This window comes from Anabrus simplex, chromosome 6, assembly GCF_040414725.1.
Source record: "Anabrus simplex isolate iqAnaSimp1 chromosome 6, ASM4041472v1, whole genome shotgun sequence".
NCBI lineage: Eukaryota > Metazoa > Arthropoda > Insecta > Orthoptera > Tettigoniidae > Anabrus > Anabrus simplex.
In genome coordinates this window covers 187185066-188338498 of record NC_090270.1, presented here as the reverse complement: position 1 = coordinate 188338498, position 1153433 = coordinate 187185066, and the positions used below count along the sequence as shown (strand labels likewise).

At 38.7% G+C, this 1153433-nt stretch overlaps 4 protein-coding genes across 6 annotated transcripts; 3 read left to right on the top strand and 1 right to left on the bottom strand.

Moving 5' to 3' along the window:
* Positions 1 to 335627: 335627 nt before the first annotated feature.
* Positions 335628 to 378851, top strand: LOC136876286 (chloride intracellular channel exl-1). Its single transcript, XM_067150105.2, has 3 exons — positions 335628 to 336325; positions 336834 to 337033; positions 376935 to 378851. The coding sequence occupies exons 1-3, from the start codon at positions 335985 to 335987 to the stop codon at positions 377168 to 377170; spliced, it is 777 nt and encodes a 258-aa protein (XP_067006206.2). The 5' UTR covers positions 335628 to 335984; the 3' UTR covers positions 377171 to 378851.
* A 13658-nt stretch (positions 378852 to 392509) lies between these two features.
* Positions 392510 to 450274, top strand: LOC136876287 (transcription initiation factor TFIID subunit 10). Its single transcript, XM_067150106.2, has 4 exons — positions 392510 to 392542; positions 412857 to 412983; positions 436724 to 436788; positions 449769 to 450274. The coding sequence occupies exons 2-4, from the start codon at positions 412861 to 412863 to the stop codon at positions 449968 to 449970; spliced, it is 390 nt and encodes a 129-aa protein (XP_067006207.2). The 5' UTR covers positions 392510 to 392542; positions 412857 to 412860; the 3' UTR covers positions 449971 to 450274.
* A 53296-nt stretch (positions 450275 to 503570) lies between these two features.
* Positions 503571 to 989535, top strand: Gyf (GIGYF family protein Gyf). Of its 3 annotated transcripts, none has more exons than XM_067150103.2 (22): positions 503571 to 503686; positions 504282 to 504321; positions 546757 to 546970; positions 547428 to 547709; positions 571886 to 572069; positions 572281 to 572461; positions 616016 to 616106; positions 635576 to 636335; positions 653812 to 653978; positions 681536 to 681669; positions 709442 to 709526; positions 709610 to 709711; positions 781467 to 781757; positions 815465 to 815623; positions 815709 to 815758; positions 843369 to 843574; positions 884107 to 884248; positions 893670 to 893877; positions 923928 to 924134; positions 924239 to 924395; positions 967556 to 968022; positions 988528 to 989535. In XM_067150103.2, exons 2-22 carry the CDS (start codon positions 504287 to 504289, stop codon positions 988651 to 988653), a joined length of 4248 nt encoding a protein of 1415 aa, XP_067006204.2. In that variant the 5' UTR covers positions 503571 to 503686; positions 504282 to 504286; the 3' UTR covers positions 988654 to 989535. The 3 variants fall into 3 exon arrangements, with proteins under 3 accessions (XP_067006204.2, XP_067006202.2, XP_067006203.2); XM_067150101.2 differs by having other exon boundaries at positions 503572 to 503686; positions 843369 to 843570; positions 884103 to 884248; XM_067150102.2 differs by lacking the exon at positions 503571 to 503686 and adding an exon at positions 503819 to 503911 and having other exon boundaries at positions 843369 to 843570; positions 884103 to 884248.
* Positions 989536 to 1038414: 48879 nt separating this feature from the next.
* On the bottom strand, positions 1038415 to 1111985 carry Ssu72 (Ssu72 CTD phosphatase). Its single transcript, XM_067150100.2, has 5 exons — positions 1111560 to 1111985; positions 1108822 to 1108965; positions 1067686 to 1067825; positions 1067398 to 1067516; positions 1038415 to 1038882 (listed from the first exon to the last, which is right to left on the bottom strand). Exons 1-5 carry the CDS (start codon positions 1111637 to 1111639, stop codon positions 1038781 to 1038783), a joined length of 585 nt encoding a protein of 194 aa, XP_067006201.1. The 5' UTR covers positions 1111640 to 1111985; the 3' UTR covers positions 1038415 to 1038780.
* Between the last annotated feature and the right edge of the window lie 41448 nt (positions 1111986 to 1153433).

Here is a 1153433-nt window from a genome sequence, read left to right as displayed (position 1 = left end):
TTTCTCTATATCAATGAAAGCAATTAGGATGTTCTTATTGATTCTTAGGGTTTGTTCAATAATTGTTCTAAGGCTCAGAATTGCTTCTCTTGTTCCTCTGTTTCTTCTAAACCCGAATTGATCTTCTGAGAGATTTTCTTCTATTCTTTTCTCCGTGCGATGGTAAACAATTCTTGTAATAATTTTGGAGGCATGTGTTACCAGGCTTAACGTTCTATAATCTTGCCATCTCTTTGCATGATTACTTTTTGGTATAGGTATCAATATAGTTTTCCCAATATCTTCCGGTATTTCTCCGCTAGTATAAATTTAATTTACTAGTTGATATAAGGAATATTTTGCCTTATCCCCTAGAGCTTGTAGTATTTCACCTGGGATTGAGTCTACTCCAGGAGCTTTCCTTTGTTTTAGCTCATTCAAAGCTTTATCAAATTCCTCTCTAAGTATACATGGTCCCAAATCGTTCTATCTCACTTTCATTTTCTATTACATCTTCATCTATTTGTCCTTCAAACAGGCCTTCTACATATTCTTTCCAAATTATAGCTATCTTATCCTGCTCTATTATCACATCTCCATTGCTTCCTTTTATTGTACTCAAGGGCTTTATCTTTCTTTGGAACTGCCTCTGGACTTCTGTAAAAGTTTTTTCGGTGTTACCTCTGGTTATATTTTCATCTATCTGTTTACATTGTGCTTTGATCCACTCTTCCTTTGCTTTTTTAGTTTCTCGATGGATTTTATTTCTTATTTTCTTGTATTCTTCATTATTTACTTTCCTTTTGGTCATCTGGCGCGTGTTCATTAAGTTCCAAAATGTAGGGTGTAACCCATGGCTTATAGATTAACCTCTCTTCTTTTCCAAAACTATTTTCTGCTGCATCAATTATTTGTTTCTTGGTTTCTTCACATTTTTCTTGAGCACTACTTCCAGCCAGTACTTCAGTATTAATTTTGTTATTAGTTTCTTCTTTGAACATTTTGATAGCCTCGCTGTCTTTCTTACTCAAATTCCATTTAGGGACGTCTTTCTATTCTTCTTTTCTTAAGTTTCAGTTGGCCTGTCATTACCACGGGGTTATGATCGGAGTCAATATCAGCCCCAGGATAGCTTTTACTTGATTTTACTTTATTTCGATACCGTTCTCTAACTATTATATAGTCTATTTGATATCAACTACCGTTTCCAGGCATTGCCCATGTATATCTTCTCCTTTTTGGCTGTTCGAAGATAGTATTTGTAATTACAAGGGAGTGACTTCGACAAAATTCTATGAGCTTTTCTCCCCTTTTGTTTCTGGAACCAAGACCATAATCGCCCACCGTATTATCTTCTCTGCCCTCTCCAACAACTGCGTTCATATCTCCGAGGATGATAAGATTTTCTTCATTCTGGACCTTTAGTAACACTCCTTCCAGTTGTTCGTACACTTCCTCCACTTCGTCATCTGTATAAGCAGAGGTGGGCATGTACACCTGTAGAGCTGTATCTCTAGATTCTGTCTTTAATTTTATGAGCAGTATTCTTTCATTATATGCCCAAATACCAGACACTCGCTGTCCTAACTGCTTTGTCAGTATAAATCCGACACCACCTTTTCCATCTGAACAGCCCGAGAACAAAACTCTGAAATCTCCGCTTCATAAGTCTCCGCTATCTGGCCATCTTACCTCACTCATTCCCAAAACATTCACTCCTAGTCGCTTCATTTCCTTCTTCACATTCTCCAGTTTACCACACTTTTTCAAGGATCTCACGTTCCATGTACCTACTTTGTAGGACTTGCTCTTTGCCTACTCCTGTATCCCCCTCCGGAGATCCGAATAGGGGGCTATTCCGGAATATTTTACATTCAAAGACATCATCATGCTTTCTATTCTTGGGATATCACAAGGATCTTTAATGTGTTGGTTTCCCGCTGCCTTCCACATCCTATGCCGTTGACCTACAATTAGGTTCATCCGCCTTAAGAAGTAATTTCTTACTCCAAGGATATGGCATGTGATTTAATTAACTAGAGTGAAAGGTGAGGAATTGTTTTGGTGTGAGTGATCATTGAGTTTATTCTGGTTTGGCTTTTCATTTTTTGTGTTGTAAATTTCTCTTGACTGTTTTATGTTGAAATACTTTTTTATTTTCAACGTGGAAAATCTGTCCTGATGTCTGCAAAGAGATAGGCATTGTCATATAATTTATGTCTTCGCAGAAGGCTGAGTAGACCGGCTATTAAAAAACAATGAAAATCCTAAACAAACCCTCACCCAAAAACAATAAATACGCATTTCCCAATTTTGTGAATAAAAAAATTTTCATTGAGACCACGGAATTGGAGTAAGTTGGTTTATGAGTGTTTTGCAAGACGAACAAACATTTTAATCAATTGTAACTTGATAAGCGAAAGAGGTTCCGCAATACGAGCGTCATGTGTGCCTACATTTTTCCCTCCCCTATGCCTTTGTTTTCTCCTCTTCTCTGCCTCTCTCTTTCCTGGGAGAGTGTATGTAATCATCTACCACGCTTGACTTCAGTTGATGTGCCTCGCTCGCATAGTCAACACCGTACAAGTGTACATGTTTTGTTTTTTTCATTAATGTTATAACTGTTCTGCAACAATGGGCCCAGTGAACGAAAAAAAGCTGAAAAGGAATTTGGTCGAAAGGAGGAGATGATCACGATGGTAGTTAAGAAGGAAATGATCGAAAAGCACGAACGAGGTATGCGAGGGACTGATATCGCGAGATTTTATAACAAGTCTACATCAACGATTTGCACAATATTAACGAAGAAATAGAAGGGGTAGATGCAGCAAAAGGAGTCTCAAGAGTATCAAAGCAACAGCCACGTGTTCTGGAAGATGTGGAAAAGTTGCTTCACATTTGGATAAATGATAAGCAACTAGCAGGCGATACTGTGACCGAGAATTTAACCTGCGAGAAGGCAAAGATGTTTTACGCCAACCTCGTAAATAAATTATCATGTAGTACACGTACGTCAACAGAAATCGAAGAAAGTTTACAATACAATACAATACAATACAATACAATACAATACAATACAATGGATTTATTTTGTCTGGCAAGATTAAGGCCATTAGGCCCTCTCTTCCATCTAATCAGAAAATATAGTATCTACATGTGCAAAATTGAAATAAATACACTTACAATTGAAACATCTTGCAACTACTAAACAATACAATATTATGATAAAAAATAAAAATGTGAAAAAATAGGAGAATGGTGATGATGATGATGATGACGATGAAGATGCTTATTTACACAATAATGACATGATTAGCTAATTTCAATTAACCTTCGTAATAACAGTGGGATTATATAAAGTCTATAGTTTGAGGGAAGCTAAATCTACAATATTTCCATAGCATTACTTAGTAGGTAGCGGTGACAAATTTGCCTAAAACTAGCAGGTGAGGCTCCTCTGACAGAGACGGGTAGTGTATTCCACTGTCGTTCCGAACAAATAACAAATGATTTTGTGTATCGTGTGGTACAGTGAGGTGGAATAGATAAGAGTGTATCACATTTTGACCGTGTTCCGAAACTGTGATTGGATGAGAGGTGGTACAATTGACTGTACAAGTAAGGTGGTGAGCATGAATAGAGTATTCGACGAAGAAGGCATAAAGCATGAAGATTACGCGCTGTTTGATTTCTAGCCAACCGAGTTCATCGTAGGCAGGTGTAACATGGTCCAAGTAACGTAGGTCACATATATAGAGAACACAGGCGTTTTGCGCGCGTTGTAGTTTGTCGTTAAGAGTAGCAGTCAGGTCGTTGTACACGGCGTCACAGTAGTCGAAATGAGGTAATACCAGAGTGCAAATGAGGCGTTCTTTTAACACTCGAAAAATATGTTGCGGAATCTTCTAAGTGAGTTAAATGTCGCAAATACTTTCCTGGAGATACTGGTAACCTGCTGCTTCCAAGAAAGATGTTCGTCTATCATAACGCCGGGATCTTTGACAGATTCACTGAAATCAATGGGTGAATTTTGTGGTAGAGTTTTGGTAAAGTGAAGTTGCTTATGGTTTTTTTTAACAAAGCCAAGGATGTGAAATTATTATACCTTGAGATTTTACGTTATTTAATCGAATTCTATGCATGTCAGTCCAGTTACAGATTTCTTGTAAGTTTCTATTGAGATTTTTAATTTCATCGATTAGTCCTTCCAGTTCACAGTGCAAGTATAATTATATATCATCAGCGTACATGTGGTGCCTGCAGCTGTTTAATGACGACGTAACATCACTGATATAGACAGAAAATATATGCGGTCCTAGGACAGACCCCTGTGGAACACCAACCTGCACGGATCACCAGGGCGAATATTCATTATTGTTATTTCTTACACACTGCAGACGACCGCGGAGGTATGAATTCATCCACTGAAGACTGTTTGTCGAGAACTGGAGTTTAAATAATTTGAAAAATAGTATGCCTATGTCAACTGAGTCAAAAGCTTTAGAGAAGTCAAGAAGAGCTAGGATGGTAACTTGTCTTTTATCCATCGCATTGCGAATGTCGTCTGTAACCTTGAGTAGTGCAGTACTAGTGCTGTGGTTACGTCGAAAACCAGACTGGTGTTCGTCAAGAAAATCGTGTATTTGCAAGTAGTTGGAGACTTGTTGGTTTACAATGAATTCTAGGGCTTTTGAAAGGGCCGATAATATGCTCACAGGTGTATAGTCGGTTACGTCTTCAGGCGGCGGATTTTTAGCGAGCGGGACGATGACGGCAGCTTTTCATAAAGAGGGATACGTGCCAGTCATTAGTGAATGGTTAAAGATGTGAGTTATAGTAGGTAAAATTATGTCAATTATTGTCTTAATAAGTTCTATTTCTGTGTTGTCTATCCGTTTGGACTTCGCTTTTTATTCTAAATATGGCTTGTTTAGCTTGCGAGGGTGTCACATTTGAAAAGTAGAATTTTTCTCTGTCAGGTGTAGGGGAGTTGTAATTGCTGTATAGTGTTCTGTGTTTCCCTTCTCTGTCAATGGTATGTCCGGGAGTGGTAAAATATGTATTGAGGGAATCCAAGGATATGTTAATAGGATGATCGTCTCTTTGTTTACCTATTCCCATATGTCTTAATTCTTTCCAAGCCATAGCAGGCCTAGCATTTTGTTTTAGCAGGGTATGTGCATGTCTAATTCTAGCGTTGCGTACTGCCTGCGATGTTTTATTTCGTAGCCGTTTAAATGCGTCAAAATTGTCTAGTGTCGGTTGTCACTTAAGCTTTCTATGTCCGGCATCTCGTTTTGCCATTCACACAATGATGGTAATGTTAGTAATGTAACGTTCGGACACTGAAGATATAATAGGTTTTCCCATTAAAGAACATGAGTGCAAAACTCTATTGGCTCTAAACATATTTACTTAAACATACTTAATCTATACGGACGAGATTCAATTTGTTGTAGTCTGCTTGATAACAGATAAACACAACTAATCCCTGCAAGTCGCTGTTTCTTCTGTGTAACAGTGTACAGATTGCTCCACCTGTCACACTTATAATGTTTGTAATACTCCAAGATCCAGCCAAACATTTTCGCAGACAAGCACAGATTATTGTAAAATACACTTGCATCTAAATCACTCGCCACTTTAAACACATAGACACTGGCGGAATATCACAACATAAATTATTATTATTATTATTATTATTATTATTATTATTATTATTATTATTATTATTATTATTATTATTATTATTATTATTATTATTATTATTATTATTCGTTTCGGCCCGCAGTGAACCAAGTTATTTCAACCGTTTGCATTCTTGAGCTTTAATTCTTTGCCGATTCCCGCATTCGTTTTCTGTGAGCCTCCTTTCTTGTCTGTTTTCAACTTCGGCTTTTCTTGAAATCGCTGGTATGCTCGAACTTTCTTCTGGAGAGGAACACCTTCCTGGATATCTTCATGTGTGATACCTATTTCTTGAAGGTCTTTTTCAACTTCGGAGAACCAGGGTCTCTTGGTTTTCTTGATTACAAAGTAGGATAAGATCCGGTTGGTCAATCTCTGCGACCTCATACGAGTTATGTGGCCAAAATGTTTTAATTTATTTCGAGGAACACGAATAGGTTCACCGTTTGGAATTGGAGAAAAGACCTCCCTAACCTTAGACTTATTCTCAAAATGGTCTATGCACACTACAGTTCTGTAATCGACTTCAAAATATTCACGATGCATATTCCTAATCAATTTCTCTCTTAATGTTTTATTCCGTAGAAAACTTAAGTATATTTGTATGAGAGGCATTGCCATAGTCAGACTTAAACCTCGTTCACAGAACGATCAAAACAAACACATTCTCACATTACTGCGTATAATTACAGATGCAAAGTATCCACTGACTCATATAAATACACTCGCACACTTATATTCTACAAAGAAACTAACATTTATCATTAACTTTTATGAAATTACACCGACTACATACGATAACAACAACCCAGAACAAACCCACATTTTCAACATGTCCGGCTACTCGATTCGCCACTTTTGAACAATCGAGAGTAACACTAAGGTCTGAGGATTGGAGCAAGACCAACTACAATTACATCAGACCGTAACACAGAAAAAACATGGCGGACATCGGTGGGCGACGTGAGAGGCTGAGGAGTAGGTTAGGCGTGTTCATTCCTAGCTAACTAAAGGAAACATCACAAGTCGAACGTCATGAAATGCAAGTAACTAACTCAAAATATGAATAATTATACACCAAAAGTAGCGTTATCGCGTAATTCTATTGTAAATCCAATTGTAATTTCAGTGGGAGAATTACTTTATAAACGTCAGGTTGAAACAGACACATCATAAAATATTTTCACATATGAAACTTCGGACTTCAAATAAGATAAATAGGTCAACAAATAGCATTATTAACCTTACATTAAATACCATGCAACATCACAAGTACTCACAGCCCATTATGTAAAAAAACCATTCAAACAAATGCATTTCTCATACAAAATTTCAATAATAATAATAATAATAATAATAATAATAAACACAGAAAAAATAGAGATAACTTAATATTTACCTTATTACTGGAGCATGCAACTACTTGCTGCTTAGTTTCATCTGTTTGCGTATCTGCAGTTTCAGTTCATTAGGGTCATCAACTTTCCTTTTCGATTTTTGGCTTGCTAGTTTCCTGGCTATGTCTTTAGAAGCACTGTTTTCTCCTAAGACTTGAATATAATTGTTTATAAAAAAGTTCGAGATAATTTTGATGCACTTGTTAATAAGATATTTTAATGGGGTACCACATTTGCAGACATCATCGCAGTTACTAATTATGCACTCACTTAGCTGCATGCCTAAGGTTGACAAACCATACTGCTGACTGTCTAATTTTAAAAAGTCCAGTTCATAAACTTCACTAATCAGAACCTGGAACAGTCTGAACATCTGAGTACACAGAAATACAAGAACGGGTGAGGGGCACTTCAGTCCACCACGGTTTACCAGAGTAAAGTAGGAATATAAATCTTCATCACAAAGTTCACTCATTTCTTTTTCTGACTGCAATGCTTGCAAACAATCAGAACATTTACTACCTAATCTTTCAGTAACTTTAAAAGTAGTGTAGCTTGCAATACAAACCAAAATGTTGCGTGTCTCTGGAGTAATTACAATACTGTCCAAATCTCCTAGGGCTGTTTCCAAAGTTTCTAAGTTTTCAATGTTGTTTTCTACCTTTGCACCTTTATTAATGGCCAATGAGAAATATTTTAAAGAAAACTCTCCTAGCTGTGCAGACTTAAGTTTCAGTATACCCAGTACTTTAAGTTTCCTCTCAGATTCTAAAATCTGCTCTACTGATACATTGTAGGTACATCCACTTAACCGTCTGTAGGCACTAAACCTTCCTTCCAATCCATCATTTTGCAATTTGGCAGTAAGTACGTATGAAAAATCATATTTACTGAAGAGGTACCTACACAACCCAACCATTGCTGCAAGCGTATGGGCCAAGGCAATATAAGTTTCCTGGGTCAGTTTGCCATCGGTGACTGATATGTGCTGAAATGAAATCTTCGGATCATCAGGGCCACTGATAGGATGGGCATCATCAATTCGAGTATATGTCCCTTTCATTGGGTGCTGCACATTGCAAATATTCCACCACTTACAAATGACTTTCAAAAAATGTACAGTCCCAATTGAAATCTCCACCCCATGATTTTTTAGCATTTCCAGTGCAGCGATATTCTTTAGATTGAAAATATTAACTGCTAGTGTAACATTCTGCCTCTCTATGGAAGATGGATATAGGGCTTTCCTGCATAAATTTGGCGCCAACTTCAGTAACATACTTTTTCAGAATGAAATAAGTCCTTTAAATCGGAAAACTTGGCTGCAACAGTGGTGTATTCACAGTTAACTGCACCGTCAGTAATATTCGACATGCCAGCAATCGCATCAAATATTTCCTGAACATTAGGGATGTTAAAGGTCTCATCAGGTCTATTTAACCAATTGTTCCTAATACACTTCAATAAATGTACATTATCAAACAAAAGAAATATGCTCTTTGATGAATCGAACGGGTTAGGTATATACGGTTTTAGGGAACCACCACATAAAAGTTCAAACATTTTCCTGTTGGTACTATGATTGTCACATATTAAGCAAACAACATCAAGTCCTACTTCATGCATCACTTTTATAACTTCATTAGTTAGATTTAAAAGGGTGTCAGCATTCATGTTCTTCACAGGGAAAAGACCTATCACATCCTTTACATCAGAAGATAAGGAAGAGTACATGAAAACCTGCATGGTACTTGCTCGGTCTACTTGCGAACAGTTTTCAGCCACTCCATAAATCCTACCAGCCTTATACGAGAACTTAGAATTTACATAAATCTCATCCAACATCACTGTTACTACTTTTTCATGTTCCTTAAGAAGTTTTACTTTTTCTTGCAAGAATCCTTTCTGTGAAGGCCCAATGCCTGGACAGTTTGGACCTATTTTAGTCAAAAATTTCCTCAAGTACACAGGGTGAGGCAAAGTCATCACATTTGTAAATCTGAGGAAATGATATGCACCAGGGAATGAAAATGAAATAGTTGCAGCCCATACTAACAATTCTGTGGAATAACGCACCTGATTTGTTTCACATAATTCCAATTGCTCTAGTGCAAATTTTATTTTATTAACCTTCAGTTTGTTGGAGTCACTGTCCACTCTGAGAGCATCTTTTACAAAATTTATTAACATAATTAGTCTTTCACTAACTGTAACACTAGAATCTGAAAAATGTCCAAGGTGACTTACCAATGAATCAAACTTGCTCCATCTGTTGCATTTCAATCCTTCCTGTCCTTCACTCTCCAAAATCCATCTGAACTGTTGATTAGGTATAGTGATGTTCCTATGGTACACTTGAACATCTAAAGAACTCGTCACTTTAAAACTTACCGGAATTGATGGCGCATCATCCTCTTGTAATTTATAAAAGAAAACATAATCCTCATTTTCACTTACAAGAAATGGGGTGAGGTCTCGCTTACGCACCTCAGTTGTAAAACACTGGAAATTATCAATTATATCATTTTTGCACCACTGTTGAAAATTGTTTTCATCTCTCAATCGTACCTCTTGCTTACGAATTTCCGGATCTTTCCGGGACAGGCTTACTTTTGTAGTCAGGTATGTCGGCTGATTGGGGAAAATACTGGGATAGGCATCAGTAGTTAACTTTGGAACTTTGCGTGGCACTCGAACTGGATCACCACCTTCTATGGGTATAAGGTCTTCCCTAACAATACATTTAGGATCAAAATGATTAATACACACAACACTATTATCATTTGGTTCGAAGTTTTCCCTGTGAATGCACCTAACCCATTTTAGCCTTAATACTGGGTCTTTCGGAAATCTGAACACTGAAACTTGTTCACTACCCTTATAATTGGATTTACATCCAGGCACACAGCACATACGACCCATCGTATTAAACTATACACATACTGCACAGTTAACTGAAAATATAGAAAAAACACTTTTAGTGAAGAACACTAGAACATTAACCTAATCACCACGTAAATTGCTTAAATAAATAAGCTTTTTAAGAATAAACAGCTTCTTACGGCACTGAAAGAGGCTCCATAGCTTCTTTGAGGCTATAAATATATAAAATATATAAAATTTACGCTTAATAATATTCAAATTCCACGTAATTATTGAGCAACAACACAACTTCCACAATCAAAACAAACTCATGCTAACACGCCGATATCCGCCATACTGGACAGTTTCGATAGGTCGTTTAAGGTCTGAGATATTGTAGTTGGTCTTGATTGGAGTTGGTCTTGATATATCAGACCTTAATGCAGCTATCGATATTAGCTAAAATGGCGCTGCGATCGGTTTGTTCAAATGTAAACATGAGCATGTGCGAAGCATCAGTTTGGTCCTTTCTGTTGGTTTGGTTTGATTAGGAAACGTTAGTGTAGCGATGTATCTATTAAACTTTGGTTTTAAAACTATTTTGATATATTAGGATGTGTCGATCGTATTGTGTGCCTGAATTAATTCATATTACAGCAGATGCACTCACATTCAGATCAAATGTAGTTAATGCATTGTAATAATTTCATAGTTGCAATAATTTATTAGGGTGCATTAAAATATTTGAGGATAAATTTGTGAATAGAGAAGATGTTTTCGTGTATTTGATGGGCCTCTTTTTCGGATAAGGCCAAAACTCTGTTGGTCCCTATCCTAGTACATTTCTCAATTACTGTGTCTTTTGAGATTTTTAAAAGTAAGGTTATAAAGAAAGATGATAAAGCTATTCATTTTTCTGTGATTGAAGATTATATTCTCTTCGTTAAATTAGGGGCGAGGTATCAACTGGTATACTGTCACTTACAGTACGTATTTACGTTGCCAACGATATGGGTGTTAAAGTGCTTTATACGAAAATGCGGCATTAGTTCAGCCCGTAGACCACCGTAATTTGTAATGTTACAAGTAAGTGAAATTAGTGAAATCTTACTTGGATAGCGTCTCCGAGGAGAGATGTGTTCTTTGCGATGTCCAGGAACCCACCATTCCACCCCAAGAAGCACATTTAATTTTTTTAACCTAATTAAGATTATTACACGCCATGTTCATTTCTGAAGTAGGTACTTGTATTCTTATTGGCCAAAGTAAAGTGGCACGTGATCTCCTTCCCCTCAAGTATGTTGATGATAATCCGTTACCAACCGCAGCACAATAAAAGTGCACTGCCGTCGCCCAGTCTAGACATCAGAAAACTAGGGGCCTAGGGCCGCTTTGCGGCTTCTAACTGTCCAGACCAATGGTCTTGTCCGCGGCAAGAATCCTAACCGTCCAGACCAACCGTCTTTTCTAGATCCTATCCTAACCGTATACGAAACTACGGACCTAACGCCGCTTCGCAGCTTCTAACCGTCCAGACCAATGGTCTTGTCCACGGCAAGAATCCTAACCGTCCAGACTAATCACCTTGTCTAGATCCTATCCTAACCGTATACGAAACTCGGGACCTAACGCCGCTTCGCGGCTTCTAACCGTCCAGACCAATTGTCTTGTCCGCGGCAAGAATCCTAACCGTCCAGACGAATGGTCTTTTCCACGGCAAGAATCCTAACCGTCCAGACCAATCGTCTTGTCTAGATCCTGCCCTAACCGTATACGAAACTATGGACCTAAGGCCGCTTCGCGGACGGCAAGAACGGGAACAATTCAAAGCATAGTTCCTAAGCAGTGAGGTTTGCAGCACTGAGCACTGCTGTGCAATATCCTTTCCAAGAAGGCCGCGAGCATGAAAACAAAAGACAGTCGTTACGCGTCTGTGTGAATAGCGGTCCACGGGCTGAACCAATGATGAAAAGACATATGCCACCAGAGAACTTCAAATCGATTCTCCTATTGATTATCTGAAGGGAAAGCGATAGCAGTTTGTTGAATCTCTATCAGAATCATTGCTATGAGAGAATTTAAATTTGTGACAAGGTTATGTTTCTAATAAATTTCTTGGACGAGGTAGGCTATTATATTTAAAACAATATGATAATAGAAAGGTCATTCAAATAAATGTAACTTATTTCTAAAACACTGATTCATAGGAAGAAGCCCCCTCTTATATCTACAGCAGTTCGATATATTTCCAACTTCATTGAAATAATTTAATAAAAGGTAAGGTAAACAATTGGTACGTAATCAACCACTTGGACGACAGCCCTAAATTCAGATCATTGGCGATTGATTTATTGATTGAATTTAAACTGCCACACTATGAACGCATAAGTTATTGCCCCAGGACTGTTATTTTATAACGCAATCCTATATTACCTACTTCCTGCACCATACTAATTCATAGAAAAGACATATATTTTGAATTTTCCACATGATCCTTATCTAAATACGGGCTATTTCTACATTGTATTGGTCTTTTACCCAAAAGTAAAATATATTGTTCGTTATTATTGACAACTTAGAAATTCAATACGATGAAATGAAATGGCGTATGGCTTTTAGTGCCGGGAGTGTCCGAGGACATATTCGGCTCGCCAGGTGCAGGTCTTTTGATTTGACACCCGTAGGCGACCTGCGCGTCGTGATGAGGATGAAATGATGATGAAGACGACAAATACACCCAGCCCCAAGCCAGCGAAATTAACCAATGATAGTTAAAATTCCCGACTCTGCCGGGATCGAACCCGGGACCTCTGTGGCCAAAGGCCAGCACGCTAACCATTTAGCCATGGAGCCGGACATTCAATACGATAATAGGAAGGTTATAATAATGTATCACACGTTTATTTTTCATTCAACCGATGCGTCGGCCATGTTTATTCTGTATTAAGGTCTGATACTATTGTAGATGGTCCTGTGTGGTGAGTAGGGAGTGTTTGCAAAATGCTCATATCGCAAGATGTAGTCATGCTTATAAGCTGCCGACATTCGGCAATGTTGTTTCCGCTGTCTGTGTTGAAGTCGCCCATGACAATTATCAATCAATCAATCAATCAATCAATCAATCAATCAATCAATCACTACTGATCTGCATTTAGGGCAGTCGCCCAGGTGGTAGATTCCCTATTTTTGTTTCCCTAGCCCCTTCTTCAATGATTGCAAGGAAAATGGAAATTCATTGAACATCTCCCTTCGTAAGTTATTCCAATCCCTACCTCTCCTTCCTATAAACGAATATTTGCCCCAATTTGTCTTCTTGCATTCCAGCTTTATCTTCATTTTGTGATCTTTACTACTGTTAAAGACACCACTCAAACTTATTCGTCTACAAATGTCATTCCACTCCATCTCTCCACTGACAGCTTGGAACATACTACTTAGTCGAGCAGCTCGTCTCCTTTCTCCAGAGTTTTCCCAGCCCAAACTTTGCAACATTTTTGTAACGCTACTCTTTTGTCGGAAATCACCCAGAAGAAATCGAGCTGCTTTGCTTTGGATTTTTTCCAGTTCTTGAATCAAGTAATCCTGTTGAGGGTCCCATACGCTATATCCATACTGTAGCAGGTGTCTTACCAGAGACCTATACCCTCTCCTTTACATCCTTACTACAACCCCCAAACCCCCTCATAACCATGTGCAGAGATCTGTACCCTTTATTTACAATAATATTTATGTGATTACCCCAATGAAGATATTTCCTTATATTAACACCTAGGTATTTACAATGATCCCCAAAAGGAACTCTGACCCCATCAATGCATAATTAAAACTGAAAGGACATTTCATATTTGTGAAACACACAACCTGACTTTTAACCCTGTTTATCATCATGTCATTGCCTACGGTCCACCTAACAACATTATAGAGGTCATTTTGCAGTTGCTCAAAAGCTTGTAACTTATTTATTACCATTGGCGTATGCTGAGGGCTACCAAGGCTATCAGTGCAGCCCAAATCTCAATTGAGAATTATGGAAGTCTAAAGCACATTGTAATGTAAGCATCTGAAATATTGTTCCATTTAAAAAACTTGAAAGCAGTGAGAAAAAACGTCTCACATATTTCTGACAGCAAGGCATCGGAGACTGATATTGCAGCGCAGACTCTCACCCCTTTCTCCTCGACTCGCCACACGTGGCTTGCTGCTGGATATCGGATAGGAGCGAGGACCGGCGGAGGATAGGTGTGCTAGGCTTCGGTCCGTCAGATCGCCACTGCTAACTAACAACCATGCGTTACTCATCGTATATACTTCCTCACCTCATACTTCTGAATGATATAGATAATAGAGTGTAGGAATTCCTCACTCCCGTTTACTTCCACATCCTTGTAGGAAGATACTCCGTCTTACATCAAAATGGCGCCTGCCGGTCGTGTTGCTCCTCAAGCTGTTGAGAATTTTCAGAAATGTAATAGTTTAATGGAAAGTAGTGAGTGCATAAAATTTAACGACGGGAAGAAGAAGGTGTCAAATACCAGTGGAAGTGTGGATCAGGTCATAGGCCAAAGGAAAAATAATTCGCGAAGTGTTTGTGTATGTGACGCACGCATCGTGCATGCGGAAGCGGGAAAGTGTGTTGACTGTGTTACTTTATTATCCGAATTGGCCTCAAGGGATGAAATTATTCGAATGTTAAGGGAAGACATTGAAAGTATTAAACGTAATAGACTTAGTTTAAATGGTGTGACTGAAGTGCAAACTGAGACATGGTCGGAAGTAAGTACGAGGTGTTGTAACAGTAGGCCTAAAACTAATCATGATCGGGGCGTAGGCCTAGGTATTGAATTAAGGAATAAGTTCCAGGTCCTTGAATCAATTACCTCTAGTGAAGAAGAATGTGTAAAGATTAATAACATTCCAGCCATTACAAGGAAGCCTGCACTGGGGTTCAAGAAGAAAGAATGTAAGGTAGTTGTGTACGGGGATAGCCATGGTCGGGGTATTGCTGTCGAACTTGGTGATATGCTACCGGAGACTGAAGTTGTAGGTTTTGTCAAGCCAGGTGCTCTGTTCAAAGAGGTTCTTCAGTCAGATATGGAAGAGATGGGAACACTTAATGAGAATGACTACGTGGTTATTATAGCAGGGACGAATGATATTGCCAGAAATGAAGCATCAAATGTGATTTCTGGGGTAAAGAAAGCACTTTGCAAATTAAAGACCACCAATGTAATATTATGTAATATTCCACATCGACATGATTTAATTGAATGGTCTTGTGTAAATAAGTTAGTTGATGATACAAACAGGCGGCTACAGAAAACTGTCAAATGCTTTCAAAATACAGAAATAATTGATATGAGCAATATGGATCGAGGATATTTCACAAATCATGGCATGCATCTTAGCAGAAGAGGGAAAAAGCAGCTATGTAATATGATAAGAAAGAAAATACAACAGACTTCAGGAACAACTATCACAACTAATGCCATACCACTGCTGTTCGATAAAGATGAGGAAGTTGCAGAACATTTGCAGGTAATGAAAGTAAGAAGAGTTGAGGAAGTAGTTGAGGTGAGTGCTACCACTAAAGAAGGATGCCTAGGAGAAGAAAATCAGCTGAAAGGGATTAATGTGCTTCTACCACAATCATCAGAGACAGCAATACCAGAAAGCACTGAGTACTCAGGGAAAACTTGTGAGGAAACCATTGAGATCGTCAGTAGCAGTCAGTTGGATGAACGAGGAGAGGAGTTACTGGAGAAGTTGGATGTTGGAGCACCATCAGGACGAACTGAAGGAGGGCAAGCTAAACAACCAGAAATAAGAACGTCAAGTAGGACAAGGAAACGACCAGTATTACTAGAGCAGGATTTTTTACGGTAAAAGGTAGCAATAGTTATAATCTAAAGGGAGAGCTAAATTTGTTCCACCAGAATGTTCAATCTTTAAGAAATAAAATTCTAAGTATGGAGGTTCTGTTGGCAGATAACCTACAAGGGTATGATGTTTTATGCTTAACTGAACATTGGTTGATAGAGGATGAGATTTCAAATTTTGTATTAGAAGGTTATGCTCTTGCAAGTAAGTTTTGTAGAAAGAAAATGAAATGTGGAGGTTCATGTATATATGTGAATAATAATATCAAATGTAAGCAGTTGGATAAATTTGAATATCTGAATGTAGAGGAGCATTTCGAGGCTAGCTTTGTTGAACTAGTGGATTATAAGTTAATACTTATATGCATTTATAGAAGCCCGCCCGGTGGCCATGATCGTTAAGGCGCTGAAGTCTAAAAACGGTCTAACACCGAGGTTAGCCGGTTCGAGTCCCGTTGGTCGAAAAAATTTTCACCATCAGAATGTTGGCCGGCAGGGTAGGGGAGGTGGTGGTATACAATTTCTAATCACTAGATTGCGTGCCAAAAGCCTGGATTAAATTCCAAACCTCTCCGCAGTGCTCATATGGAGTGAGGGCATATGACGCTGTTGATGGTGATTCGTCCGTCGGATGGGGACGTTAAGCCTTGAGCAGACCCCTTGGTGCTATTCGACAGGAGTAGGCTATGTGCCGGCACCGGGTTTCACCCTCTCCCTACTATCATATATCACGTCATTCATTTCATCTCTCATTAACTCCTCTGATGAGGTTGACGTCAGGAAGGGCATCCGGTCATAAAAAACCGCCACGACAAATTCATCTCACCTCATACCCGACCCCGTAGGGAAACGGGACAAGGGTTGGACAAACACTTATATGCATTTATAGAAATCCTTCTAGTAATGTTGAAACTTTTTATAATAATATTGAAATTATTTTAGATGACGTACAGAATCATAACAAAAATGTAATAATCATGGGTGACTTCAATGTAGATTTTTTAGGGAATAATGGTGGGCGAGATAAGCAAAGGCTAGAAATGTTGTTTTCCTTGTACGGTCTAAAGGCAGTTGTAAATCAACCAACTAGAATATCTGGGGATACAAAGTCAGCAGTAGATCAAGTTGTATTGAATGAGGAAATGTGGAACTATGAAATAGAAGTTTATGATACAGGTTTTTCAGATCATTCTGCTCAAATTGTGCATCTAAATTTTAGGGTAACAGGAAACCATAATTTAAAAAATAACAATGTAATTTACAGGGAAACTAGAATGTGCAACAAGGAAAATATTTCATATTTTAACCAGTTATTGGCCAAGGAAACTTGGGAGAGTGTATATAGAAATAACTCAACTAATGAGGCCTTCAGTGAGTTTTTGGGTTTGTTCGATTATTATTATCAAGTGGCAATACCAGTCAAAAGGGTAATTGTAAAGAATTATAGGAATGGGTGGATTACAACAGGAATTAGAAATTCAAGTAGACGATTAAGGTTTTTAAGCAAATGTGTGAAAGGGAGTAACACCTCATCTGAATTGAAGGATTATTATAAGAAATATAAGAACATATATCAAGAAGTTTTGAAGGCTGCCAAAAGATTGCATAATGAAAATGAGCTAAAAAATTCTAAAAACAGGTCTAAATGTATGTGGAACATTATAAAAAGGGAGAAAGGTACTCTAGTTCCATTAAAAAATAATATTACTCTTACAGATGCAGGGAAAGAAATCAGTGATCCAGAAGAAGTTGCAGAAATATTTAGTAACTATTTTATAGAAGCAGTTCTGAGGTTAACAGAAAATTTTCAAACATCAGTGACAAGAACAAACTTGAATACAGTTCACAGGAATGTATCATCCATGTTTCTTACTCCTGTGACTGAGCAAGAGATAGATAAGGTAATAAAACAGATGGGTAAAAAGAAATCTTCTGGATTAGATGGTTATTCAAACTACCTTATTAAATGCTGTTACCAATACATAATCAAGCCTCTCTGTTACTTGATAAATTTGTCACTAACCACTGGTAAATTTCCAGACAAATTCAAGGTAACCAAAGTTGTTCCGATACATAAAAAGGGTAGTGAAGAAGATGCTGGTAACTATAGGCCTGTCTGTCTCCCCTCTGTATTCTCCAAAATACTGGAAAGAATTATGTACGATAGACTGTTATCATTCTCAGAGAAGCATAATATATTAGCTGGTTGCCAGAATGGCTTTCGTAAAAATAGATCAACTACCACAGCATTCATTAACTTTATTGAACGGATATATGACACACTAGATGGGAAGGGTGCATGTTTAGGTATTTTTTTGGACTTAACAAAAGCTTTTGATATAATTGACCACAGCTTGCTTTTAGAAAAGTTATACATGTATGGAGTTCGGGGAATGGCTTATGACTGGTTCAAATCGTTTTTAGGGGATAGAAGACAGATTGTTGAAATATCATATACCGGTACTGATTTGAGCAAAAATGTAATTAAGAATGTGTATTCCTGTGCCAGAAACATAGGTCATGGTGTTCCACAGGGGTCAGTTTTAGGACCATTATTATTTTTAGTATTTATTAATGATATCGTCCAAATTGTTGATGATATTCAAGGAGTGCAATTAACTTTGTTTGCAGATGATATTACTGTTTTTGTAGCTGATGAAAGTTCTGAAGGGTTAGAATTGAAGGCAGGCAATATAGTGAGTAATATCCGGAGCTGGCTTGAAGATAATAAATTAATTTTAAGTAAACAGAAAACTTCTGTGATTAGATTTCACCATAAGATTAATTTCAATATGGAAGTTAGTCCAATATCATTTGGAGAGACCATAATTGAGTACTCATCATCAACAAAGTTTCTTGGCTTGTGGATGGATGAATCATTAACCTGGGATAAACATACAGAGTTTATAGGGAAAAAGCTTAGTAGAATTTATTTCATGATAATATATTTGAAAAATAGTTTTAATTTAAAGACTTGCCAAATTATGTATTTTGCATATGTCCATCCCATACTAACCTATGAAATCATTTACTGGGGGAATTCACGATATAGCGAAGTCATCTTTAAGTTACAAAAGAAAATAATTAGAGGAATGGCCGGTGTCGGCAGGAGGACAAGCTGCAAGAAATACTTTAAACTTTATTTTATTTTACCATTGCCTAGCCTTTATATCTTCCATACACTTGTATATATGAAGGAGAATGTAAACAGCTACACCATAAACTCTGATGTACATAGGTATAATACTAGAAATAAACACAGTCTGCACATAGAACCACACAAAACTAAGCTATATGAATCAAGTTTGAGTTATGCAGGAGTACATTTATTTAATAAATTACCAGACTACATTAAGCAGATAAAACCATGTTCAAAATTTAAGAAAGAATTATTCAAATTTGTTTCTAACCATTGTTTTTATTCTATTGAAGAATACTTAGCTCTTGAAAATTAACTTATGTATCACTTTTTTTTAAATCTGTGCCACTTTACCACATTGTATGTTTCTCTTTATTTATCATGGCATGTACATTACTGTTTTATCCTTTGTTACTGCAAATATGATTATTGACGTGTCCCATATCACTGTATGATCAGTTGGACGAAATAAAATACAATACAATACAATACAATACAATACAATACTGCAGAGCAGCTGTTAGATGAGCAATAACGTTTTATTTTCATTGGTAGATCTGTTAAAATGAATTACCACTTTCAGGTTTAGTGTTTTCTTTTGTTGGCTGGAATCGAACCCATGTTCATAGGTCGACACCACCACCGATCTCCCGAGGAAGGTAATTAACCAGTGAATGATGGGTACGACCGCTGTATAATAATAATAATAATAATAATAATAATAATAATAATAATAATAATAATAATAATAATAATAATAATAATAATAATGGGGCATGGCATCTATACAGGCTTGGTGTTGACCTAATGGGGATAAAATGAATAGCAAAGACGTCATAAACACCCACTCCCCAAGCCAGGGGAATTAACAGTATGAGGGGTTGATTCTGGAAACTGAACCGGGGTCACCGGACCAAACGCAAACATTCTATCCATTTAGCCACAAAGCCGAACTTTCATTTGCTAAAACTTAGGCTACCATCTCCACTGATCAGGGGTTGAGCATTGGCAGTAGCAGAGGCCGGGGCAGTAGCCTGTAAAGCAGTCTTGACAACACAGCAGGCTTTTCCGTTGCCTAGTGGCTGCAGCTCAAATCGCTAAAGGCTTGACGTTCACTAAACCAACCATCGAAATGAGGTAACCTAATTCTAGTGGTAGCCCATGTCTTAATCCCAGCATACGCCACTGTTTATTACTCTGTACAGGATAACATCATTTGCGAAAAGCCTTATCCCTGATTCCACTTCTTTACACATATCATTGATATATATATATATGTAAGAAAACGTACAGGTCCAATAATACTGCCTTGAAGAATTATTTTGTTAATTATTACAGGGCCATATAAAGCTTATCCTACTCTAATATTCTGAGTTCTACTTTCTAGAAATATAGCCACCCATTCAGTCACTTTTTTCTAGTCCAGTTGCACACATTTTTGCCAGTAGTCTCCCATGATCTACCCTATCAAATGCCTTACATAAGTCAATCGCGATACAGTCCATTTGACCTCCTGAATCCGGGATATCTGGTGTATCTCTTTGGAATCCTAGAAGTTGAGCTTCACTGGAATAACCTTTCCTAAACCCAAACTGCCTTGTATCAAACCAGTTATTAATTTCGCAAACATGTCTAATATAATCAGAAATAATGCTTTTCCAAAGCTTACATTCAATGCATGTCAAACTGATTGGCCTGTAATTTTCAGCTTTATGAGAGCCTCCGTGGATTAGGCGGCAGTGCGTAGGCCTCGCACCGCTGGGTTCCGTGGTTCGTGGTTCATATCTCGGTCACTCCATGAGAGATTTGTGCTGGACAAAGCAGAGGCGGGACAAGTTTTTCTTCGGGTATTCCGGTTTCTCCTGTCATATTTCATTCCAACAACACTCTCCAATATAATTTCATTTCATCTGTCATTCATTAATCATTGCCCCAGACGAGTGCGACAGGCTTAGGCAGCCGGCACAATTTCTATCTTCGTCGCTAGATGGGGCTTCATTCATTCCATTTCTGACCCGGCCGGATGACTGGAAACAGGCTGTGGATTTTCATTCATGCTTTATGATGATAAATAATTCTTGTGTATAAAACTTTTAACTTCCCTTTACTGCTTGAAGTCAAAATGAATATTACATACATACATACATACATACATACATACATACATACATACATACATACATACATACATACATACATACAGACGGTTATGCCCTTCCGCGTTCAGTCTGCAAGCCTCTGTGAGTTAAATAATAATAACAATAATAATAATAATAATAATAATAATAATAATAATAATAATAATAATAATAATAATAATAATAAATTTAGTATTTTATTGCAATCAATTGTCATAAGATTAAATTACACTTTATAAATCTTTTAGGTTACACTAGAATAACATGCACATAATTTGAACATGAATATTTTGCACATTAAAGTATAGTATCTTTCAATTTATTATTATTATTATTATTATTATTATTATTATTATTATTATTATTATTATTATTATTATTATTATTATTATTATATAATGAATGCACCAAACTTGACATTTCACTATTCATAATGAGGAGTAAATATTAGTTGCAGCAGAAACATGTCAGCGATTCTTTTCTCTGAGGACAGATAAGAGTGCGATACCTATCACAAGCTCTACCGCGTGGAGCGCAGATGCACTGCGTCCTTAGCCCGTGGTACTTCGTAACTGAACGCTGAAACCTGCCCTCACTTTGTCATTCCGACAAGATTTTGATTTTTAATATCTTTACAGAGGGTTGTTCCTAGGCATTCCCTTGGTGCTTTTACTACCGCATCACTGTGGACCGATTGCAGAAACGATGACTAGTTTTAAGCCTTAGACAACATCTACCTAAACGACGTCTAGAACGAGCACGGTCTTCCATTGCATAAACAACGTTCAGTCGATGTTTACTTAAACATTGCTTAAAGTTTCAATATTGGTTCGAAAATGAAGATAGAAGATGGCAGATCCAATTCAGTCGCGTGTGTGTGTGGCTTGTGCAACTCTAGCATAAAATCAGAAGATGACAACATAATGTGTGACGGAAAGTGTCGCAGAAGGGATCATAGAGTTTGTGTAAAAATCAATAAGAAAGATTTCAGGAAACTTATTGATGATAAGTCGAAAAAGTGGTACTGTGGTAGGTGCGACGATACGGCAGGTCTTAGTAATCAGACTGAGTGTATGTCTAATGTTAGTGGAATATATCACGTGATTAGATATATTCATAAAAGACTTTCAAAACTTGAGGCAATAGAAACGGAGCAGGGCAAGATTCAAAGGCTGTGTCATTTTGTGCGGACTCTTTCAACGAGGTAAAATATTCTCTTCGAAAAATTACAGAAGACTTCAAGATGGCTATGTCTGAAATCGCAATGTTAAAATACAAGATAAATGATCTTGAGAAAGAACGTGAAATAACACAAGCAGAGGTGGTAAAACTAAAGACAGAAAACCAAGAATTGCAACAATATGTTCGAAGAAATAATTTGGAAATCCACGGCCTGCCACGAGTTCAGAATGAAAATCCACTTTCAATAGTGAAATGCCTCGGTAAAGCACTAGATGTCGAAATGGCCAATTGTGATATCGATGCGTGTCATAGACTACCTTCCAGAAAGCCTGAATTCCCACCACCTCTCTTTGTGAAATTTTGTAGCCGCCTCAAGAAAGAAGAATTTCTTTCGGCCAAGAAGATGAAAAACAAGTCAAGTGAGGTAGGCATTCAGGCTGCCTCTAGAACTGTTTACATAAACGAACATCTGACACCGACCAATAAATACCTACACAAACTGACGAGGGACCTGAAGGGACATGGTTTTAAATTTATGTGGAATAAAGTTTGCAAAATTTACGTAAAGAAATCGGAGAATCGCCGATCATTCCGCATTCAGAACACCGAGGACATTAAACGCCTTCAAGGGGATGATCTTACCAAGTCTATGCCACCCAGGCACATTATTCAACCTCAAAATGACCAGTGATAGGACTAGGCCTACTTTAAATAATCTTATAACAGGATACCCAAAACTCCCTCTAGGTTGCTATGAAGTCAAATTCAAGTGTTTGGACGATTTCATTCAGCAGAAACCCTTGGATATTACCGTGAACTCATGTCATAATTCAATTTCAGTTAATTTACTTAGTGAGGTTAGGATTTTGTACCTTAACACCAGAAGTATCAGAAATAAGCTTGACGATATTGAGTTGTTGTTATTCCTCATTGGTGAAGTGGATACTGTGGTTGTGTCTGAAGTTTGGATATCTAGCAATGAAGCTAAATTCTACAATCTAAGGAATTATGATTGTGTATTTGCTCACAGAGAGAGAGAGGGAGGTGGAGTGGGTATTTACGTATCGCATAGTTGGAAATTAAACTTGACATCAAAATGTGAGTTGAACCATAGCTTGTTGTGGATTGAGATTTACAGATATCAGTGCAATAGGAAAAGTTGCAATCACATTAACATTATTGCCGGATACAGTCCTAACCGTAATAGTGCCACTCCTTTCCTGAGTTCTCTCGAAGAATTTCTCAGTCAGCCAAATAGTCCTAAAAAGCTGTGTTTGTCCCGAGGTGACGTCAATATTGATGTTTTATCCAGTGACCAATTAAAAAGAAAGTATCTCAATCTTCTAACTTGCTATGGTTTTGCTCAGTGCAATAGAACGTATCCAACCCGGATAAGTGACTCTGCTAACACCTTACTTGACCACATATCAGTGAATAATTCTGAATTATGTTATACAGAATCAAATATTAATAATGACTTAAGTGACCACAATATTTTAGTTTTTGACTTGCTAAGGCCAAACGAAAACAATCACCTAACATCTCCTCACTCTAATATTTCTGCAATACCTAGTAGGTGTAAGGAGAATGAATCGAGCAATACCAATATGATCACTGGTGTAGACATGTCAGATAAATATCATGCGAACAGTTGCCAAATAGATATATTGTATGATTCATTCATTAACCAAATACGACAAAAGGACAATTATGCAAGCTGTCTTAATAAACACAATACAACATTAAAGGGCATAAAAAACCTAGGAAAATTTCTTGGGTTACTAATGATCTTCTTACCCTTATAAAGAGACGAGACTGCTTGCATGCAAAACGCAAACAGCTTACTCACAAGAATAACATGCTTCTGAAACAAGAATACTGCACGTGTAGAAATACAGTAACTAACTTAAAAATAAGATTCAAACATGACTACTACTCAATCCTTTTCAAATCTCATAATAACAATCCCAAACAGATACGGAAATTAATGAACGAAATCGTTCATAATAAGAAAGTAACGAAGGTCTCGTGTACCACGCTTGAAATTGAAGGCAAAGTAATAACTGATAAACAGGTTCTGTGTGACTCATTCAACTCCTTTTTTATAAACATTGCCAAAAAATCTGTAGGTATTCCTGAGCATAATACTGTGTCTTTCAGTGAATTTACCAGTCTTGAATCCCTTTACCTCTATCCAACGGATGTAGCAGAAGTAAAGTCAATCATATCTAACCTTAAAAGTATGAATAGCTGCAAATAGATGACATTACTACCTCATTATTAACAAAAGCAAAGGACCCTATAATAGGATTACTCGTTGAGATCATTAACGAGTCCCTGACTACCGGTGTAATACCCAATAAACTAAAGATAGCTAAAGTGATTCCTGTGTTTAAGGAAGGGAATAGACTAAATCCAAGTGATTATAGACCAATCTCAATTTTATCAATGGTTTCAAAAATTATGGAAACTGTTGTGAAGAAAAGACTTTTGGCTTTTTTAAACAAAAATAATCTCTTCTATAAGGGTCAATATGGGTTCAGGGAGAGGTCTAGTACCGAAGTAGCTACTGTTGATCTCATTACAATGTTACAATCCACCGTAGACAACAACAAAAACATTGCAGCAGGCTTATTCATTGATATTACCAAAGCTTTTGATACTGTTGATCATAGTATACTTTTAAGAAAATTATGAAAGGCTGGAATTCGTTGTCTTGCGTTGAATTGGTTCCAAAATTACTTAACAGGACGAAAGCAACTTGTTAGCGTGAATAATTACTCGAGCTCTGCCAAGTATGTAACCCATGGTGTCCCACAAGGTCCCATATTAGGTCCTATTTTATTTCTCATTTATATAAATGATATTTCTTCATGTAATCTAAATAGCTATATCACATTATATGCAGATGACACCAATATCTTCTATACGGGCAAAAGTAAGGATACAGTTTCAGAAAACATGCAGCAGGACATACTCACTCTCTTATACTAGTACCAGTGTAACAAATTGACAATGAATCTGCAGAAAACTAAATACATACTTATTTAAAACAAAAAATCCTTCACTCAAATAGTGATAAATTACTCATAAATGATACAGAAATAGAAAAAGTAAATAAAGTGAAATATCTTGGATTCATTATTGATGAGAACCTGACCTGGAATGACCATGTTGAATACATAACTAAGAAAATCACCCCAGTTACTGGGTTACTAAAAAGACTTAGATATTTAATCCCTAAACACGCCCTCCTACAAATTTATTATTCACTAGTACATAGCCGCTTGCAGTACTTATGTGTAATTTGGTCACATTGTACAAAGTCTTCCCTGAACGAACTAATGATGATACAGAACAGGGCAATAAGGAACATATTTAACTTACCATTATACACCCCAGTAAAAGACCTATACAATCAGACCAAAATTCCACCTCTCAGCATAATTACAGAGCTTAATTCTGTCTTACTAATGTATAAAATAAAAAGAAACATATTATTTCACATCACTACTTTAATAGCCAATTCAGACAACCACAGGTATCAAACTAGACATGCAGATGACTTGGCCTTGTATCATATCCACACTTCAAAATATGGGAAGAACAATTGTAAATTTTCAGCAATTCAAGCAAACAACAAACTTCCTGCTGACGTAAAAATTGCCCCTACTTTAATAACTTTCAAAAGAAAGACAAAGGAAAGTCTATGGAATAGATACTTCATAGGTGAAATATAAATATGTAATGTTTAAAACAAACACTCGCCCCGCTTTGTCAATCCTGTTGCATTGTTACGCACTTGTAGCACTAAGTAGTTTAAGTATTTTAGTATAATTAAGGAACTACAGAATGGTATTTTATTTTTACTTTTTTACACTTCTGTATTGATGTCTCTACTTTTACCGTTTAAGTCACCTTAATATATCATTGTAAGTTTTTAGAGTTTGTAGATCCGCCATTGAATATATTATTTATTATACAATTTCTCTGTATGAGCCTTTGGCTCGTTGGAATTAATTATTGAAATATCTATCTATCTATCTATCTATCTATCTATCTATCTATCTATCTATCTATCTATCTATCTATCTATCTATCATGCAACTCTTTGCATGTCGCAACTAATGAAATTCGTCGGTGCGCGCGCCGAACGCCAGTCAGCTGTTTTTCTTCCTACACATTACTCAAATATGGCTAAGCATGAGAATGACTTGCCCACAGATAAGAGTATCGCTTTCGGTGGAAATTAAATCTCATAATATTATCGACACTAAGCGACACGCTACCGTACGGGGAAGTGTAGCTTTGATTATAGCGTTGTTACAATGAGTGTAATCTACTCATAAATACGGTAGCTTCGACGAAGAAGGGATGAAGCAAAAGTAATGTGTTACCGAGTGTGTTGTACGGGCCATATAGATGTAGCTTGCATTCTGGAGATCGTAGGTTCGAATCGGCAGCCCTGAAGGTTGTTTTCCGTAGTTTCTCTATGTTTACACCAGGCAAACACTAGGGCTCGTATTATGGACACGGCTCTTCTTCCCCAGTCCTCTTTAACCAATAATCACCACCATCACCACCACTTGCCTTTTCCTATCGAGTAGTTGCCGAAAACGTATACGATAATGTAATTATATAAAAAACCATACAACCTACTTTTTCCTTTTCATTATTATGCGTGTTTACTTGGCAGTAATCCCGGTTGATGTATGTGACAGCCCTCTGACGATCGGGAAACGTAATTCTGATATGCATGTAGTCGAAGTGACCCATAATTCCATGCAATTTACCCTATGTATATAATAAAATACACTCGTGCTCAGAAATTAAGGATAATGCTGATACAACGCTATGGTGGGCGGTTTGCGGTTTTAAATCACCTCGGGGTATGACCATGTAGTGCATTTGACCTGCGGTCGTCGCACGGTGGCGCTGGAAGCAGTCCAAATACGCATAAGTGTGTTGGTGCATGTCAGAATACGGTGCAGCGAGTAAGTGTGCAGATGTTTTCAGACGTGCTAATGGTGACTGCGTGGTGAAAATGGCTCAGCGAACACATATTGATGACGTTATGAGGGGTAGAATAATAGGGCGACTGGAGGCAGGTCAAACACAGCCGGTCGTAGCACGGGCCCTCAGTGTTCCACAAAGTGTAATCTCAAGATTATGGCAACGATTCCAGCAGACGGGAAACGTGTTCAGGCGCTACAATACGGGACGTCCGCAGTGTACAACACAACAAGAAGACCGATATCTCACCATCAGTGCCCGCAGACGGCCACGGAGTACTGCAGGTAGCCTTGCTCGGGACCTTGCCACAGCCACTGGAACACTTGTCTCCAGACACACTTCTACAGACGACTGAACAGACATGGTTTATTCGCTCGGAGACCTGCAAGGTGCATTCCACTGACCCATCTTCACAGGAGAGCCCGTAAAGCCTGGTGTCAAGAACACAGTACATGGTCATTGGAACAGTGGTCCCAGGTTATGTTCACGGACGAGTCCAGGTATAGTCTGAACAGTGATTCTCACCGGGTTCTCATCTGGCGTGAACCAGGAACCAGATACCAACCCATAATGTCCGTGAAAGGGACTTGTATGGAGGTAGTAGTTTTATGGTGTGGGGTGGGATTATGATTGGTGCACGTACACCCCTGCAGGTCTTTGACACAGGAACTGTAACAGGTCAGGTGTATCGGGACGTCATTTTGCATCAGTATGTCCGCCTTTACAGGGGTGCAGTGGGTCCCACCTTCCTCCTGATGGTTGGTAACGCACGGCCCCACCGAGCTGCTATTGTGGAGGAGTACCGTGAAACAGAATATATCCGGCGAATGGAGTGGCCTGCCTGTTCTTCAGACCTAAACCCCATCGAACACGTCTAGGATGCTCTCGGTCGACGTATCGCTGCACGTCTTCGAACCCCTAGCACACTTCAGGAGCTCCGACAGGCACTGGTGCAAGAATGGGAGGCTATACCCCAGCAGCTGCTCGACCACCTGATCCAGAGTATGCCAACCCGTTGTGCGGCATGTGTACATGTGCATGGTGATCACATCCCATATTGATGTTGGGATACATGCGCAGGAAACAGTGGCGTTTTGTAGCACATGTGTTTTGGGACGGTTTTCTCAACTTATCACCAATACCGTGGACTTGAGGATATGTTTCATTTGTGTTGACTATGTGCCTATGCTATTAGCGCCAGTTTTGTGTAGTGCCACGTTGTGTGGCACCACGATATGCAATTATCCTTAATTTATGAGCATGAGTGTATATCGGTTACCTAGAATTGTATTCAAGTTGACAATTACAGGACTGTCCCTTTGTCAATCTCAAAAAAAAAAAAGTCTCTCGAAAAGCGAAACCTCATTTTAAGATCTATCTCCCCGTATACGTCAAACGAATTATTGCGATTTAGCAGCGGGCGACCCACAGAGAGGCCATCGGACTAACTTTTCTTCCCAGAATCGTCTCAACATGATAATACAAATTATATGTTTCATGGTACATAACCTCTGATTGTGATTCACTCCTCTCATTTGAGGTTAAACAGTGCTCTCGGCAGTGTTTAAACATGGCCGGTTGAACATCGGTTTTAGACCGTGTCTACGTGATAAATAACGTCTCTGCAATGCGACAGCCCTACTTAGGCATTGTTTAACCGTAGATATCGTCTAAATACCGTTTCTGCAATTGGCCCTGTGTGCCACCCATTCTCTTTCTATGTCGTACGCCTGTATCCTGGACTGCATTACTTCCATAGGTCCGAGGCTTGCTTGAAGTGTTCCAAGATTGGTCGATTCCCCCTGTGGGTGGGGGTGGTAGAATAACAACCCCGGTATCCCCTGACTGGCATAAGAGGTGACTGAAAGGGGTCCCAGGGGCTCTGAACTTTGTAGCGTGGGTTCGTAACCACGGGGCCCTTAGCTGAGTCCTGGCATTTCTTCCACTTATTTGTGCCAGGCTCCTCACTTTCATCTATCCTATCCGACCTTCCTTGATCAACTCTTGCTCTTTTCTGACCCCAACGGCATTACGTATGGAGGCTTAGGACGTTTTTCGTGTTTATGTCCTTCGTGACCCTTGTCTTCCTTTGGCCGATACCTTCATTTTTCGAAGTGTCGGACCCCTTCCATTTTTTTCTCTCTGATTAATGTTATATAAAGGATGGTTGCCCAGTTGTACTTCCTCTTAAAACAATAATCACCACCACCACTCGGTGTCTGGCTCCATGGCTAACTGGTTAGCGTGCTTGCCTTTGGTCACAGGGGTCCTGGGTTCGATTCCCAGCAGGGTTGGGAATTTTAACCGTCATTGATTAATTATTCAGTTGGCGCTGGGTCTGGGTGTATGTGTCGTCTTCATCATCATTTCATTCTCATCACGACACATGGGTCGCCTACGGGCGTCAAATCAAAAGACCTGCACCTGGCGAGCCGAAGTTGTCCTCGGACACTCCCGGCACTAAAAGCCAAACGCCATTTCTATTTACCACCACTCTGTGAAGCCGGATGCTACCTTACTGATAGTCCTAGTGAAGACCTCTCCCCTAATCGATCGTAGCCACCTGAGCGCAAATCAGGCCATGACTCAGAAAATGTTAGGGTATATCGCGTCTGAGGATCACGTTATCGACCACTCAGCCGTTACCCGTGGTTCTTGAAGTAGGAGTTGGCTGCAGTAACCCACACAATGATCCACAAAATTTAATAGTATAATTATACATCTTGGGCTGTTACACAACTACTATGAAATTGAATGGTATTTCACAACGGTTCATCATATTCTTGTAATTTATATGCTGTATTATTATAGTCTGCCAGTTTTGCATTTCATAGTACTAGAACATGGGATTATTCAAAAAGCAATGTGTATAATGAATATGAATATTAACTTTGTTTCAATAACCTCTTTTTTTAAGCTAAAACCCAATTCTGTGCCAACACAAAATCTTCCCAGCAGCAGCATGAAGGGCGTTTTGGGTTCAAGAAAAGGAGGAAGTTCACGAAAGAAAGAAATAAATAATAAGAAGAAGTGGAACATAATGGAACATCTTCATCCACCAGTACTGCTCAAGTGGAGCCAACAGACAGACTTCTGCAAGGTGTCCTAAAAGTGTTAGTAACGAAGTTAAACAAATTGAAGGGTGAGGTGTGCTGGTTAGAGAAAAGTAAAGTGGAAACAAAGTCTGCCTTAATAAAGTACTTTGGTCATTCCAGCTCATACTCAAAGGATTTTTTTAAGGGTCAAGTGAAAAACTATGTTCGTAAGAGCAAAGGAAGGTGATTCACTGACAGCGATAAAACTGCTGCTCTTGCAATATATTATTGCTCTTCTAAAGCATACCAGTTCACCCTTGTCTTGGGAGCGCATCGTGTGGAACCACTCGGAACGTTTCTGCTCTCTTCGATTCCACGAAGTATACACTGTGTACGTCAGTTGTTGCGATGGGTATGGCACTTGCAGGCTGCTTAGCGCGCCACGTTTAAGTATGAATTTCCTTCATTCTTAACCAACAGTACAAATAAAATCTACCCCCCCCCCCCCTCCCAGACGCCGCACATGTTTGTCATGAACTCGAGTTCCAGTTAACAGTTCGATAAACCCCACTGAAGAAAGATGATTCCAGATGTTAAATTTATACTGTATGTATGAATTTTAGAGTTTTTAAATTCACAAAACACACACTTCACTAACTTAATTACCAGTCTTTTAGTGGCTAATTAAGAATTATTTTTGAAGTACACTCCTGCCAATAATTATAATATAAATATTGCTATTTATCACCTTCTATCGTGTTTAGAAAACCCATGATTGATCACTGCAGTTCATATTTAAGTAACAGTAATTTTATTGCAATGTGTTGCTCTTCTGTGGCTGTGGGCTTTGCGATGGATAACGACATCTTTTTATGAGGTTTCTTGATAGGCTTAAATCTTCTCTTCAAATTTAAATTTTTTGCTGGTGAAACTGGAGGTAGTGAAGATGCATATTTGCGGGCATGAATCGTTGGCAATAAATTTTGCAGACGTTTGTCAATAATGTCGGATTCAGCCTCATTCAGGATGTGCATGAGTTTATCCAGTAACATTTCTCGCCTCTTCGCTGTACTGTCACATGACTTTGCTGCTCCAGGGCATTGTAGTCCTTGGATTATTGCCCGTTGTTATCGATCTGTAGTGGATGCCTCGTGGGTGATTAAATTATTGTCTGTACATGGTTATGTTGCGGGAGTACGCGTAACAATGCGTTCTCTACGTCTTCCAAATATCCAATCGCAGGTGGTTTGTACACCTCACAGACAGCACATTTTTGATGGGCTAGGATTTTTTCCAAGAGCAGGAACGCGGGTCGTCTATCGTATTCGCTATCTAAACATGCAATTATCCTAGGCTTTAAACTGGTTTTTACTATCGCTGCTACACCTCCTCTCTTCTTTCCTGCTCTGTCGTTCCGAAGTAAACAGTAGCCAGGTAAGACTTATGTTGAAAGTCTTCGAAGGGATCAGATCATGAAGCCAGGTTTCTGTGAGAAGGCAAACATCAAATACGTCCGGGACAAGTTCTTTAAGTTCGTGGAATGGGCAGACAATGAATGTAAATTTAGATGAGCTATATGGAGACCTTTAGAAAAAGAGGAAACTTTAGCTAGGAGCAGGTCTCTAGTTGTGAGAGAAGGAAGGGTGGTAATTCCAGGAGGGATCAGTGGACAGTTGTCACAAGGTTGTGTTCTGTTTGTGGAGAGTGGAGGGGTGAGTGAGGCCTTGAAAGGGATTGTGGCTGGGAAGGAATGTCCGATACTGTCAGAGGAGAGTAACCCATTAGTTCTCGTAGCCACCTTATGAAAAATTAGTAATTATGTGAACGAAATAATCTAACTACAGTGAGCTAATCTAATTAAATTACACGAAGGTGGCATTTAAATAAAATGATATATATTAAATAGAGATCAGAACAGTCAAGTGAATTGTCCGTTTAGTTGCTATCTCTATCCTCCGGTAAGTCACACAGCCGGTTAATGCGTTTACGGCAAGTTCGTCAGTATTTTCTTGTGAGCTTTCCTGCACTTCAAAGATTCTAAGGTTATTTCTCCTACTGTATTGTTCGAGAGAGTCGCTTCTAGCTTCGAATTTTTACCTAAGTGCCTGGATTTCCTTGTCCCGACACTCAAGTTTGTTCTTTAAATCCGCTACAAGTTCAGCATTGAACTGGAGAGATTTCTCTAGTTCCTTTACGACAAGTCTGGTCATTCGCTCCGATATCGCCTCTAATTCTGTCCAGAAACTTACCCAAGCTGAGAGTCTCATTCAGGATTCTCGTGACGGTCTCTTCCACGAGGTTGGCACCACCGTTCTTTTCCTTGCTGGGGCCTATTCCACACAAGTATGGTCTACTCGGCTTGTGACTGGGAAACAGAACATTCAATCCCAACCAATCTCCTCAAGAAAGAAAGAAAGAAAGAAAGAAAGAAAGAAAGAAAGAAAAGTCTACAAGTACTGTAAATTCTCTAGTAACTAGTACAAATACCAGAGTTTCTGTTCCACAAAATAATTTTCTACAGTGGTACTTTACTACTCCATACTTACAAATTACCAGTGAATTTTTATGGGTGTGTTCCACGAAAGTACTACTTGTAACTTACTAGTGAATTGAGAAGTATTCTCTACCAATGAAAGGATAATAATATATAGATGTACTAGTGCTATTTAAATATGCGTATTTCAGATACATTTTGATAAATATGTGGACTAGCAGTAGTGATAGTGATGGTGATGAAAATGAAAACTACCGTCTGTACAAGGAAAGAATAAACTTCCATTTTAACACTGTATTTGAATACCGGTACAATGAACGTTTTACAGTAGGTTAGGCACAATACAAGTGGAAGAACTTTTGATAAATATTGGGCATAGATTAAAACATCCCACGAATAGAAATAAATCTCTCTCTGCTAAACAGCAGTTAAACTTACTAACAACACTACATTGGCTAGGGAATTGTGGTCAGTTCCATAGTATTGCAGATAGGCATGAGATGGCAAAATCTTCGGTCTGTAGGTCAATACGTTCTGTGGTAGCTGCATTAAATGATATAAAATTTACTAAAATTGTTCGTTGGCCTGAAAATACTGAATGAACATGTTCCAAGAAGGACATTCCTGGAATCATTGATGAGCAGAATATCTCTTACATACGTCCAACTTTTCCCCTCAGAAGCTCCATAAGCTTTTCCCAAGTCAAATATTTCCATCAAACCATTTATTTTGTCTTGTTTTTTCAGACTCTGGCTGAATGCACCGAAACGAACATCTTTCCGTCTTTCTATTTCCTTCAAAATGAATAACCTCGTTTCTCTTGACATCATTTTAACAATTCATGGAGAGTTTGGCATTTCGTAACAATTAAGTTTGGCGGCCAAAGTATGTCAAACTATCCTGAAACACATGCGAGGATCGCGGAAGAACAGAGTGGGTGATAATAAACTGAAAAATAACATCGTAGCATTAAGAAATTCACAGGAATATTAGTAGGTACCTACTTTGAATCTTTGCTGAATAAGTTACCTTGAAATACGATATTACGATAAATGAGGCAAGCATAGCCTAATTCAATGAATGGAATACGAAGATAAACAGCTGATTCATGCATGCTATGACGTAGTATGTTTATTGATATGTCGTCACTTGTAAAACTTGTAACAATTCACTGGTAGGCTAATATACAAGAGACTTTCAATCTTTTGTGGAACAGAAATGTACAACTCCATACATTACAAGAACCCACACTAGTAACTTGTAATGAACAAGACCATACTTTTTGGAATAGGCTCCTGTTGCGCTTGTTGCTCCCTGGTCATCTTGTTTTACAATAGAATATTTTAATGAACTGATAAAAATATGGCCACGACAGGGAGACACTTTCACTTTAAACACTTTCAGACTATGTTTGCACACTGTAACACAACGTTTGATATATTTCACTAGGAAATAACTCCTGCGAATTCACTTTGACTGAGGAGCTGATCTCGCGCACGTCCGTCAGCCATGAAAGCTTGGGATGATTTGGTAACTTTAAGAGGAAAAGTGGCATCCATAGTGTTGTGAGGCACAGGAAGGCTTCTAGTTCAGATGCTAAGGCAGCTGAGGCATTCACTTCTGAGTTCCATATGCTCATTGTTACCGGGTGTTACCTGCCACAGCAAGTTTTTAACTGTGATGAAACAGGACTTTTTTTTTTTTGAAAAAGATGCTGAAGAGGACCTACAGTACAGCAGAAGAGAATTCAATGCCTGATCACAAGCCCATGGAAGACAATTTACCCTATTATTTTGTGTTAATGCGAGCTGGAATTTAAAAGTAAAGCCTCTGCTTGTGTATCATTCTGAGAATCCACAAGTCTTCAAGAAATGCAAGGTGCAGAAGAGCCAGTTAAATGTTATGTAGAGGTCCAACACTAAGGCTTGGGTCACTCGTATTTTCTTCTTTGAATGGATGAACGAGGTGTTTGGGCCGGTAGTGAAGAAATACCTTTCAGAAAATAATCTGCTGCTCAAAGTCTTGCTGGATATGGACAATGCTCCTGCTCATCCTCCAGGTCTTGAGGACGACTTACTGGAGGAATTCAAGTTCATTAAGGTTAAGTTCCTTCTTCACAACACTACACCAGCCTATGGATCAGCAAGTCATTTCAAACTTCAAGAAGCTATACGCCCAAGCACTACCTCAGCAATGCTTCAAAGTGACCGAAGGAACAAACCTTTCCCCCACCGAGAGTTTTGGAGAAATCATTTCCACGTTGTGAACTGCCTGAAGATCATTGATAAAGCCTAGTATGGGGTCACCAAGAGAATTCTCACTTCCTCTTGGGGAAAGCTGTGGGCTGACTGTGTTCTTGGACATGACATTGAGGGGATTGTTGGTGACAATGAGCCTTTGATTGGTGATGAAACTGTGTCTTCAGGGAAGAGTATGAGGCTGGAGTTGAATGATGTTGACATTCAACAGTTGGTGGAAGAAACATAGCCAGGAACTGATCACCAATGAACTGATGGACCTGCATCATGAACAACAGTAGGAAGTTATGGAGGAGATCTCGTCCAGGGAAGAGGAGGAGGAAAAGTCAATGGAATCTCTCACTTCAACTGAGTTTCAGGAGAAGTGCAAAATGTGGAAAATGGTGCAAAATTTTGTAGAAAAACACCACCCAAATAAAGCTGAAGCAGTGCAAGCAATGAATCTGTTCAATGACAATGCAATGTCACATTTTCATAAAATCCTCAAAAAGAGGCAGGTTCCTCATTAAAGTTGCACAAAAAGAAAAGAATTCCAGTGAGCCAACAGATAACAGTGATTCCGTTCGTGAAATTTGTGCTACACAGTAACTCTTCTCATGTCACCTCATGTCTCCCTCATACCAACAATGATTCTATTGTAAGGTAAAGCGGACTTAAATTTGTTTTACGTTATATTTTATTTTAGAAATGTTATACGAATAAATATTTTCATGCTGTCGATGAATCATACGCGTTTCAGTTGTTTCTTATGGGAAAATTTACTTTGATATACAAGCGCTTTGGATTACAAGCATGTTGCCAGAACGAATTATGCTCGCAATCCAAGGTTCCACTGTACAAAATAGGTAATGTATTCAAAAAGCAAGAATTTAAAAGAGCATTCAGAACAAATAGCAAATTACAAAAACAAATTAGTAAATGTAATCTAAATAAAAAAGGAGCATTTCTCCAAATCAGAAATGTATGAACTCAGACTTCAAGAACCAAATTGTATTGTCATATATATCAGCCAAACAAAATGTAATTTCCATTCCAGGTACAATGAACACAAAAATATAATTAGACACAACAGACACTCAGCTTCAGCAAACACATACATGAAAACACCCACTTCAAAGATATCAGTACAGATCTTAAAATATTACACATCGAAAATAATAAAAAATCTTTAACTTACAGGAGAGAAATTCACATCACAAAAATATCCAACCAGAATAACCTCAATGATCACACATACCTAAAAGATTCCCCACTCTCACTCTACTTAATCATATCACATACTATATCAGTTGAATTAGGACCACCAATTATAAGAGTAGAATTCGATAAAGCCCTCAAAGAATTAAGACAGCAAGGCTTCAGGGCCTGATGGGATACCTGCTGAACTTTTACAGGTCCTAGGACTACTCACTCACCTTATTCTATGAAGGAAACTTCGAAAGAAGACAAGGACAACCTATACAAGCTAATAAATGAAATATACAGTATATAACAGGAGAAATAACAACAGATTTTGAGCAAACTATTCTTATTCCCATACCAAAAAAGCACAGAGGTGTGAGGATCATAGAACGTTGAGCCTCCTCTCCCATGCCTCCAAACTCATAACACGTATTATCTACAATCGGATCAAGAGAAAAGTAGAAGATAATATTTCAGAAGAAACAGTTTGGATTTACGAAGGGGAGAGGCACATGAGAAGCCATCCTAAGTCTCAGAGTAGTTATTGAAAAATACCTAAAAATGATAGACCTGTGGTAATTGCTTTCATTGATTTAGAGAAAGCCTTTGATAATGTAAATTGGAATGTACTGTTTGAAACCCTAAGAAAGCTGAAAATAGACTACAGGAACAGAAGAATACTCTATCAACTTTACAAGAACCAGACAGCATTAATTGGCAAGGAAAGAGTGGAAGCAAGAATTGGGAAGGTAGTAAGACAGGGATGTGGACTATCACCACCTTTATTTAACATCTACATCGAAGAAACCATTAAAGAATTTTTAGCTATTAACAGTCATAGTATAGAAGTTAATGGCAAACTGTACAGTACCGCACCTTTTGCAGATGATCAATCAATCAGTCACTACTGATCTGCATTTAGGGCAGTTGCCCAGGTGGCAGATTCCCTATCTACTGTTTTCCTAGCCTTTTCTTAAATGATTGCAAAGAAATTGGAAATTTATTGAACATCTCCCTTGGTAAGTTGTTCCAATCCCTAACTCCCCTTCCTATAAAAGAATATTTGCCCCAATTTGTCCTTTTGAATTCCAACTTTATCTTCATATTGTGATCTTTCCTACTTTTAAAGACACCATCCAAACTTATTCGTCTACTGATGTCCTCCCACACCATCTCTCCACTGACAGCTTGGAACATACCACTTATAATACCAATATAAATGGTCCGTTGTTGGAATATTCCCTATGGGAATCAACATCTATATCACATACCACTTAGTCGAGAAGCTCGTCTTCTTTCTCCCAAGTCTTCCCAGCCCAAACTTTGCAACATTTTTGTAACGCTACTCTTTTGTTGGAAATCGCCCAGAACAAATCGAGCTGCTTTTCTTTGGATTTTTTCCAGTTCCTGAATCTAGTAATCCTAGTAAGGGTCCCATACACTGGAACCATACTTCAGTTGGAGTCTCACCAGAGACAAATATGGTCTCTTCTTTACATCCTTACTACAACCCCTAAATACTCTCATAACCATGTGCAGAGATCTGTACCCTTTATTTACAATTCCATTTATGTGATTACCCCAATGAAGATCTTTCCTTTTATTAATACCTAGGTATTTACAATGATTCCCAAAGGGAACTTTCACCCCATCAACGCAGTAATTAAAACTGAGAGGACTTTTCCTATTTGTGAAACTCACAACCTGACTTTTATCCCCGTTTATCATTATACCATTGCCTACGGTCCATCTCACAACATTATCGAGGTCATTTTGCAGTTGCTCACAATCTTGTAACTTATTTATTACTCTGTACAGAATAACATCATCTGCGAAAAGCCTTATCTCTGATTCAACTTCTTTACAGATATCATTCACATATATAAGAAAACATATAGGTCCAATAATACTGCCTTGTGGAATTCCCCTCTTAACTTTTACAGGGACAGATAAAGACTTCACCTACTCTAATTCTCTGAGTTCTATTTTCTAGAAACAGAGCCACCCATTCAGTCATTCTTTTGTAAGTCCAATTGCACTCATTTTTGCCAGTAGTCTCCCATGATCTACCCTATCAAATGCCTTAGACGGGTCAATCGTGATACAGTCCAATTGACCTCCTGAATCCAGGATATCTGCTATATCTTGCTGGAATCCTACAAGTTGGGCTTCAGTGGAATAACCTTTCCTAAACCCAAACTGCCTTCTATCAAACCAGTTATTAATTTTGCAAACATGTCTAATGATATAGCCCTGATAGCTGAGAATGAGAGACTAATTGAAAAGACACTGAATCACATAAACAAATTACTACAAAACAAGTGTAGTGTGAGAATAAACAAAAAGAAAACCAAAGTAATGGTATGCACTAAGGAGGGTGACAAAACTGTCAATGTGCTAATGGATGGAGAGAAATTAGTCCACGTAAAGGAATTTAAATATCTGGGGAGACTGATTACATCTAATGGAAAATGTACGAGGGAAGTAAATGCTCGAACTGCACAGGCGAAAGAAGCTTTCTCAAAAAAAAAAGTCTCTACTAACATCCAAGAATGTTAACTTAGAGTTGAGGAAGCACTTTGTGAAAAGTTTTATATGGAGTATTGTAAGCTATGGCTCTGAAACATGGATCCTGCCGAAAGCAGATGTTTTGAAACTCAAGACATTTGAGATGTGCTGTTGGAGACAAATACTAAAGATACCTTGGACTGATAAAGTCACAGACAAGAATGTTCTCAAAAGAGTAAGTAAGAAACACACCTTCATTGAATCCTTGAACAAAAGAAAGAACAGCTTTGTTGGCCATTTGATTCGTCATTCTGATTGGTGCACCACCCTTATTGAAGGGAAGCTAGAAGGAAGGAGGAGTAAAGGAAGACCAAGAACTCAATTTATAGACACGTTAAAGGTAAATACACCTATTGCCACTTGAAGCTATTGGCTAAAGAAAGAAGACGCTTGGAAGACATGCATGTCACCCACTAACCTAACCGTTGAGGAGAAGAAGAAGAAGACTATATCAGTAAAGCAACACATTTCAAACTCCATAAAAATTATATAACTTATTAATTTGCTAGCACTCACTAAACAGCCCCTAAAATATTTCCCAAATATTTTAAAATATGATAATAATAATAATAATAGACTGCAATATTATGGTTCCATAAAAGCCGATGACTTTACCAGTGCACGATGTAACACAACCTTCAATGATCACTACGCCTAAAAGATTACCCAATCTTCACTCTAAAATAATTAAATCATATATCAGGAAAGCATAACAATTCAAACTCCATTGAGCTGATGACCTAGATGTTATGCCCCTTTAAACAACAAGCATCATAATCATCAAACTCCATTAAATTACATAATTCATTAATTCATTAATGCTCATTAAACATCTGCTAAGTTGAAAAAATTTATATAATAATAATAATAATAATAATAATAATAATAATAATAATAATAATAATAATAATAATAATAATAATAATAATAATAATAATAATAATAATAATAATCGTATGGCCTCAGCTACCGTGTGCAGACATTTCGATTTGACGCCATCTGGCTGTCTGCTCGTCAATTTCGACGTTCAGTTTTACTCTAGGCCCACTAGATGGCAGGTAGAGTAAACCGGATCTCTCTTGGGCGACTATGGCTGAGATTTAATTAATTTTGTCGGGTAAATACCAAATGTATCACCAGAGATCTTTTACATGCCGACATCGTACGACATGGAGTGTCGAGTGGACTTTTTTCCGCCCTTCAAAAATCCAACTACCTCTGCCGGGTTTGAACCCGCTATCTTGGGATCCGGAGGCCGACACTCTACCATGGATACACAGAGGCAGCTATAATAATAATAATAATAATAATAATAATAATAATAATAATAATAATAATATTTTTTACAAGGATGTGTGGGAAATCTTTCATGAGACATTTGTGAGGGTCCACACTCCCACAAACATGTGAGATTCCTACTCACTAAAACCCACACACCCTTATCCTACGACGTATATCTCTGCCCCGGAACCGCTCTCGCATTACTTCGGGGCGGTGCCGTGCTAATTTCTCAGGTTTCTTCTTCCTTTATTTCTCCTTACTGCCGTTCATGAGCATTCATATCCCTCTTTTTCTGACGCAGGATGCCTTCTACATATACTGCTACCTGATCCCAACATTCTTGGTTTCGTAGCAACACCTGCACAATAGTTTTTGGTGTCAACTCTCGTTGCTCAGTATGTAAACATCTTCTCTGAGTTGACCAGTGATAGCATAGAAAAAATGTGTGAAATACATTGTCTACATCATTGCAATAAATACACGCCGAGTCGCTCGCTCTACCTACTCTATGTAGAAATTTCCGGAAGTATCCATGACCCATCAATAGTTGCATAATGTAAAAGTTAACCTCACCATGAGCTTGGGCAACCCAATCAGCTAGACGTGGTATCAGCCACTTAGTCCATTTTCCTTGAGGATCTTCCTCTCATCTTTGCTGCCGCCACTCTATTTGTTGCCTATAAGCTAGCTCCTTAGCACGCTTCTTTCCGAGCTCCCCTTGAGTTCGCCAGACTTCCTGTCTCTCTAAGGCAAGTAAATCAATCAGTGCTACCGCTGCTACCGTAAGAACCGCAGGTTTGGATACTGTGCGATATGCGCTTGTAATACGCAAAGCTGATCTCCGGTGAACCGCAGCTATCTTTTGCCGGTATTTTTCAAACTTCAGAAATTCAGCCCAGACTTCGGCACCATATAGAAGTGTCGAGTGAACTATCGACATCAGAAGTCGTCGTTTGCTAGACTACGGACATTTAACGTTGCTCATTAATCTACTCAGCGCAATCGTTTTCACCGCCTTATCTGTCACCCGTTTGATATGATCCCAAAAAGTAAGTTTCACTCCGAGGTACTTCATACTTCTAGATGTTTCAATTTCTGTTTGTCCAATATACATTGGAATGACAGTCGTGATCCTTTTCTCTGTCAAGAGAATGATCTCTGTTTTATGATCTGCCAGTTGTAATCTGTGATTCGCCAACCAATATTTCACCTGTCGCATCACTTGATTTAGCTTAAACTGAGCCAACTCCAAATTTTGAGCTACTGTCAAAATAGCTATATCATCAGCATAGCCCACTAGCATGGTGTCTTCGGGCATCTCTAACCTCAACAATCCATCTTACACAATGTTCCACAGAGTTGGGCCAAGGATGGACCCTTGTGCTGCACCAGCTGTGAGCTGTTTCACTCTCTGCCCATCTTCTGTATGATATACTAGAGTACGATCTTTCAAATAATTTCTCATTATGCGCATGAGATACTCTGGTAGTTTGAAAGTATTTTGGAGCACTTCCAATATGTCATTCCACCTTATCGAGTTAAAAGCGTTCTTAACATCCAGAGTCACAAGGAGTGTCACTTTTCAAGAGTGATGATTACCCATTTGTGCACTTTTCGCTGTATTCAACACTTCCCATACTGCATCGATTGTCAAATGTCCTCCTCGAAAACCATGTTGACAATCAGAAAGGTCCCCAGCAAGTTGAACTGCTGAAAGTATTCTTGGCTGCAAAAGTTTCTCTAATCCTTTACCAGCAGTACCCAGCATACATAAATACCGATAGCCCCAAGATTTCCCTTTGCTTATTAAAACTAGCCGAGCTGTTTTCCAGCGAACACTAAAAACCCCTAATAGCAGGCAGCTATTGTACATTTTCAGCAGTAGTTGTGGACAGCTTTAGTATCTCTGCTGGAATACTATCTGGTCCTGGGGCCTTTTTATTTCAAAGGGACCTAATCGCTCTCATCAATTCTTCTTGCGTAAAAAGTGGTACATCATCTATGAAGTTATCATCATCATCATCATCATCATCATCAGACCTCTCAGGATGATCTGGGAATAATGTATCTACAATATCTTTCATTGCATTTGAGTCCATGATCGGGTTACAAGTTGTCCATTTCATGACCGTATTGATGAATATAATCAAGAAGTTAGTAAAATAACCACCTAATTGATACTTTATTATTGCCTCAGGCAAAATTGAATATAAATTAGCACTTTCAGGACATGTTTCGACCACTTAGTGGTCCTCTTCAGCTGTAGAAAGAAGGAATTGAGAAGAAAAAACATTAGGTTAATGAGCACAAATAATAAAAGTTCTTTGGAGAATCCTTTGTTAAAAAATGGAGCTCATCAGAACAGGACATCTTGCCTCTCGTTCTTGTTTGGAAAAGATATTTATTCTGTGCTGTCTAGAGGGTTTGTCTTTGAGCGCGACCTGGTGAAGTAATGATGTGACACAGTCAGATAGTTTATGCAAAGCTCTGGAGAGCAGGGAAGTAGAGTTTTGTCATCATCTAAAATATCATGTGAGGGAGGAGGGAGATTGTGCTATGCTTCTGCGATGTCGTGTTTGATTATATCTCTTGTCTGTCTTGTCTGTTTTAAGTCTACCCATGCCAAGTATTTACTAATGTTCTCGTATAAGATGTTTTTTTTGTTCGTTGTTTTAGTTAAGATTCTCTTGAACGTTTTCAAGATAGAGCTGCTTAACATTGTACTACTGCATAGCACACTCAAATATAACTTACTGGAATGACCCCAACACTCCTTGAAACATGTTTTTTGTTCTATAACTAATTTATGATTAAATACAATTTAAAAAAACACCTTATTCAAGAAACACAACACCAAAGTAACCTTCTCAACCAACAACAACACAAAACATAGGTTCTTTAGTCACAATAAAGCTAATAAACTTAAAGATGACAAATTCCAGGAATCTGGTATTTATAAGCTAACTTGTACTCAATGTAAAAAAACTTACGTGGAACAATCTGGAAGGAACTTCTTAATTAGATATGAAGAACACGTCAATGCTGAAAAATACAAAAGATTCTCTGCCATGGGATCCCATATGAAAGAGTCCAACCACAAATTAACCAATATCAGACAGGATCTTCAAATTATCTGTATGATAAATAAAGGAAATCTAATGAACAACCTTGAAAACATCCACATCGTTCTTGATAAATTAGAAAACGGTGAAGAGAATCTTAACAAAAACAACGAACAAAAAAACATCTTATACGAGAACATTAGTAAATACTTGGAATAGGTAGACTTAAAACAGACGAGACGGACAAGAGATATAATCAAACACGACATCGCAGAAGCACAGCCCAATCTCCCTCCTCCCTTACATGATATTTTAGATGACGACAAAACTCTACTTCCCTTCTCTCCAGAGCTTTGCATGAACTGTCAGACTGTGTCACATTGTTACTTCACCAAGTCACGCTCAAAGACAAACCCTCTAGACAGAGCAGAATGAATATCTTCTCCAAACAAGAATGAGAGGCAAGATGTCCTGTTCTGATGACCTCCGTTTTTTAACAAAGGAGTCTCCAAAGAACTTTTATTATTTGTGCTCATTGTCCTAGTGTTTTTTCTTCTCAATTCTTTCTTTATACAGCTGAAGAGGACCACTAAGTGGTCGAAACATGTCCTGTAAGTGCTAATTTATATTCAGTTTTGCCTGAGGCAATAATAAAGTATCGATTAGGTGGTTATTTTACTATCTTGTCCATGATTGGGTTCGAGAAACTTCCAAGTTTCTTCATAATGATCTTGTATCCTAAACCCCACGAATCGTCATACACTTCCTTAGCCATTTTTCACCATTTGTCGACTACTCTTTTTGATAGCATTTCTCAGTTCTTTCTTCGCTGACTTATACTCAGCTGTGAGTAAGGTGTCTTCTTGGCTGACTCGTACTCTCTGTGCCTTTCGTCTAAGTTGCAGACAACTTCTTCTCTGGTCAGCAATATCTTTGGTCCACCAATACACTGAATGCTTCTTGTTTCATAATGTATTACGAGTCATGGACAGATCACATGCTCTCCAAATAAACTGCATGGGGAGTTCAACACGTTTCTCAGGCACTTCTTTCCCCCTTATAACAACAAATTTGTTCTGTTATACTATCCATTTCATTTCTTAAGATAGCAAGAAATTTTTCCCTGTCCATACTTTCTATATTCCACCGTGTTGGTTTATACGAAGTAATATTCATCTGTGAAGTTTCAGGAAGAACACGAAAAGTAATGTACTGGTGATCACTTCCCATGTATTCTTCAATCACTCACCAGTCATTGATTTTCGACACAATGTCCTCAGATATAAAAGTCACAGCCGGTATGGTTCCCCTACTGCCCGTTCGTCGAAAGGTTGGCACATTTCAAATATTAGTGACCATCAAACCCAACCTAGCGGCCATCTCCATAGTTCAGCGCCCTCTAGAGTCGTACTGTGACATACCCCATTCTAGTGCTTGTGCACTGAAATCACCAACCACGGTTATTATTAATAATAATCATCATCATCATCATCATCATCATCAAGCCAGATGGCACAGTAACAGCATATTGCACATCACACACCAAGGTGGACCAGTGAGGAGAGGAGAAACATATGAAGAGTACTTCATTAATATAAGTTATAACATTGATCCTTTTGAACCTGTGAATGACGAGTATGAGCAGCTAGTACAGTATTTTTTTTTTTTTTTTTGGTTCGTTTTGACCTACTAGGGATCATATGGCTCGTCTTAACTCTTAGCTAAGGTCTTCTGCTTTTTTCTTGTCCCAGTATGCTTTCATTTTCTGGCTGTGAGCCTGCTTTCTTCCATCCATCCACTTAGGTCTGGTGGTCCCTATACTCTCTTTTCTTGTGAAGGACAGTGGGCAGATTCCCGGTAGGATGGCCTGTCAGTACTGAGATCAGCTCTCTATGGTCTCTAATGGGATCTGTAGTTCCTCTCGGTCTAATTTTACTGAGGTGATACACTTGGTCTTGGAAGCCTTACCCCTACTTGTTACTGTGAGGATTCTGTTAGTGAGCCTGCAGGGTTTCAGGTGGCTCATATGCCCGTAGAAAGTCAGTCGCTTTTTCCTCATACATGTGACTATGTCTTCCTGATATTCGTAGAGCTCTTTGTTGTGCCTGATCCTGTATGTGCCATCCTCCTGTCTTATGAGTCCTAGTATCCTCCTCAAGATCTTCCTCTCTTTAAGTTCTAGTTTCATTATTAAGCCTTTCGATTCATCAAGAGGCACTCAGGGACGTAGAGTACAGAGTGGCTTAGTACTGAGTTGTAGTGCTTCAGCTTTAGGTTTTTGGAGAGGTACATGGAGGTGTAGATGCTTTTATAGGAATGAAAGGCCCTCTCAAACTTGGTGCACCTGGTGTCTATGGCCAAAGTTATACTCTCGCTTGCTGAGATCCATTCTCCTAAGTACCTGACTGCAGGAACTTTACTTATGGTGTTGTTTCCTGGTGGGATTTTAGAAGGAGCTTGCTTTTTGTTAGTGATCAACTCAGTCTTTTGTAAGTTAACCCTCAAGCCCATTTTTGCTGCAATACTGTAGTTGGTGAGTAGCCTTCTCCATGCTGTTGGCCAGTCGGATGAGATCGTCAGCGAAGGCTAGACAAGGTACACTGAGGTTGTGTTTCTTGTACCCAAGCTTCAGTCCTCCTTCTGATGACAATGTGGCAATCCATTCCCTGATAATCTTCTTTAGTAAACAGGTGAAGAGGATGCAAGAGAGACTGTTTCCCTGTCTGACTCCTGTCTGGATGGGAAAGCTCTCAGAGAGCTCACCCCTGAAAACTTTGGAGGTGGTATTCGTCAAGGTAGCTTGGACCAGTCTGGTGGTGCAGTCTAGGCCTAGTTCCTGCAGGGTAGAGAAGAGGGTCTGTCTGCCTATTGAACTGTATACCTTTTGAAAATCCATCATAATGGCTACCCAGGGGTGTCCCCCTCGGATCCTATATATGTGAGGATGTTCTTGAGGTTTTGTATCTGCTTGTATCTGATGCGGAAGCCAGCCTGGTATTCACCTAGTTGGGAGTCCTCGTGTTCAGTGACTCTAGTTAGCAGGGCTGTAGAGAAGATATTGTAGGTTATAAGCAACAGGGAGATGTCTCTGTAGTTGTTGAGGTCAGTCTTGCTTCCCTTCTTGTGTAGTGGATGAATCACAGCTGAGGTCCATCCCTCTGGCAAGACCTCTGTTCTCCATATGTCTTGGATCATGTGGGTGATACTCTGCAGGGACTGTTCATCTACATGCTTCCACATCTCTGCAACTATACCATTTTCACCTGGTGCCTTGCTGTTCTTGAGGCCTTTGATGATTTCCTCTATTTCTTTCCTGTTGGGTGGTACAGAGTCCTGGTTCCTGACAGTGGGCTCAGTGAAGGTCAGTCTCTCCTTAGGTTCTTCTGCATAGAGGAGTTTCTGAAAGTACTCTGCAAAGGTGTTGGTGCAGTCTCTGTTATTCGTTTGGAGCTTTCCATCTGGTCCTCGGAGATGTAGGGTGGGGCCATGTATGAGGTAGGCTGTTTCTTGAGTCCCTTGCTGAGATCTCTTGAAGTGTTTCTCTTGAAGTCTTCTTCTGCTTGTTGTGCTTGCGACCTGTTGTAGTTCCTCTTAGTTTTATGGATGATGCTCACTGTTGTTTATAACTGCACTTCAATATGGAACAAAAATCAAATTTATAGCTTATAAGTTGTTTTTCTTTGTGCAATGATTGCCTGATGGTTGGGTCCGTCCTTCCACTGGTTCCACTTGATCCAGGCTCTGCGCCTTTCCTCTATAGCCTGATTGCACTCTGTGGTCCACCAGGGGTGCTTGCCTTTGTTGGATGAAGCAGGGATGGTTTCTTGAGCGACATCCACTGGAGGCTTTTGTAGAGTAGGCCACCCTTGTTTCTGTGAATTCTTCTCAAGGATGGTCCGGAAGTCACAAACCTCATCACTCAGCCGATGGGTGTTGAACCTAGGTATCTTCAAGACCTTTGGGGTTTTGGGTGCTCTCCTCAAGGGTTGTAGGTTGGTCTTTACTAGGAAAAGATAGTGGTCAGAGTCAAGGTTGGTTCCTCTCAAGACCTTGGATGTTCTGTATTTCCCTGTGGCATCTCTTGTCAATAGCCACATGGTTTAACTGAAATTCATCCAACATGTGATTTGGATTCTTCCAGGTCATGGCCTTTCTAGGCAATCGCTTGAAAGCGGTTGATTTTAGGACCATGTAGTATTTGTCACAAAGGTCTTTGAGTCACTTGCCATTTCTGTTGGTCTGTTTGTGGGCTGGGTCACTGCCTACTATCCTGCGGTATTTCTTCTCCTTGCCGACTTGTGCATTGATGTCACCCATGTGTATGGGAGTGTGGTTGTTTGGGATTTTGTCTAGGTTCTCTTCAAGGGTGTTCCAGTAGTACTCTACTGCTTCCAGATCTTTCCTGTTGGTGTCGTTTGTAGGTGCATGGAAGTTCACTATAGTGTACGCTCTGTTGTGGGACCTGAAGTATAGTGAGGAGGTTCTGCCATTGGGCGAGATGAATTCTAATATATGGTCAACCATTCTGTGGTGTACAGCAAAGCCAGTACCCAGATGTGGAACTGTCTTCATCACCATCTTATCCGGTTTTCCTTTATAGATCCGGTATCCTTGGGTTTCCATTGCACCTTCATCTGTGAACCGAGTCTCTTGTAATGCTGCTGTCTTGATGTTATACTTATCCAACACTTCAAGGGTGTGTTTGAGTTTACCCACCTTTAACAGGGAGTTTATATTCACTGTAGCTGGGTAAGTAATGTTCCTTTTCTTTTTCTGCTTCTGTTTATGTGAGGGCAGTAGTTGTTACATGAAGGTGCAGGGCTCCCCAGAATTCGATGAACTGCTTGCCCCATCATGAATGGGGGTGGGTTGGTTATCACCTGGGATAATATTTTTGTTGATATTCCTCTTCATGTTGAGTCCAATGAGTATATGTGAGGGGTCACCCTAACGGGTGACGGTTGTTAACTCTCAAGGTTTTTAACCCTGAGGTATATTTTATCAGCCGCCACTAACATGTGAAACAGACGCTGCCGGGGTACCACCACTAACACATGGAACCATCATGCCCTCTGCCCATTAGAACAATGGACGGTAGATTGCCTCCTTCGCCAGCTCCACCATATCGAAGACCATCTTGTCTGTCTTTGCTCCTGTTCAGATCTTTTTAGTGAATTTATGAGGCATTTCCTCCACAAAGGCTTCATTAAGCCTCCCATAAGAGAACTCCTCTGCCCAAAGCCATTGGTTCACTCATGGGGTGTCATGTTTGGTACTGGCCTCCCAACCCTTGGCCAGACAGTCGCAGGTAGTACCTTCTGTCATATATGGCAGCAGAAAACTTCTGACCTGACTCATAGCTAGTACAGTATATAGATTTTTTTAAATTAATGTAGAAAACTCTAGGAAAACTATATTTAGGATGGCTATCCTCAATTTTAGGACTCTCATCTTGTACTTCTGCAAATGTAGGCCCAACTTCCCCAGTTTGATATTCATGCTGACTGAGGCATGTTAGTGATAGTAATTTCTCTCTTCCTCTGACTTATGCAATTTGTGTAAAAGTCTTATTAAATTGTTAGAAGCAGTTCTTCAGTTGGGTAAGAATTTATTAGCATTAATTCAGCATATATTCACCTCATTACAGGTGCCTACGATCATGGCTACGATACGTAACTTGTAACAACCTTCGCTACATCCGTAACTCAGTGGTAGCACTTATAATACTACTGCTTGAAGTATTTCCAAAAGTGCTTGTTGTGCTGTCAGGTTTAGCGCAGGGTAAGTATACATCACTCTATCTATCTATCTAATTTATTTATTCAATGCTGCATTGTTATTTGAATCATCTCCATTGGGTTATCAGATAACACTCTTGAAATGTTCCTCTGCAGATTGGCCCATAGTTCAACATTGATAGAACCCGATGATGATCATTCAAGAATGAAACATGTCATTCTACTTTAATTAGGTTGTTTCTCTTTCAGGTATAATCTGTTGTTAAATAGTTTCTTTTTTAAGGTATTTTATAAATTTTATTTAATCATAAATTAGTTATAGAACAAAAACATCTACCAGGAAGTGTTGGGGGTCATCTGAGTAAGCTGCACAGTTCAAAAAAATTAGGGGAACATGTTTTGTAATGTCTGGTATGTGAACGTTAATTTGGTTGATGGGGTTCCAATGATCGTACATCATACCTTGAGACCTCAGCTACACAGGGTATGTCAAATCGAAGTTATACTCTATCTGTAGGCATACCCATGCATTAAACTGTCAGGTGACCCCTCAAAACAGAGTGAACAGCGGTGCATCCGTGTGTCTTTGTGAGGTACACAAACTACTGCGGTCACGTTGTGCGTCAACCAGCACATCCCATGAGACATCTTAACGAGGTTCAAGTCGCAAGGGCCGTCACATTGATCCAGGAAGGATGGACTTGCAATGGTGTCTGAATGGCGCACTAGCCGCCAGTGTCTTGGAAAGGTGTAGCAGTCCAACCAATGAGCCCATTGCTACACTGGGGCAAAACACTGGTAATTTCACGATTGAAAAAACCTAAAGGCTTAAATGTTCTTTTGTATACTTCAGTGGTAAGAATGAAGGTTTAGTTGGTAATATACCTGGGTGTGAGGTATTGTTTTGTTTTTGGAGCATGGCATACATTTAAAAACATGTTCCCCTAATTTTTTTTAACTGTGTATATCTATGCTATCCAGTGGTACAATGTTAAGTAGCTCTATCTTGATCCGTTTGAACCTGTGAATGGCGAGTTTGAGCAGCTGGTATAGCATATTATTTTAAATATTTTATCCTGTTCTCGGATCTCCCCACAACCAAAAATGACAGGGGTTCAGATCAAGTGATGTGAGTGACTAATCATTAGGGAACGAGCACTAATGATACGAATGTTGCCAGTTATATTACTGAGAAACTTTCTAACGGTAAGAGCTATGTGTGGTGGAGCTCAATTCAGCATGAGAAAAACAATTGCGTCTGCTAGGTTCTGTGAATCAGTGATTCAGGATGGCTATAATTACCCTGTGCTAAACCTGACAGCACAACAAGCACCTTTGGAAATACTTCAGTCAGTAGTATTATAAGTCCTACCACTGAGTTACGGATGTAGCGAAGATTGTTACAAGTTACATATCGTAGCCATGTTTGCAGGCACCTGTAATATGCTGAATTATTGTTAATAAATTCTTACCCAACTGAAGAACTTACAGGAATGCAGTTATAACTGCTTCTAAGAATTTGAAATAGACTTTCAGCTTATTGTTATGCCAAATAACATATAGTACTTTCAGAAGAAATGTAAAGTACAGAAGATAAATGGCCAACCTTCTCTCAAATCATGAGATTATCACCAAAGAACATTCTGTTTATACACCTCCATCTGCTGCTATTTCTGCCATCGTGTATCATCTACCATAAATGTAACCACTAAAAATGACAGTAAGCTGCAAATTTTAAATATGTTGTATCTATCTTTTTTAATGTTCCTTGAAGTAGATTGCAGCAATGTAGTTAAATAATCATATACCTATTAACACTGATTACACTTATATACACTGCCTGAAAAACAAAATTGAACCGGGCGAGTTGGCCATGCAGTTAGGGGCTGCTGTGAGCTTGCATCCAGGAAATAGTGGGTTCGAACCCCACTGTCGCCAGCCCTGAAGATGGTTTTCTGTAGTTTCCCATTTTCTCACCAGGAAAATGCTGGGGCTGCACCTTAGTGAAGGCTACGGCCACTTCCTTCCCATTCCTATCCCGTCGTCACCATAAGACCTATCTGTGTCAGTGCGATGTAAAGCAAAGCAAGAAAAAAAAAATATTCAAGCACCCAGAAGAAATGGTCGAATGTAAATGATTAGATTTGCAATTCTCTGTGACAGGTAGAACGGCCACCAGAGTACATTAGTGTTGTTACCAGACCTGGAAGGGTATACAAGGGGCATGAACAGCATCAGATGTTGAGTGATCATTGTGAAGGACACAGAGATGCTGCATACTTGTGTGAGACAGCGTTATCAGCTTCTGACAGAGTTTGAAAGGAGTCTCATTGTTGATCACCATTTGGCCAGCTGGTCGAATCATGCAACATCCAGATTTGTGGGGCATTCGGATGTGACAGTGGCCCAATGTTGGACTGCATGGGAATGTGAGGGCAGGCGTACTAGTCGTCGAGGCTACAGTCGACTGCATCTGACCACCACAAGGAAGGATCATCGTATTGTACACCAAATACATCGTAAGCCTTTCACATTTGCACCTGCCTTCTGAGAACAAGTAATGGACTCCCTGCAACATTCTGTGTCCTCCCACACCATTGGTCGGAGACTAGCAGCAACTGGACTAGGGAATTACCGTCCCACGCATAGTGTCATATATCCTATGATTAAGCAGTTATCAGATATAATATAATATAATATAATCTATACTTTATTATTCCATCCCATACTATGTGAACAGATCTTCAAAAAATACAGGTTTTATTACAAAGGAGATTATACACAGAAAACAAAAACACTCGTTCCTACCAAAGAGATCCAAGGAGTACAATTAAAGTTCTCAGATACACACTGGTGCTGCCACATCCTCCCACCTAATTTTCTGAAATGAAAATGACTAAACATAATGACAAGGTATCTTCCTTCTCTACAAGACTAAATGATGCGGTGCTTTCACCAGTCTTCCAGATCGAGTAACCTGAGGGTCAATACTAAAACCTGGCGGTATCTGAACGACATTGGATGACTCAGTATGGTCACAAGAATCAGAAATAGAAGCCGTAAGAGGGTCCAACACCTCTCCACTATCCTGGTTAGACTGGCCTTCGATCTTCAAAGGAAACACACGTTGTAGCGGGCAAGTCATTGTTCCCTTTTCCGTTCTCAACCGAATAACTCGTATATTACCATCACATCCCTGAATTATATTTTCTACTCGTGCAAGTGGCCAGTAGATTCTTTTGGTATCATCTGAACCAATTAACACAATTTCTCCTACTGAGGGCAGATGAGTCTTCTTGCGATGAAACCACTTCAGTGAGCCTAAGTATTCTGAACGGAACCAAGCTCTCAGCTGCTCCCTGAGTTTGTGTCGATAACGTAAACGATGATCCACATGGTTCTTTTCAATTTCGTCGATATCTCCAGTTCCACTATTGCAAATATCTTTGAGGAACATCTCCGGTGTCAAGGCAACAGGATCTTGATTGGTTTCCGATGAAACAGTGATTGGTCTTGAATTGACAATGCTTTCACATTCACAGAGAACGGTATACAACTCATCCAGGTTCAACGATGCTCTCCCCAAGATTCGTTGAAGAACCCACGTAATATTTTGAACCATCCTCTCACAGAATCCTCCCCACCATGAGGCAGTCGGTGGGTTGAATTTCCATTGAATCCTTTCAACTGAACAGTACAACTTTATTCTATCGTAATCAAGAGATGCAAAAGTATTCTCAGCACCTCAAAAACAAGTTGCATTGTCAGAGTAAATCACACTCGGTCTTCCTCTACATGCAATAAATCGCCGCAGAGCTAACAAAAAAGAATCGGTACTCTGAGACGTGACAATCTCTAAATGTATCGCCCTGTAGACTCCACATGTGAACAGGGCTACCTATGCTCTTTGGCCACCTTTCAGACTGAGAGGACCGGCGTTATCTATCCCACACACCTCAAACACTGCGGCATCATTTACTCTGGATGCAGGGAGCGGTGGAGAATCAGCGTCAAAATTCTTACAAGCATGGTGACGACAGACAACGCACTTTTTCACTACTTGACATGTTGCCTGACGTCCTTTCAGTATCCACACATTTTCTCTTAAAATTGACCACAGCGTAAGAGCACCAACATGCTTTTCCTTTATGTGGTGATGGAGAATGAAACGCTTCAGAATCGGGTGGTCATAAGGAATCACGACAGCAGTGGCAAATGAGCAGGCATCATCCCTTTCCATCAACCGTGTCTTTACACGTATCAGACCTGTTTCATCTTTCAAGGGAAAAAGGTTGCAGATCCTGTGGTCATCAATTGAATGAAAAGTTTCTTCTTGTACAAGTCTCCAAACAGTACTCTCAGCGAATATAATTTCTTCTGCTGACAATGGTCCATGCCTCTTCTCATTCCGACAAAGGGCATTATGCTTGAACCGAAAAATCCAGGTCACCATATGAACAATTTGTTCATATTTACTGAAGTAGCGATACAACCAGCCGTGGTCCTTGTGCACAACGAGGAGTACAGTAGTTTTCTTAAGCCTTTCACTGACCACTTCTTCCTCAACGTATGTACAAGAAGACAAAGGCCAAGAATTATGATGTTGTCTCAACCATGGGGGTCCATCCCACCAATGTGAAGCGACGAGATGCTCAATTGTGCATCCTCTAGAAGGGAGGTCAGTGGGATTCAAAGGTCCAGGAATGTGCTTCCACTCAACCCCCTGAGTTAATTTTCGTATCCCCTTGACACGATTCCTGACAAAGACTGACCACTCTTCTTCTCTTTGTATCCAGGCAAGCACCGTGCTCGAATCACTCCATACATGAATGGGTTCAGTGGTCCAACCAATGGCATCTCGAACAGAATTCAGCAATCTCGCGCCGATGGTAGCTGCCATCAACTCTAATCGTGGCATCGTAAGCTTCAAAGATGGTGCAACCCTCGACTTAGACAGCACCAAATTAACCTTGATATCTCCCTCTTCAGTTTCACGCAGCATACGCCTTGTAACTTGCGTCAATGAAAAGGTGCAGTGAACGATTATGAGACATCCAAATATTTCGAGGGATGGTTATTTCTTTGAGCAGAGGAAGTTGTTGAAGCGAAGCTTTAAAAATCTTTTCATTTTCATCATCTATAGGGTTGTCCCAGTCCAATTTCTTCTCCCATAGGTTCTGTAACATCAGCTTCAAACTCAAAGTTGCAGGTCCACTAAAACCAATTGGATCGAATATTCTCTGTGTCGTGGAGGTAACGTTTCTCTTTGTAAGACAGCCCATCTGAGTAGCTTTCTCCCACCAACTGATGTTTAGACTGAGCTTGTCACTCTTACGATCCCATTTCAGTCCTAGCATAGGAGCCGACTCTTCAGAAGAGTCATCTGAGAACTCCCACCCTCTGAGATTAAATCCTGCCTTAGCCATAACACATGTAGCAAGAGTCTGCAGATACTCAGCCTCTGAAGGACTGTCTACACTCATAGCTAAATTATCAACATAGAATCCGGAAAAATAATGCTGGAAGGTACACAGCTGGAAACAGTAGACCAATATAAATATCTTGGGTGCATCATTTCAAGTGATAACAGAATACAGAATGAGATTAACAACCGTATCCAAAAATCAGCTCAGTTTTACCATCAAGTTCGGAACCTCATCTGGAACATACAAGTTCCCTTAAGATCGAAGCAGATTCTATTCCAATCATACTTCACCCCCATACTAACATATGGCCTAGAAACCTGCACAACAACCCAACAAGTGGATAGCAAACTACAAGCCGCAGAAATGAAGTTCCTATGTACTATGGTACAGAAGACAAAAAGGGACAGGGTAAGGAATGAAAGAATAAGGGAGGAAGCTGGTGTGTACCTATCCCTGAATGAAAAAGTGACAAGGGCCCGTTTGAAATGGTTTGGCCATGTCAAACGATTGGACAATGGAAGGACAGCAAAACAATGGCTACACACAGTCGTGGCCGGAAAACGACCGGTAGGAAGACCTAGGAAGAGATGGCTGGACCAAGTGAAAGAGGACATAGGAACAAGAGGAGTCAGCTGGGATGTCGTCTTGAGTGAAGAGTGGTACATGGACAGACAGAAGTGGAGAGTGCTCGTAAACCACACCCAGGCAACTGGAGTGGAAAACTGATGATGATGATGATGATGAGAATCCAGTCTTCAACTTGTTCAACATTGCACTATCTTCTACAGGATAACTCTCAATACATTTACTGAGATGGTGATCGAGAACTGCGGCTAAAAGGAAAGGGCTACAGGTCACCCCAAAAACCATGCGGGAGTGTCTCAATGTCATTAACCTGCCGTCACGGTCCCACCACAGGAACTTGAGATAGTCTCTATCATCAGGATGAATCGCAATCTGTAGAAAGGCGTTCTCTATGTCCGCTGAGACACCCACGGTTTTCTCTCGAAATTGCATCAAAATGTCGGGTAACAGTTCAATAAGATACGGTCCTTGTTCCAAATATTCATTAAGAGAAGAAAAACCAGCAATTTTTGCAGAGGCCTTTGTGGTATTGCTAGTCTCTTTTACCCTGGACGATGGGGCAAGTAGTGTCCCTTACCATTCTCCTTCACCTTTTCTATGATGTTAAGCTTCAACCATTCATGAAATATTGAATCGTAATCTTCAAATAAATTGCTGGAACAGCGCATCTTTCTTGTTGTTCTCACCAGTCGACCCTCTGCCACTTCAAGATTGGAGGGCAATTCTGAAACAAGAGACCACGGAAGTCGAACCTGGTATCGACTGTCCACATATTCAACAGTACTCTTAAAATGTTCCAAAACAGTTAATCGCTTAGCTTTTCGATCCTGCTTCTCAGCTGGGTCACAGATACCAATGGCCTCAAGTTTCCACAGGTCAGCAATGACCCCGTCAGCTATAGTTGTCATAGTGTAGGTCGTGGCAAGATTGGTACAGCAGCTGGCAATGGGTGTCTTCTTCTCACTGCCCATTAGAGTCCAGCCAAATAAAGTTTCAGCAGCTACAACACCAGAAGAAAGAATTACTCTGTTCCCTGACCAGATCTTGCCCGCTATATCAGCTCCTATCAGTATATCTATGGGCCCAGGCATGTCTTCAATGAGGTTGAAACCTAATTGTTGAAGCTCTTCCTCCATTTCCGTGCTGGGCCTGGCCAACGGAATAAACGAAGCGGTGTTGGCTTGGTCCAGTACTGAAAACCTACAGGCGAAGTCTCTATCTAACCCTCGTAGATGAGCTTTATAACATCGGTGCCTCACCAATCCGAGTTTACAGCCTCCAAACAGAGAATGAATCAGACTTTCTTCACCAATGACATTATACTTCATTTCTCTCACCAAGCTACTTATGATATTGGAGCGTTGTGATCCATTGTCTATTAAAACACGAACCCTTCGCTGCATATCACCATTGTACAGAATAGCAGCGAAGGACTGCAAGAACACTTCATTTGAGACACCAAACATCAAGTTATGATTAATAGCAAGGAGATCCAATTCCAAAGAAGGACGTGCCACAACATTTCCCTTTCCTACCTCTGAACTGGCCGTGACTTTGCTACACATCACTAGAATGTGTTGCCCTCTACAAGAACTACACCTCGCCTGACATTGATTTGCACAATGTCCCTTCTTGGTGCAGGTGAAACAACAACCAGCCTGAGCCAGAAGCTTCCTTTTCTCGTCAATAGACATGGTCACGGCCTTCTGGCAGTCAGTGGTACTGTGTTTGCCTTCACAAAATAGGCACTGATTCGTAAGACTGAGATTGGCTAAGTCAGCTGCGGTAGCACATAGCTGAGTCTCACAAGAAGAAGAATTTCCTCTATCCATCGGTTGCGAGTTAGAAGTACCGAAACGAGTATTAGCAAGGGCAACATGCTCTTCCGTCTGTACTTCTCTCTTGACAAAAGTAATTAAATTATCCACCTGTTCCTCTAAGATCCTATCACAATCTCCATTGGTACGCTCCCACTGCTTCAACGTTTCTAGTGGCAAACATGACTCGACTAACGGGAAGAGAATGGCAGTGTAATTATAAGATTTTATCTGCAATGATTCTAATGCACGTAATTATGTTTCCAATCTGTCATAAAGTACCGACAGTTTTATGTTCCTATGATCAGTAACTAGTTTTAACAATTCGCTAATGTAATGTTGTACCAAGATATCCTTACGACCGACCCTCTCCTTCAGTGATTGAATCACTTTGTCATAATTCTCACCTGAAGGCGGAAAACTTCCTACAATGGACCTGGCCCTAGATTTAGGTACTGTAGCCTGCAACAGGTATTGGAATTTTTCCGCGTTACTAAGTTCCAGGTCGCTATCAATATGGGAAAACTGTGCCCAGAATCCAATCCATAGGGAGATCTCGCCACCATATCTAGCCAATTCCAACTTCGGTAACCTAAGCCGATGTTTTCCCGAATCACATGACTCAGAAACAGATCGTGCCACATTTACTTGGGACTTCTTCAGTTCATCAACCTTGCCTTTCAGTGTACAATACTTCTCTTTATACTCATCAACTGTCTCAAACTCTTGTAAGATTTCCTCATCGGTACACTCACTTAAATAAAGTAAATCCTGTATATCATTATTAAGAGCCACAATATTGTCATACCTGACCTCAAGTACAGAAAACTTAGAGACAACTACAGCGACTTTCTTACTAATCATTTCTATGATGGCGTTATAGTACTTCGTGAATACTGACCTTAAAATTCCATGCTTCTTCACGGCCAATTTCCAAATGTCTTCTTTTTCTACAGTCGTCATCGCGATGGCCGCAAAAGAAAAAACTACTCCGAAAGAATAGACGATAGTCAATAACAACCGAACCTGATAGCACAAACAAGGTTCTGTGAGACATCAACTTCAATACAACAGACATGTCCTGTCGTGGTCGCCAAAATGTCACATATCCTATGATTAAGCAGTTATCAGATATCCCCTTTATCCTTTTTCTATAATCTATACTTTATCATTCCGTCCCATACTATGTGAACAGATCTTCAAAAGATACAGGTTTTATTACAAAGGAGATTACACACAGAAAACAAAAACACTCTTTCCTACCAAAGAGATCCAAGGAGTACAATTAAAGTTCTGAGATACACGCTGGTGCTGCCACACATAAGCTGCTGTTAACACGACAATACAAACGGCTGCATTTGAAGTGTTGATGTGACTGGGAGGTATGGACATACAATGGTATGGTCCGGCTAAATGGTTAGCGTGCTGGCCTTTGGTCACAGGGGTCCCGGGTTCGATTCCCGGCAGGGTCGGGAATTTTAACCATCATTGGTTAATTTCTCTGGCATAGGGGCTGGGTGTATGTGTTGTCTTCATCATCATTTCATCCTCATCACGATACGCAGGTCGCCTACGAGCGTCAGATTGAAAGACCTGCACCTGGCGAGCCGAACATGTCCTCGGACAGTCCGGCACTAAAAGCCATGCACCATTTCATTCTTACAATGGTATGGACATTTCCAGCACTTATCCCCACTTCTGATGCAATCTCAGTAACAGTAGTGCGGTGACTGCCTTCCACAAGCTCATGCATGCCTTGAATATTGTCTTCATTGATGCTAGCCGCCGGACGACATTTATGGCTTTGATTTTCCACTTTATCACGACCGGTTTTAAACTTCTGGACTGAACTGAACACTTGGGTTTTACTCAGAGTAGCATCACCTAACTGTGCTTGGAATCTCTTTGAAATGTCATTGATTTCACATCTTCATTGGTGAAAAATAAAATAATAATGCATTGTACAACGGACACTGGTACTTTTTTTCTCTCATAATGATACTGAATTGGTGGATGTGAGTGTATGGGCTGTGTGCATGGCTTCCCCTTCTCCATTCTCTCACAACTGATTCTCCATAGCACCATGCTGCTCATGTCACTATGTGAGTCAAACAAAGTTCTTGTTTCTGTTTGAATGACCTTCGTACAATGATCGACGAAGTGCTGGAACCTTTTCGAGGTTGTTGCAAATTTAGGCAGTATATGGCCAAGAAACCTGCCAAATATGCCATAGAAGTCTATGCATTAGTGGATTCCAGAGTGTTTAACACTGGTAACATGGAGATTTATACTGGTAAATAACCTATCCAAATTGATAACAAACCAAGCAGCATGGTGAAATGACTTGTAACATCAATTGTCAACACTGGTTGCAATGTAAAAGTGGATAATTATTTTACATCTGTTGAGCTGGCAGAAGACCTTCTAAAGAACCACATACTAACTATAGCAGGGACTCTAATTCAAAATAAGGCTCCGATACCTCCAGAGTTGTTAGATCTGAAAGAGGGACTCTCTCACAGCAGCATGTTTGCCTATAGTGAAACACATTCCAAAGCCAAAGAGGATCATCCTAATGCTTTCTACTATGCATAACACTGGCACTATCAATGAAGAATCAGGTGATACTGATGAACTTGAGGTTGTAACATTTTATAACTTAACAGAAGGAGGTGTTCATGTAATAGATTATATGAAGGTTATTTATTCAGTGTCATGAATCAATAAATGACAGATGGCCACTAACAGTATTTTTCACACTAATGAATTTAGAATCCATAGACAGCTATATCATTTTCAAATTGAATAGAGGAACTCTACTGGAGTGTCGTGACTACTCGAAGAACTTGGTATTGGAACTTCTGAAATCACATTTAGTTACAAGGGCTTCCCTTCCAAATTTGGCATTAACACTTGTTCATCAGATCAAATGGATTGCTAGCATGATTGAGGAGGAATCTAGGCCACTTCCTATTGAAGGAATGTACACTCTGCATTCAACAAGAAAAATTGGCTGACAAAGAAAACGTGTTCCAAGTGCACCCTGCCAATATGCAGCGAACATATAAGTTTCCCATGTGATTACAGGACCAGAAGAGGAAAGTGACAACTAAAGTTGTTATTGAAGCAATACTAACTGGTAACAGTAGCTAATCTGTAACTGTGTAATTGACTTGTATTAAGTGAAACTTACCATAGGTATAAAAAACCTTATTAGTAATTTTTAGAGTGCATTATAACTATATCAAATACTGTATGTTTATATATTAATTTAATATGTAAAGACATTTATGCATGAAATCAGTTTGTATTTATTATATCAACATGTCTTATCACAGTGTGAGCATTTTGCTCAACTTGTGGCCTCTCGTGTACCTTTCATCCTAGCAACCACTGGTGGGTTAACAAACTCTCTCTCTCTCCCTCAAGTGGTGGGCAATGGTCAAGCACTGGCCAGACATGGTTGTGGGTGTAATAGTGCATGAGGGGCGAAAGTCTTGGCCGCCACTGTTTTAGAGAGATGGGTATGAAAAGTAATTTTATTTAGGCAAGGAAATAAGAGGCAGTAGATTAGGACGACACAAAAAATAAATATTTCCATCGGAGAGGAAGAAGAGCTCTTACAAAGTGCTGTTGGGGGTTATAACTTGACTATGTTGCCTGGATCCAACCTTTGTCTGAGAAACTTTTACTTTCACATGCAATTTGTTACCTTTGATAACATGCCACTTGAGATTTATTTGTCAAGTTTATCAATGAGTTCAACTGCTTTAATTTATTTTTAAATTATGTTCTGGTTTTGTGTAGTTATGGCTGGCTAAACTACATCCTATATAGTTGTCATAAGAAGTAGGCATCTATACGGAGTGTTATATTTATTTTTCTAAGGTGAAGAATGCATCTTTAGCCTCAAATATACTTTAAGTAAAAGAATGCTGTAGTATGGTATTCACAAGGAGAATTATAATCTGTGTCACCATCAGAATCTGTAGAAATTATGACTGACAAATTCTAATTGACTTTTTATCTTTTACTGCAGATTTAGTTACTCTGGCTGTAGTCCGAGAGCTGGGAGCAGAAGATGATTGGGTAAATGGATTAGAAATGTCAAGAGACCAACTGGACTTTGATTTCAAGAAACTTGTAATACTAGGTCTCTGTTATTTAGCAAGATATCCATCAGCAATATATGTAGGTATAAAAGAAAAGTAAATAGATATTGTGAGACATTTATTCCTATTTTGGGTTACTATATACTATCAGGTTATTATTTCAGATTAATGCTTTGATCTTATCTAGATTTAATGAGGCAAAATTAATGGTAGTTATAAGATTTTGGACACTGAATCTGACAGTCAAATTCAGTTCATACATTTAATTAGTACCCCATTTTATTCCTAAGAAATGATCATAATCTCCAGTAGTCATGTTTTAATTTATAAACAATAGGCGACAGCTGAGTGACCTAGTAGATGGTTCTGATTTTTCAGATAGAAGTTGTAGGAAAAAGTGCCCTTTAAACATATTCTGAGACATTAACATCCCATCAGTGAGACCTAGATTATTAGAGCTAGAGGCTTGCGCAACTATGTATGAATGAACAAGTCCTTGGTTCACAAATAATCACTAAAACATGTTTGCAGAATTTTAATGCTGAATTGCTCTTAAGTCTGACTTATTTGACTGTCAGAAAGGAGTATATATCTGCAGTATCCAAAACAGCAGCAATGGATAAAGCTAGACTAGAATATTGCTGTATAGCTGCAAGGTGAAAATCAAATAGCTGCCTAGAATAATTAGATTAATATGGAAGTCTAGAGCTGTAGGCTCTGATTGTATGAAAGCATCTATCTACATGAGAAAGAATGGTCTATACAATGGAAGTAACTCTGGACAAGGTACTTTGAGTAGTATTCTAATGAAATGTGGAAGATGGTAGCTGAACTAATGAGTATCAGAACCTTGCAAGATAACCAGAGACCATTTTGGACCAATCTGAAAAAAATTAAACAACTTGTGGGGGCACATATTATTACAGGATGAGGCTGATGACCTAGATATTAGGCCTCCATAAACAATAAGCATTATCAAGTAATACAGGATGCATGACATTTCCAAGATTTTGGATGTGCTGACATCAGAGATTTTGGGGTACCTGCAGTGACTGTTATTTCCAGAGATAGAATGTTCAAATTAAGGAATTATCCACATTTTGTGGAGAATTTAGGTGTTTTAGATGAAGAAAATTGGGAGGGGGGAATTATTGTGGAAGGTACCGCTGATATTCAATACTGTTTGGAAAAAGTGTTTGACCCTTCTGGTTTAACACATTCTGTCAGTAGATGAGCAGATGATTTTATTTACAGGAACTATGTCACTGATGCAGTTTGTAAAAACCAAACCAAATCCAGTTGGTTAATAAGATTTTGTTCTTGAATCTCTAGATGGACTGATACTAGATTTTTTATCTATCAAGGAGCCAAAACCTGGCCTGATAGTCAGCCTTCTCCTAATTTGACTATTGGAGAATCAGTTGTAGTGAAACTGGTGGAAGGTAGAATTCCAAGTGAACATGTAGTTTACTGAGACAGATACTTCACCTCAATCCCACTGCTCGACTATCTTCTTGAAAGACGCATTATTTTCCACAGGTGTGATACTTAAAGGCTGCCTTGGCAGTTCAGTGAAATCTAAAATTTCCAGTCTCGAAGACTTGGGAAAGAGGGTCCTGCAATGAATTTGTAAGAGAAGATTGAAATGTGTGCATCTTCACGCAAAGTGAAAGGGAAATAATACAGAATATCACTGCTATGTGCTTTATGTCACATCTTCAACTGGATAGATAACAGGTCAGCCATCCTAAACTTGACCTCTACTGATACATTCCCTGCACACTTTGTTGGAAGGTGGGACAAGAAAAAGACCAAACACTGATGTTGAGCAAGCCAGATTTGTTCTTACTTACAAATCCTCAATGGGAGGAGTATACATTTGTGACTGAATGGTATAATTTTACTGCATTTCCATGAGAATAAAAAAATGTCCTGTTTGAGTTTACTTCCATTTCATTGATTTAGTCCTTTTTAATTCATAGACTTACTATAGGAAAGATCAGATAGCTCTTGGTCACAACCATAAAAGAATTATGGACCTCCTAGAGATCTACATTGGAGAATCACTCAGTTTTACTGCCACTGCTAGAAGACAGGCGATTTATTCTTCTGATGAGGATGAGGAGAGCCTTGAACCACCATGAAAGAAGAATTCTGCTGTTCCAATCTCCAACAAACATGTCAGAAGATCAGGACATAACCGTACAATTGTTGACATAAGCAAACGGATGAGACGTTGAAAGAAGGACTATAAATCTACAACAAAATTAAAATGTATTCTGTGTAATGTATTTATGTATATTCTGAGTGAGAGGCAGCATTTCCTGCATTTGTATAACTGAATGTTACACTGTTAACAACAGATGCATAAGGTGTTTAAGCAATTGATGCTCGATAGTCAGAACCACAATTTTTGTTCGCTTTTCTTCTCTGTAAGTGTAACAATATTAAGACCCAGTGTCCAGTAAGCAATTAAAAATGATGAAATAAAATTATTCCTTTTCTCGTGCTATTTGATGTCTAACTGAATTAAGAATGTAGAAAGCGAACCTGTAAAATATTTCATTTCTACGTAAGACTGATAAGGATAAGTCACAGGTAAGACCTCAATTAGAGGACCCTAACCAGCATTACTCGATTTGGGAACTGGAAATATATCTGAAGAAAAGGAGCATGATTTGTTCTGGGTGATTTCCATCAAAAGAATAATGTTACGAAAATACTGCAAATTTTAGGCTGGGAAGACTTGGGAGTAACAAAACAATCAGCTCAACTAAGCGGTCAGTGGGGAAGTGACATGGAATTACTTCAGCAGACAAATAAGGTTGAGTGATGCTTTTAAAAGTAAAGTGAAGGTAAAGTTGGAATTCAAAAAGACAAATTGGGGCAAATAGTCATTTATAGGAAGAGGAGTTAGGGAATGGAATAACATTTACAAAGGGTGATGTTTGATAAATATCCAACTTCTTTGAAATAATTTGAGAGAAGGCTAGGTAAACAACTGATAGGGAATCTGCCACCTGGGTGACTGCACTAAATGCAGATTGATTGATTGATTGATTGATTGATTGATTGATTGATTGATTGATTGATTGATTGATTGATTGATTGATTGATTGATTGATTGATTTCATGTTTCTCATCCTTACCTTTTGTGTAACTTTTTTTTGTTTTTGCTAGTGTTTTAACGTCACACTACTACATCAAAGGTTTTAGGAGATGCAAGGATGGGAAAGTCATAGGATTACAATGGTAGCGGCAATGGTCTTAAGTAAGGTCTCATGATAAGTACTCCAGTTCCATGAGAAAATTTCTGCATCATAATATCCCTTCTGACCCATGATTCAACTCCTATTACAGTATCTGATCTATATATATAATAAGAGTTTTGTCTTTTTGGAATTTCTGTATTGGTCGTGTTCAAGGAAGAAGCAACAAGGAAATGCACCTTTCATTTTTTTGTCTTCTCTGTCTGTCTGTCTGTCTGTCTGTCTGTCTGTCTGTCTGTCTGTCTGTCTGTCTGTCTGTCTGTCTGTCTGTCTGTCTGTCTGTCTGTCTGTCTGTCTGTCTGTCTGTCTGTCTGTTGAATGCCGTGTTGAATCAATGAAAGAATGAGCAAGCAATTAATGCTTAGCCTACTGTTTCATCAAGCAATACTCTGTTCTGTGTTAAATAACACATTAGCTCCAGCTATAAATCACCACACACTGTACATTCTCCAAGAGAATGAACGAGCATATGAAAACCATGTAGCGTCTTCCACAGAAAATGAACTTGTAATAACCTTGTAATACATCCGTAATGAAGTCGTAATAACTCCGTTATGAACTCGTGCAGTAATGACCCCGTAATCCTTTCATAAAGAAGTCGTATTGTTCTCATCGCGTGCATACACCTATGTATAGGATTACTCCACGTGGCTGAAGCGTCTTCAAAAGTCCACTGGTAGCAACACTTTATCTAACACATCTCCAAGCGTCTCACAGTCAATGCAACCTCATTCAAAATCGAAGCTTTCGGATTGGCTATTGAGTGGCCGATACAAAAGTTAGCGAACTCTCATGTTCATCCACAGTGATGAATTACCTACAATCTTCAGCCTAAACTTCCTGACTGTACCATGGGTTTCCAAGCCACTTGTTGCAACACTTTCAACCAACTTCAACCGTCTTTAATGATATAGTCACTGTTTCCCAGGTTGCACAATTTTGACTAATCTACACCACAATACCATATGTAAATTCTTACTGGTACCTAAACAGAAATTTATAAAAAATATAATGATATACATATTCAGTACTCTCTAACCATAAATTCTTCTTATAATACACTTAAGAAAATGGAAATTGCAACACCATGAAGGCATTGGTCGTTTGTGTTGATTTTCAAGCTATGGAACGATGCCATGTAGGTATGTAAACGATTAAAGTTTCAGACCCATTGGATTGTTGCTACAGGTCTCCCCACGTAATTGGTCGTGGAGGAATCAACTCCAGTATACGGACTCTGGTGTAGCGTAGTTGACTTGCAGTCTGTGCAGTGAAGTGTTCCCCGTCAAACATGCCTCAACGACAGAGAAGAGCACACTATCAACAACTGTCGCCGTTTGAGAGGGCTCGAATAATTGGGCTGTGTGAGGCTGGATTATCGCTAAGGACTGTCGCTGCACGTGTTGGCTGACAGGCATCTACGGTACAGCGTGTATGACAGCAGTGGTCAAACGAAGGTACCCACACTCGTAGACCTGGCACAGGCCCAGCGCAACAGACAACTGTGAGAGAGGATCGCCGCACCATTCAGATGGCCCGGATGGAACCCCATGCAACAGCAGCACAAATTCGAGCAGCTGTGGCACCCCATGTTACATAACAAACAGTTGGTAATCGCCTGTGTGCAGCTGGCTTACGAGCCCATGTCCCTGCAGAAGGTATTCCATTGACCCCACAACAGCGGCGTGTAAGGCTGGGCTGGTGTCGAGAAAGATTGACGTGGGGTGACGAATGGCATAGGGTCGTCTTTAGTGATGAATCACGCTTCTGTCTTGCCTGCAGTGATCGCCGGAATCGTGTGCGCCGACGTACCGGGGAGAGGGGCCACCCAGATCTTATTGTCAAGAGGCACACAGGGCCAACACCAAGCATTATGGTCTGGGGACCTATTGACTTTAGGGTGAAATCACAATTAGTGCTTGTTGAGGGCACTATGACGGCTCGACAGTACGTTGATAGGGTACTCAATTCAGTGGTTGTCCCTATGATGGTGAACGTTGCTAATGGGATGTTTCAGCAGGACAGTGCCGGGGTTCACACTGCACGCATCTCCAGAGAAGCCCTCCACGACATCACAACCTTAGAATGGCCCGCCAGATCCCTGGACCTCAGTCCTGTTGAGCACGTGTGGGACATGATGGGTTGACAACTGGCCAACCGTCCTCAGCCACCCACAACTCTGGAACAACTGACCTGTGCAATGCAGCAAGCATGGGCCACAATTCCTCAGGAAGCGATCCAGGGCCTTATTGACTCCATGCCTCGACGAATTCATCAATGTATTGCAGCTCATGGTGTGCACATCCTGTATTGATTGTTGTCCAAACTTGTGGTCAGAGGGACCTGAAAGTGTAATCATCGAAGCACAACTGAACACTCATCCTGCATGTTCAATTGCAGCAATGTAGCACTACTCCTTCTGGGTGTTGCAATTTCCATTTTCTTCAGTGCATTATATTCTTACGTCTTAACAAAATCACATGATTTTCACTACTTCTATATTATAAATTACTTTAAAAAATTTCCCAACCTAAAATCGGGAGATGATCATTTACGAATATTTCCTAAACTAAAATCGTGAGGTTGTACTTCTGTATGGTTACATAAGTATGTTGGTGGAAATTGAGAAAACGAGCTGAAGAGAAACAAATTGAGAAAATGATAATATGTACTTACTCCTTGTGTTCTGGCCTCCTAAAGTGGGCTCTATCCAGTCCACACTGTGTCACGTCCTGTTTGACATTTGACTGAACACTGACGGGCAGCAATAGAGAGTTGTTCTTATTGGAGGAAGGCAGCTGAGAAGGAGAATAGGGACGGGAATGGCAGTGAACTGGAGGGGAAGTAATGGCTTGCCTATCATGTGCTTTGATTGTCTTTTTAGTTCTTAATTCTGACATAGCGTTTATTAATTCATGAAAAAGGATGTTGATTTTTTTTTCAGAAATTTCAATATGATTGAAGTTAGGGTTAAATCATTGGTCGATCTATATGTGGATGTTCTCATATATAATAAGCTTAATGCCTTTATTGGTTATGTTAATGTCCAATCCTTGGTTTATGTAGTAAAGGTGTGATTAAAATCACTCATATCTGAAAAGCTATTGCATTTCTTGGCATCCATATGTTGTTGTTGGTTTTTTATATTTGCTTTACGTCGCACCAACACAGATAGGTCTTATGGTGACGATGGGATAGAAAATGGCACGACTGAGAAGGAAGCGGCCGTGGCCTTAATTAAAGTACATCCCTAGCATTTGTTTGGTATGAAAATGGGAAACCACAGAAAACCATCTTCAGGGCTGCCGACAATGGGGTTCGAACCCGCTATCTCCCGGATGCAAGCTTACAGCCGCGTGCCCCTAACCGCATGGCCAACTCACCCGGTACATTCATAAGTTTGGCCTATTTATACAGAGCTGAAAAACTCCTCTCCTTGTTTGACCAGCATAACTGGCATCACATTAGAAACATTCTAGTTTGTAAATGCCAGAATGATGATGTTTGAAAATGTGTGTATTATAGAAAAAGCTTGGTGTTGATAGTACTGATTACAATGCTGAGACCATGTCTTTTAAATATACTGTATTTGTTATCTGGTAAAGATTACTATTGTTGAAGGAGAAGTTGACAACATCTTTCTTTTTCTTTGGTTCTTTTATCAGCATGGTGGACAGCTTATTTTTTTTATTTTGTTGATTATTTTGTCAATAAAATTTGTATTGTGGCCATTGTGATGATGGTGATGAAGATGGACAGTTTATGTTAACCTGGAGAGGCATATGGCAGAAAAATGGATGGTGGGAAGACCAAGTACACACTGGATGTACATTGTGAAGAACACTGAAGAATATCATGAACAACAGAATGTATTTCAATAAAACATAGTGCAATAGGCTCACCCACTGTACCCAGAGATCTAGATCTGTAATATGATGATGATGATGATGATGATTATGATGATGATGATGATGATGATGATGATGATGATGATGATGATGATGATTACTAACACGTTCACTCTTAGCTCTCTCCACAGGTACTTAATCATGCAGCCCTGCAATTTTTAGATGTCACCCTGACTTACTAGGTAGTGTGTAACACATGGCTTTAACTTAGTATCACTCCTATACTATAAACCTTAAAACTTTGTACATACCTTCACAAGGTGATCTGTAGTAAAACATTCATCTGTCCACTATCTACCAGCAGACTGATCTGCTGTGTATCTAATATACATTTGAACATAAAAGTTTGGCGCGAATTCAAATCTGACTAAGGTTGGATATGGTATTTTTTACATATGAAACCTAATTGATCATGGTCTTGTTATAAAAGAGACAGCAGACCCAGTCAAGAAAGCAAAGCAATAATCTGAGAATGTTGCCTCACTGACCACATGCACTCCACTATCTAATGCCATATGACTAGGCAGCAGTCAATTTAGCAGCCACCGAGCTCGATAGCTGCAGTCGCTTAAGTGCGGCCAGTATCCAATATTCGGGAGATAGTAGGTTCGAACCCCACTGTCGGCAGCCCTGAAGATGGTTTTCCGTGGTTTCCCATTTTCACACCAGGCAAATGCTGGGGCTGTACCTTAATTAAGGCCATGGCTGCTTCCTTCCCACTCCTAGACCTTTCCTATCCCATCGTCGCCATAAGACCTATCTGTGTCAGTGCGATGTAAAGCAACTAGCAAAAAAAAAAAAAAAAAAAAAATTAGCAGCCAAGGCCCTAATGGGCTGTTGCCCTGTGGGTTTGTTTTTTTTGTTCTGTGTATTTACAGTATGTTCGTAAATATTTACATGTGCATTTCAAGTCCGGCTTCATGGCTAAATTGTTAGTGTGCTGGCCTCTGGTCACAGGGGTCCTGGATTCGATTCCCGGCAGGATCGGGAATTTTAACTATCATTGGTTAATTTTGCTGGCACGGGGACTGGGTGTATGTGTCTTCATCATCATTTCATCCTTATCATGACGCGCAGGTCACCTATGACTGTCAAATCAAAAGACCTGCACCTGGCGAGCCAAAGATGTCCTAAGACACTCCCGGCACTAAAAGCCATACACCATTTCATTTCGCTGTGCATTTCATAAAGCTTTATCTTTCTCATCTACGATACTTGTCACTTAATAAAAATTTAGAAACGACATATCAACATTCATCATTTATACTGTTTTCAAACTTGTCTATCATTGTAAGAATATTATATCTTAAAATTATAAGTGTTTTATCATAAATTATGTTTTCATTGTGTCTCATCTTATTATTGAATTGGAATTGGTTTAAAATATATAAAGTTGAATTATAAGTGCATCCAAGGCTGCGTTACTGTTTAATACAGCACAGTGCTTACACTTCATGCATATTGTAGCTCTTTCAAACAAAACAATCTATACCATACAGCAGTAAATAGTAAAGTGTAGTTTCAAAACTTAAGTATAATACTTCTGTATCAAACACTTTGTACTAGGCACCATATTTCATGAAAGTACTATACTTGTTAATGGGTATGGAGGTAAAATTACAGTGTGGCTCGAGGTTCCTTTGGAGGTTTCAGCATTCTTTGGTAGTATATTTAATCATTTAATTATGCATTAAAGGAACTCTAGAGCAGTGTTTCCCAGTTATTTATTATTATTTCTCTTCTTCTTTCTTCGATTTTGGCCTAATTTGGACCATGGTAAACATTTGACTTGCTGGTTAGTTTTTTTTTCTTCTCCCAGAAATTCTTCATCTTTTTGCTGTGGTTCCTCTTCCTTTCTTCTGACCACATGTTCTTGGATTTCTCATTTCGTTTTTCCTAGAACCCCTTGAGTTGATCAATTTTAGCTCAAAATGTATCTCTATTAAAGATTTCTTTTGGATTGATGCCAACATTCTCCATGTCCTTTCTCGTTTCTTCTACCCATTTATTTATTTATTTATTTATTTATTTATTTATTTATTTATTTATTTATTTATTTATTTATTTAATCTGATCCAGGACACCCTAGATTTGCCATAAGACACAGAATAATACACAATAACAATTTTGAGGGAAGATAAAGAAGATTAATATTTTAAAAAAATGATAGGTTACAATTAATCATATTAAATGGTATGAACACCATATAAATGGTATCGAAGAATCGAAACAGAGTATTTGATGAGTGAGACGACTATCTCGTCTTGTAGACTTCTCGCTAGTTATATTTTTGTCGCCATGTGACGAAACATTCGGGATTGTTCCCCTCACACTAAAGAAAAGTCCAGTCGCAGTAATTTTATTTAAGGTTATACAACTCAAGAAAGAAAGGGATGGTTGGATTATAGATATTCCTTTTCTTATTGTCTATGTCAGTCGGCTGAGAGGCTGAAGATTCAAAGCGTACCATTCCTCCATCTGTCAATCGCTATAATATCAATCCTGCAAGTGCTGCCTCCATCGGCGATGCAGTGGACTTCTTCGTACACTTCTAGATTTTTGAAACAAAGAGCATTAGCAATCAGGTTTCTATTGATGTTATGGCATTTGATCCTAAGCCGTTCTCCTTGAGGGCAACTCCCCAGCACATGTGGTAAGATTTCATACTCACTGCAGTGTCTGCAGTGGCCTGTGCTGGTAGAACGTCCCGGCAGAGTACGTACTGGTGCAACCATCATGGTCATCTTCAACATCTCCCTCCATTCTGAACAAGTTAAACCATCCCTTCTGGTAACCTAAGAATTAGCAGCAGGAATTTGAGCAAGTAACTCAATACCTCTTCCTTTCTGTGGATATGCACACCAAGCTTCAAATTCGCATGTTCTAAGTATATCGCACAGTTGTCTAACAGATTTTGTTGATGTCTCTTCATTGAGTTGAAGTTCAAATAGGCAGCAAGTTTTTATTGCTGTGAAATTTTGAACAGTGTTTACGTGCGAATCATTCACAGCTTCTAGCTTAAGATTGACGCTTTCCAAGTAGCGCGCATTAATGCTAACCCTTTATATTTGTGGCTTGAATAGATCATACTTGCAGGTTATACATTTCATTTTTTGTCCATATTGAAGATCTACTTAGATCATACTTGTCGGCGTGTCACTCGGAAGTTGTAGAATTTCTTTAAGTGCGCTTCTGATCATGTTGTTGGCTTTTAACAGACTTGATTTGGGAATTTTCTCACCCGAAACAGTCTGGAAGGGGTATATCAGTGTAGGGCCAATAAACTGATTTATTGCAGTCAGTTTTTGATGTGGTTGGAGTGAGTCCTGGTAATCTGATCTAAGTTAGCTTTCAATTTTTCAAGTACATGATTTTCATGTCTGAAAATTTCCCCTAAATATTTTATTTCTTCACTATCATTTATACTTGTAACGTTTCCAGAGACCATCACAATATCATCAGAATGAAGTTTACCATTTTTTATAATAATGGCATTTGATTTGTCTGCATTTATATGCAAACCTATTTCTTGAAGCAGATTTATGACAGAAGTGACTAGGATTGAAGCTGCTGCTTGGTCTTTAGCTATGATCACCAGATCGTCGACAAAGCATAGGGATATTAAAGGTACAGTGTTAGGACTCAATTGAAAACCATACATTTCTGATACTTTGATATCTGTGAGTTCATCAGGGATGTGGTTTATACCCCAGTTAAATAAGAAAGGTGAAATGGGATATCCTTGCATCACTCCACATTTGATGTTTATCTTATCCGTATGACCACGAGTTGTTTGAACTTGTGTTGTGTTTTCTGTGAGGAGGTTGCCTAGTAACTTCTTCATGGATCTTGGTAGTATAGAGTTCTCTATTGTCGCCTTTAAGTGATTGTGTCCAATACTATCGAACACTTTGCTGATGTCAAGGAATACTACGCAGCCCAAAATCTTTTTCATTAATGCTGTTCGTAAAATGCCATCAACAATATTTACGTTAATGAAAAAGCCAGGGGTCATGACAAAACCTCTTTGGAACTGGTTCAAAGGGATGTATTCCCTTACAATTTTATCAAGGATCTTACTTAATATGCACCAAATAATGGAGCAAATACTAATCGGTCTCCATTTGGACAGATCATTCTCTTCACCGCCTTTATGTATAAGAACAGTTCTCGCTGCCTTGAGAACCTCAGGAATGAATCCACTTTCAAATATTCTTCTGATGATAAGGGCTAAAATATTAGCAGCAAGTGGATTATAAACAGATTTCAATAAAACCTTATCCGGACCAGGGCTAGTGTCAATTGCTATGCTAATGATAATGGAGAAAACTAACTCTTGAGATATTGAAATTGTATCATCTAAGGTATAATTCGTATAATCAATATAGGAGTCTCTCATGCAGTCATTAGGAGTTTCAAATCTGTTCCTAAAATATCCTTCAAAAACATCTTTCTCTAGTTTCAAATTATTAGTTCTTTTGTCAACTAAATTTTTTCTAATTGCTTTCCTCCTTTGGTAAAAATATTCATATTGAGTCATTTCATACTCGAATTTAGCCTTCCAACATTCATGATCATTCTTAGAGGATCCCTGTGGGTTACTGGAGGTTTTATATTGCCAGTTGTTATTTTTGTAAGTGCCACGTTTACGAGCTTCAATATGTCTAGTAACTGGACTCTTTGGACCTGGCAGTAGGTCTGTAGCTGTGGCAAGGAAGTTTACAAAATTAGTGACTTGTTCATTGAATTCAGCATCATTCAATTCATGCTGAAAAATACCTAGCCATTTACTCAGTTCGTCATGGTAAGGTTTATTTTTTTGCTCTCTTTGATCAGAGGTTATTTCCAACTTCGTTGACTGACCCTTTTTTACTAGAAATAGGAATAGGATCTGAAGGTGGAGTCTTAGACTGGCTAGGTGTGGTCATAGATGGATAAACAAGCAGGCTCTGTATTGCTCTGGGTGTGATTTACTTATATGTACCTTAAGACTTTTATACATTTGCCCGCAAAATTGACATTGTGTTTTGTTATCAGTGATACTCTTATTAGTGTAATTTGTAGCCATGGTACAGGGTGCATAACCTCGATAATATAGTTACAGATTATATTTGTCGATGATGATAATTTATTAGGCCTGTAGACACTATTACTATGAAACTGTAGCATATATCAGAAAGTAGTGATGTGTAAAATACTTCGTCTTGTAAATGCAAACAATGAATTGAAGGTATCATAGTAGGATATTTAAAGAGAGTTAAAGATGGCAAGAAGAGAGAAACAAAAATATTGAGAATATAGCCTAATTCAGACGTTGAATGATTAATGAACACAGAACACTTATATGATAACAATGGGCTACCTAAGTAATTTGTTGGAATTACTGCCTAGATGGCATTGGTTTATCTTTAGCTTCTCTGTATAAACCTAAAGCTACTCGACATATAAATCAACGCTGAACAATATGAACCAAAATGGCTGTCGTCTTGGCAAAAATTCAACTCACTTATTTAGTGAAAATTTTCTATAATGGGAGCACAGGTATGATAGATAACATCAACTGGGGCACTATACACCTCAGTACACCACAAAGTACATGAATCATTCTACAAATAAACACAATTCAGCTTGTTAAACCACTAATGCCACCCACTAGGATTCGGAAGGTTTCCATCGTGGCCGTCTAACATGTAATTAAAGATTTTCTGTGTTACTCGACTCTCGTTCATTCGTGTGAGGTGCCCATAAAACTTCAGTCTCCTCTTAGGTATGGTGTCTGTGATCTTCTGTCTGTCTGTCTGTCTGTCTGTCTGTCTGTCTGTCTGTCTGTCTGTCTGTCTGTCTGTCTGTCTGTCTGTCTGTCTGTCTGTCTGTCTGTCTGTCTGTATAGATCATTTCTCCTCTTCCTCCATGTACAATTCTTTCTTTTCTTTGGGTCCTAAGATCATTCTCAAGATTTTCCTTTTTTTCTCTCTCTCTCTACCTCATCCATTTCTCCTTTCTTATTCAGTATCAGACATTCTGAACTATAAAGTCCCTTTGAGTTGATAACCATGTATAGTATCTGATCTTTGCTCTGTAGGATATTGTTCTCTTATTGTATCTATTCTGTACTAATCTATGGGCTAATTCCATCTTTCTGGCCCTTTGTTATTTGCTTCTTTATCAAGCCCATTCAGCTGGATCCATTCACCAAGATACACTGAAGAAAATGGAAATTGCAACACCCAGAAGGAGTGGTGCTATATTACTGCAATTGAACATGCAGGACGAGTGTTTGGTTGTGCTTCGATGATTACACTTTCAGGTCCCTCTGACCACAAGTTTGGACAACAATAAATACAGAATGTGCACACCACGAGCTGGAATTCATTGATGAATTTGTCGAGGCATGGAGTCAATAAGGCCCTGGATCGCTTCCTGAGGAATTGTAGCCCATGCTTGCTGCACTGCACGGGTCAGTTGTTCCAGAGTTGTGGGTGGCTGAGGACGGTTGGCCAGTTGTCGACCCATCATGTCCCACACATGCTCAACAGGACTGAGGTTCGGGGATCTGGCGGGCCATTCTAAGGTTGTGATGTCGTGGAGAGCTTCTCTGGAGATGTGTGCAGTGTAAACCCAGGCATTGTTCTGCTGAAACATCCCATTAGCAATGTTCGCCATCATAGGGACAACCACTGAATTTGATTACCCTATCAACGTACTGTCAAGCAGTCATAGTGCCCTCAACAAGCACTAATTGTGATTTCACATTAAAGCCAATAGCTCCCCAGACCATAATGCTTGGTGTTGGCCCTGTGTGCCTCTCGACAATAAGATCTGGGTGGCCCCTTTCCCTGGTACATCGGCGCACACGATTCTGGCGATCACTGCAGGCAAGACAGAAGCGCGATTCATCACTAAAGAAGACCCTATGCCATTCGTCGACCCACGTCGATCTTTCTCGACACCAGGCCAGCCTTACACGTCGCTGTTGTGGGGTCAATGGAACACCTTCTGCAGGGACACGGGCTCGTAAGCTAGCTGCACACAGGCGATTACCTACTGTTTCTTGCGTAACATGGGGTGCCACAACTGCTCGAATTTGCGCTGCTGTTGCATGGGGTTCTATCCAGGCCAGTTGTCTGTCGTGCTGGGCCTGTGCCAGGTCTACGAGTGTGGGTACCTTAATTTGGCCACTGCTGTCATACACGCTGTACCGTAGATGCCTATTGGCCAACACGTGCAGCGACAGTCCTTAGCGATAATCCAGCCTCACATAGCCCAATTATCCGAGCCCCCTCAAACATCGACAGTTGTTGATAGCGTGCTCTTTTCTGTCGTCGAGGCATGTTTGACAGGGAACACTTCACTGCACAGACTGCAAGTCACCTACGCTACACCAGAGTCCGTATACTGGAGTTTATTCCTCCGCGACCAATCACGTGGGGAGACCTGTAGCAACAATCCAATGGGTCTGAAACTTTGATCATTTACATACTTACATGGCATGATTCCATAGCTTGAAAATCAACACAAACGATGAATGCCTTCATGGTGTTGCAATTTTCATTTTCTTAAGTGTATTTAAATTTATGTACTCCATCTTTTCATATGAGATCCTGAGTCCTTCTTTCTCTGTGATTTCATGTTATTTTTCTAGCATTATTTGGGCTTCTTCTTTATCTCCTGCTAACAATGCCATGCCATCATCAAATGTTAAGCAATCCACCTTCACATTCTGCTTCTTTATACCTAAATAGATTCCTTCAATCCCTTCTTCTTTTATGGTCTTTCTCCAAGTTCTCATTGCTTTTTCCAAGACAGTGTTAAACAAAATCGGTGGTAATCCATCACCATGCTTGACTCCTGTCTTCACCTCAAGGGGATCTGAAATTTCCTCATGAAATTTAACTTTGGAGATGGTTTCTGCCAGAATTTGAGTTATAATTGCCCTTGTTTTATCACGAATTCCAAATTCCTCCAAAACATTGAAGAGTGTCTGCCGATTGATGGAGTTGTAAGCTTTTTTTGAAGTCTACAAACACAACAATCATATTTTTCCCTCGTAACTTATAGCTCTAATTCTCAGGATACTTTTCAGACTAAAGATCTGCTCCACACAGGATCTTCCCTTTCTAAAGTCCCCTTGATATTCACCTATTTGATTATCTACCTGTTCTTCTACTATGTTTAGTAGCGCCTTGGACAATACTCTGTAAGAAATAGGTATCAACGAAATTCCTCGATAGTTGTTTGGGTCGGTGCGGTCCCCTTTCTTATGGAGTGGGTGTAAAAGGGCACATTTCCAATCCCTAGGGATTTTTTTCACTTTCCCAGATATAACAGATTAAATGGTGTAAGTTTTCTGTTGCCCTATCTCCTCCAATTTTCCACATTTCAGCTACTATTCCATCTTCTCTCCTGGTGCTTTATTGCTTTCGAGTTCATTGATGATATTCTTTATGTCCATGAGACTCAGGTTTGGGATTCATCTGTGTTGACTTCTTGAATTTCAATCTTTTCAGTGGGTCCTCACAGTTTAAAAGGTTTTCAAAATAATTGGTCAAAAGGTGGCAATTCTCCTTGTTACTCAATGTTAATGTACCGTCCTCTCTTTTAAAACAGAAACTTAGAGGTTGGTATCGTTGTAGTTCTTCCTTTTAAGTTCTGTAGAATTCTCTAGTGTTATTTTTCTTCAAGTTGTCTTCTATATTTTCTAACAGGTTTTTATCATATTGTCACTTTTCTCTTCGGATGATCTTGGCAATGGTTTTTCTTTTTTGCCTAAAGACATCCCAATGTTCTGTCATTTGATTTCAGTACCATGTCTTTAGTCTCTCTTCACGTGCGTTATCACATATCTTGTTCCACCGTCTGTGTTTTCTTTTCCTTTTTTCTTTGGCCCCAGTTAGCTTTTGTTAATGATTCTCTGATTTCTTCTCAATAGTTTATCTCCTACTTTGATAAATTTCTTCATATAAAATTTTGCTTTGTTCGAGAATTTCTGTGTCAATCCTTGACTTCTTCTTATCTCTGTTTTGATGTCTAATTAGTTGAAATATTACTTTAATTTCTGATAGGAAATGGTCTGTTTCAATATTCAGACTTTTATGTACCTTAACATTTATAATCTCCTGTCTGTTTCTGGTTGTAATTGGACCACGGTCAATTTGAAATTCTCCTAACACTGGATTGGGCTATATCCAAGGTTTCTCTTTGTTTAGGAGGACTTTGAAATGCGTAGACATGAGTTTTAGATTAAAGTACTTACAAAAGTCAATTAAGCCGAGCTGAGTGGCTCAGACGGTTGAGGCGCTGGCCTTCTGACCCCATCTTGGCAGGTTCGATCCTGGCTCAGTCCGGTGGTATTTGAAGGTGCTCAAATACAACAGCCTCATGTCGGTAGATTTACTGGCACGTAAAAGAACTCCTGCGGGACTAAATTCCAGCACCTCGGCGTCTCCAAAAACCGTTATTAAAGTATTTAGTGGGACGTAAAGCAAATAACATTATTATTAAAATCAATTAATCTTTCTCTGTTTCTATCTGTTCTCTTATGTATTCTCCAACAATATTTTTGTATTTCCTTTCTTTTCCTACCTGGTCATTGAAATCACCAACCAGAATTTTAACATTTCTATGGGGAATTTTAGATGTCTCGTTTTTTAATGTTTCCCAGAAATCTTCTACTTTCTCTTTGTTCCTTTTGTCTTGATTTATGGGAGCATGAGCATTGATAATTGTGTAGGTTTTGTTTCTGGATCTGAATGATAAGAATGAGATTCTTTTAGATGGTGAACTCAAATTTGCTGCTCTCCGTTGTACAGCCGCAATTCTTGTCCGATATTTCACAATTTTTAACGATTCAGCCCATATTTCCGAACCGTATAACAGTATCAATTGAAGAGTCAACATGAAAAGCCGCCTTTTACTAGATTTCGGCCCCTTGATATTTTCCATGAGTCTACTCAGTGCAGTCATGGTTTTCGCTGCCTTATCTGTTACCCGTTGGATGTGGTCCCAATATGTAAGCTTAGTATCAAGCGTTACACCAAGATATTTTGTGCTCCTAGTTGTTTCGATGGCTATCTGCCCGATCTGCATCGGTACAACAGTATTAATCCTTTTCCTCGTCAGGAGGACAATTTCCGTTTTATGATCTGCGAGTTCTAACTTGTGATTTATCATCCATTCTTTGACACGTCGCATCACCTGATTCAATTTAAATTGAGCCAGCTCTAGGTTACGGGTTACTATCACAGCAGCCACATCATCAGCATAAACCACAAGTTTTACATCTTGTGGCATATCCAGCCATAACAAATCATCATACATGATATTCCAAAGGTGTGGTCCGAGAATTGAGCCTTGCGCTGCACCAGCTGTGAGCCGTTTTCTTCTCTGACCATCTTCCGTGTCGTATAACAATGTACGGTCTTTCAAATAGTCTCGCAGTATATACATGAGATATTCTGGTAGCTTGAAATTGGAAATGTTACCATATGAACAACAGCTTTAATAATAATAATAATAATAATAATAATAATAATAATAATAATAATAATAATAATAATAATAATTTCTTCATTTCGGCCTGCTGTGGACCACATTATTTCAACCGTTTGCATCCTTGAGCTTTAATTCTTCCCCAGTACTCACGCATTCTTTTTCTGGGAGCCTCCTTTCTTTCATCAGTCCACTTCTTGCCTGTTTTCAACTTTGGCCTTTCTTGGAACCTCTTGTATCCCTGGAGCTTTTTCTGGAGAGGAGCATGTTTCTGGATGTCTTTGAGTGTGATTCCTATTTCTTGAAGGTCTTTTTCAACTTCGATAAACCAGGGTCCCTTGGTTTTCTTGTTAAGAAAGTAGGAAAAGATCCTATTGGTCTGTCTCTGTGTGCTCATGCGTGCCATATGGCCATCTTCCTTTTCTGAATCGTGTCTGTTATCCTCTCCATATGCTGGTACAGATCGCTGTTGTGTCGTCTCCTGTACTCACCATTTTCTTTGATTGGTCCAAGAATCTTTCTCAGGATTTTTCTTTCTTTAGCTTCTAGCTTCTCCATCAGACCTTTTCTGTTCATTGCAAGGCATTCTGCTGCGTACAGTGCTTCCGGGCATACAACCGAACAATAATGCCTAAGCTTGGCGTTGATGGACACTGATCTTTTGTTGTAGACATTCCTAGTCAGCTGATATGCCACCTCCATCTTGTTGATTTTGCACATGATTGCTTCTATCTCAGAGTTGTTAGGTACTATCCACTCACCTAAGTACTTAAACTTTTCCACATGCTTGATTTTACCCTGTTCCACAATGAGCTCTCTGGGAGCTGGCTTGATGTTGGTTATAAACTCTGTTTTTTGGAAAGAGATTTTGAGGCCAGCTTTTGCTGCTTGGATTCTCAGTTGGTTAATTTGTTTTTCAGCAGTATCTAGGGAATCAGAAAAGATCGCTAGGTCATCTGCAAAAGCTAGGCAGTCTATGATAAGATCATCTTTCTTATATCCTATTCTAAGGCCATTCTCAACCTCTTCCTTGCACATCTCCGTGCGCCATTCCTGAATGATTTTCTCCAGAACGCAGTTGAAGAGAAGCAGTGATAATCCATCCCCTTGCCTAACACCAGTCTTGATTTCGAAGACGTTCGAAATTTCTCCCCTGAATTTCACCCTGGACGTAGTGCTGGTTAAGGTCTGTTGGATGCTAGCTGTCGTTTTGTTGTCTAGGCCCATTTCCTTCAGAATGCGGAGGAGTGTGTGTCAATCTATGGAGTCGTAGGCTTTTTGGAAGTCAACAAAAGTAACTATAAAATTCTTATTCCTGGATTTTAGGTACGACAGGACAGGCTTAACGTTCATGATCTGCTCTGCACAAGATCATCCTTTTCTAAAGCCTCCTTGGTATTCACCCAACTGTGAATCAAGTTGCTCTTCTGCCCGAGTTTGAAGGGCTTTGAAGAGAATTTTGTATGTTACAGAGAGAAGGGAGATGCCGCGATAGTTGTTTAATAATAATAATAATAATGACACAGATAACAGAGTATAACAGGACAAGAAAATTATTCATTGACAAAGGAAATATACAGCAGTGTGCAATATTTCCTGAATAAATATATTTTCATGATTAACTGAAGCTTTGGAACACATACATTTACTGAAAGAAAATACAATTTATGTGATTTGTACATATTCTTTGCACTCTCATTAACATACATTTCAATATGTGTATGTCATTTATGACTATGATAACAAATTGAACACGCGAACTGAAACATATCACTGGTGAATTCCTCCTTCACGGGACTTTTGGGCTTGTTTAGATAGTATTGTACCAATGTTTGGTACTAAACTTATCGTTTGCATTCTGGCAAGTTACAAAACGTGGAAAACGAACATAAAATTCAGTCAAACTGTTTGTGTTTGTAAACCCATCTTTCATTTGAGTATCGCACTGTAAGTCAATCAGTTCTAGCTGCAGTTCTGGTCTAACAGTTTGCACATCCACTGAGAATGGCATAGCAAACACCTGCACATCCTTTTCTAATGCTTCATATCATGAAACCTACTCTCAAAATCATCATTAAAACCTCTTTATATTCTTCTAATATTTTTAATGTGATTCAATATTTTATTACATATTAAACATTTTGCTGTGTTATTTTCTTGAACTATTAAACACTCTTCTTCCCAGGAAGGTTTGGACCTTGTTGGCCTATGCTGTACTGAACTCTCTTCCATAGTAAATGCAACATTAACTGACTAGATTTGAACGTCGTGTGGTGTGAGGATAAAAACGAAAACACTACTGTCACCTCACATGACTTCACGCGTGTCGTGTCGCAATCTAACATGTCCAGAAACATGTGATATACCTTTGCGTCACTGGCCTGCAGTACTACTACGTCATGCACTTCCCCTACTTTTTTCCCTACTTGCTCGCTAAGCTGCTCTCATTCCTCGAGAGCGGGGAGCAAACTGGCTCCGAAGGCATTTTGTTCTCAGTTGACGATGCCTGGTTTAATTCATCAGCCTTAGCTGGAATGGGCTACCTCTTCTGCCAGTTCTGCCATTCTGATGATCACCATCTCTGCCTTCATTGTCATTCAGGTTTACACAGGTAATATTATGGTAGTATGTAGAAAGGAGGTGTTGGGTAAAAGGACACAGATAAATGCAGATGGAAGCAATGCAAAACCATTACATCCATTGTAATGGCACCCAGAATTATAAACTCCTTGTCCTAGGCAACACTGGTAAGAACATGTAGAGTGCCTGTCTTATTTGTGGTTTCTATGGCATTAGTGGTAAATTAACAAGATGCCTGATACGTAGGGTAAAGATGGTAAACAAATACACCGAGTGCCTCTCTATGTACAGTATGCGCAACTTTTAGTAATACCTGGTTTTACAGGGGTGAGGAGTAAGGAGGGAGCTCTCCCAGTTCCAGTAATACTGCCAGCTGAATGTAAATGAAATCTGAATTGAATCGATAGTATGATCGATCGATATGAATTTTCTAAACCATTATGATCTTAGCATGAATTCTCTGAAATATCACTTCCACTATCACTTTCACAATCGTTACTGCTATCTGCGGTACTATTAATTACAATCTCATCCATGGCTATTTCCATGACACCGTCGTGCCTCCAGTATTCCCCTTCCAGTTCTTTCACCTTTGTGCAATACCCCTCCCAGTCTGCAGCAGATACTGAATGGAATGCCCCGATGGTCAGTTGTCGTAAATTACATGCAGACATGTCTCCTATAATATTGCTTAGTTTGAATTCACGTTTTATTTTTGCCCATGCCAATTCAATGCTGTTCAGATCACAGTTGTATGGGGGAAGACGAAGGAAGACGTGACCTGTTTCACCAGCCATGACATCAACAGCATAAATTTTATTAGGAAGCCTGTTTTCCTCATTTAATCTATACACGGCCTCTTTCCGTTGATTTGTGTCACAGACAATGCTTCTCTGTAGCCATTGGACCATCGGCACTTGTGTATCATAACTCGATGGTATTTTATCCAACTGTTGAGAATGATATGGTGCATTATCCAACACTATCACAGATGCAGGAGGCAAATTAGGGAGCACAGATGTTTTGAAACATTTCTCAAAATTATGGGAATTCATTTGGCCATGTTAATTGCCTTGGGTACTTCCGGCTTCAAACATTAATTGTGCTTCTTCAATGAACCCTTTCTCAGATCCAACACCTGTTCGAAGAGCTTCCCCATGCTATAACACCTACACATCTTTTTCTCCCTGCCAGCATTTCCTATTTGTCATATTATTATCAATCCAGGACTCATCCAAGTAAAATACTTCCTTACCTTTTTCCCTAGCATATTTAATTGTGATGAGGAATCGTGCCTGCCAGTCAATGATGTCTGCCCACTCCAGCAATAAAACATGTTTGTTTTGGACTTTCTTCCACACAAAACCCATATTTTTCAAAATGTTTCGGAGAGAAGTTGTGCTCCACTTCCATGTAATGTCTTTTTTCAGCACAGGGATCAGCCTGTTCACAGTAGGTATCAGTTTTTGGACGGCATAGAAGTCTTCAATGATGTCCCTTATCACTCGTTTGTCGAAATTATCAAGTTCTATCTTCCCTTGAATTATCTCCTAAGATAAAGAGGGAAACATCATATAAAACTTGCACATGACACCCTACTATTATTCATAATGATATTGGTTAGAACAGATTAGTTAGACTGGTTAGACAAGCCTATCTCCTTTTACCAGGGGTGGCTGGAGATTCACCGGGGTGAGAGGCAGAAAATGACTTAATCCTTTTAATACTTGCCACAGATTTTCCCGTGTATGTGGCAGCTCGTTGAATAGACTTGCTGAGCGGGAAGAGCAGCTGTTTATTTTGTTCCTCCATAGCACAGCACTCTGAAACTTGAGCTATTACTTTTCTTCCTCGCTGTGTATAACCCATGATGGGCATTTCTGTGTAGGAGTTCTAGGTGGTTCCTGTGATGTACTTGGAATTTCCTCACTCATGTTTAATCCTAACCTATATTTTGGCTTTGCTGTATAAATAACAACACTACTAGTACGTAAAGTGTACACCAGATGTTTCATGGCAATGCATAATTGATTCAAAGTTTGTGTTTCAAAGGTTGCCAATACGAATCTCGAAGATAACCGAGGTCTACCAATTCAGCACTAGTGAGCCCAGGTATCACTAAAAGTTGTGCGTAGTGTAGTGTTATGTATGGACTGAATTTTTGGCAAAACAAAATGGCTGACATTTAGAGCACAAAAGATACATAATATTTGTGCCAAAAATCAACATTAAAGGATGTCAGATTCACTAGACAACACTAACACACACTCAATACATGTTATAGTGTCACAACACTGCCAAGTTCCTTCTAACAGGTGGAGATTTGCTGCATCAAAACTACACACGTTCATCTACCAACATCTATCCCATTACCTAATTTTGGGTTCTTTTTGGTAGATGAAAGCAGTAATAATAGACAGATTGATTCATCATTGGAAACCTTGATCTTTCTTGCTTGCCAATTACAACTTACACGATTCAATTCAATTTTTTATCATTATCATCATCATCATCATCATCATCATCATCATCATCATCATCATCATTATTATTACAGGGTTACCCGTGGAGCAGAAAGAGGTTAAAGAAAGTGCCGGGGTAAATGGGTCTATCTACAATATCCAAATTGAATTAAAACTTTAAAAGGTTATATTTCTTTTCCAAAAACAAACTTAACATCATATCAGGTACAAAAGCAATCTTGAAACAAGAGTAGGAAAGTCCAAGAGTAGTGATTTTTACAAATTCTGGGCTTCAAAGCCCTAGTTTTTCAATTTTACAAAAGGAAGAGGTATTATATAGTGAGGGGCAGAAATCCCCTAATTCAAGAGCACATGCTCCCTAAATCACAATATCTAGCCTACCATAAGCACACTTTACAGTTACAAAACTTGTAAAAGAGCTAACAGGCTCTCAGGTTTCCAAGCGTACTCAAGGCAACATCAACTTAAAATCACTGGCTTCTCAAGGCACAACTTACAATTTGAAAATGATTTATACAGGGGTATTTAATACCCAACACACAGGGCCTTCATGTAAACAGAACAGGTTAAACAACCTGCCCAAACACAAAAGGAATGGAGGCGTACACTGCGCTCCAAGATACTGAAAAATTTAAAACTTACAGAGCTCTAGGCCGATGAAAGAGGGGCTTCCCAAACTACTGAGGTGACTGGCATAGAAATTACTTTAACACATTACAGAAGGAAAAAAGTTAAAAAACATAGTCACCCCAAACCAAGATGAAGGGGAGCTTGAGAGGGTAGCTCACTCTCTATCCCCAATTTACAGTTAAAACTTTATGAAGTTTTACATTAGCCAAAAGAAAATTTACATTTTAGAAAAGCAGGTTACATGGTTAAAGATTCGGACCTTTCCCCTCGGATTAAGCTGCGGAGGTAGCTACAACCAGAAGATATAATTTATGTGACCATTACTTTGTAGATGTTCTAGCTGCCGACGAAAGATGCCGCCCGCCTCCTGCTTAAACACACACACACTCAGAAAGACGACGATCAATTGGCCAGGAAGCATGAAAAGCCACAGTTTATAAACCCTCAGGGCAGGTTCGAGGTCATTCAAGATTAATCAGGACACACCTCTTAAATTTTATTGGCTAACATAAAGTGAACAAGAAATGCGGGATTGGTTGAAAATTAATTACAAAATTCCTGATTGGCTAGATTCAAAACTGGTGGAAAGAAAAGGAAGTATTGCTAACACAAAAATAAATGAACATAGATCAGTTATGGACAACTAAGAATTACAAAACTTATTTAAGATATAAGATCTTACACCTTGCACCAGGGTGCATGATCATAGTTTTTTGGTAGCGTGATCTGTGGAAAAATGTCCAAACTTCTTGATGAATGGCAAACAAAACAAGGAGAAATTCAGTCAGTTTAGGAAACTTGACAATAACAAAATTACTTAATATTTTGGTGGAGGCATCTTCTGATTAAAGTTCTAACTTCCTGTTGTAGTAGTTTCCAGTTTTATTCGATAGAGGAGTTCATTAAGGCGCTTATTTTGAATGCGCGGCATTGTGGTGTATCTTCCGGTACAGACCTCCCCTCCCAAATGTCCTTCCTTGGGGTGACAGAAGAATTTTGAGAACACATTTCCAATTGAGGAGAAAAAAAATTTCTAATATTTTTGAAGTAAGATTTGTAGAAAAAATTCTTAAATCCAACTTTAGAGTGTCCTTGTGGTCATTGAAAGTTAAATACATGTTGACGGATTTGACGGCAAGACCTGCCGCCGCTGCCGATACCCAGGTGAGGTCGCCCGGACCCGCTAAATACCATCAGATATTACGAGAGAGGTAGTCGTGATGATGGTCGCCGCAGATGAGATGTATATGTGCAGTCCCCAGATGAATTGGCGGTAGGGTTACCGCACTTCAGCCTTTGCCGGGAAGATGTACTCCGGCGCGCCGTTCTCAAGGAGCCTTCTCTGGAGTGGAATGGGCCCTTACCCCATTCTAGTTTATCTCGCCGGATGTTGCTGCACTGTGGCTGATGGCTGAGGGGGCACTGAAACAGTAAGATCTAGGCGACAGAGAAGTGTTGTTGCTTGAGATTGGAGAGTACGATCTTTATTGGTGATGCAGAGGGACGGGCGGCGTGGAAAGTGCTTGAGTGCCAATAGTGCGTGGATGCTGGAGACGGGGGCTTGGTGACGGCCACCAAGGAATTGACAGCAGGAAAACCAGAGAGGAAGATCGTACATAGCAGGTCATATACAGAAATTAATAAAACAGTTAGGGCAGAAGGCCTCGTCCTAAAGAAATATAACCTTCAAACTCCTGTTAAATGTGGATGGCTAAAGTTAACAATGAAATTATGCAGGTTTCACCTGGGAGAGGTGCACTCTAAAGATCCTCTCTGTGGCTGAATTGCTTATCAATAATGTAACAGGTGTCAAAAAATCTAAAATAATGCACGGCCCATGAAATCTGGGGGCAAGCTTGCCCGTGGGAACAACTTCCTAACCATGACTTGATCTCCGACTTTTAAATTGGTGGGCCTCCGTCCATGATTATATCTTTCCCTAACCTTTTTATGAGAAACCTTCAGGTTGTGCTTAGCCTTCTTCCATAGATCTCTAATACTCTCGGGATCTATTGTCTCTGGTAAAATATCATTAAGTGACGAAAGGTTAGAGAGCGGCGTGTTAGGAACAAATTTAAACATAAGAGAAGCTGGAGTAAACTTATGGGACTCATGAACTGCCGAATTTAAAGCAAAGGCCAGCCAATGCAGGGACGTATCCCACCTGAAATGATCTTCATGATGAAATGCGATGAGAGCCGATCTTAGGTTACGATTGACCCACTCAGCCAGAGATGGTTGAGGATAATACGCCGATGTAGTTACATGTGATATAGACAGATCAAAACAGAATTTTCAGAATAAGTTGGATGTAAATGCCTTAGCATTATCAGAAACTATATATTGACATGGGCCAAAGGAAGCAAATATGGTATTTAAACAAGAAATTGTGGACTGAGCGGTTGCCAGCTTAGTCGGAAATAACCAGGAAAATCTACTGAAACCATCTACACACACTAGAATGAATTTATTGGCATTCCCCTTTGAATAGGGGAAGGGTCCAACATAGTCTATATAGAGGCGTTCCATGGGGCGCGTCGCTTGGTGAGATGATAATAGACCTAGCTTGGTGGACAAGGTGGGTTTACTAAGCAAACAAGATTTACAAGCTTTTACCAATTCTCGAATTTCGCCATCCGTACCTTTTTAAATGAACATCTCTCGGAACTTTTTCTGAGTTTTGAAAATGCCTAAATGCCCCCCTAATGGGTTCTCATGATAGTACTTGAAGATCATAGGTACAAGCACAGCTGGAACCACTACTTTCATCTTTTCGTCATGCATCGATGGGCAACACAAAACCCCGTTCCTCAACACATAAGGGACGACATGTTCCCCAGAAAAAAGGGTTTCAGTAATAGGGGCCAGCACAGGATCTTCACGTTGATATTTTTCAATGTCCCGAAACATTTTCAGATCCTCTGATATATCTTACATCAAACTGGGATGCAGAAATTCTGATGGCCCAGCGGGCTATACGACCAGTACGACGCGGCCTAGCTAAGCCCCAACTTAAAGCTTGATTATCTGTTTCCAGGTCGAACTTAACATGTTCCAGATAGAGTCGGAACTTCTCTAGTGCAAATAAGACTGCCAAACCCTCAAGTTCAAAGATGGAATATTTGGCCTCTTGAGCCGATAATGTCCTAGACACGTAGGCGATGGGTCGCCTTCCGAGTTCAGTTTACTGAAGAAGCACAGCAGCCACCGCCGATGATGAGGCGTCGGTTTGAATGATGAATTTGTTCGAACAATCAGGCGTTGCAGAGAGCTAATTTCTGGTCTTGAAAAGCGGCTTGTTGAGAAGGTCCTCATTCAAATTTGGCGCCTTTCCTACGAAGTAAGTTCAAGGACGCCGCTCTGTTAACGAAGTTAGGAATAAATTTCCTGAAGAAATTCACCATGCCTATGAACCTGGCAATATCTTTGATGTCCTTAGGAGGTTTGAAATCAAGAATGGCCTTTGTTCTCGAATGATCGATAGAAACACCATCGGACGACACAATATGCCCTAGGAATGGCATAGAAGGTTTAGCAAAAGCTACCTTAGATAACTTGACAGTCAACCCAGCTTTACGAAGGCGATTGATTACTTCCTTTAGATAATCTAGGTGTTCTTCAAAGGTCTCAGAAAATACAACGACATCATCAAGTGATACAAGTATTCAAATTTGATGTTGGAGAAGACCCTATCTAGCAGTCTAGTGAGCACAGCTGCCCCCCTGGGAAGCCCGAAAGGCACACGGTTGTACTCATACAAGTTCCAACCCGTGGCAAAAGGTGTTAGATGTTTCGATTCTACTGCTAGAGGGATCTGATTGTACGCCTGATTGAGATCAAGGATGGTAAAGAACTTAGCTTTCCGAAACCATGAAAAACAATAGTGAAGGTCAGGAAGAGGCACAGATTGTAACACCACCTTCCGATTTAAAGCCCTATAGTCAGTCACAGGCCTGAAGCCACCTTGGGGTTTTGGCACCAGAAAAATGGGTGATGAATACGCCGACTTAGATGGTTGAATAATTCCGTCCTTTAACATTTGATCGATGATCTCTTTAAGAGCCCTCATTTTGGGTGGAGATAGCCTGTAAGGTGGAAATCTAACTGGGATCGAATCCGTAACCTCAATCTTGTACTCAATAAGGTCAGTAACACCAAGAGTATTGGAAAATACATCCGGAAATGACTGACACAATTTACTAATACTTTCAGCCTGCTCCTCAGGAAGATGTCTAAGGTCTAACAACATCTCATCCTGGGTAGGCGAAACAGATGAAGATGACACAGAGTTACATTTGAGCAAAGGAATTTTATACAATTAGCAAATTTGAAGGTACACGACTTGCTCTGAATGTTGAGCAACAGACCAGTGGAAGACATGAAATCCTCTTCCAATGTTATGGGGCAAGACAAGTGTTTAGTACAAACAATTTTACTTTCCAGGTGAATTTAGAAATACAAATTTTGGCAAGAATGAACCCTAATATTTCTAGTGGAGAGGAATTAGCGGAAAAACTTTGGACTGAAGAAGAACAATAATCAGGAAACTTACAGACAGACTTTAATTTGGAATACCATTCGGTGGAAATAATAGAACAAACACTCCCAGAGTCTAATAGAGCGGTAACAGGTTCACTATTCAATTTGATTTTAAGAAAAGGTACCATTGCGGGGGTCTCCGCCGCAAATCTGATGCATTCTTTAGGTCCTTCAAATGATAGGTTAGAAGAACTTTTACCCATACCAGAACTTTCAGTAGGTTTAACGGGGGCTGAACCTTGGGAAGATGAACTTGCTGACTCAGCCAATGACACTAGTCACTTTCGATTATTAGAGTTCACAGAGGTTGCACCAGAAGTTGAGCAGGAGAGGGTAGTATTGACATTAGGGCAATTCTTGGCTAGATGAGAGCCGCATTTGAAACATCCTTGTGATGACCCTGCTCCATTCTTTGTCCCACTCGATTTTATCACTGGACACTTGTTACGCAGATGTTCTGTAGACCCACAAGCGTAACACTTACGGGTGGTGAAAGTTCGGCGAGGTGAGGACCGAAAATGATTAGAAGATGGAGGGGGTTCCTTTGCAACTCTTAAGGTGTCGGCATAACACAATCCTTTGGCTGAGACAGCCATAGCCTCTAATTCTGCCAAGGTTTAGGGACGAGACTCAAAACATAAATAGGATCTATAAGGTGGAGAAATACCTTCAACAATAGTTTGCACAATCTGATCTTCGGAAAAATGCAGGGTGAACACTCGGGTATAAAATTTGATATCTTGGATGTAATCAGCAAGATTTTTGTCCAGACTTTGTACCCTAAAATAGAACGTCTGTATTAAAGATGACATTGCCCTAGCCGGAATGAAATTTGCCAAAAGGTGAGCATGGAAGTCTTCTATGGATGATCTATCCGCTATAGCCTTAACTATCTTATTCGATGGGATGCGTACAGAATATGAGAACATAATTTGAAGACTTTGAGAGTGAGAAAGGGAGAACACTAATGCATGATCCTGAAATTCAACTAACAATCTTAGAAATGAAATGACATCATTGGTGGAGTTTACTGAAAATTTAGAAATTCCCCTAAGCAACATACCCAGTGGATGGGGAAGACTACTAAAACAGGGCGACATAATTGGTGATAGCCTAGAGGGTTGAGAAGCTTCAGACACAGCATTATTTAAAAAGAAAGGTGGAGTTTGTTTTGAATGACCCGGCTCAGTTTCCAATGGGGCTGATGTTTGTTGATTTGCTACAGATTTCCTACTTTCTACAATTTTGGAAGAATCTTCCTCACTCACAATGTTTATCACAGGGGCTTGGTCAGTTTTGGGAGCAGCTGCCCCAGTCAACAATTGATTAACTCTATTAGACATTTTTGAAAGGTGATCAACAAGATTACTAGCCTCCTTAGCATGATCTTTTAACTTTAGAGACAATAGATCGCTAACCCTGTTACAAAAATCATACAGTCTAACCTGTACCCTCTTAAGCTGATTAGGAGATGGATCGCTTACTTCAAAAAAACTTACTACCGATGCTAGTTCAGTGGTGTTGTCAGTGATAGTGGATAGAGCCTCATCAATTTCTTTTTCCCCAAAATTTGGGATACAAATAGGTAATTTTAATGACTCTTTAAGTTTGGTGGTATCTGCCGCAACCGTGCCTCCAGATTGAACATTCCTAATAAGTAATTCATCAATTAATTCCTCCTTGCACAATTATCCGGGATGGAGGACTTCAAGAGGGCCAGACATGATGATAGAAAATTTACAAATTTAGAAAATTTCCAGCGACCAAGAAAATTCTTACGGTTCAGTGCAGATTCTATATTTTAGCCATCAAAAGGGCTTAATTGAGACCCGTTCAACCACGCTCTGCTACCAAATGATGTTACCCGTGGAGCAGAAAGAGATTAAAGAAGGTGCCAGGGTGAATGTATCTACAATATCCAAATTTAATTAAAACTTTAAAAGGTTATATTTCTTTTCCAAAAACAAACTTAACATCATATCAGGTACAAAAGCAATCTTGAAACAAGAGTAGGAAAGTCCAAGAGTAGTGATTTTTACAAATTCTGGGCTTCAAAGCCCTAGTTTTTCAATTTTACAAAAGGAAGAGGTATTATATAGTGAGGGGCAGAAATCCCCTAATTCAAGAGCACATGCTCCCTAAATCACAATATCTAGCCTCCCATAAGCACACTTTACAGTTACAAAACTTGTAAAAGAGCTAACAGGCTCTCAGGTTTCCAAGCGTACTCAAGGCAACATCAACTTAAAATCACTGGCTTCTCAAGGCACAACTTACAATTTGAAAATGATTTATACAGGGGTATTTAATACCCAACACACAGGGCCTTCATGTAAACAGAACAGGTTAAACAACCTGCCCAAACACAAAAGGAATGGAGGCGTACACTGCGCTCCAAGATAATGAAAAATTTAAAACTTACAGAGCTCTAGGCCGATGAAAGAGGGGCTTCCCAAACTACTGAGGTGACTGGCATAGAAATTACTTTAACACATTACAGAAGGAAAAACAGTTAAAAAACATAGTCATCCCAAACCAAGATGAAGGGCAGCTCGAGAGGGTAGCACACTCTCTATTCCCAATTTACAGGTAAAGCTTTATGAAGTTTTACATTAGCCAAAAGAAAATTTACATTTTAGAAAAGTAAGTTACGTAGTTAAAGATTCGGACCTTTCCCCTTGGATTAAGCTGCGGAGGTAGCTACAACCAGAAGATATAATTTATGTGGCCATTACCTTGTAGATGTTCTAGCTGCCAACGAAAGAGGCCGCCCACCTCCCGCTTAAACACACACACTCGGAAAGACGACGATCAATTGGCCAGGAAACATGAAAAGCCGCAGTTTATAAACCCTCAGGGAAGGTTCGAGATCATTCAAGATTAATCAGGACACACCCTCTTAAATTTTATTGGCTAACATAAAGTGAACAAGAAATGCGGGATTGGTTGAAAATTAATTACAAAAATTCCTGATTGTCTAGATTCAAAACTGGTGGAAACGAAAGGAAGTATTGCCAAACCAAAAATAAATGAACATAGATCAGTTATGGACAACCTAGAAATACAAAACCTCTTTAAGATATACATTCTTACACCTTGCACCAGGGTGCATGATCATACTTTTTTGGTAGCGTGATCTGTAGAAAAATGTCCAAACTTCTTGATGAATGGCAAACAAAACAAGGAGAAATTCAGTCGGCTTAGGAAACTTGACAATAACAAAATTACTTAATATTTTGGTGGAGGCATCTTCTGATTAAAGTTCTAACTTCCTGTTCTAGTAGTTTCCACTTTTTTTCTATAGAGGAGTTCATTAAGATGAATATTTTGAATGCGTGGCATTGAGGTGTACCTCCCGGTACAGACCTTCCCCCCAAATGTCCTTCCTTGGGGTGACACAAAGGAATTTTGGGAACACATTTCCAATGGAGGAGAAAAAAGAATTTCTAGGTAGGTTTGTAGGAAAAATTCTTAAATCCAGCTTTAGTGTATCCTTGTGGTCATTGAAAGTTAAATAAGTGTTGATGGATTTGACGGCATGACTTGCCACCGTTGCCGATACCCAGGTGAGGTCGCCCGGACCCCCTAAGTACCGTCAGATACACCTCCCCCGCTATTATGAGAGAGGTAGTCGTGGTGATGGTCGCCGCAGATGAAATGTATAGGTGCAGTCCCCAGTTGAGTTGGCGGTAGTGTTACCGCACTTCAGCCTTTGCCGGAAAATGTACTCCGGCGCGCCGTTCTCAAGGAGCCTTCTCTGGAGTGGAGTGAGCCCTTACCCAGTTCTAGTTTATCTCGCTGGATGTTGCTGCATGGTGGTTAATGGCTGAGGGGGCACTGAAATGGTAAGATCTAGGCGACAGAGTAGTGTTGTTGCTTGAGATTGGAGAGTACGATCTTTATTTGTGATGCAGAGGGACGGGCGGTGTGGAAAGTGCTTGAGAGCCAATAGTGCGTGGATGCAGGAGACGGGGGCTTGGTAATGGCCACCAAGGAATTGACAGCAGGAAAACCAGAGAGGAAGATCGTACATAGCAGGTCATATACAAAAATTAATAAAACAGTTGGGGCAGAAGGCCTCGTCCTAAAGAAATATAACCTTCAAACTCCTGTTAAATGTGGATGGCTAAAGTTAACAATGAAATTATGCAGGTTTCACCTGGGAGAGGTGCACTCTAAAGATCCTCTCTGTGGCTGGATTGCTTACCAATAATGTAACAGGAGTCAGAAAAATCTAAAATAATGCACAGCCCATGAAATCTGGGGGCAAGCTTGCCCGCGGGAACAAAGTTCCTAACCATGACTTGATCTCCGACTTTTAAATTGGTGGACCTCCGTCCACGATCATATCTCCAAGATAATGAAAACTTAAAAACTTACAGGGCTCTAGGCCGATGAAACAGGGGCTTCCTAAACTACTGAGGTGACTGGTATAGAAATTACTTTAACACATTACAGAAGGAAAAACAGTTAAAAACGTAGTCACCCCAAACCAAGATGAAGGGGAGCTCAAGGGGGTAGCTCACTCTCTATCCCCAATTTACAGTTAAAGCTTTATGAAGTTTTACATTAGCCAAAAGAAAATTTACATTAAAAAAAAATAGGTTACATAGTTAAAGATTCGGACCTTTCTCCGCGGATTAAGCTGCGGAGGTAGCCACAACCAGAAGATATATTTTGTTTGGCATTACCTTATAGATGTTCTAGCTGCCAACGAAAGAGGCCGCCCACCTCCTGCTTAAACACATACACACTCAGAAAGACGACGATCAATTGGCCAGGAAACATGAAAAGCCACAGTTTGTAAACCATCAGGGAAGGTTCGAGATCATTCAAGATTAATCAGGACACACCCTCTTAAATTTTATTGGCTAACATAAAGTGAACAAGAAATGCGGGATTGGTTGAAAATTAATTACAAAAATTCCTGATTGGCTAGATTCATACAGGAGGAAAGAAAAGGAAGTATTGCCAACCGAGAAATAAATGAACATAGATCAGTTATGGACAACCTAGAAACACAAAACTTCTTTAAGTTCCTACACCTTGCACCAGGGTGCATGATCATAGTTTTTTTGGTAGCGTGATCTGTGGAAAAATGTCCAAATTTCTTGATGAATGGCAAACAAAACAAGGAGAAATTCAGTCAGTGTAGGAAACTTGACAATAACAGAATTACTTAACATTTTGGTGGAGACCTCTTCTGATTAAAGTTCTAAGTTCCTGTTGTAGCAGTTCCCACTCTTCTTCGATAGAGGAATTCATTAAGGCGCTTATTTTAAATGTGCAGGGTTGAGGTGTACCTCCCAGTACAATTATTGTCATTGTCATTGTCATTGTCATTGTCATTGTCATTGTCATTGTTATTGTTATTGTTATTGTTATTGTTATTGTTATTGTTATTGTTCAGTGCCCAGTGGGTAAGATCATATGTAATGGTGCTGCGTCATTTGTCGGCTTATACAGAAGAACTGTGCTTCATTTGTGGCTTCTGAGGAATAATATTGGTTCTACTTGTGGTTTTAAAAGTGAGTTAGTGTTATCTTGTGATTTTGTTGTTGTATAACAGAGTTTTTGGTTAATATTTAATATGAATTTCATGCCCTAAATGTCCGCCATCTTGGTGGATACGGTAATTATTCCATAGATAACATGATTTAGAGGTCACTCCATATATCTAATTAATATTTTTGACGTAACTGCACTCATTTTGTTTCTTTTGTCATCAATTCCATAGAAACCACGAATAAGATATGCAATGTTCTCTTTACTATCAGCGTTGCTTAGGTCATGCTGCCATGTCAGCCATCTTTAAGACTGGCAATGTGACGCATATGTATTAGTCAGCCATAATACATTATTACCTGATCAGCTCATGTAGGGGTTTAGTTTCGAACTGAGTATGAACTAAGCATAACTCTGGGTGAGACACCGGGATGGGACCCTCAACCTCAACACAGCGCATCCTAATAGCTAATGGGGAAGTTATCATAGGTTTTGACATGGACTGGTTTTTTCTATTGATTTCATGATGTAGAATTTGGGTCATGCTTTGAACTTTTTAAAAAAAATTTAATGAAGATTTCAGAATTTCTGGAAGGAAAACTATAACTGTGATAACAAAACCGTTGATAACTTTTGTTTCTGTATGCAAGAGCTACATTTCAGCAAATTTTTAGCTTCATCAGACAAAAACTTCATCGCAAGGGACTTTTCCGCATGACTGCATTTTAAATGACAAAAAAAAAAAAAAAAAAATTTCAGAACCAAGGTACATACACAGCTAAAATTTAGTACAGGGTCTAACTGTATTACAATACATGTGTACATACAATTTGGTTCCAATAGCATGTAAATTGTAGAAGTTTTAAAATTCAGTCATAACTCCCCTTAAATACAAAGCATTGAGGAACAAACTGATCATCTGCATTTTTGTTGACTTCAGGAAAGCGTACGACTCGGTTGAGCGACAGTCTCGATTCGTTATTGTTGAGGAACTGGGGCTTGACTCCAAGACCCTCAACCTCATCAAGGCAACACTCACTGACACTATCTCCAAAGTTAAATTCATGGGGGAGATCTCTGAACCAATCCCAATTAAAACTGGCGTCCAACAAGGTGACGGCTTATCTCCGCTCCTTTTCAACCTCATCCTAGACAAAATCATCCGCGAGTGGGAGAAGGCATTGAAAGCCATGGGATACCGGCGCCCCATACAACTAGGACGACCCAAAGACGGTATTAAGATATCCTGCCTCGCTTTTGCACATGACCTGGCCATACTGACCCTTAGTGAATGTGCTGGAAAGGTTGGCCTACAAATTTCCTTTGAAAAGACCAAGTTTTCTGCTCAAAACTTGACATCCAAAATTTGAACACGACATATGGGCAAGTGATATAGATGTTGATTCCCATAGGGAATCTGAAATATTTGTCCTGAATGAGTAAATTTATAATACCAATATAAATGGTCCGTTATTGGACGTTATAAATTTTCCTGCTAACTCATTCTTGGTTGCCAGCGTTTTGCCCTCGTGTGCTAGGGTGGGCTCATCAGTTGGTACCTAGCACACCTACCAATACGCTGGCTAGTGCATACTGTGGAGGCCACTGCGTAGGCTAACTGGAGCCACCGGCAGTGCCAATGCACTAAGAGACTTTGTCTCATCAGCAAAAATTGATGCCTGCTTGGCCATCAGATGATATAGATGTTGATTCCCATAGGGAATCTGAAATATTTGTCCTGAATGAATAAATTTATAAAATTCGCCTAAAAGAACTTCGGAAAGCCTATGGTAGGATTCACAACATATACAATAAAAAGTGCTTGTCCCGTCATGCAAAGATCAGACACTATATACAGTAATCAAGCCCGAAGTCTTATATGGCAGTGAGACCCTTACACTAAACGGGAAAGATGACCTAGAAAACATTTTAAAGGAAGAAAGAAGAATCCTGAGGAAAATTCTCGACCCCGAAAAACAGAAGATGGTTATAGAATGAGATCACGCAAAGTGACAGAAGAGCTTTCCAACATTGCAGCAGACATCCGCAAAAGACGTCTGAAATTTTATGGGCACGTTTGCAGACTGCCGGTAGACTGGCACACAAGATTCTCAGCTATAAAGAACATCTAAAAAATATTCTGTGGGTACTGGAAGTGAAGGAGGATCTGTAAAATGTCCAGATGAACTCAACTGACACCACGAACAGAAACCTCTATAGGAAAAAATTAACGGATGGAAAGTTTAACCAGAGAACGAAGTGAAAAAAAAAAAGACTGGAGCAAAGTAGACAGAAGAATGAAAAAGGATCCACAGAGAATGGATGAGAGCTATTTGGCAACTCAGAAAACAGAATTGTTAGAGCTTTGTGTGATCCATTGGGTCCATATGCACGTAATAATAATAATAATAATAATAATAATAATAATAATAATAATAATAATAATAATAATAATTGTTCCGAGGTATCTGTGGAACAGCAGAGGGGAAAGAAGATGCGGGGGTGAACGGGTCTCAAACTACGAAATTAAAGTTAATTTAAAATTTAACAAGGTTATATTTTCTTTTCAAAATTCAGAAATAACAAGAATGGCAGGTACAGAGTAGCAAGGCAATAAAAGTACAATTACAGTATTTACAGGATTTGGGCTTCGAGCCCCGAACTCACAATTCTTGAGCAATTAGCCCAGTTTTACCCCAACACAAGTTTCAACAGAGGGGCAGAAAACCCCATTCATACCCAGGAGCACTTGCTCCAAATTACACAGTAAAGCCTCCTTGAGGCGCGCAGAAAACAAAATTTTCAAGAAAGAGCAACTTGCTCTCAAAATTTAAGCCTGTCAAAGGCCACACCAAATTCCACCTTCAAGCTGTCCTCTAAGGACATAAACACAGGGGTAAAATACCCAACCTACTGAGGCCTATTAAGTGAGAAAAGGTAATTACATGGCCTCTAAAATACCAACTTGAGGAGGCGATCTGCACTCCTAATGCATTTGTTTAAAACCTATTTGGCACTAGGCCGTTAATGCAAGGGCTAATCCCATACTAAAGAGGTGACTTTAGAAAGAAACAATTTACATGACGTTAAGGAAGAAACGGTTGTGAAAAATAAGTTCACCTCAAAGCAATATGAGTGGGAGCTCGAGAGGGTTAAGCACTCTCTATCCCAATATGTAGTTAAAACAGAAAGAATTGACACCGAGTGTCTTTACATTATTAAAGGAAAGTTACATGGAAAAGGCTTCGGACCTGCCCCGAGAGTTAAACTGCTGAGCTAGCAAGAAAAGAAGTTATTAAAAGGCCATTACCTTATGGATGAACTGCTTCCCGAAGAAAGAGGCGCTTCCCGCCCCCTGCTACGTACTTTACACACCAAAAGATGTTACTGGAGTGGCGCAGAGACCCGAAAATCAGCAGTTTATATACTCTCGTGGAAAGTTCGAGGCGTTTCAGGAATGAAAACACCCGCCCACAATCATTTTATTGGATAACCAAGAAAACCCCTACACAATATGAAGAAGAAACACATAATTGGTGGAAAATTAATTCAAGAAATTCGGGATTGGCTAAATTCAAAACAAGGGGAAAGAAAGGGTTAATATTGCCAACTTAAACAATGACTGAAAGAAATTTAACAAAGAACAAACTTATGAATTCAAAATTTCTCCAAAAACATAGTTCTTTCACTTCGCACTAGGGTGCACCATTGTAGTTCTTCAGTAGTGTCCTCTAGAAGAGAATGTTCACACTTCTTACTACAGGAAAAACAAAAATACGTCAAACGACCCAGTTCAGAAACTTCAAAATTTCCAAGTAGTGACATCTTCTGAGAAACTTGAAAATTAATACAGTAGATAAAGTTCAGACTTCCTCCAGCAGAGGAGTTTCAACTGGCGCAAAGTTTGAATTAGCGGTGTGGAGGTGTACTGCCCGGTACAATAATAATAATAATAATAATAATAATAATAATAGCCAATTATTATTATTATTATCATCATCATCATCATCATCATCATCATCATCATCATCATCATCATCATCATCATCATTATTATTATTGTTGTGGAACCTTGATATCTCAAATCACCTCGCGAGCTAAATTTTATTTCAAGTTATCAAAATTTTGAGATATAAAGAATACCATTTTTGAGCATGTATAGCACATAATTGAATCATGTGTATCTACGACTTTATACTGAATACATTAATTTTAACACTATTTAAAAATATACAAACAAACTCTATTTTATGGCATCACCTTAATTATAACCCTTATTATACTGTAGTAACTTTTTAGAAGACAGGATACAGTACATACAACAGTGAAACAAGAAACATACCTCTGTTAACACCTTTGGAAAAAATCTGTTAGTTTCTTCTGTTTGTTACAGTTAAACTTCTCCCTTCACGTTGAAACTTCTTGTCAGTACCATACAGCCGAGATTCGTAAATGGAGCTTGTCATCCGCGACTTTCGTGGTTGCTTTCGCACGTGACTGGTAATTAATTCACACCCGAGAAACAGCGAGGCTTTGCCGATTTTCCGATTACTAGAAGTTTTAGTTTTTCGGTTCCCATCATATTAGCTCCCAGCATCACAGTAACCCTTTCTTTACTTGTTAACTGTTCCTCACAAACCACAAATGTTGTATTGCACAGTTAATGTTGTACAAAATTAGAGTTACAGAATATTTTTTGCTTCAAGGGAGGAAATGTTTGCTTCGAGAATCAAGAAATAAATACACGTGAAGAATAAATAGGACAAACAGCCGGGTAATTTAAGTTACTTCAAGATACTGAAAATTCGAGTAATGGAGGTTCGAAATACCAAGGTTTGGCAGCATTTTATATTAATAAGAGAAGGTAATATAAATTTAGGTTCACACATGAGATTTTTAATAATACTATTAACCCTTCAACTGTTCACTCCAGTAAAAACCTAACTACGAATGCTATGCCATTTTCTGGTGAAATACAATTTTTCACTTAAACATTCACCAAACACTTATTTTTGGTATGAACATCGAAAATTATATATCAATTTGCTCAGAAAAACACAAGAAATACATCTGTGTGAGTAAAAGATATTTAACCCAAGCATTTAAACTCTAAAATCAATCTATAGTTAAAGTCAATCATTGTAAATTGACAGGCAGGGAAACAATTTTTATTTTAATTGAAAAATTAATGTGGGGTATCAAATAAATGCTAATTTTACAGCCAATAGAAATATGAATTTGTAATTCAATTCAATTTAACATGTAAAAATTATACCTGAATGTTAATTTGATCTATTTATTGCAGAAGTATTAGTTGCTAAACTTTTCTTGAAATGGAAGTGCAACAACTGGATGAATCCCACGGACATTGCAAGATTAACTGTGTTAATAGCGTTTGTGCAGTATGAAGTTTCAGGTTCTTTTCATGAATATATTTAGTTCTGCAAGCCACTTCCATCGTCTACAGGGCGGGCTCTGTAAGACCTGAGAGTTGTCAACCCTCAAGCACTACTCAGTCAAAGGGGGGTTAACAACAGCTGTAACCTTACTTTCAAAGAAGGTAGTGCAAAATCCTTGGTCTTAAGTTTGAAATATCCTGCACATGACACTGCTTCAGAGTCTACAATGCCTAGTAGACAAGTGAAATGAAATGGCTTATGGCTTTTAGTGCCGGGAGCGTCCGAGGACAAGTTTGGCTCGCCAGGTGAAGGTCTTTTGAATTGACTCCCTAGTCAACCTGCACGTCATGATGAGGATGAAATGATGAAGACTACACATACACCCAGCCCCCATGCCAGCAAAATTAACCAATTATGGTTAAAATTCCCGACCTCTCCAGGAATCAAACCCAGGACACCTGTGACCAAAGACCAGCACGCTAACCATTTAGCCATGAAGCCGGACAGTGGACAGGTACCAACAGGAAGTAAAAAGTGAAAATATTGCAATTATTCATATTTGGACATGGGATTCACTGAATTTGCTGATGGACGTCCACAGCATAACAAAGTTTTACCCAATAGCTCTGTGTTCCCTGCCAAGCTTAGAAGGGATATCAAAACATCCTGACTTCATCGATAAAACTGCAGACTACTTCAAAAGAATAGTGACAGACTCCATGCAGTTCAGACCAGTAAGAATAAAGCACTGAAACAATTGTACTTGATTAGTTATGTCCTGGCTCTTGCTGGTAAATTTCACACCCTTGCTGAAAGTCTTATAAAACCACTATTACAGAAGGTAGCAAAGTGTATGGTGGACAAAAATCTGGAAATTGAACTCCAGTGTGCTCTTGTCAAATAATACAGTGCATAATTGCATCCAGGATCTATCAAATGATGTTAAATATACCATAATATCCCTCATCAGTCAAAAAACAATTTTGCTACAACTGTGTTAATAGCATTTGTGCAGTATGAATTTTCAGGTTTTTTTCATGAAGATATTTAGTTCTGCAGGCCACTTCCATCCTCTACAAGTGGTAGTGAAATTTTTTTCTCTGTTTGATGCCTACTTCACTGAAAACTTGATACCGTGGGACAATTACATTGATGTGTGCACAGATGGTGCAAAGGTCATGTTGCTGGTGTTGTTACAAGAATGAGCAGAATGGTTGTCACGAGGTGAAGCATTGTTCCTTTTACTTACATTTTGAACAGTTGAAGTTCATAACACAATGATCACAGTCAAAAGAGTAAAAAGAACACCACTATTTCATGCTAAAACAAATCCAGTTCAAGTTCATAAGCAGGTCTAGTACAATCCCGTTATGCTGCAGCCTGTGGTTGGAAACTGCTCCAGATGAGATGATGATTCCATCAAGCTAGTTGGCCATGTGGTTAAGGTCATGCAGCTGTGAGCTTGCATTCTGGATATAGTGGGTTCGAACCCCACTGTCGGCAGCCCTGAAGATGGTTCGTTGCCATAAGACTATTTGTGTCAGTGCAACATAAAATAAAATTGTAAAAAAAAAAAAAAATCATAAAATATTCATTTATTCCTCTAATTTAAAGTGTTACACGATAAAGCGTACCAGCCTTTTCTTTATTCATTATTATTTTAATTTTTTAGCCAACATAGGACTACTTTAGTCAGGTTTATGGAGATTTTCTTCTTTTTTTATTTTTGTGGCATTTACAGAAATGAGAGAACCTTTTAGCATAGATACAGAAAGGTAAAAAGGAAGGAGACCACAATAACTGGGAGACATATGTGAATGTTAAATTGAATATATTTTTTCAAACTGTGGTAACATGAGTCAAACTAACCATGAAACAACTTAAATCTATACACCCTGAGTAATACAGGTACACATAATTGAGAAATGGATAGCGTATTACCCATATACACATTTATTCTTGTCATCATCATAATCTGTTTACAGTTCCAGTTTCCAGGATACCGTTGACAAGCCTCTTCCACTCTCCTCTATTCATGTATGTCTTGTTCTTCACATCGTCATCTAGTGACCTTCCCTTGATTGCAATTTCAGTCTTGATCATGTCCATCCAATGGGTTCTAGGTCTTCCAACCCTCCGTTTTCCATCTATCTCTCTTTCCAGCTGTATTCAGGCTATCCTCGTAGATTTCATTCTCTTCATGTGTCCGAACCAATGCAGTCATGACGCTCTGACTCTGTCTAGCAGACAGCTTCTCTCCTCACCACTTCACTTCTTAACTTATCCACCTTGGTTTTATGGATGGTGGACCTCAGGAATTTCATCTCTGATGCCTAAAGTCTTGATGAGTCTCTCTTCGCGAGGGTGCATGTTTCGATACCATAAGTCAAGATTGGTATGAAGTAACTGTTTAACATGATTAGTTTTGCTTTCTTTGGGATCTTTTCATCCCAAAGTAGGGTTTTTACTTGTTGGTAGAAGATGGAACTCTTTTGCACCCTGTTAGTGATTTCTTTCGTGGCTAGGTTATCCTTTGAAACTATGCTACCCAGGTATGGGAAATTGTCTACACTCTTCAGTTTGTAGTCTCACAGTTTGATGCTTGGTGGTCAGTCATTTCTGCTTACTGCCAGTACGACAGTCTTCGTCTCGCTGATCTTAAGGTTAAATTCCTGGAACTTTGCCATCCACGTGTTGAGTTTTGACCGTACTTTTTCTTCAGTTTCTCCCCAGATCATGATGTCAACAGCAAAGGCAACTGCATTGAGTTCACCTGATGTTTTTTATTATATTGTCCATAATTGTGATAAATACTTCCCTGCTGGACTCCACTCTTCGCCAGGAACCACGATGAATGTCCTTCTCCATGTCGTACACAGCTGATACAGTTCTTGTACCGCATCTGGATTTTCCTTATCAGTCCTTCAAGCACTTTCCTCTTCCTCAAGCATTGCCAGATCTTTTCTCTTGCAACACTGTCAAATGTCTTTTCAGTGTCGAGGAAGACCGTGATCAGGTTCTTGTCTCTCTCCCAGTGTTTTTCCATTATCATTCAAGCTCTGAAGATAAGATCTATAGTTGATATGTTTCTTCTGAAGCCATACGGTTCTTCTTCCAACTGTGATTCTATGATGGTTCATAATCTCTTCTCTATAATTTTCTTAAGAATTTTTAACCCATGTGACAGGAAAGTTATCCCTCTTTAATTGGAGGGCTTTCGACTATTTCCTTTCTTGAATAGCAGGATAATGACACCCTTGCTCCAGTCTGGAGATATTGTGTTATCTCTCCACACTGCATTTAGCACTCTGTGCAGCCATTGTAAACCTTATGTTCCTGCAGCCTTGATCATATCAGCATTTACTTCATCCATTCCTGGTGATTTTCCTTTTGGCATGGCTTTTAATGCTGCCTCTGTTTCTGCCCAGGTGATGAGGGGGGTTCTTCTATGCAGGCTTCTACATCTGGTTCAATGCCTCTCTGCCATTCCTCAGATCAATTCAACAATCTGTTGAACCCAAAATAACTTAATGATATTTGTGTACTAGTGAACACTTAACAATAAAGTATTGTTCAAACAGATCTGATGTAATGTACCTTGCAAGGATTTTGTAATGATAGACATTATGTGCTCAGGAAGCTGCGGAATTTGCACATACTCGGAACTTTCATGCCTTCTATCTTTTTCATCCTTCTGGTACTCTCTTGATTGTAGTAAACTGGTTCATACAGTGTGGATGTTATCTTCATCCCTTAGCTCAACATTGCCATGTTTTGATGCCGCAATAATCCCAGCACAGAGCGTTATTTCGATCGTGTTGAGGCATGACCTTTTGTCTGTCGTGTCATTGTTTCCCACTTTGCATCATAGGAGGCTGAAGAAAAGCTCGATGTCATCGTTTGTTAAGTTCCTAGTCAAGACAAACTGCAAATGTATACAGTACATATGAGGTATTTTACGGAGGCCACAATGGATTGGGTAGTCAAGACCAATGCCTGACACGTTTCCCTTGTGAATCGTTTTGCTTTCTCTGGAAGCGTTTGAATTTTCTTAATATATGACAGGAAATCATTAATTAACCAACTGAAGCGTTCATCCTCAATGCTGAAAAATGCCAGTTTGTTTTCATTCCTGGTATATGTAACATGTGAGGTGCTGCAGACATCATGCGCATCGAACCATTTGGTCCATGAAACAAATGGTTTCTTTTAAACTGTCTTTAATGCTCGCTGGACTAACCACCTCCATACTTTCCAAACCAGCGATTCTTTCAGGGAAAAATACAATTTTAGCTCTTGCTATATGCATTTTCTCTAAATTTGTTGGGCATTTTACTCTTCTGGTTAGTTTCCTTACCGGCTTCATAACTGAATATTTCTGAAAATTGAAAAGGCCCCTCAAATGATCGCTGGTCAGAGTAGCATTGTTTTAAAAAGTCCTGTGACAAATGTTGGGATCGCACAATTTTTATGACTGGGATAAAAATTTAGGAACTGAGGCCTACCTTCATCACCACATAATGTTTCATACATTGAACGTTCACTGGAAACTGTGAAACGTAATTCCACAATCTTAATTTCTCATGAATGACAATAAAGAACACAGCAATAAACTATGACTGGAACTACAAGTGCTTAACATCAGAAGAATACACACATTCACAACCAACTCACTTAATAAACGTATTTAAAGGCGTGAACCTCGTAGACAGCAAGTAGACAGGGGGCAAGAAAGCGATCCTAGCAGCCCGACATTGAACTTCAGTGTGATCACTTCGATAGCGTCTTGTGGGCTCTATTTCAAAGCCTTGTATTATAACGTTTTATTCTCCAGATACTTTTAGGGGCATCATAAGTCCCATATTAAGAGTGTTTATATGTGCATTGATTTAATGATGATATGTATATTTACATGGTTCATGGTGTGGGCTACTGTAGTCACTTGCTAGTTCGTGAACCATGGGCAACAGCTGAGTGGCCTAGTAAGTGGTCCTGAGAGTTGGGATACCAGTTGCTATGGAATGGGAGTGGGCATCTCGGACATATTCTGAGCCGTGGCCCTCCTTGTGCTCAGGCGGCTAGGACTAAACAATCCACCGGTGGTCCATAACCTGTTAGAGGAGAGATCCTCACTTGGACTATTTGTAAGTAGGGTAGCATCCTGCCTCATGAATTTACCAAGCTCAGAACATTTTAAGCAAGCCTTGGACCTATGGGAGTAACAGAGTCCCACTCCCATTTGACAGGCAAGGGACTCCTTGGAAACAAACTTGGCGAACAAAATGAAATTTGATGGGAAGCTATCAATATTAATGGGGCTTATGGAAGAAAGAAAGTAGAACTGACTGAGTCAGCTAAGAGGATGTATCTGGATGTGCTAGGAGTAAGTGATATTCGGGTAAGGGGAGATAATGAGGAAGAGATAGGAGATTATAAAGTGTACTTGACGGGTTTTAGAAAGGGAAGGGCAGAGTCTGGGGTAGGGCTCTTTATCAGGAATACCATTGCATGCAACGTTGTTTCTGTTAGACACGTAAATGAGCGAATGATGTGGGTAGATTTGTCAGTTGGAGGAATTAGGACGAGCATTGTCTCAGTGTATTCACCATGTGAGGGGGCAGATGAGGATGAAGTTGACAAGTTTTATGAAGCATTGAGTGACATCGTGGTCAGGGTCAACAGCAAGGATAGAATAGTGCTAATGGGCGATTTCAATGCGAGAGTTGGAAATAGAACTGAAGGATACGAAAGAGTGATTGGTAAATGTGGGAAAGATATGGAAGCTAATGGGAATGGGAAGCATTTGCTGGACTTCTGTGCTAATATGGGTTTAGCAGTTATGAATACATTCTTCAAGCATAAGGCTAATTGCCGCTACACATGGGAGGCTAGGGGTACCAGATCTATCATAGACTATATCTTAACCGACTTCGAATTCAGAAAATGTTTTAGGAATGTAAGAGTTTTCCGGAAATTTTTTGATGAAACAGACCACTATTTGATCTGTAGTGAACTAAGTATCTCTAGGCCTAGGGTAGGGAAAGTGAAATCGGTCTGCAAACGAATAAGGGTAGAAAATCTCCAGGACGAGGAAATTACACAGAAGTACACGGATTTGATTAGTGAGAAGTTTCGAACAGTAGACAGTAAGCAGGTTTAGGATATAGAAAGAGAATGGGTGACATACAGGGATTCTGTAGTAGAAAAAGCAAGGGAATGTCTAAGAACAACTGTGTGTAAAGATGGGAAAAGGCAAACATCTTGGTGGAATGATAAAGTGAGAGCAGCTTGTAAACATAAAAAGAAGGCTTATCAGGAATGGTTCCAAACAAAGGCCGAGGCAGACAGGGATTTGTACATAGATGAAAGAAACAAAGCGAAAAAAATAGTTGTTGAATCCAAAAAGAAGTCGTGGGAAGATTTTGGTAATAACCTGGAAATGCTAAGTTAAGCAGCAGGGAAACCTTTCTGGACAGTAATAAAGAATCTTAGGAAGGGAGGAAAACGGAAGTGAACAGTGTTTTGAGTAATTTAGGTGAACTCATAATAGATCCCAGAGAATCACTGGAGAGGTGGAGGGAATATTTTGAACATCTTCTCAACGTAAAAGGAAATCTTCCTGGTGGTGTTGCAAACAGCCAAGCTCATGGGGAGGAGGAAAATTATGTTGGTGAAATTACGCTTGAGGAAGTGGAAAGGATGGTAAATAAACTGCACTGTCATAAAGCAGCAGGAATAGATGAAATTAGACCTGAAATGGTGAAGTATAGTGAGAAGGCAGGGATGAAATGGCTTCATAGAAGAGTAGAATTAGCATGGAGTTGGTAAGGTGCCTTCAGATTGGGTAAAAGCAGTAATTGCACCTATCTATAAGCAAGGGAACAGGAAGGATTGCAACAACTATTGAGGTATCACATTGATTGTTATACCAGGCAAAATATTCACTGGCATCTTGGAAGTGAGGATGCGATCAGTCGTTGAGAGGATGTTGGATGGAAACCAGTGTGGTTTCAGACCACAGAGAGGCTGTCAGGATCAGATTTTCAGTATGTGGCAGGTAATTGAAAAATGCTATGAGAGGAATAGGCAGTTGTGTTTGTTTCGTAGATCTAGAGAAAGCATATGACAGGTTACCGAGGGAAAAGATGTTTGCAATACTGGGGGACTATGGAATTAAAGACAGATTATTAAAAATCAATCAAAGGCATTTGTGTTGACAATTGGGCTTCAGTGAGAATGGATGGTAGAATGAGTTCTTGGTTCAGGGTACTTACAGGGGTTAGACAAGGCTGTAATCTTTCACGTTTGCTGTTCATTGTTTACATGGATCATCTGCTGAAAGGTATAAAATGACAAGGAGGGATTCAGTTGGGTGGAAATATATTAAGTAGTCTGGCCAATGCTGATGACTTGGTCTTAATCGTAGAATGTGCCAAAGGCCTGCAGTCTAATATCTTGCAACTGAAAATAGGTGCAATGAATATGGTATGAAAATTAGCCTTTTGAAGACTAAATTGATGTCAGTAGGTAAGAAATTCAACAGGACTGAATGTCAGATTGGTGATACAAAGCTAGAACAGGTCGATAATTCTAAGTATTTAGGTTATGTGTTCTCCCAGGATGGTAATATAGTAAGTGAGATTGAATCAAGATGTAGTAAAGCTAATGCAGTGAGCTTGCAGTTGCGATCAATAGTATTCTGTAAGAAGGAAGTCAGCTCCCAGATGAAACTATCTTTACATCGATCAGTTTTCAGACCAACTTTGCTTTACGGGAGCAAAAGCTGGGTGGACTCAGGATATCTTATTCATAAATTAGAAGTAACAGACATGAAAGTAGCGAGAATGATTGCTGGTACAAACAGGTGGGAACAATGACAAGAGGGTACTCAGAATGAGGAGATAAAGGCTAATTTAGGAATGAACTCAATGGATGAAGCTGTACGCATAAACCAGCTTTGGTGGTGTGGTCATGTGAGACGAATGGAGGAGGATAGGTTACCTGGGAGAATAATGGTCTCTGTTATGGAGACGTAAGAGAAGTAGAGGTAGACCAAGACGATCTTGGTTAGACTCAGTTTCTAACGATTTAAAGATAAGAGGTATAGAACTAAATGAGGCCTCAGCACTAGTTGCAAATAGAGGATTGTGGCAATGTTTAGTAAATCACAGACACTTGCAGACTGAGTGCTGAAAGGCAAAACAGTTTATAATGATAATGTATGTATGTGTGTATATTTATGATTGCCTGTTCTCATATTTGGCTGAAGATGATGCTCACCAGCATCGAAACTAGTTCTGAGTAAATGTTATACCTTATTTGGTTTAAAATTAGTAGTGAAAAGGTGGATTTTTAATCTTACTTATCTATTATTAATGTTAGTGACTGTCATAGGTTATTTATAAGAAGACTTCACATTCATTCATAAATTAATCTTGCATCAACAAGGGTATAATAATTCTTTAATGATGGCATAGAACCATGTCACATTAAATGTGTCTAAAACTATGATTCTCCAAGGCCATACACATAAAGATACTCAATCACCTTTCTAGCCCTTACAGTGTCACAATCATGTCACACCAGGTGCTCACCTTGCCCCCTTTGATCTTTTATTGTATACCAATGATGTGGCATTGTGAATTTGTGAATTTGCAGTTTATTTTTGCAGACGATGTAAAATTCTTTATAAGAGTTGATATAACTAATGGCTGTCTTACAGTAGATTATCAGAATACTTAAATCAACTCGAAACTTAATCTTCTGTGTAGGTTAAAGCTCAATCAGGAAAAATGCAAGTTTATCTGGTTTTCTAAAAGGAAATGTAAAATTTTCTTCAACTAGTAATCAGATTTTAAAATTTCTGTAAATAATGTGGTACGGATAATTAATAATTTATCACCAACACTGTTCAACATCTATCTTGAAGAAATAATCAATGAAAGTTTTAATGGAAAAAGTGGAGTTTGTGTTGGAGGTAGGAGAGTAGAATGTAAAATATTTGCTGATGATAGGGTTGTGATGGGAGAAAGTGAACATGAAATGATACAAACATTAGATAAACTCAACATAAAACTAGAAGAATATGGAAGAATTAATGAGAAGACCAAATGTATGATAATTGGAGGAATAGGTAGAAGTTGTCGTATTAGTATAGGGGGAGAAGAAATAGAGCAAGTCAGCAACTTTAAGTATTTGGAAAGTATGATCAGAGATGATATATTTTGCATGACAGAAATTAAGAAAACTATTGCCATGACAAAAGAAGGCTTTAAGAGAAAATCTAAATTACGTTGTGGGCCACTAAACAAAGCTCTGAGGAAAAGACTTGCTAAGTGTTATATTTGGATCATAGTGCTATATGGTACTGAGATGTGGACATTGCAAAAGGAAGATGAGAGAAGATTGGAAGCACTAGAGATATGGGTATGGAGGAGAATAGAACAAGTGAAATGGGAAGACCATGTAAGGAATGAGGAGGTATTATGAAGAGTTGGAGAAGAACGAAGTATGTTGTAAATCATTAGAAGGAGAAAAATGAACTGGATCGGACATTGTTTGAAGAGGGGCTGTTTACTGAAAGAAGGAATTGAAGGAATGGTGAAGGGCAAACGAGGAAGAGGAAGAAAAAGATATCAAATGTTGGACAATATCAAAGTAAAGAAATATTCAGACATGAAAAACTTGGCGCAGGACAGGCAAAAGTGGGAGAGGTTCATCCCATGACAATAAGGCAGAATACCTGGATGATGATGATGATGATCATTGACTATAGTGTATTAATCACAAGTACCTTGAACTTCAATGATCATGTTAAACAAATATGTAAAAAAAATCCTTGCAAAGACTTGGTTGAATAACAAAGTATTACAGAGATTTTTCCAACTTGCTCACCTCAAAAACATTTTAATGTAACTTTGGTACATCGGTTACTGGAATATTATACTCAGTTATAGAATCCTAACAGTATTGTTAACATTTATATGATAAAGACTGTCTAACATAAATCTCTATGCATTTATTATTTTTTTTAAATCTTTTTTACCAGACGAGTTGGCCGTGCGGTTAGGGGCGCGTGGCTGTAAGCTTGCATCCGGGAGATAATGGGTTCGAATCCCACTGTCAGTAGCCCTGAAGATGGTTTTTTGTGGTTTTCCATTTTCACACGAGGCAAATGCTGGGGCTGTACCTTAATTAAGGCCACGGCCGCTTCCTTCCAACTCCTAGGCCTTTCCTATCCCATCGTCGCCATAAGACCTATCTGTGTCGGTGCAACATAAAGCCACTAGCAAAAAAAAAAAGCACTGCATAAAATATAAAGAACTGGGAAAATATTTGAACGTACAATCTCTTCAAACATAACGTGTAAACTTTGAAATTAGCTTCATTTATAAACTACATAACTCACAAATAAAATGCTCTGAATTATTGGGGGAAATTAACATCAATGTTCCTCCTAGATTCACAAGATTCAATGAGTCTTTTGAAACCAACTGCCATAGAACCAATTATGCCTTTCATAGTCCAATAAATGCCTTTGCTGGCAGGACCTAGTGTTTACAGTGCACTGTGTCTTCTGGTATGGGCTAGAGTAATTTTGTTACTTTCATTGATCTGTCTCTGTCTTAAGCTTGGCTTTGACATTATGAAAGTGACTGAGGTATGAGCGATGCTAGTAATGCCAATCCTTATGCAGCCAGTCCCTGGTGTGAATGGTGTGAAAACATTGCTCATAGGGTCGGTTGGTGCATTTCAGTGGGCTTGGCAAACTTATATGTAATAGCATCTTCTGGCTCGGTGAGGAAAGCAATGGGAAACTACCTCACTCCTCATTTCCCTAGTACGCCTCTTCAGTGATGCCTAGGCCATCTATGACAGCTGATGGCAGAGCTGTTGAGGATCCAACCAGCCTTAGGGCTGAAGACTGAACATACATACAGTCCAATAAAGAGAATGATGAGAAGTGTGAATAAGTTCGATATTGATATTTTTTACTGTTCACATTATCTACTTATTTAATATGCCAGATAATATAATATGTTAAATGTCCTTTAATAAATTTGTCTTAATGACTTACTGTACTATATTAATAATTGAATTTGTTATTACAGTACCAATTTCTTCCTTATACCATAGCGAATCGAAAGAGGAAGTGAGAGCTCTTCGACTCACTTCCCATTACAGCAATGGAGAAACTAGTGGCTACAGTGCGGAGATTTGTCACTACAGTGCAACGATTGTTTTGGGTGAACAGATAGCATTGTTTATACTGGGTGCACACGTTTTTACTTGTAGCAGGAGTGATTTTTTGAGTGTAATACTATATGTTGGAATATAGTGAGTGTGAAAATGCCATCATGCTTTGTGCCGGGGTATCGATCTGCTTACAGGTCAAGTGAAGGTAAACATTTCTTCTCTCCACCTGAAAATGAGGAGCATTTCTCTCAATGGGCTAGAGCGATCCTAAGAAAAAACATGCAGCTTACACGTAAGTCCAGGATTTGTGAGTGTCGTTTTATTGATGATCTTACTATAAAGGTAGACTCGTTCATTATTAATGGGGAAAAAGTTAAAATTCCGAGAATAAGGTGGAGCTTAAAGCCAGGAGCTGTCCCTCACATTTTTCCTAACTTACCGTCCTATTTAAGCAAGTCCCTGAAAATTCAAAAACCCCCTTTAAAATGAGAGTTACTCAAAGAACATGTTGGCAATGACAATATTAACAGTAGTAGCTTAGAATGAAATGAACTAAATTTTCCCTTAACATCTAAAATACTTAATAGAGACGATAATGTAAAAATAAAAGAACCTGGTCTCAGTTTTCCCTGTAAAGTAGCTGATAATGACGTTGATGCTTCTAGAACTATTCTAAATTTGAGGAGACAAGTTATAAACCTTGGTAGGAATTTAATTAGAACCAAAAAGAAATTAATTGCATGCAGAGCTAAATTAAAGCAGATTGCAAATAAAGTCAATGTTTCAAGTGAAGCTGAAGACAGTCTTAAATTCCTTAGCAAGAAACAAAAAGTAATTGTGGACACAATGCTCAAAACATGTAGCACCAGCCCGAAAGGTATGCACTATTCTAATGAATTTATATTAGATAGTTTGCTTTTGAAAATCAAATCCCCTAAGGGTTACAGACATTGTTTGAAGCATGAGTTACTTCCTCTCCCTACCGAAGCTCATTTGAGATGACTGTGCAAAGGGTTCAAATGTAATTATGGTATTAATGGAAATGCCATGAATGCAATTAAAGATTTTTATTTAAATGAGCAAAACGAAAACAAGTGATTAAGTATAGTGATTTTTGATGAAGTGAAATTGAGGGAAGACATTAGATTTGATACAACTACACTGACAGTTGACGGATTTGTTGATTTAGGAGATAAATCTCCCTACGACAAGAAGAACGTCCTTGCCAATCACGCGCTTGTATTTATGTTGGTCCCTTTGTTGCACAGCTGGATCCAGCCTGTAGCAGTGTATGCTAGAATTACTGGTGTTCAAATCTTTTCAGAGGATAACATTAAGATATTTATATACGCTTGAAATAACGTATTTGGACGGAATTTTCACTTTTTCATTTTTGTTTCCTGATGAAAGCTTAATTCTTCTACTTTAAGAAAATGTATGGTTCTTACATGTTTCGTGCATAAATATGCTCAGAAAATTGATTTAAAGGGAACAGTGCACCCGTGTCTCGGTCTGAGGTGGGCATGGCTTCACTGTACGGAGAATTTCATGGTTCCTTTTGATGTTTTAATTCAAGTTTGGCACTCGTTGTTACAGAATACCTCTCCATAGATGGCTCCACATGCATATTCTTTTTATGCAGCAGTAATACTCTTTGGTAATGACAGCTTCCATGGTTTCCATAACTGCGTGTTTTGAGTGAAAATACTGTCATGTTGCCTGTTTACCTGTGTGCATTTGGATGTATATTCGTTGTTGAGATAATGTCCAGAAACTGTATTGGATGTAAGAAGCATTCAAATGATGATAAGCATTCCCCATCCTATTTAGGTTGGAAGGCTGATCATGCTGCAGTCTGTGCCAAAAATTACAGTGGGTCTTCGCCTAATATGGAACAGTAAAAATATTTTCTTGCTCAAGTGAGAGTAGAGGTCTGGAGTATGTAGATTTCTATGGGGATGGGGATTCCAAAAGTTACAAGGCAGTGTGTGATTCCAATCCATACAATGGCAAAGAAGTCAATAAACTGAAATGTGTGGGCCACTACCAAAAGCGTTTAGGAACAGCTCTTAGAAAAATTGTGCAACATAACAAAAGATGGGTGGTAGAGGCAAATTAACTGGAGCACTGATAGACAAGTGTCAGAATTATTTTGGAATTGCAATGCATTCGAACTACAGTTTCATAAAAGATATGACAAATGCTATATGGACAACGTTGTATCATTTGACTGCCCATAAAGACAGGCCTTCCCATCACACGTGCCCTATAGGAACAGACAGTTGGTGTTCATACCAATGAGCCAAAGCTGGCAATCTACTTGACAATTATAAGCATAAAGCAGGAATACCACTAGAAGTCCTACATGCAATGAAGGCTGTGTGTGAAAGGCTCTGCAATCAAAAATTTTATCAAAATGTCTTCATGGTTTGACTCAAAATACCAATGAGTCATTCAACGGTACAGTATGGAAGACGTGTAGAAAGGATACATATGTGGGGCTGTCCACTTTCAAACTGGGTGTCATGGATGCAGTTTTACACTTTAATTGTGGAAACAAGGTTGAAATAGAGGTTTTAAGTAGAATGAAGGTTGTGCCTGATATGTAATCAGCATCAGGAGTGTCACAAGCTGATGAGGCACGTGTACGCAGAAGTCAGCTTCAGAGCACAGCTGAACAAAGACAGCGAAAGAGGTGCCTGCCTCAGGGGAAGAAGAAAGCTGAAATAGGACAAGAAACTTGAAGAGGAAGGTCGCACCTATGCAGCGGGAGAATTCTAATACTTTTAGGTAAGGAGAAAGAGGTCTAATCATAATACAAAACTTTAAACTTAATTTACTCAAAACTAAAAATTGTTTTCTTTTCAGGTTTGAACAACAATAAGTCAAGTTTTAATTCAGATATCTACCTCAAAAAGGTCTCAAGTTGAAGATAACTAATTTAGAAATGTCCTCTACTAGAACTGAGAAAAAATACATCCCCATTCAAAAACTAAATACGATGAAATGAAAAATTATTTTTGAAATTTTGAATTTTTCAAAGAATGTGTTATAATTCTTTGTGTAATGTGATAAAATAATACATTTAGTAGGGAACACTAATGATAATAGTTCGGCGAAAGAAATATTAAAATAAATGCATTTTTGTAGTTGCTAGGTAGTCTCAAAAAAAGTGCCATTTTTGTTAACAAAAACATTCTTGGACAGCCCTTAAATGATAAATTGGGCAATCTTATAGCATAACTGTTTTCATTTACCTTCCTGTTAACTACTAACAAAATTTTAAAAGTTTTGGTGTAAAATTATGGATTTTTTTAATGAAACGTATATGAATACCTTAAGCCATTAAATTAGTGTGTTTACCAACTTCCTCTATTCAAATATTCCTGGACTGTACACACATGGCATATGAAAGGGAATAATTGAAAGGTCATTCTGTCAACTGGAAGTCTTAGATAATTTATTTAGTATACGTTTTGTATAGTGCCACGCCTGCTTATTGTATTAACACAAGCAGCGCTGTTCACCCATAGCTACACTAGCGCAGACTGCCACCACCACCTATTAACTATGAGAGAACACTCACTTCCTCTTTCAATACGCTATGTTTATACCATCAGTACTCTAATAGTTTCTTAGTTATAAATTCATCTAATGTAACATCATTTTATGCCGTCAATAAAGCATCATCATTATCATCATCATCATACAAATATGTGGGTAGAAAAAGAAGTAAAGGATGATTTGAAGATCCGCTGGTGGGATCCTCAACAGCTCTGCCATCAGCTGTCATAGATGGCCTAGGCATCACTGAGGAGGCGTACTAGGGAAATGAGGAGTGAGGTAGTTTCCCGTTGCTTTTATCACCGAGCCAGAGTTGCTATTACATATCAGTCTGCCAAGCCCACTGAAATGCATCAACCGACCCTACGAGCAACATTTTCACACCATTCATAGCAGGGACTGGCTGCGTAAGGAATCGGCATTATTAGCATCGCTCATACCTCAGTCACTTTCATATTGTCAAAGCCAAGGATAAGACAGAGACAGATCTATGAAAGTAACTAAATTGCTGTAGCCCATACCAGAAGACATAGTGCACTGTAAACACTAGGTCCTGCCAGCAAAGGCATAAGATTAGGGTAGTAATATAATATTGATAATTTATAAATACTTTTTCTTCATTAATTTTGGTATGACCTTCAACATAGCCCGAAAGATCATGAGAATACTGATCACAACCATAAATTAAAGCAAATTAGTGAGTAAAGCTAATTATATGGAAATTTTGCCTATATATAACCTGTTGCATAGTAATGAATTGATGGATGGTGTTTCTCATAAGAGAAGGTGATAGGCATGGAAAGTAAATATTGTAAGAGTACCAAAACTTGAGGGCCATGTGATAAGAAAAACTGTGGGCCAGAGATAGGTAGGAATGGGAAGAAAAAAAAAATTGGAGACCCACCAGATGTAAAATATTATTACAGGTCACATCATCTCAGGATCAATACTTCCCATATTTACTATTTCTAATTACTTGAAGATGTAAGCATTCTTCACCATACAGTTTTGCACTTCATGGTGACTGACTACCAAGCATTTATGTACAGAGGTCATTTCATGAATCATAGCAACTCTGTTGTATCTCCTGACCATGTGGAAGCAAGGTAAATCCAGTGTATAAATTTGAAAACCTGCATCACACTCTACGTAATGCCAGTGATAGATGGCATTCGTGTGTATTAGTGGCTAGTTAACAACAAAATGGTAGTGTGCTACTGGTCATGCTCCCTGTTACGGAGATATCCTTGGAGCAGAAAATGGTGAAAGAAGGTGCGAGTGTTGAATGGGTCTAACTACGATATCAGAAATTTGAATTCAAACTTTAAATAAAGGTTATATTTCTTGCGAAAAAAAAAAAAACTTAACAAATTTTCACTAGGTGAAAGAACAATGAAATCTCAGGTATAAAATAGCAGTCTTTGGGAAAATCCCAGATTAGTGAATTTTACAGATTATGGGCTTCAAGCCCCTAGTTTACAAATTTACAATTTCAAAGTGGTATAATGTAGGCAAGGGCAGAAATCCCCCAATTCAGGAGCACTTTGCTCCAACAAATTTACAGCCTTCCAGAGGCACTCCTCAATATTACAGTAAACTTAGAAAAGAGCTTACAGTCTCTCCAACATTCATCCAATTTTAACCGTCCGCTTAAGGCAACATTACAAAACCTTACACTCTCTGGCCTCTATAGGCCCAATTTACAATTGAAATTACTTTTACAGGGGTATTTATTACCCAACCTACTGGGCCTTCATGGAAAAAGAACAGGTTAGATTACTGGCCCAAACACAAAATGAATGGCGGCATACACATGCACTCCTAGATAATGAAGAATAAAATCCTAATGGGGCTCTTGGCCCAGAGATACAGGGGCTAATCCCAAGCTACTGAGGTGACACAAGTAAAGGTTAATTTAATGCATGACAGAAAGGAAGAAAAACAGTTACAAAGTCGTAATCTCCTCAAACCAAGTTGAAGGGGAACTCGAGAGGATAACGCACTCTCTATCCCCAATTTACAGTTTTAAGAACTTATGAAATTTTACATGCAAAGGAGGAAGTTTATATTGAATAGTTACATAGTTAGAAATTTGGACCTTCCCCTCATGTAAGTCGGCGGAGGTGGCTACAGAGAGATAAAACTGATGACCATTACCTGGGCTGATGAACTGCCTTGCTAAAAATGAGGTGCCCCGCCTCCTGTCTTAACACACACTCTTAGAAATTCAGAGATCAAATGACAAGGTAGCCAGAGCAACTGCAGTTTATATACATGAAGGGAAAGTTCGAGAGGATTCTGGACTAATCCGGACACACCCTCTCAATTTTATTGGTTAATTCAAAATTTACACCCAAAAAAGCAAGAAGAAGCCTGCGATAGGCTGAAAATTAAGTACAGAAAATTAGTGATTGGTCACATTCAAAAACTGGCGGAAAGAAAGGGAAGTGTTGCCAACCTGAAAATAAATGAACATTGATTCAGTTATGAAAACCTAGAAACACCAAACTTCTTTAAATTATAAGTTCTTCCACCTTGCACCAGAGTGCACAACCAGAGTTTTTGAAATGACATCTATAGAGGAAAGTTTAAACTTCTTGAAGTAAACAAACACCAAGCAAATAAATCCAGTCAGTTTAGGCAACATCACAATAACACAGTTACTTAATACTTCAGTAGTGACATTTTCTGATTAAAGTTCCAACTTCATGTAGTAGCAGTTTCATGTTTGGTTAGATAGATAGAGTTCTTTAAGGTGCATCTTTTGAATGTGCAGAGTTGAGTACCTCTCGGTACACTCCCAGATGGATGTACTGTAAGTGAAGCTGAAAAAATGGCAGCTCTCTGTGACAGAAATTAATTTCAGTGTTATGCAGAGCTAAGAGATGCACAGGATGATGAAGGTTTTTAGGCCTTCAAACGTAGATGTGTAGCAACTGTTGAACTATCGCAGAGTGGATATCCCATGTCCGCTTGCCCAGAGATGCCAGTGACCATTACTGAAAAGTGATTAACAGAAAAAATACATTCAACTGTGCAAGAATTATCCATGTATACAGATAGCTCTGAGTCTACAGTGTTTGGAATTTTAAAACAGGCCTTGAAAATGCACAAAATATTTTATTCATTTTGACCAAAATAAAACAATGATTTCTATTTACTTATATTTTGATTGCTCCTTGCCATCGGCTTCTGTATCCAGACAGTTTAATACTAGTATTGAGAAGTACATTCCAGTGGCCTCTAAATGCATAGTGATTTACATTGCTGCTAATTTATTGAAAGACATGACGTATGAAATGTCCTTTGTAAGATACACATAAAATACTGTAGGTTGTGATGTTTAGGCTGCTGCACTTGCTGGTTTTCACTTCATCATCATTCTTAATGGAAATGAGAAGTTGTAAAATTAAAAAAAGTTATATTGCTCAGTATCAGTTTAGGTTGTGTAATTCTAGCTCAAACTCAAGCAGTCATTATGTTTTAGTATTTATTTCAGCATACATGTTCCTAAATATAATCATTTTTTAAAATGTATTGCAGCTTATGAAATCTCGTCATGTGGCCAAGAGCCTAGTCCTTCTAGTGGAGCCAGGATATCTCACTTCTTCCTCACAGTGGGGTCGGTCACACCTGTGGTCATTGCTGATATCAGCATTACAAGCGCTGTGTGTATTGACTCCAATTCTGCTAGAAGATGTGGTACAGTGTTCTGCATCTACCCGTCTCCTATTGATCACTGAGTGGCATACCCAGCAGCCATTTGACTACTCTGTCCTCATCCCTTGTTTATCTGCAATGGTTCATCTGACTGCGCAAAGACAAGAACATTTGCTTGAAAACATATATGACCAGGGCGGCTTCAGTACAGTTCTCAGTGAGTTTTGTTTTATTTTCTCTGTCTTATTCATGTATGTGTGACCTCTACAGGATGTACCTAAATTCTTATTACACACTTTGGAAGCTTTCATGGAGAACAAGTAGATAACATTTTGAACAGGGATCCATGTCCAGAAATGTACTGTTTCTCCATTACAAGCAAAACACCATCATGTGTTTAAATGTCCTGCATCTACTTCATCAATGTGTGGAGTGGAGAACTTATACTGTTCAATTATGATCACCTGTTGTCACATGTCTGCTACCCATCCTGCTTGCTGCTTCACAAGCCATTCACTGTGTAGTGTGTCATCGACCTGTGAGCTGCCCAGAGAAGCACCAGTAATTTGACCTTGTGTCTTTGTAGTGTTTACGCGATGCTAAGCTGTCATTCATATGGCAGTGCCTTGCTGGTGAACATGGTTGACTGTAATATGTTTGAAGAGTATGTCAACATGATGTTTTTGTATGGTGAAGTGAAGTGTAATGGGAGGGTTGCTTGTCAGCTGTTTCAGGAACATTTTCCGCACCACCAGATACCATTGCATACTAATTTTGCCAGAGTTAATCGGCAACTCTGGGAAACAGGTACATTCACCACCATCAGGGCTGACTGTGATGCTCCAAGGCAGTGTCACACTTCCTGTATTAAAGAGGCTTGCTCTACTCAAGAAGCTGAACAGCATGTGTCAATGAGTATCCAAACAATAGCATGTACACTTACTGTGATTCACACCACTACCTGGCATGTTATTGACAAGCAACAGCTACATCCATACCACCTCCAGAAGGTACACGCAGTGGGTCCAGCAGATTCTGCATCATGAGTCTGGTTCTATATGTGGTTTGTGCACCATTTTTGTGGAGGAGCACGAGCTTTTATTGTGCATTCTCTTCACAGATGAAGCCAAATTCAACAAGGAAGGTGTTTTCAATTCACACAACAGAGGAGATTAGAATAGAATAGATTTATTTTATCTGGCAAGATTAAGGCCATTAGGCTCTCTCTTCCATCTAACCAGAAAATTCAATATTTAAACTTGCACAGGGGCTACTACAAATGAAACATCTTACAACCACTAAACAATACAGTATAATAAAAGAGTAATTATACTAAAAATAAAACAATATCACGATGATGAGAATGATGTACATATACTATTATAACATTTCTACATTATGTCTGGGCTGAGGAAAACCTGCATGTTACACAATACCATGGTTTTCAGGAATGATACAGCATACAGTATGTTTCTGGACAACCTTGCCTTCTTCCAACTCACCTTGTGGGTGATTTTCCTGCAGGATTATTGTATGAACTCTTGAGAGATGTGCCAGTGAACATCTGAAAGGACATGTGGTTTCAACACAATTGTGTACAACCTCATTTTCCAGATCAATAACTGTTTACCCTTATTAAGATGCAGCTGGATTAGGGAAAATATATTCTTATCCAATTGACTTTATGCCTCCTCCACTCCTTAATCACTGTTTCAGTTCAGGTCCCTTTACATGCACATCCACCATTATCTGGGTCTTTGTTAATACCTCTTTCCTTCCCTTCTTTCTAGCCTTTTTCCAATTACTCGGAGTTGCACTTCGTGAGGATTAAGCCCAGGTAGTGGTGTGATTAAAAGCCGGATGCTTTTCTTGATGCCATCTTTTCCTTTCCTTTTCCTTTCCTTTCCTTTCTTCTTCTTCTTCTTCTTCTTTTTCTTCTTCCTAGCCTTTACCCAATAATTTGGAGTTGGCACTTTGTGAGGATTAAGCCTAGTTTTACAGCCAGATGTCTTTCCTAATTCCAATCCTATGTGGAGAGATGTATAAGATCAAATCAAAAAATTTCTGGACTAGCTCTGTAGAGCACTAACAGATAAGAGCCTTGATAAAGCAGTGTGCCAGGATATGTCATTGGTAGTATCGGGAGTTGTCATAATGGTGATCTTGTGAACATGTGTGCATGATAGTGTGCATACGGCAATGAAACAATGAGTATGCAATGTTTCAAGAGGAACAATTACTTCACAAGAGAAGAATGTCCATTGAAGACAAAGAGTGATCTGGAAGAACATCCATGAGCATCACCCCTTGAACATGTGGAACAAATTTGGGAACTTGTGCATAATGATTGTCAGGGGACCAATGACATTACAGACATTGTTGGTTTGTTGTATGGGTCAGTGCAGACAATCCTTATGTTGGAATTGAACATGCAGCATATCACTCCCAAGATTGGTCGCATGATTGTTGACCCCTGATCAGAAGCAACATCACATCGTGTGTCAAGATTTACATCCAGGGTCACCACCAGTGATGAGTCTTGGGTCACAGGTATGACCCTGAGACAAAGTTTAACAAAGCATGTTCAGTGTCTCTATTGCCAATTTGCCCAGTTCAATGCAAATTTGACATTGGTTCATTGTTTGAACTTTCTGTCCATGATGCAATTGCAGAATAACCCCTCCACCCTTCCACACACACACATGCCCACAAGAACACCATTATAACAATTCCCATTGTTAAGAATAATATCTCCTGGCATATTGCCTTATCAAGGTTAAAAGTCACTATAGCTACTAGCGCAACCCTGTGGTGGGATCTGTTGGTGCACTACAGAGTTGGTCTGGGAAACTTTTCATCTGACCTTGTATTTACTGTTGCATGTTCCTGTGGTGGTTGGCAATGTGGTGGGTTGAATGTAAATAAGATATGTACTAAGATGAACTCAAACACACAGTCGTTGAGCAAAAGATTTAACTAGATGAACCTAACATCTTCCCACTCAGCCGGGAATCAAACCCTGGGCCCTCTAAACCAAAGGCCCATTCAGACAAGGAACCAGACTTCTCTTTCCTTTTCATTTATGATTTCCAAAATTTATTTTGGTACTATTTCTTTATACATCTATTTAACATCTATTTAACATGTTCAAACCATTTTGATTTGTTTCTTTACTTAATTAATTTTTCTGTAACATACCTCAGAAAATTCATTTCTGCACTCTGTGTTTAAATTTCATCTTTCTTTGACATGGATGAGGTCTCAGCTATGCCGGGTTTTTTTATTTTTTTATTATTATTATTATTATATACAGCTAATCATGTTTCAGCCTCCTTAATATTGCTGTGCCACTGGGTACTAATCAAATAATACGTGGCTTAATGTGCAACATGATTATCCTTGTACACTGCTGACAAAAAATTGAGCACCCAGAAGAAATGGTCGGATGTCATTGTAACTTCAGCAGGTATGTAAATGATTAGAGTTGCAATTCTCTGTGACGAGGAGAACAGCAACCAAAGTTCATTACTGTTGTTCACGTTTAGTGTTGTTACCAGGGCTAGTAGGGTATATAAGATACATAAACAGCATCAGATGCTGAGTGATCACTGTCAAGAACATGGAGATTCTGCATACTTATGTGAGACAGCATTATTAGTACCTGACAGAGTTTGAAAGTGGCCTCATTGTGGGTCCCCATTTGTGCAATATCCAGATTTATTCATAGGGCATTCGGATGTAACAGTGGCCCGATGTTGGACAGAATGGGAATGTGAGGGCAGGCATACTTATTTTCAAGGTTCCATTCGACCGCATCTGTCCACCACAAGTGAGGATCGCCGTATTGTGCACCAAGCACATCATAACCCCTTCACGTCTGCACCTACCATCTGAGTACAAGTGGGCTTATACGGCCAAGTTCTTTGTAAATTTGACTCAATTTTGTAATCACTGAAATAACATCATATACCCTCACAATAGATGAAGTTTCATTTCATAACCTCCTCCACTTCTGGGTGCTCCAGTTTTTTGTTCCATGGTACATTTACCCACCACTGCTAGCACAATGCTGTATAGTATTTAAAAGACAAAGTAACATTAAATAATCATTCAGTTGTTACTATTTATTACCTTATTTTTGTGTCTCAGATTAGCAGATCACAGTATCATCAAGACGTTATTAAAGCACAACTTTTATGATGTGTAAAGTTTTTGAAAGTTGTAAGTTAACAGTATTAGTTCACAGTTTACTTTATTATTCCAGGAATTTGTCTAAAGTTATTTACAAAATCCTTCTTGTCCCTGGAGGATCAACATGTTATGTCCAACAGTCTTACAATTCTGGATCAAATTTGTCGAGACCATGGCAGTATATACTCCCTGCAACGTTCTGTGTCATCCTGTGCTATTGGTCGGAGACTAGCAGCAGCCAGACTAGGGAGGAATTACTCCCCCATGTGTAGGCTGCCGTTAACACTACAACACAAATGGCTGCATTTGGAGTGGTGCCATAACCTGAAAGCATGGACTGCTGATGAATGACATTGCATTGTGTTCAGTGATGAATTGCAGTTCTGCACTACCCTGGAGTATGGTGGTGACCTGGGCAAAGGTTCCATTCTTCCAATGCTTTGGAGAGGCACAGCGGTGTTACTCCTGGCATCACAGTGTGGGGAGTCATTGGGTATGACTTCAGGTTATGGCTGGTAGTAATTGAGGGAACTCTGATGACACAACGGTGTGTCACAAACATCCTGCATTCTCATGTGTTATCTCTCATGCGACAGTATTGAGGTGCCATTTTTCAACAGGACAATGCTCGTCTACACACAGCACGTGTCTCTGTAAACTGTTGCATAATGTTGAGGTAGTCTCGTGGCCCGCAAGATTACCAGATCTCTCCCCGATAGAACTTGTGTAGGACCAGCTCAGATGTCAACTTTGCCTCATTACCAGTATTCAGGATATCAAGGATCAATTACAACAGTTGTGGCTAGCTTGCCTCAGGAGAGGATACAACGGCTCTATAACACCCTTCATAACCGAAATAGTGCATGCATCCAGGCCAGAGGGGATGCAAAGTCATACTGATAAGTGGGCTTATACGGTCAAGTTCTTTGTAAATTTGACTCAATTTTGTAATCACTGAAATAACATCATATACCCTCACAATAGATGAAGTTTCATTTCATAACCTCCTCCACTTCTGGGTGCTCCAGTTTTTTGTTCCATGGTACATTTACCCACCACTGCTAGCACAATGCTGTATAGTATTTAAAAGACAAAGTAACACTAAATAATCATTCAGTTGTTACTATTTATTACCTTATTTTTGTGTCTCAGATTAGCAGATTACAATATCATCAAGACGCTATTAAAGTACAACTTTTATGATGTGTAAAGTTTTTGAAAGTTGTAAGTTAACAGTATTAGTTCACAGTTTACTTTATCATTCCAGGAATTTGTCTAAAGTTATTTACAAAACCCTTCTTGTCCCTGGAGGATCAACATGTTGTGTCCATCAGTCTTACAATTCTGGAGCAAATTTGTCGAGACCGTGGCAGTATACAAGAACTTCATGGATCACCAATAATCAACCTGGTTACATCCTTCATACAAAAGGAAACTACTAGTCGTACTATGGTCCCAGTGGATGACAGGTGGTACCTGTAGTTAGTTAGTTAGTTAGTTAGTTAGTTAGTTAGTTAGTTAGTTACGAGGATGGTTTGAAAAGTTCTCAGAATCACCACTAGATGTCAGTGCTAAAGCAACGAAATTCCCACGCAATAATCACACATCGTTTGTGAGTGAACACGTGGCGTGTCAGTGCTCTAGCTGCAGGAGTGTGGTAGTGACGACTCTTTGTTGTTGTTCCCGCGTAGTGATTTGTGACAATGGGGAAAACTGAGATTCGAGCAGTGATGAAATACTTTGTAAAGAAAGGTATGAAAGCAAAGGAAATTCATGCCGACTTTCAGAACACACTGGGGGACTCTGCTCCTTCATTTTCAACTGTTGCCAAGTGGACCAGCGAGTTTAAATTTGGTCGGGAGAGCTTGGATGATGATCCGCGTAGTGGATGGCCAAAAAGTGTTATGACCCCAGAATTTATCGCAAAAGTGCATAAAATGGTCATGGAAGATCGTCGACTGAAAGTGTGGGAGATTGCTGAAGCTGTAGGGATGTCTTCTGAATGGGTATATTATATTTTAACTGAAGACTTGGGTATGAAAAAATTATCTGCAAGATGGGTGCCGCGGCTCTTGACATTGGACAATAAACGCACCAGATTGGAAATGTCCGAACAAAGTCTGGCCCATTTACAGTGCAACCAACAAGATTTTTTGTGCCGGTTTGTGACTACAGATGAAACTTAGGTCCACTACTACACCCCAGAGACAAAACCGCAGTCAAAGCAGTGGAAACATGCTGATTCACCACCACCAAAGAAAGCAAAGGCAGTGCGTTCAGCCGGAAAGGTCATGGCCTAAGTTTTCTGGAATGCAAAAGGCATTCTGCTGATAGATTATCTTCCTACTGGCCAAATAATTATGGGGCAATACTATGCAAACCTCCTAGACCAACTACAGGAAAAGATACGCAAAACAAGGCCTGGTTTGGCAAGGAAAAAGGTCATCTTTCATCAGGACAACGCTCTGCCGCACACAAGTGTTATTGCCATGGCAAAACTTCAAGAACTCAGGTACGAATTGTTGCCACATCTACCTTATTCACCTGATTTGGCACCATCAGACTTTTATCTATTCCCCAAGCTGAAAATTTTCCTCGGTGGACGGAGATTTTCTACAAGGGAAGAACTGACAGCCGAATTGGAGAGGTATTTAGCAGGCCTGGAAGAATTTCATTTCCGAGATGGGATTAAGGCATTGGAACATCGCTGGACCAAGTGCATTAGTCTACAGGGAGACTATGTTGAAAAATAAAAGCAGTTCCACCGAGGTAAGATACTTAATTCTAGTACATTCCGAGAACTTTTCAAAGCACCTACGTAGTCGGTCGGTCGGTCGGTCGGTCGGTCGGTCGGTCGGTCGGTCGGTCGGTCGGTACAAACAAGTGATGAATCTAGTCATATATAGAAAGATAGCAACATGAATCTACCTGTAGCTGTTTCTTGATGGATGCAGTATCTTTACATCTGTCTTTTGGCACAGGCCAGAGCAAAATGTACCTTCCACTGATGTCTCAGTCTCTTTTATTGCTGTGGCAGTACAGAAGCCATGAAGTATGGGTGATACTGAATAATAACATTTAAGCATTACTAGTGTGTTAGATGTTATGAAAGGTGTTACTCAGAGGATCAGTCATGCTGCAGTAGTACTTTCTGGTTCAGCAAGGAAAGAAATGGCAAACTACCTCACTCCTAGCACTACCATTGGTTTTTGTAGCTTTCGAAAAGCACGTGATTTTCGGTGGTGCTATTTGAGGATCCAACCAGGCTCTGGTCTGATAACTTGATAGACAGATAGGAACATGAACAGGAACGCATGCTAGGATAAACACAGTAACAAGTCAGCATCAGAAGAGGGAGCAACAGGAGAAAGAGACAAGGACAAGTATGACAACACAAAAGGACAAGAACCCAACATGGCAGGTTCGATCCAGGCTCAGTCCAGTGGTATTAGAAGGTGCTCAAATACGTCAGCCTCTTGTTGGTATATTTACTGGCATGTAAAAGATCTCCTGCATGACTAAATCCCACCACATTGGCATCTCCAAAAACCATAGAAGTAGTTAGTGGGACATAAAACCAATAACATTGTTATATATTGTCCCCTTCAAATTTGGCCTACAATAAGTATATAGTCTGTCTGCGAGTGCAAGATTATTATTCTATTAGCACGGGCGATATTCTCCAGCCCTGTGTTACAGAGACAGTCTCACTTGTACAGAATCGGTCTCGTTGGCGAGGGGAGCGAAGTATTGATTTTTTTATTCAGCTGTCCCCACGTGACCCACTGAGAGGAACCAAGGTCGCCTTGATATGAACCGCGAATGTCAAGTCTCAGACAGAAGTACTTTCGAGAATTGAAACGCTAGATGTCGGCCAATTACGGACAATTATAGTGACACACCCCTTGTGCTGAATATGCTTTAATACCCCAGTTTCCAGAAGAAATGTTCCCTTGTGCTGTGTACTTCGACGTGCTATTTTGCTGCATACTCCGATGTTCTTACATTCACGATGCAGATGTTTCTTGGGTTAATTATTCGGCAGTACAATCAGTCACCCTTCATTAATATTTGTGTGTTATGTGCTGGCACGGAGAACTGGAACTGATTGTTGTGTGTTGCAAGAAGTTAGAGTTTGGAAATGTAAACGTTTTTTTTTTAATTTTTGTTTGTAATATTTTGAGAATTGAAGAAATAAGAACACTGGACTCTGTAAATTTATGTGGTTGATAATTTAAATTAATGTCAGCAAGGGTGTAACCTGTCCAAAGGTTGATTTGATGTCTGTAATGTGATTTTAAAATGTAAAAGGTTATTTAAATTGAGACACCCTGTACGACACGTGTGGTTTCCAATGATGAAATTTTTGGTGTTGTAATCGTAATGTTCCAGAACTTGTTTGTGTAATTGCTATCTTATCCATTTGCTAAAATAACCATTTCCTATTGGCGAAAAGGACCGGGAATCTAGGGTAAGTTTGACCTTATTGGTCGGTTGTGATCAGGCCATTTTTCCGGTCTTCTGCTGGCTTCAGAATTTTCATGCGTGTGCTCGGCGTCATTTACACCCGACCGCCCTAGCGAGCGCAAGCTTGAGGGTTTCCCCTCGGGAACCCCTGCCTTTCCACGGTAAGTGTTATTTCAATGTTTTCTGGTTTCGTTTAATGTACGGTAATTTATTACTTTGGTTTTTCAGTATTTCCTTGCTTAATGTCTTTTTTGTTTTAAATTTAACGTGTCCGAGTTCGCCCTAGATTCCCGCAGTTTATAATTTCAAGTCTTTCACCTTTTTTTAAAAAAAAATCAACAATTCATTTATTTGTGTTTTTAGATTCGTAATTGTATCTGTTTGTCAAAAGCGTTAAGTATCAGCTGCTTTGTGATTTAACTTTGTTCTGTAATTTTTCGTCGTTATTTTTAATATAGTTGAGCTAGAGGGTGTTTCTTGTAAGACTTTTCTCCCCATAACGTCATACGTTCCCATAGACCTCACAGGGTTTCCAGCACCTTCCACTCTCCTGTCTTAGTTGTCATTTTTAGGCCTGTAAGTGTTCCCTAGTCTTTGATGTAAGTTTGCATATCATCACATTTCCATGTTTTGATGTGAATTCAACGCCACTGCGTCATTTTTCTATCTCCTTATTCATATTATATTATATTATATTATATTATATTATATTATATTATATTATATTATATTATATTATATTATATTATATTATATTATAGTATTATATAGCCGGCCCCGTGGTGTAGGGGTAGCGCACCTGCCTCTTACCCGGAGGCCCCGGGTTCGATTCCTGGCCAGGTCAGGGATTTTTACCTGGACCTGAGGGCTGGTTCGAGGTCCACTCAGCCTACGTGATTAGAATTGAGGAGCTATCTGACGGTGAGATGGCGGCCCAGGTCTAGAAAGCCAAGAATAACGGCCGAGAGGAATCGTCGTGCTGACCACACGACACCTCGTAATCTGCAGGCTTTCGGGCTGAGCAGCGGTCGCTTGGTAGGCCAAGGCCCTTCAAGGGCTGTAGGGTTTGGTTTGGTTTTTTATAGTATTATATTATTTACTACTGGTACGGTATTACTTTATTATTATTATTATTATTATTATTATTATTATTATTATTATTATTATTATTATTATTATTACCGTGTTTTGGTGGTAGTTATGCATGAAAGAAGGTGCTGGGTGGTGAAGGGGTCTCAAGCTACTAAAGTGAAATTAATTTTAAAATTTAACAAGGTTATATTTTCTTTTCAAAATTAGGTAACAACAAATTGAACAGGTACTTAGTAGCCGAAACACGATTGACAATTACATTTACATAGGTACCCCATTTGGGGCTTCAAAAAGTCAGAAACATAATTCTTGAGCCATGAGCCCAACCTTACAATGAACACCATACAACAAAGGGGCCGAAAGCCCCCAAACATGCCAGAAACACCGGCTTCCAATTACATCCAAAAGCCTATCATAGGCCACTCCGAACTCCACCTTTAAGCCGTCCTCAAAGGACATATACACAGGAGCAAAATACCCAATCTACTGAGGTCTGTTAAATGACAAGAAGGTTAATACATGACCTCTAAAATCACAATTTGAGAGGAGGCGAACTTGCACTCCTAATACACTTTGTCTTTAAGACCTATTTTGGCTCTAAGGCCACTGATGCAAGGGCTAATCCCATACTACAGAGGTGACTTAAGAAACTACTAACTTACATTACTGAAGAATAGGTTGCGAAAAATAAGTTCACCTCAAACAATGTGAGTGGGAGCTCGAGAGGGTTAACACTCTCTATCCCAGTATGTCGCTTTACAAGAGAATAGAAGAAAAGAGAAGTTACATTTTAGGAAAAGGTTACATAGGGGAACGCTTAGAACCTGCCCCGAAAGTTAAACTGCTGAGCTGGCAAAGAAAAAAAAAATTTATTAATCGGCCATTACCTTATTGTTGACCGCTGCCGAGGAAAGAGGCGCTTCCCGCCTCCTGCTATGTACTTAATACACTGAAAGATGGAACAGAAGTGGCCCGGAGACCCTAAAATCAGCAGTTTAAATACTCTCGCAGAAAGTTCTAGGCGTTAGGGGAAAGAAAACACCCTCCCACAAAGATTTTATTGGGTAGGACCCCGCAACAGATTCAAGTTGGGGAAAGATACACCAGATTGGTCAGAAATTAATTGAAAAAATTCGTGATTGGATACATTCAAAACAAGGGGAAGAAAGGGGTAAATATTGCCAACTTAAACAATGACAGAAAGAAATTTAACAAAGAACAAACTCCTGAAATTAAATTTTCTCCAACAAAATAGTTCTTTGACTCCGCACTAGGGTGCACTATTGTTGATCTTCAGTAGTGTCCTCTAGAAGAGAAAGTTCACACTTCTTAATACAAGCAAGACAAAAGTACGTCGAAAATGACACAGTTCACAAACTCAAAAATTTCCAGGTAGTGACATCTTCTGAGAAATTTGGAAATTAAGACCGTAGATAAAGTTCAGACTTCCTCCAGAAGAGGAGTTTCAACTGGCGCAACTTTTAAATAAACGGTGTGGAGGTGTACCGCCCGGTACAATTATTATTATTATTATTATTACTATGATTATTATTATGTGTAAGCGTAATTGTCCCGATTACGGTGACAATTTGGATCAATGAGTTTGGCAGATTTCCATCAATAAAGTTACGTATTTTTCATCTTTAAATTCATAGACGTGGAGTTCAGTAATAATAATGCCGTGAACCATGAAAGCGAATGCTAATATTTGATCTGTACTATGTGCATTTCTGTAGACGACAATTTTTTCTGATATCAACCGCCGATGTTGTAAATTTCATCTGCTTTAACTAAGTGATCATCCAGACCTCATCACATGCATGAGGGACGTAGATGAATTTTCTTTGCCTGATACCGTCATCGAGAAATTTCAAATATCTAGGATAAAAATCAAACACAATATTCAAAGGCTAGAATTTGTTGTAAATAATGTAAATAATTATTGTGTGCCTTAGTGTGAATGCTGTGTGTGTGATTGATAATTATTTCAGTGAACTGTGATATTATCTTTGACTATAGTTTTGACCCGGCCACGTTTTCGTTACTTTGAGTCCTGATTATCAGCATCGTTGTTTGAGTTGATCTAACTTTTTTGAGAATCAAACCTTTAGTGAATTTTATTTTGAATTTAAGTAAAGAAAGGTTCAGAGTACCATACAATAATGAATAAGAAAGAATTATTTCAGTGGACGAGGTTCACCATTTCTGTTGTAAAGCCTACGACGTTAAAAATTTAATTAGATACTAAAAATTGACATCAGGTTTGTCTGATGAAATATTAGAGAAAGTTTCAGAGTAATAATTATTGTACAAACACGATTTTGTGAAATTAAGTCTAATGGAGACATTTTGAGTAATATTGCGATAAGATTTTGGTTTCATTATTTTTTCAATTTAATTGAGGTAACGTTTAATTCAGTACATTAAAGAAGGAAAGTTTTATTTTGAGATAATGAATGTAGACATAAATAAATCTGATATTTCGACATCCAAGATAAATGTGAATCAGACAGTTTTCACTTGTTTTCAACTTGTAAATAATAATGACATTATTGAAAAAATATAATTTTATTTTTGTTGTTGTTTCGTTGAGCCAGAAGTAGGCTAATATCCATCTGTATATTTACAGAATTAATGTCGTCAAGGATATTGGAGAAATTAATCGCAGTGTTAAATGAACTGGCGGAGAAGAGAAAATAATTAACCATCAAGATTTGTTCAATTTAATTTGTTATTGTTGAGTGCTAGTTTGTAATAAATGTCAAAAACCTGTTGTTTGATATTTTTGTATTATTTTCGCTAGTCCTTGTCTCTTTCCCTGCCTTCAAAATTAAGCAAAGCCAGACAACGAACGGTCCACCCTTGGGACTCTCGTTCTCCGGCTGAGCAAGCCCGGTAAGAAGGGAGCAGGTAAAGATTGGCGGCCAACTTTAGGGGCCCGATATTGGCTTTCCCAATACAAGGACTCGATCTCGTAGTGTCCCATGTTGGACAGGAGCAAGATGCGGCGGCAAATTGAGTTTATACAGGTTAATTTCATGACATTTATTTGCCCAAATTTTTGTGGCTAACAGCACACATATTAAAGTTAGAGTAGGGCCATGTTGTGTTGTCCAGAAACAAAAATCTTGATGAAGGATAGGGAAATTTATTTTCAGGCGATATTGCACCAAGATTAAAATTTAGACAGTCAAGTACTATTTTAATTTAATTCAGGTCTTCTCCTAAGGTTGTGGATCTTGTCCACACGTGTTTGATGCACTGGATCTCTGAAAATTTGCTTCAGCTCGTTAGCTCCCCATTGTTAGAACTGCCGTCTGTGTTATTTAATAAGTATCGAGAATTTACGAAATTTATTGTTGGATATGGAACGCCGAAGCCAGGAGGCAATGGCCAACCTAAAAGACAGTTTAAAATACGAAATAAATGACAATCGGGCCCAATTGAAACAGTAGTTAAGTGAAAACCAGGCTAAATTAGAAGCGAAATTTAGTGAAAATCAGTCTAAATTAGAAGTGAAAATTAAGGAAAATCAAGCTAGTTTAAAACAGGATATGACCGAGGCACTTAATGAAAACCAGGCTAAATTAGAAGTGAAATTTAATGAAAATCAGGCTAAGCTGAAACAGGACTTCAAAACTGCTTTAGAGGAAATTCAGACTCGGACTGATGAAAACATAAGAAAGCTCCACACGGATGTGAAATTGTTCAGTGGAAAACTGGCGTCGGTTCAGAGCGAACAAGTGTCCGTCCAACAGCGATTTTCCAAACTTAAAGGTAAAATTCAAGCGGCCATCACCAAATCAATGTCGACAATGTCCAATGAATATAGTGAGAGGTTAGCAACTGTACAGATAGGCATTTTGCAAGGACTGGACAAATACAAGAATGAGGTTGAGAAAAACTTTCACAGTATCGAAGAGAAAACTGACGACAATACAGCAGACCTCGCGGCTACTAAATCAGCCTGGGGCAATAAATTTACTGGCATTTACGAGACCATTAAACAAGTGGAAAAAGGAGTCAGAGCCGAGATTAAGGTGTCACAATTCACTACTTCTGAGGGTTGGAATACTTCTACGAGTCAATAGAAGAGACCCAGAAAAACCTCAAGGTCGTGAAAACCACACTTACTCAGAAGATAGAGAAGGTTAGAGCTGATTCCGAAGCTTGTAAACAAGAACTCAAGGGAGGAATTCACGACCTCGCTCAAGAGATAAAAATGTTAAAACTTAAGGGTGAGAGTAATAACCTCGTCACCACTACCCTGCTCGAAAAACAAGGCCAGTTAGAAAAACAAATGTCCGGGGAAATCCCATCTTCTACTCCCAAGCAAGACATCAGGATAAATACTGTCAACCCTGTTAACAACACAAACCCTTTTCTGATCCCCAAGAACAATGGATCGAACCCAGTAAACACTACGGGTCAGACACAGGTTGTAAATATTATCAGACCAACCAAAGAAATGCAATAACGTAAAGGGTGTTACTCCTAAGAGTTTCATTAATGAGCTCCAAGACTATTTCAGGGACGCAAAAATTCTGCCAGACCGCCAGTTGCGTGACACGGAGCGATACTTTGAGAACTCCGTCCCAACATGGTTTACTGCCTTCAGATATGCTTTCGACGACTTCGAGGGATTTAAGCGAGCCTTCCTCGAAAAAATACTGGAATTCAGACGTTCAAAATAATTTGAAAACTGAACTCTACGCTAAACGGTATGCCTTATCCTCTCCGACATGGTTCTCAGAGTTTTTCTCCAGTCAATTACGGAAACTCAGAGAGCTGGATACACCTCCGTCGGAACCCGAACTGGTTAAATTAATCGTGAGACAATTACCAGCTGAAATCCAGAGAATTATGATTGCCTCTAATATTCAGCCGGCAATCCAAGCTGAGGCTATCCTCAGACAGCTGGATATGACCTCAAGAGAACAACCCAGGCGTAACAGCGGTCCTGAGCAACAAGTTTTCCAGGCTACCTTAACTAGGTTGGAGGAGAGAGCTCCAAACAACCAAGGGAGAAGTTTGAACAGAGCTCCGGGATGAAGATCACCGCGGGATCGTTCTCGCAGATCAAGATTTAGAAACCGAGGAAGTTGGGATTATTCCAAACGAAATACCAGGCAGAGACCGTAAGATAATGAGAGAGGAAGATGGAGGAGAGAAACGGATACTCGCCGAACAGGGGTGAGCAAGCGAGATTGGCGACACGAAGAGAGGGAGAAGTACCTTCGAGGGTTGCAAAAATCCACGCAGGAAAAAAATAAATGGAGGTGCGAGATACATGAGCAGGATACTAATCCGGACATCGTTGGAGCCAAAAGCCTGGAATATCAGAAGGCCAAACAGAGAGAGGGAAGAGAAGACTCTGAAAATGAGGGGTACGACCAAGGTGCCATTTAAAAAAATGAGTTAAATGAAGATAGGCTGAATTCTAGTACCTTGAATAAACCTAAAGACCAGGAATGGATAGCTGTTCAGATTGATTCATGGATGACGAAGTCCGAAGATCTACTAGAAGAAAATCCAGATTCGAACAGAAATCCTATTAAAACATTACCAATAATTTTAGCTAGAATTTGCAACTTAAAAGTTAAATGTTTGACAGACACTGGGTCTACCATTAGTGTGATATCCACCTCATTTCTGAATGATCTTAAGGACAGGCACGATATTCCTATTATTCCGGTGTCTCATGTCAAGATTAAAGGAATTATGCCAGACAAAACTGTGACATGCAGGCAACAAACATTCCTTGATGTGGAGGTCGGAAGCACTAAATTCTCTCATGTATTCCTTGCCATGTCGAATATAAAGTTCAACATAATCCTTGGAGCTGATTTTTTGTCATCATATCACGCCAAAATTGACTTAGACTCGAACCGGATCCTTTTCAGAATGGATGACTCATCTGAGATAGCCTTAGTTAATCCATCCGATGTGAGTACATGTATTTTCCATATTGACAACGCCTCAACATCGTGGGAATCCGAAGACCAGGAGGCCATAGAAGAAATCCAGCAGGCCATGGATAACATTTTAGAAAAGGGCAAAACATCTGTACATCCATTCGACCTTGTTAATTCAAAAGTTAAATAAGCTCCAGGATCAGATCAGGAAAGAAATCAACTCCGGAATTTGTTATTAAAATACAAAAACCTTTTTGATGATAAACCAGGCCGTATTCCAAATTTTAAATATTCACTTGTGGCAACGGATTGGTTACCCTTTAAAAGGAAACCATACCCTGTTCCGGAAAAGTTTCATTCTCGAGTTGGGAAGATAATTGAGGAAATGGAACGAGATGGAACCATTATGAAGGCCAGCACACCATTTATCAGTTCGTTGGTGGTGGTAAATAAACCAGATGGTTCCCTGCGGGTTTGCTTGGATGCGCGCGATATCAACTGGAGAGATTAGGCACCTGCTATTAAAGATATTCTCAGGAAACTCAGAGGGATGAAATACTTTTCTTCAGTTTGTTCGGCAATTTCCTTTAATATTTCAACTTGAGCTCTAGCGGTTTCTACATCATTTGAGAGAACAGCAATATCATCGTCAAATGCCAAGCAGTCTGTTGTGATCCCCTTTGATTTGGTTCCTATACTTAGTGGACTGTATTTGGTTTCCTGTAATCTCACCCGCCAAGTTCTGATGATCTTGTCAAGAATGCAGTTGAAGAGTATCGGGGATAGCCCATCACCTTGTCGGAATCCTGTTTTGATGTCAAAGGAATGCGAGAGACATTCATGGAACTTCACCTTGCATTTTGTATCGGTCAGGGTGGCTCTAATTAATGCCAACAGTTTCAAATCAACTCCAAATTCATTTAAGATGTTTAGCAGGACTTCCCGGTCAATGGAGTCGTACGCTTTCTTGAAGTCCACAAAGTCAGACACATACTGCTTGGACCTTAGTGTACAATAGCCGATGATCGTTTTGATATTTTGGATCTGCTTGGCTGTTGAGCGACTTTTTCTGAACCCTCCTTGGTATTCACCTATTTGATGATCGACTTGTGCTTCCAAACGCTCCAGGATGGCAAGTGATAGAATTTTGTAAGTCACGGGTAGCAAAGATATTCCTCTGTAGTTGTTGATGTTCTTTATGCTGCCTTTTTTGTGTAATGGATGGATCGAAGCAATTTTCCAATCTTCGGGTAGGGTTTCTTTGCTCCAAATTTCTTCTATTTGCTTTTGCCAGACATCAAAGTGATTCCTCTGGTACATATTTCCATAGTTCTGCTACTACTGAGTCTTCCCCCAATGCTTTGTTATTTTTGAGACGGGCAATGTGGCACTTGATTTCTTCCCTGTCGGGCGGTCTGGAATCTGGGTACCTGAGTAAGAGTTCCTTGGTCTAAATGGGGCTTTGCGGTTTATAGCAATTAAGGAAATTCTTGAAGTAATCTGCCAGAATGCTGCAATTTTCTTCATTTGACGTCGCCAGTGTGCCAACCTTTCGCTCAAAGCATAGAGATGGTGGTTTATAGCTATTGAGTTTCAATCAATCAATCAATACTGATCTGCATTTAGGGCAGTCGCCCAGGTGGCAGATTCCCTATCTATTGCTTTCCTAGCCTTTTCCTAAATGATTTCAAAGAAATTGGAAATTTATTGAACGTCTCCCTTGGTAAGTTATTCCAATCCCTAACTCCCCTTCCTATAAATGAATATTTGCCACAGTTTGTCCTCTTGAATTGCAACTTTATCTTCATATTGTGATCTTTCCTACTTTTATAAACGCCATTCAAACTTACTCGCCTACTAATGTCATTCCACGCCATCTCTCCGCTGACAGCTCGGAACATACCACTTAGTCGAGCAGCTCTTCTTCTTTCTCTCAATTCTTCCCAACCCAAACTTTGCAACATGTTTGTAACGCTACTCTTTTGTCGGAAATCACCCAGAACAATCGAGCTGCTTTTCTTTGGATTTTTTCCAGTTCTTGAATCAGGTAATCCTGGTGAGGGTCCCATTCACTGGAACCATACTCTATTTGGGGTCTTGCCAGAGACTTATATGCCCTCTCCTTTACATCCTTACTACAACCCCTAAACACTCTCATAAACATGTGCAGAAATCTGTAACCTTTATTTATAATCATATTTACGTGATTACCCCAATGAATATCTTTCCTTATATTAACACCTAGATACTTACAATGATCCCGAAAAGCAACTTTCACCCCATCAACGCGGTAATTAAAACTGAGAGGACTTTTCCTATTTGTGAAACTCACAACCTGACTTTTAACCCCGTTTATCAACATACCATTGCCTGCTGTCCATCTCACAACATTTTCGAGGTCATTCGCAGTTGCTCACAATCTTGTAACTTATTTATCACCTCCGATTCCAATCCTTTACTCATATCACTTGTATATATAAGAAAATATAAAGGTCCGATAATACTGCCTTGAGGAATTCCCATCTTAATTATTACAGGGTCAGATAAAGCTTCACCTACTCTAATTCTCTGAGATCTATTTTCTAGAAATATAGCAACCCATTCAGTCACTCCTTTTGTCTAGTCCAATTGCACTCATTTTTGAAAGTAGTCTCCCATGATCCACCCTATCAAATGCTTTAGACCGGTCAATCGCGATACAGTCCATTTGACCTCCAGAATCCAAGATCTCTGCTATATCTTGCTGGAATCCTACAAGTTGAACGTCAGAGGAATAATCTTTCCTAAAACCGAATTGCCTTCTATCGAACCAGTTATTAATTTCACAAACATGTCTAATATAATTAGAAAGAATGCCTTCCCAAAGCTTACATACAATGCATGTCAAATTTACTGGCCTGTAATTTTCAGCTTTATGTCTATCACCCTTTCCTTTATACACAGGGGCTACTATAGCAACTCTCCATTCATCTAGTATAGCTCCTCCGACCAAACAATAATCAAGTAAGCACTTCAGATATGGTACTATATCCCAACCCATTGTCTTTAGTATATCCGCAGAAATCTGATCAATTCCCGCCGCTTTTCTAGTTTTCAACTTTTGTAACTTATTGTAAATGCCATTGTTATCATATGTAAATTTTATTACTTCTTTGGCCTTAGTCTCCTCCTCTATCTTGACATTATCCTTGTAACCAACAATCTTTACATACTGCTGACTGAATACTTCTGCCTTTTGAAGATCCTCACATACATACTCCCCTTGTTCATTAATTATTCCTGGAATGTCTTTTTTGGAACCTGTTTCTGCCTTAAAATACCTATACATACCCTTCCATTTTTCACTAAAATATGTATGACTGCCAATTATGCTTGCCATCATGTTATCTTTAGCTACCTTCTTTGCTAGATTCAATTTTCTAGTAAGTTCCTTCAATTTCTCCTTACTTCCACAGCCTTTTCTAACTCTATTTTTTTCCAGTCTGCACCTCCTTCTTAGTCTCTTTATTTCTCTATTATAATAAGGTGGGTCTTTACCATTCCTTACCACCCTTAAAGGTACAAACCTGTTTTCGCATTCCTCAACAATTTCTTTAAACCCACCCCAGAGTCTGTTTACATTTTTATTTACCGTTTTCCACCGATCATAGTTACTTTTTAGAAACTGCCTCATGCCTGCTTTATCAGCCATATGGTACTGCCTAATAGTTCTACTTTTAAGACCTTCCTTTCTATCACATTTATTTTTAACTACCACAAAACAGCTTTATGATCACTAATACCATCTATTACTTCAGTTTCCCTATAGAGCTCATCTGGTTTTATCAGCACGACATCCAGGATATTTTTCCCTCTGGATGGTTCCATCACTTTCTGAATCAGCTGTCCTTCCCATATTAACTTATTTGCCATTTGTTGGTCATGCTTCCTGTCGTTCGCATTTCCTTCCCAATTGACATCTGGCAAATTCAGATCTCCCGCTACAATCACATTTCTTTCCATGTCGTTTCCCACATAGCCGACTATCCTATCAAATAATTCCGAATCCACGTCAGTGCTACCCTTTCCCGATCTGTACACTCCAAATATATCAAGTTACCTATAATCTTTAGAAAGGAGCCTTACACCTAGAATTTCATGTTTCTCATCTTTAACTTTTTCGTAGCATACAAATTCTTCTTTCACTAGAATGAACACTCCCCCTCCCACCATTCCTATCCTATCTCTACGATACACGCTTCAATGCCGTGAGAAAATGTCTGTATCCATTATATCATTTCTCAGCCATGATTCAACTCCTATTACAATATCTGGTAAATATGTACCTATTAAATTACTTAATTCTATTCCTTTCCTTACAATACTTCTACAGTTCAACACTAACAATTTTATGTCATCCCTACTTGATTTCCAGTTCCCTGTTCCCTTATCACCTCTCCCTAGGTCATCCCGTTTCCCTGAATTTACCTCCCTATTACCCTTCCAAACAAATTTCCTAACTTATACTTACCACTGCGGTTTAAATGAAGGCCATCCGAGCGCAGATCCCTATCTCCTACCCACCCATTAGGATCTAGAAATTTCACTCCCAGTTTCTCACATACCCACTCCATAGTCTCATTTAAATCCCCAATCACCCTCCAGTCAGTATCCCTCCTACACAAGATTCCACTAATAACAATCTCCGCTTTCTTAAACTTCACCCGTGCTGTATTTACCAGATCCCACACATCTCCAACTATCTTGGTACTTATATCAGCTTGCCTTACGTTGTTGGCACCAACGTGAAACACTACTACCTTCTCCTTCCCCTCCTCCCTCTCTTCTACTTTCCTCAACATCTGCCTCAACCTAATTCCTGGATAACATTCTACCCTGGTTCCCTTTCCTCCACACACTTTCCCCACGTGTCCAACGATGGAATCCCCCATGACCAGAGCCTCAACCCTACCCACCTCATTTGATCCCCTCCCCTCCTGGTCAGACCTATCTTTCCTGATAGCTGCAGAAGCAACTTCCTCCTCGCTTTTCTCCTTCCCATGACCCTGTTCCACCTGTCTTTTCCTATCCTCTACTCTACATTTCCCTTTCCTACCTTTTCCCTTCCTCCTACTTCCACACATCTCAGCAACAGTTCCCTGTCCCTCATCTTCCCTCTGTTGTTCTACCTGGTGTTACTCGTACCGATTTCGCACAGACACCTGTCCTGAATTCTGATCCTGAATAGAGCCCTTAGCCTGCAATCTCCTTCCCCTTAGAATATTAGACCACCTGTCTTCTACAACTCCCCCCTTTCCTTCCCCTCCCTCTTGTACACCTACTGTAACCTGTACATTGTTCAAAGGAGTCCTATCTTCCTTCCTGTCTTCTGTGAGAATCCTAATTATCTCCCTCAAACTTTCCAACTCCTCCCTCATACCCCTCAATGCCTCGCCACACCCACAGTTCGTACACTCGCGCTCCTTAGCCATTCTTTACGGGGGGGAAAAGAAATTAAGAATAAAATAACTTATTTGCAAAAAATAAATGAACGGAGGGATATAATGTCTGGGATAGTACCTACTCAAAGATCACACAACAATAAGGTAATTAATATACGACTACAACACTACAATACTACTTAGTCGTGCTCTATTTTTATCCTACAACCCCTAACAGGATAAAAACTGCTGTTAATTACTGAATATCGAAAGTAAACCGGTACACAAGAACTACACAATTCCAAACTGTAATTAAGCCTATCCTAATTACAACAACAGTATTTAGTAAGAGTTTCTACGGATATCTCTACTACACCAGTACTACACAAATATTTTACAATAATAAAATAAGCACACTAAATTCTAATAGTATATTACTAGTATACTACTGTACAGTACACTACAGTAATTTTTAAACTACTTTCAGACGTATCCTAATTACAATACCGGTACCGTATGTCACTACTAAGCACAACAGAAATGAAATTTGCAAGAACTACTGTACTCAAAGATTACCAACGAAGCTAATGCTTAGACAAATTATTATTAGTATTACGGTCTAATAGATACACACGAAAGATAACACACGAATATAGCAGGCAAGATACGGCACTATCTAAATGTACTGTATCTATACTACAATGTATCTACACTACTCCACACTGCGTTTGGTTAAATGCTTAAGTATCGAAAGGATTGCCGTACACGAATATAACTGGCAAGATACTATCTAATATATTATACCTTATCTTCACTACAGTTCTACTGAAATGTGGTTATGTGATTATTACAGCTGGTGGATTACTATTATTTTCCCTACTCCACGGGACGGAGAATAAAAGTGTCCTTAATTAGGCCTACTGAAAAATACAAGGTTGTCTACAATAATTTCTCAAATATTTCTATCAAAACTACTCCTACTACTCCAGGGACTTGAACTGCAATTACTGTGATATATGAACTTTATTATTATTAGCTAACCGCTCATAAATACTGAAAGATCGAGGGAGCGAAATATAAATTACGGATACCTACTTTAACTACCTACTCAGAAGTACAAATGATTGGAATACAAGATCAGCTGATTTTTATATATATTTACTTGACTACACTACACCCTTTGTTCACGACTGTAGCCAACAATGCAACATTTGAATATGAGGAGCGACAATAACCAATAACAATACAACGACTGTTAACTATTACCGTGTAATCTCTTTAACTACTTTTTAAATGGAAGTTTACAGGCGTATCGTGTTTTTTAATGTAGTAAATTATTACCTTCGCCTTAGTTTGGACGGATATCTATTCGAAATACAGAAGAAATTTCGGCGGAAGTTACGGTACTATTGCTTATGATAATCTGCCTTTGTAAGTATTATACCAACGAACCTACAGCTATTCTCAAATATTTTTAAAGATAATATCAGGGGCGATTTCTCCGAGCATGCTACGCTTGCGCAATATTTTTCTAAAGCAAGCGACGAGTTAAAAAAATTACAATATGTAGGCCTACCGTATCTGTAATAGATCTGCATTATACAAATCGCATGTTGCATATATCTTGGCGAGTCCAGCGAGGCTTGCTCGTGTCTTAAGAGCTTCAGCGGAGCTGTCGACGCAGCGAGAAATGTATGCGCGCGCAGGTTTCTTCTCTCCAAGGCCGGTTGCAAGCTGTCACGTTTGTAATGTGTAGTTGGAAGCTCTGGTCTGAGAGCTATAGATCTAGTGTGTTGTGTCCGTGAGTAGTGTACTGTAAGTTCCTGATCATCTATTCTGAATGATTTGACGTGCTGCAATGGGTTCCGAACCGTGCATTATTGACAGCTTATTATCAAATCCATTTTCTCGGAGGACTATCCAAGAGAAAACAGACATGGTTGACAGGGTCCAAGAAACTGAATAGACTGTTTTGCTGGCCGTGTTTACTATTTTCTGCTGATAACGGTGTATGGTGTAAAAGAGGCTTTGACAGTTTGAACGCCTTGACACTGTCCATTAAAAGACATGAGAAATCTGCAAACCATATGAAGTGTTTCTTGCAGTTAAATAGCTTTGGGCGTACAAGGATCGACCACCAGCTGGATGAACAGAAATGCATCAGTGACCAACTTCATAACGAAAATGTAAAGAAAAATCGTGACATACTTAAACGACTGATCGATGCAGTGGTTTTTTTTTTAAGCAAAACAGGAACTACCATTTCGCGGATATGATGAGTCTGCAACTTCCGTAAACAGAGGGAATTACATCGAACTTCTACAAATTATAAGTGAATATGATCCTCTTCTGGCAGCTCATCTGAAAGACCACCATTTTTAGAGGGACGTCGTCTGCAATCAAAAATGATTTAATAGCAGAAATAAGTTCAGTAATTGTGAGAAGAATAAAGTAGGAGCTTAAACAAGCAACTTTTGTGGCAATAATATTGGACGAAACGTCCGATATTAATAAGTCACAACTCTCTACTTTACTCCGTTTTGTGGATGAAAGTGGTGAAATTCAAGAGAGGTTTCTTGGTTTTGCTGACGTTAGTAAAGATCGCACTGCTGGAGCCCTCTTAAATCATGTTCGTGCTATTTTAAAAGAGTTCAGTTGTGAGGAAAAGATTGTGCCTCAAACATACGACGGTGCTGCTGTCTTAGCCGGCCATGTGAATGGGTTTAATAAATTACTTCAAGACCAGTATCCATGTGCGACATTTGTGCATTGTTATAGCCACCTATTGAATTTAACACTATAGCAGTCTGCTTCAAAAATCAAAGAATGTACAATTTTCTTCCAAACAATGTCAGAACTTGCTGCTTTTTTTTTTTTTTTTTTTTTTTTCAAAGTCTACAAAGAGAACAGCTGCTGTTCGAGATTTTGTTCAGAAGAAGTTGCCAACAGTAGCACCAACGAGATGGAATTTTGCTTCACGTCTTATTAATACTGTGAAGGTATATTATGATACGCTGGTGAAATTCTTTCAACATGTAGAGGATACTTCAGACGACTGGGATGAAGACACTACATTGAAAGTACAAGGATTTTTGTACTTCTTACTAAAGTTCAACACTAGATTTCTGCTGGCAGTGTTCTCCAAGATTTTTTTTCATTCACCGATACTGTGTTCAATATTTTACAAACAAGAAGTCTGGATATTCAGTACTGTGGCAAGAAGGTTGAGGAGCTCTTTTTAAATATCCAGTCTATGAGAGATGAAGATTTTGATAGTCTGTATGGACATGTTGATACTAAAATTGATGTTTATGGAGAACAGCCGTGCTCTAAAAATCGAAGAATTAGTGATGAACCAGAAAAATCAAAATACAACGTCTATTCAATGAAATTCTTGACAATGTACTTGTCCAAATAGGATAGCGTTTTAAATGCATAAAGAAATTTGTGTTCTTCTCGCTGTTGGATTATTATTTGTTTGAGAAGCACAGAAATAGGTTTCCAGACAGTGATGTTACTGCCCTAGAAAAGACCTATGGTTCATTTTTCGACATTGTTCGCTTAAAAACCGAATTAAGTGTGATGTATTCATCTTCTGATTTTAAAGAGAAAAGTCTTTCAGACTTAATGCAGATTATGCATACTAATAAATTGTACATGGGTATGCCAGAAATTATCAAGCTCATCAAACTTGTAGCAACAATTCCTGCTACTACGTCCTCTGCAAAACGTTCTTTTTCAACACTGAGACGCATTAATACATATTACAGATCGACCCAAGGTCAGGAGAGGCTATCATCATTAGCTATGTTGTCGATTGAAAAAGGATTGCTTGCAAACATTAGATTACAGTCCTCTTTCTATGATGTTATTGGTGGTTTTGTAAAGAGAAGCCGCAGAGAAGAGTTTGTTTTCAAGTAGGAAGATCTAATAAATAGTTGCAATTTTTCTGTCTACATAGTTTGACGTTTACTTGTTTAAATTATATAATCACTGGCTTGTCATGATTTGTTAATAATTATAAAATATGTCTGATTGTTATTCTTTTGGCCATTCTTGAAGGTGTGACGTAACCAGTTTGAATGCATGTTCATGTACCGATGATTAAAATGTTCATATGATTTAGCGATTATTGGGTTTATAAATTGTATTCATTCAGAACTATGCATGTCCCACCCCACCAACTTTCACGAATGGAAGAGCAAGCCTGACTTTCATGACCAGCATTCGCCCCTGGATAATATTATTAACTAAAGAATTTCCTAAACATAAATTAGAAACAAGGTACACCTAGCTAGCCTAATTAACCTAGAAGACGTAATTTACTGAAGACCAACTGTATTTCTTGTTATAAAATTTAAATAAATATCACTACTCCCAATTTCTACCAACAAGCTCTAAACACCACTATATAAATAGCACCAAATGAATCACAAATACAAAAAATTAAGCTATTTCAATAGGTTTTAACAACTTTATCACTACAATAATGCAAGAGCTCGCTCAACAGCCAACCGTTATCAAGCCCATCCAACAATGGAATTTGCGTTTGAAGGCTCTGTAGTACTCTCTGCTTTCATTCTTCCTAAAGTTTTGTTCTATCTTTTCAATGAGAGATTTTTCGTATTTACGTTTCTCAATTCTGAACACCCTAGCTGCTTGGGCACATTGGGTTTTGTAGGATTCCCAATCAGTTTTTGATTTTGTAGAGTAGTACTGTTTCCACGCATTGAGTCTTTCTTTGAGGTATCATTCCACCAGGCATGCTTCTTGCTTCTCTTGATTTCTGCAACGTCTTCGGCGGCCTCAACAAGGAGAATTTTGGTGTTCTTAAAGTTACAGTCATTTGGTCTAGCCTTCTCCTGGAACTCCTCGACACTTTGCCGGAATTTATCGTTGTCGAAGTGTGTGATCTGTTTGGTTGGCTTCCTTGTGTTTGCAGGAATTGGTTTGAATTTGATCAGAGACATTTAGTGATCTGAGGCCACATTATTATTATTATTATTATTATTATTATTATTATTATTATTATTATTATTATTATTATTATTGAAAAGAAATACATTAAAAGTAATTAATACTGACATTATTTTGTATTATTTATGCCAACTATTCAATTTACTCAAAATTGTTTTAAGCATTAGGGCTCGCACCTTTGGAATTAAAAATTATAGGTACCCTTACTCCTTACATTTCTCTTTATATTTTCCTCCATTTTGATGGATCATTCAGCCTCCTTCATCCTCTGCCAGGAGGTGATAGCTTATGCAGTGTTACTAATTGTTGAAAATATGAACTTAAACTGACCTTGTAGGCAAATTTTAAAGAAGGATGGAGGGTATAAGAGAACAGATAAGAGAATGGAGTATCAGAACCGGATAAAAACCCTGTTACCAAGAGATGAAAGGAAAAATGGAGAGGCAGAATGGACCAGACTAAGGGACACATTGGTTATGGAAGCAACTGAAGTTTGTGGAAAGACAAGTATGAAAACAAGGGATAAGGAAACACCTTGGTGGAATGAAAGAGTGAGAGCAGCAATCAGGGAAAGAAATCTCTTGCAGAAAGAAAAGGATCGGGAGAAAAATAAACTGGATCTTACTAGAGATGAAGCAAAGATCAGAAACCTCGAACAATTATACCAAAACAAGAAACTGGACATTAAAAAAAGAGTTACAGAAGAAAAGACCAAGGCATGGAATATATTCACTCAAAAACTGGAGGAAGACAGCAGAGGCAATAAGAAACTACTGTATAGTGTTATCAGAGGTAAAAGGAAACCAATGAATACCATAAAGGCACGTGAAGATGAGAAGAGAAATCTGGTTAGGACAGAAAATGACATGAGAGAAGTCCTGAAGAACCATTTCGACCACCTACTGAACACACCAGCTCAAGAACAAAATACAGAACAAGAAATCCAAGCCTGCAATGAAGAACCTACCATCACCTGGATAGAAACTGAGACAGCCTTAAAATCTATGCCTAAAGGATAATCTTACAGTGCAGATGAAGTGAATGCAAACATGATAAAGGCAGCAGGCATCCAGGGTATACAATAGCTGCACAGAATACTAACTGCTGTATGGACAGACAACAAAATACCTACAGATTGGAGCAAGGGCATGATGATTCCCCTGTTTAAGAAAGGCAGCAGATGGAAACCCACCAACTATTCACTCAGAAACTGGAGGAAGACAGCAGAGGCAATAAGAAACTACTGTATAGTGTTATCAGAGGGAAAAGGAAACCAATGAATACCAAAAAGGCACTTGAAGATGAAAATAGAAATCTGGTTAGGACAGAAAGTGACATGAGAGAAGTCCTGAAGAACCATTTTGACCACCTACTGAATAGGCCTACACCATTTCAAGAACAAAATACAGAACCGGAAATCCAAACCTACCATGAAGAACCTCCCATTACCTGGACAGAAACTGAGACAGCCTAAAAATCTATGCCTAAAGGATAATCTTCAGGTGCAGATGAAGTGAATGCAGACATGATAAAGGCAGCAGGCATCCAGGGGATACAGTAGCTGCACAGAGTACTAAATGCCATATGGACAGACAACAAAATACCTACAGATTGGAGCAAGGGCGTTATAATTCCCCTGTTTAAGAAAGGCAGCAGATGGAAACCCACCAACTATAGAAGAATAACACTGTTGTTTCATGGACTAAACATTCTAGAGATCATGGAAAGGAGATTGAGAACCGTCATTGAACCACAGTTAGAGGAGGAGCAATATGGATTCAGAAGCAACAGATCAACAATGGATCTAATTTTTAGCACCTGCATGCTGATGGAAAAGTATTGGGAGAAAGGCAAGAACCTGGTCATTGTATTCCTGGATATAGAAAAGGCCTATGATAGCATTATAAGAGATAAGATCTGGGAGTGCCTGAGAAAAAGAAATGTGCCTGAAGGACTGGTAAGGAAAGTTCAATTGTAATCACGTACGCTGAGTGGGAAAGGTCGATCATCATGGTTTGAGACCAAGAGTGGAGTTCAGCAAGGAAGTGCACTGTCCCCACTATTGTTCGTCACTGTTATGGACAATATAGTGAAGAACACCAAGGAAAAGTTAGATGAACTGAATTCATTGGCCTTTGCTGATGATATCATGATTTGGAGTGAAACAGAAGAGGAAGTACAGACCAGACTCAATACATGGGAATCCCAGTTCCAGGAATATAACCTCAACATCAGCAAGACCAAGAGAGTGGTGATGGCAGTCAAGAGAGAAGGGCGTCCAGCAAGTGTAAAACTAGGAGACCACCAGCTAGAGTGTGTGGATAGTTTTCCTTACCTTGGAAGTGTAATCTACAGTGATAATTTGGTCAGAAACAAAATTACAAACAGAGTGCAAAAGGGATCGGAATTCTATCATCAAGTAAGAACACTTTTATGGGATGACATGATTCCAAAACCAGTCAAACTGATGATGTTTAACAGCTATTTCATACCAATATTAACCTATGGTATTGAAGCGTGCACCCTCACAAAAAGAGATTCATCAAGACTGCAAGCATCAGAGATGAAATTTCTTAGATCCACCATCCAGAAGACCAAGATGGACAAGTTGAGAAATGAGGAGGTAAGGAAAGAAGCCGGAATGAAGACATCCCTTTTAGACCAAATCGTCACATCCAGACTACAGTGGTATGGACATGTGATGAGGATGGAGCGTACAAGAACAGCCAGAGTAAATTTGGAAAGACAGGTGGAGGGGAAAAGATCTGCAGGAAGACCTAAAACTCGATGGATGGACATGATCAAGGCTGATCTAGTTACCAGAGGATGGACAGTGGATGATGATCTCCATGACAAGTTGTACTGTATGTGGACAGGGAGAAGAGGAAGAGGCTCATTAACAGTATCTGGGAAAATGGAACTGTACAATGATGATGATGATGATGTAGAAGAAAGTTTTGGAACCCAAACAACAAATAATAGTAATCCTGTTTATGGATTGAAGAAGTTATGAAAATAATTCATGTATGGAAAGAGAGAGTTTTGGAGCAGTACACATGGTCGAAGGAGAGAGTTTTGAAAAATTACATCCATTTTGAAGTTAAGTTATGCAGGGAAAGAACAAGTTTAGCTGTGAAATGGGTAACAAATTTGTTAGAAGAGTTTGTTGAGAGATTAAAACTGCCATTATCTCATGTTTTCTAAAACTTGGAAGGAAGCGGTTTTGGAAATGGAGTTTTCAGTTAGTCAAAGCATATTACAGAAAACAAAACAAGCCTCTTGCAATAATCTTTGTGGACTTTAAGAAGGCATATATGACTGTATCCATAGACCTTCAATATTGAGAAAAAAATTTCTGACTCTACCCAAAATTAATCACATTGATAGAACTCACCCTAACCAACACAAAATTTAAAGTCAACTTAAAAAAAAAAAAGACTGACCAAAGCACAATATATCACCAAGAACACATACAAAAAAATAAGGCCTCTCAATAGCCACAAAATTAAAATGTTTTTAAACAGTTGCACAACCAGAAATAACATATGCAAATGAAACCATTTTCAAAACAACTAACTCTGTACAAATAGACAGAATACTCAAGAATGAAAGAAGAAGAATCACAATGTGCACAACCAAAAACTATCGAGAAAATGACCATTGGAGACTAACTATTAATGAAAGGGTCTACAAGGAAACGGAACCGGTAATGAGCACAGTCAGGAAGAAACAAATTTCATTCTTTGGACATCTACTCAAGACACCTAAAAATTATGGAACAGTAAGAGCAACTTTGGACGGATTACAGAAATTGAGGAAGATATGAGGGAACTACAAATTACAATAGAAGATTTTAAAAACAAAACAGACAAAATGAAGAAACAGACAGACAGTCAAACAAAACGACAAACCCAGATCAACAGACAGATGATGGGCCAGGTAATTTCAGACAAAGAAAGAAAGTTAACACATTCACGCCCACCATTTGAGCAGGCTATTTAAATGGCTGGCCCAGCTATTACAGCTGATAGTGGCACAGCAAACAACAATGAATTACTTTCACAATAAGTTCTAAACTAAACAAGATATGAAAACTAAATTTTGTACATACCTCAACAAAGTCCTCTGGTATCTCTGGAGGGTATGGTAGCTAATGTTGCACTTTCCAGGGTGAATGGGAACACCGCACTGTCCGCAAAAATAGGATGTTTCACAAATAATATTATTTTTGAAGCACTCTTTGCACCTCCTTGAGGGGAACTGCACTTTAGTTGATGGTGGAAACTTCAAGAGAATATACTCTTTTCTCTTTCCATCTAACCTAAATGGTGGATCCTTTAGCAGCAAAATCACAGGACGGGAACTTCGAACTTTTCTTTATTCGTGTCAGAAGTATCAACTTTACTTACAGATATTTAACAAAAAGCAATAAGATATCTACATTCCTACTATACAAATATACAAATCTATTATACCATCACAGATAGAGCAACAATATTCGAGAGCTAGATGATGCTTGCCCAGTATTGGGCGACGTCAATAGCGTTGGGGGAGGCTGCAGTCGAGTCTTTCATAGTGCACATTGAAGGACATAAAACACACTGACACAGATGCTGCATCGTCTGCTGCTCTCCGCAATCACAAAGTGATGAATCACTTGAGAAGCCCCACTTCCGCAAATTTACTTTTGTTCTGCCGACTTCTGTACGGAGTCTGTTAAGGGCTTTCCATACTGTCCACTTCTCATGGTGTCCACATGGAAGACTTTCCTTCAGCTCTATCCAGTTGGATAGGTGGTGGATTCTTTCTTTCCACATTGAGACTCTAGCAGTCTCTGCTTTCCCCTCAAGGTTAACTGATGTGCGGAGAAAACTTTTTCTAGATTTTAGCCTCTGTGTGGCTGGGTGGTATCCATAGAGAGGATGTGCTTCTGAAGAAGATGACTGGAGCCTTTCTTTGTTAGCTGCTACCTCCCTACGAATCTCACCAGGAGCAATACCAGCTAAAAGTTGGACCTTCTCAATGGGTGTAGATTTCAAACATCCAGTAATGATCCTGCAGCTTTCATTTAAAGCGATGAACTTCGAACTGATGAAGTGGATGGTGCTGAGATGTCAAAGAGAGGTGACTGTACTTGTATGTTGGGTTCATATTTTTCCTGGAGCAAGTTCCCAACTACTGTCTTCATCAAATTCAGGAATGTTATTGTTTATTGAGGACTTGAGTTCTGAAATAGTCAAAATGCATTAAAAAGTGAGCAGTACAGCAAATAAAAGAAAACCTTTTTTGGCCACTTTAAGGTGTTTCTAATGAAAGGATAGAGTGCCAAGTACTGGTCTTCAGTATCAACACCATGCATGTGTTAATTATAGTCAGTCACAGACTCTGGTTTCAATTATTTTTTTCCAGATTTGTTTGTTTCAACTATTTCTGCCGAGTGGATGGTAATTACCATAGTAATAACCTTTATGTCCCTCCAAGAAACAAGCAATATATCCTCATCCCCCCTGAAAGTCATTTCTCCCCTTTGAGAATTTCTTGATGTTCTTTAGATCTTTTGGTACACCCCTATTTGCATGTGGCCCTGAGGTTCACTCAGCCTGCACCAAAAATGAGTACAGGTTAATTCCTGGGGGCAAAGGCGGCCGGGCGTAGAGCTAACCACTCTACCCCATCCAGTACCGAGGTTACGGATAGTGGAAGCCTTTAACTTCCTCCCCTGTACAGGGGATGACTTTGCTTTGCTTTGCTTTGGTACACCCCTATTTGACCGTATTGTTCCATATACAGCAGTGTTCTGTGTCTATAATTTGTTTGCTCGCACAAGTATTCGAGAAATTCAGCTGTGAGAAATAGATTTACAAATGACATCTTGTTACTGTACTGTTTCTATATTTAGACCTAGTTTAGGCATAAATAGGATAGCGGGGGAGGATGTAAAGGCAAACCTCCAGGTACTGTGCTTTCTCTCACATGTCCAGGAGAATCTTCTTCACTGTCACTTTCTCTTAGTTCTGGAGTCTTCATAGAACAGGATATCAGTCATTTTGTCAACACTTATATATATTGTCCCTAAACGCCATGGTTACACTTCATAACGCGATTATACACATGCTTGTGCAATCACAAGCCAACTACGCAGCTAGCTCGGCCAGCACTAGCCTTCATTCAGAAATTGAATTTTTTAAAGTGCACTGGAAGGAAAAATCTCCAAGGCCATGTGGTTTCTAGTGAGTAGAAGCATTCATAAGGGTGTTACCCTCATCTCTCTCGCACTTACGAGGGTTGAGTCATAAGTCATGGCAACTATTGTTTTTCTTGCGAACAAGAGACAACACGGAAAATCTAAGATATGCATTTGGAAATATAGGGCATGTACTTATGCATAGTGCCTGAAGACAAAGTCCGACTTCAGGAGATTCTCGTAGGAAAGTGACAGAACACAGGCCATTGGTAAACATTGTTTTATTATGGTATAGACAGCAAATACACAAGACTTCGTACAAAGGACAGGTCTCCACTGGTTACAGACCTTCAAAATAATCACCCAAGGTTTCCACTGTGCGTTGCCAGCGGTGGGGCAGGCACTGAATACCATTCGCTGCATGTGTGTCACTAACATGTGACACCTCTCTCCGAAATGCTGTTACGATGTCCTCTTTGTTAGCAAACTATTGTCCACGTAATGGCTTCTTGACTTTGGGGATTAGATCATAGTCACATGGGCTCAGATCAGGCGAATAAGGTGGGTGTGGAAGAACTTCCCATCCCCACCGTTGTAAGCAACGGTGAACGTTGGCTGCTGATGCTCTCACTCACACACTGAACTTCGGGGCATGCTTAGACCCACACTGTCGTTATAATTATAAATAATGGGCTGATAGGAAATCAACAAATCCTTTATATAATTGACTAGAGTGGTCCAATGTAGGCCATAATATGTAAAATAAAATATAATAACCTCAGCTACCATGGTGTAGACCTTCTGAATTGTGCCATCTAGGTGACCTGCCTACCCATTATTTTATTCTGATTGTATTGCTATCTAGCAACAAAAGTAGAATTCTACTGTAATGGATAATGTGGCTGAGTCAATTTAAATTTGTCAGGTGCATCCTTAGAAATGTATAACATGCCAACAATGGTATGGAGTGCCAAGATTTTTGACTATCCTTTAAAAATGAACTAGGTACCTTAGCCAGGATCAAACCCATGAATTTTGAATCATGATTCAGGCACTCTATCATTGATCCTCTGAACCAGCTACTTTTCCTACTTATACTTGTGATGTATAATGGCATGAAGGGCAGGAAAACAGTTAATGAAGGTACAATTACAGACAAAGAAAAACTCTCTCACATTTCAACAGTATCTGGACAGTGGTTGTTTAATATAGATTTTGTATCCCTACTCTCCCTCCATTCCATGCCTCAGCAAACATTCATTAGGGGTAAGGAATGTACCATTCACTTGGAATAAGGCCATACTTCTACTAACTTGCCTACAAGTTACATCATTTAACATTTTTGTCTGTGTGGTATTCTATAATTTTGATAATTACATGCATAAACAGATGAAGAAAATAACCAACTTACTGCCACTAACAATACAAAACTAAAAAATGAAGTTAGAAAGATACAAAAATAAAACTGTATAAAGCAGTTGCTCTACCCATTTGTGTATACACTGACAAATAGCCACTAATTGCAAGTCAAGCTTTCTTTGTTCTTAATTGTTTCAGTTACACTGGTCATATTTAGGGCTTCCATTCTAAAAGCAACCTCTGTAGTTAACTCACTGAACACTGGTTTATTTTCGACTTTCTTTATTTTGCTGCAATTTGCTAATCAATAGTAGAAGATTATATTTGCTTTTTATTTTTGAACAGAACGTTCAATCACACTTTAGTCTAGTCCAATTGCACTTATTTTTGCCAGTAGTCTCCCATGGTCCACCCTAACAAAGACCTTAGACAGGTCAATCGCGATACAGTCCATTTGACCTCCTGAATCCAAGATACCTGCTATATCTTGCTGGAATTCTACAAGTTGAGATTCAGTGGAATAACCTTTCTTAAACACGAACTGCTTTCTATTGAACCAGTTATTAATTTTGCAAATATGTCTAATAGAATCAGAAAGAATGCTTTCCCAAAGCTTACATGCAATGCATGTCAAACTGATTGGCCTGTAATTTTCAGCTTTAGGTCTATCACCCTTTCCTTTATACAAAGGGGCTACTATAGCAACTCTCCATTCATTTGGTATAGCTCCTTCATGCAAGCAATAATCAAATAAGTACTTTATATATGGTACTATATCCCAACCCATTGTGTTTAGTATATCCCCAGATATCTTATCAATTCCAGTTGCTTTTCTAGTTTTCAACTTTTGTAATTATAAATGTTGTTATTATCATAGGTAAATTTAAATACTTCTTTAGTATTAGTCACCTCCTCTATCTGGACATTGTCCTTGTAATCAACAATCTTAACATGTACTGCTGACTGAATACTTCTGCCTTTTGAAGATCCTCACATACACACTCACCTTGTTCATTAATTATTCCTGGAATGACTTTCTTGGAACCTGTTTCTGCCTTAAAATACCTATACATACCCTTCCATTTATCACTAAAATTTGTATGACTGCCAATTATGCTTGCCATCATGTTATCCTCAGCTGCCTTCTTTGCTAGATTCAATTTCCTATTAAGTTCCTTCAATTTCTCCTTACTTCCACGGCCATTTCTAACTCTATTTCTTTCCAATCTGCAGCTCCTTCTTAGTCTCTTTATTCCTCTGTTATAATAAAGTGGGTCTTTGAGGAACAGACAGTTGTGTTTATGTTTCGTAGATCTAGAGAAAGCATATGCAGATGTTCGCCATACTGGGGAACTATGGAATTAAGGATAGATTATTAAAATCATTCAAAGGCATTTATGTTAACAATATGGCTGCAGTGAGAATTGATGGTTGAATGAGTTCTTGGTTCAGGGTATTTACAGGGGTTAGACAAGGCTGTAATCTTTCACCTTTGCTGTTCATAGTTTACATGGATCATCTGCTGATAGGTATAAAGTAGCAGTGAGGGATTCAGTTAGGTGGAAATGTAGTAAGCAGTCTGGCCTTTGCTGACGTCTTGGTCATGGCAGATTGTGCCGAAAGCCTGCAGTCTAATATCTTGGAACTTGAAAATAGGTGCAATGAGTATGGTATGAAAATTAGCCTCTCAAAGACTAAACTGATGTCAGAGGGTAAGAAATTCAACAGAATTGAATGCCAGATTGGTGATACAAAGTTAGAACAGGTAGATCATTTTAAGTATTAAGGTTGTGTGTTCTCCCAGGATGGTAATATAGTAAGTGAGATTGAATTAAGGTGTAGTAAAGCTAATGCATTGAGCTCGCAGTTGTGATCAGCAGTGTTCTGTAAGAAGGAAGTCAGCTCCTGGACGAAACTATCTTTACATCGGTCTATTTTCAGACCAACTTTACTTTATGGGAGCGAAAGCTGGGTGACTCAGTATATCTTATTCATAAGTTAGAAGTAACAGACATGAAAGTAGCAAGAATGATTGCTGGTACCAAAAGGTGGGAACAATGGCAGGAGGATACTCAGAACAAGGAGATAAAGACTAAGGAATGAAGTCGATAGATGAAGCTGTATTCATAAACCGCGTTCGGTGTTGGGGTCATGTGAGATGAATGGAGGAGGATAGGTTACCAATGAGAATAATGGACTCTGTTATGGAAGGTAAGAGGAGTAGAGGGAGACCAAAATGGCAATGGTTAGACTCAATTTCTAACAATTTAAAGATAAGAGGTATACAAAGGTTATACCAAAAGTTTTAGAAGCACGTAAACCGTAATTCTGAAGACAATGGGATTATTTTCATTTGAAAGAGCGATGTTTTTCGACCTTGGAACATGAGCGCGCAACCCCTCCTAGTGGTAGTTCCTCCACAGCGAGGGAAGAAAGCACAGGCAGTGCTGAGTCAGACACGGTGCAAGATGGATCTGTCGCGCCGCGATTTTCGAGCAATGATTTTTTATGATTGTAAAAAAAAATTAAGTGCCAAAGAATGCCATTCTTCTTTGCTGCACATTTTTGGTGAGGCTGCCCCTTCTAGAGCCACAGTTGGAAATTGGTTTAGTGAGTTTTCAAGGGGTCGGCAGTCAATTGAAGATGAACCTCATCCTGGTCTCCCAGCAACATCTGTGACTCAAGAAAACATTGATGCTGTGAGGGAAATGATCAAAGAAAATCCACATCTTATATTTTGTGACATTGAAGGGACCGTAAATATTGGGTCAAGAGCAGCGCAGGCCATTGTTCACGATTATTTAGGCCTTACCAAGAGATGTGCCCATTGGGTGCCACATTCCCTGACAGAAAGCCAAAAGGAGGAGAGAGTGGACTGGTGTCATTATGCTAGAAAAATTCAATGGAGGGCAGTCCGAAGACACCTACAATATCGTCACAGGTGATGAAACATGGATCTACCATTATGACCCTTTTTTAAATTTATTTATTTATTTCGTGTGGCTATTTCTAGCCGAGTGCAGCCCTTGTAAGGCAGACCCTCCAATGAGGGTGGGCAGCATCTGCCATTTGTAGGTAACTGCGTTTTATTGTGGTGGAGGATAGTGTTATGTGTGGTATGTGAGTTGCAGGGATGTTGGGGACAGCACAAACACCCAGCCCCCGGGCCATTGGAATTAACCAATGAAGGTTAAAATCCCCAACCTGGCCGGGAATCGAACCCGGGATCCTCTGAACCGAAGGCCAGTACGCAAACCATTCAGCCAACGAGTTGGACATTATGACCCTGAAACGAAGAGACAGTCTTCTGTGTGGTGCCTTCCAGGGGAGGAACCACACACAAAAGTTCGACGAAGTCGGAGCTCCGGAAAGAAGATGGTAGCAATTTTTTTACAAAAATGGGGCATCTCACCTCTGTGACCTTAGACACACGTCGTACAGTCAATGCTGAATGGTATGTGAATGACTGTCTTCCCAAAGTCCTCGCCACTTGGAGGTCACAGCACCCAAAGTCGAAGAGTGGGCACCTTCTGCTGAATCACAACAATGCATCTGCACACAGGGCTGCCAGAACAATGGACTTTTTGGAAAGGGAAAAGTGCGAGTGGTATCTCATCCCCCATATTCACCTGACCTGGCCCCATGTGACTTCTTTCTGTTCCCTAAGACCAAGGAAAAAATACGCGGGCAGCGGTTTTCGTCAGATGAAGAGGCCATTGCAGTGTACAAGAGTGCACTAAGTGACATCCCGAAAGAAGATTGGACTGAAACGTTTTCTAAGTGGTTTCAGAGAATGAAAAAATGTATACGTGCTAATGGAGAGTATTTTAAAAAGTTGTAATTGTTGTTTCGCAAATAAAATTTTTTCTTGCACTCTGCTAAAAACTTTTGGCATAGCCCTCGTAGAACCAAATGAGGCCACAGTTCTAGTTGCAAATAGAGAATTGTGGCAGCGGTTAGTAAATTCACAGAGGATTGCAGACTGAACACTGAAAGGCATAACGATCTATAATGATAATGTATGTATGTTTTACCATTCCTTACCACCTTTAAAGGTACAAACATGCTTTCGCATTCCTCAACAATTGCTTTAACCCTCTTGGAGCCAAGAGCCGATCTGGTCGGCCGCTCCCCATCAGCTGGAAAAGGCCAGAGCTCCGCCTCCACTCTACTACTGTAAAGTGCCAGGCCATTTTCAGTGGAAATACATGTATTTTAAAATTCGCATATATCTACCGGTGTATAGCAAATACCGGCCTGAAATTTTCTACATATTGACTACGCAGAATAAGAAACTGGTTTGGAGTGATATAAAGAGTCAAAGACGTTTTATTGTTGATTTATAGTTGTCGATAACGTTTATTTTTGGGAAGAGAAAAATATTTTCGAAATTTCTCTCTCAATATCTACTTTGAAAAAATAATTTACGATACAAAAGAATATACGTAATTATGTATAATGTATTTCTAAATACAATTCTATAGAACAACTAATTTGAACGAGAAAAATAAAAACGTAAAAAATAAAAATTCAAACATATGTCACTAATAAAAACAAGACAATTTTACTCACCGATAAAATTTGCGTGTGTGTATCGGTGTTTGGCAAATACTGACAACAAATTTTCTACATGCGGACAACATAGTATTAAAATCATTCTGAATTATTAAATAAGTAAAAAATAGTAGTTGATATTATAGTTTTTTTTTCAGAAAAAATAGTTTCTCTTTTTCGGTTGTAGTATATATTAGAAAAATAATTTTACAATACAACAGAATTTACTAAATTAAGAAATGTACGGCACTAAATCCGTGATTTGTTTTGACCTACTAAGCGACCGCTGCTCTGTTCGGTATCTGCAGTTTACGAGGTGAATCATGGTCAGTGAGACGGATCCTCTCAGTAATTATTCTTGGTTTTCCAGACCGGGGTCGCCCTCTCACCCTCAGATATCTCCTCAATTGCAATCACTTAGGGTCACTTAGATTGAGTGAACCTCGAACCAACCCTCAGGACCAGGCGAAAATTCTTGACCTGGGCGGGATTCGAACCCATGACCTCCGGGTGAGAGGCAGGCACGCTACAGTTGGCCCGCGGAGACTGGCATTTAGGTAATGATAGAGGGCTATATGTGACTATAAGGTTTAGCAGAGAGTAAGTGAAAAGTAAATTGAAGTGTGATATGGGCGGAGAATCAGACGGTAGGGCATGTTTAGGTCCAAGAACTTCCTTGAAGGAGACATGAGGTTGAGGAATGTTGTCGGGTTCATTGGGACAAATTTCTACAAAATGTTCTCCAGAGACATCATCATCATATTCGTTATCACTAGTTTCATCTACCACCATATTCAGAGTAGCTTTAGTGCTGTTAGACACAATTAAACGTCTCTTCTTTAGCTGCGGTGATTGCACGGTCGTGTCCGGTATAATTTCGTCGCTACTCTCTCAACTAAATTCCCTATCGCTATCCCATAAATCATCCGCGTTAACTTCGCACTGTTCTAAATACTGCATTAATTTATTGTCATCAATACCTGCTGAAAAATTATCACGTGAACAACATGCAATTTCCCTGTCACAAATCCACTCACTGCAAGGAGCAATATCTTACTGACCGGTTAGCGGTATTTGTAAACACAGGAAACGACTCTTGTGAAAGGTATTACACCCTCTTAGAACTGCCAAAGCAAGTCCAGGCACACAATAATGTGTATCCCCTTAAATACAGGTTGTAACAAAAGTATGCATGTCACTATAGGTTGCTTCAAAATTATGTTTATCACAGAATTTTAAGCTGGCCGATGTAATCGGCTCTGGCAACTTCCGACTGGATTGTTAACGGCCGACCAGATCAGCTCTGGCAATTTAAAGGGCGCATGCTCGCACTACTGCCTGGCACCAAGAGAGTTAAACCCATCCCAGAGTCTGTTTACATTTTTATTTACCATTTTCCACCGATCATAGTTACTTTTTTAAACACCCTCATGACTGCTTTATCAGCAGTATAGTACTGCCTAATAGTTCTACTTTTAAGACCTTCCTTTCTGTCACAGGTATTTTTATGACAATTACAGCTTTGTGATATCTAATACCATCTACAGTAAATGGAATGTTAGAAGAATGAAGAATGGAAATTACGAGACAATGGTGATAACTGGAGTTCAAGGAAAAGGAACTGGATCAATAGAATATGAAGAAAAGGACAGTGAAATCATAAAGATCTTCAAATAATTAAAAAGTCAATTAAAGGAGAATGTGAGAAATGTAGATAATTCTAATTATATGTGCTTTAAATGATCGATGTAATTTTTTCCATGTTAAACTATGGGTTTCATCGTGAGTTGTTCATCTAATATTGGAGCATCTGCTCATCTTGCAGGATATTGGGAATAATGACAGAGGACTATTATAACAAATCCTTTCCCTACCTGCTTTCATTTAGCACAGAATGTTTAAAGGTACCGTATAATATAATGTTCTAGCCACCCATACTAAGATTATATATATGATTTACCTAAGTTTGTTTCTTGTTCATTTGTCTACTTTCCATTACATACATTCTTGACTTTGTATTTTGTGAACTTCTTTTGTTAGTATTTGTTTTAGGTGCTAATTGCCACAACTGTTAGTGCGTGATCTATTCTACAGAGTTAAGCTAACTTCTCTCCTGTTGCTCTATTGAGGTGATTCATTTTCCATGATCAAATAGTACTGAAGTTGGTTTAATTCTGTAATTTTATTACCATCACTCTAATATTCCTATCCATGTGAAAGAAAATAATTTACTTATATATAGAAAGAAAAATCTAAAAAAGAGATTTTTTTATTATTTTTAACAATAATACTGTATTAATCGTATGTTCTCATTTCCCATGTACAGGCATTTTAATTTCATGTCATCTGGCTGCCTGCCGATCAATTTCAATGTTTCATTCTATTATAGACCTACTAGATGGCAGAGCAAACCTAATTGCTCTTGGGCGTCTGTGGCCGAATTTTAATGAATTATCTACTTATTTAATTAATTGTAATAGTTTGGCCTGAGACATTTTTCTTTATCAAGGAAGAAGCTTTTCTTGGCTAAGTGAAAGTAGACTTGCTGCAATGGTTATAAAATTAGTTCAGTAATTATCATAGTTTGGTTCACAGATTGGTGATATGTTTACTTGACCTCCTGTGGGAATGTGTAGTCTGGTGTCCTAAGAACTGCAAGCTCTTTGTAAAGATGGGAGGAGTATTTCTCTTATTAGATTTGCTCAAGGTACATGTCTAAAGTTTATTGTGACTTTATTTTCTGACATTTCAAAGTTGTCTACTTTTATTTTGCTTTAGACAATGAAGTCTGAATGCTTAAATGAAGTGTTAAGTTCATATATTTCTTTACTCTCTGATTGACATGCTGAAAAGGTTCCTATTTCTTTGATTCCATACAGTTTTAATTACTTATAGCTTGTTATAAAGTATCATTTTAATTTCAGAGTCAACAATATGTATTGCTGGACAAATATTTGACACATTTGAGTCACTAATTCACAAATAACACAACCCAGCATGAGTTTTGCGGCAAAGCATCTGATAAGTGATTTTAACTAAATAAGGTCTCCTGATAGCAGAAATGTCATCACTTCTTTTGTAACACATCTAATTTTAATATAAATTGCCATTTACTGTCTGAAAATGTGTCATTGCGGCTCAGTGCTACTTTGTGATAACAGTGAATCACCTGTTGTTAGTATGGCTGTGGTTTGTTTTGTTACTGTTGCATGTGTTTGTCAGTCTAAACCTCCTCCACAATCTTTGTCCCCTCCATTGAATTTGTCTGATAACAGAGTATTTTTAGCTCGTGGTAACGGCAATGAGGTGAAGTCCTGAAACAGTCAGTTGCGTCGTGAGTGTGGTGAAAGTCTGACTTGTTTTTCTTTTTTTTTTTCTTTTTTTTTGGAAATGGCAAGTTTGCCAGGAATTAGAAGAAGATGTGTGAATGAGCCAGACTCATTCTGCTATGTGTGTGGGTGTTATATTGTGATGGAACAGAGTATGCCAAGAACTGCATCTGTGAAACGTTTATATTATGCACATTTTAAGGTAAAATTAGGAGACTTGGACAAGTAGTGGGCTCCCCACGTAATTTGTAAAATGTGCCTGAAAACATACGACAGTGGAGCATTGGGAAATGTAAGGCCCTTCCATCTGGGACAGGGATGGTTTGGCGTGAGCCCCAGGACAATAACAGTGACTGTTACTTTTGTCTGTGTAAAGTAGCAGGATTCAGTAAGAGAACCAAGGATAATATCGTATACCTGAATTTAAAGATGACACCTGTTCCTCGTGGACTGGAAATTCCAGTACCTTCACCTCCTACCTGTTTACCTGACTCTGACTCTGAAGATTCCTCAAATTCTGATGACAAGCAAGTTGATATGGATTTTTCACCAGCCGCAGATGCAGTAAGTCCACAGTTGTGTAAACAGTTGGAGTTGAGTTATCTGATACGAGACCTTGGTCTCATGAAGAAGAAAAGTGAACTACTTGGGTCAAGACTGAAAGAAAAACATCTTCTTGCACCTGGAACTATCTTTTCTTCATATAAACATATAGATAATGAGCTCAGGAAGTATTTCAAGAAGGAAGATGATCTGACCTACTGCTGTTTCCAGGATTGATAGAACAGCTAGGGAGGGATTACAATGCGGAAGAATGGAGATTGTTTGTTGATTCCTTTAAGAGGAGCATAATGGCTGTACTACTTCATAACGGAAACATTCTAGCTTTGATTCCTGTAGCACATTCCATTTCAATAAAAGAAAATTGTATCACAATGCAAACTGTTTTAGACAAAATCATATATATGAGCGCAGGTAGGATGTGTGTGGTGACTTGAAGGCTAGTTTTTTTTTTTTTTTTTTTTTGCTATTTGTTTTACGTCGCACCGACACAGATATGTCTTATGGCGACGATGGGATGGGAAAGGCCTAGGAAGTGGAAGGAAGCGACCGTGGCCTTAATTAAGGTACAGCCCCGGCATTTGCCTGGTGTGAAAATGGGAAACCACGGAAAACCATCTTCAGGGCTGCCAACAGTGGGGCTCGAACCCACGATCTCCTGATTACTGGATACTGGCCGCACTTAAGCGACGTGACTTGAAGGTGTGTGATAGATATTCTGTTAGGGCAACAAGCAGGCTTCACTAAATTCCCTTGTTATTTATGTGAATGGGACAGCAGAGCTAGGAACAAACACTGGTCTGCACCTTCCGGACCCAAGAGAAAAGTTTTGACATCTGGTGTAAAAAAATGTTACAAATGCTGCCTTAGTTGATCCACAAAAAAATGATTTTGCCACTGCTAAACATCAAACTGGATATCATGAAGTAATTTAAGTCCTTGGACAACAGTAGTCCCTGTTTCAAGTACAGTGCAAGCAATTTTCTACATTTATCGAATGCAAATGTCAAGGAAGGCATTTTTAATGGATCACAAATTAGAAAGCTTCTGAAAGACAGAAAATTTGAACAGACGATGAATGCTGTGGAACTTGCTGCATGGATTTCAATGAGAGACATCATGACAAAGTTCCTGGGAAATGTAAAATATGATCAGTACAAAACAATAGTGAAAACAATATTGGATCACATGAAAGGTTTGGGGTGTAGAATGAGCCTGAAACTGCACTGCCTTCATTCTTATCTCGATCACTTGTCAGAAAATCTTGGGGCTATTTGTGAAAAGATGGTAGAGAGGTTTCACCAGGACATCAAGGAGGCAGAAAGAAGATACCAGGGGAGGTGGGATGTACCAATGATGGCCGATGGGTGTTTGAAAGGAGAAGACAGACATGATGCAGTCAGATGCTGGACAGCCAAGCGTTCATTCCAAGGGGACATCTAGGTCCGTTAAATTTTTTTCATTCACATTTATGAATTCATAAACATACTGAATAAAAGTTATATTTTTCACTTGTAAATAACAATGAATTGTCAAAATAAATTGCTGAAGTGTCCTTGCCTTAGTTGTTCATGCATTTTTTTTGTAAATCAGTATTATATTGCAATAAATGCTAAATATTTCATTGTAATTTTACACTCAATAATTATTCATTGCATATAATAATTCAGGACAATATTCAACTATTTTTAAAAAATATTAAAAAATTCCAAAATTATCAACTTTTGTCTGTACGTTTCTCATGCAATATTCAGGTCTATCTCTTATTTTGATATTCCGTACCTGTTGCAAGAAAACGTGATGTGGTACATGGAAACACACAATGGACTCATGTTCAGCAACCAAAAATCAGTTAAGATCACCTATCACACCTCTTGTTGCAAAGAAAAAAAATTTAAAATGCTGGGTTGTGTAATTATGGTATCTTATAATAGACTGCCACAATAAAATCTATATTAGTAATCATTATTTCTTCTACATATCAGCTGACTAATGCTATGTATGAAATGTTTTGTCTGGGTATTTGCCAATAAACAAAACCCATTGGAACAGAAAGAGACTGTGAGAGCTGCATCAACTGGAGGTTCTCAGATCAGGTCCTGGTACTGTCTATAGACATCATACCTAAATACCATTATGGTTCAAATATATGGAGATGTGACAAACAAGATGCCCCAAAGTATTAATGTTTTAGAAGAAAACAGAAAGTACCCATGTGTAAGATGATCTCTCGTATAAAATGACCTTGATATGCTCATGGTGTTCTATAACACTGGTACCACACTTAAGAGTTAAAATGTAAAAAATACAGCAGTTTCTTTTAACATAAATGTTAAGGAATATGAGTGGCCCTTGCATAAACAGCCCTCATTAATCTGGATTACTGCTTTATCCACACTGTTTTCTTTTTTCCAACATGACAATATGTGCTTCCTTTAAATATCATCATCATCATCCATTTCCGGCTCCATGGCTTAATGGTTAGCGTGCTGGCCTTTGGTCACAGGGGTCCTGGGTTTGATTCCCGGCAGTGTCAGGAATTTTAACCATAATTGATTAATTCCCCTGACACAGGGACTGGGTGTATGTGTCGTCTTCATCATCATTTCATCCTCCTCATGACACGCAGGTTGCCTACAGGTGTCAAATCAAAAGACCTGCAACTGGCAAGCCAAAGTACTCGGACACATCCCGTCACTAAAAGCCATACATTATTTCATTTATATCATCATCCATTTCCCTCATCTGGCTACTGCTGGTTAGGAATGTGCATGGTACCTTTCCATCTTCCATTATCCAGCAACCATGTATTCCAATTCAGGTTTCTTCTAATTATACTATTCTTGATAATTTTCAATCACTTCAGTCTGGGTTTTCCTCTTGCCCTCCCTTGTTCTATCTGGGTCTTCATCATCTGCTTTGGCATCCTCTTAACATGTCCAAACCATCCAAGTTTATCCTTCTCCATTCTGTTGTAAAGTTTTACCACTCTGATTTCCTTCCTGATGTCCTCATTTGTTACTATGGCCTTTCTTGTCTTCCTTATCATACTTCCACTGGCCTGGATTTTACTCTCCCCTCTTTTTTCAGTGTCCAGATCTCTGCTGCATATGTCAGTAGTGGGCAGTAGTACATCTCTTTACACCGTTTTTCTTCCGTCCTCCACACCAGGTTTCTCACACTCTGGTAGAATGTATTTCCCTGTTGACTCCATTTACTGATCTCAATGCCCAGCCTTGCATCCTGCATCAGTTTGCTTCCCAAGTCCTCAACAATTTCAAGGTTTTATTCCTTTATTTTTATAATTCTTTTTCCTTCCCTTTCTTCTCTAGTCAACACCATTATCTTACTTTTTTTCCACACTAATATTCATTCCCTAATTTTCAATAATCTCACTCAACACATCAAATTGCCATTGTACTTCCTCACTATTTGCTTCCTTATATATATGAAACTGTTGTATTGTTACGTTGTCACCACAGGTAATGTAGAGATCACCGGTCCCATGCTTCAAGCTACCATTATCTTGTACACTTGTACAGTTAAGAGCTGTTTTGAGTCTTCCTGAGTGAAATGACATCAAAGCAGAAGAAGGCGGTTGTTTCTATAGACAAAATGTTGGAAGTACTTACCAGAATAGATAAAAAAAGACATACTGAAAAATATAGCTGCAGAATATGGTGTTGGGCAGCAACTCTAGCCAAACGGATGTTGGTGAAACTCCAGCATGATTGTGTTGACCTTAAACACCACACACATTTGAAACAAAAGAAACTAACACACTATGTATTTCAGTATATGAAAATGAGTCCAGTATTGAGTTTGAGTGACTAAGAAGTGATGTTTTATTTCTTGTTTGTGTTCAAATGATTTATTAATGACCACCCAGTGATGAACAACTAGCCCAGAATTATACACATGAAGTAACACTGGAAGTAACCACTGCTGAAATTGAAAATGAACTTAAACAACTAAGGAATAAAAAATCCCCTGGGGAGGATAAAATAATGAATGAAATGATGAAATTAGATGGAAGAGATCTGCTAGAAGCCGTCAGAATACTCCTGAACAAGTGTATTAACTATGGAAGAATACCAGAAAATTGGAAAAATGCTGAAGTGATACTACTCTTCAAGAAAGTTGAAAGCAAAAATTTAGAGAACTATTGTCCTGTAAGTTTGTTATCACACCTTTACAAGCTCCTGACTAAAACTGTAACCAACCACCTCACAAGAGAACTGGATTTTTATCAACCTGCCAAGCAAACAGGATTTTGTAAAGGTTTCTCAACTGTTGAACACATCCAGACTATTCGTTTTCTTGAAAAAACCACTGAGTACAACATCAAGATTCATCTGGCCTTCACCGATTATAAAAACGCTTTTGATTCAGTGGAGATTTGGGCAATCATGAAGGCACTTCAAAATGCTCACAACTGAGTGCAGAAACTTTCGAAGATGAACCTTCATGTAAACCTTCAAGAACGTCAAGATATAGGAACTGGTTGGTTGATGACAAAAAAATGTGGATTCTTATTTAAAAATAACCAATAAGAAAAATAAAATAATTTAAAATGACAAAATAATGATGCAAAAAGCAAAAAAATGACCTAAAAATCAAATACATCAAAAAATGATGAAAAAATGACTTAATAAATATGCATTTCTGTAATCTGGGGGCCATGAACAGGATTTGTATATAACTTAGCAACTTCTATGATGCACCAATTAAAAGATGACATGTATGAAAATCCGGGCCCTGCTCATAACCAATTATATCCCAGTTGGAAAAGGAGTTCGACAAGGTGACACAATCTCTCCAAAGCTGTTTACCCTTGCCTTAGAAGATGTATTCAAAACCCTTCATTGGGATAATAAAGGGTTAAAAATCAACAGGTTATATTTGAACCACCTGTTTTTTGCCGATGACATTGTGCTCATAAGTGAAAATCTAGACAAGCTAGAGAGCATGACCCAAGAATTAAAAACTGCCTCTGCTAAGATTGGTTTGGAAATGAACATTAGTAAAACGAAAATACTCACCCCAGACAGTCAACCACTTAAAATGGGAAACCAATATATAGAAGCTGTTGATGAGTACATCTATCTTGGACATGAGATAAAACTTGGAAAAGACAACCAACGTGCAGAAATTCCTCGCAGAATAGGTACGAGTTGGATAGCATTCCGAAAACTAAGATTCATCCTGACCAACAAGGATGTTCCAATTAACCTGAAGACCAAGCTTTACAATACGTATGTGCTGCTAGTTACTACTTATGGTCTGGAAACGATGACTTTGACAAAGGAAAGTGCTCGCAAGCTTCAGCGAACACAACGAGCCATGGAGCGATAGGGATAAGATCTGTTCAGAGGACATCAAGAGAAGAACGAATGTAACAGACATCCTAGAGAGAGTAGAAAGACTAAAATGGCAATAGGTAGGACACGTAGCTCGACAAGAATACAACAGGTTGACTTCTAGGATTGTTCACTGGAGACCATGGAAACACAAGAAGGGCATTGGAAGACCCCAGAAGAGATGGCTCGATGACAGCAAACTGTTGGCTGGAACACGCTGGTTCCAAGTGGCTCAAGACCGAAGACGATGGAAGCATATGTAGGAGGCCTATTTCCAGCAGTGGATTGAAATAGGCTAGAAAATAAAAGAAGAATAATTCAAATGATGGTTGCATAGATTAAGTAGCTTGTATTTTTTTAATTTACACTGTTTACACCCATATTGGAGCTCTAAAATCAAACCTTATACAACAAAGTCTTCAAAGAATAAATTCAGCTTTTAACACTTGACAACTTTTTCCTTTCCCAATACTTCTTCATTCTGGATGATCTTGTGGCCCATTCTTCTGCAGATATAACATACTGCTTATGCTGCAATATTTTTAGTGATAGTCTTGTGTACTTGTTATTTAGAATCTGTTTCTCTTCTCTATTTTCAATTTTATCTTTAGTAATTTTCAGTTCATCTAAATCCATTTGTATTTCTTTAAACCATGTGTTATTTTGTTTTACTATTCCAAAAGAAATCAAAAAGTTGTTTCAGGAGTCTAGTATTTGGTAAGCGGTATATGTGTCCAAAGAATGTAGTCCTCTGTTTTTGCATCGTGTGAATGATCAATTCACATTCCTTGTAAAGCGCTGAATTTGGCAAAAGTCCCCACTAGCCATCAATCTGGTGTTTTTAATAATAACTGTCCGAAGAATTCTTCTATCAACTTTCTGCAGTTTGTCTGTTGTTTAATTGGGTATTCAGTTTAAATGTTTCACTTGCATATGTTCCTTCTAGCTTAACGACAGAGTAATAATGTCAAAATTTAGCATTAATCAAAAGAGACTGTTTCTTGCAACTCGACCAGGTAATTTGTTGTGCTTGTCTCAGTGTTTGAGTTCTACTATCTATGGATGCTTTTTCCCTAGCATTCCAAGTTATAATCTCACCAAGATATTTAAATTTGTCTACAACCTTTATTTGCTGAGTATTATTTAACATAATATGTGAAGTGTCAACTTGAAAAGATGGCATCATTTCTGTTTTCTCAAAAGAAATTTTCAACCCAATTCGCTGCTAATTGTTCCAATTCCTCTACTTGAAATTTAGCTTCTGCAGTACTATTTGCTAATAATACTAGATCATCAGCAAATGCGAGACAATTTAGTCGAATATTTCTTCCAATCTTAACGGTTGGTGGACATACCTTATTCCATTCACAATTTTTTCCAGCACACAATTAAACCATCCATCCATCTCCCTGTCGAAGACCAGTATGACTTTCAAATGGCTCAGAGATTTCATTCCTGAACCTAACTCTAGATTTTGTATTTCTAAGAGTGACCGCAATAAGTTTAACAAGTTTCCAATGTAAACCAAATTACCAAATTCAGTAAGGGTATGCAATAATGATTCACGATGGATACTATCATAAGCTTTTTGAAAATCAATGAAAGTGATCACTAAGTTTTTGCTCCTAATCCTTTGATGTTTTATAATCCATTTGAGAGTGATAATTTGATCAAGACAGCTTCGTCCTGGATGAAAACCACCCTGATATTCACCAAATTCACTATCAAGTTGTTTATGAATTCTAGAATATAAAATCTTAGAAAAAATCTTATAAGTGATATCCAGCAAAGAAATTCCTCTATAATTACTAGGATCTGATCTATCACCTTTTTTGTGTAGTGAGTGTATAATTGCAACATTCCATTCACCAGGCAATATTTTGGTATTCCATATGTCAATGAGATGTTTATGTAAATTCCAAATAGTCTGTACATTTGCATTCTTCCAAAGTTCCGCTATTAATTGATTCTCTCCCGCCACTTTAAAATTTTAAAATTAATCAATAGCTGCACGCACTTCATCATAAACCGGTGGTATGATCTATTCCAGAGGTGTTCTATTTTTGGAATAGAGATCAAATTCAAAATAATCTTCAGGTTCATCACTATTAAATAGTGTTTTGAAGTATTCAGCCAAAATTACTGCATTGTCATTATCATTATGTGCCACATTTCTGTTCGTATCCTTCATCTGAAGAGTAGGGGGGGGGGGGTTATAATTTCTTTGGTATTGTTTAAATGTCCTATAATAGTCTCTTGTTTTATGGTGATTGAAAGCTTCATCGACAGATTTTAATGTTTCCTTCTGATGGTTCCTTTTAACCCTCCTGATTTCTTTGGCCGTTAATTGTCTAGCATTGATTAATTCTTCCCTAGAACCAGCTTTTGTTGATGGTCATTCAACCAAGCTTTATGCCAGCATAGTAGTGCTATATCACACTCTTCATTCCACCATGCATGTTTTTTCGTTTTTTTTAATGGGAGCAACTTCTTCTGCTGACACTTTTAATTTGTTAACAGTGGTCCCCAAGTTGTCACTTAAAAGCGTTATGGATTTCTCAAAGTATATTGGATTATTAATGACTGAACTAGGGTCATACATTCTTTTCTTAATGAATTTTTGCAGTTTATTTTTCCTTTTAGGAGTTAATTTGATTTTAATCTTTGAAGTAATGATCTGAATCAACATCAACACCACAAAGAACCTTTACATTATAAATGCCTTTATGAAATTTTCGAACCATGGCCACACGATCTATCTGAAACTTGCCTAACTTAACATTATGACATTTCCAAGTCATTAATTAATGAGGTTTTCTTTTAAACCTTGTCATCTCCAAAACTGATTAGTTTATTAGCTCTTGTAGCCTCCGTGCTGGACAAAGTGGAGGCGGGACAGGTTTCTCTCCAGTACTCTCCAGTCATCTTTCATTCCAGCAACACTCCTCAATATCATTTCATTTCATCTGTCAGTCATTAATCATTGCCCCGGAGGAGTGTGATAGGCTTCAGCAACCATAAAATTCCTATCCTTGCCGCAAGAGAGGGCTTCATTCATTTCATTTCTGGCACAGCTGACTGTCTGGAAACAGGCTGTGGATTTTCATTTTCACTACCTCATGTACCCATGCTTTACTGTGGAATTACACATTGTACCGGTATACAGAATTCCAGGTTAAACACTATACACGTTGTGAGTAAGATTTTATTACATTGCATTGCTCTTAGCGTTACCTGAAAAACAACATGGGAAGGTTGCCACATGTTGTTTCTCATGTAAAATCCGGGTTGGGGAGTTTTCATTACAATGGCAGGGGCCCCCTTGCCTACTGCCGGTCACACTCGACTTTGGAATTTCTCATTATAATGGCAGGGGTCCTTGCCTACAGCCAGTCACAACTGAATTGCGTAGTTTTCATTATAAAGGATCACCTCCTTGCCTACTGCTGTTCAGATTATATCATCCAAGGTAGTTGAAGTCACAATCGAGTTGGGAAGTATTCATTATAATGGCAGTACCCCTCGTCTACTGCCAATCACAATCGATTTGGGGAGTTTTCATTACAAAGGCAGGCCTCCTTTCTTATATTCCGTCACACTCAACTTGGGGAGTTCTCATTATAATAGTAAGCTCTGTTGCCTAGAGCCAGTCACAACTGAATTCTACGGCTGTTTAATTTATATTGTCCAAGGTTCTTGTTAAAGTCAGGTTGTTTTATAAAACTTCTATGCTAACTACATTTTTTGTTTGCCCATATGCCTGCAGAATCACAAGGCTGTCAGGAGAGATTACATGTGAACAGGCTGCATAAAACTGATCATAGGAAAAAACAATCATTCCTTAAATCCACAGCAGCAACTTTTAAAGACTACCCCTGAGCTTTGTTTTATGGTCACTGCAAAGCATACTTTAATGGGAAATAGCCTCCTACGAGTGGCTAATTTCTCTATGGAGCATTTTGAGGAGGAGGCTATTGCTTCAGCGCCCATCAAACCTATGATATGGTAGAGGTATGTTGATGATGTATTTGTTGTCTGGACAGAAGATCCTGAGAAACTTGATCTATTTCTAAACCACCTAAATCAGCAACATCCTTCAATAAAATTCATTATGGTGAGGAGTCGGATGGATGGCTTCCTTTCTTGGATGTTCTAGTAAGAAAGAAACCGGACGGCTCCTTAGGACATACTGTCTATCGTAAGCCTACCCACACAAATCGCTATCTTCATGCAGATTCTCACCACCATCCAGTACAAAAACCGTGTTTGGCACCACCACTAAAATTGCTCACAGTCTGAGTAAAACCAAGGACAAATTGTCCCCACTTTTACATCCTGGGATATATGAAATTCCCTGTACTTGCGGTAAGGTATACATCGGCCAAACATGCCAGTCCATTGGTACCCGTATCAAGGAACATGAACGTAATATTCGCCTCAACCAACCAGACAAATCGGCAGTAGCTGAGCATGCTCTATTGTTGGGTCATGATGTCATGTTCCAAGATGCTCGAGCTCTTATCCACACTAGACACTACAGGTCCAGGATTACACGGGACATCGGCTATCAATTAAGTAATACCTGGTTGCCAGCTATTAAGAATTTACGTAGGTAATTCCCTTCCCTGTCCCTTCACTATTGTTATTTTGTCTCAGTGTTTTCCAAATGCGTACGTTCCTCGTTGCCAGATGTTTCATTCCAGGCTTGTGTCGATGTCATACACCTGTCAATGTCATATGTTACATACACATGTTATGTGAACCTCTTAGACTGATTCTGATGGTTCGGTCAGCTTCCGCTTGGAACGCTAGTGCTGTGCCATGTCCTGAGAGCCATCTGGTGGGGAATGAACTACTATTTCCACTTCTATTATAACGTCTAAATTTAAAGAATCATTGTTTAAGAAGCCTTTCTCGTGGACAGTCGAGATTTCTTCTGATGATGCAGAGCACAGTTCTCTGCGAAACGTAAAGAATTTCACCTTATTTTCTTGACATGGCATAAGCCCAAAAGCCTATACAGTATCATGTCTATAAGTTCAGGCCATGAAAGCATCAGTAGCAACACTAAAAACCTGTATTAGTAATTTTTATTATTATCATCAATTTATTATTTATTTTGGGATAGTCTAATGAGCTTTTTTAACAGATTGGTTAGTTTTTCTTTAATTTTCTGTTATGAAATTTGCGTTTACGTGAACGGCTTTCATGGAACTATATTCATAGTTTATTATTATTATTATTATTATTATTATTATTATTATTATTATTATTATTATTATTATTATTATTATTATTATTATTATTATTATTATTATTATTATTATTCATTTATCAATAAAAATATGTCTTACAATATACAGTACTCTCATTCATTTCATAAATTGCTCAATCAAATTATTAACATACATGTACCACACACAGCGCACACACACATACACACACACACACACACACACAAACACACACACACAAAACAAAAAATTGAAGGAAAACTAACCAACCCATTAAAATAGCTCATTAAACTATCCCTCAAAATAATAAAATTATGAATATAGTTCCTTGAAAACTGTTCACGTAAATGTAAATTACATAACGAAAAATTAAAAGGAAAACTAAACAATCTGTTAAAAAGCTCATTAGACTATCCCTTAATAATAATAAAACTACTAATATACTTCCATGAAAGCCGTTCACGTAAACATAAATTATATAATGAAAATTAAGGGAAAACTAAACAACCTGTTAAAAAAAGTTTGATAGTCTATCCCAAAATAAAAATAAATTAATTAATGATAATAATAATAAAAACTATGAATATAGTTCCACAAAAGCCATTCATGTAAATGTAAATTACCTTACCTTACCTATGGCGCAACGGCCCGTTTTCGGGTCATGACCTCTCCAGTTGCTCTCTGCCAAACTTGTCAATCTTGCACAGCAACTCTCCAATTCCGGATCTTGAGGATGTGTGCTGCGTCCTGATGTACTCCATCTTCCCATCTGTTACGTGGCCTTCCCACAGGCTTTCCTCCTCCAAAGTCTCTTACGAATACCTTCTTTGGGATCAGTGTTCTTCCATCCTAATTAGATGACCTGCCCATTTAAGTCTCTTAATTCGAATGGCATGTGACATGGGTGCCTCCCCATACAGGGAATATAGTTCATTGTTATATCTAATTCTCCATACCCTTTGTACGCATATGGGTCCATAAATACTCCTCAGGATTTTCCTTTTGAAGGAATCTATCTTCTCCACGGCTTTCTTTGGGAGGGTCCACGTATCACTTCCATTCATCACTATACTGTGAATAAGGGTTTTGTATAGCATAACTTTTAGGCTCTGGTTTATATCTCCATTTCTAAAAGGAGGTAGTACTGCGAAGTATGCTCTATTGGCAGCTTGAATTCTTGCTTGTATTTCTACCATTTCCTCATTCTTGTTGGTTAGATGTACGCCAAGATATTTAAACTCATCCACCACCTCCACTTTGGATCCTTCAGGGACAAGTTAGCCATCTTATACTTCCTTCTCTGAGCCTGCACCATTACCTTCGTCTTTTGTTCATTGATCCTAAGTCCAATCTCTTTGCCTTCTGTACTTAAGTCTTCAAATACTTCTTTAACTGTCCTTGTTGTTCTTCCCATCAAATTAATGTCATCGGCATATCCATCTAGTTGAGCAGTTTTGTATAGACGTGTTCCACTGGTGTCCACTCTTAACGTTCTAATCACTGATTCTAGTGCCAGGTTAAATAGAACTGGTGCCAGGCCATCTCCTTGCTTCAATCCCTGATTCACTTTGAGGAAGCTGCCTAATTTTCACTCCCACCATCGTATTTCTCATAGTTAATTCCATGAGTCGCACCAACTTTTCTGGTATCTTGAACTCTCTTAATATCTCCATTAATTTGTCCCTGTCAATAGAGTCGTATGCTTGTTGAAAGTCGATAAACATCTGTACCCCATTCCCAAAACTTCTCCAACACTTTTTTTCACTGTAAATATCTGATCAATAGTGGATCTTCTCTTCCTGAATTCTGCCTGGTTCTCCTAGGATTTCTTCCACCAGGGATTCTAGTCTCTTCTTCAGGATGGAGGTGAACAGCTTATATACTGTACACAGCAGCGTAATCCCTCTATAATTGCTACATACCAACTTATCCCCTTTCTTGTATATTGGGCATATGATGCCTTTGCGCCAGTCTTCAGGCATTTCTTGTGTATTCTACACACTCACAATTAGATCATATATAGCTCCTTGTAGTGTGGTTCCTCCGTATTTCCACAACTCTGCAGGGATTCCATCATACCTGGTGCTTTATTGTTTTTCAGTTGCTGTATGGCTTATATCACTTCTTCCATAGATGGTGCTGTGACTTCCAATTCATTTGTCTCATAGTTATTCCTTGAGGCAGTTGGTGTTTTCCCTTCCATTTCTACTGGGTTCAGGAGGTGTTGGAAATATTCCTCCCATCTATCTTCCCAAAAGCTGTCCGTCTCTGTCCTTACACATGTTTGTTCTTGCCTTGAATACTTCTTTCACTTCCTTATCTTCTCCATAAGCCATGTAGCTATTATCTTCTTTAAATTCCTCCACTATTCTAGCCATTTTCTCATTTAATTTTCTTCTCTTCGACATACATTCCTTACTTCTTTATTCATATTTTCAACTACTTGTTTCTTCACCCTTGTTGGTCTTTCTAGGTATGCTTTATATGCCTTATCTCCTTCTTCTATGGCTTTTTGGCATTCCTCATCAAACCATTCCTTTGTGTTCCTTTTGGGTTCAATGTCTAGTGTGTCCTTTGCCACAGCCTTAACGCTTTCCTTCAGAGCAACCCATTTGGTTTCGACCGTTGCTGTTTGGTTCTTATTATATTTCTCTCCCAGAACTTTGGCCATTTTTCCCCTATCTTTCTGATACTTCCTTATTATTCAGTTCACTAGTATTGTACTTTTCTATCCTACTCACTCCTTCCTTGCTTGCTTTCATTATGCAACACCTTAAGATTGCCTTAACTAGAAAGTGGTCAGAACCACAACTTGTTCCTCTGTATGATCTGACATTCATGATATTGGATGCCCATCCTTTCTCCATCACTACATCATCTATTTGATTACAGGTCTTTCCATCCAGCGATATCCATGTTTGTTTGTGTACCTCCTTATGAGGGAAACAAGTTGACACCACTTTCATGTTTCTGCTGGTAGCAAGGTCAAGCAATCTCTGTCCATTATCATTAGTATTGTTATGTAAGCTATGGATACCTATTATTCCTTGATATATCTCCTCCTTCCCAATTTGCGCATTTTGGTCTCCTATTATCATCTTAGCATCGTTTGATGGGATTGAATCTAGCAATGTAAATTACATAACAGAAAATTAAAAGAAAACTAACCAATACATTAAAACTCATTAAACTGTCCCTAAATAGTTTTTAAAAACAATTCAAATTATGATAACAATGATAATGGTTGATTAATCTAAATGAACTCAAATGTGCTGTTCCAAAAGAGTTGAAGTAAGCAAAAATGAAAAAATGAAAATTACCAGTATAATAGACAACCCATTAGATGCTCATTAAAGAACCCTTGCATAGTTTACAAAAAAGAACTGTAGTACAAGGATAATAATAATAATAATAATAATAATAATAATAATAATAATAATAATAATAATAATAATAATAATAATAACAACATCAATGGTAATACTGAAGGAAGCACTAAAAATAAAAATAAAATACAGAGTGTCATTGACCTAGCCAAGGAGAGGGGTGTGACAACTAGGTCAACGGACTGCAGCCATTTGGAACTATGCCAATGACAGAACAACAGTTTTCCAAAAATCTTGCAGGATATGCTGGAGTAGAGACAAAAGGACATCATTAAGATAAGTTCCAGATTTCAAATTCCTAAGCATTTAAACAGAAATAAACATAAATATTTATTCCTAAATATTTGAGTGTGATTTGATAGAATCTGATAATGTTCTTTCAAAAAAACTTGTCATTCTATTTTAATTAAGTTGTTTGTTTTTGCAGGTGTAATACTGTTACCTACCATATGTTTTTTCTTTCAGGTAGTTTATAAATTTATTTTTTCAAAGTTAGTTTCAGCAGACTGAAGAGCCTAAGTTATTTTTAAAAATCTTTGAATAAACTCAGCACTTAAATTACAATGAATCTCATAGGGAAGCAAATTTGTATGAAGGTCAGTTCGAAAGTCTTCCCAGTCTTGAAATCGATTGACATTTTCTAAGCAAAATTTATTGAGATGTGTAGAAATCTTAGGGCACAATAATGTAAGCAGTTGGGGAAACACAGCAAGCTGTGTCAATAGGAATTTTTGATCAGAAAACAGTTTGTTTTTAGGGTCAGTTACAGTCAAATGGGGAATTTAAGGAAAGGCTTACTTGGTAAGGTGGAAGTTAAGTGACTGATGTCATCATTATATTCTAACGGCTATGCCTTGTTGCTGCAGCTATCGATGTTTATCTTGAGCCAGTCTTTTCAACTCAATGACTGGAAGCAGGGAGTCATCATACCATTGCTGAAAAAGGTTGATAGGAAGAAATGTACCAACTGTAGAGGTGTAACACTTAATGTCACATGGCTTCAAAATCTACGAATCCACCCTTGAAAGCAGGTTTAGAAAATATGTTGAACCTACACTTGGGGAGGAACAACATGGATTTAGACCTTATACATAAAATATAGACCTCATTTTTGCCATCAGAATGCTCTATGAGAAGTATTGGGAGAAAGATAAAACACAACAGTTTTTCTGGACATTAGAAAGCATATGACCATGTACCACACAGGCATATATGGGAATGTTTGAGACATAAGAAAGTGCCTGATGACATCATAGCACAGTAGCGTAGCCAGGATTTCGGTTGGGGGGGCATTACGATAGGTCTTCATCCAGAATTTTATTTTGGTGGGTGTCCAAATTTCCGGAGAGTTTAGATAGTATGGAGTACCTTATAAGGAAATGAGTGTCCTTGGTTCCTAGTAAGAGTGGTTGATTCGTGCGCATTGCCGAAACTATTAACAATGTGCATGCTTAGTAAAAGTACATTTGTTAAAATTCGTGAGGTGTCTGGACTCTTTGGACAGTCCCCCCTCCCAAAATCTGGTTACGCCGTTGTTTTAATCTATTATTCCCATCGCAACATAACTGCAGCATTTCATATACTCCGAATACAAGTGAAATTAATGCATGAATAAATTTTCTGAGTAAAGATGTAATATTCTGGTCTAGAGTAAATACGATTATTTAATTGTAATAATCGTCATGTGATAAGCTACAAAGAAGTAATATTTTATACAAATAATGCAGCGAAGAAACACACACACTATATATATATAGAATGTAGGGATATGGGTATAGATATTTTGTTAGTTGGTAAAGAAATATATATGTCACAACGTATGCTAGATAGGATTTACCTCGTCCTATTACTTTCCCTCGCAAGCCTGGGATACAGCATATAGTAGTACATTATAAAGTTAGTTTTGTTACCCCAATATACGTATGTACAGTTTTTATGTTTTGTCCTCTATTAATTACTTAGGCATGATCAATGGCTAACAGTGTCGATATTGCAGTTGGCGTCTATCCATATTTTTGTCTTGAAATTACGTGTTACACAAGAGAAGGGGAACGAAGGTAGTGAGGTGGCACTGAATCTCTTTACTATCACATTCAAACTAGTGCCTACTCCCAAAACTGTATCCCTTTGCCCCCGAAAATGTTTCGCAGGTTACAAAAATACGATTGTATATTGGTTTCTAACATAGTTCTTGACTGCTACAAAAATATTTATATTCATACCCTTACACCCTGCATATCAGTACAATGTTTCTGAACAAGCAGTTCGCCTCTAAGAAAGAGGTAGTCTTCGAGCACTATGTCCATAATGTTTCACAACCTCGCCAATATCCACATTGATATCTCTATGCACTGCCATGAGTGCAAGAGCCGTCAGCCTTTCCTCACCGGTTTTATTCCTCAAATATGTCTTTAGCCTTTTCAGTGTGGAGAAGCTTCTCTCCACAGATGCTGTAGTTACTGGAATAACGGCCAGGATTGTAAGAAGAATAGCAACGTTTGGGAAGGAGGTCTTGTCGATTTCTTTTAGAACTTCAATCACAGTCCTTGATTGATTTTCTGGTGAGATTCTGCATTTGAGCTTCCACAAACGCCACTCCGCCTCCAGAATGTCTTTGTTTGCATTTTCAAGATCGCTTTCGTAAAATTCAATCGCCTTCACAATGTCAATAAAATCCTTCTTAACGGCATATTTTGGCAATAGACATTCCAAACCGAGTAAAGTTTCTTTGTTGTTTGAAAACTTCCTTTTAAGGGTTGTGGATATCTCATCCAAATATGGAATAAATACTGCACGTCTGTAGTAGTCTTCAGGTGAGCTGGCTTCCACATTGCTTCGAAATTTATGTGTTCCTACTCTTCTTGGAATTGATGGAGAAACACCAACAAGTGATGAGATCTCCTCGGATTTTCGATACACCATCCACTCTTTCGATATTGTAAACATGTACCCAAGCATACAAGTATCAAAATTAATTCCAATAATTAAAAACAATTTAAACAAAAACGGCCACTTAAGCAAACTAGAGACACAAGACTTCATCACAGTATTAAAACTAATCATCAACAACAACTTCTTCACTTTCGACAATGTTATATATCAACAAGATGGTTTGGCAATGGGGTCACCGGCCTCAGGCATCTTGGCAGAAATATACCTGGACTTCCTCGAATACACCAAAATTGACAATGAATTTGGAAACATTCTCTTTTGGGCCAGATATGTTGACGATGTCTTCGCAATCATGAATGAGCAATCAATTAATGCCTCCACCACCCTCTTAAAACTCAACACTATTGATTCTCATATCAAATTCACACTAGAATCCGAATCAAATCAAAAAATCAACTTCCTAGATTTAACTATCACTAGAAACTCAGATTCTTTCAGTTATAAAATATTCAGAAAACCTACTCAAACAGCCTCCACCATTCGCCAAGATTCAGTGCACCCCCAGTCCCACAAACGAGCCACATACAACAACCTAGTTCACCGAGCCTTCAGCATACCCATGTCCAAGAAAGATCTAAAGAACGAACTTAACACAATTCGCGGAATTGCAAAATACAACGGCTTCAGCAATCATTTTATAGAAAGGATAATCAATAAACACAAACATCGCCCTAAAACTACCCTCAAAAAAGAAGTGACTAAACCTCTAACATTTTCCACCTTCACGTTCAACAATGATATCTACAAGTTAACCAATATCTTCAAGAAACACGGCGTTAAAATAGCCTTCAAAACCAACAATAAGAACACGAACGTCTTACACAATACTTCACACATCAACAAGACCAGCAGTTTTGTAAAATCAGGAGTTTACAGGATCAAATGCAACACCTGTGAAAAATCCTACATCGGACAAACCGGTAGAAACTTCAATACCAGATACCACGAACACACTAATGCAATAAAATACAACAGGTTTTCAGCCATCGGCCAACACATGCATGATTATAACCATAATTTCACCAATATCGAACAGGACATGGACATCCTCGAATTAGCAAACAAGGGCCCTTTACTCAACATAATGGAAAATTACTACATACACCTAGACCAATACTTCAACGCCAGTCACAATCTCAATGAAATCTCAGAGAAACCCAACATACTCTTCGATCTATTCATCACTTTCCTCAGAAACACTAATGCAGCCAACCAAAACTCAATCCTAAGTCTAATCAAAGGTACTTTTCCGAGACAATTACCCTTTTTCCCGCACCCTTCAGCCCCGCCTTAAAAGCTCTCCACCCCCACCTCACCCCAAGCCACCCCCACTCTTCCTAACCCCCTCCTAACCTGCACGCGCCTGCCCTCCTCCATGCCCACACTTCTCTCCCCGCCACCAGTCGCACACCATCAGCTATACTACACACACCGGCAGCGCGAGGTAAGCGTCCTTTCACTTTATGTTAACCTTTTCCTATCTCCATTTTTTGTTTTTACTGACTTTCTCCATTTAAACAGGTCCAATTTGGTTTCCGCTAAGAACTGAGAATCAATATATCCACGCGCAGTTTCCACCTTCTTCTCAACCAGAAATTCAAAAAAAAAAAACTTCACGTCCAACAATCAACAACGCAACTGACCAACACAGCTTTAATACACCAAATACCTAATTTCTCCGCTTAAGTGATCAGTGTCAAGCCAACTCGACATTAAAAGAGTATCACTCTTTACTCTTCAGACTTTGTACATACTTGTATATATGTTTATATATGTTATCTTACATTGTTTCTTTAGTACGAGGACTACTGACATCCACGAGGTTATATTTTACAACTCTAAGCACCCCACTAGTACTTTGTTCCAAACTTGTTTGTATATATATTATCATTTACTACTCACCTGTACCATACTAACATTTCTCATTTCATTACCAAACTTCACTTTATAAATTATAAAATCCATACGATTATTACAGTTAAAAATAACATGTTTTAGGACTCGACAAAATACTTATGTATGCTTTAATATGGCTGATGATGACCCCTAGGCGGGTCGAAACTAGTTCCATGTAATTTATAACTTTGTAAATACATATTAGTACTGAATAGGTGGAAACCTTACTGTGTTACTATTCATATGTTAGAATACTCTTCCTCAGCCTGTTTTCGTATTTCCATGAAGAGTTCCTCAACTTCTTCAACTTTAGATATGGCTAAAGAGAGATCTAAAGACTCTGTTTGAAGAAACTTGGACAACCTGTGAGTTACTGAAAGGAATTTACTCATTGTAAGAGGAGTTGTAATGAATGAAAAGCAGCATAAACTAGAGTGAAGACCTGTTGCTTTGGTTTTTGAAGACTGGTCGTGATCTGTTGCTATTATTTTCTCCAAGGCTCGAACAATGCATAGGAATGACTCGGAGAATACAGAGACAGCGTCATGTCGTTCCACCCATCTAGTGTCACAGTACTTGCGTATGGCAGAGTTAGCTTTACCATCAGATTCAAGCTCTTTCCTTAGGATGTGTGTCCGTTTCGGTGAAACCCGGAAGAAAGCTGTAGTTTCTGACACTGTGCAAAAACAGTTACGAATGAAATCAGTCTGTGCAGCATAACTGAGGCACAAGTTCAGAACATGGGAAAAAAGGTGAGTATAAGAAGCTTTGGGGTATTCTTCACGAATAACAGCCTGTACTCCATTGAATGTACCACTCATCGCTGCTGCGCCATCATACCCTTGACCACGCAAATTTTCCAACTCTAAGCCATGTCTCTTAAGCTCTTGTTTGATGACAGATGCTAATCCAACCCCCGTCACATCATATACAGGAACAAATGTCAAAAAATCTTCTCTAATATCTTAAACATCAATGTCAAAATATCTGATGCACAAAGAAAGCTGCTCCACCTGGCTAACATCGGTAGTTTCATCTGCAAGTACTGTGAAGAACTTCGCTTTGTTCACTCTTTCAACGATATCGCTTTTAATTTTCTCTCCAACCAAACCGATAAGTTCATTTTGTACTGTTGGACTAGTATACATCGCATTTGCTCACCCTGTGTTGATGTGGTTAGTGAGGAGTAAGTCCCCACCTTTTGCGCGATAACGAAGCAACGCTCGAAAATTTCCATCGTTGTTCACGGGTTCTTCAGCAGTAAGTCGCCCAGAATCCCTGTGACCACGCAGGCTTATTTCTTGTCTGCCACAAAATAGGACGGTCTCTGCCATCACGGATATGATTTTCCTGTTTCTTTCATTTTCCTGTTTTGTTGTTTCTGAAATTTGATATTTTATATTAGGTTGCTTCCCGTCAAAAATTTGTAAAAACAAATTTCCCGATGCCTGTGAATTTGCATGGTATTTCATTCTTGAGTGTTTTCCAACACTTCAAGAGCATCTTTCCACTTGTTGAAGGATTTGTTGACTAGGTTTGAAGGTATTTCATGAGATCCGTTTCCAATTTCCGATGGAGAAAACAGAACGCAATATTTACAAAATGCACCTTGAAGTTTATCGGAGTAGGCAAGCCATGGATACTTCTGAAGCCATTTTACTTGGAACGTTCTTTTCTTTGAACCAATTACCTGCACGTAACACTTGTGAGATGCTGAAGGCTCCCATGTTCTCCTAAGCAGCATTTCCTTCTCAGAATTTGTAATGCTCGATACTGGCTTTCCTATGAACATACCGATGTCTTCTCTAGGATAATCCTGATGTTCTCTGGAAGAACTGTCCAGTCTGTGTATGGGAGGTCACTCTGGACGACTAGTCTGCCCGTTGCTCGTGCTGGGATTGTTATCCGATAATGTATATTTCTCTGAGTTTCTTTCCTGCTCCTGTAAATTAATGAAAAATATAACCACTAAAAAGCTTAATACTGAAAAATACACACCTCGTCTACAAAAATATTAAGCTTAAATACCTAGAAACAAATTATACCTTAACTTTCTCCTATCCTAATGACTCAAATATGAGCACATGTCCTGTACTTTGACTCACTTGTATCCTGATATTGTTGTTCACGATGTCACTTCCAGCTTTTACATTTGGATTTTCAAATAATAAATCCATCCAGTGGAGTATCATGGAGGGGAGGTAATTTAAGGGTAGAATCCTCTACGAAAAGTACATGAAATTAACACAAATGGGAATTGAATGTTTTGAAAGTCGTCATTACGTTAGTAGTAGTTCATTTCAAGTTCTACGGAATATAAACACACACATCGTTACTCTGTCCATTACCGACCTCGATAACTGCAATCGCTTAAGTGCGGCCAGTACCCAGTGTTCGGGAGATAGCTGGTTCGAACCCCATTGTCGGCAGCGCTGAGGAGGGTTTTCCGTGGTTTCCCATTTCCACACCAGGAGAATGCTGGGGCTGTACGTTAATTAAGGCCACGGCCGCTTCCTTCGGACTATTAGCCCTTTCATGTCCCATCGTCGCCATACGAGCTATCTGAGTCGGTGCGACGTAAAGCAACTTGTAAAACAAGAGCTCTATCCATTTAGTTTGAAGCTATGTGGCTTATGATTCTCTTGTTGGCTACATACGTGTGTAATCGCGGCCGACTACAATCTTTTGAGTAGTCTGATGAATGAAGTCAGTACCAAGGCTATCGGTGAAGCCCTAACCTCAAATGAGAACAATGGAAATCTAAAGCACATTATAATGTAAGCATCTGACACATTGTTCCATTTACAAAACTTCAAAGTAATGGGAGAAAATCGCCGCTCGTATTTCTGAGTGCAAGGCATCGGAGACCGACATCGCAGGCCAAGCGCTGCTTCCCTCTCACCTCGACTCACCTCGTGCCGCTCGTGGCCGAATATGCAATAGGTGCGGGCTGCGGGGACTGACGGGATACGTGGGCAAAACTTCGCTCCGTCAGTTCGCCACGAGAGAGAGAAGTTCTCCGAAAGCCTCCGAACGGACACGATTGACTCATGTACTACATTGTCAAGTCTATGTGTTTGCTGTCTTATGTACAAAGCCTTCTTACTGATAGTTTATTGTTGAGAAAACTATTTCTCAGAACAATTTTAATTTATTTGAAGTTATAGCACATAACGTGACAGACCGTGTGGAGTTGCTTTTGTAAAAGGGCTGATCTTGTACAATGAAACAAGTACTGGATAAAACAGTCTCACAACTGAAGTATACAGATAAATTGTCGATCGTTTAAAATGGTCTACCCTTCACCTTCCTCTTCGTACTCTTAATTCTCCAGCCTTGGCGATTGGGTGTTTATGACGTCTTCGCAATCTTTCATTTTATCCTGAATAGGTCACCACCAATCTTTTCCAAAGGCCATGCATAATAATAATAATAATAATAATAATAATAATAATAATAATAATAATAATAATAATAATAATAATAATAATAATAATATATAATCATTATAGACCGTTAGCCTTTCAGCGTTCAGTCTGCAAGCCTCTGTGAATTTACTAGATGTCCTATAATCCTCTATTTACAACTAGTGTCGTGGCCTCATTTAGTTCTATACCTCTTACCCTTAAGTCGTTAGAAACTGAGTCTATCCATCGTCGTCTTGGCCTTCCTCTACTTCTCTTCCCTGCCATAATAGAGTCCATTCTTCACCTGGTAACCTATCCTCCTCCATACGCCTCGCATGACCCCACCACCGAAGCCGGTTTATGCGTACAGCTTCATCCATTGAGTTCATTACTAACTTAGCCTTTATCTCCTCATTCCGATACTCTCCTGCCATTGTTCCCGCCTATTTGTACCAGCAACTATTCTCGCTACTTTCATGTCAGTAACTTCTGACTTATGAATAAGAAATCCTGAGTCACACAACCTTCGCTCCCGTAAAGCAACGTTCGTCTGAAAGCAGACCAATGTAAAGATAGTTTCGTCTGGGAGCTGACTTCCTTCTTACAGAACACTGTTGATCTCAACTGCGAGCCCACTGCATTAGCTTTACTACACCTTGATTCAATCTCACTTACTATATTACCATCCTGGGAGAAAACACAACCTAAATACTTGAAACTATCTACCTGTTCCAGCTTTGTGTCACCAATCTGACATTCAGTTCTCTTGAATTTCTTATCTACTGACTTCAATTTAGTCTTCGAAAGGCTAATTTTCATACCATACTCATTGCACCTATTTTCAAGTTGCAATATATTAGACTTCATACTTTCGGCATAATCTGCCATTAAGACCAAGTCGTCAGCATAGGCCAGACTGCTTACTACATTTTGAATCCCTCCCTGCCACTCATACCTTTCAGCAGGTGATCGATGTAAAATACGAACAACAAAAGTGAAAGATTACAGCCTTGTCTAACCCCTGTAAGTACCCTGAACGAAGAACTTATTCTACCATCAGTTCTCACTGAAGCCCAATTGTCAACATAAATACCTTTGATTCATTTTAATAAACTACATTTAATCCCATAGTTCCCAAGTATGGTGAGCAACTTTTCCCTCGGTACCCTGTCATATGCTTTCTCTAGATCTACGATACATAAATACAACTGTCTATTCTTATCGTAGCATGTTTTAATTCCCTGGCGCATACTGAAAATCTGATCCTGATAGCACCTTTGTGGTCTGAAACCACACTGGCCTTCATCCAACTTCCTCTCAACGACTGATCGCACCCTCCCTTCCACGTTGCCAGTGAATACTTTGCCTGGTATACTAATCAATGAGATACCTCGATAGTTGTTGCAAGCCTTCCTGTTCCCTTGCTTATAGATACTGCATTTACTGCTTTTGTCCAATCTGAAGGTACCTTACCAACACTCAATGCTAATCTTATTATTCTATAAAGCCATTTCATCCCTGCCTTACCACTACACTTCACCATTTCAGGTCTCATTTCATCTATTCCTGCTGCTGTACGACAATGGAGTTTATTTACCATCCTTTCCACTTCGTCAAGCGTAATTTCACCTACATCATTTTCCTCCTCCCCTTGACCTCCGTTGTTCGCGACACCACCATTTGATTTTACGATGAGATTTTCAAAACATTCCTTCCACCTGTCCAGTGATTCCCTGGGATCTATTATGAGTTCACCTGAATTACCCAAAACACTGTTCATTTCCTTTTTCCCTCCCTTCCTAAGATTCTTTATTACTGTCCAGAAAGGTTTTCCTGCTGCTTGACCTAGACTTTCCAGGTTATTACCTATATCTTCCCACGACTTCTTTTTTTTTCTATTTGCTTTACCTCGCACCGACACAGGTATGTCTTATGGCGACGATGGGATGGGAAAGGTTAGGAATGGGAAGGAAGCGGCCGTGGCCTTAATTAAGGTACAGCCCCAGCATTTGCCTGGTGTGAAAATGGGAAACCACGGAAAAACTTCTTCAGGGCTGCCGACAGTGGGGTTCGAACCCACTATCACCCGATTACTGGATACTGGCCGCACTTAAGCGACTGCAGCTATCGAGCTCGGTGACTTCATTTTGGATTCAGCAACTATATGTTTCCCTCTGTTTCTTTCATCTATGTACAATTCCCTGTCTGCATCAGCCCTTGTTTGGAGCCATTTCTGCTAAGCCTTCTTTTTACGTTAACAAGCTGCTCTCACTTCATCATTCCACCAAGATGTTCGCCTTTTCCCATCTTTGCGCATAGTTGTTCCTACGCATTCCCTTGCTGTTGCAACTACAGAGTCCCTGTATGCCACCCATTCTCTTTCTATATCCCGAACCTGCTTACTGTCCACTGTTCAGAAATTCCTACTAATTATACCCATGTACTTCGTTCTAATTTCCTCGTCCTGGAGATTTTCTACCCTTATTCGTTTGCAGACAGATTTCACTTACTCTATCCTAGGCCTAGAGATACTTAGTTCACAACAGATCAGATAGTCGTCTGTTTAATCGAAAAATCCCCGAAAAATCCGTACATTCCTAACAGATTTCCTGAATTCAAAGTCTGTTAAGATATAGTGTACTATGGATCTGGTACCCCTAGCCTCCCATGTGTAGCGGTGAATAGCCTTATGCTTGAAGAATGTATTCGTGACCGCTAAACCCATACTAGCACAAAAGTCCAGCAAGCGCTTTCCATAGCCATTAGCTTCCACATCCTCCCCACATTTACGAATTACCCTTTCATATCCTTCAGTTCTATTTCCAGCTCCCGCATTGAAATCGCCCATTAGCACTATCTTATCCTTGCTGTTGACCGTGACTACGATGTCACTCAATGCTTCATAAAACTTGTCAATTTCATCCTCATCTGCACCCTAACATGGTGAATTCACTGAGACAATTCTCGTCCTAATTTCTCCAACTGCCAAATCTACCCACATCATTCGCTCGTTTACGTGCCTAACAGAAACTCTGTTGCATGCAATAGTATTCCTGATGAACAGCCCTACCCCATACTCTGGCCTTCCCTTTCTAACACCCATCAAATATACTTCATAATCTCCTATCCTTTCCTCCTTATCTCCCCTTACATGAATATCACTTACTCCTAGCACATCCAGGTGAATTCTCTTTGCTGACTCTTCCACAAAAGCAAAGCAATGCACAACAAAGTCACGTCCGTACAGGCCATGAAGGCCCTTGGAGGAGTGGAAGGTAATGGCTTCCACCATTGTTAACCTCGGCACGTGATGGGGTAGCGTGGTTAGCTCTACGCCCGGCCGCCTTGCACCCAGGAATTAACCTGGTACTCATTTTTGATGTAGGCTGAGTGAACCTCAGGGCCATATGTACCTCCGGATGTGGAAATCTCGTTTCTTAAATTTTACGACTTCGTGGCAGGGATTCGAACCCAGTCCTTCCGGGCGAACCGAGCACGCCTTTACCGCCTCGGCCAGGCAGCCCCCTTTCTTCCATAAGCCCCAGTAATATTGATAACTCTCCATCGAATTTCATTTCCTTCGCCAAGTTGTTTCCAAGGAGTCCCTCGCCTGTCAAATGGGAGTGGAACTCCGTTACTCCCATAGGTCCGAGGCTTGCTTAAAATGTTCTGAGCTCGGTAAATTCATGAAGCAGGATACTACCCTACTTACACATAATCCAAGTGAGGATCTCTCCTCTGACGGGTTAGGAACCTCCGATGGATTGTATAGCCCTAGCCGCCTGAGCACAAGGAAGGCCATGACTCAGCATATATCCAGGATGCCCACTCCCATTCCATAGCAACTGGTATCTTGACTCTCAGGACCACTTACTAGGCCACTCAGCCGTTGCCCATGGTTCACGAACTAGGACGTGACTACAGTAACCCACACCATGATATTATTATTAAATTAAAATGTGGAAATTAACAGCATTACGAGCGGTCATACCCGTCGTTTACTGGTTCTTTAGCTTTCTCAGTAGACAAGTGGTGGTGTCCTACTCATGATCACGAAATCGATTCCAAACAAGCATTCGTTCCTCATCGAATAGACTTGCTGGCCTCATACTTCTGACTTAATAATATAGAAAACAGAGTGCTGGTATTTCACTCCCGTCTACTTCTGCATCCTTGTAGGAAGACACTGCAGGGCTGCTGACAGAGAAGTAATATACAGGTAATATTATTTTCATAGGTAGATCTGTTAAAATGAAATGCCATCTTTCATGTTGTTTGGAATCGAACCCGTGATCATAGGTCGGACACCACCACCAATCTACTGAGGAAGCTAATAAACCGGTGAACGACGGGTACGACTGCTGGTAATGCTGTAAAATTCTACATTTTAATTTGATAATAATAATAATAATAATAATAATAATAGTGATAATAATAATGCATAGCCTCTGGAAAGGCTTGGTGGTGACCTAATGAGGATGAAACGAGTGGCGAAGATGTCATAAACACCCATTCCCCAAGCCAGATAAATTAAGCGTACGAGAAGGTTGAGCCCAAGAACTGAACCGGAGCCTTCGAACCAAAGGCAAGCATTCTATCCATTTAGCAATAAATCCGGGCTTTAATTTGCTGAACTCTAGGCTACCATTTTCACTGATCAGATTTTGAATATTAGCAGTGGCAGAAGCCAGGGCAGTGGGTTGTGAAACAGGGTTGATAACACAGCTGGCTTCTCTGGTGGCAAAAAATGCCTAAGGCTTGACGTTCACTAAACAAACTATCGAAAATTGGTAACCTAAGTTTAGTGGTGCCCACGTCTTCATCCCAGCATACGCCACTGAATGAGGTCAACAAGTTATAAATTTATCAAGTATAGAAACTAGCCTATGTTGGCACTAGAATGACTTTATTAGTCACATTATTTTATGGAAACATGCTGTGTTCGAATCGAAATGAGTGACGACAGAAAGTAAAGGAAATTCAACACGGAGGCGCGACTGCCTGCAGGACCGATTCCCCGTGGGTGTGTAACCCTCAAGACTAGTCTCGTTCTATGGTTTTTAACCCTGGAGCGTCCGAATCGTTGGCTGAATGGTCAGCGTACTGGCCTTCGGTTCAGAGGGTCCCGAGTTCGATTCCCGGGCGGGTCGGGGATTTTAATCTTCATTGGTTAATTCCAATGGCTCGGGGACTGGGAGTTTGTGCTGTCCCCAACATCGCTGCAACTCACACACCACACCTAACACTACCCTCCACCACACTAACACGAAGTTGCCTACACATGGCAGATGCCGCCCACCCTCATCGGAGGGTCTGCCTTACAAGGGCTGCACCCGGCTAGAAATAGCCACACGAAATTTTAAAAAAACCTGGAGCCAGTGCTAATATACGGTAATCTGTGACAGCGGCGTATTTTTAGGGGTAGTACTTTTATTTTTGTGAAGTTCGTCCCAAATGCTAGTTCTTAACAGACACCGGAGCGTCGGAAGTTTATCCCGCAGGAGAATTTTTAACATGCCAGAAGCCAATGGCACGGAGCTGTTGCAATTACAACACCCTTTTAAGCGCCACCGACCCAAGCCTGGATTTAAACCTGCGAACTCGGACTCAGAAGGACAGCGACTCCAGCAACTGAGCCACATGAAAAGGAGGCGTTTGTAATTAATGTTATAAATAGGTACAGTTATCACTTTTACAAATTTTGTATGAGGAACATTTATTAAGACACACATTTTCCAACTGTCCTAAATGCACGAGACCGGACGGAAAAATTAGCTGGAAGCTAACGATCCTTGTAGGTGACTTACGGCATCATGCATTCGATTCCCGGCACTGACAGAGTTAGAAAATGAATGAGATGGGGAAGATACAGCCTTGTTTGTGGGTGCAATAGAGTTGGCCCTGTGTCTCCCGTAATCGAAATGTCTAGGACACACTTCACCTTCACGGGGCGTAGACCAAAGGGGTTCCCTTTTTAAAAGACAAATTAATTAAATGAGATTCTACTTCCTCTCAAAAGAACGATATTGTTAATTTTACGATCAGTATCAATAATGCAGCCGCTTTATGTTTACAGCACAGAAGCTATGATTTCGATTGTTGGATATAATTACATCGTAACAATCAAAGCCACCAATATTTATTGAAGATCCGTCACCGTACTCGGCAGGACCGGCTTTCTTTTCAAATCCCCCTCTTTGAGGTAAAGTCGTATCCACGCTACTGGCCTGGATTTATACCGCACCCACTGAGTACGCCACTGAATCCACTCACCATTTAAGATACAAGGAAAGCCCGAAGAATGGTTGGATACTCAAAATACACTAACATAAATGATGTAATGATTCAGAAGTAAGTTACTTAAAAAAAAAGTAAGCAAGCTTAGGGCTCGTGAGATTTTAAATCTTATAATCATTAGCGACGAGATCTACGGTTTTAAGTAGACTCCAGATCAACAGAACGTGACTTGCCATTTCAAAAATTGTGCATGCATAGACTGCGATTCAAACCTCGGCCGTCTTGATGAGAACATAGAACCATTGGAACTGAGCTATCACGCCCGCCAATTAGGAAATAGTTACCCGCACTTTTGATGGTGCTATTTGAAGTTCCAATCAGTCCCCGGGCATCTGACAAAACACAACTTGTGCACACATCCGCGATCATGTCATGCTACTACTCGTACATGCTAGTGCTGCTGTTAGAATACAATACATTTTGATAACTTACCGAGGATGGGCATAGCTTTGGCTTCTTTATAACAAAACGGTCCATCTTCAATGATGTCACTAATATGGCACAAAATTAACTAACGTGCAGCTCGCAATTCCGTCACAGTCTTCCGAACACTGCAAGTTAAATACAGCACATATCTATAGCATGGTACAACCCGACAATCGCGACCACGTGACATTGTTGTTTCCAGGAACCGAGTTTATACAAAAGCTGACATGATGTTGTAAGCTTGCAACTGTTTCTGACCGTGGTCCCTCCCGTTACCTCGGTAGTCACATTCCGGCCCCCTACAGAGTAATCCCTTGCTAATTGCCCTTCTCCTCATCTTTTGACATTTGTCAACAAGCGGTTATATTCCTAATAGTGAGACTTCTACAGGGAATGACCCCGCTCATCACAATGCTAAGTGTTTTCCTTCCATTCAAGCTCCTTCAAGCAGTACATGTATGGAGAATTATGTATGGCCCTACTGAGCCTTGCTAGTAGATCCGTTGTCGCTACGTTAATTTAACATTTCGGCGTAAGTTCTTTATTTGTTCCTACCGTACGTAAAACAACGGCTGAACCTCGCTCTAGTTTCGGGAAATATTTGGGGGGGGGGGGCCGGCCCCCCTGCCCCCCCCCCCCCCGGCTACGCCAGTGTCATAGTATGAGTACAATGATTATATGATGAAACTAAGAGTTGTGTCCAGGTCCAGGACAGAAGGTCAGGTTGGTTTGAAACGAAGAGTGGAGTCCAGCAGCTAAGCTGTCTTTCACCACTCCTCTTCATAGTTATAATGGATTAAGTTCTAAAATCAGTTAAGAGAAAGGGTCCAACAACTAATGCCCTGGTTTTTGCTGATGATGTAATGTTATGGGTTGAGACGGAAGCAGAAAGACAAGCTAGACTAGCTAGATCTTTGACATGAAGCTGTTAAAAACTTAAGTCTTAAAATCAGCAAAACCAAGACAGTTGACTTGGTGATGAGTAGAAAATCTTTAACTGTTCATCTACGAATTGGAGATGCTATTTGCTTTACGTCGCACCGACACAGATAAGTCTCATGGCGACGATGGAACAGGAAAGGGCTAGGAGTGGGAAGGAAGTGGCCGTGGCCTTAATTAAGGTACAGCCCCGGCATTTGCCTGGTGTGAAAATGGGAAAGAATTGGAGATGAGGAGATGGATATTGTAGATAACTTCCTGTGTTGCGAGGTACATTCTATCATGCTGTACGTCAAATACTTTTCCGTTAATTTCCAAGATCACCTTGACCTATATTAACATGTGGTCTGGAAGCAGTAACACTTACTGGATCAACAAAGAGTCACCTTCAGGCAACATAAATGAAGTTCCTCTGTTCTTGTCTACAAAAAAAAAAAGCCCAAAATGGATAGAATAAGGAATGTGGATATCCGACAACAGCTTGAATTGGAAAGAAGTTTGCTGGAGAGCCTTGAAGTGAAGAGATTGCAATGGTACGGTCACATGAAAAGAATGGATCCCCATAGGACTCTTCAAGCATACTTTGACCGCAGTGTTCCTGGAAAGAGACTGAGATGAAGACCTCGTGAAGTTTGGGAGATGTAAACTAGCATTGCACATATGAACAACATCTGTGGATGGACAGGACAAACTGGAGGAGGCTTGTACATAACCACACCTGGCTTGCTGGAGTGAAGAAATGTTGATGGTGATGATGATGATGATGATGATGATGATGATGATGATGATGATGATGATGATGATATTGCTCACATTTTGAAAAGGAGGAAATGGGAGGGGAGCAGGTCCCTGAACCCAACAAATCAGAAATAAACAAAAGGCCCTGAAAACTTTATAGTCTGAAAGTACACTGAGTATGAACCAGCTGACACTTTGAACAAAAGTCCACAATTTTCTGCTTCCAAGTAATTCAGTCCTTCCAAGTTTACATCGAATACAGCAAAATGACTAGAATCATTACTCCCACATCTCTGCATTTCCCAGTTAAAGAAAGCAGTTCCATAAAAGGAACAAAATAGAGGATAATCATGAGGAAAAATGTCTCTCTCAAGCTCTCACCTTAAGTAGAAGATTATAGAATTAACAGAGCAGAGATCCAACTCTCTCCAGCAAAGTACCTGCTGTGCTCAAATCAACACACACTAAGAAAAAACTCCGTAGATGGGAAGGAGCAGCTCATATATATACAAAGCAGGAAGTAGTCGAGAATGTTTGTGAAAATGAAACAAAGGGAGTCGTGTAGATCAGAATGACGTCACCATGCGAAAGATAGACGAAAAAAGTTAATAGTGTTGCGAGGTACATGCAGAGGGCAGAAGTATGTGGGCACAAGAAGGATGAACACGTAGTAAACACAGTTTCCAGGTAATACCGGGCATTCATAATTGTAGCTAAACGTCATAGACTCTGCAGCCCAACATCATTGCATTTTAAGGCAGCATACCAGATGTCATAATGCTGAAAATGTATGCTCATGTTCACACAGCTCTTGTCTTTACTGATGCTAAACAAGTTGTATTTTTATGTAAAGGACAAATTCACTGCTGCATTACAATATGATTACCATGTTCCCATAATGTTTTGAATAGGGTTTTCCATGTCCATCAACACATCTATTTTCACAGCTACATGTCACATAATGGTACACCAAGGCATTTAAGCTGGCACATGTTTGATTTTCTCATAAGGAGAGTGAAATTGAATACATACTGCCAATTAATGACACACTGGAGCATTTCCGCATAGCAGTTTGCTGGAAACTAACTGGAATTCTCTCAACAGGCATCGTGTTGCTGCGCCATAATGCCAGACCACACATAGCTAACAGCACATATGAATTGTTACAGCGCTTCCAGTGGGAGATACTGAATTGTCCGGCCTACAGCTCTGACCTGGTACCCAACTCATCTCTTCATTTCAGGCAAGAAACACCTGGGTGGTAAATGATTCACTGACAATACATGCCACTAAATCTACTGACATCAGGTTGATGTATCCAAGCTTCTTCAAATACCACTGAACTGAACAGGGATTGAAAACTGCAACTTGGCTAAACTGCTTGGTTGAGGCCCTAGAGGAATGGTTGATTCACCAAAAGAATGTTAATCTGATTTCGCATCAGGAAGTAGGAAAATTTAGAAGCAGGACATCCAATTCTAGACAGGCGTATGGCCAAGAGGTATAGTATATTCGTCGTACAATGAAAATTAATATTTAACATCTGTTCTGAAAGCTAACAGTCTGAACAGATGTCAGGATTCTGTCCTGTAGGATTTCTTTAACATTCTGGGAGATAACAACATGGTTATATCATATCTACACATCCTCAAATGCTGCTGACCTCAGATGGAATCAAGTTAGCTCTCTTAGGAACAGAAGGCTAATAAGTAACTCTCAGCACCAGGAAAGAAGGTAACAGATTCATTTATGGAGGTCCAGACACCAAGTCCTAGAGCTAAGCCATCTATCCCACTCCCACCAAGCAAGTGTCTGCGCTGTTTGTGTCACTTCTTAGCTATCAGCTTGCTTTCGGGATATAGTGAGTTCAAACCCCACTGTTAGCAGTCCTGAAGATGTTTTTCCATGGTTTCCCATTTTCACAGCAAGGAAATGCTTTGGCTGTACCTTGATTAAAGGCAAGGTTGCTTCCTTCCCACTTCTAGCCCTTTTCCATCCCATCAGCACCATAAGACCTATCTATGTTGGTGTGACTTAAAACAAATTATACCAGGCGAGTTGGTCATGCGGTTAAGGGTGCGCAGCTGTGAGCTTGCATCCGGGAGATAGTGGGTTTGATTCCCACTGTCGGCAGCCCTGAAGATGGTTTTCCATTGTTTCCTATTTTAACACAAGCTTAATAAAAGCCACGACCGCTTCCTTCCCATTCCTAGGCTTTTTCTGTCCCATCGTCGCCAGAAGACATATCTGTGTCGGTGTGACGTAAAGCAAATATCCAAAAAATATATATATATATATATATATATATATAAAATATAATATCCCACTCCCAAGGTTACAAAAAAGAGTCTTCACTGCATGCTACTCCAAAAACCTTTACAACCTGTAAATGGAAAAGGCTTTGCTTACTTAGAATTGCCTTAAGAAAAAGAGCTTAACTATAAATTAGTAAAAACAAAAATGTGTGCTTTTTTAAAAATATGTGCACATAGTCCCTAAAGTCTGAATCAGCCACATTAGAGTAAACCATAATATCTAGCCTCATAATTTAAATTTTAAATATGGTAGTATGGCTATGATTTGATCTTGGAAAAGGATCTTTTAAAAGTTTAATTTTGCACTTTGAAAGTAGTACAACTCTTTCCTGTTTTTCCAGGTTGTTTTAAAACAATGTGAGTCTGCTATGTTTTCAGTGCAGTATATTCCCAGTGCAAATCTTGTTGCTGGCAATACTTACGGATCTGACTGAGCAAGGAGATTGTGTTCCTCATTTTGTTACCTGGCGAGATGCACAAGGTAAAGGATATTTACCACTTCTTATGGATATCTGGCGTGAAGAAGAACGGCGTATTGAAGTTCCTAGAGGACAATATGGAATGATCAAAGGTGTGATATATTATCATGTATTTTTCCTACACATGGAGATGTGCCAGATAGGAAATAAAGACTCGATTATACAAGTAGCTCTTAATGAATATTATCTCGACATAATAATGAGTTTTATTTGCACCTTACAATGCTTTTCTTTTAAATTCCTTAAGGCAGTAGTGTAAATTTTGCTGATATCTTGTGGTTTCAAACTTTCATATATTGTCAGTTTAGTTCAAATTAGTCTGCATGAACAAATTCTCAGTCCATATCTTTGGTGTTGGTAGTATTGATTACGCACTGAAATCTACAAATAACTTTTTTTTAAACCAATGTCATACAGCCCTGGTCAGCCTTAACCTACTGAGTGACAGCTGCTCAATCTGAGGGCTTGCAGATTACGATGTGATGCATGGTCAGTGCGACAAATCCTCTCTGCCATTATTCTTCACTTCCTAGACCAGGACAAATAACATTCATTAATATACAAATATGCTGTATTGAAGTTCCCAAAGGACAATATGGGATGATCAAAGGTTTGATTTATCTTCATCATCATCATCATCATCTTGAACCACGTCCAGTTTCCCAGTTGCGGTGAATGAGCGCTCTCCATTTACTTCTGTCCATGTAGAGATTTTTCTCCATGACCTGCTGCAAATCCAGACCTCGTCCAGTTAAATCATTTCTAATTTGATTGATCCATCTCTTCCTTGGCCGACCTCTTGATCTTATGCCTTATATTTTCAAGGTACACCATTACTTGCAGAAAACTAATTTTCAATGCAAACAAACTGTCAAACTGCAAAGACCATCTACTAGGACAAAGTTTTCTTAGTGTTGATTTGACTGTTTTATTATTAAGTGGCTAGTTTATTTTTGCTGGCACCATAAACTTTTGTTGAAAAACACATATATTTCCTGCACAGATGTATAAAAGTCTGTAATATCTGAGTTGTCACTAACAGAATCAGGCAATGTACATAAACAGCTGTCGGTACTCCCTCCTTGATATGTTCTTGCAGTCTCTGATATTGGCCATTCTTGTTAGCTGTACCATCATATGCCTGACCATGGTATTTATTTGGATCCAGCCGATTGTTTTCCAATATATTCCTGTTTGGTCTTCCATTTAATGAGACCCAATAAAAGATTTGTAAATAGTTATTGACCTCCATGTATGTAATTCTATGTATCTAAGCACAATACTTAACCGATCAACCCTACTTATGTCCTGGGTCATATCCAATAAAATAGAAAAAATGTAAGAATTTTGATTTTGTGGACAACTGAGCTCAAAATCTGCCTTCGACAGTAGTGATATTAGTTCATTTTGCACTTTAGGACTTGATATTTTGTTCTGCTCTTCACACTGTAAGTATGAACCTTCATCACAGGAACATAAGAACAAGTAACTTAAAAACACTTAGAAAAATATCCTCTTTTAGTAGTTTCTTTTTATTTCATTTTTTTTTTTTTTCATCATGACTATGGAATGGTATGTTTCAGAAGGCAAATATTAAAATTACATTCTATATCCTGGATAGAATAACAACAAATTTTTAAATTCCTCCTTTTATAAATTTGTGATGCTGGCTCTAATAAAAACGAGAGATGAATCATCGATATATGTAATATATAATATATAACCCGTGCCAATCTTTAATAGTACAATTGCACCAAGTATTATTAAATGTTTTGTTGTTCCGGTTGGTGAAAAGCCAACAAACATGATAATATACTGCGTTTAGTATTGTTGAATAACACAACCAGAATCTATATATGGTTTTCCCTGTCTTTTTTAATGTCATAATATTCAGAGTTGAATGATCTATTTGTTACGGGGTCCTTCAGAGAAGGACCTTTCAGCTGGTGAGATTCTGAATCAACAATTTTTATTTTCAAATCTTTAGCTAACTCACCACTGTACTGGCCACAATCAGTGTCAATTATACTTTTCACACTATCACTTTCAAAATGACTTTATACTGAAATGTCATGATACAAACATTGCATTCCCCTGACTTTTGTGCTGCATTCTCACTAAATTTTCATTAAACACACCGGACACGGATTTATCACGAGACCTAACACTATTGTTACTGGAACCTGGTAAAGAATCTTCACTTACACTTTAAAAAGCAATCAATTTTTTGTAACTTTTTGACGGACTCCTTCTTTTTCTGTCCTCTCTTGCCTTTATGGAAACTGCTTAAAACGGTACTGGTACTTGAACTCATAATATAAACTTGTGCACACATCACCAAGTCACGAACTGAAATGGTCACAACCGACTGTGAATTAACATCCTGATATGATTCTAAATACAGGTCGGAGATTTCCCTTTGAATGGCGTAATGCAGTGTTGTCAACTAGTGTTAGCCAAAAGTCACTAAATTTGAAATTAGAAATTGCTAAAATTTCACTCAATCAAATTAACCACCATAATACAGTTACAGTTTGTGTGATATTTAATTATTAAAGAAAATCAATTTCACGTACCCAGTCAGAAGAAAATTAATTCTTAATTTTCTAGCTCCTCTTCGATAAAGACTGCACAAGATCTGCACCAGGCCATGTATACGCCGACATATACCAATATTATGCACAACTTTTTCTGGGCATTTGTACAAATAACCCATTTTTCTTAAAACATTTAGTGTATTTGTGGAGTGTAGAATCACTGAAACAGTTAAACACTTAAGCTTTGTACATATGATGGCTTCCCCATAATACACACATTTAATTCATTTACAATTCTAATAAAAATTAAGAACACTGTCAGTACAACTACAAACAATTCGGTATATTATAACATTTATTGTCTCAAAACCCGACTGTTACTATATGAGGCTAGATGGCTCCTAGGTACTAACTTCAATCAATCAATCAATCAATCAATCAATCAATCAATCAATCAATCAATCAATCAATCAATCAATCAATCAATCAATCAATCAATCAATCAATCAATAAATAAATAAATAAATAAATAAATAAATAAATAAATAAATAAATAAATAAATAAATACTGATCTGCATTTAGGGCAGTCGCCCAGGTGGCAGATTCCCTATCTGTTGTTTTCCTACACTTTTCTTAAATGATTTCAAAGAAATTGGAAATTTATTGAACATCTCCTTTCTATAAATGAATATTTGCCCCAGTTTGTCCTCTTGAATTCCAACTTTATCTTCATATTGTGATCCTTCCTACTTTTAAAGATGCCACTCAAACTTATTCATCTACTACAGTCATTCCATGCCATCTCTCCGCTGACAGCTCGGAACATACTACTTACAAGTAACTAATCTCATTTTGTTCCGTATTGAAGATACAATAAGTAAAATTCTTTCTTGAATAAAATTACTGTGTCCACCTATTCAATACAATTATATTTTGTAGTGATTAAATTCTACATGAAATATAAACAATAGTTAGGGACATGTTTCGCCCTAGTTTTGGGCATCTTCAGCCTAATACTAAACTTAAATTAATATCAAATACGGTACTAAGTACAGCTGGTTCGTTCAAAGGTGCTTATGGTCATTATCCTAAGTATATTGTTGCAAAACCAGAACCATGGTTAAAGTCGATCGTGTTGGATTTGAATATCTCTTTAGAAAGAAGCATGGTTGGACAGAAATGTTTAATAGGTTAAAGCATGTATGTTGGAAACATATTGTTGGTAATGTTCATTGGTGCTCATCTGATAAAGATTTTTTGAATACTGTGCCATTCTTGTTGATTAACGTTCCCATTGGTGCATTGTTCAACATTGGGAGGAATTACGAGATCTCTGTAACTGAATAAGAGAACAAAGGAATTTAGAATGTGAATGTGGAGCCCAATACAATCATTATTGTAAAGTGAAAATGTTTACCGCATAAAAGTGGACGAACTTACTTATCTTGCCGATGGTAGCTGGAACCGCCTGTTAATAGATTAAGACTTGACCTTAAGATTAGTATTAGGCTGAAGATGCCCAAAACTAGGGCAAAACATGTCCCTAACTAGTGTTTATATTTCATGTAGAATTTTATCACTACAAAATATAATTGTATTGAATAGGTGGACACAGTAATTTTATTCAAGAAAGAATTTTACATACCACTTAGTTGAGCAGCTCGTCTTCTTTCTCCCATTTCTTCCCAGCCAAAACTTTACAACATTTTTGTAACACTACTCTTTTGTCAGAAATCACCCAGAACAAAACGAGCTGCTTTTCTTTGGATTTTTTCCAGTTCTTGAATCAAGTAATCCTGGTGAGGGTCCCATACACTGGAACCATAGTCTAGTTCGGGTCTTACCAGAGACTTAAATGCTCTCTCCTTTACATCCTTACTACAACCCCTAAACACCCTCATAACCATGTGCAGAGATCTGTACCCTTTATTTACAATTCCATTTATGTGATTACCCCAATGAAGATCTTTGCTTATATTAACACCTAGATACTTACAATGATCCTGAAAAGGAACTTTCATCCCATCAACACAGTAATTAAAACTGACAGGACTTTTCCTATTTTTGAAACTCACAACCTGACTTTTTACCCCCTTTATCAACATACCATTGCCTGCTGTCCATCACACAACAATACCGAGGTCACATTGCAGTTGCTCACAATCTTGTAACTTATTTATTACTCTATACAGTATAACATCATCTGCAAAAAGCCTTACCTCTGATTCCATTTCTTCACTCATATCATTTATATATATAAGAAAACATATAGGTCCAATAATACTGCCTTGAGGAATTCCCCTCTTAATTATTACAGGGTCAGATAAAGCTTCACCTACTCTAATTCTCTGAGATCTATTTTCTAGAAAAATAGCAACCCATTCAGTCACTCTTTTGTCTAGTCCTATTTTACTATTTGCTTTACGTTGCTTTGTCTAGTCCAGTTGCACTCATTTTTGCCAGTAGTCTCCCATGATCCACCCTATCAAATGCTTTAGACAGGTCAATTGCGATACAGTCCATTTGACTTCCTGAATCCAAGATCTCTGCTATATCTTGCTGGAATCCTACAAGTTGAGCTCAGTGGAATAACTTTTCCTAAAACCGAACTGCCTTCCATGAAACCAGTTATTAATTTTTCAAGCATGTCTAATATAATCAGAAATGTTGTGTGTGTCCTCCGCTGCCTGCAAGCTCCGCAACCTGCTCAGCATTGACGCTTCTAGATACATTCACACCTAAGTATTTATTTATTTTCCATCTAGTCAATACAATGATTGCTTAAGGCATTTAATGGTTAAAAGTGGTACATGTTTCGTATATTATCAACATCTTCAGCCACATAACACTGTTTAGATGAAAAATACATAAACTGACAAAGTAATGCTTTAGAGGAAGTGTCGTTAAAATTAACATGAGATTGACAACATTAAAACGAACAAAAAACCTACTTAGTTGTGAATCTATTGAAGTGTGATACAGACCATTAAGCTGATTTTATGTAAACTTCTAGATACCACGAGGTGTATACTGCAGCATGCTGACGTAATCGTGTGTGACATCAGTCAGCAGATATAAATTGGGCGACGTCTTCTCCACTGAAGGCACTCCCACAGTGTCCAGCGATCAGACTACACCATATGTCAGACACAAAGGTACCCTCTTAAAAAGTGTTCTGAACAGGTGGACTGATTCTGGTTGGGAGGTTTCACCTCAGGACATCTCCGCCTCAAATATCCTGCCTCCCATATCACCGACATGCATCCTGTCCTAGCATTCTGCTACTCACGAACTTTACCACAAATTCCCTGCAAGTTCTCCAACTTCGGTCTAGCATTCTGCTACCACGAACTTTAATCCAAGTTCCCTGTATAATTCTACAAACTACAGATAGTCATCAGCTATCACAGACATTGGTTACGTCAAGCATCCTATCTTATCAAGATAGACAGCATTGTACATATGAATATTAATATATATATGATTGTATTTATTTTACAGACCATCAGTCTACTAGTTTAGGCCATTATTTAACGTGTGCAGCGCTTCAAGCATCAAGTCAGTTGTTGATCCTTTTTTGTATATACTGTGTAAAGATTTACAAATAATAAACTTTTATGTTGTGCTTTGTATATCGAGTTCCTTGTATACAACAAGAAACAATGCCTTCCCAAAGCTTACATGCAATGCATGTCAAACTTACTGGCCTGTAATTTTCAGCTTTATGTCTATTATCCTTTCCTTTTACACAGGGGCTACTATAGCAACTCTCCATTCATTTGGTATAGTTCCTTCAACCAAACAATAATCAAATAAGTACTTCAGATATGGTACTATATCCCAACCCATTGTCTTTAGTATATCCCCAGAAATCTTATCAATTCCAGCTGCTTTTCTAGTTTTCAACTTTGTATCTTATTGTAAATGTCATTGTTATCATTTGAAAATTGCAATACTTCTTTAGCATTAGTCTCCTCCTCTATCTGGACATTAACCTTGTAATAAACAATATTTACATACTGCTGACTGAATACTTCTGCCTTCTGAAGATCCTCACATACACACTCTCCTTGTTCATTAATTATTTCTGGAATGACCTTCTTGGAACCAGTTTCTGCCTTAAAATACCTATACATACCCATCCATTTTTCACTAATATTTGTATGACTGCCAATTATGCTTGCCATCATGTTATCCTTAGCTGCCTTCTTTGCTAGATTTAATTTCCTAGTAAGTTCCTTCAATTTCTCCTTACTTCCACAGCCATTTCTAACTCTATTTCTTTCCAATTTGCAGCTCCTTCTTAGTCTCTTTATTTCTCTATTATAATAAGGTGGGCCTTTACCACTCCAAATGCCTTTGCTGGCAGGACCTAGTGTTTACAGTGCACTATGTCTTCTGGTATAGGCTAGAGCAATTTTGTTACTTTTATAGATCTGTCTCTGTCTTACCCTTGGCTTTGACAATGTGAAAGTGACTGAGGTATGACCGATGCTAGTAATGCCAGTTCTTAGCAGCCAGTCCCTGCTATGAATGGTGTGAAAATGTTGCTCATAGGGTCGGTTGGTGTATGCATTTCAGTGGGCTTGGCAGACTGATATGTAATAGCAACTCTGGCTCGGTGAGGAAAGCAATGGGAAACTACTTCACTCCTCATTTCCCTAGTACGCCTCTTCAGTGATGCCTAGGCCATCTATGACAGCTGATGGCAGAGCTGTTGAGGATCCCACCAGCGGCATCGCTGACGGACTGAACATACATACATACATTACCACTCCTTACCATCTTTAAAGGTACAAACCTGTTTTCACATTCCTCAACAATTGCTTTAAACTCATCCCAGAATCTGTTTACATTTTTATTTACTGTTTTCCACCGATCATAGTTAATTTTTTAGAAACTGCCTATCATGCTTTATCAGCCATATGGTACTGCCTAATAGTCCTACTTAAGACCTTCCTTTCTATCACATTTATTTTCAACTATGACAAAAGCAGCTTCATGATCTCTAATGCCATCTATTACTTTGGTTTCTCTATAGAGCTCATCTGGTTTTACCAGCAATTGGCATTTGGTAAATTCAGATCTCTCGCTACAATCACAATCCTTGCCATGTTGTTTCCCACATAGCTGATTATGTTATCAAATAATTCTGAATCTGTGTCAGCACTATCCTTTCCCGGTCTGTACACTCCAAAGACATCGAGTTGCCTATTATCTTTAGAAATGAGCCTTACACCTAGAATTTCATGTTTCTCATCTTTAACTTTTTCATAGCTTATAAATTCTTCTTTCACTAGAATGAATACTCCCCGTCCCACCATTCCTATCCTATCTCTATGATGCACTCTCCAGTTCCATGAGAAAATTTCTGCATCCATTATATCATTTCTCAGTCATGATTCAACTCCTATTACAATATCTGGTAAATATATATCTATTAAATTAATTCTATTCCTTTTTTTACAATACTTCTACAGCTCAACACTAACATTTGTATGTCATCCCTACTGGACTTCCAGATCTCTGTACCCTTTTCACCGCTCCTTCACCCAAGTTCCATGACTTAGTGTGTTGAGATTTCATTTAGAGATTGGCATTTGATGAGACTAACAGACAGCAGTACATATAGTCTATCTCCAAGTAGTGCACTCAGCTAGGAGGTTTTCACTTGCTACCAATTTGTTTATGATGTAATTTGATACACTGAAATAATCCCCCGTAAGGCTTATAAATGCATGCAAGCTTAAAGCTGAATCTCATCTGGTCAGAACATCCAAATAAGTCCAATGAGTCTAAAATCATACTGAAATTTTTAACCTACAACACAGAGCACCTCATTTGTACTTTTTCCCAGACTTTTCAGCATGTTTAGTGTATTTGTATTATTTAATGCTTACCTATGTCATGCATAATATTTCAATTTCATTTGCAGCATTTTGAGCGCCATAGCCCTTGGCCAATTCAACCACACTTCATATTGTAAATTATATATTCATAAGATTCCTACTGCTTAGAAAACATGTTTTAGGATTTCATCAAATTTTGTGTATGTTTAATATGGCTGATGATGACCCCAAGTAGGGTTGAAACCAGTCCCATGCAATGTAAATAACATTGTAAATACAACTTAGTATTGAATAGGTGGAAAACTCTCCTCTGTATAATTTATATGTTGTCCTTCTTAAGTCGGTTCTCTAAGATCAGACGAAAAGTCAGGATTGCTTCACGTGTTCCTACATTTCTTCTGAAGCCAAATGGATCTCCTTCCAACTCAGTTTCAACTTGCTTTTCCATTCTTCTGTGAATAATATGTGTTAAAATCTTAAAGGCATGGGTCGTATTACTAATCTAATAATAATCATCTTTATTGTAGCAAATGGCCACATGCTTGGGAGTGATATCTACCACATGGTTTCTCACACCACTCACATTTACAGTCTGATGTTGGTTCATGAAATTTATTATTTGTGCATACTCTATGATGAAATCTATGTATCGCGCGGTGTGTAACTGTGTGTCTTAGCTCGTGCACATCTCCAGTTATTGGATGTCATAGTGTCTCTGGTGCAGAAATCTAAACATATGTCTTTCTTATTTTGCTGTAGCTCTTGCAGCAATGTGCTTCTTTGAGCTGTAGCTGGCAGAAACACCTTGAATCTCAAATCTTCTATGATAAAGGGCTCTCTTGCCATCTCATATACCAATCTTGATGGAAAATATTTCGATATACATAAGACTCTTTTGAAATAGATGGACTTTACTTGTTCGAGCTTCTCTTAGTTAAATACTCCCATGTAAGCTCTAGACCATACATCACTTGAATCTTGAATCTGAATAGTTTACTTGCTGTCTTTGAGGATAATCGATTAAGATGGGGAATGTAATCAATCAATCAATCAATCAATCAATCAATCAATCAATCAATCAATCAATCAATCAATCAATCAATCAATCAATCAATCTCTACTTATCTGCATTTAGGGCAGTCACCCAGGTGGCAGATTCCCTATCTGTTGTTTTCTTAGCCTTTTCTTAAATGATTGCAAAGAAATTGGAAAATTATTGAACATTTCCCTTGGTAAGTTATTCCAATCCCTAACTCCCCTTCCTATAAACGAATATTTGCATCAATTTGTCCTCTTGAATTCCAACTTTATCTTCATATTGTGATCTTTCCTACTTTTAAAGACACCACTCAAACTTATTCATCTACTGATGTCCTCCCACGCCATCTCTCCACTGACAGCTCGGAACATACCACTTAATCGAGCAGCTTGTCTCCTTTCTTCCAGTTCTTCCCAGCCCAAATTTTGCAACATTTTTGTAACGCTACTCTTTTGTCGGAAATCACCCAGAACAAATCAAGTAATCCTGGTCAGTGTCCCGTACACTGGAACCATACTCTAGTTGGGGTCTTACCGGAGACTTATATGCCCTCTCCTTTACATCCTTACTACAACCCCTAAATACCCTCATAACCATGTGCAGAGATCTGTACCCTTTATTAACAATCATATTTATGTGATTACCCCAATGAAGGTCTTTCTTATATTAACACCTAGGTACTTACAATGATCCCCAAAAGGAACTTTCACCCCAACAACGCAGTAATTAAAACTCATAGGACTTTTCCTATTTGTGAAACTCACAACCTGACTTTTAACCCTGTTTATCATCATACCATTGCCCACTGTCCATCTCACAACACTATCGAGGTCACCCTGCAGCCGCACACAATCTTGTAACTTATTTATTACTCTGTACAGAATAACATCATCTGCAAACAGCTGTATCTCTGATTCCACTTCTTTACACATATCATTGATATATATATATATATATATATAAGAAAATATAAAGGTCCAACAATACTGCCTTGAGGAATTCCCCTCTTAATTATTACAGGGTCAGATAAAGCTTCGCCTACTCTAGTTCTCTGAGTTCTATTTTCTAGAAATATAGCCACCCATTCAGTCACTCTTTTTTCTAGTCCAATAGCACTCATTTTTGCCAGTAGTCTTCCATGATCTACCCTATCAAATGCCTTAGATAGGTCAATCGCAATACAGTCCATTTGGCCTCCTGAATCCAGGACATCTGCTATATCTTGCTGAAATCCTACAAGCTGAGCTTCAGTGGAATAACCTTTCCTAAACCCAAACTGCCTTCTGTCAAACCAGTTATTAATTTTGCAAACATGTCTAATATAATCAGAAAGAATGCTTTCCCAAAGCTTACATGCAATGCATGTCAAACTGACTGGCCTGTAATTTTCAGCTTTATGTCTATCACCCATTCCTTTATACACAGGGACTACTATAGCAGCTCTCCATTCATTTGGTATAGCTCCTTCAACCAAACAATAAACAAGTAAGTATTTCAGATATGGTACTATATCCCAACCCATTGCCTTTAGTATATCCCCAGAAATCTTATCAATTTCAGCTGCTTTTCTAGTTTTCAACTTTTGTATCGTACTGTAAATGTCATTGTCATCATAGGTAAATTTTAATACTTCTTTAGTATTACTCATCTCCCCTATCTGGACATTATCCTTGTAACCAACAATCTTTACATACTGCTGACTGAATACTTCTGCCTTTTGAAGATCCTCGCATACGCACTCCCCTTGTTCATTAATGACTCCTGGAATGTCCTTCTTTGAACCTGTTTCTGCCTTAAAGTACCTATACATACCCTTCCATTTTTCAGTAAAATTTGTATGACCACCAATTATGCTTGCCATCATATTATCCTTAGCTGACATCTTTGCTAGATTCAATTTCCTAGTAAGTTCCTTCAATTTCTCCTTACTTCCACACCCATTTCTAATTCTATTTCGTTCCAACCTGCACCTCCTTCTTAATCTCTTTACTTCTCTATTATAATATAGTGGATCTTTACCATTCCTTACCACCTTTAAAGGTACAAACCTGTTTTCACACTCCTCAACAATTGCTTTAAACCTATCCCAGAGTCTGTTTACATTTTTATTTACCATTTTCCATCGATCATAGTTACTTTCTTTAAACTCCCTCATGCCTGTTTTGTCAGCCATATGGTACTGCCTAATAGTCGTCATCATCATCCTAAACCATCTCCAGTTTCCCGGGTGTGGTATATGAGCCTCCTCCATCTCATCCTGTCCTTGTACCATTCTTCCTCCGCCAACTTGTCCCAATCATGACCTCTCAGCAGTACATCGCTCTTAACTAAATCTATCCATTTCCTTCGTTGCCTTCCCACGGGTCGTCTTCCTTCTACCTTTCTGTCAAATTCCTTCCTTGCAGTTTTGTTTACTGGCATCCTCTTCATGTGACCAAACCACTTCAGTCTTGATATCTGAATCTTATTGAGGAGAGAATCATCTATTCCTACTTCTTCTCTAACTTTCTCATTCCTAATCTTGTCTTTCCAGGTTTTCTGGATCATAGTGCGTAGGAGTTTCATTTCAGCTGCCTGAAGTTTGGAATTATCTCTATTGGTCAGTGTTGTGGTTTCGAGACTGTATGTAAGAATTGGTGTATAATAGGACTTGTACAATGTCATTCTTGTTTTCATGGGTATTTGCTCATCCCACAGCAGGTGTCTTACCTGGTGGTAAAATTGTGTTGCCTTATTGATTCGATTGTTCACCTCATGTTTTACTAGGTTGTCATTTGATATAACACTACCCAAGTATTTGAAAACTGGAACGCTGTCCAGTTGGGCTTCATTTAACATGACTATTGGTTCTGCTCCTTCCCCATACACTTTCATCACCACCGTCTTGGTCTTGCTGATGTTTAACCCATATTTCTTAAACTCCTCATTCCAGCTTTGTATTCTCTCTCCCAGTTCCTCTTCTGAGTCACTCCAGATTGCAACATCATCTGCAAATGTGAAGGCTTTGATATCCCCATGTTCTTTCCTTTTAATAGATTTCATTACTACATCCATTACAATAATAAATAGAAGTGGTGACAATGAACTGCCCTGCTGTACTCCTCTCTTTGTTTCAAACCAGTCCGACAAACCACATCCTACTTGGATACAGCTTCTGTTCCCACTATACAACATTTTCACTTTGTCTATGAGGCTGTCTCGCACTTGAAGTTCTTTCATGCATTGCCAAATTCTTTCCCTTGGTACACTATCGTATGCTTTCTCAACGTCCAAAAATATTAGAAATAAAGGCTTGTTCTTCTCCCAGTATTTTTCCATTACCATCCTAATTGCAAATATAAGGTCTGTAGTTGACCTTCCTGGTCTGAAACCATACTGCTCTTCTTCCAAAATTGGTTCAACAATATCTCTGATTCTGGTCTCTATTATTTTTTCCAATATCTTCAGGACATGAGACAGTAGTGTGATACCTAATAGTCCTAATTTTAATACCTTCCTTTCTTTCACATTTATTTTTAACTATGACAAAACAGCTCATGATTAATACCATCTATTACCTTGGTTTCTCTATAGAGCTCATTCGCATTACCTTCCCAATTGACATTTGGTAAAATGAGATCACTTGCTACTATCACGTTCCTTTCCATATCATTTCCAACATAGCTGATTATCTTATCAAATAATTGTGACATCAAGTTGCCTATTATCTTTAGAGATGAGCCTTACACCCAGAATTTCATGTTTTTCATCACTCATCATTCATTCATTATCATTATAGACTGTTATGCCTTTCAGCGTTCGTCTGCAAGCCTCTGAGAATTTACTAAACGTCGCCACAATCCTCGATTTGCAACTAGTGTTGTGGCCTCATTCAGTTCTATACCTCTTATCTTTAAATCGTTAGAAACCGAGTCTAACCATCGTCGTCTTGGTCTCCCTCTACATCTCTTACCCTCCATAAAAGAGTCCATTATTCTCCTAGGTAACCTATCCTCCTCCATTCGCCTCACATGACCCCACCACCGAAGCCGGTTTATGCGTACAGCTTCATCCATCAAGTTCATTCCTAAATTAGCCTTTATCTCCTCATTGCGAATACCCTCCTGTCATTGTTCCCACCTGTTTGTACCAGCAATCATTCTCGCTACTTTCATGTCTGTTACTTCTAACTTATGAATAAGATATCCTGAGTCCACCCAGCTTTCGCTCCGGTAAAGCAAAGTTGGTCTGAAAACAGACCGATGTAAAGATAGTTTCGTCTGGGAGCTGACTTCCTTCTTACAGAATACTGCTGATCGCAACTGCAAGCTCACTGCATTAGCTTTACTACACCTTGATTCAATCTCACTTAATATATTACCATCCTGGGAGAACACACAACCTAAATACTTGAAATTATCGACCTGTTCTAGCTTTCTATCACCAATCTGACATTTGATTCTGTTGAATTTCTTACCTACTGACATCAATTTAGTCTTCGAGAAGCTAATTTTCATACCATACTCATTGCACCTATTTTCAAGTTCCAAGATATTAGACTGCAGGCTTTCGGCACAGTCTGCCATTAAGACCAAGTCGTCAGCATAGGCCAAACTGCTTACTGCATTTCCACCTAACTGAATCCCTCCCTGCCATTTTATACCTTTCAGCAGATGATCCATGTAAACTACGAACAGCAAAGGTGAAAGATTACAGCCTTGTCTAACCCCTGTAAGTACCCTGAACCAAGAACTCATTCTACCATCAATTCTCACTGAAGCCCAATAGTCAACATAAATGCCTTTGATTGATTTTAATAATCTACCTTTAATTCCATAGTCCCCCAGTATGGCGAACATCTTTTCCCTCGGTACCCTGTCATATGCTTTCTCTAGATCTACAAAACATAAACACAACTGCCTATTCCTCACGTAGCATTTTTCAATTACCTGGCGCATACTGAAAATCTGATCCTGACAGCTTCTCTGTGGTCTGAAACCACACTGGTTTTCATCCAACTTCCTCTCAACCACTGATTGCACTCTCCCTTCCAAGATGCCAGTGAATACTTTGCCTCGTATACTAATAGGTGAGATACCTCGATAGTTGTTGCAATCCTTCCTGTTTCCTTGTTATAGATAGGTGCAATTACTGCTTTTGCCCAATCTGAAGGTACCTTACCAACACTCCATGCTAATTTTACTACTCTATGAAGCCATTTCATCCCTGCCTTCCCACTATACTTCACCATTTCAGGTCTAATTTCATCTATTCCTGCTGCCTTATGACAATGGAGTTTATTTACGATCCTTTCCACTTCCTCCAACATAATTTCACCAACATCATTTTCCTCCTCCCCATGAGCTTAGCTGTTCACAACACCACCAGGATGATTTCCTTTTACATTGAGAAGATGTTCAAAATATTCCCTCCACCTCTTCAGTGATTCCCTGGGATCTATTATGAGTTCACCTGAATTACTCAAAACACTGTTCATTTCTTTTTTCCCTCCCTTCCTAAGATTCTTTATTGCTGTCCAGAAAGGTTTCCCTGCTCTTGACCTAGCCTTTCCAGGTTATTACCAAAATCTTCCCATGGCTTCTTTTTGGATTCAACAACTATTTGTTTCGCTCTGTTTCTTTCATCTACGTACCAATCCCTGTCTGCCTTGGCACTTGTTTGGAGCCATTTCTGATAAGCCTTCTTTTTACGTTTACAAGCTGCTCTCACTTCATCATTCCACCAAGATGTTCGCCTTTTCCCATCTTTACACACAGTTGTTCCTAGGCATTCCCTTGCTGTTTCTATTACAGCATCCCTGTATGCCACCCATTCACTTTCTATACCCTGAACCTGCTTACTGTCTACTGTTCGAAACTTCTCACTAATCATATCCATGTACTTCTGTCTAATTTCCTCGTCCTGGGGACTTTCTACCCTTATTCGTTTGCAGACAGATTTCACTTTCTCTACCCTAGGCCTAGAGATACTTAGTTCACTACAGATCAGATAGTGGTCTGTATCATCGAAAAATCCTCGGAAAACTTGTACATTCCTAACAGATTTCCTGAATTCAAAGTCTGTTAAGATATAGTCTATTATGGATCTGGTACCCCTAGCCTCCCATGTGTAGCAGTGAATAGCCTTATGCTTAAAGAATGTATTCGTAACAGCTAAACCCATACTAGCACAGAAGTCCAGCAAACGCTTCCCATTCCCATTAGCTTCCATATCTTCCCCACATTTACCAATCACCCTTTCGTATCCTTCAGTTCTATTCCCAACTCTCACATTGAAATAGCCCATTAGCACTAATCTATCCTTGCTGTTGACCCTGACCACGATGTCACTCAATGCTTCATAAAACTTGTAAACTTCATCCTCATCTGCACCCTCACACGGTGAATACACTGAGACAATTCTCGTCCTAATTCCTCCAAGTGACAAATCTACCCACATCATTCGCTCATTTACGTGCCTAAGAGAAACTATGTTGTGTGCAGTGGTATTCCTGATAAAGAGCCCTACCCCAGACTCTGCCCTTCCCTTTCTAACACCCGTCAAGTACACTTTACACTTTATAATCTCCTATCTCTTCCTCGTTATCTCCCCTTACCCGAATATCACTTACTCCTAGCACATTCAGATGCATCCTCTTTGCTGACTCAGCCAGTTCTACCTTCTTTCTTCCATAACCCCCATTAATATTGATAGCTCCCCATCGAATTCCATTTCGTTCGCCAAGTTGTTTCCAAGGTGTCCCTCACCTGTCAAAAGGGAGTGGGACTCCATTACTCCCATAGGTCCGAGGCTTGCTTAAAATGTTCTGACCTCGGTCGATTCATGAAGCAGGATGCTGCCCTACTTGTACATAGTCCAAGTGAGGATCCCTCCTCTAACGGGTTATGGACCACCGGTGAATTGTATAGTCCTAGCCGCCTGAGCACAAGGAGGGCCACGACTCAGAATATGTCCGAGATGCCCACTCCCATTCCATAGCAACTGGTATCCCGACTCTCAGGACCACTTACTAGGCCACTCAGCCGTTGCCCATGGTTCACGAACTAGGACGTGACTACAGTAACCCTTAAGTTTTTCGTAGCTTACAAATTCTTCTTTCACCACAATGAATACTCCTCCTCCCACCATTCCTATCCTGTCTCTATGATACACACTCCAGTTCTGTGAGAATATTTCTGCATCCATTATATCATTTCTCAGCCATGATTCAACTCCTATTACAATATCTTAAATTACTTAATTCGATTCCTTTGTTTACAATGCTTCTACAGTTGAGCACTAACATTTTTATATCATCCCTACTTGATTTCCAGTTCCCTGTTGGCTTAACACTGCTCCCTAGGCCACCCCATTTCCCTGAATGTACCTGCCTATAACCCTTCTAAACAAGTTTCCTAACTTATATGTACCACTGCGGTTTAAGTGAAGGCCATCTGAGCACAGATCCCTGTCTCCTACCCACCCATTAGGATCTAGAAATCTCACTCCCACTTTCCCACATACCCACTAGATAGTCTCATTTAAATCCCCAATCACCTTCCAGTCAGTATCCCTTCTACACAGTATTCCACTGATAACAATCTCTGCTTCCTTAAACTTCATCTGTGCTGTATTTACCAGATCCCACACATCCTCAACTATGTTGGTACTTATACCTACTTGCCTTACATTGTTAGTACCAACGTGAAACACTACCGCCTTCTCCTTTCCCTCTTCCTAAGCCCGTATTGCTGCTATGGTCCTTTCTTGTGTGTGTACTGCAAAACAATCTCCTCTGGTCTGAAAAGTGATTCCGAGGTATTTAAATTGGTTTACTGGTGATAGTTTTCTTCCATTTATTTGTATACCCTTATCCTTAGATGGTCTTCCTCCTTTCTTGAACACCATAGCTACAGTTTTCTTATCATTAATTATTAGGTCATTTTTCTTTTCCCATTCAATGAGTTTGTAGAAGGCTTCCTGAAGCCTTTCTTGATTAGGTGATATCAGTGTCATATCATCTGCATACCCATACATTTTTACCTGTTCTGTTCACATTTCTGTGACCACATAATGGGTTGCAATATTGAATAATAACGAGCTTAATGTGTAGTGATTATTTAAAATTGTAAGACTGGGTAATTTTATTTCAGGTAATTATTTATATTTTCTGTGTTAGTTTATATTTTCAGCGTGTGAAGTTTGGAATTAGTTGATTTTAATATGGCTTCAGGATTGTTTCATTGTCGTGGGAAAAATTGAAGTAAAATGTAAAAATGTTGGCACATACTGTAGTGTACACATGCTAGATCAGGATGGGGTGTTTCCGGTTTCAACATATTGCATTAATTTCGAAGTTTCTGGATGCTACTCAATGTTCTTTATCAGATTTTATTCCTGAGCTCCTATTGGTCATTATAAAATTGTGATTGGTGGGTGAAGGAAAAAGAACGGATGCTCATTGGTTGTTTTACGATTTCCTAATTTCCGGAGAGAAGTGCTTTGTCAGAGCCTAGCTCTTCTTAGGCATCTTTGAATCGTGACCGCTGAAGGGAGAAGTTGCCTTTTGCAGGTGACGGGTCTTATTGGCCTCTCCAACAGGTAAGCACTTAATTGTTTTTCATCATTCAGGTTATCTTCAAATGTAGTGTTCCGTTTAATTTCTTTTGCCGGAGCTTACTCATTTTTTCTTTCAATCGCCAAAATTTCAGTAAAATGACTTAGCCTCCCGGCAAGTCATATCAGAGTTATGTTAAGAGACAGTTCCCATTTCTTTTGTTGATTTTGTAAATTAGATATTCAACGCCTTTCGATGTAATCATAATATGTTAATTTCACCTTGGGGCTGTCTCATTTATCCCGCTTCATCTTGGAGTATTCACTTTTAGGATGGGCACCCTTTCTCTGAAGTGTTTTTGAGAGGGCTACCGACTGAAGGTGCTCTGCACCAATATCTTTTAAACGTATTTTCTTTCTTACGTGTATCCTTATGATTGTACTATGTCATTCCGCGTCATCTTAGAGTATTCACATTTAGGACGGGCACCCTTTCTCAGAAGTGTTTTTGAGGGGGTTGCCTCCTAGGATATATATTTTATAGGTTGTTACCCTTTTTTACATGTACATGCTCATGACTGTATAATATTATTTTCCTTTTCTTTCGTCAGTATTATGTGATTTAAATGTTTCACCATGGACAGTGGAACATCGTGTGAGATGTTCAAACATAAAGTTGAATAAGTAAATAGTCTACATTCTGGGTAAATTGTTTTTCATGTGATAATTATCTTTGATTTGTAAAGACATTTTGTTGATTATTTTGTGATCTAATTTGAATATAAATTGTTAAGTAAAGTTTAGGATTACATTTGACTTTGCTTCTTCAGCATTGCCAATACCTTTCACCACATGGATATGGTTCCCAGTCGCTTTCCAATTATCCTTTCTTAGTCGTCATGTCCTCCTCTGCGAACCATGTGACCTTGATGCGGTGGGGAGGCTTGCGTGTCCCAATGATGCAGATAGTCGAGCCGCAGGTGCAACCATATCGAATGGGTATCTGTTGAGAGACCAGACTAACGAATGGTTCATCGAAAAGGGGGTAGCAGCCTTTCGGTAGTTGCAAGGGCGGCAGTCTAGATGATTGACTGATACGGCCTTGTAATAATACTCAACATGGCTTAGCTGTGTTGATACTGCTACACGGCTGAAAGCAACGGGAAACTACAGCCGTAACTAACTCCCGAGGACATGCAGCTCTCTCTGTATGAATGATGTACTGATGATGGCTTCCTCCCGGGTAAAATATTCCGGAGGTAAACTAGTCCCCCATTCGGATCTCCGGGTGGGGACTACACGAGAGGGGGCAATCATCAGGAAGATGGATACTGACATTCTGTGAGTCGGAGCGTGGAATGTTAGAAGTTTGAATCGTTGTGGTAGGTTAGAGAATCTGAAAAGGGAGATGGATAGGCTAAAGTTAGATGTAGTTGGTATAAGTGAAGTACGTTGGCAGGAAGAACAGGATTTTTGGTCAGGCGACTACCGAATTATCAACACAAAACCAAACAGGGGAAATGCAGGAGTTGGTTTAATAATGAATAAGAAAATAGGGCAGCGGGTAAGCTACTACGACCAGCATAGTGAAAGAATTATTGTCGTCAAGATAGACACCAAACCAATGCCCACCACAATAGTGCAGGTCTATATGCCTACTAGTTCAGCGGATGATGAAGAAATCGAAAGAATATATGAGGAGATAGAAGATTTAATACAATATGTAAAAGGTGACGAGAATCTAATTGTGATGGGAGACTGGAATGCAGTGGTAGGCCAAGGAAGAGAAGGTAGTACAGTAGGAGAATTTGGATTGGGGCAAAGGAACGAAAGAGGAAGTCGGCTGGTTGAATTCTGCACTGATCATACTTTAGTGCTTGCCAATACTTGGTTCAAACACCACAAACAACGGCTGTATACGTGGACGAGACCTGGAGACACTGGAAGGTATCAAATAGACTTCATTATGATTAGGCAGAGATTCAGAAACCAGGTGTTGGATTGCAAAACTTTCCCACGAGCAGACGTGGACTCTGATCACAACTTGTTGGTCATGAAATGCCATCTGAAGTTGAAGAAATTGAAGAAAGGAAAGAATGCAAAAAGATGGGATCTAGACAAGTTGAAAGAAAAGAGTGTGAGGGATTGCTTCAAGGAACATGTTGCACAAGGACTAAATGAAAAGGCTGAAGGAAACACTATAGAGGAAGAGTGGAGAGTCATGAAAAATGAAGTCAGTAGGGCTGCTGAAGAAATGTTAGGAAGGAAGAAAAGATCAACTAAGAATCAGTGGATAACTCAGGAGATACTAGACCTGATTGATGAACGACGAAAATACAAGAATGCTAGAAATGAAGAGGGCAGAAAAGAATACAGGCGATTAAAGAATGAAGTGGATAGAAAGTGCAAGGTAGCTAAGGAAGAATGGCTGAAGGAGAAGTGCAAGGATGTTGAAGGCTGTATGGTCCTGGGAAAGGTAGATGCTGCATACAGGAAAATCAAGGAAACCTTTGGAGAAAGGAAATCTAGGTGTATGAATATTAAGAGCTCAGATCGAAAGCCACTTCTAGGGAAAGAAGACAAAGCAGAAAGATGGCAGGAGCATATCCAACAGTTGTATGAATGTAAAGATGTAGATAATTTGGTTCTGGAACATGAAGAGGCTGTTAATGCTGATGAAATGGGAGACCCAATTTTGAGGTCAGAGTTTGACAGAGCTGTGAGTGACCTCAATAGGAACAAGGCACCTGGAATTGATGACATTCCCTCTGAATTACTGACTGCCTTAGGAGAAACCAGCATGGCAAGGTTATTTCATTTAGTGTGCAAGATGTATGAGACAGGAGAAGTCCCATCCGATTTTCGGAAGAATGTTGTTATACCTATTCCCAAGAAAGCCGGTGCTGACAGGTGTGAAAACTACCGCACTATTAGTTTAGTATCTCATGCCTGCAAAATTTTAACACGTATTATTTACAGAAGAATGGAAAAACAAGTTGAAGCTGAGTTGGAAGAAGATCAATTTGGCTTCAGAAGAAATGTAGGAACACGTGAAGCAATCCTGACTTTACGTCTGATCTTAGAGGATCGAATCAAGAAGGACAAGCCCACGTACATGGCATTCGTAGATCTAGAAAAGGCATTCAATAATGTTGATTGGACCAAGCTATTTATGATTCTGAAGATGATAGGGATCAGATACCAAGAACGAAGAATTATCTACAATCTGTATAAAAATCAGTCTGCAGTGATAAGAATCGAGGGCTTTGAAAAAGAAGCAGCAATCCAGAAAGGAGTGAGGCAAGGCTGCAGTTTGTCCCCTCTCCTTTTCAATGTTTACATAGAACAGGCAGTAAAGGAAATCAAAGAGAAATTTGGAAAGGGAATCACAGTCCAAGGAGAGGAAATCAAAACCTTGAGATTTGCCGATTATATTGTTATTTTATCTGAGACTGCAGAAGATCTCGAGAAGTTGCTGAATGGTATGGATGAAGTCTTGGGTAAGGAGTACAAGATGAAGATAAATAAGTCCAAAACAAAAGTAATGGAGTGCAGTCGAACGAAGGCAGGTGATGCAGGAAATATTAAATTAGGAAATGAAGTCTTAAAGGAAGTAGATGAATATTGTTACTTAGGTAGTAAAATAACTAACGATGGCAGAAGTAAGGAGGACATAAAATGCAGACTAGCACAAGCAAGGAAGAGCTTTCTTAAGAAAAGAAATTTGCTCACTTCAAACATTGATATCGGAATTAGAAAGATGTTTTTGAAGACTTTTGTGTGGAGCGTGGCATTGTATGGAAGTGAAACATGGACGATAACTAGCTCAGAAAGAAAGAGAATAGAAGCTTTTGAAATGTGGTGTTATAGAAGAATGCTGAAGGTGAGATGGATAGATCGAATCACGAATGAAGAGATACTGAATCGAATTGGTGAGAGGAGATCGATGTGGCTAAATTTGACGAGAAGAAGAGATAGAATGATAGGACACATAAGACACCCAGGACTTGTTCAGTTGGTTTTTGAAGGAAGTGTAGGTGGTAAGAACGGTAGGGGTAGACCAAGGTATGAATATGACAAGCAGATTAGAGCAGATGTAGGATGCAATAGTTACGTAGAAATGAAAAGGTTAGCAAATGATAGGGTGGCATGGAGAGCTGCATCAAACCAGTCTATAGACTGATGACTCAAACAACAACAGTCGTCATGTTGGTTAACCGGTTGTTATTCTAACATATCTGTGTCGGTGCAACGTAAAACAAAATAGCAAAAAAAAAAAAAAAAAAAAAGAAAAAGATGTTATTATTTTCTGTGTTTAAGGTGTTTATTGTTTTAATTTCATACTTATGTTTCTTTGCGTTAATTAGTGTTGGTGTGTAACAACGTGGTTGCACAATGGTAGCAAATATTATTATTCCTTTAACTTGTAGACTTACTTATTCCGGAGGTTACCTTGAAGTACACCCACTGTTTGTAGCAGAGGTCTGGATATTGTTATGTTGTCATCTATCGCTAAATAGTTCTTTGGTAGGATATTTCCCAGTAACCGAATAGTGTATGATTGTATCGCTATGTCCTGTAATTTGGATAGTAGTGTGCTCCTGTAATGGAGACAAAAGCTTTAGATAGATCTACAAATAAATCGAACATCTTTCCTCGGGGATGTCTAAGTGATTCTCTAATTTGGTCCTGTATAGATCTTGTTGCTTGAACTGCAGATCTGCCTGAACAAAAGCCGAATTGCTCATCAGGAATTTTTGAATCTGCAACTGAATCTATTTGTTTCACAAGGAGTTTCATCAAGATCCTGAAGATCACACATTGCAAAGCTATACCTTGATAAGAATTAGGGTCACTAGATTCATCTTTCCCTTTGTATAACACTTTGAGTGATGTATTCCTTCATCTTTCTGGTATGGTACCTAGAGCAAGACAATGATTCAGCAGATTGGTTATCAGATCTTTTAGAATGTACCAACTAGCTTTGATGTGGTCATAAAAATTCTCATCTGGCAGTATTTTCACATTTGTCAGCACTGGCTTTCTTGGGAATAGGTATAACTACATTCTGCCAAAAATCGAATGGTACAACTCCTGTATCATACACCTTACACACTAACCTTGCCGTGCTGGTTTCTTCTAAAGCAGTCAGTAATTCTGAGGGAACATCATCAATTCTAGGTGCCTTGTTGCTATTAAAGTCTCTCCAAGCTCTGTCAAATTTTTACCTCAATATTGGGTCCCCCATTTCATCAGCCTCAACACGCTCTTCTTGTTCCAAAACCATATCATCTACGGTATTTTATTTTGATACAACTGCTGAATGTGCTTGTGCCATCTTCCTGCTTTGTCTTCTTTCCCATGAAGTGGTTTTCCATCTGAGATCTTAATATTCACACACCTAGCTTTCCTTCCCGAAACATGTATGGTTAAATAAATAGTTTTGACTTCCCGAAACATGTATGGTTAAATAGATAGTTTTCTTTCATTAATAAGTGTATTGACAAGGCAGATTCAAACAAAACTATTTTAAATAGATCTGTAATACATTCAGACTAGTCAATACAGATCAGACAACCATATTAACCTATCATGGTTAAGTTTATCAACAGGCCAGTGATAAGCGAGCTTCACGCGCTAGTCAATTGTGGGGTGTTTCACTGCACCCAGTAATAACATATCAATTTTTAAGGTTGTTTTAAAGAAAGAAAGACAATGAAAATGAGTTCCTTGGAGGATGACGTTTTAAATCCTATTAATGTAGCAGAGTTTGTAATGAGTTATTTCTGCAAAAAGGGGTTTTTGTTTACTGGAGAAATTACCTCAAAAGAAAAGGAAATGTGGCATATCTGAATGATTTGATGGAAAATAATCATAGAGGAATGCAACATATTCAGGAGATTTCTCTTGAAGTACACAGTGGGACAGGGAAAGTGATTCCGTAAGTCAACACCTTTTTTCTGATCGCAAGTGAAGTTCTCGGCTCGAGTTCAAAAGTAGAATATGACTTCCCGGAATTGAGTGATGCTACTAGTCTGTCACCATGAAAATTGTCCAGTTCTAGTTACGTTCCTAGTCCCATAAAAGGTGTATGAGAAAACATCAGTATGGGGTACAAGATGAGGGCTCTAAAATTCTGGCTTAACAAATGTGGTAAAAAGTGGTTATCACTTTCACACATGCACAAATACTTTAGAGAGGTCAGAATAATATCTTTATTTGTGGAAGTAACTGAACTTTTTTAAATTATGTATGAAAAACTCTATTCTTGTTTCCAGAAGGCAAGAAGGGGAAGACAAAATGTAAGTGTTGAAGATTTACGACTGTGGACTTCGAAACTTATAAGTGAAATATCTATCGAAAAAAGTAATTTCTCCACCTCTCATACTTGGATCAGCCATAACAAGAAACAATACAGAATTGGGAGTAGGAAACTTATGAAATTTGTATCACGTTTGCATATTCAGGACAAAAAACAAAAGAATAAGGATGCAGAAGAATTTCTGGAGAGGGCTCGAGAGTGACTTCTCCATTACACCCTGTCCTCTATTTACAACACTGATCGAAGTGGTTCAAGTGTGAAATACGATCAAAATTGACTCTGTCTTTTGTAGATGAGAAACGCACACAAAACTGCAATCGGTTAGTTCAATCACACATTCATACAACTTAATACCAACTACCAGTATGGACAATTCTTTGTTCCCTAAATTATTTATTGTACTGCAGGAGCCAACCAGAAACCTCGATCCTCTGGGTACAAACACACATCATCTATTGTAGACTGTTATGCCTTTCAGTGTTCAGTCTGCAAGTCTCTGTGAATTTAATAAACATTGCCACAATCCTCTATTTGCAGCTAGTGCTGTAGCCCCATTTAGTTCTATACCTCCTTTAAATTGTTAGAAACTGAGTCTAACCATCATTGCCGTGGTCCCCCTGTACTTCTCTTACCCTCCATAACAGAGTCCATTATTATTCTAGGTAACCTATCCTCCTCTCATTTGCCTCACATGACTCCACCATCGAAGCTGGTTTATGGGTACAGCCTCATCTATCAAGTTCATTCCTAACTTAGCTTTTATCTCCTCATTCTGAGTGCCCTCTTGCCATTGTTCCCACATGATTGTACCAGCAATCATTCTTGCTACTTTCATGTCTGTTACTTCTAACGTACGAATAAGATATTCTGAGTCCACACAGCTTTTGCCCCCGTAAAGCAAAGTTGGTCTGTAAACACACTCATGTAATGAGAGTTTCATCCAGGAACTGACTTCCTACTTACAGAATACCTCCTGTTGATCACAACTGTGAGCTCACTGCATTAGCTTTATTGCACCTTGATTCAATCTCACTTACTATAATTACCATCATAGGAGAACACACATCCTAAATATTTGAAATTATCTACCTATTCCAATTGGTATCACCAATCTGACATTCAGATCTGTTGAATTTCTTACCTACTGACGTCAATTTGGTCTTCGAAAGGCTAATTTTCATACCATGCACCTATTTTCAAGTTCCAAGATATTAGACTGCAGGCTTTCAGCACTATCTGCCATTAAGATCAAGTCGTCAGCATAGGCCAGACTGCTTACTACATTTCCATCTAACTGAATCTCTCCCACTTTATACCTTTCAGCAGATGATCCATGTAAAGAACGAACAAAGGTGAACGATTGCAGCCTTGTCTAACCCCTGGAAGTACCCTGAACCAGGAACTCATTCTACCATCAACTCATACTGCAGCCGAATTGTCAACATAAATGCCTTTGATTGATTTTAATACTCTATACTTAATCCCATAGCCCCCAGTATGGTGAACATCTTTTCGCTTGGTACCTTGTCATATGCTTTCTCTAGATCTACGAAACATAAACACAACTGTCTATTCCTCTTGTAGCATTTTTCAGTTACCTGGTGCATACTGAAAATCTGATCCTGACAGCCCCTCTGTGGTCTGAAACCACACTGGTTTTCATCCAACTTCCTCTCAACTACTCATTGCATCCTCCCTTCCAAGATGCCAGTGAATAGTTTGCCTGGTATACTAATCAATGAGATACCTTGATAGTTATTGCAATCTTTGCTTATAGATAGGTGCAGTTAATGCTTTTGTCAAATCTGTAGGTACCTTACCAACACTCCATGCTACTACTCTATGAAGCCATTTCATCCCTGCCTTCTCACTATACTTCACCATTTCAGGTCTAATTTCATCTATTCCTGCTGCTTTATGACAACGGAGCTTATTTACCATTCGTTCCACTTCCTCAAGCGTAATTTCACCAACATCATTTTCCTCCTCACCATGAACTCAGTTTTTGCAACATCACCTTGAAGATTTCCTTTTACGTTGAGAAGATTTTCAAAATATTCCCTCCACCTGTCCAGTGATTCCCTGGGATCTATTACGAGTTCACCTGAATTATCTAAAACACTGTTCATCTCCTTTTCCCTCCCTTCCTAAGATTCTTTATTACTGTCCAGAAAGGTTTCCCTGCTGCTTGACCTAGCCTTTCCAGGTTATTACTAAAATCTTCCTACGACTTCTTTTTGGATTCAACAACTATTTGTTTCGCTCTGTTTATTTCATCTACATACAGTTCCCTGACTGCATCAGCCCTTGTTTGGAGCCATTTCTGATAAGCCTTCTTTTTATGTTTACAAGTTGCTCTCACTTCATCATTCCACCAAAATGTTCACTTTTTCCCATCTTTACACACGGTTGTTCCTAGGCATTCCCTTGCTGATTCTACTACAGCATCCCTGTATGCCACCCATTCTCTTTCTATATTCTGAACCTGCTTACTGTCCACTGTTCAGAACTTCTCACTAATCATATCCATGTACTTCTGTCTAATTTCCTGGATTTGAAGTTGGTTATGATATAGTCTATTATGGTTCTGGTACCCCTACCCTCCCATTTACAGCGGTGAATAGCTTTATGTTTGAAAAATGTATTCGTAACTGCTGAATCAAATACCAGGACAGAAGTCCAGCAAATGCTTCCCATTCCTATTAGCGTCCATATCTTCCCCACATTTACCAATCACCCTTTTGTATCCTTCAGTTCTATTTCCAACTCTCGCATTGAAATTGCATTAGCACTATCCTATCCTTAATGTTGACCCTGACTACGATGTCACTCAATGCTTTAAAAAAAAAAATGCTTAAATCAGATAACATTATTGTCAGTGCCACTAAATCAGCAAAAGTGGGGAAACAGAACTGAAATATGGTTTAGACAGGCCTTCTTCCCATTCTCTGAAGAGCACAGTGTCCTGCATTTTGATTTGAGGACCACATACATTGATACAACTTAAGATATCCCTCCATACAATACAATAGAATTGCTCAGATTTCTCCAGGTGTCATGTGTATAATTCAACCATTAGACAAATTCTTCTTCCTGTAGTAGAAAGCTTTTTACTGCCAATTAACAGAAATTCTAACTTCTCATAATGATGTTAAATTTGAGCTTCACCACGGAGACACAATCCTTAAACTGCAGTCTTTCATACATTTCCAGTTTTCATCTCCATGATTTTGAGATATGATAAAATATTAATGGTTTGCAATGAATTACGCAAGAGAGGAAGTAACAATAAAGTTCTAATTTGTTGTACTTGGTATACAAATACTAGTGTTATCATCATGCAGTTTATACCAGTCATTTCTGCTATACTTTTGTGAGTGACTGACAAGTGAGTGAATCAATACAGCTTCAGAGTAGGTCAAGAGACTGCATGCATATATGCCCCACCACACCACAACTCCAAGCTGACTCAGGGATGTCCAGCTGTGCTACCCACTATATTTGCGTACCAGTATTCATGGTACAATTTTGGAGCCTTGCAGTTAAATCTGGAGGCCGATTCTCCGCACACTATCCTCTTACAGAACAATGATTGTGTCAAAACAGTTCAGGATAGGTTTCGACCTGTCTTACCTGTCACCTCCCTTGTTAGCTGTCCTGCACTTTCTATCCACTTCATTCTTCAATCGCCTGTATTTTTTCTGCCCTCGTAATTTTTTGCATGCTTGCACTTTTGTCATTCATTAATCAGGTCAAGTACTTCCTGAGTTATCCAATGATTCTTAGCTGATCTTTCCTTTCTTCCTAACCTTTCTGTAGCAGCCCTCTTGACCTCATTCTTCACAACTGTCCATTTTCCTCTATTGTATTTCCTTCAGCCTTTTTGTTTAGTCCTTGCAAGATGTTCTTTCAACTTGTCTAGTTCCCATCTCCTTGCATTCCTTTCTTCAATTTCTTCAACTTCAGTTGACATTTTATGATCAGCAAGTTGTGATCAGAGTCCATGTCTGCTCCTGGGAAAGTCTTGCAATCCAACACCTGTTTTCTGAATCTCTGCCTAATCATAATGAAGTCTGCTTGAGACCTTCCAATGTCTCCAGGTCTTGCCCACATGTACAGCCATCGTTTGTGGTGTTTGATAAGCAAGGACTAAGTTATGACTGGTGCAGAATTTGACCAGCCAACTCCCCCTTTCATTCCTTCATCCCAATACAAATTCTCCTACTGTATTTCCTTCTTTTCCTTGGCCTGCCTCTGCATTCCAGTCTCCCATCACAATTACATTTTCATCACATTTTACATATTGTTTTAAATCATCTATTTCTTCATATATTGTTTCAGTTTCTTCATCATGCACTCAACTAGTAGGCATATAGTCCTGCACTATTGTGGTGGACATTGGCTTGGTATCTATCTTCACAACAATAAACTTATCACTATGCTGGTTGTAGTAGCTTACCCGTTGCCCTATTTTCATATTCATTATTAAACCAACTCCTGCATTTCCCCTGTTTGATTTTGCGTTAACATTGATGTTTTCGCAGCCCATACTTGTAGACATGATATAGGCTTTTGAGCTTATGCCATTTCAAGAAAACAAGGTGAAATTCTTTACTTTTTGCAGAGAACTTTGCTCTGCGTCTTCAGAAGAAAATCTGAACAAGGAAAATTTCTACAATTGTAAAGAATTTCACCTTGGTAATTCTGTAGTCTCCTGACCTAAGTGCTTTTCCTGCCAACGTACTTCACTTATACCAGCTACATCTAACTTTAGTCTATCCATCTCCCTTTTCAAATTCTCTAACTTAGCATAACAATTCAAACTTCTAACATTCTACCCTCCGACTCACAGAATGTCGGTATCAATCTTCCCGATGATTGACCCCTCTCGTGTATTCCCCACCCAGTGATCGGAATGGGGGGGGGACTACTTTACCTCCAGAATATTTTATTTTACCCGAGAGGAAGCCATCATCAGTACATCATTCATACAGAGAGAGCTGCATATCGTCCGGAGTTAGTTAGGGCTGTAATTTCCCGTTGCTTTCAGCCATGTAGCAGTATCAAAACAGCTAACCCATGTTAAGCATTACTTGTATTTCAATGCCATGATGTTGGATACAATCATCATAACAAGGCCATATCACTTAATCATTTATACTGCCACCCTTGCAACTTCCGAAAGGCTGCTACCCCACTTTTGATGAACCATTCATTAGTCTGGTATCTCGACAGATACTCATCTGATGTGGCTGCACCTGTGGCTCGGCTGTCTGCTTCAGTGGGATGCACAAGCCTCCCCACTGCAGCAAGGTCACAAGGTCACATGGTTCTGATAAGCCTTCCAAAAATAATATGAACTCATGCTCCACACGTGTGAATGAGTCATACACACAGCTGCTATTATTTATCAAATACATATAAATGAACGAATTGTATCATATTCCCACACAATTATGCAATGCGCAATACTTGTATTGTCGCCTACTTGACTCGCTAAATTTATCAAGTTATAGATTAAAATACGCTGGCCCTGTGGTGTAGGGGTAACGTGCCTGTCTCTTACCCGGAGGCCCTGGGTTCGATTCCCGGCTAGGTCAGGGATTTTTGCCAGAACCTGAGGGCTGGTTCAAGGTCCACTCAGCCTACGTGATTAGAATTAAGGAGCTATCTGATGATGAGATAGTGGCCCTGGTCTAGAAAGCCAAGAATAGCGGCCGAGAGGATTCGTTATGCTGACCACATGACACCTCACAATCTGCAGGCCTTCGGGCTGAGCAGCGGTCGCTTGGTAGGCCAAGGCCCTTCAAGAGCTGTACTGCCATGGGGTTAGTTAGTTAGTTAGTTAGTTAGTTAGATTAAACTATGCCAGAATTGTCTCTAAACGGCTCCTAAAATCACCAGAAAATTTGGTAGTCACTATCTTTGAAATTTTGTCACTAAATGACTTCAAAAAGACTCCAGATCTAGTAACTTGTCACTAGAGTTGGCAAGACTGATGCAATGCAATCATGAGTGAGTTTCGAGTTCAAGAGGAGAGGACAGATAACATAATTCAAGCATGCAACCTATAATGAATGCAGAGAAGTACCTGGGGAGATCTGGCAACACTGAGTGACAATCAAATTCAATGCACTGATATCTTCGTGCTTGTGTGTGCATGTTCCATCCCAGTTGCCAGTTAACCCTAGAACTGGTAACTGTTGAATATGTGACACTTTGGTCCCTGCTGAAGTGGTACTGTCGAATATTCGACATGTTCATATTTCTTCTCATAAATTACCCATTCCTTCAACGGATGTTATGACAGACTACTTCTTGTTCTTCTCAATGTCCATAGCAGCCACGAGTTCAGTTTCATTCTTATTTACAACCTGTTTGGGTGCAATTTCATAGAAATAAATGAGTGCAGTTTTCCGACGATGTATTTGAGCGCCATTTCTGTAGTGTTTGTTTTATTTCATAGTTTTGCGTTCGGTGCAAGTTATTTACTTCTGTATATATATTGTTAATTGATTGAACATATATACTTTTAGTACAATGTGTGTTCAAATATGGCATCTTCACTTCATTACGGAAAATTATTAATGAAGTAGGCCTATCAAGTGACCGCTGCTCAGCCCAAAGGCTTGCAGGTCAGAAGATGTCATGTGATTGGCACGATGAGTTCTCTCGGCCATTATTTTTGGCTTTCTAGACCAGAGCAGCAACCTCACTGCCAGATAGCTCCTCAGTTATAATCACGCAAGCTGAGTGGACGTCGATCCAGCCCTCACATCCAGGTAAAAATCCCTGACATGGCCAGATCAAACCTGGGTCCTCCAGGTAAGAGGTACGCACGCCATACCTACACCGCTGGTCTGGCACAACTTTTACAACTACTGAACATGTGCATTGTAATTTAGGAGTTAGTTCACATTACAAGTGGTAGTGTCCCTCTCTACGTTGATCTATTGCCTCTATTTTGCCTTTGTTTTACAATGATTCCAGATACTGCAATACCTCTAATGGGCAAAGCTCAGTATAACTATACATATGTATTCAAGAAGGATATGTCTTCTAGCCCAGCAGTGGTTGATATCTATGCAAGTGCTCGTCCAAAAATCTATGGTATCATACAGATGTTGGGACACAGACATAAAGATGTTGTTGAGGAACTTCAAGCTCACTACCAGATGTATCACAATACACTTTGCTCTGAAGATAAGGTAAATCTCTCATTTCTCTTTAACAATAAGTAATGTTGGATTGTACACTCCAGGCCGTCACATTTATAAGAGAAAGCAGACCATGTGCATAATGTAGTTGAATAGGTGCTTAGTTTCTGCGCTCAAGAATGCAGGATCTATTCTTGGCCCAATCAATTGGCATCAAAGGTGCTTAAATGAGAGAAACCTGTGTCAATAAATAGACAGATAAGTAAGGCCCAAATGTTAATGATGTAAAGAATATTAAAAATCCACTTAAAAATGACTTTATTAAAAGTCAAGAAAATGCATTATAATATGTAAAAAATTATCAGTCACGAGCGAGACATCGGGAAGTGCGGACGTGTGAATGAGCTGAGGTGCGCAATATGGGAATAATGATACAGCAATACAGGCTAAGAATTGGAAGACGGCATGGTGCAAGGCAGTGTTGGAAGGAAGGTGGAGTTGAGAGAGGAAGAGAAATTAGTGGTTATAAAGGACTGTTGGAGATTATGTTGTGTGCGACGGTTATTGCGACGCTGCTGGTGGTAGGAGGTATAGAAAAAAATCCGGGTCCAAACCAGGGACCGTTCGGCTGGGAGGAGCTTGAAGAGATCAAGAGAGTGGTGAAGGAAGCAAGCAAAGGCGAAGAAATTAAGGAAATGATGCAGGAACACCAGGCAACCCAAATGAAGGAGATGAAGGACTTAAAAAGTTTTATAAAAGAAGAAATTGGAGGTGTAAATGACAAGTTAGCGGAGATAGAAGATGAGGTAGGGAGCTTGAAAAAGAAGGTGGTGGTACTGGAAGAGGAATTAACAGCAATGAAGAGAGAAGTGAGGTTAGCGAGGAACGAATCAGCAAGAAAAAATGTGTTTGTGTATGGTGTACCTGAGGAAGGAACAGAATCAAAAGTGGAATTAGTATTGAAAGTGGTGGACATAGTTTTGAACAAAATGAAGATAAACTTTTCTGAAGTTGATATAGATGATATATATAGAGTGGGAAGGAACAAGGGACATAGGCCGGTGAAGTTAAGATTAATATCAACCCTGATGGCTGATATACTTCTGAGGAATGCTGGAAATTTGAAAGGATCGAACATTTATTTGAAGGCTGAGATAGAGAAAGAAGACAGGATGCGGTCGGATGTCTATAAGCGGCATATGTGGCGTGCTAGAGCGCAGGGATTGCGAGTCAAGATAGTGGGGAGGTGTCTGGTTACTTCAGGCAGAAATTGGTCGCGATCGTGGACACAGGAGGAACTGCTGAGGATGGAAAAATGTGAGGAGGAAATGAGTTGCAGAAATCGAGAGCAGGGCGACATCAGTACGGAGAAGGAAGAGAGAAGAGGGGACTGCGGTGTCAGCGGGCAGGTAGCGAAGACAGCAGAGTCCTTGGTGAGTCAGAACAGCCCAGGAAGGAGTGAATCAACAAGTAGGACACTAGACCGAAGTGAAGTGGATACAGGTAGTGAAGAGGTGACGGGAAGGGAAAGGAGTCAGGGTAGTGACTCAACCTCCCCGAATAGGAATAATGCAGAAATAAACCTGGAGAGAAAGCAGGCGTTAAATAAGGCGAGATCCTTAAGTTTAAAAGATCTATGGGATGGGAAAAAAGGCTCTGGCACGGAAAAGGGGAAGGATGGGGGTGAGAAGAAAGAGAGGGATGGGGTGGAGCCAAAAGGAAGAATCACGAGAAATAAGGGGGGAAGTGGTGAAATGCAGAAGTATAGGGAGGGAGGGGGAGGAAATAAATAACTAGATATGGTGATAGGGATGCTGAATATTGAGGGGTTGATGGGGAAGTTAGGGAATAAGGAATTTGTGGATTTAGTGAAAGATTTTGAGATTATTGCTCTAGTAGAGACGTGGTTAGGGAAGGGGGTTGAAATTACATGGGACGGTTATAGAGTAGTTAACGTGTTAAGGAAAAAAATAGGGAAGAGGGGCCGAAACCCAGGGGGCATAGTAGTTTTAATAAGAAATGAGATAGCTGAATGGGTGGAGACATTACAGACTAGGGTAGAAGGGGTAGTGTGGTTGAGAGTAAAAATGGGGAAGGGGGCAGCGGAAGCAATTTGTCTGGCACTGCTTTATAACCATCCGAGTGATTCAGTGTATGCAAATAAACATTTTTTTGACGAACTGATTGAAGAAATAAACACAATTAAAGGAATGTATGTAGAAGATGGGATTGGAATGCGAGAGTGAGCAATAGAGTACCAGTATACGGGAAAGAAGTAAAAGTAGACGGGGTACTGCAAAGGAAGAGTAAGGATAATGTTGTAAATAGTTATGGAGAAAGGTTATTAGAGTTATGTGCTCTAGAACATTTATTTATTTTAAATGGGTGGATGAAGGGGGATAGTGTAGGAGATTTGACGTATATTACAACAAATGGAGGGAGTGTGGTGGACATAGGAATAAGCTCAGAGATAGCGTTAAGGAGAATAATAAGTTTTGAGGTGTTAGAATATGGGTTGACAGAACATATGCCTATCAAAATAAAATTGAGAACGTTGGTCGCTGATGAGAAGGGAAAGATGGAGGAAAGTAAGGAGAGGTATAGGAATGGAGGATGGAAGTATGTATGGGATGATAATACTAAAGAGAAATTAAGACGGCATTTGAAAGAGGAGGGAGATATATTAAGGGTAGGAATTGAAAGGGCGGTAGAAGGGAATGATATGGATAACGTGCTAAAATTAATTGAACTCCCTGTATGGATGGTGGGGAAGAAAGTGAGGAGAAGGGTAGAGGGAAAAAAGAATAAAATGAATGGATGGTTTGATGAAGACTGTAGGAGAAAACGTGAGGTTGTAATGAGAGCCCTAGCGGAGTTTAGGAAGGAGGGTGTGCAAGAAAAAAGGAAGGAATATTGTAAATTGAGAAGGGAATATAAGGAGATATTGAATGAGAAGAAAAGAGGATGGAAGGAGGCGGAAGCTGAAAAAATAAATATATATTGTAGAGAGAAGAAATTTGAGAGGATTTGGGAGTCAATAAACAAGATCAGAAGAACGAAACCGGAGGGGAAGGGGGATAAAATAGGAGAAAACGAGTGGGTTAGGCATTTTAAAAGGCTTTTAGAAGGGGAGAGGAAATTGGGTAGAGAAATAGACAAGTCACAAATTGGAAGGGAACTGGAAGTAGGCATTACAATATTGGATGGGGAGATAACAAGGCAGGAGGTAATTACAGTATTAAAAAATGCTAGACCCAAGGTATTTCCAATAGTGTATGGAAAGAGGTAGGGGCAAATGAACCGATGTTGAGAGGGATTGTGAAATTCTTTAATAGGTTGCTGGAAACAGGGAAATTTCCTAGAGAATGGAGGAAGGGGGTATTATGCCCTATTTATAAAAATAAAGGAGCTAGTAGTGATCCAAACAACTATAGAGGAATTACACTCCTAGACTCGCTGTCAAAGGTGTACACAGGGGTTTTGGCGAATAGGATAACAAATTGGGCGGAACAGTACGGTAGGATATCTGAGTTCCAAAATGGATTTAGGAAAGGATGTAATACAGTTGATAATATTTGGATTCTGGACACTTTGATTACAAAGTATGTGAGGATAGCAGGGCGTAAATTATTTATAGCAGCGATTGACTTAGAAAAAGCCTTTGATACGGTCAGTAGGGAGGCGCTATTTTTGAGATTAGGGTAGGTTGGAATGTCGAAAAAAATGAGGGTGGCAATTGAAACTATTTATGAGGAAGTGTTTGTGATGTTTAAATTGCAGGATGGAAGGTTGAGTAAGTGTTTTGAATCGAAAAGCGGGGTGAGACGGGGATGTAAGCTATCCCCGATATTATTTATATTATTTATAAATAATATTTTAGAGGGTCATGGTGGAGACGCATGGCAATGCCCTTGGGTAGGGAAAATGGAGGTTCCGGGGTTTCTATTCGCGGATGACCTATTGATTTTGGCTTTAATGGCAAATGGGTTGCAAAAAGGGTTGGACAAGGTAGTTGAATATACTAGGAAATGGTCTCTCAGAGTAAATGTAAGAAAGACTCAGATAATGGTGTGTAAGAAAAGGGGTGGGAGAAAGAATAAGGAAGTCTGGAGGCTGGAGCAGGAAGAAATTAAACCAGGGGGAAAAATTGAGTACCTAGGTGTAATAATTAGTAAGAATGCTTCTTGGAAAAATCAGTGTAAGAAGGCAAAACTTAAAGGAAGAGGAGCGCTTGCGGTAGTAGGTGTATTAGAAAAGAAATTTCCAGACGTTAAATACAAAATTCAGAAAACGGTATTTAAATCACTGGTAATGGGCAAAATGCTATTTGGGGTTGAAGTATGGGGAATGGAGGAAGACAGGAGTGAACTAAACCAGGTGGTGGCGAAATTTAGCAAGATCATGATGGACCTACCGAATTGTACAGCCAATGCCGGGGCCAGATTAGTCTGTAAAGAATCGATAGAGGTTGAAATAGCTAAGAGGGTGTTCAAGTACTGGATTAGATTGGAGGAAGGGAAGGGTGGGGCGTTAGTACAAGAAACGTTTAATTTTCAGAAAGGTATGACGAATGAAGGTTACTGGGTGAATAAGTGCAAAAAATGGTTACAAAAGATTGGATTGGGGGTATATGGAGAGGTCTGGGGGGATGGTAGGAATAAATGGGTATGGGAAAGGCTAAAGGGAAGACTACTAGATATTGAAAGACAGAGCTTAATAGGGGAATGTAGAGAGAGAGTCTCTTTATCAGTATTAAATAAATTGGTGGAAGTAATAAACCCGAAAACGGAGTTTGAGGGTAGAAGGGATAAGAGAGGTTTGTATTGGTGGGTATTGGGTGTTCCGAGGAATAGGGGGTGGGTAGGTAGTGAGAATAGGGATAGATGTGTGTTATGTGGAGAGAAGTGGGAGGACCTGCATATTTTTAATCAATGCCGACCTTTGGCGGAGATAAAGATCAAACTACTAAGTAAGAAGGAGCTGCATATGGTAGGGGAAAGCTATAAGATAACATCTTGGTTATGTAGAGAGTGGGAGAAAGGAACGAATATAGCGAAATTCTTAAATGTGGCCAGAGCTATATTTATAAAGAAATTGAGGGAGTAACAGGGGTTGTGCAGATAATGTGGTTCGTGGTGAGGGAGAAAGGGGGAAGGCATTCTGCTCAGAGGAATGGATATCCGCCCTGAGCAAATGCGGGAAGGGTATCATGGTAATCATGATATCAGAAGAGGGGGCTGTAGTGTTAGGGGAAAGGGAGAGAACACCTTGCCCTGTGGAAAGGTGATCCGCCTGGGGCAACGGGAAAGCCTGAGAAAATTAGGTAAGCGTTGAGAAAAGGGGAGGTTGAGTAGGTTTGAGGGTAGTGTAAAGCTTAGGTGGAAGTAAAAAAAAAATTTTTTTAAATAATAAATAAAACAAAAAAAAAAAGCGAGTTGACTGAGTGAACTAATGGACTTGGAATGGAGTACTGTCTGTAGGTGTGTAAATGAGGAGTGAAAAAAAATGGATTGTTTAAGTGTATTTGTGTGAGGAGGGGGTATAAAGAAGGTATATGTGATAGAATTGTGATAGATTAAGTGGGAATGTAGTTAAGGAGAAAATGTTGGCAGTATGGAAATTATAAAAGTAGGTCATAAAAAAAATTTTAAAAAAATTTAAATGGTGTAGATGCCTTGATGAGGGGTGTAAAATTGAGGGATTCTTGATGTTTATGTATTAAGTTTAATAGGATGGAAGAAATGGGATCTAACAGTTTGATGTAATTGAGGTGTTGTAGACTGAGAAGACGGAGTGAACTAATGGATTTGGAATGGTAACTGTTTGTTTGTGTGTAAGTGAAATGTTAAAAAAAAAAAAAGTCAAATTGTTTTAAGTGCGATATAAAATGATTGTTAGTTGATGTTTAAGTATGAAGCTTAATAAGGTGAGTCGGTTTGAAATATGAAGTGTGGTGCGGTAGGTGGAGAAGACTGAGTGAACTAATGGACTTCGAATGAAAAAAGTTTGTCTGTGTAAAAAAAAAAAAAGTGTTAATTGTTTTAGGTGCATTGATGAGGGATTTTAAATGGTTGTTAGCTGATGTTTAAGTCTTAAGTTTTATAAGGTGAGATGTAGATAGCGGGAGTAGTGCGTGAGAGGTGAGGGTGACGTATCAAGGGAAGAGGGAGGGGTGGGGGACTTGACCCCACTCCAAAGAAGTTAGACTTGAGCATGTCTGCACGGAAATTAAAAGGATAGGGAAGGTAGTGTGCTGACAATGGAGAAGAGTATGTGTGACGTACATAGCGGAAGTATGTTGCAGGCCACTTCTTGGGTCTGGTTTCAGCCAGGGTGGCTTGTAACACATGATAAGGAAAGGAACACAGTGTTTGTCAGCGAGGGTCGGTGAGATACGATACCAGTTCTCACGTGGCAAGGCTGGTGGCTGCTGTAGACGGGTTGGTGGGCGTGTGTTCCATGCCAGGGCTGTTGCAGCGACCAGTCTAATTAATTTTTTTTAAATTATTTTTTTAGGTGGTAGTCAGGGGTTGGGCTTTGGGTAGTTAGTAGTGCGGTATCGTCCTGCATGTGTGCTGGCTATCCGCGTACATGTGGGATGATACTGAGTAGATGTAGAGGTAGTAAATGTAGTTAAGTAGTTTTAAGAGAAATGTAGTTGCTATTATTGCTTGTTTTCCTTTATTTTGCTCTGTCTGTCTTTATTGCCTGTAAGCCGATGGTGTACACTAGAGTGGGCAATAAAGATATGTATCTATGTAAAAAATTATGTTTAAATATTATTGTTTAAAAATCCTTCAGAAAATAATAGGTTAGACACAAACTTACAAAGTATAGTGCATAATTTAGGCCTTTAGGCTGCTCTAAGACAAATAATACTTAATACAATCAATAAAAATTGAAAAAAAAACAGTTTGGAAAGAACTCAATAAAATAAGAGACAATTTGTGAAAAAAAGTCTACAAAAACATTTAAAAATTAAAAAAGGCAACTTGAGAAATCAATTTCAATATAAATATGTTTCAGCAAAAAAGACCCGAAAGAACAAGAATAAGACTACCGATACTTAATTGTATGTTCTTTTAATTCAACTTAATCTGAATTGAAATTAACTACAAACATCATTTTCAAATTCTGGAAAGTGTAGGATCTGTAATTATATCTGCCAACAAGTTTTTATACATCAAAAAGCTGCTTTCTACATCAGCTGATGTGATTGGAACATGGCACATATTGTTGGCTGATAAATCTTCCTTAACCCCATTCATGGAGTAGTTTTTGCCCCAGAGTATATCTGAGATTTGACACAAAGTTTTATGTACAGTATTTTTGTTCAGCACTTTTTCAGTTTAAATACAATAGCTGTTGCAATTTCACCACATGTGTTGTTAATATCAGACTCCAGCTCTTTAATTAGTGAAATGGAATCAACCATTGCTTCACCTTTCTTTTGCGGTGAAGTGATAGTTTTCGATAATAATGCAAATTTCAACTTAATAAATGCCAAATTTCTCTTCATGTTTGGTTCAAAGAGAATATCTTTATTGAATCTGTATTCAAGCAGCTTCTTCACAGTCAAAACCCTGAACTATTCTTTTCACTACCTGGAAATTTTCACATTAGTACAAGCATGCATTTAACCACATGCCCCAACATGTGATTGTAGGATATGCTGGCAACGCGATGTCGGGAGCTTTCTGCTTTGAATTGTGTAACCCGCGAGGGGACTTTCAAGAAAATCTTTTTAACGTTGGGATAATTTGCTTGCACTTTTTCACAAACCTTATGTAATCCATGCACTAGGCACAAGACATATACCATTTTAGAGAAAAGTGCCTTCAATGAATTACCTGTTTGTACCATATATGGTATTGCATCACATAAAAATAAAAGCACATTATTTTTTTTATGCCATTAGGCCACAGAAAAACATAGTACTGTCAAACAATTTGGATATCATTGAGTAACTGGTCTTTTCTAATACAGCGTCAGTCAATAAAATTATTTCACCTGGTCTATCCAGTTCCAGTGTTCCAGTCATTATGTTGGCCACATAGTGTCCCACGGCATTAGTTGTCTCATCGATGATAGAAACTCACACCTTCTTCCCACAAGTACCGCACCTTATTTAATTTAATGTTTCTTCGTAGCAATGTGGTAAATAATTCTTACATAAAGTCGACTCGTCTGGTATTTCTTGGCTTGTGTGTTTTTTTCCAAAAATGCTCATCATTTTGGATTAGAGAGTTTAAATAGTGGAATATTTGCTGACACTAACACATTACACAACTCCTAACTAAACTGCGAAGCAACACTAGGAAACAAGTATTGAACTGCAGCTTTCATTGATGAACACTCAAGAGCACGCACATGCTTCTCACAACTGATATGCTGCGTCACAGTAAACCTTCTTTTAGCCAATACTTTGGTTTCATGCAGCTTACAATATAATATGCTTCCATCACTAGAAAACACACTATTACCAAACTCGGCTACTATTTGTGTAACCATAATTGAGACAATTAAGCCTACACATACTAATAATAATAATGCCAAAATAATAATACTAAAAATAATAAATATGATTAAAAATAATACTGAACCCAAAAAATAATATTGACATAAAAGAACATGGTAAACAGACGCAGTAGTGGTAAATATTTCAAATCAAAGATTATAGACGTGATGATAGCTATCAATACGCAAAATTAAATCATATGCAAGGTAACACTTACAGGCCTAAAAATGACAACTAAGAAAGGATATGGAAGCTGCAGGAACCCTATGAGGTCCATGGGATGGTATGGCGTTATGGGGGAGAAAAGACTTACGATCATCACCTCGAAACTCATCATATTAACATAATCAAAACCAAAATTACAAGAAACAAGATCATGAAATAGAAACTGATACTTAATACCAATGAAGGGTGTTTCAAAGACTTTACACACTTAAGTAACTTAAAGAAATACTACATTTAACATATAAAGGTGATGCTACATTACAATGTATAGTTTAAAATGAAAGTAAGTGATGGAACTGAAATTACGGCAACGGGAACCTAGGGTAAACTCGGATATGTTAAATTTAAAACTTTGAAAATGACATTAAGCAAGGAAATACCGAAATACCAAAGTAATTAAATTCAATCAAATGAAACCAGAAAACATTGAGAATAACATTGAAATAACACTTACCAACAAAAATTGGAGTTCCCAAGGGAAACCCTCGAGCACGAGCGCTCGCTAGGGCGGTCGGATGTAAATTACGCCGAGCACACGCATCATTTTTCCGAAGCCGGCAGAAGACCGGAAATAGCCCGATCACAATTAACCAATAAGAAACAATTTCTACTAGGTTCTCGTTTGCCAACACAATAGCATGACCATATATGGTCATTTCCTGGCTTACTGATTCAAGAGGGATTACATCACCTGTTTCAACAACAGTAACTGTGCGTGCGGTATAGGATGCTTCAAAATAAAGCACATTAAAAATGTTACATCAGATTACAATTTTGACATACAGAATTACAAAAAATGATTTTTAAATAATTCTTCAAAAATTCTTCAAGTTAAACGTCCCAAATGTCTTTTTTTTTTTTTTTTTTTTTTTTTAATGCTTGCTGACATAATGATCAATTACGTAAAATTTACATACAAAAAATAATCCTTCAAAAAGCTTTTCCATCTTGCAATGTTCATACTGTTGAATTTCCTTATTTAAAAAAAAGATTATTACAATCATGTTTAATTTACACAAACGAATATTCCAGCAGAGTCCATAGGTTCTCTTATTTCTTCCTTTCTCACAATACAAAATATTACCAACAAAAATGAAATCCTGCTGTCCTTTCTTGATGACCAAATTGCAATTCTGCTGTTCTTTCTTGATAATACACCTGCCATAATTTGTTTTAAACGAACTGAAATGTGTGGTTTAATTTTAGGCATTCTCAAATTGGTACTTGAATGCTTCCAAGTCTGCACAATATGAAGTGGGTGAAACTGAAGCAATATTCTTCATGGAAAATCCACACCTTCCCCTTCCACGCTAACATTTACAGCTGTAGGTTTCAGAGAAGTCTTGACAACTTCAGGTAAAATTCCATTCCCCAAATACCTTGTTTCCTGGAAAAGCGAGTGTATAAAGTCTGTATCATGAAAGAAGAACAGTGACAGCTGTCATCCGCTTGTGGGTGCGAAACGATTGCTTCAGTCACCTCATCGCCGCACCACAGACATTTCAGGCCTGTACTTGTGCAGTCATCTACTGTAACCTTCTGCACCATAAAACATTTTCACCAACAGTTACTGTGTTAGCAAAATAATATTACTGTATATTGAAATGTTTTATTTCAATATTTGTTATAACTTCAGTACTAGTTAAGGCTTTCACATGTAATTTCATAAAATAATATGGTAACAGAACAAAAGGGACAAAATGACCTAAAGAGATAAGATTCTCCAAAATATGACCAAACAATTTTCCAAAATCAAAGAAAATGCTGTTAAAATCATAAAAAATCCCAAAAAATCAAAAAAATGCAAAATAAAAAGGATATATTTGTGATTGAGATACCATGAACAGAGTTTGTATATATTGAAGCATTGGACGTGTCCACTCAATAAAAGGATGACATGCCATCAATATCTAGGCTCTACAGATAAGTAATGGAAAGGAAGAAACAAGTGATGAATCAAGTCACATGTAGAAATATAACAACATGAAAAGTAACGTATATTAGTATTAACACAATGACAGGTCATTGTTGTAAGATGAAGCAACAGAAAGAGGGGACAAGGACAAAAACACAAAAGGACCAGACAGTCTCCATATCTTCATACAATACCTTCTTCAAATAGATAGGCTCTCTCTTCATCAATCCCAGTTCTTTTATATTCACTTCTCCTCAGCCCCCAACGAGCTCGTTTCTGCTTCCCATCTTCATCAAGAGGGTGGGCTTCAACTTCAGCACTCATTGAGGGGCGATCATGACAGATCTTCAATCTTGATATGGGAAGAGTGATATAAGAATAAAACCCAATAAAGATAGGTAAAGGCGAGAGAGAAATGAATACAGGTGGTTAAAAACGAGAAAATGATTTGAAAGAGTCAATATAAGTAGTGAAAATGAAATAGTGTATGGCTTTTAGTGCCGGGAGATCCCAGGATGGGTTCGGCTCACCAGGTGCAGGTCTTTTTGATTTGACTCCAGTAGGCGACCTGCATGTCATGATGAGGATGAAATGATGATGAAGAGAACACATACACCCAGCCTCTGTGCCAGGGAAATTTATTTATTTATTTATTTATTTATTTATTTATTTATTTATTTATTTATTTATTTATTTATTTATTTATTTATTTATTATCAGCAACAGCATCACACCGAATTACAAAGATCCGAGCTATGTACAATAGATATGAATCTAAAATGAAAGATATATAAATATTTACAAAGGACACAAATATACACAATAAAAACTGTACAATCATATATAATACATATTTACATAAACAACAATATTAACAAAGAAAATACATTTACAGTAAATACTGGAGCAGAACAGGAAATAACAAGAAGGAAAATTAAGTTATATGAGAAATATCATGACAGAAGGAAGGAAACGTTATGGAGATATCTAGGTTCTTGTTGATAGATAATGTATTAAACATTGCTGGAATATGTACAGAAAGTGACCTTTGGGTGAGAGAAAGCCAGGAGTAAGGAATATGGAATAGGGTCTTCATTCTGGTACTACGGGATGGGATGTGGAGGGGGAATAAAGAAATTAAATCTGGAGACCTAAATAGACCATTAGCTGCTTTGTATAGCAGCTTTAGGTCGGCTACTTTCCTCTGAGTAGAAAGAGTCTTGAGTTTCACTTTCCCGAGCACTTGGATAGTGCTGTAATATGTGGTGGGATGGAGAACTACAACTATGGGAAATATAAAGTTTTTTATTTAACATGTCTGACAGATTTCATTTTTGTTTGTAATATTTTGTATTGTGAGAAATGAAGAAATAAGAACTCTGGACTCTGCTGGAATATTTTTTATGTAATTGGAACATGTTTGTAATCTTTTTTTAAATAAGGAAACATCAAGATATATTGAACAGTATGAACATTGCAAGATGCAAAAGTGTTTTGAAGTGATTTTTTTGTATGTAAATTTTATGTAATTCCGTATGTCAAAATTGTAATCTGACATAAAATTTTGTAAGGTGCCTTATTTTGAAGCATCCTATACCGCACGCGCGGTTACCGATGTTGAAACAGGTGATGTAATTCCTCTCGTGTCAGTAGGCCAGGAAATTATCATATATGGTCATGCAATTGTATTGGCAAATGAGAATCTAGTGGAAATTGTTTCTTATTGGTTAACTGTGATCGACCCATTTCCGATCTTCTGCCGGCTTCCGGAAAATGATGCGTGTGCTTGGCGTCAATTCCATCTGACCGTCCTCGAGTGCAGTTGTGCTCAAGGGTTTCCCCTCGGGAACTCCAGTTTTTATTGGTATATTTTATTGGTTTATTTTATTTCAATTAGTTTTATTGGTTTTTTTTATTTTATTGGTTTATTTTATTTCAATGTTTTTTCTCAATGTTTTCTGGTTTCGTTTGATTTAATTTAATTACTTTGGTATTTCGGTATTTCCTTGCTTAATGTCATTTTCAAAATTTTAAATTTAACGTGTCCGAGTTTGCCCTAGGTTCCCATTGCCGTAATTTCAGTTCTTTTACTTACTTTCATTTTAAACTACATATTGTAATGTAGCGTCACCTTTCTATGTTAAATCAAGATTTCTCTACGTCACTTAAGTATGTCTTGATTCCATGTCATGGAACTGTATTTTGTTAAAGTCCTTTAAGCACCCTTCATTTGTGAATTAAGGATCAGTTGCTATGTCATGACCTTGTTTCTTTTAATATTGATTTTGATTATGTTAATATGATGAGTTTCAAGATGATGATCGTAAACCTTTTCTCCCCCACAACGCCATACCTTCTGTGGACCTCATAGGGTTCCTGCATCTTCCACATCCTTTCTTAGTTGTCATTTTTAGGCCTGTAATTGTTCCCTTGTATATGATTTAATTTTGCGTATTGAAAGTTATCCATCACGTTTCCATGGTCTGATGTGTATTCACCGCCTCTGCGTCATTTCTTTATTCACCTTTTATGTCGTCAATATTTATTAATTATTATTATTTTTGCATTATTATTATTATTATTATTATTATTATTATTATTATTATTATTAGTATGTGTAGGCGTAATTATCTCGATTGCAGTTACAGTGCTTAAGTTGTGACATGCAGGGACCCTGGCTCTGACGATAGCACAGAAAAAAGATTGTACACGGTCAAGGTGGCTGAGATTTGAAAAAGCAGAAATGGACCAGACTGGAGAGGCATATTCAACAACAGGTAAGATACAGGAAACGTAGAATGCTCTGAGGGCATTTACATCTATGATGACAGAAAACCTGTAGAGTAAACCAAGGAGTGACATAGCACGTGAGGTAACCCAGGAATCGAACCTGGGACCCCTGTGACCAAAGGCCAGCATGCTAACCATTTAGCTATGGAGCCAGACAGTAGTGGAAAGAAACAAGCAAATGACAAATCAAGCCATGTGTGGAATGATAGAAACATGAATAGGTAAACATAACACATCAGTGTGGGAAGAGTGTTTATCCAGCTTTCTTTTTAACTTAGGAAGAGTGTTCATCCAGATTTCTTCTTAACTTATGCTTCCCACATCAAGAGTGAAGATTTGTACAGATCAATGAGAGTTAAAGCCCACCCTCTTGTTGACACTGGGAAGCAAAAATAAACTTGGTGGCCAATGAGAAGAAATATAGAAGAATTGGAACTGATACAGAGAAGGCAGTGTATTGTCCCCGTTTGTACCATCACAGTAGAGCAGAAATTTCCAGAAGACCTGTCAACACTAGCTAAAGAATGCTTTAACACCACTTATTTCTACTTCAACAGGGAGTTCTACGAACAGACAGAATGGGCCACAATGGAGACGCCGCTCTCTCCAATAATAGCAAACATATATATGGAACACTTCGAACAGAAAGCCTTAGCCACATCTACCCTGAAACCGAAATGTTTTCTCCGTTATGTGGATGACACGTTTATCATCTGGCTTCATGGAGCAATAACCTGCAGCTATTTCTCAACCATCTCAACTCTATTCAAGTAAATATTCAGTTTACCATGGAAATCATTGTAAACAGAAAACTACCATTTCTGGATGTCCTAGTAAAATGCAACATCAATGGAACTCTTGAGACACACAGACAGGTACCTGCATGCCTCTTCTCATCACCACCCATCACCAAAGCAGGCTGTTCTAACATCACTGGTTAACAGGGCCGTAGCAATATAAGAGGCAGAACACCTCGAAGAAGAGAAAGAACAGCTCAGGAGAAATGGCTACTCACTCAATAACATCTGACGAGTCTTTAGAAAATCAGAAAACAAAGAAAAGGCTGCTGTAGAAGAAAACAATGCAGAAGAAGATCTGACCCCTCCCTCCACCGAAAACAGCGATACTCGCATACATTAAAAACACTACAGACAGGATCGGCAAGATACTGGACAAATACGACATAAAAACCATCTATAAAGCTCACCGGAAGCATTCTGTTATCTACCACCAGTAAAAGACACAATAGAACTACAAGCTCCTGGAGTATACCACATTGAATGTAGCTGTGGAACGTGCTATGTTGCTGAAACAAAACGTATGATCTCCACCCGCCTAAAAAAAACATACCCTTCACAAGAAGAACCAAAACACAGATATTTCAGCGGTTGCCAAACATTCCTACAAAACAAGACATGGAATATCATTTGATAAGACCAAGATCCTAGCAGCTATCCCTTGGGATCTGGAAAGGAAAATCTGCAAGGCTATCAAAAAACGTCTGAACAGTATTATTTTAGAAGAAGGATATAAAATCAGCAATTTTCTATTGATGCGTGTACAGACAGACAGACAGATGCCTATCATACATAGATTAAGACATACAGACCACAACATAAACACTCAGGTCGAACCTCCAATTACATAAAGGCGCGGGCAAGCCCCACTACCTGGATGTGACACATACTTTCCAGAACTCTCACGAGACAGCCAGGGGGCTTACGTCAGCCAGAAAGGCTACGATATATAATACCAAGGTCAAGAACCACTCTTGTAGTGTGATTGCTGCCTGGGAGACTGATTACCTCGGATCGAATAAGGGTATTTCAGTCCCATTGACAAAGAATACTGCAATGTATTCAGAACGTCGGCAAACTGTACGTAATGTACAGAAAACAACAACACGGTTCAACCCGGAAAATAAACTAAAGAAAAAATGTTTACACCTTGGATTTTGATGGGGAACATGTAACTAATATGGACACAGTGAGGTCAACTAATAGCTATAAACAATACAAGGCAAAGCATGGCATCAGTTTAGAGGAAAACATGTTTATTCAAAAATAAACAAGAAAATATGAAGAAGAAAAAAGCAGTAATCATCAAATGTGATAAAAAAATTTACATGACTGAGATCATTCTCTCAGCTTATAGAGTTCATTTTGAGGATCAAAATATATTACAAATTAACAAGCGTATGCCGACACACATACTTAACATTAGCAAGGAAAAATTCTTGAATTTTAGCACTTTAACATGTTGGCTTGCATGCTCGCACCACACTTCTGGTGGGATTGTTCATTCTTTCGACTGTAGATGAATACTTCCCCTTTCCTGCACACTTGACACTGCAGTGGGGGTCTCTAACCTTAAAGAAAATAACTAATTTAACCGTACACAATAAATCTACGCTGAGTGGTAAAACATCCTAGTAATATATACACCCCTCAATCATCAGTGAACTCATGAGCACAACAAAGACTGCAGATCAAAACCACAAACCAATAAAAATCACATGAATTGCAAATATACACAATCAAAGAACAAAAACATGTTGTCATATTTTTCCAGGCCTCACCAAGAAAAAGCATGCTGCATTTATGCAACTCTCACTCACTCACAGTCTCAATGGAAAATATTAATGAAATAAATATTACACTTTGAGCAATCACTTCTTATTCAACGTAGGCCCCTGAAATAATTTACATAACACAAAACCAGTCATCTGGTGGACTTTACGACGTCAGCATAAATCAACGTGGATTCCTGAAATAAATGACAGGCTTTAACCTTCAACACATAACTCAACGTTGGTCTCTAAAAAAGATTACATGACACAAATATCCCTTAGCGGGGTCATATCATAAAAGACCAGGCAAAACTAAACGTCACAATATAAAAATCTCATCTACTGCAACAACTGTAGTGAAATGGACAAACACCAAAATAGAATCAACACAAAATACAAGGTCTTTTTTTTAGCACGCTCCGCAGCACCACTCAGAGCACGGCATGGTTGTCGCAATGACACTCCATAGCTAGCCGGTATAATGCGTGCTTTTCCTCCCTACTACTCACGGCAATTCACACTTATAGAAATCCATTTCTAGTGAAACTATTAGTCTAAAATCTACCTGACATTACATTTGATGTTCAAAATGTTGCTCTCAGCTGTCAAACACGCCTGACACCTTGTAAATAGGTTTGCAGACACGGCGAATCTCAGCCTGTGTGATGTTCGAAATAACTTGGATAATGTTCTCTTGTAGTTCTTCTCTTGTGTGAGGGTTGTTCACATATACTTTTCCCTCCAGCATCCCCCACAGGTAATAATCACAGGGATTTAAATCAGGAGATCTAGGGGGTAATTAACCACACGATCTTCGAAAACTTCCCGTATCACCTCCATAGACCGATTTTAGCAGTGTGTGCCGTTGCATTATCTTGCATGAAGTAACCATCACTCCTTTCTTCTTCTGTTAGCTCTTGAAAGAATGGTCTAAGAATGAGGTCTGTATATCAATCAGCATTTATTGTTTCACAGAAAAATATAAGCCCTATAATTCTGCTAGCACTTATTACGCACCAAACTCCTATCTTTACATCATGAAGTGGATGGACATGCAGCTGGTGGGGATTTTCTGCACACCAGTAGTGACTGTTTTGACTATTTACATAGCCACTTAAGTGTAGCCATGTTTCATCACTATAAAATAAAAGGGTCAACATACCCATCATAAACTGACTGAAGCAACCAGTTACAATACCGAACCCTAGCGAAACTGTCAGGTCCTCTTAAATATTGGGCAGGAGTGGGTTTATTACGCTTTTCCTTTTAACAGTTTTGTTGCTTTGTGGGCAGAAGATAATGACACATTAGTTTGTACTGCGAGACGCGACAGGGATTTTGTTGGAGTTCTTTCCAAGAGAGCTCCAATTTCGTCAAGCTTTTCCTCTGTTAAAATGGTTCATCTCCTGCACGATTTCTTGTTAAGAGTGGACCCAGTGGTGCAGAACTTCCTTACTAATTTATGTACCGTACACCTATTGGGAGGGAGGATGCCAGGAAATTTGCGTATGAATTGAAAGCAGCACTCTGTATAAGAAGAATACTTCGCATAGCACAACACAACAAATACACGCTGTTCTACTATATACATCACTCGTTAAACACACAATTACTTTAGTATTCCTACAGAAACTATGCTGTTTTAAAGCAAACACATTGAACACACTACCAACACCACAGATGTTAAACTATACTATTGCTGTGAAGCAATGGTTATCGCTACCGTACTTCATTAGATTATCTTAACCGGTTATGAAGCAATATATCTCTCGGCAAATGAGTCACCTGGCCACGCTATCAACTTCCGTGCATGTTCTCCTGACACACAGAGCGAGCTAAAGAAATACCCTGTGTATAAGCCGCTAAAATACAACTCTCCTCGGAGGAAACACACTCATCCTTGCCTACCATACGGCGGAATGACTCAAAAGTGGAGATTCAGTCTCCCCCCAAAGTATGCAGCAAATACCAAAACATCCGGGTCCAACCCTTAACACACGCTGCTCACAAATCTACCCGAGGCAAGTTACTCAACCATGAAAATGCAGGCCTTTCAAATGAGGAATGCGTCCTCTTACCCATTATCACACCAAATATCACATGTCCTAAAGTTGCCAAAACTAAATACAAAAATATAAATGACGTTGTCTTAGATTTGCTCTCAAGAAAGGAAAACAACACCGTGCTGGTCAGAACTCAGAGCACTCGCGCTCATAAAGTTAAACTTTAAAAATAAATGGCCAACTCTGTAATAATATCATAACTAGAAACTTAGAAATTACCACTTAGACATAGACCATGTCTGAAAATCTGAAAGTTACTGAAATATCTTATCCTTTCAACTTGAGAAAATCACATTAATAATAATAATAATAATAATAATAATAATAATAATAATAATAATAATAATTTATTTATTTATTTATTTACAGAGTTTATGCCCACATTGGAGCACTTAAATCAGACAACAAATTTGTCTTCCTTTTCTTCTCCCAAAAACTCTTGAGTCTGGTTGACCTGGCTGCCCTCTCCGCATCCGTTATAATGTATTGTTTCCTCTGTACAGTGGTCAGAGGAAGCCTGATGCATTTATTCTTCAAAATACTTTTCTCGCCTCTGTTTTCTATGCTTTGCATGGTAATATTAAACTCCTCCAAATCACTTTGAACTTCTTTAAACCAATTGTTTTTTGATTTACTATTCCAAAAGTAATTAATTAATTGTTTTAAAACTCTGTTATCACTTAGTCGAAATATATGACAAAAAAAGGCAATTCTTCTTTTTCCCATCGTGTCTGTGATGGACTCATTTTCCCGATAGATAACCTCATTCGGCAACAATCTCCACTGTCCATCCACCTGATGTTTCTTGTTTATGATCGTCCTGAGTATCCTTCGATCAACTCGTTGTTAGCGTTCTGTTGTTGATCTAGTATTGAGTTTAAATAATGTTTCACAAGCATAAGTTGCTTCTGGTTTAATAACAGAGTTATAATGCCTAAATTTAGCATTAATCGAAAGACATTTCTTTTGTATGTAGGCCAAGTTATCCGTTGTGCCTGCTTCAGTTTATATATTCTGCTCTCTATTGATGGTTTTTCATTGCAATTCCAAGTGAGATTTTCACCCAAATATTTAAATGTACTTACAATTTGAATTTGTTTATTATTATTTAATAATAGCTCTGAATTTAGAGTTCTGAAAGTAGGCATTATTTTTGTTTTATCATACGAAATTTGCAATCCAACTTTTTTCGCTACATTTGCAAGTTCTTCCAATTGAACTTTAGACTCTTCGAAACCATTTGCCAGTATCGCAAGATCATCCGCGAATGCCAAGCAATTTAGTTTGATATTTTTTCCAATTTTGACTTTTAGAGGACATACCTTAGTCCACTCTCGCATGACCTTTTCCAATACACAATTGAACAATAATGGCAAAAGTCCATCTCCCTGGCGGAGGCCTGTTGTAATTGCAAATGATTTAGATAACTCATTTCTGAATCTAACTTTAGATTGAGTATACTTAAGAGTCATACCAATCAGGCTAATAAGTTTGGACTGTAGACCAAACTCCTGAAGGACATTCAACAGTGATTCATGATGTATACTATCATACGCCTTTTGAAAATCAACAAACATAATAATAATAATAATAATAATAATAATAATAATAATAATAATAATAATAATAATAATAATAATAATAATAATAATAATAATAATAATAATAATAATATAATAATAATAATAATAATAATAATAATAATAATAATAATAATAATAATAATAATAATAATAATAATAATAATAATAATATTTAAAGAAAACTGATTCTAATATTCGGAACTTGGAATATGAAACTGTGTTTGTGGAACTCTTGAATCAATTACTAATTCACACTCACCTTTACATTCAAATAATCATGAAGACGATGCTAACAGAGTTGTGGATCCAAACTCCACCATCTCACTCATTCTCGTTCACACTTCATACAATAAATAAGAGAAAAAGTGACGCCTTTTATTCGTACACTTTGAAATCCCATTATCAATTGAATCTAGTCGTTCCTGGCTTTAATTTAAATCCTATTTACCTTTACATTTAAGCCCCAAGATGTTCACTGAGTCTCAAACATCAAAGGAAAACAAATTGAAAATAAACAAGGCTAAAGCAAGGAACTGACTTGTAAAAAGAATGATGTTAACCACTCAGCTATAAAATCTGAATAAAAATAAAAGGCAAGCTGTGACCTCATGCAACTGGTCCACATGTACTTTACAGTTATTTACATTTACAAGCTTCCTAACATTTACTGAAAGAGGACATAGTCCTTCCAAACAACGGCTAAACCTACTGAAATTAAAATAAATAAAAACTAACCTATCCCCTTGGCTACATTAAAACACATGCACAAAAACATAATTACATTGCAAATCCAGTGCTCATCTATTTGTTGATTCAGCTGCCTGCTTCTGGACAGCCGGCTCCCAATTGTTTTAGCCAGCCATATTGACTATGATGCTTTCAAAATTGAACTGGATCAGTCCTTGGTTCTCCATCCTGGCGTAGAAATGGTGTCTCATCGTCTTGCTGCTTCTGCCGGTTTGGAGGATAACTAAAAACATCCGTTCATTTATGGTATTTAAAAACTGAGTCAAGACAACCTGCCAGTTGCTATCTACTACTGCCGGGGTAATTTCCACTGACCGTGAAAAACCAGTTCCCATTCAGCAGCGGGACAACTCTGCTTATCTAACCCCGTAACTAGATTTTCCCCACTCATTCCATACTACGTCTGTGTTATGTCACAGCTCAAATTTCTACAAACAGTACACAAAGGCTGGACTAGAAACTGTGATGTTCGTATCCACAGAAAAAATCTACTTTAAATAGGCAGGCAACTATGCGTGTAAGTGATCATATTGGAACCTGTTCTGTCTGAACTTTGAAGATACAAAATGAAAATTTATCAAAGTTAAATCAAGAGTAGTTAAATGCAGTCTGAGCGTATAGAGCTAAATATTAGAGGTCCCCACATGATCAAGATACATAAACCCTGACTCCGCACTTGCGCAAGTATACTTCTTCTCACGATGTTACACCTTCGAGGACTCCTGCTGAATAATGGGGGTCGCTAGCCCGTGCACTGGTCGCTTTTATTAATTCGTCTTCACAGACACCATTCTATGCTCGTCTGGGGCCATCTCTCACTTTAACCAATGCATAGCCAATATCAGAATGGTGCTTCCTTTCTATTGGTTCAAAACATCACGTGCGTGACGCTTACTTCAAACTTGTGTCGTATGATCTCCTAATCTCTCGCCGGGTCTCCGAAAATGTGGTCCGTTGGTCCAGGCAGTTGTATTTACATTTTTTCCTTGTTCCAAACGAAGCACGTGAAAGTTGGGTGCGTCATGTAGAAATCCCTCCTTCTTAATATAGCTTGCGAACAAATAAACCCTTGACTCAAAGCTTCCTATTGAAATTGCAAGATGTACAGTGAATGTATATGGTCCCTGCAAGTTACCAAGACTCAATAAAATGAAATATTCTCTGTCCTCTCAAATATGAATGATTAATTAAATGAGCACTTCAATAAGGGCTCAGGTATGAAGGTGTGATGATTGTCCATATCTGTTTGAGATATTTTAGGGAACCCTTTTCAGGGCCAAATTCTAGCACTCGAATGTCTGTTAAATCCAGGTGAAGTTAAGGGTCGTCAAGTGCACTGATAAATGCTAGAGAAAGTTTTCATCATTTTTTCCCCTTTGTTTATTTTTACTAACACACCATTTGTTATAGCATACAACAGTCTCTTGATGCATATTGATGGTGAAACCTTGATTATACATCCTTCTGAGAGAATGGTCAAATCTATATATATAAAATAACTTGTCCTGACTGACTGACTCACTGACTGACTGATTGACTGACTCATCATCGCCAAGCCAAAACTACTGGACATAAAGAAATGAAATTTCGGGGATATATTCATTTTAAGATGTAGGTGCTCGCTAAGAGAGGATTTTTGGATATTCCTTCACTAAGAGGGTGAAAAGGGGGGTGAAATTTTGAAATGAGTGTATCTATATCTCAAAACTTTAAAAGTTTACAGATGTAAAAATTGGTATTTAGAATCTTCTTTAAAAAATAAGGAAACATGTATTTTTTTTGTTTGCAGAAAATCCCAATAGGAGGGGTGAAAAAGGGGTTGAATGCCTTTAATCAGGATACTGGTACTTATATCTCAGAAACTGAGGATATTACGGACTTGAAAATTGGTACTTTTGATCTCTTTTAAAAATAAAGAAACACTTTTTTTTTTTTTTTGAAAATCCAATTAATGAGAGGGTGAAAAGGGGGGTGAACTTTTAAAATGAGTGCATCTATATCTCAAAACTTTTAAAGTTTACAGATGTAAAAATTGGTATTTAGAATCTTCATTAAAAATAAAGAAACATGTATTTTTTTCGTTTTCGGAAAATCCCAATAGGACGGGTGAAAAGGGGTGAAAAGGGGTGAAAAGGGGGTTGAATGCCTTTAATGAGGATACTTATATCTCAGAAACTGAAGATATTACAGACCTGAAAATTGGTGTTTGGGATCTCCTTTAAAAATAAAGAAACACGTATCTTTTTGTTTTTGGAAAATCTAATTAATTGGTGGGGGGCTGAAAAGGGGGTGAATTTTTAAAATGAGTGTATCTATACCTCAAAACTTTTCAATTTTATAGATGTAGAAAGTGGTATTTAGAATCTCCTTTAAAAATTAAGAAACACACATTTTTTTGTTTTTGGAAAATCCCAATAGGAAGGGTGGAAAAGGGTGAAAAAGGGGTTGAATGCCTTTAATGAGGCTACTTATATTTCAGAACCTGAAGATATTACAGACCTGAAAATTGGTATTTGGGATCTACTTTAAAAATAAAGAAACACGTATTTTTTCGTGTTTGGAAAATCCAAATAATGGGGGGTGAAAAGGGGGGTGAATTTTTAAAATGAGTGTGTCTACATCTTAAAACTTTAAAAGTTTACAGATTTAAAAATTGTTATTTAGAATCTCCTTTTAAAATAAAGGACCACGTATTTTTTTGTTTTCTGTAAATCCCAATAGGAGGGGTGTAAAAGGGTGAATAAACAGTTGAATGCCTTTAATGAGGATACATATATCTCAGAAACTGAAGATATTACAGAACTGAAAATTTCTATATGGGATCTCCTTTAAAAATAAAGAAACACTTTTTTTTTTGGGGAAAATCCAATTAATGGCGGTTAAACAGGAGTGACAAATTGGGGTGAGTTTTTTGAAAGACTATATCTACAGAATATCTGAGAAACGTAAAATGTTATACACATAAAAAGTGGGTATTTGGAATCTCCTGTAAATGTAAGGAAACATAGGTGATTTGTTTTTGGAAACTCCACTCAAGGGGAACTAAAAAGGGGTGAAATTTTAAAATGAGAATTTCTACAGTATATCTCAAAAAACTTAACATGTTACAGAAGTGAAAAATGGTATTTTTGATCACTATTAAAAATAAAGAAACGTGTATTTTTAGTTTTCGAAAATACCACTTGGGTGGGGGGGGTGGGGGTAAAAGTGACTGAAAATGGTGTTGAATTCTTTTAATTAGGCTACTGATATCTCAAAAACGAAGATGTTACAGACATGAAATTTGATATTTGGAATCTGCTTTAAAAGTAAAGAAACACATAATCTCGGAAAATCCAATGAGGGGGGGGGGGGCGGTGAAAGAATTGAAAAATTAATTGACTGTATCGTATGAGAATACATACATCTAATAAAAAGTAAAGTTGTTACAGACGTGAAAATTGGTATTTGGATCTCCTTTAAAAACAAAGAAAAACATGTTTTGGGGGGGGAAACCATCTTGGGGGGCGGGAGTGAAAAGGAGTTGAATTCCTTTCATGAGGGCACATACATCAAAAACTGAAGAAGTTAGAGTCTTGATAATTGGTATTTAGAAGATCCTTTAATATTAAAGAAACAAGTATTTTTTGCCGGAAAATTCACTTGGGGGGGGGGGGGAGTGTGAAAGGAAGTGAAAAAAGTTAATTATTTTTATGGGGATACTTATATCTCAAAACTGAAGGTAATAGATGTGAACATTGGTGTTTGGAATCTCCTTTAAACATAAAGAAACATGCCTTCTTTTAATTTTTTTGGGGCGGGGGAGTAAATAAACTTAACGGCAGTGGGGTGTAAAAGGAGGTGAGACCAATTGATTTTACTGTTCATAATGTACTTATAAGGAACCTCCGTTGCTCAGGCGGCAGCGCGCCGGTCTCTCACAGCTGGGTTCCGTGGTTCAAATCCCGGTCACTCCATGTGACATTCGTGCTGGACAAAACGGAGGCGGGAAAGGTTTTTCTCCGGATACTCCGGTTTTCCCTGTCATCATTCATTCCAGCAACACTGTCCAATATTTCATTTCATTTGTCATTCATCGATCATTGCCCCAGAGGAGTGCATCGGCAACCGGCACAATTCCTATTGTCGCCGCTAGATGGGGCTTTATTCATTCCATTCCTGACCCTGTCGAATGACTGGAAACAGGCTGTAGATTTTCGATGTACTTATTCTGACCATAAACCGATCATTTTTAATCTTTCCTAGGTTCATCTTCAACAGCCATCTTTTCCTTCGGAGAACGTTCTTAAATTACAGTAGATTCTCCTGGTATATAAATAAAAATTTAAACACATTTGAAATAAACGACAGGAATGAGATTGCCCGTCAAATTGTTCACCTCTATAATAAGGTCAATAATGCACGGAAGTATGTCATTCGTATCGCCAGAAATCTCGCACACTTGCCTACGCGCAACAATGGTGCTGGTCGCATTGTCAACAATGACAATGGTAGCAGATGTAATTTACTGCCAAGTAGCGGTCTTGGATCTTGCTGTGGGGTCCAGAACATCTATAATAATAATAATAATAATAATAATAATAATAATAATAATAATAATAATAATAATAATAATAATAATGTTCTGGACCGTCTTCAAATGTGCGGACTGCGCTGGAAACGGGTCCTGGATGGGTACTGACTAAGAATGCACTCCGGCCGCGGGTTCAGTACCGCCAAGGCACCCAAGATGACACCACGCTGGATCTCCTGAAGGATTTGATCCATATTAAAAATGCTTATAGGAAAAGATGGCAAAGATTTAGGGACCCAACTGACCAGGTGGAATACTGGACCTATCCCGGGAAGTACGAAATCGATTGCTGGAAAGAAAGTTTGAAAAATGGGAGGAAGCTTGCCGTAATCTATTAGAAAATGAGTCAGATCGCAAAATTTGGTGGATTCTCGCAGAAAACGAGTCAGATCGCAAATTTCGGCAGATTATATATCTAAAACAATAAGCATTCAATTATAAATTTCAGTATAATACCGTAGCAAAGCACGGGTATCTTGCTAGTTATGATATAAATTAATAATACAAAACATCAAGATAGGAAGCTAGAAAGGAAGACAAGAATACACACTAGGAAGATCACAATGATAGGTTGGTGTGAGGAGAGAGCAATAAAAATGAGAGATAAGAATAAACATGAAAACACAGAAAAGATTCACTTCTTCGCATACTGCCATCTTTATAGACTGGCTGTTCATTTATCAATGCACCGAGCTCGATAGCTGCAGTCGCTTAAGTGCGGTCAGTATTCAGGAGATAGTGGGTTTGAACTCCAATGTCGGCAGCCCTGAAGATGGTTTTCCGTGGTTTCCCATTTTCACACTAGGCAAATGCTGGGACTGTACCTTAACTGAGACCACGGACGCTTCCTTCCCATTCCTAGGCCTTTCCTGTCCCATCGTCGCCATAAGGCATATCTGTGTCGGTGCGATGTAAAACAAATAGCATTTATCAATGCCAAGTCTTCTAGATCTCCTTGACAAGCTTGTTTCTGTTTATCAGCTTCATCAACAGAACTGGCATCCACACTGCTTGTGGCAGCCAACTGTTGAGAGTTTCATTGTCATGTTAACTGTAGAATATGAACAAGCTAGTTAATTCAAAAAAATAAAAATGGCAAGGCAAAATGGGAAATTCATGAAATATTGTATTTTTCTCATCACCGGTATAGATTCTTTTCAACATACTTACCTAGTGATATTAGTGGATGTCTTGAATCACAATTTTTAAAGACTTATCATTTCAAAATTTTATTTTATCCAAGTGAAAATAAAACTACTGTTTTTAAATTCCAATTTCAGACAATACAATTTCTTTACCATGAACTTACCTATACCATACAGTATATTAGTATCATTAAAACAACATTCTAATAAATTGTATTTTTGTACAAAGATAATATTCCAGGTGGTCAAAAACTATCTGGCTCTCAAGATGGCAGAAGTCTGGGCTGAAGTATCACAAGACATGGAGGCACAAGGATTAGTACCTCTGGAAACAGATGACACTGTAGTGAAAGTTCTATCTCAACGCCTCAATATCTGGGGTGAATATATCCAGGCTTTGCAGAGAATAATTCTTGAAGAACTCAAGGTATAGTAGTATTTATTAAACCCGCATACATGGGAGTTGGAATGGCTGCAATTGCTATAATTTGATTTACTGCCCACTTATACACATTTATATGCTTAGTAATAATAATAATGCATTATACAATAAACTCTAGATAATTCATTAGCATATTATTACAATGATGATCAAATATATGTGAATAAAATTTCTAATCTCTAGCTGTATTATATATTTGGCCTTAGTGCTGAAGTTTTATGATCTGATTGTAGACTATAGCTGAGATTTTTAAAAGACTGTCAGCTTTTGCAGACGATTTCTAAATTATAAAATTTATTCTTGAATTTGCAGGTATGTTCAGAAGATAATATTCGACGAAGGTTGATCTTGGATTCTGAGATGACAAAGGACTTGCATACAAAGCAAGAACTAGAAGTGGTCGCTGCTTCTATGGATCCTGAATTCCGAGCCATGAAAAGTAAATTTGAAAGTTCTCAAGTCTTGGTGACATTCCCTGATGACATACCAGTGGATCAGTGCCATATCACCTACAAAGTAGATCCCGATCATAAGGTATACTCTTTTGTGTCTCTGTACTTACTATAGTTCTAGATTGCAGAGATTGATAAAGGCTGAATATGATCCTCTCTGTATCTTCTGTTTGGGATAAGTTTCTAGAACCTAAGCTGGTAACCCCTAGAAGAGCCAGAGCAATTCCTGTGGTGCTGGGCATAAATCTTAGGAAATTCATTATCTGACAAAAATTCATGTAACTCTTACAATTCCTGTCCTATCTACATGTGTTTGGTATTGATCTCAATAGCATACTTAGTACTTTAATTTGACATGAAAACACTAGGTATTTATAACATCAGGTCATATTCAAATGAAAGTTAATTTTTTAAATATTTATGTGTATCTTTTTCAAATATTCAGACACTTGTTACTTTTTATTAGTACATTAACATGAAAATTAGACATACAAAAATGATTCCTTATTAACAGTTTTTGTGAATCCCAACATACAACCAGGTCACCAGTGTGATGGCCTACCATCGATAGTTGATAAGGCAGACATTTGAAAGATGCGTCGCCAGTACGAGGACTGTGCGATCAGCCCAAAGTTATTCAGAGTCACCAAGGCAAACGGACCGGACGAGCCGACCGATTGATTTTGATCTAATAAAAGCGTCCCTTCCACTTCTGGTCGGGACTCTGCATATATTAGCTCTAGAATTACCACAGTTATCCAAGTAAAGTGGTACGATCTAAGGAACCATAACTGATTTAATGAGCCATTCGCGGTTTCACCTTAATTTGGCTTGCACTGAAACATGTATGGCTTAATCTTTGAGACAAGCATATGACTACTGGCAAGATCAACCACGGAGCTGGCTGGCCCGAGAGCCGAAACCGAGCGTCGTAGCCCGCCGCCAACGAGTGCGGCCTGCGGGACACAGACTTGCTTTGCTCCGTTGGCCAGCCGAGTGGCCGCCAACTAAAATTTCACAGGCCGCCGAGTACGGGCCCTCACCCGGCCGAGCAGGCCTTCACTAGGGATCGGGTCCCTTCACCATCCATCATCACATCTCCACTTCGTCCACTGCCGAGGCCGGCAGGACCGTACGAGAAGCGTACGACACTACATTCTCACGCCTGAGTAAGGGCGAGCGGTTACCAACATTACTGAGCGCCGCATATGAGCATGAACACTGGGTGCGCAGAGGTTCGCAGCATTCCAGTCATGGGCAGGCAGCTTATTTTTGTTGGCCCACATACAGCACACTTCCTCTCCTAACGCCCAGGCAGTTGAACATAGTAATGTTTACCCATGGGAGGTGCTGTTGGACTAGGTGTAAGTGGTATAGTATCTCAATGATTTCAATTATGAATTCATCCCAATCCAAGAAAATGTGTTCAGCAGTGTTGTCACAGTATCTTTTTCCAGTATCTTTGTGTGGAGTGACTCGAAGCAACATGGTACATGAAGGTAATCCCAAAAATAAGGTCTCCTATATTTTTTATAAATACATAGACCTGTTTATTTCTACAATGGTTTACATCATTTTTCAGCTTCAACATTTAGCTATTTTTCTACATAATTACCATTTCGGTCGATGCACTTTTGTACACGCTGTGACAGTTTTTGTATGCCCATGTAATACCAGCTCGCCCCCATACTGTTCAGGAAGTTGTGAACCTCATCTTTTACCTCGTTGTCTGTGCTGAATCACTTTCCAGCCAAATGTTCTTTCGACTTAAGGAACAAGTGATAGTCATGGGGTGTCAATTCGGGACTATAGGGTGGGTGGATGATGATGTTCCACTGAAACTGTTGCAGGAGAGCAACGGTTTGCCAGGCGACATACAGATGAGCGTTGTCATGGAGAATGTTTACGCAGACTGCGTTTGCTTGAATTGACAGTCTCCCGCTCCTTTGTTCGTCATGAATTTCAGTCCAACCGGCTGCAAACTCTCTACACCACTTATGAAAATTTTTGACATCCATGCACGACTAACCATATACTTCTGTCAATTGGTGATGGATTTCAATTGGTTCAGTACCTTTTGCATTCAAAAACTGAATAACTGCACGCACTTCGCACTTGGCGGTAACATCCAATGGGAGCTCCATTCTCAATGGCTGCCAAGCCAACACTGAGTGCCTCAGCGCGGTGTGCACATGTTTACATGCGAGCGCGGGAAACACTCTTCACGATATTGTGATCAACAGCCACACGAACAGAGTTCTGTATTTACGAAAAAAATTGGAGATCTTATTTTTGGGATTACCCTCGTACTTTCTGGTCTTTGATGTCAACACCACTTATACCTTTATTGTGTCCTAAGATATTGACTGGTTTGAACAGTTCTTTGCCTTTTTTTTCTACCTTGTCAAGGACATTGTCAGCATCAAAATCTGTTGTAATTATGTATGCAGGCTTTCAGGTCTTTTTCTCCTTAAAAACACATCAAGCATCTCCCCCTTCTGGTAATACAGAGCTTCTCCTACTCCAGGATGTGCACTAGTGAGTTCTTGTGGTAGGCATTTGGAAATGAGTCAAACTGTTCCAGGTACATCATTTGCATGCATCTGCTAAAGTTTTTTTTTTTTTTTTTTTTTTTTTAAATACAAATGATAGCATTTGTTGAAAAGCCTGCACTGCTCTACAATCTACATTACTACTCTGTGAGCCATCCCACTAGTATCTCCAGCAACAAAAAAATGTTTCCCAAGCACTGTGGACTATCACCCTATATCGAAGTTTCCATTGAAGCAAACATTGGCAGCAGAGGCAAGGGAATTCTGTCTTATTCCTCCCTGCAAGCTTTCCATAGACCAGCCAGGGTATGCAGACAGCAATGCTGGAGACAACTTGTCAGCAGTCCAAATGTACAAAAATTCACTGATGTGGTGACAGGTACATAGATAGATTTATTTACTCTGGCAAAGTTGAAAGTATAGGGAGCTGGAAGTCAAGTAAGGATGTTAGTGTGAAACTGTAGAAGTATTGTAAAAGAAAGGAATAGACGTATCATTTAAGAAATTCTTTATTGAGTCATCTGATATTAGTAAGGACTGTAAGGTTTCTTCGAGAAGATCATAAGCGTGTGCTATGTTGTCCAAGTTGGTTGTTGTTAGCTTCCTTTATTATGTTTGTGAAACAAGTGGTGATATAATACCCTATGGAAATCAGCATCTAAATCAAGAGGCGGTATTCCGCATAGTGGTGCGTTTCCTTTTAAGTTCCTTGAGTTCTTCATTGTCTATCATTATGAAGATCTGGCAAGTAGTGGTCGACTGGAAAGATTTAGGTATGGATCCTCCGAAGTCAGTCAGCAGGCAGGGCTGTGGGATGAGGGAACCTCAGGGTGACAATACATATGATGGCAAATAGATGGTGCTAAGGTATACACAGCCGTACAAACTATGAGCATCAGATGGCAGCACCTGTCAAGTGCTCATGCATGGAGTATCCTCTGATTGGTCCAAACAGCAAGATGGCTACTCTTTGTAACATAGGATTGCTTCCTATCATGCAAACATGCAAAGAAATGAATTTCCTAATTTATTAATTTTATAGCATGCACATTTAAGGTTTATTATTTCATTAAGGAATGAAAATCATCAGTAGATCAATTTCTTAGTCAAAATCAAGTAATTGGAGCAGGTACACATCCTAGGAAGGTGCGTTGCATATGATGTGGTGTGGCATGGATTTCAATTCTTCATTCACGTCTTCGTCTGGCTTCACGTAGCAAATAGTGTGTAGCTCATTGCTTATTATATGTCTACTTGACTCTTCTGTCCAGGTTCTTTCATATCCTGGGTTTCAGCACAAAATGTGGGGGTGTTAAGTAACAACAGCACACATAACACTACAACACCAACTCGATCTTGTATTTAACCCAAAGAACATAAAACAAAGAACACGCACATACAAGCAAATTAAAATATTGTTACGAATAAAACTCTATCTGTTTCATTGCTTTAATTTAATTAAGGATGACCTAATCAATGCACACACACACATATTTAAACACAAGCAATTCTAACCAATTATTAATGGCCACACTACTAATTACCAGTCTAATTACAAATCTCTCTACCTTATGGTGCAGTATGGATCTAGCCCGTTCCTTTACCTGGGACGCTAATCCTTTCTTTCACTTTCCTAGAGTCTAGTCACCTCCTACAGACACTGTACGTAGGCCGCTGGATTTGAACACAGTGCCCCTGACTATACAACACACAACTACTGTTCGTTGGTTCGACTCCAATGATAGTCCACTACTTCGCATAGTCCCATGCAGCTCAACAGTATTCAACAGCAGGACGACACTCATGACAGCGAACATTAACACAGGTCCATTTATCCTCGCACTCATGATAGCGCATTTCCTCGCTGGCTCACGGTGATCCTCAGTCCACAGAATCATACAATACAGTCTTTCATTCTGTGGCCTCCAGTTACACATTCACTGGTCTCTCCGACACAACAAATCCTGGTTCAAACCTCGGTGGGACACTAGTGACAGCCAAAACCTCTGTCGCCCTTAGCCCAGCCACCAAACCCCAACTCACTGAGTGTCACACTGGTTCCACCAGTTGGCAACTTCTGCACGTATTGCAATACATTCACAATTACTGACACTGTTTGGCTGGCTAAATCCTTACCCTTAAGTCCTTCCAGCTGAGACACTTCGGAGGTTTATCTTTTACCACACTTACTTTGCCCTCTTCAGATAACAGACCCAAAGAAACACCAGGCTGAGCACATTCACTATCCATCTTTAATTGCACTCAAAGTGTGAGCTCAACTGCTGCATGACAGCAAATGATTTACGTCACGTGAACCTAGCAGACAGGCTATGACCAGACAGCACTGCATGATCAGTGTTGCCAATCTGTGTTCAAAGGTAAGTGACTCTCGACCATCTGATCTGGTTATCATAATGAGATTCATAACTTATAATGAGATTCATAACTTGTAATTTCGACCATCTGTCGCTTTGCCATTCCCATATATGATTTTCCTCACCCACCTAATTTAGTGGCCACTCATTTAGAAATATGAGATGAATGAAAAGAAATAGGCAGTGGCCAATAATTACTGTACCAGCAATGGTCAATAACCGTCAAAAGTGATGAATAACAATCAATTTTTGCAAACTTTAAAATTATTCTTAATTTAATTGTTTATTGTTGTTTTATCACAACTGTCATAGTCCTCCTCAATTTAGAAATAAATAACAATGCCAAAAAATGAATTAAATTTGCTTATGTAATACCATTCATAAGTTTTTTTAGTTAATGAAATCAAAATTTTCCTTATGTGGCCAATAACTGTATGGTTTCCCCTACATTTTATTTATACTATCACCATGCATATGTCACAATCAATTTGTATCATCATAGCAATAATTAGCTGAGCTGGAGTATTCAAAGTCCAAGTGTCACTATTGGTGCATTCCATGTGGCATGCATCCAGTAATGTTATTTAGATTGTAACCATTGTTCATGCATTTGTGCAGCACACGCTCTGCCATGTAAGTACAATTTTTATTACTCGACATGTTTTATTAAAAAATGTTCATGTCACTCATATTGCACTTAGTTTATTATGTTTTACTTAAGCTGTTCCAATAAATAACATTTTATATCCATTTCCCTTTCTATGAGGTTAAAACTATTACAACTGCTGAAACATCAGGTGTGGTCTCCTTGAGCTCTCTAAAGAGGCTCATTCTATTGATAATCTTAAATCCAATAACAGATGTTGTTGTTTGAGTCATCAGTCCATAAACTGGTTTGATGCAGCCTCAATACCACCATATACTGTGCTAATCTTTTCATTTCTATGTAACTGCTGCATGGATATGGGTATGAATTCGTGGAGGAGCATATAGAAGGAAATGGATCAGATCAGTCAGATACCTGCTCCTTGTTGGAGAGTAGAATAGGCCTTTCCTATGCCATTGTTGCCATAAGACCTATCTGTGTTGATGCGACGTAAAGCCAATTGAAAAAAAAAAAAAAAGACATGCATCAACAATGTCTGCAAGGACCTCTGTATTTGAAAGGTAGTGTGGAACAACTGATGCAGAGAGCTTGGATCCAAATTAGAGTGATGAATGAACTTTTCCATGTACTGTATATTTATTTCTTTAATTCGAGTTACGTTCAAGTTTGCTCCTTTCCTACATACAATGCAGTCTTTTTTTTTTTTAATACTGTAATTTATTTCAGAGCTCCTTGATATCTTTCTCTTCTTAATAATGTTGTGCTTTATTTTCGATATCATTTATCCATATTGATGAGTATTTTCTAAATAATTTGTTATTTTATTAGAATTTATTCCTCCAAAACAACATGGTCACAGAAAGTTCTAGGAAGATATTACTTCTGTGTTTTGAATGACCACCTGTTTGAATTGCCATAGAGTTGGTATTTTCATAGTTGTGCACGTGTCCAACCCCTGTCCCAATTCCCTACAGGATGGTGTATGAAGTGACTTGAATCTTCGTAGCAAGTTTTTATGATTGAATACCCTTCCTGATGTCAACCTCATCAGAGGAATTAATGAGATAAATGAATGATGTGATATATGATAGTTGTAGCAGCAATTGGTGTCTACATAATAATAATAGTAATAAAACAATAAAATAGAAAAATTAGAAAATTTTTAAAAAAAATCTTAACGCCAAGTTCGCATTGCGGCAACTATCAACTTAGGGGTCTAACAACGACAACAACTACAGAAGGATTGTGGAACGTGGAAGGAACCCTAATGAGGCTATGAGATCATATCTCGTTGTGGGGAAAGAGAAACGCGCGGCGACCACCCTTAAGCCCAAATGTATTAAAAACTAACAAATGAAAAGATACAATTTCAAATAAAACAAAACAAATGACATAACTGATGAAAATTATGCACATTAAAAAAAAACAGTTAAATTTACGTTACGTTACACAATTCAGAACAAGCCAAGGAGAGTTGCCAAAAACAAGATTTTATGGCTGTCTGTTGAATCAATCATTATGAAAAGTGAAAATAGTGAATGCGGGAATCTAGAGGAAACTTCAACACACAAAATAAAATTTTACATTACCACGGAAAGTTACGTTAAATGAGAAAAGACCGAAACACAAGAATGAATTTAAATGAAGTGAAAAGCAATAACGTAGCGCTTACTGTGAGAGACCGGGGCCCCCAGACGGGTAGACCCCAAGCGCATGTGCTCACGAGGATGGTCAGATGGAAAAGACGCGGACAGTCTCGCGCCACTTGGGAAGCCAAACTACAGCATATTAACATCTGTAATAAATTAACGCTTGCAAATAACGGCTAGATTAATGCAACTTGGAACAAGAACGTACAATTTGTTTGCAAGATCTAGGCATAGACATGATTGATCAAGTTATGTCCAAAAACAGCCATCTTCCCAATGTAAGGAAGGTCCAACAGATACTACGAGACAGATAAGTTCAGTCATGGACGAAGCTTCCACACAAAGGAAAGGGCGTTGGACTCTTCCAGAAATACATGCCAGGAAGCAAATGGATAAGAAATCACCGAGGCTTATCTTGTGCGGAATGGAGAGAGGCCATCAAGATGACAACTAATGTGTGCACCGTTTGCTCTGTGCCAGTAAGATCCCAGGACAACACCCTCTGTTGGTGTTGCCACAGAGAGCATGAAACTCTAGCCCATGTCCTGGGTGCCTGTCCTCATGGGGGAGGTATTGAGAAATTCCTGCCATCATACAATTCGACTTATGATCGCGACTTCGCTGAGGGATCACGGTTTCATGGTGCATGGAAAGGTTTTTGGCCTAGGTACCGGCGGGAGTAACAGGCGTATTGACATGATAGCCTTTCAACCAGCTAGCAAGCAAGGACTAATCTTACATCCCACAATACGCTTTGAGTCGCATGTTGGCCAGGCCGAAGAGGTGGGCGCCGAGAAGAAGTCGATTTACCACCCAACCGTGAACAACTATAAGAACTTATATCACCTCGACAATATTTCCGTCCATGGACTCATGATCGGAGCTCGAAGCACAATCCCTAAATATCTTGTGCAGGTATGGGATTCTCTCAGTCTCAACCGGACACGACTTCACGACATCGCTATCGCCACAATACGAGGTTCAGTAACCTTACTCTGCACCATCTATATAACATTTGAAGAACCATACATCATGCCACATTCCAAATTCGTTCCAAACTTATTCCTGAGCCTTGTGATGGGTATTTCTATCTGGCATACTAGAAAACTTAGAAAACAAAATACTGTGTAGTTGATATCCTTTGTCCTTGTGGCAGCCTCCTCATGGGGGAAGTTGTATTAATAAAAATTAACAATATAATAGCTCTCACGAGGAACCCGAAACCAGAAATTGTGCGATTATAGGTAGCCAATAACAACACTCCAGACTGCCACATTTACCAATTAAAAATGCTAATATACTGCCAATAAGGAACTTTGCTATTTTGGCCAATCACAAGGAGTTTCTACAACAATCTTTTCTGCTGAACCAGCATATTAGCGGATATTAAGACACGACAGGAAAATGCCACTTACACGTGGCACACCTTGCCTTGCAAGTTATGTATCAAAATGAACATACCCTTATACAATTTGCTTTCAATTTTAGATGCAATTTGCAACAGGAAATTTTAAATACCCATCAGTTACAATAATTTTAAAAAAAAAATTTTCAATCTATTCTTCAGTAATGTTGTTGTCAAGAGTCCTAAAAATCTTATTCTAATCAACATTTTCTAATTCACATAAATTCTCAAAACATAAATTTCTTTGCACACCACTGCCTGACAAGGATTTCTGTGGCTTTACTGATCTCTGCACATGGCAAATTTCAAAATCCTTATAGATTGAACTTTATGACTACAGTGTCTTTTTCTCCACATTTCCAAATTTCTATAAATAAAGAAAACAACAATTGAGATTTCAATGTCCTTAAAGCCTTATCTCGAAGCTTCCATAAATTGCATATTTAAAAAAATATATACTACAATAAGATTTAAAACACAAAGCTCTTGATGACTGTTCAAACCGCCACAATAGTAGGAAGGGAGAGGGTGAAATCAGTGCTGGCACATGGCCTACTTCTGTTGAATAGCACCACAAGGAGTCTGCTCAAACCTTAACGTCTCCATCTGACTGATGAATCATCAATAGCATTACAGGCCCTTGCTCCAAGTGAATACAGTGAAGAGGCTTTTAATTGAATTCAGGCTTTTGACATGCAATCTAGAGATTAGAAATTGGTTTAGTATTTTTACTTCTGATAATTAAATTAAAAATTTGTTTTTTGGTAGTGGCTTTACGTTGCACCGACACAGATAGGTCTTATGGCGACGATGGGATAGAAAAGGCCTAGGAGTTGGAAAGAAGCGGTCGTGGCCTTAATTAAGGTGTGAAAATTGTAAACCACAGAAAACCATCTTCAGGGCTGCCAACAGTGTGAATCGAACCCACTATCTCCCGGATGCAAGCTCACAGCCGCGTGCCCCTAACCGCACAGCCAACTCGCTCGGTAATTAAATTAAAAAGACGATGATTATGGCAAAATAAATATTATATTGAATAAAATAATCAGTTGTCTTTATTAAACCTTCATTTCATTCTCAGAAAACTGAATTATACAGAATGAATAATAATAATCTTATGGCCTTAGCTGCCATGTGCAGGCATTTGAATTTGATGCCATCTGGCTGTCTGCTAATCAATTTGAACGTTCCGTTTTATTCTTGGCCTACTAGATGGCAGACAGAGTAAACTGAATCTCTCTTGGATGTCTGTGGCTGAGATTTAATTAATTTTGTTGGGTAAACACCAAATTTGTCACCAGAGATCTTTTGCATGCCAACATCGTATGAAGTGGAGTGTCGAATTGACTTTTTTTTGCCCTTCAAAATCTGACCACCTCTGCCAGGTTTGAACCCATTATCTTGGAATCCAGAGGCTGACACTCTACCACTGACCCACAGAGGCAGCTAGAAATTAAATGACTTGCCTGATATGCTGCAGTGAGAGTATGTGAACACCCAATCACTTTACTCCAAACGGTTCAAATTTAAAGATTCAAATTTGGGGCATGTAAAATAATATTTTAAAGGAAAAAATATGCAAGACATGTGTAAATGAAACTCACTTCCTTAACTCATTTCCTTGTGCAACAACAACAGTGACATGCATTAGTTCAGCCACTTTGTAAGAAATGGGACAAATCAGATGTAAACAATTACAGAACACTTTCTGTACTATCAATCACCTACAACATCTGCTCTAAAGCCCTACTTAATAGATTATAAAAACAAACAAATCACCTTGTTGGAGAAGATCAGACAAGATTCAGAAAAGGAAAATCCAATGCAGAACAAATTCTAAAAATATATGACTTAATAGACAGATAGACCCTGTTCAACATACTAGAGGAATAAGTTGACAGAAAAACAAGAAAAATTTATCAAACAAACTCTAACTGACACAAGATCAAAAGTTTTCTTAGGAGAATTTTGTGAACCATCTGAAATTAAAACAGGACTCAGACAAGGAGATAGATTATTCCCTCTACTATTTAGGTTAGTGCTGGAAAAGGTGATTTGTAAATGTAAAATGAAACTAAAGGCATAAATACTGTATTGACCGACTTTTCAAAAACAAAATTTACCTTAATTGTCTAGCTTTTGCAGTAGGCCTTTCCATCCTCTTCAACAACAGACAACATACAATTGTCTGTAGAAAAACTTCATGAATAGTTGCATAGACCAGACTCAAAATTTCATATGGAGAGAAGCAATATATGGAAGGAACTAAATTATGATTGAATACCCAATCTTTAATATGGCTCTCCAAATATTCCCCTTCCCAGCTTGTGTACAAGTTATCCAGACAGGAATTTTATTTGGAGGAGCTAAGAATACAGTCATTACTCCCAGCCACAACATCGTATGTACATCTGATTCGAGATCCACAGTTGAAGAAAGCCAACATCTGGGAAGATTTCTACTCCACCGATGCTATGATAAATCGCAAGTGGGTTCATGGTGGATATAATCTATGCTACCTACTGACAAGGTTCTCTTTCATGGGTTTCATTATAAATTATGTAACATACAGCATTATCATAAACCAGGTTCGAACTGCAACTGCTCGAGATGTTGCACACAGTGTACTAGGTACCATGTGTCAAGTTACAAACAATAATTGGAATCACTCATAAAAATGTTGTAATGAAGATTTATTAATTTAATTCTTTGCACATCATGCGCATTATATAAATTATTATAGTCAAATTCAGAAAAATTTCCAAGTAGATAAATTCAAGTTTTAGGTGAAATTATTCAACCATAGGGATAAATAAGTAAGTAAAGAAAGAATTTCAAAATTACAAAAAGGATACAAAACCACCTAAAACAGGTACAACAAAAAATCTATACCGCAAAATGCAAAATTACGACACTGCAACACACTCATCAAACCAGAAGCACTTTACACATCTAAAAACTCTCATAATTGGTGGTAGTTCACAAATAAAAAACATCAAAGAACAAAAGAGAAAAATTCTTAGAATCCTAGGACCAAAATGCAAAAATGGAAATTGGAAAAAAAAACCCATAGGAAATTTATCAAATTGCAGAAACATGTCATAGACACAATCGGAAAGAGATGATTAAAATTTTATCATCACTTACATGGAATGGATTACAATATCCTGAAAAATAACAAGAATTGTATAATAGTAATAAACAAATGAAATGAAAAACCTACAACCTGTTTTCCAGGCTTTGACCGGATCAGGGATGTATTGACTGAAACATATATATAGGCTGTTAGTACGATGGGGTTGCCACTCCCAAAGTGATTCATTAATGACTGATAGATGCTATGAAATGATAATGGAGAGTGTTGCTGGAATGAAAGATGACAGGGAAAACCGGAGTACCCAGAGAAAAACCTGTCCTGCCTCCGCTTTGTCCAGCACAAATCTCACATGGAGTGACCGGGATTTGAACCACGGTATTCAGCGGTGAGAGGCCGACGCGCTGCTGTCTGAGCCACGGAGGCTCAGTAATAAACAAATATCAACAAGAAATTGCTATTAAAACATCAAAGAACAAAAGAGAAAAATTCTTAGAATCCTAGGACCAAAATGCAAAAATGGAATTTGGAAAAAAAGAAACCATAGGAAATTTATCAAATTGCAGAAACATGTCATAGACACAAACCATTAAAATACAAAACATTTTGAACCCTATTAAACAAACACATATTTGCTGAAAAACCTAAACAAAAAGATAATGATTGACAGTAGGATGCAGAAAGACACTCAGCAGATGCAAAGATAGAGGGAAGAAGGGAAAAAAAACCACTGTGCTAAATAAATTCAAACGTGCTCCCTAGTTGGGCATAAGGGATAATAATAAATATAAGTTGCTCGTGACTCGTGACTTAGTAAAAGCTAAAACACATATAACAGAACTTCAAAACCCAGCAATTAAAGTGGACTTTAAAATATCATTCAAAAAGACAGAAATTATGTTCTAAAAATGAACATCATTAAAAGAAATAAGCTAAAATTGTAATAAAGTCAAAATTTCCTCCTACTGTAATTCAAATGCATAGGACATGTAATAACAAACTTGCTAAACCATAAAACTTCAATCCAAATAAGAACAAACAACTAGCTAAAGCACAAAATTTAACTTGGAACATCTACAAAGGAAAAAAAGGGCTTATCCATACACATAAAACTAAAACACTACAACACAATTATAAAACCAGAAGCAACATATGCAACAGAGACCCTCTTTCACCTGAATGAACAGTCAAAGATGATCAGACTCCAGAAGATCAAAAGAAGAATTAGAAGGACCTGCATCAACAAAAAAACATCAGAAAGACAGACACTGGCAGATACTGTAGTACCCAACAAGTTCATGTACAAAGAGTCGGAACCTATTACTGATAGTGTGCGTAAGAGGAGACCGGGATTCTTTGGATATATTATGAGAATGTAGGATTCAAGACTTCTGAAACAACTAGTACCGTATAATCTTGACTCAAAGAATATCACAACAGGCTGCAGATGCATCAGAGAAATAAAAGAGGATCTGAAGGAAATTAGCCTTACATCAGCACACAAGATAAAATTAAACAAAAAATCCAGGACACAAAAACATCCACTTCACACTCACAAGAAAGAAACTCACAACACAAATATTTTCAACACCAGAAAGGGCACGTAGATCAGAACACATGAAAAAGTACTGTGAGGACCACAAAGCCTGAACAGTCCCTTTGAAGAGACTTGGGTAATAGACTTACTAAAATGATCCTGTGTGGTCATAATATTGAAAGAACAAGAATAGTAATACAATGGCAAGTCAATAAGTATCTGCAATAATTTATTAAAAAAAGAGTACACACTTTTTATTGATATATTTTTCAACATAGTCACCCTGATTTTCAATGCTCGTGGTCCACTGTTTTACAAGCATTCAGATACCCTCTGCAAAAAAGGTTTTCTGTTGTGCAGCCAGCCACGTATGCACCTCTTCCTTTACCTGTTGATCGGAGCTAAATCGTGAATTTCATTATGGTCCATATTAACAACTGATCACTATCAAAGGGTAGAGCAGGGTCCACCTATTCAATACCATAAGCTTGTATAATGTCTTATAAAACTGGGACTAGTTTCGACCTCATATATATTGGGCCATCTTCAGCCACGCTACAATCGGAAGACATATGTACACATATAAGCAGTAATAAATTAAACACTTTGGTATGCCACAATTTACAATCTTAATTTAAAATACTGATGAAATCCAAACAACATATCCAAACTTGAAACTAAATGACACATCAAAACTGCTGTGGTTGATGCCAAACTATATCGTCGCTCCTACAGCAGCCAAATGTTCCTGAGTTGATCTGGGAGTTGACATCCCCATCTGTATAGACGAGCAACTTGATTTATAATTTATGTTTGTTCGATGTAATATGGGTAATGACTTTTATGTAGCTTGAAAGGGAACATTTGTAACTTGTATAGGTATTCCTTTTCGTCAGATGAAGTGATCTAATGTTTAATTTGGATTGAAGTGAATGTCTGAAAAGAAATAATTTGAAGTAAATTATTGAGAAAAGAAGGGAAGCTAGAAGATTGAGATAAATATAATAGCTATATAGCTAAATATATAGTGTATAGCTATATGAGACTTACGAAGAACATAGGGGTGAGTCTCATATAGCTATATATATATTTATCTCAATCTTCTATCATCCCTCCTTTTCTCAATAGTTTTCTTCAAACGATTTCTTTTCAGACATTCACTTCAATCCAAATTAAACAATAGATCACTACATCTGATGAAAAAGAATACGGTACCTATTAAAATTACAAATGTTACCCTTCAAGCTACATAAAAGTCATTACCCATATTACACTGAACAAACCAAACCAAAACCAAACCCCATGACACTACAGCCCTTGAAAGGCCTTGGCCTATCAAGCAACCGCTGCTCATCCCGAAGGCCTGCAGATTACGAGGTGTCACGTAGTAGGCACGATGGATCCTCTCAGCCATTACTTTTGGCTTTCTAGACCAGATTGAAGAAACATAAATTACAAATCAAGTTGCTCGTCTATACTGATAGGGATGCCAACTCCCAGATCAACTCAGGAACATTTGGCTGCTGTAAGAGTGGCGACATAGTTCGGTATCAACCACAGCAGTTTTGATGTGTCATTTAGTTTCAAGTTTGGATGAGTTGTTCAGACTTCATCAATGTTTAATATTAAGATAGTAAATTGTGGCATACCGAAGTGTTTAATTTATTACTGCTTATATGTGTACATATGTCTTCCAATACTAGCATGGCTGAAGATGACCCAATATACAACCTGTGACAATAAAGTTTGGTGAATAGTCCTGTACTATCAACACAGATGAACAATGTACAACAGTGACCTTACTGTCCTTCGAAATAGTCCCCTCCCATAACTATGCACTGCTGAGATCGACGATACAGGTCCTGGAAACTTTGCAAAAAGGCTTCCTTTGGGATGGTGTTTATTTTTTTTTTTTTTTGCTAGGGGCTTTACGTCGCGCCGACACAGATAGGTCTTATGGCGACGATGGGATAGGAAAGGCCTAGGAGTTGGAAGGAAGCGGCCGTGGCCTTAATTAAGGTACAGCCCCAGCATTTGCCTGGTGTGAAAATGGGAAACCACGGAAAACCATTTTCAGGGCTGCCGATAGTGGGATTCGAACCTACTATCTCCCGGATGCAAGCTCACAGCCGCGCGCCTCTACGCGCACGGCCAACTCGCCCGGTGGATGGTGTTTAAAAGCATCATCACATTTCGTTGGATGTCAGGAATATCGTCAAATCTCTTTCGTTTCAAAGCGAGTTTGAGTCAAGGGAATAGGAAGAAGTCTGGAGGATGGAGATCTGGCAAGTATAGGGGATGTTCAAGTTACACCACCCCCTTTTTTGCTATGAACAGTTTGACAATATTAGCTATGTGCGGGCGAGCATTGTCATAGAAAAAAAACCATGACCCTTGTTGTATGTACTGGGGTCGTACCCACCCTGCATAGACGTTTCATGAAACGGGTCAAAATTTCAATGTACCGTGCAGCATTCAACATCATTCCCTCAGGTAGAAATTCCTTGTGAATAATGCCTTGACTATCGAAAAAGGTGATGAGCATCGTCTCTCCTACTATTTGTCCTGAAATTTCCTTCCGGTCCTTGGCAAAAGTTAATTTCATATCGGACTGCATTGCCTGCGATACCGACGTAATTTTGTCGTCCAGGGCCTCGACTACCGCCAATGCTTTCTCCATTCTCTCTTCAACGATTCTGATATTCGTCTGATTGTTCTCGACCTGCTCTATTATCTCTTCTATCTTCGCATCACGCTTATTTGCTTGGGACTTGACCTGTTCCATTTCGTCAGTCAGCTGATCGATTTTACCCTTCACACCCCCGATTTCGCCAGTCACGCGAGTAATGTCTCTTTCGATAATGGTCTCAACCTGATCAAGTCGCTCAACTATTCCCTCGACCTTTGTCTCAACAACGGCATTGAGATCAGAAACCGCGTCTATTTTATCGCTTAGTTCCTTAGCCCCCTTTTCACATTGTTGTTGAACCTTCTGAATTTTGTCCATTAAACTACTGCACTTCTCCTTGATCATCTTACTAGTCTCTGTTCGGTTTTCTTCCATCTTAACCTCAAAATGTGTTAGTTTACCGTCAAAGTTCTCTAATTGTTCTCTAACTTCCGCACGCCCCTGCTTGCATTCATTTTCAAGTGTCTTAATATCGTCCTTCACGCTGTCCCTAACCTGCGCACTGTTTCGTTCTATTTTATTTTTAAGCGCACTCCTCATCTCCTCCATCAAAGCCCATATGGCCTCAATATCCATATCGATATTCGCTGAGATGACTGGACCCCCCTCGCTAACGTCGGTGTCAACAATCCACAACATTTTTTTTTTAAAGAAAGGATTTCTCTATCCAAACTTTATGCTCTTTCAGCTTCACAAATGTTTACTTTAATTATTATTGCAAATTAAGCCTCAAAACGGCTATAATTGAAGCTGCCTAACTGCCTAACATCATCAAGGTGCATGAAATTTATAAAATAACAATCGGAATTTCAGGAAAAATGAATATGATTGCAGCCCTTAAATTCAGTTAATAAAGTTGCTGGTTAACCTACAACTCTAGGATTGGGCTTGGTTTAAATACCAACACAAGTGGTATAATGCCAGTAAATCAACCCATGCCCTCAGCATTGAGGTTCTTCAAACACACAAAGTCATCAGAATCTCAAACTGAACCCATGAAGTCAACCTACTGCCACTCAATAAAGAGAAAATGGGCATGACGTTACCCTTTCTCATCCATGGTTATACTTATCGTAAAATATTTCCTAATAGCAGGTTGGTTTGTGATGAAACACGCACCACTGGCTAATATCCGTGAATAGATATGCACTTTGAACCTCACTTATGGGAAAGTTATTTCACTGTTTCCCGGGATTCAAACACATCCTCTTGAACTTTGGATACGCCCCTGCTTAAGTGGCTGTCATGGCTTTGCCCATTTCATTGGACCATGACTGTGTTCTTATTCATGATAATCATTTTAAAAAATTTACATCAAGATGTCACTTATTTAACTATGATAGACTAGGCTTTACCTTCGGCTGCAACTTAAGTACGCCGATCCAGTAATTAGACTATACCATTCTCTCAGAAAACAACTCCCATGGTTACTTCCAGTTCTGAGTTCTCTAAGTCAAATGCACGCTTACGCTTTAGTATGCTAGCTTATGCATATGAAATTACACATATAACATGTGTTGAATGGTACCAATGCCTAGACCATGACGCTAATGCTCACGTCAGCACAACAATCAAATATCACGCGGCTTTGGCACCTGTGACGTAAATGCCTCACGGAAATGCCTTGAATGTCAAAATATACCTCACATGTCGCGACAGATGTAAATAATGGGTAAAATAAATATGCGCCTATTAAACAATTAAATACGCCTATTAAACCGTAAAACATGCCCCGCGGTAGGCGCCAGACGTATGCACCCGCCCCTACCCAAGAGCTCCGGCAAAATGTCTACAGGGCGTTGACGGGTCGAAAGAATAATAAAAATAGGCGTTTAACTAAAGAAACCTTCAAGGCATACAGGGTAGGAGAAACGGGTCATACTTAACTAAAATGAGAACACATTCGAATTAAAATTTGAACTCACAAAGCCGGTTTATTCAACCTTAATGATGATGGGGAATGACGCATTTATATTCACAGATGAATACATTGATTGTTTATGGTAGTCGTCATGGATTATTCAATGGATTTTTGTCCTTCGTGATAGAAATGAGTAAGTTTATCGCAAAGCGATATATCGTGACATGAAGCGGACGGAAATATTTACCATAAACACTGAGGCTATATCACGTTATTAACAAATAAAACTAACATGCATGCAACGAGTCTGAGCGATCCCTATTCAAATGCACTCACACACAAAAACATTCCCAATGAAATACGATTTAAAAAATTATACAAATGTGGAACGAACATCCGGGTTCGAACCAACCCTCGCTGGGATAATTATAGTCACAGCATGACACATAAAACAACATTTTTTAAAATCACACATTGTATGCAATAAATACGTGAGGCACTCCAATCTTCGTTTCAGTATTGTAAACTTCCAATGCCTGATCAAGCATCGAACTGATAACCCCTTGGGATGAAGACATGGTACTGAAAACCCTAGCGACATTATACTCAAACAAGTACAGTAATGATCTGCAAATACCAGTATCAGGCACCGTGTCATTTATCATCGAGTACATCATTCTGGTGTGTGGAATATTTCTACTCATTAGCCGACTCATTCGGGACCTTACTTTCTTTCAACAAACTGCTCCCTCACTAGAGGCAAGTCACACACACACAAAAAAACAGGTCAAACATCTCCACCCTCCTACGACAGGCGGTCGACCGCACTGTCCTTGACAAGCATAACAAATCGTTTCTTTAAATGGATCCCGTTCCAGAGTACGTAAACTGAGGCCTATTCCTTATTAATAACATTGCATTGGCTTCCAATCAATTACCTCAATTCCACAAATATTTCTCATGGTCAACCCGTGCCTTCAAACATCACACCTATCTTATAATGCAACACCAGTTTCCTGATACTAATATCTGCGTGATTGCCATTATTATTATTATTATTATTATTATTATTATTATTATTATTATTATTATTAATTCTTCCATTTTTACACTGCCTTTCTACGTGATTTACCTGGTGCTTAGATAATACCGGTCTTTTGCATGGAATCTAGTTTGCAATTACAATATAATTACGTACTCAGACGGTAATTAATACCTAATTAATAACTTCTTATTAATTGATGGTTAGCACTTAGTTACTTTATCGTCACACGGCAATACAATAATCAATTCAATATTCACACATATATTTATCTCACACTCGAATTGTAATTAAATCCTGATCAATTTAATCAAATAATCCAATTTAAATTATAACACTCCCTACCTAAATATTTCAGGGGAGGCCTTGGGGTACCAGTTCTGTCGACAATTCTCGTAGCTTTGTGCCCTCACGTAACATAATACTTACCCCTTTACTGGCCATGCACTTATCAATATTAGACTAACTACAATCTAGCTGGAATTACCCTAGACTCATTACTACTGGTCTTCTGACGCAATAATCGACCAAAGGTTCCCCAAGATAAAATAAATGAATACATCTCTACCACCTGCAAGACTAACATATTATAGTTATTAAATTATTTACAATTAATCACTCAGACTGTTATTGACTACATGAAATAGGAATTAACAACTACGTGCCCATTATTTATTTATTTATTTGACTTTTTGAAAGTACACAGGCAGTAAGCCCAATACAGTACCTTCTTAACACAACAGTCAACAGTACTTATAATGCATACATGTAAGTAAAGATAAATACACAATAATAATGCTGAAGATAATAAAGACAAGGAAGAAGAATGAATGGAAAACACATACACAGAGACAATGACAATCCAGAGTACAACAATGATTATTTCTACACTATAAAAATACAAGAATTGCAACAAAGATATAAATAAAGTAGTAAGTGACTATTATTTTATTAACTTATATTAATAAATAAGTTAAAGAGCACCTATTATATAGAAAAGGAGTCTGAATTTATAAATTAGGAACACAGGCCTTTAAATGTATATTAATGACAGTGTGTGATTCTGAAAATAAATCTATTCCTGCAGCAAATGTGTTATAAAATCGTAGCATTTTAATAAATGGCGAGTTAAAGTGATGAGATGTTCTAGATCTTGGAACTTGAAATACTGTGTTCATGCGAGCTCCAGCTCGTGGAACATAAAAGGAGATAAAATTGAGTAGTCCTATGGAATTAAATTTATTTATTACGATTTTGTTTAACGTTTTTAGAGAAATAATGATTCTTCTGTTGCGCAACGACGTGAGGTTAAAGTTACTTCTTAAATACCGTGTTGATGTATCAAAAGGGCAAAATGTCTTATTTGTTTTATAATACAGATACCGCAAAAACTTGTTTTGAACAACTTCAATAGTATGTTTTTATTCGTTAGAACACGGGTCCCAAATTACAGATGCATATTCTAATTTACTCCTAACAAGGCTAGTAAATAACTGAATAACAATCGATGATTGAGCAAATAATTTAGAACTCCTTATTATAAAACCGAGCATACGGTTGGCATCGTTCGTTATTTTTGTAATATGGGCTTTGAATGTTAATTTTTCATCAAATATTACTCCTAAGTCTCTTATTGCTGAAACTGTTTCTAGTTTGGTATCTTTTATATAGTACGACGCAATCGTACCTTTCTTTTACCTGGTAAAAGTTACTGATTTACATTTCTTTACATTAAGAGACATATGATTCATATCGCACCATTCTACAATACGATCAATGTCCTGCTGTAGCTCATCCTCATCCTTCTTGTGATGTGTGACTTTAAATAGTTTTACATCGTCAGCAAACAGCAAACAACTGGCATAACGAAGATTATTCGGCAAGTCGTTAATCAAAATTAAAAATAGAAGGGGACCCAAATTAGATCCTTGGGGAACACCGGAGTAGCTAATGAAGTTGTCTGAGATTTCGCCTTTAAAAGACACAAACTGACGTCTATCTTTCAGGTAAGTACAAAACATTCGAAGTAGTGGTTTCGAGAACCCAAACTGGTGAATTTTTTGGACAAGAATTTCATGATCTACCTTGTCGAATGCTTTTTCGAAGTCTGTATAGACAACATCCGTTCTTCCGTTATTATCCAATACATCATACAGTGTCTGAGTAAATCCTACAAGATTTGTAATAACAGATCTATTAGGCAAAAATCCATGCTGAAATTCGGAAATACCTGCCTTAATGTGATTATAGATCTTAAAATATAGTATATGTTCGTATACTTTTGCAAAGGCGTCAATAATGGAAACAGGGCGGTAGTTGGATATATTTTCATGAACGCCTGCCTTTGGAACTGGTGTAATTTTTGATATTTTCCACCTTTCAGGGAAGCAAGACTTTTTTAATGAAAGGTTTAAAATGAAGGTTAGCTGTGGAACCAGTATTTCAGCACATTCTTTAATTATATAAGGTGGGATGTTATCTGGACCGCTTGACTTTTTAGGTTTTAGTTTTCCATTAATGACTCGTTTTACCTCCTCTTCTGATATAGAAGTAATATTGAGCACATCCATAGTTGGTAATACAGGAATCTCATCTAAGTCCATGTTATCGATATTATAATTAAAGTCCGGGATGGTATACACCGATGGGAAATATTGCGCAAGGTCATTATAGAAATAGGCATTATCACCTATTCGCGTTTCTCTTTTACTACTAGTAAACGTCCAGAAATTATTAATATTGTGTTTTATTCCATTTTCTAAGTTGTGAATATATATTTTATATGCAATGTTTATTTTAGATTTTAGTTCACTTCTAAGCTGCCTAAATCGATCGTCATAATATTTTGAAAACTTTCTCTTCCTGGCACATTTCTTTTTTCGCTTTAGAGTTTGGATAATATCATGTGTAAACCATACGGGATATTTGGATTTTTGAATGAGATTCCTCTTGGGAATGCATACATCAAAACATTTGTAGAGTGAGGTGTAAAAGAAATCTACTGCAAGGCCAACGTTCTCAAAGGAATACAACGGGTTCCAGTCAAAGTCACGCACTTCACAGTAAAGTTTCATAAAATCTGCATTTTTGAAGTCATAATATTCACGGCATATGTTCTTAAAAATGGGAAGTTTCCTGGTTGGTAACGATAATAAAGAGAGTGCGGGATGATGCAAATCTTCTGGAACCAGTACGAATTCTTCATGTTTTATATTAATTGGTATGTTGGCCAAAACCAAGTCTAGTGTTCTAGAGTTAAAATTGAGAACATTGTTATATGATTTCAATCCTAAATACGACACTAATCCTAAATATGACACTTCATATTCAAATGAAATTACATCCCTAACCTTTATAGCATCAGCTTATGATAAACCTTTTCCATCCCTTCTATCCATGCCAGATAATATGATTCATACTCATCTCTATCACTTTACGACACCTTCATCAACTCAGGAGATCCATCCTGGGTTTAGTGTTGATCCATGGGCCCCACGGTGATCATTTGTAGTTCTATCTCACCTTCAGGCTGGGGTCCATAGTTCCTTGCTGGTGAAGCCGCTGGCATTAATCCTGTGCACAAACGTCACTGTTTAATTTCACACTCTGGTTAATAGCATTCAACGTGAACGTCCGGTTACGATTCCGGATACTACTACGTAGTCCGCGGTTCAGAACTGAATTCCATCTATCTCTCAGCCACTATACATTTGTCGCTACCTAATACTATCGTGCTATAGTAATAATAATAATAATAATAATATTACTTTCCGCACTGAATGTTCACGACACATCACGGTTTTATAAAAGTTAACACTGGTGTCACGGAGACCAAATCTATACAGTATTTATGTGAATTCTATTCTTTCACTTGAAACTGAAGTTAAATTCTCTTGAACAAAGAATTAATGAGAGCTTAGCAAAACATAGCTCTGCGGTCGGCAAGCTGAGAGTCCCGAATGAAACGCTTCCCTTACTGCAGTGGTTATTACAAGGAGGCACTTTCCCTCTCCCCAAATCTGTATATGGCCTATCCACGGCACATTGAGGTTTAATAGTACGACGATCAGGTGACCAGTATTCCCCTGACGTGATCGAGACATATCCGTGCGATTATCCTTCGTTGGATCTCCTTTAATTAATTAATGTTTGTCCTGCCTCCCCCTCTCTGCTAGGGTGAAGTCCCGTCTTGAGGATGTGTGGTGACGATAACCAGATAGCCCTCGGTAATTTTCTATGCACAACTGAGCCTGTATTCTTTCTCCCTACAAAAATTAGCGAGTAATATGACATTAGAGACTCTAAATAAATGTCTCAATTATAGATGTCTCTTTTAAAATGAAGAACGACTCCAGAATTCATATTTGATTAAATTTTGCCTCGTAGATAATTAGGTTGGCTAGTCTGAATTAAAGATGGTTTCCATATTTCGTTTCGAAAAAGTTTGCTTCCCCTCATTCTCCTCGTTGTGAGGAAGGGATGTCTTCTCTCGAGTTGGGTCATGGGGAATTCCCGATTGCAGCCCCGCCCGAGTCTCGGCGGGCTTGGCTTCTGCCGCGAGTTCCAGCTACACAAAGGACAATATTGCGCAATAGATCGCAACTAATGAAATCCTGCAGAATAAATTTAAAAGACTCATTTTATCTGTCTTAATGATATGGATATTAATTCATTTTGGTTTTATTCCCTCAAAGATCATTGCATCTGTAATTTCCAAGACCAGTATTTGACCAGGGGTGCTCGGGTCATGCTCCTGTCAGGTGCAATAGTAGCTGGTCTTGAACGATCCTTTTCATGGAAACGATCTATTTGTTAGTATTCTTATAAGTATCGATAGTCCAGTAGGACACTTAACCCGAGAACGAGTCCCTTTTCAGATACATGCACACATATACTAGTATCTTATGCCATTACCGGTATATTTTCCTTTCTGTTCAAATTATTACACTCCTCGATGTGTCGTAAAAGAAATGGTTTCAATAAAATCTTAAAAAATACGTCACACTCTTTTTTCCTATTTATTTCACATACCCAGTCCCCAAACCATAGGAACTAATCAATGACGGATAAAATATCCCACCTAGCCGAGAATCAAACCCGGAGGCCCTTGGATCAAATGCCAGCATGCCAACCATTTAACCATCGGAGCGAACAGTGCATGAGTAAAATGCAGGAAGTACCGGTATGTAAGTTGACTGTGAGTAGATTATAAAGAAGTGGGCGTATCGTTATTAGTTGATCAGCAGACAAAGTATAGTCGAGGGATAACACACCACATGCGCAAGATGTCCTGATTCAAACTTTGAGGTAGGATTAAGAGTAATGGACTGCATCAGTTGCTTGAAATGCATCGAGAGCTCTCAATACGTTTCCGAGCACTGTCTCGAGACAAAGAGCTCTTGCGCCTGACGTCACTATACGACATTGAGATAGCATTACAAGGCACGTACAGCATCGCTTGCTCAGAATGCATTGAGAGCTTTGCATCACGCAACCTATCACTAATTGCAATACCACTTTGTGCCACTTTATTCACAAGTAAGGCTGAAGGTAATATAGGTCTGGCTCCTTGGCTGAATATTCAGCATAGTAGCCTACTGTTCAGAGGATCCCAATTTTGATTCCTGGCTAAGTTATTGATTTTAACCATGTCTAGTTAATTCCTCTAGCCTGGAGGCTGGGTTTTGGGGTCTTCATTTACATATAACACAACACATCACACTACCAATCACCACAGAAACACACAATACTGAAGATATCCCTCTACACCAGGTTGGTGCCAGGAAAGGCATCCTGCCTTAAAACTGAACTTAATCTATATTTAGTGCCAAATCCAAGTAATTAGGATAAGGTTAGGAAGAATAAGAACCTAGAGATAATACAGCTTGATGACATTACATTGAACAATACAGATCAAACCAAGCAATGGATGCCAAGTATAGAAAGTGCTTAGTGTCCATTCTTTATATAGTGTACCCTCTCAGGCAGCCACAGAAGCTTTTATTCTCACATGAACACAATATCATCCTGTGGTATAGAGTTCCAAGCCTCTTGCACCTGTTGTCACAATTGGGCAAAGTTAGTAGCTGGCCAAACAGACTGAGTTACATACTGTCTCATCATGTCCCAAACATGTTAAATGAGAGAGGGATCTGGGAATCATGCTGGCCAGGGCCGTTGTTGAATACCACAAAGGGCACATCACATAGTAGAAGTAGTATATGGATGAGCATTATCCTACTGAACCTTCCTGTTACAGAAATGGCAGCAGGAAAGGTCAAACAATGTCCTGGATGAAGTGGGCGCTGTTTAATTTACCTACCACAAAATCTAACGGTGAATGGGAATTGTAGCTTACTGCTCCCACACCATGATGACAGGAGTTGGACCAAACGTCAGGGGTAAATACACTCTGGAAGATGATGAACATCAGGTTGACACTGCACATGTAAATGGCCATCACCTGCATGAAGGCAGAACCTACGCTCATTGCTAAATAAACAGAGTACCATTCCATTCTCCAGGTGATCCTTGCCCAACACCACAGGAGACGTACACGACAGTGCTGTGGCAGAAGAGGAAGCCCGGCCAAAGGCACATGTGTTTAGAGTCAAGCTGCAAGTAGGCAGTTCCCACTGGTATATTTGCATACCCATGGTGCCACATTCACTTAGATGTCTACGTGCCATCTCATACCTGGCCTGCAAGTGTGGGCCTGTTCAATTGACCACCAGTGATAACATCAACACACAATGGATGGCTCATTATCAATGCATGCATCAAACATTGAAAGGAACATGTAATAAGATAAACAAAATGACCACATGGGTTTCTTTTTTGTTTGTCTTGAGTTTATAATGTTTTACAAGTACTCATTTTTTATATTTTCTGTGTTTATCCAGCTTTCGTCTTATCATACACTTTCCACATCAAAACTGAATATCTGTCAAGATAGTCCCTCAGTGAGTGTTGAAGCCCACCTTCCTGGTGAAGCTGTGAAGCAGAAACAAACTAGCTGGGAGTTGAGATGAAATGGAAAAACTAAGATTGATGGGGAGAGAGTCAAATTTATTTGAAGTTGGCAGTGTATGAAGATGTGGAGGTTGTCCTTGTTCTTTTATGTTTTCTTTCTGTTTCTCCCTCTTCCCATACTGACTTATTATTGTGTTATGTGCTCCTTCTGATGTTCCTATCTTTCTGTAGATGACTTGATTTGTACTTGTTCCAATCATTACGGGTAACTTGATCTTTTATGATAATAATAATAATAATGTTTTAATGCAGCCAATGGTCATAAAACAAGAATACAATGATATATATACATCCACATCTGCTTAGTTCACGCGGAGATCACTATCAGTCTTTCACAAATTCACTAATTGAGCACTTTCTCTCGGAGCATTCCTGTATATGATATCGCCCGCAGATTTGACCACAAAGCTTGCACACACACTGATCACTTAGGTCATGGAATTTCTTCTCTGAGCACAACTTGATCTTTTATGTTTGCCTATTTCAGATGCTACTCAATCAACATGTTGGAATTCTTGATGGTGGAACTGAAGCACTTGATGCCAGTCCTTTTGAAAAGTGGGACTGGAGATATTTCAATTTTGCAGCTGAAGGAAAACAAAGTTTGATGAAGACTGGAGATTTTTAAAAATGTCAAATGCAACTGGAAGCAGCATCCTGAATACCCCATATTACCTCTAAGTCAACTGTGCAAGTCATAAAATGACTTAGTATGAATATTAAATATGAAACACGATTATATATTTTTCCTTTGCATGTTATCTAACAGTAACTTAATTGTTCTGTAATTATCTTGCTATGAAATTTGAGAAGGTTTGTGACCTTCAAGATATATTCAGTTGAGAACTGAATTTTTTCATTCACTACCTTTATTGGCCAGAGGTGAGAAAGTTAATTTTTTAAACTAAATTGTTTAAAGTTAAAATTAAATTGGAAAATATATTTGACTGATTAAAATTGAAAGTTAAACATTCCAAACTATAACTGAGTTTATAAAGATTGGATATGCTGACTAACAATCCTTTTTCTTTTGAATTGTGAGGTCATTATTGCTTTAATTGTACATTTTCAGTCAAACAGATAGATCATATTTCTTGGAAGAGAAAAATATTTCTTTAGTTTCTGAAATTGATCTCTGAAAATATATGAGATTTTCATTTACATGTTTGTACATTTTTCAGTGCATGGAATGTGTGATAGTTTGGAAATAACACATATCAAAGGTATCAAGGTTTTTTACAACAAGCTCCTTTAATCCATAAATATTTCAAACAGTTACAAAATATACATCACTGAATCGATGGTGAGATCAGAAAAGTTTTAGGAACATATGTCCCACCGTATGAAACTGAAATTAGATTGAGTCTTCAATAACTTAAACAGCCTACGAAGGTCGTACTGAAGCTAAGAGCAAAAACATTTTATAAATCAGGATTTTTAATTATTAAAATAAACACATTCACCATCTTAAATCTACAGACTCTTATCCCTTTACAGTATAATCCTTATTTCTTTGAATGCATTTTTTCCAATATTCAGCAAGCTTATCAATACCCTTATGGTAGAACTCCATTCTAATTTCCTGCAGTACTTTTGGTATGTCTTCTGTTGTCTCGTTGCATTGGTCTTGCATCTATTCCTTCACAAAAGTGAAAAGATGATAGTCAGAAGGTGCCACCTTCATCTCCTTTCTTCCAAGTCTTCCCAGCCCAAACTTTGCAACATTTTTGTAACGCTACTCTTTTGTCGGAAATCACCCAGAAAAAATTGAGCTGCTTTTCTTTGGATTTTTTCCAGTTCTTGAATCAAGTAATCCTGGTGAGGGTCCCATACACTGGAACCATACTCTAGTTGGGGTCTTACCAGAGATTTATATGCCCTCTCCTTTACATCCTTACTACAACCTCTAAACACCCTCAAAACCATGTGCAGAGATTTGTACCCTTTATTTACAATCCCATTTATGTGATTACCCCAATGAAGATCTTTCCTTATATTAACACCTAGATACTTACAATGATCCCCTAAAGGAACTTCCACCCCATTAACGCAGTAATTAAAACTGAGAGGACTTTCCTATTTGTGAAACTCCCTGACTTTTAACCCCATTTATCATCATACCATTGCCTGCTGTACGTCTCACAACATTATCGAGGTCATTTTGCAGTTGCTCACAATCTTGTAACTTATTTATTACTCTATACAGAATGACATCATCCGCAAAAAGCCTTACCTCTGATTCCACTTCTTTACTCATAAGAAAACATATAGGTCCAATAACACTTCCTTGAGGAATTCCCCTCTTAATTATTACAGGGTCAGATAAAGCTTTGCCTACTCTAATTCTCTGAGATCTATTTTCTAGAATACTGATGCTACTGACCTTAATGTAACCAACGTCATAGTCGGGGCATTAAAATGTGATCCATGACAGTCATTTTTACTGACAATGGTTCATCTTAAGATAACTAAGACTCATAGACTACAGTAGCTAAAGCTCTTGATGTGGTACTTCTGTGTCCTTGATGGTATCTGTTATGATAAAGTGCATCAATTAAATACAGACGCTGCACCTTACATGATTAAAGCATGCCAAGGTTTGAAAGTTCTCTATAGCAAGATGATTAATTTAATTGTTTAGTGCATAGTATGCACCGTAGTGCTGAAACAGTAAGGAGTATTTTCCCAAACATGAGCAAAGTAATAGCATCCATAAAAAAAGTGTTCATTTAAACACCCAGCCATGTGAGTTTATGACACTGATTTGCCACTACCTCTCCAACCAGTGTGCACCAGATGGGCTACTTGGCTACATGCAGCATGCTATTATGTCAGCAATTTTGAGCTTATAATATCATTTCCTGAAAAGCTTAACAAAGATGATGCTGTGTGCATTAGTGAGTATTTAGAAGCTATGTGTGTGAAAGAAGTTCAAGGAAACTTGGTATACATGAAATCTAACATTACTTTGTTAAGTCCCACAATCATGAAAATTGAAAAGTTTGTACCACTTTTGTCAGCTCTGCAGGACATTCTTTGGAAAACTTGGGATTCTTCCCGGGAACCTAGGAGACAAGTTTTGGTGAAATTAAGGAATGTCTTATCAACAAATCCGGGAAACTTGTGCAAGTAAGTAGTGTCCTCAGTGGCAAAGAAGATCTGGATGCCAACAAAGAAGAATTTTCACTGTCAGACATTGTGTTTTAAATATGTACCAGTAACCAAACCCAATATGGGGAGAAGCTTTTCACAATACAGAACTGTTTAGCCGAAAATAGCTGAGCTTTCTCTTTGAAAACTTGAAAATGCTGCTAAGTGTTGTAAATCTAAAGCATAGAAATAAGCTTCAACCTGTGTCATGTATTTTTTCTAATGCATTTGGAATGAAAATGAGGGTGAGTTTTTTTTATGTTAAGCATGGCTTCATTCATGAAATCAAAGAAGTTTGTTTCTGTGTGTGTGTAGGACACAAGCAACATGCTACAGTATGTTTATGCATGGCACTGAAGTGGAGTATTTTCTTTTGCAATATTTTGTTCTAGACATTGTCTAGAACATAGTCATAGTCATTTTCTGACATAGTCAGCCGATGGAATCTGGGGTACAATAAACTTGTGCAAGTAAGTAATCTCCTTAAGGGCAATGGAGATCATTATAGACTTTTATGGTACCAAACTCGATAGCTGCAGTCGCTTAAGTGCGGCCAGTATCCAGTATTCGGGAGATAGTAGGTACTGAATAGGTGGAAACCTTTACCACGTTACTATTCATATAACCCCACTGTCGGGAGCCCTGAAAATGGTTTTCCGTGGGGTTTCCTATTTTCACACCAGGCAAATGCTGGGGCTGTACCTTAATTGAGGCCATGGCCGCTTCCTTCCCACTCCTAGCCCTTCCCTGTCCCATCATCGCCATAAGACCTATCTGTGTCGGTGCAACGTAAAAAAAAAAGAAAAAAAAGAAGACTTTATGACTTTCAGTGTTCAGTCTCCAGCCTCTGTGGATTTACTAAACACCACCACAATCCTTTACTTGTAACACTAGTTCTGTGGCCTCATTTAATTCTGTACCTGTTTTCTTTAAATCATTAGAAACTGAGTCTAACCATCATCGTATGGTCTCCCTCTACTTCTCCACTTTCATCATTTTTCAATGTGTCACCGCTGTAAAAATTCTCTCAATTTATTTTGTTATGTGTGTGGAGAGTATTGTACAAAATCTCAGCACAAAAGTATAACATATCTACTTATGACTGCTTACAATCTGTATTTCAGGAAATATAGTAAATTTGGTGATAGAGATAAGTTTTGAGTGCCCAAGGTATAAAGTGGCAGGGAGGGATTCAGTTAGATAGAAATGTAGTAAGCAGTCTGAATCAAGGTGCAGTAAGGCTAATGCAGTGAGCTCGCAGTTACGATCAACAGTATTCTGTAAGAAGGAAGTCAGCTCCCGGACGAAACTACCTTGTCAACATAAATGCCTTTGATCGATTTTAATAATCTACCCTTCATCCCATAGTCCCCCAGTATAGTGCACATGTTGTCCCTCGGTACCCTGTCATATGATTTCTCTAGATCTATAAAACGTAAACACAACTGTCTATTCCTCTCGTAGCATTTTTCAATTACCTGACACATACTGAAAATCTGATCCTGACAGCGCCTCTGTGGTCTGAAACCACACTGGTTTTCATCCAACTTCCTCTCAACCACTGATTGCACTCTCCCTTCCAAGATGCCAGTGAATACTTTGCCTCGTATACTAATCAGTGAGATACCTCGATAGTTGTTGCAATCCTTCCTGTTTCCTTGTTATAGATAGGTGCAATTACTGCTTTTGCCCAATCTGAAGGTACCTTACCAACACTCCATGCTAATTTTACTACTCTATGAAGCCATTTCATCCCTGCCTTCCCACTATACTTCACCATTTCAGGTCTAATTTCATCTATTCCTGCTGCCTTATGACAATGGAGTTTATTTACGATCCTTTCCACTTCCTCCAACATAATTTCACCAACATCATTTTCCTCCTCCCCATGAGCTTGGCTGTTCACAACACCACCAGGATGATTTCCTTTTACATTGAGAAGATGTTCAAAATATTCCCTCTACCTCTCCAGTGATTCCCTGGGATCTATTATGAGTTCACCTGAATAACTCAAAACACTGTTCATTTCCTTTTTCCCTCCCTTCCTAAGATTCTTTATTACTGTCCAGAAAGGTTTCCCTGCTGCTTGACCTAGCCTTTCCAGGTTGTTACCAAAATCTTCCCATGACTTCTTTTTGGATTCAACAACTATTTGTTTCGCTCTGTTTCTTTCATCTACATACAACTCCCTGTCTGCCTCGGCCCTTGTTTGGAGCCATTTCTGATAAGGCTTCTTTTTACGTTTACAAGCTGCTCTCACTTCATCATTCCACCAAGATGTTCGCCTTTTCCCATCTTTACACACAGTTGTTCCTAGGCATTCCCTTGCTGTTTCTACTACAGCATCCTTGTATGCCACCCATTCACTTTCTATATCTTGAACCTGCTTACTGTCTACTGTTCAAAACTTCTCACTGATCATATCCATGTACTTCCGTCTAATTTCCTTGTCCTGGAGATTTTCTACCCTTATTCGTTTGCAGACAGATTTCACTTTCTCTACCTTAGGCCTAGAGATACTTAGTTCACTACAGATCAGATAGTGGTCTGTATCATCGAAACATCCCCAGTAAACTCGTACATTCCTAACAGATTTCCTGAATTTGAAGTCTGTTAAGATATAGTCTATTATGGATCTGGTACCCCTAGCCTCCCATGTGTAGCGGTGAATAGCCTTATGCTTGAAGAATGTATTCGTAACAGCTAAACCCATACTAGCACAGAAGTCCAGCAAATGCTTCCCATTCCCATTAGCTTCCATATCTTCCCCACATTTACCAATCACCCTTTCGTATCCTTCAGTTCTATTCCCAACTCTCGCATTGAAATCGCCCATTAGCACTATTCTATCCTTGCTGTTGACCCTGACCACGATGTCACTCAATGCTTCATAAAACTTGTAAACTTCATCCTCATCTGCACCCTCACACGGTGAATACACTGAGACAATTCTCGTCCTAATTCCTCCAAGTGACAAATCTACCCACATCATTCGCTCATTTACGTGCCTAAGAGAAACTATGTTGTGTGCAGTGGTATTCCTGATAAAGAGCCCTACCCCAGACTCTGCCCTTCCCTTTCTAACACCCGTCAAGTACACTTTACACTTTATAATCTCCTATCTCTTCCTCGTTATCTCCCCTTACCCGAATATCACTTACTCCTAGCACATCCAGATGCATCCTCTTTGCTGACTCAGCCAGTTCTACTTTCTTTCTTCCATAAGCCCCATTAATATTGATAGCTCCCCATCGAATTCCATTTCGTTCGCCAAGTTGTTTCCAAGGTGTCCCTCGCCTGTCAAAAGAGAGTGGGACTCCATTACTCCCATAGGTCCGAGGCTTGCTTAAAATGTTCTGAGCTCGGTCGATTCATGAAGCAGGATGCTACCCTACTTGCACATAGTCCAAGTGAGGATCTCTCCTCAAACGGGTTATGGACCACCGGTGGATTGTATAGTCCTAGCCGCCTGAGCACAAGGAGGGCCAGGACTCGGAATATGTCCGAGATGCCCACTCCCATTCCATAGCAACTGGTATCCCAACTCTCAGGACCACTTACTAGGCCACTCAGCCGTTGCCCATGGTTCACGAACTAGGACGTGACTACAGTAACCCACAAACATGAACCATGTTGTTTCATCAATTACTGGAAATTCATGCATGCTTGATATGAGCATTACGTTTCTATTCTTTTTAGGCACATACGAAATCAGCATGCAATGCTCCCCAAAAGCAAAAATGCTGCTAAATACAGGCCTGGATCTAGTGTTGACTAGTTCTGGCGGAATTTCCCACTTATTTTTCTTCAGTGTTGCGACCATTGTTAATTTCTTCTCCCGTACAAGCTCATTCACAATCCCAACTGAAGAAAACCAGTGATAATACCAATATAAATGGTCTGTTATTGGACATTATAAATTTTCCAGCTAACTCATTCCTGGTTGCCAGCATTTCGCCCCCTGTGAGGATCAACATCTATATAACAAGAAAACCAGTTGTCGACAATCATGTTCCGGCTGCTGAACCATTCTTCTGACAACACTACTAGGACTATTGTCTGTAAAGGGACCTTCAGGCTGTCTTCTCGCATATATCTCCATGTTTCCAGTATAAAACATCTGAGAACAAACCAAGGCAAATATTTTGATTCCGTATTTGGATGGTTTGTTTGGAATGTACTGCCTGAAGCTGCACCTGCCACGAAATGCTTCCAGCATTTCGTCTAGTGTGACCTATTCCCCGACACTGTAACTGTCTTCACATCGCTGAACAAAACCTTGAAATATTTCTCTGATTGGCGCCAACTTATCCAAAGTTTGCTGCCTAGTACGAATATCATCAAACCTCAGGGCACTAAGAAGCAAATAAAATCTATTGTAACTCATTACCGGGAAAAAATACTCTGGTGCTGTCATATCAGTTGCCCATAAGTCTCGGATATTTTGATGTGATGATTTCATAACTCCTGCTAAGTATAACAAACCAATCAGGGCCTTTATCTCATTCACATTTGTCTCCAAAACGTCATGCTCACGAGTGTAATTTTGTCTGAACTTCTGCAAACGAACGTTTGTTTAGTTCACTATTTCAGCAATCACATCGTTAGGAAAGAACAAGTCCCATGACTGGAGAACTGTCACTGTGTGCTGAGCACGTTTTCACACCTGGCGGATGAATGACAATATTCTTCTTGCTCCTTCGCCTGTTGTGTGGAGGGGGATGAATGTTCCACACCGTGACATTGTCCTTAGCAACATAATGAGGCCTGATGTGCTCATTGAAGTCACAATCCTCAGTGGCTACTTCACTGCTAGTGGTCACCGTTTTCAATCTCTCCCTCCGAATCTTCACTATCATTGTCTACTATCAGAGGAGAGCCTAAAATTTCATCATCATATTCCTCTAACAACCACTTCCGAATGTGTTCTTCACGTTCTATACTCAATATGTTAATAAAACATCACTTGGCACTCAGACTCGCACTACTTCGCACATGTGCAAAAAGTTACATGGATCCTCGCGGGTGAATGCTGTGCTCACTTCCGTTCACATCTGCGCCAACATTGAAATCAAAGCACCTGGGAAGCACTCACGTTTCCGGTTTCCTGTGTATGTCAAAGGGGATACTCAGAAAGGAAGGTAGACGAGAGCTTGGCTTCCCAATTTCCACTAGGTTAGAGTTAGAAGCTGTTAAAAATTAAAGTGAACGCAGTGCTCACCCGCGAGTACTGGCGGGTTAAATCAGATCTTACTTAATAAACTCCAAATTAATGCCTTTTTTGTTTTAACAGTCAAGACAGTTGGTGTGAGATATATGCATTTTTGGGAAGATACTGGACTTTTTTTTCATTGTTATATTTTACTCCTAATTCTTCAATCTTGTGTGAACATTCTTTAGATAGACTTGAATAGCAGAGCAAATACCTCTTAATGTTTCAATAGGTAGGAATAAAGGATGTCTCAGACTCCATTAAACCCAAAGAACAACTTATATTAATATATTAATGGTAGGATGCTGCAATCGTATGTCTAAAAATATAGTTTACTAACCTTTCATATAAGACAAATAGCTATTTCCAAATGAAAAACAATTCAGATAACACTGAAAGGAAGTCCAAGTAGGGATGGTATTACTCATAATAGATAAGAAAAATTAAAAATCCACCTTTCCACTACTAATAAATAAATATGTAAGTAAGTTAAATAACAGGAAAGATAATGCGATGTGAGGAGAAAGTATATTCTAATAAATAATAAATATGAATGAAACGGAATGCACACATTTGTGCATATTTAAATAGTTCTCCTTGCCGTACTCTATGAGAGATTTCACTCTTTTTGCACGACTGAGTAGATGGTATCTTGTACATGTTAAGTTCACATTTACACTTATCACTCGGCATATGGATTGACTTGATCACACATATTTTATGATGGAGACCATTGACCGCGTAACGAGTCACCATATGCCTGAGCTCATAGTTTGCCATTGTCCAAGCTCTGTTCATCATGGCTTCAGTGCTGTAAAAATCTTCCCAAATACTTGATCTCTCTTCATACCTCTCTTTTATATGTTTCTCTGATGCAATCGTGTATGGAAGTCCCAGTTTGAATTTGATATCCTCTACATAGAAAATATAAAGTATAAATATAACATATATATGACTGTTTAATTAATGTTATTGGCTTTACATTCCACTAACTACTTTTACGGTTTTCGGAGACACTGAGGTACCGGAATTTTGTCCTGCAGGAGTTCTTTTATGTGTCAGTAAACTGACCGACACGAGGCTGACGTATTTGAGCACCTTCGAATACCACCGGACTGAGCCAGGATCGAACCTGCCAAGTTGGGGTCAGAGGCCAGTTCCTCAACTGTTTGAGCCACTCAGCCCAGCATATATGACTGATGTTCGGAGTATAAATTAAAAAGAATGAACCTCTACCACAGAATTATTTAAAAAGTCTGGTTCACCCTTCCAAGGAGAGTATATGGGCTTACAAGAAATTCCATTCTACACCAATATTTCTGCTCACATTAACATTTAAGTAAAAAATAAATACAAACACATTGCATGTTTCAATAATAGAAACTCTAAAATCTATGTATAAATTCCAATACTAATGAATCACATGCTATTCCCTTTGAAAATAATTACTGAAATTGATACAATTAAGAAGGGTTACTTTATAATGAGATGACAACCATACTGAGGTAAGAATTTTTTTGACTGTTTGTAGAAGATACAGAGAATACAAATTTAACTAAGTAATTAATCATTTTGAAAAAGAGGATCACAGACAACAATGAAATATTTGAGCATAAATTTCATGTCAAAAATCTATATTAAATTTTTTTATGAAAACTAAAGTCAGTCATTTCCTTCATTTTTTTTGTTTTAAACGAAAGGTATTCATGCACAGATTTGTCATCAGGTACTATAACTCACTTAACTTCGACCTTCCTCAAATTATTTGATTTTTCAATTTTTTGTCTCTTTGAAGCAATCATATCTTTGGTTCTAATTGAGGTACGGAGTTCATTTTGACCTTGGAACACTCAGTGGATCAAGCTCTTTCATTTCAGCTCTTAACGATTCAAATTGGTTGATTCTGAGGAAAGTTATGAGTGCACATTCAATTTGACGTCTCATTTCTTCAACATTTTTTCTCATTGAAGCAATCATATCTTTCGTTCTAATAGAGGTACGCAGTTCGTTTTGGTCTAAAAAGACTCAGTGGATCAAGCGCTTTCTTTTCAGGTAATAACTAGTTAAATCGGTAGATTCTGAGAAAAGTTATGACTACATTTGTCTCCATCACGAAGATCTTTGAAGGAATTTTTAACAGTTCGGCGCGTAGTGTTGTTCCAAGGAACCTTTAATTCAATTTCTTTGTGTGATGTATTTTCAAGTGTTTTATTGACATAATATTACATTCTATTACCACAGCAGATCATGTGCTTTATTTCATTAACTCGAAACTTTGCAAATACATCCATGAGGATAGTAACGAAGAACACCATACTTTGTACATTGCGTGCAGAGCCAACGGGAAACTGCTAGTTTAAATTAAGTATAATTATCACTGCAGCAAACTCATACTAGGTATGTACATGCCATGATTATGAGTAATGGTAATATTCTAAATTCAAGGATGTGAAAGAACCAAGAGAGTTATAGAATTAAAACATTTTATTATAACTAAAATATCAGTGTCTTAATTTTTAACAATGAATTCACTGACTAGTAAATAAACTGTAGTTACAATAAAGGTATATACAAATATTCCAATAAATGCATAGAATATTGAACTGTAGCATTGATACATCCTAAAACTTTTAGATAAATTATTTTAAAAATTACTTTATTACCTTTTAAATTATCTTTATCAATAAATAAATTACAAAAGAAACTTGTCTATCACGAACAAAAGAATTTTAGCGACATAATAGTTCTGAAAAATTGGTAGTATAGTATTTGATTGAAAATCCCCAATGAATCCATATTTAACTTGGTAGTTTTGTGCTTAAAAGATATCACATTCATATACAAACACAATCATCTCAAGATATTTCATTAAAACATACGGTACGAAAATGCAAATACATAACGTTACACAAGTCTGTTACAAATAGGCTTGATATACAAGAAGGAAATGCAACATTTCTCAGTAAACTGAAGAATGAAGTAGATATCCATCCATCTACTTTAAATAGTCATTCAGTTTCTTCCTGCTTGTTTGACTTTATATCCATCTGCCAGATTATTAGCTTAGGTGATGTCCTAGATTTTGAAGATGAAGTTTTATGATGAGTGTTGTACACCACAGCATCCTGATAATATAGTCGTTGCTAGGAATTAGTATCATAGGATGGCTCTAGCTTTTTATACTGGTTATAGCCACGTGTATCGTACTGCAGAGGTGGATTTGCTTCTTTTGGAACAATTGGGAAGCAACACCAGAGAATAAAAGCAACAAATGCTACAAAGGTTCCAATTAGCAAGATGAAATCTTCTATAGTCTGGAAAAAAGAAATGTAATCATGAAAGCCACACATCTCAATAACACATAATTAATATTCATAACTTCAGATTTAGCACTGCATCTATACATTAAAATGAGAGATCAATTCATATACAGAAAGATAGGAACATGAATAGGAACCCATGATAAAATAAACACACTGACAGGCCAACATTCGAAGAGGGAGCAATACAAAAAAGAGAGAAGGACAAACGTGAAAACACAAAAGGACAATCTCTACATCTTCATATACTGCAGTCTTCAAATCAGATAGGTTCTCTCATCATCAGTCCCAATTCCATATCTATTTCTTTTCGGCCTCTGATGGGCGTGCTTCTACTTCCTAGTTTCAAAAGGAGGGTGGGCTTTAATACTCACAGAGGGTGCCATTCTGACAGACCATTAGTTCTGATGTGAGAAGTGTGCAACAAGGAAGATCAAGAAAACAATACTTAGAATTGGTTTTTAATTAAGAGGTGTAGGACCTACAATCACAACAGACAACAAAGCCAGTCGCAAATTAAAGGATTGTGGAGGCGAATTGTTAATTCAGAGAGGTTTGCAAAGTGAACGCTGAAAGGTATAAGTCTTTAATGAAGATGTAGATATGTATAAATAATATTTCTATCCACACAATTTCAAATTTCAGTTAATACATACATTTTTACCTCGGACAAGGTGTATAACAATCAGCTCCATCAATGGTTTCATTTTTGTCTGTTTGTGGAAGTACCATGGCAATGTTCACTTCCTCTCCTTCCTTTAGTCCCTCATAACTTAATTAACAATACAGGAAATTAACAAGAAAATATTCCAAGGAAGGAGAGGAAGTGAAAATCCCAATGTCACTTGCAGCATTCCCTCTCTGGATAGCAAAGCTGATGCGCTGCTAGAGATACTCAGTTGCTCGAGAATTATCTGTGCTGTCCTGTAGCAGTGTCCCAATTTTAACACCAAATCACCAGAAGAATTGACCACCAAATTAAAATCAATAGCAGAAGAGTTAGCTCCGATGAAAATCAGGAAGAAACATGAATGGTGGAAAGAAGGATGTGATCAGGCAATGCAGAGAAGACACCAAAGACTATAAAATCATCAAAAATCTTAAAAACACCCTAGAAAGGATAGAAGATAATTTCAAGGAAAAAATATTGTGAAATGAATACAAAATTTTTGGCAGATATCTTAAAAAATGTGAACTCCCAACATTAATGCCGAGAGATTAATCACGGAAGTTAGCCCATAATAACCAAGAAAATGCAGAGATCGTCGCAGAGACAAACAGCAAACTTCTAAATTGCAATGACCCATTACAAACATTTCAAGAAAACACTGACACCCCATTTTAACCACCCCTAATCTAATAGATCTTCCAACCATCAACAAAGTAGAACTCGCAATTAAAGAACTAAACATTACCAGGCATATGATAAAGACCTAGTCTTGCAGGAATATGGAAAAACGCCAGAAAACCTGCGATCATAAAACTCTGTCAACATCTAGTAAAAATGTGGACCACAGCAATAATCCATTCATTATTTTAAAAAGCAGATGAAACCATCTCAGATAATTACAGAGGAATAACTCTTCTGGACTGCAAATACAAAATTTTCTCTTACATAATTTACGACAGGTTCAGAAACCCCCTGAAACCACAAATTGGAAAATACCAATCTCAGCCTAAAACTAATAATGGAATATTACAAGCACAGAAACAAAAAAACTCTCTCATTCACAGGTTTTTAAAATAGCATATGATAGCATCAATAGACTCCCAACTTGCAAAAATCCTCAGATCACACCGTCTTCATCCCAAATTAATAAGAATCATCCAACTAACTTTAACCAACACGAATTCCTAGGTAAAGTTCATAGGAGAAGTGTCAAAAGCCTGTTCTAAATTAAAAATGAAAGAAGAACTGATCAACTCCTCAAAACTGAAAGAAGGATCAACAGAACTCGCATAATAATAAAAAAATAAGTTGAAGGAGTCTGGAGAATCCTTCCGAGTGAAAATGTCTATCAAGAGCACAATGAAGAAAAAAAAGTTTCTTCTATTTCTTTCACATCTTATGACTGCCAGGAAACAGGATTTTATGACTACTAGTGATGAGAAATTTTGGAAAGAAGACAGGAGGGCAATGGAACCATCAACTTCAGCAAGATGATACTACTACTACTACTACTACTACTACTACTACTACTACTACTACTACTACTACTACTACTACTACTACTACTACTACTACTACTACTACTACTACTACTACTACTACTACTACTACTACTACTACTACTACTACTACTACTACTACTACTACTACTACTACTACTACTACTACTACTACTACTACTACTACTACTACTACTACTACTACTACTACTACTACTACTACTACTACTACTACTACTACTACTACTACTACTACTACTACTACTACTACTACTACTACTACTACTACTACTACTACTACTACTACTACTACTACTACTACTACTACTACTACTACTACTACTACTACTACTACTACCACTACCACTACTACTACTACTACTAATAATAATAATAATAATAAGTGGAACAAAGTACTGATCGATGGACTTAAGAGATACTGGCAGGATGTCAAAAGCCAGCAGACAAGCAAAACAGACACTGAAACTGAGATTGGTTGTTAACATGCAGTCCATAGAGGCTCAATTCAAAAAAAAAAAAAAAACACAGTGACATATTGTGTTATATTACCTCTTTGTATTGAGGTAATTATTACAGCCAATAGCTGTGCGTTGTTGATGTTGGGTTACTTGTAGTACTGAATAAATCACTTACGTTAAAAGATCAGTTTATTAACTGACACACTCAACATTACATGGTATCAGATGTTTTATGAGTGATATTTTTTATGATCTGTCTGGCCTATTCAATCAAATGGAAGATACCACTTCTCACGAAATGAAAGCTACCATTGTTACCAAGTAACTATAACTATAATACGAGACTCAGAGCCAACAGAAGGGCAGCTACCAACACAACAGTAGTTAACAAATAACAACTTTCAACTAACATAGAACATTTTTCAGTATCCTCTGACATTTCCTGACAAGGTTTCAGCCAATAGTATTGCCTACCGGTGCTAAAGGCTACTTCTACAATATTTCAACTGTTGCTTCTGTTTCACCTTATGCTCACAAATTTCTTCAGTGGCCTTGAACATGTTGTTTTTATGACATTCATGTTTGTGCTTGTGTTCACACCTTCCTGTCGTTGGCATTATGTTATTATCACTCTGATATTCCATTAACATTTTTAAATGAACTATTTCAACTGGAATTTTAATGGAAGAAGTTTTAGTCTCCGACAAGATCATAGTTTAATCACTGACTGTGTTTCCATTAACATGTTTGTATAATGCATCATTTTTCACATTTTTATATCCCAAATTTTAATAATTGGCTAAACTTTTAGCTTCCATATTTAATATTAGATGTACTCTTGAAGATTGTTTTTAGGCTAAAGATGCCCTAAATTGAGGGCGAAACATGTCGCATTTAACTGATAGTCTGTTTATGTAACCACTATTAGTGAAAATAAAAGTATTGAATAGGTGGATTATAAAACACCTTTATTGTTTTATGAACTGTAAATTTTCAATACGGACCAAAAATGAGATTTATAACATGTAATTATTAAAGGTTCCGACTGACTTTGATAGCAGTGAAGCTCACAGTGGAATGGAGTGGTGTTGCAATTCCACCTCATTATATAGGGCAGGCTATGATGCGCTGCTCGCCTACTAGTCCACTATGTTGGAGGGACAGTCGCTGATTGGCTGTTCTTTGGCCAATGATTGAAGCATTAGGAAGCCCGATGTACGTCGACCGGCCTTGGCGGAGACAGGCAATTGATCACCCGTTGCTTTTTCTGGTGTGGTGCGACCATCGTGTCCTCCACGATTTAAAGCTTACAGGACTGGAAACCAGGCTTTGTTTACCAGTTCAGATTCCTCCTTACAGTTGACACTGTTGGTGTGCTTTAGGATTTCAATGGTTTCTCTTTGTAGTTGGGCATGATAAGATACAGTGCTTGACAGTACTTTGGTGTTGCTGTACTGTATATCATGGCCTGCTAGCAGCAAGTGTTCAGCAATTGATGATTTGTCTGCTTGTCCCAGCCGGCTATGTCTGTTTGCTCCTTCAGTCGTGTGGCAATGCTGTGTTTTGTAGTGTGTATGTATAGTTGGCTGCAGCTGTACGTGATCTTGTAGATACCTCCTGTGGAAAGAGGATTGCACTTGTCTTTAGCAGACCTAAGTACTTCCTAGATTTTTTGGCAGGAAGGCTTTAACTGGCAGCCACTTCTCTTCTTTCTCCCTGGTTGTTGAACAACTGGGATGGAGTGCTTGCTGGTTATCTTTCAGGCTGTACCCATTGGCGAGTAGGGCCATGTTGAGATGGCTGAGCTTCTCGTTTAAGTGCTGAGGTTGATGAATTCTCCTTGCACAGTCAGTTAGTGTCTTAATCACTCCGTATTTTTGTTGTAGGTGGTGGATGGACATCTTCTGAAGATAGCAGTCTGTGTGGACCGGCTTGAGGTACACTGTGTGTCCCAAGTTTAAATCGGCCATTACCAGAACATCGAGGAAAGGGAGTTTTCCTTTGTTTCCTGTCTACATAGTGAACTGAATATTGGTTTTAATACTATTCAGATGCTGTAGAATCAGCTCTAGTTGTTCCTGTCCTTGGCTCCAGATTACAAAGGTGTCATCTACGAAGTAAAGCCTTAAATCCTGGAGGACACGATGGCCATGGCAGACCAGAAAAAGCAACAGATGATCAACTGCCTGTGTCTGTCAAGGCAGGTTGACGTATAGTGGGCTTCTTAATGTTTCAATCATTGGCCGAAGATCAGCCAATCAGCAACCACCCCTCCAACATGGAGGACCAACAGATGAGCAGCACATCCTAGCCTGCACTATATAATGAGGTGGAACTGCAACACCACTCCATTCCACTGTGAGCTTTGCTGCTATCGAGGTCAGTCGGAACCCTTGATAATCCCAAGCACAGTCTTCGATGTAAGATCAGGACCATCACGTTCTCCTGGACCACAGCCTACAAGTCCGGAAAACATTGACATGACTTGTAACGCCGGCCGTGAAAGCCTCAATTGCTGTATGTACAGAAAAGGCTTACATACTAGAGTTACAGCAGATTCTTCTTTGCATGGGCTGAGAGCCATTTTGGAGCAGTTCAATGAAGACCTTTGATTGCACGCATGTTATGTATAGACAACTCCGCATCTAGAAATACTTACGTACGACCAAGACCACATCTTCTTCCAATACTCAAAGATAATATTCAACTCACAGCTGCACATACTTACCTCTGTCTATATAATTGGATTTTGTTAACAATAGAAGCTTTTCACCACACATATAAGTGGAGACATCATTTAAATAAACAATAAGACTTCCTAAGAGAACTACAGCATTGCCTATGAACGCAAGCACTGAATTATTTACAACATTGGACTCAAAACGAGAATGAAGATACACGCAAGACACATACTTCAATTCCATGAAATGTTTCATATTCATTATTTTAAAGGATTTTAACATGCACTGTGTATTTTAATGTGTTTAATGTATTTATAATTTAGACTGAAGCTTAAGTTAGGTTTCATAGACAAATTCTAGTCCTGAAGGGGATAGCTTTATACCCAAGTACCCGAATGCCAAAATTATAATATATAATCATTTTACACTTAACATACCCAATTTGGACACTCAGACATGATGCTTCCCTATTGCTTCTCCCTTTAGAAAAGGGCAATACCAACTAATGCTTGACACATATGTAAAGGTATTCATGTTCAGCTGATGATGACTGTTTAAAGTCGAAACCGGTCCTGTAAGCTAATTCTTGCAATAAAATTGTATTGATAAGGTGGAACCTATTCTTGTCTATACATACGTGAACTATCAATACGGAAATGAAACTAGTAAATCAAGATGCACGTATTATGTGTCAAGGTCCCTGACTACTGCAGAGCAAAGACACGCTAAAGTTGAAAAAGAGGCTTTGGCTTTGATGTGGGTGTGTACAAGATTTATTGGGTGCATCCTTTGAATTATACACGGATCACACGCCGCTGGTAGAGTTATTATGAAGCAAGTGACTAAGTGACGTTCCTGGATGGATACAGAGAAAGGGTCTGTTGAATTTTGATTATGTTGGTAAGTATCTACCAGGCAAATTAATCACTAGGTACTCCCGACTGCATGTCTGCCCCACAATGCTTTACACATTTCAGAAGGCGGAGATGATTATGAACAAATGTTTGTAGACAGCACTGTCCGAGTGTTAGCGTGTTCCAACTTAAATTCCAAGAAATAAAATAAGCACAAGAAGATGACATTGAATGCAAAGAAATTGTCAAAAATATTCTACATGATAAGAGGGAAAAATCATCAGTCTTTTGGAGACATAGATCAAAGCTGAACATTGTGAAAGGCTTACTAATGAAAGGCTCACGTATTTTTATACAATGAGAGCTTCAACAGGAAATGTTGAAAAAATTACATTGTGGACACCAGGGACTGGTGAAATGTCAAAGACAGACCAAGGAATCGGTATGGTGGCCAGAACCTAGGAATCAGAAGGTATCTAACCCAGAAATAAGCGTTATAATTTGGAGACTGTCGGTCATGCTTCAAGGTTATGAGCTAAATTGAACACACACACTTATACACTGACTGACAGAGCAAATGCAACACCAAGGAGGAGTGGTTCGAAAGGGATGAAAGTTGGGGAAAAAACAGAGACGGCACGGACGAATAATTGATGTTTATTTCAAACCGATATGCAGGTTACACAATGCGCACAGCATCGACTCAGTAGGATGTAGGACCACCGCGAGCGGCGATGCACGCAGAAACACGTCGAGGTACAGAGTCAATAAGAGTGCGGATGGTGTCCTGAGGGATGGTTCTCCATTCTCTGTCAACCATTTGCCACAGTTTGTCGTCCGTACGAGGCTGGGGCAGAGTTTGCAAACGGCGTCCAATGAGATCCCACACGTGTTCGATTGGTGAGAGATCCGGAGAGTACGCTGGCCACGGAAGCATCTGTACACCTCGTAGAGCCTGTTGGGAGATGCGAGCAGTGTGTGGGCGGGCATTATCCTGCTGAAACAGAGCATTGGGCAGCCCCTGAAGGTACGGGAGTGCCACCGGCCGCAGCACATGCTGCACGTAGTGGTGGGCATTTAACGTGCCTTGAATACGCACTAGAGGTGACGTGGAATCATACGCAATAGCGCCCCAAACCATGATGCCGCATTGTCTAGCGGTAGGGCGCTCCACAGTTACGGCCGGATTTGACCTTTCTCCACGCCGACGCCACACGCGTCTGCTGTGACTATCACTGACAGAACAGAAGCGTGACTCATCGGAGAACACAACGTTCCGCCATTCCCTCATCCAAGTCGCTCTAGCCCGGCACCATGCCAGGCGTGCACGTCTATGCTGTGGAGTCAATGGTAGTCTTCTGAGCGGACACCGGGAGTGCAGGCCTCCTTCAACCAATCGACAGCAAATTGTTCTGGTCGATATTGGAACAGCCAGGGTGTCTTGCACATGCTGAAGAATGGCGGTTGACGTGGCGTGCGGGGCTGCCACCGCTTGGCGGCGGAGGCGCCGATCCTCGCGTGCTGACGTCACTCGGGCTGCGCCTGGACCCCTCACACGTGCCACATGTCCCTGCGCCAACCATCTTCGCCACAGGCGCTGCACCGTGGACACATCCCTATGGGTATCGGCTGCGATTTGACGAAGCGACCAACCTGCCCTTCTCAGCCCGATCACCATACCCCTCGTAAAGTCGTCTGTCTGCTGGAAATGCCTCCTTTGATGGCGGCCTGGCATTCTTAGATATACACGTGTCCTGTGGCACACGACAACACGTTCTACAATGACTGTCGGCTGAGAAATCACGGTACGAAGTGGGCCATTCGCCAACGCCGTGTCACCATTTATCGTTCGCTACGTGCGCAGCACAGCGGCGCATTTCACATCATGAGCATACCTCAGTGACGTCAGTCTACCCTGCAATTGGCATAAAGTTCTGACCACTCCTTCTTGGTGTTGCATTTGCTCTGTCAGTCAGTGTACATTCTATTGATTTATCATCTATTTATTCATTAATAAGAATATATAAGAATACAGTATAAGAATTATATAACCTCTTTGTATCAAGTATGTATTATGAGTATTGTTGATGTTGGGTTATGTGTAGTACTGAATAAACCACTTATGTTAAAAGACTATAGTTTATTAAATGATCCATTCAAAATTACACCAGCGTATCATCCCAGGGTGGCACTGGGATCATCAGTTGGATTGCCACGTCTCTTCAAGATGCTGGTGACCAGAACACCATGCAGATACCAACGCAATCCTCCTTTGAAGCACAAGCAATGACAGTGCACTATAGTAAATATGTACCTCTACTTGCTATACATGCCTGAGCCCAATGCCGCACCAGGGTGAACAGCTTGTAATTTCACAATTAAAAAGGCCTAAAGAGTTTGCAACCATATCGGAAGGGTATTTGTCGAGAGACCACACAAACGAATGGTTCATCGAAAGGGGTGTAGCAGCCCTTCGGAAGTTGCAAGGGCGGCAGTCTGGATGATTGACTGATATAGTCTTGTAATATTACTTAACATGGCTTAGCAATGTGATACTGCTACACGGCTGAAAGCAATGGGAAACTACAGCCGTAACTAACTCCCGAGGACATGCAGCTCTCTCTGTATGAATGGTGTACTGATGATGGCTTCCTCCCAGGTAAAATATTCCGGAGGTAAAACAGTCCCCCCATTCGGATCTCCACACGAGAGGCGGCAATCATCAGGAAGATGGATACTGACATTCTGCGAGTCGGAGCATGGAATGTTAGAAGTTTGAATCGTGGTAGGTTAGAGAATCTGAAAAGGGAGATGGATAGACTAAAGTGAGATGTAGTTGGTATAAGTGAAGTACGTTGGCAGAAAGAGCATGATTTTTGGTCAAGCGACTACAGAATTATCAACACAAAATCAAACAGGGGAAATGCAGGAGTTGGTTTAATAATGAATAAGAAAATAAAGCAGCGGGTAAGCTACTACGACAGTGAAAGAATTATTGTTGTCAAGACAGACACCAAGCCAATAACCACCACAATAGTGCAAGTCTATATGCCTACTAGTTCAGCGGATGATGAAAAATCAAAAGAATATACAAAGAGATAGAAGATTTAATACAATATGTAAAAGGTGATGAGAATCTAATAGTGATGGGAGACTGGAAAGCAGTGGTAGGCCAAGGAAGATAACACAATAGGAGAAATCGGATTGGGACAAAGGAATGAAAGAGGAAGCCGTATGGTTGAATTCTGCACCGATCATAATTTAGTCCTTGCTAACACTTGGTTCAAACACCACAAATGATGGATGTATACATGGACGAGACCTGGAGACACTGGAAGGTATCAAATAGACTTCACTATGATTAGGCAGAGATTCAGAAATCAGGTGTTGGATTGCAAGACTTTCCCAGGAGCAGATGTGAACTCTGACCACAACCTGTTGGTCATGAAATGCCATCTGAAATTGAAGAAATTGAAGAAAGGAAGGAATGCAAGGAGATGGGATCTAGACAATTTGAAAGAAAAGAGAGTAAGGGATTGTTTCAAAGAACATGTAACACAAGGACTAAATAAAAAGGCTGAAGGAAACACAGTAGAGGAAGAATGGACAGTCATGAAGAATAAGATCAATAAGGCTGCTGAAGAAAGGAAGAAAAAAAGATAAACTAAGAAACAATGGATAAGTCAAGAGATACTAGACGTCATTGACGAACGAAGAAAGTACAAGAATGCAAAAAAATAAGGAGGGCAGAAAAAAATACAGGCGAATAAAGAATGAAGTAGATAGAAAGTGTAGGACAGCTAAGGAAGAATGGCTGAAAGTGGAAGGATGTTCAAAGTTGTATGGTCCTAGGAAAGGTAAATGCTGTATACAGGAAAATCAAGGAAACCTTTGGAGAAAGGAAAACTAGGTGTATGAATATTAAAAGCTCAGATGAAAAACCACTTCTAGCAAAAGAAGACAAGTCGGAAAAATGGCAGGAATATATCCAACAATCGTATGAAGGTAAAGAAGTAGATGATAGGGTTCTGGAACAATAAGAGGCTGTTGATGCTGATAACATGGGAGACCCAATTTTGAGGTCAGAATTCGACAGAGTTTTGAGAGACCTAAGTAGGGACAAGGCATCGGGATTTGATGACATACCCTCAGAATTACTAACTGCCTTAGGAGAAACCAGCATGGAGAGGTTATTCGATTTAGTGTGTAAGATGTTTGATACAGAAGTGCCATCTGATTTTCGGCAGAATGTTGTTATACCTATTCCCAAGAAAGCTGGTGCTGAAAAGTGTGAAAACTACCGCACCATTAGTTTAGTATCTCACGCCTGCAAAATTTTAACACACATTATTTACAGAAGAATGGAAAGACAAGCTGAAACTGAGTTGGGAGAAGATCAATTTGGCTTCAGAAGAAATGTTGGAACACGTGAAACAATTCTGACTTTACGTTTGATCTTAGAGGACCGAATTAAGAAAGACAAGCCCACATACGTGGCTTTCATAAATACAGAGAAGGCATTTGATAATTTTGATTGGACCAAGCTGTTTGAGATTCTTAAGGTGATTGGGATTACTGCTGAAACCATCTACAATCTATACAAAAAACAGTCTGTAGTGATAAGAATCGAGGGCTTTGAAAAATAGGCAGCAATCCAGAAAGGAGTGAGGCAAGGCTGCAGTCTGTCTCCTCTCCTTTTCAATGTTTATATAGAACAGGTGAAAAAGGAAATCAAAGATTAATTTGGAAAAGGAATCAAAGTCAAAGGAGAGGAAATCAAAACCCTGATATTTGCAGATGATATTGTTATTTTATCTGAGACTGCAGAAGATCTCGAGAAGTTGCTGAATGGTATGCACAGAGCCTTGGAGAACGAATACAAGATGAAAATAAATAAGTCCAAAACAAAAGTAATGGAGTGCTCTCAAACAAACTCAGGTGATGCAGGAAATATTAGATTAGGAAATGAAGTCTTAAAGAAAGTAAATGAATATTGTTACTTGAGTTGTAAAATAACTAATGATGGTAGAAGTAAGGACAACATAAAATGCAGACTAACACAAGCAAGGAAGGACTTTCTTAAGAAAAGAAATGTGTTCACTTCGAACATTGATAGAGGAGTGGGAAAGATGTTTCTGAAACTTTTGTCTGGAGCATGACATTGTATGAAAGTGAAACATGAATGATAACTAGGTCAGAAAGAAAGAGAATAGAAGCTTTTGAAATGTGGTGTTACAGAAGAATGCTGAAGGTGAGATGGGTAGATAGAATCACGAATGAAAAGATACTGGTTTGAATTGGTGAGAAGAGCTCAATTTGGCTAAATTTGACCAGAAGAAGAGATAGAATGATAGAGCACATGTTACGACATCCAGGACTTGCACAGTTGGTTTCTGAGGGAAGTGTAGGTGATAAGAATGGTAGGGGTAGAACAAGATATGAATATGATAAACAGGTTAGAGCAGATGTAGGAGGTAGTAGTTATGTAGAAATAAAAAGGTTAGCACAGGATAGGGTGGCATGGAGAGCGGTATCAAACCAGTTTATGGACTGATGACTCAAACAACAATAAAGAGTCTGAATAATATACAGTTAAAAAAAATTAGGGGAACATTTTTTTGCAACATCTGGTATGTGAACGTTAATTTGGTAGATGGGGTTCCAATGGTCGTACAGCATACCTTGAGACCTTAGCTACACAGCCAAAGTTATACTCCATCTGTAGGTGTAGCCATGCATTAAACTGTCAGGTGACCCCTCAAAACATAGTGAATAGCGGTGCATTCGTGTGTTGTTGTGAGGTACAGAGACTACTGAGGCCACCCGAGCACGCTGTATGTAAACCAGCACATCCCATGGGACATCTTAATGAGGTTCAAGGATGGGCTTTTCGTCGTGTTGCTGTGGATCTCAATGTCTCTCTGTCAGTTATTTAACGCTTGTGGAATCGCTACAACGAGACATGTCAGTTCACAAGGAGGGTTGGACAAGGTCGTGGACGCATGACAATCCCACAGGATAACTGATATCTGACCATCTGTGTGTTGCGGCGTCGTTCAGCAACTGCCAGAGGACTGCAACAAGATCTCAGGAGGGTCACTGGAGTCACGGTGCCGACCAGACATTAAGGAACAGGTTAAGAGAAGTGTCCTTACGACCCAGACGTCCTGTTCAAGCGCCCCGCTCAACGCAGCAACATTGCGCAGCTTGCCTTCTGTTTGCCCGTATCCACGTCAACTGGCAACTTCGCCAATGGAGACCTATGTTGTTCACAGACGAGTCCAGATTTCCCCTGACACAGCGTGATGGACGTCAATGTGTATGGAGATGCTGTGGTGAGCAATACATGCCAAATGTTGTCCAGGAAGGCGACCGATTCGGACAAGGTTTTCTGATGATTTGGGGTGGCATCAGTATTGATGGCCGTACGGATTTTGTCATTGTCCATGGTAATCTTATTGCTGCAGGGTACATCGAGCAGATACTGCTACTGTATGTGTTGGTTGCTGCATACGGTGTTGGCCCTGAATACGTACTCATGTACGACAATGCCAGGGCTCATGTAGCGTGCATCACCAGAGCTGTCTTGCGAGAACAGGACATTCAAGAGATGGAATAGCCAGCAGTGAGTCCTGACCTTAATCCCGTCGAGCATATGTGGGATAGGCTTGACAAAAGTGTTCGTGGTCGTCCTGTTCCACCAGACTCTCCAAGACCTCAAACAGGCTCGACCTGATACCGCAACGTGATCTCCGTCGACTTATACGGAGTATGCCACGTAGGTGCCAAGTTGTGATAAATGTTCGTGGAGGACATACACCATACTGAAGCTCTCCAACTGTAATAAAAATCCACCCTGGAGGACTGTTATCACTTTGTTTTTGCCCCTATTTGGACATTTCCCTTTGTGTTCTGAAAATGAACACAAATCCATTGATGTTCTTTTGTATGCTTCAACGGTAAAGAATAAAGGTTTAGTTGGTAATATATCTGGGTGTGAGGTATTTGTTTTGTGGAGTGGCATACGTTCAAAAACATGTTCCCCTAATTTTTTGAACTCTGTATAATATTCACAACCAGCGAACTTAACTTGTATTTCCATTTTGGGAACTTAATTTTTAAAATAGTGTAAATCTTTACTAATGTGGGTTTTTTCCCCGAGGAATTCCACGCAATTCCTTTAAGTTTCAGCTTTGCAACCATACTTCCCCCGGAACCCAAAAGCTTTGGTTTCCCGGGAGCTGCCCGCCGAGTCATCGGAGGAACTTCGGCGGATCGCTAGCTGGCATCGTTTATGGTTAGAACTAGGGCGGTATCTGATCGCCTTCGAACCTCTAACTTTCGTTCACGCTCTCCCACAAAAAGTTGGGATAATGCCTTATTTCAGCCCAGAGCACCAATCCAAATCCTAAGATGACATGCACAACCATATCCTCCATAACAATACTAGTTATGAGACACTTTACAACACACTCAAATACATGAGTGCGATGGCCTACAATGTCCTAAGCCCCTAACAATACCCTGATTATGGTTAGCTGACTGGTGGTTATGATCATATCAACGGTCATGTAAAACTACAAGCTTCATTTTCATTGTTAATTGAGGTGTGCTGCGCTTTTTCTTCAGCTGTCATTTCTGCTGAAACTATACAAAAGCTAACCTTTTAAAGATGAATACAACAATCAAAATAAAATTTTAAAAATTTCCTTTCACAAATTGTGTTTCATTTGCATGGACAAGGACTACACCAGTGACTGTGCTTGCAAATACTTAACACTAGCGTGATGAGAGCACCAAACAACATTTAAAGAATGGTTGAGATCACCTGATCTATAGGCTTTAATTAGCGCATGGCTTTTAATGCCATATCTTCCCTTCCAAGGATATGTTCGGTTCACCTGATGCAAATCTTTCTATTTGATGCCTACAGATGACCTGGTGTGAATGCGAGATGATGATGATAAGATAAGGGGCGGGGGGTGAAAACTAGAGTCTCCTGACAAATAACACCAAGAAGTCTGCTAAACGTTTAACGTCCACACTTTCCAGTGTCGACTCAGTTAAATGTAATTTAGAAGCTTTTCATCTGTTGAACACTCAAGTTCAATACAAATATTACACTATAACAAAACTGTAAAAAAAAAAAAAAAAAATTAAACAAGGAATAAAAATACACACTGTTTAAAAAGAATGACATGTTTCAATCTTAAAAAGATCATCATCAGATTCTATTAAGTCACACTCAACATTTGGAAATATTTATGTTTATTTCTGTCTAAACATCTAGGAATTTGAAATTTGGAACTTATCTTAATGACGCCCTGCTTTGTCTCCACTCCAGCAAACAGCGTTTAATAAACAGTTACTCTTTCGCTGGCTTATATCTAAACCGGCTGCCAGACTACTGACCCTCCATCATGTCACGTCCCCCCCACCCTGGTCTGGTCAATGACATGCTGAACTTCCCCTTCAGGTGCTTTCCTCCAAGTGTTCCCTTTGTATTATCATTGTTGTTGCTATCCTCATTATTATTATTTCTAGTATTAAAATTTTTTTTTAAAAAACTAAGCAAGGGTTCTTAATAAGTATTTAATGGTTTGTCTATTATACCAGTATTCTTTTAAATAATTTAAGGGTTCTTGTAAGATGATAATCTAAAAGATTGCCAATTCAGAGAATTTACTACAGATAAGAATATCCTAACCCACATTCCAGACCTTTGAGTCAGAGATAACCTACTGTGGGATTCATTAAGTGCTAATGCAGAAGGTGCAAATACTGTCCAAATGTTAATTAGGTACTCAATTCTCAATCAATACTGATCTTCATTTAAGGCAGTCGCCCAGGTGGCAGATTCCCTATCTGTTGTTTTCCTAGCCTTTTCCTAAATGATTTCAAAGAAATTGGAAATTTATTGAACATTTACCTTGGTAAGTTATTACAATCCCTAACTTCCCTTCCTATAAATGAATATTTGCCCCAGTTTGTCCTCTTGAATTACAACTTTATCTTCATATTGTGATCTTTCCTACTTTTATAAACGCCACTCAAACTTATTCGTCTACTAATGTCATTCCACGCCATCTCTCCGCTGACAGCTCAGAACATACCACTTAGTCGAGCAGCTCTTCTTCTTTCTCCCAATTCTTCCCAGCCCAAACTTTGCAACATTTTTGTAACGCTACTCTTTTGTCGGAAATCACCCAGAACAAATCGAGCTGCTTTTCTTTGGATTTTTTCCAGTTCTTGAATCAGGTAATCCTGGTGAGGGTCCCATACACCGGAGCCATACTCTAGTTGGGGTCTTACCAGAGACTTATATGCCCTCTCCTTTACATCCTTACTCCAACCCCTAAACACCCTCATAACCATGTGCAGAGATCTGTACCCTTTATTTACAATCCCATTTATGTGATTACCCCAATGAAGATCTTTCCTTATATTAGGATGAATAGGGGGATTTTTAAAAATATATGGTCATTCAGGTTGGTTTTGTTATCATTTCTTGTATTACAATTCACTTTTTGGGGCCTAACATCTAGGCCATCAGGCCCTAATGGTACCAAATGAGACGAAATGTAATGACAATTTTAAAGTTCAAAATCATCCACTGACCAGGAAAAAAAAACGTGATGATGAAGAATGAATGGATGGATATGAATTTAAAACAATCAGTGGATCTGACCCGCAATGCCCCACCTTCCCAGAAACTATCATAAACAATAGTATTACTGACCAAGGGACTGCTTCTAAAGCACAATCCTGAATCGAGAATACTTGTTGTCTAAAGGGGTCCAAAATCCACGTCAATGGCCCCTCATAATGGTACTTATCGTTAGTAAAGTATTTGTAAGGTATTTGTCATGTCGCAGTACTAATTAAAAGTAGCGTAGACTCACCGTGTTCCACACAGTACGGTACTACATCGCAAGTATTGTACGTCGCACAGGTAACACAGACCTATGGTGTTTCTCACATAGTGGCGCCACTCATAGGCAACGCAAACCCATGGTGTTCCTCATCTAGGTATACTAATCACGAGTGCCGATATTCCTGTGGTATTCCTCACATAATGTGTACTTATCACATGCAACGCCCAGACCCGTGGTGTTTCTCACAATGGTACTAATTACGGGTAACGGAAAAAGGATTCACCTTCTATTAATACTAATCACAAACCTATTGTGTACCTAACATAGTGGTACTACTCGCAAGTAAAGGCAACCAATGGTGTTCCCTGCATGATGTGCTAATCACAAGTAGTTTCATGGTTCTAATACAATCATCCCTTGGATGCCCCTTTTAGTTACCTCTTACAAAAGGGAGGGGATATCATGGGTGTATTTTTTGTCTGCATCCCCCACCCACAGGGGGTCAATTCATTTAAAAAAACTATGACAAGGTTCTTAATGAAAATTTAATGGTCTGCCTATTCATCATCATCATTTCCCTTTTTCCAGCTGTAGCCGGGTAGGGGCAAATATGGTTCCTCTCCACTTTCTTCGGTCTTTTCACCACTCTTCTTCCAACACTGTGTCCCAGTCCAGGTTTCTTTCTATAATGCTGCATTGGATGGTATCCTTCCATCTCAATCGTGGTCGTCCACGGCCTCTCCTTCCTTGGATATGCCTATTATACAGGTAATTTTATTTTTAAATGATAATCTATAATATTGTCTCAAGTGGCAAAGACAGTGCATAAATTCTGAGAATTTACTACAGATAAGAATATCCTAACCCACATTCCAGACCTTTCAGTCAGAGATTATCTCTTGTGGGATTCATTAAGCGCTAATGAAAAAAGTGTGAATGGTTGTCTTGATGTTAATTAAGTACAGCAAATATAAGGGAGGGGGGAGGGATTTTAAAAAGTATGGTCTTTTGGGTTGGTTTTATTATCATTATTATTAAGCCAAAAAACATACCAGATGCACAAAAGAAACTTGATAGTCTACAAGAACAAACAGTAAAAATCGGACTTCAAATATCATTCGAAAAAACTAAATATATGACTGACATAACAAATGAACCACAAGAACTTATCATTGGCACTAACAAAATCTCAAGGGTGAATGAATTCAAATACCTAGATGAATGGATTACAGAAAATTGTAATGAAAGAAAATCCATAAACTGCTTTCCAACTAACAAGAACCGTTTACAAAAAACGTCTTTCATGGAACAATGAGATACGACATAAAAATACAGTAGTTAAAGCAGAAGCACTCTACGCTGCGGAAACTCTCAACCTACAACAAAAGAGATTAAAGGAACAATTAGAAATTAAAGAACGAAAAATCATGAGAAAAATCTTTGGACCAAGAATCATAAACAAAACTCATTACTCTAAACCTGATAGTGAAATATACAAGCACATGTCCGAAATTACAGATGCAATTCAAATGCGATAAATCCAATTTGCGGGGCATTTGGAACGAATGAACTCTAACAGACTTTCACATCAAATTTCTATAAAACAAGGCCACTAGACCAAAGGGGTACAAATTATTAGAGAAAGACTTCACTGCATTAGGATCGCCAAATCTACAAGATTGAAAAGAAATACAAAACATCATTCAAACATGGGGATTTGAGGAGCAAGAAAGGAAACTCACACGACTGGCATGCTTGGAGGACCGGAGAGGTGCAGAATCATTAAAAATGAAGAACTAATGGAAAAAAAAAAAAAAAAAGAAGGCCGAAAAATGTTGATTCTGCGTGGTCCTAGGTGACTCAATCACGAAGAAGAAGAAGAATTAAGCACTGTCCTTGCCACTCGAGATGATCTTTAAGATGATCATTTATCTCTGAAAGGAACATCTTACAAGAACTCTCTATAATAAAAGTAAATCTCTGATTAAGAAGCAATCAAAATTTACATCACACAAATAAATAATGAGAATGACCATTCTTTTTTTTTTTTTTATTCACCCTATTCGCCCTGCTTAAGTAACATATGGACAACATTCACAATTTTTACATTAATGCTTAAGGAACCCCACAGAACGTAATCTCTGACTTAAAGGTCTGGAATGTGGGTTTGGATATTCTTCTCTGTAGTAAATTCTCTGAATTTAGGTACTATTTTCATCAATTTGCACACTATCACCCTCATAGTCCGTACCAATGTATTATACAACTAAGTGAAGTAAACCAATGAATCCACCTAATAGAAGCAATACTGTATCTATTTCTTTGGCCTTGGGCAAATTTACATTTCAGTAGTACATGTTTCATTTAGCATTTAGCATCGTCAGCTAAAGCATATTTACGTTACATAATTAAAGTATAAAAACATATGCTTCTCATATTAGTCTTAAAACATTCACATCACCGTAAAAACTTTGATTTTGTTAAGTCTTGAAGTGGATGACATGCAAGTGTCAAATTTCACTGTAAACATTAGGATCGAGTTGCAAACCACTAATTGCCTAAAAAAGCAGTCAAATGCAAGACATCCACTCTTTTCTCTAATAAAGTGTCAAATTTCACTGCAAACATCACTACTTTTCTTCACATGTACGTTACTCAGAATCTCTCAAACAAGACACGATACCATAAGGAGACCAGAATAAGTTTTTTTCTTTCTTTTTTTCTCAGGTAATCTGAGATCGCATGTTAACACGAGGACTATATATTTTTTAAATTGGACTTGTTATCACAAGTAATTTTGGCAATAAGTTTTAAATCTAAGACTAGATATAGCTAATTTTGTTTACTTTCCCCCTGACCCCCTCCACCCCTAAAAGGCTTAACAAAGTCAAAGTTTTTATGGTGTTATGAATGTTTTAAGACTCATATCAGAAGAACGTGTTTTTATACCCTTTAATTATGTCACCTAAACACGCTGTAGCTGATGGAAGTTTAGATACTAAACGAAACACGTACTACTGAAATGTAAATTTGCCCAAGGCAAAGAAAAAAATGTATCTTAGAAGTGAAGCTTCCACGGTGTGAAGAATTATTTAATTTATTTTCCGGGTTGAACCGTGTTGTACTTGTACGCATATCACGTACAGTTTGCCGACGTTTCGAATACATTGCAGTATTCATTGTCAAGGCGACTGAAATACCCCTACTCGATCCGAGGTAATCAGTCTCCCAGGCAGAGTTACACTACTAGAGTGGCCTTGATCTTGGCCTTTTATATCCTAGCCTATCTGGCTGGCGTAAGCCCTGGCTGTCTCGCGAGGCTTCTGGAAAGTTTATGTCACAGCCAGGTAGTGGGGGCTTGCCCGCGCTGTTATGTAATGGGGTTGCGGCCCGTGTGTTTATGTTGTGGTCTGTATGTCTTAAGCTATGAATGATGGGCATCCAAGAATTACTGATTTTGTATCCTTCTTCTAAATTTATGTTATTCGGATGTTTCTTGATTTCGATAGCCTCGCGGATTTTTCTTTCCAGATTCCAAGGGATAGCTGCTAGGATCTTGGTCTTGTCAAATGATATTCCGTGCCTAGTTTCGTAGGAATGCTTGGCTACTGCTGAAATATCTGTGTTTTGGTTCTTGGTGTGACGGATATGTTCTTTTAGGCGGGTGGAGATCAGACGTTTTGTCTCACCTACATAACAAGCTCCGCAGCTACATTCAATGTGATACACTCCAGGGGCCTGTAATTCTATTGTGTCTTTTACTGGTGGTAGATAACGGGCTAGTTTACGGTGAGGTTTATAGATAGTTTTTATGTTGTATTTGTCCAGTATCTTGCCGATCCTGTCTGTAGTGTTTTTAATGTATGGCAGTATCGCTGTTTTCTGGCGGGTCAGTTCTTCTTTCCCGTTGTTTTCTCCTGCGGCGGTCTTTTCTTTCTTCTCTTCTGATTTTTTAAGGACTCGTCGGATGTTATTGAGCGAGTAGCCATTTTTCCTAAGGGTTTCCGTGAGGTGTTCTTTTTCTTCCTCGAGGTGCTCTGCGTCAGATATCGCTATGGCCCTGTTTACTAGTGATGTTAGGACAGCCTGCTTTTGTGATGGGTGATGATGAGACGAGGCGTGTAGGTACCTGTCTGTGTGAGTGGGTTTCCTGTATACTGCGCGACTCAGCGTCCCATTGGGGTTACGTATTACTAGCACATCCAGGAACGGTAGTTTTCTGTCTACTTCTATTTCCATGGTGAACTGAATATTTACGTGTATGGAGTTGAGATGGTCGAGAAATAGCTGTAGGTTATTGCTCCCGTGAGGCCAGATTACAAAAGTGTCGTCTACAAAACGGAGAAAACATTTCGGTTTCAGGGCAGATGTAGCTAAGGCTTTCTGTTCGAAGTGTTCCATATACATGTTTGCTATTATTGGAGAGAGTGGCGACCCCATCGCGGCCCCTTCAGTCTGTTCGTAGAACTCCCCGTTGAAATAGAAGTAAGTGGCGCTAAGGCATTCTTTAGCTAGTGTTGACAGGTCTTCTGGAAGTTTCTGATCTAATAGCGGAAATACTTCTGTTAGCGGCACCTCCACACACTAGTAAAAAATTCCAGTATCCCAGCCGAAATACAGAAGAAACTGATATCCTCGGACCCGATACCTCCAAAATTGTGTGGCCTGCCTAAAATCCACAAAGAAGGCATACCTCTGCGACCTATCGTGAGCGCTATAGGCTCTCCCACGCACGAGATCGCCCGCTACCTAGCTGGACTACTTCAGCCACATACAGGAAACACTGAAACCTACGTGAAGGACTCCCGACATTTCATCCAGCTCCTTAAGGACCAATCAATTGAAAGTACGGACCTATTAGTAAGCTTTGACGTCACGTCACTTTTCACCAAGGTGCCGCTAACAGAAGTATTTCCGCTATTAGATCAGAAACTTCCAGAAGACCTGTCAACACTAGCTAAAGAATGCCTTAGCGCCACTTACTTCTATTTCAACGGGGAGTTCTACGAACAGACTGAAGGGGCCGCGATGGGGTCGCCACTCTCTCCAATAATAGCAAACATGTATATGGAACACTTCGAACAGAAAGCCTTAGCTACATCTGCCCTGAAACCGAAATGTTTTCTCCGTTTTGTAGACGACACTTTTGTAATCTGGCCTCACGGGAGCAATAACCTACAGCTATTTCTCGACCATCTCAACTCCATACACGTAAATATTCAGTTCACCATGGAAATAGAAGTAGACGGAAAACTACCGTTCCTGGATGTGCTAGTAATACGTAACCCCAATGGGACGCTGAGTCGCGCAGTATACAGGAAACCCACTCACACAGACAGGTACCTACACGCCTCGTCTCATCATCACCCATCACAAAAGCAGGCTGTCCTAACATCACTAGTAAACAGGGCCATAGCGATATCTGACGCAGAGCACCTCGAGGAAGAAAAAGAACACCTCACGGAAACCCTTAGGAAAAATGGCTACTCGCTCAATAACATCCGACGAGTCCTTAAAAAATCAGAAGAGAAGAAAGAAAAGACCGCCGCAGGAGAAAACAACGGGAAAGAAGAACTGACCCGCCAGAAAACAGCGATACTGCCATACATTAAAAACACTACAGACAGGATCGGCAAGATACTGGACAAATACAACATAAAAACTATCTATAAACCTCACCGTAAACTAGCCCGTTATCTACCACCAGTAAAAGACACAATAGAATTACAGGCCCCTGGAGTGTATCACATTGAATGTAGCTGCGGAGCTTGTTATGTAGGTGAGACAAAACGTCTGATCTCCACCCGCCTAAAAGAACATATCCGTCACACCAAGAACCAAAACACAGATATTTCAGCAGTAGCCAAGCATTCCTACGAAACTAGGCACGGAATATCATTTGACAAGACCAAGATCCTAGCAGCTATCCCTTGGAATCTGGAAAGAAAAATCCGCGAGGCTATCGAAATCAAGAAACATCCGAATAACATAAATTTAGAAGAAGGATACAAAATCAGTAATTCTTGGATGCCCATCATTCATAGCTTAAGACATACAGACCACAACATAAACACACGGGCCGCAACCCCGTTACATAACAGCGCGGGCAAGCCCCCACTACCTGGCTGTGACATAAACTTTCCAGAAGCCTCGCGAGACAGCCAGGGCTTACGCCAGCCAGATAGGCTAGGATATAAAAGGCCAAGATCAAGGCCACTCTAGTAGTGTAACTCTGCCTGGGAGACTGATTACCTCGGATCGAGTAGGGGTATTTCAGTCGCCTTGACAATGAATACTGCAATGTATTCGAAACGTCGGCAAACTGTACGTGATATGCGTACAAGTACAACACGGTTCAACCCGGAAAATAAATTAAATAAAAAAATGTATCAATTAGGTGGAATCATTGGTTTACTTCACTTAGTTCCATCTTTGTCAATCAGGATAATCTTTTGTATTATCATTTCTCACTAAAGATAACATCTTACAAGAAGTCTCTATTTTTTTTAAATTTACCAGTATAATAGGCAGACCATTAAATGCTAATTAAGAACTCTTGTGCAGTTTTTAAAAAGAACTGTAAAATGGGAAATATTAATAATGAGGATAGCAACAACAATGACAATATTAACGTAACACTAGGATTAAAGCAACTGAAGGGGAAGTGCAGCGTGTCATTGATCCGACCAGGGTGGGGATGTGTGATGTAATGGAGGGTAAGTAATCTGGCAGCCAGTTTGGATACGAGCCAATGAAAGAATAACAGTTTTTTAAACACCTTGCATTGTATGCTGGAGTGGAGACAAAGCAGGACTTCGTTAAGATAAGTGCCAAATTTCAAATTCCTAGGTGTTTAGACATAAATAAACATATGTATGCTCAAGTGCTCGGCCCGGAGGCTGGTTTGGACCACAACAGCTCTGCCATCAGCCATCATAGGTGGCCAGGCATCCATAAGCAACATCAGACATCACATTCAAAGTACAGTACATTTTTCCATGCAAAATATGACCTTGAACAACTAAAATGACCGATATATGACCAAAGCAATAAATAAAATAGTAAGGTGTGTATTTATATGCCCCATAAAACAACACCAAATGGATGGTGTTATGCATCAACAGGCTAAGCGCAAATTTTTTAAATAATGAAATATTGATGCCACCTATTGCATAGGACAATTAACTACATGAATACAGGGTTTTAGAGCCTTTTATTTAATAACTGCCTTAATAATGCAGAAAAATATAAGTGCCACTGTCCAAATCAAAGATTTGTATTTCACAACAAACGGCTATGAGCATAGATTTTTGTAAACGCCAAGCTTAGTTCTGCATCAAAGGGATAAGCAACATATTCCAGCTCTTACATTGTGTGTGCATAACTGACAATCAAGAAATCAGGAATTCCGTTGCAGTTGCTCCTTAACACAGTGATTTAAATCGTGTATCCAATATTATGTCACAGCAATATATCATCCTTGAAGAAACAAAACCTCATAAGTCACAATGCTCTTCTTATACATTATTTCCTTTAAGACTGGACACGCCTCCCAGTACTACAGGAATACATGTTTGCGTAACATATTTACGCACTCCTACAGTATAATGTATCTAAGGTTCATTTTTCTTTACACATTGGCATAGGAAGAAGAATGCAATTAACATTGTTCTGATGGACTGCATATCTATATGTGGCTGGGAGGCATGACAAGCCTTAAGGAAAATAATGGATAGGAAGAGAATTGTTACATACGAAGTATTGTTTCTTCACATACAATTTTGTTACTTGCATGTTTTCTATATACACACACCTTATTCAGAATGACAAGCAGAGCCCAAAAATTAATAGACATAATTACAAATCAGCCTGCAGTAAATGAGACTTCTACTGAAACAGAAACTTCACTCTCATGGCAGGTATGTAACTACCGTATATTATAATATACTGTAATTATTACATAAACACTTTTCTATTTTCACTACCATTAGGCCTATATCTCCTCAGATGAGGAAAACAAGTATACAGTATTTAAATTTTACATTACATAATTGTCTTAGTTTCAAAATAACCCCAGAAACTTCTCGCATGAACAAAAGTGGTTTAGGTCTGGTAATTTTGTTAGTTACACACCAAGAAGAAGCAGAAAAGGCTCACAGTGAAATAAGAAGGGACATACTGTACGTCATGCAATGGATTTAGCAGTTATGTTCTTCGATATCCATGAACTCTTACCTCTTCTATCAGTCACTACTGATCTGCATTTAGGGCAGTCGCCCAGGTGGCAGATTCCCTATCTGTTGTTTTCCTAGCCTTTTCTTAAATGATTGCACAGGAATTGGAAATTTATTGAACGTCTCCCTTGGTAAGTTACTCAAATCCCTAACTCACCTTCCTATAAACGAATATTTGCCCCAATTTGTCCTCTTGAATTCAAGCTTTATCTTCATATTGTGATCTTTCCTACTTTTAAAGACACTATTCAAACTTATTCATCTACTGATGTCATTCCACGGCATCTCTCCATTGACAGCTCGGAAAATACCATTTATTGCAAGTACCTAATGAGTATCATTGTAATCCATAATGAAATTCACTATACTTGTTAAATTATTAATTGTTTATTAATTAACCACCTATTCAATACAAAAAAGTCTTAAAATTAGGATTTTATCCTTTTTACATTAGTTGGAATGGGACAAAAAGGCAAAGGCCTGCAAAAAGGCGAAACATGTCCCATTAAAGTATTTAATTATTTTAGTATGACATACTAATGTTATGAATTAACTAATTTCTTATTTACCTTTATCACTAAATTTTTTATTATTTTTTCTGGGGTTGAGGGTTTTTATACATTCTTTACTTATTTAATGGATTTAATTTAGTAAAGTTAATAGAAGAATTGAACTTCTGTCATAGTGATATTCAATCAAACAAAAAGGTTATAACAATTGAACTTCTATTCAAACAATAAATACTCTACTTGGGGTCTTACCATTCTGTCATTTCAAAACATGTCTTTTATCCTTCGTAATGTGTTTTGTAAATATGTATATATTATATATTGCTTATTTATAATTAGTGGTAGTAGTAAGTTCTGTTAATATTGTTATTATTTGAATGTATTATATCATCTGTAATTGGAGAATCAATAACTCTGTTGATGATAAATAAACAAATCAAATAAACAATTAATAATTTAATAAACATACCACTTAGTCGAGCAGCTTGTTTCCTTTCTCCCAAGTCTCTCCAGCCCAAACTTTGCAACATTTTTGTAACGCTACTCTTTTGTTGGAAATCACCCAGAACAAATCAAGCTACTTTTCTTCGGATTTTGTCCAGTTCTTGAATCAAGTAATCCTGGTGAGGGTCCCATATGCTGGAACCATACTCTACTTGGGGTCTTACCAGAGACTTACATGCCCTCTCCTTCACATCCTTACTACAACCCCTAAACACCCTCATAACCATGTGCAGAGATCTGTACCCTTTATTTACAATCATATTTATATGATTACCCCAATGATGATCTTTCCTTATATTAACACCTAGGTACTTACAATGATCCCCAAAAGGAACTTTCACCCCGTCAATGCAGTAATTAAAACTGAGAGGACTTTTCCTATTTGTGAAACTCACAACCTGACTTTTAACCCCATTTGTCATCATACCATTGCCTACTGTCCATCCCGCAATATTATCAAGGTCATTTTGCAGTTGCTCACAATCTCGTAACTTATTTATTACTCTGTACAGAATAACATCATCGGCAAAAAACCTTATCTCTGATTCCACTTCTTTACACATATCACTGATATATATATATATATATAAGAAAACATAAAGGTCCAATAATACTGCCTTGAGGAATTCCCCTCTTAATTATTACAGGGTCAGATAAAGCTTTGCCTACACTAATTCTCTGAGTTCTATTTTCTAGAAATATAGCCACCCATTCAGTCACTCTTTTTTCTAGTCCAATTGCACTCATTTTTGCCAGTAGTCTCCCATGATCTACCCTACCAAATGCCTTAGACAGGTCAATCGCGATAGAGTCCATTTAAGCTCCTGAATCCAGAATATCTGCTATATCTTCCACGTATCCCTACAAATGTTATATTTTGTAAGCGCCTGTTATGGCTTTACAAATGAGGAATCCATGGTGCCTCAAATAAAGCATTCTGTTGTATGTGAATAGGTCAGACAGGTCGTGGTTCATAGGAAATAGGCTCTTGTCTCAGAAACTACATAAATGAAAATATTGAGGTAGAAAAAACATATTATGGTAGGATTCTTATGGAGGCCACAACAGAAACACTAAGTATGTCCTAATGTTGAAAGCCACATTGAAATCATGTCCAACTTCAGAAACAATAAAAATGAAGGTTCTTATTCCCGGTCATAGTTTTCTGCCAAACAACGACGATTTTGGAGGCAATGAATGTGCATTGAAGCTGCAGTCACGATCGTATACCCCTTAAGACTACACTGAAGTAATGAAAAAATGCTGCACGAAAAATAAATTGACTGTGGTCATGATGGAAAAAGATAATTTTGTAGGTACAGCTAGTCTTGAACAGAAAAAGGATACTGAAGGAAAATCTGTAAGTTGACTCAAAACCAGGGAAATGAGCTCAATAGGATTTTTTTTTTTTTTGCTAGGGGCTTTACGTCGCACCGATACAGATAGGTCTTATGGCGACGATGGGATAGGAAAGGCCTAGGAGTTGGAAGGAAGCGGCCGTGGCCTTAATTAAAGTACAGCCCCAGCATTTGCCTGGTGTGAAAATGGGAAACCACGGAAAAACATCTTCAGGGCTGCCGATAGTGGGATTCGAACCTACTATCTCCCGGATGCAAGCTCACAGCTGCGCACCTCTACGCGCACGGCCAACTCGCCCGGTTCAATAGGAATAACCTCTGGGCAGTTACATTGAAAGCATCCTTCAACATCAATGATGGACTGGTACTTCAAAATAAAAGAGCAAAAATATTTAAATTCTGTAGAAAGTAAAACATTCCACCATTGCATGCTGTTTGATAATGCTATGAAGTTAATGTGGCCAGATGGTGTAATGAGGGGAAGCATTCTAATTTTTGCAACAGTGCTTAACTCCAACAAATAGCCAAAACAAAGGTCAGGAAAAAATATGACATTTCCTGAACATCTGAACCCTAGAGATAACATACGTCCAAGTCATCTGAAAGAAATTGCAGGGTATTTATTTCGCCTTAAAAGTCATATTTTGGACGTATTTGAGATAGTTGTCACATTTCTGCTTAATTCTATACAAAATCATATTTCTACCATATTCCACACAATTTGATATTACCGCTACGTGTCTTTCTCTGGCATATTTTCATATATTACTACTGCAACTGGTAGGTGGTATCTTTCTGTGGAAGGATTATTTCTCAGCTTTATTCTATTTTTAGCAGGAAATTCCCAATGAGCTCAACACTGACAGTGAAAGACAGTATTTTGAATTAGGCAGCTTGATTTGGGACGTCTTAATCTCACTCTTATCTGAATGGTTACGTTGCCAAGAATATTGTTTCCTGGAAAAGCAAGGGCAACTGAACTTACCTCCCGTCCATCCTTTAACTGTCCTTGGTTGGGAGTCAGCAACTTCAGTATTTCAGTGTGATTTAAACATGCCTGAAGGGAAGTGTTCAGAGAGTGAAAAACAGGCAATTCATTCAATAATTTGGATAATGGACTTTTTAATAGTGATGGTGTTGTTTGTTTGTTTATTTATTTGTTCATACTTCCCAATTTATAGGTTGCCAGGGGACGAAGTATAAAATACAAACTATATTATTATAGTATATAAAACATATTACATTATAAATTTACAAATATTATGCAATTTTGACCAAGATATTGCTGGTTATCAAGATGATTCCTTATAAGTTGAAGAGAGCCCTATAAGGCTCTGTAAAGTTAAGATATTGGCTCAGAAGAGTTTTAAGGTGCAACAACACTGTGATACTGACAAGCATCAAAGATGTTCAACAAGATTTTCCACTGCAGCATCTGACATAGATCATCATCATCAAAAAAAAAAAAAAAAAAAATCAAAATCTCTCTATTTGCAAATGAGGTGTCTACCTCGGTGGCAAATGGTACACTACAATACATTATTGTCAAGCACTAAATTTTAAATTAACAAGAGACAAAGAAAATTTTCCTAGAATACAATATTATACAATTTACGCTAATAATTTGTTCTATTAAACACATACATCATCCTTAATAAATTTATATTGTTCACAAAATTCTACTTATAATAACTTACAAACATAGTCAATTCATATACAGTATGTGAAATTACTTCTAATAATAATATACAACTGGTATAAGATTAAAATTAACATTGAATTTATTTACGTATTTATATTTTACCCATTTTGGAACATAAGTAGCATAACGACCTGCTGCGTCTTAACCAGAGCCCCTTTTACTACCACTTTTCAGAGTTCCTGAAGGGCCTTCACAGCTACCGTAGCGGTCCCAGGGCCCTCGAAGTCCCCACTGTACTTCACCCCTACAGGCAGTCCCCTACTTGGGCTGTCCAAACTCTATAGACCAGGGGATGGAATTAATTTAATCACACACATTTTTTATTTACAATATCCTGCACTGGTCGAATGCCCTCTAACATTTCATTTATTTTCTCTGTTGTTGTTTATTCTCTTCTTGAATATCTGTACAGATTTTGGAAAAGGATCAAACACTACCCCTGGTAAACTGTTCCACTCCTTCACGCCCTTCCCAATGAATGAAAATTTACCCCAATCGCATCTGCTAAAATTCCTTCTAATTTTGTACTTGTGGTCAGTTCTACCAATATAATTATTTTCCAACTGAAGCCTCTCACGGATATCTCTCCATGCTTCTTCTCCTGTATAGGCTCTATATAATCCTACAAGTCTAGTTTTCTCCCTTCTCTTACTTAAAGGTTCCCAACCAAGTTACTTTAACATTTCTGATACACTACTCTTTCTCCTGAAATCCCCTGTTACAAACCTTGCTGCTTTCCTCTGCACACCATCTAGTTCTTTTATTAGGTATTCTTGGTGAGGATCCCAAACACTGTTTGCATATTCCAATAATGGACGAACCATACTTAAGTAACTTTTTTCTTTTAATTCTTTGTTGCATCCTTTAAGTAGCCTCATTATGACATGTAACGATCTCTATGCTTTCCCAACAATGTCATCAACATGACCCTTCCAGTGCAAATTACTTTCAAATCTCACACCTAAGTATTTGCACTTGCCATCTTTAGGGATAACTACCTCATCCAAAGTATATTCAAATTCAGTTTTAAAGCTCCTGTTTGTAAATGTTGTAACAGTTGATTTGCCTCCATTAACCTTCATATTATTTTCTTCAACCCATTCTTGGATACTCTCAATGTCCCTTTGTAATTCTGAGCAATCCTCAATGTTATTTATTTCCCTATAAACAATTATGTCATCTGCATACAATCTTATTTTCGATGTTATATTGTTCCCTAAATCATTTGCGTATATTAAGAAAAGTAACGGACCGATTATACTACCCTGTGCAATTCCCTTCCAAACTTTCTCTTCCTGTGATATATAATTTCCTACTTTGACTTTCTGAACCCTTGAGTTTAGAAATGTTCTTATCCAACGTATAACCCTTACGTCCAGTCCTATTCCCTCCAATTTCTTTAATAATATTCCATGTTCCACTCTATCAAAGGCTTTGGAAAGATCTATGGCTATGCAATCTAACTGGCCTCCTGAATCCAACTGATCTGATATGTCCTGCTGAAATCCCCCAGTAATTTGATCACTTCCTGCTGCTTTTCCTTGCTGAAGCAGTTGGATTTCTCTGAAAATATCTTCATTTGTGAATGAGAAGCTTCTTGTTTCCCTATGTGTCTCTCCCTCTCTATCTTCTGTTATGGTTTCCAAGTCCTGACAATCTTCTACTGAATCTCTGAATTCCCTACTGAAGAGGTTTGCTTTCTCAGTATCTGTTAAATAGTGTTCACCCCCTTCTCCCACCATTGTAGGAATTTGGATTCCTTTTCCTTTTTGATTCCTAATATATGAATACAGCTTTTTCCATTTCCCTTTGTGGTCATTACCCTCTTGAAGAATGCCATTCATATAATTCTCTTTTGCTTCCTTTTTCACTCTATTCAGTTCCCTCATTAGCTGTTTTCTAGATTCTCTATTCTCCCTACCCTCTTTGATTTTCCTGTTTACTATTCTACATTTTCTTTTTAATTTTCTTATTTCCCTTGTATAATAAACAGGGTCTGAGGTCATTTTACCCTTCTTAACAGGTACAAATCTCTTCTCTCCTTCCCAAATAATTCCTTTAAATTTAGCCCAAAGTGTATCCACATTACTCCCTTCACTTATCCAACAACTGAATTGTGATTTAAGGTAAGTCCCAAATTCATCAACTTTAGTTTTTCTGTATAATTTCTTGTCTTGTGTGACCCTCTTATTAAGCCTTTTTGGTACCAGTCCTACATCCATTATTACAGCCTTATGGTCACCTATTCCTTCAAATACCTCAGTTTTATCAACAATTTCCCATGGTTTAACCAAGAATACATCTAGTAAGTTATTGAGACGAGTCGGTTCTTGTACTACTTGTGTAAATCCTCCCTCCCAAATTAACTTATTTGCCAGTTTCTGTTCATGGGCTTCACTTGCAGCTCCATTCCATTCAACTTCAGGCAAGTTTAGATCTCCCCCAATTATTACCATATCATTATTATTGTTTTTATGAGTATAATCTATTATTTTCTCAAATATTTCCATGGCTCTTTCCTCTCTTCCAGGCCTGTATGTTCCTATAATTCCCACCTCCTTCATATTATGACAAACTAATTTTATCCCTAATATTTCATCCCTTTCATCGGTAAACCATTCATGTGAACAATAAGTTTCCTTCACCAGAATAAACACCCCCCCTCCCTTTTTATCTCCTCGGTCTCTACGATAGACTGTGTACCCTTCTGGAAATACTTCTCTATTACCCACCCCTTCTCTCAACCATGATTCTACTCCTATCACCACATCAGTCTCATAAGATTCCATCAATGTACCGAATTTTAATTGTTTATTTACGATGATGGCTACTTCCAATATTAGAAAGTAAATAGTGCCAGCTTCAGATCTTTCAAGTATATCAATCAGCCAATTCCTAATGAATAAACGGTTACAAAAATTATGTAAGTATCCTTTTGCTATGAAGATGGTTTAAAGAAAATAAGTTCTACAGTTCTCAACAATATGATATGAGTTTCGGAAACAACCGATGTAGATGTAGATGGGAGATACATAGCTAATGAAAGAAGAATGACCTAGTAAAGAGTTTCTTCTAACTTGTAAAATTCTGGAGAAAGTAAAACATTCCAACATTGCAATGTTGTTTGATAATGCTATGAAATTACTCCGGCCAGATGGTGTAAAGAGGGGAAGCACTCTAATTTTTGTAACAGATGCCACCCCATTCATGAGCAAGGCAGGGAAAGGACTTAAACTACTTTACCCCAAAAAGGTTCATGTTACAGGCCTTACGTATGGTTTGCATAGAATGGCAGAGCATGTTCGAAGCAACTATGCTGACATAGATAGGCTAATTTCCAATGGGAAGAAAATGTTCCTTAAAGCTCCACTTCGAGTACAGAAGATGAAAGAAACACTCCCCTACACTACCACTTTCTCCTCAACCTATCGTTACTCGCTTGCGAATGTGACTCGTTACTACTCTATATTACTGCAGAAATTATGATTCCTCCGAGAGGGTAATTCAAGAGTTTGATCCTTCCGATTCAACATATATTAATATTATGCAAGATCTGATTTCTTCTAAGAGCCTGATCAGAAGCTTGACATACATAAGATCAAACTTCAGCAGAATATCAAAATCAATCGCTCATCTTGAAACTGTAGGGCTTCCACCTAGTGATACACTGAAAATTTTAAAATGAATTGAGGATGATCTAAAGCAAGCAAGAAGTGAAGTGACTGATACAATTAGCTCAAATTTGGAAAAAGTGCTGTTGCCTAATGTAGGTTATTCTACATTCTTTGTGGACATGAAATAAAATTTGAGGATTCTGAACCAGAAATTTCCATGGATGAAATAACTATATTCAAATTTGCTCCCATAACATCACTGTGTTGTCGAGTGGCGTTCCCCAGGTATACAAAGATCCTGTCCAACAAATGAAGAGGCTTCCAATTTGCTGGCTTTAAAACGCATTATATTATCCAGTGTAATATCACTCACAGTGGGAACTGTTGGAAATTGATAGACACTACGAGAGAAGCTTCTTTGGACTGTGTTATATCTTTGTTTAATATCATTGTGTCACAAGTTTTGTATCTTAGGTTCTTAAATTTTTTATAATAATAAAAAGAAACGAGTTACTAGTTATGTTTTCTTGACTGCTCTCCCAATATCACGACACAAAATGGTGCCGGAAACACGGGATGAACAACACTCCAGCACAAATGGACAATATACGTCGCGGGCTAGACTAAATAGTAATTTGTTTACTACAAGTTCCGTAAAGAGGCTATAGGAATATTGTTGCAGTGTAGATAAAACATATCACGCCAAGCCATCAATGTAACATTTGTCAGATGAGTATTTATGTTCCCGTAAAAATCTGAGATACTTAAGGAACTTGCAAAATACCGCATAAAGCATAGTAAGAAAAAAAGGGGGCAGAGATAGTATGTGTAGTGTAAACGCATAGATGGTTTACTGGTTAAGCTCAAAGCGTAGACATACTGTTTGTTTACTTCACCTGGAGGAGACTTCACGCACGACTAAGTGACCATTGCTGCCATCTCCTAGCTTTCCTTGAACTACGTCACAATACCTCAGTGTACGATCAATAATAGATCAAGGAACGAAATATTTCCCGCGCTATTATGAAGTCCCTATCCATTACACTATTTTATTATAGCAAATTCACGTCTAGAGGCCGAGTATGGATGGCGGTAACGCTAACACACAATTACACCAATTGAAAAGAAGACATGCTAGGGAAAGGACAAACATCACACGTCTCGTGGAGAAAGCATGAGAGTTTACTGAGTCTACCTCTCCCGAAGATTACGAATACTGTAAGGATAGGTTACAAGAGACTTTGGATAAATTAAGGGCCCTGGACAATGAGGTTCACAATCTCCTGGATGACACCGCGTATGCTGATGACATATGTACATGTGAAGAATACGTAGAGAACGCCAAGCGCGCTATCATTCATGTTTCACATGGGGTGGAGAAAAAACTTGAAAGTGCAATGTTGAATCTTAGACTCACAAACGGTACCAACACTTGCCTCAGCTATTCCTTCAACCACGTTAAGACTCCCCCCAATAAAACTAGAAGACTTCTCAGGTAATATAGAAACATGGGTACGTTTCTGGGAACAGTTCAAACAGTTAATCAATCGATAAGGACACGTCACTCTCTAATATTAATAAACATACATTTCTGCAGGGTTATTTACAGGGAGAACCAAAACACTTGATTGAGAGCATCGCAGAGACAGTCGAAACATATGAAGAGACTACGAAAATTCTTGAAGCTCGCTACGGCGACAAGAATAGAATCATACAGGCCCACTTGTACTACATAGATTGTATTAAGCCCATCCAGTTTGCCACACCGGACGCAATTAATTCTACGTTTATTACTGCAATCGCCGCATTCAAGCTCTGCGCACTCTCGGGAAAGACGTGAACGCCTATGGCCGAGTACTTGCACCGAAGATTCTCCGAGCATTTCCAGACGATATGTGCCATCGCTGGATCGTTCACGCCAAGCGAGAAGACCTATTGGATGGTAACATCCTCAAACTAATGGAGTTTCTCGGTGAGGAAGTTGACGGAGCGCTTACTACACAAAAGATTCACGGTGAAACCCCCATATCCCCTACAGTGGCAGCTCTTCACGTCCGTGCCGATCCTAAAGGCTTAGCAGGAAAAGAGGTCAAGGGGCCGGAGCCATTTTGCGCCTTTTGTGAATCATGAGGTCACTGGGCTCAGGACTGTAAGAAAATCACAAACGTTACGGAGCAAAAGGAGAGGCTGAAGAGAGCTCACCGGTTCTTCCTGTGCCTTGATTGAGGGCATACAGCATTCAATTGTTGAAAGAAAGGAAAGGCACAGTGTGCTAACTACAAGAAGTTGCACCATAAGTCCCTTTTGTGACAATGGGAGGAGTCACAAGACCTCAGAAGATCAGGCCAACACTGCCTCTGTAGGAAAAATACATATCACCACACCAGGTTTCACATTCTTGCAGATAGCTCAAGAAAGAATCACTGGACCTACAGGGCTAAGCCGACTTACTCGATGTATACTAGACAGTAGAAGTCAGGCAACATTTATATCAAGATCACTGAAACATGACCTACAGCTACTAACCACCGCGACAAAAGAGAACTGACTGTTTGCACATTTCAGTCCCAGACTAATCCATCATGTCACCGCAGAGTCGTCAGATTCAGTATGAAGGGAGTTTGCACCAACTTTACGGTTTCCATGAATGCTTACGAAAGTGCACACTCACTCTCACCTCAAACAGCAGCTCCTTAAGACATCAAAACTTGGACTCATGTATGCAAATTGCAATTAGCAGACCCTCGGTCTGATTCGAAAGAAAACCTACCCGTGGAGATCTTAATTGGCAGAGACCAATAATGGAAAATAGTGACAGACGGTTCACCGATTTGAATAACTGAATCAATTGCTCTGATTCCGACAATTTTAGGATGGATCTTAAATGGAAGCCGATCAGGTACTTGTGTGAATTCTACTGTTGTGAACTTCATTCGACAAGCTAGCTCACCTTCAGATGGTGAACTAAGACAATTCTGGGATCTACAGACAATGGGAATCGTTGAAAATCAAAATCTAACTGAGAAAGACTCTCGTATTCTTCAAGAATTCAAAGCAACTTATCGCACTGAAGGTCGCCGGAGACTGGCCTGAGTACCAAGATAGCAGGATGTCCTTCCTTCAAATAACAAGATACTGGTAAATGCGGAACTTCGATTTGATACTTTGATCAAAAGACTTCAAAACAATAGCGCCCTAAAGGAGGTGTACTACAACCAAATGCTGGATCATATCGTGAAAGGACTAATGGAAGTCACACCTACTGGAGATCCAAAGAACATCACGTTTTATCTCCCCCACTAAGCTGTAAGGAAGGAGAAACTGGGAAAAACAAAATGGAGAATAGTTTTCGACAAGTCTTCTCACAAAAACAACTCTCTGTCTCTCAACGATGCCTTAGAGGCAGGTCCAAATCTGCTACCAGAGACATTGGCAATTCTACTACGATTCAGGCTACATCCCATGGCCATCATTACCGATATTACACAGGCAATTCTTGAGCTGGTCTTGTACGAAGGACAGGGACTTGACCAGATTCTTGTGATACAGGGTCACCCAGGATAGTAACGGAAGTTACCACACGGCGGAAGAGGTAGTGACCTATCGCTTCACTAGGCTCCCATTCGGCCTGACTTGCAGTCTGTTCTTGCTTTCAGCAACACTGAGGGAACTCGCCAACAGATACAAGATGACATTTCCTATTGCAGCACCTCTCATAGATGACAATACCTTTATGAACGACTTCTCATCCGGCGCAGAGAATGACAATGGTGTGATTGCCCTGTATTACGAACTTACTGCACTGATGAAATTGATGAACTTCCACCTAGCGAAATGGGCCACTAATTCAGACTCGCTAAAGACCATCTGCAGAGCCGAAGGTCAAGAGGTAAATGTAGAGACACAGGTACTAGGCGTTTACTGGCATACAGAAACAGATAACCTTTACACTGACCCAGAGGAGATCACCAAGGTTTTACCTGAGGGACCAATCACCAAGAGGAATTTATTACAGATTACGGCTAGATTCTATGATCCACTCGGATCCCTTCTCGGTAAGCTGTTATTCCACGATACGTGGTGCAGGGGAATTGACTGGGACGAGTTGCTACCTCTTGATATCGGAGCATCATGGAACACTTGGGCATCCTCCTTACCCTCTCTTTCAAGGGTACAAATTCCGGTGTGTCTAGCTACTTCAACGGAGCGCAAGTTTCAGATCCATGCATGTTGTGATGCATCCGAAAGGGCATTTAGGGCCATTTTGTACATTTGCACGAACGCGAGAAGCAACGTACTCATCCATCTGGCCTGCAGCAAGAACAGGCTTACAACGATCAAGAAGGTAACCTTGCCACGGCTCGGGCTACTAGCAGTGCTAGTGGGAGCGAGATTGCTGTCCTATTTCTGCGCAGCCACAGGCCACGATATCACTCAGGCAATACTATGGACAGATTCTACTGTCACCTTGGGTTGGATACACAGTGACACAAACAGATGGAAAACCTTCCTCTACAACAGAGTAACGGAGATTCAATCATACTCAACTCCAAGTCGGTGGAGGCATTGCCCTGGACAAGAGAATCCGGCTGACCACCTTACACGAGGACTTCGTGGTGACCAGATACGGATTGAGCGCAAGTGGTGGATTGGACCCACATGGCTTGCACATCGTGAGGAATGTTAGCCATCTGGTGCTCAAACTTCAAGCGAGCAACTTCCCGAGGAGAAGAAGAGAAACATACAACATGTAATGACAATGACCACATATTCCAGCGTTATTGCCAGTTCCAAGTTCAGTTCCTACTGGAAACTGATGCGTATTACTGGTTGGATTCTTCGATATACACACAACACTCGCCATCAAGAGAAGCTTACAGGTGAACTAACGGTGGTGGAGCTCGCAAAGGCACATACATACTGGATAGGAGCTGTTCAACAAGAATGTTTTTCACTATAACTTCAAGCTCTCGAAGATGGTCGACCAATTCCAAAAGAATCCAAAATAGGGCCGTTCAACCCCTTCATTGAAGATGGACTTCTCTGCCTCGGGGGTCGACTGCACTGTGCGGACCTCATTAAGGAGCGACGGCACCCAATACTTCCAGACGGCTCTCACCGATACACATATCTACTCATTCGGCAAACACTTATCAGATTATATCATTTTGGAGCTCGGGTAATACTGGCGGAGTTCCGGAAAGAGTTCTGAATCCTTAGAGCTCGTCAAACTGTTAAGAGGGTCTTACACGCCTGCCTCCCATGCAGAATCATGAAGAACCCTAGAGGGCAGCAAATCGAAGCTCCACGACCTGCGAATAGGGAGAGACCGTCGAAACTCTTTTGCAATTACCGGAAGAGACTTTGCCGGTCCCCTCTACATCAAAGTAGGCATGATGATGGAAAAGGCTTACATAGCATCTATTCACTTGTGCTGTTACACGTGCGGTGCGTTTAGAGTTATGCTCCAGTATGACCACTGACACATTCCTTATGGCCCTTCAAAGGTTTGCTGGTAGGCGTGGACTGCCACATACCATATACATGGACAACGCAAGGACATTTCAGGCCACCAATGTAGAACTGTCAGAACTTTGGAAGGCACTGTCATCCTCGGAGACCCATCGATTCCTCGCCAAAGAATGTATCACTTGGAAGTTCATCGCCCCACGGGCAGCTTGGAGGGGAGTATGGTGGGAGAGAATGGTAGGCACAGTTAAGTGATTCCTAAGAAAGGTGATGGGACTATCAAGACTTACAGAAGAACAGAGTAACACCACGCTGTCAACATTGAAGATGCGGTAAATTCAAGATCGATCTCCCATGGAGATGACGCTGAACCCCTGACGCTGGCACACATTCTTGTTGGTGAAAGATGCATGACCGTGCCCAAAGGACCAGAACCAACTACCAGACTTGCCTTGACAAGAGAATTCAGACTGAAACAAAAGCTATCAGGCGACTTCTGGAGAAGATGGACCAAAGAGTACCACTTAGAACTCAAGAGCTATCATGAAGCTTGAGGTGTGTCTGGGAGATCCATTGAGTTCCGACCCAAAGATCTGGCGTTGATTCAAGAAGATGGACGACCATGCCAATTACAGAAAAGAGCATTAATAGAGGGGTTACAAGAAGGAAGGGGCCAGAAGGTAAGGACTGTGATTCTTCGAACCCCACAGGGACACAAAATAGCCCGACCAATTCAGCTGGTCATCCCCGTAGAGGTTGACCCGGGTGGGGAGAATTGTTGGAAATTGATAGACACTACAAGATAACCTGTTTTTTTTTTTAAGGTAATTTTTGCCAATTTTGCCTTATTATTTTGTCACTTTTAAGCAATTACTTATATTAAATTTTGTTTTTAATGTGCTTGCTATTCCATCCTAGCAGTCAACAGCTTTCACTTAGTCACACAAACACTCGCATCAGTAGAGCAGGGCCAGCAGTGGAGTAAGTGCTTCTTACAATTATTTCTTCCTCTATTCCTTCCCATTCCACACCTTTTGTTCTAATCCCCCCCGTTTTCTTTTTAGACTCCTTCTATAAGCATCTACTGTATTTGACTTTGCTTGATCCTCAAGTTATTTTCTACACTGTTTCTGCTCATTACCAAATCAACGCATTATGAGACAAACGTGTCTTTACTTTAAATTTAATGTAATATTCAACTGCCCCTCAAGACTATTTTTAATGCGTTTTCTGCAGACTTTTTATCTTGGCCTTATTTTAATGAACATTGTCAATCATTTTATAAGTTAATATGGTTACTTTATACAGTTGGATTTGACCAAAACAAGGACTAGAAAAGTCGTGAAGTGTTCCTATTATTTTGCATGCCTTATTTTATACTCCTTACGGCCAATTTTAACTTGTGTTTTGACTATTGGATCTCTTGTAATTTTCTTCAACAGTGTGCTAGGGTACAAAACATGTAGGCCTACTAAAACGTTAAAGATTTTATCATACATTCTTTTTTAATATTTAATGCAATGTACTGAAAAGGTGGACTCCTTTAAACAATATAAATATTATTTTCAATACGGACCAAAAGATGAAATTTATTGCTTGCAATTATAACTGAAAGACCATGAACTGAAGTTATTGAATCTACAGACTGGAGTGACGTGAAAAATAAGTCAGCAACTAGCAATAAATCTTCATCAGAAGATGATTATATTCAGGCGTAAGTAAACTTAATTAACAATAATAATAAACAGCATGGTAAAAAGGGTTCTAGGTACATCCTTATTGATAAGGTAAGATAGGTGAATGGGGTGTCTTTAAACCTGTCTTTAACGAGTTGAATATTTATCCTGAGAGGTTTCTGTCACTTACAGAATAGGCAAGGAGCAGCTGAAAAGAGCTGAAAGCTTAAATAACTGGGAAGTGTAATTGAAGAAAATGGAGAAAACAGAATGGAAATCAATGAAAGAGGAAGGTGTGCAAATGGATTCTTAACGAGTGTGGGAGGATTGATATGAAACTGGGGTGTACCACAGAGATGTAAAGGAATTATCTACAAGACTTATTTTGTGCCAATTTTGACATGTGGATCAGAAACGTGGGTGATGAAAGAGAGGGATAAAAGTAGAATACAAGCAGTGGAAATGTGTCGAGTAGGTTTAACAAGACTAGACAGAGAAAGAAATGAAGAAATGGGAGAGTTCGGGAAATGGTAAATGAGGTACCCCTACAGGAAAAGATAGAAAAATCAAGGCTGCAGTGGTATGGACATGTTAAGATGAGTAGCAGCAAAGGAGACAAATGCACATCACAACAAACAATAGTTAATGTAATGTTACTGTTAATCAATTTTATGGGCTTTTGATGTTGTACGCCCTCTTTTAGTTTTCTTCTGACTTTGTGATATATGGGCATCCAATGTAAATGGGGGTCTTTCTTCCTCCTTTCATGACTCTCTCTGGTCTTATTCTTCAAACAATTGTTCCTTCACGATTCCTTTTTTCTCATTTTGATAGTCATCTTCATAATTTTCCTTGTTGATATAGTGTGATGACCACGGAGTATTTCTTTCACCTTAAGTCAAGCATAACATAAACCATCACGATCGCCAGTTAATATGACTGAAAAATATTTCCATGTTTGTGATGCTCAGCATTGATATGGATTAAGAAACAAAAGTCATGCCTCCCATACAGTGTTTGTACGAAGTGAGGACATATGGTACACTGTTGGTGGTGATTCATCCATCAGATGGCGATGTTAAGCCTTGAGCAGATCCCTTGGTGCTATTAGACAGGAATAGGCTATGTACTGACACCAATTTTCACCCTCTTCCTACATCATCATCATCATCATCGTCGTCATCTCGCATCCAAATGTCCACATCGCCCATGAGCGTCAAATAGAAAGACATGCACCAAATGGGCCAAACATTACCTCAGACACTCCCAGCACCAAAAACCATACCTCAAATGAAAGCGGCTACTTGCTATCAAACAGAGGTTGGTGCTGTACCACAGGTGTGGTACACCTTTTTGACAATAATTGGTCTGAGGCATCCAGAGACAATGTGACATGTTTCATTCACGGCAGAATCCAGTTTCTTGGAATGCACAGAGTTGACCCATGTAGGACAAGCAAATACAGCTGTGGAGGAAAAAAGAGTGCCAAAGCTGTAGTTACCACACTTGCCAGATTCTTGCTTACAAAGTAGATCCTGTTAACATTCCAGGTACGTTGTTCTTTGTTCTAACAATCATGCCGAAAAAATGAAGATATGGTGATTTACAGACACAAATCTTCACACCTAACCACTAGCCTGGATGTAACACATGGCATAAAGTAGAACTGGCTGCAATCATCGCACGACAACATAGCATGTCGTAGGTCACTGCCACAACTCTTCAGTCCATCAATGCGTTTACACTGGCGGAAAAAATTTCCAAACACCATGAAATAAGGAATGTAGAATATGGAAATTTTGGCAATATATTTGTAAAGGTGGAGCCTCCGTGGCTTCTAACAATCATGCCGAAAAAATGAAGATATGGTGATTTACAGACACAAATCTTCACACCTAACCACTAGCCTGGATGTAACACATGGCATAAAGTAGAACTGGCTGCAATCATCGCACGACAACATAGCATGTCGTAGGTCACTGCCACAACTCTTCAGTCCATCAATGCGTTTACACTGACGGAAAAAATTTCCAAACACCATGAAATAAGGAATGTAGAATATGGAAATTTTGGCAATATATTTGTAAAGGTGGAGCCTCCGTGGCTCAGACGGCAGCGCGTCGGCCTCTCACCGCTGGATACCGTGGTTCAAATCCTGGTCACTCCATGTGAGATCTGTGCTGGACAAAGCGGAGGCGGGACAGGTTTTTCTCGGGTACTCCGATTTTCCCTGTCATCTTTCATTCCAGCAATACTCTCCATTTTCATTTCATAGCATCTATCATTCATTAATAAATCACTTTGGGAGTAGCGACCCCATCGTACTAACAGCCTATATCTGCTTCATTCATTACATCCCTGACCCGGCCAATGACTGGAAAACAGGTTGTAGGTTTTCATTTTTCATTTGTAAAGGTAACATGTTTAATTGATTAAAGGTACAAGGTACCGTACAAGAAAAGCCATCGCAAATGTGCCATGCTGGTCCGTTAATAACCGGTGTAATCGCCTGACTGTTGTACGCAGGCATGCAAACGTATATGCATTGTGTCGTACAGGTGCCGGATGTCAGCTTGTGGGATGGAGTTCCATGCCTGTTGCACTTGGTCGGTCAATACAGGGACGGTTAATGCTGGTTGGGGATGACGCTGGAGTTGTGGTCCAATGATGTACCATACGAGCTTGATTGGGGACAGATCGGGGGATCGAGCAGGCCAAGGCAACATGTCAATACTCTGTAGAGCACATTGGGTTTTAACAGCGGCATGGGGACGTGCACTATCCCGTTGGAAAACACCCCTGGGAATGCTGTTCATGAATGGCACCACAACACGTCGAATCACCAGATGGACGTACACATCCGCAGTCAGGATGCATGGGATACGAGAGTGCTCCTGCTGTCATAGGAAATTGCTCCCCAGACCAGAATTCCTGGGGTAGGTCCAAGCTCACCTGGCCTCCTCCTAACCAACACATGGCCATCACTGGCACCAAGGCAGAACCGGCTTTTATTGGAAAACACAATGGACCTCCAATTCATCCTCCAATTAGCTCTTGCTTGACACCACTGAAGTCGCAGATGGCGGTGGTTTTGGGTAAGTGGAACGCACGCTGCGGGGCGTCTGGCTCAGAGCTGTCCTTCAAGTAACCGATTTCGAACAATTCGTTGTGTCACTGTGGTGTCAATTGCCGCTCAAATTGCTGCAGACGCAGTCCGCTGCGCTACAACCATACGCCAAATACGGCAGTCCTCCCTCTCGGTGGTGCCACAGGGATGTCCGGTGCCTGGTCTTCTTGCAAGCGTGCCTTCTTGTGACCATTGCTGCCGGCATGCCTGCACAGTGGAGATATTCCTGCCAACCCGTAAACTGCAATTGCGCAGAAGGAAAATCCACCTTCACGTAGCCCTATTATACGGCCTCATTTAGCCGCAGTGAGCTGTTGATACTGGCCTCTTTGTCATCGTAATGGCATTCTTGACCCACTCACAGTCACTCCATCCAATCTCACAGATAACTAATGCTCTCGCACAGTACAGCCCGTATTTAAAGCAAACCTGATGTGCAAAATTATGGGGGCACTACTAGCACCACACTAATGCAGTTTGTGGGAAATTTGAATCAACACCATCTTTCAGATATATAAACACATCTACCAACATTAATTAATCTAGCACAACCCTTTCTTGGTGGTTGGATATTTTTTCCGCCAGTGCAGTTGAGGTTGCATGCTAAATACTCATCACGTGCCACGCCATCTCAGTGGTTGTTCGGCCTTAATTAGGCTATATGCACTTTTATTTTTACTTCTAATTTAATTTTCCCTTCAAATGAGGTCCATTCTTTTATGGTGATTAATGTTAACATCAATTTTCCTACTCTAACAAAAACAAAGTTACCTACTTCAATTTTGGTGAAGTCAGCATAACGTTTCATTCGTGATTTGCCAGAAACAACCCATATTGAACTAGCAGTGGAATTTAAATATATGTGCAACATGGATGGTAATCCACTCTTGAAATAATATAACTGTTACCAGTCACAAGTTTTACTAAGTTAAATTATTTATTTCACAATGTGTTTCAGAGATTTAACTCCATTGTCAGGTGGTGAAAATTTGTTTGTCCAACCCTTGTCCCGTTTCTCTACGGGGTCGGTTATGAGGTGAGATGAATCTGTCGTGGCGGGTTTTTATGACCGGATGCCCTTCCTGACGTCAACCTCATGAGAGGAGTTAATGAAATGAAATAAATGACGTAATATATGATAGTAGGGAGAGGGTGAAACCCGGTGTCAGCACATAGCCCACTCCTGTCGAATAGCACCAAGGGGTCTGCCCAAGGTTTAACGTCGCCATCCGACGGATGAATCACCATCAACAGCGTCACATGCCCTCACTCCATATAAGCACTGCAGAGAGGTTTGGAATTTAATCCAGGTTTTTGGCACACAATCTAGTGATTAGAAATTGTATACCACCACCTCCCCTACCCTGCCAGCCAACATTTCTTTGTTTATCCAACCCTTGTCCCGTTTCTCTATGGGGGCCGGGTATGAGGTGAGATGAATCTGTCAGGGCGCGTTTTTATGACCGGATGCCCTTCCTGACGTCAACCTCATCACAGGAGTTAATGAGATGAAATGATGACGTGATATACGATAGTACGGAGAGGGTGAAACCCAGTGCAGCACATAGCCTACTCCTGTCGAATAGCACCAAGGGGGCTGCTCAAGGCTTCACATTCCCCATCCGACGGACGAATCACCATCTACAGCGTCATATGCCCTCACTTCATATGAGCACTGTGGAGAGGTTTGGAATTTAGTCCAGGCTTTTGGCACGCAATCTAGTGATTAGAAATTGTATACCACCACCTGCCAGCCAACATTCTGATCGTGAATTTTTTTTCGACCAATGGGACTCGAACCGGCTAACCACGGTGTCAGACCGTTCAGACTTCAGCGCCTTAACGATCATGGCTACCAGGTCAGGTGGTAAAAATGGTGACAAATAATTGTTACTCTACTTGATACACAATTGTTTTCAAAGAATATTATACTATTGTATGTAACAATTAAAGCTATTTGCATTATGAATTTATAACATCTATCCTGGGCCACTTATAGGCATGACACATTTGCAAAGTATACAAAAACACAGAGAGAGAGAGAGCTACAGCTGAACCAACATAAATTCATAATGCACGCAGCTCCTACTCTTAAATGTAATGGTATAATATTCTTTGAAAACAACTGTGTATCAAGTAGAGCGCAACAATTATATGTTAGGCCTACCCTTTGTACCACCGGAAGCTTGTGACATATCAGTTTACATTATTTCAGAAAAGAATTCATTCACAGTTACAGACCAAAACTTCTTTTAATAAACATGGTTATTTTTACGATAATCTATTACTCAAAAAGTCTGGCTCTTTGAGGGGTCAATGGTTCACAGGGCCCCGCGTTCGACTCCCGGCCGCGTCGGAGATTTTAATCTTTGCCCTATTTTCCACCGCAATAACACAGTTTCCCACACACGACAGATACTGCCCACCCTTGCCGGAGAGTCTGCCTTGCAAAGGCTGCACCAGGCTAGCAATAACCACATAAAATAATGATATTACTCACAAAAACCTACTCAAATTATAGTTTTGATCACATGCATTACTCAGCATTCATCATGACAGTCAACCACCACCCACCTACCATACAAAAGTTTTGCCAAAGACAGTTTTACACATTTACAGAATGAGTCTGAATCCTACAAACACTACTCATTCCTTCGGGAAAGTATCTCGATTTCCCATTATTTTGTGAGACGTTAATGTCTGCAGCAAGAAATTTAAGGGGAGAGAAAGGCATACAGAACTTCAGATTCATACCCTCTACATTCTCCTGAGCACCTTCAAGAAAAATTAGTTCAGTAGCCTATAAAAATGGAAGAAAAATATATTTTTAATAAATTACCATATATATCTTGTATTTAGAAGTTATGAAAAAAGAAAAATGGGAACAAATTGGTTCAAAACGAAAGGGCAAAATCTCATATCGTATCCCTTTAACTATCTTATACTCTTCATTACAGTATGTTACGTTTATCCCATATTCTTTATTATAGTGTGTTATGTTTTTGACATTATTCTTATCATGTCACGAAGAGGACCCGCAGGGAAAACTAGCTCTCGAACTTACCGGCTCTTCTCCCAAAAGCACGGAGTTGATGAGATACATGAAATCATCAAATGGAGTCATCATCTTGGCTATTGTTGTATGTCGATAAATCCATTTAAGTACCTTTACGCCTCATATTTCGGAAGTATGGTATTCAAAGTGCTATAGGACCCCCACTATTTTTTCTCGGCATTTTCGGCTAACTGAAAATAAAACGTCAGATACTGTAGAGCAGACAGGCTTTACTTACAAGACATTGTATGCATTTAATCAACAAGCGGAACTCTTCCTGAGGGGAAAATTATTCAACATACTTATACCTCTCCATATCTAATGTTTGCACAAACGTTTATTAAGCAAATGTCTATCTCAAATAAATTTTGAAGTAGACTAGCTTAACCTCTCAACACAATTTCTTGCTCGCGCGCTTCACTACCGTCAGATGTTCAAGAAAACAAATAAAATCATTGTATAGCGCTCAGCTGCTCAGTCTATTTGCTTGGGAAGTCTGTGCACGTGATCCCTGTTATTGTTTATAAAACTGCGCTGATAGCAAGTTGTGGAGCACAAGGTCGCTCTTATTGTACTAGTATAACCTATTCTTAAACTATTTCATTTCATTTGGATTACGCTTTTTCACAACTTCTTTCGTCGCAGGATTTGCCGGAAACGCGCCATAGTATTTTGTTCTTCCGGTTTAATTGAATTCTGTTCAAGATATTTTGTGATTTCAGGCTCCAAGCCTGAACACAACTGAGAATTGACAGGTAAGCTGATACTATTTTAATGCTCAGGCAGAGTTGTCATCGATGCTTCCGTCTGTATAAAGTTCGATCTGATCTATGCCAAAGCTAATGCTGCGTCTCATGATACTGATGAGATTTTTTTTTTCTTTCTTTCTGAAGATGGTTATTTTTAGTGATTCCTCTTTTGTTTGTTTTGCTTAAAAATAGAAAGTTGCGACATCTATTGCAAAACTTGCCATCAGGCTTGGGCAGATCTGCTGTAGGACTCGCCCACTTTTTAAATGTGCTCCCTTCAATGTTTTAGTTTTTGCGACATCTGAGATTTAGAATACGTGCATCTTGGCACAAATTATTTTAAAAACAAAATAGGGACAGAAGACGTACCTTTCTTCCGTAAAATCGAGTCTTACATAGCTGGGTAACATAATGACTGAGCAAAAGAATGTGACTCTGTTTGTGAAGGCAGGCAGAGATGGTTGTTGTTTGGGAGCATGTCCTCAAAGTCAGCGTGTGCTTATGCTTGCCGAGTTAAAGGTAGCTGCTGGCATATTGTCACACTTTGAAAAAGTGCCTGTAAACGTTGCTCGCCCTCCAGAAGTTTTTAAAAGTTTGGGTTTACGACTACGTGTACCAGCTTTGTACCTGGGTTGTGAAGATGAAGAACCAATTGATGTTGCAGATGATATTGTTGCTATGTTAGAATCCTGTTATCCTGGAGGAGTTTCACCTCTCAGCGAAGAAGTTTCCGATGCAGAACTTGCTACAAGGTATGTGTGTGTAAATGACTGTTTTCATTCATAAATTAGCAATGAATGTCTTTCTTTCGTTAAAAGGTGAAGAACATTAATTAGGGAGTTCTACCGTAAAGTACAATTTTATATGAGTAGGAAGCTGTGCAATTATTTCTAGTGCAAAGAGACTCCTAGCAAGTTGTCTTTCTCAAGCTACATGCTCACACTTTCCCACACACACAGATCTTGATAACTACTGTACATATTTGTTAATGATAAATAGTTATATTACAGCTCAGTACACTAAATAAGAACACTTTGTATGCACACCTCATTATAGTTTCCTAATCATAACACCGCAAGGACACATTGTTGCATGCTTACATTCTTTACTTGCTGTATTTGTGCATATTGACGGACATCCTCATTCTCGACTCCATTTAGCAGCATGATCGCTTGAGAATAATAGTGCTCTATTTATAGGAAATGAACCTCATTTTAGTTAATTTTTGTAATGGTAATTTATATATCCTTCTTTCTTTAGGGATTTCTTCTCTCGGTTCTGTTTTTTTATACGTGATGTATCAAAAGATCCTGGACAACTTGAGGCAGAATTACGTCGCATTGATGAATATTTGTCCTCATCGGGTTCTGGATTTCTGTGCGGTAATAAGCCATCTCTCTTGGACTGTGAAGTTCTTCCTAAATTACATCAAGTACGCGTGGCTGCTGCAGGTATTAAAGGTAAGTTACATTGCTGCATCCAGAAGTAATAGGTATTGTGACTTATTATATATTTAGCGGCACACCCTGGCTTTGCATGGGAGCAATTTGGAATTTATGGTGATCGGCGTTGTAAGAGTTCCTTGTTTTTCCTCCTGATGTATGAATGTATCACAGCATTTTTCAAAGGCCGTTCTGGCCACCTGCTTGTTAGCTTGCTTCTTTCTCTTCATACAATATTTAAACTATTCCTGAGCTTCCTGTGAAACAACAATAAGCCCAAGCTAACATGCAAATTACATACTGTAGAGGGTTTTTTCCATCTCAATAATTATTGAGGTGAATAAACAATTTTGATTAGGGATGAATTAATCTAAAAATATGGTTTGTAATTTGAAGGTTGATTTTTATACAGCAAAATATAACACACAAAAATTGTTGTCTTCACTAAAATTGCCCCTGTTTGGCTTCCTTTTCTCATACACTAAGTTAATATTTCTTTGTACACCTAAGCCTTTCTGGATTTAAATGTTCTCGATACAAAGGTAGATTAGTGGGTTCGAACCCTACTGTGTTTCTGTTGTTTCTCATTTTCACACCAGGCAAATGCTGGGCTGTACCTCATTTAAGGCTACGGACGCTTCCTTCCCACTCCTAGCCCTTTGCTGTCCATCGTCGCCATAAAACCTATCTGTGTTGGTGCGACGTAAAAGCAAATTCTTGAAGGAAAAAAAAAGGAAAATTGTAGGCTATAGTCCACCCTGTCAGGATATTTGAGTCGCTCTGTTGATATGTAAAGTAACATATGAGAATGAGCCTAATTAATCATACACTGTTTAAAGGAGCATAATAAAATTATGTATCTCCTTGCTGTAAAATGCCAAATAAACCATCTTACTTTTAGGTTATGGTGTTAAGTTACTTGTGTCACAGCTATTTTCACACAATCGTGAAGTGTGAGGTTCAAAATGAGCAGAAGTAAGTTATAAATGAAAAGACAGAGGAAACAGTATTATGTAATAAAATAACTCATTGTAAAATATTGGTGAATATCTCTGCTCTCCGTCTCAGTAACAAAAATAGTTTATATTTTCATTTTGAACACTTTCTAAATGAAAATATGTCAGGTGTTCACAAATAATTTTATTAAACACTGGAACACAACAAATAACAAATACATTCTTTAAGAAGCAATCGCTAAATTTCAGTCAAAAATTTAAATGACCTTATGTCTTGACATTCAGCAGTCGCCTACTGACAAAACTAACACTCTGCAGCGATGAAACATGCGAGCTAGCCCAAGTCAACTCACTACATTATTATACCCATTATGGTTCAATCTTGTCAAAACTAGTTGTGACGCATTGGAAAGACACTGGATTCTAGCCATATGATTGATGTTCCAGAAGGTTTGGGAACATTTCCAAATTAGGAGGCGATTGAGCTTTCCAGAGACCAGGAGGGCTATATATGTGAGAGCTTGTCGAAAGAGTTGTTAGAGGAACCTCTGCTAATTGGTGGAGGGTTTATGCAATAATAAAGTTATGTGTTTTACATCCCACTAACTACTTTCATGGTCTTCAGAGACAATGTGGTGCCAGAATTTTTTTCCTGCAGGAGTTATTTTATGTGCTGATTAAATTACCAACATAAAGCTGGCGGATTTGAGTCCTTTCAAAAAAATTTTACATTTACATTTGTGGAGTTCCAGACGTCTATTATAACACTCCATGTTAGTAGCTTATTTTTAAGTGCTGCAACTAGTACCTTATATGATTAATTCACACTAATAAATGTGAACTAAACAGCAACAGTTCAACAGTTGTAAACTGCAGGGCAGTACTCCTTGCAAGACGACTATTAACACTGTTCCAATTACACTCTTGATAACTGCTTCCATCGGTGACTCATAGCAATCCTCAGTCCACAGAAGCACATACACAGTACTTTAAGGCAGTACACAGTCTTCTGTCCTGTACATCGTCTTCAGTCCAGCTACTCACTCAACACTCAGATGCAACAACTACCACAACTCCTCATTCAAACCTCGGTGGGACACTAGCGACAGCCAACACCTCTATCACCCTCAACCCAGCCACCGAACTCCAACACCCTGAGTCTCACACTGACTCCAACACCAAGTCCTACAGTGTCTCTAACACTACGGAGTACAACACTCTCCAACTGTCCGCGGCTAGCTTCTCATTTTATAGCTTGGGTGATGAGTACCAGAATATTCGCGATGTGGCTAGAGACGCATCTCCCAGAAACTTGCAGGTAAACTGCCGACAAGAACAATACATGGAAAGGCTGGCTGGGAGATCCGCGGTTGTCTGACTCACTAACCCCTTCCAGGAAGTATCAAAAGGAACTACCACAGGGCTGGCACGTAACAGTATTAATGTCAAAACATATAGACAGACAGACATGCCAAGTCTCCCGATTTGAGCGAGAGACTCCCGATTTTTCATCGTTCCTCCCGATCTCCCGATCGCTGGGTCCGATCTCCCGATCGCTGGGTCCGATCTCCCGATTTTCAGAGCAATATCCGTAATTTTCGTATTATTTTAAACTCCCGCAGATTTCCTCATTCTATCGATATATGGCTGAGTATGGCTGGTCAATAGTAGTTCTAATAATGATACCAGATGGCAGTACGGGGCACGGTGGCCAGTCATGTGCTCCTCTTTGGTCTATAATACAGTCATTCTCTTTGCAAGCGAGTCAAGCGAGTAACATTCTCTTTGGAGTAACCTAACCTCAGAAGTAGCACACCATAGTCATTCTACCCGGGGCAAGAACTGCAGAAGTGCTCGTGTTGTGCCTTAATATTTGTTTTTGCTAAAATGTCAAAAAAGAAATATGATACAGTGTTTAAAAGTGCTTATAGGGAAGAGTTTCCATGTTTGAGTGAATCCAGAAAGGAACCAACGTTCACATTCTGTACTACATGTAGGTCTGACTTTTCAGTTGCACATGGCAGGAAATGCGATATACTCGAGCATATGCAAACAAAAAAACATAAGGAGAGTGTCCAGTGTGTAGAAAGAAACCAGAAACTGAACTTTTCATGTAAAAACCAAGATGTAAATCCTGTGACGAATGCCGAGGCGTTATTTATAGTAGAACATAACCTGCCTGTAAATTGTGCCGACCACGCAGGGCCTTTGTTTCGCAAAATGTTTCCCGATTCGGAAATCACTAAACGATATGGGTGTGCTAGAACGACAACAGTGGCTATCATTACAGAAATGTGCATGGAAGAAAGGAAGAAAATTGTATTACATTTGCAGGTGAATGCATTTTCTGTTGTTACTGATGGTAACAATAAAAGCGACTTGAAAATATACCCCATTGTTGTGACATTTTTAGGCCTGAACTCAATGAAATTCAAAGTTGTCTACTCTCTGTGCCTAATTTAGAAGGGGATGCTACTGGAGCTAACATTGCCAATCTTTTGCTCTCAACCTTTCGGGAATTCTGCATTCCATTAAAAAACTGCCTAGCTCTTGGTGCTGATAATGCTCCAGTAATGGTAGGATTAAAGAATGGTGTGGCAGGAAGTTTGAAGCGGGAAAATAGTAACATAATCATCGTAGGCTGCTCTTGTCACCTAATTAATCTTGCTGCAGAGAAGGGTGCGGCGTGCTTGCTCGTAAATGTAGATGAAAGTATAATTGATATATTTTATTATCTGGAAAGGAGTGCAAAGAGGGAAGAAAAGTTCAGAGAATTTCAGACTTTCCACAACACAGAGATCAGGAAAATTCTGAAGCATGTGCCTACTCGATGGTTATCACTAAGAAGGTGTTTAGATAGGATTTTGCTTCAGTGGGACCCTTTGGTTACATTATTCAGGAGTGAAATTGTGAGTAAGGATTCTCAAATGGGAACTTTGAAGACTTACAAAATTCCTAAGCACAGTTTAAGTGCAGATGTGTTTTGTTGGTCTGAAAATGTTAAGGATTGTAATAACATTTCACCTCACTCCTCAGTTAAAAGGAAAACCCAGTCATCAGTTTCACGAAAAGAAATGAAACTACTTATGACACTAAGAGCCAGGCATTGTCACGTGAAGAACGACTTTTCATGTTCCTTTCATCAAATTTACATAAATCATTCTGCCTTTTTCTCTCAAGTTTTATGGATATCTTTGAGAATCCAAACGTAGCTCTTCAGTCAAGTATGCCGCACATCCACTTATTGAGATCAGTTTTGGAGGAACTATTGAATAATGTGATGGCAAGGTTTGTCAAACCAGACGTTATTAAAAGATCCTCCTCTCTACTTGATGTAGATTATCATACTCCAGTAAATCAAAAGGATGATTGTGATCTGATGATAGGGAACTCTGTGTTTGTTTTAGTGAACACCTTGAAGAGTGAGGAAAAGTGCATATTCTTTAAGTTTGTTAGAAAGTGTTTCTCTTCATCGTGTGACTACATGGTACACAAATTTCCATTCAAAGATGTTTTAATTAATGCAGAAGTTGCAAATATTTCTGCTATACGGTAAGTATTGCATCATTTTCTAGCCTTAGATTTTTCATTAACAAGTGTCCGAACATTTTGACTAGTGAAACGGAACATTTGGATAAAAAAAAACTGACATTCTGCACTCCCAGTTCTGTAACTTTCAGCTTGAAGAAACAGACCTGGCAAAAGGAAGAATTGATGTTCAATGGGCATTGGTAGGTCAGATGAAATCAGCTGAAGGTGTACTTAAATATGACAGACTCTCTAAGGTGATGCTTGCTATTTTATCAATTCCACATAGCAATGCAGAATGTGAAAGGATTTTTAGCAGAGTCACAAAGATAAAAAACACAGTTCAGATCCTTGCTGTTTGAACAAACTTTGGAGAAACTTTTACCTTGAAATCAGTTCAGCAAGGCAAGTGCTTTGAGCAAAAATTTAGTTCCGAGTTTCTGAAGAGGGCTAAGTCAGCTACTGGTGTGTTGAACAACAATTAGTCGTAATGTGATCACCATGTTGAAGGATGAGAAGTCACTTGTTCCTACAGTTCAGGTATGTCCAGTATTTAGTACTCACATGTAAATGATGAAAAATAGATATATATGGGCAAATAGAATTGTTAATGTATTGAATTATAATGAATTTGTACATGTTCTGCCATCAGTGATGTGTCGTAACACGTCACGATTCGCTGCGAAATTTCTCCTGATTTTTCACTTTTGAAAGTTGGCATGTCTGCAGAGAGACAGGAACAAGAAAAGGAACACTTAATAGGATTGATACAATAGTAAGTCAGTCTAGAAAGAGGAAGCAACAGAAAGAAGAGACAAGGACAAACATGGAAACACAAAAGGATTTAACAGATTATGATTGCTATCTTTGCTCACAGGTCCATAGAAGAGGAGGAATTTATTGTACTTTGTGTGAAGGACATGTCAGATCAGAAGGAATCCTGGTACCTTATGTATGTGGTACTACCTGCAACTGTCTGGCTGAGGGTCAGGCGACCAGTACCAACTCTGACAAACTATGAGAGAACCAACAGCTAAGGGCGGGGGAGTTCTTCCTTAGGAGGCATGATGAAGCCTTTGTGTAGGAAATGACACATAAATTCATCAAAGTATTGCTGCCTTGTAGATGTGGCAGGGGACTGCCAAAGGCTAAGGGAGATTACCCTGACAGAAAACACTCTCTAGCGTTAGGCCTAGCAAACCAGCAAGGAGAGTAATTGCATTCACTTTCAAAAGTAAAAAGAGCCTTGGAAATTCTAAATGAATGTGACAACAGCAATGAGGACTTATGAACAACATTTAAACTACAGTACCTGAACTGAAATAAGGTGGTTGATGAGGTGAGGGTAAAATGGAGAGGAAACCTATTTTTGCGGGCATGGCTGAATTCAAGTAAGGAGAGGGGATAACTTTGCTATAGAACACTGGGTGGCCAACTTTAAAAAAAAAAATTATATTTGTTTGTGGCATCGACCTCTGTAGATCTTTTGCCACTACTTGCACCATATGATATGAACCTGCGTGTAATTGTAATTGCGGAAATGTAGTGTGTTGAATGTGAGGAGAGGAACGTTAAGGACGACACAAACACCCAGTCCCCAGACCAGGGATATTAGTCATTTACAATTAAAAATCCCTGACCTGGCCGGGAATCGAACCCGGGGGCGCTGGGTGATAGGCGGACGCGTTGCCCCCTACACCGCGGGGCCAGACGGGTGGCCAACTTACTTTGGAAATCACTGTTGCTTGTAGACTAATGATGAAGACCTAAAGAAGAAAAAGGAACATTTAAGGCTGGTATAGTAAAATTGATGTGTATTATTTTGAGATTAAATTATTTATAGAAAAATAATTTCTGCCTTTTTACTTTGTAAAAGAAACATTCATTTGTTATCAGACACTTGGACAATCAGTCCATCGAATTATATGTATATAGATCATTAATATTCTCTGCAAATAACCTCGGCCTTTGTGGGTAGGGTTAATCTCTTCAATGGCATGCCCTAGAAATTCTCGGGTGGCACATGCTTACCCATAACGTCACCGCCCAAGAAATTCTCGTTTAGCTGCAGTGTTCAATTCACGATCGCCCAATATTTCTCGGGTACTACTGTAATCTCTTTGGAAAATGTTTTCCAGCATTCTCAACAGATGGCCGGAGGATTTCCAGCCGTATTCATAAAGTCTCTTGCCTAAAATATGTCTTATGTTCTCTACTGTACATATGCAATCTCTGGCCAACTGACGAGGTCAACAGAAATGGCGAGCGCGAAGCAGAAGAGATGTTTGTTTGAAGACAAAATAAGGAACTACATCGAAGATGAATCTCTAAGTGACATTAGAATTTCTGCGAATAGTAATTCTTCAGATGATGACCTTAGTATTTCTAGTGAAAGTGAAGAGGATATTACGTCCAAATCTAAGGTGATGGTGGGAGATGTTGAACATACATTCGTATGGAAAAAGTGTATGCCTGTGGGGATAATGTGCAACCTAATATTCCATTTACGGGAAATCCTGGTGTTAGGGTTGGATTATTACCAGAAGTGAATGTGATTGACTGTTTTGAACTGTTTCTAATGGATGAAGTTGTAAATTTGATAGTGACCAAAACAACTTCGTATGCTAAAAGTATGAAGAACTTTTAAATAAATCTCAGCATACAAGGGAACAGTTTTGAAAAGAAACAAACTGTTATGAAATTCAGCAGTTTATTGCGTTAGTGTTGTTGGTGGGAATAATACAAAACAGTGAAATAAAAATGTATTGGTCACAGGGCAGTATTCTCAAACCACCAATATTTTATGAAACCATGTCACAGGCCTACTGTAAAAAGTGTAAATAGAGTGTAAACTGAGTTTTTATTAACCTTGAATAATGTATGAATGTATTCCCTTAATAATTGTTACTCATTCCTTGCTTCGTAAAAATAAATAATTTCCTCCAAAAAAACCTCACCTTTCTGGCACAGGAGGTCTGCCAGAACTTGCTACTGAAGGGGTTAACTTCCAATAAGTAACCAGGGGAACCTGACCCTACAGAGTACGTCCGTAGGTGGCAGATAGAGGGTCTCTACAGTACGTAGGACTGGTTGAAATACCCAGTACAACCTGCGGACCAACAGGTAGCCCAATTCCTGGGTTCTTTAAAATACTGGGACACCCTCTCACCAGGGGTCATAAATATTGAGGGCCCTTGTCCTTGGTTATGGGTGACAACCTCAATGGCATCTACGGTGGAGAAGATGGACTTTGGTGCGGTGGAGATGGTGGAAGGGCGAAACCCGTAGCGACTGTATTCCAGAGGAGTGGCTACAAAAGGCGTCTGACTCCATGTTAAGGGCGGCCTAATTTGAACCTGGCAGAAGGTAATAAAATACCGTTGGGAGTGGCGAACCCATCGTACAAACGCCTAAAAAATGAGTGCGAGTGAATCGAGGCCTCGGAAAATGCTAGGGTGTCACCCCGAAGTGACGCGCAGTTCCCGGTGCTCTGGGGGAACTGTGAGAAGTGCTACCAGAGATCACAAGAATCGGTATCATCAGTGTCATGACTTTGAATGGCAAGGTAGAAGAGCTGATAGAGTATATGGAGAAGAATGATGGGAATGAGCGAGACAAAATGGAAGGGGAAAGATTAAAAAGAATTGAAGAAAGGGTATAGATTAGATTGGAGTGGAGGAAAGATGGCAACAAATGGTGTTGGTGTTATATTGAGAGAAGAACTAGTGCAATATGTGGACAAAATTGACCAGATCAGTGACAGGGTAATTAAAGTTAGACTTGGACTTAAGAGTGGAATCAAGAATTTTATACAGGTTTATGCATCCCAGTCGGGGAATGCAGACGAATGTTTAGAAGAGTTTCTGGAAAAACTGGAAAATTGTATTGAAGACAAAGAGGTTATAACAATGGGAGACATGAATGCACATGTTGGAACAGACACACAGGGAAAAGAAGAGATAATTGGCCCCTATAATTATGGAAAACAAGATAAAGAAGGAGATTTGGTAATAGATTTTTGTAAAAGGAATGGATTAATTGTTGGCAATAAGTGGTTTAGAAAAAAGAACTCACAAAAAATAACTAGATATGGTTGGGGAGATAGAAAAACAAAGATTGATCTTATTCTGGTGGAGAAGGAGAAATACTTGGTTGTCGCCATCCGCCTTCCAAACCGTTGTCTATCTTTGGACCTTTGTCTGAAGAACATAAACAGCCACTCGTCGCTGGGCTCAGAAGATTCTGGCAGGAAGTCAAAGCCGGAACAAGAACAGGACCTAGACACTAAAATGAAGTTGGTTGTTAACACACAGTCCATAAAGGCTCAACTCGATGTATTAAAATAAAAAAAACTTTCAAATAATAACAGTATTAACTGCACTTATTACTACTACTAATTATAACTAAGCAGTATATAATATATACATATTTACAAAACACATAAGGAAGAAACAAAACCATGAAAACAGAAAAGTGTTTATACATTTGAAATGACCAAGGGAAGGAAGTATAACTTTCAGTTAGCAAATGCACAGAACAAGATACAAGGAACACACTGTCTATGGAGCGTCCATAAGATGTCTATGGATTTCACTAGCTGACGAGTGAAATATATCCACCATCCCGCTAATTTCGTTCAGGGATCTTAGGGCCCGCATAAACTAAGAGTTCCTGTGTGATTCCGTTCTGCACCTGGGTAAGTGAAAGGTGACAACTGAGATCGATAGCTGCAGTCGCTTAAGTGCGGCCAGTATCCAGTATTCGGGAGATAGTGGTTTCGAACACCACTGTCGGCAGCCCTGAAGATGATTTTCCGTGGTTTCCCTTCTTCACACCAGGCAAATGCTGAGGCTGTACCTTAATTAAGGCCACGGCCGCTTCCTTCCCACTCCTAGCCCTTTCCTGTCCCATCGTCGCAATAAGACCTATCTGTGTCGGTGCGACGTAAAGCAACTTACTTCAAAGGTAACAACCTGTCGGGTGTTGCGGGAAGGAACATGAATTGGTAGCAACTGGAGTAAATTGGGACAATCAACGAAATTACTTATGCATTTGTGTATGAAACGTGCATTGACATACCTGCGCCTAGTTCTAAGAGACTCAATACACATGTTTGTACAAAACAAATCATAATCTGTCGATGACAGCTTGATACCAAAACACTTTTTACGGATCCATTTTGATAATCTGATCTGTACTCGCTCCAAGGCATAAACTAAGCATTGCTGTGAGGGGATCCACACTTCAGAGCAGTACTCGAGACTCAATCATATAAGTGAGAAATACAGGGTTTTCAATGGGACAACAGATTTAAAACTCTTGCAATTACTTTTGAGGAAGCCTAACATTTTAAATGCCTTGTTAACAATATTTAACACATGCTCATTATAAGATAGACCATTTAGATTACTAAAAATAATACCAAGATCGTTAATTTTATTAACACGCTTCACTTCTTGGATCTTTATATGATAATTGAATACATTGACGTGTGATTTTCTCATGAAGGATATTGCACTGCACTTTGAAATATTTACGGTTAAATGCCACTTTTTTGCACCAATCACTAATATTATTTATATCAGACTGTAACAATTCACAGTCAGTCATCTCTTCAATTACCCTGTAGAGTTTAAGGTCATCAGCATAGAGCAGGTAGTTGCTCGAATGGATTTATGATGCCAGATCATTAACAAATAGAAGGAAACACAACGGTCCTAGTAGTGAACCTTGTGGATCGCCAGACATGGACTGATAAGGACGAGAAATGATACTCTCGTATTTTACTGAATACCTCCTGTCGTAAAGATATTATTTAAACCATTCAAGCAAGCTTCCATGAATGCTATATACTGACAACTTGGTCAGAAGAGCATCATGCTGCACAGAGTCAAAAGCCTTGGAAAAGTCCGTGTATGCGGCATCAACCTGCTTGCAATTGTCCAGAGCGCTAGATATGAAGTGGGAGTGCACAGCAAGATTGGTGGTAGTTGAGCGTTTTTGGACAAAACCATGCTGGTTAATATTAATTAAACCACAGACTGCACTGTACAAGGCTTTGTACACGACTCTTTCTGCTACTTTGAAAATGAGTTAAAGAAGAACTCCTGGTCTGTAATTGATAAATAAAGATCTGTCACCTTTCTTAAAGACTGGAGTAATATATCCTTTCTTCCATTTGGATGGGAAATTGCCTGTATGAAGAGACCAGTTGATTATCGAGGTTAGTGGGGTTGCCAGCTCCTCAGCACACTCACGTTACACAATTCCTGGAATGTGATCTGGACCATATGACTTCTTCGTATCCATCGACTTCAAGATGTTGTAGACTTCCGATGCCGAAGTTACCACTGATGATAAGCTAATTTCCTCGATTTGTTCGGTGTGAGAATTACAGGGAACACTGGGTGGATGGAATTTTTTGAAAATGTCAGCAAAATTATCCATAATTTCTTTCAGTGAGCTAATTTCCTTGTCTTCATTAATCATCATAGAGGGTAGCCACCTAGATTTTGATTTACAATTAATAAATTTCCAAAATCTTTGTGGATGTCTGATAATATCTTCTTCAACAGACCCCGACATAATCCCTGTACTTTCTCTGCTGTATTTGTTTGTATTCCTTTCTTAGCGTCGCAAATTCAATGTAATCTGAGGGAAGTGAAGACCTTGCAGATCGTTTCCTTGCTCTTTCCTTTGCCCGTATTTTGTCTGTAAGTTCGGAATCATACCAAAAGGGAAGATGCCTAGTCATTATGCGGGAAGGTACGGCATCGTTAAGAGCGCTGTGAAGTAAGTCATAAAACATGTCAACTGCAGCATTAAGGGATGTACAGGATTTGAGCAAGAGAAGATATTTCGTAGATGAGGAAAGTCTGCTTTTGTCCGTAAGAATAATGATTTTGTAGTCTGTGGTAAACGAGGAACACAGGAAATATGAAGTCAATGTATTTACCTCTGGTCCTGGGTTCAGCTGGACATCGCCGGCAATTGCTAGTAGTAGAATACTCAGCGTCAGGGTAGAGGTAGATATGTCACTGGCCGAAGGCTTGTGCTTTACATGCTGACTGGACGCCATTTGCTGCTGCTTGCCATTAATACGAAACACGTGGGCGCTTATTTGCACCGTATTATTGGAGAGTATATCTTCCCAAAGGTTATACCGCACTTAACATCAAAGTATACGCTAGTCAGTTCAATTTCATTCACACGTAACTGCGATAAAAGCACTTGGACCACAAGAAACACGATTATTATCAGGAATACACTTACAACACGCCTGTAACCGTCCGCCATCTTAGGATGCCGCCACGTTGTTTACAACGATTGACATTGATGAAACAAATTCTAACACTAAAACAATGCTGCATTACGGTAGAAGATACTCCCCTGCATAGAATGATACCCTGTGCTGCAAGCTGTGCTAAAAGTTCATGCTGACAACCAACAGATGGCACGCAGATGTACATCTAAAACATCGCTAGCCCAATCCGTACAGGAATACGTCTAACCGCTCCTGGCTTATGATTTGTAGGTCTGTATACATACACGCTGAACCGGCTTGAGCGGATAAATACAGTGAACTGGTGGATGAGAAGGAGCAACAAGAAACAATGGGGAAGGAAGAACAAGAAACGGAGATATTGATGTTAGAAATAGTGGAAGCCATACAAAAGACGAAGAGCGGTAAAGCAGCAGGAGTGGATGAGGTAACTACAGAAATGATAAAAGCAGCAGGTCCAATGGGGCTACAGTGGTTGTATAGATTATTTAGAATAATCTGGAGGAAGAAAGAGATCCCAGATGAGTGGGGAAAGGGTTTAATTTTTTTTTAAGTGATAACAGGAATGCAGAACTACTGAGGGATCACCTTTATTTCCCATGTAGCTAAGATATTTAAGAGAGTATTGGAAGGAAGACAGGAGGAAACTAGAAGGAAAAACGAAATGTCGTATGGCTTTTAGTGCCCGGATATCCCAGGACGGGTTCGGCTCGCCAGGTGCAGGTCTTTTTATTTGACTCCCGTAGGCGACCTGCGCGTCGTGAAGAGGATGAAATGATGATGAAGACAACACATACTACCAGCCCCCATGGCATTGGAATTAACCAGTTAAGGTTAAAATCCCCGACCCGGCCGGGAATCGAACCCGGGACCCTCTGAACCGAAGGCCTGTACACTGACCGTTCAGCCAACGAGTCGGACAGCTAGAAGGAGAAATGGAAGAAGAAGAACAGTATGGTTTTAGGAAAGACAGTTCAACGTTTGATCTGATCTTTACATTAAGACATGATGGAGAAAAGATGGGAGTTTGGAAAAGACATAGTGATGGCATTTCGTGACACTAAGAAGGCTTATGACAGTGTGTCCAGACGGTTGGTATGGGATACATTAAGGGAAAAACATGTGAACAGAGTGGAAGTGCAAATGATAAAAGCTATGTACAGAAATTGTGTTAGTAGTGTGAAGACTAGTATAGGAAAAACAAAATGGTTTGAAGTTGAAACTGGTCTCCGACAGGGAAGTGTACTTTCTCCCATACTATTCATCATAGTCATGGATGAAATTCATAAGAACATTAAACAGAGATTGGAAAGACGGGCAACAAAAGCCATGCTGTTTGCAGATATGCGGAAGTGCAAAAACAAGTAGATGTATGGAATCAAGAGATAGAAAAATTTGGGATGGAACTTAGCACAGAGAAAAGTAAAACAATAGTGATGACAAGGGGAAGGAAGAGGAAAGATAAAACTGAATGGTAAAATTGTGCAAGTGGTTAAAAGTTTCAAGTACTTGGGAAGTGTGATCACAAAAGAAGGAAAGATAACCGAGGAAGATGTCCCAAAGAAATGTAAGAAAGTATTATATTTAACTTATTATGAACCCATAGTAACCTATGCAGTTGGATCGTGGACTACAACAAAACGAGAGGAAAGTAGAATACAGGCAGCGGAGATGAAATTCCTAAGAGGTATCGAGGGCAAGACCAGAAAGGATAGAATTAGAAATGAAGAGATAAGGAAAGGACAGGAATCTTGAAACTACAAGACAGGATAGAAACATCAAAGCTAAAGTGGTATGGGCATATGATGAGAATGGGAGAAGACAGAGTGCCAAAAAAAAAAGCTTTTTCAGAGAAGTTAACAGGAAAGAGACCACGAGGAAGACCCTGAAAAAGGTGGACAGATTCAGTGTGGGAGTGCATAGAGAGAGGGGAGGAAAACCAGAAGATGTACTTAAAAAGGAGAAGAGTGGTGGAGAGACAGGCAGCAATGGAGGTCCTTGATTCACAACCCGGCCTGGGAAGGTGGAAACGGGAATGAAGATGTTGATGATGAGATCATTAACATTAATGACATATTACACTTGTTGATAGACATTGAAGTCTGACTCGTTGGCTGAACGGTCAGCGTACTGGCCTTCGGTTCAGAGGGTCCCGGGTTTGATTCCCGGCCAGGTCGGGGATTTTAACCTTAATTGTTTAATTCCTACGGCATGGGGGCTGGGTGTATGTGTTGTCTTCATCATCATTTCATCATTATCATTACGGTGTGCAGGTCGCCTACGGGAGTCAAATAGAAAGACTTGCACCTGGCGAGCTGAACCCATCCTGGGATATCCCGGCACTAAAAGCCATACGACATTTAATAGACATTGAACATTGCAGTAAAAGGAAAATGTCATAGGTAGTTTTGTACATTTCAAGATATAGTTGACTTGTTTCCAGAGATTCAACACTGTATTGCATCAGTGAGTTTATCATTTTATTATTTAACTGCTACTTTCAAGCGAGAAATCAAGTGAAAGAAAAGTTCCACCTGATCAGTACTTATTTATTATCAGTACTTATTTATTATCACATGTATAATAGGACCGGTTTCGACCTCTTACAAGGTCATCCTCAGCTGCATTAGAATCTTATGTTTTGCAATTTTGTATTATGCCTCATTCTTGAAAGCTTTATGACATACTCTGAAATTTAACAACATTATGTTGATTACACTTTTGCTAAGAGTTCTAATGTTATAACCTAAAATTATAACATGTTAAATACTCTTATTACATAATATAATGACCCAGTGTACACATATAATTATAATAAAATGAAATGAGTTTGTCTTTTTCTAATGCATAATGAGTATTCAGTTAAAATAAGCTCCATTCTTATAAATGTTTAGTCGTGTATGAGGCGAGCTTTGTTGATATTTGTGAAGTGATTAATGTTATAGCAGTAAATTAGCAGTAAAATACGCTAACCAAATGGAATGATATGCTGATAGTTCAATAAAACATATTATATATCTACATTAAAATATTAGCAAACATGGTTAAACGTGCTTGAATGCATTTTTTGAAAGTCTAAAACAGCTGATAACAATAAATCTTGCGTTGTTTTGCAGTACGTATTACATTGAAATAATGTGAAATTTGCCCATTATACAAACATATAAACACATTAAAATATTAAACATTGTAAGATATGTTTCGACGCAAATGTCTGTTTGTAGTCTAAATTAACAAGTGACAGCACATTCTTATGTTGTTTTAAAAATAGACTGATGAACATGCGAGTTACAAGCCTGAATTTGTATAAGCTTAGCCGATACACTTTGTGTATAACTCAACCACTTTATCTTTCTAATTTTGTTTTTGTGACTTGAACATAATCCTGGCTTGTTTGACGTGGGTGATGTTCTGGAAATTGTTCAATTTGAATGACAAAGTTGTAATTATTGGTGGCTCTCAATACGGAACAAAAATGAAATTTATAAATCAGGATAAATCAGAAATCAAGTAATCATCATTTATCTGGTTCCTTGCATTACTTTGTATTGCGTTCACTGTAGAGAACATTGATTCACGTAGTTATTTAGATCTGAATAATGCTGTCATATAAAACATCATCTTTTCAATGTTGTTTAGGATTCCTCAAATACTATTTTCTAGAACTTGGGTGCATTGATTTCATGTAAGTGTTGTAGTGCTACTTGACTATTTCTCTTTCTACTTTATTCGGATCTCCTTTTACCAATTCTGATATTTTAGAGCCATTCATCCATCAATTCAGTTATTGGTTCTTTAAATGGAAATGCCGTGGAAGTTATGTCATGTAACAGTTATGTCTTGTAACTGGAAGAACTCATTCAAATCTCCTTTGGAATTCCATGCACATATAGTCTAGTTGCATTGAAAAACATTCTAAACTGAAAAATGCTTTTATTGCTGCACTCATCTTCCATGCAACTGAAGTTGTTTCAATCACCCTTCCTCAGCTGAGTTGCAAATGTTGTAATCCTTTTCTTGAAATTCTTGACCACATTCATAACTTCTGTTAGAGATTTTTTTTTTTACTTGCAAGCTAACATCTACTTCAGTTAGCTTTTTGGTACCTTACATCACAAAAAAAGAGATGATTGTCTGGGTAACCATTGCTGATCGTCTAACTTGTGATAATATTTTCCTCTGAATTTTAAATTATTGATTTTTTATGTAAGTTCCTAAATCTTCTTCAAAAACAGCATGACTGAACCAAAGAAGGTCTTTATATTCTTCAAGCAAAGCTTGAAACTTATATCTTTGTAATCTCCTGGTATGAGTCACTGACTTGAGTTGTCGGTGTTGAATGCTGGGATCCTTATCCAAACTAAGGAATTTTGAACAAAGCATGTGTTCATGAATGATACAATGGTATTATGCAGATGTAGGGTAAGTACTGTATATCCTCATCATCCTTGCAGCATGTAATGAAGCCAAGTTTATTTCTAACCATAGCTGGTGCACCATCAGTTTTATTGTTAATACTCGCAATATTGTGCATTTAGGAACACAACTAAATCTAAAATATTGAACTATCCGGGTATACTTCACCTGAGAAGCTGTTTACAGCTCTCCAACCGGGCGAGTTGGCCATGCGGTTAGGGGCATGCGGCTGTGAGCTTGCATCCGGGAGACAGTGGGTTTGAATCCCACTGTCAGCAGCCCTAAAGATGGTTTTCCGTGGTTTCCCATTTTCACACCAAGGAAATGTTGGGGTTGTACCTTAATTAAGGCCATGGCTGCTTCCTTCCAACTCCTAGGCCTTTCCTATCCCATCGTTGCCTAAGACCTATTTGTGTCAGTGCGACGTAAAGCAAATAGCTAAGAACTTCTGCGTACCATGGCAAACATACAACTATACAATTAAATATACATTAATATTTTCATTTTCTTCGTATGAGGGCAAGTTACCTCATGAAAAACGAAAATCCCAATCGAAAATAATACCTGTTACGAAGAATAGAGAAATATGTTTCAGTTCTTTTTCAGAGCTGAAGATGAGTTCTGCTTTTGACTTTCTTGATACACAGATTTACAGCCGGGCATTATATTGTTGATGCAGAACAAGCACAGAAGTGGACAGTAACCAATTGAACCTACGTATAGTTATTTCTTGAGTTAGTAATGTTGAGTACGCGCTGCCTTTTCTCCCCAAAATTAATGCAAGTAAAAGCAATTTCTCGGCACTTTTCGTGAATGTGGGAAGTAACTAACAGATTTTGCTGGTCAGTGCATTAATATTTGGGAAAACATTGGCTATTCCTAAACAAAAAATGATACAAATGTTCGTATGGAAGAAAGGGCCTCAAGAATTTTTTTTTTTTTTTGAAAGATAGTGCCAGAAGTGTAAGAAAAGAAACCAAGAGAGCTACTGTATTTATGGCCATCTAGAAGTATGGAAGTAAAGTTTATTATTATTATTATTATTATTATTATTATTATTGTTATTATTGTTGTTATTATTATTATTATTATTATTATTATTATTATTATTATTATTATTGTACATTTGTTGTCTCCATATTTGTATTAATGCATAATAATTACTTGTTGGGTACATTGACGAGTAAAAAACGCAAGCTTTGACCGCGTAGACCGCACTTGAAACCTACTTCTCCTAAAATTACATAGACCTGATTGAGATATGTTGCGATTACAGTTGTTAGTGATCTTGCCTGTAATATTAATACAACATTTGTGAATATTTCATAATTACAGGGTACAGACATACCTGTCCTTGCATTACACGGGTCAGGTGGAGGAAACAGTTCACCTCTTTGCGTGACATCATTGGAGCTATAGTACAGCCTGTACATCACGAAGGCAGTGCTGTAACTTATCATTGACATTCTTGTTACTTTGTTATTGATGTTAACATTACTGTTGATGCTTATTGTTGTTGTTTATCCTGAGTGTTACCTTATTTTACTTATTTCAATTTGTTATATTATTAGTGTAAAATGGCCCTCTATTGGCTGTATCTAATTATTAAATAAGTAAATAATGAACAATAACTTGTGTATTGGAAAATCCATCTTAGTACAGTCAATGTTCAATAACTTGGACCTCAATATCTTGGACTTTGGAAATCCGGACAAAATATTTTGAAAATGAAATATTTATTATTAACATGACAGTCTCATTCTGCTGGCTAAAATGTTACAAAATGAGATAATGCAAGGGGCTGATGGAAATCTTGCAGCACAGCACTACTACTATCCCTTTCGTTCCATTCCCATGCTTAACGTGCATACGTCAGAGTGTCTCGGCCAGTTGAGAGAAGTAAGTCAGGTTGATCCTGTGCGTAACTGGCATCGAACCAGAGAAAGTGTGCTTCAATAAGTCTTATTGAAAAATAAGAGTCCAGTGTTTCTGTGGCAAATGTGTGTAAATAAAACCATCACAAAACAACAGTTTCAGGCATAAAAGAGAACAAGGATAAACTGACGACATTTGCTTGCAGTGTTATGTGGAGACAAGAGTTTCCAGTAGGAAACGACTGAAGTAGCCTAGTGACGCAAGCTTGGAGAAGTTTGTGCATACGACAGTTGGCTAATCACCATTATGCTCCTATAATGGGCCTAGGCCTAATGAATCAGACTATGATTAATATTCTTAGTATAAACAGTTAATACATGCTACTGTATATCTGTATTATACTTCCAGTGCCTAGATGTATTACTATATTTGTGCTTCCGTTTTACTTGGTATGATTGATAATGTTGTTATATTCAAGTTCAGTATAATATTATTACTATAGATGAAGTACCGTTAGTTTTCATTACTTAGGTGCAACTTTATTTCCCTTTGATAACAGGGATTTTTTGTAACTCGGACAGACCTCCGTCTCCTTTAGTATGAGTTACTAAGTGTTGACCATACTATAATCTTAAAAGATTGTTGCAAATATGTTGATTTCTTGTTTGATCCTTCAGAGCTGTAATGAATAACCTTTCTTGACATCATTAATTCATTCGTGTTCTTGTTGATAAGCACAGTTTTCCATCTTCTGCTGCTTATTTCGTATTTATGTTTCATATCCCATCCTTCTGATGTCCTCCAGATACTTCTTCCTCAGTCGAACTTTCCCTTTTTTTACTAGCATTTTGTTTTCAAAAATTTGAATGATGAAGATGTGTCCAATAATAGGTCCAATAAATTTAATTTTCCTACCTTCTATTTAGGGGCAGTGAGACTTCTAGTGTAGGCTAGAGCAGATTTGTTACTTTCATAGACCTGCCTGTCTTTTTTTTTTTTTTTTTTTGCGTCGCACCGACACAGATAGGTCTTATGGCGACGATGGGACGGGAAAGGCCTAGGAATGGAAAGGAAGCGGCCGTGGCCTTAATTAAGGTACAGCCCCAGCATTTGCCTGGTGTGAAAATGGGAAACCACGGAAAACCATTTTCAGGGCTGGCGACAGTGGGGTTCGAACCCACTATCTCCCGGATGCGAGCTCCTAACCGCACGGTCAACTTGGCCGGTGTCTGTCTCAGTCTTAACCTTGGCTTTGACAGTATGGAAGTGGTATGAGTGATGCTAGTAATGCTATTCCTTGTGCAGCCTCTCCCAGTTTTGAATGCTGTAAAAACATTGCTCATGGGTTTGGTTGATGCTTGTATTTCAGTGGACTGGGCAGACCGATGTGGTACGATATGCTTGGTGATGAAAGCAATGGGAAACTGCCTCACACCTCATTTCCCTAGAACACCTCTTCAGTGATGCCTAGGCCATCTACTAGAGCTAACGCTAGGACTACTGTGGTTCCAACCAGCCTTTGGGCTAAATACTCAACATATCTTATACAGGGTTATTACAAATTATTTGAGCGATTTCAAAGCTCTACAATAACTTTATTATTTGACCTTTGCACACACATAGAAAAACTAAACTTTTTTTTTTCATTTAAAAATGTTCAATATGTGCTCCTTTAGTGATTCTGCAGACACCAAGCCTATAATCAAGTTCGTCCCACACTCGGTGCAACACGTCCCTATCAATGGATTCAAAAGCACGGTTGATGGAAGCTCGCAATTCTGGTAGGTTTGTTGGGAGAGTAGATGTAAACACTGAGTCTTTCATGTAACCCCACACAAAGAACTTTGCAAGGGGTTAGGTCAGGAGAGCTTGGAATCCATAACATGAATTGCTGATCATCAGCTCCACCACAACGTAACCATCGGTTTGGCAATCTCCTGTTTAAGAATTGATGAACATCACCATGGAAGTGGGGTGGAGCACCATCCTTTTGGAAGATGAAGTCCGTGCTGTCCTCCAGTTGCGGCATGAGCCAATTTTCCAGCATGTCCAGATACACGTGTCCTGTAATGGCTTTTTCACACAAGAAAAAATGTTACAAGTAACTAATCTCATTTTGTACTGTATTGAAGATACAGTAAGTAAAATTCTTTCAAGAATAAAATTACTGTATCCACCTATTCAATACAATTATATTTTGTAGTGATTAAATCCTACATGAATTATAAACACTAGTTAGGGACATGTTTCGCCCTAGTTTTGGGCATCTTCAGCATAATACTAATCTTAAGGTCAAGTCTTAAATCTATTAGACATTGGAACTTAATACTAAATACAATGGTCTTATGCTTTTTTTTTTTTTTTTTTTTTTACAAAAGAAGTGCCTTAGGTGATATTTACATAGTTTACAATATGTACATTAATTAAAAGGCAGAATTTGTGAACAAGGAAGCAAGTAAATTATTTTATTTTACAATGACTAGAAAATGTCCAAAGTGTAAAATTGGATTTCTCCTATTGTATGGATGAAAGTTTAATTGACTAGAGATTGATCACAGCGTGAATTGGGGCTTATCCAACTGTATGGATGAACATTAGGTTGAAGGTTGTACAGTTGGTTCGTACAAGGTTGGTTATGGTCACCTATGTCGTAAGTATATTGTTACAAAACCGGAACCGGGGTATAAAGCCGATCATGTTGGGTTTGAATATTCCTTTAGAAAGAAGCATGGTTGGACGGTAATATTTTATAGGTTAAAACATGTATGTTGGAAACATATTGCTATCATTCATTAGTGCTCATCTGATAAAAATATTTTTTTGGAATATTGTGCCATTCTTGTCGATTAATGTTCCCATTGGTGCATTGTTCAACCTTGGGAGGAATTATGAGTAGTTTGTAACTGAATAAGAGAAAAAGGGGAATTTAGAATGATGAATTTAGATCCCAATATAATAATTGTAAAGTGAGAGTGTTTACCCCATAAAAGCGGACGAACTTACTTGTCCTGTCAGATGTTAGCTGGAACTACATGTTCCGGTTGTGTCTGAACGACTAACCTTGTTACTTCTAGTGTAGTATTGATGCGGTAATGGAGGGGTGGAGCGTAGAGGGGAAGGGGCAGTGAGTTTCAATTTGTGCGCCTGTGTTGTTGCCAGAGAGGCGTTACTCGATTGGGCGGGACCAGCATTAGGCGTGGCAATTGGAGCGCATGCATGCTGTGATTTAAACATTCTGGGGACTTTATTCTGATTTACGGCCTTGATTAACTTCGGAGTGGCCTCATATAATGGATTTTTGTTGTCAATGACGTCGTTAAGATTATTATATTTATTATAAGTTTGTTCCAAATAAATGTACAAGTTTTCCGTCTCGCTCAATAAAACAAAACAAATAACGAAATTAACAAATTTACAAATTTGCAGATATGTGTTACAAGTGATGGCAGATTTAAACACTTTCAAGAAAGAGAGGTAGAGTTAACATTACATGAATGTAAATGACTAAAAGAAAGTAAAGAAAGGGACATGAAAAGATATTAACACAGAAAAGAAAGAGGGAGATTTAACAAACTTAACACAGAGGCGCCGAAACCTAGTATTCTCACCTAAAACACTTCCAGCAAGAAACATTGGTTTTCGGGGTGTGAGTTAAGCGACGCTGAACTACCGGAGGCAAATCCGAACAAATGTTGTTATGACATCTTTATTACAATTTTTCTTTCAATAAAAGGTAAAGAGAATTGCCTCCAAAATTAAAAAAGGGGATGATTAGCTGAACAGCTAAGTCATTTCGATGATTAAATGGTGAATGTTGAGGGTAAACTCCTATGCGGGAAAAAAATTACATTTAAATTAGATTAAGTCCAAAAAACTAGAAGAAGTAGTGCTTACCCCGAGGTAGGTATCCTATAACGGCACAGAAGCCGAAGCGCGTCCGCCCTCTAGGCTGGTCAGTAGTAAATGACACAGATCCAAGTTTCGCTCCCACAACGGAGCAAGAAGCCAGAAACGGTGCAACTCCGAAGGGGACCAGTCAGGCAATAGAATTTTACTCCTAGCTCTCACATTCACCAATAAAAACCACTTTTATTTAAGCCAGTGAAATGTATCATCAGTTTTGATGATGCAAGTCTTTTTGGCATAACAGGAAACAACTGGAAAAGTCCTAAAAAAAAAAAGGCATGTGTAGGTACACGCTGCCTAAAAATTTGGATACATAATTTCAAACCTCACAACTATATAATACCAAAAATTTCACAAATGAATAATAATTATTTTGCATAACCACAGCTACATAATTCCAAAATCATTGTTCATTCAATACTATCAGTATTGTCAATACGGACCATAATGAAAGTCATAACTTATGAGGAGGTATTTTATACAATCTTATAAGAAAAATAAATTTTGAAACAACAAGTAAATTTCTCCGTCTTTTCCCCATGCGGCTGTCCCAACTCCGGCCACATCCTCCTCCACTTAAAATCAGCCAGGGCTCAATAAAAAAACTTTAAATTTTGGGGGGCAAGGAGTACACAACACAACACCTCCGTCTTGATACCATTCTCAACTGAAACATCCATTATGCTTTGAAGTATTCCACCTCGACCTCTGGTTTCGCTGACTTATGTAGCTGCTGACGTCGGCCGATTCCCAACAACTTCATACACTTTCGGTCCAATCTTGGCAATCTGGTAACCTTCATCCCAGCTCACCCATCTAGTGAACTGACCGGAAACAGACAGTGATGTATCGTGCAGTTGGGTGTAAGTAACTGCTGCAACCTGGAACATTCTGACAACTCAGTCCCCAAATTGGATGGTAGCAACCAAGTGACTTAGTGTGGCCTCCAAACAAGCATAGTAGTTTGTCCACCAGATGGACCATAGTTTTTGCAGCCACTGCAACACAAACAGATACGCAGCAGAAAAGGGGAATAGATGAAGTTAGGCCAGCGTCCAACGAAGTGTTTTGATGAACTGAAGAAGTTAAGGGTGATTTTTTTTTTCCTTGTATTTAAATTAATGTCACTCAACCGACAGCTCAATAGCTCCATCAAGAGACTCCCTCCCACACTTGGGATTTTTGGGGATACCAGAAACCCAGGGTAAGCACTATTCATTAATTGTAAAAGGGAGAAAAGATAATGAATAGCTATAGGAGTTTACCCCAAGCCTGAAAGGTTACAGATAGAATACCATTAGATGTGACCATAAAACAAAATCTTACATAACCTAATCATCCTACCAAATTCATTTAAAAGAAGCAAATACCTAAGGAGTGTACCTAATATAGCCGCAAATGACCATTCCTATTCTTAACTTACTAACATAACTCATAACTAAAATACAGGGATAACCTGTGTATGTGCTGGCCAGCATTTAAAAAAATTAGACATTTCTTATAACTAAGACATAAATGGTCACCGAATCATGAATAGACATAAGTAAGGTAGCTTTACTTGTGACAAATGCACTCTACTGGATCCTCTTCCTTTCAGGATCACTTACCAATAATGATACTGGGGTAAGAGATTTTAAAATCATGCAGGGACCTCGAAATTTTGGGGCTAACTTACTAATAACATGGTCCGCAGCAGTACTGACAGGATGAGTTTTAACAAAAACCTGGTCACCTACAGACACATTGTGTGGTCTTTGCCCATGATTGTAATTACGTTGAACTTGAGTGTAATAAACCTTCAAATTATTACGCGCACGGTGCCAAGTAGCACAGATCGTTTCTGGATTGGCGACGTCAAGAAAGAGATTGTTAATGGATCATAGAAAAAGGGGAGAATTAGGAGTGAAAGCTAGTATTAATGAAGCAGGCATTTGCTTATGACTCTCATGGACGGCAGTATTAAATGCGAAGGACAACCATTTGAGCGATGAATCCCACTTGGAGTGGTCACCAGAGTGATAAGCATAAAGAGCAGATCGAAGATTTCGATTAACTGTTTCAGCGTAACTTGGCCTCTGATAATACAGGGTCGTGGTTACATGAGAAATTGACAAATCAAAACAGAAATTACGGAACTGAACACAGGTAAAAGCTCTAGCATTGTCATTCACTAAAAATTGACAAGGTCCGAAGGAAGCAAAGATCTGTTTCAAACAAGAGATGGTAGTATTAGCATTAGCCATACGAGTTGGGAACAGCCACATAAAACGCGAGAAGGTATCAACACACCCAAGTGTGAAACATTGCACGGTCCGCGACCTCGGGAAAGGACCAATGTAATCTATGAATAATCTCTCTATAGGACAAGAAGCTTGCTCAGATGACAACAGACCTAGGCAAGTATTAGAAACAGGTTTATTAATGTTACAGGTTTTGAAAGATTTGACAGGAGTGCAGATTTCACTGTCCATGTATTTCCAAATGAAACACTTACAGATTTTCTCTCTAGTTTTGAAAACTCCAAGATGACCACCAACTGCAGATACATAAAAATATTTGAAAAGAGCAGGAACTAGGTTGGATGGAACAATAATTTTGGGGTCTCTGCGACCATGAGCAGGACAACATAGAACACCATTCTTAAGACTGTAAGGTTTAACATGTTCGCCAGATTTAATCCTTGCAAGTGATAAAAATCATTGTTAATCCGTATTGAAGATACTGAATGTAGGATGCTAAATGGTTTATTTTGTCACCTATTCAATACATATAAATTTTTACATTTAGGAATTTATTATTAATTCCACTTGAGACATGTTTCGCCCTTCATTGAGAGCATCATTAGTCAAATCACCTTCTCAAGGCAAAAATCAGGTACCTGATTAGTATTTAACATGCACTCATTAATATACATTACAATGGGAAAATTAAGTACGAGAAACACTTGTACAATGGAGATAGGTGACAATATAAGTTTATAGACTAAGTAGTCAGCACCAATGCGTAAAATTACTGGGTAATTCTAGCAGTGGCACTCCGAAGAATAATTGACGCACTCATAGGAAATTATAACGTTTTTACAAATTATTTACATTATAACAGTCAGGGGAGAAAGGGTATAGTGCTCGGCGTCAATGTTTGTAACAAAAATTACTGTCAGTGGCTGGTAACTATACAGTAAATTTACATTATCCAATTGAACAGTTGAGAATTTACAGTTTATATACATATTTACAAGAGAGCCTCTTGGTGAGCAAGGATATAACAATGTCTAGCACCAAGTGCGTCCCTTTGTTTTAATCGTTGGAAGACGATTGCAGCATTGACGTATCAGAAATATGCATATAATATTTTATAATCACAGGGGGCAGGGAAAATATTCCATAGCCAAATGAGGTTCTATAGGCATCAAACTGAAAGTTATCTGGTTGAAGTCCCGGGTTCGGTACGGTGAACTTGGTCAGCGTGGACGGAGACTCATTGGGTGTCACTGAGTAAACGGTGCATTTGAATGGCAACAGTGATGGGAAAGTTAATGGTTTTATTGCTGGTCTGGTGAAATAGAAAGGAGTTGCTTATGCTATGAACTGCAGTGGAGAGATTAGAATGTATAACTACAGAGTCAGAGCATTGTAGCTGGGATGAGGCATCTTCTCATTCTGTCTGCGAAGAGGAGCCGTAATGGCATGCCATGTTCGTGCCGGTATACGCTGGATTCTAGCGTGTTGTTGGAAGTTGTGTTGTATGAAGTGGAAGTTATCTGTAATCGAGATGTTATTAGTATTAATTGGTGTGTAGGAAAAGATCATGGTAAGTAATGAAGAGTAAATGTTATGTTACATACCTGATGTGTCGCTGAGAGGCTATTTGTTGGTGAGTGTTGGTTGACTATGAAGGAGGCTCAGTCGGTAATACGCACCTGTGGTTGGCAATGGCAGTGGGAGGGGGTGGGAAGCTTTGGGAGGGAGGAGCTGGGGCGGAGTTCATTGAAGTGGTGAATTGTATTGAATAGGTGACAAAATAAACCATTTAGCATCCTACATTCAGATTTAATCCTGTCAATAATAGCTTTTAATTCTGCATTATCTTCTTGATGTTTGGAAATATCTTTGAAAAGAAAAGGCAAATTAGTCAGAATTACATTCACAAAGGCCAAAACTTGGTCAGGAGAGGGATCTGCAGCCTTTGATTGGAAATCAGGACTGCCTGGATAGAACATTCTACTGAGGCTATCAGCCACAACATTTTCAGTGCCACGAATGTGGCGAGCCTCAAGCTGGAAAGCTGAGATGCGTACTACCCAACGCGCAAGGCGTCTGGTACATCTTGATTTGGCCAATATCCAACTCAATGCCCGATTATCAGTTTCAAGATCGAAAGGGAGATGTTCAAGTTACATTCTGAACCGTTAAGAAAAGACAACAGCTAAGGCTTCCAATTCATAAATAGAATAGGTTCATTCAGCAGGATTTAGACTACGTGAAGCATAAGAAATTCCTGAAGGAGAATACCAGATATACCTGTGGAAGAGGCATCTGTTTGAAGGGTGAAACGTTTAGAAAAATCTGGCATTGCCAGAACAAGAACATTACATAAAGCAGATTATAATCATAAAAAGCTTCAAGTTGGGCATCACCCCACACAAACTTAGCATCCTTTCTTTTCACAGCATTTAACAGAGCTGCTCTTTCAGCAAAATTGGGGATGAATTTACAAAAGAAATTGACCATGCCAATGAACCTGGCTACAGCTTTGCCATCTTTAGGGGTAGAAAAATTTTGGGTGTCAGCTGTATGGGATTGATCAATGGAAACACCTTTCTCTGACACAAACTGCCCCAAGAATGTCATTTGGGGTTGTGCAAAAGTAACCTTGCTAGCCTCCATGGCTAAATGGTTAGCGTGCTGGCCTTAGGTCACAGGGGTCCCGGGTTCGATTCCCGGCTGGGTCGGGAATTTTAACCATCATTGGTTAATTTCCCTGGCACAGGGGCTGGTTGTATGTGTTGTCTTCATCATCATTTCATCCTCATCATGACGTGCAGGTTGCCTAAGGGCGTCTTATCAAAAGACTTGCACCTGGCGAGCCGAACCTGCCCTGGGATCTCCCAGCATTAAAAGCCATGTGTCATTTCATTGAGATGGATAAGTTGCTCTTCAAATGTTTCACTGAAAATGACCATCATCAAGATAATTGCGCACGAATTTGAATTTAATATCTACAGGTTATCTAGTGACTGATTAAAGACAGCCGCGCCCGTACTAGAACCGAACGGCACCTTCTCAAATTCATAGAGGTTCCAATGAGTGGCAAAACAGGGAGGTGCTTGGATTCCTCAGCAAGATGTATCTGATAATAAGCCTGATTCAAATCAAAAGTAGTAAAAGTGTTGGGATTAGCAAACCAAGAAAAACAAGAGTGAAGATCAGGAAGGGGAACAGATTGAAAGACAAATATCTTGTTCATAATCGACTACAGGCCGAAGACCACCCTGCGGTTTAGGGACAAGAAACATGGGAGAAGAATAGGCAGATTTAGGGAGACATATTACACTTTCAGTAAGCGTTTGGTCAATAATAGCCTTAAGGACTTTCATTTTAGGTGGCGACAGGCGATGTGGAGGAGAGCGAACATTTATATTATCAGGGACTTCAATTTTGTATTCCAAAACATTAGTTACACCTAACTTTTCAGTAAAGACATCTATAAATTTATTGCAGAGATTTTTGAGTTGCTTGGCCTGATCATCAGGCAAATGATCGAAATCAAAAGCTTTGGGTTCACTCGTATCTTCAGGAACAGCATTGACATGACAAGGTAGAATAGGGGAGCAACTACACAGCTTATAGATACTCATGGAAAACTTAAAATGGAATTTATTTAGCTGTAGGTCCAAAATCATACCAGTTTAGCAATAAAATTTACACCTAAAGTGAAAGGACAAGATAAATCTTTAGAAATTAGTACTAGCATCTTCCATGTAAAATCACAGGTTCTGATTTTGATATTTAGAGATCCTACCATATTCAAAGGGTTAAAATTAGCAGTATGGCAAGTTAAATACTGTTTTCAATGGAGGTAACTTACAAACAGTTTTCATTGAATTATACCAGTTCACTCAACATGATGGTACTTCCTGAATCTACCAATGCACAAACAGGTTCATTATTTACCAATAAGCATATGTAAGGTAATTTACAAGGGGGGATAGCAAAAATGCCACATGATTATAGGAAATTTACATTAGCTTCAGACTGGGACCTATTATCAGCCTCAGAATTAGGTGTATCATCCTTTATCATGAAGTTATAACAAACAAAACATGAAGCTACTGTTTGAGGTTTATCACAAAGGTTGGCGGTTAGTCATTTAGAATTACTATTACCAAGATGCCCACATCCAGAATAATTCCGTGGGCACTGTCTAAAGAAATACCTATTCGGCCCACAGTATTGGCAAGAATTGTTGGTAGATGGGACTCTACCCGCGTCTGGTATCGAATTGCCTAAGGGCCAAATCTTAGGACAATTTCTCTGGAAATATTCAGTGAAACCACAACTAAAATATTCACAAGAATGACGTGGGTTTGAAAAAAGGGAAGAAACAGTTTTAGTAACCTGAGGAAAAAACATGCTCATAGGAGGGTAGCTAATACAACACGTAGTTGGTTGGCATATCTGATACCTTTGGCAGAAACAGTGATAGCTTCCAAATGAGCAAAAGTTGCTGGTCGCGGTGAAAGAGCAAGATATGACCAATAGTTAGGGGCAAGACCCTGAACAATGCCGGCAACCAGTTGAGACTCAGAGTAGTTAAGCATAAAAATTGTAGCATAGTATTTAATATCCTGAATACAGGGTGTTTCAAAAAAGAATATATGTATTACAAAATATTATTTTGTCCAAACTATCAATCGCTGCACCTCGGTTTGGCTATTGGAGAAACAAATACATAGTCTAGTTTATATCAATAGCTGCTAGATGTCTTCTGTTTTGCTTGGTAACCGTCATATGTTTAAAATTGCTACTCTGCAGCAAAAATCATTTTGTGTTCTCGAGTTTGCGAAGTGCAATTCCGTGATTACAGTGCCAAGATGTTTCAGGTTGAGGTACCAAATTGATCCTCCGGATGGTTGAAACATTAGCAGATGGTATGAACAGTTTGTAGATACAGGATGTGCATGTAAAGGAAAGAGTCCTGGCCGCCCTCGTGTTCCTGATGAAAATGTTGCACGAATTGAAACTGCTTTCCGATGTATGCCTTCAAAATCAACTATCGTGCCAGTCGGGAGTTACAACTGCCTACAACAACAATTTGGTGTGTTTTGAGACGTCGATTGGTTATGAAGCTGTACAAGTTACAGCTGTTACAAGTTCTGCGTTCTGATGACAAACACAAACGTGTGGCATTTTGTAACAAGATTCTTGATTCTATTGACAATGATAACACTTATGAATAGTAACACAGTAAAGGTTTCCACCTATTCAATACTGATATGTATTTACAATATTACAAATTACATGGAACTAGTTTCGACCCACCTAGGGGTCATCATCAGCCATATTATAGCATACATAAGTTTTGTCGAAAACATCTCAGTTCAATACGGACCAACAACATGAAATTCATAACCCTTAATGATAACACTTTCGCACACCGCATCGTGTTCAGTGATTAAGTGACTTTCTTTTTTTTTTTTTTTTTTTTTTTCTAGGGGCTTTACGTCGCACCGACACAGATAGGTCATATGGCAACTATGGGATAGGAAAGGCTTAGGAGTTGGAAGGAAGCGGCCGTGGCCTTAATTAAGGTACAGCCCCAGCATTTGCCTGGTGTGAAAATGGGAAACCACGGAAAACCATTTTCAGGGCTGCCGATAGTGGGATTCGAACCTACTATCTCCCGGATGCAAGCTCACAGCCGCGCGCCTCTACGCGCACGGCCAACTCGCCCGGTACTTTCCATGTTAGTGGTCAGGTGAATAAACACAATGTTCCAATTTGGGGCCTACAGAACCCACATGCAGTCATTGAACATGTACGAGATTCACCCAAAGTCAGTGTGTTTTGTGCGATATCCCGGTCATCTGTTTGTGGTCCATTCTTCCTTGATAGAAACACGGTTAACGGTCAGCAGTATCTCGCTATTATAAAACTGGTTGTTTCTGAGACTGCATGAAGACAACTTCATTTTTCAACCCCCCTCGCTGGAGTCACAAAGTGCGTGAATATCTGAATGAAACTCTAGCAAACCGTTGGAATGGTCGTCAAAGAGCTGGCAACTTAGCATGTCTCAGTTAGGCTCTACGGTCACTGGATTTGACACCTGTGACTTCTTTCTGTGGGGTTTCATTAAAGACATTTATGTAGCACCACTCCCACAGAACCTGGAAGAGTTGAAGAACTGGATCTGTACTGCCATAACATCAGTGACGAAGGACATGCTTTCCCGAGTATGGGAGGAATTTGAGTATCGATGTGATATTGTTCGTTTCGCTGATGGAGGACATATTGAACATCTGTAATCTAAACTTGAGAGGTTCGTAAATATGTGTGTAAAGTTTCATATTTGTATGTCTTACAGTTTAATAAATATACATTCGAAATATGCATATTCTTTTTGAAACACCCTGTATACTCTGACAAAGATTCATTCAAATGTTGCACTCTGAAATAATGTTCCTGCACTAACGAGGACAAGACACAAGAAGGAATGAAGCATTCAAGTACATACGCATGAAACTGATCCACCGTCCATCTCTCCGAAATGGATCTAATAATATGCTCAGGAAGAGCTCCAGATACATGTGGATATAAGACTTAAATGTGATCAGTACTTAAATTATACACAATAGCCTGATCTTTGAATTCGATTAAAAACGAAGGAAAGAAATAACCTCGTCTATAGAATTGGCAGTACATTCTGAAACTTCCTTAAATATAGTTGTCAGTGGATGAGGTAAATTGGAGAAAATCAGGAGAAGGCAGCTGTAGGAGATACCTGGGAAGGACTAGATTGGTCCTGTGAAGGAATTACAGCAGCATAATAACCCTGATTCAAGCGCCCTTGAGATATGGATGGGGTACTGAAAGTGAGGTTAGGAATAGCATTGGACTGTAATGTAACAGGCTCAGATATCCTTATCTGCAAAACATTTTCACAAATTTGAGAAACCATCAGAGCGTTAACCACTTATTTAGGGTTTATACAACGTAAGGAACACTTGGTACAGATGGCACTTGAATAGGAGAATATTTTTGCACTATCGCCTGAGAAACAAGTTATGCAGCCGAGATAGGCTGACACTGAGACACGGTAGAGTTACAAGGTGCTATCATAGAAATATTAGCTGGCATTCCAACATGCGCAGTGGACACATTACATGAATAATTTAAAGGCACCAAAGCACTTGAAAAGAGAGCAGAAGCAGGGGAAGCTTGGGGAACGTTACCCACATGACATTCTCGAATAGCATTAGCACTAGTGTCCACGGTACAAGCTAGAGAAGCAGTGGATATAGAAATTGGAGTAACACTTTCACTTGTTCGAGAAACAACTGGAGATTCAACCAGTGTGTAGTTACAATCACTTTCACCAGATACTGAAGAGGTAGGCACTTGAACATCCTAAATTGAATTAGGCAATTCATGCCCTTCACACAACCTTACAATTTTGTCAAACGACTTGGAAAAAGAATGTTAACAATATTTCACACTCTTGTCGCTCATTTTCTTCCAAATTAAGCACCAACAAATCCTGAATATGATCCATGTAATGTAGCTGCCGTTTAACACGCACTCATTGATTTTCTGAGGGCTCAGAAGAACAGAAAGACAAATTTATGGCAGTAAATTCCAGCAATCTATTTTTAATCACTGCCAAAGGCTCACGCAATTCATTTGCGGTTAGTAAAGGAACAGACACCGGTAAGTTAAGAGAAGATTTTAACAAGTTCATATCGTCTCTAACAAATCCCTGTGGAATCTACTTAACAAATTCAGAGTTCGTAAAGTAATTCCACTTTTCTCAAATAGGAAGGAGTAGGAACGGCTCAAGACATCATGAAAGGAAGAAACTAAAACACACGATAATTTTATGCATTTGCCGGGCTGAGTGGCTCAGACGGTTGAGGCGCTGGCCTTCTGACCCCAACGTGGCAGTTTCGATCCTGGCTCAGTCCGATGGTATTTGAAGATGCTCAAATACGTCAGCCTCGTGTCGGTAGATTTACTGGCACGCAAAAGAACTGCGGGACTAAATTCCGGCATCTCGGCGTCTCCGAAAACCGTAAAATAGTAGTTAGTGGGACGTAAAGCAAATAGCATTATTATTATTAATTCTATGCATTTACAATTTAAATTTTTAGGTTAGCTAAGGGTATCACCGTCAACCAATCTTTCGTCCCCAACACACTCTGTTACCAAAATGTTACCTCATTACAGGTTTCATTAAAAGAAAAAACAATGATACATAATAATAATAATAATGTATCTTAGGAATTTAAAAAATTAAAACGGTTACAACACTCCCAAATTTCACCGACTGAAAACTGCGTTACATGTAAATAAACGGGTTGACAAACGTGACAACTATAAAGGACGTGGGAAGCGGCATGGAACTCTAGAAGATGGATGGTTACGTGTGCATTGTGGGGAAAGAAACGTAGATGTAATCACCCTTAAAAGTTTTAATTAAATGAACTAACAAAACAGCAATTAAAAGGGATGAACAAAATTAAAACAAACAAGAATAACAAAATTAACAATCTCATTTACAAAAGAAGGTAAATTTGCAGATATGTGTTACAAGCGATGGCAGTTTCAAACACTTTCAAGAAAGGAAAGTAGAGTTGACATTATATGAATGTAAAGGGCTAATCCCTTATGACTAAAAGAAAGTAAAGAAAAGTACATGAAAAGATATTAACACAGAAAAAAAAAGGGGAGATTAAAAAACTTAACATAGAGGCCCTGAAACCGGGTGTTCTCACCTAAAACACTTCCAGCAAGAAACATTGGTTTTCAGGGCGTGAGTTAAGCGATGCTGAACTACCGGAGGGAAATTCGATCAAAGTTTATGACATCTTAATTACAATTTTTCTTTCAATAAAAGAAAAAGGGAATTGTATCAAAATGAAAAAAAAAAAAAGAAGAAAGAAAAAAGAAAAAGGGATGATTAGCTGACCAGCTGAGTCATTTCGATGATTAAATGGCGAATGTGAATGTTGAGGGTAAACTCCTACGTGAAAGAAAAATTTAAATTTAAATTAGATTAAGTCCAAAAAACTAGATGAAGCGACGGAAGCCGAAGTGCGTCCACCCTCTAGGCTGGTCAGTAGCAAAAGACACAGAGCTGGAAATGGTGCAACTCCCGAGGGGACCAATCAGGCAATAGAATTTTACTTCTGGCTCTCACATTCACCAATTTAAAAAAAACCACTTTTATTTAAGCCAATGAAATGTCTCTTCAGTTTTGATGATGCAAGTCATTTTGACATAACAGGAAGCAACTGGAAAAGTCCTTCTAAAAATGACACGTGTAGGTACACGCTACCTAAAAATTTAGATACATAATTTCAAAACTCACAGCTATATAATACCAAAAAATTTCACAAATTAATAATAATAATTTTCCACAACCACAGGTACTTAATACTGAAATCATTGTTCTTTTTCAAAGTTTATAAGTTCTTTTCTTCACAGGTCAAAAAAATTTCCAAATTATAAGTCCGATGTCCATTTCCTCGAAGGAGATATTTTATACAACCTTAAAAGAAAAATAAATTTTGAAACAAATAAATTTCTCCGTCTTTTCCCCACACGGCTGTCCCAACTCCGGCCACACTACCCATAGGAAATTCTATAGTGAATGATTTTAAAGTATCTTTCATTAGCCTGTTTAGAAAGCGTAGCATTTGAGTTACGAATAAGACATGCACTTATCTTATACCGTGATCAATAAGAACTCCTCCTATTCTCTATGAATGTCGTAAGTATTTAGTTTTTTAATGCTGCATACATGAATTGTTACTACCTGAAGCACCTGCAAAACTTGCAGAAATTTCTCTGCCAGAACACTAATCTACATATCTCTTGTTTACTGTATTTCTAGTCACAGCAGGTTCCTAATCTTACAGTCGATTACTTTCAAGAAGTGTCAGTGAAAAGCATTCCAGAGGATTTGCAAGTAAGCCAGACATTTTTTTTCCCCCCCTCTACTTGTCGCACTAACACTTCAAGGGTTTTCTATGATGGAAATATGGGAAAGGGCTAGGATTGGGAAGATAGCGACCGTTGTCTTAAGGTACAGCCCCTGCATTTGCCTGGTGTGAAAATTGAAAATCATGGAAAACCTTCTTCAGGGCTGCCAAAGGTGGAATTCGAACCCACTTTCTCCCGAATGCAAAGTCATAACGTCGCGACCCTAACTGCATGGTCAACTTGCTCAGTCCAGATATTAATGTCTTTGACAGGTAATTGTTTACATATCCACTAGTGATCAGCTGTAGACTGTCATCTCTTCACTAGCCTTTTCGAGGGAGAATAATACAACAATGGCTGTTAAAAATGTGGGCTACTTTTCATGGTTTGTGGATGAATGTGTTGGCCTTCCCTGCTATAGGCTTTCAAGGTTCTGTAGTTTGATCCTGGACTATGGTTTCAGTGGCCAACCCGAGTGTAGCTTTTCCAATCTCTTTTACAGGTGCTATGATAATGCAGGTTACAAGCCAAGATTTACTTGCACATTGTATGTACAAGCCTTGTCCCGTTTCTGTAGGGTAGGGTATGAAGTATGATGAATCTTCATAGCGAGTTTTTATTATAGGTCTCCGAAAACTGTAAAAGTAGTTAGTGGGACGTATTTTTATGACAGGATGCTCTTCCTGCCATCAACCTCATCAGAGTCAGTGAGATGAAGTGAATGTCCGTTTGACTGGGAAGGGAGACGATGAAATCCGGTGCCCACATATAGGCTACACCTGTTGAATAGCACTAAGATGTCTGCTCAAGTCTTAATGTCATCATCCAGCAGACGAATCAACATCAACACTGTCATATACCCATACTTCATATGAACATTGTGTAGAGATTCAGAATTGAATTCAGGCTTTTGGCACACATGTAGACTAGTGATTAGAAATACCACCACCTCTCCTACCCTGCTGGCCAACATTCTGATTATGAATTTTTTTTTTTTTCAACCAACAGAACTCGAACCGACAAACTTGATGCCTCAACATTCATGGCCTCCAGGCAAGCTTCACTTGCACATTACTGAAGTTAAATATGACACATATGTCCATAGTCCCTAATTTAAAATATAATCTGTAAATTCCTTTTATAAGTTTTCTTGACGTCAGTTCTTCAGTTGTACTGTTTGGCACATCTAAATTGATGAAACAGAAAGAAAGGAGACAGAAAGACAGAAGAAAGTATTGGGAAATGAAAAGAAGGTGCAAGAAAGTAGTAAGTGAAGAAAAGCTGTGAAGGATTTACACAAGAGTTGGAAGAGAATATGTAAGCAGTAAAAGGATACTATATGGTCTTGTATGAAGGAAGTGAAAAGAAAGTCTACACAAAGCCGTGGAAAGGGGGGAAAAAAGGAGAGATAATAAAACAACCAAAGGAGATAAGGAAAAGATGGAATGATTACTGTGATGAACTTCTGAATGTGAGAAGGGGAGATGAGATGATAGAGGTAGAGTGTGAGGAGACAGAATACGGGGGTGAAATCACCGCAGAAGAGGTTAGAACTGCTGTCGAATGAAAGTGGGGAAAAGCAACAGGATTGGATGAATTGTGCGAAAAAATTATAAAAGCAGCAGGACTATTTCGATGTATTTGGACAGAAAAATCAATACGAAATAACTGAAGTGGAGGAGTAATAATTCCTATATTTAAGAAGCGGGACAAGGAGATATGTGACAATTACCGAGGAATCACACTCATATCTCAGGAAGCAAAAATATTTGAAAGGGTATTAGAGAAAAGAATGAGAAGGAAAGTGGAAGGACAGTTACTAGAAGAGCAATAAGGCTTTCGAATTGAAAGTTAAACACTGGAAATCATCTTTAATGTGAGGCAGTTAATAAAAGAACATTGGGAATATTGAATAGATATATTAACCCATTCAACGCCAAATCTGTGTATGTACATTATTGAACGCCGCGCTTCGTCCGCCAAACCTGTATATATACGTTTTGGTGCAGTGTGTACTTCACCAATCTCATAAACGAACGGGATTTAGTGTCACGCTTTGAAATTCCGTGGAAATGCTCAAAGAAGTTCTGTATGACAGATATACCACTCCATATTGTGTGTTTTGAAAGTGATCTGGTGTTATTTCAGCTTTGTTGGAGTGGAACATCTTTCCTGCTAACCTGTAGCCATCATAGTGTCTTAAAGTATACATTCATCTCTTGTTGACGAAGAAATTGAATGTTTCCTCATAAATAGTGATTCTGGAGAGCTGTATTTTGAGAATGAAGATGGAGAATATATAGGAGGCAATATTGAACTACAAGAAATTGCGAGACAAAGTAGTAATGATGAATCTCATGCGAAATTTTCACCCCCTCCTCACATAAATTCCTTTTTTCCCCAAATTTTAATGATCTTGATAATACGAGTTTGGATCAACAGTTATAATAGTATCACTGAGCGAAGTAGCCGAGCGTGTTAACATGCTATCACTATGGACCCAAGCTCTGCATTCGGCAGGCGAGTGGGTTCCCCCCACCATCAGCTCTCCTGAGAATTTCCCCCCCCCCCATCCCCCCTCGTGCTTTCCCAAGCAAATGCCGGGACAGGTCCTATTCATAAGCCACAGCCAATTCCTAACACTTCCTTGCCTAGTTTCATTCACCATCATTCATTTCATATTCATTATCTTCTCAACTGAGGTTTACATCAGGAAGGGCATCCGGCCGTAAAAATTAACTCTAAAATATAATCTCACTTCATCTCCGACCCCGCATTGGGCTGCGGAGCTAAGAGAATAATATGCATTCCATTAATAGTATCACTAAAAATTTATCTGTAAAAGTGCTTCTTCCTTATTATAAAAAAGAAAGAGGCCCATGGGGTTCGCCTGGTCATCAAAACTCGGCAGTGAAAAGGTTAATGACATTCCTTGATTTAGTAAAGGCTTACAGTAGTGCACCCAGAGCAAGCGTATGGAAAGTAATGCAACAGAAAAGATTTGGAAAACAAATGATATATGCTCAAGCAGTGTACAAAAGTTGTTGCAACTGTGTCCAGACACGTGGGGGCGACAGAATGGTTTTGGAATGAAATTGAACTATGACAAGGAAGTGTGCTGTTACCACTGTTATTTATAATAGTTATGGACAAAATTGTGAAGGAGATGAAGGTATAATACGAGGACAGCGAGCTGATAGGTATAGTGTGGAACCAGGATGTCCGAGAGAAATGCAAGATAATTCTGTGCTCACTGTATTACTCACCAATTATACAAATGCAACGAGCACATGGATAACAGCAAAACATGATGAAAGCAGAATTCAAGCGGCTGAGATGAAATTCCTGAGAGAAATAATTGAATAATTGGGAAGACATGAAGGGATCAGAAACATAGTAATCAGGTAGAGAATTTAATTCCCTAAACTGCAAGACATGTTAGAGGCCAGTAAGCTGAAATTGTATGGACACATGATGAGAATGGAAGGTGAGATAGAGTTTCAAAACAAGTATTTACAGAGAAAAAAAAAAATAGGAAGACAACGAGGAAGGCCCGGAGAGTGGTGGATGTATATGGTGAAGGAGAGTATACAGAATAAAGGAGTAAAAGTAGAAGACATATTGGAGGAAAGAGGGGATAGTGGAGAGAAAGACAACTGCGGAGGTCGTTGATTCACAACCCGACCCAGAAGACTGGAAACGGGAAATAATGAAGAAGAAGAAGAAGGGAGCTGAAGGTACTGCTATATGCAGATGATATTATGCTATGGGGAGCAAACAGAGAGGAAGTACAAGGGTAACTCGACATTTTGAATGATAAGGTAAGGGTGTATTCTGCCCGAAGGCAGGTCCGAACTTCCGCAGAGGTGTGCCTGAGCCGAAGTTTACATATGGTAGGGTGGCCAGTTCCTTTCTGCTCCTCCATTCCCTTACCCCCCACCAACAGCACGTGGCAACCTATACAAATCTTGACCACGCCTGATGTTGCTTAACTTCGGAGATCTCACGGGATCCGGTGTTTCAACACGGCTACGGCTGTTGGCAGATAATTGAAAATAATAGAATGGAAAACATCATGGAAAATAGTGGTGTTGACTAGAGGAAAAAGAGAAGGAAATTATAAAAAAATAAAGGAACAAAACCTTGAAATTGTGGAGAGCATACATACATGGGAAGCAAATTGATGGAGGATGTAGAGTTGGACATGGAGATCAGTAAAAAGGATTGAAGAGGGGAATGCATTCTACCTGAGTGTGAGAAACCTAATATGGAGGAAGTACCAATGAAGTGAAAAGAGATGATGTATAAGATGTACTTCTGCCCAATACTGACATGTGCAGCAGAGACCTGGATACTGACAGGAAGACAGGAGAATAAATCCAAGCCAGTGAAATGAAATTTTTAAGAAGTATGATAGGAAAGACAAGAAAGGACAGAGTAAGAAATGAGGACATCAGAGTGGAAAAGCTTTACAACAGAATCGTGTGGGATGGCTTGGACGTGTTAAGAGGATAGAAGAGAAAAGTATGCTGAAGCAGATGATGGAAACCCAGTTAGAAGGAGGGAGGGCAAGAGGAAGACCTAGACTAAGATGATTGAAATCTATCAGTGATGATGAAAACCTGCAACCTGTTTTCCAGTCATAGTCAGGGGTGGAATGAATGAAGCCCTATCTTGCGGCAAGGATGATAAGAATTGTGCCGGCTGCCGAGGCCTGTCGCACTCCTCTGGGGCAATGATTAATGACTTGCAAATGAAATGATATTGGGTTGTGTTGCTGGAATGAAAGATGACAGGAAAACCGGAGTACCCAGAGAAAAACCTGTCCCGCCTCCATTTTGTCCAGCACAAATCTCACATGGAGTGACCGGAATTTGAACCGCGAGCAGTGAGAGGCCGACTCGCTGCCGCCTGAGCCATTGAGGCTTTGAAAACTATCAAGAATAGTATAATTAGAATAAATCTGGATTGGAATACAGTGAAGGAGGAGGAATGGTGGGTGGATAGAGGAAGATGGAAAAGTGCTATAAACATCCTAACTCAGCAGGAGCTATACGATCGAAATGGATGATGATGGTGAAGAATTTGTTAATTCCTTTTATAAGTTTTTAATGAAATAATATATATATATATATACTTGATGTCTGTTTGTCACATCTGCTCTAAATTGATGAAACAGATGACAAATTCTGTTTCAGGTTAGCAGATTCCTTCAAATCTATCTAGTTTGTGGCATTACTTGCACACTGCCTATTGAGAGCCAGCGTTTTTACACTGTCTTTAAATGGCTCCCTATTTCTTATAATTTTCTACCATATTCTTTTTTTTTTTTTTTTTCACGGTTACTGTGCATTACATTGGAAGTTACTTTTATAAGTCTTACAGTTGCATTCTGGTTTTATTTTTCATACACAGTATTTTGTCAGTAAATTGCGTTATTGGATTGATAATATAACTAGAAGTGGTTGAAACAAATCTTTCTACCAAATTAATGCTTTTTTCATGTTAAGTAATGGAAATGATTACTTTTTGTTAATTATTGTTCTCTCTGTGTTATTCACACTTGTGAGTTGTTATGTGTTATCATTTCTGTGCGTTGTCTGGATTGGTAGGCATTTCAGTCCGGTAGAATGTTGAAGCTGTATTGTTCCATGCAGTGATTTCTGTTGCTTTTTATATTAAGGGTTAAAGATACATTTTCACTAATATTTATGCGGTATGATGTAATATTCATAGATTGTTGTGTTCTATTTCAGGTTATCAGATTCCTTCAGATCTTTCTAGTTTGTGGCGTTACCTGCACGCTGCCTATTCAGAGCCAGCATTTTTACATTCATGTCCTTCAGATGTTGAAATTCTTCTGCACTGGTTGGAACACATCGGAGAGTCTCCATCCAACTTACGCAAACAGCAACTGCAAGCACTGCATGAAAAATCACCTCAGTATTCATTTACTGTACCTGTTTTTGCCAAACCAGTCATGCTGGAGTAGAAGTATAAGGCTGAGAATAGTTTTGTTTAACCAAAGATTTATTATTGTTTGCTCCTGTTAGTTGCCATTGGAGGTTAAACCAAAGATTTATATATACTGCTCTCATTAGCAAATATTTATGTGTTTACCTTTTGTTAATTTTTCAAAGTCTTATTCGAAGCTGGCTGTGTGGCCCAGCTGGTTAGATATTTACCTTCTCTTTCCAAGATTTTGTGTTTGAATGTTGTCACAGTCAGTTGGCATTCAAGTGTTGAAATTTGATATATTTTTTCAGAAGATTTATGCATACTCTTACAGTTTTGATCTATTACATGCCTATCTTCAGTTTAAAACAAATATGTACTCCTGCAGTGAGCAGAACAGAAACACTATCACATCATGAAAAGGAAATATCTTTGTCACACCATTGTTTGTTAGACACTTCTATGCCCTTACAAGTCTGAACTGAACTGGAAAATCTTGCTTTGTAGAAAGGAAACTCTCTTGCAACTACAAGGTTTAATTGGCCCTTTACCTGTTTTACCGGTACCAATTAATTACCACTACTCAGGGTGCTACAGTAAAACCTGCCCTCAGCGGAAACCCAAGGGACCAGAATTTTTTTCCACTGTATACAGGATTCTGGTTCGTAAAGGTGGTTTAAAAAACATAAAAATCATAAGTGCATACCTCCGTTAGATAATCCTGCAGTATATTTATATGATTTTGTGCAGTACTAGATACAATAATGACCAGGCGAGTTGGCTGTGCGGTTAGGGCCGCGCAGCTGTGAGTTTGCATCCGGGAGATAGTGGGTTCGAGCCCCACTGTCGACAGCCCTGAAGATGGTTTTCCATGGTTTCCCATTTTCGCACCAGGCAAATGTTGGAGCTGTACCTTAATTAAGGCCATGGCCGCTTTCTTCCTCCTCCTAGACCTTTCCTATCTCATCGTCGCCATAATACCTATCTGTGTCGGTGCGACGTAAAACAAATTGTATAAAAAGGATACAATAATTACTCTAATCACACACTTATATACACTAGTTAAATGTAAGAGGTAAACTCGTGTCCTCATCCCGAGGTGGGGTAGCGCTTTTCAGGTACACCCCCAATGGAGGTGAGCTACATGTACTATTTCAACCACATACCAGACCTCCTGCCATTCTTAAATTTTTGGCAGTATGGAAATCGAACTCAGGCCCCCGAGGACGGCAGCTAATAACACTAACCATTACGCCACGGAGGCGGACATACACTAGTTCATCAACTCGAAGACAGATCTGTTCTTGCTTAGAACCTCCTCAGATTGCACAGTAGTACAGTATACACACTTATTTAATACATATTGCATGTTTTATAGAAATAACACTATTAGTAATACTGTACAGTAGTGTCATTTACTTCTTCCAGTAATCCAGAATTGTACACTGGACACAACTATCCCTGGAAGCATGGTTTTCAATTAAAATTCGGGGTTGGCTAATAAAGTCTGAACAATTCTGTGTCATTTTTCTAGACTTAATGTTCTTTATGGCTGATAGGGCATGCTGGTAGGACTTCACCTTGCATAAAGCATCTCAGGATATAAACTTAATGGTTTTGTTCTGTATTGAATTGTGATCACAATAATAATTATTAAGTTAATGTCGTTGTGATCCACCTTTTTCAATACTATAATATGCAATATTATTGAATTACATTACCAAACTAGGGAGTAGTTTTGGCCTTGGCTGGCCATCTTCAGCCTTAATGTAATACATCTAATAACTAAACAAATGTACAAACACACAGTTGACATAACGAATGTACAAACACACAGTTAACGTTAAAATCTGGGATGAACTATGTGTAAAATCTGCAAAATAAATTAGGCTCTAAATTCTTAACACCTGGAGTATGCTCATCATCCAAACTCTTTCTTGTATTAATATGCATAGAATTGTTAGTTCCATCACTGCTAATCATTACAATTTCAATTGCAAAACGAGAACTGGTAAATGTTGATTCTATAGCCAAGTTATCAAATCTACTTGAGTGGTGTTAAGTTAGCAGTATGCAAGCCACTGGGCGCCACTGTAAATAACCACCAGTTGACACAGAACTGCTAGATGGTGTTTCCACATTGACCAACGTAAATAAAATGAAATGTTCCCGTGTGCTTTTTAAAATCATGCTGAAATGCTGTTGGACATTGTCAGGGCGGCACATGAAGATATGGTTAAAACTGACACATTCTTAATTTGTGGCTGGTATAAATTTGCAGTTCATTGCGGTTTCCATGAAGTTAACCTGAATAAATGATAGATAAAATTAGATAATTATCTAATTATCCCATTTTGCAATTGAAATTGTAATGATTAGCAGTGATGGAACTAACAATTCTATGAATATTAATACAAGAAAGAATCTGGATGATGAGCATACTCCAGATGCTAAGAATTTAGAGCCTAATTTATTTTTCAGATTTTACATACAGTTCATCTCAGATTTTAATGTTAATTGTGAGCTTGTACATTCGTTTTTATGTCAATTGTGTGTTTGTACATTTGTTTAGTTATTAGATGTATTACATTAAGGCTGAAGATGGCCAGCCAAGGCCGAAACTAGTCCCTAGTTTAGTCATGCAGTAAAATAATATTGCATATTATAGTATTGAAAAAGGTGGACCATTGTGACATTAATTTAAATAATTATTATAAAGCATCTTCTTCAATGTCTATCACCATCAGTTTCTGTTTCTTTTCTTGGAGGTGATGAGTGACAAACTCCTTGGTGTTTTCTAACGCCACCTCTGTCTCCACTTCTAGATCAATGGCCATATAATCTTCTGCACTGACATTACCATAATTACACTGTTTGAGAGTTTGTTGTAGCAATCAGTATCTTGACCATCTTAGATCCATTTGGAATACACTTGTACTGAAACAGGTTAGGAAGGAAATTCACATATTTTTCCATTATAGTCACAAAATTCCTTCTGTTTCCACGTCAGACTGGTTCCGCTAAATAGAGGTAAACTTACATGAATATTAAACCATACCTTATGGCACCAAGAAAAATTGGTCAGTTTTCCGGTTCATAAAGGTTCCGCTAAAGGCAGGTTTTACTGTATAATGTTTCTTCAGAGCAGGAATCACATCAGCTCATCCTGAATGGGAAGCATGATAAATCCTTGCAGACTAACCTCCCTCGTCTAACCCAACCAGTGAATGACCAATCTTCTGGTCTGGAAATGCCATTAACCTCTGATAAAGTTGCCAACACCATCAAAAAGCAGGAAAGTCTGCCAGAATGCGTGGTTTCAGGAATAAACAGATCAAGAACTTTCGTATCAAGGCGTTGGTCTGGCTCACTAACTTTTTAAACTGATTTATTCAGTCTCAGAAGATCTGTCAGAACTGGATTGAGGTCAAAATTGTGATGCTCTTGAAACCAGATAAGTCACTGGACCATTTTGTGCCCATCTTCCTTCTGAATCACTATTTCAAGCTTATTCTTAACAGGATTATCATATCTGTGGAGAGTTAATTGGTTAAGGAGCAGGAGGGTTTCAGACCAGAACTATCATGTGCTAACCCAATGCTGCTCACTCAGTATACAGGGTTATTCACCTAACATGTTACACAGAAATAACTTCTAAACCATTAAAGATATCGGCATTCTGTTTTCATATTCGTAAATGGTACGCAGGGTCTTGTAAAATAACGTTCTACTTAGTCTCATGGGGTGATTAACAACTGAGATAGCGATACTAACTCCATATTTTTAAATGGAACGGCACAAATTTATACAGCTGGCCTAAACGTTCAACTGCGTACAAGTTCAAATATGTAAGTATTTTCAAAATCGGACAATTACTTTTTGAGATATAAACAAGAACATCATGCGTGGTTTTGCATGCTGCATCAGACGGCGTGAAGTCAGGTAAGGTCATATTGAGGCGCAAGCTGCTTCCTGGCCTTGATTCCAGCCACAGAACGAATACCAGGCATGTACTGTAAACATAACGTGATGTACCGTAACATACCCTGGATGTGCAACGTTATTGTATGACTGGGAAACACACAACGGGGAAGGGAGATTAAAGTTGTATTGGTTTGTTTTAACATGTAACAGGTTGCGGTCAGTTTAGCGTTTTTTCCCACGGATGGGAATGGGAAGGATTTGGAAAGGAAGTCGGCCGTGGCCTATCACAAAAGGTACCTATCCGATATTTGCCAAGTGTTGAACATGATACACCATGAAAATCACTTTCAGGTTGGGCGAGGCAGGACTCGAACCTACGTTTTCCCGAATGCGCGCTACTACAGTCGCGCTGGAGCTCTGCGGAGATTAATGCGTGTAAAATAAAACATACATAATAGCGTTGCTGCCATCCCACCACGTTCATCTCTGAACATTTGCTTTTCTAGAAAGAGCTCTTCCGGTGTTTTGTGTCATGTTTATTTCTCAACTCATAGAGTAGTATGAACTGAAGACTAAAACCAGTGAGAATTATAGCTTTCGTTATGTTCCTTTCAAGGCAAAGTACTTATTTTATTCCTTTTAAACACATCAACCCTACCTGTCCTGTCATGTGTTCGCCTGTCATGCACACTTTGCAAACCCATCACATGTGTACGAGGTGCTTACATGCCTGGTATCCGTTCTGTGCCTGAACTCACTCCCAGGAAACTGCTTGCGCCTCAATATGTCCTTACCCGACTTCACGCCGTCTGATGCGTCATGCAAAACAGCGCATGCTGTTCTAACTATATCTCAAAAAGTGATTGTCCAATTTTGAAAATACTTACATATTTGAACTTGTACACAGATGAACTTTTAAATCAGCTGTATGAATTTGTGCCGTTCTATTTAAAAATATGGAGTTAGTATCAATATCTCGGTTGTTAATAGCCCCATGAGACTAAGTAGCACGTTATTTTACATGACCCTGCATACCATTTACGAATATGAAAACAGAATGCTGATATCTTTAATGGTTTAGAAGTTATTTCCGTGTAACATATTAGGTGAACAACCCTGTATAGAAGGTGGATTTCAGAAAGGTCTGCTGGTTGTATAGATTTGACTGCTGTGTATGATACTGTTAACTAAGCTGTTTGAACTCACAGGTGATTTCAAATGCACGGGAATCATTCAGTGCCCCCTGCTGATTAGGAGATTCCAGATGACACTTCAAGGTAAAGAGGGTAATTGTAGGGATCTAAAAAAATGGCTTCTTGCAGGATAGTGTCCTTATTCTAATCCTTTTAAGTGTATGCATGAACGATCATCTGATCGGTGAAGGCACAAAACATTTTTTGTATACTATGGTTTTTGTGTTGGAGCATGGTCTAAGGCATTTGAGGACATAGAATCCAGGCTGCAGACCTGCCTCAGCAACCTGACCCAGTACTGCAAGCCAAACTCTTGCTGGGTTTGATCCTAAAATTTTGAGTTCCAGAGGCTGACACTGAGAAGAGATATGTATTTACTTAAGAAAGTCATGTTCACTAGGTATCCATTAAGCTAAATGTATGTGATTAGAGGCGTGCAGCTATGAGCTTACATCCGGGAGATAGTGGGTTCAAACTACACTGTTGGCAGCCCTGAAGATGGTTTTCCGTGGTTTCCCATTTTCACACCAGACAAATGCTGGGGCTCTATCTTAATTAAGATCACGGCCGCTTCCTTCCCACTCCCAGCCCTTTCCTATCCCATCGTCGCCATAAGACCTATCCGTGTCGGTGCGACGTAAAGCCAATTGTAAAAAAAAAAAAGCCCTTTTTTATTGTTGAGATTGTGATTTGTTAAGTGGACCTTCTTGGTAGCTATCTTCTTTCTTTCTTTCTTTCTTTCTTTCTTTCTTTCTTTCTTTCGTTTGGGTAAGCTGATCTCCTTGAAAACTCACGTTAAACATTGTCAGACGTGCTCAGTGGATGAGTTATCATAGGCTTAAAATAGCAACATACATCTGGTTGGTGCAAGCTGTTGTTATTTTCAGCAAGTTATTAAATATATGGCTTATTTTGATGTGTATGCATTTGCAAATGTGTGTAAGCAGCAGGTGGCACCTTTTGCCTTTGAGAACGAGTCACATGTAAATGATACATGGTTATCTTACGAACTATAATAGTTTTACTTCAGTATTTGATTTACATAACATGTTCTCAAAAGCTGATCTGTGTTTAGTTTTGCCTTTTACATTGAAACCCTGATCAAATAGATGATTATGAACAAGTGTTAATAAGACAGGATTATCTTCATTTAAAAAAATACATTTCCCTCAAAAATTATCAACTCAATCTTTCTTGCCCATTCCCATTCATCACATTAGCACATTATTGTACCTCATTTGCACCTGCTACTGTACATCCGTGGAACTCAATCCCTGCTGAAACTAAAGTAATAAACAGTTAGAGGCCATTTAAGAAAGTGTCAGTAATAGTGTTTACAGTGTAGTAGAATTCACAGAAGGGTACAGATCACAATTGCTAAACTAATATAAAACTGTAGAGATTTAGTAAATTAATTTTACTAATATTTAAAAATATAGTATTTTAATTAATGATTCCATGTGTTAACTCCTCGGATGAGGTTGATGTCAGGAAGGACATCCAGTCGTAAAAAAATTCTATGAAGATTCATCTCACTTCATATCTGAATTTATAAAGAAATGATTACATGTACCATTTATTTGATATGAATTACATGATGGTGTTATATAGTATGGTTTGGTTAGATACCAAGTTTCTTAGCCCTGAGCCTTGCCACTTAAGGAAGGCAACAACAAAAAATTCTATCAGCTAAATCTTGGATCGCCATAGGTCAGTGCAAAAGTCACGACTCCAGTTTCTCAAGTTAATAGTTACAGTATAATACTTGAAAATAGTACAAACAATGAAGCTGGACACATTTTGGTGGAAGGATTCGAAAAACAGATTAATAAGCACAAATGCAACCAGGAATATTCTCCACATTAGATAGTCTGACTATTTAATATGTTCATGTAAAGTAGCAGAAGGATACTTATAATGGGCAAAATAACAGTAACAGTGATGTGTGGTGGATTGAAAACAGAAACTCTTTGTTAGTGTACATTGATTGCAGACAAAGAAAGTGAGAGTGAGAAATAAAGATGCCAGGAAGGAAATAATCAGAGTAAAAAATTGAGTGACAAATTGAGAAGAATAGACTAAGATGGTTTGGAGACATAAAGAGAATGTAATTGGGAAGGATACCTAAACAGATGATGGAGGCTCCTTGAAGGAAAGATGGACAGACTTGATCAAGACCTGTATAAAAGGAAGGGAATGGGACAATGATTGTTTTGATATATTTTCAGATTAGACCTATGTGAAACCAAAGTCAATATTTCGGTCTTAAAGTTTGTGAAATGCTGAATTCTTTTTAAGTTTGTCCTATCCAAGAGCGTAAAAAATAAATTTAAAAGGGAACACAAATCATCTTGTGATACCCGACAGCTAGAGGTGTATATTTTTTGCAGCTAGATGTCGTGAACACACAAAGAACTGTAACAGTATGTGCTTGGAATGTTGCACAAGCTGTCAGCGCATTATTCTCTGTGTAGTGGCAGAATAGTACATGTTGAAGTTCTTTGTAGGTCTACATTAGCCGCAATATAGTACGCATTTGTGTTCTGAATCGCATTATAGTGTGTTTTTTGTAGACCTACAAGTGCTAATAATTATGAACAATACCAAAGTGAGCATTTCACTTTCTGATGGGGCTTTAGAATTTAAAAGCCAACGATTTTTCGTGTATGGTAACGTGCTGATGTGCAAATATTGTGAATGCCATCTACATTATAGGAGAAAATATACATTGGACAAACATTGCTGGCTGAAAAGCATGTGCTTCATAATGAAAGATCAGTGAAGCGAGGTAGTAGATCAAGCCCTTGACCATACAAAATAGTGCAAAAGTTAGTGAGAAAAGAATTAGATCATCTGGAAACATGAAAACGGATGGCAAAGTACAGGGTGTATCTAAATTATACCGACAAAAAGAATCAGGGATACTCTTCGTGTTATAGAAAGAACAATGGCGCAGTCGGATCGGTGGAGGAAATAAGGTTACTTTGTTGCTTCCGGACGCGCAAATAAAATTGTTGAACTTGCCTTATTTGCTCTGTTGTCAAATCAGCTACCCTGCAATGGATTTTTCATTTCTGCGAACAATAAAAGTCACTTGGTGCAAGATCGGGAGAATAAGGCAAATGTTGCTAGATCTCAAAACCACATGCCCTTGCTTTGTCAACTGCAACTTGAGATGAGTGAGCTGGTGCGTTGTTAGCTTGGAGATGAATGTCCCTGAAGAGTATACCATGGTGTTTCTTTTGCAGAGTATCTTTCAACTTACATGGAAGATTGCTGTAATATGTCCCAGTAATGATTTGTCCCTTTGCAAGGTAATCTGTGAGGATGACTCCACAACAGTCCCAAAAAGTAGTCAGCAAAACCTTCGCAGATGACTTTTGCACCTTTGCATGTTTTTTGGGGAGGGGAATCAGCATGCTTGCACTTCATGAACATGGTTTTGGTCTCTGGATCATACTGATAGCCATGGTTACCAAACGACCAAAAAAATCCTTCATCCTTTTCCAACAGCATCAATACCTGTCTTGAAAGATCATGCTGTATTTGATTCATTGCGTTCCTAATGAACTGCTACAACAAATAACACATCCAAGGTGCAATTAAAACATAACACTGAATCTTACCGTACTTTTGTCATTAGGCTGAAGATGTCTCTCAGATAGAGGCAAAACACGTCCCTTTCCTAAATAAAAATGTAATAAAGCATTTTTTAAGTATCGTATAGTTGGAGTTTACTCAAACACTTAAAACTTGTGTGCCGTTATCTTTCTCCCTCTCAGAATACTCCCTCACATTACAGACAATTTCCTAGGCCTGGCTGCTTAGTGGAGTGTCTCGTCTGAAGGGCTTTCTTCACTTGGGAGCTTCATCTTTAGATGTAGGCATCGACATGACAGAATATAAAATTCTCATACGGGCCTAAAATTAACCTGCTATATAACTACCAAACGAAATATTAAACTAAGCTGCTAAACAAACTAAAGCACTAATGTACCTTGCTACACACTATTCACCACATATAAAGCGCTATACTAAACACTAAATTTATAAACACTACACTGTAAAATATAAACAAAACAAACACCGCAAACAGAACTGAAAACAATACAACATACAGCGATGGAATGTGGTTACACTAAACAAAAGATTGACAGAACTGGAGTCTAACGCACTCTGCCGGAGCGATCGGCTGCCTATGATTGGCTGTTTAGTAATTCACTTAGTTTCCACCAAAAGGCAACGCTCACATGTCAAGTCGAAACCCATAAGAACTGAACTATTAGCTAAGGTGATGGGCTTCCTTTCTTGCAGTTATTTTGCACAAACAATCATGGCAGTCATGTCATGATTGTGTAGAAAGCTAATGGACAACATATTAGGCCACCCCACGTAGAAGACAGATGTTTTGCACAGCTGCTCTTAACTTGGAGAACAGACGCTGTGCATACACAATATTGTGTCTTGACCATAGACGTTGCTTTCTTTGTATGCTTGTATTATATGCAGATGAAAATGAAATATTGTATGGCTTTTAGTGCCGGTATATCCCAGGATGGGTTCGGCTCGCCAGGTGCAGATCTTTCTAGTTGACACCCGTAGGTGACCTGCGCGTCGTGATGAGGATGAAATGATGATGAAGACAACACATACACCCAGCTCCCATGCCATTGGAATTAACCAATTAAGGTTAAAATCCCCGACCTGGCCGGGAATCGAACCTGGGACCCTCTGAACCGAAGGCCAGTACGCTGACCGTTCAGCCAACGAGTCGGACTATATGCAGATGATGGCTTACTCTGGAGTAAAAATTCTGTACCACCTTTGTTGTATCAAAAATCTTCTGCACCATATATGTCATTGAAGCCTTACAAGGTACTACTAGCCACGTCAACTGTTTTTTAAAATTATTTTATGTTTTTAAAACCACACTCCAATTTGTCTTGGCTCATGACAGGCACAGAGCTTGGCTTCCCAACATTGGGTCTGGGATGCTATTTATACACAGTGGTTGTATAAATGTAGATGCTTTGAAAACTCCATTACCTAGTATTGATATTAAAGCAAATTAATCTCCGTACAGGCCATGAAGGCCCTCAGAGGGGTGAAAGCTAAAGGCTCCCACTAACTAACCTCAGCATTTGTTAGTGGTTAGCTCTACACCTGGCCGCCTTTGCCCCTAGGAATTAACCTGGTACTGTTCTCAATTTTTATGTAGGTTGGGTGAACCTCAGGGCCATGTACGCCTCTGGAAGTAGAAACCTCGTTTCTTACGTTTTTTAAATTTCCTGACTGTGAATCAAACTCATGTCATTGTGGGTGAACCAAACACGCTGTATTGATATCATTATTGTATATAATATAAATATAACTTTTCCCCTCTATTTTTCTCATTCATTCGTTCATTTACTGCAGTTTGTCTTAGTCTGATCCGTAATATTTTGCCAAGTGTTGTTCAGGGAGGGAAATGTTGAATTTGATGACTGATGTTAATATTTGGTCATGGGTGTGAAATATTTGGCAGCTTGCCGCTGCTGTGTTTGTTCATTGCAAATTGCAAACTATCTAGAAATTAGTCTTCTTCTCCCTAACTTTTATCCCACGTAATTGCAGGGTTCACTTAATTCATATGTATTTTTTTTTAATGAATTTGTTCCTCTTTTCATCTCTTTTGGAAATATATATGAAGGTTATGAATCATTTTCCAAACTACAATAATTGAAAAACTTTACCATTATTGCTTTTTCTTGATTTTATAATGTTATAGTGTGAAAGCCATGCTGAGTGGCTTAAATGGTGAGCCCATGCAGCTTGCAAGAGAATATGCTCTTGCCATATTTACCCACATAATTTTCCTCCCTTGCATTTTTAAACATAGCTTTTTTCTGTTGAATAACGCAGGAAATATGTACACAGTGGTCTGCAATATGACTGGCTAGATGCTACGTAAGTTTTCATGCAATAACGAAGTACGGTACAAAGCTGTCCTAGAGGTCGAAATGCAGGCAAATGTATTGCAGCTCATAATCTTCCAGTAAAAGAGACAGCTTTTAGTGGCTACATATTCTCCTTGTAATGTAGTGTATCTATGAGCAACTGGGTCAACCATAATTTGTTCATTGTATGCACCCATTTCTGTCGTTTTTGTTCATGATGTCTGACAACCATTAACAAAACAATCATTTTTTATGTTATGCATTGGGAAATTCTGTTATGACTTTTCAAAACTTTTCAAAAAATTCTCGTTGGTGTGCAACAAAGGCAACTGAGTTAAAAATATATTATGTAGCCAGCATGTTCACTGTTTCTTTTACCTTATAGATGATTGCATTATATAACATATTATGATCTAGCCAGAGTGAACGGAATAAAGTGTTACGTTCATTTAAAAAAACAAGTTGCATTTATTGTCGCCTATCTAGCCATCGCCCTATTATTTCAACACTCAGTTGTCAGTTTGTATGAGGCAACTGAGAAGTGCAAGCAGCAAGACTGCAGTAATGAGACCGCGTGACAAGTTTTACATAGTGTAGGTATTGGTCTATGTGCTAATTAGTTTTACATACATAAGTGAACAGTGGTTAGCGATGGATAATAAAAACAGGAGTTATAATGCAAAATTTAAATTTACAGCGATCACGTTTGCAGAAAATAATAGCAAATGTACTGCTTTGTGTTGAGCCATCACATGTATGGTACTGGTGTGGAAAAAAAAAAAAAAAAAAAGAACAGCTGCAGTGTGCCAAAATCAGACCAGTATCCAAAAATTGAAGAACCGTTAAAATATATTACTGGATTTAGAATAACAGCTATTCAGTTCTGCATGAAATGTTGCTGTTAAAGGCACTTGAGATCATAGCAAAAAAAGCAATATAATAATCTCATGGTTCAAAGCAAGCAGAGCTTCATGAAGGGGACAGTCTTCACAAGAAGGCATCTGCATGCCAGCAATTGCCAAAGAACCATACTAAAAAAATGTAATACCGTCAATATTTTGGGCTCAAAATTAAATTTATTTAATTTTCCCTCCCCCGTTTTTCAGGTTAAAAATTGTTTAAAAAGCAGGGAAAACTATGCATGTAAATATGGTATATCTGTATTTCTGTGAAACCAGGAAGAAATTTGTTAAAACCTTCATTTGGAGTGTGCTAACTTACAGTTGTGAGACCTGCACTTTGGAAAAACAAGCACAGTCAAGACTAGAAGCTACGGAAATGTGGTTCTGGAGAAGACTGACAGGGAAGAATTGGACAGAAAATAAGACTAATATCCAAATCTTGAATGACGTTAGTGAGAAACGGACCGTAATTTATTCAATAGAGCAGAGAAAAGCTAAATTTGTTTCTCCAGAATGTCTTCAAAGACAAGGTCCTAGGGAAGAAGTCGAGAGGAAGACCGTGTCTCTCATACTTTAGGAAAATAATTACTCAGCTGGGTTTTGCTTCCTATGTCACGATGGAAAGGACTGCTGAAGACCATGGGATGTGGCTGCAGCAACAAGGCTTAGCCTTTAAATAATGGATGGATGGTATTATTATTATTATTATTATTATTATTATTATTATTATTATTATTATCATCTGTGAGGAAATTATTTACATTTGCAAAATATTACAAATCAGACTAAAACAAACTGCAGTAAATGAACGAATGAATGAGAAAAATAGAGGGGAAAAGTTATATTTATATTATATACAATTATGATATTAATACAGCATGTTTGGTTCACCCAGAATGACGTGAGTTTGATTCACAGTCAGGAAATTTAAAAAACGTAAATAACGAGATTTCTACTTCCAGAGGCGTACATGGCCCTGAGGTTAACTCAACCTATATAAAAAATGAGAACAGTACCAGGTTAATTCCTGGGGGCAAAGGCGGCCGGGTGTAGAGCTAACCACTAACAAATGCTGAGGTTACAGTTAGTGGGAGCCTTTACTTTCCACCCTTCCGAGGGCCTTCATGGCCTGTATGGAGATGAATTTGCTTTATAGGTACGCTCATCATAAAATGGTTGGCTCTAGGTTCGATTCCCATTTGAGGTCCACTCAGCCTGCGTAAGAACAATTAAGAAGCTATCTGATGATGAGATAGCAACCTCAGTATAGAAAGCCAAGAATAATGACATACAGTAGGTGAATCGTTGTACTGACCATGTGTCACTTTGTAATCAGCAGGGCTTCAGCATCATGAGGGTGTGTTTGTTCTGTCTCTCATATCATACAGCTCTTCTTAGTCTACAAGGCTGAGTGAACCCTGTTCCTGCCCTTGGTTCAGAATTAAAACCCATGGACTGGCCAGGAATTGGACCTGAGATACCCGGCATAGAGGCTGCCATGCTACACCTACACAAGGGAGCTGGCATGCAGTGACTAGGAAGGCAGGGAATTTGCAAGAACTTCTATAATGAGCAAGATACACCTGTGTTGGTATCAATGTTACAGATGCATTCTGTAAGTTATAGCTCTTCTCAAGTTTCCTAAGGTTATTACACTGGAAAATCAGCGTGGACACTCAGTGAAGTGGTGGTGAGAGTGACTATTAGTTTGAGGGAATATTTAGATAATTATTCCCTCCTAAGGGGAAATGCAAGATATCTGACCCTTCAAGGAATTTATATAACACCAAAAGAAAGCGCAGGATCACAAATGGAATTAGGCCTCGCAAGCCTATAATTGTAGCAGTGGAATAAAAATAAAAATGGTCATATAGGAAAAATGAAAGGAAGAACCTGGTACACATAAGTGGATGCAGTGCCAGGCCTGTCCCGAGATCACCAACCTGCGCTTTTAATTTGAGAGACCTAAAGGAGAGTCACCCCTTTTAGTTGTCTATTGTTACAAGTTTTATGCCCCTGCCCACACAGGAGAGATTCATCTCTTGTTGATGTAATAGGCAGAATGCTGCTTTTGCAGGAAAATGCATCTGATGCTTTACAAATAGCATTGCTACTCTCGTTGTTCCTTGGTTTTGATCTTCAAATGGAAATGAAGCCTGCTACTTAAGAAGCTTTTCTGAGAACCTGATCTTTATATTCCTTGCTGGATAGGATGTTGCTTAATGCAGACCTGAGATGTTTTCTATCCTATATTTAGGCAAAAGAATATCAAACCAAAAATTTTATGTGAAGTTCTGAACACAATACATAGCAAAATGTATCAAAATATGATTACTGCAAATTAAAGACATCAGCACATACTGAAAGCCTGCCTTGGTTATGCTTCATGTTCAGGGCTACAGAGAAACTATGTGAATTCACAGATACAGATCAGTTATTTCCAAATATTGGTAAGCAAATTTATATGTGGGCACTTATTGCATTGGTGTAAAAAATATTTTTACTTGGACTATATCGGGTAGCTTGTCAAGACAAGTTTTGGAGCATACGTTAATTCCACAAGATAGAACTACAATTACTTCAAAATTTTTTTGACTAGACTGGTTTTTGATGCTTATTACTGCATGTAGGTCATGAAACATGTTGAAATGGACTTCGTGTTTTACTTTTCTAGGAAACTGTCTTAACCTTTAATCTCATTCATATATAAGAAGCAATAATGGGAAAGGTTAATATTTGTCCTATATCACATTTCCTTTTCTGTCCGTGTTTATGATTAGCCTTTTTATGTGATTCTTAAGTGTATAATGTTTTAATTGTAATAATATCACTTGTTTCTTAGATATAATATGACTGCATTTAACATTTTGTAACTTTAACTTGCTATTAAGGAGTGCATTTAAAATTGTTTGCCTGAATATTGTAATTGTTTTACCAAAGGAAGTTTGTAGTAATTATTTAAAATGATAGCTATCTTCTATTATATATATTTCTTACTATGCCCCTAGAACTGATATGATTTTTGTAATGTTAAGAAAACCTTTTACAGATGTATTTATAAACTACATGTAAAATGAGTTTTACTTTTTTAATAGTGTGTGAATCTATTTTTTCTAGAATTTATTATGAAGTGTGGCTATACAAAGCAATATCTTAACATGTGTTCACTATGAATCTCTGTAATCAGTATTTCAATTTTAAATAAAATATATTTTATCATTTTCTGTCAGATTTTTAAAATGTCATTTTTATTCATTAAAAGGAAAGATTGAATCTATGGACTTTGCATGCATAGATGTTAATTTATTGGTGCCTGAAAAATTACAAATTATCAATAATAAATATATAGAGTAAATATGTATATATATGAACTACGCAAATATGAAACGTGCAGTTATGATGAATTCACGTGTTCCAGTTCCTCCTTTGTGAAGAATGTGTCCTTGCTGTGGAGGTAAGACCTACGTGTCCCAGTAAAACGGATAGCCAAGCCATCAGTGCTACTATGTCGGATGGATATTTTGTCTTATGAAATAATCTTCATGTTGATCCGTATTGATGAACCATTACATTTAGAAGGAAAAAGAATATCCATCCAATCAATACACTTTATTGATATGACTATATAAACATCACACTTTGTGGGACTAGTTCCGACCTTAAACCTAGGTCATCTTCAGCCACGTAATCTAAAATTAACAAACATATTCACATATTGTGTACCTTAAAACAATTATGAAACTCGGTCTTAAAATCTAAAGGTGCATGTTGTATTAGAACATTGTGGTTTATTCTATAAGGAACATAAATTAAAATTCAATTCTTCCGTATTAAAATTACGACGATTTGACGTCTCATCATATGTTAAAATTGTAATACATATTGTGATTTATCTCATCAGGTAATATTTTATTGTTGAATCATGAGAAATATAATTCATTAAAGATGATTTATTCATAACATGGATCTTGTTGGACAACTGAGGTGCCTCTCCTTTTTGTCCAGTTCTGCAAATCATTTAACCTCAATCAGGCATTAACAATAAAAGAAATTTCAGTGATAGCCTTGAAATGTTTCATCGAAATCCAATGCAACAACATACAGTATGTTAAATGTGCTAACCAACTCACAATTACAGTACTTTAATAATCATCTTGTCAGTATCCAGTTGGGGAAAGTCGAAATACAAATAAAGGAAATAATGTAATAAGACTTGAGAACCAATGGTTTGAAGAAGAAAAGAGGTTAAAAATATAATATTATTCACGAGACGCACCCCATTTAAGGCACAAACAACCAGATGTAATCGATGTAACATAAATCACAGTGGTCTTAGTGAGAGCGAGTGCAGACCGAAGGAAGAGGGTTACAGTGGGGAGGGAGAGAGTGAAGGTTCATTTTTAAAAAAAATTTTTTACCTAAGGTGGAGTTGACAGGTGTTAATAGAGTGGAATGCGTCAGGGAGAGTAAATGGAAATTATTATATTGATGATAATAATCATTGTGTGTAGCTATTTCTAGCTGGGTGCAGCCCTTGTAAGGCAGATCTTCTGATGAGTGTGGGCGGCATCTGCCATGTGTAGGTAACTGCGTGTTATTGTGGTGGACGATAGTGTTATGTGTGGTGTGCGAGTTGCAGGGATGTTTTGGACTGCACAAACACCTAGCCCCCGGGCCATTGGAATTAACCAGTGAAGGTTAAAATTCCGGACCCGGCCAGGAATCAAACCCGGGATCCTCGGAACCGAAGGCCAGTACGCTGACCATTCAGCCAATGAGTCGGACATTATATTGATGAGGATTAAGATTTATATTTGTTCTGTATGCATTATTTATAGGAATAATAATAATAATTTTGGATAATATATTAGGTGTCTCAGAGATTTTGTTTAAATTGCCGTTAGAATTAAAATACTGTTCAAAGTGTACAAAGCTGTTTTCAGTGATATTTAAGAGGGGCCCTTTATCTATTGGGTTGATGCAGAAGTGTATGTGGTTATTTTATTTTATTTTATTTTATTTATTTATTTATTTATTTATTTATTTATTTATTTATTTATTTATTTATTTATTTATTTATTTTATTTATTTATTTATTTATTTTATTTATTTTATTTTATTTTACTTTATTTTACTTTATTTTATTTATTTTATTTATTTTATTTTATTTTATTTTATTTTATTTTCACGCACTGTAACTCACAATCATTCCGTGATGTATTCATCTCCACTCTCTGTGACCTTCTGCCAACGTTCAGGTAGCAGTTGAATGCCTCACCTGTGGAAGTGTTTTCATTTTGACTGGAAGATATTTGTTTTATCCATTGGTCAAGAGAAGCTTCGGCAAGAAACGCTTGCCCCCTCAAAGTGGTTAGAAATAGAGCAGAAAAGATGGAACTCTGAGAGGAAGAAGTTCAGCAATCACACCTTCGGTCAATTGCGCTGTGTGCGGACGAGCGTTATCATGGAGCAATAAGACTGGTTGTTATCTTTGTCTTTTGTTGTCATTAGCAACGGCAATCCGTCTTAGCTGGTCACTCTACACAGCAGAGGTAATCGTTAAGTTTTTCGGAAGAAGTTCATGATGAAGAATGCCATCTTTGTTCAACCAGAAACACAACATGATTTTCTGTGGATGGACACTATCCTTGGCACGGGGAGTTGCTTTATTTGATGGGCTGAACCACTCTTTCCTCTTCTTCATGTTGACATACAGGCACCATTTCTCGTCACTGGTTCAAAAGGAATGCTTCGTGGCTATCACAAGCCAATCAATGTCGGACAAGCAATGACGAATAGATGTTTACTCGTTGATTTTTGTTACTGCCACTTACCACATGTGGTACACATATACCTGATTTCTGTACCGTACCCATTGAATGCAAATGGCGTACAATAGTTGACTTCTTCTTCTTATGACACCGTCTCCCTCTGAAGGTTGGCGATCCAGTTGTTATGATTACACACGAAACGGCAGCTCGGAAGATTTCTATCGACGTATGTCCATACCGTCGCCGCAAATCTTTCAGCCAGGAATTTCTCCGTCTTCCCACAGATCTTTTCCCATCAGTTTTCCCTTGAATGATCAGTCGGAGAAGTTTGTATCGTTCGCCTCTCATGATGTGCCCGAGGTAGCTGAGCTTACACTCCTTGATGGTTATGAGAAGCTCTTTCTTCTTGTTCAAGATGTTGAGGACTTCTTCATTTGTCTTCTTTTCTACCCAAGATATTCGGAGTATTCCTATGTATAAGTACACTTCAAAAGATTCAATATGCTTCTCCAATAAAGGGCTAAGCGTCCACCCTTCGAAACCATACAGAAGGACAGGAAAAACATAACAATGTAGCATTCGAACTCTGAGCTGGAGGTTGAGTTCTCGGCTGGTGAATAAGGTCCTCATGGTATAGAACACATTCAAAAACTTGTGCCATTTCCGGTGTTGTTTGACGAGGATTCTCATGAAGCAACTCATTCAAGTGATTTTCATCGAAATCTGAAGGTCTTCTAGAACGTGGATCATCAGACAAGTCAAACCATCCTGCTCGAAAGCGGGAAAACTATTTTTGTGCTGTTCTTTCAGCAGTTGCTTCATTCCCGTACACTTCACAAATTGTTCTCGCAGCTCCTGCTGTACTGGATCCTCAGTTAAACTCAAAGAGTAAAATGTAAAATGCTCACTTTTCTCAACTTGACATTCCATATCCATTTGTCTGAAATATACACAAATAATACGTTCACAATCAAGAAAACCTGTGTTTTGCAACACACAAACTCCAAACTCAGTTAAAATAATGTAATAATGATAAGCAATCCCTTTACGCTGCATTGTTGCCACCATGAACCTACTACCCTGGCGTAGCAGGGGGAGAGGTGATACTTTCACCTGGCGCGTCCCAGGTGGCGGATAGGGGGGTCCTAACCGGCTTGCCGGCAGACTTGAGGGAAATAAAATACCTCTCGTTGACCAAACACACAACCCGCTGTGGGTAGGGGACGCAGACGAAGAATTCACCCATGGTATCCCCTGCCTGTCGTAAGAGGCGACTGAAAGGGATGATTCTATTAGAACCATGAAACTACTTGTGATTAGTACCACCCTGTGGGGAACACCATGGATCACTTTTACTTGCATGTAGTACCACTATGCTAGGTACCAAATAGGTTTTTGATTAGTAGCAAATGAGAGCGCAGTACCTGTGATTTGTAGCACTATATGAGCAACACCCTGGGATGAGGGAACCCATGGTTCTGGCTTGCCTATGATTAGTACCCACTATATGAGGAACACCACAGGATAGTACGAGTTCCTGTATGTTGTAACCAAGGTTGAAGTTTACAAAACACAACTTTTATTGCTTCACTTTGATATTTACACAAATAACTGAAATTTATTTTGAAGCAAAAAGGAATATTGAATCTTGAGAAAAGTCTGTCTTTATACAATATGTACAGGTTTACAGTCTTTATATACACTTCTATCTTGAAAAGATAGTCTTTGTGAATTGACACGTTGATAGTCGAGAACTATCTGGCACACTAACATAAATGTCTTTGAGAGTCCTTGTTTGTTGAAGTGCCTGAATTCCTAAAAAGCAAGTTCAATTGATTGAAGAAATTCCACCTAGCGAAACTAAGGGAGCTTGCATAAATTAGGGAATGAAAATGGCTTGTAAAAGAATTACGGAACATAGGCAGCGGAAAACAGGTAAGGGAGCGGTGACCAGAGGTGAAACCTCGTACTGCCAGAAATTCAGTCCACCTGGTCGAAGCACATTTTCAAGAGGAGTAGCCTCCGTGCTCGACGTAGGGTGTATTCTGGAGCTGGACACCGGGGCAAGTGGGCGATTGAGCAGGCAGGGAGCTCCTATTTATAGTACACTCGATGGTCAGGCACGCGCACTGAGGGCTGCGCGTCGAAGCTAGCAGAATGATACACAGGCGCGCGTGCAGCTGGCTGGCGGAGCGAGAAAGGGAGCGCCGGACATACAACACTGTACACTTATGTGATGAACACCATAGGTTTGCATTGCCTTTAAATGGTGCCGCAATGCGCAAAACACCGTAGGTCTGTAAAACATGTGCAAATTTCATTACCTGTGAGTAGTACCATAATGTGTGGAATACCGCGAGTCTACGCTACTTTTGATTATTACCGCAACATGACAAATACCATGGTTCTACTTTTCTAGCGATAAGTACCATTATGAGGGGCCTATGACTTGGATTTTGGACTTCTTTTGACTACAAGCATCATCAATTCAGTATCGTGCTATAGAAGCAGTCCCTTGGTCCGTAATCCTATTGTTCTACGCAAGCTTCTGTGCATGTGAGGCACTGTGGGTCGGTTCCACTGATCGTTTTAAATTCATATCCATCCATTCATTCTTCATCCTCACTTTTTGAATTCTGGTCAGTGTAGGATTTTGGACTTAATTTGTAATTTCATTTCATACCATTAGGGGCCGATGACCTAGATATTAGGCCCCTTTAAACAACAAGCATCATCAGCATTGTTGCCAACCCAAAAGAATACCGCACAAACTTACACATCAACCCTATACTATCTTGATCGATTTCATGTCCCATTCGACACATGTAAACATATGACTAGCTTCCAACATAATTTGTTGTCCCATAGTGGAGAATCTTATTATATTTGTTTGTGTTAACATGTTCAAAATATCTTGTTGAAAAACATCTGCCTGTTCGGGCTACATATGTAGTTTCGCAAGTGTTGCATTGCAATTTGTAAATACCTGACTTAGAAAACTATTATTCTGATATACAGAATGTTGTACAAATTAAAAGCATTGTTATTATTATTAGTTCTGTAGGCAATAGCTTGGCCATATTTTTTGAAAATGTTTGAGATCTGATAAATATTTTCATTATTGAAGGTAAAAATTGAGGCATGAGATACTTTTTCTCTCGATAAAGTCATCGAGGTCCGGTGTTTGATTTTATTAATTATTTTCTCTATAAATTGTCTGTTATAACTAGGGGTCAGAAGTTGAAGACCTATAAATTGACCTATAAAAAGACTTTAGTGTAACTGAAAAAAGACCTAAAAACTGCCCAAAAGGACAGAAAACTTCATTGCAAATTGATTCATAATTTTAGTTTTAACTACGTATTTAATGAAAATATGTGTGTGTATGTATGTTAGGTCATCATCCCAGAGGCTGGTTGATTCCTCAAATAGCACCACCAAAGGCTATGCAGTTATAGGGAAAGCGCAAAAACCAATGGCGGAGCCCAAACGAGGCGTACTAGGCAAGATGAGGAGTGAGGTAGTTTGCCATTGCTTTCCTTACTGGACCAGAAGGTGCCATTGCAGCACAACTGACCCTATGAACAACACCTTTCATAACACTCAGACACTAGTTGTGCTCTGAATGTCATTACTCAGCACCACCCATACCCAATGTTTAAAAATGCAAAATTCTGGTGGTATGCAACATAGAGTACAATATTATATGAGTGTAATACCTCTTCGTTCAGACATTATATATTTTTAGATTAACATAATTTTAAAAAAGGAATTCCATGTTTGTTAATAAAAATACTTCCAGAATTTATAATGAAATATTTTTTCCACGTAGAATGAAATCAGTGAACTCGTAATGGACATCCTGGAGAAATAAATTGTAATTAGTATAAATGAAATCATATTTGGCTTAACCAAGCTAGGGTTACCAAAATTGAAATTAGGAAACCTTAGCTCAGTTGCTTTGCAGTATATCACCATAGTCATCTCCTGGTTCTTAGATGTAAAGGATCGTCGGTATTCAGACAGCACATTTTGGAACATCGAGAAACATCTCTCCACATCAACGGATGTTAAGGGTTCATACTTGAAGCAAGTGAAATTTTTCTCTTCAAAAATACTCGCATCAAAATTTTCTTCTTTGAATATTTCACTTATCTTGCACATAATTTAATACCCCTTTTTCTTTTCGAGCACTAACTCCATTTTTTTCTTTCCATTTCATTTTCTTTCTTTCACATATGGTTCAAATATATGTAACTTATTTACTAGAGAAAATATGTTTAGAGGCGATGGATGATTCGGAGTGAGAATGGGCAGTAAAAAAAACTAGTCGAAGGAAGGTAAAGTTGAAAAGAAAAAAAGCAGTTAAGACCTAAACAAAGGCTAAAAAAGACCAGTGTATCAAGAAAAGACAAAAAGGGACAAATGAAACTCACCATTTTCTGTTCTACAAAGACCCAGAATGAACATAGACCTCGTCTTTGGACACTCAAGAAAAAAAAGGATATTTCCTCTACTTCCAAGCCCTAGTCATAACCATTGCTCTTGGTGATGTTGCAGATCGTTTTGAGTTCTTTTTCACAATCTCTGTCAGACAAAGGGACTTTAAAAGCCCGATAAACCATACTATAATACTGTATGCCGCTCTTTTCTTAGATTGGGGCTGTGTAGAATTATTATGTATGGTGTTAATTGTTTGAGTAGATCTTCTATAAATATTAAAGCTATGAGAATCTGGGTGTCCCTTAATAGTAAGATCTAAATAATTAAGAACTTGCCGAGATTCAGTCTCCACCATAAATCTAATATGACAAAAGCATCATCTACAAATATTTCTTTATGTTATAATACCAATATAAATGGTCCGTTATTGGATATTATAAATTTTCCAGCCAACTCATTCCTGGTTGCCAGGGTTTTGCTCCCATGTGCTAGGTTGGGCTCGTCAGTTGGTACCTAGCACACCTACCAAGACGCATGGCTAGTGCATACCGTGGAGGCCACTGCGTAGCCTACTTGAAGCCACCGGCAGTGCCAATGTAGTATGAGAGACTTTGTCTCACTACCAAAATTTGATGCCTACTTGGCCATCAGATGATATAGATGTTGATTCCCATAATTCCAAATAATCTAAATAGATTTCTGCCAAAATTCTGGATGTTGGTGAACCCATGGCCAGCCATTTTTCTTATATTATTTCATCAAACAGAAATAGTTACTGTCTTAATGATTTCATATTTATTTATTTATTTATTTAGTCTGATCCAGGACACCCTAGATTTGCCATAAGATACAGAATAATACACAATAACAATTTTGAGGGAAGATAAAAAAGATTAATGTTTAAAAAAATGATAGGTTACAATTAACCATGTTAAATGGCATGAACTCCATATAAATGGTGACGAAGAATCGAAACGGAGTACTTGATGAGTGAGACGACTATCTCATCTTGTAGGCTTCTGGCTAGTTTATATTTTTGTCGCCATGTGACGAAAGATTTGGGAATTGTTCTCCTCACGCCAAAGAAAAGTCCAGTCACCGTATTTTTTTTAAGGTTATACGACTCAAGAAAGAAAGGGATAGTTGGATTATAGATATCCTTTTTCTCATTGTCTACGTCAGTCGGCTGAGAGGCTGAAGATTCAAAGCGTACCGTAGGATCAATAATTTCTGCTTCGTTCCTCCGTCTGTCAATCGCTATAATATCAATCCTGCGAGTGCTGCCTCCTTCGGCGAGGCAGTGGACTTCTTCGTACACTTCTAGAATTTTGAGACGAAGAGCATTAGCAATCAGGTTTCTGATGATGTTATGGCGTTTGATCCTAAGCAGTTCTCCTTGAGGGCAACTCCCCAGCACATGTGGTAAGGTTTCATACTCACTGCAGTGTCTGCAGTGGCCTGTGCTGGTAGAACGTCCCGGCAGAGTACGTACTGGTGCAACCATCGCTGTCATCTTCAACATCTCCCTCCATTCCGAACAAGTTAAACCATCTCTTCTGGTAACCCAAGAATTAGCAGCAGGAACTTGAGCAAATAACTCAACACCTCTTCCTTTTTGTGGATATGCACACCAAGCTTCAAATTCGCGTGTTCTAAGTATATCGCGCAGTTGTCCAACAGATTTCGTTGATGTCTCTTCATTGAGTTGAAGTTCAGATAGGCAGCGAGTTTTTATTGCTGTGAAATTTCGAACAGCATTTACGTGCGAATCATTCACAGCTTCTAGCTTAAGATTGATGTTCAGCTGTTGAAGGTACGCTTCCCAAGTAGAGCGCATTAGTGCTAACCCTTTACATTTGTGGCTCGAATTTATCATACTTGTCGGTGTGTCACTCGGAAGTTGTAGATTATATCAAATTGATGCATTGAGTGGTCATTCTGAATTTTTATATTCTTTACAAGTGGTGTTTGCTGGGATCAAGACGTGGGCTACCACTAGACTTAGGTTACCCCTTTTCGATAGTTGGTTTAGTGAATATCAAGCTCTAAGCTTTCTGAGCTGCAGCCAATAGCCAACAGAGTAGCCTGCTGTGTTGTCAGTGCTGTTTCACAAGCTACTGCCCTGGTCACTGCTACTGTCGGTAATCAACACCTGATCAGTGGAGATTGTAGCCTAAGGTTTAGCAAATTAAAGTCCGGCTTTGTGACGAAATGGATAGAACACTTGCCATTGGTCCAATGGGCCCGGTTCAATTCTCGGAATCAACCCACTTGTACTCTTAATTCCCCTGGCTTGGGAATTGGATGTTTATCATGTGTTCGCCATTCGCTTTATCCTCATTAGGTCACTACCAAGCCTATACAGATACCATACACCGTTATTAAAATTTTGAATTTTACAGCATTACCAGCAGTCTTACACATTGTTCACTGATTTATTAGCTTCCTTAGGAGATCAATGGTGGTGCCTGACCTATGATCACACGTTCAATTCCAATCAACTAAAGAGAACACTAAACCTGAAAGAGTGCATTTCAGTTTAGGAGATCTACCTATAAAAAGAAAACTATATTACTCTTATAACAGTAGCCCTGCATTGTCTTCTTACAAGGATGTAGAAGCAAAAGGGAGTGAAATACCAGCACTCTGTTATCTGTATAATTAAGTCAGAATTATGAGATGAGGAAGTATATATGGTGAGGAACACGTGTCAGTTCGGAAACTTCCAGAGAACTTAGGATCTTTGAGCTATCTCTTCATCGTTAGCCGTGGCGATCTGACAGACCGAAGCCTAGCACACCTATCCCCCCCCCCGGTCTACGCACCTATCAGTTATACAGCAGCAAGCCGTGTGAGGTGAGGCGAGGGGAGAGGGACGCAGTGCCTGGGCTGCAATATCTTTCTCCGATACCTTGCACTCAGAAATGCGAGGAATTCTCATTGCGTTCATGTTTTGTAAATGGAAGAATGTGCCAGATGCTTACAATATAATTTAGATTTTCATTGTTCTCATTTGAGGTTAGGGCTTCACTGATAGCTTTGGTAGCCCTTGGTATACACCACTGTTCTTTACTTTATCAACTAATTCTGTTGGTGTTTTTTATTGGTTTGTTGTTTTAAAATGGTAATTGCTTTTTAGAAATCTCTGAATAAATTGAAAGAGTTTATACAACTGACTTGGTCTGAAATTTATGACTGGTCTCGTGGGGATACCGGCTTTATAAATTTTGGGGAGCTCTTGATTTTGCTAGTCCCAGGTTCATGTTAACCAATTTTTTACATTCTTGGTCAGGTAATAAAAATTACATGTTCCTAGGAGTCTGTTTTAGTTGACACTAAATTCTGAGAGTAGGATCCTTACTAATTAAAAAAAAATACTACCTGTATTACCGGGCTCTGCCCAGGCATTTTATTGATTGTTTACTTTCGGATATTTTATTACCTGTTAATTATGTGTGACCGAGCTCGATAGCTGCAATCGCTTAAGTGCGGCCAGTATCCAGTATTCGGGAGATAGTAGGTTCGAATCCCACTGTCGGCAGCCCTGAAGATGGTTTTCCGTGATTTCCCATTTTCACACAAGACAAATGCTGGGGCTGTACCTTAATTAAGGCCATGGTCGCTTCCTTCCCACTCCTAGCCCTTTCCTGTCCCATCGTCGCCCTATGACCTGTCTATGTCGATGCGATGTAAAGCCAATAGCAAAGAAAAAAATTGTGTGAAACAAATTTTTGTGGATTTCTTTATTGTGACATTGACTGTTATTTTAAGAACTACACTGTATTTTAAGAGTTATCTTTATGTGATTAATTTGAAGTTTTATTTTTAGATTATTTAATTTCTTGTTAATTAAACTAATTTCGATCAGGTTTTATACATTCTTCATCACCACTTCTCGCCATGCCCATACAGTTGAACTGGCATCCCGAGTGTTCCAATACATCTCACTGGCCTCAGAAAGTGTGAATTTGATGCTAATATTGGTCGTTTTTGATTATTCTTGTATGTCGTTCCTTCCCCTAGGATTGCTAGGTGTATCTTACCTGTCCAGTATCTTTTCAAGATATTAATTTGTATTTGTGCAAAGTTTGTTTGAGAGCTATTCTGGAAGATACTGTACACACATACATCTACAATCTCGGCCATATTGGTCAATTTTTCTTTCACGCCTGTTTCTTTTAGGATTTGTATTAGCTGTTTGAAGTTATTTCTTTATGTTTTCTTAACCCTCCGTTAGGCGCGCGGGCTACAGGTGTAGCCCAACCATTTTGTTTTCACCCTCACTCCTAGGCTCGCTGGCCGTAGAAGGGGAGACTATCAGTACCTTTCTTCATCACGCTGTTCTCGGGATTTACTGTGCTCTGGCACTGCTTACTGAAGTTGTCTTTCCACAATCTCACTTCAAAGCCGGTTGGGATACAACTGTAGCCCGCGCGCCTATCCGTGTTATGGCGAGCAGTTATCGCATTCAAGTGACAGCTACTGGTTTCAAAATGAACTAAATTCTCCAAAAATATGAAATTGTTAACTATTCTTTATTTCAACAATGCAAATACCATAACAATACTGTTTTATTGTTTAGAATGTTGAGTGGACTACTTTCGTCATTCGAACATTTTGGTGCTAAAGGCCGTTTCCCGTCCGCCTCTGGTGTTGTGGTTAGTGTAATTAGCTACCACCCCTGGAGGCCCGGGTTCGATTCCCGGCTCTGCCACGAAATTTGAAAAGTGGTACGAGGGCTGGAACGGGTCCACTCAGCCTCGGGAGGTCAACTGAGTAGAGGTGGGTTCCATCCCCACCTCAGCCATCCTGGAAGTGGTTTTCCGTAGTTTCCCACTTCTCCTCAAGACAAATGCCGCGATGGTACCTAACTTAAGTCCACAGCCGCTTCCTTCCCTATTCCTTGCCTATCCCTTCCAATCACCCCATCCCCCACCAAGGCCCCTGTTCAGCATAGCAGCTGAGGCTGCCTGGGTGAGGTACTGGTCATCCTCCCCAGTTGTATCCCCGACCCAGAGTCTGAAGCTCCAGGACACTGCCCTTGATGCAATAGAGGTGGGATCCCTCGCTGAGTCCGAGGGAAAAGCCAACCCTGGAGGGTAAGCAGATTAAGAAAGAAAGAAAGAAGGCCGTTTCCTGTGTTATTGTTGTCTATGTGGTGTTGGGTAGTTTGTAAAACCATAAATTTTCATCAGTATTAATTTCAATAAATGTATCTACAAAACATACGAGTTTGATGAAAGTATGCATTCATAATGATGAAACCCGGAGCCTTAAACATGGATTAAATTTCAATCACGTCAAAACTGAAAATACACCACTTTGGTTTATTTACTTCTAAGAAATGTTAAAGGGTGGAAATTTATAAATTTTGTAATAACAATGTTCAGAATAGTCCAAAGATTGATATAAAATGTGTTTCTAAATTTTAAGCTTGAAGGATAATTAAATACCATTGAAATATATTGTGGGCTACAAGGGTAGCTCACACGCCTATCCGTGTAACAAAACATGGTGCGCCTGATGGAGGGTTAATTGTGGCATTAAAAAATAATGGTGTATGGCTTCTGAAGATACCTGGTACAAGTCTTTCGAGTTGATGCTATATAGGCTACCTGTGATGAATTCTAGTGAGAGCTGTTAGAATTAACCAATAAAAGTTAAAATCTTCAACCCAACCGGGAATCGAACCCGGGACCCTCTAGGCCAAAGGCCAGTGCGCTAACCATTTAGCCATGGACCCGAGCATTGTGATGTTGATAGTTTATGAACTCTTTTGTAGATTTAGAAATATTGTTGTGTGTATAATTTTATGTTTTAGTTTGAGATTATTTAGTTCTGCAAAATATTTCCTTGTGGCAGGTCAGATTGTCTGGGAAGTAGTTGATGCTTTGAAACAAATAATAAAAATAAGTTATAATGCAATGTAATATAGAAATAATGTACATGATTCCAACTATCACTGGGACGGTCACCAATCAGCCGAGGGACCCCGAAAACTCTAATCAGCACTAATCTTGGTCAATTTAGACATTTTATTTTTCACCCCTTCTGAATCACCATGCCAATGGATGCTGAACTTGGACTTAAACGACATCCGGAGTGTCACTGTTCATCTCAGTGACCCCAAAAACTATGACCTTCAACTTAAAGGTATCCAGAGTATCAGTATTCATCTAAGCAACTCCGAAAACTATGGACTCAACAGTAATATTCATCATTTTCTTTTATCTTTAATGTCATTCCCTCCACTAGGAGTGCTAAAGGTGTCTTACCACACACAAATTTTTTCTGATACTGTAGTAAGTCGTGTTCACCAAGTTTAGTTAACAGCTATGCTGGAACATAAAACATACCATAATCTCGGCTATTATGGACATTCTTTTTTACCTCTTCTCAACCTACATTCTGACTGGACCTGAACTATGACCTAAACGGCATCCAGAAGGTCATGGTGTTAGGAGAGCCTTGCTGCCACAGAAAATTTTTCAGTGAGTAAGCCATATGTGTACCATTTTTGGTTGAGAGCTATGCTGGAACATACACACATTCGTGTATAATCTCATTTATTTGGATATTGTCTTTTTTAACTCCTTCTCACCCCCGTGCCGATGCAGCTGAACTTGGACTTAAATGACATCTGGAGTGTCATTATTAATCTTAGCGATTCCAAAAACTATGTATTCTGCTTTAATATTGGTCATTTTCTATTACTTTTACACTCATAATCTCGGCCATTTTGGACTTTTTTCACACCTTCTCAACCCTCATGCCGATGGAGCTGAAGTTGAACTTAAACGACTTGTGTAGTGTCACTGTTCATCTCAGCTCCCCGAAACCTATGGATTTAGCACTATTTTTTATTACTTTTATATGCCACTCCCTCCCCACCTCCACCGCTAGGGGTGGCTTACCCCCACAGTGCTTTTTTTCTTTTTCTTTTTTTTCCAGATAGTCACATGTGTAGCAGAATTTTCCCTTGGCTTAGCCTACATTTATGCACTTGCCTACTTCGAACACCAGACCTGAATTGTACTGTAGAATCCTTGAGCTAACATTGCCATGGTTACGGCTGGTCATTTCTTCAGAAAACAAGGAAGAACACAATTAGGAATGATCAGATACGAAGAGACCTACTGGTCAGCCTGACCATGGAAGAAAGGTTGAGTGTTTTAAGGTTGAAGTGGCTAGGACATGTTAACCGGATGCAGGCGACTCGAGCTCCAAGGAAGTATTTTGAAAAGATTGTTCCAGGACGTAGACCGATTGGATGCCCTAGATAAAAGTGGTTAGACTAGTTAGAAGAGAAGCATGGGATGCCCTTGAGAAAGAAGAAGCATACCAAGACCGTAATAAATGGAGGCACATCGTTCTTAAACATCCTACCCGGTTCGCGTGAAGGATTTCATGATGATGATGATGATGATGATTTCTTTATTTGATTCCTAGAACTGGGTAGTATGATGCCAATACCTCCATAATGGTTGGTTTTTAAGCCCTTAAAACATGGTTTTCGTGGCCCATAGGGCCTTGCCAAGTTTTGTTCTTCACGTTGTGAGGCTTAAAATGAGCTTGGTCTTGTCCTTGTATGACAAATTCCATATTTTGCCTATATTAGCCTATGTTAATGTGCCAAAGGGCCTAAACCTAGGGAATTCAGAGGGCTGTTAAAATTTCTCGTATATGGGGTTATCCACAGGGTCCTAAAAGGTAAGTATGCAAAATTTGGCTCAGATTGGTGGAACGGTATGGATTTGTATGAGGAACAGACGGACAGACAGATAGACATTCTGTTTTTTATATAGAAGATAGATAGATGGATAGATAGATGGGTGTACTATCCATAAAGAATTATTGATATACTCTCATGTCCAGGGACACGAACCTGCATTAAGTAGCATTACGTAATATAAGTAGTACATAGTATAGAGTGGTTACTTTGGAACTCAATCCATTGGCCTATAAGTGTTAAGAGGCGAGTAGTCATGTTTACATCAAAGAAAGGACAATAAGTTCCACCTTTTCAATACTATATATTGTGTGAAAGTTTTACATTACAGTTAAAACATCACAACTTTTGTACATTCGGTACCGGTTTCGACAGATTCCCTGTCATCATCAGCTGAGAATAATTAAACAAAGACAAGTATAGATCATGATTCTTATGGTGTGATTACAATGGTGGATTAAAAATATACATTATATGATTAAAATAGTATGTATATATATATACACAAATAAAAGGTAAGTAAAATGGGAATGGTCATTATTCTTTGAGGTGTACACCTTAATATTTCTAATTAAAAGGTTAATTTGTTAAAAGAATTTTGTTCTTGTAATATATAATTAGGGCCTATAGTGAAATTTGATTGTAGGCTTAAATCTGTAATATTTGAACTTTTTGACCAGTCAATTCATTGAAGTTATGTAGCCATGTTTGACACATTAAAAAAAAATAAAAAAAATAGTCATGTTTATGAAAATAAGAATTGCCACGTGTATAGAGTGGGAGTTGCTATACATGGGGGAGATGGTAGAACCAATAGAGAGCCAGAAAGGCCTTAGCTAAGAGTAGGGGATACTCCCATATTAATTGCTAATTTCTTTAAATACGAATGTAAATGAAGGAACAAGCGTCTTATTGCATTAGTCTTCGCTTTGGGAGCCTTGCCTTCCGCTCACGTCAGGGAATCACGATCGATTCCCCAAGAGATCTCGCTACTTAGAATATTTCTTAGTAGATCAAGTTTGGAGGGTCTTGCTTACACTTGGTATTCATCATTAATACTTTGATTCTCGACTTAAGCCATGGTTGTTCTGGGTTTATCCAACTTAAATCTTGAGGAATCTCTGTGAGGCTCCACGATATTCTGTTTTTACATCGCTTTAGCATTTCAGTGGTACTCTAATGTTGTAGAGTCCATGTGCATTTACTTGGCGTAGCCGTTCTGAGGAAGGCTAGTTCCAGTACGTCACACTAAGTGACCCACTTCAATTGTACGTATATTCTTTGTACATCATCTGTTTAATATATCCACCATATATAGGAAATCATATGAGTTTCAACTCTTAACAGTCAACTTACCTAACGCCTATAAATTACCATCTTCAATCCCTTTTGTTTTTAGTACTGTTGTTAGTCATCAGGTGATTCCTGATTCCACTCACCGCTTGGCGTTTCACCTGTTGGCGGGGATATGACAATACTCCTCTCAATCCATGATTACTGTGGAATTACCCTTATCTGCTTTTGTTATAATATTATCTTTGATTCTTTTTTTTTAAAGATCTTTAAATCTATGTTTGAGAAATATTGTTATTACGAGACCTACTCATTCTTTGTAATTATTTAATTTAATTTACCTCATATCTTACTTCTTCTTGTTTGTTGGCAGTTTGTTAATGGCTAATTTGGTCTCAGTAGTTAGTACCGTAGTGATAATATTGTCAAGTTTGTTGTGATTAGGCCAATAGTGTTTATAGTTCTTATTTAAAATTTAGTTTCAGATTCATTTACAACATTACTTAAGTTGTTGATAGATGAGTGAAAACTATTTAAAGTACTGTTTAATGTATTAGTTGTCTTTTTAGGCCTAAAATTTCTTGTTGATTCCTTCAGTTTGTTCAACTTTCCATCCAAGACCTGTTGTTTATTTGATAAAACGCTTTGTAATCTTTAACTTACATATGTTTCGAACATGAGTTTCATAAAGTCTCTTATTGAGAATTTTTTATTATTTTTTATGCATGAACCTAATTTCTTCCCTAAGCCTTATTTTATTAGTGTAAGCTTGGGTCTTAGCAAAATGCGGTGAAGATCTGTGTCCCATTTGATTGATTCTGAAAAATTTTGGAGTCAAATTGTTTCTTACATTGTTTTTAAAAAAATCAGTATCTTTGACAATTTTAGCTATCCTAGTCTTAAGCATAGATGAAGAAAGGCTTATTTTCAAGCCTGGTTGGCTCCTATATCATATGAAATAATCATGTTGATCCATATTGATGAACAGTTACAGTTAGAATGAAAAATAATATCCACCTAATTAATACACTTTATTGATGTGACTAAATAAACATGACACTTTGTGAGACGTGTTTCGACCTTAAACCTAGGTCATCTTCAGCCACGTAATCTAAAATTGACAAATTCTGGGCTTTAGGGTCAAGACCATACAGACTTTTACTGATTGTTCTGCCTGTTCTCAAAACTTTATCGGTGTCGCTCTTAAAACAACCAATTTTTGCTTTCTCCCAGATCATCGAAGTTACATTGTCCAGCATATTGTCTAATTTCTCTTTGTCCAGATTGTCTACTCCATAATTATATGAAAGACCACAAGAAGTCAGAAAAGCACAATTTTTTCAGAAGAAGCATTTTGATTCAATAGGAAAAATAGTAAACGTTCCTTTAAGAAAGAGAAATTAATATTGTAAACTTCTAACATTCTTTAGTACTATACCATACATAAATACATATTCATTCTAGACTGTTATTCCTTTCAGCATTCAGTCTGCAAACCTCTGTGAATTAATTAAACCCCTCCACAATTGCCTGTTTGCAACTAGCTCTGTGGCCTCGTGTAATTCCACACCTCTTATCTTTAAAACATTAAAAGCAGTGTCTTACCATCATCACATTGGTCTCCCTCTAATTCTCTTATCCTTCATTGCCAAGTCCATTATTCTCCTAGGTAACATATCTTCCTTTTGCCTCACATGGCCCCATCACCAAAGCTGGTCTTTACCTACTGTTTCGTCAAGGTTTATTCCTAACTTTTCTTTATCTCATTTTGAGTACCCTACTGCCATTTTACCAACCTGTTTGTACTGGTAATCATTTAAATTCCTTTGGTGGATTTTAATAATGTATTGTAATTCAGAAGTAATAATTGTGAGTTATAGCAGTTTTCCATTCAGTATTTCTTCAAGGTTATAGCAGGTTATGGTTAGCAGAGTTTGTCATTATTTTGGTGTCTGGCCCATAGCTAACTGGTATGCTGGTCTTAAGTCCAAGGGGTCCCAGGTTCGATACTGCTTGCCACTTACATTTCACAACACTCATGGAACTGCACAGTAAATGTTTCAGAAAACAGGTGCATCGAATACTGTACTGTGAAAAAAAAATCCCCACTTTGACTTAAGAGTCACGGTGCATAAATTATGTGATGGTGAGGATTATGTGAGTAAATACTGTACATATCCAACATTAAAAACTGCATATCTGGTCCGTATTGAAAGGAGATAACATACAATAAAGGGAAATTTGATTGACCCACCTTTTTTTAATACATAGTATGTTGTTAATATAATCACAACACTTTTCATTCAGTATCGGTTGCGGTGTCTATGGACACCATCATCAGCTGAAGCACATAACTTGTTTATATTCTTTTAAGCATTGTATTTTTACTTCATCCTATTAATGTCACTTATTACTAAGGGTCTATTATATGTAGTACATACTTGTATATCTTTGTTCATGCAACCTATTGTTGATCAAACACAGAATATGTTTTGTCCATTCAAGCGACCATTATCAGATTCCTTGGATCACAACAATTCAAAATAAATTGCCTTGGAAATATATGCAAGTATTCCATACTGGTCAATTTATGAATTTAAATTATCTGTTCTAATATAGAAAAACAGTTGTGAAAAGTGTCATTATCCGTCTACCTGCTTGTATTGCGACATTGACAGTTTTTTCCTTGATCAGGGAAGGCTTCTCATGTTGCCAAAGGATGTACAACATACAGAGTTCATTAGATTTTTCGTCTCATTCAGAAATCTTAGATAATCGATCACACGTAAGAGAAAAATATGCATTTGCATATGCGCATATGCATTTTTAAAAATTCCAGGCCCTATTTATGACATTAGATTCCACCCATGAGAAAACACATTACATCATTGTTCTAGAACTGTCAGCCAGCCCCTCTATAAATACTGTGAGTTTTAGAGCTAAGTGAATCTGCATTGAATCTTTGAGTGTTCTATGTAACTGAGGAGGTCTCCCTTGAGATGGAGGTTGGTGCGAGAAGATGGTATTGCAAGGTAAAAGCAGAATTTTCATCTATGTGAACATTATCTACATGTGACAAACGGGAAGATTCCTGCGGTGTCCTTTAGCACATGGCAGTTAGGTCGATCTTGCGTTTCTTAAATTTTAATTTTGTTTGGACTTATTATGTAGATTTTCTAGGCAGTCATAGGATAATAGTAATCAACCCTTAATGGGGACATTTGTAAAATGTAAGAATGAACGAGTGTGTATTCTCGTTTCCCTTCTTCACTTTGTTTTCTGATGACTAGTTTTCAATCTTTCTAAATCATTCTACCTTTCAGATTTTAACTTCTTTTCTTAGTCACCAAGTAGTATGCCTTACCCACTGCATTATTGGTCCTTATGCCCCCTTAGGTGTTATATTTCAACTTAGTATAGGATCACTTGAGTGTTTTTTTCAGCCTCCTCCTTCATTTTTGGTTCTTGGCCTTTTTCTTTAACCTTCTTTCTTTTCCTCAGCCGGGTAGTATGGGATTCGGCCCCTGTGTATTTTCGGGATCTTCCAATCCATCTTTGTAATATGGCTACTCTATTATAGTGGGCTTGCAAGTGTAAAAGCTGTTTAAGCTTTTTCATCAGCAGAAGTTTTACTGTGCCAGTAACTTGTAATGTTTGACAGTATGTCATCTCAGCTAATGTCATGTAAATTACAGGCCTTTGAGGCCATTCTGAACTGTAAATTGCATATTGTGGTTCATGGTTCAAGATCCTTCCTAGGTAACTTTGTCTAGAAGCTACGGCTTCTTCTTTGAACTGATTCCCCCCTCCCTGCTATGGGATCTTTTGTAAAGGCTAGCCTATTATCTATCTCTGTAAAATTACAAGACCTAATGGTCTGGATTTCCACTGAAATTCATGTATGAACATGGGAGCCTATCTCCCCTGATTGTAAATTGATTAAGCTTCCTTGTACTTCTTGTTTATGTTTACTTCATGTTAAATACTTGTTTTTAAAAATATCATCTTATTAGAAAAAGAAATAAATTTTCAGTAGATTTTGTCATCAGAATTTAAACTTTGCTTAATGCTTTGTCCAGCCATTCACCCCCTAATGCTTCTTCCCCTTTCTGGACCACGGTAATACCTGGAATAATTTTTATTCGTCGTTGTTCTAATCATATCAATATATCATCGTAATGAATTACACACTCTTTGTGTAAATTGACGTCTCTAGAAAGCAAATGACATTTTGCTATGTTGAAAGTAATTGATATACAAGTTTTTTTGTCATCTCTATGTTTTGTAATTTCTACCTTACCAGATCTTTGCCATTGACCTTATTAACCAATATCCTAATCATTTCTTAATTTTGAGTCACCAGTATGGGAAATTAATAGTACATATTTCAGATATAAGCCAGTTATGAGAGAAATAGGACATTTAGATCCCTAGGATTTAAACCCATTGTCTGATTGACTACTGTATTGCATACTAAAACTATTTTCTTGTTACTGTGATTCCTTATACTAATGCTGTATCTTGTTACTCAGAACAATGGCAGAAACAAATGAGGATGGTGATAATGTCAATATGATGGTTGAAGAAGGAAGTGACATCAAGATATCTGGTCAGCCTCTTTCCGATTTTTTAATGCAGTTGGAAGATTATAGCCCCACGGTGAGTAAGAGTTATGATAATTATAATTTATAATTTCGTGTCGCTATTTCTAGCCGAGTGCAGCCCTTGTAAGGCAGACCCTCCGATGAGTGTGGGTGGCATGTTATTGTGATGGAGGATAGTGTTATGTGTGGTGTGTGAGTTGCAGGGATGTTGGAGACAACACAAACTCCCAGCCCCCGAGCCATTGGAATAATCAATTAAGGTTAAAACCCCATCCCAGCCGGGAATCGAACCCAGGACCCTCTGAACCAAAGGCCAGTACGCCGACCATTCAGCCAACAAGTCAGATAGTAAGAATGATTAAAAGAGGAGATGATTGTGAAGATCTAAAAAAAATTGAATTCAGTTGTTAGAGGGGTTCTGGCTTAGCTGCCAGTTTCCATCGAGACTGCTGAAATTTGAATCCCAGTGGATTCTTGGTTAGAATTTTCACCTCAAAAATCACATGGTGTTAGGGAGGGTGTCCTGGAATAAGCTGAAGTAAATGTACTACTTTCAGTTCTACTGTTAGATTAATAAATTAGAAAGTAAAATGTATTACAGTATATGATCTATATAAAACCAATTTTGCTCAAATAGTCTATGGACCGTGATGGAAATGTATTGAACATCCTGTACACATTGTTCTATTCAAATGGATTTCATTGCAGAGAGTGAGAGTTTCTGCATGTTTGTGTCACACTGGCTGTAGTTGCAAGGTCACAGCTCAGTGGCAGCTGTCTGTAACCACATGACTGAATTCTTTATTGAAATTCATCTGTTTACACCAGACATGTACTCGGGCGTGAAATCCATTTGCAGAGATGCCAACTACTACAAATTTTCCATAGTTTCTTCAGATTTCTCACATGTACTGTGACAGTATGGAAGCAGTACTGGTAATTACAGACTAGTACATAAGCCTGTCTTTGACAGTCTAAATTACTATCTATAAAGTAATTGGAAATTCTAAATGGACTATTGATATAGTTATCTTATGGATAAAAATTACACATTCCAGGTTTTATGCTGCATTCGAATAGGATCAAAACGAGTATTGTAGTATTTCCTTATAAAACATATTGAGTGCAGTTGTAGCTCGGAGTTGTATTTTGACGTCTATGGATCTGCGTACTCTTGGGAAAGCTTCATACAACTGTCCAAAACACTGGAGTAGGGAGATTCATCCCAACTTTGGAGTGGAGAGATTCATCCCAACTTTTATGTTTATGCTGGTGACTTATTCATTGTGACGGAAATGGCTAAATTTAGAGGAGATTGCCTCCATTTAAGAACGAATGGTATACCCGGATTCAGAGGTTTTATCGTGTGGTAGTGTTCTTTGGGACAGTGTAATTGCACTTTTCTTCCTCCCTTTACTGTGTTTGGTGTAGCCGCTGAAGTACCGGTTACACTATGAATGGTGACTGCTACACGTATTGTACGAAGGGAATTCAACAAACTGTATATACAGAAAATATACTCAATAGCTTTTAATAGGCCTGCTATAAATACACACAAAAAGTGAAAAACAGACCACAATTCAAGGTTATCAACACACATATTTTCTTTTTTGTACCAATTCGCTTGACGTCGCACCGATACACATAGGTCTTACGATGACTATGGGACAGGAAAGGGCTAGGAGTGGGAATGAAACGGCTGTGTTCATTAAGGTACAGCCCCAGCATTTGCCTGGTGTAAAAGTTGGAAACCATCTTAAGGGCTGCCGACAGTGGGGTTCAAACATACTATCTCCTGAATGCAAGCTGACAGCTACGTGACCTAAGTCTACAGCCACTCGCTCGGTATCATGCACTTAATTTTTCTGGATATTCGCATGCAAAGATATGGCCATTCAATGAAAGGAAAATGTCATCCCTTATATTTCACAAAACATTAATTTCAGCCTTCAAAGTAAGATCAAAAGAATATCATTCACGCCAACAGGGGAATCAGTCGTGAAGTCAGTTCAAGTAGGCCAATTCACATGACAACAAGTGTTATTTTATACGTACAGAAATAAATTTCAAGGAAAATATCTGTGAAATAATATGCCATGGCCCTTTGTGAACCTTTCTATGTAGCCATAAGCTGCACAGGAGACTGGCATTTTCCTTCAGAGAAGTATATACTTCAATTTATTGGGAAGCTCCAGTAGTGACAGTGCCAAACAATCCCACTTTTGCCAAACAGCGCGCTTGTTCAACTTCGCACGCGACTGCAGCGCCAATGCTACCTCTAGTGTATCATTTACTAACTCTATGGATAAACCTTCAGCACCTTAAGTCCAAAGTCTCGATTCAATGCCTCCCTAAGGCACCACAGGACAAATACAAGTGACATCATCATATTTAATTATTTAGAAAAATATGGTTGGACAGATCCGACAAGGCTCGGTTACAAATTTAGAAATTCCTTACTCAGCCTACAAGACCCCATAATCTAGCGAACTGAGTAAATTAATTTAGAAGACACGGCAATCCAGAAACTGATGAAAATAAGAACCATTAAAATTAAAATAAAGGCAGAGTTATTAAGGATTATATAATTGAAAATATTCTTACTGATGACCGTAACGCCTGGAAATTTACCACAAAATTTACAATTTCAAATAGCTATGAAGAACAAATTTTTAATGACCAGTGACGTAAATGAAATAAAAAGCTCAGGGTAATGATACGGAAAATAAACGTTTGAAGAAAATCGTCCTGGTACAATATAATTCACAATGGTAAATGAAAGACAAGATCCTATGTCCAACCATCTAATACTAAGGTAAAGGATTGCAAATGAATCTCATATCAGATGAACATTGGACTTCAAATACATGTCATGACCACAGGTGTACAACTATAACCTATCAAAATTGCCATTACAGCCTCGGCATTCTCTGGTCTAATAACATGGTGAGCATTTCACCCTATGAGGCTGTCCAAGTCCTCATAGACACCCTTCCTACCTAATATAGGAATACTTAGGATAAAATAAAATATAAACTACAATGAAATGGCAAATTGTGCAATTGAAAAGGTCAACAGATGATCTACGAATATTTTCAGCCAGATTAAGAGATCCCATAATCTCTTATCTGGTTTAACAATTTATCAACTAAATAGGAATGCCTAAGTAATCCCATACTTACTGAGAATCAAACCACGTTACAGTAGGAGACTGAAATACAATACATGTAATGTTGCAAGGATGATGACCAGAAATTTGGACATAACACTGAGCCAAAACACGACAAACAGAAAGTTTTTAAATGAACACATACGAACAATAATGCTAAATGAAATGTTCTTGTACAGCCATCGACTAGAAACGAAATTGGAAATTTGGAACATAATATACCAAAATACCCGATTTACCAAACAGAATAAACACTCAAAAACATCGCCAAACAAATTACGAAAATTACCCTACAATTTGTTACTCCAAATTTACCAAAAATAGATAAACAAAATGCAGTGGAACTCCATGCTAAAGACTTACGGACAAGTACATGGTAACAGGTATGACAATAATCAAATTTAAAATTTTGTAATCTGGAAGAAGAATTAAGAACAATGTGACACGAGATAATTATAAGATAGAATAGCGTGCACAAACTCTTAGTAGGCCAAGCACTCAGCTGTCTTCAACAGATACACACATCAGCTGGTAGAAAGATAACAAGCATGAAGTAACACAGGGAAGTACAAAACTTAGCACGATTCAGTGACATAGCGAAAGTAACAGATCATAAAAATGATTCACATGAATTGAGAAAACTTTAAATTAAAATCACATAGGCCTATAGGATTTTATCACAGAAGACTTTCAGAACACGACACACACAGTGTGATAATACAGCTTTAAAATATTCGCTCTGTTAGCAGAAAGCTTATCACAGGCAAAACCTTTTAACATAAATTGACAACAAACTGAAATAAAACATCGTGACAGTGACCTACCATTACCTCCAACGTTCAGGTAATTACAGGTTGAAAACAGCAAAACACGGATTCCACATCACGGACAGGAACACATTCAGGTGCCTTATACGGAGATAATAGACGACTCCCTCAGGATGTGAATGTTGAGCGCGAGCAACCATCATGAAAAAAACACAAATAAACAAGGATTAGGAATGCACACATGGTAATTACATCTTTTTAAAAGGAAATTAACATTACCTAAATTACCCCTTTTTGAAGTTTCAGTTTGGGCCGATGACCTTAGATGTTAGGCCCCTTTAACACTTTGGGTGCCACGTGACGCCATATGGTGTCACGCTGGTCTTCAAATTTGAGATGGCGTGACTCCATATGGTGGCACACAGGTCTTGAAATCAGAGTTGGCATGGCGCCATATGGCGGCACAGCAGAGTTTTGGGCGATGCGCTGTAGAAAATAAGCTGCGTGATCATTCTTACAAGTGAAAGCGCCCCAGGCATTGTTTTTTTCCTCATTTACATGCGAATTATCATTCGGTTTGTATAGCTGTGCAAAAATATAAAGAAATGGAAGATATTGGTAATATTCTTGGTAGAAATGGTGACTTGCCAAGAAGAGAATTAGTGAATTGGATATTTGTGAATTACTTATGGATTCTGATGGAGAGAAAGATGTAAGTGTTGATGGCAGTGAATATAACGCTAGTGACGATGAGTGCCCTGACAGCATGATGAATGTATCGAGTGGTATGGAAGACAGTGGCGATACTGATAGTGACATTTATAGGTGGGGACGATGCTGGTTCAAATGGTGTACACAATCATGTGAACAATGATGACTGTGGTCCTTGTGTAGGGACACAGAAATATATTCCATTTACAAGCCAGGAGCATCTAAATCTTCAAATTGATACTTCTTCAGCCACAGGAGCAAGCACACCAAGAATTTTGAATCGGTCTACAACTAACCTTCAAAAAGAATAAAGAGCAGACTGATGGCCACATGACCCTTTTAGTCGCCTTCTACGACAGGCAAGGATTACCTGTGGATTTATTCAACTCTTGCCATCCACAGGTGGTCCAACAGATGGTACCAAACCACAATTCGTGTCCGCGCCTAGGTCGCCCCTTTTCAGTTGCCTTTTACGACAGGCAGGGTATACCGGGGGTGCATTCTTCATCTGCATCCCCCACCCACAGGGGGTAACAATATGTAATGTAATATAAGGACTTGTTTTGCATTTCAGCAGGTTTTTGTAAATGTGGTGTTAGTTTGAATTATCACACAAATTTGACATATTTGAAATTTGTTACATTCCACATAAAACATCAAAAAATTCTGTGACACCGTATGGCGTCACGCTATATTTTATGCTTAGTAAAAATTGATGTGACACGCTTTGGCGTCACACATGACCTTGGTATGATGTGATAAAGTTTACTTAGTATATCATATTAATATATCCCAAGATTATATAAACAGCCTACAAGATGTATAATTGCTGTGGCACCAGCGGAATACTATTGAAATTCATGCCTGGCACCAGTGAAATAGTTTGCTACAATCGGCATGGCACTCAACGTGTTAAACAGCAAGCTAGCAACAAGCTAAGTTTCAGTTCACAAAAACCACACTCTGCTACCAATGTAGCGTGATTGAGCGCATGTAAATAAAAAGAAAGAAAATTTAGAACATAAAAATATAATTTAGAATTGTTAAAACCATATCATAAAATCAAAATGAAACAAGGTTATAAAAAATGAAACTACAGGCAGTATGTAGACAGCTGAAGGAACCCTATGAGGTTATGGATCGAAGGACTTTTGTGGGCAAAACTTCAACAAAAGAATAATTTAGTTAATACCTATTTATTATAAAAACATTAAAGAAAAGGAAATAAAGAACACTACCTGTAGCATAAACATGAAATAGAAATTGAAAGAAAATTACAAGTTGAAAATGTGAATCAAGAATCTTTATTTGCCATTGACCATATACAATGAAATAGGCTTCGTCAACTGATAATAATTTAGTACTTAATATTACTAAGGCCAAATGAACATACACCTTTTATTAAAACTTAATACTAACATTATGCATTTCTAAGAATTCAGAGGTATTATAAAATGGATTTTCTATTAACCAATCATACATTTTTCTTCTAAAATTACTTAAAGGAGTGGACCGTGCAGAATGTGGTAATTTATTAAATAATCTTAAACAACTGATTTTATGTGAGTGAGCAGTTTTTGACAACCTGTGAATTGGGATGGCAATGTCTACTTTGCCCCCCAAGTATCATGAAGGTGAATGTTTTCCCTAGTACTGAATTCATTTATGTTGTTTTTAACATATGTCAATGATATATAAATATACAAATTTATAATTGTATTTTAAGCTTAATGAAGAAAGGTTGACAATGGTCAATTGCACCAGCCCTACACATTGTTCGGACAACCCTTTTCTGTATTAGAATTATATTATATGCATAAGAAGAATTGCCCCATAATAACAGTCCATAAGTAATGTGTGATTGGAAGAGACCAAAATATGCCTTCCTTCGGTAGTCACTGCTAACTAAATCCCTCAATTTCCATATCAAGTAGGCCACTCGTGATATTTTTTTACAAACATGATGAATGTGTGTTTCCCAGTTCAATTTGGCATCAATATGAAAACCCAAATTTTGACTGACTGACTTTCAATGTCTTTGGATAACCCTAGTGTGAGAAAATGAGTTTTATCCTGATTGCACAACAGCCTATTGGATGAAAACCAATGCATTGAGAAATTTAAGTTACAAAACTGTTAGGAAAAGCTTGCCTCATACCAACGTGAAGATGGATGTAGAACCTCTTTACACCATCGTAAATTACAGTTTATTCCTGATAGTTTATTTCACTCCTGTGAAAAATTAAAATTTGAAATAAAATAAAATTAAGTTACATTAGGAAATTTAAGATTGCTTACCCCAAGAGAAGCCACAGCTCAAAATGCTACGCTAGAGCTTTAAAAATGGAGGAATTTGGATGAAAACACTGCTACCTGATCCGCGGAGGTTAGGGGTGTATTAATATGGAAAAAGCCAAAAATCAATGTTTTACATATATTTCGCCAAAATTTCAGTCCCAGTGTCCCTTAAGATTGCTTACCCCAAGAGAAGCCACAGCTCCCATGGAGCACAAAGCTCCCAGACAACACGTCCGCTCTACACGATCCCAAAGACAGAGAACCGAAGCTCCTGTGCGACGCGGTTCCCGAAGGTAGTCCGTGCTGGGTGGTGCAACGGAATGGCACATCAAAATAAATGACCAGTGAACGTACAGGAGTTACCTTTCGATTTATTTAAACCAACCAAATTTAAATTTTTAATTTGATGCTTCTCTTGTCATTGGAAATTTCTCGGAGCTTGTATCTTGTGCAAGTCCCAGAAAAATAGACACGTGCGGTACAGGGTGTCCCACAAATTTCAAGAATAAAATTTAGTACAATTTTGAATGATCCAAAATTTACTTGAAGAAGGCCAAATATACAAAGTGTCACAGCACACGTCACAAATGAAATCATTTTTTCCAGATGTAATATTTTAACTTGCTCAAATGAATGACAGTTGACTGAAGTTCATTTTCAGATTGGAGAAACAGTTGCCGAACTGTTGCTTTTGAATGACGAATTTTGATTTGGACAATTTTATTTATTTTGATCTATATACGTATTACCTGCACCTTAAATTTGTATCAAATACAATTTTGTTATAAATTACATTTTTGAGTAACACAAATACTGGTATTAAAAATTATTCATGTAATTGTCACACACTACTATTTTTTTGAAACTTTCGGTATAAAAAGTGCTATGATTTTGCGATGAAATACGATTATGATCTAATGATCATTGTAACCAAATTTTTCAAAATCTCCAGAAGTATTTTAGATGCATGTACGATGAGGCATATTATATGGTGGTTCTTGCACTCTAGAGCATTGATTTTCTTTGGTATAGCAATTATAATTGACATACATTGTTCAACAGGCCATCTTCTGGCATTATATATCTGTTTATCAATTTGATACACTGCATTATGTAAGACGTGTGGCATCTCCTCCTCCCATATCTAGTAAAGACAAGGTGCTACAACCAGCCTTACGAATGGGAGTACGTATTTACTACATGCATCCCTAACCTGAAACAATACACACTTGAGTTCTGGTCCTCTCCTGTTGCCACAACAATCTGTGGAATGTCATCAATTCCTGGAGATTTCCTTTCATGAATTCATTGCAGTGCTTTATCAAATTCTTCTCATTCTCATGATCTGCTAATATGGAAAGGAATGCTTGCAGCATCACCATATATCACCAGCTGTTCACCATTTTTCCTATAAGTGCATAAATTAATATTATCTAGTTCTAATAAAATGTCTTGTACTACAGTATTAAAACATAAGAATGAGTGAGAACTACACAATTAAAAGAATGTTAATTTATAATATTGACAATGTTAAAAATCTTTTTTATCTGTAACTTACCTCACATAAATGGCTCATAAATACTCACCACATGCTTGAGCGACATTGAACATAGACTTAGGTGAGAAATTTAGAAAAAAAATTTGAGCTGCACATAAAATTATTCCCACCTTTTGCTATGAAAAGAAAAAACTATACTAGTGCAAAACAAAACATGAAATTATGATCGGACACCATTGTAATATAGACCTACTTACAGAAATTGATAATTAAATAGGTAGAGCACAAATGAACCCTTTCTCTCACGGTGATGGTCATGTGGTGACGAGAATCCAACTTACTTCCTTATCATGGTCCACCCTGTCAATATATTATTAATATTTGAATAATTTATACGTACATGTTTCGGGAGCCTTAACTCCTTTCATCAGCGTATTTATATCAAAATCTACCTTACCCAAGTCTCAAGATACAACATCTTATCATATTACATTAACTATTGTCCTGTATAACCTCAACTCTAGAACACTATATGTACACTCTGCATTTTTGTATAATAATGCATGTTGTAATCCAAACACGTAAGACATGGAATATATTTAAAAACACTCTTGAATCGTCCACTCATTACTCCTATCCTTTACAATCATACAACGTGTATCAACACCCTGGATGGATCCATTAGCTGAGTCAGCCACTGATAAAATGTTACTTGTCACTGCTTGTATTGTTGCTGCCACTATGAAGCTACCATCTTATTGTCCAATTTGACATCCTTTGAAGTTAATACCCTTATAGGTTGCATTGATATGTTCATCACTGTATACATCTTAAAAATTTTAGCCATGCTTGTGCCGTCAGGGCAGGTGACATTTGCTTGATTGTTGCAAAACCGGACTTTTTGAATCAGAGCAGAACAAACCTCCTGTTATGTTTCTGCAAATGCTCCTCTAGTACTATAAAAAAGAATAAAGAATGAAATGCTATTGTACCTTTTATCAGTGGCTGACTCAGCTAATGGATCCATCCAGGGTGTTGATACACGTTGTATGAGTGCAAAGGATAGGAGTAATGAGTGGACGATTCAAGAGTGTTTTTAAGTATATTCCATGTCTTATGTGTTTGGGTTACAACACGCATTATTATACAAAAATGCAAAGTGTACATATAGTGTTCTAGAGTTGAGGTTATACAGGACAATGGTTAATGTAATATGATAAGATGTTGTATCTTGAGACTTGGGTAAGGTAGATTTTGATGTAAATATGCTGACGAAGGGAGTTAAGGCTCCCGAAACATGTACGTATAAATTATTCAAATATTATAATATACTGACAGGGCGGACCAAACAATCACCCATTGTACATTATCGTTATTACGAGTCATTACGGACCAATTAAGGACCAATATGGTCAAGTTTGTCGACTTCCTTATCGTTCCTGGCACTATTTAAATCCTGAAAATGAATCTGGGTAACGTACTAGGTTTTCACTCCACCAATAAATGTTTTCATATGTTTAACTATTAAATTTACTGAGAATTAAAGGTTATCAAAATATTCTAACAACACTCACAATATAAAATTACATTTCCTTCTTCCTCATTTCACAAACAACACAATATATCTGTCTGTACCCTTCATTTTAAAAATGTACACTATACATGTCTCACATGGTAATATTCCTTATAACAAATCCAAACATATATTATTTTCACTCAACATTCTAACTAGTAAAGACAAAGTGCCACAACCAGCCTTATGATTGGAAGTACTTATTTGCTAAGTGCATCCCTAACCTAACACAATACACACCTTTAATCTTGAGTTCTGGGCGCGTCCTGTTGCCACAGCCATTTATAAATTAATATGCTGTTCCAAGACATCACCAGTCAGGAATTGCTGCACTAATTTCATTGACGTTTATACAGAATTCAGATGGCCTAGCCTCTGATTGACGATTTAGAAAGTATGAGATCACTGTCCCATTTTGACCTTGTGTACATTGAATAAGAAGCACCATCACTGTAAGAAAATGATAAGTACCATCACTGTACAAGATAATAATATAAATTCATATCAGCATGCTAAGTGAAAATAGTAAATCCATTCTTTGCTGTGTAACAATATCAAATCAAGTGTTTGAGATGAAAATATCAACTCAAGTGAAGTGTAGCCAAGTTGGAGTGAAGTGAAGTGCAGCAAAATAACTGTAAATGAAAACTGTTCACACACTATGTCCATGCGTTAAAAATGACTGTGATTCTGTTAGTCAATGAAAGACTGAATCTGAATGCACAATTGACAATGAAGAAAGAACATGTTCCGTGCTCACTCAAGTTTATAAAGGATCTCTCCACGTGGCAGTAGCATCACCAAAAGTGGACTGGTAGCAACGCTCTCCGCAACATATCTCGGAGCGTCTACCGGTCGGTGATCTCATTCAAAATTCAAACCTTCTCTATGTCTGCATTGGCCATAGAGCAGTTGATCCGAAAGATTAGTGCTATTCACTTGTCTTCCACATTGATGCATAACGATCTTAAGCTTGTATGTCCCGATTGCACCCTGGGTTTTCAAGCTACCTGTTGCAACAGTTCCAGCCGACTTCAACCGTCTCTCTCAGTTTAGCCACTGTTTCCCATGTTGCACAATCTTGAGCAATCTTCACCACTATATATACAGATTTTCACCCAAAGTTAAAAAGGTTATACAAAATACAATAATATGCATGTTCCCATATTTCCTAAATATAAATCCTTCTTATGATAGTATTTTCCCACATATTAACGTAATAAAATCACATGATTTTCACTACTTTACATAAAAAATTAATTTACGAGATTTCCTAACTGAACATAACTGGGGTTCGTACTCTTGTACAGTTACAATACTTTCCCTTGATATGTAATAACTGATATATGGACAATTGAGCAAATTACAATTATAACAGGAAAACCTATAGCTCGTCAAGTTTGTCAGAAAAATGAAAAATATTTACAATGCATTCTTTCAATTCCCTGCGGCACACTACTCCGTCATCTTACATAAAATTGTAGGTTTTGTATGTTATAGGTGCCAACCATCTCCCTCTTATCATTTACCAGGCGGTATGTACATTCACCTATCTTTCTTTCAATAACATATGAGCCCTCACAGAGCCTGAAAAGTTTCTGGATCTTCTCTGGATCTGCAGAAGATAGATGAGTAACTCACAACACGACCTCCTTCCCTACCTGAAAACTATCTCCTTCCCATCACTGCTGCTTTTTCCTCTTTGCACCAGCCTCACGTGAATTGGTGTGTTCACACATCTTCTACAGACTTTTATTCAGAACACACACAACTTTCACATTCAAACCATCCCTATTCTTAAAACATGCATGGGTCTCAAATCAATACTATTGCATATGTCATTCACTCTACGAGTACTTTCAGCAACAGATATTCCACTAAGCATATGTTTGAATTGACTTCCTGTTATCTTATACTCATCGCCATTCTCACTTTCCTTAAACTTTCTTCACACACCCAAATAATTTCCAACACAATTGTTCATCATAAAATCTTCAAAACCGAAATCTGTATACAACTTACCATCCCTCCTACAAATTCCATTATATACACAGTGTGACCTATAATCCCCTTCAAACAGGCTTTCACACTCAGTAGTGACAGTTTTAGTCCTCTCATCCTTATCCAACATACCATTTTCAGTCACCTCAATCTCATTCACGCAACTCTTCTCACACATTCCCTCACTCACATTCACACTATTACTGAAATCACTACCATACTTCACCTCGAGATCACCATCATTGCTACTACATGCCCCCACAATTACTCCATCTTCCTTACCTTTCATATCAGCTCCCACTTGCACATCATTCATGTCATTAACACTGTTGCTTTTGACCTTCTTAATGGAAGTTTCATCACACTCAAAATCACTGTTCCGACACATCACTAATGTCACATGTATCTCCCACTTACACTAACATCCACATCATCATATACAGTATCTTCCTCATAGACTACTCATACAACAAACAACCTTCACCACCTTCACAAAAAAAACTTCTTTTCCAATTTCTGAAACTTTCACAAGAGTATCAATCATCAAAGAGTTATCGCCATCCAGTAGGTCCTCCGACACCTCTTCCCTAATTTCTTTACACCCCTTATCTCCATAATATCTCTGGTTATCCATTTTCCTCCCTACTTTATCAATTGCTTTCCCCATTCTACTATCCCAATTATTAATTGCCTCCATTAAGATTTTACTGCTCTCATCGAGTGCCTTACTTATCTCCTTCCCCTGGCTACTAATTTCCTTACTTAATTCTTCCCTTAATTCCTTCCCTTGATTTCTAATCTGCCCATTATTTATGCCATTCGATCCATTAAGGCTCTCATCCAGTCATTATTACCTTCCATACTACTTTGATTTTCCTCACTACTCCTTCCCTTTTCTCCCTCCACTACTGCAGATAAGAAACAGTTTCTTGAAATGATTCACTGTGTGCACTTATGTTTAAGCTATTACTGCCACTACTCCCACTCACAGACATTATCCTTTTTATGTCTCTACTTCTCAACTTCAAAACATCAGATTCACAACAGTTCCTTCTCATAACCTATAAATGCAATATCTTCAACTTAAGCGTACCTGGTTTGCCTCTACACACCTAGATGATAAGTAAATTTGAACCTCATTCATGCCACATGTTGATGCACCATTTGTAACGCACCTCACAAATTACTCAAAAATGCTCCCGACATGCTTCGACGACATTGAACGTTGACTTAGCTGAGAAATTTAGAAAAAAATTGCTAAGGCACACATAAAATTATTCTTCCAATGTTATTATGGGACAAACATACTAGAACAGAACAAAACAAAACATGAAATTATGTTTGGGCGTCATTGTAATATAGGCCTACTTACAGAAATGAATAATTAAATTGGTAGAGCACAAATGAACCTATTCTCATATCTGCCAACATTCCCGATTTAGGCAGGAGACTCCCGATTATTCTATTATTTCTCCCGATTTTAGCTTATTCTTTTGGTGACCTTCAAACATTCGCTTTAAAATCCCGCCATTTCAGCTTTTTTACTCCGGAGGCCGGAAAACCTTTGGTCATTGGCCACTTTCAATTGAAATATCAATGTTTAATCATGCAAGAAATGTGCGTGAATGTGCTATGTATATCGCGACACTTATATCGATTGTCAGTCTCTCGTTCTCGCCATACACTATAATAATATTTGTGGTGATGGTGATTCATTCAATTGTGAAGATGATTATAAGAATGAGAAAAGTAATGAAGGAACGATCGCTTGAATAATAACGTGATTTGTGTTTCGTGATATTGTGAAATATCAACAGGAAGGTCCAGTGCTGGCTCGTATTTTGGAAACCCTTTCTTCTGGGGAATGTGTTGTCTCTTATGTGCTGTGGATGGGGTTCTGTGCTGCGCTTCGAGGCACGATCAGAAGATGAAAGTAGGCCTATTGCCTATGTGTCTTGAAAGAACGACTCACTTTACATTATTAGATGCTCTAATATCACAGAGTCGGGAGAAAACTAAATGTAAAGGCCTGCAATATATAAAGCTCATAAAATTGATCAACAATAACATTACATTGACCATTGTTTCTTGTGATGTGCTTTGTGTATTCTGCTGCCCTTTATGTCCTATAGATGGGATTATTGCTGCGTATCAAGTATGTCAGCCTGCCTGAATATTGGTGGGAAGTAGCTGGGGAGTTAGATCTCTCTTCTTTAGCATGCCATTCCTCTGGTTCATAAATTTTCTGATACTACTGGTACATAACACACTGGATCATCAGAGTATTCCAGCTGTTCGATCCCTACTCTGAGGCAGTGATTGGAATGAGCAGTGTACACGCTTAAATGGAATAATTACACAGGACTGTTCGGAGTTGCCTGCGGCCTGGTCATTTTAGTTCTGGAGCTCTGACTGTTAGATCAACATCGTAGTACTTTAAGCAAAATTCTTTCAAGAATAAAATTTGCTGTGTTCACCTATTCAATACAATTATATTCTGTAGTGATTAAATCCTACATGAATTACAAACACTAATTAGGAATATGTTTTGCCCTAGTTTTGGGCATCTTCAGCCTAATAATAATCATAAGGTCAAGTCTTTAAACCAATTAAACATTAGAACTTTAAATACAATGGTCTTATGCTAAAAACTTTTACAAAAAGTTGTGCTTTAGGTGATATTTACATAGTTTACAATGTGTACATTAATTAAAACTCAGAATTTGTGACAAGGAAGCAGTTAAAATTACAATGACTAGAAATTGTCCAAAGCGTAAATTGGAACTTCTCCTACTGTATGGATGAAAGTTTATGCAAATGTGTTCACATTGACTAGAAATTGACCACAGCGTCAAAATTTACCAGTGTTTTGCCCCAGTGCAGCATGGGCTCATCAGTTGGATACCGCACCTTCCCAAGACACTGGCTGGTTAGCACGCCAGTAGAGACACCGCTGCAAGCTATACATGTGATAAGCGCAATGTAGTGCCGGCGTACTAGGGGAGAATTGCATCTCTACTTGCTATATATGCCCTCCCGGGCTAGCATTTTAAAAAATATGACTCATCAGTTGGATACCGCACCTTCCCAAGACACTGGCCAGCTAGCACGCTGGTAGCAACACCACTGCAAGCTATACATGTGATAAGCACAATGCGGTGCCGATGTACTAGGGGAGAATTGCATCTTCACTTGCTATATATGCCCTCCTGGGCTAGCGTGACCAAAAATATGGCTTCCGATTGAGATAGCTGAATAAAATTCAGGAAACTCAATCATCAAAATTTTCCAGAGTTTCGCCCCAGTGCGGCATGGACTCATCAGTTGGATACCGCACATTCCCAAGACACTGGCCGGCTAGCAAGCCCATAGCACATGTGATAAGCAGAATGCATTGTCGATGTACTAGGGCAGAATTGCATCTGCACTTGCTGTATATGCCCTCCCAGGCTAGTGCAACCAAAAATATGGCTTCCGATTCAGAGCTAAATAAAATTCAGGAAACTCGATCATCAAAATTTTCCAGAGTTTCGCCCCAGTGCAGCATGGGCTCGTCAGTTGGATACTGCACCCTCCCGAGACACTGGCCAGGTAGCACGCCGGTAGCAATACCAATGCAACCTATACATATGATAAGCACAATGCAGTACCAATGTACGAGGGGAGAATTGCATCTCCACTTGCTATATATGCCCTCCTGGGATAGTGTGATAAAAAATATGGCTTCTAATTGAGATAGCTAAATAAAATTCAGGAAACTCAATTGTCAAAATTTACCAATGCTTCGCCCCAGTGCATCATGGGCTCATCAGTTGGATACCGCACCTTCCCAAGACACTAGCTGGCTAGCACGCCGGTAGCGACACCACTGCAAACTATACATGTGACACACACAATGCAGTGTCGATATACTAGGGGAGAATTGCTCTCCACTCCCTATATATGCCCTCCCAGGCTAGTGCGACCAAAAATATGGCTTCCGATTGAGAAAGCTAAATAAAATTCAGGAAACTCAATCGTCGAAATTAATGAGTGTTTCGCCCCAGTATTACATGGGCTCATCAGTTGGATACCACACCTTCCCAAGATACTGGCCGGTAGCAACACCACTGCAAGCTACTCATGTTATATGCACAGTGCAGTGCCGACATGCTAGGGGAGAATTGCATCTCCGGCATGCTAGCCGGCTAGTGTCTCTTGAAGGTGCAGTATCCAACTGATGAGCCCATGCTGCACTGGCACGAAATAGTGGTAAATTTTGAGGATTGAGTTTCCTGAAGCTTATTTGGGTATCTCAATCGGAATCGGAAACCATATTCTTGGTCATATATTATTTTCACTCAACATTCTAACTAGTAAGAACAAGATGCTACAACCAGACTTACATTGGAAGCCACTTATTTGCTAAGTGCGTCCCTAACTTAACACAATACACACTTCTTTAATCTTGAGTTCTGGACCTCTCCTGTTGCCACAACCATCTACAAATTTATTTGCTTGCTACAAGATGTCACCTGCCAGGAATCACTGCACTAATTTCACTGATGTTTATACAGAATTCAGACAGCCTATCCTCTGATTGACAGTTTAGAAAGTATGAGATCACTGTCCCATTGGCCTCATGTGTACATTGAATAAGAAGCACCATCACCGTAAAAGAAGAATATTAAATACCATCACTGTACAAGATAATAATATAAAGTTATATCAGCATGCTAAGTGAAAACACCAAATCAATTCTTTGCTGTGTAAAAAGCAAAGTAAAGCAAAGCAAAGTCACCTCCGTACAGGCCATGAAGGCCCTTGGAGGAGTGGAAGGTAAAGGCTTCCACCATTGTTAACCTCGGCACGTGATGGGGTAGAGTGGTTAGCTCTATGCCCGACTGCCTTTGCCCCCAGGAATTAACCTCGTACTCATTTTTGTGTAGGCTGAGTGAACCTCAGGGCCATATGCACCTCCGGAAGTGGAAATCTCGTTTCTTAAATTTTGTTACGACTTCCTGGTAGGGATTCGAACCCACATCCTTCTGGGCGAACCGAGCACGCCTTTACTGCCTCGGCCAGGCAGCCCCTTCTTTGCTGTGTAACAACGTCAAATCTAGTGTTTGAGATGAAAATATCAAGTCAATTGAAGTGTAGCTAAGTCAGAGTGAAGTGAAGTGCAGCAAAATAAGTGTAAGTGAAAACTGTTCACACACTATGTCCATGCATTAAAGTTGATTGCGACTCTGTTAGTCAATGAAAGACTGAGTCTGAATGCACATTGGACAATGAAGAAAGAACCTGTTCCGTGCTTGCGCAAGTTTATAAAGGCTCTCTCCACATGGCAGTAGCATCACCAAATGTGGACTGGTAGCCACGCTCTATGCAACATATCTCCTAGCTTCTACCAGTCAATGAAATCTCGTTCAAAATTCAAACCTTCTCCATGTCCATATTGGCCAGAGTGCAGCCAATACAAAAAATTAGTGCTATTCACTTGTCTTCCACATTAATACATAACGATCTTTAGCATGTATATTCCGACTGCACACTGGGTTTGCAAGCCACCTGTTGCAACACTTCCAACTGACTTCAACCATCTCTCTCAATTTAGCCACTGTTTCCCATATTACACAATCTTGAACAATCTTCACCACTATACCATACAGGCCCGGAACTAGGGCGGGGCAGGGGGAGCACGTGCCCCGGGCGGCAGATTTCAGGGGCGGCAAAATTTGAAAAGTTTAATAAAAAATAATAAGTTATTTAATTTTTCAAAATAATAATACCACAATTGATATTGTTTAGTTTTATTTAATTCTGTTGCCCAATTCATCAACTTTATTACACTGACACCATATACCTAGTTATTTTCTTCATTATAAGACATGTACTACATGGGTCTGAAGTGAGTCTTATACTGTTATACCTACTACTGATATGAATAATTAGCAGCCTGTGTGCTCGGCAGCGGGGTCAGTCTGACCTTGACGCGATGCGCGAGCATCTCATCTGCCTCACCCCCTTTCTCCTCATGCTAAACAGAAACCTGCAGCCATCGTTGTCGTTATTGACGGCTACACATGCAGCCTGCGTGTGTTGATACGAACTGACAGTTGTTTTATTTTATTTCGGAGCGTTGGTTAGTTATTCGTGTTACCGTGTATCATCGTTTGGAAAACGGAATTGTTTAGTACACTTTGAGCTGCGTTTTTATCAGTTTCCAAATTATGGATGGCAGAAAACGACTCAGTGGAGCTGAGTATAGAAAACTTGCCAAAGAAAAGGAAGGAAGAAAGAAAGCGATGTGCTGTCACAAACACCAGCGTTAATGAAGATGAAGGCTGAAAAGAAAAATCAGGTAAGTAAATATTAATTTTTATTTCAATAATTAAATTATAGCACATTAGGGAAGAGATGAATTAATTGTGCCTTATCGGACTTTACGACAATTCTTTGAATACTTCATTTTGTAATATATCATATTACTGATTGAATTTGAGTCCCGGCTTTTAATATTTTAGATGACGTTGAAGCTGGAGAGGAAGGCACGCAACATGTGGAACTTTGCAAGAAACTCAGTCCTACTGGTGAAGCGAATGAAGATGAATTACCATCTCGTCCAGACCCTACAACTGGTCTTGAAGAAACATCCGAGTTTTCCTTTGATTTTAGGGATCCTGGTTCATGGCCATAGAGTTTTTCAGATTCTGAAAGGTGTTACATAAAAAAATGAGCTTTGAAAATCTGATTGAGCCAAATTTAAGTAATAGCAGCAGAGAAGGACATAACTTAACCAAAGATTGGTTTTATAAAGTTCTCAAAAATGGAGAAAAAGTAAAGAGATCACGGTTAGGTTACAGTGAAAGTAAGAAAGCTCTATATTGTGTTCCCTGCAGGCTGTTTTCACACTTTGCATTAAATCAAGTGCCTTCCTTAGCTAAAGAAAAAGGACTTACTAACTGGAGAAAACTCAGTGAAAAATTGCCTGAACATAAAAATTCATCCATCCAAAAACTTTGCTTTTGTTCGTGGAAAGCTTTGGAATCTTGTTTAGGAAAGAGAGGTATTGATGCAGAACTCCAAAACCAGATCCATCAAGAAAAGTCTCACTGGAAGGCGGTATTGCACTGCATTATCGATGCTATTCTATTCCTAGCAAAGCAAAGGGAGTCCATTCTGAGGAACTAAAGAAGACTGTGGTTTCAGTGACACATCCAGTGGAAAGTTCTTGAATACAGTAGAACTTATATCGCATTACAATGTCCCTCTTCTACAACATATTGAGCGGCGTAAGAAAGGGCAAATCTCGTATTTCTCACATAAAATACAAGATGAGTTCCTTGAAATTATTGCCAATAACATAAGGCAAAAGATAATACAAGACATTTTGGATGCGAAATATAATTCCTTAATATTTGACTGCACTCCGGATATCAGCCACAGTGAGCAAATGACTCAAGTAGTTCGTTACATCAAAGCAAATATATCGGGGGTAGAAGACAATTTTATTGATAATGTCCTGGTTAGTGACAAAACAGGTGAAGGTCTCAGCCAAGAAATCCTAAAAAAATTAGACAAAGATGGACTAAACTTCGAGAACTGTAGAGGCCAATCCTACGACAATGGGGCAAATATGGCCGGGAAGTATAAAGGAGTTCAGTCCAGACTACCGTACTTCAGGGGAACGAGCTAGCTTATTTTGTCCGATGTGATGCTCACTCCCTCAATTTAGTTGGTGCTAATGCGGCTTTTATGGCTCAGAATTTTTTCGAAACTTTGAACAGTATGTATTCTTTCTTTGCGGTTTCAACTTCACTCTGGGAAGTTCTCCGAAAGTATGTGCCACTGACACTGAAACCTGAAAGCAATACAAAATGGTCTGCAAGATTAGATGCGGTCGAAGCTGTGTATAAACATTGCGGTAAAGTTGTGCAGGCTCTAGAGGATCTTAAGAACCATGATCTCTCAACACCTCAAACTAAGAGTGAGGGCAGCTCCCTTTTGAAAAATATTGGGAAACTTGAATTCATCGTTTTCACATGTTTTTGGCATGCTTTCTTCAAAAAGATCAATCATGTCAATGAGTTTTTGCAAAGAAAAGATGTAACAGTAGATTTGGCTACCCGGAACCTTCAAGGTCTTTTAACGTTCTTGAAGTCTTGCAGAGAGTTTGCTCCATCTGAGGCTATTACTGAGGGTAAATTCTTAGCAAGCATGAGTGATCTACCATCTGAGTTCTCGGAAAAAAAAGACAAAGAAAAAAGAAAAAAATGTCTGATGAGCTGTGTGGCGATGAAGCTCCGACAAGTACTGAGAATGTGTACCAAGTAGCTATGTTAGAGGTTATTGACCAGATGATTACGGAACTCAGTGAGAGGTTTAAGGCTTTGGACAACATAAACAGCAAGTTTGTATTTTTGAATGCAGTTCGAATTAAAGAAATGCAAACAAAAGATCTAAAAATGAAAGCAGAAGAATTGGCAAATATCTACACTGCCGATCTCAAAAATGAAGAATTTAAATTTGAAATAGAAAGTTTCAAGCACCACGCTTTATTAGTTGACGGAGCCACATCAAGAGAAATGTTAAGTCATATTTATAAAAATAAACTAGAGGAAGGCTACCCTAACATTACTACTGCACTGAGAATGTTCCGCACGTTGTCAGTTACAGTTCCATCTGGAGAACGAAGTTTTAGCAAACTCAAAATCATCAAAAACTACACGAGAAGTACAATGGGACAGGAGGGACTCTCTAATCTAAGTATAATATCAACTGAACACAAACGAGCATCCCTTATCAACTTTGATGACATCATCAGTACATTTGCAGCTAAGAAGGCTCGAAGAATTCAATTTTGAGGTACAATACATAACAAATTTTTGCGTAGTTACAATTGAGTTACACTGCAAACAAATTATTTGTAATAGTCATGTATAAGTGTTTTGCAATATAAGTGTAATGTATGTATAAGTATAATAATATAAGTGTTTTTTCATAAATAAAACTTCTTAATAGCATACATATGGTGTGTAATTTCAACTGCCGCATCTAAAAGTATAGCTTACGAAGGTATTATATTTTAGCGGTAGGGGGAGGGGGTCGGAGGGAGTCGGGGGATGGAGGGCGGCAAACTGATCTTTGCCCTTCCTGACAAATCTCCTAGTTCTGGCCCTGATACCATATATACAGATTTACAGATTTTCACCCAAAGTTAAAAAAGGTTATACAAAATACAATAATATACAAGTTCCCCTATTTCCTAACTCTACATCCTTCTAATGTTTCTGTATTCTTATATATTAACTTAATAATATCACATGATTTTCACTACTTGACATAACAACAAATTAATATACGAGATTTCCTAACCTAACATATCTGGGGATAGTACTCTTGTACGGTTCCTTTATTTTCACTAACTATGGATTCTTTGCAGGAGAATGTATTAACAGTGGTGTGCTTTGTTATAATAATGTGTGTTCTACATTTTCGGTGGATGTAATACGGAATTGAATAATAGATGTGGATGTTTGTTCTGTGTTGTTCATCTTAATTAATGGAAGGATTCTCTCAAATCTGTTAATTGGAAAATATAAATGAAGGGATATGGCTTATTTTTTTCTCACCTCATAGGTCAGTGAAGTGTCGTTTTTGTGATAGAATGTGATTTGTGCTTGGCTGTGCTGTGCTGTGCTGTGCTGTGCTGTGCTGTGCTGTGCTGTGCTGTGCTGTGCTGTGCTGTGCTGTGTCAACAGTATTATTTAACATTCTTGTATTTGTGTAGTCCTCACTCATTCTCATGTTTTAATAGTTCAAGACACTTTATTAGAACTGGATAATATATATGTATAATATAGGTTAAATATGCATTATGTTTTATACACTGACTGACAGTGACAATGCAACACCAAGGAGGAGTGGTTCGAAAGGGATGAAAGTTCGGGAAAAAACAGAGACGGCACGGACGAATAATTGATGTTTATTTCAAACCGATATGCAGGTTACACAATGCGCACGGCATCGACTCAGTAGGATGTAGGACCACCGCGAGCGGCGATGCACGCAGAAACACATCGAGGTACAGAGTCAATAAGAGTGCGGATGGTGTCCTGAGGGATGGTTCTCCATTCTCTGTCAACCATTTGCCACAGTTGGTCGTCCGTACGAGGCTGGGGCAGAGTTTGCAAACGGCGTCCAATGAGATCCCACACGTGTTCGATTGGTGAGAGATCCGGAGAGTACGCTGGCCACGGAAGCATCTGTACACCTCGTAGAGCCTGTTGGGAGATGCGAGCAGTGTGTGGGCGGGCATTATCCTGCTGAAACAGAGCATTGGGCAGCCCCTGAAGGTACGGGAGTGCCACCGGCCGCAGCACATGCTGCACGTAGCGGTGGGCATTTAACGTGCCTTGAATACGCACTAGAGGTGACGTGGAATCATATGCAATAGCGCCCCAAACCATGATGCCGCGTTGTCTAGCGGTAGGGCGCTCCACAGTTACTGCCGGATTTGACCTTTCTCCACGCCGACGCCACACTCGTCTGCGGTGACTATCACTGACAGAACAGAAGCGTGACTCATCGGAGAACACGACGTTCCGCCATTCCCTCATCCAAGTCACTCTAGCCCGGCACCATGCCAGGCGTGCACGTCTATGCTGTGGAGTCAATGGTAGTCTTCTGAGCGGACGCCGGGAGTGCAGGCCTCCTTCAACCAATCGACGGGAAATTGTTCTGGTCGATATTGGAACAGCCAGGGTGTCTTGCACATGCTGAAGAATGGCGGTTGACGTGGCGTGCGGGGCTGCCACCACTTGGCGGCGGATGCGCCGATCCTCGCGTGCTGACGTCACTCGGGCTGCGCCTGGACCCCTCGCACGTGCCACATGTCCCTGCGCCAACCATCTTCGCCACAGGCGCTGCACCGTGGACACATCCCTATGGGTATCGGCTGCGATTTGACGAAGCGACCAACCTGCCCTTCTTAGCCCAATCACCATACCCCTCGTAAAGTCGTCTGTCTGCTGGATATGTCTCCGTTGACGGCGGCCTGGCATTCTTAGCTATACACGTGTCCTGTGGCACACGACAACACGTTCTACAATGACTGTCGGCTGAGAAATCACGGTACGAAGTGGGCCATTCGCCAACGCCGTGTCCCATTTATCGTTCGCTACGTGCGCAGCACAGCGGCACATTTCACATCATGAGCATACCTCAGAGACGTCAGTCTACCCTGCAATTGGCATAAAGTTCTGACCACTCCTTCTTGGTGTTGCATTTGCTCTGTCAGTCAGTGTATCTTAACCAGTTGTAAAGAAATCTGTTTGGCTGATGATGGCTTTAGCAGCTGAAACATGTATCAAAGTTAATAAAAATAATCTAAGAGATTATTATTATTGTATATGCATTGAATAGGTGGACATTACATTTTTCTTGTCAGATAAATGAGTTTCATGACCATGAAAGACACTTTTACATGCTATGCAGGTTCTTAGAAAACAAAGGCTTCTACTGTTTGTAACTTCAACACTGTGTGAGATAGAGTAGTTAGCACCATGCCCTGTTAACATAGCTGCTAGGAATTACCTTGGTTCACATTTTTGTTGTAGGTTGAATGAACTATGGGGCTGTATGCCTCTCCATTAGTGGAAGTCTTACTTATAAATTTCTTGACAGAGAATCAAATCATGTACTGCCTTGCCACTTTATTGAAGCTCCCATTGTTTTAATATTTTCTTTAAATTCTCATTCGTTGTGTATTTCTAAACTATTTTTGTTTCTTTCCAGATTCCTGATGCTGTAACAACTGCCTATTTGCAGAGTGCAGGCTTTAACACTGGTGATCCAAGAATGTAAGCTCAACCTCCCTCTTTCTCTGTTCAAAGAGATATTATTAGCATATTTACTCACATAATTTTCTTCTTTTTTTCTTAAAATTTAGATGGCAGAACTTGAGGGAAAATACATGGATGTTACACAATGACTACAAAAAAATCAGACCTAAAACTAGGAAATATACAACTTTAGAAACTTCATTTATTTATCAAATTAATGTTAAAAAGCAAATAACTAACACAAAATTTGAACAGTTATGGCAGTTTTCTTCAAGCACCATGCCGTGTTCAAGTTCAAAATTTAACTTGATCTTGGGGTCATCCCTAGCAACACAAACATTGCATAATATATATCAGACATTAAATGTGCATGAACAAAATTAGCTCATTAAGTGCATGGATAAAATGAATCTACCTGTCCTTTACACTCCGTAGCTTTCTTAAGAAGACATACCAGTAGACATCTTCATCAGCAGAGTTGTTTGCATCCATTACATCATCCCACATGACGTCATACTTTGTGTTAGATATCCTGGTCTTCCTGAAGTTCTTTGCAAAGATGTCTTCCATGATTAGATTCCAAGCTTGAAGAATCCAAGAGCACAGTTGTTCAATGCTGGGTCTCTTAATGTTTCCTCTTTTTGTCAGTTCAAAGAAACCAAGTTGGCCATTCTGTCTGCCGTCTCCTTCCTACCCACCTGTTTGGTAATTTGCGATTCAAAATTTCCCTCGCCACAATAGCGTAGTGAGGGAGTGCACCATCCTGCTGAAATACGAAATGTTGGTACTGAACACTTTGCATCACTGGCAACACAACTTCATTGAGGATTTCACAATACCATTTACCGTTAACTGTCTCCCAAAATTTGCACGCCTAGCAATCCTTCCCATCCAGTCATTACCAAAACTGTCACCGATCTGTATTTCATTTGCTTCTCTTCAACAATTTTAGGATTTTCTCTCACATAATAATGACTGTTGTGTCGACTAACGTACACATTCACCTAGAACACAGCTTTGTCTGAAAAATATAATTTTTTGTACCTAGATTTGTCAATATCATATTCCCTTAACACAAATTCACACAGTTGTAACCACCTGTCAGGGTCATCTTCATTCAGTTCATGAATACGAATCGGCTTGAAAGTTCTGTACTTCTCATGTCTCAAAACACGAGACACACTGGACTGACTGATGTCAAGTCCACTTGCACCTTGTTGTGTCGATTTCCGGGGGCTATTCCCGAATGCTTCCACGATTCTTTCTGCTGTTGCTGCATCAATGCTGCTGCATCGTCTTCCAGTAGGATTCCCCTTCTGAATGTTTCTCATTGTCAGCAGTCATTGTCTCTGCTTTCCCACAGTCAACGGTAGAAATGTTATGTTAAAATCACGTCTTGCACATCTCAGCCTCACAATCATTCCCATGCAACTACGGTAACTTCCTGCTGCATATTCAGCGCTGTTTGGTTAACAATGTAACTGATTTTGTTGTTGCATAGTTGTGTGTCAGTAATATGGAGCTTGATTCCCCGATAGTGCCATCCTTCCATCTGTAAGAGTTATAATCAAATATCAGCAATCGATCAAACATTTCTGACTCACCCTGTATACCCCCCAAATATTTGAAGCTATTTACTACTTCTAAAGTTCTTCCGTTTACTTCAATATTCCCTCTTCCTTCTCTATTACTTCTCGTCATCACTACTGTCGTACTCTTCTCCACACTTATTTTCATTTCACATTCCTTTATCTCCCAATTCCATATAGTAACTTGTTGTATTTCCATTCCTTCTTCTCCCCATATTACTGTGTCGTCTGCAATGAGAGAGGCCTTTGTTTCGTTGCTTCCCATTTTTTGTTGCACATTCTTGTGCATTTCATCCATGACTGTGATGAAGAGTGAAAATGAAACTCCACAGCCTGTTTCCAGTCATTCGACTGGGTCAGGAAGGGAATGAATAAAGCCCGTCTAGCGCTGAGGATAGAAACTGTGCCGGCTGCCGAAGCCTGTCGCATTCTTCTGGGGCAGTCATTAGTAAACGACAGATGAAATGAAGTGATATTGGAGAGTGTTGCGGGAATGAAATATGACAGAGAAAACCGGAGTACCCGGAGAAAAACCTGTCCCGCCTCCGCTTTGTCCAGCACAAATCTTACATGGAGTGACCGGGATTTGAACCACAGAACCCAGCGGTGAGAGGCCGGTGCACTGCCGCCTGAGCCATGGAGGCTCTGGGATGAAGAGTAGAGGGGATAATACACTTCCTTGTCGAAGTCCTCTTTCTACATTGAACAAGTTTGTTTGCCCTATCCTAGTCTTTACACTGCTTAATCACTTTCATACATGGCTTTGACCATGTGTACTTTTGCTCTGACTACTTTCCTTTTTATCAATGCATCCCAGACCAGTTGCCATAGTACACTGTCATATTCCTTCTCAATATCTATAAATGTCATCACTAAATCCTTCCTAACTTTCATCTTTTCTCCATCATGTTCCCTAATGCAAAAATTAGATTAGATTAAAAGTTGATGATCTATCTCTCATATAAATCCATATTGTTCTTTCTCCATTTCCTTTTCTACTTTCATCCTCAGTCTTCCCTCTAATACTTTCTCAAAGATCTTTGCTGCATGTGAAATGAGGGTGACTCCCCTATAGTTGGTACATTCTACCTTAACACCCTTCCTGAATACTGGGATATCAGGCCCTTCCTCCAATCTTCTGGTGATTCTTTTTTTTTTTTTTTTCTTCCAAATCACTCAAAATAATCTGTGTATCTAGTGTAACCCTACTGGACCTGCTGCTTTCATCATTTCATTATCTCTGTAGCCACCTCATCCACACCTGTGCTTTGCCAGATGGCGTCAAATCGAAATGTCTGCAAACGGTAGCTGAGGCCATACGATTATTATTATCTTCTTTATAGCTCATATTTCCAACATTCTTATATCATCAGTTTGGTTTTGTGCCATATGCTAAATAAATAAATAAATAACAACTAACACTAAATTATGACTTACATCACCAGATTGACTCGTGAGACACATCGCAAAAACAGTAACAACAGTGACTTAAGACTTCAGGAGAATTTGTCATATTTGACTGTACTCGGTCAATCTTTTCTTTACAATTGGAAGGCAAGACTATTTAGAAATCTGAGATTCAAATCAAGGCACTAACATTAGTTACACTGACTTGTGAATGTAAGTTTTTCTCAGTGTTTTCACACACTCTCAGCTAATATAGGCAGCAGTAGTAACAATATTGTCATCATCATCAATTACCCTTTTCCAGCTTCAGCCAGCTTGAGATGTTAATGGCACCTTTCAGTCTTCCTCTACCCAACCATTGTTGCTGCTTCATAATTGTGTTCCAATCCAGGTTCCTTTTTATTATGCTGTTCTTGATAGAGTCATCCTCCTTAATCTGGGTCTTCGTTTTGTTTTTTCTTCAATCTTAGCCTCCATCATCTGCTTCATCTACTTTCTTCCTCCATCCTCCTAATACGTCCATACCATCTCGGTTTATTTCTCTCCATTTTGTATGGAAGCTTTTGTACTCTGATTTCCTTCATGGTATTGTCATTTCTTATCCTGTACTTTATTTTCATTCCTATCATACTTCTTAAAAATTTAATCTCACTGGCTTGAAATTTACTCTCCTTCATTTCATCATTGTCTAGGTCTCTGCTCCATATGTCAATATGGGGCAATAATACATCTTCCTTAGTTATTCTTTATTCCGTATCAAGTTCTCACATTCTGGTAAAAGCCATTTGCGCGTTGTCTTTTTACTGATCTGCATATCCAATCTGCATTGTCTATCAGTTTGCTTCCAAAGTACTTCAAGCTTTTCATAATTTCATAGTTTTGTCTCCTGATTTTTATAGTACCTTTCTCTTCCCTTTCTCCCCTTGTTAACACCATTGCCTTGGTCTTGCTTATTCTCTTTCCATAATGACAAATACAGTCTTGATTCAACAGACATAATTTCCCTGTGAACCCTGTGATCTTGTCGCAAGTTGCTTTACGTCGCACCATCACAGATAGGTCTTACGGCAGTGATGGGATAGGAAAGGGCTAGGAGTAAAAAGGAAGCAGCCATGGCCTTAATTAAGGTAGAGCCTCAGCATTTGCCTGGGGTGAAAATGGGAAACCACAGAAAATCATCTTCAGGACTGCTAGCAGTGGGGTTCAAACCCACTATCTCCCAAATGCAAGCTCACAGGTGGGCACCTCTAACCGCACAGCCAACTCACTCACTATGAATCAGATAGCCGAGCCGTAGGTGCAACCATATTGGATGGACATCGGTCAAGAAAGCAGACTAATGAATGGTTCATCGAAAGTGAAGTTGCAAGGGTGGCATTCTGCACGATTGATTGACATGGTCTTGTAATTATATTTAACGTGGCTTAGCTATATTTATACTGCTGCACAGCTGAAAGCAACAAGAAACTACTGCTGTAACTAAATCCTGAGGTCATGTAAGCCCTCTGTGTATGAATGAATGATGTATTGATGGTGGCTTCCTCCTGGATAAAATATCCTGGATGTAAAATAGTCCACCATTCAGATCTCTTGGGAGGTGACTACATGAGAAGGGACAAACATCAGGAAGATGAATACTGACATCTGTGAGTTGAAACGTGGAATTTTAGAAGTTTGATTTGTTGTGGTAGGTGCTTCAGTTAACCCACCGGCTTACCTAAATGTCGAATCGACGGGATGCGCGAACCTGTGCCCGGCTTACCTAACTGTCGAATCGACGGGTTAATGCAGCGTCCTGCTTTATCGATGATAAAGTGAAGGTAGTATGTTAAAAACTCAACAGATGGTATTACAATCATTCTTTATATCTGAAGGAAGTCTCTTCCGCTGTATTTGAGTCATGTTCAGGGGATTAACTGCATAAATTGAAGATAGCATTGAGCTGATGTCAGGGGTGTTCAGTGAGTAAAGATGAGCACACGCGAGGCTATTACCAAGCGAGAAGTCGTGGATATTTTCCTCAATAATGATTGTGAAGAAGATTATAATATATCGGAAAGTTCTACTTGTGAATCTAGTGACGTGGATACGTTATCTGTGCTTAGTAAAGTTAGTGGTAGTAATACGAGTCAAGAAGCAGATGTAAATATTACGAACATAAACGTTCTGACGCACCGTAAGAATTACTAGGTGAATTTATAGTGCATAGTTTTTTTTTTTTTTTTTTTCACTGTAATGTAGCACATTCAATTGAAATGATTATTTTTGAGTATTTCTATGAAAGTTTGACAACGTTTGAGCCAGTAGTTGCAGTGATATTATCATTTAAGCGCAGTTTTGCATGGACCTTATAAACACCAGCATTTAAATGGTAATTTAATGATCCGGAACTGATGTTTATAAGGTAAGCGGATGGGTTAAAAGTCAAAAGCGCTAAAAAGCTGAATATTTTGCAGTTTCTTAGCGGCACTACATGGGGGGCAGACTGCACAGTGCTCCTACAATTTTATAGGGTACATAGTCTAGGTTAGACTATGACAGTGAATCATATGGATCAGCAAGGCAAAGCATCCTCACGAAACTGAATAGCATCCACCACAGTAGAGTTGGGTTGGCGATGGAAGTGTTCTGTACAAGCACCATTGCTAGCGTTGTCGTAGGTACGACATCGTAATTGGTGTAAAACCTTCAATTAGTATGGTTAATATATTTTAATTATAGTTTATTTAATGCTATATTATCTTTTATTAAGTGTTAATCATGACTAGTATATGGTTTCTCTGTAAATATGTAGTATAAAATTGTATAACCTAAAAATCTATAGAGTCGAAAGCTGTAGAACATTCCATAATGTTCGTATATTAGACTTATTGTACCATATTTGGTATATCTGAAGGGTTATGGAAACTTACAGTAAGGTTTTATTATCCAGATACATGTAGAGGCATTACGAATGTTGTAGATATTTCCATGTGTATTTTTAAATAGCGGGAAAATTTCGAGTACCCATTCGACTAGCTAGTCGATCGATGTTTCGAGTGTGTTCCATTAGAGTGTTGTAAGAACTCTTCCAGAAGTCGATCATTCTAGATGGTTGGTCGAGTAGTATAAATATCGAGCTGTCAGTCAGTGAAAGCAGTTCTCAGTTCTAAGTTTGCAGATCTTGGTTCTTGGGACTCAGGCAAGTGATGGACTGGGAGTGACTGTTGGGCTCCGAGGTGGAGTCTGAGTACTGGACTCAAGTGAGTCAGGCAGTGAATTCAAGAGAGAGTATGTTATAGTGTGCGCGTCATTGTTGTTGATATCTGTACTTGTCAGAATCGACTTCAGGGTACTCCGCTATTGAGTGTTGTATATAGTTTCATTTGCTAGTGTGTATAATTGTGTGTTTTGACGTACAGTGTAAATAAAGTAATTTATGCAAGGAAGTGAACGTGTTCTCGTGTGATATTTATTTACGTCAAATAAAATCGCATCGTAGAACGATAGCGTGCTCACTGAATCTAGTGCGCCGCCTTTACACCTAAGGCTCCAACAAATGCTATTGTCCTGTGCTGCGAATTTGCGACAGATGCCACTTCTTCCACGCTTGGATAGCAATTTCAGATTGTTTGATATACCTTCAGTTCCTTGTCTTGTTAGATGACCAAGGAAGATACCTCCATAGTTAATAAGACGACCTGATATCATCCTGGATCTATGCACCGGCCCTAAAGTGAACACTGCATCCAATCATCCATTTATCCTGTCGCTAGCCAGTATCCAGATTCAATAATTATGTACACAGATGGTTCAAGGCAGCAGCGAAAATAGGCTGTGCATTCATTGTTAATAATGAGAGGTTCCTTTTCCCTCCACCAGAAACTCTAGTGTGTACACAGCAGAGCTCTTTGACTTTCTTGAAGCTTTGTTGTTCGTGCTGTCCAAAGAATGTCCACACTTTCTGCTGTGTACTGACTCCTTGAGCTCGTTACAATCTATTTATGCATGTTATCCATGGCATCCTCTGGTGCAGAGGATCCAGGACATGCTGCTGGCCGGGTGATGGAGTGCTAACATTGAATTTCATTTTTGTAGCTCCCAAGCCACATGGGTGTAGCGAAAGAAAAGTTAGATGATAGGGCTGACAAGGAGGTGGTCACATTGCCCTCATTGCCTTACAAGGTTCCACCCAGTGACATTCATTCTCAGCTGAGACATTTGGTTATGTCCCATTTAGATATGGAGTGACAGTCCTCTTTCAAATAAGCTGAGAAAGATTAAAGGAAATACAAAGGTACGGAAGATTTCCCTTCGGGTTTGTCGGAGAGAAGCAGTGGTATTATATTGTCTTTGAATTGGGTATGGTATAGTAACACACTCCTACTTACTGAAGAGAGAAGCCCTTCCGGTGTGTATTTGCAGTGATCATCTGATCGTAGTACACATCCTTACTGAGTATGCGGACATGGCCGATCTGTGCCATAGTCTAAAACTTCAGAGTACCATCTCCCTCATTTTACGAGATGATGAGTAGTCAGTAGACCTCGTCATCTATTTCATGAGGGATAATGTCCTGTTTTATCATGTTCATAGCTATTTGAGATTCTGAAGGTTATCGGGATCAGATACCAAGAAAGGAAAATTATGTACAAATATCAGTCTGCTGTGATAAGAATTGAAGGCTATGGAAAGGAAGCAATAATCCTGAAAGGAGTGAGGCAAGGCTGCAGTTTGTCCCTTCTCCTTTTCTAAGTTTGTATAGACAAGGTGGTAAAGGAAATCAAACAGGAAATTATAAAACAATCACAATCCAAGGAGAGGAAATCAAAATTCTGAGATTTGCTGATGATATTGTTATTTTATCTGAGTTTGCAGTAGATCTGGAGAAATTGCTGAATGGTATGGACACAGTCTTGGAGAAAGAATACAAGATGAAAAGAAACAAATCCAAAACAAAAGTAATGGAGTGCAGTCGAACAAAATCAGGTGATGCAGGAAATACAGTATTAGATTATGAAATGAAGTCTTAAAGGAAGTAGATGAATAATGGTACTTGGCTTGTAAAATAAGGAGGATATACAGTGCAGACTAGCACAAGCAAGGAAGGCCTTTCTTTAGAAAATAAATTTGTTCACTTCGAACATTGATCTAGGAATTAGAAAGATGTTTTTGAAGACTTTCATCTGGTGTGTGGTATTGTATGGAAGTGAAACATGGACAATAACTAGCTCAGAAAGAAAGATAGTAGAAGCTTTTGAAGTGTGGTGTTACTGAAGAATGCTGAAGGTGAGATTGATAGATTGAATCACAAATGAAGAAGTACTGAATCAAATTGGTGAGAGGAGAACAGTTTTGTGAAATTTGACCAGAAGAAGAGGTAGAATGTTCGGAAACATATTAAGAGACGCAGGACGTTTTCAGTTGGTTTTTGAGGGGAGTGTAGGTAGTAAAAACGGCAGTGGTAGACCAAGATATGACTATGACAAACAGATTAAAGTAGATGTAGGATGTAGTAGTTACATGGAAAAGGAAATGGTTTGCGCAGGTTAGGGTGGGATGGAGAGCTGTATCAAACCAGTCTATAGACTGATGATCCAAACAACAACCTTTGCTTTTATGTTTATTTTATTGTTAACTGATTTTTTATGCAATTAGCTCTGTTTTAGTCTGCGTTTGTATATTTTTAATATGTTTTAAAACTTTTAATCTTAATGAAATATACTGTAAGATTTCATTTCAAAGGCAATATGGCCTTGTGAATTAGATCCACATATTATTTTTAATTCATGATCATTTTCGTCGTCATTTTTTTAAAAAAATTCTAGTCGGTGGGTAAATTTTAATTATTATTACATTTTGTTTCATCTTGTACCATTAGGTGCCAATGACCTAGATGTTAGATCCCTTTAAGCAACAATCATCATCATCTCTTTGAAGGTTGTACTGTTTGGTTCTTGTGATTTTTCCAGTACTTTTTCATTCATTCTGATTGTAATTTTCTCAGTTTGTCTGAAAAGGGTGTTAAGTTTATTTTTGTTCCCTGCATCTGCTATCTCGAGACTAACTGCTTTGAGATCTTGTTGAGTTTCGCAGATCCATCATCCTGTCTTCTTTCCAAAATTTCTTATCATTAGTTGTCATAAAATCCAGTTTCCTGGCAGTCACAAGATGTGAAAGAAACACAAGATTATTTTTCTTCTTCATTGTGCTGGTGATTGGTTAATTCTCTCTATAGACAGCTTCATTAGGAAGGATTCTCCAGACTCCTTCGACCTGGTATTTTTTTATTTATGCAAGTTCTTCTTTCAGTTTTGAGGAGCTGAGTGGTTCTTCTTTCATTTTTAATTTGGAACAGGATTTCACAAGCATAAGTGGCTTCCAGGAGAATTACGGCTTTATAGTATTGGATCTTAGTGTCTATTTACAGACATTTCTTATTATACCAGGCTAGAAATTGGGCTTGTTTTTCATTTTGTTTATTCTATTCATCCGTGTTTCTTTCTCGTTTAAGTTGTCTATGATGATTCCTCCTAAATATGTAAATTGTAGAACTATGTTCATTTTTTGATCTTTTGGAGACTCTATTTATGCTCAAGGGTTTCATGGGCACGATCTCAGTTTTCTCCAAAAATATTTTAAATCTTATTTTTAGGGTTATGTTTTAGAGACTAGTGATCTGGGCACGAACTTCTTCCAAGTCTAGAGCTAAGGGAGGTAAATTGGCCACAAATCCCAGGCAGTTTGTTCTTATTGAGGGTTTTGCTCCAATTTTGATTTTAGGTGGGTTTTCCGTTTTGCCAAAATTTTATGATTTAAACAAGAGCCAATACACATTGCAATACCAATCTCAGGACCTGTCTCACTTCTAACTTGTTCAAAAGTTCAGGAGGTCATACAGAAAATGAAACCTGGCAAGGCCATTGGACTTGACAACATTCCAGCTGAAGCATGGGAAATGCTTGGACAACAAGGTGCTTAGCTCATTGCAACCTTGTTCAACCAGTTTACCATAGAAGTGCTACCATCATCGTGGTCAACAAGCATTACTGTGCCTATTTGGAAGGGCAAGGGTGACTTCAATGACTGCGCAAACCATCGGTCTATTCGCCTGCTATGTCATGCCATGAAGCTTTTCGAATGCATCATGGATCAGCATTTACGGAGTACTGTCAACGTCACTCCGAACCATTGTGGATTTTTGAAAGGATGTGGAACAATTGATTCCATTTGTGCAGTTTGGTTGCTTCTGGAAAGACTGAGAAAAGAACAACAGGCCACTCCACATTGCCTTCCTGGATCTGGAAAAGGCCTTTGACCGCGTTCCTCACAAACTGATTTGGCATGCACTTACAACACACAGCGTCCCTGAGGAGCATGTCCGTTTGATAAATTTGTTCAACGAAAGCTCTACCAGCGCCGTCCGATGCCCTGCTGGAATTTCACTGCCATTCTCCATTTGGGTTGGTGTCCACCAGAGATCGGCCCTGTCACCGCATCTCTTCATTTTGTGTATGGACACAGTCACCTCCGATATCTAGTCATCACCCCGATGATCACTCGTGTATGCTGAGAATATGCTACTGGATGCTGAGGAGCATCAACAGATTCAAGAGAGGTTAAAAAGTAGAACAGAAAACTAAGAGCATGTGGACTTTGCTCCAAAATTATATTAGTTCACTGATTCTCCCTGAACAAGCTGGTTTCATCAAAGGAAAAGGCACAAGAGAACAGATGCTGAACATCTGACAACTAATCAAAAAGAGCAGAGAATTCCAGCTTCCTATGATTGCTTTCTAGGCTATAGGAAAGCCTTTGACTGTGTTCAATGGGAGAAACTTTGGCAAGTGTTATTGGAAATGGGAGTTCCAAAACATCTTATCTGGTTGATAAAGAATCTATATGAGTCTAACACAGCAGTTGTCAGGATAAATGGTATGATGTCTGAAATCTTCAAGACACAAAGGGGCGTTCGCCAAGGCTGTATATTGTCACCCCAGCTTTTTAATATTTAGGGTGAGTACATCATGAGAACTGCATTGGCTGGATGGACTGGTGGATTTTCTATTGGTGGCAGAAAAATATTGAATCTCCGATATGCAGATGACACTGTATTGATTGCCATGGATGAGGCAGAAATGGCAGAGCTTTTAGACCGTGTCAGAACTGAGAGCATCAGTTTGGGTTTGCAGATCAACATGCAAAAGACAAAAATTATGGTAGTTGATAGGCCTGGCAAGCTGAATGCACTCAGTGCCTTCAGCGAAATGGAAATGGTTTCAAAAATATTGTACCTTGGTGCCATTATAACTATAAACAACAGCTGTGAAATAGAGATCAGGAAAAGGATTGCCATGGCCAAGAATATCATGTCTCAGTTATCTCATATTTGGAAGGATCGCTCCATTTCTGTAAAGCTAAAGATGAGACTAGTACAGACACTGGTATTCTCTATCTTCCTCTATAGTGCTGAAACGTGGACTTTACAAGCTTCAGATTTGAATAAGATCAACTCATTCGAGATGTGGTGCTGGAGAAGAATGCTTCGCATTCCTTGGACAGCATTTTGAACCAACGAATCCATCCTCAAGGAGCTGAACATCAGTACCAGGTTATCGGCTAAATGTCAACAGAGGATTCTCCAATTCTTTGGTCATATTATGTGTCGTGGAGAAGGAAGCCTTGAAAAGCACATAATCTTGGGAAGCGTGCCTGGAAAGAGGGAGCGTGGGCGAGCACCTGTACGCTGGACAGATGGCATAAAACATGCAACAAAGACATTGTTCATACAATCTACCCGTATAGCAGAAGACCGTGGAGGATGGACACGGGTACAAAGAAATATCTTCAGAGATCACGATCCTCAGGATTGAGGGACCGATATAGACATACATATCGAGCTACTTGTAAATCTAATGAATGTTTCTCTTCAGATGTGTTTTTCACAGCAAACAAATCCAGTGAAGATAAAGACACTTTCTGTTTCTAGCTTGAATGGTGCTCTGGTAACATTCCGGTGCTTGTTTGATATGCTGCTTCTTAATATTAAGTTAAAAGAAGGTTATATAATGGTTCCACCTTTCAATACTATTAAAATAAGAAATGTAAGTTTACATTCCTATTTAATTAAAATTGGTACCGGTTTCTACCAGTATTCATGGTCATCATCAGCCAATTACAAATAAGTTTAAAACAATGCATAGAAAAATAAATTGCAAAGTTTAAATAATTCTGTTTGGTTTCTGCACTAAAATCTTTAATATAGCCAAAAAACACAAATAAGATGCACAGGTAAAAATGAAGTTTAGATGATGCTGTCAGATGCAGTTTATAGAGCACTGTGCATTGAGATTTCAATGTAGAAGTCTAAAGTCAAATACATATTTTTAGTTGTAGTTTATGAGGTACTGTATAATTTTAAGTATCAGTAATGTGTGTCTATGAAGAAGTCGTAGATCAGATATGTTACTAAGACATATATGTTAGAGAGCACTGTGTGTGAAGAAGAATGTGCGTATTTGATTCTTCTTGCCACTCATTAAAGTGTTGAATTTGTTTAAATTTAAACAATAATGTTGTTCCAGTAATATAATTGTAAAGTAGTAAAAATAACAGGAATAAAACATTTAAAATCCAGAGTGGCCTTTTAAAAACCAATTTGTTTAAACCAACCAACACTGATTTACAAACAAACAAACAAACAAACAAACAAACAAACAAACAAACAAACAAGAGAGAGTAGATATTCACTTTGTAGATCAGAATATTTCAAAGAACTTACAGTCTAATCATTTCATGTCCACAACATGCAAAACACTACAGAAACAAGTTCAATCCTTTACTTATATCAGAGCACAGGTTACTGCCTCCTTAGCTCATCATTGCCAACAATAGTTTTCTTCCTCAGTTCCTTTCCTTGTACTACTTGTCATGGCTATGTTACTATGCACTCTTGTTGCTATTGATCTAATTCTTCGAGTTTGTCTATAGGCTGTCATAATGATTTGCATCTATGTTTTACAGCATTCGCTTGGTCTCCTTGGCTGCCCAGAAGTTTATATCTGATGTTGCCAATGATGCACTTCAACATTGTAAAACAAGAGGTGCAGCTCAGAATACCAAGACGAAGGGAAAAGACCGGCGTTACACTCTCACGTTAGAAGATCTTACTCCAGCTTTAGCTGAATATGGTATTACCGTCAAGAAGCCACAGTACTTCGTGTGAAACAACAATTGCAAAATTAATGTTGTTTAACAAATTTCAGGAACTTTGGAAATATTTTTCTTCGTGATTTTAATTTGTATTTGTAGGTTTTTTTAAATCTCTTGAACCCTCAATAATAACAGCTACATTCCTATTTCAAGGAACTGAGAGCAGATTCTAAATTATGATAATATTGTTATTTTTTCATTTTCTTTCCTATGCAGTATATGAGCTCAGTGTTACTGTATTGCAATAGTTATTTTTCTTTAAATTTGTTTTGACCCATATGTCAGGAAACAGGTTAAATAAATTGATATAAACATTTTTTGGTGTTCAAAGAATTTGGTTTCACAGTAGCCCCTTAGCACATCTACTTTATCAAATGTCATTCATGAGGTGTTACCACCACTACAATGCTCATTTCTGAAGACATATCAAACAAAATGTATTGGATCCTAATCTTGGTATTTCCAGCGTTACACAAAATTGAAAGTTCAAAAGTAAAGAAAATGATTACAAATGGATGGTCGAGGACCTCTGTTAACCTCTTTTATTTTATTGTTCCCTTTTCTTATACAGTACTTACCTGACTTTCTCAGCATCTTACACTTCCCACATTAAAAAATAATTTTTAATAATTTTTAAGAATTGCCATCTTGGTGAGCGTGGATGTCTGAATTCCTGATGAAGTTGTGAAGCAGAAAAGACATGGAAGAACATGGAAAAGACATGGAAGAACTGGGATTGATAGGTGGAGACCATTTACGAAGATGCAGTGTCATAAGATTTGTAGTTGTCGTAGTCCATTTATTTTTCATGTTTATCCTAATCTTTTCTTCCTGTTGTTCCCTCCATTCACTTAGCCTACATTCTACAGTAGAACATTGATAATTCAAAATCGGTTAATTCAAAATCCCACCTAATTGGAAGAAACTCTCGTTACCGGAAACTTGAGGTAAGGTTTTGCATGTTATTTAAATTGCTTAATTCGAAGAACAATGTAGGTCCCATTACCAAAATTTAGACTTCTATTTCAAAACTGCCTTTATATTTTTTTTAATTAGTGTTTATACAGAGTAATTACAATTCAAAATTTATCCACTTTGTGATAGAACGCGTCTTCCGGTACGTGCTGCAGTAGCTTTCCATACTTTCACTCACTTCGGTGTGTCTACAGTGTGCTTCATATTCGCTAAGTTTGAGTAAAATTGTAATTATTTTGTATTCAACATTTTAAGGAACGCCACAATATCACGTAGCAGGCAGTGTGCAGAGAAGCAGAATCATACCTGCCAACCCTTCCGATTTACCCGGAAACTTTCCGTTTTTTCACTCGTCTTCCGATTTTCCGATTTATTTTTAATTCTCCCTATTTTTTACCAATATAACCTCCAATACAGCCAATACTCTTCCCCTAGGATGAAGAATAAATTCTTATGTGCTTGTGTAATTTACCCAACTTCATTTTCAAGCGTTTTTATTTGATGCTTTATTTCATGAGTATATCGTCCGTCACCTTTGTGTTTCGTGTTTCCTGCTCGCTACAGCATCATGTGTGCTGTACGGCTGGGGATTCGGCAACTCGATCGGGACGAAAGAATGAGTTCCATATTGTGTGGTTCGCGCACTGTTAACATCGTTTCTGTGCGTAATTTCATTGGAATTGTATGCCACGTGTTTTTTCTAGCGGTTCTGTGCTTTTCCCCGGGTCAAAGTCGTATGTTAATAATGTATGAGACGTACCGATCTGTTTTGTAAGTGATAGTTTCGCGTATTTCAGTGCATTTATGTTTAATCTTACTTCATAATTTTAATGAGTTTAATGTATTTCAGGGAATTGTGTTGATGACAGTTTCTGGTATTTTCTCTTCACATTATGGCCAAAAGCATAACAAACGTTATATCCAAGTGTTCAGAGATACCGTACCTATAAAATTAAATTTCCGTTCATTTTACAGACTAATAGAGGGAAACTATTATGCGAATCACCTCGGGATATAAATTTTATTTTGAGTTATCGAAATTTTGAGATATAGAGAATACCGTTTTTGAGTATGTATAGCACATAATTGAATCATATGTATCTACGGGCTTTTACTAATGCATTATGTTTAACGGTACTTAAAAATATACAAAGAAACTCTATCTTACGGCACCACTTTAATTATAACATTTATTATAGTAACTTTTTAGGAGATAGGACACAGTACGTACCGGTACAGTAGTGAAACAAGAAACATAGCTCCGTTAACACGTTTGGAAAAAAAATCCGTTAGTCTCTTCTGTTTGTTGCGGTTAATCTTTCCTCCTTTCACGTTGAAACTTCTTGTCAATACACGCAGCCAAGTTTCGTAAATGGAGCTTGTCATCCACGACTTCTGGACTTGTTTTCGTAGGTGTCTGGTAATTAATTGACACCCAAGAAACGGCGAGGCTTTGCCGATTTGTCGATCACTAGAAGTTCTAGTTTTTCGGTTGCCGTCATATTAGTTTCCAGCTTCACTGGAACCCTTTCTTTACTTGTTAACTGTTCCTCACAAACTACAAGTGTCGTATTACACAGTTAATGTTGCACAAAATTCGAGTTACAGTGTATTTTTTGCTTTTAGGGAGGGAATGTTTGCTTTGAGAAATCGAGAAATTCATATAACCGAATTTCGAAAATAGAGAAATAAATACCACCGCCATCTCAGTCTCTATATAGAGATTGAGACGGCAGTGATAAATACACGTCAAGAATAGGACTAACAGCCGGAAAATCTAAGTTTGTTCGAGATACTGAAAATTCGTTTAATGGAGGTTAGAGATATTGAGGTTTGACTGTATTATTATTTGTATGTATGTATCATAAATGAGAGTGATTAGCTACCTACATTTTCTTGTAACCATTTAAATGTTTTTTTAGTTTAAGATTTTAAATTTAATGGTCAATTCACATTGTAACTGTAGATATGTATGCTTTTTATCCTGTCCTTTTTTCACTTAGACCGTGGCGCAATTATTATTAGCGTATGGCAAGGAAATTATATACATAATATACAATATATACACAATAACAAAAAAACATTGATTCACTTCAGGCATTAGTGTTATCTCTTATATCTGAATGTCCAGCTTATCAATCCACTGTAGTGCTTCCACTGTTGGAGATAAGAAGTCTTCCAAACTACCTGGATAAGCCCGTAGTTGACACTCGCTTACAATGTGGGGAATAGTCTGGCGAGGGACTCCACAGTCACATTCTGGAGATGGTACAAAGTTCCACTTGTAGAGAGAATCCCTGCACCTTCCATGACCTGTCCTGATCCTGTTCAGTCTGGACCAAGTTGCACGTGGCAGTTGGGATCCATTTACAATATTTTCCCCTCTGAAGATATTATGCAGGGGCACGTCGGGAGAGTTATTCCAGCGGCTTTTCCACTCCTCCAAAACATTGAAGTTGGTGGATGTCTTCAGAGCAGCATCACAAAGGGGTGGATGTCGTGATTTCAGTCTTTTGAGACTAAGAGCTGGTATGTCATTTAGAACAGGTAGCAGAGGATTCTTGCAGATCTTGTTGTGCTCTCGAACAAGAGCTCTGGATCTTCGTAAGTCAGGTGGCATTATTCCTAACAACAGTTTGAGCCAGTGAACTGGAGTTGATCTGATGGTGCCAGATATAAGACGCATGCTGGTATTCAATTGTGGGTCAATATACTTTGTATACGGACTATTAATCCACACTGGAGCACAGTAGTCAGCAGCAGAGAAAACCAAAAGGCTGAAGAGCGTAGAATGTTTGCAGTAGATCCCCAAGTAGTACCAGTTAGCTTCTGAATAATATTGTTTCGGGTTTTCAATTTCTTCAAAAGATGTTGTTTGAATGATAAAGTCCGGTCCAAGGTAACACTGAGATATTTTGAATACCTATTGTGATTAAGTACTCGATTGGAGAAGATAATATTTAGTTTTAAGTTAGCGAGCCGGTTGCTCAAATGGAAGCAAGAAACCTCCGTTTTGGCTGTACTGGGTCTGAGTCTCCATTTCCTGAAATATTCTGCCAATGTGGATAAGTCCTGAGTCAAAATGTCTTCAGTTTTCTCAAAGATCTTGTGTTGTGTGGCCAGGGTCAAGTCATCAGCATAGCAGAACTTCCTGGATATTGTTTCTGGAAGATCAGAGATGTACAGATTAAACAGTAGTGGCGATAAAACTGATCCTTGGGGCAAACCATTATGCAGTTTTCTCACTGAGCTTTTCTTTTCACCTAAACAGACCTGGAATTTCCTGTCGCTGATCATGTTGTTGATAAGCTGTGCAATCGTTCTGCAAGGTATAGCTCCGAGTAATTTATAAATCAATCCTTCCCTCCAAACGGTATCAGAGGCAGCAGTGAGATCCACAAAGACAGCAGATGTTTTAAGCTTTTGCTGGTATCCGGCCTCGGTGTAAGATGTTAATGAAAGTACTTGATAACAGCAGTTTTGGTTAGGTCTGAAGCCTGCCTGATCCACAGGAATGTGTTCTAAAATGGTTGATCCAATTCTGTTGTACATAAGCCTTTCAAAGAGTTTGTAGCAATAGCTAAGGAGGGCTATTGGTCTGTAACTTTCAGGTCTGTTTTCAGGTTTTCCAGGCTTCAATATGGAAATAATTTTAGCCTTCTTGAAGTCAGGTGGGATTTGTCCAGTCTGAAGAATGTCTGTGTAGAACTGTGCCATTGATCTCTTTGCATTGTCTCCCATATGTATGAGGAATTCTGGATGAATTCCATCAAATTCAGGCGCCTTACCAGGTTTTAGTTCTTTGAGGGCCTCTTGAACATCAAGGGCTGTAAAGGGGCGTGAATAGCTAGAAATGCGAGGTACTGATGATTTCAGAGAACGAAGCTGGCATCTAACATACTTTGTATGCTTCTTATCAGCTGGAGCTCGAGAAGTTGTTACAATATGGGAAGCTATTTGGTCAGGTGTCACCTGAGGTTGACCCTTCACTACTGGCGCACCTTCTCCTAGCCTTCCAAGAAGGCCCCAGGCCTTTCTGCTAGAATGAGTAAAATCTAAGCTTTCGACAGTTTCAACCCACTTTTGTCTTCGACGATCATCCAAGCTAACCAGAAGTTTGTTAGCAGTTTCCGCATCTCTGTTTTGTTGGAAATTCTTAAATAATTCCTCATTCTGGGCATTCCGGCCAGGAACATATTCTTTCCGATAACCTCTGGGCATACATTTCTTAGCAGTAGATATAACTGCGCCAACAAAACGTTGATAACTTTGGTGATTTGGGGGAATCCAACGAATGCATTTATCTAGTTCTACAGAGAATGCAGACCAATCAGCTTTCTGGAAATTCCATCGGGGACGTGGCGTTGAACGTATAATTGGAATTGCGACACCAAATTCGAGTATTACTGGTCTATGCTGGCTATGAGGGAAATCTCCCATCACTTTGCGTGTAGTGTGCGAGGGATTTCCATTAATGTTGGAGCTGACGAAGCATAAATCTGGATTTGAATCTCTACCCCATGCAGCTGATCGAAAAGTTCTTCGATCTTTAGCATCAAATACTAGATGGAGGTTATTACTTTCGCACCAGTCCATTAATTTAAGTCCACAATCATCTGTTTTAGAATACTTCCAGAGTTCATGATGACTGTTGAAATCCCCCACATAAATCGCAGGATGTTCTGCAGTTGGTACAACATACTGAGGCCATAAAATGCATGGTGGTTTGTAGATGTTGATGATCGAGACATTATTCAGTCGGACGACAACCTGATGGACATTTTCTTCTGTGCTTTGAGATAGTAGCTCAGCTTCTTCGATGTCATTACGGACATATGTGGCCACTCCATATGCTTCATGGTAGGTTGCTCCTAGTGCCTTGTACCCAGCAATACGACCTCTAGTACGGAGTTGTTCTTCATTAGCAACATGCGTCTCTTGAAGGACAACAACATCTATGTTGTTCTCTCTGAGTACTTTTGAGAAGTAATCACACTTTGCTCTGCTGATACTTTCTATATTGAGTTGGAAAATACGAATAGTGGGACCAATGTTTCTTGTTAAAGAGCTCTGAGAAGAGCTGTTTCCACATGGTGTCTTTGACATAATTTGATAGCCAGGAAATCCTAGGATAGACTGGCTGCCTATTGCTGTTGCTCGCTTAGCACCACCCAGGGGACACGTGCAGGGCAATGAGGAGGTAAATCCAAGAATTAAAAAATCTTCCTATTTTTGATTTCTAAAAGTTAACAGCTATGCAGAATCCACGAACACTGGCAATGCTGACAGTTGGTGAAAAAGCGTGGCTCATATAATCAGTTCGTACTTACGAACAATATTGTCAATGCCGATGAAACTGTGTTTTTTTTTTTTTTTTTTAAGTTGAGCCCAAACGGAGAGAAGGAGGAGAGAAGTGCCAACCGGGAAATCGTACAAGGGTGGAGGTCATAGTACTGTGTTGAAGTGCACACAGTAGCGTGAGTTCGATAAGCCACGATGTTTTAAGGTCGTCGCGCACTTTCCATGCAAGCACAAGGCATCTAAAATATGCAAACAGTACAGTAATCCAAAGAATAAAGCATTTGCACAGGGGAGCCAGCATAATTTGTCCTTCGTTTTGAATCGTGTGGTTTTTTCTTTTATTGCATGAGGTTATGTTTGCGAATGATTCATCCAAATGCATTATGTTTGTTCTGAGCTAATTTGGAAACAATAAGGATAAGAATAATTTTTAAAAATCTCGTAAAATCAAAATTAAACAAGGTAACATACACGAAAAATAACGGCAGGATATGGAAAGCGGAAGGAACCCTACAAGGTTATGAAATCGAAGGACTTTTGTGGCCAAAACTTCCAACAAAGAATAATTTAGTTAATATCTACTTATCATAAATACTTATTTATTATAACAACACATAAAAAGAAAATACTGACAACTATTGTTAACATAAAATAGAAAAGGAAACCCTTACAATCTTACAACCTTGCCAGTATTAAACTTCATGGAAAATACTTTATATGTGAAGCAACCACCTTCACTAAAAAAACACAGATTGAAATAAAATAAAAATGAAACAGAACTACTCAGGCCAAGCTTAATGAAAAATTAATTTAAATTACAAAACTGTAAAAAAACCTTGCCTCATGGCAAAATGAAGATGGAAGTAAAACCACTTTACACCATCATAAATGGTAGAATGAAATCGATGGGTAAACTCCTGTGACAAATTAAAATAGAAGCAATAAAATAAAGATAAGTTACATTAGGAAATTTAAGATTTGCTTACCCCAAGAGAAGCTAGAACTCCCATGCAACCTGTCCGCTCTACATGATGCCAAAGGCAGAAATGCACTTCCCGAAGGTAGCTCATGCCGGATGGTGCAACCGGAAATGCCACAGCAAAATTAATGACCATTGACCGCACAGGAATTACCTTTTGATTTATTTCAGCCAATCAGATTTAAATATTTTTATTTGATGCTTGTCATTTTGGAAAGATCTCGAATGTATCTTGTGTAAGTCCCAGAAAAATCGGCATGTGCGGTACAGTGTGTACCACAATTTTCGACAATCAATTTTAAAAGATTCACAATTAAGTATTTATTTTCCACCTAGTCGATACAATGATTGCTTAAGGCAATTTTTAATCGTCAAAAGTGGTACATGTTTCGTATATTATCAACATCTTCAGCCACATAACACTGTTTAGATGAAAAATGTATAAAATTGACAAAGTAATGCTTTAGAGGAAGTGTCCTTAAAATTAACATAAGATTGACACTTCCTCTAAAGCATTACTTTGTCAATTTTTTACATTTTTCATCTAAACAGTGTTATGTGGCTGAAGATGTTGATAATATACGAAACATGTACCACTTTTGATCATTAAAAATTGCCTTAAGCAATCATTGTATCGACTAGGTGGAAAATAAATACTTAATTGTGAATCTATTGAAGTGCGATACGGACCATGAAGCTGATTTTATGTAATCAATTTTAAGACAGTTTTAAGTAATTCAAAATTTTCTTGAAGGCCAAATATATATAAACTCTCACAGCACACGTCACAATTTGAATACTGTCAATGCTCCTTGTTGGATACATTTGGATTTTTTTTTTTTTTTTTTTTTTTTTTTTTTTCGGTGGCATTTGAAAGTTTTAAACTGTAAAAAATCACGGTTGATCGCAGGCAGTAATGGGTCTTAGGATGTTTTGTATCACAGCAAGGATTGACCTTTCTGAACTACGAGTTAGCGGTTAATTCGAAATTACGTAATTCAAAGTCTAATTTTTGCATCCTAACGACTTCAAATTAACGAGGTTATACTGTATTTCTTTTGTGAGTTGCTATCCTCCTTCCTTGCATCCTATCATTGACAGTTTATATTCAACCACATTTATACGTGATGCTAGTCCTGTTTCGAAAAGAAAATTGATTGTTTTATTAAGTTTCTGGTCAATTACCATTATGCATTTAGTTTCTGCTTATGTGACCACAAATTATTTACTAGACTTTCAATTAATAATCCATAAAAAATGTTCGGCATATAGATGAATTCATTTCATAAGGTGTTTTATGTCCTGAAATTGTGGCAAAAGTGGAGAGAAAGATCAATGGAGCCGTCTGAATTGTAGTGGGAAGCCAATTTTTTATTGTTCTATCACTCATACACAAAATATCAACCCATTATCATAAGGCAAAGAATTCAAAGGATGATAATCAGCAGAGATCTTGGAGAAAACTTGTTGTATCTAAATTTTTTAACAGAAATTTCACCTGACCTACAAGAGGTTTAATCCAGAATCCAGTGATGAAAGAATGTCAACTAATTGCCTTAGTCAAGAACTGGTAGAAGGTTGAGCTTATAAAACAAACCCATGGCACATACAGTCCATTAACCTCTTAAATGGGTATGATGTCTTTAGACATTTTTGTACTGGGTTTCTACAGTGGGTATGACGGCATTAGTCAGTCTTAAAATTTATTGCGTATTTATCTTGAGGGTGAAGGTATATGACGTTGCTACGGAATCTTTCGTATTAGTTGATATGTTTTCCACAAGATCACACTGTGTATTGTTTTGTAGAGCTGTCACAGCTTCCTAAAATATATTTGTTTTGGCGGGTTGTACAAAGCTCTTATGCAGCTGTTTATGTCGCGAAGCATGGCTTCCAAACGTAAAGTAGATTGGCTTGATTGTGCAGGTATTTCGACAGTTTTAGAAGCGGAGAGTGATGATGAGTGGATACATACTGAAGAAGAGAACAGTGAAAGTGATCCTGAAAGTGAAAGTGAAGTGATTCCAAACAAAGCAAGTGACGCGGACGACGTTCAGAATGTAATTCAGCCGGCTCAGTTCATTGTGAATGGTGCCCCAAGACCAACATTTGCTTTTACAGGGGTAAATATGATAAATATAGAGTTTAGTGACAATGTTGCAGAATACTTCAGCGTGTTCATAGATGATAATGTATTCCAGTTATTAGCTGAACCGACTAACTTATATGCCAGCTAATTTTTCGCTGCTAACCCTAACCTCAAACCACGATCCCAAGCAAGAAGCTGGATAGACACAAATGCTGCTGAAATGAAAACTCTCCTTGGACTTCTCCTTTTACACGGTGTTGTTCAAAAACCAGAAAATGGTCTCTACTTCACAAAACATGAGAGTACAGCTACGGCCTATTCCTCCAAAATTATGTCCATAAAAAGATGCCACCTGTTTTTGAAATTCCTTCACTTTGAAGATAATTCCAAGTTTGATCCTCAGATCCACAATAGGAAACTGTGCAAAATACAGGCAATCTTCGACCACCTCCTAAACAAATTTTCCTCCCTATATACTCTTGAACGAAATATTTGTGTTGATGAATCCCTTCTCCTCTGGAGAGGACGACCTAGCTGGGTGCAGTTCATACCCTCAAAATGCAGCAGATTTGGCATGAAACTACAAATTGTGTGAGTCAGAACCAACCAGGAGAGAGTATAACTGCAAGAATAGTTCTTGAACTCAGTGATGAGTTACTAGACAAGGGATATTGTTTGTACCTTGATAACTGGTATAGTAGCCCAACATTAGTAGATAAGCTTTGTGAAAGGAGAACTGATGTTTTAGGGACCATAAGGACTAACAGAAAGAAGTTTCCAGACTTTGTGAAGGAGATAAAATTACGGAAGACCGAAAGAGTTTCAGGCTGTCAAAAGAAACAGATGATCATGAAGTGGAAAGATAAGTGTGATGTCAGTTTTGTAAGCACTTTCCACGATGATTCCATGGAGAAGATAAACTCGAGAAAGGGAGCTATTGAGAAACCAGTGTTAGCCCTGGACTATAATAAGAATATGGGAGGGGTGGATAAGAATGACAGTCGACTCCACAGCTCCAAAAGTGCTTGGGAACATCCCAAGAAGTATTACCAAAAGATGATCCGATACCTGATTGATATGGTTTGCTTAAATGCCTATATCCTCCACAAGAAACAAGGTGGGAAACTTCAGAGACTCGATTTCCAATTGACACTTGGCAAGATACTGTCATCGTCTGGAGGGGGTGGTGCAGCCAACAATGGATCAACCTTCTAAAGCACCAAGGCCATCTTGTCTCCTCAGCCGCTGTTTCCTGGAAGATATTCCCAGCACAGCACAGCGTCAAGGGTAAAAACCTCTCCGAAGATGTGTTGTGCGTTGGTCCAAAGGGAAGAGAAAAGAAGCATCATACTGGTGTCCTGGCTGTGAAAAGGCTCTGTGTGTAACACCTTGTTTCTGCCTATATCACACAGATAACAATCTACAAATCCTATAATCATCTGGATTCATAACAATGAAAATAATGTAAATAGTGTTAGTAACCCATTTGGATTTATAGCCATGTAAATAATGTTAGTTACCCATTTTGATTCATAACAATGTAAATAATATTAGTAACCCATTATTGAAGTATAATAACCATCATCGTATTACATTAAACTAATTGTGTACAGATTTATGCAGTAAATATTTAAATATCACAAAGTGGGGGGGAAAAAGTACCCAGAGTAGGTTACGCATGTGGAGAATTTAATACCCAATTAAGGGGTTTAAGAACCTTAGCCTGACAAGATTACTGTTGCCTAGCTAGATGGCCTGCGAATATTGATTGAAGAGTCACATTGTCAGCATGATAATATCCTTAGCTGTATTGTATTGCTTGGCTTTTGTGATTGGAGTCTGTTGCCCCTCACATCACACAGCTCCTCAGTTGGTCTCATGAGGCTGAGTGCCCTTAGTCCAGAACTAAAATCCTTTGACTGGCTGGGAATCAAACTGGGGCCTTCAATTAAGAGACAAACACTTTACTCTCATGCCAAAGAGCTGGGAGGTTGTTCTTATAGCCATAATACAAGGTGTCATAAGTCCCTCTGGGGATTTACAGTTCGATAGAACAAAAATCAGCTGAATGGTAATGAATGAAACTATGTCAACAGAGAGAGGAACTATACAAGGTTTTTTTTACCTTACCTCACTAATGGTAATGCACTAATGCACCATTGGTAATTCGATAGACACCAATCCCATAATAGAGTTCCTGCCACACATGCAACATGCCGGTTTCAATAGTAGCCACTGCTTCAACCATAATTCTTTATCAAAGCATTGGTAAATCATGCAACAAAGTGGGGACATAGACACGATTTTAACAAAATTCCACAGGAAAAAGTTACATGTAGTCAGATCGAATTACCTTGGGGGCCATGACATGAGAGTTAAGTCTTCATTTGAAGAGCACCCAGTCCATCAATTAGGAAGAGTAGCATTAAGATAAGCATACGTATTGGAATGAAAATGCAATGGTGTTCCATTCTGTTGGAAAATGATGTCATAATCCACACCATCTTCCTGCAGTTGTGGCATTAACCAGTTTTCTAGCATGTCCATATAGGTAATACCCGTACAGTTCTCTCACCAAATAAAAATAGTCTGTACAATTTACGAGAAGAAACTACACTGTGTTAACTTTTGGAGAGTCACTCACATGCCCTACCCTTACATGTGGATTTTCCAAGCCCAAGATATGCACATTATGCTGATCGACCACAACAGAAACCAGGAATGTTGCCTTATCACTGAACATAAATTTATCGGCAAAGCCATCGTCGTCCCCCAGCCTCACGTGCAGCTCCTCATAGAATTGACGACGTAACCTTTTATCGTGGGGGACTGAGAGTTTGCATTAGATCCAGCCGGTACAGTTTAAAGGCAAGCTTTCTGTGTATTACACCCCAGATAGATTTCTGAAACATTGCAGTTCCCAGTTTGCACAGTATGTTGATTTAGGTTTATGAGGAGGCCTAAAGAGTTACGCAGGCAATCCACAGTCTTAGGCAATGGGCCCAGCCTGTCTGGTCTTTAAGCCTCACGCAAACATCCAATCTACGAATTTCCTGTACCATTTTGTTTTATCTGTCAGAGGATGTGTGTGATACTTTGTAAGAAATGGTTGCTAAACTGTTATGGCAGACTCACTTTTATCAAATTTTAACACACAAAATGCTTTTCGTTTTCCTGGAAATGCCATGTTGGCACACTACTTTGTGGTGTCTTCTGGTCTATGGCCAATTTCTTTCAGATCCTTTCTTATTTCTCTGATCCTTTATATTATTATATCTACACTGTTATCAAAAGACTCTAATTTCCACTATTATTCTATTATGCTGATTTGGGTGATCCATGGTTATTCATCTGCAGTTAAATTCAATACCGTAATACACGTGAAATATTCATGTTGACAACATGGATGACTATCTCTCAATTCCTCTTCAACATGATGTAAGTAACATATATTCAGCTCGTGAAGCTCCCTATGAACTATTTATCGAATTACAATGATCAATATATCACTGCTATCCGAAGCTAGTCTGTATTAACCCATTGACAAACTTTCAAGTGAAACACACATACTAAACGTTGTAAATATTTGCATATAATTGGATGACCCACTTGATCCTTTCAGGCTACTTTATGTTCTACATTAAGCTTATTTCCTAAATCTACTTGTAATAACTGAATAAAAAATGCATGATAAAACATAAATCAAACAGAATTTTAACCAATAAGCCACAAAGAAAATACTAAATGAATGGAGGAATAACTTGTACTAATTAGAAGAAAAGTAAAATTTTCCACTTACCTTTTGTAGACACACCCGCTGCGTGTTGATGTAACTAGCGATGAATCATTGTGGTCTCCTCCAATACAACTTCCATTCACCTTTGCCGCGATCTTTGCTTTAGCACATCATTATGACATTTCCCTTCATGTTAACATTCACTTCCATTATGTCAGAGTAATTACCTGGAACTCAAATAGATGAAGTTAACATTATATTACACTCCATTTATTATAACAATTTATCAATGGCTTTTTGTGCACACATCTGAATAAATAAAATTACAGATTATGAAACACATGTCTTGAGAATATTTTAAATTACTATTCAAACCAAATCCCATCGCACAACAGCCTCGAAGCCACCAAGCGACTACTGCTCAGCCTGAAGGCCTGTAGATTACGAGGTGTCATATGGCTGGCACAACAAATCCTCTCAGCCGTTGTTACCCAGTTGTCGTCGTATGTACGTACAGTGCTGAGATAATATAGTTATAGAAATAGTTAATATATAGCTTAAGAATACAAGTGGTAGAAGAAGAAGCACAATAAATAATAATAATAATAATAATAATAATAATAATAATAATAATAATAATAATAACATCTTGAGGCCCTCCAGGGCTAACAACCTTGGTTGTATGTTGAATGAGAGCAATTTGCTCCAAGCTAAGCTAAAGCTTCTCAAGCATGATGGTAAAACAAAGACATGAAGTTAATACCCCAGGTGGCAACTTTTCAAAGAAATCCACCGTCGCCGACAAGCGACGCATGCATCCCGTTCGGATTCTGGGGGGGATGCAACATCATGCTAAAGACGAGTCGGAGCATCTTGGAAATCCTGAACAGTCACGAAAGCTGAAACCCATATCTAAGACTTTTTTGGCAACGTTCAACATAAACAGTTTAATACAAACTGGTAAGATGAAACAGCTGACCAATGCCCTCCACGAAAATAAAATCGCAGTAATGGCTCTGCAAGAAACTCGCTTCACTGACGAAGATACATTTGAGTCTGAAGGGTATCGGTTCTTCAAGAGCAGATCCCATAAGAGAGTAATGAAAAACACCCCTATCTTTGGTACAGCTTTTGCTGTCAACACCAGAATTCTTAGGTCAGTCTCAAATTTTGAAGCTGTTAATGATAGGTTATGCCTACTATCCCTGCGTTGTGCAAATAAAACATATACGCTAGTCAATGCACATGCTCCAACTAATGAACAAAACAAAAAAGACCTGGAAGGCACAGATAGATTCTGGAACATCCTGGATGCCAGATTAGCGAAAATCCCAAAGCACCACGTCAAGATTCTATTGGGTGATTTTAATGCACAGGTAGGACGTGAACGGAAACACAGGAAAGTTGTTGGGCTCTACCCAGTACACAAAAGAACCAACAAGAATGGAGAACGCCTCGTTGAACTATGTGATAACCACAACCTCCAACTGATGTCAACACACTTTCGTCACTTACCAAGAAAACAGATGACATGGAGATGCCCAAACAAAACAATAGGAGAATTCCAAATAGACCATGTTGCTATATCTCGAAGATACAGTCCAGAAATCATGAACGTTACTGTAAAAAAGGGAATAAACATAGACTCAGATCACTATGTATCAGTAATCAACTTTCGGCCAATCCCTCTCAACAAAAATAAGAACGAACCTACCATAATTCGCTTTGACACAAAAAAGCTCAGAGAAAGAGAGAAGGAATTCAAAGAACTTGCCCAACCAGTGGAAAAAGACTTCAACAGCACAAGAAAGCAGATGATACAAGCTGCAAAAGGAGTGGCGGAAATCAAGAAGAGGAAGAAGCACACGTGGTGGAACGATAACTGCGAGAAGACCTTAGGGGATCGTCTGAATGCCTGGAAAAAGTATTACACCTCGAAAAAAGAAGAAGATTGGAAGATATACAAAACACAACAAGCACAAACAGCAAAAATAATACGCAGTGAGAAACGCAAGTATGAAAAGGAACTACTGGACAAGATTGAGCAAGACTTTCATAGAGGCGAGACCCGTGAATACTTCAGAAATTTTAAAAAGAAGTTACAAGGATACAATGCACCTTCCCTTTGCTTTCTAAGGAAAGAGAGAACTCTTGCAACATCAAATGAAGAAAACTGCAAAATCTTAGCTAAGTATTTTAACGACCTTCTAAACTGTGAAAAACCAGCCAACCCCATCAAAACAAACAAACCAGTGAGCCAAAAACTGCCATCTTCTCCACCAAATCGCGATGAAATCAAACGCCACATAAAGAGACTGAAAAATAACAAGGCTCCTGGTGAAGACTCCATGATTGCAGAACTGTGGAAACATGCCCCGGAAGAAGCAATTGACATCCTACACCAAACCATTGTAGATATATGGGAAAAAGAACAACTACCAGAGGACTGGAAGCTAGCCTTGATCCATCCTTTACACAAGAAAGGAAATATAAGAGATGTGAACAATTACCGTGGAATTTCTCTTCTGCCAGTAGCCTACAAGATCCTGTCACTATCCATCCTTGAAAGACTAGAACAGCAAATTGAGCACAAACTCGGGGAATACCAAGCACGTTTTCGGAAAGGCCGATCAAGTGCAGAACAAATACTTAACCTAAAAACCATAATAAGATATCATATGCTGAGAGGTCGAACCTATGTATCTACATTTGTAGACTTCAGGAAAGCATACGACTCCATCGACCGTGATGTGTTGTTTAACATCCTGGCAGAAATGGGAATCGATAAGAAACTGCTGGCGATAATAAGGGCAACACTAACCAATACCAAATCCAAAGTAAAATTCCAAGGATGTCTCTCTGAACCCTTTGAGATCAAGACAGGCGTTCGACAGGGAGATGGGCTGTCACCTCTTTTGTTCAACTGCGTACTTGAGAAGGTAATACAGGAGTGGCGAAAGACGTTAAAAGAAAGAAACCTTTACAAACCCGTAAGGATTGGGACAAAGAAAAATGGAGTGGAAATAGATTGCTTAGCGTTCGCTGATGATACAGCCCTTATGGCAGAAAATTTCGAAAGTGCAACAGAACAGATCAATGTGTTAAAGGAAGTAGCAGAACAAACAGGTTTACAAATTTCCTTTCAAAAGACAGAAGTAATGTCAAATATCAAAGATGATACGGCACAACTAAACACCAAATATGGAACGATAAACCGTGTTAGTAAATTTAAATACCTTGGGGAATGGATTCAGCAAAATGGACTTGACAAAGAGGCCATAGCAGCAAGAATCAAGAAAATGGAAGTCACTTTCCAAACCACCCGCAACATTTACAACAAAAAGTGCTTTTCCCTGAACACAAAAATTCGTCACTACAACACTGTCATCAAACCAGTATCACTGTATGCATCTGAATGCCTTATCCTGTTCGAGAAATGTTTGCTTGCGGATTTAGAGAGGAAAGAAAGAAAGATCTTATACACCATACTTGGTCCAAACTACAAAAATGGCATCTACATTCGAAAATCCAGGCAAGAAATATACTCTAAGATAGAGAAGATCATGGACACAATGCGTAAAGGCAGAGTTCGTTTCTACGGTCATATACGACGGATGATCGACTCTCGATGGACGAAACGTATCTTCAGTATATTTGACGCAAAACCAAAAACGGCAATGCCATGGTACGTTAATGTCAAGAAAGATCTTAAAGAACTGGGCCTACAAGCAGAAGATGCACAAGACCGAAATCTTTTCAGAGCAGCCATCAAGACTTTTGGGACTTTCCGGGACGAAAAACGGGCAACTGGTGCTAAATGGACAGAAGAACATCGTGCTAAACACAGTGAGCTAATGAAGACGATGTGGATCAAGCGAAAGATGAACAAATGCCAGAATGTAAAGTGAGGCTTATAGTGGTCCCTAGTTGGCCGATTAGCGAAGTTGAATGAATGAATAATAATAATGACGGAAACGCGCAGTGAGAAGGAACTAGGCCAAGAGAAAATAACAGGAACAAGAGAAAACGAAAGGTTAACAACGTAAATAAGGTATATATTTAAGAATAAATAAACGAGTAATTAAACATTTCTCAACAAGACAGTAAATCCCAGACAAGAGTTTGCTAGACAGTAAAATATATAGAGGAAACCTCAGAAGAGAAGGAAAATGTGCCACATTTACAATATATGTATGTTGGGCATTCAGCCCAAAGGCTGGTTTGATCCTCTGCAGCTCCACCAACAGCTTTCATAAATAGCCTAGGCATCACTGAAGAGGCATACTAGGGAAATGAGGAGTGAGGTAGTTTCCCGTTGCTTTCCTCACCGAGCCAGTGGTTGTTATTACATATCAGCCTGCCAAGCCCACCAAAATGCATGCACCAACCTACCCTATGAGTGATAGTTTCACACCATTCATAACAGTGATTGGCTGCATAAGGAATGGTATTATTAGCATCACTCATACCTCAGTCACTTCCATATTGTCAAAGCCAAGGATGAGACTGAGACAAGTCAATGAAAGTAACAAATTTGATATAGCCCATACCAGAAGACATAGTGCTCTGTAAACACTACATCTCGCCAGCAAAGGCATTTTACAGTATAGAATATTAGAAATACATCAAAAACCATATGAATAAGTATTAACTGTACAATAAAGAGGGGTAAAACTCCAATAAGAGGAAACAACCTAAAAATGAGAAGAAAAGAAGATGCAAAAGGAAGGGAATATGGGAATGGAAGTAGGGATCAAACTGGAGAAAAGATTCTCTTCATCGGGTGTAGTTACGCTACAGGATGTTTTATTATTATTATTATTATTATTATTGCAGAAAGTAGCATTAGTCCTAGGAAGCAGATAATGTGAGATCAAAATTCCATTGTTCGTTGTACAGTTCGTGGTAGAAAATTTTTAGTAGAAATAATGTCTTGCATATTTAATTTTGATGCCGTAATAAGCTGGTGAAAGTAAAGTTCAACTGGGGCATATGGCCCAAAGAAGAATCTAATGTCAAAATAACATCATGATAGGTCTTGCTCACCAAATAATCTGAAGAATTATAGTCCAGATGGTAATGACAATGTAAACGTAGCACAGTTGTTTCGGTGCTCCACCACTCCGAGACGAAAGCAGACTCAATTTTAGAGCGGTGGGGGAGAGAAATATATAGCTGTATAGAAACGTTGAGAAGAATAGAGAAGCTGAAAGCCAGTATGTTCCAGAAATAAGAACGTCATAATCATGTGTCCAATAGAAGTCAACACAAGCACACAGAGCAAGCAGAGAAGGCAATGCGTGGAGAAGAAGATGACGTCAGAGTCACATGATGAACGGAGTAGGCAGGCGGCAGGTGAGCAGAGCAGTAGAGTGCGTGAAGCAGCGGGGGCATGATCGGAGAAGGGCAGCGTGCGAAAGTAGGAAATATACGTAGCATTTAGCAGAGATTGTAACACCGTTATTCTTGGCTTTCTAGACTGGGGTCGCTACTTCGCCGTCAGATAGCTCGTCAATTGTAATAACGTAGCCTGAGTAGACCTCGAACCAGCCCTCAGGCGGAGATAAAATTTCTGACCTGGCCAGTAATTGAATCCAGGGCCTCCAGGTAAGAGACAGGCAAGCTACCTCTACACCATGGGGCTGTCTTTAAATTACTATAACACTTTCATATTTCTTGCAAATAATTCACTGTGAAATTCTCCTTCCTTATCTCACACTTTATATTATTAGTAATTACTGGATATCTTCGGAACTTCACAATTACAAGACATGAATTCAACTTGTAGAATTTGAGTATCAATGCGAATATCCCCCACATAAATAATATTATACTTATTTGTGGTAAATCTTCAAAGACCTGTGCATCACCAGCACATAAATACAATTCCCTGTCATTGTAGTAACACACATTTCCCTCATAAGGAGTTATCCTCTGTTCATTTAGTATTTCTCTGTCACTTATTGGTTAAAATTCTGTTTGATGTACGTTTTGCCACGTATTTTATTCAGCACTCCTCAAGTGCTGGTCCATTGTTGGGATGCTGAGTGATACGCTTCGACAAAGTTAACTAGACTACGCTGCAGACAAGAGTACAGATAGACATGACACTCGGATCCTTTCATCCGCTCTCGTGATGCCTACTCAACGATGACATAACCTGGGTTTGAGACTGTTGCACAGTCATGCAAGTAATGGTCAAGATGTACAGTTTATCTTCAAGTTGAGCTTTAATAATTTTATTTATTTATTTCGCCCAAAAGATTCCTTTAAAATGTCATTAATAATACTGATTACAACATTAGTCTCTACTTCTCTGGTGAGTTACTCTTTTTAGAGTGCCATTGGGTGGGTAGGAGATACGGATCTGCGCTCAGATGGCCTTCACTTAAACCGCAGTGGTAATAATAATAATAATAATAATAATAATAATAATAATAATAATAATAATAATCGTATGGCCTCAGCTACCGTGTGCAGACATTTCAATTTGACGCCATCTGGCTGTCTGCTCATCAATTTCGACGTTCCGTTTTACTCTAGGCCCACTAGATGGCAGACCGAGTAAACCGAAACTCTCTTGGGCGTCTGTGGCTGAGATTTAATGAATTTTGTCGGGTAAACACCAAATGTGTCACCAGAGATCTTTTACATGCCGACATCGTATGACATGAAATGTCGAATGGACTTTTTTTCCGCCCTTCAAAAATCCGACTACTTCTGCCGGGTTTGAACCCACTATCTTGGGATCCGGAGGCCAACACTCTACCGCTGTTCCACAGAGGCAGCTTAACCGCAGTGGTAAGTACGCGTCATGGAAGTTGAAACTGCTGGATTCAATTACTAGTTCATTATACAGTTTTATCTATTTAAAATTAGGATGAGCTTATTAAGTCTTGAATTTACCATTTTTAAACTATACCTCCCATTTAACACAAAGAAGTAAATGAACTGGATTAAAGCCACTATACATATATTTATTAATAATAAAGCCAAGCTTTCTGCCCAATTACATTGGCCTTCATCAGGGCATGTGAAGTTTTGCCTCCGACAGTGAGCAAAGAAATTATCTGAGGGAACATGGAAGTCATGCCCGTACCATCCACGGCCTACGCTACTAACTGGACTCAAGGATCGTGGCGCTGTGCTGTGGTGGTTGGGAGGGAAGTTACTGATGCACCGTCCTCTGTCGACAGTTTGAGTGCGTCCCGCTGTGCCATGGTGGTGTTATGCATGTATTTCTGCAGTACAGGTCTCCATGTATTTGATAACTTGAAGCCGTCTTCCCTGTTGATGTTATTTGGGCGCAGCTCTATCTCTATGGCTTCCTTCACAAGACGAGCATAGAAGTCTTTTACAGGCGCGATGACCTTCGCCTGGTCAAAGAGGATTTCATGGTCTGTACTGTATAAATGCTCTGCTATGGCAGACTGGCTTATAGCGTTCTCCGTGGAGGATGAAAGAGCGACATTCTTTACTGATCTGATGTGCTCTTTCACCCTGGTGCTAACAAGCCTTTTTGTCATGCCAACATATGAACAACCACAACCACATGGAATTTCATATACGCCCGGTGTTTCAAGACGTGGCTTCTCTTTGACTGGTCGAAACAGGGATTTGAGCTTCCGGTCTGCGGTGAAAACTGGAATTATATTGTACTTCTTAAGAATGCGCCCTATTCTGTCTGTTATACCTGCCACGTAAGGAAGGAATACTTTTTTCTTTTTGCTGTAGTCCTGGTTGGTGCTATTCAAGTTAGGCTCCTTGATCTTCACAGCTCGTGTTATGTCTCCAGATGTATAGCCGTTTTTCTTCATGGATATTATCAGTTCTCTCATTGCACTTGAGCGGTTATCATCGTCTGCAACATTATTCACCCTAGTATATAACGTTCGAAGGAGAGCTGCTTTTTGGGAGGGGTGGTGATGTGAAGACTTATGAAGGTATCTTTCAGAATGTGTAGGTTTCTTGTACATTGCATGTACACTAGGCCACTGCGCCTTCGGTCACGTAACTGCTCGAGCTTGCTTCGAACAGGCTCGAACCTCGGCGCGTATCGGGTCGGCTCGATCCCGCTCGAACACGGGGATCGTTTGCCCATCACTAGCTGTAACCCAAGTCAGACTCCGCCTTCGGTCACGTAACTGCTCGAGCTTTCTTTGAACAGGCTCGAACCTCGGCGCGTATTGGGTCGGCTCGATCCCGCTCGAACACGGGGATCGTTTGCTCATCGCTAGCTGTAGCCTGAGTCAGATTCCACCTTCGATCACGTGACTGCTCGAGCTTGCTTCGAACAGGCTCGAATCTCGGCGCGCATCGGGTCGGCTCGATCCCGCTCGAACACGGGCATCGTTGCCCATCACTAGTTCAAATAGCCTACGTCAGCCTCGTGTCGGTAGATTTACTGGCACTCTAAAGAATTCCTGCGGGTCTAACTTCCGGCACCTTGGCGTCTCCGAAAACCGTAAAAGTTGTTAGTGGGACGTAAAGCCAATAAAATTATTATTCTTTCTTGGGCGTAGTGTTTTTCCAGCCCAATATCCCCAGCGCTTTAAAGCGAGGATGTAAGGGGTGTTTATTTCCTGTTTGGGGCCATGACCATAGAAGTAAAGAACTCCATTGTTCGTTAATGGCTTTGCGACCCACTAACTACTTTTTCGGTTTTTGGCATCGTTTTCTTTAATTGCCCATCTTCTTTTTTTCTTCTTCTCCTTCGTCTTAATCTGTTTACTCTCCAGGGTCGGTTTTTACCTCAGACTCACTGAGGGATCCCACCTCCACCGCCTCAAGGGCAGTGTCCCGGAGCTTCAGACTCTGGGTCGGGGGATACAACTGGGGAGGATGACCAATACCTTGCCCAGGTGGCCTCTCCTGCTATGCTGAACAGGGGCTCTGTGAGCGGATGGGAAGATTGGAAGGGATAGACAAGGAAGAGGGAAGGAAGCGGCTGTGATCGTAAGTTAGGTACCATCCCGGCAAGAGCCTGGAGGAGAAGTGGGAAACCATGGAAAACCATTTCGAGGATGACTGAGGTGCGAATCGAACCCACCTCTACTCAGTTTACCTCCCGAGGCTGAGTGGATCCCGTTCCAGTCCTCGTACCACTTTTCAAATTTCGTGGCAGAGCCGGGAATCGAACCCGGGCCGGCGCGGGTGGCAGCTAATCACACTAACCACTACACCACAGAGGCAGACTAATTGCCAATCAATGAATAAATTGATGGTTTCATAACATAATGCTTACGCACGTAAAATTGGTATAAACTGTATACCTCAACAGTAGAGTAACTTGGCAGATCCTGTCCAGGCGGACATTCTGAGCCTTTCACCAGTCTAATGCGAGCGGCCGACCACTGTGCTATTCATGAAAAACAAAACGGAGCCTATTAAGAATATTTTACCTGCATATGTCGACGTTGCTTTATGAGGAGGTGTCTCCCCCTCATTTGGAATGGTATCATTTGACGAAGGACGAAGATTATGAACTTTTAAGTGTCTTATCATTGTCAATGTATTTTTACTATTGTTTTTTAATAGTTTATTACATCGTGTGCATTTTACTCGTTTGTCTGGAAGCTCTTCAAAATAGTCCCAAGTCCATGACCTTTTTCTACCGGTCATTGTCTGCTCTGTCTGAAGTAATAACAAATTCATCTATTATAATAATGTAATACTAATTATTAATGAGCAAATAATGACTCGTAACATACAAAAAACATGTTAACTATCGGTACTCGAAAGTAATGATTAACAACATTAAGCCCGCAAAACAGGGCGAAGTTATACAGAAACGCATTTCTGAAGAGCGGACAAAATGTAAAATGCAAAGGTACATATTAACGAAATAAATAGCTTCCCATAAAATTGCTTTTACCAATCTGTTGTTTGTACTGCCAGAAAGACTTCGTCGAATGGTCCGTCCGCGCTCCGCTTAGTCAATGTGTGGTGTTGCCTGACAGTTCGAACAGGTTGAATACGGCATCGGGCCTACGTAGCGTATCGGGCCGACTCGAGCCTGCTCGAACTTCCGTATCATTCGACCATCACTACTAATTTGCGCAGTACGAGATTTCCAGAAACTGACTACGAACAGTATACCAGAGACCAAATTACAATGAAAGATTAAGAAATGAACGGATTTTGCCATCATTTTGGGTGCTTTTGTATCTAATGTGCTTTATTTTATTAGATGAGAGAATTAAAAACTACTTGTGGTCGATTGTCGTTTGGCTTGACGTTATTAGATTTTTCGAAGAGTTTGGCCAGCCTAATCAAAGTTGCTGAACTGAAAGAAGTTTTCACGGGAAACTGTTGAAGATTCGCCCGTAAAATGGAATATAAAGTATCGAGATTTTGAACTCACGTACCAGTAATTAATGCAGTTTCGCGGTCTAACATGCCTGCCTCTCATCCAGAGGGCCGGGTTCGATTGCGACCAGGTCAGGCAATTTTACCTGGATAAGTCTGGTTCCAGATCTACTCAGCCTACGTAAATACCTTTAATTGTGGAGCTATCTAATGGTGAAATGGCGACCCCGATCTACATTCACAATTAAGTATTTATTTTCCACCTAGTCGATACAATGATTGCTTAAGGCAATTTTTAATGGTCAAAAGTGGTACATGTTTCGTATATTATCAACATCTTCAGCCACATAACACTGTTTAGATGAAAAATGTATAAAATTGACAAAGTAATGCTTAATTGTGAATCTATTGAAGTGCGATACGGACCATGAAGCTGATTTTATGTAACCCGATCTACATAGCGACCCCGATCTACATAGCCAGGAAAATTGGCCGAGAGGATTCGTCGCACTGACCATGCGCACCTCGTAATCTGCAGGCCTTCAGGCTGAGCAGCGGTCGCTTGGCAGGCAAAGTCCCACTGGGGCTGTAGTTTGGTGTGGTTTAGGAGTTTTTGTAAGATTATAATTATAAATATTTCATTTTTGTGATGTTTAGCCAAATTGTTGATGGTTTTCATTCATTCCCGGATTTTCCGTTTTCCCGTGTTGTACGTTTTATTTTCATGGTCCTTCGAAAAAAGGAGAATCGAGGTTTCACTGTATGCTGTTTTCATACTTCAGGTATACAATCATGAAATAGAACCACCCAAGTGGAGTGCAGCAAATAAAAACTGAAAGGCAAATCTTTATATATGCAGTTGCTGGTCAGTTTGCTGCTGAAATTTGTTACAACTTCGAATTCAGCATTAGCATCAAGTGATCAAGAGGAATCAAACTTGGAGACGTGAGAAAATAACAGTGGAACGTAATCTCAGTCAAAGGGTCAGAATGAGCTTGATTTTCAAGAAATCAGAGTAGTCGCTGATTCTGCTAGCATTTTTGAAAGTGACAAACAAACAAAAACTGAAATGATTAAATAAGGAAAAATTGCATTAGAAGAAGACAAATTAGAAGGAGATGATAGATCTGAAGTGAAACAAATAATTAGTAATATTTTGTATAATGATATATCTGATTGGTGTTTTCCTGTTCCATATAGTCTAAGAGTTGATTTAATTAAAAAGGGCAGTGAAGCATTACAGATAAAGATGGTCCATTTTGTACAGTTACAAGATCAGGAGATGAAGTAAAGGGTTATATCCACCAGCCAATGTCGGATTGGTTCTGTATCACCGAGTGAGCTGGGTGTGGGGTTAAGCTAATAGCTATGCGACAAAAGGTTCTGTATTAGTCTACAAAATTGTGTGAGAATAATGTGAACCTGGATAGCCTACTCTGCAAAAAAGCAAAATTTGTACTGTTTTTGTTGTGGGCTGTTTAAAACTGATAACAATTTTAGTGGTAATCCATCACATTTTATGACAGTTTTTCAATCTTAGTGGAAACTTCATCTGAAAGTTCAAAGTCATGAAAACTCTGAGCAACATTTAACTTGTTTTGATAAATGGAAAAGTTACCTAGATTGTTTCAGAAACAGAGGGATATTTTCAAAAGGCTCTTAGATGTAACATTTTTGGCTCAAAAAAAAAAAAAAAAACCTATCCATGGCCACAGAGAACATATGTTATTGAAAAATAGTGGAAATCTTCTACAGCTAGTTAAGCTGGTATCAAAGTATGATCTAGTATTGGAGAACACTTGATCAAACTAGAGCAGACAGGTCAGTCACAGACAGGCAAATTACTTACAAGCTATCTGTCCCCTAACACACAAAATAAGTTTATCACACTTCTAAGCAAGAGTGTTAAGAAAAAAGATTCCATCTGATATTAAAGAAGTAAAGTCTTACAGCATTATTTATTTATTTTACTTATTTGTCTTTAATAGTGGCAAAGTTAGGACTCATGGTCGTGTCTTACACTTAACCACGTCATTGTACAGAAAAACCATAGAGAATATTAAATATTTTAAAAGAAACTAATTTGTATCATAAATTCAAAATAAATGCAAGATCATAATTATACCAATATGAACATAAATATCATTTGTCAAACTAAATGAAATTTAATGATAAATAAGTTTAAATCAGTTTAAAGAAAAATTTACTAAATTATACACACATCCATACACCACCATTCACTCATCAAGATTCACACTGTGGGCTTATGCATCTAAGAGATACCTTCTGTAGGAAGACTTGAAAGACTCTAGTGAGTTACTACTTCGGATGTTAGTTGGAACAGAGTTCCATAATCTACTTCCCGTCGCGATAAATGAGCGATTATAAGCAGCTGACCTGCTAAAGGGAATGGCAAGTGTAGTGGCCTAATAGAGCGTGTATTATGCTGGTGAAAAGAGGAAAGGTATATAAATTTTGATGACGGGTACAGAGGAGTTCTCTCAGTTAGTGACCTGAACACCAACAGGGCTACATGAAGATTTCTGAGTTCTTCAAATTTCAGGAGGGAAGTTGCTTGTAATAAGGTGTGACATGAGTGCTGTAGCATAACGAAAATAGCATCATCTTTAACACTACACCATAATATATCTCATACATTGATCAGATGTGTGAAATAATTCAAATACATGGAAAATGGTACCAGCTTGGTGTGCAGTTCTCGAGCCCAAGAATCTGATCACAACTTCACGATTAATACAAAACTTAGTAATTTACGATGATGAACATTCTGATCTGGTATCCTTAGAGAGATTACACAACTACACATCTACAAGCTTCCAAGATTCTCTGGAATGGTCTTCTTGATTTCTATAGGTTTGTCGTTGTTGTTGTTGTTGTTGTTTTTGTTGTTGAGTATGAACTTTACATATTCTGCATCAAATCTGACTTTAGCCTTAAAATTCTTGTTAATGTTAAGTATTTCAATAGCATCATGTGAGAGGAGTTTTAAAAAACTAAACTCAGTCAAGAGATTTTAGGTCCACTATGAGTCAAGCTCTGCTCTCTGGCTTAGTGGCTTAACCATCTTGCCATTTTTTAAAAAAGTAGCAAAAGGAATTGAATTTGATGATGTGATTTCAACATACACAGAGAACAAAGCAAGTAGAGAAAAGGTTTTAAGCACTTATGCTCACAATGTTAAGTAAATAAACCAGAAAATAACACTTTCAACTGTAATCTCATTTGATAATTTCAATGTGGCAGGGTGTGACAAGAAATTTTCTGCTCTGGGTACCACCTGACCTTGCTACACCACAGTTTACAGGGGAGGAAATTTGCATGAATATAACATTATAAGAAAATCAAGATGCTAAAATAAGTATTTTCTGTTAAAATGTTATTTTCAAGAGTAAATTTAGTGTTAACATAAAGAAATAAATGATCTGGATTAAAGCCAGTATATATATTTATTTATTTAATAATAAAGCCAAGCTTTCAGCCGAATTGCATTGGCCTCGATCAGGGCATGTGAAGTTTTGCCTCCGACAGTGAGCAAAGAATTTCTCCGAAGGAACGTGGAAGTCATGCCCGTACTATCCACGGCCTACCCCACTAACTGGACTCAAGGATCGTGGCGCTGTGCTGTGGTGGTTGGGAGAGAAGTTACTGATTCACCGCCCTCTGTCGACAGTTTGAGTGCGTCCTGCTGTGCCATGGTGGTGTTATGCATGTATTTCTGCAGTACAGGTCTCCATGTATTTGATAACTTGAAGCCGACTTTCATGTTGATGTTATTTGGGCGCAGCTCTATCTACGTTCATTAATTAGTAAATTTAGTGTATTCATTTCAATTATACCTTCATGTATGATGGGTGGCAATTGTGTTTCATGATAGTAATCTGTGAGGTTGCATCTTGGACAGTGCACTTCTACATTTTTTTTAAATTGTATTTTTGGTAATGTTATAGTGCCAGTCAAATAAGAATTGTAGAACCCCATATTTCCAGAGTAAGAAGAAAATCACAGGATAAAAATTGCATCTTTGTGCTAACATTTGGTATTTTACTAAGGCTGCAAGCTTAGCTATAGCAATAAATGGCCATGCATCAAAACTTTCATGAGTGTGCATTACTAGACCTGTGCCTGACTGCCTGCAGATTATAGCAAGTAAAGCTGAGTGCAGAACCATCCTCTTTTAACTCTAATCAGAAGAGAAAAAGGAAGAGGTCCAACCCTTTGAAGAATTAGAGTACCGGCAAAAGAAAGGTAAGGGTCATGAAGGGTCTGAAAATGGAACACTCTCTTGGTCTTGGAAACGTAATACTACCAGGGTTGGAAGAGAGCAAGAGTTGGTCATGGGAGGTCAGATAGGAAAGATGAAAGTGAGGGGACTGGCACAATTAAGTGTAAGGAATCCCATACTCGTTAAGAGCCCCTTGGTCACCAACCTATATTCCCAACTTGAGAGCTCATGGGATCCTCCTTTAGTTGCCTCTTACAAGAGGCAGAGTACACCGTGGATGTATTCAACTGCCCTGACCCACAGAGGGAACACAGTTGTATCAGTCATTTGCAGGGGTCTGCAGCTGATCCATTCTACTGGTATCAAAGAGATTAACAAGAGGTTCTTCCAGTTGCCCTCAAACCATTCCTTAGAGCATTCTTCACTGATGTGGGCCATGGTCTGATCCACAGTCACACTTCAGGGAGTCAAACATTTTACATTTGAATAAGATTGACATGCATTTGCCATGCCCAGTTCTACAATGATTCAGTTGGCACCCAGCTCGTTTTGATAACCAATGCCCTGGTAATTGCACTCATTAAGATGGTGCTAATTGAAACTGGTATCAGTTTTCTTTCCACACATCTTCAAGTTTGGTTGGATCTTGGTGCAAGTTAACACTCCAAAATGGTTTCTTGCACTTAAGGTGAAGAGTGTGAGGATCATGCAGTATTAGTGAATAGCCATGTGTTGTATTCTTTTTCTTTTTTCCACTTCTACTGTTCATATCTTAGGTAAGGAGGATGTATGTTGGTGAGAGTATGAAGCCAAGGAACAGAAAGTACACCTGGGCAACTATCCTCTCTTAACACTAATCAGAGGGAAAATGGTCCACCACTTTGAAAACTGAAGGTATTGGTAAAGGAAAGGGAAGGTGCATGAAGGGCACTGTGCTCATATGGGATACAGACGAATTGCTTTCTTGGTTGTGGACAGTGCCTGTATGCCATATGGGCATGATTTTTGCGCGTGTTTATAAACAGCTCCACGTATCCCATATGGTTCCCGTCCCTTGCTTAGGGGTAGTAGTTTATCTAGTGTCCATAAGATGCAGCAGTTATCGGGAAGTTCAAACTGAAACGATAGAATGGGTAGTTTTTCTTGCCGTGACCTCTACCGAAGCACTCGATGTGCTGGGTGTTGAGCGTGCCAAATCTGTCAGCTGTGTTACTGTACAAACATACCCTCACACCGGCTCAATGATAGTAATATTTTGGATATGTTATCATGAGAAGCGGGTTCAGAAAAACTGTAGATGGCAGTGATGAAGACTGCTTACGAACCAAATCACGTATCAAGTGATAGTTCAGGCAAGATTTTTATTTGTTATGTCGCTTTTGAATGCAAGTTTTTAGCTGCATGTTTTTACTCCGAATACAAACGACAGAAATACTTCACAGTAAAAAAAAGTAAAGTAAAGTAGCCATAGTAAATGATTCATTTCTGTTGTTTGAGCAGGCTTATTGGTGAAACCTGAACATAAAACTTTGTTCCATACATTTTTTAATGTTTTTCATAAGACTAGTATAATTAAACTACTTTAGATATGTACTTCCTGACTGACATTTTCATTTTGGATGGCTGACACCTTCATATGATATGAAAATCAGATATTTATTATGTTTTGCTGTTGTGCAATAATGTATTAAAATTCAGGAAAAAGACGAAGTTCACTGCCAGGGTCCATGTGAAAATATGGTAATCTTGAAAGTGTTAAAATGAAAGATACCCTAGGCCTCAAAAACCTAATACCATGATGGCCAGAAAAGAAACAGTGTTGATCAAGGGAGGTCAGACAGGAAAGATGAAAGTGAGGAGGAAGCAAAGCCAGACTCAGCTAGAGGGACCATGGTTGCAAAACCATGCTCACAAGTTGAGAACCACTGGTCCCCCTTTTACTTTTGATTGGCAGGGGACACTGTGAATGTCCCCACTCATAGGTACAGCCAAAGAACAGGGTAGATTTTAAGATGGCTGATATTTTTCTCATGGCATTGAGTTGCATGTCTTCCTTATTTACATGCACATTTTTGTATCACACTAGAGCATACCCACAGTACAGCAACAGAAATAATAATTCCAGAGCTGCAGTGCATGAAGTCTCAACATTTTTAATGTTAGTTTCTGGACAACATTGTTCCTGGTGTTCAGTTTCTCCCAAACCATCTTCAGATAGTCCTGGACTATTTGAGTGCACTCCAATATTACTCCATGAACTTTGGCTCCAGTTCTTGTTATTTTCTAGAAGTATAGTCACTCTTTTGTCTAGTCCAATTGCACTCATTTTTTCCAGTAGTCTCCCATGATTTACCCTATCAAATGCCTTAGATAGGTCCCAGATTAACTTATTTGCCATTTGTTGGTCATGCTTCCTGTTGTTCACATTTGACTTGACTTATTTCCTGTTGCTCCCTCTGGAGCATAGAGCCTTGGAAAAATGTCTCCACACAGTACGATTCCTGGCCATTTTCTTAACTTCACTCCCAGTCTTGCCAATTTCTGCGATTTCCTTTTTGATCGTGCTCTTCCAGATCTTCTTGGGCTGACCTCACTTTCTGGTGTCTTGAGGGTTCCAATCCAGCGCTGCCCTCTCAACAGCTCCATCCAGCTTCTTTAATGTGTGCCTGATCCAGCGCCATTTCCTCTCTTTGATATGGGTGTCAATCGGCTGTTGATTGGTCATGGTCCAAAGATCTTCATTTGAGATTATGCCTGGCCACCTCACATATCTATTAATGAATACCTGCAGCTAGTTATTGATCTGTTTTGTAACTTTCCATGTTTCACAGCCGTATAGAAGAATCAACTTTACATTGCTGTTGAAGAGGTGAAGCTTAGTCTTCCTGGAGATGTTTCTATTCTTCCACATGGGGTAGAGCTGGTCAAACGCACTATTTGCCTTCCGGATATGGCTTTTAACATCTTCCTCTGCTCCCTCCATCCGTTGTAACTATACTTCGAAGGTAGAGGAAGGACTCAACTCACTCAATTTCCTTTCCATTGACTGCCAAGCTGGTCACGACATACTGCTGTGCCATAAGGCAAATGTCATCTGCGAAGTCAAGATCTTCAAGCCTGTTTCTCATCCCCCATTGAACACCCCTCTTCTGTCCTCCCATTACCCTCTTCACCACACTATCCAGGACCAGCAGAAATAGAGTGGGAGAAAGAACACACACCTGTCTCACTCCAGACTTGACATTTATCTTTTCTGTTAGTTTCCCTTCGTGAAGAACCTGACACTCATATCTCTCGTATATCTTTTTCATGATTTTGATGATCTTTGATGGAATTCTGTATTCCTCAAGGGTCTTCCAAATGATTCTTTGATTTACAGAATCAAAGGTTTTCTCGAAGTCCACAAATGCAAGGTAAACGGTATTCCGCCATTCCACACTATGCTTTATCATGATTTGGAGTGTTTTGATGAGATCCACACAGCTGCGATGTTGCCGAAATTCCACTTGTTCCTTTCAAAGCCTTCTTTCTACCGAATCCTTTATGCGATTCAGGATGATTTACAACAGCACTTTGCTTGGAATGGAGAGTAAGGTGATATCCCTCCAGTTGTTGCAGTTTGTTTTATCCCCTTTTGTCCTGTAACTTAGCTTTCAGCCCCTTCTTCCAGTTGGTCGGTATTTTCTCCTCTTTCCATATCTTCTTCAGGAGCAGGTGCAGCAATTTGATTTCAGTACTTCCACTGGAATGTTGTCCAGACCTGGTGCCTTCCCATTTTTCATTTGCTTCAATGGTGTCCATATCTCATCCTGGCTTGGAGAGTCAAGGTTGATGCCTGGATCATTTTCTGCTTCTTCTTCATCTTCTCCTTGCTGCTCATTTTCCAGTCCCACATCTCTATTAAAACCTCCGCAAAGTGTTCCCTCCAACTACTCAGCTGTTGTTCGCACGTAGTGATGATCTCACCTGACCTAATCTTCACAAGTCTAGTTTTATTAAAACCTATCTTTGAAAGCATCTTTGTGATGTCATAAAGCTACTTTATATCCCCCCTTTTTGCCCCTTGTTCTGCTTTCTTTGCTTGCTCATCAATCCCCTTCCTATGATCCTTTCGCACACTCCTCTTTACTTCCCTATACACTATTGAATACTTAGCTTGTCCCAGGTCTGATCAGATATCCATTCACCGGGAGAGTTGGCCAAGCGGTTAGGGGCGCACGGCTGTGAGCTTGCATCTGGGAGATAGTGGGTTTGAATCCCACTGTCGGCTGCCCTGCAGATGGTTTTCCGTGGTTTTCTATTTTCACACCAGGCAAATGGTGGGGCTGTTCCTTCATTAAGGCCATGGCCGCTTCCTTCCAACTCCTAGCCCTTTCCTATTCCATCTTCGCCATAAGACCTATCTGTGTTGGTGCAATGTAAACCCACTAGCAAAAAAAAAAAAAAATCCATTATTTCTGCAGGTAGTTTTTGTACCCAAGCTGCTTCTCACTTGTTTCCACCAAGACGTTCTTTATATCACTCCATAGAGTCTTCACATCCTTCTCTATCTCAGAATCCAACACCTGGAATCTGTTGCTAAGTTCCAGTTGAAATTGTTCCAGCATCTGCTGATTCTTTAGCTTACCAACATCAAACTTCTTGTGCCGAGTGTTGAACATTTGGTGGATTGTCACGATCTTTATACGGAAGTTTGTGACAACATGATGATGGTCACTGTCAATGCCTGCTCCTCTCTTGTTCCTAACATCTTTCAGACTTCTTCTGAACCTCCTGCTCACCGCAATGTGATCAATTTGATTTTCCGTGACTTGATCAGGAGACACCAATGTGACCTTGTGACACCGCCAATGTGGGAACACCTGCCACCTATCACCAAGTCTTGGCTGGCGTAATATTCTGTATACTTTTCACCATTTTCATTCATCTCGCCAAGACCACGTTTACCCATGATGTGCTCCAGTCCTTAATTGTCTGAGCCAACCTTCATGTTGAAGTCTCCCATAACTATGAGAATATCCTTCTTACTTTATTCATTGTGGCATCTCACAACATTTGATAGAATTATTCCTTTCTTTTCAACTCGGATTGTTCTGTAGATGCATAGCATTGAATAATGATCACATTCGTGATCTTGGTCTTGAACCTAGCAGTCAGTAGCCTACTAGAAATCGGCTTCCACTCCGTAAGACTTCTCATGGCATTTCTACTGAGCAGCAACCCCATTCCATCCTTGTGCTCTTCGTCCTCACCATCAGAATATAGAAAGGTAATCCTATCACTTGTATGTATCTCCCCAAATTCTGGCCACCTTATCTCACTCAATCCCAGAATGTCCAGCCTGTAGTTCTTCATTTCACATGTCACTTGTTTCAGCCTGTTTTTTTTTCACTCAAGGTCCTCACATTCCAGAAAACAATTTTCATTGTCCTCTTCATGCCAAAGGTCATCATGAGGTTATCCATCCGGTTTTGTAATTTAGCTTAAGTTTCTATAATCAGATTATTTAAGAAAAGCGAGTGATTAATCCACTGCTTCCAAGTGCCTTGATGGGGCTGCCATCTTAAACCTGAGGCACCAAGCTAATTTTCTGTTGGGGTTTCTTCCCTTAGCCTTTGAAGTTCCCACTTCTACTGCAAGGTTCCTGTTCTATTTACCCAGAATAGGAGGGTTTCCCCTTGCGCCAGTTCCACCGTTCCAAAGTCCCTCTTCTCCGCCTTCACAGCCTTTGAGGTCTTCACCGTAACCCTGGCAATGGACCCTTTAGTGGGACTACCAACTGGGTCAGCTGGACCAAGTTTTTAAAGAGGTGTTACTCCTCTATCACTCCCTCTTTGTCCTGACTGGTGACAGGCAGAGCCTGGCTTCCCAAATATTGGGCCCAGGTTGGTGGGGTTGTCGTTCACATTACGGTACCTTCCCAATTGACATTTTGTAAATTGAGATCACGCACTACATTCATGTTCCTTTCCGTATCATCTTCCACATAGCTGATTATCTTATCATAATTCTGAATCAGTATCTGCACTACTCTTTCCAGGTCTGTACAACCCTTGTACTAATTTGGCTTTTATTATTATTATTTATCAGTTCGCTTGTTTCCGAATTGAACTGCTAATCTTCTCCACCTACTTGATAGAAATAATTTGACTTTCAAGCACAACTTTTGCCTTCAGTTTCTTCATCATCATCATTTTATAGTTCCAGTTTCCTGGGTACTGTTGGCAAGCCTCTTCCATTCTGTCTTATTGAGATACGTTCTGTTGTTAATGATGTCCTCCAGTGTCCTTCCCCAGTCTGCAATGTCCATCTTTACGATGTCCATCCGGTGGGTTCTTGGACTTCCCACCATCTGTTTCCTTGCCACATGTCTCTCCAAGTTAACACATGCTGTCCTTGTTGGCTCCATCCTCATTACTTGCCCAAACCACCTCAGTCTGGACATGCCGACCCAATCTAACAATGATGTCTCAATCCCAGCTTCCTTCCTAACCACATCATTCCTTAACTTGTCCAGTTTGTTTTTTTGAATTGTGGACCTAAGGAACTTCATCTTGGATGAGTCTTTCTTAGTGAGGGTGCAGGTTTCAATACCATAGGTTAAGATTGGTATGAAGTACTGATTGAACATCACCAGCTTTGATTTTTTTGGTTCTTTGGGATCCCAGAGGAGTGTTCGTACTTGCTGGAAAAAGTGAGAGCTCTTCTGCACTCTTATTTGCCACCTCCTTTGTGGCTAGTGTATCTTGAGATATTACACTCCCGAGGTATGTAAAGCTTTCCACACTTTCTAGTGGATGGTTCCCTAGCATTATGTTCACTGGTCGTCCCTCTCTGTTTATTGCCATCACTACTGTTTTGACTTTGCTTATCTTGAGATTGAACTCCTGGAACTTAACCTTCCATTCATTGAGTCTCAACTGTACTTCTTCCTCAATTTCTCCCCAGATCATAACATCAGCAGTGAAGGCCATTGCATTTAGTTCACCACCGGTTTTCTTGATGTTCTTCATTATGTCATCCATGATGGTTTTTTAAGGACATTAAACTAGAAACTCTTTGAATGACATCAATGTACCATGTTTCTACATTGTTCACTGCATGTGCATAAATTGTTTTCTAAATGCCATCATTACCATATGATGACTTACAGCTGTCAGAACTTTGTAGCGAGGGATACACAAGTTTCAAGAACCTTCGGCATCCAGATTGATCAACTTGAATCATCCTTCAATGGCAGCTAAGTGCCTTATTTTAATGCAATTTATGCATAGTTCAAACCTTTTATCACCATTGTGACTGTTTCATCTTCAACTTTTAACTTTATAACGTCAAACCACAATGTTTCTGTGGCATATGTACATTGTTTATGAACTATTTGATATGTTATGCAATTTCTGTTGTTGGCTGATGATGACCTTGATCTTAGGTCGAAACTAGTACCAAATAAATGTTTCATTTGTAATGTAATCCACATTACAAAAATTTTGTATTGAAAAGGTGGAATTGTTAGACTAAAACACTGGTCTGTACACTCCCAAAACATGAAGTTTCCTATTATGTTTAGAGATGAGCCTTACACCTAGAATTTCATGTTTGTCATCTTTTAACTTTTTTGTAGCTTACAAATTCTTCTTTCATCTTCTTTCCTTCTATCATTCCTATCCTGTTTCTATGACAAACACGTTCCATAAGAAAATTTCTGCATCCATTATATAATTTATTAGCCATGATTTAACTCCTATTACAATATCTGGTAAGTACATATCTATTAAATTACTTACTTCTATTCCCCTCTTTACAATACTTCTACAGTTCAACACTAACATTTTTATGTCATCCCTATTTGACTTTCAGATCCCTGTACCTGTACCTGTAGCCTTTACTCCCTAGTCTACCCCACTTTCCTGAATATACCTGAATATAACCCTTATAAACAAACTTCCTAACTTATACATACCACTGCGGTTCAAGTGAAGGCCATCTGTGCACAGATCCCTATCTTCTATCAATGCATTAGGATCTAGAAATCTTACTCCCAGTTTCCCACACACTCACTCCATAGTCTCATTTAAATCCCCAATTTTTCAGTCAGTGTCCTTCTCCACAGTATTTCACGGATAACAACCTTGATTGCTTAAATTTCACCTGCACTGCGTTTACCAGATCCCATACATACCCAAGTCCCATATGTTGGTACTTATACATGCTTGTCTTATGTTGTTGGTACCCACCTGAAAAACTACCATCTTCTCCTTTCTCTCCTTGTTCTCTTCTACTCTCCTCAACACCTGCCTTAATCTAATTCTTGGATAACACTCCTCCCTGGTTCTCTTTCCTCCATATACTTTCCCCACATGTCTACCCACCTCATTTGATCCCCTCCCCTTCCCTCCTGTTCTCTCCTATCTTCCCTGACAACTGCAAAAGCTACTTCCTCCTCCCTTTACTCCCTCCCTTGATGCTCTTCCACCCCTTTCTTTTCCTATCATGTACTGTACATTTCCATATCCTATCTTTTCCTATATTTTCCTTTCCTCCTACTTGCGCACTCTTCAGCAACAGTTCCCTGTTCCTCATCTTCCCTCTGTTGTTCTACCTGCTGTGACTCAGACCGACTTCTCACCCACAACTGTTCTGAATTCTGCTCCTGAATAAAGCCCTTAGCCTGCAATTTCCTTCCCCTTAAAACATTAGACCACCTGTCTTCTACAACTCCCCCCCACCTTTCCTTCCCATCCCGTACATTGACTAAGGCCTACCTTCCTTCCTGTCCATGCAAAAGACCCTGACCTGGATGGGAAAAACCCTGGGGCCTCCATGTATGTGTGGCAGTGATTACTGATTTAAGAGGAAGTAGAAATGGGAAACCATCCTGTATTATCCTAATTATCTCCCTGAAACTCTTCAACTACTCCCTCATACTCCTTAATGCCTGGCCACATGCACAGTTCCTACATCTGCATTCCTTAGCCGTTCTTTATGGAAAAATGAAAAAAGCAAAGATAAAATAACTTATTCTGTACAAAAAATAAAAGGAAAGAAATATTTGCTAGGATAGAACACAAAGATCACACAACAATAAGGTAATTAATATACTAACTATACTACAATACTACTTAATCATATTATATTTTTATCCTTTATTTTTGTTGCTTTAAACACTTTAAGCTAGGTAAGGAACCAATAACTGTAGCAGCATCTGGCTCGCTATCAGTGCTGAATGTGCACGGAATAAGTGTCAATGCAGAGAGAAGGGTTTCTATAAGGTTCTTGTTTTCACTAACCATTAACCATCATTTCTTTCAATAAACAAGATTGTTTATGAATGTCATGATTGTTTGAAAACCGTGTTGAAACTGTAATAAAGTGTTATTTATCTTTTAATGTAATTTTCTTCAGCTACCACTGATAGTCCTGGTAGTCTGTAGAATACACTCCTGATTCATCTGTTTGGATGATCCATAATGTAACTTTAACAATGTAACAACGAAGTCTTGAGAAGAGTGTAGAGATCCATTCTGCAGACCTAAGTATTGTAAATGAATACTGGTACTATAAGAAATGAAGGCTGTCACCAAATCTGAATGAGATTAAATTTAGTTGCTTACATCTAATCAAGAGAATGGCCATTGCAAAGCAGCTGAATGTTACCTTTAATGACAAAGTCCATACCAAACTCCATGGTGCAACAGTCCTGAAGGGCCATGGCCTACTACTGCTGCTCAGCCTGAAGGCCTGCATATTACGAAGTGTCATGTGGTTGGCACATGAAATTTTCTTTGGCATATTCTTGGCTTTCTAGACTGGGACCTATATCACACAATCAGATAGCTCCTCAATTGTAATCACATAGACTGAGTGGACCTCGAACCAGTGATCAGATCCAGATAAAAGTCCCTGACCTGGCTGGGAAAAAACCTGGGGCCTGTGCATATGTGTGGCAGTGATTGCTATTTAGGAGGAAGTACAACTGGGCAACCATCCTGTATTAATACTAATCAGAGGGAACTAGGAACAGCTTTATGTCTCTTTCATTTAAAGATTACATTAATAGCTTGCTATGTAGTCAGCTCAATTTGGACCTCTCTATCTCTTGCAAACTTAAAGAGAATAGAAACTATAAAAGCCACCTATATAAAAAAAGAGCCCTGCAGTTATCAAGAACCACATGAACCAGGCTAATATATGCACTAGCTGAGACCAGTTTGTTTGCTAAGGAACTAGTGTTAAGAGACAACCTTCGTGTCACCCCTGCATACGAAGCTCATTTCCAAGAAAGAGGATAGAAGGCTAATATTCTTTAAACCACTATAACAATGATTTATTGTTGAACAGTATCCTCCTTATCCAATATTTTATGGTTAATGAGAATTTAAAAAACTTACATTTCACATTTGTCACATCTGTACATGTTTTGATGCTAATTGGATCATCTTCAGTAGATTGTTAAAATGACATTACATATTGTCATTAAAAGCATTTAAAATGAAAGTAAGTATGATGTTATGAATATTAAAATGTTCTTATTTAAAAAAAGTTCATGTTCTTATAAGGTCATGTTAAAATCTTCCGTGTGCACTGTTATCCACTTGTTGTGATATCATCTTGATGTTTCATTAGTTAAAAGTCTGCTAATTGGACTAGGCAGTGAATAAATTTGTTACTTTCATTGACCTGTCTCAGTCTCATCCTTGGCTTTGACAACATGAAAGTGATTGGATTAATAACTGATATTTCATGATTTGGTTTGCTGCCAGTAAGGATTACCATAATTGCATGTGTCTCGGTGGTATGATGGCCTGCAACTTCTTTGCCCAGTTGAACGATGTTTACATGCATGGTTATGCGCACACTAACTTAGCTGTCAATACGTAAACATGAAATTTATATTTTGTGGTAGAATAGAAGGCACTTACAATTGATCCAGACTTTTACCAGACACCTGCCATGAACATTGAGGATTGGAAACAGCCTAATTTCACTCTCTGACACGTATACACCAGAACTGCACACAGCAGGTTCCACCACCGACACTGCAGCCAAAGCAGATATCACCAGGCATCAATTCAGTGCTCTTGTATTCTCTGTGAGCATTGAGGTCAACAGTACTACAAGCTCACATGCCAAGTTAAGACGAATGCAATGAAGTTCTGTGCAGACAGCATAACTGTGTGTAATCTACATACTAAACATTAAGTTTAAAAATGTTACAATTCTTTACTGGAAAATTCCACCAATGCAATACAAAATTGATTTATTCCTTATCAGGATAACATTGTCGGTACATGTTTCATCTTTTTAAAAGACATCTTCAGCCATCAAGGAAACAATGTTATAAAGGGAAAGGTACAGTTCCATTTCTAAAATCACTGAAATGTTTCTTAGAGTAATTTGTCCAAATCTTGATAATGTCTATAGATTCTGGTCAAATTTGTCAGTATTGAACCTACTTTGTTATATAAACATGCACGCAAACAAATGAGATTATAGTCTCTAGACTTAAGTCAAATTTTCCACTTTTGAAGGCACATAAAATTCAGAACACAATGTGGACAACATAAATTTTAAAAATAGCTCATATTATTATTTGTATGGAACTATAGTTGTGGCAGATCTTTGAAAAAAATATCCTATATTTTCTTATTAGATGTAACATCTTATTATCATGATAAGTGCTTAATTCTCAGAATTGTCACAGTTGAAAAACTACATTTTTATATTAACATGCATTCAAACAAGTTCTTTGTCTATGGATTTTTGGTCAAATCTACCACTGTTGAGGGTACACAAACTTTTAGTAACACATAAGTATGTAAATGTAAGAAATTACATCTTTAAAGTGGTGTTTTGTAAATTATATCATTTTCGTTATTGTATAAAACGAAAGTCTTTGACAAATCTTCAGAAAAAGATCTTATGAAATCAACTCTACACCACCGCCCAGCCCTAACGCACACAAAATACTTACCTTGTGGACTGGTTGGAAGAGGCTAGAGACTGGCAGGAACTGAATTTGTGCCTCTTAAACTTATAAAAGTAAGTAGAAAAGGCATGTACCCCACAATAAAAGATTGGGATCACAAGAATAGTATTTGTTAACATAACATGAAATTCAAATGAATATGCAAACAGGAAAAGAAATAGGGGATACAGAGAAAAAGGTACTCACTTTTACAGACGTAAAGAGCATTGTGCACGCAGTCATATTTTTTTCTTTTAACCACAGAATTCTGCTTTGTAAACATCAATGAGGATGCAACAGAGGTGTTTCAAAATATGTTAACAATAGTGATCAAAATAGTTCTATCTTGGAAAAATGAATTAACACTTGACGCAAAGCATTCCTTTCTCCAGAGTGAGAAGTTGGATATGCGTGAAAGAAACAAACATATACTTTAAAAAGCCACACAAACAAAGCATTTGGTAATGCTAGACTTGAACTCCAATCATACATTCAAAGATGTGAACACAATAATTATCTCCAAAGAGACAGCATTCCCAGAAACAAAAACACCGAGAAGTAGCCTGGCAAAGAAAACAAAATAAAATAAGGAGATTGAGAGGTTGCCATAGTTATGAGATCAATAAGCATGTCTAACAATTAAATAAATAAAACAGGAAGAAAAACCTATTAAAATAAACAAGTACTCGGGCGAGTAAAGCAGAGAGCAAATGTAATAAGAGGAATAATGATGGTGTAAAAAATAAGACCCGTGAGATGCAGAAAAATAACATAAACCTAACATACAAACACATACATGCACAGCGTAGAGACCAGAATGTGCAAGACCAAATAGGTAGTGTTGTCAAGACAGATTACGAGACAATCCGTACAGCATGACAAGCAAAATCACAGGCTCCCGAGCTTGATTCGAATACCCAGATCGTAATCCTGGATCGCCACATAGTAGGCCAGGGTCATCCAATTACAGTTATGACCATGAAACAGTATACACGCTACATGACATATTCATATCGCCTCGCCCAAGGTGAACATGAAATGCATAGCATTAGCGTTAAACAATATCAATACCAAAACAAGCTCAGCCAACAGTAGACATGAAGAAAAATAATAAAAGGTCTCAAATTAAAACCACAGGCAAGCACCTCATTCACACAGATCAATGTTATCCTCCACCCTCACGTATGAATAAATGTACGAAAAACAGACACAAAAAATGAAAGAAATATACGGACTGCAGCAAATTAATAATGATAAACCTGCAGAGCTAGAATTTCAGAACACAATTTCAGCATAACTATGACAAACCAAAAAAGTTATGTAAATACCTTAAGCCTTGTAGGATAGAACCCAGTGATTCTCTATAATTATGAACATTGACTCTAGATAGAGAGTCATGTAGGGCAAATAGTAAATCCATTTATAATACCATTTGAAATATAGCATAATCATTTCACAGCCCGACGCTTCCATCTTCTCGACACCAGTCATTGTTGACTCTCTCAGAGAGCAAAAGGCAACGAGTAGCAAGAGAGAAATGCTTTGTCAACCTCTGATGGCAAGAGGCGCCATCTGTCTAATAGAAGCGAATTACATGTCACGTTTGGGAATATTACAGTTTTATATGTCTGCGACATCGCCAAAGAATGCAATGTTAGAATGGTGCAACACAAGGCAAACTGGGTGTGACACAGAAATTATCAAAGTAACATAAAGTATTATGGTATTGTGCTTATTTCTGTAAAAAAATTGAAGTATTTCTTATAACTATCATATTAAAAATGTTAAAATTGCTGATCCAACATTAGTTGATAAACTGTGATTTTTGGAGGTCTTGTACTGTTTGAATAGGGTTGTTAAATTTCCAAAGGGGGGAATTTATCTCTAAATGATAGGGGTTGAAATGCCGGGCTTGGTTTCATTGAAGATTAAAGTTTATGTGCCTTCAAAAGTGGCAAATTTGACTTAAGTCTAGAGCAGGGGTTTCCAACTTGTAAGGGCTCGAAGGCCACATCGGAGAAAACTTAAGCATGATCGCGGGCCACACTTTAATGATAGGCCTTTTGTAAATTCTGCAAATATAACAGAGGAACCAGTATGAAATAATATGCATAGTACAAATGAAACAAAGATTTAATCATTTTAGTTGATTGAAACACTATTTTACAATTGCATAAAACAGTGAAATTAAACAGAAACTGTTAAGCTCGGAACAATTGTAATTTGAAGAAGAGCATTCAACAATGTCAGTTTATTTGAATTAGTATTTGACAAATGGCAAAAAAGAAAAAGAAACTTAACTACAAACTGAAATCAATAATGTAGTCAAAACAAAACTTCAAAAAGTAGAATTTAGTGGTAGTACTGTTGTCGATCAGCTTCATCTACCAGTGGACGAATGTCTACCTCCAGCTCTGTTGTTGTTAATCTCATAAGGTGGAGCAAGAAAGAATCTGAAAGTCGACTTCTGTAATGATTTTTAATGAATTTCAAATAAAGAAAAAGCACTTTCACACACGTACATGCTCCCAAACTTTGAAGTCATTTTTAGTCTAAATTCTCTTAAGTTTGGGTATTTTTCGCTGAATAGCACTTTATAAATTGCGCTTTTCTTATCTGGTCCAAATCCAAAGATCTTCCTTGTGGAGAGAACATTGAGATTCAACTGCAAGAGTCTAAAATTCCAGCAAAGGACTTCCCTGAAAATTTCTTCTTAAGTGCAGCATTTTGTACCAGCCAGTTCTACCAACAAGAGAAGAATTAAGAACCGAAACTGCCTTCTACACCAATGGAATTGAAAGTATTTTTTGGTATTCATTGTATGCTTGGGGGTGCAAGGCATTTGGATGCGCAGCAAATAGCCACTCCAATTGCAAAAGTCAACCTCACCTTCCCGTGGTGCTCCCTGTTATCACAGACGAGGCTCTGGTGACTGAATATATGGTGGAATAACCATATCACAATTAAGGATGCAGTAAATGGCATCCTTTCCACCCGTAACCTCTGAGGTGGGAGCAAGTGTCAAGGCTTAAAGGCATAAAATTTACATGGTTGAGGTTGACATGGAATTCATGATGTGGAATGGATCCCATAGAGATTTTTATAATAGATAAGACCTAACACTGACATTTTTTGTGAGGGCTCATTCTGCACTATCTCCCCCCCCCCCTCCCCCACACACAAATTATGGATTTGAATTTTTAAAAATCAGTCAAATATACCCTATTTAGATGAAGTGAATATATCAAAAAAAGGATTTATTATTAAAGAATGAATTAGTTCTCACTTGTGTCTGTAATGGGTATGAATAAAATTAATATTTTCAAACGAGCTATGACATATTTTTAGTAAATTTTTGCATATTTATTTAATTTTTTTTTCAAACTTGACCAGAATCCATGGAAATTTAAGATTTGGACAGAAACATTTCAGTGTTTTGAGAAATGGAACTGTATTTTTGCCTTTTTAACATTATTTCCTTAATGGCTGAAGATGTCTTTTAAAAAGACATAACATGTAGGTACCTATAATGTTATCCTGATAAGGAATAAATCAATTTGGTATTGTAAAGGTGGAATTTCCTGCAGAAAAACCATAACACTTGTTAACCCTGGGCAGGTGGCCCGTGTTGATGCAACATGAGAGGTGGCGTGGGGCACTTTCTGACCACTATGATTAGACTTGCTCTAATAACAAGATGACTAATTTTTATATATCATATATTGATGTATTAGGTTCATTAACTCAATAGCATGGTAATGTATCAAAAATAATTGTATATATCCAATACTAATTAGCTTCACAGCACATGAAATTTATAAAACTAAAAACTTGTCATGCACAGGAATAATTTTTTATTAAACACCTTATCTTGCTGAATTCAACTGACAGGGTTAGATTCTATTAACTATGTAATGCTATTCCTGTAGTATATCCCTGGGTGGTTAGGAGGTGTCCTTCCAAAATAATTACGCTACTGGTAATAATTATCCTCTTCATGACAAACCATATCGTGGTAAGTAATTTGTTTGCGAGTATAACTTCCTCCGACTGTCATTTTCCAGGTCCGTGTCGATACAGTATACAGTGATTTGCAATATATTTTCATTCGTGAAAAAATTTTCCAAGCTTCTTGAGGCAATGATGCACTTCTTGCTATGAGTTTCACTCCCGGTAAATGAGTGACAATGTTGTGGATTCGAGTACGGGAGTTTTTAGGAGGAGGAATTTTTGTCCATTTTGTAACACCACTCTTTCCTATTATGGTCCTAAACTGTTGTGAAAGAGGCATATCATCATCATTAATATTTACTACTTCTTCATTAGCAATCTGTCCTCTACTACTTCTAATTCACCCTCACTTTTACTAAAATTTCTTCCACTTCCACAGACTGTAAAAGAGATAACACCCTTGCCTCATACTCTTCATTTATTCATTTCAGTGACAAGGGATTGACTGAATGGATTCCTAACATGATTACACAAGTAAGTCACTGGGTACACTCAACACTGCTGCTGTTGTACTTCTGACGAACGGGCCTGGTGGTGCAGGGTTCAACACCGCTTGGCAATAATCCCTTTTTCTAAGAATGAACACCTTCGCTCCAAAGCCATTGACCTCAGACATAAGGCAAGGAATATGGGGAGAGGTACGTGGCAACCAATATTTCTAAGTTTAAAAATAAGCGCAATCAAACAAAATAAATTTGTGCCAGGTCACAAAGACCCTACACCACCACTCCCGGGTTATGGATGAAAATATGGGCTTAAAAATGAAGTTCTTTTAATGCAATATATTAATTTTATGCACAATGTGTTTAATGAACCTTAATAATATTATCTTGATACTCTGTATTTCAAGATACATATAGATAATACTGTGACAAAATTAAGGTTGTGCAATAACATCTTGCAGTTAAGTTGTGTGGAATCGCATAGTAAGCTACAGCAATAAAATGATGATGACGTTCTTTAACATTAGTCTTTTCTGCTGAGGGAGGGATACTGTGCCCTAGTACTGCTTAACGAAGCGCATTTAAGGAAGATTGATGTCCAGTTAAATTCTTTAATTAGGACAATTTTTATGTCATATTGTACTACCTAATCTGCACAGTAAAAGTGTACTTCCCAGGGAAAAATTAGAGGATAATCCACATTCTTCAGCTCTTATCCTCACCAATGAACCTATGCAAAAGATGAGCTGCTTAAAATCCTGACAGCCATTCATCTTCCCAACAGAAATCACTGCAAAATGGTCAGAGATAAGGAATGATACTGTCCCTATGAAACATAGAAATTCATAGGTTCTGTCAAGAAACCAGCCAACTTGGAACTGCCACAATGTGTACAGAAGACAATAACAAAGGCTGAACATCGAAGAATAGATGCATTTGAACTATGGTGTTGGAGACAACTCCTTACAGTTCCGTTCCATGGACTTCAAAGTCCATATTACAGGAAGTCAACCCAGGCTGATTATTAGAAGGACAAATATTGAAACAAAAATTGAAGTACTTTGGTCATATTATGAGAAGACATGATTCGCTGGAAAATACCTTAATGCTGGGGATGAATGATTGTAACAGGAGAAGAGGGCAAGAACAGATGAGGTGGATTGATGGCATCAAGAAAGTCACAGATCTCAATTTGGGAAGTCTTCAGGCAATAGTGCAGGCCAGAAGGAAATGACGCACTTTCGTCTATGGGGTCATAGATGGTCGGAAGCAATTAAACGACTAACAACAACAACAACAACAACAACAACAACAACAACAACAATGAAACATACAGAAAATTTACAGGATATGAAGAAGGAAAGGCATCTGAGCAGTATGCAATCTCCTTCCATTGTGAGCATGGGTGTGAAAGGGAGATTATCCAGAAATGCAACGTACAAGACTAAGAGATACTGTTGCCATGCTGTTACTCATTTTGCACCACCCGGGGAACACGTGGTGCTTAAGAAGTGCTACAGATGTGAGTAACTTTAAGGGTCTTCAAAGAAAGCCCACAAATACATTACAGAGGAGAAGGCACTGGAGTTTTCTGCTAATTATTCTTACAATATGCTCCAGTAGGCAGATATCCTAACAACTTCAATGGAGAAATAGAAAACATCTATCTTACCCTACAAAATCTAATTTATAGAGTCAATTCATTTGAAAAAGCAGTCCTACTCACAGATTCACTAGCTTCCATACAATCAGTATCCTCAAATACCAAACCCCACTCATGAAGAATTCATGACATTAAACATCTACTAACGAAATTAAAAACTTTAAAGAGAAACATCACTTTACAATGGATCCCCGCACATGTAGGAGTAGAAGGCAACGAACTGGCAGATAAACTAGCAAAGAAAAGCACTAATACCTACATGAGAACCAAACCTCTGGCAGCTAACTCAATCAAGAAGATAATCACAAAGAAAAACATTGGAAAATGGAAGAAAGAAACTACCCAACTTATTACAATTAATAAATGACCTATGGGAAAAAAATAAAAGCAAGTCAAGGAAAGAAGCAGTGGTGATCTTCAGATTGAAAACAAGACATGACTGCTTAGCTGCACATCTAGCAATACCCTATCTCAAATTATCTGGGAGATAAAAATAACAAGACCGGCCATATGCGCATTGCAGTAGTAGTCACAAGAAACATCAGTCAAGAAACCACGAGTTTGATAACTATTTCAAATAATCTGTAACTAACATGTCATAAGAAGAATACTGTACAACATTTATACAATCACCAGAATGAATCAAGATATTCAATACAATTCTGAAAGTTAATGTACTCATCAATGCCACCTGTGGAAGAAAGATAAGTTACTCAATCCCCTCCATATCATCATCATCATCGCTGTCAGAGTCATTCACATTTATTACTATCCGTTCAATGGCATCATCTACTAACTGGTCTATATCCCACATTCATTTTTCTTCTGTCTCAATGACGTGTTTTACACACATTTTCCAACTTTCAGGGATCACCAGTTCAATTCCTTCCAGCAGCAGTTTTTTCATACTTCTGCAAGAGTGAAAGTTTTGTTGTTCCTAGCCACATGGCAGTTAACTTGGCTCCACACACACAGACACACACACACACACACTCTCTCTCTCTCTCTCTCTCTCTCTCTCTCTCATTTAAATCAAAATATACCCAACGGAAAGGTGTACCATCTGCAAAATTACTGGATCAGTGATGAACTTGAAACACCTACTTCAGTGCACAGGACTCAACCCAACCCAATAAAAACAAGGAAATTTAGCAGCCCTATACTGGACAGCCAGGAACAAGATGAAACAAGACTCTGTTCCATAATACACCTGCACATTATTAATGTTATTTGTATATTACTGTTGTGTAGAGATATCAGTTTTGTATTGGAGTTCATTCCCAATAAAGCCATAGGTTACAACAACAACAACAACTTATGGGACTATTCGTAGGAACCTAAAAGATGTTGGTGGTGATTGTTTTGAGGGGAATTACAACTGGGAAATCATCCTTTCTTTAACACTAATCAAAACAAATTTGAAGATTCATGGAGGCAGTGATTACTGTTTTAAAAGAAAGGACAACTGGGCAACCATCTTCTATTAACACTAATCAGAGGGCAAAAATGGAAGAGGTCCAACACTTTGAAAAATTAAGGCATTGGCAAAAGAAAAGCACAAGAATGAAAATCAAAGACTCACTAGGCCTTGAAAACTTAATATGTTGGGATCAGAAAAGAACAAAAGTGAGGAGCCTGACACAAGTGAATGGAATCATGGTCACAAATCCACACTCCCATGTTGAAAGTTTCTAGTCCTCCTTTTAGTTGCCTCTTACAACAGTCAGGGGATACCATGGATGTTGTTTTACCGCCCCCACCCATAGGGGAAGGAAAATGGAAGAAGTCTGGCACTTGAAGAATAAAAGAATTAGCAAAAGAAAGGGAAGGATCATGAAAGGCATGAAGATGAAAGATTCGCTAGGCCTTGCAAATCTTATACCACATTGGGGATTGGAGGAGAACAAGAGTTGTTCAAGGTATATCAGAAAGGAAAGATAACAATAGGAAGCAATGCCAGACTCAGTTAGGGGAACTGTGTTCGCCAATCCATGCTCCCATGGTGAGAGACTCTGGTCCTCAATGAGTCACCTCTTATGATAGGCAGGGGATACTATTGGGTGTATTCTATCGCCCCTCACCCAGAGGCAGATCAAGGAAGGAGCTAAGGGGGGCTTTAGTCACCCCTCTCCCTCTCTATTTACATTTAAAAATTTACAGAGTTGTTTTTGTTTAATGAAATTAAACCTAACACCATAGCGTATATAAGGGAAAGTGCAATTGCTTCTCTGCACGCCTGTACACTTGTTATTGTCTGCAGCATACACCTCGACCAAAACTAGGGCATGGCGGTCGCTAGCTGCTTTAGTTGCTAATGCATGTACCTCATATTGCACGCGGAAGTTGTTTTGCGAATCTGTGAATGTTCATGTGACATTACCTTGATTGAAAATAATGCATCAGACCTCTGTACAGAATAAAACAAAGGCAATCCGAAGGACATTGCTTATTGCTTATGCATTTTGAATGGTTGAATCTATTACAACTGCCACCTCACCATTCAAAAACCTCCAGATTTTTCAGTAATAATAGTGATGAATAAATTTTACCTCTATGACCCTCTTCAAAATATCTAGATTTGGCAAGATACCGCTCATGTTGACAACACTGACAACATAATGAAAAGGTATTTTGTGTATTTCTTCCGTCATTAGCACAGCATTTTAATGAGTTTCTATATTTTGTGAGTATATTGCTGTGAAGGAAACATGCTTTGTTGTATTGTAATCGGTTGTACGTTGGGTTGCAAGGAGCAATAATGAGTCAAGATATTATTTTATACCATCCAAACAAATAGCAACATGTTTTTTTGAAGTGGACAAATGCTATTCCCTGGAAGGACAGAAATCTCACTGCCTTTGTGTGTGATTTCATTTTCATGACAAGTACCGTACATTATTAAGGCTAATAAATTTGTGATTAACGGCAAAGAGATGGAACTTAAGCCATATAATGACCCTAATTGGCTGTTGATGACGTCCATGGATGATGAAACAGGTACCATAAATAAATAAGTTTGTAATTTTAACCAACAAATCTTGTATTAGAAAGGAAGAAATTGTACAATCTAACTTATTGTTTTATAATCTCTATTCAATACAGACCAAATATGAAATTCTTGATTTAAATTAAGCCATTGAGATAGTTATAATAGACCATAAGGATGAGGAAGAGGATAAAATTTAACGACTAGTTTCTGGTGAGGACGAGCACCGAGAAGGAATCCACAATAATAATGTATATACAATCATCTAATCTACACAGTGGGAGTAGAAGTGTTTCTGGAGCAGAAGTGAAATTTTTGTCAATACTTTTGCTGGAAGGTAATTTAGATGTAAAGCAACCTCTTAAGCCCATTAAAACTCTAGGTCACGCACGCACGCACACACACACACACGCACACACGCACGCACACACACACACACAGAGCTGCCCATTGTGTAAGAACTGCTTGCAATTGATTGTCAGTCTGTCCCTGCGTGTTGCGGAGGTAATAACATGAACACAATATTTAAACATTGTTTTAAAAAGTAATTTGTTTAACTTCACATCAACATAGGTAGGTCTTATGAAGATGATGGGATAGGACAGGTCTAGGAGCTGGAAGGAAGCAACGATGGCCTTAATGAAGGCACACACTGGGCGAGTTGGCTATGTGGTTAGGGGCGCGCAGCTGTGAGCTTGCATCCGGGTGATAGTGGGTTCGAATCCCACTGTCAGCAGCCCTGAAGATGGTTTTCCATGGTTTCCCATTTTCACACCAGGCAAATGCTAGGGCTGTACCTTAATTAACGCCATGGTCACTTCCTTCCAATTCCTAGGCCTTTCCTATCCCATCGTCGCCATAAGACCTATCTGTGTCGGTGTGATGTAAAGCCACTAGCAAAAAAAAGAAAATCAAGGTACAGGTCGCGCATTTGCCTGGTGTGAAAATGGGAAACCCTGGAAAACCATTTGCAGGGCTGACGATAGTGGGATTTGAACCCACCATCTCCTGAATGCAAGTTGACAGCTACATGACCCAAACCATGTAGTCACTCGCTTGGTACTCTGTATTTTAATTTTCTCTGTGTCTAGAACTGAATTTAACATGTTGGCCATGTGTATATATTACATTGGAAAGGATATTACCTGGGATGGTGTATAAGAAAGGCTGCGTGATTTTAATAAAATTGTTCGCAAACAACTTCTTTAAAATTATAAAATCCTTTTATTAACAACCACCTACTCAATACAATACATTACTCATTGAATTATAAAATAATCATGAGGTGTCTTAAATAATGGAACATGTTTTGTTCGACATAGCGAACATCATCAGCCGTTAATTTACAAAGATTAGGTCAGGGCCCTGAGCTGAAATGATAAAAAATATTAAAAGAGTGACAGTGCCATAATAAAAAGTAAAATGATAACATTAGACTTGAAATTGTAACAATATGTACAGATTAACAGCAAGTATTTGTAGTGGAATACATTGAACGATGGTAGTCTGTAAAGTTAAAACAATCATGAGGTTGTTAAAGTAAAAAAAAATATAGATATAGTGGATCTTAAAATATATGTCAATGCGTGAAGCGTGGATTAATTATTAACGATGGAGTTCTTAAACGGAGCAAAAACAAAAGTTAAAATAGAGTTTATTGAATAGTACGAGTCAAACTGAACCAGTTAAAAGGCGCATGGCGACGAAACTAAGGTTGAAATGACGTGAACACCAGTAGTTACGGTTCTATTATGAGATTAATTACATGTAACAACTTCTTTATTGTAGCATTTTACATTGCAGAGTGCAATACTATGATTGACTGAAACAGGTGAAGTGATGGCACTTTTTTTTTCTAAATGCTGTGCTATTTTTACTGCCTTAAATAAGTATGTCACTAATGTTCGCTAGGGAAGAGCATACATCCCTTGAATAGTAACTAAAAGATATTGCAATCTCAGTAGTTAAGACATCTGTCGCAATTTTATGAAATCATTTACATGCTACATAACAATGTGTTATTGTCCTTCCTCTCTTCTACATTTTTCCTATCTTTTATCAGCAATTGCATAACAATATTTTGTATCTTTATTATGCTTTGTCTCTGTTGCAGCCTTGATAACAATATTTTTTTGCATCTGTGTCATGTTTATTTTTTGCTCTCTCTTCTAAGACTGTTCATATAATTTAGCTTCATAACTAAATGTGTTACTTTTTATTATAAAATGAAAATCCACAACCTGTTTCCAGTCATTCGACCGGGTCAGGAATAGAATGAATGAAGCACCCCTCTAGCGGCGAGGATGGGAATTGTGCCATCTGCCGAGGCCTGTCGCACTCCTCTGGGGCAATGATTAATGAATGAAATGTTCTTGGAGATTGTTGCTGGAATGAAAGATGACAGGGAAAACTGGAGTACCTGGAGAAAAACCTGTCCCGCCTCCGCATTGTCCAGCACGAATCTCACATGGAGTGACCAGGATTTGAACCACAGAACTCAGTGGTGAGAGGCCGGTGCGCTGCCGCTTGAGCCACGGAGGCTTCACTTTTTATTGTGCACCATTGCACAAATAATTTATTTTAGTAACTGTTTATTTTTTATTGTAATACCAACCTTTTCTTGTTTGGAGCCCTCAAATCTAAATTGGGTAGTTCATTGTATTCTTCACATTTCCAATGTATTCAGTTAATGTTTAGTACGGTAGTGTAATTCTTATTCGTAGATTGTGAACATTGTAATTTGTTGGAAGCCTGTTATGTTCATCATTAAACAAACAAACAAACAAACAAACAAACAAACAAACAAACAAACAAACAAACAAACAAACAAACAAACAAACAAACAAACAAACAAACAAACAAACACCTTTCAGGAAACTAATAAAATTGGCCTCAACCTAGCAGTGAATGGCGGACTGCCAACAATAGATAACAACAGACTGCACGTTGGCATGTGCCATTGTACCTCAGCAACCGTATGTGTACAGTGCTTCACAAGAAGTTATGAGGAGCTTGCAGATTATGGTGCATTAACATTCACGGTGAATGTGTTTCAGAAGTAGTTTTACTTCACAAGTAATACCTGAAATATTAGCTGAAAGTTTACTGTTTTCTACGTCATGGGTAACAAACCAAAATTTGTAGTGTTTAAATTTTATCATTTTCAAATAGCCAAAAAATGAAGCAGAAGAAAAACATGTCAAAATTCTGCAGGTAAGGCTTCTTCTAGTGGCGTTGATATGATTATTAGGCACTGAAAATGAGAAAGGATCTGCAGATGATAAAATAAGGATGTGTTCCTAGTACTTCAGTGGAAATAGCTAACATTTCCACTATAGTATCTCAAATGATGTTGAGATTGCCACAAGAAAACAGGTTGGTGAAATTAAATGGGAACTATGTATTTTCATATTATTAATATTATTACTAATTCAAAATAATCTTGACACATGACCAAAACAGGGGAATACGTAGTTGTTAGCGGTGGCTTGCATGACTTTGCATGGTTAGTAGCAGTACCGGTAATCTAAAATTCATGGGCATCGGTATGTTAAAAAAATGTTACACCCCCCCCCTCCCCTTTAGGAATTCCTGGATCTGCCTCTGCTCCCACCAACAGGGGGAGTGAAGACCTGATACACTGATGATCATCAAAAGAGCTCCTTCCACTCACTGCTGTTCAGACCTTCGAATTTGGCCATCCATCCTCTGTAAACAAGTGTTTTTTTTCTATTACGGTACTACTCCTTTGGGTGTAGAGAAAGAGAGAAGTGTCGTGTGAATTTTATTGGAGGGAAGTATGTTCTTACATACGTATTAGGAAAAATTTGTTTGGATTTATGGCGCAGGCCAACCTCTGCTACTACTCCTAAAATGTTTTCAATTCCTATCTTGAAGGGGGAGGCAGGCCTCTTAGATGGTGACGCCATCTCTCAGGCTGGGAGATTTGTGACGGTGAAGAAGATGCTCGGAGAAGGTGAGGAGGTTGGCGGTCTTGGCCTATACTAGGAACTGTCCCGGCATTTGCCTTAGTGCAGGAGAATGGGAAACCACAGGAAACCATTCTCAGGACAGCCGTGAGGTCCAGCCCTGTCCCTTTTCCCGAATGCAGAGGCGTAGAGCCACAGTAGAGCTGTGGTCACCCCTCCTCTGCTCGGTTGGCCGGTCAGAGTTCAGAGCTACCGACACAACCTCTGGCAGGTATGTAATTCTTGTATAAAACCATTTGTTTGCCTTAATGGGAGTAATTTGTATGAGATTCAAATACTTTAGCCGTTTTCGGACGGTCCGTGCTTTGATCCGATGATCTTCACTGCTTTCTTTTGTGGCCCGAATTTGGTAGTTTCAAAAATCCTCCAGAATTTTGTTAGGGAATCTGTACGTCGGTAAACGGTAATCCAGAGACTGAAGGACTACAAGACTTTATTGATCAACGTTAGCTGAAATCAAGACTGGCTACAATTCGCCGGTCTTGGTGAAATGCGATTTAATACAATAAAATCCCAATTTAGATCGAAGCGCCTCTAGCGGTTAATATGTTATACACACCTATCGGCGGGGTGTATCGATCAGCAGCGATTGTTGCGCTTATAAATAGACCATTCTACAGCAGGTTGTTAAATTCTGTAACACCTTATTTCCCCATTGAAGAACGAAAGTGTAAAAGAAGATAATTATTTGATCTGATCCAGAAAAAAAATGCTCATTTTCCGTAGCTCTCTTCCTGTGAAAGACAATATTATATATGCCCAGTTAGTATTTAATGCTCTTATTCGTATTTCCTATTTTATCCGTCGTAAAACCACTCTCTATAATCCATATATAAATTCAATTGGAAAATCAAGGAAAGTATAGGGTTAAGCACTATCGCATGCTTTTTGAGATACCGCCAGAGCTTACAATGTTCTCAGCTGATACTGTAAACAGAGAAACGGGATATCGAATCACGTGACTGTGTTTTGTCGCATGCGCAATTGGTAACCTTTCAGCCATATTGCTTGTGGTTTTTCTACGAGTGCGAAGATTTAAAGGTATTTTAATTCCGCTATATTTTATCCAGAAGTTATGTTTTGTACCCAGTTCAGCTGTTCATTTCAATAAATAAAATCTTTTAGTTACTGCCGAGGAAAGTGTCACCTTAATAGCCTGTGTTGGTTTAATAAAAATTGTATTGCCACCTTGGTTCTATTCCTATGTGGCTTCACCTAATGACAAATTGTCTTCAGTTACGTTGGTGTCTGTTAGAGATATAAAAGGTGTGTTAATATAACGTTGAATTGTGAGTGCATTTATGGTATATTTTATGGGTGGTCTCCGTGGATGTGAAATCATAAAAATTTCCATTAAAGTACACAAGGATGTTCAGGAAGATTAGTTTCTCCCTAGAGTATTTTTTTAGGCCCCGAGGTTATTTTGGTTAGCCTACGTGTATAACGTGTATACTATAAGCTTGATAAGGCACAAAGCATGTTCTAGGTGGCTTACCATATGTTTATGTTTACATATGGGAAAATTTCACTCTCTTTAAAGCGTTGTTATTTTATTGGAGTGTACTAATAACCGCATCAGTTTTTGTTCTCCAATCGTTATTTTAGTTTTTTTGATATTCATTCAATTCATTTTCAGTGGTAATGATGACCGATGCCATGAAGTTCGGACCTGAATGGTGAGTGGTAATTATTGCATACTGTTTTAATAGCATGTCTTCATAACTAAGAATGTTTCATTGTTAAGATATTGTCATTCAAACCAAATCTTCACAACACTCGTATTACAAGTTAATAAAATGACTGACAATTCATAATGTAATCACGAAACCATCTGAACTGCTGATTATTTCATGTTTTTGTCAGCGATTAAGTGTTTCAGTAGTTAAATATTTAATACTCCTTTTTTTTTTTCTTTGCGGAAAATTGTTGTCACTTAATAAAACTTCAGAGTTATTTTGCAATGAAGTTTTGGTTAAAAGGTATAGGCCACCCTAATTGTTCGAAAATAACTCTCTTTGACAGCATGGCAACCGGCAGTCCACACAACAGACCTTATTGGGAATGACAAATGGATGGTTATTAATTTGTTTCAGTTGAAGCTCTTAATGGTTTACTTAGTTTTAAGGACCTATAATGAAATTAAGAGCTTACTGTTGCTGATTATGATTGTGGTTAGTGCATATGTAGTGTTTGCATTTCGAAAGATGTAGTTTTGTCAGTAGAAGTACATGTTGGAGAAAATTGTATTAGAAAATTGCTTTTTCTTTAAAATGGACTTGTAACATATGGATAGGCTATGATTTTGTATCAAATGGAAGAAAGTTTGTGGCTCACAATTTAAAACAATCCAAAAGGGAAATCTCGCACAGTCTTTGTCAATTCTAGGAAGGTGTTCGATCTCCTGATTAGAGAAGTGCTCCTTACTAAATTCATGGGCATGATTGGACAAGATCTGCTGATTTTAGCTATCAACAAAATCCTTTCCTACAACCAACTTTTAGTTCAAGACAGCAAGACATTATTAGACGTTTTAACTCAGAGAAACGGGAGTCCTGCAGGATGACCCTTTAAGCCCCCTCTTGTTTAACATAGCCATGGCAGATATCAGAGAGATCATATACACAACACCTCAGTTATAACCTATTTACAGTAAATGCAGACGATATAGTTGTGGGGTGAAGCAACAGGGAAGAGCTACAAAATGCACTAGACAAATTATATCATCAGTCACTGCTGCTACCTTCCCAGTCTTAGTCCTTGCCACCCGTGCATCGCTAAAGACCTGCTATCTGTTAGTGCGACATTAAACCATTAGAAAAAAAAAAGGAAAAGAAAAACTATACCATCAACAACAGCCTTGCAATTAATAAAAGTAAGGCAGTGTAGAGGGTATTCTGAAAAGGGAGAAGAATATTATGTGGTAGGGGGACCAAAAACTTGAGAATTCATCAAATATCGGGTACGATGCGCATTGGTATCACCCAAATATCACTGTAAAATTTGTCACAAATGGAACATAATAATTGCTTTTACACATATCAAGTGAAAAATCCCTGGCAAATTAAGAAATACCGTCGTTATTTGAGAAATATGAAAACATACTTAAGGCTTGTAGACAGGACTGGTTTATGACGTACTGCACTGCCGGTGCCGTCTTTTGTTACTTTCTTCAGGTCCAGGGCTAGCACCGTGGAATGGGAGTGCTATGTCTGTAGATTCTCATTATCTTTGTCCATATGACTAGAGCGGCCAGTTCAAACAGCAAAATGGAGGTCAACAGAAAAATAGCATGATCCCTGGACCAATAAATATTTTTATTTCTGTTCAAACAGAAAAGCAAAGAACTTCAGTGAACACAGATATCACACACGAAATCGTTGAAAGTGTACGACAAAAGACATACGTGTATCCCTGTGAGCGCAACACCAAATGTACTTGTAAAGTGGTAAAGTACGTATACATAATATTCTCCAAAAATCAAATATTTCTTAATTTGCCAGGGATTTTTCACTTGATATGTGTAAAAACAATTATTATGTTCCATTTGTGACAAATTTTATAGTGATATTTGGGTGATACCAATGCGCACTCTACCCCAAATATCTGGCTATCATGTTTCAACCCTCACCCACCTCTTTCAGAAGCCGTGTAAGGAAGAGATCTTTGGTAGCCATCAGAAATATATATATCAGTTGTCGTTAAGCATGGCCATGATTTTATTTTATGCAAAGGTCCTTCCAGTGCTAACCTGTGGGCTGGAACACATCTGGGAGTGTCTAACAATATCTGACCTATGGGCTATTGACAATTTTAGGGCTAGATTCCTTAAAATAACTCTTGGGAACTCCAGGATGTCACACTCAAGACTGGCATATGAAATAGCTTTAGAGACATTCCTATTGGAAAATCTGAAAACCAGACTGCAGCCCCCATCTACAAGGCAGGAAAGGAACTCTTTGGATTGGGAAATGATCAGAAGTCAATCTAGATGTTCACTCGACAGATGCCATGCTCAATTGAAATTGGACTGGACCAAGTTATGACATGTGAAGTATTATCTGCGCACTTTTTAGCGTTAGATTTGTGTATGGATTTGAGGAGTAAGGAGGGAGCTCTCCCGGTTCAGTTAGAACTCGTTTTCCTCTTCCCTAACTTCTGGGTAACGATTTGTCGCACGGATTCACGGTTAATGTGCAGTTCATCCGCTATCATGTGCACAGTTAATCGCCGATCGTTTGTGATTAATCTCCTCACCTTCTCAATGTTTTCGTCAGTGACAGTGGTCGCCGGTCTTTCGCTACGGGGGTTGTCAGAAACACTTTCTGGGCTCCTTGAAAACGGGCGAACCACTCGTATACACACATCAAGGACAGTGATTAATCTTCATAAACACGTACCAGCATCGCATGCGTTTCTTTCAGTGTCTTGCCAAGCTTAAAATAAAACTGTATGTTGATCTTTTGGTCGTTCATGTTCCTGTTCGCAGTTCAGAACCAACGCACTAAACACACACTGTGTCAAACAGGTCTTACACCCCCCCTCCCCTTTGGAAGCTGGTGGTCAAAACCGCTGCTCGGCAGGTGCAGCGTTGCATGTCGCCAGTGTTGCCGGATCTACTGTTCTGACTTCATTCACGGAACTTTATTGTCACAGGTTGTATATAAGAAAACATAAAGGTCCAGTAATACTACCTTGAGGAAATCCCCTCTTAATTATTACAGGGTCAGATAAAGATTCGCCTACTCTAATTCTCTGAGATCTATTTTCTAAAAATATAGCAACCCATTCAGTCACATTTTTGTCTAGTCCAATTGCACACGTTTTTGCCAGTATCCCATGATCCACCCTATCAATGTTTTTAGACAGGCCAATCATGCTACAGTCCATTTGACCTCCTGAATCCAAGATATCTGCTATATCTTGCTGGAATCCTACAAGTTGAGCTTCAGTGGAATAACCTTTCCTAAACCCGAACTGCCTTCCATCAAACCAGTTATTAATTTCGCAAACATCTCTAATATAATCGGAAAGAATGCCTTCCCAAAGCTTACATGCATCGCATGTCAAACTTAATGGCCGGTAATTTTCAGCTTTATGTCTATCACCCTTTCCTTTATACACAGGGGCTACTATAGCAACTCTCCATTCTTTTGGTATAGCTCCTTCATGCAAACAATAATGAAATGAGCACTTCAGATATGGTAGTGTATCCCAACCCATTGTCTTTAGTATACTCCCAGAAATCTTATCAATTTCAGCCACTTTTTTAGTTTTCAACTTTTGTATCTTATTGTAAATGTCATTGTTATCATATGTAAATTTTAATACTTCTTTGGCATTAGTCACATCCTCTATTTATCCTTGCAACCAATAATCTTTACGTACTGCTAACTGAATAATTCTGCCTTTTGAAGATCCTCACATACACACTCGCCTTGTTCATTAATTATTCCTGGAATGTCCTTCTTGGAATCTGTTTCTGCCTTAGATTACCTATACATACCTTTCCATTTTTTGCTAAAATAAGTATGACTGCCAATTATGCTTGCCATCATGTTATCCTTACTAGGGGCTTTACGTCGCACCGACACAGATAGGTCTTATGGCGACGATGGGATAGGAAAGGCCTAGGAGTTGGAAGGAAGCGGCCGTGGCCTTAATTAAGGTACAGCCCCAGCATTTGCCTGGTGTGAAAATGGGAAACCACGGAAAACCATTTTCAGGGCTGCCGATAGTGGGATTCGAACCTACTATCTCCCGGATGCAAGCTCACAGCCGCGTGCCTCTACGCGCACGGCCAACTCGCCCGGTCATGTTATCCTTAGCCGACGACTTTGCTAGATACAATTTCCTAGTAAGTTCCTTCAATTTCTCCTTACTTCCACGGCCATTTCTAACTATTTCTTTCCAGTCTGCACCTCCTTCTTAGTCTCTTTATCTCTCTATTATAATAAGGTGGGTGTTTACACCATTCCTTACCACCTTTAAAGGTACCATCCTGTTTTCACATTCCTCAACAATGGCTTTAAACCCATCCCAGAGTCTGTTTACATTTTTTATTTACCATTTTCCACTGATCATAGTTACTTTTTAGAAACTGCCTCATGCCTGCTTTATCCGCCATATGGTACTGCCTAATTGCCCTACTTTTAAGACCTTCCTTTCTATCATGTTTATTTTTAACTATGACAAAAACAGCTTCATGATCACTAATACCGTCTGTTTCTTTTATTTTAATGCTAATTATTTGGGGCGTGGTCCGTGAGAAAATTTCTGCATCCATTATATCATTTCTCAGTCATGATTCAACTCCTATTGCAATATCAGGTAAGTCTCTTCTCTTCTTTTCATCCATTCCCTTTTCCAGATTCTCTCTGGGTAGGGTAGTGTACCAAAACCCTCCACGTTACTTGATCTTTCCACCATTCCTCTTCTAGTACTTTATTGCTATAGACTCCTCTATTTGCAATACAGCCCACAACAGAGCTCCTCCATCTCCTTCTAGGATGTCCCCTAGGCCTCTTTCCAGTCTCTGTATACATGAATGTTCTCTTTGGTATTCTCTCTTCTGGCATTCTCATCATGTGTCCAAACCATTTTAGCTTTGTTATATCAATCTCTTCTTGAAGTTGACACACTCCCACGCTTCTCCTTATTTCCTCATTTCGTATTCTATCTATATATCTATTAAATTACTTAATTCTATTCCTTTCTTTACAATACTTCTACAGTTCAACAGAAACATTTTTATGTCATCCCTACTTGACTTCCACATTCCTGTCCAAACAATGTTTGTCACTAGTTTCAAAACTATGTTTCAGTATGTACTTCATTTATTATGTTGGTTCGTCACATGTTAATACAGTGCAGAGATCGTGATTTTCCCTTCCCTTATCTATGCTTGATTTGATATGTGAAAAAAGGTGCTAACTGAGCGAGTTGGCCATGCCGTTAGGGGCGCGCAGCTGGGAGTTTTCATTCGGGAGAACATAGTGGGTTTGAATCCCACTGTTTCGTTGCCATAAGGCCTATCTGTGTCACTGCGACGTAAAGCCACTAGGAAAAAAAAAATCCCACTGTTGGCAACCCGGAAGATGGTTTTCCTTGGTTTCCCACTTTCACACCAGGTTGTACCTTAGTTAAGGCCACAGCTGCTACCTTCCAACTCCTAGCCCTTTCCTATCCCATTCTTGCCATAAATCATTAAAAGTGTATTGACAAGGTGGATCCAACATAAACTATTTTAAAAAGTTGCTTAGATAAATAAGACCTATCTGTGTCAGTGCAACGTAAAAAAAAAAGAAAAAAAAAGTGCTATCCCTTTCAGACCTGAAAGAAAACTGGAGGCGTGAATTTTTGTTTGTATGTCAAAAACTGACTAAAATGCTCCTTAATACACATATTGATAGTTTATTTTACAAAATAAAAACTAACATTCGAAAAAAAGGACCCACACAATTGTGCGTATCAAAATTCAAAACCTCGTTGTGTCACATACAATGATGCATCTTCAACATTTACGTTCACTAACCAATGTACACACTTCATTGAATATAGTCCGGTATTCAGTAAAGCTTCTAGATTAATATAAAAGCAATAAATAAATACTTACTTTTGGCACTACTGCTTCTCGCCATCTCGCCGATCAACTGTGCTTTTTAAACTCTTATTCCTTCGCCCTGGCGGTCAAGCACATACTAAAAACAATTGAAATAGACGCCACGTGTCCCGCACAATCACTGCAGTCCGGTCTAGCGCCGAAAAAACATCAAATACGGTCAGGAATAAACAAAATACGAACCCGCACAATTGTGCGTACTCGGTCTGAAAGAGCTATGGGGTCCTGATCTTAAGTTTGACAATACTTCTTCTCTCTTCTTTTGTTGGGCTCTGTGTGGCTAAATGGTTAGTGTGCTGATGTTTGGTCCAATCTGCTAGGTCAGGAATTTTAACTGTAATTGGTTACTTTCTCTGTTTGCCATCTTGAACATTAAAATTCATGCACACAGATATGCATGTTGCGTATAGGCATACCAAGCTCAATAACTGCAGTTTAAGTGCGACCAGTATCCAGTATTCGGGAGATAGTGGGTTCGAACCCCGCTGTTGGCAGCCCTGAAGATGATTTTCTGTGGTTTCCTATTTTTACACCAGGCAAATGCTGGAGCTGTACCTTAATTAAGGCCACCGCCACTTCCTTCCCACTCCTGGCCCTTTCCTGCCCCATCATCGCCATGGGGCCTATCCGTGTCGGTGCGACATAAAGCAACTAGTTAAAAAAGAAAAAGGAGGAAGCGTATATACGTCAGTTTGGAAGACCTGCACCAGGCTTTTACGAAGGCCATACACATTATTATTATTATTATATCTCTTCTTTTTCATCGAATTAGCGTGATCTGTCCAGTTAAAAGTTTGATTAACTCCTAGCACTGGTAGGCTTACGGTTAGGGCTGGGAAAAGTTTAACTTTCTTGTATTTTGTCTAACTGGGTGCAGTTTAGCTTTATTCTTTTTATTTTCAAAGTTCTGCAGCTCCAAAAGAAATTGCTAAGGTAATACGATTAACATGGATTTCTGGTAAGATATCCACTGATTGGATGGAAGCTATTATCAGATCTACCCATAAGAATGAAAACTGTATGAAGAGTTTTCAGGTTATTTTTTTGGATATTATTTGACGTTTATAGTATTAGCAATCAATCGGTCATCGACCTGCATTTCGCACTGTTGTCCAGGTGGCAGATTCATTATCAGTTGTTTATCTAGTCTTAAATGATTTCAAAGAATTTGGAAATTTATCTAACATTTCCCTTGATAAATTATTCCATTCCCTAATTCCTCTTCCTATAAATGAATATTTGCCCAATTTGTCCTCATGAATTCCACCTTTATCTTCATATTTGATCTTTCCTACCTTTAAAAGCTCTGCTCAAGCTTATTTGTCTTCTAATGTCACTCCACACCATTTCTCCACTGACAGTTCAGAACATCCTGCTTGTCTCGTTACTGCCAAGTCTTCCCAGCCCAATTTTTGCAACATTTTAGTAACACTACTCTTCTGTTGGAAATCGTCCAGAACCGAACGTGCTGTTTTCCTTTGGATCTTTTCTGGTTCTCGTATCAGTTAATCCATGTGTGGGTCCCATACCATACTCTAATTAAGGTCTTACCAGAGACTGATATGGCCTCCCCTTTACATCCTTACTACAACCCCTAAATACTCTTGTAACCATATGATGAGATCTATAACTTTTATTTACCACCTCATTAATGTTATTACTCAAATGAAGATTTTATTTTGTATTAACTCCTACGTAGGCCTACTTACTGTGATCTCCATGAGGTACTTTCACCCCATCAACACAGTAATTAAAACTGATAGGACTTTTCCTCTTGATGAAACACACCTGTTTTCCATCTCGCTATCTCATTGAGGTCATTGCTTATTGAGCTCGATAGATGCTGTCGCTTAAGTGCAGCCAGAATCCAGTATTCGGGAGATAGTGGGTTCGAACCCCACTGTTGGCAGCCCTGAAGATGGGTTCCCATTTTCACACCAGGCAGATGCTGGGGCTGTATCTCAATTAAGGCCATGGCTGCGTTCTTCCCACTCCTGGCCCTTTCCTGTCCCATAAGACCTATCTGTGTCGGTGCGATGTAGAACAACTAGTAAAAAAACTTGAGGTCATTGTTCGCAATCCTGTAACTTATTTGTTACTCTATACAGCATAGCATCATCTGCAAAAAACCTTATCTGTGATTCCAGTTCTTCACCCATTGTTATATACTTAAGAAAACATAGAGGTCCAATAATACTGCCCGGCAAGATCCCACTCTTAAATTGTTACAGGATGAGATAATGCTTCACCTACTCTGATTCTCTGAATTTTCTTCTAGAAATTTAGCCACCTGTTCAACCACTCTTTTGTCTAGTCCAATAGCCCTCATTTTCGTCAGCAAATTCCCATGATCTACTCTATCAAAAGCCTTGCATAGGACAATAGTGAACAGTCCATTTGACTCCTGAATCTAAATTATCTGCTATATCTGGCTGGAATCCTACAAGTTAACCGCTACTGGAATAACCTTTCCAAAACCTGAACTGCCTTCTATCAAACCTTCTAGTAATTTCACAACCGAGCTCGATAGCTGCAGTCGCTTAAGTGCGGCCAGTATCCAGTATTCGGGAGATAGTGAGTTCGAGCCCCACTGTCGACAGCCCTGAAGATGGTTTTCCGTGGTTTCCCATTTTCACACCAGGCAAATGCCAGGGCTGTACCTTAATTAAGGCCACGGCCGCTTCCTTTCATTTCGTAGGCCTTTCCCTTCCCATCGTCGCCATAAGACATATCTGTGTCGGTGCGACGTAAAGCAAATAGGTCTAGTATAATCAGAGAGAATGCTTTCCTGGAACTTACAAACAACACATGCCAAGGTTGCTGGCCTGTAATTATCCCCTTTATGTTTATCACCCTATTCCTTATACACTGGGGCTACTATAGCAACTCTTATTCATTTGGTATACAGGGTGGCACACAAAATGAGTTACCAATTTGTTATTGAATAAAAGCTTTATTGTCAATTCAAATTCAAACTCAAAGAAACTTATACTACAATGAAAAACACATTATGAATAATTGTTGTAACTCAGTACATGCTCAGTGTGGTCACCATTTCAATTTCTAACTTCAAACGAACACTGATGTTAGCGATTACCTTACGGGAATTGAACCCGGGACCCCTGTAACCAAAGGCCAGCACGCTAACCATTTAGCCATGGAGCTGGACTGTTCTCAAGTGAAGTTTAGTTTAACATTTCGTGTTATTAGATTTTCGTGCCACGAGTAGGCCTAATTTTTTTAAATGGCTGGTCCAAGTTCTAGGCTAAATAATTGTGATGTTTTGGATTATTTAGATGCTTTAGACGATGACAGTGATTTTATAGCCGATAGTGATTCGGATTTTAGTCCGACTAATTGGCTGAATGGTCAGCGTTGAGGCCTGTATTTCAGAGAGCCCAGATTTGATTCGTGGCCAGGTCGGGGATATTATTCGCCTTTGATTAATTCTTCTGACCCGGGGACTGGGTGTTTGTGTTTGTCCCAACACTTTCCTCTTCATATTCAGACAACACACTACACTACAAACCATCACAGAAACTCGCGATAGTGATTACATCCCTCCATATGGGTTGGCATCAGCAAGGGCATCCGGCCATAAAACGGAGCCAAATCCACATGTGCGACACAGTTCGCACCCGCGACCCCACACGTGTGTGAAAAACTGTAGATAAAGAAGAAGAGTAATACGGTACTTATACAAATGTAAATGTAAAAAGTGCATAAAGTACAACCCCATATAATAAACTGTCTTTATATGTATCATACCAACAAAACTACAGATATTGAAACCAAATAATAGAATATTGTTTCCTATTTCCCACAACCCAGCTACAAAACAAAGTAAAACTAACCTCTGTAACATAGAAGACTTAATCTACCAATCACCTACGGAACTACTCAATGTTACAAGTAATAAAACTCATTGTAGACCATATTGGACATCAGATTATGAACATTAAAATAAGAATAATAGTTACCACCTTTCCAATACATATCTTTCCTTATATTTAGAATATAAACATTACAACAGGCATTGTAAGATGGGACATGTTTCTCTTAACTGTCGTAAGCATCATCAGCCGAAATGAATCTTGACCTAAAGTTAGGTCAGGGCCCCGAACCTAGTGTCCTTAAAATATGTGGCACCCTAAGAATCAACATTTACATTTAGAAAATCAAATAGGCTTAAAACTAGTATGAAAAAAACATAGAATGTTACAATATGGCTAAGAGAAAAAACAGCACAGTCGTGTTGAAACAGGTTAAAAACAGAAAGTACAATACAGAGCTGGTAGTGAAATAATTAAAATCATTAGGATATCATTGCTACCAGTCAGTCAATCAGAATGTTCAAACATAAAAGAGTGAAAAATGTATAAAACTGTTCGTCATGGCTAAGTGAAAAAAACACGTAATCGTGTTGCCAGAGGTTAAAAACATAAGGTACAACACAGAGCTGGCAGTGTAATAATCAAATTCATTGCTACCAGTCAGTTAATAAGAATGTACATACATAACAAAAGGTGATGATTATATTCTTTTGAATGAAGAAATAATTAAATCCCAATCTTGAATGGATACGTGAGTCGGGCAAGAGAAATCGCATATTGTAGCAGACATGGAGTAGTAACACTTCAAACAGGATTGATCACGCCTGAAGCCGCTTATAAGGTAGAGGCAAATATCCATTTCATCCGAAACGGTGGCTAAAGCCGAATAACAGGTTTCTTCATTTTTACTGGGAATTCATGACCAAAACGGAATAAGATGCAAATTGCGCTCTGCCTATTTATGGAATGCATTATATCGCTGCACATATCGATAATATGGTTAAAGTCTCGTTCTGTGTTTGCAGTTCAATGAACGTTGGAGTTACAAAGAAAAAATGTGTCTATCCACAGGTAAAGAAGAAACCCAGAAAAGCCTTAAATCATGGGGAAAAGTTAAAAATAATAGATGAGGTTAAAAGCAACCCTAATGAAACAAAAAAGAATATTGCTGAGTGTCTAGGACTGTCCCACTCACTGTTGACAGTGGTAATAAAAAGTGCAGAGGAAGTACAGAAAAATGCATCAAGACCTGATTCTAGCCATGAAACGGTAAAAATACGGACAGGATGTTTTGGTGAGTTAGAAGTGTGTTATAGTCTGGTTCAATCCCCAGTGCAAAAGAATGTCCCCGTTCATGAAAAGATGATACAAGAGAAAGCATTGGATTTTGCTAAACATCTTAACATGACAGACTAGTTTAAAGCTTCCTCTGACTTGTTGCAGAAGTTTGAGGAAACATATGACATAACTGGCTTCAGGATTTGTGGAGAGGCCAACAGCATAGATGAGGATGTAGTCTGTCATTGGGCAGAAAATGAAATTGCCAGAATTAAACGGGGATTTTCTTTAACCTCCTACCAGACAAAATTCTTGCGGGTAAGAATGCCTAACACTACATCTTGCAACCAATGCAGACACAACTGATAAGCTCCATCTGTTGGTCATCGGAAAATTAGCCAAATCACGCTGTCTAAAAGGTGTGAAATCACTTCCTGATTTATACGAGGCCAATAACAAAGGTAGAATGACCAGCGTAATTTTCACCGCTTATATGGAGAAACTGAATGACAAAATGCATTGTCAAAAAAAAGGAGATCTTGCTCCTGTTAGATAACTGCTCTGCACATCCCAGCTTGTTGACCTTCAGTAACATCGAACTTGCCTTTCTTCCAGCAAGTAGCACCAGTCATTTCCAGCCATTGGATTTGGGAAGTCACCATATATGTACATTATCGGAAGCTGCTTGTACAGTGTGGTTTTACTGATATTGATTCAGGAAATGGCGGAGATCAGTGTGTTGCAGGTCAGTGTTTTAATTTACTGTACAGTATGTATAACATGGCACTACTCTATATTGCACTGTACTGTAGTAGTGATTGTCTTTGTCAGATTCATACTGTAATGTTATTCCTTATTTGTAGGCTATGCACTTCATTCGGTCAGCCTGGGACAGTATGAAGTCTGAATCAAACTGCAAGTGCTTTGATAAAGCTAGAATCATGATGATGATGATGATGATTTGTGTTTAAAGGGGCCTAACATCTAGGTCATTGGTCCAAATCACAAAGACACCTGTTGAGGAAAATGATGGTGAAGGAGCAGTAGTTGGGGATGATAAAGATGATTGAAGTACTACTTCAATTTTATCATGTCCTGAAGAATGGAGTTGTCTGGAACGTAATGTTGGATTGAAGAATTTGTGTTTTGTGATGAAGGTCTCTCCATGTGTGCTACACAAAGTGTTAGTGAGATAGTATCAGAAATAGTTTCACAGGTTGTATCTGATGATACTGATGATGATTGTGATGAAGAAGTAGGCTTAAATAATGAAAGTGTTCCCAGTGTGCACAAGGCAATTTGAACTCCAGAAATTACACGATTTCTGTGATTAGTGCATATAACCGACTAGTATATGATTGTGTGGAAAAATCAAAGAAGCGAATAAAAATTGATAATTTTTTAAACCAGTGTGAAACACCAGTACTATGCCTGTATGTAAGTACTGTACTCGGAATACTGTAGTGTAAGTGTTTATTTCATTTATTGCTCTCTTATACATTAGTTTGAGTAATAATGTACCAGTAAAATAGTTTCACTTCCATAAGAAAATTCAGTTTTACCTTTTCTCATTTATACATTATTTGAACCATCTCCCTTTGAAAATGTATAACTGAGGTTCACCTATATGTTGAATACCAGACAGGAAAACCTAAATAGAACATGGTGGAGCATTTTACTTTGGCTATTCCTTCACGTTAAAAATATGGAAAGAATAAAATAAAGCTGGTGGAAATCACATAGGATGTATTAGCAGTCAGGATCTACTCTAATGTGCAAGAATTAGTAGATTCAGTTTTTTTGTGTTCAGTTTTAAGCTTTTTTGTATGGATGCAAAGTTTTGGTGGTGATTATTGTTTTAAGAGGAAGTACAACTGGGCGACCATGGATGTAGGCAACCATGGATGTAAAGAGGGTTAGAATCAAGATATCTCTTCATAGGGTATGTGGGTCAGATATGAAGGGAGCAGAACAGTGGAAGGAAGGTAATCATAATGAAGCCTGTCTTGAGTGGTACAGATTTTAGAGTGCTGATTTCCTGAGCCCAAGCTGGCAGGTTTTATTCTGGCTCAATCTCGGGTTAACTGAGGATGTTCAGAAATACCAGTCTTGTGTTGATAGATATATCAACTTAGGCTATAAAAGAAAAAACTGCAGGAGAAAATTCTGACTCCACAGTGTCTCCAAAAACCACAAAAGTAGTTAATGGATATTTAGAACCAATATCATTATCAGTATTCATAATGCTGAAGTATAGGCTAAGTTGGGGTTGAACATGTTAAATGAATCTGCTTTTATGAACCTGTTTAGGTAATGGGATGATCAATCAGTCATCTTTGATCTGCATTTAAGGCAGTGACCCAAGTGGCAGATTCCACATCAGATGTTTACCTAGTGTTTTCTTAAATTAATTCAAAGAACTTGGACATCTATCAAACATTTTCCTTGATGTATTATTTCAATCACTAATTCCTTTTCTTATAAATTAATATTTGCCCCAATTTGTCCTCTTGAATTCCAACTTTATCTTCATATTATGATCTTTCCTACCCTTAAAAGCACCACTCAAGCTTATTCGTCTACTCATGTAGTTCCACACCATATCTCCACCGACAGGTCGGAACATACTGCTTAGTTGAGCGGCTCATCTCTTTGTTCCCAGCTCAAAGTTTGCAGCATTTGTTATAACACTACTTTTTCACTGGATATCACCCAAATCTTGCTGCTTACCTTTGGATCTTTTTTCAGTTCTTGTATCAAATATTCCTGATGTGGGGTCCCATACAATGGAACCATACTCTAATTGGGGTCTTACCAGAGACTTATATGCCCTCTCATTTTCATCCTTACTACAACCTCTAAATACCCTCATAATGATATGAGGAGATGTGTAACCTGTATTTACAACCTTGTTAATGCAATTACCCCAATGAAAATCTTTCCTTATATTACTATGTAGGTACTTGCAGTTATCCCTCTGATGTACTATCACCCCATCTACACAGTACATCAACAGATACCGTTGAAGCTGAGAGGACTTTTCCTCTTGGTGCAACTTACAGTACAACCTGACTTTTCATGCTGTTTACCATTGCAGTCCATCAGTCTGGTAACTAACTTACTGCTCTTTGGCCTACTGTATAACATCATCTGCAAAAAGCCTTACCTGTCATTCCAGTTCTTTACTCAAATCATTTATATGCATAAGAAAAATTAAAGTTCCAATAATACTGCCTTGGGGGCCGATGACTTTCGATGTTAGGCCCCTTTAAACAACAATCATCATCATCAGTACTACCTTGCGGGACCCTCCTCTTAATCATTACAGAATCCAGATAATGCTTAATCTTCTCTAATTCTTCTGAGTACTAATATCTAGAAATGTAGCCACCCATTTTAATGCAGTTTTGTCTAGTACAGTAGCCCTCAATTTTTTCAGCAGTCTCATATGATCTACCTTATCAAATGCAATGGATAGGCCAATAGCGGCACAGTCCATGTGGCCTGAATCTTAAATATTTGTTGTATCATGCCGAAATCCCACAAGTTGTGGCTCACTGGAATAACCTTTCTGAAATCTGAACTTCCTTCTATCATATCAGTTAGTAATTTTGCAAGTACTGCATGTGTAATAGAGTTGGGCAATATGATTCTTTTTCAAGAATTGATTCTAATGATTTATTCCTACATTACGAATCGATTCGTATGATTTGTTCACGATTCTTTTCCAGTTCTTTCGCGACTCATTCAAGCTGGGCGGAGAACGATTCCAAAGACCCATAGATGCGTGAAAGGTTTCTTCACTACTCACTACGCTGTGTGCATACAAAATATCACCAGCAACATTGAAGTATACTGTGTCTATAATTGAAATTCATTTATTGTATTTTGTCAAGCAACGTTATTTGAAATACTGGATTTTACCAAAAATTATAAATGAGTAGGATATACAAAATAATTATAAATGAGTAGCTCATGTATTTTGAACTTTCGTGAGCTCATGGATAGCAAATAGGCCTAAAACTGAGGGATGGGATGGAAATCATAGGCACGTGCCATAATGTTACATCATCAAAGTATATTCCAGTATTTATGCAGTCATCGAGGGAATCGAAAATGATGTAAACATATGTATCCACCTGCGGTTTCCACGTTGATTGGAGAATGACTGAGATACTTCCAAGCGCACGGCAAGAGCCATGTGTTGATGTGTGGTTGTTTACCGTTCGAATTGTCCATTACCTTGCCTGTTTGCAGCCAGACTATTGCCGGATGCCACTGATGTCAACATGCAGGTGAAATGCCGTGTTGATATGGATTACGAACCAAATTAGATTCACTGTCCCCGAGGAATAAACATCAAGCAAATAACTTATCACATCTGGATAGTTGACATCTCATTGTCTATACATTGCTCAGAATTTAAAAAGGATGGTATTTCTGTATCGGTTATGTCCATAGTAGCAAAGAAATGCACTTTTTAACTTTCCGTAATTTTTGTCTTGTCTGTATGTAAGTACACTCATCACGAGAAAATGGCTCAAGATAATTTAATGAAAATTGGTATGTAGTGTCGGGGAATACGTGCTACAATCTAGGCCATAGATAATTTTATTGACGCTGAGATAAATGGTAGTTTAGGGGAAGGCCTAAAATTTAATTCTCAAATATTTTTGTTGTTAGTGGTCTTATGTTAATAAAAATCGGTTTGCAAAGTCGGAAAATAAGTCGCTACAATCTAGGCCATAAATAGTCTTATTCACGCTGAAATAAAAGATACTTTAGGGAGAGGCCTAAACTTAAATTCTCAGATTTTTATGTTATTAGTGGTCCTATCTTAATGAAAATCGATATGCAAAGTCGGGAAATAAGTCGCTACAATCTAGGCCATAAATAATTTTATGGAATGGTAGTTTAGGGGAAACCTAAAATTTAATTCTCAAATATTGGTGTTATTAGTGGTCCTATCGACAAATACTACATTACTAAAGTTATATAGTATTAAATTTCCAATCATTTATGTCTTATACATTGTTACCGTACCGGCTATGAGATATTCATGAATTTGGATTTGGATTTTTGTTGCTAAGTCCATATCAGCGCCAAGTCACAAGAAAATGGGTAAACAGAATTTAATGAATATCGTTATGTAAAGTTGGAGAATCAGGAACTACAGTCTGCGCTATAAATAATTTCATAAGATGCCCTCATATCACAGAGTCTAAAGAAAACTAAATGTGAAGGCCTACAATACGGAAAGCTCATAACATTGAACAACAATAACATTACATTGACCATTGTTTGTTGTGATATGCTTTGTGTCTTCTGTTGCCAGTCATGTCCAATAGACGGGATTACTGCTGTATACTGAGTTTTTTAAAAAAAATTTGCTCTACGTCGCACCAACACAGGTAGGTATTATGGTGATGATGGGACAGGAAAGGGCTAGGAATGGAAAGGTAGCGGCCCTGGCGTTAATTTCAGTACAGCCCCAGCATTTGCCTGGTGTGAAAATGAGTGACCACGGAAAACCATCCTCAGGGCTGTCGACAGTGGTATTCAAACCCACTACCTCCCGAATGCAAACTCACAGCTACGAGCCCCTAACCATACGGCCAACTCGCCCGGTCGTACCGAGTATAACAGCCTGCCTGAATATTGGCGGGAAGTAGCTGGGGAGTTAGAAAACTTTATTCTTTAGCATGCCATTCCTCTGGTTCTTAAATTTTCTGATACTACTGGTACGTAACAAACTGGTTCATCATAGCATTCCAGGTATTCAATCCATACTCTGAGGCACTGATTGGAATGAGCAGTGTGTATATTTAACGGAACAATGGCAGAGGAGTGTTCACGGCTGTCTGCGTCCTGGCCATTCCAGCACTGGAACTTAGGACTGTTAGATCAGCATCGTAGTACTGTTCGTCAAAAGTGAGAAAATGAGCGGTTTTCATTTGAGCAAGTATTTTATATGATAACATTGCTTTTAATCGCTACATTCCTACTGACATTTTTGTAATGGCCTAAGTTAACTGTGTATTTAGGAAAACCACAAAGACAGTCTTTCTGGGAATCATGTAGCGAAGCACGGGTACATCAGCTAGTATGTAATCATTCACAGCAGCAGATATAAGGAAAAATCCACACTTTTCATCTTTCAATGAAATTTAAATTCATTGGCTCAGTTGGCCGTGGGGTTAGGGGCGCGCAGCTGTGAGCTTGCGTCCGGGAAGTGGGTCCGAACCACTGAAGAAGGTTTTCTGTGGTTTCCCATTTTCACACCAGGCAAATTCTGGGGCTGTAGCTTAATTAAGGCCATGATCGCTTCCTTCCTACTCCTAGGCATTTCCTCTCTCATCGTCACCATAAGATTTATCTGCGTCAGTGTGACATAAAACAAAAAAAAATTAAATTCTAGATGGGAAACATCATTATGAAAAGCCCAATATTCAAGAAAATGAAAAAAACCCAGACTACCTAATTATATAATCTGATAAAGGAGAATTTTTTTCTGGTCGGATTCCACCCCTCTCTCCCTCACTCTCTCCTCCTTTTCACTGTTGTTCGTATAATTCGGATTAGAGATGAGACGGTCGACAGTTATACTGCACAGACCGACTAATCCCCAGGATGTCATCTCTCCTTCCATTACCACACTCACCAGAGCTTCATTAATGTCCTGACTTCTATGAATTTTATTATTATGCCCAACATATCTGGTTACCAGGCTCTGCATCAACTCAATGGAGGTAAGGCTTCCATTGAGCCTTCGCAAACGGATGATGTCGTAGAGGTTAGAGATACAAAATGGCGGGTCAAGCATAAGGGCATGTGTCCCTGGTATTCTTCATTTTGAATTACTTGCTTATATTAATCTCGATTCCAGATTAAAGAAGCAAGCTTTCCTGTCCACTGCAGCATACAGTAAGGTGAAACAATCGCTTATACAGAAAGTTGCATCTCTGAGAATTTCCTGTGATGAGGTACCAAGGGAATAGGAGGAGCAGGAACATGTAGGGGACTGAGACGAAGATTTCTTGTGGGGAGAGTTTGACTCCTGTGTTAAACATTTTACAAACCCTGTTACGCCGCTGGCTGCCATGATAATAGAATATGATCCGAGTTGAGACGATGTCATATGTCCACAAAATTATCAAAGATAGTGTTCCTCAATCATAATTTATAAACTCAAGTGAAATTCGATGTATATATTTTGCATCATGTGTTTACTAAATCCTCCAATATAAGGTACAAGTACTACTCATTGTTTTCATACATCATTGTTTAGATTTTACTGTTATCCCCTTCTGCTTGTTTTCTGCTGTACCCTGTAACAGGCGATTCATCCATCTCAGTCAAGCACTATTATGCAGTTACATTAATATTTTCTTCCTTTTCTAATGCAGTACTCTGTAGCCATACAGAATATTAGGAAATTGAACTTATTATGAACTGTATAGTTAATGCTCATGATTAAGTCATCTGGAGCGATGACGAATAGTCGACTATGAAATAGTCGCTGTCCAGCAATCCGGAATTTAACTTTGATTCACAGCATTATCTCTGGTTACAAAAGTCCTAGAAATTAGGAAATTGAACTTATTATGAACTGTATAGTTAATGCTCATGATTAAGTCATCTGGAGCGATGACGAATAGTCGACTATGAAATAGTCGCTGTCCAGCAATCCGGAATTTAACTTTGATTCACAGCATTATCTCTGGTTACAAAAGTCCTAGAAGCGAAAATGTAAAATTTATGTTTCATCTCTGTCATAGATACTGTAGGTGACCTGTACTGTGGGCCGGAAATACCTTTCTTAAAACCGTGAAGGCGAGGTCATAGGTGTTGTAAACCATTGTCCTCACCATTACCCTCACCTCTCACTTGCAGACTTCGGGACGGATCGGTAATGGTCGCTGCCAACTTTGTGCGGAGTTGGCTACAACTCCAAATTCAACAATTCACAACAAATAATTTGAACGACTATTCATTCTTACTCGTGCGACTCCAAATTTCACAATTCATTTGAACGACTAATCATTCTTACCATGATTCGATTCACATGATTCTTTTTTTGAGTCGTTTAATTGAACGATTAGTTCATGAATTGACCCAACTCTAATGTGTAATGTACTGGTAATCATAAAGAATGCTTTCTCACAGCTTACATGCAATATATGTCAAGCTGACTGGCCTGTAATTATCTGCTTCTTGTTTACCACCCTTTAATTAATTAATGTTATTGGCTTTATGTCCCAGTAACTAATTTGACGGTTTTTGAAGACATCGAGGTGCCGGAATTTAGTCCTACAAGAATTCTTTTACGTGGCAGTAAATCTAAGGCTGATGTATTTGAGCACCTTCAAATACCACCGAACTGAGCTAGGATCGAACCTGCCAAGTAGGGGTCAGAAGGCCAGCGCCTCAACCGTCTGAGCCACTCAGCTCGGCTATCATCCTTTCCTTTGTACACTGAGGATGCTATAGCAACTCTCCATTTGTTTGGTAGGTTGCTATTTGATAGCATAAAACCTTAGTTGCCCACAAACAGAGTTTAGTGTGTGGGTGAGTCCATGTACTGGAGCATGAAGAAGAAGGGAGGAATATTCACTTCGCTAGTTGCTAAGGAAGTGTTCACTTTGGCTCCTCGTAATTGTAACTCTGTTGCGGGTTAATGTCTGAAGTGAGCAGCACAGCAGAAGTTACCCCATCTAGTGCTTTCCTTTCCAACCCAAGCTCTTGGCTACGTGCAGGGTTGTGCAAACAGTAATCAAATAAGTACTTCAGATGTGGTGCTATATCCCAGCCCATTGCTTTTAGTATATTGCCAGAAATCTTATCAATCCCAGCTGCTTTTCTAGCTTTCAGTTTTTGTATCTTTTGTAAATGTGTTTATTATATTAAGTGAATTTCAGTACTTCGCTAGTATTAGTCTTCTCCTACACCTGAAACATTATCCTAATATTGAACTATGTTTACATACTATTGACTGAATACTTATGCATTTTATAAATCTTCGCATACACACTCCCCTTGTTCATTCCCTGTAAGTACCTTCTTGGAACCAGTTTCTGTCGTAAAGTACCTGTAGATACCCTTCCATTTAACCCTAAAATTCATATGACTGTCAGTTATGTTTGCCATCATTTTTACCCTTACCTGACATTTTCGCCAAATCCAATTTCCTAAGTTCCTTCAATCTCTCCTTACGTTCACGACTATTTGTAACTATTTCTTTCTAATCTGCACCTCCTTCTATCTGTTCTCTCTGGGTCTTAAACCATTCCTTACCACCTTTTAAGTTATACTGTATACATGTTTTCACATTCCTCAACAATTGCTTTAAACCCATCCCTTAGAGGATTTACATTTTTATTTACCAATTTTGGCTAATCAAATTACATTTTGAAAACTCTCCCATGCCTTTCTTATCAACCATATGGTATTGCATAATCCTACATTTATACCAGTGTTCTCACCAGAAATTTTAATCAGCCGGGTGGCAGGAATGAGTAACCGGGCGGGGAATACTATGTAAAAAATGAATATGATAACATTTCAATGTATTCCCCCCAGTTCATTGACAATAATATTAGGCAAGTAAATATTAATGCAAAATTAAACTATGTTATTGTTTTTATCACCAACAATATATAACTTCTAGTGTTCCACTGCTCATTCATAATCAAACGCCGGGACTTGCCACTCAGTTGCTCTGGAGTGCCATACAGGTTTGTGACAACATGCGGAATAGAGTGCTCGCATTCCACGCTAATCCAGACCCCGCTCACGCACGACACTACGCGATAGTCAAGCGAAACATTTAAACTCTGATGTAATCAATGCAATTATGCTAACAATAATACAAATTTATCATTTAAATAAACAGTTTCACACTATACACACACCTTAATTTGGCGCACCCAGTGAACTACAGTAAATATGTATTAATATTACCTAAATAGCACATATCTAGGTTATGTTAGCCGGGCGGTCTGTAAAAACAGTAGGGCGGTGCTCCCATTGAAAAGGTCCTGGGGAGAACGCTGTACACTCCTTCTTTTTTTATTGCAATTATTTTCGATTATGACAGAAACAGCTTTGTGATCACTTATACCATGTATCACTTCAGTTCTACAGCGCTCATCTGGTTTTATCATCATCACTTCTAGAATACTTTTCCTTGTAGTTGGTTCCATCACTTTCTGATTCAGCTGTCCTTCCCAGATTTCCCTCCCCCCTGCCTCTCTCTTTCCGGGGCGAGTGTGTGTAATCATCTCCCGCGCTGGACTTCAGCTGGCGTGCCTCGCTCGCATAGTCAACACCGTTACAAACCATCACTCTCATTTTTGTTCCGTATTGAAAACAGCGATCTCACTTAGTTTACAAAAGGAGTATATTTATTATCCCACCTATTCAATACAATTAGTACCATGTTATGTGGTTAATTAGACATAGAAAATCTAAATATTATGGGGACATGTTTTGCCCTTCTTTTATTGGGCATCATCAGCCATATTAATTTAATCTTAAAACGAACAGTGTTTAGAGGACAATGGCATTTATAATTTGTAAAAATTGAACTGTGATTAGTTATGATATTAACATTACAGAATAGTGGTTATAAAATATGATATTGGGACATGACGTATACAACACATGCTAAAATCATTGTAAACAAGTTTAAAATCTTGTCCAAAAGAAAATTTGTGTCAATATAAAATTCTAAAAACGGTACATGTCTGGTACTGAAGTGGATCCTCTTTGTAAGAAAAGTCAGCATATACTTGCTGGGGCAGTTGTCAACATAAGTTTTCAATAGACTAAAATGATTGAAAACTTGAGGGTGAATTTTGTTTATATTTTGCATTCTGGCGCTAAAAAATTGGCTAAGATAAAAGGCGAATGTTATGAAGTTATCTTCATTAAGTTGATTGATCCAAAATATTATCTTGATGTAACCATTGCAAACAGACGTTAATGTGTTGGTTGAAGCTGCTTTTAGACGAGTTTTTCAGAGTATTTGACAGGTTATGTTTTAATTATCACGTGAAAATGTAGTCCTTCTAGAAGATGTGGAACATCGAGGAAAAGAATGTGGTTATACTGCAAAAGAACAAAAAGACGAGTTTGATGTGTGTGTTTAAATCGTATGTTAATGTCCAAGAACTATGTATTATGTAAAGTGGGTAGGCTACTTACTCAGTTGCCGTATATATGTCTATCTTACTGTATTAGCAGCATTGGTCTGTCTGGAGTTCCTACTTCGCGTGTTGTAACGATGTGATAGAGGAAGAGGGGCATGCTGAGGGAAAGCGGAGGTGGGCGGAGCATTACATGTCGATGTTAATGAGGGAGGGGGATTGTTTGGAGGGGCAAGTGCAGGCTTAGTATTCGGTGAGATAAGGGGAGTTTTTGATTCAGAGAATTTAAATATTCGTGGGACTTTGTTTTGCTTTGGATTGACTGTTTTTAATAGCTTAGGCATTAACATATATAAGGGACTCTTGACTTCCGTATCATCGTTAAGGTTTCGAACTTTATTAAGTGTTCTGTCCAGAAAAATATGTTTATTCTCTAATTCATTTATAAGTTTACCTTTATTTGTATTCCTGATTATTGTGAAATCCTTTTCTATTGAAGTGAAACGGTGACCTGTTTCCTTCATGTGCGTGCTCATTGCCGAATATTTATTGTGCTTTTACGCATTGAAGTGTTCCATGTATCTTACAAAGAAGCTTTGTCCAGTCTGTCCAACATATGAAATTCCACACTGGGAACATGTTAACCTGTAGACTCCTGAGCCTGAATATTTATTGTTGTTATTATTGATTTTATTAGAATTGAAAAATATATTTTGTGTTGTGTTGGTTGTTCTAAAGGCTATGTTCATATTATATTTGTTGAAATTGTTAGCAATTAGGTGGACAACTGGGTTACTATAGGTAAAAGTGGCGTGATCAGTTCTTTTAGGTTTGTCCGATACAAGGTTTGTAGATAACTTGTTTTTAATCTTATGAAGTAAGCGGTTCACCATTTCGGTCTTATAACCATTAATTTTGGCAAGATTCCTTATGTAATTTAATTCTGTTTTTAAGCTTGTAGGAGATAACGACATAACGGGGTATTAATTGTATTGAATGGGTGGGATAATAAATATACTCCTTTTGTAAACTAAGTGAGATAGTCAACACTGTACGAATGTACATGTTTTGTTTCTTTCATTAGTGTTATAACTGTTCTGCAACAGTGGGCCCAGAGAACGAAAAGAAGGCTAAAGAGGAATTTGGTCAGAAGAACGAGATGATTACGATGGAAGTTAAGAAGGAAATGATCGAAAAGCACGAACGAGGTATGCGAGTGGCTGATTTAGCGAGATTTTATAACAAGTCTACGTCAACGATTTGCACAATATGAAAGAAGAAATAAAAGGGATAGATGCAGCAAAAGGAGTCACAAGAGTATCAAAGCAACGGTCATGTATTCTGGAAGATGTAGAAAAGTTGCTTCTCGTTTGGATAAATGATAAGCAACTAGCAGGTTGTACTGTGACCGAGAATTTAATCTTCAAGAAGGCAAAGACGTTGTACGCTAACCTTGTAAGGAAATTACCATGTAGTACACGTACGTCAACAGAATTCGAAGAAAGCTTCAAGGCCAGCTGGGGATGGTTTGATAACTTTAAGAGGAGAAGTGGGATCCACAGTGTTGTGAGGCTCGGGGGAGGCTGCCAGTTTGGATGCTAAGGCAGCTGAGGCATTCACTGATGAGTTCCAGAAGCTCATTGTTACCGAATGTTACCTGCCACAGCAAGTTTTTAACAGCGATGAAACAAGACATTTTTGGAAAAATATGCTGAAGGACCTACATTACAGCAGAAGATAATTCAATACCCAGTCACAAGCCCATGAAAGGGTTTAACCCTGTTACGAGGGCTATGCCGAAAGTTTTTAGCAGAGTGTGAGAAAAAATTTTTATTTGCTAAACAGCAATTACAACTTTTCAAAATACTCTCCATTAGTACATATACATTTTTCCATTCTCTGAAACCACTTAGAAAAAGTTTCAGTCAAAGCTTCTTTCGGGATGTCACTTAGTGCTCTCTCGTACGCTGCAATGGCCTTGTTTCAATCAATCAATCACTACTGATCTGCATTTATGGCAGTTATTCCAATCCCTAACTCCCCTTCCTATAAACGAATATTGGCCTGTTCATCTGACGAAAATCGCTGCCCACGTATTTTTTTGTTTGGTCTTAGGGAACAGAAAGAAGTCACATGGGGCCAGGTCAGGTGAATAGGGGGGATGAGGTAACACTCGCACATTTTCCCTTTCCAAAAAGTCCATTGTTTTGGCAGCCCTGTGTGCAGATGCATTGTCGTGATGCAGCAGAAGGAGTTTGGGTGCTGTGACCTCCAAGTGGTGAGGACTTTGGGAAGACAGTCATTCACATACCATTGAGCATTGACTGTACGACGTGTGTCCAAGGTCACAGAGGTGAGATGCCTCACTTTCATAAAAAAAAGTTGCCACCACCTTCTTTCCAGAGCTCCGACTTCGTCGAACTTTTGTGGGCGGTTCCTTCCCTGGAAAGCACCACACAAAAGACTTGTCTCTTCGTTTCAGGGTCATAATGGTAGACCCATGTTTCATCACCTATGACGATATTGTAGGTGTCTTCGGACTGCCCTCCATTGGATTTTTCTAGCATGAAATGACACCAGTCCACTCCCTCCTCCTTTTGGCTTTCTGTCGGGGAATGTGGCACCCAGCGGGCACGTCTCTTGGCATGGCCTAAATAATCGTGAACGATGGTCTGCGCTGCTCTTGACCTAATATTTAAGGTTCCTTCAATGTCACAAAATGTAAGATGTGGATCTGCTTTGATCATTTCCATCACAGCATCGATGTTTTCTTGAGTCACAGCTGTTGCTGGCCGACCGGGGCGAGGTTCATCTTCAATTGACTGCCGACCCCTTTGAATACTCGCAAAACCAATTTCCAACTGTGGCTCTAGAAGGGGCAGCCTCACCAAAAACGCACAGAAAAGAAGTGTGATGTTTGGGACATCACTGCATGTTTTTAATTATTGAACTATGAAATTAATTGATAAGATGTGTATATTTAATCACTGATAGGTCATGTTTAAATTAATATGTGTATATATATAGGGTTTTTATCATCCATTTCAATCATCATTTCATTTCTTTGTATCGCGGCTATAACGTATTCTGAACGAACAAATTATTGGGTAAAGTATTTCAACATCATGCATATTTATAACTTGCAGTAAATTTTCCAATAGCCGTTGTGAGGTGACCAGGGTCAGCGGGCTAATTTCAGCCCAATTCCAGGAAAAGTACGTCATCTAGGTTACGAGAGACCTTACCCTCTCTACCTCATGAAGAGACAGTTGATACATTATTAACACCCACTTTTCAAACTCCGCTTCGCGACGCTTTATTTCAGCGGGAAAGTTCAGCCTATGTGAATGAACGTAATGAAGCAACATGATGGATTCACAGCAATACATACGTATTTTCTTCATTGAATGGATGAACGAGGTCTTTGGTCTTTTCAGAACATAATTTGCCGCTCAAAGTCTTGCTGGTTATGGACAATGTTCCTGCACATCCTCCAGGCCTTGAGGACCCGACTTACTGGAGGAACATATCAGATGCAAGGTTAAATTCCTTCCTCCCAACACTTCTCTACTTCTCCAGCCTATGGATCAGCAAGTCATTTCAAACTTCAAGAAGCTATACACCAAAGCACTATTTCAGCGATGCTTCGAAGTGACCAAAGGAACTAACCTTACCCTCCGAGAGTTTTGGAGAAATCCGCATTGTGAACTGCCTGAAAATCATTGATAAAGCCTGGGATGGGGTCACCAAGAGAACTCTCTCTTCCTCTTGGGAGAAGCTGTGGCCTGACTCTGTTCTTGGACGTGGCTTTGAGGGGATTGTTGGTGACAATGAGCTGCCGATTGTCGATGAAACTGTGTCCTTAGGGAGGACCATGGGACTGGAGGTGAATGACGTGGACATTCAAGAGCTGGTGGAGGAACGTAGCCAGGAACTCACCACCAACAAACTGATGGACCTGCATCGCGAACAACAACAGGAGGTAATGGAGGAGATCTCGTCCGGGGAATAGGGGGAGGAAAAGTGTGACATTGCACTGTCATTGAACAGATTCATCGCTCGCACTGCCTTATAGCCTTATTCGGGTGGTGTTTTTCTACAAAATTTTGCACCGTTTCCTACATTTTGCACTTCTCCCGAATCTCAGTTGAAGTGAGAGATTCCACTGACACTTGTGAAATCTTCAAAAAGAGGCAAAAACAGTCGTTGGACAGGTTCCTCGTTAAAGTTGCACGAAAAGAAAACAATTCCAGTGAGCTAACAGAGAGTAGTGATTCCGTTAGTGAAATTCGTACTACACAGTAACTCTTCTCTTGTCATCTCTCGTCTCCCTCACTCACAATGTTTCTATTGTAAGGAAAAGTGCAGTTTAGTTGGTTAGTTATCACTTTACAGGTTCTTCAGGGGTGTCAGGAGAACTGAGAGACAAATATGTAGATAATTCTGTATTGAAATTGTCTGTATTTTTCAAGTTTGTTGTCTCGTTGTTTTCCGACATTGCGTGGGCAACTAATATTTTCACCCAGCATTTTCAAACTTTTTTCTTGCGGCAAGATGTGTGATAGGTGATCTTAACTAATTTTGGGTCGCTGAACACGAATCCGTTGTCCGTTTCTACATATCACGTCACGTTTTCTCGCAGTAGGTACATCAAAATAAGAGATAGGCCTGAATATTGCATTTAAAAAGTACTGAAAAATGTTAATAATTTTGGAAATATATGTATTTCTTTGTATTATTATACATATTTTGAAATAGTTGAATGTTGTCTTGAATTATTATATACAATGAATAATTATTGAGTATAAAAATACAATGAAATATTTAGCATTTATTGTAATATAGGCCTAATATTTACACAAAACACACAAACAACTCTGAGGCAAGGAAAGCATTTTATTTTTGACAATTAAACATGATTTACAAGCAAACAATTTAACTTTTATTCAGTATCTTTATGAATTCATAAATGGGAACAAAATTAACAGTCCTAGATGTCCGCTTGGAATGAATGCGTCTGACTGCATCAAGTTTGTCTTCTCTTTTCAAACACCAACAGTAGTCGGCCATCATTGGTTCATCCCACCTCGCGTGGTATCTTCTTTCTGCCTCCTGGATGTCCTGATGGAACCTCTCTCCCAGCTATTCATTAACAGCCCCAAGATTTTCCAGAAATTGATCGAGATGAGAATGAAGGAAGTGCAGTTTCAGATTCATTCTACGCAACTCTGTCATATCACCCAACATCGTTTTCACTATTGTTTTGTATTGTTCATCCTTTACATTTCCAAGGAATTTGATCATGACGTCTCTTATTGAATTCCATGCATCAAGTTCCACAGCATTCATCATCTGTTCAAAGTGTCTGTCTTTCAGAAGCTTTCTAATTTGTGGTCCATTAAAATGGCTTCCTTGACTTTTGCAGCAGATAAATGAGGAAATTTGCTTGCAATGTACTTGAAACAGGGGCTACTTTTGTCCAAGGCCTTAACGAACTTCTTCATGATTCCCAGTTTGATGTGTAGCGCTGGCAAAATAATTTTTTGTGGGTCAACTAATGAAGCATTTGTAACATTTTTCACACCAAGTGTCAAAACTTGTCTCTTGGGCCAGGAAGGTGTAGACTAGTGTTTGTCCCTAGCTCTGCTGTCCCATTCACATAAATAACAAGGGAATTTAGTGTAGCCTGCTTGTTGTCCTAATACAATACCACACACCTTCAAGTCACTACACACATCTCACCGGTGCTCATGATACTTGATTTTATCTAAAATGGTTTGCATTGTGGTATATTGTAATTTTCTTTTAGTGAAACCGAATGTGCCACAGGAATCGAAGCTAGAACGTTTCCATTATGAAGTAGCACAGCCTACAAGCTCCTCTTGTAGGAATCCACAAACAGCAGATTCGCTGTTATCACAAAGCAGCACTGTGCCGCAATGACACATTTTCAGACAGTAAATGGCAAATAACACAAAAACTAAATGTGATACAATAGAACCAATGACATTTCTGGAATCAGGAGACATTATTTAGTTAATATCACGTATCAGATACTTTGCCGCAAAAATCATGCTGGGTAGTGTTATCGGACCGAGTAAGGAAAGCAAGAACAGACAATGGAAAGTGGTTTGACATTAATGAGAATGAAATTAAAGCCTACTTTTCCCTCTGCATTCTGATATCCCAGGTTCTTATGTCTTACATGTAATTATATAAGAAAAAAAGGAAAATGTATTGAAACCCCAAAGAGTGTGAAGTGCCTCTGCAGATACCCAGTGTTCTCCCTAGGACCTTTCTAATGATTGCACTGCCCAGCCGTTTTTCACTGACTGCCCAGCTATCATAATCTAGATATCTGCTAGTTACATAATATTTCAAGTTGCTTTACATCACACCGATACAGGTAGGTCTTATGACAACGATGGGATAGGAAAGTCCTAGGAGTGGGAAGAAAGAGGCCATGGTCTTAAGGTACAGCCCCAGCATTTACCTGGTGTGAAAATGGGAAACCACTGAAAACCATCTTCAGTGCTGAACTCCGATGTAACTCGCGCAATTATGCTGACAATAATGTTTTTCATTTAAATAAACAGTTTTAGTTTTTCCATTTAAATTTGGAACACATAATGACTGAAATGTGTGTAGCCTCCTTGGCTCAGGCGGCAGTGTGCCGGCCTCTCATCACTGGGTTCCGTGGTTCAAATCCCGATTACTCCATGTGAGATTTGTGCTGGAGAAAGTGGAGGCGGGACAGGTTTTTCCCTGGGTACTCTGGAGGGTAGGAATCGTGTCGGCTGCCGAAGCCTTTCACATTCCTCTGGGGCATTGATTAATGACTGACAGATGAAATGAAATGATAGTGGAGAGTGTTGCTGGAATGAAAGATGACAGAGAAAACCGGTAGGGTCGTATGTGAGCGGTGTCCGGATTAGCGTGGAATCACATGCGAGCACTCAATTCCGCGGTACGTAACAAACCCGTCTGGCTCTTCACAGCAACTGAGCGATCATGAACGAGCAGTAGAACACTAGAAGTTCAAACTACTCTATTATGTCTTCTTTGTGATAACACTAAAATGGTTCAGTTTTGCAGTTAATGTTTACCTTTCTAATATTATTGTTAATGGCCTGACGGGAATAAGTTGAAATTTTATTGTATTAATTTTCTACGTAGTATTCACCGCCCAGCTACTCATTCCTGCCACCCAGCTAACGAAAATTTCTGGGGAGAACACTGATATACCCGAATGCATCAGGATTTAAGACACAAAATCTCCATTCTGACATCATTATTGATTGAATACAATTATTTTGAATGTGTCACCGACAACTGTGCATGAAAATTCTGGCTGCTGTTCAGTTTATGGCATTTATTTAATAGCGGTGCACAGTTGTTCTGACCGGATGGTTTACTAGAGTTCAGGGCGATTTAAATCTGATGCTGGGGCTGTACCTTAAGGCCATGGCTACTTTCTTCCCACTCTAGTACTTTCCTATCAGCACGCGGGACCATTAAAGCTGAGGCGATTGGGTTAACATTTGGTACGTTGAGATCAGCCGCTACAGTAACGTTCCTTTTTTTGTTGCTCCCTGCGTAGTTGATTAACTTATTTAATAATTCTGCATAAGTGTGAGTGCCACCCTTTCCAGATCTGTACACCCCAAAAATAGTAAGTTAGCTGTTATTTCCAAAAACACTTAAGTTTAGTATTATTTTGAAAGATGAGCTGTTCACCTAGTATTTCATGTTTCTCATACTTAAAGTATGAATACTTTCCCTGCTACCTTTCCTATCCTGTACACTTCAGTACTGTGTAAAAATGTGTCCGCCTCTACAATATTGCTTCCATGCCATGATTCAGCTCCTATTGCAATATCTGGTATATATATGTGTGTTTCTCTCTCTCTCTCTCTCTGTCTCTCTCTCTCTCTCTCTCTCTCTCTCTCTCTCAATACGGCCACCTGTGGGCCTCGTTTACACAATCTTCCTTCTATCACGCAGACTGTTACCCTTCTCTTTACACTCTCTCCAAAGATTCTTGAGTCTTTGACTTCTTCTTGCTTGTTCTTCCACCGAGATGTTCCGTGGCTTCGCATGTTACTCTTCAGACACATCCCTCATTCCCGCAACCTTCTTCCTAAATGATGTCCTTTCTTTTATATCCTTCTCCTTGATACCTACTTCTGCTAAGTCATCACCTGTGTAAGCCATCCCGGTTGTTTTTTCCACTTTTCCTGCAGAAGTAGTATCATGTTTGCCAATCTCCCAGGGTTCATTCTTTTGATATGCCCATAAAACGTCAGTCTCCTTTTCCTCATCACAGTCGTGATTGTTTCTACTGTCTTGTAGAGCTCCAAATTCGATCTTAACCAAAATGTGTTGGGTCACTCGTCGACTTTCTTGGGCCTAAGATTTTTCATAAGAATCTTCTTTCTCGATTTTCAAGGACTGGGTCAGCCATCCCTGTCAAGGTTTCTGCTCCATAAAGGCACTCTGTTCTAACCACTGTGCAGTAATGTTTTAACTTGGCCTGAATTGAGAGGGACTTGGACTTATATGTGTCGTGACATAGTCTGAATGCCAACTCCATCCTTCTCACCATCTCCTTTAATCCCTCCTTTTCATCTCCATTGGGGGTGAGTATTTCTCCTAGGTATTTAAATTTCTGCACGCGATGGATATCCACATAGAGTGTAACAAGCCTGTCCGTGTCACCTTTTTTTTAATAGAATCCATGAATGCTGTTTTTTCTAAAGAGATTCTTAACCCTGTTTTGACTGCAACATTTTGTAGTTCTTCAATTTGTTTCTTGGCTATTTGATGGTTGTCTGTAATAAGAACAACGTCGTCTGCGAAGGCAAGGCCGTCCAACATCTTCGCATTTTTTCCACAACCTATCTTTACCCCATTCTTCATTCCATTTTCAGTCATTCTCAACCTCCATTCCCTAATAACTTTTTCTAAAATGCAATTAAAGAGTAGTGGAGAAAGGCTCTCCCCTTGCCTCAAACCCGTTTTTATCTCAAATGGATTTGGGAGTTCGCCCATAAATTTGACTTGAGAAAAGGTGTTTCTAAGAGATTGTTGAATTATGGGCAGAGATTTCTCATCCACTCCAAACTCCTGCAGAAAGTTCATGAGCACTCCACGATCTATGGAATGGAATCATATGCCTTTTTGAAATCAACGATGGTTATGATTGTCCTCTTCTGATTTCTCATTGATCTAATTTTTATAAGTGATTTTAGAATGTAAATCTGCTCAGCACATGAACGTCCTTTCCTGAACCCGGCCTGGTATTCACCAATTTGTTTATCTAGATGTGTTTCAAGCCTCCGCTGTAGTGTTTTGGATAGGATTTTGTATGCTATAGGAAGAAGGGAAGATACCTCTGTAGTTGTTGACGTTAGCTTGGTCCCCTTTTTTGTGTAAAGGATGAATGAGTGCATTCTTCCAATCACTTGGTATTTCTCCTTTTTCCCAAATAAAAGCGAATAATTCCTCTACTTTTTCCACTGTATTTTCACCTGCAAATTTGAATATCTGCAGTAATTGAATCTTTTCCAGGAGCTTTGTTGTTTTTTAGTTGCTTAATGATGTCCCTAACTTCTTCCTTATTTGGTGGTAATGAATCCTTCAACGTGAACTGAGGCTCTCCAAACAGTAATCCATCTTTAGGAGGTTCACAGTTCAGAAGATTCTGGAAATAGTTGGCCAGATACTCGCAATTCTTCTTGTCACCAATAATGAGTTTCCCTTGTTCACTTTTAAAACATAGATTACCAGGGGAGAATTTTTTGATTTTGTTTTTAAACCTTCTGTAGAGATGTCTTGTGTTTTTTCTCTTGAAATCTTCTTCAATGTTACGCAGCTTTTCTTTCTCGTACTTTTTTTCGTATTCCGAAGAATTTTTGCTGTGTGTTTCCGTTGTTCCTTGAAGTCTTCGAAATTCCTGTGATTAGTACACCATTTATTCCATGCTTGAGACCTTTCCCGTAAGGCTACTTCACAATCGTCATTTCACCATGGATGTTTCTTATATTTGGCGATCATTATAGTCTTTTCAGCTGCTTCTTGAATCCTCCTTGGCTTTTTGTCCCGATTCGAAGATTCCAAGACCTCAAGCTCTCGTTGATAGTTCTCGACAATCTCTTGGTTTATCTTGAGTTCATCTGTTCGATATCTCTTGATTTTGGGTGAAGGTCTCTTGAAGAACTTTGGAATAAACCTTATCTTGACTCTAACATTGTAGTGGTTGAAATCTATGTTTGCACCTTTTTGCACTTTAACGTTCAAAATCTCTGCCAGGCTCGATGTGGCTACATGGTCTATTTGGAACTCCTCCAACATGGGATTTGTGAACGCCATGTCATTAATTTCTTCCTTTCTTTCTTGAATCGGGTGGACATTAATTTGAGGTTGAATGCTTCACACACTTCAGTAAGTCTTTCCCCATTTCTATTGGTTCTTATATGCCTAGGATAACTGCCAACTATTTTCCTGTATTTTCTTTCCTTGCCAACTTGAGCTTTAAAATCACCCATTAATATTTTAATCACATGTTCCGGAGTTTCCAACAACTCTTTTTCCAGGAGAGACCAGAATTCTTCAACTTTCTCTGAATTTTTCTTATTGTCCTCATTAGTAGGTGCATGCCCATTGAAGATTGCATATGATTTGTTTCCACTCTTCAAAGTTAAGATTGAAAGCCTAGGGGAAGGTGATCGAAAATCAATTATTGCATCTATAATTGAACTATGAACAGAAAATGCTGTTCCTAGAATTGGAGGTGATTTTATTACCCATTTTATATTCCCTGATCTCTGGTCGTCCCTTTATTATCTTGTACTTGCCCATCATAGATATTTCATTTGATGGGAATCTTGTTTCCTGTACAGCGAGTAGCTTGATCTGATATCTCTAGAGTTCTTTGATAAGTTCCATTTGTTTGCCGACTCTTAGGAGTGTATTGACATTCATTGTACCAAAGAAGTGTTTTTTCTTGGTCCTGATCTTGCGGGGTGAGGGATCCTCTGACTGATCTCAACATGGTGGTGCAGGGCCCCCAGAATCCAATGCCCTGTTTAGACCAGACTCTAACTGGCCCCGGATTTTATCGGCTGGGGTAGTTTCCAATGTGCGTTTTACCATCATGGTAGATTGTGTGAATCATTTCACATGAGGGTGGAACCCGTAGGTCCCACAAATATTACAACCAGATTGGTAAGACCTGGAGCATGCTTAAACAGCCGACCCTGACATGGATTCAGACGCTGACCACAACACCGCTTGCTGCGGAATCAGACGTGTGGATTTACATTTCAAAGATAGTTCTTCCACCTTCTGCACCGTTGGGATCCAAATTCCTCATCCGCTGCTGAAGCTGTTGACTATCTTCGTGAATGCTCTTTATTACTATCCCAAAAAGCAAGGATGCCTCTTCCGCCAGTTCAGCCGTACCAGTGATCTTCATCTCCGCCTTCACTGCCATTGAGGTCTTCGCTCGTAACCCTGAGCTGGGACCCTTACCAGATGATACACACTGGGTCAGTGTGCTCTGGGACTCACATAGGCAGGAGCGCCACTCCCTGGGCAGGGCTGCCTCCGAAGAGGGTCCCTATCTGCTACCTGTATGGTATATTATATATATATATATATATTATAGGTGCCTTTGCTGGCAAGATGTAGTGTTTACAGTGCACTATGTCTTCTGGTATGGGCTATATCAAATTTGTTACTTTCGTTGACCTGTCTCAGTCTCATCCTTGGCTTTGACAATATGAATGTGACTGAGGTATGAGTGATACTAGTAATACCATTCCTTATGCAGCCAGTCCCTGTTATGAATGGTGTGAAAACATCGCTCATAGGGTCGGTTGGTGCATGCATTTCAGTGGGCTTGGCATACTGATATGTAACAGCAACTGCTGGCTCGGTGAAGAAAGCAACGGGAAACTACCGCACTCCTCATTTCCCTAGTATGCCTCTTCAGTGATGCCTAGGCTGTTTATGACAGCTGTTGGTGGAGCTGCAGAGGAACAAACCAGCCTTTGGGCTGAATACCCAACATGCATACATACATACATATATTATAGTATAGCACTTCCTTATTTCATAAGCCATTTAGTTACACACTTGTAATAAAATTGTAATGTCTAAACTTAACTATGATTATGAGACAAAATTAAGATCTTTTCATAAAGTATTGATAAAATAGACATCGGTGTGAACTCTTAGTGGTACATGTAAAGTTTAAACATATGTTGAAGTTCAATGACCTGCATTGTGAACATACAAATGCTTCACTATTTTACATGTAATGTTTAAAATGTCAGTTGCAAATTCTTGAATATGGATTTTGTGTCATAACATACAGGTGAAAAACATTAAAACACATGTAAATGCTGGAAAGCAGTATATGAGATTGTGTTAACTCAGTTGAGATTTAAGAGGAAATTATATTGTAGATTCTTGAAGCGTGCAGTCTATGATGCCCGTGCTATTTGTTCAAAGAAGAATCGTAACATATTGTCCTATTTTAAGATACACCATATGGCATTTGATTGAGATCCGCCAATCTACAATTGGGACAACTCAACTCCCATGAATTTCCGGATTTCTATATTTGTGATATGATCTAGCTGGGTCAAGTCAAGTGACCAGTGAAGCATGCACATCTCCATGACATGAAGTGCTTGTTCATGCTTGACTGTTTCTGGCTAACATTCAGAGCCATACAGAGTGACTGGGCAAACAACGGTTCTTTAAACTTTGGACTTCAGGTGGATTGGTATCTGATGATCGCAGAGAACACCAGTTTTGCCGCCATTTCATCCAGGCTGCATTTGCTCGTACGCGGGCATCTGGAATAGTGTCACACTCAGCCTTGAGCAAAGAACTTAAACTGTTCTACTTTATTGCAATCTTGGCCATCTATCTGAATGTTTCAGTTTGTCTGCGGACCACATTCCATGTACTTGGGTCTTCTTGGTATTCAGTTGAAGTCCGTGCGCTGTTACTCTTTTGTTCCACTTGTTCTTGAAACTGTTGACGCTCTTCAGCAGCCAGTAGGACATCGTCAGCATACAGGAGTGACCATAGGGGTGATGACTGTATATTCGAGGTGACTGTATCCATACACAAAATGAAGAGAAGTGGTGACAGGGCCAATCCCTGGTGGACACCACCCCGAATGGAGGATGGTGTGAAATTCCATCAGGGCATCGGGCAGCGCTGGTGGAGCTTTGATAGAGCAGATTTATCCAACAGATATACTCCTCAGGGATGCCACGTGATCTAAGTGCACTTAAAGTTAAAAACATCACTGATCCGTATTGAACTAATAGTTACAATGCTAAAAAGAGAAAAATGTTCCACCTTTTCAATACAATAACACTGGTGCACGAATCAATGTAGCAACATATTTAATTTATTAAGGGACCGGTTTCGACATCTGTCCATGTCATCAGCCTACACAAAAATGGCAAGAAGTCAACACAATTGTAACACATGACACTTTTCTTGAATTAAAAATAGAAGTTCATGTAGAGGTTCTTGAGCACTCTTGCTGATCTTGAGGTTAAAAAAAGATGCAGTATAGTTGAATTGTGAACTATACTGCATCATTTTTTTAACTTCAAGATCAGCAAGAGTGCTCAAGAACCTCTACATGAACTTCTATTTTTAATTCAAGAAAAGTGTCATAAGGGTTACAATTGTGTTGACTTCTTGCCATTTTTGTGTAGGCTGATGATGACATGGACAGATGTCGAAACTGGTCCCTTAATAAATTAAATATGTTGCTACATTGATTCGTGCAACAGTGTTATTGTATTGAAAAGGTGGAACATTTTTCTCTTTTTCACATTGTATCTAAGTGCATGCAAAATTAGTTCATGAGTATCACGGTCAAAGGCCTTTTCCTAATCCAGGAAGGCAATTTAGAGTAGTCTGTTGTTGTTTTCCCGGTGTCTTTTCATAAGTAACCAAGCTGCTTGAATGGAATCAATCGTTCCACATATCTGTACTAGTTCGGAGTGGCATTGACAATACTCTGTAGGCGCTGATCTATGAAACATTCGAAGAGCTTCATGGCATGACATAGAAGACAAGTAATCTGATGGTTTGCGCAATCGGTGACGTCGTCCTTGCCCTTCCAGATAGGCAAAGTAATGCTTGTTGACCAGGACGGCAGTAGTAATTTTTTCTATGATAAACTGGTTGAACAAAGTTGCAATGAGCTCAACAGCTTGTTGTCCAAGCATTTTCCATGCTTCAGCTGGAATATCATCTGGTCCAGTGGCCTTGCCAGGCTTCATTTTCTGCGTGACGCCCTGAACTTCGGAAGAAGTTATAAGTGGGACAGGTCCTGAGATTGATTATATGCATCAGAAACCTTAATCACGGATGGTAGATATAAAGAAGCAAGAATGGAAAATTCTACAGAGAATCTTTGGTCCAGTTTGTAGAAATAGAATCTGGATGAAAAGGAATTCTCAGGAAATGCATTGTCATGATGAAAAAATCTCGCACATTTTCAATAAAAGGCGATTAATATTTTATGGGATTATTCTCAGAATGGGCGAGGATAGAATGACCAAAATCATTTTCAACCTTGGCCTTTTATTAAGAACAAAGAACAACTGCCTTAGTGAAATTGAAACAGACATCCAGGAAGTCAACATCACTGAGGAAATTATATAAGATAGATGTAAATTCTAAACCCTAATAAAAAATCACCAATTTGCTGACAAAACCAACACCAGAACCACTTAACGCCTGGACAGAAGCCCCATGGCTAAATGGTTAGCTTGCTGGCCTTTGGTCACAGGGGTCCCGGGTTCGATTCCCGGCAGGGTCGGGAATTTTAACCATCAGTGGTTAATTTCGCTGGCATTGGGGCTGGGTGTATGTGTCATTTTCATCATAATTTCATCCTCATCACGACGCGCAGGTCGCCTATGGGAGTCTAATGAAAAGACCTGCACCTGGCGAGCCGAACATGTCCTCGGACACTCCCGGCACTAAAAACCATATGCCATTTCATTTCAGAAGAACACAAGTAGAAACGTAGGGAGAAGGTGAACAGATTTTGGGAGAAGAGGAAAGTTAAAACATCAGCTAAATGAGTTCAACTGTGCTCCTTAGTTGGGCATAACAATGTAAAAATAACAATACATACCATGACACTGAAGATCAGGAAGGACAATATCAGGAACAAAAGGTCCAAGAGGAAGTGGGAATAGGAGACTCCCTACTATGAAGAATCCAGAAGGCAAGACTGAAGTGGTTTGGCCATGTCAAAGGACGAGTGTAAGCAGGACTACAGGAAGGGAATATGAAAGAGAAGTAAAAGGAAAATGACCAGTAGGCAGACTGAGAGAAAAATGGACCGATCTAGTAAAGAAAGGCGTCTAGGAAAGAGGACAAGATTGGGAAAAGGTTACGAGAGAACAGTGGTTCATGGACAAAGATGGGCGGGGGGATGTCGAATATCGCATCCAGGCAAAGATGGTCAACGATGATAATGGTGGTGGTGATGATGATGAATAACAATAAATTCTTGCAATTATGTCACTTCAGCATTAAAGTCCTCTTATTAGTGACTCAGGTTGTCATAGAAAAATTGATATTCTTTTCAGATGAACACTTTTAAAATTGTCAAACTTTGATCCGTCAATTTTTCAGGGTTCACCATATAGATTAACATGTTCATCTGTATTAATTCCCTTTTGGCATTGTCGTCACCATGATTAATATTGCAGAAAACTTGAGTTTCTTTATAAAGCAATTGACTGCTGTATCTCCATCTCTTCTGTCAGGCCTGATTGAAGAGGAGTTTTTGGACAGAATTTCAAACTTCTTTAAAAAAAGCATAAGCATTATATTATGATCGTTGATATTTAGAAATTTCATAATCCGTATTGAAGTGGAATTACAGTAATTGAAATTAATTAATTAATAGGGGTCCTATTCAATACACAGGCGTTTATTAATGTGAATCAATCACACGTCATTCACATGAGGTACTAGTTTCGGCACTAAACTTGTACCATTAGAGAAAACAGTGGAAACCCGGAGGGGTGTTTCCAGGGTTTCTCGGGAAATAAGAAAGGAAATCAGCAGTTACAATGTTTATTAAATAAATAATGTAGAAATAACAAGAAAATTTAGGAAAATTCTAACAATGATTAATATATTATATTTCAGCACTTGGCCTGAGCTAAAAAGTTGCCACAGGCTGTGCGAACAAGAACAAATAGGTAAGACTGTGTCTTACGATAGCTGTGAAATGAGATTACAATCTCCAAACAATTAATTTACGTTGAAGGCTGGTTAAAAAACCAGACCGAATAAGTGGAATAATGATAAATACTTGAAAAGTAAAGCTATCAAAACAACAAGGTTAAAGATACGAATTTTGAAAAAAATTACGATGTAGCACAACAGTACTGAAATTGAGTCTTAACACACAAGTTTCCACCGGGGAGTAATAAGTTCAAGAAAAAGGGGACCTTTTGTCCAGTATCTTCATTATTCGTTTAAGAGCTGTAGTAAATGAGTTTGCAGACGAACCAGCCGACATCTGGGTAAAACATGTCCATAGACACAAATTAGGTAAAACCAGTCATTAAAAAATAATTCAATAGATACTGGTGCAAAGACCAAGCCTAAGCCGGTGTTGTTATTCGTGTTCAAATGTGAAGTACGAGGCCGACAAGGCCACGTCGGTGCAGCTGGCTGGCTAACGTGCTCAGAGCAAACCAGACCTGAGTGATGAAGGCGAGGTAAACAACCTTGAGTTGACTGTAGCAAAGATGCACGCTGAAGAGAAGTTGCTATTACATATGCGTGCAGCGAATATGTTTCTCAAGAAGGTACAGCATAGTAACTGCTGCGGAACACCAGGCGGCGATTCCGGCCAAATCCGGAATGATAAGGCGAAGCATACAGGCATGCATGTCGCTTAAATAGCACAAAGGAAGATTCCAGATGTGACGCAACATAGTACTGGAAAACTAACAAAAGTAATTTGCAAACTGTGCGTGGAAATCTTAACAAAAAATAACCAAACAATAAGAAAAGGGGAACCCAGAAAGAATATCCTTAACATTTACAATTAATAAATATAATAAATACTAAATGCAAACAACGAAAAGAACCAATAAAAGAACAAGAAAGCGCGGAAGGATACACTTTCGGTACCAGTCAAGAGAAAAGTTGCCAGTGACGTAAGCAGTCATGTTAAGGTGCTGCAACCAATCAGAAACCAAGAAGGAATGACGTAGGGCAGCGCAAAGTGAAGGAAAATATGTGCACAGAGTTCGTTTAACCGGTAACATGAGTGCACGTCGAAGGAAACTTGTAAGCAATCAACGAAAAGTAGCCAGATCGAGAAAAAGTAATTAAGGTAAGAACACCATGTAACTTAAATTTAGAGAAATATGAAAGGTACCGAAAACAGCGAAAATTATCATCAAATGGTACGTTCATGAACGCATGAACCAACCATCATCAGCCACCGAGTCAAATCAGGCAAACACAAACAACTTCAAAACACACTGTAACACCGACATAGATTAATATTAAATAAAATATGGCACATGATAATATTGCAGTTAAGTATAAAATCCTTTTAAAATGACGATGACTCCGTTGTTTTGTACATATGGTGGTTTGTCCAGCTTGTATGTCTTTAGTTCTTTGATCTTGTTGAAATTACGCTGCAGAGTTTAAAGTCATATGAATGTAACACTTTGTTTGATCTGTGGTTTGGTTCCGAAAATAAACGTGCATATGATGGACTTGGTTAGAGCCAAAGAATTAATTCTCACTTTAATATGGGGTTTTTGGAACCTTGTGCAGCCTGTTTGATCAGCGGACAGAGCTGATTTGACTCGGTGGCTGGTGATGGCACAAGTTTAGTGCCGAAACTAGTACCTCATGTGAATGACATGTGATTGATTCACATTAATAAATGTCTGTGTATTGAATAGGAGGACCCGTATTAATTAATTTCAATTATTGTGTATTATGATCAGTTATTCTTTTTATTATATCTGGCATCCTCCATTTTGCTGACATAATGTGCCGGTATGTATATGGGTAGAGAAAACAGCTGTTGTAAAGGTGAATAGAGACTGATTACCTCCTTCACTCTATGTCCCTTTTACAAAATTATTTGTTCAATCTCAACATTATGTTTTGTCGAGATGTCTGATAGTGATAAGGCACTAGCCCTACCCTATTTTTATTTTGATAGGGTCAGGCATCTGAGAAAAGTATAACTTATAATTGAGTTGTTTCTTCAGGAAATTGATAATACATAACATAAATTCATTGGAGGAAATTCCACCTTCACATGACACACATAAATGGGAACATAAATTCTGAAATTATGTACCTGCAATTTTTAGCAGTTACGTTGTTTGGATGCAAGTAATTTTGGACAAATCAAGCTGATCTGCATATCTTTGTTAATGACTGTTGTGTTCTCAGAAGCAGAAGAAATTGCAGACTGAGCAAGTTGGCTATGCGGTTAAGATCGCACAGCTGTGAGCTTGCATTCGGGAGGTAGTGGGTTTGAACTCCACTGTTGGCAGCCCTGAAGATGATTGTCTATGGTTTCCCACTTTCACACCGGGAAAATGCTGGGGCTGTACCTTAATTAAGGCCATGGCTGCTTCTTTCCCACTCCTAACCCTTTCGTATCCCATCGTCGCCGTAAGACCTATTTGTGTCGGTGCGATGTAAAGCAAATCGTAAAGAAAACAAATATGAAATCGCATGCTCATTTGCTCTGTACACTTCTTGCTTATGTGATGATTATATTCATCTTCTGATAGATTACCTTCTTTGTAGGAATCACACGCATCACATGATCTTTTCTCAGCTAAAAAATTGAAATTTTCTCCTTTTCCAATATCTTGCAAACTTTTTACCTTTCTACATGACCATTTCCAATCTCTCTGCACGATTTCTTATATACTTCATGCGTATTATGATGAATAGATTTAAAGCTTGGTTCAACATAGACTTTGGTACTTGATGCTCAGCAGTAATGGCTGGGCACCTTTGGAACTATATCTCTTAAAGTACCAAATCAGACTTCAGTTTCTTCTTTTTAATGCATCCTAACTTCCCTTGTCATGTGTTATTTGTCTTCAATGTCTTCTTCTATTGTACTTCCTCTTCCTTCATCAGTAGTACTGAATGTTCTAATCCATGTAAAAAGAAATTTCTACAGTCTTCACTTTTATGCTTTCTTCCCTATGCAGGTTACAGTCTTAAGCTTGCTGCTAAATTGCCTCATCTGTGCTGCTTGCCCTTCTTTTTAGTGTAGATCTAAATACCAAAAGCCCATTTATAAACAAATTTTTCTCGGCCCACGTATTTATTGACCTCAACTTCTCATTCATTTTTCTTCTTGCAGCTTCATTGATTAAACCAAATAAAATAAAAAGTGAGTTATTCCACCTTTTCAATACAAATTAAATATAAACATTTAATGGGATTAGTTTTGACCTATTTAAAGGTCATCTTCAGCCATATCGCGTGTAGAACAAAGTATTTGAAACAGTTGTTTCAATGGTCTTAAAACATATAAGTTTGACACTATGAAATTTTTTAAAATAGAATTTCCTGAAAACACATTTGTTGTAAGAAATTAGTTCACTTAGCTGTAGGAATATACGAGATGAAGTCTTAAAAATATTCTTCGTAGTATTCAAGAACGTAGATATAATTCAAAATTCACAATCTTGATGAGGTGTGAACATAGGCATATATGCATGCTTTGCAGTGATAAGAAGAATATAATGACTTCTTCTCCTCTACCACAACAACACTTCTACAAATTACATATCAATCTCGTAGTATTATAATTTATGAACACTTCCATCAGCTCCCATCTATATGTAGGCAGAATAAGCCACTGTGGCTCAAGTGATAATTTCATTCATTAATACATACCACACCTTTTCAAGTGGACGAGTTTTGCATATCACTTCCACCATCATAACTCCACCCTTCTTATGAATTTGAGTATTGTTGCTCAGATTCATAATTAAGTCATAGAATGGAATATCTTTTTTTTTTCCTGCCAGTATATGCTAACAAATGTCCCTTATAGTATAGATGCTGTATCCATTGTTGAACCCATCCAGTCTATCCCATCCAGTGTTTGGTGAGTTCTTGCGTTATTACTGATTTATTTTCATCCTTTGTTCTCAGGTTACGTAACCTTTCTCAGGATGGCTGCTCACAGCCCACCATCTCGTCAACGCCACGCTATCAATTAGCAGAACATCGATATGGGAGGGAAGAGATGCTAGCTCTGTTTGACCGTATGGTGAAAGCTCCAGATAATATAGTAGGTGTACCAGCACTATATGTCGAGAAAACTCAGCCTCCACTTGCTTTGTTGCAAATGACAGAAGAAGAGACGGTAAGAAATTACGGACTCGAATTAATATACTGAATTACATTGTTGTTTGTCTAGTTGCTGCCATGTTGTTATGTGAAAAATGCCTTTCTCTCTTCATTCTATTGTAATTGAAAACTAGATAAATTTGTTTTATGGTAAAAGAACTTTACAGCCAAGTAGGGTATTGATCATATGCTATTGCATTTGAACTCCACTTGTTATCTCTCATAGGACTGTTATTTAATTACTGGTCTTGATATCCAAGTACATATTTTTAGTAACTACAAACATTCTTGTGTAATCTCAGTGGAACATTTCACTTGTGAACCCTTCATAGAATGTTGGTTCGTATGCTTCGTTGTTCAGAGTCAACTTCTGAAATGGGGTTTTATTACCATTTAATCCAGAGATATTTATCACATTGGTTGTATATCAAATATTTGACCCGATGGTGTTTTATCTTGTTCTGTTTTTACAGCGAATGTGGAACCGTGGGATAAACAGTGACGCTGTACTTCGCTCAACTTCGAAGACACCTGCTGGTATATCTGGCGTTCCTCGCGGTGGACGAGGTGGTAGTGTAGACAGGGGAAGAGGACGAGGACGGGGTAGTTATCATTATTCCCGTGGATTAAGTTACGAGGAACCAGGTGATAGTGGAGATGTCAGGAGTACGAGAGCAGGCCCTGAAAGAGGAGAAGGTGGAGGAAATCCTTCTGCCAATTTTCAACGCACCTTACGTTCCTATGACAGATCACAGGTATATATGAATTAATTTATGTGTAGTAACCCAGGACCTGTTCTGTTACAATTTGTTGTAAAGTTGAAAATGATCTGTAATGAGTGATTATATCTCAGATTCATTAATACGTTGGGTGCCACGTGATGCCATATGGTGTCACGCTGGTCTTCAAATTTGAGATGGCGTGACGCCATATGGCGGCACAGCAGAGTTTCGGGCAATGCGCTGTAGAAAATCAGCTGTAACATCTATGCGCGTAAAATTGGTACTACGTGAAGTGTGAACTACAGGGTCTATTCCAGCTATGTATTGCTACTATGTGCCACCATTTGGTGCCACAGTATTCTTTCAAAATCACTGACTGGCCAGTGATCATTGATAGCGCCCCAGGCATTGTTTTTTTTCCCTTGTTTACGTGCGAATTATCATTCGGTTTGTGTAGTTGTGCAAAAATATAAAGAAATGGGAGATATTGGTAATATTCTTGGTAGAAATGGTAAATAACTTACCAAGAAGGGAATTAGTGAATTAGATATTTATGAATTACTTATGGATTCTGATGGAGAGAAAGATGTAAGTGTTGATGACACTGAATATAACGCTAGTGACGATGAGTACACTCACAGCATGATGAATGTATCAAGTGATGTGGAAGACAGTGGCGATACTGATAGTGTCATTATAGGTGGGGACGATGCTGGTGCAAATGGTTTACACTATCATGTGCACAATGATGACTGAGGTCCTTGTGTAGGGACACAGAAAGATATTCCATTTACAAGCCAGGAGCATCTAAATCTTCAGCCACAGGAGCACGCACATCAAGAATTTTGAATCGGTCTACAACTAACCCTCAAAAAGAATAAAGAGCATACCGATGGCCACATGACCCTTTTAGTCGCCTTCTATGACAGGCAGGAATTACGTGTGGATGTATTCAACTCTTCCCATCCATAGGTGGTCCAACAGATCGTACCAAACCACAATCCGTGTCCGCGCCTAGGTCGCCACTTTCCAGTCGCCTCGTACGACAGGCAGGGTATACCAGGGGTGTATTCTTCATCTGCGCCCCCCACCCAGACCCAGACGGGGGTAACAATATGTAATATAAGGACTTGTTTTGCATTTCAGTAGGTTTTCATAAATATTGTGTTAGTTTGAATTATCACATAAATTTGACATATTTGAAATTTGTGTTGTACATTCCATATAAAGCATCAAAAAATTCTATGACACCGTATGGCGTCATGCTATGTTTTATGCTTAGCAAAAATTGATGTGACACCATATGGCATCACACATGACCTTCGTATGATGAGATAAAGTTTACATAGTACATCATATTAATATATCCCAAGATTATATAAACAGCCTACAAGACATATAATTGCTGTGGCACCAGCGGAATACTATTGAAATTCATTCCTGGCACCAGTGGAATAGTGTGCTACAATCGGCTTGGCACTCAACATGTTAACATTGCACTTCCTTAGGAAGAAAATTCATAAGTCAGATATGCGTAGATGTTACGGTTAATATCTACAGTGAGGGAGAGCTTACTTAGTGACTGACAGAGGGTGGACTAACGTTACTGGGGATGAGATACTTAGGGACTCTTCTTTCTGTTGACCACTAGGAGTTGGTTTCGGCCGCATAGTAAAAGGATCATGCTTCTCAGCTTTGTCCCTCTTACAAAGTTTCCTATGCATTGTTGTGTGATATGTCATATTTATGGAACAATAAGAAAAACCACACACTTGGTAGGGGTTTCATGCTCTGAAGTTAAGCTTTTGAATTGGTGTGCGCTGTTGGAAAACCCTTTGGAAAGGAAAAGGCTAATTTTGGACCTCTTATACAAGTTGGTTAGGCTCTTGATAGAATGCCCGCTTGCATGCAACTTACTCAAGAACACATTTGTTAGAGATCGGGCCAGCTAGGAAGACAGCCGGTGAGGGGAAGTGTGCGAGTGAGAAAGCAGAGTCGTGCGAGCGAGAACGCTGACTTCTCCTTCTCGCTCGGTGTTGTGGCGACGTACAGTCGACTCAAAATATTTGTTATAACTGATATGTAACACTCTGCAGATTTTCAGTTGGTGGAATTCCCTTCCAGCTGTAAATTACAGACATACCTAGTCGAAATGAATTTATTTAGAAGTGTTACAGATGATAGATAGATTTAAGGAGTTCGAACATAATTTATTATAGTAGCTGTCAAAATCTTTTTCGCGTATCAATTTGCGTAGTCATTATTTTAAATTATAACTTAATGTAAAATTAACTTTACAACTCTGTAGATGTGCAGTGTAGAATATGGTTTGCTATAACAGCAGGCTTCATAACCTGAGCCACGTCATGTAAAATACGTCAATAATAATAATAATAATAATAATAATAATATGTACATCAAGAATGAAACATACTACAAGAAAATCGAAAAAACTCTGATACTGTGTGAAAAAGGGCGATATTTTTTACGGTCATCATCTCCTCAGAATGAACTCTAATAGATTAACCGAACAGATCTTTGACTTCTTCCGTAACCACAAAACAAAACCGAACTGCTTTAAAGAAACTGAAAAAGTGCTGATAGAATTATAAATTACAGAAAATTCACTATTCATTAGAACAGCTAAAGTAATAACTAAAGAAGGAAATATAAGGTTCCAAGACAAATCTATATTAAAAGCAAGTCTATTATCTTGGAAGCCGAGAAGAAACGAAGATCGGAAGGAATGAAGAAATACTGGGCACTAAGAAAAGAACAACACACAGAGAAAGAATTGATTCAACGTACCCCAAGGAGGGTGAAACGAAATAGTAATAATAATGATAATGATAATAATAATAATAATATAATAATGATGATGATGATGATGATGATGATAATAATAAAAAGTACTATTGCTATAAAGCGAGAAAGCAGGATTAGATTATATGATCATTTGACCCTAGCTCCTTAATGCCAAGATTTTGTTGTTCTCTTAAGAAATGTGACTTAACGATATGACATTTTTAACAATATAATGGTTCTCAGGTTCAGAAACGAAATATAAAAAGACACACCATAAAGGGTCTACATATGCTGATTAAAAGGCAACAATGTCTGTATACAAAGATAACTTGAATGACACCTGAAATAATAAGTAATAAAATAATGACACTATGTTCACAAAATGAGCACATCCTTGTTTTATAATGTCCTCTACAGCTCTTCAGTTCCACTGAGTCCTCCGTCATCACTTCTGTCGTCCTCACCGGATGGCGTGTCGTCGTTTAGAATTTTGACATGTCCTATTTGATTAGAAAGTAAAACGATTCTTTAACTTCCTGTATAATTATAACTGTCCTTGTAGCAGGAGCTCTGTAAGGAGGGGATGCGCTACGCTGGATTGTCCAAACTGCACGTCTGAGCAGATGTCTTCCTAGCTGGCCCGATCTCTAATATTTGAGGAGTATCGTTTCAAATCGCTCACAGATGGATCACAAGGGACTCTTTGAGAGGTTCCTCATCCCTCATGAAGTCTTTCTCCACCTTCTTTGCATGTTCACATTTACTCTTCCTGTCTTCGGCAGATATTGACACGAATTTCTGTCTAACTAGTTTCTCTACGTCATGAATAGTGCATGTGATGTTGTGAGAAACTACCCAGTTCTTCACTTGTGCCCACATTATTTCAATACTTTTAATTCAGGGTGATATCGGGGTATCTAGGTCCTTCTTTGCATGTTCACATTTACTCTTCCTGTCTTCGGCAGATATTGACACGAATTTCTGTCTAACTAGTTTCTCTACGTCATGAATAGTGCATGTGATGTTGTGAGAAACTACCCAGTTCTTCACTTGTGCCCACATTATTTCAATACTTTTAATTCAGGGTGATATCGGGGTATCTAGGTATTGAGGTTATGTTCCAGAATCAGTCACGATTCAAATCATTTTCCAATATGTGAAGGTGCCATTCTAATTATAAAATTTCACTTAATACGTTTTGAACCAATTCACTGAACAAAATACGTTTTGATACAACCTTTAATTCACATAATATGATTTGAAACGTTCATTTGATTCCAAAGATTTTTATTGACTTTATTGTTAGCTATAGCGCATCATGTACAGTAAATTATTATTAACACATTATTAATGCTATATGGATGTTTACAGTCTTGCAGGTAATCCTTCTTCCTCACGCAAACAGTTACAGTCGTCGTCATGAGTCGGCCTACCGGTATCTGGTATTGAACCGATGTTTAGTGCTGAAACATAAAATTGCAAATTGTCGAACGCCTTCTAGTTGTCTCCAAATCTGGTTTTCAGCAGGTTCTTGACATCCAGTTTTTAGCGTCAGATAAATGCTGTTGGTTTATCGATTACGGGAGGTTCATGTACCTGGCGCAGCCTTATGCTTCGTTTCAGAAGGGTTACGAATCGCTTTGAGGGGTCATCAAACCTGTACGTTGGTTCCATCTTTACTGTAACGTGGTTCTGACCACTTTTCTCGCTTTTCTTCAGAATCACCCCCTTCATTTCTTTAATCCCGTCCAATTTCTTAATGCTTGGCGAGGATCTTGTACTTCCTTATAACCCATTCTTTTCCTAGATGTTTTACAGTCCCCACAGACTGATAGATCTCTCGGTATTCCTCTGGAGTAACTATGTCAGAGCACTTACGAAGAAACTTTTCTATAACACCAAAAACCCTCCCTGCGGGTAAAAAGGAATGTCCTCTGACAGGAAGGATAACAATCATGAAAATGTTAGCGTGTGCTTTGGTTTGTAGCCAGTAAACTAGAGCATGGATAACATGCATGTTCTTGTTTTGGCCTCCACATCCGTCTACGAACAGCCTGATACAGGTGATCGATTTATCGGAATGTACGTCATCATAAATGAAGTAACACCTAATTACACCTTGTTTGGCCCTCTTCCAGCTTCAGTCTCATTCCATACATAAAATTTTGGATCCTGAATACTGATATCGGTAACACACAGTGCATAAAATGATATTTGATGTAAATAGAATGCTTTGCCAATTGATAATTTAGGCAATGGTTGTACCTGTTGCAATTCAAAGCAGGACATTGCGTCAGCAGGTCGTTCCCTGATAAGTTTGTGAAAAGCCTGTGAGCGAATTTTATGTGCTCCCAAATCAGCTAGTAAACGGTTCTTTTTAGCACTACATTCTTCAGATTTAATTTGAAAGAGCATTCGAGCGCAGTAACTACAAGCATCTGTGGATCGTGTCCCAAACCCAATGTTGAACTGTGTACAGAAAATATTCTGGAAGAACCACTTTTTCACTTTCAGGTCCGCGGAAACACTCGCATTATACATTTTATGGAGTCTGTTTATGTTTAACTCTGCTGGTAGATAAAGCCTCTGACTTTTATTCCTGTTGTAATGCCATTCCCTTCCTAATAACTGAGAATTAAACGCAATCACCTTTTCTTTCTTTGCAGCAAACAGAGCACTCTTCCTATTCCCGCCTCTCTTCTCTCGAACACCTTTACCATTCTTAACAGCTTTGGATATATTATTAATCCTGGTTTGGCTTATCCTGAACAATTTCTGAAAGAATTTTGAGCAGATCACTTTTGCTTGATCACCAGTATTCACATAGAAAAGAAGAATAAAAGACTAGAATAGCTACGCCCATAAGCTGTATTCCGTTCTTGTAAGTTCAGTTGCAATTATATCAACTTTCTCCTTGCAACAGAATTGCAACCCTTATTCACTTTCTACTTCCTTTCGAACGCTCTCCTATGGGTAAGTAGCCCTCCATTGTGATCGAAAGTGAACGGGCATGCAAGCAATACCACACTATCGAGTACAATATAAAAATAGTGGAAACAGCCAACAAAAGAGTGGGATAAATGCAGGATGGGAAACATTATTGTGAACATAATACGTTTTGAACCGCTCGCCGTGGTGCACTTAATACAATTTGTTCCGAATCATGTTTTTCAGCACTGAATTCCTATGGGAAAGAATACTAAATGACCCGATCTAATTGGGGAGGAACCGCATCAGAACGTATTCTGACCTCGACTGCATTTAATACGTTTTGAAACAATGCTCCTCATTTGTAAAGAAAAGTAACTGCTGCTCTTGAGCAATATTAATGAACCTGGGAAAAAAGAGGACTACTATGAAATGGGTGACATGTGTAGATATATTTCAGGAGGAAGCAATTTTCTGCCACATGTATTACTACTACAACTGGAAGTCTGGGTATCCAACAATAAAGAATCTCATGGTTTCTCTTAAAACTCCAGAACTCTTCCAAGGTTCAAATTTCTTACTGAGATGCATACTGAAGAATCTTGATTTTGATAGGAATGCATACTCAAATAGAAAATTTCTTATGGAGAAAATTGATTTTGTTTTTTAAGGGATCTCTGATGAGCGGATTTTGACAAAGTTATCTGGCTAGTTTGTTATTAGGACATTGTCTTAAGAAGAGGTGGACATATTAAAGTACTGAAGGGATCAGTGGAAACTAAATTAGGAAAAGGAGGGAGGTTTATTTTGTCATTCTGGCAACTCAGTAGAGTTTGTTCAAAACTGCTCGTTGTTATTTAAATTGAAACATACTGGTGACTACCATGAAGGAATTGATGACACTCATTTCCAGGAATGGTTTATAGATCTCCTAATTTCCATTGTAAAGGAACCTTTCAGTCATTAGTTATGGTCGGTGCCATTGCGCTACGAAACATCAATTACACAACATGGAAATGCGTATGCCCCATTGTTCAGTTGGCATCACACTTCTGCATCATGTCAAGAACGACACCATTTGCCAGCAAATGGGCATTGCACCCAGCACTGAGAAGGCACGAAAAAAAAAAAAAAACCCCACTTAAGACCACACCATGTCTAAGATCGTGCAAAATGGCGAGCCAGTATTAAAACAGCAGACCCTGCACCCGCAAGAAGACGGGAAGAGGAGGAGAAAAAGGAGAAGAAGAAGAAGAAGACGAAGAAGAAGTGCCATATACCATTGCATTGTGTATGTTAAATGTCATACCATGGCTTCATGCAAAAAATGTGAAGTTGTTGATTGGCTGCAAAGTTGCTGTGGACAGGATGACAGAACTAAACAAACTGTGCAAAGTAGAATTGAAGGAACTAATTACAGTAGAGCCTCCTTACGATGTTTCTGCAGGGGACAAGGAAAAATAACGTGTTAAGCGAGAAAACTGAATACACAAATAAAAACTACCCAACAGTGATACGGAAACATTAGATACGATTTTTTCCGATATGATGGCATTTTCAAGGGTTATGAATTTCATGTTGATGGTCCGTATTGAACTGAGATTACATATAAATTGTAAACATAAAAGTTTGCCACCTATTCACTACATAGTTTTATTTACACTGCGTGTATTTACATTACATGGGACTAGTTTCAATCCTACTCGGGGTCATCATTAGCCATATTTAAATACACAATATTTGATGAAATCTTAAAACATGTTTCTAATGAGCAGTGAGAATAGTATGAAACAAATATATAATTAACTCTATGATGTGTGGTTGAATTAGGCGAAGTGCTATGGTGCTAAAAATGTTGGATATGAAAGTGAAATATTGTGTGTGACAATAGGTGAGCAATATATAATACAAGTACACAGGACTTTTTAACGTTCCTGGACTCAAAAAATACTTCATTCAAGAAGTTCCCCCCCCCCCCATCAAAATTTGTCTATTGATGTATCCATGATAGGAATGAAGAATAGGTTTGTTCATATAATGTATATGCTGAATAAGAGACATGCTTGGTTTGGAATAAAAATATATATGAGGCACTACACAGTAAGTATAATTATATAAGTAAGTATAATTATATAATCCACACGGAACTGTACAATAGGAAACTATTCTTGACAGGTTGGACTGATCTGCTTACAGAAAAAGTTGTGCAGTTGTTGACTGTCTCAGATCTTTTGAACAAGGGTTATCATATTTTCACTGACAACTTTTACACAGAAATGCCTTTAGCTAAAATACTTTTTGCGAATAACACCTTTCTTACTGGCACGGTCAATAAAAATTCTAACGATCTATCAGTTCTAAATTCAAAACTTGCCCCTCAGACCTCGGTATATTTCAGAAAAAAAGATATAATTTTTTTAGGATACAAAGAGAAATGTACAAGAAAACAATTTTCTCTGATAACAACCGGCTGTCACGCGGAGGACAAAATTATTCAAAGCAAAAGTGGAAGGCAAACTATAAAACCAGTTCTGATCCATAAGTATAAATTAAACATGGGGGGAGTAGACTGCAGGGCTAAGTCTGTGTATATATATACCGGGCGAGTTGGCCGTGCGCGTAGAGGCGCGCGGCTGTGAGCTTGCATCCGGGAGATAGTAGGTTCGAATCCCACTATCAGCAGCCCTGAAAATGGTTTTCCGTGGTTTCCCATTTTCATACCAGGCAAATGCTGGGGCTGTAAATTAAGGCCACAGCCGCTTCCTTCCAACTCCTAGGCCTTTCCCATCTCATCGTCGCCATAAGACCTATATGTGTCGGTGCGACGTAAAGCCCCTAGGAGAAAAAAAAAAAAAAAGTCTGTGTATCATGTAACATGTGACAGAGCAACAAGGAGGTACTGGAAAAAATATTCTATAACCTGTTGGATACGGTCATTTTTGATGCCTACATACTCTATAATTTGAACACAGACAAACCCCCTGAGCGTGAGGAATTTATGGTTAGTATTGTCGAAGATCTTGTAGATGAAGGAAACTCCTCAAAACATTCCATCTGTACCTTCTGGAGAAATGGGACATCAGCTGGTACGCCCCCCAGGAAAGAAACTGCGGTTATGTCCTGTCTGTTCGACTGCAGAAAAAAAGTCACGCACCCACTTCTGGTGTCCAGGATGTAATTGTGGTGTCCATCAACTGAAAGCAGGAAGAAAGAGGAGCCACCCCGAAGGTAGCGAGGATGAATCTAAGTAGACTCACGTGTTAGTACGATGTGCTTGTGTTATTTCAGTTCTATTTTACTTTACAATACTTCAAGGTAGTGAAACCATTCTACATATTTTTAATCAGCATACAATTGTGCAAATTTTGTATATAGTAAAATTGTCATATAATATTTTTACTTACATGTTGCCCAGAACTTTTGGATTATTTTGGAATACTTAGCGTGTGTTGGATACTTCGCCCATACTGCTTCAGGATACTAAATTGGCAAGTTTAATTTCCTACTATAGTATTCTTCGTCCTTGTTTGAATAAAATGTCTTGTTATAGATAATATTTTTTTTAAACAACATCTTTATGAATTTTTAAAAAGTTGCTTGCAAAACTCTCAGATAAATTTTTTTAAAAACAACATCTTTATGAATTTTTAAAAAGTTGCTTGCAAAACACGCCTAACTGCTTGCCGCTAGAATGTAAACCGCTTGCCGGTTTCAGGGTTAAACCACACTCTGCTACCATTTGATACAGGGATTTATTGTGGAACGCTATCTGTTCAGATGGGGTAGACACACTGTGGTTCAATAGATTCCCCACAATCCGAAGACTTATTATGGCCCTTGTCCACACTTATAGTTAATGGGGCAACATAATCACTCTTCCCACTAACAAACCCAGATAATAATTGACTCACCTTATTAGACAGATCAGAGATATGTTGACATAATGAGTTAGTCATACTAGAATGTTCTTCACTCATCTTAAGAGACAACAGATCCCCCACTCTGTTATAAAAATGATAAAGCCTTGTCTGAACACGTTTATGTTGGTTACCAGAGGTTTCTCCTCCTTCAAAAAAACTTAACAGAAGCAAGATCAGCAATATTAGTGGTGATCTTGGACAATCACTTCCCAACTTCTGTCTCCGTAAACAGGAATAGAAATAAGTAATTTTAAAGAATCCTTTAATCATGATGCATCAGTTGCAACTGTACCACCAGACTGAATCTTTCTAATTCCCAGCTCGTAAATGAGCTCCTCCTCACGTAAATACCAATGAGCAAGAACTTCTTTGGGGCCAGACATGATGAATAGTAACTTTGACAAAATTTAGTAAACTGTAAAATGTCTAATGTTCAAATACCAAATTTAGTGAAAAATTGTCAAAAGGGGCTTTGACCAGACCCATTCAACCCCGTTGCGCTGCCAATTTGTACAGGGATTTATCGTGGAACGCAGAGGTAAGGAAGCGCGTGGGGTGTATGGCTGGTCAGGGGATCACTTAGAGCAAAAATGTACTCTAACAAGAATTGGAAGTTTTATTTCTTTCCTATCTTAATATCTAAATAGAGTAATCTAATTGTTTAACAAGTAGTAGTTCAAAAATTACTTGAATATCCACATTTAACGAGCTCGTCAGCTCCACCAATCAGGTACAAGATTAATTGGAAGAAATTCTCAGTTGTTAACCTACATATGAAAGGGCATAATTGCTCCTAACGTACAACATTTATGAAAGTGAATAATTGCTCTGAACAGGTACACACCTTGGTGTCCAAACTCCAAATACGAGGGTCGAGTTATAAGTCATGGCAACTATTTTTTTTCTCGCAAACAGGAGACAACACGGAAAATCTAAGATAGGCATTTGGAAATATAGGGCATGTGCTTATGCATAGTTAGAGTTTGTGATTTTTAGCATTTGCGATAAATGCGAAATACGTTGAAACTTTGTCAGTGTATGTGCCTTCATCTTATATGACCCGTACGAGTGGTTTTTAGTGATTTTGAATTAGCGATAAAATGCGAAATTGGTTCAAAATGCGAAATTATGCAATTTACTGTTAATAAACTTAACCATGATAGGTTAATATTGTGTTTGGTCCGTATTGACTGGTCTGAATGTATAATATAACTATTTATAATAGTTATATTATACATTATGCAATTTATACGAAATAGATGCGAAACTCTTGGTTTTATACGAAATAAACAAATATCTTTTAAAAAACGATGCATTTTTCTTAAAAATAAGATATATGTGTTATCTATTTCAGGAGAAAGAATTATTATGGTGCCCATTGCGATCGTAAGGCGGTAACATACTTTGACGGACACTTCCGTCCTGGTGCATGGAACATTTATAAGTTCATTATCGCGGTTAGCTGGTCAGAGAGATTTATTCCATTTTGTTTTGCAGCCTACCCGATTGATGTCAGATGATACCTGAAGCTATTTTCTCTGTGTACATATTAACTCTGGGCTGAAGTACGGAAAATAAAAAGCACCTCAGTTTGCCGCTCATTGTAAACAATCATGGCGGCCTCCAAGCGCGGCATGGATGAGGTTATTCGTAACTGGCTTGAAAATAGTGATGTTGAAAGTAGAAATGATTCTCTGGAGAGTGAAAATACTCCTTCTTCAACTGACAGTGATGAAAGTGATTCGGATTTCAGTTCCGAGATGACAGTGCCAATTGAAACTACGTGACAAAACCAGAATGCAACAAGAGTGGGTGAAAAGTCTAGTAAAATGATACTTGGAATTATGACCTTGTTGACAATAAGCCTGTTTCTGTAACATGCAAACCAGTTTCTGAAATTCACTGTATAGTGAGGAGGGGGTTGGGAAATAATCCAAAAGAAATGGACGTAGGGAATGAATTTCTAATCCCACAGCTTTGGGATCACGTTACTAAGGAAACCAATGCCTATGCCTCTATATTTCTTGCTAATTCATCTGCTTCCCTTGAAACCAGTAATACTTACGAACAAAAACATTAGTTTCCTGTTACTATAGACGAGCTAAAAGCTCACTTTGCTCTGTGTATTCTTATGTACGTGATTAGTCAAATTTATGTTAAAGTGATGAAAAAATACATAAATTGTATGTAAGGGAATATTTCCTTTCACAAGTAATGGTGGGCCAAAGGGTTAAATCATTCATTGTGTGGAATAACTTTCACTGGCCAAAGAGCGCTGCAAAGAACAATCAATCAAACAGCAAATACACTTTCAAGCACACACGTTCATTCTTTTTGTGTTGACCCTTAATCATAGTCGGTTATTCTTCACATTGGTGTTGAGCACTAGTTACTGTTTTAAAGCACCGTAGCGATTTATTTTATTGTCTGGCAGCATGGGTAGAAGTGAAGTGACAATCAAATAGCATGCCGAGAGTCACAAATCGGGACATTTTTATGTAAGCGATACACATAGGGCTATATTGATGTGCCGACTTTGCAATCAAAAGACTTGAAGAAAAAAAATGTTCTGCAGTCCTTCCTTTGCCTCGGCTGCACTGCTGTGCATTTGGTTTTCCACGAACAGTGTCGATGTAAAATTTTTTTTTTTGCAAGTACAAGATAATTGTAACAGATAGGCGGTCTAGAATGAAGGAGGACACCGTTTAAACAATTGGCATGTTGTACTTCAATCATCATTGAAATTCCTGTTCCTTGTAGGTGCGTTGTACTGTGATAAATAAATACGTTCAGAATAGTATTTTTCACTTGGAAATTGTGTTTGTAAATTTGTAAATAAGCATATCCATGTGTGTGCGTTAATACTTCTTGCAGTCTTATGTTGATATTTGTCTTATTTTCTGTAGTGAATTCCAAGGTTATGGGCTTGAATCCCACTGGTTTCCGATTGGCCATTTTTGTTCTGTACTTAACATCTCTTCAGCCCATACTAAATGTACTTAACACGACCTAATAGGTTGAAAGTCGGTTTCGATTAGCAAATTATGCCGATTTTTAACCAATTTGATACAAAACGCTGAATTTGAGAAATTTAGATGCTACAAAATGCTAAATTTGAAAATCAAAACACTAAATCTCTGATTTTTAAATGCTATAAACCACGAACTCTATGCATAGTGCCTGAAGACAAATCCTGACTTCAGGAGATTCTCTTAGGAAAGTGACAGAACACAGGCCATTGGTGAACATTGTTTTCTTATGGTATAGACAGCAAATACACAACACTAAGTACAAAGGACAGGTCTCCACTTGTTACAGACCTTCGAAATAATCACCCAATTTCCTCTGTGCGTTGCCAGCGGTAGGGCAGGTGCTGAATACCATTTGCTGCATGTGTATCGCTAACGTGTGACACCTCTCTCCGAAATGCTATTACGATGTCCTCTTTGTTAGCAAACCGTTGTCCACGTAATGGCTTCTTGACTTTGGGGATTAGATCATAGTCTCATGGGCTCAGATCAGGCAAATAAGGCGGGTGTAGTAGAACCGCCCATCCCCACCGTTGTAAGCAATGCTGAACGATGGCTGATGTGTGAGCTGTCGCGTTATTGTGTAAGATTATGGCATTGTCCAAAAGATCTGGACGTTTGGTTCGCACTGCACGGCGCAGTTGGTACAACAAAAAGGAATTGTAATAAACTGCATTGACAGTGTGCCCCTCATGCACTGGATGACACACAAGAACCCTTGAACATCTATGCCAGGATTATCATAACCTTATTGGGTGACTGATTTTGTCGAACCTTGTGTCTCCATGGTTACCCTTGACGACGCCATTCACTTGACTGTCTCTTCAGTTCAGGTTCATAAGCATGTGCCCATGTTTCATCTACTGCAATAATGCGCTTCATCATAGCTTGTCCTTCTTGCTGAAACCTCTCCAGATTGATGCAACATGTTTTGTAACGAGTCTACTTCTGTACCTCAGTTAAGTGACGTGGCACCCACTTTGCACAAAGCTTATGCATCTGTAGGTCCTTGTGTAAAATGCGCTGTATTGTTGCCGCTGGTATAGCTGTATGCTCTTGCAATTCCGCTAGAGTCCAGCGCCTGTCCTCTTGTAAGCACTGATCGATCACCATTATCCGTACATCTTTGTCCATGGACACTGGACGGCCTGGGCGAGGCAAATCGGCAGTTGACACTCTACCCCGTTTGAACGTCTCCACCCACCTCGCCACTGTTCTATAGGGCATGGCATGCACACCTAATGCTTCCCGCAGCTCTGCATGACAATGGCGTGCATTTCAGCAGCGGAGAACTGCTATTTTAATATAAGATCGTTGCTCCTGCTTGTTGACTTCCATTTTGTGACGCCTCCATTCACACACTGAACTTGGGGGCATGCTTAGACCCACACTGTTGTTTACATACACCATCTAGTGGCATCATAGCAAATACATACTGTATGTTCTCAAATGCATATCTTAGATATTCCTTGTTGTCTCCTGTTCGCGAGGAAAAAAATAGTTGCCATGACTTATGACTAGAACTACACACATAGAGGTTAGCGTCAATAAAGTGATATGTCGCTTGTTACATTCTCAGTTACACCTTAACCAATTGGGTGACCCCACTTCATAATGTTCATACACAGGTTGCTCCATGTTGGGCTTATCAGTAACAAATTATCACAACCAGGTTAAGTACTGTTCCCTAAGAGAACCAAAGCGTAGACACGGTTACTCGCAAAACTATGAAGGGGCATTTTACCCATTCAACTAGGGCTTAAGAAAGAAGAGGAAAGGTTACAACAAAACAGGCCATTAACAAAGGCAAGGAGGCGAAACACTGGCACTCATTAGAAAAATGTTCTGGAAAAGACAAGAACCTAAGGGGCTTAAGGCCCAGTGACACAGAAGCTACTCCTATGCTAGAAAGGGAACGTTTAAAGGCCGAGATAAATTCCCAACATTTAGTGAGTTGGTTACCCAGCTCCAAAGAAGGGGAGAGTTCTGAAGGTCACCACCTGTGCTGCCTTACATTAAATATTATCCCAGTAGTGAATGTAAGTTGAGTCCGAAGACTGTGCAGAAGCTCCTACGCTGGCACAATCACATATTTAGGTTCATTCTGCCATAACCTGTCAGTGCTGGATCTTCAAGGCGGCCACCCCCTGCCTTCTGACCCCTCTAACATCTGTCAAGTCGCACTCTCAAATCACCGGAGCAAATCGGACAAGGTGGCCCTAATGTGCTTTCCTTAAATAGATCCGCAGGGGAAAGTTCTAGACTATATTAGAATCCAGAGCGCTGATAGGCTAAATTTCTATACACTCTCCCCGGAACTGACTGGCTAGAGAACTTACTGTAGTTATGGGCATGTCTGAGGCGGATTACATTAAGAGGAGGAACCAGGTGAAGTATTGACAACTTCAGCACATAAAGAAATCAATAACCAGAGAAAAGTTTTACCAACTATAACAAATTAAATTTCTGTGGCTATAAACTGGAACTTAGCCCACCAGATATCACTAGAAAATAGACGCTAGGGCCATCTAAGCATTGGAGAAGAAAGTCTTAAAAGTTCTCAATCACTGTCAGAGATGGCCATAGTGGAGAAGGCGCACCGTTTAAATACCCGGGAAATATGTACCCCTGGTACAGTCGGTGAAAAATGGTGAATTAAAATGTAAATGGCTTATGTGATGGGTTTAAAGCAACTTGAGGTGTGTAAAAACAGATGCGTACCTTTAAAGGTGCTAAGGAGTGATAAAGACCTGCTATATAATAACAGGGAAATAAAGAGGTTAAGAAGGAAGTGCAGATTAGAAAGGAAGAGAGTTAAGAATAGTTATGGAAGTAAGAAGGGATTGTAGGAACTTATCTTCATTTCCAGCTTCCCAGGTTGGGTTGTGAATCAAGGACCTCCATCGCCGCCTGTCTCTCCACCACTCTTCTACTTTTTAAAGTACATCTTCTGGTTTTCCTTCCCTCTTCTCTATGCACTCCCACACTGAATCTGTCCATCTCTTTCAAGGTCTTCCTCGTGGTCTCTTTCCAGGTAACTTCTCTGAAAAAATTTTTTTTTTTTGGCACTCTCTCTTCTCCCATTCTCATCGTATGCGCATACCACTTCAGCTTTGTTGTTTCTATCCTGTCTTGAAATTTCAAGATTCCTGTCCTTTTCCTTATCTCTTCATTTCTAATTCTATCCTTTCTGGTCTTGCCCTCTATACCTCTTAGGAATTTCATCTCCGCTGCGTGTATTCTACTCCTCTCGATTTGTTGTAGTCCATAATCCAGCTCCATAAGTTAGTATGGGTTCATAATAGGTTGAATATAATACTTTCTTACATATCGGACTTCTTGGTTCCACAAAATACCCCTTACACTCTGGTAGAACCTATTTGCTTGTTTTGTGTGCTTTTCCCGATTTCCTCGGTTATCTTTCCATCTTCTGTGGTCACACTTCCCAAGTACTTGAAACTTTTAACCACTTCCATAATTTTACCATCTTTCCTTTCCTCTTCCTTCCTTCCTTCCTTCCTTTCTTCCTTCCATCCTTCCCCTTGTCATCACTATTGTTTTACTTTTCTCTGTGCTTACTTTCATCCCAAATTTTTTTATCTCTTGATTCCATACATCTACTTGTTTTTGCACTTCCGTTTCATCCTCATCCCATATCACTGTTATCATCTGCAAACAATATGGATTTTGTTACCTGTCTTCCCAATCTCTGTAGGAACTTACTAGGAAATTGAATTTAGTAAAAAATGGTTGGCTAAGAATAACATGATGGCAATCATACAATAATTGGCAGTCGTATGAATTTTAGGGAAGAACAGAAAGGTACCGTATTTCACAGCATAATCGTCACAATTATTATACAAAAATTTTCTAAAAAATATTTAGCGTGCAACCATTACACGGAGAATTTTTAATACCAATATTTCTATTACTGAAAAAATTAAGTTGTAACTAAGTTCTATTTCGTACAAGTTTAAGGTGCTCATAATACTCGCGCATATGCATCAAAATAATTAAAATATCCTAATCAAATGTATTAAAAAAATACTGGTTTACATACGACGCATGACAATTAGAGTATGGTTCCATTGTATTGGTCCCTCACCAGGATTACTGGATTCGAGAATTGGAAAAAAGTCCAAAGAAAAGCACCACATTTTGCAGTTTGAAAGTGTGGTCGCAAGACAATGTACAGTTTATTCACCAGTGATATTATGAGTTCTCATTTCAAATGCGTAAGTTATCACTTGTCGGCAACATTGCCGGGAAATGCACACTTGTTTTTTAGTAAGGTTTTCAAAGTTTTGCAACCAGGGGTAGAGTGGTATCAGAACGTGCAGGTAAACAGTAATCAGCCACCATGTTCTACATTTTTGTGGTCTGCTATAAACATAATTGAACATTCGAGTATTGGGAAATTTACGAGTAGGTACGGCCCTTGCAAGTTATAAATCTCATTCCGTATTGTGACCGTTCGTGGGACGCCTAACTCGGAGATGATAATAAATTTTATAATTTCGCTCGACTAGTATTCAGGGGTTTACATGATCCTCCACTCAGGGCATGGCCCTTCGGAAAGGAAGCGGTCACATCCAATCAATAATTAGTCCGATAATAATCTGACATCAGTTTCAAGATAATAGGTTCACTAAAACTAAGCATAAATGAATATTTGCAATGAGAAATTAGAAGTATAATAATTTTAATTAAATGAAATTAACTGGCTACAACTGAACAACTGAATATGCAACGTAAAAATATATTAACTTTGTGCATCAATACCGCACCGTATTAAAGAATGAAGTCCATCTTGAAAAATAATTGTCAGTCATTAAGTTAAAATCACATCATTACGCAACACTGTTTCATTTAAATAAATATAAATTGATATAATGGAAAATCAGCAATTTCAGTCACAAATCGTTCATCTTGTTTGTTCATTTCTGACGTATTACTAGATGAACCTGTCCTCCCTGCTCTACTTCTCTTATTACTTCATTATAATTACCTAACTGAGTTATAACTTGAATTTTCTAACAGCACATGATAAACACCGAAAATCCATCAAATACATAATAATATCAGTGCTCCATATCCAATTAACTGCATGTCTCCGTCCAACCAACGGCATCATGTGGCTGCACCTGAAAAGGTACTATCTACGGACATAAATAAGCAAACTATCAAGTGCCAGACGATCTGCGTTGCATCGGCTCCATTCCATCCTGCTGAAAATACTTCTACAGCGCTGACTTACTACATCTAGCAATACCACAAGTTGATCTACAGTACAGGTGACAATAATCTCACAATCTAATTATCGTTCGAGTAGCTTGTCGAAGATCCTACTCGTATATTCGAAAATACATTCCGCTACCCATGTGATACTAAATTAAACTCATGTCAGCTCGCATGCCTAACCAAACTCTTCGAAAAGCATTCAAACAACGCTACGAAACACGCTCATCTAATAAACTCAAATATACGCCGCGGAAATATCTCTCAATACTATTATCCTAACCATTAGCCATCTCAAAGAATTAAATTACTACCGCAATTCACCACTCAATAAATCATTCTCTGCTTACACCGTCAACTATACCTTTAGATGACCCTACATATTTTACGCTACACAATGTCCACCACATAATGAGAACAATCATCATTCGCTACATAAATGAGCTAAATATCTTGAAGAGCTTCGCTATTATTCATACAACCATCACTGAGTCGATCACTAAACATATCACAACACTCCGTGGAATTATACATTATCATAAGATCACCACTTCAAATATTTCACACATCAGGACATCAAAACTTACCTGAGGCATTCAGATCACACACGCCTTATAACTGTTCCACAAACACCGAAAACAACGCAGGAAAGATCGCCTAACCCTAGTATTCACCAACGGAAAACGATATTCTAATATACGTAGTAGCATTACATGACGTTACCAACACCGTTAGCACGTTAGAACATTCAAGTCATTTCATTTTATATCACCTGTGTGACATTAAAAAAAAATCTACTTCTACTATAAGCATCTACAAGTAAACAAGAAGGGCAAGGTTCGACTACTCATCTGACTTCTTCGTTTTTCCATGGGTATTGGTTGTCAGGTTATTTCTTCAGCCATCTCATTCATTTCGGCAGAGTGTGGATCCACCAGGATCCTACTGGTTTACTCGGACATCTCTTCTATATGAACTTCCTTATTCACAAATATAGTCAACATCTTGAGTTCAACCTGAAACTTGAACAGAATGGTTAGATTGAATTCGTACAGATTTTTTTAATCCACTGTTATAGATTAATACTGGCCTGTGTAAATTTTATATCGCCCAATGCTATACTTAGTTTGTAAACGTATTTAGGCCTCAACTTCTTAAATTTTATGAGCTTTAATTCGCATGCAAGGGCTGAGCTTTCTATTGCTTCACGATCCTTTTTGTACTCTTCAAGAATTGACATTTTAAAAACAAATTCAAACTTCATTATTTCAATAAAAAAACGAGGCTGCTTTTCATAAACTACATGACTACGATCCTGACTGCTTTACATCTGACTTTGACATTGAGGAAACGTTATCTTAGAGATTCAAAAAGGAATGTAGGCTACCATTGTTTATTCTTCTCCACCTGAAATACGTCATACCACACGCCTGTTAGATAATTAACTGTATATAATTCCGGCTCAATCCATGGCCCCCTTGACGTCTATTATACTAGATGTGATGTCTGGCCGATTTTCTTCTCAACTGTTACTGCAAGTATTTATTGATACCCGCTTGTGACTACACGGTTTTACACGCGGTCCGATGTGTACCACGGGGTTCCGAGCTTGATGTATCGATTCTCATCCAAGATCTACTATCAATTCGCGAGTTGTGTCGGCTCATATCTTACGAATATATAAATTCGCCGCACATCAATAATTTATTTTACCACCATGCCGTCCACATGCATTTATCATTCCTATGACCTTCAATGACTCCCTGACATGTAATTGCACGTCATTGGAAGGTCATAGTATTGACGGTTGTCACTTTACAAATAAAAGTAGGATTTTATAAATACTTTTATTTGTAAAGTAGGTACACCCCTGCATGCAACCCTTGTAGTTCACCTCAAGTGGGCCTTTCCATGTGCTGGGGATATTTAAGTTTTTCCCGGTTTGTGTTTATTAGGTGGGGCCGATGACCTGCGATGTTAGGCCCCTTAAAACAAGCATCATCATCATCATCATATTTATTAGGTACTCTTGTGGAAGTAAGCTTATCAACTGCTCTGGAATGTACCGATGCATGTGTTTGTTTGCGAGTGATTTGATTACTGTAGATGTGTGCGGGAGAATTTAAGCTGCTGAAATATTTTACTTTTTAATGCAATAATACTGAACAGTTACCGACAGTAATATGCATAGCAACGCATTAACGTGTGAAGAATTTATTTGTGATCGTTGGTAATTACAGGACCTATTCTGCAGGCTTCAAGCTAAACATAATTTTCTTCGCTGAACAGCATGGAAGCAGAGCTCAGGAAAGGAAATTTTCATTGAGTGGAAAGTTACTGCGTGACTGGTGGAAATTAAAAGAGATGCTATAAAACACAAACTATTCTAGACGTGCATTCATCAGGTGGAGCAGAATCTTCATCTGACGTCATGTGATCGCAGCTGATCAACATGGTGAGATTCCGATCCACTGAAGTAATTTCTGCATTGTTGATGGTGATGTACTCGGTGAAAGTTGTACTGACATCTCGCAAACGTGACTGTGTTGCTAAACACCCGATAAGCTGTATAAACATTTAAATTGAGCTTTCATATGCTGATTATGTTGTAGTTCAGTTCATCTTTTAAGTGGCTTGAGGAACAAAATTTGAACATGTGATGATTATGTAACAAAATTTTAAAATCAAATTTTTATTTGGAAAATAAAAGATGCGACGATTATGCGCCGAAATAGGATATGTACAAATACTTTCATGCAGAAGCGGTTTCCAGGAAGGACAAACCAGGAAACATTAATGAATAAGGGGAGTCTGATGCAAAGACTTATAAAAAGCAGAAATATTCAGTACGCCATATGTAAAGATAGGTTGATGTAAGGTGGTGGTGGTGACTAATCCTGGTGAAGTACTGAAATGTACCTATGATAAAGGTATTTACAAAAAGATACCTAGTAAAGCAACTGGGATTGATAAGATTTCTGTGGTTGTACTCAAGGCAATGGGTTGGGATGTAGTATCATATCTGAAATATTCGATTACTGTTTGCATGTAGGAGCTATACTAAATGAATCGAGAATTGTTACAGTAGCCCGAGTATTCAAGGGAAAGGGTGATAAACATAAAAGGGATGATAACAAGCCAGTCAGCTTGATGTGTGTTGCATATATGTTCTGGGAAAGTATTCTTTCTGATTATATTAGACATGTTTGCAAAACTACAAACTGGTTTGATAGAAGTGAGGCTCAACTTGTAGGATTCCTGCTAGATAGATATTTTAGATTCAGGGTTGTCAAATGGACGGTATCGCTATTTATCTGTCCAATGCATTCGATAGGGTAGATCAAGGGAGATTGTTTACAAAAATGAGGCTATTGGACTAGACCAGAGTGGTTGAATGGATGGCTGAATTTCCAGAAAATTGAATTAAGGCACAGGATTGTGGCTGACTGTAAAAAGCCCTCGACATTGGTGCGAGATGAACAGCAGACATAAGTATGATAGCAAATAGAATGAAAAGTCAGGTTGTTAAGTTCAGGTAGTGGGAAAATCATCTCGGTCTTAATTACTGTGTTAATGGTGGCAAATGTTTTTCATGGGGATCACCGTAAGTACTTGAGTGATAAAATAAGGAACAATCTTCGTTGTGGTAATCTCTATTAACGAGGTTGTAAAGAAAGATTACATATCACTTCATATGGTTATGAGGGTATTTAGGGGTTATAGTAAGGAAGTAATAGAGGGCATGACTCTCATAAGACCGCAATTAACCCTTTCCGGCCCTTAGCGCCTGTGTTTTCACTTTGCCTTCCGGTCCTTAGCGCCTGAAGGTGCCTGGCCACATTATATGCTCACATCTGCGATCTATGCGATAGTTTTGTATTGTTTTCGGCTGTGAAATGTTTATAAGGCATTTATGTACATGCTGTCTTGAATTTCAGCTCACAGGGATCAGCTGATTTGTTCATAAACATGGCGGGATTGAGTGCTGCGGACATTCAAAACGAGCTAAATTTAGGCAAAGAAAGTGACACAGAATCGTTGAGTAGTGGTAGAAGTGAATTTTTAGTAATTGAAGAAGATATCAATGAAGATAATTTTATTGATATCAGTGATGTAAGTGTTTACGGACATCCAGAAATCGGACCTCATGGCGATGCGCCGGCAATTTGGGTAACACAATCATTTTGTTTCGTTATTCCTAACGATTATGTGGGTGATTTTGGACCTTACTACAATTGGAAAGTGAATTGCGAGGAGTGGATTATTTTTTACATACATTTTTTACAAATGATACTGAAAAGGGGAGAAAGTAAAATAGTTCATGTGGGTGATGTGACAGCTTAGGTTTTTGCGTGACAACGGGGACGTGTGCTGTGGAAGCAAAAAGGAAAACTGGGAAGGGAAATGAACAAATAACTGTTCCATGCCTTTTAACAATTCACAGGTACACAAAATACATGGGGGGTGTGGATAGATCAGATCAAAAAAGGTCGTTCTGTAGTTTGGGAAGGAAGAGTGTCAAATGGTGGAGGTATATTTTTGGATTTTATTGAACACTGCAATAGTGAATAGTTTCATTTCATACAATGATACTGATCAACCAGCACCTTCCAGATATGATAACACTCAAAGGAACTTTAGATTGGCACTCTATAGACAGATGATAAAATAATTTTTCATCAAGGAAGCGTCTTCGTCGCAAATGATCGTTACCATTTACAATACTTTCCCCCAAAAATCTCCACAGAAACTGCAAAAGGTGTGTGAATATTGTGCATCTATTGGAAAGAAAGCAGCATCAGGAAGAGGGATTCAGGCAACATGGGAATGTGACAAATGCAGCCTAGCTGTATGTCGAGTGGGATGCTTCCTCCAGTATCACCAAGAGAGGGGGTTGGGGGTAGGGGGTGGAGGTATGAACCAACAACCCTATGGATCCTGGAATAGAGATACGGATGTGTTGGTATGCTTTCTAATATTAGTGAAAATTTGAATAAATTGTGGTCAGGAGTTTTTTTGTATTAAACTTTTTCCGATACAATATGCTATGTTTCAATTCTCCCTAAATAATAGGTTGAATCCTGGGGATAAACGGAGTGAAAATGAGGGCGGGAAAGGGTTAATGTATGGTTCTAGTTTATAGGACATCACACCAGGATTACTTGATATGAGAACTGGAAAAGATACAAAAGAATGTAGCATGATTTGTTCTTAGTGATTTTCGAGAAAAGAGTAGTGTTATGAAAAAGTTGCTGAAAGACTTGGGAGTAAGGAGAAGAGCTGCTTAACTGAGCAGTATGTTCTGAGCTGATCAAGATGGTGTGGAATGACATTGGTAGATGGATAAACTTGAACAGAGCTTTTAAAGGTGGGAACGATCATACTATGAAGAAAAAATTGTAAGTCTAGCAGACAAATTGGAGCAAATATTTATAGGATGAGGAATTAGGAACTGGATTAATTTATCACAGGGAAGGCTTGATAAATTTTGAAGTTCTTTGAATTCCTTTAAGGAAATGCCAGGTACACAATTAGTAGGTAATCTGCCACGTGGGCGACAGCTGTAAATGCAGATCGATGATTTGATCGGCTCCACATCATGTCTCACTGCCATCTATGATCAAACTGATGTTTACTATTTCTTTTAAAATTTGATTTTTGGTTGCTCTAATTTCTTGTTTGTTTTGTAGAACATACAAATTTCTCAAAACCCATTTATTAAGGAGTACAAATGAAATGATTAACATTGTTATCATTAATCCACGTATTATGTCTGTTGTTCCATCAGGCTGGTACAACATTGTGTGACATATTTGCATAATCATTGCTTAATACCATCAAACGTTTGGTACTTGTATTGTTAGCAGTGATGTCTAAACAATGTCTTAATATTGGCACATACGGTAGCCCATAATGTGTCATTGGAAATTGTGTGATTATTTTCAGAGCACGGCTAGTGCATCTCGTTATGATAGGTGTTGCTTATAGAGTCGGTGGCACTGCAGTAGTACTTTTTTGGCCCAGAGAGGAAAGCATTGTCAAACTACTTTACTCCTAATCTTGCGTAGTACACATCATTTTGGTGCTGACATGGGATTTTGCAGTTTCTGTATAATCGCATAACCTTTGGCGGTGCTGTTCAGGAATCCGGCCACCCTCTGGGCTGGTGACGTAACAGATACACAATGGTGTTGACGTAAACATCCTTTTGTGTTCATGAATGTATACCATAGCATGGAAATTTTGTATTCGAACTGCTATGTAAACTATAATTAATGTTGTATTTAAGGGTCCGGCAACAGAAAGAAACTGGAGTGAAAGGAATGGGGCTGATCCCGGGGACTGGAATGGTTCCACCAGTCCCCGCAAAGACTTTAGTGGCCGTGGATTCATGGAAAATTGGAGGCGACATCGTGGTGGAGGTGAAGACGATGATGGTTGGAGAACTAACAGCAGCCGTTCGGATAAATGGGGTAAATTATTACTTTCAAGTTGTTTTATGGGATTTCATTCTTTGTTTTAACATCCTTGTTGCAATAAAGCTACCTGATGTTGTACCTCTAGATTTCTGCTAGTCTTAACCATAAAGGATTTTCTTTCTCATTCTCCTACTTTTTTCTTGGCCCAAATGTTTTTGACCTTTACATGTATTAATTGTATTATATTTCTATAAATGTCTTATAGGTAGTTCATCGTACCCTGTACGTCCTAATAGCTGGCGAGATAATGAAAAAGATGGACTAGATTCTGACCATGGGGGACGTACTCAGGGTTGGGATCGTGGTCGAGGTTGGGATGAGAGTGGTGCACCTTCAGCTCACCATCCTCACCGGCGACCATGGGATGAGGATAATCTACCAGAATGGTAAAACAGTTCTCTAATGCTCTTCATGTTAAAGTAGTAACATTTGTGTTGTATTTACAAGATAATAAAATCATTCCATATTGACGACGGTTTTGACTTTACAAAGGAAAAAAATTAATATCTCCTCCTATTCAATACATAATATAATTCAATCTTTGGATGGAGTAATAAAATTACATGTTTCGACTTGTTTGAGCCATCTTCAGTGAAATAAGGTGGGGTTAAATTAATTTACATAATACAAGCTAAAAATGTGCTAAAACCTAATGAAGGAACAAATGAAAAAACAAAAGACACCTGACAGAAATAAAAACAATACAATGTACAATATTTCCATTATACAGTAGATGGAGCAATAAATAACTCGTTAGACAAATTTAGTGAAAAGAAGGTTAATATAAAACATAATTGAATCTAAAAAGGATGTTAAACCTAAGAAGAAAAGAAATGAAAACAAATGATACGGATGGAAACGAACAGTAAGTGATTATAGTGAGGTTGCGGACCTCTTAGTCCTGTTTTTGAATTGTTATTTTAAAAAAAATTTGACTAAGAGTTGTGTTTTTAGCACATTTTTAGCTTGTATTATGTAAATTACTTCAACCCTCCTTATTTCACTGACGATGGCTCAAACGAGTCTAAACATGTTTCAATTTTATTACTCCATCTAATGATGGAATTATGTTCTGTACTGTATTGAATAAGAGGATACATTTAATTTTTTCCTTTGTATAGTCATCCTTTACAACGGCGAAAAATTGAATAGGAGGATACCCTAATTTTTCGCCATTGTATAGTGAAAACCGTCAATACGGAATGATTCTAATATCTTGTAATAGTCATCCTTGTCATGTCATCAAAATCATTGTAATTTCCTGTCATCCTGACATTGGATCAGGCTGTCGAAGGTCTAAATCTGCTAGGGACGATAGGTTTATGGTCATCCAAGTCTTGAGAGTACCCCAAACTACCACCTTCCAAGCCAAAAATCGACTCGAGGAAGGAAGAAATGTCACTGTGACTGCGAGGACTGTCAGGCGAAGACTCCTCCAAGAAGTCAATTTGACCTCAAGAAGACCTGCAACTGATCCACAGCTTGCCCCCCAGCACAGAGCAGCTCGATTACAGTTTCCACACCAACATTGTAATTAGACTGGAAAAGTAGACAATGGTACTGTTTACAGATGAGCCACGATTTTATCTTCAGTCACCTTACGGTAGAGAGAGAGCTTGGAGAAGGTTTGGGGAGCGATATGCACTTTGCAACATCTCCGAGAATGGCTCCATCATGGTATTGGCCAGTATCAGCTTTGAGGCCCGGATGGAACTTCTTTTCATTGATGGAGGTGCTCTGAATGCACACCCTTACATTGTAGAGGTGTTAGCAGAGCATGTAATCCCGTATGCTACCTTAGTTGGTGAAAATTTTTCCTGATGTATGATAATGTACAGTAGAAGTCCGCATAGCGAGTACGGGATATAATGAGAAGCCCATTATAACGTCAGCATTTTTCTGTCCCTTCAAGATACCTATATTAAACTGTGTACTATCCTTCGGTTACAGTGAGAGCCCTATCAATGACGCATCCGTTATTACGAGCGATTAACCATACACAGTTTTTTGAGTTACCGATATTTAAGCACCCAGCCATTATATTGCATGCAGTTGATCATCGTTGGTATAATTTCTTCGCTATGTCCATTAGCAAGCGCTCTCGTTGACATTCGAAGGCGACGCTGGAGTCGTTATGTAAAACCCGTCGACTGCTCTTCCGTAAAGGAAAATGGAAGTGAAAGAGAACATGTTTTCATAATAAATGTGTAAATAACGTGTCTTATAGCAGTTGTTAACTCATTAAAAATAAAGGCTGAAGTAAACGATCACTTAATTTTAATGATAAATACCACAATAAAGTAAGATTGGGATACACCTCAAGATATGGCAGAGTGCATCATTGACTTCTGAGGTTAGTGTATATTTTCTTGCGCCTGGTTAAATTTCTGAAATCATGTAAATTTATAGCGAGAAGGTTATCATTTCTCTATTGGTGCTTGAATTATGTTTTTATGATGCAGTGAAACCTCGATTCTCCGTTTTTTTTGGAGGGACCGTGGGGAAAAAAACTTGCAACACAGGAAAACGGAAAATCCGGGAATGAATGAAAAGCATGAACAATTTGGCTAAACATCACAAAAATGAAATTTGTACAATTATAATCTTACAAACACTCCTAAACCAAACCAAACTACAGCCCCAATTGGCCTTTGCCTGCCAAGTGACCGCTGCTCAGCCTGAAGGCTGCAGTTTATGATGTGACGCATGGTCGGAGTGACGAATCCTCTTGGGCATTATTCCTGGCTCTCTAGACCACCGTCGCCATCTCACCATTAGATAGCTCCTCAATAAAACGTAATCATGTAAGCTGAGTGGACCTGGAACCAGCCTTTATATCCAGGTAAAAATCCCTGACCTGGTCAGGAATTGAACCCGGGCCCTCTGGGTGAGTGGCAGGCGAGTTAGACCACGGGACCGACTTTAAACATTAATCACCAGTACGCGAGTTAAAGATCTCGATACTTTATATTCAGTTTTACCGGGGAAACTTTGTCAGTTTCCTGTGAAATCTTCTTTCAGTTCAGCAACTTTGATCAGCCAAGCTCTTCAAAAAATTGAATCACGCCAAGCCAAACAACAATCAACTACAAGTAGTTTATAATTTTCTAATCTAATGAAATAAAGCACTTTAGATACAAAAGGGCCCAACCTGATGGCAAAAACCCTTTTCTTAACCCCTTCAGTCCTGATTTTTTCTGTTTAGAAAGAAAAATTATTTCTGAATGGATTTTGATTTTAGGTCATGCTGGGGGTGTACTTACAAAATTTGGTTGATGAGAGACCTCCCGTTACAAAAATATATCATGTACAGCATACTGTACATTTGGTATCAAGTGTTGCTGAATCCTAAACTTTTACCTTGGGATGGCAACCTTCTTAGGACAGGATTTGGAGGTATACAATGTTTCTACTGTACTAAATGGCAAGCCATACATTCCTATAGAACTGAAATTATCTATTTTTGAGATATTTTCATTGTTTACAGGTAATTATTTACAAATATTTATATTTTGTTCACATGTTACCGACAAAGAAATGCTTCATAACAATTCACATTCATTTCATTGCTTATGAAATGCTGCAAAGCAGTTCCTGTTCGTATTTATACAAAGATGTACTCCATAATGTGTGATCACTGGCTGCAATTAATCTTCTTACATCGAGTAGGTTCTTTATTGCCATCATGCTCTGGTAAGTGATCAACACTATCCGTCCGCACTTCCCTCTGTGGTCTCGTCTCAGTTGTTTGTTTTTTATTAGTTGAAGGTGATCTTACAGGGCTTGTAGATAGCCTTCCTCTTTTGATACCCTTGAATTGGTTATCAACCTTCACAAAAGCTTCAGCTACCCTAAGCCTGAAATCTAACAAATCCATTATCTCCTTCTGTGCCAACCGAGCATTTCTAGCATTTAGCTGTACTCCATCACTCAGAGAAAACAAATACTTATGCACTTCAGAAAGACGTGACATACAAGCCAATCAAACCTGAGGAAAGTAATTAAAGTATTATTTGGTTTGCACATTGTTATGGGAGCAGAATATCAGGCCTCTGTGTCAGGAAAATATCTTCAACAGAAAGTTCAGCATCTCCAGAAGTACCAATAGTATATCCATTGCCACATGCCTCGGTTGGGCTGCTTACAGATATTATCTCAACATCAGCTCCTGAAACATATCGCAAAATAAAGCTATATTTTAATAATTATTAGCTAAAAATTTGGGCAACTTAGTTTGCCATAAGAGTACTGGAGTTTCATAATGTGTAATAATATTGAATGTGATAACGTACCAATGCGCTGTATTTGTGGCTGGTTTGTGGTTCATCCTCATCATCACTGGCTAGTTCCTCCACATCAGACACATCTCCATTCTCCAACAACTTCAAAATCATATCAACGTCGCTTGTGTTCATTTTCATCCTTGATGTGCCTGAATTTCAACAAAAATATATTTTAGGGAACTCAGAGAACAAAAACAAAGTTCCTTTTTACATTTCTAAGAGACAATCTAGAGTATACAACACTTAATCTTCTTCTATATTACTAGAAACTACCAGGTATATAAATAAAACTTTGTGAAATGTAATGAACTCAGTCACACTATTTGCAACACTTGAGACCCCATGTACAGTATACTGTACATGCTAATATACATGGATGTTATGAGTCAAGGGATATGAAAGACTAACTATAATTAGTATGCATATTCTATTCAAACCTTTATCTTTAACCCCCAAACAGAACTTTACCCTAAACAGAATAAAATGTTAAAAATAAAGAATAAAATTTTCCCACTTACCTCCACTAACAGCATGCTTGTCTGCCATGTTTGTTGTTTATCTTCATAATTCACCAATGTGTTAGTAGATGTCACTTCAACCAATTGAGAAACAAAGCCAAAGCATAGAAGTCTGTAGCAAGATAGAGAACTCCTCTATTCACTAATAATTCTTGGTGCTATAAGCTAATGAATTTGATGTACAGTATACTGTACACCTGGACTGAAAGGGTTAATCTTCCATTGTAATTTTGTCACCGGTATACCGTTCATAGTCTGTTTCTGGAAATCTTGTACCACGTAAATTAAGCGTACATCGACTTTTAAAGGTTACGTTGAGCTCAAGAATATGGTTTTGAATGTAACTATAGATTCTCAAAAGTTCTCGAATGCATTATATTCAATTCTGCCCATGACTAATCACAATAAAATTGGAAACAAAAAATATCATCAAAACTTCAGAAATTACGGTTATTTGTGACCTTGAGCTCCGCTTGAAAGTGCGCTCGCTGCACGAGCCATTACGAGTGGGAAATGGTACAAACTTTTAAAATATAATGTGCGCAAATAAAATGACTGTGGTTTTTATGACATTTTAACACAAAGATCATTATATTCGCAGTCTTATATTGGGATCAGAACAGTAATAGGCAATCCCAAGACCTCCCATGGCTTTATGTATGTAAGGTGCAACATCTGTTCTGGTCTCGATAACATAATCGTATCAGATCAAAAATTGGATGTATGGCTTTTCAGGCGTTTGCTCTATTAACCAGCATTTCGTCTTAGGTCTGACACTAGACTCGTCAGAGCGGGATGTGTCAGACCCTACCCACTGATGCTGGGGTGTATGCAGGTGAACTTATCAGAAGCCTCTTATGTGGCACAGTCTGATAACTGCATATGGGAGATAAAACTCCACAATGGAATTGATGCCAGCCTAGCAATTCCAAATGGTAATACTAAATTCCCTTCATGGGAATTTAGTATTACCAACATAATCGTATACAATAATATTAAAATACTAGATTTATGTTAAGAAGGAGCATTTCCGATTTCTGCTTGAAAGCCCAGTAACTATACAATGCCCAGAGCGAAGTGCTGAAAACATGTTCAGCAATACAATTAAAAAAAACCATCTAATCCTGGACATTATGTAGACGTTTTACAAGTATGAACGTTTGATGAAACTCGTTCTGTCTTCAAGTAGATGTCGAAATGTGTTCTGTCTCCTTCCAGTTGTTGTGGCCACACTCTGCTTTATGATTTCTGGGGATTTTCTAATCAGAACCATCCGAATGCGATGCTAAGATGGTTCCTTATGCAAGTTGACCGCCAATCGTTTTTCCAGTACAGTACTTGCTCTAATTATTGCAATGATGGGGCATTAACGTCAAGATCCATAGGTATGGCGTAGCCGTCCTTTCGTGAGAAACAGTTTCTTGAAAAACCTTTCATCGAGGAGTAGAGTTGATGGAACAGAAATATCTGGACGGATGATCCAGGATATCATTTTTCGAGGAACGGATAGTGCAGGATTTTTACAATGTAATTTAATTAGGATGCTCGCGGCCCCACGTAATTTAACGAATAATGCGAGAAAATGTAGTTTCTGGGAATGGATAATCGAGGTTCCACTGTTCATGTAGTACGGTTAAGTTAGGTAATACTGTTTGAATAAGAAAACTGTAAGTTTGCCACAAAATGCGATTGATCATCCTTGGAACGGTATAGTTTTCTCGCTATGTGCACTCATAAGCTCCCTCGTCGTCATTCGAAGGCGATGTTGGAGTCGATTAGTAATACCTGTCAATGCCGTTCTGTAAAGAAAATCAGAGATGAAAGAGGAGACCATGTTTTCGCAATAAATACGTTTCATCTAGGTTAGAAATGTTCCTGGGTTCGTAATCCTTTGTCAGCTCCTGCAATTTTCTATCGATCCATTCTTCCACAGTTTCATCACTAACTGCATTAGATTCCCCACAAACAGTTTTATAGGTTATGTTTTACCTTTTCCTAAATCGGTCGATCCAGCCATTGGACGCGTTGAAATTTTCAATGCCAAGAGTGTTTGCCACTTTACCACTTTAAGTGCCTTTTCCCTTAAGAGCACACTATCAATTCGAATGCCTGCGGCTCTTGAAGTTTCAAACCAACGTTTTACAATTTTTTCCATTTTGCCGTATTTACAGTATGACGCATACTTCCTTTTCTTGGAGTTTGGTCCGCTTTCTGAAGTATTTGGTGTAGTGCTTCCTCTGTTTTAAACACTTGTATTCAGCGGGGACACAGGAAGCTGCAATTCGCATGCCAGTGAAACACGTGTTCCGCGGTATGAATCAACCTTTTCTAATTTTCGAACTTTCTCATCCATAGTGAAAGTTTTTCTTTCCTTCTTTTTTTCCCATTATTAGCAGAAAAACAATAAAGCAATAACAAAGAAGGATTAACAAATACACACGACGGGAAAGGAAGATCGCAGCAATTCACTCTGACCGCTCGACTCACATAACAAGAACAAAAAACAAATACACACTAAATGTGATGAATCAGTGACAATAACTTTAACAACTCCAACAACAAACGCAAATGTAAAACAATAACCGTGAAATAACAAACTCGGGCAAGCTAAACACTGAATCACTTGCTAACGTCTCCTTCTTGTGGCTTATGCTGTACTTAGCAATAGAGCAAACATCTGATATCTCCTACTTCTTTGTGGTTTTGTTAATTCAACTTGTCGGATTTCTTCTTCTTGAATGGGCACTTTATCATTGTCGGATTTGAAAATAAGGTGTAGGACGTTGTGGAAAACACCTGATATCAAAGAATGCGGTGCGTTGGTTACGCGAAAGTTCAATACTGAGAGTACCGAAAGTTATTATAGACCATGGTTGTTTGATTTGGTCGTCATGCCAGGGTTACTCAAAGTGTTTTAGGTTAGTTGCGACACCATTTTACCTCAAATTTTTTACTTTAGAATGACCTGTCGTGGCATAAATGGCAGGAAGCATAAAATATTGCAAACATAAATTTGAGGATTTTAATACGTTGTGAGCATAGGAAATCTGAGGGGACCAACAAAAACTGTTGTACAAGACGGGAAAACGTAAAAGCCCGGAACGTAAATGCGTGGCAATACTGTAATTCTGAATCAGCGCCAGCGCTACCCTTTCCCGGTCTGTACACTCCAAAGACATCAAGTTGCCTGTTATCTTTAGAAATGAGCCTTACACCTAGAATTTCATGTTTGTCATCGTTAACTTTTTCGTAGCTTACAAATTTTTCTTTCACAGAATGAATACTCCCCGTCCTACCATTCCTATCCTATCCTTACGATACACACTCCAGTTCCTTGAGAATATTTCTGCATCCATTTTATCATTTCTCAGCCATTATTCAACTTCCATTACAATATCTGGTACGTATATATCTATTAAATTAATTTCATTCCTTTCTTTACAATACTTCTACAGTTCAGCACTACTTTTTATGTCATTCCTACTTGACGCCCCGTTCCCTGGTTCCTTATCACCGCTCCCTAAGGCACCCTGTTTCCCTGAATGTACCTCCCTATAACCCTCCTAAAAAATTTTTTAACTAATTTCCTACCACTGCGAAGGCCATCTGAGCGCAGATCCATATCTCCTAACCACCCATTAGGATCTAGAAATCTCACTCCCTGTTTCCCACATACCCACTCCATAGTCTCATTTAAATCCCCAATCACATTCCAGTCAGTATCCCTTCTACAACTTCCATTACAATATCTGGTAAGTATATATCTATTAAATTAATTTCATTCCTTTCTTTACAATACTTCTACAGTTCAGCACTACGTTTTATGTCATTCCTACTTGATGCCCCGTTCCCTGGTTCCTTATCACCGCTCCCTAAGGCACTCTGTTTCCCTGAATGTACCTCCCTATAACCCTCCTAAAAAATTTCCTAATTTCCTACCACTGCGAAGGCCATCTGAGCGCAGATCCATATCTCCTACCCACCCATTAGAATCTAGAAATCTCACTCCCTGTTTCCGACATACCCACTCCATAGTCTCATTTAAATCCCCAATCACATTCCAGTCAGTATCCCTTCTACACAGTATTCCACTGATAACAATCTCTACGTCCTTAAACTTCACCCATGCTGCATTTGCCAGGTCCCACACATCCCCAACTATGTTGGTACTTATAACGGCTTGTCTTAACATTTTTAGTACCAACGTGAAACACTACTACCTTCTAGTTTCCATCCTCCTCCTCTTGTACTTTCCTCAACATCTGCCTCAACCTAATTCCTGGGTACCACCCTTTCTTCCACACACTTTCCCCACATGTCTAACAATGGAATCCCCCATGACCAGAACCTCAACCCTACCCACCTCATTTGATCCCCTCCCCTACTGGTCAGCTCTATCTGGTCAGAATTTTAGTAAGAGAGTTACTACAGATACCACAGATACTACACATACTGTACTACACAAATATTTCACAGTAATAGAACAAACACACTAATTTCTAATAAGATACTATGATACAGCGCAATAATTATAAACTACGTTCAGACGTATCCTTATTACATCAGGTTATTACTAAGGACAAACAGAAATGGAAATTACAATTAAAGTTTGAAATTCGCAAGACTACTCAAAATAATAGAAAAATTTCTAATATGTTACTGCAGTGCACTGCAATAATTTATAAACTACATTCAGACGTATCCTAATTACAATAGGTTATTGTTACGGAGATTTCCGTGGTAGTTAGAGGTGAAAGAAGGTGCGGGGGTGAACAGGTCTCAGGCTACGAAATTAAAGTTAATTTAAAATTTAACAAGGTTATATTTTCTTTCCAAAATTCAGAAATAACACGAATGGCAGGTACAGAGTAGCAAGGCAACAAAAGTACAATTACAGTATGTACAGGATTTGGGCTTCGAGCCCCGAACTCGCAATTCTTGGGCAACTAGCCCAACTTTACCTCAAAACAAGATTTAACAGAGGGGCAGAAAACCCCATTCATGCCCAGGAGCACTTGCTCTAAATTACACAGAAAAGCCTCCTCGAGGCATACAACATTCAATTTTCGAGAAAGAGCCACTCGCTCTCAACTTTAAGCCTATTAAAGGCCACACCAAACTCCACCTTCAAGTTGTCCTCTAAGGACAAAGACACAGGGGTAAAATACCCAACCTACTGAGGCCTATTAAGTGAGAAAAAGGTTGATTACATGACCTCTACAGAGGTGCCAACTTTTACGGATTGTCCGTAATTATTACGGATTTTACCTCACGATTACGGAATTACGGTTAAAGGGGAAGTTATTACGGAAAAGCTGACATTATCACAAAAAAATAATTTTCTACGGGAAGGAGAAAAGAAGGAAAAATAATCAATCCTTTCGAGCCTTTCTCCTAAATCATCCTCGTTTCAATGCTTGTGAGTTGGCAAAGATACTTATTCGATCGTGACTTCCTTTTGCTACCTATAAGCGTTGTAAAATTCATTGTGAATGTAGGAGCTGCTCTTCTCCACTACAAATCCCTCAGTAATCTTGTATTTACCGAGCTCGATAGCTGCAGTCGCTTAAGTGCGGTCAGTATCCAGTGTTCGGAAGATAGTAGGTTCGATCCCCACTGTCGGCAGCCCTGAAAATGGTTTTCCGTGGTTTCCCATTTTCACACCAGGCAAATGCTGGGACTATACCTTAATTAAGGCCACGGCCGCTTCCTTCCCACTCCTAGCCCTTCCCTGTCCCATCGTCGCCATAAAACCTATCTATGTCGGTGCGACGTAAAGAAGAAAAAAATCTTGTAAAGTGTACCTGACAGTTGACAGAAAGATAGAGAATGAAGTGGGGCCTACATTAAGCATATCTGCACTGGAATCGCTTATGTTATCACAGTGAGAAGGATGCTTCAAAAACTACATTGAAAAGCAGCTGCTGCGTAAGAAACAAGCTACAAGGAATGAGCAGCATTTAAATTAACATTTTATGTAATAATCCTAGCGGTGTAGCCTATGAAGTTCTACCTGTTTTATCACAGAACTTACAGGTTGTGTGCAAATTTTGTGTAATGTGATATAATTTCGAATAGATTGCTAGGGGGTAGGGTGGAAGGGGTGTCATTATCGATAAGGAAGGAGCATGCTTTGGACTTGACTATAAATTTTTCTCGGGGGCGGGAGGCGATTACTGATAATCCAATTCTAAGGTTGGCACCTCTGCCTCTAAAATAACCATTTGAGAGGAGGCGATCTGCACTCCTAATACACTTGTTTAAAAACCTAATCTGGCACTAGGCCGTAATGCAAGGGCTAATCCCATACTAAAGAGGTGACTTAAGAAAGAAACAATTTACATTACTGTTATGGAAGAATCGGTTGAGAAAAATAAGTTCACCTCAGAACAATATGAGTGGGAGCTCGAGAGGGTTAAGCACTCTCTATCCCAATATGTAGTTTAAAAGATAGAATAAATACAAAGTGTCTTTACATTTTAGGGAAAGTTACATGGTGGAAACGCTTCGGACCCGCCCCGAGAGTTAAACTGCTGAGCTAGCAAGAAAAGAAGTTAGTATACGGCCATTACCTGTTGTTGAACTGCTGCCCGAAGAAAGAGGCGCTACCCGCCCCCTGCTATGTACTTTACACACTGAAAGATGGTACTGAAGTGGCGCAGAGACCCTAAAATCAGCAGTTTATATACTCTCGCGGAAAGTTCGAGGCGTTTCAGGAAAGAAAACACCCGCCCACAATCATTTATTGGTTAGGGTTAAGCAGCATATCCAATTTGGGGAAGACACATCAGATTGGTCAGAAATTAATTAAAGAAATTCGGGATTGGCTAAATACAAAACAAGGGGAAAGAAAGGGGTATACAGCCAACTTAAACAATAACAGAAAGAAATTTAACAAGAAACAAACTTTTGAAATAAAAATTTCTCCAAAAAACAGTTCTTTCACTTCGCACTAGGGTGCACCATTGTAGTTTTTCAGTAGTGTCCTCTAGAAGAGAAAGTTCACACTTCTTACTACAGGTAAAACAAAAATACATCAAAAATGACCCAGTTCAAAAACTCCAAAATTTCCAAGTAGTGACATCTTCTGAGAAACATGAAAATTAATCCAGTAGATAAAGTTCAGACTTCCTCCAGCAGAGGAGTTTCAACTGGTGCAAAATTTTAAATTAGCGGTGTGGAGGTGTACCGCCCGGTACAGTTATTACTAAGCACAAATAGAAATGAACATTTCAGTTAGGCCTTGAGTTCGAAATTCGCATGATCTACTCAAGGATTACCAACAAAGTTAAACACCTAGAGAGATTGTTATTAATTTAGTACTACTTTATCCTACTATGCTCTAATAGAAAAGAAAACTGCCATTTGGTTAAATGCTAAAGTATCGAAAGGGTTACCGTACACAAAGATACATGCGAATGTAACAGGCAAGATACTATCTAATATACCGTATCTGCACTACAGTTCTGAACTGAAATTTCGTAGAGGTGTGGACGCTATGGATGACTTGAAATTGGAGTATTCCGTTTCAAGAGTAAATACCGTATTTACTCGTGTATTAGACCCCCCCGGCTTTTTGAGACCAAGAGAATGGAAAAAAATAAATCTCGCATATTAGACCCCGTAACGAAATTCAGCTGAGACCAATAAACGATTCCACTTCGTAGCGGGTACTACAAGCTGTACTGCAGCTCTGATGACGTCGTACAAATGTGTGTACAAGTTTGCGCACATTTTCTTGAGCCCTCAGCTGCCTTTTGCCAGATCGGCACAATCGGAGCTGACAGCTTTATCTGCGACAGCCACTACAGCAGTACGGTACAAGCATCACAGAATATTGTCCGAGTTCGTAGGTGGATTAGCGTAAACGGAGAAATAGGCCTACTACTTTTTTATTCTCGACTTTCCAACTACAGACTATCACAGTACGTGTGTCTGTGTCTTGGAAAATTGCCAACATGTCAGAAAATACGGTGGCGAGTATTCCTCCGTAGACTCGCAATCGGCCATCAGTGAATGAATTGAGACTTAAAATGTCCCGTAAAAGCTGATATAATCAGTACTTGTGACGCAAATGGCGGTTTATGAAAATATGCTTTGAATTCTTAACCTTATATATGTCAATATGACGAACTTTGTTACTGTTGGTTCCATTGCCGGCTGGTTGGCCTCCCTGCAGGAAGAGAGGCGGAAGTGAAACTCTCCACTCACCGCAGCTTTCTACACTGAGAGAGCTCAAGGTTCGTCCGTCCGACCCGCCCGATTCAAGCTCACACCAAAATCGTGTGATACGTCTGTCTTATAGTTAAGAGATGTCTATTTCCGTAGCTTTAGCACTATTAGCTGCCGATACGGTTTGCGATCTTGAACATTTTCATCAGTAATTTGTGTTTTTTAAATTGTTATATTACTTCTAGTCTTCATCTCTCTAGGATAGCGTAGTTCACAGCATTAGTGCAATAACGTAGTTTTTTATGCGTTTAATAGTTTATTGTAGCTGTAGTTTTATTGATATTTGTGTGTTGGTTAGTGTATCTAGTTCTGTGTGTACCATGTCTCGTTTATTCCGGGAAATACACGTGGCAAGAAAGTTACTTGAGTCTCGGATCAGTGGAGTGTTTCTTTTGTACACCATAACCTCCCTTAACTGTAAGTACCGTAATTTGTTATTTCCTCACTCTCTTTTATTCTTGTATTCTCATTTTAGTGCCGGATGTTGTTAGTAAGTGTATATTTTGTGAATTTATTTTACCTCATGAATAATTATCTTTTGGAGTACAGTATTACATTTTATGCGGGCTGTGCGCCGCGGTCGTATTGCATCAGCTGAGCGTTGGTAACGTAGGTACGACGATGCTCGCGTGTTTCCCGAACTATCAAATACAACTGACAGTGACAAATGACTGGCCATTAAGTTCTTTTTCATTATTTTGTGTTAACATTGCTTAATACGGTAAATAAAAGTGATTGATTATATTAAAAATATATGTAGGCCTAAAAGTCATGTTCACCATTGTCTTTTTAAATTTATAAATTTTCGAACGAAAATAGCCAGTAAAACGCGGAATACATTCATAAGTTTATTAACGAATAGTGTAGAATGTTTACGTGTACAATTTATAGCCTAGAAGTCATGTGTTCACTGCACGAAATTTGATGTTATCGCATATTGGACCCCCCTTCGCATTTTTTGACTGTAAAAGTGGAAAAAAAAGGGGTCTAATACGCGAGTAAATACGGTAGTCACTGGTCTCTTTGTATTCTTGCGTGTCAGCCCCATGGTAGCTCCTTTAGGTATTTCCAGGAAGGGACTGGTGACTCAGACGGCCTGGAATCTCCCAGTCGTCCTGTGGGGTTGGGCCGGCCTTTCCATGTATTGTTCTCGACGGCCTGCTTACCTGTGAGTTTCTTTGAAATTCAACGGGAATGTTCTGCCTCCAGTGAGATCGTGAAATTTCTCAATGTAATTACGCTAGCTATAAAATGGGAGATGAGCCCCGGAGAGTCAGTCAGAGTTGGACTCCGTGTGTGAGTCGGTTTTAGAGTGAGCGACAGTTGGGCTCCGAGTTGGAGCCAGTGTGACACTCAGTGAGTTGGGGTTCGGTGGCTGGGTTGAGGACGACAGAGGTGTTGGGTGTCGCTAGTGTCCCACCGAGGTCTGAACCAGGAGCTGTTGTGGTGAGTAACAGCTGCATGGGAGATGGCGTACGGGACAGAAGACTGTGTACTGCTTTAGGGTACTCTGTGTGTGTGTGTGTGTGTACTTCTGTGGATTGAGGGTCGCCGTGAATCGGCGATCGAAGCAGTTATCGTGAGTGAGAGGACAATTGGACGTGGGTTAATATTCGCTGTCATATCGTCCTGCTGTTGGATACTGTTGAGTTGTTGCTGATAGTTGTTCACTTCATGTGACTGTGTGAAGTACCGAACTATCATTGGAGTTGAACCGATGAACATTCATCGCGGGTTGTATAGCCAAGGACACTGTGTTCAAATCCAGCTGTCTACGCACAACGGCTCTAGGAGGTGACTGGACTTGGAAAGTGAAAGTAAGGATTATAGATATTCCCAGGTAGCAACTGGCTGGGACTGCCGGGTGTGTGTACAGAAGAGACATTTGTAAATAGACTGGTAATTAGTGTGTGGCCATTCATAGCTGGTTAAAAGTGTTTGTGTTTAATTATGTGTGTGTGCATTTATTAGGCCATCCTGAAATAAATTAAAGTAATGAAGCAGATGGAGTTTTATATTCGTAACAGTATCTTCTTCATCCTTCTGAACACTGGAGTAATAAGCGCACAGATTGCGTACAAGGCAAATGTGAATACTTGTTGCCTCGAAGGAAGTTTCTTACACAATTCATTCATTGATGCTCATAAGACCGCATCCGATCTGAGGCATATTTCAACCCTTCTCTTCATCTAAAGGAGAAAATAAGGGATGTTGCCGGAGGAGATAAGGTACACACAATTATACCTGTGAAGAAAACAAAATGTGTTTACGGTCCCAAAAAGAACAAATTCTTTTACTCAGAATCACTGTAAAATTTACCCCATGCCTATGTAAAGAGCACCCAGAAGAAACTATTTATATTTGTTCTGAGTGTAGCCTTCATGATGCACCCACAGACTTAGATGACTAAAAACAGGACCTATGTAATTACTAGCATTTTTTCATTATGAACCCACTGTTTGTGTTGTTTTCTGTGCCATTTTCTAAACATTAACTTAGATTTATTATAAGTATGTGAATGTTCAAATTATTGACGTTATGGGAAAGACCAGAAATCATAGCAATATTTTTAAATTTTATTTGTTGTTTACCTTCATAAATATTCACATCTTTTTCTTCTTTTACCACATCTGTGGGGTCGCGGGTGCAAACTGTGTCGCACATGTAGATTTGACCCTGTTTTACGGCCGGGTGCCGTTTTCCTCACGCCAACCCTATATGGTGGGATGTAGTCACTATTGAGTGTTTCTGTGGTGGTTGGTAGTGTTGTGTGTTGTCTGAATATGAAGAGGAAAGTGTTGGGACAAACACAGACACCCAGTCCCCGGGCCAGAAGAATTAATCAGAGGCTATTAAAATCCTCGACCCAGCAAGGAATCGAACCCGGGACCCTCTGAACTGAAGGCCTCAACGCTGACCATTCAGTCAATGAGTTGGACCTTCATAAATATTACCATCATCACATAAAAATGTTCTGTAAATTTTCTTTGCTACAGTAAATGGGTATAAGTGCAAATGAAGTATATGAGATAAAAACTAACATGCGGCTGATGGGGTAAGATAAAATCTGCAATAGATACTGGGTTAATAATAGCAACAGAAAAATAAATAAGTATATCACCAACAAAAAAACGCAGGGTTTTACTGACTTTCATTTCTATATAAGTTAAGAAAACCTAAATTTGTAATATGAAGTCGCATATCTCCTACTTAATTTTTACTTTAAACTATCATCTTGGCCCAAATATATAAACTATAAGCCTATGTTTTTAAAAAATATATGAATTGTACTAATAAAAACTGTAATCATTTTCTATTGGCAGCCTACCATTTAAGGACTCAATTTTTGAAGGGCAATTTGTATAATTCGCTAGCTGTACTGGCTTGTGAGGCGGAAGTCGTCACATGCATAGTAGTGAGCTCAAAGTCACGCATAGACTGACATTTTTTTAAGTTTGCCAGCCCTGTGGTGTAGGGGTAGTATGCCTGCCTTTTACTTGGAGGCCGTGGGTTGATTTCCCAGCCAGGTGAGGTATTTTTACGTGGACCTGAGGGCTGGCTCGTCGTCCACTCATCCTTCATGATAGCAATAGCGAACATGCATGATTTTCAAAACTATTTTTTTCAAAAAAGTAGACCATTGAAATAGTAAGGAAACATATGACTTTGTGATAAGTTACTTTGTTTTCTGTCATTAAGAAATTATTTACAGGTCTCCTTCCGCAAGGCGAGTAAAACATCGTTGATGTAATCGGCAGATTGTGACATGACTGTCCAGTACCGTGTGGAGTTCTACCAGCCATTGTGCATTAGCTCTTGCTAAAAGTCGAATATCTATTATTTGCGATCATGAATAACTTTGAAATGATGGAATAAGGGCTCAAGAAACCACAATCAGACAATCTACCCTGCGGGGATGCCATCATAGTGGCAGCATTTCTGAAAAATAGAGACTCTATTGTGGCTGCAGAAATTTGCAGAACAAAAACAAATTATCTTTTATGTACGTTCAGTGTGACTCGTAATGTAATGATAATGAGGAATATGAATAGAAATGACTTAAATCACCTTTGCAATTTTCAGTATAACGCCGATTTTGTGTAACTTTGATTTAGCGTAAACCACATTTAACGGAAGAAATTTCCAGTCCTGAAAATTATTTCGTGAGAGTAATGCAGTTTTATATTTGATTTAACGTAATTCCACAATAGGGCAAAACCCACATTGAGTGTTAAGGAAATGTTAAAATTCTCAAATATTTATTTCTATTAGTTTTGGTTATGACACATTAAGAACCCATCGAAAAGACGTCATAGCTTGCTAAGGACAATTCTAGGCAGAGGAGGAATTTACAGCGCGGGCACCTAAAGCTGAAGTGAGATGTCAGACTCGGATACACAACTGACTGCGACCGCTGTAGTACAGAAGAAGAGAATTCCCATAACCTGCGAAAATTCCTGTATTAATCTGCAGTATCCTTCAGTTACAATGAGAACCTTTTTACTGATTCATCCATTGCAATGGGCAAATTCGGGCGTTTATATTAAATGCAATAGATCATCTTCCATATAAATTCCTGGCTTTTTGTGAGCGAGACTGAGCTCTCCCCACAATTCTGACTGGTGTAAACAAACATCAGGATGACATGCTTTTGCAATAAGTACAATGATAGCAGTTGTTAACTCCTTAGAAATAGAAGGCTGAAGTAAACGATTGGTTAATTTTGAATACACTAGAAGTCCGTTATAGCGAGAACTCATAACGGTGAAAAATTTACTCGCTATAATGGATTGTTGTTATATCCGATTTTTCGTAAAAGTTGGGAAAAACCTTATACACATTAAAATCAGTATGAAACTTTAATAAGTTTGTTCACAGCTTGTGTTTTCACGGGTGATATCCACACCATGGCTTACTAGTTTATTATTTTTTCGAAATACAATACTATGTGAAAGTGTATGTTTAATTTCATTCTGAAAAAATTATAGTATCACTCCAGAGGCTTCTGTGGACAATGTTCCAGTTTTCCCCTTCGGCACCTAACCTAACCGTATATGTATCATGAAAATGTACAGGGTCATCCGTTTGGGATGTCAGAAAAGTGAAACGCTATACACAAGAAACTATGCACACGTATTGCTTGTTAACGGTACATATATGTTAAGGAGAGTCTGGAGTTTGTGTCACAGCGCATTAGCACTCAACATGTTCACCATCGCGTGCGGCACAAACGATACCTTGAATTGATGTTGTGCCAAATGGCACGCAGCATTTCTGGAGTGATTTTCTGAAAGGCCGCTGTAATCTCCCTCTGTAGGTCAGCCACATTCTGTAGTCTTCATGTGTACACTGTCGACTTGACGTAGCCCCATACAAAAAAATCTGGAGGGGTTAGCTGGGCTATTAGGAGGCCATGGGATAGGTCCACCACAGCCGCACCGGCGTTCGTTGATTATGAGGTTTAATTGTTCCCTCACTATGATAGCCCAATGCAGTAGAGCACCATCCTGTGGATAGATAATGGTGTCCAGTTTCCCATCTTGCTGTAATTGAGGGACCACATACTGCTCGATCATGTCAAGATAATTGACGGCGCGAACAGTCTTTTCCCCAAAAAAGAATGGTCCGTAGACTTTCTCAGAGGTCATATCACACCACACTTTCACTTTAGGGTTGGCTCTTTCGAGTTCATATGAGAGATGTGGATTTTCTGTTCCCCAAATGATGCAGTTATGCGTGTTGACTCGGCCACTCACATGGAATGTGGCTTCGTCCGTGAACATCCATTGTCTGACCATTGATCGTTACCTTCCTGCCGCTCACACATCATCGTAACAAAATTGAGTCGAGCTCCGTAATTCAGCTCTGTCAATGCTTGCATGCGCTGCATACGGTATGGATGCATGTGAAGATAACGCCTAACAATCCTGTGACATGTTGTATATGGCGTACTGTATTCTGCTCTGCTGATAAGCGGCTGAGTGACTTTCGTGGACTGTGCATCATGGCTTGTCGAATATCTTCCTCCTTGTTGCTATCACGCCGCCTTCCACCTGTGTGAGGCATCTGCAATCCATTTTCCAAAATCATGTTGTACCATTTAACAATGTCCTGATGCGATAGGACATGCCTAACGTTGTACTGACGTCTGAAAGCTCGCTGGGTCTCCACTACACTCGAAAATTTGGCATACCATACGACAGCTGACGCTTTGTTGTGGTGTAACGACCATCTTCACTCAACTCTGTATCAACACTGAGCACTGAGTGCGCGCGCTAACTTGTACCGCCTCTGTACCTGGACATCTGGTGATTGCACTATAAACTACACTGCTGCGTTGTCTTGCGGAAGTCATTGTTGCAAAGAGAGTCATTGTTAACTCCCATCATTGTTATGTACATAACAGAAAATTGCATAGATGTATATCCATTAATATAATAGCTATAACGTTATACTTTTCTGATATCCCAAATGGATGACCCTGTATTTCAAGCACGCATAGAGAAATGGTAACCTCCTTGCCACAAAATTACATGGGAACAACCTTGCTGAAATTTAACTAGTCACGAGAAATAATATAAACTATTCTTTGAATCAGTGATGTACATGTATCTTATTTTTGCTTAATTTCAGTATATAAATTATGCGATCGTTTTTTCAGCCTTTATTTCTAGCGAGTTAACATCTGCTATCGGCCACATTATTTATGCATTTATTGCAAAAATGTGCTATCTTCTTTCATTTTGAATTTCCCTTTAGAGAACAGCAGTCTACAGGCAGTACTAATAGACACCGACATCGCCTTCAAATGTTGAGGTGAGAGCTTGCAAGTGTACGTAGCGAGAAAACAATATGGTACCGAAGATGACAATCGCATTTTATGGCAAATGTTCCAGTTTTCTTCTTCAAACAGCATCACCTAATTTAACCGTACTGTATATATATTGAAAACATATTCCCATGCCATTAGAGAAATGATAATATTCTCGCTATAAATTTACATGGGAATAGCCGCTCCGAAATTAAACCAGACACGAGAAAATATAAACTAACCTCTGAAATCAGTGATGCGCTCTGCCATGTCTTGAGGTGTATCATATTCTTACTTAATTTCAGTGTAGAGTATTAATATTAAGCGATCGTTTACTTAGCCTTTATTTCTAACAAGTTAACAACTGCAATCGAGCACATTATTTACGTATTTGTTACGAAAACGTGTTCTCTTCTTTCATTTCTAATTTTCTTTACAAAACAGCAGTTGACAATCGACTTCAATCGACTCCGACATCGCCTTTGAATATATACGAAAGAGCACATAGCGAGAAAACAATATACCGAAGGTCGCATTTTGTGGCAAACGCTTCAGTTTCCTTACTCAAACAGCGCCTCCTAACTTAAAACATAATATCAAGCGCTAGTAGAAAAATACCTCCTCGCTGTAAATTTAGATGGGAATAGTCTTCGTAATCTATAATCTTCATTTTCGTATTGACGAACTACACAATTAGAAATAGGAAAGGATTTCCACCTATCAATACTTGTTTATTGCACTTATTATGCTACAGGACCGGTTTCGACCCTTTACATAAGGTCATCCTCAGCTGAACCATGCATACATATCTATGTGATGAAGCTATGATTAAGATAGTATTGTCAAAGGAATGCCATACGATAATAAACGTTAGGTCACATCCAAATGGGGCATGTCGTAACGTGAACTGGCATATATGTCACTATGTACAACAATGCATTGTATGTCTAAAATAGTATGTTTAAGATCTTAAAATTAGTTGATAAAACATATCTCACTTAAAACTAACTTATATATATATGTACAAGATGAATACAATATATGGGAGCACTTCATGCACACGAACGTGGTGATTTGGGGAACAAGAGAAAAGGAAGTACAAAGGAGACTGGACATTTGGAATGAAAGTCTCAAGGAGTTTGGAATGGTAATTAGTAAAAAGAAAACTGTAGTCATGCACTGTGGAAAAGAGAAAAAGAAGCCAAGTGAACATAGATGGAGAATGGGTAGAGAATGTAGAACATTTTACATATCTGGGCAGCATAATTAATGGAAGTAATGAAATCAATCCTGAAATTAATAACAGACTAAGGAAAGGTACAACATTTCATCATCAACTCAGAGAGTTTTTAAAGTATGCAAGGTACCCAAGAGAACAAAATTAAGATTATATAAACAGTATTTCATACCAATTGTAACATACGACCAGGCGAGTTGGCCGTGTGGTTAGTGGCGTGCAGCTGTGAGCTTGAATCCCGGGAGATAGTGGGTTCGAATCCCACTGTAGGCAGCCCTGAAGATGGTTTTGCGTGGTTTCCAATTTCCACACCGGGCAAATGCTGGGGCTGTACCTTAAGGCCATGGCCACTTCCTTCCCAGTCCTACCCCTTTCCTATCCCATCGTCGCCATAAGACATATCCATGTCGGTGCGACATAAAGCAAGTGGTAAAAAAAAATATTTAACATACGGTCTGGAAATGCTGGTAACTAGTATGATCCAAGCAGTAGAAATGAAATTGTTTAGAACGTTGGTTAAAAAGACAAGAAGGGGTAGAATTCAAAATGTTGAAATCAGGGTAGAGCTAAATATAGAACTATTAGTATGGAAGATACAGGAAGCAAGATTGAGATGGTTCGGGCATGTAAAAAGAATGGGAAAGGAACGGGTAGCAAGAAGGGAATTGGAAAGAGAAGTTAAGGGAAAGAGACCAGTTGGAAGACCGGGAAGAATGTGGATGGATCAGATTTGGAAGGACATTAGTGAAGCTGGATTGGATGTGGCAGAAGTAATGGATCATGAAAAGTGGAAGGACAGAATGGGGTGGAGGAGGCTTGTTACCAGACCGGGGCGACTGGAGTGGGACATTTATGATGATTATGATAAGAGAAATAAAGGAGGAGGTAAGCTATCTACTGCGTCACGACCAGCAGGACATTCTGATTGATGAGGCAGAGCAATATAGCAGAAGGAAGTACCTACTCCTACATGGTATCTGTGAGGCCCCGACGAGGACACCTACAATGTGGCGCTGGGTACGTTAAAAATCAGTCTGAACATCGAATTGTCTATAGACAGTATAGATCGATGTCATAGACTGGGCCATATGAAGAGGACAGCAGCTGAGGTGGTGTCCACAGGAAATAGGCCGATCATCATTAAATTCCTCAGGTATCATGAAAGAGACCACATCTGGCACGCCAAGCAAGCTCTTAAAGGTACCAAATTATTAATCACCGAATCTCTGACGTTCACAAGGAAAGATTATTGCGTAAAGCCTGGGACTTCTGGGGTATGCGGCGGGTTACAACACAGGACGGCCGCATTATTGTTGATTTACAAGACGGGAAAAAGCTCCACATTAGTTCACCTAATGAATTGAGTTTACGTATGAGGCGGTTAGGTGGATTATCAAAGTGATATGACCATTGTGATATGCCCACCAAATGTTGTTGTTATTATTATTATTATTATTATTATTAATTTAGAGAAAGAAATTGTGTGTTTACATCTGCGCGCGCGCGTGTGCGTGTGCGCACGCGCTTGTGAAAGTCAGTGGATCTACTCTCCAGGTTGCTCAGGTAAACTCATTTTACATTTTACTTAATTTGGTCTCCTACTGCATAGTTTCATATGTCTCTTGACCAGTACAACGGTAATACCATTGAACTGCATTTATATTCACAGCCCTCACCCTCCCCTTCTCATTCGTCCCTAGTACCTTCAACAGGACTTGTGTTGCAAGAGCTGCTCATTAGCCACCTTCAGTCGTTACATTGTTGCCACCTAAATAGCCAGTCATTATTAGCTCCCCTGGAAGAAGTACAGGCTACTTTTGAAGAGAACAATGCACATGTTATTCGAATCGGTGAAAGCTGGATGCGTACAGACATGTCGTCATCGGCGGTTAACATTGACGGACAGTCAATATTATGCCATGACCGTATTGACAAACTAGGTGGTGGGCTTCTACTTGATTACAGGAATGTCCTAAAATGTAAGATAATTTCCACTTCTGACCGAAGACTTCCACTGCGACTGGAATTTATGTTTGTAGAATTCGACTACCTTATTAATATATTAATAGGGATTGTATACAAGCCGCCTAAAATAAGACCGACTGATGATTTTGAAGAGGCATTAGCAAATCTTATCTCGGCATATGATGACGTTATAATCATGGGTGACTTTAACACTGATCTTTTAAAGTAGACTAGTGGCGCGAACAATCTACTGAATTTATTTCTCGCTGCAAACATGACGATTTTACCCTTCAACGCTACTAATCACGTTCATTACTCTGACCGCCCAAGTCATAACTTAATTGACCTTCTTGTGACAAATCAACCTCAAAAAGTAATTAAGCACAGACACATCCCTGCTCATGGCATCGCTTCACATGACTTATTGTACATGTGTTATTCTACACGAATACCAAAGTACAAACCACGCTACATTACAATACAAGACACGACATATGGACCGGAATAAACTACGCCACGATTCATACAACTTGTCTTGGGATAGTATACGTAATTTTCAGAACATTAACTCTAAAGTAAACTAATTGAGTTCACTGGTACTGGAAATATTTGACAACTATGCACAAAAGGAACAGGTAAGAATCACCCTCCATTCTTCCGCATGGCTAACGGCCGAGATAAGATCAGTTATGGCCAGTCGTGACAAACTGTACAGACAGTTCAAACAGACACATAGCACAGATGATTTCAAGCAGTACAAGATTCTGACAAACAGAACTAAGCATTTAATTAGAAATTCTAAATATAAATACTTTCAGGAACTGATGAACAATAACAGCCCGCAACAAAAACAGAGTAGATTGCGTACGTTAGGTATAGGTAAAGCCGTAGAGCAACATGTACCAAGCATATCACTAGAGGCTTTAAATGATCATTTCACACGGCCAAGAATAGCCTCTACCTCCTTCCCTAAAAATTCACTACCCTTGTTTCAACAGCAGTCTGTATATGAGCAGTTCTCTTTTAGAAATGTCAGCTCGAATGAAGTTAAAGGTGTGATATATTCTATTACATCTGATGCCACAGGTAATGATGATATTCCTATATCGCTGATTAAGGATATCTGAGGAGCTGTTCTGCCAATACTAACCCATATATTAAACTACTGCCTGACAAACGGAGTGTTCCCAGATGTTTTGGAAAGATGCACTAATTAGATTCCAAAGAGCTCCAAGTTAGATTCTCCTTCAGATTATCATCCAGTGTTCATCCCACCACCCTTATCCTGGGTGCTTGAAAGTCTGGTTCATACACAAGTTACTGAATATCTTATTAAGCATTCCCTCCCCAACCCCTTTTCCATCTGGCTTCAGGAAAGGACATAGCACTGCGACAGATTTACTACGAGTGACAGATTATATTAGACGTGCAATGGACCAACGGGACGTGACTACTGACATTATTAGATCTCAGTAGTGCCTTTGACACTGTCAACCCTCAGTTACTACCGCAGAAACTTAGAGAGAAATTTTAATAATGTTTCACTTCGGTTTTTTCCTTCTTACCTTGAAAATCGCCGGCAATGTGTGACAGTTGAAAATGTGAGTTCAGGATGGCAAAGTAAGACTCTCGGTGTCCCTCAGGGATCGGTCCTTGGACCACTGTTATTTATCATCCAAATTAATGATATATCAAAAGGACTTAAATTCTGCACATTGCAGGATGATGTACAGATTTACTGTCATTCAAAACAGAGTGATATCGATACTGCAGTTACTAAAATAAATTCTGACCTTCAACATCTTAGTGACTATGCAAATAAAAACAGTTTTATTAATAAACCCAAATAAAACTCAAGTTGTTATTATTGGCACCAGTAAAAACCTATGTTCCCTCAAGCAACAGGATATCTATCTCCCCAATAATTTTAAACAATAAAATCATTCCCTATTCTACTTCAGTGACTATGACTGAGACCCTAAATTGGACTCTATAGGTGATAAGCACATGTAATAAAGTACATAAATGCTTATATCCATTGAAATGGTTCTGTAATGTATTCTCTGTTCACCTTAAAGTACAACTAATTTGCTCTCTGATACTACCTATATTTGACTATTGTGATACAGTGTTGACTGAAATAACATGCACAGTAACGAGAAACTGGACAGGAGCCTGAACAGCTGCGTAAGATATATCTTTAATCTGCGATATGATGCTCATATCGCCAAGCGACAAGCAAGAAAACTCCGTCAATTACAACCCCTCCCTCTCCATCCATTCAGCGTGATTTGTGTGGGCGTATGTTTTATGCCAGGATTGGTATGTTTATTCATCGTAAACACATCCATAAACTGAGTTGAACTGGTCAATGTATGCAGGAAGAAGTTATAAATACTCGGATCGAGTTACATTCAACGACGATGCTCATATATCACCTTATTATAAGGAGCTGTCGTGGCTTCGAGTGCACCAGTGCCGCGAGCTTCACATGTTATCGCTTCTGCATAAAATACTTTCCACTAATACTCCCAACTATCTGTCTTCATTATTTTCTTACCTCTCGTCCTATCATGACCACAATACAAGATCTGGCTCCTCCCTGGCCATACTTATAAACCGCACTGTTGTTTACAACCGCTCCTTCATAATCTCTATGTCCAGGTCATGGAATTCGCTACCTGCGAACATTAGAGAAAATCCCTCTCATTACAAGTTTAAAGTGGCTTGCTGCGAGGATTTGCTGAGTAGATCCCGATGACTTGCTGGATAATTGTTGAGTGAATGAAGAATTGAAAGAGATGAATTAATGGATTACTGTAGTTACACCATTAGTGTACTTTATTTTGTGCCAGGCTGAGTGGCTCAGACAGTTAAGGTGCTGGCCTTCTGACCCCAACTTGGCAGGTTCGATCCTGGTTCAGTTCGGTGGTATTTGAAGATGTTCAAATACGTCAGCCTCGTATCGGTAGATTTACTGGCACGTGAAAGAACTCCCGCGGGACTAAATTCCGTCACCTCGGCGTCTCTGAAAACCGCAAAAGAGTAGTTAGTGAGACGTAAAGCAAATAACATTATTAATGATTACTTTATTTTGTGTATTTTAAAATTAAGGATTTTATTATTATTATTATTATTATTATTATTATTATTATTATTATTTCTTTCATTTGTGTACTCTTACAGTGGTTAAGTGTAAGACAGGGCCTTGAGCCCTAAATTCACCACCTATAAAGGCATTATCTAATCTAATCTAACCTAGCAGTGTGAATCTATTCCTAAATGGTTTCTGGAGATGGTCTCTGGTATTCCCAGTTGGTGTATGTGTACCAGAAGCCACCTTCCGATTAAGGTCATGTAGTAGAAAGCATGCTGAATCACGAACTAACCGGGTGATTTGGCTGTGCAGTTAGAGGCGCGCGGCTGTGATCTTGCATCCGGGAGATATTGGGTTTGAATCCCACTGTCGGCAGCCCCTAAGATGGTTTTCCGTGGTTTCCCATTTTCACACCAGGCAAATGCTGGGGCTGTACCTTAATTAAGGCCACAGCCGGTTCCTTCCCAAAAAAAAAAAAAAAACCCACCAGCTGACATTAGTGTATGTTACGAGTTGTACTTTTGAATGTAATACATAGTGACTGGAAGCATTCTTTTGATAACTACGGCTGTTGAAAGCCAGACCCTTACCTTTTAAGTATATTTCAGGCTTATTACGTGCATTTATCACATCATTATTTACCTAAACAGCTGTAAATGAGATAAGAGAGACCACATTGTTTAGGTTAGGTATGCTATCGCCTAGTTCGTGCCAAAAGTGCTACGATAGAAAGAATAAGAATAAATAACAGGAAAGTTTGCTGCATTTATGGATATCTACAGGTGTGGCGGTAATGCATTTTATTATCATAATGTTTAGTTTTGTACGTTCGTTGTCTCTATTTTTTAATTTACGCATACCCTAGTACATTTTGTTTGGTGTCTCCGAAAATCATTAAAAGTGGGGGCGTAAAATTATTTATTATTATTATTATTATTATTATTATTATTATTATTATGTGAGTGAACAGTCATTATGATTGGATTGTTATCACCACGTTTTTAAACTTACTTCTGTCCTGTTATTTCAGTCGTGGAACTTCTGGCACTTATCAGGCACTTGATAACATACCTAACCTAACGAGAGCAGTCCCTCTCATCTCTTTTACAGCAGTTTAGGTAAATCCTGATGTGATAAATGTGGAGAACAAGCATGAAATTTACTTAAAAAATGAAAGAGTTTGTCTTTCAACAACAGCAGTTATCCAAAGAACGCTTCCAGTCAGTATGTATTACATTTGGAAGTACAACTCATAACATACACTAGTTATCAGCTGGTTGTTTGGCACACTTTTTACTGCATGGCTTTATTCAGAAGGAGTGGGAATATCAGAGACCATCTCCAGAAATCACTTGGGAATAGATTCTCACTGTTTGAACACTCTGGTCGGGAACAAAACTATTTTCAAAGGTTTCAAGAACGACGGGACCTCGAATACTCTCGAGGCTTAGCTGACGAGATGGCAGTGAGTATGATGTCATTTGGAATGGCGACATGCCTAGTGATGGCTAGTGCATACCATGGAGGCCACTGCGTGAGCTACTTGGTGCCGGCAGCCATGCGTGTTGGTAGGTGTGCTATTTATCAACTGATGAGCCCAATTTAGTACACTGGGGCGAAACGCTGGCAACCTGGAATGAGTTAGCTGGAAAATTTATAATGTCTGATAACGAACCAAATATATTGGTATTATAAATTTACTCATTCGGGACAAATATTTCAGGCTCCCTATGTGAATAAACATCTATATCATCTGATGGCCAGGCAAGCATTAATTTTTGAAAATGAGACAGTCTCTCATAGTGCATTGGCACCAAGTAGCCCATGCAGTGGCTTCCACGGTATGCACTAGCCATGTGTCTTGGTGCTATTTACCAATTGATGAGCCCAATTTAGCACACTGGGGCGAAACACTTGCAACCAGGAATGAGTCAGCTGGAAAATTTATAATTTCCGATAACGGACCAAGTATATTGGTATTAACAGGGAACTTGGCAGCACAAGATAATAATTCAATTGAAAGCAGTGATTTTAGGTTCACTGAAGTTCGCTGTGTGGGAGGCCTACTGCTCAACTGACAGAGACGAATGACTGGCCATTAAGTTCTCTTGTATCAGTATTGCATAATATAATACGATACCCTTATCCCTCTTCTGTATGGAGTCGCCTAATCAAAGGAATTAATGAGATGTATGACATGATATGAGTCACTAAAACTGTATATATTTACTTTATATGTAGGCCTAAAAGACGTGTTCACCATTTATTGTTTTCTTTTTTATATATTTAGAAATACTGCCTTCCAACGAAAATAGCCAGTATAACTCCAGTACATTCATAAGTTTGTTAAAGAATAGCTTAGAATGTTTACATGTATAATTTATAGCCTAGAAGCCACGTGTTCACTGCATAAAATTTGAGTTTATCACATATTGGACTCCCCCTTCCTTTTTTTGGCTGTAATAGTAAAAAACAAAGGGGGGGGGGAATCTAATAGGCGAGTAAATATGGTATATTTTTTTATTACAATTGGCAATAAGTGTTATGAACACGATGGGATAGGAAAGGGCGAGGAGTGTGAAGGAAGCGGCTGGACCTTAATTAAGGTACATCCCCAGCATTTTTCTGGTGTGAAATTGGGAAACCACGAAAAACCATCTTCAGGGCTGCTGACAGTCGGGTTCGAATGCACTATCTCTCGAATGCAAGCTCACAGCTACCCGCCCCTAACCGCACGGCCAACTCGCTCGGTTTTATATTATGAAGTATTTAGTTGTAGGCTAAATTTGTTTACAAATGTATGCTCTTCAATAAACAAATAAAAATATTGCATGCTAAGATAAATAATTAGAGCAATCAATTTGGTTCATTAACTCTTTCCTGCGGATTGCGTATTAAAGCGTACTGGAGTCGCACATTGTCTCCCGCGGGTTGCTTAGTAAAGCGTACTCGACTTTCAAACCGACTTCCTCTGCCATCTGTCTGCTAAACATATAACTTTTTGGAACCAGTGAATTCCCTACGCTTCGTAGATACTACTGGCATGCACGGAATCCTAAAATAAAGTGTTCTTTTATATGTTTTCTTAGGTAGAACAGACAGCTGACTGAATGTAAACACATTGGAGCAACATGGCTGCTCATAACCAGTTGAATGCAGAGGATATTTGTTACAATTTAGATAAATATGTTGACAAATGCAATGGAAGTGAGTTTGAAGTTGTAGGTATAATAATAAAAATGGTATGGAAAGCATTTGGGACAGGATATGAATCTGAGAGAAATCGAAATATGACACATGACAGGAAATGTTCATTCAGGTACTGTCTCCTTTTAAAATATTAGGCCTACTTGTAAAAAACATAATTATCAGTTTTAAGTCTTCAGTTCATTTTGTTTCGGACCATGAGCCTCTACTTAATTACATAAGAGCCTATTCCAACTAATGTCAATTTATCTTCCAATCCCATTCAGTCAAAAATTGTTTATAGTTTGTATGTCCGAGAGGAAGCACGATTTGCTATCTAAATATCTTCATCCGACTGATCCCGAAAATGAAATAAATTGAGAGATTCAGGGTGAATTCCTGCGTTCTCTGCATTACCAAGAAAATAAGAGCCCCATCTTGTCCATCAATTTAGACTGACTTCATGAACAAGCAATTTAACATTATTCTTCATATTGGATGCTTCCTGATGTATCATTCTGAACTGGGGGGGGATCTTACGTGTAATTAGGTGATCTCATTGTATCATTTTAGAATAACTGCAGTAAAACCTCGTTAATTCGAAGTCGTTGGGACTAAAAAATCGGACTTCGAATTACGTGATTACGAATTAACCGCCAAATCGCAATTCAGAAGTACCCAGCCCTTGCCGCGTTACAAAATTTTCTAAGGCCCGTTACTGCATGCATTTAACCTTGATTCACAGTTTATACCTTTCAAATGCCATGAAAAAGGAACTATTTCCAAAATGTATCCAAGAAGGTGCATTTACAGTATTCAAATAATGCACTCGGATATCTCACTGGTAAACATAACCTCACACAACGAAAGAAAGGAAAAAAAAGCACGATTCAAAGACGAGGAGAAATCTATGTTCGCTCCCATGTGCAAGTGCTTTATTAATTGGATTACTATACTGTATGCATTTTAGATGCGTTGTATTTACACAGAAAGTACCCGATGCCCTTAAAATCGAACTTTCCTTCTCTCGTACTTCAGAAATGTAAACACTTGCCGCGTCACGAAGTATTCTAAGACCCATTAATACATGCAATCACCTCGATTCACAGTTTAAATCTTTCAAATGCCATGGAAAAAACTATTTCCGAATTGTATCCAACAAGGTGCATTTACAATGTTCAAATAATTCACTTGCATAAATCACTGACAAACATAACCTCACGCAAAAAAAAAAAAAAAAACCCGCGCAATTCAAAGACGAGGATAAATTATGCTAGTTCCCCTGTGCAAATGCATTATTTTTTGGATTTCTTTACTGTTTGCATTTTTATTATAGATGCTTTGTACTGGCATGGAAAGTGCCCGACACTCTTAAAACATTGTGGCGTATCAAAGTTTCCTATGACGAGGGGATAAAGTATCTCGCTTCCATGTGCATTGCAACGCACTACTATGACCCCCATCCCTCACACTGTACGATTTCCCGGCTGGCAATTTCTCCTTTAAAACCATAAGAGCGTTTGGGCTCGCATTAAAATAAAGCAATGCAGTTTCACCGGCAATGCCAATATTGTTTGGTGCCTACGTATTTATTATATTTGTCACGTTTTTTCGTCAACTGTCGCAGATCTGTTTTCCCGCACACTGCATGTTGCGTGATATTACGGCGTTCCTTAAAAGGTTGAACACAAAAGAATTCCGATTTCATTCAACTTAGCAATCATGAAGCGCACTGTAGACCCACCGAAGTGAGTGTAAGTGCGGAAAGCTACCCCTCCATGTTCCGGAACGTGCGTTCTACTATGATGCGGAGCGGATAAATTTGGAGTTGAAATTACTCTGTAACATACTATTGTTTTAAAATGTAAAGGCAGTTTCGAATTAAAAAGTCTGAATTTCGGTAATGGGGCCGACATTGTACTTCGAATTACAAATTATCCATATTTCGAATTAAACAATTGAAATAACATGCAAAACTGTGACTCATGTTTCCGGGAATGAGAGCTACTTCGAATTAGGCGGGATTTTGAATTAACCGATTTCAAATTATCGAGGTTCTACTGTAGTGTATTTTCTATTGTTACAAAATTTGAAAGTGATATCTTAAGTGGTTTTTACAGAATAAATTATTTAGTGAAGGTACTCCACAACTATACCTGACAAGCAAATTATTACTCTAGGTTTCGCCCGACAGTGAGTCAAAGATATTCTGTGGGGAAGTGTTAACTCTTTGGTTTATTAACAGTATGAGCCCGGACGAATCAAGATACCGTCCCTACCCTATGCTGGTGGTTTTTGAACTCTCAGAAAAAAATCACACTACTGTCAGTTTTTACAATATAAATAAACAATTTCATGTACATATTCTAGAAAAAGTGGACTATCACATGAAATCTTTTCAAAAATACTTACATTTAATCGTGGAAAGAAACTCAGGCTACAGTATTGGTACATTTTGATATTGTAGTTCATGCACTTGAATTTCTAATTCACTTAGAAAAGTTTGATAGTTTTCCAGTCACTGAACAACAGAATCACACATCATCATTCCCAATACCTGGTTTTGGAATGGTAAGACTCAAAACATTCTCCTGTGCAAAGACTGTAACAGTAAATGTGGTACTTCGGTGAGCACGAGAAACGCAGGGCGTGTACCAATCTGTTGAAGTGCATACAAAGGGAGAGGGTGTGTTCAGAAGAAAATCTTTCAAAATGTTTTCTGAATTTATTAATAAGTTCAAAACCATGTCACCTCTGTACAGCAGATATAGTAGAAGTATCCCACGTCCTAGGGCTGGCGACGTCCTTGGATTCCGGCAGCTCCTCTCCCTTCCATACCAGTGGACCACCATTTGTCCCTCGATGGAAGTTCTAGAAGATCCATTCGACGACTAGAAGATCCATACGGTGCTGATGAAGGGCGTTGAGACAGACCACGTAAATGACGAACGTGAATGAACACCGTTAAGCCTTGGGGCGAGTTAATGCAAAAAAAACTGCTTCTGCACAGATGAGAGAAAGGTTTATCACTGGTTTTACAAGGTTCATGACACGTGAGAATGTATGTTTGAAGGTCTATCACACGCTAGAAATCTATCCCGTGTTAAATCCTCAATCATTTGAAATGAAAAAGGTCATTAAACTTGAATGGGTATATAAGTTTATCATTCATAAAATGAAAGTCCACTCGAAACTTATCGAATTTCAAAATAGTCGCTTAAAGTTTGTAGCACTTGGCATAATGTGAACTTACGCCACACGACTTAGTTCTTAGTTTGAAGCATTGTTCAATGTAATCACTCGGATTGGGAAAAATAAGGGTGTTTCACTTGTGAATTCAGACTTGTTCACGCATTGGTAATGACATAAGAAAAGAAAAGAAATTAATCATGCATCAATTGTCCTCGGTTCGACTGTTCATAGATGACATAAAAGCAGCTTCATGGTCCGTATCGCACTTCAATAGATTCACAATTAAGTATTTATTTATTTTCCACCTAGTCGATACAATGAGTGCTTAAGGCAATTTTTAATGGTCAAAAGTGGTACATGTTTCGTATATTATCAACATCTTCAGCCACATAACACTGTTTAGACGAAAAATATATAAAATTGACAAAGTAATGCTTTAGAGGAAGTGTCCTTAAAATTAACATAAGATTGACAAGATTAAAACAAATAACTCAAGAGAAAATATATAAATTATTTCTACAATAGAAAGCAGTCGTCAAGGAAACACTTGTACAATATTCCATAGAGAAATTGTCCTAATAAATATTCTTTTCTTAATAATTCATGAAAAAAGATCAATTTATAAATTAAAAATTATACAATTTATAAGTAATTATCGAAATGAAGAAATCCTGATATCACAGTGCGGCTCTTATTATTAACGTAGATGAAAATATAACTAATTCCTAGTTGTCAAATCTTATTAAGCCTGCTTTCCTTTGGAACAGTAACTCCTGTCATTCTTTCACAGTTTTGCGCCGGGTGTAATATTGATGATGCGTTCTTCCTTGCTCTTGCACCTGAGGAGGTGGAGGAGCGGGGGATATAGGTGTGTCAAGAATTTCCTTGTTGTCACCTATAGCTTCAACTGAGGAGGAATAAATTGTAGGGCTATCTGTAGGTGGAGAAATTCCAGTTCACATATAATAATCCAAACATTCATGTAATAACAAATTTAAGAGAAAAAATTTCAAAATTGCATTTTCCACCAATAACAACATGAAACATAGTATTTTCAACCATGATACAATAAATCTCTCGGAAAAAGATAAATTTTTTGATTCCTATATATATAAACTCACATGCTTTGAATGTAAGAATACATACATAGGACAATCTGGCCGCAATTTTAAAGTTAGATATTTGGAACATGTGAATGCTGAAAAACATAGAAGATTCTCAGCAATGGGATCACACATGACTGCCACAGGTCATAAATTTACCAACATAGAACAAGACCTGACCATCATAAAAAAGTTAAAAAAGGGCAGCTTAATGAACACACATGAAGACCTGTACATTCATCTAGACCAACTTGTAAAGAAAAATGATAACCTTAATGAGGCTGTAGAATATAAGAATCCATTATATTATCAAATTCTAGTATATTTGAAAATGCTTGAGAAGGATCAAGAAAAAAGAATTGGAATTTCTCCACCTACAGATAGCCCTACAACTTATTCCTCCTCAGTTGAAGCTATAGGTGACAACAAGGAAATTCTTGACACACCTATATCCCCCGCTCCTCCACCTCCTCAGGTGCAAGAGCAAGGAAGAACGCATCATCAATATTACACCCGGCGCAAAACTGTGAAAGAATGACAGGAGTTACTGTTCCAAAGGAAAGCAGGCTTAATAAGATTTGACAACTAGGAATTAGTTATATTTTCATCTACGTTAATAATAAGAGCCGCACTGTGATATCAGGATTTCTTCATTTCGATAATTACTTATAAATTGTATAATTTTTAATTTATAAATTGATCTTTTTTCATGAATTATTAAGAAAAGAATATTTATTAGGACAATTTCTCTATGGAATATTGTACAAGTGTTTCCTTGACGACTGCTTTCTATTGTAGAAATAATTTATATATTTTCTCTTGAGTTATTTGTTTGTTTTAATCTTGTCAATCTTCTTTGTCAATTTTATATATTTTTCATCTAAACAGTGTTATGTGGCTGAAGATGTTGATAATATACGAAACATGTACCACTTTTGACCATTAAAAATTGCCTTAAGCAATTATTGTATCGACTAGGTGGAAAATAAATAAATACTTAATTGTGAATCTGTTCATAGATGTTCGTAGAATTGAAATGTACAGTTCTTAGTAGAATTGAAATGCACAGTTCACGCACGCAGTCTACAGTTCATTACATACAAATATTTACACAGTTCATGAAATGGTAAATTAGTGACGTAGTCATGCTTGCAATTTGAGTAATTCTGAATTAAAGCACAGTCTCATTAACTTGAAGTATTCAGTACTTTGTAAGGAGCAAACTGTTCTAAATCCTGTCCACAACATTAACTCTTACAGTGCCAAGATGCCGATGCATCGGCACTTACATTCTGTACGAAAAATGCCAGGATGCCAATTCCATCGGCACCCTCTTATAAGTGGTGTATTTATGTAGTAAGGCGCTTGATTGCGTCACAAATCAAGTAGAAAGAAGGTAGAATGTTTGTAATTCCTTCTTATGTCATTAGATGGCACCGACATAGCTTCATTTTTGCTAATTTACTCGTCGATTGCGAGTGTATGATCTGTGAGCGCTTGAAATCTATGATCCAATATGGCAGCCTCCTTGTTTGTTTATGTCCGCTTGTTGTGACTTGTTTTCAATAATTTTACGTTCTAATTGACGCATTTGAGTTATTTATCGTAATATATTACGTTTATTATTATTTCTACTGCAGTTATAATTACCTAGCAATTTATTTAAGTTGTAGTAAAGTTATAAATAGTGCAATTATCACAACAAGGCATGTCGTCACGTAGGCCTAATTCGGGAGAAGAAATTGAGGAACTTTTGGGTTGCTTTGAAGATGTAAGCGACTCTAATTTTATCGAAAGTGATGATTATGATATTTTTGGGGTCTTCAGGTAGCGCACCAGAGAATGATGGAACCGTGCCAATGGCTAATGGGCTTACAACATTTCGTGCAGTGTCAAAGAGTTATAGTGACAGTGCTAATGAAAATGACAGTGTCAGTGAATTAGATGATTTTTGGACTGAATGCATATTCCCTGAAAGTAATGAAGTCCATCCCCACCATTTTTATCAAATCCCAGGGCCTAAACACGTAGGCCTACCTCAATCTGATGCTCCGCCCATAGAATATTTCAATCTGTTCTTTACACTTTCATTTCTGACACTATTAGTTGATTTTGTATGTTGTTCTGATCTTCTGAACTGTTCTGTAGTAACAAATACTGCTACTAGACACAGTTCTCACAAATGATAACTATTACTCTCTCAAAATTCATAAAATATTCAATCGTTGCCAGGTTACACTGTTCGTGTCTTTCTCTCCACATGTTCAATGTTTTTGGAAGTTAGTTTATAAATTGTAAAGTAGACCTACATTAACAACATAAATTGGTATATATGATCCCAGATATGAGTTAAGATTAAATATCTTCACTTAGTCACTTTGGGTTTAGTGTAAAATGTGCTAATTAATTTCAAATTATGTTTTTCCATTTTTTAAATAAAAAGTAATAATATTTTTGTGCACATTATTCCACGAAATTTTGTTTTTTGAAATGCAAGTCGTATGTTTATATTCCTTGGAGTATATCAAGCTCACATACCGAATTTTACCTCCATATCTTTTAAAATGAGACGTAAATAAAATATTTTATACAGTGGTGCAAAATCCATTGAAACATGCTTGGCATTCTATGCATATGATGACCTATTATGGGTCGGCATCCAAAGGGTTAAACTTTAAATTACGAGTACTTGAAAAATATTCACAAGTCTTAGACACTCGTGTAGAATAAACGGTCACTTGATGTTCAGATGAAGCACAATTTATATCACACCCCGTTGGAGCAGAAGTTTATCACTCACAGTTGAAAGAAACCCGTACAAGTTCATACTCGTCGTGATTGAGTTAAAGTCCACGGACTCGAAGTATAACGGCCACTTCACGCTATATCGCGGTCCTCGCGAACCGACTGCACGAATTCCACTGCCATGTGTGCACACGCTGGTCACACACTGCTCTGCTAAGCGAAACAGTACTGTATTTATATGTGATCCGTGCCTTCACATCTCGTTTCATAACTTCGTTGTCTCATGTCGGATTTACGTGAAACTTTGCAGGAACGTAGATAAAGGATCGGGCTGCACGATGATATGGTTAAATTTGTCTAATTATTATTATGGGGAAAGTTATTATCCATAGAAGCTCGAGGAACATTCCACACCAGTCTAGGCTCTGTGTTGTGGTGAGGCATGCTGCGACGTCACCCGCTCTACGTCACACGCACACAGCTGTTGCTCGCTGTTCAGTCAGTCTTTCGCTGCCGGTCTGGAGCATAACGCATAAGTTTTTAAATTTCCATTACGGGGACTTAGTTTTGTACCGCCATTACCGGTACAATACGGTTATAATTTTCTTCACAGCACGGTCGGTGTTGTGTTTGGACTTGTAGCAAACCTTGCGCGTGTCATTCCTTTTTGCACCCACTGCAGGTATTGTGTGTGGAAAATGATCTCTACCTACTAGCCTTACTGCAGATGATGCTTGTGATTCTTCAGTAATTTCAGCCCCAACACTACTCACCAAATTATCTGCCAAACGTTCACAAAATCTCGATTTGGGGAAGTTTTTGTGAATAAGCCATAGGCATTTACTATGGCAAGATCAAATAGATAGGAGAATATTTCTACCACTTGATTATGATTGCATAATACAGTAAAACCGTGATGCATCGTTTTTGAAGGAGGGAGGGGTGAAATGGCGATGGATGTGAGAAAACGATAAATACCGATAACATAAAAAATAGGGGGAAAGCAAAATAATAAAATACGGGTACTTTATTTGGACTTTCTTGTCATGCAAATCTCATAATAATAATAATAATAATAAAAATAATAATAATAATAATAAATTATTAACAACAACAACAACAACAGCGATCTGCACGCCTATGAAAATACGGCTCTACCTATGATGAATTCTAATGGTGAAGTTGGCACACGCACAGCCCCTGAACCGTCGGAATTAACTAAGGAAGGTTAAAATCTCCGACCTGATTGGGACCCCTTGGGCAAAGGCCAACACACGCTAACCATTTAGCCATGGAGTCGGACATACTCATACTATACATAACGGCATCGAAATATTGCAACTACGATTTATGCAATGAAAACAAAAAGCGTGAAATTTACAGTTTCGTTTCACTTTTCTTTATCTCTCTTAATAATTGAAAACCTTTAAGATTACAGTGGAACCTTGGATTACGAGCATAATTCATTCCGGCAACATGCTCGTAATCCAAATCGCTCGTATATCAAAGCAAATTTTCCCATAAGAAACTATTGAAACTCGGATGATTCGTCCACAACACAAAAACATTTATTCGCATAACATTTCTAAAACAAGATATAACGTAAAACAATTAAACTGCACTTTACCTTACTATAGAATCATTGTTGGTGTGAGGGAGACGAGAGATGACATGAGAAGAGTTACTGTGTAGCACGAATTTCACTAACGGAATCACTGCTATCGGTTGGCTCATTGGAAGTGTTTTCTTTTTGTGCAACTTTAACGAGGAACCTGTCCGATGACTGTTGCTTTTGCCTCTTTTTGAGGATTTCACGAAAATGTGACATTGCATTGTCATTGAATAGATTCATCCACTGTAATCATCTCCTTCTTCCGACCAAATTCCTTTTTAGCCTTCTTTTCGTTCACAGGGCCCATCGTTGCAGAACAGTTATATCACAGATGACAGCAACAAAACATGTACACTCGTACGGTGTTGACTATGCGAGCGAGGCACGCCAACTGAAGTCCAGCGCGGGAAATGATTACACACACTTTCCCAGGAAAGAGAGTGGCAGGGGGAGGGGAAAACAAAGGCACAAGGGAGGTGAAAGCGTACGTAATCGTGACGCTCGTATTGCGAAACCTCACTTGCTAATCAAGTTACAATTTATTTAAAATATTAGCTCGTCTCGCAAAACACTCGTAGACCAAGTTACTCGTAATCCGAGGTTCCACTGTAGTTCTATTATTGCAAATTAATATATACATGGATATTATGGTGAAAGCGTGTATTTTGGTGAAGATTTCGTAGACCATTCGTGGACGTTAGGTTAGAGCGGCTCGGACGATATCGCAGAGGTTAGAAATTCAACACAGCGTTTCTCAGACGATGTATCAGCGGCGCTGCCAACTTAAGAACTAGTTACAAGACCAGGTTAGCCAAACGATTATTAGTCTGGCTTGGTTAGTTCTGGCTTGTAACAAGACAGTTGGGCAGGGGGCAACAATGCAGTCAACAGGCATCCAGCATCCCACACATTCCACAAGGTACAATGCGATTAATCACCCTGTGACTAATTAAGAAGTACCAGATGCACACTGTGACGATTTTAAACTGTGTGATTTAGTTATTTTCGACGAAGGTGGTAGCCCTAGGCAGCCAATAGCAATAGAGAAAATGGTGGCAAATCTGGATTTTTACTGTGCCTCCATTTTAATTCCTGTAAATAACAATACTTCTACAGGTCTGTTAGTGGGTCGTAGTAGTGAGGTTGTGCGTGAATAATCTGCGCACAATACTGTAACACTTAGAGCAATAAAAGGCATAATTACCCCAAGTGACAGCACCAAGGGTCTGACCGTGTATCAGAGGCACGGTTCAGATACGTGGAAACGTGCTAGACAAAGACAAATTAAAGAAGAAAAAAAAAAAAGGCACTTACCATGAGAAAATAAAACGGGGCCCCCAAAGGAGCGGATAAAATACACCTGGTCATATCAAATTATCACCCCTTTTAAAGAAAAACACCAACACCTTGGGGAACAAGATATTTAATCAGGATAATTAAGTGATAAACAAATAGGAAGGAATAACCTCGCTGGAAAATAATAAAATTAAAAATTTAAAAATATTTAAACTCAAATCAAAACCCTACGGTCGACCGTTTATAAAGAAGATAATTATTTAGTTCTTGAAAGACTTAACAAGATAACGTAGATTTATGAAACCCCTCATGAACTCAAGTTTTCTTACAACCAAAGGTTTTCTTGGTACAGTACAAAAGTTTTTTTTTTTAACATCCTTTCAACCGTGAGAAACAACCTTGACAGAAACAGTTTTTGATATAGATACTGAAAACCCCTTTTTAGGATGTGTCAAACAACCCCCTGCAAGGATGGGTAGGTATTACGTGCACTTTTCAAGAAATGAAAATAATAATAATAATAATCACCGAAACACCGGGAGGAAAAATGAGCAGAAGGTAAATTTAAAATCACAAAGAAAAATTAAATGGACCAAGGAAATCCGCGGAGAAGGTAGAATTCATCATCGGCACATCAAATACAAATCATCAATCCCATCACAACAACATCAACAACATTAGCATTCCCATGGCAACGACCAACAATCGGTCAAGGGAAGGAGCCAATCACAGGCCGCAAACAACAATAGGCGAAAACTAACAAAGGACCAAGAAAACTGACTCAAAAAAATAACTCAAAACCCAAAAGGGAAGAATGAAACTAAGTTAAATTAAAATAAAATTAACCAGAGAAGCGAGAAAAGAGAAAAGAAAACCGGGACATACTGTACACGTAACACCCACATCCCTGAAGCGACTCGCTTGTTAAATTATTCAGGTTAAATAATAGCTTTTTAGCACAAAACATTTAGGCCTAGAAAAGTCATTAATAAACGCTAGGTTACCCAATTACATTTTTGAAGAATCCAAAACTTACTTTCACACAGTACGCAAGCCCCAATTTAACAGACATAATTACACATGCTATAATTTCAAATTAACAAGCCGAAAATTTAAAATTCCACAAGGCAAGACTTAGTTTTTTAGATGACGCCAGTTACATGGTGCCGTGCGCACTTTCTGCACATAGGAAAATTTTCAGGTCTTTCACCAAAAATCAGTAAAGATTTAGTTGTAACAACACTTACAGTTTCTTCCAGATGAAAGTTGTGAGGACAGCTTCGGTAGCATAAGCTACTTACTTACTAAAAAAACATAACATGCAAATTCCAGACGAGGAAAAATAAACCAGAAAAACTTGCAGAAATCCCCAGGGCAAAGCCCCGCGTATGTAACCTTAGCCAGGCTCGAACATTTTCGGTGAAATTATCTCCTTAGGGAGAGAGAAGCCACACACGTCCATCTCTTCCTTCTCACCAAACAGCAATGGCGACTTCCCGAGATTCCGCAGTGCCGGCCCCAACGATCACATGTGCGCAGAGGGCAAGCGCCTGAGTGGTAACGTAGCTCGCGAGGTAGTACATACCTACGCCACTAGAGTGCAGGAGAATACAGTCAGGCACCGATAGGACGTGCATACAGTCAGTTATAAGCTTTGAAAAGAAGAAATAACGAAGAGGCGAACCCCTTCTAAGAACACAGTTTTTCCACAGCCATTAGGCTAGTTCAAAAATATTTCCCAAGGGGGAAGATTGTTACGCAGGTAACAATACTACAGCTTACAAGATCCTTGCTCATGGCTAGCAACTCGGATTCATTCGTACATTCCTGCGTACCAGGTTGCCGCTATTCTATGCTAGAGTATTGCACTGTCACTTTAAATTTAAAAAGCTTAGTATAGTTTCCTTACATACGATGGATTAATGCGGGAATATTGTGGTCGAGGACGAATATTGTTTGAAGATTGATTCGATAAAACGACAGTTCAAGGAACGATGGTTGCGGGGAAATTTTAACATTGAATGTGGGAAAACGACAGTTCCGGGAATGATGCATTCTAATGTATTCCAGCAATTGGTCGGACTTAAAACCAATTTTGAATTTGTTTTAGTCCACTACTGCTGATGGTTTTGATTTCTCGTGGCTCCCTCTTAGTGCGGGTACTTCAGTCATGACATCATCATGTGCAGTGCTCAGCATATACACTTTTATCCATAATTCAGTATACAGTAAAAATCGACTACTTGATAGATGATTGCAAACTGTTGACTCAGAACAGTTTCATTCTAAATCTGTGAAGTAATATAATCCATCATTCGAGCACACACACACAAATTTGAGCTTACATAACCGGAACGCACGAGGAGTACATATGTCAGCAATTAGGTAAGGTCTAGCTGAGTGCACATTCCTGCAAAAAATTGTCCCTAGGTTGCACCACCAGTCACTATCGATGAATAACATCACCTATCGATAGTAAAGAAAATCAGCAACACGTTAAAACGAAACTAATTTGATAACTGAATAACTTTCAAGTGGCTGAATTTCGAATTTCTTGGTAGTAGTATTTCCAACATCAGCACTCAGGTGCACGCCGCGTGGCAGTAATATTACTATCATTGGGAGCATAGTTGAAAATTGACATGGATCACCGAAAACGTGGGTTAGGTTTGGAGAATACTTTAATAATCAGCATTGACTTATGCTCTGTCCATACTCATATTCAATTAAAGAATCATAGATTCAAATTTAAAGGTTTACCATTAGAATAGCAGACATGTAAAAGAGATTAAAAGTTCAAACAAATTCAAGTTACACTAAAATGATTCTCACAGCAGTAAACCATGAAGTCTTGTGCCGCTGCAGAGTTCACCATACAGGAGTTGATGAGGAAGCCTGATTTCACTCATGCGACGGATGTGACCATCCATCTGAGACGGTGGCCAATGGTGGTAGCCTCAATGCTTATAGCATGCACTTTCTCAAGAATTGCAAGATTGGTGACACGGTCCTCCCATTTGATGTTCAAGATGGATCTAAGTTTTGCAGATGGAAGCGCTCTAGCTTTCTGATATCCTGATGGTAGAGGGTCCAAATTCCACAACCATAAAGCAGTGTTGATATGATAACGGCATCATAAACCATGATTTTGGTATGCATTGTGAGGTCATTATTCATGAAGACACGTCAAGATAAATGTCCAAATGCTGCGTGGGCAGCACCAATTCTCTTATCCACATCTTGTGAGCAGTTATCATTTATTGAGAGGATACTTCCTAGATATAAAAAGTGGTTGACCTGCGCCACTGGATTATCCGCAGTGTATAAATTGAAAGCTAGGAGGTTCGACCCAGTTGCAGGCTGTGCGAGTACTTTTGATTTCTGAACATTAATGGGAGACCAAAACGATTGCAAGCACTCTTGAAACAACTGACTGACCATTGTAGTTCCTCAGGTGTGTGTAAGGAGATGCAGCAGCATAATCTGTATATTGCAATTCCATAACAGAGTAAATCGTCGTAAGCTTTTGGGCGCAAAGTCTAGCCAGATTGAATCATCCCCCATTGAAGCGATATCTGACTTTTATACCTTGGTTGTCTGTAGATGCTCCATATAAAATGGAAGCTAGATGAAGAACATAGAGTTTTGTAGCAAGCATAAATTACATAACTGTTACAATAACACGACAGAATTCACTTTGTGTTTTGTGGAAGATAACATATCACAGGATACAATGGGCCTTCTTTCATTAGTCTTCTTCAGTCATTGACAATCAAATTATTCATTTTAAAAGTGTCTCTCTATCAACGGGGAACCAAAAGATAAATATAAATACAGGTGATAAAAGAGTAGGAATGCAGACCATTCTATAAATCACCTGCAGTAAGTGAAGGAAACCATTCAGAGATTGACTGTTTTGACCTGGGGTCAAATAATTCTATCTTTTTTAGTGGCAAAAGAGGTAACATGCATGAGACTGAAAGTTACATATACTTTTAAGGCATCACTCTACTCTTGTGTTTTTGTTTTAAGTATGTCCCTGAATCTAGGCATTTTAGCAGTATTATAGTAATATGCTGTCAATACGAGCAAAATATCATCCAACATTAATTTTAAATATTCCTTTATTATAAATATGAGGGTCCTCACAAGTACCAATTATTATGGATTTAGCCATACCAGAAGCATTTTCTATATCATTTAAGAGCAGATTAACGTTTTTCCTAACCAGGATAACTAAAGAGTAACTAATTATTTCGTATATTTGCTACAGTATTCAGAATTTTCATGCTTTCAGTCATTAGCGCAGACCTTTATTTTATATCTTCCTCATTACACTGTTTGAATAATTTGGTTCTAAGGCAAGAATATACTGTGTAGGGCTTTTTATGTGTAGGTATGTTTAAAACTAAATCAGTGCCATTTGGTAATTGATCAGACCTATTCCTTTTTTTCCCCTTCCGTTAGTTAATAATGGATGGGAAGATGCGTTTGAGTATCACACGGACATTTACTACTGATACTCTGCTGATGTAACAGGATGATGAAAGCATACTGTTGACTATTTGATTTCACTTAAAAAGCAGCATGAGAGTAATGTTATCTATGTTGGGTGATGGTTTAAAAAAACATTCTGTGAATTGCATTTCTATAATTATTACAGGGCCATGGAAAATCCCAGCGAAAGTGGAGGGAGTTTTGATGCCTCTGGAGCTTTTCATGGAGGTGGTGGCTTATCAGATGAAGAAGAAGTGGTAAGAATCTTTGTATTTCTTTATACAGCACTTTAATAATATAGAACGAGTTTTGAGCAGATAGGTGATGGTCTCATTTTTCAAATTATTTTCACTTTTTGCTATGGGCTTTACGTCGCACCGACACAGATAGGTCTTATGGCGACGATGGGATAGGAAAGGCCTAGGAGTTGGAAGGAAGCGGCCGTGGCCTTAATTAAGGTACAGCCCCAGCATTTGCCTGGTGTGAAAATGGGAAACCACGGAAAACCATTTTCAGGGCTGCCGATAGTGGGATTCGAACCTACTATCTCCCGGATGCAAGCTCACAGCCGCGCGCTATTTTCACTTTTAAGAGTTAATTGCTTACATTAGCAGTCCTTATTGGTGGCTAGTGTTTGTCTCTGCAAAATCTGCCTTGGACAAAAACGTGTAGAATTCAGTGCAGCCGGGCTTAACAAGGACACTTTATAAATCATGTATGCCTATACGCACACTTGAATGCACACATGCTATCTCTCTCTCTCTCACATAAGTTGAGCTTTGAGTTTGACAAGAAAGCATTGCATTGTGGTGATATGTGGACTGCACCGTGACTGGACAGTGCGGAAACACGAGACATACTTGGCGCGCTCAGTACAAAACTGATTGAGTGTGCCTGAAACAGTCTGTGTGGGCAGAGGCCTTGGGTACAGCGGTTCTGTGGCTTATAAATAATTTTTTCACACAGTGAAATGGTAAATAAAGGGAAGGCCTAAAATTTAATTTTCAGAAATTTGTACATGATATTCGTCCTGTCGATAAATACTACCCTGTTGTGCAAAACTTTGGACAAAAGCAACTTTCACATGTTGTGTCGCTGTCAAGTAACATAGCTCAATGAAACTTGAACCATACAGAGGTAGATCTGCTACAGTATGGTACGGTAGGCAACTGAAAGGAATATGGAATGAGACGAACAGAAAGGACACTTTTATACTGAGACTCACGATAGTCTCCTGGACATCACCATAAAAGGGACATGGTTCTTAAAAGGGTGTGTGTGATCACCACGGACAGTGACGCATGCTCTGCAACGTGTTTGCATGCTGGCCACAGATTGGTAAGGATTTTTTGTGGTAGGCGTTCCATTCCTCCACTAGTGCGGTTGACAACTGCTGGTTGGTCGTGGATGCATGTGGACGTGCTGTAATGCTTCTGCCCAACATGTCCCACACGTGCTGGATGGGATTTAAGTCGGGAACGGGCAGACCAGTCCATTTGCCAAATATCCTCTCGTTCCAAGAGCTCCTCCACCTGCGCTTTTATGTGTGGTCATGCATTGTCATCCATAAAAATGAAGTTGTGGCCATATGCATTCCTGAAAAGACGTACCTGGAGAAGGAGTACACTGTCACAATAACGTTGACCCCGATGACTGTATCCCATTCAAAGATTTGGAGGTCGGTACGCCCATGTAACGATATGCCTCCACACACCAGAACGCTTGGACCACCAAAATGATCGGCAATGTTCCCAGGTGCATTATGTATTCCTACCTCTCGCCAGATGAGGGTACGTCTAGAATCATTACTCGGACTGAGTCTGCTCTCATCTGAGAAGAGCTCGTGACCCCACTCCTCGTCGGTCCAGACCTGATGCTCTTAGCACCATCGCAAATGGTGCTGCCAATGTACGGGTGTGAACGGAACACAACATGCTGGTCATCTGGCAAATAAACCACCCTCATATAGTCGCAGTGGCACCGTGGAGCAGAGATTGGGTCCTTTGCAGTCCTGTTAAATGTGGTTGGAATTGCACCCGCTGTTTGACGGGAGTCTCTTCTTGTCTGTTGCACATTGTAGCGGTCATCTGCTGCTGAATTTGACCGTGTTTGATGCCCTCCTCTCCTTCTGGCAGCAGTGCCTGTGGTTCAGAATGCTCTCCATGCACATGAAACATTGATGTGAACAGTACCAAACTCCTGGGCTACACTTGTCACACTTCGTTCTTCCTCCAGTTTCCCGATGATTCTTCCCCATGTGAAGTCATCCAAATGTTGTCTCCGGTCCTTGTTATAATGAATAACACCCCCATAGTGCACCGTAACAGTTCGCTGATTGATCACACTGTCCTGTCCTGTTCCTTCAACTGCCTCGCTTTTTTGGACCAGACCTATTTGGCGCTGTTGTCGCGCTGACCTCACGCCAGGTTTCTATGCACGTGTGGGACACCTCTGGCAACATGATACTGCACTTTCATTAATTTCCACAGAGTAGTTGATAGTTGATATGTTATATTGCTTTATCTCAACCTTATGTTTGGCACAGCAGTGTATCTTCCGATCATTTATGTCTTATACAGTTTTACCATACCAGCTATGATAGCTGAGGTATTAATGAATTAGGACTTTAGTTCCTTAGTCCATACCAACGCCGTGCCACGAGAAAATTGGTGAACAGAATTTAATAAAAATCAATGCGTGAAGTCAGAGAATAAGGCACTACAGTCTAGGCTATAAATAATTTTCTTCATGCTGGGTGAAATGGCAGTTTAGGAGAAGGCCTAAAATTTCATTCTCAAATATCTGTGGTAGTAGTGGTTTTATCCATAAATACACTAGTGTCCAAATGTTAAGCATTATCACTAAACGAGGCCATACTGCCTGATAGGAATGTCATACGGATTACTGAACAAACTGAAGCTGACACACACACCATATGTATGTATGTATGTATGTATGTATGTGTGTGTGTTCAGTCCGTTAGCGATTCCGCTGGTGGAATCCTCAACAGCTCTGCCATTAGCTGTCATAGATGGCCTAGGCATCACTGAAGAGGCGTACTAGGGAAATGAGGACGGAGGTAGTTTCCCGTTGCTTTCCTCACCGAGCTAGAGTTGCTATTACATTTCAGTCTACCAAGCCCACTGAAATGCATGCACCAACTGACCCTATGAGCAACATTTTCACGCCATTCATCGCAGGGACTGACTGCATAAGGATTGGTATTACTAGCATCGCTCATACCTCAGTCACTTTCATATTGTCAAAGCCAAGGATAAGACAGAGACAGGTCTATAAAAGTAACAAAATTGCTCTAGCCTATACCAGAAGACATAGTGCACTGTAAACACTAGGTCCTGCCAGCAAAGGCATACACCATATGTAACTTGTCCAAAACAACTAACTGACTAACTTGGCAATGTGTTCCACAACAAAATGTTAATAGGGTGTTTGGTTACCCCTAATGGCCACACATGCTTCGCAGCAACATGGCATGCTCTCTATCAGATGGTCCAAGAGCTCTTGCTGCAGTCGATCCCATTCCTTTGAAAGGGCAATGCGAAGGTCTTGGAGGGTCGCAATCCGCCTCCCCAATGCATCCCAGGCATGTTCTATAGGATTCAGATCCGCAGACCTCGCTGGCCAGTACATGCGATGAATGTCTTCCCCAGCCAGATATTCATCCACCAAAGCAGCGCGGTGCGGTCGGGCACTATTGTCCATTCAGAGGAAGTCTGGACCAGCCGCACCCCTGAAGAATCAAACATGTGGTCTCTGTACCCCATTCCCTGTATCTCCGAGCGTTAACAGTGTTACTCGGACCACCTATGAAGATGTGCAAGCCTGTACGGCCATTCAGAATTATGCCGCTCCACACCGTGACGCCACCACCACTATACTGGTCCGGTTACGCGATGTTCCTGTGGTTGTATTGGCTACTCGGTTCTCTCCAGATTATGTGCAACGGGAATCGTTATGCAAACTGAAGTGGGATTAATCTGTGAAGAATACATGCCTCCATTCATTCATGGTCCAGTTTCGATGTTGACGGCTCCACAATAAATGGGCCCGTCTCTGTGCTGGAGTGAGCGGGGCGCTCACTGCTGGACATTGGGCAAACAGCCCTGCTGTTCTTAGCCTCTGGTACACAGTTTGCCGGGAAATGGCAACCTCTGAGATGGCTGCAAGCTCCGCCGACAATTGTGTTGCGGGTGCACTCCGATTTCGTTGGGCGCTTAAGGCCAGATTTTGGTCCTGGGTTGGTTACCCTTGGTTGACCTGGTACTGGCCTGCAACTAACATCTCCTGTGTCTTGAAATTATCTCCAAAGCCTGGAAATGACACTTTGTGGCACATTCAAGGATACGGCAACTTCGGTCTGTGTCTGGCCTGCTTCCACGCGACTGAGTATTCTACCCTGCAAAACAGGGTCCAAATGGCGTCGTTGTGCCATTATCTTGTCACGTTCACCACGAGGCTACACTCCGCACACTATAACATGGCAAGCACGACTGAGGGAATATGGGTCGCAGGCACTGGCTGTGTTTACCTTGCGGTTACGCCACTAGTCAAAGCAATGAACATTCCTTTCCTATACAGAGCAAACACGTAAGGTTGGTAGGTGCATATGTCATGCGATTTGCGGACTATTTTCTGTTGCCCTGCTTACTCATAACTTATGCTTAACACGTTGGGTGCCACGTGACGCCATATAGTGTTATGCTGGTCTTCAAATTTGAGATGGTGTGACGCCATATGGCAGCACACAGGTCTTGAAATCAGAGTTGGCTTGACGCCATATGGCGGCACAACAGAGTTTTGGCCGGTGCGCTGTAGAAAATAAGCTGTGACATCTATGCGCGTAAAATTGGTACTACATGAAGTGCGGACTACAGGGTCTTTTCCAGCTATGTATTGCTACTATGTGCCACCATATGGCGCCACAGTATTCTTCCATAACCACTGACTGGCCCGTGATCATTCCTACAAGTGAAAGCGCCCCAGGCATTGTTTTTTCCTCGTTTACATGCGAATTATCATTCGGTTTGTATAGCTGTGCAAAAATATATAGAAATGGAAGATATTGGTATTATTCTTGGTAGAAATGGTGACTTACCAAGAAGAGAATTAGGTGAATTGGATATTTGTGAATTACTTATGGATTCTGATGGAGAGAAAGATGTAAGTGTTGACGGCAGTGAATATAAAGCTAGTGACGATGAGTGCCCTGACAGCATGATGAATGTATCGAGTGATGTGAAAGACAGTGGCGATACTGATAGTGACATTTAAAGGTGGGGACGATGCTGGTGCAAATGGTGTACACAATCATGTGAACAATGATAACTGTGGTCCTTGTGTAGGAACACAGAAAGATATTCCATTTACAAGCCAGGAGCATCTAAATCTTCAGATTGATACTTCTTCAGCCACAGGAGCAAGCACATCAAGAATTTTGAATCGGTCTACAACTAACCCACAAAAAGAATAAATAGCGGATTGATGGCCGCATGACCCTTTTAGTCGCCTTCTACGACAGGCAGGGATTACCTGTGGATTTATTCAACTCTTGCCATCCACAGGTGGTCTAACAGATGGTACCAGTCCACAATCCGTGTCCGCGCCTAGGTCGCCCCTTTTCAGTTGCCTTTTATGACAGGCAGGGTATACCGGGGGTGCATTCTTCATCTGCATCCCCCATGCACAGGGGGTAACAATATGTAATGTAATATAAGGATTTGTTTTGCATTTCAGCAGGTTTTTGTAAATATGGTGTTACTTTGAATTATCACACAAATTTGACATATTTGAAATATGTGTTGTATATTCCACATAAAACATCAAAAAATTCTGTGATACCGTATAGCGTCACGCTATATTTTATGCTTAGTAAAAATTGATGTGACACCATATGGCGTCACACATGACCTTGGTATGATGTGATAAAGTTTACTTGGTACATCATATTAATATATCCCAAGATTATATAAACAGCCTAAAAGACATATAATTGCAGTGGCACCAGCGGAATACTATTGAAATTCATGCCTGGCACCAGTGGAATAGTTTGCTACAATCGGCTTGGCACTCAACGTGTTAACTTTTGGACACTAGTGTACTACATAATAAGAGTTATAGAGAATAAAATTTCCGAATACAAATTCCGAATTGAATGAGTCTAACTATGATATCAGAAATTGAATGGAAATTCTAAGTTCCCATGGAGGGAGTTAGATATTTTTCCACCAATAGAAGGAAAAAAAAATCTGATAAAAATTAGATGTATGGCTTTTCAGGCGATTGTTCTATTAACCAGTATTTTGGCTTAGGTCTGATACTAGACTCTTCAGAGTGGGATGTGTCAGACCCTACCCACTGACGCTGGGGTGTAAGCAGGTGAACATATCAGAAGCCTATTTAAGAGGCACAGTCTGATAACTGGGAACTTAGAATTCCCATTCGAAATTGCTAGGCGGGCATTAATTCCATTGTGGAGTTTTATCTCCCGTATGCAGTTATCAGACTGTGCCTCTTAAATAGGCTTCTGAGAAGTTCACCTGCATACACCCCAGCGTCAGTGGATAGGGTCTGACACATCCCACTCTGAAGAGTCTAGTGTCAGACCGAAGACGAAACGCTGGTTAATAGAGCAAACGCCTGAAAAGCCATACATCTAATTTTGATCAGATCAGAAATTGAGTTAACACTTTAAATAAATGTTCTTTCAGAACTTCAAACTTAACAATTTTTTCGCTCAGTGAAATAATGAGGTTACAGGTACAATGACAATTTCAAAAATGGGAAAATTCAAGATTCAGAACTTTAACAATTTTGGGCTTCAAGCCCCTAGGTTAAAAATTTACAATTGCAGAGTGGTATTATTTAGGCTAGGGCATAAATCCCCCAATTCAAGAGCACTTTTCTCCAACAAATTTACAGCCTTCCAGAGGCACTCCTCAATATTGCAGTAAACTAGAAAAGAGCTTACGTGCTTTCCAACACTCATTCAATTTTAACCGCCTGCTTACGGCAACATTACACAAAACTTTATGATCTCTCGCCTCTCAAGGCACAATTTACACTTAACAAAGGTAGTACACAGGGGTATCTAGTGCCCAACCTACTGGGCCTAAGTAGAATAAGAACGGGTTAAATTAATGGCCCGAAACTCCAACTGAATGGAGGCGTACACTTGCACTCTTAGATAATGAAGTATTAAAACTCTATAACAGGGCTCTCGGCCCGATGATACAGGGGCTAATCTCAAGCTATTGAGGTGACTCGAATGAAAGTTAATTTAATACATTACAGGAAAGAAAAACAGTACTAAATTGTAGTCACCTCAAACCAAGTTGAAGGGGAACTCGAGAGGGTAACACAGTCTCTATCCCCGATTTACAGTTTTAAGAATTTATGAAATTTTACATGAAAAGGAAGAAGTTTACATCAAACGGTTTACACAGTCAGAAATTTGGACCTTCCCCTCGGATACGTTTGTGGAGACAGCTGGAAAGTTAGATTTTATGTGGCCATTACCTGGCTGATGTTCTGACGACGATCAATGAGACATGATATCCAGAAGAGCCTCAGCTTATATACCCGAAGGAGAGGTTCAAGAGGATTCTGGACTAGTCCGGACACACCTCAATTTTATTGGTAAAATTAAACGTTACACCCAAAAAACCAAGAAGAAGCCTGTGATAAGCTGAAAAATAAGTACAGAAAATTAGTGATTGGTCACATTCAAAAACTGCGGAATGAGAGAGAAGTGTTGCAAACCTTGAAATTTATTAAAAAAGAAAAAAATGAAAGTTGATTCACTTGAGAAAACCTATAAACACAAAATTTCTTTCCATAACAGATTCTTTTACCTTGCACCAGAGTGCATGATCATAGTTTTTGGTAGTGACATCTATGGAGAAATGTCCAAACTTCTTAAAGTAAACAAACACAAAGCAAATAAATCCAGTCAGTTTAGGCATCCTCACAATAACACAATTACTTAATACTTCAGTAGTGACATCTTCTGATTAAAGTTCCACCTTCGTGTAGTTTCAGTTTCACGTTTGGTTTGGACCGAACTCCTCCCTTACCGAGAACAATACCCGAGCATATACACACGCATCGGGAGATTATGAGGCGTGAATCGCGACTAAGAAAGGCCAGATAAAATAGCCTTGAACTGGAAACGATCCTCATTACCAATGAAAATAAATATGGGACTAATACTACTAGCAATGAAATTCAAATTAAGATTAATGAGGGTTTATTGATATAATGAAATTAAAAACAGAAGCAAAGAAATGAAGCAAACACTTTAAAAATATAAATAACCAAAGGATACATACACGAGCAGTCTGTTGAGTTGATGTGGTAACATCATTTCGTGAGGAAGGCATTTTTCAACTTCAAGATAAAATTACACTTACGACGGACTCACCGCTTTGAGAGTAATCTCATTTCATTTTCTGCCAATTCAAATATAGTCCACACGGGACAATTAGATCGTTCCTTCCGCGAGATTCAATCATCCTTCACTTACGCGGCTTTAAACTCCGCCATCTCACAACAATTACCCAACAACGATAAGCTCCCATGCATCATGGAGAAGAAGCCCCGAGCAGATAATACAAAGGAATGTAGGTATCGTCATGGCACAGAGGGGGAACATCTCTGGACCAAAGAAGCAATGATCAAAACCCAAAGAGAAACACAGGCAAGCGCATAGCCTAAATACAAGGAAAACAAACATGGCGGTTTCGCAGGCAAGCCAGCGACCAAGATAGGCACAAAGCTTAAATAACTAAAACCGCACCCCAAACAAACATAAGGTACAGAAACAAGATCAAAAATGGTAATTGAGCCGAGCAATACATGATCCTTTCACCGCCAACACACACCCAAACATCCAGACATTGCCGGTATCGGCAAAAATTTGAGCTCAACTCCAGTTAACAGTCGAGATCCAATTCAAATACTATGACTCTCACGGTCATTGACAAAGGCCTCATACACCTCAGATGCAGCGTGCACGGCTCAAACAATTCAGCAGTGGGATCAGAGAGGATCCCGTAGTCATATATAAACTCATCAGGTTACGCACCTTGTATGACACGAATGGATCTTCACATCGACACGGGGGCGTGCGTTCTTTTGACAGCATAACACTTTAGAATGCAGTGCACATAATTAATATCAATCAGAGACCCAGCTATCAACATAACTCAATCACAATAAAAAACAAGCATGCAGCCTATTCACGCAGCAGAGCAGAAGGATGCGTATCAATCAGCTATGAATAAAAGCAGAAAAAAATCCACGAGAGAACCGTAGAACCAATATTAAAACAAGTATTACCGTACCTGAAATATTAGCCGTCAAAATTAAAGGAAGGATGGTAGTATAGGCTAAGTTTGGACCGATTAAGAAACCCAACTGTAGCTTAAAAATGCCACTCCGATCTGCGGGGGCTCCATTTTATATTCTCTCTATAAACAATGCAAAGATTCGATCCAAAGAGAGATGACAGCTATCTCGCCGGAAAGAATGATGTCCCGTGTTCACAACCGAGAGAGGTGCCCTCTCTAGTGCAATCTTGGAAAATAGTTAAGTCAATGAATGAGAAGCCCGGAAAAGGCCATTAGAAATGACAGAAAGATAACTTTTATGAAGCTGCCATTCAAGCATGGCCCAGGTTAGGTAGAGGAGTTCTTTAAGGCGCATCTTTTGAATGTGCGGAGTTCAGGTGTACCTCCCGGTACAATAATGATTAAAGACAATAGCTGGACAAGAGTATGTGATACAAATCAGGATGCCAGTAATGATGGTATGGATATCGATTGAAGAGTGAAATGATGTCGATGTTCTGTCTTTGTTATTAAGAGTGATCCAGTACATTGAAAGATTTCCACTTCATTTTTTTTAAATTACAAATGTTTGGAAAAGTATGACTTGTAAAATAATTTTCTACTTCATCATTCTGCATGAAATTGTTTAATCTCTCAGTATTTTTAGTATATGAATAAATATTCCTCTACTATAAGCTGTAATACATTATTAGTGTTTTCTGATAAAATTTTCATGTAAATATAAGTGTACTCTATAAAAATGGCCTGTGACATGCATATATTTAAGACCATTTCTGAAACGTAATGTCCAATAAGTAATTGAAATCGACTATAATGAACAATCCAACCTATTATATAGTGGTAACCATACTAGCCGTATTGAGTATTCTGGATAGAAAACTTCGAACATGAATGTCTTAAAAAAGATAGTTTTCGAGTATGGGCCCATATTGGAGTAACTGCCTCAGTTGAGATTTGGAACTGGTTAGCCCTGGAATATTATTAACTCCTGTAGATATTTAATGCATGGTGTATTATTTCATGTATTTCTTTACATTTTTGTTTATTTCTTTTCCTTGTCAGCAAAAAAAAAATATTTGTGATGTATTTGAAATGCTATTGAGTATGTGTTTTTTAAATTAACCAAGTATGTTTCAGTACCTTATTTACATTGAAAGCATTTTAGAATATTAATATACAGTGGAACCTCGATTATCCGTTCCCTGAAACTACGTTTTCCCGGAATGTGGTCCCACGAGCATCGTAATAAAACCACGTTGTAAAAATCCTGCATGATCAGTTTCTCAAAGAAACGATTTCCCAGATCAATCGTCCAGAAATTTCAGTCCCATCAATGCTAAATCCTCGATCAATCGCTTTTTAATAAACTATACCTCACGAAAGGATGGCTAAGGCATACGTATGGATTTTGGCGTTAACGCCCATTCATTGCGACAATTAGAACAAGTACTGTACTGCAAAAGCGTAAGAATCATCTTTGCATCGCATTCGGGTGGTATTCTTTAGAGAATCTCGAAAATCATAAAGCAGTGTGTGTCAACAACAATTGTACAGAGACAGAGCGCATTTCGACAGCTCTGCTTGAAGACGGAATGTGTTTCATTAAATGTTCACACTTTATAAAACGTCCAGTTGTGTCAGGGTTAGATGGTTATATTTTTACTTTTTTTTCGATCGTACTGCCGAACAGGTTTTCAGCACTTTCCTCAGGGCATTGTAGAGTAACTGGGCTATCAGGCAGTAATCGAAGCAACTCCTTCCACAAATCTAGTATTTTAATATTATCGTACACAATTATGTTATGTTAATGGTTCATGTTTGTGGGTTACTGTAGTCACGTCCTAGTTCGTGAACCATGGGCAACGGCTGAGTGGCGTAGTAAGTGGTCCTGAAAGTCGGGATACCAGTTGCTATGGAATGGGAGTGGGCATCTCGGACATATTCTGAGTCGTGGCCCTCCTTGTGCTCAGGCGGCTAGGACTACACAATTCACCGGTGGTCCATAAACCGTTAGAGGAGAGATCCTCACTTGGACTATGTGCAAGTAGGAAAGCATCCTGCTTCATGAATTTACCGAGCTCAGAACACTTTAAGCAAGCCTCGGACCTATGGGAGTAATGGAGTCCCACTCCCATTTGACAGGCGAGGGACTCCTTGGAAACAACTTGGCGAACGAAATGGAATTCGATGGGGAGCTATCAATATTAATGGGGCTTATGGAAGAAAGAAGGTAGAACTTGCTGAGTCAGCAAAGAGGATGCATCTGGATGTGCTAGGAGTAAATGATATTCGGGTAAGGGGAGAAAAGGAGGAAGAGATAGGAGATTATAAAGTGTACTTGACGGGTGTTAGAAAGGGAAGGGCAGAGTCTGGGGTAGGGCTCTTTATCAGGAATACCATTGCACGCAACATAGTTCCTTTCTACCGGGCGAGTTGGCCGTGTGCGTAGAGGCGCGCGGCTGTGAGCTTGCATCCGGGAGATAGTAGGTTCGAATCCCACTATCGGCAGCCCTGAAAATGGTTTTCCGTGGTTTCCCATTTTCACACCAGGCAAATGCTGGGGCTGTACCTTAATTAAGGCCACGGCCGCTTCCTTCCAACTCCTAGGCCTTTCCTCTCCCATTGTCGCCATAAGACCTATCTGTGTCGGTGCGACGTAAAGCCCCTAGCAAAAACATAGTTTCTGTTAGGCACGTAACTGAGCGAATGATGTGGGTAGATTTTTCAGTGGGAGGAATTAGGACAAGAATTGTGTCCGTGTATTCACCATGTGAGGGTGCAGATGAGGATGAAGTTGACATGTTTTATGAAGCATTGACTGACATCGTGGTCAGGGTCAACAGCAAGGATAGAATAGTGCTAATGGGCGATTTCAATGCGAGAGTTGGGAATAGAACTGAAGGATACGAAAGGGTGATTGGTAAATGTGGGGAAGATATGGAAGCTAATGGGAATAGGAAGCGTTTGCTGGACTTCTGTGCTAGTATGGGTTTAGCTGTTACGAATACATTCTTCAAGCATAAGGCTATTCACCGCTACACATGGGAGGCTAGGGGTACCAGATCCATAATAGACTATATCTTAACAGACTTTGAATTCAGGAAATCTTTTAGGAATGTACGAGTTTTTTGGGGATTTTTCGATGATACAGACCATTATCTGATCTCTAGTGAACTAAGTATCTCTAGGCCTAGGGTAGAGAAAGTGAAATCTGTCCGCAAACGAATAAGGGTAGAAAATCTCCAGGACGAGGAAATTAGACAGAAGTACATGGATATGATTAGTGAGAAGTTTCGAACAGTAGACAGTAAGCAGGTTCAGGATATAGAAAGTGAATGGGTGGCATACAGGGATGCTGTAGTAGAAACAGCAAGGGAATGCCTAGGAACAACTGTGTGTAAAGATGGGAAAAGGCGAACATCTTGGTGGAATGATGAAGTGAGAGCAGCCTGTAAACGTAAAAAGAAGGCTTATCAGAAATGGCTCCAAACAAGGGCCGAGGCAGACAGGGATTTGTACGTAGATGAAAGAAACAGAGCGAAACAAATAGTTGTTGAATCCAAAAAGAAGTCATGGGAAGATTTTGGTAATAACCTGGAAAGGCTAGGTCAAGCAGCAGGGAAACCTTTCTGGACAGTAATAAAGAATCTTCGGAAGGGAGAGAAAAAGGAAATGAACAGTGTTTTGAGTAATTCAGGTGAACTCATAACAGATCCCAGGGAATCACTGGAGAGGTGGAGGGAATATTTTGAACATCTTCTCAGTGTAAAAGGAAATCATCATGGTGGTGTTGCAAACAGCCAAGCTCATGGGGAGGAGGAAAATTATGTTGGTGAAATTATGCTTGAGGAAGTGGAAAGGATAGTAAATAAACTCCATTGTCATTAGACAGCAGGAATAGATGAAATTAGAGCTGAAATGGTGAAGTATAGTGGGAAGGCAGGGATGAAATGGCTTCATAGAGTAGTCAAATTAGCGTTGAGTGTTGGTAAGGTACCTTCAGATTGGACAAAAGCAGTAATTGCACCTATCTATAAGCAAGGGAACAGGAAGGATTGCAACAACTGTCGAGGTATCTCATTGATTAGTATACCAGGCAAAGTATTCACAGGCATCTTGGAAGGGAGGGTGCGATCAGTCGTTGAGAGGAAGTTGGATGAAAACCAGTGTGGTTTCAGACCACAGAGAGGCTGTCAGGATCAGATTTTCAGTATGCGCCAGGTAATTGAAAAATGCTACGAGAGGAATAGGCAGTTGTGTTTATGTTTCGTAGATCTAGAGAAAGCATGTGACAGGGTACCGAGGGAAAAGATGTTCGCTATACTGGGGGACTATGGAATTAATGGTAGATTATTAAAATCAATCAAAGGCATTTATGTTGACAATTGGGCTTCAGTGAGAATTGATGGTAGAATGAGTTCTTGGTTCAGGGTACTTACAGGAGTTAGACAAGGCTGTAATCTTTCACCTTTGCTGTTTGTAGTTTACATGGATCATATGCTGAAAGGTATAAAATGGCAGGGAGGGATTCAGTTAGGTGGAAATGTAGTAAGCAGCCTGGCCTATGCTGACGACTTGGTTTTAATGGCAGACTGTGCCGAAAGCCTGCGATCTAACATCTTGGAACTTGAAAATAGGTGCAATGAGTATGGTATGAAAATTAGCCTCTCGAAGACTAAATTGATGTCAGTAGGTAAGAAATCCAACAGAACTGAATGTCAGATTGGTGATACAAAGCTAGAACAGGTCGATAATTTCAAGTATTTAGGTTGTGTGTTTTCCCAGGATGGTAATATAGTAAGTGAGATTGAATCAAGGTGTAGTAAAGCTAATGCAGTGAGCTTGCAGTTGCGATCAGCAGTATTCTGTAAGAAGGAAGTCAGCTCCCAGACGAAACTATCTTTACATCGGTCTGTTTCCAGACCAACTTTGCTTTATGGGAGCGAAAGCTGGGTGGACTCAGGATATCTTATTCATAAGTTAGAAGTAACAGACATGAAAGTAGCAAGAATGATTGCTGGTACAAACAGGTGGGAACAATGGCAGGAGGGAACTCGGAATGAGGAGATAAAGGCTAATTTAGGAATGAACTCTATGGATGAAGCTGTACGCATAAACCGGCTTCGGTGGTGGGGTCATGTGAGGCGAATGGAGGAGGATAGGTTACCTAGGAGAATAATGGACTCTGTTATGGAGGGTAAGAGAAGTAGAGGGAGACCAAGACGACGACTGTTAGACTCTGTTTCTAACGACTTAAAGATAATAGGTATAGAACTAAATGAGGCCACAACACTAGTTGCAAATCGAGGATTGTGGCGACGTTTAGTAAATTCTCAGAGGCTTGCAGACTGAACGCTGAAAGGCATAACAGTCTATAATGATAATGTAATGTAATATAATGTACAATTATGTTATCGGGACAGGAACAGATGTTGCACCTTACATTAATTACTGTTCTGGTCTTAATGTAAGACTGGGAATTTTACGTTTTTGTGTGAAAATGCCGAAAACCGCAGTCGTTTTATTATTTGTGCACGTTACATTTCAATGGTTTGTATCATTTCCAACTCATATTGACATGTGCAGCGAGCGCACTTTCCAGATGACATCAAGGTCACGTGTAACCATAATTTCTGAAGTTTTGATAGTTTTTTTTCTCTTTGCAATTTGATTGGATTAATGACGGGCAGAATTGAATATAATGCATTCGAGAACTTTTGAGAATCGATACTTGCATTCGAAACCATGTTTTCAAGTTCAACATAACCTTTAAAAGTCGATATATGCCTAATTTACGCGGTACAAAATTTCCCAAAATTGACTACGAACAGTATACCAGAAACCAAGTTACAATGGAAGATTAAGAAAAGAAAGGATTTTGCCATCATGTTGGGCGCTTTTGTATCTAATGTGCTTTATTTTATTAGATGAGAGAATTAAAAACTACTTGTGGTCGATTTTCGGTTGGCTTGGCGTTATTAGATTTTTCGAAGAGTTTGGCTAATCAAAGTTGCTGAACTAAAAGAAGTTTTCACGGGAAACTGACAAAGATTCACCTGTAAAACAGAATATAAAGTATTGAGATTTTGAACTTGTGTGCCGATAATTAATGTGGTGTCAAGGTCTAACACGTCTGTCTCTCATTCAGAGGGCCCGGGTTCGATTCCGACCAGGTCAGGCAATTTTACCCGGATATAAGGGTTGGTTCCAGGTCCACTCAGCCTACGTGATTACCTTTAATTGAGGAGCTGTCTGATGGTGAGATGGTGACCCCGATCTAGAGAGCCAGGAATATCGGCCGAGAGGATTCGTCACATTGACCATACGTCACCTTGTAATCTGCAGGCCTTCCAGCTGAGCAGCGGTCGCTTGTCAGGCAAAGGCCCATTGGGGCTGTAATTTGGTTTGGTTTAGGAGTTTTTGTAAGATTATAATTATCTGGTGCATTTCATTTTTGTGATGTTTAGCAAAATTGATTGTTTCATTCATGCCCGGATTTTCCGTTTTCCCGTGTTGTAAGTTATATTTTCACGGTCCCTCGAAAAACGGATAATCGAGGTTCCACTGTAAATAGGTGCAGTTATATTCTATAGCTTATACATTGCTAATTCTGTCAATAATGTTTAATACATCAAAGGAAGCTTTAATGTTATTGTGGTCGGTACACTTGATTACATCAAGTAATGTTTTAGTTTGATTCTTGGTGCATCTTTTTAAATATTCATCACCAATGTTCAGGTCTAGAAATAGAAACGAACGATTATGAATTAACATAGATAATTACAATCACCTGTTTCATAAAAGGTGTTTGCGTGTTGAACATAATACGATCTGGGGTTGTTGAGGGATTTACTGCTAAAGTATACCATTCTAATAATTTTTGTACTCATTAAGAAGGGTTTGTTTACATCTTGCTTATTTTTTATGCTTTCTGCCTGAAACATGGATTATAGCATCAAACGTTTTCCTTGTGTTATTTTTTTCGTATTTGACCAATGTTTGTAATTTAATATACAATATCATGCGATAGGCATATCACACCATCCATGGTCTCTGCATTATCATTACCATGGTGGTCCGCCATATTATTACATTTTAAGTGTTTATACAAGACACTGTAAGATACTACCCCCTGTGAATAGGAGTGGTAGAGTACACCCACAGCATCCCTTGCCTGTTATTAGAAGCAACTAAAAGGTGGATCAAAGGTGTGGGTTGGCAACCACGGTTCTTCTAGCTGAGTCTGTTATTAATTCTACTTTCTTGTGTCTGGCTCCTCACTTTCACCTTTTGTATCTACCTGGGGTAAACTCTCTATATCTTTCACGACCCCTACAGTATTAGGTTCGTGAGGCATAGGGAGTCTTTCATTTTAACACTCTTTGTGGCCCTTCGCTTTCTTTTACCAATGACTTCATTCTTCGAAGTGCTGGACCACTTTCATTTTTCTTCTGATTAATGTTAAAGGGTTGCCCAGTTGTTGAAACATTAACAGCAACCACCACCACCACCACCACCACCACCACCACCACCACCACCACCACCACCACCACCACCACCACCACCACCACCACCACCACCACCACCACCACCACCACCACCACCACCACCACACTGCTGCACTCTGGGCATTCCTATCGCAGACGTGCCAGCTCCCTCGATTTAAGCGGGAGGCTCCCTATATTTTTTCCTTCCTCCCTCTCTCCCGATTGCAGAGGCGTATCTTCCAATTTTGAGAACGGATTTAGTATTCCTGTAATTTTTGAAAATCCCATGTTTTTAACTAGCTGGAGAAAATTGCTATTCAGTGGGCACTGGCAAGACAGATGCAATCAGCTGGTGGTGTTATTAAATATGACAATCTCTAACATAATGCTATTTTCTTGATCATTTCCACATTACAATGCTGATTGTGAGACTGTTTTTAGCATAATTACAAGGACAAAAACACAATTCAGATCAAAGCTTAACAAGGCCAGTGGTTTGAGTATAAATCTACCGTAGTTCAGAAATTTATGAGGAGTCCTAAGACAGTTACAATGAAGAGTCATGTTCTAAAGCTCAGAAACATGCAGTATTTATAAAATACATGCAGTATTTCAGTATTTATAAATAAAATAAAATAAGTTAATAAAAAAGAGAATTTACATAATTGATTAGTACAGTGTGTTAAATACTCTTCAAAGTTATGTCATCTACGATGTGTCATAACGTAGGGATATGCCACAAAAAATATCTCCTATTTTTTTTTTTTTTTTTTTTTACTTTCGAAAGTTGGTACATCTGTGTCAGACTTGCTACTCATAGAACTACAGCGTAAACTTGCAGCCTCCGTGCCCTGTTAGCCTTGCTCCTCTACTAGAGTAGAACACAGCCCGGAAGGCGGTTTCATTGTGCAGAGAGAGACAGAAGTATGAGGTGCGGTGATGCCAATTTGGCTACCCGTAACAGCATGTATGTGTAAACATTTTTTCATCCAGTTATATCTTGAATTCCATAGCGATGACCTATATTTTTTGTGGGCTTAAAAGTTTCCTGAAAGTCCAAATTAATTTTTAACATCAAACCCCGAGAAAGTGTTGAGGGAAATTTTTAAGATATTAAAGAAGTTAAATGGAAGTTGAGAGAAATGAAGGCGAAGTGCAGAGAGCATAACAGCATGAATGTGTAAACATTTTTTTCTTCCAGTTATATCTTGAATTTTAAAGTGATGACCTATATATTTCGTGGGCTTAAACGTTAAGTCCAAATTAATTTTTAACATCAAACCCCGCGAATGTGTTGTGGATAATTTTCGAGATATTAAGGAAGGTAAATGTAAGGTGAGAGAAATGAAAGGCGAAGGGCAGAGAGCATAACAGCAAGAATGATTAAACATTTTTTCATCCAGTTATATCTTAAATTCCAAAGCGATGACCTATATTTTTTGTGGGCTTTAAAATTTCGTGAAAGTCCAAATTAATTTTTAACATCAAACCCTGAGAAAGTGTTGAGGGAAATTTTCGAGATGTTAAAGAAGTTAAATGGAAGTTGAGAGAAATGAAGGCGAAGTGCAGAGAGCATAACAGCATGAACGTGTAAACATTTTTTTCTTCCAGTTATATCTTGAATTTCAAAGCGATGACCTATATTTTTCGTGTGTTTAAATGTTTCCTTAAAGTCCAAATTAATTTTTAACATCAAACCCCGCGAATGTGTTGAGGAAATTTTTTGAGATATTAAGGAAGTTAATTGGACGGTCCAGTTTCAATGCTGTAGGATATTCACCGTTTCTATACATATCAAATATTGTTGTAGGCAGAACATTTTTATTGAAATCATCAAGGTCACTGGCTTCTTCCTCTAAGGGTTCTTCTCTGGCGACCTGAATACCGCATTATTTTTATTTCCGAGCTTCTTTAATCCTCTGTACTGTTCGCAGGCCGATACCACACGCGAGTGCTGTCTTCTTTTGAAGCGTGGCAACGTGGTGTTTCTCACCTTCTCTGCCTATGAACGCCTGCTGCTGCATGCTTTCAAAATACAAATACACTGTAAATACTATTTCCCTCGCCTGTCGACGGAATACTTATCTTTTCGCTCTTCCAGGATCTACAGTACACACGCAAATAGTTCCCTAAATTCGTTGATTATGATATTTACAAATAAAACTCGAAACATTCACTTGTGACCCGCACAAACAGGCACCTCTTACTGAAAGGATTCTATTGGCTCAGCGGAAAACACGTCATGGTACAAAGCGCGCGAATGTTACTGCGCAACCCTCTTCAAACCGCCTTCCGGGCTGCGTTCTATTCTAACAACCCTTTGGCTTCATGTGTAGACTCATACTTGCTTCATTTCTAAACTCTAAGCACCAAGCTGGAATGAAAAGAAATACCGGATCACATCAAACTTCTATACTGCAACCGACCAACAGCAGGAAACTAGTTGTATTCAGCACTGATCTTTGAATTGCTCTCATTCAGTAGTTTGCTGCATTTCTGTAGATCCTAAAGAGTAATAAAAGGTATTGTGTGATGGTTAATCCTATATTTTTAATTTTGTTTATTTCATTTTACTTATTTAAAGAATATATATCGCTCTACCTGGCATGCTGGAGGGGTTCAGCAATGATGAAGATGAGATATATATGCACATTTTTTAGTATATATGCACATTTTTTAGTACTTTTATATGTACATATTTTGAACATTCTTAGTACTTATATCTTAGCCCTGGTTATCACTAAGTAAATTTTTGCTATACAAAGCATTCATTGTTGGAAGTGTTATCACTAGCATATGAGACCAACAGTGGAAAATGCTGGTATCACATCTGAAATTTTTTACCTGAGTCTTTGTGAATTTTTGTTGCAGGATGGCAGAAATGCTCCTGGTAGTCGAGGACCACGTGAACCTCGTGCGCGCTTGTTGTCGGAAGGCAACTCCAGCAAGAGACCTCAGCCCGGCCGGCGGATAGGTGGGCTGCCACGAGATACTGGTCTATCCCGGAGTACGGAGGAGGAACCTCACCGTTCTGAGGATTCTGGAGCTGATAGACTGGTGCCCGGTGCTGCACCTGTTCCTGTCACGACAGTTGTTCCTTCTACTACAAAGAAATCGTCCTCACCCAATGTAACGGACAATGGGAAACGCACTTCTCCACTCAGCAATCCCAAATCTGAGGAAGATGTTTTGGAATCAAATCACGTGTTAACTGATTCTATTAGTGCAGTGACTAAACCGGTTGATAGTGTTCCCAGTAGAAAACTTAGTGTTTCAAACAGTTTAAATTCACAGCAAAACAGAAAGTCCTCCTCTGAAGCTGTACCAGTGCCTGTTACATCTACTTCAAACGTTAGTAAAAATGTTGATGTTAGTAGGTATTCTACCCCATCGGAGGAGGTATCAGACTCAATACAAAAGCATCAACAGACATCAAGGCCTGTTGGGCGACAAAAGTCTGAGGACGATATGGAAAGAATGCAGGAAGTTGCTGATGATTTAGTTGCCAAATTGATGGACGATGAGGAAGGTCATGACAAGACAATGCCTAGCGTGGATGGCTTGACAGGAGTGGCTAGTCAACAAACCAGTGATAAGTGGTTCTACAGGGATCCTCAGGGCGAAGTACAAGGTTTAATTTTTGTTTGTTTATAATATTTTGGTTGAATGATAACAATGAAATCATTGTAGTTCTTAGTGTGTAGTAGAATCAATCAGCTCTCTGAAAGTATTGGAAGCAGTTTGTTACACTGTCAAGAGAGCCTTTCAGATGGTTTCAGTATAGCCTACTGTGTAAATTGTACAATAGAAAATTTTGTGTTCAAAGTAATTTTGTGAGGGATGGGTTGTTTAAGGTAAGGGTGACTAAACTATAAAGTTTAGGCCCAATGGCAATACATCATCATCTTTTCAGCATTGGAGGTCGGTGAAAATTTCTCATGTCAACCATCGAATTTCCATTGACTTCTGAGACTGAAGTTGTAATATAGTACTTTATTTACAGTCTCTTTATTATATATGCATGCAGTTTTGGGTTTAGTGAATTGAGATTTTATTTATTGTCATATGTATTTTGTCATATGTTGGCAATTGTTTAAGAAATATGTTAATAACATGTTAAACTAAAGTGCTGGAATATTGCTAGACTTGTATTTAAGAATGTGCTTTTCCACCTTTCATCCAAATGATAACATCTTTTTGATGTGCCATGGTTTGGCAAAGTTTCGTAGTACCTAATCTTCCCAGGCACAATCATTGGCTTTTTTACTTTGCACCGGCACACATAGGTCTTACGGCGATGATGGGACAGGAAAGGGCTACGACTAGGAAGGAAGTGGTCGTGGCCTTAATTATGGTACAGCCCCAGCATTTGCCTCTTGTGAAAATGGGAAACCACGGAAAACCATCTTCAGGGCTGCCGACAGTGGGCTTCGAACCCACTATTTCCCAGATACAAGCTCACAGCTGCACGCTCCTAACCGCACGGCCAGCTCGCCCGGTTTGGCTGCGTTTGATAAGCTACTTTAAGTTGAGTGTAAGTGTAAGGCATTTAATGAGGGTTGTACGATATATCATTGGTAGGGACCCTCGAATGTTGTGAATAAAATGCTTCTTTATCACTAGAAAAAAACCTTAAAAGGTGGTAAAGAAGTGATAAAAACATGACAAGGTGTAAAATATTCAAGAAAGTCTTTATGTAATCTGAGATTTTTAATCCATCTTAAAGTGAATATCGTAAGCTTACATAGGCATAATAGTAATTGGTGAGCAACCGTTTGTTCTCATAGGTTGATGGTGTTGCACCCTGGTTTATTTACAATATCAGGAATGACTGAAAAGTCATATTCTGGAGTGATGCCAGGCTGAGTGGCTCAGGCGGTTGAAGCGCTGGCCTTTTGACCCCAACTTGGCAAGTTCGATCCTGGCTCAGTCCGATGGTATTGGAAGGTGATCAAATACGTCAGTCTCGTGTCGGTAGATTTACAGGCATATAAAAGACCTCCTGCGGGACTAAATTCCGGCACCTCAGCATCTCCGAAAACCATAAAAAGGTAGTTAGTGGGACATAAAGCAAATATCATTATTATATTATTATTATTGTTGTTGTTATTATGTGTGAACACACAAAACTTCATTTATGATTTCATTTGCGGAGGATCCACGATGCTTTCATCTGTTGACTAAAGATCCTCTTCCTTCTGTCTGCGTGGTACCTGCTCTTTTTGGTACTTCATTCTCAGGAGTGACTTCCCACTTGTCAATTTTCTTTCTATACATATTTCGATTCCAAAAATTCTTCAGGTAGAATTTGTGTGTTCTTCATATCCGTTTTTGTTTGTTGTATCGAAGGGAAATTCTTCAGTTTACGGTCGGATGACTGGAAACAGGCTGTGGATTTTCATTTTCATCAACCCTTTTTTTAGAACTTCGTGGGTTAGTCTGGTTTCTGGAAGCCTCTTAACATGTCCATAAAATTTAGCCTTCTTTTTCTGAGGTCTGCTGCAATATTAGATAATTTTTCTGTGGATTTCCAAGTTTGGAGGCGGTACTCTTCTTCCGTGTGTCTTGGTCCTAAAATTTTCCTCATGATTTTTCGCTCTTCTTTTAGGATATTTTCCAGCTCGCCCTTTTGATGAAGTGTTAGAATTTCCCTTGCATATAAAGCCTCAGGTTTGATTACAGTATTGTTATATTCAATCTTAACGTGGAGAGACGTATATTTTTTGTTGTAGATTTCTCTTGTTCTCCCATACGTTCTCCTGAGGTTTCGGACACTGTTGTTTGGGGTATTTTTCTTGTCCGGTTGGTTCGAGGATTTTGCCTAGGTATTTGAAGTGAGGAACTCTGTCGATTTGTCCGTGTTTTGTATTGAGACTGTGAATGCCTAGTTTTGAACAGAAAAATTCAGTTTTCTGGAAGGAGATATGAAGTCCGACCTTTCTGGCACATTCTTGAAATATTTCAATTTGCTTTATTGCTGTGACTTCATTACTGGACAAAAGGGCCGTGAAGGCTAAGCATGGAATTTCAAGCTTTTTTTTTTGTTTTGTCCCAATTTTTACTGGGTTCTAGCTATTTTGTTTTTTCAGTTCTTCCCGTTTCCTCATCACCTTATCTAGGACGAGGTTGAAGAGGAGGGGTGACAATCCATCTCCTTGCCGGACACCAGTTTTTATCAGGAATTCGTCTGAGATTTCTCCCATGAATTTCACTCTTGACTTCATGTCAGTGAGGGTCTGTTTGGTCAAGTTTAGCGTTTTGGAGTCTAGTTCCTGTTCTTTCAGGATGCTGAACAGAGATTGGCGATCAGTTGAATCATAGCCTTCTTGAAATTTACGATGGTACAGATGATTGGAAGGTTTCTGAGGGTCCTGTATTTTAGAGCGATTTTGAGGTTAACGATCTGTTCAGTGCATGATCTGTGAGGGCGGAACCCAGCTCGATATTCACCAATCTTATGTTCGAGTTGTTCTTGTATTCTCTTCAAAAGGCATGCAGAGAAAATTTTGTAGCTGACTTCAAGGAGGGAGATTCCCCTATAGTTGTTGACATCAGTTGTGTCTCCTTTTTTGTGAAGTGGGTGAATCAAGGCACATTTCCAGTCTTAAGGGAGTTTTTTGTTTCCAGATTTTTTGTATGATTTCTGTTTCTTTGTGTGAATTTGGACCAAGATTCTTAAGGAATTCTGCAACAATCCTGTCTCTTCCTGAGGTTCTGTTGTTCTTTAGTCATTTAATGTGGCTCTGAATTTCTTCCTGGTCTGGTGGAGGTGATTCTTGGTGAGTGAAACTGGATGCTTCCTCAAGAAATCTTTCAGTGGGTTCGAGGCAGTTAAGAAGTTCTGAGAAGTACCGTGCAAGTTCTTGGCAGTTTTCTTTATTAGTAAGCACCAATTTTCCATCTTGTTTCCTGAAACATAATTTCTGTGGAATGTATCCTCTGTTTATTTCTGTGAACGTTCTGTAGAAATTCCGTGTGTTGGGATTTCTAAAGTTTTCTTCAATTGAGTCCAGTTCTTTCAGGTGCTTTCTTTTTTCTTGCCTGATGGTTTTTGATACCTTTTTTCTGGTCTCATAAAATTCTTGTTGAGTTTTCTGGGATTTTCTACTCTTGTATTTCTGAAATTCAGATTCTAGGGCTTGGTCACATGTTGAGTTCCACCAGGGGTGTTTTGTATTCCTTTTTAAGGGTACCATTTCTCGTGCCTTCCATATAATTCGGGTGTGGAATTCTTCCCATGTTTTTGCTGGTTGATTTTCCCTTGCTTCTTTTAGATCCGTAACAGGAATCCTTTTTATGTCAAATTTCTGCTGTTGAATTTTCTTGGGGTGGTATTTTCTTGGAGTATATTTTACTTTAACTCTTGTCAGATAGTGATCAGAGTCGATGTTTGCTCCTCTTCTCACTTGTACATCGTGTACCTTTTTCTGTAGCGGATATGAGATAGCTACATGATCAGTCTGAAATTTGCCAATGGACTCAATGGGGGACCTCAAGATTTTTTGTTTCTTGGGATGCTTTCTGAGGGATGTGGACATGATTTTAAGGTTGCACTGTTGACACAGTTCAATGAGCCTTGAACTGTTTTTGTTGGTAAATTTGTGCGCTAGGTAGAGTTCGACGGTTTTCCTGTGTTCGTATTCTCGACCGATTTGTGCATTGAAATTGCCTAAGAGGATTTTGACGTTATCCTCTGGAATTTTTGACATTACCTTTTCAAGTTTGTTCCAAAATTTGTCCACGTTTCGGGGGTTGTTCTTGTCTATATTTGTAGGTGCGTGTGCATTTATTAATGTATATTTTTTATTGGCACACTGAATTCTCATGGTCATTAGGCGATTGCTGATGGAATTATCTTCTTGGATCGAGTTCAGTATATTTTGTGTACTGCGAAGCTCATACCAAATAAAGGGGTCCCATTTAGAATCTTTTGGTCTGTTTTACTTTTGAATATACGGTAATTTCCATAATCCAGGGTGGCATCATCAGTAAATAGAGTTTCCTGCAGGGCAAGGATAAGAATTTTTTGCCAGCCAGGTTCTGTGACTAAATTTAATGATTTTTCTGGTTGAATCAAAGGGTTGATATTGAACGTACCAATGTATGTGGGGGTTTTGTGGGACAGTTTACTAGAGAGCTCTGACTCTCTCCCATGTTTTCATGGTCGTCCAGGCTCCCCAGAATCCGAAAGCCTGGTTGCCGTCTCAATGCGACGGGTGGATTGGGTACCACCTGGAGTAATGTTGTTACTACGCTCACAAATCATGTTTGGCTTATAATAGGAGATCCAGCAGTCTTGGGTGCTTCGAACCAGGGATTGTTAGTTTCTAGAGCTTGGTATTGGCGCTGCACCCACAAGGTGTCAGACGCGGACCAGGAAGCTGGTGGATACCACTCAGACACACCTGGATTTTAAACAAACAGGCTTTTTATTACTATCCCAAAAAGCAAGGATGCTTCTTCCGTCAGTCCCGCCGTAACAGTGATCTTCATCTCCGCCTTCACTGGCATTGAGTTCTTCACTCGTAACCCTGAGCTGGGACCCTTACCAGATGATACGCACCGGGTCAATGTGCTCTGGGACTCGCAGGGGCACCACTCCCTGGGCAGGGCTGCCTCTGAAGAGGGTCCCTACCTGCTACCTATATTATTATTATTATTATTATTATTATTATTATTATTATTATTATTATTATTATTATTATTATTATTATTATTATTATTTTGTTGTTGTTATTATTATTATGGTGTGACGATCTTTGGCACAATTTCTATATCTGAAGGAGGAGGGACCCCAACCAGAAGCCGCTCTAAGCTTTTGAGAGCTCTTTTTCGTGAGAAGTGCATCGTTTCAGGTCTTCTCTTGTCTGCTGCCTTGACACCGTGTTTAACTGCTATCTTCATGGCATGAATGTCATTTGCAGTGCTTTCCTAATCATTGATGTCAGTTGCAGCCTACTTCAGGTCCTTTTTGTAGACATCCTTTAAATGCTATATAGGTCTATCTAACAGTCTTTAGTTTTCACTTAGTTCCCCATACTTCACAATCTTGTCCATTCGTCTGATATGACCCAGCCATTTAAGTCTTCTTTGACTAAGCAGTGCATGAATACTGGGTATGTCTGCATGTTCTAGAACTGCTATGTTTGGAACACTTTCGTGCCAAAAATTTTAAGACACTTTGGACTACACCCTAAATTAGTAAACGTGATAAAACTGATTCTAACATCAAATCAAAAGTGAAGTTTAGGGGAGAAATAACAGAGTCATTTGAAATTAAAACTGGACTACAGCAGGAAGATGGGCTCTCACCACTGTTATTTAATTGTGCTCTAGAAATGGTAATGGGGGAATGGTTTAGGAAATGTCACCCAAAAATAAAGATTGGCCAGAAAATCAAAACACATTGCACCCCCTGCGGGTAGGGGACGCACATGTAGAATACAACCGCGGTATCCCCTGCCTGTCAAAAGGGGCGACCTAGGCGCGGACATTGATTGCGGTTTGGTATAATGTGTTGGACCTCCTGTGGATAGGAGAGACTGAATACATTCTCAGGTAATTGCTGCCTGTCGTAGAGGTGACTGAAAGGGTCATGTAGCCATGGTCCCCTCTTTATTTTTTATTGAGGGTTAGTTGTAGACCATTTCAAAATTTGTGATGTGCGAGCTGCTCGGAGATGGGCCTCTTATGGAAATTCTAAGTTCCCATGGAGGGAATTAGATTCTTTTCCACCAATAGAGCATATAAAAAATCAGATAAAAAATTAGATGGAAGGCTTTTCCGGCGTTTGCTCTATTAACCAGCGTTTCGTCTTAGGTCTGACACTAGACTCTTCAGAGTGGGATGTGTCAGACCCTACCCACTGACGCTGGGGTGTATGCAGGTGAACTTATCAGAAGCTTATTTATGAAGCGCAGTCTGATAACTGCATACGGGAGATAAAACTCCACAATGGAATTAATGCCCGCCTAGCAATTCCAAATGTGTGCGGTTATGCCCAGAAGCCCACATTTGACCACCCAGGGATCTTGTGGGTGGGAGCGTCATGTAGCCTTGCAGTAGTATCCGCCTGACAAAACAGGTCCCCGCACAGCCGAATGCTAGAAGGGAATATTATCATTAATTATTTATTATTTTTTCTCTATATTTAGTGCTCTGTACACGCTATGGGCTACATGCTATTGCGGGTGGCTGGAGGAAGGGAGTCCTAGTGCTCATTGTCTCAGTCATCCCGTATTAGGCATCATCCGACATCGGACCCTGGGCAGTACCGGCTATGACCAGGTGGGTATTGCCGTGGCAGCTTGATTCAGCTGCAGAGACCCCTGATCGGAGTGGATGGCATTTGGGGAGGATGATTTCGGGCATGGCTTCGAAACGAAGTTGCCCATCCCAAGGTGGTCCCCCACTGAAGTCTTAAACATTTGCTTCCCTGAGAGGTTCAACTCCCTAGAAACATGCGCAGCGTGAAGGTATGGGATCCAGCTTCCCTAGGTTTCTGGTTGCTACCAGAACCGATGATTTTAAGCTGGTAAAATTGATCCTTTTTAGTAGATACATTGAAGGCATCAACAGCGAACTTGAGGATCTGAAGGGGCCGATGACCTTCGATGTTAGGCCCCTTTAAACAACAACCAGACAACAACACAAGAGGATCTGAAGAAAATGTGCAGCGTTAGTTTGCTTTTGAAGGCTCGTACAGCACTGCAAGCCGATCAGTTGCTTAAGTGCGACCACTTTGGTGAAATCCCGTCAAAGTAGAGGAACACAAATCCTTGAATCTGGTTCGCGGAGTCATCTTTCACCGCGACCTTATTTTGAATACTGATGAAGAGTTGATGGGAGACATGAAGAACCGTGGCATGACACATGTCCGGTGCATTACGTGCAAGGTCAACGGTGAAGACGTTGCCATTGGTGCCTTCATTGTCTCTTTCAAGTTGTCAGTGTTACCAGGTAACAACTTATTACGATGTGAGGCCATACATCCCGCCTCCTATGCGATGCTATCAATGCCAGAGAGTCGGACATATGGTATCTCGTTATTCGAATCAGTCTGTGTGTGGTACATGTGGACGAGTTTCTCACGGCGCGGAGGAGTGCACAACTCCATACAGGTGCACTAACTGCTCTAGTCTTCATTCTCCTCGGGATCGGAACTGTCCGACATATCAGAGTGAGAAGAAGATCCAGGTGATCAAGACCCTGGATGGTCTTTCCTACCAGGAAGCGCGCCGTAAGTTTAATTCCATGTATACACCTGCCCGTACACTCGACTCAGCATGATTTGCTCAGAGTCTCGCAGGTTCGTCTTTCATGATGCCGTTACCCGTGATTATCGCTGCGCCCAGGGCGACTGGTGCTCCTCAGAGCAAAGTTGCAAGGAGTAAAAGCTCGAAAGGGGGGACACCCCCACCTTCGACCAACCAGAAGTCTGTGCCAGCTGGCAGTTCTAAGCCGGCACAGCAAGGGGGGCAGGCTAAGTCTCACCCCCTCAAAGGTCGGCGAAAGCCGTGCCCCAACCGGCTCCTGCACTTCTCCTGCAAAAGGGAAATCATGCCCTCCATTTGGAGGGTATGTGTCTGCGCCAGCAGGTACTCTTGCTCCAAAACCTGCGCGCTTCCCTCGTTGGGGAACTTCACGCCCCAGGAAAGCATCGAAGTTCTGGGCGACAACCCCACTGTCTGTCGATGACGGGATGTACGTCAAGCTGTCATCTACATCTATGGATGTAGATGTTGATAGTGTTTAGGTTCATGAGCATCTTGTCGCTCATAACCGAACACTCTTTTTATAGTCCATACTATGGCACTATTACAGTGGAATTGTAACAGTTATGACAGGTATCTTGCTGAGCTGCGGCAGCTCATTAGTTTGCGGCGAGTATAGTCTGTATTCAGGAGACAAACTTCAGACCAGGTCATCATACGGTCTTGAGAAATTTCAGACTATACTTGACAGAACGATCTTATGCTCACCGGGCGTCTGGTGGCGTGGGTATTTTTGTTCGTTCTGATACCTATAATACCAATATAAATGGTCCGTTATTGGACATCCTCTTAAGAGGCCAGCCTCTTAACATAAATGATGTCGCTGATCTTCTAGATCATCTTCCTCCTCCCTTCCTTTTATTGGGAGATTTTAACACTCATCACCTTATATGGGGCTCTGAAACGCTTTGCCCCAGGGGAAGGGAGTTGGAAACATTAGTAACAGAGGTGGATTTATGTATTTTGAACGCAGGGGAACCAACTCGTTTCAGTGCACGTTACGGCACATACTCACGCATAGACTTAAGTCTATGCAGCCGAGCGTTGGTTCCGCTGTTTTGGTGGAATACACACGATGATCTCTGTGACAGTGTCTATTTTCCCATTATTCTTACTTTGTTAAACAGAAATCCGTCGAGGCTCCTCCTTGAAGGATGGATTTTTAAACAGGCTGATTGGCCTAAGTTCACATAACTCGCTATCTTTGACGACGAGACCAGGCGGACTGTAGATGGCGATATAACTTATATAACACAAGTTATCCTTGCTGCTGCTGAGGAGACCATTCCCCCCTTCTCAGGAACTCCTACTCGTTCCTTGGTGGAACGAAGAAATTGCAGCACCTATCAAAGAATGCCGTTGCACTCATAAACGTTATCATAGGCAGCCTACTTGGTAACATTTAAACAACTCTGTGCTAAGGCGCGAGTTCTTATGTGCCAAAGTAAGAAAGCTTTGTGGTAGAGATGTGTGTCGTCTATGACATCATGTACTCCATCATCTCAAGTGTGGACTAAACTTCGATGTATTTTGGGTATCCAAGGTTCATCTACTGTACCGGGAATTTCCATTCTAGGCAGTATAGTCAGTCCTGTCCTCAAGCCTGACAAAAATCTCAAGTATGCAGGAAGCTATAGACCTATTTGTCTCACAAACTGCTTGTGTAAGCTATTTGAGAGGAAGGTAAATCATTGACTTGTGTGGTGTCTGGAGAAACACAGACTTTTTCCCGAGTACCAATGTGGTTTTCGAGCCGCTCGCTCGACCACTGACCACCTGGTACGCCTGGAGAGTTCTTTCTAGGATGCATTTCTCTGCCAACAGCATTTGGTGACTGTTTTCTTTGACTTAGAAAAGGCCTATGACACCACATGGCGATATGGTATCCTTTCAGTCCTGCATCAACGGAGATTCCGAGGTAACTTGTTGGTATTTATTGCAAATTTTTTTGTCCCTCCGTCTATTGCGTGTCCGAGTTGGGAGGGCATATTCACAATACCATGTTCAAGAAAATGGAGTCCCGCAGGGATCGGTCCTTAGTTAGGCATAGATATCAACCATAATTTAATAAAAACCACCTATTCAATACTTTCCACGTTTAATGTGGTTATTATCTACATGATTTTATGTAGACTTATTTAGGTCAGGTACATGTTTCACCCATTATTTTGGGCATCTTCAGCCTGTAAACAACCTTTAGGTCAAGGTTTGGGACCTTTTTAACCAATATAAACATACCAAAATATACACTATATACAATATATACATTATATACAATAAATATAAACATTAATGAACTCTTAAGATGGATAACATAAGTTAATCAGTTAAGTTTTTGTTCCTAATCTATCTAAAATGAAAAATGTCCAAAACTAAAATGGATCTTCTTTTTGGTAAAGAGGGTTACATATCGGGGTTTATGTGACCCCTATATCATATTAAGTTCTTGACGTACCGCGTCTGGTGACAGGATGTGTCGTCAACAATAAGTGGAGATATGAACTGATTGTTGCTTGTAGGTTGGTCAAGATTGAAAATATAAATTTAAATGTGTTTTAACTTGGCAGTTCTATTCTGGTTAACTTAAAATGTTCAAAAATAAAAAGAAAATGAGATGGATCTTTTTTCAGAAGTCTTGAGAAGGGGTGATATTAAAACTGGGGCTTATTTGACGCACGATTTTCATTTTCATGTTCTTGACGTAACTAAAATTTAAATGTGTTGTCATGCACAAGTGGAGATTTAAAAAACCGATTGTTGTAGGTAGACTGGTCAAGAACGTTGTGAATGAAACTGTTAGCGTCTTGACTTTGGGTCTCATGTAACGTCAAGGAACGTCGGAAGCTGAGACCCGAACATGAAAATGAAAATCGTGGGTCAAATAAGCCCCAGTTTTAATATCACCCCTTCTCAAGACTTCTGAAAAAAGATCCATCTCATTTTATTTTTATTTTTGAACATTTTAAGTTAAGCAGAATAGAACTGCCAAGTTAAAACACATTTAAATTTATATTTTCAAACTTGACCAACCTACAAGCAACAATCAGTTCATATCTCCACTTATTGTTGACGACACATCCTGTCACCAGACGCGGTACGTCAAGAACTTAATAAGATATAAGGGTCACATAAACCCCGATATGTAACCCTCTTTACCAAAAAGAAGATCCATTTTAGTTTTGGACATTTTTCATTTTAGATAGATTAGGAACAAAAACTTAACTGATTAACTTATGTTACCCATCTTAAGAGTTCATTAATGTTTATATTTATTGTATATAATGTATATATTGTATATAGTGTATATTTTGGTATGTTTATATTGGTTAAAAAGGTCCCAAACCTTGACCTAAAGGTTGTTTACAGGCTGAAGATGCCCAAAATAATGGGTGAAACATGTACCTGACCTAAATAAGTCTACATAAAATCATGTAGATAATAACCACATTAAACGTGGAAAGTATTGAATAGGTGGTTTTTTATTAAATTATCCTTGATATCTATGCCTAACGTCATCTTCAATACGGAACAGTAATGAGAGTTGTTACTTGTAAATCGGTCCTTAGTGTCGCTCTGTTTGTGTTTCCATAAACAGTATTGTCGCTGCTGCTCGTTGAGCAGTAACACCGTCGTTATATGTGGATGGTTTTGCTCTCCACTATAGCTCGCGTAATATGGCAGTCACAGAACGGCAATTACAACAAGCTATTAGGAGAGTAGAACAGTGGGCCTTAGAACAGGGTTTTCGGTTTTCCACTGCAAGGTCCTCTGTCGTCCACTTTTGTCGACTCCGTACTCTTCACCCACAACCTGATCTTTATTTAGGAAATGTCGTTCTTCCCGTTGTTAACGCTTACCGATTTCTTAGGCTCCCTTTCAATAGCAAATTATCGTTGGAGCCACACGTGCGGCAGTTAAAAGTGCAATGCACTAAGAAGCTTAATCTCTTGAAATTCCTTAGCAACGCTTATTGGGGAGCGGATCGCATGGTGCTCCTACGATTCTCTTGGGCACATATTTTACCCAGGTTAGACTACGGCAGTGCATCGTATAGCTCAGCAAGACCCAGTGTCCTTGCAAAACTGTACACCACAGCGAGGTTAGTTTGGCGACGGGAGCTTTCCAAACTGGCCCCATAACTAGCCTGCTCGCTGAATCTGAATTTGTGACAGGTGCCACTTCACACAAGCTATCCTTGAGTATTCAACAATGGAAACCGTTGGCTGTACGCTGCTTGTCCTTGAGCAATGCGGCCGGTTGGATTACGCTTGGATAGCAGTTGCAGATTGTTTCACGTACCTTCGGTTCCTTGCCTTGTCAGACAACCAAGTGTGGTACCTCCGTGGGTAGTACGACGACCTGTAATAATCTGGGATCTGCACACTGGCCCCAAGGAAAACACGAACCCTTTGATTTATCGGAAGCTGTTCCTGTCCGTTGTTGGCCAGTATCCAGGTTCAGTCGTCGTTTACACGGATGGCTCGCGAACAGACACGAAAGTGGGCTATGTGTTCGTTGTCGACAGTGATAGGATTCTTTTTGCTCTCCCAGAAACTTGTAGTGTGTACACAGCAGAGCTCTTTGCCATCTGTGAAGTTCTACGGTACGCACTGTCCGATGAGCGTCGACACTTTCTTCTGTGTACTGACTCCTTGAGCTTCCTACAGTTTAATGATACCTGTTTCTCTCGGCATACTCTGGTGCAGTGGATCCAGGACCTGCTGGCCGGGTGTTTGGATGCTGGCACCAGAATCATATTTCTGTGGCTCCTAAGCCACATGGGAGTAGAGGGAAACGAGTTAGCAGATACGGCCGCCAAGGAGGCAGTAACACTGCCCCCGTTGCCTTACAAGGTTCCAGCAAGTGATATTCGCTGTCAGCTGTGACATCTGGTTATGTCACGTTGGGAGATTGAGTGGCAGGCAGAATGAAGGTATGGAGGACTTCCCTTCGGGCTTCTCGGAGGAAGCAGTGGTATTATGTTGTCTTCGGATCGGCCACGGTATCCTGACGCACTCCCATCTATTGAAAGGAGAAAACCCCCTCTGGTGTGTACTTGTGGCGATATCTTACCGTGGTATACATTCTTACGGACTGTGTGGACCTGGTCGGTCTGCGCAGTAGCCCAAAACTTGGTTACTTGGTTGGTTTTTGGTTACTTGGTTGGATGGTTACTTGGTTACTTGTTTGTTTGGTTGGTCGGTTGGTTGGTTACTTGGTTTCTTGGTTACTTGGTTGGTCGTTTATGTGGTTGGTTGGCTACTTGGTTAATTGGTTACTTGGTTGTTTGATTCCTTGGTTACTTGTTTACGTGTTTGGTTGGTTCGTTATTGGTTGGTTGGGTACTTTGTTTGTCGGTTACTTGGTTACATGGTTAATTGTTGGTAGGTTACATGGTTGCTATCTCCCTCATCCTGTGCGATGACGAGCAGTCAGCAGACCTCGTCATCCATTTTATGAGGGATAGTGGTCTTTTTTATTGTGTTTAATAATGTACTTTGTCTCAGTGTATTTGTGTTATCTGCGCTTTTATCCCTTTGACTCTATTTTAGTTCGTGTCTGCATATTTTATTGTGTTATTATAATTTCTGACCGGAATTATGTATATATCTGTATTTCCAGGCAATGCCTTATTCCATTATCACCTCTATTTTCTATACTTTTAGTAGAACGTAAGGCATTGCGAATTAGATCCACTGATTGTTTTAATCTCATAATCATTTTTCATCACCATTTATTTTAAACTAGTCGGTGGATACATTTTAATGTTTTAATTATCATCTCATGTCGTCCATTTCGTACCATTAGGGGCCGATGACCTTAGATGTTAGGCCCTTTAAGGGGGAGACCTAGCTCAACACGGGAAAAAACAGGCCAATATTCATTCGATTGTTAAATATGCTACAAACGTTGTTGAAAAATTCTGCACATATCCCAGTATTGGCATGCTTCCTAGCAATCAGAAGCAACTGCAATAATTTCAAAATTCCAATTATAACATCTTAAAATAAAATTTCTCGCCTTTTTAACAAAATATCACGGTTTCCTTCATAACTCTCTTACTGTTTTTCGGATAATAATGATTTTTTCAGGGTTTCCTCCCATAGTGTTGTACTACAATCTGTACCTCATTCAGGTCAATGGGATGTATTAGATTTTATATAAAATATTTATTTTTAGTATTTTCAGGTGCGCGGAATAAAAACTCGACAAAAGTATTTAAATCACAATCTATGTTAGTGATTGAGGTTCATTTTGTAGGTGGGGGTTTGATATACACTTTAAAAAAGGAAAAGTATGAAAATTCTTATAAACTTGGAACTTATAAGGGAAACAGTGATATTTTGTTAAAAAGCAGGAAATTTAATTTAAGATGTTATAATTAGAATTTTGACATTATTGCAGTTGCTTCTGATTGCTAGGAAGCATGCCAATACTGGGGTATGTGCAGAATTTTTCAACAACGCTTGTAGCATATTTAACAATCGAATGAATGTTGGCCTGTTTTTTCCCGTGTTGAGCTAGGTCTCCCCCCTTAAACAACAAGCATCAGCATCATCATCATAATCATCATCAAAACACATTGCCTGCGTTTTGCCAACGATTTACCATTACTAGCAGTTGTCATAAAAGAAGCAAAAGCCCAGATATCAGAACTTCAAAACATTGCAAATAAAATTGGCCTCGAAAACAAATTATGCCCACAGAAACCAACACAACTAGAAGAAGTTACCATAAATGGTGTTAAAATCAATATAGTAACTCAATTTAAATATCTTGGAAAAGTAATAACACATAACCTAAATGAAAAAATCTCAATCGATACAAGAACAAATAGATATTAGCTAAAGCACAAAAATTAACATGGTACATCTACAAAAAAGAAATCTGTATCAGTAAATGCAAAAATAAAACACTGCATCACAGTTAAAACCGGAAGCTACATATGCAGCAGAAACACTTTTTCACCTGAATAAACAATCAAGGACTGACAGACTTCAGGAAACTGAAAGGAGGATTGGAAGAACCTGCATCAACAAAAAAAAATACCAGAAAGATGGACAGTGGCGGATTATACCTAACAAAGTCTTGTACAAAGTGCTAGAACCCATTACAGATACTATGTGTAAGAGTTGACTGGGATTCTTTGGACATATCCTGAGGATGCAGGATTCGAGACTTCTGAGACAAGTAGTACAACACAATCCCGTCTCAAAACATACCGCAACAGGATGTAAGTGGATCAGAGAAGTAAGAGAGAATCTGAAGGAAATAGGCCGTACAACAGAAGACACCACTAATAAGATAAAATTGAATACAAAACTCAAGAATACAAACCTCCGCTTTATTCTTATGCAAAACAAACCCACAACACACACATTTTCAACCGAGCAAAGGGCATGAAGATCGGAGCGTCTGAAGAAGTACTGGGAGGACCGCAAAGCCCGTACAATCTCTTCAAGGAGACCTGAACGATGGACTGACTAAAGCGATCCTGTGCGGTCAAAACAAGAAGAAGAAGAAGATATACAAATGCTCCAAATACAAGCCTGTTTTCTGTTTTATTCTATCAGGCTAGGTCTTTCAACTAAATCAAATCTAATTATGTACTTACTCTTTAAATGAAATGTTATGTGTATTAAAGGCATATAACCAAGACAAAACTGTTTCTGTATGTTTAATTTTAACTTATATGAATTTCCAAACTTTTTTCACTGTTAGGGAGAAGAAAACTTTTTATCGAAGCTGTGGTATATCCTTCATTAGTGTCCCTTTTCAAACACCAGCAGTAATCAATCATCATTGGCACATTCCAATGGCCTTGATAGCAGGTTTCCATTGTTTTATGAAACTGCTCACATTGTTCTTCACTCACTATAGCAATATTTGCAGGGAAGTAATCAGTATGGCTGTAGAGAAAATGCACTTTAACACTCATTCTACACCAGAATTTCTGAAACGTTGTAACATTTCGTCCACAATTTCCTTGTAGTTGTTTAGATTTCACGTTGCCAAGAAAGTTTTCTGTCACTCTTTTGTATGCCAATCATGCTGACAGCTCTAACTCCGACATCGACTGAAGAAAGGTCACATCCTACATAAGCTCACAAATCTGGGGTCCGTCAAAAATACCTGCTGTTATCCTAGCTTCAGTTTTCTATGGGAACTTTGTAACAAGAAAGTTAAGACAATCACTGTCCTTACAGCAGTAACAAATTGCCTTATCAGGCCTAATTTAACCTCTCAACTGGGGAGCTTCCAGTGATAAGTGAACATTCATTGCTGGGAACATGTTTTTGCTGAAAAAGAGTTAATTTGTCACGCCCATTATCATGATGTATGTAACAAGTTCCCTCATCACACTCATTATGCTTCCATGAATGACTAAGGAACTCATTTTGCCCATGTCACATTCTTTCCTCCAGGAAATAAATCCACCTTTTTGGCCAATTTTTTATGCTCCAATGCTCTGGAGGAAACAAGCATATTTAGTAAATCGTGAATGCTGGCCTAGAAGAATAGAGTTACTTTTAGGTCACGAAAAGCTTTATCTATTGAAGAAAAGATGGATATTTTTACGTTCTGTAGATGATTCTGGATTTCTTTCCGATGTGGTTGAAAATTCTGTGCGAATCGAACTACATCATCTCTTCATTAGCAATTTTATGAATGTATCATCATCATCCCCTTTTCTAGTTGACACCGGGTGGGAGTAAATAGAGTTCTTCTCCATTTCATCCTGTCTCTCCACCATTCCTCATCCAATTCTGTGTCCAGTACAGGTTCCATTGTCCTACGCTGTTCTTCACAAAGTCCATCCATTCATCTGCTTGACATGTCCAAACCACCTCAGTCTGTTCTGTTCTAGTTCGTCATTTAGTTTTTGCACATTTGCTCTCCTCGTATGTCTTCATTTCTCATTGTACCCTTCCTTCTCTTCTGTACCCTACACCTCAGGAATGTCATTTCAGCAGCCTGTACCCTACTCTCATCTCTTGAGTCATTGCCCAGGTTTCTGCTACATATGTTATAGGCAAGTAATATTCAATATTAAGCTGATATGGTGATGTGATGTTTTGTACACATAAGTGTACAAATGATTATAATCTTTATTGTGGAACATTAAAGCAAAAATGCAGTTTATACTTAGTTAGGGTGGAGATTACATTTAAATCTTTCTCTTTAGAAGTGTACAGTAACTCATGAAATTCCATTTGATGACTTTTTTTTTTCTTCCTTTTTTATGCAATTTTTCTTTACTTTCATTGCCGTTGCTACCCATTCTAATGCAGTAGCAATCCATAATATGAAGTTGTACTAGATAAAGATTGTAGATTTTACAGTGTTCAAGATTCATGGCATTGTCACAATTGACCATTTGTTCTGTGTCCAGGAGAAGAAATTTGTAGGGTGGATTGAGTTATTAGTGGAATGACTAAAATTCCAGTGAAATTCAGCCATAGTGTGCCGAACAGAGATCATTTCTCTGCCAGTTGTAAAGTAAAATGGAGTGTTGAAATTGACATGCAGATAGCCTAAATAGCTTCAGTTCAAAATGAGCTTAGGCCATATTATCCATATTATTATTATTATTATTAATAATATTTTTGTTATCTCAGAAAACCATACAGCAGTGTTGGAGAAAGTGCCCCATGGTTACTCTTATTCCAATAGTTCATTAAATGCAAACCTTGTAAATTTGTTATATGTGAGTACACAATTGTGTAATTTTAGAGAGGAAGATACTATAAGTATCTGGTGTCTGCTGTTTAATATATTTCGTTGTGTATTTCATTGTCTGGTAAATAATAATTCAAGCACTCTCTTTCTTAGGACCATTTTCAGCTGCAGAGATGGCCGAATGGTTCAGATCAGGGTACTTCCAGCTGAATCTTTTGGTTCGACGGAGCTGTGATGAACGCTTCTGTGAATTAGGTGGCCTCATCAAAGCATGGGGACGCATTCCATTTCTTCCTGGTCCCAGCATGCCTCCACTCAAGGTATTTACCAACAGAATTGTATTACAATATCAGAAATTTAAAAGGAAAATTAATTATTCTTTTCATATCTCGTGAATTTTGGGGAAGTTTCTTGGTTTGACTTAACTTAAAATTTAAGGATAAAACGCTTAAAACTTTTCATAAGAGACTGTAGTGGATTAACTTAATCTTTAGTGTGTAGTATATACAGTGGAACATCGATTATCCATTGCCGGAAACTACGTTTTCCCACATTATTCGTTCAAATTACGTGGACCCTCGAGCATCCTAATTAAATCACGTAAAAGGCCCGCATTATCCGTTCCTCGAAGAAACGATTTCATGGATCATCTGTCCAGAAATTTCAGTCCCATCAACGATAAATCCTCGATCAAGCATTCTGTATCTCACGAAAGGACGGCTACAGTATACTTACGGATCTTGGCGTTCACGCCCCGTCATTGCGATAATTAGAAAGGCAGTTGGCAGTGAACTTGTGTAAGGGGCCATCTTAGCTTCGCATTTGGGTGGCATTTTTTAGAGAATCCCCAGAAATCATGAAGCAGAGAGTGGCCACAACAATTGGAAGGGGACAGAGCGCATTTCGACACCTCTACTTGAATAATACCAATATAAATGGTCCGTTACATCTATATCAGCTCTACTTGAAGACGGAATGAGTTTTGTCAAATGTTCGTACTTGTAAAACGTCCACATTATATCCAGGGCTACATGTGTATGTTTTTACTTTCTCGATTGTATCGCCGAACAGTTTTGCGGAACTTCCCTCAGGGCACTGTATAGTCGCTAGGCTTTCAGGCAGGAATCAGAACTGCTCATTCTTGACACAAATAAAATATTTTAATATCGTATATGATTATGTTATCGAGACCAGAACAGATGTTGCACCTTACATACATAAAGCCATGGGAGGTCTTGGGATTGCCTATTACTGTTTCGATCCCAATATAAAGATGGGAATTTTATGTTTTTGTGTTAAAATGTCATAAAAACTGCAGGTGTTTTATTTGCACACGTTAACTTACATTTAAAAAGTTTATCTCCCACTTGTACTGACTTGTGCAGCGAGCGCGCTTTCCAACTGAGCTCAAGGTTACGGATAACTGTAATTTCTTAAGTCTTGATTATAGTTCTGCTCTTTCCAATTTAATTGTGATTTGTGACGGGCAGAATTAAATATAATGCATTCGAGAACTTTTGAGAATCGATACTTACATTCAAAACCATATTCTCAAATTCAACATAACCTTTAAAACTCTGTGTAAGCCTAATTTACGCGGTGCAAGATTTCCAGAAACAAACTACGAACAGTAGGTACCGATGACCAAATTTCAATTGAAATTGGATTTTGCCATCATGTTGGTTGCTTTTGTATCTAATGTGCTTTATTTCATTGGATTAGAGAATTAAAAACTATTTGTGGTCGATTGTTGTTTGGCTTGGTGTGTTTAGATTTTTTGAGGTGTTTGGCTGATCAAAGTTGCTGAACTGAAAGAAGTTTCCCGGTAAAACTGAGTATTAAGTATCGAGATCTTTAATTCGCATACTACCGAGCTCGATAGCTGCAGTCGCGTAAGGGCGACCAGTATCCAGTAATCGGGAGATAGTGGGTTCGAATCCCACTGTCGGCAGCCCTGAAGATGGTTTTCCGTGGTTTCCCATTTTCACACCAGGCAATTGCCGGGGCTGTACCTTAATTAAGGCCACGGCCAATTCCTTCCACTTCCTAGGCCTTTCCTATCCCATCGTCACCATAAGACCTATCTGTGTTGGTGCGACGTAAAGGAAAAAAAAAGTAGTAGTAATTTGCATACTGATAATTAAAGTTTGAAGCTGGTCCTGCGGTTTAACACGCCTGCCTTTCACCTGGAGGGCCCGGGTTCGATTCCCGGCCAGGTCAGGCACTTTTACCTGTATGTAAGTGCTGGTTCCAGGTCCAGTCAGCCTACGTGATTACATTTAATTGAGGAGCTATCTAATGGTGAGGTGGCGACCCCGGTCTAGAGACCATGCGTCACATTGTAATTATACATATTTCATTTTTGTGATGTTTAGCCAAATTGTTGATGGTTTTCATTCATTTCCACTGTATAAGAAACATTCGTACATTCACAAAGCGAGACATTTATACCTTACAAAACTATATACATTTTTTTACTTACTACTTTTCCTGCCTGCCTGTAATTTTTTAGCCATATTTAACCTCAAAAAATGAGGAAGGAGAAATATACAAATTTAATTTTAAATCCAAAATACCTATAGTATCCCATCACCTTTTCAGAATACAGTATACGACTCCTACTGGCAATACAGTATTTCCTTTAAAATACTTTGGCACTAGATGGTTGGATAATGTGACATGTAGAGACAGATTTTTAAACATTTTTGATAGTAATAAGGAATACATTGATTGAAGAAAGGTTTTGAATACAAAACCATTAAGAAATATTTCAGAACAAACCAAAGACAGTTTCTTCAAGTACAAAGTGGCATTTTGCAAAAACATCTCCCTAGAATGTAAACCATTCTAAGAAAATTTCAAACTTTGGATCCACTAGCTCCATTTTTGTTTACAGATTTGCAAATCATTTTATGTAGTTTGTTGGAGGGGTTCATAAGAAGTGAGAAACAATCTTCTAGTACATCTGCTCTCTTCTCCTTGGACTTAAAAAGATAAGCTCAACTACCATAACTTGAAAAATATTTATCGGTTTCCAAACCAAAAAGCTTCTTACAAGGGAACATCGGCAATGGTTAAGTCGCCGATCGCGATGAAACTTGGAAAGCACATTGAGGTACACATAAAAATGATGTCGCCATCAATTTTGGGTGCCAACATTCATTAGGGCGTTAACTATGGGGCCTAAAAGTTGCGACATTTCAAATTCCGCGCGATCAGCGATGAATACCTGCTGGCCAATGCTCAGCTGGCACACTGCATACCTGGAGACATGCCTCTGTACTTCCTCCCCTCCCCACTCAAACTGGTTCGCCACCGCACGTTTTCCTTCTCCCCGTGCTTGCCGGCTGCTTAGCTGTTCAACGGGACCGGCTCTCTACTTTACTTCTTTTCGTACTATAATTATTGAAATCCTTTAAATAACGTTCCGTTTCACACATAATGATAATAAATAACCTTCACTAATATACCCATATTTTATTCAAATGTTATATTTTCATTCATGGTAATTCCGGTGAGTTGTCACATTCGTGGGTACAACTCTGAGTTAAATACCACCGGGCGTGATCAAACGCGGGATGGGGTACCGCGTTCTACCTACGCTTAAATTATTATTTACTTCTAAATTGCCTTAAAGCTGTCGGTAGTCTCCTTTAGAATGGACATACATGTTGTTGTTGTTGTTGTTGTTGTTTGAGTCATCAGTCCATAGACTGGTTTGATGCAGCCCTCCATGCCACCCTATCCTGTGCTAACCTTTTCATTTCTACGTAACTATTGCATCCTGCATCTGCTCTAATCTGCTTGTCATATTCATACCTTGGTCTACCCCTACCGTTCTTACCACCTACACTTCCTTCAAAAACTAACTGAACAAGTCCTGGGTGTCTTAAGATGTGTCCTATCATTCTATCTCTTCTTCTCGTCAAATTTAGCCAAATCGATCTCCTCTCACCAATTCGATTCAGTATCTCTTCATTCGTGATTCGATCTATCCATCTCACCTTCAACATTCTTCTGTAACACCACATTTCAAAAGCTTCTATTTTCTTTCTTTCTGAGCTAGTTATCGTCCATGTTTCACTTCCATACAATGCCACGCTCTACACGAAAGTCTTCAAAAACATCTTTCTAATTCTGATATCAATGTTTGAAGTGAGCAAATTTCTTTTCTTAAGAAAGCTCTTCCTTGCTTGTGCTAGTCTGCATTTTATGTCGTCCTTACTTGTGTCATCGTTAGTTATTTTACTACCCAAGTAACAATATTCATCTACTTCCTTTAAGACTTCGTTTCCTAACCTAATATTTCCTACATCACCTGCCTTCGTTCGACTGCACTCCATTACTTTTGTTTTGGACTTATTTATTTTCATCTTGTACTCCTTACTGAAGACTTCGTCCATACCATTCAGCAACTTCTCGAGATCTTCTGCAGTCTCAGATAAAATAACAATATCATCGGCAAATCTCAAGGTTTTGATTTCCTCTCCTTGGACTGTGATTCCCTTTCCAAATTTCTCTTTGATTTCCCTTACTGCCTGTTCTATGTAAACATTGAAAAGGAGAGGAGACAAACTGCAGCCTTGCCTCACTCCTTTCTGGATTGCTGCTTCTTTTTCAAAGCCCTCGATTCTTATCACTGCAGACTGATTTTTATACAGATTGTAGATAATTCTTCGTTCTCGGTATCTGATCCCTATCATCTTCAGAATCATAAAAAGCTTGGTCCAATCAACATTATCGAATGCCTTTTCTAGATCTACGAATGCCATGTACGTGGGCTTGTCCTTCTTGATTCGATCCTCTAAGATCAGACGTAAAGTCAGGATTGCTTCACGTGTTCCTACATTTCTTCTGAAGCCAAATTGATCTTCTCCCAACTCAGCTTCAACTTGTTTTTCCATTCTTCTGTAAATAATACGTGTTAAAATTTTGCAGGCATGAGATACTAAACTAATGGTGCGGTAGTTTTCACACCTGTCAGCACCGGCTTTCTTGGGAATAGGTATAACAACATTCTGCCGAAAATCTGATGGGACTTCTCCTGTCTCATACATCTTGCACACTAAATGAAATAACCTTGCCATGCTGGTTTCTCCTAAGGCAGTCAGTAATTCAGAGGGAATATCATCAATTCCAGGTGCCTTATTCCTATTTAGGTCACTCACAGCTCTGTCAAACTCTGACCTCAAAATTGGGTCTCCCATTTCATCAGCATCAACAGCCTCTTCATGTTCCAGACCATCTTTACCTTGATACAACTGTTGGATATGCTCCTGCCATCTTTCTGCTTTGTCTTCTTTCCCTAGAAGTGGCTTTCCATCTGAGCTCTTAATATTCATGCACCTAGATTTCCTTTCTCCAAAGGTTTCCTTGATTTTCCTGTATGCAGCATCTACCTTTCCCAGGACCATACAGCCTTCGACATCCTTGCACTTCTCCTTCAGCCATTCTTCCTTAGCTGCCTTGCACTTTCTATCCACTTGATTCTTTAGTCGCTTGTATTCTTTTCTGTCCTCTTCATTTCTAGCATTCTTGTATTTTCGTCGTTCATCAATCAGGTCTAGTATCTCCTGAGTTATCCACTGATTCTTAGTTGATCTTTTCTTCCTTCCTAACATTTCTTCAGCAGCCCTACTGACTTCATTTTTCATGACTCTCCACTCTTCCTCTATAGTGTTTCCTTCAGCCTTTTCACTTAGTCCTTGTGCAACATGTTCCTTGAAACAATCCCTCACACTCTTTTCTTTCAACTTGTCTAGATCCCATCTTTTTGCATCTTTCCTTTCTTCAATTTCTTCAACTTCAGATGGCATTTCATGACCAACAAGTTGTGGTCAGAGTCCACGTCTGCTCCTGGGAAAGTTTTGCAATCCAACATCTGGTTTCTGAATCTCTGCCTAATCATAATGAAGTCTATTTGATACCTTCCAGTGTCTCCAGGTCTCGTCCACGTATACAACCGTCGTTTGTGGTGTTTGAACCAAGTATTGGCAAGGACTAAATTATGATCAGTGCAGAATTCAACCAGCCGACTTCCTCTTTCGTTCCTTTGTCCCAATCCAAATTCTCCTACTGTACTACCTTCTCTTCCTTGGCCTACCACTGCATTCCAGTCTCCCATCACAATTAGATTCTCATCACCTTTTACATATTGTATTAAATCTTCTATCTCCTCATATATTCTTTCAATTTCTTCTTCATCCGCTGAACTAGTAGGCATATAGACCTGCACTATTGTGGTGGGCGTTGGTTTGGTGTCTATCTTGACGACAATAATTCTTTCACTATGCTGGTCGTAGTAGGTTACCCGCTGCCCTATTTTCTTATTCATTATTAAACCAACCCCTGCATTTCCCCTGTTTGATTTTGTGTTGATTATTCGATAGTCGCCTGACCAAAAATCCTGATCTTCCTGCCAACGTACTTCACTTATACCAACTACATCTAACTTTAGCCTATCCATCTCCCTTTTCAGATTCTCTAACCTACCACAACGATTCAAACTTCTAACATTCCACGCTCCGACTTGCAGAATGTCAGTATCCATCTTCCTGATGATCGCCGTCTCTCGTGTAGTCCCCACCTGGAGATCCGAATGGGGGACTAGTTTTCCTCCGGAATATTTTACCCGGGAGGAAGCCATCATCAGTACATCATTCATACAGAGAGAGCTGCATGTCCTCGGGAGTTAGTTACAGCTGTAGTTTCCCGTTGCTTTCAGCCGTGTAGCAGTATCAACACAGCTAAGCCATGTTGAGTATTATTACAAGGCCGTATCAGTCAATCAACTAGATTGCCGCCCTTGCAACTACCGAAAGGCTGCTACCCCCCTTTCGATGAACCATTCGTTAGTTTGGTCTCTCAACAGATACCCATCCGATAATGTTGCACCTGCGGCTCGGCTATCTGCATCATTGGGACACGCAAGCCTCCCCACCGCGGCAAGGTCACATGGTTCGCAGAGGAGGATGGACATACATATGGAATTAATTAAATGAAATCACCCACCACTAAATAAATCTCCCACCTTTAAACAACGTTAAATACCTTTTTATGTAAAGAAATTACGCGCTCGGGTAGACTATCTCAATGAATGTAATGAGAGTCGGTACCTGGGGATATCAAAACCTGGTTATAGGTCCAGATCTTCCTTTTATGTCCCCTTCCCCCACCCATTTTGTGTACGGTATCAGTTGTGTCATAATGAAACGACATCGCGGACGACAACAACAACAATTATAAACACAGAGTTCGAAGCTACTGGTATTTTCTGTATTGCATACTCTGGTATAGGCTCCGTGCGCTTCTGGGGAAAATGCATCGCTGCGCTGCGAGTGGCGAACATTGTAAGTTAATGCGATCACCGCACACATATCTCTGTCGTTTCACAGCATGTTGCCATGGCCGACTAAATAATAACATTGGGATTTCAGAGTGTTTCATTTAACAACAATCGGCCAAATTATTCCAAACTTTCATGACAGAGGCAACATAGTAATTTATGAACTATTTGTGGTGATAACGAGATTAATTTTCATGCACACATTCAACAATGCTGTCTTCAGAAAAATATATTTGGCCTATCTCTAATCGATATGTTAGAGTAGGTTAATGTTGCGAGGGAGGCCCTAATAAAAGAATAAAAATATTTCCATGAAATGTAAGCATATTTCTGCTGTTATTTATACAGTTTACTCAGAACATGTCACCTCGTGCATTGATCAACCCTGTGAATTGTCTGGACCTCGCATCTAAAAAGTGGGGAAAGAGAAATACAACAAGAAGAGCTCCGAGGAACTTTTTCCGATAAAAAGGCACAGGTTTGACGTTGGACCAATTGAAAATATCAGAATAGCTTAACGTTGCCAATAAAATAATTATTGTGTCTGTATTTATAATATCATCGCGACCACCTCTGTAATATAACGGTTAGCGCTGCTAGTTTCCTTCGTTGGGGGCTCGGGCTTGATTCCTGTTACAGAGAGAAATTTTCAGACATGAGGGTACATGCAGCTCATGTTCATTAGGGGTTGCTTGAAAAGGGTTGCACGACCTCGGGGCGAGAATAGAACTTTACGTATGTAAAATGCAGTATTTTTGTGGGCTATTGATATTGTGTAATGTAGGCCTATTTCTATAATTACAGTATATTTGTCCACTGCCTTTTTAAATCCATTTTGTGAGGTTGTGACAGAATACTATAAAATTTCACATTGTGGTCTGTAGTACAGTACGGTATATTATTATTATTTATTTTGCACACTTTCGTAGTAATGATATTCGAGCAATCATACAGATTTTAGGAAACCAAAGCAGAATAAACCTTAATTTACACTACAGTTTTACATAGGATTTGAACCCTTAAATTTCCGTACAGTTCTAGTCATGGCAATGACCACCGTCTTTTGCATGGTCTTGTAGATGTTGGTGTTGACATCCAACTTCTTCAGTGTTATTATTATTATTATTATTATTATTATTATTATTATTATTATTATTATTATTAAGACTATGTTAATATAATACAATGTATCTGTTACTGTATGATGTGTGTGCTTTTAAAAAATGGCCTATTGTAGCTTAATTTGAAATTTAACGTTGCTATAATAATTTGTTTGTAATTGTTAACCTTTACATTGTGCAAAGAGTTATTGTGTATTACATACTGTAAATGTACAAATCCGGAATCACTTCCTGCAATTTACTAATAAGATCCACCGTGTTTTCAAATTCATTTCGTGAGGTCGCGAATGAAAGCTCTGTATTACAGTATCTATTAATGCAGCCAAGAACAAGCACATCGTTCTGTCGTAACCTTGTGACATTAAAAAATAATCATCTGAAGACAGCACTGTAAAATAATTGAATAAATGCATGTAAACAGCACACACATTCCAGCTTCTTATGGCAAGCTGTTGATGAAGATGCCTCTGAGTAGTTCTCGTCGTATCCACCTGCAGCAGCACAGTGCTATACGCACGGAGCCTATAAGGAATAGGCCTATAGGTAGAATGTTTTTATTTGTGCTTGTACTGAACGATTTATTTATGTTTTTGCAGTAACAGGCACAACATATTTCAACTGCAGCAATCGTTGTTGAATATAAATAAATTTAATGCATAGGCAACTTTGATATGAGTATAACATGGAATGTAGTCAAGTTTGACGTAATAAGAAACGCCTTGAAAAATAAAAAAAGATATATATTTATATATGCAGTAGATATACAGTTTTGCCGGGCTGAGTGGCTCAGACGGTTAAGGCGCTGGCCTTCTGACCCCAACTTGGCAGGTTCAATCCTGGCTCAGTCCAGTGGTATTTGAAGGTGCTCAAATACGACAGCCTCGTGTTGGTAGATTTACTGGCACAGAAAAGAACTCCTGCGGCACTAAATTCCAGCACCTCGGCGTCTCCGTAAAGACCGTAAATGTAGTTAGCGGGATGTAAAGCAAATAACATTATTATTATTATTATTATTATTATTATTATTATTATTATTATTATTATTATTATTATTAGATATACAGTAATCACAGGCAGACCTGTAGTCTTACTATACTGGTACTTTTGCGTTCAACAAGTACCGATATTAAAGTATCACACTGCAGTCTTCTGAGTATAATAGCAGTTACATACGCAATAAGTTAAATAGCTATTGTGCGAACTGGTTTTTTGCTAATTGCTTTACGTTGCACCGACACAGATAGGTCTTTTGGTGACGATGGGATAGGAAAGGCCTAGGAGTTGGAAGGAAGCGGCCGTGGCCTTAATTAAGGTACAACCCTAGCATTTTCCTGGTGTTAAAATGTGAAACCACGGAAAACCATCTTCAGGGCTGCCAACAGTGGGATTCGAACCCACTATCTCCCGGGTGCAAGTTCACAGCCGCGCTCCTCTAGCCGCATGGCCAACTCACCTGGTGCAGACATTTTCATAAACATTTCAGAAAATGTAAACTGACTAATACAATGTGGAAATTACAAAGGAGAGATACGAGGAAGGCTGATAGAGAACGCAAAGTGTAGCACCGGTTCTCTTCGACAGCTAAGAAGATGGGCAGGCGTGGGGAGAAGGGAAATGTGCGGTGGCGAAGCAGAAGGAGGGGCGGAGGTGTGTAGGGGAGGAGGTGCAAAGGCATGTTTCCAGGCACGCAGTGTGCCGGCTTAGCATTGGCCAGCAGGTATTCATCGCTAATTGCGTGGAATTTGAAATGTTGCAACTTTTAGGCCCCATAGTTAACGCCCTAATGAATGTTGGCACACAAAATTGATGCCAACATCTTTTTTACTTGTACTTAAATGTGTTGTCCAAGTTTCATCGTGATCGGCGACTTAACCATTGCCGATGTTCCCTTGTTAGAGAAGCTAAAGCAAAGGAAACTGATATTCAAAAGTTCAGATTATTGTGTCAAACTATACTGATCAAAGTGAGTGAAACATTATTAGAAAAATGTCCTATTAAGTACAGATCTGTACAAGGTTTGTCATCTTTGGAGCCCAACATAATATTCAATCAATCAGAACAAGGAAAGATTCATGGTGTGGGTTACTGTAGTCCTGTTCTAGTTCGTGAACCATGGGCAACGGCTGAGTGACCTAGTAAGTGGTCCTGAGAGCCAGGATACCAGTTGATACGGAATGGTAGTGGGCACCTCGGACATATTCCGAGTCATGGCCTTCCTTGTGCTCAGGCGGCTAGGGTTATACAATCCATACATACGCATGGGATAGAGGAGAGATCCTCACTTGAACTATGTGTAAGTAGGGTAGCATCCTGCATCATGAATCTACCAAGCTGAGAACATTTTAAGCAAGCCTCGCATCTATGGGAGTAATGAAGACCCGCTCCCATTTGACAGGCGAGGAACTAGGCGAGATAGGAGATTATAAAGTATACTTGACGGGTGTTAATTGGGAAGGGCAGAGTCTGGGGTAGGGCTGTTCATCAGGAATACTATTGCACGCAACATAGTTTCTATTAGGCGCGTAAACGAGCAAATGATGTGGGTAGATTTGGCAGTTGGAGGAATTAGGACAAGAATTGTCTTAGTGTATGCACCATGTGAGGATGCAGATGAGGATGAAATTGACAAGTTTTATGAAGCATTGAGTGACATCATAGTCAGGGTCAACAGCAAGGATAGAAGAGTGCTAATGGGTGATTACAATTCGAGAGTTGGAAATAGAACTGAAGGATACGAAAGGGTGATTGGTAAATGTGGGGAAGATATGGAAGCTAATAGGAGTGGGAAGCGTCTGCTGGACTTTAGTGCTAGTATGGGTGTAGCAGTTTCTAATACATTCTTCAAGCATAAGGCTATTCACCGCTACACTTGGGAGGCTAGGGGTACCTGATCCATAATAGACTATATCCTAACCGTTTCCAAATTCAGTAAATCTGTTAGGAGTGTACAGGTTTATCGGGGATTTTTGAATGAAACAGACCACTATCCGATCTGTAGTGAACTAAGTACAGTAAAACCTTGTTAATTCGAAGTCATTGGGACGTAAAAATCTGACATCATTTTGAATTAACCGCCAACTCTTAATTCAGAAATGGCAACCCTTGCCGCGTCAAAAAATATTCTAAAACTCGTACTGCATGCAATTAACCTTGATTCACAGTTTAAACCTTTGAAATGCCATGGGGGAGAAAAAAGAAAGTACGATTTCAAAAATGTATCCAACAAGGTGCATTTACTGTATTCAAATTCACAATACAGTATTCACTTGGATAACTCACTGACAAACATAACCTTGCGCAAGGAAAGATAAAATTGTGCATCATTCAAAGACGAGGAGAAATCCATGCTGGCTCCCCTGAGCAAGTCCTTTATTCATTGGATTACTGAACTGAATGCCTTATAGATGTCCTGTACTTGCACTGAAAGTACCCGATGCCTTTAAAACATAATGGTTTATCAAACTATCCTATGACGAGGGGAGAAAGTCTTTCACTTCCGTCTGCATTAGAACACAGTACAATGACTCCCATCCTTCTACGATTTCCCGCCATGGTACTTCTCTCATAATTCAGAAATGAGGACCTTTCCTGCATCATAAAGTATTCTAATACGCATTCATGCACGAAATCACCTTGATTCACAGTTTAAACCTTTCTAATGCCTTGGAGAAAAACTATTCCCGAAATGTATCCAACAAGGTGCATGTACATTATTCAAATAATGTACTTTCATAAATAACTGGCAGACATAACCTCACGCCTCAAAAGAAATACACGATTCAAAGACGAGGACAAATTATGCTGGTTCCCTTGTGCAAGTGCTTTATTCTTTCGATTACAGAATGCATTTTAGATATCCTGTACTGGCACGGAAAGAGTTTGACACCCTTAAAACATCGTGGCTTATCAAAATTCCCTATGACGAGGGGATGAAGTCGCTCGCTTCCTTGTGCATTGCAACACAGTGCAATGAACCCCCTTGTACGATTTTCCAGCTGGCACTTCCCTCCTATAAAAACATAAGACCGTTTGGGCTTGATATAAAAGAAAAAAAGCAGTTTCATCGGCATTGACAATATTATTCGGTGCGTATGAATTGATTATATGACCCATGCTATTTCGCCAACTGCCGGCATCGCCGGTGTTGGCGGATTGTGCTTCTTCACACACTGCCTGGTACGTGACGTTCTGGTGTTCATTAAAACACTGAATACAAAAAAATGACGATTTTACTCAAACTTAGCAAATATGAAGCACACTGTAGACATACCGGAGTGAGTGAAAGTAGTGCGATCTACCCCAGCATGTTTCGGAAGACGCGTTCTATCATGACACGGATAAATTTCAAATTTAAATTACTCTAAAAATAACCTGTTTTTAAATATAAAGGCAGTTTTGAATTAAAAGTGTGAATTTCGGTAATTGGACCGACACTGTTCTTCGAATTATGAATAATCCCTATTTCGAATTAACCAATTTAAATAACATGGAAAACCGTACCTTATGTTTCTGTGAACGAAAGATTCTTCGAATTAGGCGGTATTTTGAATGAACCAATTTCAAATTATCGAGGCTCTACTGTATCTCTAGACGTAGAATAGAGAAAGTGAAATCTGTCTCCAAACGAATAAGGGCAGAAAATCTCCAGGACGAGGAAAAGCACTTCTGTTGGGGGGAGATGATTTCATTCTCCCATGCGAGTTTGCCTAGTCTCGCCGCAAGGATGGTGCAATAGATCTTGCCAATTGTGTTCGAGAGCGCGATCGGACTCCAGTTGGAGAGATCGTTCTTGTCACTCTTCTTATAGATCAAAACAGTAAGACTCTCCTTCCAGGTTGCTGGTACTCGCGCGGCTCTCCTGCAGGTGTTGAAAATTGTGGCAAGATTGACTCCGTTCTTATCCTCCCTCCTCCAGTCGGCATACATAATGGAGTCAGGTCCATGCACAGTATTGGATGCCTTCATTAATTTGGCGACGACTTCATCCGGGTTATAAAAATGTGACGAAGTATGGGCTGGGAAGACTTGGGAGAAAGGAGACGAGCTGCTCGACTATGTGGTATGTTCCAAGCTGTCAGTGGAGAGATGGTATGGAATGACATCAGTAGACGAATATGTTTTGATGTCTTTAAAAGTAGGAAAGATCACAATATGAAGATAAAGCTGGAATTCAAGAGGACAAATAGGGGCAAATATTAGTTTATAGGTAGGAGTGTTAGGGATTGGAATAACTTACCAAGGGAGATGTTCAATAAATTTCCAATTTCTTTGCGATCATTTAAGAAAAGGCTAGGAAGACTACAGATAGGGAATCTGCCACCTGGGCGACTGCCTTAAATGCATATCAGTAGTGATTGATGGACAGAAGTACATGTATATAACTAGTGAGAAATTCCAAACATTGGACAGTAAGCAGGTTCAGGATATAGAAAGAGAATGAGTGACATACAGGGATGCTGTAGTAGCAACAGCAAGGTAATACCTAGCAACAACTGTGTGTAAAGATGGGAAAAGGCAAACATGTTGGTGGAATGATGTAAACATAAAAAGAGGTATATCAGAAATGGCTCCAAACAAGGGCTGATGCAGACAGGGAATTGTACATAGATGAAAGAATCAGAGCGAAACTACTAGTTCTTGAATCCAAAAAGATGTTGTGGGAAGATTTTGGTAATAACCTGGAATGGCTAGGTCAAGCAGCAAGAAAACCTTTCTGGAGAGTAATAAAGAATCTTAGGAAGGGAGGGAAAAAGAAAATGAATAGTGCTTTGGGTAATTCAGGTGAACTCATAATAGATCCCAAGGAATCATTCGACAGGTGAAGGGAATATTTTGAAAATCTTCTCAACGTAAAAGGAAATTTTCCTGGTGGTGTTGCGAACAGCCAAGCTCATGGGAAGGAGGAAAATGATGTTGGTGAAATTACATTTGAGGAAGTGGGAAAGGATGGTAAATAAACTCCCTTGTCATAAAGTAAATTGTGAAGTATAGTGGGAAGGCAGGGGTGAAATGGCTTCATAGAATACTAAGATTAGCATGGAGTGTTTGGTATGGTACCTTCAGATTGAACAAAAGCAGTAATTGCACCTATCTATAAGCAAGGGAACAGGAAGGATTGCAACAAATATCGAGGTATCTCACTAATTCATATACCAGGCGAAGTATTCACTGGTATCTTGGAAAGAGGGTGTGATCAGTGGTGAAGAGGAAGTTGGATGAAAACCAATGTGTACCAAGTGAGTTGGGCATGCGGTTATGAGCGCGCAGCGGTAAGCTCGCATCTGGGAGAGAGTGGGTTCGAACCCCACTGTCGGCAACCCTGAAAATGGTTTTCCATGGTTTCCTTTTTTCATACCAGGCAAATGCTGGGGCTGTACCTTAATTAAGGCCATAGCCGCTCCCTTCCCATTCCTGGGCATTTCCTGTCCTATCGTCGCCATAAGACCTATCTGTGTCGGTGCGACGTAAAAAAAAATAAAGCCAGACCACAGAGGTGATGTCAGGATCAGATTTTCAGTATGTGCCAGAAAATTGAAAAATGCTACGATAATAATAGACAGTTGTATTTGTTTCATAGATGTAGAGAAAGCAGATGACAGGGTACTGAGGGAAAAGATGTTCAGCATACTGAGGTACTATGGGATCAAGTGTAGAATATTAACCCATTCACTGCCAAACCCGTATATATGTTATTGAATGCCTTGTCTCGTCTGCCAAACCCGTATATATACATTTTCATGCAGTGCGTACTTCAATGATCTCGCAAATGAATGCGATATATTGTCATGCTTTGAGATTCCATGGAAATGCTCAAAGAAGACCTCTACAGCAGATATACCACTCCATTTCGCGTGTTTTGAAAGCGATCTGGTGTTATTTCAGCTTTGTTGGAGTGGAACATCTTTCCCGCTAACGTGTAGCCATCATGGCGTCTTGAAGTAGACATTCATCTCTTATTGACGAAGAAATTGAATGTTTCCTCATAAATAGTGATTCTGGAGAGCTATATTTTGATAATGATGGAGAATATCTAAGTAGCGATAGTGAAGTACAAGAAAGTGTGAGACAAAGTAGTAATGTTGAATCTCGTGCAGAATGTCACCCTCTCCTCAGATAAATGATGTAAATGATTTTGATAATATCTGTTCTTGGATCAACAATTTTACATTATATTTCAGTAACAGTATCACCGAGCGGAGTAGCCGCGCGTATTAACATGCTACGGCTATGGAGCCAACCTCTGCACCTGGCAGGCGAGTGGGTTCGAACCTCACCTTCAGCTGTCCTGAGAATTTTTTTGGTTTTTTTGTGGTTTCCCTGTTGCACTCCCAAGCAAATGCCGGGGCAGTTCCCTTTCATAAGCCACTGCCGATTCCTTCCACTTCCTTACCCAGTTTCATTCACCACCATTCATTTCAAATTCATTATATTCTCAACTGAGGTTTGCATCAGGAAGGGCATCCAGCCGTAAAAGTACGGTGTAAAATATAATCCCACTTCATCCCCGACCCCGTATTAGACTGCGGGCCGAAGAGGATAATATGCATTCCATTAATAGTATCGGTAAAAATGTATCTGTAAAAGTGCTTCTTCCTTTTAGAAATCCCTGCCCAGAGGGCTCGCTTAGTCATCAAAACTCGGTAGTGAAAAGGTTAAATTCAATCAAAGGCATTTATGTTGACAATTGGGCTGCAGTGAAAATTGATGTTATAGTGAGTTCTTGGTTCGGGGTACTTTGAGGGGTTAGACAAGGCTGTAATCTTTCACCTTTGTTGTTTGTAGTTTACATGGATCATCTGCTGAAATGTATAAAGTGGCAGGGAGGGATTCAGTTAGATGGAAATTTAGTAAGCAGTCTGGCCTATGTTGACGACTTGGTCTTAATGGCAGATTGTGCTGAAAGCCTACAGTCTAATATGTCGGAACTTAAAAATAGGTGCAATGAGTATGGTATGAAAATTACCTTTTCGAAGACTAAATTAATTTCAGTAGGTAAGAAATTCAACAGAATTTGAATGTCAGATTGGTGATACAAAGCTGGAACAGGTGGATAATTTCAAGTATTTAAGTTGCGTGTTCTCCCAGGATGGTAATATAGTGACATTGAATCAAGGTGCAGTAATGCTAATGCATTGAGCTCGCAGTTGCGATCAACTGTATTCTGTAAGAAGGAAGTCAGCTCCCGTACGAAACTATTTTTACATTATTTGACCATTTTGACATCCAACCAATGACAGTGTCGAAAAAAGACGGTTTTTAGTGTTTTCTGAAATGTATTTCAATTTACTAGAGGCGTAATGGTACAAATCTACACATTCATGTTATGATATACTGTATTAATTTTTAGCATACCTTAAAATGTTGGTATCAGTAATATTGTAGAATATGTTTAGTTGAATACTTTAAAGCACTAGACTGAGTATGACATTGTATTCAATTTGAAAAATTTTATTATGTAATCAAAGAGTATTGTAAGAATAAAAAGTTGAGCGATGGACGGCTATGGGAATGGTGAAGGTCGTTTAAAAAAAAAAAAGAAAATGATTCATATACTTCCTGTCATTTAATCAATTGAGGGTCAGGGAAATATTGTCTATTCAGTCATAGAAAGTCAAGGAAATCGGTACGAAAATAAAAGTGTGAATCTTGTATATTGAACACCAGCGAGGATTCTGTTCAACTCCAGGCATGTTATAAATACTTCCATTCGCGGGCAGCGCATTGTTAAAATCTGCTATACAGAGGAAAAAAGATGCCACCGTAATTTTTTTTGAGATTCGAAAGGCATTAGACAATATTCACAGCCACCTTCTAAAAACCCTACAGTCCGAAGGGGATGTAATTTCGACCCTTCAGAGTGGAAATGTCACTCAAATTGAAACCCAGTAGGGTAGAACAAAACCTATACTCATAAAGAGAGGCATGATGCAGGCATTTCCATTATCACCAATCCTCTATAACGTAGCTGTAGACCGCATCTTAGACAAGCAAAGCAAAGATAGTCTCTTGCAGCAGTATGGGGTATCTCTGTCACCGAAACTACCACCTGTAACTGTAATGGACTTTGCTGATGGCACAGTCATCGTCGGGAAGAACAAAGAAGCAGCTTTAGATCTTAATCCGCTAGCCCGCAGGAGGTTTGAAGAAGTTGGAGTTGATATCAATCCTCAGAAGTGTACAGGGATATGTGTAATTCAAGGCGAGTTGAAGCAAGTGTCGCTATCTGTGGAGGAAAACTGTAGGATTGACTTAATTGCAGACGGAAAACAAATTTGTTACCTTCGAACTACCTTCAGGGATATACTAGTGTTCGACGAGACTGTTGCAATGAAAGATCTTCACAATAAGCTCCAACTTCCAACATCGTTGCCACTGCTTAAGGAAGACCAAAAGTTCATAGGCCTGAATTCTGCAGTCTCTCCCACCCTAATATATCCTTTCTGATATGCAGTTTCAAGAAATTCGCACATAAATTTTTATCCGATTGCCATAAAATGATTTAACGTATGGTAACGTTTTTCGCACCTTTTTGTTTTAATACTGTTGGCAACAAGAAATAATCTGGAAGATTGTTGTGTCATTCGACAGTTAGAGAAGAGTTTGTAGAATCGAGTAATCACGTTTATTTAATTTAAAAATATATTGTTGTGACACAAAGACTGGTTGGCTCTTGGTTATTTTAAGATTCCTGCGAAATGGTTGCCGGCTTCACGTAAGAAGGATATAAAATCTGTAAGTGAAGTTCTTTAATTGGATTATGTTTACAGTAGTGTTGTGCACACTTCATTATATGTGTTGTAAGCATCTGAAATAGTACGGGTGCCCAATGCTGTAGTAGTGCTTGTTGAATCATTAGCGTTGCCATATGACAACGCTAGGCGTTTATACTCAGTAAAATTGCTGCAGCTGTCAGATCATGATACTTTACACTGATTCATACATCTTCATTGCAGGAAGGGATTTTCCCTTTTAAAAGCACTGGATATGCTACTGACTGAAGATCTCGATGGTGATATTTTTGTGGAACCGCCCTATGTAAATGTACTTACAGATGAGGGCTCCTGGTGATGGAGATGATGGTGGGCTTATTGATAATCTCTCTCTCGACAGTTATGTGGCAGTGTTGAAATGAAGCTTGTAAATAATGAAGGAATTGATATTAGTTACTATGGTGAAGGTGTGTTACCAGAGGACGAAGTGCCTTTTCTGTCTACTGATGCAAGATCTGTTTCAATACCCGATGCTGCGAAAGAGCGGATAACTGATAGAGGAAACAATAAATCAAATAAACTAAGACTGATGGGGCTGATTTCAATACTGGGCGACTGTTGATATTTCCAGAGCCTAGTTATAGCAAGTGAAAATCCATGACTACTGTTGACATTTTTTAATTGTTTACAGATAACCAGCTGATCGAACATTTAGTTCGAGAGACTAAAACATATACAGTGTTTTTAAATTGTACTGACCCACAAATAACTTCTGATGAAATTCGTTGCTTTATCGCCATTCTTTTCATTTCTGGATATAATAGGTTGCCCTCCAAGCATTCTTATTGGGACACGCAGGATGATATGAAGACAGTGAAAGATTGTCATTCTCTATCTCTATGGCTAACGCGCAAGTACTGAGGGTGGGCTTTTATATGCCTCTGAAAATATAGACTACTGTAGTTACTCTATAGTTTGCAACTGCATCTGAAGTTCTTTGATTCTTCATTTTCTTTATTTTTGATGTTATTCTATTGTTCCAATGATTTTTTGTTTTGACAGGCAATGAACTGTACATATGTGTCTATGTACTGAAAACAAATATTTTCTCCTTTGTTCAATAATTCTATTTTCTTTTTGCTGTGATGCGAATAAAAACTGATATTCCATATTCTTACAAAAAATAATGCTAAGATATTTCAAAATTGTTATTGCACGAAAACAAACAAAAAAACCCAAAAAGAAACACTTTTCAACCGAAATTCGACTTTCAAAACCATTGTTTAAAAATAGGTAGTGCAAGCGCCTAGCGTTGCCATATGGCAACATTAAATATCTTATGACCTAGCGATTCCAAAATTCTGAAACTTGTTTTATTAGTTTATTTTGGTCTCAAACATGCGGCAAAACACAATAAATAAGAAAATCTCAGAAAAAATTAATTCAGGCGCTAATGGGTTAAAGTGCAACAAAGGAGATATTGCAGTTGCCAATGGATACTAGAGATGGCATGTTGTACACTGAAAAGAAATACAACGGACTCACTCTTTTTAAAATCTCGTGGGAAGTCTACCTACAATGCGTTAATGCCTGCAATATCTTGCTTAAGACTGAAAATCCACTTGCTACTGCTTCGAGTAATTCTCACGTGGAGAAGTTTTCAAATTAACAAACGCAACACTCGGAAAATAACTGCCAAGAACGGTCTGTATGATACTAAGAAGATCCGTCAAGAGCTATGAGATCGTGAATTCACCTCCCGATTTCACTACCTCAAAAAGGGGTTGTGTACAAGTTTCCAGTGGGTACACACCAGCAAACTCTTGGGTGCGAGATCATACCGGACTGTCATGTAACAAGTGGAGAGAGGCTATAAAGAAGAACGCTAATGTTTCTGCAGTGTGCTCGGTGCCAGGCAAATCCCTTGACAACAACCTCTATCGGCATTGCCATGGAGAGAAAGAAACTCGTGGTCATATCCTGGGATTCTGCAAACGTGGGGAGCTCTTCAGAAACGCTGCACCACCAGATCAGATCCTTGATTACCGAAGAACTGAAAAAGAAGAGATTCAATATGCATTAGTAGGTAGGCCTACATGGATCTGCCAAAAACGGCAGCTGCTGAGAATTGAAATCATCGCCTTTAAAGAGAACAGTTCTCAGGGATTCATCTTAGATCCAACTGTGAGGTTGGAGCACCATAGCGTCCAGCCAGAGGTCAATCTAGAAAAGGTGAAAAAATACAAACCCACTGCTACAAATCTAAATATAGTGGAACCTCGATTATCTGTTCCCGGAAACTGTTTTCCCAGATAATGCGTTCAAATTACGTGGTCCCGTGAACATCGTAATTAATTCACATTGTAAAAATCCTGCATTACTCGTTCCTCGAAGAAACTATTTCCTGGACCAACCGCCCCGAAATTTTAGTCCCATCAACGCTAAATCCTCGATCAATCATTTTTCAATAAACTACCTCACGAAAGGATGGCTATGGCATACTTATGGATCTTGGCATTAATGCTCTGTCATTGCGATAATTAGAGCAAGTACTGTATTGGAAAAGTGATTGGCTGTGAACTTGCATAAGGGACCATCTTAGCATCGCATTCGGGTGGTATTATGTAGAGAATCTCAGAAATCATAAAGCAGAGAGTGACCAAAACAACTGTAAGGAGACACAGCACATTTCGACGTCTCTACTTGAAGACGGAACGAGTTTCATCAAATGTTCGCACTTATAAAACGTCCACATTATGTCCAGGGTTAGATGTTTATAATTTTACTTTTTTCAATTGTGTTACCAAACAGGTTTTCGGCACTATACTCAGGACGCTGTATAGCAGCTGGGTTTTCAGGCAGGAATCGAAACTTCTCCTACTTAACACAAATCTAGTAAATTAATATCATTGTACGGTACGTGATTATGTTACTGAGCATAGAACAGATGTTGCACCTTACATTAAAAAAAGCCATGGGAGGTCTTGGGATTGCCTATTACTATGTTGGTACTAATGTAAGACTGGCAATTTTACGTTTTCGTGTTAAAATGCCAAAAAATTGCAGTCGTTTCGTTTGCGTACGTTACATTTAAATAGTTTATAATTTCCAACTCGTACTGACGTGCAGCGAGCGCGCTTTCCAGCTGAGCTCAAGGTCACAAATAACTTTAATTTCTGAAGTTTTGGTGATTATTTTTTTCCTCTTTCCAGTTTGATTGTATTAGTGAAGGGCAGAATTGAATATAATGCATTTGGGAACTTTGGAAAATCGATACTTACATTTGAAACCATTTTCTCGAGTTCAGCATAACCTTTAAAGTCGATGTAGGTCTAATTTACGCAGTACAAGATTTCTAGAAACTGACTGAACAGTGTACTGGAGATCAAATTACAATCGAAGATTAAGAAAAGAAGGGATTTTGCTATCATGTTGGGCACGTTTGTGTCTAATATGATTTATTAAATGAGAGAATTAAAAACTACTTGTGGTCGTTTGGCTTGGCGTTAGTAGATTTTTCAAAGAGTTTGGCTAATCTAAGTTGCTGAACTGAAAGAAGTTTTCACGGGAAACTGACGAAGATTCCCCTGTAAAATTGAACAAAAAATATCGAGATTTTGAACTCGCGTACCGGTAATTAAAGTTTGATGTCGGTTTCGCAGTCTAACTTGCCTGCCTCTCATCTGGAGGGTCCGGGCTCAATTCCTGGCCAGGTCAGGCATTTTTACCTGGATATACGGGCTGGTTCCAGGTCTACTCAGCCTACGTAATTACCTTTAATTGAGGAGCTAGCTAATGGTGAGATGGTGACCCCGGTGCAGGGAGCCAGGAATATCGGCCGAGAGGATTCGTCTCACTGACCATGCATCACCACGTTATCTGCAGGCCTTTGGGCTGAGCAACAGTCGCTTGGCAGGCAAAGGCCCATTGGAGCTGTAATTTGGTTTTGTTTAGGAGTTTTTGTAAGATTATAATTATACATATTTCATTATTGGGGAGGCTTGCGTGTCCCAATGAAGCAGATAGCCGAGCCGCAGGTGCAACCATATCGGATGGGTATCTTGACAGACCAGACTAACGAATGGTTCGTCGAAAGCAGCCTTTCGGTAGTTGCAAGGGTGGCAGTCTAGATGATTGACTCATACGGCCTTGTAATAAAACTCGACATGGCTTAGCTGTGTTGATACTGCTACACAGCTGAAAGCAACAGGAAACTACAGCCGTTATTACCTCCCAAGGACATGCAGCTCTCTCTGTATGAATGATGTACTGATGATGGCTTCCTCCCGGGTAAAATATTCCGGAGGTAAGCTAGTCTCCCATTCGGATCTCCGGGTGGGGACTACACGAGAGAGGGCGATCATCAGGAAGATGGATACTGACATTCTGCGAGTCGGAGCGTGGAATGTTAGAAGTTTGAATCTTTGTGGTAGGTTAGAGAATCTGAAAAGGCAAATGGATAGACTAAAGTTAGTGTAGTTGGTATAACTGAAGTACGTTGGCAGGAAGAACAGGATTTTTGGTCAGGCGAATACCGAATTATCAACATAAAATCAAACAGGGCAAATGCAGGAGTAGGTTTAATAATGAATAAGAAAATAGAGCAGCAGGTAAGCTACTACAACCAGCATAGTGAAAGAATTATTGTCGTCAAGGTAGACACCAAACCAATGCACACCACAGTAGTGCAGGTCTATATGCCTACTAGTTCAGCGGATGATGAGGAAATTGAAAGAATATATGAAGAGATAGAAGATTTAATACAATATGTAAAAGGTGACGAGAACTTAATTGTGATGAGAGACTGGAATGCAGTGGTAGGCCAAGGAAGAGCAGGTAATACAGTAGGAGAATTTGGATTGGGACAAAGGAACGAAAGAGGAAGTCGGCTGGTTGAATTCTGCATTGATCATAATTTAGTCCTTGCCAGTACTTGGTTCAAACACCACAAACGACGGCTGTATACGTGGACGAGACCTGGAGACACTGGAAGGTATCAAATAGACTCCATTATGATGAGGCAGAGATTCAGAAACCAGGTGTTGGATTGCAAAACTTTCCCAGGAGCAGACGTGGATCTGACCACAACTTGTTGGTCATATATTCTTTCGATTTCCACATCATGAAGTTGAAAAAAAAGAGTGTGAGGGATTGTTTCAAGGAACATGTTGCACAAGGGCTAAATGAAAAATCTGAAGGAAACACAATAGAGGAAGAGTGGATAGTCATGAAAAATGAAGTCAGTGGGGCTACTGAAGAAATGTTAGGAAGGAAGAAAAGATCAACTAAGAATCAGTGGATAACTCAGAAGATACTAGACTTGATTGATGAACGACAAAAATACAAGAATGCTAGAAATGAAGAGGGCAGAAAAGAATACAGGCGATTAAAAAAATCAAGTGGATAGAAATTGCAAGATAGCTAAGGAAGAATGGCTGAAGGAGAAGTGCAAGGATGTCGAAAGTTATATGGTCCTGGGAAAGGTAGATGCTGCATACAGTAAAATCAAAGAAACCTTTGGTGAAAAGAATTCTAGGTGTATGAATATTAAGAGCTCGGATGGAAAGCCACTTGTAGGGAAAGAAGACAAAGCAGAAAGACGGCAGGAGCATATCCAACAGTTGTATCAAGGTAAAGATGTTCTGGAACATGAAGAGGCTGTTGATGCTGATGAAATGGGAGACCCAATTTTGAGGTCAGAGTTTGACAGAGCTGTGAGTGACCTAAATAGGAACAAGGCACCTGGAATTGATGACATTCCCTCTGAATTGCTGACTGGCTTAGGAGAAACCAGCATGGCAAGGTTATTCCATTTAGTGTGTAAGATGTACGAGACGATTTTCCGCAGAATGTTGTTGTACCTATTCGCAAGAAAGCCGGTGCTGACAGGTGTGAAATCTACCGCACCATTAGTTTAGTATTTCATACCTGCCAAATTTTAACAGGTATTATTTACAGAAGAATGGAAAAACAAGTTGAAGCTAAGTAGGGAGAAGATCAATTTGGCTTCAGAAGAAATGTAAGAACACGTGAAGCAATCCTGACTTTACGTCTGATCTTAGAGGATCGAATCAAGGAGGACAAGCCCACGTACATGGCATTCGTAGATCTAGAAAAGGCATTTGATAATGTTGAATGGGGCGAGCTATTTAAGATTCTGAAGATGATTGGGATCAGATACCCAGAACGAAGAATTACCTACAAACTGTATAAAAATCAGTCTGCAGTGATAAGAATCGAGGGCTTTGAAAAAGAAGCAGCAATCCAGAAAGAAGTGAGGCAATGCTGCAGTTTGTCCCCCCTCTGTTTACATGGAACAGGCAGTAAAGGAAATGAAAGAGGAATTTGGAAATGAAGCACAGTCCAATGAGAGAAAATCAAAACCTTGAGATTTACCGATGATATTGTTATTTTATCCGATACTGCAGAAGATATCGAGAAGCTGCTGAATGGTATGGACGAAGTCTTAGGTAAGGAGTACAAGATCAAAATAAATAAGTTCAAAACAAAAGTAATGGAGTGCAGTCGAACGAAGGCAGGTGATGCAGCAAATATTAGATTTGGAAATGAAGTCTTAAAGGAAGTAGATGAATATTGTTACTTGAGTAGTAAAATAACGATGGCAGAAATAAGGAGGACATAAAATGCAGACTAGCACAATTAAGGAAGAGCTTTCTTCACCCCTTAACTGGGATTGACACCTAAAGGCGCCAACAGCTGTCGCACGAGTATTTGGTTTGACGCCTTTAGGCGTTCTTGTACTTCTAAATGTGTTCTTATGTAGGGTTAGCTGCCTATAGGCGTGTGGCTATTCTTAATCACTTCTGCTATCTACCATTGTAATTTAAAACTAATTCCATTTATATTAGATGTGATTATTGCTGTACTATTCATTTTTATCTGGTCTCACGCCAGTCGGGTAGTTTGCACCTAAGCGGCAGTCCGACAGCTGTCTCGTGTTTCCTCGTACGTTCCACGCCAAATACTTCGTAAGGAATTTATTTGTGTATATGTACATTGAAAATACTAAATTTGCGAGTTGTTGTTGTTGTTGTTGTTGTTGTTGTTGTCGTTGTTGTTATGATACAGTTGTTCTGCGAACTCCATTGTCCATGATCTGATAACTTGTTGTAAATTGGTCTGTATATGGTGGTAAACTGTTCCATGTGACGTGAACATGGCTTGGTTAGGAAGGACGTTGAATTATCTGAGAACACGCCGACCGGAAGTAGGAATCACTCAAGAAAACGTTGTGTGGTGTGCCTGTCAAACCAGGGGCAACGGGAAACTGTCTACTGCTGTGAGGAATGTGACGTGGTATTTTGTGCTTGCCCGTGCTTCCGTATTTACCACACTGTGCGCAATTTGTGAATGACCTATGAACTAGAAAGTATGTAGTACCTATTGATGCATATCTGAAAACTTTAAAAAATGTCATCATTATAATGAAAGGAACACTTGTTATATTCACTTTTGTATGTACACACTGTGTATATATGTATATATTTACGGGTTTACAAGAAAAGTGATAATATAATGCTATTGAATTTCTGCTATATCACTAATAATTTAAATAATTAAGTAAAATATATTTTTCTGTTGAGTATTTACATCTGCCGCACGCTACTATAAAAGTGTATGTTGCGCTGAATAATTACCCACTGGCTGGTTGACGTTATGAAACTATTCCCCAGTTAAGGGGTTAAGAAAAGAAATTTGCTCACTTCAAACATTGATATAGGAAAGATATAGAAAGATGTTTTTGAAAACTTTCGTGTGGAGCGTGGCATAGTATGGAAGTGAAACATGGACGATAACTAGCTCAGAAAGAAAGAGAATAGAAGCATTTGAAATGTGGTGTTACAGAAGAATGATGGTGAGATGGATAGATCGAATCACGAATGAAGAGATACTGAATTGAATTGGTGAGAGGAGATCGATTTGGCTAAATTTGACGAGAAGAAGAGATAGAATGATTGGACACATCTTAAGACACCCAAGAATGATTGGACACATCTTAAGACACCCAAGACTTGTTCAGTTGGTTTTTGAAGGAAGTGTAGGTGGTAAGAACGGTAGGGGTAGACCAAGGTATGAATATGACAAGCAGATTAGAGCAGATGTAGGATGCAATAGTTACGTAGAAATGGAAAGGTTAGCACAGGATAGGATAGCATGGAAGCTGCATCAAACCAGTCAATGGACTGATGACTCAAACAACAAGAGCCTAATTGTTGATGGTTTTCATTCATTCCCGGATTTTCCGTTTTCCCATCTTGTACGTTTTATTTTCATGGTTCCTCCAAAAACGGAGAATTGAGGTTCCACTATACCACCTTCAGGAAATTGAAATAATAGGGGTAATGGCCGCGCTGATCACCGGGAACTGGTGGTTTGCTTCTACAAATCTATTCGTCTGCGACTTCAAGTTTATTTATAATTTTCATATATTATTTGATAGTGTTGTGACTTTGTGCCTGACAGAGTGTGAAACTGACCCATTTCTCCAATATTCATAAACATTGTGTGATTTCGCCTACTTGTTTTTACGGCTGACGATGACCTGGACTAGGGTCGAAACCGGTCCCATTTAAATAAGAATGTAGTTACTACATTTCTTTCTTTTATGTATTGAATTGGTTGAACTTCAATTATTTAATTTTTAATGTTAATAATTTCAATACGGAACAATGAAATTTTTATCTTTAAACCTAGTCACTTTGTCGCCACGTGGAAGTGCTTTAATCTTCCAATGAAGCTCATCCCCAAAATTGTGACTCTCATCCTCCGAGCCTCCACCAAGATACTTACACACCTCCTCTACAGCATTGAAATGCCGCACTAATTGTATTGTTTACAATATCTTCTTTATGATTTAGAGTTTTCTTCAATTAATAGAACTGAATGAGTAAAATTTGATATGTTTTACCTTGTGTTTAATGGCAGCCTGTAAATACAGGAGGTTGCTCCTAAATAAATGGAAATGTATTTAATGAAGCAAGTTTGGAGCTTCATCAGCCTTATGACCGTCACCTCAACCTGGTTGTTTATTTCTGCAAGTTTTGCATTATTTCTCATTATTAATTTATTTCAGTATTTATATTTAATTAACATCACAGTGTGGTGTTACTGTCAAACCATCTTGTTTTCATACAGGGATGTATAAAATTTCCAATTACTGAGAAAGGGGTGGGTTAAATTTTGTGGGGATGTTTCCTAGGCGATGTAGATGTCATCGAGAGCTTCTTATATGAACACCAAGTCATGTTAGGTTCTTATTTTGAGCAGTTCTCATTTTTCAAGGTTTTAAAAAATTTACAAATCACAATGTGACTTGGAGCTCAAACATCAGGAAATTTTTCTTGAAGCACTTGTAGAATACTGAGACCTATTATTAGCCGTGGCTTTCTTAACACACGGCTGTATATATTCAGTTTCAGCGGCTTTTTAGCTCAGACTGATAACTCACTAAATGGTTCCTGAAAAGTTCAGGATTCATGGTGTGTTAGCTGTGGCCTTGGCTGACATGCAGTTTCATGGGCAACTCTTATTATTCTCGCCCGATAGTAGTGGTGGTGGTAGTAGTAGGTGGATTTACTGTTCATAACACACAGCTTACAAAATTAAGTCATGTTAACGTGATATTGACCATTACTATATAAGATATTTATGATCTTGCATTTATTTGTTTCATATCACAGACTGCTGATCCAGCTGCAACTCGTGCATCAGTCGCACAGCCAAATTCTAGGCAGAGCATGCCGACTAGTATAACGCAAGATAATTTGTTGATGCAGCATTACCAGTACCTAATACAACAACAGTTGCAGCTCAGGTATGTTTTTTAATTGTATTTGTTAATTCTACAGAGTGTTTATTATCTCACATTATGAATTTTAATTTTTTTTTGTTGAAAATTTCTTCTGGAACATAGTCATGGAGAGTAAAATTCTTATATTGCATTTCACTGACCAGTGAGATCTTGCTGTACAATTCATTTTAGTACTACTGTACTTTGTGAACTATCAGATGTCCCAAGTACTGTTTACTTTTTCTAAAATAGGCCTTCGAAACTGACTGGGAAATGGAAGTGAACCTTAAAGTTATAACATCATATTAATGTTACTTTTACATTATAAAATTATAAAATTTGAATGTTAACAAATAAAAAGAGCACAAGCAGGCAGGTTGTACTGGGTATGAGGATTTCCCATGGTAGGCCTTTGCAATTTTTTTTCTGGTCTGCTGTAATAGTGAAAGATGTTTATGGAAGAAAATTAACATATTTCCTACTAGCTATTGCCCAGTAATTTGCCTATGTATGTTTGGTAAACAGTAATTATTGTTTATTAATAATGTCTCTGACATACACCTTTGTTTGTGTTGATCTGTTCACATTGTGGGGATAGTATGTTGGCATACTTGAATTAGTCCATGTTTTTGTACAATAAATAATTGAGTAACCACTATATACATAGTTAGCAGCAGGTGAGCTCGCAGAACAAAGCTAAGCCTCTGAATGAGCTGAAACTGTGCACCTTGCCTTTGAACATTGACAGCTGTTCTTGTGAATGAAAGGGGCCTCCGACGGTCAACCCATTCATTGTTAAGCGATTTATGAATGAAAGTGTTTACGGATGCTTTATCCAAAAAATATTCATTCAAAATAAATCCTGGCAAAGCCTTTTCATGGTCATTAAATTTACTCACTTAAAGGGTAGGTTATTTTTATAAAGTATATTTTGTTTTCCAATAATTGTGAACCTATTTCTATTCAGTAAACAGAAAGGGCAGACACTATAAAAACACTTGTTGTGAGCTATCTATTGGAGACAGATATATGTGCTTCCTCTTGCTTCTTTGCAGGTGTAGTTGAGATCTAAAAATCATTTTCATATCTTTTTTCCCCCCACTCTGTCTGCAGTTGTTAGAGAATGCCAGATAAATAACTGAGTTATCTTTATTTTATTAGTTATTTATTTATTTATTTATTTATTTATTTATTTTACATTTTATGCCCTACATTGGACCACTCTAGTCATTTCTTCTTCTTTTATGAGCTCATGGGATCACTTTAGTCAGTCATCGTTCAGGTTTCTTTGAGGGATTGTTACGGCTTTGCGGTCCTCCCAGTACTTCTTCAGGCACTCCGATCTTCATGCCCTTTCCTCGGTTGAAAATATGCGTGTTGGTTTGTTTTGCGTAAGGGTAAAGCGGAGGTTTGTATTCTTGAGTTATTTTATTTTATTTTGATGTTTTCTATTGTAAGGCCTATTTCCTTCAGATCCTCTCGTACTTCTCTGATCCATTTATATCCTGTTGTGGTATTTTTTGAGACAAGATTTTGATGTACTAGTTGTTTCAGAAGTCTTGAATCCTGCATCCTCATGATAAGTCCAAAGAATCCCAGTCTCCTCTTACGCATAGTATCTGTAATGGGTTCTAGCTCTTCGTACAACACTTTGTTAGGTATTATCCGCTACTGTTCATCTTTCTGGTATTTTTTTGTTGAGGCAGGTTCTTTCAATCCTCCTTTCAATTTTCTGAAGTCTGTCAGTCTTTGATTGTTTATTCAGGTGAAAGTGTTTCTGCTGCATATGTAGCTTCTGGTTTTATAACTGTGTTGTAGTGTTTTATTTTTGTATTTATTGTTAAACATTTCTTTTTGTAGATTGTTAAACATTTCTTTTTGTAGATGTATGTTTAGCCCTCACCCCGAAGGCTGGTTGGATCCTCAACAACTCTGCCATCAGCTGTCATAGATGGCTTAGGCATCACTGAAGAGGCTTACTGGGGAAATGAGGAGTGGGGTAGTTTCCCGTTGCTTTCCTCACCGAGCCAGAAGTCGCTTTTGCATATCAGTCTGCCAAGCCCACTGAAATGCATTCACCAACCGACCCTATGAGCAATATTTTCACACCATTCATAGCAGGGACTGGCTGCAGAAGGAATGGTATTACTAGCATCACTCATACCTCAGTCACTTTCATTTTGCCAAAGCCAAGGATGAAGCTGAGACAGATCAATGAAAGTAACAAAATTGCTCTAGCCCATACCAGAAGACATAGTGCACTGTAAACACTAGGTCCCGCCAGGAAAGGCACCTTTTTGTAGATATCCCATCTTAATTTTTGTGCTTTAGCTAATCTTATTTGTTCTTGTTTGGATTGAGATTTTTTCATCTAGGTTATGTTATTACTTCTCCAAGATATTTAAATTGAGTTACTATTTTGATTTTATTACCATTTATGGTAACTTCTTTTAGTTATGTTGGTTTTTGGGGCATAATTTCTGTTTTTTCAAATGATATTTTGAGGCCAATATTATTTGCAATGTTTTGAAATTCTGATACAGTCAAACCTGTCCTAACGGACACCCTTATTCAGCAGACACCTGCCTATACGGACAATTTCCCTCAGAACCGATTTTATTTTACATAAGACAAGTGTTAAATTGGCCTCATTTAAGTGGACACCTCGAACTCCGGACAGCAGACATCGCCATTTGTCCCGTCCACTTGACTTAAGCGGGCACTTCACACGTTGCAGGACAATTTATTACGCCGGACCACACGTCGGCCTTTCTTTTAAAACCATTCTTCAGACATAAGGAAATCCCTTTTGAATGTTTGTACTATTTCGAGTGCGAGGGTAGAGAGTGTACATCGGAATGCACTTGTACCTAGTGGTGTATAGGCCTATTCCGAGAATTCTAATTGCCCAGAAATGCTGCCAGAGACTGTTGACTCACAAGTTACCTGGGGATTTTCGTCCCTTCTTGCATTATTCTATTCATAACTCGGATTGTCGCTGATAAGGTCGAGCTCAGGTAGTCAACTTGAGAAGGAAAGGACAGTACAGTACAGTACAGGTGCTAATTAGTAAGACAAAAATACCGTAGCAGTTCAGTTGTCTGTTAAACATGAGTAACAAGGGATGATCGTGTTTAGATCTCGAGGCAAGAAGAAATGTAATTATAGAAAGTGACAACGGACTTTCAGTGAGAAAGCTTGCCGAAAAATTCAACTGCGGGAAAACTCAAACACTATTGTAAAGAATAGAACTGAATATCGCAGTTAAGAAAACGTGCTAAGTGTATACAGACGAAGCTTCACGATTACTTCACGAAGCTGTATTGCTTGTAAATGATGTAAAATCACTTATAATAACTCTCTATGAAATACTAACACAGAAATGACTTGGAATAATAAAAATAAATATATTTATGCTTGTATTTAGGATGGATGTTAAAATGTTTGATTATTTTTACAAACTTATTTTAGCGGACACCTCTCGTAACAGACATTTTTCCTCGGAACCGACGGTGTCCGCGGAAGGGAGGTTCGACTGTATATGGGTTTTTGCATTTTTTATGTCCACTGCTAGTAATGCTCAATCGTCGGCGAAACCCAGGCAGTTTGTTTTGATTTTCCGGCCAATCTTTATTTTTGGGGGACATTTCCTAAACCATTCCTTCATTACCATTTCTAGAGCACAATTAAATAATAGTGGTGAGAGCCCATCTTCCTACTGTAGTCCAGTTTATTTTCAAATTTCAATTTTAAACTTCAGTTTTGGTTTGGTGTTAGTGAGAGTCAATTTTATCATGTTTATTAATTTGGGGTGTAGTCCAAGGTGTCTTAAAATTTTAAGCAGAGATTCTCTATGGATGCAATCGTAAGCTTTCTTGAAATCTACAAATATCACCATATCACTGTTTCTTCTCGTGTTATATTTCATTATCAACTCATTATCTGATCAGGACAGCTCCTCCAGGGTCTGAAACCTCCTTGATATTCGCCTAGTTCTTTTTCAAGTTGTAAACTTGTCCTGTTAAGGATGATTATTGAAAATATTTTGTATGTTATGTCTAGGAGTGAGGTTCCTCTGTGTATGTTCGGTAAACAGTAATTGTTTATTAATAATGTCTCTGACATACACCTTTGTTTGTGTTGATCTGTTCACATTGTGGTGATAGTATGTTGGCATACTCTAGTCAATTATACAAAGGTTTTCTAGATTTCCTGTCGGTCCAATATTTTTTCATTTTGAGAGATGCTGCCTTCCTTTGTTCTGTTGAAAATACCTTCCCATTAGACATTTTATTGATCTTGGTCTGAAGCCTGGTGTGTGTGTTTTGAAGTATCTTAATTTTTTCTGTTTTGTTTTTGAGGTAGTCTCTTGTTATTTGTAATTCTTCAATCATCATCATCATCATTTCCCTTTGTCCAGCTGTAGCCAGGTAGGGGCAAATTTGGTTTCTCTCCACTTTCTTCGGTCCTTCCACCACTCCTCCTCCAACACTGTGACCCAGTCCAGGTTTCTTTCTATAATACTGCGATGGATTGTATCCTTCCATCTCAATCGTGGTCGTCCACGGCCTCTCCTTCCTTGCATTAGCATTTCCATCATTTTTTTGGCATTCTTTTGTCACTCATTTGCTTAATCAAAAAGTTGGTGGTTCTTTATATTAACTTTTTGATTATACTCATTGATACGGTCATGAAATGGACGACTTGTAAAACTCATTCGCTTTACGTGCCCAAACTATCTGAATCGGCTCCTCTCTATTCTATCATTCATTTTTTCCACTCAAATTTCTTCCCGGATTTTCTCATTCCTTATTTTGTCTCTTCTACTTTTCTGTATCATACTTCTCAAGAACTTCATTTCGGATGCCTGTATTCGACTCTCATCCTTCTTTGTCATTGTCCAAGTTTCTGCTCCGTAAGTTGTTATGGGTACGTAATACATCTTGTACATAGTATCCTTTGCTTCCAATGGTACATCTTTGTCCCATAACATGTTTCTTACGCTATGATGGAAACAACTTCCAGCTTGAATCCTCTTACTAATCTCAGCATCCAGTCAAGCATTCTCCATTAATTCACTCCCCAGGTATTTCAACGTTTCCACTACTTCCAGGGGCTTGTCTGCAAGTCTAATCTGACCTTTCCCTTCTTTCTCCCCTCTAGTCATAACAAGAGTTTTACTCTTTTCTACACTTATTTTCAATCCACATTCTTCGATCTTCGCATTCACCATGTTCAACTGTTCTTGAACTTTCCTGTCGTCTTCTCCCCAAATCACAATATCATCTGCAAATAATAACATGTTCATTTCTCTTCCTCCATATGCTGCTTTTGCTGTTCTCATGATGTCATCCATTACTATTGTAAACAGGATTGGTGATAGAACACTTCCCTGTCTCAGCCCACTAGTTATTTTGAACCAACTTGTCCTGCCAATTTGTGTTTGCACGCAACTACAACATTCCTTGTACAATGCCATGATCATTTTTATTAATCCCCATCCAACTCCTTTTTGCACTAGACTGTCCCAAACTCTAGTCCTGGGGACACTGTCATATGTCTTTTCAGTGTCAATGAATGTCATCACCATATCATTCCCGTACTCCCATTGCTTTTCCATTAGTTGTCTCATAATGAAAATGGGCTCTATTGTTGACCTTCCACCTCTGAAACCAAACTGATTTTCCTGTATCTGATTCTGAACCCTCAACCTTATTCTACTTTCCAATATCCTTTCCATTATCTTAGCAACATAGGATATTAATTTCCCTGTAGTTCTTCAAAACTTTCTTATCGCCTTTCTTGAAAATTGGGATGATTATTCCTTTTTGCCAATCCTCAGGGACCTCCTTTTCTCCCAGACATTCCTGAGAACTCGATATGTCCACTGCAGGCCAGAGCTCCAGCTGCCTGTATCATCTCCACTGAAATTCATCTATTCCAGCAGTTTTTCCATTCTTCATCTTTCTTACTGCCATTTCAATTTCATTCATTGTAATTTCTTTATCCATTTCTTTGTCAACTAATTGCCTTTCCTGATCATCCATTGAATGACTGTCATCAGTTCTTATGTTCAGCAACTTCTGAAAATACTCTCTCCATCTATTTCTTTTTTCTTCTGGCTTTGTTAATATTATGCCACCTTCATCCTTCACAAATCTGGTGTTTACTTGATCTCTCTTTTTGTTTCTTAAGATACCATACAGTAATTTTTTGCTGCCCAGCATATCATCTCTCAATTTCTGTGTGAATGACGCCCAGCATTTCCTCTTTTTATCCTCCACTACTTTCTTGGCCAAATTCTTTGCCTCCACGTATTTTCTTCTACTTTCTTCAGTCCTAGATGTTTTCCATGCTTTCCATTCCATTTTCTTTTCTTTCACTTTAATCTTCACCCTATCATTCCACCAGTGTGTCTCTTTGTCTTTCACATTTCCTGATGTTCTACCACATGCCTTTTCTGCACATCCAACCAGTGCTTCCGTAAATCTTTTCCATTCATCTTCAACATTCCCCATCTCCGTCCTGGGTACCAAGGGTATTATTTCCCTTTGAAATTCTTCTTGTATGCTTTTCTCCTTCAACTTCCATACTTTAATTGTTTTCTCTCTTCATAAAGGGGGTTTTTCAATCTTTCCCACTTTCAATTTTCCTATCACAACTCTATGATCTCCACCAAAGGCTTCTTCAGGCAGGGCTGTTATGTCTGAAAGGTTCTTCTGGTGTTCTTTCTCTAAGATTATATAATCAATCATGGTCATATAATCAACCAGGTGTTTCCAACAATCATTTGATTCCTCATGCAAAAATCCTCCAACAACTCACCATCTGGATTTACATTTCTATATCCAAAGGGCCCTACAACATCTTCCTTTCCTTGTCTTTCCATTCCAACTTGTGCATTTAGATCTGCCATCAATAGCACTGCCTTATCTTCTATCTGTCTCTCCACTTCCTCTAAGAAGTCCTCTAGATATTCCTCTATGCAACCAGTTTGTGGGGCGTACAACTGAGATCTTTCACGCCATTTTCAAACTGGAATCGCATCACCATCATCGTATCGCTGACATATTTTGTATATTCCATATATTCTTGGATTTCTTTTCTAAGTATGATGGCCACTCCATTTTTTGCTTCAGGTCAGCCGCTGTAATACAGCCTGTATCCTCCTCCTCAGAGGAATCCCTCTTCTTGGTCTCGCACAGTCCAAGTATGGCTATATCTTTTTGTAATGAAATCAACCAGTTCTTCTGTCTTACCCGTCAGTGTCAGGACATTTACTGTTGCAATCTTGATGTAGTTTGGTGCTGGTTGCCCATTTTTCACAGTTCCCCCAGCACCTGAAGAGCTGCGCGTCGCTTTTAGCAGGGGACTCCCTAACCTTTTCCGAGGCACCATATCTGCTTTGTCGATATAGGCTATTGTTACGATGGGCTCGCCACACCCAAAGGCATTTTATACTTACTGCCAGGCTCAAAATTAAGCCGCTCCTAATATGGAGACAGGCGCCTTTCGTAGCCGCTCCTCTGGAGTACAGTCACTGTGGGTTTGCCCCTTCCGCCATCTCACACCGTACCGAAGTCCACCTTCTCTGCCGTAGATGCCGTTGAGGTCTTCACTCGTAACCTGAGCTGGGACCCCATACCATATGTTACACACCGGGTCAGTGTGCTCTGGGACTCGCATAGGCAGGGGCGCCACTCCCTGGGTAGGGCTGCCACCGAAGAGGGTCCCTACCTGCTACGTTTAATATCCTCCTTAATTTCCATGATCTATTTAATCTTAGTCTTGCCGTTCCATAATTTTTCAATTATTCTTCTGCTAATTCTGGTGTCAGGTGCTCTGATAAGATGTCCAAAGAATGATATACGTTTTTTTCTTAATCGTGCTCAATACTGGTTCAATTTTCTTATAAACTACTTTATTTGATGCTATTCTCCATTGTCCATTAACTTGATACTGTTTATTTATGCATGTTCTAATTATTCTTCTTTCTGTCTTAAGTATTTGTCTGTTTCAGCTGTATTGGTGGTTTAAAAAATGGTTTCACTAGCATAAGTCTTAATTTTGCTGCTATCGATAAGCTTTTTTTTTTATTGTATGTGGTCTTGGTAATATAATTTGCTTTGTTTAATTTGTTATGCCAAGCTGGTTGCTCATTAAGATTATAAGTTATGATTTCTCCTAAATACTTAAATTTATCAACAATTTTGATTTCTTGCTGTCAATTACTGTTTTATTTGCCAGTGGGAAATGTGTAAACATTATCTCAGTTTTTTCAAAGGATATTGTAAGACTTTTTTTTTTGTGCTATTTCCTGTAGAGATTTAATTTGGTGTTGAGTTTCCTGAATATTGTTGGACAGTAGAGCAAGGTCGTCAGCAAATCCTATAAACTTAAATTTTGTTTGGAGCTTCCTACTTTTATGTTCCGTGGGTTGACCTTGTACCATTACCTTATTATAAATTGTAATGCACAGTTAAATAGTAATGGTGATAAATAGTCTCCTTGTCTTAAAACTTTTTAATAAAAAAATGGTTCAGAAATCTCTCCTTTAAACTTTACTTTCGATATGGTATTAGTTAAAGTAAGTTCTATCAGTTTAATTTAGGATGAAGTCCAGAATTCCATAAAATTTTTAACATTGGAAGTGTATGTATACAATCATATGCCTTCTTAAAGTCAACAAATGTTGTTACAGAAGGTTTGTTTTGTTGAAAATCCACAGTCTGTTTCCAGTCATTGGACCGGGTCAGGGATGGAATGAATGAAGCCCCTATCTAGCGGCAAGGATAGGAAATGTGCTGGCTGCCGAGGCTTGTCACACTCCTCTTGGGCAATGATTAATGAATGATTAATGAAATGAAATGATATTGGAGAGAGTTGCTGGAATAAAAGATGACAGGGAAAACCGCAGTACCCAGAGAAAAACCTGTCCTGCCTCTGCTTTGTCCAGCACAAATCTCACATGGAGTGACCGGTGAGAGGCCGACGCGCTGCTGTCTGATAGTATGCTATTATTTATTTTCATTTTTTTTTAAATTATTTTATGCCCACTTTGTAGCACTTTAATCAATTCACATACGTTTAAGCCTTAAGAGTATTAGCTACAAATTTGGCTTATGTTTCTTCTTCTGCTCCCAGAACTACTTCACTCTTTCCGACCTGGCTGCCCTTTCTTCGTTAGTTATGGTGTACTGTTTACGTGTAAAAGTTTCTAGTTTAAGTCTCGCCTTTGTTTCTCAGGATCCTCTGCTCTTCTCGGTCTTCAATTTGCTGCATTGTCAAGCCTAACTCATCTAAATCATCTTGGACTTTTTTGAACCAATTATTCTTGGTTATACTTTTCCAAAAGTAGTAGTTGAAAAGATGTTTCAGGATCCTGGTTTCTGGTAGTCTTGATATGTGGCAGAAAAATCCAACCCTCCTTTTCTGCATTGTGTCTATTATTGACTCAGTTTCCTGGTATTTAACTTCATTAGGTAATAATCACCATTGTCCATCTGCTTGGTGTTTTTTTGTTTATGATTGTTCTAATTATTCCTCTTTCTGCCTTCTGTAATTTATCTGTTGTTGATTTGGTGTTCAAATTGAATAGTGTTAATCTAGCATAGGTTGCTTCAGGTTTAATAACGGAGTTGTAGTGTTTGAATTTTGCATTTATCGAGAGAGATTTCTTCTTGTAGGTTGGCGAAATGATACGTTGTGTTTGTTTCAATGTTTCAATTTAGTTGTTCTATTTTCTACAGATACTTTCTCGTTTTAAGTTCCAAGTAATAGTCTCCCTGAGATATGTGAATTTATTTACAATCTTAATTTGTTTATTATTATTCATTGTGATAGTTGGTGTTTCAACCTTGAAGGATGGCATCATTTCCATCTTTTCAACTGAGATTTGTAGTCTGACTTTTGCTACTATTTTTTTGAGTCCTTCAGTTTGGTGTTTAGCCTCTTCCACACTATTTGCGAGCAGTGCAAAGTCATCTGCAAATGCCAGGCAATTGAGTTTGTTATTTTTGCCAGTCTTGATGTTTGGTTGGCCTTTCTTAGTCCACTCTCGCATGATTTTCTCCATTGTGCATTTAAATAGTAATGGTGAGAGAACGTCACCCTGTTGAAGTCCAGTCTGGATTTCAAATTTCAAATGTGTTATCTTTATAATATACAGTATATTAAAAAATCCAAACCCCATAGCGCAACAGCATTGAAGGACCTTGATTCACCAAGCGACTGCTGCACAGCCCGAAGGCCTGCAGATTACGAGGTGTCATGTGGTCGGCACGACGAATTATCTCGGCTATTATTTTTAGTTTCCTACTGCGGGGGGTGCTATCTCACTGTCACATAGCTCCTCAGTTGTAATCATTAGAGCCCTGCACGGATGCGGATATCTGCGGACAACCGCGAAGTTGGTGTGTTGGCAGATGCAAACTGAATGGCAGTGCGGATAATTTTGGCAATAATTTCTAAATAACAAAGTTTATTACTTTTAATCCATGTATACTCTTTTTTTGCTTCTGGTTATGTGACCCATGACAGTGGTATGGGAGAATAGTGATATATAAAGAGCCTTGAGACCATAAAGTCGTAAATCTGACCTAAGCCTAAGTGGCTCCCACCCTCATTTAATGAAGGGAAGGAACAAAGGTCAGTACGTCGGTAGTTGTTGCAAGAGAAATTCCCTCATAAACCTGTGACTAAAGGGGTTCTGGTGCCAGGTATCAGGCCTATTGTGTTGTGTTAACAGATCTGTCTGTTTCAATATCTTGGGTTAGTTAAATATTTACAATATCTGCGGATAACCATTCGTGGATGTGGATAACCATTCACAGATGCGTTTGCGGATGTAGGAAGTGCGGATGCGGATAATATTGTACATATCCGCGCAGAGCTCTAGTAATCATGTAGGCTGAGTGGACCTTGAACCAGCCCTCATATCCAGGTAAAAATCCCTGACCTGGCCAGAAATCGAATCTGAGGTCTCTGGGTAAGAGACAAGCTTCCAAATTACTATGGAACATACATCGATACCACTATGTTTTATTGTATGCGTAGATACTACTACTTCCTCCTCCTTGCATTTTCATTGGTGAAGTTTTCCCAGTGGCATCCTGGTTGTGGAACTGCTGCTGTTGTTGCGGCAGGACTCCAGGGTTAGAGGAATGTGGTTGCATCCGGCTGTTGGCATCATCTTATTTTTCAACATCAGGACAATTTAAATGTTGTTTTTGCCCTGTCATAATTTTGAGGCCTTCCTCATTTTTGTTCAGCAGATAGATAAATATTAAAGACTTTTGGTCATACCACTCATTGTTAACCTTTGTTAAAGTCTAATTCATCAAATTTCTCCCCTAATTTGCCCTGCTTCATTAAATTAGGGCTAAAATTTGAGGGGAAAAAAATTATAAATAAGAAAATATGTCCTCATTGATAGCTTTATAACCTAGTGGGAGAGCTGTAAGACCTAATAATTTTAGCATACTTAGTTTTCATAGGATAGTGTCCAAGCTCTGGGCATAGTAAACTTCCAAAAATTTATAGTTATACACTATATCTTCATTAACAACTGGACAGCTTTTGTATAGTAGGCACTAACAAGGATGCAGTATAATGTAGATCTACCCTTCACCTTTATCGCTGCATATATCTTTTGAGGAAGTTGTGCCTTAAATTTGTGGTAGATTTTTCAGGTATTTGGTTCCATTTTCTCCTTTAACGTGATGAGAAGTTTCGTGCTTTGTGTCTGGTTTGCTTTAAGTTTCTTGCTTTGTGTCCGGTTTGCTTTTGTATTCGTTGAGCCCACCAACTCATTCTAAATAGCAGCTGGTTTATTTATAGATCTTAAAAAGGCTTTTGACACAGTTGATCATAAAATTTTATTACATAAATTAGAAGCAGCAGGCATTAGAGGCATTGCATTGGATTGGTTTGTTGATTACCTCTCTAATAGGGAGCAGTTTGTTACATGTAATAATAATCAGAGTAATGTGAAGGTGATCTCAATTGGTGTGCCTCAGGGTTCTGTGCTTGGACCTTTATTGTTTCTTATCTTCATTAATGATATTGGTCACCTTAAATTAAATGGAAGACTATCCATTTTTGCTGATGACACTAATATTTTTTATACAGGCTCTAGCAATCATGAACTTGAACAAAATATGCAGCAGGATATTCGATTACTTGAAACATGGCTTAATTCCAATCGATTAACTATCAATCTAACAAAAACAAACTACATAAATTTTCACAAACCTTTATATGTATTAAATTTGGATAAAAATCTGCTTTTCTTCAATCAAAGAGTAATGAAAGTGCACAGTACTAAATTCTTAGGACTGATTATAGATGAAAATCTGTCGTGGAGTAATCACGTGCAGACTATCTGTAATAAAATTATCCCTGTGATTGGTATCCTCAGTAGATTGCGATATAAGTTTTCTCGTGGGTTGTTGAAGGGTATTTACTATGCTCTTATTGAAAGCCACATCTCTTATATGATACATGTCTGGGCATGCTGTAATAAAGAATTATTTGGAAAGGTAGAGGTCCTTAGGAAGAGAGCACTAAAAATAATTTTCAAACTGCCCATTCTGACACCGACTAAAGATCTGTATAAATATTGTAATATATTATCACTTCCAAACCTCCGCATAAAGGCTTCTATAATTATGATCTATAAAATTCAAAACAAATTAGTCCGCTCAAACACATAAGTAATTACCAATTCACAGATTCATAATTATGAAACAAGAATTATTTATAATATTCACTACAATCAGATTCATTCCACTAGTTATGGTCAAAACTCTCTTTGGCATTTTTCTATAACTATGTATAACTCGCTTCCAAAAAATATAAAAATGTTACCAACTTTATCTATCTTCAAAAGTAATTTAACTAAATACCTGAAGTAGTATGGTAATTATGGTTAGGAAGCTTTGTCCTATCTTATCTCTTACACCATGTTAAATTATATACTTACTGTATTTTATTTTGTAATCAGATTGTGAATATAGCTGCCATTGTCATTTATTTGTATTGCACCAAGAAGAGCCTTGGCTCAGGTGCCTATATTGAAATGAAATAAATAAATAAATAAATTCTGAAAAATATATATTCAGTTGGGTTAAGAGTAGGACTTTGAGCCAGCCTTGCAGATTAATCCACTCTGTTTTATGGATGCATTCACATGCTATGAGCCTATTCCATCTTGTTACCACAGTGACACCCTCAGGAAGCCAATGGATTTGGGTGGATGAGCTCCTTGAGATGGGGCTGTGGGCCCTCAGTGGAGGAAATGCCACTGAAACTGAAAACCTCATGTTGGGTAGCAGCAGTCATCAGCATCGACTTGATGAACAGAGCAGTTTGTGCTCAAGCTGGGTCAAGAGTGAAGAACTTAACTTCAAGTGTAATCAAAACTATTGTTTTTTTCTGTTATGATACTATGGTGTGGAAGAAAGAGGGACCTCACTAAATTATTATTCCCATAAGCACTGTTGTGATTTATGCTTTAAATGGATCTAATCCGTCTTGCGACTCAGCTGACAACCATCGTTTCTGCGGTTCCAGGCTGCAAAGTATGAAATGTGCTACTGGGAATATGCATGTAGGCAACCAGGCTGCATGTGCAAAATCTGTGACTGGAAGAATAATACAGAGTGTTGTTACTTGGAACGTAAGAGGATTTTTAGCACCAAGGAAACATAGGAGTGTCTGGTTTAAGTGAAACTTGCTGGAAAAACAATGGACATTTCAGAAAATCTGTAATGGAGTTGCAATTTTGATCAACAACAAACTGAATAGCGTAGTGAAAGGATATGTTAATGATCGCATTATAATATTAAGCCTCAAATGCAAGCCAATTCCAGTCATCATCACTTAGGTTTATGCTCCAACAGTGGATGCTTTTTAAGAAAACATTGACCTCTTCTGTCAAGACCGTGATGCTACTATTTCAGCTTTCGCAAACTGAGAAATAACTGTTGTTATTGTAGGGGCTATTGAGCGCATGTCATAACACTTATAAAAGGAAAAAACTGTTTGGAACATAAAATAAAATTTATAATCGTAAAAGCCATAATATATAATGAAAAGTAAACCAGGTAAAAACAAAACTACAGGCAGGATGGGGACAGAGGAAGGAACCCTACAAGGTTATGGATCGAATGTCTTTTGTGGCCGAAACTTTGACCAAAGAATAATTTATTTAATACCTGCTTATAGTCAATACCTATTTATTATTTAAAAAATCAAAGAAAAGGATATAAGGAACATTATCAGAACATATTCAAAGAAACTTGCAAGTTGAAAATATGAAGCGACCGCCTTCACCAACAAAATAAAATACCAAATGAAGCAGATTTACTTAGGTCAACCTTACTGAGAAATTTCATTTTATTTACTAAACTATTAGTAAAAGCTTGCCTCGTGCCAACGTGAAGATGGATATGAAACGTCTTTACACCGTCATAAATTACAATCGATTTCTGTTAGAAAGATCAGTAGGTAAACGTCTGTGACAAATTAAAACATGAAATAAAATAAAATTAAGTTACATTATGAAATTTATGATTTGCTTACCCCAAGAGAAGCCAGAGCTCCCATGGAACACAAAGCTCCCGGACAACACGTCCGCTTTACATGATCCCGAAGACAGAGAATGAAGCTCCCTCCGCGACGCGGTTCACAAAGGTAGCCCGCGCTGGGTGGTGCAATAGGAAATAGCACAGCAAAGTTAATGACTAATGACCACACAGAAGTTACAGTACCTTTTGATTTATTTATACCAATCAAATTTAAATTTTTAATTTGATTACCTTTCGATTTATGTATACCAATCAAATTTAAAATTTTAATTTGATGCTTGTCTTGTTTTTGGAAACTTCTCGAAGCTTGTATCTTGTGCAAGTCCCAGAAAAATCTACACGTGCGGTACAGAGTGTCCTACAAATTTCAACGATAAAATTTAATACAATTTAAAATGACCCAAAATTTACTTGAAGAAGGCTAAATATATAAACTCTTGCAACACACGTCACGGTTATGGACAGCATTAATGCCAACATCGGTTCAACACAACCTGATGAACATTGTCAGAACATCGGTAGGAAGATACAAAATTGGAGAAAAAGAGGAATGGAGAGGCAGGCTTCTGGAGTTTGCAATTTACAACAGATTCACTATAACACAGTCTTCAAGCATCACATAATGCACATGTACGCATGAACTTTGCCTGATGGCTGGTATAAAAATTAGATTGACCACATTGTGTTAAGCTCAGGATGGAGGTCAGTTATCAATGATTGCATCTAGAGCTGTCGTCCAGTTGGCAGATTCCCTATCCATTGTTTACCTAGCCTTTTATTAAATGTTTTCAAAGAACTATATTCCAATCCTTTACTCCTCGTCCTATACACGAATATTTGCCCCAATAATTTCTCTTGAATTCCAACTTTATCTTCATAATATGATCTATCCTCCTACTTATTGCATAAAACTGTTTTCATGTTTATTACCTTTATTGAACTTGCTACTAATAGTTACAATTGTTTTTTTTAATTTTCCACCTAATTCAATACATAAAAAAAATGTTTTGCCTCTAAAAGGACATTTTATTGCAATACAAACATTAACAGGGACATGTTTCGCTCGTTATGTCGAGCATCTTCAGCCTTTTTAAATGATTATCTCAAGATTGAGTCTTTACATTGAACCCTCTTACAAGTGATTTGTTCGTTAAAATTGTTCTGTATCCATAAAATATTACGACTAAATAACATATAATAAAAAAGAATTAACAATTAAAATATATCTATGATAGACTATGCCTTTGCTGGCAGGACCTAGTGTTTACAGTGCACTATGTCTTCTGGTATATGCTAGAGCAATGTTGTACTTTCATAGATCTGTCTCTGTCTTATTCTTCGCTTTGACAATATGAAAGTGACTGAGGTATGAGCGATACTATTAATGCCAATCCTTATGCAGCCAGTCCCTGCTATGAATGGTGTGAAAATGTTGCTCATAGGGTCGGTTGTTGTATGCATTTCAGTGGGCTTGGCAGACTGATATGTAATAGCAAATCTGGCTTGGTGAGGAAAGCAACGGGAAACTACCTCACCCCTCATTTCCCTAGTACGCCTCTTCAGTGATGCCTAGGCCATCTATGACAGCTGATAGCAGAGCTGTTGAGGATCCCAACAGCAGAATCGCTGACGGACTGAACATACATACGTACATAAGATTGATCATAAAATACTCATGTCCAAAACATAGTAATGTTCTACACAACTGTAAGATTTGGCTAAAAAAAAAATTTTTTTTTCCTGTAGGTTCCCAGTTTTTTAACACAAACTGCTAAGTTATTTTTCTAAGTTACAGTAAATGTCCTATTTGAAAGTAGTGATGTTAGAAGATTAAACTTGCGATGTTTTTCTCCGTTGTATTTTAGATTTAGTTGAGAAACCACAACATTATTAAAAGATTGCGCATTGAAGGTTTGTGGGTCTACTGGATACGTCATACTAGTATTTTTCACCGATCTTCATCTGATTTGAGTCAGCCTATTTTTACGCTGATGTGTGTTTTATTGAAGCATGGTTAAAGGGTACACTAAATAAATGATGCTCTGTTGTTGGTGTATTGATTTTACTGCAACATTTGTGGATGAATGTATCTGTAGCAAAAGAATATTATGAGTGTGTTGTTTGTAGTTGTTATTAGAAAATCTTATGGTTGGATTATCACTTACCCCTTTTTTTCAAGCTTTAATGGCTAGCTATGTCTGCTGCAGTACTGAGACTATTTGTTATCATGTTTCTACTTCTTGTGTTATATGCATGGGGCGGGTGTGGTGGAGGGCGAGTAGGTGGGGTAGCGGTGGGAACTGGGGGGAGGGGGGGTGTTAGACACTGGTGTGACATATGGAGGGCGAGTAGGATTTAAAAACCAAAATAAAAGTTAATAACTTGATTGTAACTAAGGCAGATAAAAGCAAAACAATAATTCTGGTAAATAAAGACAACTACATTAAGAAAACTGAGGAGTTTTTCTCGGACAAGTCCTATACTGTGGTAAACAAAGATACAATCCCTAGAATCCAACGAGGTTTAAAATCTGTCCAAAAAAAATTCTTATTTTTTATTTAAAGAACAATAGCAACAGAAACTGATAAACATAGACCTGAAAATACCAAAAGCAAAGGCTATGCCCAAAATACATAAAAACAACATACCCATTCGACCAACAATATATAGCAGGAATAGCCCCATTTACAACACATCAAAATTTATACACTAATTTTTAAAAAAAACATTAGAAGTTTAATAATACCTCTTCAGTCAAAAACTCTATAGAATTCTGTGAAAAATGAAAAAAGTTCAACCTGCAAACCCATCACAAGATAATCTCATTTGATATCAGTAACATGTACTTGAGGATACTGTACCGGTTATGACCTGTACATGCTGTATTGTTTGGCTATTAATTGTACTTCATCATCATGCAAGACGTTCAGAGCGAATTTGGTTTGTTTACGTTAGGAGGAGTGAGCAGGCGAGCCAGCGATAGCTGTGTGTGTGCGTGCGTGCGTGCGTGTGACGTAGCTGCAGGGACAGGATAGACTACCCACCTTATGCCATGTGTAGCCTGCATGGCCTGGTATGTTCAGGATATGAACGTCGCGCCTTTGCGAACATTCGATTGAAAAAAAATTTAAAACTTCTGTAATGATAATAATCACAGCGACTTGAGCGATACGTCATTTTGAAGAAGTTAACATATATGTCTCAAATTATGAATCTCAAGAAAATCCGTTGAGGGATTCATGAGATAATCCACTTCAAAGGGATCACGTTATCTGATGACGTAGGAGCCCCAAACTGAATATAAGCTGAGCACACTTGACCCTGATCAGACAGCCATAGCTGGGTGTCCAGCCTGACTCTCCACGCTGCAGTGTTTGTCGAAGTGCTGACAGTGGCTAGCTTTGAATATTCAAAGTCTTCATGTGGGACTTAAACTCTGAGAGGCGTGTTGAAGTTATAATTTGTGTGCGTGTTAAAATACAAAAAGTAACAAGGTCTTTATGGTGGACATTGAGTCTATTAGTCGAAGTTGAACATATCATTTTTGCGCGTGTTGAAGATCAAATTATTCACAGTCTTTGTAGTAGACTTGGATTATATCCGTCAAGCTGAACTTATCATCTGTGCATGTTTGAACTGTGATTATGACAAGTCATGTATTGGACTTAGGTGACAGCAGTTGAGTTGAACTTATATTCTGTGCGCATGTAGAAACTTCTCAATATAACTTACTTTCGTTCTTGTGGAACTGAGTTTATTACCACGTTACCTGTGTGAAACTTAGTCTCTGAACAAACATTATTAATTACAATGTGACACTACTGCGATATAATAGGAACTGTGATATTTCTTTTTGTCTCAGTCAGCAGAACTTAATCTCTGAACACATATCATTAATTTCAGTGTGACACTACTACTTTATACTGTTAACTGTGATATTTTATAAAATCTCAGTCAGCATAATTTCCTTAATAGACAAGAGTGTTTATGAAAGTGTTGTAACTTTCTCATGAATGTTAATGCAAGTGATTACCATGATAAAATATAATAGTGTGCTACGACACGAGTGGTTCACCCCGAATTCAAACTGTGGTTTTTTCTTCAATTCAAATTGTGTATTATTTCTTCTGAACAGGTGTGTAAATTTTGTGTGTGTGACTGACAGCAGTGTCTTTGATAAACTCTCGAACAGTCACCTATTTTTTAATGTCAAGTGCGCCTAACAACAAACTGTGCTTTTCATTTCAACCTTAGCTCTTCATCAAAGTGTTTAGTATGTATTATTGCATGACTGACAGCAGTGTCTTTGATAAACTCTACAGCAGTCATACATTTTTCGATGTCAAGTGCTACTTTATTTAGTGGAAAATCACCACAAACTGTGCCAAGTGCGTGAACAATTTTCAGTTTCATTATTTCTATTCATGAACTGTGTTTTATTTTCTTCCAATCTCGATGCTAACTGGATCTTCATCTTTAGTGAACTTATAAATTCTATCTACAAGATTAAGAGTGAATTCGACTGCATATCACAACCACATTAAATGAAACAGTGCTGTTAAATCAAAGTATCGGGAACTGTGTGAATTTGGACACTCGGTGTAAGTTATGTGACGAGTGATTACCCTGCAACATCGTCGAAGATTGTTGGAGATCGTCCAGAACATCGAAAGTTCGAGACTCAAACCCATATGAAACCGACCAGTGTGTTCCGGCCTCATCTCAACGTGTTCCAGTCCCGTTCAGCCTGGTGAACTGGGAGCACGGGTCATCAAAAGACAGCGACTATCAACAGTAAGGTGATGTGCACTTTAAAATGCATTTTCTGAATAAAAGCTATTATTCAATCTATTTAAATTTTTTCTTGTAGATAGGACCCTGCCTCCTGTACCAAGCCCTAGCTAGAAATCATCCAGTATTGCCCTGCGACCTACTTCGTGCTAACTTTAAAATTAATTCATAAAGTCAGGCTATTTTACTGGTACAATACCTACTAATGAAACAGCTTTAAAGTTTGAAAAAAAGGGGTAAGTGATATTCCAACCATAAGATTTTCTAATAACTACTACAAACAACACACTCATAATATTCTTTTGTTACAGATACATTCATCCACAAATGTTGCAGTAAAATCAATACACCAACAACTGAGCATCATTTATTTAGTGTCCCTTTTAACCATGCTTCAATAACAAACACATCAGCGTAAAAATAGTCTGACTGAAAATCAGATGAAGATCGGTGAAAACTACTAGTACGACGTATCCAGTAGACCACAAACCTTCAGTGCGCAATCTTTTAATAATGTTGTGGTTTCTCAACTAAAATGAAAATACAACGAAGGAGGAAAATATTGCAAGTTTAATCTTCTAACATTACTACTTTCAAATAGGACCTTTAACTTAGAAAAATAACTTAGCACTAAATAGTGTTAAAAACTGTGATTCTACGAGAGAGAGAGAAAAAAAAAAAGCCAAATCTTACAGTTGTGTAGAACATTATTATGAATTGGACGTCAGTATTTTATGATCAATGTTTAGTCCATCACAGTTATATCTTAACTGTTGATTCTTTTTCATTATGTGTTATTTAGTCGTAATATTTTATGGATGTAAAACAATTTTAATGAACAAATTACTTACAAGAAGGTTCAATGTAAAGAACCAACCTTGAGATAATCGTTTAAAAGGGCTGAAGATGCTCAATATAACGAGCGAAACCTGTCCCTGTTAATGTTTGTATCGTAATAAAATGTCCTTCTAGAGACAATAAACCTTTTATGTATTGAATTAGCTGGAAAATAAAAACAAGAATTGTAACTATTACATACCACTTATTCGAGCATCTTGTCTCCTTACTCCTTTGTCGGATATCATCCCAACCAAATTGTGCTACTTTCCGGTGGATCTTTTCCAGTTCTTGCATGGGGTAGTTCTGGTGTAGGTCCCATACACTGGAACCGTACTCTGGGGTCTTACCAGGGTCTTATATGCCCTGTCTTTTACATCCTTACTACAACCCCTAAATACCCTCATTACCATGTGACAAGTTGAGCCTCACAGGTATAACATTTCCTAAACCCGAACTGCCTTCTATCAAATCAGTTAGTAATTTCACAAGCATGTCTAATATAATCAGAAAGAATGCTTTTCCAGAGCTTACGGACAACACATGCCAAGCTGGCTGCCTTGTAATTATTTGCTGGTATGTTTATCACCCTTTCCCATGTACAGTTGGTCTGCAATAGTAACTCCCCATTATTTTGGTATCACTCCTTCATGTAAACAGTAATCAAATAAGTATTTGAGATATGGCACTATGACCTAACCTGTTGCCTTAAAATATCTATACATATCCTTCCATTCATCATCATCATCATCATTTAACCCTAGAACTGGCAATGTTAAATCCTGTGGCAGGCATATTTGGCAGTTTCTACATGTCAAAATAAAATATTCATGAGGTATGAAATAAATCTACGAAGTTTTATACATATACATAAAACGAATATACTGAGGATTGTCGTGTAGACACAAAATTTCATCTAGAAAAATGTAAAGTGTAATTTCTAAATAATAAAATGTTTATTCATATGTACACAAAACTGAAATATGTCACAAACTGAGTTACATGGATTCTCATTAATGTACCTGTAATGCACTAGTGATAGTTTCATAACTCTGAGAGGCATATTCTTGAAAATATTAACGTAGGGAAAATGTATTGGCATGCCTTGCTCAGGAGGCGTGACCTTAGAGCACGTTGTTATGATAGGTTGATGTATGGCAGGCTCATCAGTTTCACTTTCCAATATTTGATGCTGAGAAATAGCTGATACACATTCTGAATCCGACTTGGAATCTGTTGGTTCATTCTCAATAACCTCAATGTCAGTTGTCACTTTCATATTCCAACAAACTTTGCCGTCCTTCATCACTAATTTTTCCTAATGAAGATTCCATATTCAGACACACACTGTACTAAAAATTTATATAATCATCAAGATATATGCAGAAGTAAATAATTTGCACCAAACAGAAATGTACAGAATAAAATGAAATAGAATAGCAAAGCAGAACCCGCAAAGGTTTGTTTACAAACACTACAGCAATGGCGCTCAGATGGATGGTTGGAAAACTGCATTTGTTTATTTCCATGCAAGTCAAATGTGCCCAAAGAGGTTGTAACTATAAATAAAGTTGAACTCGCTGCTGTTGTGGACATCAAGAATGACAAAACATACACTGTCATGACATCTATTGAAGAATTGAGGAAAATTTGTGGTGAAATACGAGCATGTTGAATACTCATCAGTGCCATTATACGCAGCAGGGAACAAAGTGTCGAATATTCGACAGTTGCCAGCTCTAGGGTTAACCATCTCTGATTTCCCAAGTGTGGTGTACGAGCGCTCTCCATTTCCGTCTGAACTGGGACATTTCTTCCTCTTCAGCTTTGCATCATTCTATGCCTTTGTCGTTGCAGATCATATTTTATTTGTGATATCCATTTTGTTCCTGGCCTGCCTATAGATTGTCCTCCAGGTCCTTTTCAAACCATTCCTTTGCTACTCTTTTTGGACCCATTCTCTCCAAGTGACTGAACCATTTCAATCTTGATGTTGCTAGAGTTGCACAAAATGGTTCCATTTGGACGTCTTTTCGTATCATTTCATTTCTGATCTTGTCTCATCTCTTCTGAAACATTGACCTCAGGAATTTCATTTCTGCAGCATGGAGCCTGCTATTATCCCTTCTTTTGAAGGCGTAAATTTCCAGCCGAAAAGTTATTGGTGTAAAGTGGGCCTCATAGTCTTCTTAGATATCAATGGCACTTGACTGTCCCAAAGGAGGTTTCCGAGTTGAACTCTGTTGGTGATTTTAGCTGAGCTTTGGCTGTCTTGAGTTACAATGCTGCCAAGGTATTGGAAATGATACAGACTTCTAATATCTTTCCATCCAGCATAATGTTTGTATGTCCTCCTTCGCTACTGTTTTTGTAGGACTAATTTTAAGGCCAAACTCGTCCGGCCTTGCGGTGTAGGGGGCAACGCGTCCGCCTGTCACCTGGCGGCCCCGGGTTCGATTCCCGGCCGGATCAGGGGTTTTAAATTGTAATGATTAATATTTCTAGCCTGGGGACTGGGTGTTTGTGACGTCCTTAATCTTCCTTTCCTCACACACAACATTCCACACTACCGCCATTCCAATTACACGCAGGTTCATACAATATGGTGCCAGCAGGGGTCAAAAGATCCACGTGGGTCAACGCCCCGAACAAATAGCATTTGGAAAAAAAAAAAAAAGTCAAACTTCTAAATTAGTAGTTCGAGGTGTTTAGTTTCTGCTGTACTTCATCTGTGCAACCCTGTATCACTAGATCATCTGCAAAATTAAATGCCTTAAAAATCATTTCTGGAGTTTTGTTGTTTCACCCTCTTTATATTTCATCTAGTACAGTGATTAATAGTAATGATGACAATGCACTGCCTTGTTGGACTCCCTTAGTTGTGACAGACCAATCCAAATATCCACTCCCTATTTGGACATAGTTCTGAGAATGTTCATAGAGCACTTTCTTGATAAGAGATTCTGGCACTTTTCTTTTTGTTAGAATTTTGCAAATCATCTCCCTTGGCAAGCTGTCATTAGCCTTTTCTATATCCAAGAAAACAAAGATATCTGTTCCTTTCTCCCAGTATTTCTTCATAATCATCCCTGTAGCAAAGTTAAAGCCTGTGATTGTTTTATTATCCCTGAATCCATATTGTTCTTGTGGCTGAGGTTCAGTGATGCTACCTAACCTTTTAAGTGGATAAAACAACAGCAATTGTTCTACCTAATCGACACAATATATTTTGACTTAAGCATATTTGTAAATTAATCTTTAAACATCATCAGACTAAATGAAACATGGACTACTAATTATGAATTTGCTTAAGGCAAAATATATTGTATCGATTAGGGGAAACAATTGTTGTTGTATCCATTTATGTTATACATCGATACAGACAATGAAGTTGATTGTTTGCAACTTACTGAGCTCGATAGCTGCAGTCGCTTAAGTGCGGCCAGTATCCAGTATTCGGGATATAGTGGGTTCGAACCCCACTGTCGGCAGCCCTGAAGATGGTTTTCCGTGGTTTCCCATTTTCACACCAGGCAAATGCTGGGGCTGTACCTTAAGGCCACGGCCCCTTCCTTCCCACTCCTAGCCCCTCCCTGTCCCATCGTCGCCATAAGACCTGTCTGTGTCGGTGCGACGTAAAACAACTAGCAAAAAAAAAAAAAGTTTGCAACTTAACCTTTTGTCAGCAATTTTCTCAATCGGCTTTAATCCATGAGACAGAGGTGTGATTCCTGTGTAGTTGCCACAGTTATGCCTGCTTCTCTTTTTGAGGAGGGGAATTATGATGCCCTTTGTTCAACCTTCTGGAATATTTTCTTCCTTGCAGATGGTATTCTTAACTCTGAATAGCCAGTGAAGTCCATGGCTTCCTGCTGCCTTTATCATTTTGACACTCACTTCATCTATGCCAGGTGATTTACCATTACGCACACTCTTCAACAAATTCATAAAACAACACAAAGGTAATGTTAAACATATACATAACATGTTGAATCTCAGTTCTTTCGACACTGTAAATGTAGCAACACAGCTAAGTTGTGTGTATCATGAAGAAAAATTGAAACACAATCAACAAGTGGAAAGCTGGGCTGAGTGGCTCACGCGGTTGAGGCTCTGGCCTTCTCACTCCAACATGTCAGGTTCAATCCTGGCTCAATCTGGTGGTATTTGAAGGTACTCAGATATGCCAGCCTCGTGTTGGTAGATTTACCGCCATGTGAAAGAACTGCCGGACTAAATTCTGGCACCTCAGCACCTCCGCAAACCGTAAAGGTAGGTAGTGGGATGTAAAGCCAGTAACATTGAATTATTGAACAAGTGGAAAGAAATTAATATGTGCTTTCCAAAATTATCTATAGTATGAAGTTCTGTGGGGCATTTGATCTTGCATTGAGAGGTCATGATGAGACAAGTGATTCTGAAAATCCTGGCGTTTTCTTAGGACTAGCAGATTTTGTGACAAAATGAACGAATGTAGTGTATAGAAGATTATCATGAAACAATAATCCAGGAAATGAAATAAACAGATTTTATTTCAGCAATAGCAAATGAAACGGCTTGTATCTCTCAGTAGTCACAGTTGGTATTGGTGTTTCGTTACGAGAATAACGGTGGGCCATTTGAAGTGTTTTGGGGGAATGTAGACTGAAGGGTCAAAGAAGAGGGTGGTGGCAGAAGCTTGACAGTCTTTGGTGGCTGCATGAAGAAGTTTGCTCACTGAAGCAGTAATGGTTTTTATCTTAACATTTAGACTAAATTCAACTTCAAGTTTGGAAATTTAATACGCATCACCTACATTGCACATGTTTTGGATATTAAGGTATTAAGATTAAGAAAATGTGGTGAAATTACGCTCGAGGAAGTGGAAAGGATGCTAAATAAACTCCATGGTCTTAAGCAGCAGGAATAGATGAAATTAGATCTGAAATGGTGAAGTATAGTTGGAGAGCATAGTAGTAAGATTATCATGGAGTGTTGGTAAGGTACCTTCACATTGGACAAAAGCAGTAATTGCACCTATCCATAAGCAAGGGAACACAAAGGATTGCAACAACTGTGGCAGTATCTCTTTGATTAGTATACCGGGCAAGTATTCACTGGCATTTTGGAAGGGAGGGTGAGATCAGTGGTTGAGAGGAAGGTGGATGAAAACCAGTGTGGTTTCAGACCACAGAGGGGCTGTCAGGATCAGATTTTCAGTATGCGTCAGGTAATTGAAAAAATGCTACAAGAGGAATAGACAATATTGTGTTTGTTTCATAGATCTAGAAAAAGCATATGGCAGGGTAACGAGGGAAAAGATGTTCACAATACTGGGGGACTATGGAATTAAGGGTAACTCCCCCCCATGGCACTACAGCCCTTGAAGGGCATTGGCCTACCAAGCGACCGCTGCTCAGCCCGAAAGCCTGCAGATTACGAGGTGTCGTGTGGTCAGCACGACAAATCCTCTCGGCCGTTATTCTTGGCTTTCTAGACCGGGGCCGCCATCTCACCGTCAGATAGTTCCTCAATTCTGATCAAGTAGCCTGAGTGGACCTCGAACCAGCCCTCAGGTCCAGATAAAAATCCCTGACCTGGCCGGGAATCGAACCCGGGGCCTCTGGGCAAGAGGCAGGCACGCTACCCCTACACCACGGGGCCAGCTTGAGATTATTAAAATCAATCACAGGCATTTATGTTGACAATTGGGCTGCAGTGAGAATTCATGGTAGAATGAGTTCTTAGTTCAGGGTACTTACAGGGGTTAGACAAGGCTGTAATCTTTCACCGTTGTTGTTCGTAGTTTAGACGGATCATCTGCTGAAAGGTATAAAGTGGCAGGGAGGGATTCAGTTAGGTGGAAATGTAGTAAGCAGTCTGGCTTATGCTGACGACTTGGTCTTAATGGCAGATTGTGCTGAAAGCCTACAGTCTAATATGTTTGAACTTGAAAATAGGTGCAATGAGTATAGTATGAAAAGTAGCCTTTTGAAGACTAAATTGATGTCTGTAGGTAAGAAATTCAACAGAATTGAATGTCAGATTGGTGATACAAAACTGGAACAGGTAAATAATTTCAAGTATTTAGGATGTGTTCTCCCAGGATGGTAATATAGTGAGATTGAATCAAGGTGCAGGAAAGCTAATGCAGTGAGCTCACAGTTGCGATCAGCTGTATTCTGTAAGAAGGAAGTCAGCTCCCAGACAAAGCTATCTTTACATCGGTCTGTTTTCAGACCAACTTTGCTTTACGAGCTGGGTGGACTCAGGATATCTTATTCATAAGTTAGAAGTAACAGACATGAAAGTAGCAAGAATGATTGCTGGTACAAATGGGTGGGAACAATTGCAGGAGAGTACTCAGAATGAGATGATAAAAGCTAAGTTAGGAATGAGCTTGATGGATAAAGTTGTACGCATAAACCAGCTTCAGTGGTGGGGTCATGTGATGCGAATGGATGAGGATAAGTTGTTTAGTAGAATAACGGACTCTGTTATCGAGGGTAAGAGAAGTAGAGGGAGACCAAGGTGATGATGGTTAGACTCAGTTTCTAACGATTTAAAGATAAGAGGTATAGAACTAAATGAGGCCATAGCACTGGTTGCATATAGAGGATTGTGGTGACATTTATTAAATTCACAGAGGCTTGCAGACTGAACGCTGAAAGGCATAACGGTCTGTAACGATGATGTATGTGTGTAAGATTTCAAAGCGTATTTCAAAATTACTGTCATAATGGGAAACTTTATTCCTAATTTCCATTTGTTAGTCATTGTGTGTCAGGCGAAAAATGGCTTTTGTGTCTGGAAAACAGGGAAGTGTTGGGGAATTTTAAAATTTGTATTGGAGGACAGCCTTTTCTATAATTACTGCTACATTTAAATTCTGAAGTAAGAAAGCTTACAGGAGTGGAATATTTTATTTTATTATAGGATAGAGATTAATATCAGCAACTTGCCCTATAAGCATACATGGGTATAGTACTCATGGTGGTGGTGGTGGTGGTGGTGATTTTTGTTTTAAGAGGAAGTACAACGAGGTAATCATCCTCTCGTATAGTACTCATGCAAGAAATGCACAAATCCAACATTTTTGGCTTGCAGCCTTTGTCAGTGGAGTATGGAATAAGATTATGGTCATTGTTGACTGGTAGATGCTGTTGTGTGCTTGTACACCTTAAGGGCAAGAGGGTGGGATGGTGAGGGTAAATGTTCCTTTAACTGTGAAACAGTAATTGAATGTGGTGTGATGGAACCAGGTGTGAATAGGGACAGAAAAATTGATGTTATGGGTTTTGCAGGTACTTTGGTGGCCATGTATGCTTGGCTAGAGTATTGGCATTTATGCCTGCAGTATATACAAAGCTTTACTTAGTGTACTCTCAGATATAGGGTATAATTTATTGGCTTGACCCGTTAGTACTGAGTGTTTATGATGGATTTTGGTGTGAACGTTCTGTATGCAGCGGTACTTCTTCAAAATTGTACATTACAATCATTTCCATCTTCGTACCATCTCCAGTGCTGTGTACTTCTGCCAATAAGAACCAGTTACACCATCATTCTGTTTACCTTGTGATATTATTTTCTTCTCTTAGACAAGCAGCGGCAATGCAAGCAGCTATGGGAAAGCTGTCACAGTCTGAACATTGGAATTCCTTGCCACCTGGGGAGCAGCAGCGGGTGAGTAGTTGTACATGGTTAATGTCACATATAGCCTATGTCAAATTTAGTATAGAGTATTATGATTGATTTAATTTTTACAGCTCCTTATGCAACAAATGTCACAGCAGCCTTTGGATCCACCACTAGCCCAGTTTGCAACACCAAAGAACCCGGTGCTTCAGCTGATTTCCCAGATGCAGCAGGTAGACTCACTGTTCAGATATGTTACATGATATTAATATTATGAGATTAAATCTTATTAAAACCTTAGAAAAAGGAATCAAGGATTCTGTGATGCTTTGCGGCTTAACACACACTCTGTTACAAATGATATACCACCACTTTTTTACTAGTTTGTGTAATTACTTAGGATTTGAAGTCTGAAATATTTGTCATAACTAAAAAACTTTCAAATATCTTTAGATTGATTACGATCACTAGTAGAAAACAAAATATGTAGTATCCAAGTATTAGTATTAAATCTGAATAATATTAATGAAATGAATTAATAGCATTATTAATTTATACTTCATTGCTTAACTAAGTGGTAGTGGACAGACGTATGTTAAAAAATATCAGCATACATGGAGTTAATAGAAATGAGCCAATATCGGTGGAATTTATGATGTCTTTAGAAACGAATGTGTGTGATGTTAGGTCGTTGGAGGATGTTGAATATTACAAGTAATAAATCTCATTGTAGGCCATGTTGGACATCAGATTATAAACATTAAAATAAGAAATAATTTACACCACCTTTCCAATACTTATCTTTCCTTATATTTAGGATATAAACATTACAACTGGTGTTGTTAGTTGGGACATGTTTCGCTTAACTGTCGTAAGCATCATCGGCCAAAATAAATCTTAGCCTAAAGTTAGGTTAGGGCCCCGAACCTAGTGGCCTTAAAGTATATGGTACCCTAAGATTCACATTTACAATATCGAAAATCAGTAGTCTTAAAACTAGTGAGAAAATGTCTAAGAATGTTCAACATGGCCGAGAAAAAAAACAAAAGAAACAAACAAACAATAGTGTTGACAGAGTTTAACCCCTCAGCGCCAACCTCTATACGTGGTATAGACCCCCTTTTCTTCCGTAGCCGCCGACCTCTATACGTGGTATAGACCCATAGATGGTTTCGCATTTACGGCTATAGCGCGAAGAGTTTTGGTGTTATGGATATGCAAATTGTTTTGTTTCCAAGAAGACATTTTCGGGTTTATCAGTGTTCTAAATAAGTATTGAAAATCGTTAAAGTGTAGCTGCTTTTGCAAGGATAAGTATATGTCAGTTATGTCTGAGCACCAATCCCTGCTTTTTTAATAGTCCGTTTGCTTCATTCTTTCCCACAGAATAAAATAAAGAAATGATGATCTGAGAAGTTTGTCTTTTCGTGTGATGTTCTTTGCTCTAATTTTGTATTAAGAATGCGGTTTATTTATTATATTTGTCTTTATTTCTCAGCTTGTAGTCTTTTCGTAACTCTCTACGAGTACTCTGTATGGGCATCAGTTAGTGCTGCTTCCTGTCATACGACACGAGAAGCAGTTGTTCATGGTATATATCTCGTTTGAAAGACGATGTCTCGACCTTTTAATCTGAAATATGTATCGAGTTGTTTTGATTCGTCATAAATGTTATTCCCCTCATTCAGTTTCGTCCTGCCGCTTTCGGTCCCGCTGCAGCTTCATCAGCTTGTGTGACGCACCGCGCTCAATGGCTAGCTCCTGCTGAGTGTAGCGTGCTTGAAATATTGTATAATTCAAATGAAAGTTTAGTCGGACGTAGTAGTGGCAGTATTAGCAGTAGTGATAATGAAATAGATGATGTAGCAGTGGTAAATGATGAGAGTGACGATGAGGAGGAACCAGTACTTGGAAATTTCGTGTAGGAGGCTATAGATACGCATACAGGTCAAAGGGAAGCTTTCAACAGTGAATTATGATTCCTAGATTCTCCAATAATATTTAGACAAGTCACAGGGACAAACATTGAGCAGTTATCTTATCAGTTTCAGCTGATGGAAGGTTTGTTTACGTAGTACAAAATACGCTTCTCGGGTGGGAAACGAAATATTCAAGGCCGGCGCGCATCAGATAATACAGTTCCAAGGTTGCAGGAAATACGTTTTATCAGGAAATTAAATTAAATTAATTAATTAAATTAAATTAAATTAAATTAAAAGGAAATTAGCACCCAAGAGTGAGAAATCCAAACCTCAGAGACGTTGTATCGCGTGTTCAAAACACGGTGAAAAGAAGACATCGGTGTACTACTGCCAGGAGTGTGCCTTGGGTCTCTGTCTCGAAGAGTGCTTCGAACTCTATCACACGGAACTAAATTACTAAGGAAATGTGAAACAATTATGTAATTATCTTCATGTACATAGTTCTACCATAAGGAATTCCAAATTTCGTGAATATCGGGCCACTCTTATACTAGTAGTAACGCTTTAAGTGAATCAATGTATTTCAGTCGCGCGTAGTTGAAATCTCATCCGGCCGCGGGATAGGAAGCTCTTTAAACGACTGCGACGCTGAGGGGTTAAAACATCAAGCAGAACATAGAGCTGATAGTGGAGTAATTAAAATCATATAGCATATCATATTGTTATCAGTCAATCAATCACTGGTACAACACACTCAGCAACGGGCAGACGATTACCATACCTCCTCGAGATGCTAAGGTGACCAGTCATCGCTCCTCCAACATAAGAGACTGCAGTAGGGATGTATAGAACTAGTACCGATAGAGCGCACTGCTGTTGTACTGCGTAAGTGCAATGCGCTCTTCATTTGTTTCCTGTGTACTCGTGCTGCTAAATATCCACGAATTTAAGTTGTTTAAATTGTTATTTTCGTGACTATGCCGAGCTATTGCAGTGTTCCTCTTTGCAAAAATCAGGGAAGCCCATTTTCGTTTCACCAGTTTCCACAAAATAGAGAAATGGTTATTGGAAGGAAACATTTCGGTGAGGAGAATCTGACTGAAAATATTAAAGTGTGTTCCCATTATTTTCAACCCGGTGACTTCACAAAAACTTTGTTAGGTAAGTGCGACTTACGAAGGGAAATAATTCCTATGTTCTACCTGTAGACTGAGTAGGCATTTCGATAACCACCGAATTTGAGCGTTTGTATTAAAGGTGAGAGAGCAAGATTAAAACCGGGTGCTGTTCCATCGCTTTTTCCGTGGACCATGAACACAACAAAAATAAGGAAGAGGCCATACACCAGAAAATTGCCGGATTACCACGATAAGCCTACAATATCGGAATCTGCAGAAATCACATTCTTTGAAGTACGGGAAGAAATAATTAATTATACCCGAAGAAGTGAATGTAACATTTGTGACTCCCATTTTTAAAGACATCAGCACTCAAACAAATACTACAGGTAATTTGGTTGTAGAGCAAACAATGCGTAATTCTGATGCCATATTCCTTTATACAGGGTTTGTAGACGTCTAAAATTGTAATTTGGTGTTTGCTGTTCTGGGAGAAAACAGATACAATTTACAGATATTCCCTCTTGAATCCAGACTGTGTTTCTTCTTGACAGTTATGAAGCTAAGGACCGACAAATCTGACAAGGAACTAGGCCTTAACTTCGGAATCCATAAAACTACTGTTGGGAGAATATTTAATGTTTGGATTCATTTCATGTACTGCCAATTTAAAGAGTTGAAAATTTGGCCTGATAGAGAAAATGTCCTTGAAAACAGCCCCCTTTGTTTTTAGACAGAAATACCCCTCGACTAGTGTTATAACTGGTGCAACTGAGATTATAATAGCAAACTTGTTCAAAGGGCAAACATTCCACTTTCATAGGGCTAACTGGCCTCAACCGTTTGGTAGGGGAATGCTGAAAAGTTTATAAATTTTGGCTGCATTTTTCTGAACAATGAATAATAGTCTTGGGGAAATGCTCTGATGCATAGCTTACAGCTGCAATATGCTTACAACATGCCCTGGGGCCTGCTCCAGCAAAACATTCACATTCCCCTCCTATAATGTCACCAGGTACTCCTAAAGTAAGCTTCACATTATAGGTCTTATGTTTTCTGTACTCGGATTTCACAGCACTGCATTTTAGAATTTCACCCGATTGAAATTAACCTTTTATAAACAAAACAAACTTTTCACTGAAAAGTCTGTATCTAGCATAACACAATGATTTGTAGTTGGAAACAGGTGCTCCATCTATTTCTGATTTTCTAAATACGAAATAATCCATCAAATGCAAATTGTGATAATGATCTTCACCTTATGGCTGATGGTCAAATCTTCAAAGGAACCGGCATTGGGAAACTCAAGAAATTAACATGCCTTTGGTGGTGGACAAGGCTGTATTTGCAGTTTCATGAAAGCCTTCAACCTTACAAAAGTACATGAATCGAAGTCTATAAGCAAGGGGAGCAAGTGCGTATTGAAATCTCTATTTATGATTTAAGTCTTCTGGAGGTATATTTATATATTTATCAATGTACAATACTGAAGTAATTGTAATCTTTAGGAAAAGACATGCTGACTCCCATTCATTATTTGGATAATAAAGCGTGTTATAATTTTCTAATTTCCGCTGTACCATACTAATTCTTCTTCCTCCCGCTAGTTTTAGCGTCTCTGGTCTGTAGCTCATTTTGCAGCTGTTTAACGCTTAAACGCTTAAAAGTAGAGAAGATACAATCGGCTTTAGCTCAGAAAACTCGGTCACATTCTATACATTACTCGCAGCTGACTGGGAGAAACATAAGACGATCGCCTTGCGCTTACCCAGTAGTACACGAGCGCTATCTAGCGCGAACTTTCTCTGCCTACATCCCTATTCACACTCATTGTGTCTTTATTTTCTCCATCTATGACTTTCAACTCCCAGTAGAAATGAGAACACTTTTTTTCGGCTTTAACCATTATTTTAAAGGAACTGGATATTTACCTCTACATATATGCAGCTTCAGGCGTGATCACCAATGATCAATTCTGCTGAAGTGTTAACTACTCCATAGTCAACTACAATAAGTGATTTCTCATACCCGACTCTCGTGTCTATGCAAAGAATGAGATTTAACCGGTATCTGTTCTAATTACCTGCTTCATTCCATTGAACATTTATAAACATTCTCATTGATTGAACATTTTTTAGGTCCACAATAGCACTAAAAACACTTTATTGCTAGTTTCCATCTTATCTCATTTGTTTTCGTTCTTTTCTTAATGGCTGTTTAGTTTCAGTTATGTAAAAATGTTAACTTCTTTTTTCACTGAAGATATCTCTCAAGCGAGTTTTGTTGCTCCATCTAAGGATGGAGATGTGTATATATTTAATTGTTTTTTATTTTCCGTCATGTCTCATTTGTTCTTCATTTGTTCCTTCATTATGTTTTTGGCACATTTTTAGCTTCTATTATGTAAATAACTTTAACCCCGTTTTTTCACTGAAGATGGCTCAAACTAGTCGAAACATGTTTGACTTTTATTATTCCATCTAATGATGGAGTTATGTCATTGTATTGAATAGGAGGACACACAAAATTTTCTGTTGTAAAGCAAATACAGGGAAGCAAATTTTAATTTCTTTCACATTCACAGGTGCATATAGAAGCCATTTACTGACCATATCCACAATAATATTTGTTACGGCGTTATCCGTGAAAGTCAGAGGTGAAAGGAGGTGCGGGCTGGAATGGGTCTAACTATAAGTTTGAAAGATGAATTAAAATTTCAAGAAAGGTTATATTTTCAAAACTTAACAATGGTGACATAGAATTTAGAGCGTACAACAAATAACAACCAGTTAAAGTAGGTACAAGGCAACTTTACAAATTCTGGGCTACGAGCCCCAAAGTCTGAGCTCACAGCTCACAACCACAAATTACCAAAGGGCAGAAAACCCCTTCATTACATGGAGCTCTTGCTCCCGCTTAGTAATACCAAGCCTCCTAGAGGCACCTTCCAAAATACCAGAAAGAGCTGGCCTGCTCTCAATTTTACAAGCCTATCAAAGGCCACAACAAACTTTACTTCTAACTGCCCTCAAGGCACACTTACAAAGAAACAGGGGTATCATGTACCCAACCTAAAGGGCCTTCGCATGAAGGAAAAGAAAAAAAAAACAACAGGTTAAGTTACTGGCCCAAAATACAGAGAGGACTGGAGGCGTGAACTTGTACTCCTAAATACACATTTTAAAACTTAAGTGGCGCTAGGCCGATCACACAGGGGCTAATCCCAATCTATGGAGGTGACTAGTATACAAGATAAATTTAACACATTAAGAAGGAAGAGAAAAACGGTTATGAAAACATAGTCACCTCAAATTCAGAAATGAAGAGGAGCTCGAGAGGGTAAAGCACTCTCTATCCCCGCTTTACAGTTAAAGAGATTGTAGTTTTTACATAGAGTTAAAAGGGATTTACGTTTTAAAGAGATGGCTTACATATCAAAGGTTTCGAACCCTCCCCGAGAGTTAAACTGCTCAGCTAGCAAGAAATACAGATGTTAAAAGGCCATTACCTTGTTGAAGAACAGCTGCCTGAAGAACGAGGTGCTTCCCGCCCCCTGCTACATATTCACACACTAAGCTAGATGTTACTGAAGTGGCCCGGAGACAAGAAAATCAGCAGTTTTTATACCCTCGCGGAAAATTCGAGGCCGTTCAGGAATGAGTAGACACACCCACTCAATTTTTATTGGTTGACAAGGAGTTACACATGGAAATTCGAAGAAGAAAGCTATGATTGGAGGAAAATTAATTACAAGAAATTACTGATTGGCTAAATTCAAAACAGGCGGAAAGAAAGGATTAATGTTGCCAACCCACAAACCACAGAACAAAATTTAATAAAGACAAAACTTATGAATACAACATTTCTCCAAGAAGGTTCATTCCTTTACACCAGTGTGTGTTGTCACAGTTTTTGGTAGAGACATCTGTTAGAGAATGTCCACACTTCTTGATCAATGAAAAACAAAAGCAAATCAAAAACACTCAGTGACATCTTCTGATAAACCGTAGAGTTAGTTCAGTTGTTAAAGTTCCGGGTTTCTCCAGTAGAGAAGTTTCAATTAGCGCAAGATTTGAACTTGCGTCGTAGAGGTGTACCGCCCGGTACAATATTGTTTTCATTCTGTCCAATGCATCCATTTCATTTGCACCCCTGGAAAATTCAGCTTCATTCCACGAATAAAATATCACATTTTCATGCGTCAGTGACATGTTAGAGCTTCCAAACTACAGTGAAGTTGTACACCTGTGTTTGCCTGTGGAAGTAAGCACTTTGGTCATTTAGCTTGAGCAATAGCATGTTCTTCTGGCAACCAAAGGAAACAGACTGAATAGGCTCATCTTCTTCTCTTAAATATTCAGAGTGCCCTGTATATTAACTTGTGAACTTATTTCTTGGTCTGCATGTCAGCTTTTGCACTTTCTGATGTGCACTTTTTCAGTTCATCATCTAGCAGTAAGCAAGTTGAGCAGACATCAGTCTTTAGACTTCCTAAACCAATATTATAGTTACAATTGAAGATCTTTCTGATGAAGGAGTGGTTTGCTTGCAATTCAGTTTCAACAGTAGTATTGTATTGTCTCCACAGTTTTGTGATATTTAGTTCACATGGCAGGTGCATACGTACTGCTGACTTGGCATGGCAGTAGTGCAGCTCTTTAGCATGAAATGATTCATTAAATTTACAGATGGCCACACATTTTGATTTGTTGGCATAGCTTCCTCTGTCTTACACTCTTCTCTCCACAGGCAAAATGATACTTTAGTAACCCTTGAATTCTGTCCTCTTTCAGTAGGAGAGCTCCAGTAAATGCTTTTCGGCAAACTGTTATCGAACAGTGTGCTTGAATGTGTGAGCTTTTCTGGATCTGATACTGTTACCTGGCTTGCTTCTCGCCACTGGTATACAAGAAACATGCTTGGTAATGATACTATCCTACTGCAGTTTTGATGCTGCAGAGCAGAATGCGGAATGAAACTTCTTCACATCCAACATGGAAATATCTCCGCAGTGGTAGGCCTTGGATTAATAGCTACACTTTGGTGCGACGGGAGGTCCAGCCGCTGAGTACCTGTTTAATAAACACTCTTGTCACTTACGAGAATGTGTATGCTTACTAAATCATAGCTATTTATGAATGGTCTGCATCGGAAAGGAAAGGGAAGACCGGGCGAGTTGGCCGTGCGCGTAGAGGCGCGCGGCTGTGTGCTTGCATCCGGGAGATAGTAGGTTCGAATCCCACTATCGGCAGCCCTGAAAATGGTTTTCCGTGGTTTCCCATTTTCACACCAGGCAAATGCTGGGGCTGTACCTTAATTAAGGCCACGGCCGCTTCCTTCCAACTCCTAGGCCTTTCCTATCCCATCGTCGCCATAAGACCTATCTGTGTCGGTGCGACATTAAGCCCCTAGCGAAAAAAAAAAAAGGAAAGGGAAGTTTGCTTTTCAGTGTGACCATAGAAGATAATATCAGGAGATGCAGAACCGTCAAGCCTCAGTGGTACTGGCTTTTGGGAATTGAATGTGCACTGGCTTAAGTTGTTGAAGTTTTCAGATTCCTTGGGCTCCATTTCAATAGTAAATTATCGTTAGAGCCACACGTGCATCAGTTAAAAGTTAAATGCTCTAGGAAATTGAATATTTTGAAGTTTCTTAGCAGCACTACTTGGGTGGCGGACCCCATAATAATCCTACGATTTTATAGGGAACATATTTTATCCAGGTTAGACTATGGCAGTGCAGCATATGGATCAGAAGGCAAAGTGTCCTTGTGAAACTGAATAGCATCCACCACAGCAGAGTTAGGTTGGCAACGGGAGCATTTCATGCAAGCCCCATTGTTAACCTGCTTGCTGAATCTGGTGTGCCACCTTTACACCTAAGGCGCCAACAAATACTATTGTGTTATGCTGCAAATTTGCGACAGATACCATTTCACCTAAGCTATCCGTGTGTATTAAAAAATGCAAATTGTCGGCTGTATGCTGCTTATCTACGAGCAACGCAGCTGGTTGGTAAACGCTTGGATAGCATTTGCAGATTGTTTGAAGTTCCTTCAGTTCCTTCGCTTATTAGACAACCAACTAAGGTGCCTCTGCGGTTAATATCACAACCTGAAATAATTCTAGATCTGCACACTGGCCCAAAAGTGAACACGGACCCTCCTCATGTATCGGAGGCTCTTCTTGTCCGTTGTTTCCCGGTATCCACAATTCCATTACTATGTTGAAAATCATTCTCACAAATGTATTGTAATGAATAGGTTGACCACATCAATAAACTTAATTGTTTCAAATTAATATACAATTTTCAATATGGACCAACCATGAAGTTTATTTACATGCAATCCACAATTCCAGTCGTCTGAACACCTAATGTAGAAACTGAGAGCTCACAAACATACAGTCAGTCACTTTCACTTTTGTTATCTGACGGATTATCCGCATTATCCTCCACACAGTAATCATCATCGTTATCGTCATCACAGTCCTTATTCTCACACATGAGTCTTTCAGTTTCATTATCGTCGATATAAACAGACACCATGTTGCTTCACTGTTAATACCTTGAAGTGTAAAGATAAAATAATGTCTGCCTTCCAAACAAAATGCTATTAGTGATTCATAGATACTTTCCAGGGAAGGATAAACCTTTCAACTAGCCATTAAAGATACTACTCCTTCCATCTGTTGAGTATCTTACTAACTATGTCTATTTTCCCGACTGTGTGTCAAACAGACTATAGCAATTGAGAAACAGCTGCATCATCAGTCAGACAGATAGTGTGCAGTTCTTCGGTTGACATTTAATTAATGTCTACCTTTTTCCCACAGTTCCATCATCATCATCATCATATGCAGTTTCCAGCTGTTGACCAGGTCTGCTTGGAACTTAAACCTCTTCATCTCCTCTTGTCCACCACTTCTCCCTCATCACTCTTGCCCAGTCTTCTCCTGTTCTGTATACACTCTTCCACTTTTATCCACCTGTCTCTTGGTTGTTCTCCTGTTATCTTCATTTTGTGCATCTTCCTTGGTATTCCTTCCTCTTGTCATTCTCTTCATGTGTCCATACGGTGTAAGTCTAGATGCCTCTATCCTATTCTGTAGTGGCTCTTCTTTTACTGTATCTCTAACCTTCTCATTTCACATCTTATTCATTCTTGTCACTCCTATCCTGCTTCATAGAAATTTCATTTCACTTGCCTGTATCCTAGTTACAGCTCTCTGCCTCATTACCCAAGTTTCTGCTGCATACATCAGAATAGGTATTTCGTACATCCTGTATATCACTCTTTTGCTTCTCTGAGGGACATCCTTGCTCCAAACCAGGCTTCTGACACATTTCAGGAACCCTCCTGCTTGTCTTCCACGCTCGATTATTTCCTTATAATTTCTCCCACTTTCCTCTATGATACTTCCCAGGTACTTGAAACACTATACCTTCCTAAGCTGTTCTCCTCCAAGCATTATCTCCCTCGTAGGTCTCTCCTACTTTGTAGTTGTGATCACTGTCTCGTTCTTTTTGGCATTAAATTTCATTCCATATTGTTCTATCTGATCTTCCCATGCATCTAACTGTTCCTGGATATCCTCTTACTTTTCTCCCCAGACTAACAAGTCATCTGCAAACATCACTTCGAATTTCCTTCCCCGATTTTCCTTGCCACTTTTATCATTAGCTCGTCCATTACTACAGTGAAGAGCAAAAGCAATTCCTTGTGTTAATACCCTATTTTGCTCAAACTAGTCCGTTTTCTCTCCTACTTTCAGACAACTGACACTCCCATGATACATCTTCCTCACTCTTTCTATTGCCTGCTTCTCAATACCTTTTTTCTGTAAGGCTTCCCATATCTTGTTTCTGCACACACGATCATATGATTTCTCAAAGTCCAGGAAGGCCATCAGTAGATCTTCATCCTACTCATGATGCTCTTGTAGTTGTCTTACTTCAGATATAAGGTCTACCTTGGACCTTCCTCACCTGAAGCCATACTGCTTTTCTCTTAACTTTTCTTCCACCCTCTTTCTGATTCTATTCTCCAGAATCTTCACAAACATCTTTGCACAGTGACATATCAGTTTTAACTCCCCTATAGTACTTCAAATATTTCCTATTCCCCTTCTTGAAGATGGGTATGATTATCCCTTTCTTTCAGTCTTCAGGAGTCTTCCTCTCCTTCCATTCTACTTTCAACACACGATAAAGCCACTGTTTCCCTATCTCTCCTGTTGCCTTCACCATCTTGATACTCACTTCATCTAAACCTGGGGCTTTCCCTCCTTTCATCTTGTCCAGTGCTACCTAAACTTCTCTCCATGTTAATTCTTTTTCCATGTTTCTTCCTTCCTCCCTGCTTCTACTTTCCTCCTCAGTCCATTCTTCTTGGTTTAGAAAATCTTCAAAATACTATTTCCACATTCCTTTGAGTTTTTCTTTTTCCTGCACTTCATTTCCATTTTTATCTATCATTATATAGCAACATATTCCCTCATCCCTTTCCTCTTACTCTTGACCATACCATACAGTACTTTTTTATTTCCTTTGCTATCTTCTTCCATCATGTTTGTCTTATTTTCTATCCATTTTTACTTTTCCTCTGTTACAAACTTTTTAGCTTCTTTGTTTTTGGCCTTATATTCTTGTCTTGATTCCGTTGTCCTCTGTTGAAACCACATTCTAAAAGCTTTATTCTTCTTTCCAACTGCCACTCGGACTCCTGTTGTTCCACCATGGGGGTCTCCTGGGATCTTTTTCTGGTACTAGTTCCCCCACAAACTTCCTTTGCAGTTTTTACCAGTGTCCTCTTGAACCTTTCCCATTCCTCTTCTCCTGTTTTTGTATCATCTATTGGGAAGAAGAAGAAGAAGGAGAAGGAGAATAATAATAATAATAATAATAATAATAATAATAATAATAATAATAATAATAATAATAATAATAATAATAATAATAATAATAATAATAATAATAAGAAGAAGAAGAAGAAGAAGAAGAAGAAGAAGAAGAAGAAGAAGAAGAAGAAGAAGAAGAAGAAGATGATGAAGAAGATGAAGAAGAAGAAGAAGAAGATGATGATGATGATGATGATGATGATGATGATTCTTCCTTGGTTTTCTTCTCCTTCAGTTTCCATATTTTGATAAGTCTTTCTTGCTTCTCTGTCCTCCTTTTCCTTCATTGTCCTCAGTTTTATTACCAGTAACCTTTGACCATTATCTAGGGCTTCTTATGGTATAACCCTTACATCTGTAACATTCCTCTTCATTTCCCAGTCATAGATCTTGTAATCTACAATTGATTTCCTAGACCAGTCACTGCAGTACCTGTTTATCTTCAGCTTTCTCTCTTCTTGAAGCATGAGTTCCTGATCATCATTCCATTTCTTTTGCACAAATCGAGTAGCCTTTCCCCATCCTTTTGCTCCAAGCGAGGTCTCATATCCCTTCCTTTCCATGCCTACATGGTCATCCCACAGTTCTATTGTACAGTAAAACCTCATTAATTCGAAGTAGTTGGGACACTACAATCGGACTTCGAATGACGTGATTTTGAAATAACCGCCGCCAACTCGAAATTCACAAATGACAACGCTTGCTGCATCACAAAATATTCCAAGATCTTTTAATGCATGTAATCACCTTGATTCACAGTTAAACCTTTCAAATGCCGTGGAGAAAATAAATTCCGAAATGTATCCAACAAGATGTATTTATTGAAATAATGCTCTTGGATAACGCCATACACTGTCAAACGTAACCTTACACCCGGGAAAAATAAAACACGATTCAAAGACAAAGAGTAATCTACTGTATACACACAACGGCATTTAAGCAAATAGGTTATAACGTATAAGTACAGTATAAAGCACTTACACAGGGGAGCCAACAAAACTGTCCAAATTGGAAACACATGACACCAACAAAACAAACTTTTAAAAAATCATATATTGAACACAAATATCAAGAATAATAAATAACTGAGTACAGTACCTTAAAAATTTCCTATTGTTTAATGGTCCAGTAAGATTTTTTTAATTTTTAGTCACACATTAGGCTTATTGCCTTTAAAGAAAGAATGTATGAGAGGTTCCTTCATCTTTTTTTTAATTTTTTATAAACGCTAGCTACAAACTGCTCCATATGGGCCATAGCCTTAATTGTAGCATCGTCAGCATCACTTGCACTTATCACAGAATCCAACATGGCTAGGGCGGCAAGTACATAATTTTTTGGCGGAATAGTTGCCGCCTGCACCGTATCTTTGTCATGTTCAACATCAGCTGTAGCTGCATCTCCCTCTGGCATCACGTGATCACAGCTGATCATTATGGCAGGATCCCGCTCTTCTGAAATAGTCTCTACATGGTCTGTGGTGATGTATTCGGAGAAAGTTATACGGACATCGGACTTTTGCTGTAACTTGTCCCATTCATCTTCATTGTTGCCTTCTTCTCCTTCTCCTTCTTCTACTTAATTCAATGAACCAAAACCACACTTGTCAAAGCAGTTTTTGATTGTCGTTGAAGGAATAGCGTCCCAGGCAATCGTCACACTCCGCATTGCATCAGTCGTGTTCCACTTGTGTATTTCTCCTGCCAGAATATTTCCAGCAGCTTCACGGAGAAAGTAACGCACCAGTTGCTTTCTGTAGGCACGTTTCAGAGATGAAATTATATCTTGATGTAGGGGCAGCAAGTAGCTCGTGGTGTTGGCCGGCAGAAAAAGAAGATGCACATGTTTTAAAATTAAGTTTGTGTGCAGTGCACTAATCCAACAACAGAAATATTTTTCTGTCCTGGCATGCCATTTTGCGCTCAAGGCATACCAGCCACTTCTCAAAAATTTGCCTGTCATCTAGGAATTTTTAGACGACTTGGGTGCCTGATGCCCTTAAAAGATCGTCGCTCGCTTTCGTCCACATTGCAACACAGTAGGACTGTCATCCTGTCCTTGTAAGATTTCCCGCCTTGACAGTTCTCTCCTTTAAAACCATAAGTCCGTGTGGGCTCGGCATTAAAAAACAATGCAGTCTCATCGGCATTGAAGATATTGTTCGGTGCATACTAATGTATTATGTGAACCATGCTTTCTCGCCAACTGTCTGCTCGCTAGTGTTCACTGATTCTGCTTCTCCACACACTGCCTGCCACGTGATATTGTGCTGTTCCTTAAAATGCTGAAGCCACCCGTTTGAACAGTGAAACAGCCCCATCTTTAGTTCCAGTTCATTTGCCTTCCCTTTAATAATATTGCCATCAACAGGAATATTGTTCGTTTGAATATGCCAAAACCATTTGATCAATTCCACTTCCAAATCAGAGTCTTTAGCTCCTCAAATGCGCATTTGCTTTACTGTATTTACACCCGGCATTTCTTGGGCTTCTATGCTCTCACGGTTTTTTTTAACGCATTGAAAGTGTGGACACAGGAATTCCAAAGTCTTTAGCTATTTTACTTTTCATTTTTTTTGTCCTTTGTCGACCTCTCTTATAATTTTCATTTTCTCGCGCAGTGTCTTGGAAGAATACCGATGCTTAGCCATCTCGCAACACAAAAAAGGAACACACGTGCCCTAATAACTTCGAAGTTTATAACTGCACACTAAAATTTAATGTAAAATGAGTAATTACAAGAATACAAAAGAACTATGTTTTCACTAGAACTTGGCAACTCTGAAGCACGCTGTAGACACATCAAAGTCAAAGTTCGGAAAGATACCCCTGCATATTCCGGAAGGCGTTCTATTGTGATGCTGATAATTTTAAATTCAAATTACACCGTAATTTTTTAAAAACAAAATGAAGGGCAATTTCGAATTAAAAGTATGAATTTCAATACTGGGACCGACGTTCTTCGAAGTACGAATTATCCGTATTTCGAATTCATCATCATCATTTCCCATCTCCAGTTTCCCGGGTGTGGTGTACAAGCGCTCGCCATCTCCTTCTGTTTTCATACATCTTCTGATCCAGTACATCCTCCCATTTGTATCCTCTCTCCTCCACATCTGATCTTACAGTTTCAAATTAAACAATTTAAATAATATGCAAAACCATACCTCATGTTTCTGGGAATGAGAGATTCTTAGAATTAGGCGGCATTTTGAATTAACCGTTTTTGAATTACCAAGGTTCTACTGTATTTAAATTTCATCATCCTTAGCAGTTATTTCATACCAGTGAAAATTACTCTCACCCCTTGAAGAAGTTTTTTTTTTTTGCAAAGTCTTGATTTAGTTGTAACTTAACAGTTTTTACAGGATCTGCCTGAGGCTGGCTCCTTTGTCATCTTTCCTTTGACTGGTTAACTCTTTTCTGCAATACGGCTTTGGACATCAGAATGACATCCTCACTACTCCTTTCATAAGCCTTCTCATTGTGAAACCACCATGTTTTTCTCTTGCCAGATTCCCATAACATCCACCATCAGATCCACCAAACAGTACCTTTTTCTTGTGTCAGTGACCAGTCCTACAACCTCAAAGAGTCTTTTTCTTTCTATCTTACCTCTTCCAATAATGTTGTAATTTTTTATCCATCATACTGGTCTCTACAACATTATTAACATTTTGCTACATGTCTTTCATTCTTTTGTGGGACATGATAGCTGAGTGGCATTGTCACGAGCTTCTGAAAAAACTGTCATTCATATGTGCTCAGTATTATATTCACCAATATATCTTATCCCATATACGGTGGTAGAATTTAGTATAAAGGCATGTGGTTTTGTGTAGGGGAGAAATACATTCTCATTTTACCTTTAACATTATTACTTAAATAAAAGAACGACAGTCCTAGGGGTGGAAGTTGGTATAAAGGCAAGTCCGCTGTTTGACTTGCATCAGCGATAAGTGTAAACAGGTATAGGTTGAAGTTGTTTGAAACATTGTACAGTTCATTCATACAGTACTTGTAATAATGCTATGAGGAAAGCCTTTCTAAGGTGAAGCACAAGCATTAAGGCTTACAAAGAAGTGGGCTTGTCTAATCATCAAATTGCTAAGAAATTAGGGCGTTCAAGTTGTGTTATTGATAATTATGTCAAAAAGGGTGCGCAGTATGTACAAAATGGCTAATATGGTCGGACAAGAAAATTGTCGGCATCGGATAAGCATTTGATTCTCCATAAAGCAAAAGTCAACAGCTGTGTTCCTCTTAAATCATGGCTGATTTGCAGTTACCAGTCACTTCCAGACGTATTAGACACATCCTGGCTGAAGATGAGAATCTTTCATTCAAGAAATGGCTCCATAAACCACCTTTAAACAGTCCTTATAAGGAGGCTAAATGGAAGTTTGGTGAAGAACATATTGTATTGACCTTAGAATGGAACAAAGTAATACTTAGTGATGAAAAGAAGTTTAATTTGGATAGGCCAGATGGTTTTCAGTATTATTGGCATGATCTCCATAAAGAAGAACAAGAAATTTGGATGATTAGAAATTTTGGCAGTTGCAGCATTATGATCTGGACAACATTCTGTGCTAAAGGCAATTCTAAAATAGCATGGCTGCTCCGCAAAATGAAATTTGATTATACAGAAGTGTTGGAATTTGAATTGGTTTGTATGTATGATGAATTTGACTATTATCATTTAATTAACAGTGGGATTCACAGGTCTGCCAAGACAAAGAAGTGGTTTCAGAATAAAGGAATTACCATACACTTACGAGATGGCCATCATGAAGTCCCGATTTAAGTCAATAGAGAATTTATGGGGGATCTTAGCAAGACGTTTTATTACAATGGACAGCAGTTTGCGACTGTGGCTGAGCTGAAAACTGCAATTCAAAAGGAGTGGACCTCAATCGCAGAAGTGATCACTGCTCTTATGCAATCAAAGCCCAAGAGGATGTTTGCAGTTATTAAGAACAATGGAGAGTCATCTAAATACTAGGTCATTGTTGTGATATGTTTCTTGTTTACCTTAGTTTATTCTAATAAAAATACATACTGTATTGCTCCAAATCCAAGGCGATAGTTTTTTCTCAGAATCTCGTGTAAAAAATTAAGGGTCATCTTGCATTCGTGACCTAACAGTAATGAACACCTCTAGCAACTACCACGGTAACATGGTAACTACACTGCTTCTTTTCATCCCCCCGCACACGCACACACAAAACTCGTTGACAATCAACGTCCGCCTCTTTATTATACATTGCTAGCCGCGGCAACCAGTTGTTCAGTGCCCCTGTGTAACATTACTGAAGCTTGGAAATATTGAAGAGAGAATGACATTCTATTAGCCTCTACAAAACGTTTCTCAAATCCGCAGAATGGCATCAAAACATGCGAGCCTTTGAATTCTTAGAAAGGCCACGGTTACTCATTGGCAGACTTATAATGTGTCTACTGTATCTGACGTTTAGTAAAATTAAGTTTTATAGAGTGGGAATATTTTAATGATGAATCATCGTATTGTAAATATTGGTGGAACAGGTACTGCTGGCTAATTTTCAACGGTTTCTCAATATTATGATGCCAATTTTAAGTTTACGGTTATTAAACACAATGAGAGAATGCCAAAAAAAAAATGGTGATGGAAATGCAAATGCAAGGAAGGAGAGATCGAAGGACACAATCTAACGCAGTATTAGAGGAAGAAACCTGGACTGGGACACAGTGTTTGAGGAGAAATGGTGGAAAGACCAAAGAAAGTGGAGAGGAACCATATTTGCTCCTACCTGGCTGCAGCTGGATAAAGGGAAATGATGATGATGATGATGATGATGATGATGATGATCGTTATTAAACACGCGAAAATGAATAATAATTATGCAGCCAGAAGAAAATATGGCATAAGCCTAACTAAAGCCAATATTCAGCATTAGCGTTAAGACAAAGATACCTTAAAAAATTAAATCAGGCTTAAAAGGTGCTTTGTTAAATCATATGAATGCCTTTCTTGTACAGTTCGCACTTTTAGACTATCATAAAAATGCGAACATTGAAGGTCAACTAAGGAGTTTATTGCGCCGTGGTACGCCCATTCCACTCTTGTGTTTTTCGCACGCATACTTCAGTCTCATCTTAGATTTCTTTAAAGTGTCCTCGTGTGGGCCACTGAATGCATTTTTTTGTACAGTACGTGTGTCTACAATACAACGATCTGTCAGGAAAATATTCCTGCTGTCTATAAAACTGGTTCTTTCACTCAGCGTCAGGTACAACCAGGTGCTGATACACACATGTCTCTCTTGCCAATTTTAAGTTGATGGTTATTAAACCCACGAAAATAAAGAATAATTGTGCAACGGCAAAAAAAATACGGCATAACTAAAGCCAATGTTCGGCGTTGATGTGAAGATAAAGATAGTCTAAAAATGCATTACTCTACAAGAAAGTCATTCATGTGATTTTACAAAGCACTTTGCTATTTGCTTTACGGCGCACCGACACAGATATGTCTTATGGCAACTATGGGATAGGAAGCGGTCGTGGCCTTAATTAAGGTACAGCCCCGACATTTGCCTGGTGTGAAAATGGGAAACCACGGAAAACCATCTTCAGGGCTGCAGACAGTGAGGCTCGAACCCACAATCTCCCGATTACTGGATACTGGCCACACTTAAGCGACTGCAGCTATCGAGCTCGGTAAAAAAGCCTGATTTAATTGTATGCTTACATGCATATGGAGTTAAGAAATTACAGAACGACATTACCTGTTTTTGTTCAAGTGTAGTTATTGTAGGTAATATATTTTATTCTAGTAATGCAGTGATAGTGTAAGTTACAGTATATGTAATTAGTGCATATTGTGTAAAAATTAGAAAAATATTGTAAAGATCTTAGTTTAGTTTATGTGTGATATGATAAGAAGAGGCTTGGAAGAGGTTTTCCTTTGAGCAGGCATTTGCAAGAACGTGTGTGTAAAGAACATTTACTTAATATCCCTTTCTACATATTTTCAGTATTGTAATTTTGTCCCACAGTTCTTTAATGAACTGAAAGTTGACACATCAGAGAACCGAAAGTTGACACATCAGAGAAAATTAAGAGCGTCCAGTAGTGTAGTCACGGGATCATAAACAGAACTCTGCCAAGTGGTTGGCTGAAAAGCTTACTGGCATTCATTATTCATTATTTACAATTGCTTGCTACCTGTCAGAACTGTTTCTGTAAGCAGCGGGGGATCATCTTGCATTCAGGGTCATCTCGGACTCGGAGAAATACGGTAAGTGTCTTGATGTCAATTTCCACATATCTATAAGATATGTGGATATTTCTTTTTTTCGTTTTCAAGTACAAATGCTAAACTTGAAATGAGAATGTTTTTTGTATGCTTTGATTGTAAACTGTAGGGAAAAATGCATGCAATACTACATACATAAATAAACTTTTTTCCCCAACACAAAACCATGTTGTACTGCCTTTGTACTAATTTCCACCACTGTAGGATTGCCATAACTGCACCTCAGCCTTCAACATTTACTAACTCTACATTTACTGTAGTTCAGCTGCTTACAGAAACAGTTCTGACAGGTAGCAAGCAATTGTAAATAATGAATAATGAATGCCAGTAAGCTTTTCAGCCAACCACTTGGCAGAGTTCTGTTTATGATCCCGTGACTACACTACTGGACGCTCGTAATTTTCTCTGATGTGTCAACTTTCAGTTCTCTGATGTGTCAACTTTCAGTTCATTAAAGAACTTCTGTGGGACAAAATTACAATACTGAAAATATGTAGAAAGGGATATTAAGTAAATGTCAGCATTATCACTTGTTTAAATATTGTATGCTTACATGCATATGGAGTTAAGAAATTACAGAACGACATTACCTGTTTTTGTTCAAGTGTAGTTATTGTAGGTAATATATTTTATTCTAGTAATGCAGTGATAGTGTAAGTTACAGTATATGTAATTAGTGCATATTGTGTAAAAATTAGAAAAATATTGTAAAGATCTTAGTTTAGTTTATGTGTGATATGATAAGAAGAGGCTTGGAAGAGGTTTTCCTTTGAGCAGGCATTTGCAAGAACGTGTGTGTAATGCATTGACTTCCATGGAATTGCAGAATGGTGAAATACGAATCAAAGTTTCTAAAGGGAGATTTTGTGCTCTAATCGGATAAATACAAAGTACTGAAGTACCAGCATCATGTGATCAAGTTGTGAATGTTATGTATACTGATACATAACCATAGCAACACACAAGTGCGTATTCATTTGTTCATTTTTCTATATATTAGTTCTTCTGTTCTGTTTGTTTTTTTAAGTGGAGAAGTAGCACAAAGTAATCTCAAATCTCTTTCTGTACTGTACAGTTTAATAATGTACTTATTTAATTTATTTAATTCAGAATGCATTCTAATTTAGTAAGTGTGATGCCATAACACTGATTATGCTTCTCTTGAGTTTATCCTACTGTACTGTGGGGCCTATTTATCTTTTTCCTTATGCTCCTATTTGGCTAAGTTCTCACTTTTATTTTAACTGTTTATATTATAACGCTAATCAAATGACTATAGCTACCAAGGTAACCCTAGTCATCAAATCCCAAAACTACCTTTGACAACTTTTAAGAAAAGTTTATCTTCACCCTTCCATTTTTTTTAATGTATGAGGGTGGCCCAGAAAATAATGCACCACAATTTTTTCTCAGCCCCCAACAATGGTACGAATGCGAAACTTTAGAAATGAATTCTTTGAAGTTTTCAGTGTGCGCATGAAAAGTTTCCATTTCTTCTAACAGATAGCATATTTGCAACAATGGTTCAACATGGCGTCTGTGATGTACAGCGTGTCATCATTGAATTTGTCACTGTGGAGCAAGAAACTGTTGGAAACATTCACAAACGTTTATGTGCAGTTTGTGGAGCATCAGCAGTCAACAGAAGTATGGTTAGTCATTGGGCACAGAGGGTGAGGCCATCTGAAAGCGGTTCAGCAAAGCTCCAAGATTTGCAGCGGTTGGGGAGGCAATCCAAGGCTGTCACACCTGACAAGATGCAGTGTGCTGATGTGCTCGTTCGCGAAGACCGATCAGAACGACTTGGCAGTTGGTGCAGGAGCTGTCATTCAGCAAAGGAAATGTGGGTGTAATCATCAGTGCTCTTAATTACGAGGGGAAAAAAAAAAAACCCCACAACCTAACTGTTCACAATGGATTCCGCGTCGTCTTACGGAGGAACACAAAACTCTCAGAAAAAACATTTCTTCTGAGTAGCTGCAACGTTTTGAAGCTCAGGGGGAAACCTTGTCCTGGATTGTGACAGGTGATGAAACCTGGGTTCACCATTTTGAGCCTGAAACAAAACAATCGATGGAATGGCGTCCTCCTGACTCCTCAGGGGTATAAAAAAAAAAAAAAAAAAAAAAAATTCAAAGCAACTGCTGCCACTGGTGAGGTCATGATCACTGTGTTTTGGTATGTGATGGTGTCATATACTCATTGATGTGATGCTGAGAGGCACCATCATTAATTCTCAGGCATATGTGAACATACTAACCAAACTCAAGAAGCGCTTCCAGCGACTTGGACACCATAACAACCCAGGCGATTGTTTGCTTCAACATAATAACGCACGCCCTTACACAAGTTTGAGGACGTTGGAACACATCACAAAACAGGGTTGGACAGTGTTACTCCATCCACCCTATAGTCCTACCTAGCTTCCTCAGACTTTTGCTTGTTTGGGGCATTGAAGAATGCCATTCGTGGGAGACATTTTGAGGATGACTAAGGAGTGATTCGCACAGTGAAGAAATTACTTTGTGAACAGAACAAAGAGTGGTACCGCCAGGGCATACACGTTCTTGTGCCTTGCTGGAGGAAGGCCATAGAACGTAAAAATAGGGTGTGTAGAAGAAACATCATCCTTTCTTGTATATAAGTTCATTGTGTTCGATAAATAATTGTTGAAGAAAAAAAATGTGGTGCATTAGTTTCTGGGCTACCCTCGTAGAACATCATTTTGTATTCAATTTAGGAAAGAACTTAACCTTTAATATCAGGGGACTTCTCGTTATCTCTCTCTTATTTACTCCAGTTTTCTTTTCTGTCTTTACAAACTGACACCCCTCCACCTTAGCATTATGCTATTCCTTTTATTGGTACAGGAAGTCTATAGTTGTTGGTACAGGAAGTAGAATTGAATTTTAGTGGCAGAGAATAGGGGACACTCACAGCAGAATGTAACAAAATACATCTCCACAAGATAAACATACCACACAAGAATACATTAATAACAAGAAGTAATCGTGCAGTGACTTAGCTTAGAAAAGCCACCAAACACCAAAAGCTCCTAGTGCAAACATGCCAAAAAAGACACCACTGAACAAGCTAAAAAGGCCAGACAAGAATGAAAGAGTATACCATTTTCCAAAACATTAAATGAGAACACTAATCAAATGTAACAACACATTTAATAAGGTGGAAAAATAGTTCACAATTAGAGATTGTATTTAGTTGAGAGTTAACAGAAACCATGATGGCAGCAAAATTAAAAATGAATAAATTACCAAAAAAAAAAAAATTGTATGTTTAATAAGGAACCCCTTTATCCCCAAGATAGTGATAATTTTTTGTAGAATTCATGATTCAAGTGCAATAGAAAGGAGAATGTAACTGATCTTCCCAGACCATGTGATGCACAAATAATAGTACCAATTTTTCAAAGTACTTCAATACCTTACCAAGATAATCAGAAGAAAAGTAAAATCTACCAAGGAAAAATACATTAAATTAAAATTGGAACTAATTTCATTTTTTTTTTTTTTTCATTTCATGGTTGTTTGGACTCTTATTTATTGGAATAAAATAGTCTCTCCCTTGAAAGTCATTTTTAAGGGCTTAAAATGACAATTTAAATCATCCTCTGTACTAGGTGCCATGCCCCCATTTCTTCCTTTGAGTTAGTCTCCATGTAATATCTTGTATCAAGACCAACTATATTATATCAGACCATAATATTAAAACCAGCTGCCGACTGTTGAAGGTTAGGGAGTCATCTAAATAACTTCATTTTGATGCAAAAGCTTCGCTTATTAGATTTGTTTCCTCCAGGAACTCCAAGATTAATGTCAAAACCACTTTGTTGAAAATAATTGGAATGATGCACAGTAAACAAGAAGGATTGCAAACGAATGTATTAGTTAGGTTAATGTCTTAGCATCATTTAAAATATGAATAACACAACACGGACATAATGAAACATGTAAATATGACATGCAATAGATACATTTTATCTAACAAACAGCTGGTTCCACTAACATAGCAATAAAGGATGATATTGTTCCTGGGGCCGATGACCTAGATGTTAGGCCCCTTTAAACAACAAGCATCATCATCACAATATTGTTCCTTTTATATGAATGTTGGTGAATTATATCGCTCGGCTGAAAGTCAAGTGAAATTAATCAATGATATTTTAAAGACTGACAAACGTACAAATAAAAACTGGTGTGATGAAGTATTAGCTTCTGTTAATGTGATCAAGCAGACTCTTGACGTCTTCAGTGAACAGTTAATGATCTTGACGAATGTATCTCTTAAGCCAGGTAAGCAACCTGCTCTTTATTCGGATGCAGTACAGTCCAAGAAACTTCCAATTACCTCAACTAAATATGTGGTCATGGTTTCTCCTAAAAATGATGAAACAGTGAAAGACTCCGAACAAACTTTAAAAATTTTACAAATCAGAACAAATACCAGGTCCATGAAGGTTGGAGTAAGTAGAGTTAATAAAGTTCGCAATAAAGGTGTGATCGTTGAACTCTGAAGTGAAGATGAATGCAAGACTATGGTAAATACAATAGAAGCCAGCCCTCATCTAAAAGCTACAATTCCACACAAGAAAAATCCTAGAGTAATAATTCATGGAATAGAGGTCACTTTTCCCGAGAACGAGTTGGTAGAATCAATCATAGAGCAAAATCCAGCTGTGAAACTAGCTTTGATAGATGCGAGTACTGAGAAAAAAGCGCTTCGTGAAGATATCTCGAGATGGCAGCACAAAGTACGCAGTTATAGAAGTTAGTCCCTCCATTTTTCGGGCTTTACAAAAATTGTGACAAGTTGTATGTAGGATACACTAGGTGTAGCTTTAATGAATACATATCCGTCATTCTTTGCTATAAGTGCTTAGGATTTGGTCATTTCTTCTCGAATTGTTGTAAACTGCAGATTTGTTCGCACTGTTCTGAGGCACATAATGGCCATGAATGTTCAAAAATGAATATCGAATGCATAAATTGCAAGTCTCAAAACGAGAGAGACCGCTCAAGACGTCAGTATGAATGTCTTTACATTCAACATCCAGCAACATCTGTAGTGTCCTATCTACAAGAAGGTATTTAATATAATCAAATCTAAAATTAATTATGGCTGAACTTATAATATATCAACAAAATCTGCACAAGTCTCTCCTTCCAACACAGGAACTTATATGCTGCCTCTGTGGATCAGTGGTAGAGTGCCGGCCTCCGGATCCCAAGATAGCGGGTTCAAACCCAGCAGAGGTAGTCAGATTTTTGAAGGGCGGAAAAAAGTCCATTCGACACTCCATGTCGTACGATGTCGGCATGTAAAAAATCTCTGGTGACACGTTTGGTGTTTACCTGACAAAATTAATTAAATCTCAGCCATAGACGCCCAAGAGAGTTTCGGTTTACTCGGTCTGCCATCTAGTGGGCCTAGAGTAAAACGGAACGTCGAAATTGTCGAGCAGACAGCCAGATGGCGTCAACTTGAAATATCTGCACACGGTAGCTGAGGCCATACGATTATTATTATTATTATTATTATTATTATTATTATTATTATTATTATTATTATTATTTATATTACAGGAACTTATATCCAATTTCAAGCTAAATGACAGAACAATTTTATGCATACAAGAACCAAATGTCAGGCACAATAAAGTTACGTGATTTGGACAAGGCTTTCTTATTCATACATCAAGAAACACTACATCTTCGGAAAAAATCCGGGCGGCAATTGTTACAAAATCTCAGAATGTCTTGTTGTCACAGTTCTGCTCAGCTGATAGAGTGGTTGTATGTACAACCATTGGCCAACAGGATCTTTACATATGTTAATGTTTACTTTGACTCTAAACGCGATATTTCTGAGGATATAAATGCTCTCCAACTAATACTCGACGAGCTAAAAGGGAAGCCATTACTTATAACAGGAGATATTAATGTGAAACATGGGTCCTGGGGCAGCCTTTTCGATTGTGCACGAGGCCATGATTTCTGCTTTGCCGGCAACTTAATTTTGTTAAATATAGGTGATATACCTACATATATGCGCAAAAATTCTCAGAGCTTTTTAGACATTAGTGTGTGTAACTCCTCACTCCTTCCTTTTATATGCGACTGGAAAGTAAGCGACTTGCCAACTTTCTATAGATGTTGATTCCCATAGGGAATTCCCTATGGGAATCAACATCTATATCATCTGATGGCCAAGCAGGCATCAATTTTTGATAATGAGACAAAGTCTCTCAAGTGCATTGGCACTGCCGGTGGCTACAATTAACCTATGCAGTGGCCTCCATGGTGTGCACTAGCCAGCGTCTTGGTAGGTGTGCTAGGTACCAACTGATGAGCCCAGCTTAGCACACGAGGGCGAAACGCTGGCAACCAGGAATGAGTTAGCTGGAAAATTTATAATGTCCAATAACGGACCATTTATATTGGTATTGCCAACTTTCTCCGACCATTCTCTAATTATAATAAGTATGAAGTCTACGGCCAGTTCACCTGTAGTGAACGCCTTTCATTATTTAACCAGAAAATACAAGACCAAAAACATCAAATGGGCTCACTTTCAACAGGGTGCTACTTATATATTAGAATATCAAAATAAATAGAATTCTGCAGTACCACAGAAAACCTAGAAAAAGCTACAGATGAACTAACTCGTACCATAATCAAAATTTCTTAAGCAAATCTACCAAAAATATCTCAGAAACCTTGTAAAAATTTCTGGTGGAACGAAGAGCTAACAGTCATTCGTAAACGTGTTCTTGCTTGTCACAGAGATTACAAAGTCGTCGTCCTCTTCTCCGTCAGCAATACAAAGAAATATATCTAGTAGTTAAGGAAGAGTACAAGAATTTGATAAGAAGGAAATCAGAAAAATGGAAAGAATTCTGCTCACTCCCTACAAAATGTAATCCTTGGGGTGTTGTTTACAAATTAACAAGAAAACCTGAAAACTTGAATAATACTATTTGCTCAATTGAATCAGATACCGGTTTTACAAAATCTTTCTCCGACACTGCTGATGTTCTTATCAACTCTTTTTTCTCCGAAGAAGATGACGACACAGAAACGCAAAAGGCCATTAGATTATTTTGCACTCTCCCTCCAATACTGCAGATGATGTGCTTTTCACCCGCCAAGAAGTTGAACGAATAATACTATCACAAAATGACAAGAAAGCACCAGGTTGGGATGGACTATCAGCAAACATTATCAAAAATATCCACTTGTGTTTTCCTTCCCTGTTTGTCACCCTTTTCAATAAGTGCTTGGTGTTCAGCCTCTTCCCTACATCTGGGAAAATTGCAGTTGTTAAAATAATCCCTAAAGGCATTATTTCAAGAACGTTTACTGCCAAATCTTTTAGACCTATTTGCCTTCTTTCAGTTCTGGGGAAGATTTTTGAGAAGTTAATAATCGATCGGGTCATGTACCACTTATATAACAACAATCATTTAAGTCAATGCCAGTACGGATTTACTCCACAAAAATCAACAGAAGATGCTGTTTTTAGTGTAGTAGAATGGGCTGAGACTGTTTTCTCCATGCATGAAGTAGCTATCATAATATCACTGGATATCTCCAGTGCATTCGGTAATGCCTGGTGGTCAAAAGTTCTGACTCAGTTGAAAAAAATGCTCTGTCCCAAAAGTTTATATAAATTATTACAATCTTATTTCCAAAATCCGAAAGTTAAACTTCACGTCGGATCAGCAGTCTCTTCAAAGATCCTGAATAGGGGTTCCCCACAAGGATCTAGTTGTAGTCCTGGTTTCTGGAACAATTTATACGATGTCCTTCTAACTTTACCTCTTCCTGTTGGTTGTAAAGTTGTGGTCTACGCTGATGATGGCCTTCTTTTATACTCCACACGGCTCTACTTCTAAATTGACGTTTTGGCAGATTTTGGCTCTGTCTGGTGGTTATGTGCTGAAGCATAGACATCCAACCAATCCCAATCAGCCATTCATATCGATTTATATCGGCAGAACACGATCTTGAAACCCAGTTGCCAACTCTAATATTTACAATCGCCACGTGGTTAACTTATCTCACTCAACGTGTATGGTATTCGGTACGCTTCGCGATCTTTTGCATTTTCCTTCAGTAACTAGTGTGTTTTTCACATTGTTGGAGGGTTCTAGTGACTCAGATCAGTGGAGTGCTCCCTTTGTAGGCCATAACCTCCTTCCTGTGCCAGCCACTAGTGCTGAGTGATGTTTTATTTCCTCATTCTCTTTTATTCTTAATAATATACTCATATTCTCTTATTAGTGTCAGATGTTGTTAGTAAGTGTAGTTTTTGTGAATTTGTTTTCAGTCCATATTCATTAGTTTTTCTGAGTACTGGTACGGTATTACATTTTACAAGGGCTGTTTACCGCGGTCGTATTGCATCAGCTGTTCTCGCGGGCGTAGCGCGCTGACAACAGAGGAAAGGCGATGCTCATTTGTTTTGCAAAACTTCAATTTAGAAGTAAGGTCGTGCGGAGTATAATTAAAGCAGATAATGTGTGGGATCTGAGAGTAAGAGCAAATTTGTCTCTTGACATTTTATTTACTTGGGGTTGTATTATAAATTACAATTTAATCCCCAGAAAACGAAGGCCATGCTTGTTACAAGGAGAAAGAAACTGAGAAACCCTAAAATTAGAATGAATGGACAAAATATCACTATGGAAAATCATATTCTTTATCTGGGAGTTGTGCTTGATAAGAAGTTAACCTTCAGGGCCCATTTCAACAAACTAAAACAAAAAGGGAGTAAGTTTATGCAAGGTTTAGCTATTGCCTGCAGACCTTCTTGGAGACTAAATTCAGGTGTACTAAGAATTATTTATGATACAGCGTTTGTACCTCTTATATTGTATTGTGTTTCCTCTTTTCAAATGACACTTGAGAAGAAATGAGCTCACCATAAATTGATGCAAATTCAGAGAGGCTTTGCTCTTCGTATTTCCCGTGCTTACTGCACCATCTCTACTGACGCAGCTCTTCTTATTGCAGACATTGAGCCACTATTTCTGACGGTGATAGCAAAAGCTGAACTCACTTTTTTGAAGAAAAACAAAGTACCACCAATGCCCATTCTGAATACCACTCTGGAGCAACCTGGTCATTTTCTACAGTCTGATCACCCAAGTCTCTTCAAAATCTTCATTTATGAAAATTGTTCAATTACCCATGACTGCTTTATTTACACAGATGGATCTCGCATACCAAGCACAGGTGAACAGGACAAAGTTGGATGCGCCTTCGTTGTTCATGAAAACGATTCTGAGATGTTCTCATCCCATTACAAACTCTCTTCCACATGCTCTATTTTCCAGGCTGAACTGTGGGCGATCAAATCTGCGATCGAATGGTGTAAATCTAACAATAAGAAATCTCGGTTATTAAGTGATTTGCAAGCTGCATTGAATGTGATAAATAATAAATATAATCTGAGTCCAATAGCTGTAGCTATTAGAACCACAGCTCAACAAAGTCCGCACATCTGTTTTGACTGGATTCACGGTCATTGTGGAATATCTGGAAACGAGAAAGCTGATCTTCTGGCAAAGGCAGCGGTTACATCTAATTTGGAAATTTCTTATGACAAAACGTCACCTAGCTACGCTAAAAAAATCATAATGAAGCACGTAATCCATCAATGGAACAACATTTGGAGTTCTTCCACTAAAGGCAAAGTCACCAGAAAAATATTCTTCCCTGAGGTTTTCAACCGCCTGCAAAGTAACGTGTTGGTGCCAAGTTTTGAAATTACTCAATTTTTGACTGTTCATAGCAAATTTGGTTATTATTTTCATCGATTTGGAATCAGTTGTCCTGATGGCTACGTGTGTGTTTGCGGATCCTCACAAACAGTGGACCACCTACTGTTTGAATGTGCTGCATTTGGAAGAAGAAGGCATGACTTGAACTCTCATTTGAATTATTGCAACATTGCATTATCAAAACCTCTGTATCATTTGTTTAAGAAGCCATGCTGTTACATATATATTTTATTAACTTCATCCACTTCATTTTCCGTCGATTAGGTACATGAATTCATTTTCATTGTAAAACTGAATATGTATTTTAACTATAACCCTAGTGTACTATGTAAAATAGGGTTTCAAACTGTTTTGGATATTCAATAATAATACTAATAATAATAATCAGGTACATAATGGCAGTAGATTTGACGATATCCATCAATGCAATCCTAACTCAGTAGTTTACAGTTTAGAAATAACAGTACACTCATTATGTATAATCTTATATGTTATGATAAATGCTAATTGCTAGACCAACTTTCTCTTGATAGCTGTGGGATACAAGGAGTACTCGGTCAAATTTAGAGCAAGCTTTAATAGAATTTGTACGAAACTATTCTATCAAAGATATACATGATGAGATAGAACCATGATGTTAGTTCTTTGTATCAACTGATAAGACTGCTGGATGTGTGTGAGAAATTGTAGGAGTCCATATCAGAAGCTCTGGTGGATACCGTGCCCTAAGCTGAAACTAATAACTGCAATATCACTCCAAACAAATGTTATTCTCCTACATCTTACTATATCCATATCATTATCAGGAATGAAGGCATCCTCAAAAATATTCACTAGGATATAAATCCTATTGGAGGTGGAAAGAAGCTCGTAACTGTAAATTGACTCACCAAATTGTACAGATTATCCCAGCTGTTATACAGAAGGTCTTGGTGGGCACTCACCTATTTTCTTACAAAACACTTTCACATTCAAGGTACTCAATGCTTCGAAACAGGCATTCCTGGACAAGATATCGTCAAATCTACCATCATCGTGTACCTTAACCCATTAACTGGGGGCGCGCAATATGGTAACCCCGTTCTGGTGGGGACGAATTTTCATAACTCGAAAAATAATCAAATTAATTCAAAAAACCTTCCAAATTTTGAAATGCTTGATAATAAAATGCAATGTATATCCTAATTCTGATGTAGAAAGTGATTTTTCTCCTATTTGTTAATATTTGCGGGTGTTTTAGTTTTGGAGCAAAAACGACTTTTACTAACTTCTATATATTACAAATATTTCTTTTCGGAATATCTTTATTTTCGTATTTCAGAAAAATAAAAAACATATACACTGCAAATACACTTTATCATTAACTAATCTACAATTTCTAAAATAAATAACACATTTTAGAAAAATACATTTCATGCAGGGTTTGCAACCGCAATAATAATTTGAGAATAAGTACTTACAATGGTAGCCTGGTTCTAATCGTCTTCTCACAATAATTACTTTTTTATCCCAATGAATTTTACACATCAGGACTGATTTCACTAATTATATTATTTATACTATTCACACAGTTTGCATCCCACGCACTGTTTTTACACATCTTGCATGTGATAAGCACGGAAACACGGAGCTCCACAGAAAGCGACATTGCAGTCGCTGCACCTGTAGATTGTTTCACGTCACTCTCTTTTCGCCAGACACACCACGCACCTTTTCACACCATGCTGCCTTTTTCCCGATGGTGGATTCACATTAGGAAAATGCCTACCGCTGCATCTTTCTGTGGGAGCAGTGGGAAATAGTCTAACTGAAACAGGCATTGCGTCAGCGGGGGTTGAACCTGTGTAATTTTCGAGGATTTTATCGATGAGGTGAATTCTGAACTGCAGGTGATTGAATTTTCCTCTGTGCTGTTGAAAAATTTTGAATGAATTGAATACCACAAGGTCCAGAAGATGCCGGAAAATTTTCTGGTAATATTTCTTCATCCCCCTTCTTTGCTGTGGAGTATGTAATGATGTACTGATCGCAAAGATCAACTCCCCCCATAGAATCATTGTAGTCAATGCAAACTACAGGTTTCTCTTTGGTTTCGTCCTTTCCTCTGATAGGGACAGTTCGCATATCAGCATCATGGATACTACTGAGCTTGCAAACGTCTCTCTTGTCCTTCCATTTTACAACCATGAGTCTCTTTCTATAATCAACTGTTACCTCTCCTTTCTTCAGCTTTTTATTCATAAGTTCCTTAGGGAGATTTTTCCGGTTGGTTCTTACCGTATCCACTGCGTCAGTATCGAGGTCATTTAGCAGGTCGCATAAGTCAGGGCTGCTATAATAGTTGTCCATTCCTATCAGGTATCCTTGTTTCAGTAGATTATCTGCCAGAGTACACACAGTTCTCTTCGGCTTGGAAGACTGTGATAGATCAGTGCCATGGACTTCATTGTTGAGTTTTGTTGATTTTCCAGTGTACCACAACATATTCCACTCGTAACCCGCTTTCGCTTCAAAAATTTTGTAAGATTCCATTCTGAACCGGGACATTTTCTTTGGAATGTCTACCTTCCAACCAAGGCGACCTTTCCATAGAAGAAGGCTTTCGTCTATGGATAGCTGGCCATCCGGGATGTAAGCCTGTTGAAACATTTTCACAAAGTGATAGAATACTGGCTTTAGGAGACATCTGCCCATCGTATGACTCATTGTCAGAAAAATGGAGAAATTTCAAGAGAAGGAAAAACCTCTTTTCCGTAATAATCTTGTAAAATATGGGCTTGGCCAGTAACTTGTTACGAGAAAAATAATGCCCCATCGTAGGTTTGTGAATAATCCCATGAAGAAGCAAGTCTGAAAAAAAAAAAAAGTTTTATTTCATCTTTATTTGTAGGAATACAGTCGTTTTCCCTACTCCTCTGTTTCATGTAGTTAACCAGTGTTTTCCCATGAATTTTCCGTTGAGCATAAATATTAGTTTGCTCAGCAATATACTGACAGATAGTATCATCCACAAACAGTTCGTAAATATCCTCTGGAGTCTTTACACCCAAGAACTGCCCTTTTACTCCAGGAATGAATTTTGCTGGAAATCTACTCATTTTCTGTCCATCTTCTACCCACGTAATAGGCCCTGACATATCACTGCAGTTTGAGTCTGCCTGTATCTCTCCATCGTTACTAGTGTCACCCGATGGTGTCATTTTTGAACCTGCGACCACTTGCTGTGATAGCACCAGAATGCTGTCCTGTACTACTTGTGCCTCCTCCTCCAGGGAACAAATTATCTTCACTATCTGAATGGAAGTCGCTGAAGTCGTCGTCCTCATTGCCAAACTCCAACATTTCATGTGCAAGTGAACGCAAGCTGTCATCACGTAATTTTTCTACTCAGTGTCGTATAGGAGACACAATTATGACTGAAAAGTACTCTCATGAAACAACAGAAGTGCAACGCATCTATAATTCAAATTCACTCCTCCCTGTAAGTACTCCATTTCACACTGATATACTATATAGTTCCCAGTCTCATAAAACACTAAAGCATTTGAGTAAGCACATAGCAAGAATGCAGCTAATTAGCCTACTTCCTGCACGAGGCGAACACATAGTGCGCTTTTGCACAGAAGCGAATTTTGTTGAATGACGTAAAGCTCTGTCTGCTCTGTTTCTGTCAAGCGGAAATACTTACTAAAAATACCACTTGATGACAGGGGCATGCAGATAACAGGGACTGAATTACATAAATCTTGCTAGGCTCAGAGTAGAGGAAAAAAATAAAACAGCAGCACTTGACTAAGTCGCTCTCCCCAGCTGGCTGGTTATTTCTTCGAGCGACTCAAGTCGCGCTCCCCAGCTTATGGGTTAATGAAAAGAGCATTATAATTCAAGTGGAACCAGGAGTTTCTGAGGTCATCAAAAGGAGATCAAATCTTAGCAAAATTCAACTTGTCTCCCTAAAATACTACCACTTTCTGTTAGAAAGAGACGCTTCCTAACTACAAATCTTGGTTCAATGCGTTGAACGGTTTGGCCTTTGACTTAATTTTTCCGGTGTATATTCCTTATATATTTCTCCCTTTAATAGAGCTGTGTATTCAGGGAATTTGGAAACTGAAGTATCTGTAACAGTATAATTTAATCTACAACCTAGTACACAGCATGAACGATCCATTTTGGCAAATGCTACAGCCGTTATAGCACAACAGTAGACTCTGTTATGCACAATTATTTACACCTCTTAACACTAAGCCTACACAATTTGAATTACTTGTTAATAACTATGTACATATACTTTGTATTTCAATAACATGGTTGAAATAGTACTTCTTATCCTCTAAACACAATGCAAACATAACCGTGTGCGAATCGCACATTCCTTACGACCACCATGAAGTCCACCATTTTCCCACCAATCAGTAGTAGCATTAAGGTCTGAGATATTGTAATCGGTCTTGCTTGTATATAATAGTCCTATGACTTATGCTGGGAATTTTGTTTATGTACGTTGTAGCTCTGCATGTACATTACGTTGTTAATTTGTTTCCCTCCATGTTTGTTGTTGTTTATATGGAAACGTGAGTTATTGACTTCGTGTGTTCAGAATACCTCGTCAAAGAAGAGTATATGCAAAGCGCAAAGGAGGTCATGGGAGAAAGAAGACTATACCTGTAAATACTGAGGATAGTGTAAACAATTTGGAAATTAAGTGTACGTGTTGTAAAAGATACGAATCATGGTGATAATGGTGAGAGTGGAGATAGGTTATGTTCTCCAAGTGTAGATATTTGTAGTGCTTCGAAACGAAAGCAGTCTTTTACTGATACAAGTGTAAATAGTGTGAATGAGAGTGTATGTGAAGATTATGACGAGTGTACTAATAAAAAAATCATTGAATAGGAATATTATAATAGATGTAGGGCTACTGTCAACTGCTGTTTGTAGTTTTATGAAGTGTAAATTTTGTGTTGTATGTGACAGCATTATGTGTTATGAAGGTATTACTGCAAGAAAGGGATTTGCTTGTAGATTACTTTTTGAATGTACTGAATGCCATCAATCACCTAAAACAGTCTTTGTAGGGTATGAAACATTGTTGAAGGTTGTGTATGATGCAGTGATATTATTCAATGACAGTAGTATGGGCAAACTGAATGTCATGAAGTAATAGGTTTGGAGCCAGGTGTGAACATGGATGTATTGTTCTGAAATTGATACGATCCATGTGAAAAAATCAAGAATCAAGATTCTTTACTTGCCATTGACCATACACAATGAAATAGGCTTCGTTAACTGATAATAATTTAGTACTTAATAATGCGAAGGCAAAATGAACATACACCTTTTATTAAAACTTAATACTAATATTATGCATTTCTAAGAATTCAGTGATATTATAAAATGGATTTTCTATTAACCAATCATACATTTTTCTTTTAAAATTACTTAAAAGAGTGGACCGTGCAGAATGTGGTAATTTATTAAATAATCTTCAACAACTGATTTTATGTGAGTGAGCAGTTTTTGACAGCCTGTGAATTGGGATGTCAATGTCTGCTTTGCCCCAAGTATCATGAAGGTGAATGTTTTCCCTAGTACTGAATTCATTAACATATGTCAGATATATAAATGTACAAATTTATAATTGTCCTACACTTTGTTCAGTCAACCTTTTTCTGTATTAGAAGAATATTATATACATAAGAAGAATGCCCCCATAATAACAGTCTATAAGTAATGTGTGACTGGAAGAGACCAAAATATGCCATCCTTAGATAGTCGCTGCTAACTAAATTCCTCAGTTTCCATATCAAATAGGCCACTAGTGATATTTTGTTACAAACATGATCAATGTGTGTTTCGCAGTTCAATTTGGCATCAATATGAAAACCCAAAAGTTTGACTGACTGACTTACTTTCAATATCTTTGGATAATCCTAGTGTGAGAAATTGAGTTTTATCCTGATTGCACAACAGCCTATTGGATGAAAACCAGTGCATTGCATTTGTCAGAGCTGAAAGAGAATTGGAAATCATCAAGAAGCAGTACAGACAGCATACCAAGCAACTTAAAAGGGCCACGGAGAATGCAGAGAAGGATAATGATTCCGATTACAGATCTGTCAACTTTAACATTAGTTATTTCAAAACTATTTTTTTTTAAACATAAAAGTACATGTTTCTCGGAAGCTATCCAACATACTTATATGAAATTTTCACTGCTTATTTGACCAACATAAGTACACATTGTGTCATTTATTCAAGGTTCCACCTCCAATAGAGATTTGTTCATACAGTGTTTTATATGCCAAAAAAATGAAATCATCATCATCATCATCATAATTTCCCCTTATTCAGCTGTAGCCGGGTAGGGGCAAATATGGTTCCTCTCCACTTTCTTCGGTCTTTCCACCACTCCTCCTCCAACACTGTGTCCCAGTCCAGGTTTCTTTCTATAATGCTGCATTGGATGGTATCCTTCCATCTCAATCGTGGTCGTCCACGGCCTCTCCTTCCTTGGATTTGCATTTCCATCACCTTTTTTGGCATTCTTTCGTCGCTCATTCGCTTTATGTGCCCAAACCATCTTAGTCGGCTCTTCTCTATTCTATCATTCATTTTTTCCACTCCAATTTCTTCCCGGATTTTCTCATTCCTTATTTTGTCTCTTCTACTTTTCTGTATCATACTCCTCAAGAACTTCATTTCAGCTGCCTGTATTCGACTCTCATCCTTCTTTGTCATTGTCCAAGTTTCTGCTCCGTAAGTTGTTATGGGTACGTAATACATCTTGTACGTAGTATCCTTTGCTTCCGTTGGCACATCTTTGTCCCATACCATGTTTCTTACACTATGATAGAAACAACTTCCAGCTTGAATCCTTTTACTAATCTCAGCATTCAGTCGAGCATTCTCCATTAATTCACTCCCCAGGTATTTAAACGTTTCCACTACTTCCAGGGGCTTGTCTGCAAGTCTAATCTGACCTTTCCCTTCTATCTCCCCTTTAGTCATAACAAGAGTTTTACTCTTTTCTACGCTTATTTTCAATCCACATTCTTCGATCTTCCCATTCACCACATTCAACTGTTCTTGAACCTTCCTGTACTCTTCTCCCCAAATCACAATATCATCTGCAAATAACATCATGTTCATTTCTCTTCCTCCATATGTTGCTTTTGCTGTTCTCATGTCATCCATTACTATTGTAAACAGGATTGGTGATAGAACACTTCCCTGTCTCAGCCCACTAGTTAGTTTGAACCAACTTGTCCTGCCAGCTTGTGTTTGCACGCAACTACAACATTCCTTATGCAATGACATGATCATTTTTATTAATCCCCATCCAATTCCTTTTTGCTCCAGACTGTCCCAAACTTTCATCCTGGGGACACCGTTATATGCCTTTTCAATGTCAATGAATGTCATCACCATATCATTCCCGTACTCCCAATGCTTTTCCATTAGTTGTCTCATAATGAAAATGGGTTCTATTGTTGACCTTCCACTTCTGAAACCAAACTGATTTTCCTGTATCTGATTCTCAGCCCTCAACCTTATTCTACTTTCCAGTATCCTTTCCATTATCTTAGCAACATGGGATATTAGAGTAATTCCCCTGTAGTTCTTCAAAACTTTATCACCTTTCTTGAAAATTGGGATGATTATTCCTTTTTGCGAATCCTCGGGGACCTCCTTTTCTCCCAGACATTCCTGAGAACCCGATATGTCCACTGCAGGCCAGAGCCCCAGCTGCCTTTTATCATCTCCACTGAAATTTCATCTATTCCAGCAGTTTTTCCATTCTTCATCTTTCTTACTGCCATTTCAATTTCATTCATTGTAATTTTTTTTATCCTTTTCTTCATCAACTAATTGCCTTTTCTGGTCGTTCGTGGAATGACTGTCATCCGTTCTTATGTTCAGCAGCTTCTGAAAATACTCTCTCCATCTATTTCTTATTTCTTCTGGCTTTGTTAAAATTATGCCACCTTCATCCTTCACAAATCTGGTGTTTACTTGATCTCTCTTTTTGTTTCTTAAGATACCATACAGTAATTTCTTGCTGCCCTGCATATCATCTCTCAATTTCTGTGTGAATAAGGCCCAGCTTTTCCTCTTTTCTTCCTCCCTTACTTTCTTGGCCAAATTCTTTGCCTCCACATATTTTCTTCTACTTTCTTCAGTCTTAGATGTTCTCCATGCTTTCCATGCCATTTTCTTTTCCTTCACTTTAATATTTACCCTATCATTCCACCAGTGTGTTTCTTTGTCTTTAACAAAATTTTCAAAAATGTATAATAATAATTTTTTAAATTTGAAACTCCTAAAAAATTAGTTCAATACACAAAAGAAAGCATTAAACAAGTGTATAAAGTTTCATTCATATAGAATGTATAGTCTCTGAGGAAAGTGTAGTTTAAAGTTGGTAATTTAACATTGTTGGTATATCGAGTACAGTCTCCCCTTGAATCAGAAGCACCACATTACATCCATTACCATCTCAACCAAAAAACAAAAAAAAAAAGAGAAAAAACAAATCAACAAAACAATATACCCATCCCCCATTAATACAAGATCCACCCACTTCAAACAATAATAGTGGGAGGACAAAAATAGAGACAAATGAAAGGCGGACAAAATTTTGATGCATCAGAGTGCAAGGAAATAAATTTAAATGGGAAATTACTCCCCTTTGCAAGGGCTGATTAAGATCACCACAGCTGGCCGTTCAAAAACGAAGCGTGTTTTTTAAGTAAGGTCCGTTTTGTTGTAGACACTAGTAGTTTGCGCACATATCACAATGAGCGCGTGCGTCGTGTACCAGCATGCCTCGGGAACAACTGTGCCTCAGTTTCAGCTCTGTAGCTAACCTGTACAGTTCTGTTCTGTGCTTTCATAATGTTTAAGACTATCAATTCGCCCGCCGCGTGTGAGGTTCGGTCAGTGATGCGGTTTTTGTCAGCAAGGAACCTGTCTGCTGCAGAAATTCATTGACAGATTTGCGAAGTGTACAGTGATACTGTTATGAGTGAAAGCAAAGTGCGTAAGTGGGTACGACAATTCAAAGATGGCCGTGACAACATCCATGATGAGGACTGCTCCGGTCGCCCTTCTTTGATTACAGACGATTTGGTGGCTTCAGTTGAAGTGAGGATTCGTGAGAACAGGCGCTTCACAATAGCACGTCTCTGAAACGAATTTCCTGGCGTGTCGAGATCAGTGCTTTACAACATTGTTTCTGAACACCTAAAGTTTAGGAAACTGTGCTCCCGTTGGGTCCCGAAACTCCTAACAGAGTACCACAAAAACCAAATATTTGAGTGTGCGATGAAGTTCTTGACTTGTTATGACGATGAAGGTGACGGATGATATAGATGTTGATTCCCATAGGGAATCTGAAATATTTGTCCTGAATGAGTAAATTTATAATACCAATATAAATGGTTCGTTATTGGACATTATAAATTTTCCACCTAACTCATTTTTGGTTGCCAGCGTTTCGCCCTCGTGTGCTAAGGTGGGCTCATCAGTTGGTACCTAGCACACCTACCAATACGCTGGCTAGTGCATACCGTGGAGGCCACTGCGTAGGCTAACTGGACCCACCGGCAGTGCCAATGCACGAAGAGACTTTGTCTCATTATCAAAAATTGATGCCTGCTTGGCCATCAGATGATATAGATGTTGATTCCCATAGGGAATCTGAAATATTTGTCCTGAATGAGTAAATTTATAATACCAATATAAATGGTCCGTTATTGGACATTATAAATTTTCCAGCTAACTCATTCTTGGTTGCCAGCGTTTCGCCCTCGTGTGCTAGGGTGGGCTCATCGAGTCAGATCGTAACTGGAGACAAAACATGGGTTTCGTATATCACGCCCGAATCAAAGCAACAGAGCATGGAATGGAGACACGCACACTCGCCTGTAAAGGTGAAGGCCAAACAGACTCTTTCCCAGCGCAAAATCATGGCATCGGTGTTTTGTTGGTCGACTTCATACAACGAGGAACCACTATCAATGCAGAAGCATAGTGCCAATCCCTGAGAAAGCTACGCAGGGCGATTCAAAACAAAAGGCGCAGCATGCTGACAAAGGGAATTTTCCTTCTCCATGACAATGCAAGACCTCACATTGCAGGTCAGACCCGCGATTTATTGGACAGTTTTTGCTGGGAAGTTTTAGATCACCCACCCTACAGTCCTGATCTTGTGCCGAGCGATTACCATCTGTTCCTCCACCTCAAACATCACCTCAGTGGCAACCATTACAATGATGACGACGGCTTGAAAACGGCAATGAACTCTTGGTTATCGGAGCAGGCGGCAAATTTCTATGAAGCAGGTATATTAAAATTGGTTACGAGGTATGATAAGGGTTTGAACAAACTTGGCAACTATGTCGAAAAATAGAGTGAAGTATGTACTTTCTGAAAATAAATTTACTTTTTTGAAATAACCTTCGTTGTGTACTTATTTTCAAATGGACCTTACTTAAAAAACATAACTTAGCAAACTCAGATGACAAATAACATAAATGTAAAATAGAAGAGATAATATAGAAAATGAAGCATGTAGGTTCTATGAGAATTAATGAGATGGAAGCATCCCAGGATAAATTCGCAAGCCAGATCCAGAAGGTTTTAGAAAAAGAAAGTTTACAATTATTATTATTAATAATAATAATAATAATAATAATAACAACAACAACAACTGAATAATAAAATTAAATTCTGATTAGAATACCATTAGTAATTGGCCAACATCAAGTAATGATACACAGTAATAAGTTTGATATAGAAAATAGCTCCTTTTACCGCTGGTGATAATAACTGAAATGATTATACAATTTCATGATGTAATTACGAAGTTCCAAAACTTTGAGGCATGGCATGCATTGGACATCCCTGCTGGAATGGGTATAATCACCATTATGTATTGATTACATATTTCCAATAAATTAATGTCGAAAGCACAAAATTTTCACTGACAGTTCTATTGAAAACACTCACCAAGACGATCATTCATACATTTAAATCAAAATTGGTAGGGTTACTGACCATGTAGGTCCATGATGAGTACATTGTGGCTTATCCCATATAGTACATCCTCCTTGTTTGAAATAAGTAGAAAAACAAGATTAACTTCTGTTGGCAGGGTAAAAACCTGTTTTTAACGGAGAGATCATCAATAGCACATCATGTCGAGCATCTTAGCCCCGCAGCGAGTTGATGCAATTGTAATGGACTAGTATAACTTGGAAACATTTCTCTAAACCCATGGGTAAATGGTGAAAATATCAAGCTCAATTAGTAGTGTTATTGTTGTTGTTATTATTATTGTTATTATTATTATTATTATTATTATTATTATTATTATTATTATTATCTACACAGTTATGTTCGACAGGTTGTCAGTATGGTCTTTATTTGGTATAAATCGTAGTCTTATCATCTATTATTTGTGTGTTGTGTGATCTGTCTTGTGTAACAAAACGTGAGGTTATGTTACGATACATCTGCTGTATGTATATTATTACGACTTTATTTAATATAAGAACGTGTAATTAATAGTATATAATTTATTATTACCTGTAAATATGATCTATAAATCCAATGTAATGTTGTGCTGCACAGGGTAAGATTCCAGAACAACACATCCTTGTCACTCGAGCTTTACAGAATATTCTATCCATTTGTACATAGGTTATTGGAGACTCAAAAAGATATGAGAAAGCATGTTGTGTCATACTTTTCTAGAAGCCTGGCCAGGCAAGGTATATAAAGAGACAGTTTTGGGAGTTGAGTTATTGGTGAGAAGTTAGTGAGTGAATGCATATTGTGATTTTGTGTTGGTAATCGGTTGGCGTACTAATGTAGCAGTCAAGTGTTTATTGAAGATGGAGGTTCATTAATGTGTGTGTATAATGTATATAATTTGTAAATAAAATAGTGTACACAATTGACAGTTTCTCCTGTGTGGGTCTTTGTGATTGTGATAGAGCGAAGTCCTCAGATTTCCAGTCCATGATGAGAAGTATCTTGCCAGCAATACCAGCTGTAAGAGCTTGTGGAAATAACTGACTTTGAATGTTTCACTCAAACGCACAGGCAGACAGCACAGTCTATTCACACTACAGGGCCATGTTGTTTTATGAGATCACTACTAGGTAACATTAGGATGCACTATTTGACACCCATAGAGACTATGGAAAAATTCTATTGTAACGTCACCACTGAAGTTTGGAAAATAGTAACATTCACGAGCATATTATGTAAATCGTGATTAAGATCCGGCTAGATATTGGCACAAATCTCCAAAAAATAGAATATTGTTTGAAAATAATTATGAGGCTAACAAAGTTACACCCAAAACATTGTAATGATCTTGGCTCTTGATATAAGAGGCTTTAGGCGGCTCTTGATATAAGAGGCTGCGGACCCTGTTGGTAAACTTAAGCAGTACAACTGAGGAAGTTGTCGTGTTGTTAATGTGACAGCAATATCTGCAAGGCATCTGGCTAGGCAGCAGTCATCTTGGCAATATTAGGATCTACTCTCCCTACTTCATCATGATCATCATCTCACACCCAGTCGCCCATGTTGTTCACGGGTGTTAAATAGAGAGGCCTGCACCAGGCGACCCGGACGTGTCCTTAGACACTTCAGGTTCTAAAAGCCATACTCTTAAATAAATAAAATAAATTACATTTTTTTAATAGGGCTGGAACAAGTGATGGAAAGTATCAAATGAAACGTATCCATGCGTCTATCCCATTATTTCTAATATAAAATTCTAAAAGAATTTAATTGTATAACCGAGCTCGATAGCTGCAGTCACTCAAGTGCAGCCCGTATCCAGTATTCGGGAGATTGTGGGTTTGAGCCCCACTGTCGGCAGCCCTGAAGATGGTTTTCCGTGGTTTCCCATGTTCACACCAGGCAAATGCTGGCGCTGTACCTTAATTAAGGCCACGGATGCTTCCTTCCCAATCCTATCCTCCTTCTGACCCATCGTTGCCATAAGACCAATCTGTGTCTGTGTGACATAAAGCAACTTGTATTAAAGAAAGAAAAAAAAAAAAAAAATGTATAAAGTCCACCTGTTCAATACAAGTTTGCAATTTGATAAATGGTCTGTCTAGGACATGTTAAATAGAGAGACCTGCAATAGGACATGTTTCAACGTAGCCTAGAGGTCATCATCAGGTAAAATAACACAAAGATGAAAGTCATATATAAAAACAGTAATACATAAAGAAAACTTGAGATAAAATACAATCAACAAATGCGATGAAAATCTATGTTTAAAATATTCATACTTTCAATCTTGGATGGATCTAGTTGTAACGTGTGGCTCCAACTGTATTTATCACAACTACTGGTTGGCTGGAGGAATACTTTGAAATTATGAAGACTGTCAAATGTTGTTCTATTTGTCATGCAGTGAAGTTTTAAAATCCGTAAAATTTCTTCACGGATAATACAAGTACAGCCAGGATCTAAAAGTGAAACCAAAAAGCCAAGTGTGAGAACGAAAAATGAAGTAGAAGTTTATATGAAGAGTTGCAAAATATTACTCACTTCCTCTTTCCTCCAGCCCTTGCATAGATCAGGTTGGGTCGTATTGACCTCCACACTGACCAGCAACGGTTCTGAGGTTGTGTTGGATAGGGGAAGTAATGGGTGAAGGGAGGGATGGGAGGATGGACCAGTAATGCATGTTGCGACAGACTTAATTGTTACTTTAAGGTTAAGTCAATATTCCACCTTTACAATACCAAAAGTTTGTCTAATTATCTAAACAACATTATTTAAAATATGACGGGACATGTTTCGTCTAACTTGTAGACATCATCAGCCTTAAAATATTCAAGAAAAAGTACAAAAAAGACAAGGACAGAATATCACATTGAAATAAATCGGGTTGCCGAATACGTCAATTAAAATGTGAGGCTGTTCTAGAATGTTCCGAGCACAAACATTCAAAAGTTGTTGATGAACAAACTTAAAATTATACACATGAGATGATACAGTAAAACTTGGTAATAAAATTCTTCTTGAGGGTGAAGTTGACATATATTATTCAGGTCAATCGGTAAAGGCTTATAATTAGGTGCACAATGCTATTTCTAGTAGAAAAAAGACGATCAACGAGCATGTGTAGGGAATCCAGTGAGAGATCGTCTAAATGGTGCAAAGTTGACATTTCTTATTAAAAATTAGGTGGAATATCTGATCGTATGACGTATGTAGAAATACAGTGGATGGCCCTAGAATAAGAATAAGGACTGTTGTAATTACTGAAATTAGGCAAGTTTTTTTGTATCTTACGATATAAAAATGAAAGAAAGGGAAGAATGCGGCACATCTGATTACTTGCGTTCTCGCCTCTCAAGAGTAATTAGCTTAGCTATGGATGATTGTGGCTGACTGAAGACGAACTATGGAGGTTGTGTGTGATGGGAGCTGGAGTGAGGGGGAATTAGGGGAAGGTTGGAATCAATAGGCGGGGAGCAATCACATGGAAGCTTGTTTGAATGTTTGTCGAAAGAGGAACTGTTGAGCAATGCCTCAAAAATTACATTCTTAGTTTCAGAAATCTCATTCAAATTAAGAGTAGGGTTGCGTTTTTGATCTATGTTGATAAAAATGTTTTCTAAAACATTGAGTAAACTGTCCTTATTATGAAAATAAAGAATTTTTAGGTCCTATTCTATGAAAGTGAAGAAATGATTGGACTCCGTCATATGAGTGCTCATGGCGGAGTATCTTCTATGTTTAGCGGCGTAGACATGTTCCTTATATCTGATCAAAAAGCCTCTCCCGGTTTGCCCAATATAGCTCGCGGAACATTGATTGCAATTCAACTTAAATACACCTGATTTATTGTATTTGTTGACAGTGTTGTTGATTTTATGATGGTTGTAAAAGAGATTAATGTTATTGTTAACTGTTTTAAAGGCAATGTTGATCTTATGCTTCTTAGAAATGTTGGCGATTTTGTAAATCTTATTATTGGTATAGTTAAAAGAGGCATAGTTGTCTGTTTTTTTTTTTTTTTTCCTCTCTAAGAAGGGTTGAACTAGGTTTGTTGACAATTTTGTTGACTATCCTGTCAATGAAATGCTTACGAAAACCGTTTTTTCTCGCTATTAAGCGAATGGAGTTGAGTTCTTTTTTACGATCTGCATCAGATAAAGGGACATAGAAGGCTCTATGGATCAAACTATAAAAGGTTGCTCTTTTTTGAGATTCCGGATGTATTGAATCTTGCCGAATGGTATTAACAGTTTGGGTGGGCTTCCTGAAAATAGTGTAAGAGAATTTATTGGAGCTGTTGTTGGTAGTGATATCTAAGAAGTTTAAAGAATTATTAACTTCAACTTCGGAAGTAAACTTGATCCATGGATCGACCGCATTTAACTGTTCGAGAACGATGTCACCGTTGGAGATGTTATGATCTATTATGGCAAATATATCATCGACATAGCGCGTCCAGAATACAATACCTTTAATTTTATTATGAATTCTGGAATTTTCCAAATGGTCTAAATAAATTTCTGCCATTATTCCTGAAGCTGGGGAGCCCGTAGGAAGACTGTCCTGCTTGTAAATTTTTCCATTAAAGGTAAAATAATTATTGGAGGTTACAAATTCTAAAATATTTAAGAATTCTTCTATTTCTTGTATGCTTAACTTTCTGTGTTTTAGAAAATTGTCCTTGATGATCTTTAAAGTTTTTTTGACCGGTATATTAGAATACATGTTTTTTATGTCAAAAGAGTACATTTTTTGTTGTGGTTGCAACTCTAGGTTTTTAGTCAAATTACACAATTCTATGGAATTAATAGACCTTTCTTGATTTTTGTGTCGACCAGGATGTTTGTTTTTTCATGGATTTCGTTAAGATTATAGATAGGATCGGATTTTTGATCGATGTTTATATATTTTCTAAAATATTTAGTAAAGGTCCCATTTTGGTTATATGTAGGATATCTAGATCTTTATCTATGGTGGAGAATGAGTGATTGTGATCCTTCATGTGTTCACCTCTTGAGCAGAATGCGGAATTGAGTTGGATGGGTAAATTATTGTCTGTAGAGAGAGTATATTTCTGAATTGATTTTTTCTTTATGCTCTTCAGTCATTTGTAATAGTGTTAAAATACAGTGGAACTCCTATAATGGAAACCAATGGGAACATACAATGTCCTCTTAAGAAGTGTCCACTATTCTGAAAAACTTAGAATGCTATAGGCAGTACTTTTGCATAGCAAAATGTAATTATACAGTTTTTTACAGTAATATTATATGATACTTCTGCGCGTGTGGCCTCTTACATCTGTTATGTCAAACTTCCAGTTTGAGAGGGGCTAGCTCATGGCGTCACCATTTGACCCGTCGACCCCTTCAATCCACACCATTTGTGTTTGGGCTTAGGTGGTAGGCCAGCCCCCTTTGTCTTCCGACTGTAATTGCCCAGCATAAGGACAATGGAAATTACGAGAACACCGAATCTCGAGTCTTGCACCTCACAAGGTTGCTGGAGACATCCAGCATCCGGACTGTTCTGAAATGACTCGCCCAGGTGTATGAGACAAAAGTGACTTGTCAGTGGGAGGGAGTTGGCAGTTCGGTCAGTGAGTGTGTGGACTCAGTGTGAGTGAAGGGTGCTACATCACAGGTGAGCTGAGTGTGAGTACAACCTGAGTTGAGTGCAGCAGTCTGTTGGAGTATCCATCTGGGAGAGCTGAGGACTCGTTCTGTATGCCTCTGTATGCGTGCGTGTGTGTGTGTCTCTCTCTCTCTCTCTCTCTCTCTCTCTCTCTCTCTCTCTCTCTCTCTCTCTCTCTCTCTCTCTCTCTCTCTCTCTCTCTCTCTCTCTCTCTCTCTCTCTCTCTCTCTCTCTCTCTCTCTCTCTCTCTGTGTGTCTGTCTTGGACTATCTGTTGGAAGGGCACATGGAGCATTCTGGTACAGCCTGGAAGAGAACTCTGGAATGTCAGCATGGGGCTGTGAACAGAGTTCTACGGGAGTGTGTGGACATCAGATACCATCCTAGTCTGGGAGATTGTCATGCATGGGCTATGAACTGTGGACTGTGACTGAGTGAGACTCTAGGAGACTGTAGTGCGAGTGACCGGAGTTTGTGTATTTTAGTGTAAATAATCAGTGAGTACAAAGAGAGAAAGTGAGTGAGTGCCTGTGTACTGTGTAATTATGTGTCATGAGTGTAAGTTGTGAGCTCGGTAATCCTGTATGTTAACGTGTAGTCTTCGTACAGTAACTAGTTAATAAATTTTAGAAGTAAAACGTTACCAGGTTTTGTCTTTATTTGTTTAGCCCACCAACATGTTACAATACAATATTTACTATATGCATGGTTAAAGGAGCCGATCAGGTTAGAAATAGAATTTAACAGAATATCGCAAAATGTAAAGAACGTTAGTTCAATATTATATGAGTTTGTCCCACTGCAATCAGACCAGCATTTCTATGGTAAATGCATTGTTAGTTACCAGCCGATTATATTGCAACGGAGAGCAGAGCAGTGGGTGGCTAGTATAAACACTCCAGCAGCAGTGTTTCCCAAGCATTCATTACAAACACTTTTAAGTGTCAGTGACTTCTACATTCAACCCTATCAGTTTGAACTACCTGTAATGGGCATAAAGAAGAGGAAGGAGGAGGAGGAGGAGGAGGAGGAAAAGAAGAAGACGAAGAAGAAGAAGAATCCAGTGTAACAGAAAACATAATTGGAAGAAAATCCCATTTAGATTGGTGTAATTATGGAGTGTGTGATGTTATGCTTACAGATGAGGAATGTGTATGTTGTGACGACAGTGTAGTAATAGGCGAAATTAGGGAAACTGCAAAATGCATAACACTGTACGAAAATTTTGATAGTGTAATTTTGAATTTGGATATACTAATTACAGCTATAGTTTGATCATGCACTGAGCAGACAAGGAAATTCCACAAAAACTGTGACTGGACTGGACACGAATGCAACCTGGCGTCACATTGGTTTATAAGCAATTTGTTTATTGGGTAAATTCATGGAACACCTCAGGAAAATATTTAAAAGAAAGGCCATTTCAGCTTGCATAATAGAAATAGTATGACAGCATTTCCCAGAAGTAGACAGGAATTGAAGATCTTGGGGGAAAATAGTGATAGGCCTCATTTTGTAAGTTCTGAGATATAATGAAATCAATTTTCACAAAATATTTCCTGCTAACATTTTTGATCTTGGTACTTGTAGTCCTCCTTTATAAAATTCTGGAGAAAAATTCATAAATAACCAGTATTGTAGGGAATTAGAGTATATTAAACACTGAATGTGCCTACCAGTTTGAGGGTTATAATTAGGGCCCGGATTTTTATGCAGTAACCGCTTAGATTGCAAACTAATTTGGTTAGTAGGAAGTGTCGGCCACCCGCTCTTCCATAATGTAGCAAGAGTAACATAAATTATAGGGGTTTTGATGGGCCGTACCCCTATTGTTTATGCAAACCCCGTAGCATTGTCGTTATGAAGGTAGACTATACTTGTTACTCGCTTCAGGAAGTTTGCATTCTAACCTATTACTGCATAAACATCCGGGCCCTAGTTATAATTATTTACATGTAATGTGGATAAAGTAGTGAACAGTTGGCATTACAAGAAAACATTTCTATGAAATATACGAAAAAGGTAGGGAAAGAAATAAGTCAGCAATACAACTATAATAATAAAATGTTTTGATTAATTTCAGTTAAATAGTCTCTCTCACTCTCAACTGGACTTGTGTAACTCTCATCATCCTCCTTATCTATGAACATTTGTACTGTTTGTACCACTCCACTTCAAATTAGCATAAAATTCAGAATATACTGGTGGTACCCATTGAAATGCTTTCCTTACCGCCGTAGGAAAGGAAGAAATATCCTGAATGTACACCTATATTTAATAAAATGAACCAAGTTAAATATAAATAATTTAATAATATGTTATTGCTTTTACGTATCACTAACTACTATTACAGATTTCGGATATGCCGAGATGCTGAAATTTTGTCCCGCAGGAGTTCTTTAACGTGCTGGTAAACCGACACGAAGCTGCGGTATCTGAGCACCTTCAAATAGCACTGCACTGAGCCTAGATTGAACCCACTAAGGTCAGAAAGCTAGCGCTCCACCGCCTAAGCCCTCACCCTGGCATGTTAAAGGAACCTCCGTATGTTTAATTTTACACAGTACAAATACCCAGTTATTTTAAGGGAAATAACAGGTAAACTAATTATTGTAACCTGCGTAGTACCGGTACATCAACAAGTGTAAAAAGTTATAATCCACATAGTCACATAAAGAACGTGTAAAGAGCAGTTGTGTTTATAAAGTTTATAAAATTTCAATGACAATAGTTAATAGTATGGGTTAGCATGATTTGATAATAATGAATACTAATGCTAATACTTTTGCAAAAGGTATTTTATATCACAGCATGTAAATAGTTACAACCAACATTCAAAACCATATGGTAAACAAAGCTGCTAGCCATCTAGAGAACGTTCTTGTTCGCTACTTCCAAATGAACTTCCATCATATTCCTGGGTTTCAACATAATCCCTTTAAACTGTCATCTCCATCCATAAACTCCTCAACTTCATTGTTTTCTGTACCATAAATGACATTTTCTTTGGCAGAAAGCACATCTTCAGAAACATGATCTGCCATCTTGGAAACGTGGATTGTCATTGTTTACTGCAGAGACATGTGGCTTGTTATAAAAATGGAGCTGAATTGTGCTGCCATCTCTCATTAAATCGACTAGCTTCCTGATAAAAAGGAAACTTCATGTTGGATAGTACTGTTTACTACAAAAAACTGAAAAATTTAAAATTTGAAGGTTATCACTATTTTCCCCCAAGGTCTTCAATTATTGAAATCAAATTCATTTGACTTACTTCAGCTAAAAATAAGTGTTCATGGTTTCTTCTGTAACAATCTTACGGGCATACCTAAAAGTGACTGATCCAACCCACACTTTTCTGAATCTTCACATTATCCTCAAACTATAATGAGTGGAAGGGAAGTTAAGTTGTTCCCTGTTGGCTAGTATAGGGACTGTGATGAATCGTCTGCTAGGGCAGCACTGTTACTATATGAGGGTTGGTATCTATAGTTGTAATACGGTTCAGTAGTGTTGTTCTTTAAAGGCAAAAACTTAAGTGTCATGCATTATTGTTAAGTGAAAGTAAGAGCATGTGATTTGGTTATGGTATTCATTCATTTACGGTAAATATAGTGATGAGTTTATAAAACATACCGAGGAGGAAAAAATGCCTACTTGCTTCATTCCAGACTGTAAGACTATAAAAGGTAAACACTTCTTCAGACCACCTAAAAATGAAGCAAAATTTTCAAAATTGGAAAAGGTGATTCCCAGAAAAGACAAAAAGCTTTCTCATAAGTGTTGTGTGCGATTCCCATTTTCCTGATGAATTTATAGTTAAATCAGATGTATTTGTAATACAAGGCAAACAGGTAGAAATTCCTAGAGATAGATGGAAATATTTCCCAATTTGCCTCAATATCTCACAAAACAATTACACAAAAATCACCCCGTAAAAGATAGCCTTTGAAGACAGAGGAAAGTTCAAGAAACAAATCACACAGGCCTCATCGCAAATTAAATTTCGATGCTTTTTCTGAGTGTGCTAAAGGAAGTTAAATAGGTTCAGACACAACTAAAAGGACAATAAGTTCACTTAGAAACAAACTAAAGGGACAGGGACATAATATAATGACTATCCGTAATAAATTGAAAATAGCTAATGCTAAGATTTTGTTGCTAGAAAAACAACTAAGACATTTCAAATTGCAGTCAATTTAAGTGAGCCAACATTAAGCAGAAAGCAAAAGGTGATTATTGACACCATGCTAAAAAATTTCAGCTAGAAATAAGAAAGGGATTAGATATGATAATGTATTCCTTTTATATAGTCTCTTATTTAAAATCAAATCACCTAAGGGCTATAGACACTGCTTAAGGTATGACATGCTTCCCAGTCCTTCGGAGGCTCAGCTGCGAAGATTAGTTAAAGGTCTTAAGTGCCCTTATGGCATGAACACCTATGCCATTAGTGCTATTGAGAATTATTTCTGCGATGTGAAGAGTGAAAAGAATCGCACAGGAATTCTGATATTTGACAAAGTAAAACTAAGAGATGAGGTTCACTTTAATATCAACTCATTAAAAGTTGATGGATTTGTAAATTTATGAGAACCCACCCAAGAATATGGGAAAAATAAACTCTCAAATCATGTGTTTGTGTTCATGTTTGTGCCCCTAGTGCATAATTGGGTTCAACCGGTTGCTGTATATGCAAGCCAAAATTTCACACTTGGTGATATTTTGTCACGAATTTTCACCCAGGTGGTCTTACAACTGGAGCAAATTGGCGCCAGAATTATGGTTTCACCTCAGACGGAAGTCAGTTTAATAAAAAGGTGTGGAAATGTTCAGGAATAGGTCATGTGCTATATTTCTTATCCTTTTGATTCTAGTAGGAGGCTTTGGGCCTTTTCAGATGCTGTACATATAATTAAGTGCATCAAAAATAATTTCCATGACAAAAAGCAAGTCTGTTACAATAATGAAGTTGTGGACTTTAAATTCTATCGACAGGTTTTTGAAATGGATACCTGCCATAAATTTTCAGGTTTGAAAGTTTACCACAAGCTGACATCTCCACATGTAGACCCCACTTCATTTCAGCGCATGAATGTGAGACTTGCTTTTCAGTTATTTAATATTTCTGTTGCAAATGGTATAAAGTGTTTAAGACAGATAGACCTAAACTCGGAGGGATATGAAGACAGTGAACCGACAGAAACATTCACTAGGGAATTAAGTATCCTAATAGATGTATTAAATACTTCTACACCAGCAGGGGCTCTTTGTAAAGATGCAGTAGGGCATCAAACCTTAATAAAATGGAGAGATAACCTCAGTGTGAAGAATAATACTTTTGCTTCAGAAAGAACTCTTGAATCCCTAAGAGTAACAATTGAGAGCACCTTACAGGTGTCCGAGTATTTATGGAATAATGGATTCCGATATGTGCTCTCAGCCAAATTTAATCAAGATGCACTAGAACAGCACTTGGTATACTACACTTATTAAGTTGTGATGACCACCCTTCAACAAGAGATTTTCTGAATTTACACATGTTGCAGTCTATTTATATCCCAACCAAACCCCCCTGTTATCGGCTAGTAATTGTGAGCCCAAATTTGAACTGACATTAACATCATTCATCAATCAAATGAGAACACTGTCTAAGAAGACAGAAGAGACAAGTAAGGCTGTAGTAGAAAAAGCACAAAATAAAATAAGGCAAGCAGTAGACTTCACTGAGAACATGGATGACCTCTTACCGGACTCAATTTAGGTCTAATTGACAGTGATAGCCACAGTCTTGCTGAGGAGTGTTTGATTTTTTATCTAGGAGGATATATAGTACGCAACGTATCCAAGGTCACAACATGTCATAAATGTGTCGGTCTGTTCCACGGAAAGTCTACAGAAGAAAAATTGCTGCAGCCCTCACATTTGTTAGGGACCATAGCAATAGCATTGACAGCACTTTCCTCACCCATCCTTCAAGAGCAGTTTGTGTTTGTGCAAATTGAAAGTGTAGTGGACAAAAAATCTCCTGTGAACATAACTGTAGTGTATGGGGGTGATATATTTTATGAGTGTTCGGACAGTTTCCACAGTATCACTATTAATTCGAAAGAATTAGGATGCTGCGATAACCATGTTGTGGACATTATCCCTAAACTTGTGCTACATTGTATGAAGTTTCGATTTTATTTTGTAACAAGACAGATGAGAGAGGAACTGAAATCTTCTAAGACCACAAAGTCTACTCGGAAGCTATCTTAAACTATCTGACAACTGACTTCTGGAATGGTGAGCAAAAGCATAAAATTTTGCTTGCAATAATTGTCTTTTATTTGTATGCTGACTTACTTACTGCTGGAAGAGCAGCCTAGCGGTGGAACCAATGAACTAAGGAAGAAATCACATTTCTATCTTCTATTTGCTATGTCAAACGCTGGCAAAGCAGACCCCTTAGTAATCTGTATGGTGATGTGCAGGCAATTATTTTGGATTTATATACTTTTTTTTTTTTCGGCCCACTGTTTTGTGCTTTTAGAAAACTGCAACTTTGTCCCTGTCTCTTCATGATTACATTGCTGTTGTGTTCAAGAATTGCTAACATTCCTCGGGTCACCATTCTTTCATATGGGAAATGTGTTGGTTTGGGTGTATGTTCCAGTCTCTCATTATGATAGGATTCCAAGGCGCTGCTATGACAAAAATGATTAGTCTCTATTAAATTGTTAATAAATTGAGTACAGTATTTGTAATTTTTTCTTCAAAGTTTGAAATTCATGGGGATCCTGCTCTCATTTTCTAAATACATTTTCCTTGTTCCCTTTCATGAATTTTGCATCACTAAACTGTTTTTCCTCTAAAGAAGTGTAGGGCAGCGTTTTGCGTCTGTTTTAGTTTCTTGGAGAAAACTATTTGGTCAATACCAGACATTGAATTGATTATAGTCAAAACTGGTTTGGACGTTTTTGTCGGGACCGGAAAAAAATGTTATAAATAGGGAACGTGCTAAAAAATGAAAAACAATTTCGTTATTAAATTTAAGATTAGGCTTTAACGTAAAAATAATTATAATGAAAACAAAGAAACAAGTGTTTACAATTAAAATTAATGAAATAAAGAAATAATACATTTTAAAACACCAACATAGTAAAACTTCAAGGAAAAACGTTCTTAGAAATGTGAATTATACGCGTCGCTGACAATTATCTTTAAAGTTGTAACACTAAGTCCAACATCTGAGCGATTGGCACACGTTTCATGTGTGGTTTAGCAACCACTTTCTCAATAAACTTTCATTTTTCCTTCTCCATAACTGAATGTCGTGCAAACCACTGTGCATAAGTCCATTAGGCCTAATATATGTACGCTGTTACACAATTCATTTACAAACGCAAAATTTAGCACCATGTCAGCTGTATATGTAAGTACAACAGGCCTAATTTACGCACACAAGTCACTCGGGCCTCTTTCAGACGGCACGGGAGTAAAACATGCCTGTGTGTTTGCGCTGGTTCACCCACTTCCGCTGACTCTTACGCATACAACGGATCAAGTAATGCAAAACTCTCTGTGCTTTCCAGCGGTTACTTTTCAACACACTTTTCAGTGTGACTAATAAATATGGACCGTCATAGTCTTCGTTTACCTTCTACATTGAAGAAAATATAAAAATAGTTAACGCATGCTATGTCCTTCACATTTCGTTAGAGAAGGAAATGGGTCTAAATTATATCACGCTTTCCAAAACACAAGACCACTGGTATATCAGACATAAAAGTTCTCAGTGTCTATTTCGGGTTCCATAACAACTGCTGTAAATCACACAGGAAAAGAAAACGTCTAAATCCATTTCTACTTCCTATAGGTACACTATCGGGTTGTGATACAGGTTGCAGTACTAATGTCGCGAGCATGGCTGATCCGCTGTGTATGATGACGTGCATAAAAACTGATGTCCAATAACAAGTAACTGTGGGCGTGAGACCGCAACTTGCCACGGGCTGCCTGCTGAAGTAGGTATTTCTCCCGTGCGCTGTTACTCTCCGTCTACGCATCATCTGAAAGGTTCTATTTGAACAATCAGTTCTTAGTTTAGGCCTAGGCAAACCGGCGGCTAAGCACGGAAACGGGTCGAACCCGTGCAGTCTGAAAGAGGCCTCACGAACATAAAATTAAGCACCAACACGTCAAACGCAAAGATAATAAGACTAGCTTGGGACTGACACTCCCTGCAGCTGTAGGCCGACACGCAAGCTCACTCCAGTGCCGTGAAATTAAGTTCTCTACCAAATCCTCACCCAGGCCGGTTGTCGCAGGCCTGTCGTGTGTGTAACGTGGCCGGGAATGCTAATTTAAATTTCTTATGGTGGGAGTTACGAACGTACAAAAGGGTGATGTAAATGTGCTATCCAGGTTTCTTTAGCATGTATTTAATAGGACACGTCATGGGACTTCGGAATAATGCCGTGATACCCTAGGAAACGCGCTGGAGAGGGATATCTGAACCAGTTTTGACTGTAATTATGTTTTTAAATTCTGTCCTCATAAGGGCCTGTACTACGACTGTCAGATAAACAACCAGATACGTAGGCTGCAGTTTTGCAAACTAGAAGTTAAATATTTTCTTGCGTGCTACCAACGGATTTTAACGGCAGGATTGTAATGCGGAAGATGTAGTAACATTTTTATTGGGTTGGTAATAAGGTTACTGAAAATATAGTGAAATTTAGCGCGGAGGTATACGTGTTCCATGGTGTTTTCGTTTGTTTAGCTCTATTCCTTTTGAAATTGTATTACTAGAATCCGATATCAGACTCTTATTAAGCTATAATGTGGAAGTCCAGGTCAAAAACAGAATTAGGACTGAAATATACACATACGAAGAAATGTTAAAATTAATTAACTATATAACGAAACTGAAACTGTTATAGAAAATAGAAAGACTGAAAATGTAACCTGGACGCAAAAGTTAAGATTCAGGTTATGTATCTTTTTTGTCTAGAACTATTTACGAGGTTGCGCGTTATGACGAAAGTAAAGTTTAGATTCGTAATTAATGCCACTGATGCAGCGTGGGATCATTAATTTTATTAATTCAATTTATTGTTTGCTCATTGAATAAGTAGTTAGTTTCTTTCTTTTCAATACAATTAGAGAATAGTAGGCTAACTGGCAAGCATTTATCTCACTTTAGCGTAAATACTTTTCTAGCAAGTTGTTATGAAGTAAAAGAAATATAATCGAAATAAACTTTCAACATATTAGGTCGTGTTACGTACATGTAGTACGTGTTGAAGAGATGTTAAGTACAGAACAAAAATGGCCAGCCGGACACCAGTGGGATCCGAACCCACAACCTCCCGATTTCGTGTCGGTTGCTCTACCAATTGAGCTATGGTGGCCTAGGCCATCTTTGTTCTGTTTGAAAGGATCTGAGCTACAGGTCTGGCACTGCTGCTAGCACACTGTAGAGTGCGTTTAAGTCGCCCGTTGTGGGGCATGTCAATGAATATTGAATTTTCCTTAACATCCTCATTCGACGGACGAATCGACATGAACAACGTCGTATATCTTTATTCCATATGTGCGTCGCGGATAGATTTGGAATAGAACCCACGCTTTTGACACACATTTTAATGATTAGGAAATGTGTACTATCACCTCTAGCACCCTACCGACTACCATTTACAAGGTAAAAAAATGTTAGGCTATTGGGACTCGAACACACGAAAAAATGCTTAACAGCAAACTTTGATGCTACCCATGAAGCTTGCGGTTGACTGCTTGTGTACTACTGGTATACTCAGCAACAACTTACTAGCTTGGGAAATTTTTAAGAATTTTGTGATAGCTGGACAGGAAGCATGACATACTTTATAAATATATACATAAATTACATTGTAACAACTTAATTGCGCACAGCATCATGCAGATGTAGATTCATCTTCATGAGTAGCCATCTTGATTCTTTACAGTGGGGTCCCCGATAAGAACTAAGTCCCAGATAAGAGCGTTAACAGCCTCTCCAACTTCGGCATAGCTATACTCGAGAATATTTTCCCAGATTGCACATAAACAAAAGTCGTAGTACGCGGATTCAACCGAACTTCCAGATAAATGTCCAAACTGCCAAATAAATGTATACCGCACTTTTATCTGGCTGTCGTAGTACAGGCCCTAAGTTTCCATATACCTCTAACGATCGGTTAAGAAAAGAGTGACATTCAAGAGTGCGGAGCAGTATTGAAGTAATCTTCTGCAAGCTGATGTTTCCATGCCAGCTTCTGCCATTCCCTTTTGTAATCTATTACTTTTTCTGTTTTCAAACCCATTACACTGTAACAAAGGAGTTTTGCATAATAGCTAGGAGAATCGTGCGCCGCCTTGGAAGAAGTCCAATATATTTTGTTTTTGCAATATGAAATTGTAACGTATGGTAGGTTGAATGAATTTCTTTATAAGTGATTAGAATGTAGTTTTCCCAGTTAAACACAAATTCAGAGTCCTGCAGAAAATTCTGAAAGTTTCAAACCCGTACCAAATAAATATACCGGTGAAGAAATTGCTATAGAACTTAACTGTATTTTTGTGTTGTGACTCCTATTCATATTTATGGTTGGTCTGACAAACTGTAATAATATTGTTAATGTTGAACCAAAAGTTTTTCTAATAATAAAAAAAGACCATCAAAATGACACTTTCCACTATTGCTGTGCATTTCAAGGTCTATCATTACACATTTTCCTTTAACCACAACTTCATTGTCTTTGTCATCACCATCATTGTAATTATCATTGTTGCTAAATCACATCTAAATTACATTTTTCTTAGTATTTTGTTGCCCATTTCACACTGTATACATTTTTATTGTCGCGGAAAGTTCATTTTTTCAATATCGTGACATCCCAGCTACAGCAGTAGCTACAATTTTCTTGTTTTCGTAGGTAGACATTGAAAACTGATGACTTCTATTTTCTTCAGTTTCTCCTTTTAAAAAGAGTGACAGGTGAAGAGTATTTCTCCTCACTTAATTTCTGTTTCAGCATTATTTTTTCCTTCGGTATTGAAGATTGTTCAAATTTCTTTCCTCAAAATCTCGGTAAAACACAATGCTGTAGGTATATCATGGGTGTAACTTTCTGCCTATTTACCTTAGCCACCCATAACTTATACCTTTTCAGAGATATGTCTCATTTAGGTAAATAATGGAAAGAAAATATAGAATGTTTCATGCTTCTTGAATCGCACTTAGACCCTCCATTAATCTGGCAAATTTTTCTTCTCAATGCAACACTTACACACAGTTCAACTCTACTTGCATGTGATGATTCATAAACTGTAACGATGAGTCGCAACACTTTGCAGCTGGTTGGCTGCCCAGTCATGACATCACCAAACACTAGTCGCTACAAAGACGAGCTTATAGCAGGAGAATGGTGCAACACACAGCGATTTTGAAAAATTTGTATCCCATAACTTTTAATTTTCTTCAATTTAAGAGCAACTTGTTTTTAACCCAAACTGCTCCTTTAAGTACTTTTATGAACATAACAATTTTTGAATTTTTTCTTTGTGTAATGCACAATCCCCCTGACCGTTCCCATTGAATTTGAATTTTATGAGTGTAATACAATGTTTTACGAAACATTTCATTATCTATTCTTGGATGGGTGCAGATAGTTTGAAAGTTTCTCATTTCATACACATTGGTGATTTGAACAATGAGCTGCAACACTTGATATTCTTGTAACACAATAAATATGTCTCGTTGCCACCAAATCATAAGAAATATACTCTGCAACAATATACACCCTGCCTATTATAGCATCACTGCTATCTCCAAATTCCAGGAATTGGTTTTTTTTTTTCTTTTCTTTTGCGCTGCCTATTATTTAGAATTTTGAAATTGATAATGGAGTATAATTTTGTGTCTGCGCCCGTTATTTAGAATTAACTGTATGATTTAAGCTATGTATTTCTGCTGTTGTATTGTAAAATGTCCTTTATTTAGAGGTGTGTTACGAGAAGTTACTGTGTACATACTGCTGTAATTCACACTCTGTATCATGGCTTATTTATGACATTACTGAATACAACTGTGTGACTTTGGTGCATACAGTAATAAGAGATATGATTGTTGTTCTTGTTTATGGATGCTGATATAACTTGAAAGGTAAAGTTCACTTCCTGTGCAGGCAATCATTTTATAATGTTGTATATTGTTGTTTAGAAATAATGTGGAATGAACATGCAAAGATCAATTCATTCTCTGGCCATGGTCTCCCTTTGTAGGGGAAGTAATTCCTTATGTAACTGGTTGATTACACACCAACTAAAATGTGTAATAGGGAGGTGCTGTGGTAATGTTTCTGCAACACACTTACTAGATCAGCATGTGCACTTCTTCCTCTTCAATCCTGCGCTGTGAACTTGCTAGTGTGATGGTCCAGTGCTTAGTAACCTGCTATGATACATTTTTGCCACAGATTACTTTGATTAAATGTTTACATATTACACTTGCAAATTCCCTGTATTTCCATCTCATATTCATAACGTTTTGAAGACCTTAAAAAAAAAGTAGTTAGTGGGACGTAAAGCAAATAACATTATTATTATTAACATAACGTTTTGTTTGAATATTTTTTCTCAAATTTATGACATCTTTGTAGAGACCATAGATATCCATAGCACTTTGCCTCTGTTTCCTTGTAATATGTCTGTGACCTCTGAATATTGCAGTAGCAGTGATGACTAGGTAGGGTAATATACGAATGGGGTTTAAGTAAGGACTGTTTATGCAGTGAGGTATGAACTGCTAAATACTTTTGAGTAATGTTTAAAAAATTCAGATTAGTCATAATTTCACCTACATTTCTGCCTAATTTCCATCGTTATTTAATCATTTGTCATTGCACGTGATAAGATTTTATAGAGGTGATTATTGTTTTAAGAGGAAGTACAACGAGGCAACCATCCTCTATATAACACTAATCAGAGAGAAAAATAAAAGGGATCCGACACTTCAAAAAATTAAGGTATCGACCAAAGAAAGACAAGGACCACGAAGGGCTTGAAAATGAATGACTTCTTAGGCCTCGAGTGCTTTAAAACAGTCGGGGCTGGAAAAGAACAAGAGTTAACCAAGGAGGTTGGATAGGATAGATGAAGATGAGGAATCTGGCACAGGTAAGTGGAAGCAATGCCAAGACTCAGCTAAGGGCCCCATGGTTGCCAACACACGCTCCCAAGTTGAGAGCCACTAGGGCCCTTTTAGTCGCCTCTTACGATAGGCTGGTGATACCGGGGGTGTTATTCTACTGCCCCCACCCATACGGGGTTAAGATTTTATAGACCCTCATCCTAGAACCACAGTCTAATATATACAGTCGCAAAGTTCTAATAAGAGGAAGGTTCAACCATTTGACAGCTGGAGCGACACTAGCACCTCTAGCGGTGAGGTAGAGGCAACTTGCTAGCAGACAACAGGGAGCGTATTACCACTACAGTCTAAAACGGTCATAACTTCTGAACCTTTCATGCAAATAATGTCCTGACAAGGTTATTGTAATCGTCATGAAGTAGTGGAGGAGGTTAAACAATTTATTTAGATGAGGAGTTCGAGGATAATACCAAAATATTTATTTAGTTTTAAGGAGTTATTCTTTTTTTACCGCGGACTGTAACAAAATCGCTTCTATAGGGCAACCGGTTGGAAATAGGTATATACCATCATGGGCTTTTTTTTTTTTTTTTGGTAGAAGTTTCTATGCTCTACAATTCTTACGCTTACACTTGGGGTCTATCGTTGGCGGTTCAGGCAGCGTAAGCCAAGAAAGCAAGTGACAGACTGGCCATTGTGTCTCTTTCTTCCTATTTACGAAGCGTGTTTTTTAAGTAAGGTCTGTTTTGTTGTAGACACTAGTAGTTCGCGCACATATCGCTAAGCGCATGCGTCGTGTACCGGCATGCCTCGGGAACAACTGTGCTCAGTTTCAGCTCTGTAGCTTACCTGTACGGTTCTGTTCTGTGCTTTCAAAATGTTTAAGACCATCAACTCGCCCGCCATGTGTGAGGTTCGGTCAGTGATACGGTTTTTGTCAGCAAGGAACCTGTCTGCTGCAGAAATTCGACAGATTTGCGAAGTGTACGGTGATACTGTTATGAGTGAAAGCAAAGTGCGTAAGTGGGTACGACAATTCAAAGATGGCCGTGACAACATCCATGATGAGGACTGCTCCGGTCGCCCTTCTTTGATTACAGACGATTTGGTGGCTTCAGTTGAAGTGAGGATTCGTGATAACAGGCGCTTCACAATAACAGGTCTCTCAAACAAATTTCCTGATGTGTCGAGATCAGTGCTTTACAGCATTGTTTCTGAACACCTCAAGTTTAGGAAACTGTGCTCCTGTTGGGTTCCAAATCTCCTAACAGAGGACCACAAAAACCAAAGATTTGAGTGTGCGATGAATTTCTTGACTCGTTATGACGAAGAAGGTGACGGCTTCTTGAGCCAGATCGTAACTGGAGACGAAACATGGGTTTCGCATATCACACCCGAATCGAAGCAACAGAGCATGGAATGGAGACACACACTCGCCTGTAAAGGGGAAGGCCAAACAGACTCTGTCCCAGCGCAAAATCATGGCGCCGGTGTTTTGGAATAGGCATGGTGTTTTGTTGGTCAACTTCATGCAACGAGGAACCACTATCAATGCAGAAGCATACTGCCAAACCCTGAGAAGGCTACGCAGAGCGATTCAAGACAAAAGACACGGCATGCCGACGAAGGGAATTGTCCTTCTCCATGACAATGCAAGACCTCACATTGCAGGTCAGACCTGCTATTTATTGGAGAGTTTTGGCTGGGAAGTTTTAGATCACTCACCCTACAGTCCTGATCTTGTGCCAAGCGATTACCATCTGTTCCTCCACCTCAAACATCACCTCAGTGACAACCGTTACAATGACAACGACGTGAAAACGGCACTGAACTCTTGGTTATCGGAGCAGACGGCAAGTTTCTATGAAGACGGTATTTTAAAATTGGTTACGAGGTATAAGTGTTTGAACAAACTTGGCAACTATGTCGAAAAATAGAGTGAAGTATGTACTTTCTGAAAATAAATTTACTTTTTTGAAATAACCTTTCGTTGTGTACTTATTTTCAAACAGACCTTACTTAAAAAACACGCCTCGTACCATATACCGGATCAGGGATACGGTGTTATTTCACGAGCTTCGAAATATATTCAGATATATGTTATTAACACATAATAATGTTAATGTTATTGGTTTTAAGTCCCACTAACTATGTATTTGTGGTGCTATAAATTGTCAGCACATAAAAGAACTCCCGTGGGACAAAATTACGGCACTTCGAGTCTCAGAAAACCGTAAATATTAGTGAGATGTAACACAAATAATTTAACTATTATTTTGCATATTATAAAGACAATCACGACAACAACCATCATAGCCAATTAGTTTGCTACTGTGATATAACACTTCCTCGTCAGCAATGCTTGACTGTTGATACACTTTGTAATAAACTATTGAATATCTCCATTATTACAGCTCGTACGGTAAAAAAGGTGTCAGATATAAATGACTGAATGAAAATTATATTTTCTATATTGTTGTGTGCTAATAGCTGGGCGGAGTAGCAACTCAGATGGTAGAGCGCTGGCCTTCTTAGCTCAACTGGGTAGGTTCGATCCTGCCTCAGTCCGGTGGTGAAGGTGCTCAAATACATAGTTAGTGGGATGTAAAACCAATAACATGAACATTATTGTGTGCTAATAACTTACATTTCTGAATGTACTTTGAAGCTCGTGAAGTGTACAGTATCCGTGATCCGATATACAGTAAATACAAAGAAAGAGACAAAAATGTTGGTCGGTCGGTCACTTGTTTTCTACGTTTACGCTGTGTGAACCATCAATGGTAGACCCCAAGTATAAGCGTACGAATTGTAGAGCATAGAAACCTCTACAAAAAAGCTTGAGATGGTATATATCTATTTCCAACTGGTTGCTCTCTAGAAGTGATTTTATGTTATAGTTTGCGGTAAAAAAATGTCCTTAAGATTAAATAAATATTTCAATATTATCCTCGGAACTCCTCATCAAAATAAATTGTTTGACCTCCTCCAGTATTTTATAAGGATTGCAATAACCTTGTCAGGACTTTATTTGCATGAATGGTTCAGAAGTTATGATCATTTTAGACTGTAGTAGTAGTAGTAGTAGTAGTAGTAGTAGTAGTAGTAGTAGTAGTACGTGAGCATACATAGTTTCCTCTACCTCGCCGCTTGAAGCGCTGTAGTTGACTTGGATGAAAAATATCTTCAGAGCTTCGTGACTATATATTAGACTGTGCTAGAACTCTGGTGCTGCCATTCCAGAACCTCCTTTTTCACTTCTTTGTTAACGTGGAAATGCTTGCTGGTGAGGAACCTCATCATCCTCATAATGCTTTTGGATCAAAAATGTCAAAATCTCAGACTCTTCATTTTACGATCCTTAGAAAATACTTTCGGTACCTGGCGAGAGTATATACTGAAGTTCAAGTTTTTGTCACAATGTTATATAAATCTGACCTTGAAACTTTTGGGGAATGTAGAGACAATGTGGAAATTGTGAACCATCAGTTTGCACAAATTTTGGTATGTACTGTATGTACAACATTGTTGGTGATTACAGCCAGCCAAAATGTGGGTTACTGGGCGAGTTGGCCGTGCGGTTAGGGGCGCACAGCTGTGAGCTTGCATCCAGGAGATAGTGGGTTCGAATCCCATTGTCGGCAGCTCTGAAGATGGTTTTCCGTGGTTTCCCCTTTTCACACCAGGCCAATGCTGGAGCTGTACCTTAAGGCCACGGCCGCTTCCTTCCAACTCCTAGGCCTTTCCTATCCCATCGTTGCCATAAGACCTATCTGTGTTGGTGCGATGTCAAGCCACTAGCAAAAAAAACAAAAACAGCAACGTCAAGCCACTAGCATAAAAAACAAAAACAAAAAAAGTGGGTTATCATTCACATTTTCCCAACCTTCCTGGGATATACTCGTCCATTTACAAACTTTACCATAGCATAGGGGGGCCATATGTTTCACATCTTTGGCATCAAATCTCTGCCAGTATCACATTTCATGCTTTTTATGCAGTATGCCATTCGATCATCTTAAACCTTTCATGATATAAATTTTTATTTCCATGTGTCTTGGTAGGTGTGCTGCTTAGCTGGAAAATTTCCAGTAACAGGCTAATTATATTGAAATTAAACATTTCAGTCACACAGTACGTAATACACACACTGCCAATGTAGCTGCAAATGGAGTTTTAATATAAAGGATGCCAGGAATCAGTATGCGTGTGCAAACTTACAAATGATTGAACTTTCAAGAGAGATTGGCACATGGTATTGACTTAAAAGTTATCCTTCTTACTTCAAGTAGAGGTCAAATGTAGAAAATCTGTAAAGGATAATGATAATAATAATTTTGTGTGGCTATTTCTAGCCGAGTGCAGCCCTTGTAAGGCAGACCCTCCGATGAGGGTAGGCGGCATCTGCCATGTGTAGGTAACTGCGTGTTATTGTGGTGGAGGATAGTGTTATGTGTGATGTGTGAGTTGCAGGGATGTTGGGGACAGCACAAACACCCAGCCCCCGGGCCATTGGAATTAACCAATGAAAGTTAAAATCCCGGACTCGGCCGGGAATCGAACCCGGGACCCTCTGAACCGAAGGCCAGTACGCTGATCATTCAGCCAGCGAGTCGGACTGTAAAGGATTGAAGAGATAGCTGTCATGAAAGCAGTAATGTTCACTGAGTATAAAGCTTATTCTTCAAGACAATATTTCTCAGTAATTTGTTCTTTGTATAATTATAGAAAATGTTTTGGAATTCCTTTTTAAAACTATTTTTGAAAATTCTAAAATCCTGTGAATGAAACTGGGTTCACTAGCTTACTAGGTTATTGGTAATGATTGTATGTTGCCCAGTTTGAACATATTGGTAATTCTCGCTTCCTTTCTTGTGTCAAGGTTAGTCAAAATATATTAATCAAAGAATGAAAAAATATAATTTATGTGGCATGAGATGCCTTCTGCACTATTGTTTGGTTTCATGAACAGAAGTTGAGGTTTATACGACTTTGGTCCTGTAGTCATAGGTTTTATCGTGTCTGTTACTTTGCTGCTATTAAGGTAAATAAATTGTGGAAATCTTCGAATTCATAAGGTAACTAAAATTGAATAATTTATCTTGGGGAAATGGGTAGATTGCAGCAACTTAATGAGGAGCCACATATTCATATTATTTAGAAGAAAATCATTACACAGATCTTAGATTTTTAATATAATCCTCATTGCTGGAGGAGAGAGCGAGATTGTCAAATGCTATGGTGTTTCTAGGGAGAGAGTTGAAAGTGGGAGAAAATAACAAATGGGTGTGCTTAATGTTAGGCCAAGTGCTATATTCAACCTTACGAAGTTTCAAAAAGAGGGGGAGGCAGGAATACTGGGTAATATATTTGGGGACTTCTTCATAAACAGGCGTTTTACAGGGATTATTGCCCTCAACTGTGAATGTAGATCGGAAAATTGCTGTTTGGAGTTGAACAGATTGTACAGTAACCATACAGCTGTTTAGCTAGAGTGTTCATCAGGGTAAGACAACTTGGTAGTGTTACTGAGAGAGGGCTGAATACATGCAAACAGTCTTAGAGCGAAAATATTCTTGGCCAGAAGCACGAAGTAGTTGATACAGTTCAGGACAAATGAGAATTTTTTCAATTTTTGAAGATACTTAAATATATTTGTTAGGCATTTGGGAAACTTTTTCGAGATGTGATGAAAAAAGTTAAAAGTTTGTGATCTTGTCTTCATGATTGTGGAAAGTACAGTACTCCATTTAGAATACATTGCCAGAGTAATTTGGTGGTTAACCAGTTGAGTAGGATAACCACTGGTGGCAGAACCTGTTCTAAGATTGTAAATATAGGATGTGTAGACTTCAAGGGCTAAACATTCTATCTTTTGTAGCAAGGCTGAAAGACGGGGGCCATTCCATGTCGATGGGTAAAAGCGATTGTAAGTTTCTGTCCACAATCTTTAACTTGTATAAATGGTAGAAGTTACATAACAATCTTTAATTTCATGCACTAGTATTGTAATCAATTTCAACTTTAAGTTTATTCACCTTGTATCCTTTTTCTAAGGTTGAAGTGTAATATAACTTGTTCCCTTTTCTTGTCTAATTCATCTTGTAATCCTTTCTCTCCCTTCCTTAGTACCATGAATGTGCATGTTATGCAGTCCTTTGTCCGGGTGAGACACAAGTTTGTGAATTTATGGTGGACTCGTATGTACCTTCTTCGCTAACATGTTAGTATTGGTATTACATATATAGAATTTTCATATTAGTTAGAGTTTCTGTTATGTACTGTCAACAGTATTTTAGCCTTTGTAAGTAAGTATAAAGCCAATGAATATTTTAATTTCTTATCGACAATCATAACATCCTTTAATGGTTTATTTCCAAAATGTTTAGAAAATCATAACTGCTTCAGGAGGTAAACATTGTAAATTTATGTAGAAAATTTGGTTATAACCAAGCTTTTCTGTGAACATTTGTCTGTATTCTGGACAGTATATAGTGCCACTGTCAGTCAGTAATTATCGTCAAGCTTGAGAACACCTGTAAGCTAACTACCTTGTTTCATCAGCTGATTATCCTAATTCTGGGAAAGTTGTCTTGAGGAGCTCAGATTAGATTTGGTGTGCCATTTTACTATTTGGAATAATAATTTGGAAAAAGCAATTTCATGTGATGGTATATTAAACATAAAGAACAAAGATCTTCATTACACCCGATTGCATGTAATGTGTGATCAGTAGAGCCCGGATTTCCATGCAAATGCATGTTTTTAAATAAGCTGGTTACAGTTCTGAAACTTCACAAATATGCGTTTCATGGTTTAACGATTCCAAATAACCGGTCTTTTTCCCTGCATGTTTGCATGTTTTGACTTTTTCAGGATAAAATTCATGCATAATGCATATTTTGAAGGTTTTTCGATTTAATAGCAAATATTTGGACGTTTATATTGCATAATACGACTTTTCTTCTGACTTTGGCGCATATATAATGTTAATTTGCATGATAGTGCCTTTTATGAATGTTGGTTTCCATAATTCGGGATCTAAATGCGGCCAGTATCCAGTATTCGGGAAATAGTAGGTTCGAACCCCACTGTTGGCAGCCCTGAAAATGGTTTTCCGTGGTTTCCCATTTTCACACCAGGCAAATGCTGGGGTTGTACCTTAAGGCCACGGGCGCTTCCTACCCACTCCTAGTCCTTCCCTGTCCCATCGTCGCCGTAAGACTTATCTGTGTCGGTACGACGTAAAGCAAATAGCATATTTTGGGATAATTTTTTTCCACGTTATACAGTATGTCTATTACTGAGAGAGAGAGAGAAAGAATGTATTCCTGGCATCCTATGAGACAACCAATATTAATTAGTATATACGGTAGAGGTTCTATAATCCAATTAACCAAGCATTTTCTTATCTGCTGCTTGGGTAAATACTGACGTACCGAGCTCGATAGGTGCAGTCGCTGAAGTGCGGCCAGTGTCCAGTAATCGGGAGATAGTGGTTTCGAGCCCCACTGTCAGCAGCCCTGAAGATGATTTTCTGTGGCTTCCCATTTTCACACCAGGCAAATGCCGGGGCTGTACCTTAATTAAGGGCACGGCTGCTTCCTTCCACTTCCTAGGCCTCTCCTATCTTATCATCCCCATAAGATCTATCTGTGTCAGTGCGACGTAAAGCAAATGAAGGTCCCCCCGGAATAAGGGTCTATGCCACAAATCTAAAATGTTCAGGAAACAGAAAAAACTTCTGAATAATGAGAAAATGAAAAATATATATTTTGAAATAAATCAGAATGCTTAAAGGCCACTTGAAAACCGAATTATCACAAATTAACCGTATTAATGTAGTAAAAAAGCACTTTCTCATTTTGAAATCATGGAATAAGGGTCTAAACCACATTTTTACAGTTTAATACAGTGTTACTTATTGCAAGATGAATCACTTCAAATCACTATAGAATCTCCTGAATTTTTGAGATATATAGTCACACATCTCCCGTAGGTCATTCTTTTTTCCTTTCTTAATGGGCAGTGTTGAGCCGTAGAGTTGTGGTAATTCTTGAGGCAGGAGGAGTGGCTGATTCCGTCTGTTCTTGACACCTGTAATTAAGGTTTATCTCTACCATGGAGCAATCAAATTGTGGGATCTTCCCATAAACACAGATGTGGGATCATTTTCAGAAAACTTCAGTCACATTGCTTCAGTAACCTTGAATTTAGGGTCTTTGACCAACATTCCGTGTCTTGGAAGTCAGAATTCTGGGCAGACGGACTAAACATGTCTGAAAAAGTTCTTCCTCATACCTGCAGTGAACTACTGTCACTACCTTCAAAATAATATTTCCGATGTAAAGTGGCATCTGTTCTCTGATTACACCTCCTGAAAAAGTTCTTTCTCATACCTGCAGTGAACTACTGTCACTACCTTCAAAAGAATATTTCCGACGTAAAGTGGCATCTGTTCTCTGATTACACCTCCCGAGAAAGTTCTTTCTCATACCTGCAGTGAACTACTGTCACTACCTTCAAAAGAATATTTCCGACGTAAAGTGGCATCTGTTCTCTGATTACACCTCCCGAGAACTTTCTCATACCTGCAGTGAACTACTGTCACTACCTTCAAAAGAATATTTCCGACGTAAAGTGGCATCTGTTCTCTGATTACACCTCCTTTTCGGTTCAGAGATTTTGAGGCACTTATTCACAAGAAACAAAAACTGCTCATTAAGGTCCATGGCATAGTATTCCATACATAACTCCTCCTTTTCACAGTCAGTGAGCTGAATACACCCATTCCTGTTACAGAACTCTGGATCATACACGCAGCCCCTAGACAACGAAGAAGCAGAAAATTGTTATAATGTTGTACCCTATACCATTTTAGCTTAATGATAATTAAATTAATGGTTTGTGTAATGTATTATGTATTTAAAAAGACCAAATTTATTCTAGGGATCTTCCTTAGCTCAACATAACCCATTTATTATAGACCTTTATTCCACTCACCTGTTGTGGCCTCGTTTTTGCTTCTTTTATAACGCCTTTCCTTGCTGTATAAGCCTCACCCCTATTTAGTTTCCTTTTACGTTCATTATCCTTCCAGTTATGCATATTTATCTTCCTTTTTCATGTTTTATTCAAGTTTTTTTAATTCGTTGGACGAAACATTCAACACACTGGCAGCCATCTTGAATGAGTGGCATAGACCCTTCTTCCAGGCAAAGAAGTGTTTTAACAAACAAATGACCTATTTCTGTTAAAGATATGACTATCATAGTTCGTACGCAATAACATGAGATGATGTAGACCCTTATTCCGCAAAAAACTCAACTTGCTGGAAAATGTGGTTTAGACCCTTCTTCCGGGGGGGGGGCCTTCAAATAGCAAATATATATATATAAATATATATTGACGTAAGCCGGAAGTCTCCACGTCGACCTCTGTACTTCTTAGAAATAAGATGTTCCAGTTATACACTGCTATAAATCGAACCGTAAATTGCGCGTTACTCATTGATGGCTCATTTTTCACCTATGTTAGATGGACAAAACAAAACTTGTATAGCACTTCTGCGACGCCACGTTAATGAGGTAGCAACTTACAACAAACCTTGGTTTTGCACTGAACACTCTTCCGTTGTTGTCCTGGAATTTCCTGCCCGGAACTCTCACTCGTCACACGTCTTTGATATCGTAGCAGGCAATTGTTAACAGTGATTGAGGAAATTCAAATGTGTCTGCAGTCATTGCACGGAGAAATAACTGTGGCAGCTAGAGATAGATCGAACGAAGTGATCCGTTGAAATACTTATGTTCAATTCGTCAACCTTATAAAAGACGCACTGTGGTGAAAATGCAAGAGAGGTACAATTTGACCTCACTTTGTCTCAAATGTCTTCATTTAAGTATACACCTGTCACTTCTTGTTACGTAGAAAGATCATTTTGTGTGCTTAAGAATGTGCTGACAGATAAACGGATGAGCTTAAAGCAAGACAATTTGGAGAAATTACGGTAGTTGTACAAAGTTTCCAAAAGAACTGAATTTTGATAGTGCATATTTTTCAGTTTATTGTGCGTGTTTTGCCATATTATAGTGCATGCATGCATATTCTGAGATCTGATAGTGCATGGAAATCCGGGCTCTAGTGATCAGTAATGTGGGAAGATAACAAAATATTGCTGAAGTTTGAGGCAAAGGAATATCTTACACCCTTCGAAAATGTTTGTCATTTAAAATATTTATCATCTTGGCCCCTGCTACTTTCTGAATGAAAAATATTACATGTTTACAATAGAATAACATAATTTAGAACTGATATAGGCATTATAACACACTCTAATTATTTGAAATGACCGAGCTCGATAGCTGCAGTCGCTTAAGTGCGGCCAGTATCCAGTATTCGGGAGATAGTAGGTTCGAACCCCACTGTCGGCAGCCCTGAAAATGGTTTTCCGTGGTTTCCCATTTTCACACCAGGCAAATGCTGGGGCTGTACCTTAATTGAGGCCACGGCCGCTTCCTTCCCACTCCTAGCCCTTACCCGTCTCATCGTCGTCATAAGACCTATCTGTGTCGGTGCGACGTAAAGCAAAAAAAAAAAAAATTTGAAATGACTGTTCAGACATGCTCTAACTCGCTAACCTTTCACTGACTGCTAAAACGCAGGATCTTGGTATTTAATTCATAACATGAAAACTCATGCAAATAATTACAAAATTCTTTCTCCGGAATGTACTGCTGTATTTGAGCTATAAATAGAGATAATAGTTTGAGAATTTTTTTTTTTTTTTTTAATGTTGTAACATATAGCAATCCCCTTAAGCTTGCGAGTACTCTTATTTTTATATTAACTGCCTCATACACATAATTTTGCCTTTTATTCTCCTATCTTAATGAAATATCATTGGCCATCATCTGTAAACCAGATTATAGAAATTATGCTTCTTAGGTTATCTTTGTTGGGTTCAGAAAGAAATTATGACCTTAAATATTAATTGCAAGCAGGAGACAGTTTACAGGGAATCCCATTTTGATTTGAGTGTTACAAAAGTTTGAGGGAAAAGCAGAGAGCAGTATTTTACCCGATCTAGTAAAATGAGTTTTTGGTTCATAATTTAAGGAATCCAGCTGAGTTTTATTTTAATTTTCTTCATTTGATCATTGGGCTATGTTTTGAAAAGCCTTGAAAGTGATCTGGATAGAAATAAGTAGACCATAAGGAAATAAATAAAATTTTCTTCTTCCTGACATTTTTCCCATTTACTTGGGATCATCACTTCTTGTGGATTAAGCCCAATTTCACGGCCACATGCCTTTCCCAATGCCAATCCAACATAAAGGGATATCTTCATTATTTTGTGTTTTTGTGTTGGTTGGTAGTGTGATGTGTTGTGTGTGTATGAAGGTCTTAATTTTGAGTAGAATCGACTATGTAACAAAGGCTAAAGAAATAGCCTTAATGGCATGCTTCTAAGACAGGGTCATTGTCAAAGAATAAAACTAAAATGCTGCAGCAGAATTTGAATTTCTGAGAAGTATGTTACAAAAGACAAAACAAAGTGAGAAATTGCATACTAAAATAATGGTGGGAAATTTGATTGATAATATGGAGAGAAGTCAGCTGAGATGTATGAACACATTAAATTAAAGAATTAGACAAGAATGCCAAAACAAATTACAGAATTACAAATGAGAGAGATAGGATGAATAAGAATTGCATTGCAATGGATGGTTAAGAACAGCATAGGACGACATGATCTGATATGAACTGGATGTTGAATGATGAAAAGTAATGGAAGGTTTGAGTAATATGAGGGAATGTATACATGCCATGACCCAGCTGAATGTGGATAAAGGGAAATGATGGTAATGTTGAGGATGTTGATTAGCATAATGATGATTTTTACTTCATTGTAAGACTCTTAAAATGTGTGTATGTTCACTAAAGCAAAAATACTCTGTATATTCTTGTGGAATATAATTTCTCATTGACATATGAGCCACCCATACTACGATATTGACATTCTGCATTACTAATTTTATATCGAGTAGTGGAAACTTCTCTTATTACAAATATCTCAGGTTTGTAGTTTGTAGTGTGTTCTTATTTATATATTGAGTTTCAATTGTGAACCTACAGTATTTCTTTAAGTTGGAAGCCATGTCTGGAAGCAAACATTTTGATTTTGTATGTCATTGCATATACATTGCTCCCAGCTTTGACACTTCAGGTGTTAACCATACTGGTCTATTTTTAAGATCTTCTTTATTTAAACTAATAATTAGTGTTTGTATAATAATGCTTATATATCTAATAAAGCAACCATTTATTTTTGTAAAAGTTACCCTTTTATAATAGAAGGTATGCTTCCAGAAACGTTTGTAATCCAACCTCCATCTATATAAATTCCTCCGCAAATTCTAGTCACCTGTTGATATCTTTAACAATATTTGTTAAATATGAAACAGATCCTAGGAATTGGTAATACATTTTGCACACCACTTTCATGACATTGCAGGCTAGCAATTTATAACTTGTAAGTGAATGGTTTGTAAGAACCATCATGTGATTAATGTACTGAAGAGCATTTGATTATTGGCTAAACTATGTGTGGGATATTTATAGGTGTCATAAGTATAATTTTGAAAATGATGAGAGGTGGTAGGGAGATATTTAATTAAGTCAGAATAGATGTAAAATTTAACTGCACAGATTGTAAACTTAAAATTCTAGAGCACAGTTGAGAGAAATTTTATTTGAAAAGTTTTAGAATTGTTTAAAAGGGATATTAAAAGCCTGGTGAGTATTGCAGTGATCTTCACAGCATTTCCTTCTTAATCTTTAACAAATTTTGTGTTAGACTTTTAGGGTTTTGATGTACATGTTTGTCTGAACCCATTGATTGATTGATTGATTGATTGATTGATTGATTGATTGATTGATTGATTGATTGATTGATTGATTGAATGGCTAAAATTCTTTGTTAGTGACTTTTGTATATTCATAGTTATGTTAATGTCGTGGTGAAGTATATCTTAGGGCCGTCTTTATTGAAATGGCATATTGCATACATCCATAATTTTCCAAGGCTTTTTTTATTATAAAGTATATTATTATAGCAGGGTAAGGTGGCCCCATCAGTGGTTCCTGAAAGCAAGATCTCTCCAACAGCAATTCCTAGCCCGCCTTTGGATCCTCTGCAGCAGCTCATCCGCGACATGGGTGGGCTGCAACCAACTGTGCCAGCAACCCCTCTTGGGATGCAAGCAACACCTGCTGCTGGAGTTACTGCTGCTGCAACTTCACTTGGGATGTCCAACTTGCTGCATTCAGCCGGGCCAGATAAGAGTGATACTGATCCCATCCAGAGTTTACTAAGACAAATGGGGACCAAAGCTGTGAAACCTCAGGTCAGATATTTTACATCAGTTTAATATACCTTGATCTAGGTTTTTCACCATGTATCATGAATGTACCCAGGATCTGCATTTTATAACATTGTTTTATGTACAGATTTAACACAGTGAGTGTCATTTAAATTTTCAAACCAAGAATTTAAAATGCCTTTGCCTTTTCTAAAACAGGACTTTACAAATTCCAGCATGGCTCCCGAATTATTAATGTATGTCTGGAGCACTGTAGGGGATAGTATCTGGTATCACTTGGCACAGGATAAAGCGGGAAGAGACTCTTCATGCAATACCACTCAGTCTTAGTAATGTTCTTTTTCACACAGCCTGCATCTCCTTGAATTATTCCTGTCTTTTCAGTGGGAAGAAGTTCAGAGAGCACACTCATTTATCTTTCTGTAAGACTGTAGTAATAGATCCTTGACAAGACAGATAGGAATTTGTACTTTGCTCACCTGACAATCTTGTAAGTAATATCTACCTGCTATAACTTGATTATCAAAAATATCTTGTTTTCTGTTGACATTTTCTCCTCATATATATCCTGAAAATTGTCACATACAGTTAGAAACAAAAAATTACACTGCATGATGTAAACTCTTTTTTTTTTAAAGGCTATGTTGTAATTTTCTATATGAAGGTAAATATTGGCTGCCCCTTCCAACTAGACCTCGTTCATTATCTAGCAAAAATATGAAACCATCAGTGTCAGTTTGCCAAACAAAATGTTCTTTTTATCAAACCGTTCAGAATCTACATAAACATCTTATAGATATATGGAATACTGCTACAATGCCTGAAGAGTGGAATATGGCAATAATTTAACCATTGCATAAAAAGGGCGATAGATCTGATCCAAATAGTTATCGGGGAGTATCATTATTGGATATTACATATAAGATTTTATCTAAGATTATCTATAACAGAATACAGGGTCATCTTGACTGTGAACTAGGGGAATATCAAGGTGGATTTCGTCCAGGAAGAAGCTGCCCTGACCAAATCATCAGTTTAAAATGGATTATGAAACATCATAGATCTAGAAACAAAAATTTAGTTATTATGTTTGTTGATTTTCAAAAGGCGTATGATAGTATACATCGTGAATCACTGTTGAATGTCCTTCAGGAATTTGGTCTACATTCCAAACTTATTAGCCTGATTGGTATGACTCTTAAGAATACTCAATCTAAAGTTAGATTCAGAAATGAGTTATCTAAATCATTTGCAATTACAACAGGCCTCTGCCAGGGAGATGGACTGTCTCCATTATTGTTCAATTGTGTATTGGAAAAGGTCATGTGAGAGTGGACTAAGGTATGTCCTCCAAAAGTCAAAATTGGAAAAAATATCAAACTAAATTGCTTGGCATTCGAGGATGATCTTGCGATACTGGCAAATGGTTTCGAAGAGGCTTAAGTTCAATTGGATGAACTTGCAAATGTAGCGAAAAAAGTTGGATTGCAAATTTCGTATGATAAAACAAAAATAATGCCTACTTTCAGAACTTTAAATTCAGAGCTATTATTAAATAATAATAAACGAATTGAAATTGTAAGTACATTTAAATATTTGGGTGAAAATCTCACTTGGAATTGCAATGAAAAACCATCAATAGAGAGCAGAATATATAAACTGAAGCAGGCACAACGGATAACTTGGCCTACATACAAAAAGAAATGTCTTTCGATTAATGCTAAATTTAGGCATTATAACTCTGTTATTAAACCAGAAGCAACTTATGCTTGTGAAACATTATTTAAACTCAATACTAGATCAACAACAGAACGCTTACAATGAGTTCATCGAAGGATACTCAGGACGATCATAAACAAGAAACATCAGGTGGATGGACAGTGGAGATTGTTGCCGAATGAGGTTATCTATAGGGAAAGTGAGTCCATCACAGACACGATGAGAAAAAGAAGAATTGCCTTTTTTTTGTCATATATTTCGACCAAGTGATAACAGAGTTTTAAAACAATTATTTAATTACTTTTGGAATAGTAAATCAAAAAACAGTTGGTTTAAAGAAGTTCAAAGTGATTTGGAGGAGTTGAATATTACCATGCAAAGCATAGAAAACAGAGGCGAGAAAAGTATTTTGAAGAATAAATGCATCAGGCTTCTTCTGACCACTGTACAGAGGAAACAATATGTTATAATGGATGCGGAGAGGGCAGCCAGGTCAACCAGATTCAAGACTTTTTGGGAGAAGAAAAGGAAGACAAATTTGTTGTAGTCTGATTTAAGTGCTCCAATGTGGGCGTAAACTCTGTAAATAAATAAATTATTATTATTATTATTATTATTATTATTATTATTATTATTATTATTATTATTATTATTATCATCATCATTGAATTAATAAATATACCTTAACTATCTATCTTAACTATCTTAACTAAAGGTGTAAGGAAACTTTACAGAAATATGTACAGGTTAAACAATTTACAAAAAGTTCTTTATACCTTGAGTTCACCTGAGCAAACTTGTAATGACTTCAGAGAAGTTTGTTTGTAGCGTTACATGCTTCTCAGATCAGCAATGGTACATTTATTTTATTGTCCCCAAGAACTGACCTTTTCGCTCTTGTTAGGGCAGAAATAATCGTTCTGCTGTGGAATTACTGACTAGTAAACGGCGGCAAATCCTTAATAATGCAATATCCAAGCAAAAGTGCATTGAAAGTGATTATATCTAACATACGGATACATTTTTGGTATCGTCAGTCTTTCTAGCTTGACATATATAATGAAATAAGAGTGTGCTCATTTCCAAATTCCTGTTAATATCGTCTGGATAGCACTGTGCTAATTTCAATGTTGCTTGTATATCGTCATGGTTTTATCACATCAGGGGATAGAAGAACAGACAAAATTTCAAAGTGATATCTTAGTACAGCACCTCATATGCTTTCCTGTTCTTGACAAGCATAATCATCATCATAATTTCCCCCCATCCAGCTCCTGCTGGGTTGGGGTATTTATGGCACTTCTCCATCTTCCTCTTTCCTTCCACCATTCCTCTTCCAGGGTCTCGTCCTTTTCTGTCGCTTTTCACTGAATCAATCCACCTTGTTCTAGGTCTTCCTCTTGCTCTCTGTCCTTGCACTTTGCCTCCAGCATCTGTCTTGAAATTCTATTCTCCTCCATTCTCTTTACATGTCCAAACCAACTTAGTTTATTCTTTTCAACTCGCTCATTTTAGCTTTCCTATCCCAACTTCCTTCCTAACATCTTCATTTCTCACTCTGTCTTTCCTTGTCAAAGTCCAAGTCTCAGCTGCATAAGTCAGTATGGGTACATAGTACATTTTGTACATTATCTCTTTACTTGGTACTTCTTTGCTCCAAACAAGTTTTCTTACACTTTGGTAGAATGCATTGCCCTGCTGTACCCTTCTCCTAATTTCCATGTCCACGCTAGTATTTTGCATTAATTCACTTTCTGGGCATTTAAAGCTGTCCTCAATTTCCAGACTCTTGACTTCCAATTTTCACAGTGCCCTTTCCTTGCCTTTCCCCTTTCAACATCACCATTGTTCTGCTTTTCTCTGTACTGATTTTCATGCCATACTTCTCAATTTTTTCATTCAGTACATTTGGTTGTTGTTGCACTTCTTTGCTCTTCTTTCCCCAGATCTCAACATTATCTGCATATAGCAGTATCTTTATCTCTCTATCTCCATAGGCTTCCTTTGTTTCCTTTACAATTTTGTCCATGACCATAATAAACAAGAGGTGGCAGCACACTCCCCTGACTTAGTCCAGTCTTATTCCTAAACCATTATGTCTTTCCAACTGGGATCAGTACTCTGCTAACACAGTTGTTGTACATTGCTTGCACCATTTCTAACATTTCTCTTCAGAGTCTGTTTTTAACCATGGTTTCCCAAACTTTCTCTCTGGGGACACTATCACATGCCTTCTCTATATCTATGAAACTCATAACCAGATCCTTTCCATGTTCCTAGTTCTTTTCCATCAGCTGTCGCATGCTAAAGAGATCTTCCACTCCTGAAGCCATATTGTTCCTCTTGTAACTTTCCTTGAATCTTTCTTCTTATTTTTTCTAATATCTTTTCCGTTAATTTAACTACCTGCGATATAAGTGTGAATCCTCTATAGTTACCACAAACTTTCTTGTCCCCCTTCTTAAACACTAGTATTATTATCCCTTTTTTCCAGTCTTCTGGTACTCATTTGTGTTTCCACATACACTTTAGTAGTCAGGACAACTATTGCATTCCAACAACTCCAGCAGCTTTTATCATTTCCACACTGATTTCATCCATCCCTGTTGCTTTTCCCATCTTCGTCTTTTGTACTGCTAACTCCACCTCCCGCATTGTTATATCATCCTCTGTTGTTGAGTCCTCACACAGTATTGCTTCTATCTCGCCTGTACATTTTTTAACATTCAGTAGCTTATTAAAATACTCTTTCCATCTTCTCTTTCTCTCTTCTGGGTGTGTTAATAATTCCCCATCTTCCTTTTTCAGTAGCTTTGCGATACTTTTTTCTGTCCTCTTCTTATAAGTCCATACAGCATCCTTTTACTGCCACTTACATCCACTTCCATTTTGTGTATAAATTTTTCCCAACTCTTCTTGTTTTCTTCTCCTATCACCTTCTTACATCTCCATTTGCTGTTGAGATACTTCCTTTTGATTTCTTCTGTGTGATCTCGATTCCATCCTCGCCAGGCTGTCTTCTTTTCTTTCACCACTTTCCTCACATCCTTATTCCACCACGGTATCTCCTGATCTTTCACTCTTGTAGATGTCCTGCCACAAGCACTCTGTGCTGCACTAACAAATGCCTTTTGAAAAGATGGCCCACTCCTCTTCTACATTTTCCACTTCAGTAACTGGGATTTGTTGCTTCAATCTCTCCTGAAAGTCTTCCTGTACATTTTTGTCTTTCATTTTTCATACTTTTATTTTTCTTTCTCTTATCTCTCTTAGTTTTTCCATTTTTCCCAACTGTAATTTTGCCACCACAACTCTATGGTCCCCATTACATGCTTCACCTGGCAAAGCTGTCACATCTATCAACTTCCTGCAATTTGTCCTTTCCACCAAAAAGAAGTCAATTACTGATTTTGTTCTTCTGTCACCCCACTCATATCTCATAATTTTCCTGCTGTTTTTCTTTCAAAACCATGTATTCCCCACTACACGTCCATTTCTTTCACAGAAGTCCACTAGTTCCTTCCTTCACGACTCTTTTTCCCATATCCATATGGTCCAACGACTTCTTCCTTTCCTTGTCTCTCGTTTCTGACCTGTGCATTCAGATCTCCCAGAATAACCACTTCCACACCTGAAATTTCTCTTTCTACTTTCTCCAAGAATCCTTCTATATCTTCTTCCCTGTTTCCCGTCTGTGGTGCATACACTTGTATGAAGTCCATCACTTCATTCTTCATCTTTAATCTTCATTATTCTGTCACTCACATATTCTACCACTTCAACATACTCCTCCAGTTGCTTCGAAATGATCAGTCCCACTCCATTTATTGCCTCTTGGCCACCACTCCAGTATGATGTGTATCCTTTCCTCAATTTCTTCCTTCCGTTACCTTTCCATTTCAGTTCACTCAGCCCCATCATGTCCACTGCTTTCACCATGAAATCTGCTACTTCCTCCGCTTTTCCTGTCAGGGTCATAAGATTTACTATTCCTATCTTAGTGTTGGTTACTGGTCGCCCATTTCTCACAGTTACCCCCGTACCCTGAGAACTGCACGTCGCCTTAAGCAGGGCATGCCCTAACCTTTTCCGAGGTTGATTTGCTAGTACACAAGAACCTTGTTTATTCCGCCCTCATTAATCCGGATCTCCAGTTTATCAGGATCGAAAATAATAAAAATTGATTTTTACTTCCACAGTATTTCTTTTACGGGGTCGATTCTTGAATGTCTTTTCTGCCAAGGATAGTTAAGGACAGGGATTAGAAGTAAGTGGGCTGTGGTCTTTCAAAGGTGCTGTCCTGACATTCGTCTGGAATTGAGAATGGGAAACCGTGAACTCTTCTGAGTTACTTGACACATTTGCACGCATTCCCGGATGCTCGGACGTAAACAACGTAAATGACTGATTGAAAAATGACTGTAATTCAGACTATGGCATAATGACAGAAGAATAAATTATTGCCTCTTGTTCCTCGGCAGGTAATGACGAGATTAATGGTGAATTTGAAAATGAAACTGGCACCTCCATCAGAAGAAACAATGACTCATGGATATGCAACAATGCAGCTGGACAAACTGATGATCTATTTAGAATCTCAGTCTGAAAATACACCGGCAGAACTGATCCTTTGATGTTAGTAAAACGTCTTCGTGATCGTGCTGCATGCAAAGGCTACACAAATGTAAAACAGAAAAAGCTCACACATTATTTTAATGCATAAAACAGAGTCGTAAATGTAAGAAAAGTGTTCTTATATTTTTTTTGCACAATTGAAAAAGGTATTACCGTACAACTTATGTTCATATATTATATAACATGTACTGTATTTGTTTTTTAGTTTATGTGGATTTTCAGTCATCCGGATCAGTTCTGTTCCCACTTAATCCGGATAAACGAGGTTCTTGTGTACCCTACTCATTATAGGCTATTATTACGATGTGGTCGCCACTCCCAAAGGCATTTTATACCTACTGCCAAGTGTTACGCCGCTCCACTGGACTACAGACGCCTTATGTAGCCGTTCCTCTGGAGTACAGATGTTACGAGTCTCCCTCTTCCACCATCAATGCCGTAAAGCCCACCTTCTCCGCCACTGATGCCCTTGGGGTCTTCATCTATACCCCGGGCTTGGGCCCTACATATTTGTGGCCGCTGGAGAGAGGGTGTTCCAGTATTTTAAAGCCCCCAGGAACTGGGCTGCCTGTTGGTCCGCGGGTTGTATTGGGTATTTCAACCAGCCCTACTGAATTGTAGGGTCCCTCTGCCACCCGGGGACGCACCCTCTAGGGGTTAACAGGCTTCCCCAAGAGCTTCTTGACAAGATAGTTATTAATGATTCAATCATTGGAAAAACGTTTTATTAGAAAGCATATTTATGCAGCGGCTTCCATACTAGCTCCCAGTAATGATGATCTTGACACTATAGTCACTATGGCTGACAAAATTATTGAATTTTCACCACGTGGATCAAATATTTGTGCTTACACTATGCAGTCACCTTCACCTACTAGGATCAATAGAATAAACGATAACAGTAACGATCGTATTTCGTGACTGGAAGCACAGACACTCATTTAACATTATCCATCAATGAATGAAAAACAATGTCACGTTCCTCAAGGGGTAGCTCACTTTCGTCACGGTCCTTACAAAGTAGATCATGATACAGGTTGAGGGTGAGGTCAGCCCAGCGTTTTGTGAGGTTAACCGAGCGTTTTAACCCAAATGGAGCACTGTGCTGGTATCATTTAAATATCACCACAGGGCAAAGAAATATCAGAGCCCATGCTCAAACCAACCGCCATCCACCCAGCATTCTAATAAGCAGTCAAACTAAAATGCTCCACACTAGCGGCAGCAAGTGACCGGAGCCTTCTTTCACACTGCCTGTTCTTTACAGACAGGAGCAGTGGATTTCTTCGTTGAATAAATAATTGTGTTTTATTTTGAATTTCTTGTCCACTTCATTTTTTCAGAGAGGATGATTAGTTAGTTGTACTTCCTCTTAAAACAAAAATCACCACCACCACCACCACCACCACCATCACCACTTTTGATACCACTGTTGGTAATGTTCCTGCCATCTTTCTGCCTTTTCTTCTGTCTCTAGAAGAAGCTTTCCATCTGAACACTTAATATTCATACACCTTTTTCTTCTTTTCTTCATGGGGCCTCTAAATATTAGTTCCTAATTAGCATTGACCTCTAAGATCTTTTGCTGCCATGTTTTTCCTTCATTCCCACCTAGATATACCTGCTCCCTTCACAAAGCTGCAGGTTATTCTTATTGGGTCTTCTTGGATTTTTTCTCTCTCTTCACCTGGTAGTCCTAGAGTGGAGAGTCTGATTCTACCCAGCGCCTCACATTCTCTCTTCATTGCTTCATTGCTTTTCCTACATATATTGTCTCTTATTACTCCAATTCTATGTAGGTGTTTTTTCAGATGGCAGTGTCCTGTCAACAGTCCTACTACCCATCTTGTATTTTCTCTGCTGAGTTTCAACAGTTCTTTATTATGCTTCTTGTTTGGTCGTTTTATCAGTTCGTTTATATTCATACACCTAATATTCCTTTCTCCAAAACCCATGGCACTACAGCCCTGAAGGTCCTTGGCCTACCAAGCGACTGCTGCTGAGCCTGAAGGCCTGTGGATTACGAGGGGCTGTGTGGTCAGCACGACGAATCCTCTCGGCCGTTATTCTTGGCTTTCTATACCGCGGCCGCTGTCTCACCGTCAGATAGCTCCTCAATTCTAATCACGTAGGCTGAGTGAATCTCGAACCAGCCCTCAGATCCAGGTAAAAATCCCTGACCTGGCTGAAATCGAACCCAAGGCCTCCGGGTAAGAGGCAGGCACGCTACCCCTACACCACTGGGCTGGTATTCCTTTCTCCAAAGGTTTATTTTCCTGTATGCGGCATCTACCTTTCTTTTGACCTAGATACACTTCTGGAATATCCTATCTATGAGTGATGCCGAGAAAGTACTATACTTTTTTGAACAAAATGAAAAACACTACTGTCTTGGTACAGCATTCAGCAGCAACAGTTCGCACAAGACTCGATGAGTGGGCAGCACAGGGATCATACAGAGGAGCGATCACTTTATTAGTAACAGTCAGATCCCAGAAGGTGATGCACGTCGTCCATATTCAGTCCAAGTCAGCTTCTCTTGTAGTTGATGCACCGGGTGAGTTGGCCGTGCGGTTGGGGGCATCTAGCCGCAAGCTTGCGTCCGGGATATAGTGGGTTTGAACCCCACTGTCGGCAGCCCTGAAGATGGATTTCCATGGTTTCCCATTTTTACACCAGGCAAGTGTTGGGGCTGTACGTTAATTAAGGCCACAGCTGCTTCCTTCCCACTCCTAGACCTTTCCTATCCCATCGTCGCCATAAAACCTGTATGCGTCGGTGTGACTTAAAGCAGCTTGTGTAGTTGACGCACATTTTGTGGAGGAGAACGAGCAGCCCTTGCAGCACTTTATACAGCTTATCCTTAACCCAATCTCATCATTTGACGACCCTAGCTCGCAAAAGTTTTTCGTGGCATATGAATCCAATGACGAGCTCAGCTCGCGATGATGCAGTGCTGTATATCAATACATGTAGTTCAGTTACTAACTCACGTATGCCACTTGTATGCATTCTGAGCTGAAGTTTAGACATGTGGCTTCGGTTATTTCCCGCGCTCCAGGTTATCACACACTTCTGGAACAAGAGATAAAAGAATCTTTGTTCATATTACTTTCCTCATGCCAGTTGCAATCGTGATGTCAAGCAGATGTGTTGGTGTTTATGAAGATGGAATATGAAAGCTAATAGTGTTTTAGCAACACCACCTAGATATAAGGCCTGAGCACGAAACCAAGATGGCTGACAATAGAGGCAATCATCATAATGTCACTATGGCATCTTACCATATGTTTTAATTGATCTGGCTACTTAAACCTCAAAATAATTACCCCAAACCCTCATTCTTTCAGATAAAAGTCACTTACACCTTCAAGAAACTATTTCTGAAAAGAATAGGGATAGTTGATACACAAGGTTTCTAAATAATGCTGAAACTCAAGTGAGTTTCAAGAATTAAAGGAATGGCAGAATACCGAAATTCATAATAAATGTTTTATTTTGTCCTCCCACCCACAAAAAAAAATTGAAAGCAACAACACACTTATTTACATAAATGCAGATTTGCATGACATTCAGTCCTGTTGACAAATAACACGTTTCTTCCTCGTCAATACATTCTTTGACATGGAACTTTTTTTCTTACAATAATTATTCAAAAGAATGTTTGTTGAAGTCCACACCAGTTTTCTACAAACACATTCTGATGTATGTCTGTTATTGCACATATCTGGCTCCCACAAAAGTTCTTTATCATGAATAATTTTCATTGTACTCTCACATGCAACCTCCCTATGATCATTTACTAAAAGAAACTCTGTTTCAAAATCTGTACATAATTTTGTTACTACCAGATAATTATGTATTATTACATTGATAACAAACATTTCAGGGAACAAAAGCCTACCCCTACTCTTATTTCTAATTAGATTATATGCCTCATCATCAGCATCAATGAAGTCCTCAGTAACAAGAATTCCTTTACAGTGTTCACATTTCAAATATTTTGAGACACTATAGCAACAATAACCTGCTAAATAGACTAAAATTGGCATGTCATTGTTACAGTTTTCAATATCGTGTAAACTTATATGTACATCTATGCTCTTACACAATGAATTATCAAAATCCAAAAAGGCAGAGGATTCAGGAGGCGGGTCAGAGAACTCATCTACTTCAATCTCCCCAAATGCGTTTGATCTTATCTTTAGAGTCAGTGATGACAGTAACCTTAACTTCTTTTCAACTTCAAACAACTGCCTCACAGAAATATTGTACTGCCCTCCTGCAAGCTGCCTATATTTCCCAAACCTGAGTTCTAATATGTCTGTTTGAAATTTTCCTAATAGGACATATGCAAAATTAAGTTTTGACAAACAATATTCTATCAACATCAACAATCCTTCAGTTGTCAATATCAAAGCAGCCATTGTTTCAGATGATAATGAACCTTTTACACCTAGATCTCTCCACTTGACTAGCCATTGTAGGAATTTCTTCAAATATTGAAGCCCTTCCCCTGAATTCGAAGAGACTGGACACATTAAGCTGTTGTTGAGCCTTAACCCTTTACCTGGTGTTTTGACATTGACAACAGCCCACCAGTCTTATTATTTTGATATATGAGGCTGTTTCTTTATAATATGGTAGCTTACACTTTTCACCTAACACTTTCAGCCCTTCTATAACATTGTCATTGAAAACTTGCAGAGCTAATTTTACATTCTGCCTTTCAAATGATGAAGGACTTAATGCTTTGAGAGACAGACCATAACCATATTTTATGAACTTTTCATGCTCAAGATCATATAATTTCTTAATTGTAAGAAAAGAAGCACACTGCAGTGCACTCTTATCTTCAAAATCAGGGAAGTTCATGCACATATTCTCATCCTTTCGATTTAACCAGTTATTCCGAACACATTTGAGCAAGTGAACACTATCAAACACAAAGAAAAGTGGTCTGCTCTCATCAGCAGGGTGCGGGTAAACACATTTCAATTCATTTTCAGGTGAAAATATTTGCATGCATTTTCTGTTTACAGAACTATTATCACTAACAACACAAACAACTTTAAACCCTATTTCCTCTAATCCTACAATAACGTTTCTTAGTACACCATGCAAATATTCTCCAGTAATTGATTTTACAGGTAATATGTGAGCTACTTCCTTAAAATCAGATAACAAACTTGAAACCGTAAAACAATAAGCACCTGTTGCTAACTGCTCATCATTGAATGCTTTGCCAAAAACATTACCACCTTTATAGTCCATTAATGGTTTAACATGAATTTCATCCATCATAAGCACAATGAACTTATCACTATCATTGCCAGAAAATTTATCCCTTATATACTTCAGGAAATTGTTATCGTGCTGTTCTATTCTAGGATCTACTTTTAAAGAAGAAGAAAGCCTCCTGATGGTACATGGATGAGGCAGATACAATAAATTGAGATGTCTGAGGTATGCATAGCAATGGGGTGAAATGGACTGCAATATTGAAGATAAAATCAGAAAGGATGGACTATAACTCCTCCTCGTGTGACCAAAGTGCAATCTGTTCAATCATGAATTCAAGTTGTCCTTTTAGTCTCGGTTCTAACATGCTGACTTGTTTCAAAAGGTATGCTGCTAAACCTAAAATGTCATTAGTGCTGTTTGCACTGTGAACCTCAGAACTTAACGTGTCAACTTTTTCAAGAAGCACTGAAATTTCATCCAAGTCCTTTACAGACTGTGGGAAATGAAAGTTACCAATACTGTCTAATTTTATGTTCTTATAGTATACACTTAACTCCAAAGTTTCATTGATAACTATAGAACTAATTATTTCAGGTTCAGGGTTCAACACAATTTTAACTATTACTATATTTACACCTTTGTGAAGTATGTCCCATGATTCACCTACATTCAGATTATTTAACTTGTCTTTCAGGTCAGTGAAATTAGAAAATGTTATTCTATTCTTGTGTAAATTATATTCTACTTCACTCTCCTCGATTGCTGCCTGGATATTTTCATTTTCTCTTCTTCTTCTCTTCTCTTCAGGACCTTCTCGATACGTTTTTGAACTACTCAAATACGCTGGGCAATTTGGCAAAAGTGAAGGAACAGCACTGGGGATAAGTCGTGGAACCTTCAGTGGTAGAGTTATAAGCTGTCCATCCTCACAGTGGAACTCAGTATGTTTCCTTATTTTGGACGGATTAAAATGTAATTCACAAACCTGCAATTACAGACAATCAGTTAACCTAACCTGAACGAATTTCACCATACATGTTAGAGGTTAGATCCCGTCTAACCTAATAGCCATTTTTTTCAGATATATTATACTACCATCTCTTGATTATATTAATATATGAACACACTATGAAATAAAACATTTCCGAATAAAAAATGCATAACCTAGTTTCTAGTTACTTACCACTGAATACTTCGTTGGAACGAAATTCTCGCGCTTTATTGCACATATCCATTTCTTTTTTAGATCTTCATCTTTCGGAAATCTAAAAATCTGTACTTTGCTATTGGCACTGTAGTTTCCCCTACAATTAGGCACACAACATTTGTAGACCATTATTGTATTTTGTATGACAAAATTACGGATCACTTTCACAAGGCATTGCCTCAACAGTCCGCCATTTTCCTTTTAATCTCGACACCATGCACAGGCCTTATATCTAGGTGGTGTTGGTTTTAGAGAGTGATTATGAAGACAGTGATGTTTGTGATGACAAAATAGACCCTGAAGGTTTTAGTTCGAGTTCGAGAGATGCGTGTAGTAGTGCTGATGAAATGGAAAGTGATACAAATGACGACAGTGGGCAAGGCTACGGCGAGATCATGTGACTCCCGAGAGGCCGTAGTTTTATGTAGGCTGTGGGTATGTCATTGATGATCTACGTGCTTTTAACTCCTAAAGGGGTAAGACCCCTCAGTGTGTTTTTGTGGTGCCAACTTCACCGTGGCCCACATCCACACTGTGTGCCGTAGTGTGGGATTTAAATGGGTTTCCTCAGTGAACTGCTACTGTATTTAAATAGGATGTGAATGGGTTAACATGTTCGATGAACTCACAGTCCTGGAAATTCGGGGGCCATGACAGAGTGGAGAATTAATTTTCATGTTCCTTCAGCTAGTTCAATCTGTAATGACCTGAGGCCATACCAGGAAGATACTCCCCAGACCATGACACTCACACTACCAGCCTATTGGATACCCATGGCTCAAGGTGGAAAGCCCACCTCACGCTGTTTACATCAGGTGTGGACTCAGCTGTCAGCGCAGTGAAACAGGAAATTGGACTCTTCACTCCTTACAACCTCTTCACTGTGTTCAAGGTCCACTGACACCTTCCTTGAGTCCATGAGGGGTGTTGTTTATGATAACATGGAATAAACTGTGGCACCTTATTGGTCTTTGGCTCCCAAACCCAAATCAGTGCAAGGTATGTCACATGATAATTGTAGAAACTGGACATTCTTGCCCATTATTGTACTGGTGGATCAAATGTTCCAGTAAGGAGAGTTGTTGCTATGATATCAGTCATGACACCTGATGCTTTTCTCGCTGATCAGTCACTCGTGGCGGGCCACAGTTGGTCTATTGGTCGATGTCTGTCCACAGTTCATCTACTCATGGTACAAAGACAGCTCCTCTTGAAATACAGGCACCACACCTCCGGGCCCCAAATATCTGCCCGTGATCAAAGTTGCTTAAGTAACCACTGCCGAATGTTATAGTCTCGATGTGCAGAGCTGACTCCAGCACGTTATCTGTGAGCCATTCATGACGTTGCCACATGGTATTGAGTCGGAGGTCGCCAACTCTCACGCGCCAGGTGTTCCCAATAAAGTTATCATTAAATTTATTCATATAGCAAATTGTGGTTCTTAAATTTAGCTTTTATTTATGAATAATGACGCGATGTATTAGGCATGTTTTCATAGATCCATCCCGCTGTAAACTTTGTCTAAATCTCTAACTCTGCAAGAAAGTTCATTACGGCATCTTTTAAAGAGGTAAATGAGTGTGAGTCTAGGGAGAGTCTTGAACACATGCTCTTTTGGAACTGCCTTAGTCAGAGATATAGGGCCGAATACAGAAACTGTATTTAGATATTGTTTACAGTTAAACAATGTGTTAAGTATGGTTGCCGCATGGCAAAGATGTTATTTATCACTTAGACACTGTCCGAAACCGATATTCAACCGGCCATGTTTAAAAACTGCCGAGAACACTGTTTAACCCCAAATTTTAGTAGTGATTGACAATTAGAGGTGATGTACCATGAAACATATGACACAAGGGACAGTCCGGTAACTGTCAACTTGACTGCAATTCTTGGCAACCAGTCTATTTTATTATATTTGGGATAATTTCCCTGGAATTATTGGTCACTTCGACTACATCCATATCAGAATAATTTTGTCCTGATCGTCAGAGAGCTGTCACATACATCAACCGGGAAGCATTCAGTTATTACAATTACTGCCAAGTAAGCACATGTAATAATGACAATAAAAATAGGTTGTGTCCTTGTGTGTGTATGTGTGTGAGTGGGTTTTTTTATTTTATATTCTTTGCAGATAATCGTCACGCTAATTCAGGTAAGTTTCCAGAAACTATGATACAGGAAAAGGCAAGGACTGGGAAGGAAGAGCTGTGGCCATAACAGCTCCAGTACTTGCCGGATGTAAAAATGGGGAAACTACAGAAAACAGTCTTCAGGGCTGCCGATGGTGCGTTTTGAACGTATGATCTCTAGAATTAAAGCTATATCTATATGGCCGGTACAACTCGTTCGGTTGCACAGTAATATAGATTCATTTTCCCTTCTCAGAAGCTATTTCGATTACACTCACAGTAACAACACTATAATCAAAGGTACACTTTCTCATACAGTGGTGTGTCGCTTTAGTGTCGATAATATTATAAGATTTTATTTCCATCGAAAGCGATAATCTTGCCTGTGGGCAAGTCATGCTCATGCTTAGCCATATTTGAGTAATGTGGAGGTAAATGACAGCTGACTGTTGGTGCACGCACCGACGAATTTCATTGGTTGCTGCAAGCATGGAAGATACTTTTATTTCCATTTTCGAACCAATATTGAAATGATGTCTAGATAAACACCGGCTGAACTTTGTTTATGCATTGGAAGATCGTGATTGACTTAGATGTTGTTTAGGTACACGTCGTCTATGGCTTAAACTAGTCATCATTTCTGCAATTGGTCCATATTGCAGCACTATAGCCAATTAATCCTTGTGAGAACAGACAGGAGTTAAATGAACAAGAAGGGAGTAATATGAAGCATGTGTGCATTCTTTTAGAACTTTGTTTGGAGCACAGTTTGCCATAATTTGAATGAACTCTGTATCACAAATTTGAGTGATTAGTATGATACACGATCACTGCTTTTATGGGCATATTTTGTAACATGTTGTGCAAGGAAGAGGTCATACTTCCTATTCATTTCTACGCATTCAAGAACTAGACCAATGGAGGTAGATCCTATCTGCTTGTCGTCCCCATGCAAGGATAAACCTTGAATTGAAAGAAATCTGAACACAGATACAATTCTTGATAGGACATTTTGCTTGCACTTAATTTCTTCTTCGTACTGTGTTGTTAATGTAATGTTGACTTGTGTTGGGTTATTTCTTTTTTATTTTGCCTGATTATGAATAAGTATGTTACTTGTTGATAAGCTTATTGCTCATGTTGTTTTATCAATTTTCTACCATGCTTCCAGTTATTGAATCCAGTAGTTGCTAGTTGCTTTACGTCGCACCGACACAGATAGGTCTTATGGCGACGATGGGGCAGGGAAGGGCTGGGAGTGGGAAGGAAGCGGCCGTGGCCTTAATTAAGTTACAGCCCCAGTATTTGCCTGGTGTGAAAATGGGAAACCGTGGAAAACCATTTTCAGGGCTGCCAATAGTGGGGTTCGAACCTACTATCTCCCGAATACTGGATACTGGCCGCACTTAAGCGACTGCAGCTATCGAGCTCGGTCAGTTGAAAATTGGACTTTTGTGTGTATTGATTAGAACAGGTAGTGAGGTATACTAGGAACATTTTCAATGGACTGAAAGAAAAGCAGCCAGACTCCATTTTAGAGAATGGTCCCATAAACAGCTTTGAAGATAAACTGTGTTGGGTATCATATATACAGTTGAACGTTGTTAGTACGTTTTCAAAGGGACTGAAAAAATTTGACATCAAAAGCGGGAGAATATACTACCAAAACTGCTGTACTGTGTTTACTGCACGTCAGTCTGGCTTGAGCAAGCGAGGAGCGAGGTCGCGTTGTACAGTGCGTGCCGTAAACATGGTTAGTATCGAGCAGTACCGGGCCGCGATTGGGAGGTGGCAGCTGAAGCAGAGGAAGGAGGCCAAGAATGGACTGGCAATAAGAAATGAGGAGGTAAAATGGGGTGAAGCGGTGCTGGTAGCAGCGGTGTTGGCTGTGTTTCTGGTCATTGGGGAGTGGGGGCTGGAATTAAACCCAGGGCCAAATACCAGTGATAAATTCAGCTTGGAAGATTTGGCAGCACTTATGGTAGTAGTGAAGCAAGTGATACAAGAAAATTGTCAATGGGATAAGGTGCAAGAAATAAAATGAAGGACATGATGGAAGAGCAGAGAAAGGAGATAGGGAACATGAAGAAATGGTTAGAAACGAAGACTGAGGAATCGAACAATAAGGGAATATGAAGAAATGGTTAGACACGAAGACTGAGTAATCGAACAATAGAGCTTGCAACAATGAGAAAGAAATTGAGTTAGTAAGAGGGAAGGTGAAACATCTGGAAGAGGGGTGATGATGATGAAGGAAGCAGAGGGCTACAGGCAGGAGAGAATGAAGAAAGCCATAGAAGGAAGGAAAAATTGATTTAATCTACATGGTGGTAGAGGTCATACGGGACAGGATGAAGATAAATTTCAATGAAGTTAACATAGACGATGTGGAGAGAGTGGGCAAAGCAAAAGGATGGAGACCAACTAGGGTACAGTTTTTCTCTACCCTATGGTAGAAATTTTGTTAAGAAACAGCAGGGTCAGAAAGAATGGGTGAAAAGAGACATGGGAAAAGGTGGGGAAAATATGATTCTGAACAGGCATGTTCGGAGAGCGAGATAGCAAATGCTAAAAGCCTGCATAAGAGGTCGGAGACTAGTGGTGACGAATGGGAGATGGGTTAGAGAGCACCCAGTGTCGAAGCTGAAAGAGATGGACGAACACGTCAATGCTGAGGGGGGACTGATGGCAGTGCAAGATGGAAAGCAGGAAGCAGAAACAACTAGGGGTGAAGTGGAGGAAGGAGTGGAGATCAACCCATGTGGAAGTGGACAATGCAGTGTGGATAAAGAAGAACAGAGCAGTGAAGGGGTAAGTGGGGTGAGCCGCAAGAACCGGCGGGTGCAGTGTGTAGTGGTTTAGAGAGCAAGAAAGGACATGAGAAGAGTGATCGACAAAAAGGTAAAGATGTTATGAGCAGGGGAAGAAGTAGGAGCCTAAAAGACCTGTGGGGTAAAGTGTGCAAGGGGGCACGGAGGGCATGCAACGGCAAAGAATGTTAAGAAAAGGAGGAATCGAAACAGGGAATGAGGGGGCGAGAGCTACAAGGAGTAAGAATAAGGGAGGAAATTTAGAAGTGAGGGAGGGTAAGTTATAACGATATTGGAAAATAGCAAGTGTGAATATTGAGGGGTTAAGAAATAAAATAGGAAATAAAAAGGTTAGGGAAGTAGTAGAAAGTTTCGATGTTGTGGCACTTTTGGAGACGTGGTTTGAAACAGGGAAAGAGATTTCATGGAAGGAGTTTGTGATTAAATATAAATTTAGAAGAAAGGAGAGGAATAAGGGACGCGCCTCGGGAGGAATGGTAGTACTAATTAAGGAAGAAATTAATGAACTAGTAGAAGATATCGAGACAGATATGCAAGAAGCTATATGGACGAGATTTAATCTGGGATGGGTAGAGGGAAGGATGAAGGGAATAAATCTAGCGTTCGTATATTTCCATCCTAGTTGTTCCGTATACACAAATAAGCGTCGCTTTGAAGAGCTATTGGTGGAGATTAGGATGATAAAAGAGAAGTTTGCATAAGAAGAGGACATGCTGCTATTTGGAGATTGGAATGCGAGAATGGGTGAACAGAGCCCAGTATATAGTAGGGAAGAAGGGAGGTGTATGTTGAGAAGTAGAAGAAGTGAGGATAAAATTATAAACAGTAATGGAGAGAAGCTCTTTGGAATTGTGCGCAGCGCAGAATTTATATATTCTGAATTGATGGAAGGAGGGTGACAGTACGGGGAAATTGACCTTTGTTTCAGAGCAGGGAGGTAGTGTGATAGATATAGTTTTAAGCTCGGAGGGAGTGTTAGAGAATATTGTAAGGATGGAAGTAGGAGACGGGATTGAATCACACCATTTCCCAATGTGTGTTCTGTTAAAAAGGGAGGAGGAGGAGAATATAAGGAAAGAAGTTAAGATGAAGGACAAACTAGGGAGTGGGTATAATAAATACAAATGGACAGAGAAAGTGGAAAGGGATTGGGACAGGGTAGCAAAAGAAGTAGTACACTTACTGAAATATGGATGGGACGGTTTTGGAAAGTATATGAGCTTGTCAAGAGGTAAGGTGTATGTAGCGGCAATTGACTTTGAAAAGGCGTTCGATAAGGTGAATAGAGGGGCTCTATTAGTGAAATTGGATAGGTTGGGGGTGTCGGAAAAGATGTTAAGGGCAGTAGAGGCGATATATAAGGTGGTTATGCGCTGTGTAAAAGTGGGTGACGATAGGTTGAAAAGACCACTAGAGTCTAAGGTGGGTCTAAAATAAGGGTGTAAATTATCGGCAATATTGTTTATTTTATTTATTAACGATATCCTGGATGGACATGGGAGAAACAATTGGGCCGTGTCGGTGATTAATGGGTTGGAGATAGCGGGATTGATTTTTGCTGATGATGTGATATTGATGACTGTAACTTCAAGAGGAATGCAGAGGTGCTTAAATGCGGTGTCGAATTTTGCAAAGAAGTGGGTCTTGAAAATTAACGGGAAGAAATCGAAAGTGCTAGTAGCCCAGGTACGCGAAGGAAGGAGAATGGGAAATGGGTTGTGCAGGGTTGTTGCAACAAGTAAGTAAGATGGAATATTTAGGAGCCATTATTAACAGAAAAGGGACTTGGGACAATCAAATAAGATGAGCGAGAAGCAAAGGTACGGCCGCCCTAGCCTCAGTCAAAAGCTTGTTGGCTAAATTTCCGGGTATCAGTTATAAAACCTTGAGGTTAGTTTTAAGATCGGTGGTTTTTAGTAGGGCAATGTAATAGGGCTGAAGTATGGGGATTGGATGAGAAAAGAGTGGAATTAAGACGAATCATTAGTAATTTTGGTAAGTGGGTGATGCGGCTCCCGCAATGCATAGCTAATGCAGGGGTGGAATTACTATGTGGGGAAGATACGGAAGTTGAGTGTGTGAAAAAAAGAATAGTTAAATATTGGATGATTTTGAAAAGAGAAGAAAGTGGAAAATTGTTGCAAGCCTTGTACAAGCAACAACTGAAGAGCATGTATAAGTGATGCTGTCTAGAAAAAATTAAAGGATATTTGGAGAAGATAGGTTTGGGGTACATGTGGGATGCGGTTTGGTCGAAGACAGATGCCAGAGGGTGGAAAGTACTCTCCAGGAGGATTAGAGATATGCAAAGCAGATATTATTAGAAGAAATTAGGCTAGGAAGTTCCCTTAGTTTTTTGAATAAAGTATTAGAAGTAAGGGGGATAAATATTAGATATATTGATAGGTTAAAGAGGGGTAGGATGGTATGGTGGTTGATGGAACTCCACAAGAACAAGGGGTCGTTAAAGGGTAGGACGGTATGTGTATTATGTGGGGTAGTACACAACGATTTTCATTTAATTGGAAATTGTAAAGAAATGAGTAAGTTAAGGAATAGTCTATTGAGTGTCAAACATAGTGAATTATTAGGAAAAGGAAATGAGAGGAATATTATAAGGTGGATTATCAGGTAATGGGAAGATGGGGGGGAGTTGAACAAGTACTTATGTGCCATTAAAAAGGAGTGTGAGAGAAAGTTGAGAGAGGATGAGGCGTAGGAGGAAGAAGTGGATGTGTAAAGGCTGAAAAGATGGAGGTGTGTTTAAGTCTTTGAAAAAAGGAAGGTGAGCGTAATGTTTTAAGTTAGGGAGCTGATTTGATTTTGTAACTGTAGGACGCCTTATGGATCATGATACGGCAGGTGATTGTGTAACTGTTGACTAATAGTGTACTGGAATTCAGCCAGAGTGGGTCAGTGGACAAGAAATGCGAACTCAGTAGATAAGCAGGCAAGGTCATGTGCTAATAGGTGATGAAACCAGATGTTGGCGGATTTTGTAACAGATTGGACTTCTTTAGAACTGGAATTGTAGGGTATTCAGTTATTTTGTTTTTATGGTAGTTAATTATGATTATTATTTTTATTTTGTATTATTGTAGTATGTTAGCAGTAGTGATGGGACATTCGATTCATTTTACTGAATCGATTCATTTGATTCCGTTCACGTTACTGAATCGATACAGTGATCCGATTCACGGCTCATTGGTCACCGCTCCTACTACATCTGTGTAGTATGTGCTGGTAAGACAGCAGCAACAGCATTCAGTGCTCGCAGCTACCATCTGGTCTTCATACTATGAACTCCTTTCTTAGAAAAAATGCTAGTTACTCTAATACATCGAAGGTTTCCGGCGACGCAGGGTGGGAAAGGTTAGGAAGGTAGCAGCCTTGGCCTGAATTAAGGTAAAAAGGTGAAAATGGGGAAACTACGGAAAAACCATCTTAATGGCTGCCGACGGTGGGATTCGAACCCACCATCCCCCGAATGCAACCGCATAGCCACGCGATATTAACCGCACGACAACTCGCTCAGTCTTTTTTTAAAGTATTTTTCTACCAGCTGAGAATTTTTTTAAATCGTCATATTTTGTATAGGCTACCCGAGATGTACAGTAGCCCGCTGGTTTTCTGATTCAACATACTGTTATTGCGTCTGTCCACATATGATTGAAGTCTTGTGCAACGATGTGACATATGAACTGAGAGAATACTGAGCCGTTCTTCCCAATATAAAACAGGTAGTTTTGAGTGGTCATGACTCATGAGCATGACTCATAGTCATAGGGCAGGCTAGAGTCGAGTTTAACTGTCAAATGTCAACTAAGTTATAATACTAAGATTCATTAAACTAATAAATAGTGTAACCTAATAGCCTACCTACTTACTAGCTACTTCAGAATTATGTTGTGACTACCTTTTTAACACTGCAAATAAATCCATCTATTATTTAAACCTCCCTGTAAGAAGAGGACAGTGAATGCAAATGGGTATTATTTTCAAATGAGCTGAGCTCGAGAGTCCATTATAGCATACGATTCTTTCAGTCTAGCATGGCTCACTGTACGTCTCGCTGCAGCGGAAGCTCGGCTCTCCGCGTGTCCAGTGAGCCGACAAGGAGCCGTGTGTATCGTGTCTCACTGAGCCGCGCTCGTTCACGATTCTTTCGATATGCCACGATTCACTGTATGCCTCGCTGCTGCGGAAGCTCGGCTCTCCGCGTGTCCAGTGAGCCGACAAGGAGCCGTGTGTATCATGTGTCTCACTGAGCCGCGCTCGTTCACGATTCTTTCGATGTGCCATGATACACTGTCTCGCTGCAGCGGAAGCTCGGCTCCCCGTCAACGTCCAGTGAGTGCGCCACTCAGCACTGTCCGCTGGGAGTAAGCTGAATCGTGTGCCGTGAGCTCGCCTTTCCTGTGAATCGATTCACTCGGACACTTGAATGAATCGATACACTGCTTCGAATCATGCATTCAGTAGCCAACACTAGTTAGCAGGATGGCACTTAGTTGTATATATGAGGGCATGTTCTGTTTTCTCACTATTTATGTATAGTAAATGGGTAAGGGAGAGGAAGACATGCTCGTAAGTGGATGGGGTGGGACGGGCCTACCCCAAAGAATGATGGAGATAACATGTGGGATGAGGAGTGAGAGAGGCGGAGAACAGGACGAGAGCAGTTTCAGCCCCAAGTGGCCGGCCGCAAATGGAATGTTGAGAGAACTGCACTGTCATCTGGTAGGGGTAGCGGGGGCCCTCTTCTGGGCCCCACAGGTAGGGCCGGTCGTGCCATCGCTGGGGGTGAGGCCTTTTTCTCACCAAGGGTGATGGCGCGCCCGGACAGTAGCAGTGGGTAGCTAGCTTATGTTATTATTAATATTTATATCTTTTATTTATTATTTATTATGTTTCTTAATATTAAATGGAGACAATGGACATGGCATGTAGGGACTGAGGATGACTGCTGTGGTGACCCTTCCTTGGAAGTGTCACGTTTCCGGAGTATCTGATGGACCTCATGGCATGGCCAAGGATTCTTGTGTTTCTTTTCTTTTGTTGTTGTTTGTGCATGGAAAGGGGCATTGTGAGCATGTATCAGGGCTAATCGCCTGTTATGTTTAATAAATACTAAATGGAGTACGTACAGCATGTACATTTTTTTTTAACGTGTCATAGATGTGCGCATGAAATTGCCAATCTTAAGAATTAGTTACATGCACTACTACAGTCACAACATAAACATAAGTTTGTCACTAACTTACAGGGGGAATAACAACATAAAAATGAATTACAGTATATGGACTTCAATTCTAATAATTCATCTTACCTCACAGTTGAACACAAATATTTACACTGGTTTGAAATACATATGTATGGTTGATTGCTTTCTTGGTTTTAATTTTAAAATTGTACTGTCCATCGTGTTTAATAAAGTCATTACTTCGTCATCACCTCTAAACTACACACGTATTGCTTCACTATCGCCGGGCTGAGTGGCTCAGACGGTTAAGGCGCTGGCCTTCTAACCTCAACTTGGCAGGTTCGATCCTGGCTCAGTCCGGTGGTATTTGAAGGTGCTCAAATACGACAGTCACGTGTCGGTAGATTTACTGGCACGTAAAAGAACTCCTGTGGGACTAAATTCCGGCACCTCGGCGTCTCTGAAGACCATAAAAGTAGTTAGTGGGACATAAATCAAATAACATTTTATTATTATTATTATTATTATTATTATTATTATTATTATTATTATTATTATGCTTCATTATGTCCATTGCCTCCATTACTTTTGACACTGGGAACTGGCTCAGGATCTGGCTCATCATCACTTTCATCCTGCACTGACACCTTTTCCATCTTCTGTTCAAGTATTTCGTTCACTCATTCATTTATTTACCTCCCATAGACTGTACAATTACATACTTTGAAATATGTCAACAGTCTAGGAGTTGTCGAGTGATTTCCTAATACTAACAATAATATATACACAATAATGAACATTTTGAAAAAGAAGGAAAAGGAAAAAACAGAAACACCAAATACCTCAATGTTAGGACAGCACATCTTAATTTTTTAAATAATAAATAATATTAATAACCAATATTTATAAGACAAAATAAAAATAAAAATTATTGTTGTGGTCTTAATAATATGTACATAGTCAGTGTGACATTAACAAGGCTATATACTAGATATTAAGAACGTTTACAAGTTAATAAGTAATAGCATCATTAACAGCACTTCATCGTGTATTCTTCTGTACTATAGAAGCAGTTACTCAGCAGGAGATTTTTTAAAGCTGTGGTAAAAGAACTGACGGGAGTAATGTCTTTAATCTTATTTGGAAGATTATTATACAATCTGATTCCAACAGAGTCTACATGTCTCAAGGCAATGGTTTTACTCTTGTGCTCGATAAAAATATTATTTTTTGTGTGCGTCTGGTAACTGTGATTGTCAACATTCTTTCTGAAGTGATCAGTATTTTTTTTCATCTGTAGAATGCATTGCATGATGTATATGCTTGGTACTGAGAATATCCTTAGTCTCTTAAATAATGGTCTCCAATGATCTAACCTGTTACGTCTCGATACAATTCTGATACCTCATTTCTGTACTTGAAAAATAACATCAAGATTTGATTTGTAGCAGCTCCAGAGATCAATAACATAAGTGATGACTGAATGAAAATATCAAAAGTATGCTATTCTAACATATTCTTCACTACAACTATTAGACAAAATCCTTAAGGCAAAACAAACAGAACTCAGAGACTTCCCTATTTTTTTAATGTGACAATCCCATCTTAATTTTTCATCTATATGGACACCTAACAATTTTTTGGTCAACGTATTTTCAATTGCTTTTGCATTTAATATAAGGTTGTGTTTTTTTGCAGTTTTGTTGTGGTAGTTAGATGCCTGGAATTCCATGTATTGGGTCTTTTTAAAGTTCAGTGTTAATTTGTTTTTCCTGAACCACGATTCTAACCTAGACAGAACTGTATTTGCTGCAGTTTCTATAGACATAGGGTCAGGATTATTAATAAGTATGTTTGTATCATCAGCATACAGAACTGCAGTTTCTACTTGATTATTGTGAGGAAGATCATTCACATAGATCAAGAAAAGAACAGGCGCCCCAAAATACTACCCTGCGGAATACCTAAGTCTATGCTTTTTACCTTAAAGTGATATGTCTCATTATGCCCTTTACTGTTACAATGTGTAATTCCAACAAGCTGGGATTGTTTATCCAGGTTTGATATAAACCAATCGTTAACAATTCTTCTAACTCCAGTCTGATATAATTTGTGGAAAAAAAAAAAAAAAAAAAAAAAAAAAAGAGAGAGTTAATTGTGCTTGCTTCATTTTTGTTGAATGGTGGTTGGCAGTCTCAGTTTCTAGTTGTAAATTTTGATCATGATGATCTGATAATCCAAAATTTATATTGGATGCTTTCATTTTAGAACAATGGAAATTAATACAAATCTTATCTATCATTGTAGCTGAGGTGGCAGTTACCCGGTGGGTGTAAAAATGAAGTGTTTTAGATTACAGCTTTGAAGAACATGCAGTAATTCTGATGTTGATGGAAGGATTTCTTCAGCAAAATATATGTTAAAATCACTATAAAGTATTACTTCTGCGCTGCTATTCCTACTGAAAATGTTATGAAGGACTTGATCTAATTTTCCTAAGAAAATCTCCACATCAGCATCCAGTGAACGGTACACAGTTAACAGAATTACCCTTTTACTATAGGGAAGCTTAAATTCCACTGAGGTTAGTTCAAATTCTGATTCAGAATTATGCACTTCAAGATCCTTCCTTTCTTTACATTCAGTTCATGACTTAGCAAAAATACAAACTCCACCATGCTCTTTATTAACCCAACTCCAATTACTTGCCAGATAGTAGCCTTCAATATTAATGAGTTCAAGTTCATCATTATTACACCAATATTCATCCAAACAGATAAACATTACATCCTGTATTGAATTTAAAATAACTTATAATTTTAATGAATGTTCTGATGAAATATTTTGAACTGCCTATTCCCACCCTACAAGTCATTACCAGTATTTAATTCTGGACCTACATTCTGGATTGAAATGTTATTGGGTCTGGAATCTAACACATATTTCCTGGACTAGGTCATTCTAGGACAGTCTTTTCCTGATCTTTACTTGTAATGATGTTACTTATTAACTTGCTTACATATTGCTTCCCCAGTCTATTAAAGTGCATGCCATGCTTCATATGAGAAGTTTGGTTTAATTTACTAATGTCTAACAGTGTAACATTTTTGAAATGACTACATATTTGCCTGAATTTCTCATTTGTGTCCTTGACAGCTTTATTCACAATTGACCAGTCAGTTAAATCATGTCTATGGGGCACGTTTGTCACTATCACATTTGTATGGGTCAGCTTACCTAGAGTCCTTTTCAGAGTACTTGCAGCCTGATGGCCGTCATTTCTCACTACGTTGTTGGTTCTGCCGACAATAACTATGACTTTGTTTGACGAGAGTTTATCAGACTCCTCAAGAGGGGTTTCACTACTTCTGAAAAGGGGGCACCTGGTTGAGTAACACCTGTCACTTCACTGTCGGCTCGCAGTTCTGCTAGATTTGCTGAAAGGCCTCGACCGTGAGACTATCACAAAACATTTTCACTCTCTTCTCTTTCCTTCCTTTCTTGATCACGTTATCGGCGTGAATTCGGCGGGTTTTTTCGTCGGAGAACTTGCAAATTGGGAGAAAGAAGTGCTTCCTTGCTCTTCCCGAACTTTGTGTAAAATGCTGAATCAGTTCGTTAATGCAGAATGATTTCCAGATGAATTAGGCCTAGTTAGCGACACTTTCCTTTGCCGTGACGTAACCTCACTCCATGACGCACCAACACCATCACATTTTTTAAATTTTTTTCACCTCTTCAATCAGATTTGTCTTTTCATACCGTAATTTTTTAATTACGAGGTTTGCTTCAACCAAATCCTTATGTAGCACTTCTATTATTTTGTGTATAGTGATTCAACAGTTTCATGGACAGATGAAGGCATCATTTTAGGCCTACACATACACACGCGCGTTCGTAGATATTATCGGTACAAATGGCTTTTTCTGGAGAGAAGGAGTGATTACTTTCACTATTGAGAATACCTTGACTGCTGTTCTCACAATCTGTAACATTTTCTGTACATCTTACAGCACATCTCACTTCGTTTTCTAACATTTCTGGGAAACTCATTAGAAGCTTGCACTGCTGACGCCACCTTGTACTTATCTTCATTATTGTCATGGTTTCACACACTAGAACATAGTCACTGACATTGACGTATGTTTCAAAAGTGACCTCTCGTGCTGTTCGGCGCCATTCTTCACTCAAAAAAAATAATCTAGTGTGACTCATCAGCGTAAACACGACAAAAGCTGGCTGCATTGAAGCAGTTCCGGATATTATATTGCTCTACAGAATCCCAGGCAGCCTTAATTAAATGCATGGCATCGAAGACTGTGATTTTTCTTGTCATCGATTCTGCTGCAGCCAATCTTCTCTGTACCAGCCTCTTATGATACTTCTGCTTTATGTACCTTGATACGCCGTGGTCTAATAGCTGTAGCTTACTCGTGCAGTTTGCTGGGAGGAAAGTTATCTTTATGTGTCTCAAACTAGAAACATTTGGGGAATGAGCGGGCTACTGATAAAAAATGACCGGGCGAGTTGACCGTGCGGTTAGGACTGCGCAGCTGTGAGCTTGCATCTGGGAGATAGTGGGTTCGAACCCCACTGTCGGCAGCCCTGAAGATGGTTGTCTGTGGTTTCCCCATTTTCACATCAGGTAAATGCTGGGGCTGTACTTTAATTAAGGCCACAGCTGCTTCCTTCCAACTCCTAGCCCCTTCTTGTCCCATCATCGCCATAAGACCTATCTGTGTCAGTGCGACGTAAAGCCACTACCAAAAAAAAAAAAAAAAAAAAAAAAAAAAGAGAGAGAGAGAGATAAAAAATGAGTGCATTTTTCCTGTTTCTCACACCAACATTTGGGTAATGTAGTACCTGTGCCATTGAAGGTACTTATCATTGCATTTGAACGGGGGTAGGATTTAATGTACTCGCAGGATTGATTTTTGAGGTTTGGCCTCTTGGAGTCATGAAGCAGGAGTTGTTATTACATGATACTAGAATAATTCCGTATTGACAGTTTTCACTTTACAAAGGAAATATAACATGTCTTCCTTTGTAAAGGAGTTGTTAGGAATAATCTGCATTTTTAGAGTAGTCTGTGTATGGGACCGGGTTACTTGATCCACCAGGGATGTCCATACTCGATATTGCGGTGGTGGGTTTTTAAGGTGCTGGCTGGTTAGGGTTGTTTGGCAGAAGCGGGGGTGGGAGGTGAAGCGCTGGCAAACTCCGAAGGAGGACTGGCTTCTGCTTGGCGCTACTCAGTGAGTACCGTCGATTCAGGTATAGATATCGTATCTCATCATAACAAGAATCAAACTAGTGACTGCACTAAGAGCTAGACAAAATTTGTTTTCTTCTTCATGGGCCTGCTCAGAGATTGGCTGGCAGGCTGGAGTGGCGTGGTGGTTAGCGTCGTCAGGGGCGAGCTGTGAGCTTGCGACAGCTGGCTGATGTGTGCTGCGGGGTTGCGTTGTGGGGCAAGCAGGGAGCTCGCGGCGGCTTCTTTGAGAGGTGCAGTGGGGCGTTCCTGGTGGCAGCGTGGAGTACTATTCAGTACCATTGGAGGTGCGAGAATTCGGCAGTTGGGGTGGCATAGAGGGGGCTAGTGCTGCTTGGCGGGCTTGATTCTCCATGGTGCGTGCTTGTAGCGAGCTCTTGGCTGAGAATGCTTCTGTACAGTGGACAGTGTGATTGCTTTTTACACAACAGTAATTGGTCGGTTTAGGCATTTGATTGTTTCTGAATCACCGTAAGTGTTGAACAGTATATATTTTGTCCTCTAGATATTTAAAGCATGAATCTGTTGGAAGGGTGAGGAGAGAATTCCACAAACAGTTTCCTGGTGCACGAGTGCCAACACGTTATGGAATTAAGAAATTGTGAATTAATTCAAAACTGTGGGTTCAGTACTAAACAGAAAACGAATTATCATATGTTGTTATTTTCATGTCCATATTGATATTTTGACAGTCACAATTATAAGGTTGGGAGTTTCCACCTAATCAATACTTTACAATGGCGAAAAATGAGGGTATCCTCCTATTCAATACATCATATATTCCGTCATTAGACGGAGCAAACAAATTCAGACATGTTTCGGCTCGCTTGAGCCATTTTCAGTGAAAAAAAATTAGGGGGTTGGAAATAATTTACATAATATAAGTTGAAAAAATGCTAAAAAACATAATGAAAGAGTAAACAAAAAAACAAAAGAGAGCTTAGACGGAAAACAAAATTAGCACAAATATACACTATTTACATCAATATGCAGAGCAAAAAACTTACTGCGACAAAATTCAGTGAAGCAGGTGTTAATTTGAAATAGTAATTGATACTAAAAACTGCGTTAACCTAAGAAACAAGGGAATGAGAAAACAAATGATGCAGATGGAAACAAATGATAGTAGCGCATGGTGAGGTTGTGGACCTCATAGTTTACAAATTATTGGTTTAAAAATAAGCTCTCTTTTGTTTTTTTGTTTACTCTTTCATTATGTTTTTTAGCATTTTTTCAACTTATATTATGTAAATTATTTCCAACCCCCTAATTTTTTTTCACTGAAGATGGCTCAAGCGAGCCGAAACATGTCTGAATTTGTTTGCTCCGTCTAATGACGGAATATATGATGTATTGAATAGGAGGATACCCTCATTTTTCGCCATTGTAAAGTGAAAACCGTCAATACGGAATGATTCTAATATCTTGTAATCAATACTTGTTATATTACAAGTGTACGTATTTCCATAAAAAGTACATTATATCACAGTACTAGTTTCAATTCCATGAGAGATCATCATTAGCTGCTGAAGATTTCATGAACATCAAGTAAGAAAACAGCAAATACATGGATTTAAAATAATACTTATTCTAAGATTTACATACAGTTCTGACTACTGATGATAAAATGTGACAACAGCAAATTGAAAACTGTGAATTTCATGTCAAGAGTTTAATTCTTGAAGTTCACTTCCACCATCTTTATATTCTAGTAATTAAGTTGCATTAAATATTCTTCCACTTGAACTTTACGTGCACGGTCTTATATTCTAAAGTTAATAGTAAAAGCTTCATCTATATGGCTTTATGATTGTGCCAGTAAGATGGACACACATTAGTGAAATATTTAGATCAGAATCTTTAGTAAAATAAATGTGGTTAAAATTGGTGAATGAACATTGTTATCGTGATGTTTAAGTAAAATGGGTTAAAATTTACTCCACTTCAAAACAGATGCTCTTTGGTATAAAACTGAATCTGGCATCTTGTTGATATGTTATCCCTGGATGATTGTTATGAGGGTTCCTTAAATTCAAACATACGAACTTTAATGCTTTCTGTAGGTCTGATTAATTAATCTCCAAAGGAAGTGTTTTGGCCATTGTGTTAGCCTTGGCTCATTTAACCCGCGAGTGGTCACTAGCCGAAATGTAATGTAAGTGGTCGCGCGTGTGACTTTCTCCCACATTAAAATAAATATGACATTTTTCACAGTTTTGTGGGGCATAAGGCTGAAATTTACTACTGAAATGAAAAGGCAAGTTCTACCTTATATATTTTAGGTAAAAATGAAATGATACGCTGTGTGTGTGTGGGTGTGAGAGAGAGAGAGAGAGAGAGAGAGAGAGAGAGAGAGAGAGAGAGATGGCGTATGGCTTTTAGCGCCGGGTGTGTCCGAGGACAATTTCGGCTCGCCAGATGCAGATCTTTTGATTTGACTCCCGTAGACGACCTGCACATCATGATGAGGATGAAATGATGATGAAGACAACACATACACGCAGCCCCCGTATCAGCAAAATTAACCAATTAAGGTTAAAATTCCCGACCCCGCTGGGAATCGAACCCGGGACTTCTGTGACCAAAGGCCAGCACGCTAACCATTTAGCCGTGGAGCCGGATGTGATTAGCTGTTTATTAAAGACACAAATTACTACCTAAAATAACATATGCCATGTACATAAAAATAACTTCCGTCCTGAAGTTGTAAAAAATAAAATTTCACACATGCATTATATCTAGTAATATTTACGTACAAAGCAAGGTTTCTGAACACAGTAACATTTTCAGAAACAAGAAGTGCTCATAATACAAATACTAACGCGTACAACAGGAGTAAGTTTCCCGGTTCACTTCAAAATAACACCAACGCCATTAGTCGCGCGAAGAGAGAAACTCTGACACAGCGCGCACGGACATATAGGATCCTTTGTTCTGACTAGGGGAGGGGGTGCTTACCCTTCAAATGTGAATCGCTCTACTTACGACAGTTATAAACTCAGCTAGAAGAGGGACCAGTCACCTCCCTTTCATTACTGTGAAGTAATATCACAATAAAAAATAATGTGAGAGAAAATCTTATATAGCGACCACTCGCGGGTTAACGTGTATGTAAAATTTACATAAGTTTGGCGTTTCCCCCGTATGCACCCTTCCCTTGTTAGTTGAATTTGCTATCGTAAGTACAGAATTCTACCAGTTCTTTTGTTAGTTGTTTTTTCTACACTACCATAGCTGAACAGCAATATTGTAATTAAATATAGTTGTTAAGTTTGTAAATTGTGGAATATGTTTCCAAATATTTTTGTATGAGGCCATGTTAAGAGTCAGAAATTATACCACATTAGCTATAATTTTGTAGATTTGTTCAATAATTATGTATCAGATAAAGATAGATCATGAGAATAATAAACTTCTGTTTCCCTCAGGGAATGGTTGATTACTGGTGCATATGTTAAGCATAGCTGATGCAACTACACTACTTTGATGTAGACCTTTCTTATAGTTTCTTCATTGACTTCAGTCACTTTGGAACTCAATCTAAAATCTGCCTCAGCTAGCTTTTAAATCTCTTTTCGTATTATATAGTTTCTACAAGTGAACTCTGAGGGGGGGGGGGGGGAATACAGTTACAATATGAACTTCAAAAGCATTTTTGTTTTTACAGACTTGAAAAATCTTTTGTAAATTAGTTGTCCATAATTACATTTAGTCATCTTTTAACACATGGGTGACGGGCCTCGAGAAATCTCGGTTTTGTTCACGACATTGTTTTCGGTCTTGCTGTGACATCTCTTGACCATATATTGAACTATTTCGAACTTGCACATTGAGTAGAATAAATCGTAGATGTATATTCTTTTATTCACGGCCTCTGTTATTCTTTGATTTAGTTTCGAAACGTCGACTTTCTTTCTGCCGTTCCAGTCAATGACAAGATGGAGCGCCCGCGGAATACGGTGTTAGCTGACGACGATAAGAATTATATGCCGATGATCGTTCAAATGGATATAATGATAATGAATTAGTGGAAACTGAATGTGAGAGTGATAGTGGAAGTGATATTCAAGCCTCTACATGCCGTAATTTACCTAGTGTGCTTATTTATTCAAGTGACTCTGAGGACGACAACGATGTAAATATTAATGATGTGTTGTTGAATTAACATGTATTTGCTTGCTTATCTTAGATATGTTGAAGTACTACTAGGGGCATTGGTTGAGTACTCATACCAACTTTAAAGATAAAGTCTTGACTGGTTTAATATTTACGTACATTTTTATAATCAAGTGCACCCTAGTATGCTTAGTAGAAAGATGTCCCGTCCACAGGGTATGTGACAAGCTCAAGCATCCGGCCAGCAATGTGTTAAAGAATTAAATGGTATGTGTGTTACCAATCTTTTATAATTCACATACAGTAATTACTACAGTTGATCGTATTTATAGCAGAATTTATAGTTAAATGTGGTTATTGTTTTGTATTCAGATTCTAACAAGGGAAGTGCGTGAACCAGGGAATTGCCGATCTTACGTAAATTTTGTACAATGTTAAATGAGCCAAGAATAACACAACGGCCAAAATACTTCTTTCGGAAATTAACTTCTGAGACCTACAGAAAGTGTTTAAGTTTGTGTGTTTGAATTAGCGCGCTTGGCTATGCAGGCCGCCACTCCATACCCTACCCACAACTCGTACTGTCCAACAGCTGATTTGAAGCTATGCTGACATACACTTATAGTCGTTGTATGGGACTTTTGGTTGTTTGTATAATAGTAATCAACATAGGCATTTTTACATTCAAAGAAAAATATGGAACATGTGATATTAAGCCATTATTCTTGCTTCGTTAGGTCTGGTTCGTGTAGAACTGCTTTGTGCTTTCAACATTTCTACCATGAGCTTCATTGTTGCAGAAGCTATAAGGAGTAACTTGCTTTCATGTGTAACGTCCCTTGTTATACTGATTAACCTTTACTTTCACTATAGGGCCGATGACCTTCGATGTTAGGCCCCTTAAAACAACAAGCAAGCTTTCACTATAACTGGCTTATTCTGTTGCCTTTATTGACCCACAATCAATGCAGGAATTAAATTATTTCTCTAATGCTACTACATGATTTTCACAACATGCTACGCAATTACTAATGGAATAGAAAAGATGATCAGTGGGTGTGGTTCCTCAACGAGTGAACCCCGTACGCACCGCAGTCCTGCGTAGCCAAGCATGCCAATTCAAACATGAGAATTTCAACGCTTTCTGTAGGTCGTATGTGTAATTTCTGAAAGAAATGTTTTGGCCATTGTGTTATTCTTGGCTTGTTTAGCATGTGTGCAAAATTCACGTAAGGTCCGTGATTCCACAGTTCGTGCCCTTCCCTTGTAAGTTGTTATTTGATGCACTGTAGTCTAGTAATTGTAAAATATAAGGATTAATCAATACATGTATATGGACTAATATAACTATATTTCTTTATATCAGGTGGACTCTGTATGGGGTGCTGCTATACCTACAGCATTCAGTGCACAGAATTGGTTGCAGCAGATCACGCCAGTTCCTCCGGCACCTCCTGGTCAACTAGCAGCAGCCTCCTTATGGGCGCTACATGGAAAAGACATTAAGACTGAACAACAGATACTAGTGAGCATCATACTGTTTTTATGGTGGTCATACTGGGGGTAGCTATATACAACAGGTCATTAGTAAATGTGTCGTGATATTACAGGAGGAGCAGCAGATGAGAGCAGAAGAGGAACGGAGACGTGAGGAACAAAGGTACTTTTTTCATTTATCCACTGTGTAGTATTATGCCTTACTCCAATGATTGAATCATTTTTTTAATTGGGCTTTTAGAATTTTGTTTTAACATTCATGTAGACTTATCATTTGATGATTTTGCAAGTTATGGTATATGATAGTTTCAGTCTTTCAGCATAACTTCAGGGATAAAAAGTACAGTTTGTGTATTTTCAAATGGAATGTAAATTTCTGAACCCTTCATGCCTACAGAGATAGCGAGTGCCATATTCACTTCAGTATACCTTGCACATTTCCCTCTAAAATTCCATACGAATAGAGTGGGGTGTATTTATATATTGGGATATAATGGTTCATTACTTACAAATCTATTTATCCAATTAGTAATCAAGATTCACTGGACGAGTTGGCCGTGCGGTCAGGGGCGCGCGGCTGTGAGCTTGCATCCAGGAGATAGTGGGTTCGAATCCCACTGTCAGCAGCCCTGAAGATGGTTTTTTGTGGTTTCCCATTTTCACACCAGGCAATGTTGGGGCTGTATCTTAATTAAGGCCACGGTCGCTTCCTTCCAACTCCTAGGCCTTTCCCATCCCATAGTCCCCATAAGACCTATCTGTGTTGGTGCAACGTAAAGCCACTAGCAAACAAAAAAAACAAAAAACAAAAAAAAAAAGTAATCAAGACTGTACCAAAGAATATGCTTGTTATAGACTGATGTATAGGGTGTTTTTATAAACCTTGGGTGCAAGGGTCTTGTATACTGTATGGGTTGTGTAGGCCCTAATGCGGGTATTTTGAGAATTCACATAACCTCTCAGGTGGAACCAGACCTCATCGGTGAACCACGTGATGTTCAGCATTTAAGAACTATGTGCACTAATGGTCTTATTATCCCCACTGCACTCGTCATTCCCTCACTTCTGAAGAAAGTGATCTCCAAGGCAGCTGTTGTTTAGTTATCTTCATCTCTTGCAGTCCTCGGCCAGACGTGCTGCTCCAAAGAGGTTCAACCCAGTTATATTCTTGATAATGTTTGATCATCGAATGGGATCTCATCCACGATTTCTCTTCATTGTCGTCATTTCTCTTCTCCAGCTAGCTGGGTGCGGGTGTTTCCGAACCCCCTTCCAGTTCGTCCTGTTCATCCACAGCTGATGTTCTGCATTTTGCTGCCAATTTACATCACATTTTGCAATGTCAGAGAATTTTCTTTTCCCAATCATCACAAAGTCTCTCTTTGGTTCTTTTACCAACAACCTTCCTTTTATAGTATGCCCTTGGGAATATGTCTATCATCATACGTCTATAATATTGTAATCTGCTTAATTCTAAGGTTTCCAACAAACTTGTGACCAATCCAAGTTGTTACCGGATATTCAAATATGTTATTTTGTCTCTGCTTGTCTCTGAAGACAAGAACAAAGGAACTTTATTTCACTGGCCTGTAGGTGACTTTTTGCAAGCCAGATCAAAGTTGCAGCTTCCAGTCCATATCTTGGAATTGGTTTTGTAGATTGTAATCTTGGAAGCTTTGGGGAAATGTGTCATCCCAAAGATGTTCACAAATGGAGAGGTAGAATTTTGATTCTTGGTTATGATATTGTCAGAAGAAACAAAGCTTCCTAACTATTTGAAGTATAAATAATATCTGCTTCTTCATTTTGCACTCACAAGTGGACTGCTTCAGGATTTCGACTCATCACTTAACCATTCTTTCAAATTCTTCCTGCCAAAGATCTAGTTTAGCTGGAACTCTTCTGCTTGTGTCTTACCTCATAGCATAACATCACCTGCAAATATGAGTGCATTTGTTTTCTGATCCTTCCTTTTTTGCTGCTTTTATAACTGCATCCATTGTGGTGATGAACTACTTCCTTGTTGGACTCTCCTCTTGATTTCAAAACAACTTGATCTGCCTCCTTGAATTTGCACACAGCTCTTTCATCTGTCAATATAATTGTTTACTCAAGCTATAAATTCATCTGCCACTTCTTTACATCTTGGATATTCTCATGTGTTCTTACATGTTACAGGATCATCTACCTTTCAGTATCGAAGAATATAACTATAATAGTTGAATTCTCACCCTAGATTTTTAAAAATCATTCTTGTTGAAAAAAATGAGGTCTAGGGTTGATCTGTCTGCCTAGTGTTCTGTATATTTTTAACCCACAAGATAGAAGGGTTATAACTTTGTACAGTCGTTGTTTCACTTCTTTTTGTCACCTTTCTTAAATAGTGGAATGGTCACCCGTTGTCTCCAGTCACTGGGGATTGCATTTTCTTCCCAGGTTTTGTGTAGTGCTCTGTACAACTGTTGTATTCCAGGTTGTCCAAGTGCTTTGATCATGTCCACACTGAACTCATCCAGTCATGCAGACTTGTTTTTCATTTCACGTATTGCTGTCTCCACTTTCAGCCAGGTCAGACTTCCTGTATTATTGTTTATAGTGTTTAGAGGTTCATTTTGTGGGTCATAATTTGTATTACAGTTCAGTAATTGAATGAATTATCTACTGAATGTTTCATTTTCATTTCTATTTACCTTTCTCATACCTACCAACCCTTCCAATTTACCTGAAAACTCGTCTTCCAATTTTCTGATTTATTCTTACTATTTTTTATCAATATAACCTCCAGTACGATCAGTAATTTTCCCCTAGGATAAGGTTAAATTCCTATGTACTTGTGTAATTTACGCAACCTCATTTTCAGTCGTATTTATTGGGTGCTTTATTTTGCAAGTGTATCGTCCTTCACCTTCGTGTATCCTGTTTCGTACTCACTCCACCAGCATGTGTGCTTTACAGCTGGGCATTCAGGACAAAAATCGTCATAGAAGTAAGAGAGGCTAGCGCGTGCTGGCGACTCAGTTAATCAAGATGAGAGAATGAGTTTGGTATTGCGTGGTTCGCGCACTGTTAACATAGTTTCTGCGTGTAATTTCATTGGAGCTATAAGCCACGTTTTTTCCTTGCCATCCTGTGCTTTTCCCGCTGGCAGAGTCTTATGTTAATAATGTATGAGACACATTGATCTGTTTTGTATGTGGTAGTTTCACATATTCCTGTGCATTTGTCTTCATTCTTACTTCATAATTTTAATGAGTTGCATGTATTTCAGGGAGTCGTGTCTCTGACCCTTTCTGGTATTTTCTCTTCATGTTATGGCAAAATACATAACAAATGTTATCTCTAAGTGTTCAGAGATACCTATAAAATTAAATTTCCGTTCATTTTACAGTCTACTAAAGGAAACTATTATAGATTTTGTTACGTGTGTCGCTGTGATATTAATATTTGCAATGTATATCATAAATGAGAATCATTAGGTAGCTTTTCTAGTAACCATTTTTGTTTTCTTAGTTTAAGGTTTTAAATTTAATGGTCATTTCACATTGTAACTGTAGATATGTATGCCTTCTATCCTGTCCTTTTTTCACCTGGACCGTCGTGAAATGTGTGTGATGAAATACAAGAATTTAAAAAATTTCCTATTTTTGATTTCTAAAAGTTGGCATGTATGCTTTCTCCATTTGGAATCTCTGTTGTGTTGGTATTACTATTATCATTTACTTCATTTTTAACAGTGTTGTACTGGAGCTTCTTGTGTTTGTCTTGCCCTGTTCTGTTTGCAAGATGATCTTTGCAGTTCCGTTTCTCAATGTCAGCTATTCCTTTGACCTGCATCCTTTTTACTCTGTAAAATGATAATTTATCATCAATTTCACTTGAATTTCCTCGCACACTGGCATGGTACAAAGCTCTTCCTGCACCATTTCTAGCTCCGACAGCAGTATTTGCATCATTATTCCACTATGCTGTTTCTTTGGATTTCATTATTTGGCTCTGTTGTTCACATACTCTCTTAGCTGTCTTCACCAATGCACTCCTGGAGTTATCCATCCATTATTTGCAGATATCAGATGTTCTTTTGAACATTCTCTTAGAACATTTCCTTCACCCTAGTTTTCATTTTTGTTCTTTTGTTGCGGACTTCAGGATCTTCTCTTTGTGATATCTCAAACTAACAGTCTGTGATCTCCATCCAGGTTTTCACTAGGTATTATTTTGAGATCCCTTGCAACCTTCCATACTTTTTGTTTGGTGAGTATGTAACAAATCACAGTTCCATATTTATCGTCCCAACTATATCCTGTAGTCTTGTGCGAATCCCATTTCTTGCCAAGTGTTACTCATAACCATATTGTTTCTCATACACAGATCTAGATGATGTCCACCCTCTGTCATTCCATTCCCCATTCCAGGAGGACCTGGGAGCGATGCATAGCCCAGTGTGTCTGATCCAACCGAACATTTAATTTTCCATTATTATAAAATTTTTGCTATCCATATGATCCAAGTTGATCAGGAAGGCTCCTTTTTCTTTATTTAAACATATTGATGCCCACCTGATGGCCATGATTGTTAAGGCGTTAAGTCTGTATGGTCTGACACCATGGTTAGCCGGTTCGAGTCCCGTTGGTCAAAAAACAAAAAAGAAATTTGCCATCCGAATGTTGGCTGGCAGGGTAGAAGAAGTGGTAGTATAGTGGAACCTCGATTATCCGTTCCCAGAAACTACATTTTACTGGATCTTGCGTTCAAATGACGTGGTCCCGCGAGCATCGTAATTAAATCACCTTGTAAAAATCCCACATTATCCGTTCCTCGAAGAAACAATTTCCTGGATCAGCTGTCCAGAAATTTCAGTCCCATAGACTCTATAAATCCTCGATCAAGAGTTTTTCGATAAACTGTATCCCACGAAAGGACGGCGATGGCATATTTAGGATCTTGGCGGTAATGCCCCTGTCATTGCGATAACTAGAGCAAGTGCTCTACTGCAAAAGCGATTGGCAGTGAACTTGAATAAGGATCATCTTAGCATCGAATTCGGGTGGTATTGTTTAGAGAATCTCAAATTATAACGCGGAGAGTGGCCACAATAATTGTAAGGAGATACAGAGCATTTTGACAGCTCTACCAGTACTTGAAGACGGAATGAGTTTCGTCAGATGTTCGCACTTATAAAACGTCCACATTATGTGCAGGGTTAGATGTTTATATTTTGACTTTTTTCGATTATATTGCCGAACAGGTTTTCGGCACTTCCCTCAGGGCACTGTACAGTAACTGGGCTATCAGATAGGAATCGAAACTGCTCCTTCTTAACACAAATCTTGCACAAAGGTAGTATTTTAATGTTATCTTGTACCGGTACCATTATGTTTACGACCCCACAACAGATGTTGCACCTTACATACAAAAAGCCACGGGAGGTCTTGGGATTGCCTGTTACTGCTTTGGTCCTTATATAAGACTGGGTGTTTTCGTGTAAAAAGTCAAAACCGCAGTCGTTTTATTTGCGCACGTTACATGTAAATGGTTTGTATAATTTCCAACTCGTACTGACGTGTAGCGAGCGTGCTTTCCAGCTGAGCCCAAGGTCACAAATAACCGTAATTTCTGAAGTTTTGATGATTTTTTTCTCTCTTTCCAACTTGATTGGATTAGTGACAGGCAGAATTGAATATAATGCATTCGAGAACTTCTGAGAATCGATACTTACCTTCGAAACCATGTTCTCGAGTTCAACATAACCTTTGAAAGTTGATGTGGGCCTAATTTACACATTAGAAGATTTCCAGAAACTGACAACAAACCAGAGACCAAATTACAATGGAAGATTAAGAAAAGAAGGGATTTCGCCATCATGCTGGGCTCTTTTGTATCTAATGTGCTTTATTTTATTAGATGAGAGAATTAAAAACTACTTGTGGTTGATTGTCGTTTGGCTTGGCGTTATTAGATTTTCGAAGAGTTTGGCTAATCAATGTTGCTGAAATGAAAGAAGTTTTCATGGGAAACTGACGAAGTTTCCCCTGTAAAACTGAATATAAGATATCAAGATTTTGAACTCGCGTACCGGTAATTAATGCTTGATGCCGGTTTCATGGTCTAACTTGCCTGCCTCTCATCCGGTGGGTCCGGGTTCATTTCCCATCCAGGTCAGGCATTTTCACCTGGATATAAGGGCTGATTCCAGGTCCACTCAGCCTGCGTGATTACATTTAATTGAGGAGCTGTCTAATGGTGAGATGGCGACCCCGGTCTAGAGAGCCAGGAATAACGGCTGAGAGGATTCTTCACACTGACCATGCATCACCTCGTAATCTGCAGGCCTTTGAGCTGAGCAGCGGTTGCTTAGCAGGCAAAGGCCCATTGGGGCTGTAGGTTGGTTTGTAAGATTATAATTACACATATTTAATTTTTGTGATGTTCAGCCAAATTGTTGATGGTTTTCATTCATTCCTGGATCATCAGTTTTCCCGTGATGTATGTTTTATTTTAATGGTCCCTCCAAAATCGGAGAATTGAGGTTCCACTGTATACACGTTCTAATCACCAGATTGCATGCCTAAAGCTTGAATTCAATTCCGAATCTCTCCACAGTGTTCATATGGAGTGAAGGCATATGATGACGGTGATTCGTCCATCGGGTGAAGAGGTAAGGCTTTGAGCAGACTCCTTGGTGTTAATCAACGAGAGTAGGCTATGCATATGATCCTCATTATACTTTAACCCTACCTGCAATCCCCAAGTAAATGCTGATGCCGATCCCCATCTCTCTTCCTGCGAACATTTCCAGAAATGATCAGTTTTTCTATGGTCTCATTTCCACATTGTACAGTGTATCCAAAGAAATGTAAAACTCTTTGTTGACATATTGATAATAATCTGATTTTGAGGTTTATCTGGTTCATAATATAATCATTGATACAAAATGCTGTCCCAAGGTACGTGTAACATTCTTCACCAGCACCACATTTCACAAGCAGTTTTTGTAAAGTCTGTAGCACGAAGCATGTCTCTTCTTACACCTCCAAAATTTGGGAGCATATAATTGTAAATAGGATCAAGAATACCAACAACATACTTCAGAACTAGTGCAGTTCCACATCTGGTATGCCAACAAGTATGAAAGTCAGGCTCTATGGATCTTGATGGAGAAGCACTATGTACTATGTAAGGAAGTCCACATGGTGTACACTAACCTCGAGGAAGACTTTGATAGCGTTCCCAGAGAGATCATCTAGGCTGCGTGATCCCAAAATGTCTGTCATCGTCGAGAGAACCAAAACTAACGTAAACAAAGAACATCATGTATCCGTCTGTGGTCTCCACATTGGTTGGAGAATGACCGGGCTACTTCCGAGCACATGGCATGAGCCACGTGTGGTTGTCTAGGAACTGTCGTTACCTCGTCTGATTGCCGCAGTTGCATCTGAATTTTGCTGGATGCCATTGATGTCAACATGTAGATGAAATGCAATGATGATAGTGGATTGCGAAGCAAATTATATTCACTGTTCATGAGAAATAAACAACAGATGAATAGCATAACACACCTGGATATTTAGTATCTTAGAAAAGAGATACAGTAATAAATAAATAAAGGTTGATGGATTGTAAGTTATTCCCTAAAACGTAATATGTAATAAATCATTCATAGCAGCACACACAAAGAAAAATTCACACTTTTAATATTTCAATAAAATTAAATTCTACAAGGGATATATAGTTTTGAAAAGACAGTATTTAAGGAATAAATGTTAAAAAAATACTTCATCTAATTAGGGTCTGATAAACGACAAACTCCTTCCAAGTCAGATTCCCCTCTCTCCTCTTTCTCACTGCTGCTCGTATTATTTGTATATGACAAGACAGTCGACAGTCATATCGTGCAGACTATACAATACCCAAAATCTCAGATTTTCTGCCACCACGTGATAAATAAAGGCACGTAGCATTTCAGCTGTTACTCACCAGAGCCTTATTGACGACCTGACTTCTACAAGTTTTATTATTACGCACAACACTTCCGTTTACCAGGCTCCACACCAACTCAATGGAGGTAAACCGTCCGTTGAGCCTTTGCGAACGGACGATGTGATAGAAGTTACGGAAAACAGTACGGCGTAAATGGATGATGTCGTAGAGTTTAGATATACAGCATGGCAGATCAAGCATGAGGGTATGCGTCCCCTGCATTCTTCAGTTTTAATTGCTTGCTTATATTAATGATGATGAATACAAATCAGTTCTTGCATATATTTCCGACAAATTATTTGAGAAATTATATTTTAGACATTTCATCTAGGATCGCCTTATGCTATGATCTGGGTTACGAACTACTTTAATGTCTCCACGTAAGCATTCTGCGGTAGCATCAACCAGTTAACATGAGCACGTGCTCATGTTTACAGCATGACTGTTTTTCTCTATGGTGGCAGTAATGTAATGTAATGTAATGTGTAGGCTAATTTGGTTATTCCAAACGCAACATTACTAATCAGCAGAGATAACACAGAGATAAACGCAAATGAAGATATCGCGATAATGCAAGGCGTGAAATATTACATACCAGAGTTAAATACTAGAGGGGCAAGGTGGTGGTTAGTATTCAGGTCCGATAAATCGTCGATTGGAGCAAACAAGAAACTGTTCAAAGTTGAACTCCTTTTGTCTCGTGTATCCAGCTAACCCAACCTTACTACGGCAGAGGAAAGAAAGAGATAAGACTTCAACATACGTTTATTAAAAAGGTTCAAATGGAAGATAAATAAATTCATAACAAGAAAATTAAATTTACAAGCGCTTGCGTTGCCGATTGTCAACATAACTCCTCCCTAGCGACCTTCCTAAGATAATACAATTTGTGTACAGTACTTCAGTACCAGAAATGGGCTAGGGCCCCCACTCATTATTTCATCAGGAGAAAAACTCTTCTCATAATAGCCTGTTTACCTTGGAGATGAAATATTTCCGATATTAATAACTTATTTCAAAATAATATATAGCGCATCACAGAGAATGTACGGACCCCGAAGAAAAATGCTCCTCCATAATGACTTACGGCAAAGAAGGAAATAAAATAGGGCAAAAAAATGCATCACATGTCGACGGGTGTCAAATGAAAGGAAAAATGAAATGATTCGCACAGAAAAATGGAATGGCTGTCTCTAAAAGAGTCCAAAAGAAAGGAGAAGGTTACCGCTAGGTCGCACAATAGCAAGACAGTAATGGGATGTAAGACGAGTCAGCAAAATACATTAATCCAGAGTAAAATAAAAACTAGGCAAAATAAATCATTCTCTTTTATTGTGTAACTAAATACGATCTATTCCACTCAACCACATGACAAACATACAGAACTGGGCATCTTACAGATCGAAAGTGCCATGTAAAAATGCACCAAAATGCAGTATGATAGTACTGGAGTAATACCGTAGATAGGCCCTAAATACCAGACTAGATATGCACTAAACCAGATGTACATAACCACCCCAGCGTCTCATGAAAACAGCGTTGATAAGAAATGCCACATAAGCATTTACAAAGCAGACTTAGAGACCTTAAAACGGGCCAAGCATAAGACATCAAAGAAATCCCCGTCAAGATATCCAAAATACCAGGCACGTATAAACGGAGATGTCAGTCACACCAACAGTATTGGAATAGACCATATTGTGCCACAAAATTGAAGTGCTACATACAAATAAGGTAAGAAACACTCACATAATGTGGCTAGAAGTCGAAAATAGGCAAACCCAAGCAAACGGTGAAATAATATGGCACAATACCTTCAAAGCATAATGTTCGGCCGAATGGTAACGAAACTTCGACCGATAAAGCAAGGTAAGAAAGGCACAGAAATTATTCAAGATAAAGTGGGCATAGCCACAAACTTACCAAGTTAGGTAAAAATAAGAAATGATAGATTCTGCGCGAATCTCCTGCATAACATCATTTGAATCTATTTTAAATATTATAATACTATAAGAAGGCCAGCATTGTGATTCTGGATTCCATTTTGCCTTTCTCCGAAGTTCAAACGAAAAATATTATTAATAGACTTAAAATCAAGGAGGTAGAAAAGTCGAAGGTATGAGAGGGGCACTATTGCCATCTTGTGACAGTATGATAAACTATCATATGGAAGATTGCCAGTACAGAAAGAAAGCAAAGATTTTGTAACATTAATTAAACATATGTGAAAGTGAAAATTAATACAGAAAGAGAAGCAGGAGCATCTCAGTATGTTCATCCCTCTATCAAAGCAAAAGCTAGTTCAGGTGCATCTGAAAGTTTTCCTGTTGAAGTCGTACTTTGGGAGATTGGCATAGAATCCAGTCCATTTAATTGTTGTCATTAACTACTTCATAAAGCATCAGATGCTGATTCTACCGTAGAGTTTGTTATGCACAGATGATATGTTCTGATTGGTGAGACGTGTGAAGAAGTCGAGGCAAAAAACAATGGACAGCATTGTAGATAGAAACAGACTCTGGATCACCCTTAAGAAGGCAGGATGCATGTTTAACTTCAGAGCCAGAGTTATTTGGCCTGCACAACACTATCTTCCTAGCTGGTGAATAAAGATAATGATTGACAAGTTGTGTTATCTCGGCTCTGTCATTATCACTGGTGCCTTGATCAACAACAATGTCCATGTCGGCTGGATGAAATGGTGATCACTGACATGTGTCTTACACGGCAGATGCCCATAAAACGTACAGGAATGTTTACAAACTCCTTGTCAGACCTGCCTTCATGGATGTCTCCAAATAATACGCTGGCAGAAGCAGCATGGTCAGGCATTGTGCACCACAGAGATGAAAATGCTGCAGTAGTCTACTGGTGTTGCACAAACAGACCAGGTGCTAAATGAACACGTGTGAGATTCTTTTCGGAATCACCCACTATTGGTGAGAATCTGGAGGAGAGACAACTCCACTGGGCATGTCCAGCAGTGTGATGATCATCTTCTAAAGAAAGCTCTTGCGATTGGAGAACCAAGGAGAGGCTAAGGGCGCACAACAGCAACATCATGGTGAACAGTTGAAACCACTGTAAAGAGGAAGGACGTCCCTGTTGCCCAGATACAGAAGCAGAGGTAAACTGTTTACAGATCAGAAAAGTTGACCCAGAGTAATACTTGGGATTGTCCACACTGCGGACACATGTATAGCCAGGGAAAATAAAGGATCAGGAGGATAATGAAGATGACTCTTGAAATGAAAAGAACTTAAAGGAGGGATCATTTGAAAAATGCGGGGGGGGGGGGGGGGCTTGAAAGATTCATTACTGGGGACTAGGGGTGGGGATGAAAGCCTGAGCTTCAAGTGTCCTAATATCACAGAGCTGGAAGAAAGAAATGTTATGGTTTACGGTGTCTTGGAACTTAACAACAAATCCATTACACTGACTCACCATTGTCGTTGAGGTATGGGTTGTCTCTCCTGCTTTCTCTCATCTCCGCTAGATGGTATTACTGCTGCAATTACAGAAACTAACCCATCAACGACAAGATGTCTGTGTAGTAGTCTCTGAAGTGATGTTTCATATTAATAACTTCCAGTGTGTTGATGTCTGGACATTTGTTCTTGGTTTACAATATTAAATTTCTTCCGGCTTTGTTGAAGTGTATAACATCTTTAAAATATTGAAATAAAATCATACCAGTAATCGACAGGAGACAGCTCATTTGCTCCCTGAATCACTGTTGTAACACAACTCAGCCCTTTGTTCAAAACAAAAACTCAGCAATATTTTCTATTTAACCAATTTCTTCGGTTGCGATTTAATTTCGCTAAAAGACAATTCTGCTACAGCAAGTTAACACATTGAAACACAGTTTACATTCTAACAATAATTATTCAACAGTGTGGTAGATCTTAAAACACTCGTCTATATGCAATGCCACATTACCTACTGCAAGTTAACACATTGAAACAGTTCACATCCTAACAATAATTCAACAGTGCAGTAGATCTTAAAACACTTGTCTACATGCAATGCCACATTACACTTATCACATTAATAACTGAATTCACCCCTTTTCTTTCCCTTCAGATTTTTCCCATGGTGGTCATAGCTGACCTTGCATCTTCTGGATGGAGATGCCTTGCTTGCTGTTGGTGTTATCTTGACATCGAAGTGACTCCAATGCTTGCTCATGTACATGTATAAGTACAGTAAAACCTCGATGCGTCGTTTTTCAGGGGGAGGGAGAAAATGACGATGGATGCAGGAAACGATATAAAATAGGGGGAAAGAAAAATAATAAACTATGGGGTTACTGTATTTGGGCATTTTTTGTCATGTGAAAAAAAAGAAATCCCAAAGAATTTTGATCTAATTATATCCGCTAATTCTCGTCACTAGATCGAATCACGTGCTAGCGTCATTCGTCACATGATGAATCCTGGAAAATATCACTCAAAGGTAATTCGGTATCACTTTCATCAGAAAAACAGTCGCTGACATCGCTTTCCTCCAAAAAATATTCTAGCTTCGTCCGACTCGGCCATGATGTTGACTTTGCCTTCACCTGAGCTTTACGCGGCAATCGACTCAATCAGGTTTTGATCAATATTTATAACCTCTTTGATGGTTAAATATATAGCTAAACGGCAGAGAGAGCTGAAATACAATTACCAACATCTCTTAGATATCTTGGGAATGCAAAGAAATATCAACATTTATACAGGGAAACCTCAACAAAGCAATAAAGTGAGGGGAAGGAACGTGTGGACCGTGACAGAAATTTCCATCATTGCAAGGCAATGGGTTAAAAACAAAATTGTACAAACTTAGGACCACAAGATATATCAGCAGGATGCAGGGCAGAGATCTTAAAATTGTTAGTTCCACCAAATTCAGGATACCAGAATCTCTATTACTGTATTAACTCGCTTGTAACACCTCCGTTTTCCTTCCCAAATTTTCAGCTTCAGCTTCAGCTTTTCACTGCTGAGTATTGATGACCAGACGAGCCCTCTGGGCCGGGTTTTTTTAAATTTTTATTATTATTATAAGGAAGTAGCACTTTTACAGATACATATTTACTGATACTATTAATGGAATGCATATCATCCCCTTAGCCCCACAACAAATACAGGGTCGGGGATGAAGTGAGATTATATTTTCTACCATATTTTTACAGCCAGATGCCCTCCCTGATGCAAACCTCAGTTGAGAAGATAATAAATAAATGAATGATGGTGAATGAAACTGGATAAAGAAGTGGGAGGAATCGGCTGTGGTTTATGAATAGGAACTGCCCCGACATTTGCTTGGGAGTGCAAAAAGGGAAAACACCAAAAAAAGAGGACATCCTCCGGACAGCTGACGGTGAGGTTCGAACCCACTCGCCTGCTGAGTGCAGAGTTTGTCACCATAGCCGTACGGTATCCTGTTAATACGCGCGGCTACTCTCCTCGGTGATTATTATTATGATTGATTTAAGCCCACTAAGGAGCGCTGATGACTAGTTCTTCCTCGGTGCTCTTCTTCGTTCCCAATATCTCTTGAGCCCTGCTGATAATTTCTCCTTTCTCTCCTGTGAAAGGGGCTTCTGACTTGTAGGGACTCTAGATGGTGGGGTCCAAGACTGTACCATAGCACAAAATTTGGAACGATCTTCTATATGAATGTCTGAAATCCCAGCCGTATCCAAGTCCTTCCGTACTTCATTAAGCCACAAGCTTCCAGTCTTGTAGCTTTTAACCAAAGAGAAGATCTTCTTGGTAAGCCTGTTGCTATCCATTCGTTGTAGGTGTCCGTAGAACTTAAGCCTCCTACGTCGCATGCTGTTATTGGCTGATTCTAACTGTCGATACAGCTCAGAGTTCGATTTAAGTCTGTAGGTTCCATCTGGGAGCAATCTCGGTCCATGAATTTTCCTGAGGATACGTCTTTCGGCTTTCTCTAGAGCATCCACGGTGCCTTTTTTGTTCATCAGGAGGGTCTCTGAGGTGTACAAAAACTGTGGTCTGACTACAGTTTTGTAATGACAGATCTTAGCATTTTTCGAAATGCACCTCTTATTATAATGATTGTGGGATATTTGGTACACTGCATTGAGTTTGTTACATCTTTCTCTACCATTGGGGTGAACCCATTCACCAAGATAGCGGAAGAGATTCACTCTTCCAATCGTTCCATGTATGGTCGTTAAAGGGGGGTTTCCGGGATGCTGGGTCTCAAAGTACTTAGTTTTGTTGTACGATGTGTGTAATCCTGCCTTCACCGCTATCTCATGCAGGGCTTCGATAGCAATGACAGTATCCTTAGAGTTGTTGGTTAGGATTTCAATGTCATCTGCGAATGCTAGGCACCTGATCTCAATCTTTCGGGTCCCGGCTCCAATGCAACTGGTTTGATTTCTAGATTCCTCAGTGTACATTCCCAGTTCTTGATGACGTTATCAAGCACTAGATTAAACAGAATCAGTGAGAGGCCATCACCCTGTCGTACTCCAGTTTTTATCTTGAAACTTCGGGATAGTTCTCCCCTGAACTTCACCTTAGATGTTGTATCCATAAGAGTCTGTTGGATGAGGGTGCATATGTTGTAATCGACACCTCGTTCTTGCAGTACGGAGAAGAGTGTCTGGTGGTCGATGAAATCCTAAGCTATTTTAAAGTCAACGAAAACCACAGCCGTGTTCATACTCCTTACTTGTTTTAGTTGGAGAATAGTTTTTAGGTTGAAGATCTGCTCAGTATAGGACCGTCCCTGCCGACATCCTCCTTGATATTCACCAATCGTTCGATCACATTGGCTTTCCACATTGTCCAGTAAAATCCTTGATAGCACTTTGTATGCTACTGACAGCAGAGATATCCCTCAGTAGTTGTTGACATCACTGTGGTCACCTTTTTTATGTAAAGGGTGTATGATAGCTGATTTCCAGTCATCAGGCATCCTGCCAGTCTCCCAGCAGTCGATCAAGATCTGGTGTATTGCCTCTGTGATCTTACTTCTCCCAGCTTTTAGAGCTTCCGCAATGATGCCATCTTCCCCGGGTGCCTTGCAGTTCTTAAGATGTTTGATGGCATTAGCAACTTGCTGCATTGTTGGTGGGTTAGATGGGAGGTGTATCTCTGGAGGATCTTCAACAGGTAATCTTTTCGTGGGCTCTTCGAAATTGAGCAACTGCTGAAAGTAGTTTGTCAAAAGTTCCACGTTCCAGCAGCTACAGGTGACCAGCTCCCCGTCTTTATTCTTAAAGTAAAGACATTGTGGTTTATAACCTGAGAGTTCCTCTTTGAAGGCCCGATTAAAGTTTCTGGTGTTGTTAACTGCAAGATTGCATTTAGTATTCCACCATCTATGTCGTCTCTTCCTTCGAGGTTGTCCGAGGTTATTGGTCGTTTCACATATGGTGGACTTCAGTTGGTTCCAGTCTTTCATATCTTCTTGCAAGATGTCGGTTGCAAAATATTCTTTATTCTCCAACAGGAATTGGGGATCAATCCTTGGTGAAATTATGGTAGAAGGTATCTTTCGTTTGGGGAAGTAATCTGGTCTTTGTGTGAAGAAATGGTCAGAACTCTGAGATTCACGATATCTTTCCTGCATTTTACACTGATTGCAACATGATCGATTTGAAATGATCCTATAGCTGCATTCGGTGACTGCCAGGTGGTCTGGTATTTTGCCTTTCTGGGGAAAACTTTGGCTATGATCTTCAACTGATATAATCTACACAGTTCAATTAAGCGCTTGCCGTTGGTGTTTGTTTGTCTGTGCGCTGTATAAGGCCCCACTATATCTTGGTACTGTTGTTTTTTTCCCAGTTGAGCGTTGAAGTCACCTACGAGGATTTTGACATGGTGACCGGGGATCTTACCGATCTCATCTTCTAGCATCTGCCAGAAACTTAGGACGTTTTCAGGGTTCTTCTTATTGTCATCACTCATCATTAACTGGAGCGTGGGCATTTACAATAGAGTATACCTTGTTGCCACATCTTAGAGATAACGCAGAGATGCATTCGCTAGCTGATGTAAATCGGATTTAGATGACAGAATCCATTATATCACGTCGTACTACAAAGGCTGTACCAAAAACGCTGGAACCATGTGTGTTCTTAGACGCTGGTTTCCCCTTAATTACTCTATAACCTTCTGACTCAAAAGCCACATCATCAGTAAATTGGGTTCCTCGAACTGCTGTTATTGCAATTTTGCGCTTATGCAGGATGTTGGTCAATTTCTTGAGTTTTCCAGTCTTACAGAGGGTTTGAATATTCATGGTTCCAAAGTGTGGGGCAGTTTTGGATCTCAATAGGTTGGTGATATTTGGGAACCCAGACTTTCCCCGCACAATGAGGTCAGGTTCCCCAGAATCCGAAGGCCTGAATGCGCCACCATTGGTGACGAGAGATTGGATAATTCCTGGGGTAGTGACATCTGCGTCGTTTATCATCGTATGCGAACTAGTAAAGAAATTTACTAGGGGTGAAGACTAAACGCCTTCAGGATTGGCCACTCCGAATCTTATTCAGGAGCATTGATTACAATGGGGTCGCCACTCCCAAAGGCATTTTAGAGCTACTGCCAGCAATTATTTAGGCCATCCCTTATGTGGGGAACAGACGCCCTTGCAGCCGCCCGTGACATGGGAAACAGATGCTGCTGATGCCAAGCGTAATCTTATTATTCCCTGAGGACTGGGCTACCTCTTCCGCAATCTCTGTCATTCAGAAGTATATCTTGTCTGCTGTAGATTCTGTTGAGGGCTTTATTCGTAACCCTGAGCTGGGACCCTTACCAGATGCTACACACCGGGTCAGTGTGCTCTGGGACTCACATAGGCGGGGGCACCAATCCCTGGGCAGGGCTACATCTGAAGAGTGTCCCTACCTGCTACCTGTTCTGCTCGGTGATACTATTACTGAAATATAAAATTGTTGATCCAAGAACTGATATTATCAAAATCATTTACATTTGGGAAAATAATAATTCATCTGAGTAAGGGGTGAAAATTCTGCACGAGATTCATCATTACTACTTTGTCTCGCACTTTCTTGTAGTTCAGTATCTCCACATAGATATTCTCTATCTTCATTATCGAAACATACAAAGGGCACTAGGAAAGTTTTGCAATCCGCAAAAACGGTTGGCTGATACCCCGGTTATGGTGAGGGATGAAAAGAGGGGTGAAAACCGGTCTAGGAGACAGCAAGGCGCGACCTTCACATCAGTTGTTACAAAGCAGTGGGACTGAAAACAAGTGAAGATGTCATAGTCTAAAGGTGAATATCGCGCAATTATCCGCTACAATTTTGCTCACGGATTAACTGTTGACCAGTGCCTGGAGGAAATGACTCCTGTGATTGGGAAAGACTGTCCATATTGGACAACAATTTTCCGCTGGTACAAAGAGTTCCAGAGGGGAAATTTTGGGGTTGAAGACGATCCTCGTTCTGGGCGACCGTCTGAATCGGTGACTGGGGAAAACATTAAAGCTGTGAGGAAAATGTTGCAGCAAGAGAGGCGGTTGACATATCGGCAGGTAGAAGAGACCCTTCACATCCCTGCACCAGGTATTCATTCAGTTCTACACGACCATCTCCATGTTAGAAAGGTTTTTTCCCTTTGGGTGCCCCATTCACTTTCAGAGGACCAAAGGGCACATCGAGTGAAATGGTGCCGAAAATTGCTAAAACAGTTTGAAAATGGGACTTCGCGTAATGTCAATAGCATCATTACAGGTGACAAAACTTGGCTTTATTATTACGATGTCCCAGCAAAATCCCAGAACAAGGTGTGGCTGTTTGAAGATGAGGGTACTCCTGTGACGGTGCGAAAGTCACGGTTAGACGAAGAAAAGGATGATTGCAGTATTCTTCACTAAATGGGGCATCCTGACTCGGGTTGTGCTAGAAACAAAAAAGGACAGTTACTGCGATGTGGTACAGTGAGACTAGTCTGCCTCAGGTCATCCAGGCTCTCAAGCAGCTCCGTCCAAAGTCACGCTTCAACACTTGGCGCTTGCATCACGACAATGCTCCAGTACATCGTGCTAATCTAACAATGGATTTTCTTGCCAGATCAGGGTTGACTGTGCTTGATCACCCTTCATAGAGTCCTCATCTTTCCCCATGTGACTTCACACTCTTCCCAGAAGTGAAGATGAAGCTGAAAGGGCGGAGTTTTGCATCCGACGAGGAGCTTCTGGCAGCCTGGGATCAAGTGTGTGAAAATATAACCGAAGAAAAGTGGCAGAGTTGGTTCAGTGACTGGTTTCGACATATGGAGAAGTAAATTGAGTGTGGTGGAAATTATTTTGAAAAAGTCTAAAACGTTTGCTCACATTGCAAAACTTTCCTAGTGCCCTTTGTAGATCTGCAGAATCGCTATTTATGAGGAAAAATTCAATTTCTTCGTCAACAAGAGATGAATGTATGCTTCAAGACGCCATGGTGGCTACACGTTAGCGGGAAAGGTGTTCCACTCCAACAAAGCTGAAATAACACCAGATTGCTTTCAAAACACACGAAATGGAGTAGTATATCTGCCGTACAGAACTTCTTTGAGCATTTCCACGGAATCTCAAAGCATGACACTATATTCTGTTCATTTGTGAGATCGGTGAAGTACACACTGCACCAAAACGTATATATACGGGTTTGGCAAATGAGGCATGGCATTCGATAACGTATATATACAGGTTTGGCAGTGGATGGGTTAAAAGCAGAAAAATGAATGTCTTTAAATCAGCAGAAAAATTTATTTAAATCTGTACTTTATTTATGCAAAAGGTGATATCAGTACATTTAAATAGTTTTGTATCACCTATTTCCTGCAGTACCACAGCTGACTGGTCACATGACTAAGCGCCACTTGGAGTTTAAGGCTGCGTAACGTTGGAGGTCATCATGCTGCATGTACCTGAAATACAAAATATTTGGTTCTAATACAGACTTTTACATCCACATTTCTGTATATTCCTTTCTTCACAGTGCAAAAGGAAATAGATGCTACTGAGCTCGATAGCTGTAGTCGCTCAATTGCGGCCAGTATCCAGTATTCAGGGGATAGTGTGTTCAAACCCCACTGTCGGCAGCACTGAAGATGATTTTCCGTGGTTTCCCATTTTCACACCAGGCAAATGCTGGTGCTATACCTCAATTAATATTTATTGGTGACAAAAGATCCTATGAGCCTCTGGCTCGTTATAGGGACAGTACAGTATACACTTTTCGTAAGGCGACAATGATTACATTTCATATACAATAGCTTACCGAGCTCGATAGCTGCAGTTGCTTAAATGCGGCCAGTATTCGGGAGATAGTAGGTTCGAACCTCACTGTCGGCAGCCCTGAAAATGGTTTTCTGTGGTTTCCCATTTTCACACCAGGCAAATGCTGAGGCTGTACCTTAATTAAGGCCACGGCCGCTTCCTTCCCACTCCTAGCCCTTTCCTGTCCCATCGTCGCCATAAGACCTATCTGTGTCGGTGCGATGTAAAACAACTAGCAGAAAAGAAAAAAAATTCACTTTTTCTGTAAAGTGACAAGTACATTTTTGGATAACTAAAACATAGCTTTTTTTTTTTTACATGTTAGGATCATAGTTTTTCAGAAGTATATTCAGATATTGCACGGCTTTAATATATAAAATATGGGCAATATATATATTATTGTATTAATTAAAGCAAGTTATATAGAGATTATAATTATTAAGATATCTGTAAAAGAGTAATATTTCTTCAGTTTTTTCTTAAAACATATAACCGATTTAGAGATCTTTATAACAGGACGCAACACATTATATTCCCTAAACATTGATGATTCTATGCCTTTCACTCCATACTTTACTGAATTAGAGTGAGAGGGATATATCCTTAATGATCCTGTAGTTTCATATCCATGAATTTCACTAAAATGGGAGAAGTTAACAGAATGGGTTAATTTCCTGTCTAGCTTATACCTAAAAACTGCTGATGAAAATGCAGTTTGTTTATGGAATGGCAGAATATTTTCACTTTACAATGGCGAAAAATGAGGGTATCCTCCTATTCAATACATCATATATTCCGTCATTAGACGGAGCAAACAAATTCAGACATGTTTCGGCTCGCTTGAGCCATCTTCAGTGAAAAAAATTAGGGGGTTGGAATAATTTACATAATATAAGTTGAAAAAATGCTAAAAAACATAATGAAAGAGTAAACAAAAAAACAAAAGAGAGCTTAGACGGAAAACAAAATTAGCACAAATATACACTATTTACATCAATATGCAGAGCAAAAAACTTACTGCGACAAAATTCAGTGAAGCAGGTGGTAATTTGAAATAATAATTGATACTAAAAACTGCGTTAACCTAAGAAACAAGGGAATGAGAAAACAAATGATGCAGATGGAAACAAATGATAGTAGCGCATGGTGAGGTTGTGGACCTCATAGTTTACAAATTATTGGTTTAAAAATGACAAAACAGTTTGAATTTGCTGTCAAAATCATCCTAGTGGAAACCCATCACATCAAATTGGTCAGGAGGAGAGCGGGAGCAAACATTTTTGAGAGAAACCAACCCCCTAATTTTTTTCACTGAAGATGGCTCAAGCGAGCCGAAACATGTCTGAATTTGTTTGCTCCGTCTAATGATGGAATATATGATGTATTGAATAGGAGGATACCCTCATTTTTCGCCATTGTAAAGTGAAAACCGTCAATACGGAATGATTCTAATATCTTGTAATGGCAGAATATGTGACTGAAAAAACTTCATGTGACGGTTTGAGGAAGGGGAATCCATGTATGATTTTGATGGCTCGTTTTTTTGTAGGATTTCCAAATTATTAATGTAATCTTTCCTACATCTTCCCCAAATAAAGCTTGTGTATGTTAGATGTGGGTGGATCATTGCATATATACACTTCAATTGTTGATGAGAAAAATTACTGTATCTTAATCTATGCATTATTCCTATCAAAGGGGTAATTTTGCTGATTACATAATCAATATGGCTTTTCCATTTAAGTGTTGAGTCTAATATTATACCAAGATATTTAGCTGAGTTGACTCGCTCTATTACTTGGTCCTTTAGGGTAACAGTGTTAGCCGCTGTGATCTTATGGGCTGTTTTATGAAAGATAAAGTATTTTGTTTTAGTCACATTTGTGATCATTTTTTGAGATAAAGCCCTGTCCAATAACTTGCAATTTATACCTTGCATAATTTGTGTTTCACATAGTCCTTTGTATGTTATTAAGATAACATAGGCAAATACTTTACATTTTCCCTTTAGTGTTAATGATTGTATGTCATTAATATAAATCAAAAATATGGTAGAATAGGACCTAGTACTGACCACTGCAGTACTCCAGTTTTTGTTTGCTGCTTAGAACTATTAGTATCATTAATCATCACATATTGTGTTCAGTTTGACAAAATAATTTTGGAACCATTTGTGTGCTAAACCCCTAATTCCTGCTGTTCAGAAGTTGTTTGTGGTCAACCAGGTCAAATGCTTTTTTTAAGATCTATGAGTAGCCCTGCTGCTAATTTATTTTCATCTAAGGTCTTTTGAATATCTGTTACTGTATCAAGTACAGCATTATCAGTTCCTCTATTTGGGAGAAACCCATATTGATTATTGGAAAAGTAATTAGTTTTACACAGAAAATTTACCAATCTAATTTTTACTACCATTTCTATGAGTTTTCCAATTGCAGATAATACAGTAATTGGCCTGTAATTGGATGGATCTGTGTTATCTCCTGATTTAAAGATAGGTACAATTCTGGCGCATTTGAGTAATTGGGGTATTTCTCCACTGAGAATTGAACGGTAATTTCCACAATATATGGCACTAAACTTTCAACACAGGTTTTTAACATGACATTGGTTATTTTATCTTCTGTTAAATTATTTTTATTTTTCAGAGAAGTGATAATTTTGAGCACTTCACATTCATCAGTTGGAGCCATGAAAATACTATTTAGTTTGACTTTCAGCTGTTGTGCTGTCATGAACTTGCTCATCTTCAGGAAGACCTTTCCTTAAATTTTCATCTATGTTAACGTATAGTTTATTTAGATTATTGCATATGTCCTCTGTTTGTAATGCTAACATCATTTACCAGCAGATGGCTGATTTCATGTTTATGTCCAAGCTTTCTATTTTAACACTTCATTGACTACATACCATGTTTCTTTTTGGTTTTTGCAATTCTGCAATCTGTGTTCATAATACCTTTTTTGTAACTCTCATTTCATTTTGGTTATTTTATTACTGATTCTTTTGTATTCTTCAATTACCTCTGCAGGGGGGTTTTTTACTTTAGTTTTTGAAAACAGTGAGTCTTTGATGTGAATCAGTGTTAGTAATTCTTGGGTAACCCAAGGTTTTAGGGGAATATCTTCTGGGTTCTTTCTTTTTATTGAAATTGAGTTGGTTTCAATTCCTGTGCTAATATACTCAATAAATTTATTATAATAAGTGTTTACATCCATTTTCTCATGGTTAAATTTATTTTGTAGGATATACTGATTTAATTTGTTGTAATTTACAAATTGCTTACCACTATCTTTGATTATTGGTACTACTGGAACTGATTTTTCACATGTTATAATGAATACATGACATTTTTTACTACTATTTGTGACAAGTATCTGATCAATTAATGTGGAGGTTGTTTTCGTTACTCTAGTTGGGTATTTGTTATTACATGTTATATAGCCGTAAGTTGTTATTAAATTGTCATACAAAGTTCTGTTTCTGGAGGTTGAAAGCAAGTCTATATTTGTATCTCCAAGTATTATTGAAGTATACCCTGGACTACTATTGAGGATATTTTCTAGATCAAACATAAAACTTGGCGAGTTTCCTGTGGGTTATAGATGGTAATGATTTCATATCTTTGATTTCCTTTTGTAATCATGACTTGCAGTATGCTATGAGATTTATTTATTTCACTTATGACATTGCTTTTCCATTTGTTTGAAACATAAAGTGAAACACCCCCACCTATCTGCTCTCTTACCACATGATGAGAAGTGTAGTTTTTTATTTCAAAAGCGTGGGTTAGTTTGTTGGTTAACCAATTTTCGGAGATTGCAAGAATATCTACTTTAAACTGATCTAAGATAATTTGGATAACATCAAATTTATTTTTTATGCTTTGTGCATTTATCTGTAGGCCTTTCAGTTCACATGACCTACTTTCTAAAACTCTTATCTTTAATATAATCTTTTAGAGTTTCACATTTAAATTCGTCTATTTTAAGAAATTTGTTTTCAGGATCCAGGTTTGGTTATGTAAGGACAAAACTTTGAAATTAAGAGAAGAAAGCTTGGAATTGAAGCGGGTACAACATAAGGAAAGGTTACCTCATTGTTTCCAGATCAGCTGAAGTGAGCAAGTTCATGCAGAACTTCAGGGTTTGCCACTAAACTCGAAGGACCGTCGTGGAACTTACGGGTATACACTTTGCAGTCCCTGACCCATGTGCTAAATATTTTCCCCTGTTGCCGTAGCTCGCGGCATTTTTTGGCCAGGGTCTCATTCCTAGGCGTTAAGTGCTCGTTGATATAGATGTTATTTACCAAACTGTATCCGATTTCGTACGTTTTTAGTGTCTTTTTTGTCGTCTGCTACTGAGGATTTCTTCTTTCTTCCATCGATGAACAAACTTCACGATGATAGGTTGTGGTCCAGGTTTAGTGGATGGAAGTCTGTGTGCAGCATCAATATCTTCGGGCTTTATATCTACTTCCAGCGCCTTGCCAGCTTCGGTTACTTTCTGGAACACTTTTTCATCCTTTTCAACAGGAACTCCATACACTAGTAAATTGTTTTTGCGTTGATACTGCTTCAAGTCTTCTAGCTCGTTCACAGCTGCCGTTGTCGCAATTTCCGCATTTTTCTTATCTTTCTTCAAAGTGTCTAGTTCGTTCTCGAGGTCATCATATTTTTCGGAAAGAAAGGTTGCTGATTTCCGTAATTCTTTGTTTTCTTCCGTTAGCACTTTGAGGGACTCTTCAAGTTGTTTGGAAAAGTTTGCCATAACCTCATTTATGTTAGGTTGTGCAATGCAGTCTTCACGTTTACACAACCATTGGAATTGTTCTTCCTTACGGAAATTTTGGAGAGTTTCTTTGTTCATTTTTACACATGTTACGTGGAACCAGCGTTCGCATTTACCATCACAGCCTACAGCCTGTTGATTGTTTTTTTTATTTTCTTGCCACACGGGGAGCACACGAACACCATGATGTTGTTTATCTTATTTATTTAGTTGTAGCTGTTTGAGTGCTAATTAGCTTCTGTTTTAATGGTTTCCTGAGTTATTAGCCCCTCAGCGTCGCAGCCATTTAAATAGCTTCCTACCCTGCGGCCGGATGAGATTTCAACTACGCGCGACTGAAATACATCGATTCACTTAAAGCGTTACTACAAGTATAAGAGTAGCCCAATTTTCACGAAATTTGGAAATCCTTATGACAGAACTATGTACATGCAGATAATTACATAATAGTTTCACATTTTCTTAGTAATTTAGTTCCGTGTGATAGAGTTCGAAGCACTCTTTGAGACAGGGACTCAAGTCACACTCCTGGCAGCAGTACACTGACGTCTTCTTTTTGCCGTGTTTTGAACACAGGATACAATGTCTCTGAGGTTTGGATTTCCAACTCTTGGGTGCTAATTTCCTGATAAAATGTCTTTCCTGCAACCTTGGAACTGTATTATCTGATGCGCCGGCCTTGAATATTTCGTTCCCCTCCCTCCCGAGCGCATTTTGTAAACAAACCTTTCACCAACTGAACCCGATAAGGTAATTTCTCAATATTTGTCTCTGTGACCTGTGTGAGTATTATTAGAGAATTTAGCAATCAGAATTCACTGTTGAAAACTTCTCTTTGACCTGTATAATTATCTATAGTCTCTTACACGAAATTTCCAAGTACTGTTTCCTCCTCGTCATCACTCTCATCATTTACCACTGCTACATCATCTATTTCATTATCACTGCTGCTTATACTGTCACTACTACTTCCGACTAAACTTTCATCTGAATTATACAATATTTCAAGCACGTTACTGTCAGTCATACCACGGCTGAGCGCCGTGCGTCATACGGACTGATGAAGCTGCAGCGAGACCGAAAGCAGCAGGACGAAACTGAATGAGGGGAATAATATTTATGACGAAACAAACCAAGTTGATACATATTTCAGATGAAAGGTCGAGACATTGTCTTTCAAACGAGATATATACCATGAACAACTGGTTCTTGTATCGTATGACAGAAAGCAGCACTAACTGATGCCTATACAGAGCGCTCGTGGAGAGTTACGAAAATATTACAAGCTGAGAAATAAAGACAAATATAATAAATAAACCGCACTCCTAATGTAGAAATAGAGCAAAGAACATCACACGAAAAGACAAACTTCTCAGATCATTATTTCCTTATTTTATTCTGTGCGAAAAAATGAAGCAAACAGACTTTTAAAAAAGCAAGAGAGTAGTGCTCAGACTTATTTGACAAATAATTATCCTTGCAAAAACAACTACATTATAACAATTTTTCAATTCTTATTTACAACACTGATAAACCCGAAAATGTCTTCTTGGAAACAAAACAATTTGCATATCAGTGACTCCAAAACTCTTCCCGCTATAGCCGTAAATGTGAAACCATGTATGGGTCTATACCACGTATAGAGGTCGGCGGCTACGGAAGAAAAGAGGGGTCTATACCACGTATAGAGGTCGGCGCTGAGGGGTTAATGTTACTGATCTGCAGTATATTCCTGAAGAATTGTGGATATTACTCACATAAATTTGTTGGGTTTTTTTTCGTCACTTCACTTAATATATCACACACTCACTGCCGCCACGAATGCTTCCTTCCCTCTCCTGGGCCTTTCCTGTCCCATTGTCGCCATAAGACCTATCTGTGTTGGTGCGACGTAAAGGAACTTGTTAAAAAAAAATTCTTTTGCTCCCAAAATTTTGTTGCTCTGGTTACGCTAGTAACGAATCCTACATAGCTGCACTTCATATTTATGACTCTTCCTTCTCACCCCAGTTTCTGTGACATATTCCAACATATTGAATTGAAAGGTGCCGTAAAACTTGTCCTCTTGCTCATTTTTACTCCTACTTTGGTACTGGGTGCTTTCTTATTACACATTCTCGCGCAGGACACGGAGTTTATTAACCTTAACCATTGTGGTTTGATTTTATAATGGTCTGTACGACAATCTCCATTCCAATAAATACACATTTGATATTTAAAATCAACCTACCGGGAGAGTTGGCCGTGCAGTTAGGGGCGCACAGCTGTGAGCTTGCATCCGGGAGATAGTGGGTTCGAAACCCACTGTCGGGAGCCCTGAAGATGGTTTTCCATGATTTCCCATTTTCACACCAGGCAGCTTAAGGCCACAGCCACTTCCTTCCCACTCCTAGCCCTTTCCTGTCCCATCGTCTGCATAAGACCTATCTGTGTCGGTGCGACGTAAAAAAAATCAGCCTTGTAAAGTTTGGTGCATTTACTTTGCCCTTGACTTCCGTTGTTTATCCTCTAAATCAAAACAAACAAGGCCAATTATGTTTATGTACTGTATGGACAACAGCATATTCATTTAGGTTGGAGTGAAAAGCTACCACTAGGTAGTGTTCAAGGACAGATGGAAATACCAGCAACATTTAACTGACATAACCTCTGAATTGGAAGATTTTACTAAAATGTTAAGAAATGCTAATTTTAATAAATTGATTACATTTTTAGGTAATAGGCAAGGATGACATTTTAAGAAGATTGTAATAGAATAGTGTAGTTTTAGTGTTCTTTTATGACATTTATGATGTATTTTATTTATTACACATTTAAGATATCAAGTAAGACATGTTTAGAACTTTGGTGTCCAAAAGATATTTGGTAGTGTGAAGAAACCGCTGAGGAGAGGACAATAAGGTTCTCGAAACATGCACTGTGTGTTAGGTGATAATAAATACTTTAATCCATTAAATAACTAAGTATTGACAAGGCTGATTTTGAATATCAAACCTGTATTTATTGGAGTTCACGACATGGAGCTCAGAAAGGAGAAAGGCATTGAAAAATCTGTGATAGGAGAGTAGCCAAGACCAATGCCCAGTTCATTTGCTCCCCGAATCACTGTTGTAACAACAGTTCAGCCCTCTGTTGAAAACAAAAACTGAGCAATACTTTCTATTTCAAAACAAAATTGTACAAATGTAGGATCCACACGATATATCAGCAGGATGCAGGGCAGAGATCTTAAAATTGCATGTGTTTTACCATTAACTCAAATGTTGCACTTGCTGCCTGTTCACTAGAAATACCTTTTGTGTTTCTCCCCAATTCTTTTTTTCCAAATATTTTTTTCAAATTTTTTGTCACTGACAATAGAAAAACTAATTTCCATGGGGAGGGGGGATCTTAGGGGAGTATATATAGTATAACTCAGAATTTTTAAAAGGAATGCACCTTAATTAATTGTTGCCCTAAGTATTATAATACCCTGTCATACTCAACTGGCAATCAAATAGTTATCAAAGTAAAATATTAGCTGAAGTATCCAATTATGTTCAAATTGAAGGGAGGAAAATGTGTTGTATTTCTTAAAATCATATTAATAGTGGCTAAAAGAAAACTCTCTCATAATTTTGTTGTATGAAATATCCAGTAGTTGTGAAATAGAAAGTTGTGCTTCTTTGAGGTTTTAGGGGTGATTTAAATTAAAGTGACACTCTCTATTAATAAAGGTATGGTTGAATCTTACAGAAAGAAACAAGAAGAAGCTGAAAAGAAGCAGAAAGAACTTGAGGAAGAGAAACGAAAACAAGAAGCAGAAAAGAAACGGCTAGAAGAACATATTAAGCGACTTGAAGAGGAACGGAAAAGGCAAGAAGAAGAATTAAAACGCCGTAAGGCTGAAGAGGAACGTCAGAAGAAGGCTGCTGAGGAAGAAAGAAAACGACAAGAGGCAAGTTTTATTTTGTACCTGGTAACAAAATGCGATTCTCATTTTCCTAACTTACCATAATAGTTCGATTGTAAGCTGACCATTGTTTAACTGTTTTCTTGGTTCAAAAAATGCCCCTCAGCTTAGAATCGGTAGCATTAATCCAGCTGGTGAAGTAAACAACACCCTTTATCAACACAGTAGGAAAGAGTTCCGAAAAATATCTCCAGAAGCTGCCACAAGTAAGTGCTGCCATTATGTAGACTGAGTGTTGCCAAGTCATGGATTTTCTGCCAGTTATAGTGGATTTTAATTAGTTTTTATCAATAAACAGATGTAAATATTATATCATTTAGGTTTTAATTTAGCAGATACAGTAAAATAACAGTATAACAAAATTTTGGGGACCTCCAAAATTACAGTAAAAGTCTGTTATAGCAATGATTCATATCATCAAAAAATTTACTTGCTACAACGGATTGTTGTTATATCTGATTTTGTAAAAGTCGGCAAACCTCTCATACACATTAAAATCAGTATGAAACGCAATCAGTTTGTTCAAAACTTGCATTTTTGCGGATAATATCCACACTACGGCCTACTTGTTTGTTATTTTTTGAAATAAGATACTACATGAAAGCGTATGTTTAATTTCATTCTGAAAAAATTATAGTACCCTATTTCTCCGAATCCAACACAACCCCTTAAAATTTTTTAAATCAGTCTTAAAAAGTGCTTTGTGCACGTAAGGAGTGCCTTTCTTATACAGTACGCATGTTAGACTATTTTTAGACGCCAAATATTGGCTTTAATTATGGCGTATTATTTTGTGGCTGCATAATTATTCTTTATTTCATCAGGTTTAATAACCATTAACTTAAAATTTGCATCATAATGTTGAAGAGAACCCATTGAAAATATGCCGGCAATACCTATTCCACGCGTCTCTACAATACGACGATCCATCAAGAAAATATTCTTGCTTACTATAAAACTGTTACTTTCACTCAGCGTCAGATATATCTGGCTACCGCTACGCACACATCTCACTTGCCGGCTTCGCCCAATTTCAGTGACTAGCGATGTATAGGCCTAACCGCGGACGTTGAAGGTCAACGAACGAGTTCATTGCACCGAGGTATGGCAATTCCACTCTTGTGTTTTTTATGCACGTACCTCACAATTTCATCCAAGACTTATTTAAAGCGTCCATGTTACGGACCACTGAATGCATTTGTTGTGCAGTGCACATTTTTAAGCTAACTGTCTTCACACTAATGTCAAATATTGGCTTTAGTTAAGCCTTTGCCGTATTTTCTTGCGGCTACACGATTATTCTACATTTCCGAGTGTTTAATAACTATTAAGTTAAATTTGGCATCATAATATCGACAAGAACCTGTTGAAAATTGGCCAGCAATACCTGTTCCACATATCTTTACAGTATGACGATCCATCACGAAAATATTCCGGCTATCTATAAAACTTTATTGTACTAAGCGTCAGGTACAGTAGAATTGAAATAAACACATAATGTAGTTCAACCTATTCAGTACAAGTAATTAAGAAATGTGGTGTTACGTTCCTATTTAATTATAAGCGGGAGCGGTACCGGTTTCGACCTCAATCTGGGTCATCAGCCGAATAAAATGCAAAAAGCAATGCATAGGTAAATAAGAAATTAAAGAATGAGTCTTTAAAAAAAACAGTTGAAGAAGCAATATAAGATAATGGGGATAGGCACTGCGCGATTTTAAATTGTAAAATCTAGGAGAAGTAGGTCAGTCACTTAAGGCGCAATCTTCTGAATAGTAGCACAACACACGCAAAGTTCGGCACTGTCTCAAAATGTTTACGAGAAGCGGAGAACAGTTAAGTGAGCCAGCCTGCAAATACTATCAGGCGCGAAGTCACAATACAATTTAGTTAATATAAAGTCCCAGAATTGTGTAGAAGTCGAAGACGAGTCGCTTGATTGAAGTAAATTGCTAGCAACATATTGAATGTCCGGTGCTGCGCTTTCAAATGCCGACGGAACTCGGTGAATAGCTTTGTGATCCAGCCTGTAATTGTTTCAGTTGCGAAAATATATATATCTATATATATAAAATACAATTTAATATAATTAAAGTATGTAACTAGGATCTTTTAGATTCTTTAGAACAGTTGACGTAAAAAATAATGTGAAGAAAAAATGGTAAAAAGTGCATTACTGGAAACAAATGAAAAACGTATATGCACAGTGCGCTACTTCTTGAAGATAAGAATTCAGGTTGTAATTGAGGTAGTCCAAGGCAGCGCAAGGCATGAGTTTAAATTTGAATGTAAAGACCCAAAATGCAGGTGGCACTATAATATACTAGTATACAGTTCAATTCGGAATGTAGGTTTGTTTTTTTTTCCCCTAGAGGAGAGGTGAAAAGAAAAGATAGGATAAGTTAATAAAGAAGAGGATTAGTAGATAAGAGAACATTAAAAGGATTGGAAGTCAAAAGAGGATGGGAAAGGATAAGATAGGATGGGTTAGGAGGGTGGGTTATTGGAGGTATAAAACGTGGGTAGGAACTGTGTAAGGCATGGAAAATTGAATTCAGGTTTAGAAATTTAGAATTTTTGAGAAGAATTAGGAAGTCAAATAGGATATTGGGTTTTTCAGAAACGTCGTTTAAATTGAAATTAGGGTTGAAGTATTGGTCAAGGTGAATAAAATAATTTTCAGTAGTGTTTAGAAGGGGGCTTTTGTTAATGATTTTGAGTATTTTTATGTCTTTTTCAATATTGGTGAAATTATGCTTGTTGTTACATCTGTATACAGATGTAACAACTGCAGCTCCTCGTACATCGGACAAACTGGCTACAACTTCAACATCAGATACTCCGAACATATCAACTTCATTAAGTACAACAGATTCTCTGCTATAGGACAACACATACAAGACTCCCTATTGAGGTCCATGGGAAGGTATGACGTTATGGGGGAGAAAAGGTATACGATAACTCACCCTTGACTAAGTATATTGAAAATAACGGATGTAAAATTACAATAAACAAGTTAAATGACATCGCAACTGATACCTAACTCACAAACCAATGATGTTTAAAGACTTTAACAAAATTCAGTTCCACAAAACCGAATCAAGACATACTTAAGGAACTTGGTGAAAACCTCGGTTTAACATAGAAAGGTGATGCTGCATTACAATGTATAGTTTGAAACAAATGTAGGTTTAAGAATAGATATTAGACACAACAGGAATCTAGGGCAAACTCAGACACGTTGAATTTAAAACTTAGAAAATTACATTAAGCAAGAAACTACCGAAACACAAAAGGAATTAAATTAAATCAAACAAAATCAGAAAACATTAAAAATAATACAGAAGTAGCACTTACCCAACAGGGTAGGAGTTTCCGTTCTTAAGGACAGTCAGACCCCAATAACTCGCATCATACACGCAAAGCCGGCAGAAGACCGGAAATGGCCAGATCACAAACCACCAATCGGATGTATGTAATTTCCACTAGATTCCTGTTCTTTTCGCCAATTGGAACGCCAGTCCTTTTGGCCAATCCAATTGTATGACCATATATAGTCATTTCCTGACTTGCTGAAGCAAGAAGAATTGCATCACCTAAACTCTCCACGTGCAGTACCCACTGGTCCAAAAGTTATGTTCCGCACGAGTTTTACCACCATGTTACAATTTTGACATACAGAATTAAAAAATAATTTTCAAATAATTCTTCAAGAAATTCTTCAAGTTGAAACGTCCCAAATGTCTTTTCTTCACACTTGCTGACATTAATTTAAATGATCAATTACATTAAATTGAAATACAAAAAGATCACTTCAAAATTAATTCTCGCATCTTGCAATGTTCATTTACAGTTCCATATATCTTGATATCTTAATGTTTTCCTAAATTACATTTAAAAAAAAAATATTACAAACTTATTTATATTAATATTTTCTTCCAGTTACATAAAAAAAAATTCCAGCCGAGTCCAGAGTTCTTATATCTTCATTTTTCACAATACAAAAATATTACAGACAAAAATGATATCCTGCTGTCCTTTCTTGATGACACACCTGTCGCAAAAAGGAAAAGCATGTCAGCAGTGTACGTTTACCAAACAGCAGCTACAAGCTGCTAAGAAAGCAACTACAGTACTCAACAAAAGAAATGATCCTTCAACCTCCACTCATATATGTACTGCAGATCACCTGTTACTTTAGCAGGTAAGAATCATACACACTTTATATGTCAGTCTTTGAATATCTGGTTGAATTGTATGATGTTGATTGATTTTTCAATGATATGCAAGTTAGTTAGATCTCGAAAAAAAATTCTACGGCCGTCGCATCTGTCAATGCCTTTCCCCCTGTGACTGAACGACTGCATTACGAATTGCCTTTCTTGAAAGTTGGCCTCTCCATTAATGTATTCTTTTAAAGGCACTTGAGGTACAGTCCATGAGCTGTGATGTATTATAGTGCTGGAGTACAACTTTGAATCGCACACCGGTTCATTTGGCAACCACGGCGAGTGTGACGAGGCAATGGCGTTACGTTCGCTTTAGTCTGTTCAAAAGGTGGTCCGGAGAATAGGTTCGCCTAAGCCTATGTGTTGTCATGGTGAGTGGCTGTCTGATATTAGCTGCATAGGAACGTGTTGTGCGAAATGCCTGGCAGTTAAAACAGGCTGAATTTCAGTTATATTAAAAAAAAATTTAATGGCAAAATGGCTAAATTGTAATTCATTATGCAAGTTTGAATAATAATTTTGTAATTCTGAACATTTTGTTATATTAGCCGTTGTTATAGTAACATTTTACTGTATTTTAGGTATTGCTAGGAAGAAAAGTAGATTTCTTTACATAAAGAGCATATTAATTTAGCAGAATTTGTGATCAGCATTTAGCAGCCGTGCTCAAGTTTATATTGGCAGCAGTGGTAAGGATATTACATTTTGTTTTCCCAAATGTTGTATCTATTATTGATATGATGTATGTTTGTTAGCACAGAGGCTGGTTGGATCCTCGAATAGCACCAGGCCTAGTTATAAGTAAACTGTAGAAACCGATGGTGGCACCAAAATGGGCATACTAGGTAACATGAAGAGTGAGACAGTTTGCCATTGTTTTCCTTCCTAGGCCAAAAAGTGTTATTGCAGCCTGACTGACACTGAGCAACTCCTTTCATAACAATCAGACACATTGGTCGTGCTCTGAATGTCATTACTGTGTATTACCCATATCCTAGCAACTTCCATATTATCACAGGTATGGTTGAGTCTGGGACTTAAGTGGAAGCTACATTTTGCTGAGGCCTGTGCCAAGACATATGCAAAAGTACTGCATCCATCAAGAAATAGCATTTGGCAGGATTGAATATGATGGGTAGGCATAAAGTTGAGTTTTATAAAGTGCAAGTCTTGCCAATTTCAATGTGAAGCACTGTCATTGCTCTGCTGATTATAAAAGCAATGTGATATGTTTTGCACAGGAGACATCAAATCCTGCTGCGCAGCGGCAGTACGAATTGACAAAAGTAATATAAAGTGGTGGAGAAGGCAGAGAGTGCAGCTGTTTGCTTGTTCCAGCAAGAGAAATACTTTTCGTGGGCCAAAATCTGGTTTGTGCAATGCAATGGAAATACTGCGGGTTGATTATTTTAAAAGTTGAGAGCGGAGTGCCGAGGATTAGGCGCGCTGGGAAGTGGAGACAGCGAGCGCAGTGCCTGCCATGACAAGCAGGCCTAGTTGGCTCAAAGAAGCGGCATGATTACGCCTATAGAAACTGAACTCGCCGGCTACATAAATGCTCTGGACAAATAAGTAAGTGAATAAACAAATAAATAAATCAACTAGGAAATTAAACTGAACTCGCCAGTAACAAATAAATATATAAACAAATAAATAAAGAAACAAATAAATAAATCAACTAGGAAATTAAACTGAACTCGCCAGTATTTACAGACGATGCTGAAAGTGATCTCCTTCAGCTGCAATGCAAGCTTCACATCTTGTAATGAGATTTCGAAACACACGTTGTAGTTCATGGACACCGATAGAATGCACAATGTTCCTAATTTCAGTTTTTAATTCTTCTGCATTTCGAGGATTATTCCTGTAAACTTTTCCTTTAAGATTTCCCCAAAGATAAAAGTCACATGTGCTTAAATCAGGCGAACGAGGGGGCCATAAGCCTTTACTGATGATCTGATCATCATTGAATATTTCCCGTAACCGTCGCATAGAGCTACGCGCCGTATGGGCTGTTGCAATATACTGCTGGAAATAGCCGTACCTTTTCTCTTCTTCAGTCAGTTCAGCACAAAATGGTTCCTGAATGTTTTGCATATAGCGGTCAGAAGTAATCGTGTCCTGAAAAATTTCGTACCGATAATTCGTTGGGCACTGATAGCACACCACACACCCACCGTATCGTCCAGAGCTCTCGGCTGTAAAATGTGCGGGTGTTCTGTATCCCAAATTCTATTGTTCTGTCAATTGACATATCCACTCAAATGAAACCGGGCTTCGTCGCTCATAAAAAGAAAGTTCGGATCCACAATACCGTCGTGGACACTATTCATTAGCGAATTGCAAAATCATATTCTTGCATTGAAATCTGTAGGCAGCGTGTTATGGACTGAATGAGTCCAATAAGATCGTAAATTTAACAGTTTTGTTGCATTACGTGCTGAAGAAGGTGTAATACCACTTTCCTGAGCTACTCTCCGAAGCTACTTACATGGATTGAGCTGGAGTCTTGCCTGTAAATCTTCTAACCTCTCCCATGTGAAAGCTGTTCTCCTTCACTTCTTTTTCTTATTGCTTAGGGAACCAGTACTACGCCACTTGTAAACGAGCTGATGCACGTAACATTTTGATGGTACTGTCGCACTGGTAAATTGTCTACGGAATTTTCGAAGGCACCTTTTAACTGGTTTCTTCTTCTTGTGCAAATAACACTCAACCAAAAATATTCTTTGCTCTTTAATGTGTTTAACCATTGTGATAATAACCTCACAACACACCTTAAAAGACCAATAGTATTTAGCGAACTGAGGGACAGAGTGCTAAACAGCTGCGCGCTGGCAGTGAACATTTCTTATCTTGCCAGTGTTGACAGAAGCCATATGGCGCTCACTCAGGACTTCCCATGGTATGCGAGCAGAAGTCTGAACACTTACATTATTCTCCCTGTATTAATCGACTTTGTGAAGGAACAGTGTCAGAAATGCCCACCAGTGAATGCCAAAATTATTCAAATATAGACTCATGGAATTGCTTGAGTGCAAAAAAAATTGACAATTTTAAAGCAAGTTGCCATTGGGCTTTACTTTTCATGAAACACTGGGATTTTTCACTTCATAGGTGCACGTTGCTTGTGCATAAGTTGCCAGAAAATTATGAAAAATCTTTATCTAATTTCAGTGCTTCATAATAAGGCAGCACACTGAAAATAACTATCTTGTAGATCAGATAGGAAATGCTTATCAATGGCTATGTATTTCGATATGCCTGCAAGTTACATAGTAGGAAAAAAGGAAAGAAGAAAGTGGTGATCTTGTCTACACGGGGCTGAAAAGTAATGCACATCAGTTATCCTTGCATGTACTGCCAATAGACATACATTACCTCCTTTCATCATCATCATCATCATCATCATCATCATCATCATCTTGAACGGCCCGACTTGTTGGCTGAATGGTTACTGGCCTTCGGTTCAGAGGGTCCCGGGTTCAATTTGTGGCTGGGTTAGGGGTTTTAACCTTCATTGGTTAATTCCATTGGCTCGAGGGCTGGGTGTTCGTGCTGTCCCCAACATCCCTGCAACTAGCACACCACACAAAACACTATCCTCCACCACAATAACACGCATGGCAGATGCTGCCCACCCTCCTCGGAGGGTCCGTCTTACAAGGGCCTCACTCTGCTAGATATATCCACACAAAATTATTATTATTATTATTAATCATCTTGAACCAGCGTCAGTTTTGCGGGTGCAGTGAATGGGCGCTCTCCGTTTACTTCTGTTCACGTAGATTGCTTCTTCCGTAACCTGCTGCAAATCTCGTCCAGCTGAATCGTTTCTAATCTGATCAATCCATCTCTTCCTTGGCCAACCTTTTCATCTTTTGCCTTAGAGTTCCTTCTCAAACCCCACCCTAGCTATTCTTTGTGGGTCCATTCTTTTGAGATGACCAAGTCATTTCAGCCTGGCTTCAATACAGATCTCACTAAGAGGTTTTCTCACATGGACAACAATGGCGTATCTTGTCGTTTCTTATCTTGTCCCTCCTTGTTTTCTGAATCATGGTTTTTTAGAACTTCATTTCCACTGCTTGTAGTTTGCTGATATTTCTGATAGTTTGGATGCATGTTTCTAGACTGTATGTGGTAACTGGTATAAAGAAGTTCCTGTACAGTATTAATTTTGATCTTAAGAGAACTTGTTTATCCCAAAGAAGTTTTCTCACAAGACTAAAACTGTGCTCCTTTTTGTACTCTACTAGTGTCTACAGATGGTCGGCTGGCTATCTGTTGTTACTACACTGCCAATATAATAGAACTGATGTATGTGTTCCAACTTTGATCCATCCAGAACAGGCATGTCAAGGTCAAGCGCATGCAAGGTGAGCTGCGTGCAGTATGTCTTTACTCACGTGCGGTCTTGGCCGGCATACGGTCACTTGAGCGGAGAAGTTCGAAAGAGATGCTTTAGAGGTGCACAGAATTATTTCTCTCATTGTGAATAAAGTGTGCTACCTCTAAATGAGAGCAGTCCTTCACAAATATCATTAATAGGGCACTGTAAGTTGTTAATTTACATGAAATTAATAAATGCATTATTGATTATAAAAACAATGGAATTGTTGGCTACATAAATACTACACACATTAGCCAAATATTAAACAAAGAATCAAATTCTGTCATGTTCAGGATACATACATTAAGACTATAAAAAGCAAAGTCGTCTCTGTACAGGCCATGAAGGCCCTTGGAGGGGTGGAATGTAAGGGCTTCCACCATTCGTAACCTCGGCATGTGATGGGGTAGAGTGGTTAGCTCTAAGCCCGGCCGCCTTTTCCCCCAGGAATTAACCTGGTACTCATTTTTGGTGTAGGCTGAGTGAACCTCAGGGCCATATGCACCTCCGGAAGTGGAAATCTCGTTTCTTAAATTTTACGACTTCCCGGCGGGGATTCGAACCCACATCCTTCCGGGCGAATTGAGCACGCACATTAAGAGTATACTCATTGACAAAACTAAGGTGTGATGAAATAACTTAAAAGCATTCCAGGGAGCACTTGTCTTTTTTGTTGTTGTTATGCTAGTGGCTTTACGTCGCACTGACACAGATAGGTCTTACGTCGACAATGGGATAGGAAAGGCCTAGAAGTTGGAAGGAATCGGCCGTGGCCTTAATTAAGGTACAGCCCCAGCATTTGTGAAAATGGGAAACCACAGAAAACCATCTTCAGGTCTGCCGACAGTGGGATTCGAACCCACTATCTCCCGGATGCAAGCTCACAGCCGCGCACCCCTAATCACACAACCAACTCGTCCAATGAGCACTTGTCTACACTCTGGGCATCGTGGTTTCGCTTCCTCTAAAAAAAAAAAATAATAATAATAATAATAATAATAATAATAATTATTTTATGTTCACTGTTTTCCTGAGCCCTGCTGGCATTTACTGGCAATACTCCTTCAGTGTTGGGCTTTGATGGTGCTGGCATACACTATTTTCATTATTGAGATGTATGTCTGCTAGCAGAGATCAGAATCGAGATTTGTTGATCTTCATCCTGGAAAAGAATTGTTCACACCTGTATTTATTTCTAAGCAGTGACAGGATTTCTGCAGCAAACTTTCAGAGTTATGGGAAGTGTAATAGGACAAGTGTTTGGTAAAAGTCAATAATTTCTCTTATCTTTGTACTTTTGCTTCAGCAATGTGTCGCATGTTAACTCTCTAAGTTCCAGTTGTAAATTATGAGGTGCATCTTTCTGGTTGAACACTAAATGGTACGGAAATGAGCTGCAACTTTCCTTTCACAACATCAAGGTCCTGAAACCTTCCATCAAACTCAGCTTAAAATCTCAGTATATCTGTGCAGTTCAAAGTGCCAGTTTTCAAGTATCCTATATTTGGGAAGTGGTAGAAATTGTGCTGAGTGATTTGTTTCTTCCACAAGGCTAATTTCATATTAAATGTTTCTGTGGCCTCTTTCATGTCAGATCAAATTGTTTACCCCCTGCAATTGCCGATTTAAGTAATTAAGATGGTCTGTAATGTCCACAAAAAATGGCAAGTCACTAATCCACTTAACATCATGAAATTAAGGATATTCCTTGCCTTTCTGACCTACGAAATTGGCAATATGGTCTAGCAATTCAAAGAATCTTCGAAGAGTTTTTCCTCTGCCTACTTAGCAGTAGTATGGGATATCGTTATGATCACATTCATACATCTCTAGAAAGTTAGTAAACTGCCGATGAGATAGTCCATGTCTCCTAATGCAGTTCACAGCCTTCATTACTATGTTAATCACATTTATTTATTTATTTATTTATTTATTTATTTATTTATTTATTTATTTATTTATTTATTTATTTATTTATTCATATCAGAAGCAATACATCATATAAATCATTAGTTAAGAATGAAAAATAATTAAATAGGCCTAACTGGTAAAAAACATACTAGAGGTACATTCAAAGTAACAATTATATAATATCGAACCAGAATTTGGTAAGATCTCGACCATTTGGTGTGGCCTTCACTAAATCTTGCATGGTGCAAACGAAAGGGCAGGAGCTGCAATTAAGGAAGTGCGCCATAGTTTGTTCTTCTCCGCAGACACAGAGGGTTGACTCTTCAGATAGACCCCACTTCTTCATGTTGTTCTTAGATCGACCGACCCCAGACCGTAGCCTGTTCAGACTCTTCCATGTAGACCACGACTCTTCATAACCGGCTGGAAGAGTTTCAGATGGATCCATCCATCCATTGAGATGAAGGTTTCTGGATCTCTAGGAAGTTAGTCTTGATGACTGAGGTGACTCCGAAAGGCACTCAGTATAATGAAGAAAACCTCTCCTCGATTTCATTCGTTATTGAGCCGGTTGATAATCATGTAATGGATGTGTTTGTGAAATGTCTACTTTAGATTTTTCATGTTTGGCAGCTACTTCATGTCTAATATCTGGGGGAGCAATGCCAGCCAAGCAATATACCTTATCACTAGGTGTAGATCTTAGGCAACCAGTTGTAAGCTGGCAAGTTTCATTTAAAGCAATATCCACCTGTTTGGCATGACATGATCTATACCAAACAGGGCATGCATATTCTGCTGCAGAGTAGCTCAATGCTAAAGCAGTAGTTCTCATTGTTTGAGCTTGCATTCCCCAGCTGGTACCGCATAATTTGCGAAGAATGGAATTTCGCGTAGATACTTTGTGTTTCGTGTTAAGACAGTGTTGTTCATACGTGAGTGCACGATCCAGAGTCACCCCTAGATATTTAGGTGTTGAGCAATGATCCAAGAGAGCACCTTCCCAGAAAATCTTCAGTTTTCTTCTTGCCTGCATATTCTTTCAAGTGAAAAGCGCAAACTTGTGTCTTTGACGTGTTAGGCTTTAGATGGTTTTCTCTGTAGTATGGACTCAGTTCATCTAAAACTTCCATTAGTCTCCGTTCAACACTCTCAAACTGATCACCCTGGGTGACAATAGCTCGATCATCTGCATAAATGAAGCTTTTTGTTCCTTTTGGCAAGGGTTGATCATTTGTGTAAATATTAAATAATATTGGAGACAAAACACTACCTTGGGGTAGGCCATTCCTGAGGTTCTCCCAACGACTATGTCGCCCTTGGAAATCTACAAGAAATCTTCGATTTTCAAGAAGACATCGAAGAAATTCAGTCAGCTTCTTGTCCTTTGTCATGTTATAAATTTACTCAGCAAAATTTGGTGACTGTGTCACAGGCCGCAGTTAGGTCGATGAAGACTGCTCCAGTTATTTTCCGATTTTCAAAACCATCTTCAATATATTGGGTCAAATGGAGGATTTGTGATGTGCAGTTCTTTCCTCTTCTAAACCCAGCTTATTCTGGAATCATAAGTGGTTCAACTATTTTTGTAAGCCTTACCAGAATCATTCGTTCTAACATCTTGATTAAATGACAGAGCAAGGAATGGGTCTGTAATTTTTAGGATCATGTGGATTTTTTCCTGGTTTGAGGAATGCTATAACTCTAGATTTCCTCCAAATTTTGGGTATTCTGCATGTTCGAATGCAATTGTTAAATAGATTTAGTACCCATTCTCTAGTAACAGGTCCAAAATTCTTGATTTGTTGAATACAGATTTCATCTACACCAGGAGCCTTTCCGTTTTTACTGATATTTATAGGATCATTCAGTTCTGCCATGGTAAAGGGATTAGAAAGCATACTGGTTGCTGGTATGAATTTTGTCTTAGGAACATCCACTTTTGTTGTAGAACTGGAGTTTACATACTTGCCATTTTAGACGAGTTGGTGAGCAATTTGGTTTGCAGATATGTTACAAAGAGATGATGCTTTATTAGGATCATTACTGAGACGCCTGAGTAGCCTCCAGGCCTTCTGACTACTCCTATCCATGTTAACCTCTTCCATAAATTTTAACCACTGTTCTCGTTTAGTCTCTGAAATAGCAGAGAGAAGTTTTTGTCCGCTTGCAATAGTTTCAGCATTAAAAGGATCCCTTTCATACAAATCGATGTCGTTTTTCAGTAGGGCAGATGTTTCCTGGCAAAGACCTTGTATGTAATTAGTTCTGCATCCTCTTGGAATGGCTTCTTTAGAACACAATCTAATGGCATCAATAAATTGGTATGGGACTGATCATACTCATCTTTTTATCTAAAGAGGAAGTGAAACATTCCCAGTTTGTGTTTTTGAAATTATATCTTCTCTTAAAGTAAACACACTGTGGTCTAACTGCGGCTAATATCTGGCACATTATGGGACGATGTTGTGTGTTAGGAATAGGAAGGCAGGCAGATTTAACACACTGATGGGCAATCCGCTCACTCACAAAAATAAGATCTGGATTATATCCACATTTGCACCTTCCACTGTTGAAGGATGAAGGAAGTTTGTTATCATGAATGAAGGACAGTTGGTGTGATTCTGCCCAATATACAGTATAACAGCTTCTCCATTCTCATCATCATGTGGATAACCCCATATAATGCTGTGGCTGTTGAAATCGCCTCCGAAGATGGACACTTTTTGCAAATTCAGATTATCAGGTTGTCTGAATGAAAAGCTTACCTTGGAGGTTTATAAATGAATATATACACCGACTGACAGAGCAAATGCAACACCAAGAAGGAGTGGTCAGAACTTTATGCCAATTGCAGGGTAGACTGACGTCACTGAGGTATGCTCATGATGTAAAATGCGCCGCTGTGCTGCGCACGTAGCGAACGATAAATGGGACACGGCGTTGGCGAATGGCCCACTTCGTACCGTGATTTCTCAGCCGACAGTCATTGTAGAACGTGTTGTCGTGTGCCACAGGACACGTGTATAGCTAAGAATGCCAGGCCGCCGTCAACGGAGGCATTTCCAGCAGACAGACGACTTTACGAGGGGTATGGTGATCGGGCTGAGAAGGGCAGGTTGGTCGCTTCGTCAAATCGCAGCCGATACCCATAGGGATGTGTCCACGGTGCAGCGCCTGTGGCGAAGATGGTTGGCGCAGGGACATGTGGCACGTGCGAGGGGTCCAGGCGCAGCCCGAGTGACGTCAGCACGCGAGGATCGGCGCATCCGCCGCCAAGCGGTGGCAGCCCCGCACGCCACGTCAACCGCCATTCTTCAGCATGTGCAAGACACCCTGGCTGTTCCAATATCGACCAGAACAATTTCCCGTCAATTGGTTGAAGGAGGCCTGGACTCCCGGCGTCCGCTCAGAAGACTACCATTGACTCCACAGCATAGACGTGCACGCCTGGCATGGTGCCGGGCTAGAGCGACTTGGATGAGGGAATGGCGGAACGTTGTGTTCTCCGATGAGTCACGCTTCTGTTCTGTCAGTGATAGTCACCGCAGCTACTCACAGCAAGTTTATGAGACAGTTCGTACGTAACCTGCAGTGCTGCCTCATTAGAAAACTTTCAGGTTGAGTTCACCTCAGCCTGTGAAGCATAGAAATACTAAATTAAATATGAAATGGTGTATGGCTTTTAGTGTTGGGAGTGTCCGAGGATATGTTCGGCTCGCCAACTGCAGGTCTTGTAATTTGACGCCCGTAGGCAGCCTGCATGTCATGATAACAATGAAATGATAATGAAGACAACATATACACCCAGCCCCCGTGCTAGCGAAATTAACCAATGAGGTTACCAAATACCTAATGAAATATGAAATCGCGTATGGCTTTTAGTGTCGGGAGTGACTGAGGACATGTTCGGCTCGCCAGGTGCAGGTCTTGTGATTTGACGCCCGTAGGTAACCCGCTGGGAATCGAACCCGGGACCCCTATGACCAAAGGCCAGCATGCTAGCCATTTAGCCATGGAGCTGGACATAAATAGTAATACTGTTACGTGAATGGATGGGTAAATACCAATAACAGAAACTCCTTTGTTCTGTTGTTGTGCCTCACTAATGAAAACAATGTCTTAGTAATGAGCTAACCATCATCTGAATGTTACAAAAGCTGATATTGGGAACTTAGTGTTTCATGTTCTCCTAACAAACTAATTTTTAAAAACACATCACCTAAGTTTACTTCCATCTTTCAAAGTACTTCAACCCACTGTGGGTGGGGGACGTAGCAGAACAATACACCCACGGTACCCCCTGCCGTTCATAAGAGGCAACTAAAATGGTAACACCCCCTGCAGGTGGGGGACGCATATGTAGAATACACCCCCGGTATCCCCTGCCTGTCATAAGGGGCGATATACGCGCGGGTATGGATTGTGGTTTGGTATTCTGTGTTGGACCCCCTGTGGATAGGAGGGAGGCTGAATACATTCACAGGTAATCCCTGCCTGTCGTAGCAGGCAACTAAAAGGGTTGTGTAGCCATCGGTCCCCTCTTTATTTTTTATTGTTTTTGAGGGTTAGACAAAATTCCTGATGTGCGTGCTGCTCGAAGATGGGCATCTTACGTGTGCGATTATGCCCAAAAGCCCATTTGTTACCACCCAGGAAACTTGTGGGTGGGAGCGTCATGTTCCCGCGCAGTATTATCTGCCTGACAGCACGGGTCCCCAAACAGCCAGATGCCACGACATATTGTTGTTTTATTTTTTCTGTATATTTATTACTCTCTACACACCATAGGGTACATGCTATTGCGGGTGATTGGAGGAAGGGAGTCCTAGTGCTCATTGCCTCAGTCATCCCTATTGGGCATCAGCCAACATTAGACTCTGGGCAATACTGGCTACGGCCAGGTGGGTATAGCTTTGGCTGCTTGGTTCAGCTACAGAGGCCTCTGATCGGAGTGGGTGGCATTCGGGGAGGATGATTTCGACCTGTGCAAGGTGGTCCCCCGCCAAAGTCTTCAACTTTTGATTCCTTGAGAGGTTCAACCCCGTGAGAACATGCGCAGCGTGAAGGAATGGGATCCAGCTTCCCTAGGTTTCTGGTTGCTACCAGAACCGAAAGGCACAATTTTAAGCTGGTAAAATAGATCCTTTCTACTAGACACATTGAAGGTGTCCACAGCGAACTTGTGGATCTCAAGAAAATGTGCAACGGTTGTTTGCTTTTGAAGACTCGCACAGCAATGCAAGCCGATCAGTCGCTTAAGTGCGACCACTTTGGCGAAATCCCCATGAAAGTGGAGGAGCGCAAATCCTCAAATCTGGTTTGTGGAGTCATCATCCATAAAGACCTCATTTTAAACACTGATGATGAGTTGATGGAAGTGACGCAAGTGCGATAACAGGTATAACTTGAAAACAATGTTCTTTCAGCCATGGGCAACTAACACAAATATTAACCTTGAATTATTACGATTATTATTTTACGATCGTGGTTATTATTATTATCGTCATTATTATTTTACAATTACAATTATTATTGTTATTATTGTTACTACTACTACTACTACTACTACTACTACTACTACTACTACTACTACTACTACTACTTACTACTTGTACGTATGGTTATGAAGTGATGTACATCCATTTAGTATTAGTATTATTATTTTTTACGTAGTTGAATGACCGTATTGTGTGTGAGGTTATGTCATGTACATAGGCATTTATATCAGTTCCGTTAATGTAAATACCTGTAAAGTAATATTATTATGTATTCTCACCTGTATATATAAATTGTAATCCCTAATTGTAAAACACACTCTAACTTCCAGAATGGTATAGGCGACGAGAACGATTGAGAATATTCCATCCATTGTAAACTACGTATTACACACTCTAGAATTTTCACGAAGATATGTTTTGTAAGCTAATCTTCTAGACGTCTGGCCAGGCACATACATAAAGAGACAATCTTGATGGTGAAGTTAGTTAACTGCTGAGTTATTGATGGCGACGATTGAGTTGTGGAACGAGTTACTGTTGAGTTAACTGGAGTTGTGGTTTCGAAGTTATTGGGAGAGAGTGGCTGACACGCCGAGTTAAGGCAGTCTCCATCTTGAATTGATCGGTAGTCATCTGTATTAAACTGTTTTTCCAAGTGTAACCTCGGTGGTATTCGGTGTCAGTTGTCAACTGTTTAGTACCAACTGATAGCATCTTGTGTGCATCTGTATGGATACATTTGAAGACATGAAGAACCATGGGGGGACACACGTCGGGCACATTACGTGCAAAGTCGACGGTGAAGACTTTGCCACTGGTGCCTTCATTGTCTCTTTTTAAGTTGAATGTAGTACAGAAATATTTAAAATAGTTATATTTGAATCAGCCTTGTCAATACACTTATTAATGGAAGAAAATTATTTATTTAACCTAACATGTTTCAGGAATTCAACCATTCCCTTCATCAAAGATGTTTTTCCAGTGTATTGCCAAGGCTGATTCAAATATAACTATTTTAAATATTTCTGTACTGCATTCAAACTAGTCAATACGGATCAAACAATCATTTTAACCTATCATGGTTGAGTTTATCAACAGTCTTTTTAAGTTGTCAGTGTTACCAGAAAAAGACAGGGTAACAAACAACTTATCATTGCGGTGCGAGGCCATACATCCCCGCCTCCTATGCGTTGCTATCAGCGCCAGAGATTCGGACATATGGTAACTCGTTGTTCGAATCAGTCTGTGTGTGGTACATGTGTAAGAGCAGCTGACGACACGGAAGAGTGCACAACTCCGTACAGGTGCACTAACTGCTGTGGTCTTCATTCTCCTCGAGATCGGAACTGTCCGACATATCTGAGTGAGAAGAAGATCCAGGAGATCAAGACCCTGGATGGTCTTTCCTACCTGGATGGTCTTTGCTCCTGAGAGCAAAGTCGCAAAAAGTAAAAGCTCGAAGTGGGGGACCACCCAACCTTCGACCATCAAGAAGTCTATGGCGGCTGGGTGGAGTCCTAAGCCGGCACAGCAGGGGGGAATGCCAAGTCTCTCCTCCCCCCCTTCAGAGGTCGGCAAAAGCAGTGCCCAAGCCGGCTGGGAAATTATCTCCCAGCCCGTCTAAACAAGGAAAGAAGGCAGAGAAGAGGAACGCCCTAACCGGGCGCTCCCGCACTTCTCCTGCGAAGGGGAAATCATGCCTTCCATCTGGAGGGTATGAATCTGTGCCAGGAGGAACTCCTGCCCCTAAACCTGAGCTCTTCCCTCGTAGGAATAAATCCTGGCCCCAAGGTACGTCGAAGTTATGGGCGTTAGTCCCACTATCCGTTGATGACGGGATGAACGTCAAGCTGTCGTCTACTATAACACTTCTACTTATGCACCCGTACAGTCGTTGGCATGGCTCTCCGCACTCAGGGTCTTTCACAGGTCCTGTTACCAACGACACCAGTTTGAAGTTGATGAACGCCACAGCTAGCTAAAGGTGCAACGATGTTGATTAAACGGGGTTATGTATATTGCCAAGTTGATTGACATTTTTAAAAAATAATGTGAAAACCTTATTATATTAGGAATCCTATTGGGCAATCATTGTTCAACATCATAAATTTAGTTTATTGGATAATTCCAATGAATTTATATGCGGTGACTTATTCTGAACTTACTATCTTATTATTTGGTATACTAGATGGTTTTATCTAATCATGGTAGTCGTTCCCAATTTTGCATATTCATAATATTTAAGACATTATATACTAATAGCTGTAATAACGTTGCTTATGATCATTGATAGTTAAATTGATAGTTAAATATATCTATTCTACACAGAAAACAACTGAGATATTCGGGTTGGTCACATTTTATTCAATAAAAATCTCTATGCTATGCTATTACTTCGACGAAACCAAAGAATACTGTCAAGTTGAAAATTGGAAAATGTTAATGATAAAAATAGGAATCAATTGTTCCTGACAGCATTCAAGTTTGTAATTGAAATTAGTATTTAAGTTGCTCCCGTAAAATAGGGACTAACAGTTATTGATATAATTCTATCACAACGTAATGCAGTTGAAAATCAATTGCATTGCTTAGCTAGTATCATTGTTCCGTTATATGAAAACTAGTTTACAGCAATCTTTAGTTTACTCTTTCTTTCAATTACTATCCATGCGTCGTATAATCCCTGTTGATATTCGTGAATTTAAATATAGTTATTTTATCATATGACCCTAAGCTGTTCCAGATTTATAATTATCCTGTTATATATATCTCATTTACCAAATCATTACATTTTCATTATTCAGATTTGTTTCCGTTACAATATCCTATATAATAACGTTTTTCCCGCAGTGAAAATTAAATGAAACTGAATCTAAACTAAACTTTTTTAAATAAACATTTGCCCTGAGGACGTCTACACCCACGAAAGATCAAACACACAATGATATGTGCACATATCTCTGAGGATATATCTCCCTAATGAAATAATTGAATGAAACGACAATTAAAATAACATGTGACAAGAACAAGACAGTAAAATAATTTTTGACAAATGAAATAAATAACACAACACATCTCTGAGTCACACTACGATTTATTCCAGAAATAACTATAATTAAGCTATAAGTAAACAAATGATAGATGTCCTTGTAGTTATTTGCGCTAATTAATTAACTAGTGATGGTGCATTCAAACTTCATCTCAGTATTAAATATTATGGCTCAGATACAGCAGTAGTAATCAAATTATGTGTCATCTACATTAAGGATATGGGATTAACAGGTAAGTGATCCTACAGTTGGACTGATGGTTGCTTGCAAATGATCATTTATGACCTCGGTTTCGTCAATATACTACTCAACGTTAATAGAAATGAAGAGTGCATATTCCTATGGCCTCTATTGTGTGGGACATGAATGCAACATATGGGGCACAGTCTAATATACACAGCTGCGAAGCTAAGCTCATTTTTTTTCATCCATGCGACTGCAGCGTTCCACGTGGCCAGCAAGCCACCGATCTTCTGCGATGTGTAAGTTGTGTACGTTTTGCGAGGCTAGTGTGTGGTAATTCCATTATAGATGATTGGTTTTCTATTAAATTAACAAGGTATTTACGAAAGGAAATGCGTGTGACGCAGTAAACTGCTCAATTACAAGAGGACCTCAGAGCTATCATTCTTTAGGTTTTCTAAAGCTTGAACTGTTGTACAGAAAAGCTTGAATTACTGTTTACATTTTCGGACAATAGAACAACATTGAGTAGATTCAGAAAAGTAACTTCAGATAAGTAGGTATTTCATTTATCAATATTCAGGAATGTAGTTCAAAGGGAAATCCATCCAATGATGCAACTGAATAACGTTTTAATGCAATCATAACATCTAACATGTAGCTGTGTTTTAATTTTCAATGTATAGAAAATTGCTGGTCTGGCTCTGTGGTGTAGTGGTTAGTGTGATTAGCTGCCACCCCAGGAGGTCCGGATTTGATTTCCTGCTCTACCACGAAATTTGAAAAAGTGGTACGAGGGCTGGAACAAGGTCCACTCAGCCTCGGGAGGTCGGGAGAGGTCAACTGAGTAGAGAAGGGTTCGATTCCCACCTCGGCTATCCTCGAAGTGGTTTTCTGTGGTATCCCACTACTCCAGGCAGACTTAAGGCCACGGTCGCTCCCTTCCAATCTTTCCATCCCCCACAAGGCCCCTTTCACCATAGCAGATGAGGCTGCCTGGGCAAGGTACTGGTCCTTCCGACCAGTTGTATCCACTGACCCAAATTCTCACACTCCAGGACACTGCCCTGAAGTGGTAGAGGTAGGATCCCTCACTGAGTCCGAGTGAAAATTCAACCGTGGAGGGTAAACAGATTAAGAAAGAAAGAAAGAAAGAAAGAAAGAAAGAAAACAAATTGCTTGTAAATAGTAGGAGGGCTGATTTATTGAAAAATGTACTATAACACAAAGTTATGTTCGAATCGTTTTGAAGACAGCCAGTTTATATAAGCAGAAAAGATGAAATTAATATGGATTGCAGTTCCCTTCCAAATAAACCTCCACAGATTTCTTCAAAACAAAAGTTATTCTTTTGACAACGATGGGTTAGGATAGGATTTGGAGTGGGAAGGAAGCGACCGTGGCCTTAATTAAGGTACAACTTGGTGTGACAATGAGAAACCAGGGCTGCTGACAGGGGGTTTGAACCCACTATCTCTGAAATGTAAGCTGATAGCTACGTGACCGCGCAGCTACTTGCTCGATTTTCAGAGGAGCAGAAATTATCTTGTAAGAAGTCGACGAAAATTGAGAGAACGGGGGCTGTTGTTAGGAATTTCCTGTATGTTTAACCCGATGAGTGCTGCGCCCGTCTATAAATGGTGCACGAGAATTTTAAGTTTTTGATTTTCCCAGTTCACTTTCGAGTGCGAATTTGATCTCTGACATGTTCTGCCATCTATTGGGCATTATGTAGAACTAAATGTTCAGAGATTATAGCTTCGGGAAGTAACTTACAGAGGTTTTTGTAGACATCTGTGGAGTTCATCTGTGATGTCAACAAACATGGTGGAACAACAGTTCATTTGCTCTTGCAGCAATGTTATTTTGGATCACAGAAACTTTCAGTTATTAACCACAGCGGAAAGTGATGATGGAGATTATCATTTTAAGGAATTGTTAAGCGATTTTGAAAGTGAGAGTGATAGAGAGAGTGCCGAAAATATTGTATGTGAGAGAGAAACAGAGCCTCCTTCTAAACCAAAGAAGAAAAACACAGTGAGCACCAAAGCTATTTTATCGCTGATTTCATGGCGGATGGATTACTTTTCTTCACCAGAGTTTCAGGTAACTATGAAGGGCTCTGAGGGCCAAGTAGTGTTTGATGAAAACCCGAAAATCATTGATTTTTAGAAGCTTTTGTGCCAGTGGAATTGGTGCAGATAGTTGAACAAATCAGCATCACAAACAACCGGTAGAAAATATTTATCACCACATTCCAGGTTTGGAAAGTATTTTAAAATATCAACTTGTATACTTCTAAGAAGTTACATGTATTAGTTGCCTACAGATTTTAGGAAATAATATTAATTTGGGCTCCTTATTTTGTATAAAGGTAATGCACCCATGGGCTTATAAGTGTAATTTTGTTTTCTCTCAAAATAATATTGAAAATAAGTGTAGGATTTTCCATTTGCGTTTAGATTTATAAACAACCAACATTTATAAACATTTTAAGCTAATCACCACACTGATAAGTTAAAAATTGAGGCTTCTACAATTTTTTTTACATACGAATGAAAAAACTCAGCACTGAGGTACCAAATAGTCAACTGGTAACTCAGTACTTAAAAGGTTAAGGAGAATGCTCACGAGCTTGGATGTGGGGTACTGTTAATTCCCTAATGTAAATACCTGATTTTCCACGTACTAAGCCATTAGTGTTGAAATTATTTGTGTACCTAGTGTACATTTTCTGTACTTGATGGTGGAAGCAATAAAATTTTTTTTTAAAAAATATCTAGATTACATTGTGAAATTTTGCAATGAATGTTTTCAGTGCCATAGAACAGAAAACTAAAAGTACTTAAAATTCAGTCATTTAGGTTGCGCATATCTTTGAATATTATTTGAATTGTGTTTATAGTTGAATATTAATTTGATGATTTACGTGAAATTACCAAATTAAGTTCAATAATAGGATTTCAAAAATGGCTAAGACTTTAACTACAGTGGTATAGTCCGTTATTCCTTTGAAAATAAACTACTGTTGTCTTTCGTCTGTATTATTACCACGCTCTAGCAATAAGTAGTCTTGTGAATCAATGTGTTTTCTTAACATTTATGATTAATATAGTTGTTGAGGTGGTAACAGTTCATAATTTACGTGGGAAGGCGTAATCAGCTGTTTGATAGTGACTTGTTTCTGACAGTTAGAACATGCTGGCCACTGCGAGCGCTGGCGTCGTTCCACCTGTCAACGGGATGCCATTATGTCACTAAGGAGCTTCGCGACTGTGTACTGTGATGTGGGGTAGCTCCTTCCAGTAGGAAGTACGTGCGTGTTTACGTGTAACGTAACACAGGGATTCGAATGAGGAACATCAACTACTCAGGATTAAACTGAAATATGTCATAAATTCAAGAATGTCTCCCACACACCATGCTTTATTACTGACTGCACGTACAGTAGAAGTCCATTATAGTGAGTATGGCATATGAGAACTCCGCTATAGCTACAATTTTTTCTGTCCCTTCAAAATTCCTATATTAAACTGTATCGTCCTTCAGTTACAGAGAGAGCCCTATCACTGACACATCTGTTATTACGAGCAATTAAGCGCTCGTATTTATTTCCGTTACCGATATTTATGTACCCCAGCGATTATATTGCATGCGATCGATTACATTCGGTATCGTTTCCTCGCTATGTCCACTACCGAGTTCTCTCGTCAGCATTCGAAGGTGATGTAAAAGTTGATTAGTAATACCCGTCAACTGCTGTTCCGTAAAGAAAATTCAAATTGAATGAGAACATATTTTCGTAATAAATGCGTAAATAACCTGTCCGAGAACGGTTCTAAAGTCGTTACAAATAAAGGCTGATTAAATGACCACTTAAATTTAGGGCTAAATACTGCAATTAAATAAGAGTGGGATACACCTCAAGATATGGCAGAGTGCATAATTCATTTCAGAGGTTAGTTTATATTTTGTCGCGTCTGGTTAAATTACAGAGAGGCTATTATGAAAATGTATAGCGAGAAGGTTATCATTTCTCTACTGGCGCCTTAAGTGTGTTTTCATCATACGTATAGTACGGTTAAGTTAGGATAGGTGTCGCTGTTTGAATAAGGAAACCGAGACGTTGGCCACAAAATGCGATAGGTGATCTTCGGTACGGTATAGTTTTCTCACTATGCTCATTTGCGAGCTCTCTCGTCTTAATTCGAAGGCGATGTTGGAGTCGATTAGTAATACCTTCAACTGCTGTTCTCTAAAAAAAAAATTTGAAATGAAAGAGGATAATTTTTTTTTGTAATAAATTCATAAATAACGTGGCCGATAGCAGTTGTTAACGCGTTAAAAATAAAGACTGAAGTAAACGATCTCTTAATTTTAATGTTATATACAGAAATTAAGTAAGAATATGATAACCTCAAAATATGGCAGAGTACATCACTGATTTCAGAGGATAGTTCATATATTCTTGCATCTAGTTAAATTTTGGAAAGGCTTTTTACATGTAAATTTTTAGCGAGGAGGTTATCATTTCTCTACATGCATTTCAAATATGTTTTCATGATACATATACAATTAGGTTAGGTGACGCCATTTGAAGACAAAAACTGAAGTGTTTGCCACAGAAACCTCTGGAGTGATACCGTATTTCTCCGAATCCAAGACTTTTCTTTTCTCAGAATCTCATGCGGAAATTCAAAGGTTGTCTTGCATTCACTACCTAACTGTAAGTTAATGGATACCACTGGCAACTATCACGGTAACCACGCGTCTTTTCACCTCCGCATGCACACAAAACTCAACAATAAAAAATGACCGCTTCTTTATTATACATCGCGAGCCGCGACAACCGGTTGTACAGTGTCTGTGTGTAACGTCACTGGATCTCGGGAAATAGTGAAGAGAGACTAACATTCTATTAGCATCTAGAAAAAGTTTTTCAAATCTGTAGAATGGCATCTGAACATGTGAGCCTTCGAATTCTTAGAAAGGCCAGCTACTCAGTGGCAGAATTCTAACAAGTCTGTTGTACTTGACGCTTAGTAAAATTAAGTTTTATAGAATATTTTCATGATGGACAGTCGTATTGTAAAGATACATGGAAAAGGTTATGCTGGCAAATTTTCAACGGGTTCTTGTCGATATTATGATGCCAATTTTAAGTTAATGGTTATTAAACACTCGGAAATGTAGAATATTTGTGCAGCCACAAGAAAATACAGCATAGGCCTAAGTAAAGCAAATATTTGGCATTAGAGCGAAGACAGAGAGGTAAAAAAATGCGTACTGTACAAAAAATGCATTCAGCAGTCCGCAACAAGGACGTTTTAAAGAAGTCGAAGATGAAATTGAGAGGTATGTGCACGAAAAACGCAAAGGCAGAATGGCCATACCTGGTGCAATAAACTCGTTCGTTAACTTTCAACGCCCGCGATTAGGCTCGTAGGCCTACATTGCTAGCTGCTGAATTTGGCCAAACCCGGTAAGCAAGGTTATATGTGACGCTGAGTAAAAGTAACAGTTTTATAAATAGCAAGAATAATTTTCTGATGGATCGTTGTATTGTAGAGACGCATGGAATAGGTATTGCCGGCAAATTTTCAACGGGTTCCCTTCAATATTATGATGCCAATTTAAAGTTAATGGTCCTTAAACCCGCAGAAATAAAGAATAATTATTCAGCCGCAAAAAAAATATGGCATGAGGAAAGCCAATGTCTGCGTCTAAAAATAGTCTAAAAATGCGTTGGCCTACTGTACAACAAAGGCATTCATATGATTTTACTAAGTACTTTTTGAGCCTGATTTAAATTTTTTGAAGGAAAAAATTGGGTTCATCTTGGATTCGAAGATATACAATACTATATTTTTTTCAGAATGAAATTAAACATACGCTTTCACGTAGTATCGGATTATATATTTAAAAAAAAAAAACAGTAAGCCGTAATGTGGATATCATCTGTGGAAATGCAAGTTTTGAACAAACCGATTGCCCTTTCATACCGATTTTAATGTGTATGAGGGTTTTTTTTTCCCCCGACTTTTATACAAAAATCGGATATAACGACAATTTGATATAGGGCCGGTTCTACCATCTGCTGGTAAAGTGGCTGGCAGCTGCCCGGGAGGTAAACTACCTGGAGGTGTAAATCGGCTGGTACTTTGGCTTGCGTCCAACCACCTCCTCGCAAGCGCTAGGTAGCTACCTGGAGCTAGACACCGATATACGAAGTTGGCTAGACTGATTTTCAGTGACTTCTCGTTTTCAAGTGTGGTGCTATCTATCGTCAGATGCATGAAACTCGTTTCGATTGTCTTATTTTCCTGTGCTTGCGCCTGCTGATTATCACCAAAAAGCCTAATAAGGCGAGTCTTAAGAGTTATGGACAACAATTTATGTCAAGCTTTCATGATTTTAATCTGTGATCTTCAATATCAATACCTGATTGGGATTAAAATCTTGAGATTACCTGTCATGTAAGGCAGCATTTTTTAAAAGTATTCTCGTTGTAGATTGGTCAAGTCACTCGCTCCATAATAGAAGGTACACAGGTTTTCATCGTATTTCTAATTTACATTTTAAAATATATTTTCGTTCCCTGCCGTTGTTCTTAACTCTCTTTTACGTGCTTCCATATACGTATATACACACACACACACACACACATCTTCTTTACGGACGTATTGCCTTTGAGCATTCTATCTGCAGGCTTCTGTGAATTAAGTATCTCCACGATGCTCTATTTGCAACTAGTTCTGTGACCTCATTTAGTTCCACATGCTTCCATTTATTGATAAAGCATTTCATTCTAATTTTTAACTTAATGAAGATAAAGTTGGAACTTACTGTAAATGTAAAGAACTAATCGGGATATATATATCCATTCATAGGAAGAGAAATTCGGGAATGGAATAGTTTCCAATTTCTTCGACATAATTTACAAGAAGACTATGTAAACAACTAATAGGGAATCTGCTGCCTGGGCGACAGTCCTATGTGCTATTACACAGGGGTCTCTTCCCGCATCGCACTCACTTGTTTCTCCCCCTGTCCGCCTTCTGCGTGACGTCATGTGGTATGAGACAGCGGTCGCCCGTCCTGCTGATACGTATTACCACTACAGTCTAAAATAGTCATAACTTCTGAACCATTCATGAAAATAATGTCCTGACAAGGTTATTGTAATCCTTATAAAATACTGGAGGAGGTCAAACAATTTATTTTGATGAGGAACTCGAGGATAATATCGAAATATTTATTTAATTTTAAGGAGTTACATTTCTTACCGCGGACTGTAGCATAAAATCGCTTCTAGAGGGCAGCCAGTTGGAAATAGGTATGTGCCATCGCGGACTTTTTTTTGTAGAGGATTCTATGCTCTACATTTCGTACGCTTACACTTAGGGTCTATCGTTGATGGTTCACGCAGCGTAAGCCAAGAAAGCAAGTGACCGACCAACATTTTTATCTCTTTCTACGTATTTACTGTATATCGGATCACGGATGTATAGTAATTTTATAGTGGTTCACTACGTGAACAGTGTTCGTGTTGTCAGTATCTTAAGTAGAACCACTGTACTGATTAAAATGCAGTCAACATATTATGGAAACGTGTGTGGCTCTATAAATCGTCGGCACGAAAAAGAACTCCCGTGGGACAAATACGGCACCTCAGGTCTCAGAAAACCGTAAATGTTAGTGAGACGTAACACAAATAACATTATTATTATTTCTCATATTATAAAGACAAAACGACAACAACCATCATAGCCAGTTAGTTTGCTACTGTGATGGCATAGCAATACTTCCTCGTCAGCAATGCTTGGGTATTGAAACACTTTGTAATAAATTCTTGAATATCTCCATTATTACAGCTCGTACGGTAAAAAGGTGTCAGATATAAATGACTGAATGAAAATCATATTTTCTATAATTATTGTTATGTGCTAATAGCCGGGCTGAGTAGCAACTCAAATGGTAGATTGCTGGCCTTCTTAGCCCAACTTGGCAGGTTCGATCCTGTCTCAGTCCGGTGGTGAAGGTGCTCAAAAACATAGTTAGTGGGCCGTAAAATCCAATAACATTAACATTATTATGTGCTAATAACTTATATTTCTGAATATATTTCGAAGCTCGTGAAATAATACAGAATCCGTGATCCGATATATAGTAAATACGAAGAAAGAGACAAAAATGTCGTGCGAGAAGAGACCTGTTACTGGATCTCGGTTATTTCAAAAGGGGGCCTCACACATCCCAGTCATGAGTGGTTAAAAAATATAGCCCAGTTCGAAATTTCATTTGGTGTGTTTCATGGTAAGACTGTATCCAGAAGCAAAAAAGTGAAAACTCTTACTTCTATTATTAAGTCAAAATTTCCAGTATTCCATGACAAAATAATTTGTCTCTACGTAAGGACGAGGCCATTTATTAGGATATGGCATTTTAATGCAAAGAGTAAGGAGCTAGCACTGAGAAAATATGCTGGTTCATCAAATAATTAAGTCTCCTCACACGTACGTTTTAATAATTTAATATAATTCCATAATGATGTCGATATGATGCGTATTTTCCTATGCCATTTAATCTAAATATTTACTTCATCAGGAAATAAATTAATTATTTTGAGTTGCATGGCAATATTTTATTTCTTATCGTATTATATGTCATGTATTTGATAGTTGATGTTCTACCTGCTCAGCATGTGACGAAATTTAACGCATTTTCACGTTTTTAAATCTATTGCAAGTGCCGTTACTTATCGAATCGGACTATACCAAACTATTATTTGATGAAAGATTGAGAAGATGTTTCCCAGGCACGAGAATTCACAGGCTTGCTGTACTGCGACTGTGTTCCTTACTCGCTATCGTTCATACCGCGTGTCGTCAGAGCGCTCCAGCCAATGGAAGCTCCAACCGCCGGAGTAGCCTACCTTATATTCTAGTTACCTTGGTGCTATTAGTCATAACATCACTTTCTATAAGTAGCATACATATAAAGCAGTTTCGTATTAGACATAATATTGTGATTAAATATTTCAATGAAATATATTATTAACGAAAGAACGTATGAAAAGAGGCATACAGATTAACTCAGCGCTAACACTTTCAACACTACCATATTTTAACATGGATCTTGGCTGTGAACTGGGTCTTTTTGCTAATTTTTAACACGTTATTATGGAACAGCGAAACATATTACATGCCTGATTTTTGTACCTTATGAAGGTGTCAACCATCCAAAATGAAGATGTTAATCAACAAGTGAATATATGAAGTAATTCAATTATACTAGTCTTATAAAAAACATGAAAAAAATAGTACAGAAAAAATTTGACATTGAGGTTATACCAATAAGCTTGCTCAAACAATAAAATATAATCATTTAATGCAACTACTTAGCCCACAAATAAACACAAATGCAGTGGAATAAAATATTTACCTATTTAGGAATAGTTTGTTTTTGTATGGTAGTCCTGAAAACATTGGACTATACACAGTCCTACTTTGCACTCCTTGCATCACCATCTACTCTCTTTTCTGACACGCTTACCACTTTCCTTCTTGCCCCTGTCTGAGCATACCTTGCAATAATGAGTAGCATTCAGTTTATTGTTCGTTGGAGGAACCTTTTCTGGAAAATGGCGAGCAAAAGTCCTGTCAACACTGGGGGAGGGAGTAGGTTCCAGCCTTGAGATGTCTCCTCCTCCTTTAGCTGCTAACCGTGAACTGATCACTCTCATGTAATCCACAAGAGATATCTTTGATTTTGAGATCTCTTTATATAGAATGAAACCATTCACAACAGACATAAGGAACAAATGGAAGAAGAGCTTTTTCCACCATTTCATTGTCTTCTGTGCAAATGGGTAATAACTGTTCAGTTGCTCTGCTCTATCAACACCAGTTTTATTTATATTGTAATCGATGACTACGTCAGGCTTTAGTTTCTGTACGACAACACCCTTCGATCTACCAGAAACAAGTGTAGTGGAAGCCTTATGTTTTGTTGAAATGCATGAAACATCTCGCTTGCTCTTCCACTTCACAGCAAGAACATTCCAAAGTAACGTAATACATAAAAATCTTACCTGAACTATCGCTTGATACGTTATCCGCTTCGTAAGCAGGGTCGTCATCACTTTCATCCATCTCTGAACCCGCTTCTCCAGATAAAATCTCCAAAATATCACTATCATTGGGCCGGCGTGAAGACATGTTTACACAGTAACACAGCTGACAGCATGACAAATTTGGCGCGCGCAGCACTCGGCACATCGAGTGCTTCGGTAGAGGTCACGGCAAGGAGAAAATACCCTGTTTATCATTTCAGTTCGAAATTCCCGATAACTGCTGCATTCTAGTGGTCTCTAGATGAACTATTACCTCCAACCAAGGGACGGGAACCGTACGTGATATGTGCAGCTGGATATAAACACACGAGAAAATCACGCCCGTATCTCATACGGGTGCCATCCAGATGCAGGAAAGCAGTGCGCCCGTATCCCGTACGGGCATAGTGTTGAAAGTGTTAATAATGGAAATTAAAAAGATTCGTCATAATAAAGACTCGAACCTGCATACCTCGTATTACGAAGTGAGCATGTTAGCCATTACGCTACGAGAACGCTTGAAGTAGTTGGATACATACATTAACTTTTACCTCATGTCTGCAAACTGAAAAAGTAGAAAATTAAAGCCCATTTGAAATGATTTCCAAATAGATTTTGATTTTATATCCTTTTAAAGTTTCTTTACGAAAGCTTGACGTATAAAATGTGTTCCCTAAGCTACCGATGCGAGAGGCTGGTGTGACCGTTGCAACTCTAGGGAAGCATTAATGTTCAAGATCCTGCAATACAATATTGGCCACTCTTGCAGTATCATGCTTTTTTCAGTATACTAAGCTAATTTAAGTTGTATGTCACCAGAAATACAGCTAATAACGTTCAACTCTCAAAACTTGCCTGGCAGGTAAAGTCTTATCGGGCCCTCGAAGTGGCCGACAAATTACGCGCCGGGTAACTATGATTTATGCTGTCGATATCGTTACCTAGGAGTGGTCGAACGGAAACATCCTTTTATGCCGAGGGCAAGTTACGCACTACTTTACCAGTAGGTGGTAGAACCAGCCCATAGCGAGTAAATTTTTGCTGTTATGAATTCTCTCTATAATGGACTTCTTTTGTAGTTCAAGTTCAAATATAATCTATACCTTTCTGATATATCGTGAAGAATATATTGCTACCAACATAAAAATAATAGTCGTTTCAATCAATACCAGCATTTATTGACACATTATCGTGTTCAACGTATCATTCAAACGAAGACCAAACAACAATCATAAATCCAACACTTCACGTATGACTTACCAATATAATATGTTTAGAAGACAATTCGACATGAAACACACAACGCAGTTATAACCTATCTAATTATAACCTGAATAATACTGACTGATATGTTATAGAATCCGGTCCCTTAAAAATCCATATGGAATAACACGTGCCATCAAGTTTACTGACCAACTTCTCCTATGTTGTACTACATTCCAAATTAGGCCTAGATTAATAATAAGCAAATTAATTCACATAGCACACGAAAATCACCACACGGTTCACCAATAACTCATGACATTATCCATTATTCAAACTACCAAGATCAAAATATCATCATAGAATAATCACACACACTCTAATTGAAATGGCAAATTTAGGAAACCAAACTCAGATAAATATACATCGCAGTATCATAATTACACAACCCAGCATTTTCAAACTTTTTTCTTGCGGCAAGAGGTGTGATAGGTGATCTTAACTAATTTTGGGTCGCTGAACACGAATCCGTTGTCCGTTTCTAAGTATCACGTCACGTTTTCTCGCAATAGGTATATCAAAATAAGAGATAGACCTGCATATTGCATTTAAGAAGTACAGAAAAATGTTGATAATTTTGGAAATATTTATATTTATTTGTACTATTATATATATTTTGAAATAGTTGAATATTGCTTTGAATTATTATATACAATGAATAATTATTGAGTATAAAATTGCAATGAAATATTTAGCATTTATTGTAATATAATACTGATTTAAACATAAACACATAAACAAACAACTCTGAGGCAATGAAAGCATTTTATTTTGATAATTCAAACGTGATTTACAAGCAAACAATGTAATTTTTACTCGGTATCTTTATGAATTCATAAATGTGAACAAATTAAACTGGATGTCCTGGATGTCCGCTTGGAATGAACGCTTGGCTCCCCAGCGTCTGACTGCATCAAGTTTGTCTTCTCTTTTCAAACACCAACAGTAGTCGGTTACCATTGGTTCATCCCACCTCCCCTGGTATCTTCTTTCTGCCTCCTCGATGTCTTGATGGAACCTCTCTCGCATCTCTTCATTAACAGCCCCAAGATTTTCCGTAAATTGATCGAGATGAGAATGAAGGAAGTGCAGTTTCAGACTCATTCTATGCAACTCTTTCATAACACCCAACATCGTTTTCACTATTGTTTCGTATTGTTCATCCTTTACATTTCCTAGGAACTTCATTATGACGTCTCTTACTGAATTCCATGCATCAAGTTCCACGGCATTCATCGCTCGTTCAAAGTTTCTGTCTTTCAGAAGCTTTCTAAAATGTGGTCCATTAAAAATGCCTTCCTTGACTTTTGCATCAGATAATTCGGGAAATTTGCTAGCAATGTACTTGAAACAGGGGCTACTTTTGTCCAAGGCCTTAGCGAACTGCTTCACGATTCCCAGTTTGATGTGTAGCGGTGGCAAAATAATTTTTATGGGTCAACTAATGAAGCATTTGTAACATTTGTAACATTTTTCACACCAAGTGTCTAAACTTGCTTCTTGGGCCGGGAAGGTGTAGACCAGTGTTTGTCCCTACCTCTGCTGTCCCATTCACATATATAACAAGGGAATTTAGTATAGCCTGCTTGTTGTCCTAATACAAAACCACACAAGTCGTTACACACATCCCACTGGTGCTCAATACACTTGATCTTATCTAAAACAGTGTGTATTGTGATATATTGTAATTTTCTTTTAGTGAAACCGAATGTGCCACAGGAATCGAAGCTAGAATGTTTCCATTATGAAGTAGTACAGCCTTTAAGCTCCTCCTGTAGGAATCCACAAAGAACCGATTCGCTGTTATCACAAAGCAGCACTGTGCTGCAGTGACACATTTTCAGAGAGTAAATGGCAAATAACATGAAAAGTAGATGTGATACAATAGAACCGAAGACATTTCTGAAATCAGGAGACATAATTTAGTTAAAATCGCGTATCAGATGCTTTGCCTCAAAAATCATGCTGGGTAGTGTTATCACTCGCAATAATATATTATGTGTGTGCTTCCTTCATCACTTCGACTACTTCAGGACAACTAAAGTTTTATATACACTGACTGACAGAGCAAATGCAACACCAAGAAGGAGTGGTTCGAAAGGGATGAAAGTTGGGGGAAAAAACAGAGACGGCACGGACGAATAATTGATGTTTATTTCAAACCAATATGCAGGTTACACAATGCGCACGGCATCGACTCAGTAGGATGTAGGACCACCGCGAGCGGCGATGCACGCAGAAACACGTCGAGGTACAGAGTCAATAAGAGTGCGGATGGTGTCCTGAGGGATGGTTCTCCATTCTCTGTCAACCATTTGCCACAGTTGGTCGTCCGTACGAGGCTGGGGCAGAGTTTGCAAACGGCGTCCAATGAGATCCCACACGTGTTCGATTGGTGAGAGATCCGGAGAGTACGCTGGCCACGGAAGCATCTGTACACCTCGTAGAGCCTGTTGGGAGATGCGAGCAGTGTGTGGGCGGGCATTATCCTGCTGAAACAGAGCATTGGGCAGCCCCTGAAGGTACGGGAGTGCCACCGGCCGCAGCACATGCTGCACGTAGCGGTGGGCATTTAACGTGCCTTGAATACACACTAGAGGTGACGTGGAATCATACGCAATAACGCCCCAAACCATGATGCCGCGTTGTCTAGCGGTAGGGCGCTCCACAGTTACTGCCGGATTTGACCTTTCTCCACGCCGACGCCACACTCGTCTGCGGTGACTATCACTGACAGAACAGAAGCGTGACTCATTGGAGAACACGACGTTCCGCCATTCCCTCATCCAAGTCGCTCTAGCCCGGCACCATGCCAGGCGTGCATGTCTATGCTGTGGAGTCAATGGTAGTCTTCTGAGCGGACGTCGGGAGTGCAGGCCTCCTTCAACCAATCGACGAGAAATTGTTCTGGTCGATATTGGAACAGCCAGGGTGTCTTGCACATGCTGAAGAATGGCGGTTGACGTGGCGTGCGGGGCTGCCACCGCTTGGCGGCGGATGCGCCGATCCTCGCGTGCTGACGTCACTCGGGCTGCGCCTGGACCCCTCGCACGTGCCACATGTCCCTGCACCAACCATCTTCACCACAGGCGCTGCACCGTGGACACATCCCTATGGGTATCGGCTGCGATTTGACGAAGCGACCAACCTGCCCTTCTCAGCCCGATCACCATACCCTTCGTAAAGTCGTCTGTCTGCTGGAAATGCCTCCGTTGACGGCGGCCTGGCATTCTTAGCTATACACGTGTCCTGTGGCACACGACAACAAGTTCTACAATGACTGTCGGCTGAGAAATCACGGTACGAAGTGGGCCATTCGCCAACGCCGTGTCCCATTTATCATTCGCTACGTGCGCAGCACAGCGGCGCATTTCACATCATGAGCATACCTCAGTGACGTCAGTCTACCCTGCAATTGGCATAAAGTTCTGACCACTCCTTCTTGGTGTTGCATTTGCTCTGTCAGTCAGTGTATATCACATTTTATATCTACTAAAGTAAAAGAAAGAATACGAGAAGAACATTATTTTACATGTTTGAATTAATGAGTTATTGACTTGACTGCCAGGGTCCATGGACATGGCATACGTCTCCTCTTAATGTTCATGGGATATGCAACGTTTGGGGCTCACCTCTACATTTTAGCACTCCATCCCGTTAATCTGGACCAGGTTACAAATCAACACACAAGATCCCCTCATGGAGTGAGCCTGAAACAATCTTTTCGTTTGTTATACTTTCATATACAGTGATTTATTACTATCAATAAATTATCCTCAATCCTTCTGTTTAGTTTCAAGCTGGAATCTATTATCTCAAAAGTTTTGCAGTTAACAATAACAATAATTAATTGATTGTATATTTTTCACCATAACCAAAATATAGAGTAAAATAATCTTTACCTAATGCTTCTTCTGATTAATAGTTATAATAAATCTGCACACACAACGCCACGTCATATAATGTGTTAATTACATCATACAGAATACACAAATTAATACTGAATGATTACTATACAGTATACATAATTAAATTGTTATAATGTTACAATAGTCCATGTCTCACTATTAAGGCTTCCTATTTGTAATACAAAAATTAATTACGTCACATACAACCGTATCAGACCAAGATCCCCTGTATGTCCGGCGCCATGTTTGAAGTACTTTGCCATGCTCAATTCCTCGCGCCTGCATTCTCGCTATTTCAATTATAGTCTTTCTGATCTACACCGTGGGAAAACAGCACATTACATCTACGCATGTAGATATTGATATTGATAGTGTTTAGGTTTCAGAGCATCTTGTTGTTGATAAACTAACACTCTCTCTCTTTTAATCCACACTCTGGCACTGTTACAGTGGAATTATCGGTTATGACAGGCATCTTGCTGAGCTGCGCCAGCTCATTAGTGAGTTTGTGGTGAATATAATCTGTATTCAAGAAACTAATCTCAGGCCAGGTCATCATACAGTCTTGAGAAATTTCACACTGTACTCGACAGAACGATATTACGCTGGTATTTTTCTTCGTTCTTATACCTGTAGTAGAGGTTCATCTAAGAACCCCGCTGGAAGCAGTTGCGGAGCGGGTACTGCTGCCTGTCATAATAGCAGTGTGTAATGTTTATTTTCCACCGGGCAGCCTCTTAATATGAATGATGTAACTGTTCTTATAGATCAGCTTCCACTTCCATTCCTCTTATTTGGTGATTTTAACGCCCATCACCCTGTATGGGGCTATGAAACGCCTTGCCCCAGCGAAAGGGAGTTGGAAGCATCAGTAAGAGAGCTGGATTTATATATTTTGAATACAGGTGAAGCAACTCATTTCAGCGTATTATGGCACATACTTTCTCATAGACCTTAGTGTATGCAGCCGAATGCGGGTTCCCCTGCTTTGGTGGAATGTACATGCTGATCTCTGTGACAGTGACCATTTCCCTATTATTCTTTATCTTTGTTGAAGCAAAAAGTCTATCGAAGCTCCACCTCGATAAATTCTTAAACGTGCTGATTGGCCAAAGTTCACAGCATTAGCTACCTTTACCTATGCAACTGACCAGAGGGTAGACGGCGATATAACTAGCATCACACAGGTTATTCTTACTGCTGCTGAGGAGTCCATTCCATCCTTTTTAGGGACTCCTCGCCGAAAAGTCATTTGTTGGTGGAACGAAGAAATTGCAGCAGCTATAAAAGAACACCATCGCGCTCATAAACGCTATCGTAGGCAGCCTATTGTGGCCAACTTGGTAACATTTTACAACTCTGCATTAAGGCGCAAGTTCTTATTCATCAGAGTAAGAAAGCTTCGTGGGTCAGATGTGTGTCGTCTATGACGTTGCATCCGCCGTCATCTCAAGTGTAGACTAAACTTAGATGTATTTAAAGTATACAAGGAACATGTTTAGTACCGGAAATTCCATTGCAGGTAATATCATCATAAACTCATCTTCTATTACTTATCATCTAGCCAGTCATTTTGCGGATGTGTTTGGTTCCGGGAATTACCATCGTTATTTCGTACCTTTGAAGCGGGAGGCTGAACGTCATCAACTCAGTTTTGTAACTCAAGCTTCAGAGGACTGTAATGTGCCCTTTATGGAGTGGGAACTTTGCAGTGCTTTGGCACTTTGCAAGGGCACATTTCCCAGACCAGATAATGTCCATAACCAGGTATTGAAACACCTTAGCGAGGAAATTTTTTTATATCTCCTTTGTGTGTTCAACCAAACGTGGGTTGTGCGTGAGTTTCCATCACAGTGGCGAGAGGGCATAGTATTTCCTGTCCTTAAGCCTGACAAAAATCCTAAGTATGCAGGTAGTTACAGACCTATTTGTCTTACAAACTGCTTGTGTAAGCTTTTTTAGAGGATGTTGAATCGCCGACTTGTGTAGTGCCTGGAGAAAAGAGAACTTTTGTCCGAATACCAATATTGCTTTCGAGCTTCTCGCTTAACCACTGACCACTTGGTCTGCCTGGAGAGTTCTGTACAGGACGCTTTTCTCCAAAAACAGCATTTGGTGGCTGTTTTCTTTGACTCAGAAAAGGCATATGACCCCACAAGATGATTTGGCATCCTTTCAGTCCTGCATCAGTGGAGATTCCGAGGTAACTTGCCGGTATTTATTGCAAATTTTTTGTCCCTCTGTCTATTCCATGACCGAGTAGGAAGGGCATATTCGCAATACCATGTTCAGGAAAATTGAGTCCCGCAGGGATCGATTCCTAGTGTCACTCTGCTCGCGATTGCCATAAACTGCATTGTCGCTGCTGCTGGCTCAGCAATAATACCGTCGCTATATGTAGAAGATTTTGCTCTGCATTATAGCTTACAAAATATGGCCGTCACTGAGCGACAATTACAGCAAGCTATTAGAAGAGTGGAACAGTGGACCTTAGAACATGGCTTTCAGTTTTCAACCACAAAAACCTCTGTTGTACACTTTTGCCGGAAATGCACTCTTCATGCAGATCCTGAGCTTTTCGTAGGGAATGTCACTCTTCCTGTAGTTGACACTTACCGATTTCTTGGGCTCCTTTTTGATAGAAAATTGTCGTGGGAGCCACACCTGCGGCAGTTAAAAATGAAATGCGCTAAGAAGTTTAATATCTTGAAGTTTCTTAGCGGCACTACTTCAGAGGCAAACTGCACGCTGCTCCTACGATTTTATAGGGCACATATTTTATCCAGGTTTGACCACGGCAGAGCAGCATATGGATCAGCAACGCAAAGCGTCCTAGCCCAGCTGAATAGCATCCACCACAGCGGAGTTAGGTTGGCAACGGGAGTTTTTCATGTAAGCGCCATTGCTAATCTGCTCACTGAATCTGGTAAGTCGCCTCTACACCTGAGGCGCCAGCGAATGATTCTGTCGTATGCTGCAATTTACGACAGATGCCACTTCAATTTAAGATATTACCAAAATTTATTGGGTTCAACCTATTCAATACTATTCAATAAGTTGAACCCGATAAATTTTGGTAATATCTTAAATTGATGTACATTTCAATACGGACCAAATATGAAATTTGTAACATGTAGATGCCACTTCACCCAAGCTATCCTTGCGTATTCCACCATATAAACTGCCAGTTGCAGGCTGCTTACCCTCGAGCAACGCAGCTGGTTGGAATACGCTTGGATAGCAGTTACAGATTATTTGATGTACCTTCGGTTCCTTGTCTTTTCAGACAACCGAGTAGGGTACCTCCTTGGACAATCTGGCTACCCAAAATCATTCTTGATTTGCACACCGGCCCGAAGGAAAACACGGGCCCCTCCATTTATCGGAGACAATTCCTGTCTGTTGTTGGCCGGTATCCCAATTCGGTCATTATTTTCACGGATGGTTTGAGGGCAGAAGCGGGAGTAGGCTGTGCGTTCGTTGTTGAGAATAACAGTTTTATTTTTCCTGTACTGGAAGTCTGTAGTGTATGCACAGCAGAGCTCTATGCTATCTGTGAAGCTCTGCGGTACACACTGTCCGATGAGTACCATTAATTTCTGGTGTGTACCAACTCCTTGAGCGCGCTACAATCTATAGATGTATGTTTCCCTCGGTACCCTCTGGTGCAGCGGGTCCAGGACCTGCTGGCCAGGTGTTCGGATGTCGGAATTACGTTTATGTGGCTCCCAAGCCATGTGGGTGTAGAGGGAAACGAGTTAGCTGACAAGGCTGCCAAGGATGCTCTTACCTTGCCCTCGTTGCCTCACAGGGTTCCTGCCAGTGATATTTGCTCTTAGGAGAGGCCTCTGGTTATGTCCCATTGGGAGATAGAGTGGAAGGCCACCACTCTCACAAATAAGCTGAGAGTGATAAAAGGAACTACAAAGGTATGGACGACTTCGCTTCAGGCTTCTCGGAGAGAAGCTGTGGTATTATGTTGCCTGCGGATCGGTTATGGCATAGTAACGCACTCCTATCTACTGAAGGGTGAACGCCCCCCGGTGTGTACTTCTGGAAGTCATCTAACCTTACGGTGTGCGTGTACCTTGTCGATCTATGCTGTAGTGTAAAACCTCCGAGTGTCATTTCCGTCATCCTACAAGATGATGTAGATGTTGATTCCCATAGGGAACCTAAAATATTTGTCCCGAATGAGTAAATTTATAATACCAATATAATGGTCCGTTATTGGACATTATAAATTTTCCAGCTAACTCATTCTTGGTTGCCTGCGTTGCGCCCTCGTGTGCTAAGTTAGGCTCGTCAGTTGGGACTTAGCACACCACCCAAGACACAAGGCTAGTGCATACCGTGGAGGCCACTGCATAGGCTATTTGAAGCCACCAGCAGTGCCAATGCACTATGAGAGCTATGTCTCATTTCCAAAAATAGATGCCTGCCTGGCCATCAAATGATGTAGATGTTGATTTCCATAGGGAACCTAAAATATTTGTCCCGAATGAGTAAATTTATAATACCAATATAATGGTCTGTTATTGGACATTATAAATTTTCCAGCTAACTCATTATTGGTTGCCTGCGTTTCGCCCTCGTGTGCTAAGTTAGGCTCGTCGTACAAGATGACGAGCAGTCAGCAGACCTCATCATCCATTTTATGAGGAGTTGTGGCCTTTTTTTATCATATGTGAATGTGTATTTTGTATTAGTGTAATTTTCTTAACTGCGCTTTTATTATCCCATTGACTCTATTTTAGTTTGTATTTGCATATTTTAATGTGTTATTTTAACTTTTAACTTGAATCATATATATCCCTGTACTTCAATGCAATGCCTTCTTCCATTATAATCAATATTTTCTATAATTTTATTAGTAAATAAGGCATTGCGAATGATCTACTGATTTTTTTAATCCCATCATTTTACATCATTTCTTTTAAATTCTAGTCAGTGGATATATTTTAAAATTTTTATCATATCGTTTCATTACATCTCGTACCGTAGGGGCCGATGACCTAGCTGTTAGGCTCGTTTAAACAACAATCATCATCATCAAAGTACTGTACTTCGTAGTTCCGCTATTAATTTCAGCTTCTGATCACCAGTAATACAACTGTACTGATGTGCATGATACAGGTTATAATGATGCCAAAGTTATTTCGTAGAGGACATGCTTTTTACACACTAGGCACTGAGCCACTTCTCCATTTGTGTGACTTAAGAAACAGTGCGATGATTCCAGGTCAAATCTACTGTAACTTTTCCTCTTACTACACTTTTCTTGCATCGTCTTTTTGTTTCACATGGCATGAAGAGATCTGGTTTACTCATCCCTGTTGTGAGCGAACGTACTGTCAGTTCAACACTTCTCCCTCCCGCCTAGAGAGGAGAAGTTCTGCCCACACGCATGCAACGTCATTGCTTGGCCGTGCGATGTCTTACTGTTGGCTTTGTTTGATATGCCTGATCTAGAGCGATGTTAGTGCATATATATTGTCGGCTAAAACAGGCAACACTGCTGTTTTGGACTTACTTATCTTCAGACCAAATTGCTTGAATATAGCAATCCAGTTATTCAGCTTCTGCTGTATTTCAGCCTCACTATCACCCCATATCACCACATCATTTGCAACAGCAAGAGCTTTTGTTGTTGTCAAGTCTCTTAACTCTTTTCTCGCTGTAACTAAAGGATAATACACAGTTAATATAGAAATTTCCAAGGGACAGGAAAATCTTCCATTACAACAGAGTTCGCGCTATATGCCATATTCGCTATAGTGGACTTCTGCTATAATTGGCTAATGTCTTCAATATCTCCCCTCTGGATATCATTAATAATAAGAATTATTATTCTAGTTAAAATGGTTTTTTACCGTGTCATTTTTTCTGTATGTATTAAATGTTATATGATGTAGGAGCTTTGGCAACTAATAATTTTAACTAAACAATTGCCATGGTACTGTAGGAAGCAAAACGTTTAGAAGAAGAGCAGCGGAAAAAGGAGGAGGCTGCTAAACGGCGTGAAGAAGAAAAGAAACGTAAAGAAGAGGAAAAGGAGAGGAAACGAAAACTAGAAGAGGAACGGAAACGCGAGGAAGAAGAGAAAAGGAGGTGAGCAAATTGCATTGTAATACTGGTTCCCAGTTACCATATGTTTGATTTTATTTATGCAGGCCAAATCTAGACCACTTGTAATACTTTGTTATTGTTCTGTTGTTTAATTGGTTTGCCAGGCTGAGTAGTTCAGATGGTAGAGTGCTCACATTCTGAATTTAAGATAGTGGGTTCAATCCTGACCAGTCTGATGGTATTTATTATTATTATTATTATTATTATTATTATTATTATTATTATTATTATTATTATTATTATTATTATTATTATTTCATTTCAGAGCGTTGATACAATATGAACAGTCAAATGTACATAAATTACAAAATTCACAGTACTTTGCAAGTATAATTTGTGCAGTCATACTGAGTCCAATAATCAGCAACAGCTATTCCCTCTTTAGTAGATTTATTAGCATGTTAACTCCTGTGGAACAGAATTCTGACACTTGGACAACTCCAAAAATACTGAAAGTAGTTAGTAGGACAAAATTAATAACATAACAGCATTCATTATTTAATTGGTTCACTTTGATTGATGACATGTTCAATGCGCATGGTCATGTGTGGTAGAAGGATACCAAGTCCAGATTCATGTACTGTATATTAGAAGTGCACAATTTTATTGTTTTGTTTAAAGGACATTGACATTAAGGTCACCAACAGCAAGGCATGGTATCAGCCTTCGAACAAATAATATCTACACCCCAACATCACCCGTAAAATTATCTAAAACAATATATCGGAAGTAATTGTAGAAACAGGGTGTTAGAAATGTGTCCTCGCAGCAACAGAGGAAGCTAACAATTTGCTCTTGTCTCTGAAATCTGGGACAAATTTGTGGGAAATTGCCTTCACTGTTATTCGATGAACAGTTACTTCCCAGCTAAACCAGGTGCTGATTTACCCAATTGTGACAAACAAGCCCAACAAGTATGGACTCAAATTCTGGATTGCTGCAGATGTGGCTACAAAATACATCTGCAATGCCCCTTTGCATACCTTGATAAGGTCGTTGTGCGTCTGGATAAGCAGTCACTGGGAAAGTACGTCATGCTTCGCCTAACGGAGCCGTTTCTAAACCAAGGGAGAAACAAAATGATAGACAGCTTCTTCACAACTCTCCAACCTGCTAGGAAGCTCCAAGACACAAGAAAAAGCCTTTATTAGTGGGAACAGTCAACCCCATTTGTTATAAAATCCCTACTGAGGTGAAGAAGTCCAAGTCTGAATTATACTCTACAACCATCTTTTGACAGACTGGGAACACGTTACACCTTGACAGTGTACCAAGGGAAGAAGAATGTCCTTCTTAGCACATGGCACGCTCAACTCAAGTTACAATGACCACAGAACGAAAGAAGAAAACAGAAAATGTAACTTCCTACAATGGCATGAAATGCATGGCAGATGTAGCCGACCAAATATCTCCTAAATATACCACCAAGGTTTCTTGCAGGAGGTGGCTAATGCACATCCTTTACAATAATCTAGACCTACCAGCTCTCAATGCTGGGTTATTCATTTACAGACAAATAACAGTAGGAAGGTAAAGCAGTAAAAATCATCCTCCAACTGGCAAGCGAACTAACAAGAGGGGACTATCAAGGGCAACAACATCAAGAGGAGGCTGTAGGATAGTGTCCATCTAAAAAGAGGAAGAAGTGCCAAGTTGTTCTGTGTAAAGGCAACAAGTCTAGTGATGCCTGTAGCAAGTGCCTCAAAGCCGTGTGAGGAAAGGAAATGTACATGAAATGTAGAATTTGTATGTGCAAAATGTGTTAGGGTTTTTAAAACTTTCTTAATTCCTTCAGTGGTGCGTTCTCACAGACTTCGTACGTCAGAAAGGTGAGTTTTTTCGGAGGAAATTATATATTTGTAGGAAGCAAGGAATTGATGGCAGTTACGGTGCAATACATTCATATAATATTCAGTGGTTATTAAGAGCTTAGGAACACGTGAAGCAGTCCTGACTTTACGTCTGATCTTAGAGGATCGAATCAAGAAGGACAAGCCCACGTACATGGCATTCGTAGATCTAGAAAAGGCATTCGATAATGTTGATTGGAACAAGCTATTTATGATTCTGAGGATGATAGGGATCAGATACCGAGAACGAAGAATTATATACAACCTGTATAAAAATCAGTCTGCGGTGATAAGAATCGAGGTCTTTGAAAAAGAAGCAGCAATCCAGAAAGGAGTGTTGCAAGGCTGCAGTTTGTCCCCTCTCCTTTTCAATGTTTACATAGAACAGGCAGTAAAGGGAATCACAGTCCAAGGAGAGGAAATCAAAAAATCTCGAGAAGTTGCTGAATGGTATGGATGAAGTCTTGGGTAAGGAGTACAAGATGAAAATAAATAAGTCCAAAACAAAAGTAATGGAGTGCAGTCGAACGAAGGCAGGTAATGTAAGAAATATTAGATTAGGAAATGAAGTCTTAAAGGAAGTAGATGAATATTGTTACTTGGGTAGTAAAATAACTAACGATGGCAGAAGTAAGGAGGACATAAAATGCAGACTAGCACAAGCAAGGAAGAGCTTTCTTAAGAAAAGAAATTTGCTCACTTCAAACATTGATATCGGAATTAGAAAGATGTTTTTGAAGACTTTTGTGTGGAGCGTGGCATTGTATGGAAGTGAAACATGGACGATAACTAGCTCAGAAAGAAAGAGAATATAAGCTTTTGAAATGTGGTGTTACAGAAGAATGCTGAAGGTGAGATGGATAGATCGAATCACGAATGAAGAGATACTGAATCGAATTGGTGAGAGGAGATCGATTTGGCTAAATTTGACGAGAAGAAGAGATAGAATGATAGGACACATCTTAAGACACCTAGGACTTGTTCAGTTGGTTTTTGAAGGAAGTGTAGGTGGAAAGAACGGTAGGGGTAGACCAAGGTATGAATATGACAAACAGATTAGACCAGATGTAGGATGCAATAGTTACGTAGAAATGAAAAGTTTAGCACAGGATAGGGTGGCATGGAAGGCTGCATCAAACCAGTCTATGGACTGATGACTCAAACACAACAACATTAAGAGCTTGTCTTCCAATTTACTTACACATTTTTACACTTTCCTATCTTTTAAAAAAAAAAATTATTGGTATTTTGTGAGTACTGTCTTGTAACCAACACATATTTATCTCCGGCTTATGAATTATTCCCACGAATGAAACCAACACAATAAACTGACAGGCATACTAACAACCGAACACCAAGACAATCAATCATCTGACGGCACAACACCGCAACCCATGTCTTCGATTGCTAGCACAACTACAAGGGAGACTAGAGTCCAACCCAGCATGAAATCATGCCAACTACTTAGAGTAGGCCTCGATCAAAACACAAGGCACAGACTGGGAAGCGATGGAATCTGGGCAAACCAAGGGTCTAGGTATATAACAGAGGGTGGATCAAGAAAAGGATAGAGCAATAAAACTACAATAACAACTCACCTTCACACTTAAGGACCAAAATTGAATATAACTTAAGAAAAAAAAACAGGGTGGGTGGACAAACAGTTAAAGTTGAATTCAAAATTGACAAGAGAAGTTAAATACCTTTTTTACCAAGTTGTTTTTTTTTTGAAAAGTACTACTCAAATGCATGATCATTAAACTTAAATGTCTTCAGACACAATGAAATTAACAAGGTTTTAAGAAGGTTTAAAATTCAAAACCAAAACAGGTTGTAATCTAAATCCAATATGGCGATTATGTTACCTTCCGAACTTGTTTTTTTGGAAAAATTAGAATTATGAGTACTCTCAAAATTTATAAATTATGTGCACAATTTCTGGGTTCGGCTGTCCTTAAATTTACCCAATTAATTGATCAGCATTTAGTTGCACAACTTACCAAGTACTTTGATATTGCCAAATTATTTTTCTTTTTAAAAAAACAATTAAATTGCCAACAGGCCAAATGACCACACACAATTATAACTTGGTTTTTAAAAGATACCTTAGTGAATACAGAAGCATTTTTAAGGAAACACCCCCATCAACTAACACCACCGGAACGCTCACATTAAAAGAAGTAACGGTAACGAAATACAGTCTTGAGAGGAGGAGACCCCATGCTTATTTAAAAAAAAATAAAACCTTGAAAACAGCAATAAAATAAAAAATCAAGATAAAACAAGATAAATAAATGCATTTCCGTGACCAAGTTCAGCACTTTAACTGCACCAACACCAACAAGCAACAACAAGCACACAAGCAAGCAACAGGCCAGGACTTTGAGTAATCACAACTTGCAAGTCACAGCAACAACAATGCATGACAAATCAGACTCCATTATCTAATCAACAAAAGATGGGGGGATCTCACAACAGTGCAATAAATGGTGGACAACTTCAGAAGCAGAAGCCACGAAAACGAAACTATGACCATAAAGAGATAATAATAATAATAATAATAATAATAATAATAATAATAATTTATGAAAATCAAATCAAGGTAAATGGTAAATTGAATAAATTAAATAGGAAGCACACTTCGGTATTCACTTTGGTGTAGAATTACAAGTCATTTCATTTACAAACCAACTGTTAGAAAGTAATGTTGCGTAAACATCATGACACTCCCAGGTGGTCAACCTTATAAACAGACCTCTCGATTTCAAAAAAACTAAATTTTCAGTCTTTACACAGGCAAGAAATTTAAATAACAGTATCCAACTCTTCAAGATAAATTATAACCAGCCCCGTTAGGTTGCAGGTTATCGAAAATCACGTGCCAACAGTTACAACAGCATTTCTAATTATTAAAGGATTACTCGGTTCAGTTAACCAATTTCACCCACTAGAATTGGATATAATGTAAAAGGACACATTGAACTTCAGACCGGTGAATAATTTCCAGCACAAAAAGGTTCACATCATTAAAAATTACAAAGTTCGAAGCCGAATGGCACTTCCAGGTGAAATGCATATATTTCTCATCGTTCCGACATTTTGATTAGTTCAACAAGGAAGCTTCAACGTAGCGATGCACTCTGACATCCACAGAAGAGAGATAGTTTATGCAGGATTTGACTTACCAAAGTGATGACGATGATGCATAAAGTAAATCCTTCATATTACTTACTGTTGAAAATAGCAGTAATGCTTTGGGAACAGGCTCGCACAGCAGAAGAAACTACGATCACACAGAATATAAATTAAACTCATTTTGACCCAAATAGTTGAAACTACCACCCATCACAAAAATTTTAAGGATTAAGAAGCACTGAATAATCATGCTAGGGTGGTTTGAAGATACACACGGACTCCTTATAGGCCATCGTAACAGGAGCCAACTCGACCGGCATCGTGACTATAGCAAAGTCACTTTACGACAACTCATTTCATGTGGCAGACGCAAGAGTGCGCTTCATAAAAAGTTGAAAATCATGTGGCGGAGCTAACCAATACCAAGTTTGTAGACAATAATGTACCATAAAGCTCCAATGGCAAAGCAATTGCCTGCCATTATATTACAGTTTGGGTGCAATCTAGATTTCAAATGCACTACAATTAAAAATATACAGCCAATTGCTGACCTGCAGGATATGGGGTATAGTTAGCTGATAATTTTTGTTATTTCCATACATATACTAAAGTCATACTAAAGTCAAGGATAGCGGTAATCCCTACTAGATTATACCGCTACATAACAAATTTCACAAGAGTTGGTTTCTTTTCAAAATTGTGTCCTTGTATTGTGCAAAGATTTATTTACAAGTTTCTCAAAGCATTATTTAGCATAAGAATTGGTTTTGATCACTACCAAACTTACATCATCATCCATTAGAAATAGTTCGAAACAATCACACTCACGTCTGGTAATAATTCAACACTTACTAGGATTTCCAGTAAACTATTAGATCATGCCATATTTCCAAGCTACTTTTTTTCCACACAAATTTATGTTATATGTCTCTTACCATCACGCTTGCTTCCAACATAATATCTTCTTCAGTTTCACTAGAAATACCAACAAGGTAATCATCCGAAGCATTATTTGAATCATTTTCACTACCAACAAAAATACTAAGATCATGTAGAGCTTCATCTTCAGTATAGTCCCTTATCCTATCAACTCTTTAATTTTGTGCTTGCCATTTCTTTTTACCTCGTCATCTGGCCCAAGATTGTAAAAAGGAGAGAAGACAAGACATTTTTTAGGCCAAAGATTTCATGAATGCAGCTGGAAACCCTTTGCCATTATATTGAGAATGCTGGAAAACATTTTCCACAGATATTACAAAATCAACACTGCAGCTATACAAGAATTTCTTGGGTGCTCACGTTATGGGCAAGCGCGCCCCACCCGAGAATTTATTGGGCGTGCGACTGAAGAGGTTAAAGTATTTCTGAAAATGTGTCCTTGTTGCAATGTGGATGACTGAGTAACAAAAGATGTTCAGTTGGTTAATTGTATGAAAACTCTTCAAAGAAACAGAAACATGATGCAGTTGTTTGTGATTATTCATGTGTTGATTATTCATGTGATCATGAGTAATATAAAGGGTCCATTCACTAATGTCAGGCCTTTGTGTGTAAAATAAATTTGTGGAAACACAGAAGAAGAAAATACATGTCTTAATGACTTTTAATTTGAATGTTTCCAAGCACATCTTATGAGGTATTTAAATTTAAGAATTTCATCTTATATCCGTATTGAAGTGAGAACGTAAGAGAGGTAACTTAAAGGGTCCACCTTTTCAATACAAATTAATGTTATAATGGTTAAGTTACAACATATTTACTTGGGACTAGTTTCAACCAAAATGTGAGAACAAGCATAGGAACATATATACAAACACAAACAGTACACAAAATATTATAACATTATGCTTAAATGTGACTAAAATGGAGATTAAAATAGTGAATATATTTTCAATCACAAGTTCAGAACTTGACAGTCATTATCGGAACAGCACATGGAAGGTGAATTAAAATAGCAAACTGATTGTACAAACACAAGTTAAGAACTCAACATACATAGTTTTTACGAATACATATAACACTTTAAAACTTTGCTTAAGTCCGAGTTGAACTTGGTAGTCAAGGACGTGACTTTTAAGTCACTTTCATTAAGAGATATCACTTATTGACTAGAAATATAATGAATATTTTCTTTGAGTAAAGATTTTCAACATTCAATTTGCATAAAATGTTTCTCTGAAAGCTTTGAAGTCGGTGTTACATCATGGCTGTGTTGTTGCCTGTGGTCTAATATTTTATTGTTGTAACATAACGTGTGAGGTGGAGACCAAGTTAGAACCAAGGTCTTTAAGGTGTTCGCAGTTCAATGCGGGACCTGCAGTATAAAAAAGGGTATTAAAAGTTGAAAACTGTGAGGAAAAAGAGCTTGGGCTATAATTGAATGAGACTCGCCTCGGGTGGCAAAGCTGTGACACGTGGTCGTGAGGAACTGAGGGTGACGGCCAACCTTGAGTCAGGGAAGCAACTAGTGTTGGGGTAGAAAGGGAGAGGGAAGGAGGGGGAGCGGAAGGGGGGGTGTGAGGAAGGGAAAGATTGGAAGTTAGGGAGGGTGATGTGGTGAAAGCTCGTGGCATGGAAAAGTATGATCACAAAGTTTATACAAGGAGTAATTTTAATACCACCTATTCAATACAAATTTATTCCACTATAGTGTGGTTAAATACACATGGAAATTATCAGAAATTTGAAGTACATGTTTTGCCCATTATTTATTGGGTAATCAATCTTAAAACACACAAAGTGATTTTAGTATAAGTTCTGTTTAAATACTTTTTTTACTGTAAACATTTTGCATCCACAGTATTAACACTTGTAAATATTCATCAATTTTTTACATAAGTTATTATGACTCCTTAGACCATGTGTGTTTTAAGATTGATTGAAGCTGATGATGCCCAATAAATAGTGGGCGAAACATGTACTTCAAATTTCTGATAATTTCCATGTGTATTTAACCAGACTATAGTGGAATAACTTTGTATTGTATAGGTCGTATTAAAATTACTCCTTGTATTAGGTGGTATTAAAATTACTCCTTGTATAAACTTTATGATCAGCTATTTTTCAATACAGAATAATGACGAGAATAAGGGTTTGTAAATGAAAAAGTATTACACATAATATGAAAAACAGCTCTATTATTCGGAATTTTAACACTTTTGAAAAATGCAATAAGAAAATCGAACAAAATTTTTTTTTGGTTTGGAGGTGATATTCAAGTTTAGGTTTGAATTAAAATATTGATCTAAATGAATATAGCACTTTTCAGTAACATCTAGTAAAGGACCTTCATTTAGAACTTCTAATACCTCAAGATCGTGATCTATTTCAGTAATGTATAAATTCATTCATATGTTGGCCGACTGCAGAAAATTGGTTATGCTTTATTGCATTGACATGTTCTGTATTTCTGATTTTAAAACTACTTCCAGTTTGACCTAGGTATGAACTATTGCAGTCTTGACAAGAAAACCTATTGACACCTGATTTTGAAAAGGGACTACTTTTATTTATTGATGTAGAGTTATGCAGGATCTCTGTACTAGTATGAAAGGCTATTTTAATATTACGTTTTTGAAAAACGTTAGTGACGTTATATATTTCCTTATTAAAGGTAAATGTTGAGTACGTTGTTGTAACTTAACCATTATAACATTCATTTGTATTGAAAAGGTGGACCCTTTAAGTTACCTCTGTTATGACGTAGTCCAAATGACCCCTTAACGCTGTTCTAGGAATGTAAATTTCTCAGCCATTCTAATTTATCTGCTGGCTAATTCTGTTTTTGTTTGTTCATTTGTTTGTTTCTTTGTTAAAAGGTGGTGTTGGCATTGTTAAGAGAGTGGATATTTTTAAATTACGTTATTATATATCCATAGTGTTTTTAAACTTTTGAGCTATCAGGTTTCGCTCCACACCTAGTATGTTACACTTACGGACAGTAGAGCTGCAATAGTACATTCTCACTAAAAAAAAAAAAAAAAAAAAGCTTAACTACCTTACTCCTATATGCCTGTACAAGGAAGATATTAGTAAAGTAATATGATATTTCTTACTTACCAATCATTGTTTCCTCGTATATTCAAAATATCTTTCAGGAATGTCTAGATTATGCTCTTGTTGATTATTATGAACTCAAAAGGTATTTCACATTTTTGTGGATTAAAGTACATATGTCTTTCTTATGGGTATAATGTTTTCAGGTTAAATCATTCGTGGAATTCAACAAAATTGAAGGAAAGCAGTTATTTTCAGCAGTATTACATTTCATCAGTATTTCATTATGTACTGTACCTATATGAAATAGAAATCTCAAAAAAAAAAAAAAAAAAAAAAAGGTTTATGGAAGAAATAATTAGTTTTCAGCTGATATTTACATATGTTGTTAATGTAAATTCTTCACATTTCCTTACATATAGACAAGAAGAAGAACTAGCACGCAAGAAACAGGAGGAAGAGGAGCAGGCTCGACGATTGGAGCAACAGCGAAGGCAGGCGGAGGCGCTGCGCCGCCTGCAGGAGCAACAGCAGCGCGCTAAAGCAGCTCCTTGGAGTCAGCAACCTGCTATCCAAGCTACCGGTGGGAGTCTAATTGATATACAGCGGCAGGAAAAGGAGAAGAAGGAGGTAGTTGTCATTCTTTTCACCAAATACAATCAAAGAAAGTACACACTTTTGAACATGATGCCTCAAAATAATGAGAATTGTGATATTATGTCATAATTGGATTTTGTAGAGACCAAGTGAGTTGGCTATGTGGTTTGGGTCATGTAGCTGTGAGCTTACATTCAGGAGGTAGTGGGTTCAAACCCCACTGTCGGTAGGCCCCGAACATGGTTTTCCTTAATTTCTCTTTCACACTAGGCAAATGCTGAGGCTGTATGTTAATTAAGACTGTCTTCATTTCCTTCCCATTCTTAGCCCTGTTCTATCCCACTGTTGTCATAAGACCTCTCTGTGTTGGTACCACGTTAAACAGATAGCAAAAGAAATTGTCTTGGAGGAAGAAAATTTAAGTATAACATTTCAATCCTCTATTGACATAAGGATTCTGTTAAAATTTTTGGTTATTGTATTACCGTGTATAGACTATTAATCTCTACATATTGTTTTCAAAATCTGGTGGCGAAAAGTTGGGTGTGGGTATTATTTGCATGGTTGGTACAGTGCTCCTGACACTCAGAAATCTGGAAGGTGGTATTTTTCTGCCTGCTCTGTTGGCAATTCTGTTCTCGCTACAACTGAGAAGTGTGCTGCGTACATATTGTCATTTGTGTAGTGTCAGTTTAAGTGTAAGCACACATTCAGGACAGCTAGGGCTGGTTTCATCAACACTGTTAAATATATACTAACAAGTACAGTCAAAACTGGTTAAGACGTCCCTCTCTAGCATGTTTTCCTGGTTATTACGCCATTATTCCAAAGTTCCAGTCCATATCCTATTAAATACATGTTGAAGAAACCTGGATAGAACATTTACATCACTCTTTAGTACGTTTGTAACATTCCCACCATAAGAAATTTAAATTAGTGTTCCTGGCCATGTTGCACGCATGATGCACCAGCGGCGACTGACTTGGGTGAGGATTTGGTAGAGAACTTAATTTCACAGCCCTAGCATGTCGGCCTATAGCTGTAGGGAGCGTCAGTCTCAAGCCAGTCTTTAATGTCGGCATGTGTTTGGATTGCACAACAGGAGTCGTGTGACGTGTTCGTGCTTAATTTTACGATCATAAGTGCATTGTGTAGCAACGTATGTAAATTAGGCCTGCTGTATGTACGTATACAGCTGACGTGTTGGTGCTTAATTTATGTCCTATTAAATACACGTGAAAGAAACCTGGATAGCACATTTGTCACTTTTTAGTACGTTCGTAATATTCCCACCATAAGAAACTTAAATTAGCATTCCTGGCCATGTTGCGCGCATGATGCACCAGCAACGACTGGCTTGGGTGAGGATTTGGTAGAGAATTTAATTTTGCGGCTCTAGCATGTTGGCCTACAACTGCAGCGAGCGTCGGTCACGAATGAAGAGGTGTTTTATGACACAAATAAAAAGATGGCGGGTTCGTCTAATAGGCCATATACTTAGACATGATGGGTTATTGAAGAAAATAATAGACGGTTCCTTAGGGGAAAAAATAAGAGACAACAGTCAAGATTAGGGTATATGACGCAGATATTAGATGACACGAGATGCAACTCCTACTACGAACTGAAACGTGAAGAATGGAGAGCTGCTGCCGACCAGCCTCACAGCTGATGACTAGAGAGAGAGAGAGGTTAATTGTGTAACAACGTACATAAATTAGGCCTGCTGTACTTATGCATACTGTAGTGCTTTTCAGGACATTCAGTTATGGAGAAGAAGAAAACTAGACATTTTAAATAATGAAAAATTAAAGTTTATTGAGAATGCGGATGCTAGTCCACACATGAAACGTGTGCAAATAGCCCAGATGTTGGACATTCCTATGATAACTTTAAACATAATTGTAAGCGACATGTTTAGTTCACGTTACTAAAAATGTTTTTCCTTGATATTTTGCTTTGTTGGTGTTCTTAAAATGTATTATTTCATTAATTATAATAGTAAGCACTTGTTTCTTTGTTTTAATCGTAATTATTTTTACGTTCAAACCTAACCTTAAATGCAACAGCATAATTGTTTTTCTTTTTTTAGCACCTTCCTTTTTTAGGACCTTTTTTCGGTCTCCACAAAAACGTCCTAACCAGTTTTGATTGTAGTTAGTAAGTTAAAAATTGAATAACATGTTAGGTTTCTTGGGTTTCTTCAAACTTTTCCTGTAAAATGTTAACTAATCGACTGTTAACTTCCTCAACATTGCGAACTGGTGCGAATCAAGGGGGCAGTGGTATGAACATGCTGTTTTACAGTGCGCTCCTATGTGTTTTTGTTTTACAGCTGTTAAATATGGTGCGTGAAGTAAAATGGAGTCGTAGCTCTAATTTTTCCTCCTATGAAAAGGAATTGCTAGTTGAATTGGTTAATAAATATAAAGAAGTAATAGAGTGCAATACAGCAGTCGCCATATTAATGGTTAAGGCTGTCTGGCATTTGATCCGTAATCCCAGGTTGAGAACAGGAAATCTTCTTTTCCAGACACCTACCATCCTTCCCATGCAGGTTTACCTGAGTGGAATGCGAGTATGAAGAGGGGAGCACTCGGACTTACTTTCATTGATTTCAATACATCATACATAGCAACTTATGCCTCATCAAGAAGTCTAGTAAAAGCTAGCCTGTTTATCAGCAATGATATAGACGGAGAATGAGCATATTACCTGTAAAACAAGTACAGAACCTCATATTCTACTGAACACAAAGTTCCCCGCATATTTGCGGCCCAAACAATGCACTTTTGAATCTACCTTATACAACCGTTGGACATAATGTTGGCATTACAGCATAATATATTTGAAATTGACACCAGGATGTCAGTGACTCTTTAGACCCTAAGAATTGTATCCTATTTTTAACGTTACAGCAAATATAATTTTTGGAATATGTTATACCGTATTTACTTGCATATTAGACCCCTTTTTTTTCCACTTTTACAGTCAAAAAATGTGAAGGGGGGTCCAATATGCGATAACGTCAAATTTCGTGCAGTGAACACATGACTTCTAGGCTATAAATTGTACACGTAAACATTCTACACTATTCTTTAATAAACTTATGAATGTATTCTGCGTTTTACTGGCTATTTTCGTTCGAAAATTTATAAATTTAAAAAGACAATGGTGAACATGACTTTTAGGCCTACATATATTTTAAATATAATCAATCACTTTTATTTACCGTATTAAGCAATATTGACACAAAATAATGAAAAAGAACTTAATGGCCAGTCATTTGTCACTGTCAGTTGTATTTGATAGTTCGGGAAACACGCGAGCATCGTCGTACCTACGTTACCAACGCTCAGCTGATGCAATACGACCGCGGCGCACAGCCCGCATAAAATGTAATACTGTACTCCAAAAGATAATTATTCATGAGGTAAAATAAATTCACAAAATATACACTTACTAACAACATCCGGCACTAAAATGAGAATACAAGAATAAAAGAGAGTGAGGAAATAACAAATTACGGTACTTACAGTTAAGGGAGGTTATGGTGTACAAAAGAAACACTCCACTGATCCGAGACTCAAGTAACTTTCTTGCCACGTGTATTTCCCGGAATAAACGAGACATGGTACACACAGAACTAGATACACTAACCAACACACAAATATCAATAAAACTACAGCTACAATAAACTATTAAACGCATAAAAAACTACGTTATTGCACTAATGCTGTGAACTACGCTATCCTAGAGAGATGAAGACTAGAAGTAATATAACAATTTAAAAAACACAAATTACTGATGAAAATGTTCAAGATCGCAAACCGTATCGGCAGCTAATAGTGCTAAAGCTACGGAAATGGACATCTCTTAACTATAAGACAGACGTATCACACGATTTTGGTGTGAGCTTGAATCGGGCGGGTCGGACGGACGAACCTTGAGCTCTCTCAGTGTAGAAAGCTGCGGTGAGTGGAGAGTTTCACTTCCGCCTCTCTTCCTGCAGGGAGGCCAACCAGCCGGCAATGGAACCAACAGTAACAAAGTTCGTCATATTGACATATATAAGGTTAAGAATTCAAAGCATATTTTCATAAACCACCATTTGCGTCACAAGTACTGATTATATCAGCTTTTACGGGACATTTTAAGTCTCAATTCATTCACTGATGGCCGATTGCGAGTCTACGGAGGAATACTCGCCACCGTATTTTCTGACATGTTGGCAATTTTCCAAGACACAGACACACGTACTGTGATAGTCTGTAGTTGGAAAGTCGAGAATAAAAAAGTAGTAGGCCTATTTCTCCGTTTACGCTAATCCACCTACGAACTCGGACAATATTCTGTGATGCTTGTACCGTACTGCTGTAGTGGCTGTCGCAGATAAAGCTGTCAGCTCCGATTGTGCCGATCTGGCAAAAGGCAGCTGAGGGCTCAAGAAAATGTGCGCAAACTTGTACACACATTTGTACGACGTCATCAGAGCTGCAGTACAGCTTGTAGTACCCGCTACGAAGTGGAATCGTTTATTGGTCTCGGCTGAATTTCGTTACGGGGTCTAATATGCGAGATTTATTTTTTTCCATTCTCTTGGTCTCAAAAAGCCGGGGGGGTCTAATAGGCGAGGGGGTCTAATACACGAGTAAATACGGTATTCATGGGACTCTAGTAAGTCAAAGCCTTTTAACTTCAAAAACTGTACCTTCTTCTTGCTATGGGCTTTACGTCGCACCGACACAGATAGGTCTTATGGTGACGATGGGATAGGAAAGGCCTAGGAGTTGGAAGGAAGCAGCCGTGGCCTTAATTAAGGTACAGCCCCAGCATTTGCCTGGTGTGAAAATGGGAAACCACGGAAAACCATTTTCAGGGCTGCCGATAGTGAGATTCGAACCTACTATCTCCCGGATGCAAGCTCACAACCGCGCGCCTCTACACGCACGGCCAACTCGCCCGGTAAAACTGTACCATATGTATATATCTTAACATTAAGCATTTTATTAGAATAATGGCATTCATGTTTAATCTTAGTAACGTTTTATTCTGTACAGTCGCTATTGAATAAGCAGGTTCATCAACAGCTGACGATGACCTATTTAACAGGTCAAAACCGGTACTGTCTTTTAATGTAATTAGAATTTTAGACACTTTGTAAAATAAAGTATTGATTAGGTGGAAAACTCTCATCCTTCATACTTGTGTGCTCAAACTATCAAAACGGACCATGAAACTGATAGATTATAGTATTGGTATAATTGTTCGAGGTTTCTGATCTTTGCCTTGTCTCTAGTCAGAACCGGTTTATTTTTCTCCTGATCCCTTTCTTTCCGCAAGAGATTTCTTTCCCTGATTGCTGCTCTCACTCTTTCATTCCACCAAGGTGTTTCCTTCTCCCTTATTTTCATACTTGTCTTTCCACAAACTTCAGTTGCTTCCTTACCCAATGTGTACCTTAGTCTGGTCCATTCTGCCTCTCCATTTTTCCTTTCATCTCTTGGTAATAGAGTTTTTATCCGGTTCTGATACTCAGTTCTCTTATCTGTTTTCTGGAGTTTCCATACTTCGATTTTTGGCATTTTCCTGTTCTGTACTTTTGGCGCATAGAAGTTTCTCAGGTCCGCTACTAATAGACGGTAGTCACTGTCAAGGCTCTCGCTGGGTATTACTCTGACATCTGTTACCATTCTGCTCCTTTCTTCATCTGAAATGGCATAATCAATTACATTCTTTTGTAGTCCATCCCAACTGTATCGTGTTATCTTATGGCTCTGTCTCTTCTTGAACCAACTATTTTTAACAACCAACCCATTCCTCATACAGAATCCAAGGAGATATTCACCTTCCATATTTCGTCCACCATTTGCCCCCTCTTATTAGTGTTAATAGAGGATGGTTGCCTAGTTGTACATCCTCTTAAAGCAATAACAACCAACCAACCAACCAACCAACCAACCAACCAACCAACCAACCAACCAACCAACCAACCAAGGGTGAAAAGAATATGTCAAATTTCCTGATGGGAAAATCAAATAGTCGTAAATACGTCTCGGTCATGACCACCCATCACTGACAGCTCTGAACATACCACATAGTCGAGCACCTCTCTCCTTACTCCCAAGCCCAAAGTTTGCAACATTTGCGTAACACTAATCTGTTGTCAGAAATGACCCAGAAAACATTGTGCTGCTTTCCTTTGGATCTTTCCCAATTCTAATATTGAGTAGCTCTGGTGTGAATCCCATACACTAGGTCCATACTCTAATTGGGGTCTTATCGGGTGAGTGGCCGTGCGGTTAGAGGCGCGCGTCTGTGAGTTTGCATCCGGGAGATAGTGGGTTCAAATCCCACTGTCGGCACCTCTGAAGATGGTTTTCTGTGGTTTCCCATTTTCACACCAGGTAAATGCTCGGGCTGTACCTTAATTAAGGCCACGGCCACTTCCTTACCAGAGACTGTTCACCATGAGGTACGATCAATGTCAGACTCGTTGGCTGAATGTTCAGTGTAGTGGCCTTTGGTTCAGAGGGTCTCTGGTTCGATTCCCGGTGGGGTTGGATATTTTAATCGCTTCTGATTAATTCTTCTGGCTCGGGGACTGGATGTTTGTGTCCGTCCTAACACACTCTTCATATTCAGACAACATTCCACACTACCAACCACCACAGAAACACGCAATAGTGATCAATCAATCATTCACTACTGATCTGCATTTAGGGCAGTCGCACAGGTGACAGATACCTTTATCTGTTGTTTTCCTAGCCTTTTCTTAAATGATTGCAAGGAAATTGGAAATTTATTGAACTTCTCTCTTGGTAAGTTATTCCAGTCCGTAACTCCCCTTCCTATAAATGAATATTGCCCCAATTTGTCCTCTTGAATTTCTACTTTTAAAGACATCACTCAAATTTATTAGTCTACTGATGTCATTCCACTGACAGCTCACAACATACCACTTACAATGAATCAAATTAAATAAATTAAAATCAATGTGGATGGTTGAATGGGGTGGTGAAATGGGAAGGAAATGGATTTACTTATTCAAGCCTATTTTAAAACTATATCTATTCATTGGAACAGATGTTATAAAAAATGTTTTTGTTTCCAGAACTTCTCACTATGGTATATGATATTCTGCTTGTCTATTAATAAAATGTTTTTGAAAAGTAATTATCCTTTGTCACTGTTCTATATTTTACAGGGATGTTCTTTTCATTTGCTCCTTCCAAGGCGAATGTTGTTTGTTTTAATTTTATAAAAATGTCCCTTGAAGTCAATTAATTCAGGATCCCTGAAGCTCTACTATTATTAAAAGAGCTTCCCCGAAATTTTGTTGTTGACAAAATCTACTGTGTCCTTGGAGGAGAGACGGCTGCAGCCGAATTAATAAAATACGAAGATGATTTCCTTGTTCCTTTCCAGATGTTTTTCCAATACCGTTCGCACTATAAATATCAAGTCTATTGTTGATCTGTTCGGTCTGAAGCCATATTGTTCTTCCTCTGTGTTTCTATTATATCCCTCAGTGTTTTGTCTATGACTTTCTCCATTATTTTTAGCCCGTGTCATAATAGAGTTATAGCTCTATAATTTTCACATTTATTCCTATTTCCTTTTTTAAACAGTGGTGCAATGCTTCCATCTTGTCAATCTTCACGTATCATTTAATCCTTCCGTATGGCATTGAGGGCTGTATATAGCCTGTATAGTCCAATTCTTCCTGCTGCCTTAATCATATCAGCATTGAATTTGTCTTTTCCACTTGCTTTACCTTTGGTCATTGCTTTCACTGCCCTTTCAAGTTCCAACCATGTTATCGGGTTCTCTTCTTTTTCTCCGTGTGTTATTTCCATTTTCTTACTTCCTCCTTCTTCCAAGCAGTCATCCTCAGTATGAAGTTTTTCAAAATACTTTGTCATCACATTCTGAAGACCCTTTTCATGTACTATGGATCGATCTTCTCTCCCTAATGCCTTAATTTTTTCTTGATTTATTCTTTTTGATTTTATTACTCTGTGTAATAGTTTCTGATTTCCTCCACTATCTTGCTCAGTTTTGTTGGTAAACTCTCCCCAACATTTCTCCTTTTCTTCCTTGATACTCCTCTTTACATGTTGTTTCAATCTTTTGTACTCCACATGTAACCTATCTTATTCTCATCCCTCTGATACATTTTTTGCTTTTCCTTATCCATTTCTTTCTTCACCTTGTTCCTTTCTTTTATTTCTGTTTTTATTTTGTACTTACTAATTTAACTGAAGCCTTGTAATACAGCTGAAGATGTTCCAAATGGAATGAAACATGTACTGTATATGATTGATTGATTTGCTTAATGCAAATATAAGTATCAAGAAGGTGGAAATTTACTGTTATTGATTCATTGGAAATAGGTTTTGATACGGGAAATGAAGCTGATTTCATGCAAACATACCTCTTAGTCGAGCAGCTCGTCTCCTTTCTCCCAAGTCTTCCCAGTCCAAACTTTGCAACATTTTTGTAATGCTACTCTTTTGTCGGTAATCACCCAGAACAAATCGAGCTGGTTTTCTTTGGAATTTTTTCCAGTTCTTGAATAAAGTAATCCTAGTGAGGGTCCCATACACTGGAACCATACTCTAGTTGGGGTCTTACCAGAGACTTACATGCCCTCTCCTTTACACCTTTACTACAACCCCTAAATACCCTCATAACCATGTGCAGAAATCTGTACCCTTTATTTACAATGATATTTTTGTGATTATCCCAATGTAGATCTTTCTTTATATTAACACCTAGGTACTTACATTGATCCCCAAAAGGAACTTTCACCCCATCAACTCAGTAATTAAAACTGAGTGGACTTTTTCTATTTGTGAAACTTACAACCTGACTCTTACATCCCTCTATACAGGGTTGGTGTAAGGAAGGGCATACATCGTTATTTATGAGTTTCATGTTTGTATTGACTGATTACATGTATATGGATAAGAAAGAAATTCCACCTTATCAGTACTGTTTATTGTAAATATAGACTTAAATCAGTTACTGGTTTCGACCCTATTTGGTCATCATCAGCTGACAAATCATGATATTACATCTATTGGGCCTTGGTTTCTATTACTTATCTAAAGAGATGTTGTATGTGTTGTCCTTTCATTTATAAGTCCGTGAAAGTGAAATTGTTTTGCGGTTTAAGTATGATTGTAGAAACTTAACCTAAGCTTAAAAACTAATTGTACACACACATAAACACATTAAAAATGCTAAAAACATGTATATACACTGGAACTTCTATTCTCCGTTTTTCAAGGCACCGTGAAAATAAAACTTTCAACACGGGAAAACGGAACATCCGAGAATGAATCAAAACCATCAACAATTTGGCTAAACATCACAAAAATGAAATGTGTATAATTATAATCTTACAAAATCTTACAAATCTTACAAGAAATATCTTTAGAAATAATGTTATTCCAGTTTTAGTATAATCATTTATATTGTTAATCTTTTAATGTGTTTATAAATTCCTATGTTTATTATGTTTATTAAGCACAAATTTCAAAGAAAATCAAATATGACAGGTCTTAACCTTGAGATGATTATATAGGATGAGGATGCTTGAAATTCAAGTGAAACATGTCCCTATCTAACAACATAAAACCATTTGTGTTGAAAAGGTGGAATAAAAAATCACAATTTTGTAGCATATGATAGCAAATTTCAATACGGGTCTAATCATGAGATTAGTAACATGTAAAACGACCTATCTGTGTCGGTGCAACATAAAACAAATAGCAAGAAAAAGAAGTATTTTAAATAATTCAGTGAGAGAAAAGTATTTTGAGTAAATATATTGTAAACTGTTCATTGATCAGGTAACAACACTTCATGCGTTGGCTATACCGTCATAACAGTAATGGTTCTTACTTGTCAGTGTTTAAATGTTAAAGTTCAGGTTGGACAAAAATGTGTTGTGTTGCTGTCATATGGCAAATTCGACTCTGCCTAAAGGATTATTCAATTAAAAAAAAGAGGGGTAAAAAATATCCGATTAGTGTGATTAGGTGCAACCCCCGGAGGCCCGGGTTCAATTCCTGGCGCTGCCACGAAATTTCAAAAGTCGTACGAGGTCTGGAACGGGATCCACTCAGCCTTGGGAGGTCAACTTAATACAGGGAGGATCGGATCCCACCTCAGCCATCCTCGAAGTAGTTTTCCATAGTTTCCCACTTCTCCTCCAGGCAAATGCGCGGATGGTACCTAACTTAAGGCCACGGCCGCTTCCTTCCCTCTTCCTTGTCTATTCTTTCCAATCTTCCCATCCCCAACACAAGGCCCCTGTTCAACATAGTAGTTGCGGCCACCTGGGCAAGGCACTGGTCATCCTTCCCAGTTGTATCCCCAACCCGAAGTCTCACGCTCCAGGACACCACCCTTGAGGTGGTAGAGGTGGGATCCCTCGCTGAATCCGAGGGAAAACCCAACCCTGGAGGGGTAAACAAATTAAGATAGAAAGAAGATAAATACCCAAAATAGAAATGGAAACTAAGATGAAAGTTCTAACTGCTTTGAGCTACTCCATGGTTTTGTCCTGGTCTACAGAGAATTCGTGAAATGATAGTGTCCCTTTGCTCTTTTTTTCCTGTTCGAAATAAAAAACGGCACACCGCAATACATATTTGAATATTTCCAAACACAATTAAAGAAAAGCAAATCCCTACACCATTAAAAAAACGAATTAGCGCATAAATTAAGATTCTTGTTTAGAACGAAGTTACAGCGAGAAAACACTTTGAGCAACTCATTACATTTCTTCTTGTTTGCAGAAAATTTCTGCTCGATGTACAAAGAGGTGCACAATAATGTCACAGATTCCAATACTTGTAAACACAATTTTAAAAATATAATCACCACAGTACACAATAAAAAATTAAAACTACTAGCGCATAACTATCAGCTCGAATGATGAAGCCAACAAGCACCTTATTGCGAAACACATTGCCAAAATTTACGACAACAAAACAATATAAATAAAAGTGGAAATGCGGCCATTTGTGGTATACAGCTTCCTGTCAGTGAGTAGGAGGCCAGCACTTCAGCGGCATTATGGTGAAACTTTCCAATTACAGCTTTATGCTGGGCTTTACAAGCGATTGTCAAGGCCGGTATAAGGAGCACAGCGAAGGATTCAGTCGGCCGTGATGCGTTATATTCAAATCTGCCCATCACTAATCCAATCAGATTGGAAAGAGAGAAAAAAATATCAACAACACTTCAGAAATTACGTTTATTCGTGACCTTGAAGTCATCTGGAAAGCGCACTCGCTGCATATATCAGTACAAGTTTCGAAATGATACAAACCATTTAAATGTAACGTGCGCAAATAAAAGGACTGCATTTTTTGGCTTTTCAAAATGAAAACGTAAAATTCCCAGTCCTCCATTATAGTGATGGGACATTCGATTCATTTGATTCCGTTCACGTTACTGTATCGATACAGTGATCCGATTCACGGCACATTAGTCACCGCTCCTACTGCATCTGTGTAGTATTTGCTGGTAAGACAGCAGCAACAGCATTCAGTGCTCACAGCTACCATCTGGTCTTCATACTATGAACTCCTTTCTTAGCAAACAAAAATGCTAGTCACTCTAATACATCGAAATTTTCCACCGACGCAGGGTGGGAAATGTTAGGAATAGGAAGGTAGCAGCCATGGCCTGAATTAAGGTACAGTCCCAGCATTTCCTGGTGTGAAAATAGGGAAACTAAAGAAAACCATCTTAATGGCTGCCGGCGGTGGGATTCGAACTCACCATCCTCCGAATACAAACGCATAGCTACGCGATACTAACCGCACGACAACTCGCTCAGTCATTTTTGAAAATATGTATTTTTGTATCAGCTTAGGATTTTTTTAAATCGTCATATTTTGTATAGGCTATCCGAGATGTACAGTAGCCCGCTGGTTTTCTGATTGAACATACTGTTAGTTAAGTTATTGCGTCTGTCCACATATGATTGAAGTCTTCTGCAACGATGTGACATATGAACTGAGAGAATACTGAGCCGTTCTTCCCAATATAAAATAGCGGGATACAGGAGAGCGTATTGACACGACGCCACAGAAGATGACTACCGCAGCAGTAGTTGAAACGCCTGGGAGAAGTGAAAGGAGTGGACCACGGCATAATAGCCCGGAAGATTTTTATTATATTGACACCGGCCTTGAAAGCCTTCATACTTTAATAAAACAGGTACTTTTGAGTGGTCATGAGCATGACTCATAGTCATAGACCAGGCTAGAGTCGAGTTTAATTGTCAAATGTCAACTAAATTATAATAATAAGATTCATTAAACTAATAAATAGTATAACCTAATAGCCTACCTACTTACTAGCTACTTCAGAATTATGTTTTGACTACCTTTTTAACACTGCAAATAAATCCATCTGTAATTTAAACCTCCCTGTAAGAAGAGGACAGTAAATGCAAATGGGTATTATTTTCAAATGAGCTGAGCTCGAGAGTCCATTATAGCATACTGCCCCCGTCATGCCCGGCTCAGCTCGGCCGGTGAGCGAGAGTTTCAGTCGCAAACTGTTCACTTACTGGCTGTGCAGAAAAATTTTAAGGGCAGGGATAGCTTAAGGACTAGCGACAAGTGAAAGGAATACTAAAATAGGTTTTTCACATTTATTATAACTAACACTCTCCAAAAATAAAATTTTAATTACAAAATATAGGAAGGTTTTGGTTACGGTCTTCTCCACAGGTTAATATTATCATGGAAACTTCTTCAGTTTAAAGGTTGGCAGATGTTCGGATCTGCAATTATACCAATAAATGTTAGCCTACATTTAACCTGGTAACAAAATCAAAGTGACTTTTGAGAATACTTTCTCAGATAAAAATTAAATTATTTGAAAAATTAAAGTATCTCCTCTGGATTTCATATAATATTAATGATAAAGTGATCACTTTCTCTCATTAATTAAAAAATAAAATAAAAATTATTCTTCATGAAATTATTGTTAAACTATCTTCCACAGACTTTAAATTAACCAATTCAATTATTTTTATAATTATTTAGTAAATATTTTTCTCATAATCAGCTAAAATCTGACGTCATGTCAACCTACATGTTACTCATTTATTTACAATTAATGGTTACGTAAAGTTTATAAATTTGAGTTCATGATTTCAATCCACGGACATGGCCTTTACTTATTCATTTTTCTTTAGTAAACAAGACCCTATTCTACCTTAAAATTGAATAAAATTCACTAAAGGTTCATATCCGATCAAATTATGAGCACATGAAAATGACATAAAATCGACCAAAAATCACGCACACAGTGGAAAATATCACTGCAAATATTGACAAGAAAAATCACAATACACAAAATATGGGTAAATTACACACAACACATACACACTAAGGCACACAGTAACATTATAAAATTATTTACACGAATACTAACCCTCGATTATTATTTTTGGTTTTAATCTAAGTCAGGGAAAAATTCTTAAGATGACGATATCGGGTAAAAATCATTGCGTCGACTTGAGATGTGATAGAGTCAAGATTATCACTTCAATGAGGAAATTAATCCCACAATGATTTCCATGAGAATGTTATGAATAGAAATCATCAGAAATTTATCTATCAAAAATGCCTATAACACAGGTCAAAAATCAAAAATATGCACTTGCAGTTCATGAGTTGCGGTACTATTTTTATTCTCCTAATACTTATGGCTCGCAATTAATCTGTGCTCAAACTGAAGAAATTATGTTAGGCAACATATTCTCTTCCCAAAAGACTCCTATAATGGATGCACAAAATATTTCTCACATAATAGTGTCCATCTACAAGTCTAAAATAACATCATAGCACAGCAAAATAATGAACGATCCTTCAGGATACAGCCGTGTTCCAGGCTCACATCTATATTATCTGAGCACACATTAATCTTATTCAAGAATAAATGACATTATACTCATGACCTTATCCACATTTTTTTCCCGTTATTAAGTTGACTTATTTTTATTATTATTATTATTATTGTTGACCGCACACGATCACATTCGCGTGGGCTACTGTACGAAAACATTTCAGATGACCCTAGCATATCTCAAATCCATCGAAACATCGTAGTATCATAGAAGGAAATCTGACGTACAGAAATACACTGAAATATTGTCCCATTTTGTTTCAAATAAATTATAAAATCATTTTAAACTCATCCAAGATTAACGTAGAGGTCAAATTAATTTTAGTTCACCTGTTAGACTGAACTAGGGACAGTCAAATTTCATCTCGAAGACATACACTCGAATAACTAGCTAATAGAGTCCAGTACACATTCATTCAATAACACAAGCTACCTTTCACCAAGGAAGGAAGGAAGGAATGAAAAATCTAACTATAGAAATACTAATAGAAATTACTCTAAGTGAATAAGAAAAAGCTGTGTTTACAAAAATATACAAAGATTGACAGAAAGAAAAATTTATAAAGTGGTACTCATGTGAAAGTCGACTGCTGGATTTTGGCAGATGACCTAGGCTATGGTCACATCACCCACCATCGAACTACGTCCCCGTCCATGTGTGAGGTGCCTCACATATTTAGAAATTCATTGAGGACATGAGGACGTACAGGAAACAGCAGCAGAATTCAGTTTGTGGAAGTGCAGGCATCTCGAAATATACTTGAACCCAGTTGTCTTCCTCTTCTGATTCTCCAAGTGAAAAAGCTGAAACTGACAAACAGGTCTTAGAAAATGTCCAGGACTCACGCTCGATGCTTGTTGAGATGGTAAAAATACCTATCTTTTATAAATCTTGAATTATCTGTAGACAGAATTTAGGGAATGTCTGAATTGCTGTATGCTTAATTTCAAATGTAATCTGCAAGGTGAAGTTCCCCAGTGAAGTGAAAGACGTCTGAACGTAGCGGTAGTAGCAGTCAGAATGATCATCCATACGCAGAGTTCAGAAGCAGAGCTCAGAATAAGATTTTCCTTTGGAAATACCACTATTTTATCGTCTTGAGACGGAGGTGTGTCTTTTAATTAATCTTGATTGGTCAATCCATTACATTCAGGCGAAGATTGTCATTTTATTGGCTGACACTGTCATACGTCAATTGGCCTTGACTTTATCGATCGGCTGGCTCACGCACCGTACACTATGTCACGTGGCACACACAGCTGACTGAAGGACATCTAACTAACAGAATTCCCTCCGCTCGCTGGCTCAACTGGAAAATCCAATCTCCAAGTAGCTTGTTCTGGCCGGCTCGGAAGTGTTAAAATTCCCCGTCCTGGCTGTCGAAATAATGTCCCAACTCACCGACATAATAAAAATGTTCTTTCTTAATAAATATTACGAGATTTGAAGGGCACAATACGATTCTTTCAGTTTACCACGATTCTCTGTTTGTCTCGCTGCAGCGGAAGCTCGGCTCTCCGCCAGTGTCCAGTGAGCCGATAAGGAGCCATGTGTATCTTGTGTCTCACTGAACCGCTCTCGTTCACGATTCTTTCAGTGTGCCATGATTCACTGTCTTGCTGCAGCGGAAGCTCGGCTCCACGTCAACGTCCAGTGAGTGTGCCACTCAGCACTGTCCGCTGGGAGTAAGCTGAATCGTGTGCCGTGAGCTCGCCGTTCCTGTGAATCGATTCACTTGGGCACTTGAATGAATCGATACACTGCTTCGAATCATGCTTTCCGTAGCCAACACTACTCCATTAGGACCAAAACAGTAATAGGCAATCCTAAGACCTCCCATGGCTTTCTTTTTTAGTGTAAGTTGCAATATCTGTTCTGGTCTCGATAACATAATCGTGTACGATAATATTAAAATACCATACTAAACTTGTATGCGTTAGGCCTAGCAAGTCAGCAGGAGAGTATTGAGTTACAGTTGCTTTCAATAAGAAAAAGAGCCTCGGAAAGAATATTATAGACCGGACTGACACGTCCTCTCAGACAATTATAAAGTATGATGACCGTAAGGCTGATGATATACAATGTTCTGAAAGGAAACCCCAAATAAAAAAGAGATCCAAATAACGAATTGGAACTATGAACATTCTATCATTAACTGGAAAGTTAGAAGAACTCCTAGACATGATGGATAGAAGAAAAATATCAATATTGGGATTAAGTGAGACCAAATGGAAAGGAATTGGCAGTAAGACACTTCGTGGAGGTTATAAATTATACTGGAGTGGACAGGAGAAGGTAGCGAAAAATGGTATTGGATTCTTAATTAACGAAAGGACTGATGCTACAGCTGAAGTTATCTGCAAAAGTGATAGAATCATTAAAATGTTCATGAAACTGGAGAACACTAAGTACACCATCATACAAGTGTATGCCCCACAGACAGGCTGCAGTGAGGAAGACAAAGAGAAATTTCGGCAAGAGCTGGAAGATACAGTTAATGAGGAAAATGTTATTATTATTGGAGATCTAAATGCGCAAATTGGGGTAGACAGACTTGAGTACGAGAGCATCATTGGTCCACATGGATTTGGACAAAGGAACCCAGAAGGAGAACAACTATTAGATCTGTGCAGAAGAAATGATCTTATAATCAAAAATACATTCTTCAAAAAAAGAGACAGTCACAGAATAACAACGTACAGTTGGGATGGCCAGTATAGAACATTGATTGACTACGTAATCACAAATAAAGATGGTGGCAGGTACATCACAGATGTAAAGGTCATCCCCAGTGAAAGCATGGACAGTGACCACAGATTGTTGGTAGTAGACTTCAAACATAAGGCAAAAAAACGCAGAAACTTATTACGAAAAAACCAAGGGTTAAAACTTGCAAGTTGCAAGAAGTCCAAATAAAGGAAGAATACAAACTAAGGATTCAACAGAGTTTGCCGAAGTGTGAAGTAACCAGCGTTAATGAAGAATGGAAGGCCTTCAAAGACACCTTTGTGGGAGAAGCCAAAAACCTATGTGGAGTTACAAGTTCTATCAAAAGAAAAAAGGAGACACCATGGTGGAATGATAGAGTGAAAACAGCGGTGAAAGAAAGAAACCAAATAAAGAAGGCACTGGACAAGGAAAAATGTTATTATTATTGGAGATCTAAATGCGCAAGTTGGGGTAGACAGACTTGAGTACGAGAGCAACAAAAACAGGGACAAGAACGAAAAGAACAAGAAATACAAAGACTTCAAGGAGTATACAGGAACAAGAAACTTGCTGTAAAGAACATTGTAAGGGAAGAAAAAGAGAAGAAATGGAATGAGTTTGCAGACAAACTGGAAGAGGACAGTAGAGGAAATATGAAATTGCTATACAGAGTAGTGAAAAACAAGCGAAGGGATCAAGAGACCATAAAAGCAAAAGAACATGACGATGGAACTCTGGCAGAAGAAGAGGGAGAAATTAAACAAGAACTCAAGATCTATTTCGAAAAGCTGCTGAATGGAGATACAGAAAATATAACAATGGATAGAGGAGAGCCAAGTCGAGGAACCACAACTGAACCACCAATTACATGGCTTGAGGTTGAAAATGCGCTCAAGAGCATGAAGAAAGGAAAGGCAGTGGGCATAGATGAACCAAGTGCAGATTCCAGGAATCCAATGGCTCTACAGACTGCTCAACAAGATATGGGAGGAAAATACTATTCCTGAGGACTGGAAGATGGGCATCATTGTACCTCTGTTCAAGAAAGGAAGCCGACGAAAATGTACTAATTACCGTGTTATCACACTACTGTCTCATGTCCTGAAAATATTGGAAAAAATAATAGAGACCAGAATCAGAGATATTGTTGAACCAATTTTGGAAGAAGAGCAGTATGGTTTCAGACCAGGAAGGTCAACTACAGACCTTATAATTGCAATTAGGATGCTAATGGAAAAATACTGGGAGAAGAACAAGCCTTTATTTCTAATATTTTTGGACATTGAGAAAGCATACGATAGTGTACCAAGAGAAAGAATTTGGCAATGCATGAAAGAACTTCAAGTGCAAGACAGCCTCCTAGACAAAGTGAAAATGTTGTATAGTGGGAACAGAAGCCGTGTTCAAGTAGGATGTGGTTTGTCGGACTGGTTTGAAACAAAGAGAGGAGTGCAGCAGGGCAGCTCATTGTCACCAGTTCTAATTATTATTGTAATGGATGTAGTAATGAAATCTATTAAAAGGAAAGAACATGGAGATATCAAAGCCTTCACATTTGCAGATGATGTTGCGATCTGGAGTGACTCAGAAGTGGAATTGGGAGAGAGAATACAAAGCTGGAATGAGGAGTTTAAGAAATATGGTTTAAACATCAGCAAGACTGTGGTGATGAAAGTGTATGGGGAAGGAGCAGAACCAATAGTCATGCTAAATGAAGCTCAACTGGACAGCGTGCCAGTTTTCAAATACTTGGGTAGCGTTATATCAAATGACAACCTAGCAAAACATGAGGTGAACAATCGAATCAATAAGGCAACACAATTTTACCACCAGGTAAGACATCTGCTGTGGGATGAGCAAATACCCATGAAAACAAAAATGACATTGTACAAGTCCTATTATACACCAATTCTTACGTACAGTCTCGAAACCACAACACTGACCAATAGAGATAATTCCAAACTTCAGGCAGCTGAAATGAAATTCCTACGCACTATGATCCAGGAAACCAGGAAAGACAAGATTAGGAATGAGAAAATTAGAGGAGGAGTAGGAATAGATGATTTTCTCCTCAATAAGATTCAGATATCAAGACTGAAGTGGTTTGGTCACATGAAGAGGATGCCAATAAACAGAACTGCAAGGAAGGAATTTGACAGAAAGTTAGAAGGAAGACGACCCGTGGGAAGGCCACGAAGGAAATGGATAGATTTAGTTAAGAGCGATGTTCTGCTGAGAGGTCATGATTGGGACAATTTGGTGGAGGAAGAATGGTACAACGACAGGATGAGATGGAGGAGGCTCATATACCACACCCGGGAAACTGGAGATGGTTTAGGATGATGATGATGATGACTAAACTTGTGTTAAGAAGGAACAGTTTCGATTCTTGCCTGAAAGACAATTTACTCTACAGTGCCCTGAGGAAAGATCCGAAAACATGTTCGGCAGTATGATTGAAAGAGTAAAAATATAAACATCTAACCCTGGACATAATGTGGACGTTTTATAAGTGTGAATATTTGACGAAACTCGTTCCGTCTTCGAGCCGAGCTGTCTAATAAATGCGCTGTGTCTCCTTACAGTTGTGGCCACTCTGTGTTTTATGATTTCCGAGATTCTCTGAACAATACCACCCGAATGCGATGCTAAGATGGTCCCTTATGCAAATTCACCGCCAGTCGCTTTTCCAGCACGGTACAGTACTTGCTCTAATTAGCGCAATGATGGGGCATTAACGCCAAGATCCATAAGTATGCCATAGCTGTCCTTTTGTGAGATAAAGTTTGTTAAAAAACGATTGATAGAGTATTTAGCGTTGATGGGACTGAAATTTCTGGACAGTTGATCCGGGAAATTGTTTCTTCAAGGAACGGATAATGCGGGATATTTACAGCGTGATTTAATTACGTTGCTCGCGGGACCACGTAATTTGAGTGCATATACTGGGAAGACATCGTTTCCCGGAATGGATAATTAAGGTTCCACTGTAAAACACTTGATGGATTTAAAAGTTCATGTCTTGTGTATTCCTTCTTCAGAATTCTATGTTAGAGTCATGTGAACATATATTTACATCGGTTGATTTTGTGCTTGTAAACAGTGGTATAGGTTCTTGAGAATGTTCTATTTGACTAAAAGATGTCTTCATGTATGCTTATAATAAAAACACATGTCGTTAAATGATCCTATAGTGTGGACAAAAACAATATCTGGCTCAGCTGTAAACAAAATCTGTCCTTAAAAGTTTGGAGCAGATGATGAAGTCTTGTTTTTTATGGATGTGATTGAATCTGGATTTTGGTGGTAACTCCTTTTGCCTATATTTGAGTACTGGTGTTATGGTTATCTGTGGAAGATAAATTGATATGAGAAAGTGTTGTAAGTTTAAAGGAATGCCTAAGGTTGTGTGCAAATATGAATTTTTACTCACTGTTGCTGTTGTATTTGGGTGGTGTTCTGTTTGAGAGCTTGTTGCGTACTGCTATGCATTCGCCTTGGCTTATGTTCGCTGCAGTGAGGTGTATGGATGGAGGGGTAGGGAGAGTGGCTATTGTGGGGTAGTGGTGGGGCTGGGCATATCGTTCGGCAGTTTTTGGAACATGTTGTGTTCTGTTAACTCTTTTGAGGTAATCATTTTTTAGGGTGGGAATAACTTTATTAAAGATGATATTGGTTTTATCTGTAATGTCATTTATATTGTAGTTAGGATTAGCGTATTGGTCTGGGGAAATGTAGAAATCTTCTGTTATGTTGAGCAGGAGGCCCTTAGAATTTATGTTTAATACAGTAGAACCTTGATAATTCGAAATCCCGTCTAATTCGAAGAAGCTCTTATTCCCGGAAACATGAGATACGGTTTTGCATGTTATTTAAATTGTTTAATTCAAATTACAGATAATTCATAATTCGAAGTACGATGTCGGCCCCATTACCGAAATTCAGACTTTTAATTCGAAACTGCCTTTACAGTTTAAAACAATAGTATGTTACAGAGTAATTTTAATTCAGAATTTATCTGCGTCATGATAGAATGCGTCTTCCGGAACGTGCAGGGCGTAGCTTTGTGCACTTTCATACACTTCGGTGTGTCTACAGTGTGCTTCATAATTGCTAAGTTTGAGTGAAATCGAAATTCTTTTGTATTCAACATTTTTAACGAACAACGTAATATCACGCTGCAGGCAGTCTGCGGAGAAACAGTATCCGCGAACACTGGCGATGCCGACAGTTTACGAAAAAGCGTGGCTCATATAACCAATTCGTAGGCACCGAATGATATTGTCATTGCCGATGAAACTGCATTGCTTTCTTTTAATGCCGAGCACAAATGGTCTTGTGGTTTTAAAGGAGAAAGTGCCAGCCAGGAAATCGTACAAGGGTGAGGGGTTGATTGTACTGTGTTGCATTGCACACAGAAGCAAAGAGAATTCCTCCCCTCGTCATAGTAAAGTTCGATAAGCCACAATGTTTTAAGGGCGTCGGGCACTTTCCGAGCAAGTACAAAAAATAATGCATTTGCACAGGGGAACTGGCATAATTATCCTCGTCTTTGAATCGTATGATTTTTTCTTTTGTTGTGTGAGGATATGTTTGACAGTGATTTCCAAGACAATACCTTTCGAATCAAATGCAAAGATGCAACCAGCAACATACAAAGAAACATCAAAAGTCTGCTTAAGAACACACACTTTCTTCTCACCGAAACAGAATCTGTAAAAACATAACAATGAATCCCCCAACTACTGACTGCCAGAGCCTACCCTAAAATACATAGAGAAAACATACCAATGAGACCAATCATAAGTTACAGAGCTAGCCCAACCTATAAATTTTCACAATTCATTCAAAAATTCCTTAAAAAGCATTACTCATTTTTAGCAAACAAGACAGTATGCAACTAAATAGATTTTTGCAATAGAACTAAAGAATTAAAGATTGAACAACACCATACTCTTGCTTCATTTGATATTACAAATATATTTCCAATTATTCCCACTAAGCAAACCATAGAAATAATCAAATCCAACCTAAAAAAACTACAGCAATTTGAGCACTTTGGAAATAGAAGAATTCATGAAACTACTTGCATTTGCCATCAATAATAATTATTTTAAATTCCATGTGACCATATACCAAAGAACAGAGCCTACCTATGGGATCTCCTGCCTGTGGCAACTATCTGAAATTTATGTAGATCACCTAGAATACACAACAATCAGTAAAATAGAAAATACATTCTTCTGGTGTAGATTTGTTGACATTATCTTTGTAATCATCGACAACAGATCCATTATAATGGTCCGTTATTGGACATTATAAATTTTCCAGCTAACTCGTTCTTGGTTGCCTGAGTTTTGCCCTCGTGTGCTAAGTTGGGTTCATCAGTTGGTACTCAACACACCCACCAAGATGCATGGCTAGTGCATACTGTGGAGGCTACTACTACTATTACTAAACGTTTTCATTCCTCCCCTGAAGGGGGAGGCGGGCCTCTTAGATGATGACGCCGTCTCTCAGGCCGGGAGATTTGTTGCGGTGAAGGAGATGTGCGGAAAGAGGTGAGGGGGTAGGCGGCCGTGGCCTTTACTACGAACTGTCCCGGCATTCGCCTTAGTGCAGGAGAATTGGAAACCATGGAAAACCATTCTCAGGACAGCCGACGGGCGAGGCCAGGCGAGAAATGCAGCACTGTGCCCCAGGCCTGTCTCCCAAATGCAGAGGCGTAGAGCTGTGACCACTTCTCCTCTGCTCGGTTGGCCGGTCAGAGTACAGAGCTTATAGGATAACAACCCACTCTGCATCTACCAACCCTGTGGAGGCCACGGCATAGGGTACTTGAAGCCACCAGCAGTGCCAATGCAGTATGGGAGACTTTGTCTCATATCCAATAATTGATGCCTACCTGGCCATCAGATGATATAGATGTTGATTCCCATAGGGAACATGAAATATTTATCCTGAATGAATAGATTTATAATACCAATATAATGGTCCATTTTTGGACATTATAAATTTTCCAGCTAACTCATTCTTGGTTGCCTGAGTTTCGCCCTCGTGTGCTAAGTTGGGCTCATCAGTTGGTACTTAGCATACCCACCAAGATGCATGGCTAGTGCATACCATGGAGGCCACTGTATTGGCTACTTGAAGCCACCAGCAGTGCCAATGCACTATGAGAGACTTTGTCTCATTTCCAAAAAATTTCCAAAAATTCCAAATAAACTTAAACCGCAAAACAATTTCACTTTCATGGACAACATCTTTTTAGATTAGATATGTAATAGAAACCAAGGCCCAATAGATGTAATATCAGGATTTGTTAGCTGATGATGACCAGATAGGGTCAAAACCGGTTCTGATATAAGTCTATATTTAAAATAAACAGTATTTGTAAGGTGGAATTTCTTTCTTATCCATATGCAAGGAAGGGCATCCAGCTATAAAACATGGCCAAATCCCCATGTGCGACGCAGTTCGCACCCGTGACCCCACAGGTGTGGGAAAAGCGGTAAGAAAAGAAGAAGATGATATGTATAAACCATCCGCTAATAGCCTTATTTGTGATTAAAGTTCTTTGCTCTTATCATATATATATTTTTTTTTTGTACCAGTAACTGACACGCACTTAATCAACACGTGTGATCGAGCTTGAGAAGTATGCAGGACGTGTGGGGTTTTAGATCAGGAGTGTGTACAGAGAGGGAATTGCAATTGAATAAATATTGCATAGTAGGCCACACCAACTTTTATTATTATCAGTCAATCAATCAATCAATCAGTCAATCAATCAATCAAAATTCTAAAGGCTAATGCCTTGTCGATGCAACCTCCCTTTTCTTTCATTGGCTGTTCGTTTCAGTTCCATGTAATCGTCACAACCTAACCTCTTCTTTTCTTGATGTTGTTCTAGGTCTTCCTCTCCCTTTCTTTCCCAGCACTTTCCCTTCAAGTATGTTAGTGATGAAAGTATTGTGTCTGATGACATGTCCAATAAATTTTAATTTCCGGTTTTCCACTTCGTTTAAAAATCTTCTCTCTTCTTTAATTTTCCTTAAGACTTCCAGGTTGGTTTTTCTTTCCGTCCAGCTCGTTCTGGTCATTTTCCGCCATATCCACATTTCAGCAGCTTCAAGTAGATTCCTTTCTAATTTACCCAGGGTCCAACTGTCACTTCCATACTGAAGTGTACTCCATACAAATGATTTTGCAAAGGATTTTCTGACATCTATATTCATGTGTGTGCTGGTTAAAATGTTTTTCTTACTCATAAATGCCCATTTTGCCAATGGTATTCTTCTCTTTACTTCCAGGAAGCATCTATTATCCTTGTTATCATACTACCAAGATAACAGAATTGTTTCACCTGATCAATTCTGACGTCGTCAATTTTTATATTGGTTTTAACTTCTTCCATATTTTCCCGTGCTACCATTACTTTCATTTTACGTTTGTTTACTTTTAATTTCCATAGTTTAAGAGTGCCTGAGAGGACTTTCAGCATTCTATTCATTTTTTATTATTATTTTTCTGAGTCTGCAGTTAATACGATGTCATCTGCAAATCTAATACAGTGTATCCTTTCACCATTGACTTTTATTCCCTTTGTCTTCTCCTTCATGATCTGAATAGCTTCCTCAATGAACATATTAAATAAATACGGTGATAGGGGACAAACTTGTCTAACTCCTTTCCTAATCCTGGCCTTTTCTTCTACCTGATTGTTGATTATTTTTGTGCTTTGGTTCATATACATTTGATTAATCATTCTTCTATCCTTCCAGTCCAGTCCTATTTTCCTCATAGTTCTGAACAGTAGTTCCCAGTTCACATTGTCAGAAGCTTTTTCTAAGTCAATGAAGGTAAGATAAGTCGTTCTATTCATTTCCATCCTTCTCTCCAATAACATGCATAAGACCAGAATTGCTTCTCTTGTTCCTTTGCCTTCTCTAAATCCAAATTGGTCTTCTCCAACACACTTATCTACTTTTCCTTTTATTCCCTCTGATGTCATTGAATCCTTGTCAAATTGAACTAGCATACCGTCAAAATTTGATATTTTAAAGCAAATAAAGTTTTTTTTTTCTCTAGTGGTTTTACTTCACACTGACACAGGTAGGTCTTATGGCGACGATGGGATAGGAAAGGCGTAAGAGCTGGAAGGAAGCGGCCGTGGCTTTAATTAAGGTACAGCCCCAGCATTTGCCTGGTGAGAAAATGGGAAACCATGGAAAACCATCTTCAGGGCTCTTGACAGTGGGATCTTGAAGTTCCTAATTCAAAATTATCGCAAATTAACCAGGGTTCACTCTTGAAATAATTAATCAGTTCGACGTATTGTGAAACTAAATAAAGTTCTAATTCACTGGAAAAAATGGCTAAGTCTCAGTTTCATTCTATAAATGTTCTTCAAAGTTTTCCCACTCATTAGCAAGTTTGTTGAGCTTTGGAGTAGCTCTGTTAAGACTTAATACCAATGGCTTTACTTGTAAAATTAAAAGTTATTTGAGAAATTGAAAGTTACTTATGAACTTGAAAGTCAAATTGGATGTCATTTAAGAAGATTAGAGTTACTTGGAAAACATAAAGTGACTTGTGGACTTGAATGTCACAGTTCGTAAAGTTCGAACTGACTGTTCTTTAAACAACACAGATGCATATCACCTTTCAGTAGTTCTGGATGTTGAAGTTGCTGGCTCCATCTGCCTGCGTCTGCAGAGCTCCAGAGTACCACGTATCCAGCGACAACCAGGAACACCATCACCATACGTCCCTGACGATCTGGAACATCACCACTTATCCCCCGAAGCTACCGCGTCTCCATCGGCAGAAGTTCACACAATGATACGGGTGGTTAAGTGTATGCATGTGACGTCAAATTGCACATAGCACCGTCGGGTCATAACTAATGAGTGTAACGTTCGTCGTTCGCTTAATAATGCAATCCAACTAGAGTTCGTGGTTTATAGCATTTAAAAATCAGAGATTTAGCGTTTTGATTTTCAAATTTAGCGTTTTGTAGCATCTAAACTTCTCAAATTTAGCATTTTGTAGCAAATTGGTTAAAAATAGGCATAATTTGCTAAATTGCACACACAGCAGTTGGGAGTAAAATCATACTGTTTAATCACACATTGCTCGTCATGCAGTATTGAATTCTTCATGGAAAATAAGACAAACATCAACATAAGACTGCAAGAAGTATTAACGCACACACAGGAATATGCTTATGTTCAAATTTACAAACACAATTTCAAAGTTAAAAATACTATTCTGAACGTATTTAGTTATCAATTCAATGATGATTGAAGTACAACATGCTAATTGTTTAAAAGGTGTCCTCCTTTATTTGAGACCGCCTATCAGTTACAATTATGTTGTACTTGCTAAAAAATACTCTACATCGATATTGTTCATAGAGGCCCAAATGCACAGAAGTGCTGCCAAGGCAAAGGAAGGACTACTAAACATTTTTTTTTCTTCTTCAAGTTTTTGATTGCAGAGTCGGCACATCAATATAGGCCATCTGTATCGCTTACATAAAAATGTCCCGATTTGTGACTTTCGCATGCTGTTTGATCGTCACTTCGCTTCTACCCATGGCTACCATACAATAAAATAAATCGCTACTGAACTTTTAAACAGAACTACTACTTAAGACCAATGTAAAAAATAACCGACTATGATCAAGGGTCAACACACAAAGAGAATGAACGTGGTGCTTGAAAGTGTATTTGCTGTTTGTTTCATTGTTCTTTGCAGTGCTCTTTAGCCAGTGAAAGAAATTCCACACATTGAATGATTTAACCCTTTGGCCTACCATTACTTGTGAAAGGAAATATTCCCTTACATATCATTTATTTTTTCGTCACTTTAACATTTGATTAATCACATAGGCTACATAAGAATACACAAAGCAAAGTGAGATTTTAGCTCGTCTGTAGTAACAGGAAACCAATGTTTTTGTTTGTAAGTATTACTGGTTTCAAGGGAATAAATTAGCAAGAAATGTAGAGCCATAAGCATTGGTTTCCTTAGTAACGTGATCCCAGAACTGTGGGGTTAGAAATTCATTCCCTACATCCATTTATTTCGGATTATTACCCAACCCCCTCCTCACTATAGAGTGAATTTCAAAAACCGGTTTACATGTTACAGAAAGAGGCTTACTGTCAACAAGATCATAATTCCAAGTATCATTTTACTAGACTTCTCACCGGGCGAGTTGGCCGTGTGGTTAGGAGCGCGCAGCTGTGAGCTCGCATCCGGGAGATAGTGGGTTCGAAACCCACTGTCGGCGGCCCTGAAGATGGTTTTCCGTGGTTTTCCATTTTCACACCAGGCAAGTGCTGGGACTGTACCTTAATTAAGGCCACGGCCGCTTCCTTCCCATTCCTAGGCCTTTCCTGTCCCATTGTCACTGTAAGACCTATCTGTATCGGTGCGACGCAAAAAAAAAAAAAAAAAAAAAAAAACCACCTGAACTTCTCACTCGCTCTTGTTGCATTCTGGTTTTGTCACGTAGTTTCAATTGGCACTATAATCTCGGAACTGAAATTGGAATCACTTTCATCACTGTCATTTGAAGAAGAAGAAGAAGTATTTTCACTCTCCAGAGAATCATTTCCACTTTCAACATCACTATTTTCAAGCCAGTTACGAATAAACTCATCCATGCCGCCATGATTGTTTACAACGAGCGCCAAATGAGCTGCCTTTTATTTTCCGTATTTCAGCTCAGAGCTACTATTTACACAGAGAAAATAGCTTCAGGTATCATCTGACATCAATCTGATAGGCTGCAAAACAAAGAGAATAAATCTCTCCGACCAGCTAACTGCAATAATGAACTTATAAATATTCCATGGACCAGGACGGAAGTGTCCGTCAAAGCATGTTACCGCTTTACGATCGCAATGGGCGCCGTAATAATTATTTCTCCTGAAATAAATAACAACATATATCTTATTTTTTAAGAAAATGCATCGTTTTTAAAAAGATATGTTTATTTCGTATAAAACTGAGAGTTTCGCATAAATGGTATAATTTCGCATTTTGAACCAATTTTGCATTTTATCGCTAATTCGAAATCGCTAAAAACCACTCGTACGGGTCATATAAGATGAAGGCACATACACCGACAAAGTTTCGTCATATTTCGCATTTATCGCAAATGCTAAAAATCACAAACTCTAGATCGAACCATCACCGTCCAACTACACAAATTCGATATGCTGAATGCACTGTGTTCCCAACTGTAAGTTTGGATACAGCTCGTGAAGTCTAAGCAGAGTCTGTACATTCTCTCACACATGATAAGTCGCAATATTCAATTACGCAGTCTATGTTCCCTTACATTAAAAAATGAGCACGTAATTTTAAGAAACAGTCTGTCTAGCACACCATAAAGTATTAATGCTCAGTTTCACACGTCTTTGTTCCCTTACTTGAAATAATAGGCACGTAATTTTAATAAACAGAGTCCTAAATAGCTGGTCACTTGCAGAAGTTCAAATACATAAACCTGTCACATTAAATTGTAAGTTATGTTGTTTACTGACTGTTCTGTAGCACATGGCACAAAATAATAAGTCCAAAGTACAGTATGACTCTTGTATTTTCCAGCAAGCAACGTAAAATGTTAGTGTTGAATGCTTTTAAATCCTTTAGAAGTGGACAAAAATTTTAGAGTATAAAGTTATACTGCTTTCACAGTCAGAGCTCTCACCTAGGCCGTACCTCGCTGATACTGAGTTTGAAGTGTAGACGTTCGGAACTTAACACTCCGCGCACTAAGTTAAATCACACTCGCCGGCACCATGTCACACAGCAGACCTTCACCGGTCTCCTGGGCATGAATGTCATAGATATCACCTGATATTTAATATCTTAATATCTCTGTAAATAATGCAGCTATCAACTTGAAATTTGAGTACGGGCTATTTGTTATTGCCAGTTACACAATCCTGTTGCCCATGCTGTTATCTCATCAGGAAGTGGAGATAGAAAAAAGCTTCTCGATCATTCCTTCTGACGTGCGTGCCACGTGTTCCATGACACCACGGTCATGCCTTAGCAAGCTGCAGCCGAGCTCGCTAGCAGGATGCGTTGCATCACAGACTACAACATGCACGAATTAAACTTATGAAACTGGCCATGCAGTCCCCAGTTCGATCGTGGGCAATTGCAGGCGTAACCGGATGGTTCCTATTTCAGTATTCTTCTTCTTCTTTTATGACCACATAGGATCACTTTAGTCAGTCTGTCGTTCAGGTCTCTTTGAAGGGATTGTTCGGGCTTTGCGGTCCTCCCAGTACTTCTTTAGACGCTCCGATCTTCGTGCCCTTTCCTCAGTTGAAAATGTGTGTGTTGTTGGTTTGTTTTGTGTAAGGGTAAAGCAGAGGTTTGTATTCTTGAGTTTTGTATTCAATTTTATCTTATTTGTGGTGTCTTCTGTTGTAAGGCCTATTTCCTTCAGATCCTTTCTTACTTCTCTGATCCATTTACATCCTGTTGTGGTATTTTTTGAGACGAGATTGTGTTGTACTAGTTAAAGAAACATAAAGATCCAATAATACTGCCATGCGGGACACCCCTCTTAATGATTACAGAATCTGAAAACACTTCACCTACTCTTAATTCTCTGAACTCTATTTTCTAGAAGTTTTCCCACCCATTTAACCATTCTTTTGTCCAGACCAATTGGCCTCACTTTCTTTGGTAATCTCCCACGATCTACCCTATCAAAAGCCATGAATAGGTCAATAGCGATACAGTCGATCTGACCTCCTGAATCTAAAATATGTGCTACATCTTACTAGGAATCCTACAAGTTGAGCTTCACTGGAATAAGCTTTCCTAAACCCAAACTGCCTTCTTTCAAACCAGTGAGTATTTTTGCAAATGTGTCTAATGTAAACAAAGGCATTTGTCCATTAGATGTGTGTGTGTGTGTGGTTTTTTTTTTTTTTTTTTTTTTACAAGTTGTTTTACATCGCACGGACACAGATAGGTCTTATGGCAACGATGGGATAGGAAAGGCCTAGGAGTGGGAAGGAAGCAGCCATGGCCTTATTTAAGCATTTGCCTGGTGTGAAATGGGAAACCATAGAAAACCATCTTCAGGGCTGCCGACAGTGGAGTTTGAACCCACTATTTCCCAGAAGCAAGCTCACAGCTGCGTGCCCCTAACCACATGGCCAACTCGCCCAGTTATGTGTGTTGTTTATGAACGAATGATAATGTTCTTATTTTGAGTGCCAGAATTGTACGACTTTTATGATTTTGGACGAAATGGCAGTCTGATTCATTACAATTTTTTTAACATGACAGATGTCTAGCGGGAGAAGTTAACATATAATCATTTTTGATAAAAACAACATATAATCATTTTTGATAAAAACTTCTTATAGTTTTATTTACTTTATAGCGTGAAGCTCGAGAGCGGGAACAACAACAAGCTTTACTTCAGCTTCAACAGCAACAGCAGCAAAGACAGCAGCAGGACCAAGCAGCTGTGTCTGAATCTAATAATAAAAACATACAGCTAAAATGGGCTGAAAAAAAACCCACTCCCTCTACTAAAGTGAAATCCCTCAGTGAGATCCAGGCAGAAGAACAGGAGCAGTTGGCTAAGGTATGTCTGTTCTCTCCAAAATTGGAATGTACCTAAAACTGAGCTCTTATAATCTAAATATCTGTAGTTGTGTATGAAATTAATTAATTTTACTTGTTCCTTAGCAACAGGAACGAGAAAGACTTGAACGAGCTCAGCAGCAAAAGGATATTTCTCTTCCTCCTACTGCTAGTATATGGGGGACTGCATCACAGAGTCTAAATTGGTCATCAGGAACCACTGGCACCAATAGCACACCTGCTTGGGGTGGGGCTGGTTCAGGTATAGTTTCATTATTTAAACCATTTTATTCAAACTATCTGTTGTAACAGTTGTTGACATATAAGTTTTTGTACAATTGTGGAAAACATATTGTTCCTTCTGAAGTAATGCGATCTGGTAGAGGTGAGTTGCAGTAAAGAAGAAAATCCACTCCAATGAACAATAGTTGGTCAGTGTATGATATTGGAAGGTTAGTTTTAGAGATGTAGGATGTTGTAGACCATCACCTCCATGAAAAGTCAGATAACTGGTGAACAGTAGAAATGTTTTCAAATTAAAAACAGTCAATTCCTATTAATTTTGATGTGAAATAAGCAAAAATGATTTTGAAACAGTTAGCTGTCATTCTCTTGAAAAACAGGAAATTATTTTATGATTTTTTTGTCTAATTATGGTAAATAACTTTTGTTACAAATATAGGTTGTCAACACTGCATAAACTATATTTTATTCCTATGTTTTACATAAATGCCGTTTCTTGTGCTTAGGTAAACCTACCTGCTGTTATTTTTCAGTAATATAAATTTCAGTGTTTGGAGTTCTAAGAAGACTCAGTTTTCAGGGATAAATAATAAATGAAAAACCTAGTAGGAACGCTGATTTATTTTCAGGGTTGCATGAGACATAATCTACATTATCTTAAGCTAATTTGTTATTTATCATATCAGATGTAAGGCTTTTCAGGCGTTTGCTCTATTAACCAGCGTTTCGTCTTAGGTCTGACACTAGACTCGTCAGATTGGGATGTGTCAGACCCTACCCACTGATGCTGGGTGTATGCAGGTGAGCTTATCAGAAGCCTGTATATGAGGCACAGTCTATAACTGCATACGGGAGATAAATCTCCACAATGGAATTATTGCTCCCCTAGCAATTCCAAATGGAAAATTCTAAATTCCCATGGAAGGAATTAGATATTTTTGTTATTTGGTTTTCAGTCCAGAATGTTCAGAATTCAAGATGCTGCGTAAATGTCTAAATAGTGTGGGTAGCTTTTGTTATGTAGGCGGTGAAGTTACTGTACTTTTTCATCTCAGAAATGTGAATTGACTCTATTAATAAAGACCTTATTGGGTTAGGAGGAAACGCCAACCCTGAACATCTGGGGTTGTCCCTCTGCGGTTAACAACCGTAGTTGTAAATCGGAGCTTGCTCCGCCCAAGGTTAACTACCTTCGAAAGTCAACCATGGAAAGGTCTTTTAGGGGAAAAATTCCACCGTCCTGTCCAAGAAAGCAGGAGAAGGCTATATCGGATTTGGTGGGTAGCCACCTTGAAGGCATCAACGAGTCGGAGCGTTGGCAATCACCCATTCCTATGCCAGCACATAAGAACAGGATCAAACAAGATCAGATCAACTACATTGCAACTTATAATATTAATTCTCTACCTAAAGCAGGAAAACTAAAGAACTTTACAGACGAATTAGATAAATAGAAAATTTTAGTAGCAGGACTCCAGTGATGAGAAATACTACAGAAGAACCATTTGAATCTCAAGGCTACAGAATTTACAACGGGAAACGGAAAAGGGTTATGAAACAATGCCCCCAATTTGGAACTGGGTTTATAGCCAGTGTGAAAATAATAGATTTGATAATCGATTTTCAAGCCGTCTCGCCTAGAATTGCAACTTTGAGTTTAAAAGCATCCAACAAAATGTATACCATCATAAATGCCCATTCCCCTACTAATGAAAATAATTTTCTAACAAAGACTAGGAAAGAAGTGGAAAAGTTTTGGGATCTCCTTGACCAAACTGTAAACCAAATAAATATTAACAACGTTACGATCCTATTAGGGGACTTCAATGCCCAACTCGGAAGAGGAAAGAAATACCGAGATATCATTGGGAAATGGGCTCCACATAAACATACAAATAAGAAGGGTCAAAGACTTGTTGAACTCTGCAGAGAACACCAAACTAATCTCAAAGTCCACCTACTTCAAAAGGAGGTCCAACAAACTTAAAACTTGGAAACATCCTGATTGGAGAAAAGGGGAATGGCAGCTGGATCACGTATTTATGGACAAAACCTTCCACAGAGAAATCTACAATGTTAAAGTATTAAGAGGAGTAGATATAGGTTCAGATCTTTACATAGTCTAAATCAAAATTAAGTTCACACCACTAAAAAAGAAACCAAAACGCAATAAACGAAAGAGGAACTTTGATCCACACCAATTAATTAGGAATGATAAATATAGAGAAGTAGAGCCTCCGTGGCTCAGGCGGCAGCACGCCGGCCTCTCACCGCTGGATACCGTGGTTCAAATCCCGGTCACTCCATGTGATATTTGTGCTGGACAAAGCGGAGGCGGGACAGGTTTCTCTGGGTAATCCGGTTTTCCCTGTCATCTTTCATTCCAGCAACACTCTCCATTCACATTTCATTTCATCTATCAGTCATTTATCATTGCCCCAGAGGAGTGTGACAAGCTTCGGCAGCCGGCACATTTCCTATCCTCGCCGCTAGATGGGGGCTTCATTCATTCCATCCCTGGCCCGGTCAAATGACTGGAAACAGGCTGTAGATTTTCAAATATAGAGAAGTCACACAAAACATAAAACAGACAGATAACTTAGAAGAACTGGTTCCAATTCTCAGGCAACAAACTGAAAATTTAGCCCCATTGAACACACGTAAAAGACGTGCCTGGTGGACCTCTAAATGTGACAAAATTCTTGAGGAAAGACATCGGGTATGGTTAAAATTTCAAACACACAAAACAGAAGAAAGTGCAACCAACCTCAAAAATATCAGGAAAAAGTTCACACAAATTATCAGGCAAACCAAGAGACAATCACAGAAAGATCTAATCAACTCAATAGAAGAAAACTACCACAAAACCAATTCCAGAGACTTTTACAAAATGTTTGGAAGACAAGTACAAAAATTTGCCCCTCCCACATTAATGCTGAAAGGTGAGGATGGAAAAACGACGCATAATGACAAGGAAAATGCCGAAATCTTGGCAGAAGCATTCATTAAACTTTTGAATTGTGAAGAACCCCAGGAACTTTTAGCAGTTAATACAGACACGCCCATCAAAACCCCGCCTGAACTCGTAAACCCCCCAACAATCCAAGAGGTGGAAACAGCACTCAAAGAGTTGAAAAATTATAAGGCATGCGGAGAAGACCAATTTTTCGCAGAAATGTGGAAATAAGCTAGTGATACAGTTCGAACATCCTTACACATGGCCTTAACAAAAATCTGGATAACAGAAAAGTTCCCCGAACATTGGACCACAGCCATAATCCACCCACTTCACAAAATAGGAGATAAAAGCAATTCAGATAATTACAGACTGCTCGTACAAGATTATCTCCAGAATCCTATACAGGAGGATCAGAGAGCAACTAGAGGAAGAATTAGGTGAATACCAAGGAGGCTTCAGACCTTGGAGAAGCTGTGCAGAACAAATCATCACTTTAAAATTAGCCATAGCATATTACAAGAAGCAAAACAAACCTTTTGCAATAACCTTTGTGGGACTTTAAAAAAGCTTACGACTGTATCCATAGACCTTCAGTGTTGAAAATTTTAAGAAATTTTGGGCTCCAACCAAAATTAATCAAATTGATTGAACTCACCTTAACCAACACTAAATCAAAAGTCAAGTTCAGAGAGGAATTCTCTGAGCCATTCACCATAAAAACAGGCTTAAGACAAGGAGATTGCTTGTCACCACTGCTGTTCAACTGTGCCTTGGAATATATAATGAGGGAATGGTACAAGAGTAACCCAAAGAACATCTGAATTGGAAGACCCAAAGACAGCATAAGTTTAAATTGCCTATGTTTTGCCGATGACCTTGCTCTCTTGTCCAACAATATTCAGGAAACCAGACAAGTTATATATCACTACAAGAAATAGCACAGAAAATTGGTCTTGGAATATATTTTGAAAAGACAGTAATCATGTTTACTGACCCAACACTCATAAACAAAATTGCCATAGGAAACCAAGAAATCAAGATTGTACATAAATTTAAATATCTGGGAGAAATCATAACATACCACCTCAATGAAAAGCCAGCATGGCATAACAGAATAAATAAACTGACCAGAGAACAATATATCACCGAGAATACCTACAACAAAAGAAAACAAAACAAAACAAAACAAAAAGGGCCTGTCAATAGCAACAAAATTAAAACAGTCACTCAACCAGAAATAACATACTATAATCTATTAGTTTCATGGTCCGTATTAATAGTTTAAGTACAAGTATGAAGGATGAGTTCTCCACCTAATCAATACTTTATTTTACATAGTGTCAAAATTATCTACATAATAAAACTGTCACTAAATTTTACACTATTGAGATTCTTCCACCGTTTTGATACTTTATTTTGCCGTTTGGCAAATTTTTTATTTATATGTCAACAGTACATGTTTCGTTCCTTATTTAGGAACATCCTCAGCTGTTATAGTGGCTTAGGTGAATGGTTAAGATTTTAAACACATAGATTTACAAATACATTGATTCACTTAAAAACTAAATACGAATTAAGATAGATGATATTAAAGACAATGTGGGGTTAGTGTGTTACTGCTATGAGAGCAGATGATTACATGCTTGATTGACTTAAAACTATGTCTGTTCATTAGAATAGTTGTTCAAAAAATTTTTCACTTTGTTACATAAAAAGTCTGTATGCAATTAATATTTTTTTAAAAATGCTTAACTTCATAACATTGTTCGAATTGTTGAAAGTTTTTCTTCCTTTCCTTCCAGGTAAGTTGTTGTATGTTGTGTGCTTGCTTATAGTGCTTTTGATTGAGTCTAATGTGGAAACTTTGGAGCTGATTGCTGATCTATTAATGTGAAGGGAGCCTCGTTTCAAATTTCTTGCTATAGCTGAATTCCGACTGTATCCATAGACCTTCAGTGTTGAAAATTTTAAGAAATTTTGGGCTCCAACCAAAATTAATCAAATTGATTGAACTCACCTTAACCAACACTAAATCAAAAGTCAAGTTCAGAGAGGAATTCTCTGAGCCATTCACCATAAAAACAGGCTTAAGACAAGGAGATTGCTTGTCACCACTGCTGTTCAACTGTGCCTTGGAATATATAATGAGGGAATGGTACAAGAGTAACCCAAAGAACATCTGAATTGGAAGACCCATTCCGATTCTGTGACCCTGGAGGGACATTTGATGCTGCTTTGCATCGGAATTCAGCTATAGCAAGAAATTTGAAACGAGGCTCTCTTCATATTAATAGATTAGCAATCAGCTCCAAAGTTTCCACATTAGACTCAATCAAAAGCACTATAAGCAAGCACACAACATACAACAACTTACCTGGAAGGAAAGGAAGAAAAACTTTCAACAATTCGAACAATGTTATGAAGTTAAACATTTTTAAAACATTTTTAATTGCATACAGACTTTTTATGTAACAAAGTGAAAAATTTTTTGAACAACTATTCTAATGAATAGACATAGTTTTAAGTCAATCAACCATGTAATCATCTGCTCTCATACCAGTAACACACTAACCCCACATTGTCTTTAATATCATCTATCTTAATTAGTATTTAGTTTTTAAGTGAATCAATGTATTTGTAAATCTATGTGTTTAAAATCTTAACCATTCACCTAAGCCACTATAACAGCTGAGGATGTTCCTAAATAAGGAACGAAACATGTACTGTTGACATATAAATAAAAAATTTGCCAAAAGGCAAAATTAAGTATCAAAACGGTGGAAGAATCTCCATAGTGTAAAATTTAGTGATTAAATTTTGAGACGAAAAATGAAGCTGATTACTTCCAATAATAAAACTGTACCAGTTTCGACCCGTAAATAGGTCATCTTCAGCTGCTAGAGAACCTACTTAATAGCAACTGTACAGAATAAATACTACTAAAATTAAAATTAAACAAGAATGCCATTAAATAAACATGATACTACTATTCTAAAATTACTTAATGTTAAGATATATACATATGGTACAGTTTTGGGGTTAAGGGGGTTATTTTCAAATATTACATTTACTGAGGCTGGAATCGGATACAGTTCTTAGAGTTAATCAAGAATCACTGATATTCAGATGTCAAGTTATCTATGTTAAATGCCACTATTATGTCCAACGGTGGCACTCACTAACATATTTTTCAGCAGTGATATAGACTGAGTATAAGCTATGTGTCCGTGAACTGGTTGCTAAACTCTTATTCTAAGGAACATGACACCCCCGAATATTTTCGGCATGACAATGCACTTCAGAGATCTCATAAACCGTTGGACATAATAGTGGCATTTAACACAGATAACTTGACATCTGAATATCAGTGATTCTTAATTAACTCTAAGAACTGTATCCGATTCCAGCCTCAGTAAATGTAATATTTTCAAATAACCCCCTTAACCCCAAAACTGTACCATATGTATATATCTTAACATTAAGTAATTTTAGAATAGTGGTATCATGTTTATTTAATGGCATTCTTGTTTAATATTAATTTTAGTAGTATTTATTCTGTACAGTCGCTATTAAGTAGGTTCTCTAGCAGCTGCAGATGACCTATTTACAGGTCGAAACCGGTACAGTTTTATTATGTAAATAATTTTGACACTATGTAAAATAAAGAATTGATTAGGTGGAGAACTCATCCTTCATACTTGTAGAAATAACAAACGTAAGCAAAACCATCTTCAAAACAACTAACACTGCACAAATAGACGAAATACTCAAGATAGAGAGAAGAATCATTAGAACATGCATCAACAAATCATACCAAAAAGATGGACACTGGAGAGTAGCTTCTAATGAAACAGTCTACAAGGAAATAGAACCAGTAATGAGCACAATCAGGAAGAAATGCATTTTTTGGGACATCTTATCAGGACACCAGAGAGCAGGATCATCAGGAGAATAATAGAAAAATTATGGAATAGTAAGTGCAACATTAAGTGGATTACAGAAATCAAGGAAGATATGAACTACAAATTACAGTGGAAGACCTAAGAAACAAAACAGACAATAGGAAGGGTGATTTCCGATGAAGAAAGAAGGATAAGATCAGAGAGAATGAAGAAGTACTGGGCTGACAGGAAACTGAATTTTTTTTTAAAAAAGTTGGCTAGAGTGGTACAATGAAGGCCATAAAATGTAAATAATAATAAAGACAGAATAATTTACTTCGACTGTAAAATAAATAAGAATAAATCCTGGGTACCACACATTTGCTGTAATGTGCAGTAAATCTCACTGGTTGGTTGAAGACATTCCAAGAATTACATTCTATGTCACCTTGTTGAGTTGGAGTATACTATGTCTGCAAGGAATGGCTTTAATAACGCTCTTCCTATATGAACATCTGCACAAAAATTTATTTTGCTCAATTTAATAGTTTATAAGAAATGGAACAAACCTAACATATGATGCTCTTGCTCATTAGCAATATAATTTGAGTATGCCTTATTTTTCTTCACATGTATATAAAAAAATATGTTGCGACTTCTCCCAGGCATAGGGAGGCAAAATCACTTGATAGAAGAGTTTATGGGAAAAGGCGTTTTGCTAACATTGTTCCTCGAGCTCAGTAGCTCAGTGACTGCTAACCCAATGCACATGTTTCCTTTTTGCTTGTTCAAAGTTTATTGTGAATGAAAATAATACACAACGTTTATCATTTATAGCGTCATGAAGAAAGGGGCTATACCTCCACGACTGCTTACTTCCCTCTCCTAGCCCATTCCTGTCCCAACGTTGCCTTTGTGTGTTGGTGCAATGTAAAGCAAATTGCAAAAAAATAAAACAACTCAGTGGCACCAATGCCAGCCTCAGCTTGGGGCCAGTGTTCATCACACCACATCTCACAATAAAATATTAGAAAAGATTTGACTATAAATGAAAACTGGAGACTGTGATGAATATGATAATTAAAATAACTGAATAAGGGATGTGAAATCTATGACTACGCAAAATGAAATGAGAATTTTATACCTACTAAATGTGAATACTAAACCTATGCAATATAAAATAGTCTAAAACTATGCATAATGGAATGTGAAATCCATATCTGCTAAATATGAACACTAAACCTATTCAATATCAAAAATGTAGAAATACTGAATATAACTATAGTACGACTAGCTGAAGTACCCATCAGATGAAACAGGGCCGAATGTAGTAGAAGAAATAAATACAAACTAATAAAATAAAATGCAACGAAAGACACCAGGATGGAATAGATCAGAGCTGAAGAATGGAAAGAAAGAGTGTGGAGTAAACCGGAGGATGATAATGATGTGAGCCATTGTGAGTTGGGGCATAACTGGTGTACACATGTTATGAAAGTAAGTACGTAGGTGGTTTGAAAAGTTCTCGGAATGTACTAGAATTAAGTATCTTACCTCAGTGGAACTGCTTTTATTTTTCAACATAGTCTCCCTGTAGACTAATGCATTTGGTCCAGCAATGTTCCAATGCCTTGATCCCATCTCAAAAATTAGATTCCTCCAGGCCTGCAAAATACCTCTCCAATTCGGTTGTCAGTTCTTCGCTTGTAGAAAATCTCCGTCCACCGAGGAAAATTTTCAGCTTGGGGAATAGATGAAAGTCTGATGGTGCCAAATCAGGTGAATAAGGTGGATGTGGCAACAATTCGTACCCCAGTTCATGAAGTTTTGCCATGGCAATAACACTTGTGTGCGACGGAGCATTGTCCTGATGAAAGATGACCTTTTTCCTTGCCAAACCAGGCCTTGTTTCGCGTATCTTTTCCTGTAGTTGGTCTAGGAGGTTAGCATAGTATTGCCCCGTAATTGTTTGGCCAATAGGAGGATAATCTATCAGCAGAATGCATTTTGCATCCCAGAAAACTGAGGCCATGACCTTTCCGGCCGAACGCACTGCCTTTGCTTTCTTTGGTGGTGGTGAATCAGCATGTTTCCACTGCTTTGACTGCTGTTTTGTCTCTGGGGTATAGTAGTGGACCCAAGTTTCGTCTGTAGTCACAAACCGGCGCAAAAAATCTTGTTGGTTGCACTGAAAATGGGCCAGACTTTGTTCGGACATTTCCAATCTGCTGCGTTTATTGTCCAATGTCAAGAGCTGCAGCACCCATCTTGCGGATAATTTTTTCATTCCCAATTCTTCAGTTAAAATATAATATACCCGTTCGGAAGACATCCCTACAGCTTCAGCATTCTCCCGCACTTTCAGTCGACGATCCTCCATGACCATTTTATGCCCTTTTGCGATAAATTCTGGGGTCGTAACATTTTTTGGCTGTCCACTACGCGGATCATCATCCAAGCTCTCCCGGCAAATTTAAACTCGCTGGTCCACTTGGCAACAGTTGAAAATGAAGGAGCAGAGTCCCTCAGTGTGTTTTGAAAGTCGGCATGAATTTCCTTTGCTCTCATACCTTTCTTTACAAAGTATTTAATCACTGCTCGAATCTCAGTTTTTTCCATTGTCACAAATCACTACGCGGGAACAACAACAAAGAGTTGTCACTACCACACTCCTGCAACTAGAGCACTGATGCGCCACGTGTTCACTCACAAAGGATGTGTGATTATTGCGCGGGAACCTCGTTGCTCTAGCACTATAGTTAGAGCCTTACCCTAAATTCATAAGAATTATCGTAAATTTAATCTTGCACATTTTCAGGAAAAGTAAACATTCTTTTTTATAAAATTATAAAATAATTCAGAACAACAAGCCAATAAATTAATTAAAATACAAATCTTTGCTTCTGCCACATAACATTTTCAACGTTCTGCTTTGATGAACCTTTATAACAAAGAAGTGCTCCGTCATTAAACCAGGTCCAGTCACAACAGTGCATAAAAGATGTTCCCCAGCCCATTTGTCATAATTTAACAAGCATTTGTTTTGTGTATTTACAAATCCACATAATTACTACAGGTTTCTACACAAAAGAAATACACTGCATGTTGTTATTATAGTTGAGTGTGTTTATTGTTTCTCATCTCATTTTTTTTTTGTCTTTTGTGACTATTTATTTTGGGATAATGAAGATGTCTGCCACAGTTATTAGTAGCTGAAAATGATCCAGTGTGGCTACTTGTAAGATATGACTATAATTTCCATTTATAATTCAATTTCTTTTAAAGAAATGTTTAACTTATTGAAAATAATTAATATATTGGGGATTGCAAACATGTTTCACAGTCACCAATGACTGACATATCACTGCAGAAATGCGAAAGACACTATTTGTTCTACTCATACTGCTTCTACTGTACATTAGTTACCTGAGTGAAAAATATCACTTCCTGACAATCTCATCTCATGTATTGCAGCTAATGCAACTTTTTGTTCTTCAAGTGTCTTTTGAACTTTTAATATCACCTTTTTTTTTTTTTTTTTTAAGGCTTAAGAGATACTACATGTGGCCAAAATCATGACCATTTTCCATTTCCCAATTTATCTTCTAATATCATTCTGGCAGCATCATTTGGATTCTCAAAGATACTTTTTTTCCAGAATGATGCTGTAATTAATTAAGGCCAAGGCCGCTTCCTTCCACTTCCTAGGCCTTTCCTATCCCATCGTCAACATACGACCTATCCATGTCGGTGCGAGGTAAAGCAAATAGAAAGGAAAAATAAAAAAAGACATTGTCTCATTACCAAAAATTGATGCCTGCTTGGCCATCAGACTATATTGATGTAGATTCCCATAGGGAACCTGAAATATTTGTCCCGAATGAGTAAATTTATAATACCAATATAAATGGTCTATTATTGGATATTATAAATTTTCCAGCTAACTCCCTGGTTGCCAGCGTTTCACCCCCATGTGCCAAGCTGGGCCCATCAGTTGGTACTTAGCACACCCACCAAGATGTATGGCTAGTGCATACCGTGGAGGCCACTGCGTAGGCTACTTGGAGTCACCGGCATTGCCAATGCACTATGAGAGACTTTGTCTCATTACCAAAAATTGATACCTGCTTGGCCATCAGATGATATAGATGTTGATTCCCATAGCGAACCTGAAATATTTGTCCCGAATCAACATCTGTATCATCTGTTGGCCAAGCAGGCATCAATTTTTGGTAATGAGACAAAGTCTCTCATAGTGCATTAGCACTGCCGGTGGCTCCAAGTAGCCTAAGCAGTAGCCTCAACGGTATGCTCTAGCCATGCGTCGTAGTGGGTGTGCTAAGTACCAACTGATGAGCCCAGCTTAACACACAGGGCTGAAACGCTGGCAACCAGGAATGAGTTAGCTGGAAAATTTATAATGTCCAATAACAGACCATTTATATTGGTATTATATAAATTTAGTCATTCGGGACAGATATTTCAGGTTTCCTATGGGAATCAACATCTACATCATCAGCATACCTCTTGAGGCCAATATACTCAACCGTTCACCCTCCTTGTTTATCCATGCTTGGGACCAGCACAAGAACATACTGATGCACTGGAGGCAGTGTCAGTATCTTAAATGTAATATTTAAAAATCTGTGTTATGTGTCACCTTAATTTTATTACATCCTTATGTTTCTTATACCTAGTACAAAAATTCAGCATCGTTTCATCTACATAAGTGCAGTGTTCTAGGTGATAGTGTTTAACGTTGGTACCAACAACGTAAGGCAAGCTGATATAAGTACCAACATAGTTGGAGATGTGTGGGATCTGGTAAATGCAGCACGGGTGAAGTTTAAAAAAGTGGAGATTGTTATTAGGGGAATACTGTGTAGAAGGGATACTGACTGGAGGGTCATTGGGGATTTAAATGAGACTATGGAGTGGGTATGTGGGAAACTGGGAGTGAAATTTCTAGATCCTAATGGGTGGGTAGGAGATAGGGATCTGCGCTCAGATGGCCTTCATTTAAACCGCAGTGGTACGTATAAGTTAGGAAATTTGTTTGGAAGGGTAACAGGGAGGTACATTCAGGGAAACGGGATGGCCTAGGGAGCGGTGATAAGGGAACAGGGAACTGGAAATCAAGTAGGGATGACATAAAATTGTTAGTGTTGAACTGTAGAAGTATTGTAAAGAAAGGAATAGAATTAAGTAATTTAATAGATATATATTTACCAGATATTGTAATAGGAGTTGAATCATAGCTGAGAAATGATATAATGGATGCAGAAATTTTCTCACGGCACTGGAGTGTGTATCGTAGAGATAGGATAGGAAGGGTGGGAGGGGGAGTGTTCATTCTGGTGAAAGAAGAATTTGTAAGCTACGAAAAAGTTAAAGATGAGACACATGAAATTCTAGGTGTAAGGCTCATTTTTATAAAGATAATAGGCAACTTGATATATTTGGAGTGTACAGATCGGGAAAGGGTAGCACTGACGCGGATTCGGAATTATTTGATAGGATAGTCAGCTATGTGGGAAACGACATGGAAAGAAATGTGATTGTAGCAAGAGATCTGAATTTGCCAGATGTCAATTGGGAAGGAAATGCGAACGACAGGAAGCATGACCAACAAATGGCAAATAAGTTAATATGGGAAGGACAGCTGATTCAGAAAGTGATGGAACCAACCAGAGGGAAAAATATCCTGGATGTCATGCTGATAAAACCAGATGAGCTCTATAGGGAAACTGAAGTAACAGATGGTATTAGTGATCATGAAGCTGTTTTTGTCGTAGTTAAAAATAAATGTGATCGGAAGGAAGGTCTTAAAAGTAGGACTATTAGGCAGTACCATATGGCTGATAAAGCAGGCGTGAGGCAGTTTCTAAAAAGTAACTATGATCAGTGGAAAACGGTAAATAAAAATGTAAACAGACTCTGGGATGGGTTTAAAAAAATTGTTGAGGAATGCGAAAACAGGTTTGTACCTTTAAGGGTGGTAAGGAATGGTAAAGACCCACCTTATTATAAAAGAGAAATAAAGAGACTAAGAAGGAGGTGCAGACTGGAAAGAAATAGAGTTAGAAATGGCTGTGGAAGTAAGGAGAAATTGAAGGAACTTACTAGAAAATTGAATCTAGCAAAGAAGGCAGCTAAGGATAACATGATGGCAAGCATAATTGGCAGTCATACAAAATTTAGTGAAAAATGGAAGGGTATGTTTAGGTATTTTAAGGCATAAACAGGTTCCAAGAAGGACATTCCAGGAATAATTAATGAACAAGGGGAGTGTGTATGTGAGGATCTTCAAAAGGCAGAAGTATTCAGTCAGCAGTATGTAAAGATTGTTGGTTACAAGGATAATGTCGAGATAGAGGAGGAGACTAAGGCCAAAGAAGTAATAAAATTTACATATGATAAGAATGACATTTACAATAAGATACAAAAGTTGAAAACTAGAAAAGCGGCTGGAATTGATCAGATTTCTGGGGATATACTAAAGGCAATGGGTTGGGATATAGTACCATATCTGAAGTACTTATTTGATTATTGTTTGGTCGGAGGAGCTATACCAGATGAATGGAGAGTTGCTATAGTAGCCCCTGTGTATAAAGGAAAGGGTGATAGACATAAAGCTGAAAATTACAGGCCAGTCAGTTTGACATGCATTGAATGTAAGCTTTGGGAAGGCATTCTTTCTGATTATATTAGACATGTTTGTGAAATTAATAACTGGTTCGATAGCAGGCAGTTCGGTTTTAGGAAAGGTTATTCCACTCAAGCTCAACTTGTAGGATTTCAGCAAGATATAGCAGATATCTTGGATTCTGGAGGTCAAATGGACTGTATCGCAATTGACCTGTCTAAAGCATTTGATAGGGTGGATCATGGGAGACTACTGGCAAAAATGAGTGCAATTGGACTAGACAAAAGAGTGACTGAATGGGTTGCTATATTTCTAGAAAATAGATCTCAGAGAATTAGAGTAGGTGAAGCTTTATCTGACCCTGTAATAATTAAGAGGGGAATTCCTCAAGGCAGTATTATCGGACCTTTATGTTTTCTTATATTTATAAATTATATGAGTAAAGGAGTGGAATCGGAGGTAAGGCTTTTTGCGGATGATGTTATTCTCTATAGAGTGATAAATAAGTGACAAGATTGTGAGCAACTGCAACGTGACCTAGAAAATGTTGTGAGATGGACAGCAGGCAATGGTATGTTGATAAACGGGGTTAAAAGTCAGGTTCTGAGATTCACAAATAGGAAAAGTCCTCTCAGTTTTAATTACTGCGTTGATGGGGTGAAAGTTCCTTTTGGGGATCATTGTAAGTATCTAGGTGTTAATATAAGGAAAGATCTTTATTGGGGTAATCACATAAATGAGATTGTAAATAAAGGGTACAGATCTCTGCACATGGTTATGAGGGTGTTTAGGGGTTGTAGTAAGGATGTAAAGGAGAGGGCATGTACGTCTCTGGTAAGACCCCAACTAGAGTATGGTTCCAGTGTATGGGACCCTCACCAGGATTACCTGATTCAAGAACTGGAAAAAAATCCAAAGAAAAGCAGCTCGATTTGTTCTGGGTGATTTTCGACAAAAGAGTAGCGTTACAAAAATGTTGCAAAATTTGGGTTGGAAAGAATTGAAAGAAGAAGAGCTGCTCGACTAAGTGGTATGTTCCGAGCTGTCAGCGGAGAGATGGCGTGGAATGACATTAGTAGACGAATAAGTTTGAGTGGCGTTTATAAAAGTAGGAAAGATCACAGTATGAAAATAAAGTTGGAATTTAAGAGGAGAAACTGGGGCAAATATTCATTTATAGGAAGGGGAGTTAGGAATTGGAATAACTTACCAAGGGAGACGTTCAATAAATTTCCAATTTCTTTGAAATCATTTAGGAAAAGGCAAGGAAAGCAACAGATAGGAAATCTGCCACCTGGGCGACTGCCCTAAATGCAGATCAGTATTGATTGATTAGAATCTCTTTAATGGGCGGACTGCCCAGCTAACATAACCTAGATGTGTGCTAGTTCCATAATCTATATATATTGTTCAGAATTTGAAAAGAACAATATTTCTGTATGGGTCATGTCCACAGTAAAAAGGAAATGCACTTTTTACTTTTCCGTAATTTCTGTATGTATGTATGTATGTATGTATGTATGTATGTATGTATGTACATGCATCACGAAAAAACGGCTGAAGAGAATTTAATGAAAATCGGTATGTAAAGTCAGGGGATGAGCCACTACAATCTAGGCTATAAATAATTATTTTCATGCCGAGTGAAATGGTAGTTTAGGGGAAGGCCTATAATTTAATTTCAATTATTTATGTTATTAGTGGTCCTGTCGATAAATACTGCATAACTAAAGATACAGAATGAAATTTCCGATCATTTATGTCATACATTTTTACTGTACCGGCTCTAATAACACAGATATTCATGAATTTGATTTTTTGTTGCTAAGTCCATATCAACGCTGGGCCACAAGAAAATTTGTTAACAGAATTTAATGAATATCAGTATATATTAAAATTATAAAATCCTTTTAATCACAACCACCTACTCAATACATTATATTACTCATTGAATTATAAAACAATCATGAGGTGTCTTAAATAAAGGAACATGTTTCGTTCGACATAGCGAACATCATCAGCCTTAATTTACAAGGATTAGGTCAGGGCCCTGAACTGAATGATAAAAATTATTAAAAAGGTGACAATACCATAATAAAAAGTAAAATGATAACATTAAACATGAAATTATAACGATATGTACAGATTAACAGCAAGAATGCAGAGGAATACTTTGAATGATGGTAGTCTATAGAGTTAAAACAAACATGAGGTTGTAAAAGTAAAAAGATACAGATGTAGTAGATCCCAAATTATAAGTCAATGTGTGAAGCGTGGACCAATCGCCGACCATGGAGCTCCTAATTGAGCAAACCAAAAGTTAAAATAGAGTCTACTGAACAGCGCGAGCCAAGCTGAGTCAGTCAAAAGGCGCAAAGCGACGAAGCTAAGGTTGAAATGACGTAAACTTCAGTAGTTAGGAATTCTGTAGGAGAGCCAACACAATGCCAGAAGGAAATACAGGTTGAACTAGTCCGTATTTACACGCTAGCAGTAGAATTAAACTTATACAACGTAGGACACCAATGTGGACTCGTTAAGTAACTATAACTTGAAAGTAGGGAGAGTTCCAGCAAACCAGATTGAATGGAGCAGATTATGGCACAATTGGAGTTAGAAATCTGAAAAGAAAGAAAAGGGAGGAAATATAAAAATATGTTATAATGAAAAAAAGGTTAGTAAAAGTTAGACGGAGGCTTACCCTTGGGACTAGTGTGAGGTGTTCACTAACGTTGGCTGCGCGAATCAAACTGGCGAGTAACCTTATTGCTGCTTCTAGTATTGTATGTATGTATACGTAGAGGCGGGGAGTGAGTCATGTGAGGAGGAGGGGTGACCGATTCCTTAGGCGGGTCGGGTAATCGTGGAGGGGGTGTCGCATGAGAGGGCAGTAGAGTAGTAGTTGTTGTATTATTAACAGTTGTATAATTAAAGATTCTCGTAAAGTTATTATTATTTATATTGAAAAGAGAGAGTAGTTCTGGAATTTTCTCGATTATTGGACTTTTAATTTCTGAAGTATCATTTAAATTTTGATGCCCGTTGAAATGCTGGTCTAGGAATATGTAAATGTTCTCAAACTCTGTCATAAGTTTACTTTTATTGACGTATTTCAAGATTTGAAGGTCTTTTTCAATTGTAGTAAAACTGTGGCCAGTCTCTTCCATATGGGTGCTCATGGCGGAATACTTTTTATGTTTCGAAGCGTTGTAATGTTCAAGGTATCTGGTCAAAAAGCTACGTCCAGTCTGTCCGATGTAGGAGAATCCACAATGGGTGCATTTAAGCCTATAGATACCAGAGTTCGAGAATTTATTGTGATTAATGTTAACTATATTTGAATTGAAAAATATGTTACGGTTCGTATATCGGGTTCTATAAGCGATATTAATATCGTATTTCTTTAGAGGGTTAGTAACTTGAAATAGGCCTGGATTTGTGTAGGTGAAGGGAGCATATTTCGTTTTTTTAGGCTTGTCTGGAATCAATTTTGTTGCAGTTTTTAATTTTATCTTGTTAATGATTTTATTAATCATTAAGGGGTTATAGCCGTTAATTCTGGCTAAATCCTTAATATAGTTTAGTTCTTTTTTGCGATTATCAGTTGTCAGCGGGATTTTTAATGCTCTATAGACAAGACTAAAAAATGCAGCCTGTTTATGAGATTGCGGATGTAAGGAATCGTTTCTTATAGTGATGGGGGCACAAGAAGGCTTTCTAAATATTTGAAAAATGAACTTATTATTCTCTCTTGAAATGTTTAAATCCAAAAAGTTTAGAGAACCATTGATCTCATCTTCCTTAGTGAATTTGACATCATTGTCAAGCTCATTAAGGGATGTTAGCACACTGTGACTATCGTTTTTCTGTGTATCTATAATGGCAAAAGTGTCATCAACATACCTTAACCATAATTGAAGACCATTAATATTATTGATTATTTTGTTATTTTCCAAATCATCCATAAAGATATTAGCTAGAATGCCCGAGATCGGGTCACCCATTGCTAGGCCCTTTTGATGATATATTCTATTATTGAAGGTGAAATAGTTGTTATTAAGTACAAATTCTAACAGACTGATGAAATTATCTATTTCGCATTTGCTAAGGTTACTGTGTTTTAAAAGGTTTGATTTAATAATCTTGACAGTTTTGCTTACCGGAATATTGGAATACATATTGGTAATATCATAGGATACCATTATATGATTATGCTCAAGATTGAATTTCGATAATTTTTCACAAAATTCAACGGAATTTCTTATATAGGCTGTATTATTGAATTTAAAGTGTTTACTGAGAAAATTATGCAAAAATTTTGAAACTTTGTAAGAAGGGCTGTTCATGCAGTTGATGATAGGGCGTATAGGTACGTCTTTTTTATGGATTTTAGGCAAAGCTTTTGCAGTTGGAAGTTTCGGGTTCATTATTATAAGCCTCTGATACTCGTGCTCTTGTAGTAAGAACGGCAGATTCTTCAATAGGTTCTTCAAACTTCGTTGGATTTTGGGGGTGGGATCTTTATTAATAATAGTAAAACTGCCATTAGCGAAGAAATCTTCGGTTTTTTTAATGTAGTCATCTTTATGTAGTAATACTATGGTGGGACCTTTATCAGCTTTAGTGACGATAATATTATTATTATTAATTTTATTTCTTACATCATGTATTTGTTTGCTAAGGTTCGGATTCGAGGTAGTTTTCAGTTCTTTCGCCAGAAAAGGAAGCTTTTTCTTTATTTCGTATTTAATGTCTTTATGCACTTCTACGGGGAGTTTTTGAATGTTAGATTCAATTTCCGCGACTGTGGTAATCAGATCGTCGGTTTTTTTCGGGTTAGGCCAATTAAATTTCAGGCCTTTATCAAGGAGGGATAGTTCATTATCTGAAAAGTCAGTATTAGATAAGTTCACTGTAGTAGGAAAACGATTTAAGTCGGCGGAAGGGAGGTTAGTTTTACTGTTGACACTACTCTGTTTATTCTTAGTGTTTTGCAATTGTATCAGTTTATTGTCTAATGTTGTTTGTTTCGTCTTCACTATGTCATGTACCTTTTCATTGACAAACATGGAGTATGAACTCCATTCTAATGGGGACATACTAGAGGATATTTCAAGATGCGTCTTATAAAGTTGTAGGTTTAGGAACGATTTCTTTTTGTAATGCGCCTTGATTTCGTTTTTTAACCAAAATTCATTAACTTTCGTTTGAGTTTTACGTAAATCAGAAATCGAAAAGTTTTTTCTTTGAAGGTGTTTTAGAAATTTGGGAATTAGTCCATGCTTCATACATTCTTTTAAAAATTGAATATCTCTAGATATTTTGCTGACCTTGACTTTGAGATTAAGATATCTATTCCTTTTCGTAGCCTGGTAGGCAGCTAAGTTACATGTAATTAATCTCATAATGGGACCGTATTGAGGACAATATATTAAAATTATAAAATCCTTTTAATCACAACCACCTACTCAATACATTATATTACTCATTGAATTATAAAACAATCATGAGGAGTCTTAAATAAAGGAACATGTTTCGTTCGACATAGCGAACATCATCAGCCTTAATTTACAAGGATTAGGTCAGGGCCCTGAACTGAATGATAAAAATTATTAAAAAGGTGACAATACCAATTTAAAAAGTAAAATGATAACATTAAACATGAAATTATAACGATATGTACAGATTAACAGCAAGAATGCAGAGGAATACTTTGAATGATGGTAGTCTATAGAGTTAAAACAAACATGAGGTTGTAAAAGTAAAAAGATACAGATGTAGTAGATCCCAAATTATAAGTCAATGTGTGAAGCGTGGACCAATCGCCGACCATGGAGCTCCTAATTGAGCAAACCAAAAGTTAAAATAGAGTCTACTGAACAGCGCGAGCCAAGCTGAGTCAGTCAAAAGGTGCAAAGCGACGAAGCTAAGGTTGAAATGACGTAAACTTCAGTAGTTAGGAATTCTGTAGGAGAGCCAACACAATGCCAGAAGGAAATACAGGTTGAACTAGTCCGTATTTACACGCTAGCAGTAGAATTAAACTTATACAACGTAGGACACCAATGTGGACTCGTTAAGTAACTATAACTTGAAAGTAGGGAGAGTTCCAGCAAACCAGATTGAATGGAGCAGATTATGGCACAATTGGAGTTAGAAATCCTTGGGACTAGTGTGAGGTGTTCACTAACGTTGGCTGCGCGAATCAAACTGGCCAGTTTGAACTACTGAAGTTTACGTCATTTCAACCTTAGCTTCGTCGCTTTGCGCCTTTTGACTGACTCAGCTTGGCTCGCGCTGTTCAGTAGACTCTATTTTAACTTTTGGTTTGCTCAATTAGGAGCTCCATGGTCGGCGATTGGTCCACGCTTCACACATTGACTTATAATTTGGGATCTACTACATCTGTATCTTTTTACTTTTACAACCTCATGTTTGTTTTAACTCTATAGACTACCATCATTCAAAGTATTCCTCTGCATTCTTGCTGTTAATCTGTACATATCGTTATAATTTCATGTTTAATGTTATCATTTTACTTTTTATTATGGTATTGTCACCTTTTTAATAATTTTTATCATTCAGTTCAGGGCCCTGACCTAATCCTTGTAAATTAAGGCTGATGATGTTCGCTATGTCGAACGAAACATGTTCCTTTATTTAAGACTCCTCATGATTGTTTTATAATTCAATGAGTAATATAATGTATTGAGTAGGTGGTTGTGATTAAAAGGATTTTATAATTTTAATATATTGTCCTCAATACGGTCCCATTATGAGATTAATTACATGTAACTTAGCTGCCTACCAGGCTACGAAAAGGAATAGATATCTTAATCTCAAAGTCAAGGTCAGCAAAATATCTAGAGATATTCAATTTTTAAAAGAATGTATGAAGCATGGACTAATTCCCAAATTTCTAAAACACCTTCAAAGAAAAAACTTTTCGATTTCTGATTTACGTAAAACTCAAACGAAAGTTAATGAATTTTGGTTAAAAAACGAAATCAAGGCGCATTACAAAAAGAAATCGTTCCTAAACCTACAACTTTATAAGACGCATCTTGAAATATCCTCTAGTATGTCCCCATTAGAATGGAGTTCATACTCCATGTTTGTCAATGAAAAGGTACATGACATAGTGAAGACGAAACAAACAACATTAGACAATAAACTGATACAATTGCAAAACACTAAGAATAAACAGAGTAGTGTCAACAGTAAAACTAACCTCCCTTCCGCCGACTTAAATCGTTTTCCTACTACAGTGAACTTATCTAATACTGACTTTTCAGATAATGAACTATCCCTCCTTGATAAAGGCCTGAAATTTAATTGGCCTAACCCGAAAAAAACCGACGATCTGATTACCACAGTCGCGGAAATTGAATCTAACATTCAAAAACTCCCCGTAGAAGTGCATAAAGACATTAAATACGAAATAAAGAAAAAGCTTCCTTTTCTGGCGAAAGAACTGAAAACTACCTCGAATCCGAACCTTAGCAAACAAATACATGATGTAAGAAATAAAATTAATAATAATAATATTATCGTCACTAAAGCTGATAAAGGTCCCACCATAGTATTACTACATAAAGATGACTACATTAAAAAAACCGAAGATTTCTTCGCTAATGGCAGTTTTACTATTATTAATAAAGATCCCACCCCCAAAATCCAACGAAGTTTGAAGAACCTATTGAAGAATCTGCCGTTCTTACTACAAGAGCACGAGTATCAGAGGCTTATAATAATGAACCCGAAACTTCCAACTGCAAAAGCTTTGCCTAAAATCCATAAAAAAGACGTACCTATACGCCCTATCATCAACTGCATGAACAGCCCTTCTTACAAAGTTTCAAAATTTTTGCATAATTTTCTCAGTAAACACTTTAAATTCAATAATACAGCCTATATAAGAAATTCCGTTGAATTTTGTGAAAAATTATCGAAATTCAATCTTGAGCATAATCATATAATGGTATCCTATGATATTACCAATATGTATTCCAATATTCCGGTAAGCAAAACTGTCAAGATTATTAAATCAAACCTTTTAAAACACAGTAACCTTAGCAAATGCGAAATAGATAATTTCATCAGTCTGTTAGAATTTGTACTTAATAACAACTATTTCACCTTCAATAATAGAATATATCATCAAAAGGGCCTAGCAATGGGTGACCCGATCTCGGGCATTCTAGCTAATATCTTTATGGATGATTTGGAAAATAACAAAATAATCAATAATATTAATGGTCTTCAATTATGGTTAAGGTATGTTGATGACACTTTTGCCATTATAGATACACAGAAAAACGATAGTCACAGTGTGCTAACATCCCTTAATGAGCTTGACAATGATGTCAAATTCACTAAGGAAGATGAGATCAATGGTTCTCTAAACTTTTTGGATTTAAACATTTCAAGAGAGAATAATAAGTTCATTTTTCAAATATTTAGAAAGCCTTCTTGTGCCCCCATCACTATAAGAAACGATTCCTTACATCCGCAATCTCATAAACAGGCTGCATTTTTTAGTCTTGTCTATAGAGCATTAAAAATCCCGCTGACAACTGATAATCGCAAAAAAGAACTAAACTATATTAAGGATTTAGCCAGAATTAACGGCTATAACCCCTTAATGATTAATAAAATCATTAACAAGATAAAATTAAAAACTGCAACAAAATTGATTCCAGACAAGCCTAAAAAAACGAAATATGCTCCCTTCACCTACACAAATCCAGGCCTATTTCAAGTTACTAACCCTCTAAAGAAATACGATATTAATATCGCTTATAGAACCCGATATACGAACCGTAACATATTTTTCAATTCAAATATAGTTAACATTAATCACAATAAATTCTCGAACTCTGGTATCTATAGGCTTAAATGCACCCATTGTGGATTCTCCTACATCGGACAGACTGGACGTAGCTTTTTGACCAGATACCTTGAACATTACAACGCTTCGAAACATAAAAAGTATTCCGCCATGAGCACCCATATGGAAGAGACTGGCCACAGTTTTACTACAATTGAAAAAGACCTTCAAATCTTGAAATACGTCAATAAAAGTAAACTTATGACAGAGTTTGAGAACATTTACATATTCCTAGACCAGCATTTCAACGGGCATCAAAATTTAAATGATACTTCAGAAATTAAAAGTCCAATAATCGAGAAAATTCCAGAACTACTCTCTCTTTTCAATATAAATAATAATAACTTTACGAGAATCTTTAATTATACAACTGTTAATAATACAACAACTACTACTCTACTGCCCTCTCATGCGACACCCCCTCCACGATTACCCGACCCGCCTAAGGAATCGGTCACCCCTCCTCCTCACATGACTCACTCCCCGCCTCTACGTATACATACATACAATACTAGAAGCAGCAATAAGGTTACTCGCCAGTTTGATTCGCGCAGCCAACGTTAGTGAACACCTCACACTAGTCCCAAGGGTAAGCCTCCGTCTAACTTTTACTAACCTTTTTTTCATTATAACATATTTTTATATTTCCTCCCTTTTCTTTCTTTTCAGATTTCTAACTCCAATTGTGCCATAATCTGCTCCATTCAATCTGGTTTGCTGGAACTCTCCCTACTTTCAAGTTATAGTTACTTAACGAGTCCACATTGGTGTCCTACGTTGTATAAGTTTAATTCTACTGCTAGCGTGTAAATACGGACTAGTTCAACCTGTATTTCCTTCTGGCATTGTGTTGGCTCTCCTACAGAATTCCTAACTACTGAAGTTTACGTCATTTCAACCTTAGCTTCGTCGCTTTGCGCCTTTTGACTGACTCAGCTTGGCTCGCGCTGTTCAGTAGACTCTATTTTAACTTTTGGTTTGCTCAATTAGGAGCTCCATGGTCGGCGATTGGTCCACGCTTCACACATTGACTTATAATTTGGGATCTACTACATCTGTATCTTTTTACTTTTACAACCTCATGTTTGTTTTAACTCTATAGACTACCATCATTCAAAGTATTCCTCTGCATTCTTGCTGTTAATCTGTACATATCGTTATAATTTCATGTTTAATGTTATCATTTTACTTTTTATTATGGTATTGTCACCTTTTTAATAATTTTTATCATTCAGTTCAGGGCCCTGACCTAATCCTTGTAAATTAAGGCTGATGATGTTCGCTATGTCGAACGAAACATGTTCCTTTATTTAAGACACCTCATGATTGTTTTATAATTCAATGAGTAATATAATGTATTGAGTAGGTGGTTGTGATTAAAAGGATTTTATAATTTTAATATATTGTCCTCAATACGGTCCCATTATGAGATTAATTACATGTATATCAGTATATAGTCGGGGAATAAGAACCTACAGTCTAAGCTATAAACAATTTTATTCACCTTGGATGAAATTGTAGTTTAGGGGAAGGCGCCTAAAATTTAGTTTAAATACCTATGTTATTGTTCCTATCGAAAAGTACTACGTAACAAAAGATATAGATAATACAATTTCTGATCATTTATGTTGTATTCAGTTTTACTATACCGACTACGATAAGAGTGATATTTCAGAGTTGAAAGAAAACTAAATGTGAAGGCCTACAATATCAAAAGTGCATAACATTGGTCAACAATAAGATTACATTGACCGTTGTTTGTTGTGATGTTCTTTGTTCCTTATGCTGCCACTCAACTCCGATCAATGGGATTACTGCTGCGCACCAAGTATAACCAAGACCACTCTGGATTCAGTCTTGGTATAACAGCCTGACTGAATACTGGCAGGAAATAGCTAGGGAGTTAGATAACTTTCTTCTTTAGCATGCCATTCCTCTGGTTCATACATTTTCTGATACTGTTGGTACGTAACACACTGGTTCATCATAGTATTCCAGCTGTTTGATCCTTACCCAGACAAGCTATTTTGAATGAGCAGTGTGCACACTCAAAGCTCGCTTAGTAGTAGTATGATCTGGTCTATATTTACAATTTAGGCCTATTCTAAATTATAGCAACAGAATTTACTAAACGACTCATAATTCAATCCTCAAAAGAGCCATTTCTTAAGAAAAGCCTTTTCTTCACTTTTATTAAATTCTACAGTGGAACTTTAGATTGCGAGCATAATTCGTTCCGGCAACATGCTTGTAATGCAAAGCGCTCGTGTATCAAAGCAAGTTTTCCCATAAAAAACAATTGAAACGTGGATGATGCGTCCACAACACAAAAATATTTATTCGCATACCATTTCTAAAACAAAGTATAACGTAAAACAAATTAAAGTGCACTTTACCTTACCATTGAATCATTGTTGGTGTGAGGGAGACGTAGGATGACATGAAAAAAGTTACTGTGTAGCACGAATTTCATGAACGGAATCACTGCTATCTGTTAGCTCACTGGAATTGTTTTCCTTTCGTGCAACTTTAACGAGGAACCTGTCGAATGCCAATGCCTCTTTTTGAGGATTTCATGAAAATGTTACATTGTATTGTCATTGAACTGGTTCATCGCTCGCACTGCTACAGCCTTATTCGGGTGGTGTTTCTCTACAAAATTTGGCATCGTTTACCACATTTTGCACTTCTCCTGACTCTCAGTTGTAAGTGAGAGATTCCATTGACTTTTCCTCCTCTTCCCTGGACGAGATCTCCTCCATAACATCCTCCTGTTGTTCGCGATGTAGGTCCATCAGTTCGTTGGTGGTCAGTTCCTGGCTATGTTCTTCCACCAGCTTTTGAATGTCCACATCATTCACCTCCAGCCCCATAGTCTTCCCTAAGGACACAATTACATCAACAATTGGCGGCGCGCTGTCACCAAAAATCCCCTCAAAGTCACATCCAAAAACACAGTCAGGCCACAGCTTTCCCCAAGCGGAAGTGGAGTTCTCTTGGTGACTCCATCCCCGGCTTTATGAATGATCTTCAGGCAGTTCACAATGGGAAAATGATTTCTCCCAAACTCACGGAGGGTAAGGTTTATTCTTTCGGTCACTTCGAAGCATCGCTGAAATAGTGCTTTGGTGTATAGCTTCTTGAAGTTCGAAATGACTTGCTGATCCATAGGCTGGAGTAGTGTTGGGAGGAAGGAACTTGCTCTTAACGAACTTGAATTCCTCCAGTCAGTAAGTCGTCCTCAAGGCCTCAAAGCCTGGAGAATGAGCAGGAGCATTGTCCATAACCAGCAAGACTTTGAGCGGCAGATTATTTTCTGAAAGGTATTTCTTCACTACAGGACCAAAGACCACGTTCATCCATTCAACAAAGGCACAGGGGAGGAGAAAACGTAGGCACATGTGACTCTCGTATTGCGGAACCTCACTTGCTTATCAAGTTACAATTTATTTAAAATCTTTGCTCGTCTTGCAAAACACTCGTAAACCAAGTTACTTGCATTCCGGGGTTTCACTGTACATTCATTTCATTCCAAATTAGCAGAGATGAGGGGGTTTCTCCTCTGACTTGGAGGAAAAATTTGCCTCCAAGTCAGGTAGATTTTTCCGTCGCCAGTGTTGTGAATTGAGATTTTCTGACCCATCAGATACTCCTAGGAAACAGATTAGTAAAGGGGCATAGTTTTCACCCTGGGCTCTCCACTATTCGTGCCCTCCACCCCACACCCCGCCCCCTCACCCTGCCGCAAAAAGAGGAAGTGTGTTCATAGATCACGGCTGTCTGCGGCTTACTCATTCCAGCTCTGGAACTTTGGACTGTTAGATCTGCAGTGTAGTACTGTTTGTTAAATGAGAATATGTGTGATTTTTCATTTGATTTAGTATTACATATGAAAGCATTGCTTTCAATCGCGCCATTTCTACTGACGTTTTAATGACCTGTGTTCATTTCAGTTGGGAAAACCACTAAGACAGTCTTTCTGATGATATAGAAAGACAGCTGAAGAGTGAGTGTCTGCCATTAAAGTGAAAACTCCCCAACCTGATTGTGACTGATGGTAGGCAAGCAGGCTTACCATTACAGAAAATTCCCTAATCCGGTCTTCATATGAGAAAAGATGTTTGGTGACTTCTCCGTCGCCTTTCTAGGGTAATGTTTAGATCTATGCTATGCAATTCAATACAATCTTGGTCACAATGTGTACACTACCTAACCTAGAATTCTGTATACAACATAGAATTCCGTAGCGAAGCACGGGTACATCAGCTAGTATTAATATATATTTGAACCGTTGGATGTTCCAAATTTAAATACCGTTAAACTGTTTATTTAAGTGACAAATCATTATTATCAGAATAATTGCATCAATTACATCGGAGTTTAAATGTTTAGCTTGATTACCACACAGTGTCATGCGCGAGCAGTGTCTGGATTAGCGTGGAATCACATGCGATTCTGCATTATGTTACAAACCCGTATGGCACTCCACAGCAACGAAATGGTAAGCCCTGCATTACATGGTTATAAATGAACAGTAGAACACTGGAAGTTCAAAATACTCTGTTATGTCTTGTGATAACACTAAAATAGTTCAATTTTGCAGGTTAATGTTTAGCTGTCCAATATTATTAATGCCTTGAGGGGAATAAAGTGAAATTTTGTCATATTGATTTTTCACGCCCTATTTTCCGCCCGGCTACTCATTCCTGACACCCAGTTCACGAAAATTTCTGGGGAGAACACTGAAGTGGTGGTACATTTGGGCTCCTGGCATTGTAGTTCCTGTACAGTGAAACCTGTCTAAAGCAGCCACTAGTTGTTCTTACAAAAAGAAGTTCACAGTTAGTACAGGTGGCCACTAAATTAAGGTTATGACATTTTGGAATGGGTAAAGAGGTCTATTTCATCACATGATACCTACAGTAGGGCCTACAGTATATAAAGAGTAACATACATATGCATTGACTGGTTAACACCTTATTCAATTTACATAAATTACTGTTAAAGAACAGAGTACGCTTATGATCTGAACAATGAAAGTACCATACAGTTCGTGCATAGAGTAGGCTATTTTAAATGTACTATAGTGTAGAACATCATTTTCTTAAAGAGACTGATATAACAAGACCACAACCACAGACCTAAGAAACTGAGTAATGATGTAAAAGAAGACATACACATTAATGCAGTACCTTTAAAGGAGTGGCTCATTTATTTTCGGAACCTTTGGAGGGTTTCAAATATTGAGCCATTTCTTCTGCCATCACCACTTAACAAGTCTTTGGAAACCAGTACACTCAAAGAACTAGAGCTAGTACTCAGAAAACTTAGAAATGGAAAAGCTTCTGGGGAAGACTCAATAAATGCAGAACTTTTCAAGTACTCCAGTGACATCTTCAAGCAAAGATTTCTCAGTTTCATCAGTATAATTTGGAATGGCAACAGACCACCAGAGAATTGGCAAAAAGCTATAGTTATCCCTCTTCATAAGAAGGGCAGTGTCAAAGATTGTGGAAATTACAGAGGGATAAGTGTACTCAACTCAGGTTACAAAATTTACTCTAATATTATCAAAGAAAAACTATTCAGGCTTTATGAAAATGTAATTGGAAATGAACAACATGGATTTCGAAAGGGACACCCATGTCCTGATGCTTATTTTACCTTGAAAATATTAGGAGAAAAACACAGGGAATTTAACTTGGAAACTCACATAGCATTTGTTGATTTTAAGAAAGCCTTTAACCTAGTTAACAGGAACAGACTTCTTAATATCTTAGCAGAAGATAATGTCACACAACAGTTAATAGATAACGTATACAACATGTACAGTGACAGCCTTATTGCAGTAAAGTTAGGAAATCATCAGACCGAATGGGAACCGATCAGCAGAGGTGTGAGACAAGGTTGGGGACTTTCTCCTTTGTTGTTCATAATTTATATGAACAACATAATGCAAGAATGAGGCATGAAAGGCATGGATCAATCCCAGTCAGCAGATCTCTCACACATCTAGATGCCATACGCTTTGCTGATGATGTTGCACTGGTAGCATCATCAGAAGATGATCTTCAGTGATCAGTATTTAATCTCCAGAAAGTCTCTCCAAAATTCAACATGATCATTTCACCAAAAAAGAACAAAATAATGGCCTTTAAGGGGAAGGACCCTGTGCCCAGTAAAATCTGTTTAGATAATAAAATTTTGGAAAGAGTCAATGAATTCAATATCTGGGATATAATTTATTATCTTACCAAGGGGAAATTGATATATCTCCAAAAATAACCAAGTTTACCAGAACATCAGGAATTACAAATCATATTATGAAGCTATCCCTTATCCAAAAACACACTCGCTTACATCTTTATAACACTTTAGCCAGACCAACCCTTTGCTACGACAGTGAGACATGGACAATAAGAACTCAAGGCATTTCCTGAATTACAGCACGTGAAATGACATTCATGCACAGAACAGCAGGCTATACAAAATGGGATCGTAAAAGAAATGAAGATGTGCTTTTAAGGGACTGAATGTGAAACCAGTAATCAATTACATCTATATATCTTACATCGGTGATTACCAAGAAAACTGAAAACGTCACATTCAAAGGATGGAATCTGGAAGACTACCAAAGGAGATCCTACACTACCAACCAAGAGTACACAAATCTATAGGACATCCAATGAAACAATGGCATACCTGCCAACTGTTCCGATTTATCCGGAAACTTCCCATTTTTTAAACTTGTTTTCCGATTTATTTTTATTTCTTCCTATTTTTGACCAATATAACCTCCAGTACGGTCAATACTCTTCCCCTAGGGTAAAGGATAAATTCTTATGTGCTTGTGTAATTTACCCAGCCTCATTTTCAAGCGTATTTTTTTATGCTTTATTTAAACGTGAATGTATCATCCGTCGCCTTACTATAACGTATTTTCTGCTCGCTACAGCAGCTTGTGTGCTTTACGGCTGCGGATTCGGGGCGACAATCGTCCTACAAGCAAGAAAGGCTAGAAAAACCCAGTGCACGCTAGCGACTCAGTTAATCAGAATCGCTTCAGGGATCAATTTTATTTTGAGATACCAAAATTTCGAGATATAGAGAATACCGTTTTTGAGCATGTATAGCACATAATTGAATCACATGTATCTACAGGCTTTATTGAATACATTATTTTTAACAGTACTTAAAAATATACAAAAACTCTATTTTACAGTGTCACTTTAATTATAACACTTATTATAGTAACTTTTTAGAAGACAGGATACAGTACATACAGCAGTGAAACAAGTAACATAGCTCCGTTAACACCTTTGGTAAAAATCCGTTAGTCTCTTCTGTTTGTTGCAGTTAACCTTTCCTTCCTACATGTTGAAACGTCTCGTCAATACCACGCAGCCGAGTTTCATAAATGGAGTTTGTCAACCGTAACTTCTGGGCTTGCTTTTGTACATGACCGGTACCGGTAATTGACACCCGAGAAACAGCGAGGCTTTGCCGATTTTCCGATCACTAGAAGTTTGAGTTTTTTGGTTCCCGCCATATTAGTTCCCAGCTTCACTGTAACCCTTTCTTTACTTGTTAACTGTTCCTCACAAACCACAAATGCCATATTGCACAATTAATGTTGCACAAACTTCAAGTTACAGAGTATTTATCGCTTCAAGGGAGGAAATGTTTGCTTCGAGAAATTCGTGTCACCGAATTTCGAGTAATAGAGAAATAAATACATGTGAAGAATAGGACAGACAGCCGGAAAAATTAAGTTGCTTCGAGATACTGAAAATTCGATGAATGGAGGTTCGACTGTATTATTATTCGTATGTATGTGTCATAAAGGAGAGTTAAACGTAAGGAACTTCATCTTTTGGTCCGTATTGAACTGAGATCACAATTAGATTAGAATCTAGCGGGTTCCACCTTTTCAGTACAAAATACAATGTTGTTGGATGGTATTTACAACATTATTTATTAGAGAACATGTTTCGGTGCTCAATTTTTGACACCATCATCAGCTGCTCAGAAAGTGCGAAAAAACTTGGCAATTTAAACATTAAACAACATATTGTCATACGTAACTCCTTAAAATACATATATACAACAATAGAATATTGCACTAGTTAAATCCTAAAACATCTACAGTAAATTATGCTATATTAAAACTCTAATATGTAACAAGAGAATTCTTGTAAGTCATAAATATAAAATTTCTCGTCTGTTTGATGAGTTGTCTTCACATTCCTTAATTCGAGCGTATTCCGAACTCTACATAACAACTTTGCTTACTACTGTCTTTGTCCACAACGCCCCCCGGACTCTCTCGCAAAAAGTTCGACGTTCTAGAAACTTCCCCTTTGCCGCCCCTACTTCTCCTTCCCTGCGCTTCATCACAGAGCACAAGATACTAGCAGACACATTCATCGCGCCGCAGCCGTCACGCGAATTACACAGCTTTAGAGGTGAGTCAGCCGTATCAACAGTTAGATTCAATTAGTTTTCTTTATCAATATTCTCGCTTTTCTCTTAACATTGGGTTTCATTATTGTAGGGTTCTATTGAACTGAGAAGACATGTCCGCCTAACAACTGTAGGACAAATGAAATTACAGTTCCAACCACGCATACAGCATTAAAAATACGAAGTTTTTTGTACTTAATAAATTTAAGAAGACGGCCCAGTTTTAACAACCATATTGTATATAACGAGCTTTTAATCCATCTAAGTGGTTATTATATACATGAAATGAACATTTTAACATCAAATGGACTGCATACAATTTTAAATCTTCAAGCTCAAGTTCGCATTTGAATTCGATAGTACGATAGTACAAAATCACAGACATTAAGGAATGTGAAGACAACTCATCAAACAGACGAGAAATTTTATATTTATGACTTACAAGAATTCTCTTGTTACATATTAGAGTTTTAATATAGCATAATTTACTGTAGATGTTTTAGGATTTAACTAGTGCAATATTCTATTGTTGTATATATGTATTTTAAGGAGTTACGTATGACAATATGTTGTTTAATGTTTAGATTGCCCAGTTTTTTCGCACTTTCTGAGCAGCTGATGATGGTGTCAAAAATTGAGCACCGAAACATGTTCTGTAATAAATAATGTTGTAAATACCATCCAACAACATTGTATTTTGTATTGAAAAGGTGGAACCCGCTAGATTCTAATCTAATTGTGATAAAGGAGAGTGATTAGGTAGGCTACATTTTCTTGTAACCATTATTATGTTTTTTGTTTAAGATTTTAAATTTAATGGTCAATTCACATTGTAACTGTAGATATGTATGTCTTTCATCCTGTCCTTTTTCCACTTAGACCGTGGCGCAATATATGGGATGGAATCCAAGAATTTAAAAATCTTCCTATTTTTGATTTCGAAAAGTTGGCAACTATGCAATGGAAAGAAAATGGCCCAATGCTTGGAAGGATGATGGAGATGATGATGGCAATGAAATCTTGCATTGTGCTTTGTTTTGTAGTATTTTTGCATCTTTTTTTAACAGCATACTTTCCAAAATAATCTGATAAGTTTAGTCGGAATGTTCGTATGACTGTATAGACAACAATGGTTTCCTGCCGAGTCTGAGGGCAATCTACCCTTCCATTCATTTACATCTTTCCTTGAAACGTCGCCACCTTCATCAAAACTATTTGGAATGCTATGTAGAGCCTTGCGCGAATATACAAAATATTACCCACATCCGCACTTCCTTCATCCCCACCCTCATCCGCATCTGCAAATGGTTATCCCCCTCTGCGAATTGTTATCCGCGGATATTGTAAATATTAACTACAGTATATAACACCCAAGGTATTGAAATGGATAGATCTGTTAATATAATACAATAGGCCTGATACCTGGCATCCGACTCCCCACAGTTACAGGTTTACGACGGATTTTCTCGTGCGACAACCGCCGACATATTGACCTTTGTTCCTTCCTTCCGTTAATTGCGGGCAGGAGCCAGTTGGGCTTCGGTCAAGATTTACGGTTTTATGGTCTCAAGGTTCTTTATATATATCACAATTCTCCCATACCACTGTCAAGTTTCACCTAACAACAAGCAAAAATAAGAGTATACCTGAGTGAAAATGAATAAATTTCATTATCCGCACCCGCGGATATTGTAAATATTATCAGCAAAATTATCCACACTGCATTACAGTTTGCATCCGCCAAGACAGTAACTTTGCGGATATTCACATCCGTGCAGGGCTCTAATGCTATGTTGTATCATTTCTCTAAACCTTTGAACCACCCATTACTAGTAATAAAATCTTCCACATTTTAATTCATTCACTTTCTGTCATGCTTTTTCCTGAATCATTGGTTCATTCACTTCCCTGTACTTTGACTCCTCCTTTCTTTTCATTCAATTGATGTTTGTTTTCTTCCTACTCGTTATAAAATGACTTTTGTATTTTTTAGAAAATTGTGTACTGTCGCATGTGCAAATTTTGGAAATTTTCCTTGCAGAAATTCCTTTCTCATTTTTGAGAATCACTTTTCCCCTCTCCAATATTTAAACAACCCTTGACTTAAATCACACATTGTACCTGACACATTTACTGATGGAATACAGTACTGTAACTGAACTCAAATTGCCAGACAGCCAATAAGCATGGATAACAGTAGAACATCCTCTTCAAACATTATTCCAACCAGAATTGTTAACTTCAGTCACGCTACCCTATTGACTGCTGCGAGTAATTTACAACATTGTTTATTGGTAGGCTACAGGGAAAAGAAGATGAGAGGAAGAAGGAGAGTACCGTATTCATTCTTCCCCAGAAAAGAGAAATGACCGTTGTTCAGATGGCCAGATGTGGGAAAAGTTTGATTTTTTCACTGTGTGACTGTCTCGGGGATGGACAATGTATTCAAAGTAGTTATGGTGGCTGTTTCATTCAGGTCAGACTGTGAAATTTGTCAGGTGGCTGACCATGGTGTGAGATGACTCTTAACCCTCAGCAGACGACTGTTAGGCATTTCCCGACATCCTAGTTTCCTGTTCTGGTCGTATGTCGGGATATACCCACCAGCTGTTTCCACGGTGAATGTATACAGATGTGAAGCAAAACGTATCAGAGGGATGAGAATAAGATAGAAAGGTTACATGTGGAATACAAAAGATTGAAACAACAAGTAAAGAGGAGTATCAAGGAAGAAAAGGAGAAATGTTAGGGAGAGTTTACCAACAAAATTGAGCAAGATAGTCGAGGAAATCAGAAACTATTATATAGAGTAATAAAATCGAAAAGAATAAATCAAGAAAAGGTCAAGGCATTAGAGAGGGAAGATGTATCCACAGTACATGACGAAAAGGGTCTTCAGAAGGTGATCGCAAAGTATTTTGAAAAACTTCATAATGAGGATGACTTCTTGGAGGAAGAAGGAGGTAAGAAAATGGAAATAATAAACAGAGAAAAAGAAGAGAACCTGATAATATGGTTGGAACTTGAAAGGGCAGTGAAAGCAATGACCAAAGGTAAAGCAAGTGGAAAAGACGAATTCAATGTTGTATGATTAAGGAAGCATTGTACCATTGTTCCAAAAAGGAAGAATTGTAAAAATTATTGAATTATCAAATGAATTATCACATGGGCTAAAAATTATGGAGAAAGTCATAGACAAAAGACTGAGGGATATCATAGAAACACAGAGTAAGAACAATATGGTTTTAGACCGAATAGATCAACAATAGACTAGATATTTACAGTGTAAACGATAATGGAAAAACATCTAGAAAGGAACAAGGATATCATCTTCTTTGCATTTGGAAAAAGCTTATGATACAGTTAAGAGAAAACATGTATGGGAATGCCTGCTGAAAAGGAATGTACCAAAATCATTTATTAACAAGATAAAAATGTTGTATCATGAGAGTAAAAGCAGTGTACAAGTGGGGAGTGGTGACTCTGAAACATTTTATACAAAGAAAAGGTCTAAAGCAAGTGTACTGTCGCCATTATTGTTTATTATATTGATGGATGAAATCATAAAACGTGTAAAACAGAGTATCAGTAGTGATGAAGTGAATGCTTTGGTATTTGCAGATGATGTGGTGATTTGGGGAAAGGGAGAAAAGGAAGTACAAAGGAGATTGGATATTTGGAATAAAAATCTGAAGGAGTTTGGAATGGTAATTAGTAAAAAGAAAACTGTAGTCATGCACTGTGGAAAAGAGAAAAAGAGGAGCCAAGTGAACATAGACAGAGAACAGTTAGAGAATGTAGAATAGTTTACATATCTGGGTAGCATTATTAATGGAAGTAATGAAATCCACACTGAAATTAATAACAGATTAAGTAAAGGTACAGCATTTTATCATCAAGTCAGAGAGCTTTTATGGGATGACAAAGTACCCAGGAGAACGAAATTAACATTATATAAACAGTATATCATACCAATTGTAACATACAAACTAGAAACGCTGGTAACTAATAAGAGACAAGATAGTAAGATCCAAGCAGTAGAAATGACATTTTTAAGAACATTGGTTAAAAAGACAAGAAGAGAGAGAATTCAAAATAATAAAATCAGAGAAAAGCTAAATATAGAACTGTTAGTACAGAACATACAGAAAGCAAGACTGAGATGGTTCGGACATGTAAAAAGAATTAAAAAAGGAACGGGTAGCAAGAAGGGAATTGGAAAGAGAAGGGAAAGAGGCCAGTTGGAAGACCGAGAAGAAGGTGGATGTATCAGATTTGGAAGGACATTAGAGAAGCTGGATTGGATGTGCCGGAAGTAATGGATCAGGAAAAGTGGAAGGACAGAAAGAAGTGGGGGAGGATTGTTAACCACATCTGGGCGACTGAAGTGGGACATTGATGATGATGATGATGATGATGATGATGATGATGATGATGATGATGATGATGATGTGAAGCAATTATGCGTGCTGCTGCTATCTATAGTTATTGTATAGAATCTCTAGGAATGTCACAGCCTTATAGATGTGGTAAAACTTTGTTTTACGAGTTTTACAGGTAAATAAAGAACGAGCTGTTGTTTACATTAGTCAGCTGTGAAAATGGCGGTGCGCAGTCAGGGTAGTGCTACTTCATCTGATATAGCTCGGTTTTTAGAAGGGCATGAATCCTAAACCAGATATAAAGGATTATTTTGCTGGAGATTGGGTAGACAAATGCTCATTTTTCAAAGATGTGTTTTCCAGAGACCGTTTTTTCACCATTTTTTTGATGTTTCACGTGTGCCCTCCTAGTCCTGCTGCTATTAGAACCAGGGGCGACAAAATACGTAATGTAGTTGACTGTTTGGAAGGGAAATTTAGAGAGTATTATGTTCCAGGGCGTAATATTTCTATAGATAAAAGTACGGTGGGCTTCAAAGGACGCATCATTTTCAAGCGTTACAATGCCCTGAAACCGACTAAGTGGGGACTGCGCATATTTGTAGCAGCAGATTCAAAGACAGCATTTGTATGCTCATTCATTCCATACTATGGTGCTCCCACAACAAATGCACTAATACATTCGAATCATCCGTTTACAATAAGAATTGTTCTTCAGTTATGCCAACAGATGCTTCAGAATATCAATAGTACTACTGGCTTCCACATCTACACCAGTAGATTCTATACCAGTCGTGATCTGGCCGAGGAACTGCTGAAATTAGGGTTTCACATAACGGGAACAGTGAATACAAACAAGAAAGGATTGCCAACTTATATGAAATCAAGCGCTTTCAACAAGATGAAGAAGCATGATGATGTGGCATTCAGGAAGGAGGACAAAATGGTTGCTTTTTCATGGAAGGACAAAAGGACTGTGTCAATGTTGCGTACATGGCACAACATCAGCATGCAGCAACACACACCTAAAAGTAGGAAGGATGTTGATCCTAATCTGAAGCCTGTAAATGATCCGTGGATACACTTACCATATGAGAGGAGTGGACATATCCGACTGCTCTACGTCAACATATAATTTTGGGAGGAAATCTTACAAATGGTGGCGTAAACTTTTCTTCTGGTTGCTGGATGTCTGTGTGGTAAACAGCTTCTTTTTTATATATATATACATCGAGTTGAGCCTCTATCGACTGCATGGTAACAACCAACTTCATTTTAGTTTCTAGGTCTTGTTCTTGTTCCGGCTTTGACTTCCTGCCAGTATCTTCTTAGCCCAGCGACGAGTGCCTGTTTATGCTCTTCAGACAAAGGCCCTTTCTGTCTTCTGGAAGTTAATGGCATTTTGAAACCTTGATACTTGTTCACCAATCTTCTGAATGCGTTCCTGTCATGAATTTCTTGGTCTGAAATACCAATCTGCCTCAGATCTTTTTCGCATTCCTGGAACCATCTCGGCCTTGTCACCTTAGATTGAATAAAATTCCATATTCTTTTTGTTAGTCGATCATCAGTCATCCTCAAGAGATGACCGTAAAATAGTAGCCGTCTCTTCTTAATTGACACTGTGAGAGGTTCTGTCTTGCTGTACAAATCTTCATTTGGTCTCATTTGCCACTGTCCATCAACCCACCTATTACATAGGATTTTTCTTAGTATCATGCGCTCTCTTTTTTTCCAGCTGGTCAGCTTGACCTTTACTACTTAAGGTCAAAGTTTCAGACGCATATAATCCCTCAGATTTTACAACTGTGTTATAATGTCGGAACTTGGCCCCTATACTCGTAGACTTTTTATTATAGATATTCTTTGTCATTTGGTATGCCTGGTCTAACTTCCTCATCCTGACATTGATTGCTTCCTCTTCTAATCCATTCTGCTGAATGACTTCACCAAGATATCTGAAATTCTTGACACGATTAGTGATCATCCATTCAGGTCCATCACAGATGTTTGTCATATATTTTGTCTTCGGAATAGAAATCTGGAGTCCTACCTTTTCAACAACTTCTGATAGCCTATTGATCTTGTTGACTGCTGAATCTATGTTGTTAGCAAAAATGGCCACATCATCCACAAAGGCCAGGCAGTAAACGTACACCCCTTTGTGCTTAGGACGAAGTCTGAACTGATCTTCCTTTGTTTCTTCTTGGTCTAACAACTTCCTTCACTCTCGAATGACTTTTTCCAAAACACAGTTGAAGAGGAGTGGGGATAGTTCATCTCCCTGTCTTACAGCCGTTCTGATTGTAAACGGTTCTGAGATCTCACCCATAAATTTTACTTTCGACACTGTGTTGGTTAGAGTTTGTTTGATCAAATCTTGACGTATCGTCCACTCCAAACACTTCCAAAATATTCATTAATGACTCGTGGTCAATGGAGTCATATGCTTTCTGAAAGTCAGCAAACACAACCACGTAGCTGTGTCCTGTCTTCTTGTACCTGATGATGCTCTTCAGGTTAAAGATATTTTCTGGGCACGAATGGCTTTTTCTGAAACCAGCCTGATATTCCCCAATCTGTTGGCCAAGGTAAACTTCTATTCTGTTTTGAACTGCTGTGGAGAAAATCTAATAGGGAACAGATACTAATGAGATGCCCCTATAGTTGTTGACATTCTTTTTATCACCTTTCTTGTGCATAGGGTGGATTAGTGCTGACAGTCATTCAGTTGGTATCATCCCAGTTCTCCAGATATCTTCAAAAAGCTTGACTAGTACATCTAGAGTTTCATCATTTGCCAGCTTCAGTAGTTCTGCCACTATCAAATCTTCACCAGCTGCCTTATTATTCTTTAAGAACCGGGCGAGTTGGCCGTGCGTGTAGAGGCGCGCGGCTGTGAGCTTGCATCCGGGAGATAGTAGGTTCGAATCCCACTATCGGCAGCCCTGAAGATGGTTTTCCGTGGTTTCCCATTTTCACACCAGGCAAATGCTGGGGCTGTACCTTAATTAAGGCCATGGCTGCTTCCTTCCAACTCCTAGGCCTTTCCTATCCCATCGTCGCCATAAGACCTATCTGTGTCGGTGCGACGTAAAGCCCCTAGCAAAAAAAAAAAAAAAAATCTTTAAGCTGTTTATAATCTGTTTGATCTCCTCTTTACAAGGAGGGAGTGAGTTGGGTAGTTTGTGGATCGGGTCGCACACAGGGATTTCTTTTGGTTCCTCACAATTAAGAAGGTTTTCAAACAACCGAGATATGATCGTACAGTTTTCTTCGTTGGTCAAGCCCAGCTTTCCATTTTCATCCCTAAAACAAAGGCTGGGGGCTTGGTACCCTCTCAAATTAGTCTTGAATCTTTGATAGAAGTCTCTGGAATTGTTTTTCTGGAAATCCTGATCGATCTGTTCTAACGGCTGTTTCTCATATAGTCGCTTGGCCCTTTGGAAAGTTCTGGCTGCTTCTTTCCGAGCTTCACGGAACACATCGAAATCTTCAGATCTTCGGGTCGAGTTCCACTTTTTCCAGGCATTTGTTCTTTGGGTCAGCACTTCATCACAGACCTCATTCCACCATATATGCTTTCTCTTCTTAGCTGTCAGGATTGCAGTATTAGCTGCTTGTTGGATCTTGGAGGCGATGTCCGTCCATTTATGAGATTCAAATGTCAGTTGCTGGTGGTATTGTTCTAAGACATTTTGATTGATTTTTAACTTTCCAAGGTCATATTTATAAATTCTCTTTCCTGGTTTAAGGGCCTTATTGAGAGGAATGAAATTAATTTTGATCTTGGAGAGGTAATGATCTGAATCAAACTGGGCACCTCTCTGCACTTTAACATTCATTATTTCCTTAATCGATCTCCTGGATATTGCTACATGATCAATCTGTTTCTCTCCACACACATTGCCTGGTGATCAGCAAGGTTTTTGTTTGCTTGGCTTGTGTTTGTAGAATGTTGACATTAATTGAAGATTGAAGGTACGACACAGATTGACGAGTCTTACACCATTTCTATTAGTCATTTTGTGAGCAGGATAGTTTCCAATTGTTGATCTGAATTGTGGTTCTATTCCCAGCTGAGCGTTAAAGTCACCTAATAAGATCTTGATGTTCTTAGATGGTATTTTCTCCAACTGTTCTTCAAGAAGGTCCCAAAACTGTTCGACTTTCTCAGGATTACGTCTGTTGTCCTCATTCATCGGTGCATGCACATTGATCAGTGTGTATCCTTTGTTACAGCAGCTGAGAGTTAAAATGGAAAGTCTCTCAGAGGGGCTGAAGAAGTACACGATTGAACTGACAACCTTCTTGTGAACAACAAAAGCTGTGCCAAGTAAAGGCATGTTCTTACCTATTTTTATAGCCCTTTTTTCTTTATAAATCCTATACCCCTCAAAGTCCATTATGTCCTCATCTAGGTATCTTGTTTCTTGGATGGCTAAGAATGGTTATGTTGTGTTTGTCCATCATCATCGTCAATTCTTTGTGTTTTCCCACTTTCAGTAGTGAATTGAAATTCAGCGTCCCAAAGTAGTATTTCTGTTTCGTCTTGAGTTTTGTATGTGTAGTAATGTCCTCAAAGCATCTTGGTTCAGGCTCCTCAGAATCCACAGGCCTGATTGCGCTCTTAGGAGCGGTAGATTCCCTCAACGAGGTATTACCTGGGGTAGTGTCCTTTTTGTGACAACATTCCATGATGTTTGGTTTTTCAAACCAGTATGCGTCGGAAAACTCCTTCCCGGTAGTAGAACCAAGGTTGTAAGCCCTGGAGCTCAATAATAGGCCGCTCCTCTTGAGTCAGACGCCTTTCACAGCCGCTTCACTGAAGAACAGACGCTGCTAAATGAAGATGGTTCATCCACTTGATCCGCCGTTGGGACTTGGTTGTCGTCTTCTGCCTTCCAAACCGTGGACTATCTTCACCGTAACCCTGGCAGGGACCCTCACATGGTACTACCAGCCGGGCCAGCTGGACCAAGGTTTTTTGAAGAGGTGTTACTCCTCTATCACTCTATCACAGCTTCTTATTATTCAACATGGAGAGGAAATCACAGGAGTAGAAGCCACTGAGGCAAAGGCAGTACAGGAAAGAACTGGTACAAGAGTTGGTTGGTGATGTCCGTAACCGAAATGTCAACAAGAGAGGACGATCATCAACCAGTAATGAAGAAGAACGGCTGAATGGGAAGCCTCACTTAATATATTCAAACACCAAGCGAAATTACAAAGATTGTGCAGTGTGCAGCAACAGGCAGAAAAATGGCAGAAGAGAAACAGTGTACTTTTGCAACACCTGCACCAAGAAACCTGGACTTCATCCTGGAATTTGCTTCAAGAAGTACTGCACAGAGAAGAAATATAAGTAGGAAAGGGGCAAACTTTCTTTTAACTACATGTTTATTAATTATAGTGTGTATATAGATTGATAAATTAATTCATAATGTTATGAGTCAGAATACCATCATTGTAAATATACAGCTTTTTTTTTTTAAAGAAAAAATATGACTAGTGCAGGACTATGCAAGAAAAAAATTTGTCTGCTAAGTGTTCAAACAGGTGGTATTAACACAGGCTTTATGGGAAAATGAATAGGTTCCAGAGAGAAATAGGTGACCGTTGAATGAAGATGACCATTTATGCAGATTGTATTGTATTGACTTCAAAAAGAGACCTTTTGCATCTGTTGCATTTGTTTAGGTGCTTTTATAGTGTTATATTGGTTTTGAACCTACTTTTATTCCTTGTCATTTCAACACTTTTGCTAGTTTGTGCATATTTTTGTTCAGGGAACTGAAAATTGCATAAAAAATTTCAAGAGGGGTTTTTGGTATTTTCATTGTCATCAATCTACTTGTTCAAGTGGCATGCTTTAAGTACTTCTAGTGATGAACCTACTTCTTGTTTTAAGTGCCATTGCGTTTAAGATTATATTTATCAAATGGTCTGGCGAGGATATTCCACAGTATGGAAGATATTGTTCAGCTAGTCACTCTATATAGAATGTTGGGTGGTGAAACAAGAGAGGAAAGGCATCTGGGTGAAAAACTATATTAAATCAAGTATAAATAATGGAAAGGACAAATAAGTGACAAATCAAGCAATACAGTAGAACCTCGATAATTCAAAGTCGGTTAATTCAAAATTTCGCCTAATTCAAAGCAGCTCTCATTCCTGGAAACATGAGGTACGGTTTTGCATGTTATTTAAATTGTTTAATTCACCCAAATACAGATAATTCATAATTTGAAGAACAGTTTAAATTTAAGAATTCTATCTTATATCCGTTATTGAACTGAACAGTGTTGGTCCTGATACCGAAATTCAGACTTTTAATTTAAAACTGCCTTTATATTTTGAAGGAAAAAAAAAATAAAATAGTATTTTACAGAGTAATTTAAATTAAAAATATATCCACGTCATGAAAGAACGCATCTTCCGGAACGTGCAGGAATAACTTTCCGCACTTTCACCCACTTCGGCGTGTCTACAGTGTGTTTCATATCTGCTAAGTTCGAGTGGAATCGTAATTTTTTTGTATTTGGCCTTTTTAAGGAACGCCACAATGTCACGTAGCAGGCAGTGTGCGGAGAGGTAGAATCCGCGAACACTGGCGATGCCGACAGTTGGTGAAAAAGCGTGGCTTATATAATCAATTTGTACGCACCAAACAATATTGCCAATGCATTGTTTGTTTGTTCTATTTTTTTATGCTGAGGCCAAACGGACTTATGGTTTTAAAGGAGAGAATTGCCAGCCGGGAAATGTACTGTGTTGCTATGCAGTGCTCATGGAAGCGAGAGACTTCCTACCCCCGTCATAGGAAAGTTCGAAATGCCATGATGTTTTAGGGGCGTCGGGCCCTTTTTGTGCAAGTACAAGGCATCTAAAAATGCAAACAGTTCAGTAATCCAAAAGATGAAGCATTTGCACAGGAGAGCCAGCATAATTTGTCCTCGTCTTTGAATCTTGGTTTTTTTTGTTTGTTTTTTTCCCTTTCGTTGCGTGAGGTTATGTTTGCCATTGTTTTTAGTGTTTTCCATGGCATTTGAAACGTTTAAACTGAGAATCAAGGTGATTGCATGCTTTAATGGATCTTAGAAGTGCCATGGCGGGGTAGTCACTGTACTGTTGTAATGCGGACGGAAGTGACAGCCTTTCTTCCCTCGTCACAGGAAAGTTCGATAAACCGCGATGTTTTAAGGGCATTGGGTACTTACGTGCAAGTACAAGGCATCTAAAATGCATACAGTACAGTAATCCAGTGAATAAAGCACTTGCACAGGGGACCCAGTATAGATTTCTCCTCATCTTTGAATCGTGTTTTCTTTCTTTTGATTTCATTGCGCGAGGTTATGTTTGCCAGTGAGTTATCCAAGTGTATTATTTGAATACTGTAAATGCATCTTGTTGGATACATTTTGGAAATAGTTTTTTTCCATGGCATTTGAGAGGTTTAAACTGTGAATTTCCAAATTACGCGTTGGCGGTTAATTCAAAATCACATAATTCGAAGGCCAATTTTTGCGTCCCAGCGACTTCGAATTAACGAGGTTTTCTGTATGTATATATGTATATATAGAGAGAGAGGAACATGGAAAGGAATATATAATACGTTAAACACACTGACAGGACATCATTGGTAGAGGAAAAGGAGACAAGACAAGTTCATCAGGAGGGTGGGCTTCATCTTGCAAGTGTAAGTTTTTCAGCCAGATGCCCTTCCTCTCTTCTGTTTCACCACCCAACATTCTATATAGAGTGACTAGCTGAACAATCAATCTATTCCATACTGTAGGATATCCTCGCCAAATCATTTGAGAATATAATGTAAAAGTAATGGCACTTAAGGCAAGAAGTCCAATATTGTTTGAATAATAATACACAATCATTTTCTTTAGAAGAGAATTAGTTGCACTTCTTTGTTAATTTTGTGGTTATATTGGATTGTTCATTAGGAAATGGTACTTACTGGGAAGAAGTGGCTCCTCCTGTCCAGAAACCTATTGCCAAAAACTCAACAAAAAGCAAAGGACCTACTCCAGCTGTTGCTCCTAGTGGAAAAAGTGGCAGTAAAACACGCTCAAAGAAGGAGGAAGCAGTTGTCCTCAAACTTTTCGAACAAAACACTCAACGTGGTGATGAATTCTATCAGTGGTGCTCACGAGCTCTGGATGTGCTACAAGCTCCTGTGGATATTCCTACATTTGTAGGTTTCCTACGTGATATTGAGTCACCATATGATGTTAAAGACTATGTCCGCATGTACTTGGGTGATGGCAAAGATTCTCAAGATTTTGCCCGTCAGTTTTTGGAACGACGTTCAAAGTGGCGCATTGCTCAGCGGGCTGTCCAGCAGGATGATGATATGTGTGTCCCTGCCCCAGCTGTGAATCCTTTAAATAATGACTTCCAAGAAGTGAAGGTAAGGATTTCTAGTTGCTTTTTTCGTTCATGCATTCATTAATTCAGCTTTGGCTGAATGGTATCTCTTCTCTATAGTGTGAAATATTCAATTAAAAGTTTTAGGCCTGGTTGCAGGTCATGACTGAATTAAGTAGGCATAGGTCAGTGTAATCTGTAAAGTAAATATTGAACAGTTGTTGTGTTATGTTGTGTTGTGTTGTTTAGTTGATTCAGACTCTCCCTGACCCCATAGACCAAAGCGTGCCATTTAATATGACCAAAGTAGTTCTGTTTTTGTTTCAGTATTTGTCCTGCCAACGAGCAGTCTGGGTTGATTTCCTCTAATATGGACTTATGAAATCTCTTTTGCAGTCCATGAAACTCTTAAGGGGTTTTCTCCAGCACCATAGTTTGAATGCGTCTATTCTTCGATGTTCAGACTTTCTTTTTGTCCAGGTCTTGCTTCCATAGATTGCTACTGGGAAGACCATAGCCTTTACTATATGGATCTTTGTTCTTAAAGTTGTCTCTACTCTTGAAAAGAGTGTTGAGATTGACAAGCATCTTTTAATTTCATGGCTGCAGTCACCATCACCAGTGATCTTGGAGCCTAATTAGATGAAATTAGGAAATATTTGTTATGATCAGCACTGGCCGGTAGTTCTAACATTCTGCAACACTGCCCTTCTGTGGAATTGGCATGAACACAGAGTTTTTGCAATCTTTCAGCCATTGCTATGGTTTTCATATCTCTCGATGGTATATTGAATGCAAAACTAACACAGCGTCCTCTCCTAGAATTTTGAACTGTTCTGCTGGTATTCCATCATACCCACTTTCCTTGTTGTTTGCAATACTTTTTAGGACCTATTTGTCTTCACTTTCTAGGGTGTCTGGTTCTGGATCGGGTATTACCGGGCGAGTTGGCTGTGTGGTTAGGGGCGCGCAGATGTGAGCTTGCATCCGGGAGAACCCCACTGTTGGCAACCCTGAATATGGTTTTCCGTGGTTTCCCATTTTCACACCAGGCAAAGGCCACGGCCGCTTCCTTCCCACTCCTAGGCTTTTCTTATCTCATTGCCGCCATGAGACCTCTCTTTGTTGGTGTGATGTAAGGCAGATTATAAAAGAAAAGAAAAAACTTGTCTAGATGTCAACTTCAAGGGAAGGTCATTTTTCCTAAGGTACAAAATTATTTTAACATAAATCCACATTTCAAAAGAAAAGAAAACCCAACAGAACAAAAACATTTGAACCTGCAAAGGGCAACCACTTCATGAATGATGTGTAGTAAAAAAAATAGATATTTGTGGTTATACAAATTTATATTAGGTTAGGTGATTAAAGACAGGTTACAGAACTAGAGGTTAAAGTCAAATCAAATGGTAAACTTGTGCCTAATAGGAAAAGAGTTACACGGAAATTAAAAGAAGTTACTACCAAAAATTGGCATGTGCTAGAGTGCTTACCCTGAAGAGAGCTGATACCCCTATGAGAGTGGAGTTCACAGCCGACATATCCAACATCTAGACTGTACAGTTTTGAAAGTTTGTTCCAGGACAAATAAGATGATTAAATTTTAGACACACTCAACACCCGGCACACTACTTAAGTTGTATTTGCATGATATTTTGGCTTTGTCTGTCCTTTTCAATTTCAGCTGACATTTGGAAACTAAGAGCTGATGATCTGACCCAGGAGGTCTTGTTTTAGTCAGTTGTATAGTACTCCTGCACCTCTGTCTCCAAAGTATGTAGTCAGTCTGACTCCAATATTGATCATCTGCAAGGTACAGGTGGATAGGCATCATTTGGGCAGTTGGAACAGTGTATTGGTAATGACCAGTGAATTGTCTTGGCAGAATTCTAGGAGTCTTTGCCCTTCTTTATTTGTTGTACTGAGGCCAAATTTTCCTGTTACTCCCTCTACAATTTGATTTCTTACTTTGACATTCCAGTTACTGATAATGAAGATGACATCCTGTTTTGGTGTCACATAAACCTTCATAGATCTGGTCAATATCTTCCTCAGCTTCAGTGGTTGGAGCATAAATTTGTAAGACTGTGATGTTAAAAGGTTGGCCTTCAAAATCACTCGCCACTGATCTGCATTTAGGGCAGTTGCCCAAGTGGCAGATTCCCTATCTGTTGTTTACTTACTCTTTTCTTAAATAATTACAAATAATTTTGAAATTTATTGAGCATCTTCTCTGGTAAATCATTCCAATCCCTAACCACTCTTTTTATAAATGAATATTGGCCCAAATTTTCCTCCTGAATTCAAACTTTATCTTCATGTTGTGAACTTTCCTACTTTTAAAAACATCACTCAAACTTATTTGTGCCAGGCTGAGTGGCTCAGACGGTTGAGGCGCTGGCCTTCTGACCCCAACTTGGCAGGTTCGATCCTGGCTCAGTCTGGTGGTATTTGAAGGTGCTCGGTAGATTTACGGGCACGTAAAAGAACTCCTGCGGGACTAAATTCCGGCACCTCGGTAACTCTGAAAACCAAAAAAGTTGTTAGTGGGACGTAAAGCAAATAATATTATTATTATTATTAAACTTATTTGTCTACTAATGTCATTCCACGCCATCTCTCTACTGGCAGCTCGGAACATACCACTTGCATGTAACTAATCTCATGATTAGACCCATATTGAATTTGCTATAATATGCTTACAATATTGTGATTTTTTATTCCACCTTTTCAATACAATTGATTTTATGTTGTTAGATCATAATGCTACAACACTGTTTTATAGGGACATGTTTCGCTTGAATTTCAAGCATCCTCAGCCTATATAAACATCTCAAGGTTAAGACCTGTCGTATTTGATTTGTTTTGACAAATTTGTGCTTAATTATAATTCTAACAGTAAAGAAATAAAATATATAAACATAGGAATGTATGAACACATTAATAGTTTAACAATATGAATGACTATACTAAATTAGAATAACCGTTAATTCTAAAGTTATTGACATCCAAAACACAGTGTCTTCAATTGTTGAAAATTTGGCTAATATTGTTTTCTCAAAGTTCTAGTTTATGAAAAACAATTGTAATTTGACTTCTATGTTAAAACTTGAGTTGTAATTATAGTTAAAACTTATTGGTGTCTTAAGATTAAAATCTTGGATCCGTTTGGAATTCAGCTTGATGCTTTTTATTTTGAGGCTTGCTACTGTAATTTAATAGTTGTGGACAGTAAAATGTTGAATTAGTTAGTTTCATCGAACTAGTCTTGTTTTTACGATCAGATTTTCCATTGGTAGTAGTTTGTATTTATGAGGTTTTTAGTCGAAAGGGACGTCAATCCAAAATCTTGAGGAGTTGATTTGTTTCTTTCATAATATTTGAATGATGGTGCGTCTGTAACAAAGAAAATTTACGTGAATAATATTGTGTGTTATTGTGCTTTTACAGTGATCTGATGGTATGTATTAACTTACCCCTTTGACTGCTACTATGAAACCTTGTGGACTTTGTTACATTACGGTGACTGTTATCTGTTGTGCTTCTACTCCTTGTGTTATACGTATGGAAAAGCTGTTGTGGAGGATGGGTAGAGGATTTTGGGGAAGAATTATTAGGCGGGGAGTTAGACATTGGCGTATCATGTGGTGAGGAGTCCTTATCTGTTGTCGAGGTGGGGGTAGGGGAGGAGACTGTAGGCGGGGCGTTGGGTCTTGGCATGTTGTATGGAGGGGAATCTTTATGTGTTGTCGAAGTAGTTTCTGTGGTGGGAGTTTTCAGATTAAATATCTTAAAGAATTTACTATTATCTGATTTGAAAGTTTGTAATAATATTGGCAATTGCTCTATTAATGGACTTTTTATATCGACCGCGTCATTCAGATTTTTTTCCTTATTAAAATATTGGTCCAAATAAATATATATATTTTCAAACTCCGTCATTAGCTTCCCCTTTTCAATCCTTTTGATTATTGTGAGGTCTTTGTCTGTTGAGGTATATTGATGGCCGGTTTCTTTCATATGGTTACTCATTGCGAAATATTTATTATGTTTTAAGGCGTTAAAGTGTTCCATGTATCTAGTAAGGAAGGTGCAGCCAGTTTGGCCAACATATGAAAATTTACACTGTGTGCATGATAGTCTGTATATTCCGGAGCCTTGAAATTTGTTATTGTTGGAGTTTACTATGTTATGATTAAAGAATAAGTTTTTATTGGTGTTGTGTGTTTTGAAGGCTATTTGCATATCCCATTTTTTCAGTGGGTTTGCTATTTGATGAATCGTTGGACTGGTGTAAGTAAAAGTTGCGTATTTTGATTTTTTAGTGTTTTCCGGTGCAAGATTTGTGGCTAATTTGAGTTTTACTTTATTGATGATTCAATTTACCATTTCTATTTTGTATCCATTGACTAGTGCTAGTACTTTTATAAAATTTAGTTCCTTCGTGAAATTCGCGGGTGATAAGGGTATTTTGTGAGCTCTGTGGACCATACTAAAAAAAGGTTGCCTGTTTGTGGGATTTCGGGTGGAGTGAATCATTTCTTATTGTTATTGAAGTGTGTGTCGGCTTTCTGAATATTTGGAAATCGAATTTAGAATTTAGCACTACAGTAAGACCATGAAATGCCTCAAGAGTATCGTTCCATGATGAGCTGATCTTTAATTCAAAACAAATTATTATTATTATTATTATTATTATTATTATTATTATTATTATTATTATTATTATTATTAACTAACTCTAAATTAAATTAATGCCTTAGCTGGCGAGACCTAGTGTTTACAGTGCATATGTCTTGGGTACGAGCTAGAAGAAATATGTTACTTTCATTGTCCTGTCTCATTCTCACCCTGGGTTTTAGCTGAGGTATGAGTGATGCTACTAATGCCATTACTTAAGCAGGCAGTCGCTATTACGAAATCTATGAAAATGTCGCTCTTAGGTGCAGTTGGTGTGTATATTTCAGTAGGTTTGGCAGGCTGGCTTAGTAAGTAAAGGAATGGGAAATTACCACATTTCTCTTATGCCCCGTCATCGACGCTTAGATCATCTATGTCAGCTGATGGTGGAGCTGTTGAGCTTCCCAGTCAGCCTTCAGGCTGACTACTTGACATACATAAACTAAATTAGACTCATTGCTCCAGTCACACCATGAAATGTCAGTACTTAAGTCTATCACCTCTCCAGTTCTTATCTACCCATTCTTTACTACACGTTTTAAATCAGAGGTGTTCGCGCTGGGCATTCTGTCCTCTGGGCGCCCAGCACTGTAAGTGGGCGGCCTGGTAGGCGATGAACCTGTGCTATTCGACCACAGTGACGTGGCTATGTCACAGGCCGTGAAGGTTGGGTGAAGTTCTCTCCATCACTCTCAATCACTGTGGCGATACCCAAGTTTGAAATGGAGGCAGAAAATAATGAAAGAAAGAGGGCAAGAAGCCACTTCATTTTCAATTTACGTTATAAGAAAGAAGTTATATATGTCCATTGCAGTTATTTTTACCGGAACCTCAAATGTTTTTATAATGTACGTAATGAATTACAATTTTCACTGCTACATTTTAAGAGGTGCTTTAGAAACAGTTCTAATATAATTCAGAGTTAAGGTAGATAAGCTGTGGCTTGTGATTGTTTGGGTTTAAATTATCTGATAAAACCATCAACAATCCAATCTTGCTTACCGGGAATAAAATTAGTGAGGTTATTTATCTGAAGGCATGCTGTACATCTATCTGGCAGATTTATTTACATTGTTGTTGTACTTTAATCTTGGATAGTAAATATCTATGTCCTCACTCGTTATGAAACTCTGTCTCACCATTTAGCGGCTAGCTGTTATCACCCGATGCCTGTTAAATTTTAAATACTATTTTCAGAAATTCAATGAACAGGGAAATTGTACATTTTTTTTAAAAAGGAACTACTGTTATTCCCATCCAAGGAATTGTAAATCGTAGCTTGTACGCTTCAACCCTGTACCTTTGTAGATTGTAATACAAAAATTATGACGTGTCAGTTTTCTTTGAGTGAATAAATATAAGAAAATAATACAGACTGTTTATATTGAGCGCATTATAAATCAAACTGGAATATCTTGAAAAAGTCAGGTTGTAGTTGTTGTTGCGATTATAAAGTTTTATTTTAAACTAGAGGACCCATGCTCCTCCGCAGCATTCATCATAAATAGATCAGATAACATGTCTTGATATAAAATTGCTCCATGCGCTGCCTGGGTACTATTTTGAATGTTTACTTTTAAGATTTGTATTGCCTGCTAATTATGTGTGAAGTGGAATTTTTCAATTATTTATTGAGAAAATCCAGGAAGAAATTGGAATGGAAAAAAATTAATGATAGAATAGAGAAGAGCCGACTAAGATGGTTTGGGCACATAAAGAGAATGAGTGATGAAAGAATGCCAAAACAGGTGATGGAAATGCAGATGCAAGGAAGGAGAGGCGTAGACTTCCACGATTGAGATGGAAGGACACAATCCAACGCAGTATTAGAGAAAGAAACCTGGACTGGGACACAGTGTTGGAGGAGGAGTGGTGGAAGGACCAAAGAAAGTGGAGCGGAACCATATTTGCCCCTACCCGGTAACAGCTGGATAATGGGAAATGATGATGATGATCATGATGATGACTTTCTTGTGACGTTGACTGATAATTTACAAACTTTTTTTAAAAAAAATGTACATTATACATCGCACCAAGTCTTATTTAAAGATAAAAATTTCATAATGTTCCGTATTGAAATATATCACAATTTCAATTTCACCAAGTCTTATCGCGACGATGGGATAGGAAAGGGCTAGGAGTGGGAAGGAAGCGACCATAGCCTTAAATAATGTACAGCCCCAGCATTTTCCTGGTGTGAAAATAGGAAACCATGGAAAACAACCTTCTGAGCTGCCGACAGTTGGGTTCGAATCCACTATCTACCGAATGCAAGTTGACAGCTACGTGACTCAAACCGCGCAGCCACTCACTCGGTTTTAATGAACTATTTTGTAGTTGTAGTTGTTGTGTGTTTTGAAGTTCTAGTTTTAGATTATTTTGTTTCGCGTAAAACTTTGCACTTGTGGCGTATACGGTTCCAACTGTCATTGGAACTGTCACCAATCACCATAGAGAACTCCGAAACTGTAAATTTGGTACTGATATCGGTCATTCTGGTTGCCCGCATTGGATGGAGGCTGAACTTAGACTTAAATGTCATTCAGAGTGTCACTATTCATCCTAGCAACCCTGAAAACTATGAATTCTATACTGATATAGGTTGTTTTTTAATATTTTTGCTCCCTCCCCAATCCCACCACTAGGAGTGCTAGGTGTGTCTTACTTCCACAGTATTTCTCTCCAGATGGAAGTTATATGTGTACCAAGTTTTGAGGTAATTGCAGGTTTACCTATAGTCGCTGTCATTTCTATTCATTCAGGTTCGCCAATATCTTTACGGAACGATATTGCTTCTTAATTGCGTGCAACCCGCTACGTACAGAATGTATTGTGGACTAGTGCAGGCCTTCACCTGCAATTATTGGACTGATCATTTAATGACTTGATTTATGATTACTCAAATCTGACTGAACTTAGTGACCTATTAGTGTCTCGTAATTCACCGGCAGGTAATTCCAGAGAGATTAAAACAAAAGTGAAGCAAATCGGTCCAGTAGAACTGACGGACAGATTGGCCGAAGCTGTTTTTAGTAAACTTTTAATATATAGATAATGTACCTCAATCAACACTTCGCTGAGTAGTGGAGGAAAGCTTCGTAATCAATAATCACACAAGTATAAAGATTTGGACTTTCCACCTAATCAGTACCATTATTTATTATAAGGTACTTAAAAACATTTTATATTACAGTACCGGTTTTGACCCTGTGTGTGGGTCATCTTCAGCTGCTGAAGAACCTTGATCTTTTAAAAAAGTAAAATATAATATTAAGACACTACTTATTCTAGTTTTAGAAGACTGTTTCTAAGTTACATTGATACATTGTGGTATTAAAATATGCTTGGATGAGAAATGTAAAAGTCTAAAAATTGTTCAACAAATGTTTTTAGTATACTTTGACTTCTACAATAGAACAGGTGTAAATTGTGTGTTTTGAAAGGGCGAATAAATTTAAATTCTTCATGTAGTTTGCTCAAGGTCAAGTTGTCTTCAGTTTAATGCATTATTATCTGCAGTGGGATGGTGAAAATGTTCCTTTCTTCATAATTGCGATCTGTTGGAGAATTGTGCTGTGTCGGATTATCTAAATAGAAGAAGGAAGGGAGATTTTCTGTTAGAGAATGTCTATGAAACATGTTATAAAAATATTGCGTGTCCTGCGGATTCTTGGTTGTGTGTTGTTTCTGTTTACTGACTCTCTTTAAGTAAATGTTTTTTAAAGAAGGGATGGCGGCATTGAAAAGGAGGGGTTTTTAATCTGTTATTTCGTTAAGATTAAAATTTTGGTTGCCATATTAATCCATATTGATATAAAATTCCTCCAATATATTGAGCAAAGGGCTCTTACAATGTATACTTCAGAATTTCCATGTTGCTTTCGATGTTAGAAAATTTGTTTATATTCTTCTATGTGTTGTCCTATGGGCGAGAAAAGATTGTGTTTTACAACGTTGAAGTGTTCATTATACTGAATGAAAAAGCTCCTGCCAGTGTGTTCGATGTAACTGACCTCACATTTATTGCATTTCATTCGGTATACTCCTGAATTGTTGTATTTGTTGTTTTCGTTAACAGATTTAGTATTATGCAGGATAGTGGTATTATTGCATTAAGTTTTAAAGGCTATTCTTAAATTACGCCTTTTAAAGATGTTTACATATATGGATAAGAAAGAAATTCCACCTGACAATACTGTTTATTGTAAATGTAGACTTACATTAGATTGAACAACACCATACTCTTGCTTCATTTGATATAACAAACATGTATCCAAACATTTCCACTAAACAAACAATAGAAATAATCGAAACCACCAACTGAAATCCTACAGAAAAACCCTTCAACCCACCCCTACAAAGACACCAAACACAGATTCCATTCACCTGTGAAAAATCTCGCATAAACCACATTCGACGAAACAGAAACGGCTATGTTAAGCAAGGGACCCAAACACAACTGGGGTAATACATCATCCTTTCAAAACATTATAACTACCATTACCGAAACAGAGCACGCTGTACAGAAAATGCCATATGATTTACCAGAAGAGGTCAGACATGAAATCAACAAAAGGATCCTGCAATATATCAAAAACATTCACAACAACAACCTAAATAACAATACCACCAATAAATCGCACTTAAACAAACTTTAAAACTAAATAAAACAGAACAATTTACTAATAACGAAAGCTGACAAAGGTAACACCACTGTCATTATTAACAAGAACGAATACATAGCAAAGACCAAAGAATGTTTCCAAGGCAACGACTTTTTTAATGAAACGTAAAGATCCAACCAACAACATACAAAGAAACCTCAAAAGTCTACTTAAGAACACACACTTTCTTCTCACCGAAACAGCATCTGCAAAACTCATAACAATGAAACCTCAACTACCGACTGCTAAAGCCTACCCTAAAATACATAAAGAAAACATACCCATGAGACCAATCATAAATTACAGAGCTAGCCCAACTAATAAACTTTCGCAATTCATTCAGAAATTCCTTAAAAAGCATTACTCATTTTTAGCAAACAAGACAGTACGAAACTCAATAGAATTTTGCAATAGAACTGCTTGTTTATAATGTCCAATAACAGACCATTTATATTGGTATTATAAATTTACTCATTCGGGACAAGTATTTCAGGTTCCCTGTGGGAGTCAACATCTATATCATCTGATGGCCAAGCAGGCATCAATTTTGGTACTGAGACAGTCTCTCATAGTACATAGGCATTGCCGGTGGCTCCAAGTAGTCTACGCAGTGGCCTCCACGGTATGCACTAGCCATGCGTCTTGGTGGGTGTGCTAAATACCAACTGATGAGCCCAACTTATCACACGGGGGCGAAACGCTGGCAACCAGGAATGAGTTAGCTGGAAAATTTATAGTGTCCAATAACGGACCATTTATATTGATATTACAGTATTGATGAATCGTGTATTCATGATTGGTGGAAGAAGAAGGATAAAGTTCCAAAAAGTAACGGCGATCGCAGAGTATTACGCGGGCGGAGTGCAGTGTTTCCGGAAATTGAAGAACGACTCCACAAAATTGTGATCGAAAAATGTGAGTTAGGACATGGTGTTTCCAGTGAAATGTGTCACTTGAAAGCACTAGAGATCTCAAAAGAACTCAAAACACAGTGTTTTACTGCAAGCTGCGGGTGGATCCGAAACTTTTATTGGAGAAGGGATTTAGCATTCGGAGACGTACATTTATTTCATGTCTCCCTGGGGCGTATGAAGAAAAATGAATGGCCTCTCAGCGTCACATTATTCATTTGAGGACGCAAAATTCTTATTTGCTCTTGCAAATTGGGAATCCTGACCAGACACCTGTCTATTTTGAAATGCCGTTGGAAAATACAGTGGATATGAAGGGTTCTAAAAGTGTAACCATCAGAACAGGTGGTAACGAAAAGCAGTAATGCACAGTAATGTTATGCGTATTAGCGGATGGAATAAAACTCCCTCCATATGTGGTTCTGAAAAGGAAAACACTTCTGAAAGGAAACTTGCCGTCCAGTGTTATTGTTAGAACACACGAGTCCAGCTGGATGGACAGTGCGTTAGTTGAGGACTGGGTGAGGTGCATTTGGCAACTTCGCCCAGGAGCTTTGTTACAAAAACGAAACATGCATGTGTTATAGGGGACATATAACTGACGCCGTAAAAGATATGATGAGAAATGTAAAAACCGATCTAGCGATAATTCCTGGAGGACTCGCTTCTATTCTACAGCCGTTGGATGTGTGCGTGAACCGGCCTTTCAAAACTGCAATGAAACAGTTGTACACCGAATGGATGTCTGATGGTGATCACGCGTTAACACCAACCGGACGAGTGAAGAGGCCTGAAGTGTGAAGTGGGACTAATATGCAGCTGGATCAAGACCGCATGGGCGTGCATTCCCAATGATCTAGTGTCCAAAAGCTTTAAGAAATGTGGAATTTCAAATTCAGTGGACGGTAGTGAGGACAATTATTTGTGGAAAGATGCCAGCGACGAAAGCTCCTATGGTGAAACTTCAGAAAATGACGGTGAATTGTGAATGATCTGAGTATTGGACCAATTTTATTTACGATTTTTGTGATTATTTTATTAATTGTAAGTTGTCAGAATTTATATTTGTGGTATATTTGAAGAAAATTAGATAGGTATGCAAGTTACTTGATTTTCAATTCTTTTTCCGTATTTTGCCGTCTCAAATTTAGGGTGCGGGTCTCATTCGGTGGCGGGTGGTATTCAGGATTATACGGTAGTCTTTCTTTGATTTGTTTTCTTTTATCAATTTTGATTTCGGCTGATGTTTTCTTTTTGGGTGATTTTATTGATCGAAACTTTGTTGTATCTGTTTAGTTTAGCTATTTCATGGATTAATTTTAGTTCCTTTTTTTTTTTTTGGGTCCTCGTGTGATAAGGGTATATTAAAGGCTCTATATATCGTGCTGTAGTAGGTTGCTTTCTTATGGGCGTTGGGATGAGTGGAATCTTGTTTTATTGTGTTTAACGTTTGTGTAGGTTTTCAGAATATTTTATACGTTAGGTAATCTTCATGCCTGGTGACAGATATGTCTAGATAATTTAAAGTGTGGTCTATTTCGGTCTCCATTGTGAATTTTATGTGAGGGTCCAGTTTGTTTATCTGTTCTAGTATGTTATTCTCATCTGTGAATCTTCCATCTAATACAAGAAAAATGTTGTCCACGAACCTACACCAAAAGAAAATATTCTGGATTTTACTGATCTCGGAGTGTTCTAGATGGTCTATATACATTTCAGCTAATATACCCGAGGCCGGTGACCCCATAGAGAGGCCCTGTTGTTTGTAGATAGTATCCTAAAATCTGAAATAATTGTTATATCAAGAACAAAACAATAAAATGACAATCAAAACTGTAAGAAAAATTTGAAGAAAACATGCACAAATAAATATCTCTGCACCTGAAACAAAATTACACACAGGAAATACACTCGTTGTGGAGGTTAGCGTATCGTAAATCTCATGGCTGAGGGTGATCTCGGCTCATCGTCTTGGACCTAGCAAAAACTGAGACAATGTCGTCGGCTGCTCCCCGTTTCTTTGCAAGCTTGTCCCTTTAAATACTCAAGATAAACAACCTTCTCTGGACAAGCAAGGAGGAAACATAGCAGGACAGACATGTGTTTCATGGCCTTCTACACTCTTTCAAGGGGTAGCCTAGGCGCTATTGACATTAATTTCTCGCATCGTGATTTTTCATTCTTTCTCTTCAAATTTACCCTTGTTCATAATCCTACCATCATTTTTTTATCGCATTCTTCCTATATCATGGGCCTTGGTTCATATTCCTCGTAATATTTCCTACCCCAGAACCCTTGGTTCATATTTCTCGTAGCATTTCTCATCTTAGAACCTTTGGTCATATTTCGCGTAGTATTATCTTAGAATCCATGTTGCATATTTTGCGTGGTATATCTTATATTAAAGCCCCTGGTTCATATTCCTTGTATGCATTTTAACACTTTGTTCCTTAGATCACATCTCTCCTCGTAATATTTCTTATTTAAAATGCCCTTGTCTATTGCGCTACCATGAATTACCTTTGCCCAAGTATCTTTGAGGACTTAATTTTGTCAACGTTGATCCACCTTGCTCTCCCATCTCTTCAAATCACTGTAAATTCATGCGCATAGTATAATTCATGCAATTTCTATTGTTAGGTTGTCTATCCCTCATATTGATCTATTTCCAGATACCAATAGCTACAAGGTCCTCTCGTCCTTGGTCTGTTTAAGGATCCTAACTCTCATGTCCCTAAACATGACACGACTAACCAGCGAGCAAACTACAAACATATCAACTAGCCTAACACATTTCCTTCACAACCAATAACCTGACCCCACATACAAAAATATACACACAACTAAGACATGCTTTGGCCCTGAAACTGCCTAATTTACTATTCCTTTGCCTTGAGGCTTAGTTAAAGATTTATTTACAAATAAATAAGTGAGCCCTTCTAGTCTAACCCATGCTAATATCTGTTCAGACTTTACTTATTCATGTGATGTGTTCAGGCTCCATCGTCTTGGACCACGGTGACGATTAGTATTTCGTAGCACCCTGGGAAGTCCATGATTCGAGTCCCTCTGGCATGTTCTCTACAGCAATCCATGGTGACGTCGTCTGCGTGGCCGGAATGAAGTCGAGTGGTCATGTTCTCCTCAATCGATGCTGCTATCACTCGTATTACCTGTTTAGTCCTATCACCTCGTTATCCTGGTTCCCCTCATTCTACAGGGTTGAGCACTGTTGGTCACTGTAATCATCCTAAAAGCATTTGCTGTTACCTGGGTGTTATAATACTGTCATTTGACTTCTATCACTTAATAAGTCAGGGGATATTCCCTGCTATTGTAATCAAGCTAGGCCCTCCTTTAGCGTTGTCTCTTAATTTGCACACCATAACATAAACACAACCCCTTCCTTCCACAACCACTTCAGAACGCAAGAGCGTTGCTTGGTTCTCTAACCTTATATAAACCCCTGGGAAGTCGTGATGCTTTGGGGAATCACTGCCAAACGCACGCTAACTCTTTGTGATGAGTCTGTATGGGTTCCCACACTCCTTAGAAATCCATTATTTATTATGTTGAGCACAAGTTAGCTGATCTTATCACATCAAGAGGAAGAGTAAATTTACCCAATATATCTTACATTTCACACTAGCAGAACATCACTTGTAGGCGCATTTAATGAATTATTTTATTACCACATTCCCGCTTTTTGTAGGAGGGTGGTGGCATCTCCATAACTCGTTAGCAGAGGTAGAGACTAAACTGTAGTTTCCCGCAAAATGCTGGGGTCCCTGCATGTCGTGGGTGGGCTGCTATCGTATCACTGTCTGGCTCTTTATCCTAGCTTCAAACCCTAGCGCTAATACATTATATGCATGAGGAGTTCGTAAAGAATCGCATCTTCCTGAATCAATACAGTTCAGCATACTTTTCCTCATAGGTGTGTTGTTCCTATGTAAATTGTCTCTTAATTAAAATAACAATGAAATGTATCTATGGTCATTCTAAAATAATTTAAAAACTTGTCATTATACATTCTCGAAGGCTGATACAGTAAGTGAAACTGGCTTTCACTCGGTTTTCTATAATGGAATGAATCCTATAAACTCTCTTTCTATGATGCCAACTTTGTCATTGTTTCAAAAGCCACAGCAATGCTTCCTCTTCGAAATCCATTTCAGTACTGTGTACTTATGACTGTAGAGAGGTTGGAAAGATTGTGGCCGATATGAACCTCAAGTAACCACAAAGAACCATCTAACTGTAGTTTAAGAGTGGTTGAGTGTAGCCACAGCTGAACCACTCAAGACCTACCGTTTTGTAGTTGCAAAGTGGTATGTGTGAAGGCAACCTAAATCAGATAAGTGCATTTCTTGTTGAGACAACATAATATATGTATTGAAAGATAGACTTTCTCTCAATTTAATTCAATAGATGGGTGAACAGGCCTGAAGATCTGAGCAGTGGGGATTGGAAAGAAGCCATCAAGATGGTATCTAACATCAATGTTAGAATCGTACCTTGCGGGTCCCAAAACGGTAACCACTGTCAGTGATGCCACAGCAAGTGCGCATGTTTTCAGTTATTGTTCATATTGTGAAACTCTGCGTTTCGAGGCACCATGAAATAAGATCTACCGAGCTCGATAGCTGCAGTCGCTTAAGTGCGGCCAGTATCCAGTATTCGGGAGATAGTAGGTTTGAACCCCACTGTCGGCAGCCCCGAAAATGGTTTCCCATTTTCAGCTGGGGCTATACCTTAATTAAGGCCACGTCCGCTTCCTTCCCACTCCTAGCCCTTTCCTATCCCATTGTCACCATAAGACCTATCTGTGTCAGTGTGACGTAAAGCAACTAGGAATAATAATAATAATAATAATAATAATAATAATAATAATAATATCTACCATTGGTGACGCTTTGGTGAGAGGAAAAGGTTTTCTTGTTCACGAAGAAGTCCATGGAATTTCTGAAACAGCACAAGGTGCATTGATATGATGGCCATCAACCCTGAGTCAAGAATAGGTGCTGTTATAGACCCAGTAAAAAGAGAGGCATACCTCAAACAACTATCTGATGTGCACATCAAAAACTGCTCTATGTATAATCCATCCATTCCTTACTACTTATCAAAGTACAAGCTTGATAACATCCAGGTCATCGGCAAAATAGTGGAGTACCGTATGGAACAGAATTCCACCCATTCTGCTGCTAAAAATAAAATCTGCCAGAGTGGATCTACTTTCAGACCTTCAAATGGAAAGCGAAACAAAAAATAAAACAAATACCGATTTGAAAGTTTTGTGATCACATATTTTGTCACTACATTTCTCACTGCTCTCTTTCCTCCTTTTCCCACAACAATTCCAACACTCGCAACTGTTTTATTAGTATTCATTTTTGCAACTCTGCAAATGACATTTTTGCACCAGTTTTGCCACAGATTCTAGGTGTGGTGATGGAAGACTTAAAGATGTACCTGGGTCATGTGTTGTTGAAGAACAATTACAATTCATGTTGTACAGGGAGACTGGTTTGTTTCCTGTTCTTTTCAAGGCTGTTTTTGCTTTAATTCTGCTTTCCATATTTTGAATTCTTTTAGACACTTGACTTTCAGATAATTCAGTCCTGGATGATCACCTGAAATGCTCCTGATTTTTTGATCGAACATCTGTTAGTTGATATTCAAAAATAGGATGGATTTTTACTTCAAAACCTGTCCAAAATCCAGTACCGTCTTCCTCCATAGGGACCAACATTTAAAATCTTCTGGAAACCGTATCACGCTGTTGTGACCTACCTCACTGAGCCTCAATTCCCGTAAGCTGTATGTCAGCGAATGTCAGTTGACACTTGGAACATTGAGTAAAAACTCGTGCAGCACAAAGAGAGATTATGCATACTGTTTATCAATTGAGTGTTTCCCCTCTTCCACTAGTGAGCAAGAACTCCGAGTAAGCTCTTCACTTTAATGCATATCGCTCATTGTTCGGTATACTTGCCAATATCTAGTGAAGATTTTAATTTGGCAGTAATCTATTTGGGAATAAGTTTCTTTGATATGCCTCCTTCCAGGAATAGAAGACAGGAAATGGAGGGATTCTGTTATATCAGATCTTAAAGAACTGGAGTTGGAGGAGGACCTAGCGTTCAACAGAAATGAATGGAGAAGACAGATCCACATCAGCGACCTCGCATGTTAATGGGACTAATCGTGCCATAGAAGAAGTACCTTCTACCCTGTTTAAGATGACTATGGGATTTATAAGTACATTTTAATGCAAAAAGCAAAAAAAGACGTATTATTCAGGTCATTGTGGTAATGACTGGGCTGGCAGAAGAAATAATGCTGTATGCTGGAGGAGATGTTATGAAATGTGCAGGAAAATAATAGTATCATTTGATGGTTTTTCTCTGGTTGGTGTAGTTAATTATTTCAGGATGACCCAATAAATGCACACACACATACACACAATTCTAATTAACCATGAATGACCTCACTAATTGCTGTCTATTTACAAGTGTCTCTCTTCCTTGTGGCACAGCTGGCGGTGCGGCCCGTCAGTATACCTGGGGACAGTTAATCCTTACTTTCACGTCCTCACAGTCCTGTCACCTCATACAGCAGCTGAGTTTAGACCGCTGGATCTGAACACAGGGCTACGGGCCACTCGACACACACGATGACTGTTCGTTGGTTCAACTCCACAGTCAGTCCGGTAATTCACAGAGTCACATGCCGTGAACAACTAAATAGCTCAACAGTATTCAACAGCAGGATGATGCTCACAACAGCAAACATTAACAGAGGTCCATTTTCCCTCACACTCACGATACCAATATCCCCTTGTTGACTCACGGTGATTCTCAGTCCACAGAAATACACCAACACACAGTACTCTCTGTTAGTACACATCTTCCATTCCATCGTCTCCAGCCCACCTACTCACTGAACTCTCGGACACCACCACAACAGCTCCTAGTTGAGACCTCGGTGGGACACTAGCAACAGCCAACACCTCTGTTGCCCTCAGTCCAGCCACCGAACTCCAACACGCTAAGTCTCACACTGACTCACTCCACCCAACTGACTGTCCGCGGCTAGCCTCCCTTTTTATAGCTCGGGTGATTTGAACCAGACTTTTCGTGAGTGGGCTAGAGGCAGAACATTCTCATTAAATCTCCAAGAAACTCACAGGTAAACCGGTCAACAAGAACAATACACAGAAAGACTGTTCCCACCCTACAAGCAGGGTGGGAGATCCCCGGTCGCCTGAGTTACTAGCCCCTTCCTGGAAGTACCGAAAGGGGCTAGCATTATTTAATGGTGAGATGATATTAAATGTTTCTCCTTTATACTAGTGTGGAAAGAGGAGTGTGCAAGTTCCTGTTACATGAACTGCAAGGAATTACCAACCAGTATGAAGCCCAATAAAAACTGCAGAACAGTTCAGTGCTTGATAGAAAATTGAAGATTTTAGTATGTTTTGGTGCCTTTGCTGGCAGGACGTAGTGTTTACAGTGCACTGTGTCTTCTGGTATGGGCTAGATCAATATTGTTACTTTCATTGATCTGTCTCAGCTTTATCCTTGGCTTTGACAACATGAAAGTGACTGAGGTATGAGCGATGCTAGTAATGCCATTCCTTATGCAGCCAGTCCCTGCTATGAATGGTGTGAAAATGTTGCTTATAGGGTCAGTTGGTGCATGCATTTCAGTGGGCTTGGCAGACTGATATGTAATAGCAACTTCTGGCTCGGTGAGGAAAGCAACGGAAAACTACCTCACTCCTCATTTCCCTAGTACGCCTCTTCAGTGATGCCTAGACCATCTATGACAGCTGATGGCGGAGCTGATGAGGATCCAACCAGCCTTCGGGCTGAGGACTAAACATACACATACAATTATTTTTGAGATGGATACTCTGAAAAGCTGCCAAGTTGTAACTGAACTAGATCCATTATAATGGAAAAAGCACCCAGAAGTCAGAATATGTGTGATGTTTGGGACATCACTGCATGTTTTCAATTATTGAACTATATAATGAATTGATAAGATGTATATATTTAATCACTGATAGGTCATTTTAAAATTAATATGCATATATATATATAGGGTTTTTATCATCCATTTCAATCGTCATTTCATTTCTTTGTATTGCGGCTATAACGTATTCTGAGCTAACAAATAATTGAGTAATGTATTTCAACATCATTCATATTAATAACTTGCAGTAAATTTTCCAATAGCCTTTGTGAGGTGACCAGAGTCAGCAGGCTAATTTCAGCCCATTTCCAGAAAAAGTACATCATCTAGGTTACGAGAGACCTCGCCCTCTCTACCTCATGAAGAGACAGTTGATACATTATAAACGCCCACTTTTCGAACTTCGCTACCTGACGCTTTATTTCAGCGGGAAAGTTCAGCCTATGTGAATGAACGTAATGAAGCAGCGTGATGGATTTACAGCAATACATAGAAGGGATGAGACCTCGAATCTTACTGGACCATGTAATATACCTGATGGAAGGAGACTTTTGAACGGATATACTTCGGAGACAAGAGCTGGGGAGAGCACTCTTATTCTTACTCGTGAGCAGATTGTCACTTGTATTCGGACATTCTGATTCTCACTCTTGGAAGACACTCTTACTACGATTCTACGTCTGCACATCGGAGAAGATTTTAACTTAGTTCACTTCGCATCTGAGTAGTACCGTAGGATACTACTCAAAAGTTACTCTCATTGGGACTTGTTATCTCAATGACGAGAGGTATAGTCAACGGGAGACCAGTTTTGACTAGTACAGGGAAGGAGAGCTTTTAGTATGAATTTAGCTACGCTAATGTTCCGTAATACGGAAGAATACAAGTGTATTCTCTCCATGAACATAACCCATGGTGGTTTTGCACTTAAAAGTAGGACTCATTACGACTTTATGTAAGGAGTAAAGTAGGAAGTGTTAAAGGCAGGAAAAGCATAAGTAGGACTGGAATCCAACAACAGATGAGGCAGCCGGTACGAGAGATCCACACATCATCAGCTTCAAGACAACAGATTCTACATATGGTGAGCTTATGGCATAAGTTACTGCAAGTCTTCGCGCAACAGTTAATTTTCTTAGAGTTAATTTCATTCAATTTTTGTTGCTTCCGTAAGTTCAGATTTCGGTAATACACCGTTACATCACGTTTTTCATCCTAATAAATAGCTGTTTTAATTTGTATGTTCTGAAATTATTATTAATGATCCTTAAATTCCAAGTTAGTGTACTTAACGATTTGTGTCCCATCACCCTACCCCTGGGAGTTTTTTGAGTCTCATTAATTATTATTATTATTATTATTATTATTATTATTATTATTATTATTATTATTATTATTATTAATTATCAACTTTCGTTTTCAAGCCATAAGCTTGAAGGCTGGCGCCCATGGAATATTGTTTATGGAGAAACAATGAGATATCATTTATTTATTTAAATATTAAAGTGACCCACCACGTTATAATTTTGTCAAACATCTGTGGGCCGAGTGGGTACGTCACATATGTGGGACGTTTTTAGAAATATCAGGAGTACTTTTTGTGTCCTTCAAAATCTTTATCAAGACGACACTTTACTTCAGATATGTCTATACCTCAAACATAGGTACAGAAATTAATTTTATCTTGGTGTGAAAGTTTTTGTATTGCTCCAATTAGTGGCATTTTGAACTCATAAAATATCAGAAGGGCATGCATGTGTTACAAATCTAGATCTCAATAATGGATAACAACAAAATCGATATTCTTCCATCTGGAGGAATTGAGAAAAAACTCTGCACCTATAGAATGGTACCAGAGTTGTACCTTAATTTAAGGTGATGGCCACGAAAAGTCACATTCCGTTAGTTCAGATACCATGTAAAACTCAAGGTCCCATGGCTATTCAACTATGATCACCATATCAACAGTCGCATATAACTACAGGCTTGCTTGCCTTTAATTAAAGTACTTTACCATTCTCCCAAAGAATAACTAGTTACAAAGTCTCTTGTAAAATTCTCAAGTTATGAATAGCCTTCACACTGTAATTTTGCGCTGTATCTTAGAATGCAAAATATTGTTGAAAATACAATTCTTTTGTAACAGGATGTATTCTCTTGTATTATTTCTAGTTCTACTACCTGTAATGTTTCTTCACAAAATAATAGATTACAAAGTATTGTAATATAAACTTATATTTGTCATCTGTGTCACACATATTAATGACTGAAATATCATGGCATTACCAGCGTATGTTTTTCTCCTTTTAGGGTAAGGGAAAGAAGACAAAAAAAAGCAAGATGTTTCGAGTTGATAATCGGATCTTGGGCTTCAACGTGACTGCTGCACAGGATCGCATCAATGTTGGTGATCGTGATTATGGTGAGGGTATCTGAGCAGACAAGGCAGTGTGGACTGACAGGAGACAGCTGGTGGATGGCCTGTAGCCTGGCCATACCTTGTCACCTTGGGTACCAATTTTCCTCCATTCTCAGCTAAGGAATTGCAAAAAAAAGGTTGAGCTGGTCTTAATGACCTGAAAAGAGCCTGCTGAAGAATGATCACAGATTTTGTTGCTACCTCCAGTAAATACACAAGGTATAGTGGTTTTTAGAGCCCTGCTTGTTGAAAACTTGAATTTTCCTTGTAATTTTGTTTCAAAATCTGGCAATGAAAGGAAGGCTCAACGCAAAGTTAGGTAGCCTTATATAGTCTTTCTATAGTCAGATAATTATCAATTTGTTATAACATTTTAAATCAGATAAGTGCATTATAAAAGATAAAGTATTTTTAAAGTCACCATTTGTACAAATAATAAAGACTAGGCTGGAAGTAGGGTGGTCTTGGTCCCTACAGACAGCAGATTGTTACTTTTCAAAACTGCTGTTATTTCTAATAAAATCACCAAGATTGACTTGATAGCTTTTTTCTTTCTTTCTGTATTTATTTATTCAATCTCTCAATTACTGTTGATGATGTAAAGTTGTGCCTCTTTGGCATTTGGTCATGGCTTGGCCTGGTGTTGGCAACTTGTCGAAATTGGTTGCATCTCCACAAAGATCAGTATTTAGGCTGTACAGACTCAGAAAACATCTCTTGTACATTGCTATTTTCCAGTAAAACACATTTTGAATGGTTGTTATAGTGACTCCTGATATAACATGAAATGGATGATATTGGTGCTATTAAAAACAGAAGTGTGGAACTTAAAATATACTCATCCAAAGCTGTACATTCTTGTCAAATAACAAATAAAAGTAATTGTAAAGAACGATGGATATGAATGTATATTTTCATTTAAAGTCCCTTAATTTCTCCCTTCCTTGATTGTATTGTGTTACTGGGCATATTTCTAGACCTCTCTCTCACTCACTCACTCACTCACTCACTCTCTCCCTAACAAATAAAAAAACAATATGAATACTCGCCGATTTTGTTGCTACCTCCAGTATATACACAAGGTATAGTGGATTTAGAGCCCTGCTTGTTGAAAAGAATTTTCCTTGTAATTTAGTTTCAGAATCTGGCAATGAAAGGAAGAGTCAGTGCAAACCTTAACAGGGAATTACAATAATATCAATACTAAGCAAGTTAATTAAAAGAATATACAATAAGGACAAATTGTACATTTTAATAAAAGCGTATCCAAGCACAAGTTAAATTATTCCATTAGCAGAAATCTCTCGGTATGTCTGAATACGTCAATGAAAGAGCACAGAAGGAAATCAAATAGTAAAGAGAATAATTAACATTAATAATGTTAAGCTCAAATTAAAATATTCTACAACGAGGAAAATGACAGACCACAGTTACATTTCCAATCCCATTGAAATCATGGATCTTTTCAAGATAAAAAAAATTCATCTCAGCAAATAATATACCTAAAACAAAGGGGTAGCTAAGGGAATGTAACAAGGTACAAAGCATTTTCAAGGAAGGAGAAGTTTATAATTAAATACTAAATAATAATTATTATTATTAATGGTGTGTTATCTCTGGAGAGGTAGGATGCAGGTCTCTTGAATTGATGCCCATAGGCGGCCTTCATGTCTTTGAGGATGGATCTCTAACCAGAATGAAATCTAATGTTGAAGATGGCATGCACATGCTCGTCTATGAAGTTGTGAGCTGTGCTCCTTCCTCTTTGGTGCTGTAGGCACCTCATTAGGGCCCCCCAACAAGCATGGTGTTCCCCTTCATAGTCAGTACATTACATAGTCTGGCGCATGCACTGTGATTTGCGTAGGTAGCAGCTTGCCATAAGACATTCCCTGGTAGGCACTTTTGGTGGCAAACTGACTGTGGTTATAGCATTTATTTCAACAGATTGAAGAATAATTAGGTCGATAATGCTGGATTATGATAGAATATCTTTGTAGCATATCACTGACGATTCTTTTTACAAATATTTTGGCTCTCGTTCCGTTAGTGAAAAAGTGACATTGTAACAGCATAGTTTCCTCTTCATAGCCTGTCTATTACATAGGCTGGTGCACACACCATAATTTGTGTACGCAGCAGCTTGCTGTGGAACATTCTTTCGCAGGTGATGTTGGAAGCGTCTTTGGTGGTGAAGTGACTGTGGTTATAGTGTTCATTTCAAGTGAGTGAAAATATTAGGGCGATATTGTTGCATTATGACAGAAAGTCATTGCATAATTGAGGACATTTTAAGAAAACCTTTTGTTACTCGATCATTTAGTAAAAAGAGTAAAAATGAAATTAAATTGCGTACGGCTCTTAGTGCTGAGTGTGTCCGAGGACAAGTTCACCTCGCTAGAGGCAGGTCTTTTGATTTGACGCCCATAGGGGGTCTGCACGTTGTGATTAGGATGAAATGATGATGAAGACGACACATACACCCAGCCCCCGTGCCAGCGAAATTAACCAATTAGGTTAAAATTCACGACCCTGCCGGGAATCGAACCCGGGACCCCTGTGACCAAAGGCCAGCATGCTCACCATTTAGCCATGGAGCCAGACAGTGAAAAGAGTGACATATCGGTGGGAAGACCAGTGCCGGTGATTTCAAAATTGATATTCCTTCATAAAGAAAAGGGTAGAGTATATTTACGTCATTTAAATAAATTCTTTTGCTGGCGATGCTTATTATTTTGTAATCAACAAATTGTTTGGAATGAGGAGGATTATAGTAATTGAAATAATATTAGTAATGCTATTGTCAAACATGAACGATCGCAAAGTCATTTACGTTCATTTGTTCAGCTTACAGGCTTCGGTAGTGTTTGCATTGATGCCCAACTGAATCAACAATTATTAAAGCGCCTAATCGACGCAACATGATTCTTATCCATGCAAGAATTGCCATTCAGAAGACACGGCGAAAGTGAAGGTTCATTCAACAAAGGTAGTTATTGTAGAAATTTTACATTTGTTGAGCAGCTATGACATTACTCTTAGAGAACATATGGAGTTGTCTTCAACTTTTAAGGGAACATCGAACAGGATTAAAAACGACTTGATTGCTGCTATCAGTAGTGTGTCGATGGAAACCATAAGGAATGCTATTTCCATGGCCCAGCATGTAGCAGTCATTTTAGATGAAACTTCCGATCACAACTGACAACCACCCTCAGATATGTTCATCACCAGACAGCACAGGTTCAATAAATGTTTATTTCCTTCGTTGACTTGAGTGCAGATAGATCAGCTAATGGCTTACTTAATCATGTAATGGAAATTGTGACTTCTTATGATATCGGAGAAAAACTGGTTGCCCAGACATACAATGGTGCTGCAGAGATGGCTGGTGAGCTAAATGGACTAAAAGGAAACGTTCAAGGAAGGTACCCTAGAGCTCTCATTGTTCACTGTGAGTCACATTCTAACTAGTCTTATCTCAGTCAGCTATGAGTATTAAGGAGTGCCGTATATTTTTTCAAACTCTCAACGGACTAAGTAGTTTCTTCTCTAAGTCTATAAAACGTACTCGTGCTCTTACTGAATATTCCAACAATAAAATTCCACGAAATGGACCAACAAGATGGAATTTCTCTTCCAGAGTTGTAAATGTTGTCAAAGCGAACTATAAATTGCTGGTGGACTTCTTTCAGTGTATACTAGACAACTCATCAGACTGGGAAAATGAAACTGTAGCCCTTGCACGTGGATCTTTGTCTTTCCTTTCAGAATTTGAGACCAAATTTGTTCTTTAAGGTTTTATTAAACATCTGTTCATATACTGCCATTCTATGTAGCATTCTTCAGACAAACCATTTAGACATACTGCATTGTGCAGAAAAGGTGAACGAAACAAAGTGTATTATTCAGATTGAAAGAGATTTGAAGCAGTGTGGAATGATGTTTGTGATGGTGTCGAAAGAAGTGCTAAGAAAGAGAAAATGCCTGGACAGTGATGTCTTGAAATATAGGAGAATATATTTTGAAATAATAGACATTGTGACAAGTCACATTGCAGGCAGGTTTGGAAACTTGTCCCAACTGGAATTTCTTTCATTACTTGATCCAACCAAATTTGAAGTTTACAAATTAAATTTTCCTACTCCCGCTCTAAATGCACTGAAACTGAAATACAATTCAATGTTTGATATTGTTCAACTCAAGAATGAACTGACAGTCTTATATTCCATGGGAGAGTTTTATGGCAAATAACCTCACGAACTGGCAACACATTTGAAATTGAAACAACTCCACATGGTATTTGCTGAATTATATAAATTGACATTACTTGCTTTGACCGTACCAAGCACATCTGCATCGGCCAAAAGATCATTTTCTGCACTGGAAAGGATCCAATCATTCCAAAGGTCAACACAAGGACAACAAAGATTGAGCAGCCTTGCACTGATGTCCATTGAGAAGAAGAAGAAGAAGAAGCTAAAAGAAATTGCCAACATTCCACAGCGATGTCATTAAGGTGTTTTCCAGACAATAACACAGAATGGAGTTCTCTGTCAAGTAAAGAAGGTAATTGACTAATTTGCTATCAAAATTGGGGCATGGCTCTGGTTTGATGTCAGAAGCCATAAATTATATTACATTACCAATGTGTTCAAGATATTGTAAGGGACCGATGGAGTATTACATAAATTTTTACGGATCAAATTTAGCTTATTCTGTTGAAAGTGGAAGGAAAGGACAGAGCAAAGCTTATTAAAGACAGACAAAACTGAAAATGTCCAATTATTAAACAAAGAATGGAAAATTGTTCAACATTTTTGTATAATTTTTGTTTTCATTTATTTTATAATGGTGTTTACTGTTATTCTTTTAACACCTATACATTTCTACTTCAGAGTGGACTATGAATTTAAATATTGAAACCAGTAGTTTGGTCAGTGATGTAACGTAAAGAAATTAGACAAATCTTACATAAGCACAAAAGGTTCTGGGAACCAAAGGCTTATTCTTGCTTACAGGACCAAGCGGAGGGGTGGAAGAGTTTATAAAATACTACAAATATGCTTAGGTAATACTTGAATGGTCACTAAGTAGCAAGGAAACATGAAGAGCCTACCCTGTTGCAGAAGGCACCGCACGCCACTAGGGCTAAGCATTTAGACACAGAGCTGGACATTTATCTATAGCAACTAATGGAATTTACGATAGGTGAAATAACCAATAATTAACACTATTGGTAGGAATTACATTGAAGATAAATCTTGTGATAACCGTACTGAAGTTGAGGTTATTAACAGAAGTAAATGAACAAAAAGATTAATACCTTATATTACATAAGTAAGGTTATAAAACTTAAATCTTTGTGATGAACAGTGACCATACAATCCATACAAGAAAGGAGTTAACAAACATAATGTTAACATGTATAGGTGATATGAACCTCTGTTATTTAAAATGAAAAGCGGTAATATTACCATATGAATCAGAACTACAAACTGGACATCAACAGTAGGGTGTAGTGAGCAAGGCTCAACTACTAATCAAATTCAATTGTTCCCAAAATTAAATCCAAGAGGATAATGTTAAGTTTTTAAAATGACCAGTAGACACTGTTCATGTGCTGAATAACTTACTTACATAATGGTCAAGGAAAATATTAAGAAAGGGGGATAAAACCCAGTAATATAAACAGTAGCATTGTAATGTCTGTACAAGACAACAATCACACCAAGACTAATGGCTGCTAACAAAGTACAAGGTCACTAAACCAGCAACACAATGAGTAGAAGGCAAAGTAGACAATCAGAAGTCGATTAACCAGATGGCAGAGAAGCAAACCTCTCTACTCGCTCAGTTTATGCAAGGTTCTTTTTTTTCTGCCATGGCAGTTGCCATAAGACAAGGAATAACAGAAGTAAATTAACTATATATTACAAGATACTGTAATGAATATTAGTATTGTTGAACGTAAAAGGAACAACAATAAATATTGTAGCGGCGATTTTGGGGCTTAATAAAACAAGTATAAAAGAAAAAAATTGGAACATTAAATAAAATTTAGAATCGTTAAAACCATATCATAAAATTGAAATTAAACAAAATCGTTAAAACCATATATAAAATTGAAATTAAACAAAGTACAAAAACATGGAACTATTGGCAGAATGTGAACAGCGGAAGGAACTCTACGAGGTTGTAGAACAAAGGACTTTTATGGCTGAAACTTCAAGAATAATCTAGTTAATACCTATTTATTATAATAAAAATCTAAGAAAAGGAAATAAGGAACACTACTGGTAGCATAAACACAAAATAGAAATACAAACCCAGATGAAATGAAGTTGCAGTCTTACAATCTTACCGATGCTAGTCTTAATGGAAAATTAGAAATAGGAAAGGATTTCCACCTATCGGTACTTGTTTATTGCATTTACTATGCTACAGGACCAGTTTCGATCCTTTACATAAGGTCATCTTCAGCTGAACCATGCATACATATCTATGTGATGAAGCTATGATTAAGATTGTATTGTCAAAGGAATGCCATACGATAATAAACATTACATCACATCCAAATGGGGCATGTCGTAACGTGAACTGGCGTATATGTCACTATGTGCAACAATGCATTGTATGTCTAAAAGAGTATGTTTAAGGTCTTAAAATTAGTTGATAAAACACATCTCTACTTAAAACTAACGTATATATATATGTACAAGATGAATACAATATATGGGAGCACTTCATGCACATGAACGTTCGTGTCTTGCTTGTTGTTCAATTCATCGGCAGACTCCTGTGTTCAAGTCTTATTTACAAAGTTGTACACTCAGCTGCTGTTCCTGGAGTTTAAATGATATGGTTTGCTTGTAAAATTGTGTAAGTAAAGGATTTTTTCTTCATGTATGTACATAGAATAAAACACTTTCCAATTTTAAAAAGGTGCCAGACGTATGGATGAAATTAGGCTAAAATATGTTCAGCTCTGCTGTGTGTGTTGCCTTATGTTAAAATCAAATCATGTTGTCCTGTGACATCCATAAAATTTGAGTGACATTGGGTTCAAAGTAGTGGCTCCTTTCCCATTTGTAGCTGTGCAGTGATGTTATATTATCTGTGGAAGATAAGATTGAGCTATGAGTGATATTTATGTTGGAGGAATGTCTAAGGGTTGTGTGTGCTAATTTGAATATGTACCTACTGTTATTTAATTTATTTTCCGGGTTGAACCGTGTTGTACTTGTACGCATATCACGTACAGTTTGCCGACGTTTCGAATACATTGCAGTATTCTTTGTCAAGGCGACTGAAATACCCCTACTCGATCCGAAGTAATCAGTCTGTTGTTGGTGTGATTATGTTAATGGAAAATACTTGTAATGTGAAGCAACCACCTTCACCAAGAAATAAAATACAGGTCAAAGGAAAATAATTCCAAATGAAGCAGATTTACTGAGGTCAAATTTAGTGAGAAATTTAATTTAAATTACAAAACTGTTAGAAAAAGCCTTCCTTGTGCCAATGTGAACATGGATGTAAAACCTCTTTACACCATCATAAATTACAATTGATTTCTGAAAGAAAGATCGATGGGTAAACTCCTGTGACAAATTAAAACTTGAAATAAAATAAAATTAAGTTACATTAGGAAATTTAAGATTGCTTACCCCAAGAGAAGCCACAGCTCCCGGAGCACAAAGCTCCCAGACAACACGTTGGCTCTACCCAATCCCAAAGACAGAGAATGAAGCTCCCCTGCGACGCGCTTCCCGAAGGTAGTCCGTGCTGGGTGGTGCAACGGAATGGCACAGCAAAATAAATGACCATTGACCATACAGGAGTTACCTTTCGATTAATTTAAACCAATTAAATTGAATTTGTTAATTTGATGCTTGTCTTACCCTTGGAAATTTCTCAAAGCTTATTTTGGTGTACAAGTCGAAGAAAAATCGGCATGTGTGGTACCGGGTGTCTCACAAATTTCGACAATAAAATTTAATACAATTTTAAATTGATCCACAATTTACTTGAAGGCCAAATATATAAACTCTTGCAGCACACGTCACAAATATTTAACTAATTATCCAGATTACAGGTATTTCTTTTACTCACAGACCATACAAATGGTTTCATAAGATCAACATGGATCCCTTGAAAGGGCCACCTCATTGCCTAGTTGTTTCCTGATGGCAAAAACAAAATGATTTTGGGATTGTTCCATAGCTACAAATATTAGTCTGGTAAAAGTAACTTTTTGCAAGAAGTACTATTTCTATTTCAGTGACGATTTATAGATATCTCTCTCTTTTTCTTGGCCAACGAGACGAGGTGAGTCTGTCCTGAATCAACTTCAAAACATAGTTGGGTCAGTGATGAAGCATGACTTGTTCTTCTTGTCAATTGCAAAAATATCAACTCTTATGCCCATTGTTGGCAATGAAGTGAAATTCCTAGAATACTTCACAATTCTTCTTAGTAAGTGAAGCTGCATCTTGCACCTAATTCTATAGTGGCAGGCACTCTGCAGGCGTCCTCCATATGGAAAATTCAATTCTTATTTATCGTCCATAGAACTTTACAGTTGTCGGGCAATGTCAAGCTATACCCTATACACAGCAAAACCATTTGTTCTAATTTATATAAGAATAAAAATCACATATTCTGATTTACAGTTCATTTATGGAATACAGGCATCTGTTAATTAAGTTATCTTTCAATAACTTGAAACATTTTATCATTCAGGTTTCTGATATCCTTACTCAGTTCATTATGGAGTAACATACCCTTCACTTGATGGACTACGAGGGGCGTTTGAAAAGTCTGTGCAAAAATAAAAACTACTTACGTGTTTAGGGTAAACCTTCTTTATTTTTCGACAGTCTCCTTTTAGGCTAATACACTTTGTCCAACGATGTTCTAGTTTGTTGATCCCTTCCGAATAGTAGGATTTGTCCAAGTCTACAAAATATCCATTAGTGTTTGCAATCACCTCCTCGTTTGAATAAAATCTTTGTCCCGCCAGCCATTTCTTCAAATTGGGGAACAAATAGTAGTCCGAAGGAGCCAAGTCTAGAGAATAGGATGGATGTGAAACGAGTTGGAATCCTATTTCCATTAATTTTGCGGCCACAACTGCTGAGGTGTGTCCTGGTGCGTTGTCGTGATGGAAAAGGACTTTCTTGTGGGCCAATCGCAGGCGTTTTTCTTGCAGCTCGGTTTTCAAACAGTCCAATAACTATGAATAATATGCACCTGTAATAGTTTTACCCTTTTCCAGATAGTCTATGAGGATTATCCCTATGGAAAATCCTAAATTCCCATGGAGGGAATTAGATATTTTTCACCAATAGAGCATGTCAAAAACATATCAGGTGTAAGATTTTTTTTTTTTTTTTTTTTTTTCCAGGCGTTTGCTCTATTAACCAGCGTTTCGTCTTAGGTCTGACACTAGACTCGTCAGAGTGGGATATGTCAGACCCTACCCACTGACGCTGGGGTGTATGCAGGTGAACTTATCAGAAGCCTCTTATGAGGCACAGTCTGATAACTGAGGATTATCCCGTGCGATCGCAAAAGACAGTCGCCATAACCTTTCCGGCCGAAGGAATGGTCTTCGCCTTTTTTGGTGCAGATTCCCCCTTGGCAACCCATTGTTTAGATTGTTGTTTGGTCTCAGGAGTATAGTAATGTATCCATGTTTCATCCACAGTGACGAAACGACGCTTAAAGTCCTCCAGATTCTTCTGGAACAGCTGCAAATCATCCTTGCAACACTTCACATGATTCCGTTTTTGGTTAAGCGTGAGCAATTGCGGCACCCATCTTGCGGATAGCTTTCTCATGTCCAAATGTTTATGCAAAATATTATGTACCCGTTCAGTCTAGATGCCCACAGCACTAGCAATCTCACGCACCTTAACTCTTCTGTCATCCATCACCATATCATGGATTTGATCAGTGATTTCTGGATTCGTAACCTCCACATGCCGTCCACAACGTTCAGCGTCACTTGTGCCCATATGGCCAGTCCGAAAATTTTGAAACCACTTATAAATTGTTCTAATCGAAGGGGCAGAGTCACCATAATGTTTATCAAGTTTCTCTTTAGTCTCCTGAGGCATTTTGCCTTTCATAAAGTAATGTTTATTCACCGCACAAAATCTTTTTCGTCCATTTCTTGAAAATCAGACTTCCTTGATTCACACGAATGCCAAACACAAAGAAATAGACCAGTATGGCTGAAACTTGGTGTGCATTCATTCAAGAGATGCTACTAACTAAACATGACCTCAATACGCGGCGGTGGTGCCATCTCTCGGACTTTTCAAACCACCTTCGTATAGTCCATCTTTTTAGTGCATTGGAACCTCATGGTAATCATTGCTATTTCTTGTGTTATAGTTGTGGATCTCATTGTTACTTATATGATGGGCTATACCCCTTTGACGAGTATGATTGTCTTCCTGAAAAACTTAGTTTTTGTAAGATCTTAAGTGACTGAAGAGGCCAATCCTAGATTCGCAGATTTTTCCACATTTTTGACACACATTTGTTCTGTTAGGCACTGTCTGTGTAGTTTGGTTTTTCTTCAAGAGCTGCTGTTGTTTTCTTGCATTGGATTGTCAGTTTCTGTTCTCTGCTTTTCTTGCTTGAAGCGCTGATTTCCTTCCCAGACATTACGACGCTAGACTGTGCGGTTACATGGAGTAGCTTCCCAGTTGTTAGTTTTGATTTGACACTTTTTCATGTTGGTTTTTAGTGCATCTTTGTAACACTTTTGTGGTCTTCCAAGTTTTCTATGACCATCGTTTAGCTGGGAGTACATAATTTGTTTTGCGAGACGGAATCCAGGCATGCGAACTATGTGGCCTGTCCAGCGGAGTTGGTGCTTGATAATCATGGCCTCAATGCTAGTGGAGTTAGCTTCTTCCAGAACACTGATTGTTAGTACATCGATCTTGCCATTCCACCTTCAGGATCCTTCTCAGGCGACATTGATAATGTTTTTCCAGGCATCGTATGTGCCTTCTGTACGTAGTCCACGTTTCGCATCCATATGTAAGAGATGGTGTAATGGTAGCTTTGTACACATAAAGCTTGGTCTGAGTGCTGATATTATGATTATCAAAGACCCTTACCTGAAGACGACCAAAAGGCATACTAGCACATTTGAGGCGGTGTTGAACCTCATCATCAATATTTGTATTAGCTGAGAGATGGCTGCCAAGGTAAGGGAAATGTTCTCAATGTTCTTCAGAACTTTCCTTTGGACTGTGATTGTAGGACATATGGAGGTGGAGTTGGATGCAGGCTGGTAAAGGATCTGTGTCTTCTGGATGTTAAGGCTTAGACCAATACTTGTATACGCTTCATCAATTGTGTTTAAGATTGCTTGTAAATCTTGTTCTGAGTTTGCAAGAACAACATTGTCATCAGAGTTTCGGTTTACTCGACCTGCTATTAGGTTTGCGAGGGCTAGGGAGTCTTTCATTTTCACGCCCTTCGTGGCCCTTGTCTTCCTTTGGCCGATATCTTCATTTTTCGAAGTGTCGGACCCCTTCCATTTCTTCTCTCTGATTAGTGTTAAATAGAGGATGGTTGCCTAGTTGTACTTCCTCTTAAAACAATAATCACCACCACCACTTACTCGACCTGCCATCTAGTGGATCTAGAGTTTAAAAAAACCGTCGAAATTGACGTGCAGACAGCCAAATGGCATCAAATTGAAATGTCTGCACATGGTAGCTGAGGCCATATGGTTATTATTATTATTATTATTATTATTATTATTATTATTATTATTATTATTATTATTATTATTATTATTATTATTATTTATGAGCATACTGAAGTTCAGTAATGGATGAAGTAGATTTGTTGGTCTTGGCTCGTAGCCTGCTGAGATTGAGTAAACCTCCATCATTCCTGTTTTCAATTTATATGCCTTTTGGTAGTTTCCCATTAACATGGCCCCAACAGATATTGAGAACAGAGAGCGAGCTATCACACAACCTTGCTTCACACTTGCTGTGATTTCAAAATTTTCTGCAGGGTTATTGCCCTTCATATTAAAGTACTTCTGAGGAGAGCCTATCCTTGCTAGGATCTTCCACAGGGCATCTCTTTTAACCGAATCAGAGGCTTTGGCAAGATCTACGAGTGTCGTACAGAGGGAGATGTTCTTTGCATTCCTCCTGCATTTGTCCAGCACAGAAAATCATATCTGTTGTGCAGCGATTGGGTCAAAATCCACACTGAGTTTCAGGTAAGCAGTCTTCAGCGAGAGGCATCAGGCGGTTGGATAGAATTCGCGCGAGCATTTTCCCAGCAATAGACAGAAGGGTTATTGCATGGTACTTTCCACAGTCAGTTCTGTTTCCTTTTTTTAAGACTGTAACTATCAGAGTATCTCTGAGATCAGGAGGTATTGTTTCGGTGTTCCATATTTTGACTATGAGCATTAGTGTATGTTCAGCAAGAATTCGTCCACCTTCCTTGAAACATTCAGCAGGAATGCCATCTGATCCGACAGCTTTAATGTTATTGAACTGTTTATTAGCATTTTCAACTTCTTGTAAAGAAGGAACTTCGCCAAAATGAGATTTTGTAGGTTTTTGTGGAATTTTCAAGACTTATACTTTGTTGATCTCTGGATCCTTGGTTAGTAGTTCATGGAAATGTTCTTTCGATCATGCATTAATGGAGTTGCTGTCTTTTAGAAGAGGAAAGCCATCCCTAGATTTAAGAGGGTTTAGTCCTTGAGCTCATGGGCCATATACATTTTAATCATGCTGTAAAAAGCTCTAGTGTTGTTAGTTTCTGCTAGATGTTGCATTTCTTGAGACCATCGTCCACCAAATATTTTTCAGAACACGGGTTTTCCTCTGAACATCTGCTTTCACTTTTTGATATTCTCGTTTCTTAGGGCCGTTTTCCCCAAAGGAGTTTAAACTAGGTTTGTTTTAATCTGGTTTAATTCTGAGTTTAAACTAACATTCATTTACCCCATATTGGTTTAAACTTTGTTTCAAGTTTAAACTTAATTCAAAGTTAAACGTTCTATATTGTAGATTTAAACTGCTGTTTATATTCAACCTTCTTGACATTTTATTAATGTATCTGTGATTTTCCTAGTAGAAGGGTTAGTTTTGACTACCAGTACTGCAGCACTTTAATAGAAAACGTACTACAATTAGAACGTAGTATTAACATTAGAAAAATGGAAGAATTTATTGAAGTCTTTGGTTAAATAGGAAATAATTTTGATTTCAAGTGAGGTTAAGAAGCCGCATTCCAACAAAAGTCTACAATCTTGGAAAATCGGAAGTAATGGAGTATTTTGATGGATTTATAATTCATAAGCGAACAGCAAGGATTGTCTAGTATCAAAGGAGGATTCATTTAAAACGTCAACTGCACGAAATAATGCTATTTTGCTAGAAGCAATGATTCTGGTTGCTTTAAAATATTATGCAGCAGGCAATTACTTCATTAATAACGGGGACCACAGACCTTAAATTGCAGTCTTTTTATATTATATTATATTATATTATATAAAATACTGTTGGTGGTATAAATACTGTAATGTGAAGCATAAAAATATTCATATATAAGTGGTGAAATACGCCCGCTCCCCGTGCGGTGTCTGGTGGTTGTGGTCATTAAAGCATTAGGTCAGCATCATCCGAAACTGTGATTAAACGGTTCAAATCCAGTTTGTCAACTAGATTACATACACTGACTGACAGAGCAAATGCAACACCAAGGAGGAGTGGTTCGAAAGGGATGAAAGTTGGGGAAAAAACAGAGTCGGCACGGAAGAATAATTGATGTTTATTTCAAACCGATATGCAGGTTACACAATGCGCACGGCATCGACTCAGTAGGATGTAGGACCACCGCGAGCGGCGATGCACGCAGAAACACGTCGAGGTGCAGAGTCAATAAGAGTGCGGATGGTGTCCCGAGGGATGGTTCTCCATTCTTTGTCAACCATTTGCCACAGTTGGTCGTCCGTACGAGGCTGGGGCAGAGTTTACAAACGGCGTCCAATGAGATCCCACAGGTGTTCGATTGGTGAGAGATCCGGAGAGTATGCTGGCCACGGAAGCATCTGTACACCTCGTAGAGCCTGTTGGGAGATGCGAGCAGTGTGTGGGCGGGCATTATCCTGCTGAAACAGAGCATTGGGCAGCCCCTGAAGGTACGGGAGTGCCACCGGCCGCAGCACATGCTGCACGTAGCGGTGGGCATTTAACGTGCCTTGAATACGCACTAGAGGTGACGTGGAATCATACGCAATAGCGCCCCAAACCATGATGCCGCGTTGTCTAGCGGTAGGGCGCTCCACAGTTACTGCCGGATTTGACCTTTCTCCACGCCGACGCCACACTCGTCTGCGCGACTATCACTGACAGAACAGAAGCGTGACTCATCGGAGAACACGACGTTCCGCCATTCCCTCATCCAAGTCGCTCTAGCCCGGCACCATGCCAGGCGTGCACGTCTATGCTGTGGAGTCAATGGTAGTCTTCTGAGCGGGTGCCGGGAGTGCAGGCCTCCTTCAACCAATCGACGGGAAATTGTTCTGGTCGATATTGGAACAGCCAGGGTGTCTTGCACATGCTGAAGAATGGCGGTTGACATGGCGTGCGGGGCTGCCACCGCTTGGCGGAGGATGCGCCGATCCTCGCGTGCTGACGTCACTCGGGCTGCGCCTGGACCCCTCGCACGTGCCACATGTCCCTGCGCCAACCATCTTCGCCACAGGCGCTGCACCGTGGACACATCCCTATGGGTATCGGCTGCGATTTGACGAAGCGACCAACCTGCCCTTCTCAGCCCGATCACCATACCCCTCGTAAAGTCGTCTGTCTGCTGGAAATGCCTCCATTGACGGCGGCCTGGCATTCTTAGCTATACACGTGTCCTGTGGCACACGACAACACGTTCTACAATGACTGTCGGCTGAGAAATCACGGTACGAAGTGGGCCATTCGCCAACGCCGTGTCCCATTTATCGTTCGCTACGTGCGCAGCACAGCGGCGCATTTCACATCATGAGCATACCTCAGTGACGTCAGTCTACCCTGCAATTGGCATAAAGTTCTGACCACTCCTTCTTGGTGTTGCATTTGCTCTGTCAGTCAGTGTATTTACAGGATCAGAAAAATAATAAAATGTTTTATCGTAACTATTGCCAGCATACCAGCAATAGAAATATTATTGCTATAGGGAGAAGAGTATTATGCATACAGTATGACATACCGCGAACTTGGTTATGTTATAAACGAATATAGAATCAAGTAATACATCTCCAAATAATACATCCTCGGTGGTCTGTCTGCTGGATCCGAGGTTTGCGAGATTTATCCCGGCCGAGGGCGATGGATTTTAATAGGAGATAGATCCCGAGCATGCTTGGAATTTGTTTGCTTGAAATTCACATAAATGTTGATTTTCTGAGGAAAGAAATAGCGTATTGCTGAAAGACCAGGATTTTACTATTTCAACGTTTCTGCGTGTTCCGTAAGACAATACAGACACCAAAAGGCACATATTAGGCCCACCGTACTTGTTTATGGTAGGCCTAAAGCATGACAGAAAAATAAGAAATAGAAGTGCGTTCCAAGAAATTGTAGACAGCAATGGGTAAAATTATACGACACAACACTTTGCACAAATGTAAACAATTTATTTATCAGTAAAGCTAATATCCCGCTGAATTTCTTCTTTATTCACTACGTACGATAGCATTAATTCGCCACAAACAGCTGATATTAATACAAAAATGTTGGTCATTGAATTTTTTGGCTCTGATTGGCCAATTCCAATCGACCATGCCTTCAACTATTCCTTCAGTGCAGCCAACGCTAGCGCAAACTTGACGTCATTATTTTAAAAGGGCGAGCTGTCGTTTGAACTAAACGAGTGTCAGAAATTGGTGGAGAAAATGGACGCACGTTCAAACTAGGTTCTAAAGTTAAACGGGTTTCATTTATACCAAGTTTAACTCGATTTGGAGAAAAAGGCCCTTAGAGAGTGAACTAGGATTAATTTGCCAAGCTTGGTGTGCTGCTCTCTTTTTGTCTATTAGAGTCTGAATTTTTGGTCATTTTCATCAAACCAGTCTTGGTGTTTGACCATACGGTGTCTTACTGATTCTTCACCAGCTGATAGTATTGCAGTCTTCAGTGTTACCCGTGTTCTTCAGTGCTTTCAGGGTAATCATCTGGCAGTTTATCACCCAGGAGTTGTTCAAATTTTGCTTTAGTGTTATAATCCTTGAGATGGTCTGTGTTCATTTTTTGTATTGAAAAGGTGGACCCTTTAAGTTTTCCTATCTTTCATTTTAGGTCTCGTAAGTTTTCTATTTCCTTTGCTGCACGTGGATGTGAAGGGTCATCATAGACCGTATAAGTCAGTGGTCTGTCCAGCAGTCGATGGCACTTGTTAGAACCTTTGTAATTAACACATCGTGTTGGTCTCGGGCGCGTACAATTATGAGGGTCTGGACATGTGCACTAATTACTGTACTCGATTGTTAGTGAGCTTGAGGCATGAGCTCATGAGTCTTTCATTTATGCCAGAAGAAAATTCATCAAGGTGAGGAACAAGTTTGTTTGCACTGGCAAAACTAACACCATGAATGCGGGGCTCATGAATGTTTTTACCCTTCCAAAAGAAAGTGTATCCGCCTCCTTGTTCTTTAATTTGACCTTCATCGGGTCGTCTGGCTTCACTCATTGCTGCAGTATCGATGTTACATCCTTTTAAGGTGCCTGTACACTTGATAGTAAATACTGGCGAGAACCTCTCGATAGCAGTTACTCGCCATTGGACACAGTGCCGAGAGCAACGAACGGAAATTTGCTACAACTCTCTGAGAGCTAACTTGTCTCAACTTGCTCGCTAGTCGACAAGTGCTCCCCAGCCCTCTTGGAGATTAGCTCTCCAGATGCGAACTGTGTTCGAATTGTGGCAAAGCTATCGAGACCATGGTTCTATTTTCAATTTCAAGATGACTAAAAATTGGTCACCGGAGGAAACAAAACTATTAATTGAAATGTATGAAAGTCGAGAAATTTTTGGAATGTAAAATGTAGGCCTACCGCTTACCATGACATAGTGTAGAATCATAAAACTTGAGAGGAAATAAGAGTTAAGATTTCATGTTCCGGAGCTGAAGTTCAAAAGAAATTTCACAAGTTAAGGAATCAGGTAAGACTGTTTAATAAAGCAGAATTGAGAGTAAATTGTTAGTTTATATGTTTTATAATTGCATCAATTTGCATGAAAATAAATATGTTATAATGATGGTAGCCTGGTCATTATTATAATAACAAGTATTTAATATAATACAGGATGTTTCCGTAAGAACATGCAACATTTTAACAGGATACAGCGAATGCTCCACTGAGCAATTTGAGGTAGGGAACCTGGGGTCGGAGAAGCCGGCTTAAGGAGATATGGAAGTAAACATATCCACCGCTATGTCTCGCATTAATGTTTTCCAGATTATTTATAACTAACATGCGTACAAGTTTACACGTACTGTCCTGTTTATTTTCATGTGTATTTTTTATTTCCTGCAAGGAAACAAGGACAAGCCTGATTACTAGGAAGTCAAGTTGCGGGTTTTGTTTACTTTACCTGTCCATAAGGTAGCTTTGTTGTATTGTATTTACATTGTCCCATGGCAGAACGTGCTATGAATCACTGACAGACCCATTCATTATTCAGTGCTATTCAGAAAAGTACAGTACAATACGACGTAGCAGTACCAGTACCGACTTGTGCCTTGTGTATGGGGAAGTAAGTTGCAATGCTCTCGCTGCTGAAAGACTGTACAGGGAACGATTTCCTTACATGCATCAGATGTCATGACGAGTGTCTATTTCTCTTGATCGACGAATGTGGGAGACTGGTTCATTGGAAAGAAGAAACGAGGGACTTGGTAACATGAGGAGCTCTTACACACCCGATTTTAAAGAGGGGGTGCTGGAACGTGCTGTAGGGGATCCCACTACAAGTACTCGTCATATTGCATGTGGAATGGGCGCTGCACATACTCGCGTGTGGCGAGTACTCCACAAACAACAATTACGCCCATATCACTCACAACGTGTCCATGCAATGCTTGTGACTGACTTTGCACGAAGGGTCGCATTGTGTCAGTGGTTACTCCAACACTGGATTGTGCGACCAGATTTCCTTCAAATTGTGCTATTTCTGATGAGGCCTTATTTGATCGTGATGGTATTTCAAACAGCAGGAATAGCCATGGGTGGGCTGTGGAAAACCCTCACGCCGTAGTAGAGTCACACCATCAAGTTCGTTTTGGTGTGAATATCTGGGCCGGCATTGTAGGCGACAACCTCATTGGTCCATATCTTCTACCCGGCTGTCTGAATGGCCACCTGTACTTGGGGTTCTTGCAAAGAATTCTACCTGAGTTGTTGGAGGACCTACCCTTGGCTGTTTGTGCGAGGATGTGGATACAACATGACGGTTCACTGCCTTACTTCGGTGTGGATGTCTGCAACCATCTCAGTGCTGTATTTCCTGGTCGCTGGACTGGCCTGCGAAGTCACCTGACCTGAATCCCCTTGATTATTTCCTATGGGGATATCTAAAGTCACTTGTGTATGAGACTCCAGTAGATGTGAGATGGAATCAGTTAGGAATAATAACAATAAGTTAATTTATTAATTTGACCACCTAATCAATACAATAAGTCTTGTCTTTGTTGATTTACATTGACATGTTAACTAAAATGGTACATGTTTTGCCATGTATATAGGCATCATCAGCCATTGCCTTAACCTTGAAATAAAATCACGCATCTGATTTACATATTAATAATATAAAACTAATTTTTTTAAAGCCTTGGAGAGACTTGTACCTTGTTGGTTTTAAAGATATTGCAATGAGTGAGGAGTTTAAAATTGGTGAAAGTATTTGCAATATTGACATTAGAAGGCTACTATTATAATTAAAATTAACAAAGCAACAGTCTGTTAAAAATAATTGGTAAGATTGCTATAAAATTATGTTGACCGACCAGCGGTTACAATTAGACAAAGTCGAAAATCGTATTGTTCAAAAAATAATGTTGAATAAAATAATGTCGAAGGATAGTCAAGAGACCTGTAATTATTTGTTTACATGAGATAAAAGTCGAAAGTCAATGGTGTATAGTTTAGTTGCTGTTCACTTTGATGAAAAAATACAAAGTTATAGTTGAAGGTTGATGAACGATGTTTAAATTGGACCTCTATGGACCATCTCAATTTGATTCGATGCTAAAACGTTGTTAAGAATATGGGTTTATTGACACAGTTGTGATGTTGTGATGTGACAGTTGAATCTGTAAAAGGAAACCAGAAGCATGGTGTTAATTGTGTGAAAAAATCGTAATTAAATGTTTAAGTGGTAATCGTGTACACTTACCATTTGACAATGGTGAGGGTAACTTGTTACGTTTGAGCTAAAAGTTATTGACGACCGTTGACTTCTTACTACGAGTGTTATAGCTGTAGGTTTGTGTTGGAGGGGGATGTGTTTGTGAAGATGTGACTGTGGGCTTGTTTGTAGTACTTGGAGGGAGAGAAAGAGGAAAGTGTATTGCTGCGCGTATTGTAACAGTGAGATGCCGTTGGAGGGAGCGATATTAGATTGGGTGTGGCTATGGGTCTATTGGTTGCATTTGAATTAGAGGTACTGGCGGTGAGGGGAAGGGAGTTGAGTGTATTAGTTGTAGAGGAGGTGGGAGTGCTTATTGATTTGAGGTTGAAAATTTTAAAGAATATATTGGTGAGGGGGATTGATTCATGTAATAGAAATAAAATCTGTTCGTACAAGGGTCTTTTTTTAAAATCAATAATGTCTTTTAAGTTCTTTTGTTAAAATGCTGGTCGAGAAAAATGAATAAATTTTCGTATTCTGTCATGAGTTTACTTTTTTCGACTCTTTTGAGGATATGAAGGTCTTGTGCTATTGTAGTGAATTTATGTCCTGTGTCCCTCATGTGATTGGCCATTGTGGAGAATTTATTGTGTCTTGTGCATTGTAATGCACGGCGTATCTGGTGGAGAAGCTGCGGCCAGTTTGGCCAACATGAGGAAAAATTACACGTAGAGCATTTTAATCTGTATATCCCTGATCCGGTGTAACTATTGTCTGATATTTTAATAGAGTTATGATTAAAGAATAAATTACAATTAATGTTTATTGTTGTATAGGCTATTTTTACATCATGCTTCATTAATGAAATGGTTATCGGATAAATACTATGGTTAGTGAACGTGAATTTAGCGTATTTTGGTTTGACGGGTTTCAATGGATTTAAATTTGTAGCTAGTTTTAATTTGCTTTTGTTGATGATTTTATCAATTATATCTGTAATAAATCCGTTGAATTTAGCTATTTCTTTAATGAATTGTAATTCTTTCTTTAAATTACTAGAGACCGAGCTCGATAGCTGCAGTCGCTTAAGTGCGGCCAGTATCCAGTGTGCGGGAGATAGTAGGTTCAAACACCACTGTCGGCAGCCCTGAAAATGGTTTTCCATGGTTTCCCATTTTCACACCAGGCAAATGCTGGGGCTGTACCTTAATTAAGGCCACAGCCGCTTCCTTCCCACTCCTGGCCCTTTCCTGTCCCATCGTTGCCATAAGACATATCTGTGTCGGTGCGACGTAAAGCAACTAGCAAAAACAAAAAAACAAAAATAATACTAGAGGATATAGGGATTTTTAATGCCCTATATATTACACTGTGATAAGTGGCTTTTTTATGTGAGTTGGGATGTAATGAATCATTTTTTATGGTTGTTGGAGAAAAGGTAGGTTTTCTGTATATTTGGAAGTCGAACTTGTTTGATACTGGTACGATTTTGATGTCTAGGAAATCTAAAGCGCTATTGATCTCATCTTCTTTAGTGAATTTAATGTTATTATCTAAAAAATTGTTAAGGAATGATAATATGTTATCACTGTTGTTGATTTGTTTATCTATGATTGCTATGGTATCATCGACATAATGATGCCAAAGACAGAGTCCCTTGATGTTATTAATAATCTTATTGTGTTCGAGATTATCTAAGTATATATCAGCTAATATTCCAGATAACGGGTCTCCCATCGCCAAACCTTCCTGTTTGTAAATTTTATTATTGAAGGTGAAGTAATTGTTGTTTAAAACAAAACTAAGTTACTTTAACTATTCATCAATTTCGATTTTACTTAATTTGCTATGTTTCGACAGATTGTTCTTTATGATGTTAATAGTATTATTGATAGGGATATTTGTATATATGTTGATGATGTCGAAAAAACATAAAATGTGGTTTGGTTGCAGACAGTTTATTTAGGGAACTGCAAAGTTCGATCGAGTTTTTTATGGGGTTGGAGTTGTGAATTTGAAATATTTTTTTAGGAATTTATGTAGGAATTGAGAAGTTTTATAGGTAGGACTATTCATACTCAACCCTCTACCCTTCCTGCCTTTGAAATGTGGCGCCGGCTCGAGACATCCCAGGGTCGCTGACTGGGTACTACCCTCAGAGATATCTTCAGATATTATAAACTAACCTTAAATTAATCAAGCGGGAAGGATAAAAGAGAAGAAATAAAATAATTAAATAAAAATCCGAATGAGAACATTTACGAATGCAAAATTTATTGAAAAAGCTAAACTTTGGCAAAGCAATATACTTCTATACAATCAATAAACTCTTCGGACCAAATATTGTTCACAACCTCTATCACCCTCGACTATAAAATATCAACCTCATGACTCATAGATTTCAAATCCTTCTAAACACATTACTTCATCTTTATTACAATTCCCTTTCATCTTATTCATCAACTCTACTTCAGTACTTCAAAAATTTTAATCCAATTCCATTCCACTCATATTTTGGTACCACCATATTTCAAAATTTTCAATAATAAAATATTATAATAATCTATCATCATGACCTTTGTTAATTTGTCAAAGTACCTTTTTAAAATGTTAATACAACCAAAACTTCTTCCGTTCATTCTTTGAATAACAAATTCATATTTGCTCTCCATGCCTTTAAGTTATTTCCTCACCATATTATAAACCTTGTAGTTACCATTTACTAAATCCCAAATTATTTATTTAAATACACTCTTCAAAATGAAATGTATGAGGCTGTGTAAATTCATTAAGCAACATCCGCCGTGTAATTCACAACTCATCTTTTAATTAATTAAATCCATTAAATTCATTATAATTTACAAATTCGCAGTTATCAATGTCGGTATAATTGTTACCTTGAAAATCATAAATTTATCCAATCACGTTTGTTAGATTTGGTAATTCAATCCAAAATTTTATATATCATAAAATTATTCATCACAAATTTTATCTAAAAATAATCCCTATTATTATTTGAGTCCGAAACTATTTAACTTATTCTTTCTCGGTACCATCCTCCCCTCATATAATACTGATAATATGGAACGCACGCACGAAATCGAAAAGTAACCCTGACATAAATAAATTAAGTTAATTCACCGATTCATCTAAAATTAAAAATATCTTGCATATGCCTAATTAGCTGTTTATCAACACAAAAACATCCTACCCTGTAGCAAGACCTACACTACAATGATAATGCACCTTAACCTACACTGAATTTACAGACAAGGGTCAGAACCTCATTGTCGCAAGTACATACAACCACATGAACTGAATTCAACATCACAAGAAATATTGCAACTGCAAAATCAAAATTTGCATTGCCCACATATTGAAGAACATATAACATAAACAAACACAACATAATTTCAATCATATAGTCACAGGGGAAATCCTTATACACTGGCTCGGCCGGGCATCGAACTCCGACCCTCAACATGGCATCATTACAGTGACCTATCATTACACTTGCCGCAATGATCTGTCACGAAGTCTAGCTATCATTATTTAATCTAATTGTGCTGTCCTGAGTTCCACAAACAGAATTTTTCTTACGGATGAATGCGATATTTTGTTACTTATAAGACCTTACTACAGCTGCCATAGCCTCTCTAATACACAACGCGCCGTCCTGGTCTGCTGCCTTATCTCACGTCCGACTCATTTCATTGACACGGCATTCTAACATGTTCGCACCCACTTAAATTCTCTCTCTCTCTACTCTAAATGAAGCCATATGTTCCTCCACAATATCATGCGCCTGTGCGAACAGTTACTAATTATATAATACTCTCAATATATTTTATTCATTTCATATTTCACGTATTGTTCTACATTTCTCACTCCATTATCAGGAACACGTATATCATTATGCCGGTATTTACATATATATATATATGGCGCTACACAATCATTGGTTCGACTCTTGCGGTCGGCATTTTGTGTCTTAGAGGTCCCTATTTCAACACTAGCTAACTACTTCTCGGAAAGATTTTAGGATGACAATTATTCCCTTCAGCACAAAATTTTCTCATTGATTAACGGTGCACGTTACTTACTGATGACATATATTTTCCAAAATCCCACTGTAATGTGCCAGACAGTCCGGGTTCGAATCTTGGGTCAGTGAAAATTTTCTTGACGAACTTTTCATGCGACATGCCAGGTTAATCTATCTATTCCCTCTAACTAATCCTTACTGATGCCTCCTACGTCATTAAATATTCACACACGCACACGCTAATATTTGCTAGAAGATCACGCACTGAGAAAAAAAAAACCATGTTTCACACCCGTAATGGAAAATCATTATTTACACACATTATTTCCACACTCGCGAAGACCATATTTTAACACACGCTAATATCACAATATGTACACCCCCCTAGGCATCAGCATAAAATAAAACCTAAAAAAAAAACCTAACTATCCTTGCTACAGTACTTAAAAAGGAAAATAAACGAATAATCATGCATTAATTTATTTACAGTTAACAGCTAATCATGCACATGCTAGATAATGAATCAGGGTACTTATCGACTCGGCGACGCTCCATACTCAGCTCCACGGCCTCATGGTTTCAGGTCGGCCCCATGATGTACTTAAGCCATCATGCTAACGGCCTCAAAACCTGAACCCATACCATTCTCCACAACCATGGTCTTCACTCTCGTTGCTTTCATGAAATCACACGCTCATCACTTCTTACTACACTAAAATACATATAAAAAAAAAACACAGATATAGTTAAATTATTCTAGCACATACACTTATTCACAATTGTAATATACACTTTGTCTCTGCTTTCCGCGAGTTTACACGTGGCACTGCGATGCGTCCTTGTTTGATCTCGCTCCGATCCTAATTTTCAGTTAATGTTGTAAAAATTCACCTCCTTGAATTTACAAAAATTTCGGTCATTATTGAGTTAAATGCAAGGTCTATTGGACCCGTAGTATCTTCGACAGCTAGTTATTTGATAGGAAATGCTCTAGATTAGGGTTCTCGTGAACCACATACACGTACGTCCAACACGTTCAAATTTCCGTAGCAGAGTGTCTGTTCTTAGCGGCTCGCGTCCTCTCCATGCACGCCGGATCCTGGATAGGAAGCTCGGGGAACCCCATCAACAATGATGTAACATCCCGTCACATATGCCTGCGATTATTTATTCCAATAAATTGTTGCAAATACGCCGTCTTTAATTATTGTTCTCAAAATGGTTTAATCTTGTTTTCACCTTATCCCCTGGTGGATTTAAATATTTTTAGAAGTCATTTATGCGGCATCCATCTTTAAATTACCCCCATCATTCCAAAACCTGCTCTGCTGCGATTCGCTGCCTGAAAATGTTGCCAACTTAAATCTGGTGACTTTGGTCATCACACCTCATGGAATATTCCAATGCTTTCCATTTCATCACAAGATGACCTTGACACGTGGACCTATCTTTAAACCTGGGCAAGCGAAATGGCGCCACACATCCGACCTATAATGTAACTGCGGCTATTCCCTCATATGCCACTTTTTTAATTTCTAATATTTTTAAAGACAATGATATGAGCCAATTGGGCTCATCTTTCCCCCACTTTCTTTTTGGAAAAATTACTGACAAGGGATTTTTCCAACCACACATCCTTCCAAATATATCATTGTCTTTCCATTATTTACTTAACAATTCCAAATTTTAGACTGACATTTTCTTTCTTAAGACGCTCATTTTCTTTTAACAATTCAACTAATTCCTTGAACTTCTCTCTTAATTCCATTACTTCTTCACAGGCATATTTTCCGTTGGCACTTCCGATTTCATCCATTTTTCCTCTAAGCATTTCTTCTATGGTATTGTAGGCTAGCATGACATCTCCTTCGTCTTCATCTTTCATTTGATTGTCTTCTCCATCATCTTCTTCTCCTTCATCTTCTTCAGGGTGTCCTTCAAGATCGTCTTCAACTACCAACAATGCGTTTTCTTCTTTACTCCTGTTCCTTCCAAGGAAAAACCCGGAGCATTTGGATTTAAGCCCCTGGCTTCCTCTCTCTGTGTCATGTCATGATTTTCCTCAATCTCTTCTCTACATCTCCTATCCGGATTCCCTTGTTGAATCGCACTCTTCCACTGGTCTGACGATACTCCTTTCGTGGCCAACTCCTCAACATATCTTCTAGACTCATTCCTGCGTTCTTGAAGATCCATTCTGTCGTTTTCTTCTCTTCTTGGTCGACCTCTTGCATCACCTGATCTATTATATGGTGGATATGGTCTTCTCATCTCTCCAAACCTTCCATATCTATATCGGTACCCTTGTCTTCTGTTTCCTCCATAATTCTGATTATAATTTGACTCATAACTTCTATCGTTGACTCGTCCTCTTCCAAAGGATTGAGCTTTCCAATTTCTTCCCTGGTATCCTCCTCGATACTCTCTGTTCTGATTATCATCGTTCTTATTGTTGTACGTGTTGGTTCCCTGGGTCTTCTTCTCTGATGAATTCTCTTCCTTGGTCAAGTCAATAGTATGGACTGCTTCAATATTCCGATTCCTAGGATGATACAAGTTCGATGTTTGATCTAATTGCCTCAACAATACTTCGGCCTCTACAGCTGTTTTCACGTTCGCAGCTATCAATGTCCTTTGCACATCCACAGGTAACTGTCTTTCGATTGATGCAATTAACTCTTCTTCTGGAGGCGGACAGTCTAACTCCCTAAGCTTCAAAAGTTGCCCACTGAAAAAGTCTGCGTATCTCGTGGGTACTGTGCTCTGGTATTTTCGTGAATACAGTTCAAGTCTGAGTCCTTGTTGAACCTCCTGTCCCCAATATTTTTGCAAAAAGGCACGTTTGAAACCTTCGTAGTCATCAAAACAATATTTGAATGCTTTAAACCAGATCAATGGTTGTCCATCTAGAAATCGCTCTACAATCCTCAACTGTCTATCCGGATGAATTCTATTGTCCTGAATATATTCTGTCATCTCTCTAAGGAAACTTTTCGGTGTTATCTCGGGTCCGCCAGTGAATTTCCTTGGCTTTCCCTCGGATAATCTCATCAATTCAAAATATGGAATTGGTCCCATAATCTGTGGCGTTGAAGTTCGTTCTTCAAATGGTTGGTTGGTAGTTTCAGGTAAACGGGTCTGATCTACTCCATTTCCCAATCCTACACTACTAGAATGGCTTCCTGCTTGCTCTAAGACGTTTTGTTTATTTATCATCGATCGCATGAGCAGTTCTCCCTTAGTCTCCTGTAATTTCAATATCTCGACATCTTCCTTAAGTCCCTTGATTTGTCCGATCTCCTCTTTCATTTCTTTCATTAATTCTTCATGTATGTCCACCTTCACTTCCGTCTTATGGCACTTATGAGCCCATTCACTAATTTGCTTCGTTACTTCACAACCTTCAGCTCGAAGATCCGCTTGCACTCCATTTATTTCCTCCAAGAGTTCCTTCCTATTTTCAGCCATCTCTTCTTTCAGTTGGTCTTCTACCTTCTTAACTTCTCCATGGACATTATCTCTCAATTGCAACAACCGGTCATTGAATCCCTCGGCAGTCTTAACAAACGATTCATGTGTTTCTATTTGTAACTTGGTAACTTTGGCGTCTGTCAATACAATAGCTTCCTCGATATCAACCATCTTATCCTTGATCGAATTTACGGCTTTCTGTTGACCCTCGACGTTTATTTCGACTTGACTCAGTTTCTCCGACAACCTGGCATCTACTTGCGATACTGTTAAAGCGACCTGATCTATCTTTTCTTCCAACTTGTCACTGCGGGTAACTGCTTCCATTCGGACCTCTTCTATCTGCTTCTCTAATCTTTGAGCATTCCTATCGCAGCCCTCTTTAACTATAGTTATCTCTGTCGATAGCTGATCTTTGATACTGACCATCTGGTCCCTAACTTCTTTAAATTGTTCATTTGCACTCTCCTTAACTTCTTTAAATTGTTCATTGACACCTTGAAATTGTTGGTTAACACCTTGAAATTGTTCATTTGCACTCTCCTTAACTTCCCTAAATTGTTCATTGACACCTTGAAATTGTTCATTCGCACTCTCCTTAACTTCCCTAAATCGTTCATTCATGTCCTCCCTCAGTTCATTCATGAGTTCGGTCATAAGACCCTTCACCACCTCCACATCTACCATATTATCTCACTGAGAAAACGGGCCTTCCCTCTAACCATGTGCCGTGGATATGAGAAAGAATAAGTTCAAATTTCCATAATCATTATCATATAATTTAATTCCAGCTTCTTTACTTTACGTTACGTGGATAATATCAATCAAAAATTAGGCCAAACATTGCCATCTAAAAGCTGTCCCTATTTCATCTACATTTTGCCAAAGTTTTATACAAAGAAAGCAAAACCCGAAAAAAAATTCACAAACCACTAATTAACACAGCCCCAAAGAAGTTTAACATTGAACCACCGAATATCGCGATACTATCATTGGGCTTTCGGATTATTAAGTACTTCACATACAGTACATGCCAGTATACAAACACATGCCCTCAGCATTACGGCGGATATGACCGAAACAATGGCCCATATCGTCGTAAACTGACATCATAACATTTGTTACTGCCATTTTCCACAACTTGAGATCGAGGTCATCTCATCCTTCCACGAAAATCTACAATTATTCTTAACTATTGCCCCTGGCTGAATTTATTTGAAGAATAAACCAGACATTTTTAACCTCGTTTGGATTTAACACAATCCCTCTATTCTTTTGGGCATTTCTATTAAGTGACTATCATGAGCCTATGTCCATAACAATGGTACTCACGATCTGTTCTCATTCAGTTTCGCAAAATAATCTACATTTACATGTCACTCATAAAATATCTAACAAAATCGTGAAACCCGAAATTTAGGATTTTTCCAAAAAATTTTCCAAAATTTCTATCATCACCATGATCAACTTGGTTCCACTTAATGGGTAAACACACAATCGTGCCCCACGTCACGGGCGACAACTCAACCCTCTACCCTTCCTGCCTTTGAAATGTGGCGCCGGCTCGAGACATCCCAGGGTCGCTGACTGGGTACTACCCTCAGAGATATCTTCAGATATTATAAACTAACCTTAAATTAATCAAGCGGGAAGGATAAAAGAGAAGAAATAAAATAATTAAATAAAAATCCGAATGAGAACATTTACGAATGCAAAATTTATTGAAAAAGCTAAACTTTGGCAAAGCAATATACTTCTATACAATCAATAAACTCTTCGGACCAAATATTGTTCACAACCTCTATCACCCTCGACTATAAAATATCAACCTCATGACTCATAGATTTCAAATCCTTCTAAACACATTACTTCATCTTTATTACAATTCCCTTTCATCTTATTCATCAACTCTACTTCAGTACTTCAAAAATTTTAATCCAATTCCATTCCACTCATATTTTGGTACCACCATATTTCAAAATTTTCAATAATAAAATATTATAATAATCTATCATCATGACCTTTGTTAATTTGTCAAAGTACCTTTTTAAAATGTTAATACAACCAAAACTTCTTCCGTTCATTCTTTGAATAACAAATTCATATTTGCTCTCCATGCCTTTAAGTTATTTCCTCACCATATTATAAACCTTGTAGTTACCATTTACTAAATCCCAAATTATTTATTTAAATACACTCTTCAAAATGAAATGTATGAGGCTGTGTAAATTCATTAAGCAACATCCGCCGTGTAATTCACAACTCATCTTTTAATTAATTAAATCCATTAAATTCATTATAATTTACAAATTCGCAGTTATCAATGTCGGTATAATTGTTACCTTGGAAATCATAAATTTATCCAATCACGTTTGTTAGATTTGGTAATTCAATCCAAAATTTTATATATCATAAAATTATTCATCACAAATTTTATCTAAAAATAATCCCTATTATTATTTGAGTCCGAAACTATTTAACTTATTCTTTCTCGGTACCATCCTCCCCTCATATAATACTGATAATATGGAACGCACGCACGAAATCGAAAAGTAACCCTGACATAAATAAATTAAGTTAATTCACCGATTCATCTAAAATTAAAAATATCTTGCATATGCCTAATTAGCTGTTTATCAACACAAAAACATCCTACCCTGTAGCAAGACCTACACTACAATGATAATGCACCTTAACCTACACTGAATTTACAGACAAGGGTCAGAACCTCATTGTCGCAAGTACATACAACCACATGAACTGAATTCAACATCACAAGAAATATTGCAACTGCAAAATCAAAATTTGCATTGCCCACATATTGAAGAACATATAACATAAACAAACACAACATAATTTCAATCATATAGTCACAGGGGAAATCCTTATACACTGGCTCGGCCGGGCATCGAACTCCGACCCTCAACATGGCATCATTACAGTGACCTATCATTACACTTGCCGCAATGATCTGTCACGAAGTCTAGCTATCATTATTTAATCTAATTGTGCTGTCCTGAGTTCCACAAACAGAATTTTTCTTACGGATGAATGCGATATTTTGTTACTTATAAGACCTTACTACAGCTGCCATAGCCTCTCTAATACACAACGCGCCGTCCTGGTCTGCTGCCTTATCTCACGTCCGACTCATTTCATTGACACGGCATTCTAACATGTTCGCACCCACTTAAATTCTCTCTCTCTCTCTACTCTAAATGAAGCCATATGTTCCTCCACAATATCATGCGCCTGTGCGAACAGTTACTAATTATATAATACTCTCAATATATTTTATTCATTTCATATTTCACGTATTGTTCTACATTTCTCACTCCATTATCGGGAACACGTATATCATTATGCCAGTATTTACATATATATATATGGCGCTACACAATCATTGGTTCGACTCTTGCGGTCGGCATTTTGTGTCTTAGAGGTCCCTATTTCAACACTAGCTAACTACTTCTCGGAAAGATTTTAGGATGACAATTATTCCCTTCAGCACAAAATTTTCTCATTGATTAACGGTGCACGTTACTTACTGATGACATATATTTTCCAAAATCCCACTGTAATGTGCCAGACAGTCCGGGTTCGAATCTTGGGTCAGTGAAAATTTTCTTGACGAACTTTTCATGCGACATGCCAGGTTAATCTATCTATTCCCTCTAACTAATCCTTACTGATGCCTCCTACGTCATTAAATATTCACACACGCACACGCTAATATTTGCTAGAAGATCACGCACTGAGAAAAAAAAAACCATGTTTCACACCCGTAATGGAAAATCATTATTTACACACATTATTTCCACACTCGCGAAGACCATATTTTAACACACGCTAATATCACAATATGTACACCCCCCTAGGCATCAGCATAAAATAAAACCTAAAAAAAACCTAACTATCCTTGCTACAGTACTTAAAAAGGAAAATAAACGAATAATCATGCATTAATTTATTTACAGTTAACAGCTAATCATGCACATGCTAGATAATGAATCAGGGTACTTATCGACTCGGCGACGCTCCATACTCAGCTCCACGGCCTCATGGTTTCAGGTCGGCCCCATGATGTACTTAAGCCATCATGCTAACGGCCTCAAAACCTGAACCCATACCATTCTCCACAACCATGGTCTTCACTCTCGTTGCTTTCATGAAATCACACGCTCATCACTTCTTACTACACTAAAATACATATTAAAAAAAACACAGATATAGTTAAATTATTCTAGCACATACACTTATTCACAATTGTAATATACACTTTGTCTCTGCTTTCCGCGAGTTTACACGTGGCACTGCGATGCGTCCTTGTTTGATCTCGCTCCGATCCTAATTTTCAGTTAATGTTGTAAAAATTCACCTCCTTGAATTTACAAAAATTTCGGTCATTATTGAGTTAAATGCAAGGTCTATTGGACCCGTAGTATCTTCGACAGCTAGTTATTTGATAGGAAATGCTCTAGATTAGGGTTCTCGTGAACCACATACACGTACGTCCAACACGTTCAAATTTCCGTAGCAGAGTGTCTGTTCTTAGCGGCTCGCGTCCTCTCCATGCACGCCGGATCCTGGATAGGAAGCTCGGGGAACCCCATCAACAATGATGTAACATCCCGTCACATATGCCTGCGATTATTTATTCCAATAAATTGTTGCAAATACGCCGTCTTTAATTATTGTTCTCAAAATGGTTTAATCTTGTTTTCACCTTATCCCCTGGTGGATTTAAATATTTTTAGAAGTCATTTATGCGGCATCCATCTTTAAATTACCCCCATCATTCCAAAACCTGCTCTGCTGCGATTCGCTGCCTGAAAATGTTGCCAACTTAAATCTGGTGACTTTGGTCATCACACCTCATGGAATATTCCAATGCTTTCCATTTCATCACAAGATGACCTTGACACGTGGACCTATCTTTAAACCTGGGCAAGCGAAATGGCGCCACACATCCGACCTATAATGTAACCGCGGCTATTCCCTCATATGCCATTTTTTTAATTTCTAATATTTTTAAAGACAATGATATGAGCCAATTGGGCTCAATACTATTAATTATAGGTTGAATGGGGACCTCCTTTTTATAAATTTTGGGTAATGATCTTACTGTAGGTAATTTTGGGTTCATTATAGTTAAATTCTGATAATCTTGATCATTTACATTCAAAGTAGAATTTTTAAGAAGATTCTTTAAGTTGCGCTGTATTTTGTTTGTTGGATCTTTATTAATTATGGTATAGGTTTGGTTTGAAAAAAAAGTTTCTGTTTTATCTATGTAATCTTGTTTGTTCATTATTTCTATGGTGTTGCCCTTATCTGCTTTTGTTATTACTACGTTGCTATTATGGATTTTGGATTTCAGGTTTAGAATTTGTTTTGAGACGTTGTGGTTGTTGTTAGATGTTATCTCATTAATCAATGTTGGGAGTTTCTTTTTTACTTCATAACGTATGTCATTTAGTTTATCAATCGGAATTTGTTTATCGATATTAGTTTCGGTTTCAGCGATGGTAGTGATTATGTCTTCTGCATTTTTGTGATTAGGCCAATTAAGTTTAATACCTTTATCCAATAGATCCATCTCTTGGTTAGAAAAGGCTGTATTGGATAGGTTAATTGTAGTGGAAATGTTAGTCAAATGGGAAGGGGACACTTTTGGTTGTATTTTGGTCAGATATTTTGCGTTTGTCTTCTTGTAAACAAATTAATTTATGGTTTAGGGTTTTCTGTTTCCTATCTAATATGTATGATAGTTTGAGCTCAGTGTGCCTTAAAAATGAACTCCATTCAAGAGGAGATAATTTTTGAGAGATGGTCAAATGTGTCCTATATAATTGCAAATTTAGTAGAGATTTCTTCTTGTATAATAGATTGATTTCAGTATTTTAACCATATGCTGTTTACTTTCTTTTGAGTGACATGAGATTTTGAATGGGGATGATCTTTTCTTTGTAAAGATTTGAGAAACTTAGGTACCATCTCTAATTGTAAGCAATCTTTAAGAAACTTAATATCTCTAGAAATCTTGCCTATTTTAATTCGCAGCTTCAAATACTTGTTAGGTTTTACCATTGCCTGGTTGGCATTAATATTACATGTGATAAATATCATTTTTGATCTGTATTGATGATATTTGATTGGAATAATAACAATACGTTAATTTATTCATTTGACCACCTAATCAATACAATAAGTCTTGTCTTTGTTGATTTACATTGATATGTTAACTAAAATGGTACATGTTTCGCCTTGTATATAGGCATCATCAGCCATTGCCTTAACCTTGAAATAAAATCAGGCACCTGATTTACATATAAATAAAATAAAACTAATTTTTAAAAAGCCTTGGAGAGACTTGAACTAAAATTAAGATATAGAAAAAGACTTTTACAATGTTGGTTTTAAAGATATTGCAATGAGTGAGGAGTTTACAATTGGTGAAAGTATTAGCAATATTGACATTAGAAGGCTACTATTATAATTAAAATGAACAAAGCAGCAGTCTGTTTAAAACAAGTGGTAAGATGGCTATAAATTATGTTGACTGACCAGCAGTTACAGTTAGACAAAGACGAAAATGACGATTAAAATCGTATTATCCAAACAATAATGTTGAATAAAATAATGTCGAAGGATAGTCAAGTGACCTGTAATTATTTGTTTACATGAGATAAAAGTCGAAAGTCAATGGCGTATGGTGAAGTTCATTTTAATTATAATAGAACAATCTGTTGAAACATAGCAAATTAAGTACAATCGAAATTGATGAATGGTTAAAATTACTTAGTTTTGTTTTAAACAACAATTACTTCACCTTCAATAATAAAATTTACAAACAGGAAGGTTTGCCGATGGGAGACCCGTTATCTGGAATATTAGCTGATATATACTTAGATAATCTCGAACACAATAAGATTATTAATAACATCAAGGGACTCTGTCTTTGACATCGTTATGTCGATACCATAGCAATCATAGGTAAACAAATCAACAACAGTGATAACATATTATCATTCCTTAACAATTTAGATAATAACATTAAATTCACTAAAGAAGATGAGATCAATAGCTCTTTAAATTTCCTAGACATCAAAATCACACGAGTATCAAACAAGTTCGACTTCCAAATATACAGAAAACCTACCTTTTCTCCAACTACCATAAAAAATGATTCATTACATCCCAACTCACATAAAAAAGCCACTTACCACAGTCTAATATATAGGGCATTAAAAATCCCTATGTCCTATAATAATTTAAAGAAAGAATTACAATTCGTGATAGAAATAGCTAAATGCAACGGATTTAATACATATATAATTGATAAAATCATCAACAAAACCAAATTAAAACTAGCTAAAAATTTAACTCCATTGAAACTCGTCAAACCAAAATACGCTAAATTCACGTTCACTAATCATAGTATTTATCCGATAACCAATTCATTAATGAAGCACGATGTAAAAATAGCCTTTACAACAAAAAACACTAATCGTAATTTATTCTTTAATCATAACTCTACTAACATCACAGACAATAGTTACTCCGGATCAGGGATATACAGATTAAAATGCTCTACGTGTAATTTTTCTTATGTGTGCCAAACTGGCCGCAGCTTCTCCACCAGATACGCCGAGCTTTACAATGCACAAAGATGCAATAAATTCTCCGCAATGACCAACCACATGAGGGACACAGGACATAAATTCACTACGATAGAACAAGACCTTCATATCCTCAAAAGAGTCGAAAAAAAGTAAACTCATGACAGAATACCAAAATTTATTCATTTTCCTCGACCAGCATTTTAACAAAGATAAGAACTTAAACGACATTATTGATTTTTAAAAAAGCCCCTTGTACAATCAGATTTTATTTCTATTACAAGAATCAATTCCCCTCACCAATACATACATTATCATGATAGACTGTTATGCCTTTCAGCGTTCAGTCTGCAAGCCTCTGAGAATTTACTAAACGTCGCCACAATCCTCGATTTGCAACTAGTGTTGTGGCCTCTTATCTTTAAATCGTTAGAAACCGAGTCTAACCATCGTCGTCTTGGTCTCCCTCTACTTCTCTTACCCTCCATAACAGAGTCCATTATTCTCCTAGGTTACCTATCCTCCTCCATTCGCCTCACATGACCCCACCACCGAAGCCGGTTTATGCATACAGCTTCATCCATCGAGTTCATTCCTAAATAAGCCTTTATCTCTTCATTCCGAGTACCCTCCTGCCATTGTTCCCACCTGTTTGTACCAGCAATCATTCTTGCTACTTTCATGTCTGTTACTTCTAACTTATGAATAAGATATCCTGAGTCCACCCAGCTTTCGCTCCCGTAAAGCAAAGTTGGTCTGAAAACAGACCGATGTAAAGATAGTTTCGTCTGGGAGCTGACTTCCTTCTTACAGAATACTGCTGATCGCAACTGCGAGCTAACTGCATTAGCTTTACTACACCTTGATTCAATCTCACTTACTATATTACCATCCTGGGAGAACACACAACCTAAATACTTGAAATTATCGACCTGTTCTAGCTTTGTATCACCAATCTGACATTCAATTCTGTTGAATTTCTTACCTACTGACATCAATTTAGTCTTCGAGAGGCTTAATTTCATACCATACTCATTGCACCTATTTTCAAGTTCCAAGATATTAGACTGCAGGCTTTCGGCACAGTCTGCCATTAAGACCAAGTCGTCAGCATAGGCCAAACTGCTTACTACATTTCCACCTAACTGAATCCCTCCCTGCCATTTTATACCTTTCAACAGATGATCCACGTTAACTACGAACAGCAAAGGTGAAAGATTACAGCCTTGTCTAACTCCTGTAAGTACCCTGAACCAGGAACTCATTCTACCATCAATTCTCACTGAAGCCAATTGTCAACATAAATGCCTTTGATTGATTTTAATAATCTACCTTTAATTCCATAGTCCCCCAGTATGGCGAACATCTTTTTCCTCGGTACCCTGTCATATGCTTTCTCTAGATCTACGAAACATAAACACAACTGCCTATTCCTCTCGTAGCATTTTTCAATTACCTGGCGCATACTGAAAACCTGATCCTGACAGCCTCTCTGTGGTCTGAAACCACACTGGTTTTCATACAACTTCCTGTCAACGACTGATCGCATCCTCCCTTCCAAGATGCCAGTGAATACTTTGCCTGGTATACTAATCAATGAGATACCTCGACAGTTGTTGCAATCCTACCTGTTCCCTTGCTTATAGTTAGGTGCAATTACTGCTTCTGTCCAATCTGAAGGTACCTTACCAACACTCCACGCTAATTTTACTACTCTATGAAGCCATTTCATCCCTGCCTTCCCACTATACTTCACGATTTCACGTCTAATTTCATCTATTCCTGCTGCCTTATGACAATGGAGTTTATTTACTATCCTTTCCACTTCCTCAAGCATAATTTCACCAACATCATTTTCCTCCTCCCCATGAGCTTGGCTGTTTGCAACACCACCATGATGATTTCCTTTTACATTGAGAAGATGTTCAAAATATTCCCTCCACCTCTTCAGTGATTCCCTGGGATCTACTATGAGTTCACCTGAATTACTCGAAACACTGTTCATTTCCTTTTTCCCTCCCTTCCTAAGATTCTTTATCACTGTCTCCTCACCAATATATTCTTAAAAATTTTCAACCTCAAATCAATAAGCACTCCCTCCTCTACAACTAATACACTCCCCTCCCTTCCCCTCACCGCCAGTACCTCTAATTCAAATGCAACCAATAGATCCATAGCCACACCCACTCTAATATCGCTCCCTCCAATGGCATCTCACTGTTACAATACACGCAGCAATACACTTTCCTCTTTCTCTCCCTCCAATAGCAGCTCCCCTCCAAGTATTACAAACAAGCCCATAGTCACTCTTTCACAAACAGATCCCCCTCCAACACAAACCTACAGCTATAACACTCGTAGTAAGAAGTCAACGGTCGTCAGTAACTTTTAGCTCAAACGTAACAAGTTACCCTCACCATTGTCAAATGGTAAGTGTACACGATTTCCACTTAAACATTTTATTACGATTTTTTCACACAATTAACACCATGCTTCTGGTTTCCTTTTACAGATTCAATTGTCACATAGCCTTTTGACTAGAATGTCAATAAACCCATATTCTTAACAACGTTTTAGCATCGAATCAAATTGAGATGGTCCATAGAGGTCCAATTTAAACATCGTTCATCAACCTTCAACTATAACTTTGTATTTTTTCATCAAAGTGAACAGCAACTAAACCATACGCCATTGACTTTCGACTTTTATCTCATGTAAACAAATAATTACAGGTCTCTTGACTATCCTTCGACATTATTTTATTCAACATTAATTTTAGAATAATACGATTTTAATCGTCATTTTCGTCTTTGTCTAATTGTAACCGCTGGTCGGTCAACATAATTTTATAGCAATCTTACCAATTATTTTTAACAGACTGTTGCTTTGTTAATTTTAATTATAATAGTAGCCTTCTAATGTCAATATTGCAAATACTTTCACCAATTGTAAACGCCTCACTCATTGCAATATCTTTAAAACCAACATTGTATAAGTCTTTTACTATATCTTAATTTTAGTTCAAGTCTCTCCAAGGCTTTTTAAAAATTAGTTTTATTTTATTTATATGTAAATTAGGTGCCTGATTTTATTTCAAGGTTAATGCAATGGCTGATGTTGCCTATATACAAGGCGAAACATGTACCATTTTAGTTAATTAATTTATTAATTTGACCACCTAATCAATACAATAAGTATTTTCTTTGTTGATTTACATTGACATGTCATTACAGAAGAAGTTCGAAATGTCCACCTCCTGCTTGAATAGACTTCACATAGATGTACCATTGACTTGGATCGAATATTTCGTGATCGATGGATAGGTAGAGATGACCCGATTGCTTAGTCTCCACGCTCACCTGATCTGAAACCTCCCGTTTTTTACTTGTGGGGCCATTTAAAATCATCGGCGTATTCGTGTCCGCTGCCTGATGTGGAATCCCTTCGGAATCGAATTGTGGCATCGTGTGAGGACATACGCAATAATCATGGCGTTTGGGATCGTGTTCGCAGGTCAATGAGACATCGATGTGAGGTCTGTATTCAAGCAGGAGGTGGACATTTCGAACTTCTTCTGTAATGACAGTGACCTGCGAAAGAAAAACGTTCCAGTGAAGTTCAGTGTTGTGAACGCCATAACTCGGAAATGAAGCATTTCCAGACACATGTTGTAATGCACTATTTTGATTGTCTACATGTAACCAACACACACCTGAAATTATGCCCCCCTATTTTTGAAACATCCTGTATAGGCTATATACAATATGTAAATTAATCAATAATGTGATGCTCTTTATTGTTTAAGGTACCTCAAGAACTGAAATGAAAAACAGAAAAAGAGGTAGCAGGACAGATGACAATTACCAAAGTATTTGACCTTATTTCAATGCTCTGAAGTTTGTCATCCCGGAACTTATTCCCTGTTCAGCACAATCTAATTTGATAAGTTCATATTTTCAGTTTCCTCTTCAACACAAGTTTATTATTCTCTGTTGTGGGTTGCAATGTGTATATACTGCCAGTCCACTTCACCCTCAGTAGTCATAAAATAGTTTTTGAAATCATCTCTCACATCCGTTTGTGAAGTTGTATAGCTATTTCTTTTGCCTCGTTCCAGCGGAAAAAGTGTATTTCCAGGATTATCTTCATCACACCAAAGTCCAGATATCGCATCTCGACTTACCGCATCTTCTGAGTCAATCATTCCATTTCCTAAATAGGCTGATTGATTTGCATTCAGTAGGAAATTATGAAGGGCACATATTGACAAAGCAATGTCTTTAACTGTATTTGGATCCAAGAGTATAGGTTTTCTCAGTACTCGAAATCTGTTTGCTAAATCCCGAAACTGTTTTCCACGGTTCTGTGAGCCCTTTACAGGCGATAATTAAAAATTTGGTTGGGTGCTGGTTAATTACGAAAGGGATAAGGTTTCAAAAAATATGTTTTCATTGCAAATGCATCATCACCAACAAGACAGCATGGCACTGGCATACATCTTCCTGGAAGTGTTCCAATTTATCGAACAAACTGCTGTTAGAAAGTACACCACTATCAGGAATTCGGCCATTACAACCGATGTCTACATAAATAAATTTGTAATTAGCATCTGCGATTGCCAAGAAAACAATAATGTGCGTTCCTTTATTGTTGTAAAACACACTCCCACTGTTATTTAGGAGCTTGTATAATTCTTTGCTTCCTGTGCACGGCACCCAGGCAATGAGGGAAATTCTATCGTCTTTCAGAATCTTCTCTATGTTAAGCCATTCATCCGTGTTTTGTGGAAACTGTAATGATACAATAATAATCTGCTTAATGAATAACTAGGAAAAGATGTATCTTATTAATACATTACTGTTATAATATTATGATAAAAGTAAATAATAATAATAATAATAATAATAATAAACAATAACAGTTGATTTTGGTTATTGTTTTCTTATTAAATTGTTTTTAATTTGGTATTTTGGTATGTAATTTTAGGCGGAGAGTTCTTCAAATTCCGTCATAAACATACATTACGTGAAAATTTCTACATTTCTGTTAAATCATCACGTGTATGACTTTTGGTACCGGTTTTGACAAAACTATATGTCATCATCAGTCCATTTGAGAGTTAATTTCGGCCGGGATAACTATCGAGACTACCCGGCGAGTCCCTCGCAGAGATTGCTTTCACGATTTCTCGTCACACCCTGTCCACCTGTAGAGAGTAGTCGAAATGTCATCACACTACTACAGACAAGTCGCAGCAGCTGTGATTATTCTCCGTAAAAAAAAAAAAAAAAAAAAATCTAAAGAAGGTGCTGGGTTAAGCCATGGATTGAAAGAAGTGCTATAGGTGCTGGTCATTTGCTAATTCGGGAATTACACATTGAAGACACACGGCAGTTTCGAAATATTTGTAGATTAATGAGCTCTGAAGTTGAGTTTATTATAGAATCTGTGGGACTAGTAATCTTCAAGGACACCAAAATGAGAAAAGCTATATCAGTGTGTGGTTGAGTGATGGTTGAATTATTTCTATTTATAGTAAGGTGTATTCTATTTGCGCTAACTGTTTACTGTATACAATACAATTCTTTTTCAGGTGATTCGTTTAGCAGTCTTTAGTATATTTTCCATATTCCTGTACGTACGATAGGAAAAATGGTAAAAGGAGTTGCTCCCGCTATTTACAATGCCCTCAGAGGAAAACTTTTACAGGTAAAGAATTCACTTATGAAATAATATCCTTACTTAAACTCGTTTATTCGTGCAAGTAATTACACGAGTTCTAGTAAAGCATACTGATAAATCAAGGTAAAGAAACTAAAAAGTACAATTTTAGGCATACTGTACATAAGTTTTCATTTCATACAAGAAGGAAAGGAATACAGTGTACATAATTTTGCGTAACATCTGCAAAATTAAAAGTATTAATAAAATCTCTTGCCGAATTCAACTCAGAAGTCTGTGGTAATGCAGGAGGAGATGAGAGAAAATCATTGTATCCTGGTGGAGTGCCGTTGCTTCACTCACTGATGAGAATGAACACGTTGCTTCTTCGTCCTCATCTGCTGCACGAACTATGGCTTTTCTTATTTCATTTTTCAACTTCCTTCTAACATACACATTTCAAAGAGTGCATAGTTCTAAAGCAACATATTCCCAAAATTTTTTGTATTCATCAGGTGTTCCTTTCGCCAGTATGTCTAATGCAGTTTTTATTGCAGTGCCATCTTCCTCACGTTTCTATTTTTGGCAGGGCTATTCCGAAGATTCAAAAATTTCTCCCTCTTTTTGGTATGTTTATGTTGGAATTTGAAGAACTTTCTGCCTAAAATTACATACCAAAATACCAAATTAAAAACAGATCTAATAAGAAAACAATAATCAAAATCAACTGTTATTGCTTCTTATTATTATTATTATTATTTACTTTTATCATAATATTATAACAGTAATGTATTAATAAGATACATCTTTTCCTAGTTATTCATTGACTAAGCAGATTATTATTGTATCATTACAGTTTCCACAAAACATGGATGAATGGCTTAAAATAGCAGAAGATTCTGAAAGACGATAGAATTTCCCTCATTGCCTGGGTGCCGTGGACAGGAAGCACATAATTATACAAGCTCCTAAATAACAGTGGGAGTGTGTTTTACAACAACAAAGGAACGCACAGTATTGTTTTCTTGGCAATTGCAGATGCTAATTGGAAATTTATTTATGTAGACATCAGTTGTAATGGCCAAATTTCTGACAGTGGTGTACTTTCTAACAGCAGTTTGTTCGATAAATTGGAACACTTCCAGGAAGAAATATGCCAGTGCCATACTGTCTTGTTGGTGATGATGAAACTGCAATGAAAACATACTTTTTGAAACCTTATCCCTTTCGTGATTAACCAGCACCCAAAAAAAAATTTAATTATCGCCTGTAAAGGGCTCACAGAACTGTGGAAAACAGTTTCGGGATTTAGCAAACAGATTTCGAGTACTGAGAAAATCTGTGCTCTTGGATCCAAATACAGTTAAAGATATTGCTTTGTCAATATGTGCCCTTCATAATTTCCCACTGAACGCAAATGAATCGGCCTATTTAGGAAGTGGAATAATTGATTCAGATGATACGGTAAGTCGAAATGCGATATCTGGACTTTGGTGTGATGAAATCCTGGAAATACACATTTTCTGCTGGAACAAGACAAAAGAAATAGCTATACAACTTCACAAAAGGATGTGAGAGATGAATTCAAAAACTGTTTATGACTACTGAGGGTGAAGTGGACTGGCAGTATAGACACATCGCAACCCACAACAGAGAATAATAAACTTGTGTTGAAGAGGGAACTGAAAATATGAACTTATCAAATTAGATTGTGTTGAACAGGGAATAAGTCCCAGGATGACAAACTTCAGAGCATTGGAATAAGGCCAACAACTTTGGTAATTGCCATATGTCCCGCTACCACTTTTTCGTTTTTTTTTTTTTTTTTTTTTTTTAATTCTTGAGGTACCTTAAACAATAGAGAGTATCACATTATTGATGAATTTACATATTGTATATAACCTATATACAGAGTGTTTCTGTAAGAGCGTGCAAAAATTTAACAGGATACTGAACAATTTGAGGTAGGAAACCTGGGATCAGAGAAGCCAGCTTAAGGAGATAATATGAATACAATCACATTACTGTGTACTTTTTTAAATTTACATTAGTTACAGTTGACTGCAAATGCCATCATTGACACAATGAACGTACCATTTGCACTGTATCTTACATAATGTGCTGAAACGGATGGACATCAACCTCAATGTAAGCATGACACCGGCGAATAAGATTCTGATGCACCCTGACAAATATCCCTGATGTGTTTCGAATCACATCACAAGCAGCTACAATTCTGGCAACCAATTCCATCTCGCTATCTACTGGGGTCTCATACACAAGTGACTTTAGATATCCCCATAGGAAATAATCAAGGGGATTCAGGTCAGGTGACCTCGCAGGCCATTCCTCTTCCAATCTAGCGACCAGGAAATACAGCACTGAGATGGTTGCGGACATCCACACCGAAGTGAAGTGGTGAACCGTCATGTTGTATCCACATCCTCGCACGAATAGCCAAGGGTAGGTCCTCCAACAACTCAGGCAGAATTCTTTGCAACAACCTCAAGTACAGGTGTCCATTCAGACGATCAGTAGAAGATATGGACCAATGAGGTTGTCACCTACAATGCAGGCCCAGATATTCACAGCAATACGAACTTGATGGTGTGACTCTACTACAGCCCACCCATGGCTATTCCTGCTGTTCGAATTACCATCACGATCAAATGAGGCCTCGTCATAAATAGCACAATTTGGAGGAAATCTGGTTGCACAATCCAGTGTTGGAGCAACCACTGACACAATGCGACCCTTCGTGCAAAGTCAGTCACAAGCATTACATGGACGCGTTGGGAGTGATATGGGTGTAATTGTTTTTCGTGGAGTACTCACCACATGCTAGTATGTGCAGCGCCCATTCCACGTGTAATACGGCAAGTATTTGTAGTGGGATCCCCTACAGCACGTTCCAGCACCACCTCTTTAAAATCGGGTGTGCGAGTGGTCCTCATGTTGCCAGGTCCCTCGTTTCTTCTTTCCAATGAACCAGTCTCCCACATTCGTTGATCGAGAAAAATAAACACTCAACATGACAGATGATGCCTGTAAGGAAATTGTTCCCTGTACAGTCTTTCAACAGCAAGAGTATTGCAACGTACTTCCCCATACGCAAGGTGCAAGTCAGTACTGGTACCGTTACATCGTATTGTACTGTACTTTTCTGAATAGCACTGAGTAATGAATGAGTCTGTCGGTGATGCATAGCATGTTCTGTCATGGGACAATGTAAATACGATACAACAAAGCTACCTTATAGACAGGTAAAGTAAACAAAACCCACATATGACTTCCTAGTAATCAGGCTTGTCCTTGTTTCCTTGCAGGAAATAAAAAATACACATGAAAATAAACAGCACAGTACGTGTAAACTTGTACGCATGTTAGTTGTAAATAATCTGGAAACAGTAATGCAAGACAAAGCCGTAGACAAGTTTACTTCCATATCTCCTTAAGCTGGCTTTTTCGACCGCAGGTTCCCTATCTCAAATTGTTCAGTGGAGCATTCACTATATCCTGTTAAAATTTTGCATGTTCTTACGGAAACATTCTGTATTATATTAAATACTTATGATTGTAGCCTGGTCATTATTATAATAACAATATATTTATTTCATGCAAATTGATGCGATTATAAAACATATAAACTAACAATTTACTCTCAATTCTGCTTTATTAAACAGTCTTACCTGATTCCGTAACTTGTGAAATTTTCTTTGAACTTCAGCTCCAGAACACGAAAGCTTCACTCCTATTTTCTCTGAAGTTTTATGTTTCTACACTATGTCACGGTAAGCAGTACATTTTACATTCTACAAAATTTCTTGACTTTCATACATTTAAATTAACAGTTTTGTTTCCTCCAGTGACCAATTTTTAGTCATCCTGAAATTGAAAATAGAACCAAGATCTCAATAGCTTCGTCACAATTCGAACACTGTTCGTATCTGGAGAGCCAATCTCCAAGCGAGCCGGGGAGCACTTGACTAGCGAGCAAATTAAGACAAGTTAGCTCTCGGAGAGTTGCGAGCAAATATCTCTTAGTTGCTCTCGGCACTGTGTCCATTGGCAAGTAACTGCTATCAAGAGGTTCTCGACAGTATTTACTCTCAAGTGTACGGGCACCGTAACAGTCAAGAGAAGACGGATTGATACTGTCCAGCATAATACTCTTACACATCCTTTTCAAGTTCTCTGGGAGTTAGTAAGAGGAAGCCGGTAGGTTGCGCACGCACAAAAACTCGAGCAAAGCTCGAACTTGTTCGAACTCTGCCGTCATCTGTTCAAGCAGCTCGGGATGGGCTCAAGCACATCGCTACTGATATGCTGTGCGATGAGCTACCCTCATGCTTGCACAGTAAGGTTACCACCCCTCCGAAACTGCTCCTCCCAGCGCGACTGACTCGACTAGCCATTCGGAAGGGAAATACTAATTCTCCCTCGCCACCGATTAACAACAGTACGACACCTCAACCATCTAGTTGTAGCAGTCATCCTTTCTGAGTCCGGAAATTTCACATCGCACATTATTTTATTATTATATTATTTTATTGTGGTTTATACGTCATATAAATAAAAATACATATCCATACGATATGTCCTTGTTTGAGTAAACTTGTGAGAATACATTCTGTTTAACCAGATATCACATACATAAAATGCTATTGTATCTTATCAACACTTTGTCGCTATTTTCAGTGCTATATTGTAACTAGCTCTTAATGCCAGTGTTCGAAATCATTTCCTGACAGTAGGAGAGAAGAACACTATTGAACATACTGTGGTGGTGAGCCAAAGAAGATTGGATCTTAAAATAAGTTTTCAAATATTTAACTTACGCCTGAATCTGCCTGCTGACTGCGATCGCGTGTTTCCAGATCCCTAAGCCTTGCTTCGCGTTCTCCGCCTACTAACGTGTCATATTCTTCTTTGTGAACAGCGTTACAGTGACGCTCGACAGTACATTTCCGGTGTCCGCCGATTAGTCCGATGGCATAGTAAGTATTTAGAATCGTTTCCGTCTGGTGTAAAAAGAACGACAATTCCTAGTCCGTTTTAAAGGACTGCAAATGTGTTTGCCACTTCTCCTTTTTGATGTGCTTTCCATAATGCAATGCATCTGCAACAGCACTTCCAATGGACCTCCTACAATACACCTGGCCAGCTTTACAGTCAGTCTCTCTTTCTCTCTCCCCGAGAGCGGACACGCCTACCAAGCTCTTCATGCGTGCGAAGTCAGTGTGTGGGAACTGTACACACTGTGAACTATGCAGCGTTTGGGCACAGTTGCTCTACGGGGTTTAAGTCTGGGGACTGGGTGTCTGCAACACATGAGGTGTATTGTAGAGTAGCCATTCCCTAACAACCCGAGCAGTGTGCTTAGGGTCATTATCTTGTTGGAAGTAGTACCCACTACCAAGACCTAATTTTGCTACGCTGGGTGTTAAGTGTTGCTTTAATATATTCAAATACACCATCTTATCTATCCGTTCAGGTATTATATGGCACTTGCCTACCCCAGCCGCCAACGTACACCCCCATACCATTATGGAACCTCCTCCACATTTTACAGTTTGTTGCAGATTTTGACTTTGGAGCTTGGCGTTCTTCTTTCTCCATACACATCGCTTTCAAGAACAATTAAATAAACAGAATTTGCTCTCGTCTGTAAACGACACGTTTTCAAAATGCTGGTGGCTTTATAACGTACTGTTTGGCGAACGCCAGCCTCTTCTTATGGTTCACCTCACGCCCCTGCAAACCAGCTCTGTGTAACACGCGTCGTACGTGTCGGTGCTGATATTCTTCCCCGTGGAGGTTTGTACTTCTGTTCGAAGCACAGGTCCAGACACATTGAGATTTTTCTGCACGGTGCGTATAATGCTTCGCTCTTCGCGTGCTGTCAGCTTCCTTGGCCGCCCAGTTCTTGCTCTGACGAGTACAGTTGCACTAGTCTTGTATCGCTGAATGATACTTGCGACTGTAGTTCGCGGTATTCCTGTTTTCTCAGCAATTACTCTTTGCGAATTACCAAGTTGGTGGAGTTGGATAATTCGTTGGCGTTCAACAACAGTTCGTTCCCTTTATCTTACCCACTGTACTCGGGGCATGCACTAGATGTTGACTCACCGACACCGTCCATATTAGTGTATTGCAAAACACGCTCTATGTGCGGTTCATATTTGTCGAGTGTGGCCATGACCGAACTTTGCTTCTCAGAGGCGAGGCAAGCTATGTTCGCTAGACCTTGCCTATTGATACTCGCTCCTTCACGCACTATCCATATTGGTGTATTGCAAAACACGCTCTATGCGCGGTTCATATTTGTCGAGTGTGGCCATGACCGAACTTCGCTTCTCAGAGGTGAGGCAAGCTATGTTCGCTTGACCTTGCCCATTGATACTCACTCCTTCACGCACTATCTCAGCCACAGGGAGAAGTGCTTGCCTCCCTCAGTCCTTGTTTACCCGTACTCAAGTTTGTCTCGCTTTTCTTTATCTCTCGAAACATTACGCTTTTGCCACGATGGTGTACTGATGACTGGACATGAAAATACCAATAGTTAATCATAAAAATTAATTTTAAAAATCCTCTTTGCTCAAGGTTTCTATCCAAGGAGATATGGCTGATGCAAAAATCTAGCTCCAATTTGGGAATGAATTGCAAACTAAATACTTACTGTTATGAATTAATAACAAGTCACTGACTTGGTCTGGGTCTAGCCAACTCCTACGACTCGTTAAAATCATTCGCGCTTTACTTAAGTTTCTTTCGCTGTTTGCTGGAAAGCACAACATACATCTGGCAATTACTAAGAGTAGATAGACTACTTTCATGCTCCTTCCACCGGGAGAATGGGAAACCACGGAAAACCATTCTAAGGACAGCCGACGTTGTGGACCGCCCCCTCTCTGTCTACCGAATACAGTGGCGTAGAGCTGTGGCCACCCGTTCCCTGCTCGGACCAGTCGTGGCCACTTGTGGGCCGAGAACCTAATGCACCCACCGACCCTTAATCATTCCATCACCCTTTTATACCTCCTAATTCCCACCCTTTGCTCTCTGTAAACAAGGGCTTACTCATATCTGGATAATAATGGCGTGTGGCCTCTGAAGAGGCCTGGTGCAGGTCTTTTGAGGTGAATTCTAATGATGAAGACGGCACACACATCCAGCCCCCGAGCCATTGGACCTAACCAATGAAGGTTAAGATTCCCTACACGGCCGGGATCCACTTGACCAAAGGCCACCACGCTAACCATTTACCCATGGAGCCAGACTAAAATCTGGATGAACCACATTGATTGCAATGTCAGTAAAGCAAGCAAAGTCCTCCTTCCTAGTCAGCAAACTTTGCTTCTAACATACCCTGTCGAACAAATAGGAGCAACCTCGGGCATTTTAGTTGACACGCTCCACTCATGCGTGACAGTGGTGCATAAGCAGCAAGACACACGTTGCTCTGTCGTGGTTAGCTGTCTCAAGTTCGAACAATACACGCCACTAATCCATATCACTGATGGATTGAGCTTGGTGATGTGTCTCACTTCCTCAATGATGTGTTCGTTATACAAGCCAGTGCACAAGGCAGACAAAATACATTTACGTTGCCACTTTCTAGCCCAACCACACTCATTATTTTTTATTAAAGAGTATTGACGTGCAAGAGGCACATTCTGCTGGCATTATTGTACGTATATATTGCATATTCACTGCGTATTTGTTTCTGAACATACCCGAAGCCTTGTAATGCATTTTTGGTGTTCAATATATTAAAAGGACAGATGGACGAAATCTTATGCAAGCGACTGTATATGATGGATGAATAGGGAGTAAAAAATCTACTGGATTGCCATGGAGTAGTATTTTTATCCCTTTACATAGCAGAAAAGAATAATGAAAAATTAACTTTCAAATCAATAAAATGGGTCACAGTTGTAGCTGTATATAAGGTATTGTACAGAAAACTTAAGGTTAATGATTTCTGTGAAGATTTGCAAAAGAAGAGATTATGGAAGCTACATATCAACATGGCAGAAACATTCAGTAGTTCTAGTTCCTGTTCTAAATATTAAAAAACAACAGTTCAGAGTAACACGATTATGTTTTGTTTGTTTATATCAGGTACAATATTTTATCTATTGTATATTAAATACTAGAGAACCTTTCATATCATGAAAAGGGAACAAACAAGTGTACTTCAGAAAGAAAATTAGGAACAAGGATAGACACAAACAGAAGCGTATGAGGGAGCAAGAAAATAGACAAGGACAAAGTCCACATATTCACACACACAAATGCTTTCTAGGGTAATCAACCCTAGTTCTTCCAAATGCTTTTCTTCTCAACCCCTTAAGAACTCATTTCTGACAGCCATACTCTTGAGGGGTCATTCTTGTGAGATTACTATCTTGTAGGAAAGAAAGCTGGATGAACACAGGAAAGGGAAGCGAGATAAAAATAATTTTACAGGTAGTAGAAGAAAAGAACAGGAGAAACAGAACCTAGCATGTCAATTTGTGTTAAAGAGAAACAGTGTACAAATGCATATCAAATGTAGGAAGCTAAATACAAATATAACGGATAAACAATGCCAGGTCAGCATGGAACAACAGAATGGAGGAAAAGGACAAGGAAAGAACTTCACGTCTTCATACAGGCAGATGCTCTCCTTATAATCCCCTGTGAAGGGGGCAGTATAATACATCCACAGTACCTCTTGCCTGTTATAAGACAACCCCAGGAGCTGTGAACTTCGGAGCATGGTTTGGCGACCACCGGACGCCTAGATGAGTCTAGCATTGCTTCTGCTTACTTGTGCCAGGCTCCTAACTTTCACCTTTCCTATCTAACCCCAGTTAGTCAACTCTTGTTCTCTTCTGACCCCAGCGGTATTAGGTTTGAGAGACCTAAGGAGTCTTGCATTTCCACGCCCTTCCATTCTTTTGCCAATACCTTCATTCATCAACGAGTTGGAATTCTTCCATATTTTCCTCTGAGGATTGTTGCACAGTTGTACTTCCTCTTAAAACAATAATCACCACCACTATTCTTAAAAATCTAGTTTCTTCTTAGCTGAGCTTACCTTTATTTCTTATCATCTTCATTACGAGGGAGACTATTCATATTTATACACTGTTTTCATTCCATTCCATATATTATTAACCGGTTGGGATCTATGCATTCTTCTTCCTGTATAAACCTCCCTCTTTGCCAGTGTTTGTGTAGGTTTCCTTCATCTTACATTTTCCACACTAAGACAAAGATTTTTCAATTTTGCCACCACCCGTGTTGATGACATCCTCCATAAAAGCTAGAAGAAAGCTCATAGGAGCTGTGTATTCATTTGCGCATCCTAATTCATTATATTACTGAAACATCCACAAAGTGATTCATGAACAGTTCTGCCTGTTCTGAGAGAGGGAGACACCTTTGATCTTCCATAAATTAAAATAATATATTATCTAAACAGGTGCACTCCCACCTAAAACAGATAAATGAGACTTCAGTGGATGGAAATATAATGTAAATAGTTTCCTCTTGGATAAATAATCTGAATGAAACAGGAATAAAATTATATAAAATATTTTATTTTGAAAATAAAGGTCACTGAATAGTTTATATTTTATTTATACATTCCATCACATTTTACAAGGACTGGGTTAGACCCATGTTATATAATACATTGTTTACCTGCTTTTGTTATTTATATATGGAAGAGAGAAAATTTATAACAGAAGGGAGGGAGAGGAAGGAGAACAGTTGGAAGAAACATTCACTGTACAAAGTTGCCAAACATCACGGCACACCAACTTCGAATACACATGTGCTCCAAGTGTACGAACGAGCCTGATCAATTAAGTCTAGCCTCAGGTCAGGCAGACTATACATAACGATTCGTTATTGGCCAAAAACGAATGGCCTCTTTATAACTGTCAATAAAATAATACACAATGAAGAATTGGGCGATGACATTTCGCTTCAAATTCGTGGAGAAGTTCATCGATGTCGTTGTCTAAATCCTCACTCTTTGACATCTGTAAGAAGAGATGAGGGAATCTGCAGCAGTTCATTAAAAATACCGTATTTAAGCGAATAATACCCGCACATTTTTAAAAAAAATTGCGGCATGAAATTGGGGTGCGGGTTTTATTTGCGTCAAATTTGGCATTTTTTTCAAAATCAGCCTTTCTAAAGTTAGGGTGCGGGGATTATTCGGTGGCGGGGAGTATTCGCGTAAATACGGTAAGTATCAACACACACAATACTATAACAAATAACAATGGTTCCTTTATCAATCAACAGTGCTACACCTGGTATTTTATAGGTTCTGGGTTTGAGCCCTTCTTGGGCAGCTATTAAAACTCTAGAAATTGGAGAATTTTGGCACATTACAAGATGTCCCTCATGAAAAGTCAATATTTGTCTTTTTCTGTGGCAAGCGTTACCAAAATTAAATATCAGTAAGCATTATTGATACCAGGATACATGCCGACATGGTTCAGCTAAAAAAAAAAAAATCCAAGTAAGGTTGAAATGCAGTTTGTACCGAAGTCCAATCATAGATCCCGAACGCAGAAGATCCATAGATTTCAAATCAATGAACTCAAGATAAATCAAAACATCATTCATGATTATCAGAAAGAGTTTGAATCTCTAAAATGACAGGATGCTGCCACTCCAGATACAAATATACTGGAGTAGTGCATCTCACCATGCACCTTGCCTCAGCACAACATACTGACTCATTTCCCCTCGCCACACTTCCCGCTGTTTAACACACTGAGTACAGTCGGTAACATAGCTGCTTTCAGAGAACACCATAAAGGGGACTGTACTACCATACTATTGAGATGCTTACAGACTCTGACAATGTCTGCACGTACTGCAGTAAAATGGTGGTTACTTTCTGGTATGAGAAGACAATAGCATAGACTCAGTCAATGAGGAATGAACCAAAAAGAGAATTCTATAAACTGTATCAGCAGCTTAAAATGTACCCAGATAGATTTTTAATTCTTTAATTACATCCTGAAGCTAGTAGAACCAGGAACTCAAAAGGTGCACACTATATATAAACAACTGATCATTGCAGAAGAGTCCGACTTGTTGGTTGAATGGTCAGCGTACTGGCCTTCGGTTCAGAGGGTCCCGGGTTCGATTCCCGGCCGGGTTGGGGATTTTAACCTCCATTGGTTAATTCCAATGGCCCGGGGGGCTGGGTGTTTGTGCTGTCCCCAACATCCCTGCAACTCACACACTACACATAACACTATCCTCCACCACAATAACACGCAGTTACCTACAAATGGCAGATGCCACCCACCCTCATCGGAGGGTCTGCCTTACAAGGGCTGCACTCAGCTAGAAATAGCTACAGGAAATTACTATTATTATTATATTGCTGAAGAAAGGCTGGAGGTGGTACTCAGGTATGTATTACAAAATATACACAAATATGACTTCTTTTATTCCTGGTCCAACAGTATCTTTCATTTGCAACAAAAACTTCGGCTACACAAATTATTTCAAAATGGAAATAACAACCTTAGTTGCAAGATGGATGTGCATGCATCTAAAACAAATTCAAGTGAAGTAAGCACGATAGCAAAACATTTCAAGGAAGCTAAATCCCTCATCGTGAAACCTGCGGTGCACAAGTCTTATTCAGATTCTTGGGGGAGACCTGACATTATCCAAGAGATAAGTCAGAGAGTCTCGATGTATCCTTACCCGTCAGAAACTCAGAACCAAATTGAAAACCTTTCTAGCAACATTTAACATAAAGTTTATTACACAAATTACCAAACTGAAAACTCTCACCAAAGCCATACATGAAAATCAGATACCCATAATTGCCCTACAAGAAACATGTTACACAGACGAAGAGACTTTTGAATCTGAATGTTACCGTTTCTTCAAGAGCAGAGCTCATAAAGAGTCCTCAATGGATCTGTGATGCTTGGAACCGCATTTGCTGTGAGAACCAGAATCCTCAAATCGGTTGCAAATTTCAAACCAGTGAATGAAAGATTATCCATATTAACAATCAAATGTGCCAACAAGACATACAGCCTAGTTAACACACATGCCCTCACAAATGATAAGATCAGATCTGATACGAAGTGGATAACTTCTGGGACCTACTGAATGAAAAGCTCGCCAAAATTCCCAAACATCATGCGAAACTTCTTATGGCAGATTTCAATGCCCAATTTGGCCGCGAACAAAAGTATAAGAAAATCATTGGAAACCATCCTGGCCACAAAAGAACCAATCAAAAAGGCAAGAGATTGGTCTCCATTTGTGAAAATCTTAACTTGCAGTTCATGTCAACCCACTTTCACCATCTTTCCAGAAAACAGACAACATGGTGATCTCCTATCCCAACCATCGGAGAGTTCCACATTAATCACATCGCAATCTCTCGGAAAAACAGTCCTGAGATTATGAATGTTAAGGTTAAAAAGGGCGTAAACACGGCCTCAGACCACTACATGTCTATAATTAAATTTAAACCGGTCCCAGCAAACTCAAACAAGACCCCCAAAAATATTCGCTTTGACAATGATAAACTCCGATAAAAGTCACGGAGTTGCAGGAAAAGGCTCGATCGATTAACAACACCAAAAACTGCCTGATTGAGGCTGCATAAGAAGTTGCTGAAATCAAAAGAAGCAAGAAACACGCCTGGTGGAATGATACCTGTGTTTCAGTTGTCAAGGAAAGGCTCGACGCATGGAAACAATATTATTCAATAAAATCGCAAACTGACTGGGAAACCGACAAAGCCCAACGGGCCTAGACAGCTGATGTGATCCGAGCTGAGAAACGTAAATATGAAAAGTCACTTATTGTGAAGATCGACCAAGACTTTAAGAGAAATGAAACCAGAGACTACTATAGAAGGTTCAAAAGGAAACTTTTGGGCTACAAACCTCCATTGCTATGCTTTCAGTGAAAGGATGGTATGTTGGCAACCTCGAACGAAGAAAACTGTACCATCCTCGCTGACTACTTTAAGACTTACTAAATTGTTATCAACCCAAAAATCCTGTCAAGACCAAAGAACCTATACTCAGATGCCAAGAATCGAGACCACCCAACAAAGAAGAAATCAAGCCCCTGAAGAAGCAGTTGAAATCTTGCAGAAACAAACAGAACAAATTTGGAATGAAGAAATCCTACCCGAAGACTGGAAAACAGCGTTGATCCATCTGTTACACAAAAAAGGCAACATGAAAAACGTCAACAGAGGAATATCCCTGCTACCAGTAACTTACAAAATTCTCTCACATTTTCACCTGGAGCATTTAGAAGCCCAAGTTGAGCATTAAATAGGCAAATACCAAGGGGGCTTCAGGAAGGGTCATTCAACTGCCGAACAGACCCACAACCTCAAAACGATCAAACACTGTAATCTCAGGTCCAACCGGTCAAGATGGCGACTGGAGGAGACACGCGCAAGCTCAGTGCTGCTGCAGTTTGTGTTGTTTGTGTGGTAATAATCAGAGTTGTTGCGCTTTACGGTTCTCTGCACGGGTCTATTTGAGTTAAGGAATCTGTGTGAGCAAGTGAAAAAGTGAGTTCTCCTTTTGCATGGCTACTAGCAGAGAGAAACTACTACATTCCAGCGTTCTCTCTGACTGGATGCGCCATTTTCCAGACTTATAGGCGCCTCCCTACTAGCTCGGAGCCGAACAAGCCTAGGCCTGGTCGCTCAGCGATTAGGGGCTTGCTTTGCCTCCTACTACTGGCTGGAGATGTCAACTTAAACCCCGGTCCCACCACTTGTGAAATGAAAACAGACATAAACATCTATTGTCAGAATGTGCAAAGCCTAAACAATAAGTTGTCTGATTGTGAACTAGCCCTGCCAGACTTAAGAGAAGTTGACGTGATTGGACTTACTGAAACATGGCTCTCTTGCGCTAGTGACAGTGAACTACCACTCAATGCTAATTACAGCATATTCCATCGTGATCGCACTACTCTAGGTGGTGGAGTGATGCTAGCAGTAAACAGTGCGTTACCATGTAAACGAAGGACAGATCTCGAACGGAACTGTGAGTTAGTGTGGGTAGAGCTACTCTTTTCTCAACGCCCTGTACTTGTGGGATGTTACTACAGACCACCAAAAAGCCCATTCTGTGACCTTGAACAGTGCCTGGACTCAGTCATTGCAGCGCTCCCTCATGGTGAAGTAATTTTAATAGGCGACTTTAACCTGTCTATAAAGTGGTCTCCTCCAACTACCGGACAGTCAGCTAACAACTGTGACACATACTTTATAGACAGTTTTATGAATGGCCTCGGACTGAAACAGTTTAATATGTACCCAACCCGTGGACCCAACACCCTGGACTTCATACTCTCCTCATTAGAACTTAAAACAATAACCCCAGGCAGAAACCTTTTCCTGTGCGACCACCAGTCCTTCGATGCTACATTCCTCCTTCCCTACCCCTCCTCAAAGCCTCACATCTGGCGCCGTGCCGACTGGCCTGCAATGTGTCGTGCCCTGGAATGCCTTCCCTGGAGTCTGCTCGAAATAGCTGATATCGAATCGGCTCTCGACCTACTGTACGACTGGCTGCAAGCTGCAATTAAAGACTTCGTACCTGCACAATGGGATACTACTAGCAAACATCAACACTGGATATCACAAGAGACCAGACTGATACTATTTAATAAGAAGAGAGCCTGTGGAAAGACTTCCCTAACCCACACACTCACAATACCTTAGTAAAAATCCACTGCCACGCGAGGTTTATGGTCAGAAGAGACTACAAAACACACGTAGACACTGTCACTGAAAGCGTCCGCAGCAATCTCAAGTGCTACTGGAGTCTCATCAACACACGGAGAAGGACGGAGTGGATTCCAATCAGCGTGAACCACAACAATGCAACAGCAGATGGCGCCGATCGCAATGACCTGTTCAACAGGTATTTCTTCTCCAACTTCTCTCCTCCCTTACAAAACCAACCGCTCCCTCCCGTTGGTACAGCTTCAAACAGAACCCTATCAAGCATAACTACCACACCAAGTGAAGTTCATAACTTTCTTCAAACTCTTCGTACCAACAAAGCTACCGGTGCCGACACTATAGGTCCTCTTTTCCAAAAAAATACTGCCAGCACTCTTTGCGTCCCTCTCTCTAAATTATTTAACAGATGTTTTGCCGCGGGCTACTTTTCCTATTACCTGGAAACAAGCAAATATTGTTCCACTTCTCAAATCAGGCAACAAATTTAATGTTTCATCTTACCGACCAATCTCTATTCTTCTCACACTATCCTTTATCTTTGAAAAAATTATACACCAGCGTCTCCTCGCATTTACTTTGCCGTATATTTCAACCAAGCAGCATAGTTTTCTACCAGGTGGCTCTTGTCTAACAAACCTGGCCACTCTGCATAGCTTTGCATCACACGCCATTGCAGCTAAATCACAGTTGGATATCTGCTACGTAGACATTTCGAAAGCTTTCGATTCTGTAGACCATACTCTGTTGCTCCATAAACTCTCCGAACGATTTAATATACATGGCAGTCTTCTGACCCTTCTTACTGGCTTCCTACATAACCGTTGGCAGAGAGTGGTAATATCAGGCACTTCATCCTCATGGTTACCAGTCACCTCCAGTGTCCCACAAGGCAGTACTCTTGGCCCCTTGCTGTTTTCTTTGTTCATGGACGATCTGCCGTCCAAACTCAACGAAACAGCGAATACCCTACTCTTTGCTGACGACTGCAAGATATTTACGGAGATCAGGAATCCAGCAAATGCAGCTCTGCTACAGTCCTCACTTAATGCCCTCTCGAACTGGTGCCGTACTTGGAAACTTATCCCCAATCCACAAAAATGCAGCCACATGACCATAACACTACGTAAATCTCCTCTACCGACATCATATTACCTACTCGACAAGCCCATCACCGTGGTTACGCAACAGCGTGACCTAGGTGTAATATTCGATACAAAATTACAATTTAAGACCCATATAGAAACATATACAACCAAGGCTATGAAATTACTAGGCATTCTCTATCGCTTCACAGAAATTTCTGACCCCATTGCTCTTCGTCACTTCTTCCTCATGATCGTTCAACCTCTCTTAAACTACTGCTCTCCGATTTGGACAACAGCCGCCCCCTCCAATACTAAGCAGTTAGACAGAGCAGTGTCCTCCTTTGTTGCAATTGTAAGGAACAGAAACCCCAAGCTCAGAAATCTGTCTACGCAGCAGGTATTAATGGCAATTAATATGTCACCGCTGCACATCAGGCGACGGGTAGCTGACCTGAGTTTCCTCCACGAGATCTTACATGGACATTACCGCTCGGAACATCTTGTCTCACTCTTCTCTCTCCGCGTTCCTTCCCGCTCCACCAGAACCAAAGACCTTCTCCACATTCCCCACACTCAACGCTCAATACTTCAACGATCTTTCCTAATCCGCCTCCCAACACACTTTAACCATATTAATAGGAGACAATAGCTTGATATAGCATCAAATAAAAGTGTATTCGAGAGGTGTGTAAATAGTATCTTAAAGATAAGTTGATGTGAAGGGATTATACTGCCATCTTGACTCACGAAGACTTGGCTACGAACATGGACATTCTCATGGTTTTCGATTTGGACAGTTATTAGTAGGATGTGTACCTGATCTTGTTATATTTTGTTATGTTTGTTATATTTTATTATGAAAGTTTACGTTTGTTAAATAGTCTGTTGACAGTGCAAGTGAAATTTGCTCAGTGTAGCTGTATCTTGTGCTTCGTGAATGAATAAATAAATAAATAAATAAATAAATAAATAAATAAACAGTACGTGTCAGTCTTTGTGGACTTTGAAGAGGGCCTACAATTCAATACACTGGGAGGTTCTGCTAAACATCCTCAACGAATTCGAGGTTGACCTGAAACTACTGGCATTAATTAGAGCCACCCTGACTGACAAAAAAACCAAAGTAAAGTTTCTAGGATGCCTATCAGATTCCTTCGAGGTCAAAACAGGAGTCAGACAAGGTGATGGCCTCTCTCCGATGCTTTTCAACTGCGTGCTCGAAAAGATCATTAGGACCTGGCAAACAAAATTATTAGAAGCTAATTATAGTCCTCTGAGAATGGGAATAAAATCTAAAGTGATCATGATTGACTGTCTAGCGTTTGCTGATGACATCGCCATTCTGTCAAACGATGTAGAAACTGCTAGGATGCAAATCGACCTTCTAAAAGAAACCGTTGAACAAACTGGCTTGCAGATATCTTTTGAAAAAAAAAAACGAAGTAATGACTAACATCAAAGATGCCCCAGCAAAACTCCAGACAAAATACGGAAAGATCAACCAAGTAGAAAAATGTAAGTATCTGAGTGAGATCATAATGAAAAATGGACTGGACAAAGAAGCAAAGGAACGAGTACTCAAACTTGAAATAACCTATCAAACGTCGTGCTCAATGTACAACAAAAAATGCTTGTCCCAAAATACTAAAACTACGACATTATGAAACTGTTCTGAAGCCAGTAGTTATGTATGCAGCCAAAACGCTATCCTTAAATTCTAATAAAGGACTCCTCAAAGAACCGGAGAAAAAAGAGTGCAAAATCATCAGAAGTATCATAGGATTGAATTACAAGAATGGCACCGTTTATAGTGTAAAAAATCCAACAAAGGAGTGTACAATGAAATAGAGAAAATTACAGAAACAATCAATAAAAAACAGGCACGATATTATAGTCATCTCAAACAAATGGACAGAAACTGGTTGACTAAACAGATCTTTCACTTTTTTGACTTCAAACCCAAAACCACAATGCCCTGGTTTACGAACACCAAAGAAGACCTCAAAATACTGCATATAAAACACGAAGACGTCTTCAATACAGATCTCTTCTGCAAAAAGATACTGACGAATGGACTAAACCAAGACAAGCAACCGAAAAGAAGACAAGGTACCACCTGGACAGAGGAATGCAAGCTGGCCCACTCACAGAGAATGAGGAAATTCTGGGCTCGAAAGAAAGCAAAGCAAACTGCCAAATGTAACAATACTTAACGTGGTCCTAGATGGCCCCAACGAATAATAATAATAATAATAATAATAATAATAATAATAATAATAATAATAATAATAATAATAATAATAATAGTCTAAAAACTGCAAGGGAATGCCTAGGAACATCTGTGTGTAAAGAGGGGAAAAAATGAACATCTTAGTGGAATGATGAAGTGAGAGCAGCTTGTAATAAACATAAAAAAAGAAGGCATATCAGAAATGGCACCAAACAAGGACTGAAGCAGACAGAGAATTTTACTTGGATGAAAAAAACAGAGTGAAACAAATAGTTGTTGAATCCATGAAGAAGTTGTGGGAAGTTATTAGTAATAACCTGGAAAGACTATGTCAAGCAGCAGGGAAAGCTTTCAGGACAGTAAAAAAAAAAAAAAAATCTTAGAAAGGGAGGGAAGAAGGAAATGAAGTGTTTTGGGTAAATCAGCTGAACTCATAATAGATCCCAGGATATCATTGGATAGCTGGAAGGAATATTTTGAAAATTTTCTCAACGCAAAAGGAAATCTTCCTGGTGATGTCACGAACAACTAAGCTCATGGGGAGGAGGACAATTATGTTGGTGATGAAGTGAAAAAGATGTAAATAAATTCCATTGTCATATAGCAGTAGAAATAGATGAAATTAGACCTGAAACAGTGAAATATAGTGGGAAGCCAGGGATGAAATAGTTTCATAAAGTAATAAGATTGGCATGAATTGGTAATAAGGTACCTTCCGATTGGACAAAAGCAGTAATTTCACCTATCTACAAGCAAGGGAGCAAGAAGGATTGCAATAACTGTAGAGGTATCTCGATCAGTATACCAGACACGGTGTTCACTGGGATTCTGGAAGCAAGGGTGCAATCAGTGGTCGAGAGTAAGTTGGATGAAAGCTATTGTGGTTTCAGACCACAGAAGTCAGGATCATATTTTCAGTATCCACCAGATAATTGTAAAATGATACAATAGGAATGGACAGTTAAATTTTATGTTTTGTACATCCACAGAAGGCATATGACAGAGTACTGGGGGACTATGAGATTAAGTGTAGATTATTAAAAGCAATCAAAGGCATTTATCTTGACAACTAGGCTGCATTGAGAATTGATGCTAGAATGAGTACTTGGTTCAAGGTACCTACAGGAGTTAGACAAGGCTGTACTCTTTCACCTTTGTTGTTCATAGTTTACATGGATCATTTGCTGAAGGGTGGGACTGAGTTAGATGAAAATGTAGTAAGCAGTTCGGCCAATGCTGACAACTCTGTCTTAATGGCAGATTGTGCCAAAAGCCTGCAGGTTTTCTCCACATGTTGCTTGCAACAGGGAATTCCTTCAAAAGCCTCGCCTCCTTTTCCATGGGAGCTAGTACAGTTGTGAGCATTGTTCCAGAAATTACTTCCTTGCTATGGCAAATTTTATGGACCTTGCATATGAAACCTTCCACTAACAAGAGATTCAAGGACATTGCAGACATGTTTCGGCAAAAATGGAGTTTCCCAAACTGCCTTGGTGCTCTTGATGTCAAGCATTTTCAAATTAAGTTCTCAGGTTGCTCAAGAACTATGTTTTATAATTATAAACAGTACTTTTCGATTGTCCTTCAGGATGTTAGTGATGCTAACTGTAAATTTAGTTTTATTGAAATGGGTGATGGGAGAACGTTTCAAAGCTCTGACCTCTACAGTTTAATGAAAATGCACAAATGAACATCCCAGCTGATGAATTTCTACTGGATTCAAATGTGAAGGTGCCGTATGTTTTCACAGCTGATGAAGCATGTCTATTATAGAAACATTTGTTGAAACCATACACCTGTAAACTAGATGAAGAAAAAGGGACTGTTTAACAAGAAACTGTCAACGGCACGAAAAACCGTGGAATGTAGCTTTTTAATCTTAACCGTGAAATGGAGGATACTGTATATAAAGCAATAAAAATGTGTCCTGATATTGCAGAGTCTATTGTTAAAGCAGCCTGTGTTCTCCACAATACAATAATTCGTAGAGAGGATCTAATAAATGACACTGCAGAGATCACTACAGTACGATATTTCCCTCCATATTTCAAGGACACGATTGTTCCACACAGGAATCTGCTTCAGTGAGGAATGCCCTCAAAGATTATTTTTCAAGGCACCATTCATCCGTCCATCCGTCCCATCCATCTTGGTTGCCAGGCAGAAATGAGTTAGCTGGAAAATTTATAATGCCCAATAGCAGATCATATACAGGGTTATTCACCTAACATGTTACACGGAAATAACTTCTAAACCATTAAAGATATCGCCATTCTGTTTTCATATTCGTAAATGGTACCCAGGGACTTATAAAATAACGTGCTACTTGGTCTCGTGAAGTGATTAATAACCGAGATATTGATACTAACTTCATATTTTTAAATGGAACGGCACAAATTTATGCAGCTGGCATAGAAGTTCAACTGCGTACAAGTTCAAATATGTAATTATTTTCAATATCGGACAAGTACTTTTTGAGATATCAATAAGAACAGCATGCGCGGTTTTGCATGCCGCATCAGACAGCGTGAAGTTGGGCAAGGACATATTGACACGAGAGCAGGTTCTTGGGTGTGATTCCGGCCACAGGATGGATACCAGGAATGTAAGCATATCGTACACATGTGATGGGTTCGCAAAGTGTGTATGACAGGCGAACTCATGACAGGACAGGGAGGGTTGATGTGTTTAAAGGGAATAAAATAAGTACTTTGGCTTGAAAGGAACATAACGAAAGTTAAAATTGTCACTGGTTTTAGTGCACAGTACATACTACTGTATGAGTTGAGAAATAAACATAACACAAAACACCGGAAGAGCTCCTTCTAGAAAAGCAAATTAATAATGTCCGAGGTACGTGATTAAGACACTTGAAGTGGTACAGAGAATAGTGGTTGTTATTTCATTTCTGGGGCTTGAACATCATGGTCGTGTAGTCCCATATGTGTGTGTGTGTGTGTGTGTGTGTGTGTGTGTGTGTGTGTGTGTGTGTGTGTGTGTGTTTTAGAATGTGCCTGATAACCTATGTTATTGTGATGTCTGTAGTAGTGTACTGTATTTGTAATTCGGTAGGAAACTGGGATGGAGGCGGCCGTTATCGTAAGTAAGGAACCATCCCGACATTTCCCTGGAGTAGCGGTGGGAAACCACGGGAACACTTCCAGGATATCCATCTCTTCTCAGTTTTGCCTCACAAGGCGAAGTGTACCCCGTTCCAGCCCCCCAACCAGAATTAAATTGCTTATCAGAGCCGGGAATTGAACCCGGACCACCGCGGCGATGGCTACGAATGCTAGCCGCTACACGTGATTAAGAAACTCGACAGGCTGCGGAGAAGAGTGGCTGTTTGTTGTTATTTCATTTCCGGGGATATGTAGCCCCGTTTGCATGGGGGTGTGTGTGTGTGTGTAGTACAAAGCACACCTCATTTTGTGCTGGGCTATTTCAGGCAAAGGAGCAATGTTACCAATGCTGGATTATTTGGGTTGGGATAGGTTAGACATTAGGAGACAAACAGCTCGACTTATTATGTGGGATGTTCTGAACTGATCGTGGTGTGATGGCATCAACACTATCATTTATGTTTTATTTTACACGCATTAATCTCCACAGAGCTCAAGCGTGACTGTGGTAGCGTGCATTCGGGAGAGCGCAGGTTCGAGTCCTGCCTCGCCCAACCTGAAAGCGATTTTCATAGTGTCCCATGTTCAACACCAGGCAAGTGCCGGATAGGTACCTTTAGTATAGGCCACGGCCGACGTCTTTTCCAAATCCTTCCCATTCCCATCCGTGAAAAACGACTCTAAACTGAGCGCAACCTATTACACATGGATGTCAAAACAAAACAAATTTAATTTCCCTTCCCGTTGTGTGTTTGCCAGTCATATAATAACGTTGCACACCCAGGGTATGTTACGGTACATCACATTATGTTTACAGTACATGCCTGGTATCCGTTCTGTGGCTAGAATCAATGCCAGGAAGCAGCTTGCTTGCCAATACGTCCTTGGCCGACTGCACGCCGTCTGATGCGGCACGCAAAAGCCCAAATGCGATTTTTATTAATATCTCATAAAGTAAATGTCCGATTTTGAAAATACTTACATATTTGAACTTGTACGCAATTGAACTTTTAGGACAGCTGTAGGAATTTGTGCCATTCCATTTAAAAATATGGAGTTAGTCTCATGGGATGATTAATAAGAGAGATATTGATACTAAGTAGCATGTTATTTTACATGACCCTGGGTACCATTTACGAATATGAAAACAGAATCCTGATATCTTTAATGGTTTAGAAGTTATTTCCGTGTAACATGTTAGGTGAATAACCCTGTATGTTGGTATTATAAATTTATTCATTCAGGACAAATATTTCAGGATCCCTATGGGAATCAACATCTACATCATCTGATGGCCAAGCAGGCATCAATTTTTGGTAACGAGACGAAGTCTCTCATAGCGCATTGGCACTGCCGGTGGCTCCAACTAGCCTACGCAGTGGCCTTCACGGTATGCACTAGCCAAGCGCCTTGATGGGTGTGCTATGTACCAACTGATGAACCCAACTTAGCACACGGGGGCGAAACACTGGCAACCAGGAATGAGTTAGCTGGAAAATTTATAATGTTCAATAACGAACCATTTATATTGGTATTATAAATTTACTCATTCGGGAAAAATATTTCAGGTTCCCTATGGGAATCAACATCTATATCATCCAATGGCCAAGCAGGCATCAATTTTTGGTAATGAGACAAAGTCTCTCATAGTGCATTGGCACTGCCGGTGGCTCCAAGTAGCCTACGCAGTGGGCTCCACGGTATGCACTAGCCATGCGTCTTGGTGGGTGTGCTATGTACCAACTGATGAGCACAAATTAGTACACGGGGTCCAAACACTGGCAACCAAGAATGAGTTAGCTGGAAAATTTATAATGTCCAATAATGGACCATTTATATTGATATTATTTGAACACGGGGCGCAAAAGTGGGAAGTTGCGGCGATAGCCGCTGAGCCATCATCTCGGTTGAACTTGTTACGTTGTAAAAGGTGTGTAAAGCATGTTGGAAACTTCGACCATAATTTTCTCAGAAACAGTCAAGTGTCTACGGATAAACCAAAACATGCTTGCTTATTTCGGCCCCTCTTTCGTTGAGTGAATTTTCTGGGAAATCGGGTTGTTACACTTGACGGGTTTTCCTTGTCAGTCTTTTCAAGTGCAGTTGGGAGGATTATCTACAGCACAAAAATGTGTGCTAAGTTCTCCATCGATCCAACAATATACACATTAACCATACCAGAGACCTCCATACAGAAGCAGAGAAGTGCTTAGAGAAACTTAACCTATTCCTGAATACTGAATACGAGTCCGTCAAGGTCTCACTTCTACGACAACTCCATAAGAAAGAATTATATGCCTGGTATGCCTTACCACAAAAGGGTAAGGGTGTTATACTATACAAGGAATACACACCAGCCAATCAGTGGGTAAAAGAAACTCGAAGGACTAACCAGCAGCGACTGGAGAAATGCCATAAAACAGACAGTAAATGTAGTTCCAGTTTGTGCATTACCTGGCAGGTCCCAAAACAATAACCACTGTCGGCATTGCCACAGTGAGATTGAAACACTTGGTCATGTTTTGGATTCCTGTCCATTAAATGACACACTACGGAACTCGCGACATCATCGTATAAGATCTATGATTGCTGACGCCTTAAGAGGAAAGCAATACACAGTCCACAAGAAGGTACAGGGACTGTCTCAGACTGGATCAAGCCACTGGATTCACATGATAGCTCAAGTAATGGGTTCATAATAGACCCCACAATTAGAACCGAGGCATCATCTACTCAACCACATGATGTACACAAAGAGAAATGTGATATATATAAACCTACAATTCCATATTACACAGAGAAATATCATCTAGGCTCCACAGAGGTATTAGGATTGATGATAGGAGCAAGAGGCACCATTACTCACATATTTCAAAACTTTTGCAAAAAATTTAATCTGGATAACCAATTTGTTAGGGACAATGAGTTTGCAGCCCTGAAAGGCTCATTAACAATAGTAAGAAATCATTTATGCTCCTAGCTGTATCTTTGTCCTATAAAGAGTTCCTCATAAGTTTCAAAATTATTGATTGATATGTTTTTTACCGAGTAATAGGTACAATATGGTATACTAATCATTTATAAACAATATATTTTACACAAACTCTGTAGTTGTCAACCCACTTTGTATGTAAGCTTTATCTTTTTGTCAGCCTCCAAATGGGGAAGCAGAAATAAATGCATTTCACTCTCTTGGGACAAGCACAAAAAGTGTGGGAAAAAAACTAAAGTATGACTTGGAGGAATTACAAGGGTTAAGGAAACCTGGAATTAATGACACAAAAACTATGTTATCAAGCATTAGCTGCACCACATTTTCTGGCTTTCTTTGTTTATTCAGTATTAAACAACACAGGATATGTTTTTTTACATTCATCCGAGCATGAATATGCATTTCAATATGCCCAGCAAAAATGTGGGAACATTTTTATCGAAACTTGTGAAATATCAACCCTTCATTCCAATGATGTTCACCGATAAAGTAGTGCAAGGTGTGTGAGCTTTGTAATGGTGGAAATTTTAAGAAAATGTCATCGACAAGTTGGTAACATATAAAGTTATGCAACTCTTAACAGCCAGAGCATCATCTGCAGGTGTTTTTCTATGTTTGGTGTTGTTCATGCAAAGTTAAGAAACAGACTTGGTTGTACACAAGCTCCCAAGCTTGTGTTTTTGTATAAGCACTTAAATATGGAAACTATAAATGTGACTGAAGATGAACTACTGGTAGTTTAGAAACAGGCTTGGTGTAAAGAATACTTCCAGTTTGTGTTTCTTATTTAAAAGAATAAGTCAAAAGATAGAAAAACTGATTTTAAAATATATTTCAATATATCACACCCCATTTCAAAATATGGTTAAAACACAGACTTTAGATTGATCCTTCATTATTCATCTTAAGTACTTAAACAATGATGCATACATGAATCTGAAAATAATATCAAATTAGTAAGAATGTAATTAGTAAGAACTGAAAAAAATCTGATCTAAATCAAATAAAGCCAATTTAAATTTAAAAAATGATTTTGATTTTAATAAAAATCATGATTATTTTTACACCCTGATATGAAGAGTAGCATGAACAAAAGAAATTAGTTACCAGATATTCCCAGGGAAAGCAGTATTATTAACAACAATGCCTCACGACATTCAAGGAAAGCAAATCAGCCAAACTTGAACTGGGCAACACAAAGTTTGTAGATGGGCATCCAGAAAAGAGTATTCAATTACAAGATTATTGTTTTAAACATGATCATCTTCATTCTATAATTATTCATCATTCAAAGTACAACAAAACCATGATAGCTGAGTTAGTGAGGTAGAATAACTCTGTAGTTCTGTAACTGCCCACTTACCTTTTCAAGTTAAACCCAGATAGTTTATATGGCAATATTTGAAATATTTTATTGCCATCCATACCATGTCCTTTGTGAGTGCCAAAATGGGAAAACTGATAGGAGTGTTTCAGAAACATCAAACCTGAATCTCGAGTTGGCCGTGCGCGTAGAGGCGCGCGGCTGTGAGCTTGCATCCGGGAGATAGTAGGTTCGAATTCCACTATCGGCAGCCCTGAAAATGGTTTTCCGTGGTTTCCCATTTTCACACCAGGCAAATGCTGGGGCTGTACCTTAATTAAGGCCACGGCCGCTTCCTTCCAATTCCTAGGCCTTTCCTATCCCATCGTCGCCATAAGACCTATCTGTGTCGGTGCGACGTAAAGCCATTAGCAAAAAAAAAAAAAAAAAAAACCTGAATCTTGGATCAACTATGTGTATCAAGTTAGGATAAAAGGAAGGAAAAATGTGCAAGCTGACTGTTCTGAAGATATCCCGATTCATGGTCCCGCAGGACTTTTAGATGCCTGTAAATTCACTGTCATGAGGCTGGTGTACTTCTGCACCTTCAAATACCACCGGACCGAGCTGGGATGAAACTTGCCTACTTGGACTAAGAAAACCAGTCCTCTTCTCTCTGAGCTACTCAGTCCAGCAATTGTGTTCATACAGTAATTTTATACAGTATATCCTGAAAACCTTCACTTCTCTTCTTATTAGAGATCCACCAGTAAAAACATAGGACTGCTGTCATAGTGGTGACTCTAATGGTGCTATATCTGGTGATGGGACATTGCCTTGGATGACAGATGACCACAAAGTTTTTCCCTTAATATAACTATTACAATTGCATTCAGCATTCACACAGACAAGGGGTGAAGTAACAATGATGACAGTAGAGAAATGCTGCACTACTGTATCCCACAGCAAATGAAAAGTGGATCAGAATGGACTTCGTTGTCTAAAATATATTTTTAAAAAGGACAGAATTTTAGGCGCCCATATAAAAAATGATGAGTTAATTAACAGAGGAAATGTTGTTGAATTGTTACAGAATATTATTATGGAACAACATGAAAATCTGCTGTTTTTGTTGGTAATTCTCATGTATCAAAATTGATTTAACTGATTCAGTCTCAAAACAATAACTTAAATTGTACAAGATCCATCTTTTCAATACAAGATATGTTGTTGATTAAAATTATTTATTTATGGTACCGGTTTCAACATCCATGGACGTCGTCATCAGCCAAATAGGGTCATTATACAAAGATACACATTAAAGTTAAAACACACAAAATTGTCCTTCATAATTAAAATTGACTATAACAAGTTAAAATACAAAGCATATTTATGCTAAATGTCCAAGCCTGAATATGTAATTAGTACAAGTTTGACAACTTGTTAGTCATAAATAAAATTTAAAAAACTGAAGCTGAGAAGCCTCGCAGAAAAGAAGTTTTGAAGTCTTTGACAGTCTTAAAATTTTTAGATTGGGTGCTTTGTACAGCATTGGCAGCCAACATAGGTAGAGAAATGTAGGCTAAGTGCGATGCGGTAATGTTAAATACGTTATTATTATTTATCGTATGATGTGCACAGATAGATTATATAAATAAGTATACAATATATACACAATATATACAAGCAGAAGCCTATAGTTCCAAATCAAGTCCACTGATCCATTTTAAGGCCTCCTCAGTTGCATTATGAATGTCCTCCAAAGAACCTTGAAATGCTCTCTGTGGACACTCGGCAATTACGTGGTGGATGGTCTGTGAGGTAGCTCCACAATCACACCCAGAAGACTTCTGCCAGCCCCATTTATAAAGAGTATAGCCGCATCTTCCTTGATTGACTCTTATCCTGTTTCGAGTCCTCCATTGACGTCTGGGTAGATGGAATCCGGGAGGTTGAACATGAGGTAGAGTCACAAGATGTTGATTGGGAACAGAAGACTGCTGCCAATGGTGTAACCAGGCGATCGTGATGGAGAACCCAGATTCTTCCAGTGTAAGTGCAGTGCGCCAGGGTGGAGATCTAGACTTAAGTCGTGGAGGGGCAGGTTGAGTAATATCCTGGTGAACGGGGAGGTTGGAGTCCAGGCTGGTCTTCTTCCACAGTTTTAGAAGAGCTTCAGACCTTCTTAAGCAAGGCGGTGGAATATTACTGAGTGTAGGCAGCCAGGCCACGTTTGTAGAGCGAATAAAACCAGTTATGATGCGCATTGCTTGATTTAGTTGAGCATCAATCTTCGCAGTATGAGCACTGTTCAGCCAAGTTGAAGCGCAGTATTCGGCAACTGAATAGCAAAGAGCTAGAGCAGTAGATCTCAACACTTGGTTGTTTGCACCCCAGGATGTGCCGGCTAATTTTTGAAGAATATTATTCCAACTTTTGATCTTGGCGGCTGTGTTGTTAATATGATGTTTATATGTTAGGGATCTGTCTAATGTGACACCTAAGTATTTTGGGAAGGGACAGTGTTGTAAGGATTGATTTCTGAATGTTATTGTAGGCTTGTAGTTGGCAAATTTATTTCTGAGATGAAACATAGATGCGACAGTCTTTTGGAGATTTGGACGGAGGCACCACTTTTGGAAGTATGTATCTAGTTTTTTTTGATCTGCTGTAAGAATTTGTTCAGCTTCTGGAAAACTTGGTGTTTGGCTAACCAGTAGTATATCATCTGCGTAAATAAATTTCCTGGACTTAGTTGCTGGTAAGTCAGCAGTATAGAGGTTGAAAAGTAAGAGTGCCAGAACAGATCCTTGTGGAAGTCCATCATTCAGTTTGTAGGTTTTGCTTACTGCATCATCCAAGAAGATCTGAAAGTTTCTGTTGCTAATCATATTGCCAATAAGATTTGTAAGCTTGAAACAGGGGATGGCAGAGATAAGTTTTAGCAGGAGCCCTTCTCACCAAACAGTATCATAGGCTGCTGATAAGTCTAAGAAGACAGCCATACTAATCTTCCGATTCTCAAATCCATTTTCAATATGAGAGGTCAATGCAAAAATTTGGTCAGCGCAATTTCTTCCAGGTCTGAAGCCAGCTTGTTCTGTGGGAAGGAGATTATTGATGGTTTCTGAGATACTATTGTATATTAGTCTTTCCAGGAGCTTTAGAGTAACACTTAGCAGTGCAATGGGTCTGTAGCTTTCCACTCTCAGAGGGTCCTTGTTGGGTTTCAAGATCGATATTACTTTGGTCTTCTTGAATAGTGAAGGAAGGTTACCTGTCTCCAAAATATTGGAGAAGAATTTGGTGAGCCAAGTGATTGTTGCAGGAATTCAGGATAGATGCCATCTATACCTGCTGCTTTCCCGGATTTTATGTTCTTGATGCCTTCTAGGGTTTCCTCTCTTGTGAAAGGACAAGAGAATTGGGATGATTGTTGTTTTGCTAATTGCTTTTTATATTTCAGTGCTGACCGGATTTCCCTTACAACTTGTTTATCTCTATTGATCTTTGAGATAGAGATCATGTGTTTGGCTATATCATTAATGTTAACACTCAGTTTCTGTCTACCAGCTGGCTTTGATGAGTCAAGCTTTCTAATGAGAGACCAAGCCTTTCTACTTGAGTGGGTAAAATCAAGAGATGACACAGTGTCGTTCCAAATTTGTTTTCCATTGTCATTCAGTGATTGAATAAGTTTTGTGGCTGTTTCATTGTTGCCATTTTCCTCAAATTCCTTAAGAAGGCTCTCACTCTCTGCAGTCCATCCAGGAATATATTCCTTACGGCATCCTCTTGGAATGCAGCGCCGAGCAGCACCTTTTATAACTCCAACAAATCTGTCATAGTTATTAAAGGTTGGCTTAATCCATCTTATATTTGCATCAGTTTTTGCTTTAAAGAAAGAAAGAAGAGGATGGTGTTCCCCTGTGAGCATAAAAACAATACTCAGTCAGTAGATAATACATATGAAAACCATCTTCGTAAAATACAATGTTATGTCGTATTGTACCGGAGCGAGTGGATCTTGTGGCCGGAACTGTGTGCTGAAGAAATTGAAAGATTCTCGATCCAATGCGGGCCTGTAGTATGAAAGATAAAAATGAGTTAAACTCGGATGGTGGAAATGGGGCAAGAAAGTAAAGCTTTATGAAGAGACTCACCTTTGGTTGGCTGGTTGTGTGTGCTGCAGAGTCGAGTTGAAGAGGAACTGGCAAGGGAGTCACGTGGACCGACTGGCGAAGGAAGGGGAGAGGGAGGAAGAGGGGCAGGCACGAAATACGGGACGGGATCAGGGAGTTTTGGAGGTAGAAGAGGATACTGCGTCAAAGAGTTACGTCCTATCTGAAAGACTGAGCTATTTTCCGGAATTTTGAACATATAAAACACTGCAATGAGAACATCAAACAGGATTTTAGGATTCTCAGAGATGTCATTTAAATTAAAGTTTGAATTAAAAAATTGGTCTAAGTGAATGTAGCAGCTTTCGGTAGTATCTAAAAGAGGGCCCTTGCTAAGCGTGTCATGGATCTCAATATCCTGGTCTATTCCGTAAAATTTGTGCTTAGCGTCGTGTATATGCTAGCCTACCGCTGAAAATCTTATTATACCTAATTGCATTTGTATGTTCCGTGTACCTGATTTTTATGCTCCGGCCAATTTGCCCACAGTCATTGCATCGAAATCTGTATACACCTGATTTTGAGAAAGGGTTAGAACTATTGATCGTGTTAGAATTGTGTAGAACAACCAAATTTCTGTTGTTAGTACTGAAAGAGATGTTAACATTATGCTTCTTAAATATATTGGTGACGTTATATATGGTTTTATCGAAAGTGAAAGTCGAAAACAATTTGGTTTTGATTTATCCTTTATTAAATTTGATTTTGAGCAATGCTTAAATTTATTGATTATGCGTTCAATAAAAGTGTTGTTATAACCATTGAACTTGGCAATAGCACGAATGATATTCAATTCCCTACTCAGAACCGTTACAGACATGGGGACTTTAAATGCGTGGTCCACTAAGCTGTTGTAAGTGGCACGGTTTTGAGTCTGAGGATGCATTGAGTCTTGTTTAATTATCGTTGCTGTTTGGGTGGGTTTTCTGAAAATTCTATATAAGAAAGAAGAGGAAAGTCTGGTGATTGTTAAATCTAAAATATTGGTGGGGCCATTAATTTCTGATTCTAATGTTATGATTTATTAGCGTCGTTGGTGCATGGTAGAGTGTTCATCTAAGATGATAAATGTATCATCCACATATCTGTCCCACATCTGAATATTGTTGAATTTCACATCATTATCAATTGTTGTGTGTTCCAAGAAATCCAGGTATATTTCGGCCAAAATGCCAGAGGCCGGTGACCCCATAGCCAAACTGTTTTGTTTATAAATTACATTATCAAAAATGAAATAGTTATTGTCAACCAACAATTTTAAAATAGACAAAAATCAGATATTTCTAATTTACTTAAAAGAGTACTGGAATTTAAATTCTTCTTGATAATAGAAAAAAGCTTCCCGGTTTTTATACTAGGATACATATTAACTATGTCAAATGAGTGTAAAGTGTGGTAAGGTTGGAGTTTGAAACTGTCTAGTTTCTTATTCAACTCAAGTGTATTCTTAATGGATTTGCTGGAAAGGAATGTATAATGTTTTTTAAGGAAAAGTTGTATAAAATGGGACAGCTTAGATAAGGGACTTGGCCTATGATTTACAATGGGGCGTATGGGGACATCGGTCTTATGGATTTTTTGCAGTGCCTTCACGGACGGTAAGCCTGGATTCATGCTGATAAAATTTTGTTTTTCTCTTTCAGTCAAAAGGAAAGATGTGTTTTTCGGTGTTTGTTTCAGTTGCCGCTTAATAAATAGGGTAAAGTCTTTGTCGATCATCGAAAATGTATCATCTGTAAAAAAAGTTTTAGTTTTTAAAATGTAGTCAGATTTTTTCGTGACAGTTGTATTCATCTTGTCAGCTTTAGTAATGATCAATCCTTAATCTTCTGTTTTAATTTGATGTTTTTTCTTTCCGTGAATTGTACATTGATTTTCTTGAGTTCGGGAGAAATAAAAATCTTGTTTAATTGTCTTTTAGCGTCCAACCTCAGTTCAGCTTGTAGGTCCTGTGGCATTTTGTTGATGGCGGCCTCTGTTTCAATAATGAGCTTAGAAGCAATATTAGGTACATGAGAATTAGGCCAGTTGTATTTCAGGCATTGTATTGAAAAGGGGGATCTTGTACAATTTAACTTATTGTTTTGTAATCTCTATTCAATATGGACCAAACATGAAATTCTTGACCTTAAATGAAACAGCCTACCAGGCAAAATCTAAAGCTCAATATAGCTTTTATCAAGAAATGTATTATACATAAATTGACCCCAAACTTTTTAAAGGGTATTAATAATAAACATGTTTTTTTTCCACCAACAAAAAGTTCAACAAAATAAAACAACAAACTTTGGCTTCAGAATGAATTGAAATTTCTTCATAAGAAAAAGTCATTTTTAAATAACCATTTATACAAGGCTCACCTCGAGATCTCTTATTTACTTACTAACGCTCAATGGAACATCTTTCAGGACAAAGTTTATTGCAGACTTGTCAATGTACTATCCCATAAGCAGTCTACCCTAGAGAAAAAGTTTGATTCACTCATGAGTAAATCAAAACCACATTATGCTCCTTCAATAAAATTTAAAGACTCCGGTACTTCTGACAACCCCATCGCTTAAGTTCATCCGCCGCTCATCAATTTATCCAACACATTACTAGATGCTAATGAAATCTCAATTCATTCCAAAGGCCCGAAACATAACTGGCCTAATTCTAATGTACCTAATATTGCTTCTAACCTCAGTATTGAAACAGGCCGCCATCAACAAAATGCCACAGGACATACAAGGTGAACTAAGGTTGGACTCTAAAAGACAATTAAACAAGATTTTTATTTCTCCCTAACTCAAAAAAATCAATGTACAATTCGCGGAAAGAAAAAACATCATCAAATTAAAAAAGAAGATTAAGGATAACCAGTTGATCATCACTAAAGCTGACAAGGGGAATACTACCATCATTATGGAAAAATCTGACTACATTTTAAAAACTAAAACCCTTTTTACAGATGATACATTTTCGGAGTTTCAAACTCCAACCTTACCACACTTTACACTCATTTGACATAGTTAATATGTATCCTAGTATAAAAACCGGGAAGCTTTCTATTATCAAGAAGAATTTAAATTCCAGTACTCTTTCAAGTAAACTAGAAATATCTTATTTTTGTCTATTTCAAAATTGTTGGTTGACAATAACTATTTCATCTTTGATAATGTAATTTATAACAGAACGGTTTGGTTATGGGGTCACCAGCCTCTGGCATCTTGGCCGAAATGTACCTGGATTTCTTGGAACACACGGCAATTGAAAATGATGTGAAATTCAACAATATTCAGATGTGGGCCAGATATGTGGATGATACATTTATCATCTTAGATGAACGCTCTACTGATACACCAACAACTCTAATAAATCTCAATAATATTGATCCTAATATTAACTTTACATTAGAATCAGAAATTAATGGATCCACCAATTTTTTACATTTAACAATCACCAGACTTTCCTCTTCTTTCTTATATAGAATTTTCAGAAAACCCACCCAAACAGCAACGACAATTAAACAAGATTCAATGCATCCTCAGACTCAAAACCGTGCCACTTACAACAGCTTAGTGGACCGCAAATTTAAAGTCCCCATGTCTGAAACAGATCTGAGTAGGGAATTGAATATCATTCGTGCTATTGCCAAGTTCAATGGTTATAACAACACTTTTATTGAACGCATAATCAATCAATTTAAGCATCGCTCAAAATCAAATTTAATAAAGGATAAATCAAAACCAAATTATTTTCGACTTTCACTTTTGATAAAACCATATATAACGTCACCAATATATTTAAGAAGCATAATGTTAACATCTCTTTCAGTACTAAAAATAGAAATTCGGTTGTTCTACACAATTCTAACATGATCAATAATTCTAACCCTTTCTCAAAATCAGGTGTATACAGATTTCAATGCAATGACTGCAGCAGCTCATACATTGGGCAAATTGGCCGGAGCGTAAAAATCAGGTACACGGAACATACGAATGCAATTAGGTACAATAGATTTTCCATGGTAGGCCAGCATATACACGACGCTAAGCACAAATTTTACGGAATAGACCAGGATATTGAGATCCATGACACGCTGTAACGTCGTGCGTCAAATCGAAGGTTATCATTCATTACCCGATACCTCCATTTCTAACTCGCAGTTGGGCTGCCTAATCAGATGAAACGGGGTCGCTCAGCGGATACCTCAGAGTTTTCAAATGCCAAGTAAGACATGTAATCTTACTTCAAGATACGCTTAACGTGAGTACGAAGAGATTAACAACTCACGGGTGACGCCTATGGAAACTCGTGAGATATAATAATAATCGTCGACCAAAATTTTTTAAATCAGAGTATTTAACTACGTGAGAACTGGTCATGACTAAATGGAGTATTTAATTAATCAAAAATTCTCTTCGCTAAGCAACTAACTTACCAACTAGGCTACAATGAAAGAACTCATGATATATAAAATTGTAGAAAATAAACAAGATATTTATTGATTAAATATTGGACTATTAAACTGGAATTTTCTGCAAGGCATTACTTGACGTTTCATATTACAAGTGTGGATTGTGAGTCAGCGCTGGCTCGTAGAAAGAGAAATAATATGTAGTCTTAAACTATCTAGATCAGTTCCTTCGTGAAATAAAATTTGCGTATGTACATATTTACAATCGATCACTGGACATCTAAGGTCCATACTGTAGTTAAGTCATAGATACAATACCAACACAATCAAGTTGTTATGAGAGCTCATTTGCTTTAAGATTAATTAAACAAGTCTGAATTAAACACACGGTTAAGTTGAAATGTCTATAAAGTCCACTAATAAGCTCAAACTTGAAATTGAACCAAATTATAACTTTAAATTGCAGGACTAAACTGTATATCACAGATATATTTAATCGCCAATCATATTAGAATTGAGCGTTGAGAATATTAAATAGTAAATCGTAGCTGATAAGTAAACTCGAATAAGTAAATCTAGATGCGTAAATTTAATTGCATAAATCCATATGAATAAATCCCTATTAATAAATTCGAACTCGTGCTTTATTGCTACGTTCTCGTTGTGCATGGTTAACTACTTACGAACTAAGGCATTTGTTCCTAGTGCCTGTCAAATTCGGCTCCTACTCTAACATTTCCCTAGCTGTAGTTCGTTGAGAAAATGAAAGTTCAAACAGAGAATATGTTAATCTATTCATCTAACTAACTTCAACATAATCTTTGGCTGTCATACACATGTCTTTTAGGCTCAATGTCCCTTTCCTTCGTTATATTCCATAACATTTTACTTCAATGCAAGCTATTTTATTCATACGCAGTTACAATACAAGCGCTATGTTGCTGTATTCAGAAACATAATATCATATTTATCGGTGTCGTGAATGCATTCGGTCAAATACAGCTATAAAACGTATCGTTGTATTCCAATATTCATTACAGCACATCTAAAGTTGACATACGATCCCGTCACAACCATAATTCTACAATAGTAAATTCTGTTCATACCTTGGCTTAGGTCACTCCAGCGGTGTGGGCAATCTCACGTATACGAATCTAAAGAATGTAGTGTGGCATATCTTAAACTGCAGGCCCTCAATGGCCCCTACGTAGTGCGTATAAAACTTCTCATATCATTATATAACTTATACTTTTCCTCAAGTTAGCACAATTGCAACCTTACTTCAACATCCATATACATAATATCTTAACATCGTAGCCTCAATATTAACTCGTCGCGTTCCCAAATACATGACCATGTCAAACTACCACACTGTGTTTCTTAAAACAACATTTTAAAGTTGCTATATCTCATAACCTATGATTGAGTTCAATGCCCTTATTGCGAATCAAAAATAATGCGTGATTCCATATGTTTATTTTACACCGCGCGATCAATCGTGACATCGAGTTGTAGCATTATCAATAGGAAATCTCTGTAATCTGCCAGTATGTCATTACTATCAGCTGTTTTCCAAACTTCTTTTTCAAACCTCACGCTACGTACGTGTATTTTGACCGATATATGATGACGTATATATCTAACACATTAGAATCTAATGCTGTATTGCTAAATCATGTAATACGGACTTAAATATCTCACACTTCGCTGGTAACATTCACTTGCATTTCTTATATATCGGTTTATATTTAGCCCCATCGGCACATGCCTAAGGCACATGTGTAGGCAAACCAAAAATTATGCAATTAAATATTGTAAATGACTTAGCTCGTTCATGGTTGGTCCTGGTCCAGCTGTTCTACTCCCAAATGGATGTAGTTGGGTCTGCGGTTAGGTCATGGGTTGGATATCTGGTACATCATCTACTTCCTCATCACGGGATTGCTGTCTGTTTCCGTCGCCTTCCTCATCATGGCTCGGTCGTATGGTTTCCCGTCACCTTCCTCATCATGGCTCGGTCGTATAGCAAGATGCACTGGTCCCCAGCTTGGTCCATCATGTATATTTAGCACATCATCCTCATGGTCTTCTTATCAGCAACTAAATTAAGGATTATAGTGCAGCGAACAGCCATTATATAATTCTTTTGTCTGTAATCCTTAAATTTATTATTTCCTTTGTGGCTCTCCGACGTATATCTTCAATCTCGTTGGTGTTGATTTCAGTGAATGTATCTCTGTCGGCCGCTTCTTGTAGATCTTGGGAAACTAATTTCTATTCTGATTCAATAATTCAAGATGTATCTCTTCTTGTATGAGATCCTTTTTTTTTTTTTTTTTTTTTTTTTTGCTGGTTTGGTCTCCCTTTTCAGAGTATAGATCAACTGCGCTCCGTATCCACCCACGCGTATCTCGTGGTACTTAGCTGATTCCTTTTTAATATCTCTAATCAACTCTGCTTATATTTTTGATGAATTGACTTGTTTTCTTCTTGTTTCCGACGCTTTTTTCCTTTAGTATAGCTTCTGATCCTTTCTTCTTCCTTAAAAAAATTATACCGCGGTCGGTAGTTCCGTCTTCACTCTGCGTTGAGAAAAATTAAGATGGAGTTTTCTTAACAATCAAGTTTTCTACTTTTTTTCGTTAAACAATACAGTAGACAGTCCACTGTCCGTTTCACCCTCAATACTCGACCGTTCCATGACGTGTATGGCCTTCTATGTCACCGCAACTGGCGTCTATTCTTTGCTTCCTATAGATTAAATGGGCCATACCTTCTTTCGGCGTCATTTTGAAAGCTGTCGCGGAGGTGTGAACGGGCACAACGCTTCGCAAGGGCCCTCTTTTAGATACTACCGAAAGCTGATACATTCACTTAGACCAATTTTTTAATTCAAACTTTAATTTAAATGACATCTCTGAGAAACCTAAAATCCTGTTTGATGTTCTCATTGCAGTGTTTAATATGTTCAAAATTCCGGAAAATAGCTCAGTCTTTCACGTAGGACGTAACTCTGACGCGATATCCTCTCCTACCTCCAAAACCCCCTGTCTAGCGCCCCTCCACCTCCTCCTCCCTCTTCTCTTCCTTCCCCAGTCGGTCCACGTGACTCCCTTGCCAGTTCCTCTTCAACTCGACTCCGCAGCACACACAACCAGCCAACCAAAGGTGAGTCTCTTCATAAAGCTTTACTTTCTTGCCCCATTTCCACTATCCGAGTTTAACTGATTTTTATCTTTCATACTACAGGCCCGCATTGGATCGAGAATCTTTTAACTTCTTCAGCACACAGTTCCGGCCACAAGATCCACTTGCTCCAGTACAATACGACATAACATCGTATTTTACGAAGATGGTTTTCATATGTATTATCTACTGACTTAGTATTGTTTTTATGCTCACAGAGGAACACCATCCACTTCTTTCAACGTATTTAACATTACCGCATCGCACTTAGCATACATTTCTCTACCTATGTTGGCTGCCAATGCTGTACAAAGCACCCAATCTAAAAATTTTAAGACTGTCAAAGACTTCAAAACTTCTTTTCTGTGAGGCTTCTCAGCTTCAGTTTTTTATTTTATTTATGACTAACAAGTTGTCAAACTTGTACTAATTACATATTCAGACCTGGACACTTAGCATAAATATGCTTTGTATTTTAGCTTGTTATAGACAGTTTTAATTATGAGGGACAATTTTGTGTGTTTTAACTTCAATGTGTATCTTTGTATAATAACCCTATTTGGCTGATGATGACGTCCATGGATATTGAAACTGGTACCATAAATAAATGAGGTTGTATCTTGTACAATTTAACTTATTGTTTTGTAATCTCTATTCAATACGGACCAAACATGAAATTCTTGACTTTAAATGATTCAGTCTCCGCTCTCTTGTTAAATAAATTCAACGAAGTACCATTGGTAGGTGTAACAGAAGCAAACGCTAATAACACCAATTACGGTTTACAAATGAACACATCTTGTCAGGGTCTCCATAATATTTGTAAAAAATAAATAATTATTATTATAAAATGAAAGAAAAAGAAAGTTTGTTCTCTTTACATATTGGGAGAGATGTCCCAAAATTATTTGCACAAGCATATATATAACACTTCAGCCACTGCACACTTCAGTCACAAGTTTTCCTGTTATGTATTAATAACACTGCAAGCTAAAAATTATTTTGTATGTCAACAATACCAGGAAATAGCAGAGCAGTCTATTAACCAACAACTTATCAAAAACAGTACTGAAAACCAGAAAGAAAATATTTCAGGATTGTTCTTCTTCCCAACAACAATTTGTACTGAAATGCCGCCATGTCACAAGAAAGAGGATATTTTCATGCAGCTTTGTTGAACAAATAATGAGCATCTCAAATTAAATAACCAAAATATGGAATACTTTTGTTCCTTTTCTCTCTTAATTTATCTGAAATATTTTGCAAGCCCAAGAATGCTCTTACCATTGTCATGAGTTCACACACTAGGAATGCTCCTATGGTGGCCTCCTCATGGTTGTCCTGAATATCAATATTAATTACATGAACTGGAGCATTGTCCAAGGGTGTTCGGCCCTCCAGTGCTGTGAATCAATGCACAAAACAGAACATTAGGAACAATCCACACAATTTCTAAATGACAGAGATTTACACAGACAAACATTGGTAATACTAAGAAAGACACTCTGAAACTAGATATATTAATCAAAATCATAATTCTTTCATAAAGATAAAAGAATACAAGATCAATACCTTCAATGACCTGGTCATAAACTCGCTCTTCACATGTCACTAGGACGTCAAACTTATCTCTAGAAGCCTGGAAGCGCTCTGGCTTCAGCTTGATGCGCTTGTTTCGATCCAGCATATGAAGTAGGCCATTCTGTGTGTAGCTAATCACAATTCAGGAAAATACTCTTATCAGAAGATTTAACAGTTATTAGTGTCACAAGTTGTCTTTTGACAATTATCTTCTCTCATGTCAGTAAATTTAATTTACATCATGAAACAATGCCATCAACATTTTTTTATAAAATGTCATTATTTTAACCACTCAACGTGGAATGCCGTACACTGCACGCAGACTCCCCAACGCTCTCTGTCGCGGAGTGACATACATTGCACGCGCATAGCATCTCCTAATTTGTGCTTCTATCTAGCAATGTAGTAAGATATATCTATAGACAAAGCATCGATCCTTCATTTGATGCATATATCTATGGAGTTTTTATTGATTACATAATGATGATATATTGCGTTTGAAAAACCAACAAGTTCTGTTGTTGACATCAATCAATCAATCAATCAATACTGATCTGCATTTAGAGCAGTCGCCCAGGTGGCAGATTCCCTATCTGTTGCTTTCCTAGCCTTTTCCTAAATGATTTCAAAGAAATTGGAAATTTATTGAACATCTCCCTTGGTAAGTTATTCCAATCAATAACTCCCCTTCCTATAAATGAATATTTGCCCCAGTTTGTTCTCTTGAATTCCAACTTTATCTTCATATTGTGATCTTTCCTACTTTTATAAACGCAATTCAAACTTATTCGTCTACTAATGTCCTTCCACGCTATCTCTCCGCCGACAGCTCGGAACATACCACTTACATGTTATAAACCTCATTTTAGGTCCGTATTGAAAGTTTAACAGTTCAACAATAATAAAGGTGCTTTAATTTGTTCCACCTATTCAATACTTATATTTTTACTTATAGTGGTTACATAATTAGATCCTTAGTTACATGGGACATGTTTCGCCCTCAATTAAGGGCATCAAACTTTTAACTTCCACTTTTAATTTACTTGTATTTTTGATGACTGTGTTTAGGCTTAAGATGCCCTTAATTGAGGGCGAAACATGTCCCATGTAAGTAAGGATCTAATTATGTAACCACTATAAGTAAAAATATAAGTATTGAATACGTGGAACAAATTAAAACACCTTTATTATTGTTGAACATACCACTTAGTCGAGCAGCTCTTCTTCTTTCTCTCAATTCTTCCCAACCCAAACATTGCAACATTTTTGTAACGCTACTCTTTTGTCGGGAAATCACCCAGAACAAATTGAGCTGCTTTTCTTTGGATTTTTTCCTGTTCTTGAATCAGGTAATCCTGGTGAGGGTCCCATACACTGGAACCATACTCTAGTTGGGGTCTTACCAGAGACTTATATGCACTCTCCTTTACATCATTTCTACAACTCCTAAACACCCTCATAACCATGTGCAGAGATCTGTACCCTTTATTTACAATCCCATTTATGTGATTACCCCAATGAAGATCTTTCCTTATATTAACACCTAATCCCCAAAAGGAACTTTCACCCCATCAACGCAGTAATTAAAACTGAGAGGACTTTTCCTATTTGTGAAACTCACAACCTGACTTTTAACCCGGTTTATCAACATACCATTGCCTGCTGTCCATCTCACAACATTTTCGAGGTCACGTTGCAGTTGCTCACAATCTTGTAACTTATTTATCACTCTATAGAGAATAACATCATCCGCAAAAAGCCTTACCTACAATTCCACTCCTTTACTCATATCATTTATATATATCAGAAAACAAAGGTCCGATAATACTGCCTTGAGGAATTCCCCTCTTAATTATTACAGAGTCAGATAAAGCTTCACCTACTCTAATTCTCTGAGATCTATTTTCTAGAAATATAGTAACCCATTCAGTCACTTTTTTCTAGTCCAATTGCACTCATTTTTCCCAGTAGTCTCCCATGATCCACCCTATCAAATGTTTTAGACAGGTCAATCGCGATACAGTCCATTTGATCTCCAGAATCCAAGATATCTGCTATATCTTGCTGGAATCCTACAAGTTGAGCTTCAGTGGAATAACCTTTCCTAAAACCGAATTGCCTTCTATCGAACCAGTTATTAATTTCACAAACATGTCTAATATAATCAGAAAAAATGCCTTCCCAAAGCTTACATACAATGCATGTCAAACTTACTGGCCTGTAATTTTCAGCTTTATGTCTATCACCCTTTCCTTTATACACAGGGGATACTATAGCAACTCTCCATTCATCTGGTATAGCTCCTTCCTGCAAACAATAATGAAATAAGTACTTCAGATATGGTACTATATCCCAACCCATTGCCTTTAGTATATCCCCAGAAATCTGATCAATTCCAGCCACTTTTCTGGTTTTCAACTTTTGTATCTTATTGTAAATGTCATTGTTATCATATGTAAATTTTATTACTTCTTTGGCCTTAGCCTCCTCCTCTATCTCGACATTATCCTTGTAACCAACAATCTTTACATACTGCTGACTGAATACTTCTGCCTTTTGAAGATCCGCACATACACACTCCCCTTGTTCATTAATTATTCCTGGAATGTCCTTCTTGGAACCTGTTTCTGCCTTAAAATACCTATACATACCCTTCCGTTTTTCACTAAAATTCGTATGACTGCCAATTATGCTTGCCATTATGTTATCCTTAGCTGCCTTCTTTGCTAGATTCAATTTTCTAGTAAGTTCCTTCAATTTCTCCTTACTTCCACAGCCATTTCTAACTCCTATTTCTTTCCAGTCTGCACCTCCTTCTTAGTCTCTTTATTTCTCTATTATAATAAGGTGGGTCTTTACCATTCCTTATCACCCTTAATGGTACAAACCTGTTTTCGCATTCCTCAACAATTTCTTTAAACCCATCCCAGAGTCTGTTTACATTTTTATTTACCGTTTTCCACCGATCATAGTTACTTTTTAGAAACTGCCTCATGCCTGCTTTATCAGCCATATGGTACTACCTAACAGTCCTACTTATAAGACCTTCCTTTCTATCACATTTATTTTTAACTACCACAAAATTAGCTTCATGATCACTAATACCATCTATTACTTCAGTTTCCCTATAGAGCTCATCTGGTTTTATCAGCACGACATCCAGGATATTTTTCCCTCTGGTTGGTTCCATCACTTTCTGAATCAGCTGTCCTTCCCATATTAACTTATTTGCCATTTGTTGGTCATGCTTCCTGTCGTTCGCATTTCCTTCCCAAATGACATCTGGCAAATTCAGATCTCCCGCCACAATCACATTTCTTTCCATGTCGTTTCCCACATAGCTGACTATCCTATCAAATAATTCCGAATCCGCGTCAGTGCTACCGTTTCCCGATCTGTACACTCCAAATATATCAAGTTGCCTATTATCTTTAGAAATGAGCCTTACACCTAGAATTTCGTGTGTGTCATCTTTAACTTTTTCGTAGCTTACAAATTCTTCTTTCACCAGAATGAACACTCCCCTTCCCACCCTTCCTATCCTATCTCTACGATACACACTCCAGTTGATACAGATGATTCCCATAGGAAATATTTGTTCCGAATGAGTAAATTTATAATACCAATATAAATGGTCCGTTATTGGACATTATAAATTTTCCAGCTAACTCATTCCTGGTTGCCAGCGTTTCGCCCTCATGTGCTAGGCTGGGCTCATCAGTTGGTACCTAGCACACCTACCAAGACGCTGGCTAGTGCATACCGGGGAGGCCACTGCGTAGGCTAATTGTAGCCACCGGCAGTGCCAATGCACTATGAGATACTTTGTCTCATTATCAAAAATTGATGCCTGCTTGGCCATCAGATGATACAGATGATTCCCATAGGAAATATTTGTTCCGAATGAGTAAATTTATAATACCAATATAAATGGTCCGTTATTGGACATTATAAATTTTCCAGCTAACTCATTCCTGGTTGCCAGCGTTTCGCCCTCATGTGCTAGGCTGGGCTCATCAGTTGGTACCTAGCACACCTACCAAGACGCTGGCTAGTGCATACCGGGGAGGCCACTGCGTAGGCTAATTGTAGCCACCGGCAGTGCCAATGCACTATGAGATACTTTGTCTCATTATCAAAAATTGATGCCTGCTTGGCCATCAGATGATACAGATGATTCCCATAGGAAATATTTGTTCCGAATGAGTAAATTTATAATACCAATATAAATGGTCCGTTATTGGACATTATAAATTTTCCAGCTAACTCATTCCTGGTTGCCAGCGTTTCGCCCTCATGTGCTAGGCTGGGCTCATCAGTTGGTACCTAGCACACCTACCAAGACGCTGGCTAGTGCATACCGGGGAGGCCACTGCGTAGGCTAATTGTAGCCACCGGCAGTGCCAATGCACTATGAGATACTTTGTCTCATTATCAAAAATTGATGCCTGCTTGGCCATCAGATGATGGTATGCACTAGCCAGCGTCTTGGTAGGTGTGCTAGGTACCAACTGATGAGCCCAGCCTAGCACATGAGGGCGAAACGCTGGCAACCAGGAATGAGTTAGCTGGAAAATTTATAATGTCCAATAACGGACCATTTATATTGGTATTATAAATTTACTCATTCGGAACAAATATTTCCTATGGGAATCATCTGTATCATCTGATGGCCAAGCAGGCATCAATTTTTGATAATGAGACAAAGTATCTCATAGTGCATTGGCACTGCCGGTGGCTACAATTAGCCTACGCAGTGGCCTCCCCGGTATGCACTAGCCAGCGTCTTGGTAGGTGTGCTAGGTACCAACTGATGAGCCCAGCCTAGCACATGAGGGCGAAACGCTGGCAACCAGGAATGAGTTAGCTGGAAAATTTATAATGTCCAATAACGGACCATTTATATTGGTATTATAAATTTACTCATTCGGAACAAATATTTCCTATGGGAATCATCTGTATCATCTGATGGCCAAGCAGGCATCAATTTTTGATAATGAGACAAAGTATCTCATAGTGCATTGGCACTGCCGGTGGCTACAATTAGCCTACGCAGTGGCCTCCCCGGTATGCACTAGCCAGCGTCTTGGTAGGTGTGCTAGGTACCAACTGATGAGCCCAGCCTAGCACATGAGGGCGAAACGCTGGCAACCAGGAATGAGTTAGCTGGAAAATTTATAATGTCCAATAACGGACCATTTATATTGGTATTATAAATTTACTCATTCGGAACAAATATTTCCTATGGGAATCATCTGTATCATCTGATGGCCAAGCAGGCATCAATTTTTGATAATGAGACAAAGTATCTCATAGTGCATTGGCACTGCCGGTGGCTACAATTAGCCTACGCAGTGGCCTCCCCGGTATGCACTAGCCAGCGTCTTGGTAGGTGTGCTAGGTACCAACTGATGAGCCCAGCCTAGCACATGAGGGCGAAACGCTGGCAACCAGGAATGAGTTAGCTGGAAAATTTATAATGTCCAATAACGGACCATTTATATTGGTATTACACACTCCAGTGCCGTGAAAAAATTTCTGCATCCATTATATCATTTCTCAGCCATGATTCAACTCCTATTACAATATCTGATAAATATATATATCTATTAAATTACTTAATTCTATTCCTTTCCTTACAATACTTCTACAGTTCAACACTAACAATTTTATGCCATCCCTACTTGATTTCCAGTTCCCTGTTCCCTTATCACCGCTCCCTAGGCCATCCCGTTTCCCTGCACTACCTCCCTATTACCCTTCCAAACAAATTTCCTAACTTATACGTACCACTGCGGTTTAAATGAAGGCCATCTGAGCACAGATCCCTATCTCCTACCCACCCATTAGGATCTAGAAATTTCACTCCCAGTTTCCCACATACCCACTCCATAGTCTCATTTAAATCCCCAATCACCCTCCAGTCAGTATCCCTTCTACACAGTATTCCACTAATAACAATCTCCGCTTTCTTAAACTTCACCCGGGCTGCATTTACCAGATCCCACACATCTCCAACTATCTTGGTACTTATATCAGCTTGTCTTACGTTGTTGGTACCAACGTGAAACACTACCACCTTCTCCTTCCCCTCCTCCCTCTCTTCTACTATCCTCAACATCTGCCTCAACTTAATTCCTGGATAACACTCTACCCTGGTACCCTTTCTTCCACACACTTTCCCCACGTGTCTAACGATGGAATCCCCCATGACCAGAGCCTCAACCCTACCCACCTCATTTGATCCCCTCCCCTCCTGGTCAGCCCTATCTTTCCTGATAGCTGCAGAAGCTGCTTCCTACTCCCTTTTCTCCTTCCCATGACCCTGTTCCACCTGTTTTTTTCCTATCTTCTACTCTACATTTTCCCTTCCTCCTACTTCCATACATCTCAGCAACAGTTCCCTGTCCCTCATCTTCCCTCTGTTGTTCTACCTGGAGTGACTGGTACCGATTTCGCACAGACACCTGTCCTGAATTCTGAACCTGAATAGAGCCCTTAGCCTGCAATCTCCTTCCCCTTAGAACATTAGACCACCTGTCTTCTACAACTCCCTTTCCTTCCCCTCCCTCTTGTACACCTACTGTAACCTGTACATTGTTTGAGGGAGTCCTATCTTCCTTCCTGTCTTCTGTGAGAATCCTAATTATATCCCTCAAACTTTCCAACTCCTCCCTCATACCCCTCATTGCCTCGCCACACCCACAGTAAGTACACTCGCGCTCCTTAGCCATTCTTTACGGGGGGAAAAATGAAATTGAATATAAAATAACTTATTTGCAAAAAATAAATGAATGGAGGGATATAAACGGAGGGATATATTGTCTGGGATAGTACACAACAATGAGGTAATTAATATACGACTACACTACAATACTACTTAGTCGTGCTCTATTTTTTTTTATCCTACAACCCCTGACAGGATAAAAACTGCTGTTAATTACTGAATATCGAAAGTAATAGCCTACACAAGAACTACACAATTCCAAACTGCAATGAAGCCTATTCTAATTACAACAACAGTATTTTAGTAAGAGTTTCTACGGATACCTCTACTACACCAGTACTACACAAATATTTTACAATAATAAAATAATCACACTAAATTCTAATAGGATATTACTCTTATACTACTGTACAGTACACTACAGTAATTTTAAACTACTTTCAGACGTATCAACGATGTTTTACCAAATGATGATACGGAAAGTTTAGTTTTGTTAAACAAGGACTAGAATACAGAATTTGAGAGTGAAAGTAGTGATTACGATATTGATGTTGTTTTTGATATATGGGAAAATATTGGTGGGTTTGTGTGAGAAGACATGGATAATTACACAGGGCAAAGGGAAATGTTTACAGCAAATTATGGGTCTCAGAATGCTGCAAAGAACTGTTTATGTCCTGTGTGAAATATTTTCAGTTGTTTTTCACTGTTGAGTTCGTAAAGACGATAGTAGAATAGGCAGATATTTATGTCCAACATCGCATGCGATCCCGCGGTATGTTATTTCCGTTCCGATCGAGGGGAAATGAATGTATACCGGTGGAAATGTATGTAGTTTTTGCCTTGTGTATGTTAATGAGCATAGTACAGGAACCTGTATTGTGATCTTATTTCTCAAAAAATCTGGATACTAGCTACTCCTATATTTGGTTCAGCCATATCGCTTGTTCAATTTGAAAGCTCAGAAGATTCCTTCACTTCATTAACCTTAGATAATTCCAGTAAATTATGCTGTTTGTGTGTTTATGCACTAATAACATATTGAACATTTTGGTAAAATTCACTGAACCGCTTGTCATTTACGTCTGATTAACTAAAAGCCTGCACTCATAGTATGCTTGGGGTGCTATACTCCTCCTGCAACACAGGGTAGCCAGGTAGTGAAAGTCGTCCCATGCTGAGAGGTTAAACTCTAATAAATTATTGAGATTTGTTCAATCTCTATCTGCCTGTCTGTGTTACGGCATCTGCCCGAAGGCTGGTTGGATCCTCATATAGCATCACTCAAGGTTGTGCAGATAAAGGGAAATCGCACAAGCCTCTTTACCTCAGTGGCAGAGCACTGGTCTTGTAAACCAGCGGTCATGAATATAATTAGGATATGCCTAAATAAAACTGTAGTGTAGTAATTTTTTAGTTAGTATGTTATTTGCTTTACTGACATGTAATTGTTGCATAGTATACAATATTTTTTAAATTCACTAATTATGGTACATTATTTTATTCTTGTTGATATTTTCATAATATTTCTGGGCAAGTGTAAAGAATGGGAGAAGAATCCTGAAGTAGGAATCCTGGCGTAGGGACTGTGGGTGCGAATGAGCATTAAGGAGTATGACAGAGTCTGAAGGAGATAATTAGGCTTCTAATGAAGGACAGGAAATCAGGTAGGTCACAAACAATGTACAGGATATGGTAGACAGAAAGGAGGGAGGGTAAGGAAGGGGAAACTATATGGAAGACAGGTGGGCTAATATTTTAAGGTAAAGGAAATTGAGGGCTAAGGGGTATAGTCAGGGGATAGTTCAGGAGAAGAATCTGCATGAATCACTGCTGGTAGGAAAGATGATGAGCAGGGAAGTGTTGCAGAGGGATAGGTGATAGGAAAGTAGGAAAGGGAAACAGAATAAATACAAAGAGTGAAGTGGAACAGGGTTGAGAGGAAGACAAGGTAGGAGGAAGGAGGTTCTGCAGCCGTAGGGAAGATAAGGGAGACCAGGAGGGTAGGGGATCTAATGAGGTAGGTGGGGTTGAGGGATTCAGATCATGAGATACTCTACTGTTTGGCACATGGGAAAAGTGTGAAGAGGAAAGTGAACCAGGGAAGTGTGTTATCCAGGAATCATGTTAAGGCAGATAATGGGGAAAGTAGAAGGGCAGGAGGAGGTGGTTAGTACTTCACACTGATATCAACATTGCAAGGCAAGCTTTGTACTGAAAAAGCTGGGGATGTGTGAGATCTGATTATAACAGCACAGTAGAAGTTTAAAGGAGCAGAAATTGTTATCTATGAGGTACTGTGGAGGAAGGATACTGAATGGAAAGCGATTGGGGATTTAAATAAGACTATGGAGTGGGTATGTGGGAAACCGGCAGTATGTGTAAGTTAACTCACTCAGTGCCAAGCACACCGATCGAAGTTTTAAAACTGGTACACTGGCAGTGCCAAACATGTTGATTAACGTTTAAGTGCATATGTTCAAATAGTAGATTGTAGCTCCCACAGATCTCACCCAAATGCAGTCTAACTTTCACAGATTCAAAATGAAGGATCAATGTATTGATCGATAAACATGCAAACCATATTCCTTAGTAAAGTAATTTCCTGTTGATATCCAAACACGTGCTATCTTCACTTGTTGAGTAACCGCACGTTTGTCCTCAGTGTCTTTGCGCTCTTGTTAAATGGCCTGTAAATCGTACAAAAGTGCAGATTACTTGCAGGAAAGTGATATATGGGGTACGTTAGAAGAAGTGCGTACTGATTGTGAGCCGGAAAATCATTTAGTGCCTTATACGGAGGAAAGTGATAGCGATTCATCTGATGAAGTTGCGTGTTCTGAACCTGACGAGGTCGATCCAGCAATAGTTAATGATTGATTTTTGGGAGGATATATCTGGTGTTGATTCAGATGACTGGTCAGACACTGATTAACCTGGACACATGACCAATTAAACGAAGAACGCAGGTATGAGTAAATTACCTAGCGATGAATCTTGCATGGCATACTTCATGTTGTTTTTCACGCCGGCATGTCATTTCTCGTAACAGAAACTAACCGCTACGCAGAACAAGTTTTGAGCACAGTAGCAAGACCATTTACTAAATACTGCACGAAGGCCTGTTACTCTGGATGAGTACTTCCCCATCAGGTGCTTTACTCATAGTGTAGTAGTAATATTCTGGGGATTTCGTGGAACGCAGAGGTGTAAGAAGGTGCAGGCGTGAATGGGTGGACGGAGAAAATATAAAAGTGTAATTTAAAACACTAAAATTAGAAATTTTATTTCTTTCCTCTTTTTTTTTTTTTTCTTTCATATTTTAAACTTTGGTAAACAACAACAATCAGGAGCTTGTTGGCTCAAATAACAAGAAAGAAAAGTTCAGGTACAAAATAAGTTGTAGTATTGAGCTTGTAGCTCCACAGTTACAATATGCAAAGAGCACCATTGCTTCATACAGACCAATCAGCCTGACCAGTATAGTTTGTAAAATACTGGAGAGTTTAATATCAAAGTACATCAGAGGGATATGTGATGATAAAAATTGGTTCAAGAGGAACCAGTATGGATTTAGAAAGAAATTTTCTTGTGAGGCACAACAGGTGGGATTTCAGCAGGACATATCAGATCAATTGGATTCAGGAGGTCAGTTAGATTGCATAGCCATAGATCTTTCCAAAGCCTTTGATAGAGTGGAACATGGAATATTATTAAAGAAATTGGAGGGAATAGGATTGGACGTACGGGTTACACGTTGGATAAAAACATTTCTAAAGTCAAGGGTTCAGAAAGTCAAAGTAGGAAATTATATATCACAGGAAGAGAAAGTTTGGAAGGGAATTGCACAGGGTAGTATAATCGGTCCGTTACTTTTCTTAATATACGCAAATGATTTAGGGAACAATATAACATCGAAAATAAGATTGTATGCAGATGACATAATTGTTTATAGGGAAATAAATAACATTGAGGATTGTTCAGAATTACAAAGGGACCTTGAGAGTAGGCCTATCCAACAATGGGTTGAAGAAAATAATATGAAGGTTAATGGAGGCAAATCAACTGTTACAACTTTTACAAACAGGAGCTTTAAAACTGAATTCAAATATACTTTGGATGAGGTAGTTATCCCAAAAGATGTCAAGTGCAAATACTTAGGTGTGAGATTTGAAAGTAATTTGCACTGGAAGGGTCATGTTGATGACATTGTTGGGAAAGCATACAGATCGTTACATGTCATAATGAGGCTACTTAAAGGATGCAATAAAGAATTAAAAGAAAAAAGTTACTTAAGTATGGTTCGTCCATTATTGGAATATGCAAACAGTGTTTGGTATCCTAACCAAGAATACCTAATAAAAGAAATAGATAGTGTGCAGAGGAAAGCAGCAAGATTTGTAACAGGGGATTTCAGGAGAAAGAGTAGTGTATCAGAAATGTTAAAGGAACTTGGGTAGGAAACTTTAAGTAAGAGAAGGGAGAAAACTAGACTTATAGGATTATATAGAGCCTATACAGGAGAAGAAGCATGGGGAGATATCCGTGAGAGGCTTCAGTTGGAAAATAACATCGGCAGAACTGACCAAAAGTACAAAATTAGAAGGAATTTTAGCAGAACATTCATTGGGAAGGGTGTGAAGGAGTGAAACAGTTTACCAGGGGTAGTGTTTGATCCTTTTCCAAACTCTGTACAGATATTTAAGAAGAGAATAAACAGCAACAGTGAAAATAAATGAAGTGTTAGAGGGCATTCGACCAGTGCAGGTTATTGTAAATAAAAAAAATGTGTGTGAATAAATTAATTCCATCCCCTGGTCTAAGGAGTTTGGACAGCCAGTAGGGGTGAAGTACAGTAGGGACTTCGAGGGCCCTGGGAGCGCTACAGTAGCTGTGAAGGCCCTTCAGGAACTCTGAAAAGTGGTGGCAAAAGGGGCTCTGGTTAAGACGCAGCAGATCGTTATGCTACTTAGGTTCCAGAATGGGTTTTTAAAAAAAAGTAAATAAATGCAATGTAAAGTTTAATCTTATACCAGTTGTATAGTATCATTTGAAGTAATTTCGCATACTGTATATCAGTTGACTATATTTGTAAGTAGTACAGGAGATATTATAAGTAGAATTTTGTAAACAATATAAATTTATTAAGGATGAGCTGTGTGTTTAATAGAAAAAATTGTTAGCGTAAATTGTATAATATTGTATTATAGGAAAATTTTCTTCTCTTGTTAATTTTATATTTAGTGCTTGACAATAATGTATTTTAGTGTACCATTTGCCACCGAGGTAGACACCTCATTTGCAAATAAAGAGATTTTGATTTGATTTTGATTTAGAAGGATTTGACAAGTGAACCATCTTCAGAGTTATAAATTTATATCCACATTTTTTTTATCTTCCCATACATGTCTGACACACTTCACCCCTACAGGCAGTCCCCTACTTTCGCTGTCCAACCTCCTTATACCAGGGGATGGAATTAATTTATTCACACACATTTTTTTATTTACAATACCACTTTCAAATATATTTTCTTATAGTTCATTCATATAGAATACTAAATTTTCAAACAATTTACATGAAACTTATAAGTATTATACAAGTTCAGTACTGTTCTTTTGATACAGAGGACTAAAGGCAATCTCGGCATCAGATGTTATGTACAAAAATATTCATTACGTATAAGCTCTACATAAAACACAGTAATATGCATATTTTGATATGCCAGCACACTGGAACCTTAAAATTGGTATGCAGGTTAGTACAGATACAAATGGTTACAATGCAGTTTTCAGTAATAACTACCGATGAGACTGCAATGAGAAAGCTTAGTTGATCACCTGAGAAACAAGAACTATGGATGGTCTATAAATTGCTGACCAATCCCTATTTGTGATAACTATGTGCATTAATAAAAATCTACTCCAAAACCACTAAAAAATCACAACTTTTTAAGTAACACACCATATGCTTTTCTTTTTGGTGTCTTGAAGTTCCAGTGCAGTTTTTCAAGTTCTAGTGCACATTTAATCTCTCTGATCCATATCCATACCATAATGGTCAGCACTATTAGCTGCAGCAAGCAATCGAAGATTTTGAGTAGAGGGTGCAGATGCACGGCTGGTAAGGTAAATGTAGCTCACCTACTGTAACTTGGAGTATACCAGATCACAGTTGCACTACTGACTGTAGAGACAATAATTCATCTGCACCATTGTTTTCATTTTCATTGTCATTTTCATTTCACTGTCACATTACAGGCTTTGTTGAACTTACCTCCTCTTTAACCAACTGAAATAAAAATTCAACAGTCTTATAAGATGGGAGTAGTGTTGGGATTCATTTCTTCTCACTCTAGAGTATTTGAGACTGGTAGCCAAACTCTTGAGGATCTCATAAACCCTTTCAAGTCCAAGTGAATAGTGCTATGGTCTCTGTGATCACGAATTGCAAACATTTCTCTCTTAAAGCATGGGACTCAAGAAGCCGTTTTAAAGGATCACATTTACAGTTAATATTTTATAACACATGCACATCTTTCTAGAAATTTCTTGCCTTTTTAATATAAGTGCTTATTTGCACGAAGAAATGAAATAGAACAAAAAACTCATCAGAAACACTTTGAAAGCAGACAAAATATTATTTGCAATTACACAGAAATCTTAATTATTCCTTTGAATTATACCTTCTCTTGCTTTTCTTACATAAAAACTCTGTATTTAACTGTAAAATTATAGCTACTTAAATGCAAAAGAGGAATGAAGAACAAAACTTAGTTTAAGGTACAAACACAACCTGCAAAGTAGGACTACTAGCTGTAGCTAAACTGACTTGAAATGACTCAAGGCTCTTCAAATTACTAATCATAACCATTACATTTTTGCTTTTGAATCTAATACACCTGGAATAAATATCACACTGCACTTCAATTTCTGGGATTTCTGTGAAATACTCCCATGTTCATTATTTTGTTTTGCTAGCCATCAATGTGTGCTAAAAACAGATTACAAGCAGAACATTGCAGATCTTTACCATCCACCATAAACTTAAAGTTCAAGCTCAAATGAAATGATGAACTGCGCTATCTGCTTCATAGGCTGACCGGAGTATATCAGACCTTCAATCCCGTTTCTTCCCAGTTCCACATGTGTATTCACTGTGAACAGAAGACCAAATTGAGTCCTGACTTGTCTCATTGAAAGGATGTCACGGAGTGTTATCACTCTCAATATACTGCAGTATGTCAGAAGCGTACTTACTCTTCTTGAGTGTCCTGAAACGAGGCTCGTCAACAAACCAACAAGAAAATCTCAAGCTTCTATAGACATGCACTCTTGTTTCCTATCTCTATATGGGAGTTAGTGGGGGAAAATCAATTGCAAATACCAGTTGCTAGTAGATGCTACTGTGTTGTCTGGCGTATCAAAGATCATGGGTTTCTGAAGTCAGTCTATTAAACTACCTTGGGATCTTTTCACTAGGAAGTTCTTACATACTTAACTCCATGACCATAACCAGCATACACTTTCTTCCATATACATGCTGCACCAAAATTTTGGGCTCTTTTGTCACCAAGTGTAAACTGGTCTTGTAGAGGTTCGAGGTACATGGACACCCAAGTTTCAACAGTGGTTTAGAAGAATTTTCTCCTTCTGTAACAACGAGCTATTCCCGTTTATCTAAGGCAGTGTTGGCCAATACCCTTGCTTCTTGTATGCTAGCGTGTCCCTAAAAGCACAACCACATCCGGTCAGCACTCCTGCTATCCCCCACCTCAGTGATATTCTATGAAAGTGAGAAACAGATGTGTACTGACAGTTGCAGCAAGTAGTAAGTGGAGGTGTATTTGAGGTGAAATTTGACTGATGAAACAAAATCCACGTTCACAGCCTTCATTACCACATAAAATATGACAAAAATAATATTGTGTATTTTATACCAGCACCTTACATACAGTCACATGCATTCACTCTTCAGCAAAACAAAGAACACTGTAGCCTAAAATGTGACGTTAGTTTGCAATTTTTTTTTTTTTAGTTTGCTTTACGTCACACCAACACACACAGATAGGTCTTCTGGCGACGACTGGATACGAAAGGCGTAAGAGCGGGAAGGAAGTGCCCACGGCCTTCATTAAGGTACAACCCCAGCATCTGCCTGGTGTGAAAATGGGAAACCAAAGAAAACTATCTTCAGGGCTGCCGACAGTGGGGTTCGAACCCATTATCTCCCGGATGCAAGCTCACAGTTGCGCGCCCCTAACTGCACAGCCAACTCACCTGGTACATTAGTTTTTTTTAGGTTTAGAAGTACTACCCGCTGTAAGTCTTTGCTGTTAACGCAAGAGCACGCTGGTGTCTCTTTACTGAAATATGACAGGCGACTAGTGGGGGTGGAGATGTATACTCCTTATCAGAGTTTTATTAACACCAGGCAAACATTCATAGATGTTTGAATCAGTATAATAAGAAGCCTTTTATTCTGAAGTAAATTAAAGTAAATTAAACTAAATTAAATTAAATGGCTTGTACATACATTTTACAATAATTCATTACTAAGTGACACCTGAAGTCTTACCAGCTGTATCAGCTCTCTCTCCTGCAATATTGGTCGAGCTACCATCCTATTCTCTAGCTCTGGTGGTACTGGGTTCCTGGTTACTGTCTTCACCACTAATTTCCAAACCAATATATATCACTATTCTTGCAATCTCCTGTTCCAGTAGTGCATCATGGTGACAGTATTCTTTCTGAATACTTTAACTTTTGCACGCACTCTTCCATCCAATTTTCTTTGGTCAATTCACGGTGTGTTAGTTCTTTCAAAGCCAACAGTGAGAGACTGGAGACATTGTTTGCAGCTACATTTTGTTTCACTAAGTTCAAAATGAATACAATAGGATTTAGGTCACAGAGATAGGGAAGTAATCTCGGAACAGTAAACTTACTCCCTTTCAAAATCCTGTGTACCATGTACACAGGCTCTAGTTAACTTGCTTTAGCAAGTTCCAACTCACTTTTTGGTCATGTCATCAGTCACAGCAATTTTATTGTTCTTCAACTATGACACTAAAATGTCTTTGCAAGCAGTACATTTGGGAGGTTTGGTATCTTGAATGGTATGATACAGTGTATTATCAAAGACTACAATGCATCCAGATGGAAGGTTTCAGAGGAATAGCTCCTGCAACCACTTAGCATAATTTATGCTTCGTTTCCATCTAGTAATCCTGTGATTGCAAGTTCGAATCATACTCAACTCTGCACCTTAACGAATCCCATTTCGCCACCCTCATGAACTACAATATCTCTCTGTCCTCCCCTTTTTTCACCATAACCTCTGGAACATCTTCATCCAAGCAGCATCTTCTTTACCGTATAGCGGGTATGAACCCATGTCACATCTGTGAACGTGACAGGCTTTTTAGGGTCATTATCATTCTGTCTCAATGCACCGAGAAATGCTGGACATCGTGCAACAATAACATTATACTCAATATATGCCTCACATTTTTAGCCCATACAATTTATGAGTCTCCAGAATGTGTGTGTGTGTTTTTCCCTCCTGTAAATGGTATTCTTCTTTTGACAACATTAAGAAATTTATATCAAGTGGGGATTTCTTCGCAAACTTCATAAAATTCCAAAAATAATCGGTGTACAACACTCATTGAAATGGTCAAGCTCTGTCTTCTTCCGACAAGGACAAATTTTACCTTGAGCATACCTGTTAACTTTACAAAACTAAAAATCAGGAGATTTTGATATCAAAATCAGTAGGTGCAATGGGTCAAAACAGCTTAGTCTACATATCTTGTACAATACATGAGTACTATGGTATATATAACAACACTTATTGTCTCAAAACCCGACTGTTGGCACGAAGCTACAAGGCTAAAAATTACACATCTCTATCCCCTCACAGGAAGTATGTGAGTGAGATGATCAGTCTCTGATGAACCTTCTGAAAATAGTATGAGCTAATGATTCACAGCGTGAATCAGTCATGCACTTAGATGCCATTACTTAGCAAATGCATACTGTAGATTAATATAATTAATTAACTTATCAAGTAATAAATTAAAATTCGCCAAAATTGTCTCCGAATGGCTCCTAAAATCTCTATAACATTAACTAGTCGCTATCTTTGAAATTCTGTCACTAAATTACTAAAAAATGACTCCAAATCTAGCAACTAGACTCTAGAATTGACTAGACGATGTGAACAAACATGAAAGCACGTGAGAACGAGAGATTCACAATCGATTATCGCGTCGCAAAGTACAGGTTTCAATAAACATTGCACATTCGCACGTATTTCTCATATTAATAAACGTCAATATTTAATTTGAAAGCAGACAATGAGCGAAGGACTTCCGTCCACTGGCGTACAATGCTGAAATGGCGGGATTTGCAAACAAATGTTTGAAGTTTAAATCTAAGAATTTCATTTTTGTCTGTATTGAACTGAGAATGGAAGATAGGAAAACTTAAAAGGGTCCACCTTTTCAATACAAAAATGTTATAGTTTATTTATAACATATATTTGCACTTGGAACTAGTTTCGACGCTGTTTGGCGTCATCAGCCAAAATGTAGGAAATAGGCCAGCATGTAGGCATTTATATTACACAAGGCGTTACATTAAACAATACATATCTTACAAGGAGATAAAAACAGGGACAAATATAGAAACAAATGAAACGTTGAGAAAGCAAAAGTTATACATATTAAAAATAACCTTAACCACAATTCTTGCAGTGCGAAAATATTCGTCTTGAATGATTCCTGAATACAAAACACACGCGCACACATTTCTGAAGAGCCAGCAGGCAGGAAAAAGTAAAGTGAAACCTTAAGAGTTCTTCTGAGAAGAGTTCATCATTTTTTCTATGTTCCAACTAACTAATGAAGTCTCCCTTGAGTTCCTGATAAACATACACAACAGGAAATTCTCCTTCACTATCAACAATAGCTATAAAGACCAACGGTAAATTTCATTTTAAATATTGTGCAGAGACATGAAAGCATGATCTTGAACATGATATAACTTTTTCATTTAACCCAATTTTTTTTACACAAGGTGTTACATTAAACAATACACATCTTACGAGGAGATGAAAACAGGGACGAATGTAGAAACAAATGCATCATTGAGAAAGCAAAAGTTATACATATTAAAAAATAAGCGTAACCACACATCTTGCAGTGCGAAAATATTTGCCTTGAATGATTCCTGAATACAAAATGCACGCGCACACACTTCTGAAGAGCCAGCAGGCAGGAAAAAATAAGGTGAAACCTTAAGAGTTCTTCTGAGAAGAGTTCATCATTTTTTCTATGTTCCGACTAACTAATGAAGTCTCCCTTGAGTTCCTGATAAACATACACAACAGGAAATTCTCCTTCACTCTCAACAATAGCTATAAAAGACCAACGGTAAATTGTATTTTAAATACTGTGCAGAGATGTGAAAGCATGATCTTGAACATGATATAACTTCTTCATTTAACCACCTTTGAAAGACTCTCTCTATATTACATAGCTTCATTAACACCACCGTTCTGTAGATGCACAAAATAATCTTGTAATCTTCACAGGTCCGGTATTCAGCTCGACAAGAATATAAAATTGGTATTAAGGAATACGTTTTCTGAGAGTTTGGAGGTTGACTGTGCCAGTATTTGTGGTGTATTGTTGCAGCGTTACGTGTAGGATGGGGGCAGGTTTCTATAATGTTTATTGCAGGATATGAGGCGGTAAAGCTATGGCGCGAGATGAAGAGGAACAGAGCGTGTTGGATAGTTTAGGTCTGGGGAGCGGCCATTGTTGGATTAGGAGGGGAGAGGGAAGGAGAGGTAGGGGAGGAGGAGTGGAAGGAGGGGAAGTATGGAGGGTGATGTGGTGAAAGTGTGTGGCGTGACAAAGTATTATGCATTGTTAGCAAGTAAGTTCTTTTCGATGATCGGGAATAATGAGTTGGTTTTTATACTGGGATACATGTTGACTATATCAAAGGAGTGCATTGAATGATATGGTTGAAGCTTGAAACTGTTTAGTTTGTTCACTAATTCTACAGCGTTCCTGATGGATTTATTTGATGATAATTTATAATGTTTATTAAGAAATTGTTGGATAAATGGAGATAATTTATATAAGGGGCTTGGTCTGTAGTTTATTATGGGTCGAATAGGGACACCGGTTTTGTGGATTTTGGGTAGTGCTTTAGCTGTTGGTAGGCCTGGGTTCATAGTAATTAACTTTTGTTTTTCTTGCTCAGTGAGGAGAAAAGATGTGCTCTTTAGAATTTGTTTCAATTGCCTTTGAATTGATTGTGTTGGGTCCTTCTTAACTATCGAAAAGGAATCATTATCTAAGAAATTTTTGGTTTTTTTGAATGTAATCTGTTTTATCCATAATGACTGTTGTGTTGCCTTTGTCGGCCTTTGTAATGATGAGGTGGTTGTCTTTGACTTTCTTTTTAAGATTGAGAATTTGTTTTCTTTCAGTAAGGGAATCTTTGTTGATTTTGGTGATAGGGGTCGCAGTGCGATTTTTTGAGAAAAAACTTTTGTTTAATTGTTTTTTTACGTCCATTCTGAGTTTGTCTTGTAGTTCATATGGCATTTTGCTGATAGCAACTTCTGATTCAACTACGAGTTTGGAGGCTGTAAGGGCCGAGTTGAAACAAGGCCAGTTGTGCTTTGAACCTTTCGAAAGAATTCTTATATCGTCCTCATCTAAGTTGGTGGTGGAAAGATTAATTACTGGTGGGTGGAATTGTTGTAGAGTGTCATTAGCGAGGTTAGGCTTGCTGTTAGGTTTTGGAGGGGAGTTGCTGTGTTTTACCTTATTTTTAAGTGCTTCAAGTTTTTTCTCTAATGTTATCTGTTTTTTGGACAAAATATTGAACAACTTGATTTGGACTTCGTCTTGAAAAAGATTCCACTGAGCACTTGAGAGTAAGGTGGCTGCCTCTAAGTGAGTTTCATATAAGCAATGATTTAAAAACGACTTTTTCTTATAGAGAAATTTTAGTTCATTTTCTAACCAAAGTTTGTTTGTCCTAACCTGAACATCCTGTTGATGGGGAGGACCAAAACGTTGTTTCGTGACGCTTTTCAAAAAATTAGGGGTTAAATTCTGTGTAATGCACTGTTTGATAAATGCTATATCCTTGCCTATTTTCCCAATTTTGATTTTTAAGCCCAAGTAATGATAGGCTACCGACTTTGCCTGGTTGGCTGCTTCATTTAAATCTAAGAATTTCATTTTTGTCCGTATTGAACTGAGAATGGAAGATAGGAAAACTTAAAAGGGTCCACCTTTTCAATACAAAAAAATGATGTAAATTGATTGTACTTAATGTATTTCATTTCCATTATTGTTTCTTTACTGTACTCTATTCAAACACAACATTTACTGTCATTCACAGTGAGAGTAGATTTTTGGGACACCCTATATTGTATTGAAAAGGTGGACCCTTTTAAGTTTTCCTATCTTCCAAATGTTTGAAGTACACGAAAAGTAAGCTAAAATCGGGAGAAATAATAGAATAATTGGGAGGCGGGAAAAACTGTTGAAAATCGGGAAAGTGAACAAGTATGCCTGAGTACGAACACCACAGATCCATCTTCTACAGCATTTTCACACTGCTTAGCAACATCACGCACAGTCCTTTCACTTCTACCGATAGCTTTAACAGTCCTTTCCATAGATTTCTGGAGAGGGTTTACAAGTCCTCTCCACTTTTTCTCTGTAAAACATCATATATTATATGTATTAACTTCGTATTCTGAAATTGGAGCACTTTATACGATTTCTTTGGGGGTATCTGCATTCCAAATACAGTACAGTGCAATGACATCAGATTCTTGCAATTTCTTTGAATGTTTACAGGTTCTGTAATATGAAATAGCAAGACTGCATCCAACATGCAACCAAGTTTAGTGCTACTAGCACAATGACACGTGTATAGACTGTACCACACGCCCTGATTCAACTTACTCTACCACACACAACTGTTTGTTTAATCGAATCCCCACACACAACTATTTGTTTGCTCGAATCCCACTGGTGAAGACTCGTGCAATGCATAGTATAATGTGTTGTATGTTCGGAACCAGGGTTCGCAATGCAGTCAACAGCATGAAGAAACCTTGGTTTAAGTCCACTGAACCTACATCTTGCCAGGACTTAAACAATTTCATAACAAAAAAAGAATAATGGTCACACTGACTGATGGAACCAAACAGTGAAAGAACTTTTAGTGGCTTGCCTGTGCCGTTGAGGATATTGCTGTTGAAGTTTTGTATAGAAATTATTCACATTTCAGGATTGCAGAAGTATCTTCTTGCACTGGGTGTTACACTACAGATCTATCAGCTAAAGCTGCAAGTAAGGGGAAACTTTCTCAGCCAATAAACAACAAAGATCTGAAATAAATCTCAAAAATATTTAAGTTCTTTAGGTTTTTTCAATCGTGAAATCAGTTTCAAGCCCTTTGAGTTCTTGAAACCTATTTGAAAGTGGACCGGCTAACAGACAACTCGGTAGCTGACGGACGACTAGACAGCCAACCTTTCCCTCCTCCTCCTCTCCCCTCGATATCACATCACCACAGCGGTCAACGTGCAAGACAGGAGTGCTGTTTGGCTTGGCTTGATCTAGGTTAGTTCCTGGGGGACTCACATTCCTACTTTATTCATCAAGCTACTAAACCATGGGAGCCTCCGTGGCTCAGGCAGCAGCCGGCCTCTCACCTCTGGGTTCCGTGGTTCAAATCCCGGTCACTCCATGTGAAATTTGTGCTGGACAAAGAGGAGGCGGGACAGGCTTTTTTCCGGGTACTCCGGTTTTCCCTGTCATCTTTCATTCCAGCAACACTCTCCAATATGATTTCACTTGTCAGTCATTAATCATTGCCGCAGAGGAGTGCGACAGGCTTCGGCAGCCGGCACAATTCCTATCCTCACCGCTAGATGGAGGCTTCATTCATTCCATTCCTGGCCTGGTCAAACGACTGGAAACAGGCTGTGGATTTTCATTTTCACTATACCATGGAGCATCCAACTGAGGGGAAAGAGAACACACGCATCTATACCTAGAATCACCCAATGCATCCTTCACTCTCTCTATTCTTTATTTGACTACACTCTTATGTCCAGCTCTGTGCCCAAGTAGCGAACATTCTGGCATTTGGTCCAAGGGGTCCCTGGTTCAAGTCCCAGTCAGGATGGGAATTTTAACCTTCATTGGTTAATTGCTCCAGCTTGGAGACTGGGTCTTTGTGCTATATTCAACATTACATGTCATCCTAGGTAAGGCCCCAACCTAACAGACACGCAGGTTGTACATGGGCAGAAACTCAAACAACCAATACCAGGCCTCTCCAGAGGCCATATTTCACTTTTTAATTTCTTTTCTTTTTCATTTCAGCCATCTTGCAGTATTTTTAGCCTTCTCTGCCTTCACTCCCTGCCAGTATCTTTTCATCCTTTCTCCAACTTCCTTCTTCTGCTCTTCCGTATAAGATCTCCCTTTCCTCACTAGGGTTTCCCCAGTCTCCTGGAAACCACAGAAATTATTATTATTCCTATTTCTCCCTCAGTGCTCTTCAATGGTTGCAACACCTTTCCTGAAAGATGAACACTAGATCTTTACAGGATTTGGTTAGTATAGATAAAAGTCATATTAGTCTTCCCTAATCCCCAGCCTATCAACAAGGCACAGCACACAAAGCTGTGGTGATCTCTATTCTTCTCCAGGGTTTACTTGCACAACTCACATAATGTACAGCATGTGAGCTTGCTTAGTAATCACAGAATTCAAACTAAAGTTTACTTGGTTTCCAAGTACTATTTTGATATAGGTACTTATACTAGCTGCATTATTTTATATTCCTTTGCTCAATATTACCCTTTTCTGTGACCTATTACTATTTCCTACAATAGATTTTGAAAAATGAGCAAGCCCTGGTCTTACTGCACTTATGTTATAAGCACAGGGAACAGATTTTATCAGATCTGGACCAAGTTAATATAGGCCCTATTTGATATATTTACCAAAAAGTGAGATGAAATATAAGATTAAGTGTGTGGTTGATAATTTTGAAAAATGTATTCATCTGCACATTATACAATGAAATTCTCTCTTCTGCTTATAGAGGACACATCATTACAATGTTTCAAAGATGACTGAATAAAAGAAGATTAGTTACACTTCTTCATTATACAGAATACAATCTGGCAATACAGGAGTAGCCTTATGTTGAGTCTTGCATTACTTCCAAAAACATGTGTGCAACTTCTCTTATTCATCTTCTTCAGATCAAATCCTGAATCTCCAGTGCTGTGTTTACTTGAACTCAAGATTTTTCATTCCAGCCAATGATGGTCTGGCCAATCTAATCCATCAGTTTCACATATGCCTGTAATCATAAGCCCCAAGTGTTTAATTCTAGTCTTTTTCTGAAACAGGCCTATAATGATCATTATTTGTAGTATTATTCAATATGGGTAACACAATTTAGGAGTTAATTTGGTAACTAGATGTGGTTTACTTTGCCATCTGGTACATCTGGAACATCAAAACTGAAGCTCAGGCAGTCTAGATGGCTTAAAATGAACATGCCTGCACACAGTAGCTGAGGTCATATGAATATTATTATTCTACTCAAAGCCAATGACACAGAGTAAAAGTATTTAAGTAATCTCAAGTGCTACTGAACTCAACCAGGTTTGAACCGGCTCCCTTGTGAACTGAAGGCCAATAACTTATCAACTGTGATAGTAAGACTGACCCAACCTAAAATATGATTGTATCATTGCAACTTATTAGCTGATTCAGAATATAAATTCTTTCCTTGCCATCCAAGATAACTAGAGATATTTAAAAAAAACTACATTGAATAATGAGGAAATATATATTTATAAGGAGCACTCGAATGAGTATTAAGTTTGTTGTGCCAATTTACATTTTGCTGTATTCTGTTAAGAGTCTTTATTCTGTTTTTGCACTTTAGCAGGTGGTAGCAGTCGCACTTTTCCTTACACAGTGTACAGTCATCTGTTGGGTTGTGGAATTTTGTCTTTGCACATATTTTATGGTGGAAGCCATGTATTGCATATCTTGTTATGACATGTCTTTGCTCTTGAAGTTGTTTGGTCCAGTTTCGATCGATCATGGCATCATTTCGGTAGAATTCGAGGTCTATTTCTGCGCGTTTCTTAAGAAGTTTTTCTGAAGCTCTTAGAATGGGCCGGTAGATGGCAGTGGTAGATTGAGTCGTAGATCCTCAATGAAGTAGGTTTCCCGTGCCAGTACATAAACAAGTCTGGAGGGTGCCAGTTTACCTACTCCTAGGGCCTTCTTCAGGAACCTTGCTTTGACCCTTTCTATCCTCTCCAAGTCACCGATTGTCAGGTTGTCCCATATTATTTCGATTCCGTATGACACAATTGGGGTTATTGCGGTCTTGAATAAAGCCATCGCTGTGTTAAGGGATAGCATAGATATATTCTTGATATTGTGGATGGCTATGATTGCTGCTGTCGTTCTGTCTATGACGTGGTTATTGAAGGATGTCATGCTCGTTTGGAACGTGATGCCCACGTATTTGAATTTCTTGACTATTTCTAGTGGTTTATTATTTAATGATATAGCGTCGTCCTTGGCGGCCTTGCCACCTTTTCTGAACACCATCTGTACTGTCTTTTCCTGATTAATTTCAAATTTGTTATCTGAAGCCCAAGCTTGTAACTTCATCATTGTCGACTGTAGTTCTGCCTTTGAGCTCGATCCCAGAGCCATGTCATCAACGTACATTATTAGAGTAGTCTCAGGGGAGTCCGTCATTATTTGTGTGAGATATGCCGTTGCTACGTTGAATAGTAGCGGACTTAGGGGGTCTCCTTGGGGTACCCCATTTGTTTGAATTACTTTCCTGGATGAGGATGCTCCATCTTCAATTTGGATTAGGTTGTAGTCTAGTATGGTCTCAATGATTCTCACAAGCGTGTTGTCACCAATCATTTGTTTTAATTTTCCTATCAGGATATCTCTGTCGATAAGATCAAAAGCCTTCTTATAGTCAACAAAGACGACGCAGTACTTCCCTTTGGGGTGCCTCAGTGCCTCTTCAATTTTTTATTTCAGGCATGCTGCGGCTTGTAACGTGCTTTTTCCTTTGCGGAAACCTAGTTGGCATTCTGGTATGAATGGGTCTATTTCGTTGTTCAGGCAATTCGCTAGAATAGTTGCAAATGCTTTGTATAGATTGCTTTCTAGAGCTATACCTCCATATGAGTCAGGGTTGTCAGTTTCTCCTTTCCCTTTGTACAAAATCTTCAGCGTTGCCGTTCTCCAAACTTCCGGTATTTTGCCTAAATTTAGACATTTGTTGAATAGTTCTGTCCAAGGCTGTAGTAAGTGGTCTTGAGTACTTTTTAAGTGTTCTGTATATATGTTGTCCGGTCCTGCTGTCTTCCCCTTTTTTCCTTTGCTGATTACCATTTGTACTTCCCCCGTGGTTAGTCTAATTTTGTGTTCTGGATCAATAGAGTGGTTTGCGGTGTCATCTTTTGCTCTGTTATCCCTGTTTAGAAGCGCTGAGAAGTGCTTTTCCCATGTTTCCATTGGTATTTCCCTCGCTCTACACTCTTGCTTTTTCTTAAGGGCCCGAAATGGATCTGTTTCTGCTTCGATTACAAGCTTCTTGGCTTCTGCTTCCAGGTATTCAGCTCGCTTTTCTTTTAGAAGTTTTCTGTAATTTCTTCTTTTGATAGATAGATAGATAGATAGATAGATAGACATGATTTATTTTAACTGGCAAAGTTAGGGACACGTGTCCCTGTCTTACACTTAACCAGTGAAATACATAATTAACATAAAAATATATAACATACTGATTAAATGAAAAAAGAGAATGAAACAAATTACTACGGTACTATGCTATCCTGCTGTACATAAAAATAACTATTATAATACACAGTATAAATTAACATTTTGCTTCCTGCGAAGAAATTAACATACAACAAAGAACGAATTACAATTTCCATAATAATAATAATAATAATAAATAATAATAATAATAATATAGATAAACCTACTAATATTTACAATTAATTTGTCCAATTCCAGAAGTATATCACATTGACGAAATGTTCAGTTTTCATGAGTTTACTGTGGGTGAAAAACATTGCAAAATGGGGATAGGGATAAGGATAACTATGCAGGAAAACCACAGCTGAGTACTTTCTAACACTACTGATGAATAATAATAATAATAATAATAATAATAATAATAATAATAATAATAATAATAATAATAATAATAATAATAATAATCATCATCATCAATAATGATAATAAGAAGAGGAAGAAGAAGGACCATGGGGAGAAGAAGAAGAAGAAGAAGGACCATTAGAATTAGAAGAAGAAGAAGACTGTCGCACTACGAGCTCGTTTCATAGAGATATTTTGAACACATACTTTTAAATCTTCCGTGGTTTGATATCCCTCTGACCTCCTGCGGAAGGAAGTTCCATTCACGGCTGGCCACAACAGTGAAGGAATTGTTGTAGGTTGAGGATTTATGCTTAGGAATAGCGAGCAATGTCGAGCTCAGCGCTCTGGTGTTTTTATCATGGTGTTCAGAAAGGCTATGAAATCGTTCATACAGGTAAGATGGGGATTGTAAGGTAAGGATTCGGTGCAATGAAGTCAGGGTATGCAGCTTGCGTCTGTCTTCAAGGCGTAGCCATCCGAGGTCGACGTAAGACTGGGTAACATGATCTGAAAATTTCAGATTACATATAAATCTTACACAGGCATTCTGTGCACGTTGTAGTTTATCTCGAAGCTCGGTTTTCACATCTTTGTAAACTACGTCACAATAATCGAATATAGGAAGAACGAGGGTTTCAACTAGTCTCTTCTTTAAACTGAACGGAAAAGTAAATTTGAAATTGTTTAATGTGTGCAACGTAGCAAAAACTCGTCTACTCACAGATATTATCTGATCCGTCCACGAGAGGTGCTGGTCAATGGTTACTCCGAGATTTTTTACGCTCTTGCAAAAGGGCAAAACTTGATTTTAAAGTTGTACGTCGGGGATGGACATGCGGAAATTGTCGGAAATAAGTCTTGGGTGGGCAATTACTATGGTTTGGGACTTTTTTGGGTTCAAAATAAGTCCATGCTGGTAAGACCATTTACTTATGGCCCCTAGATCCATGTTAATTTTCTCGATTGCTGTCAAAACGTCTGTTGGTTTTGCATGGATGTACAATTGTACGTCGTCAGCATAGATGTGACGTTTACAATGTGTCAGCTGTTTAGCTAGGTCGTTGATATAGACAGAAAATAGCAAAGGAGCAAGGGTTGACCCTTGTGGGACACCTCTTTTTACATATTACCACGAAGAAAATGCACCTTGATTGGTGACACGTTGTTGACGTTCGTGTAAATAAGCTCCCAACCATCTCAGAGTACTGTAGGAGAACCCTAGGTGATAAAGTTTGGATAGGAGCAACTCATGGTCTACAGTCAAATGCTTTGCTGAAGTCCAATAATACTAGGATAGTCAGTTTTTGCTCGTCAATAGCCTGTCTTATATCGTCAGTCACGCTTAGTAAGGCAGTACATGTACTGTGATTGCGTCGGAAACCTGACTGGTGTGGGTCTAATATGTCGTGGTCGTTGAGATAGTTGGTGATTTGATTATGCACTATGTGTTCGAGTCCCTTGGCTACTATTGACAGTATATTTATAGGTCTGTAGTCACTGTTTAGTCTAGGAGATTTTATCTTTGGTAAAGGATGCACCAGGGCCATTTTCCAGACAGTTGGAAATACACTATTTTGAAGGGAGAAATTGTATATGTATGTCAATACTGGAATAATAGCGTCGATAATTTTCTTTAGCATTATGATACATATATTGTCCACCCCTGTGGATTTAGTTTTGATTCGCATGATAGCCGCTTTCACTTGAAGGGGTGAGACATAACTAAAATAAAATTTGTCTCTGCCTACGGGTGGTGTGTTGTAATTTGCACCCAAAAGATTTTCTTTTGCTTCTTCGTTTAATTGTACATGGGAGGATACGAAGTGATTATTCAATTCATCAAGAGAAACTTCCAAATCGTCTACCTTATCCGGTTTATTTAGTCCAAAATGGCGGATTGACTTCCATAAAGTAGCGGGTCTTACGTCAGGTTTTATAAAGTCATGGGCGTACCGTAGTCGAGCGTTTCTTACTGTCTGAGTCATTTTATTACGTAGTCGTTTGTAATAGATAAAGTTTTCCTCTGTCGGGTAATGTTTATATTTCCTATGAGCTGCATCCCGCTTAGCCATCATTGCTCTAATATCATCATTTAGCCACGGGGAGAGTCTTTTACAGACGCGTGCTGTTCGTATAGGGGCATGTTTGTCAAAAATTTGTAGTATCATGTTATTGAAAGTGGTGACCATGTCGTCAATATTAGTTTTATGAGTTATCTCCTGCCACGGCATCGAAAAAGCGTCTTCCAATAATTTTTCGTTGTTAATACGGCTATAGTCTCGGTAAGTCACGTGCTTAGGTTTATGTTTAGGGCATTGCAGTGCGTAAGACATAAAGATGATGTCATGGGCTGACAGTCCGGGAGCAGATGTCTGGCCGTGATGTAATACTCTGTCAGGGTTGTTCGTTACTATTAGGTCCAGTAGTGTGTGTGAAGTTTTAGTGTGGAGAGTGGGAGAAAGTGGGAGGACCGCCATGCTGCATGCCTGAAACGTATTCAATAGATGGGTGGCTTCGGAAGAATCTGGATCTAGAAGATTTGTATTAAAATCTCCCATCATTATAAAATGTTCGTACATAGGTAACAGTCTGTTAATATCAGTCTCTAAGTCATTCAGACGGCGAGCTTTAGGCGGTTTGTATACTACACCTACCAAGCATTTAACAGTAGCGACCTGTATCTCTATGAACATGTACTCAGGTTTACGCTCGTACTGTTGAGGCGACTGACAGATAATTTGAGGTTTCAAGCGCGAAGAGACAAAAGCACAGACCCCACCTCCCCCTTTGCCAAGTCTGTCATTCCTCAGAAGGCAGTAGCCAGGTAATTCAAGATTCTTAGCTTGATGTTTGACTTTCAACCAACTTTCACTGCATAAGATGATATCAAAGGACAGTGGAATGAAAATCGCTTTTAGTTCATCTATACGAGTTTGAGAAACTAAACTCTGGGCATTAAGGTGACATATGTGAAGTGCACTTTTATGTCTATTTAGAGCTGACTGGAGAATGTGTGTTGTAGCTTTAAGGGGTGGGGTTCGGGTCAATGGACTAGCAGGTAGACAGGTTGAAGGGCTGGGCAGGGAAGGGGAAGTGTGACAAGGAAAAGTATTGCAATGGTCAGAGGGATTACTGCTGTTAGTGGTATGCATTGCCAATTGCTAAAATGAAAACTAACTAGAAGTAGAACACAGCATGCGAATACAACCAATGAATAATCAGCAATTTACATATTTTAGATAGCTAAATTGTCTATAATAATAATAATAATAATAATAACGTGCAACAGCAGATTACGCGTACAGAATAACTCAAGTAGGAGCTTATTCTACGTAGTGTAGACGTTAGATCTATGTAGACGTAAATACGAGGGCCTGATTTAAATTTGAACCAGTTAGGAAAGTGATTAAAGAGTAAGTCAATCGACAGATGGTAGGATAAGAAGACAGATAAGCTAATCGATATTAAGAACAATTAATACAGTAAATGGATGGATAGATAGATAGACAGATGATAGATAGATAGATAGATAGATATGCATATGCTTCCAAGCAATCAGCGGACTCCATTTTTCTGGCTGAGTATAACCCGCATAAGGTGTCTTTTTGTGCTATGTAGCACTGTCTGTCAAACCATTTTTGTGCTCTCCTTTCTTTCGCAGGCAAAGCGGCTTCCTGTATCAGATTTGTAGCGATTTCTACTGCTTCATTTAGGTTTCCTCGAGCTACAAGTGCTCTTGCTTTTTGTATATTTGGGTGGTCTTGCAGTTTCGTTCCATCAATATTTCTTGAAAGTGTGATGCCCTTATCATCGGGGATTAGTGTTTTCCATGAGTCTTTGTGTTCAATTTCTGTGCAGATGGATATATGTTTTCTGGACCTTCCTGTTTCTTTATAATAAATCTTACACCTCTGTAGAATAAAAGATCAATTGCGCTGGAGCCATTTGAAGCAAAATATGTTTTAAGGTCTTTTTTGTTTACCATTGTGAAACCTTCATCCCTCAGGATCTGAATAACTAACTCTGATTTTACGTTCGGCTTGTCTATCCTGCAGTTGAGGTCACCCGCGATTATCACTTCTTCCGCAGTATTTACTTTCCCTATTGCATTAAGTACTGATTCTACTACATCTTCTATTGAATTATCTGGTGCGATATATATTCCTATTAATGTTAGGTCAGTGGTCTTAACTATGATTGTGTTTTCACTTCTCTGGATTTCATGTACTGTTCCAACAGTTGGTTTGAGGAAGCACGAAACTCCTCCAGCCGGTCTACCTCCTGTTGGCGTTGCAAATGTGTGGTATCCATAGAATTTTGGTAGGTCTGTCTGTTCTAAAAGAAAATTTTCCATAGCTATGATGACATCGAAATGTTCCATTGTCTTTGGGGATATTAATAGTAAGGCGTTTTTTAGTCCTTCGATGTTCCAGAGAAGAATCTTGATTATTTTATTATTCGAGGGACACTCCTATGTTGCGTCTTTGGCCTCGAAAAGAAAATCTTCTAACTAGAATACCTTTAGGCCAGAAATCAGGTTTTTCTGTCGTTTGTAGAAATTCAAAAGGAATTCCCAATTTGCAGGCTTTCATAGGCCCAACTGTATTAAGCATTTCACAGGCTTTTCTTAATAAATAGTTTTTAATGTTATCTTCTGTGGTTCCTTCTTTTATCTTTCCCACATATAGCCATGCTGTTTTGGCTGCCGGTTGTAGTTCTTCGTTACTTTGTTTCGTTCCTATGATGGTCTTACGATGCTGTTTCGATTTCTTCACCACTGTGTTCCAGGGTGTTTTTTCATCGGATCCTGCGTCTTCGGTCAGTGTTGGTAGGGTGGATTCATTTAGATCACCCGTTTCTTCCTTGTCTCCGAAGTCAGTATACGAGCAAGCTGGAGGTCTATAATTCCGGAATTGTGCTGTTCCATCCACGCACTTTTCTTTGTAATTTTCTTCCGGCCCAATCAAGATGTCCGTAGTTGGATTCTTTTTTTAGGTTTTTCCAGGTCTAGTAGTTGGGTTCTTATTTTGGATCGGTATATCTGAAGCTGTACGATCTTTAGAGGAGTCCGTTTTCTGTTCTTCTGGTGGGGTTTGTGGAGTTTGGTTTGATTCTACCTCTGGAGATGTCTTTGATGTCTGCTCTTTGTTGATTTGATTCTCTTTGCAAGTGAGGTTTTCGATGAATTTCCTCATTTCTTCTCTGACCCCGGCTAGTATTGTTTCCTGTAATGTTTGTATTTCTCTTCTGATATCTTTGAGTTCGCTTCTGCTTCTTTTGAGATATTCTAGTTCTCTTTTACAAGGTTTACAAAGCCATAACAATGTGCAGCTAGGTTTCTGGAGAGTAGTATAGTCTCCAGCGCTGATACCGACACAATCTTTGTGAAACCATTTATTACAACTATCGATTCAGCAAACACCGGCATCGCTATCTGTTACTTGTTTGCTGCATGTGCCGCATGGGGCGTTGTTGTTGCTTTTCCCAGTCATGACAATTGTTTCTTTGAGTCCCTCTCTTTGTCTGTTATGTAAATATAATCTTTGTTAGCACCGAATAACAATGGCGTTTGAGTTCACTCACCAAATGATTACTGCCTATATCTTATATAGATTACCTAATGCTCCAAACAACTCAATAATTCATTTACTATAAATTTGTTCACAGTCTGTGAAATATACAAATCATTTTTATATATCATTGTTTTCTAAAGATGCACTTAAATTTACTTTATCGTGGAGCTACACTACATCAGTCAATCACCATTTTGTTATCTAGTAAACCGTGATTTTACATTTTCAAATTTTAACAGACACTATCGATTGTTCACCCTGTTCACATCAACAACGGCTCGGAATAAAAGGTGGCTTATCGGCGTAGTACACATCAGGTAATAATTAACGGTTTCAAATACACAATTTTTACACTGAAGATAGGTAAGAAATCCAACATGGTGCAGCTTGGATATCAGAATTTGGTGAATAAGGCAGCCAACGTTGATGCATTAACATACACAGTAGTGCATTGTATGCTCAAAAGTGGACAAAGTTGAATTAGGTACACCCGGATGGTAAGCAAACAGGGTGTGTGTGTGTGGGGGGGGGGGGGGGGTGCGTAAGACCCCCAGGTTAGAGCTGCAATGTGGCCTACAGGCCTCTAGTATCCCCTGGACAACAACGTAGGTCTGCTTAGGACATTGGTCTGATTTGGTTAGACCATTTGTCTGTTTAGATCCAGTGAGTGACAAAACCATTGATCTGCAATTTCACATTGAGCACTCTTATCTTGACCGAATGTGGCAGCAGCCCTGACACGAGCTCTATCCGAGATAATAGCAAACTTGCAGTCGTCACAAGCCGGCCAATAGCAACACAGAAAATGGCCACATCTGGCACATTTATGCAAGCTCATTTTAATTATTCTATGTACATAAGAATAATTTTAGGGATGGGCTGGCAGGTCCCTGGCAATCATACAGGAATGATCTCTCTTGCTACTTCAGGTACCACTTTAGAATCATTTTTATATGCTTTTACTGTTTGCAAAATATGAGTACCTGCAACTGAATTGCTACCGACATTCAAGTATGCAATGCAAGTTAGTAATCTTTTCCAGGTAAGCATTATGGTTCGAAAGCTCAAATTACAAAGAAACCTCATTGCTGTGATTACATTTAATACTTTGAATGGAAAAACAAACATTTAATTGAAACTTTAGATTCATGCCTCTTTTTTCTTCCCTTTTAAAGATTGATCACCCAATAAGACACCTTACCTGACAGAACAATTATCTTACTCCTATTTTTTGAGGGGTAAAGACCTTCAAAGGAAGCCCTTAATATCTGATACAATTAAAACAATTAATTTATGATATGAGGTCAAGGATCATAATTCTCAAAAATGGGTGCCAATTAAAGTTGCTACTCATGATGGATAAATATTTCAGAATAATTCCCAAATTCCAAATTGAGTCCTACAATAATTAGGAGAGAAGTGTCCTAAGTGACTGACCAACTGACCAACCCCTTACTTAAACATGAAGTCCATGACAACATTTTAACATCCATCATTCTATAGCATGGGAAGTTAAGTGCAGCAACAATGGCATTTTCCCGCTACTTGTAGTACTTTTGCATTTAGGCAGAACCACCCATCATTTCACCTTCCTTCTCGCTTCCTCCTCACTCCATTGTATTCCACCCAGTGCACTGATGGTCAATGGTTTTACATGGTAGCCAGAATAATCCCTGTTACTGTAGGTGAATAACATCTGGTTTATCGATGATGATGATGACGCTTGTTGTTTAAAGGGGCCTAACATCGAGGTCATCGGCCCCTAATGGTACGAAATGAAATAACAAAAAGTTCAAATTAATCCACTGACCAAAATAAAATAAAAAATGTCATGAAGAATGAATGGATGGACATGAACCCAAAAAAAAAAAAAAAATCGTAAATAAAGGTATTACTGACCAAGGGACCACTCATAAAGCACAATGATGTCTGATGCCTAAAGGGGTGCAAAATCCATGTCTAAGGCCCCACAGAATGGTACATGTCGCGAGTAAAGTAGAACCATGGTATTTGTCATGTTGGGGTACTAATCAAAAGTAGCGAAGACTCACAGTATTCCACACAAGATGGTACTACTCACAAGTATTGTACTTTGTACAGGTAACGCAGACCTATGGTGTTTCTCACACAATGGCGCCATTCATAGCCAACGCAAACCGATGAGTTTCCTCACCTAGGTGTACTAGTCACGGGTGCTGGTCCCACGGGCCCCGTGGTGTTCCTCACATAGTGGGTACTAATCACAGACAACGCAGACGCACGGTGTCGCTCATATAGTGGTACAACTCACAGGCAACGCCCAGACCCGCGGTGTTGCTCACATGGGTACGACGCATGGGTACTGGAAACCCCCAGGCCAAGCTCTATACTGCTACTAATCACAAACCTATTTCGTACCTAATATAGTGGTACTACTCGCAAGTACAGGCAACCTATGGTATTCCCCGCGTGATGGTACGAATCAAAAGTAGTTTCATGGTTCTAATTCAATCATCCCTTGGTCGCCCCTTTTAGTCGCCTCTCACAACAGGCAGGGGATACCGCGGGTGTATTCTACATGTGCGTCCCCCACCCGCAGGGGGTAGTGTGTTTGGTCCGCGAGAGGTATTTTATTTCCCTCAAGTGCGCCGGCAAGCCGGTTAGGACCCCCCTATCCGCCACCTGGGATGCGCCACGTGGGAGTATCAACTCTCCCCCTGCTACGACATCTGGCTTATCAGAAAAAACTGTCAGTTACAGGGTTAGGTTAGAGAAGTGCACCAATCACATCCACCATCTGGCTCCATGGCTAAATGGTTAGCGGGGTGACCTTTGGTCACAGGGGTCCCGGGTTCAATTCCCGGCAGGGTCCGGAATTTTAGCCATCATTGGTTAATTTCGCTGGCACAAGGGCTGGGTGTATGTGTCGTTTTCATCATAATTTCATCCTCATCATGACACCAAGTTCGCCTACGGGCATCAAATCATAAGACCTGCACTTGGCGAGCCAAACATCTCCTCGGACACTCCTGGCACTAAAAGCCATACACCATTTCATTTCATCACATCCACCATATCTTTTCTTTGGCACCAACAGATTTATTGATACCAAGCTTACTGGCGGGGATGGTTTCCAGTGATATTGATATGTGTATAGGCAAGTTTACTAATTGTATTTGTTTCTCCACGCCATTTGATCGGCTAGATTGTGACATTAATGGTTAACTTGATGGCTGGTCTTTACAAGAGTAGTCACCTTATGGACATGAGTGATGGAGTGTGGAAATTTACACTCAGATATTATTTTCTTATATTTATACATTCAGGATTTATAGTAGTGTCATTTGTGTCAGATTTTATTTTCTTATATCATTCTATAATTCAAAATTTACAGTAGTGTCATTTGTGTCAGATTTTATTTTCTTATATTTATACATTCAAAGAAAACCGAGACATTATAATTTCTGTGTTACAATTTATGAGTAGAGTGGACAAGATTTAAAAACACCTTGATAAAAGAAGCAATAGAGGTTTGTGGGAAAACAAGTGCGAGAGTAAGGGAAAAAGAGACACCCTGGTGGAATGAAAGTAAGATCCTCAATAAAGGAAAGGAACATGGCACAAAAATAACGAGATACAGAGAAATCCAAGCCAAAACAGGTAAGGGATGAGGAGAAGATCAGAGACCTCGAGCAAGGATTTTTTTTCTTTTCTTTTTTTTGCTAGTTGCTTTACGTCGCACTGACACAGATAGGTCTTATGGCGACAATGGGACATGGGACAGGAAAGGGCTAGGAGTGGTAAGGAAGCGGCCATGTCCTTAAATAAGGTACAGCCCCAGCATTTGCCTGGTGTGTAAATGGGAAACCACGGAAAACCATCTCCAGGGGCCTGTTCCACAAAAGTATGGTCTTGTACATTACAAGTAAATTCTTTAGTAACTTGTACAAATACCAGAGTTTCTGTTCCACAAAAGAATTTTCTACAGTTGTACTTTACTACTCCATACTTACAAATTACTAGTGAATTTTTATAGGCGTGTTCCACAAAAGTACTAGTACTTGTAACTTACTAGCGAAATGAGAAGAATTCTCTACCAGTGAAAGGACAATAATATATAAATGTACTAGTGCTATTTAAATACGCTTATTTTGGATACATTTTGATAAATATGTGGTCTAGCAGTAGTGATAGTGATGGTGATGAAAATGAAAACTATCGTCTGTACAGGGAAAGAATAAACTTCCAGTTTAACACTGTATTTGAATACAATGAACGTTTTAGGTTAAGCACAATACAAGTGGAAGAACTTTTGATAGATATTGGCCATAGCTTAAAATATCCTACGAACAGAAATAAATCTCTCTCTGCTAAACAACATTTACTAACAACATTACAGTGGCTAGGAAATGGTGGTCAGTACCATGGTACTGCAGATATGCTTGGGATGGCAAAATTTTCGGTCTGTGGTAGCTGCAATAAATGATATAAAATTTCCTCAAATTGTTTGTTGGCCTGAAAATGCTGAAAAAAACATATTCCAAGAAGGACATTCCTGGAATCATTAATGAGCAGAATATCTCTTACATACATCCAACTTTTCCCCTCAAAACCTCCATGAGCTTTTCCCAAGTCAAATATTTCCATCCAACCATTTATTTTGTCTTGTTTTTTCAGACTCTCACTGAATCCACCGAAACGAATATCTTTCCTACCTTCTATTTCCTTCAAAATGAATAACTTTGTTTCTCTTGACATCATTTTAACAATTCATGCAGAGTTTGCAATTTCGTAACAACTAAGTTTGGCGGCCGAATATCGTTATTAGCGACATCTGATTCCTAATGACAGACCAAGGTAGGTATGTTAGACTCTCGTAGAACATACGCGAGGATCGCGGAAGAACAGAATGGGTGATAATAACGGAGTAATTTCCTATCATCAAAGAAATAAACTGAAAAATAACATCGTAGCATTAAAAAATTCACAGGAATATTAGTTCTTTCAATCTTTGCTGCATAAGTTACAGTAAAATACGATATTACGATAAATGAGGCAAGCATAACCTAATTCAACGAATGGAATACGAAGATAAACAGCTGATTCATGCTATGACGTAGTATGTTTATTGATATGTCGTCACTTGTAAAACTTGTAACAATTCACTGGTAATATACAAGAGACTATCAATCTTTTGTGGAACAGAAATGTACAACTCCATACATTACAAGAACCCACACTAGTAACTTGTAATGTACAAGACCATACTTTTGTGGAATAGGCCCCAGGGCTGCCGACAGTGAGATTCGAACCTACTATCTCCCGAATACTGGCCGCACTTAAGCGATTGCAGCTATCAAGCTCAGTTGAGAAAGTTTACTGGGACAAGAAATTGAGAGTTTAGTAGAAGAGGAGAAGATAAAGTGTTGGGAGAAATTTACTCAAAAACTGAAGGAAGACAGCAGAGGCAATATGAAACTGTTGTTCAGAGTGATCAAAAACAAAAAAAGAATTCAGTTGAAACCATCAAAGCAATTGAGGATCGTAATGAAAACCTGACCACAAAAGAAGAGGACATCAGAGAGGTTCTGAGGAATCATTTTGATCACCTATTGAACAGGACAGAAGCAGATTAGAGAACAAAAGAACCAGCTGTTGAAACCAAATCAGAGGAACATCCCATTACATGGGCAGAAACAGAAACAGCCCTCAAGAAATGCCGTAAGAAATATCCCCAGGAATCGAAGTCAGCACAGACATGATTAAAGCAGCAGGAGTCCAGGGTTTACAGTGGCTACACAGAGTGCTCAATGCAGTATGGAAAGATGGCAAGATACGTAATGATTGGAGCAAGGGTGTCATTATCCCCCTGTTTAAGAAAGGAAATTGCCGAAAATGCTCCAACTACCAGGGAATAACTTTCCTTTCTCATGGGCTTAAGATTCTTGAGAAAATCTTCGAGAGCAGATTGCGAGTCATCTTAGAGCCACAGTTTGAAGAGGAACAGTACGGCTTCAGGCCTAACAGGTCCACAACAGACCTAATCTTCAGTGTCCGTATGTTAATGGAAAAATATTGGGAAAAAGGCAAAGATCTGTGTATGGTTTTCCTTGACATGGAGAAGGCATATGACAGCATTGCAAGAGAGAAGATATGGGAATGCCTGAGAAAAAAGAATGTGCCAGAGGGACTGGTGAGGAAAGTTCAGATGCTGTATGAGAACTGTACCAGCTGAGTGCAATTAGGTGACGGACATTCATTCTGGTTCAAGACCAGCAGGGCAGCGCACTATTCCCATTATTAAATATTGAATTTTCACAACCGCATTGTAATTGAAAATGACTTTCAACCTATTAGGTCGTGTTACATTTATCTCTTCAATACGTACTAAATGTACTAAATGTACGTAACACGACCTAATAGGTTGAAAGTCGGTTTCGATTACAATGCGGTCGTGAAAATTCAATATTCATTGACTTGGCCCTCAACGGGCAACTTAAACGCACTCTACAGTGTAATGGTGGTAGTACCAGACCTGTAGCTTAGATCCTTTCCAACAGAACAAAGATGGCCTAGGCCACCATAGCTCAATTGGTAGAGCAACCAACGCGAAATTGGGAGGTTGTGGGTTCGGATCCCACTGGTGTCTGGTTGGCCATTTTTGTTCTGTACTTAATATCTCTTCAACACATACTAAATGTACATTACACGATCTAATAGGTTGAAAGTCGGTTTCGATTCCCATTATTGTTTATCACCATCATGGATAACATAATGAAGAACATCAAGAAAACTTCTGGTGAACTAAATGCAATGGCCTTTGCTGATGCTGTTATGATCTGGGGAGAAACTGAGGAACAAGTACAGTCGAGACTCAATGAATGGAAGGCTAATTTCCAGACGTTCAATCTCAAGATGAGCAAACTCAAAACAGTAGTGATGGCACTAAATAAAGAAGGACGACCAGCGAACATCATGCTAAGAAACCATCCACTAGAAAATGTGGAAAGCTTTACATACCTCGGCAGTGTAATATCTCGAGATACACTAGCCGCAAAGGATGTGGAAAATAAAAGTGCAGAAGAGCTCTCACTTTTACCAGCAAATACGAACACTCCTCTGGGATCCCAAAGTACCAACAAAATCAAAGCTGGTGATATTCAATCAGTACTTCATACCAATCTTAACCTATGGTATTGAAGCCTGCACCCTCACTAAGAAAGACTCATCAAGGTTGCAGGCATCCAAGATGAAGTTCCTTAGGTCCACAATTCAAAAAAACAAATTGGACAAGTTGAGGAAAGATGTGGTTAGGAAGGAAGCTGGGATTGTTGCATCATTTTTAGATCAGATCAGCGTGTCAAGACTGAGGTGGTTTGGGCATGTAATGAGGATGGAGCCAACAAGGACAGCATGTGTTAACTTGGAGAAACATATGGCAGGGAAACAGATGGTGGGAAGACCAAGAACCCACTGGATGGACATCGTAAAGATGGACACTACAGATCGGGGAAGGACACTGGAGGATGTCATTAACAACAGAACGTATCCAATAAGACAGAATGAAAGAGGCTCGCCAACAGTACCTGGGAAACTGGAACTGTAAAATGATGATGGTGATGACAATTTATGAAGATACGGTGTTTAAGCATACAAGCTACGATTTAAAATTCCTTGGTTAGGAATGAGAGTATTTCCATTAAGAAAAGTAAAATTTGTTATTCATTCAGCAAAATGTAATATATTTACATAATTCAACAAGTTTAATGCTTGATTTTGCATAGTGTTGTAGTGTTATGTGACTGTTCCTGCTCACCAAATTTCTATTTAAAACTCTAAATGGCGGGTGAGTTTCATCATGAGTGGGGGCACAGATATTTACTATCCAAGATTGAAGTACAACAACAATGTAAATGCATCTACCAAATAGATATACAGTATGCCTTTACATAAATAACCTAGCGGTAACCGATGTTATTCCCTGTAAGCATAATCAGATTGCTAGTGAGTTTAAGACACAGCTTATGCATGTTAACTCCATATTATATTAGAAATGATTCTAAAGAACCTCTTCAAATATAATAGTGAACATTGTAATTAATTGCATAACTTACAGTACAAAAATATTTGAGGTTTTAACTCTTTATTGTATCCGGTCAAAATGAACAGAAATAACTTTTTTCTTACAACGTAAATTGAAACAACATGGACTTCTGTGCATTGAAAATAAAACAAAATAAAAACAACACTTAATAAATGAGCATGTTTTGTTTTGTAGTGGCGTTCTACATTATACCTCTTTGATATAACAGACTGCCCACATAGAAGGCATTTTGCACGGTACCGAGCTCGATAGCTGCAGTCGCTTAAGTGCGGCCAGTATCCAGTATTCGGGAGATAGTAGGTTCGAACCCCACTGTCGGCAGCCCTGAAAATGGTTTTCCGTGGTTTCCCATTTTCACACCAGGCAAATGCTGGGGCTGTACCTTAATTAAGGCCACGGCCGCTTCCTTCCCACTCCTAGGCTTTTCCTGTCCCATCGTCGCCATAAGACCTATCTGTGTCGGTGCGACGTAAAACAACTAGCAAAAAAAAAAAAAATTTGCACAGTCTTCAGCTTGCCCACACAAAGAAGAAAGTTCTTCCAACTGGCTCACTGCCATCAGATTTGGCAAGGCTTGAACACTAGGAGAACTTCACTCAATGTTCATGGCCTGTGGTGTAACGATGTCACTGTGGCTTAAAAGCACACGTTCATCGCCTGCCTGCCTGCCTGCCTGCCTGCCTGCCTGCCTGCCCGCCCACTTACAGTGTTGGGCGAGACGAAATGCCCAGCATGAGCATCTCTGCCTTTGACTATATATGCCAAATGAAGTGAAACTAAAGCAATTATGAATTCTTTCAGTGTGTATAATATTTTCACTATTGGTCTGTGATGATTAAAATTTGGTGAATGACAGATTATAGGTATATTTACACCAGTTGGCATAAGGGGTACATTCAGAATGAATTCATCAAAATATTAAATTTTCACCACTGTTCCACAATTGTTAGTGTCTGGCGAATGCCAGTTTAGCATGCAGCTAATATGCTGCCTCAGCAGCATCCATCTTCTTAGAGTTTACGCAGGATCAGTAATAGAGTTGAAAGGTACATAAATAGCAGTGCTGGAATTTGCCTCAATAAAGCATGAATGACTTACAAACAACAGAATAAAAAAGTTGAATGCTTGAACACACAAAAGTACCTACCTCCATATACTTTCATTCCTAGTGAGAATCTCGAGCAAGAAATTATCAGAAGGAAAACAAACAAACAAACAAACAAACAAACAAACAAACAAACAAACAAACAAACAAACAATACTGTTGTATTTCTCTCCATCAAACCATTCATTTCAAGTTCAAGGTTCTTAAAGCATTGTAAGAAGTCATAACAGTAAATGTAAAGTACTACAACAAGTGCAACTGTGATAAAAACTCAAGTGATGAATAATTCTATTAATATACCAAGTTCAACAATATTTCCCTCTGTATCAATGATAGATGATTAAAAAAGGATACAATGATTTATCTTTCAAGAGCAAATCCTGGTAAATTTCTTCGTAAGTAATACCAAACTCGTAGCAATTTGGTTTGTCGGGAGCAGTACCTGGCAACTTCACCTTGTCCCCAGTTCCAAATGACTTCACCAGGAAGCCTTTCTTACTGTTGAATACCACAAAGTAAACATAATTAATACAAAATACAACAGCAATAAATACAGATTTAAAAAAACAAGACTAAGTTACATAAGCAAAGCAAAGGAACAATTCGCCTAACTCCCAAACATTCAATGTACTTTTAAAAGATCAATGATGCCAGGACAAATGCAAACGTAGTTCCAGTTATATGTGAAACCTCATTTCACAAATCCACATGAACTGGTCATGATGTGATTGGCTTTATAATAAGTAAGTTAGTCCTCCGTACATTAGAAAGGTCTTATGCCACTCATCTGCATGAGAATTAATGTACACGTTTTAAAAGTAGGCCTAAGGAATTCGCCATCAACTATGGCGTACTGACATTTCACTTTCTTATACATACACAGCCCATTTCATTATAAAACGTTCCATTTTTCTATTAAGTTACCAAAATTATTAAATTATATTTTTATGTAGTGGAGGTAATAGTGAGACAAACACCCAGTGCACAAATGATTTCCTAGTGCAAAGAGTCTGTGTATACAAAAGTAAACACTATTTGCACCCGCAAATAGAAGTCACTTTGTTATTCATACACTAGTGTAGATGTATGTATTCGTTTGATAATCTTGAGCTCAGCATAAGCAGTTGTGGAATGAGAATAGCTATAACTAGTTGTGTTTGCCTGAAACATGTGAGAGTGCTGGTAGAAATGGCCAAGGATAAGGAGCTTAGTTCTGAACTGAACAGACAATGGATAAATCTAGCACTTCCAAGTACTCGCCCTATGAAAAATAGGACTAACTGTGAAGAAAAGTCATGAGGTTGTTCAATATGTTATAAATAATTTTAAGTATGAAGGATCAGTGAAGAATGTACCAAGGAAACCCAAACAAACAAAAAATCTTAGTCCACAAGGAAAACAAAAACTTTTGAGGCAAGTGAAATCCAACCCCCAAATTAAGTGCTACTAAGTGCAGGTAGAACTGAAAGTTACTTCTGGGAAGAAAATGTGTACCGAGACAGTCCGCCAGGTATTAAATAGACATGGTTATAATGGCAGAGTGCCAAGGAACAGGCCTTACATTAGTAAGAACTATATTGCAAGACTACTCTTAGCAAAAAAACACCTTCATAAGGGCCAGGAGTTTTGGAGTAATGTTATCTGGTGGTGGTGGCAATGGTGGTAGTGATTACTGTTTTGAGTAAGTACAACTGGGCAACCATCCTCTAAATAACACTTATCAGAGGGAAAAGGTGGAAGGGATCCAACACTTTGAAAAATGAAAGTATCAGCCAAGATAGGCAAGGACTACGAAGGGCGAAAAAATGAAAGACTCCCTACGCCTCGTAAACCTAATACCATCGGGATCGGAAAAGAACAAGAGTTGACCACAGGAGGTCAGACAGAATAGATGTAAGTGAGGAGCCTGGCAAAAGTCAGAACATTATCTGGTCTGATGAAAATAAAATCAACAGTTTCCAATCAGATGGTGTTCACAGGGTATGGAGAAAGTCCAATGCAGACAATGATGTGGCGAATACAATTCCCACAATGAAATATGGAGGTGGTCCAATTGTGCTTTAGGGGTGTATGTCAGCTAGTGTAGGGAACATTCAATTTATTCCAAGGCATTATGGACAAAGTGGTGTATAATAACATTCTGAAGAACATTTAAGCGCTGGAAACTTGGAAACGCTACTGGCCTACATATTTGAACATGATAAACGACCCGAAACATATGCTAAAAAAGGAATGGCTAATTTGGAACGTACTAAAATTTAAAACACCTCCCCAGTCAGCTAACCTGAACCCTACTGAACATTTATGGCCATTTTTGAAATGTAACGTCCAGAGTAGAAATGTTTAATTCAAACAGGAGTTAAAAAGAGTGGTGACCAAAGAGTGGTTTAGTTATCAGCCATGAAAAGTCCCTCCTAAGATGCAGGAAGAACTTAAAGTTATTGCCGAGAAGAAAATGTGTACAGAGACTGTTCGCCGGGTATTAAATAGATATGATTACAATGACACAGTACCAAGTATGTCAAATTCTCGTTAATGCTAAGGGTTACTCCACAAAGCATCAGGATTGCTGCAATGGGGCATGTTATTCATATGTTTATTTAAAAAGTACTGGCACCTGTATGAATAACAATGCAACAGATTTTGTTATACTGTACACTTTGTATTATACTACCGTATGTTCGTAAGAAAGTTTTACTTTTGTATGGCATTGTAAAGAAATGCACCTGAAATATCTTTGTTAAAAGAAAACAGTAATGAAATTATTTTCACTGTCGAAGATGCTGTTCTATTTACAAACTGGAACTGTATGATTAAGAAAGTGGCATCCTGTATGTATTTACCTCAGAAGAAGAAACTCAATTACCAGACAAAGTCAAGGGATTTAATACGTGATAAGCCACAAGTAAAAGATATAGATATAAGAAAAAGAAAATTAGATGAAAAGACCAGGAAGAGAGCGCCAGTGAAGTACTAGTACCACTCTGGTGACAATTAAGAGTAAAATAGGGTACAACGTGAAACACAACGCCATTGATATTGATTTCAGCAATATTTAGGACGCAGTATTGCACTTCACGGATTCTACTAACCTCAAAAAAGCGTGAGCTTCCATACTTCTGTTCATATTGCTGGAACAGATAACAGCAATTTTCAAGGAGCTAGTTGGCATAACGAAATTTTGCTTCTACTGTGTCTCGGTGAACTCAAAAAAGTTCCAATTCGAGATCTGAATACTCAAAATTAACTATAAAACATACTGTGCAAGGCAGCAGATCTTTTGTTCATGTCCTGTCATATCTGTGGAAAACGATTATAAAACGCAGTACTTCAAGGGATCACAGGGGATTTTGCAGTCCTGAAAAGCCCAGCGAATAACCTCGGCATTCGTCCCAACAAGAACGTCAGAAAATTAAAAATGTAGAGTTTTCAGGAATACTGTTGATAAATTACAAACTCCGCGAAAACGTGCAGTCAGAAGAATAAACTGCTGGCGAAAGTAGCCAGCATAGAGATGACAGACGGGAGATTTCAAAGAATATAAAAGAAGATAGAGGACTAGTATCAATGGCCAATAACTAGAATAAATAATAATAATAATAATAATAATAATAATAATAATAATAATAATAATAATAATAATAATAATAATAATAATAATAATAATAATAATAATAATAATAATAATAATTATTTATTTACAGCAACTAATAGCCATACAAGAGATCTAAAACTAATAAAGAGAATAAATAGTACACATATTGGAATATCTGATATATCTTATCCACCACAGTGTCTACATATACATTTCTTATACGTCTGGCGAGTCCTTTACTTTACATTTAATCGGAGCAGAAGCGTGTCAGTGATACTTTTCACTGGGCGCAAGGAATAGCGTGGTTTCTACAAATACAGTAGAGACAATACGCGACACTCAGCGAGATATCGAGGGACAGCTATTAGAGCTCCCTCTAGCGGGTAGACCTAAGAACTACTGATTCTGTCATAAGAGCACGTGTATTTGTGTGTGAAGTTTTTGGTGTTATTTATGCGTTTTCAGTGAGTTGACATAATTAAATAGTAGCGTGTGTCATTCCTTGATATCTCCTCTCAACATGAGGGGAAAGGTATGTGCTGTGTTTCGCTGCAGTAAATATGAATGAGAGAAGAATGCGAGGACTTTCTTCCGTTTGCCTCGTGACAAGAAAATGTAACAAACAACAAGATTTCAGGTACTGAGGTAGTGTTGTAAAAAAAATGAAAAAACAGAAAACCCCAAAAAAGGTTAGTTACAAAATTCGAGCTTCGAGCTACCTATTAACAAGTGCCCTGCATCACTACTGTTGCGTTTAGACAGCTAGATAAGGAGAGATATCTCCCCATTTCTTTTACAAGATATTTAAAACACCACTTTGCTCCAACGGTTACAAGCTATGGCGTTCCAAAGGCACCACTCAATATTACACAAATATTTATTACATTACAAGGAAAGAGCCTCAATGCTCTACAATTCTACCCAGGAGACTACGTTCCCAAACCAGTACAGCCTACTCAAAACACCCATTAACTTTTACAATTCGGATAAGAGCGTCTTTGCTCGATAACTTTTAAACTTTCAGGTCTCTCTAGGCACAATCTACAATTTACAAGACCAAGTCAATGACCTTTTAAGTTTACACAGGGGTATCTAGTACCCATTCTATTGGGCCTTTATGGAAATCAACAGGTTCTATTACTGCCCACCCCCCGAATGTATGGTGGCGACAGTTGCGCTCCTTGAAATCAAGAGGTTAAAACCCTTCTTGGGCTTGTGGCCCGACCATGCAGAGGCTAATCCTAAACTACTGAGGTGACTAGATGAACAAGTTAAGTTACAATATAGAAGCGAAAACGGTTACAAACTCATAGTAATATCAAGATTAATTAAAGGGGAATTCGAGAGGGTAACGTACTCACTATCCCCGGTTTTCAGTTTAAGTTCTTATGACTTACTTGAACTTTTACATGAGAAGGAAAGTTTACATTTTAGGAAATTGACTGTTAAACTGTTACATGGCTAAAGATTGGAACCTTTCCCTCGAGTCAACTTGCGGAGATAACTACTGAGATAGAAAAATGGTGGCAATTACCTTAGCTGACGTTCTGCCTGCCGAAGAATGAGGCCCCTGCCTTCTCTCCTAACACACACACACACACACACACACACACACACACACACACACACACACACACACACACACACACACACACACACACACACAGTAACGCGACTATCAATAAGACAAGTTAGATCGAAAAGGCGTCAGCATTTATACCCGAGAGGAAGGCTCGAGAAGGCTCAGGACTAAAACCAGACACACCTTCTCACTTTATTGACAGATACAAAGGGCACTAGGATACGTTTGCAATACGCAAAAACGGTTGGCTGGACACCCCTATTATGGTGTGGGATGAAAAGAGAGGTGAAACCGGTGCGACCTTCACACCAGTTGTTACCAAGCAGTGGGATTGAAAGCAAGTTAAGATGTCAGTGTGGTCTAAAGGTGATTATCGCGCAATTCTCCGCTACAATTTTGCTCGTGGATTAACTGTTGACCAGTGCCTGGAGGAAATGACTCCTGTGCTGGGAAAAGACTGTCCACATCGGACAACAATTTTCCGCTGGTACAAAGAGTTCCAGAGGGAAAATTTTGGGGTTGAAGACGACCCTCGTTCTGGGCGACCATCTGAATCAGTGACTGAGGGAAACATTGAAGCTGTGAGGAAAATGTTGCAGGAAGAGTGGCGGTTGACATATCGGGAGGTAGAAGAGACCCTCCACATCCCTGCACCAGCTATTCATTCAATTCTACACGACCATCTCTATGTTAGGAAGGTCTATTCCCTTTGGGTGCCCCATTCACTTTCAGAGGAACAAAGGGCACATCGAGTGAAATGTTGCCGAGAAATGCTACGACTATTTGAAAATGAGACTTCGCGTAACGTCAATACCATCGTTACAGGTGATTAAAACTTGGCTTTATTATTACGACGTCCCAACGAAATCCCAGAATAAGGTGTGCCTGTTTGAAAATGTGGGTACTCTTGTGACTGTGCGAAAGTCAAGGTCAGTGAAGGAAAGGATGATTGCAGTATTTTTCACTAAACGGGGTATCCTGACTCGGATTTTGTTAGAAATACAAAGTACAGTTACTGCGACGTGTTACAGTGAGACTCGTCTGCCTCAGGCCATCCAGGCTCTCAAGCAGCTCCATCCAAGATCACGGCTCAACACTTGGCTATTGCATCACAACAATGCTCCAGCATATCGTGCTGATGTAACAATGGATTTTCTTGCCAGATCAGGGTTGACTGTGCTTGATCACCCTCCATACAGTCCTGATCTTGCCCCCTGTGACTTCGCACTCTTCCCAGAAGTGAAGATGAAGCTCAAAGGGCGGTATTGTGCATCCGACGAGGAGCTTCTAGCAGCATGGTATCAAGAGTGTGAAAATGTAACCGAAGGAAAATGGCAGCGTTGGTTCAGTGACCGGTTTCGACGTATGGAGGAGTGTACTGAGTGTGGTGGAAATTATTTTGAAAATGTGTAAAGCGTTCACTCACATTGCAAAACTTTCCTAGCACCCTTTGTAAAATATGTATAAGAAGCATTTCTTTGGCTGAAAGAAATATACAAAATTTCTGATTGGCCAGACTCCAAAGCTGGCGGGACGAGTAAGAAGTGTTGCAAACGTTGCAGTATCCTGCTGGCGACTGCGTATCTACACGACGCCACAGAAGATGACTACCGCAGCAGTAGCCGAAATGTCTGGAAGAAACGAGAGGAGTAGACCACTGCATAATAGCCCGGAAGATTTTTATTGTATTATTATTATTATTATTATTATTATTATTATTATTATTATTATTATTATTATTATTATTATTCCTTTGCTGGCTAGACTTAGTGTTTACATTTCACTATGTTTTCTGGTATAGGCTCGAGCAATTTTGATACTTTCATCGACCTGCCTCAGTCTCATGCTTGGCTTTGACAATATGAAACTGACTGAGGTTTGAGTGATGTTAGTAATGCCATTACTTATGCATCCAGTCCTTGCTAAGAATGGTACGAAAATGTTGCTCATAAGGTCAGTTGATGCATGCATTTTAGTGGGCTTGGCAGACTGATATGTAATAGAAACTTCTGATTCGGTGAGGAAAGCGACGGGAAACTACCTCACTTTCCATTTCCCTAGTACGTCTCTTTAGGCATGCCTAGACCATCTATGACAGCTGATTGCGGAGTTGTTGAGGATCCAGCCAGCCTTAGGGGTGACGACTGAACATACATACATACATACATACATACATACATACATACATACATACATACATACATACATACATACATACATTCATACATACATACATACATACATACATGCACACATACATACATACATACATACATACATTAATAATAATAATAATAATAAATATAATATCTTACAGTAAAAAAGAAAAGAAAAGCCGACATGATTCGAAACTCATGGCGTCCCATTTCAAGACTACCACGATAACCATTACGCTACAGGCCCACAATTGCTAAATTTATGGTACTATTTAACAATAAGAACCCCCAAGTTTAACTGTATTAGAGTTCCAGTAGAGTATTTGATTGACTTCTTAACATAGGGAACACAGAAGGAAACTTCAACACAGATGCGAGGTCATGACATTCCTAATACTTGCGGTTCTTATCAGTTCCCATGTCATTACCACGCTGGGTAATTTGTTCAGCCATGGCCGGACTACACTATAAGGCCGCGACAGTTGAGGTCCGACAACGTCGCTTGGAGTCAAGCATGTGACTTCTGTGTTCGTAATTTGTAAAGAAATCTAACGTGTGGAAATTTAGATTTAATAATTCCACCTTTACAATACTGTAATTGTCTTTATTAAAAAGACTACATTAAATTACACTCGTGAAACATGTTTCGTCCTTTATAGGACATCTTCAGTCACAAATACAAATACATAACATTAAAAATAAGACGAGGACACATTAAAATAAGTAAATGCAAAGTATTTGTATCCTGCGACGCGGCGTGATGGCGTCTTGTCAATCTTCAATGTTAAAATGGTGCAGCGTGAACATGATATGAAGCATGAAGTCCAATTAAAATCATATGTTAAAACTGTTGTTCAAAACAACGAATTGTCAATTATAAAACATCGTAAGTGGTTATGCGAATAAAATTATGTGCATATTGTACATAAAACAGTGTTGTGATGATGCCACATAATAATAGATTTCTTGATTAGGAGGTGGAGTTATACTGATGCAAGTTGAACCTGATTGTGTGTTGACAATGGGGGCCTAAAAAGAAAAAGAAAATATGAAGGAATTGAAGAATAAAATTCCGTTAAAATGTGAACTAAGTGCACATCCAGTAACTCACCTCCTTGCACGTCCTGCGTCGACCACTCTACCTCAAGTCTAAGGCAAACTGAGTGACGTCCTCGAAGGTCGTTGAGGACTGACTCTGAGGGGAGGTTGAGAGAAGTTTGACGTAAGGGGAGAGACGTGAGGTAACGTATTACTCACGCGCCTTCGTGAAAATTTATTGATTAGCTCCTCGAAAAGTATGTTGATATCCTGCGATATCTCATTAAGATTATAAATCGGGTTACATTTTTTATCAATATTTATAAAGATGTTTTCTAAAATATTCAATAGATTTCCTTTCTTACATAAATGGAGAATTTGAAGGTCTTGTTGTATGCTCGTGAATGTATGATTGGTATCGTCCACATGAGAAACGAATGCTGAGATTCCGCCGTACTTTGACGCATTAACATGTTCATTATACCTTATGTTAAAATTGCGGCCTGTCTGTCCAATATAACTGGCGGGACACTGCTGGCACTTTAATTTGTAAACATCTGATTACTGAAATTTGCTATTGCCGTTATTGATAGTGTGCTGATTGAAGAAAATATGACTGTTGTTATTGGTTGTTTTAAAAGAAACTTTCATAATAAGTTTCTTGAAAACATTCGTGATTTCGTATATTTTACTGTGACTATAGGTGAAAAGGGCGTAACTATCGTCTTTCTTTTTGGTATCCTTGGTTAATGTGGAAAATGATTTCTTTTCGACTTTGTTAATAATTTTGTCCACAAATTGCCTGTTGAACCCGATTCTTTTTGCTATAAAATAAATAGTATCCAATTCATTTTTACGATCTGCTTCTGACATGGTTATATTATAAGCTCTATAAATCATACTGTAAAAGGAGGTCCTCTTATGTGCTGCCGGGTGTACGAAATTTTGTTTAATTACGTTTGCCGTTGGAGTAGGTTTCCTAAATATTTTAAACCTATGTTTATTAGAGACATTAATACTTATAATGTCAAGAAAGTTTAATGCTTTATTTTTTTCACTTTCGAAAGAAAATTTAATCTGTGAATCCATATTGTTTAATTGTTCTAATACCTCCTGTCCATTAGTAATGCTATGGTCAATTATTTTAAACATATCATCTACGTACCTCAACCAGCATATTATTCTTTCATGTTGTTGATTATGCTATTTTCAAGATAATCCATATCAATTTCCGCCATAATTCCCGAAACTGGGGCCCCATAGGAAGACCTTCCTGTTTATATATATTTGGCCGTGGCATCATCACAACACTGTTTTATGTATAATATGCACATAATTTTATTCGCATAGCCACTTACGGTGTTTTATAATTGACAATTCGTTGTTTTGAACAACAGTTTTAACATATGATTTTAATTGGACTTCATGCTTCATATCATGTTCACGCTGCACCATTTTAACATTGAAGATTGACAAGACGCTATCACGCCGCGTCGCAGGATACTTATTTTAATGTGTCCTCGCTTTATTTTTAATGTTATGTATTTGTATTTGTGACTGAAGATGTACTATAAGAGGACGAAACATGTTTCACGAGTGTAATTTAATGTAGTCTTTTTAATAAAGACAATTACAGTATTGTAAAGGTGGAATTATTAAATCTAAATTTTCACAAGTTGATACTTTGACAGTACGGACTCTAATATGAAATGTATAACGTGCAACGAAATCTAACGTGTTGTATAATTATATTTTGTGTTGTGCGTGAATTAACTTTAAGGCATTGTTTTAATTTCAGAGTATAGTACTGAAGATAATTATGTTATGTGTTATAGTTTTAAAAATTGACCTACACGCTATTTGGTATCCGGAAACGACATTAATTTACGGCAAAGGCGAGCTTTCTCATGTTGCAGTATGTATAATAGTGACAATCCACATCGTTTCCAAAGCCATTCTGTGTTTGTGTTTTACAAATTGCATTCCTTTAAAAGTTCAGCATAATTATGTTATTTTATTTTACATTGCACAAGTGTGACAATCACAACTAAATCTAGGCTTAATTTCAGATGCCAAGGCATTGCTGTTTTCAAAGTTTTTGAACCTGAGAAGAAGATGAGAGTGCAGTGTTTGCTAGGATTAAGGTCTGCAAAACATAAAGTAATATCTTTAAACAAGGACATGTTTGAATTAGATTCCGATTCATTGAACATAACTGACGAACAGATATATTCAGATGTATTTTCCTGTGTGTTAAAGTAAATGAAATAGAAGTAGACTTCGACAACATGTTTCCTGTCATTTACATTTCCGGTTTTGTAGGTTATGTAAGTAGCTAGCCAGTAAACTTAAGTGCAGATACTGTATCTCAATGGCATGTTAAATAGCGTAAATAGAGGTGGGTTATCGGCCCCATCAGAATTGCTCTTAAATGTGTGTGCAAGTGTATGTACAGTAAGATCATGCAGATTTTAATCTCTGAGGAATATGATGTAGCATTCGTTCGGAGTAAGAATCGGAAGTGTGTATTGATTCAGCTTACAAGGCAAAATATAACTGATACAAGGGGGTGCTGCTCATATTGTGGAAAACCCCTATATGAACTTCTCGGCTTATCTTTACCCTATGTTGGAAATATTTTAATCAACAACTACTCAAAACATGTTAATGATGCTGATGCTGTGGTTAAAAGTTCTGGCAAGAAAAGAAAACTGATGACCCTGGAGTAATTATATTGTAATTTGATTTCCAATGTTAAAGTTGTATTTTGATGTACATAAGATTGTATTTTCTCTAGTTGTAGCCATATGCTTGTTCATTCTCATACATTCATTGACGTATTTATTTTAATTTAATGTTTTGAGAAAACATAACTGAAGGTTAACTTCCCATATGTTACAAGTAAGACTGCATGATGTAGCAGTACAGTGTTGCCAAGTTTCAGTGTCACGGCCTTAGTGTAGTTTGGCCATGGTTCAGCGAATAGCACTTTTCTAGGAATATCACAGCAATGTAGGATTATTCAGTGACAAACGCTGAGAAATTATAAACAACACGGCAGTGCGCCAAGAATCACACAAGTGACAGTAAGTTATTGAATAGTTGGTCACACCAAGTCATTTAGGTAGCAGCACTAATGACTTTCTTTCTGAAAACCGCAAGCTGTCCGGTATTGCCATATTAAAGTATTTGGTAATACCGATCAGCTTATGCAGTGTGAAATTTTGATATTGGATTTACGTTAAGAAGTAGATTTTCGTGAAAATTTAATTTATCCGACGACAAAAGTTTTGGAATTAAAATCATACAAGCACTGAACCAGGTTTAGTAAGGTTTGTACTATAATTTGGGTGTAATAACTTTGAACTTGTTCAGGTATCGAAATGTTTCTTCCGCTTTCCTTGAGACAAAACATTTTAAATAAATTCCAATATTGTAAAAGATTAGCATTTAGTTGTCAAAATGTATTCTTATCTTAGATTACTTACATGAAGAAAATTAAAACAAAATACATAAAAAATCTTCTTTTTCTTGCGCTTTTCCCAGATCTGTGGGGTCGTGGGTGCTATCTGTGACATACATGTGGATTTGGCCCTATTTTACGGCCGGATGCCCTTCCTCGTGCCAATCCTATATGGAGGGATGTAATCACTAGACATCGGATTTTAGTGAAGACAGAACCAAAAATGAAGCTGTATTTACACGTTTCATGTATTTATAAGATTAGAAACTGTATATCTATACTGTCGAAAAATGCCAGAATTGACGCTGGAACCTACATATACTTCCCTATATTCCTATAGGCCTAATTCCTATTTTTATCCCTAAATCTATTTAAATGCTTTTGATATATGCCGAGAAAATACAATATTTGCTGACTCGATTTCAGTATCTTAAACATAATCTTAAAATCAGAAAGCTCTAAACCAAACACTCCGGGAAACAAAACTCTCCCGCAGCGAATACTTCCGTAGTTTTTCAGGACGCTGGAGACAGTGTCCACTGACCTGCTGAAAAAAAAACTCCATTTCATTCTGAAAACATTTCGGTATTGCCGTTTGTTCAGTGTGTGAGTTATGCGGAAAGTGTTAGGTGCCAGGTCACCTTTAATCAAAAAGTTACATGAGCTTCTCCATTTCACATAGGATGATAAAATTATATTCTGTGACGTTAGCAGCAAAGAGGTGAGAAAAACTTGTTTTATATTTCCTCATAACAAGTTTTCAATCAATAATTCAATCAATCCAACAATACTGATCTTCATTTAGGGCAGTCGCCCAGGTGGTAGATTCCCTATCTGTTGTTTTCCTAACATTTTAATAAATGACTTCAAAGATATTGAAATATATTGAACATCTCCCTTGGTAAGTTATTCCAATCTCTAATTCCCCTTCCTTTAAATGAATCTTTGCCCCAATTTGTCCACTTGACTTCCAACTTTATCTTCATATTGTGATCTATCCTACATTTAAAGACGCCGCACAAACTTATTCGTATACTAATGTCATTCCACGCCATCTCTCCACTGACAGCTCGGAACATACCACTTAGTCGAGAAGCTCGTCTTCTTTCTCCCAATTCTTCCCAGCCCAAACTTCCAACATTTTTGTAACGCTACTCTTTTGTCGCATGTCACCCAGAACAAACCGAGCTGCTTTTCTGGATTTTTCCAGTTCTTGAATCAGGTAATCCTGGTGAGGGTCCCATACACTGTAACCATACTCTAGTTGGGGTCTTACCAGAGACTTATATGCTCCCTCCTTTATACCGTAGTACAACCCCTAAACACCCTCAAAACCATGTGCAGAGATCTTTACTCTTTATTTACAATCCCATTTATGTGATTACCCCAATGAATATCTTTTCTTAAATTAACACATAGATACTTACAATGATCCCCAAAAGGAACTTTCACCCCATCAACGCAGTAATTAAAACTAAGAGGACTTTTCCTATTTGTGAAACACAAAACCTGACTTTTAACCCCGTTTATCAACATTAGCATTGCCTGCTCTCCTTCTAACAACATTATCGAGGTCACGTCGCAGTTGCTCACATTATTGTAACTTATTTATTACTCTATACAGAATAATATCATCCGCAAAAAGCCTTACCTCTGATTCCACTTCTATACTCATATCATTTATATATAAGAAAACTTAAAGGTCCAATAATACTTTCTTTCTAGTGCAATTGCGCTCATTTTTGACAGTAGTCTCCCATGATCTACCCTATCAAATGCTTTAGACAGGTCAATCGCAGTACAGTCCATTTAACATCCTGAATCCAGGATATCTGCTGTATCTTGTTGGAATCCTACAAGTTGAGCTTCAGTGGAATAACCTTTCCTAAAACCGAACTGCCTTCTATCTAACCAGTTATTAATTTCGAAAACATGTCTAATACAATCAGAAAGAATGCTTCACAAAGTTTACTTGCAACGCTTGTCCAACTTACTGGCCTGTAATTTTCAGCTCGATGTCAATCACCATTTCCTTTATACGCAGGGGCTACTGTAGAAACCCTCTATTCATTTGGTATAGCTCCCTCAACCAAACAATAAGCAAATAAGTACTTCAGATATGATACTATATCCCAACCAATTGTCTTCAGTATATCCCCAGAAATCTTATCAATTCCAGCCGCTTTTCTAATTTTCAACTTTTGTATCTTATTGTAAATGTCATTGTTATCATATGTATCTTTGAATACTTCTTTAGAATTAGTCTCCTCCTCTATCTGGACATTATCCTTGTAACCAACAATCTTTACATACTGCTGACTGAATACCTCTGCCTTTTGAAGATCCTAACATACACACTCTCCTTGCTCATTAATTATTCCTGGAAAGTCCTTCTTACAACCTGTTGCTGCCTCAAAATATCTATACTTACCCTTCCATTTTTCACTAAAATCTGTATGACTGCCAATTATGCTTACCATCAAGTTATTCTTAGCTGCCTTCTTTTCTAGATTCTATTTCCTAGTAAGTTCTTTCAATTTCTCCTTACTTCCACAGCCATTTCTAACTCTATTTCTTTCCAGTCTGCACCTCCTTCTTAGTCTCTTCATTTCTCTATTATAATAAGATGGGTCTTTACCACTCCTCATCACCTTTAAAGGTACAAACCTGTTTTCACATTCCTTAACAATTTCTTTAAACCCATCCCAGAGTCAGTTTACATTTTTATTTACCGTTATCCACCGGTCATAGTAACTTTTTATAAACTGCCTCATGCCTGCTTTATCAGCCATATGGTACTGCCTAATAGTCCTACTTTTAAGACCTTCTTTTCTATCGCATTTATTTTTAACTACGACAAAAACAGCTTCATGATCACTAATACCATCTATTACTTCGGTTTCTCTATAGAGCTCATCTGGTTTTATCAGCACCACATCCAGGATTATTTTCCCTCTAGTTGGTTCCGTCACTTTCTGAATCAGCTATACTTTCCATATTAACTTATTGTCCATTTGTTGGTCATGCTTCCTGTAGTTCGCATTTCCTTTCCAATTGACATCTGGCAAATTCAGATCTCCCGCCACAATCACATTTCTTTCCATGTCGTTTCCCACATAGCTGACTATCCTATCAAATAATTCCGAATCCGCGTCAGTGCTACCCTTTCCCGATCTGTACACTCCAAATATATCAAGTTGCCTATTATCTTTAGAAATGAGCCTTACACCTAGAATTTCGTGTGTCTCATCTTTAACTTTTTCGTAGCTTACGAATTCTTCTTTCACCAGAATGAACACTCCCCTTCCCACCCTTCCTATCCTATCTCTACGATACACACTCCAGTGCCGTGAGAAATTTTCTGCATCCATTATATCATTTTCAGCCATGATTCAACTCCTATTACCATATCTGATAAATATACACTGACTGACAGTGACAATGCAACACCAAGGAGGAGTGGTTCGAAAGGGATGAAAGTTGGGGAAAAAACAGAGACGGCACGGATGAATAATTGATGTTTATTTCAAACCGATATGCAGGTTACACAATGCGCACGGCATCGACTCAGTAGGATGTAGGACCACCGCGAGCGGCGATGCACGCAGAAACACGTCGAGGTACAGAGTCAATAAGAGTGCGGATGGTGTCCTGAGGGATGGTTCTCCATTCTCTGTCAACCATTTGCCACAGTTGGTCGTCCGTACGAGGCTGGGGCAGAGTTTGCAAACGGCGTCCAATGAGATCCCACACGTGTTCGATTGGTGAGAGATCCGGAGAGTACGCTGGCCGCGGAAGCATCTGTACACCTCGTAGAGCCTGTTAGGAGATGCGAGCAGTGTGTGGGCGGGCATTATCCTGCTGAAACAGGGCATTGGGCAGCCCCTGAAGGTACGGGAGTGCCACCGGCCGCAGCACATGCTGCACATAGCGGTGGGCATTTAACGTGCCTTGTATACGCACTAGAGGTGACGTGGAATCATACGCAATAGCGCCCCAAACCATGATGCCGCGTTGTCTAGCGGTAGGGCGCTCCACATTTACTGCCGGATTTGACCTTTCTCCACGCCGACGCCACAGTTGTCTGCGGTGCCTATCACTGACAGAACAGAAGCGTGACTCATCGGAGAACACGACGTTCCGCCATTCCCTCATCCAAGTCGCTCTAGCCCGGCACCATGCCAGGCGTGCACGTCTATGCTGTGGAGTCAATGGTCAATGGTAGTCTTCTGAGCGGACGCCGGGAGTGCAGGCCTCCTTCAACCAATCGACGGGAAATTATTCTGGTCGATATTGGAACAGCCAGGGTGTCTTGCACATGCTGAAGAATGGCGGTTGACGTGGCGTGCGGGGCTGCCACCGCTTGGCGGCGGATGCGCCGATCCTCGCGTGCTGACGTCACTCGGGCTGCGCCTGGACCCCTCGCACGTGCCACATGTCCCTGCGCCAACCATCTTCGCCACAGGCGCTGCACCGTGGACACATTCCTATGGGTATCGGCTGCGATTTGACGAAGCGACCAACCTGCCCTTCTCAGCCCGATCACCATACCCCTCGTAAAGTCGTCTGTCTGCTGGAAATGCCTCCGTTGACGGCGGCCTGGCATTCTTAGCTATACACGTGTCCTGTGGCACACGACAACACGTTCTACAATGACTGTCAGCTGAGAAATCACGGTACGAAGTGGGCCATTCGCCAACGCCGTGTCCCATTTATCGTTCGCTACGTGCGCAGCACAGCGGCGCATTTCACATCATGAGCATACCTCAGTGACGTCAGTCTACCCTGCAATTGGCATAAAGTTCTGACCACTCCTTTGCTCTGTCAGTCAGTGTATATATCTATTAAATTACTTAATTCTATTCCTTTCCTTACAATACCTCTACAGTTCAACACTAACAATTTTATGCCATCCCTACTTGATTTCCAGTTCCTGTTCCCTTATCACCGCTCTCTAGGCCATCCCGTTTCCCTGAATGTACCTCCCTATTAACCTTCCAAACAAATGTCCTAAATTATACGTACCACTGCGGTTTAAATGAAGGCCATCTGAGCGCAGATCCCCATCTCCTACCCACCCATTAGGATCTAGAATTTTCACTCCCAGTTTCCCACATACCCACTCCATAGTCTCATTTAAATCCCCAATCACCCTCCAGTCAGTATCCCTTCTACACAGTATTCCACTAATAACAATCTCCGCTTTCTTAAACTTCACCCGTGCTGCATTTACCAGATCCCACACATCTCCAACTATGTTGGTACTTATATCAGCTTGTCTTACGTTGTTGGTACCAACGTGAAACACTACCACCTTCTCCTTCCCCTCCTCCCTCTCTTCTACTTTCCTCAACATCTGCTTCAACCTAATTCCTGGTTATCACTCTACCTGGTTCCCTTTTCTCCATACACTTTCCCCGCGTGTTCTAACGATGGAATCCCCCATGACCAGAGCCTCACCCACTTCATTTGATCCCCTCCCCTCCTGGTCAGCCCTATCTTTCCTGCTAGCTGCATAAGCATCTTCCTCCTCCCTTTTCTCCTTCCCACGATCCTGTTCCGCCTGTCTTTTCGTATACTCTACTCTACATTTCTCTTTCCTACCTTTCCCCTTTCTTCTACTTCCATACATCTCAGCGGCAGTTCCCTGTTCCTCACCTTCCCTCTGTTGTTCTACGTGGAGTGACTCGTACCGATTTCGCACAGACACCTGTCCTGAATTCTGATCCTGAATAGTGCCTTTAGCCTGCAATCTCCTTCCCCTTAGAACATTAGACCACCTGTCTTCTACAACTCATCCATTTCATTCCGCTCCCTCTTGTACACCTACTGTAACCTTTACATTATTTGAGGGAGGCCTATCTTCAATTTATCATTTAACAATTTAGCAAAATTAACATGGCATTTTAATTGGTGCCTGTTAAAATACGTAAAACTGAAGCTGCCTAACATATTTTAGAACATATAGGCAGCAAAATATCATTTCAGCGCCTAAAAATCCGAGGTCCAGTAATCACTATGGCATGTTTCTGTGGTTGTTGGTAGCGTAGTGTGTTTTCTGAATATAAAGAGAAACGTAGTAGAACAAACACCCAATCGCCGAACCAGAAGAATTAATGAGACGCAATTAAAATCCCCGATCTCGACAGGAATCGAATCTGTGACGTCCCGAACAGAAGGCCTCAACGCTGGCCATTGAGCCTAGAATTCGTACAAAACGAAATCATTTTTCAGTTTCATTATTTCTATCGGTATCAAGATTCAACATTCGTAGTAGAACAACGCAAAAATAATCATTTAGTTTCATTCAGTTTTAACATGCAACTTGTGTTGTTTCAATCTTGCCGCGTGATGTTTAAAATCTGGACGCCAGGTGCGCCACTGTCAACATATCTCGCAGTTTAAGACGAGAGAATGCGGAAGTGACCAGTATTGTCTGTAGTGTATTTGATATTAGTGAGCTAACCGCTATTCTGTATGGCAAGGAGCCACGAATTAATTATAGTAATAAAGTTTGCTGTATTACTGTCTGTCATAAGCCTTGATTTACTTAAAAAACCGTTAAGTTATGTACTGCATGTAACTACACAAGATATACCGTATACTATCGTAGGTAAGTAAGCAAATAAGTAATTTAACTTAATATTACATCGTATCCAAGGCCGTCAGTTCTAATCGCCAACTACATAATGATTGTAATTATTATTATTATAACTTTTATTATTATTATTATTATTATTATTATTATTATTATTATTATTATTATTATTATTATTATTATTATTATTATTATTATTATTATTATTATTATTATTATTATTATTCGCAATATTATAGTTCGTAATATAGGAGGAATTTAGATATTTTACATATACGATATTGAGCTTAATTATAATTTACATAACTTTCCAATGTACGTCTTCATTTTTCTCTTCGCTATAGAGCGTGCAGCCTTTTCTATTCATGGTCCATAATGAGCATTCAGGAATGTTCTGACGATGTTCAAGGTCTTCAAATTTGCAGTCTTTTCCGTCACATTGTGATTATAGATAGGGATCTGTAGTACATTTAAGTTTTCAGGAAATGCTTTTGGTGTGAGACCAGTGGGAGAAAGGAGAAAAGGAAGAATTGTCACTCTGTCTTCTTTCCATATCCTTGCTACTTCCATAGCCAGAGGAGTACATTTGTCAACCTTCTACCTGTATTCCTTATTCATAGTGTGGTCATTCAGATAGCCGTGTCAATGAGATACGCTCGTGCTCATAAAAAACAACACCTTGAAAGTCTAGAGATAGGAAGTTCATATTCACAGGACATGTTCACTAGTATGTTCTGCAGAAACGAAGAGCATTTCACTCACCTATGTTCAGCATGTGTCCTGTTGTCTAGTAGGCACTGGGTCCTCCAACAGCACTGATAACTTGTTCCATGCGCGATGGCATCGACGTGTACAAGGCTCGAATAGAGTCCTGGGGTATAGCCATCCATTCACCTGGTTCCACAGTTCATCTTTGATGGTACGCATTGGGTCTCAGCGCCACGCCCATTGTTTCACCATATCCCACACTTTTTCGATTGACAAGTCCGGTGATCGGGTGGGCCACGACAACAGTCTGACATCCTGTGACAACAAGAAGGCACGTGCCCGTGCAGCAACATTTGGTCGCGCATTGTCCTGCTGAGATATGGCGTCTGGGATGTCGTGGGAAAAGGGTATGGCTACGGGTCGCAGGATGTTATTCACATAGGTCAAACTGGTCACGGTGACCTGGACGCGCACCTACTGTGATTTGTGATTGTACCCAATAGTACCCCACACCATAAGGCCTTGAGATGGCGCTGTACGTCTTGTGCGAATGCAGTCAATGTGATGTCTCTCCCTTGTCAGCGGCGAACCAAAATGCGGCCATCATTTTCAAACAAACAGAATCTGGTTTCGTCCGAAACCACTATCTGCTGCCATTTCTGTCCCCACTGACGTCATTCCATATACCATTGGAGTCTGGCATGTTGATGCACATTATTCAAATGTAGATGGAGAAATGGACGACGCGCCGGTAACTCAGACCATAATAAACGGCGACGGTCTGTCACTTCTGATAGTGTACGATTTCCACTGTTGTGCCAGAGCCGAGGAGGACGCAGTTCTGTCCTGCAATACCATTCGGATGAGGTGTCGATCTTCTCTGGAAGTGGTCTGGGTAGTGCGACCAGACCCATCTCGTCGTGTTCTACGGCCTTCTGTGAACCACTCTGTACACACCCGTTGCACTGCCGACACACTTCGTCCCACACGAGCAGCAATTTCCCGGACGGATACATCACGTTCTCTCATGCCAATAATTCGCCCTCTTTCGAACTCATTCATTTGACGGTACGGTTCTCGCATACGTCTGTGAGACATCCTGGACGTCTGCTCAAGTGACACTGATTCATTTTCTTCGGTTTGTAGCGACAACGAGAGCCACAGACATTTTACCAGTCGGTGGTAGTGCGCTGAGATATAGGTGCAGACCTTGAACCTGAGGGCCGACATGGTTCAAATGCGAATCATTTCTTCGGAACATACTATTGCACAAGTTCTGTGAATATGAACTTCCTATCTCTAGTCTTTCAAGCTGTTCTGGTTTTTATGAACATGAGTGTGTGTCAGGTCAGGAACACCCCGTTGCCGTATGCTACAGTAGACGGAACTACCTGCGACTGTCTGGCCGAGGTTCAGGCGGCCAGAACCAACCCTGGCAAACCAGGGGAGAACCAACTACTGCGGGTGGATGAGCTCTCCCTTGGTAGGTTTGATGAAGCCTTTGTGTAGGAAATGACACATAAATTCATCATAGTCCAGGGCACTCTCTTGCCTTTGGGGTGGAAAACTTCTCCTAAAATCGGATGAACCATATTTGGTCAACGGCAGAAATCATTCTCAACGGCGGACCAGGCGTAAAGACAGTAAATCTCCCCACGGCTGGAATGGGGGACGAAGGCTGCAGTGGCTAGGATCCCTTCAATCGTCTTGCATCTCCTTGCCACTGAAAACGGTTCCTAAGTCATTAAGTACGGTACAGTGCGTTTGTTGAAGTGCAGCAACACACTCACTCTAAAAGAACCTTACACACAATAGTCTTTCAACAACAAATTGACTCTTCCAAAAGTCCTGCGGCGATCAGCAAGTTGCAGCGGAGGCAGGATTGTGATGCCTGGAAGCCTCTAATGACAACTTGGCACGTATGTGGTAGATGTGTGATCGGTCGTCTTCCTTAGGATTGTGGGTGTAGAGCAATTCGGTTGCTGCATCTACGACTGAGCAGTCCCATTTAGGGTCCACCCTGCTCACCTCGCATTGGAAAAGGGCTAGAAAAGGTGCCCTAAACATAGTTAGCCATTTCTAGTACCGATTTGATAGCCGCGTCCAATGTTATCACCTCAATGCGGTCGAACAAGAAATAAATTATATTTTGCTACATGGAACGCAAGAACACTTAATGATGACCCTTCAAATGACAGAACCGAAAGAAGAACAGCCATTGTGGGTAGAGAGTTACGAAGCTATAATATAGACATAGCAGCCCTCCAGGAGACTTGTCTTGCAAAACAAGGTCAGTTGAATGAAAATACACTTTCTTCTGGAAGGGTAAACCTACCAACGAAAACCGAATACCTGGAGTAGGCTTTGTCTTCAAGAATAAGATTCTCAGAGACCTGCTGGAGCTTCCATCTGGACATAATGAACGCATCATAACATTAAGACTTCGATTAAATGGCGACCAGCATGCCACAGTAATTTGCGCATATGCCCCCACATTAGACGCTCATGAATACATCAAAGAAACACTCTATTCAGATATGGATGACATCCCATCAAACATCAATCGCCTGGACAAAATCAGCTTGCTTGGCGATTTTAATGCCAGAGTGAGAAAGGACCACAGATTATGGAATGGTGTCATTGGCAAGGAGGGGGTTTACAAAGAAACAATAACAGTAAAAATTTCCACCTATTTGATACCGTACTTATGTTTGCATTAAGCAAATCATTTAATCATACACAGCACATGTTTCATTCCATTCTGGAACATCTTTTATTTTAGTGATAAAAGTGCTGGAAATATTTTTACATCTGTTCAAATGAATAGATAAAAATTTAAAATAGGCCAACCATAAGCAGATCCATATCCCTCTCATTTCACCACCCCATTCAAACATTCACGTTGATTTTAATTTATTTCAAATTTTAAATTTACGTAGATGTTAAGAAGAACAAAGTACCTGTTTGAGATGTTCTTAAAAAGATAAATACTTCAATTAAGCAATGTAAAACAGCTGAAGATGTTCCAAAATGGAATGAAACGTGTACTGTGTATGATTAATTGTTTTGCTTAATGCAAATATTAGTATCAAATATGTGAAAATTTTTACTGTTTTCGTTTCTTTGTAAATAGGATTTGATACGGGAAATGAAGCAGATTTCTTGTAAAGGAGGGAGTTGGCAGTGTAAACTCCAATGGAACCGTTTTTTTTTTGAAACGACACATGCCAAGATTTCGCCAAAATTGAGTTAAGGCATGTCATACAGTCTTTAAGTATAGATCTATCGTTTTCTGCAGAAACTACACACGTCACTGCATTGCTTTATCTGGTAGCTCTGCCTGGTAATAATAGTTTGTTGGAGAAACAGCACTTGTCACTGACATGTGCACTTTATCCGTAAAATGAACTGGCTTGCTGTATCCAATCGGCAGTTCCACGCATCCAGCTGGCAGACATTGCACCTATTATTGCAATGAGCGGGAACGTGCAATATACAGACATGGAGTGCAGTGCAGATGCGGAAATCGTTGAAATGAATGTGAAAAGAAAGAGGAAGATATATAAACGAGAAGTAATTAAAAAGGCTAGGATTTCTGGAGAAGAATATGTTAATTATCAAGGCAACATTGTACCTGAAAGAAAACCAGAAGGGGATTGCAGGTAAGATTTTTAAGGTTATATTCTTTGTACAACATAAATAACGTGTTAAATGCCTTTATAGTCATCTAATACATTATATTACTGTTCTCAAATAGGTGCCGTGGGATGTGTTTCCAGCGTACAACTCCTGAAGACAGGGAACAGCTCCATACCCAGTTCCGGCAGTTCCAAACAAAGGATGAACAAGACGCATTTCTGCTGGGGCTTGTTGCAAGAATGGGCATTAAAAGTAAACGTCCAAGACATGGGGACAGGGAGAAACCGAAAGGACACACGTTTGTATATAGTGTAACTACTTCTCATGGTAGAATTCAGGTAAGCAAAAAGGCACTTATGCATATTTTAGCTGTCACCGCTGGACGACTACGTAGGATTTGTAGCCATGTTGCTCTCTCAACTCCAGCCATTGATCGAAGAGGAAAGTCTACTCCAGCCAATGCTAAACCAGGTGATGTTATACAAGCAATAATTGACCATATCAAGAGTTTTCCTACAAAAATAGCGCATTATACAAGCAAAGAAGTGAAATATCTTAATCCTAAACTGAACTTAGTATTGATGCACAAACTTTTTGGAGAAAAACATCCTAGCATGAAAGTATCTTATAGCTTATACAGAAATGTTTTTAAGGAAAGATTCACCCTGACGTTTGGTCGTCCGCAAGTGGATACATGTTCCCGTTGTGAAGAACTCTCAGTAAACATTAACAACCCATCTTTAAATGACAAAGCAAAGAAAGTTGCAGTAGCAGAATTACTTATACACAAAAGGAGGGCAAACAAATTTTACTCCAAAATGAAATTCGTCAAAGAGAAATGCTTGGAAGACCATTCAATTGCTGCTATTACATTCGATCTTATGCAAAATTTGCCCCTGCCAGATATCCCTGTGCAGGATATATTTTACTTCCGTCAGTTAACAGTGAATATATTTAGCGTCACATCACTGGGTCCTAATAAGACGAAGTTTTATACATATCATGAAGTGCAAGGACATAAAGGTCCGAATGAGGTTGTCTCTTTTTTTTTTGGACTTCATTAACAATGAAATGCCTAATTCGGTACAACACCTCCATGTGTTTTCAGACTCTTGCCCTGGACAAAATCGTAACCACACGGTCATACGATTTTTCTTAGCTTTGGTGACTATGGGCAGATTTCAGACAATTAATCAGTATTTTCCTCAAAGAGGACACTCTTATTTACCCATTGACAGGCATTTTGCTGCAGTAAAAAGAGTGGTAAAGAAAAATGACAGAATTTACGTTCCCAAAGATTATACAGAGATGATTGTACTGTCCACAACTCAAAGAAAGTTTACCGTTAAAATGGTTGAATCCAAAGATATTATTGACTTCAAATTTTGGTGGCCTTCATTCTTTAAAAAAAAATGCCTATCTGTGGAATCAATGAATCGCAGACTTCCACGAGACCAAAAACAATCGTTCCAGATATCGTTCTTCAGTCACTTCACATACTCAAGTGAAATGCCGAATACTGTTCAAGCTCGAGATTTCATTGACGGTCTAGTGGTACATACGTTCAATCTAGGTATCAGGAATTCAATGAGTGTCATAACGTTCCCTACAAAGCTAGCATATCCAGGAGAAAGACTGCCTATTCAGGAGAAGAAAATACAGGATATAAGGAAAACAATGCAGTATATTCCAGAAGAGCATCTTGATTTCTACAATGAGATTATTAATTGGCCAGTTACCAAAGATAATGTGTTCGGTGATGATGATGATGACTAGAATGAATACTGACCAAACAGTTTTGTAAAACAGCGAAAATAAAGACTTTTTTAACAAATTAATTTTTGTCATCCAATTTTTTTGTAAAACAGCACATGTCAAGGGGATATAATTTCCGATAAACCTGAACTACCGCAATATTAATTCCTTTATTTTTCAATAAAAACATAGATTTCAATGTCCTCTACCTATAAAGCATAGTATTTTTACAACGTGTATATTGTTTACCGTTCCTGTACGTTTTAGATGGATATCTCCAAACTAAGATTTATTGACATGTGCTGTTTCAGAAAAAAAGATTCAATGGTATTAGACTATTCTCAATATGTGCTGAACATGGATTTATAATCACCAACACAATCTTGCGCCAAAGAGGTCGCTTCTAAACATCATGGCAGCATCCTAGATCGAAACACTGACACCACATTGACTATGTAATCGTCTGCAAGCAAAATCTACGCGATGTTTTCATCATCAAAGTAATGACGGGAGCTGATGACTGTTCGATAGGTCACCGACTTATCAGATCAGTGATGCTTTTGTCACTGTCCACCCAGAGGAGGGAATAACAGAATAGCTTCAGACACACTTCTGACACCGAGAAGTTTGGCAATACAGAAATTACTTCAATATACCGAGAGCTCCTTCATCGGACTTTGCCGATGGAATTAAAACCCGATGTAACGCAACACTGGGAGAGTCTGAAGGCCAATATTCAAGATGCTTGCAAAGGAACAGTAGGATATAAGACCAGAAGACATCAGGACTTGTTTGACGAAAATGATGAAGAAATTGAAGCATTGATCTCAGAGAAAAGAAAAGCCTTGCAAGCATGGCGAAGGGTCATGAACTCCCACTGTAAGAAACAAGCTCTAAGTATTGCCAAAGCAAGTGTCCAAAGAAAAACCCGTGAGCTCAAGAATGCATGGTGGACAGCAAAGGCAAAAGAGTTGCAATATATAGCAGATAAAGATTCACGACAGTTCTTCCAAGCGACAAAAGCAGTTTATGGTCCCACCACCTCTGGGAGGAATCCACTTTGGTCCAGCGAGAAGAGTACACTTTTAAAAGATCAATACTCCATCATGAATAGGTGGAAATAACATTTTGAAGACCTCTTGAACCAGGAATCTATTATTGATGAACAGATGTATGGTATATTAAAACAAGCTCCTATCAATGAAGAACTTGTCTCCCCGCCAACTAGATGTAGTTATGCTTGCTGTCAGTCAAGAGAAGCGTCACAAAGCCTCTGGTCTTGATGGTATTCCAGTCGAAGCTCTCAAATAAGGAGGTGAGGAACTAATAAGACACATATATAAACTCATTGTCAAAATTTTGAGCACTGAAGAAATGCCTCCTGATTTCAGACACAGTCTAGTAGTTCCCATATTTAAGGAAGGGGACCGAACAAACTGCAATAACTATCGGGGAATATCCTTACTGTCGTGCCTGGGAAAGCTTATTGCTCGAATCTTGGCAAATCGTATTGTACCCTAGGTGGAGAAAATACTTCCAGAGGGTCTGTGTGGCTTCAGGCCTTCTAGAGGAAGTACAGATATGATATACACAGCCCGTCAACTTCAGGAAAAATGTAGAGAACAAAATAGACATATTTATATTGCCTTTATTGATCTTGCTAAGGCATTTGACTCTGTGAACCGAGAAGCTTTGTGGAAAATTATAGCTCTATATGGTTTTGCGCAGAAATTTATTGCCATCTTGAAATTGCTCTACACAGATATGATGGCAGCTGTCATTGGCAACGGCTCTATTGGAGAGTCATTCCCTATCAATACCCGTGTTAAGCAAAGCTGTGTGATAGCCCTCACTTTGTTTTCCTTGTATGTTGTCGCTGTTGTGGAACTTGTCAGAGATTATCTTCCTCCAGGAATACATATAACTTACAGAATGGGTGGTAAACGTTTTAATTTAAGCCGTTTAAAGGAAGGAACTCGGACATTCTCTGCAGCATTAGTTGAGATACAGTACACTGATAATAATGATGTATCTCAGACACAAGAAGAGCTTGTGATAATCCTGAATGCTCTTTCCGCTGTGTACAACAAGACCGGACTCAAACTGAATACCAGCAAAACACCGATCCTATACCAATCAGCCACTGGGGAAGGTCAAAGAGAGATCAATGTCAGTATTGATTGAGTCAGCCCTCAAGTTGTAAACATCTTCCCATACCGTAGCAGCACCCTCTCATCAGGCGCAAATGTAGATTCAGGAATCCAACAAAGAATTAACCGTGAAGGAGCATTCTTTGCTAAGTTAACATCTCGAGTTTTTGACAACCATGATGTCAGTATTGCCCCCTTTATGCCGGGCTCCGCTCGCCGGAGAGCGAGGGTCTCAGTGGTGGACCGTTCGCTATCGGCTGCGCAGAAAATTATAAAGGCAGGGATAGATGAAGGACTAGCGACAAATGAAAGGAGACTAAATTAGGTTTACACATTTATTAAACTAACACTCTTTTAAAGAAAACAATTAAATTAACAAAATCTGGGTTGGATTCTTGAAAAACATCTTCTCCTCGTGCTTTCATTCGTGAGGGATCTCGTTCAAACAAATTTTCAATGATTGTTCTTTTCTGCAATAATAAATATAGAAACCATTAACTTACTGAAAAATTGATTGGAAAACAAAATAATATCTAATATCATTCTCTTATGATGATAATCCAATTATTAAAATTAAAATCTTCCCTCCTGGGTTTCAATTATTTTCCAAGAAAATGACTATTTCTCCTCCTTATTTAAATTATTGAAAATTATTTAATTCATTAATTTATGATTAGCAAGTCTTCCCTAGACTTTCCTTTCAACAATTACTTCGTTTATATAATTATTGATTGAATAAACTTCTTCTAATAACTTTTACTTGAACTTATATCACCTTAACTTTTGCTCAATTTTATGCAGAAAGTGACTATACAACATCTAACAATTAAATCTCGTGACATCAGTCCACGGACGTTGCCTTCTCTTATTCATTTTGAGTTAGTAAATTAGGCCCTAATCAACCTTAAATTACGATAAAATCTTCTAAAGATTCAAAATTGATCCAATTACGGACACGCGAAATAATACAAGTCGGTCAAAACTTTGACGCACATAATGAAAATTACCTTCACAAATCGTACATGAAATATTCCAAAAAAACACAGAATAGGATCAAATCTCATATCACACATTCACACAGGGGTACACGGCGTTATTATAACATTATTTACACGAACACTAACCCATTATTATTAATTTTAGGATTTTACTGCGAATTAGGGAAATCATTCTCCAGATGACACTATCACACACATCCCAGGTATCAATTCAGAGTGTGATAGAATTAAGGTTATCACTTATACAAAGAAATTAACTATACAACGATGTTCAAGGAGTATTTTAAACAGAAATCATCCTAATTTAGCGAATAGAATAATTGTAACACAGGTCAAAATAATAGAATACTCGCTAACGGTACATGAGTTGCGGCATTTATTTTTATTCATCATAATGTCGTGGCTCTCAATTATTCTGCACTGAAGCTCGAAGAAATCATGTCCAGTGACACATCTTTTCCCAAAATTGACTCTAATGGGTGCATAAATTATTACTCAAAATATAATGCCCATCTGCAAGTCATACTCAAATTCATAGAGCAGAAATATACCTATAATTCGTCGATACTCCGTCCGGAGAATTTGCCATGTTCCAGGCTTACTTTACATAAAGTGAGCACACGATAATACTTTCCAAAAATAACTAACATTAAACTCATGACCTTATTAAATCATTTTAGCCCGTAATTAGCTTTAATTATTTTTACTCATTATTATTATTATTATTATTATTATTATTATTATTATTATTATTATTATTATTATTATTATTATTATTATTATTATTATTATTATTATTATTATATTCCTGACCGTGCATAATCTCATTCGTAAAGTTGTCGTGTGAAGTTATTCGGATGACTCTAAATAAATTCGAACCCATAAACATGTCGTACAATCATAGAATGAAATTCTACACGAAGAAAAACACTAGAACACTGTCCTAATTTGTTTTAAATAACTTTCAAATTATTTCAAAACTAATCAAAATTAACGCGGGGTTCATTTAATTTTTATCTCACCTGTCTTCTAAATTCTTAGGACAGTTAAGGTCTCTCTCGATGACTCACATTCATTTCTAACTAATAGAGCAAACACACGCTCATTCCAAGGGTTCTAACTACCTCTCACCAAAGAAAGAAGAATGAAAAATCAAACTACTGCAAAACTAATAGAAATCCAAAGGAATAAGTAAGGCTACGTTTACAGATATTTACAAAGATAGAAAGCAATTGAATTCTTAAAGAATACTCATGTGACTGGTGTGAACTGGATTGTGGCTGATGACCTAGCACGTGGTCACATCACCTTCCATCGAACGAAGTCTCGCCCATGTCCGATGCCTTACATGTTTAATGACTCATGGAGGCGTTGACGATGTACAGGAACTTGCAGTATTCTTCGTGGAGCTGGATAACCATCTTGCCGTAAACTCGAACTCAGGACCTTTCTTCTTCCAAGTTCTTGTAGAAAGCTGAAACTAACAAAAAGTCTTAGAAATAGCCCAGGATTCACTCTCGATGCTTTATAATCTGGCTGAAGACACTTATCTTAGAACAGCCCTAAATTAATCCTAGTGAAATTTTTCGAGTGTCTGAATTGCTGTTTATATAGTCCTCGATGCCTTCTCCAATGTAAAGTCTTCCGATGAAGCAAACGACGTCCAGTCTCTTCGGTTGCTGCAGTCAGAGTAATGCTCAAATTTAGCGTTCAGAAGTATAAAACCCTCTACCAAATTTTCCTCTGGAATTACCATTAATTTCCTGTCGTAAGACATAGGTGTGTCTCTTAATTACATCTAATTGGTGGATTTGTTGAATTCCAGTGAAGGTTGTCACTTTTATTGGCTGCTCCAGTTTTACGTCACTTGACTTTCCATTTATTGATCGATTGAGATCTGCCTGCTCGCCGTGTCACGTGGTACGCACACATGTGTCTGAAGGCCACATAACAGGAATTCCAGCCTGCTCCCTCGTGCTCTCTGTAGGTCGGGAAAACCGGTTCGCGAAGTGACTAGCTCATACTGGCACGAAATACGGAATCTCACCCTCTTGCCGATTAAAATAATGTCCCAACACACTGATGAAATAAATAATTTTCTTTCTAATAAAATATTACCACTTTTGAAGGGGACAGTATCACAACATAGATTCTTGTGTACAATTCTGTTGTAGTTCCAACCTTATTCTACGAATCTGAATCTTGTACATGCCAAAGTCGACATCTTAAGAAGTTGGAACACTAATATCAGCGTTGCTTGAGGAGAATATTGCAAATAACTTGGCAAGATAAACGCACAAATATCAGCGTTCTTGAAGAGGCACACACCACCAGTATAAAATCGATGGTTTTAAGACGCCAGCCAAGATGGACAGGTCACTTAGTTCGCATGCCCAATAATCTAATTCCCAAAAAAAGTGTTTTACTCTGAGCTATCAGTAGGTAAACGATATGTAGGCGGTCAGAGGAAGCGATTTAAAGATGTAATCAAGGCTAACTTGAAGAGATGTAACATTGATGTTGATAACTGGGAGAACTTAGCCCTTGACCGTTCATCCTGGAGATCACTAGTCCATCATGGCACACTACCTTTTGAAGAAAACCGCCGACGTACAACGAATGACAAGAGGCAACGTAGGAAAGAAAAAGAAATGCTGATGAGAAATAGAAACAACATGACTGCTATAACTCTACACCACCACCCAGCCCTAACACACAAAAAATACATTGTGGACCGGTCGGAACAAGCTAGAGACTGCCAGGAATTGAATTCGTGCCTTTTAAACTTATGAAAGGAAGTAGAAAAGGCATATACCCACAATAAAAAATTGGGACCACAAGAATGTTTATTAACATAACATCAAATTCAAATGAATTTGCAAACAGCAAAAGAAGTAGGGGATACAGAGAAAAAACGTACTCACGTTTACAGACGTAGAGAGTGTACACGCAGTCGTGTTTTTTTCATCCACAGAATTCTCCTTTGCAAACATCAACGAGGATGAAACAGAGGCGTTTCGAAGTGTGTTTGCAAATGTGATCAAAATAGATCTTTCATGGAAAAATAAATTAACACTTGACTGACCAAGTGCAACAGGCGTGGAACTCCATCTCACAAAATAGCATTCAGCACCTATATGACACAACGTACGCAGTCTGCATGCTTGCATTTAAGGAGCTGTCAGTGGAGATATGGCTTGGAATGACATTAGTAGTCGAATAAGTTTGAGTGGTGGTTTAAAAAATGGGAAATATCACAATATGAGATAAAGTTGGAATTCAGGTGGACAAATATTCGTTTATAGAAAGAGGAGTTAAGGATTGGAATAATTTACCAAGCTACATGATAAATACATTTCCAAATTCTCTGCAATTATTTAAGAAAAGGCCAGGTATACAACAGATAGGGAATTTGCCACCTGGGTGAATGCGCTAAATGCAGATCAGTGGTGATTGATTGAATGATTCATTGATTGAGCGATTTATTAATTAATTGATTGATTGATTGATTGATTGATTGATTGATTGATTGATTGATTGATTGATTGATTGATTGATTGATTGATTGATTGATTGATTGATTGATTGATTGATTGATTGATTGATTGATTGATTGATTGATTGATTGATTGATTGATTGATTGATTGATTGATTGAATCGTAGCAACTACAGCGGTTATTAATGTACCACAAAGTCACAGTAGCGTAGTCAGGATTTCAGTTTGGGGGGTCATTCATCCAGAATTTTATTTTGATACGTGTCCAAACTTCCAAAATTTAGGGGGTGTAGAATACCTAGAAAGGAAATGAGTGTCCTTGGATCCAAGTAAGAGTGACGGATTTGTGTGGATTCCGGGAGCTAATAATCATCTTCTTATTCTTCTTTCCACGCTTTTCCCACATCTGTGGGGTCGCGGGTGTGAGTGTGTAGCACATGTGGATTTGGTCCTGTTTTATGGCCGGATGTCCTTCCCGAGGCCAACCCTATATGGAGGGATGTAATCACTGTTGTGTTTTCTTTGGTGGTTGGTAGTTTAGTATGTTGTCTGAATATGAAGAGGAAAGTGTTGGGACAAACCCCCAGTCCCAGAGCCAGAATAATTAATCAGACGCGATTTAAATCCCCGACCCGGCCGGGAATCGAACTCGGGATCCGCTGAACAGAAGGCTTCAACACTGACCATACAGCTAATGAGGCGGACTCCGGAACCTAATATTAATATACATTATATATGCAATGCTTAATGAAAGTACATTCGTTAAAACTCCTGGGGTGTGTGGACTCCTTGGACGAAATCCCCCGCCCCCTCCGGGATACCTAGTTACACTCATCCCAACATAACTGCAGCATTTTATATATTCCGAGTACATGTGAAATTAATGCAAGAATAAACAGTTTGAGTAAAGATGCAATATTCTGGTTTAGAATAAATAAGGTATATTATTATTATTATTATTATTATTATTATTATTATTATTATTATTATTATTATTATTATTATTATTATTATTATTATTATTATTATTATTATTATTATTATTATTATAGTCATGTGATAAGCAATAAAGAAGTGACATTTTATACAAATAATGCGGTAAAGAAATACACACACACACACACACACACACACACACGTCGAATACAGGTTTCTCGCCCTCTTGTCCATGGTTAGATGATGAAGCCAAGAGAATGATGGCCCACCGTGACTCGTTATTTCGACATTATAAACAAACCCTAGATGACACAGACTTCGAATCTTACCCCATTTTAAGAAATCGCACAAAGCAGTTAATGAGAAATTAAAAAAATGTATATATTTCCGGAATTTAGTTAACAACTTAAATTCTAATGCTAAAAAGAGAAAAATGTTCCACCTTTTCAATACAATAACACTGGTGCACGAATCAATGTAGCAACATATTTAATTTATTAAGGGACCGGTTTCGACATCTGTCCATGTCATCATCAGCCGACACAAAAATGGCAAGAAGTCAACACAATTGTAACACTTATGACACTTTTCTTGAATTAAAAATAGAAGTTCATGTAGAGGTTCTTGAGCACTCTTGCTGATCTTGAGGTTTAAAACATGATGCAGTATAGTTCACAATATTGTTGTTATTCAAGGAATAAAATATTGTTGCTAGGTAACAAATGATATGATTTTGTTTTAGTACTTCAAAAGGTGGATAGTGGTATACATAAAAACTCTTAGAATATGAGACTATTAGTACTGATATGGATTTTTGAGATCTAAGGAAAAGAAAAGAAATTAAAAATAAGAAATAGAAACGTGAAAATTGTAAGGTAAGTATTATTATGAGGCTCACTTTAATTTAGCCTTGTCATGAAGTACAAGAGGAAGTAAAAACCGAAAATTGAATATAGGTAGGGGATAGGAGGAGGTAAGGGAGTAAGGGGAGTAGTTTAAGGTGGGTCAGTGGGGTGTTGTGGTAAGACCAACTAGCGTGAAAATGTGTTGTGTATTACGTGGAAGATTCAACGCCTACATGTCAACTTGAAGCTTTTGAAAACTAAAATAAGGAAGTCAAAAAGAATGTTCGGTTTTTCAGACAAATCGTTAAGGTTTTGGTTAGGATTAAAATATTGATCAAGGTGTATTAAACAATTTTCAGTGATATCAAGAAGAGGGCCTTTGTTTTGGGTACTGATAATTTCAATGTCTTGGTCTAACGTAGTGAAATGATGTTTTACGTCTTGCATGTGTTGCCCTATTACTGAGAATTTATTGTATTTTATCGCGTTAACATGTTCAGAATATCTCATTTTGAAGCTGCGTCCAGTTTGTCCAATGTAAGAAGAATTACAGGTGTTGCATTTAAAACGGTATACGCCAGATTTTGAAAATATATTAGTTCTGTTTATAGATTTGGAGTTATAAATTACATCCATGTTTCCATTGTTAGTTCGAAAGGAAATTTTGGAATTATATTTTCTGAAGATATTGTCAATGCAGTAGACGTTTTCATTGAAAGTGAAGGTAGAGTAAGCTGCTGGTTTAGGATTGTCATTTGATAGTGTTGTATTTGTTCGGTGTTTAAATTTATTGATTATTCGTTCAATAAAAAACCTGCTGTAACCATTAAATTTAGCGATGGAACGTATGATATTAAGTTCTTTATTTAAATTTTCTTTAGATAAAGGTATTTTGAAACGGCGATTAAGCATACTGTTGTAAGTGGCACATTTATGTGATTGTGGATGTGAGGAATCTAGCCTTATGGTAGTAGCAGTTTGTATGGGTTTCCTATAAATCATATAAGATAAAGAATAAGGTAATCTGCTAATTGTTAAATCTAGAAAATTTATTGAAATGTTGGATTCATTTTCAAGTGTAGTTACTTAATATGAGGATCAATCTTGTTGAGAATATTAAGAGTAGAGGATTTATTAATAATCCTATCATCTAGAATTACCAATGTATCATCCACATATCTTGCCCAAAAAGGTATATTCTTGAAATTATCGTTGTTATCAATAAAATTGTGTTCCAGAAAATCTAAGTATATCTCTGCCAAGATCCCCGATGCTGGTGATCCCATTGCCAAGCCATCTTGTTGGTATATTATATTGTCAAATGTGAAAAAATTGTTATTGACTACCAATTTTAAGACAGTCATGAAATCAAGAATCTCAAATTTACTCAGGTGACTGTATGTATTCAAGTTTCTTTCGATAATGGGAAATAATTTTTTGGTGTTAATGCTAGGGTACATATTGACAATATCAACAGAATATAAAGAATGGTGTGGCTGAATTTCAAAGTTGTTCAGTTTTTCAATTAGCTCAATAGTACTTATAATAGACTTTTTAGATAAAAACTTATAATTATTCTTTTGAAATTTCTGAATGAATTGGGCTAATTTGTATAGCGGACTGGGTCTGTAATTAATGATCAGGCGAATGGTGACATCAGCCTTGTGGATCTTAGGGAAAGCTTTTGCAGTTGGTAGACCCGGATTCATGTACAATAACTTTGTTTTCTCATAATCTGTGAATAGGATAGGAAAGAGGTTTTCTTTAATGTTTGCTGAAGAAGACGCTGAATCTGTTGAGTTGGGTCTTTTTTAATTATTGAAAAAGAATTATTGCTTTAAAAGTTTTTGGTTTTTTCAATGTATTCAATTTTATCCATAACAATGGTTGTGTTACCCTCATCAGCTTTTGTAATGATGAGATTATTATTTTCAGTTTTCTTTTTAAGCTTGAAAATGAGTTCTCTTTCAGGAAAATGTCTCTTTTAGTAGGTTTTTTAATTGAGATCGTGGTGTGAATCTTATTTAATTTTTTCTTTACGTCATGTCTTACTTCGTCTTGTAAATCTATGGGCATTTTTCTGATGGCTCTTTCAGATTCTGTAACTAAATTAAAAAATGTGTTAACTTTATTTGTGTTGGGCCAATTATGTTTAGGGCCATAAGAAAGGATCGAGTTGTCATCATCATCTAGAGTTGTTTTTGATAAGTTGATTGGTGGATGGAACTTCTTTATTATGTTGTCAGGATTGTTCCATTTTTTGGTTAATTTAGTAACATTTCTGCTTAGCGCTGAGTTGTTTTTGAGCGTGTTGAGCTTTCTATTTAAGGTACTCTGTTTTTTAGATAGTATATTGAACAAAATGTTGTCAACTTGGGTCTGAAATATGTCCCATTGAGCGATTGAGAGTTGTTGAGCTGCTTCAAGGTGAGACTCACAGAGTCGACTGTTTAGAAAAGATTTTTTCTTATAAAGGGACTTAATTTCGTTATTTAACCAAGTCTTGTTAACTTGGGCTTGGGTTCTAGAATGGTCAGCAGAAATGTGTTTTCTGTTATAAGTTTTAAGAAAATTGGGAGTTAATTTGTGCGCGATACATTGTTTAAGAAAGTTAATATCTTTGCCTATTTTTGCAATCTTAATTTTTAGGCTCATGTAATGATAGGCCTTAGATTGGCGTTGAATCTCCCGTAATCGAAATATCTACGACCTGGAAGGTAGTCACCTTCGCGAGGTGTAGTACCAAAATGGTTCCTTTTTATAAGAAGACAAATTAAATGAAGATTCTACTTCCTCGCAAACGAAGAACGATATTACCAATTATCGTAATTATTACTATCACATAATCATTTACACTGGCGGAAAATAAAATCCCAACACAGTTTCAATAATGCAGTCAGTTTATGTTAAGAGTACAGAAGCTATGATTGTACATGATAACAACCTAAACCATCAATATCTACTGAGTTTCCGCCACAGCACTCGGTAGGACCGGCTTTCTTTTCATATCCACCGGGTGAATTGGCCGTGCGGTTAGGGGCACGCAGCTGTGTGCTTGCATCCTGGAGATAGTGGGTTCGAACCCCACCTTCGGCAGACCTAAAGATGGTTTTCCGTTGTTTCCCATTTTCACACCAGGCAAATGCTGGGGCTGTACTTTAATTAAGGCCACGGCCGTTTCCTTCCCAGTCTTAGCCCTTTCCTTTCCCTTACCATCGTCGCCATAAGACCTACGGTGCGACGTAAAGCAATGTCTAAATAAAAGTGTAAAACACTTTTCACAACCCCTTCCAAGGTAAAGTTGGATCCATGCTACTGGCCTGGACTTACACCCCACTCCACTGAAATTATTTTGTGGGTACGCCACTACATCCACTCACCATTTAAGGTACAAGGTCATTCCGAAGAATGGTTGGATACTCAAAATACACCACCATAAATGATGCGGTTATGGGTCAAAATTATAAAGAAAGGTAAGGGGCGGGATCTAATGTTTTAAGTAGAATCCGTATCAATAGAACGTGACTTCCCATTTTTAAAATGTTTCATGCGATTCAAGCCTGGTCCGTCCTGATTAGAAGATAGAACCATTGGAACTGAGTTATCCCACCCGCTAATTAAACAATAGTTTTCATGGTGCCATTTGAGGTTCCAGTCGGTTCCCGGGCATTTGACAACATACAGTATATAGGCCTACCAATCGAACTTAGGCACGCATCCGCGATTGTCTTGCTACTGTTAGAATTTTAAAAAAGCTTCTTCATAACTAACCGAGGATGCACACAGTTTTGGCTTCTCAGTGACATAACGGTCCCACTTCAAAAAGTTACTTATATGGCACTAAATGAGGAATTAAGTGCAGCTCACAATCCTTTCACAGTCTTCCCAACGCTGCAACTTAAACACAGCCACTGTACAACCCGCCGATCCCTAGGACATCGTTGTTTTCGGGAACCGATGTGCAAAAGCTGACACGATGTTGTAAGCTTGCAGCTGTTTATGGCCGTGGCCCCCGTTATCTTGGTGATCACTTTCTGGCCCGCTACTGAGCAATCCCTTACTAATTGCCCCTTTCCTCATGTCATGACATTTGTCAACACACGGTTACATTCCCAATACTGAGGCCTCTACAGGGATATATCCCCGCGTGTCACAATCCTCAGTGTTTTCTTTTCATTCAAGCAGTACAAATATGGAGAATTGTGTATGGTCCTATTGAGCTTTGCTAGTAGATTCTTTGTCGCTACGTTAATTTAACATTTTGGCGTAAGTTTTTAAGTTGTTCGTACCATACATCGAAAAACGGCTGATCCTCGCTCTAGTTTCAGGAAACATTTTGGTAGGGGCCCGGCCCCCTTGGGCCCCCCCTTGGCTACGCCAGTGCAAAATCACATCATGTAACATATCTTCTCGTATGTCATTTGCTTTCTCGCGCATACTTGAACTTTAATCAAATAAATAATGTTACCTAGACAATTCCTTAGACAGAATTGCATTCCTCTAAACTTATATTCCTTGGTGATGGGATTTAATTTTCCGCCAGTGTAAATGATTATGTGATAGTAATAATTACGATAATCATAATAATAATTAAAAGTTTCTAAGAATGGTAAATGAGCGCCATGAGGTCACCAAAGGATCTCTCAAAAGTTTTAATCATAATAAAAAAGAACGATATAAACACGACATTACTCTCCCAGGTCGCGTACGAAGGATGCAAATCTGGTATTCTCTTAATTATAATAATAATAATTTATTAAGGTACGCTCGAAAGAGCATTAACTACAAACCAAAGATACTCTAATACTTATAGAGACCTGATTCAGAGTACAATAACAAAATCATAATAAAATTGAAATGATCTCCCGAACAGGGATTAGTTTTCACTGCTGTAATCAGACAAAGATTTTGTCCTCGTCTGACATACTGTTATATGATACAGGGTACATTTCTGTCCGCATAATTCACACACACACCTTTCGTTCGGCGAATGAAAAAGCTTATTCTCACAAATCTTATAATGAAATCCATGAATGGCCAGTCTCGTAACGGTATGTCTTTGCTCCTGGTTCGGCTTTGTCCAGTTGCGGTCGATCGTCGCTGATGTTCCATAAAAATCAATATCAATCTCTGTCCTCTTCGTCCTCCTACTTTCCAGTAATTTGTTGGATGCCTCAGTAGAAGGGAGACGTAGTCTTAGATCCTCCATAAAAAAGTTTCCTTGGCAAGCACGTAAACAAGTCTAGATGGTGCGTATTTTCCTACCCTAAGGGCATGTTTTAGGAAACGAGCTTTCACCTTTTCTATGCGATCTAAGTCAGAGATGGTCAGATTTTCCCATATTAGTTCCAGACCGTAGGTAACTATGGGTGATATCATCGTATCAAAAAGTCTCATGGCTGTCTTCAGCGATAGTGCTGCAATGTTCTTTACCCTGCATATTGCTTTCGTGGCCTCTGTTGTCCTATCCTGGATGTGACACCGGAAGTAGCTCGCTGTCGTTTGAAGGGTTACACCCAAATATTTGAACCTATTGACTGTCGTTAATTGTTTGTTGTGGAGAGTCAGTATATGGTTTTGCGATATTCTCCCCCCCCCCCTTTCTGTAAATCATCTGGTATGTTTTCTGCACATTGATTGAAAGATGGTTTTTCTCTACCCATGTCTCAAGTTCCATCAAGGTTTCCTGCAGCTCTTCTTGGTTGGTCGAGCCTAAGACCATGTCGTCCGCATACATGATTAACGTGGTTGTCTTCTTTCCTTTGAGTATCTCAACGATGTCTGCTGTCATTATGTTGAACAACAACGGATTTATGGGGTCACCCTTTAGGACTCCTTTGGTCTGTGTAATAGTCTTCGATCTGTTGACACCAACATCGATTTCAATGTAGTTATATTGGTGAACGTCTTCCAATACATGGATAAGTGGGTGCTCTATGCCAATCATATCCTTGACTTTTTGTCTCAGTAGTTTCGTGTCGAGTGAGTCAAAAGCCTTGCTGTAGTCTATGAATACAGTGAAATATTTCCCTTTGGATATTTTTAGGGCTTCTTGTACTTCTCCCAACAGATATTGGACTGCATGAAGAGTTGATTTCCCTTTAGTAAAACCGAATTGACATTCTGGAAGTGTGACCTGATTCTAGCCATTTTGTAACTATCTTCATATATATCTTAAAGAAATTGTTTTCTAGCGCCACTCCTCTATATGCATTAGGATCTCTTGTGTCGCCCTTACCTTTATATAGCACTTTAATAAGTGATTTCTAACATATGTCTGGAATACCCCTCTCCAAGCAAATATTGAAGATATTGGTCTACATTGGTAGTAGCGTCTCTAGCGAGTCCTTGGCGTGTTCAATACAAATTTGGTCCGGTCCTGGAGCCTTACGGTTTTTCGTTCTTCTTATGATGTCCTCTCCTTCCCCAGGCGTTGTTGATATATTTTTTCGTTTATGGTCTTTGTAGGTTCTTCTAATTCCCTTCTATCCTTGATAACAGCTACGTCCTCCTCCGATTTGTTCAGAATTGCTTGAAAATGAGACTCCCATTTATTCAGTGAAATTTCTCTGGCTTTCGAAGCTGTTTTCTTTCTTAGCGCCAAGAAGGGATTATTTCTTGCTTCCTCTGCCATTTTCTTAGCTTCTTGTTCGACAAAATCGTCTCTCTTTTTCTTTATACGTAGCTTGTATTATTTTCTTTGGGAGATATACATTTGATGGTCTCTCTCTGATTGTGAGGTTCTTGTCCTATCTAGCGCAGCTAGAGTTTCCTTTCTCTTTTTGTGAAACTCTGCGTCAAACCACCTTTAAGCTCTCCTGATTGAAATGGGTTCAGTTGCTTCCATTATCATCTTCGTGATTAGCTCAAGTGCGCTTCATTTATCTTACCTTCGGAGACGATTTCTTCCGCTTTCGCATTGCTCATTTTATTTCATTTGTCTTTGTCCAACCTTCTTGATGGCTTTATGTCATTTGTTACCATCATCGATTGTGATGGATATGATATTGCTATGTCTTTTGCTATTGGTATGTGCTTCCTCAAGAGGAAATCACCCGATTTCCAAAGGCCTTCCTGTGTGTGGATGATTATTTCTTTACCTTTAAAGAATACAAAGTCGATGGCACTAGAGCCGTTGTGTCCAAAGTAAGTTTTCTCTTTCCCCTTGTTGACTAGTGTGAAACCTTCCTCTAGTAGAAACTCTACCACTATTTCTGTTTTTGGCTGGGTGTATCGATCCTACAGTTTAAGTCACCGGCAACAATAATGTTGGAGTCCTTGTTTACTCTAGTAAGTGCAGTTGATATTTTCTCAATAATGTCATCTGCATATTTATCCGGATTCATATATGTTCCAACTATTGTTAATATCGATATCTGCACTATGACCGTGTTTTCTTTATAAGTCTCTTGTAGATTTCCCGCTGAGTACCTGAGGAAGCAGGATACACCCCCTTCTGGTCTGCCTTTCGTTGGCTTGACAAGTGTATGGATCCCATAAAATTCATGAATGTCATTAGGCTTTAGTAGAAATGTTTCTGTTGCTATAAGTACATCCACATTTTTTATTGTCGATTCAGATATGTATTTTAGAGCGTTCTTCAGTTCCTCTCCATTCCATAGTATGATTCTTAGCATTTTAGTGTTAGTTGCACGTAGGTTCTTCGGTCCTTCTCTGTCCTCGAAAGAAACGAAATCGTCTTACTAGGATTCCTTCCGGCCAGAACTGTGGAACTGAGGTTACTTCTAAGAATTGAAATGGTATACCTACTTTGAAAGACTTGCTTTCCCCACGCTTTGCTGATTCTTCACATTCTATTTGTCCTAGGATTCCCTTTCTCTTCAGGAAACCTTTTGCGTTTTCCACACTTGTTTCTTTTTTTTCGCTTTCCCGACAGAGAGCCAATCTGTTTTTCCCACGGCCTGTAGCTGGCTGTCCTTTTGACTGGTGCCGATTAGCGGTTGATTTCTTATCTTGGGTCTGTACCTATTCCGATCTCTTATTTGTAGATGCTCATCACTCTCTTCCGTCCCCTCTTTATCGTCTGACCTTTTCAATGCCGAAGTGTTCACAGTCTTATTGGGACGTCGGATTTGTTTTCTTTTGTACGCAACCTCAGTGGAGCTTGCATTCTCTTCTATTTCCACTGCAGATTCATCGTCCCTTGACTCTTTTATGATCATTGTAACTTCTTCTCTCCTATTTAGTACTCCCTCTGTATTGATACTTTCAGGCTCTTCCTGCCTTATGGTCTGCGCTGTGTCTCGTCTCGTGCTACTGACCACGATTCTTGTTTTCTGCGACTGTTCTTGAAGTTTGTTTATCATTTCGGTCAGCTCCTGTAGCTGCCTATTCATATCATCTCTTATGCGATCTATTTCATATTTAATGGTCTATCCAGCTTGATAGGTTTGGAAGTCATGCTCGCATTGGAAGCATAACCATAGGAGTTTTGATTTCTTCTTCTTTGTCGCTTTAAGCGCATTGTATTTTCCTTGTTGAAGTTCTGCACAGGCCATGTAGTGCCATCTTTGGCATGCACTATCACATTCTACTCCGCTAGGGAGGCCTAAGATTCACCGCCATCTAGCACCACGCGTGACGTCACGCAAAGCCGAACATAGCCGACTCCGCTCCGACCCCAAACAGTATCTTACTCCAGCACACGATAGAGGCCAGCGGTTGCGCGTTTAATGGGACTCGCATTAATGTCATAATTTAAGAAAATACTGAAATATACGCTTTCACTGTAGTACGCATTTTATACATGATGACATGAGATCATCCCCAGTAGTAATAATTATTGAAAATAATTGGAGGTATATTTTAAAATTTGAAGTTTTTTCAGAAATATAAATACAAAGTACGCCTACACAATACATTTTATATTAAATATCACTTTGTCAGAAACATAATGCTGAACTTCAGCGGGATAGGAATATACCATAAAATAATTTCATTCAGAACAGTTCTGTTAGATTTTTGTCTTCAGACAGAATCCTTGGTAAACTCTCTGTAAATAAAGAATATTTTCTGTTACAAAAGGAATATTTTCATGACGGCAAACGATATGTTTAAAATTCAGTGTAACTTTAATATTAAAGTAAAACGAACATTCGATTAGTTACCAGTTCTCAATAAATAATAAAATTATACAAAGAAAATATACACAGTTTTTATTCGTGAATACTAGTCATCTCCCTGGAAATTATGTCTTTAGCTAATCTCCATTTTAACCCAAACCTCTAAATTATCTCTATTTCTGTTTATATCTCCATGACAGTGAGAAGGTGGTGGTGATTATTGCTTTAAGGGAAAATACAACTGGGCAACCATCAACGCTTAACACTGATCACAGGAAGAGGTCCGACACTTCGACAAATGAACGTATCGGCCAAAGAAAGACAAGGATCACAAAGGGTGTGAAAATGAAAGACAACGTAGCATTCGCAGATCTAATACCACCGGGGTTGGAAATGAACAATAGTTGACCAAGAGAGGTTGGACAGGCCTGATGAAAGTGTGGAGCCTGGCACTACTAAGGGGAAGCATTGCCAGGACTCAGCTAAGGACCTCGTGGTCACCAACCCACGCTCCCAAGCTGAAAGCCCCTGGGACCCCTTTCAGCCGCCTCTTTCGGCAAGCAGGGGATACCGCGGATATTATATTCTATAGACCCCGCAACCTCAGAGGGCTCCATGAAAGCCGTTATATTTTACCAACAATAAGCCTATACAGTACTTCAATGAAACTTCAATATTAAAGATTTCTAAATTGGATACTAATTCTGAATTTGGCCGATGACCTAGCCGTTAGGCCCCTTTAAGCAACAAACAAAAACAAACAATTCTGAATTTTTAAAAATAATGTGCATAGCTATAACAGATGCAATAGGAAAGCAATAGTGCCATGGAATTTTCATATTCTTCTTCATTTTTTCCGCATCCTTGTGAAGTCGGGTGCCAACTGTGCAGCACATGAGGACTGGAGCCTGCTTTACGACCGGATGCCCTTCGTAACGCCAAATATACAGTATGTGGAGAGATGTATTCAGTATTACGCTTATTATACTACTCTTGAGTATGTGAGCACTATCAAAAAGAAGATAAATGACACTCGATGCATTAAATGGGTTTGGAATACAAGGTTTTAGAGAACCACCACACAACAATTCATACATTCTTCTGTTTGTACTATGATTGTCCGAAATCATACATACAACTTCAAACTCTAATTCATTCATAACTTTTAGAACCTCCATTGTGAGTTTCAAAAGTGTTTCTGCATTTAGTTTTGTTACCGAGAAGAGACAAATAACATCTTTGTGGTCAGAAAGTAGTGAAGACGACATAAAAACCTGGATGGTGGTAGCTGGATCCAGCTCAGAACTATTTTCTGCCACTCGTAAAATCTTTCCAGCTTTATATGTCAGTTTAGAACTGACAAAGACTTCATCCAACATCAATGTCACAACTTTATCATTGAGTTGGAGAAGTTTAGCCTTCTCCTTCAAAAATGCTTTATGAGAAGGCCCAATACCAGTGCTATTTGGACCTATTTTTGTCAAAAAGTGTCCTAAATAGACAGGATGAGGTAAAGTCATCACATGTGTATTTCTCAACATGCGATAAGCCCCAGGAAAAGAATAGTAAAAAGTTGCTGCCCATATTAGCAACTCAGAAGTATGTCTCACTTGCTTCAGTAAACTAAGTTCCAACTGTTCTACTGCAAACTTAATTTTATTGTGTTTCAGTTTTTCTTTTTCACAATCTAAAACAAGGGCTTTTTTCAGAGTTCACCAAAATAAGTACTCTATCACTCAGTTCAATACTACTTTCTTCATAATTACCAAGATGACTTACAAGAGTTTCGAATTTGCTCCATCTGTCACACTTCAGGCCATCCTGTCCTTCACATCCTAATATAAACCTTAATTTTTCTGTAGGTAAAGGAATGTTTTTAAAATGCGCTTTCACTTCTAGGTCACTCATCACTTTAAAACTCACCACTATTGATGGAATATCTTGGTCTTGATGTTTTAAGAATATTACTATCACACTGAATGGGCTCACATTTCTCTTCTTCACTTCTGTTGTGAAAACCTGAAAATTATCTATTTTGTCCTCTTCACACCAACGTGTAAACGCTTCTTCGTCTCTCTGTAGCAATTGCTGTTTACGCACCTCAGGGTCCTTTCTTTCTCGAGGCAAACTTATGGTATTATACGAAGGCTGATTGTCAAATATGGTTGGATAGGCATCAGGTGCTAATTTAGGATTCTTCCTAGGGATGCGAATTGGTTCACCATTCTCAACGGGAAAAACATCTTCACGCACAATAAACTTAGGGTCAAAATGTTTGATGCAGACATCAGTCTTATTATTTACAGTGAAATTATCACGATGAATACAACGAATCCATTTCTCTCGTAAGACTTTATCCTTCGGAAATGTGAAGGCAGAAATTCCCGAAGAATTGCCATAATTAGACTTACAGAGAGGTACACAACACGATCGACCCATGTTAATCTAAAATATGTACATTGAATTCTAAAACGACACTAATAATATTAACAATTACACACGAATACAAAGATAAACAAACACATAACCTATACGTGACCACATGTAAATAGGAGATAATCTATACTTAGTATATTAAACTTCCAGAAAAAAAGAATCCGATGACTCCTATACTTCCTTGTCACTATTGAAAGCTATTAAATGCAGCCTCAAAAGTAGACCCGAAATACTTCAGTCGCAACTATTACTTTAAACTGGCATTCACGATCACACTGATTTCACTCATGACCCGCGCTCACCGCCATCTTGCCAATAATCGAAACCTGCCTTGAGGTCTGAGGATTGAAGTTGGTCTTGTGTCTACCAAGCTTTCTGGCAGCCACCGCCGTCTCGATCGGCGGTACTGGCAGCATACCACCATGATGAGCAAACACGGAGTAAATGGAGTAAATGGAGTAAATGGAAGTTCTGACTGCAATATTTA

Coding starts and splice junctions, on each gene's coding strand:
- LOC136876286 (XM_067150105.2), top strand. CDS start 335,985: ATGACTGAGCAAAAGAATGTGACTCTGTTTGTGAAGGCAGGCAGAGAT. Junction 336,326..336,833: donor GATGCAGAACTTGCTACAAG/GTATGTGTGTGT, acceptor TTCTTTCTTTAG/GGATTTCTTCTCTCGGTTCT. Junction 337,034..376,934: donor GGCTGCTGCAGGTATTAAAG/GTAAGTTACATT, acceptor GTTCTATTTCAG/GTTATCAGATTCCTTCAGAT.
- LOC136876287 (XM_067150106.2), top strand. CDS start 412,861: ATGGCAGAAACAAATGAGGATGGTGATAATGTCAATATGATGGTTGAA. Junction 412,984..436,723: donor TGGAAGATTATAGCCCCACG/GTGAGTAAGAGT, acceptor GTTTCTTTCCAG/ATTCCTGATGCTGTAACAAC. Junction 436,789..449,768: donor AACACTGGTGATCCAAGAAT/GTAAGCTCAACC, acceptor TATGTTTTACAG/CATTCGCTTGGTCTCCTTGG.
- Gyf (XM_067150103.2), top strand. CDS start 504,287: ATGATGACCGATGCCATGAAGTTCGGACCTGAATG. Junction 504,322..546,756: donor ATGAAGTTCGGACCTGAATG/GTGAGTGGTAAT, acceptor CTTTGTTCTCAG/GTTACGTAACCTTTCTCAGG. Junction 572,462..616,015: donor GAGGATAATCTACCAGAATG/GTAAAACAGTTC, acceptor TAATTATTACAG/GGCCATGGAAAATCCCAGCG.
- Ssu72 (XM_067150100.2), bottom strand. CDS start 1,111,639: ATGCCAACTAGCTCCTTGAAAATTGCTGTTATCTGTTCCAGCAATATG. Junction 1,067,517..1,067,685: donor TTATGACCAGGTCATTGAAG/GTATTGATCTTG, acceptor ATTGATTCACAG/CACTGGAGGGCCGAACACCC. Junction 1,038,883..1,067,397: donor TGTGTGAACTCATGACAATG/GTAAGAGCATTC, acceptor CTCTTCTTACAG/ATGTCAAAGAGTGAGGATTT.